This window comes from Schistocerca cancellata, chromosome 1, assembly GCF_023864275.1.
Source record: "Schistocerca cancellata isolate TAMUIC-IGC-003103 chromosome 1, iqSchCanc2.1, whole genome shotgun sequence".
Lineage (NCBI taxonomy): Eukaryota > Metazoa > Arthropoda > Insecta > Orthoptera > Acrididae > Schistocerca > Schistocerca cancellata.
Genome location: NC_064626.1, coordinates 746,968,210 through 748,121,642, shown reverse-complemented (window position 1 = coordinate 748,121,642; position 1,153,433 = coordinate 746,968,210). Strand labels below are relative to the sequence as shown.

The following is a 1,153,433-nucleotide window of genomic DNA, read 5'->3' as shown; positions in this document are numbered from 1 at the left end:
ACGTCCAAGCAGTGCAAAAATTTGTAATAGGGCAGTAAGTATTCCAGTATGCTTCTTAGTAGGCAAACATGTCAAGTGCGATCATCCGATTCCTCAGGGACGTCACTTAGTCGAAGAGGAGTCAAAATAAGCGGATACATGTCTCGGATTATCCGAAGGTACTCGACCATTTCCGAAAAAACGGCAATCAAAGATTCAGAGGTATTTTCGAGGTACACTATGTGATCAAAAGTATCCGGACACCCCTAAAAAACATACGTTTTTCATATTAGGCTCATTGTGCTGCCACCACTGCCAGGTACTCAATATCAGCGACCTCAGTGGTATTTTCCATCCCGTTTTCTAAATCCGATTATTTCATTTATCTACCCATGTCCGTAGAAGATAACTGCATGAATGTAGCTTATTAAATTAGGGAATACAAGGGCATATTAACTGTAAAATTACAATTGAATTTCACAATAAGTGTCCATATTTATTATATAATATATACGTGTATGGTGTGTTGAGAGGTTACAACCTTTTTAATTTCTCATATTCTGATATTTGATTCTCATATCAATTCTTATGTTATTTCTTGTATTTTATTAAAACATTTATTCTTGCCATAGTGACAGTTATTTGTATGAATATCACTCTGGAAAGAAACGTCCGACAGCCGCTGTGCCGAGTGGTTCTGGGCGCTTCAGTCCGGAACTGCGCTGCTGCTACGGTCGGAGGCTCGAATCCTCCCTTGGGCATGGATGTGTGTGTGATGTCCTTAGGTTAGTTAGGTTTAAGTAGTTCTAAGTCTAGCCCCCCCCCCCCCAAAGAACCATGGAACTTGCCGTTGGTGGGGAGGCTTGCGTGCCTCAGCAATACAGATAGCCGTACCGTAGGTGCAACCACAACGGAGGGGTATCTGTTGAGAGGCCAGACAAACGTGTGGTTCCTGAAGAAGGGCAGCAGCCTTTTCAGTAGTTACAGGGGCAACAGTCTGGATGATTGACTGATCTGGCCTTGTAACAATAACCAAAACGGCCTTGCTGTGTTGGTACTGCGAACGGCTGAAAGCAAGGGGAAACTACAGCCGTATAATTTTTCCCTAGGGCATGCAGCCGTACTGTGTGGTTAAATGATGATGGCGTCCTCTTGGGTAAAATATTCCGGAGGTAAAACAGTCCACCATTCGGATCTCCGGGCGGGGACTACTCAGGAGGACGTCGTTATCAGGAGAAAGAAAACTGGCGTTCTACGGATCGGAGCGTGGAATGTCAGATCCCTTAATCGGGCAGTAAGGTTAGAAAATTTAAAAAGGGAAATGGATAGGTTAAAGTTAGGTATAGTGGGAATTAGTGAAGTTCGGTGGCAGGAGGAACAAGACTTTTGGTCAGGCGAATACAGGGTTATAAATACAAAATCGAATAGGGGTAACGCAGGAGTAGGTTTAATAATGAACAAAAAAATATAGGAGTGCGGGTAAGCTACTACAAACAGCATAGTGAACGCATTATTGTGGCCAAGATAGACACGCGGCCCACGCCTACTAAAGTAGTACAAGTTTATATGCCAACTAGCTCTGCAGATGACGAAGAAATTGGAGAAATGTATGACGAAATAAAAGAAATTATTCAGATAGTGAAGGGAGACGAAAATTTAATAGTCATGGGTGACTGGAATTCGGTAGTAGGAAAAGGGAGAGAAGGAAACGTAGTAGGTGAATATGGATTGGGGCTAAGAAATGAAAGAGGAAGCCGCCTTATAGAATTTTGCACAGAGCACAACTTAATCATAGCTAACACTTGGTTCAAGACTCATAAAAGAATGTTGTATACATGGAAGAAGCCTGGAGATACTGACAGGTTTCCGATAGATTATATAATGGTAAGACAGAGATTTAGGAACCAGGTTTTAAGTTCTAAGACATTTGCAGGGGCTGATGTGGACCCTGACCACAATCTATTGGTTATGAACTGTAGATTAAAACTGAAGAAACTGCAAAAAGGTGGGAATTTAAGGATATGGGACCTGGATAAACTGAATAAACCAGAGGTTGTACAGAGTTTCAGGGAGAGCATAAGGGAACAATCGACAGGAATGGGGGAAAGAAATACAGTAGAAGTAGAATGAGTAGCGTTGAGAAATGAAGTAGTGAAGTCAGCAGAGGATCAAGTAGATAAAAAGAAGAGGGCTAGTGGAAATCCTTGGATAACAGAAGAAATATTGAATTTAATTGATGAAAGGAGAAAATACAAAAATGCAGTTAATGAAGCAGGCAAAAAGGAATACAAACGTCTCAAAAATGAAATCGACAGGCAGTGCAAAATGGCTAAGCAGGGATGGCTAGAGGACAAATGTAAGGATGTAGAGGCTTATCTCTCTAGGGGTAAGATAGATACTGCCTACAGGAAAATTAGAGAGACCTTTGGAGAAAAGAGAACCACTTGTATGAATATCAAGAGCTCAGATAGAAACCCAGTTCTAAGCAAAGAAGGGAAACCAGAAAGGTGGAAGGAGTATATAGAGGGCCTATACAAGGGCGATGTACTTGAGGATCCCATAGATAGCAGGTGTTGACAGATGTGAAAATTACCAAACAATCAGTTTAATAAGCCACAGCTGCAAAATACTAACACGAATTCTTTACAGACGAATGGAAAAACTAGTAGAAGCCGACCTCGGGGAAGATCAGTTTGGATTCCGTAGAAATATTGGAACACGTGAGGCAATACAGACCCTACGACTTATCTTAGAAGCTAGATTAAGGAAAGGCAAATCTACATTTCTAGCATTTGTAGACTTAGATAAAGGTTTTGACAATGTTGACTGGAATACTCTCTTTCAAATTCTGAAGGTGGCAGGGGTAATATACAGTGAGCGAAAGGCTATTTACAATTTGTACAGAAACCAGATGGCAGTTATAAGAGTCGAGGGGTATGAAAGGGAAGCAGTGGTTGGGAAGGGAGTGAGACAGGGTTGTAGCCTATCCCCAATGTTATTCAGTCTGTATATTGAGCAAACAGTGAAGGAAACAAAAGAAAAATTCGGAGTACGTATTAAAATCCATGGAGAAGAAATAGAAACTTTGAGGTTCGCCGATGACATTGTATTTCTGTCAGAGACAGCAAAGGACTTGGAAGAGCAGTTGAACGGAATGGACAGTGTCATGAAAGGAGGGTATAAGATGAACATCAACAAAAGCAAAACGAGGATAATGGAATGTAGTCGAATTAAGTCGGGTGATGCTGACGGAATTAGATTAGGAAATGAGACACTGAAAGTAGTAAAGGAGTTTTGCTTTTTGGGGAGCAAAATAACTGATGATGGTCGAAGTAGAGAGAATATAAAACGTAGACTGGCAATGGCAGGGAAAGCGTTTCTGAAGAAGAGAAATTTGTTAACATCGAGTATAGATTTAAGTGTCAGGAAGTCGTTTCTGAAAGTATTTGTATAGAGTGTAGCCATATATGGAAGTGAAACATGGACGATAACTAGTTTGGACAAGAAGAGAATAGAAGCTTTCGAAATGTGGTGCTACAGAAGAATGCTGAAGATTATATGGGTTGATGATATAACTAATGAGGAAGTATTGAATAGGATTGGGGAAAAGAGAAGTTTGTGGCACAACTTGAGTAGAAGAAGGGATCGGTTGGTAGGACATGTTCTGAGGCATCAGGGGATCACCTATTTAGTATTGGAGGGCAGCGTGGAGGGTAAAAATCGCAGAGGGAGACCAAGAGATGAATACACTAAACAGATTCAGAAGTATGTATGTTGCAGTAGGTACTGGGAGATGAAGAAGCTTGCACAGGATAGAGTAGCATGGAGAGCTGCATCAAACCAGTATCAGGACTGAAGACCAAACAACAACAACAACAACAAGTCTAGGGGACTGATGACCACAGATGTTAAGTCACATAGTGCGGAAAGCCATTTGAAGCATCTTTTAAAGAAACGTCGTTAACATTGGCGAAGATTTGGCACGTTGGCATTAATTTCGGCGAAGACGACGCATAACGGATCACTTTTTCCGAAAACTGGCGCTTGCAGTTGATTATGAAGCAAGATACTCTAGTTGAAAACAATTTCAAATTTTTTTCTCATTTGTTCAAAAAAATCAGTCATCTGATATACAAGTAGTGGAAGAATAGGGACAACGTGGTATCTGTATACATTGGAAAAATTCGCTGCAGTAATCTTCTACTTATATGGGTATATAAATGAAAAACAAAATGAAAATGACAATTGGGTTTCGAACACGGGGCGCAAAATTAAATAGCCACGGTATTAATCGCTGTTCCACCATTACGTCTAACGATATCGCACTATGAAATATACATATAGCAAATAAAAATACCTCGAAAACTTCGATCGTCGTTTTTTCAGAAACGATCGTGTACCTATGGATAAGCCGAGACACGTGTTTGCTTATTTTGACCCCTCTTCCAGTGAGCGAATTTTTTGGAAAATTGGGTGATGACGCTTGCCGTATTCTCCTCGTTAGCCTAGAGGCACTAACGAAAATACGTGCAGAAAAATAAACTGAAAGAACATTATAGAAACAAGGCTGGCAGGAAGGAGCGCGTGTAGGTTGAATCAACAGCTGGCGGTGTGCAGGTGTGGGCGCAGGGCGTGTCGGGGCGCACCTGGCGGCTGCTACGTTATGAGGGCGGCCGCAGTGGCCGCTGGCTGGCAACTGCTCCCCGAGGCCCACTACTAGCGCACTCCGCTTAGCAGGTAAGCCGCGCCAGCAGGGGCACGGGCCGTGCAAGGAGCAGGGGGCGCTCGCTGCTACGCTGACGCCCTCTCACAGCAGAGGTACCAAGCCGAGGGTAATAATCATAGCGTGACTGAAATTATGTGTTCTGTAGCAACCAAATAGTCCGGTTTTTACGTAGAGACTTTGTGATTAACAAAGATGTAGAAGATTTGCAGCCAGCATGATAATTCTCCTTAGAAACTGTTAACCAAATGATTATTCAGGTCGGCACGTGGAATCTGAGCGCTCTAGTCGTAACATTTAGCACAGGCAGAATTTGAGCTTATAATCTGTAACACAGCCTTTAACTTTGATAATGGCCTCATATCGGCGAGGACGGTATGCCATATTCAGCTGTAGCCACTAACTGATGATGGCGTCCATGGGGCTGGCAAACTGCAGGGACGTTGATTGCTACATTTCACCTGCCATTGCTAATAGTCCCTGACGTTTTCCATTAATCTAAGAATACGTGATTTAGTGGGATAGTCGACGAGCGATACGGTGCCTCAATTGTCGTCCAACGCAGGAAGCCTTTGAACACGACTGTGTCATCTTGGGGGATGGAACTGTTCACAGCGCAATCATGAAAATGTAGAGAAAATAACTAACATTCTTTCTGGAGACATACTACCGAACATTCATAAGATATTAGTCTTGCAATCCCGATGATACGACATTTATAATATTATCATCTTAGGAGCTCAAGCATACAACTTGCTGACAGTAATATACAGAAGAACGGAAAATAAAATAAAGGATGTTTTAGACAACGATCAGTTTAGCTTTAGCGAAGTTAAAGGCACTACACAGATTTTTGTAATGGAAGCAAGCCTTAACAGTACAATATTTTCGTAAATCGAAAGCCGAGTAACATACGTAAAGGAAACAACAGAGCAAATAATTTTGGTATAACCTAAAGAGAAATGCTGGAATTAGAAGGATAGTAAGGTAGCGACGCTGTTTTTGTCCTTAGAGGTTCAACTGGTATATCTAGGAAGCAAACAATTAAGTAAAAGTAAGGTTCAGAAGTGGGATTAAAATTCAGGATGAAAGATCTCAACGATAAGATTCGCTGAAACCATTCCTGTTCTCTGTAACACTGAAGAAGGATTACGGGACCTGATGACTCGAATTAACAATTAATGACCTCAGAATAGCATTTGACATTAATTCAAAGACATTTGGGAGTAATGACCATCAATAGAAATTATATTAGCTGCAAATTTAACGTCAGAATTGTGGACCACATAGTAGACTAGGTCTTGGAGTGGTTTATCCTTGAATGAAAAATAACATGTAACGAAAGAATGAAGGAAGAGATAAGAAACAACCTAGCACAAGAACAGAGCGTTCTTCGCCAAAGAAAATCTGGTAATATCAAAAGCCTTAAATTGAGATATACATTTATGTTCATGTAGCTGTCAAGCACATAACTGAATGGAAGTTTATGACGGATTGTGAGAAACAGGAAAAGAAAATCATTGAAGCGTTGCAAATGTGTTACTGTAGAATGCCGAAAGTAAACGTCAAATCACAGAAAAACTCTCTTTCTACTATTTCTAACACACAACTCAACAAAACCCGTTGTCTTAATTTCAAAGAATGGGTATATGACTAGTGAAACTGAACAGTTCAAATTTGTAGTTGTTGATAGATAGTAAACAGTCGTGGAAAGCCCACGTTCAGGATCTTGTTCAAAGACTTAATGCTGCCATTTTTACTATTCGAACGGTATCTCAAATAAGTGATCGTTCGACACGAAAATTAGTCTACTTTGCTTATTTTCATTCGCTTATGTCGTATGGTATTATTTTTGGAGTAACGCTTCCAATTCGCATAGGATATTTTTGGCTCAGAAACGGGCAGTTCGAACAATAAGTTGTGCAGGTTTGCCAACCTGTTGCCGACTCCTGTTCACTAGTCTCGGTATTCTGACACTGCCCTCTCAATAAATATATTCTCTACTGTAGTTTCTTTTAATAATATCAGCTAATTCCCAAGAAATAGCAGCTTTCACTCAGTTACTACTAAGCAGAAATCCAGTCTGCATTTGCATCGAACTTCCTTAACTCTTGTGCAGAAAGATGTGCAGTATCCTGCTGCATCCATTTTCAATAAGCTACCACAAGAATTCAAAAACCTTAGAGTAATCCACGTGCTTTCAAATCGAAACTGAAGAGTTTCCTCATTCTATTCTGTCGAAGAGTTCCTTGAAAATTTAAGCTAATGCCTATGTTTTATTGTTGATTGGGTTTACTTACCATAAACTTATAGCCTGACTTTCCTTTGGTTCATAAACATTTAATTTTATCTGATTACTTTTATGTTGTCATTTCATGTACTGACACGTTCCAGGACCTTGAAGTTCTGCTCCTCAGTTAGGTCCTATAGAACTAGACGTGTAAATAAAAATAAATAAAAGTAAGTGAACTGTTTAGGTAAAAAGATGATTTTCTCCGCAGAATAACCTGACTAGACGAGGGAACAGGATGACAGCACATGTATCAAGACTACAGTGAATCACTGCATGTTTCCAGACTGAGTTACTGAGTGTAAAAATTATAGGGGAAAATATAAATTAGAATAAATTCAACAAACAGCTGAGGCAATTGGGTGGAAGTGCTACTTTAAGGTAAAATTTCTGGCACACTTTAGAAAACAGTGGTGGGCTGTATCAAACAGATAAATAAAATAAAACCACTTTGCAGAATTTTTTTTAGTAGGTATTATATCCCTGAAGTACTCTGAAAGCTCTGCTAAATACACAAAACAAATACAACATTATTTACTGGTGCGATGGTAGTTAGAAATTAAAATGTGGCAAGCACTGTGGATAGGGTGAATATACTACGATTCATTAGTCTGCTTATGGTTTATGTTTTCCGTTTACTAAAACACCTTTCATTTATGTGGTAAAGCATACCCTTTTTTTCTTTCAAAGTTTTGGCCTTTTTAAAGTTTGTACTCTTACAGTTGGTCATGAGATCTCGCGCACTGTCAGCCATTTAAGGGTCTATCTTTTCCAGGTATCCAATGACCATAAGCTACTCCATTACTCATGCCACAAAACGCAGACAGCAGATATCAGTGATGACATCACGCTATAGGAGAACCAGTGTGTACTACAAATTTTAATAATAGCGACTGATGGCATATTATACACGTATAAATGGCCAGTTTAAATCACAGTTGCGGTTCGTTACCTACAATTACGAAAACTTCAGGACCGAAAATATTATTTTCAGTAAATGATTATTTTAAAGCTCTTTAGTACATTTCTGTCTCAGTTAACAAGATTATAGTTATCAGGTATTCATACATCGCCACTTCAGATGATAGCTACTAATTTACATTATCCAGGTATTATGCAAAATTTGAACGTAATCATCTTTTTTCTGGTACCACTCAGTGTTCATAAATTAATACGAGAAGATTCCAACCACTTTTGAATGGTAGGCCACATGAGTATTGTTTATTGTCATATGTCACGCTATAGTGTTCGAGATATGTTCTATTCACATGTGTTAACCTCATATTTTTCGAATTATGGAGCTGAGAAAGTCATGTTGGACTCCTTGGAACACTTTTGGTGGTGTGTAATATCTTTTTTCAACTGAGAATTCTTTCACATTTATAATTAAGCGTTATGGAAAGAACAGCATAAATAAAAGCCTTTAGCAAATTGACATAAACTGTATCATTGCTTTGTTTTTCATGAAACGATAGCATCTATCGAACTGGAACAGAGTCAAAAGCAACCCTCAAATTTGTGAATTCAAGACAAAGTGATAATTCATATTCGTTTTTCTGTTTCTTTTTTAAATTTTATTCTTTTAAATTTTCCATGTTTCAGATCTAAAGCAAGATAGTTCGTTCAAATGACTAACATACACTGCTTTAACTGTCGTTGGTTCTTTTATGTGGCTGTCGGATTTCCATTGTGCTCTCAGATACATCATCTCAAAGATATTGAGGGTAAGGTTTCTTTGTTCAGCTTATTCCATCAAGGCCATTTTACGGGGTGGAGCAGGATGATCTTTCTCTCGTCATGTAAAGTGTGAGTAAAGTTCTGACAAAACTGAAGCTGTGGGGGCGGGTCTTGTGTTTCTGCTGGATAGCTTAATCGGTAACAGCTCTTCCCACGAAACACAGCTTTCGGGTTCGAGTTCCAGACTGGCAAGCAGCTTTAATCTACCAGGAAGTTTCAAGAAAAATTTTTCTTTTGCGTTATTCATACATGGAAGATCCTTTTTAAGAATGTTTGTAAAATACGAAGGTTATTCGGAAAATAAGGAACGATCGGTCGCGAAATGGAAAGCACAGTGAAAATCCGATGTAGTTTTGCACAGGTGTGTTGGGCAGTGTCTCTAGTACGCCCGTCGATCGCATTACGTCGTTCTTTCTGGTTCTGAACTCACAGGAAGCACATAAAGTTACATGGAACCATAGTGTCTCCCGCCAAGTACGAGGGTCTGATGAGAAATTTCGCCTGAAGATATGCAGCCAACATTAAATAACTGTTATGCCTTTTCTTCTTCAAGACAAATCTCAGCCGCATTCTGAAGTGGAAATAAAGAGGCTCCTGCACGGTTTTCAATTGGAAATGTTTGATTACCCACAATACAGCCCGTAATTGTCTCCCTCTGGGTTTCATCTCTGCTCACATGAACCGCTATCTATGAAGACAGCATTTGACACAGACAACGAGCTGTAGGCCAGCTTAAAGAATTGACGGAAAGCACTGGCGGCTGCCTTATACAGGGTGTTACAAAAAGGTACGGCGAAACTTTCAGGAAACATTCCTCACACACAAAGAAAGAAAATATGTTATGTGGACATGTGTCCGGAAACGCTTACTTTCCATGTTAGAGCTCATTTTATTATTTCTCTTCAAATCACATTAATCATGGAATGGAAACACACAGCAACAGAACGTACCAGCGTGACTTCAAACACTTTGTTACAGGAACTGTTCAAAATGTCCTCCGTTACCGAGGATACATGCATCCACTCTCCGTCGCATGGAATCCCTGATGCACTGATGCAGCCCTGGAGAATGGCGTATTCTATCACAGCCGTCCACAATACGAGCACGAAGAGTCTCTACATTTGGTACCGGGGTTGCGTAGACAAGAGCTTTCAAATGCCCCCCATAAATGAAAGTCAAGAGGGTTGAGGTTAGGAGAGCGTGGAGGCCATGGAATTGGTCCGCCTCTACGAATCCATCGGTCACCGAATCTGTTGTCGAGAAGTGTACGAACACTTCGACTGAAATGTGCAGGAGCTCCATCGTGCATGAACCACATGTTGTGTCGTACTTGTAAAGGCACATGTTCTAGCAGCACAGGTAGAATATCCCGTATGAAATCATGATGACGTGCTCCATTGAGCGTAGTACAGTACATACTGACGAAACTAAAATGAGCTCCAACATGGAAATTAAGCGTTTCCGGACATATGTCCACGTAACATCTTTTCTTTATTTGTGTGTGAGGAATATTTCCTGAAAGTTTGGCCGTACCTTTTTGTAACACCCTGTAAATCGAGGGTATTGGAAAGTTCCTACAAAGCTACGACAAACGTATAAATCGGATCAGTGACTGTGAAGATAAGTAGCTGTAAGTTGTAGCTAACTGTTGCAAATAAAAAGGTTTGATTTTCACTGTGGTTTCCATTTCACGTGCTATTGTTCCTTACTTTCCGAATAGCCCTCGTAACTTCTCTATGTGCTCTGTGTGTATTCATTTTCTAAGATGCCGGATTTATTATGCCTTCCCATTCTGAAATAAATTCTCGTAACTACGTTTTTATTACTTTCATTTCAGCTCGATACCAATTTTAATTCTGCACCTTATTAGTCAGTGGCAACATGATACTATAAAGTGGTTTAGGACTGTTCTGTACTGTAAATATTCCCTGTCTTTTTGTAGAAAATATGACCAGTTCCCACTTTAACTCCATTTGTTCCTTTCTATGTCCCTTTCCTTTTATTTTCTCGTGGAAACAGGTAACAAAAACATGCTTTCATTCAGGGAAAATATTACTAAGTCACAAGACATCTGTCATATTTGGTATAATGCACAAAGATTTCTATGAAGGAAATGTTCTTTAATTTTTTACCTACGTTTGGCTTAAAACCGTCTATTATTAATTTGTGGTGGAATTTACTTTCATATATCAGTTGTAGTAATTATTAACAGCGGCCTACTTCTTTACCAGAAACTGAGTAATTTAATGGGTTAACTTCAATGTTTTCCATGGATTATGTTTTGTTTTTGTCTAAGGATACTACTATACCTCATTCGCAGTATTTAACTCTACTAATCCTGCATCAGACGCTTAAGTTTTGTAGTAGTTCGTTTATAATAAGAATTAGTAGAGACAATTGGAAGTAAGAAGTGCATATTATTCTTTGTTTATACAAATTCCGCGTAGCAAGATGCGTGCGTAGAGGTAGTTAAGATTGTCTCAATGAACTGAAGGCATTATTTAATCCATTAGTCTATCATTTCTAACATTTTTTTCATCCAAACCGATATACTAACGATTAAGAAACTCACTCGTATCAGCAGCGACTCCGATTACTTTACCCCATTGTTTACTAGACTACCAGATTTACAGGAATGTAGCCAGACACATAAGGAAGGGTAGACCTTAGCAGGTGTATGCTCACCACATTTTCAACCTAGGAGTGCTTGTGAATCTGACAGTATGAGATCATGACGTGAGATCATGACGATGAGGTAGCGTGATTATCTCATGCCACCTGAGATCTCATATTAATATTGTCTTTTAGTAGTCAGTGACATTTCATGTGGCTGTAAATGAATTAAATCTTGAGGTTCGTGGACTAGGGGTGGTGAGCGATCGATCCACATTTGTGACAAAGCAATGTGTCGAGATGACTGTAGTGTAGGTACTAATTACGGCACAGCACTTACGCCAGGACCAGACATTGGAATCTCCCCGACTGGTTCCTTTAAACCTCTATGTGATCTCGTCCTTATTCCTACCAAAGTCATCTCTTCCTTTACTTTTCTTTGTTTCAAACGGTTAGACACTATACTCCATTCTGTGTCGTGTTAATCTGTTGATGTATACGTAGCCAGCCGGGCCTGGTGCTCTGACATGGTAGCTCATGTTCGGTCAGGGAGCAGGGAGCTGGCTACCCACTGTACGTTTTTTTTTAAAAAAAAGAAAAACCACGCGGGATTGGATCCTGGTAGGTCCACGAAAACTTCAGTCTACTTTTAATCAAGCTTTACCTATCAACGATAGGAGGAGTCATAGTTTCAAATTTCAGGTTACACGGAGGGTCACCTTTCCCCAGGTGGATCACTGCAAGTCGCTTAGGTATCATCCAACTGAAGACTTGCACCTGGCCATTGAGCCACACGAAATTATTATTTACCTCTATGTAACCACGACACACAACATCCTCTGTAACGTGTTTTGCGTAGTTTAGTCTGTGTCCATTCCTATCATTTTTCTCCTTCACTGCTCAATTCAGTGTGAAGATAACTGTACCCCGATGACGTAGTAGATGTTTCAGTAAACTGTTCCTTCTCCTGATAAAGTTCCTCTTTTCCATCTATCTACTTAATATTCAATATTCTTCAGCAACACCATATTTATAATGCTTCCAGTTTCTTTTTATCTAGTTTTTTGAGGGTCTACGGTTTATTTCAACACTATAAAATTCACAACAGTTTCTTCATCCTTTGAATATCAGTATGCCGTATTACAGGTCATTTATTGAAGAAAGCTTTCTTCACTTGTACCAGTTAATTCTGATACTTCCTTGCTTTTGCCTGTATAATTCTGTTTTATATCTAGGATATTTCTTGTATTTCTTCCATTATCGTGACGCTGTTATCCTTTCTAGCACTCGTCACCTTTGATTTGACTATGCTTCAGTCTTATTTTGCACTAAGTATGCTGTCCATTCGTTTCTGCAGGTCTAGCTGTTCCTTAAATCCGTCCAAGACAGCCATGTGTATATCATGTATGAATTCTGACATAAGTATTTGTTCACTTACTCCTTTGGCCCTGTTGCGAAATTTTGATTTTGTTCAAATTTCATACAATTGTTCTTCATTGTACAAGTTACACAAAAGTGGTGACCATCTGCAAGCCTATCTTACAATCTTCTTCACATATAATTGTCTTTCTCAGCTTTCCATTTTTATCACTTTCTTTCTGGTTATGTAGATGTACCGGATGATTCTTTCGTCTCTGTAATTTAGTTCCAATTTTCTAAGGATAATGAACATATTATATCATATTGCATTGCTGCTGGCTTTCTTTAGGTAAAATGCCAGGAAGGTACTATAGTGTATTTCTTTCAATCTGTCTTCCATTACTAACCGTAATACCAGAATTATTACGATAGTACCTTCTCCATTTTTGAAGTCAAATTGATCTTTGTCCAGTACACCTTTAAGTTTTTTATGTGCATTGGATAATAAGTCATCCGTTTCATAGATTTTTGACACCAGATAAAATTAAATTCTTGTTCCTACAACTATTAATATCCCCGAATGTGTATCAACGACTCTTGTTGAACTGCATGAGTTGTGAGCATTCAACGCTCTGTCAACTTCTGACTACACAAATGGATCACCTATCACTTCCTCTCCTGACCTACTACATCACGGCTGTCTCTTCCTGTTACACAGGAATTCAATGTATTCCTGCCTATGGGTGCCCGTTCTTGCGCATTTAATAACTGTTTTTCATCTGCACCAAGCAGATTAAGGCTTTTGCATTTTACCTCTTCAAAGCTACATTTAATATTTAAGTTTGCTTTTTTCCATTTCTTCTTCAAATATGTCTTTAGTAAAATGCTTCTCTCATTCACAATCATTTAGCCCGTTTGCCTTTCCTGTTACTTTCATTCTCTGCTTCCTCTGTACCTCATTTTGAAGATTCATATATATTACTCATCCACACACACGCTCGACCACTTCCTTGATCATCCACGGTTTCTGTGACTTTACTTTCGCTGTATCTACGGTGTCGTGTCTGTCCTGGTACATTATTATGGAAGATAGAAAATAAATATTTTTAAGTTCGTCAGCACTAACGTCGATTTACCCAGTACGTGACATCGGTGGCCGAGCGGTTCTAGGCGCTTCAGTCCGGAACCGCACTGCTGCTGCGGTCGCAGGTTCGACTCCTGCCTCGAGCGTGGATGTGTGTGATGTCCTTAGGTTAGTTAGGTTTAAGTAGTTCTAAGTTCTAGGGGCAGATGACCTCAGATGTTAAGTCCCATAGTGCTCAGAGCCATTTGAACCAAAAAAATGTTCAAACGTGTGTGAAATCTTATGGGACTTAACTGCTAAGGCCATCAGTCCCTAAGCTTGCACACTACTTAAACTAAATTATCCTAAGGACAAACACACACCCATGCCCGAGGGATGACTCGAACCTCCGTCGGGACCAGCCGCACAATCCATGGCTGCAGCTCTTTAGACCGTTCGGCTAAGCCCGCGCGGCCCATTTGAACCATTTTTTTTTTACTCAGTATGTACCTGTTTTCTATTTACCCAAGATATTCAGGAAATCAGAGTAATAACGGCTCTGTGTACTTTCATCATCTTTGACGTCCTTCATTATTGTCATCATCATCTTATCTGGCTCTGCCTCACTGAAATATTTGTTTCCTCGCCAGTTTTTCACAGTATTAATTCCGTCATTCCACTATCAATACTTCGAGACACAGATAGCATTTACAAGAATTTTATGTATTCATTGTGTTGTGTTAGTATTGTTAAACAAGAACGTAATTTTTTGGTTATCATTATCTTTCGATATGCATCAAACAGTGATGGTGCACTCAACGACGAACGTGGGTGCATGAATGCAAAACGTCATTTTTTCGGATGAATCCAGGTTCTGTTTACAGCATCATGATGGTCGCATCCGTGTTTGGCGACATCGCGGTGAACGCACATTGGAAGCGTGTATTAGTCATCGCCATACTGGCGTATCACCCGCCTTGATGGTATGGGGTGCTTGCTATTGGTTACACGTCTCGGTCACCTCTTGTTCGCACTGACGGCACTTTGAACAGTGGACGTTACATTTCAGATGTGTTACGACACGTGGCTCTACCCTTCATTCGATCCCTGCGAAACCCTACATTTCAGCAGGATAAGGCACGACCGCATGTTTGCAGGTCTTAAGCGGGCCTTTCTGGATACAGAACGACTGCTGCCCTGGCCAGCACATTCTCCAGACCTCTCGCCAATTGAAAACGTCTGGTCAATGGTGGCCGAGCAACTGTCTCGTCACAATACGCCAGTCACTACTCTTGATGAAGTTGTCCCGACACAATTTTAACTAGAAATGTAGTGGGCGCAGGTTCACGCACATATCTCAGATAACATAGGCTAACAGTTATGGTTTTTTTAAGTCGGATGATTCTTTTGGATCACCTTGTATATGGTGACAAGACAAGACTGTAAAGAAAGTCACGAACATGTGGCAATGCAAGAAGTACTGTAGGAATCTTCAGAAAGCAAGGTTGTCCGAAGTGGATAGGACGAAAAACAAACTTTCACTGTACCTTTCAATGAACTTTCTCGTCGTTTTGAAAATTTCCACGAAGTTTTTAACGCTATTGATGTAGGCACATTTTATTCAGTTTCTTCAATATGTGCACTTCAAAGATCTCTTACGTGTAAAATGGATATACTTTATCACAATTTTCTGAGCAATGGCTGTGTTAGTGAGACACGGCCCCTTTCCTTATGCCCTGTTTACGAGTGAATTACACCAGAGTTGGCCACCTGGTCTTTGGAACACAGGACACAATTATCGCCGGACACCGATGCTGATGTCCCTATCACGTTTCCAGACTACGGGCAGTTCCCGTCAGGACAAATTTTTAATGAAGTCGCTCTCCTTTCCAGCTAAAGAATTGTTCTTCTGCGCTTCGAACCGAAAATTAATTTCAGGATATTCAAAAGACGGCCGAGTATAATTGAAACCGCTGCCTTTGAGAAAATGCTTCTTGTAAGGCGCCCCTAACGACTGGTGTTAATTTGTATAACATGTTTTTGTTGATTTCTCTTCCGCCTTTCCTAATAAATACTAGCTCCTAATTGCTTAAGACGGATTCCATTAATTACAAAACTTTTAATTAAACACGGCGCCTCTTTCCCCGGCGTCTCGTAATTATTTAACACGGCACACACTTTCTACCTGCCGCCGCCCACCGTCTCTGCCGGATGCTCTGGTTCCACTCAGGTCACAGTACTTCTTAAAACAGCCGCGAGGTAACTGAGAAGGCGAAGGACAAACTTTCAAGGCACATTCTCTAGAGCCGGTGTACTTGTTGACTAGGTGTTTCTAAATTTTAGTGAGTTTTATAAAGCAAGTCCAATCCATTAGGTAAATCACTACTTGGAGATGAGTAGGCCATGATCCTCAAATGTCAGATGTTTTTGACATCACTGAAAGTTCGTAATTAGATGCAATATGGCATAATCACTATCAAACACGTACCTCAGCAACTTCATCGGCAAATTTAATCCTTGTATGTGGATGGTAGGCGATGAGAGTGGCTACGCCGTCGAAGACAAGAAGCTGTTGCAAGGTGGAAACAGTACTGCGAAAAGTTGTATTCTGGGATTAACAACAGTATGGAAAGTTAAGTAGTAGAACAACTTGCACTGACACTTACAATATTACGCAGAGAAATAGAATACGCAATTCAACATCCAGAGAACTATAACCTCTTCAGTCCCGACGTACACATATGTGCACATCAGGTCTTTGTAGTGTCATCCTGGCAAGTGTCGTTTTCCCGAATTGAGACCTGATATGCACGACTGTGCACATCATGCGGTTTCTTTTTTTGCCACTAGGTCGCTCGCAAGTCAGTTTTGACGGGTTTCCTCGCATCCTGAAACTTCCGATCTTAAGGATGGCGTCATCTGCGACACGCTAGAAAGGTGAATTAAGTTTCAATATATGTTTTTAATTGTATTGCTGTTTTTATCGTGTCTTACTCCAAACAAGACATCAAGGAAGTGATATGTGTATGCAATTAAAACGATAGTTTCGTAGTTTTACACACTTGACTGTTGAATTTGAAGTTCACATTTGTGTACATCAGGTCTTAGCTCATAGAATGTAGTGGTACTAACGCTAAGACTGATCTCACTGAGAAATCGTGATTTAAAACGTAATCTAAATTAAAATCTGAATGTTTCGGTACTAATACGGTAGAGTATGAGCAAAGTCGTTGTGCGCGTTACGGGTAGCATGATGGACATGTAATCTATAGGTCCTGGGTACTAATCACAGTAAAAGCTCTAAAGTTTTTTAATTTTGTTATTAGGTTCACTTTCATTTCTTTATTCAATTACATCAACAGTTACCTTCACTTTATTTAATTTTCGCTTCTCAGCTCTGACAAACGATGAAATTATGAAACTACTTGAGACGAGTGACTTGAGTACCTTGTCAGATGAAGACGAGGTTTCTGTTGATGAACTTCCAACTCAACCTGAAGGTATTGGTGTGCCACTACTAATTCATGAATTATGTACAAAAGGTATTGTCAAAAAGAAGGGATACCAAAACAAAAGTGGATGTCTTTCATTAACTTCAGAATTTACTTGGCCCACGACTTGGTGAAGTCTTCAAAAATTGTAGACTCACTGGAAGTGTCGAAAGAAATTTCTCCGAGTGTAACACAGTTCTGATGAAGATGAGGAGCATCAAACCACACAAAACGAAGATGAAATGTGCCAAAGCCAACTAGAGAAAGCAAATGTGACAGGGCTGGCCACCTTCCTGAAGATATTGAGAGTGTTTTTGTCTCAAGGTGTCTTCTTCCAGGGTGCAAGTCACGTTCTCGCATCATGTGTGAAAAGTGCGAAGCTTATTTGTGCGTATTAAAAAAAATTGTTTTGCTAAATTCCATAAACAAGAGAAGTAATGTGTTCATAAAATGCAATGTGTACCTAAAAATGAGAATTAATGTGAACATTTTTCATTCTAAATAAAAATATGAAAATACTACGAGATCGGCATTTTTTTCTCTGTTAAGACCCAATGTTCACATATGTGTACATTCAATTATTCAAACATTATCCAAAATAAAATTTCATAATTAGGTTTTTTGTGTTACTTGGAGATCTACTGCACCAATAAAATGTGACTGAAATATTTTTCCATTCTTTGTTTATCTTCGGGACTGAAGAGGATAAATCCCTTGGTCTAGACAGTATATTTGGTGGGACGATCAAGGAAATGGGGCAGAAAGTTGTTTATGTACTGCATTCAATGTGCACAAGAATATAGGAAACAAGGCACTGGTCAGAAGGCTGGTCGAAGTCTCTCTTCATCTCCTACGCGAGAAAGGGTCGATCAGTCACTGCTCCGACTACCGAAATATTGTTCCCATATGCCAAGGAAGCAAAATTTTCCTATACACATCAAATCGCGAGAGTTCTATGTTCCTGTCTTCATCTTCTGTCCTGAATATAGGAAAGCCATTGACTGTGTTGTGTAGGAAAGTTTGTGGCACGTGATTGCAGAGCTCGTTGTCCCACCACATTTGGCAGAACTGATCAGAAGTCCATACAATAATCGCCTCGCAGCTGTGAAGACAAGTGCCGGCACTTCTGATATCTTCGGTACACCAAAAGGTGCCACACAGCTCTACAACACCTATGCAGAACATGTCATCAAGCATGCTCTTAATTGGTGGACAAAGGCATCTCGATTGTTGGTAGAAGGAGCAAAAGGTCAACTCACAAATCGATTAAAGGAACTGAAAGTCGTGCATTCTTTCATCTGTCTTAGAGCAACCACCTGCTACATGGGAAACTGTGGAGAGGAGACAAGAAGACGCATCACGTTAGCACGAGTAGCTGTGAGGAAGCTGCCAAGACCTGGCAGGACAGAGCAATAAGGAACACTATTAAGGTTCGGCTTGATGAAAAGACTCGTGTTTCCCTTCTTCTTTTATGGTTGCGAAACATGAATTCTTAAAGCCAGAGGCAAGCAGCGCATCGATGAATCTGAACTTAGGTGTTGGCACAAGATGCTGCGCATAAAATGGACCGAAAGAAAAAGAAAAAATAGTGTTCATTATTGAGCGACTCACTTTCCTTTCTCCTCGCGTCAGCAGAAAAGTTCTCCATTTCGTTGGCCATATTGTGAGAAGAGATGGAGAAACCTAGAGAAAATAATCTCAGAGAGAAGATTGAGGGCAATAGATGGACGGGAAAAGCAGCGAGCAGAAGGATAGATGAAATTCAGAAGTCTGGTCTACCTCTTCAGCAGGCTCTAAGAGAAGCTGATAACCGCCTGCGATGGAGGCTTGGTTCATGGGGTCACGCCGCTCAGCAATGAGCACAACGCCTTGTAATGATGAATAAAGGGTTAACCCATGGAAGTATAAAATACTGCATCTGCGGAAAAATGTGTGATACATTTATATTGAAATTTAAGCTCATTTGCTTATTTATTAGCCTTGATCTACTTCTCAGCTAGTTTACACCGTGAACAATAAATCAGGTACTTCTCTGCTTGAGAACCGTATGCGCTAAAGATTGAAATAGACGAACAACAAAATATGAAAAAAAAGGAAGAGGAAAGAAGTATGAAAAACAGTAAGCATATATAACTAATTGCGAGTAGTATTTTAGCATTCCTTAATTTTTAACAAAGGGTACACAACTGTAATTAAAATATGCATTTGAATGTCGTAATAGTATATCTACAGAAATGTATGGATGAATGAATGTGTGTGTGTGCGCGCGCGCGCGCTCGCCTGTGTGTGTGTGTGTGTGTGTGTGTGTGTGTGTGTGCATGCGCTCGCGTGCGTGTGTGGGGGTGTTAAGGAAGGGGACTGCCTAGTGTTCTTGCATAGGCTCATTGGTAATAGCTATAATGATTTTTCCAAGTCTATTAGAGTAGAACAAATACAAATATGAAGAACTTTCTCGAAATACGTGTATATAGTCTGAGGAATCCTCTCTTTTCCAATACATGTACGTGTATACCTGCATTTACACAGGAAATCTGTAGGAACCGCAGAGGAAATGATTGGAGTTGTAATCGGTTGACGTAGTTATTTGCTCCAGTTGTTCCACAATTATATCTAATCTCCAAAGTACCTTGCACTGGATGCATCTCTGTTTCATTTGCCGATGCAAATGTTGAAATAAAAGCTTAACAACTGATACGCTTATGTCCTGAAATTAAAAGATCTCTCGCTGCCTTAGGTACACGAATAGTGGGATCATATGCGTTTATGAACGCATAATTACATAAAACTTTCATTTACCTCCCAGGTCAGTTTGCAATCGAATTGTGACCTGTAGTTCTTATTTTCCTGCATTTGGCAGGAAGCAGCACCCTGCTTGTCCTGGCAGTCGAGGTCTCATGGCAGTAACATTGCCTTTCCATCTCTTATTGTAGAATCATTCCATAAATAATTACTTCAGTGTAGTAATTGCCACAGATTTTTCATTCTACTTTTCTTTGTCACACATTACTATCAATATCTTTCAGATACATGGGATCGCTCTCTGTTGTTCGTATTCTCGCTTGTATCACTGAACGATTTTGACTGTGTTGTTTGTGCGAATAATATATCATGGGTTACGAAGTCGGTCTGGCTGCTTCTTTAGGTATAAGAGCTACTTTTTTTTTTTTTACTCTAAGTATTGATACATAGTTTGAGACTCCGATTAAGCTTAACCCTCCTCAATGTATGTTACTCATTTTTGAGCTGAATGTCATGTCTGTTAACAACTTTAAGAAAGCAGCTTCGCTGGATGTTAAATTCTACTGGCACTTCCACAATTTATGTTGTATTCATTTCATTGTTACATGAAAGCAGTCAGTTTTTAATGTATGTACAATTACTGAATGTTACACGGCTGCTTTCTTCCTATGTAGTGTTGCAGAAATTAGTTAATGTGACATACAATAAATTCTAATTTTGTATTGTAAAGTAAAGTAATAGCACGGACAATAAATATATTACATCCCATTTGGAACATGTTTGCTTTCTTAAAACTTATTGAAGCTGTGGCCCCCCACAAGAACAAAATCTAAACATAGAACAGCATGATGCTCATGCTGAAAGTCACGTAGCACTCGACTGCTAGATTCGGCCAATATCTTTCTGCGAAACTTTGGTAAATTTGTGTTCTGGACTGGCAAGACAGCCAGTCCACTAGGAGGAAGCCGAAAGGCACGCGTTTAAGCTCACGCAGGCTGGCGTGAGGTCTGGAACAGGACACGGACTCTATAGTAGCAAAGAACGTACGTAACTACTGGAATACTTAACTTTAATTCATAATTGGTGAACATCGCTCTTGACGGCACATGTTTTACAGCATCAATAGTAACTGGTAATGGCGCCTTGCTAGGTCGCAGCAAATGACGTAGCTGAAGGCTATGCTAACTATCGTCTCGGCAAATGAGAGCGTAATATGTCAGTGAACCATCGCTAGCAAAGTTGGCTGTACAACTGGGACGAGTGCTAGGAAGACTCTCTAGACCTGCCGTGTGGCGGCGCTCGGTATGCAATCACTGATAGTGGCGACACGCGGGTCCGACGTATACTAACGGACCACGGCGGATTTAAAGGCTACCACCTAGCAAGTGTGGTGTCTGGCGGTGACACCACAATTTGTGTGCGTAATAAAAATGTGGCTCATTTCTGTAGTTGCTTCATCGTTCTCCCTGCATCTCTCTCTTTGTTATATCTAATACTTTACAAGTAAAGTCATTATTTATCACATATGTCTTCATCCCTATATATTTCATATTAAAGTTTATGCATTTTCACCAGTAGCTTTCAGTTTTAATCCAACAAATAATTTAAACAATTTCTCCTTCCCTATCATACGTCAGCGTATCCATAGAGTTTCGTAAAAGGTTTTATTTTATTATTGTAACTAAGACAATTGTCAAGATGCTAACGAAGTATTTATAACAACATAGTCCAAAATGGGTCTTCTCTCTAAGGATTCACTACAACACTTTAAATACAAGTACTTCAAAGATCACCAAAGGCAGAATGAGTGATGTATGTTACATTTCCTGAAGCGGCTGTGTGTGCCATTGAAATTCATGTCACCCTGAAAGACGCAGTCAAACACAAATTTTTCTTTTCACTTCGTTCATTAGGAGGCTTTTATTGCTTTAATAAGGCAATGAAATAAATGGAGTGCAAACTCGTTAAAAAGAAAGTTAATGAGGATTTAATCAGCCAATAAATTTGCGAATAAATTTGTTTGTTGCACACTGCAATAACTGCTGGTGTGGAGTTTCTTTATCATAACTAAAGAAACAGCCAACAATATTATTGTTTTCGATTTTTTTCTGTTATTGTGTGTTTTGCCGGCAGGGAGATCATATAAAGAACACTGTTAAAGTATCACTGCATAATTCTACTTCATTTCCTGAAAGGCAGCTACTGAAAAACTTTTCGTGGCTATCAAGAGTAGCACAGTATCTCAAAACAAACAAGCTGGCTTAAGAGAGACTTTGGATCATACTCGTATAAAGGAATTGCCACCGAAATATATACTTCGATCGTGACATACTACCACTCACTAAATTAACTGGTCCGACAACGGCCCACTACTACAGATATCATACTGCAGCTTACTTAAGAACAACAATGTCATGGTGCAGGAATTGTGTAACAATTGGGTATTCACTAAAAGCGAAGCAACAGGAAGCGTCTCTCCCACGAATCACTTACCATCGGAAGGACGTGCATGAAAAGCTGAATGTAATACGCAGTGAATAATGCACATTAGCTATTGGTTGAAGCTTATGTGGTCGAAACAGACTATATTGTAACACAAAATATAAACTTGGAATGTACAGATGTCACCGTAATCTAATGTGCTAATATTTAGCCAAGATATTGCAATTTACAACAAGCAATTAGGAAATATCGTAAAAAGCTATACAGATTTATTAGTCGGTTTACATTTATTTCAAGTGCAAACAAGTGTAATTAAGGCATGCCAGTTAATACAGACTAATGGCATCTACCACAATGTAGTGAATAAATAGCTGCATGAAGTACGTATGCTAAATTTCCACGTAGTAGAATTCCAACACATATTTTTATTAAGCCTTTCGTGGGCTGAAGTGCAAGTCTTATTTGTATTATGTTGAACTGTTATACGTACAATAATGTTTGAGGCCTGTACAGGCTTGAAAACGTGCAACCACCTATGTCGGAAGTATTGCACCAACTTTCGTGAAATGTGACTATTTGGTCGTTGTGTGTATCAGGAGCTCACAGCTGATAGTTGATAATTGACCAGAAGATTAGCGTTCTCGCTTCGCACGCCCGGGTTCCCGGGTTCGATTCCCGGCGGGGTCAGGGATTTTCTCTGCCTCGTGATGAATGGGTATTGTGTGATGTCCGTAGGTTAGTTAGGTTTAAATAGTTCTAATTTCTAGGGGACTGATGACCATAGCTGTTAAGTCCCATAGTGCGCAGAGCCATTTGACCAGAAGAGGGAAACAAAGCAAAGCTCTGCGTTCTGGCCCTGATGGGCAAGTTGGGATCGACCGACCGCCGTGCCATCCTTCACCAATGGTGTTACTGGATGCGGTGTTGAGAGGCGCCGAGTTAGCACACCGGACCTCCCGCTCGTTTTCGGGTTTCCTGACCTTGAAGCCACTGCTTCTCACTGAAGCAGCTCCTTAATTGACGTTAGGAGGCTGAGTGCACTCCTTTCCAGTCCTCCTAGTGAAGAAAAATCCCTGGCAGTGTCCGGAACTGCTGCCAGACACACTGATCACTGAGCTAAGGAGGAGGACAGGAGACGGAAGAACCCAGACACAAACACGCGCGAGGGCGCCACTGCCATACACTTGCAGAGCTGATGACGTGGCTACCTGACTTCAATTATGTTTCGATTCTCAGTTCGGGAATTTGTCTCGGCGGGAACCAGGTTCGTCGTTAGGTACCTACAAAATTTCATGGGCTGCGTATTTGTTGAATTTCAACTTCTGCAAGGGAGCTGTATTTAGAAAATTTTCAAGTAAATTAACGTTTTACTAGATTTTAACGATTAAGGTACGGCGTTTCTTAGACATGTTTCCAGCACTGTAACATCTTCCAGGAGAAATTAATGATTTTCATTGAGGCCACAGATATAAAAACACGTACACACACACACACACACACACACACACACACACACACACACACAGATAGTGACGTGAATCTCCTCAAAAATTCGACCTTCTATTGCTCATGACCTGTGGAACAATATATATCTAGGAACCAGAAGAGCAGCCACACATTGAGAATCCCGGCCATGCTGAATATTTGTCGTAAATTCAACGAAAAAGTACAATTTCAAAGGATACCATCTTCAACCTGGCCCTGCTGCAGCGTTGCTGGTGTCACGAGGAAGAAAGTCGAACAGCCTTAGTTACGTGTCAACAGTAAGTGGCTAACGGTATAATCATTTAGGATGTAAATACTCTGTATGAAATATGTAGTAGATTGTAGATGCAAAAAGAAGGAGAAAAAAGTTGTAAAACGCCGAACCTGTTTTCTAGCCAACAATGTGGAAGCTCCATCGCTCTAAAGGGACTACTGCAGCAACGAAGCAGGCCGCTATGTTTCTCTGACGGCCTTCAGCTACAAGATAATTAATGTTAGAAAGCACTAATAAACGCTTTTCGTTTGTCGGTCTTTAAGATTTCGTAAGATTTTAGCATGGGATTTAATGGCAGTTGGGTAGAGAGTTTGGTCCTGAAGGTAGCACATATTTGAGTTCCAGATGGGGCGGGGGGGAGGTCGATTTTAAACTGTGACTTAAAGTCGGAGTTGAGAAATGATCAGATCAGCTCAAAGGGTACACGAAACCATAAATTTAACACTCTCCAGATGAACTGTATATTCGGTTGATGTGCGTTGTGCTACGTATACAGAATTCGATTAATATGTCACTTTCAGGGTCCTATGCAGGGAAGGAAATTTAGGTTGCGCAAACTTAACAAATACTGGTCAACAGAACAGATTTTGATCGACAGGATCTTCGATTAATTTCAGCTGCAAAGCAGTTTGCTTGAGTAGAGCCTCATCTCCTGAGAGGCTAGTTAATGTAGGAAGTATTTCGATACGTTGCCTTTGGTGCTCGAGACAGACTCAAGTGTGTAGCTGATGTTGTAGCAGGGGTTATTTTCGAGTTACAGTATCGTTTGAGTTGCTGACGGACGATTTCATCCCTCAACCAAAACATTATTACTGAACTGAATTCTCCACCTCTATGTGTACTCTGACAGAACCTTTAAAAGACAAAATATTGCACTATTTGTCACTTTTTTCATAAGCTGGATTGAATTTCCGCATTTTATTCTAATTCGTAAATGAAGGAAGTAATTTAGCTAGAAAGCAACGCCTCATATGATTGAGAATTGTTGCATCTTTAATAACTGGTGGCTTTCAAGTGGCGGTGGCACTAATTTCTTTTTTTTTTTTTTTTTTTAATCAAAGGCAATGTTAGGAACGGAGATACAATGGAACTCGCTTCCAGCGAGTGTGCTAATTTAAAAGAAAAAATAAAATTTCGAACTGCTTTATAGCATTGAAATAGAAGGTTCTGATATTTTTATTTATCAGTTTGTCCTGATCTAGAACTTAGAACCACTTAAACCTAACTAACCTAAGGACATCATACAACACCCAGCCATCACGAGGCAGAGAAAATCCCTGACCCCGCCGGTTGAAAGTAAAAGAAAGAGTGTTACTATAAATCTTTATGTAAAGTAGTTATAGCTAGACTGTGTTGCTACTTCAAAATTTCTAAAGGGAATAAGAGTAGTTAGTTTTTAATGCAGAGCCACACGGTATTTGAAACACTTTTAAATGGGCGAGGTAAAGCTACAAATCTAATTGTACATTAGTTTCTTTTTACAGCAACGATGTCAGACGTTACTACTACCTTATCGCAATTAGGAACAATCTGATTTCAGTTTGTGTACATCACGCCGCAAAAAAATTGTGTGTGTCAAAGTAAATTTTGTTGTACGACGGCTTTTGAACAGAATAAGTAGGCAAGCTGGAAAATGGTCAGTTTAACACGGAACGATGTAAGGACACTTATATGAAGACAATCAAATAGTCACAAACTACAACCAAGCAACTACTGTGTAAGACTGTTTATATTAAAAGAATGATTGTGTACAGTCACGAAGGAATAAAGCTAGAGCTAGAGTGCATAGTTTGAAGTAATACAACACTCTCAACGATCCTGCCAGGATTAGTGCATAAATAGGCATCTTCATCTTCCAAGATTCTTGAAGAATAAAGGATTTAATGTAGCCTTTAAGAGATAACAAATTTACTTTTACACTTTGAATCAGATTTTTTGTGGAAGTGGTTGTAAATTATTAACAGAAACCCCAAATTATGTACAAGGTACAGTAAACTGAAGCGTCACGTACTTTCGAGGTATGAGTTATCACAACAGAGAGCCCGTTGCGAGACTGTCACGTCTAGTGGGAGGCCAAGACAAGAGAAATTAGAATAAAACACCACTTTTCCTTATGGTAGAAGTGATATAAATCATGTTTGATGTGACTGCAGTAATTTTGCTGGAACGTGTAAACGAATAATTGCCAGTAATTAAAGAAGTCAGTACTTAGAAATTCTGTGGTGGAACGACAGGTAAGTTGGCTAAAACACGAACAGAAGGTTATAATTTGTGATCAACAAGTGTAGGTTTTTATTAAGACGGACGAAGAATTGAAACATATGCTACCACTGCGTTTTACTTAAAGAAAACCTTAAAACAAGGCGAGCAGGAAGCAAACAGATGAAGTGAAGTGATTAAGAAGAGCTTAAGAGGCAACACGATACACTTAGTTATAAGACAATAGCTTAAGAAGAAAAGGGATGCGAGTTCGGTACACTTCCTGGATAATTTGCAGAAATTAAAGAATCCCAGGATGTATCCATGGAATTATTATTAAAAGGTACTACCGCCAGGTAGATGAGAGGGGCAATGTATTACATAAAATATTAAGATATGTAGATACGAGACTAAAGAAACGCTATCATACGCTGAATAAGGATTTAGCTGATATTCTTGACTCAAGGATAAAGAAAATACAATGTTAGAGAAGAAAGAGAAAGCAAATATTCCAGTAAAGAAAATTAATTTTTGTGATAAATATGTAAATTACGATCGTGATAACAGTTTGGGCGGAGAAGGATGTATAACTTCCATTCCATGAAGTAGGGAAGAAAGTAGCAATCGTGATTGTACTGGAAATAATTCAAAGGAGGTCTACAGGTCACGCCATTCAAGCAGCTGTAAAAATAGGTATGCATGTATCTGGTGATAATACATAAGAATAGATAAGAACAGATTAGGAATAAAGTATACTGGGAATGACTTCCCTCATTTCAACCCAAATGGGCAGTCCATTCAGTTACATTTATTAAACCTTTTCAAGGGGTGCTACCCACATCAGAGGACAGTAAAGAAGTATTAGGTTTTATGATTAGTCATTTGGAAGGACATGCTTCACAGTGAGCTCTGCCTAATATAGATCGTTTCACCAGTACAGGAGATTCAAAGCAAAATATTGCTCAGAGGATTTGCTCAAAGAAACTTGAGGCTAGAATTATTTGTTCATCAGAGATGTAATGACAGTTCAGGTGGATATACAAATTTTGTGGAATACTACCCCAACCAAGCATTATCTCAGTATTAACTAGTGAGTTACATCTCATCAAAGTAGTAGTTTTAACATTTCCTGATGTAGTGAGAGGACACTTAGCAAATTAAAAGTGAACACAAGCACAAATGTTATTGCAATTATTAGACCAACTGGATCACGTTAGCAAATCGAATGATAAAACTGAAACTATAGTAGTTAACTAGGAAGACATGAATGAAAAATGAAGTAAAATTAATAACGAAAAAGGAAGGTTACAAAAGGATAATTACAGTGGATATCGAGATCACAATTACCAGAGACAAAGAGGTAGTGTACAAGTTAGTAGATAATGATAGTAATAATAGTAATAATAATAACAGGAATAATAATACTAATGAAAGTAATAATAATTGTAATAATCATGGCAGTGTACAAGCGGCGATGCATCAGTTCTCAGAGAACACCAATACTGTCCATGTCCCTAGCACATCTCAGGACCAAAGTGGTTTTAAACGTGCATTTTTACTATGTAAAGGACAACAGTCCTAAAAATTCCACCAGGGAGTATCAGGACTTACTTTGAGGCAGTACGCAAATTGTCGACAAGTCTTCCTGGATTACTACAAGCTTCCAGAAGTGTTCATAATGTATTTGAAACAGAAGACTTTATCAGTGTATTAATTTTTGCAGGCGACAGACTACGTGTGTACTTCTTACTGGTCATGAAGAGAATGCCAGTCCTTGTGGTGGGTCAGCCAGTGCGTACTCTTAATGATAAACGGTATGCTGTTCGCATCACGTATTACCCAGTTTCACTTGCAAAGCGTTCAGCTTTGATGAGGAGGCGAAACCGTTTTTCTGTATCTTACATATTGCGGATTTTATTAATTGTCATGTAGGCAGGCCATACACGTAAGTATTTTAATGCAAAATCACATGGTGTTTGAAGTACTTTACGCAGTGGTCTTTTTCCAATTACTTCCAACACTTAGAATTCGGGATTACATGTTGTATGCAATAATATTTAATTTCGCGTTTATTCTCTAAGAGGTTCAAAAATGCATATTGCCAGAATGAGATCACCAAGAAGCTCCTAATTTGTATTCACTCGCCACTGCATGGTACGATAATATAAGAAGCCTACGAAAACACAAGTTCGGCAGTCAACTCTAGACGATGGTGTGGAAGTCCTTACAGAACAATGAAACTTGACTGCATGGCGTGTATGCCTTCTGCGCAACCCGCTACAAACGGCATCATCAGTCAAGTAAGACATGTGTATATCCGTTGAGTGCTAGAACGTAGGCGTACGACCGGTTAAGACAATGTGAACGTGGTATACTCGTACTTGTACACAATGAAAAACTGAGTGCATGCCCTTCAGTGCATACAACTATACTGTATTTTGTACCCCTGGTTCCACACACGCGCCTGTATCATAGCAGTATGCCATGTGGAACCTAAGTATCTAGGTATGCTATGGTCGCAGGTTCGAATCCTGCCTCGGGCATGGATGTGTGTGATGTCCTTAGGTTAGTTAGGTTTAAGGGGCTCCGGAAAGGCTCAAAATCATGAAAAGTTCAATTTTTACTTTTTTGCGTTTTCTGAATCTGCAGACTATTAGCTTTTAATAGATATATAATTTATTCAATTCCGAAGACTACAACTATTTTTAAATTTTTTTTGAAATGTGTTCTACATGGGCGTGACCCACTGTGGCGCTGTTAAACTGCTGTCAAATGGTGTTATTATTAACGTCCGTGTTCATCAGGTACATTTTAGTGATGTGAGATAAAGTATGTGTTGTGGCTAACCTGTGATGGTTCAATATATATCGCTGGTGTGATTGTCGATTGTTTCATGTTTATTTACTCTGTCGTTATCTCGAAAATATTCGTAATTAATTCTGTTTCTTGAGTCTCTGTTTTGTTGAAGTATAATAATGAGTAAAAGTAAAGTTGCTGTTGCGACTTTCAATGATGGCAACATTGTAAGGTGCAAGGTAGTTAGAAATATGGGAATGAAGATAGGTTCTAACATGGTACGAGCGATGCTTGCTTTAGACAAGGAACGCCTTCGGGCTGCAGACAGGGCTGTAAAGAGTCTAGAAATACAAGCCAGAGTAAACAGGAGGAGGAACAAGAGGAATCTGGAGGAGGAGTTTGCAGAGGATGAAGATAATCCATCCCATGGACCTGGAATGCACTAAAAAGTTAATCCAATCTTTGTCGCTCGATTCCCAAAACTTTTATTTTCTCATACTAATTACATGTTTTCTAAGGATCTTCCAAACATATTTGTTTCAAACTTTCAGTAAATGTTACACAGTACCTTCTGCATAATTTAACACAGCCTTTTTCCAAAAAACTGTATATTTTTGAATATATAAATAAAAAATTGCAAAAAAATATTGTGAATATTCATTACAATAGAAAAAAAATCATCTTTAATAACTGAACTAAAATTTTGTAAAATCCCTGTGTTAAGTTGTAGCCCATATTCCAATAAATAATCTGTAAAAAGTTCAACTTCCTACCTCAAATACTTTGTGAGGAAAGATGTAATTTATAACCGTTATTTTAACATTGCAAGTATAGGGCGTTCCGGAGCCCCTTAAGTAGTTCTAGATTATAGGGGACTGATGACCTGAGAAGCTAAGTCCCATAGTACTCAGAGCCATTTGAACCAGTTTTTTTATCTAGGTATGACAAACTCGTCTTCTGGAAATGAGATGCTCTGGCCCGGTCGAAATCACAAACATGTTCAATTTTGCTCTTTCCGGTCGACGAGGCATCGTGATATTTACTTCGACGTTTAAATATTTCTGGCCTCCACTGACTGATAGTATTGATACTTTCTGCCTACGTCTCTTTAAAACTTTAGTTATTTATTATGCTGCCATACATTTGCGCCTCTCTTTCTTGCGTGAACGAGCACTGTCGCCACTATAGTATTAGTGACCCTCCGTGCGGACAGGTTGATGTTTGGCAGGTGTGGCAGCTACATACAACCAAGGACAGGTACGATGTCGGGCGCCAGGAGCATTACATCACGTTAATAGCGGCCCCTGCCCCCTCGACCAGATAAGGCCTTTGTCGGACGGCGGTATCGACCCGGGCGCGGCCGATCCTGGGGTTTATTTATCGGCCTTGTTGGGCAGCGTGTCGACGCCACCCCGCCTGCTTTGTCCGCGCATGCGCGCTTTGTTTTCAGTGTAATAAAGCTCGCCGAGCGTGTGCTGGCATCCCGTAATCACGCGCCACTTTCCGGGCGTCCGCTTAGCACGACACACTTGTGTGCGACAGGACACGAAGGCGTAATAGGCATATGACGTACGGTTCCAGGAATTGAGAGCTTTGATTAACTGCTCAGCACGCATGCCATAACAAAACTGAAATAAAGCAATTAAATGAGCTCTTATGATGTTATGTCCGTAGATATTTTCTGGTTTTTCGATACAAATTTAAATATCTCAGCATCGCCGGTCTTGCACTAGTAAAATTGTGCTTCCACACGTAATCAGTACGAGAAAATGCGTTTACTGTGTTTAGCAGTAATTATATGGTCATCAGTGGTGCACGTAGCTGCTTGAGGTAGAGCACTGTAGTCAGTTTGTGAAATATTGAAACATCCCCTTAGAACAATTTATACACGACTGTGCTTAAACTGACACACAATATTTTTAGCGCAACGCAATCTGACTTTCAATAATCCCTACAAAACAATGGCCCTGACTAACTGTAACCTATACCTTTCACAAATCACTTACCTCACAAAAATCTTCGTTACTCGAACTACTGCAATACAGCGAGCGCCACTACTGCCAGCTAAATAAAAGATTCAAACTACGGAAGGCACTAACTACTGATAGGGATAGTTAGCAAATGAAAGATATTAATAGAGAACAAACAATGTATTTACCTTAATAGTCATAATATATATAGCAGTTCATGACAAATTACAAAACTCCGCCATCTCTCTCCCCACATCCACCACTGCTGGCGGCTCAATGTAAGTAGGCTGTTTATATTTTCTTATTGGCAACGTTACGTAGCGCTCTGTACGCTCTGTACGAAAATCACTGGCTGTGCTGTGTGCAGTCTGTGGCTAGTTTGCATTGTTGTCTGCCATTGTAGTGTTGGGCAGCGGCAGCTGGATGTGAACAGCGCGTAGCGTTGCGCAGTTGGAGGTGAGCCGCCAGCAGTGGTGGATGCGGGGAGAGAGATGGCGAAGTTTTGTAATTTTTTCATGAACTGCTATATATATTATGACTATTAAGGTAAATACATTGTTTGTTCTCTATTAATATCTTTCATTTGCTAACAATCCCTATCAGTAGTTAGTGCCTTCCGTAGTTTGAATCTTTTATTTAGCTGGCAGTAGTGGCGCTCGCTGTATTGCAGTAGTTCGAGTAACGAAGATTTTTGTGAGGTAAGTGATTTGTGAAAGGTATAGGTTAAATTTAGTCAGGGCCATTGTTTTGTAGGGATTATTGGAAGTCAGATTGCGTTGCGCTAAAAATATTGTATGTCAGTTTAAGCACAGTCGTGTATAAATTGTTCTAAGGGGATGTTTCATAAGTACGTTTTGTGGCTGCCAGCGGAGTGAGTCATTGCCTATTGTCTCCTTGTTGGTGCGCGTCATTATTGGGATTTGGAGACCTAACTTCTACAAATTCACCGTGACGAGAATCCCGCCAGTTCTGATGCAGTTCAGGTCTGTCGTTACGATCATATCGTCTGTCGTCATGTCGGTAGATTCCATAGTTTCTTTCTTGTCGGTCACGTGGTGGAGAATTTCTCCCTGAGTCGTAACTGCGCGCTGGACCGTTGCGTCTAAAGTTATTCTGTCTCCCGTGATAATAATAGTTTTGGTTCCCATATTGTCTGTTTCTCTGATTGTCTCTGTGATAGTCTTTAGCGCAGAGAGGTGATCTTTCCCTGTAATTATTACTACTCTGCCAATGGTTGTCATACGGGTGGTGTCTGTTTTGGTCACAATTTGTGTTGTGAGAATAGCCTTGTCGTGTCCAGTTATTATTTCTTTCATCGCGGAACTGCGACGGATGTGACCTGTAATGACTGTTTTCCTGTTTTCGCATCCCGTGACTGTCTGTGTTAATTTCTAATTCTTGTAAGAGTCCTTGAAAAGATTCAATGTCATCTTTGCAACGCGCTGCCAAAATAATATGTCGTAAATGTTCAGGCAGTTTGATTAAGCAAATGCGGATGAGTTCTGAGGGGCTATATGGGTTTGACAGGTACTGATTCTTGTGCAACATGTCTTCAAAATATTTCACAAGACTGGAAAATTCAGATTGTTCGAAATGTTTCATCATTATGATGACATGTTTTACTCGGTCTTGTGTGGCTTGAGACCAATATGCTGAGAGGAACGCATGGTAAAATTCTCCTTCACTGTGACAATCGTGAATGACCGATCGCATTCTTACAGCTGGTTCATTCTCCAAGTAGCCACACATAAATTCTAACCTGTGCTCCAATGACCAGTTGGGAGGAAAACAATGAGAGAATTGATGGAGCCATGCTTGTGGATGAATGTCGTTGGCAGAGTTCTTAAACGTTTTGAATTTACGTGTAGTAATGAACAGCTTATAATCAAAATCATCATGTCGGCGAGTCGCATGTCGGCCATTGTTACGTCGTTTCGGCGGTTCCATCTCAAAATTCGGTGCACCTTGCCAATTCCTTTCATAATTACCGAAATGCCCTGTGCTATTATTTTGTGGCTTTTCCGTATTTCTAAGTTCCTCTTCCCGTGTTGGAGCGCGAGTGTCCTCTGAAATATGTAATTCTTGTATTACCTGTGTCAACTGATCTTGTACTTCCCGGATTTCTCTTTTGTACTGTGTATTGATTTGATTTTGATTTTGTTTGAATTTTGTAATTTGTTCATACTCTTCTGTGTCAGTGAAGGCTACGGGTCTTGTGTCATTCAGATCATCATCTACCTTTGTAGATAAGTTAGTGACCTGATCCGAAAGTTCGGCTACTTTCTCCGATAGTGAACACATTTCCTCAGTGTGTCTTTCTACTGTGTCCTTTAAGTTTTCCTGAGTTTTTGCAAGTTGCGTAACCGAATCGGTAGATGCAACTGAGTCTATTTTAGCTTGCAAGGTCTCATGATTTTCATGAACAATGGTTTGAAGTTCTTTTATGGCTGCTTCGTGATTCTGTAATGCATTTTCATGCCGCGAAAAAATAGGTTGGAAATGCTCACAAATTTGTGTTTTTACGTCATTACAGACCTTTTGACATTTCGATTCGATGTTATGTAACTCAGTAGTTAAATCTTCACGTGTTTGTTCAAGTGTGGTGTCTAACTTTTGAAGATTTTGTTCCATTGTGTCTAACTTTTTAAGATTTTGTTCCACTGTGTCTAACTTTTGAAGCTTTTCCTGTGTTTGTCTCTGATGTTGTTCCATTGTGTCTAACTGTTGCTGTGTTTGTTTCTGATTTTGTTCCATTTTTTGCATTAATTGCAATAATAATGTATTAGTGTCTGGAATCTGTTTCTCTATGATTTTTGGCAGTGCATTATCACCGGCAACATTCACATTTTGACAAGCAGAAAATGTGTCTTGACTCATTTGAGAAAACGGTGAGGACCCAAAACCTAAATCTACAGTATTTTCAATATTGTGTTCTGTCATTTCGGATTCCTGAGGGGAGCTGTTGCCGACCGATCGATCGATAATTCTTCCCTGTTCACTAATTGTTTCACTGTCTACGCCATTATTTGCCGCCCGCTCCATTTCCCTATGTACAATTACCGAATTACGACTTTCAACATTAGTTAATTCATTACTCGGTGGCGCTAACACACTGCTTGCGTCTTCACTGTCATTTCTCAGTTTACTTTGGAGCCTAGTATTACGTTTTTCACACGCCATTATTGTCACAATATTTCACACGACAACACAAAAAAAAAAAAAAATTTGAAGAGCAAAAATAGGAGAACACATTAACATAGAACTGAAAATAATATCTAGTTAATTGCAAGTGCAGCTGCGAAATACTTGGTGCAAATCTACATGCATGCCACAACTGTTTTACAGTACAACAATGAAAGACTGAAACTACAAAGGAGATTCTCTCTACAATTACGCTCTAGCAATAAACAAAAGCTACACTAAATACACAAATTACAAGAAAAAATCAGAAGATTCCAGCGAGATATCCTTGGCTAAGGGTCGACATATGAAACATCCCCTTAGAACAATTTATACACGACTGTGCTTAAACTGACACACAATATTTTTAGCGCAACGCAATCTGACTTTCAATAATCCCAATTCGGAACAGTTTGCCAGTCGTTCGACATCATCCTTCTCTGCTGCTCAAGAAACATAGTGCAAACTGGTTAGTAAGAAGGATAGATTTACCGCATAGCGTTATTACTTCATTAACCATTACGATTTTCGCGATTAAATTGAGGTACTTGCGTAAATTTCAAGTTAAACACTTGAAACGGACTGTTTCTTCACTCTATCGCCCTTTATGCTTTTTTTTTTAATCACGACTTTGATTTGGTCCTAACCTTGCTCAGATAGATTTTTTAGATTTTTTTTTCAATTCTTTGGATTTCGGTTCGTGCGCATCCAGCCATTTCAGTAATGGTGAGACGATACGACAGCGCATTGGAGACGATGTTCTTGTCAGTTATGACGATACAAACGTAAGGGCATCACAACACCCAACCCGTCAAAGACAATCGCTCAAGTCACTGGCATTTACCGTTTACACGTCTAGGATGACATTTCTTGGTGCCAACGAGCCCCATCTTCGCTACAGTGTCGTTACGAACACGAAAGCGAGTGCTGGTTTTTGGCTAACCAGCGCCTCACGCATACTCTACGAAAGCCTCAGCATATATTCCTAAGATCGATAACACTTTTGCTACAAAACACACTTATCATCAACGATTACCTGCATTATTTCTAAACTCGATAATGGGAAGGTTCAAATGGCTCTGAGCACTATGGGACTCAACTTCTGAGGTCATTAGTCCCCTAGAACTTAGAACTAGTTAAACCTAACTAACCTAAGGACATCACACACGTCCATGCCCGAGGCAGGATTCGAACCTGTGATAGTGGGAAGAATATTCCGTTAGGGGAAGTTGGTAAAAATATACAGAACCATCGAAGACATAAATTTCCGTTACACATTTAATTAATTCTCAAGGTCTTAAAATGAATTTTAGCAGGATTTGTCTTTGCATTGCACATATAATGGAACTGAAGCATAGAAATTCTACTTCTCCTAATTTCTAATCGTCATAAATCGTCACAAGGAACACCGGCGAATATGAACCAAGGAATTTAAAAAAAATGCATACACAAAGTAACATTTGAAATGTTGGGGCAGCACCGAGCGAGGTGGCGCAGTGTTTAGCACACTGGACTCGCATTCGGAAGAACGACGGTTCAAACCCGCTACCGACAATCCTGATTTGGGTTTTCCATGAGTTACCTGAACCGCTTTAGGCAAATGCCGGGATGGTTCCTTTGAAAGGGCACGGCCGACTTCCTTCCCCATAGCCGGCCGAAGTGGCCGTGCGGTTCTAGGCGCTGCAGTCTGGAACCGCGAGACCACTACGGTCGCAGGTTCGAATCCTGCCTAGGGCATGGATGTGTGTGATGTCCTTAGGTTAGTTAGGTTTAATTAGTTCTAAGTTCTAGGGGACAAATGACCTCAGGAGTTTTGAGTCCCATAGTGCTCAGAGCCATTTTTTTTCCTTCCCCATCCTTCCGTAATCCGATGACTTCGCTCTTTGGTCTCTTCCTCTGCGGCAGCAAGCAGAAGAAAGAAAGCGGGCGCCACAATTATGGGCTCAGAGCACTGAAGAAAAACACAACTTAAGAAAAATGTTTTCTAATAATTGGCTCGAATGTGATGTAGCCTTGTGTGTTAGAATCAGTAGAGAAGTAATAACGGAAATCTGTAAAAGAAAAATTAAATATGAGAGGATGAATGCGAGGAAATCAATCGATTCAGGGGTGAGGGGGAGGGGGGGGAGGCGTGTGGGACAAATGTGGCGGCAGCTGGAAAATGGTAGCACGACTGAGGAAACCTGCCGATTTTAGGTCTGGTAGAGCGGGAGAAGCGTTTTAAAGGCGTGATAGCATAAGAAAGGACAGAGCACAAGGAAATAAAAAGGGAGATGTGGGAGAAGTAGAGTCTACAACTACGAAAGAAGTACAGACGGCGGCTACACAGATGAAAATGAGGAAATCACCAAGGCCTAGAAGTGTACCGACACAAGTAGTGAGGTATGGCCCAAGTATCCGGAATGAATATATAAGCAAAGTATTTAATAAATATGTGTGGTAGTGGAGGAAATTACAGCAGAGTGGAGTTTAGATCGAATCTGAGCACCGTACCTATCAAAGGAAGCGGAAAGTGTGCGGAAATTACCATGGTGTAAGTTTCACAGGTTCAGTTTGCTGGCTGTACGGGAGGATTTTAATATCAAGAGTGGAGATGAATGTAAATGAAGTGGAAGCACAAAGTGACTTTAGAAGAGGCATCTCATGTGTAGATAACATAATTACCATAAAACAGCTAATGGAGAAGATATTGTAAAGGGCTGTAAGCAGTCTATGGTCTTTATAGAACCTGAGGAAATGTATGGAACATTGTCAGTCGGCAGAATGTATCACTAAAGTGGGGAAATGAACTTCTAGTGAAGACCTCAAACTAAAAGACCGAAATACGGATGCTGTGTGTTACCCACACTTTTTAAAATGGATGTAAAGAAGCCACTGGGTCTATGGTGCAGGAAGTGCGTAGGCATCCTATGTCATCACGTGTCAAGTTACTTGCTATTAAATTGACGGAGAATGTCGCAACGCCAAGATGGAAGTGTGCGACGTAAACCGAAGTTGTTGTGCGTATTTCTACATCTGAAAGATGGCGCCTATTCAAATTTCTCGCCAGTCGCATAAGAATGGCGCTAGTAGCACTATGAGCATGCGTTTGCTTTAAATACACGTCGTAAAGGCCGTGAAGGTTAGTTACCTTTGAGACTTGACTTGGTCAGCTGATGTTACTCAAGAATGTCTTTAAGCCGATTAAGACGCCACATAAACACCTCACTCAGATGAACACGTTCGTGTAATAGGAATACGAGAAGTTGTATGTTTCTTCTGCGATAATGTAGAAAGACGTGGTATGTGTGTAGCCACTATACACGACAGCTGGCAGCGGAGGTACAGCTGCAAGAAGACCGAGCTCTGGACGGCCACGTGGCACTACCGAGAGGTAAGACGACTATGTTCGGTGTTTGGCTTTGGCCCATCGTACTGCATATCCAGCACGTATAAGAGCAGCATTTGGCACCACAGTGACACAACGAACTGTTACAAATTTGTTACTTCAAGGACAGCTCCGAGCCAGACGCCTTGTAGCGTGCATTCCACTGACTCCAAACCACCTCTGTTTGCGAATTCAGTGGTGTGAAGTGAAAGCGCATTGCAAGACAGGGTGGAGGAGTGTTGTGTTTTCTTGTGAATGCTGTTTCTGCCTCAGAACCAGTGATGGCCGTGCGTTGGTTACAGGGAGGCCAGCTGAGGGCCACGCAATAAACTTGTCTGCCTGCTAGACACAGTGGGTCTAAACCTGAAGTGCGATTTCGTAAGACAGCAGGAACACTCTCATGGATATCCCAAGCACGCTGACTGCAAGATTGTACGTTACTTTGTTGATTCGACCTGTTGTGCTGTCATTCGTCAACAGCATGCCAGGGGGTCTTTTGGTGTTTTCCAAATCGACAACGCTCGCCCACATACCGCTGCCGTAACTTAATATGCTGTACAGAATGTTGAGATGTTGCCTTGGCCCGTTCGATCAACAGATCTGTTTCTGGTTCGAGCATGTATGGCTCATCATCAGTCGAAAACTCCAGCGTCTTCTTCACTCAGCATTAACCATCCTTATATCGACCGCCCAAGGGCAACAGGCATGGAAGCCCATTCCGCGAACTGACATCCGACGCCTGTACAACGTAATGATTGTGTTTACATGTTTTCATTCAACAAAAAAAAAAAAAAACGGTTCAAATGGCTCTGAGCACTATGGGACTTAACATCTGAGGTCATCAGTCCCCTAGAACTTAGAACTACTTAAACCTAACTAACCTAAGGACATCACACACATCCATGCCCGAGACAGGATTCGAACCTGCGACCGTAGCAGCAGCGCGGTTCCTGACTGCAGCGCCTAGAACCGCTCGGCCACCGCGGCCGGCTTTCATTCACCATTCTGGAGGTTATACCGGTTATTGTAGTACCTGCATTTCACATCTGCAATGGCTTTTCTTGCACTTACATTGACCGTGATCTTGCCATGTTAATCACTTAAATATCTTACCTGGAGAAATGTATTTCCGAAATAGCATTACTCTACATTAATTATTTTTTAATGTTGCGTTTTTTTAGGATTTTTTTTTTTTTGGGAGTGTATCTGTTGTCGTGTACTGCTTCGTACACAACGAAAGGGGGAGGTGGGCTACAGAATGGTGCAGCAACCGTCGCTGTAGAAAAGCTGTGCAAGAGCAGAAAAAATTAGTTAACAAGTAACACAGAAAACAAAATATATGCTTAACTTGTATTTCTGCAAATGTACAAAGGCCCAATACAAATGTTGCAGCAAGAAATAGAGCCCAGCTATACATGTCACAAGGAAGCAGCACAAACAATGATGTAGTACTGTGTTCACTCGTACGTGTACACCATAATTAGTCTATCATGCCAACCTCTGGGGTTACACTCGTCTGGTGTGAGACGTTCTGAGAGGAGAGGGGGGCGGGGGATTCCACTGGAGGCCGAACCGCACAATAACCCTGGTTCGTCTGAGGCGCTACAAACATGGACTGTGCGGCTGGTCCCGGCGGTGGTTCGCGTCCTCCCTCGGGCATGGCTGTGTGTGTTTGTCCTTAGGATAATTTAGGTTAAGTTGTGTGTAAGCTTAGGGACTGATGACCTTAGCAGTTAAGTCCGCTAAGATTTGACACACACATTAACCCTGGGTTCGGTGTGGGGCGGCGGTGGGGTGGGTGGACTGCTGTGGCCTGTAGTGGTGTTCTGTATCACAGAGGGCTACGCCAGGACGAAGCCTCACAGTCGTCTTCTAGGTCCGCAGTTTAATACACATATAATACAGACGCACCGTATTGATTCCAAGCTCAAGTGGGCTGTGGGCTGTGGGCCGCAGCTGGTCGTCTTACATTGCAGCAGTAGAGCGCGCGCCTAGTGCAGAGCCTCTGCATGGTGTGGCTTGGTGGGCGCGCCGAATCGGTCCACCAGATCCCACACGACCGCTATCGGCCTCAGATGGAAACTGGCAATTCCAGTGCTATGACGCCGGTGGGATGGTGTCGATTCATGGTAGCACATTCCTCTCCCCAAACCATCTCACCATCGCCGTGTAGTATAGATGAGCGAATGACAATGGGGGCATAGGATTGGATGGAGGTGGTAATCAGGTAACGGGATCCGAAACTGAGGCTGATTCCGAGCTCCTGCCCATGTCCTGGCATATCAATCGAAAAACTGAGCAGAAGGTGTGCACCACATCCAGAGGCGCAGCAGCAAACGAAAACTGAGGCGCATCGATGGCTGCAAGGGACCCCTACGCGGAATGTGAGACAACCGGCGGGAGGAGGGGCCCATCCCCAGATAATGGTGGCCGTAGAGACAGTGATCGATCTTGAAAGACTCCATTGCTCCAGGCGCGGGGCCTGCGGCAGCCGGATGCAGCGAGGGCTGAAAAATAATACAGGAAAGAGAAATTTACTTAAATTGCATTTTTCCAAATTTATGGAGACGCATTACAGATGACACAACAAGAAATAGATTCAAACTGTCGATGTCACAATGAAGATGCACAAACGAACGTGTGTTAATATAGTGGCTCCAAGCGCAAGTGGGTGGTGGAATGCCGCCGCTGATCCCATACTGCGGCGGCAAAGGCCACTCATACTGCAGAGGCGCTGGAGGTGTGGCTCAGTGGGAGCGCCCGACTGGGTCCGCCAGACCCCGTGTGACCGCTATCGGTGTCAGACGACAACTTGCAGTTCCGTTGCCATGATACCTGTCGGATGATATCGATAAGAGATATCACATTTACCACTTTTGACATCAGTTTATCAAGCTGGTTAATCGTTGTGCCTCCGTTGCAGGTGTCTCTGGTTTCGTTGAGGTAGAAATTTGTAGTAACTACTACTTACTGCAAATATTTTTTTTAATAACGTCTGCTTGTTGTTGCCGAACGGCAGTTGGCAGTCTACAGTCGGCAGCAAAATTTTGTCGCGTTAGGTGCAGCCGATATAAGAGTATATACGGGCCGACACAGTTTGATTAAAGCTGCCAATCTCTTTTGTACATGGCTATTTGCGCCGCGTTATTTCATTTAACAGTTTCAATGTGAAATGACAGAAGTCGTATTGTGTAACGAAGAATATTAATGAAGTGTGGATGTTTCTAAGTATTTGCTGTGTCATGTTTTCGACAGCAAATAGAACTGGTTGTGACGTCATATCACTAACCGTTCTTCATAGAATCCCGTCATTATCCGATTCCTCAAAGCATCAATCATTGGATTTTACCTGTCTCTTAATAAATGGACTTGAGAGAGGAAGCAGCATCGACGAAATTATAGCGCACCATTCTAGTCGCATTATAATGGTGACTGAATCAGGCAACCAGTGTATATACACAGTTTACTATGCTGATGATCAGGTCATTGCAAAAGACGATGAAGAGGATATGTCTAACATGTTTAGGAAGATGTTGGTAGAATATAAAAAGAGGGGTTTGAAAATTAATTTCGCTTAGACGAAATATCTATTTTGACATCACACACATCCATGCCCGAGGCAGGATTCGAAACTGCGACCGTATCAGCCGCGTGGTTCCGGACAGTAGCGCCTAGAACCGATCGACCAACGCGGCCGGCGAGGAGAGAAGTAACTTGGATATTGACGGACAGCGTATTAAAGCGTGCAAGAAATTTAATTACCTAGGTAATATCCTATCACTTGATGGAATATGTGACAGCAAAATCCAACAAAGTGTCAGGCCGGGAAGGGTGGCTATCCAAACATTAAATCTTGTGCTTCAGTTCTCAAAAGTGAGTTTTATAATTAAAATGCGTTTATACAAATCCCCTGTGACACCAATAACAAGCAATTGGAGTGAGTGCTGTGAACTCTGAGAAAGAAATAAAAAGAGACTTATAGCGTTAGAAATGGACACCTAAGAAGAGAGTGTGGACTTTCCGAATTTCGCCAAGTAAAAGATGAGGAAATAAGAGAAAGGAAGCAGAGTTTTATAGTATTACGAAAAGAATAGAAGAAATACAGCTAGGATGGTTACGGCACGTCAAAAGAATGGAAGAAGGGCGATTGTCCAAGACAATACTTTCGTGGCGACCTTCCGGAAAGGAATAGAAGAGCATGAGAAACAAAGATGAGATCGAGGCGTTTGGCGACAGAGATACGAGATGCGGCGACAGTTGTAGGAACCCTGCAAGAAGGAGAATAAATATTTTAGAAGGACCATGGCAGGTGGCGAAAGAAGTGTTCCACAGAATAATTGTTAAATGAAAGTAAGAGTCAGAGTACAGATACAATAGCAACAAAAAGGCAGTGGTCCTCAAGGCGACAACTGCTGAAGTCGTTCCTGTTGTATAAGTTGATTAATCTTCCAGATTACAAGTATCGTCAATCTGAAACAAAAGGATCCACTCCAAAAGCCACAAGAATGGGAAGTGCTTCTCACTATTGTAAAATGTGTGCTTCTTACTTGCAACTGAAACTGTTGTAAATGCTGATGTTTTTGCTTTAAATGAAACTGTAATCACTGACTTTAATAGAATAGATAAAAATCAGATTCAGGCCAAAAAGTCGTTGGTTAACAGCGCCCGCGTGACGAATGTCTGTGTATGTAGTAAACGTTCATACAAAAGTAGTCATTGCGTGACAAAGTTAACCAGGCATCGAATTAAGATGCAAGCTAGACTTCTTTAAGAATGATAAAATATTTAACGGTAGATCACATTAGGCATTCAATTACTGTGTCACCAAACAAGTCAGTTAGTGTGTTGTTGTTGTGGTCTTGAGTCCAGAGACTTGTTCGATGCAGCTGTCCATGATACTCTATTCTGTGCTAGCCTCTTCATCTCTGAATAACTACTGCAACCTACATCGTTCTGAAACTGCACAGTGTATTCATCTCTGGTCTTCCTCTACCTTCCTCTACGATTTTTACCCTGCATACTTCCTTCCAATACTAAACTGGTGAACCCTTGATGCCTCAGAACGTGTCCTACTAACGGATCTCTTCTTCTAGTCAAGTTGTGCCACAAACTCCGCTTCTCCCTAAATCTGTTCAGTACCTCCTCATCAGTTATGTGATCTACCTCTCTATCTTCAGTATTCTTCTTAGCTACACATTTCAAAAGCTTCTATTCTCTTCTTGTCTAAACTATTTATCGTACATGTTTCACTTCCATGTATGGCTACAGTCCATACAAATACTTTCAGAAAAGACTTCCTGACAATTAAATCTATGATCGATGTTAACGAATTTCTCTTCTTCAGAAACGCTTTTCTCGCCATTCCCAGTCCACATTTTATATCTTCTCTACTTCGTTCATCATAAGCTATTTGGCTCCCCAAATAGCATAACCCAGCTGCTACTTTAAGTGTCTTATTTCCTAACTTAATTCCCTCAGGATCACCTGATTTAATTCGCTTACATTCCATTATCCTCGTTTTGCTTTCGTTGATGTTCATCTTATATCCCCCTTTTAAGACACTGGCTATTTCGTTCAGCAGCTCCTCTATATCCTTTGTTGTCTCTGACAGAATTACAATGTCGTCGACATACCTTAAAGTTTTTATTTTTGCTCCGTGGATCTTAATTCCTATTCCAAATTTTTCGTTTGTTTCCCTTACTGTTTGCCCGATATACAGATGAATAACATCGGGGAAAGGTTACAACCCTGTCTCACTCCCTTCTCAACCACTGCTTCCCTTTTGTGCCCCTCGACTCTTATAACTGCCATCTGGTTTCTGTACAGATTGTAAACAACCTTCGGCTCCCTGTATTTCACGCTGCCACCTACACAATTTGAAAGAAGTATTCCAGTCAACATTGTCAAAAGCTTTCTCTAAGTCTACAAAAGCTAGAAACGTAGGTTTGCCTTTCCTTAATCTATCTTCTAAGGTAAGTCGTAGGGTCAGTATTGCCTCACGTGTTCCAACATTTCTACGGAATCCAAACTGATCTTCCCCGAGGTCGGCTCTACTAGATTTTCCATTCGTCTGTAAAGAATTCGTGCTTGTATTTTGCAACCGATAGTTTGGGGAATTTTCATATCTGTCCACACTTGCTTTCTTTGGGATTGAAATCATTATATTCTTCTTGCAGTCTGAAGGTATGTCGCCTGTCTCATACATCTTGCTCAGTAGATGGAAGAGTTTCGTCATGACTGGCTCTCCCAAGGCTATCAGTAGTTCTATTAGAATGTTGTTTACTCCCAGGGTCTTGTTTCCACTTAAGTCTTTCAGTGCTCTGTCAAATTTTTCACCTGGTGTCATATTTACCATTTCTCTCTCATTCCCATAATGCTGCCCTCAAGTAAATCATCCTTCTCTAAATACTCTGTATACTCGTTCCACCACTGTGCTTTCTCTTCTTTGCTTAGTACTGGTTTTCCGTCTGAGCTCTTGATATACATACAGGTGGTTCTCTTTTCTCCGAAAGTCTCTTTAGTTTTTGTGTAGGCAGTATCTATCTTACCCCTAGTGACATATGCTTCTGCATCTTTATATTTGTCGTCTGGCCATCCCTGCTTAGCCATTATGCACTTCGTCATTTTTGAGACGTTTGTATTCCTTTTGGCCTGTTTCATTTCCTGCATTTTTATATTTTTTGCTTTCACAATGAAATTCAATGCATCTTCTGTTACCCAAGGATTTCTACTAGCCCTCGTCTTTTTACTTACTTGATCCTCTGCTGGCTTCACTATTTCATCTCTAAAAGCTACCCATTCTTCTTCTACTGTATTTCTTTCCCCTATTCTTGTCAACTGTTCCCTAATGCACTCCCTGAAACTTTCTCCAGGCTCTGATTCGTTCAGTTTATCCAGGCCCCATCTACTTAAATTCCTAGCTTTTTGCTGTTTCTTCAGTTTTAATCTACAGTTCATAACCAATAAATTATGTTCAGACTCCGCACTTGCCCCTGGAAATGTCTTATAATTTAAAACCTGGTTGCTAAATCTCTGTATTACCATTATAATGTCTATATGAAACCCTCCAGTGTCTGCAGGCATCTTCCACGTATACGGTCTTCTTTCATGATTCTTAAACCAAGTGCTAGCTATGATTAAGTTATGCTCTGTTCAAAACTCTACCAGGTGGCTTCCTCTTTCATTTCTTACCCCGTGTCCATATTCACCTACTACTTTTGCTTCTCGTCCTTTTCCTACTACCAAATCCGGTCCCCCGTGACTATTAAATTTTCGTCTCCTTTAACTATCTGAATAATTTCTTTTATCGCGTCATACATTTCTTCACACTGTTCATCATCTGCAGAGCTAGTTGGCATATAATCTTGTTCTACTGTGGTAGGCATGGGCTTCGTGTCTATCTTGGCTACAATAATGTGTTCACAATGCTGTTTGTAGTAGCTTACCCGCGCTCCTATTTTTTATTCAGTAATAAACATAGTCCTGCACCATCCTTATTTCATTTTGTATTTATATCCTTGTATTCACCTGACCAGAAGTCCTGTTCCTCCTGCCACCGAACTTCACTAATTGCCACTTTAACGTATCTATCCCCCTTATTAAATTTTCTAACCTACCTGCCTGATTGAGGGATCTGACATTCCACGCTCCGTACCGACGAAGACCAGTTTGGTTTCTCCTGATAACGACGTCCTCGCGAGCAGTCCCCGCTCGGAAACCCGTTTGAAGGACTATTTTACCTTATTTTACCTCTGGATGATTTTTCCCATGAGGGCGCCATCGTCATTCAACCGTACTGTAAAGATGCATGCCTTCGGGAATAATTGTGGCTGTAGTTTCTCATTCCTTTCGGCCGTTCGCAGTACCAGCACAGCAAGGCTGTTTTGGTTGATGTTGCAAGGCCAGATCAGTCAATCTTCCAGACTGTTGCCCCTGCAACTGCTGAAAAGGCTGCTGCCCTCATCAGGAACCACTCGTTTTTCTGGCCTCGCTACAGATACCCCTCCGTTGTGGTTGTACCTACGGTATGGCTATCCATATTGCTGAGGCACGCAAGCATCTCCACCAATGACATTTTCTATGGTTCATGGAGAGAAGTCAGTTACTACTTAATTTAAACGGTCAGAACTTAGTTGCATATTTCAATTAAAAGAGGAAAACTGAGAAGTTTGTCATTTTACAAAATGAAAACATGTACTGAATAGAGTGATTCAGTTATTTTCGACAAAAGATGTGTAGTGTACATTTATATCCACAGCGTACCGATGTCATAACAAGAAAAGCTAAACAGTCTACTACTGAGGTTTTATCAGAAACGAAATTTCAATTATTGGAGAACAAAGATCGGTATAATACCAATGTGTTACATATTGTATGATGTCGTGGTCTCCTGACCTTCATTGCTTACATATTCCGCCCTCACAATCATATTCCACACATCAAGACGCTTCATTCGAACCGAAACTCGATAAGATAAAGTCAACGTTGTATGAATTCATGTAAACGATATGCAAATAACAAATAAGTGCACCGTGGTTGAAATACTCGAGGCTGGCGGACACACATACATTCCAGACACGACGGTCACAGGAGCTTTTAGTTCAGGAGACGCAAACCACACGCCGGGGGGCCGGTCCCTTCAGAGGACCACTCAGTCTATGTCAGCCGGTGACCGCCCATACAGCAGACAGCGTTTGCCCGAGTGAAAGGAAGAACGACCCTGTGTTCGGATTAAAGGCAAATTGCGCTACATTGTGCGAGAGCGCCCAGCCTACACATTTTTTACAACATAGCACGCAGTTTCAGAGATTTTCACTGGGAGACAGCAAACGCCAAACGCTGATGCTACAGATTTCTGGATTGGTCGCCTTAAACGAAACGTCATTCTCCCGTTTTAGAAGAGCAATGCTGATTGGCAGACGATATTTCTGGTGACTTGAGCTGAAGGAGTAATGGAAGAGACCAAAAGATATACCCCTTCAAGTCTGGCGTGGAGAGGGGTCCTTCCGATGTCGCTCTCGGAGTGAGAACACGTAACGAGCGCATGCGCGCTAGTACATGTACTCAAAGAGCGAGGAACAAGTCTCTCCTCAGTACGTCACTGGGAGAGCACCTACGTCAAGAGCGAATCGGAGTGCGACTCTATACTGAGTCCTTGCGATTAAGTATTGTTCACTGTGTTGGCCGCCTCACTTATTGTGCGTTGTGAACGGACAGAGTTATAGTTAAACGCCTGTGAGCGAATTTTTGAGTGGCATCGCTGTGGACTGGTTATCTGACCGGTGTACCACACCAATAGTTAGATTAGGGGCGAATAGGAGTTCTTGACTTCATCAAGGCGTAGGGAGAATTTGATTAGCGAAGGTCAATCCAGATAGAACGAGAGTTATCTTATTTGACAGCAGCGAGCGGCGCAGACAGCAGTCATCGCAGCTTACGGTATTATGTGCTACAGCTCTTGCGAGCCCCATATTTCCTCCACAACAGTACACTTCACTGCAGACACAGCTCTTGCGAGCCCCATATTTCTCCAAAACAGTACAGTTCACTGTATTTCACATACGACAGCCTCGACCGTACCTAGCAACATTCTAACGGATAATTATTCAAGTTGAGTAGGTGCGGCTCTCAGCCATTCTGCCAAGTCAATAACAATCTTAAACTTTGTATAAAAATTTCATTAGCGAATCCTATCCTTAAGAGGTAACCTTACATTCCGAAAAGAACCCGGAAATAACCAGCTCATAACTAAAGGTGCCATTGTGATTTCTCAGAATTTTAGTAAAATAAATAATAGTTTTCGTTAGTTTCATGTTTTTCTTACACTATCCAGCACTACTCCAGTAACCAAGTATCCCACTAGTTACGTAAGAAATTTTGTGAATTTTTGTGTCATATTCTTACAGCGGACGACTCTGGAAGATGTTTATTTTTGAAAGTTTCTCAGGCATTTCTCTTTAGAACGTTAGGAGCGTCTGTCTGACTTCTGTAGTAGTGTGGGGGTGGAAACTGCATCTCGCAAGTGCCACAGGGTTAAGGGTACATCTCAGATTAATCCGTTGCGCATAATGACAGAATAGCACCCACACACTCACAATATATTAATTTTTCCAAGATTCCGCTTTTCACAATTACCACCAAACGAAGTATTTTTTATTGTTCACTCAATGGCTATGATTTAATCTCGTAAACATTTGAGCTGAAATAATTTTAGGAATTACCGTGTGGCAGTCCACAAGCAAGAATATCACTTGAGGCGTTGTTATCATGTCCTTCTATGTTATACTTTCATGATTGTAGACATCGTGGGGTTTTATACGTAGCTGTTGGATCGACTGTATTGTTTGATTAATTTTTTTTCAGGAGTGAAACGATGTTGACTTGTAATTTCTTAGACTTTCTCGGCATTCGGTGTCATCTCGTGGAATCGGGAAACAACTGATGAAGACGCCTAATTACGACATCGAAATATTCCACGGGACGATGTTGACTTGCTTGGTAATTCACAGCATTGCACAATGAAATTGCATCTTGTTGTTGACGGTCCATTGCACTTTCATTGTGCGTACTTTACAGGGGTAAAATTTGTGTCTTGATTTTGTCAGCGGTCATAGGTAAACTTATCTTTTTTGGCGAGGCTAGAAGATTTATTCGAGACATGCAGTTGAGTAACTCACTTTGTTTAGTTAGTGTACGACCACCTGCACAAAAGCTAATAGCCTAGGCAATATGAGTAACCTTCTAGAAGAAAGCACAGAACGGGACACATTCGAAGGTGTTGGGAAGATATTTGCTCTGGGCGACATAGTTAGGACAGGGGCCACAATAGCAGCCGAGGTCCCCACTGCGCAGAGTTCGAACGACGAGGGGACGGCAGCCAAGGGATGGGTCGTCTCATTTCTCCATATCCGGTACCACCCAGCAAACAGCCCAGACGAGGCAGAACAATTCGAAGTGAGGGAGTGTTCGCTACGCCTGCACTAGCTTTTAGTGCCTTTCAAATGCTAATTCTGTATTAGTTCGAAGTGCACACAGAGAAAAGAGGTACTGAGTATGACTCTAATAAATTGTATGGAACCTTAGAAAACTAATACAGATCCTCAGACAGAAAGCATCGACGAACAGAAGGTGTGAACTGAGACTCAGAGCGCCGAATTAGACGTGTACGTTGCAGAGAGTTAGGGAAGCACAGAGGAAATCTGAAGAGGAGTGAAAAGTTAGATCCGGGTTGGAAGCGAAAAACCATTGGTGAGAGGAGGTGAACAAAACACTTTCTCATGTGACAGAACGCCAGTTCGAAATAGTAGAGGGTATCGAAAACTAAGTGATGGCTACTCTGAGATCAAATGGTTGGCCCGGGAGAGGAACCATGCCAGATCTAGTTCTTTAGCCCCTTAGATCAGACAAGTTTTTCACACTTACTGCTTTTTGCTTTACAGTGTAATTAAAAAATTTAATACTTACATTACTATATATCATAATAAGAATAGTCAAAAGGCCTGTGGAAGCAGAAGTCTGTAACCTCATCCATGGCCAGTGTTGTTATCTCAAATGACCTAAGCATTCCACTTACGTTGTTACGTTTTTATTACTACTATTATTGTTATTATTATTGTTTATGTGATCACTCATTCTTATAGGGTATTTATTAATGACTAAACACTAGTCATAATCATGACAGTGTGAACAACAACTACGTCAATCCTAAGAACCCGACAAACCATTCTGCAGGTCTTCAGTAAACAGCTTTCTGCAGTTTCCAACAGATCTAAGGCTGCTGTTTCATGTCTTGTTGGGTCTCCATATTTCGATTTGGGACAACGTTAGAGTAGCGTGGCTACCATACATGTATAGCATAGATCAAGAAACTGTTACTAGTCGGTGCTGCAGTCAATCAACAAATCCAAGATGACGCCAGAAGGAAATTAAAAGTTGGAGGATTGTGCGGCTGGGAAATTTAAAAAAATGGAAAATGGTGGTGGTGGAAAATTTCAAAATTCAAGATGGCGAAACTATCCCAGTTGTGCTTTTTACACCCTTCCCTCCTCTTCCCTCTTCCTGTCCCCTCTCCAGCCAACAGCAGAGTAGTATAAAAATGATTAAGTTAATCACAATTTCGCTGTCAGATTACGTAAGCTTCACTTGGAATGCGTAAAAATGGCGCCATGTTCAATATTAGTTGCCTCTGAATTGCGTAAAATGACGTCATTATCGAAGATATTTGCCTCTGAACTGCGTAAAACTATGTCATGTTCGAAGATATACGATATACTCATATCAAACAATATGTAGCGTTTACTTAAATTGGTACCATGTTCAAAGATATTTGCCTCTGAATTGTATACACTTTCACAATCACACACACACACATGCACACTACTGAGTGAGACCAATGATGGATAACTGATTGGATCACTGTCGTTACCCTGGATACTACAGGGTGAGAGAAGTGATGGGCAGGTAACGATGTGACTACTAGAACTGCTGGATGGGGCAATGATGGTCATCAGACATTGTATCTATCATATACATCTACGTCTACATACGTATTCCGCAAGCCAATGTACGGTTCGAGGCGGAAGGTACCCGGTACTATTACTTGTCATTTCCTTTCCTGTTCCACTCGGAAATAGAGTGACGGAAAAACGACTATCTATACGCCTGTGTATGGGCTCTAATTTCTCGTATCTTATCTTTGTGATACCTAAGAGAAATATATGGTGGCGGCAATGGGATCGTTCTGCAGTCAGTTTCAAATGCCGGTTCTCTAAACTTCCTCAGTAGTGTTCTTCGAAATGAATGTCTTCTTCCCTTGAGGATTCCCACCTGAGTTTCCGAAGCATATCCGTAACACTTGCGTGCTGATCGGAACAAATCTAGCAGCTCGCCTCTGAACCGCTTCAATGTCTTCTTTCAGTCCGACCTGTGCGGATCCCACACACTCGAGCAGTATTCAAAAATAGGTCGCACTAGCGTCCTATATGCGATCTCCTTTACGGATGAACCACATTTTCCTACAATTCTCCTAATAAACCGATGTCGACCATTCGCCATCCCCACCATAATCCTTACACGTTCGTTCCATTTCATATCGTTTTGTAACGTTATGGCCAGATATTAAAACGACGTTACTGTGTCAAGTAGGACACTACTAATTCTTTATCTGAACATTACGCGTTTGTTTATCCTACACATCCGCATTTATACGTTTGAGCAGCTGTTATTCATCACAACAACTAGATATTTTGTCTAGGTCATCTTGTATCTTCCTATAGTCAGTGTTCTTCGACACCTTCCTGTACGCCACAGCATCATCAGAGAAAAACCGCAGATTGCTGCCGACCCTGCCCGCCAGATCGTTTCTGTACCTAGAAAACTGCAACGGTCCCATCCCACTTCCCTGGGACGTGGCTGATGTTACCCCTGTCTCCGATGAACACTCACCGTCGTACTGGGTTCTGTTACTCGAGCCAGTCACGGGAGCCTTTTCCATACGCTCGTACCGTCGTTAACAGTCTGCAGTGGGGTACCGTGTCGAACGCTTTCCGGAAATCTAGAAATATGGAATGTGCCTGTTGCCCTTCATGCTCAGTTCGCAGTATATCATGTGAGAAAAGAGGAATCTTGGTTTCGCACGAGCTATAATTTCTACAGCCGTGCTGAGTCGTGGAGCAGGAGGAGATTAGTGTTTAACGTCCCGTCGACAACGAGGTCATTAGAGACGGAGCACAAGCTCGGATTAGGGAAGGATGGGGAAGGAAGTCGGCCGTGCCCTTTCGAAGGAACCATCCTGGCATTTGCCTGAAGTGATCTAGGAAAATCACGGAAAACCTAAATCAGGATGGCCGGACGCGGGATTGAACCGTCGTCCTCCCGAATGCGAGTCCAGAGTGCTAACCACTGCGCTCGGTGAGTCGTGGACATTAACTTCTTGGTCTCTACGAAATTTATTATATTCGAACCCAGAATATGCTCTAGAAGTCTGCAGCAAACCGATGCTACGGACACTGGTCTGTAATTTTGCGGGTGTGTTCTTTTACCGTTATACACAAGGAGTCCCCTGCGCTTTTTCCCAGTCACTTGGCACTTTGCGCTGGTCGGGAGATTCGCGATAAATGCAAACTAACAAAGGGGCCATTGACGTAGAGTACTCTTTGGTGACTTATTTGTTCTCAACTCTTCCTGTTGTTTCTCTACGCGAGGGATGCTTGTTACTATGTCATCCACACGGGACTCTGCGCGATGGTCAAGCGACCATACGTTTGTACGATTCTCCTGCGTGAACGATTTCTTAAACGAAGAATTTAAAACTTTGGTCTTCCTTTTGCTATCTTTTACTGCCAAACCAGTCATTGGATGGAAGCGTCAGATCTACTTAACTTTTTTACTCAGGACCAGAATTTTTTCTGTTTCTCTGTCAGATTTTTGACGTCTGACGGAGGTAGCTGTTAGGTGCTTCGCGCCTAGATCTTTTCAGAGACGCACAAATCTCTGCTAATCTTTACTGTTGTCATTTGTGTATCCTCTTTAGAACCGAGGATGCAACAGTCTTTGCTTCCTCTGTGTTTTCCTAATTTCGTTATTAAACCATAGTGGGTCACTTCTGTCCTTAATCCACTTTCTAGCCACATACTTGTCGGGATCACGTTTTACAATCTATTTAAACTCTGCCCATAATTCCTCTATGTCCATCATTCTGGAACTAAATGATTGCAGTTCATTGTCTATGTGCGATGCTAAAAACTGCTTTTCTGCTCTTTGTAGCAAAAACCCTCTTCTAGTCGTCTTGACTGCTTTATTAACTTTTGTAACCATAGTCACTATGATGAAATGATCACTAATCCCTGTCTCTACACTGACCTGTTTGTAGCTACAAGGTCCAGGGTATTTCCACTACGTGTGGGCTGCCGCACTAGCTGCTCAAGACAGTTTGCGGAAAACGTGTTCAGAGGTACTTCACAAGACTGTCTGCCTTTACCTCATGCAATGAATTCATACATGTCTCAGTCCGTACTCGATACGTTAAAGTCACGACGAACAAGTATGGCATGATGTGGGCATTTATGTATAACTGACCACAGACTTTCTCTGAATGACTCTTGAACTGTCACAACGGAATCGAGTGGTCGGTAAAAACATTCAACAATTAATTTGGTTTTAGCTAGAACTGTTACACGCGACCAGACAATTTGACTATCACATTCAATTCCAACCTCAATAGGCACAATATTTTGGTCGACTGCAATGAACACTCCCCCTCCTACGGCGTCTAATCTGTCGTTTTGATAAACATTCCAAAACTCACTAAATACCTCAGAGCTTTTTAGATAACGTTTTAGCCACCTCTCAGTCCCAAAAATAATTTGTGGTTGAGAACTTTCCTGGAGGTCAGTAAATACGGGAAATTTGTTACGAATACTTAGATAATTTACTGAAAAAATTTTTACAGGTGAACTGTCTTTACTCTGAACGTTATCTGAATTCTTTATGTGCATATCGACTGGCGAGCGTTCATGAGATCACCTCAAACTACTGCCTAGCCTAAAAAATCCCCTACGTGCACTCCACAAGTACTTTGCTACCCGACAAACAGCTTTCTTTGTGTAATGCACCCATGACCTATCAAGGGAAGTTCTACAAATCCCCATCCTCTAAAGCAGGTCCAGAAATCGGCAGCCAAGACCGTCACAAAGACGGGAAGCCTTTGGCTGAGACCCTCGACTCGGCTCCCATCAACTCTGGGAATGATGCTGCAGATTGTGAGCTCTGCTTGCACCCCGAGTACGAGGCCAACCAGTCTTCATCACCTCCGCCAGCCGCCTGTAAGAACTGAGGATGGTCTCAGAACCCATGCCACAGGCGTCACTGGTGCCTGTGTGAGCCACAACTTGCGGACGACTGCAACCTGTACGCTCGATAGTCGCAAGTAAGGCTGCCTCCACATCTCAGATGAGGCAGACATACCGAGTGCAGATTGGCTTTCTTTCCAGCCTTGAACGCTATCTTCCTAAGGGGCACCACAACGCCCCTAACATTGAAGCTCCCAGTAACTAGAAAACTCCTGCTCAGGGCCTGCTGAAGGAACGGCCATCCGCTCACTCAAAGGGTGAATAGGCGAAGCCATACGGCCAGTCTCCATATTGACCGTCTCGACGAACGCGAACACATTACCACCCGCCACTCACCCAGCGGATCCACTGCGTCGGGTACACTAGAGGATTCCTCGGCAGTAGAGCCTTCTGGAGAAACGAGCAACATCTGACGTGCCTCATGTGACGCTCCAGGATCTCTGCCACCGCTGCATACCAAGGTAGTAGCCTGAAGGCGACTGATCCCAGTCAAAACCACTGCAGCAAGATCCTCCTGCGTCCGCAAACAGCAGGCAGACAAGACTAACTCAAGAGCCCACAGTAAAAGCTGGCAGAAACCTACACAACTTGTTGCCCTCCTGACGTGTATCAAGCGATGCTGATACCTCAATGAGCTATGCAGCTGGCTGTTCAGAAGAAACGACAACTGAACTACAGTATGTCTAATTTACACTTACTAAACTTCTTAAATATCAGAACATGCAAGCAATTGGACAAATATATATTTCAATGGAGCTACTGGTTGGATGGCCTATGGAGAGAAAGAGGAGATGGGAGAGGGGGGGAGAGAAAGAGAGAGAGAGAGGGAGAGAGGAGGGAGGGCGAGAGGGAGAGAGGGAGAGAGAGAGAGAGAGAGACCGTGAGGCTAGAGCAAAAGAGAACGCTTCAGCCGTCAGCAGTGGACGTGTCTGATAGCATGCTCAGACAGCTACTAAGGAAGAATGTATATCAATTCCGGTAATGTTATGTTAGTTTCCCTGTAACTTTCTTTCATGAAAGCAGAGGAAACGTAAGAAAAAGGTTGAACGATAGTACTCTAAATATAAAATTTGTTACAAAAATAAATACATTCCAAAGAAAGTTAGATACACAACTATACTGACTGTGCACATTTGCATACGTCGTTCTGCATAGCCTGCTACACGCACTTCATTACGACACGGTATATTCATTGTTTAATTCTATATAAATAAGAATCTAAATGATCGTTTGCTCAAAATTGTGTACCTCCGGAAGCTCTTGACCGATTGCTTTGAAATTTTGATACGACGTTGCATTGTAATACAGGCGTGCTTTTAGGTACCTGTTTCTTTAGTATATACATACTAAAGAAATGTGCGTATGTGTAACTTCCTGAGATTTTTGTAACAACATTTCCTTATTATTACATTTATAAAATATTATGCATTACTTATATAAAAAAAACAAATGCGTAAAAAAAATACCTATTGCAACGCAAAGTTGCGTCAAAATTTCAAAGCATTCGGTCAAAGGATTTCGGAGATTTACGATTAGGAACATTTAAGACTTCTATTTAAGTATAAATGTACGAGTAGATGTTCGTTTCTTCGATACCTCAAATCTCCGAAGGTACTTCACAGATTGCATTTAAACTTTCACAAAACATTGCATTCGAATACTCATGTGTTTTTATATACTTACTGGAACGCAACCTGCTATATATGTAACGAAAGGGGAAAAGTTACAGAAATGTATGTGATGGTGTGTCCAAAATCGTTAATCTCCGAAAGTTCTTGATCGATTCCTTTGAAATTTTGATTCAACGTTGAATTCTAATACGGATACCTTTTTAGGTAGATAATTCTTTAATGTACGTAAATTTTAATACACGTATGAATGTAATATATAATGGGAAAAAATTGTTACAAAAAATCTCAAAATACATCTTTCTCATTTACTTCAAATTTTTACACGTATCTATAATAAACGTTTAGACTCTCTTTTAGACTCTCACTCTCTCTCTCTCTCTCTCTCTCTTTCTCTCCCCATAGAGCTCCATGATCTGCTGCAGCAGAGATAACAAAGGAACCAGCAGAAGACGTTCCTATTGGCGCACAAACATGGAAAACGTGTTCCTGCTTATTTAAACGACACTAACTGAAAAGTGGGGTACCAGCTACCTTATTCTACCTTCCTCTTCGCCTTTAAAACTTTTCCCAAAAATTGTAAACAGGGAAGTAGACAATGGCAGTGTGAGAGAAAGGGAGAGACACAGTGGCAGTGGACCTTAGCTGACAGTGACAGAAAGATATTAGAGAAAGAGTGAAGGAGAAGGCGAAAGCGGGGTAGAAAGCGCAACTATCCTAACTAGGACCGCCAAAGAAGTTTTTTTTTTAAATTTCTCGCTACCGACATCTTTCATTTTTTAGATTTTCCTTCAGCGGCATCTTAGATTTTTTGGCGGCTGCAGCGCCGACTAGCGGCTGATGCTTGAACGGTGTTCTTCATGGTTGGTAGCCATACTATTCCGACGTTATCCCGTTATCCCAAAGTGGAATATGAAGAGCCTCGAATACCTAAAAACAGCGTCGTTGGATGTGTCGGGAACTGCAGAAAACAGTTTTACTGAACACCTGTCAACTAATTCATCGGAATATGAGGGAGAACACAGTTAGTGATAGTTATTGTTTAAAATTTTATCATTATCACTACAGTCGACACAATCGTCTTGAGAGAATTGAGCAACTGCATACGAGTAGATACTTGAGATAATTTTCGATTTATTACTCGGTCTCTGTTAAACATTTTTAGTTAGATTACATGTTTGATCACACTGGATCATTTTTAGATCTAAGTAATTGCATCAGCAACCCGTCTTGACTACCCAGAAAAACATAGAGTACAGTATTGTGATATGTTGTTCCGAGAAGATAAAACTCGTTGCTGATGCAATTAAATATCACAATACTTTTCCCTTATATGATGTCCTGGGTAGACAAGACGGGTTGCTCATGCAATTATTTAGATCTGAAGATGATTGAGAGTGATCGAACATGCAGTGTAATTAAAAATATGGAACTGAGACGGAATAATAAATGAGAATTACCTCAAATATCTACTTGTATCGTTATAACTGCTTTTTGTGCAGTTGTAATTATATCGACGATTGAGCAAATAAACAATAAGAATAATAATAACAATAATAATAATAATAATAATAATAATAATTAAGGTAGCAGCAAAAATGTAAATATGATACGTATATATCAACGCTATTTGAAATAAAATAGCTGCCAGGAAATAATAAAAATAGAAATATTAGTATTGACATTAACAATAATATTGATAATAATAATGACTGTGATAAAAAAAGTGAACGTCAAAATGCATATATGATCACGAGTAACGGTACTAAACTGAGATGTCAAGCGCGTTCCAAGAAGGAGATTCAGGTAGGCCATTCAACCTAGAGACTTTGGGAGTAATTAAATCTCTAATAGGAATGGTGGGTACCTACATGCGAGTCCAATGACAAGATATCGATTTTTGTTTCAGGATATTTGGATTAGCTATCTTTTAAGCTAGACACATGATTAATGACGCGGTTGAGCATTTAGAGAAGATGACTGAGCCCTGGAGCGGGATATAATGGTTTTTGCCTCTGACAGGAAAGCTGTTAAGGTCGATATAGGAGGAACTGTATACATCTATGAAACTTCACATATACGAAGTAGTCAAAACGGCATGAATAGTTCACTAATCTTCCGTTATTAAGTGGTTTCTACTAAGCGTGTACACGAACAAGTTGCCCTACAGAAGTGGCTAACTAATGTATACAGCTCTTTGGTGTGGAGAGAGATATTTTAGGATCGTGAAACACGTCTCGAGTGGAAGTGTTCTGGGAATAAAGCGTTCGTTAGGACTCAGCGCCCTCTTTTGTGGGCGCCTTTGTAAGCTGACAAAGAGACAATTACCGCAGACAGCTGGAGGGCTCTAGAAAGAGCGGTGTCCACCTCGCCGGAGGCAGCGGACGGACCGGTGAATGGCAGCCGCCCCTGCCCGAGCGGCGAGTGCAGATGGCCACGTGGTGCCGGACTCTCCGCCCACGCACGCAGCGTTAATTAGTGCCACTAATGGCACCTTCCTGCCGCGCGTCCGCACCTGCTGTTAATGGACCCGTAATTGGCCGCTGCAAATATAATTAAGGGACTCGCGACGTCCCGGCGCGCGAGGCGCGGCGCTTCTTTCGCGGCGCGCGCAACACTCCCCGCCACACACCGCCCCGGGCTGGCCTCCAATTAAGGCCAAGGAGCTCGCGTAAATAACGCGCGGCCAATTAGCTTTGCCGAGCCGCCGCGCCGCTGCGTATTAATTCTCTCGGGCTTAATTGCCGAATTTACGACTGCGTTTTGCCCAATAACTGGCGAATTTATTGTGCAGGCAGCCCCGTGACACAACGGCTGGGGACGGGGCGGCAACGCCGTCGCTGGAATCTTTTCAGTTAGGCGTGCGAGGCGCGGACCGCGGCTCCAGCGCGCGTCGGTAATTTCGCCTTCAAGAGCACAGCTCCCTTTGCTGTTCGTCTCAAGTGCAACTTGCTACGCCGTTTTACTGCTGGTGTCCTTAGAGTTAAGTGCTGCCGTTCAAGTACGTTTTACGTAATAACTGTATTTCGTCCTCATACACTGTCGAAGATATAAAGTGCTTCAGCACCAGTCCAGCGTTTATCGGACGTTGTGGAGATGTTCATCACATTCCATGCGGAACTGACGTCCATCGTCAATATCAGAATGAAGTGTGACCCCACGAACGCAAATACACTATTGTACAATCTGTGGCTTGACAGCAAACAGCCTCCGAATATCTTGAGGAGTTTCTTACCATGTAATTTTGTCGAAAACAGAGAAACAGTGTAAACTTATTTGTCCGTCGCTGACATACAGGACCGTAAACCTTCTTTCCTTCCCGTCTGGGCAAGCTGTGCAGGGAGTACATGTAAAGCTTATTGGGACAAGGTAAATGTTAGCTACAATGAAGTCGATAATTCAATTGTAATATTGGCATTGTAATTGGATATCCCCCAACTAACATCATCATCATCATCATCATCATCATCATTTAAGACTGATTATGCCTTTCAGCGTTCAGTCTGGAGCATAGTCCCCATTATACAGTTCCTCCATTATCCCCTATTCAGTGCTAACATTGGTGCCTCTTCTGATGTTAAACCTATTACTTCAAAATCATTCTTAACCGAATCCAGGTACCTTCTCCTTGGTCTGCCCCGACTCCTCCTACCCTCTACTGCTGAATCCATGAGTCTCTTGGGTAACCTTGCTTCTCCCATGCACGTAACATGACCCCACCATCTAAGCCTGTTCGCCCTGACTGCTACATCTATAGAGTTCATTCCCTATTTTTCTTTGATTTCCTCATAGTGGACACCCTCCTGCCATTGTTCCCATCTACTAGTACCTGCAATCATCCTAGCTACTTTCATATCCGTAACCTCAACCTTGTTGATAAGGTAACCTGAATCCACCCAGCTTTCGCTCCCATACAACAAAGTTGGTCGAAAGATTGAACGGTGCACAGATAACTTAGTCCTGGTACTGACTTCCTTCTTGCAGAAGAGAGTAGATCGTAGCTGAGCGCTCACTGCATTAGCTTTGCTACACCTCGCTTCCAGTTCTTTCACTATGTTGCCATCCTGTGAGAATATGCATCCTAAGTACTTGAAACCGTCCACCTGTTCTAACTTTGTTCCTCCTATTTGGCACTCAATCCGTTTATATTTCTTTCCCACTGACATTACTTTCGTTTCCCAAAACTAACAAAATTTACAAAAAAAAAAAAAAATGTGAGTTCCTTTGTCCACCCACACACTCCTGAGAATGGCACATTAACAATTTGCAATTACGCGCCCCTATTACCGGTAGCTACGTTGATAAATATGCGGCACTCCGCAAGGATAACTACCAGATCAAGAATATTGGGTAAGTTGTTGAGCGTTGGTGAAAATTTCGCTTCTGAGCACACAAAGAGCTCTAACCGCAGAACTCTGCACGGAACACGTGTCGGTGCAGTGCTGCGATACAGACCGTATATCTCCCTTCGAAGACGATGGCCAAGACGCCGTCTCCAAATCCGCACCGCTCGATGGCTGAAGGCGAACTCCTCTCCCTCCACAATTCTCCCGTCCCACACGCGTACGAAAACGCGGCGGAAGAATACCCCGTTTCGGCCAATGTCGAACGCCATATCATCGCCGAAATCCCTCCAACGGCATTTCTGAGATCTAGCCAATGTCCGAGTTGGTCATATCGCCCCTAGGCAAACGAAATCCCCGTATTCGCCACGTGTTGCCCAGCACAGGTGGCTCTGGATGCCGGGCTATCCCTAAAAGTGCCGTATTGTCCAGCGTTCCGGTAACCGCTACCTGCTGCCCACGGCGGCCCGGCGAGCTACGGCCATCTGCAGACTTTATATTCCACAATTCTCAACTTCCGACACTTTTCACCAACGCTTTATGTTAGTGATTTAATCACGCAGACATGCAGGGAATACTGTTCGAGAGTGCCTCAAATTTATCATGATTCAATAGAGTCGTGATCTGATGCCCTTGCCAGGCCCATTATTATTAGTACTAATATTGGTAAGTTAACGTGTAAGTGCCCTTGTCCTGGCACCTTACAGCAGTTTTATGAATTTGTTTTTGAGGATGAAGTACACATGTACATAAACGCAAATCACCGCAAAATCTCCTCAATGGACAGACCAAGATAGCCAGTGAAACCTCTCTTTGCTACGGTCGCAGGTTCGAATCCTGCCTCGGGCATGGGTGTGTGTGATGTCCTTAGGTTAGTTAGGTTTAAGTAGTTCTGAGTTCTAGGGGACTTATGACCTAAGATGTTGAGTCCCATAGTGCTCAGAGCCATTTGAACCATTTTTGAAACCTCTCTTCAAACTTCACTCACCTGCTTTCCAGTTTAGAATGAACACTACTCCCTTTGACAATAACAACATGCTGACGCTGACCTAAAATCAAACAGTATGTAAAATATATCAATTTGCTTCATCCCTCAGCAATTAATTTTTTCCAGTGTGTACCATAATACTTACAGAATGTCGCTGCAGTAACACCTTGTAACAAACTGGCTTCTTTATTTGTTTGTCTTTATTGCAAATAGTCCTCGTTTAATATAAATTGTAAGCAATAGAATGTCTGTTATTTGCAAATCTTATTGCCAGATCTATGAATATATCGAAATATTTCTGAGGGAGAATTTCTTTGGCATTGTTGTGGTTGTGATATCGCTATCTTTGTATACATCCATCCATGTGACAGAACTTTTCGGTGTGTGTGAGTGGTACTTTAAGTACACAGGGTGATTATAATTAATATTAAACATTCATACCGCTGTAGAAATAACACTACTGGTCAAAATGACGTCAAACTGCAATGGACTATTATCGGAGAAGGGGGACAACGTACGACAGAAGAAAAATAAATAGTTACAAAATGTAGCTATAGATGGCGATGTAAGCATCATAATTTAATAGAGGTCGACTTCAGATGACAAATGAATCATACAACAATGCCCAAGACATGCGTTTGACTCTAAACAAACTGTACTTCTCAGTGTGCATGGGTGTACAGGAGTGATACTGTTAGTAACGTAAGCCCATCCACCACGGCAAGGTCATATCACATAGGATGAGTAAAAACAGTTTTTAATTGTCCTGAGGCCAAAAACCGCATAAAAAGCATCAATTACATCGATTTTTAATTCTCCTAAGGCGAAAAACGCATAAAAAGCATCGTTAAAAATCAAATCGGATTATTAATTTCCGTGTGACTGGCACAAAACATGTTCACATATGCTGTCCACCGTTGTCAGCAACAAGTTGAAATCGAGAAACAGCATGTTCCACAACTGATCGAATTGTTTCTGGGGTCACGTTCAGAATGTGTTGCGCAATGCGTGCCTTCAATGCAGCTAAGTTTGCAATCGTAACACTGAAAACAACATCTTTCAGTTAGCCCCACAGCCAGAAGCCACATGGATTAAGGTCAGGTGATCGGGACGGCCAGGCTGTAGGGAAATGCCATCTGATAATTCTAGTATTTCCGAAATGATGCTTCAGAAGCCGCTTAACTGGATTTGCAATGTGCGGAGGTGCACCATCTTGCATAAAAATGATCCCATCCACACATCCACACTGTTGGAGAGCTGAAATGACGTGTTTGCGCAAAGGACACTCATAGCGCTTACCATTGTGGTACGAATGCCGGACATTTGCCACGCCGGACATTTGCCATACTTGCCCCTTCGCCAGGTAGCTTGAGTGGGGACGCCCTTCCCCATACTACCTCTGTCCGCTTTCAAACCGCCGTCTCCACATCTTACTCGATACAACCAGTACGTAAAGGACCTTCTTCTTCGACATCTTGGCCAAATACAGAGCTTCTTTTCCGAAATCGAAATATTTATAACTTTTGGGGAACGAAATCAATACCGACGATTATGTCAGTATGTAATTAGTTCTGCCAAGTATAAATATAGATTCCTCTGTGTGTACGGTAGCTTCCTTTCACGTTTACGGATTGCGATAGAAATAGTCCATTTGCATGGGAGATACAAGAAAGGAACGTTGTAACGAGAAAGCAAATATACGCTAATCATTTCTTTTTGACCACTGAACTTGTGTCTACTTTAATTACTGTAACTGCATGCCCAAGAGACAATAGGGAAAGAATAAATGGGTATGTGAATGTTTGAAAAGAAGAACGACATACTCCATATTAATTTACTCTCTAAAAACATTAGTTAATGAAGTGTAGCGGGGCAATGTTCAAAACATAACTGAAAACACCTTCACTAAATAGAGACAAGTACATCTATGATTGACATGTCATCTAAAGTCGACTTACAATTTTAAAATGTTAGAAAATAGGAAATGAAGTAATACAGAATGCTACGCTTGTAACGTGCGTTGTTGTACTACATTGTTTAGCTCTGGTATTTACAGGGTCACAGAGAAATCATCTTAGGTTCTGGAGGGAAAAGCCATAATTGTAATTATCTGCACTACAACATAAACAAGAAGGACAACTTAAGGAAAAATAATGTAAGATCACAATCGACTTTGAAGCAGATAGTTCCTGTGACTTAGTATGGGCGGAGGTTACATTCGACAACGGGAATAAATTATTAACTAGCTCCTTTTACCGACCCCCTGTCTCAGATGAAACAGTTGCTGAACAGTTCAAAGAAAACTTGAGTCTCATCGCAAATAGGTACCCTACTCATACAATTATAGTTGGCAGTTACTTCAATCTACCTTCTGCATGTTGAAAAAAATACTTTTCCATGTACCCTATTGTAAATAGAAAACAACTTCCGTAATTGATCTAAATGCTTTTTTTAAATTTATCTTTTACAATTAGTTGACGAGGCCATTCAAATTGTAAATGGTTACGAAAACACACTTGACGTCTTAGCCACAAATGTGTGTGTGAAATCTAAATGCTAAGGTCATCAGTCCCTAAGCTTACACACTACTTAACCTAAATTATCCTAAGGACAAACACACACATCCATGCCCGAGGGAGGACTCGAACCTCCGCCGGGACCAGCCGCACAGTCCATGACTGTAGCGCCTTAGACCGCTCGGCTAATCCAATGCAGCTAGCTACAAATAATCCTCAGCATCACGACGGATACGCAGTCGTAGCGAGGCTCACTTCCGTAACAAAGAAATTCACCAAAACTAAACGCGAAATATATCTATTTATAAAAGCAGCTAGAAATACGGGTGACGTCTTTCTAAGAGATAGTCTCCAATACTTCCAGCTATGTAAATTAAGACCATATGTGGCTTAAATTCAAAGAAATAGTATCAAAAGCACTCGAGGTATTCGGTACACAAAACACGACAGAAAGCTGTTGCAGGAGCACCGCAAAAGGCACGTATAATTTAGACGAACGCAAAATCTCCAAGATTGGTGAAGTTTTACTGAGGCTCGAAATTTGGTGCGGATTTCAGTGCGAGATGCATTTAATAGTTTCCACAACGAAACTCGCTCTAGAAATGTGGCGGAAAATCCAAAGAGATACTGGTCCCATGTTAAGTAAACCAGCGGAAAAGTTGAGTAAGTACCTTTACTGCGCGACAGCGACGGTAATGTTACTGATGACAGTGCCACTAAAGTGGAGTCAGTAAATGAATTTTCCGAAATTCCTTCACCAAAGAAGACGAAATAAATATTCCAGAATTCGAAGTGAGAACAGCTGCAAACATAATTTAGGAGTAGATATCCCTGGTGTTGCAAAGCAACTGAAATTACACTGTCAGTGACAGAGGAAATGATCAAATATCTTTTCAAAAAGTCTCTAATGTATAAGTAAAGTAGGTCTAATACATTTGATGCTGATGTTCTTTAGTAACAATTAATTTTCAGCAGTAATCTTCTTGCTCTTACTGACCTGTTTAAAGATAATCAACAATTTAGCAAGAAATTTTGATTTTTCAAGGACTATATCTAAATGTACTTAAGTAGATTTACATCTACTATAAATGTTTGCAGCAAAACTTAAAAAAAATTTGAGGTACCAAAACTGTCGACCTTAGGATCAGATCAGTTTTGGGATGTCAATTTTAGGTGCAATTCAAAGGTTCAGTTCCCATTTTCTTTTACAAAAGCGTATACTATCAGTTTAACAAACTATGATATTTTAGGTGATGGTTGGGATTCTGAAGCTTCAGAAAATTATTTTAGAACTCACAATTATTTAATAGTATGGCCATAATATTGGAAGGTAGAAAACAGTTATCTTAACGTGACAACAATAAGGATACTTTTGTGAGGTTTGGAACACTTTTTAATTTTTACATTAAGGGCTGATTCGCATCACACTTTGCACAGGCTTTGGACCGTCAAAATGATAAATGACCATTTACCATTCTTGCGTATGTAAAATCAGCCTAAACACGCTGAACTAATGTACACTCTATTTACAATTACAACTTAATATTGGCTCCGATAATGCTGCTTCAATGTTTCGATAATTTTATCTCAGTAATCTGCGAGGACTCGGTGGTCTTCATAATTTTTAATACATTATTTTTAACGTATTTTAGTCCAGTTTCTGAATATGGGCAATGGCTTTCAAGCAAGGCCTAATGTTGCCTGTCTCTTCATAATTCTTTACGATTCTCTCTATCCTGTCGTCCAGCTTCAAGTACTTCTTCTTCCTCTTCTTACCTTCAAGATTCATTTCCAATTTCATGTGCATGCTGTTTGTGAGCTCTGCTTCCTTTTTCAAACACTCCACCAAATAATTGATTCTAGGGCGAGGGTTTCCAATAATACTATTTATTTTGTTGTGTCACCCTTCAACAGCATTCGTCGTTCGGTGCCTTTTTCCGTAACATGCCCACATTTCTATAGCAATAGCCTCATTCTCAAGCCAGTTATCCACAAAGTAGTCAAAAAATTGAGAGAACCTTCCGTTATCAGGAGCTTCTACATGAATCTCAATCCATCCATTGCTTACGTCCACCGCTTTTACAACTGCCAGCGCTGCACACATGCTGACGTGAAGTCTTAAATCCTCGTTCTAGCGGTACTCCTCAGTTAGACCGAGAACTCGAATTCTTCTCCATAAACTCTTCGTCATATGGAAATAGAATCCATTTATTTCAGTTGTGGGAAAAATTTGACGAATGGCCAATATCGCAGCGGCCTCAAAGTCCACCTTTACTTGTTTAGGACACCACTCAGAGACTGCCTTTTTTATCAAACGAAACAGACGAACATATGTGTCTTTCATCTTATTAGGGAGCAGTGCAAATACAGTAGGAAGAATATTTCTTTCTTTAATCGGGCCTCTGAAGTCTACGTGTATGGTGTAGATCTGTGCAAACTGCTTGCTGCATCTCTTAAATGTTCCATCCATAAAAAAATGGGAACATGTTTTTAAACTTTCTTTTCCTTTGCTTCCACTAAAAATCATTATTCTCACCTCTAATCTATCGTCTTCCAGAAGAAAACTTCTGCCATCTCCCATTTTAATAGATCTTCATGAAGATCAATTTCATAAGAGTTCTTAGGCTCTTGTTGGTTCCCCCGCTCTTGACTCCATCGAGGACGCATGGTTTTCATAGATTCTGAATTAGGTATCACTGTAACTGTATATATATATATATGATGACTTTTGAACACTATTAAGGTAAATACATTGTTTGATCTCCATCAAAATCTTTCATCTGCTAACTATACCTATCAATAGTTAGTTCCTTCAGTAGTTAGAATCTTTTGTTTAGCTGGCAGTATTGGCGCTCGCTGTATTGCAGTAGCCGGCCGAAATGGCCGAGTGTTCTAGGAGCTTCCATCTGGAACCGCGCGACCGCTACGGTCGCAGGTTCGAATCCTGCCTCGGGCATGGATGTGTGTGATGTCCTTACGTTAGTTAGCTTTAAGTAGTTCTAAGTTCTAGGGGACTGATGACCTCAGCTGTTAAGTCCCATAGTGCTCAGAGCCATTTTTTTGTGTTGCAGCAGTTAGAGTAACGAAGACTTTTGTGAGGTAAGTGATTCATGAGAGGTATAGGTTATCGTTAGTTAGGGCCATTCTTTTGTAGGGATCATTGAAAGTCAGATTGCGTTGCCTTAAAATATTGTGTGTCAGTTTAGTGATGATCAGAATAAGTAAAGAGAGAACTGTCTGAGTACGTTCAGTTCTGCTCAGCTGCTTCAAAATCAAATAACGTAAGAGTTTTTCCAGCACTGTCATTCTTTACATACAAAGGGGAAGTTTCTTGGCACAATTACTGTTAAAGAGATAGTTTCACATATCATGTTTTGATCGTAGGGTACGACCAGTCTAACGAAGTTTCACCAAAATAGGGATTAAAAACTGAAAACTAATGTAAAGTACCATATAAAAATTTATCTTAACATGAACAAGCCACTTGATGGTGAAGCTGTTGGTTAGAAATCGGCAACGGAGCTATTTATGTGAATAAACAGCACTATAAAGAGTGGTTGCTTGCTGTTATCTTCTCTGAAAGAATCACCCTGTATTTCTTACCGTGCCTGAAATACGTGGTGTGTCAGTACGTGACACTGGCTGGAAAGTTGCATAAAAGTCTTCCTACCACATAGCAGAGTTGCCGTATGCGTTGATGTTCATGATACAGTGGTGTCCTTAGCGTCTGTATTAAATGAACTGTGGGTGGTAAATCAGGGGACGTGGCACACCACTAAAGAATCAGTATATTCCACATGACGACTTCGGTGTGAACTACATGATGAGGTCTTTCAGTATCCTACTAAAACGTGTCATTTGCTGCCCTTGCCATGGAACTTATGTCAACAGGGTTTATATTACTTCACACAGACTGCTGACCAATTAAGCTCCCATAAATTAGCAAACCAGTCTTGTTGTCATATCCAATAGCTGCCCACACTATTATAAGAGGAGATGAAGACACATGGGTGCCGAGAAGCGCTGCTTCATGCGACCTACCACCAGGCCGTCTCCAGACACGTTAGTGTTGATCTGCTCGGCACAAAGAGAAGAAATACTTACCGCCGAGTACCACTGAATGCCATTCAATAATTGCTATGACAATATAACATGCAAGTCTCTTTTGTCTACGATATGGTATAGGTGCAAACAACACATGGCAAGTCTAGATCTCAAACCAGATTCCAGTGAGCTGTTTGTGACGACTGCTGTAATATCTGCCAAGATTTCATACGTTGTCATTAAGTTGAACAATTTTACAATCTTCTGGTCGGGTACTGAGTCTGTAAGGACTTGTGCCTACATCTCTTGACGCTGTTGTCCTGAATCCACCTCGTCACCGATTCTGCAGTCCTTACGCAACAGCCACCAGTCTGTGCTATGATTCTCGCATGTTTCTCAAGCCCGAGATTCGACATTTCTCAAGGCCTAAAAGATGGGTGGCGGCATGCTGTTTGTGCATGCGGTCGCACCTATAAGGTTCCTGTTACCCAATAGCTGCCATCACTACAGCGTTCTTCTTACATATGTAGAAAACAGCTTTCTTCTGTGCTGAAAATATTGGAAAGAAGCTCATATAACGATTAAATTTTGATCAACATCCCCCTCCCAGGAACTAATACAATGAACTATCAGCCTGGTAGCATTCAGCCGAGGTGGTAATGGCGTAACAGTTTCCAATTCAGTCACTGGATTATGTAGTTTACCTGACTGTGTCTTCTCAAATAGCAAAGGTTGAACAAGATATTGTTTTCCTGTTGGTGTACATTGAGCAGTAACATAAATGAGTGAATGTAACAGTGACAGTGATGCTTTCGAAGATAATTCACTTGAAGATATCTTCAACTACAAATGAAAACTTTGAGGAAGGAACAATATCTTATTGAACACAATGCAGAATAATTGGTGGAGATGTGTTGCGGGCTCGCCTCACAGCGCCAGTAGAACTGTCAGTACTTCCAAGTGCTTTGTTATGGGACCCCACCGTAGCTCAGTACAGAAGCATCAGCCTGGCAGAGGCATTCTGTGGCCCCCTGCGTGATGTCACTGCAATACTGACAGAACACAGCGTCACAGAGTTTGTGCTGCCCATGACGCAACAGCTTCCGTCAGCGGCCAATCCAACTCCAGACAGCCTTGGCTAGCTGCGAGTGTGTCCGTTGCGGCATAGTTCGTGCCCCCCGCACCGTCCAGAAGGTGACAGGCCGGTGATGTAATGGCAATGACACACTGCTCCCGAGTTGATGACCGGTGAGCTGCTCCGTAGGGCCATTGTGCCCATTGTGGCGGTGGCTCCAGGTCCCGCAACTGAGGACGAACTGCCCAGATGCGAAGTTGAACAGTGGCGCACAAACAGCATTCTGGATGGTAACCAGTCGACACTGCCCCTTGGTTATAGAGCTTGACCCTATCAGTAGTGACTTAAGTGTAAATGGCGGGATATTTATACACTTCAGAGCTGCATTTGTTTGGAATTTGTGACGCACTGTGTATTAAACATTTTGCTGACCACTTGTGCGGAGAGACTTGTGCAAACTATAATGACAAGTTCCCTGGCAGGAGGACTAGTTGGCTCTGGTCCAGTCTTTGCTCAAAATTACTGTTACCACTATACTTCCTTAAGCACTTTTTACTCTAACCTTCGATAGTTCCTTTGGAGCTTAAGTTAACTTACAGTTACATGCTGAGAAACCAAAGAAACTGGTACACCTGCGTAATATTGTGTAGGACCCCGCGAGCACGCAGGAGGGCAGCCACACGACGTGGCATGGACTCGACTAATGTCTGAAGTAGTGCTGGAGGGATCTGACATGCAGGGTCCATGGATTCATGAGAATGTCTCCATAGCCGTACACGTCCATCCGCTGATGTAATTTGAAACGTGACTCGTCCGACCACCCAACATGTTTCCAGTCATCAATAGTCCAATGTCGGTGTTGATGGACCCAGGCGAGGCGCAAAGCCTTGTGTTGTGCAGTCATCAAGGGAACAAGAGTGGGCCTTCGGCTCCAAAAGCCCATTTCGATCAAATTTAGTTGAATGGTCACTTGTTGGTGACCCAGCATTGAAACCTGCAGCAATTTGCGGAAGGGTTGCACTTTAGTCACGTTGAACGATTCTCTTCAGTCGTCCTTGGTCTCGTTCTTGCAGGATCTTTTCTCGGCCGCAGCGATATCGGTGATTTGATGTTTTTCCCGATTCCTGATATTAACGGTTCGCTTGTGAAATGGTCGTACGGGAAAATCCCCACTTCATCTCTACCTAGGAGATGCTGTGTCCCATCGCTCGTGCGCCGACTATAACACCACGTTCAAAATCAAATATGGACAAATTGCTTTTGTAGCAGCAGTAACCGATCTAACAACTGCACCAGGCACTTGTCTTATACAGGCGCTGCAGACGGCAGCGCCATATTCTGCATGTTTACATGTCTCTGTGTTTGAATACGCATGCCTATAACAGGTTCTTCGGTGCTTCAAAGTAGTTGCCTCTGCTGCCTATTAGGCTCTGGGAATCCAGTCCATCGTGATTTGAACACTGGCTGAGTCATAACCTTAGCTCATGTTGCACTTCTTGTATATGTAAACGAGGCCTATCCTTAGCAGAGTAAGTGTCACTGCAGACCTTGGTATGATAATGGTCAATGCTTCTTTGTGGTACTGGTTCTCCCTGGACGTATCCACATTCTGCATTAACGTCTCCAAGGGGACTCACCCCACTGTTTGTTAACAAGTTTATTTACGAACTGAAACTTGGGTCTTGCGTCTGGTTCAACACAGTCACATTCGTGGGTGGTAACAATTCCAGAGGTTCCTCTGGCCATTAAATGCAGGCTGCTAAACGTCAGATGTTTTATTCCCGATTTTTTGGCAGGTAGAAACGAAGTAAATCCCATTATTTCGCATTATGTCCCGTTTATTATCAATCTACTCCCATCCAGATCCATCTTGTTCGCTTTTGTGAGTCACCCTTCTCGAAACAACTGGATAATACGATTACATTATCGAAGGTAGAATAATACGAATGTGCTTCCACCACCTGGAAGTACAACTGAGTCCTAATCACCTCTTTAAAACAACCCTTCCCGTTTCTGACCCGGCACTAACTTCACTGTGCAGCTTATCTCGTAAGCTTTGATGCCTACAGACTTTATCTCATCGGTTCATCCGTAACGTCTCGCTCGCTCCGCTGCACTTATTTATTCCCCTTTTTCCTTTAGTTCCAGCCAGGTAACTTCTGGAATAACCTCTGGACTATCCTGAAACGATTTCATACTTCCCGAACAATAGTCGTCCTTTTCAGCAATTGGATCTGAGCGTTTACCAGCGATGTAGTTTCCACAACTTGACATGATCCTTGCAATTTTGCAAAAAAGTTCTTCATCTTGCCCTTCGGAGTGTAGGAAGTCAACAACGTTACCGAGTGGCCACATTTGTACTACGATATTCATGCTGTATAGATCATTGCTTCTTCTTGCTTTTCCGGTGCCTGTATATTCAGGTTTCACACCATGTTCCGTATTTCTCTTATACCATTCGTAAATTCCTTAACCAATTCTCCCGTCTTCTCCGTCTTGGTTTTCAAAATGTCGAAGGTCGGTGGCTTCTTACGACCATTTAATGTCTCATATGGTGAATCCTGTGCTCATATGCTGCTCTGAGTTGTCAGCTTAGACAACGTACCTTAAACAGAAATCCCAGGTGGTATGCTGTGAGTTCACATGGTATCGTAACATCTTCCCTATAGTGTTATGATCGCTTTCCGTTCTTCCATTAGCTTGAGGATGTAGAGGAATAGTTCTTAGTTTCTTCACACACAACTACTGACAGAATTCTTTGAACCAATCCGACATGAAGTGGGTTTCATGACCTGTCACTATCGTCTCAGGTGTACTGAACTTCAGTACTGAGTTGTTCGCTAGCCCTTGCGCCACTGTTGCTGCCTGTTAGCTGAGCATTGCAACCATTTCCGTGTATTTAGAAAACTGGTCTACAATCAAGAGCACATATCTGTGTTTCTGCGTTTATTGCTGGGTTTATGGATAACCTCAAAATCAAATTCACTCAAACGTACAGCCCATCGTGTCAAACCACTAAATGGATCCTTTAATCCCAGCAACCATTTCAACACAGACTGATCTGTTAAAACAGGGCAGGTACAAGGAATTCACGTACATCTTCAAGTAACCTTGACTGTGTCTTAACCCATCTGTACTAATTATGGCATTAATTTCAGGAATATTTCCCTTAGGCGTCTTATGTACTGCTCCATGTCTAATACCATGTGAATTTTATCTACACCCCAAGGTCAAACCTGCATTAAGAGGAAGAAGGAACAAGATTTCAGTCTGTTGAACCAGTGTAAGAAAAAGCGGCACACGCTATCAAGGAGCTCACAGATGAATACCACCACCACTGTTTCCATCAAAGGAATATTTGCATGGAGCGTTGTAGGGATGGAGGACGGGAATATATTGAAGGTGATAATAACTAAATACGTACATTCTTGAAATAAAATGCTTCACACTAATAGCCCGTTATTTTATAGCTGCATCTCGTAACGGGGTGTTTCAAAAATACTTTTTCAACAGTTGGGGACAGTATAAACGTATGTCCGAAAATCGCTCGTTTTAGAGTTGACGTTCAACGTCTTTCCAGGTACAACCCAACAACTCCACTTAGCTATGCACCCGTTCGGCTTATTCTGTCTTGCAAGGCGTTCTGTTGCCACGCAGAGTTACTTACATCCCTCATTCCTCTGTCTTCAGTGCGTCCACTGTGTACACCACTAGAGGTAGAGCGTTAACGGAAAGTTGCTCCGTTCAAACATGTCAAGGTATTCATTATGTGAGCAGGCATACACGATTTTTGTGTCTATTTTGTGCGAATGCCAATGGTCAAGTGGCTGAAAGTGTACGAAGACCGCCGAATCATCCAACCTTAGGTACTGTTTATCGGCGCGTTGTCAGAACAGGATCTGTAGCGCCACAAACTATTGATCGAGGAAGACTGTGTGTTGCTCGTACAGCTGACAAGAAGGATCTTGTTCTGTGGGATGTCGAAGAAGAGCCAGATATCAGCACAAGCCAAGTGGCCCTGCCATATGATGGACCGGATGCATAGCGATATTCAGCATAGAGGACAGTTCACAAGTAATTCATGTTGAATGTGTGCAATGCCTTACACCTGCCGATCACCCGCCACGGGAAACTTTTGCCGATTGTGTTGGACAAACTGCCAATTCGCTGTTTGTCTCTTCAATGTTGTTCACAGACGAGACAACGTTTGGAAGAGATGTAATAACAAATTTCCACGGTCAACACCTTTGAACATCCCGCAGCTCTCATGCTACTGTACAGGTTAGAAACCTGCATGAGTTTGAGACTAAGGCCATACGTTCTCCCAGCACTTCTTCAGGTGCTGTGTACATGGAATTTATTCACAATAGGCGTGCCCTCCAAAACGTAGTAGAATATATGCCCCATCAAATACTAAGTAACATTTGGTTTATAAAAGATGGAACTGCACCACGTTTCAGTCTTAGTGTTCGAGATGCACTGGCTGGTACCTATCATCACACAAGATCATTCCTCTGAATTATTATCTCTGCGGAGAGGGTGGGGCATCTAATCAACTGGTCTACGCCGCAGACCACGGGGAAGCAGAATCTGTTCATACGAATGTCATGCAGGCCCGCGAGACCATTCGAAACAGGCAGGAAGCATTTGGAATGATGCGACAGCCAATGATTCGACAAGTGCATTCTTGTTTAGAAGCATAAGGAGGACATTTCGAGTATTTATTTTGAGTTCATGTATTCATGAACTCCAATCACCTAAACTTAAAAATTTTATTGCAGTTTATAAGATTCGTCGTATTATGCCTTGGTCGGATGAATTTCACATTAAAACACAACGTTCACCGAAAACACGCACACAGTGGCCATTGAAAGGAGTCTACTGGGGTACACTTATATGTGGCACCTGAAAATTGTAATGATACTAGTGTAAACTAAAATGAAACTATTGTACTGTAAACGATGTATGTCTCTGATGGGCTCTATAAAGCGGATCGCTGACTTCTGGTCTGAGACTGTAGTGTTGGAACAAGAGAGCGCTTGGCGCACAGCAGTGAGGGAAAGAGGATGCGTTAGGCAGTTTTTGTGGTGTGTTCTGTAAAGCCACAACGTGAAACTAAATGTAAATTTACTTCTGACAGGAACGGTTTACTGGATTGATATTATAAAGTAGCTTTACGAGTACACGTATTAATGGAAATATAAATGTGGAAACAGAAGTCTTCTCATAGTTAAGGTAAAGAAGTCAATTCTTTTACTACTTTCCCTTTGCCAGCGTGTTAGGTAAATGAGTTGGCCGATAATTGGTAACAGTGAGTTCTATGTTGAGTAACCCCAGAATGTACTCATAAGTAAACAGATTTGATGTGTAGCCTAGTTAGATATTTCCGTTTTGTAATGTTTCTAAGATCTGTTAACACAGGTATACGTAATCTGATGATTTATATTTATGCCTTTTAGTGATGTTAGATAATAGGTGCTGTACAAATCTCATTGTTTGTGACTCAGTCAGCAAAGAAAGGTTTTCATTTAGTAAAATGGATGAAAATTTTCTCAGTAATGCCAGTTGCGACATATTTTGAAAAGTCAAGCTTAACTTCGAATATAAATTCGATATTGAAAAAGTCAGTGTTAGTAATTCACCCAAACCACTACCGCATACCTGTTCAGGTCATATGTTTTTTAAAGACATTCAATTTTTCTTAAATGTTTTCAGAAGCCAAAAGAATTTAATGTATAGTATGACGATCAGCATTGCACGTCGCTGAGCCTGTAGCTAGTGTATTTTATTCTTCTTCATGAGAGAGCCGAATAGAACGCGATAAACCGTTGCTGATTTAGAGATAAGACAAATTTATTTATTTGTTATGTGCACAGGGAACAAAGTTATTAGTTTTCAAGAGGGTCAGAGCATTCACTGCCTAAGGGGCTGAATATATTTTGCAGTACCTGTACTTCTTTATTGGTATTGAGAGTTGTAATGCCCAGTCAGTTCGTACAAAGTTCTGCTAACCATAACACAGAGTAAGCACACCACTTACAGTTACAATACGCTGCACGATAACTGCAGTTTTGTGAGCATTCGCAGTTTAGGCATTCATTTAAGTATTTCAGTATTTCCAAAGAACGTTCCACCACTGCCATAAAAATCATTGGCCGATAGGCAAAGAACATCTGGAAACCAGAGCTGCTTAACGCATAATTAAATCACCGCATCAATTTATTGTTCAAGAATCATTATTCGTCCGCTGAGGTAAAAAATTCGTTAAGACAGCCGCACAGAAGTCGCAGACATGAGTCACAGATATGAAATCGAAGGTTTTCCAGCCTTTCAGTAAGGACGTTACTGACCACCCAGGAAAATTTTTGACAAAATGAAACATCGCGGTAATCTACAGATCCATCCGGAAGATACAGGTCACCTAAAATTGCGCAAGGATGCAACCCCTGGAAAAAGCAAGAATTTATAGGATTCCCTGTAGTTGTGGGGAGGTGTACGTGGTTGCTACAAAAAGAACTGCGAGAAAACGATTAGAAGAGCAGAAGTACAACTGCAGAAGGGGAGAGACAGAGAGCAGCTGATGCTTTGCAGCCAGGAGACCAACGCCCATGCTCATTTTCATAAGACTCAAGTCCTGGCAGCCACAAGCGGATACCATGGAAGGCTATACAGAGCGATTTTTGTTTTTTTAATATTTTGAAGAATCAGCATCAGTTGCGCAAATTTTCTGGTCTTTACCAGGTTTCGGCTAAATTAATCTAGCCATCTTCAAAAGCATAAAATTACTATAACATGCAAGAGTAAGGCACAGTCATCATTCAAATTAAAACCTATAGTACTGTGGTACCATGTCAAATTAAAACTACTTAACTGAAGTCCAGCCCCGGCATCTCTTCACCAAGCGGTAGGTTGGCAGCGGCAGCTACGTTGGCACTGACCGTTGCACGCGGAATTGCACTAAGCACATAGCAACTCGTGCGCATGTGCATACGGAGAGTCAAGGCTGTATATCATTGGCTGTCTGTATATCATATGCTAAAATATTTTATACAGAGAGACCATAAAGTTTGTAAAACCCTCTAGAACTTCAGTATAAAGGAGGTGGGATTGAAATTCAATGACATCTGGATCCCGGTGCTGACGGAGACATTCCACCATGAAGTGATAGGAGCACCGGCCGACGGCAACCGACAACGACCAGTTGCGCTAGGGTTTCCAAGGCATAGCACGTCAGTCGGACACTCAAAGAAACTAAAATCACCCTCGAGAATGTCCTACGCAAGTCGGGACGAAATGCTTGGTTTTAGTGTGAATTGTAGAGGACCACGGCAAAATTGCCCGGAATATTTTATTAATTATGACTTTTCTAGCAGTGAAAGTTTAAATTTTACAAATTTTGATTAATAAGTCGGCAACGAATGATTTTGGGACATTTGTCTGTATGAAGTTTTTTTTCCTTGTTTTGGTGTAAGGAACCTGTCACCAAAGTTTGTAAAAATATTTTTGGAACACGCAGTACACAATAAGTAATATATCGTTATTTGCTGTCCCCCTAGTGTTGAAGTTTCAACTATTTTATGTAATAAGCTTTAGCACTCGTGGTGTCACTCGCCTTCATACATGGCAGTGGACGTTTGAAAATTCAATGGTCGTCAGTTGATTTAAATGTTATTCCCGGATGACTCTTAACTCAATTACTGCCACGGGGGTGAGGAGAAAGAACACATCCTGGTGATACCAGCATAATGCGTATTTAGATGTTCGATTAATCTGAATGGTTTGCAATGTTCCAGTGATTCTATTCGAACTCTATGCTGATATACCGACAAGGACATTTTCGCAGATAAACATGCAAGTACGTAATGATTGTTCAGTTTCTCAATACACTTCGTTGCACTCACACATTATACATCCGCTGAAGAACAATTTCATGCATTTACGTTTCTGGTGTCCCATAATATTGGTTAGCTAAATATTATGACGATACGTTGTATACAACTTCCACAGATATTGTTTATCATGTAGTCAAAACTACGTAATGAAGCCAAAATCGTGGATAAAATTTAAATGTAGTTTGTTTATGAACACTTTTCTCTTCACTAAATAAATATGAAATATGAATCGGGATTGGAGGTGATGATCCTATCCTTCTTTTCAGTATTAGAATGATCGATATCGTGTTCTGAATAACGCGTGTCATATAATGTGCAAATATCGACACGACCCAGGCTCTCAATTCGGCACCTAAATGTCTATTCTTCGCTTTCGAAACGTTCGATGTGATTGTCTTTCACACGCAGGGTTCAATTTAACGGTCTATGCATTGCTTTTAGTATTTTAGGTCCCCGTTAACTATTTTATGTAATAAGCTTGAAATTTATAATCACGTCGTGATATTCGTTTGAGTAGTTGGTGAGGCTGGGATGGGTGCCTCCTGGTGAACGGGGACAAGCCGGCTGGGTGGCGAGCGGGCGCCACGGCCCAGCAGTGTTCTGCCGCCGCGCCTCATCTGCGTTTTATTAGTTTGCTCGAGCATTGTTGCCGCCGCGGGGACAAATATTAAAAAGCGCGGCGTCGGCCGGCCGCCAGATTGCCGCCCAGGCCCGGGGATTCCCGTAATAACAGTCGCCCGCTGCGCCCCGCAGCACCACACCGCACCGCGCTGTTCCTCCAGGCTCAGCGAGTGGAGGAGGGCCGGGGCCGCTTCCATTCCATCTGGCTCCCTGCGGATGCAGCATTCCTGAGGCCGACGCCGCCCGTGTAATTAGGAGACTGCTGTTAACTTTAACTACGTGAACTACTGTAGCACACAGTGAGCGGTTGTAATTTCAACCGACAATTACGTGTGTGGTTAGCAACCCAGAAGTGAAAGTTAGGAATTTGTATTCATGCAAAGCTTTACGCTGTACGAGAGCACTTCAAAAAGGATGTTGCCACGTGGTGTCACACGACAAATTCATTGCGCAACTTGAGTGGAGCATTGTGAGAACGCAATATCCACTACTGGCTATTAAAATAGCTACACCACGAAGATGACGTGCAACAGACGCGAAATTTAACCGACAGGAAGAAGATGCTGTCATATGCAAATGATTACCTTTTCAGAGCATTCACACAAGGTTGGTGCCGGTGGCAACACCTACAACGTGCTGACATGAGGAAAGTTTCTGACCGATTTCACATACACAACAGCAGATGCCTGGCGTTGCCTGGAGAAACGTTGTTGTGATGCCTCGTGTAAGGAGGAGAAATGCGTAACATCACGTTTCCGACTTCGATAAAAGTCGGACTGTAGCCTATCGCGATTGCGATTCATCGTATCGCGACACTCCTGCTCGCGTTGGTCGAGATCCAATGACTGTACTAGAATATGCAATCGGTGGGTTCAGGAGGGTAATACGGAACACCGTTCTGGATCCCAACGGCCTCGTATCACTAGCAGTCGAGATGACAGGTGTCTTATCCGCAAGGCTGTAACGGATCGTGCAGCCACGTCTCGATCCCTGAGTCTACAGTTGGGGACGTTTGCAAGACAACAACCATCTGCACGAACAGTTCTACGACTTTTGCAGCAGCATGGACTAGCAGCTCGGACACCATGGCTGCGGTTACCCTTGACGCTGTATTACAGGCAGGAGCGCCTGCGATGGTGTACTCAACAACGAACCTGGGTGCACGAATGGCAAAACGTCATTTTTTCGGATGAATCCAGCTTCTGTTTACAGCATCATAATGGTCCCATCTGTGTTTGGCGACATCACGGTGAACGCACATTGGAAGCGTGTATTCGTCATCGCCATACTGGCGTATCACCCGGCGTGATGGTATGGGGTGCCATTAGTTACACGTCTCGGTCACCTCTTGTTCGCATTGACGGCACTTTGAACAGTGGAATTTACATTTAAGATATGTTACAACCCGTGGCTCCACCCTTTATTCGATTCCTGCGAAAACCATCATTTCAGCAGGATAATGCACAACCGCATGTTGCAGGTCCTGTATTGTCCTTCCTGGATACAGAAAATGTTCGACTGCTGCCCTGGCCAGCACATTCTCCAGATATCTCACCAATTGAAAACGTCTGGTCAATGGTGGCCGAGTAACTGGCTCATCACAATATGCCAGTCACTACTCTTGATGAACTGTGGTATCGTGTTGAAGCTGCATAGGCAGCTGTACCTGTACACGCCATCCAAGCTCTGTTTGACTCAATGCTCAGGCGTATCAAGGCCATTATTACGGCCAGAGGTGATCGTTCTGGGTACTGATTTCTCAGGATCTGTGCACCCAAATTGCGTGAAAATGTAATCACATGTCAGTTCTAGTATAATATATCTGTCCAATGAACACCCGTTTATTATCTGCATTTCTTCTTGGTGTAGCAATTTGAATGGCCAGTAGTGTATGTCGTGGGCTTTCTGCACGCGCAGTTTTTCTGCGGTGCGGATAACAGGTACATTACACAGCGGGAAGGAAATGGCGCTGCAGCTGGAAACGTGCCCCAAAGTAATAATAGTGGGAGTATGGTTCTTGTTGGCCAAGTGTCACAGATTCTTCGTGATATTCTGGCGGTATTTGGACCAAATGCAGTGTCGCATACAGCCTTAGTGAAACGGTGCGTTTCGCTGATCGGAGGGTAGACTATTGACATTGACCACAGACGACAAGGAACAGGCAATCGAGGGACTGATTAGCAGCAATCGTGGATTTCCCGACCACGAGGATGTTCGCAGAGTTTTTCGAATGGCTCCATGACTAAGGAGTGGATTTATGTCGTTGAGGAATTGTAAGATTCCTAGAAAGTACCGACTGTTGCTTACAGAGTTGATGACGATGTCGAAAAATAGTGTCACGTAAAGTCATTATGTAATTTACTTTTGACAGTCCTGCCGTTTATTAAAATGATTTTACACTCCCCGACAGAGCAATGACTAGGCACAAAACATTTCCTCTTACACACTGATACATGGCTATCGAGACGGCATAAACTACACACTCGAATAACACTATTATGGCCATGTCGAAAAATAGTGTCACGTATAATCATTGTGTAATGTACTTTTGACAGTCCTATCGTTTATTAAAATGATTGTACACTCCCCGACAGAGCAATGACTAGGCAAAAAACATTTCCTCTTACACACTGAACCATGGCATAAACTACACACTTTTTTTGAGCATACCTTCTTGTGACATAATGCGGCTCTGACAGGTATCTAGCGCCATGCTTCCTACAGTGCTTTCTCCAGTTGTTGAACCATGTACAACCGAGAATTCGTACATATAAGGGTACTAATATCTATAGTCGGATGTAGTATAACTGATACGTCTTGCGGCTGGCGCCAGTACCCCTTTCTTGTAGTGTCATCTTTGCCATCGATTTCGCTTTGGCCGGCCGCGAGTTGGTAGTTCACAGCGGTTCCGGATATTTAATTCTGCAGCGTCGAGGCAGCACCTCTCTCTGTGTGGCTACAACACGGTCGAGAGACTGGCCCTTATTTGATGCGCATGCGCATTGGGCGTGGCATTACTGGAGTGCTGCGGCCTGAGACGTCGGAAAGTGTTTGGGTTCCGGCACGAGGCGTGGCGTTTTGGCTTTTCTCGCCATGCAGCGCAAGTTGAGAAGAAGAGCTTGCCGGAGCGTCGCCTGGAATTAGCCGTTCCTCTGGGCATATGGTGTGTGTTCGTTTTAAACAGGTGCAATTGTGTGTTTAAATATGTTTGTTAATGGTTAACTTATTCTGTCTTCAGTGACGAGTATGATATGTCAAAGTTATGTCACACGTGACATGATAATGGGGCTTGAGCTTTCCATCTTAGTTTCCTACCACTTGATAACGGATCTGCAGTCAGACGTAAGGAAACCCGGTGAGCTCCTCATTATTGAGTGATGGTATTTCTAAAATTGTGGTAACTTTGGTGATTAAGGACAAAAATTAGAACCTTAATTAACGAGTAACGAAACACTATTCCATGAAAGTTTAGTTCTGTTGGGCTCTTGCCCGTTTCAGGTAACACTCAGCTGTGGCCATTGCGTTTCAAGGAACAAACTTGTTTACGCGTGTATAGAAGTGTTTAAATGAACTCCTACGGGGTGAGTTTAAAAAAAAAGTTTTTTTGACGAGCGTTCCAGTCTCGATGTTATGCTTTATTCTTTTATGTAATTTGAATTTGCAATCTCAAGTGTACTTTTGTAGTTGATTTGTGTTTCAGTTGAGGGGAGCGCAGTGTATTTCCTCCTGTACGATGGGACGTGCCACTGGGGCTTGACGACTTGGCCGTTGCCAGTGGAACTTTGTTTCGTTAGACATGGCTCCATATTAGTAGCCTTCTGTCTCGTTCTTAAGTTGAGGATTGCTGTTCCTTGCTCCTGGCACTGTTATGTCGTTAAGCTTTGTAACTCGTTCCTCCGCCGCCTTAGCGGATGCACCTTTCTCTCGAAATAAGTATTTAAATCTGTAAAACTGGGTCACCCTGCAATTAGTGCCGATCAGATTGTTGGAGACTCCACCTTATTAAGTCTGTATTCCCTTATCAGCCGTTTGTATCATATTTGCACCTCGTATGCTGATTTTGAAGTTTAATTTTGTAAAGGAGGGATTCATGTGCGTATGTTCTCAGGGTATGTTTAGATGCCGAGGCGCTGTTTTTTTATTGATTGCTTGTTATTTAATTAACGTGTACCTGTACTGACATTAACTGGATTATTCCTTAGTCAGAAGTTCGTGTGCACGGTGTCTTCACTGCCGAGCGTTCAATTTTTATAAGTTGGCTTATTGTTAGTTTTGTGCATTCTGTTACGCGTAAATGTTATACCTTGGTATGAATGTATATTGCAAAGGAGGAGTCATTGTACAGGATAGTCTAGCAGTTTCAGAGTTTGGCAAGTTTTGATTGTATTAAGTATTTACAACAACAGAAATGTTCGCCCTCGGTAGCTGGGTGGTCAGCGCGACAGAATGTCAATCCTAAGCGCCCGCTCAGGGACTGGGTGTTGTATTGTCCTAATCATCATCATTGCATATCCACCGATGCGCAAGTCACCGAAATGGCGTCCAATCGAAGGACTTGCACCTGGCGAACGGTCTACCCGACGGAAGGCCCTAGTCACACGATATTTACATTTATCAACAGAAATTTTCTTAATGCTTTAAGCATTTGTTGCACAGATTTGAACAGAGATTTAAGACAATTTTTTATTGTGCTTGTTAAGTTTATCGATTTTATTGTATTTAAATTGTGCACGCTAATAAACATTGTTTAACACAAGCTGTGTATGTTTGGTAATGATGGCCCTGCTGCTTCCTGTCCTATTATTGGGCGCAAATAGCACTTCCCAGTAATCGTATCATGCCCTTAACTCTGTGCCAACGGCCTTGCCGCAGTACTAACACCGGTTCCCAACCGATAACCGAAGGTAAGCGCTGTCGAGGTTTGCTAGAACGTGGATGGGCAACCGCCCGGTCTGCCGAGCTCTGTTGGCAAGCGGGGTGCACTTAGGCCTTATGAGACAAATTGAGAAGCTACGTGACCGAAAAGTAGCAGCACTGGTCACGTAAACTGACAACGTTGGTGTGCTGACCACACGCCCCTCCGTATCTGCAGCCAGTGACGCCTATAGGCTGACGATGACACGGTGGTCAGTCAGTACCGTTAGGCTCTCCCTATACCTGTTCTGACGGGGTTTAGTTTACTTTAGTTAAGATTATCTCTGCCGTTTGCGCGAGCTTGCCTTGGTAGGACATTTAGTACATGTCGACTGCCAGGTCATCTTCTGCCAAATGCGTCATTCCGATACGGTGCGGAGTGGCACGTGGTCGTGACTCCGCTCTCCTGACGGTTGTCAGTTCCCCAAACATTGGAGACGCTCATTCGAGTAGCTCTTCAGCTGTGAACCACAGGCTGAGTGCACCCCCTTCCAGTCCTCTCATCAACTAAAAATCCCTGACGTAACCGACAAGGCAGATTACGACATTGATGTTGGATTAAGAAAAATTTTAGGTCCACGAGCACGACGTACTTACTTCTTCTCCCTGCCTTTAATTCCCTTTGCAAATTCCGATTTGCTTTCCTCCGCAGCTTTATCGGAGTACAGACTGAACGCCACTGGGGATAGGCTACAACGCTGTTTACCCACACCCTCCACAGCAGTCCGACAACTGGCTACTTGGATACTGCTAGACTGCCTCTGTACCTCAACCCTTATAGGATCAGTTTGTTCTGCAACTGTTTGTCCGACAGTTAAAAATCCTTTTATTTTTTATTTATTTATTTATTTATTTATTTTTTTATTTTTTTTGGGAATTGGTTGACGTATCAGGTCGAAATCTGTGTGACATACTACGGTCTATATTCCCTTTCTGATGCAAGCTTCTAAGTCAATGTAGTCAAAAGAAGCGGTCATCTGTATCACGTACTTCGATGCTCACAGACATCAAAACCTGTAGGATATTTCCCGTGGACTTAGAATGAAATTTGGCAAGCAGCAAGGTTTCATACTAAAAGTACGATAAAATTTCGAAAATCGTCAATTTGTAAATAAATCACACGAAAAAATTTGGTCGTATGTTATCCGACAGCCTGTCTGCCCATCTTTTAAGACCCCTTTTTCACAGGGCCAGGTAGATGTAACAAACTGAAGCTTATGTGACATAAGATGGCCTAAAGTCTCTTGGGAGTACAGTAAACATAAGATTAGAAGCCAATGCATTCAAAAGATACGGCCGTTAATGTCACATATTTTCATACAAACTCGTTCATCAAAACTTTCGTTGACCTGGAATCATGAAATTTGGCAAGATACAAGGATTGACAGTACAAGTAAAGGGAAAAATATCAGAAAATTGTTAATTTGTACATCACACCAAAATACTTTTTTTGTCATTTGTTATCCGACTCCAGACTTAGAATCAAAACATCCGCGAAACTCTTGGAATTCTCGGGATCGAAATCTTGCCAGTATAAATGTCGATAACAGACAAATATCGTAGAGATTCTCGATTCCCGGAATCGGTGAACTAGCTATATACATAATTAAATTTATAAAAACCCCTCAGGTTGTGACTCCCACTCGCACCTAGCTAATGTTTCTTTTCTGTGAAGCACACTACATAAACAATTAGTACTGACGTAAATTAGTTCTATGTGAAGAGATTCCTGTACAGGGTAGCGATATTACGGTTTATTCACTTCATAGAAAGCTCGACCGGAATAGAAGGTAATATTACCTTGCTATACAGATGTTGGAAATCACAAAATTAACGTGACCACAAGACTAATAACTAACTGCAACATATCGTAAGTTCGTGAATACTTAGTTATATTGCTTTGAATTTGATTATCGAGGCTGAACCAATTCAGACCATTTATACCTACGTGAGTTGTTGCTGGGGAGGTGCGAAGACGCTGCGCATGGGTTTCGTCTGGTATCAAACCCACAGACTTATGGTATGCAGAAGGTACATCTACACGCTGTACTTTTCAGGAAAAGAAATGAAGTGATCGTAATGCATTTTTGGCAGAAGGACTCACCTGGGGTTTTTCGACCGACTAGTGTAAATATTTTCATTTCACACCACTTCAGCGACTTACACGTCGATGATGAAATAATGAAGACAACACAATACCCAGTCCCTGAGCAGGTAAGATATCCGCCACGCACGGGAATCGAACCCGGACACCATTCATGGTACTCTTCTCCTTTGGGTCGCCTTAAGAATTTGTTTTTACATCTCTTGGCTTCCAAGCACGTTCTTTAACCCATTTTCCAAACAACTTCGGAAATCCAGAGAGGGCCATACAAACACACACGACCCTTCACCACAATATTTCTCAAATGCCATATATACGAAACAATATGTAAGTTATGTGTATATACACTGAAACGCCAAAGAAATTGGTATAGGCATGCGTATTAAAATATAGAGATACGAACAGGCGAAATACGGTGCTGCGGTCGGCAACGCCTATGGCTGGCGCAGTTGTTAGATCTGTTATTGCTGCTACAAAGGCAGGTTATCAAGATTTAAGTGAGTTTAAACGTGGTGTTATACTCGGCGCAAGAGCGATGAGACACAGTATCTCCAAGGCAGCGATGCAGTTGGGATTTTCCCGAACGGCCATTTCACGAGTGTACCGTGAATATCTGGAATCAGGCATAACATCAAATCACCGACATCGCTGCGGCCGGAAATAGATCCTGCAAGAACGGGACCGACGACAACAGAAAAGAAACCTTCAGTGTGACAGAAGTGCAACCCTTCCACAAATTGCTGCAGATGTTAATGCTGGGCCATAACAAGTATCAGCGTGCGAGCCATTTATTGATATGGGCTTTCAGAACTGAAGGCTCACTCGTGTACCGTTGATAACTGCAGGACACAAAGCTTTACGCCTCGCCTGGACCCGTCAGCACTGACATTGGACTGTTGATGACTGGAAACATGTTACTGGTCGGACGAGTCTCGTTCCAGATTGTATCGAGCGGATGGACGTGTACGGGTATGGAGACAACCTCGTGAATCCATGGACCCTGCATAGCAGCAGGGGATTGATCAGGCTGGTGGTGGCTCTGTAACGGTGTGGGGCGTGTGCAGTTGGAGTGGTATTGGGCCCCTGATATGTCTAGATACGACTCTCACAGGTGACACGTACGCAATCATCCTGTCTGATCACCTGCATCCATTCATGTCCATTGTCCTTTCTGACGGACTTGGACAATTCCACCAAGACAATACGACATCCCACATGCCCAGAATTGCTACACGGCGGCTACAGGAACACTCGTCTGAGTTTAAACACTTCTGCTGGCCACCTTGCTCCCCAGATATGAACATTATTGAACATATCTGGAATACCTTGCAACACTCTCTTCAGAAGATATCTCTATCCCCTCTTAATCTTACGGATTTATGGACAGCCCTGCAGGATTAATGGTGTCAGTTCCCTCCAGCACTACTTTAGACATTAGTCGAGTCCATGACTTGTCGTGTTGCGGCAGTTCTGCGTGCTCACGGGGCCCTACACGATATTAGGCAGGTGTACCAGATTCTTTGGCTCATACATGTACACCATGTGATCAATAGTATCCGGACACCTGGCTGAAAATGACTTACAAGTTCGTGGCACCCTCCATCGATAATGCTGGAATTCAATACGGTGTTGGCCCACCCTTAGCCCCGATGACAGTTTCCACTCTCGCAGGCATGCGTTCAGTAAGGTGCTGGAATGTTTCTTGGGGAATGGCATCCCATTATTCATGGAATACTGCACTGAGGAGAGGTATCCATGTCGGTCGGTAAGGCGTGGCACGAAGTCGGCGTTCCAGAACATCCAACAGGCGTTCTATAGGATTCAGGTGAGGACCCTGTGCAGGCCAGTCCATTACAGGGATGTTATTGTCGAGTAACCACTCCGCCACAGGCCGTGCATTATGAACAGGTGCTCGATCGTGTTGTAAGATGCAATCTCCATCCCCTTGCTCTTCAACAGTGGAAAGCAAAAAGGTGCTCATCAATGTAGGCCTGTACTGTGATAGTGCCACGCAAAACAATGAAAAACACGACCACACCATAACATCACCGCCTCTGAATTTTGTTGTTGGCACTACACACGCTGCCAGATGACGTTCACCCGGCATTCACCATACCCACACCCTGCCATCGGATCGCCACATTGTGTACCGTGATTCGTCACTCCACAAAATTTTTCAATCGTCCAGTGTCTACGCTCCTTACACCAAGCGAGGCGGCGTTTCGCATTTACCGGCGTGGTGTGTGGCTTATGAGCAGCCGCTAGACCATGAAATCCAAGTTTTCTCACCTCCCGCCCAACTTTCACAGTACTTGCAGTAGATCCTGAAGCAGTCTGGAATTCCTGTGTGATGGTCTGGATAGATGTCTGCCTATTACACATAACGATCCTCTTCAACTGACGGCGGTCTCTGTCAGTCAACAGACGCGGTCGGTCTGTACGCTTTTGTGCCGTACGTGTCCCTTCACGTTTCCACTTCTCTATCACATAGGAAACGGTGGACCTAGCGTTGTTTAGGAGCATGGAAACATCGCGTACAGACGTATGACACAAGTAACACCCAATCACCTGACCACGTTCGAAGTTCTTGAGTTTCGCGGAGAGCCCCATCTTGCTCTCTCACGAAGTCTAATGACTACTGAGGTCGCTGATGTGGAGTACCTGGCAGTAGGTGGCAGCACAAAGCACGTAATATGAGAAACGAATATTTTTCGGGGTGTCAGGATACTTTTGATCACATAGTGTATATGTAAGTGTGTACGTGTGTGTGTGTGTGTGTGTGTGTGTGTGTGTTTTACTTTAAAAGCAATATGAATGATGGTAAATCAACCACGATGCTGCTACGACCGCAGGTTCGAATCCTGCCTCGGGCATGGCTGTGTGTGATGTCATTAGGTTTGTTAGGTTTAGGTAGTTCTGTCTAGGGGACTGCTGATCTCAGATGTTAAGACCCATAGTGCTTAGAGCCATCTGAACCATCATCTGATGGTAAATCCTAGAATTTACTGGTAATTATGATACGTATTTGTACGAAGAGTCGTTGATAAATCTCAGCATTTACTCATGCGAACAGCTAAAAGCATATTCATTACAAAAATCACTTTATTATTTATCAAAATTCTGTACATTGGTTGTACAATTGCGTTACTTAAATATTATTGCATACCAATGTGTCTATAATAAACATTACTCCATATCAAAATTTGTGAAAAATATTATAATTAAGCAGAAATATTATAAAAAATGTTATCTTGTGAATGTTAATTGTCGTTAGAGCGATGTTGACTGTTGCAGCAGTTAGACTTACGTAACTTGGAAAACAATTTGCACAAATAAGTTTCTAGTTGAACACTTTTAAATAAATGCACTTTTTCATCCCTTTTCTTCCAACAAAAGATAATTTGGCTTGCCGACTCAAGATGTTGCTCACCGCAATACAAAATTCTCGGCAAAGCAAGACTCACTCAGTGTGAAGAGTCGTAACGTGATAGTATGCAACTCAAGGAAGAAAATCAGTAACATGCGTCAGACGTACAACGCAGAGCGCTTACGTGTGATGTCTAGAGAGACAAGCCGCTTATCGATTTTTTTCGCTACCATTTTGGGAAAGCGAAGGGTCTACGCCATGTAATATACCTACTAAAAATATAGGTGTCCCATATTCGTACTTGCAAAATGACAAGTGAGCATCGTTTATGTTCCAGTATGGCAACCTGAATTTTAACAATAACATTTCTCCATTTCAAATCCCCTGTCTTCAGTGGGCAACTATCAGACAAGCCCCAAATATGTATGCCGATCCACAAACCTTACCCAAGAAAGGACAGTGTCCCCGAAGCGGCATGAGCCGAGATATTTTCAGTTTTCTTTATTTAAGCCCGCTTCTGAAGTACGACAAAAACCATCAGTTGTCACTGTTAACAAGGGGACTTCCTCACCTCGACGATGGAGGATCACAACATCATCGGCCTACAGCCTAAATGTGAAGTTTCCCCAGAGAGTTTCAAAAGTGACAACCGATCAGCAACTTGCCGCAACAACGGCTCAAGAGACACGAGAAAAGGAGAGAGAGAGCGAACTGCCCTAAGGCACCGTCCAACAGAAAACAACTGGCGGTGTCAGGCGTCCATAGACCACCATAGACGTTACAATGTTCTTGTACAAAGTGGAAAGAACGACACGTTCAGGAGCGGCAAAGCCAACAATCTTGAACAGGCGATAGAGATAAGAGTGATTAACGCGATCGAATGCCTTTGCGAAATCTAACAAGGCAAAAGCGCAATGAATAGATGTGACAGCAGCCACCAAAACCACATCCCTATATTCTATCTCTGGAGTCAAAATTGTACGGTCGTGGAGGCACCATTGATGTTTACCAGTCTCACAACCAAGCAACAGGCACAGTTAACTGTTCACATCCAGTACAGAAACTTCATAGACGACAGTAGGCTAAAAGTAGGCTAAAAGGCCATGATGATACGGAATGAGAACAACTTCGCCCAGCGTGATGCTCGCAGCCACAGCTCTCCCTCACAAAACCACGTCTAAAATTTAAGTGAAAGTAGAATCCAAGAGACGCAAAAAATGACCTAAGGGGGGAATCAGCTAGGAAATCAAGCACTTCGTCCCCCTGAAAAAACGCTGAAACACTAGTCAGGCGTAACGATCTCACCAAGGGTCGCAAAACTAGCATCGGACTGAGACCCACGGTGTCACCCGCTTCATACAATTGTGCTTAATAGTGACGTAAAATCTGCGTCATCTCACCTTGAGTACTCAACTGATGGACTTCATGTGCGGTGAAGGAGGCAACAAGAAAGTAATGACGATGAGTCTGATGATGATGTAGGTGGTCCAAGAAAGTCAGTTCCTTGTTGACGGGAGAATGTGGCTTGGACTTCACACTCAACCCATCCAACCGTTGCCTCTTAATCGGCAGCAACTTAACGTAGATCCACAGAAAGTGAGCCACCCTCAGAGGGGCATCACCTGCTTGTGAATACGAATCAGGAAGAACTGTATAATAAAACTCGTAGTTGTTAAAAAACTCTCTCGCCTTTGCATGCAATTACGTATCAGCTTTTTACGGATTCACAGCTTTGCATATTCAGACCACCATCCCAGGACGGGTACGCTGTACAGAGCGGAGACGAAACTCTCACTCAACAGCAACAGTCCCACCAGCAAGATGGGATACGTTGAGCATCGTTGAGTACGACAGAATTTCATGAGTTCTTGTGGGAGGTTGATAGTCGCCGTAACAGCACAGTGATCAGTGAAAACGTATGAATTATGCCGACTGGAAGGATCTCATGGCACAAAACATGAGACAAATAAAATCTATGAAGTAGTAATAAAAAACGTGAATTTCATCAACGTCGGAAATTTGTGTTCACAAACACCCCTCGTGCGTATCGTAAGAACCAATTCATGGAGATCACGACTAAGATTAAAATGAGAGAACTGGTCAACGGGACACGACACGCAGTTTAGGTCAGCCACTAGCAGATTCCGAGGATTCAAACGCAAAAGATAAGGGAGTCCTTCTCTGTAAAATTGAGAGCACGCCACTTATCGACCAGCACCAGACGATGCATATATCATAACCAGTGTGAGGTCAAAAATACGACAACCAACCCCGGGTCCAGAATCGAGAACTTCAATGTCAGCGACGAGAATAACTTCACTATAAAATAGGACTGTACCCGTCGAATCTTCAGACTCTATACTGACAAAGGTCTGAATCCCAGGAACAGAAAATGTGGTAAACAATACTGCAAGAACACACTATTGCGCTGGAATCATAAATAAACTAAGAGCAAAGGGACGTAGCTCAGATTCAACGCAACTGACATTCAAAGTAAAAAGGGTGAATGCCTGAATCATCTACAGAGGTGGGAGAGTAGTGAAGTCCATCTATGTCACATTCCGATCATCAGTCCACTGCCGAGTCAACAGACGAATCTAAGGGAGGAAGACTAGTCCCATGCCTTTCAGAACCCTTACATCGTGATTTCTTGCGCGAGACAGCGCGATCCGTTGCCGGCACTGAGGCAAATCGCCTCAGCTTCCGGAAGAGTAGGAACTCAAGCACCAGATCTGAAACTGTTCACGCTGGACCAGAGGAAGTAACCTACTCCGCAAAGGGATCATCCGACATGACAGACAAGGACGGAACAATACGCTCAGCAGGCGATAACCCTCGAACAAAGTGGGGCGACTGCTGGATTACAAGACTCAACGGCGGAAGCTCCAAAGGTTGCGTGACCGAAGTGCCGTCGATGGTGGTCGACACGAAAACAGGGAGGCGTCGCTGTTCGTCAACAGCGATATTTGGGGGTGAAAGGGGTTGGGGGGTGGACGGATGAGATATACCTGAATCCTGACGTGTCTCCGTTCTTAAGATCCACCCAGAGGCCGAGTGAACGCAAGAATCCTGCATCCCATAGCCTCCACAGGAGGATGGGAGGCTCCTTCGCAATTTTTGTCACAAAGAGAGACGCTTAATGCAGGAGGGTAACATTGGGAATTGCACGTGGAAGCACATGCATCTTGGGTACGACGTCGCTTATGTTGCAGCACCTCAGCATCGGAGTGGGGAGCAGACGGCGCAGAAAATTGCTCACATTGCTGTTCAAGAGAATTTTTGAGGATAGAATCCCGTTTCGGACAATTGACAGGTTGGTGACCATTCTACTACATAAGAAGTATGTATCCAAGTGGCCATTGTAAGTAACATAGGCCCCCATAACCACTAATCTAAAGATGTGACTGTATCTTCTGTTTAATGTACATCTCAACGGAAAGGTTGTGTTGACTCGACTGGCATTCTCAGTGAATACTTTTAATATCAACAAATTTAAACAACTCATCATTAAGACAGCGATCCTCTACCTCCGACGACATGTTGAAAACCACTACATTAGTATATTCAGTATCATCATTAGCAAGGACAACAACGTTAAGTGACCCATCCCTGTCGTGGAGAGAAATCTGATTGCCATGTTTAAGTAAGAGCCTGTCTGCTTGGAGGGGGTCCATGAATTTTACAAAGAAGATATAAAGCTCATTGTCAAAACATGCGGTGTGGACCTCAAGTATAGCAAGCGTTGCCACTAACCACTCACGAATTTCGAGGGAACTTGGCTGCTCGCAACGAGTGGACTTGCCATAACAGCATCTTTGCATGCGATTAACTTGGACAACGAAGAAGTTAGAATAGGTATCAAAAACACACGTAAATTGGCACAAAAGACGATTCAATGACGAATAACCACTCACAAATGTCACAACTTACCACGTAAACAACTAACTACTAGGACTCTAAACGCTGCGGCGGAACGGAAGATTAAACTCATCCGGCCGGTTCGGCGCTCCTGTTTAGCGCATTCACTCTGTTTGAGTGAATAGCCACTGAGGCACTGCTTCTTAAAATGATGCGTAAACGTTGCTTTCGTCGCCGTCGGCGATTGCTGGTTTACAAATCACTTGTCAATGTGGACGGCAGTCTAGGTGCTTCGACATCTTCTGCGAAGGGTAAAAAGAACGAAACAAGAGGAGTTGGTAAAACTACTCAATTTGTTCTTATTAATGGACCTACTTTATTTTGTGGTGCGAGGTTAAATTTTTCTTTAATGAAAGTATCTTCTTCCTCTAGTTTGGGTAACGGGTGGCTAACTGTAGCTTTCGTTGCTTGTAACAATGCAGGGAGAGCAGGTTTGAAATCCTTTGAAACTAGGGAAATCTTAGCTTACCGTACTATTCCTGTTTCTGAGATTATAATTGCTAGTGAGGGTTCCTACCTTTTTCCGCACGGGAGTTTGTCTTTGTCTTGTCGTAGACGTTGTAAGATAAATTCTGACTGTAGCGTTCAATTATGGGTGAAGGCGAGTGGTCCTTCTTCTTTGGAAGATTGTCGCATTGTGGGTGATTGTACTTTATATAATCATTGAAAGTAGTAGTTCTCATCAAACGGAGGAGGAGTTGCCTACAGAGACGGACACTTGGCACAAATAGCTGTATGACCAATCCGGTGTCAGCACAGCAGAGTGAGAGTAGCGTGTCAGAACAGACGGTCTGACAAATCTCGGTTTTATAGCCAGCGATAAATAAACCTTCATCTCTGATTTGTTCCATGGTATTGTAGTGGCTGAGCTTGTATTTCAGTGCTAAAGCGAACCACTACACGCATCAACATATGTAACACGGCAACACACTCGTAACCAATCTGAGTGCACAGACTGCTCATTTTTCAGTTTCGCGACATAGTCCATCCTACCCACTTTCATCTTTCCTCTCTCAACACAACACATGAAGAGACACGCACACCCGCCAGGGCACGTACCTTACGTGACGCGGTTGGCTCCCGCGCGGACCCTTAGCTGTCTGTGTCGTTCCTTCACTTTTCCGTTTCGCGGCATAGTCCATCCTACCCACTTTCATCTGCCAAATTTCAACAGACACAAAACTATTCAGCCCAGACTTTGATCTTCCATCTCGAAGAAGAGTTCACGAGAACAGTGTTCCGTGGTCTCTGACGACAGCTGATCAGGCAACGTCAGACGCGAACCGCGTCTAGCCCGCAGCTAAACGCCAGTAAGCGGAAATCTCTGTTCAAACCCTTGAGCCTTCTTTGTTTTCCCATTGCCCATAGTCTTTTAAGATTTCCACCTCTCCTATGTCCATTATCTCACCTTATCCATTAGATTAAATGGCGTATTTCAGCTACTGGGTAAGCATGTAACTTATTGGTGATGCAGCTGCTGCCGCGCGAAGCTACAGATAAATCCATTGCGCAACACCGTTCAAATGATTGGAGGAAAGATCTCAGTCTTACGAATATTTGTTGTTAGGAATTTAGAGAGCACAGACATTTCTGTAGTTCATCAACATAGCGAGTTCTCTCACAGACTTTTATAAATGTGTACTTCCTAATTACAGCAGCCTGTTTTCTTCTAATGACTGCTTGTTTGACTTAGGAAAATTTGGTATGGACTTCACATTTATTGAATAGTTGTGTCTGTAATGTGGCTGACTCAAAATGTCTTGAACTTGGTGAACCAATAATTATATGCAGCATTTCGCCGGCCGTTTCCGTTTCTGATACCACGCCGGCAACTGGCGGGTAACCTGCTTTCAGTGGCATAGGTGCCTCTCCTTTCGGAGACTGTTCACATGCTTTTCAAGTGCGTCGCATGTTGTGGGCACTGTACTGCTGACATATAAACTGTTGACTAGCTGATAGCTGGCAGCTGCTGCTAGGGTCGCCCTAATCGCTCAAGTATAGAGTGCGCATCGACAGTGCCGATACAGCCGAGGCGTCCGCAGGTCACGTGCCCGTCAAGCACTCACGAACGATCCTTCCCGGATGATCCTCCACCCGATGTGTATTTGCTGTGGGTCACTGCACGGTCCCCAGCAGCCCGTCCTTCACTCAGTCAGTCAGCGCCCTCTGTCGGACGGTTCCAGTGGGTCATCTATCGGAACCCAGCCCGGGGAACCGGATCTACACTGCACAATTACGTTGCCCCAGCACTCTCTAGCTATGGAATTTACCTAGTGAACTTGTGTCTAATTGTAACAATCAGGACTAACGTCATTGAGGACCCCTGATTGCGAAATCCTTACATAAAATCAGGACAATTATGTAAATGTGTCATTTTCAATCTGCATTATGTTTAACTTATCTTTCGTGTGTTGTGCTAATAATGTGTACTGGCATACTACCTGGGAGTCATCATTTAAGAATGATCAATTATGTTGCGTGCAACTTTTCATTCTGAGGGCATAAAACCAATAATCCCTATTAAATGAAAGCATGCATAGTGAATTGAGGCCCGAATGCGTACGTGTACTTCGCATACGGTTGTTTAGTAGTAGCACAAGTAGCGGTACTAGAAAGAAAAACAGAGGCAGCTTTCAGCCTAGCACGCGGTAAGAAAGGGAACGCAAAGGAAGAAGTGAGCAGGGAATAGCTAAGTCGCTTACGAAATGGACTTGAACACCGAAAACATAGAAATGTAATGTCTACCCCAGAGTAAGACTGTTACATATCAGATGCAATCGTTGCTGTGTATCACGTATCCCACGAGTTGAAGTAGCGTTTCGTTCCTGCCTGTAGCGTTTCGTCAATCGCTTTTTTTTTTCTTCACTTTACCTAGGTCGTACCTAACTAGGGCTGAATCGGTAGTTTCCGTATTCCTCCAATTCGTTACCCTCAGGGAATTCGGTGTGACGTAAACATCTCCTTCCTAACCTGCCTTCCCTCCCGCACATTCGTCCTAATTTCCTGCAATTTCCTATTCTCGGCAGAACCAGCCGTTAGAGACACAGAGTACCGAATACGTTTTGTCAACAGCGTTGTATCCCCACATGCCATTCGTGTCTGGTTCGGACAGAGACGGCAACATCGTAATCCTTCAGTTACCCTCGTTCCCACCTTTCGTATTCCGCTGCACGAGAAACCACCGGGTTTTCGGCTGTGCACGCCGTTAAATGGCGTTTTTAACAGGGCTGTGGCAAGTGGTGTGGCTAGGTGGCCAGTGGGTTCAATCCGTTTCCGGGCTTTAAGACGGAGTGGCCGAGTTTATAGCGATCGCGCTCGTCGCTTCCATTTGTGTTATCGATTCGAAATTGTAAGTACAGTGAAAATGTCTTGTTCACAGAAAACAACGTTGGGGCTTAGCGTGGAGAGAAATAGTCCACATCCATCCCCGTTCTTCTTTTGGAAGTGGCTAGTACATGAAGTAAAATTGAATGATAATGAATTTTTCATTATTCAAACGGAATCAATCGCACAAAACACGAACAATACCGGTAAATTTGAGCTCTACGGTGCTTTTGTAAGCACAGTTTCCAATAATTATGCTGGTTTAGGTTTCAAATCAGTCAGAGTTTTCGATATGCCTTTTGAAGTTCCGTCTGATAAAGCAAGAGATAATGAAACGATTTATGACATTGTCTACGATGTCAGAGGGGACACATGGTCAGAGAAACGTTTATTTTGAAATGTAAATGGAATCATTGTGGCTAGAGTGGATTTTCAAAACCATGTTCCGTTTTATCTGTTTATTTGTGGCCACAGAGAGTATGTAGCGCACTAAAATCAGCTTCGTACTTATTTAATCTGCAACTCACGGAGCATTAGAAGGATTCTTGTGATCTAAGAAGAACCGTACAACTTCTCAGCAACATGGGCTTCCAGCAGGTAAGTACAGACGCAACCGTTTGGTCTAGACGAAGTGATGTGATTGCTTTGCAGTGCAGACAAGTGGAACGTGTGGAGCCGGCAGAAGAAACGACTACTGCAGTGAAAACAAATGAAGTTGGGATAGTGAGCACATCAGAGCCAGCTATACCACTTAATATGGTCTTACAGTGTCAAGACGGTACAATTAGCATGCGGAAACAAAACTGCAAGAGACAAGCGTGAACAAACTGAAGAAACTCAGCAAGGAATCCATGAAATGGACATGATAGATACTCTGCAACAAGAAATAAATGAGTCATCAACGATTATGGGAAAGGACGATAAAACTACGGAAACTACGCACGAGGAACAAATGATCAGCAGACGAGTGAGTTACGAAGAAATTGGGACAAACATAGTCTGCTGATTACGAGATGAAAGAGCTCCCAGTGGATTGTGTCGCAGAAGACAACGTCGTGATACAATCGAAAATGTCGGCCTCAACGGCCGCTACCAGGTTAAGGCCTAAAAGCATGCAACAAATACCTTCAACACAGAAACGAGGATAGACAGTGAGAAAGACTTATACACTCCGGTGTTATGAAGATGAGACGTAAGGCTAAAAGCAAAGATCAAGTAGACGTACCAGTCAAAGTAGTTTACGCACAAGAGCATGAGGACGTGGAGCTGATAAGTGGCATTCAGAAATACGAATCTTGGCAGATGAACCAACCGATTCGTTGGAAGATCTTTCATTCTTCATTTTCTGTCCTTCGCAAAACCAGTAGGACTTAATGGAGCGTTGACTCAATAAATATAAATAAGCTAACGAGTAAATTAAAAAATCGTTACTTGCTGATTTTCTTTATTGTGATGTTGTTGACGTAGCACTCTTACTAGTTCGTACAGAGGAAATCCAAGTGACAGGCTACTGATAGTATTCGATATCGCCAAGACTGGCTGTAGTGCGACAGGTGCAGTGAGAGAAGGAATTCCAGTCCCGGGAATAGAACTACTGGACTCGGTCCTTTGAATGACTGGACTTCTTTTCGACACACTAATAGTGAATATACAGGGTGTAACAGGTATAATTTTAAATGTAGTAACTTAATATCTGCACATACCAGTGTGTGGTTGTTTTGTCTCTGCGTCGAACAGTCTTCTCACAAACACGTCACAAATTTTACGACCTGGTATTTTCTGTGTGGCTGTATCTGGGTCATGAAGTGAACGACGCCAGACAATATAGACCACCCTTTTGACGCTACGCCTCCCCTCTTCAATATCTGACTGCTGTCCTGGGGAAAATGACATTAATGGCTTGTCTTACCATGTATGCGTGGAGATACTACTCAACCTAAAAACATATTACTTGTGATAGATATAATTATTAGTCTGCAAATGACGTAAATACTGATGCAGTGGTGTTGAGTACACTGTCCTCAAGCCACCAACACAAATATCGGCATTTATACACCCTGTATCTGCCACTTCTGGTTACGAAACTGAGAGAGCAAAACATTTTTAAGACGGAAATAATATACTTGTTGTGTAAGAATCCACAGGAAATTATCTGAGGTGGTAATTTCAACTACATATAACATGTTATTGATCAACATCCAAACTTCAATACTTAGACAGAACTAAGGACGCCTGTTGATATCCTTGACTTCCATGACACGTGGAAACCAAAAAATGCAGCAGTACCGACTTACACCTAAGCAACGAACACATCAGCGAGCAGGATGGATAGAATATACGCAACAAGGCCATTAAAATTAAAAGTAGTTAATTCTGAAACAGCACTTCTTGCCTTCTCTGACCATCGGTGTCACCGTGACACATAGCACGATGCAACCATAGCAAAACAAATGTGCAGGAGGGATATGGAAGCTTAGCGTCAGCAACCTCTTACACGGAAAACTAGAATACAAAGTTCATGGCTAATCTCGAAGCTGTACAAAGCTAGTGGAACAGTATCCTAATGCACTGGTCACTCGCCTTCATACATGGCAGTGGACGTTTGAAAATTAAATGGTCGTCAGTTGATTTAGATGATATTCCCGGATGACTCTTAACTCAATTACTGCCACGGGGGTGAGGAGAAAGAACACATCCTGGTGATACCAGCATAATGCGTATTTAGATGTTCGATTAATCTGAATGGTTTGCAATGTTCCAGCGATTCTATTCGAACTCTATGCTGATGTATCGACAAGGACATTTTCGCAGATAAACATGCAAGTACGTAATGACTGTTCAGTTTCTCAATAAAATTCGTTGCACTCACACATTATACATCCGCTGAAGAACAGTTTCATGCATTTACGTTTTTGGAGTCCCACAATATTGGTTGGCTAATATTATGACGATACGTTGTATACAACTTCCACAGATATTGTTTACCATGTAGTCAAGACTACCTAATGAAGCCAAAATCGTGGATAAAATTGAAATGTAGTTTGTTTATTAATACTTTTCTTTTGACTAAATAAATATGAAATATGAATCGGGATTGGAGGTGATGATCCTATCCTTTTTTCAGTATTAGAATGGTCGATATCGTGTTCTGAATAACGCGTGTCATATAATGTCCAAATATCGACACGACCCAGGCTCTCAATTCGGCACTTAAATGTCTATTCTTCGCTCTCGAAACGTTCGATGTGATTGACTTTCACACGCAGGGTTCAATTTAACGGTATATGCACTGTTTTTAGTGTTTTAGGTCCCCGTTAATTAATATCTGGTAGTTAATAAGCGAACTATTTTTATGCTGGTGCGTTGTTTGTATCAGTTACCCCCGCAACCGTCCAAGGATAAGGTTCTCTTAATGTTCCGCGCACAGGCGTTTCACAAAAAATGCAGAATTACGTAAATTATAGCTTTCCGTTGCGTACAGGTTTCGTGGGTTCCACAACCATAATAGTTTCCCAAGAGTATTTTTCCCAGCTGATACAAAGCTCGAATTATGTTGTCGGAATCATTCTCGCTTCACCCGACAATAAACGTCTCTGATCACTACGCCACACGTAATGTATTTTAAACGTGCTTGAAGAGTCTTGAAATAATCTCCTTAATGAATTTCGCAGTCGCATACCACTTTTTCATCGACTACCCCGATCGCGATAACTAAAGGTAGAGAGCTCAATAATGTGTTACATGTTTTTTTATATGTAGTAAAAAACAAACGCGCCTTTATATCTTTCTGTCCCGTTTGGTCTTTGCTACTTTGCTTTTATTGCTTTTCATTATATTGCTTCTCAGTAATACTGTGCAGTTATTGAAGTTTCGTATTACTTTCTCCTTTTTTATTCTTCCAAAATAAAGTCTATTTATCCCCGATTTTAATTAATATGATGCTAATTGACACGCCTGCCCGCAAAGTACCGTTATAAGATGCAAAAGGAGAGAGAGCAAGAATAAACCTTAAACTCCTGTTATTCCTGTCTCCGTTACTTATATAGGAGACGTACAGTCCTAGTACGTGATAGGAAAAAAAATTAACGAAATTAAGGCTAAAACTTTACACTTCAAATCACAGTAGGTGATGGTGTGAGAGTAAGAGCCAACGTCATCAGAGGAGTTGAGCGAGAACAAATATCCTTGCACCATCTTTTCAAACACGAGGAAAGGAGGAATCAACACAGAGAGAAATACAAACGAAGGAAGACAGTGCATCGGGAGATCAGAAACGCATTTGACAAAAAGTTCATAAATACTTTCAAAATCTCTATGTAGGGGATGTTACCGATGATAAAAAGCTCATGATCTCTTGAATTACGTAATAGAGAAGCTCAATGCCGAAGATAATCGGTCACTATGCAGGCTCTTCACAAAGGCAGAGATTCTTTAATCTATAAGACAAGCAGCTAAAGGGGAGTCACCAGGTTAAGATGGAATACACGTTAATTTTTGTACGAAATTTTAGGCCTATCACTGATGTCATGAACAATATTTCTGCACAAAACATTCCATGAGATTTTAATGAAGGACTAGTCGTGGTCATTACAAACAGACGCTGGCCAAACATTTACCTTCTCGGTCTGTATTAGACTATACTACATGGTATACGGTTCAAATGGGTCTGAGCACTACGGGACTTAACATCTGAGGTCGTCAGTCCCCTAGAACTCAGAACTACTTAATCCTAACTAACCTAAGGACATCACACACATCCATGCCCGAGGCAGGATTCGAACCTGCGACGGTAGCAGTCACGCAGCCTGGACTGAAGCGCCTAGAACCTCTCGGCCACGACGGACGGATTACATGGTATACACTTATGTACTGGACCAGACAAAACGCCTAACTTCCATAAAAGCAGCAGATGTGTATAAACAGATGCTCCATCCGAAGTGAACAGAATGGGAAGAAAATTTACAGAGAGTAACTGGACAGCAATGTGGCTAAAAATATCCAATACACATTTAACTCTTCAAGTGCAGTCAGCGTGGTATCAGGTTGTGAAAGAAACAATAGCAGTAAATGAAAATCCAGTTAAAGTATGTGAAACTTTTAAATTTTTTTACTGTGAAGGAAAAAAAAAACAATCTGGAGCACAGATTGCTCTGCATCAAATACAAGCAGATACGCCTATGGACAAACAATATACATGATTTAATGAGAATAACAGGCTGCATTCAGATAGCCGAAGAATTTAAACCAGATAACAGAGACTATCCGCCCAACATAACAAATTTTACAATATCTTCCTTATTGAATAATAATTTTTATTTAACCACTTGAAACGCGTACGTTTCAAGCAGCGATGGCGAGGCATGACAGAATCTCTGACCAGAGAGTTGTTTATCGTTGATAGTCTGCGCTTGACTGCGCGAGAGTTCAGTTCCGAGTTGGACGCAGTTGCGAGAAAGTAGTTGTACGTAGCGAGTCGCGACAGCACGTAGTTCAGTTGGAGAGTAGTAGCGCGCGGGAGACGTAGTTGTGTGTGAGGAGTAGGCGGGCGTCGACATGGGTCTCTGGTCACGGTTCTGGACGAGGTATATTGTTATCGAAGGTAATGAAGCAGCATTGCGCTCAGCTAATAATGTATGGTAATTGTAATTAATTTGTTCAAGAAATGCCCCAATAATAATTTCGTTTTCAAATCAATCGTTTTTAAGAAAAGAATCATTACAATTGAAACAATATTTCCTATGCTTTTCCTCCATGAATCAATTTATCAGATTAAATATTGCACAGGGCCTAAGGTCAGCGCAGCTGCCCTTATAAAATTTATCAGGTTCATCTTAACGTTAATTTTGTGGGGACTCAACATTATTTGCACATTTTTATTATCATTGAGTTTTATTACTGTGGGAAGCTAACATTTGGCACTATTTGCATTTTCATTCAATTCATATCATTTAAAAATAATTACGGGGAGGTTACACTTAGCACGATGTCCAATGCTCAATTAAATATTTTCTTTTATTTTCACGGGAAGGTTACACTTTAGCACGATATTCTATTCACATTTAAATATTTTCTTTTATTTTTGCGGGGAGGTTACACTTGGCGACCCTGCCAGGATCGTATTTCTTTGAGTACCTTCTGAAAAGTAGCCAGATATCTGCTCTTATTTACTTAATATAATTAGCATTTGGCACAACGCTTTTACTAATTGTGTGACTTTCTTTCCTCAGATCATTGGCAATTCGTTGCTCTTTGTTGTATTTGTTTGTTGCATTTTGTATTGTCTTTGTTTCATTGTGAATAATTGTGACTAGTGTATAAATGCCGCGAAAGACTATTAATAGTGCATCGTGAAGTATAATGAGTGAAATAACCGAATTAAACAACTTGACCGATAGTAATAGTGACACGCAATGTAATGATGACAATCCTCCGTTTATTGACAATCAATATGTACCGACCACCAATGTTCATTTTGATCTTAGTGATGAACGGACAAATTCAGTTGTGTCGTCCGTCAATTTGACGACAATTGATGACGCGGGGCGTTCTGTTGCAATGAGCGCTGCCCAGCTTGACACACCCGGTGTGCAGGATTTACGTGACAAACAGATAAATTTTTCTAATGAAAATGAACAGTGTAATCAGAGTACGACAAATTTATTTAATTCCGGTGTAGTGACTAACAGTCCACATCCGATTAGCAGAAATCTTCAAGAATCACAGAATGACCAAATGGTCACACAAAACGTGACAATTGCAGCTACGCCATCAAACAGCACAATGAATAGAGTAGGTAATGTTACTGAGGATCAAATTATAGCATTGTTACAACAAATGATCAAAAAACTTGATGAACAAAACAAACGACTTGAAGAACAAAACAAACAATTTAGAGAACAGAACAAACAATTTTCTGAAAGTCTTAAACAGCCGAACGAAAAACACGACAACCTTAACGAACAGAACAAACAAGTTAGTGAACAGATTACAGCTGTTACCGTGCAACATCACGACACGAAAGAACAATCATGTGAAGAAAGTAAGGATCATGCTAGGAACAGTAATGAAGAAATTACAATTGTTGTACAGGAATTAAGTAGTACACGTGTAGGTACAACAGAATCACTTAAAGATGAAATTAATGCAGTCACTGAACAATGTTCAGAAAAGGCAACACAGATACGCGACGAGTTTAATTTAAAGTCACCAGAAGTTTCATACACTCTGAATACGGAAGTCGATAATAAATGTGAACAACAGAACAACCAAATTGACGAACGTATTAAAGTGACAGAAATGAAAAATGTTTCAGTCACTAATACGTCACAGAATACGCCACGTTGCGAGCATTTGTCACACTCACACAGTCAGTGTCATTCAGGCAATTTACAGAGACTACGTGATTTAAACTACGAAGTGACAGAGACAAATAGATTCTTATGCAATCGTGAACCTGTTCACACGTTCAGAAACGATTACGTTGATCACGAGCAATTTCTATCCGTAAGAAAATCTAAAGTATTTGAAAATGACAAAGCACAGGTATACGACGAGTTTAATTTAAAGTCACCAGAACTGTCACACACGCTGATTACGGAAAACGATAAGAAATTTGAACAACACATCAACCAAATTGACGAACGTATTAAAGTAACAGAAAAGAAAAATGTTTCAGTTACTAACGCGTCACAGCGTGCGGTACATTCTGAACGTTTGTCGCACTCTTACAGCCAGTGTAACTTAAGCAATTTACAGAGACTACGCGACTTAAAATCCGAAAAGCTACGTGACTTAAAATCTGAAAAGCTACGCAAGTTGAAATCCGAAATGACACATACAAACAGATTCTCATACAAACCTGAACGTGTTCTCAAATTCAGTGACGAGAACGTAGATTACGAGCAATTTTTATCCGTAAGAAAATCTAAGGAACTTAATAATGACAGAGCACAGGTACACGCTTTGAACTGGATACGTCGATTTATTTTTGTATTTTCAATAGCATTGACTATAATGCAGAAACTGGCATTAGTATGGATACAGCAATTTATTTCTGAATTTTTACCGCCATTGCCTGTAACACAAAAGCTGAAGTTTATTTGTAGCGCGTAATAAACCTCAGGGGATTCATTACGCTTTAATGAATATGTGCCGTAGCGTGCATAGGGCCCCAAGCTGTAGTAGTGATGTTTCATCTTTAGTTTTCTGCACTGCTGCCTTCTCTTCTACTATCCTTTATATCTGTCAAAACAGCTCTTTAACTGTTGCTCTACCTAGAATTAAGAAAAATGTATAAAGAAAACCGGATAAGACAAGTATATACCGAAAGTGACAATTTTTCATTAGATACTCCAGAAATGACAACCACGAGAACTTTAATATCAGAGAAAATTGTTATCATCAGTATGTATAGCATTTTCAGCAATCGTCAAAATTATCATCAGTCGCAACTACATTTTTGTTACAATAGAGGTATTTCTCCGCAACAGCATGAAAGTCAGCCGTTTAGCATACGAAACCAACAATGTAATGCACAAGGTCAACCAAGCTTTAATGTTTCGCCGCGTGCACATATAGTCCCTGGTACAACAAATAGTAACACACGGCAGCAAAGAAATAACTACGTACAGAAAACACAATATTTCAATTCTTATCGCAATGCACCGTACAGAAATGACTATCACGACAGACGTAAAATTAATGAGCACAATTTTCAGCGTACATTTAATAACAGTCGATCTTATCAGCAGCAAGAACATCAGCAACAACATATTATCATAAATGAACCAGACAGTAGGTATCATCCAGAACGTAATACGTCTGGAAGAAATAACAGAACAGTTCAAATAGTCGAAATTCCACAGCATCCTCCCGAAAATAATAACACGTCAGATATAATTTGACTAGATACTGTACAGGTCGCATCTTCGAGTAACACAAGCACTACTTTAGACACGCATAATGTTGTTCACGAAAATGTTATTACTTTTGACGACATCAGAGACACTCTTTTGCAGGAAAGACCAATTGTTCAGAAAACCATTTCATATCCTGTCATCGAAATTAGAATTGGATCATCGAAATTTTCAGCAGTAATCGATTCTGGATCACCTATGTCAGTAATAAATGAAGAAACTTTTAACGAGTGTAACAAAAGAATACCTATCCTACATTACCATTAGGCAAAACGAAAGTGAAAGGAGCAGTGTAGAGTAAAGGAGTAGATGTTAAATAACAGACACATTTATCATTTTGTATTGCAGGTCACACATTTCACTCAAATTTTTGGATTGTTCCTTTATTGACAACAGACGTTATTTTAGGCACGAACTTTCTGGTACAACACGACGCAACTATTGATTTTCAAAATTCATATTTAATGTTAAAGGATGAAAATGTACAATTGGCTTTAGAATTTCAGCACTCTTTATCTGGGGAAGAACAAACAATTAACTGTACAGTGGTCATTTCCGTATCACGTAGCATAGACTGTAATTCCACATTGTTCACAGATACGTACGTACATAACTATAATACTATGACGTAATGCAGATGATTTCTGATAAAGTTAAACAAAGCAGAGCAAATACAGACGACGAACGCATGCAGCTACACAAAATTCTTTTACAGCAAGCTCCAGTTTTTGACAACATTCCTGGTACTATGTCCGGTTTCATGTATGAATTTCAAGTCAAACAGCACGACACATTTAAAGCAAAGCATTATCCCATTCCATATATCCACAGAGAACAAGTTAAATGAGAGTTGCAAGATATGCTCGACCAAGGAATTATAGAACCGGCAGTTAGTCCTTACATAAACCCACTCCATATTGTTAAGAAAAAGGATGGCTCACTTCGCCTCGTGCTTGATTCACGTCATATCAATGACATAATTATTAATGACACAGATTGACCACAGACACTAGAGGAACTACTACAGAAATTTCACGGTACTGATATTTATTCTACATTAGATTTAAAATCGGGATTTTGACAAATTCAGCTTCATCCGAATTGCAGAAAGTATACAGCTTTTCTCTGTTTTGGCGATTGTTATCAATTTCGTAAATTACCGTTCGGCTTAACAATTTCTTCTGCTGCTTTTATTCGCGGTTTGAACACAATACTTCCGACAGAACTTAAAGACAGAATCACGACGTACGTGGATGACATTCTTATTGCAGAAGCTACCTGGTCTGAACACAATATGATTCTTGAACGACTGTTGCAAACTTTCATGCGCAAGGACTCACAATTAATCTCAGTAAATCGCACTTCGGCAAAACTTCTATAAAATTTCTTGGACACGTAATTTCAGCAGAAGGCATTGCGCCTGACCCGGAAAAACTTCAAGCTCTACGTGACATTACTGTTCCTACAACGAAAAAGCAACTACGCAGTTTTTTGGGTTTAATTAACTTTTTTCGTAAATTTATTCATCACTCTGCTTTAGACACACCTAGATTATGCCAATTGACAGGTAAAAACACTATTTGGTCTTGGGATAAGCAAGCACATTCTGAATTTGTGAACCTGAAAGAAGCCTTGTTGAATGCTCCACTTTTATCGCACCCAGACCTTACCAGAAATTTTTCCATTGCTACCGACAGTTCCAACACGGCTTTAGGCGTACATATTTTTCAGGAAATTGAAGAAGATGGTTTTACAATAATTAAAAACATCGCATTTGCAAGCCGCATTCTGTAACCTGCTGAACGAAATTATTCCGTTACTGAACTTGAAACACTATGTGTTGTTTGGGCATTTAGGAGATTTCGGCATTTTCTTTATGGGAGACACACTACAGTTTACACAGACCACAGAGCGATACAATTTTCACTTTCAGCTAAATTCACACACGACAGATTAAGTAGATGGAAGCTTTATTTACAGGAATTTAATTTCACAATTGTTCACATTCCCGGCACACAAAATGTTATAGCAGACGCACTATCTCGTTCTCTCAGCAACAATCAGCAAGGAATCGCAACCAACTTCTGCAAAGCAAATTTCAGCGTCATGTACATTCAGCAAGTTGCATTTGAAAATTTTATTTCGTCGTCATTACAGGACATAACAAAGGAGCAAAATAAAGACAACGTGTGGAAAGAAATTAAACACCTTTGGCAAGATAACAATAATGATACGATTGGAAACCATTACACTGTACGCAATAACATTCTGTTTCGCCGCTCTCATCCAGACAGCAACAATTGGTTATTATGCATTCCTGACGAACTTGTTAACAAATTAATCTGGTACACTCATTTAAGTTACGCACATTACGGAGCCAGAAAATGTTTCCTTATACTGAGACAGAACTGTTATTTTGCCAACATGGAGAAACGTATACGACGAGTTTTAGCGTCATGTAAAATTTGCCAGAAAGCTAAGTCAGACACAACTTCACATATTCCTCCATTATATCCCATTGTACCTGTTAAATTGAGACACATGGCCGCTGTAGACATTTTTGGTCCGATTCCCAGAACTAATAGAGGTTTTTGCTACACTTTTGTCGCTGTTGAACTCACATCAAAATTTGTTACCTTCACTCCGTTACGCAAAGCGACTGCTAAAACTGTTTCGAAAGCATTCGTAAAACATTTCTTATTTCATGTAGGGCATGTATTGAAAGTAATTTCTGACAATGGACCAAAGTTTCGATCTGCTATATGGACACGTATGTTACGAGCTAGAAACATTTCTCCGATTTATATATCCAGGTACCATGCTTCCTCGAACCCTTGTGAACGATTAATGAAAGAAATTGGTAAACTGTTTAGAATATACTGCCATAAAAGACATATTGATTGGGACACGCACATACACTCATTCCAGGATGTAATTAATTCCATACCAAATGAATCCACTATGCTATCTCCGTCTGTAATACTGAAAAATGTTGAACCACCTAACAAACTTAAAGAATTAGTAAACTTTCCTACATCTCATCGACTACGACACCATGAAATAATTGACATTGCGCTGAACAACATCAAACGTGCCGCAGAGCGCCGGAGAAGCCAACAAAAACAGGTTTGTACACACCGTGACTTTCGCGTTGGACAGAAGATATTAGTACGTACACACTATTTATCCAGCAGAGTGCAGTAAATTTGAACTTCTATACGCAAGTCCATATCGGATTCGCAGCATTCCTCACCCCAATGTAGTACACGTCGAAACTCTGAGAACCAGAAAAAGTAAAGGCAACCACCATGTCTCCAATATTAAACCCTTTATTGAATGAAGACACTTTATGTTTTAACATGCTATGATGCCATTTACTAATTTTTATGATCACGTATGCAATTATACTCACATGAACACTTACTGATGATTATCGTATTTTTCTTGGCAAGTGCCCGGCGAGGTAAGGTTAGCAGGTCGCTTTTCTTGTCGTTATACACCTTAGACCGTGCATACTTTCCATTTTTTTGTATGTATGATTGTTTTCCTGTTTTGTTTGTGTGCACTATGAAATAGTTCACATATAACACACACCAGTTGACTTTGACATTTTTGTCCTATGATATCTCAAGATCGTGACTGTTTTACATTTTTTGCTGCTGTATTGTGATATTCTGTGTACATTTTTGCATTTGAACACTGTCTATTTTTTTTCTCTTTTTTCATATTACGTTTTCCGTCATGCTTTGCTGTATGCTCAATTATGTTACTATAAACCAGGGTATATGAATTAAATGCAAGACATTAATCTTTGTTCATCATTTTCAGAAAGAAATAACGTGTAATGGAAATAAATTAAACAGAAATGGCAATTTCACCTACGGAATAAACGAAAGAAGATGCAAAAACCTTATGAGGAAGAGTAAATGGATCAGAATTAACAAGCATTAATAAGAATATACTATACACATCGTAGAATAGCAGTCTTAACTAATTTTTTCTTTCAGAATACGAGGCGATTGACGCAAGCTGTCAGACAGAACTACACATCTTAGCTTTAGTGATGAAATATGCTAGAGATAAGGAATAGTTCTATAATGAGTAATGAAGTGATTTTTTTGCAGATGATAATGAATGCTGAATATGCTACTATGAATAATGAAGTTTTTTCTTTACAGGTGATGATAATAATGGAGTTATGATAATATGGATAATGAAGCGATGGATAATGAAGTTTTTTTTCTTTATAGATGAGGATGATGTTGAGGTTTATGTATTTATGCTATGTAGTTATTTAAGTATTTGTTGCAGTTCGTTTTGACAGTATGTGTTATATTGCATAGTAGGATGACTGAAGGTTTTGGAAGGGACAGCTAGGAAACACACATATTTTTTTATACACATTTCACTGCCTGTTAATTCGAAGTTCACTACTTTTCAGCATAAAATGCATTTCTTCTTTCAGCTTAATAATCCAATTTTTTGTATATGTTTGCAGGAGAAATTATTTATGAAATTAATGTGCTATAAGCAGTTGTTCATTAAATCTATGTCATTTATGAATGTGATTACATATACTCTACTTGTTTCATAATCTTGCAACAGTGGACTCATGACGAATGACGTTACACATTTTCATTTACAGCAACAACCCAGAAGCAAATTTTTTTCCCTTGCTTTCCCCAATAATTACCCAAAGCAATGCATTGCTAACAAAAAAAAAAAAAAAAGGTATTACCAGTCCCAAATAATGATACCAGTTTAAGAGAGTTCTGAGTAATGCTGATCAGCTATGAATAATATGTCACTTGAATAATGAATGCTACTGATTATGCTTTGTAACAGGGAAATGAATGCTACTAATTATGCTTTGTAACTGGGAAAAGAATGCTACTGATTACTGTATTGAGATGATTACTGTATTTAAATGACCAATGATTAATAATGCTTGGTAACTAGGAAATTAATGCTACTAATTATGCTTTGTAACAAGGAAATGAATGCTACTAATTATGCTTTGTAACTGGGAAAAGAATGCTACTGATTACTGTATTGAGATGATTACTGTATTTAAATGACCAATGATTAATAATGCTTTGTGACAAGGAAATGAATGCTACTGATTATGCTCTGTAACTGGGAAATGAACGATACTGATTACGGTATTGAAATGACCAATGACAATGTTGTCTGTAAATCAATTAATGAACATTTTTCTGTAATACTACATACATGGTACAGAAATGTTGAATAACTGGGCTATGAATGCCGCAAACTACTAATGTAATTCTCAGTGAAGACTAGTATGTAACTTAATGTCCTTCACCTTCTAGCCTAACTACCCTGAATTACTGCAATATCCGTTTGCCCTGTCTATCCTCATGCTCATGGAGCACTATGTTTGGTTCTTGCACTAATTCTACGTTGGTGTGCCTTGTAAGAGCGTGGTGTTGACACGACATGCTGTCCACCACCGTGAGCGATGGAGACGTTATTATGGTCCCACTGTTTGGTGTACCTGATGTACTGCCAAAACGATAACATGTCTTGGCTACGCTGATAATCACTTCTGGGAAAAGAACTTCAGATTGTCTCACTTGGTGTTGTACTTTTGTGGAAAGATATGGACTTTCAGTGCAGCTGCGTGCAACATAAAGTGCTACAACCATGATGCAATCCTTCCCTTTCCTATCCAAATTCTTGTAACATAGTGAAAATCTTTTTTTTTTTTTTTTTGCTAACATGATTTATATTCATGGCTTATACATTTTTTTTTTCTTTCGAACTTCAGTGCGTGTGCACTTTTGTTATTTTCTAATATGATTACTACTTATTGTATATACATTTTGTGATTTGCTGATATATTCTGAATTTCAGTGCGTGTGCACTTTTGTCATTTTATAACATGATTACTACTCATTGTATGTACATTTTGATTTGCTGATATGTTCTGAACTGCAGTGCATGTGCACTTATGTCACTTGTCAACATGATTTTTTGCCATTATGTTTATTTGTTGTGAAAATGCTAAAGAGTTTTTCAGTGCGTGTGCACTTTTGTCATTTACCAATATAATATGTATATACATTTTTCTGATTTGCTAATATGTTCTGTACTCATTGTATATATTTTTTGTCATTGTCTGAAATGTTTTGTACTCGGTGCATGTGCACCATATTTACTTCATGTTCTATATATGTATATGCTGTAATTGTAAAGTTAATTAATTCTGAAAAAATTTGTTGCTCATGGCAAGTCCAAATGACTCACCATCGCTGCCAAATTTATGCCCCCCCAGTGGAGGGTTATGAAACGCGTACGTTTCAAGCAGCGATGGCGAGGCATGACAGAATCTCTGACCAGAGAGTTGTTTATCGTTGCTAGTCTGCGCTTGACTGCGCGAGAGTTCAGTTCCGAGTTGGACGCAGTTGCGAGAAAGTAGTTGTACGTAGCGAGTCGCGACAGCACGTAGTTCAGTTGGAGAGTAGTAGCGCGCGGGAGACGTAGTTGTGTGTGAGGAGTAGGCGGGCGTCGACATGGGTCTCTGGTCACGGTTCTGGACGAGGTATATTGTTATCGAAGGTAATGAAGCAGCATTGCGCTCAGCTAATAATGTATGGTAATTGTAATTAATTTGTTCAAGAAATGCCCCAATAATAATTTCGTTTTCAAAGCAATCGTTTTTAAGAAAAGAATCATTACAATTGAAACAATATTTCCTATGCTTTTCCTCCATGAATCAATTTATCAGATTAAATATTGCACAGGGCCTAAGGTCAGCGCAGCTGCCCTTATAAAATTTATCAGGTTCATCTTAACGTTAATTTTGTGGGGACTCAACATTATTTGCACATTTTTATTATCATTGAGTTTTATTACTGTGGGAAGCTAACATTTGGCACTATTTGCATTTTCATTCAATTCATATCATTTAAAAATAATTACGGGGAGGTTACACTTAGCACGATGTCCAATGCTCAATTAAATATTTTCTTTTATTTTCACGGGAAGGTTACACTTTAGCACGATATTCTATTCACATTTAAATATTTTCTTTTATTTTTGCGGGGAGGTTACACACTTACTAATTTTTTCTTCGGGCAATAAGAAGCAATTCACTTTCTTTAGATGTTGTCATATAATTTTAAATTATAATTTTACGTCAAGAAAAGAAAATAACGACCATAATGACAAAATGGAATTTAGTTATGAGACAAGAATAATAATAAGAAATTCTTTGGTACGGCAGATAAAGCCGACACCGAAGGAGACGAAAGTGGTGAGCATAAAGGAGGAAGAGGAAAAAGAAAGAAGAGGTGATACCGTGTTAACTTACAATTCCACAGGTCTGTAGCTTCGATACGCCGTAAACCATAGGATTTTTATTCTCTTCTTTCACCCTTGGCAGCGTCTGTTGCAGCGAAAAATGTAGAGCTGCATCGTTGTTCGCAGTCTACGTTAAACTGGAGGTCTGCTCATAACTGGTTGGATAAGCTATTTCAAGGATCGGAGGAAGGCAACGGCATACCACCTGCAACTGGACCTTGCCTAGTAAAGCACTATGCCCTGCCTGCCCTTGGCGACCCGGCTTGGAATTTATTTTCATTTGACACAGTTCCTTTACTGCAACATCAGATACTATCATTAATGCCAACACAGCTATGGTGACTGTTCGTCAGTGTTCAGGAGACAGGAATTTGTCAAGAAAGAGAAACAACTGAAATGGTGCATTCACAAGCATCGTTATTATCAGATACCGTTTTTATACTGTGGTAGTTACGACCCTGTGGTAGTTACGACACTGTCAAACATACCGCACAACCTTTCGGACCTGTATACTTTGAGAACGGTGGGGGACTACAGTGACAGTTTCCTCAGAACCTTAAGTTCCACGATTCTTAAATTGTTAGGTACCATGCGTTGAGTTGATGCTATGATAATCACTCGGATCTTCTCTATCGTTTCTTTAACGAGATACGAGCTCAATGCGTTCTCGTACTAATAAAAGTTATCAAAGTATCACCAACTCTGAGTTAGCAGAGTAAGATTATAATTTAAATTTCAATAATGATAAAATGTGTAGACAAGAAGAGAATAGAAGCTTTCGAAATGTGGTGCTACAGAAGAATGCTGAAGATTAGATGGGTAGATCATGTAACTAATGAGGAGGTACTGAATAGAATCGACGATAAGAGAAATTTGTGGTAGGAATTGACTAGAAGACGTTCTGAGGCATCAAGAGATCACTAATTTAGTATTGGAGGGAAGCGTGAAGGGTAAAAACTGTAGAGAAGGACCAAGAGATGAATACACTAAGTAGATTCACAAGGATGTAGGTTGCATAAGCTTTTCGGAGATGAAGAGACTTGCAGGGGATAGAGTTGCATGGAGAGATGCATCAAACCAGAGTCTGGACTGAAGACCACAACAAAGACAATGTCTAATCTGACAATGAATAATAATAACTTTCAATGTTTGCTAGTTGGCCGGGCATTATCTTTGTATCAGGTATATCGCAGTTTAAAAGCAATAACTTTTATTATTGCAGTGCAAGCCAACATAAAACTTTTTAATTTATATTTAATTTACAGTAAATACTTAATTAACTGCGTACAAAATTAATACACAAGGATTATGAACCACTGTTCTTTTTTCATAAAAATCATTAAATTAGTTGGTGTGGTCTTGAGACATAGAAAAAATCTGATAGTCCCACTAATTCTCCACCATTTCCAACCTACGTTTCCTACACAAAAATATTGAAACAGAAATCGGATAAAATGCTATATTCAACTCTCCCGCCATTATTTTACATAATATTTTGAGACATATACTCAAACACCTGCATCAACATCTGAGAGTGGAAGTACGCTCCTTCTCTTACCTTGCTGTGGAATAACTTAAAAGTCCAGAATATGAAACATCAGAGTGCTGATCAAGATTAACTCACTTCAGACAATCTGATACAGACCAAACACACAAAGAAACAGTACCTTGACACTGGTCCATGTTCTTATAACATTAAAATCTCAATTAATATACGAGGTCGTAATGAAAGCTAATGCCTAAGGAATTTTTTATGGGAAAGCTCTTAAAGCTTTTTAAATAAAACAAACGTCATTATCATCCTACATCTTTATTCTTCATGTCCATACATTTATTTTTCAGCATAGTCACCCTGGCGACGAACACATTTCTCCCTAAGAGAGACCAGTATATTGATACAGCCACTGTAGAACGTTTGACTTCTTTGAAGGAGCCACAGCCTCACTTCTGCTTGCATCGCTTCATCACTATGGAAGTGAGGTTCTCGAAGATGCTCTTTAAGTTTTGGAAACAGATGAAAATCTTATGGAGCCAAGTCGGGACTGTATGAAGAATATCAATGAGAGAGAACCCAAGGCATCGGATTGCTCCAGATGTCGCAGCCCTGTGAGGTCTGGCATTGTCATACTGAAAGAGATGATGCTCCATGTGTCTACAGCCACTTCGAATGCTGTTTCTCACGCACCGACATATTTATGTTACACACTGCCATGTTACACGCTACAGTTCGGAGCCTACTAGCAGCAGAGGTATGAAAATACATACACATTAAGTATAAATACGTGCAATGTTAATAACCGATTGTTTTTATTCAAAAAGCCTTACGAGTTTGCATATAAAAATTTCGGAGGCTTCATTTTTCAGCATGCCCTCGAACATTAGAAGATAAAAATTAGTCCTTTACACTAACCTGCGCGAAAAGGTATTTAATATTGTATCCCACCAGGAAGGCGGCTCATGGGTCTGCTCATATGAACTCAAGGTTAGGCCGAATGTAGGAAGGGAGTAGGAGCAGGAAAAGGTAAAACACGTCGGTACTGCGTGTCAAATTATAGATGTTTACTATAGGCTAAAACAAGTTAATAAATGGTTACATAACTTTGCAATGATAAGCAAACCTTAGACCCGTCGTAAGTAGTGTAAAGTCTCCTGATTAAGCGAAGTGTCCCGGCCGTCTGCTCTTCATCAAATGGGTGAATCCGGAGCGACGTTCGTAGATCTCCACAGCGCCGGCTAGAGGGCGCTGTCGTCGGTGCCTCGTAGTGCCAACTTATGAACTTGCACCTACGCCGTGGCATCGTTGCTATCGATATCACATTTAATAACTCCTTAATCGACAGCAACAAATTCCGATGGGTGGAAATTTCGGGAAACAAACTAAAAAGACCACTGAGATCAGTAGAGCAAAGTGGTACTCGCATTATACCAACAACTTGATAGGTTAGCAAAAAAGTATTGTATGTAATGTCTACGTCAGTAAATATGTTCAGAAAAAGTATCGAATACTTTATACCGTGTATGTTGAAGTGGCGAATACTTGTATTACAAAATTGTGAGCTCTTGGAGCGAAACATCTCCAGTAGCGACCAGCACGTCTGCTTCCCGGCGGCCACTCATTAGCAGACACCGGAAGCTGGCGCTGTCTGGTGGTTGAGGTGGGTAGTGTGACGGAGAGAGGGGGGGGAAGAATGGGGGGAGGGGGGAGGAGAACCCTGTCACAAGTTGGTGCGAGGCCAAACTTGGGTGCGCCTGCCGTTGTCACAGCGCCGAAACTTTCTTGCGGGCGAGTTTTCATCGTTTGTTGGGTGAGTGAGCAGATTCAGGCGCTGATGAACCCTCCGCGAGTTATGAAAGTAGGGCCTCACTGGACGCAAACAGCTCCCGGTCCGCTCCCGGCTATGAAATGGATTTATCTTACTCGCTAGAAATACGGCGCCTGCATACAATGAAGCAGACCTTCGACCATTATTGTCTGACTGTATAGAAAGAATAACTTCCTGTTTCCCATTATAATTAGAGCTGCTTTCTAGCCAAACAACGGATCAGTAGTTAAATGTTAGGATTGCCAGTAGTATTGGTAAAACTGGTTGGGAAACAAACGTAAATGAATGTGTAAGAGAGGAACAGGGAGACTGCAATTTCTCTCCCTCTCGGTTTTGCTCCACATAATTCTAACCTACATCATTCAATGCTAGTCTATTGCTACTTTATATCCAAACAGAATAAAAATTGCATTTTATAAGTAATAAGAATTAGTTGATCGCTTAACTTGTACGCTTTTATGTAACCAAAGCAAATAACTTTTGATGCAAATACGGTTACATCCACAAACATACACTACTGGCCATTAAAATTGCTACACAACGAAGATGACGTGCTACAGACGCGAAATTTAACCGCAGGAAGAAGATGTTGGGACATGCAAATGATTAGCTTTTCAGAGCATTCACACAAGTATGGCGCCGGTGGCGACACCTACAACGTGCTGAAATGAGAAAAGTTTCCATCCGATTTCTCATACACAAACAGCAGCTGACCGGCGCTGCCTCGTGAAACGTTGTTGTGATGCCTCGTCTAAGGAAGAGAAATGTGTACCATCACGTTTCCGACTTCGATAAAGGTCAGATTGTAGCCTATCCCGATTGTGGTTTATAGTATCGCGACATTGCTGCTAGCGTTGGTCGAGATCCAATGACTGTCAGCAGAATATGGAATCGGTGGGTTCAGGAGGTTAATACGAAAAGCTGTGCTGGATCCCAACGGCCTCGTAACACTAGCAGTCGAGATGACAGGCATCTTATCCACATGGCGGTAACGGATCGTACAGCCACGTCCCGAACCCTGAGTCAACAGATGGGGACGTTTGTAAGACAACAACCATCTGCACGAACAGTTCGACTACTGCCCTGGCCAGCACATTCACCAGATCTCTCACCAATGGAAAACGTCTGGTAAATGGTGGCCGAGCAACAGGCTCGTCAGAATACGCCAGTCACTACTCTTGATGAACTGTGGTTTCGTGTTGAAGCTGCATGGGCAGCTGTACCTGTACACGCCATCCAAGCTCTGTTTGACTCAATGCCCAGGCGTATCAAGGCTGTTATTACGGCCAGAGGTGGTTTCTCTGGGTACTGATTTCTCAGGACCTATGCACCCAAATTGCGTGAAAATGTAATCACATGTCAGTTCTAGTGTAATATATATATCCAATGAATACCCGTTTATCATCTGGATTTCTTCTTGGTGTAGCAATTTTAATGGCCAGTAGTGTAAAAAGTATACATAATCATATTTATATTTTACTCAGTACAACATTCTTCATCATGATGAAAGGCTAGAGTTTGCTGTTGCTAGTCATAAATGCGAACGTTGTTTATGAATAACAGACACATGTGTTATATAAGTTCGACGAAGTATTTAACCAATGAATGTTCGATTATTTTTGTTTGGCGATTTCTTTTTGTTTTGCCTTTTCCTTGAGAAAATTGCACTTTGTAGCGCTATATGCTACATCTGTACTGTTTAATTTATTTTTACTAATCAACGATTGGCGAATACACACTTAATTAAGCACTGACAATTACAGTTTTGCTGTAACTACTGTTTGTACTTAAGTAGTAGCAGACACGAGGATAACTATGTAGAATAAGAATGTTCCGTAGGTCACCGGGCGCTTCATATATCTTCAGTCAGTTTCCGATTTTTGGGAAAATCCAGTAAGACAATGATGGCATACATACAACGATGTCACCGGATCACACGAGTTCGCAGTTCGTTTCAAGAACATTCTGGACAATTGGAGCGAATGATTTGGCCATCCAGATCGCCCGACATGAATCCCATCGAACACTTATGGGATGTAATCGAGAGGGCAGTTCGTGCACAACATCCTACACCGACATCTGTGACAGCTACTAAGGCAGCGTGACTCATTATTTCTGTACGAGACCTTTAATGACTTGTTGAGCTCACGTTGTAACAACACTAACCTTATCCTACTGTATATGTAATAAAATTTTTTCTTCTGAATTTCGATAAATTAGTATAATCGATATTCTGGTTTCATTCCTTTTTTGTTTCATGCCATTGTGTGGAAGAAGCTATAAACAATTTTCGATGTAAATTTTAATATTTATGTCAAATTTCAAGCAATGTTGTAATCAAAGTGAAGTGTAACTAATGTTGGAAATATTGTAAGATGTGAAAGTTGAAATTGTATGCCTGGTCCATACGTAGGCAATGTATTAGGATAAGTAGAATGTAAAACCTTTGGTGAATACCCTGTCTGTAGGTGAGCGGTAAAAGGTGGAGGCAGGCGGGCGCGGAAAACTGCACACGGGCGCGGTACAGCATAACGGGCTCAGCAGTAGTAGTCGGAGTTGGGCATCGATCTGAGAAACACGTGCTGGATCGAAGAGGCTCTCCTGGAAAAAGTGGTTTCGTTGAGCCTCGGATGCGTTGTTTCCGACGCCCATGCAGCATGGCAATATTCCATAGGCACTAAATGGAAAAGTATTGCGACGCTATGAAGAAGTAAAGTGCCGATATTTCATGAGCCATTGCTGTAATTGCATGTGTGCTTTGTGCCTCGCCGCCTGCCGACCGCCTCATCGATACGAACAGGTTGAAACTTTTAGTACTGTATTCGTGTGGACCAGTGTTACTTTTGCTACGTATTGTTCAATAACAACTTAAATTTTACCAGAACTATCCTATCAATTAATTATCCTCACAACTAACCTAGACAGGGTCCTTTCCACATGTTGTGCAATCCGAGTGTCCCAAGATGAAGATTTAAAGTTTATGTTAATAATAATTACCTGCAGACCTATCAATGTTAGAATGATGTTTAAAGAACTTTGTTGTTAATGAATACTGGACAAATAATATAGGTATGACCAAGTCGGAAGATGAGGTCGAAATTGGGTTAGTAATGAAGTTTATTTAAATTGAGACAAAAATAACGGTAGTTAAATGAGCAGGAAATAAGACAAAAAGAGTGGTAAATCATATTTTGGAAATCTTGAATGTTTAATGCTCTCAATAATCAAACTTTCACTACAGTGATCATAATAGTTTCATGGTCCCCCCCCCCCTCTCCTTTCTTTCTTTTCTATTCATTTGAATTCTGAAGTGTACTGAACTGCTTTGACCAGCAAAGTTAAAGTCAATATAAAACCTAAATTTATCAGTGTTTTCCCTTCTTGAAATTGACTTTGTATGTGTGTTTCAAAAGTACTATTTCTAGGGTAACCTATGCCCGATTTCAGTCGGATCAAAAGACAAAACGTAGGTTGTAGTAAACATTATAGTGTATTGTTGTGTATTTATGGTGTGTCCATATTAGTACAGAAAGTGAGATTCTTAGTTCAGTAGATTTTTCTGGTTCTAAAATTTACCATATAATGCAGTATTACTACCTGTTGTTATGCTTGAACGTACTTCCTCTTGTACAGGGAAGAAACTCAGCTTATGCCTAACTAGTCTGGCGACCGTATTATTAACAATTGGTAGCATCTGCTGTGTATGTTTCTTGTCCGTCCTAACGTGCAGTTACATTTTGGACTTGCTTGACGTATCCTTGTTGTTACTGAGTGGGTGTAAGTCTGACTTTGCCTCCATTCAGGTACACGCGGTCAACATATTTACTAAAATCCTTTCTTATAAGGTGAAGCCCGTCAACTTACCATAGTACAGGCTTTAAAGAGTTAACGTGCGCCCGAGCGAAGACGTTACAACGTCAAGTCCAGTTGCTGCGATACGCCAGGCAAATAGAGGTCCTACACGATACTAAGACTTTTGTTACATCGGTGTTAACACATAACTGACACAAATACACAGTCAGACGATTAGAAATGGCACTTTTATTCAGAGACAATAATTATAGTGAAATCACCCCGATTTATGATGGTCCCTTGGAGGTCACAATTGTTCTTAATAGGATGTGTGATCACCATGTACAGCTATCAACACATCCTCTGCAACGTACTCAATGCTGGCCAAAATGTTAGTAAAGTGTTCCTGTGGTAAGACCTCCACCATCGTTAGTTGACAACTGCTGGATGGTCACTGCTGCACGTGAACGTACTGCTGTACATGTCGCCAGTGCATTCCACATGTGCTCGATGAGATTTAAGCCGGGGGAAAGTGCAGGCCAGTCCATCCGCCGAATATCCTCTCGATCCAAGAGCTGTTAGATGTGGTTATCCACTGTCATCCATGAAAATGAAGTCAGGGTCGAAGGCACACTTGGAAAGAAGCACATCGGCAAGAAGTACAGTTAACTTTGACAGGTGAATGTACCGTGTTCCAGTTTTTGGATGTCAGTACGTATATCAGCACGCATCAGTACGACTCCCCATGCCATTATACCTGGACCACAAAAACCATTATACTCCACACTGCTGAACGCACCGTCATGGTGATAGCTGACAGGCTTAGTTTACTTAGTGGTGCAGTTACGAGAGTGCAGCAAAAATCAGGCTATAAATTTCTCCTGGAAGGCTGTTAGACGCAGAGAAAAAACAACGATCACATCGAAATGGATACATATTGAGTGACTAATGATAACAATACCTGCACTTATACCCCCAATTTCCCAGGAAGCCATCGGCCACGATAAACTTTCTGAGATGGTAATATTGACCAAAACAAGAAAAACTTTCTAGTAATCATTGGCTCCTGTTTAATTACCTTAAAAGCCCATCTTCACTACTGTGAAACACATCTCTCCTACCGAACAAGTATTCATAAATCTTGAGGTATGCATTTATAACCCATGTTTATTGGACAATTTTTTCTTTGTTTGTTCCATATTACCTCCTTCCAAAACACTGAAAGCAATTATAACAGTACCGTCTGCTACTGTTATACCATAACCTCAAAGCTGGAGGCAGTTCGTATAATGAAATTATTTTTATTAAAGCAATTGCAGTATAAAGAAGCAGAGCAGTGGTATCCTCGGAAAGGAATTTAGTTGTGTTGACCGTGATGTACCTAACGGAGGTGGCTTATCGGAAGTGAAAGTCAGAATTACGCAAATAATTAGACAGTAAAAAAACAATATTTAACTTATCCACACTGTTCAAAGAATAAAGAAAACGGTCGCCAGCCTAATTAGACATGAGAATGACTGACATTCTTCTTCAAGAATGTAGATATGAGTAACTTTAATGGACAGACACAGCAAATACTTTATCACACGAGAGTGCAATGAACTCGGTCACTAGCGGATGTTGACGTTAAAGAAAGTGCTAACAGTTATAGAAGAACAAGACTATATGCCTAAGTACAACAGATAATGATATACACTTTTGCCTTCAAGGCTTGGTCAGACTGAATTGTTTCAATAATACTACTAGTAAAGTTCACTTTAGAATCACAAATTGGACATAAATGTACTATCACGTTTCACTTTCCTATTTAACGAGGGATGTGAACAAATTTCACCGTAAAATTAGATTAGGAATCGGTTTAGTCTTTATTTTACCAGTTACTTTTCTAACTGACATGGGAATAAAAAAATTCACTAGCAAACTATTTCTCACTGTCCTCTGAATAATAGAAGTTACTGTTTTCACTGAAAGTGGTCTTTCTGTTGTTACCTATCATAAGCGTAAAGGACAAACTGTGGATCCTGTTACACTATTAATATGCACTTTTAATACACAAGACAAACAAGTACTTAGCAAGCATGAGTATATAACTTTCCACAGTTGCAATTTTCAACTTTTACTGCAGTGAGACACAAAATTGGCATATTTGTAAGATACTGACTCACCTTTTGCGATTTACAACAGGCAGCATTACCTAAGCAAAACTTTACAAGTCTCAGTTTTAAGAACTTTTAATTTTTAAAAGTAACAGCAAATTGTCTTTATTACCACAGTCTTCTACTTTCAAGTCAATGATTCAATAGGTAACTTTGAAAGACCACAAAACTGTTTCAATCACTGGGAGGCTTTCACAAACCTACATTTACTACCTCCCACAATTTTACCAAATCTACAGTAAATCTGAATACTACCTTCTTACCAAATATCAAACAACATTATTTAATTAACTGTTTGGCTTTGAGGCTTTCATTTCTTCCACAACAAGGACACTCGGTAATCATAGTTCAAATGGAGAGGAACCAGAGAGGTGTTGTACAAGGAAAAATCAAGGTAGGTACATGAATTCAGTTATAAGTTACCTTATATTTGATTCACTATAATATCCAATGAGCTGATCCTTCACTGTACATTACTACTGTTCTTCTGTTCCATTACAGTGATTGCGCAGTGTGGCGGAGAGTGCATGCTGGTAGGTGTATTTGCAGGTACAATTGCTGGACTCTGTCATTTCTAGGTGGAGATGTTAGATATCAATTCCAACTAGTTACTGCATCCACCTGAGGCTTTGGCACACTGGAAAGCGTCACAAAAAGCCCCTCTCAGCACCAGCACAATTCACAATCGTTTCGTGAGCTGTTGGTGGTTCATTAGCTCATCCCCGACTGACTCTTAATCCACCTCTTCTATCCATGCCAACCACATTTTGCGCGCGCTGCATGCTTCCGTTCCTGAGGGGAACCACAACGCCTTTTACATACAAAATAAGAACCCTAAGTGAATGTCAGCAGTTTACATAACAGCAAACAATCATTTTAAACAAAACATATCATTTGCACACATTGGTAGTTCTACACAAAATTATTTAAATAAAATTATTCAGTTTCAAAGACAACCAAAGAGATTATGTGAGAAAGACAAAACATATCATTTGCTCATATTGTGCATATTACATAGATTACACTTCATTACAGTATCGAATTAATCATACACTAATTACAGAAGTTCAACGATGGGATGTTGAACAAAACAGAAAGCTAAATGCATCAACAAAATGTATGCAGTGCCAAGCTATGGTGTTACACAATGAGCTTCCAGTAGGTGTGTTTGACAGTATCGAAGATGAAAAATTGCTCATAGGTCTTAGTATATGCATTTTTGAGCCATGATTACCAAGTATTTGTTTCTATTCCGTGGATTTCACCCTCTGTATGTATGGTGGGTGTGCACCGATGGTCTAGCAGTAACGTCTTTGATTAGTAATCAAAACTTCCTCGGTCCCGTGTTCGAACCCCGCCTCCGCTTAAATCTTGATTAATAATCAGCATTGGTGGGCGAAGACTTCCGGCGTAAAAAGTAATCCTCGTTCCGCTAATGATCCTGTTAAAAGGGCGGATGAGCGGACAGAGGTTCAAGGCACTCTCTTGTCCTTGGGGTGGGAAACTGCCTGCCCCATATGGCGGAAGAATCAGCAATGAACAAGGGCATGAGTATGCAGAGGGCAATGGAAACCACTGCCTTAGAGACACATAGCGTGTTTCCACAGGATATGCGGCCTATCATTGCAAAAGTGTCATGATGATCTCTCCACTGGCAAAAGATTTCGGAATAGTCCCCCATTCGGATCTCTGGGAGGAGACAGCCAAAGGGGATGTTACCATGAGAAGAAGATTGAATAATCAACGAAACGATAGCGTTATACGAGTCGGGGCGTCGAATGTCCGAAGCTTGAACGTGATAGGGAAACTAGAAAATCTGAAAATGGAAATGCTGTGGCTCGATCCAGATATAGTGAAGAGAAGTAGAAAGAAGACAAGGATTTCTTGTCTGGTGAATATAGGATAATATCAACAGCAGCAGATATAAACTCACATCACAGTTTAGTAGTGACGAAGAGTAGTATGAAGTTTAAGAGGTTGGTCAGGAAGAATCAATACGCAAAGAAATGGGATACGGAAGAACTAAAGAGTGACGAGACACGCGTGAAGTTCTCTAAAGCTATAGATACGGCAATAGGAAACAGATCATTAGGCAGTACAGTTGAAGAGGAATGGACATGTCTAAAATGGCAGTGACAAAATTTGGAACGAAAATCATAAGTACAAAGAAGGTGTCTGCGAAGAATTCATAGGTAACAGAAGAAATTCCTCAGCTGATCGATCAAAAAAAGAAAGTATAAAAACGTTCAGAGAAATTCAGGAATACAGAAATACAACTCGCTAAGGAATGAAACAAATAGGAAGTGTACGGTAGGTAAGACGAAATAGTTGCAGGAAAATGTAAATAAATCAAAAAAGAAATGACTGCTGGAAGGATAGACTCAGCATACAGAAAAGTCAGAACAACCTTCGGTGAAATTAAAAGCAAGAATGGTAACACTGTGCCATTCGCACAGACGAATGCGCTCAAGTTGCCCAAACTCTTACGGGAATCGTCACCTTAGTGTGCGCGAGCCATGAGTGGATGGGCAAATATCTATTAGGTGCATTACGTATGTAGATTGTGGACAATTGGGAATGTAGGTCTCATGGGAAGCGTGAAAGGGATAAGTCCCAGCATTCGCGCTATTCATCTGTGTCCACGGTGGCTCAGATGGATAGAGCGTCTGCCATGTAAACAGGAGATCCCGGTTTCGAGTCCCGCTCGGGGAACACATTTTCAGCTGTCCCTATTGAGATATACCAACAACATCTTTCGGCAGCTGAGGGCTTCAGTTATCGCCTATAGTATCCCCTGGTCGTCAGTTAGTTTAGTGACACTCCTTTTGATTCCTAGTCACCTCAGAAAACCGCCATGAGACGTGGAGATTTTATTCTCTGACTACTGGAGTAATCTTCAGGCATTCCACGACATTTACCAAACTGAGTTGTGCATTCAAAATATCTAGTACACTTGCTTTGCCAATAAATTAGGCCAAAGAATATCATTCCTCTGATACCAGATCCGATAGGAGTCTAGCTCCATGGATATCACCTGGCAAATACAGGGAGAAGAGACATTAATAAGGGAAATACTGTGGAACAATGTATTGCCTACTTACATAGAAGTTATTGTTCGTGAGGATAATCAAGGATCGACGAGATAGAGAATGGTTTGAAGTGATGTCGGTTTGAACACATAAGCAGAGTTGAAGGGTAATGTGTAAATAAATACGAAGGACCTTCAATAAGTGTTGCAACGCATTTTTTCTGAGAGCAAGTTTGTTATATTCAGGATTATGATTCACTATTTTTAACATAATCTCCGTTCAGTGTGGCACCCTTCCATTACCTGACTGAGTGGTCCCGTATGTCCGAATGGTACCATTATGCTGGTCGACCTCGGAGCCAATGTCTTGCTGCATCAACCGCGATCCCATCATCCACGTACTGGATTCCACGTTGTGTATCATTCATTGGGACAAAGAGATGGAAGTCAGCGAAAGTGGATGAGGAAGATTCGCGCGTCCTTGTTGCGATAATGGCAGACGTCTCGCCCAACGACTCACCGTGCTTTTGTTCACTGGTAGGTCTCTTAGACATTCTTCAGGGGCCTATGAATATCTACGATGTTCTGATTTTCCTCCAAAGAAAATTCAATGACAGCTCTCTGCTTGGAATGCACTTCCGTTACGGACGACACTTTGAAGGCTACCGATATTGCCGCCATCTATCGGAGCTTCATGAAACTGTAGGGACCGAAGTGAGAAAATTTCACGATGTTACACAAAAATTACCGCATTTTTTTCTACTGGCCGAGAAAAAAAGTGTTGCATTATTTACTGAATTCTCCTCGTACGTTGGCCACTGAAATTCCGTGTGTTAAATGGGAATTTACCCAAAAATTAGCTACAAAAGTAAGTGGAACAAGGCTTTGGTGCGCCACAGGTTCCCCGGGGAAAATAAACTGCTCCTGTGTCGATTCAGCAAAGAGTCATCATACGGGGAGAAGTGCCTGTCGGCACAATAAGCAGACCCGATGGATCCAGAGAGCATATTCATATTCACAACGCAAGAACACTCATCCACTACACTGAGGTGGAGTACACCAGTTAGTGCCTCTGGTAGCTGAAGTTGTGGCATCCTACAGCTCGAGAATCGCTTCTTGAGGATCTGACCAGATAGGAAATATGGGGCAAATGAAAACGGCGTAGCCCAATGGTGACAACTGGTGCAAGGTGGTTATTGGACTGGGATTTCGTACATTGTGGAGACACTAATTAGCCTTCATCACATGCCTACCATACAAATCATACCTTCATTCTCATAGCGGTCTGTGGTGTTCAAGTTTGCACACTAAGCCCAGTGACGCAGTCAATGTCTGCCGATAACCACAAGACGAAGGCAGCTCGCAGTCCGATCAGTCGAAGTAGCCGACCGCAGCTGACAGACTTTACTATCAATAGCTGCAACCCTCTTTCAAACTCTGTATGCAATCGACCTCGCGCCTTTACATCATCATTACGTGACTTCCTTCTGCTGATGACCACCTTCCTTGTGAACCACGGATTCGAGCCCTGGACAGCTATCTGCTCAGCCGCAGCGGCGCTACCCACTGGCCTGTGCGGGCCTACGTTGGCATCGTCCAACGCCCAGAGCAAGCGCACGCCATCTTCTTCAGTCGTACAAGAAGTCGCGTGTTAGCTCTGCCCACCCCAATATGTTATATCCTACCCCTTAAAGCGACCAAGCAGCCAGGGATTCAATTTGTCGTGCGTAGACGCTAAACCACTTTGGATCAATGCCCTACAACTACGCTGATACCAGCATGCGCCGCCATCAGCACTGCCGCCTTCCTGGACATCAACAGCTGACGTCACCATGCTGCAGCGACCATGACCAGCTACGTCACAGATGCCACCATTCCTGTAACTATAATGAATCAAAGACTTTCTTAACCAGGTATGTTTTACTGACTACACCGTTAAAATCCAGTCACCACGACCACGAAACCAAAGTCCCGACGGTGGAGCCTACGTCATCTTTGTCAGTTCGCAGCCGTCCCCACGCACTGTAGTCGTCACTCAATATGACCTCTAGTATTTGTCACAGAAGTGCCCTGCATTCTCCGCATCGTCAGCTGGAACTTGCAGCTGCAGCGTGCAGGTTGGTGTGCAGCGATTTTTTTCACTGTGACAGATGGCAACACTGAGCCTTTTGCAATGTTTAGGTGCACATGCAGTTTGAAGAAGCAGAACACAGACGGTTACCACTAAACGGGATCCGCATTTGAAAATTAATGTAACTATAAATGACCGTGCTCATGTAATAAAAGTGAAGGAACACTGAGGCGTCTCGCCTCATTTCTCACGTACGCAAGTTTTGAGGTAATTGAAACCAACAATATTTAACTTTTCCAGGATTAACTGAATATTACAATCTTACACGGAAGCAAGGCTCATAAAACTGTACCGTGATGAAAAGTCATATATGTATCAAAATCAAAAATGTTTCTACAAACAAAATATTTCAGCAAACGCAATTGACATGTCTTGATGGGCTACTGTGTGCTAACGTAATGACAGACGCCGCACAACTGCTCAACAAGCAATAATCCACGCGAGATTTGGCACAAAAACGAAGTAACAAATAACACAAATAAATATGCATAAGCGACTAAGAACGAAGGAAAAATAAAGAATGATTAACTTTGATCTCCTTCGTAATAATAGCTGTAATTTTCAATAATAAGGCCAGCGTCGGAAATTAATGGGTTTCCGTAATTACAATGATTATAGAAACAAAAATGTATATGAAACGAAGCAAGTTTTAATTATAATTCTGAAGGTAATAAAAAAATCCATTTCAGTGTGATAATCTTTCAGTGACAATGAGAAATTACCATTGCTTTTCCAAAAAGTCTTTACAGTGCTTTTTACAAACATTGTTCGCGAAAGTTGAACTTTTCAACAACGTCTCCACTTAGCTGGTGCTGTCGACGGATCGTCGACCTCCGCGGCGTTGGCCCTTTGTCCTTCAGCGTGCAGTTCACTAATTATCGTCGCCTTGCTGTTCCTTCTGATCGTAGCCGCCCGTTGCAAATGTAGCAGGAACGCTCGATGTTTGTAGAATTATCTTAATTAGCGCTTCTGTATGCAGCGTCGAAAGTAAGACGCTCCTCATTCAATTAACGCCAGACGTATCCCGACTTAATAATGTTTGTTAGCCGTTACTAGTCACCGTTTCAGCTTTATGGTTTTCCGTTCGAACGCTCTCAACCCATTTCACAGTACAACGACTCACAATAAGGAAGAAACATTTATATATTCGTAGTTTGAATTTACATTTCGCGATATGTGTATAACAATCTGTGCTGTGCATATAGTATTCTGAGAATTGTAAGAAATCTGTTAGTTTGCAGCGTTTGAATGACGAATGTATCCTGCTGTGAGTAAGGAGTATGGATCGATGCCATGAAGGTTGTAAAGTAGTAAGCACAAGCAGCCGTTCAAACAGAAAGATTACTTTATAATAATAAGCGTTATGTTATTAGTGCCAGGAGTGTTCAACAAGTAATGTAACACAGTTATTTCTCGGCCAGATTCAGATGAATATTGTGGAAGTTGTTGTGGGACATCGTGGAATATTCTCACTTTAGTTCCTATAGTTCCACGAAGAATAGGTAGCGACACTATTGTAGTCTTCAAACTGGCGTCTATAGAGGAGGTACGCTCCAATTAGAGAGCTGTCATAGCGTTTCTTTTGGAGGAAAACCAGAGAATCTTCTCCCTGACAAGGCTGCGCCTCACACAAATCCGCGAACCAGAGACGATCTCACAAAACTTCATTGGACTGCTTTTCCTAATCCACCATACAGCAATGATTTCGCATCTTCCGACATCCATCTGTGTGGCCCAATGAAAGATGCACTGCGTGGGAAGCAGTACATGGATGATGTGGAGCTAATTGATGCAGCAAGACGTTAGCTCCGACGTCAACCAGTAGAGTAGTACAGACCCTCCCAGCAAGATGGTATAAGGCCATAGCATTGAACGGAGGTCATGCTGAAAAATAGGGTATTGTAGTCAAAAGAGTGGGAAATTGCACTACTGGCCATTAAAATTGCTACACCAAGGAGAAATGAAGATGATAAACGGGTATTCATTGGACAAATATATTATACTAGAACTGACATGTGATTACATTTTCACGCAATTTGGGTGCACAGATACTGAGAAATCAGTACCCAGAACAACCACCTCTGGCCGTAATAAAGGCCTTCATACTCCTGGACGTTGAGTCAAACAGAGCTTGGATGGCATGTACAGGTACAGCTGCCCATGCAGCTTGAACACGATGCCACAGTTCATCAAGAGTAGTGACAGGCGTATTGTGACGAGCCAATTGCTCGACCAACATTGACCAGACGTTTTAAATTGGTGAGAAATCTGGAGAATGTGCTGGCCAGGGCAGCAGTCGAACATTTTCTGTATCCAGAAAGGCCTGTACAGGACCTGCAACATGCAGTCGTGCATTATCCTGCTGAAATGTAGGGTTTCGCAGGGATCGAATGAATGGTAGAGCCACGGGTCGTAATACATCTGAAATGTAACGTCCACTGTTCAAAGTGCCGTCAGTGCGAACAAGAGGAGACGGAGACCTGTAACCAGTGGCACCCCATACCATCACGCCAAGTGATACGCCAGTATGGCGATGACGAATACACGCTTCCTATGTGCGTTCACCGCGATGTCGCCAAACACGGATGCGACCATCATGATGCTGTAAACAGAACCTGGATTCATCCGAAAAAATGAAGTTTTACCATTCATGCACCCAGGTTCGTCGTTGAGTACACCATCGCAGGCGCTCCTGTCTGTGATGCAGCGTCAAGGGTAACCGCAGCCACGGTCTCCGAGCTGATAGTCCATGCTGCTGCGAACGTCGTCGAACTGTTCGTACAGATGGTTGTTGTCTTGCAAACGTCCCCATCTGTTGACTCAGGGATCGAGACGTGGCTGCACGATCCGTTACAGCCATGCGGATAAGATGCCTGTCATCTCGACTTCTAGTGATACGAGGCCGTTGGGATCCAGCACGGCGTTCCGTATTACCCTCCTGAACCCATCTATTCCATATTCTGCTAACAGTCATTGGATCTCGACCAACGCGAGCAGCAATGTCGCGATACGATAAACCGCAATCGCATTAGGTTACAATCCGACCTTTACCAAAGTCGGAAAGGTGATGGTACGCATCTCTCCTCCTTACACGAGGCATCACAACAACGTTTCACCAGGCAACGCCAGTCAACTGTTGTTTGTGTATGAGAAATCTGTTGGAAACTTTCCTCATGTCAGCACGTTGTAGGTGTCGCCACCGGCGCCATCCTTGTGTGAATTCTCTGAAAAGCTAATCATTTGCATATCACAGCATTTTCTTCCGGTCGGTTAAATTTCGCATCTGTAGCACGTCATCTTCGTGGTGTAGCAATTTTAATGCCCAGTAGTGTATATGGATGCTATGAATGCTAATAAAACCTACGTGCCTTCAGAAAATAATATGTTGCCTTACTTATTGAACGCTCCACGTGTATACATGCTGCTCTAAAACTGCCCTTAGGGACTACTAGGATTTGTACAGGTGACAGAGTAGATGAGTTTTAGAATTGGAACCCATGTTCTGAAACGTACCGTTTCCACGCTACAACCATTTCAGATTTATCAGGGATGGCTCAGTACAGCACATGTATTACAATTCCACTCATTAATAACCAACGGAATGAAAACGAAACTTAGTTTTCACAAACACTGTTTTCTAACGTTAAACTACTTGCTTGGAGCACCACAATGTCACGCCTGCTGACGGTGAAGGTACCACTTTCTTGAAGCCGTTGAGTTATTGTGGCGAAAAGGGTATGTGAAGGAGTCGGACGTTGCGAATAGAGGTCTCGATAAATGAGACGAGCAGCTGTTCCATTACCGTGAACTTCGCCATACAGAAGGATCATGTCGGCGTATTCTGCAAACGTGTACTCAATCGTGTTGTTCTAACAGACACGTGTGTAAGTCGCGAACCAGGTTAGAGAGATTGGGTGACGTCAAATGACGAAAGAACCCCACCCCTCCTCTTCACAGACTATCAACATTGGTTCCAGTTCAAAATATTGTCCACTCAGTCCCCTCTACAAGTTTCAGAAGTTAGAGTACCATGTATAAATGTCATCTACGTCGTTCTACTTTGTCCTCTTGTCGTTTGGTGTTTTTCTGTAACTCATAGAGAGTCTGTGTCGGAAACAAAAGGGGCCACCTTCCACGAAATGTTGCGAACCTTTGCAGCTCAGATACTTCAGACGAGAGCAGACCGGGCTGATGTGGCACAGCAGGTTGAGGAGGCAAAGCTTATTTGAGTGGTTCAGTTACTCTCGAATATGCGGAGAAAAGGTAAAAATAGTTTTATGAGTGGTGGGCTACAAATGACGCAGTGACGATGAAGTCAACAGTCCAAGAACATGCTCGTATACGAGGGGGGGAAGGGAAATGGCACGACAGTCATCTTAATCAGTGTGGATGGTCCACAAGAAAACGAAATTTGCATCATTGGGTGAAGATTTGAACCCGCCTTCCTTTGAACCCCGGTTTCTACCGAACGGCGGTCCAGTGTCTGAAGCACTGTCCAACTTTGCTCAGTTCCAGACTCTGAGAGCGCGTTTACGTAGATGAGAACGTTTTCGGCGTTGGTATCTGTGAGATTCAATTTTTTTACGTACATACGCACTGTCTGATAAAGTAAAAGTATCAACTTGATCTGCGCAATATTTTTAATTATACGACTTTCAAAAGCAACCGTGTTGCTTCTCGTTCATTGTATTGGATAGATTGGAATTTTTGGTTGCTTTGCTTTGAAAGTTTATTACCAACACGAAAAATTTATTCAACGGGTAAAAAATGGGCAATCGAATTGAAACGTTGCAGTATGCCTGTTGAAGATAATTCAACTAAATGATGTCCAAAGCTGCAGCCATAGGCCGAGAAGGTGTACAGTATTATACTGGGTTATCATCGATTAAATGTGCGTGAAATAGCTGACGCAATGTGCCAGATACCTCTTATATGAAGAATTCATTACAGTAAACTTCGTTCAAAATGGGTGATAAATTTTTGAATGTTGAACAAAACCAATTCCGAAAACGAATGCCTCAGCAAAACCGTGTCCGTTTTGAAAAGAACCCAATTGCCATTGTGTGCCGATTGGTTACTATGCGTAAGACGACAGCCCGGCACCCCACTTCAGAAGCGGAACAATTAAAGCAGTTGGTGGAAACTGACGGATGTCTCACAGATAATAGCCAGTATTTCTGGCAATCCAAAGGGATTTGTTCCAGTGGCTTCTTCTTAAAGGGCAAGTCTTCTGGACCACGTGGCTCAAAACACATATGAGAACAGGCCTTGATGACGATGGGAAGAAATTATATTTCATCGGGACAACGCAGTGAGCCATAATAAAGGGACAAGTTGGAGGTTTGAACTAATATTTGTTTGTGTAACATTTATTTGGACCATAGGATAAGGAAGATCGGACATATTAACACATCGCACGTTTATTAATATTAACACAGTTTGAACAAACTTACAACCTTTCCTCTATATATCAATTTCTCCTAAAATTTACACAAATTTCAATTATTAACTAGCAAGTTAACAAAGCGGTACCATGATAATTATTCAGTACAGGAATCCAAAAGTAAGTAAATTTTCAACACTGCTCAAACACTAAACCTGACACTTACTCTGGAACCTAACAGAACTACTAGAATTGAAATTTAATTAAATTACTTGAGAGATATAAGAATGCAAGATGTAGTACTGTCAGTGAAACCACTTCAAGGTTAACTGTAAGCTGTACAGTGCTCTTCAGACTTTACTTACCTGAAACAGGACATTCTTAGCGTAAAGCACTACAAAGTTTCACTGACGCATGCCCCATGCACAAACGTGCTACGATGTAAGAGATAAGCAATATTTTTATAATGTATCTATAATACCACACACAAAAGACCGGTACCAATCACAAGTTTAAATCACGCAAATGCCTCTGTGATAATGTACACACACGGAAGTTTTTAATCTCCACAGCCCACACAGCACATGAATTATTTACGAACGACTTTGTGAGCAAATAAGATAATCGTACAACATAAGAATGGAAAATTATGAAATGGCGACACGACCATTAGTACACAGTACCTGAACAAACTGAATGTCTAATGCAGCGACGTGATACAATTTCTACGCGTACGGCTTATTCACGTTCCATAAGTGCACAGTGTGTTCGTGCGAAGAATACGCAATGACGGTCCTCTGTACGACAGACACAGGCACCCTTCAACTTAGGCACAGCCTAGTAAACACACAGTCTATTACTGTCGGGCGTTCCTTCAATGTCAACGACAACTTTCTGCTTAGCCGCAGTACTCATTCCAACTCTCCGACGCTATTACCCTTTCTCCGCGCTGCGCTCACGCTGATAAAGCCCTTCCCTTTGTCACAGAGGTCACAAACTGCGCCGATATGCAGTGTGGCCAACCTAGGATAACGGTTCGGGTGTTACCAACCGAGGCGATAGTGCCGAACGTGGCATAGTTTGAAAACCGACTTTCTTCACTTGATCTGACACTGTCTGTTGTGTCGTACTCAATGAGAACTAAGACAAAGGTCATTAACCTGGAAGGGACTATGCCGAATAACAAGTGGTAAAAGGAAACATAGATCCACCACAGTTGATAAATGTTCTACTTGCTCTGAAACTCTGTTCTCTTTGAGTTACACTCTAACTCTTACCCTGTAACTCCGGATGATAAAGGCAGTGTTTCCGCTGTTAATAATCCAAAGAAACCTATGTTTCACAAGTTTTCACAGTCTACTGACAAGTACTTTCTTAAAATACATTTCTTCTGTGTTTGATGAGTTTGATGTCGTAACTAAGTTAATCTGTTAATGCGCCATGCGCGCGCTCATATTGATGCTTTTGCTTGTAGAACGTCTTTGGGTTTCATTATCTAGCTACAGTTTCTCTCAGTAGGTGGCACCCTAGTGGCATTTCGGGCGGGATTTAACTGCTCGCGGCTGACATTAAAGGTCTGTCTGTTAGTGATTAATTCTGTAGGTAGGAGTCCCTCTGGATCGCGGTCTGAGCTTGCTAGCCGTAGAGGCCCGCTCGCCGCATTTGGTCGGCGGATGTTTACCTCGAGGAGCGTGCCTACACCTACTGGAGAGTCGGCGCTTACCCATACCTGTGCGACAGCGAGTCATACTGTGGAGTTCAAATAGGCTGGTTCAAATGGCTCTGAGCACTATGGGACTCAACTTCTGAGGTCATCAGTTCCCTAGAACTTAGAACTACTTAAACCTAATTAACCAAAGTACATCACACACATCCATGCCCGAGGCAGGATTCGAACCTGCGACCGTAGCGGTCTCGCGGTTCCAGACTGTAGAGCCTAGAACCGCACGGCCACTCCGGCCGGCAGTTCAAATAGGCTTATTTCCTTCTGCCTTGTTTAATGGACATGGTCACATGCACTGCCCTCTATTCTCCTAGGCCTGACGCAGGAATAACGGGAACAATATTTCTTGTGTACAGGGAAGTGTCCGCCATTGTTCGTGAAGACTCCTGTGCTTTTGCCGAAAGCTGATAGCACTTACACTACCCGCCATTGTTTTGGCTGAAGCCGTTAACGTGGAACAACATCCCTTGCCCGAGTTAAACAATATTCGATTATAAAAAAACTTCCATTTTACGTCGTCCTCTTTGTATGAACATAGTCTAGACAGACTTGCTTTTAGCTGTAGTACCGGCGCCTGGACCCTCCTGGTTTAGGTTACTTTAAAACTTTTCAATGTCAGTTAAGACTGAAAGGTCCGTCTGCTATTTTCCATTTATATACTGCTGAAATTAAATCTATTTTCTGTGTGTATTTTATAGAATCTGTACTGAATCGAGGAACGCTTCGTGGCGTTAGGTGAGCTCAAGCCAGTTACCGTGTAGTGGTTAATCCAAGTGTCTCAGCCTCTTTGTTTGATTTGTGTTTGTCTTTGGTTGCTCTTGTAGCTACCTGCTTGTGCTTGTCGATTTTCTAATCCTCAATTTCTGTTTTTAAAGGATATGTAGGGTTTCATATACTACTGTATTGGACGTTTTTTAATGTTTTAAGTGCATTCACATTGTGGTCTTTGTAATATTGATTTCCGAGTAACAAAATTATTTTCTAATGTTATAGAATTCAGAGAGTTTGTTTGATTTTAAATAGCGAATGAGGGAATTTACTGTACTATTACAGAAACAGTAATTTCAATTTTTAGTAACTTAAATTGCAGTTGTTTCAAAGAAAATGCCTTTTGCATACTGCACAATTAGTTTTTGTTTTTATTTATGCACCCCCGCCTTTCGCATTTTTTACAAGGCATCTTCAGTGGGTGTCCTGAAATAATACATTATTTGTTCTTTTTACACTTCTAGGTTATAGATTTAAAAACATTTCCTTAACGTTTTTTACGAAATTTCGTGCATAAATAAAAATAAAAACTCATTGCGCAGCATGCAAAAGGCATTTTCTTTGAAACAACTGCAATTTATATACAGCTGCTGCAAAAATGGACACTACAAGAAACGTGTTTTAGTAACGTATTTGGGGCTTTTTCCTTGAGCTTAATGGTTGATAGTTCCTTATGTTAAATTTGGCCTCAATAGCGAATAAATGCCCCTGTCGCAAATAAATATTTTAAAAAGATTATTTTCTTTATGCTTAGCACTTTACCACTCCCAGATCCTATTTTCTTATTGTTTAAGAAACGAAACAATTTTCCAAAGAAATCTTCACAAAGAATGTCATTTCGCATTGTACGTGTGTCATTAATAACGTTTTCACGCAGTGTCATACTTCGAATCTGCATAGCTCTTTTGTATTGGAAATACAGTTTGGTTAACCTCTCCACTGCCATACATTTTGTTTCCTAACTTTGCTCGTTGGTAATTTAATAACTGTCACTTGGTTATGGACATATGTGAGACTGTATACTACACTGGGTTGTTTTCAGACGGACAGTGCACAGTTTTTCTAGTGCCACTCTGCTTCAGAGTTATACATATTTCACTTTCAGAGAGGGGATTGGTATACGCATGTCATAGCACTTTGGGAAGTGGTACTAGACGGAAAATTATGACGATACCTAGTATACAACGCGACGTTTGCCAGGCAGTGGCTGGTATCAGCGTCACGGTAAACAGATTGAGAATGGAACAATTTCCTGAGTTTTCGGCTGTAACTACAGTAGTTTCTAACAACTGAGTGGCAGAAAGCGTCACCTCGGGAAGTAGCATATATGAGGTTTGAATAATGTTAGTACAGGAACAACGACTTTAAAGGTTCTTAATCTCTACAGAGCATCGCAAAGTTATGTCTCAGAATCCCACACAATTTTTAGTACGTGAGAACAGTTTACTACTAATAAAAATGTAAAATAAAGAAAGATTACAAAATTAAACAAATGTTTGAGATGCTGTGTCGAAACACAACAAGTTTCGTACGAGGTGTAAAAGCCACAGAGCAGACTAACAAAAATTCTCTCACGGAAGTATTTCTTTGTGTCGCTGTTAATGTTTATAATCGTTTATAGGTTCACCTTTAAGTATGCCGTTTACGTGGAAATAACTCAGCAATTCAGTAAGGGGAGTTAGAAACATTTGTCGCCAGAATGTAATGTATCGATAATTTTTAATCTTTTGCTTCCATATAAATTAAGAATTAGTCACAACGACACCCTAAAATGCGAATAACAATCTTAAGCCAATAGTGGTTACTTATAACGCAGACACAACATTCAACGCCCATGACTTGTGACTGTGATGACTCGCTTACAGATAAATGTTGAGGCAGTGAAACTGCGAGAGATGGAAATCAATTAGCCGGCCGCGGTGGTCTAGCGGTTCTGGCGCTGCAGTCCGGAACCGCGGGACTGCTACGGTCGCAGGTTCGAATCCTGCCTCGGGCATGGGTGTGTGTGATGTCCTTAGGTTAGTTAGGTTTAAGTAGTTCTAAGTTCTAGTGGACTTATGACCTAAGATGTTGAGTCCCATAGTGCTCAGAGCCGTTTGAAGCATTTGAACCATTTGGAAATCAATTCAGTCCGCACACCATATCAGCGAATGTTGATCTGGACAACGACCAATCTGAGCATGGATACTGATCGTTTCTTATATCCCTTTAGAAAAAAAAACACCTGAGAAACAAGCCATACGCATGTGAATGTATTGACTTTGTAAGCGTGTAGTGATCCAGAGGTATATAGTGAATTATTCATATCACATAACAGTCGCCTAGGTGGCCAAGACAGTTTATAAAAAAACATGGGCTGACAAGGGCTCGGAAAATTGTGCTCCGATCTCCTAGTGCAATCTGCAATGACCTTTCATATTTGGCTGTACACATAGAAAACGAAGTTCCACCGTGTAACTCTCTGAATTTTCCAGCAGGGAAATGTGACACGTACTGCTGCTGCTGCTGCACGACGTCACAAATCCGTTCGCTGGCCTGTAGAGGCTCTGGGGAACTCATATCCGCGTCTCGGGTTGTGTGGCACGTCGCAGATAAATGTAATAAAGGGAGCCCAGGGCAGGCGTTCCACAGGCAGTGCGGAAGATCTCGCGGCAGTAATGGAGAAGCTTTACTGTACTCGCTGTCTGCTACGGGTTTACTTGCTGCCGTAAAACAGCCCGCAGCCCAGTGCGGTTCACATCTGCAGGTTCCCACGGGTAGCGGACGCCCACGCTGCACTGGCGAGCGAGGGAGGCTATACAGTACAGGGCAGTAGTAACGCAGCCGAGTTTTCACTCTACGTGTCGCAGCTGTAGCTTCGTCTGAGCCATACCCACCTACGTCTCTCTCTTACAACATTCCATTTGTTCAGCAGGTTACCTTCCATTAGGAAAGTTGGTGTACTCAGCGACTGTCATTTAATTTATAAATTAAAGATTGCAGCAATCAGTCGTCCTTTGTAGTAGGTTTTATCCAGATTTCGGCTAGTGCCCAGCCATTATCAATGCACCATTTTCTAGTCTCGACACATGTCAGTTCCCTGTTGATCGGGATTCAGTAACAGTTCTTTGAATACTGAGTAGACTAGAGAACAGTGCGATGATAATGGCTAGGCACTAGCCTAAATCTGGATTTGCCGAATAAAACCTACAAAAAAGGACGACCGATTGGACGACTGATTGCTGCGTTCTATAATTTATAAATTCCATTTATTCCTTTTGGGTGGCCAATCGCAATACAGTATTGTACATCAGGATTGAAACACACGCACACACACACACACACACACACACACACACACACACACACACACACACGCACACATCAATGCAATTACATACTTAATATTATTTTCGTTTTGGGAGTTTAAGTTATCAGACCTTCAATTACCTCTCTCGTGTGTAATGTGGAGTATTTCTGTGGCCTTCCCCACTCTGCTTATGGCAGCTAAGAGGTTAGCTAACCTTAATTATTTCCTTTTTAGCTAAACACCTTTCCTATTGAATTAGAACAAAGCAGTTACTACCTTTGAAAACATTCACTTTACCCCACTCCTCAACTTTCCAATGCCCAATTTCTTTATATCCGCGTCTATCTTTATTGAGCTTCATTTCCGACAAGTGTTCGTCACTACTGCCTTTTTCTCAGTCAATTATTTGGTGACTTTATCATCGCATTACATGAATCAATCTAATTTATGATTTTTCCGTTACTTTCAAAACAAATAATGGTGTAAATAACATTATCCTGTCCATTTTCAGTGAAGAAGAACAGGCTATTAATAACAGAACAATCGACACAAAATAATGAGATTAAAACCAGGTTACCGTATCTGAATGAGCCGTCATGGAAGCTTTAGTGACATATCCTGAGGCATATTCCAGTGACATTGTTAGGAATGAAGGAAGGATTCACTGCGTATGCATTCGAAGCAATGAGGCACCTTCCATCCCATAATTGTAAGCTTCCACATACGGTGAGGAGCAATATCTGAAAGATATTGCGGCATGATATGCTAACACGCCATAGTCGCACTCCTTTAGTAAACAACGTCCTAGCGCTGATTGTGTTACTCGAATTGCATTCTTTGGCATGAGTATATGCTTCCTTGACCTGTAACTTTGTTTACCATGCCAGTGGTTTTCAGCAGAATGACTTACTGGCTCTAAATATACCAACTTATTGTTTGAAGCTAAGTCGCAATATGTTATTCCACGTATTTATTCAGATATCATTAAGGTTTTGCTTTACATAACCATTCAGTTCGTTAGGAATCTCTCACAGTTTAACACTCCTGGACTTTCAGCACAGCGTTAAGAATTGTATTACTTGATTTTGTTTTATCAGGTACTTGTTCAGGAAATACTGTAACTATTCAGTGATTGTATTCGGAAACAAAACCGAAAAGACACTAAGTAAATTATATGTTATAAATACCTGACACTGTTACCTGGAGAGCGATCATGAATTCAATATAAAAAAAAACTTTCGTATGAAGTTTTTTATTGCCTTCATGTAGGTACGCTGGATTTCTAGTTTCGCTAGGGCTAAGAGGCCATCTTCAGATCTGCAATGTTACAAAAATATTACACTGTTGTAGCTGTAATCGAAATTAACGAGTTCACAAAATTTTTTTGACATGCCCTCAGTGTACAGGTTATGAAATCATGCTGTGCAATAAACCGCACGTCTGTTTTTGTGCCATCACAACGGACTGTGAATTGGAAACAAAAATAAAATTACGTTTACTTAATTTATTGCAGTACATATACAAATTCCAGCATACACCATGCCTAAAATAACACTAACTCACGAAGAAAAGGAAGTAAAAAAATTAAGAAATATACATACAGCTTTGCCACATCAAGAAGTGGCGCATGGGTCTGAGTTGATGCCAGCTACAAACTGGTGGATACCAGTTGTACTGAGGAGTACCACCAGATGGCAGCAGTCTCATGAATAACAATATACGTACTTAAAACAGCACACGAGAGAATAATAAGGGTACACTTATTATAAGGATATTCAAAAGCCTTCCTTTTCCTGTTGATGCTTACTTTTAACCATAAAGACCTAGACGTCAGTCTACAAAGCCTGCTTCCCCACCTTGAGATAACTATAACTACGTTGTGCATCCCATAATTAATGAAAATTGTATGACTTAAACATCGTTTTATTTGGGAATACAAATACGAGTCAGCCACTGACTTTATGGGTTGCCATAAAGCAAGCTAACTACACAGGCTTTGTTCTGTGTCTTGTACTACTTTTGATTTCGCTGTTACTTACATGTTAACATTTAATAACGTTTGCACCTATTTTAATAAGTTTATTCCAGCATATTATCAGACTTCCCACTTTGTTTATGTTGTACCCAATGTGGCTGTACAAGAGATCGCTATACCCATGTACGTATGTTCTCATATCCTGCAACGTCTTACAAGCGCTGTTCTAAACAAGATATCTGGCTTACGTGACATAATTGTGTCAACAGTTTTATTTTGTAACTACAATGACTATAGTATTACTGTTCCTCACCTAGAAATAGAGCACTGTTTCGGATCGTTTCGCAGCATAACTGGAATGTCTGGAGAATATCATAAGACATATGTAGTTTCCGTAATAGACAGCCGAATTACGGAACATAACTCTTGACGATTATACGTACTTTATCACTGTCTTGATAATACTATACTGTTTGTCTCCAAGACAATGGGCACCATATCACATTGATTTACGCTGTAGCTGCAACGACCACTGTCATATGTTTCTCTCCGGAGCCCAGAAAAAACTATATAGTGCCCTTATGTTCTAACAAAATTTTCATTATTATTTTTCTGTTTCATCAATACATTGGAATATAAACATATACAGTACACTATGAGTTCTGTACCTGCCGTTCTTCTCATTTGTAATTCTTTATGCCCCAATGTACTTAATCTGTGTATTGAACTATAAAGCCAGCAAATGTAATGGTGCCTCTTTCTGAATAATTATAGTGTCGCATATCGCTAATCACACTGTTCAATTGTTACCTTGTCATCAAGTGACATCACAGTCCTCAAAAAACTAAATTCTAGCAACTGAAAATGATCCTAAATTTTTTACTTCCTCTAGATCTCATATTATTATTACTACATAAGAAAATGTGTATGGGTGCACTCATAGTGAGATTAATTAGTAACCTAGACCTCAGGTTATGGAACGTTCTTCCGAAATGTATACATCCATAATTCTAATACACCAGGGTGCTATCACTCTTAAGCCGTATTTTGTGTATCGATTTGTGCATTACAGTTAATCAAGAGTGCAAGACAGCTTTATAACTGGAAATTTCCATATGACATCTTCTGTGACAGGAAAAGTATAATCGTGATATTACAATTTGTAAACTTAAGCATTCTGTTACAGTCATATAAAGTGAACAATTATCATACTGTTATCGACATTTCTTCATTCAGCCTTTAACAAATGTTTAATGTAAACTGCCTTATTAGAAATTATTTTCTCGATCTTAAATTCACGAAATATTTTCTATTGTATTTTCCATTTTATGTGACTGACATTGTACTATTTTCGATTTTAAATTATTTGTATTGTATTCTCTCATATACTGTTACATGCAGGGATATACTGTTAAAATGCTTAGCAAATATTTATTATTATTCATACGACAGCTGCCATCTGGTGGTGCTCCTGTGTACTACTGTATTATCCCAACTGTAACCCAGTAGCACTAGCCAGCAATCAACCCAGAGACATGAGGGACTCCTTGATGTGGCACACAAGTTTGACGCTGTGTTGTCAACTATATTTTTTAATGTTTTACTTCCTTTTCCTCATGAGCTAACGTTACCTTAGGCATGTATTGGAATTTATGTATTTACTGTAACAACTTATGAAATCGTAAATTCATTTTCATTTTAAATTCGCAATCCGTTACGATGGTACAAATACAAACGTGTAGTTGATCGCACAGCATGGTTTTTTTTACGTGTACACTGACAGTGTGTCCAACAGAACTTACTTAAACTCGCACAGCGACAACAGAGTAACATTTTTTTTTTTAAACTTGCAGTTCTGAACATGGCAGCTTAACCTCACCGAAACTAGTAATCCAGTGTACCAACATGCGTTCGAGACAATAAAAGCTTTTTATCTGAAGCTTTCTTTACATTAAATAAAATATATCTAGGCTCAGAAACATTGAAAATAATAGTGGTGGAGAATATGAATCAAACATTATCTAATTTATCTTAAAAGAAAAGGCACAACTGGGCTAGACAAACCATTTCCCGCAAGATATCGTAGCACTGTATAGCAGTATTAGTAGCAGCCATATTGTTTGTAACATTTCAAAACTTTATTTGGTTTTCTAAATTTGAATGCCTAATGCCATCCAATAAACTACAGTGGAACAAAAATTAACGAGTAGTTGAAATTAGTCGTACATAACTCATGATAAGCAGTGACTGTATTAAATCTTACTATGAGTTGTGCATGAATAGCTCCTGCTGCTGCCAGTACATCTGTCAGAGTGATTTTGAACCAGAATCCCTTTACGGAGGATCGTGGTGCAAATACCCGTCCCGAAAGCCAGAGTCAGATTTTCCATCGGATTCTCGAAATCATTTAGGGAAACCACTGGTACCGTACACTGCGTGATTAAAAATATCCGGACACCCCAGAAACATACGTTTTACGTATTAGGTGTAATGTGCTGCCACCTACTGCCAGGTATTCCATATCAGCGACCTCAGTAGTCATTAGACATCGTGAGAGAGCAGAATGGGCCGCTCCGCAGAACTCACGGACTTCGAACGTGGTCAGATGATTGGGTGTCACTTGGGTTATACGTCTGTACGCGAGATTTCCACACTCCTAAACATCCCTAGGTCCACTGTTTCCGATGTGATAGTGGAGTTGAAACGTGAAGGGACACGCACAGCACAAAACCGAGCAGGCCGACCTCGTCCGTTGACCGACAGAGACCGGCGACAGTTGAAGAGGGTCGTAATGTGTAATAGGTAGACGTCTATCCAGACCATCACACAGGAATTCCAAACTGCATCGAGTCCATTGCAAGTACTATGACAACTAGGAGGGAGCTGAGCAAAACTGGATTTCGTGGTCGAGTGGCTGCTCGTAAGCCACACATCACGCCGGTAAATGACAGACGACGCCTCGCTTGACGTGGTGGTGTGGTTACACGACAATAACATCCCTGTAATGGACTGGCCTGCACAGAGTCCTGACCTGGATCCTATAGAATACCTTCGGGATGTTTCGGAACGCCGACTTCGTACCAGGCCTCACCGACCGACATCGATTCCCCACCTCAATCAGCACTCCGTGAAGAATGGGCTGCCAGTCCCCAAGAAACCTTCCAGCACCTGATTGAACGTATGCTTGCAAGAATGGAAGCTATCATCAAGGCTAAGGGTGGGCTAATATCACAATGAATTCCAGAATTACCGGTGGAGAGCGCCACGAACCTGTAAGTCAGTTTCAGCCAGGTGTCCGGATACTTTTGATCACATAGTGTATGTCAAGACGGCCAGGGAATTGGACCGGCGTCCTCTAAATGCGAGTGAAGAGCTGTAGCCACTATGTAACCTCGGTCGGTCTCTGTAATAACGTACCAAATTTAGTTATGGGAGACTTTGTTATGCGTTTAAATTGTTTGGGTGTGAAATGTAATGGAACATTTTAGTTTTCATTGCCCATTTTATCCATATTTGACTGTAAACAATTGATAAGTGCACTTAAGGGCATAGTTTTCGAAAGGTTGACTCCATGCAGAGCTCTTACTTAATTTAACATGTAACAACATTAATTTTTATATCTGGCAGACTTAAGTTCATCAAGACGTTGGTGAAGGTTTTGAGGTATATTTTTGCCGCCTTTGTGGTGGCTGCAGTTGGTGCAAAGAGCTGGCACGAAAGGCACAACCTCCCCATTTTGTCAGCAAATAGTTTGACATAAAGATAAGATGCATGCTTCTCGCGAATGTGGCAGTTCCTTGCTTGTGTGAGTTCAAAAGCTGCACGGTATGCAGCTAAACGAATCTGCTATGGCTAGTAAGCCATCTGTTAGTAAAGTTTTTGCCTACAGGACGTTTTGTGAAAGTTCTACTTGTAAGCTGATTGGTACATGTACGATCATATCTATACCATTCGACACGTGTATGTGTGGCAACGTGTCTGTCCCCAAATAATATGAAACAAAATTTTTAAACGTGACACAGACATCACCAATATCAGACGTTTGATTCTGGTCTAAGGCCGAAACTGGCCAGTAATGTAATTTATATCTAAGGTGCATTAAAGGAATAAAAACACAGCTTACTGCGGATTAAATGGTTCCATCATTTAGACGATACACTGAGACTGTAAATGACCTTTAAATGAATTATTCTAAGGAGAGAGATTCCTCGAAAATACATAGTGAAAACAGTTAAGAGAGGACACATTATTAGCTACTCTGCTAACAACAAATTATATATTTTGAAAGAATTATTTTTCTACTCATATGTAAAGAGGGCAGACGTTTCCTGTCCCAGATTTTACATTGTTTTGAAAGGCGGAAAATACATATTCTGATGTACAACATTTTTATCATAAAGATGAATGGACCAAGCTTCGGGAACTGGAGTCCTATCACTGACACAGGCAGATATTCTTTCTATCACGAAGTGCTCTGCCGCGAATACAGTAACGACCAAATAAACAACTAAACAAGTAAACAGGAACAGAACTACCAGGCTAAAAATGGAACACACCCTGAAGCAGCTAGGAATATTAATGCGATCACTGAATAAACCTCCCTTCTGCCCCGGTATTTGCGCGGTCAGCGCAGCGGATTGCTAAGCGAAGGCGCCCCGGGTGGATTTCCGGCAGCGTCAGGGATTTTCTCCGCCCGGGTACTGGGTGTTGCTTTGTCCTTACATTCACGTCGTCGTATATGACATTCCATTGTTGATCCTGAAAGCCTATAAAGTGAAAACATGAAATAAAAAAGAAATATAATTCTAAGTCTGCGGCCGGCCGCGGTGGTCTAGCGGTTCTGGCGCTGCAGTCCGGAACCGCGGGACTGCTACGGTCGCAGGTTCGAATCCTGCCTCGGGCATGGGTGTGTGTGATGTCCTTAGGTTAGTTAGGTTTAAGTAGTTCTAAGTTCTAGGGGACTTATGACCAAAGATGTTGAGTCCCATAGTGCTCAGAGCCATTTGAACCATTTCTAAGTCTGCGATTCCTAATTTTGTTATAGAGGACGCTTTGATCGTTAGTTAGATAAAGACTAATATTTTCATAATAAACTGTCTTTTTAGTAACTGTAACGTAATACGCTGAAGCGCCAAAGAAACTGGTATAGGCATGCGCATTCCAATACAGAGATAAGTAAACAGGCAAAATGCAGCGCTGCGGTCGGCACTGCCTAATTTAAACAGCAAGTGTCTGGCGCAATTGGTAGATTGGTCACTGCTACTACAATGGCAGGTTATCAAGGTTTAAGTGGCTTTGAACGTCGACGCACGAGCGGTTGACATAGCATTTCCGAGGTAGCGATGAAATGGGGATTCACGAGTATAACGTAAGTATCACGAATCCGATAAAACATCAAATCTCCGATATCACTACGGCGGAAAAAGATCCTGCAAGAAGGGGAACAACGATGGTTGAAGAGAATCGATCAACGTGTCAGAATTGCAAACCTTCCATATATTACTGCAGATTTCAATGCTGGCCCTTCAAAAGTGTCATCGTACGAACCATTGGCTCTGAGCGCTATGGGACTTAACATCTGAGGTCATCAGTCCTCTAGAACACAGAACTACTTAAACCTACCTAACCAGAGGACATCACACACATCCATGCCCGAGGCAGGATTTGAACCTGCGACCGTAGCAGTCGCGCGGTTGTGGACTGAAGCGCCTAGAACCGCTCGGCCACCGCGGCCGGCTGCGAACCATTCAACGAAACATCATCGGTATGGGCTTTCGGAGCCGAAGACCCACTAGTGTACGCTTGATGATTCCACGGCACAAGCTTTGCTCCTCGTCTGGTCCCGATAACACCGACGTTGGACTGTTGATGACTGGAAACACGCTGCCTGGTCAGACGAATCTCGTTTGAAATTGTACCGAGCGGATGGACGTCTACGGCTATGGAGACAACCTCATGAATCCATGGATCCTGCATGTCTGCAGAGGAATGTTCAGGCTAGTGGAGGCTCTGTGATGGTGTGAGGCGTATGCAGTTGGAGTGATATGGGACCCTTAATACGTCTAAATACGACTCTGACAGATGACATGTCCATTCTACACTCCGACTGACTTGGGCAATTCCAACAGGACAATGTAACACCCCACGTTTCCAGAATTTATACAGAGTGACTCCAGAAACACTCTTCTGAGTTAGACACTTTCTCTGGCCACTAAACTCCTCATACAAGAAAATTATTGAGCATGTCTAGGATGCCTTGCAAAGTGCTGTTCGGAAGAGATCTCCACCCCCGCGTACTCTTACGGATATATGGACAGCGCTGCAGGACTGATTGTATCAATTCCCTCCAGCACTACTTCTGACATTTGTCGAATCGATGCCACGTCGTGTTGCGGCATTTCTGGGTTCTCGCGGGGGCCCTACGCGAATTAGGCAGGTGTACCAGTTTCTTTGGTTGCGCAGTGCAGAACATTACTAACATGGAACTAATGCGCTGAAAATAAAACTGGAATGGGTCTGCTATTATGACGTACTTCGCACTTTCCTTCGTCAAGGATGTTTTTAATTGAGTTGTCACTCTGCTGACAGCGAACGGCTGTGAAACAGACTATACTTGCCCGCCACCAGCGGCTGTAATCTGCTGATGCCCTGCTGTGGATTTAACAGAACTTCCACTCTGAATTGGGGGCAGCGGTAGTGACCGGTTCACAGTATTAGCAAGCTCAGGCATCGATGCATTAAGTATGTGCAAATAAGGTCCGGCGACACTCGCCATACTTTGACGCGTGTGGCGTTCCTCACGTGCGCTGCCGAGCCGGACCCGTGTGGCTCTCTTTCCGGAGCTCGCGGCCGGCTGGCTGGCTGGCTCCGCGCGGACCGGAAGCTGCATAAGTTGCGGCAGACTGCGCGGCGCCGGCGGGGTCGAATATTATTTGCAAGTCGATGGCCGCCCATCTGGGACGGTCGACGCCGGAATTTAGCTATTCATAGTTATCCAAACTTATGAATTATTTACAGGGCCGGCCGCGCGCCGAATAATCCGCGCCTCTGCGGACGCTCATCCAGAGCGCGCACGGCGTCAATGTCGGCATCAGCAGGGGCCGCCGCGCTAAGTTGTCCGCTCGGCGAAGGGCTGGCAGTATTTGTACGTGTGCCAGAGGCTCAGCCCAGAGCAAGAAACTTATGAAATACGATTGATATAAGGGAATCTAAACACTGTATGCCTACAAATGATACATTTTTATTTCATAGTTCACAGAGCAGACGCTACGAAAATACCGCTCATTAATACAACTCTCTAATTTGTAATGGGACCACTGTGTGGTCTGCTAGGAAAAACATTAAGCTTGCTGTCTGTCTTGTGGTCGTCTACACACACGCTCTTAATATTTTGTGCCTGAATTGAAGATTTAATACTTCAGATATGTAGAGGCTGATATAAAATTCTTCGGTGCAAGCGACGTATTGATTTTAATTATGAATGTCAGCCAGCTACGTTGCTCTTTAAATGGCTTTTATTTTGCGAATCACTCTCGATGAGCCTATTCAGCATATTTCTATCATCTTGTGCTCTGTAAATACATAACTAAGGGATGGTTTTAACATAATTGTCTCTAACAATGATCAGTGATTTATAAAATAAAAACCACTTAATGAGCAGTCTATATGGATGCTATTTTACTTTCAGTGACAAAAGTCAATATATTTTAGCATCTCAAATCGCTGCATCTACTTTGGCATGAATCGACCTGAAGTCCTTGAGAATGCAACAGTGAAATGTAAGTCCACCTCTCACTGAAACATTATTCTAGTGTTTACGCTCAAAACACTGGTCAATGCTCACTGTTATGTATAGAAACTTACCAGTAAGTATTTCTCTAGAATACTGTGTTCTCAAAACTAGCTGCCACGTTCATATCCACAGCAACGTATGATCGTCAATGACCATGCTCCAAATACAACTGTTTGCAAGTCTTCTGTGTATTTTGCTTCACAGGCTGTTGGAAACGTTCTCTCACTACTTCACGTGCTAATGGATTGGTCTTACTATATGGCAGTGTACAACTAATTATTCAGTTAAATTAAACTTACAACACGACCATAGCCTTGTTAAACGCTCACTGAGGTGGCGATGGCAGTCGCATATCGCTTGCAATCTTATGAGGGAAACTACCATACAAAGGCCTCATCAATACTGCCACAAATATAAGAAAGATATTCATAACATAGAAAATGGTTAAATAATGATATAAAGAATGAACGTGGCACATTTTTCTACACTGGTCCTGCTTGATGATTCCAGCTTTTGTATACCGTGTGTTATTTTTTAATTATAGTATTTGTTTAAACAATAATTTTGAGTGCCGCTAAACGCTAATTAAATCACTCAAAAAACATGACAATTTCAATACCTCATTAATATAGTCTAGCCTACTGCATGCTGTTGCCCTGTTTGGTACTGTTTAAACTGTATACCAGATTACTTATAACAGGCTAATCATTGGCCTTTGGGGGCCGTATGTTGTTTTAGCATACAGCAGGTACTGAAGTCAAAAAAGAACATTTCAATGGCTTAAATTTAAGCCCCCGTTTATTGGATGAAAAACATTCTAGTTTCAGTAAACCTAAAGGCGATGAAGATGTATGCCTGACCTTCTGCTTGGTTTAAGCTACTGAAAGTACATTCATATGATTTGTCTACCAAGAAAAAGCAATCGACAATGTAAAATGATGCCAGAGTGAAATTCTCACGAAAATAAGCTGTAAGGAACCACGGGTAATGTGAAGTATATACAAGAACCATGCGGGTAAAATTAGAGAAGAACATCAAGAACAGTGTGCTCAGATTAGACAGCATATAAGGCAGTGAGGTAGATTTTCATCCTTACTATTCAGTCTATATACGAAACAAGCAATGACGGAACAAATTATGGTACAGCAGTGGGATTAAAATTCTGACTGAGTGGAAATCAGTGGTAATATCCAGTGATGATTGACAGGAAGTACTGAACTGAATGAACAATCTAATGACTACAGAATGACTATTGAGAGCAACCTGAAGAAAGATGAAAATAATGATGAGTGACGGAAATGAGACTTGTTCAAAAATGGTTCAAATGGCTCTGAGCACTATGGGACTTAACTGCTGAGGTCATCAGTCCCTTAGAACTTAGAACTACTTAAACCTAACTAACCTAAGGACATCACACACATCCATGCCAGAGGCAGGATTCGAACCTGCGACCGTAGTGGTCACGCGGTTCCAAACTGAAGCGCTTAGAACCGCACGGCCACACCGGCCGGCGGACTTGTGATAAACTTAACGTCAAAATTGGAGACTATAAAGCACATGGAATGAAGAATTTTTAGCTTAGAAGTAAGGCAAAAACGACAGATGAATCAAGGACGCCTTAAAAAAAGAGAAAAGCAGTCTACCAAAGTCAAAAGCGGCATTCCTGGCCAAAAGAAGTCTGTCAGTACCAAATACTAGCCTTAATGTGAGGAACACCTGCCTGGCTATGTAAATTTGGAGCTTAGCATTGTGTGAATGTGGGAAAACCATAAAACAGAAAATCTAAGGGTTTGAGATGTGGTGCTGTATGCTGTAGAAGGATGTCGGAGATCAGCTAGACTGGTAAGACAGGGACGGCCAAGAACACGGCGCGTGAGCAGGGCTCTGGCTCACATGCCGTATCTCTCTCGCCTGGGTGCTCATCTCCCACACTTCCACGTCATGCTGTCTGAGTCTGAAGAGGAGGAAGAGGTGGACTCACCGCACGTAGGGAGGAGATTAGTGTTTAACGTCCCATCGACAACGAGGTCATTAGAGACGGAGCACAAGCTCGGGTTAGGGAAGGGTGGGGAAGGAAATCGGCCGTGCCCTTGCAAAGGAACCATCCCGGCATTTGCCTGAAGTGATATAGGGAAATCACGGAAAACCTAAAACTGGATAGCCGGACGCGGGTTTGAGCAGTCGTCCTTCCGAATGCGAGTCCAGTGTGCTAACCACTGCGCCACCTCGCTCGGTTCTCACCGCACGTAAATGGCAATACAGTCGCAATGCATACGACTTGCTTTCATATTTCATATTTCTCAAAAACACGGATCACAAACAATACAAATTTTCAGTAGTAGTGCCACGTAATCGTGACTCGTTTATTTTCATAATTGAAAAAAGCTCCTCACGCACCTGTGTTGACGCAAATGTTACATTAAGGAGACGTGGAAACTCTTCTGGGGCAAACCGTAGACCTCCGGGACAGTTTTAACGCAAAATAATTTGTCTTTTAAACGGGAATTAAATTGCAGATCAGTCAGCACTATCCGCACATGCACCGCGGCGCTTTCATCTGAAGAGGTAAATGGTCTCGAAAATAGCCCGAAAACAGATTTAAGAAGGCCAGTGTCGTCCAAACGTTTAGAAAACTATCCCTGTAGTTCTTTAGAGCCTCAATGACTTACTCAACGCCCGTAAGCTCCGGCAAATGGACGGCGTTCTTGTGAGACTTTGTCTCTTCCACAATGCGATTTTCTTTGTAAATGCATCTCCATCGAATCGAAAGTAAGTTGCATACGTTTACAGAAGTAATTTGTTTCTCACATCGCAATTTCTTATTGCGTGTAGTCAAGTCCACTTAAAATGCAAAGTCTGTTGTAATTTTCCATTCCTACTCTTCTTTTGCCTTCATAAATTCAACAATAGTGTTTATTAACTTTAAAACCAGTTTCAGGCAAGCAACGTACTTCTTAGTAATATATAAAGTCCACATACTCTTCGTTCCCATCGAAAACTGTCAACTGACATTGGAATAGTGCATGTGACTTCAGAAAATTTACTATTCGTACCACCAATTTCATCAAGTGCTCCATGTCTACAAAATCAGCACGAATTTCTTCTTGATGTGGAAAACAATCCGTCAATCACTACAATCCTTTGTTCTGTCATCGTCAATTAAACCTTTAATTTTTTTATGTTGTGAAATCGTTCCATAGGAAATTCTTATCCTTCTCTTCTGTGACGTCTATTTACTTATAAAGGCTTGTTACGATAGATCGCTAGACTGCCTCTATTTGTGCAAGCAACCACTGGACCTGAGAACTTCTTTTACACCGCGAGAAAAAACAGCGAAGGGTAAACAGTACTGACCCCGCAGTTCTGTCGGAGAAAGTCATGCCGACCGAAATATGTAGCACAGTAATGCTCTAGGATACGTCACGGCGTACAAGTACTTGTGAGAAGTACCGAGCAATGCCGAGTCAGGCCGGGAATCGGCCTTCACACGGCCCACACATCGGGCAGACATTGACAAAAAGGCGGGACTGGCCGATAAGGCACGAGTTAAGACGTCTCAACTACACCAGTATAACTGTAAACAACAGGTCGTCTGTGACAAATCAGATAAGATGTAAGCCCGACAGTATGTGGAAAAGAAACAATACCTGTCTACGTGTTCCGAAAAACGTACGCTAAACATTGAATTGTACAAATATCACATTGAATGCGTAATACGGCCATAACTTTTTTATGAACTAATGTATACAGGGTTAGAAATGCTGCAATGGAGTGAAAACACAAAATTCAACAAGAAGAGCTCACCAGAACATGAATATAATCCTACCAGTAGAACATAAGATCATAAATTCACTTTTAACAACGAAGGACATTTCTCTCACATACATAGATAAAGAGAATTATACTGGAAAACCACACTTTGGAATCACTAGCTACAATTTACAAATCAAATATTGCTATAATCGTTGCCAATTTCCAAATTCACAGACATTCGATTTAACCAAACTGACAAAAATACACAGAAAGCACAAGAATAAAGGACGCAGCTGATCTAATAGGGTGAAAGAAAAAAACTGAAATCAAGCAGACTGTTGATGTAATTTTCATCTACACTCAGATTTCAAGAGACAAAATTGTGAACATCATAAAAGAGATCTACAGCTATAACTAACAGTATCTGCGATGCACGTATAAGCAATTAGAATAATTCTGAAGTTCTGTTTTACTTTCAACATTAACTTTTACTTACAACTAAGACAATTAGCAGAATCATCAATTAGCAGCCTAATGAATTAATGATTGTTTGACAAAATAGTAATACCGAGATACAAAATTAGAAAATTGGTACCGACATGTAGGTGATGTGATTCGCCAATTACGTGAGTCATCTACCTGCAGGAAATAATTACATGTTGGCAGAAACAATATCCATCTACAAATGTTGCACATGATTGAGAGAGATACGGATGAAAGATGAAAGTACAACTTTTTGGACCTCACCATGCATAACGAAAACGATAATGATGAGTTCACAACATTGAGGAATTTTGCTGTATATATATATATATATATATATATATATATATATATATATATATATATATATATATATATAATTTTAATCGACAATCACAGTGGTCATAAAAAGTCCATAGTGGCTATACACACAGGAAGTATACAGCTGGAAACACAGTTGTGGACAACCAATAACATCACCCCATACGCCATAAAAAAAGCCAGCTGCAGATACTTACTATGCTGACTCAACAGAACACGGTGAACAAATATGATTACATGGCTGAAAGAAACGTATTTAAGCAAATAGCACTGGAAAATGGCTACTGCATAAAGACATTATAAAAAAAACAGAAACGCACAGCGAAAAATCAGTAAACGAGCACACAATATTAAATACTAGACTAGTAGACATTAAGCAACAAGCGGTACAGCAGATGGACAATGCACTAAAAAGACGAGGTTTCAACATGCAATACCAGATTAGTGAAGGAGTACAAAACTATGAGAAAAAGTTTACCTGCAACGAATAAACAAGTGTAATATTTTAATCATAAAATTGTATGTTGTTTGGAACACAAATTTTTAGTAACTAATTTTATATAATTTTATACTTTTTCCCCTATATTTCACCGATACGTATAAGCCTGCAGCAAATAATTTCATGTGGTAACAAAGTTAAACTGAAAATTTGTTATCTGCAATGCAATTATTTGTTATCGCACCTCGCCTTGTTATCTGTAGCTATCGTCGGCTTGCGACAGTTAAAACCAAAGATCATATTCCCTATTCTGAAGGCTTAAACGATGCTTCTCAGTTCATTTGTTATGACAGGAACGGTTTTATCGTTGTCGGTTTATCCTTAATGTGCACTGTGCAATTATTAACGCTTCGAATCCTCGTAGGAGCACGTAACAGGCAAGAAGAAGGGGAATACGACGATAAATAGGGATAAAGGGCCAAATACAGAGAGAAATGCATCTCCTGAATTCTATTTCCACTTGTGGTTTAGAAGTTAGTCTAAGACGAAATTATAGGTTTCTGGTACCTCCAGATTTCTTGTAGGACTTTCTTGTGCTAGAAACATACGATCATTAAAAGGGAGAACAATCAGCCATCCTTCTTAATGTCCTAGAAGCTGGGACGCTTAGCAGCTGATCTTCCAATGCCACAGAACGTGCAGAAAAAGCGGCGGCTGCCGGGGGTGGGGGGGGGGGGGAGTGGGAGGGGGAAAGTCTGGCAGTGCGTTTGCGGCCCACGTCGCAGATTGCTTACACAACACAGGAGCAGCTGCGCACACTGAGTGACGAACTGGATAAAAAAGAGAGAAAAAATGCTTGCCACTACAAACGGCGCGCCGCCAGCAAAACACACACATCTCTCGTCACTATTTCGCTTTCATCGCTCAGGGTTTAAATATTTAACTCCGGGCGAATGTTGCACTTCCAAAAGAAAGCACACTACAACATTCACCCCGCTGAAACTGATTTCGGATGACGGCCCTCACCTCTCGTTAAGGCTGTGAATGTCGGTTAAAGCTACTGACAGATTACACTGAACAGGCATGAGTTTCAATAAGGTAATGCCACTTTGAATTAATGCGATCATTCATAACTGCTGACAATACACAGTTGCATGTTCCGTACAGTTAATACTTTTGGACTTATGACTGTTGGGAGAAACCGAGATACCACTTTTTCTGCACGGCGCTTATAGTCACAAATCAAATCAACCACCATAGTTTACACGAAGCTCCGACGTACTTACATGAGTTATACGGTTTTGCTGGTATCCTCACAAAGAAATTCACTGTATGGCTGATGTTAATGAGTTTTACAACTTATTGCACATCACACGCTGTTGATATGGATGTTGTTACTACTAGATATGTGATCAGTTCCTTGGACATTTCGGTTCTTAATGGATGTTAACCATCGGCTATTGTCCGCAGCTCGTGGTCGTGCGGTAGCGTTCTCGCTTCTCACGCCCGGGTTCCCGGGTTCGATTCCCGGCGGGGTCAGGGATTTTCTCTTCCTCGTGATGACTGGGTGTTGTGTGATGTCCTTCGGTTAGTTAGGTTTAAGTAGTTCTAAGTTCTATGGGACTGATGACCATAGATGTTAAGTCCCATAGTGCGCAGAGCCATTTGAACCATCGGCTATTAAAATTAACTGACGTTTTGGTTCGCAAGACATACTTTGACAGCTGAGGTAGTACATCGAGGCGGAAGCAAGCCTACTAAAAATACAGTTTATTTTCTTTGTATTTAGCAGCTGCGTACCATAGGTCGCTGGAGGAGCAAAGTGTTCCTAGGGACTAGAAAAAAAGTGGAGGTCATTCCCGGTTTCAAGAAAGGTCGTCGAACAGACCTCGTGCAAACAACGCCGTGGCAGTCGACCAGACGCACAAAACTATACCCCTATATCGGTGATATCAGCATGTTGAAGGATTTTGGAATATGTTTTACGCTTATGACATTTCTGGAGCCCTAAAACATTGTCTCTTTGGATTAACATGGTTTCAGCAAACAATTATTGTGTGAAACCCCGTAACTTCAGGGTTTTGCAGGCCCATTCCCATTCACAATATACAGTATGAAATTACAGAGGATATCATCAGAAGTTCAAGAACGCTTTTGGTGGACGATAGTGTTTTACACTTACAGGGTATTAACGCTAGGAAATTGAAGGGAAATGCAAGAAGACATGTAGAGCAGTGAACCTTGGAAGTTCACTTTAAACAAATATAAGGAATAAATAGGCAGAAAGACCTTTTATCGTAATATTATTTGTGTGCAGAAAAATCACTGTAAGCAGTCACATTCATTAAATACCTAGGGCTATGTGTACAGAGCGATTTGAAGTGGAAGGGCCACATAAAAATAATCACAGTTAACGCAGAGGATCTTTCGAAGAATCCTTGGTAAGTGTAGTCTTTCCACAAGGAGCAGAGCTTACAAAACACTCGTTCAACTAATACTCGAAATATGATTCAAATGGCTCTGAGCACTATGGGACGTAACATCTGAGGTCATCAGTCCCATAGAACTTAGAACTACTAAAACCTTACTAACCTAAGGACATCACACACATCCATACTCGAGGCATGATTCGAACCTGCGACCGTAGCGGTCGCGCGGGTCTAGACTGAAGCACCTAGAACCGCTAGGTCACAGGGGCCGTCAATACTCAAATATCGTTCGTCAGTCTGGGATTCGTACGAGACAGGACTGATGATGGTAATAGAGAAGATTCAAAGAAGAGCACCTTCTTGCGCTGCAGGTTCACTTAGTAAGCGCAAAAGCGTCATGTAGTCGCTCAGCCAACTGCGCTGGCCGATGCTGCCTGAGGGGCGTTCTGCATAGCGATGTAGCTTACTGTTGGAATTCCCGAGCGTACGTTCCTAGAACAGTCAACCGCTATATTGCTCCTTCTACATTGCTCCTTCTACATATACAAAAAGGACGGCCAAACTTTCAGGAAACATTCCTCACACACAAATAAAGAAAAGATGTTATGCTTAATTTCCATGTTAGAGCTCATTTTAGTTTCGTCATTCCAACGTGATCAAATTGTAAATTTTCACAATCAACATGTGTGGGCTGACGAGAATCTGCACGAAATTGTGCAACCACGTCGTCAACACAGATTTTCTGTGAACGTTTGGGCAGGCATTGTTGGTGATGTCTTGATTGGGCCCCATTTTCTTCCACCTACGCTCAATGGAGCACGTTATCATGATTTCATACGGGATACTCTACCTGTGCTGCTAGGACATGTGCCTTTACAAGTACGACACAACATGTGGTTCGTGCACGATGGAGCTCCTGCACATTTCAGTCGAAGTGTTCGTACGCTTCTCAATAACAGATTCGGTGACCGATGGATTGGTAGAGGCGGACCAATTCCATGGCCTCCACGATCTCCTGACCTCAACCCTCTTGACTTTCATTTATGGGGGCATTTGAAAGCTCTTGTGTACGCAACCCCGGTACCAAATGTAGAGACTCTTCGTGCTCGTATTGTGGACGGCCGTGATACAATACGCCATTCTCCAGGGCTGCATCAGCGCATCAGGGATTCCATGCGACGGAGGGTGGGTGCATGTATCCTCGCTAACGGAGGACATTTTGAACATTTCCTGTAACGAAGTGTTTGAAGTCACGCTGGTACGTTCTGTTGCTGTGTGTTTCCATTCCATGATTAATGTGATTTGAAGAGAAGTAATAAAAGGAGCTCTAACATGGAAAGTAAGCGTTTCCGGACACATTCCACATAACATATTTTCTTTCTTTGTGTCTGAGGAATGTTTCCTGAAAGTTTGGCCGTACCTTTTTGTAACACCCTGTATGTCCCGGAAAGGACGGGGAGGTTAAATTAGAGGGATCCGAGCTCACACGCTTGCCACCATTCGTTCTCCTCGCGGCCCGTTTGCGACTGGAGGAGGAGAGGCGGATGTGGTATGTAAAGAGATATTGCAGCGTAAAAATAAAAGATGAAAGGTAAGTACTGGCTTAGATGCATGAGGGTACTGAAATAATTCAATGGCGACAAGTGAAAATGTGCGCTAGACCGGGACTCGAACCCAGGTCTCTTGCTTTTTGTGAGCGGTCGCCTCGGCTATCGCAGCACGCTTCCCACCCCCTCCAGATTCCCTACATGTCAGAAACAACACACACCACACATGCAATACTAGCACATATGACTCGATGGTATTCCATAATATCTTCAGCGTGGATGCACCCTAGGTACGACCTCATGCAGGTCTCATCCTAAATCCGGTGAGCAATGAGGATAGTGGACAGGGGACTCCATGGAAATATGTGCGACTAGACTGGAAGCGTGCTCAGGTAGCCGAAGTCTTTAAAGTGACTGCTCGCGTAAGGCGGGAAATCCGGGTTCGAGTCCCAATCCGGCTCAAATTTTCATTTGTCGCCACTGAATCACGAGAGTCGTTCAATACTTAATGCTGAAAAGCTATTAATATACATAGGCAAACGTCGTAGTCGGTGCTTCACATTGTATGTTTGTTCTGTGCGCCGGTGAAGTTTCGAACCGTTCTGGCAGATGGCAGAGCTGTAGTACAGCGTGAAAATGGCGTCTGCATATAACTCACGCTACAAGCAGCGTGCTGTAATTGAATTCTTGTGTGCAGAAAAAGAAACTGTGGTGACCTCCATTAACGTTTGTGTGCAGTACATGGCGATGCTACAGCTGACAGGAGTACAGTTGGTCGACGGGCAAATAACGTCACAGACTCCGGAAATGCAGGAAAACAGCTCCCTAATCAGCCAAGAGGGTCAAACGTCAATTCAGAAGCATACGTGAAGACTCTGAATAAACTCAAGAACCGTTTCCGACGTGCTCGATCGGACAAGAATCCAGCAGAAATCTTGCTCCAACACGATAACGCAGGCCCACACACAAGTCTGAGAATCCGGGAACACATCGACAAACTGGGCTGGATATTATTGCTCCAGGCACCCTATACTCCAGACCTGGAATCCACGGACTTCCGTCTCGCTGGGTCGCTTAAAGATTCATTACGGGGGCACACTTTTAAGATGGCCAGAGTGTCAGTCTCGCAGTGAAAACTACGCCTACAGGACAAGAGCTTTTACCAGCAGGGAATACATGCTCTTCCACAACGTTGCCGTACGGCCATAGAACGTGATGGCGACTACGTAGATAAATAGGACATCGTCAAGACATTTTGATGTATATTTACACCAAATTCTGACTCTTAACAATAAATAAGTTGTGAGTAAAAACTCGTGGCGCATCACTTATTTAATGACCCTCGTATTTCAGTACTCTCATGCAGCTGACGTCGGTACTCGTATTGTCTTCATGTACATATACGGTCATGGAATCATGAAAGCGTGGCATTTGTTCTTTGGGGAAAAGGACAGACACCACACATACAATAGTTATTAACACATAAACCTTAGCCATCATCGCCCACGAAGAACGATAGAGGATCACCTTTACTGTCAGTAATCCTAAAGCGACATTCATATGCCAACCACAACCTGCTCATTAAAACAGTACCTCCGCAATGGTGTTGCTTCGCAAAGACACAACTGTGTCACATGGAAGTCACTCATACGAAAGCGTGTCGCTTGAGACGCGACGGGCAACCTGCTTTAAGCAACATCCTGGAATAAAGCCTAAACGTAACAGTATATCCTTCGTAGAATAACGTGCTTTGAATTTGTCCTGCCCAAGTTAGCATGTCAATAAAACCGTTTTTACATTGTGTGGTAGTAAGCTTAATGGCGGAAACAGTATCTGACACTACTTGCGTCGGGTTTAATCGGAAAATCACAAACACACCCATTTACAGAAATGGGCAATCGCATCTGTTTGGCCGTGACATACGTAAACAGTAAGGAACCGTTTGCTGTAAGACTGTCTATCATTCAAGGAAACGAGTCGCTGTGTTGCTCGCCTCCGATGGTACAGAGGAATGAGTGGCGCAAAGTTGCGTTTAGTGATGCGTGCAGATACTGGCTCTATGTCAGTGAAATTCAGGTGATTCAAATGCGGTGTGGACCGGCAGGGGTTGTGTAAGGAGGGGAGGGGGGTGGGGCGGAGGCAAATAACGATATCTGACTATGCCACCCCGGGATCTTGTGTGGGAAACGGTAACCGACGGTAGCGCCCTGAGCAGTGGCAGCCTCACATCTCAGACTAGGCTCTGTTCAAATCTACTTCAAGACTGCTCGTAGCAACGCGTGAGGACACTGAGCACATGGGTCTCACACCACACAAAATACGTGCGTAATCCTACATCTCATACAACTCGCCCAGTCTTGCAAATAAATCAGGCTACGAAGGCTGAACTGTCAACACCGCAACAGATGTTAAATCCGTACTGCGACTTCGCACACCGGATGTGAAGACTAGAGTCGTAAATACTAACTCGCTACTTGTGGTGTCACCGCCAGACACCACACTTGCTAGGTGGTAGCCTTTAAATCGGCCGCGGTCCGTTAGTATACGTCGGACCCGCGTGTCGCCACTATCAGTGATTGCAGACCGAGCGCCGCCACACGGCAGGTTTAGAGAGACTTCCTAGCACTCGCCCCAGTTGTACAGCCGTCTTTGCTAGCGATGGTTCATTGACAAAATACGCTCTCATTTGCCGAGACTACAGTTAGCATAGCCTTCAGCTACGTCATTTGCTACGACCTAGCAAGGCGCCATGTTCAGTTACTATTGATATTGTGAATAATGTACAGTCAAGAGCGACGCTCATCATTAATGGATTAAAGTTAAGTATTCCACCAGCTACGTCCGTTTTTCTAAATTCTAATTTCCTTGTCCTGTTCCAGACTTCACGCCAGCCTGCGTGAGCTAAAACGCGTGCCTTTCGGCTTCCTCTAGTAACCCGGTGTTGGCTCTCCTGCCAACCCGTAACACTACTGTTCCCTGAATTACAACATTACCACAGTCTGGTGGAAGAGTTCGTGCACGGTTAAGTTCTTCTCCGTCCGCAGGGTTCGAGCGCACCGTCGCGATTGTCGGTTACTAAAAAGGTAGCAGCCAGTTGAAAAAGTTGTAAAGTTCAGTACACGTGTGGACGAGCTTCTATCACTTGGTATACACCTGGAATATGAATAGGAACCAGCGCGATCATTCCAATCACTGGGCATCGACTTCACACAAGCAGGCGCGTGATAAAACGCCAACGATCAGTTCCGCTGGATATCATAGTCGTTACACAAGTCCATCTAACAAAACTGCACCATTAACTCATAGAAACTCTGACAAAATTACTTATTCCCATCTCTATAATCACCTAAATTGTTCATAGATAATTTTCACTGTTCAGCATAACTTGCGATTTTTACTAAGTCTCGCGCGATAATAATTACGAAAAATTGGTAGCTGCTCTACCGCATTCGCAAAACCAACTGGGCAGAGCATTTGTACGCTCGTGACACTGACGTCACGAACCTATTTCAGAACGCGTATTACCAGTGCAATACAAATTATTTGAATAACAATCTCTCAGTACAGTCGTAACCATCGTTTCTTGCGAGTTATCAAAATAAAAGGAATAAAATTAGTTACTTAGTTCTACAGTTAAGGTGCATGAGATTAATTATTCTGATGTTGTTCACAATTGTGAGAATTAATCTTATAAAAGGAACTTAAAAGTAATTTAATGTATGTGTGTGTACGCTGTCGTTCTTATATGAAATTATCTCCTTTCTACTCGAGGACTCAGACTTCTGTTGTCTCTCGTACTTTACCTACTTTGTATCTCCGTTTAACGGTCCCCGCCGTCTGGAGTCTTACAAGGAGACCCCTGCATGGATGGGGTCGGCTTTTTGAAACCACCTACGCAGTGGTGGGTCCTCGTCTGCAAATCATCGACGAAACTACTCTCACGCACTAACTACATATATAGGGCGTTTCAACTTGAGACAACTAAATATTTCGAAAACGAAGCTTCAAGTGTACTAGGTCGATGGTTAATGTCATTAAATGGCACATCTGGCTATACTACAACTGCCCACCTCCTAACCGCTCCTCCTGCGTGGGCAGGATTGGTTTAGTATTTTGAAATGTATACCCCCATTATCGTATATTCGAAAGCTACGCAAAAAAGTATGTACGGTTTACTCACACTATTGTTTTCCATTCGTGGTAGATATTGTAATCGACAAATACTGAGGGTGCCTGTTTCTGCAATTAAGAACCAACGTATTTAGTTATATATGGGAACAGAGAACTATTACATCCACATAGTTTCTAACTGGACATCGAAACGGTTATCCATAATGTACTGCAGAACTAAATTTGTAACACTAAAGTAAATTTCCAACATAAATGTCAATCGTTAGAACACAAAGGTTTACCTTTACATCCTGAATGCAACGTAGAATCAAATGCGTCGTTTCTTAACTGCGAAAACAAGCACACTTGATATTAGCCGATTATAGCGCCATCTACCACGAATGGGAAACAATTGTTTGAGTAAACATACGTATTTTTTGGCGTAGAATCCGAATCAGCGTAAAAAAAACCGGAAGGAGGGGGGAGGAGTTACAACTAACTTGAAAATAGAAAGCTTACCCCGCCACTCAGGAAGGTTGTTTATGAGATGGCCAGTTGTAGCACTCGCTACTACGCAATGTAAAAAATACGGTTTCAAATGTGGCTCTTTATAAGAGCAGTAATCAAGGACTACCCAGGACTAGCCAAAACTCGGCGTTGTGATGGTGGAGGCATACGGAAGTTCACGCTATCAGAATGCAGTACATTTTTTTAAGGACTCGTACACAAAAATCAATATTTGAACTTCACAGGTAATTTTCCTGAATTAGTTCGAATATGCCTAACCGAATTGCCCAACCGTTTGCAAAGGGAAATAATGATTACCAGTAGAAATACGTATGACGTTAAGGTATTTCACTAACTTATGCAGGAACTTGGTTAGGATCATATCATTCATGTCCTTGAATCTGTACAAGTTATGATATAACTTTCCACCATAAAGAAGGGAGCTGGAAGAAAGTAACTAACAGTCGGGGCATTCACCGTATCAAAATGGTTATAAGGACAGTAGGAACTCGTAGAGAGGCCACTTGTCTCTCTGGAGTAACAACAATGGTAAAAGGAATTTTGACAGGTAGGCGAAAAGGTCAGATTGTGGGCCTCCTAGGATGGTAGAAATGCAGATCCACGAACGTGAGCTGAATAAAGAGGAGAACTACGCATCGAGCAACTGACTAGATCATCTTGATGCAAATATAAAGGAGCCCATATCTTTTTCCATAGATTCTGAAGAGCTCAGAGAAAACCTGATAAAAGAGGAGAGCGAGAAACTGGCAATAGAGAAAATCCAAGTGTGAGCTAAAACGCGTAGAGAAACTCAGAAGGAACTGCTGCGCAAAACTAAACTGGGATCCAGAGACAAAGTGTTGATAAAGTCTCACCGCCTATTACGAAAGCATGAATACCTAAACAGCAAATTTTCAGTGTTTACTGCAGATCGTTTCGCATAAGAAGAATAATTCATGCCGACTTTGATTAAATTGGGACAATTAGAACCAAAAAAATGGTTCAAATGGCCTTGAGCACTATGGGACATAACGTCTGAGGTCATCAGTCCCCTAGAACTTAGAACTACTTAAACCTAAATAACCTAAGGATATCACACACATCCGTGCCCGAGGCAGCATTCGAACCTGCGACCGCAGCGGTCGCGCGGTTCCAGACTGTAGCGCCTAGAGCTGCTCTGCCACACCGGCCGACCTTAGAACCAAAAGATCATGGATTCAGCATCACATTTCTAGCTTTAAGAAGTTTCGAGAATAATAGCAAAATGAATATCTAGAAGGGTAACCATTTGACTTTCTGAGATACTATAGCAAATTTTCTTATTTTAATCTTCTTTTAAATGGGTACGTATAATTTGTTTCTTATTGGATGCAGTAATCTCCACGTTAGTTGATACGTGAACAATATAATAACCGCATCTTCTCGCGAGTTAAAATTTGAGTCTAATGTGAAGGGAAGATTTCTGTTGTGTGCGTCTTCCTCTGGATGTTAATTGGTCAGTGCAAGAAAGGATTGGGTGTCACAGTGGCCACAGGACAACAATGTACTGAGAGTGAATATGGAGCATGAGTAGCGCTGCAGAGAAAGGTTTATATTTCTGAAGCTTCTTCTTCTTGTTCTTCCCAACGAGGATAAGGCCTTGGTGACCAGTTCTGGCTTCAAAGGATTTACTCCCGTCTTTTAACTGATCATCCCACACTTTTTCCTCTGACTGGTTTTTATCTACTTGTTGCTTTAAGTAGTCTTCTTTCACTCATACGTTCTAGATGGTCTTCCCCTTTTTATGTCGTTTTATTTTATCGTTTAAGTCACACAGTTGCCACTCTTCTCTAATATCTTCACTCCTAAATTGATCTCGCTTAGAACATCCTTTTACAATACCTAGAAATTTTATTTCCGCTATCTATAGGCCGCTTCTATCTCTCTTTCATCATGCATGACTCACTTTCTTAAAGCAACAAAGAGACAGCCACTACATTATAGAACCCGAGCTGGGTGTCCATCCGGGTATTATTTCTTTATCTTCTTCTTATGGTGCCTTGTATCATTCTGGACTTACCTAAGTTAATACCTACGCCTCTGTCGTCAAAATATATCTAAGGTAGCTAAAGTTAGAGACTCGTTCAATTAGTTGCTTACTGATCATATTTTTACCTCTTGGAGGATTTCTTCCACAAAAAGTCATCAGATTTGCTTTTTTTACGAAAATATTTAGATTATATTGAGCTGAATACAGCAGCAAATTATTTAATGATCTTTGCAATCCATCTTCTGTCTTAGCAGTTTGCTTTGTCCTACGTTAATACATTGTTTTGTAAGCGTACTTTGAAACACATGAATGGTATCGTATAAATATATATTAAACAGCCTAGGAGAAGGACTACATCCCTTTTGATTTGTAGTTAATACCTGATACTTTCTTCCTTTTCGAAGAAGTGTCTGTCTGTTCGAATACAGGGTCTTTATTGCTGATATAAATTACTTAGGTTATCCACGGCTTTCTAGAATTTCCGGTAGTATCGTTCTATTTACCTTGCCGAGCGCCTTTTCAAAATCGACGAATGCAATATAAGTAAGAGCCGGCCGATGTGGCCGAGCGGTTCTAGGCGTTTCATCGGGAACCGCGCTGCTACTACAATCGCAGGTTCGAATCCTGCCTCGAGCATGGATATGTGTGATGTCCTTAGGTTAGTTAGGTTTAAGTAGTTCTAAGTTTAGGGGACTAATGACCTAAGATGTTAAGTCCCATAGTGCTTAGAGCCATTTGAACCATTTGAGCAATATATGTAAGTAGATTATATTCTCTCCATACGCCAGTACTCTGCTTATTGTGTCTATATTATCTAAGCAAGATCTTCCTTTACGAAACTCGTTTTTAACTTCAGGTAACTGAGGCTCTGGATGGGGCGCAAACGAGCATTACCTATCTAAGACAAGAAAAGACGGAGCACCACGATGGAATGTTCCGAATGGAACAGAATTCGGTAAATGTGATGTACATGTACAGGCAAACAAATTAGTACAATCTGAAAAAAATGCATGATTTATTCAAGAGAAAGAGCTTCACAAATTGTGCAAGTCAATAACGCAATGGTCCACCAGTGGCCCTTATGCAAGCTGATACTCGGCTTGGCTTGATAGAGTTGTTGGCTGTCGTTCTGGGAGATATCGTCTTGTATTCAGTCTAATTGGCGGGTTAGATCGCTAAAACCCAAAGCTGTTGAGAGGGCTCTGCTGCAGGATACGGCTTGGCAAGCACGAAGATAAGCAGCAGAAACTCTCACCGTATGCAGGCGGACGTCATCTTGCTGAAATGTAATCCCAGGAAGGTGACTTGTTACGAAGGGCAACAAAACGGGGCGTAGATTGTTGTCGACGCACCGATGTGCTGTAAGGGTGCTGCGAATGACAATCTAAGGCGTCCTGCTGTGAAATGAATTGTCACTCCAGACCATTGATTCACATTGTCTGGAGGTATGGCGGCCGACAGCCAGTTTGGTATTGCACTGCTGTCTGGATCGTCTCGAAATACGTCGTCCTTATTCTTCAGGACTCTGTTCGAAGCAGGAAAATTCCACTCCACTCGATGAGATTTCATGTCGCAGGCATTTCTGGAGACGCGCCAGAATGTGGTGGGATACTAAACTGACGCTGTCATACGGCTCAACAGCCAGGGGTGATGGTCTGCAGTGCCATTACTTTTCATAGCAAGACACCTTTATTTCTCATCAGCGGCACCCTTACAACACAATGGTATGTGATGATACTGTACTTCCCGCTTTATTACTTTTCAAGGTAAGCCATCCTAATCTTACATTTCAGGAAAATAATTCCCGCCCGCACACGTCAAGAGTCTACTACTGGTCTTCATGTTTCTCAATCCTTAACTTTCACAGCGACGTCATGGATGTCTCAGCCTGCGGGCAGGCCCTCCAATCAGCTCGGGATCTTGAAGATTGTCTTTAGTCAGAGGGAGAGATCTCTTACATTATAATTCTGTAGTAGTTCTATCTTAAACTCTTCATCATCTTTCCCCTCTTTGACCTTTGTGCTGTAACTTTTCCACCTCAAACAAAGAACCATTTTACTAACAAACAAAAAAACGATCTGTATGTCACCTCCCCTGTAGAATGGTGTATCTTGTCGATTCCCTGGTTTTCTCATTGACTGTTGTGGCCTACTAGTAATCTCAGCCCTCTGGAATTCGAAGTATATCTTTTTTGCGGAAAGATATATCTATCTACTTTTAATTTGTTATAGTTACACAATTTTATGTATTATTCCATTGATGATAAGATGTGCTTCTCCATATTTCCCTACCACGTTTCCTTTTTCGTATTCCCTACTCTTTCATTTATATCTCCTGCCTGAATTAATGTTTCTGCTTTATTCGTTCGGTCTCTTTCTGCCTGCAGTGTATGAAGTCCTCCGTATGGTCCTCCCTATTTTTAAGCCTAAATAAGTATTGTCGATGCCGCAGATACTGAGCCGCGTCTTCAGGGTTATTTGTTGAAGTTGGCAACTGCTGGGAAAGCGCTGTGCACATTGCGGTGAAGCTTATTTAGCCCAGTGTAATGTACTTGACAGATTGTAAAAATACAGATTTGAGTCTTATGGAGAGTTTCCGTCTTCATTCAGATCAAGTAATAGAGACGACATGATGGATAAAACCCCCAGTCAGTTGCGGGCAATAAAGAGGGATAAACCATAATCGATAGTGTGATGTTAGAAAGGAGTATCGACCATGACAAACAAGGATGACGAGTGACTACTTTGCCACAAGAGGTTAGCAAGGCAGCCAACATGAGCCGCTGGACGAAAATACTGATGGTAAACCACAATCTCAGCACAGCGTTAGGTCAAAACAAATTTATCGTGGTGTATTTTTTTAAAAATATTTATTCTTCAAATACATGATACATAATAACCCACCACCTAATACATTAGTGGGTCCTAATTTATACTTTATGTTACAATTACAATTACTGCAGCTTTAAGTCCTAGGAATGTAGTGTTGTTCCTGTTTCCACTATGGGAATTACTTGCTATGTCTTCGGGTTACCGGTGTTTCAGTTATCTGCTACTTATTGCTGGTCTACCCTACATGCAGCGTTACAGGTGTGCGAGCGTTTATAAACTTACACTGTTGGCCGTGCCCACCGAGCTAATCCCAGTGGGCATGCCCCTGGCACCGGGCTGGCCCAGAATAGTGAATCACTGCAGTACTATGCTAATGGAATCATCCTATCTTATCCTACGTCTAACCTAATACTAAATCTTACAGTCATGTCCGGTCAGCGTCTGAATCAGTTATAATATGCACCCTCCCCCTATCTTAGACGTGGCGGATCCCAGAATTGAAGCGGCTGGCCAAGTCCACGCCTCGGCGGAACAGGACAGGTGTACGGACTCTAAATCAGGTATGATCTATTAATGGTTTTTCCTTAGGAATTCCTTTATAACTTTGCTTGATATTTCATTGGAAAGTTTATTCAAGATTTGGAAATAGTCCTCTTGCCCGAAAAGATGGTACATGTCGTAATTTGGTAGTTGTTGTCTTATTGTGCAGCTATATCGTCTAAGTAGTAGCACTCTTACACCACATGGTCCGGGGTGCCTGGTGTGGCCCCACAGTCACACAGTCACACGTTGGTGCAGTCCGTTTCCCAAACCGGCATAGGTATATCTGGTAGGGTCCATGTCCCGTAAGGAAGTGCAGCAGTCCTCTTGATGGCTTCAAGTATTGTAGATGTAATCGCTCAATGAAGTTGGGCAGCAGTTCGTATGTTCTACGACCCGTTTCATCGTTGTCCCACTGTTACTGCCATAGCTCCTCTCCCCTACGTTTAATTTCTGATTTGTTCCCCAAGTGAATCCCCATTAGTTCGATTATTTTTCCCTCTTCTCCTTTTTTACCCAGTACCATGCCGCCTGTTCACTAATCTTTATATGAAGAGGAAAAGGTCCCCTCAATACTGATAATGCTCCCCCTGGAGTTGTCCTATATGCCACTACGGAACGTTAGAGCATATTTCGCTGCACTCTTCTTACGGCCATGGCAGGCATGACCCTCGTGAGCCTGTGGGCCCAGACTCATGACCCGTATCCTACAGTTGATGCCAGAATACTATTATGGCAAAGTTATATTACTTTTGGTGGCAGGTGGAATCTTTTGTGACCAATCCCAATCACATTATTGAGTGTTTCTAGAGATCTTTGCGTCACGATGTCAATATGTGATGTATCCTCCTCTCATCGACGACTACACCTAAGTATCGGGCCTCATGGTGTAATACGTGGATACGCTTGAATATATTGATTTATGTTGTTTTCTGATTAAAATCTAAGAAAAGACGGAAAACTGAGTTATAATTATTTCGCGAGTTGTTATATGGATATTTGTTATGTTTCATAAAACCATTTGGCCTATATTAGTGGCTGAAATGATGCTATAATTTGCAAATGAGATGCCAGATGCTTTGTTAATTGGTTAATATTGGTGTCATATTTCAGGCATTTTGCTGATGAGCCTTCGAAGGATTCGAGAGGATGGTAAGTAGGTGGTATACTAAATATGGAGTTGATTGTGAGACCTACAATTGAGTTGTGGATGCTGAAGGAATTGTTAATAAGATTTTATATGTATGATCAGTGGAGTTTGATTGCCTGTATCGTCAGATATCTCACAGCAAACTATGTAGCTTACGAGGCGCGGGGTGGAGAAGAGTTTGTACCTTTTTAATTCTGACGAATTACCACCTAATTGAGTGTGTGCACAATGGTAACAAAAGGAATTGATGGTGGACCCCGCTAGTTGGTAAAGTAAGGAGTTCACAGTCACACTAATTTAATAAAAATCAATATCTACTCAGTAAAGGAAAAGGGAATTTTATCATAATAAACGACAGGAAATGGGATACTGCATCTATCTATGAAATGATATGCGGATTATAAATTACAGTATGATTTATTATACGAGTACATCAGAACACAAAGGCACTTGATTGTCTATACAAACAGTAGGCAAAAGAGTAGGTTATACCGAACTATTATGAGAATAAGAGTTGGCTCGAGAACAAGGGGCTCCTACTCTCTGTGATGGAGTAGACTGACCATTATGACTGGAGGTCCTAAAGAATCAAATATTACACCCCTCACTATAATTCAGTATTCCGATTAGTAGTGAGAGCTCAAATGGGATCACATGAAGAAACAAGCAAGATGGACTTGAAGCAAAGTGAGTCTGCGTGCTACTGAGGACTTCAGTATATAAATGATAGGTCCTACAATATGTGAGCCGCAAAATACTTTACCAGTCCTGAAAACTGCGGTTCGTCGTCAGTAGACAGCTTCTGTTGTGCAGCAACTCTGCTACTCGCCCTGTAGGTACAGACGCAAAAATGGAGAGTAAGAATCTGGGTCTTCAGTCGCAGAATGAAACTGGAGTATGACTGCAGTCACGCTCCACAACTATTCCGAAAAGTGTTAAAACGTCGCAAGACCACCCGATTCCGACGAAGACCAGATCCTGAATCCTCTGCACCCGCGCAATGCAAGAGTGAAGCCAACGTTACTCACTCCCCACTACCCTCGGAAAACCGCGAATCAGCATTCAGTGCTGATTCAGAATTCCCCAACACTGTCTCAGAACATCATTCGCGCCAACAGCGACCATTCCCTTGAATTTCGAGCAAGGCTTTATGACATCAGCTGGCCTCAGTTTCAGTTGACCAATCATGCCTCTGCTATTTAGCTGGGGGCACTGAACTTGCCGTTTGACAAGCTACGAAAACAATATACCTAGACGACTGGCCATCCGGCGCCAGACAGCCGCGCCCAGAGGGCACGGTCCACAAGTATTCTCAGAACCATGAAGACAATACAGTCAGTCGGCGCCTGCAGTCTTCGTTCCAGATGCGCCGGGACGGTAAACAGATAAACTGCGGCGGCACTCGGACGGCTCGCAGGTCGTTTTGCACTGCGTACAATAGGCGAAACTCGACCGAGGTCAGTCGTCCTGCCAGGCGCTGAAGCCCATTGATGTACGACCCTCTCACAAGGGAACCTCCTTATCGCACCCCTCTCAGATTTAGTTATAAGTTGGCACAGTGGATAGGCCTTGAAAAACTGAACACAGATCTACCGATAAAAGAGGAAGAAGTTGTGTGGAACTATGAAAAAAATTAGTAAAATATACAAACTGAGTAGTCCATTGCAAGATAGGCATCATCAAGGACACTGGCAGTCTAGGAGCGCCGTGGTCCCGTGGTTAGCGAGAGCAGCTACGGAGCGAGAGGTCCTAGGTTCAAGTCTTCCCTCGAGTGAAAAGTCTAATTTTTTATTTTCAGTTTATGTGACAATCTCTTGTGTTTTCATCACTTTTTTGGGAGTGATTATCACATCCACAAGAAAACCTAAATCGAGCAAGGTAGAAGAATCTTTTTACCCATTCGCCAAGTGTACAAGTTAGGTGGGTCGACAACATATTCCTGTCATGTGACGCACATGCCGTCACCAGTGTCGTATAGAATATATCAGACGTGTTTTCCCGTGGAGGAATCGGTTGACCTATGACCTTGCGATCAAATGTTTTCGGTTCCCATTGGAGAGGCACGTCCTTTCGTCTACTAATCGCACGGTTTTGCGGTGCGGTCGCAAAACACAGACACTAAACTTACTGCAGTGAACAGGGACGTCAATGAACGAACGGACGAAAATAAAGAAAGTAAAATTTTCAGCCGAGGGAAGACATGAACCAAGGACCTCTTGTGTTGTAGCTACTCACGCGAACCACGGGACCACGGCGTTCTTGTTCTGAGATAGTCCTTGATGTTACTAATCATGTGCATGACTACTCAGTTTGTATATTTTACTAATTTTTTCACGGTTCCACACAACTTCTTCCTGTTTTCTCGATTGATCTGTGTTCAGATTTTCAAGGCCCATCCACTGCACCAACTTATAACTAAGTCTGAGGGGGGGGGGGGGTGCGATGGGGAGGTTCCCTTGTCAGTATTCGCTGAAGTGCAGCCCCCCTCCCTGGAAACGCAGTGTGCCGCGTCCTCGGTGCCCGCGTCGCAACAGGCCACCCAGTGAAGTAACAGAGGAAACTGAAAGTAAGACCTCATACAGCTGCAACATGCATAGCAGTCCAGTGAAAAGTACTTTGAGCTCTCAGTACAAATACTGTCATTAGAATAAACTTATTTGGTCCATTCCTACGGTGAAATGATATAAAACATTAATAAAATTGATGAAAATGAGAGGCGACATGCAAAAGAAGGCATGGAACCTCCCAAGCTAATGACACAGATGAGTGTCGTCAGTTTTGAATAATGAGCTTTCCTTCTCCCCTGCCCCAATTTTTATTTATTTATTTATTTATTTTTTTACATGAGAGATATGAACTAGCGTTTGATCTTTGAATTTGCTCGCGCTGAAATGTGTTAGTGCATGACTCCCATAATCTGTAAACTGAAGTTGTAGAGAGTGTATGAACACTGGATTAACCTTTCATTTTTGTTGTATCTGTATCTGTGAGTAAGGTGGTCTTCTTCATTTGTGTCTACAGATAATACTTCGATTTACACTTTATATTTATTAGTTGCATTAGTGTCCGCCTCATAGAGAGTTAGATCAGAGTATTCTACTTATTTTCAGTGTACTGGCTTGGTAAAACTAAAACCGGTTTTACGAATGTTTCTAGCATGATTACAACGAGTCTGAAAAGGGAACCTTCCCATCGCACCCCCCTCAGATTTAATTATAAGTTGGCACAGTGGATAGGCCTTGAAAAACTGAACACAGATCAATCGAGAAAACAGGAATAAGTTGTGTGGAACTACGAAAAAATAAGCAAAATATACAAACTGAGTAGTCCATTTGTAGTATAGGCAACATCAAGGTTAATATGAGCTCAGGAGCGCCGTGGTCTCGTGTTTAGCGTGAGCAGCTGCGGAACGGAAGGTCCTTGGTTCAAGTCTTCCCTCGAGTGAAAAGTTTAGTCTTTTATTTTCGCAAAGTTATGATCTGTCCGTTCGTTCATTGACGTCCCTGTTCACTGCAATAAGTTTAGTGTCTGTGTTTTGCGACCGCACCGCAAAACCGTGCGATTAGTAGACGAAAGGACGTGCCTCTCCAATGGGAACCGAACATCGCAAAGCCATAGGTCAACCAATTCCTCCACAGGAAAACACGTCTGATATATTCTATACGACACTGGTGACGGCATGTGCGTCACATGACAGGAAAATGTTGTCGACCCACCTAACTTGTACACTTGGCGAATGGGTAAAAAGATTCTTCTACCTTGCCCGATTTAGGTTTTCTTGTGGATGTGATAACCACTCCCAAAAAAGTGATGAAAACATAAGAGTTTGTCACATAAACTGCGACAAAAGAATGCAACAGTTGCAGAGTCGCGCAGTTTTCCCTGTGCTCTGTCAAAACGTATGTTTTCAACGTTTTCAAATTTTTCCATTTAGGTGTAGCGTTCCCACACTACGGCGCAGTTACCTCGCATCTGACGGACGGACGGACAGATAATAACTGTCTGAAAATAAAAAATTAAGATCTTCACTCGAGGGAAGACTAGAACCATGGACTTTTCGTTCCGCAGTTGCTCACGCTACCACGGGACCACGGCGCTCCTGGGCTCAAACCATCCTTGATGTTGCCTAGGTTGCGCATGGACTACTCAGTTTGTATATTTTGCTTATTTTTTTCATAGTTCCACACAACTTCTTCCTGTTTTCTCGATTGATCTGTGTTCAGTTTTTCAAGGCCTATCCACTGTGCCAACTTATAACTAAATCTGAGGGGGGTGCGATGGGGTGGTTCCATTTTGAGCATTAAATCCACCCAGGAGCTGCAAGGGTCTTAAGTTTTTACCTGAGTCGAATACTCTGCTTTCTCAAGGGGCCCAGATTAATAGTGGTACAACACGACAGGGGTGTAGGGGGGGTGGGGGCGGGGTATGAGGTGAAGGAGTAGGGAGAGGGGTGGACTTCCACCTTCCCCTACCTACAGCCTAGTTTTTCCGCACGGCTCGTGGTATATACTTGCCACTGGGTGAACAACAGTGTCCACTGCTGCGCCTCTACAATCGTGACAATGCACCAGTTGACTGCCCTACATCCGGGGCGGCCTGATGTCAAGCAGCCAGTAGTGTCTCGCGGCTCCAGGAGTGCAAGAGTGTACGGGATGCCTACATTAAACGCCTGATGTGGCGCAGCTAAGTCAAAAGCTTTCGCTAGCCGTATCTCTCCGGTGAGGCGTTGACAGTCGAGGTACACAGTCCGTACCTGTTAGTCTATCGTAGAAGCCAGACGGTTTTGGACGCCCGTAATGGTAAACATTGTATTCTTGACGTAACTTCGATGACATTAGACAATCTCTGTTAAGCATAAAAGTAAGCACTCTGATGGACATGGTTTAATAATGTTGTCGGGTACCTTCAAATTCGACACGAAGTTTCGTTTAGTGATGAGCATGAACTGAGATGTCGACACTGTGAAACCCTTTAGATACCAACAATCCGTAAGATCAAGTGAGAGGACGCTAATTAGAAACTAGTTGCCTGTAGTCATTTCCCAAAACTGGGCATTCCTCGGAGACATGAAACTTAGTCAGGGTGACATTGCTTACAGATTTGGGTAGTGTTAAAATGCAGCGACCACATAAACATTGTTGATTATCTGGAGTTGTATGAAAATCTGAAGATCAGCGCGGACATTACCGGTTATTTGTGAGAGACGTAAGACTATCAGAGTGTAGAAGAAATCAGTCAATGGAACAATGGAAGGCAGCGAGAAAACAGTTGCTTTGAGGAGATGGAGATGGCGCCAGTGGAGCCTGTGTGTGCCTTTTACCCTGCAACTCTGAGCTGTCCCTGCATATATTCGTTGCCTACCAACTCATCTGCTGTTCGTTTCTTTCTGTATGTATACGTATTCCTTCTGTTATCAGTTAAACCTGTTACCTAAGTATTTTGCTTAACAGTGACAATCAACCGAGTTTCATTTTATTTTGTGTCACTTTCGTCATGGCGATTAGATCTATTCCGTTGCTAAAGTTCAAGTATAGAGTTGTGTGCATTAACTGTGCTAATGTACAGAGTTAATATTTAAGTAGTTGACTGATTATTCTTTTATTTATACCTACATAATGCTAGTTTGCTACAAACACACAAATATACACATTTGTGATGAATATTTTCCATGTCATTTAGGATTGAATATTTTGATCATTTGATTAGCTTTTTCATTATTCTGAAAGATAGGTAGTTAACAACATGTAAGTTTTAATTTATAATTGCCTAATGCTAAATGACTTGATGGGCTATGTGAACAATGTGAATATAAATTTATCGTTGCTTAATGATAATTGATTTGAAATCCAGTGTGCCTAATGTGAATTTTAATTGTACTTTTGCTTAATGTTGACTGATTTGAAGGCCAATGTGCCTAAAGTAAATTTTTAAAAACATTATTGCTCTGTGTTCTGTGTTCTAGCCAGGTCAATCAGTTGAGTATCGCCTGTTCCCTGTCGGCAGCTTTGTAACTGCAGCTACGTGTACCTACCTGGAGCATCCAGCACTCTATTCTGGTCCGGCAGCTAGATTGGAGAGAGTGCCTTGTGTGGATGTTTTTGCAACTATCCAGCACTGAAGTGAGAACACGTATTGCGCGTATTGTAAAGCATTTACAAGAATAAACATATTTTCATATCAAGTAATTAGTGTTGCTGTAACTGATTTGAGCGGAAATAGGCGGAAGGGAGGGACTCGTTTCACAATGTGCACTCAGAACTTTAATGTGAAATGTATGTGCTGAGATTCGATCAGGATGGAGCCAGTGAAAAATGTCGATAGTTCCCAACCGCAAGGTTGGACGAGTAGTACATCTTCGAGTAGTAAGATCTTTGACAGCTAACAGGGCTAGGTGCACGCTGTAAAAGTTTGAGTAGTGGTGAGGAGATGCGCAGAGACAGCAGACGTGTTTCGAGTCGGAGCTAGATGCCTGCAGGAGGCAGCCGGATCGTGACAGCATCAAAGTATGAATTGGCGCTACGCACATAATAAACTACACTCCTGGAAATTGAAATAAGAACACCGTGAATTCATTGTCCCAGGAAGGGGAAACTTTATTGACACATTCCTGGGGTCAGATACATCACATGATCACACTGACAGAACCACAGGCACATAGACACAGGCAACAGAGCATGCACAATGTCGGCACTAGTACAGTGTATATCCACCTTTCGCAGCAATGCAGACTGCTATTCTCCCATGGAGACGATCGTAGAGATGCTGGATGTTGTCCTGTGGAACGGCTTGCCATGCCATTTCCACCTGGCGCCTCAGTTGGACCAGCGTTCGTGCTGGACGTGCAGACCGCGTGAGACGACGCTTCATCCAGTCCCAAACATGCTCAAAGGGGGACAGATCCGGAGATCTTGCTGGCCAGGGTAGTTGACTTACACCTTCTAGAGCACGTTGGGTGGCACGGGATACATGCGGACGTGCATTGTCCTGTTGGAACAGCAAGTTCCCTTGCCGGTCTAGGAATGGTAGAACGATGGGTTCGATGACGGTTTGGATGTACCGTGCACTATTCAGTGTCCCCTCGACGATCACCAGTGGCGTACGGCCAGTGTAGGAGATCGCTCCCCACACCATGATGCCGGGTGTTGGCCCTGTGTGCCTCGGTCGTATGCAGTCCTGATTGTGGCGCTCACCTGCACGGCGCCAAACACGCATACGACCATCATTGGCACCAAGGCAGAAGCGACTCTCATCGCTGAAGACGACACGTCTCCATTCGTCCCTCCATTCACGCCTGTCGCGACACCACTGGAGGCGGGCTGCACGATGTTGGGGCGTGAGCGGAAGACGACCTAACGGTGTGCGGGACCGTAGCCCAGCTTCATGGAGACTGTTGCGAATGGTCCTCGCCGATACCCCAGGAGCAACAGTGTCCCTAATTTGCTGGGAAGTGGCGGTGCGGCCCCCTACGGCACTGCGTAGGATCCTACGGTCTTGGCGTGCATCCGTGCGTCGCTGCGGTCCGGTCCCAGGTCGACGGGCACGTGCACCTTCCGCCGACCACTGGCGACAACATCGATGTACTGTGGAGACCTCACGCCCCACGTGTTGAGCAATTCGGCGGTACGTCCACCCGGCCTCCCGCATGCCCACTATACGCCCTCGCTCAAAGTCCGTCAACTGCACATACGGTTCACGTCCACGCTGTCGCGGCATGCTACCAGTGTTAAAGACTGCGATGGAGCTCCGTATGCCACGGCAAACTAGCTGACACTGACGGCGGCGGTGCACAAATGCTGCGCAGCTAGCGCCATTCGACGGCCAACACCGCGGTTCCTGGTGTGTCCGCTGTGCCGTGCGTGTGATCATTGCTTGTACAGCCCTCTCGCAGTGTCCGGAGCAAGTATGGTGGGTCTGACACACCGGTGTCAATGTGTTCTTTTTTCCATTTCCAGGAGTGTATATATTGAGCGAAACTCGGCACATACCTGGGGAAACTAGAAAGAATAATTAATTAAATAGGTTTTCTTTGGTTAAATAATGTCTAAAAGCTGGATAGAAATCCCATTGTTGATGCAATAAGCGTTTTGTGAAACTTCCTCGTAAATCCATGCTATAGAAGTTTGTTTTTCTTTTTTTCAGATTTTCACATGTGCCTTAAAAGTTTGAACAATAAATATTTTTTAGATAAAATTAGAGTTTCATCTCACACCTTATTTCTTTCTCCACATCCAGTGCTTGCATTGTACCAAAAGGTACATTAAAGTAAAGTTCCCATTAGTAAAGCTAATAATTTCATTTATCAGAGTAAAATAATCTATATGCCATTGCACAGTTGGCAAATTATTCTGATCAGGACATAATTTTTATTAAGTAACAAACAGGGCCAAAATGAGTAAAGTTATCTAGAATGACAATTTTATGCCATTGCACCGCGGCTGAGTTGAATATGTGTTTTATTATCGGCTAAACGGGAAGGAGTGCACGAGCTAAGTCCACAGACGCAGTCAGATGCAGGTTGGTGACTTTCATTTATTTTTACCACTAAACTTTCATGCAGTCAGAGGTGTATTTGGAGTATTAATTTACCAACAATATTTTCATGCAGTCAGATAAAGTTCAGTTCAGTTAAATACGCAGTCAGATGCATGTTTCATTAAAGACTAAGGCAGTCACATGCAGTTCAGTCTAGTTTAAATAGAGAAGTTTTATTAACAACACTTTCAAATGTATGACTGCAGGAGCAACACGCCTGCAAGTGAACATCTTTTGTACAGTCGAAATGCTAAATTAAGCCCCAAAATACATATGTGGTTAGAAAAGTAAGCACATTTATTTATGGTAATCCAGAATTCAAACATCTCTCTCCATTATTACATACGGGCAATAAGAACAACATCAATTAAATGTGTTCCTGCAATACAAACTCCTCTAGAAGGAGATGCGACAAGCAAAAGAAGCCATGGAGATGACTTCAGCAGGGAAGAGTGTTGTTCATAGAGGAGAGTGTACCTAGTAACACATGATGTTTCCTAGTCGGTGTATCCATCTAGTGACTGATTTCTGAATCACATGAAGAATGTGCAATAGATACCATCATAAACAGTTTACTGCACTTTCTACTGTTTTTGTTGTTGTGAGACAGAGTCTTACAGTGACTAAAGTTCAATATATTTTTAAAATCGTTTAATTAAGATTTGGATAGTCAAATAATAATTCATCGGTCGTGCACTGTTTTGAACCTTGAAAAGGAAGACGGTCTGCCACCTTGAACAAGTGATAATAGGAAATAAAATCATCTTCTTTAATGTCTCAACATTTTTCCCTGTATTGAGAATGGAAATTTGTGTTAGTTTTCAGTAGCTTCTGTTTCAAAGTATTTTAACTTATAACTGGTTTTTGATAATACTACTTCTCAATTTGATTTCACTTATTAATTGTTGGTAGGTGGTAGAGTAATAATGTAATACACAGACTACTCACAAAATTTTCTCGACGGCCACGCTTTTAAATCTGAATATACTGTTTATCGGTAGGTACATGACCACGTTGTACTTCGGAACAGTTCAATTTTTCGAACAACTTTACTTTTCCGGATTAATTTTTGTAAGTTAGGGAAAAGACTGCAGTCACATAATGCAAGTGCTATTATTTCTTAATGGTGAAAGGAAATATATTAAAATTCTATTACAGGGCTCGAAAGAGGCGAAGTCTGTAAAGTTTTCTAGGGTACAGCACTCCCTTCTACTGTTAGAAACTCTTACAAGATGAGCTTTTCCCTATTGCAGGTCAATGCAACACGTAATCGCACATTTCCAAGCCAATTGGTCTAAAAGTTGTTTGTAGGACGAGTTATGGAGACACTGAGCACTAATTGTACAGGTGGTTTCTGAAAAAATTTTCAAACTCCAAGACCGATAGTAAAGCATTTATTTATATAACCGGTTTCGGCAATAGGGAATAAACGAATACTTTATAATATAACATCATATTTTTCCTCAGTTCTTCAAGTGTTTTTACACGACGTATATACCATGTGATCAAAAAGTCAGTATAAATTTGAAAACTTAATAAACCACGGAATAATGTAGATAAAGAGGAAAAAATTGACACACATGCTTGGAGTGACATGGGGTTTTGTTATTAGAAAAAAAAAACACCCCATATTGCTAGACGCGTGAAAGATCTCTTGCGCGCGTCGTTTGGTGATGATCGTATGCTCAGCCACCACTTTCGTCATGCTTGGCCTCCCAGGTCCCCAGACCTCAGTCCGTGCGATTATTGACTTTGGGGTTACCTGAAGTCTATCGTGATCGACCAACATATCTAGGGATGCTGAAAGACAACATTCGACGCCAGTGCCTCACCATAACTCTGGACATGCTTTACAGTGCTGTTCACAACATTATTCCTCGACTACAGTTATTGTTGAGGAATGATGGTGGACATATTGAGTATTTCCTGTAAAGAACATCATCTTTGCTTTGTCTTACTTTGTTATGATAATTATTGCTCTTCTGACCAGGTGAAGCGCCATCTGTCGGACATTTTTTGAACGTTTGTATTTTTTTAGTTCTAATAAAACCCCATGTCATTTCAAGCATGTGCGTCAATTTGTACCTCTCTATCTAGATTATTCCGTGATTTATTCAGTTTTCAAATTTATACTGACTTTTTGATCAGCCGGTATATCAGTGTTGCGAAATTCACTGGAAATTGGCATGTCTAACATAAAAGAATGACAGTACTTAAAAAGCTGACGGAGAATCAGCGTAAACATTCTGGATGTTACATAAAAACACCAGATGGCACTATGGTGGTGTAATTCGATAACAGCGTCCTCCATTGGACGAATGCACCGATATATTGTTCCATACAATTTTTTATGCTAAATAAAATCCAATTGTTATTTGCAGCATCTACATGCCAATTCAGAGAACATTATTTCAGAATATTATCTTCAAAAAACAGATGTTTATAAAATAACATATTTAAAAATTTTACAATTTTTTACAATATTAAAAAGTTACACTATCGAAAGTTGGAAGACATTTGGTTAGATTCTCTATGTACACGTAATAGTAACAGACATGAAGCTTAGCACTGTTATATCCAAGACTAAATGTATGTAATGTTAACTATCACATGAATAAAATAACACATAATACGTCTATTTGATTTTCTCACAACAAATGGAGTTTACATTTATAGTAGTGTCTTTTCTAGTGGAGATGGTGTTATCATATCATACAAACACAGTGCCATCTGTTGAGCTTAATAAATACTTAGAATGTTTACGATGATTCTCAGTCAGTTATAAGCTGTTGATGTGTGTAAGCACTCGAAGTCGGCGATTTAGTATTACGTTTGTACATACCATTTTCTTCATGTTTGAGATGACGATTTCGAATGAATTCACGACACTGACGTGTGTGTAAGTGGTGTAACACGACTTACAGAACTGAGAAAAAAGATGATGTAATGTTATAATTATTGGCTGTTCCAAATATTGTGGTACACGGAAATATTTGCGGTACACTGTTATATCATGTTTATACGTCGATTTCGCTTCTATTCTGTGGCAGATTTGAAGATAACAACGTAGTCTTCCCGAAACCGGTTATCTAAATTTAATAAGTGCTTAACTAGCGATGTTGACTTTTGCAAGTTCCTTCAGACTACACGCTACTGCAGATCGCCCCCCGCTCCTCCGCCCCCCCCCCCCCCCCCCCATAATACAATGTCAGGAATGCAGGGCGCTCGGAACTTCTTGTTACAAACTTTCAGGAATTACAGAAGGAAGTGATTAAAAAATATTTTGAATAAGAACCCAATGTCGTAGATGTATCGTTTCCCTTCACGGCGATTTCAGTTCAAGTGTGTAACACGCCCACGTCTGCTGAGGGAAAGACAAAAGTCTCGTAGTTGCTTGTCTTCTTGTCCTGGTATACTATATGGTAGAAAGGTTGTCGTGCACAAAGTATGCTGTATGTGTTTGTTTTGTGGGGGGAGGGGGAGTAATGTAAACATGTAATGTTTAAGTGTTAATAAAAACAAATGTGCTTCAGTGATAAATGGATAATTCGTTACGTTAGCTATCAATTGTACTGTGCCACGCCTAATTCAATTCCTCAAGCAGAAGTGGACGAGTTAAGTTGCATGAGTTAAATATCTGAAGTGAAATCTCCTTAGAACGGAAATCGTAGACTCACGGTCATGGGTTTCTAATTGAAACTGTTATTGTTGTTGTTGTGGTCTTCAGTCCTGAGACTGATTTCATGCAACTCTCCATGCTCTCCGGTGCAAGTTTCTTCATCTCCCAGTACCTATTGCAACCTACATCCTTCTGAATCTGCTTAGTGTATTCATCTCTTGGTCTCCCTCTACGATTTTTACCCTCCACGCTGCCCTTCAATACTAAATTGGTGATCCCTTGATGCCTCAGAAGGTGTTCTACCAACCGATCCTTTCTTCTACTCAAGTTGTGCAAACTCCTCCCCAATTCTATTCAGTACCTCCTCATTAGTTATGGGATTTACCCATCTAATCTTCAGCATTCTTCTGTAGCACCACATTTCGAAAGCTTCTATTCTCTTCTTGTCCAAACTATTTATCGTCCACGTTTCACTTCCATACATGGCTACACTCCATATAAACACTTTCAGAAACGACTTCCTGACACTTAAATCTATACTCGATGATAACAAACTTCTTCAGAAACGCTTTCCTTGCCATTGCCAGTCTACATTTTATATCCTCCCTACTTCGATCATCATCAGTTATTTTGCTCCCCAAATAGAAAAACTCCTTTTCTACTTTAAGTGTCTTATTTCCTAATCTAATACCCTCAGCATCACCCGACGTAATTCGACTACAGCCGGCCGGTGTGGCCGTGCGGTTCTAGGCGCTACAGTCTGGAACCGCGTGACCGCTACGGTCGCAGGTTCGGATCCTGCCTCGGGCATGGGTGTGTGTGATGTCCTTAGGTTAGTTAGGTTTAAGTAGTTCTAAGTTCTGGGGGACTGATGACCACAGCAGTTAAGTCCCATAGTGCTCAGAGCCATTTGAGCCAATTCGACTACATTCCATTATCCTCGTTTTGTTTTTGTTAATGTTCATCTTATATTCTCCTTTCAAGACATTGTCCATTCCGCTCAACTGCTCTTCCAAGTCCTTTTCTGTCTCTGACAGAATGACAATACAAACTATTAGCATGTCTAAAAGTCTTAGAAGTCTAAAGGAAATTTCCTAACAGGAAGTATATGATGATACAGGAACCAGAGGAAATATTCTTTACAGGGAACTGTGGATCTATTTTAACGCGCCTCGGGAATAAATCTGAAGGAACGAGGTAAGGGCATTACGATTATTAAACGCCTTGACGAGCTGCTCAGCTAGTCGGGTGGCCGGCCCGGACCGTGGATTAAAATCAGCGCCTGGGAAGGCTCCCCCGGGGACGGGGTGAGCCGAGATTCAAGGCCGCCGGCCGCCGCCGTAACGAGCGCCGCCAAATTAGATCAGCCGGTCCGGCATCCCAGCAGGCGCGCCGTTTTTACCGGGGGCTGCGGGGCGACAGCGGCGGCGTCTGCAGATGCAGCTTCGTCACGGGCGCGTCCGCGTAAAGCCCGCCGCGGCAGCACCTCGTCAGCGGGAACCCTGCCGACCGCTCCCCGCCTCTGGTCTCCAGATCCCGTGACGCATAGCGTACTGCACGGGGCGTTCCCAGTCGTCACTGGCATCGACCCCCCTCCCCCAACCCCCCCCCCCCCTCCACCACCCCACCGCGAGTGGGTAGGCCATCGGTGACACCATACTGCGGCTACAAGATAACCATACCACACAAAAAATTACTCAACCACAGGAGTCCGTTTTTTCTCCTTCCTTTGACCTGTTCTGGTCAACAAAGTCCAGCTATTTATGCCGTGGACTTCCCCCCTCTGTCACGTCCAACTAAGTCTGTAGTAAAGATTTGGTTTTCGAAATCTAAACTCAGACTGAGGCGTGCGCGGCTCGTGTTCATTCCGTTTATTGTAAGTCCTCTTCTCTTACCGTACTGCCGCCTCGTTTTCTTATTCCATTTACTGGCGTCACTAACTTCCTGCCTTACCTGCCCGTGAGTGGCAGCAGCAGCGCTTATCGATAAGTGCTGTGTCGTACTATATCTGGAGCGACCGATAGTATTTCCGGGCCGTCGTGTGTCTCAGAGTCAGTTGGGTGCGGAGCAGCAGTTAAGTCGAGATGCAGCAGGAGTGAAGTCGGGGACGGAGCGCCGGTGAAGTGCCCGACAGCCAGTGCTCGCCGACCACTGGTAACACACATGAACTGTCTGACGGAAGGAGATTGGAGCGGGACGACCGTTGGTTGGTCGTCACATCGGGGGACGTGTATTGCGTCTTTTGGCCGTTCCTGGGCCTCGTCACTTGGTCATCTTGCTGGACGTGGGTCGGTTCCTTCCTTGTGCAGAGATGTCGTGGCCAATGGGCAAGAGTTACCTCTGCATGGATGGGTCCGAGCCAGGGTGGCCCGGTCACCGTGTCTCCGAATTCCGAACGGACATCGAGTTGTGTCGGATTGGAGCTGCAGTCAGCTTCGGACAGTCAAGAATCGCCCCACCGTTTCTGACAAACGTAACTTGAGTTTGAGCGACCTGGGTTGGTCGTTCAGTCGGTCATCTCATCGGACGACGTGTATTTGGTTGCCGACCGCTTGTGGATACTGTCTGTGGGTCGAATTTGTTGGTCCTTGTTGTTCCACAGTGATTGCTTTTACAGTTGTTCGAGTTCTTGTGTAAGGGTGTTTACGTGGAACCGTGTGTAGCTTCTGTGATTTCCCCTGTGCAGATGAATGCTGTCTGCGGAATGGAGTAGTCAGTCGGTAGGTTGAAATAGAGCAGCGAGTGTGTTGGGTGTAAGGGAATTGATAGGCTGTTGGTTGGTTCTTCAGCCGTCCCTAGGTCGTGTTCCCACCCGATTGTTTAGTGTTACGCTTGGCTGCCTGTCTCACCAAAACTGTGCTTAGTTTCCTCCCCAGGCCGACCCTTGGAACACTTCTGAGCACCACTGTTTGTTGTTGGTGATTCTCATTTTATTTGGTTGCAGGTACTGTGCCAGGCCCTCGGCCGTGTATTGACGTTGTTTTATGTTTAGTATATGGCCTTCAGCTGAACTTCATAAGAACTTCAAGATTAGGCTTTCAGCCGTGTTTCATTTAAAATTCCTGTTGCTCTGCATTTAGGCCTTCCGCAGTGTTTGTTTCAGAATCTGTGGCTTTAATATGGAAATCCTTGCCTGCAAGGTTTCTCTTTAATTATCTTGAATTCTTGATAGGCCCTTCAGCCGTGTTCTCTAAATGTTTATGTCAAGGTTATCTTTAATTATTCTTGAGCAATTGCTTGAACCTTCAGCCGACGAGATACTTCAAGCTTTCTTAATACGTTTTCCTGTTGTAGTGTGTAAAGGCTTATCTTCAAAGTCTTTTTATTATGTAAAGAATTTTTTTTTTTTTAAATTGGGGTTTCAGCCGAAGAATTAACTTGAATCTTCTTTAATAACACCTTCAGCCGGAATTTGTAAATGCTTGGCTTTTAAAGAATTTCCTTAGCTGATCTGAAATATTGTTTCTCCCTTTAGCCGAGAATATATTGTAATTTTACTTAAGTAAGGCCTTCAGCCGTTACTCTAAATCCTGGTGTTTTAAAAGGAATCATTTTAACTTATTCTGGAGAAGCTGCTTGGGCCCTCAGCCGTGAATTGATCTTTGTTGTTTTAAAGAGAAAACTGTGTATTGGTTCGACCAATAAACTTGTGTGATCTTGTATAACCAACAGTAATTGACCTTGGCCCCTTTCCACAACCTGATCCGCTATGTCCTGCGACAACCGGATTTCACAGACGAAAAGATTAACGCATGACGAACGAGTGTTACGGAGACTGGTCACAAATTCATATTCGTGCAGGTATCGACGGAAAATGCGAAACTGTAAACTTTGGCAGCTGATGGATGAACGTGTGGCGCTGCAGTGCAATATCACAACGCAGCAAGGGTAGTAAACAGGGGACATACCGATACCATGGTATACACCGAGGTGACAGAAGTCATAGGAGCACTTGCCCGCGAAAGGCGAAAGTCCCGAGTTCGAGTCTCGGTCCGGCACACAGTTTTAATCTGCCAGGCTGATTCATATCAGCGCACACTCCTCTGCAGAGTGAAAATCTCATTCTGGAAACATCCCCCAGGCTGTGGCTAAGCCATGTCTCCGCAATATCCTTTCTTTCAGGAGTGCTAGTACTGCAAAGTTCGCAGAAGAGCTTCTGTTAAGTTTGGAAGGTAGGAGACGAGGTACTGGCAGAAGTAAAGCTGTGAGGACGTGGCGTGAGTCGTGCTTGGGTAGCTCAGTTGGTAGAGCACTTTCCCGCGAAAGGCAAAGGTCCCGAGTTCGAGTCTCGGTCCGGCACACAGTTTTAATCTGCCAGGAAGTTTCATATCAGCGCACACACTCCGCTGTAGAGTGAAAATCTCATTCTGGAGTCATAGGATACCTCCTAACATCTCGCCCGACCTCATTTTGCCTGGCGTAGTGCAGCATCTGGAAATGGCACGGACTCCCCAAGTCGCTGGAAGTCACCCACAGAAATGTTCACCCATGCTGCAGGAGTGCAGGATCTTGCACACCAATTGGTCTCCCCGTTATGTCCCTTAAATGTTCTTAAATGTTCGATGGGATTCATGTTGAGCGATCTGGGTGGCTGGATCATTCAATCGAATTATCCACAATGTTTTCCAAACCAAAGTGAACACTTTCGGCCATGTGACATGACACACAGTCATTCATAAGAATCACATTGTTCTTTGCGAACACGAAATCCATGAATGGATGAAAATGGTCCTCAGGTAGCCGAACATTTTGAGTCATTGATCGGTTCACCATGGCCAGAGGAATCAGTCCATTCTATGTATATATAAAAAAAAAACTGCACCATTAAGGAGCTACCACAAGCTTACACAATATCCTGTTGATAACTTAGATCCACGGACTCATGGGATCTGCAGCACACTAGAACCATCAGATATTACCAATTGAAATCAGTAATCATATCATCAGGACTCTTTTCAGTTGTCTAGGGTGCAACTCATATGGTGACGAGACCAGGAATGGCGCTGCAGCTGATGTCGTGCAATAAAGGAAGTCACTCGCCTCGGTCGTCTGCTGCCATAGCCCCTTAACGCCAAATTTCGCCGCACTGTCGTAACGGATACGTTCGTCGCACGTCCACGTTGACTTCTGCGGTTATTTCACGTGTTGCTTCTCTGTTATCACTGACAACGTTGCTCTCGGTTATTAAGTGAAGGTCCTCGGCCACTGTGTTGTCCGTGGTAAGAGTTCATGCCTGAAATATGGTATTCGCGGCACACTCCTAACACCAGTGGATATCGGAATATTGAATTCCCTAACGATTTCCGATGTGGAATGTCCCACGCGTCTAGCCACAACTACCATTCCGCGCTGACAGTCTGTTAATTCCCGTTGTAAGGTCATAATCAAGTCGGAACCCTTTCAACATGAATCACCTGCATTCAATGCCAGCTCCTCCAATGCACTGCGATCTGCGATGCTACTGCCATCTGTATATGCGCATATCTTCGTTCCATTAGCCTTGTCACCTCAGTGTAACGTCTTTTCGAATTTCATTTCGCGGATGTAACTATGCTTCACAGGCAGACGGGGAAGAACATATGTTCATGTCAGCATTTGACAGAGGACGTTTATCCAGCTGCCGCAATCAGTGAATTACTGGTCGTTTGAATACGAGCGATGCCACTGTTCGACGATGTTCGTAGGATTGGGTGAATCACGGCCAAACACAGCGTAAGAACTAAGTAGTCGACCTAGAGGCAAGACGGAACGTAAGGACCAAGCAATTGTTAGAGAGGCACTAATATGTAAGAGCCCTATATTCATCGTTATAATCTATCTGACGTGCAACTGGTGCTTCAGTAAACACAACAAACGTTAACAGGCGGCTCGCAGAAAGCGGCTGATCTCACAGTGCCCCTTGCACCAACTACCATTGACTTCTCCACTGCAACAATTCTGTTTTCAATGGGGTCGAACACATTCGGTCTGGAATCTCATTGGGGCAGAATTGTCTTAATTGCTGAGTCCCATTTCGAACTGAGACCGATGAAGAGCGATGACGTGACAGTAGTGGGACACCAGTCGGCTTGTTGCCCGCTATGCCAGCGGACAACGTGGAGTGATGGTTTGGGGTGTCATTTCATTTCATAACAGGACGCCTTCGGTTGTCATCCGTGACACCCTTACAGCCCCATTTTGTTGCCTGTCATGACAAACCATCCTAGACTTACATTAGAGCTAGTGCTCGCCTGCAAACGGCTTTCCTTCATGCTTGCCAAACCCTACCTTTGCAAGCAACGTCACTCGATCTCTTCCCATATGAGAACGTTTGGAGCATTATGGGCAGGGTACTACAACCAGCTCGGAATTTGACGATCTAACGCGGCAGCTGCACAGAATTAGGCATAATATCTCTTAGGACATCCAGCAACTCTATCAATCACTGCCAACCCGAATAGTTGCTTGCATAAGTGACAGAAGTGGATTAACGCGTTATTGTCCTGTTTGTGAAGCCCTTCCTCCTGAATAAATCATTCAGTTTTCCTGAATTGTTATCATTTTTGTGCCTGTGCATGTACATCATATCTACCGATTTCCGTACCATGCGGTTTTCGTGGCGCGTGTTTCTTTTCTGTCTTAGAGTATATTTCCATGCATTTTGTCTACATGTTCCCACCATTTATTTGGGTTTAGATTCATTTTCTTGCTCAATGAATCAAGTTGTAATCCAGTTTGAATGTGTCCATTTCTGGAGTGAGCTTCTCTGGTGTACCTTTTACCACTACAGAGATATTCCGCAGACTGACTCCTGCTTATATCTTTTTCATTCGAATCCATAGAGCATAGTGCAGTGTCCTTGTTTCAGCGTAGTTCTAATTGTTCCACAGATTGAGTCAAATTTCAGAATCTTACCACAAATTTCATTGTTGAAATTTCGTCCTATGTAGCAACCGAGATACTGAAAGTGAGTTATCTACTCTAGTATTATACTATTTTATAATTTCAGGTCATAGACGCGACTTTCCCAGAAGTCACCGTGCTAATAGCAAGCACCACGGTCTCTAGCCTTCGTATCAGCTTCAGTACGAAGTGACTCCTTTAAGTTCCTTCAGATGTGGCATATCTAGCTGAAGCCACTCTTTGAAGATTGGGTCTCATAAGGCTACCACTTTACGATTACGTTGAGTGATACACTTTATCCGCTGTTCCAAACAGAATCACGTTTTGTTTGATTAATGTGGAGTACTAAAGCCGGCCAATCCGCGCACGAGAGAGTACCAGACTATTTGTCAAACAAGGAACGTATGCATGCAGCCCTATAACAACGCTGCTCTCAACATGAACGTGAAGAAGAAAGGGTGACATTTGTTCATCCAGTAGTATAAGGCGACCAGAGTCATAGGGTAATAGGGTAGCGATACGCACATACACAGATTCGGCAGTGTCGAGTACAAAAGGTAAAAAAGGGCAGTGCATTTGTGGGGCTCTGTTATGTATTCAGGTGATGGTTGTGGAAAGGTTTGCGACGTTATTATTGCCACACGCCTGGAATTAACAGACTTTGAACGCGGATTGGTAGTTGGGGCTAGACACATGGGACAATCTTTTCGGAAACAGTTGGGGAATTCAGTATTCAGAGATCCACAGGTGTCTGGAGTGTACTGATAACACAAAATTTCAGGCATGACCTGTCACTACGGACAACGCAGTGGGCGGTGGTATTCACTTAACGACAACAACCGAGATTAGTGGCTTTTGCGTAGAATTGTCAGTACTAACAGACAAGCAACACTGCGTGAAACAACCACAGATGTTAATGTGGGTCGTACGACGAACGTATTCGCTGACACAGTGTGGCGAATTTTGGGGTTAATGGGATATGGCAGGTGACTACCTACATGAGTGTCTTTGCTAAAAGAATGATATCCGCTGCAGCGCCTCTCCTCAGCTCGTGATCATGTCGGTTGGAACCTAGAAAAACACGGCTTCGTCAGACGATGCCCGATTTTAGTTGGTACGAGCTGTTGGTACGGTACATGATGAAGAAGACCCCACGAAGTCATGGACTCAGGTTGTCAACAAGGCATTGTGCAAGCTGGTGGTGGCTTCACAATGGTGTTATCTGTGTATACAAGCGCTGGTCTGGGTGCTTTGGTCGAACTAAATCTATCATTGACTGTAAAAGGTTGTATTCGGCTACCTGGAGACCATATGGAGCCATTATTGTACTACATGTTCCCAAACAACGATGAAATTTTATGAATGACAATGCCTCATGTACTTGGGCCACAGTTGTTTGTGATTGGTTTGAATAAGTTAATGAGTAATTCGAGAAAATGATTTGGCCATCCAGCTTACCCGACATGAATTCACTCAAATATTTATGGGACACAATCGACAGGTCGATTCGTACTCAAAACCCTGTACTGGCAATACATTTGCAGTTATGGACGGCTATAGAGGCACCATGCCTTTCTTATGGGACTTCCAACGACTTGTTGACTTCATGCCACATCCAGTTACTCCACTACTATGGGCTGAAGGATGTCCGACACGATATTAGGAGGTATCCAATGACTTTCGTCACCTCAGTATGTTTCAACAGACATCCTTGTTCATGTTCACGGTAATCTAAAAGACTAATCTCAAGTCATGGTAAGGAAGCACCGCTAGATGTTTACAGTATCACCTCCGGAATGAGCAACATCCCCCGCACGCCTCATTGGGCAGTCAATGCACCCATCGCGTTGGATCATTTGAAATGAAGCTAAATCGCCACTCCTTGGATCGTACTACACAAACCCAGGCAACTACTGTGCTGTTTCCTTGTTTTAACTACCCCTAAAGTGCTTTATAGGCACTATGAGCAATGGACTCCTGCGAGGTTCCTGACACCAAATATTTATTTCATGTTCACTTGGAAACTCTTTGACGGGGACCTGAATTTACTGTCATTAGTAATTCCTGTCGGCTTTCTCACTCACTCGCTCTCTCTCTCTCTCTCTCTCTCTCTCTCTCTCTCTCTCTCTCTCTCTCCCTTTTTGTTTTCGAATTATTTATTCTAGTTGTCATTTCTCAGTAACATTTCTTACTACTTTCAGTCTAACTAGATGTCAAGCATGGAAATCTTAATTTGACATGCCACTATCATGGACTTGTCTTAAGGAAAGAGCAGTCAAATCAAGTCTGGTAAAAAATATTCTTTTTACTGGAAACAGACTTTTAAGTTACTGATAAGTTTCGGTATTTTATTGATTCCTTCTTTAATCCATTAAATATAAAGGAAGATGTAAGATATCACTATTGGCATCCTAATGTTTGTAATATTTTGAAATACTACTGTATGCTTTCGTTTAAGGATGGACACAGCGTCTTCAAAAGCGCCTTTGATATACGCAGTGGTAAAGGAAATATGAATACAACAAACTGCATTCCCATCTTTTGGTTGTACTTGATGTAAACCTGAACATTTTCCACCAGTTATTAGACATCAACAAATGCCATTCGGATGTTTGATAGCTCTTGGAGCACCGATAGGTACTCCTCGAGATGATGATTTGACAAAAGAGATCGCAGCTAATTCCAAACTTCAAATGTAACCCACTTTAGGCAGTTGTCCTGTCGAACTATAACTAACATAATGGAGGATTCGAGTCATGGCGATCCAATTCATATTACCCTTGACCGCCCAACGGTGAATTCTCGTAACGAATTTATTAACGTGGAATGCATACCTGTCGTTTTGAAGTTTTCTCAAGATTGGTACATTCGGACATGTGTTACTGCAGCTCATGTACGTTTATATTCCCATGATTTCTCTGCAATATACACTTAAGTGCTTGTCAAAGGTTTCTTTGAACCATCGTAAAGGTACTTCTTTCCCGTTCCAGTCTCTACCGGCGCTTGGGAGGAAACGAACACTTAAATTTTCCCGTACGGTCTCTGACCTCTCTCATCTTATTACGATGATCATTTATCGCGATGAAGATTGTCTACAGTAAAATATTTTTTCGTTCGGAGGAGAAAGTTAGTGACTGAAATTTCGTGAAAAGATCTCACCGCAACGAAAAGCACCTTTGGTTTAATGACTGGCACCTCAACTCGTGTATCATATCCGTAGCTCTCTCCCCCCTATTTCGATGTCCTCCGTCAATTCTGTATGTTAACGATCACATGCTGCAGGGCAACACTCTAGAAAAGGACGGACAAGCGTAGTATAGTTAGTCTCTTCAGTACAGTTGTTACATATTCCAAGTGTACTGACAAATAAGGCTGTTTTTGGTTTGTCTACCCCACAACTTTATCTACTTGCTGGTTCCAGTTTAAACTGTCGTAATCTTAACTCTTAGGTATTTAATAGAAGTGACAGCCTTTATGTTTGTGTAATTTATCGTGTAACCGAAATTTAACGGATTTCTCTGACTACTCAAATGGATGACACACTACCCTCATTCAGAGTCAATTGTCACTATCCTAATAAACGCTCCTGTGAATGGTTTCATGAATCTGATGACTGCAAGATCGATACAAGACATCATTTTCCAAAATGTTCTCAGTCAAAACGGAAACACCTCTAAAAATGCTGCTGTCGTGACAAAAACTATCACTTCGACCACAGCACTATAACACTCCTTCCCAGCGAGAGTTTATAGACATATTTTTCTTACTCTTTTTTCACCGTAAACAGAAGATCGAAACATGTATAAAAGTAGCACTGCTGAATGAGTAATGGATTTTTATTTTTGTTTTTTTTTTTACATGTATCTTTATGTATCAAATTTACATATATATATATATATATATATATATATATATATATATATATATATATATATATATATATATATATATATATATATATAAATTAATAAATTTTAAATTAATTTCGTATGAGCCTGTCCTCTTCATATCGTTCCGTTGATTCGCAAAGAAATGATGACTGATGTCGTTCCGTTGTTTCTCAAAGAACTGATGATTGATTCATTGTGTTACTAGCACTCCTTTCAACATCTGAAAAATGTCTGTCTTCTTCAATATTAATTACGTTCGAAGCGTTAGCACATGCTGTCTCCAGAGTTGAAATTCGTGCCTTTTTCATTAAATTATCACTTGCTACACGTTTATTGTAGCTCTGTTATGTATCGTTTTGGACATAAAACCTGGCCGCCTCACTGAGTAACTCGGACTCTTTCACTTAAGGCAGCCAATATAGCTGGCCACCCCCTCAAAATTCTAAATCGGGCCATATTCATAATCTGGAAGTACTGTAGGATGTGGGAGTGTATGGAGGAAGTGCTCCCACTCTTCCACTCGTGGACTAGAGGTAAACGTCGCGCAATGAAGATATGAAGTCTCGAGTTCGAGACCATCCCATTCAGTGTACTTTTAAACCGCATTTCAGTTGACTGCTAAAGCTATCAGTCTGATAGAAACTCAAAGATAACGCGCTTCTTTTTCTAATCTAGTTAGAAAAGGGAAAACTTCTACAAACTATTCCGCCAAACAGCTCGCGGCTACATCAAGATTAAAACACTTTACGCTCCTTGCCTTAAAGCGGTCACCAACTGCCAGACATGCCCCACCCGCCGCCTAACGCCAGGCGCCGCTGGCCAGATGAACACAGTGCAGAACTATGAATGTATTTATAAACTGTCATTTCCTTACTTGAAGTTCTAGTGTTTATTTTGCAGTTACGACTGGATTTTGCACGCTTGAAACTAATGAACGTTTATCAAGAGTTGTAAAATAGAGACGAAAGTGGAAAAATGTTCGCTTTGGGTCTACTAGAGGGATGAAGGTGTCAGAGGCAGATCGAAGTTCGATACTGTGTGTGTGTGTGTGTGGGGGGGGGGGGAGTGTCTTCGGACAAACCACATCATTAAACGATTTTATTGTTATTGTTTCAAGAAAGAGCGTTCTGGCATGGATAATTTTCACATTCAGGTAGTGTTGCTAGCGGACATATGTGATGAATTGCGACTATTTAAGTGTTATGCGATACCTGTATTCAATAGTCAAATTTCACAAGTTGCGTGTAAGAGTACTCCATGCTGTAATTCAAAGCAACGAAAATCAAAGGGGTGACTGTTACTGCAAGTTGGCTTGCACACCATCAGCTCATGCAGTGAGCATTACTAAGCAATATTGTTATATTTGCTGCCAACAACTGAAACAAGTTTCGATTGTAGTGTAAGAAAAGACAGACAAAACAGCATCGTGTGTTGCTACAACATGATAACCCACTCTGCTGATTTCGATAACAAAACTATATGGGTTTGAGAAGTCATCCCTCACGCACCTATTATTCTGATCTTGTGCCTTTAAATGTTTACCGTTCCCACACGTTACCTTACAGCTCCATTTCCAGAAGAAAATGCCCTTCTGATCTGGTTTGACGACATGTTTAACTGAGAACCAATCGGTTTCTAGAGGCACGGAATTAGTAAACTGCCTGAACACTGTCAGATTCTTTTAGTTAATAATGGAGAATATGTTGCTCATGATTAATTACTGTTTACTGTTGTGTTCAGTATGTCAATGGAAAGGGTTGTTAAAATATGCTCTGTATTAATGCAAATGAAATACAACTTACCATGATAACCTTACGACGGAAATCTGTTTTAATGAAACAGGAAGTATCAGTAAGATGAGTGTGACTATATCGACAAGGATTAGTAACATAATTTTTACTTTGGACTTATAAATGGTCTGTGCTAACTTGTTGTCCTGTCATTGTATTGTACTGTATGGGACTGGGGACCTAGAAACGACGAAGAGGCTTCGTTCCCGCCGTAGCCCTCAGTGGTACACACCTCCACAACAGGCTGCAGCAGTATACTCATCCCACAGCGAGCCCAGATTCGGCCCCCAGTAGATACCCCCCTCCCCCCGCCCCCCTCCCCGGGAACGTCTCACACAGACGAGTGTAACCCCAACGTTTCCGTGGTAGAGTAATTATGGTGTACGCGTACGTGGAGAATGTGTTTGCATATCAATCGTCGACATAGCGTAACTGAGGCGGAACAAAGGGAACCAGCCCTCATTCGCCGAGACAGATGGAAAACAGCCTTAAAAAACACCCACACACTGACCAGCACACCGTAACTCGACACTAATCCGCCGGGAGGATTCGTGCCGGAGACCGGCACCTCTTCCCACCCGGAAAGCAGTGCATTAGACCGCACGGCTAACCGGGCAGGCTGTTCTGTCATACTCAAGTACTATGACAGTGTGAAATTTCATGAACAAAATTATGTATTCAAAATCTGCATGTCTCGTCAGCAGAAGCGGAAAGAGGCATTATCAGTTGTGCAGTATCATAAGTTACTCGTACTAACACTATGAACTACTGGAAGTAGAGAGACGATATTTGGTGGAGAAGTTTTGTTATGATTTCCTTATTTTTTTCTGTGTGATGACTTGCATCTCTGTAACAGAACGGTTAACAGTATGGCATTCAGATAGACTGGAAGCGAGAGTTAATGCAGCCTTTGTCTGACAGGCAACCCCACATTACCCCATAGCTGGCTCACACCTGCAGTATTAGTCTCTCAATTATTGTTCCAGCGGTGGCTAGGACAGATAAATAGCTCCATTAATTATGAGAATAGTTGCAGTTTCTATGTGGAATGACCTTCCTGGACTGAAGAGCATAAATTGATAACCTTATGCCTCACCTTAAATGAAAGTCACAAAGACTGTGCCATGGTAAAGACATCTAAAATCAAATGAATCTAACAGGGTAATTCTGTGGCACCCAGAAGGTAACTCGTCATCCACAGAGTTACGAAACTTATTCTGTATTATAGTCCAAATTCAGTTGTACTAGCAGCAGGAAGAAAACATGCCGGTGTATGCTTTGAGCAGGCTGGGAATGATTAAATATCTGTCTCAGAGATGCATCAGCCGAGGGTCAGAATACCAACAGATATGTCACTAAATTTTATTGCCATTTATGTAACTAACTATAGGGATTAGAACGTAGTTACTTATAACATTTAGGTGCATTGACTGCAAATTAAATATAATACACTAAGGTTATGAGATATCTCTTAATACACTCCTGGAAATTGAAATAAGAACACCGTGAATTCATTGTCCCAGGAAGGGGAAACTTTATTGACACATTCCTGGGGTCAGATACATCACATGATCACACTGACAGAACCACAGGCACATAGACACAGGCAACAGAGCATGCACAATGTCGGCACTAGTACAGTGTATATCCACCTTTCGCAGCAATGCAGGCTGCTATTCTCCCATGGAGACGATCGTAGAGATGCTGGATGTAGTCCTGTGGAACGGCTTGCCATGCCATTTCCACCTGGCGCCTCAGTTGGACCAGCGTTCGTGCTGGACGTGCAGACCGCGTGAGACGACGCTTCATCCAGTCCCAAACATGCTCAATGGGGGACAGATCCGGAGATCTTGCTGCCCAGGGTAGTTGACTTACACCTTCTAGAGCACGTTGGGTGGCACGGGATACATGCGGACGTGCATTGTCCTGTTGGAACAGCAAGTTCCCTTGCCGGTCTAGGAATGGTAGAACGATGGGTTCGATGACGGTTTGGATGTACCGTGCACTATTCAGTGTCCCCTCGACGATCACCAGTGGTGTACGGCCAGTGTAGGAGATCGCTCCCCACACCATGATGCCGGGTGTTGGCCCTGTGTGCCTCGGTCGTATGCAGTCCTGATGGTGGCGCTCACCTGCACGGCGCCAAACACGCATACGACCATCATTGGCACCAAGGCAGAAGCGACTCTCATCGCTGAAGACGACACGCCTCCATTCGTCCCTCCATTCACGCCTGTCGCGACACCACTGGAGGCGGGCTGCACGATGTTGGGGCGTGAGCGGAAGACGGCCTAACGGTGTGCGGGACTGTAGCCCAGCTTCATGGAGACGGTTGCGAATGGTCCTCGCCGATACCCCAGGAGCAACAGTGTCCCTAATTTGCTGGGAAGTGGCGGTGCGGTCCCCTACGGCACTGCGTAGGATCCTACGGTCTTGGCGTGCATCCGTGCGTCGCTGCGGTCCGGTCCCAGGTCGACGGGCACGTGCACCTTCCGCCGACCACTGGCGGCAACATCGATGTACTGTGGAGACCTCACGCCCCACGTGTTGAGCAATTCGGCGGTACGTCCACCCGGCCTCCGACATGCCCACTATACGCCCTCGCTCAAAGTCCGTCAACTGCACATACGGATCACGTCCACGCTGTCGCGGCATGCTACCAGTGTTAAAGACTGCGATGGAGCTCCGTATGCCACGGCAAACTGGCTGACACTGACGGCGGCGGTGCACAAATGCTGCGCAGCTAGCGCCATTCGACGGCCAACACCGCGGTTCCTGGTGTGTCCACTGTGCCGTGCGTGTGATCATTGCTTGTACAGCCCTCTCGCAGTGTCCAGAGCAAGTATGGTGGGTCTGACACACCGGTGTCAATGTGTTCTTTTTTCCATTTCCAGGAGTGTATCATGTCGGACCCCCTTTTTCCCTGTCTAGTGCACCAACCCAACGTATCATAGATTCGGCTGGTCGTTGGAACACCCCTGCAGAAATGATGAGTCTTGCTGTCTCCATAGCACTCCAAAACTACGAAAGTGTAGCCAGTGCAGAATTCTGTGCACTAATTGATCACTCGATTACGCCCCGTGAATGTAGCGTGGTCTAGGTCACCAAATCATTCGCTCGAATTGTACAGAATTTTCTTAAAACTAAAGTGAACAGTTGTGGCCCTGTGACATGGTACATTGTCATCTATAAAAATTCCATCATTTTTTGGGAACATGAAGTCCATGAATGGCTGCAAATGGTCTCCAAGTAGTTGACCATAACTATTTTCAGCCAATGATCGGCTCAGTTGGACTAGAGGACCCAGTCTATTCTATAACACAGCCCACAGCTTGCACCGTGTTTTTTGACAACTTGGGTCCATGACTTCGTGGGGTCTGCTCCACACCCTAACCCTACTATCAGCTTTTACCAAATGAAATCGGGACTCATCTGACCAGGTCACGTCTTTTCCGGCGTCTGGGGACTAACCGATTTGGTCTACCACACCATCGCTCGCGTGAGCTCCATCCCTCCAACAGCCACGCTCACTGTGAACGTTTCATAGCTTATGACAACCAAAAGCGATACCTATGGGTCATCCAGTGGTGGTGGTACAAACTGTCAGTGATGGCGGAGGAAGATAAATATATCAATTTGAGATAAATGTCTCTGAACCAGAAACGACCGAGTCGAAAGATGTACGCATAAATTGCTCTTATACCTGTGAAATTAGACACTTTCTACTGCAAGCTCTTTGCTTTCCATATTTTGGGAACAGATAGTATGGATCACGGCCGCGGTTGTCTCGCGGTTCTAGGCGCGCAGTCCGGAATCGCGCGACTGCTACGGTCGCAGGTTCGAATCCTGCCTCGGGCATGGATGTGTGTGATGTCCTTAGGTTAGTTAGGTTTAAGTAGTTCTAAGTTCTAGGGGACTGATGACCACAGCTGTTAAGTCCCATAGTGCTCAGAGCCATTTTTTTTTAGTATGGATCAAAACAAAAACAACGTGTTCAGTAAGCATGGTCTCTCAAATCCTTAACTTAAGAGCCATGAGTATTTGTTCAGTGGAAGAGGTGTGATTCGCAGAGGTAATAGCTCTTAAAGCATACACTTAAGAGCCAATTTTCACTAATCAGTTTTGCCTTTTTTGTCCATGCTAATAACTCTCAAAATATGGAAATTAAAGTATTTGCAGTAGAAGAGGGCCACTGCCTGTGGTATTATTACGATTTTCGCTTATAACGTTCGAATCGGTCGTTTCTGGACCAGGGTACCCTACTTCAGTTCATACAGTTGCTTTTCTCAATCATCCCTGAAAATCTGTACCATAATGCTGTAGCTGTAAATCTGCGTTCATTGTCATACGTTATGAGACATCCACAGTGGGTGTGGTGGATGGGGACCGTAGTGAGCATGAACGTTGGTGTGTCAGACGTTAACATCAGCTTCACCACGGCGTGACAGTCTGCTGCGAAAGAAGTTAATCTGTCTGCAGAAAGATGCAAGCTAGAGAAATTTGTGCTATTAAGTAATATAAAATGGATCTGTGTTTTGTAAGGGTCGCAGAGATGTTGGTGCCATTCGCCTACTGTCGAGCAATTCTGTCACACGCAGAAATTAAGTCTGGGCTACAATCCAACGTAGTGGTACTTTGGCGTTCTGAATCAACAGCGTTTGAATAGTCTCGGCAGATTCTACGATCGTTTGTCGATCTACGCCATCGCATTAAAACTCGACAATTCTCACATGTATACTGCATAGAATCTCAGTACCACGCTTAGCTTGATGAACCTGTTGTGATTTCGGATTCGCTCTGTCTTAAGTCTATTTCAGGTTGAAAAGCTAATTAACATTGGCGCTTTTGTTGACAACGTATCAGAAGCGAATATATTCCGCTCATAACGAGTACATCCTACTTGTCATTCTTCACTATTTGTATATCGAATGGCAGATTTGCTTGAGTATCATCTGTTATAGACATTACTGTCAGCGTTCTGTGTTCTTTATTCCACCTTCTGGTAACAACTGTTTCTTCTCTCATGTTGGCCAGTTTAATCTCTCCACTCGTTTCGGAGACCGCTTTTTTGGACATGGCGTATGGTTTCCGTGCACAGTAGACCACTTGATTCGCAACTTTATATGATTAATAGCTTACGAAGTTTGCCTGAGGACATCAGTCCCCTAGAACTTAGAACTACTTAAACCTAACTAACCTGAGGAAATCACACACATCCATTCCCGAGGCAGGATTCGAAGCTGCAACCGTAGCGGTCGCGTGGTTCCAGACTGAAGCGCCCAGAACCGCTCGGTCACAGCGGCCGGCGCTTTGTTTTCATGGAATAGACTAGGTCCTCTGGTCGAACTAAACCAGTCATTGACTGAAAACGGCTATTTTCAGATACTCAGAGGCCATTAACACCCATTCCTGGAATTCATGTTTCCAAACAATGACGACGGGCACAGCTGGTCACGATCGGTTTGAATATTCCGGACTGTTCGAGCGAATGGGTCCACCATCCAGATCGCCCCAGATGAAACTCACTGAATAACTATGTGGCATAACCGAAAGGTCAGTTCGTGTGTAAAATCCTACTCCAGCAACACTTTCAGACCTGTGGACGACTATGGGCGCAGCATGGCTCGATATTCCTGCAGGGCACCTTCAACAACTTGTTGAGTCCATGCCACGTCAGGGTAGTGCACTACGTCGGGCAAAAGGCGGTCCGACACAATACTGGGAGTTGGCTCATGAGTTTTGTCGTCTCGGAGTGTACTTTGTCCTGTCCATTTCTTCGTCGTTTTAACGTCCCAGGGATGTCTGTCCCAAAATGTTTGCCGTTAGATAGCGTTATTTACATAATATTTGTGTTACAATTAGGAAGCTACTACCACAGAATTTCAAATTTACCAAAGGACTGAGACAAGGATGCTGCTTCGCATTGACCCTCTAAAGTGCTTTTGAATGAAGCACTGAAAAATTGGGAAAGGAAGTGCACAAAACGTTTGAATTACAAAGGGTGATCGGAAAGTTTCCGTTCGTAGGCCGTGAAATCCTGAATCGGTATACCAATTAGCCAAAATGACCATCACTACTGAAGCAATCATCCCACCGAAGCACCAGGATGAAATACCTGATTGGCAAAATATCTGCTAGGTAAAACACCGTGTCCTCCTGCATGAAGAACTCTGTAACTGCCTGCTGCACATCCTAGTCCGACAGGAATCGTCTACCCTTCAAGGCCTTTTATGAGGGACCAAAAGCGTGATAATCGCATGGGTATAGATCAGAGTGGGTGCTCTACCGTCCTCTTACTTAAGTTGGTATAATTTCTGCATTTCGACGTTTTCCATATCAGATCGTGCCCCTTTCGCACCATTCCACAACGGTGGTATTCAAAAGAGACGCTGTCCCATACACATTCTTCATTCTCCAATAGATATTATCTACCTGTGGTTGTTCCTTGGCATCCTAGAAAGGAACAACGGCTCATTGGTCCTATTTGGACGCAGTTGACAATATTGCCGCCACAGTTCACGTTTCCACATTTACCGCACGCACGTGACAAAGACAAGAATGCCACACTAATCACTAGCCTTTATGTCGGTGCTCATATAGCCGCATCGAATCTCGCTATATTGCACATATGCTGCAGCAATTCCCTGAAACGTACACTTTGACCGCCCCTTATACAATAAATGAAATGATAATCAAATCAAGAACCTAAGCTGCCGACAGGCATTGATATACATCAACGGGGATAGTTGAAAATGTGTGCCTCGACCGGGACTCGAAGCCGGGATCTCCTGCTTGCATGGCAGACGCTCTATCCATCTGAGCCACTGAGGGCGCAGAGGATAGTGCGACTGCAGGGATTTATACCTTGCACGCTTCCCGTGAGCCCCACATTCCTAACTTGCTGTCCATACACTACATTCGTAGTGCCCCTGCCCGTTACACTCATTACTCGCGGCAGACAATCTTACCGATTCCCGTAAGAGTTCGGGCAATGCGTGTGCATCCGCACAGAAGAAGGTCAATGGCCAGTTAGCGTTAACTATATGAAGATGGTATCTGTTCCTTCGGACATGTTCCAAAGAACAGATACCATCGATGACCGTGCAGCTATCTAGAATGAAACGATAATTAAATCGAGCCCGCTTCTGTGTTTTCAAGCCAAGTTTCTCTGTTTTCTAAGGCCAAAGTGGTGAATGTCTTCGTATTTTCATTATGCATCATTGATTGAATTCACTTGGGCCTGAATGCATTACGCATCTGTCTCTCTGAATAATAGCTTTGTCGGAACGCTGTCTTCAAGTGTTGTATCTCACTTGACAGGCTTTCAGGATCAGATACCACATGCACTCTATGAACTAACGTTCATAAAGTACTACCGCACTATGCAGGGTGATGGCAGCTTGTGACCTGCAAATATAGATCTGTATGCTTTGGTTTGCGGTAGACGCTGTGTCCCAAGGTTCCATCTGCTTACCTTCGTACCAAATCATGAAGAAAAGGTAAAGCACCATCTTTTTCCACTTCCATAGTGAAGCGAATTTAAATGCCAAAGAAACGTAGATAGAATATCAAGTCTATGCGGCCACACTACAAATGTTTCAACCAACAAGAAGGGTTGAGAGTGGCTGATTGTAGTGTTTTTTCTTCAAAGTCCTCCATAAAATGATTGGCCACCACAGGAGACAGAGGGCTTCCCTTAGCGACACTGCCTAGTTATTAAAAAAATACTGATTATGAAATAAGAAGTGTGTTGAAGTAAGCACGTGTTTAAATAATGCAACTATGTCCTCCCTAAACTTGTTGCTAATGAACTCTAAAGCGTCCTGCAGGGACACCTCTGTAAATAGAGACACAACATCAAAACTTACTAAGAGATCCGACGACTACAATATAAGAGTTTTCAGGCAACCTATGAAATCCTCAGAATTTGGAATTTGATGCACTTGCCTCCGAGAGGTCCCAATAGTGACGTCAGATATTTAGCAACAAAATAAGTAGGTGCTCCTATTCTTACAATGGGATAGAGAGGCACCCCATCCTTATGGACCTTGGGTATCCCACAGGGTCAGTGAGGAACTGCAGCCTGTTGCAAACCCTTGGTGACTTGCGCTGGAATCGAGCTCTTCCTGATGAGTTCCAAATTCTCTCCCTGGATCCTGCCCGTCGGATCATTTTTTTAATCTACTGTATGCAGGATCGTCGAGCAGTTTTTATATCTTGCTATTATATTCTGTGCGTGAGAGAAGCACAGTAGTATTTACTTTGTCAGCAGGTAAGTTGATGATGTCTTGGTCTCCCCTCAATTCTCGTAGAGCATTTCCTTCAGCTTATGTGATGTTAAAGTTGGGCTTCTTAGGTGGAGCTCGTGTCAAGATGCGGCAATTGTCACATCTAAGCTCCTCGGCAGCATCCTTAGGTAGCTTTGATACAGCCTGTTCTGTTTCATTAATCACATCTCGGATGGGAATGGTCCCCGTGCACCGAGCGAGGTGGCGCAGTGGTTAGCACACTGGACTCGCATTCGGGAGGATGATGGTTCAAACACGTCTCGGCCATCCTGATTTAGGTTTTCCGTGATTTCCCTATATCGTTTCAGGCAAATGCTGGGACGGTTCCTTGGAAAGGACACAACCGATTTCCTTCCCAATCCTTCCCTAATCCTAGCTTGTGCTCCGTCTCTAATGACCACGTTGTCGACGGGACGTTAAACACTAATCTCCTCCTCCTCCTGGTCCCCGTGTAAGTGCAAAATTCAGAGCATTCTCTAGCACCGAATCTGCAGCGTCGTCCAAAGTCTTCTACGTGAGATTAAAGACGGTAGGCCTTATTGGCATGTCTTTTTGCGTTCGCGGTTCTAGTCGATCGTATTTTGTCATTCCACGAACCTTACCTTGTCGTTCAGTCCCATTAGCCAGCATCCAGTTCCAGGATACCGCTGAAAGGTTCGCTAAAATCTTCAGATGGAGGGACAGTAATTGTCTTGACACCAAGCACGCGATATAGTGCACTCGCCCGTCGTTTAATTCTAATGGCCGCCGCAGAGTTTATATAATGTTTAAATTTAGCAATGATAGGAGCGGTTTGCTTGTCGCGGCATCTCAGTAAAAATTCAAGGATGCTTAACAATCTACATCTCTTGAGACGGAAATTGTCAAAGTCACGTATGTTCTTCTCCAACGCGTACCTGTAAAGGTACACGATCTGACTCTTCAAGATTTTCTGGCGGATGTGTTGTAAATAGTCTTCACGGGTTTGCCGCCGGATGACATTGTGCAAATTCGACGATATTTTCTGAGAGCAACTGTCCGACATATTCAGTTGGTTGAACTTTGCTGGTGGCTAGGTACGACTGACGGTATCCACAAGTTGACGACCCTGTATACAGAACACGCGCGCGAGAATGCGCAGGCGCGGAAATCCCACATGGGCAATGATTTGCAGACATATGACGCCATGTCTTTTTAAGGCTGATGGTTTTGCCATTCTTCGAGGTATCTCTGTCGTTATCTTTCAACAAGAGAACGCAAAGCTGCATATTGTCAGTGCTGCCCTGACGTATCTCACTGCAGTGCATTCTGGCCAACATGTTCGCCAGATCTCTCACCAACTGATAGCATCTGTGCCGAGAGACTGTCACTCTATATCTCAGCACTCTGACAAGATCTCTAGCGTAGATTTGAAGCAGAGTGAAATGACTTATCTGCATACGTCTTCCAGGATCATTTTGATTTGCCCAACCGAGCTAGAGCCATCCTTGCTATCAAAGGTGACTTAGTTTTGCATCCTGTCCTTCTAAATCACCTACTAATATCAGAGTTTGCTTCCTAATATAAACACAACTCCCCTATCTACTACCTTTCCTGGTGTGTAAGTTTAATGTCCAGCTCTATAAACGTAATAGAGGAATGTCACGACTACAGGTGCATGCTTCACGCAGTGGAGGGCGCTCTTCCGTTCCGCAGGGCGCCGTCGCGCAGGCAGATGCGGCGCTGACGACCACTGAGCAGGGCAGAGAGGTCCGGCGCCGCCTGCTGCAATATTTAGCCTAAGAGCCGGCGTCCACCGCCCGCCGCGCGCCACGAGCACACTCAGCGCCAGCAAACTGATTCCGGCGCGGGGCCGCATCAATGTTTCAGGCGGCACGCCCGCTCCAGCTGCAAACTGCCATCTACTGCCGTCCACTGCTACTGCCACTGCCGCTTCTGCCGCTGCCATCACGTCCTCCTGGCGACCCTGCAGGACTTCAGACGGGTCCAACCAGCAAGACTTAGCAGGCGCACAGAGACACGTTATAACAGCCACTTGTTTCACTGAAAGCGCCGCCATATGTAAACTCTTTGTTTTTGCCTGCACCACTACTCACAGTCCGTGTTAACTAGTATTTCATAACCCCTCTCGCCCATGAACTTTCTTCCCTTTGACAAACTGCCTATTGGCTTCTGTCTCGGGTTCTTCGGCCGACGTTCATCTAATTATTTTTCTGACGTTTCGCCAGCACGGGTGGCTGGCATTGTCAAAGCTTCACCCTCCATTGCCGGTGGTGAACTGGAGGCGAGCTCGCGGCCGCAGGCTATATGTACCTGGCGCGCCAACGTCCGAGGGCTTCTCCGCGGTCATTTCCGGAGCGTTTCTCCTCTTGCTACCTGCGACGGTCGTTCGCTGCAGTACGGGAAGCCAGGATCCGTTTACCTTAAGGCTTTCCTCTTTCTTGTTGAAACTGTTCGCGTGTTTTTGGATTTCTACAGCTTCTCTGAACAAGCGCGTGTGATAGTGCTTCTCTACACACACAACTTCCGTGTCGGCGAATTTTATTACGTGGTCGGTCTCATTCAGTGCGTGCTCTGCCACGGCCGATTTCTCCACCTGCCCCAACCTGCAATGTCGCTTATGCTCTTTGATCCTGGTGTTAATGGATCGTCCAGTCATTCCGACATAAACTTTTCCGCATGTGCAAGGTATACGGTATATTCCCGACATTGCAAGTGGGTCTCTTTTCTCCTTCGCCGATCTAAGACACTCTTTGATCTTCCTTGTCGATTTGAAAATCGTCTTTACGCCGTGTTTGCGCAATATACTGCCGATTCTGTCCGTCACTCTGGGAATGTATGGCAGAAAGGCCGTACCCGACATTTCTTTTTCTGGTTCCTTACTTCGACGAGTGTTTGGCTCTGTTACACTTCTAATGTAATTTGTGGAGTACCCATTGCTCCTCAGAACAGTTTCCAGGTGTTGCATTTCTCGTTTGAGGTGTTGAGGCACGCATATTCGTCCTGCTCTCGTTACGAGCGTACTAATCATGCCTCTTTTCTGGCTCGGGTGGTGGTTTGATAGTTTGTGCAGGTATCGGTCCGTGTGTGTCGGTTTTCGATACACGCTGTGTCCCAGGTTTTCGCCGTCCCAGAGTGACGGACAGAATCGGCCGTATATTGCGCAAACACGGCGTAAAGACGATTTTCAAACCGACAAGGAAGATCAAAGAGTGTCTTAGATCGGCGAAGGAGAAAAGAGACCCACTTGCAATGTCGGGAATATACCGTATACCTTGCACATGCGGAAAAGTTTATGTCACACGACATGGTGGGGGATGAGGTACTGAAACAGAATATGCTAGCACAGAATTCTTCATTTAGAAAACTGTATTCAAAATAAAATTTCTCCTTCACATTTTCTAATACGAAACATTTTACATTAACTTAAAAATCAGTGAACTTCTCAATTCTTCTACAATTCTCACTTACTGGTGTAGATAATAATACTTGGATTGTTGCATGAGAAATGGTCTGACATCGTTTGACAAAATAAATTCCAAAATTTAACTTGTCTGTATCAGGATTACAAAATACACAAAATATTACAAAGCGGATATGCCTAATCAACCTGTTCATTAAATCTGATGGAAGATACTTGGTTCCTACATTAAACAGGAGGTACTGTTAGAATTAGCAAAATCCACATTGAGTTGCTGCATACTAAAAACTAAATAAGCAAAATTTCATTACCTTACAAAACTGTATTATTCTGCGTCCATATCCCAACAGCTAAATTCTCACAGCTGGCCACTACATCCAACCTTTAACAGAGTGCCACAGCAGCTGCTACTGCGCTCTGTGCGCCCCTACTTACAATCGATTCTGCCACTCAGGCAACATATTTGGTCCAGTGGGGTCAAAGATACAATCTCTTCTACATGTGATAACCATTTCATGTAATTTTTGGTGAAATATGTTACCAAATTTGGCACCACGTACAAGTGGACCCCTTCACACTAGGCACACTCTTGACGATGTAGATCTCTCAATAATGAATTCCATAACGAAATGGAATGTCCAATGTGTCGATCTCCAGTTACCATTCCTTGTTTAAAGTCTGCTAATTCCCGTCGTGCAGCCGTATATCACGTCGAAAACCTTTCCACGTGAATTACCTGACTTGGATTGGGTTGTTTGGGGGAAGAGACCAAACACCGAGGTCATCAGTCTCATTGGATTAGGGAAGAATGGGGAAGGAAGTCTGCCATGTCCTTTCAAAGGAACCATCCTGACATTTGCCTGGAGCGATTTAGGGAAATCATGAAAAACCTAAATCAGGATGGCCGGACGTGGGATTGAGCCGTCGTCCTCCCGAATGTGAGTCCAGTCTGCTAACCACTGCGCCACCTCGCTTAGTGAATCACCTAAGTACAAATGAGAGCTCTGCCATTGCTCTATTGTCTTATGCCTTGTGTACACTATACAACTGCCATCTTTATATGTGTCTATTGCTATCGCAAGGGTTTCGTCGCTCCACTGTAATTGCTGGTGAATATTCTAAAATATTGTTGTGTTAAGGAGGCAACAAGATATTTAGGTATCGTTTGTGTGTTCCCACATTGCTCTTGTCCAGAACGAAATCTACCAGTGTTACGCTACACATTGTTTTGCCTACCCAGCACGAATGCATATGCTCCTTAGCTGACAATGTTGAAACTGTGAAAATGGGCATGTGGATTCACAGTAAATTTATCACTCTCTATTATATAAATAACCTGGTACTTCTTTTACTTTCAATATGGAAAAGGGGAAGAAGATACTGTCTCATCAAGGACACTGAAAGCAAAGCAAAACCCACAATCCTTCACGTGTTTATCACTCAAACTGATAATACAAGGGCTTCTTGGAAATTAACGCCACCGAATTTTTTGCGTGAAAACTCCAAAAACGTTTTTAAACAAAACAATCGTTATTAACATTCTACACCATAATTTTTCATGTTTACTTATTTATTTCTCAACGTAGCCACCCTGACAATGATCACATTTCTCCCCACAAGAGACCAGTTTGTCCACTTTGTTTTTGTGGACTGTGTGACAGTTGATGGAGCCACAACCTCATCTCCATTTACATCACTATCGAAGTGAAGTCTTGGAAGGTGTGCTTGAAGTTTTGAGAACAGCCAAAAATTCGATGACAGCAATCTGGACTGTAAGGACGATTATCAATGACACTGCAGATGTCACAGCTCTTTTGTGTGGTACGGATGCTCCATGTGTGGAAGAATTCTTCTAATATGCAACTCATCAAAAGCACAGTGTTTCTCACATACTGCCATAGATACATTACCCTCCACCATGTTACATGCTACAGCTCAGATCCCTCATAGATGGGAGGGTAGGTTAGTAGATGGAAATAAGCGACACAAACTACAATTTCCTCCTCCTGCTACTAAAGAAATCATTTCGTCCCAGTCAACTTCAATTAGATACATAAATTTAACTGCATTTAATGGAAAACTAAATAGTCACCTAATTATAAATTTTTAACTTCATAAAAATGTAATAAAGTACCACATTAAAAATTAAGGTTTTGTGTAGAACCTTTTTTTAAACAAACATAATTTTTTTCTTCTTCATTTTTTAAAATATAATCATTTTTTCCTTATAAATTATAACCAAAATCTAGTGTTCAATTTATTTTTCCATTTTTAAGTAAATTTTCAATCTTACAAGTTTAGGATATTTCCTTGTAAGTTACCTCCCTCAATTATAATATTCAAGTTTTGCTTGAATCTAATGAACTGTTTTAGTCTTTCATTTTTAAAAATGCCAGGAAATCATTGACATGTGACCTTTCTTCTCGCCATGCCAGCGTCCATCTCAGTCTTCGCTGAAGATCATGAGACTGATGCTTGCCACATCCTCAACCCCCTTACTGATCGTGATCTCCATCTCGTTTTCCTCCATTGTGATTTGTCAATCTCTATTCCATGTCTACATTTATTACTAGAAGTAACAGTAATAAAACGAAAATCGGTTATTTCAGGAGCCGATCATTTTCAGAGCTTTTAACAGCTAAGCTGAACTCGAGACGAAAAGAACCGGTGTAGCCGAAAACCGGATGTTTTAGCGATAACCGCTATCCCTAAGTCCATATGAGGCTATTCCACTTCAATGACATCCTCAAATCGAAACTTCCCTGTTTTCTTCAAACTGAAACAGTCTGCAGCACTGTGATGAAAAACTGAGTTTTACACAGGCTCCTGCGCAAAATTAATTGTGAAACCTTACGAGAGAGGCATCGTCGTTCAGTGGCCTAGTAGTATCCCTGAAATTGATTCTACTATGGTTAGATTTTCTTTATCGTCCTTTGATAACTGTTAGAATATAGGAGACGGAGTTGATGATGTAACTGTGGTCTAGGGGCAGCGTATTTGATTTCTGATCAAAAAGCTCTCGGTCCTGGGTTTGAAATCTCCCACCACTTAAATTTTGATTAATAATCAGCATTGGCGGCCAAAGACTTTCGATATAAGAAGTCACCTTCATTCTGGCAAAGGCCTTGTCAAAGAGGGTGGATAAACGGACAGAGGTTCAGAGCACTCTTGTCTTTGTGGTGAGAAACTGCTTCTAAACGCTGAAGAATCAGCGATAATCAATGGTATTGGAATGCAGAAGGTAATGGAAACCACTGCATTAAAGACACATAACTTGTACCCACAGGGCATGCGGCCTGTCACTGAAATAGTGTCATGATGATCTATCCATTGGCAAAAGATTCTAGAATAGTCCCCCATTCGGATCTCCAGGTGGGGACTGCCAAGGGGGAGGTGACCATGAGAAAAATTTTGAATAACCAACCAAAGAATAACATTATATGGGTTTGGGCGTGGAATGTCAGAAGCTTGAACGTGGTAGGGACGGTAGAAAACTTGAAAACTGGAATGTAAAGGCTCAATCTAGGTAAAGTAGGGGTCAGTGGAGTGAAACGGAAAGAAGACAAGGACTTCTGGTCGGATGACTATAGGGCGATACCAACAGCAGCGGAAACGGGTATAATGCGAGTAGGATTCGTTATGAATAGGAAGATAGGTCAGAGAGTGTGTAACTGTGAACAGTTCAGTGGTAGGGTTGTTCTTATCATAGTCGACAGCAGACCAGCAGCAACAACGATAGTTTAGGTATAAATGATGACGTCGCAAGTCGAAGATGAGCAGATAGAGAAAGTATATGAGGATACTGAAAGGGTAATACGTACATAAAGGTAGATGAAAATGTAATAGACATGGGGGGTTAGAATGTAGTTGCAGAAGGAGTAGAAGAAAAGGCTACTAGAGAATTTGGGCGTGGGACAAGGAATGATGGAGGAGAAAGACTAATTGAGTTATGTAACAAATTTCAGCTAATAATAGCGAATAATGGAATGAAATTTTCACTCTGCAGCGGTGTGTGCGCTGATATGAAAATTTTTGGCAGAATAATACTGTGTGCCGGACCGAGACTCTAACTCGGGACCTTTGCATTTCACGGGCAAGTGCTCCCAAGTGGTAGAGCACTTGTCCACGAAACGCAAAGGTTCTGAGTTCGAGTCTCGGTCCAGCACACAGTTTTAATGTGCCAGGAAGTTTCAATAGCGGATACTGTTTCCAAGAACCACAGGAAGAGGGAGTATATTTGGAAAAGGCCGGATGATACGAAAATATTTCAGTGAGATTATGTCATGGTCAGACAGAGATTTCGAAATCAGATACTGGATTATAAGACATACCCAGGAGAAGAGCTAGATGCAGATCAAACTGTATTAGTGCTGAAGAGAAGGCTGGAGTTAAATAGATTGATTGATTGATTGGTTGAGGGAGCAATGGGACCAAACGGCGAGCTCATCAGTCTTTCGATTCCAAAGTTGCGCATGGAAGTGAGAGAGTCCGCTAAAAATGAAGAGGAGTCAAACTATAAAACGAGGAAATTAAAACACACACAGTAGAATGTATAAAATGGTAGTACAAACACAAAAACTGTGAAAACAGAGGGATGAAAGAGCAGTCTTTCGAATGGGGAGTGGTCATGCATCCCAGACTGAGAAAACGTGAAGAGAAGCCCCAAGCACAACCATCCTGCCCCTGCTCCATGAGTCAAGCAAAACCCTATATCTGAAAACAAAAACCATTTTCATGGAGGAAACTGAGGACTTCTTCAAACATCCATGAATTGTCTGCCCACATCAAATTTAAGGAATGAGGAAGACTTTACTGAGTGCAAAGGGCCAAGAGAGGGGGATATTGCACCAATAAATGGGATACCGTCAGTCTGGCTCCACAACAACACTGGGGGTGGTTCTTTATGCAAGAGGAAACAATTAGTTAGCCTCCTATGACTATTGTGTAGATGGAATAAGACAGTGAACTCCTTCTGAGAGGAGTGGAAGGGAGAGTACCAAACTGCAGTAGACTCCTTGATGGTGCGGAGTTTATTGCTGTGAGCAGTAGCGCACCAGAAGTCATTCCACCTTTGGATTTGATGTAGATTTGCACATCCACATCTGGAATCATATAAGGAAACGCACGGTGAGTATCTGTTTCTCTAGCTAAATAGTCAGCCAGTTCATTACCTGGGTTACCCACATGACCTGGAACCCAGAGAAAGGCAACTGAGCAGGCGGCACAGCCAAAGGCAAAGAAAAGGTCATGGACAGCAGCGACCAAATGGTGATTAGAGTATCATTTGTTGATAGCATGCAGGCTGCTCATTCATCAGCACAAATTAAAACACAGTGGAGGGAAACTGAGAAACAAAATAGAGGGCTCTGTGAAAGACTAAGAGCTCTGCTGTGAATGCACTACATGGTCCCAGCAAGAAATGGTTTTCTAAGCCAGTGGGAGATGTCAAAGCGCATCCTGCCTTGTCTTTCGTCTTAGAACCATCAGTGTAGAAGATGGTGGCACTGTGGAACTCTGTAAGGACGGCATTTACAAGACACCAGAAAACCATAGGGGGCCTTAGGACCATGAAGTAGTCGGTCCTAATCCATGGTATAGGCACCTTCCAGGGATGGGTGTGGGAGAAAATACACACGGTACATTCCAGGGAGTGGATATGGAGATGCCGACAGAGGAAAGTGAGATACATTCCAACCAGCAATCCCACCCTTTGATAGTTATCAGGAGGGAGACATCCATCGTTTACAAAGAGGATAGGGTGAATGGCCTGTGCATAAGAGACCAGACTTGGCTCCATCGCTTTTCTAGAGGGCGACAGCCCACTTCTGCGAGGAGACTGTCAATGGAACTAGCACAAAAGACACCAATAGCCAGATGCACACCACAGTGGTGAACATGGTCAAATATTTGCAGAGTGGAAGTAGCCATTGAGCCATTACCTGACTACCGCAATCTAGTCTGAACATGACCAGAGCATGGTAAAGATGGAGAAGAGTGGCATGGTCTGTACCCCAAGATATGTGGGCTAGGAGACAGAGAGCATTAAGTGTCCACATGCATGTAGTCTTTATGTGGCGAAAATGGGGCAGCGACATCAGCTTTTTATCAAATATAAGGCGCAAGAAACGTAAGTGTGCTAGAGTATCGAGGGGATGGTCGTCTAAATTTCTGGGTCGGGGTGTACTGTGGGTCTATGACAGAAGTGCATAAACCGAGTTTTGGAGGTTGAGTGGGAGCTGCACAAGAAGCAAAACTCGTTGACATACAATGCTGGGGTAACCACAGGCCCAGCAGTAGTTACATGCCCCTTAATGCGAGTTAAGTTAAATGCCAGCTCACACCCAGAAGTGCCAGTGAGACAAAAACTCGCAGATAAAAATCGGAAGGGGCCCCTGTCATGGAGGGTGGCTAAAACGTGATGGTGCCAAGCCATTCAAACGCATTATGTACATAGGAGAAGACTGCAACAAGATGATGATGGTTAGCAAAAGCCTGTCGGATTGTTGTTTCCAGCCTGAGGAAATGGTCAGTTGGAGATCATCCTTCCTGGTAGTCACACTGATGTAGGGACAAAAGGCCAAACATAATCTGAAGCTAAACATCCTCTAGAGCATTTGGAAAGATTGTTCATCAGGCTAATTCAGCAGTAGCTGTCAGAGACATTGGGTTCTTCCTGGACTTAAGGACGGGAATAACTATACTGTCTCACCATTGCAAGGGGAAAGAACCTGTGAGCCAAATACAGTTGCAGACCCAGAGGAAATCTAGCCCCTGGGTAACGTCCAAGTGTTCGATCATCTGGTTGCGGATGAAATCTGGGCCTGTGGCCAAGTCACGTGAAGAGGTAAGAGTCGGTTAGAATTCCCTTTCAGTGAATGGTTCATTATAGGGTTCAGCATGGTGTGGGTTGAAATAGCAGCATGATTTGTTCAACTCGGCGTTTATGCCAGAGAAAGATAGCGGGATAAGAAGAGGATGCTGATGCCGTTGCAAAGTGTGTGGCGAGGTGTTCAGCATTGAATAGTGGATCAGTGCACAGAGCTTTCAGCCAACAAAGCCTTTGTCATGTTTCATGTGTGTTTAGGTTCTGGATTCTGTGTGGTGGTGAGAGGTCGTTTTGGAGGGTGGGGTAAATGTTGAGAGGTTGCAGGACACTCTCACTTCCGATTCGGTGTAGGGAATACGATCTATAGTGATTTGATTTCATACATTGTGATGAAATGGTGGGCAGCAGTTTATGGTCTTGTTTGCGTGCTCTATTGAAAGAAATATGGTAAGCTTTACCTGCATTCAAAGGAACAGGGTGTCGACTTAAACGACTGCAGTAAAAGTACGGCGTTGGTGGGGCGACAAAGCACGTTTTTTCTGGAGAACGGGTGAGGACACATTTCCAGATGGCCCATGCCGCAGTCGCATTGTGCAGTAACACATTAAGCTTGGCGCTGGGCAGGGGCAGACGTCCATGCATACGGCCTAGTGCCGAAAAGTGGCCGACAGCACATTGTAGGTCTTGTTAGCGATCAAGCCGCCAAAAGAAATGTAAACGTTCTCTAAATGTCCGTGGGACAGGAAAACTGGCGCCCAGACATGCAGACTCTGTATCAAAACATGTTTTGTCAATGCGAGTTTATGGCCGTTCTTTGCAAACTTTGAAATGGACGCAACAGGGGTGACAACAAGCTGTTTATGGAGGGCTGTGCTTCCACCCTGTATGGTGTTAGCTAAAGACGCAGCAAATGTGTGGGAAAGAGGCCGCAAACCTGAATTTTTTACCGTTTTCTGCCAATTAAGTTTAAAGTCTCTGATTGGTTAAATCGGTTTGCAAGCTTATACTGTGACAGTCTTTTTGTAGTGCCTATCTGCGACTCAGCATCTCCGGTATGTGGTGAATAATAACAAATTTCCTTTTCATAACATTGTTACATTTCATCCTGGATTTTCCATTGTCTGAAAAATCAACACATGTTCATAGGATCTCTCAAGCTGGAGAAAGAGTTCGGGAATGTAAAATGGTGTAAGATCTTCGAAAGTCTGAGGAAAATAGGGTTAAGCTATAGGGAGAACCGGGTAGTATACAACATGTAAAAGAGCCAAGAAGGAATAATAAGAATGGAGAACCACAAACGAAGCGCTCGGATTAAAAAGGGTATAAGACAGGTGTGGTGTGCGTACTGTAAGACCTTCGGCACACACACCATCAGATTATTTGACTTGTCACTCTAACGAAGTAGGCGACTTGATTAATTTTCACACACATTTATTACAATAATAAAAATCGGACTTGATTAATTTTCACACACATTTATTAAAATAATGCAAATCATAGACATTACGTAACTTGCTTATGGATGCTGTTTACAATTGACAATCTGAAGTTCCTTTGGTATTGGTACGTTAATCTTATTCTCACATATCTCTGATCCTTGACAAAGTGACTATACATTTCTCTTCATGGCTTTGTGCAGGAATATGGTAATCTTATTAGGCACAGACTGAAACTTGACTATAGACTGGTACAGACAAATGCAGACTAATGCAGACTGGTACAGACTGATGCAGACTGACTAATCGGAGGTCTGTACACTCGTTATAATACCTCGCGGCTTCAGGTATCACTGCGCGAGTGAAAAGTTTCAACGTTAGCAGCAATCTCATTGGCTGCCTTACATATTAATACGCGGATTGGCAGAAGCAGAATTTGGTCCGTCTTTATGGCAGCGCCATCTTGTAGTGCGGAGAAGGACGAGCGCTGCGCCTGCGCTGTTGTGTTTAGCGGGGCGCGCCCTATTGGGAAAGTTGTGTACGCGCTGACTACGCGGAACTATGCAAACAACAACAGGGATGTAGTCTTTCCCACCTCCTGTTCAAGCTGTAAATGAAAGAAGCAATAATGGAAACAAAAAAAGATTCAAGAGTGGAATTAAAAATCAAGGATAAAGGATATCAGCGATACAATTTGCTGATGACATTGCTATCTTGAGTGAAAGTGAAGAAGAATTACATGGTATGCTAAATGAAATGAACTATCTAATGAGCAAAGAATATGGACTGAGAGCAAATCAAAGAAAGACGAAAGTAATGAGAAGTAGCAGAAATGAGAACAGCGAAATACTTAACATCAGGTTTGATGGTCACGGATGAAGTTAAGGAATTCTGCTGCCTAAGCAGCAAAATCACTAATGACAGATGGATCAAGGAGGACACCAAAAGCAGAATAGCCCTGGAAAAAACGGCATTCCTGGCGAAGAGAAGTCTACGAGTATCAAACATAGACCATAATTTGAGGAAGAAATTTCTGAGAAACATGGACTGTGGCAAAATAGGAACAGAAAAGAATGGAAGCATTTGAGATGTGGTGCTACAGGCGAGTGTATACAGGTAAAAAAGTGAGGAATGAGGAGATTCTTCTCAGACCGTGGGAGGTAAGGAATATGTGTAAAACACTGTCAAGGAGAAGGAACAGGATGATAGGACATCTGTTAAGACATTAGGGAATGACTCCCATGGTACTAGAGGGAGCTGTAGAGGACAATAACTGTAGAGGATGACAGAGATTGGAATACATCTAGCAAATAATTGTGGACGTAGATTGCAAGTGAGATGAAGAGGTTGGCACAGGAGAGCAGTTCGTGTCGGGCCGCGTCAAACGACTCAGGAGACTGACGAAGAAAAAAAAATAGAGCGGTTGTTTACAAATGACACAACGAAGACGTATAAAGAATTAATCAAGAATTAATCCCATCATTCGTTTCGAAGGTTTTATGGAATCTCTTCGAAATACTATAACTCGAAATGTACGATTTCAAACTGCTCCATGTTCAGCGCTTTACCGCTGTTCCATCTCGCTATTTCTTTTTTTCTTTGTTTTTTCCTACTCTACGTGAAATTTATTAATGTCAACATTTGCATATGGACATTAGATCATTTTCTAGCTCACAATTTCTGCTTGATTATAGATGATTCGATCTTATAAATAAAAATTCGATTGGAACTTGAGAGTGCTAAGAATTTCGTGGAAACCATGTTCTAGAAGAGAATATGAATTACTTGTGCCTTTCCCTCGGGAAATGGCTGTGCGGCGCCCGAGTGGAAACACTGCAGTCGTCGGGGGAGAGCGGAGAAATGTCATGGTGGGAGGGAGGGAGGGAGGGAGGGAAAGGAGGAGGTTGAGGACTGGACGGGAGGGAGGAATAAAGCGCCGCCCACGGCCACGGTTGCTGAGCTGTCGACGTTTATCTTTCCCTCCCACTCCTCTGCGGCAAGCACTCCTTTCCCTAGCAGCAAAGTTACAGGCATTCTTAAATATTTCCGTTCTGTAGGCGCTCATTTTCACCTTAGTGCTTCTATTTTTCTTTGCTTTCCAACAGCAGTTACTTCAACAGCGTCCAAAATATGTCACGAACGAAAATCACGCAACTGCGCTGTATAATTTATCCTCATTGCCGTCGTTTCTATAAACCAACCCAGAAGACGAGCATTTGCAACACTGAGTGAAGCATTCTAGTGTCAGGAATTTTGCCTGAAGCCCAGATATGAGTCAGAAGCAACAACGCTAGTGCACTGTCAGATCCAGGCACCTACTAGCGTACGTTAATAAGCGTTTGTCTTTCTTACAGCTTTAACTGTTCTTGGGACACTTTCAGTGAGATATCTAAATGTATGTGGAGGAGTGGCAGCCCATTCTTCCTCAAGAGCCGAATGAAGCAAAGGTAGTGAAGCTGGACGCTGGAATCTCCAGTCGACTTTCTGACTCACCCCTAAGGTGTTCCACTGACTCTATGTTGGGATTCTGGGGGAGGCCGTTCACAAACCGTTGCCTCACAGATGTTGCTTTATGACAAGGAGCGTTGTCATGCCGCACAGTGATCGTCTCCGAACAGTTCTGCTGTACGCAGTACACAATAGTGTAGAAATTGTTCGTGTCCTTCTGGATTTAGCGTTTTGTTAAGCACGAAAAGCACGAAAAATAACCCCCACCCCTTGGTGCAACACCACCTTCTCCTTACTTCACTGTTGTCAATAAACACGACGGCAAGTAAAGTGGCCAGGCATTCGCAATACACAAAACCTACCATCGGATTGCCACAGTGCACAGCGTATTTCATCACTCCAAGTCAGTCGTTTCTAGTCATCTACCGTCCAGTGGCGCTGGTCTTTACATCACATCAAGCATCACTCTGCATTCACTACAGGAAGAAGTGTGGCTTATGAGATGTTCGACCATTGTCCATTGTGCTCGTTCTTTTTAACTCCCTAAGCATGGCCTCTATGCTGGATGGTCTACTGGTAACGCTTTACGACTCACTAGTGATTTCTTTCCCATATTTCACGCGATTTTTTACAGTCACCCTTTGCAATTCTCGACCATGCATGTCCGTCAGTATACGAGGTCGGTCTGGTCTTGGTTTGGATTTGGTTCTTTCTTCGACTTCCATCTTCACAATTACACCACCAACATTAGACTTGGGCAGCTTTAGAAGGGTAGAACTACGAGGGTCGTTCAGTGAGTAATGCCCTACATTTTTTTTCTCAGAACGTATTTATTGTTAAGAGTCAGAATTTGGTGACAATATACATCAACATGTCTTGCCCGTGTCCTATTTTTTCTACGTAGTCCTCATCACTTTCTATGGCTGTACGCCTACGTTGTGGAAGAGCATGTATTCCCTGTTGATAAAAGCTCTTATTCTGTAGGCATAGCCATGCTTTCACTGTATCCGTGACAGAAAGGCCTCTCCGTCGGTCTCAAAAAATGGTTCAAATGGCTCTGAGCACTATGGGACCTGAGGTCATCAGTCCCCTACTAACCTAAGGACATCACACACATCCAAGCCCGAGGCAGGATTCGAACCTGCGACCGAAGCGGTCCCGTGGTTTCAGACTGAAGCCCCTAGAACCGCTCGGCCACAGCGGCCGGCCCGTCGATGTAAAAATGCTCCAACAAATCAGATGAAATGGCCTTTATCTGAATCCCGTGGTTAGCTGTGAGCATTCGTGCAACCCATCGTGAGCACCTCTTTGAATATCCAAGAGGGTCGATCACTCCAGACGCACCTTCAAGCCGGCCGCTGGTGGCCTAGCGGTTCTAGGCGCTTCTGTGTGGCACCGCGCGACTGCTACGGTCGCAGGTTCGAATCCTGCCTCGGGCATGGATGTCTGTGATCTCCTTAGATTAGTTAGGTTTAAGTAGTTCTAAGTTCTAGGGGACTGATGACCTCAGAAGTTAAGTCCCATAGTGCTCAGAGCCATTTGAACGCACCTCCAGTGCCGACCGACAGATACAGAGCCAACTGCCGAATTGTGATGCGCCGGTCGGCACGGATAATGGCAGCCGCGCGATTCAGCATGTCTAGAGCAGAGGCTGTGACAGGACGTCCCGAGCGTGGCTGACCATGGAGCTCTGATTCTGCATTTCCTGAGGCTGTAACTTCCTCTACCCACCGCCCAACTGTACTCCTATCAACTGCAGCATCGCCATACACTGCACACAAACGTTTTTGGATGTTCACCACCAGTTTTTTTTTCTGCACACAAAAATTCAATAACAGCATGCCGCTTGTAACGTGAGTCGTATGTAGACGCCATTTTGATGCTGTACTACGGCTCTGCCATTTGACAGAAAGGTTCGGATCTTCACTGGCACACAAACATCAAATGTGAAGCACCATCAACGACGTTTCTCTATGTATATTAATGGCTTTTTAAAGAAATGTGGTGCATTACTTATTGAATGACCAGCGTATTCGTGATGGATAAGTTACTCAGACGACATCCGGCGCCTAGTGCACGTTCGAAGTCACTGTGCTTTCCTGACCGACCTAATCTGCTGTTACAGCGTATCTGCTGACATTACTCCCTGCTTCCTCTCGTACTGGTGGGTCCGCCTCTCGTACTGTCTCTTGGTCACTTGCACGTTACATTGGGATGACCGGAGCGTAAGTTACCACTTGCACTATGCTATGAAAGAATAAAGGAGTTAATGTTCATGGTAATAAATTAACACTTACTTAACTCGAAACCTGAACAGAGAATGATGTAATGCTATGTCTAACGCATACATTTTCGTCTGAGACAAACGACATTCGAGGCTCTACATGAGGAAGAAATGTTACTGCATGCCTTTTACAAGCCAATCTTTATTATTCTGCTTCATAGTCTTATCAACCCTAGGTGTAAGGCCACACAAAGTTCGATTTTAAATATTTTACTAAACAATACAGCTACATCGACAGCTGTACTCTGTCAGTGACTTTTTTTTTTCTGCTTGGGTCGCACGTTCTGCTGAGTGCTATGAATCAGGAACGCTCTGCTACGTATGATATATGCTCCATTTACAGTAGAATTATGCTAATGATCAGATGTAGGCCATATGTCTGCATCAGTATTTTGTTCTAGCTGCCCATTGCACTTAATAATGACTCTGAGATTTAATTCTTGAATTTTGGTGGGCAAGGTAAGCGTGAATGTTGCTTCGTCATCAATTTAATCAAAGCCACTGTATTCTACGATTTTACGTACATAAATTCAGTATTTAATCTGTCATATGATATCTGGAGTAAGTTTATAACTACCTATAGATTCCACAAACTAATTTGCTGGTAACTTCCATTTATTAATTACAGCACCATCCAATGATACTCCCAATTTGTACCCCATGTTATCAACTGCTTCACTTATGTGATCCATAAAGATCCTAAAAGTCCTAGCTAGTTACGCTATCAGATGTGATAGGCTCTGTTTCATAAGATGTTTAATTAGTTACTTTTATTTAAGAATAGAGACCAGCAGTTTATTCAGAATTGGTATAATTTCATATTTTATGTGGCATTCGTCTTTTTACGTGTATCCGTTGAACAGTGTGATACACGTCTTATAGCTTCAACAGTTAGCGAATTATGAGAATTAGCATAGCGTCAGCCATGCATTAAGGAAATGTACATATTAAAAAGCCATTCTGTTATTTTGAAGGCGTGGTCAGTAACGTAAATAAACTCCTGGAAATTGAAATAAGAACACCGTGAATTCATTGTCCCAGGAAGGGGAAACTTTATTGACACATTCCTGGGGTCAGATACATCACATGATCACACTGACAGAACCACAGGCACATAGACACAGGCAACAGAGCATGCACAATGTCGGCACTAGTACATTGTATATCCACCTTTCGCAGCAATGCAGGCTGCTATTCTCCCATGGAGACGATCGTAGAGATGCTGGATGTAGTCCTGTGGAACGGCTTGCCATGCCATTTCCACCTGGCGCCTCAGTTGGACCAGCGTCCGTGCTGGACGTGCAGACCGCGTGAGACGACGCTTCATCCAGTCCCAAACATGCTCAATGGGTGACAGATCCGGAGATCTTGCTGGCCAGGGTAGTTGACTTACACGTTCTAGAGCACGTTGGGTGGACGGGATACATGTGGACGTGCATTGTCCTGTTGGAACAGCAAGTTCCCTTGCCGGTCTAGGAATGGTAGAACGATGGGTTCGATGACGGTTTGGATGTACCGTGCACTATTCAGTGTCCCCTCGACGATCACCAGTGGTGTACGGCCAGTGTAGGAGATCGCTCCCCACACCATGATGCCGGGTGTTGGCCCTGTGTGCCTCGGTCGTATGCAGTCCTGATTGTGGCGCTCACCTGCACGGCGCCAAACACGCATACGACCATCGTTGGCACCAAGGCAGAAGCGACTCTCATCGCTGAAGACGACACGTCTCCATTCGTCCCTCCATTCACGCCTGTCGCGACACCACTGGAGGTGGGCTGCACGATGTTGGGGCGTGAGCGGAAGACGGCCTAACGGTGTGCGGGACCGTAGCCCAGCTTCATGGAGACGGTTGTGAATGGTCCTCGCCGATACCCCAGGAGCAACAGTGCCCCTAATTTGCTGGGAAGTGGCGGTGCGGTTCCCTACGGCACTGCGTAGGATCCTACGGTCTTGGCGTGCATCCGTGCGTCGCTGCGGTCCGGTCCCAGGTCGACGGGCACGTGCACCTTCCGCCGACCACTGGCGACAACATCGATGTACTGTGGAGACCTCACGCCCCACGTGTTGAGCAATTCGGCGGTACGTCCACCCGGCCTCCCGCATGCCCACTATACGCCCTAGCTCAAAGTCCGTTAACTGCACATACGGTTCACGTCCACGCTTTCGCGGCATGCTACCAGTGTTAAAGACTGCGATGGAGCTCCGTATGCCACGGCAAACTGGCTGACACTGACGGCGGCGGTGCACAAATGCTGCGCAGCTAGCGCCATTCGACGGCCAACACCGCGGTTCCTAGTGTGTCCGCTGTGCCGTGCGTGTGATCATTGCTTGTACAGCCCTCTCGCAGTGTCCGGAGCAAGTATGGTGGGTCTGACACACTGGTGTCAATGTGTTCTTTTTTCCATTTCCAGGAGTGTAGTTATCACTAAATTAGTAGAATTAGTGCAAAACTTGATTTTCCTCCTTGATTAAGTTGTCAGAGAACGGAAGCTGTTTACAGCTGCCGCGAAAACGCGCTCTCCTGTCGACTTAATTCGAGTGGTGGCTCATGTTAGTTATTTGCTATGAAAATTTTCTAATGTAAGGGGCCTAGATTAACGTAGAAAAGTACAATGGGTTAAACAATTTTATAGAATCGTTGGCAGTAGTCAAGCACGAAGTCAGTTTATATGTGACCTTTAGCGTCTGTATTTACATCGATGGGTATATTTATAAAATGACAGAACAAAAAAGTTTGAATTCTATGTATTTATGTATAGCTAACGCAAAGCCAACTATCATAATCTGCTTAGAGAGAGCAGCTTGTTTGAAATTGTCTTCCATTTCTTAGATATTAAAACGAAGAAACATCTCGGAGACCGGGCTTTATTTCAAGAACATTGTGCGACCAAAGTTGCTGAGACTGTTGAATTTCAAACGATCCACTGGATCGACATTTGCTTTTACCGTCACTGCTTGGACCTTCTACAAATAGAGTACATGAAAATGGAGAATGACTTGCAGTCAGATGATAAAAACCACATGTGAATTATGTCCATGATATACTCCTGAGGTCTTAAAACTGTTTTAAAAAACAATCGTTTTAATATTCGTATGTCTAACAATTAACGGTTCGTTATCGTAATTGTTAGTTGAAATCTGGTTTGCAGGACAGAGCGGATCGGGTTGTGGAAAGGGGCCCAAATCAGTGCTGCTAGTTGCACAAACACACACACTTTATTTTGCTAAAACACTTAATCACACATGCGCTTGGAAGAATTCAGAAACAAGGCGGCTGAAGGCTAGAAAATAAGTTATTAAAATTTCCTTAAGGGATACACACGGCTGAAGGCCTTAGTTACAAAATAGAAGAACTGAGGGCTTAAGACCTGGATAACAAGAACTCCACTAAGAAAATTTTTAAAGGTTTTAAACAAATGACATTTCAAATTTTAATTTAATGTGGCTGAAGGCCTTAGTTTAAAATATTTCACATAAAGTTCGACTGAAGGCCATTTACTAAACATAGAACAACTCAAAGCTTAAGGCCTGGATAACGAAATTAAGGTAGAGAGGAAAAATCTCAAATTTTCAAATGAATTTTCAAATTTTAATTTAAGACAGCTGAATGCCTGATCTTAAAATATTCCATGTAGAAGTTCCGCTAAATGCCACATAACGAACATTAAAGCAAACTAAATTAATACATGGCTGAAGACCTCGCACAGTACTTGAGACTAAAAGAAAATCACAATCCAAAACAACAGAACAGTGGCGCCCAGAAGTGTTACAAGGGTCGGCCTGGATAGGAAACTCTAACATAAGTTTAGGTGAGACAGGCAGCCTAGCTTGATACTAAATAATCGGATGGCAACACGACCTAGGGACGGCTGAAGAACGAACCAGCAACCTAATCAAATCCCTTCCACCCAACCAATGCCACGACAACCGAAAATATCAGCGAGGGCGAAGATACCAGCAGCACTATGTCTTGACAATTGGCGTCTAAATACAATCAAGGCACAGTAACCACTCAAAAAGAAATATGAACAACACCAAGGCTGTCGAAATACATGCCGTGCCGGACAGGATCAACACGGCGAGCAAATCATACTGCCGGAAAACTACGCTAATGACCAGGGCAGGTAACTGGAATGTTAACGGCCGCAAGGCAGAAGGTACCGCTGGTGCACTTCACTAATAAGTTACAATCAATTCAATAGTTAAACACCATACAGGACGATGGCTGTAAAATTTTGCCGACTCCAGCACACCACACATTGATGCTTACGGGAACAGCCCAGAAAGCAACAACCGACAATGAATGAAGAGATGTCACAGCAGTTGACGTTTCGTAACAGACTAACTGATTGCTCAACTCCAGTATCCAGGTTCGGTTGGCGACGAACTTTGCAGCTCTTGCAGCTGGTGTCTCAGAAAACCGACCGCACGTGTATGCCACCAGCGGCTCTGGCCTGACCTCACGCTGCACAGACTTCCCCACTGCTCTGTAGCAACGGACCAACTGCCTCACACACACCACTACACGGAAATATAGCGGTCACACCAAAGATAGTAGAGCAGTACTAGTATCGAATAAACGTTGCTGCTGCCACTCATGGGGGCAAGTCAGCAACTCATTATGGTAGTAACTCAGGGGGCAATAAGATGCTACTCGATTGTGAGGAAATGCCAAAGAAGAAACGGCATCAATGCCAGCGAGCCATGGCTCATTAGACAATGACATTGGCGCTTGATGTCATTTGCTGGTAGCTGTCATTTTTCCTTGCCAGCATGAGTAAATTCAGCAGTATTGTGGGGCGCTAAACATCAAGATCATCAGTGCCCATACATGTTCCAAATCTATCCAGTTCCAATCTCGCCACTTCCAGAATGATGATAAGGACAACACAAACACCCCGTCCCCGGATGGAGAAAGTCTCCCACCTGGCCGGGAATCGAATCCAGGACCCTGTGATCCACAGGTAGCAACACTACCCACTACCCACTAGACCACGAGCTACGGACGATAAGATTATCACGAACCTATTTAGCCATTACCAAACTGCTGTGGAGATACTCATAAGCAATATCGGGGCTACTCACTTTATCGATAGCAGCCATTCATGCCGAATGTCTGACCAGTTGCTGGGTAACTGAAGAATGTCTTCCAGCCAAAATGCACAGTAATGTGGCCGAGCGGTAATATGTGCAGCATACTCTAGAGTCCTGTCTCATCGGTGGAACTGTGTATAGTTCGTGGACCACTGTTGCCGTGGACGTGTTGACGTCCATTTGGGGTGAAGTCGACAGCCTTGCTTAGCGAGTGTTGGTGTCTGTGATTTTCCTGTGGCTGGCTTGACACGCTCTTGGGTACGTATCAGCTCGTTTGCTTGTATAGTGGGCTGTCTCTAGCATTTTGGAGAACGTATCATCGCTCGTGGCGAAAGTGAGTTAAACATTAAATTTACTGCTGAGTGTCGGGGCTTGTTCGCGTTTGTACTTGATCTGGGTTTTAATCCTGTCTAGGGAGCTGCATGCTCGAGTAATTGCTGTAAATTTTCTGACGTTTGTATTTGTATACCTGCCACCCTTTCCCCACTCTTTGATGCAATCGTTTGTGCATGTGTTATCGCGTTTCGGTGGTACTCGTATTAATGCAGGGCTACTAATGGTAATTTCGTAATTATTATTGTACTGAATTCAAGAGGAAGACCGGAAGTGTACCTTGCTGTGTTGTCCTGTGTGTCGCGGGTGGAACAAAGTTCACAGCTAATTTAAATTAAAAATAAAATAAACTAAAAAAGAAAGGGAACAAAGGCACCTTGGTGTCCTGTTTAAACCCGTATGCACCACTGAACAGAGTAATGTCTTTGTAAAACAGCTGTCCGGGGTGGCCGAGCGGTTCTAGGCGCTACAGTTTGGAACCGCGCGACCGCTACGGTCGCTGGTTCGAATCCTGCCTCGGGCGTGGATGTGTGTGATGTCCTTAGGTTAGTTAGGTTTAAGTAGTTCTATGTTCTAGGAGACTGATGACCTCTGAAGTTTAATCCCATAGTGCTCAGAGCCATTTATTTGTAAAACAGATAGCCAGCTAATTTCAGATATGCGTTTTACCGTAAGTTGTTTACTGGTCTGCTGCATTTAAGTACGCTTGTCTCTTCCGCTGCTATCGCGTTGCCTGTTTGCTTGTCTGCTGCCCCAGCAGGCTTAAGCTAATGTATGTAGTGTTTGTATTGCTGGCTTTAGGCAGACATTAATTGTCTTAGCCCTAAATTGAGTATTTAACTTAATGTAGTTGACTCAAGGTTGTTCTAGATTAATTCGCTGCCGGGCTAGCATGTGATCTTTTTCTGTAACATCTAGTGGAGCTGGCAGTTATTATTAACTCTCTTAATAATGTGAATAACTGGTACTAAGCTTAATTAGTGACGGCCGTTGATGTCAAATCCTTTTTTGCTACGATTGTTTGTGAATATCAAATGGTTCAAATGGCTCTGAGCACTATGGGACTCAACTGCTGTGGTCATAAGTCCCCTAGAACTACTTAAACCTAACTAACCTAAGGACATCACACACATCCATGCCCGAGGCAGCATTCGAACCTGCGACCGTAGCGGTCGTGCGGTTCCAGACTGTAGCGCTTTGAATATCCTTGATAGCGCCATCGAGACGTGGCTGTAGGCATACTACTGCATTTTACGGCGGCAGAGCGAAATTAAAAATCATTTTCGCTCTCTGAGTGGTCCTCACCTTCTCCTAAGTTCAGTACTCTGTGTACAATTAGCATTTTGGAGTGGTCTCACTTATTATAAGCTTTGACTGACCGTAGGCCAGGAATCTAATTGCTTTAAAAAACGTTGTCTGCCCGCCGGCAACGGCGCATTTGGATTAATGTTGGACACACATTTTTGATGGGCATTCTTGTGTTCTAGTAAACTATTCTGTAACGATCTGATTGGGTCTGCCGCGCTAGTTGAGTTGTTCAAGATTATTAGTGTTATTGTTCTCGCTTGAACTGAAGCTCTTGGTCGCAAATTGCGAATATTTTCTTGACTCTTTCTATTTTAATGATAGGCGCTGTCGTCATTGCACAACTGTTATATGGTTTTAAGATGTTAAGAATTGCAATTCATTCTTGTAAATTTTATATACAAACGTCATCTACTCTTCCACTCGCGTTTTCACCCTTTGCTGTTAAGAGATTGTTGTGCTGAAGACATTACAAATTGTTATTTATGAAAATAGGATTTAATTTGAGCAGCACCTTACCAATCCACAACCAGCTCCCTAACTCTTCATCTCAGGGAACTAAAATCGAATAATTAATGACAAGTATTTTTTACCGCAGAGCGAACATTTTAGATGTTACGTTTCCTGTTTCTACCGAATCCCATCAGTGCAAAAAGCTTCACGACTGCACCAATAAAAAGTTCAGATGGCGGTTTAATGCTTCAGGTGATCTACATTGTTTCCTTCCCCGTGAATACAAAGAATCTTCATACGACCCTGGGATATTATTCAATTCTCGCCTCACATTGGCTTGGATGTTGTTCAAGTCGTCAAAATGTTGGCCCTTCATGTGGATTTCTGCAATTTGTTGTTTTGTGGTAGGTTCGCATCACTCGTGATGATTTTTTTCCAGAAAAGAGTTGTCCGAGTTTTGCACTTCAGTCAGGTCGTTGGAGGCACCCATGTGTCATTGTTTTTTGTGGGGACTGGTGGTACGAGACAAACTTTGCACGCAATTTTCTCTTCTTCGAAACATTCTGCAGAATGTGTTGAACTCTTGGTTTACAAATATTGCTCCATTCAGATATGTGACATAAACACTGACAAATACAGCCTTAAGATGGCCTGCTCACGACTGATTAGGCGAATGAGAATCTGTTTTTAGTTCAAGCAGCCACCGTAGTTACCACGCTGATGTCGCTTACACTCTAGGAATGAGATCAGTCTCTGAACGCTTTTGGTGGTCTGTGTACGTTTCGTTAGCGTATAAACATGGGTAATAAACAAGAAATTTTGACGCGTAGACAAGATGAAAGAATTTGCAAGTGATAATGTTTCAGTGGATGATGATGAGAGGGTTGATACAGACCCCTCGAGAGGTGATGGTACTTGTGTTTAAATTTCACGTAGAAACAATAAGCTATTTAGGTTCACCAAGCATTAAAAACATATTGTAAGGATTCTCCTTGCCATTAAACCGAGACCTTAGTTAATAGTATCCTGCCTCCACGTTCAGGGATACGACTGAAAAATAAAATTGGTGGTAAGATAAGACCACAGCCCGGCAACCTAACACCACGAGCGATTCCATCAGAGCTTGTTACAAAAAAACCCATTTAGGTTCGCCACAAAAAGCAATTTCAGTGCAACCAGTCGCTTTTGTCGTGACAGGAGTCTTAGTATCTCAGCTTTTAGCTGGACTTAGTGGTCACCGCACGCGCTTCTGTGATCGGTAGTTTACTGCCAGACCAGATGGATCTATACTTGAAGCATGGTAAGGGTAGAAGTTCTAGTGAATCCTAATGCCTTTGAAATACAACTATTTCGACGAGCTGTCATTTCGTACGTTTTCTCACTCATGCCTCGTAATAACACGCTGCCTAATCAAACAATGACACCACCGAGTCCCGATGTCAATTATGCTGCCACTCAAGCGACGCCAAAGCGTACCTCCACAGCCGCTGTGTCACTGCTCGTCGGTCTCTCTCCAGCTCTTATCATAACTTAATGCTTTTCTTTACCTATGAATTCTCATATATTCATGTATATCAGCAGTTTCGGTCAGATATACAGTATTCTTGTATCCATGCTGGTGGTTGCTGCTTCTTTTAGCATCGTTTCAGTACTATTACTATTATTATATTATTCCATTAGTGAACTGTTGTGCATTGCGTAAAATAATTAAACGATCACTTTTTCGAAACCCCGTAATTGCCTCCCATTGCGACGCGTGAGGCGACGTCACCCTAGGGATCGACGACGAACAGCAAGGTGTCAACACACGCACAAAAAATGCCAGAGCTGAGAAGTTCATGTGACCTCTAAAGTTGGCTAATAATTCATCGGCAACCATATCTTATCACAATTCTGCTAAGTGCCGCTGCGAACGTATCACACGGTGGGAATGTTAGCACAGACCCTCTTACCCACATTTCACCCCTTCTTTTGACGCCTCTATGATGGAGGTCAGAATCGCAACGCCTAGCGTTGAACTCAAGCGGTTTTCCTATGAGTGGCTGTGGAATCAGAATCGAGGTCTCCGAGGGTGGCATCAAGGGCGTCAATAAAACCACTCCTTTCCTTGCGACTTGGATTCCCACACATTTATCGGCCGAAAACGACAGTTTACAGTGCGGTGAGCAACAGGAAAAAGTTCTTGATGATTTTTCATACTACTGGCATCTAGCTAACGCTTCAAGCCTTTTACACGAACATCGTGGACTAGCAACCCCATTAAACGACGTGATCTTATTCCTTGGTGTGCATGGCGACCGCAATTTTTGCTCTGGTGTACAGCGTGCAGCCACTTGGGACCATTCAAAACCATTCGAGGAAATCTGAACGTGATCTGAGGCAGCAACGCATTAATGGTAGAATGAAGCTTTTTTTAAAAAATCCTTACAGGAAATGACGCATCAACAAATAATGACAGTGACAATGTCACTTCAAACATGTTTCAAAGCGACGAGAGAAATGTCAATAGATTAACCGTTGTGACCACAAAAATTGTGTGCAAGTGGATTCGGTGGGATGTCAGATATATGCAGTTTACTTACCTGCATGGCAAAATTATATTTCTCAAGTTTTAGCTATTATCAGAAATAATGAAGTTTGTTTCAGGAGCGCAGTCTTAATCGCACAAAGGAACTTCCTCTCACTGTCTGCATTTCCACTGTTGCAATTATAAGGCGGTGTATTACATTATCACTACTTTTCTTTCTTCGAAACTAATAAGTCTCTTCACTTTCGTTAACAGGTACAGCTTATATGTTATGTTACAAATTAGTAGACAGTTTGGTAAGAAATCGTAATTACAGATCAGTTACAAACATAGTGCTCCGTTTCTCTCAGTGAACTCGATTGTGTGACTGCTGAGGTTTTGATACGCGATCGCAGTGTCATGAGTCACTTTAACTCAAATTATCTCGTGTTAGAGATCTGCAATAGAGCTCCGGTCTGGAGAAGATGGAAATGTGTTATGAATATTTCGTTCTCGTAATGTGTTCCCATGAATCGGTAACGTTATCAGGCAACGCACATCGGTGAGCTTTACACACATTGTTTTGAACTTTTGCTCTCGCAAATAAAATTAAAATGAAAACATTTTGCACATCCTCTACAAAGTAGTTACGCCAGAGCAATCTTTGTACATTTAAACAGTTTGCGAGTTTATCGAGTTAAATGAAATGTAAGATAACGAGTGTGTTCTGAGTGGGATGTGGAAATTCTGTTCTGCGTCTGCCTACGTACCTACCAAAGTGTGAATCCTGAAGTAATTCTGGACAGACCATAATGTCCTCTACATCGTTGGAAACTAAAAGCTATTTTCTTCTAAAACAATTTGGAACAGTTGGCGCAAGCAATTCAGAATGGCATAGTCCGGCCCGCTGCGCCTTCCTGTAGACAGAACGAGTGAATGACGAACCCGAGGAGGACTTTGTGAATGGGCAGGTGGTGGGAAAGGGGTCGGGACGGGAGACGTGATGAGGTGCTCTGCCCGGCGCCGCTCTTTTAATCACGTCGTCAAACTCAACGAGTGGCAGGGCTCTCGGCAGCCCAATGGACAGACTCACTGCCCGTAGGAGCGGTGTTCTAGCAACGCGGCACGCTCTACCACTACTGCCACCTAAACGTGGAGCTCCACCACTCTACACTGGGTACTGGGACTACGAGGGCAGTTCGATAAGTAATGCAACACATTTTTTTTCTGAAACAGGGGTTGTTTTATTCAGCGTTGAAATACACCAGGTTATTCCCCAATCTTTTAGCTACACAACACTATTTTTCAACGTAATCTCCATTCAATGCTACGGCCTTACGCCACCTTGAAATGAGGACCTGTATGCCTGCACGGTACCATTCCACTGGTCGATGTCGGAGCCAACGTCGTACTGCATCAATAACTTCTTCATCATCCGCATAGTGCCTCCCACGGATTGCGTCCTTCATTGGGCCAAACATATGGAAATCCGATCGGGGCTGTAGGGTGCATGAGGAAGAACAGTCCACTGAAGTTTTGTGAGCTCCTCTCGGGTGCGAAGACTTGTGTGAGGTCTTGCGTTGTCATGAAGAAGAAGAAGAAGTTCGTTCAGATTTTTGTGCCTACGAACACGCTGAAGTCGTTTCTTCAGTATCTGAAGAGTAGCACAATACACTTCAGAGTTGATCGTTTGACCATGGGGAAGGACATCGAACAGAATAACCCCTTCAGCGTCCCAGAAGACTGTAACCATGACTTTACCGGCTGAGGGTATGGCTTTAAACTTTTTCTTGGTAGGGGAGTGGGTGTGGCGCCACTTCATTGATTGCCGTTTTGTTTCAGGTTCGAAGTGATGAACCCATGTTTCATCGCCTGTAACAATCTTTGACAAGAAATTGTCACCCTCAGCCACATGACGAGCAAGCAATTCCGCACAGATGGTTCTCCTTTGCTCTTTATGGTGTTCGGTTAGACAACGAGGCACCCAGCGGGAACAAACCTTTGAATATCCCAACTGGTGAACAATTGTGACAGCACTACCAACAGAGATGTCAAGTTGAGCACTGAGTTGTTTCATGGTGATCCGTCGATCATCTCGAACGAGTGTGTTCGCACGCTCCGCCATTGCAGGAGTCACAGCTGTGCACGGCCGGCCCGCACGCGGGAGATCAGACAGTCTTGCTTAAACTTGCGGCGATGATGACACACGCTTTGCCCAACGACTCACCGTGCTTTTGTCCACTGCCAGATCACCGCAGACATTCTGCAAGCGCCTATGAATATCTGAGGTGCCCTGGTTTTCCGCCAAAAGAAACTCGATCACTGCCCGTTGTTTGCAACGCACATCCGTTACAGACGCCATTTTAACAGTTCCGTACAGCGCTGCCACCTGTCGGAAGTCAATGAAACTATACGAGACGAAGCGGGAATGTTTGAAAATATTCCACAAGAAATTTCCGGTTTTTTCAACCGAAATTGGCCAAGAAAAAAAAATGTGTTGCATTACTAATTGAACTGCCCTCGTACATATGTTTCTTTGAAATAGCTTTAATATGAACCGCCTCTAATAATGTAGATACAGAAAATGTATTCGCAGTTGCGAATATGAACCACCATCCTCTCTATATTGGAACGACAACAATGAAAATACGTGCCGGACCGAGGCTTGTACCCGGATTTCCCGCTTTATGCAAGACATCGCCTCAACCGCTTCGGCCATCCGAGCACGAATCACCACCAGACCCAAATTACATACGTAGTCTTCTGTATCTCACGACCAGCACTCGCAGGTTACGATCATTCCTGTCCACGAAAGAAAGTTTATTGAGAATCGAGAACCTGAGATTGGCAAATAATACGAAATACCGGAGCCTGAGTTATTCAGATGAACCTTGCAATGTTCCCTTGGACATGAATGCATGTCCGAAGGTACAGTCGTGCTCAAAAGTATCCGAACGACACGAACTGCATTTCGCCTGATTCGAATGCAACCCACATAGTGCAGCTGTCTAGCAGGTCCTCTAATCGCCCCTCGGTACAGTCGTTTGACACTAGAAAACACTGCTCTGTATCGCAATAACTCAAGATGAAAAGTAATACCAAGGTACTGCAAATATCAGGGAACATCTTTTCACAGATAAGATGGTTCTTCAGGCTTGTAAGTTCACATTTATTACAATAAATGACATACACGAAATGTTACCACTCTCATTATTACGTCAGATCGTATACATAATTTCCTCTTCAAAATAACATACCTTACTTATTATTTAACACAAAATGACAATAAAAATTTAAGTTATTCACGAGCAGCTAGTTGAGAATATGTATGAACTTCAAATGATACGACGAACCGTCTCGTTCTGCATATGGATTCAAACCCAGGTCATGCAGACTAAGCAAAGACTTCGTGACTGACGGAAACTAACAGTCATTCCTGACTAGGCATACAGAGAGTGATATACCTCGATTTTACACAGCATCAGTTAGCAAACAGCAACTTTAAATTACAGAACGTAAACATTGTTAACGGATGGGAATTCCTACCCAGCATCTATTGTCCTTGTTAACGAACTACGAAAGATGTTAAATATTGCTTCTTCACAAGTAACTTACTTGAAATGCCGTGAGGTAAAGCTTTGTGTTGGACAGGGATTCGAACCCAGAACCTAATCGGATTGTCATCGAAGCACAATCAACTGTGACATATCGGATTTTTTCGGCAGTAGCTAGCTAGATGTTTTAACTGAAATGACGAGACGAAACATTAATTTTTTTCTTTCCCAGGACTCCAACCTGGCACCTATCGCTGTTATATTCTAGAGAAAACGAACGTTAAATATGGGTTTGTTACACAAGCAGCGACATGTGAGCATGTTTGAACTAGAAATAATATGACGAAGAGTTCAGTGCTGACTGGGAATCGAGCCCCACACATGTCGTTGTTGACTGCACACGAAGAGACGTCAGCTACCGAATTTCTTTCCACCAGCAGCTCGGAATAACATCCTTGAATTTACAATGATTTCGCAAACAGTTCTGTGTCTCACTGGGACTCAAAAACGTCAGATACCGTTAGTGTTGACAACGAATGAAAATACATTAAACAAAATTATTACCCACCAGCTGATAGGTGTTCTCATGCTAGAGCTTGATAATACATAATGAAAGCTTTAGTACCGGGCCAGGATTTGAACCCTTTCACGTGCAATATGTGGAGATGTTGAGGAATCTGCAGTTTTGAACAAACAACAAATTGCAGTCGAGCTGTATCGTCACGAAGGGATCAAATTCCGCGTTAAGGGCGGTCTGAATTGCATTCCCAGATCAGAACCAATTTTATCGACATACAGAAGCTCAGATAAAAGATGGAATAAGTGTCCTGTGACCCTACATTGTGTTTGTTTCGTCACTAGAAATAAGTAACTAGTATAAGAAAGGTTACTGCTGATAGAGTTTCTACGTGACACGACTCCTGACTTGATTGTGGTTCAACCTAACGTCTACTTGGTAGAGAAGGAATATCATGTTTAACGTGAATTTCAGACCACAATGCCGTTATACCTTCTTCACTTGGCGTAGCCAGAAGAGAACTGAATCTGTCTCTCCTTATCAAAAATCATCAGCAGAAGTCGGAATCGAACCCAGACCATAAGAATATGAACCCAGCATCAATCCAAGAAACCACTGCTCTATCACTCATTATTCTATTATAACAACGTTGCGCCACTCTGGATGAGAATTCTGACACACACACAGACTCCCTGTAGTGGTGTGCAGCATGTTCAGTGCATTCATTTACTTGTTGACCGAATCACCATGAAGTAGCTGCCTCGGCTACCCAGTGCATACATTCGACTCTTTTGTAATCACTGAAATAAAATCACGTAACTGACACCTACACAGAACTGCCAACAGTGTAGGATGCAGAAGTTAAAACAGGAAGTGTTCCTTTCGACTTGAGCTACTCTATTGCACTATCTGTTTGTTAAAAACGTCGTGCAGTGCAAAAGAAAAGCTGTAACTGTCTGTCTCTCAGAAGTCTAGATCCGGCCATATGCATTATCTCACAGCACTGAGCAATGCGCAAGTTCTGGAGGAATTGTTGTTGAGTTCTGGAGGTGTGTAGCTATGTGTCAGCTAGTAGCGTAACGGCAAGCGTCGCGCACTGTTGATAAGACGTCGAGAGTTGGGGTACATTCACTGCTACATTTTTTAAAACGCCATACTGCTGTCTGCTGAAGTTATCGATCCAATGGAACTTTGAACATAATTCCCTTCACTTCTCAACCCAAAATAATCGCATGTGGAAAAAGAGCTAACTTCTGCGACATTTTGTTCTTTCAGGTTTAATAGATGGCCAGGCTGCAAATGCATCTCGAAACTTTTGTATTATGTATGGGGAGAGCGCATCGTGCCAAAATACGTCAGAAAAGTATTTTCTACATTAGCTGTCGTGTGTCAGTGGCATTTTATTCTTCATAAAACCTTGTTTTACAGCTTTAACTCAGAACAAGTTTTCTACATGCATGTAATCAATAAACTGCATGTGCATTGTTAGACTGTTATGGATAACATCAGAGAATTCGCACGTATCGTTGATGATTAATTTCTCTCTCATGTTAACTAATGTTTTAACAACACTAAAAGAAACCGTACGAAAATTGTGTACTGTATTATAAGAAATAAAATAAAAGTACCCACGATAACCTTACGACGAAAGTCTGTTTCAATGAAGCTGAGTATCTGTACACAAGCGTGCCTCTATCTGCACGAATTAGTAAAATACTACTCACTTAGATTTCGATTGGGTCTGTGTTTGATTGACATGCTGCGTCATACCCAAGTGGTATGCAAATGTGGCATTTCATAAATAAAGTTATGTATTCCTAGAAACCCAAAATCTGTTTGTCAGCAGCGGAAAGAGGCGTTACCTGTTGTGCAGCATTGTAAGTTTTTCACCATTGCACTATGATCCGAAAGTATTTTCTTGCGATTTCCTTATCGATGTGTGATCTAACTGTTTGTAGAGAGAGAGAGTAAAAAATTGTTGTAAACAAATCTTTCATTAAAATGACACGCTCTACATCATTACGAAATGTATTCATGATCTGTGGAACAAGTATTAATTTAATCTAATCTAATCATATCATATTACTGACTAGTCATGAAGAGGCGCGAATTATAGAAATTTTCGCCAATATCAGTAACCAAATCTAAACTTGAAAAAAAAAGACGACAGTTTTTCTAATAAACCGGGACTCCTTTAAAGACCCTTTTGTCCCTGTTAACTAACCACGAAAGATGTGTGATATACCTCCGTCAGAAGGAACAAAGTGTTCATCTATTTAAAGATGAAGCGCATGATGTGAAGTTCTGTGACGGAGATAAGAACCCAGCGCGCAATCGGATTGTTAACTAAGTAAAATCAAATGTTACGTATCGGTTTTTCTTACCAGCTGCTAGATGTTTGAATCTAAAATAAGGATACAAATTTTTGTGCCTGAGCGAAAATCGAACCGCACACCTACCGTACTTCTTTATCATCCACGAACATAGCTTAAGTAACACTTGCTTACTCACCAACAGTAAGATGTGTGCGAGTTCGACCAGAAATAACGACACCTATTGCGATTGTTGGCAACACATGAACAGACAGTAAATGCACGCTAATTTTCACTAGCAGATTGGTATGCACGTGATAGGGCTTCAAAAGAAATAACGAATATTTTTGTACTGGATCAGGATTCGGACCCACATACTTACCATTGGAGGAGACCTAGAGAAGATTGCAGTCTTGGGAAAAGGAACGAAACGATTGAACTATACTATTACGAGAGATTCAGATCCTTGAAAGATGAGATACGAATTCGAATCACAGTCCAGCACCAAATTTTTCAACGTCTCTAATTCAATCAAGTACAAGAAAAATAAGAGCCCTATTCCTTTAAATAAAATAAAATAAAAATTTCTAATGTAAGTAAGTTTATGGAGACAGTATTTCTGTTTACCATAACTTCCGCCTATGTCATTTCCCAACGTAAACTGGCTCTGCCCAATTGGTAATGGAGGAACGTGATGTTTAATGCTAATTCTGGAGGAAAAAATTAATATGTCGTCTCGTCATTTCAGTTAAAACATCTTGCTACTGCCGGAAAAATCCGGTATGTCACAGTTGATTGTGCTTCGATAACAATCCGATTAGGTTCTGGGTTCGAATCCCTGTCCAACACAAAGCTTTACCTCACGGCATTTCAAGTAAGTTACTTGTGAAGAAGCAATATTTAACATCTTTCGTAGTTCGTTAACAAGGACAGTAGATGCTGGGCAAGAATTTCCATCCGTTAACAACGTTTACGTTCTGTAATTTAAGGTTGCTATTTGTTAACTGATGCTGTCTAAAATCGAGGTATATCACTCTCTGTATGCCTAGTCAGGAATGACTGTTAGTTTCCGTCAGTCACGAAGTCTTTGCTTAGTCTGCATGACCTGGGTTTGAATCCATATGCAGAACGAGACGGTTCGTCGTGTCTTTTGAAGTTCATACATATTCTCAACTAGCTGCTCGTGAATAACTTAAATTTTTATTGTCATTTTGTGTTAAATAATAAGTACGGTATGTTATTTTGAAGAGGAAATCATGAATACGACGAACGTACTACGTGAATTACCGATCTGACGTAATAATGAGAGTGGTAACATTTCGTGTATGTCATTTATTGTAATAAATGTGAACTTACAAGCCTGAAGAACCATCTTATCTGTGATAAGATGTTCCCTGATATTTGTAGTACCTTGGTATTACTTTACATCTTGAGGTATAGCGATACAGAGCAGTGTTTTCTAGTGGTGACTTGTTGGAACCATTTTCAATAGTCAAACGACTGTACCGAGGGGCGATTAGAGGACCTGCAAGACAGTGTAGTGCCACAACGATGAAAATTAATATTACGACGATGTCAAACCTTATTTTCATGATTTAAAGAAGTATTCATGGTATTAAAAATATAATTATAATTTTATTATATTCATTTTTGTGCTCAGTGTATCAAAGTCTTTCTAGTGCACGGAATAAATTAGCATTGTTTGTACTACGAAACTATATAAGATTGTTAAGGGTTAAGAATGTAATAATTCGATGTAAGACGTTTTGTTGAGTCTGAATTTTGTTCTCGTACTGGTCGGTAGAAAGGAAAAGTTCCTTAATCGATGTGAAGGTATAAAGGCTGTAAAAAGGAGAGAGAGAGAAGGTAAATACAAGTTATTCAAAACAAATATCTCCCAAGTGTAACGTCTTGTCATTTCCTATAACTAAAAATTGCAAGGTCTAATCTGAGCTTGTGCTGAATAACAGCGAAGAACATTTGTTATCATATATTTTCTTCGTTTGATCACGGTTGTGATTTCTTTTTGTTACGCGACGTGTTATGAATATTTTCATTATACGCGCAAAAGTGCACACAGCTTTAATTGGACCTGCGTCTTTCGGAAACGATAACTTTTAATCAGTACAATTACGCGAATACCGTCTAAATCGCAACCGTGATCGCAAAAGTGTTTCCTGGACCAAATAATTCTTATAAAATGTGTATTTTCCAAAGCGAACAGCATTGCACTATCGCTGACTCGCAACAATCGAAAGAGTAAAATCAATGCTTAAATGAAATCGCCACCTTTTAATAATTATTATTATCCCATTAAATAAATAAATAGCAATTCAGTAGCTATACAATCAATAAACAGAGGGGGCAATTCAGTGGCAACCTATTGACAGGACTGACATGACCAGCTTATATGTGTGTGCTAATGTGTGTTTTTTTCTATTTGTTTCATGCTGTAATGAGCGGAAATCTACGACGACCCTAAGCACGGTATTTTTGCTGTACCATTCCATCCCAGCGGCAGCAGAACTAAGCACTGCATAAAGTAGGCACAACATCTTCTTCTACCTTGAGCTGTATCTTACGAAAGAAACAAAAACAAAATTTACATTTTCTAAGTGTGTTCTCTTAGGAAGTATATATTTAAATAACTGCGAGAAGGATCAGTAAAATACAGCATCGAGTGTTTTCAGTAAAGGTTAACTGAACGAGATTGGAACTGAATTTTAATCAAACGAAAGTGAACATTTATAGTACTGATTCCAATCTGGTGCAGTGTAGTAATTATTTTATGTTTTGTGTGACGGAATAATTGATGTGTTGCGTGTGACGTTTTCCCGATTAGACTTGCACCCAAACATTTGCAAACATGGTGAAAACAGTGCGACGTGTAAGAAAAGCTACACAGCAGGAAGTAACTGTGGAACATTCAGAGGAGGAAGGAATAACTAGTGATGTAGAAATTGATAATATTTTTTCAGATCAGACAGAGGATATAGAACAGGACACTAATATTAAAGGCAGTGATCCATCTACTGTAGAACACTCAGGCAGAATACAGACGGTAGTTCAAGTACATACTGAAGCAGAACCACAAGAAACACCAGTTACAGTCGATTTACCACCGGTAGAGCCAACACAAACAGTAATGGATCCATTTTGTCTCTTAATGATGAAAATGGAACAAATGTTTAAAATACAGGTACAATCACAGGAACAAATGTTTAAAATACAGGAACAACCTTAGATACAGCGAGAACAAGAAACTGCTAAACAGCTTGCAACTGAGATTAATAATAATTTCGATAAACGTATTAGCAGAGTAGATGAACGGATTAGGACCTTGGATGAACGCATCAGTCAATTAGACGAGCGTACGCAGTTAAGCTTTTCATAGTTCTCAAAAGAGATAGATCAAAAGCTTGAAAACCGGTTAAAAGAACACGATCGCCAGCTGCGACAGCAAATAGATGCCCAGTTGTCTGCTATACAGAACAACATTTCAATTATGCAACAAACATACCATGACTTACCACAGAATGTAAAGCAGGTAACCTAGGATGTGGACAAATTACAACAAACACACACTTCTTTGGAAGCAGAAATACGTAACATAAGTACACGTATAGAAAACCTTACGGTTGATAATCAAAACGTAATAGAACAAAAATGCAAAGAACAAGAAGAACGCGTTGTGAACACATTCAACAAATGGCTAAATGACAAAGACAAACCAATTAGTACTGTTATACAGAAGTAGCTACCTATGATGTTACAACGAGCAGGAACACAACTGATACATGAAAACAACACAAAGATTCGTGAACTCCAGACTGAATCACAAAACGTGCAGAAAGTGTTTAATGAAACACGCATGTAAACATCTCATAACAGTTCACCAGAGTGTGTTAGTATCACAGAAACACCCCCTGATCATTATGAAACGCCTTTAACTGAAAGTAGGGGGCAGACGGGCAATAATTTCAATCCAACACGTGGAGTAACATCCGTTTATCAAGACCATACACAATCATTGGTGACTCAGGATGCTTTAGTGAAGAATTTACAGTTCAGAAGTTTACCAATGATAAGATCGGACCCCACCCAATTGTGTTTATCAAAGGGATCCGCGGAATAATGCCAAAAAGTTGGAACGAAAGGGAGAAAAATGTCTTTACCATTACCCATATTCAAGGTGAGACAGCATTGTTCGCGACACAGAAAGCTGAACAATGCAGCTCCTTCGATGAATTTGAACAAGCTTTTCTAAACAAGTATTGGTCGCGTGGGGTACAAGAACGATTAAGAAAAGAAGTTTATAGTCCTGAGCCATTTAATAGAAAAGGCGGTACTTTGCGGAAATATTTCGAAAAGTATCTGGACAAAGTGAAATATTTATCCACACCAATTCCTGAGTGTGATGTTTTAAAGATATTAAAGGAGAAGTTACCGCGTGATCTAAAGGAGAAATTGTTTCACATTCCTGAAGACAACGTGGAACATTTTCTATCTGTACTGGACTCTTTAGATTTGGTTATCGAAGACGACAGACACCATTATGGGAATAATTCGTCGAATAATGGTAATGGTAATGGCAACGGGCGAAACCACAAGAACAATAGTAATAGAAACACCTACTATGGGAATCAAAATCATTGGAATAGTCCGAATTATTCAGGATGGCAGAACCACAATATGAACACAAATGGACAGTACAGTAATGTACCGAATCACAATTATCATCCAAAGAACAATAGTGGACAAAACAATAACGGAAACTTTTCAAAAAAACGGAATCGAGATTTTAGAGCTAACGCCAATTACGATAACGGTAATTTTTCAAATAATCAGCAGAACATGCAACCACCACATAACTGGTCAACACAGAATTATGCACAACAGCAATGGCAGCAGCCTAGGCCACCGCAATATCACAACAACAATCATGTGCAACCCCCGTACAATACAAGTATGTCAAATAACATGCAGTAGCATATGAATGAGCAGCCATGGCAACCACCGAATCAAAATATCAAGATCATTGAGGTAAGTGAACCGCAACCATCAACCAGTACCAGTAAGACAAACTAGATGCGACGACATTCTGCTCCCGTGTGTCAGTCGCAGGGTGTCTAGGGGGCACTTGCATGAATGATGTTAGTAATAACGAGCAACCAAACGTGCGGACAACCAGCTGTAGTAACAATGAGAATGTGTGTCGCATAGAATCAGCAGCGATCGGGTCGAACGACGCAAAAGATGCAGTGTGTAGGAGTAATTCTGTTGATGTTGCTCAGAAATGTAGTTCAACAATGCGGATGTTAAGATATGACCGAGTCGATATACGAGAGAAATTATGTCAAGATTTTCGGAAGAAGTGTAATTTTTTTGAACGGGAAGTGGTACAAGCAGCTATAGTTTGTGATATTTATGGTATTCAAACTACGGTGATTTTAGATACTAGAGTATCTGTTTCTGTGCTGAATGAATCGTTCTTCCTTCACTTAAAGAAGATTAGAAAGATTCCAGTTTTTCCAGTCACTAATTGTCGAGTTACAGGAGCCATTAGTCAGAAATCCCAACTAGTTGGGGAACAGACACGGATTTGTATTAATTTTGGAATGGGACCCAAAGAGTGCACCTTCCTTATTGTAAAGAATTTAGCCGTGAACTGTCTCCTCGGATTAGATATTTTGCGAGAGACGGAAACTATAATCGATCTCGCAAAGGGTGAATGCAGCATGTGTTTCGGTGACACGAGAGTCAGGTTAGACTTGATAAAGACCAAAGAATTGCATGGCAAATATTGTCAAATTTTAAAGATAGAACCGATTCGCGCACATTTACGGCGGTTTCAAGATAGTTTCAATTGCAGTACATTCCCGGTCATGGAAGATGTGAAGGACGAGGAGAATATCCACCTCTCTGAAATAGTAGAAAATGTACAACAATCCTCTGGTCTTGACAGTCTGCAACAAAAGCCATTATTAGACACACTTACTAATTTTCGTAAAGTATTTTTGAAAAAACCTGGACTAATTGAAGGTTACGTGTACGACATTCAAGTGTTTCCCTATGAAATTTACTGTCATCAAACGTATTCAATACCCAGCGCGAAAAGAGAAGCAGTAACAAAAGAAATTAGACGAATGCAACAAATTAGTTGTAAGAAAATTTCAGCTCCAGTTCGACGGAGAAAAGGATGCCGAGCTGCAGCAAGGAGAAGAAGAATTGCTTCAAGATGATTCCGCCCTAAGACACTTAATCAAACATAATACAAACTTCTTGAGATTTAGTAAACTTTCAGGAACTTACGCATGTGAAACTACGAACAGTGAACAGAACTGCATATTTCACACAACAGTAGGATATAGTGACTTTAGAAAATAAACGTTTCATTTTGTTGATTGTTAACTATTTTGACCTCACTAGGGTGAGCAGGTTATGTTCTTTTTTTTTCTTTCAGACTGTGTACAGGATACACTTACAACATGTAAAGTTTACGCGAGTTACGTATAGGTTTAACAAATTTTCCCCCGTAAGTTAGTGCTCGGACTTGCATGAGCTATAAACCAGGTCGAACTAGATGTTGTCCATGACTGAACAGATCATTACACAGACAAACATATACAGACTTGTGTTTATCACTGCACAATTCTTTGTAAGTCCAGGAGCACCTTTTCGAGAAAATATATGACTTAGAATTTGCTTTTATATTGTAAATGACTACAATTATGTACTTCATTTGATATGTACACTCATTCAGTTATTTATCATTATATAACTAGACTGTGTAAAGACATTCTTATGGGTAGCACAAGGACTTTACCTTGTCAGACTTGATAACTGTGATCAAGTGACTACGTGGTGGAGTGAACATGTCACAGATGACCTATGAACAAAGACTTCCTGTGAACATTATCCTCTACGCGTACCAACTTTATTTCACTGGCGAAAGAGTGGAATTTAACACAAAAGTGGACGGTCAATGAGTGCGTTGTGTTACCATGATTTCGTTTTCAAATTTTGTGCTACGAGTGTTTAGTAATGCCAAATATTCAGAGTGTTATTGGGACCACATGCGTGGACGTAACATTCCAGGCGAACTAAAACTCAAGAGCAAGTGTTTTTATCGATCTGTCAGCAACAGTGGTGAGTCGTAACAGTGTTGGGAACTGCTACTGACTACATCATTAAACCCGTTGCAGAACTGTATCAATGTTGGAACGTAATTACATGAACCTTTAATTGCAGATAGTTACGTCGGAAGGACGAATGGACTTGCATCATGATAAAGAAACTCACAAACAGTCGAACACCTCACAAAAAAACACATTCTTCTTGTTGAGTGAAACATGACGTCATTATAGCAACTATGGTTACGAAAGATAATAGTTCAGTTAAGAAGTCTAGAAGACTATTTCCACTGGAAAAAGAAGATGAGCAGTTGTTAGCATCTCACCTGGTAAGTGGTCAGCATGTCTAGTCGCTGTGGAAGACCCAGGTTCGATTTCCAGTACTGCCAGGGATAGTAATTGGGGAGCAACACTAACGTCCAAGGACAAAAAAAAAAAAAAAAACAACGGCAAACGACTGGGAGAGTTGTGTGTTGACCCCACGTCCCTCTATAGAACATCTAATGACGCTACTGGCAGAGAATGGTACGGCGGTTGGTCAGTCCCGATTGACCCATCAGGGCCAAAATGTCGAGGTTTGGTTTTTGCGGATATGTAATCCTACATTATCAGTAATACAAAATAGGATTTATTGTGTTATTAAGAAGTGCGATGCAATGTACAGTCGTGCTCAAAAGTATCCGAACGACCTGAATTGCATTTCGCCTAATTCGAATGCAACCCACATAGCGCAGCTGTTGAATTGCCCCCTCTGGTTATTGATTGTATAGCCATTGAATTGCTATTTATTTATTTAATGGGATAATAATAATAATTAAAAGGTGGCAATTTTATTTAAGCATTGATTTTACTCTTTCGATTGTTGCGAGTCAGCGATAGTGCAATGCTGCTCGCTTTGGAAAATACACATTTTATAAGAATTATTTGGTCTAGGAAACACTTTTGCGATCACGGTTGCGATTTAGACGGTATTCGCGTCGGCTGCTCAACTATTTGCTGAAGACAGTTTTTAGAAAACCAGTGGCTCTGAGCACTATGAGACTTAACATCTGAGGTCATCAGTCCCCTAGCACTTAGAACTACTTAAAGCTAACTAACCTAAGGACATCACACACATCCATACCCGAGGCATGATTCGAACCTGCGACCGTAGCGGTCTATGAATCCATAGACATCCCAGTCTAGACGCAGTAGGTTAAAGTCGCCTCCAAGAAGCGATGCATGACTTGAGCATTTACACGTTACTGACTATATACATTCTTTGACTCTAGAACTGTCAAAACAAAATAAGGTACCAGCAAAAACATCCAAAAATTAAATTGGTTTCACCTAGCCTTTTACACGCAACCAGAAAACTTCTCTGTCACACTCAGCTTCGACCTCAACAGAGAGAACATTTTTGTCTTTCCTTCATATGGCCTCTAATCTGTCTTCCGATATACGTTCCATGATTCGCTAAATATCTCATAGCTTTCCATTTAGGGGTTTCAGGCAGCTGTCAGTCCCGAGAATAAATTGAGTGGGTGAACTTTCAAATGGTTCAAATGGCTCAGAGCACTATGGGACTTAACATCTGTGGTCATCAGTCCCCTAGAACTGACAACTACTTAAACCTAACTAACCTAAGGACATCACACACATCCATGCCCGAGGCAGGATTCGAACCTGGGACCGTAGCAGTCGCGCGGTTCCGGACTGAGCGCCTAGCACCGCTAGACCACCGCGGACGGCGGTGAACTTTCCTGGAGGGCAGTAACTTCGGGAACTTTGCTACCGATACTTCGACAGTTTCCTGATAAAATTTTGACAGTCGAAGTGTATTTACTCTGAACGGATTCTGTCTTCCCTTGCTGCGTATCGACTGGCGTGTTTTCATCAGGTACCTCAAACTACTGCCTAGTCTAACAGCAACAGAAGGGAATCGGCGAAGAAAGGAGCGCATGAAACACATGGAGAAAATGAAGCGACTGTATGACAGGGCATCCGTTAAAACATCAGGGAATAACGTCCAGCCACCCGGTGTGGCCGTGCGGCTCTAGCCGCTTCAGTCTGGAACCGCGTGACCGCTACGGCCGCAGGTTCGAATCCTGCCTCGGGCAAGGATGTGTGTGGTGTTCTTAGGTTAGTTAGGTTTAAGTAGTCCTACGTTCTAGGGGGCTGATGACCACAGATGTTAAGTCCCATAGTGCTCAGAGCCATTTGACCCAATAACGTCCATGGTATTAGCAGGAGATGTAGAGAGGAGCTATGGTAGGGGAGTCAAGGCAGGGTACAGCCGGAAAATGCACCGAAGAGCCAAAGAAACTGGAACAGCTAACTGATATCGTGTAGAGACCCCACGAGCACGCAGAAGCTCCGCAACACGACGTGGCACAGACTCGACTAATGTCTGAAGTAGTACTGGAGGGAACTGACACTTTGAAGGCATCCTAGATATGTTCATGTCTGGAGAATTTGGTGGCCAGCTGAAGTGTTTAAACTCTGAAGAGTGTTCCTGGAGCTTCTGTGTAGCAATTATGAACGTGTGCGGTGTCGCATTGTCCTACTGGAATAGCCGAAGTCCGTCGTAACGCATAATGCGCATGAATGGATGTAGGAGATAAGGCAGGATACTTACAGACGTGTCACTTATCAGAGTCGTATTAGAGTCCCATACACTCCAACTGCACATGCCCCACACCATTACAGAGCTTCCACCAGCTTGAAGAGTCCCCTGCTGACATGATTTCATGAGGTTGTCTCAATACCCGTGCGCGTCCATCCGCTCGATGCAATTCGAAACCAGAGTCGTCCGACCAGGTAACATGTTTCCAGTCATCAACTGTCCAATGTCGGTGTTGATGGGCCCAGGCGAGGCGTAAATCTTGGGTATGCTCTACCTCCTGTTGCACCATCCATTGTCCTATATACATCCAAATCTACCAGTGGAATACTACATCTACATCTACATGGTTACACTGCTATTCAAAATAAAGCGCCTGGCAGAGGGATCAATGAACAACCTTTAAACTGACTCTCGAACGAGAAAAGCGAGCTTTAAAATATTTTTGTGTAAGCCCTAATTTCTTTTATTTTACCGCGACGATCATTTTGCCCTATGTAGGTGGGTGCCAACAGAATGTTTTCGCAATCAGAGGAGAAAAGAGGTGATTGAAATTTCATGAGAAGATCCTGTCGCAATGAAAAACGCCTTTGTTTTAATGATTGGGACTGCTATTCAGTATTGGGACAATGGGGGTCCTACACCAAAGTACCATTATACAAGATGGTGGCGATGACGTCATCCAAGACGGCGGCCATGACGTCAGCTGATGACGCAAGTACCGTTATCCAAGATGGCTGATTTTGGGAGGAAGTTCGAATTTTGACGGGGGAAGTACCACACCCTCCTCCCCCACAAAAATGGCGAACTGGATAATGCGTCACACCCTGGTTATCTCTACCAAGCAAAGAAAATAGTGGGAAGAGAGCACACTTGGCCTACCTCCACTAAGCTAAGTCACCTGATCGCCACTTCCTCCTATGAACTGGCGCCACGGTTGAATTTTGGCGGTAAACAAAGCACACTTGGGGTATCGTTGCTAAGGTAAGAAAATGGCGCGAAAGAATGGACACTTCTGTTAACCTCACTCGCCCGACCGCCACCTCCTCCTAAGGATTCGTTGGGAAAAAGGACTTGTAGATATGTCTTTATTATTTAAACAATTTCATGCAGATGTGTTCGACACGAGGTCTGAACTCCAACTGGCTTAGTACACATCGTCACCAGCAGAGGGCGCTCTCATGACATCAGGTGATGACGCACGTACCGTAATCCAAGATGGCGGCACCCAGTGTGTTCACTTCGAGGTCCAGACCCCAACTGACTTAGTACATTTCGTAGCCGCCAGAGGGCGCTACCGCGATGTCAGGTGATGAAGCAAGTACCGTTATTCAATATGGCTGCATACATTTTGTTCGCCATGTGCTCTAGGACACAGGCACTGCACAATCCCATTACGTTATACAAGATCGTCTGCTCTCACGTTTATAACGGGATACGCGGCGCACGTACGGCCAGCGAGCACGTGACTAATGATGTCGCAGTCTCCAGCCAGCATGTTCATACTTGCGCCACAGATAATAGTCGTCTGCAAATAACCTAATGAATGTAACTGAACGCATGTGACACCCACATCGCACATCTGATGTATGAATTACCTAAGTGCTTAATTCCGTTTCAATTTTAATGATATTCAATAACTGAATGTACCATTTCCATTTTCAATTATCAAATGAGAATTTCCACATTTTCCCACTAGAAGCGCAATGTTCCTTCAGACCTAACATCCCACACCCCCACTCCTAGAATGCTGCTCTCCTATTGGCTACGTCATTAGTCACTTGATTGGACGTCATAGTACCTTAGATGGTGGTCTGTAGAGGGAAAATGGCACGAAAATTACTCAGGCTGCGCTGGGTTGCTGGGGAGAGTAAGGAAGGAGTGCACTCTATTTATGTTTGAACATTTTATTTAGGGATGGTGTACATTTATCACACTGATACAAAACACATGCTCTCACATACCTGGGGCCATCTCACACAGCCTACAGTCCTGAAAACTACTTCTAAATAACGCTCTCCAGATACGATCACAACACCTCGTTCTGTGTTCTAAAATTGCCTGCAAATGTAGCACAGGTGCCAACACCTAGCCCAAATCCACTGATCGGGAGGCGTAATATAGCACTGTACTCGACTGTATCCAGACACCTCCACATTTGGAGGCGGTTTGCCTTGTTTCGTTGAGGAAGTACTTGTGTATCTTCCGATTCGCGCAGAACAATTTCTACAACGGAACGAGTACGCAGCAACAGGAGGAATCCGGGAATATCAGGGAGGTAGTCAATTTTTTTCCCTGGATGCAGTATTATACTGTAAGTCTGTTGAGGTATCATTGATACACGCGAGTTGACTACTGTATGTGATGCTTCTCAGGAGGAGGACAGAGAATCATTCACCTCTAAACTTACTTGAATCTGCGTTAAAGAATAACAGAGAGTGGACGGCGTGAACGATTGAGATAGAGGTGTAACGAGGTACGATTTCATGGTTCACTGATTCATTCTAGAGAAGGAGAAGTTGTTGCAGGTCATTTTTTTTTCCAGTGTTCCGTCCGGATGCATCAGTCGCGTGACATAGCCTGCGTTCAAATCGTATGCAGCCACGTGTTCTGCATGCGGTTTGAAGCACTGTCTACTTGCGATTGTTAACGGTAAACCTGTCGATCATCAGAGGACTTCCATCTCATGTGTGATGAAACCTGACACATTCCTCTAAACGAACTTTGATTTATTTGATGTACTCCATTCCCCCTGTCGCATCTTGGGTGTAAAATCGAGACTTCAGCGTCATAACTAAGTTAGTAATAGGAGCTTGTGAGGCGTGTACACATTTGCCCGTCAGATGTCCTGTTTACAGAGCTAGTGATGGAGTGAATCGTAATTTTCACATGTTGGGCGCTGCTGCTATGCGTTTATTTGTTTCACTGTAGGATGCATCCCCTGCTACTAACGATCTTTTTATATAGGGCTGATGCAGGCATGGTATAGTTTCTGAACGGTGTTCGGATGTGAACAGTGGACACTATACGTCTCCGGAAAGCTATATTGTGTTCGTATCACGCAGAGCAAGTGTTTTACGGTTCGATAACATAGATTTCTGTAGAGAAAGCGGGAAGGAGGATGTATGTCATGAGCGTTGAAATATATTTCACACAAAGGAATATTAACAACGCTACATTCCACACGTTCGATAGGTTGTAAACGCAAGTGATCTAACATTTTAGGCCAGTTTTAAGTGCAGAATGTTGTAGCCTTAGGAGTGCGTGTATTTATGTTCTCTCTTACCAACATCTTTCATGTACCGATCCTACGCTCTAGAGCAGTACTTTAGAGTTGATAGCTTGGTTGATTTACGTAAAAATGCGTTGACCTCCATCCGTCTGGAGCTCCATCGCCTATAAATATTATTCCTTTTTTGTTCTTCTTAACTGTCTGCTATTACATCACGGCACTTTAAAATCTGTTACTATACAATGACAATGTGAGGAGGGTCTTTCACTGTCTAATTTTACCCTAAGACAGTGAGTATGCTCTGTGACTCCCGTACGCAGAGAGGTAGTTCGTAAATTAAACATTATGCTCGAGGTGATAGAAATATGTGGAGCGCTGTCTGGTATACGTTGATGATTTATGTGTTCGAGAATTAACAGTGAATGGATGTACTGCATAGTCATCTATCCATGTTCGCACTGATACTCACAACGTGGAGAAGGGGTGGTTTAGCTATGATACTAAAATTGGGGAAACACGCTGTCACATCACTGGCCGTTGATCAAGTTACTGTAAAATTGTTCGCGCTATCAACTTACGGCAAGAAAAAAGGAATAAAAGTGAGATAGTCTTAATACTTTCATCCTTCTTTACCTCCTCTGCATGACGTGTCATTGAGCACATTTGTACTGTGCATGCAGTACACGTGAGGTGCCTAGTTATTTCCACTGCCCTGTGTGGAATACATAAGTTCTTGCACACTTCACTAACCTGCTGTCTTCATGATGATGATGTCCCCAGCGCAGAAAACAGCACACAGGTCGTGGGTTATTTTTCTTGAGGCTGAAATTAACTTCGCAAGGAACTGCTGCTACGAATAAACTATAACTCATTTGGGATGCCACTCGAGTTTTTTATTGATATAGACATGAGAAACTATTCTTGATCACAACGTATTGAACATATCTTTCCACAGTCATTATATCTGGCTAAAATAACGTGAAATACATCCTGCCACAGACAGCAAGTCTGTCTACTGGAACCGTCAAAACTGGAGAACAAAATTACATGATTCAAATACTACTACACTCCTGGAAATGGAAAAAAGAACACATTGACACCGGTGTGTCAGACCCACCATACTTGCTCCGGACACTGCGAGAGGGCTGTACAAGCAATGATCACACGCACGGCACAGCGGACACACCAGGAACCGCGGTGTTGGCCGTCGAATGGCGCTAGCTGCGCAGCATTTGTGCACCGCCGCTGTCAGTGTCAGCCAGTTTGCCGTGGCATACGGAGCTCCATCGCAGTCTTTAACACTGGTAGCATGCCGCGACAGCGTGGACGTGAACCGTATGTGCAGTTGACGGACTTTGAGCGAGGGCGTATAGTGGGCATGCGGGAGGCCGGGTGGACGTACCGCCGAATTGCTCAACACGTGGGGCGTGAGGTCTCCACAGTACATCGATGTTGTCGCCAGTGGTCGGCGGAAGGTGCACGTGCCCGTCGACCTGGGACCGGACCGCAGCGACGAACGGATGCACGCCAAGACCGTAGGATCCTACGCTGTGCCGTAGGGGACCGCACCGCCACTTCCCAGCAAATTAGGGACACTGTTGCTCCTGGGGTATCGGCGAGGACCATTCGCAACCGTCTCCATGAAGCTGGGCTACGGTCCCGCACACCGTTAGGCCGTATTCCGCTCACGCCCCAACATCGTGCAGCTCGCCTCCAGTGGTGTCGCGACAGGCGTGAATGGAGGGACGAATGGAGACGTGTCGTCTTCAGCGATGAGAGTCGCTTCTGCCTTGGTGCCAATGATGGTCGTATGCGTGTTTGGCGCCGTGCAGGTGAGCGCCACAATCAGGACTGCATACGACCGAGACACACAGGGCCAACACCCGGCATCATGGTGTGGGGAGCGATCTCCTACACTGGCCGTACACCACTGGTGATCGTCGAGGGGACACTGAATATTGCACAGTACATCCAAACCGTCATCGAACCCATCGTTCTACCATTCCTAGACCGGCAAGGGAACCTGCTGTTCCAACAGGACAATGCACGTCCGCATGTATCCCGTGCCACCCAACGTGCTCTAGAAGGTGTAAGTCAACTACCCTGGCCAGCAAGTTCTCCGGGTCTGTCCCCCATCGAGCATGTTTGGGTCTGGATGAAGCGTCGTCTCACGCGGTCTGCACGTCCAGCACGAACGCTTGTCCAACTGAGGCGCCAGGTGGAAATGGCATGGCAAGCCGTTCCACAGGACTACATCCAGCATCTCTAAGATCGTCTCCATGGGAGAATAGCAGCCTGCATTGCTGCGAAAGGTGGATATACACTGTACTAGTGCCGACATTGTGCATGCTCTGTTGCCTGTGTCTATGTGCCTGTAGTTCTGTCAGTGTGATCATGTGATGTATCTGACCCCAGGAATGTGTCAATACCTGGGACAATGAATTCACGGTGTTCTTATTTCAATTTCCAGGAGTGTATTACAGACAACATGTCTGTACCTAGCGACGGTCGGAACTGTAGTAAATAAAATTGCATAAAACAAATAAATACTGCTATAACCAAAAACATGTCTGTCTACTGGAACGGTCAGAACTGGAGAGCCGGACTGCCCGAGACACTTCGCGCACCAAGCCAGCAAGGCGTGACCCGAACGCCACCGAAGTGCATCGGTAGTAATATCGTCAGTCTTTTGTTTTAGTAATACTTTGATTTTAATAATTTTGAAATGACTGACTGATAGCTGGCTGTTGAGAGATGTTTATTTTAAAAAATCAAGTAATTTGGATGAGAGGTTTTATTAATACAGCAGCCAATCACAGTGCAGCAGCATCGTGCACGCGGTCTTTCTCCCGGGAATGGTACCGAATCTATTCCATCAGTGTGAGAGACAAGTATAAATGTAGAGCTCGTGAATCACCTTCGGACTGTAGTTTCGAGACCTACGCCAATGTTGCAAACTCTTCCAGTTTGCTTATGTTGTAACTGTCTTTTATTTAAAATAAATCGATGTGTGGCGTATTAGCTATCCACCGTAAGAATAAAAGGTTCAAATGGCTCTGAGCTCTATGGGACTTAACATCTGAGGTCATCAGTGCCCTAGAACTTAGAACTATTTATTATTTTAGATAGCAATGTGGCTTCTGTATTAGATTGACAACATTGCTAGAAGCACTTGCGATGGTAAGTAGCTATGTGCAGCGAAGCGTCAACCACACATCAGGCATGGTCCATTAGAACCGCTAAGGAGAAACCAGCTTGTGCTATTCTTGAATGGATTTCTGCAGCATCTTCGCTGGACCGCAGTTAGAGCGAGGGTAGCGACGAGATCACATGTGCGGCCAATCTTGGAGCGTCTGGGGTCTGTAAATAAATCTTTGCTTCCGTCCGATCTCGTCATCAACGGCCCAAGATGCAACTTTCACCTGCGTTCAGCGGCAGCTCGCGACTGACAGCGCACGCATTCCTGGCTGGTCGCGCCAAGACCTGTGTCTAAGTGAACACGTATCTGGATAGCAATTTCTCTTAAATCAAGTATGAAAGGGATGTGGCCGCCTCATGCTTGCGGGACCTGAGCGGGGGCCTGTGCGTGGATTGACAGCTGATGGCCACGTCCCTTCGCAGTTCGGTGGACAGGGTATGTGGGGGTGGGGCGGTGCTTGTGCACGTTAATTGCATTATTTTGTGAGCGGGCTTGTAGGCTGTGCCATACGCTTTTTGGACAGTTTACTAGTACTGAGCATGTCTACACATCACTGTGCTACATTACATAGGAGTAGTCTGCAAGTGTGTACTGATGTTATTTGGTTAATTTAGGAGTTGTTTGCATGTTGGGAGAGCTTTATTTAGAAGTAGTTTGCTGGACTGTGGGCTGTGTGAGATGGCCACAAGCATGTGAGAGCGTGTGTTTTGTATCGGTGTGATAAATGTACTCCATCCCTAAATAAAATGTTCAAAAATAAATAGACTGCACTCCTTCCTTACTCTCCCCAGCAGTTCAGCGCAGCCTGAGTCATTTTCGTGCCATTTTCCCTCTACAGACCACCATCTCGGGATCTATGACGTTGAATCAAGTGACTAATGAAGTAGCCATTCTAGGGGTGGGGGTGGGGGTGGGGGGTGCTAGGTCATGAAGGAACACTGCACTTCTAGTGGGAAAATGTGGAAATTGTTTTTTGAACATTGAATATGGAAATGGTATATTCAGTTATTGAATATCATTAAAATTTAATTGTAATTAAGTGCTTAGGTAATTCATACGTTAGATGCGTGATGTGGGTGTCACGTGTGTTCAGTTACATTCATTAGGGTATTTGCAGAAGACTATCTGTGGCACGAGTATGAACATGATGGCTGGAGGCTGTGACGTCATCAGGCGCGTGCTCACTGGCTGTACACGCGCCATGTATCCCGTTATAAACGTGTGAGAAAGAGCAGACTATCTAGGATTACGTAATGGGATCGTGCAGTGTCTGTGTCCTAGAGCACATGGCGAGCAAAATGTATGCACCCATATTGGATAACAGTAATTGATGCATTATCCGGTTGGAATTTGAGCTTCCCGCCATTTTTGTGGGTGAGGGGGTTTGTGGTTCTTTCCCGCCAAAATTCGAACTTTCCACTAAAATCAGTTATCTTGGATAACGGTACTTCCATCATCTGCTGACGTCATGGCCGCCATCTTGGATGACGTAATCGCTGCCATCTTGGATGACGTCATCGCCGCGATAATACAAAACAAGCTGCCCTTCTCTGCACTTTTTCGATGTCAACCGTCAGTCCCACCTGATGCGGATACCAGACTGTGCAGCAATACTCCAGAATAGGGCGGACAAGCGTGGTATAAGCAGTCTCTTTAGTAGACCTGTTGCACCTTCTAAGTGTTCTGCCAATGAATCGCTGTCTTTGGTTTGCTCTACCCACAACATTACCTAAGTTATCGTTCCAGTTTAAGTTATTTGTAATTCTAATCCCTAAGTGTATAACTGAATTTATAGTCTTCAGATCTGCATGACTTACCGCGCAATCAAAATTTAGAAAACCACGAATCCAGTCGCACAACTGAGGCGATATTTCATACGCACGCAATTTCATTAGAAGACGCTTGTGAAGAGCTGTTCCGAAAGCCTTCTGGAAATCTAAAAACATGGAATCAATTTGACATCCCCTGTCGATAGCACTTCATGAGTATAAAGAGCTAGTTGTGTTTCGCAAGAACGACATTTTTTGAATCCTGGCTAACTATGTGTTAATAAATCGTTCTCTTCGAAGTACCTCAAAAGTTCGCATACAGTATATGTTCCAAAACCCTACTGGAAATCGACGTTAGTGATATGGGCTTGTAATTCAGCGGAGTACTCCTACATCCCGTTTTGGGGATTGGTGTTACTTGAGCAATTTTCCAGTCTTTAAGTACCGATCTTTCTGCGAGCGAGCGGTTGTATATAATTGCTAAATATGGTGTTATTGTATAAGCATACTCTGAGAGGAAATTGTTTGGTATACAATCTGAACCGGAGGGTTGCCTTTATTAAGTGATTTAAGCTGCTTTGCTACACCGACGATATCTACTTCTATGTTTCCCATCTTGGCAGTTGTTCTTGACTGGAATTCAGGAATATTTACTTTCTGTTCTTTGGTGAAGGAGTTTCGGAAAATTGTCTTTAATAACTTGCTTTAGTAGCACTATATGAGTGACTTCACCGTTGTTATCGCCCAGTGAAGATTCTGATTGCGTCTTGCCACTGGTGTGCTTTATGTATGACCAAAATCTCTTTGCGTTTTATGCCAGATTTCGAAACAGAGTTTAAATGTGGAAATTATTAAAAGCATCTTTCACTGAAGTATGCGCTGTTCTTTTAAATTTGGCATCCTTTTTTCGCTGCTTCTGCAGCAGCGGTCTGACCCGTTTTGTGTACCATGGGGGATCAGTACCATCACTTAATAATTTATGTGGTATATATCTCTCAATTTCTGTCGATACTATCTCCTTGAAATCATTCCACAACTTTTCTACGCTTACGTGATCAGATCGAAAGGAGTGTAGACTGTCTCTTCAAAAGGCGTTAAGAGCATTTTATCAGCTTTTTTAAATAGATATACTTTGCGTTTCTTTGTGATGGCTCTAGGCGTTACGGCGTTCAGCCTAGCAGCTACTGCCTCGTGGTCGCTAGTCCCCGTAACCGTCACGATACGTCCTATTTGTCAAGGATTACTTGTTGCTAAGAGGTCAGGTATGCTTTCTCAACCATTTATGCTTAGAATGGGCTGATGAACTAGTTGTTCAAGATAATTTTGTGAGAAAGCTTTCAGTGCAATTTCGGATGATGTTTTATGCCTGTCGACGACTTTAAACATATAGCTTTTCCAGCAGATCGAGGGTAGATTGAAGTCACCTCTGACCATGATTGTATGAGTGGGGTATCTATTTGAAATGAGACTCAAATTTTCTTTGAACTGTTCAGCAACTATATCTTCCGAGATGGGAGGGGGGGGGGGGGGAGCAGGGGTTGTCAGTAAAACGATCAAACGGTCCAATTAATAGCTTAGGCCGATTGTCAAGTATACCTCTACCCATACTATTTCGCGGGAACTATCTACTTCAATTTCCCTACAAGGCAAACTACTTCTTAGAGCAATAAATACTCCACCACTAACTGTATTTAATCTGTCCTTTCTGAACACTGTTAGATCGTTTGAAACATTTTCGGATGCACTGATTTCCAGCTTTAGCCAGCTTTCTGTACCTATAACTGTTTGAGTTTCAGTGCTTTCTATTAGCGCTTGGAGCTCTGGTTCTTTACCAACTCAGATAAGACAATTTACAACCACAATAACGATCGTTTCTACAACTAACTTACTGTGTTTTACCTGTCCCCTTATAGACGGACGCCCTTTCTCTGCTTCCCTGAGACCCTCTAACCCAAATCACCGTCCAGTCCTTTCCACACAGCTCCCGTCTCCCGTGTAGCCGCTACCTGTGTGTAGTGAACTCCTTACCTATTAAGGGGAACCCGGAAACCCACCACCTGATGGCGCAAGTCAAGGAATCTGCAGCCTACACACAGAACCGCCTGAGCCTCTGATTGAGTCTCTCCACTCGCCTCTGTACCAACGATCGGTTCTATCGACGATGCTGCAGATGGTGAGCTCCGCCCTAAGCTCGCAAGCGAGACTGGCAGTCTTTACCATTTCCGCTAGCCACCCGAAACCAGAGAGAATTCCAAAGCGACATACGTCATTGGTACCGACATGAGCCACCACCTGCAGTTGGCTGCACTATGTACTGTTCATGGCATCCGGAAGCACCCTTTCCACATCCAGAATGACTCCCCTCCCCCCCCCCCCATCACCGGTACGCACAAGGACTGTACACTGGCTTCCTTTCCCTCCTTGGCAGCCATATTCCTAAGCGGCTCCATTACGCGCCTAACGTTGGAGCTCCCAACTACAATAAAACCCACCCTCTGTGAATGCCCAGACCTTGAGCGCCGAGAAGCTTCCTCTGTAACAGGGTGGATGACTGCATCCGGCTAAGAAAAGATGGCTCTAAGCACTATGGGACTTAACATCTGAGGTCATCATTCCCCTAGACTTAGAACTACTTAAACCTAACTAACCCAAAGACATCACACACATCCATGCCTGAGGCAGGATTCGAACCTGCGACCGTAGCAGCAGCGCGGTTCCGGACTGAAGCACCTAGAACCGCTCGGCCATATCCGGCTAAGCGTCATCGTCAGCCACAGATAACGCCAGAAAACTGTTCGCCAAACGAACCGGGGAGACCCTACGGTCGGCCCCTCGGAAAGTTTTTCGATGCCTACGAGACTTTGGAATGATCTCCCACTCGACCACGTGTGAGGGGTCAACCTCATTGTAGCCAGTACCCGGGGCGTCCACAGCAGTGGAACGATCCGGGGAAACGTGAGACCGTGAGACGTGTTCGACATCTCTCGCATCCCCGTGACCAAACCCCCCCCCCCCCCCCCCGTTTTCCCCTACAGTGATGCCCGTTGGGAGCAGCCTCGAGCTGTGTGACGGTAGCCAACGCAGCCTAGAGCTGTGATCGAAGGGTCACCAACTCAGCTCGAATCTGTACAGAACAAAAAAAATGTTCAGATGGCTCTGATCACTATGGGACTTAACATCTAAGGTCACCAATCCCCTAGAAATTACAACTACTTAAACCCAGCTAACCTAAGGACATAACACGCATCCATGCCCGAGGCAGGATTCGAACCTGCGACCGAGCGGTCGCGCGGTTCCAGACTGAAGGGCCTAGAACCGCTCGGTCAGAACTGTACACAGCAATCACAGTTCCTATCCGTTACTGAAGCTCGTAAAAATATATAACAAACGAAACGTGTACTCGTCTTCTTAGCAGCATGAACACAAGCTGCTCTGTCTCTGACGGTCTATCCGACACTGAGCTATACTAACCGAAACAAACAAAAGCCTGTACGATACGACGGTCGGTAACAACGGCGGTACTGTACCCTACACTGTTATTAAAATAAAAGCTTGTGCCTAGTATAACAATAATAATGTCGTGTGACGAGGACCTCCCGTCCGGTAGACCGTTCGCCTGGTGCAAGTCTTTCGATTTGACGCCACTGCGGTGACTTGCGCGTCGGTGGGGATAAGATGATGATGAGGGACAACACAACACCCAGTCCCTGAGTGGAGAAAATCGCCGACCCAGCCGGGAATCGAACCCGGATCCTTAGGATTGACAGTCCAGCACTCGAACACCCAAGAAATTACAAAAATGATCTAGTAACTACACCGGTATCTGTAAATAAGTCGCACCTGTTCGAAGCTCGTAAAAATATATAACAAACGAACCAATCGACAACGAGGTCATTGGAGCACAAGCTCGTATTATGGAGGTTTGGGGAAAGAAATAGGCCCTGCTCTTTCAAATGAACCATTGCGGCATTTGCCTGAAGAAAGTTAGGGAAACCATGGAAAGCGTAAACCAGGACGGTTGGACGTATGTTCGAACTGTCGTCCTCTCCTATGCGAGTGCAGTGTGCTAACCTCTGCGCCACCTCGCACGGTACTGTCAAAGTAAAGTCCACAAACGTGTTCTGTAAGTTGGGAACAGATGAAAATCGTATGAGACCAAGTCGAACCTTTCATGCTGAAGGAGTGGGTGCTCCACGTGTGGACGTACTCTTCGAATTCGATCCTCCACACTCCATTACAACGCGCTGTATCTCACGCACCGACATGGTTACGTTAGGCTCCTCCGTGGTACACGCTACACACCAAGAAGAAATGCAGTTGATAAACGGGTATTCATTGGACAAATATATTATACTAGAACTGACATGTGATTACATTTTCACGCAATTTGGGTGCATAGATGCTGAGAAATCAGTACCCATAACAACCAACTCTGTACGTAATAAAGGCCTTGATACGCTTGGGCATTGAGTCAAACAGAGCTTGGATGGCGTATACAGGTACAGCTGCCCATGCAGCTTCAACACGATACCACAGTTAATCAAGAGTAGTGACTGGCGTATTGTGACGAGCCAGTTGCTCGGTCACCGTTGACCAGACGTTTTCAGTTGGTGAGAGATTCGGAGAATGTGCTGACCAGGGAAGCAGTCGAACATTTTCTGTACCCAGAAAGGCCCGTACAGGACCTGAAACATGCGGTCGTGAATTATCCTGCTGAAATGTAGGATTTCGCAGGGATCGAATAAGGGTAGAGCCACGGGTCGTAACACATCTGAAATGCAACGTCCACTGTTCAAAGTGCCGTCAATGCGAACAAGAGGTGACCGACACGCGTAACCAATGGCACCTCAGACCACCACGCCCGTTCATACGACAGTATGTCGATGACGAATACACGCTTCCAATGTGCGTTCACCGCTATGTCGCCAAACACGGATCGACCATCATGATGCTATAAACAGAACCTAGATTCGTCCGAAAAAATGACGTTTTGCCATTCGTGGACCCAGTTTCGTAGTTGAGTAGTACACCATCGCAGGCGCTCCTGTCTGTGATGCAGCGTCAAGGGTAACCGCAGCCATGGTCTCCGAGCTGATAGTCCATGCCGCTGCAAACGTCGTCGAAGTGTTCGTGCAGGTGGTTGTTGTCTTGCAGACGTCCCCATCTGTTGATTCAGGGATCGGGTCGTGGCTGCACGATCCGTTACAGTCATGCCTGTCATCTCGACTGCTAGTGATACGAGGCCGTTGTGATCCAGCACGGCGTTCCGTATTACCCACCTGAACCCACCGATTCCATTGGAACTCGACCAACGCGAGCAGCAATGTCGCGATACGATAAACCGCAATCGCGATAGGCTACAATCCGGCCTTTATCAAAGTCGGAAACGTGATGGTACGCATTTCTCCTCCTTACACGAAGCATCACAACAACGTTTCACCAGGCAACGCCGGTCAACTGCTGTTTGTGTATGAGAAATCGGTTGGAAACTTTCCCCATGTCAGCACGTTGTAGGTGTCGCCACAGGCGCCAACCTTGTGTGAATGCTCTGAAAAGCTAGTCATTTGCATATCACAGCATATTCTTCCTGTCGGTTAAATTTCGCGTCTGTAGGACGTCGTCTTCGTGGTGTTGCAATTTCAATGGCCAGAAGTTCTGTAGCGGCAGAGGCAGCAAATATGCAGACATGTAGAATGAAGGTATTGAACGTTGTTACCGTATGTTTATTTAAAAAGCTTTAAGAGTTTTCCCATAAAAAATTCGATGGCATTACTTGGCAGTGTTACATCATGCGAAAGTTACTTTCATCTTAAGTTTCGCAGAGTAGTGTACTTAGGCTATGGAGGACATGAACCTAGTGGGGTCAGCGATTCCACGTTTGGACCACGGAAAGCAATAAAACTCCAGATGTAGAGATAAATGTGGTTAATGCAAGTACAGGACTATTTCATTCATCTACACACAAAAATTGTATCTATAGTGGAGTTAGACAACTGACTGGGCGCAGTCTCTCAGGTGTCCCACAGCAGGAATATCCGAGATCTACGAGGCGGCCATGTCACAGAAAACAGTAGTCCGTTTTTACAGCTTGCCATTGACTCAACAAGTCACTGGAAGTCCCGTGCAGAAATACTGAGCCGTGCCCTCTCTACAGCCATCCATAGCTGCTAAATTGTTGCCGGTGCAGTGTTTTTTACGCGGACTAATCTCTCATCAGTTACGTCCCATAAATATTCTATGGGATTGATGTCTGGCGAAATCGGTGACCAAATCATTCGTTCGAATGGTCCGAAACATTGTTCACAACAAACACAAAAAACTGTTGTTCGATGACCTGCCCCATTGTCATCCATAGAATTTCCATCATTGAATGGCTAGAAATGCTCTCAAAGTAGCCGAACATAGTCCTTTCCAGTCAACGATCGGTTCATTTGGATCAGAGGGCTCAGTCTATTCCATGTAAACACGTCTACACCATTATAGAGCCTCCATCAGTTTTCGAAGTTCCTTATAGACAACTTTGGTTCAGGGGTTCGTGAGGTCACTTGTTTTCTGCGTCTGGCTTAATGTTGACTAGTCTTTCGCATAGTCCTGCCTTCTGGCTTGTAGCAATTTTGGATGGCCTCGAGTACGCTATGCTGTTGCATCTGAATACCAATATGGCGTTAGCACAGTTTGCAAACTAAATACTTCTCACTTGCCGGCCGCGGTGGACGAGCGGTTCTAGGCGTTTCAGTCCGGAACTGCGCGACTGCTATGGTCGCAGGTTCGAATCCTGCCTCGGGTATGGATGTGTGTGATGTCCTTAGGTTAGTTACGTTTAAGTAGTTCTAAGTTCTAGGGGACTGATGACCTCAGATGTTAAGTCCCATAATGCTCAGAGACATTTGAACCATTTGACATTCTCACTTCCCGTCCCCTAGGGAAAAAAGGTACTACATCCAGTACACATATTTTCTTCGTGTGCGTTTAATGCTTACTGCTATTAAAGCAGCATGAAACATTGCTGGTGAGGCTATCCAGTTTTCGGAATTCGGTGACCTTCATCCGATCACTGAAAACACATCGAATCTGTTCTTGTGGTGTAGTAAAAACTGCAGGATCATTTACAAGGTTAATAGCGTATGTTCTGGTTCCTCAAACTTTCTGTTACTACGGCGGATATCGATGTACGAACATCTGGGTTGCGCGGAGTTCTTATAATTTCCTCAGTACTTGCAGTCTTACTCTTGACTCAGAACTGTTAAAAACAGTAAACAAAGCTACCATACCTGTTGGAATAGTTATGTTTGTGTAGTAATATGGATTACAAATGCGAAATATCTTATTGGATCTGGTAAGATAATACTGGGCACAAGTTTTCTCGAAACAATGACTAATCATTCCTTTTAGTTTCATTATCTCATCATAATCATTTCGAATTATTTCGTGCTGGGCACCATATGAATTTACCTCTACGATTTGTGCTGACAGTGGAGTTTTTTCTCAGTAACTGGGATGGGATGATGTTTTTCCCTTTTTCAAAAAAGGGCCTGGGTGTTCCGAAGAGGTTCAATGCAGTGAAATAATCAGTATGCCTTCTTGCATTTTGCATGGACAGTAAGACATTGGTTGGGCTTCAGCTAACGACGTAAGGCGCTATAGACTTACAACACCCTCGCATTTTCCGGGACCTGTGTCGCTGGAGACTTTCGTCGGGCGACAGATCCTACCAGCTCAATGTTTATTCACAGTATACCTATTTCGTACCTTTTGACTGAACACTCGATCTATAGATACACAACAGTGTGCCTTTTTGAAGAAACCACACATAAAACTCGGTGACGGCATATCTGAATCATTTTAAAGCGATATAGCGAAAAAAGTTCACTCTGCAACAATTACATAGAAATTGTAATGATAAATTTCAAAATTGTAATGTAATTTTTTTAATTATTTGTTCGTTTAATTGTCAAAAGAGGTGTCACTCATCACAAGATAAATAATTTTGTGCAAGTGGTATGCTACGATTTGTTTATACTTCAAAATAGTCATTCAGGAACCACCAAGAGCTTCTGATGAAATAAACCTTAACTCAGTATGAGTTTCAAATAGCCAATCATATTCTGCCAGCATAACATTGTCTACATTGTCCTGTGTGGCGTCGTTGTCGCTGTGGCATTAATATATAAAATGAAAGTCATCCTGCGTCACTGAAGCTACTATCGGTAGTAAAAGACATTCAGAGAATCAACAGTAAAATGCATCAATATAGCTAAATAATCTTGGAACATTCTCTGCGTTCACGTTCATTCTCCCGTGTTTCCATAAGGCACTCATCCACTGACGATGGAAACCAGTAGCGCACAAAAGTTTACGGCAGCCCTTGTTGATTCATAAGCATGATTTCTTTCAAATAAATAATTCGTACTAGGATTCAAAGGTGCAAAGCCATCAGTAGACATGGTGGATCTATCGTAATAAACAGCTTGTGATAGAAATCGTGATAAGAAAACGAACTGGACAAATAATCGTGGGCTTTAAGATACCAACAAAACTTTGACAGTTGATTTCTGTTTGAGTAAAGCGTACTGCCTGCTTATAAGGACACAGATTGAGTAATGAACCAATGTAATGGTTCTGTGTGATGTTGCAAGCTACACTCAGAAGTTGTAAAAATGTAATACAAAAAAAAATGTCTCTTCAGGTAATGGACCATCAATAATGACAAGTGTAAAAGAAAATGTTGCAGGTTACACTGTGACAAATTTCTTGTTAACCTACTGCGAGATGTCAGCATGCTTCTTTGATAAAGATTGCTAGGATGTACAAAGTAAAAATTTGTGGTTATCCCTTGCTATTTAAAGTACGAAAATAAACAACAAACAACTGCTAGAATTTTCTATTTTTAGAAGCTGCTTGATGGTGGCATATTCATTCTAGCAATCAGCTAGCGACCACGTGCAAGTGTTGATGCCATCGTATTTCAGAAGCTTCATTCGCTTCTCTCGTGAAGCCCTGTCGCCGCCTCACAGGCTTTAACTTCTGCTAGGCATTGGGTGTTCGGTGGAACCACTCCGCACCCATGCTGGCAGTTTGTCTTCCCGAAACGATGTTTCTATGGCTGCTGTTCTCAGCGGCAGCTTTGTCATGAGTGCGGACAACAAGCCATTTGTCCACTCTGCGTGGAGGCGCATGATATCGGCAAACGCATCAATAAGCATCCTCGTAATCCCAAATGTCCTACACCACTGGCTCCTACTTGCTGACGCAAACGAGATGTATCAACTGGCATTGTGATCTGTTACCCTCTAGTCTGCAAATTAGCTGTTCTCAACTATATCGGATGAAACTTAGTTCCCTATACAAGTGAGTCATTCTTCCGTCAGATAGCCTACAAAAATGCTTTTCAGCTGCGTTCACAGCCAACATTAACAAAATATAAACGACACAGACGTGGTTGTAGTCGTGTGGTGCATCTGGGCTTGACGAAACATCGAGATACTGACGTTATTGTTAACAAAAACTTTCGTAAGCTGTTATAGGCTAAAACATATCAAAATTAAGGTACTATAATCAGAGAGTCTTATTAACTTCTCACAGGACGCAAACTGAGCAGACTACTCATGTGTCTATGGCGGTTAAAGTATTGGGAAAACAATTATGTAGAACATAATATCCCATTTATCATCATAGGCCTGAAAACGGCACGTTTTTGAAATCGTTGACCTGACTCAGAAAATTAATTAGGAGACACACACACACACACACACCATTAAGACCCAAGCTGAATTCCTGTGCCCAAACGCATTAACTGACGTGATGAAATGTGAAGGCCCTAGTTCAGGATCATAAAGTGGAGAATTCAATAATACTGAAAACTTGGTTAACTGAAGGTGTAAATAGAAACAAGTACATGAAACGTATCTGAACTGGACACACCAGATGGCTCGCCGCTTTTCAGTATCGGGTTGCATATTTCGCAACTTGTGCTAGAGCGTTGCTACAACTACGAAATCACAGCCTCACAGAATAAACTGATGACAGATCACGATGGTTCAGTAAAATTATTATACGTATCGTCCCAGACGAATGGAAAAACTAGTAGAAGCCGACCTCGGGGAAGATCAGTTTGGATTCCGTAGAAATACTGGAACACGTGAGGCAATACTGACCTTACGACTTATCATAGAAGAAAGATTAAGGAAAGGCAAACCTACGTTTCTAGCATTTGTAGACTTAGAGAAAGCTTTTGACAATGTTGATTGGAATACTCTCTTTCAAATTCTAAAGGTGGTAGGGGTACAATACAGGGAGCGAAAGGCTATTTACAGTTTGTACAGAAACCAGATGGCAGTTATAAGAGTCGAGGGGCATGAAAGGGAATCAGTTATTGGGAAGGGAGTAAGACAGGGTCGTAGCCTCTCCCCGATGTTATTCAATCTGTATATTGAGCAAGCAGTAAAGGAAACAAAAAAAAATTCGGAGTACATATTAAAATCCATGGAGAAGAAATAAAAACTTTGAGGTTCGCCGATAACATTGTAATTCTGTCAGAGACAGCAAAGGACTTGGAAAAGCAGTTGAATGGAATGGATAGCGTCTTGAAAGGAGGATATAAGATGAACATTAACAAAAGCAAAACAAGGATAATGGAATGTAGTCGAATTAAGTCGGGTGATGCTAAGGGAATTAGATTAGGAAATGAGACACTTACAGTAGTAAAGGAGTTTCGCTATTTGGGGAGCAAAATAACTGATGATGGTCGAAGTAGAGAGGATATAAAATATAGAGTGGCAAAGGCAAGGAAAGCGTTTCTGAAGAAGAGAAATTTGTTAACATAGAGTATAGATTTAAGTGTCAGGAAGCCATTTCTGAAAGTATTTGTATGGAGTGTAGCCATGTATGGAAGTGAAACATGGACGATAAATAGTTTGGACAAGAAGAGAATAGAAGCTTTCGAAATGTCGTGCTGCAGAAGAATGCTGAAGATTAGATGGGTAGATCACATAACTAATGAGGACGTATTGAATAGGATTGGGGAGAAGAGAAGTTTGTGGCACAACTTGACCAGAAAAAGGGATCGGTTGGTAGGACATGTTCTGAGGCATCAAGGGATCACCAATTTAGTATTGGAGGGCAGCGTGGAGGGTAAAAATCGTAGAGGGAGACCAAGAGATGAATAAACTAAGCAGATTCAGAAGGATGTAGGTTGCAGTAGGTACTGGGAGATGAAGAAGTTTGCACAGGATAGAGTAGCATGGAGAGCTGCATCAAACCAGTCTCAGGACTGAAGACCGCAACAACAACATCGTCCCATTACAAGAAGAAGTGAGGGCGGTCAACAGTTGACGCGCTCGCGTCTGACACTGTCGACAGTGTAAGGGGAGACCTAAAGAGAGGGAAGTTTAAAACAGGAGTAAGCTGAACAACAAAATGTATGCGGATGACAACCTTGCGCATAGTATACTATTCAAATATACTCGCACCCTAATTCCTGAAAACCTGCCGCTCTGACTAACTTTAAATTGTATCAGTATTCACATTCCTGAAACCCATGATGTCTCTCTTATGTTCTTCCATCAGCCACTGTATTCCACTGCTGTGGAAAAGTGTTCCAGAATGGTTGAATAACTCACAGTTGCTGTACGCAGAAAACACACACAAACACACACGCACATTCAAGTTGCTCTGACAGTATGATACATGTCTCCTGCTGTATGACGTAACAGGAAGTTGTAGGGATCGGATGAATACTTAACAACAGGACAGATTTTATCTTACACCAATCGTTAAAAAGATTTTAAGAGCAGTGAGTTAGCATCCAGCAAGTGACTGAATAACAACAAATATTCAGTGATAGACTAATTTCCTGTCAACCCAGGCAAAATACAAGAACCGTTACAATTAATATGACTGAATAAGAACAAATATTCAGTGATAGATTAATTCCCTGTCAACCCAGGCAAAATACAAGAACCGTTACAATTAATATAAATCCAAAACCGGGTAGTACGCTCCAAAGGTACTAACCTCTGGGGCAAACCAAGGAATGGGAACAGTTTTTAAAAACGTGCCAGATCCAAAAATGAATTGCTTGCACACGAGCCAGAGCATTAAGTACAATCTTACTTCCATACCGAGAACTTATATGTGACAGTTTTCTCTGAATAACAGTGCCCACAGTCTCTGTCAAATAATGCAAAGACAATAAATCAGAAATATCCAAAGTGCAAGGAATTTCGTTACAATCCAAAATTACAACATGTTGAGAGAATGTTTCCAAATAACTTCTCGAAACATAACTCATTTATTCCAAAGAAATCAGAGTGGTAATTACAACGACACTAGATCGAAGGCACCAAAATATGCCAACGGTTAGGTTTACTTAATTGTGTTTACATCACGTGGCAAAAGGTGCCATACCATAGCCTGGTGGTTCACTAATTATTACTTCACAATTGGTCGAAATGATTACTAAGCAAGTACTCAGAATGAACGGCAATCTGTTACAAAAATCCTTAACAGCCACGCAATAATCAATAGTCACCCTGCACACGGTGTACACCAATAGCACTGCCTGCTCTTTCCTACAAACATGTTATCAGTGGAAGTGAGGGAAGCTCTGAATAACAACACACTCTCACAGCCGCGTGGGATTAGCCGAGCGGTCTGAGGCGCTGCAGTCATGGACTGTGCGGCTGGCTCCGGCGGATGTTCGAGTCCTCCCTCGGGCATGGATGTGTGTGTGTTTGTCCTTAGGATAATTTAAGTAGTGTGTAAGATTAGGGACTGATGACCTTAGCAGTTAAGACCCATAATATTTCACACACATTTGAACATTTTGAACGCTCTCACAGCTCGGACCGCTGCCCCAGTTCGTGCATTCCGCGAACCAGCAGAAACAAGCTGCTCTTTAGCAAGCAGCCAGAATCGGGCCTGCTGTACTTCCACTGTTCGGACAGCAAACTCTTGTTATCGGCCGGCGATGAGAGCATGCGCTACCCCGACTTCCTGTCAGATCCTTCGGCCTTCTCAGCTGCTCAGAGGAACTCCGTAGTTCTCCCCTCTCTTCTTGCCCTCAACCTCGTACTCCCTTATTCTGCGCGGTGTGTCCAGTTCAGTCAGTGCTGTTTTGGCGGCGCTTTCCCAAAAACCGCTCTCATGGAGTCGTGCTGTCGCAGTGGAAAGTCTGTTCGAGCGGATTTTCAGACTGCCGCTGCTGAGTGACGTCTTGTGACAGCACAGTTTACTCACGTCTGAAGCTGCATTGTTCACAAATTACTGTGATTTTGTAGTGAAATGATTGTTTATCCGAATATAGCCTGAGTGCATTCAAGTCAATCGACTGATTGTCAACCTATCCATCCAAATTCAGTTTGTGCGCACATTAATGTGTGCTCTTTTTGTGCCACTGATAAGATCCAGTTGAAGTCGATTTCTCTCCGCGTACGATTCAAGATATCCATGGTGACAAGCTAAAATGCAGTGCCAATGCGTGCCTTCAAGTCATGTAGGTTTTGTAACCTTGGTTCGGTAAACCATAGCCTTTACAAAACTCCAGAGGAAGAAATCCGGTGGTGTGAAGTCCGAGGATCGTGGTGGTAATCGAATTGGAACATCTCATCCATTTCACCTATTCGGAAACTTTTCATCTAGAAACTGACGGGCCGGCCTCTGTGGTTGAGGGGTTCTAGGCGCTTGTCCGGAACCGCGCAGCTGCTATGGTCGCAGGTTCGAATCCTGCTATGTCCCTAGGTTAGTTAGGTTTAAGTAGTTGTAAGTTCTAGGGGACTGATGATCTCAGATATAAAGTTCCATAGTGCTCAGAGCCATTTTGAACCATTTGAAACTGATGGACATTTAGGGACACGTAGGCTGGCGCCCCATCCTGCTGGAATATGACTTCCGGTTGAAGGCGTTCCAATTGTTTCAGAGCAAACTCCTGCAATATGTCCAGACAAACACGACCGTTCACGGCAGACTGGAAGAAAATGAACGGACCAATGATACAACTGCGTATCACTCCGTACCAAACATTGACCATTTCAGGTACAACATTTGGATGCTGTGAATCCCATATATGAACGTTATGACGTTATGATGAAGCACTCTGCCGGATATCTTGTCTCATCCGAGAAACAAACTTTTTTTCCAAATGTCATTGTTTGCGTCAATCTGGGATAGCCTATCCACTGCGAACTGTTCGCTCTGAGGGCTGTCCGTAGGCTTCAACTCCTGAAGCAGCTGCCCCTTGCAGGGATAATGCTGTAACCTCTCATGCATTCTTGTGCAGTGTTGATCGTCTCATTTCTAACTCTCTGGCTGCCGAACGTACCGATTTTGTCGGACTCCTTGTAGACGCCTGCCGTACCTTGTTCACGTTGTCGTCTGAAACACACGTGTGACCCGCCCCCTTTTTACACAGAACATTACCTGTTTCCATAATTGAGGTATGCTAAGCCCGAACAGTTGCTCAGGACGGTGGTTGCATTCCATTCCGTTAACGAAAGTTTCATTGCACTTGGGTTTTGGATGTCGTCTGTATCAACTAGGCCGCACACTGAGCTTTCTCCTGTGATGTCCAGATTTTAGCATGTTTTCAAGAACTGTTTGGCGTCAAGTTGCATCATCTGGAAGGTAAAAAAATTGTATGAGCTATATTATCACATGTTGAAATCCACTTGTTAATATCTAGCATAGTTTTAAATTTATTAAAATGTTAAAAAGACAATTTAGGGATACCCTTTATCTTCAGTTAAAATGAAAATGTTGTTTCCGTAACTTTCATTACACAGTCACCAATTTATTCTCTCTCTCCATAGTAATTTCGTCACGTAGATGATGGTTAAAAGCTCAGGTGGCTAAACGTATTAGAATATACTAAAATTAACACTTTTTATGTATTCTCTTAAATTCATGACGTAGGCTGTGGAACTGCAGTCTTCTTTATCTCAGCACCTCTGCAGAGCCCTCATAGTGTCCCTCACGTCGACTCGCGAGAACGTCTCCACTACACGCATCCACTCGATACGAAAACTCAGCTGTGACGTCTTACTGAACTTCAGCGATCATTAAGGGACAGTGAAATATAGCAACAGACAACGATAGCAAAAAAAGACTCTCATGGGCAAATCAGAATACCACTGAGGTTCCAAAGAAAAACAGAAGCAGAGCAATCTCCTTATACAGGGTGTTTCAAAAATGACCGGTATATTTGAAACGGCAATAAAAACTAAACGAGCAGCGATAGAAATACACCGTTTGTTGCAATATGCTTGGGACAACAGTACATTTTCAGGCGGACAAACTTTCGAAATTACAGTAGTTACAATTTTCAACAACAGATGGCGCTGCAAGTGATGTGAAAGATATAGAAGACAACGCAGTCTGTGGGTGCGCCATTCTGTACGTCGTCTTTCTGCTGTAAGCGTGTGCTGTTCACAACGTGCAAGTGTGCTGTAGACAACATGGTTTATTCCTTAGAACAGAGGATTTTTCTGGTGTTGGAATTCCACCGCCTAGAACACAGTGTTGTTGCAACAAGACGAAGTTTTCAACGGAGGTTTAATGTAACCAAAGGACCGAAAAGCGATACAATAATGGACCTGTTTGAAAAATTTCAACGGACTGGGAACGTGACAGATGAACATGCTGGAAAGGTAGGGCGACCGCGTACAGCAACCACAGAGGGCAACGTGCAGCTAGTGCAGCAGGTGATCCAACAGCGGCCTCGGGTTTCCGTTCGCCGTGTTGCAGCTGCGGTCCAAATGACGCCAACGTCCACGTATCGTCTCATGCGCCAGAGTTTACACCTCTATCCATACAAAATTCAAACGCAGCAACCCCTCAGCGCCGCTACCATTGCTGCACGAGAGACATTCGCTAACGATATAGTGCACAGGATTGATGACGGCGATATGCATGTGGGCAGCATTTGGTTTACTGACGAAGCTTATTTTTACCTGGACGGCTTCATCAATAAACAGAACTGGCGCATATGGGGAACCGAAAAGCCCCATGTTGCCGTCCCATCGTTCCTGCATCCTCAAAAAGTACTGGTCTGGGCCGCCATTTCTTCCAAAGGAATCATTGGCCCATTTTTCAGATCCGAAACGATTACTGCATCACGCTATCTGGACATTCTTCGTGAATTTGTGGCGGTACAAACTGCCTTAGACGACACTGCGAACACCTCGTGGTTTATGCAAGATGGTGCCCGGCCACATCGCACGGCCGACGTCTTTTATTTCCTGAATGAATATTTCGATGATCGTGTGATTGCTTTGGGCTATCCGAAACATACAGGAGGCGGCGTGGATTGGCCTCCCTATTCGCCAGACATGAACCCCTGTGACTTCTTTCTGTGGGGACACTTGAAAGACCAGGTGTACCGCCAGAATCCAGAAACAATTGAACAGCTGAAGTAGTACATCTCATCTGCATGTGAAGCCATTCCGCCAGACACGTTGTCAAAGGTTTCGGGTAATTTCATTCAGAGACTACGCCATGTTATAGCTACGCATGGTGGATATGTGGAAAATATCGTACTATAGAGTTTCCCAGACCGCAGCGCCATCTGTTGTTGAAAATTGTAACTACTGTAATTTCGAAAGTTTGTCTGCCTGAAAATGTACTGTTGTCCCATGCATATTGCAACAAACGGTGTATTTCTATCGCTGCTCGTTTAGTTTTTATTGCCGTTTCAAATATACCGGTCATTTTTGAAACACCCTGTACTTGCTGTACTACGTTAGTTTTGATAGTTTATAAACTGTGTGTATATAAAATACTTCTATAAACTTCTGATATGATTCCATCACTCAGAACCAAGTACAACATTCATTAACTTCCTGAAATGCTTCAAGTAAGTCATAAATATACCAAATGTCGAGAATGTTCTCCGCTTGCTTCTACACATGCAGGCACTCGTCAGAAAATTCACTAATGCGCACTTTATACACAATGTCCAGTGTTGAAGGGTTTTTCAGGCTTCCAGTCTCTCTATTTCTAGAGAGGGGGAACGGTTGGCTGGCAGCAATGACTCAGTTTTCATTCCTTTTTTGAGAAAAAACAATATGACCTAATGCCAGTGAAGAGAACGGTCAGTGCTCTTTCAAATTACAAACTTCATAAAAGTTTACCGACAATTTTCTACTACCTAATTTTGAATTTTGTCAAGTTATAATCTTCCGTGTCGTCAACATATTCTTTGTCCATTCTCGTTTACAAAGTGCTGGGCTTCAAATGCGTAACATAGAGTCAACTTTCCTCATAACTGTGCATATTAAAAGCAGTTGTGAGAGTATGAAGAAAGTAGCAAATGTTTGCGACTATTTCTGAGTCCAACAAGTGGTTGGATTCGGCCAGTACCCAGTTGTCGTTGCTATCGTCTTCTGTCCAAATACTTGTTTGTTTCAGCTCTCCAGATTGGGCAACAATCTTCATGTCCAGATAACTGCTGTCACCCACATCCATTTGAACCAGCTTACTGTACTCGACTCTTTGTCTCCTTCTGAAGTTTTCATCGCCCGCACTTGCCTCTATTACTAAACTGATGACCCCTTGATAACTCAGACCGTGTGTTATGAAACAATCCCTTCTTTTAGTGAAGTTGACAAATTTCTTGTGTCGCCAGTTCTATACAGTAGCTCCTCATTAGTTATGCGATATACCCAGTTAACCTGCAAAATTCTTCTGTAGCATCACATTAGTAATACTTCAGTTTTTGTCTTGTCTAAACTGGTTATCGTCCTCATTTCACTTCCATACATGAGCACACTCCAGACAAATCCTTTCAGAAAAGACTTTCTAACACTTAAATCCATGTTAACAAGTTTCTATTCTTCACAAATGTTTTTCTTTCCAGTGGCAGTCTACATTTTATATCCTCTCGACTTCGGCCATCTTCTGTTACATTGCTGCCAAAATAGGAAAACTTAGTGCCTTGTTTCTCAGAATTTTTCCGTTAGGGTCATCTGATTTAATTCTACTACATTCCATTAATTTTGTTTTGCTTTTGTTGATGTTCATATTATATCGTCCTCTCAAGGCATTGTACATTTTGTTCATCTGTCCCTCCAATTCTCTTATTGTATTTGACACAATTACCATCTCATTCGAAATCCTCGAAGTTTTTATTTCTTCTCCCTGAACTTTAATTCCTTCACCAAATTTCTCTTTGGTTTCCTTTACTGCTTGCTCAATGTACATATTGAATGACATCAGTGATAGGTTACAGTCCTGTATCACTCCCTTCTCAAGCATTGCTTCTCTCTTATACCGCTTACCTCTTATAAGTGTCGTCTAGTTTCTACACAAGTTGTAAATACCCTTTCGCTCCCTGTATTTTGCCCCTGCTACCTTCAAAATTTCAGAGTATTCCAGTCAACATTGTCAAAACTTTTTTTTTGAGTCTACCAATGATATAAACGTAGGTTTACATTTCCTTAATCTATCTTTTAAGATAAGTCGTAGGCTCAGCATTGCCTTGTGTGTTCTTACATTTAACCTGAATCCCAACATCTTCCCCGAGTTAGGCATCTAATAGCTTTCCTAGTTCTCTGTATGTAATTTGCGTCAGTATTTTTCAAACAATACTTATTAAACTCACAGTTCTGTAATATTCTCTCCTTTCATCCATCTCTTTCCTTGGAATTGGAATTATTACAAATTTGTTGAAATCTCTCTCTCTCTCTCTCTCTCTCTCTCTCTCTCTCTCTCTCTCTCTCTCTGTGTGTGTGTGTGTTTTCGGCTTGTCTCATACATCTTTTGCACCAGGTGGAATAGTTTGAGCATGGTTGATTCTCCGAAAGGTGGAAGTGGTTCTGACAAAATATCTAGTAATCGAGGTGTCTCGTTTCGACTTAGATTCTTCAGTGCTGTTTCAGATACTTGTCACAGTATCATATCTCCCATCCCATCTTCATCTACTTTCTCTTCTTTTTCTATAATACTGCCTTTAAGTTCTCTTATATAGCCGCTCTATATACTCCTTCCACCTTTCAAAATTTCTCTTCTTTGCTTTTTTGCTGATTTTCCATCTAAGCTGTTGATATTGATATAGGTACTTGTCTTTTGTCCAAAGACCTCTTTTATTTTCTTCTAGGCAGTATCGATCTTTCCCCTAGCTATACATGATCTTTCCCCTAACTATACCTGCTTCCATAGCCTTCCGTTTGTCCTAGAACCATTCCTGCTTAGGTCATTTTGCAATTTATTCATTCTCATTCTTTGGTGGTCTGTATTCAATTTTACCTTTTACATTTGCTGCATTTTTATATTTACCCCTTTCATCATTTAAATTCAGTGTCTCTTGTGATAGCGCCGGTCGCGGTAGCCGTGCGGTTCTAGGCGCTGCAGTCTGGAACCGTGGGACTGCTACGGTCGCAGGTTCGAATCCTGCCTCGGGCGTGGATGTGTGTGATGTCCTTAGGTTAGTTAGGTTTAAGTAGTTCTAAGTTCTAGGGGACTGATGACCTCAGACGTTACGTTCCATAGTGCTCAGAGCCATTTGAACCATTTTTTCTTAATCGGATGGCAACCCAACCGAAAGCCAGCCGACGAACTAACCAACAAGATGGTTGTGCTCTACCTGACCAGAAAAACCACAACAAGATGTCATTAGCACAACGTTCAGAATACTGGTTTCCAATCCAGCCAAGTCAGAATAAAGGTCCAAAACTAGCAACTACACGCCATGCTGGACAGCATCCACATGACGAGGAAAATATACTGCCAAAAACTACGTCAACGACCAGGGCAGGTCACCAGAACATCAACGGCTACAATTCAGAAGATACTGCTGGTACACTTCATTTATGAAGGAATGAATTAAATTAAGCTTAACACCATACAGGAAGACGGCGGCAATTCTAGCCAACTTTAATGCACACACGTTGTTGCTCGCAGAAATATCCCAGAAAGCGACAAGCAGAATCAACCGAAGAGATATGATAGCAGTTGAGGCTTGTTAGTAGGTTAGGTGAGCACTCAACTGTAGTGTCCAGGATCGGTGGGTAACGAACTTCGTAATCCTCTCAAGAAGCGCCTCACAACTCCAACCGTGCATGCACACCGCCACCATCTCCAGTCTGACCACGCGCCACGGAGACTTCCTAGCTGCTCTGCTCAACCGACCGACCGTCCAAGTACCGGAAACGGTCAAAAGATCAAATATAAGTCGGCTGATGAGTTGACCGACTGTACGACCAACCAATGGCTGTTCACGCTCCAGTCTTTTTCAGTCTCTAAGCGTATTGTCATATCGCTGCATTAGTTGTGGAGTATCTTTGCGGGCAGCCGCCTCAATCGAGTCGAGCCAGGGACACGGAACTGTTATGTTGTGCAGTGCGTAGCTCCGCATGTGAGAGGCATTGTTAGCATGGAAATTGAAGTGTTACTACAAGTGCTATTACAGTAAAGTGATAAAATAAGTAAATGATTCAGAGGAAAGTGCATCAAGAAGTAATTTAAAAATGAGCAGTGCTGCTGATAACTTATTTGTGTATCCTCCCGTTGCGTGTCGTACTGTACTGTATCAATCATTCGCGGCGTGTTCGGTATCCCAGAATGAACTGATGTGAATCAGTAGAAATTAGTTACTATAAAAGAGTGCAGTCAAGTACCAGTGTCTTGTAGTGAGCGTGAGGACGTGCGTTTGATCATCGCGTTTCCGCATTATCAACAATCAATCGCGCCGCGACGGTTACGCGCACGCTCGTACAAGTAAGAACTGAGAACTGAAAAATTAACTTTACGAACAGTGTTATATCATTACTAGTGTCAAGGAGGACTATTACCAGATATCAGTATGTGTTACGAGTGTAAGAACTTTCGTTTGATCATTGGGCTTCCGCATCATCAACAATCACCCGCGTCGTGTCGGTTATGCGTACGCTCGTCTTGAGTGATATTGTGGACTGTTAATCAACCATTAATTGGGATAACACTTCTGAATTAGAATGTAAACAGTGCAACCTGCGACTTTCTTTTATCGTCTCAGAATATAGTTGTTCATACCAGACGTCGGACAGTGTTGTGTTGTAACGTTGAGTGGCACCCCTAAACCCGCTCGCATATTTCGATAGCTAATTTCAGGCAAGCCAGCAGCAGTGTGGAGCAGAGCAGTACGACCGCCGCGGGATTATCAGGTACGTGGTGTGGACAGGGCGCACGGTCTAGAAAAGCAGAAGAGACAACCAGTTTAGGGGTCCCCCACCCCCAGTTGTACCCCCGGGCGTGTAACAAGTCGGACGGTACATTTGTGTCGCCAGCGGTCGGCAAGTACTGGCTGTCCGCACCTCACTGGCGTTCCATGCCCGACGCTCCTTCCTCCGCGACTGCTGCTCTGTGCCAGACTGAACTGCTGGTCCGTCTCCGACTGATTTTTCGACACATGATGACCCGGAAATACTATCGATCGCTCCAGAGATGGTACGACAGTGCACTTACGGATATGCGCTGCTCCTGCCATTCATGGGCAGGTAAGGCAGAAAGTTAGTGACGCCAGTAAATGGAATAAGAAAGTGACGAGGCAGTGCCATATGAGACGATGACAAACAATAAATCAGATGAACATGAGCCACGCACGACTCAGGCAACGTCCTGAGTAGTCCCTGCCTGGTGATCGAAACCGAGCTATTTTACCTCCGGAAGATATTTTCCAAGTGGATGCCATCGTGATTTAATTATACAGTAGAGCATCGCGCTCTTGGGAAAAATAACAGCTGCATTTTCACCCTTGCGTTGAGCTGTTCTCAGTACCAACAATCAAGGCCACGGTGGCTAATAATGTACCAAGGCCAGATCAGTCAATCGGCCAGACTGTTGCCCTCTTCAGGAATTAGATATTCGTCTGACCACTTCACAGATAGCCATCTGTTGCGGTTGCACCTGCAGTACGGCACAAGTGCATAAGCCAACGACACCGCCACGGTTCTTCGTTCATGGGGAGGAGGCACCGATTAAGGGCGACAATTTTGTGCCTACTTTCTCAAGTCTTGAAACTTCCTGGCAGATTAAAACTGTGTGCCCGACCGAGACTCGAACTCGGGACCTTTGCCTTTCGCGGGCAAGTGCTCTACCATCTGAGCTACCGAAGCACGACTCACGCCCGGTCTCACAGCTTTACTTCTGGCAGTATCTCGTCTCCTACCTTCCTTCTTTTCTCAAGTCTTTTTTAAAAGAGTTTCACTTTTCTTTTATTTTTATTTTTATTATTATTAGTCTCCCGACAAGTTCTATGTGGCCCTCCAGAACTACCTCCTCATCTCGGAATAGCGCGTGTACCCAATTACTTAAATTTTTTGTTTGAAAATTTCGGTCTCTACATTCTTCTACAGCTCAAGCCCTCTAAAGCACCCCACAATACCAAAGATGTTTCGTGATGGCTGAATACACGTCCTATCACCCCGTTCCTTCTTATAACCAGTGTTTTCGACGTGTTCCTCAGATTTCTGATTTTGTGGATAACCTCATTTCTTATTTTATCAGGGCTTTTAACTTTTATTACCATTCCAATAGCACAACATCGTGATTCACTTCCTTTATAATTTTCCCACAGTCCACGATTAGCTTTCAAATCATACTGTGCATCTGCTACCTCTTCGTAAGGGTTAAGTTTATGATCGAAACTTTGAGACACGTTTCAGCGAGGAATGCTGCATTAGTAAGCGTTAGTCTGCTTTTTACATCCACATTCCTTCATCCACCAAGTGTTATTTTGTTTCCAAGTTACACCCCTGCGCCCACTCACTATGGCAGTGAGTCGTGGCAAGGGGCCTGGGTTCGATTACGTGCTGGGTCGGAGAATTCCTCTTCTTAGGGACTGGGTGTTGTGTTGTCTTCATCATCATCATATCATCCTCATCGACACGCAAGTCGCCGAAGTGGTGTCAACTCAAAAGACTTCCACCAGGCGGCCAGTATATCCGACGGGAGGCATAGTCACACGACATTTCATTTCATCTTGCAAAATTTCCGCTTGTTGCTTTAATTTTGGACACCAGTGTAGTAGACGAACAGTCAAAGCGCCACACGTCAGAAGCAGCTTGCCGAATACAAATCAAGTCTTCATTAAAGAACCCTACTGGTATCAAACATTGGTATGTAATGGACAACTAACGCTCAGGAACTGTTCATCTAGGAAAATCACAGTCAGAAATTGATGCTAGTGATACTAATTACAGTACTATTACGATGAATGGAGATCCTATCAAGTAGGTATGACAACAGAACTCGAAAGAATTCGGAGGGCAGCTGCTAAGATCATAAAAGATAAGTGTAGCTCGTACGAAAGTGCAACTAACACGTTCAGGGGACTTTAACTGGAAACCTTGGAAGAAAGTCATGATGGGTTGATTTGGAGAACCTATTTTCGAAGAGGACTATCGACCATTCCGCCAGCGTATCTCGGAAAGCGTATGAGAAAGTAAAGAGGGGGGTGGGTTGTTCAATAAGAAATGCATTTTTTTACGGCCAATTTAAGTCGAAAAAATGCGAAAATTTTTGTGGGACGTCTTGCAACATTCCCGATTTAGCTCCTATAGTTTCATGAAGTTCCGACAGGTGACAACGCTATATGTAGCTTTCAAAGTGGCGTCTGTAATTGAGGTACTTTCCAAGCAGAGAACTGCCACTGAGTTTTTCTTGGTGGAAAGCCAGAGCATCACAGATCTTGATAGGCGTTTGCAGAATGTCTACGGAGACCTAGCAGTGAACAAAAGCACAGTAAGTCGCTGGGCAAGCCGTATGTCATCATCGCAACAAGTTCGTGAAAACCTGTCCGATCTACCGCGTTCCGGCCGCCCGCACAGCGCTGTGGTTCCTGTAATGTTGGTATGCGGGCACTCTCATTCAACGTGATCGACGGATCACAATCAAACACCTCGCTATTCACCTGGATGTCTCTGTTGGCATTGTTGACACACTCGTCCACAAGTGGGGTACTCAAAGCTGTGTGCCGGCTCTGTCCCTCGCCAGAAGACGATAAAGAGCAACAAGGACCATCCTTGAGGAATTTCTGGCACTTTACCACCCTGAACGTGACAAATTTTTAGCCGAACATCGTTACAGGCTAAGAAACATAGATTCATCACTTCAAAACGAAAAGGCTATTCTGGAGAAGCGCCTCACCTCCCCTCCTCAAAACAAAAACTTAAAAGTCACACCCTGAGCCGGTAAAGTTATGGTGACGACCTCGTGGGTCTCTGAGGGGGTTATTCTGTTTGATGTCCTCTCTCATGTTGCAACTATCAACTTTTAATTGTCCTACCCTAAGGAAATTGAAGAAACGACTTCAGCGTGTTTGTCGCCAGAAAGAAACAAAGGAACTTCTCCTCCGTTACAATGCAAGGGCTCACACAAGTTTGCGTACCCGAGAGGAGCTCATTACATTTCTTACTCATCTACCCTAGAGTCCAGATGTCGCACCTACCGACTTACATCTGTTTCGGCCAATGAAGATGCATTTCACGGGAACCAGTACTTTGAAGACGGGAAGGTTATCGATGGTGCAAGACCTTGGCCCCGACGGCGACCAGTAAACGCCCTCCCAGTAAGATGGCGTAAGCCCTTCGCATTGAACGGTCACTACGTTGATAAATAGGGCTTAGTAGCCTAAAGAGTAGGGAGAATAATATGGTGTACTGGAATCCTGAATAAAGCCAACCGGCTTTCACAAAGAAGTGTATTGGATTATTTATCAAACGTCTCTCATAGAGCCTGTTTAGAGGCATACAGACTGTATTTCCCTCGCTCTTTACAAGAATGGAATAGGAAAGAAAGTGGATGGTATCGGTACGACGTGCCTTTCCTCATACACTATATAGTGGGTTGTGGATATGTATTTAGTTGTAAAACATTGTCTATATATGTGATGTGCAGAAAAGTGTTGGAAAGGATGGGTGAAGAAATGCCTTACCAGGAGAGGGTACACTAATAGATAATGAGTTAAGTCATTAAGGCATGCACTACTGTTTCCACAGGAAGTATCACAAGAGGGGAAAGGAGAAACGCCAAACAAGTATTAAGTAACAAAAAATGTATGCATTGCCAAATATGCGGAATTCTAAATGGAGTGGGCTTACCTACCAACGTTGTATTTCCAAGAATACAGAATTTTTTCACTTACGACCACGATCCAAGCAACACGTTTCCTACCTTGATAACAAGCTACTATATCCTCGGGTTCCAGGACAAGCGTCTGTAGCCGTTTCCATATGCCGAGAATGAGGGCTGTCGTAATACACGTCAGGCGGTTTACGAGCGCGGGGGCGGCGCGCGTGACGTAATCCAGGAATGGCGGGAGGGTAGGTGGGAGGTGGGTTTACGGTCGGCGCTGCGCACCTGCCGCTTGAGCCGCGTTCAGCCCCTGTCGGTGTTATCTGCCCTCGCAGACACCCCGGCGACGCCTCCAGCCACACCACACCGCAGCACAGGAGACCTCCCCGCACTGCCGGATGGGGTGGGGGCGGTGTTGCCGCGTCACGCCTCTGCTCTGGTGCGGGCAGCAGCGTGGCACCCCCTGCACGGGAGGCGCTGCACGGCGGCGCACAAGGAGCGTCACGGCCAGCCTCTTCGAGAAATCCCGCTACACTCTCCTACAGCTGGAAGACGTAATTCTTCTCATTTTCTGACGTCACTCTCTCTATTAATTGGAGTGGCGCATATGAGCAGATAAGGGGATGGATTGAGGTTGACAACTTCCAGGTCTACATTTTCTGAGTACATACACATGCCTGATTGTGGTTTGCGTCTTACACTTTTAAGGAAGCTGACAGCAGTTACATCATTTCAGATACAGTAGAACACTTGTTCAGTTACACTCACTGTGCATCACCTTTATCACAAAAAATTATAAAATTACATTCACTATGACGAACATATTTGAATTAAGACAAAGAGTTGTGTTTATGATCGAGCGAGGTGGCGCAGTGGTTTGCACACTGGACTCGTATTTGGTAGGGCGACGATTCGAATCCACGTCTGGTCATTCAGACTGGGGTGGTTACTCTGGAAGGGCATAGCCGGTTTCCTTCCACATCCTCCAAATACTCCCAGCTTGCGTCCCATCTCTAATGACCTCGATGTCGACGGCACGTTAAACCCTCATCTTCCTTCCTTCTTTCAGTTTTCAGTTGTGTTTTTCATCGAAGAGCACCTGGCAGAAACTGAGTGTCTGATCAAATATTAATATTGTTGCAACGGGAAATTTCTGCCTCTATGCACTCTTATTCCGTACATATGCACAAAATATTATTTTATCTTTTTCAGATCTGGTCACGATAAAACTTCACTACATTGCGGAAACTTCCAAGACTCTGTCTTCCGAGGCTTAAGGCCTAGAAGGAAAGCTACGACGCTACGCATGTAATGTAATGTACCTTCGAGGGACGAGGGACGAGGGCCTGTCTTCTATGCGACACAAGCGCAGTGCTACCTATTTGGACCATTGCTCGAGTACATACGGCGTTCAAAAATTCAATACCCAAACTGAGCCGTTTCCATAATGGAGAGAACCACAAACGTATTTCGTTAATGTAAGTCTGCAGGCTTTCGCGGTCGTTGGCACTGAAGTTAAAATCTTCTGGGTTATTAGGCCGCGACATGTTTCTTCTAAAATGTTCGACGTTTCGACCCCTCTGCTGGGATCTTCTGCATGGGGGCTTAATAAAATGTAATGCAAATAATTTTAGTAGCTGTATGTCCGTTTACGCAAGTCTCGTAAAAGGATGGCCCTGACGTATTATTACGCTATCTGACTGCATAGCAATAATAAAGAATGAAATGAAAATTTCAGTTAACACAATTAACTAATTAAGTCCCCAGCAACTATAAAACCTACGAATCCAACAAAGCACAAGTGTAACTGTTCTGTATGTGGTAGTGTGACTCAACGCACATCTGGCACGGTTCTTCTTCAACAAGACAAGAAATTTTAAATATCAATTATACTGACGTGATAAAAGAAAATTAGAATTACTATAATTGCGCAAGAAAATCAGAATTACACTCTAATACAAGAACACAAGCCAGATGCTTTGTTGACTGAACCTGTAATGACACATTATTCAGGACACACAAACAATAAGAAAATAAAGAACAGTAGTTAGTTACCTTAATTTATATTGACGAAAAGCACTCAGATCATTACAATATCTGCATTGGAACAACATCTGCTATCTCTCCCATCAACAACTGCATAAAACATGGAACAACACTCTGCACTACCACATCTCATCCCACTTCAGCTACAAGCTGTGTCCACCACAACTGCTCGGCAAGAACTCTCGGCAAGAACTGCCTGCCGCTACCTCTCAACACGCACTGCCAGTGGAGGCGGCGGAACAATACTCTCTCTGGCGCGATTTTTGGAGCTGTGGCTCAGTGTAGCCACCTTTCATATGCCCTTCCTCCACGGGCTAGAATTTGATGGTATTTTTGCCAGCATTGGTGGTGAAAATACCACCAAATTCGTCAAAAAAATACAGACAAAAATAAAAGACAATATTAATACGTAAATATCATATAACTAGATAAAATTTTGGCTTTGCACTGACCTTTCAATAGCCTAATATATAAAATACACTAAGCAATACAAATTCTTTCATACATGTGACTTTACATAATAGTTTACAGAAATATCATGTGGTTAAACAATTCAATCGATAATGTCAGCAATGACGAATATGAGCAGGTAAGAGTCTTATAACTTTTCACAAACAGTAATACACAAAAAATCAGTTAATACAAATATTCACAACACGTAGTTCACAGTTCCAGCAATAGCACCCAGCACTGTTGAATAGGTGCTGACAGCAACAAGTGACATCATCTCAGTAGAAGCAGTCCATCAGTGGCACCCAGCATTGTGGAACAGGTGCAGACTCCAACAGGTGACATCATCTCAGTAGAATCAGTCCATCAGTGGCACCCAGCATTGTGGAACAGGTACAAACAGCAACAGGTGACATCATCTCAGTAGAATCAGTCCATCAGTGGCACCCAGCATTGTGGAACAGGTGCAGACTCCAACAGGTGACATCATTTCAGTAGAATCAGTCCATCAGTTGCACCCAGTAATGTTGCGTAGGTGCAGACAGCAAGATGTAACATCATTTCAGTAGAAGCAGTCCATCAATGGCACCCAGCAATGTTGAGTAGGTGCAGACTCCAACAGGTGACATCATTTCAGTAGAAGCAGTCCATCAATGGCACCCAGCAATGTTGAGTAGGTGCAGACACCAAGAAGTGACTTCATTTCAGTAGAAGCAGTTCATCAGTGGCACCCAGCAATGTTGAGTAGGTGCAGACAGCAAGAAGTAACATCATTTCAGTAGAAGCAGTTCATCAGTGGCACCCAGCAATGTTGAGTAGGTGCAGACAGCAAGAGGTGACATCATTTCAGTAGAAGCAGTTCATCAGTGGCACCCAGCATTGTGGAGTAGGTTCAGACTCCAACAGGTGACATCATTTCAGTAGAAGCAGTCCATCAATGGCACCCAGCAATGTTGAGTAGGTGCAGACACCAAGAAGTGACTTCATTTCAGTAGAAGCAGTCCATCAGTGGCACCCAGCAATGTTGAGTAGGTGCAGACAGCAAGAAGTAACATCATTTCAGTAGAAGCAGTTCATCAGTGGCACCCAGTAATGTTGAGTAGGTGCAGACAGCAAGAGGTGACATCATTTCAGTAGAAGCAGTCCATCAATGGCACCCAGCAATGTTGAGTAGGTGCAAACAGCAACAGGTGACATCATCTCAGTAGAATCAGTCCATCAGTGGCACCCAGCAATGTTGAATAGGTGCAGACAGCAAGAAGTAACATCATTTCAGTAGAAGCAGTTCGTCAGTGGCACCCAGCATTGTGGAGTAGGTGCAGACTCCAACAGGTGACATTATTTCAATAGATGCAGTCCATCAGTGGCACCCATCATTGTGGAACAGTACAAGTAACAATCCATAATTTCATCCCTACTCAGACAGTTCAAGCATGAACAATAGTTTGAATACACTTACAAATGCTTTTACAATGCTTTTACACTAAACATACAAATCATAACAACACACAAATGATATCAGATAATTGTTATATTACTATTACAAATACACAAACATCAGTTAATAATTATGGGTGTCAGTGCAAGCCACTACAAACAAATAAAATAATATTTAGGAGATAGGTGGCTAGGATTAGGAAAGGAAAACACACAAAACACACTCACTCATCTTTCATCCACATTAAGTACTACTGTGTAATTGTATAGTGTTAACTGTCTGAATCCACTTCTGTCGAATTTCATGTTCATCATGTGTATCAAGTAGTAGTGACAGCAATGTATAACAGTCAATAATAGTTAAGTCAACGTCATAGTCATCATGTCAAGACCAATGTTTGCCAAGCCAGATCAAAATGTACGGTTGTTGAACAACTGTCAGTGTGCCAAGATATGCAACTTCCTCTCTCCAAAAAAAAAAAATACATACTGCTTAGTGATTTAACAAAGTGTGTGTAGACAATCTTCCTTCATTTTAGTGTTCTAGTCTGCTATCTTCATATAATCTCAATACCTCAATAATACCTCTTCAATACGTCAATACATGTAAACCTTATTGTCAGTATCATTTCTTACACCAAAACTCCAATCAACTTCATATAATCTCAATACCTCAATAATACTTCTTCAATACGTCGATACATATAAACCTTAGCACCAATATCATTTCACTTCCATAATAACTCTTTCCTCTAGTCAGTTTCGTCGATAAAATCCTAATGCAAACCTCCTCATCCCATACAATCCGAAGACACACTGTCAACACACAACCTCTGTGTAATCCATCTGACCAAAATCTTCTACTCATTATGAATTATAAACAAAGAATGCATACATGACCTCTAACAGACTTAGTTCGAATAACTCTCAGTAATTAAGTACGATTACGGAGTGTGAATGATCCTAATATTTCACAGTGTGTACACCACTTCAAGAATTATGGCAAACAGAAGCAAACATGTGGAGTATTTCTTGTGTCAAGTGTCACTTCCTATTTCAATTGCTCACGAAAAATGCAGTGTAATAACTGTGTTGGTATGTCATGTCGTTAGCTTCCTTCCTATTGGCATACATTTATACAGCTTTCCTCAAACCTCCAGCTCATGTGACTTCTATGAAGTTTCTTGTACTAATGTCGTTCGTCGAATTATAGCAGTTCATTTTCTTATCTTAAAATATAAAGCACTGAGCGTAAGCAAAACAAGCAATAGCGAGTAAATATACCAGTAGAGAACAGAATGTCAACAAGTGGATGCAGCACAATTTCTATAACGAGGCTTCGCCAAGCGAACAATCCGTAACCCATACCACAGTGTAACCTAAACTCTATGTTCATACACAGTACAACAGCATTTCTATATACAAAATTAAAGAGTAGTTGTGACAACAAACAGAAATGTATAAATATGCAATCCATACGCATAGCAGCAAACATACCTTACGTAATAAACAGGTCATCAGCATCGTATAACCGTAAGCAAATAAATGTTCATATGTAAGCTAATAAATAAACATGAAGGCGCAAGCAAATAAGTAAACATGAAGGCGCAAGCAGATAAATCACAAAGTATAACTTACATACCTAACCACATCAGCACAATTTATCAGGTGACAATTATAATTTAAATAAATAGGCACAGCAGGCACATAATAATAAAAAAAAATATGACATCAGTGAAAAAGCAGTGCAGCCAAGCGATGCATAATACACACAAGTTACAACTTAGTTCATGGATAATCATTGTCAAAATCAGTTAACGTACGCAAGCACGTCGCTTCACAAGTAATTTCATAGAACATGTAATTAGCACAAAGTATGAATCACGTAATCGCGAGCAGCAAATTACGTCTAAAGTACGTACCTAAGCGGAAATATGTTACCTGAAAAATAAACTCAATTAATAATTACCTTTTTAGTTTATTATTTTCTTCTTCGAAATGATATTTTTCCTGAAATTTTCTCGATAGCAAGTCGTCTTAACGTCGGACACGCACAGAATTTACCTGAAGTTCTTAAATACCTTATAGAACCGTATCCTGAAAAATACTGAATGTTAATAACAGAATTTAACAAGTCACTATAGCTTTATACTGAATTTAGTCGGAGAAATTAGACTGTGTATTTATTTACGGTTGTCAGTGCATTCGCACTGAGCGCTCGATCAGCTGTAGGCGCGTGACGTAGGAAGTGATTGTTTGCGGTCAACGACTGCCCTTTGCGGCGCGCAGACTTGACTGTTGCTTTGAGTATACGCCGCCGCCAAAACACAGCGCGGTGTCCTTGTACTCTCCGCATGTTTACATGTAGCTGTTAAGTTTCTCACAAGTATGTCATTCCACAAAAATTTTAACGTTTGATATATGGTGTATTCCTTTAGAGCGTCGTGACTTAAGGGTTTCTACTTCGACAGTGTTATCATGAATAATTTTGCGAATTCTATATGGACCGTTATAAAGCAGAAAAAATTTCCGACACAAGCCTTTTCCTTTGTGAGACAATCGATGAGACTTAATTAACACCTTCTGACCAACTGACAAGATTTTTAAACGACCAGGACGCTTCGCTGATCTCTCTCTTCTAGCAGCCGCAGATGCAATATTTTGTAGAGCCAGGTTGACAACTTCAGAATGCCGCAGTTTCCGTGTAGGCGGAAAAGGAACTATTTCAGAAATCCGATTTGTCGGTGCTTTGTTTTTTAATATCAGTATAGGCGGTAAAGAAGTCGAGTCATTAGGAAGTTCATTCAGAATGTTTTGAAAAATATGAAGATACTGATCCCACGTTCTGTGATTCTGATGACAATAAAGACGACACAATTTATTGATTTCCTTCATCCATCTCTCTGAAGCGTTAGATTGGGGGTGAAAAAGTGAAATGAAGATTGGTTTAATTTTACGACGCTGTAGAGTACGAAGCCAAATTTTAGAACGAAACTGTGATCCATTATCTGATATAACCTTATCAACATGACCCACTTCTTTAAGAAAATGTTTGATGAAAGCATTAGATACTGAACGAGCTGTTGCTTTGCGTAACGGTGTAAAACACACATATTTTGATGTCAACTCCACTGCTACGAAAATGTACGCAAAACCATTAGTAGATCGAACCACTGGACCGAACAAATCAACTGCTGCCATGTCCTTTAATTTTGCTGGAATTATAGGAAACAACGGTGCTCTGTGAGAAACTGTCGGCGGTTTAGCCTTTTGACATAATTTGCATTTGGCAAGAACAAATCGAATACGTTTTTCCATATTATTGAAGTAGCAATTTTCTCGTAATTTATGAAAGCATTTTCTGGGACCAAAGTGTGCATAACTGAAATGCGTATACCAAATCAGCTTATTAACCCACTCATCAGGAATACAAACTAACCAAACAGAGTTGTCGACCGATTTTCGTTTAAAAAGAATGTCATTGCGAACTAAATAATGCTGTCTAATCGCTACGCTTTCCTTTCTCTTCCACTTCTCCTTAATGTCCTTCCAGATTGGATCTTTATTTTGCTCCTTAGCAATGTCCTGGAGCGAAGACGAAATAAAGTTCTCAAACGCAACACCTTGAATATACATCAAACAATAATTGTTTTCCTTGCAGTCCTCTTCAGCACTTTGTTTCAAACCCATAGGTGCACGTGATAAAGCATCAGCAACAATATTTGAAGATCCCTGTATGTAAACAATACTAAAATCAAATTCTTGTAGGTACAACGCCCATCGTGACAATCTGCCGTGAGTTAATTTTGTTGACATAAGAAATTCCAGAGCCCGATGATCGGTGTAAACCTTAGTATGTCTGCCAAACAAAAATGTGCGAAATTTTGTAAAAGCCCAAACAACAGCCAAAGCTTCAAGTTCCGTAATCGAATAATTCTTTTCTGATTTCGAGAGAACACGACTTCCAAATGCAATAGTCTTTTGTACTACAACGCCGTTTTCTTCTATCTCTTGAAATAAATGTGCACCTAGGCCTTTGTATGATGAGTCCGTCGCCAAACAAAAATCTTTAGATAAATCCGGGTGTGAAAGAAGTGGAGCAGCAACTAAAGCATCACGAAGTTGTTCAAATTCTGATTGAGCTTCCTCATCCCAACACCAATTAGATTTCTTTCCAGATAGTTCACATAAACGAGGTGTGGCCAAATCGTCCAATCTAACAAAGCGTCTAAGAAAATTACAGACACCAAGGAAACTACGAACATCACGTTTTGTGGTAGGAACAGCATAATTACGAATAGCGTCTAGTTTTTCTGGATCAGGAAGAATACCTTCTGTAGAAATAATGTGACCGAGAAATTTCACCTGAGAACGACCAAATTCAGATTTTTCTAAGTTCACTGTAATGCCAACTCTTGCAAAAATACGTAATAATGAATCCAAAATTTTGTTGTGCTCACTCCAAGAATGTTTAGCAATAAGAATATCGTCAACATATGAAGTAATATTGTCACGAAGATAGACAGGTAAAATTTCATTTAAGCTACGAATGAATGCTGCCGAAGATACAGTAAGTCCAAACGGTAATTTCCGAAACTGGTAACAGTTACCAAAGGCTAAAAAGGCAGTGTATTTTCTACAATCAGGGTGGAGTTCTATTTGCCAAAAACTTGCGCGCATATCAATCGTGGATAAAACTTTAATTCCATGAAAATGTTGAAGAAGTTCATCTAAATTTTGTGGACGGTCAGTTTCAGGAATGATGATATTATTTATCTGTCTGGAATCCAGAACCAAACGAATTGACCCATCCTTTTTAAGAACAACGTGTAATGGGCTAGTATAAGGACTGACTGCAGGCTCAATAATGCCCTGATCTAACATGTACTGAAGTTCATTCTTAACCTTGTCTCTGTAAGCCAAAGGAATAGCGTACGTTTTCCCGCGAAATGGTGTGTGTTCTTTTACTTTAAATAAATATTGTAAGCCTTGTATAGTTCCTGTGTGATGACTAAACACTGTAGCATGTGAAGTCAAAATTTGGTGCAGCTCCTCTCTTGCAACGTCATCTGGCACTTCAGCTTTCTTAACCTTTTCATTAATTAGTTCTTCGCTATTAATTATGTCATCCATCGCGTCTCTGTATCTATTGTCATTGTCATGAATAAACACATTGTCGTCATAATGCTCAACGAAAACATCAGAAGTAAGAAACCTTAAACATTTTGTATCTGACTCAGATCTTGTTAAACACTCGAAAAATTTCAAACATTTCGGCATTCCGGCAACAGTCAAATTCACACTTCCTTCTTTAAAGTTCAAAATTGCCTTATGTGCGTTAAGAAACTCCATACCTAATATAATTTGTGTACTAAGTAATGGAACAATAATAAAATTAGCAGAAAATTCGTATCCTTGACAATTGAAATTTAGGTTGGTCTGTTGTTTAACTTCTACACCTTTTCCAGAAATCGCTCCTCGAATTGTAGTTTTAGAAATAGGTAACACAGGACAGGCAATAGTTCTTTCACATATACGAAAAACTGATTCACTAATGACATTCAATGGGCTCCCAGAATCTAAAACTGCAGTGAACTTATTCTTACCCACACATACTTCAATAACAGGATGTAAAAATGCGTCTACATTATTTTCCTTTTCGTCTAACAAAATGTCTCTCATGTCTTCCAGGCGTACGTAGTGTAAAGCCGTAGTGTCATTACTTTCTGAACCGTCTATATTACTGCCAGAAGCCGAAGCTGCTAGTCATTGTCGATTGTTTGCGTCACGTCTTTGATTATTCGCGTCATTTCGCGGGTCCATTTCTACGATTTGCACTTGTCTCTCTGAAGTTCTGTCACGTGGAGGATGCCAATTAGGTCCCTCCTGTCTGTTAGATACAAATTCTTGGTTGTGTTTGTTATTAAAATTTCTGTTTTCCTGTCTGTCTGCATAACTACTTCTTGTGTAATTTCGACTGTCACTTCTGAAATTATTGTTGTATCTACTACCCTGGTTATTTCTGTAGTAAGAATTTCTATTACTGTATGAATAATTTCTGTCTTGGTGATATCGATTACTGTTTCCGTATGATTGATCATTCCGGTAGGAATTACCGTTATTATAACTGTCTGTGTAATTTCTGTTAGAACGTCTGTTATTGTCATAAGGCTGGTATCTATTGTCCTGTCTGTTTCGTCTGTCATTCTCAAAATTACCGCTATAACGTCCGTTCCGATCACTATCCCTTTTCTCTGAAAATCTATCATAATTACTGTTACTGAAAAAATTACAGGTAGTCCCGTCGTCATTGTCGTACTCGAGTTCTTGTAGCAAAGTCTTAAAAGTCTCAATGTCGTCTTTACATCTTCCGGCTAAAGCAATTTGTCTTATGGATTGTGGCAGCTTGGTTAAACAAATGCGAATTAATTCAGTCGGGCTATAAGGGTTGGAAAGGAACTGATTCTTTCGAATCATGTCTTCAAAATATTCCGCTGGCGTGCGGAATTCAGACTGTTTGAAATTACGCTGCATGATAAGACTGTGTTTGACTCTGTCTTGCGTGTTTTCGGACCAATATGCCGATAGAAATGCATGATAAAAATCATTTAGGTTATTACAATCTCTAATGATTGCGCGCATCCGCGTCGCCGGTTCGTTTTCTAAATACCCACACATAAATTCCAGTTTGTGACTTAGTGGCCAATTTGGTGGAAGTGCGTACATAAATTGATCTAACCATGAACATGGATGTATGTCATTCTTGGAATTGCGGAAGATCTTAAATTTCCGAACAGTCAAAAAGTGTTTATAGTCAAAGTTTTCGCCTCGTGGCGACAAAGACCTACCGCGTCTGTCCCAGTCCCAAGGTCGATTATTGTCAAGTTCGCGCGCCTGGCGCTCTCTTGTTGCATCCCGTAAATGAAACAAATTATTTTCTTCAAACCCCTCTGGTATCTGTGATTCTAAATTTCTTTTGCCGTCTTTTCCTACAATTTCGCCTTCGATTTGTTTGACTTGCTTTCGTAAAGCCTCAACTTCCCTTTTAACGCGTTCATTAAATTTTCCGTAATTTTCAACACGCTTATTTATGTTCTGATACTCTTCGGTTTCTGAAAATGGCAATGGAGCTATATCATCTGAATCTCTGTCCCCATTCAAACTAAGATTTGTCAATTTATCTGAAATCTCCTCCACTCTTTCCGATAAGTCACCTATTTGTTCTTTTTGTTTATTTACGTCTTCCGTAAGTGTCGCGACTCGAGTTTCAGTATTAACGCATTTAGTAGTTAACTGTTCACATTGTTGTGTTAGGTTATTTAATCTGTCATTTGGTACGGATTTCTCGATTCTCTCAAATATTTCCTCCTTATCGTGTGCACGTTGTAAATTTAACTCTGAAAAATTTTGCACTATCACGCGATCTCTTTCTTCCTGTTCTCTATCCTGTTCCCTTTGTCTAATCTCTACTGCAACCAATCTATTATTGTGAGCATTCAAAATCGGTTGTACTTCTTCTCTGATTTCTTTCTTTAATTCCTCTTTCATATTTTTGAAACATGTCCCTATTCGTGAATCTAACCGTGTTTCCATTGTTCCCATCTCAGTTCTAATTGTTCCTATCTCTGTTTTAATTGATCCTATCTGTGATCCCAGTGAGTCTAACCGTGTTTCCATTGTTTCCCTATCTGTTTTTAATTCAGATCTAAACTGAGTTTGCATTGTTCCCATTTGTGATTCTAACCGAGATCCCAAATTTAGTATTGCACTCATCAACTGCTCCGTGTTAAGTTGTTCGAAATTCTTTTCGCCCTTAACATTTCCCACAAAACTAACTTCCTTCTGCATAGCCATAAAGCTATCTGTATTCGATACTATTCCAGAATCTTCTGTCGTTAATCTCGGGTTCTGTGAATTTTCTGATTGAGAAAAATTTTGAAATGGTTCCGGACTATTTTCCCGACTTATTACATTGTTTTCCACTTCATTATCCATCACACTGTTGTCCTGTGTTAGCGAGTTCGCCATGTTAACAATTTCGTCATTCTCACTACCCATCATTTTTGCCTTTTTCATCGACCGCGTAATCATTTACAAAATGTACAAAACTCGTCACTATATGAAATTTATACACAATGACACTTTATCACCAACAATATCAATCACACGAAATGCTTCCTTCAAACACGATTAACGAACAATAGAAGAATGACAATCACCAAATCTACACATGCAATACAAGCTACAATTACTAAACTACAAATTACTACAACAATACTACAGTCTACTATTTTTCCAATCAGAAGAATTCCAAGGGACGATCCGAAGCAGCGGTCGCCACGTGCATGGGGGCTTAATAAAATGTAATGCAAATAATTTTAGTAGCTGTATGTCCGTTTACGCAAGTCTCGTAAAAGGATGGCCCTGACGTATTATTACGCTATCTGACTGCATAGCAATAATAAAGAATGAAATGAAAATTTCAGTTAACACAATTAACTAATTAAGTCCCCAGCAACTATAAAACCTACGAATCCAACAAAGCACAAGTGTAACTGTTCTGTATGTGGTAGTGTGACTCAACGCACATCTGGCACGGTTCTTCTTCAACAAGACAAGAAATTTTAAATATCAATTATACTGACGTGATAAAAGAAAATTAGAATTACTATAATTGCGCAAGAAAATCAGAATTACACTCTAATACAAGAACACAAGCCAGATGCTTTGTTGACTGAACCTGTAATGACACATTATTCAGGACACACAAACAATAAGAAAATAAAGAACAGTAGTTAGTTACCTTAATTTATATTGACGAAAAGCACTCAGATCATTACAATATCTGCATTGGAACAACATCTGCTATCTCTCCCATCAACAACTGCATAAAACATGGAACAACACTCTGCACTACCACATCTCATCCCACTTCAGCTACAAGCTGTGTCCACCACAACTGCTCGGCAAGAACTCTCGGCAAGAACTGCCTGCCGCTACCTCTCAACACGCACTGCCAGTGGAGGCGGCGGAACAATACTCTCTCTGGCGCGATTTTTGGAGCTGTGGCTCAGTGTAGCCACCTTTCACTTCCTCAGGATCTTTTGGTGTCCACTACTGCTAGAACACTGCAGTAATGGACACCAAAAGATCCTGAGGAAGATCCCAGCAGAGGGGTCGAAACGTCGAACATTTTAGAAGAAACATGACACGGCCTAATAACCCAGAAGATTTTAATTTCATATTTCGTTAAGTAACCAGGTGTCAGAAATAAATGTTGCATGAGTACAGAGTATCACTGGGTGTAACTGAAAAGAAAATAATACTAAATATTCTTCAATTTTTTGTTTGTGTGATCTTTGTTAGAATAAATCTTCAAAATGCGCTCCATTAACTCCAGTGCATAGCCAGTATAGGTGTAGTAGGGCGTCCCGTTTTCAATGGAGAATATGTGGCGTGTTTTATATACGTACGGCTGTTGAAGGGGTGGAATGCACTTCAGCTATCATGTGCCCTATCGATGGGAAGAAGGGAGAGCTTACGGCCCAATGTTAAAGTCCTGCCAGCCGATGCATCGACTGCTGAAATTAGGGCTCAATATTAAACGTATTACATAAGAGGCGACCAAAAAGATTTCGTTTGACGACGTTGCTCCAGCATACATGGAATGCGGTGCCACTCCGATCGGGTAGGCATCGACATGTAGGCAGAGGATTAGTGTGGCATTCGTGTCTTACCGATTTCGGCGCAGTAAATGTGGATACACGAACAGTGGTGGCGTTATTACCAAATGCGTCCAAAGAGCCATTATTCTTTTCTTGGCTCCAGAAAACTGGTAGACCTCCATCACGGAATGAAGAATGTGTATGGGGCAGGATGTCTGGCGAAAATCACCGTTGTGGAATAGAGCGACAAGGGGTGCCGCTGGTTCATTATAACACAGCTCGCTGAATCACAATGTCGTAAGGCAGAAGTTACGCCACCACAAATGGGAGACGCTCGAACAACCGCCCTATAGTCCTGATCTGTCCCCAGGCAATTACCACACCTTCTGCCCTTAAAAGAAGCCTTGAAGGTCGATGATTCCTGCGAGACAAGGATTTGCAGCAGTTACGGACTCCTTGACGCAGCAGTACATGGTGGTTTACCAAACGAGTATCTTCGATCTGGTACGTAGGTGGGATGATTACCTTTATGCTCACGGTGATTTTTCCCGACTGACATACTGATCCTGGACCACACAGTCTTCGAAGGGACACTTTTTTACCCTCCCTCATAGTTCTGTAAAACGTTCCAGAACCCATCATGTTGGAACTACATCCTCTTTCATAAACACTACTGGCCATTAAAATTGCAGCACCAAAAAGAAATGCAGATGATAAACGGGTATTTATTGGACAAATATGTTATACTAGAACTAACACGTGATTACATTTTCACGCAATTTACGTGCGTACACCCTGAGAAATCAGTACCCAGAACAACCACCTCTGGCCGTTATAACGGCCTTGATACGCCTGGGCATTGAGTCAAACAGAGCTTGGATGGCGTGTACAGGTACAGCTGCCCATGCAGTTTCAACACGATACCACAGTTCATCAAGAGTAGTGACTAGCGTACTGTGACGAGCCAGTTGCTCGGCCACCATTGACCACATGTTTTCAGTTGGTGAGAGATCTGGAGAAAGTGCTGGCCAGGGCAGCAGTCGAACATTTTCTGTATCCAGAAAGACCCGTACAGGACCTGCGACGTGGGCTCGTGCGTTATCCTGCTGAAATGTAGGGTTTCGCAGAGATCCAATGAAGGGTAGAGCCACGGGTCGTAACACATCTGAAATGTAACGTCCACTGTTCAAAGTGTCGTCAATGCGAACAAGAGGTGACCGAGACGTGTAACCAATGGCACCCCATACCATCACGCCGGGTGATACGCCAGTATAACGATGAGGAATACAGGCTTCCAATGTGCGTTCATCGCGATGTCGCCAAACACGGATGCGACCATCATGATGCCGTAAACAGAAGCTAGATTGATCAGAAAAAATGACGTTTTGCCATTCGTGCACCCAGGTTCGTCGTTGAGTACACCATCGCAGGTGCTCCTGTCTGTGATGTAGCGTCAAGGGTAACCGCAGCCTTGGTCTCCGAGCTGATAGTCCATGCTGCAGCAAACGTCGTCGAACTGTTCGTGCAGGTGATTGTTGTCTTGCAAAAGTCCCCATCTGTTGACTCAGGGATCGAGACGTGGCTGCACGATCCGTTACAGCCATGCGGATAAGTTGCCTGTCATCTTGACTGCTAGTGGTACGAGGCCGTTGGGATCCAGCACGACGTTCCGTATTACCCTCCTGAACCCACCGATTCGATATTCTGCTAACAGTCATTGGATCTCGACCAACGCGAGCAGCAATGTCGCGATACGATAAACCGCAATCGCGATGGGCTACAATCCGACCTTTATCAAAGTCGGAAACGTGATGGTATGCATTTCTCCTCCTTACATGGGGCATCACAACAACGTTTCACCAGGCAACGCTGGGCAACTGCTGTTTGTGTATGAGAAATCGGTTGGAAACTTTCCTCATGCCAGCACGTTGTAGGTCTCGCCACCGGCGCCAACCTTGTGTGAATGCTCTGAAAAGCTAATCATTTGCATATCACAGCATCTTCTTCCTCTCGGTTAAATTTCGCGTCCGTTGCACCTCATCTTCGTGGTGTAGCAATTTTAATGGCCAGTAGTGTATATAAGGTTAGCCCCTCCAACAACAACGACAGGTGTTCTTGCAAGAATAGTCAGCATATTTCCCACGCGAATCTTCCCACATGTAGAACTCAAAGAAGTAATAATCGACGATACCTGCCCGCACGTTTAGTGCAAACTGTCTCTGATGATCTAGCATAGCTGTTGTACATGGAATTTTATACGCCGATCACCTTGGTTGTAGCGATCTTTGAGAAAGGTGCCTCTCGTTTATATCCTTCATCATGGCCATACTGACACATGCAGACTGCTCACTCAATATGCGTTTCCAACACGTCGTTGTTGTTGGCTCAGGAGTCAGTCGTAATATTTGTCGTTTTGGTACAGAATTTTTTTTATTTTACTGTATAATATAAAGGGTGTAACGGGTATAACTGCAGATATTTTAAATGTTCTACCTGAATATGTACAAGCGTCAGAGTGTTGGTCGTTTTTTTCTCTGTGTCGAACAGTTTTCGCACAAACACTTCACATAATTTACTACCTGATGTTTCCTACAAGGTCGTAACTGCATCTCTGTGTGGATTATGCCTGTAGTATAGATTAACCGTTTTGCGTCCAAGCGTCCACACTTCAACACCTGACGTGCTGCACAGGGGAAAATAAGCATTAATGGCTTGCTCTTGCCTCACACACTTGGAGGTACTGACCAACCTAAAAACATACTACACCTAATAACTATAATTATTAATCTGCAAATGAGGGAAATACTGGTGCAATGTTGTTCAGTACGCCGTCCTCAGTCACAAATAAAAATATCTAAAAATATCTGTATTTACAACCGGCACATTCTTAAGCCGTGGTAAAAATTGTTGTTTTGATGAGCGCGCCGCAGCGCGTAGTGTGAAGCAGTCGCCCTCCGTCTCTGGAGTTGGCGCCGCTGTGGAAATCGCAGCTTTGGTGTCTCCCTCTGGTGGGAAAGGGGAAATGTTGCCTGTTCACGTGCATTTAAGGGGCGCTATGAGATCGCCAGTGTTATCGCCTGTTTTCCTTGTTTCTTTCTTCTTCCTTTATTTACAAAAAGTCTGTAGGCTGTAGAGCAGCGTAGTAAGCTGCTGCCGGCCCGACCCCTTCGGGGGGAATTGAAAATCAATTAAGAAAAAAAAATCGCCAGTCGATCAGTCTGGGTCAGTCTCTCTTCTCCAGCTTGTTAGTCTATCTCTCGTCCGCATTTGTTAGGCAGTTAGTATCTGTCTGTCGTTCGGAGTGCTAGTATGTCTGTGTTTCGGATCAACCCTTAAAGCCGGCAAAATGAGAGTCTTTCCACTCTGCCAGTAAGAGAACTCAACGAGTGGTCGCCCGGTCGGGGCTTACGGCATCTGAGTCTGCGCGTTAGGCCGTCAGTCTGCTCGAGTTTGCCCAGGCTATGGTTATTGGCGGTTGGATCGATCGGTTGGTCGGTCGCGCACTGAGACACAAGATGACTTGTCCGTCTTGAGCGTCGGCGCATGTGAGGTCGCCACGTGAGTCCAGTGGGCCGCGGCGTATAGCGAGGGGTGGTGACTTCGCAGTCGACACGAGAGCAACAGGAGTCAACCCACGACATCGATCTGGCCGGTGCGAGCTGCGACGCAGTAAGACGGGAGATCGGCGCGCCTTCCTGCGTCTGTTGAAGTGGCTGGCAGCGGACGGTTCGGCAGAGCGATTTGGGGGTGCTGCGCCAGAAATCGAAGTTTATTAGAAGTTAAGTGATTGCTCATATCTTTTTTGATTTACTCTTGTTAAATTCTACTTGTTTTTTGCGTGAGGTCACCAGCCGTTTTGCTTTGGGGTCGTCCCACCATTCTTCTCCGTTTGCCCACACGTAGGAAGGTGGTTGTTTATAAATTGGGTGGTCCGTTTTTCCCTTGTGGAGAAGGGGCGGGTTAGAGCAACCTGCGGTTCGGGTTGTTCGGTAATCTCCCTATCAATCTATTGTACGTTAGTAGCTGCCTCTGTCACGTTTGTCGGATTTGGTGTGTTAACGAATTTTTTGCTTGGAGTGTAACGCCCTAATACCTGAAATATGTTTTGATCTTTCGAAACTTTGATATTACTGCCTGTGATCTTGAGGGGCGGTACCTGCGTACTGTAGAGCATCTTAACTATTGTTTGGCCAACCTTGTAGAATTTTATATAAGCTTGCATTTCATGGCCTTTTATTTAAATGATCATTTTAGTATATAAAGTTGCCACTCTTTCACCGTAAGACTTTTCTTAGAAGTTAAAATCAAGTTGCACCTTCGGTGGCAAGGTTAATATTTTAATTGTTAGTGTTTTGCACCATTTCCATCACTCCTACAGGGGGTGCATAGTTTGTGTGCTTGTGTAAATTGTTAAAACTCTTAGTTTAAAGTTATCTGGTGTGTCGCAGATTTGCACCAGTGTAGTCTTTCAGAGCCTGTTGTGAGTGGTCGTAACTATGGCCGTGTCAAAAGGGAGCGGCAAAGTTCTCTGTCCGAAAGCTCATACAGTGTGTGGTGTCACCGCCAGACACCACACTTGCTAGATGGTAGCCTTTAAATCGGCCGCGGTCCGCTAGTATACGACGGACCCGCGTGTCGCCACTGTCAGTGATTGCCGACCGAGCGCCGCCACACGGCAGGTCTAGAGCGACGTCGTAGCACTCGCGAAGCTACACTGACAATTACGCTCTCATTTGCCGAGACGATAATTAGCATAGCCTTCAGCTACGTCATTTGCTACGACCTAGCAAGGAGCCATTACCAGTATATTGAGATTGCACTTATGTATCAAGACCGATGTTCTCCAATTATGGAATAAAGTTAAGTATTACATCAACTACGTACTTCATTTGCTACTATAATTTCCCTTAACTGTTCCAGACCTCACGCCAGTCTGCGTGAGCTTAAAAGCGTGCATTTCGGCCTCCTCTAGCTATACGGTGTTGGCTCTTCTGCCAACAAATCGCATGGCGACGACTATAACAACGGTCTTCTTTATATTTACTTGTGTCATGGCTTCGCCACAATCTCCGGATGTACTGTCCGAATTTTATCGCTTACAGAATCAGCAGACGCAGGCCTTATTGGATGCCCTTGGACAGCTCGTCCATTGTCAACGTGCACTGCAAAACGATGCGGCAGCCGCTGCTCCACCGCTACCACAGCCACAACATGCTGTTGCACCTCCTTTTCGTCCTTTTGATGCGGCACTGGAAAGCTGGACGGAGTGGTCACGCCAATTTGGATTCCATCTCGCCGCCTACAGAATTCAAGGTATTGAGCGGCAGCCATTTTTGCTTTCTTGTGTAGGGGTGCAAACGTACCGTGTGATAGTGAAATTATTTCCCCGACGCGACGTAGTAACTCTGTCCTACGACGAAATTTTGTCTGCATTAGATGCATATTTCAAAGAATCAGTCAATGTGGTTGCAAAAAGGTATACATTCTTTCGTACAAAACGTACGGCCGGTCAGACTAATCGGGAGTGGGTTGCAAGGCCTTACTAGGGATTGTGCTTTTGAGTGTGAATGTGGACTCCCTTATTCAGATACTATGGTGCTTGAACTAAACGCGTGCCTTTCGGCTACCCGTCCTAGTGGATTGGCTGTCGGGTCAGTCCACTACACAGTGAACACGTGTTTCTTTCTGCCTCTGAATAAATTGTAACTTTGATATTTAGAGGGTGATTTCTGATTATAATTTTAAATCTGTTTCTTTTAAAAAATGCTTTGAGGCACTATTAAAGTGAATAAAATTCCAATTTGTTAAGAGGAATTTGGTTATGATTTCATCAGTTACTCCCTGGCAGCTACTTCGATGCTTACATAGTGTGATTAAATGTATTAATGTTCTTGATGAATCGCTACTAAATAAAATAAATTCTTAAGAATATTCTTTGAAAATAAATCACGGTTCAATTTTGTATAGTTGCTGGAAAAAATATTAGTCACTTATTGAAAGAGAGTAATGGTATTTTTGGAGCGCCGCAGTGGGTGCACAACGCTCCCTCGTGTCGGTAATATGATCCCCAACCAGTGATATAAGTCTTGGCAGGGTAGTGTACTTGCGAGTGAATTGTCTCCAAAGACACGAACAGCATAGAAACTAGACAGTAGTTGACTGTAGACGTGTAGAATAGTCGAAAGAGTCATCATTTTGTTTCTTTTCAAGTGGTGGAAGGCATCGAATTCATCGACAACCCAGTGAGGCTTTGAACCCTTCGTTGAGGCGGTTGTGGTTCAGGGCAGACGTGGTTCTGTGATGTTTCGAAAATGTTTTCCGTATCATGACTTGGGGTCCAATCATTCAGGTAATGATGAATATTAACCAGGAGGTTTGTTTTAACAATCTCTGCGACAGACGCATTACCCTCTCCTTTACATCTAAGTGATGGATTCGCTTTGGACACGTGTGTCTTCAGGCGTATTCACATGGTTTTCACGTATACGTTCCTGATTTGACGTACACGCAGTCCCCTACAGCACCCCAACTGTCCCGCCAAAGCACCCGATGTTCATTACATAAAAAACCTTTGCGATCATTTGGAATTGCTGATGAAAACTAGTAATCAACATCCCACAGTTTGATAATTCCAAGAGGTAATGAACGAGGAGTTACTCCTGCTCTATATGGCAAGCCTGAAGCGGCCTGTTGACTCTTTTCCGCGCCGAATGCAGACCATTATCAACGGTGGAGGCATTGTTACATGGTATTAGCGTGTTGTGGGGGCTCATTAATTTTATTTTGTGTGAGGCACATACACATATGAAACTGCAGGAAAACTAGGAAGAACAAGCTAAAAGAATGTGAAATACGTTTCTATATAAAGGATGTTCGAAATTTAATAATCAAAAGTACCACATGACTAATACGGGACAAACGAAGTACGTGAACGACCCTTCCCTGAAGAGAGCTGGACAGTTTTCGCAGTTTCTGCTCTAAAAGACGGCCCTTGAAGCCTCCTAAGCATATTCTCACGACGTAAAGGCGTCGTTTTTAAAGTGCATGTTAGGTGAATTTGCCAAATAAGACCGTACCCAAAACATTGCTCTTCTATGTGCTCGGTCTGTGCGCTCTGGTAGCCTAACGTGATGCGCGTCCCATACCTTCGAGCAGTATTAGCAGTATTATGTATGGACTGCACAAGTGTCCTACACGGTATATCACTCTTGTAGACATGCTACAGCTTCCCAGTATCCCATCAATGACCCGCACCTAATCTTTTTCCTTACCTCTCATTGAGCCTATGAGTTCTTTGGACATCTCTACACACTGTTACTGCCAAGTGTTCGTTTGGCACGGCTGACTGTGCTTGTGACACATTAATCCTGTAGTTACTGGGAATCACGCTTCCAGCTTTTCATAAAGTGCAAAACTTTGCTTTCCTCTGCATTAAGACCTGGTTTCCAGTTTTTGCACTTGGATGTTACTTTGCTAAGATCTTCTGGACATTACTGCACTTCTTACGGGATGGAATTTCCGTATAGAATTAACACTTATACTGTTGGTCATTAATTTCTATGTTAAGGACATATCATACTCACTCGGGGTGCATCCACTTCTCCAGTGTCTCTAGATAAGTTTCTTCCCTAGATAATCGGTCGTTTGTTGGACGCTGCATGTAAAGTACGAGTAGTTTTCAGTCCGATTGGAAAACTGCGCAGATGTTGCAAGATTACTCATTTTCTTCAGAAGACATCGAGGTGATGTTGCTATTGTTGTTGTTGTTGTGGACTCAGTCCGAAGATTAGTTTAATGCAACTATATCATGAACAAATTTCTTTACCTCTACACAACTACTGAAACATAAGCCTGCTTATTATGTTTAGTTATATGGCACCCACTAAAACTTTTATTTCTTACCCTGTTATTTCTCACACTGTTGTTCCTTTGCCTCTGGATGTGTCCTACCAACCAATCCCTTCTCTTACTCAAGTTGTGCCGTAAATCTCTGTTCTCCACTATTCGATTCAGTATCTCTTCGTTAGTTATTTTATCGAAACATTCGGTGATAAAAGCTACGGTGCAGCATATTTTTAAGAAATATAAACTTTAATGTTTTCTTTGTGTATCGGTCCCAAAGTATTTTTATTAACATGTGACCGGTTCCACTTCCAAATGCACCTTCATCATATATAAAATGCTTAGCTGTGGAGAGCAAACATTTCAAAATTTTCTATTCTCTTGTTACTAGTACTACTTGGAATAGACGTTTAACATCGTACATAGGTACACTCCAAAACTTCCAGAACGAAATTCCTAATAACTTTATGTCCGGGTGTATCATACTTATCTTTTTTCAGGATTTTTTTTCTATTACCAGTCTACGTTTTATATTTTCTTTAGTTTCGTTATTTTGATGTATAAGTATCAAACTCTTGTTAAGTGTCTAATTCCCTCAGCATCACCTGACGTTACTCGAGTACACTCTATTTACTTAATTTTGCTTTTATGTAACATCTGTTCAAGATGCTACACTCTTATTTCAATTGATCTCCCAAGTCCTTTGCCTTGTCTGACAGAATTACAAATTCTTTATGTGCTCTCCATCAACTTTAATTTCAGTTCCTAATTTCACGTTTCTTTTCCTTATTACTTGCACTATGAACGGATTGAGTAACATGAGGGATTGTTTACGACCTTTCTTCAAATGCGCCGGCCACTGTGGCAGAGCAGTTCTAGGCACTTCAGCCCGGAACCGGGCTGCTGATACAGTCGCAGATTCGGATCCTGCCTCGGGCATGGATGTGTGTGATGTGCTTAGGTTAGTTAGGTTTAAGTAGTTCTAAGTCTAGGGGACTGATGACCTCAGATGTTAAGTCCCACAGTGTTTAGAGCCATTTTTTTTTCTTCACATCCTTCTCCATACTGCCTCGTTTTATGTCCTTCGACTCTTTTAATTGCTTGCTGGTCCCTATATAAGTTGTAGATAACCATTCCATCCTGTATTTAATGAATGGAAACAGCAGTTAGGGAGTCCAGGAACGTGTAAAGGTTTAAATTTGAGTATGTGAGTTTGCGACGATGGCTCGCGTGAACGTGCGGCTGGAGCACTGGAGCGGTGTTGAGGTGCGTTTCAGAGATTCATAAATCGCACGGAGGTGTGCGCGATAAAGCCCTGAAAAGGGACGCTCACTATCTGCGACGGAAATGGGCCGCATAAAGGTCAGCGCCGCGGCGGAAGCATTTGGGAGGGTGGGGGCGGCGTTCCCCACCCTGCCGTAAAGTCAAATTACCAGGGGCGCGCTCCCCCCTCCCTATAACACCACCAGCAGCAGCACTCGTTAGGAATTACTACCTCGGAAAGTGAACTCACTAACGCAACCGGGTGTAGGCCTGCAGCGGAATAATATTTTCCCTGTTGGTACAGTACTGTTATGAGCGTAATTAGAAATCTGGGGTGCTGCTTGCTGTCTTACATGCGTTCACAGAACAGTCCCACGGAGAAAACAAGGAAAAGAAACAAATGTTATTTTCCACAGTTCGCTGAGATCATTAAAAAATCCCTGGAGATTAAATTCGTTTTCTGTTGAACTGTAATACTCTGAAACGTCTCCTGAAAATCTCTGCATAAGCACGAAATATTTTTACGAGAGGGATTCAATAAGTAATGCAGCACGTTTTTTGAAAGTCGGTCGGTTTTATTCTGGGTTTTAGCACAGCATATTACGAGGGGCGTTTGAAAAGCCCTGCAAAGTCCGAGAGATGGCACCACCAGCGTGTATCGAGGTCATGTTTAGTTAGTAGCATCTTTGGAAAGAACGCACACCAAGTTTCAGCCATAATGGTCTATTTCTTTGTGTTTGGCATTCGTGTGGATCAAGGAAGTCGAGTAATTATCAAAAAATGGACGAAAAAGAATTTCGTGTGGTGATTAAACATTACTTCAGGAAAGGCAAAACGCCTCAGGAGACTAAAGAGAATCTTGATAAACATTACGGTTCCTCTGCGCCTACGATTGGAACAGTTTATAAGTGGTTTCAAAATTTTCGGGGTGGCCATATGGGCACAAGTAATGCTGAACGTTCTGGACGTCCTGTGGAGGTTACAACTCCAGAAATCATTGATAAAATCCATGATATGGTGATGGATGACAGAAGAGTTAAGGTGCGTTAGATTGCTGTGGGCATCTCGAATGAACGGGTGCATAATATTTTTCATAAGCATCTGGATGTGAGAAAGCTATCCGCAAGAAGGGTTCCGCGATTGCTCACGCTTGACCAAAAACGGAATCGTGTGAAGTGTTGCAAGGATGGTTTGCAGCTGGTCAGGAAGAATCCGCAGGACTTTAAACGTCGTTTCGTCACTGTGGATGAAACGTGGATACATTACTATACTCCTGAGACCAAACAACAATCTAAACAATGGGTTACCAAGGGAGAATCTGCACCAAAAAAGGCAAAGACCATTCCTTCGACAAGAAAGATTATGGCGACTGTCTTTTGGGATTCTCAAGGGATAATCCTCATCGCCTATCTGGAAAAGAGTAAAACTATTACAGGTGCATATTATTCATCGTTATTGGACCGATCTGCAAGAAAAACGCCGGCGATTGGGCCGCAAAAAAGTCCTTTTCCATCACGACGGTGCACCAACACACACCTCAGCAGTTGTAGTCTCAAAATTAATGGAAATAGGATTCCAATTAGTTTCACATCCCCCCTATTCTCCAGACTTGGCTCCCTCGGACTACTATTTGTTCCCCAAGTTGAAGAAATGGCTGGGGTGTTAAAGTTTTTATTCAAACGAGGAGGTGATTGCAGCAACTAATAGGTATTTTGCAGATTTCGACAATTCCTATTATTCGGAAGGGATCAACAAATTAGAACAGCGTTGGACGAAGTGTGCAAGTCTAAAAGTAGACTACGTCGAAAAATAAAAAAGGTTTACCCCAAATACGTAAGTAGTTTTTATTTATGCACGGACTTTTCAAACGGCCGTCGTATTCCCTTCTCTTTTGGCTACCAAAGCTTGTGTTTCAAGATAATTTCCGTTCGATGCGACGGCCTTACGCCACCTTACTATGAGGTCCTGTGTTCCCGCATGGAACCACTGTACTGGTCGACGTCGGAGCTAACGTCTGGCTGCATCAATAACCTTCCCATCATCCACATACTGCTTCCAGCAGTGTGCATCTTTCATTGGACCAAACAGATGGAGGTCCGAAGGTACGATACGCGGGCTGTAGGGTGGCCGAGAGGAACAGTCCAGTGAAGTTTTGTGAGCTCCTCTCGGGTGCGCAGACCAACTGTGACATCCAGTTGAGCCACGAGGTGTTTGGTTGTGATCCGTCGATCATCTCGAATGAGAGTGTCCGCACGTTCCAACATTGCAGGAGTCACACCTGCGTGCGGCCGGCCGGCACGTGGGACATCGGAATGGTTTGCGGTACCTTGTTGCAATGATGACAGAACTCCCACCCACAACTCAACGCGCATTTATTCAGTGCCAGATCCAGGTAGACTTTCTGCAAGCGCCTATGAGTATATACGGTTTTCTGATCTTCCTCCAAAAGAGATTCAGTGACAGCTCCCAGGTTCCAACGCATCTCTGTTACAGGCTTCATTTTGAAGGCTACCGTATAGTGCCGCCACCTATCGGAATTTCATGAAAATATAGCGGCTGAAGCCGGGATAAAGCCGGAGCATTTCACAATGTTCCACAACAAATTCCTGTTTTTGGCCACAAAAAAATTTTTGGCGTTACTTACTGAATGCCTCTCGTAGCTTTGTGTCACGGAGATACTCGTTGCAAATCACACATGATCTTCTTTGATTTGTTCGTTTATATTCAGCTTCTCGGCGTACTACTGGACAGCGCGTAAATAATCACTCCAGGTAAAAAACTAGTCACGCCCCCTCTAGACTAGACAAAGGCCTCAGTTCAGCGAGGACGAGTGTCCACAAGCTTCGTCAGGTATGCTCAAGCAACTCGTTGATTTTTAAATCCCGTAGAGTTACGAAATTTCGAGGATATTGATTCTCCAAACAGTCCCCCAAATTTATTCAGGTGTTTAGATGGAGAGATTTCTAGGGCCAGTCGGGATAAGATAGTGTGCCCGATTGTTCGTCGAAAGGAGAACCTACTCTTGCAGCCCTGTGAACGCGGCTTGCAAGACAGGTGTGTCCACAACACGCCCATCAATACGATGCAGGGAAAAGGCAACACAAAGGCACCGACAACGTTGAAGTTAACGTGTTGGTTGTCCCAAATCATGGTACTGTAACAGAAAAACTCTGTGGATTACTAATTTTTCTTTCTTTCTCTTTTGCTGTTGTGAACGTTTTTTTTTTTCGGCTGTAAATAACTGTACTAACATTTTTCTTATGTAATATTGAAATGTTTACTGTTTGTCTACTGTAAACTTGAGTGAATCATAAATGTAAGCCAGTTGTATGTAGACGCTCAGGGTTATACGTTGTTCACAGAGTATAGTGAAACTGCAATTGAATTATCACTGGGCGGCCGAGCGATTCGTCAGAACAGTGTAGAACGGTGCAGAGATTTGAACAGACAAGTCGCGTACACTAACGGTGGAGAGAGTAGCGACGCGGCGTGTGTGTTGAGACATGGTCGTAAGGCAACGCTGCTAAAATATTTAATGGCACGGTGGAAGTTTAGTGTGGCCAGACAGAGTATAGCGAATCAAGCGGGCACAGCATAGTCACTCCAAGAGGATACCAACTATCATAAAGAGTACTGAAGGTCCAATTTCATTTATTGTGGAGCTGTAAGAAGAAGAAACTATGCACATAACGTCTACGAACTATGCGTTACGTGCACCGACGAGGACTCAACACTATGTAAGATCTAACCTGTTGTTTGATTAGACTTGTGTATTGCTAGGCAGTGTCGTTGCTAATTATGTGACTGAATAATAGCAAGTTAATTTAAAGTGCTGACTATCAGTTGTACCTAGGACAATTTACCAAATTAAGTTCTAGCCTGAGGAAACCTTCATGAATACCGAGCAATTGCAATGTTTTTCTATAAAACAATTAAGTCAAATGAAATAACTAAGCAGCTAGCAAGTTTTTGCTATGCTGGGAAAAGTAACAGTAATTAAAGTTTTAATTGTTTGCAAGACAGTAGTTAATCGAAGTGCTTACTCCTAGTAGGCCGGCCGGTGTGGCCGAGCGGTTCAATGCTCTTCAGTCTGGAACCGCGCGACCGCTACGGTCGCAGGTTCGAATCCTGCCCCGGGCATGGATTTGCGTGATGTACTTAGGTTAGTTAGGTTTAAGTAGTTCTAAGGTCTAGGGGACCGATGACCTCAGAAGTTGAGTCCCATAGTGCTCAGAGCCATTTGAACCACTTTTACTCCTAGCAATTTCAACAGTAACTTCAAAAGCAGTGCTCAACAATGTAAAATTCAATAAAAATTTTCTTTGTGTTACTTTTCTTCAATGAGAAATAGATTTTCATTTTACGGAACTACAGCCGGTCAGAAGTGTCTGTTAAGTCTTTAATAAATAGTGGTTGTGCAGTGCGCCCGAGTTTAATTCCGCTTAATTCCCACGGATTTGGAATCCCTGCGGCAGCAAAAGCGCATGGAGCGTTACTGTCGCCGGTAGGGGGCAGTTCGGAGGAAGAGGTAGCTAAAGCCTGCGGCGACCGGGAGAAGAGGAGCGCAAGTGAGACGGCGTGTTGGTGAGGCCAAGCATCTGCCGTGGTCCGTTGGCGAGAGCTATGATTTTGCTCGCTGCAGGTTTGGCGGGACCGAGAGTTGGTCACATCCGTGAAGACTGCTCGTTAAAGGCTACTTGGGCGCACAGTGTTGGTTCAAAATGGCCCCGGGCATGGATTTGCGTGATGTACTTAGGTTAGTTAGGTTTAAGTAGTTCTAAGGTCTAGGGGACCGATGACCTCAGAAGTTGAGTACTATAGTGCTCAGAGCCATTTGAACCAAATGGGACTCAACATCTGAGGTCATCAGTCCCCTATAACTTAGAACTACTTAAACCTACCTAACCTTAGGACATCACACACATCCATACCCGAGGCAGGATTCGAACCTGCGACCGTAGCGGTCGCCCAGCTCCAGACTGAAGCTCACAGTATTCGGCGTATCCTCTGCTACTGAAGTTGCAAGCAGTTTGTGTCCATTGTGGTGCCGGAATGGCGTCCGGTCTGACCTTTGGAAGTACTGGACGCGGTGGCGTCTGCTGGTTGATACCCGTGGGTTTCCGACTACGAGTAATGTTTCCGACTACTAGTAATGTTTGTTACATCCTTCTCTCGGCCCTCTCTAAGCAAGTTTGTCAATGGGCGCTGGATTTTACGAGAAATCACTGTGAGCATCTGATTTATGTGCACGTCACTTGGTGTCCTGTGGTGGCTACTTTGACTCCATGTCCTGATTGCCCGTTGTTATATATACAAATGTGTCATTTATGAAGGTTTTGCCTGGTACTGCTTGAATTCAGTTCTGTCAGTGTGTGTGGGCTTGTGGCTGTCGCTATTCCAAACTGATTTTAGTATATAAGGGCATAGAACGCAGATGTAATTCTTCTGATTTACGAATTGTAGTTTATAGTTAGTGAAAGCCGGCCGCAGTGACCGAGCGGTTCTAGGTGCTTCAGTCTGAAACCGCACTGCTGCTACGGTCGTAGGTTCGCATCCTGCCTCGGGAATGGCTGTGTATGATGTCCTTAGGTTAGTTATTTTAGTGAAGGTTTCTAGTACTGTGGTGGCGGAAACTGATTTCCTATGTTAGTGGAGAAGGGGGAATTGTTGCTACTGGCGTCGCCTCTGCCACCGCCTCTATCCTCATAAATTTGAACCACCTTTGTCAGTCATTTTGACTACTTCGAAGACAATGGCGTTTCGATAATTATTATATTTGTGATATAATCATTTGATCATATGTTTTGCTGTGTGTAATGTAAATGTATAAATAGTGAAAGATGAAGTTATGTGAGATCAACAAGTGAGTTAAACATTTCTCGAATTTTCACATACTTTTTCAACTGAAAATTAGCTTAGCAGATCATGTAACTGTGAATAACATGAATGTCATTATTTATCGCTGCTGTAATCATTACGTTTTCCAGTTTAAATGACAGCGTTTATTCATGAACAAGTATTTCTATATTCCTGAATTTCACTCAACATTTTTGTATCTCCTTCTTTCATCGATCACCTGAAGTATTTCTTCTGTTACCCTTGTTTTCTTCGCAGTAACCTTCTTTGTACCTATATTTTTTCTTCACAAGTTCTGTGATTGCCCTTTTTAGAGATGTCCATCCCTCTACAAGCGTACTGCCTACTGAGCTATTCCTTATTGCTTTATATACAACCTTAGAGAACTTCAAGCGTATCTCATCATTCCTTAGCGCTTCCGCATATCATTTCTTTGCATATTCATCCCTTCTGACTAATCTGTTAAACTTCAGAGTATTCTTCATCACTACTACATTGTTATCTGTCTATATCTGCTTCTGGATACGCCTTACAACTTAGTATCTCATTTCAGAATTTCTGTCTGACCATGATGTAATCTAACTGAAATCTTCCGGCCTTTTCCAAGAATACCTCCTCCGCTTGTGATTTCTGAGAGGAATATTCACTATTAGTAACTGAAACTTGTTACAGAACTCAATTACTCTTTCTACTACTCAAGAGGATGTCATTATCAGGAGAAAAAGAACTGGCGTTCTACGGATCAGAGCGTGGAATGTCAGACCCCTTAATCGGGCATTTAGGTTATAAAATTTGAAAAGGGAAATGGATAGGTTAGATATAGTGCGAATTAGTGAAGTTCGGTGGCAGGAGGAACAAGACGTCTGGTCAGGTGACTACAGGGTTATAAACACAAAATCAAATAGGGGTAATGCAGGAGTACGTTTAATAATGAATAGGAAAATAGGAATGCGGATAAGCTACTACAAACAGTATAGTGAACGCATTATTGTGGCAAAGATAGATACGAAGCCCACGCCTACCACAGTAGTACAGGTTTATATGCCCACTAGCTCTGCAGATGACGAACAAATTTAAGAAATGTATGATGAAATAAAATAAATTAATCAGATAGTGAAGGGAGACGAAAATTTAATAGTCATGGGTGATTGGAATTCGTCAGTACGAAAAGGGAGAGAAGGAAACGTAGTAGGTGACTATGGATTGGGGCTAAGAAATGAAAGAGGAAGCCGTCTGGTAGAATTTTGCACAGAGCACCACTTGGTTCAAGAATCATAAAAAGGAGGTTGTATACATGGAAGAAGCCTGGAGATACTGACAGGTTTCAGATAGATTATATAATGGTAAGACAGAGATTTAGGAACCAGGTTTTAAATTTTAAGACATTTCCAGGGGCAGATGTGGACTCTGACCAGAAGCTATTGGTTATGAACTGTAGATTAAAACTGAAGATACTGCAAAAAGGTGGGAATTTAAGGAGATGGGACCTGGATAAACTGAAAGAACCAGAGGTTGTACAGAGTTTCAGGGAGAACATAAGGGAACAATTGACAGGAATGGGGGATAGAAGTACAGTAGAAGAAGAATGGGTAGCTCTGAGGAATGAAGTAGTGACGGCAGCATAGGATCAAATAGGTAAAAAGACGAGGGCTGCTGGAACTCCTTGGGTAACAGTAGAAGTATTGAACTTAATTGACGAAAGGAGAAAATATAAAAATGCTGTAAATGAAGCAGACAAAAAGGAATACAGACGTCTCAAAAATGAGATCGACAGGAAGTGTAAAATGGCAAAGCAGGGATGGCTAGAGGACAAATGTAAGGATGTAGAGGCTTATCTCTCTAGAGGTAAGATAGATACTGCCTACAGGAAAATTAAAGAGACCTTTGGAGAAAAGAGAACCACTTGTATGAATATCAAGAGCTCAGATGGAAACCCAGTTCTAAGCAAAGAAGGGAAAGCAGAAAGGTGGAAGGTGTTTATAGGGGGTCTATACAAGGGCGATGTACTTGAGGACAATATTGTGGAAATGGAAGAGGATGTAGATGAACATGAAATGGGAGATACGATACTGCGTGAAGTGTTTCACAGAGCACTGAAACACCTAAGTATAAACAAGGCCCCGGGAATAGACATCATCCATTAGAACTACTGACAGCCTTGAGAGAGCCAGGCCGAACTAAACTCTACCATCTGGTGAGCAAGATGGCTTGGCTCTGAGCACTATGGGACTTAACATCTATGGTCATCAGTCCCCTAGAACTTAGAACTACTTAAACCTAACTAACCTAAGGACAGCACACAACACCCAGCCATCACGAGGCAGAGAAAATCCCTGACCCCGCCGGGAATCGAACCCGGGAACCCGGGCGTGGGAAGCGAGAACGCTACCGCACGACCACGAGATGCGGGCGGTGAGCAAGATGTATGAGACAGGCGAAATACCCTCAGACTTCAAGAAGAATATAATAATTCCAATCCCAAAGAAAGCAGGTGTTGACACATGTGAAAATTACCGAACTATCAGTTTAATAAATCACTGCTGCAAAATACTAACGCGAATCCTTTAGAGACGAATGGAAAAACTAGTAGAAGCCGACCTCGGGGAAGATCAGTTTGGATTCCATAGAAATATTGGAACACGTGGGGCAATACTGACCCTACGACTTACCCTAGAAGCTAGAGTAAGGAAAGGCAAACCTACGTTTCTAGCATTTGTAGACTTAGAGAAAGCTTTTGACAATGTTGACTGGAATACTCTCTTTCAAATTCTAAATGTGGCAGGGGTAAAATACAGAAAGCGAAAGGCTATTTATAATTTGTACAGAAACCAGATGGCAGTTATAAGAGTCGAGGGGCATGAAAGTGAAGCAGTGGTTGGGAAGGGAGTGAGCCAGGGTTGTAGACTCTCCCCGATGTTATTCAATCTCTATATTGAGCAAGCAGTGAAGTAAACAAAAGAAAAATTCGGAGTAGGTATTAAAATCCATGGAGAAGAAATAAAAACTTTGAGGTTTGCCGATGACATTGTAATTCTGTCAGAGACAGCAAAGGACTTGGAAGAGCAGTTGAACGGAATGGATAGTGTCTTGAATGGAGGATATAAGATGAACATCAACAAAAGCAAAACAAGGATAATGGAATGTAGTCGAATTAAGTCAGATGATGCTGAGGGAATTAGATTAGGAAATGAGACATTTGAACGAGTAAAGTGGTTTTGCTATTTGCGTAGCAAAATGACTGATGATGGTCGAATTAGAGACGATATAAAATGTAGACTGGAATGGCAAGGAAAGCATTTCTGAAGAAGAGAATTTTGTTAACATCGAGTATAGATTTATGTGTCAGGAAGTCGTTTCTGAAAGTATTTGTATGGAAGTGAAACATGGACGATAAATAGTTTGGACAAGAAGAGAATAGAAGCTTTCGAAATGTGCTACAGAAGAATGCTGAAGATTAGATGGGTAGATCACATAACTAATGAGGAAATACTGAATAGGATTGGGGAGAAGAGAAGTTTGTGGCACAACTTGACTAGAAGAAGGGATCGGTTGGTAGGACATGTTCTGAGGCATCAAGGAATCACCAATTTAGTATTGCAGGGCAGCGTGGTGGGCAAAAATCGTAGAGGGAGACCAAGAGACAAATACACTAAGCAGATTCAGAAGGTTGTAGGTTGCAGTACGTACTAGGAGATGAAGAAGCTTGCACAGGATAGAGTAGCATGGAGAGCTGCATCAAACCAGTCTCAGGACTGGAGACCACAACAACAAACGACATGTATGAGTGCAGTCATCCCAAATAAATACAGCTCATCACATCTTTTATACGACACCCAGTATCGGTAGAAAGCATCGGTTTGTTTCCAGTTGCAAACAAGATTATTTTCATAGAGGAATTTTACTTGCTATCACTATAAAGCGGTCCCAAAGTAGTGAAGTGAGAGATTTGTTTCATGGATACCTATTAACAGGGACAGTAAAATGCGAACAGTAACCAGTACTTCAGTAGCCACAATACCACCCTCGTGCGCGTTGACTGCTACCGACATGCAGCATGCGTGGCATGAGACTTGATGAGCAGTAGTTGTTTGGGCTGACTCCACGTACACATAGAAAAAATAAAATCTCAAATACCTGGGAAATAACAGGAAAACTCCCCTGACGAGTCTTAGCAGAGACACCCTGCATGTGTATCCGTTCTTGGTTGAGTTATTATTTAATTACCATATCCATCAGTAAAAAAATCCATCGCTTCGACACCTTGTAGCTTAAAAGCACCCATTACAGATGAAAAATATTTTCAGCTGATGAACAAGATGTGCAGACATGTAATCCATACATCTACACTTCATATAAAAGTATATGCATGTATATATGTTCCAAATTTCCTCCTCAGCCACAGAACCGATTTCAACCAGACTTAGTACACACTTAATTTACTGTATGGAATTCATCGCTGTGGGGGTGAAGCCCACCTTCGTGTCTAAGTGGTGAGGGTAAAAAAGCAGTGTAGCCCAAGAATCACGAATATTACTATTTTACTCACCTAACATTTGAGAATACAGCACTTAATGACATACAACAAACTTTGTTTATAATTTCAAAGGTTTAAGACAGTTTTTCTTGCTGACAACCGCTACTAAATAATTAATAGAAATAATGTATTGCTTTTAATGTAGTATAACAGACGCATGACGTATGACGTTTTAATTTATAACTTTTTTGTTATTAACTGTATTCGTGACATATTTTCCAGAAAGTGTTCGCATATGCTACTCAATGTCCCAGGCAAATTATATCATTGTATGACACACAGTTCAGGAGAAATTACGTAATAAACGTTAGGTTGTGTGAAAAACTGCCGCATCACCTGTGATGTTTCAATTTTGTCATTTGTAACTCTATTAGCAACATATTTCACAGACAGTAGGTACATACACCGTTCGATGTACTTGCAAAATTACATCATTGTACATAACATACTTCAGGAGATAAGACAGCATAAACACCGTGCTGCATAAAATGAAACTACAGAGTGAAATTCGCTAGAGATACAGGTGAAATATGTGTACAAATGTGGTGTCACCGCCAGACACCACACTTGCTAGGTAGTAGCATTTAAATTGGCCGCGGTTCGCTAGTATACGACGGACCCGCGTGTCGCCACTGTCAGTAATTGCTGACCGAGCGCCACCACACGGCAGGTCTAGAGAGACAGATCCTAGCACTCAGCTCAGTTGTACAGCCGACGTTGGTAGCCATGGTTCACTGACAATTACGCTCTCATATGCCGAGACTATAGTTAGCATAGCCTTCAGCTACATTTGCTACGACCTAGCAAGGCGCCGTATTCAATTGATATTGAGATTCTATTAATGTATCATCAAGAGCGATGTTCTACAAATGTGGATTAAAGTTAAGTATTCCAGAAGCTACGTACTTTTCTTTATAGCATTCATTACATATCCTGTTTCAGACCTCACGCCAGCCTGCGTGAGTTAAAGTGCATGTCTTTCGGCTTCCTCTCATTGTGTCTAGGCTGTCTTGTCTAGACACAACATATTTGGCTACGAGGATCAAAAAGGATCTTGTTCTTTATACTTGCTTTGCCCTAATTTACTTGTGTCATGGCTTCGCCACATTCTCCAGAGGTACTGTCCGAATTTTATCGCTTGCAGAATCGGCAGACGCAGGCCTTATTGGATGCCCTTGGACAGCTCGTCCAGGGTCAACGTGCACTGCAAAACGACGCGGCTGCCGCCGCTCCACCGCTACAGCAGCCACAACACGCAGTTGCACCACCTTTTCGTTCGTTCAAGGCGGAATTGGAAAGCTGGACGGAGTGGTCACGCCAATTTGGATTCCATCTCGCCGCCTACGAAATTCAAGGTAACGAGCGGCAGCCTCATCTCCTTTCTTGTGTAGCTGTGTCCACCTACCGTGTGATAGTGAAATTGTTTCCCCGACGCGACGTAGCAACTCTGTCCTACGAAGAAATTTTGTGTGCATTAGATGCATATTTCAAGGAATCAGTTAATGTAGTTGCCAAAAGGTATATGTTCTTTAGTACAAAACGTATGGCCGGTCAAACTAATAGGGAGTGGGTTGCAACTTTGCAAGGCCTTACAAGGGATTGTGCTTTTGAGTGTGAATGTGGACTCCCTTATTCAGATACTATGGTGCGTGATGCAATTGCACAGAACGTTTCTGATGTTCGCATAAGGGAACAGATTTTGAAACTAGTAAATCCCTCCCTTCAACAAGTGATGGACATATTGGATCGGCAAGACACACTTGACTTTGCTCAGGAATCATTTGAAACTTCGCCAGCTGTGTGTCACATTAACCGGCCCACCGGGCGAGCTGCACGGAACTGTAAACAGCCCTTGCGCCCTTCCGCGCAGCCACGTGTGCCGCATAAGCAAGCAAATGCAGTGAAATCATGCCCGCGGTGTGCTACTAGACATTCGCGTGAGAATTGCCCGTCACGCCGAGCTATTTGCTTTTTCTGTAATAAAATAGGACATGTTCAAAGTGTTAGCCAGAAAAAGCTTAGATCGGACACTCACAACCATTCCAGGCCCTTTGCTTCGCGCCGGAATGGAACCAAGAATACTCAGGCTCGTGAACCTTCGCTCATGGAAATTCATGTAGTTAATTCCACTCCGCCCAGTGCCACTCTCTCTAACAGTGACTGTGTTCGTCCCACAAATAGTGTGCGTCGACGTCAATGGAAATCATGTCCAGTCGCAAGTGATTCTGTATCAGAGTCAGTTCATGTTGCACGAGACAGTCGCTCTTGTCGTCAGCGGGACAATAAACTTTTTGTAGAGTTGGAAATTAATGGCAACGTGATACCATTCCAGCTCGATACCGGAGCTGCAGTTTCATTGCTCAATAAAGACATGTACAAACAACTGGGCACACCTCCGTTGCGTGCCGCACATGTTAAGTTACATAGTTATTCCGGACAGCATATCCCTGTGTTAGGACAGTGCAGCCTTCTTGCAACATACAAGGGACAAACAAAACTTGTGACTTTTTACGTCCTTTGTTCTTCTTCTGCAGTGAACTTGTTTGGTTTAGATTTATTTCAGTTGTTTAACTTGTCTATAGTCAATCAGGTCCTATCAGTGAACCAGACTGTGCCTTCAGCCAGTGTTTCTCGTCTATGTGAAGAATTTGCAGACATTTTTGCACCGGGCCTTGGTTGCGGTACGAACTATCAAGCACATTTGGAACCGAAAGTCAACGCGCAACCGAAATTTTTCAGAGCGCGCAATGTTCCCCATGCATTGCGTGATGAGGGCAGAAGAAGATTTACACAATCTCCGAACATTATTTCAGGTCTTGCGACAAAATGGTTTTCGCTTGCGGAAGGACAAATGTGTGTTTTTTGCTCGTGATTTGCCATATCTGGGACATGTACTCAATGCCCAAGGCATACATCCCAGTCCAGAGCACCTTCGTGCCATACAAGACTTGCCTTCGCCGCAGAATTTGAAGCAGCTACAGAGTGTGCTGGGTAAAATAATTTATTAGCATCGCTATATCCCCCATGCCTCTTCCATTTCAGCTCCGCTTCATCGCTTACGCCGTAAAGGTGCTCCGTTCGTCTGGTCGACGGAATGCGAACGCGCCTTTCGCCAGTTGAAATCGGCGTTGCTTTCTAATACTTGCCTTACGTCATTCGACCCCCAGAAGCCCCTTTTTTTGATGGTGGATGCATCGGATTTCGGGATCGGTGCTGTGCTTGCGCACAAAGATGGTTCGCATGATCGCCCTATTGCCTTTGCGTCCAAATTGTTCTCGTCTGCGCAAAGACATTATTCACAGATCGAGAAAGAAGCTTTGCCTCTCGTATTTGGTGTTACAAAGTTCACGATTTCTTGTATGGTCGTCACTTTACCATCATCACAGACCCCAAACCTTTGACATCGCTTTTTCATCCGACCAAGCCTGTACCTCCACGTACAGCGCAGAAATTCATTCGCTGGTCTATTTTCCTCTCGCAGTACCGCTACGATATCTTGTATCGGTCCACTGCTAAGCACAGAAACGCCGATGCGTTGTCCCATTTACCTGTTGCTGAGGATAGAGCCTTCGATTCTTCCGAACTTGCTTGCATGTTCATTGATTCGGAAACCGATGATGTGGTCTAATCGTTTCTGATTGATTTTCGTCGTGTAGCTACGGCCACAGCTGCAGACCCTGTCCTTGCTACCGTTTTGCGTTTTGTTGCTACGCAATGGCCCTTGTCAAAGACACGGATCGAGGATCCGTTGGTTCGCCGATTTTTTGCTCACAAGGAGAGACTTTTTGTTCGACGTGGTGTTTTGCTGTTGCGTTCTGATAATGATCAGTCCAGGGTCGTGGTCCCACGTTCGTTACATTCCTCTGTCTTAAAGCTTCTCCACCAAGGACATTGGGGTATAGTGCGAACGAAACAACTTGCTCGTCAGCACTGTATTTGGTTCGGAATCGATGCTGCGATTACGAATATGTGCTCTTCTTGCATGGCGTGTGCCGAACAACAATCTGCACCACCGCGGAAATTCTTTGCATGGCCAAAAGCCACTTCTCCTTGGCAACGCTTACACATCGATTTTGCTGGTCCGTTCTGGAATGCTCGATGGTTGGTTGTGGTCGATTCCTTCAGTAATTTTCCTTTTGTTGTCCGGATGTCTTCCACGACATCTTCTGCCACCATCCAAGCGTTGTCCGCTACCTTTTGCATTGAAGGTCTACCACAGACTATTGTTTCCGACAATGGCCCACGATTGAAGTCCGCGGAATTTCAGTCATTCTGCACGACCAATGGTATTCAACATCTGACATCCGCGCCGTTTTCGCCTCAGTCCAACGGTGCCGCTGAATGTTTGGTCCGGACTTTCAAGTCCCAGATGTTGAAGTTGAAAGAGTCGCATTCTCGGGAGGACGCGTTATTGCTCTTTTTGTCCTCGTATCGTTCTCAGCCCCGAGATGGTCGCTCGCCGGCTGAGTTGCTTCACGGTCGCCCTCATCGAACCTTAATGTCTTTGCTGCATCCGCCGCATCAGGTTCCTGTGCAGCGGCAGACACCTGCTTTTGCTCCTGGCGACGTTGTATATTATCGCAACTATCGCGGTTCACGGCGTTGGCTCGCAGGGCGCATTCTTCGCTGCCTCGGCCGCGCGATGTATCTGGTTTTGGGGGCCTCTGGTGAGGTACGTCGGCATCTCAATCAGTTGCGCGTCTGTCGTCGCCCGGGTTCTGCCGCTCCCCGTCTGCTTTCAGCGACGGTGCCGTCCGGTCAGCGCCCTGGGGACCCATGTACTGGCTCGCCTCATCCCCAGGTGTTACCGACGCTGCCTTCCATTTTGCCCCATGGCGACGCGCCGCCGCAGCCGCCGCCGGCGCCGCCCGCAGTGGACGCGTCGCTGCAACCGCCGGGCGCCTCCCTGGGTCTCGTGCCGCCGATCGCTTCCCGTGACCTGCTGTTCTCCGGCATGGAACTCTTGCCCGCTCCGGACCATCTGTCGTCTTCGCCAGTCGGGTGCTCCGACTCGATGGAGGTCGACCCTTCGGCCCCTCCTGACTATCTACGGGCGCAAACACCGCATGTTGGCGTGCACCCTGGACTAGGTTTTCAGGCGTTTCCTAGCTCCCCTCGGACCGAATGGCCGGGTGCGGGTGGCACAGCCTCGCCTGTTGTTAGGCTCCCCACCTCGTCGCATACGTCAACATGGGGTCCTCCCCACGGCGGGCGGAAGCCTTATAATACAACCGTACGCCGATTTGCGGGGGAGGAATGTGATGTCATCGCCAGACACCACACTTGCTAGGTGGTAGCTTTTAAATCGGCCGCGGTCCGCTAGTATACGACGGACCCGCGTGTCGCCACTGTCAGTAATTGCAGACCGAGCGCCACCACACGGCAGGTCTAGAGAGACAGATCCTAGCACTCAGCTCAGTTGTACAGCCGACGTTGATAGCCATGGTTCACTGACAATTACGCTCTCATATGCCGAGACGATAGTTAGCATAGCCTTCAGCTACATTTGCTACGACCTAGCAAGGCGCCGTATTCAATTGATATTGAGATTCTATTAATGTATCATCAAGAGCGATGTTCTACAAATGTGGATTAAAGTTAAGTATTCCAGAAGCTACGTACTTTTCTTTATAGCATTCATTACGTATCCTGTTTCAGACCTCACGCCAGCCTGCGTGAGTTTAAGCGCGTGCCTTTCAGCTTCCTCTCATTGTGTCTAGGCTGTCTTGTCTAGACACAACAACAAATACTTGTGAAATATGTTAAATATCTGAAATATGTTTGACATGTGCGAACGCGAGCAAAGCAAAGGGAAAAAGCTCATCCTAAACTCGTGTAATGATTTCAACCAGATTTGGTAAAAGTATTAGTTACAATCTGGAATGACAAACTGCGGGCTTAAGAACTATCACTCTTCTACTGAGGCGAGCTTGATAGTGTAGGGAGAGGAAAGGTGGGAGGAGGAGATGGACAGATGGACTGGAGCGGGGAATTGACAGAATAGGGGAGAGGAGGAGATTGACTAATAGAATGTTGGATTAAAAGGGCATCATCGGGTACTAAGATAGTTAAAAATAAGTGAATTAAACATAAGTGTTTCAGAATAAGTAAAATTCCATTCCACTGAAATGGGGCTGAATCTTTGATTCAAATCAAACGACAGGATGAAAGTGTGCACTGACAAGCTTGTAATGAGTCAGGTACGTACAGCTACATCACTGGTTTCAGTTGTTCTTCAGAGGGTAGTGGAGTGTAAAAGTTCCCAGATATCCTGGTGAAATCTTCGAAAAGTCACTTTCACATAAACTGAAAAACAGCAGAATCCAAGAAGCCACGTATAATAAAATATGGTGTACAACAAAAGAAAAGGAGTCCGCGAGCTGTTAGTCGTTATGGTGGACACACCGGCAACTTTTGAGAAACTTTGGTAGCACTGAGTCTTCCACAGTCTTCCCGATAAAATGTCAACATAAGAAACAGAATTAAACACGAAAAACGCTGATCCCAGTACTGAATAGGTAGTCAAACGTTTTCGGGCATAAACAACATATCCTGAACTGTTTCAGAATGAAAGAGATGTCTGTACTACTATGATATGAATTATAAAATATGCAGACGATCTATTGCTATTGACTCTAGGAACCAGTAGAAATTAACTTAAGAAGTTTCAATTCAAAATAAAGACATTTATTGAAAGTGTAAATGGCTACGAAGTACCCAACACTGGAATGAGAAAAAAATACATCTATTTACAATTTAAGAATCAGATTTTCACTCTACAGCGGGGTGTGCGCTAATATGAAACTTCCTGTCAGATTGAAACTGTGTGCCCGACCGAGACTCGAACTCGGGACCTTTGCCTTTCGCGGGCAAGTGCTCTACCAACATTTTTTTTTTTTTTTCGTTTCATCTACTCGGGGCGGACGTCGTAAGACACCCGTTTCAGTTCGTCGTTTATACCTTAACTCAGTTTTTTTATTACAGAGGGCTGCTAACCCTCTGACCGAACACGCTGCCGTGCCGGCTTACCAACTGAGCTACCGAAGCACGACTCACGCCCGGTGCTCACAGCTTCACTTCTGCCAGTATCTCGTCTCCTACCTTCCAAAACCTTACAGAAGCTCTCCTGCGAACCTTGCAGAACTAGCACTCCTGAAAGAAAGGATACTGCGGAGACATGGCTTAGCCACAGCCTGGGGGATGTTTCCAGAATGAGATTTTCACTCTGCAGTGGAGTGTGCGCTGATATGAAACTTCCTGGCAGATTAATACTGTGTGCCCGACCGAGACTCGAACTCGAGACCTTCGGTCAGTTGAGATTTCACTGTCATCCCGTTATCCCGTTGCTCTTGACTTGGAATGCCTTAACAGCTGCATCACCCCAGTCTCACTACTCAACTGGTGGCTGACAAAGTACCTGGTACACTGCTCTTTTTGTAAAGCTGCAAATTATTGACTGAAACAAAACTTTGATAGGGCTAAATACTGGGAGAAAATCTTAGTAAGAACTTCACTGAAAAATTATCTTCTCATTAAAAGCCTATTTGTACCCTGTAGATTGCAATTGTTAGTACATACTATTAAACAAATAAATTATAAATTGATTTTTAACTTCAAGCCTTGGGTGCAAACTTGAGCTCACGAACGGATTGAAAATAATGCTTCTGGCTCGAAAATAACTACAAAAAGGCCACTCGTCAAGCAGTGCACAAACAGTTCCTTTCTTTAAATTAAAGTGCATAAAGTTTATTTAAAGAGGTTTTTGACAACAGCATCAAATGTATGTAAGTAGGTGAAATCAATATGACTGATTAAACTTATGACACTGTAGTTTTGATTCAACAAAAATGTTTATGCAGTTATGCTGAGAAATTAGGAGTGGCGATATATTTAGGATTTTTTTACCGAAAATGTTTATTATATGTAAAAGAAACACAAGCCTGTTTGCAGCTAAAAACTGCTGAGACAGTAACGCAAGCTGGCAGTCAATGTACACAATGTGTCACTAAATCAAACTAAATGAAGAACATTTTCCTACACCTGTTCCTCATTTTGTCACGACCCTTGATGAAAACATTAGAGCTCACAAAATAAAACAATTCGTGGACATTTCTGAGTTCGACACTCAGTTCTCACTTAAATCTAGTCACTTGGACTAGGCGGTTTTCTACCGCCCAGGAAGTAAGAAGATCAACTTGTCTGTACCGTGTTTCCACAAGAAAACGGAGGGTCCTTCTACGTTCACAAAAAACAACTCTCGCTCCCTTCCAGCCTGTGTGTTTTTCCACTATCACCGCCATCTAGCCTTGTGCCGGATGTGACCATTTTTTGGTACTTTCTTTCCAACTACACCGCCACTAGTGACATATATTAACAGAACATAAAATTCACAGTTTCCGACCCTACTGACCAGTTTATGTAAATATCTTATGAGAAGAATGAGGAAACACGTTAATTTTGTGTTATGCAACGTACAAGTAAATTATTTCGTGTTTAATGTTAAACTAATACACTGCACATCAGAATTAAAAGATACCTTTTTCGAAACCCCCGTAATTGTCTTTCATTCCGACTCATGAGTTTGGAATTTAGTTTAAAGGTGCCTACAACCTTCTTCTATGACGGTGGAAGAGAGTGAAGCCCTGCAACACACCCTCTGGCTCGACGACATTTCAAGCGACAAGGTATCGACATATGGAAAGACAAGGCCAGGGGTAGATAGAAGTTCAAGTCACGCGTAGAGTCGGTTAATGATGTCACATTTTATCACTTTCACACCAAATTTCAAGACAGTTCTGTCCGTTAACTCTGTAAGGTTAAAAAGATGGTCACGTCCCCGCTTATCCACTTTTCACCCCCTTCTTTTGACGTCTCTGCGATGGAGGTCAGAAACGCGACGCCCAGCGTTGAAACCAGGCGGTTTTCTTGTGAGTGGCCGAGGAAAACACTTCAGACACAACGCCGCACAGAATGAACAGGAAAGGGCCTCAGAGGACTGCAAAAAGGTCACCAAAACCATTTCTTGAGACACTGATTCCCACTCAAAAAGACAGTTTTCAGTGCGATGAGCAAAAGAAGGATGTTCTTGACAATTTTTGATACTGCGATATCTCCCTCACGCTTCATCGCTCTCTAAGGACATCGTGGACTAGCAACCTCATAGAGAGTGATCTCACCCCCTTGGAGGGAAGTGCGACCGCATTTTTTGTTCTTGTGTACAGAGTAGAACCACTGGGGACCACTCAAAAAAATTCAATGTGATTTTCACGTGAACCGAAGTAGCAAATGTTTATTATGCTTTTTCAGTGCTCTTGTTTTTCGCCCTCCTGTGAAATGATCACGGAAGGGTCTGACATTGACACATCCCAGAGTAAAACGCAAGTGGTGCTTCTAAGAGCCTTAAGTTTGGTAAACGCCGCTCACATTTATTCAAAATCTTAGAAATGTGCTTTTACAGAGAAATCCTGCGATTTAGCCCCTAGCCATCTGAAGGTAGGCAACCACTTGACACATGCCAGTTTCCTGCATGCACGCACCTAGGACAATGCCACTCCTACGAAAACCGCGTGACTTCAAAGTAGGGTGTCGTGGTTTTGACTTATATCTCGGTGGCATCAGAAAAAGAATAGACTTGCAAGAGGGGCTTTGTCGACCTTCCTACCGTGCGGCACGTCAAGAGTAGTGTTGGGAGGAATTGAGGTGAAATTTTGTGCCAATGTGACAACATTAATCCTCTTTACACATCACACGGACTTCTAAACTATGGCGTTTCCTTCGCGTCTGTCGACACCTTGCTGTTTGCAGCGTCGTCGGGCACGAGATTGACGTATCAAGACACCACTCTTTTGTAGCATTACAGAGGAAGTTCGTAAACACCTTTGAGCGAAATTTCAAACTTATAAATCGCAGTGGGAGGCAGCTATGGGGTTTCGAAAAAGTGATCTTTTACTTCTGCTACGTAGTGTAGTCCGCAACACCACTGAGCTGGTCTAACCACAAAAAATTATAGATGTAATTATTGGATTTTTTCACAAGAATGGATGTGGGATAAATTAATGTTCGTAATTTTGCAAACCGCACCGATAACTTGGAGTCTGAAATTTAGCTATAGGTCGCTACTATAAACTTGTGTGGATTTTCTTCTTCACTTGCAATGCGCCCAAGTATATATTTGAGGCCGCGTCAGCATACCTGCACCGCTAATCATTTTCTGCCAGAGTTCAGTACAATACGCAGCGCTTAGCCGCCCGCTGGATATTTTTGTTTCCATTAATACACAGGAGAGGAAATTCTCCTAAGTCTTTACTCCATGGAAACCACTTTACTACCACGTTAAGCTCCTTCTAGCTGGGCTGGGCGCTGACAGCCAAGTGACACTGAGCTAACATCTCTGTACCACTTCACCTGCTGTTTCGCAGAAGGCTCAAAGCTGGTATTTACTCTGGAAAATATTCCCATAAAAATGTTCAGCTTTTACATTTCAAACTTGTGAAAACTTCCCCTTAAATCAGTTCCAGGTACAATGTTGTCTTCTCAAAGCACCTTCCGTTTTTGCTGTCTAACTTGAAAGAACGTTAATTTCCAAACTTCTTCCGTTTCTATAATATCTATTCAAATTTATGCAGTTATTACTGAATCTGTAGATGTCACTGCTTCCGGAAAAGTGATATGTCTGGCTTTTTGGTGGTACAAACAAGCTTCTCGCACTAGCATAGAATACCCGAATCCACATATTCCAGACCTGTCGGATTTGTTTCTTCCATGGGGACTTAAGCACTTTCACCAAAACAAACGCAGGTCGTAATGGTACCCATACAGCACTATTCGGAATTGTCTCCTAATGAAGAAAGGACGGATGAACAGGACTTAGTGAATAGAATACAGGTGTTAGTGGACGATTAAAACAACCTATGATAATACCTCAGTGGAGTACGATTACTATATACAATATACATGCTGACCCAAAAGTCCGTTAACATATGAAAATACACTAATTCACGGAATAACGTAGGTAAACGAAATTTTCGTGTGGCTAGGGCCTCCAGTCGGGTAGACCGGTCGCCTGGTGCAAGTCTTATTACTTGCATCAGAATCGTGTATAATATGAGCTGTACTGCGACAGGCAGTCATGCTATCCCTATCCCGCCTGAAAGTCACAAATTTCATGCAGGATGGTGCTCCATCCTTTGTTTCTACAAGTATTAAAGATCTGCGCACATCGTTTGGTGATCCAACTTTTGTGGCCGAGCGGTTCTAGGCGCTTCAGTCTGGAACAGCGCGACCGCTGCGGGCGCAGGTTCGAATCCTGCCTCGGGCAAGGATGTGTGTGATGTCCTTAGGTTAGTTTGGTTTAAGTAGTTCTAAGTTCTAGGGGACTGATGATGACCTCAGATGTTAAGTCCCATACATAGTGCTCAGAGCCATTTGAACCATTCTGAACATCGTTTGGTGAGGATCGCGCACTTTGCCGCCCCGTCTGTCTTACTTGGCATCCCAGGTACCCAGACTTCAATCCGTGTGATTCTTTGCTGTGAGTTACCTGAAGTTGCAGCTCTACCCCAATCGTCGGATCTCATTAGGAATGCTAAAAGACAACATTCGACGGCTATTTCCCACCGTACCTACTGATATGCTGTACAGTGGGGTTCACGACATTGTCCCTCGGCTTGTAGACGCTGTTGATGAATGACTGACGACATGTTGAGCGTTTGTTGCAAAGATCATTGTCTGTACCAAAAAGTCAATTGTTATGATAATTATTTCTTTTTTACCATATAAAGTGCCATCTGATCACATTTTGTGCACTTTTTGGTTTCAATAAAACCCCACGTAATGTCAAGCACGTTTTTATTCCATAAAGTATTGAATTTTCAAATGTTAACTGACTTTCGGGTCATCCTGTAAGTAGATGACCTAGTCGGTAGTGCAGGAACGTCTACAAGACTTCTTGGATCATACTGTTGTTCGTTGGAATGTCGCAATGCTATAAAATTTTGACGAAATGCAAAAACACCTTTGGAGAATCGACACGGTATGGGGATTGTCAGTCGACCTCACACATAAAACATTGTGTACAAATAGGCATGAAGATCCGTTATTGTATGACTAGATGATAGCTAGACAATAACTTGAAACAGCCACATCCCTCAAGAATGTGAGAGTTTGTCGATGGATTGATTTAATCTGGTCGCTTCAGTGTTTCTTGATTTCCGAAAAGCATTTGACACAGTACCCCACCTACTCTTATTGTCAAAAGTACCATCAAATGGAGTTTCAAGAGAAACTTGCGACTCGACTGAGGACTTTTTGGGAGGGAGGACACAGCATGTTATCTTGGATGGAGAGTCATCGTCATGTGTAGAAGTAACTTCAGTTGTGCCCCAGGGAAGTGTGTTGGGACCCTTGCTGTTCATCTTGTATATTAATGACCGTGTAGACAATATTAATAGTAAGATCAGACTTTTTGCAGATGATGCAGTTATCTATACTGAAGTACTATCTGGGAGAAGCTGTATAAATATTCAGTCAGATCTTGATAAGATTTCAGCATGGTGCAGAGATTTATAACTTACTCTAAATGTTCAGAAACGTAAAACTGTGTACTTCACATAACGAAACAAATGTAGTATCCTATGACTACAATATCAGTGAGTCACCGCTGGAATCGGCCAATTCATACAAATACCTGGGTGTACCACTTTGTAAGGACATGAAACGGAATGATCATATAGGTTCACCTGTGGGTAAAGCAGGTCATAGACTTCGGTTTGTTGGTAGAATTCTGTGTACTAAAGAGATTCAATCTACTAATCTACTTTAAAGAGATTCAGTCCACTAAAGAGATTGCTTAAAGTCACTCGTGCGATCCATCCTAGAATACTGCTCAAGTGCGTGGGAACTGTACCAGAAGGACTAACAGGGGAAGGGCATCACGAATACTCACAGGTTTGTTTAATCCATGAAAGAGTAACAGAGAAACTGAAGGAATTGAAATGGCCGACTCTTGAAGACAGACGTAAAATATCCTGAGAAAGTCTATTAACAAAATTGAAAGAACCGGCTTTAAATGATTACTCTAGGGATATACTACAACCCCCTACATATCTCTCATACAGGGATCGTGAGGATAAGATTAGTATAATTACTGCACGCACAGAGGTACTCAATAATTCTTCCCGCGCTCTATGCATGAATGGAACAGGAATAAACCCTAATAAATTGTACAATAGGATATACCCTGTGCCATGCACCCCACGGTGGTTTGCAGAGTACAGATGTAGATGTAGATTTAAAGAGGAAGGACCACATAAGACTGATAGTAGGAAAGGCAGATTCGAGACATACACTACTGGACATTAAAATTGCTACACCACGAAGATGACGTGCTACAGACGCGAAATTTAACCGACAGGTAGAAGATGTTGTGATATGCAAATGATTAGCTTATCAGAGCATTTACACAAGGTTGGCGCCGGTGGCGACACCTGCAACGTGCTGACATGAGGGAAGTTTCCAACCGATATCTCATATACAAACAGCAGTTGACCGGCGTCGCCTGGTGAAACTTTGTTGTGATGCCTCGTGTAAGGAGGAGAAATGCTTACCATCACGTTTCCGACTTTGATAGAGGTCGGATTGTAGACTATCGCGATTGCGGTTTATCGTATCGCGGCATTGCTGCTCGCGATGGTCGAAATCCAATGACTGTTAGCAAAATATGGAATCGGTGGGTTCAGGAGGGTAATGCGGAACGCCGTGCCGGATCCCAACGGCCTCGTATCACAAGGAGTCGAGATGACAGGCATCTTATCCGCATGGCTGTAACGGATCGTGCAGCCACGTCTCGATCCCTGAGTCAACATATGGGGACGTTTGCAAGACAACAACCATCTGCACGAACAGTTCGACGACGTTTGTAGGAGCATGGACTATCAGCTCGGAGACCATGGCTGCGGTTACCCTTGACACTGCATCACAGACAGGAGCGCCTGCGATGGTGTACTCAACGACGAACCTGGGTGGACGAACGACAAAACGTAATTTTTTCGGTTGAATACAGGTTCCGTTTACAGCATCATGATCGTAGTATCCTTGTTTGGCGACATCGCGGTGAACGCACATTGGAAGCGTGTATTCGACATCGCCATACTGGCGTATCGCCGGGCGTGATGGTATGGGGTGCCATTGGTTACACGTCTGTCACCTCTCGTTCGCATTGACGGCACTTTGAACAGTGGACGTTACATTCCAGATGTGTTACGATCCGTGGTTCTACCCTTCATTCGATCCCTGCCAAATCCTACATTTCAGCAGGATAATGCACGACCGCATGTTGCAGGTCCTGTACGGGCCTCTCTGGATACAGAAAATGTTCGACTGCTGCCCTGGCCAGCACATTCTCCAGATCTCTCACCAATTGAAAACGTGTGCTCAACGGTGGCCGAGCAACTGGCTCGTCACAATACGCCAGTCACTACTCTTGATGAACTGTGGTATCGGTTTGAAGCTGCATGGGCATCTGTACCTGTACACGCCATCCAAGCTCTGTTTGACTCAATTCCCAGGCGTATCAAGGCCTTTTACGGCCAGAGTTGGCTGTTCTGGGTACTGATTTCTCAGGATCTATTCACCCAAATTGCGTGAAAATGTTATAACATGTCAGTTCTAGTCCAGTGAATACCCATTTGTCATCTGTATTTCTTCAATTTTAATGCCCAGTAGTGTATTTCCTGTAAGAAGTAAGCTTAGTTTACACACTGAGCAGGCAGGTAGCTTATTCCTCGTTAGCCAATACTTGAGTATGCTTTCTCAGTCTGAGGCCCTTACCATGTTGGAAAAGGAAGAGGTAAGATCCGAAAAGGAGAAATGCTTGTCGTCACTTTAGTAAGCCTGAAAGTGTCTCGAAGATGACTGACGCTACAAGTGTGCCGCTGTCCATCACGATCTGATTTACTGTTAAAATTACGATAGCCTAGGTTTCTAAGGGAGTCAAGCAACATTTGTCCTTCTCCTACAAGTATCTTGCGAAAATGATGCTAAAATTAGAGACATTCGATGTCATACAGAGACTTACCAGCAGTCGTTTTTATTGCCCAATATTCACGACTGGAGCAGAAATTGACGGGAAGAGGCAGCGGCGCACTGAAGTAACCCTCTCCACATACTGTAAGGTTGCTTGTGGAGTATAGTACGTGGACGCAGATGTGCAGTACAGCTACCATCAACTGAAACTCTCAACCTCTATGTAAGTCACTACAAGACCAGACTCATAAGCTGTCAGACCTTAAACAACGTTGTTTCCCGTTCCTCTAGAACCAGTCTCACCACGATGAAGTAATGACTCGTACGCCTCCACGCCACCCTCACCGAAGCACACACGATCCCAGTAAGTTCGTGCTGCATCACAACCCGCTGTCTCTTCAAACGAGTCAGGCACATGGCGCACAGTCACCGTCACCAAACCAGCAAGCAAAGGCAAACTGAGATCTTTTATTGCCTAACATTACCAGGCTCAGTACTTCAAACTTCACACTACCGGTGGTCAGATGGATTATTAGCACGTCTTAGTCTTATTTCGCGTGCAAACTACATTGGCTTAAGTGAAACGGTGTGTCCCTTCTTCTCATTTTTGTTTTATGCTCAGGATACTTGTTTACTACTAATACTACGAACCGTGTCCTGGCATGCAAAATGTAGGCTAAGTACCTTCAAACTACATTCGAGTGGTTCACACATTGCAGATATGTTAACAAACACGTTGTATGAAGAAATGCTCTAGTACGCTGTTAGTGATGTTACAGTGCAATGGAGCTCCCACAAAACGGGATGACTTAACGGTACACCTTCTCTGCGGTACCGATGTTGTGACTTATATTGTCGTGGATTACGCCATGATTTCTGGCATCTTATCGTGAAAGATGAAAAACTTTAAGCGAAAATTAAAGATCCCGCCATGGACCTACAGGTACGGTAGTTCGAATTGGGTAAGGATGGTTCAAAAATGGCTCTGAGCACTATGGGACTTAACAGCTGTGGTCATCAGTCCCCTAGAACTTAGAACTACTTAAACCGAACTAACCTAAGGACATCACACACATCCATGCCCGAGGCAGGATTCGAACCTGCGACCGTAGCAGTCGCACGGTTCCGGACTGCGCGCCTAGAACCGCGAGACCACCGCGGCCGGCAGATAAGGATGGGGCAAGAAATCGACAACGAACGAAAACACAATACCTGAACTTCGCTGGCAGGATTTCTCTACCTAATGCGAGATTTCAGTGCCCACGTTCGAATAAAAGAACCGCTTATGAAACTTACACTTCTTTCCTCAATGATGACTCATCCAGAATATGATGCCGTAAGAAATTAGTGAATGAAAACAGGAAAAGTAAGTCAACAGTTTTATATTTTCATCTCCAAAAACTGTTATTAACAGCAGAGCAAAAATTGCACAGCTTAATAATATCTGTAACATGTGATAGTTCAGGTCCTTATGAACATAAACATTTAAGGATATAGAGTATCTTCTTCCATTTATTGATTTAAACTCATGTATTATTACTGTGATTAGGCCTTGTGTAGTACTGACTTGCGTATATTGTGTTTTGTCAAAATAGTGGTAGACCATTTCCAGAGAACCAGTTATTAATTTTCAAGATAATGTTATTCACATTTTTGGGTGTCAAGGTTAACCCATTAGGCTTCCTTATAATATCTATATGGTCAGCAAGGAGGAGTATTTCTGCTTCTTGTCATGTGATGGAATATCATCATAGAAGAGGTTCTAGGCTAGCCACCACACATTGTGGTGCGGACCCAATATTAATCCCTGTGGTACACCGGTAATTACGAGCATTCTAAAGATGCTGTTTCATTGCATGCACTCCTTGAGTTTCTTGATGAAACGCGCTACATCCTTTTACGGTAGTTAGATAGTACGAAAAGTAGTTGCCAGCAAGACCTCTAATGTCATAATGTTGAGCTACTCTATGAGAATAATGAGAACTGCCCAACGAACGCTTTTGACGAGTCGCAGGAAATACTAGCTTACAAAATTAGGTGATTCAAATTTTATACAATCTCATATGTGAATTGAAAAATAGAATTTCTGTGGAGTGACCGTTTTAATTACAAACTGAGACTGAACGAGTATCTTATTTTCAGAGAGATGCGTTAGGAGTCGAAGTCGCTGGAGGTATGGGGATGCTTGAGTGGAGGCTGTAGAGCGGGGCATAGGGCAGCTCGTGGCTGCAGAGAGACATTGCGGCAATCTTTAAGCATTTTATTTTCCTACGCCTCGTGCTGTACAGGTTTCCGTCGTCCCGCTCACGTCGAATTCGACCCATTAGGCGGTTTCGTCGCTCTGCTTTGCTAAGACGCAGTCCCATTGCTCGTGGCATCGTTGTAACAGCCACGGCGCGGGACGCTACCCACCAGCAAACTCTTCGCTCCCCCGACGGCGAGAGGCGGATGGTGTGGATGGATGTCCTCTGCAGCACGAGAACGCGACACCATGCTTCCGGACAGGAGACGACCGTGCCGCTGGAGGGTCGAACCGTGGACCCGCTAGAGACTGGAACTGTCTCTGTTGGTCCATCATGGACAGGGGACGTCGGCTGGTTAAATGGTTGAAATGGGTCTGAGCACTATGGGACTTGATGAGGTCATCAGTCCCCTAGAACTTAGAACTGCTTAAACCTAACTAACCTAAGGACATCATACACATCCATGTCTGAGGCAGAATTCGAATCTGCAACCGTAGCGGTCGCGCGGTTCCAAACTGAAGCGGCTAGAACCGATCGGCCACAGCGGCCGGTTCCGGCTGGTTAAATAATTGTCAATGTCAATGAATTCCACCAACAACCGAGTAACTTAAGATTTTATTTTATTTTGAAGGCTACCAGTTTCAGTATTTCATTATGCCATCTTTAGGCCCCCTACGCATCTCCCCAAACAAACGGAAAGGTCAATGGAACAGTGGTTCTTCGTCGGAAGCTTCATGTGGCGGGCCTTGTAGCACAGCACCGTCATCCAAGAGAGTTGTGACACTGAAGACTTACTTGACTGCACCCTATTTATACTCGGAAGTGCAAAAAGGTTTTGCGAATGCACATCTTCAAGTCACGTACTGACGCACATTAGATCAGCGCCAGTGCGCTGGCTTCGAGGGCGGTTTGCGCCAAGAGCACGTCGTTTAGGCAACTCTTGCACCCATGTCGGCCGGACGAACTTTCCTATTTGACATTGCACAAAGTTATTATCAACAAGTCCGCGCCTGACTGACGGCTATGGCTGCAATCCACTGCCGTAAATGCACGTTAAGAGTTCCTTACGCGGTGACGCCGCTACAGGTTCTTGCAGACTTGTTTTTTTCCAGAACCTTCGAGAAGGAGGTGAAACGGCCGGGATGGTAACTGTTAACATACGGGTTGTAAATTGTAAACATACGTTTACCTAAATTATAAACGGTTCTGACAGTTGCAAATTTCAGTCTGTCTGGAAATTACCCCTGTGATAGCCGAAACGAACTAAATTTCTGAATAAAGGGATTGTACTACTTTATGTACACTACTGGCCATTAAAATTGCTACACCAAGAAGAAATGCAGATGATAAACGGGTATTCATTGGACAAATATATTACACTAGGACTGACATGTGATTACATTTTCACGCAATTTGGGTGAATAGATCGTGAGTAATCAGTACCCAGACCAACCACCTATGGCCTTGATACGCCTGGGCATTGAGTCAAACAGAGCTTGGATGGCGTGTACAGGTACAGCTGCCCATGCAGCTTCAACACGATACCACAGTTCATCAGGAGTAGTGACTGGCGTATTGTGACGAGCCAGTTGCTTTGCCACCACTGACCAGACGCTTTCAATTGGTGAGAGATCTGGAGAATGTGCTGGCCAGGGCAACAGTCGAACATTTTCTGTATCCAGACAGGCCCGTACAGGACCTGCAACATGCGGTCGTGCATTATCCTGCTGAAATGTAGGGTTTCGTCGGGATCGAGGGTAGAGTGTGTCGTAACACATCTGAAATGTAACGTCCACTGTTCAAAGTGCCGTCAATGCGAACAAGAGGTGACCGAGACGTGTAACCAATGGCACCCCATACCATCACGCCGGGTGATACGCCAGTAAGGCGATGACAAATACACGCTTCCAATGTGCGTTCAACGCGATGTCGCCAAACACGGATGCGACCATCATGATGCTTTAAACACAACCTGGATTAATCCGAAAAAATTACGTTTTGCCATTCATGCACCCAGGTACGTCGTTGAGTAGAGCATCGCAGGCGCTCCTGTCTGTGATGCAGCGTGAAAGGTAACCGCAGCCATGGTCTCCGAGCTGATAGTCCATGCTGCTGCAAACATCGTCGAACTGTTCGTGCAGATGGTTGTTGTCTTGCAAACGCCCTCATCTGTTGACTCAGGGATCGAGACGTGGCTGCACGATCCGTTACAGCCATGCGGATAAGATGCCTGTCATCTCGACAGTTAGTTATACGAGGCCGTTGGGATCCAGCACTGCGTTTCGTATTACCCTCCCGAATCCATAGATTCCATATTCTGCTAACAGTCATTGGATCTCGACCAACGCGAGCAGCAATGTCGCGATACGATAAACCGCAATCGCGATAGTCTATAATCCGACCTCTATCAGGTCAGGTTGGAAACTTTCCTCATGCCAGCACGTTGCAGGTGTCACCACCGGCGCCAACTTTGTGTGAATGCTCTGAAAAGCTAATCATTTGCATATCCAAGCATCTTCTTCCTGTCGGTTAAATTTCGCGTCTGTAGCATGTCATCTGCGTGGTGTAGCAATTTTAATGGCCAGTAGTGTACTTTACTCTATGTATTATCAACTCTGTGGGAGATTTAGGCTTTTGGGAGAGTTAATTACTTTATTCTTTGCGAACATGGACTACAGAAGTTGACGCCTGTGTTCATGAATCTTTGCTTGTTGCACACACACAGTTGTTTTTTCCCATGCCGTGGCCTTGGAATTGTAGGGGATTTGAAAACAATGTTTTCCAATTTTACTTTTTCGAGATCTGAAAACCGAGAATCTCAGGAGGGCGTTGGCACAGTAGCCAGGCTTGAGGGGATTCCGCCCTCTGACGCCACACGACGCCGCGCTCGCGACGGGAATCCTCGATTCAGTGGGAGGCGCGCGCGCTGTCTTTGCATTGCTTCTGAGAGCGTCGCGGCACCTTTTATAGGTTTCCGCCGCCTCCGCTTGTGCAGGATTCGCGGCTGTTGGCGTTTCGCGCGAGCTTCTCGTTCCACGTCGCCTCTGCTGGTGCCGAGAGGCGCCGCTGCGGCTGCTTCCCTGTGAAACTGACACTGTCTGCATCGCCCGAGACGCCCTTCGCTGTTCGGCCCTGCCCTGCATCGTCTTCGGTGCCCTTAAAGCCGGTAGAACTGTGCTTTCGGGAGAATAGTCCCTGGTACCGCTCCTTGCAGTGCAGAATTAATTTCTCTTGCTTGCCTTACGAGACGTGTAAATTCGATTGTCCCCTCTTGGTGGCACGAGTAATCCACCAACATCCATGCTCAAATATTTTTCTATCATGTAATTATTTCACACCTCTGAGCTCACTTACAATTTCCCTGATTATTACCCTTAAATTGAAATTAACACTTTCTATTGTACTATTCTTCACCATCTTCCTATTCTTGTTTCGTTTTGACCGGCTTTAGACTAGGTTATTTCGCACTATTCTCCCGAAAGCACAGTTCTAATCGAAGCATTTGAAATGTGTTGCTATAGACGAATGTTGAAAATTAGGTGGACTGATAAGGTAAAGAATGAGGAGGTTCTACGCAGAATCGGAGAGGAAAGGAATATGTGGAAAACACTGATAAGGAGAAGGGACAGGATGATAGGACATCTGCTAAGACATGATGGAATGACTTCCATGGTACTAGAGGGAGCTGTAGAGGGCAAAAACTGTAGAGGAAGGCAGAGATTGGAATACGTCAAGCAAATAATTGAGGACGTAGGTTGCAAGTGCTACTCTGAGATGAAGAGGTTAGCACAGGAAAGGAATTCGTGGCGGGCCGCATCAAACCAGTCGGTAGACTGATGACCAAAAAAAAAAATTTCGCACTAGCTTGAGCTTCAAATGTGCCTAGCGGTCTCAGGCGCTGCAGTCATGGACTGTGCGGCTGGTCCCGGCGGAGGTTCGAGTCCTCCCTCGGGCCTGGGTGTGTGTGTTTGTCCTTAGGATAATTGAGGTTAAGTAGTGTTTTTTAAACTTAGGATCTGATGACCTTTGCAGTTAAGCCCCATATAAATTTCACTCACATTTGAACATTTTTTTGAGCTTCAACTTGCATCCCTCATTCTCGCATTTGACTTGTGTGAACCTCTTTTCTGTTAGCAGTCAGTTTTTGCTAGGTTTGAATTTGGATTTTCTTGAAAACACTAAAGTGTTCAAAGTCTTCCTCGAGTGTTTCCTTTGTCATCAGTCATCTGACTGGTTTGATGCGTCCTTTCACGTTTTCCTCCCCTCTGCTAACCTTTTCGTTTCACAGCAGCACTTTACTTGTTGGAATCTTCTGTCTTCTCCAAAAATTTTTTGGCCGCTGCAACTCCCTCAAGCACAACAGAAGTTATTTGTTGATGTCAAACCACTCCTGTAGCTTCTTCGGGGCACTGGTTTCCATTACTACCTTTCCTCTTCCAGAATTCGACTAAAGGGAATACTGAACGTATAAAAACAGAGCAGAAAGAGTAATCACTGATTTGTGTGACGTCTGCACCGTGGAAATGCCGAAAAACTCTGAGTTGGCAGACGACTGGAGATGGATGTTACTACATTTATTTATTACTGTTTATCTTACCGATATTGCCTAAGTTCCTTATTTATTGTTCAGTAACATTGATAATTGTTTCTTCTTTTAATTAGGTTGTGTATCACCCTCCATATTCTATACTTCCTGATGTAGCCTTGTCAAGTACTAATTTTATTTTATTTTATTTGTTTTGTTTATTAACAGAAGCTGTTATGTAGGCACGCTGTTCCTATTTTGTGTTAAAGATTTTCCCGTCTACTCCATCTTTATTTGCCGGCCGCGGTGTTCTCGCGGTTCTAGGCGCTCAGTCGGGAACCGCGCGACTGCTACGGTCGCAGGTTCGAATCCTGCCTCGGGCATGGATGTGTGTGACGTCATTAGGTTAGTTAGGTTTAAGTAGTTCTAAGTTCTAGGGGACTGATGACCTCAGATGTTAAGTCCCATAGTGCTCAGAGCCATTTGAACCATCTTTATTTATTTACTGTTCAATTTTTTACTTCTTCATTATATTACCACCACACTGACAAAGATGTTACTTACTGTAGGTTTCTGTTTCAGTCTAGACGTGTTACTTCTCTTCCAATGTTGTTTGCAAACACTGTAACAAAAAAATGTTCAAATGTGTGTGAAATCTTATGGGACTTAACTGCTAAGGTCGTCAGTCCCTAAGCTTACACACTACTTAACCTAAATTATCCTAAGGACAAACACACACACCCATGCCCGAGGGAGGACTCGAATCTCCGCCGGGGTCAGCCTCACTGTCCATGACTGCAGCGCCTGAGACCGCTCGGCCAATCCCGCGCGGCAAACATTGTAACCTCTTTGGTGACAATACTCAGTAAATGTCTGAAGATGGCCTTGTAAGCCGAAAACCGGTTTAAAACAATAAAAGTAATATTGTAGAACAAAAGCAAACTGGTGCTGTTCATTTATTATAGATGTTGAGCTTTGACGTTTATTGAGATTTTTATTTTCTCGGCTTCTATAAGGCAAAGTCAAATGAAAACGAGACACAAGAAAAAAAAATTAACTGTTTATTGATTCAAAAGTAATCGCCATAACTGTTAATAAGCTTATCCCATTCCGAGATGAGACGGTCAATGCCTTCATGGAAAACTGTTTGTGGTTTCCACTGCTGTATCCAAGCGTGCACCTCTTTTACCGAGCAAAGCGACTGCCACGAATGTCTTCTTTCAGGACCTCAAAAATAGGAAATTCCTACAGGTGGAGCTAGGAGCTGTATGTGGATCTGCCCTCTTGTTGCCAAAGTTGTTTCGAATACGCTACTGTAGTTTCGCTGGGAAGCCATTACACATCCTCCATACAGTCCCTCTATCTCTCAACGCGATTTCCCCATAGTTTTAAAGCCCTGAAGAAAGACGTCCGTGGTGGTTGATTTGCTTCTCACTAACACTTGCACACCTGGCTATAATAATGGTACCGTAGTCAACTGCAAACATTTTTCCACGAAGCCACTGACCGTCTTGTCTCACAGTGGGATAAATCTATTCACAGCTATGGCGATTGCCTTTGAAATATTAAACAGTTTAATTACTGTTTTCCATCTGTCTCGTTTCCATTCGACTACATCTTTTAGATTTTCGCGCAGACCTTTGCAAGTCATCACGATGAATTCTACTGTGTAAAATACCTCCGTATGATAGAATGACGCCGGCCGGTGTGGCCAAGCGGTTAAAGGCGCTACAGTCTGGAACCGCGTGGCCGCTACGGTCGCAGGTTCGAATCCTGCCTCGGGCATGGATGTGTGTGATGTTCTTAGGTTAGTTAGGTTTAAGTAGCTCTAAGTTCTAGGGGACTGATGACCTTAGAAGTTAAGTCCCATAGTGCTCAGAGCCATTTTTGATAGAATGACTTGATAATAAGGCCTCACCTTAGCACTATGCGACACGGATTGTTTGTTGTAAACACCTGGCACGTCACTTTCCACTTGTTTATCACAGGTCTAAATTATTTTCTTTCTTTCTTCTTTATTGATAATCGGTTCCATTTGACTTTCTAGGTATATATTTGAACTGAAATGCCCTTCTTAGTTTTCCCTCATGTAGTCGCATTGTTATTACTATTATTATATCTTGTTGTTGTGGTCTTCAGTCCTGAGCCTGGTTTGATGCAGCTCTCCATGCTACTCTATCCTACGCAAGCTACTTCATCTCCCAGTACGTACTGCATCCCACATCCTTCTGAATCTGCTTAATGTATTCACCTCTTGGTCTCCCTCTACGATCTGTATCCACCACGCTGCCCTCCAATACTGAACTGGCGATCCCTTGATGCCTCAGAATATGTCCTACCAACCGATCCCTTCTTCTAGTCAAGTTGTGCCACAAAATCGTCTTCTCCCCAATTCTATTCAATAGCTCTTCATTAGTTATCTACCCATCTAATCTTCAGTATTCTTCTGTAGCACCACATTTCGAAAGTTTCTATTCTCTTCTTGTCTATCGTCCACGTTTCACTTCCATACATGGCTACACTCCATACAAATACTTTCAGAAACGACTTTCTGACATTTAAATCTGTACTCGATGTTAACAAATTTCTCTTCTGCAGAAACGATTTCCTTGCCATTGCCAGTCTACATTTTATATTTTCTCTACTTCGACCATCATGAGTTATTTTACTCCCCAAATAGCAAAACTCCTTTACTACTTTAAGTGTCTCGTTTCCTAAGCTGATTCCCTCAGTATCACCCGACTTAATTCGACTACATTTCATTATCCTCGTTTTGCTTTTGTTGATGTTCATCTTATATCCTCCTTTCAAGACACTGTCCATTCCGTTCAACTGCTCTTCCAAGTCCTTTGCTGTCTGAGAGAATTACAATGTCGTCGGCGAACCTCAAAGTTTTTATTTCTTCTCCATGGATTTTAATTCCTACTCCGAATTTTTCTTTTGTTTCCTTTACTGCTTGCTCAATATACTGATTGAATTACATCGGGGATAGGCTACAACCCTGGCTCACTCCCTTCCCAACCACTGCTTCCCTTTCATGTCCCTAGACTCTTATAACTGTCATCTGGTTTCTGTACAAATTGTAAATAGCCTTTCGGTCCCTTTATTTTACCCTTGCCACCTTCAGAATTTTAATTGTTATGCGTAAAACTTTAAAAAGAGGCTTTATTCTAAAAGTTACAATAGCTGATGCTTGAAGATGTCTTTTCATTGAATTTAAGTGCATCCTCTCTGCATAACTAATCTAAAGTGTATAAATTGTCATGTAAGGAATGAGTCAGTTTACAAGTCCGAGAAGCATTCATGAAAGCACCAGCGGTGTTCTCATCGAGCAACAATATTAGCGTGACAGAATTCCACCCGAGTGTACAGGATAAGGATGTCCTGAGACACGTATTACAGAGAAACACAGTTTCAACTAACACAAATAGCCTTACAACAAAAATGAATAGAAGGGAGATGCGAAATTTCTGTGAAACACTGATATGCTTCCAAATACAATGGTGTGTAAATTAGAAAAGTGGACACTAAAAGGAAATGTGATTTAACCAGGTCGCATGTTTATGTGACAGTATTCCTCTGGAACAGAAAATAATATAAAACAAACTCCTCTCAGTAGTGCATGCATAAATTTCTCTGGTTTTCCCCACGATCAACAGATTACTGTGCTGCACACTTGCTGTCCTAAGGTACTCCTCTTTAATTTCACGCCGGCCCCAGTGGCCGTGCGGCTCTAGGCGCTACAGTCTGGAACCGGGCGACCGCTACGGTCGCAGGTTCGAATCCTGCCTCGGGCATGGATGTGTGTGATGTCCTTAGGTTAGTTAGGTTTAATTAGTTCTAAGTTCTAGGCGACTGATGACCTCAGAAGTTACGTCGCATAGTGCTTCATTAGTCATGCTTCTTTAGCACTTCATTAGTCATGACAGGTTTTTTTTACCCTTGATTAACTGTTTTTGACGTCATTTTTGCCTGTGCCACCTTGTGCATTCTCCCTTTCTTGATACAATTCTTCCACTTGCTGATACTATTCTTTCACTTGTTGCACCTCACTGTGCTCATTTCCACTACTCTTCATGAATATGTTACACAAGTTACTTGCCAATAATAATAGTATTCAGTAGGTGTTCTAAATCTTACTTTCGCTTAGAGCCATTGCCTATCCTATAACAGTCCTTCCATAATCTACACAACTAATTCGCCGAACGTCCACAATCGTCTGTTTAACATACATTAATTTTTATCTGCTCTCCTTGGCAGAGGTAACCAATAAAGCCTCCTGACATGTTGCCCGACTTTGAGACTATGATTGGGTTGGGTTGTTTGGGGGCGAAGACCAGACAGCGAAGTCATCGGTATCATCGGATTAGGGAAGGACGGGGAAGGAAGTTGGCCGTGCCCTTTCAAAGGAACCATCCCGACATTTACCTGGAGCAATTTAGGGAAATAACGGAAAACCTAAATCAGGATGGCCAGACGCGGGATTGAACCGTCATCCTCCCGAATACGAGTCCAGGGTGCTAGCCACTGCGGCACCTCACTCGGTGAGGCAGTTGTTCAAATCTACGAGATATGGTATGCTTTCAGTACATCGCTCCTAACGACTCAAAAGTTCAAAGGATGTTCCACAGCCGGGCGATGGCTCCAGGAAGCGCTGCGCGCAGAAAGCTATTAGTAATTCTAAGTACACTGAAGAGCCTGCCTAATATAGTGTATGGCCAGCAATAGCAGGGCTGTCCATAAATCCGTACGAGGGGGTAGAGATCTCTTCTGAATGGCACGTTGCAACAACGTTCATCTCTGGGGAGTTTGGTGGCCAGCGGAAGTGTTTAAACTCAGGAGAGTGTTCCTGGAGCTACTCTGTTGCAAATGTAGACTTGTGGATTGTCACATTGTCCTACTGGAATTACCAAGTCCCTCGGAATGCACAATGGACATGAATGGATGCACGTGATCAGACACGACGCTTACGTACGTGTCACCTGTCAGAGTCGAATCTAGACGTATCAGGAGTCCCATATAACTCCAACTGCACACGTCCCACACCATTACAGAGCCTCTACCAGACTGAACAGTCCCCTGCTGATATCCAGGGCCCATGGATTCATTAGGTTGTCTCCATAGCGGTACACGTCCATCCGCTCGTTACAATTTGAAACGAGATTCGTCCGACCGGGCAACGTATTTCCAATCATCAACAGTCCAATATCGGTGTTGACGGGCCCAGAAGAGGCTAGAGCTTTGTGTCGTGCAGTCACCAAGGCCACACGACTGGGCCTTCGGCTTACGAAAGCTCATATCGTTGATGTTTCGATGAATGGTTCGCACGTTGACACTTGTTGACGCCCCAGCATTCAAATCTGCGGGAGGGTTCTACTTCTTTAATTTAAGTCTAGGGCCACAAACTTTTTGTTAACAGATTACCGGTTTCGGTCTATTATGACCATCATCAGAACTGCTTTATAAAAACAAAGTCCTAATGCCATAGTGGCTGCAGTTACAATAGGACTTTGTTTTTATAAAACAGATCTGATGATGCTCATTATATACCGAAACCGGTAATCCGTTAACAAAAAGTTTGTGACCATAGACGTAAATTAAAGGAAACTTATTGTATATACAGGTCACTGTTTTATTCACGATAATGTCGCAGCTTGTGTTTCTACTTCTGTCACGTTGACCTATTCCCTTCAGTCGTTGTTAGTCTCTTTCTTGCAGAAACTTTTTCCGGACGCAACGATGTAGGAGTTTAGATGTTTTACCGGATTCCTGGTATTCATGGTACACCCGTGAAACGGTCGTAATGGATAACGGCCACTTCATCGCTATCTTGGAGATGATGTGCCCCATCAGTCTTCAACGATTATAACACCATGTTCAAACTCACGTAAATCTTGATAACCTGGCATTGTAACAGCAGTAACAAAAGTAAGAGTATCGCCTGCAAAAGGTCATTTCTGGCCAAGACAGGTCTACTAACATCAAACACAGGCTTATATTTGAGGAAGGAATATCTAAGAATGTAAGTTTGGAGCACAGTATTGTATGATAGTGAAACTTGGTCTGTGGGAAAACCAGAACAGAAGAGAATCGAAGCATTTGAGATTTGGTGCCGTAGATAAATGTTGAAAATTAGGACTGATAAGGCATGGAATGAGGTGGTTCTGCGCAGAATCGGGGAGGAAAGGAATACGTGGTTCAAATGGTTCTGAGCACTATGGGACTTAACTTCTGAGGTCATCACCCCCCTAGAACCTACGGACATCACACACATCCAAGCCCGAGGCAGGATTCGAACTTGCGACCGTAGCGGTCGTGCAGTTCCAGACTGTAGCGCCTAGAACCTCTTGGGGAATACGTTGAAAACACTGACAAGGAGAAGGGATAGGATGATGGACATTTGTTAAATTATCAGGGTATGACTTACATGGTGGTTCATGGTGTGGGTTCCTGTAGTCATATCCTAGTTCATGAACCACGGGCAACGTATTAGTGGCCAAGTAAGTGGTCCCGACAGTCGGAATACCAATTACTTTGGAATAAGGCTGGGCATCTCGGACATATTCTGAGTCGTGGTCACCTTTGTGCTCATACGGCAAAGACTACCAAATCCACCGGTTAGTCCCTCAGCCGTTAGGGGTAAAACCCAATGGGACTCGGGGCAAGTAAGGCTAGCAACCTGCTTCCCTGGTACTTTAAATATGATGCTGGCAACAATCAGAGCAAAATGCCTCGGACCTTTGGAGGTGACGGAGTCCCACCTCTAACTGACAAACCAGGGACTCCTAAGATACGACTTGGCAAACAAATGGTAATGAGATGGGGAGCTATTAATATCAATGGGGGCTACTCTGGGAAGAAGGTAGAGCTGGCAGAGGCTGCAAGTAAGATGGGGCTGGATGTTTTAGCTGTTAGTGACATTCGGGTAAGGGGTGAGAAAGAAGAGGAAGTGGGAGAATACAAGGTCTACCTGTCAGGAGTCAAAGCAGGAATAGCACAATGGGGTGTAGGGCTTTACATCAGGAAAGAAATGGAACCCAGCGTAGTTGCAATAAGGTATGTAAACTAACGACTGATGTGATAGATTTGACAGTGTCTAGCAAGAAAATTAGGATTGTGTCAGTATATTCGCATTGTGAAGGGACAGATCAAGATAAGATGGATAGTTTTTATGAGGCACTCAGTGATGTAGTTGTTAGAGTAAAGGACAAGGACAGTGTTCTGCTCATGGGTGATTTTAACGCCAGGATTGGAAATCGAACAGAAGGGTATGAAAAGGTTATGGGTAAATTTGGAGAGGATATGGAGGCCAACAGGAACGGGAAACAACTCTTGGATTTCTGTGCCAGTATGGGCTTAGTAATCACAAACTCCTTTTTTAAACATAAGAACATTCACCGGTATACTTGGGAAGGCAGGGGAATCAGATCTGTCAATGACTATATAATAACAGATCAGGAATTCAGGAAGGCTGTGAGGGACACACGTGTATTCAGGGGATTCTTTGATGACACTGATCATTATTTAATCTGCAGTGAAATTGGGATTGTGAGGCCGAAAGTGCAGGAGGTCAGGTCCATATGTAGGAGGGTAAGAGTGGAGAAACTTCAGGATAAGGAAATCAGGCACAAGTACATAACAGCGATCTCAGAAAGGTACCAGTTAGTTGAATGTAGCCAATTACAGTCATTGGAAAAGGAATGGACAAGGTACAGGGACACAGTACTAGAAGTGGCTAAAGAATGTCTTGGAACAGTAGTGTGTAAAAGTATGAAGAAGCAAACAGCTTGGTGGAATGATACAGTCAAGGCAGCCTGTAAAAGGAAAAAGAAGGCGTATCAAAAATGGCTACATACCAGAACCCAGGTAGACAGAGAAAGTTATGTTGAAGAAAGAAACAAAGCCAAACAGATAATTGCAGCATCCAAGAAGAAATCGTGGGAAGACTTTGGAAACAGGTTGGAGACTATGGGTCAAGCTGCTGGAAAACCATTCTGGAGTGTAATTAGCAGTCTTCGAAAGGGAGGTAAGAAGGAAATGACAAGTATTTTGGACAGGTCAGGAAAACTGCTGGTGAATCCTGTGGATGCCTTGGGAAGATGGAGGGAATATTTTGAAGAGTTGCTCAATGTAGGTGAAAATGCGATCAGTAATGTTTCAGATTTCGAGGTAGAATGGGATAGGAATGATGATGGAAATAGTATCACATTTGAGGAAGTGGAAAAAATAGTCAATAGATTGCAGTGCAATAAAGCGGCTGGGGTGGATGAAATTAAGTCGGAACTCATCAAATACAGTGGAATGTCAGGTCTTAAATGGCTACACAGGATAATTGAAATGGCCTGGGAGTCGGGACAGGTTCCATCAGACTGGACAAAAGCAGTAATCACACCAATCTTTAAACATGGAAACAGAAAAGATTGTAACAACTACAGAGGTATCTCTTTAATCAGCGTTGTGGGTAAAATCTTCTCAGGTATTGTTGAAAGGAAAGTGCGAGTATTAGTTGAGGACCAATTGGATGAAAATCAGTGTGGGTTTAGGCCTCTTAGAGGTTGTCAGGACCAGATCTTTGGCTTACGGCAAATAATGGAGAAGTGTTATGAGTGGAACAGGGAATTGTATCTATGCTTTATAGATCTAGAAAAGGGATATGACCGGGTTCCTAGGAGGAAGTTATTGTCTGTTCTACAAGATTATGGAATACGAGGCAAACTTTTGCAAGCAATTAAATGTCTTTACATGGATAGTCATGCAGCAGTTAGAGTTGACGGTAAACTGAGTTCATTTTTCAGAGTAGTTTCAGGGGTAAGACAAGGCTGCAACCTGTCTCCACTGTTGTTCATATTATTCATGGATCATATGTTGAAAACAATAGACTGGCTGGGTGAGATTAAGATATGTGAACACAAAATAAGCAGTCTTGCATATGCGGATGACTTAGTTGTGATGGCAGATTCGATTGAAAGTTTGTAAAGAAATATTTCAGAGCTAGATCAGAAATGTAAGGACTATGGTATGAAGATTAGCATCTCCAAAACGAAAGTAATGTCAGTGGGAAAGAAATATAAACGGATTGAGTGCCAAATAGGAGGAACAAAGTTAGAACAGGTGGACGGTTTCAAGTACTTAGGATGCATATTCTCACAGGATGGCAACACAGTGAAAGAACTGGAAGCGAAGTGTAGCAAAGCTAATGTAGTGAGCGCTCAGCTACGATCTACTCTCTTCTGCAAGAAGGATGTCAGTACCAAGACTAAGTTACCTGTGCACCGTTCAATCTTTCGACCAACTTTGTTGTATGGGAGCGAAAGCTGGATGGATTCAGGTTACCTTATCAACAAGGTTGAGGTTACGGCTATGAAAGTAGCTAGGATGATTGCAGGTACTAGCAGATGGAAACAATGGCAGGAGGGTGTCCACAATGAGGAAATCAAAGAAAAACTGGGAATGAACTCTCTAGATGTAGCAGTCAGGGCGAACAGGCTTAGATGATGGGGTCATGTTACACGCATGGGAGAAGCAAGGTTACCCAAGAGACTCATGGATTCAGCAGTAGAGGGTAGGAGGAGTCGGGGCAGACCGAGGAGAAGGTGCCTGGATTCGGTTAAGAATGATTTTGAAGTAATAGGTTTAACATCAGAAGAGGCACCAATGTTAGCACTGAATAGGGGATCATGGAGGAATTTTATAAGGGGGGCTATGCTCCAGACTGAACGCTGAAAGGCATAATCAGTCTTAAATGATGATGATGATGATGATGATGATGATGATGATGATGATGATGATGATGATGATGATGATGATGATGATGATGACTTACATGTTACTAGAGGGAGCTGTAGAGAGCAAAGCCTGTGGAGGAAGACAGAGATTGGAATATATCCAGCAAAATGTTGAGGACGTAGGTTGCAAGTACTACTCTGAGATGAAGAGAATGGCTCGGCAGAGGAATTCATTGCGGCCGCATCACGCATTATATCGGTCAGAAGACTGACGACCCATAGAAAGAAAGCAATAAAGGTATTTGTCAATTCCGTCAATGTAGCCGTACATGCTCTCAGTGCTCTGTCAGTACGTGTATTATTCATTATGTCGAGATAACCATCACTGATTGTGGAAGTGGCCTCTCGTGTTACGAACAGCGTCAGCCATAGTTACATGGCAGGCGACTGGCACTACCGGCGATGTGTGTCGAGACACCTTTTGCTTATTCGTTGTCAGAGACCAACGAAAATATAGCTTTTTAATGATGACATCATACACATCAAAAAATTACCTATTCAAATGTTTTTTGTTGTTTATACGAGCATAGAACTGTGAGTGCCTTATTCGCGTAAGTCTAACACTAGAGAACTCTATATGCTACACGAAAAGATCGTCAGTACGCTTTGTCCTCCTTGTATGCAAAATATAATGTGTTATACTCCTACTGTCCCTCTATGCACTCCATTTTTACTTATGGGATCATACGAGGATCACTCCAAAAGAAATACACACTATTTTTGTAAGAATACAGTTTTCATTCCGCATGTGTGAAAGTCTTACAGTGTGTAGATACATCCTTCCCGCTTGTTTTCAAACTTAGTTCAACCTGTTCCCGTGAGTGGTGCCGTCACAGCATGTCTTCAAGGTGGCTGCTGCACTTGACGTTCGTCAGAAGCAACGTGCTGTCATATAATTCCTGTGCTGTGAAAACGAGACAGTAGGAAACATCCACAAGAGGTTGAAAAAGGTGTATGGAGATGCTGCTGTCGATCGCAGTACAGTTAGTCGGTGGGCAAGCAGGTTACGTGATGAAAGCGGGCACGGCAACATTGAGGATTCACCTCGCAGCGGCAGGCCTCGTACTGCACACACTCCAGACAATGTGCAGAGAGTTAACGAACTGGTGACTGCTGACAGACACATCACAGTGAACGAATTGTCACGCTACTTTGGGATAGGGGAAGGAAGTGTTTGCAGAATATTGAAAGTGTTGGCGTTAAAAAAGGATTGTGCCAGGTGGGTTCCCAGGATGTTGACAGTGGCTCACAAAGAAACAAGAAAAACGGTATGCAGCGAACTTTACGGAACAGTACGAGGATGGTGGAGATTAATTTCTTGGAAGAATTGTGACAGGTGATGAAACATGGTTCCATCATTTTTCACCAGAGACGAAGAGGCAATCAATGGAGTGGCATCATGCAAATTCATCCAAGAAAAAAAAAGTTCAAAACCACACCTTCTGCTGGAAAATTTACGGCTACGGTGTTTTTCAGTTCCGAAAGACTCTTGCTTGTGGACATCATGCCAAGTGGAACCACCATAAATTCTGATGCATATGTTACGTCACTGAAGAAACTTCATGCTCGACTGAGTCGTGTTCGACCACATCGGCAAAAGCAGGGTGTTTTGCTGTTCACGACAATGTACGGCCACATGTCAGTCAAAAAACCATGGAAGCTATTACAAAACTCGGATGGACAACACTGAAACACCCGCCTTACACTCCTGACCTGGCTCCATGTGACCATCATCTCTTTGGGAAACTGAAAGACTCTTCGTGGAACAAGGTTTGAAGATGATGACTCCTTTGTGCATGCTGCCAAACAGTGGCTCCAACAGATTGGTCCAGAATTTTACCATGCGGGGATACAGGCACTGGTTCCAAGATGGCGTAAGGCAGCTGAGAGGAATGGAAATTATGTGGAGAAATGAAAGTATTGCTCCTAAAGGATGTATCTACACACTATAAAATTTTCAAACATGTAAAATAAAAGATGGATTTAAAAAAAATAGTGTGCATTTCCTTTAAAGTGACCCTCGTATTTTGGTGGTGATATACACAAAATATGGATAGTCATCAAACTACAGAAAATAAGTGTAATGATTAAAGTATAACAATTAAAAATAATAACTGAGTTTCCCGTAAAGAACTTTTTAAATAGTTGGAAAATCTAAGTGGGAGTACATCTTCGGGAGTATATCTACTAATTAGTTACGCACGTCAGGAAAAACATTAACAGTTCTCACACATCGGCTCTAATGACATAGAAGTCGATGGGACGTTAAACCCGAACTTCCTCCCTTTCTTCCTTCTTTTCTTTCAGTTCTCATAAACAGCAGCATACATGTCTGGGGTACAAAAGCCACACTAGTCTTACGTTTTCCAAGAGTAAATAATCAAAAAACACACTAAAATAATCTACAACGGTATAAAATTGTAAAATAAATTTACCGTGGAGAAAGAGGCAACGACAATACAAACATTTCAAAAGTGAGCAAAGCTGTTAATTTGTACTACAAAGGATTATTTAAGTAACACAAAGCAGAAAATTGTAAAAAATTTAATAGTTTGTTAGTGAACAACTATCATTGTTCAGTCACTTATACTAGTTTAATGAATCTTACTGTATAGTCCTATGCTGAGGATTATTGATATATTGATTTTCTTGAGCCCAACATTTCATTAATGGCGGTGAAATAGTGGCTCAGCCTCTCAGAGGGCAAACAGGATAACATGAAATCCTGATTCCACCGCGAGGGCAGGAGCGCTGGCGCAATGGCCAATTATGTGATACAAATGAATATAAAAGTATTTTTTGCATTGATTATAAACTTGCTTGTTAATATATATAATATACACTATACACACTGAAGGGCCAAAAGAAACTGGTACACCTGCATAATAACGGATAGGACCCCTGCGAGCGCGCAGACGTGTCGCAACACGACGTGACATGGACTCGATAAATGTCTGAAGTAGTGCCGGAGGGAACTGATACCATGAATCCCGCAGGGCTATCCATAAATCTTTAAGAGTACAAGAGGGTGGAGAACTCTTCTGAACACCACGTTCAAAGTCATCCCAGATAAATAGTGTTCATGTCTGGAGAGTTTGGCGGCCAGCGGAAGTGTTTAAACTCAGAAGAGTGTTCTTGATGCCACTCCGCAGCAATTCTGAACGTATGGGGTGTTCCATTGTTCTGCTTAGCTGTCCGTCGGAATGCACAATAGACATGAATGAATGCAGGTGATCAGACAAGACGCTTACGTACGTGTCACCTGTCAGAGTCGAATCTAAATGCATCAGGCGTTCCATATCACACCATTTTCCCACGTCCCACACCATTACTGAGGCTCCACCAGGTTCAACAGTCACCTGCTGACATGCATGCTCCATGGATACATGCAGTTGTCTCCATACACGTCCATCAGCTCGATACAATTCGGAACGAAACTCGTCCGAACAGGCAACATGTTCCCAGTCATCAACAGTTCAATGACGATGTTGATGGATCCACGCGAGGCTAAAACTTTGTGTCGTGCAGTCATCAAGGGTACACGAGGGGACTTTCGGCTCCGAAAGCCCAAATCGGTGATATTTAACTGAGTAGTTTACATGCTGACACGTGTTGACGGCCCAGAATTGAAATCTGCGGCAGTTTGCCAAATGGTTGCACTTCTATCACTTTGAACGATTCTGTTCAGTCGTCGTTGGTCCCGCTCTTGCAGGATCTTTTTCCGGCCCCAGGGATGTGGGAGACTTGCTATTATACCCGATTCCTGATATTGTCGGTACATTCGTGAAATGGTCGTACGGGAAAATCGCCACTTCATCGCTACCTCGGAGATGCTGTGTCCATCAATCCTGCCCGATTATAACACAAACTCACTTACATCTTGTAGAGCAGTAACCGATGCAACAACTGCGCCAGATACTTGTCTTATATAGGCGTTGCCAACTGTAGCGCCGTATTTTGCCTGCCTGCCTGTACTTCAGTAGCTATGCCTATTCCAGTTTCCTTGGCGCTTCAGTGTATATATTTAAATTAACAACAGAGCTTGTTAATCTAGACGTAAATGAAATTATATATCTACATACATGTATTAATTTTAAAAATTAAGAATTTCTAGATAATAAAAAAGATAATAAAAAAGGGTATAGACCATATACAGTAATTTTATTTTAGAAAAGATGACCGGTTTCGATTAGCGATTGATCAGACTCACAGCGTAACTCCATAAACAGAGTAACATGAAAGTTATTACAGGACACACAAAAAATGCACAAGCAATAAAAATTATATAACTGCAATATATGTAGAATAAAGAACACGCATTGTGACTGCTGGAGATGTTGACACTCCATCGCTCGAGGATGGCGATAAGAACATCTGCCGCATGACGTGCTATTGCCGTCGCATAATTAGCGAGAATTCTACTCACCGTCTCCAGCAACACGACAATGTCAGCCATAGGCCGTGAAACACAAATGAAATCAGCAAAATACAGTTGTAAAATAAAATGTTTAGTTCATGCCCACAGTCAAGTAGACATAAAAATGTGCTTCATCAAAATATGATAAAAGAAATGGGAAAGAAGAGTAATAAAGAAATGAACCATTAAGAAAAAGTAATAAAAACAGAAACTAGGTGCCCTTTATATGGACTTGTGCGTAACTTTTTGGAGAAAAGGTGGCTCAAAAGGACGCCACCAGTAACATTGCAACGGTATGGAGTTCGACATTTTCCGATTACAAATCAATGGTGCAGGAGATTTGGTTTAAAATTTTTACACAGAACATAATTCACCATAACTTAGTTATATACAGCAGCGGTAATAGGTAAATAAGATACATTAGGAACACTAGCACTGACACTAAAAAATAAAAACTACATAAGTGTAATAAAGCAATAGACCACTGACGTTAGAATTATACACAAGATACCCTATATAAGGACCCCCTCATTGAGTAAGTCGAGCAAAGATTGGCTACAAGGACTCCTCCAGTAAACGTGAAATCTATATAAAGATTGATATTATAGATTATATCACAAACACTGGCCACCTATGACAGCTGGATTCTGAAAATACGTCATGATACTATTTTTTTTTTTTAATCAGTCTACTGACTGGTTTAATGCAGCCCGCCACGAATTCCTTTCTTGTGCTAACCTCTTCATCTCAGAGTAGCACTTGCAACCTACGTCCTCAATTATTTGCTTGGAGTATTCCAATCTCTGTCTTCCTCTACACTTTTTGCCCTCTACAGCTCACTCTAGTACCATGGAAGTCATTCCCTCATGTCTTAGCAGATGTCCTATCATCCCGTCCTTCTCCTTATCAGTGTTTTCCACATATTCCTTTCCTCTCCGGTTCTGTGTAGAACCTCCTCATTCCTTACCTTATCAGTCCACCTAATTCTCAACATTCGTCTATAGCACCACACCTCAAATGCTTCGATTCTCTTCTGTTCCGGTTTTCCCACAGTCCATGTTTCACTACCATACAATGCTGTACTCCAGACGTCCATCCTCAGAAATTTCTTCCTCAAATTAAGGCCGGTATTTGATATTAGTAGACTTCTCTTGGCCAGAAATGCCTTTTTGCCATAGCGAGTCTGCTTTTGATGTCCTCTTTGCTCCGTCCGTCATTGGTTATTTTACTGCCTAGGTAGCAGAATTCCTTAACTTCATTGACTTCGTGACCATCAATCCTGATGTTAAGTTTCTCGCTGTTCTCATTTCTACTACTTCTCATGATCTTCGTCGTTCGCCGATTTACTCTCAAACCATACTGTGTACTCATTAGACTGTGCATTCCGTTCAGCAGATCATTTAATTCTTCTTCACTTTCACTCAGGATAGCAATGTCATCAGCGAATCGTATCATTGATATCCGTTCACCTTGTATTTTAATTCCACTCTTGAAGCTTTCTTTTATTTCCATCATTGCTTCCTCGATGTACAGATTGAAGAGTAGGGGCGAAATGCTACAGCCTTGTCTTACACCCTTCTTAATACGAGCACTTCGTTCTTGATCGTCCACTCTTATTATTCCCTTTTGGTTGTTGTACATATTGTATATGACCCGTCTCTCCCTATAGCTTACCCCTACTTTTTTCAGAATCTCGAACAGCTTGCATCATTTTATATTGTCGAACGCTTCCATTATTAGCCGTAACGTCAGAATTGCCTCTCTCGTCCCTTTACTTTTCCTAAAGCGAAACTGATCGTCACCTAGCGCATTCTCAATTTTCTTTTCCATTCTTCTGTATATTATTCTTGTAAGCAGCTTCGATACATGAGCTGTTAAGCTGATTGTGCGATACTCCTCGCACTTGTCAGCTCTTGCCGTCTTCGGAATTGTGTGGATGATGCTTTTCCGAAAGTCAGATGGTATATCACCAGACTCATATATTCTACACACCAACGTGAATAGTCGTTTTGTTGCCACTTCCCCCAACGATTTTAGAAATTCTGATGGAATGTTATCTATCCCTTCTGCCTTATTTGACCGTAAGTCCTCCAAAGCTCTTTTTTAATTCCGATTCTAATACTGGATCCCCTATCTCTTCTAAATCGACTCCTGTTTCTTCTTCTATCACATCAGACAAATTTTCACCCTCATAGAGGCTTCAATGTATTCTTTCCACCTATCTGCTCTCTCCTCTGCATTTAACAGTGAAATTCCCGTTGCACTCTTAATGTTACCACCGTTGCTTTTAATGTCACCAAAGGTTGTTTTGACTTACCTGTATGCTGAGTCTGTCCTTCCGACAATCATATCTTTTTCGATGTCTTCACATTTTTCCTGCAGCCATTTCGTCTTAGCTTCCCTGCACTTCCTATTTATTTCATTCCTCAGCGACTTGTATTTCTGTATTCCTTATTTTCCCGGAACATGTTTGTACTTCCTCCTTTCATCAATCAACTGAAGTATTTCTTCTGTTACCCATGGTTTCTTCGCAGCTACCTTCTTTGTACCTATGTTTTCCTTCCCAACTTCTGTGATGGCCCTTTTCAGAGATGTCCATTCCTCTTCAACTGTACTGCCTACTGCGCTATTCCTTATTGCTGTATCTATAGCGTTAGAGAACTTCAAACGTATCTCGTCATTCCTTAGTACTTCCGTATCCCACTTCTTTGCGTATTGATTCTTCCTTACTAACGTCTTGAACTTCAGCCTACTCTTCATCACTACTATATTGTGATCTGAGTCTATATCTGCTCCTGGGTACGCCTTACAATCCAGTATCTGATTTCGGAATCTCTGTCTGACCATGATGTAATCTAACTGAAATCTTACCGTATCTCCCGGCCTTTTCCAAGTATACCTCCTCCTCTTGTGTTTCTTGAACAGGGTATTCGATATTACTAGCTGAAACTTGTTACAGAACTCAATTAGTCTTTCTCCTCTTTCATTCCTTGTCCCAAGCCCATATTCTCCTGTAACCTTTTCTTCTACTCCTTCCCCTACAACTGCATTCCAGTCACCCATGACTATTAGATTTTCGTCCCCCTTTACATACTGCATTACCCTTTCAATATCCTCATACACTTTCTCTATCTGTTCATCTTCAACTTGCGTCGTCGGCATGTATACCTGAACTATCGTTGTCGGTGTTGGTCTGCTGTCGATTCTGATTAGAACAACCCGGTCACTGAACTGTTCACAGTAACACACCCTCTGCCCTACCTTCCTATTCATAACGAATCCTACACCTGTTATACCAGTTTCTGCTGCTGTTGATATTACCCGATACTCATCTGACCAGAAATCCTTGTCTTCATTCCACTTCACTTCTGACCCCTGCTATATCTAGACTGAGCCTTTGCATTTCCCTTTCAGATTTTCTAGTTTCCCTACCACGTTCAAGCTTCTGACATTCCACGCCCCGACTCGTAGAACGTTATCCTTTCGTTGAATATTCAATCCTTTTCTCATGGTAACCTCCCCCTTGGCAGTCCCCTCCCGAAGATCCGAATGGGGGACTATTCCGGAATCTTTTGCCAATGGAGAGATCATCATGACACTTCTTCAGTTACAGGCCACATGTCCTGTGGATACAAGTTACGTGTCTTTAATGCAGTAGTTTCCATTGCCTTCTGCATCTTCATGTCGTTGATCATTGCTGATTCTTCCGCCTTTAGGGGCAATTTCCCACCCCTAGGACAAGAGAGTGCCTTGAACCTCTATCCGCTCCTCCGCCCTCTTTGACAAGGCCGTTGGCAGAATGAGGCTGACTTCTTATGCCGGAAGTCTTCGGCCGCCAATGCTGATTATTTATCAAAATTTAGGCAGTGGCGGGGATCGAACCCGGGACCGAAGACGTTTTGATTATGAATCAAAGACGCCACCCCTAGACCTAGTAAAAAAATAGATACTTAAGTTACAACAGAAACTATATTCCGAAAATTTTATTTCCTTTTTCAGTTTAGATGACGAGTCTGATATCATTTTATAAATAATTTATGGATGAATTAACAACTAACGAATTAACTAAAATAAAATAAAATATCTTAACCTATTGGAGCAGTTTCTATGTTAATGCCTGTTCCCTGTTTAATACCACATGGATAGAATCAACTGGAGCACATATCATGTGGCAGTAGCACATGGCTTTGTTTGGAGTCTTGTTTATTGTCTTGGGGCGTAATTAATCGGAACATAAACCTTCTTCCACCTCTTTATTGTATTCGTTAGGTTAGGTAGTACTGGTCACATTTAGCAAGCATTTATAGCGACTATTACACTGTTCAGTTTTCTAATAAGACTTTGGATCATCTTCCAATAAACTGAAAGCAGCATTAGTTTCCATATTTATACACGTTACTGCTGAGACTTTGACCGAAAGTAACAGTCACGTAGGCTTATACTTTAGAACATCATGGAAGTATTCTTTTTTTCTAAAGGCTTTTAGCAGGGTACTGCAACAGATCACCACGATTTGTTTTTTCGAACCATTTTGTTATGGTATCGCATTTGCAGTCAAGAGAGTTATTAAGCTAACACAGAAAATGCCTTCCTCAAATTGTTGCCATGGATTGACGGCTTTGATGTTATCTAAAATGTTGTCATAAATACCAACGTTCGTTTTGTCACCGACAGGAAATGATGGCCCCTGTAAAATTAGTAAAATCATATCCAGTTTATCCTACCACTTGAATGAAATTTTATTGTCGTTACTAGACACTAAGGCAAATATTCACCCAGCAACTTTCCAGCGCCACATACAGACACAAGTACCTTCCGCTACGTTCTGTGAAATGTTAATCTACTACCGCATATCCAATGAAAGCGTTACGGTTTCACTCCATTTTGCATAGCGATTTACAGCTAGAGGCTTCCAATTATTGGCTTACCATTAGTGGCTCTGGATATCGTAGCTATCATTTAAACACTGACATACCATCTCTTAGTGTATCACTACGTCGATGAAATTTATGGGTGTGGTCCAGAGGAAATATCAGTGCCAGAAAATTGTAGCGAAATGCTTAGCGCAAGAACTGGAAGGTGACCCTAAGTAAAAATAAAGGTGTTAATGATAATAAATAGGAAGAAGGACTCATTCTTGTTCGATTACTCGATCGACGATCAACCACTGCAAACATCAAAAAGCAGTGTTAGAGGACATTTAGGAGTGATGTGTTATACTTATATCTAGGAGAAGCAAAATGTGATGGAAGGTGAACTGTGATTCGTTGGAAGAATAGGAAGGAAATGCAACTAATGGATGTGTGTGCTACCGAGATAAGACGTATTCGTGGCAGATCGCAACCCAACCACTCAAAAGACAAATGTACAAGTATTTTGATGAATACAAACTTCTGGCAGTCTATTATGTGTTTATTCTAGGTAACCATTACATTGGACGTTTCCTTGGAACAGACTTAGTGATACCGTGGAGTGAAAGGTAATAAGCCACAGTCGATTTAGATCATTTTTAGTTTTGCTGCATCTCGTGGTTCTCTGATGCTTCTGCGAGACAAATCCGTTAAACTCTCGATATCCAAAAAGTGACAAAAATTAGTATTATTTCGGCACCTCAGGGTGGAGAACAATATCAACGAAATTTTAGTCGCATGTAGTGCGTTTGAGTCTACAGGGGAACAAAGTGGATGCCTTGCCGCTTTGGAGTTACATTACAAACGATAACAGCAATTAGATTCTTGAACTTTATCAGCGAAATGAATGTTCAATATAGATTGACGGTAAAAAGATCGCAGTCGACAAATAATTAATTTAGAGTAATGAAACATCGGGAGATAATTTGTGGAGGTAACATGTTTTTAAGTGATTAACATTGCAAGATACAAGACAACAGGTAACGGGTTTAAACGTCAGAATATTGATTGCAAGCATGGAAAAATGCATGCATTGTGTTGTACAGGCGCGTAAAGTCAGTTTGTGGGATGGAATTCCTTGCCTGCTGCACTTGGTCGGCCAATACAGGAACAGTTAATGCTGTTGTGGATGACGCTGGAGTTGTCATCCCATGATGTCCCATATGTGCTCGATTGGAGACAAATCCGGTAATTTTTCGATACCCTGTAGAGCACATTAGGTTACAACAGCGATATGTGGGTGAATGTTATCCTGTTGAAAAAGGACCCCCTGGAAAGCTGTTCTTGAATGGCAGTGCAACAGGTCGAATAACCACACTCCCGTACAATACTGCAATCACGGCACGTAGGATAGCGACGAGAGTGCTCCTGCTGTCATGCGAAATCCCACCCCAGATCGTAACTCCAGGTGTAGCTTCATTGGCTCAAAAGGACGCAGACAGGTTGGTTTGTACGTCCTCAACTGGTCTCTTTCTGACAAATACACAACCATCAATGGTCCCAAGGCAGAACTAGCTTTCACGAGAAAACCAACAGACCTTGACCCTTCCCTCCAATGAGCTCTGTCTTGGCACCAGTGAAGTCGCAAATAGCGGTCGAACGAGTAACAAGCATGACACGTATTATTTCAACCGATATTGAGAGAGAGAGAGAGAGAGAGAGAGAGAGAGAGAGAGAGAAATCGAAGGTGTTACTTTTCAGCACGCCCTCGTATCAAAACCAGTGTACGCCTAGATCGCATATTCGATAATGCAATTTCCTGCTGTACTGTACAAGTACTTTAAGCAGAATTTCATTTACTGCTATCCGTGCCGGCGTTGCAACTTTAATGGTTGGCGGTACAGTTTGAGTCTCCAAAGGGCTCTTTTGGTATGGTAGTATAAACTTTCCAGCCTCCCTTCTTACCGTCTCTGTGCAAGCTTTAATGCTCCAGATTACGACGTGTTTCTGTCTTTTTGTAAGAGAGAGAGAACATGGAACTCGCCGCCGCGAGGTGCAGCTTTTGCGGCTCCGGGCTGTGGCTGCGCCTGCAGGGTATGCTGCGCCGCGGTACGCCGCCGCTTGTTCTGCCGACGCGACCCGCGGCTGTTTGCAGTTGGCGCTGACGTGGGCTCGGCGCGCGCTTTGAAGTGCTGAAGAGCGGCCGTCAGGCGCACCGCCAGCCTCCGCCGCTTCTGTGTCAGCCAAATGTTTATCCGCTAAACGCGAAATGTGACAGACCTCGTCTCTGTCTTTAGGCAGGACGTGGAGGAGGCTCTGGTGGTGCAATAACTTCTTAGCGGAGGCAATGTCAGTGGTTGACGAGAAGATACCAAATCCTCGTACCAAGCACCAGCTATATTGTACTGGCTATCTATGACTTTCAAGCGACATAATTTTCCCTTGAACACAAAATATGAGAGATTTCGTAGTAAGGCATTCTTGTATCGATGGCTATCTGAACTTTAGACTGATGCCTGTTTTTCTGAACAGAGTGTCATCCAATTACACACTTTATTTCCTTCGTTTAGTTACCCTTTTTACGTCGTTGACTAAACGTGAGACGATTTTGCGCCCACGTAGAAGTATACCTGGTACATGGCAAAAGTCACTTTTCATTTGCACTAGCACTTAGGTGTTTCCTCTATTCTTTAGCTGAGGTTTGTACACTCTCAGGTGCATGGCATGGAAACTACTGGTGTTCCCAGTGTAAACTCATTTTATAAGAATTAGCCCACTACTTACTTCCTTATACTTTAAATAAACAAGCAGACATTCAACACGGCTGCAAATTAACATGGGGAAAACAGGGACAACCGAAAAACTTTAACAAATTAATCAGCAAACGGTGGTTGGGGTAATATACCAGCTTCATAAAGGAGCTAAACAACAGATTCAAGCATACTGAAATTAACTGCCGTTTTAAATGGTGTCCTTTATAATACTCTCTCCTTTTGGCATGGAATCTCTTTAATTATTTGCCTGAATTTACAAGTAGAAACAACATGTGGGTCATTTGAAAATTAATGCTACTTTTTTTCTTCTAATGTTTATAATTGTCGAAATACGAGGATTAAACATAAACTTTTAATGTTCACTTCGGAAAAAGCAAGTGAAGTTATTACATTTTTGTTTACTTGCAGTTATAAGTCAACAGTCTTGATACACAATTAACTGAGGCACGTCACTAGATGGGCCAAAACAAAACAATGTAATCTCTTGGTGAAGTGGAGTACTCTGTGTAATTTGTTTTCTGCACCTGAATAAGAACAACGCTGCAACAATCCATGCTGAATGGGGCAAAGTATATTTTAACAACGCACCATCATAAGCGTAGTGATTAGATGGTGTACACTCTTCTAGTGTGGTCGGACACGTCAGAATTACTAAGAGAGAAGTTGAAGGCCATCTCTTTCTCTCGGATCGGTAATTGCACTTGAAATGGAAGACCTGGTACTTGAATACCGGCGTATCACACTCCAGGCGATAGTCGAAAAAGTGGAACGTCAGTCTTGGATTAGTTTTCGACGTCCTGCGCGACAAACAGAATATGAAGAGGTCATCATCAGTTTGTGGTTCGCTACTGCTCACACCCATTAAAAATAACTGCCGAATCGAGACAACAGCGTAAATGTGGGAAGTCCCAGGCTAATCCAGAGTTTTTAGCCACCTAATCAGAATGGACGAATATTGGGTGCATCTCTATGACCCTACAACAAAGGAGGAAACGAATAGGCGGAAAGATGTGCGTTCACAACCAATTAAACATGCCAAGACCCAACCATCACTGGGCAAATAGATACTCAGCATTTTTGACTGCCACAATGTTGTGGTAATACATTGTGCTCACAAGGGACGAACTTTGACTGCAGCGTACTACCAAAATTTCCTGGCGACATTATGGGTGGTGCCAAAACGAATCGTCGAGGGAAGTTGTGCAAGAGGTTTATCTGCTACATGGCAACGTCAAAGCTTCTTCTATGCGCTATCAAATTTTCTCTCGTTTCCCGTCTCCGCCTATTATAGCACCCAATAACTCGTCCCTCTTTCGCCGGATGAAGAATCCGTTGCATGGCAGCCATGTGTAGACTGATAGCGAAATGATTTTTGATGTGGAACCTTTTATGTCGCAGAGACTCAATAATCACATTTTATAACTTACGAAAAACGCAGTCTACATCAAGCATTATGTGACAGATACGTGCCATTTAGGTTGAATTAGACACTCTTCAGATTACAAAACTAAAGTACAAGACTGTTGCTACTGTCAGGGACAACTGGAGTGCGTCGTTAGAATTCGTTGGAGTTCGTGTTCACACGGTAAAACGTTAGCAAACCGTAGACAGTCTCGTTAAGTCAGGCGTGATGCGTTCGGCGCCGTCTTTTTGCGTCATCAGTCTTCTGACTGGTTTGATGCGGCCCCACAACGAATTCCTATCCTGCGCCAATTTCTTCATCTCAGAGTAGCACTTGCAACCTAAGTCCTCAATTATTTGTTGGATGTATCACAATCTCTGTCTTCCTCTACAGTTTTTGCCCCCTACAGCCCTCTCTGGTACCACGGAAGTCATTCCCTCACGTCATAACAGATGTCCTATCATCCTGTCATCCTGTCCATTCTCCTTGTCATTGTTTTTCACTCATTCCTTTCCTCTCCTACGCTGCCAAGAACCTCCTCTTTCCTTACCCTATCAGTCCACCTAATTTTCAACAATCGGCTGTAGCACCATATCACAAAAGCTTCGATTCTCATCTGTTCCGGTTTCCCCACAGTCGGTGTTTCACTACCATCTTCCTCAAACTAAGGCCTGTATTTGATACTAGTAGACTTCACTTGGAGAGGAATGCCCTTTTTGCCAGTGCTAGTTTGCGTTTGATGTCCTCCATGCTCGGTCCGTCAGTGGTTACTCTGCTACCTAGGTAGCAGAATTCCGTAACTTCATCTACTTCGTGACCCTCAATACTGACGTTAAGTTTCTCGCTATTCTCATTTCTGGTACTACTCACTACTTCCGTCTTTCTTCGACTCACACTCAATCCATATTCTGTACTTAATAGACTGTTCATTGAATTCAGCAGATGATTTAGTTCGTCTTCATTTTCACTCAGGCTAGCAACATCATCTGCCAATCGTATCACTGACATCCTTTCATCTTGAATTTTAATTCCACTCCGAACCTTTCTTTTATTTCCATCATTAGTTCTTCGATGTAGAGATTGAACAATAGAGAAGAAAGACTACATTCCTGTCTTACGCCATTTTCAATTCGAGCACTTCGTTCTTGGTCGTCCAGTCTTGTCATTCCGTCATGGATCTTGTACGTATTGTATATTATCCGTCTCTCACTATAGCTTACCCCTATTTTTCTAGGAGTTTAGAATATCTTGCACCATTTTACATTGTCGAACGCTTTTTTGAGGTCGACATATAATGTGAATGTGTCTTGATTTTTCTTTAATCTTGCTTCCATTAGCAGACTTGCCTCTTTCCTGCCTTTACCATTCCCAAAGCCAACCAATAACACATCCTCAATTTCTTTTCCATTCTTTTGTATATTATTCTTGTCAGCAATTTGCATTCATGGGCTGTTAGGCTCGTAGTGCGATAATTCTCAAACTTATCAGCGCTTGCAGTCTTCGACATTGTGTGGATGATATTTGCCGAATGCCAGATGGTACGTCTCCAGACTCATACCTTCTACACAACAACGTGAGTAGTCGTTTTGTTGCCACGTTCCCCAATGTTTTTTTTTTTTTTTTAGAAATTCTGATGGAATGTTATCTATACCCCCTGTGCTTTACCTGACCTTAATCCCTCCAAAGTTCTCTTAAATTCTAATTCTAATACCAGATCACATCAGACAAATCTGCCACCTTAGAGAGACCTTCGGTGTAGTCTTTCCACCTATCTGCTCTCTCCACTGCATTTGACAGTGAAATTCCCGTTGCGCTCTTAATGTTTCCACCCTTGCTTTTAATTTCACCGAAGGTAATTTTAACTTTCCTATAGGCTGAGTCAGTCTTTCCGAAAATCTTTTCTTTGACGATTTATTCATATTTTTCATGCAGCCATTTCGTCTTAGCTTTAATGCATTTCCTATTTATTTCATTCCTCAGTGACTTGTATTTCTGTATTCCTGAATTTCCCTGAACACTTTTGTTCTTCCTTCTTACATTGATCAAGTGGAGTATTTCTTCCATTACCCGTGGTTTCTTCGCAGTTATCTTCTTTGCACCAACGATTTTCTTTCTACTTCTGTGATTGCCTTTTTAGAAAAGTCCATTCCAGTTCAACTGTGCTGCCTATTGGACTATTCCTTATTGCTGTATCTACAGCCTTAGAGAACTTCAAGCGTATCTCGTCAGTCCTTAGCACTTCCGTATCCCACTTCTTTGCGTATTGATTTTTCCTGAATAAACTCTTAAACTCCAGCTTGTTCTTTCACTACTAGATTGTGATCTGAGTCTATATCTGCTCTTGGGTACACCTCACAATCCAGTATCTGATTTCAAAATCTCTGTCTGACCATGATGTAACCTAACTGAAATCTTCCCTTATCACTCAGCCTTTTCCAAGTATACCACCACCATTTGTGGTTCTTGAACAGAATATTAGCTATTATTAGCTGAAATTTATTACAGAACTCAATTAGCCTTTCTCCTCTCTCATTCCTTGTCCCAAGCCCATATTCTCCAGGAAACTTTTCTGCTACTCCTTCCCCTACAACTGCATTCTAGTCCCCCATGACTTAGTTTTTCATCTCCCTTTCATATACTTTTCCTATCCCTTCGCCTTCAGTTTGCAACATCGGCATGTACATCTGAACTATCGTTGTCGGTGCTTTTTTGCTCTCGATTCTGATAAGAACAATCCTATCACTGAAGTGTTCACAGTAACACATTTTCTGTCCTACCTTTCTATTCATAACAGATTTTACTCCCGTTATACTCTTTTCTGCTGCTGTTGATATTACCCTATACTCATCTGATCAGAAATCTTTGTCTTCTTTCCTTTTCTCTTCACTGGCCCATACTCTACCTAGATAGAGCCTTTGCATTTCCCTTTTCAAGTTTTCTAGCTTCTCTACCACATTCAGGCTTCTGACATTCCACACCCAAACTTTTGGTTATTCATTCTTCTTCTGATGCTCACCTCCCCCTTTGCAGTCCTCGCCCAGAGATCCGAACGGGGAACTATTCCAGAATCTTTTGCCAATGGAAAGATCATCATGGCAGTTTTTCAATTACTGGCCACATGTCTTGTGAATACACGTTACGTGTCTTTAATTTAGTGTTTTCCATTGCTTCTGCAATACTCATGCAGTTGGTCATTGCAGTTCTTCCGCCTTCAGGGGCAGTTTGTCACCCAAAGATCACGAGGGTCCTCTGAACCTCAGTCTGCTCCTTCACCTTCTTTCACAAGGCCGTTCGTAGGATGAGGATGACTACTTATGCCGGAAGTCCGGATGTCTTCGGCTGCCAATGTTGATTATTAATCAAATATTTAAGCGGTGCCAAGTTTCGGCCCTGGAACCGATTACGTTCTGATTACTAATCAAAGACGCTACCACTTTTTTTCTTTACAAACCAACGACTAACGACCAGCCGCTGCATTATGCTCTTTCAGTAATGAATATATGTGACGATTTTTCCACTGCACTGATGTTTGTCAGTTTTGAATGAAACTGAAAGCAAGCCCGTTTCGATAAATTGTGAATTTTGTGCTTAGCTTTTTTATGCTGGCTTCGTTGTCGTTTTCTCATGAGTATGATGCTCTTGATGTTCTTTTCCTGGGCGAAGAAATATGTAATTTTCGAGGATTCATTTGTTCGTTGGGCCACTGCACCCGTGATACAATAATAGTTGGCTCCTTTGCGCGTTTGTATTTTAGAATTCTCAAACGGCTGCTTCACAAAATAATTCACAACTTCCATATTAGTATGACATTTACCTGCTCATATGAACTAAAAAACTCAAATTGTTCCTTATGTCTATACAAAAACAAGTTCCGACCTCTTAAAGTAACTTCTCAAGACACTTTTCTCTAACAACTCTCTCCAAGTGCGAGAGAGAGATCAACGATTGCTTTTTTAGGCCAAAGAGCTTAAATCGTGTACATCGCTGGTAAAGAGATGGTTTGGAATAATTAATACACGTCATTTATATAAAATTAGGAAAATTAAGTGGAAAGTAGTGATAGATATATTTTCGTGTTAAATAACTTCAAAATTATTCTGATCATGCAAAATGAAAGCAGCTCTGCATGAACTACAGTTTGGTATACATTAGTTTATATGAAGTTGCTGCGTTACAAATTCCTATCGGTACCGAAGTTCATAATGTGCATTACGCTTGATCATGTCACACTTCCACAACTTCAGCACACTGTATTATCATTCTTTGACGATTCTATCCTCAATTTAGTCCTCAACAGCGCCTCCACGTCTGTTTGTATCGTTCGGTTAAACCCCGTACGTCGATGAAAACACTGAAACAAAGAAAGACAGTTACCGCGATATTGTCATAACAATTGAACATTTTTGTGAGTATACGATTCAATACTGCTTGTACGTATCACGGACAGTCATCTTAAAAAATTATTCTATCCACACAAGAAACCTCGACCGAGTGAAACATTCGATATCATTGACCATTCCCCACTACACGCCCGTTGAGAGAACATCTGTCTGCACTTTTGGACACAATATGCGCCCTATGGGACAATAATTTGTTGATGTTTTTGATATCACGGGTCTTCAGTGATATTAGAATTTGCAGTCAGTCTGGAGGCGTTTTACATATTTTAATCTCGGCTGGGAACGAATTTTCGGTTGTCACGACAGACAAACTTGAGCAGTAAATTTTTGTCCCTTTTGAATCACAAATATGAAATAAACTTCATCACATAATAAACTGAACCATAATATGTACAGCAACATAACGTATAATTTCGAACCGTTTTAGGTTCCGTTTCCACGTTATATCGTATAAAAAAACTTCGTTGAGATAGGTTTGTAAAAGCTACTGAAGAGGAGCTAAATTGATTTTATTAATGCCAGCTGAATACTAAGCAAGAAACTTACCTCGAAGCCTCACAGCAAGCAGTTTGCTTTGTATGCCCAGCGCTCAGAAGCCGCTGTTGGGAGCGGGAATTCCCAGTACGTCAGACAGTGTCGGCGATTTGCTCGCTGGGACCAGGGTCTGAGTCAGGCTGGAAACCGCCGGCTGGCCCCGGGGAACCATACGTCTCAGAGCCCGTCACGCCACCGCCTCCCCAAAAACAGGCCGCGACAGCGCTCTCAGCTATCGACAATAGCGGTGGGTCTCAAGGGAAGGCAAAGTCGGGGTGATACCCTCCAAAGGAATCGGCTGAAGGCTGCAGAGAGTCTCTTTGTCTTTTATTTGTGAAATCTCTATCTTTGGTCAAACAAACACTATTCAAGTGATTATGCTGTACCATGATTTCACCTTAAAACCAAGATTTCGTTCCCATCTGCGAAGGACATTTTAATGGGGGATCGTAGCTTCTTTGAGTTTCCGATTAACACGCTGTCTCGCTGCTGTCTCGTCCGCATATGGGGACGAAGCATTGGGTTTTAACGTGATATCCACTGGACCACGGCATAATCGCCGGGGACATTTGATTAATTGTGACATTTGGGGGCCGGAAAGTTTACGTTTTACAATCATTGGAAAGGACAAATGTCTATGTTTGAGCGGCGACTATGTAGAGAAGTATCTGGAAAGTGTACCTATATGTTGCAAATTATTGGAGGTCGAAAAACAAAAATAGCCCTCGACTATCATTTAACATCCGGGCCGCAAAAGAGGCCGACCCAGAATCTAATATTAATATAATAATTTGAGAGCTAGGCTATTAATAGGGGCTGCAGCATTCTATGGTTTTCCCACTGTGCCAATCTTTCCATTTTGCGTTAAAATCAAGTAGAAGAGAAAGCGTTATTGGCGAATAATTTCAGATGTCAGTCCTTGTAAAAGCCATTTTACGAATGAATGATCACACGGGACAAGGATCTCCCAGCTCCAGACTGAAAGTTTGCACAGTGAAGGAACAGTCTGGGTGCTCAGCTACAGAGGTGTGCAGAAGTTAAGGACGCAAGCAACTTTTGCATGACGTGTTAGTGCCAAGTAATATAGCTTGATGAAACTTGAACCATACATAGAAAGAAATGCTATAGTACCGTACAGTACCATACAGTACCATACAGTACCGTACCATACCGTCCCGTTCCATACTGTACAGTATCATACCGTACAGTACAGTACTGTACCATACAGTACTGTACCATACAGTACTGTACCATACAGTACTGTACCATACAGTACTGTACCATACAGTACTGTACCATACAGTACCATACAGTACAGTACAGAAGGTAACTGAAAGAAATACGCTAGGAGACGAAACAAGTGACACTTCGCTGTACATTACAAAAGGCAGAGCATGGTTCTTAATAGGATGTGTGATAACTACGGACGTCCGTGCATACTCCGTAACGTGCCCCCATGCTGACCACAAAGTTGGTAAGGAGTTGTCGTGGTGGGGTGTTTCATTCTTCCACCAGCGTCGTTGACAACGGCTAGATGGTCGTTGGTTCATCTGGGAGTGCTGCAGTACGTCCTCCCTCCCCCCCCCCCCCCAGTGCATACGACATGTGCTCGATGTGTCTTAAGTCCAATGAATTGGCAAGTGACTCCATTCGCCTTATATCCTCACTTCCCAAGCACTCCTCTACCTTTGTTGTTCGATGCGTCATGCATTGTCATCCATAAAAATTAATTCAGTTCCGAATACACATCTGAAAATACGCATGGTGGAAACGAGTAGTCCCAATAACAGTAAGCGTTGTTGTATCCGAATCCCGCTCCAGCTACTGCCGGTTTTGGGTGCTGACGCGTCCTCTCCACTTGGCTCCGTCCTCCCACCACTTTCCTTCCTCCACTTGCTGCCACGTTACACCTCTCCTTTTCACATATATTCTCACTCCCGTTTTCCACCGTGTTCTTGGGCACCCTCTTGGTCTTTTTCCATTCATCTTTAGTTCTTCCATGCTTTTGGGAAGTCTCTGCCCACGCATCCTCTCAACATGCCCATACCATCTTAGCCTCTTTTTTTTCGATTTCTTCTCTCATACTTGAACCTTCCTGGCAGATTAAAACTGCGTGGCGGGCCGAGACTAACTCGGGACCTTTGCTTTTCGTGGGCAAATGCTCTACTACCTGAGCTACCCAAGCACGACTCACGCCCCGTCCTCACAGCTTTACTTCCGTCAGTACCTCTTGTTAAAGGTTCTTTCTAATATCTACATTCATGTTTTTCCCTTAACTGCTCTGAGAAATTTCATTTCCACTGCTTGCAGTTTGCTCCAGTAACTACCAGTGAGAGTACCATGCTCAAAGTTTTGTGGTTGAGCACTTCCATGCAGTTATGCCTCCTCGCTCCAAAACGATCATGTTCGGCAACGCTCGACTAACCCTCATATGGCGAGCTGTGGAAACACTTAGCGCACCCAAGAATGTCGTCGAACATGGTCGTTTTGGTCGTCGAGTTGTGATGATGTGATTTTAGATCGTGTTATGCGACTGCCAGCGGTAGGCTATTCCTCGTAGACATTGGACAGTCTCTTTTCAAACATCACAAATCGGGAAACTTCATTGGTTGGGGCATCATAACCAGGTAAAAGCATAATAGCTCATTAATGAAATTTTGTCACGTTTTCACATCGAACGCTCTTGCTGCGGTGATTCCTTACAACCGACTGACATTTACATACTACTTCACTATCATGACTGAGGTCAGCGGTAATGGATTACACTAGCACCTGGTCCCAGTTGTACATCATCTAAGATGCTTGTGTGGTAATATTTAGTCCTGTAAGCTTACAAATAATTTATAAATGCTTAGTGGCACGCTCAAGGTAGCTGGTTCACTTGAACGTCATTTCTTAATTTAGTTATAGATTTAGAAATTTCTGGTTTTACGAATTAGTGGTAGTTGTTGTTTCTTAATAGTTTCTTCTGTGTATGGAAGGCAAGTGGCCATGATAAATGTAGGTCACATTGTGTTTTATTTTCGGATAGAGGCCGTGTGTATTTTGGTCTGTGGCCATAGGGGCCGTGTTTATTGCATTAGCGACCTATTGAAGTGACATTAGTTTTCTATTGCAATTTCAAATACCTGTCTGAAGGTTGATTGTCCCGTTAGGTACTGCACGTTTGATTTATGTGGTGTCAGATTATCTTGTAAGGTGGACCTTAAGTGATTGGATGTGGACTGACACATCTTTTCACGTAGTATCTAGACTTTTTTTGGGGTCAAAGGCAACTAAGCTCCTTAATTCTGTTCATTGGTTAACCTGCAATATGTTTATATTAAGGTACTGCTTTTCTATATATATATTTGTGTAGCTTATATATACTACAATGTGTCTGCTGCTCATATTTTCCTGTTTTCAGAAACGTGTATAGTGGTTGACGCGAGCAAACCTCGTCCCGCGAGGAAATCGCAGGATTTGAACTCAGGGCCGTTCGGACCCCGTTAACGCGGGATTTCTCTATTCCACTCAACGAGAGGCTTGTTTCAGGCACAACATTTCCTACTGCCCAAAGTTGAGTATAAATTCACCCTTTAGATCGTGTGTTTGTGAAATCGTAATAGATTAACGTTTGCTCGCGTCCATCACATGCTCATGAAATTGACGTTTTGCCTTAAGCTGGCATAAAGTCTAGAAACTTCCGGACGTTGAGTGGTAAGTGCAAACTCACTCCGTCTTCAGGCCACGAGTGGCCTACCGGGACCGTCCTCGCTGGAGGATGCTGATAGGAGGGGGTGGGGTCAGCACACCGCTCTCCCGGTCGTAAGATGGTATCCTTGACCGAAGTCGCTACTATTCGGTCGAGTAGCTCCTCAGTTGGCATTACGAGGCTGAGTGCACCCCGAAAAATGGCAACAGCGCATGGCGGCCTGGATGGTCACCCATCCAAGTGCAGACCACGCCCGACAGTGCTTAACTTCAGTGATCTCACGGGAACCGGTGTATCCACTGCGGCAAAGCCGTTGCCCACTAAGTGTAAACAGAACAAGTAATAGTACCTTTCAGGAGAGATAGCATCGATTAATTTTACCTTCTCAGTAAGTGTAAAACTGAGTGAGAAAGGCGATAGCCGACATTGTAAACATTTGGTTATCTATCTCATCTACTATTTTAGTTGTTGTTAACGGCACGTAAAGGGGCCGTTGTCACAAGTGCAAATACTAATTGTGGATAGGGCCTTGATATGCAAATGTTGTTAATTGATTATTACCGTTGATTAATTCATGTGTATGTGTAATCAATAAAGAAGTGTTGCAACTACAAACTGGTTGTGTTACTGATAGACAATCGCCACACCACGTCATGGTAGAGAGAAAATGTAGCAAGAAAGCATAACGAGTAAGAACACAGTAGAGGCGAAAGAAATACTCATTCCCTGTGGAGAAGTCAGTAACTGTAAGGGAAATGTTCCGCCTGCGTCGTCCGCAGGGTCAGCGAGACAGCTGGCTTTCACAGTTGAAACCTGAACTTCAACAGCACGCAGGCCAACTAGAGGCTGAGTGCTACTGCCGAGTGAAACGATTAGGCGCGCAGCGAATCTGCCGGAGCGGGCAGTTGGCTGCAGAGTTGCGCGGTAAACGTAATTAGCGAAACGGTGAGTAGAGGACTGGCCGCGTGGGCTGGCGCGCCCTGCGGTCCGCAATGCTGGCAGTCTCGCGCGAGCCAGCCGCCTCCGCAGTGTCCTCTGGCGGTTAACTGCAGCCACGGACCGCACGGCGGCAACGCTGCATCTCCTCCCGTTCCGTCAGTTGCTCCAATTAAACTTCTACGTCTTTTAACAACCAGCGATTAGGTCTCATGACCTGTTTCCGTCTCACCATCTCTTTCTCGGCCATCCCACACTTTTCTTTATAATTGGATTACATTTCGTAACATTACAGCATACCATTTGGGTTTCTCTTCTCGCTTTACGCTTTTATGTTCATCTTATTAGATTATATTTACTTTCATTCCATTTGATCCGTAGTAAGGAGGTCCTCCAGGATGTAGAACATGTCAGAAAAACAACAATACATGACAATTCCACGGCTTTAGGAAAAGTCAAGGGACGAGAGAGGCAATTCTGACGTTACGGCTAATAATGGAAGCAAGGCTAAAGAAAAATCAAGGCACTTTCATAGGATTTGTCGACCTGGAAAAAGCGTTCGACAATATAAAATGGTGCAAGCTGTTCGAGATTCTGAAAAAAGTAGGGGTAAGCTATAGGGAGAGACGGGTCATATACAATATGTACAACAACCAAAAGGGAATAATAAGAGTGGACGATCAAGAACGAAGTGCTCATATTAAGAAGGGTGTAAGACAAGGCTGTAGCCTTTCGCCCCTACCCTTCAATCTGTACATCGAGGAAGCAATGATGGAAATAAAAGAAAGGTTCAGGAGTGGAATTAAAATACAAGGTGAAAGGATGTCAATAATACGATTCGCTGATGACATTGCTATCCTGAGTGAAAGTGAAGAAAAATTAAATGATCTGCTGAACGGAATGAACAGTCTAATGAGTACACAGTACGGTTTGAGAGTAAATCGGAGAAAGACGAAGGTCATGAGAAGTAGTAGAAATGAGAACAGCGAGAAACTTAACATCAGGATTGATGGTCACGAAGTCAATGAAGTTGAGGAATTATGCTACCTAGGCAGTAAAATAACCAATGACGGACGGAGCAAGGAGGACATCAAAAGCAGACTCGCTATGGCAAAAAAGACAATTCTGGCCAAGAGAAGTCTACTAATATCAAATGCCGGCCTTAATTTGAGGAAGAAATTTCTGAGGATGTACGTCTGGAGTACAGCAATGTATGGTAGTGAAACATGGACTGTGGGAAAACCGGAACAGAAGAGAATCGAAGCATTTGAGATGTGGTGCTATAGACGAATGTTGAAAATTAGGTGGACTGATAAGGTAAGGAATGAGGAGGTTCTACGCAGAATCGGAGAGGAAAGGAATATGTGGAAAACACTGATAAGGAGAAGGGACAGGATGATAGGACATCTGCTAAGACATGAGGGAATGACTTCCATGGTACTAGAGGGAGCTGTAGAGGGCAAAAACTGTAGAGGAAGACAGAGATTGGAATACGTCAAGCAAATAATTGAGGACGTAGGTTGCAAGTGCTACTCTGAGATGAAGAGGTTAGCACAGGAAAGGAATTCGTGGCGGGCCGCATCAAACCAGTCAGTAGACTGATGACAAAAAAAAAAAAAAAAAAAAAAAAGTGTCATACAACTACTATAATACTTATTTACAATGAACACATTACTGCACTGAAATGGTGCAGAAGTTAGATTGTGTGTATATATATATATATATATACACACAAATAATTTGGTTTTACTGAGAAATTCATCAATGGAATAGAAGGAGTTGGCCACCAATAAATTCTTTAGGCTTCTCTTAAACTGAATTTCATCGGTTGTTAAGCTTTTTATGGCTGCTGGCAAGTTACTGAAAATGTGTGTATCTGAATAATGCACACCTTTTTGTACAAAACTAAGTGACTTTAAATCCTTGTGAAGATTATTCTTATTTCTAGTATTGATTCCATGAATTTAGCTGTTGGTTTGAAAAAGTGATATATTTTTAATGACTAATTTCATTAAGGAATAAATATATCGGGAAGCAGTAGTTAGTATCCCTAATTCCCTAAACAGGCTTCTGCAGGATGTTCTTGAGTTCACACCACATATAACTCTTACTGCACGTTTTAGTGCCCGGAAAACTTTGCTTGGCTTGATGAATTACCCCAAAAAATAACCCCTATGTCCGACAATTCGTATTGCAAATACAGATTTGTTAAGACACTTCAGCAGTTCTGTGGTGTGCTCCTTCCCGTTGAATTTATTATCAAGCTGTAATCCCAATAATTTAACACTGTTCACTTCTTCTATCTGCTTGTCATCGTTTGTTAGACATACACCTCTCACAAGTTCTGAACTGCATGTAGTGTGTTTTGTCAAAGTTTAGTGACAAAGAATTGGCTAGGAACCAGTGATTAAGGTCCACAAATATTTTATTAGCTGATCTTTCTAAGACTACACTTGATTTGCTATTTATTGCAATGTTTGTATCATCGGCAAACAAAACGAACTTGGCATCTGATAATGTTACTGAAAAAAGGTCAATGATATACACAAGAAAAAGTAAGGGTCCCAAAATGGAAACTTGTGATACATGTGTGATAGTGTTAATAAGTGTTAGTCGAGATCCCCTGTTATACCTGCAGGACAGGACAGGTAGTTAAATTTGTGGAAGGGGGCCAAAATGAGTGGCTGTCAGTTGCATTCGAACACACTCCTTTATTCACTTGACAAACATTACAAGAGTAAAGAAAACACCAAAAACGGAGCAAGCCAAACATTAATTTGAGAACTTAATTCCCGAATAAATGCACCATTCAGCCTCACGCCTCAAGGGCAAAACAACTCCAAATTAAAACCGGATCAAGGCCAATGAGACTCAAAAACAAGAATTTGAATTTTAAAAGGCAGAAGGCTTCATCTTAAAACATTTCTCTAAATTAGGCTGAAGACCCAAACAATCTCACGCCTTAAGAACAAAACAACTGTAATTTAAATCGGCTAGAAGCCATGCGTAAACAAACAACACGGACAAATAAGAAAAGGCAGCACATCAAATGGCACTCAGAAGTTTTCAAGGGTCGGCCTGGAATTCAAACACTAACGCTCGCATAGACAGGCAGTCGGCCAAACAATTCTCAATCCGACGACAACCCAACTAACAGACAGTCAACGGACCAGGCGACAGGGCAACTTCCACTCCACCCGACCAGTACACAACAGTGAGTTCAATGGAACAACGTAGAAGGTATCGGGGCCCGCAACGAATTGCACATTCAGCTGTCAAACTACACGCCGTGCTGGTCAGCTGCAAAACGACGAGGAAAATACACTGCCGGAATTTGCGTCAATGGCCAGGGCAGGTAACCGGAACTTTAACGCCCACAAGGCAGAAGATTCCGCTGGTGCACTTCAATTCAAAACTAATCAAAATACACCTACCTGTGACCAACCACTAGTTAAACGTCTAGAGGTAGATCCCATCAGGATCTATCCAAATCTAGAACACGCTCTGCAACTTTCGCGTCTGGAGGAGCCGGCTGTCCTGACCACAGCTTTGAGGCATATAGTGCGGGTGGGACACCAGTACGGACGTAAAGTCACCTTCTCGGCCATGGAGGCTGTCGATAGGATACAGTTAAAGACCATGAATCTCCCCACTGACTTCGGCGCCCTGCGTGACCTTGTTCAAAAGGTTTTTCAAAGGAGGAATGAAAAATTCGATCTAGACGAAATTTACAAGCAGGCTGTCCTAGCCAATGGAAGGATAGCTTTTGACTGGAGGAAGACCTTTCCAGAACAATACGTACATACGTATTTCCCATGACAATTAAGATAGAAATAGGACAACTTAACGCACATAATAGTCGATTAGTCATGCAGGAGCTACGAAGGGTGGTGGAGGAGATGAGTCTCGACGTACTCTGTCTACAGGAGCCATACTCTCTTGCGGGGAACATAGCTTTCGCTAGTGTTAACTGGCAAATAATATCGTTTGGAAACGACCCTAAAGCCACCACTATAGTCTTAAATAAAGCTATACGAGTCACAGTGCTCGCCCATTTTTCAAATGAGCACTGCATCGTAACTGAACTCCAGATTCCAGTCGGGGTCATTCACTTAGTCAATATGTACTACCAATATGGCGAGGACATCGAGGCATATCTAGACCAACTATCAAGAATTACAACAGCACTAAGCGGTAGAAAGATAGTGGTGGTGGCAGATGCCAATGCGAAGTCCCCCCTGTGGTACAGTGGCACCCGGGACGGCAGAGGGGAGAAGATGGAGGAAACAATAATGTCTTTACAGTACTTGGTCGCAAACAGAGCCGGGAATCCCCCCACCTACACTGGCGGAGGAGGAGAAGGAACCAACATAGATATAACATTAGTATCACCTAATTTTGCTGGTCATTTGAATAACTGGAAAGTAAGAGACCAGGTAACAACAAGTGACCATAACTTAATAACATTTGAGCTTACAGATAGGGAATGCCACTGGGACGTAGGGTGGGAATTTCAATTAAACTATAATAAAACTGATTGGGAGCGCTTTGCAAGAGAGTTCGTTCTCCCGACATGGCCAGAGGGTGACGAAGACGTCGACAGGCATGCTGTAGAGTTGGTTAGTGCCATCACGAGAGCGGTAAAGGCTGCAGTACCAACCAGGAGGAGGGCTGTCGCGGCCTCTCCCGCACCATGGTCAGCTGCGGGAGAGATGGCTGGAAATTTATAGGAATGCCAAGGAGGAGTTCCAGAAGGAGCTCAAAAGGCTAGTAAGCTGGGAAAAGTATGTTCAAAGCCAATTGGCTATAGATCCTTGGGGTATTCCATATAAAATAGTCAGAGAAAATATTAGGTCACCTATGGTACTATCAACCATCCGGGATGGGAATCGGATGACAGGGACGTGGCAGGAAACTGCTGAAGTCCTCCTCCGGTCCCTACTTCCGGATGACATGGAAAATGAGGACACGGAAGAACAAGGCCTAATTAGGCAAGCTCAGCTAGAAGAGTACCAAAACAACACCTTGGTGTACCCTTTTTCGGAGAACGAGGTGGCGGAGCACATTAAAGCACTTAAGAGAGGAAAGGCCCCAGGACCAGACGGCATTATCGCGGAGGTGGTGCAATACCTTGCTCCTCAACTAGTAGCACCTCTAGCCAGAATCTACAACGAGGCCCTAAGCCTCAAAAAGTTTCCTACCATCTGGAAACAAGCAAACGTCGTAATAATTAAAAAGGGACAGGATAAGGATCCAAAAGAGGTGAAGTCCTACAGACCCATTTGTCTGTTGTATCTGTTGGGAAAATTGCTGGAGAGGCTGCTGGCTGACAGGCTGATGACACACCGAGTGCTTTGTGGAATGAGCAGCAGGCAGTTTGGCTTTAGGCCGGGGCGTTCTGCGTCTGACGCAATCGCCATGGCGGCTGAGGTCTGCGGGTCGTCCACACATAAGTACATAGTTGGCATCATGGTGGACATCAGTGGCGCCTTTGACAACCTGTGGTGGCCTTCGCTTTTCTCTCGCTTGCGAGAGAAGGAGTGCCCAGGGCCGCTATATGGCTGTCTTAGGAGCTATTGCGTGGACAGGGAGGTTTGGCTATCATCCCCTAGCGGAAGAGTGGGCAAGAAGATAACAAAGGGGTGTCCACAGGGCTCTGTCCTGGGGCCACTCTTTTGGGATATGAATATGGAGCCTCTCCTTGAGACCTTGGAGAGCTGTGCAGATGTGCTAGAGGTGATAGCTTACGCTGATGACCTCCTCCTGCTGGTTGGCGGTCGGAGCCGAGAGGAATTGGAACCGAAGATAGAGAGAACTATGACACTACTCTCACAATGGTGCCAAAGAACTAAGCAAAAAATAGCACCTAACAAATCCACTTATGTACTCTTAAAGGGCCAATTGGTCAGAAACCCAACTGTTAGGATGGATGGCACGCCAGTCATACGTCGTCGAGAAGCTAGATACTTAGGGGTAATATTAGATGAAAAATGGAGTTTTGCCAGACATATCGAGGCAACTACATATAGGGCATTAGAAGTGTTAAATAACCTCATCAACATCGGCCATAGACGATTTCATCTTCCACCAAATCTCATTAAGTTGTATCACAATACCATTCTAGTTTCCATCGTGGGCTACGGGTCCGGGGTCTGGGCCCACAGGCTCACGAGGGTCGTTCCTGCCGTGGCCGTGCGGAGGGTGCAGCGGAACATGATACTTCGATTAGTGGGGGCATATAGAACGACACCTGGGGGAGCATTACTAATACTCATGGGTCTATGCCCCCTTGATGTAAAAATCAGGGAGCAGGCTGCATGGTATTGGGTAAAAAAGGGGAAAATTGAAAAAACTATGGATATAATGGGGGTCAGAGTGGGGGACAAAATTACAATTAAAAGAAGGGGAATGGAACCTTGGCAGGAAATTTGGGACGGGGAAGAGACCGGAAGAAGAACGCACCAACTACTACCAAATGTTCAGGAAAGACTACAGATGAAACATTTCCAACCAAGTAAGGGACTGCTGCACTTCCTCACTGGGCATGGCCCGTACCCGGCATATCTTTGCCGGTTCGGGAAAAAAGCGACACCGTCGTGTGACTGTGGTGCCGAACTGGGCACACCGGATCATGTGGTCTACGAGTGTCCGCTTTTCGACGACGTTGCAATGGACTTACGAAATTCATTACCTAATACAGACACTTATTATCTCATTAGGGACGTTACCACCTTCACTATTATTAATAAACTGGCTAGCGAGGTACCCGCCAAGATCCTAAGAGAATACAGAAGGGAGATAGAGTAGATAGGATCCAAATTTTCTCGACATAACGCATCATCCCATTCCGCCAGGGTGCGTACTGGCCGACCGTCAATGACGATCGGGATCCGACGCATCCAGGATTAGGGGGAGGGTGCGACCATACCGGCTAAGACTAAAGCACACCAATTATGACTCATACTAATTGTTACATTGTTGTAGAAGTAGATTGTAGGAAATGTTTTCTTAGACCTGCAGCGATTGTTGGAAGGCCAGCCCAGTGCCAGGGGCACGCCCACTGGGATTAGCTCGGTGGGCATGGCCACAAAATAGTAGGTTTATAGTACATTCTGGCACACCTGTAACGCTGCAGGAGGTAGATATTAGTAGGAAAGTAGAGTAGAGTTGATAGTATGATTGCCTAATAGTATTCCACATAGATACCTATAGATAATGTAGATACCCGTAGATTGAACTAACCTCCTGTAGTCAATACTAATAGTAAAATATAACAGATAAAGTAAATGCTGCTGAAATGTAATTGTAGCTAAGTTCGACCCACTAATGATTTCAGGTGGTGGGTTAATTATGTATGATATTGGGTTTTAATAAATAAAGATTTTTTTTAAATAAAAAAAATGGCTCTGAGCACTATGCGACTTTACTTCTGAGGTCATCAGTCGCATAGAACATAGAATTAATTAAACCTAACTAACCTAAGGACAACACACACATCCATGCCCGAGGCAGGATTCGAACCTGCGACCAAAAATAATCAAGTTAAACATCACAGGAGGGTGGCTAGAATTTCGCCAACTTTAAAACACATGTTTTTGCTAGCAGGAATGTCCCAACAGCCCACAACGAAATTCAAACGACCCAATGTGAACAGATGGGGGCTGGTAGGTAGATTAAGTAAAGATTCAACTTTCTTGTCCGGGATCGGTGAGCCACTGACTTCGTAGCAATAGGAACAGCCCCTCACACTCCGACTGCGCGTGGACGCCGCCGGCGGCCCCGGCCAGACACACGGCACGTGGACTTCCTCGTTGCTCCACGGCAGCCGACCAACTGCCCGCACACTGCACAGCCGGAAACAATACGCGCGAAGCCAAAGATAGTACAAGGGTGCGAATATCGACACACGTTGCTGCTGCGACTCGCGGAGAGAGAGGATAACAGCATAATCTCGATAATCGCGGGAGGCTAATCACAGAATAGCAACCAAGATTCAATGCAGGGCATCACACGAGCCAACCATGGCTCATTAATTTTCCCATTAAAAATTAAAAGTTATGTCGCATCCTAGATATTGGAAATGGGCAACTTGTTCTTATAGAAAGACCATTTTGTTTTTGTTGTTTATATCTTCAAGCTATAATCTAGGATTAAACTGTTTAATCTGTGTAACGCTTTTTGAAATTTATCTTTAGCGTCCAGTATGATAACCCCGACGTCAAGAAAAAGCATCGTATTTAGAGATTTACATTGTCCATTTTTTAATGCAACCACCTCTCAGAAGCCTGACTAACCACTCTTTACAGCGTGACACGTGCAGGAAGAGAGTTAATAAGGTTCTCTTCTCTATGCTGCCTGGAGGCATGTGGGGCCATGCCAGGTGCAGCTGAGGATTCATGGCGGGACCAGTCTGATCGAGATGGTCGTACAGAATCTCCATTGAATGTAAATTCAGGATGTTTAGTGGCCAGAGGAGTACGTCAATCTCACCCTTGTGCTCTCCGAACTACTCACGTACAGTGAAAGCTGTTGATATGTTGCATTGTGCTGCTCGTAGAGGCAGTCGCGCCAAGGAAGAACAGTCTGCATATAGGGATGGACATGGCCCTCAACGACAAATGCATACCTTTTTGATCCATTGCACCTTCCATAATGATGAGACCAACCTGGGTATGCCACGAAAATATTCCGCAGACCATAACGCTCCTTGTTTTCATGCAGGGTGTTTACTTTCAGACGATTCACGCCGTAAACACTAACGCCCACCTGTCTGATGGAGATAAAACGTGATCCACGTGAAAAGGCATTTCTTCACCTCTCAGTGAACGTCCATTTGCGGCACTCGCGTACAAATCTCAGCCTGCATCTCCGATGAACAACAGTCATCGTAGGCGCATGAACAGGTCGCCTGCTGCGGAGGCTCATACGCAGTGGCTTTCGCTGAACGGTCCTTGATGAGACATTGTTGGTAGACTCTCTGTCCATCTGGACGGTCAGTTGCTCTACAATTGCACGTCTATTCACCTGTACACATCTCTACAGCTGTCGTTCACGCCTGTTATCTATGGCCGGTGGTGCACCATGCACCACAGTTGACCCGCCACCGGTTTTACGTAGCGTATGTAGTGTATATGTTCCAAATCATATACCTCGAGGTGTTCTGTCCTCCATTCCCTGGCTAACTTGTCGGTGTAGATGTTGAACGGTGTTGGTTTACTCTGGTTTATCTCTGCTTCAAGTGTCAGCTCTTTGCCAGTGCCAGCCGGAGTGGCCAAGCAGGTCTAGGCGCTACAGTCTGGAACCGCGCAACCGCTACGGTTGCAGGTTCGAATCCTGCCTCGGGCATGGATGTGTGTGATGTCCTTAGGTTTGTTAGGTTTAAGTAGTTCTAAGTTCTTTGGGACTGATGACCTCGGATGTTAAGTCCCTTAGTGCTCAGAGCCATTTGAATCTTTGCCAGTATCTACATCTACATGGATACTCTGCAAATCACATTCAAGTGCCTGGCAGAGGGTTCATCGAACCACCTTCTCAATTCTCTATTATTCCAATCTCGTATAGCGTACAGAAAGAACGAACACCTATATCTTTCCGTACGAGCTCTGATTTCCCTTACTTTATCGTGGTGGTCGTTCCTCCCTATGTAGGTCGGTGTCAACAAAATATTTTCGCGTTCGGAGGAGAAAGTTGGAGATTGGAATTTCGTGAGAAGATTCCATTCCAACGAAAAACGCCTTTCTTTTAATGATTTCCAGCCCAAATCCTGTATCATTTCTCTGACACTCTCTCCCATATTTCGCGATAATACAAAACGTGCTGCCTTTCTTTGAACTTTTTCGATGTACTCCGCCAGTCCTACCTGGTACGGATCCCACACTGCGCAGCAGTATTCTAAAAGAGGACGGACAAGACTAGTGTAGGCAGGCTATTCTTATTTTGGTGTTTTTATGTAAACTTTGACATACATTTATCAGGCACGTGCGGAAACCTTTATTGTCCGTTACCAACCAAAAACGTTTTCAGTTGTTGCGGTCTAATGCTGTTTGATTGTCGATTAATGATTGGTGTGTTTCCAAACTGAATTCCCGTTTCTTTTGTATTATTTGTTTCAGAGCGTGTCGGCACAGGATCTTCCTTTTGTGGAAGCATGTTATAATAGAATTAAATGAGAGATGTTTCGAAGACTCCTTAATTGTTATGCTGCAGATTTTAAAGTGTTTATAGTTGTGTTGCTTCTTATACTTTTTCAAATCAGAAATTACTTTAGGACATCTCTATTTCTCTAATATTTCATATGTATATCAAAGAATCTAGGAACGGAGCATTCTGAATTCTGGAGATGTTCTATTATATTTTATTACTTCTGAGTCAGTTCTATCTAATCCACGTGCTTTTTCTCTTGAATGTCTCTTAATTCAGTCAGCTCTATTATATCTAAATAAGCAACAATGGAAAATTAAAAACGAAACGCTTCCACAAAAGTTGCGTAAAACCCCATGTTGCTATGGCTTACTCGAGGGCATTACTGTCCTAACCCTGAGGTAGAAGCCCTGTACGATGTTTCCGATTTTTTTTTTCAGTTCACTCATTGGCCTGAAAAAAGGGAGGATTAAAGTTAACGCCCCTGCGATCAAAATTTCATTAAAGACGGTGCTCACAAAAGGCTGGCGGAGGAACGGGAATAAAAATCCCCAGTGCCCTTTCGAAGTAACCATACCGGGTTAGCTCTGACTGAAGGAAAGTCACGGAAAACATAGATCTCAGTATTTGAACCACCAACCCAACAGTTAATACAACTCGCGATATTTCAACTGGGCAGATGGAGTCTTCTTCAGGTGATTCATCGCAGTATTCGACGGCTATATTGTAGATAATTGGTAGGTGCGGCGTTGAAATGTCGTAGTATGTATCAAACGACGATCGACTGCGAGTTAGAAATTTGTATGAAAATTTTAAAATTCTCACCGTCCCAAGGAATACGATTCCAGCGTCTCTTGTCGATTTCCCCTACAGTTTTTGCTCTCTCTTGTACCACGTAGAGTTTTATGTAGTGTCTTAACACGTGCCCTGCCATCCTGTCGAAAATGTTCTCCACATGCTTTATCACTGAGCGATTCTACTTGAAACATTAACATTTCCCACGAAGTCATTTAATTTTCATTATCCTTTTCTAATACGACACTTCAAACTCTGCAGTTTTCTTCTTTTCCGATTTTCACACACTCCTCTAATCAATTCCACACTGTATTCCAGACGCACATTCTCAGTAATACCTGTCTGATACTTAGGCCTTCTTTGTGGTAACTAGAATACTGCTCTTTTTGCCTGCGCTAGTGTACTTGTGTCAAGCTTTGTTCGTTAAACCTTATTTTTCTTCTAAGAATTGCTTTACTACATGGTATGCAATGTTGATGTTAAGTTTATAGCTCATTTCATTTCTGACACTCCTCATTCCTTTGGTATATTCTCAATACGTAGACCACTCCATTCCATATATTTCGTAAATTCTCCTCAACTTTCACAGAGAGAATAGTTCATCATCAGTTCACACCATCCGCTACGGTCGCAGGTTCGAATCCTGCCTCGGGCATGGATGTGTATGATATCCTTAGGTTAGTTAGGTTTAAGTAGTTCTAAGTTCTAGGGGACTGATGTTCCATAGTGCTCCGAGCCATTTGAACCATTTTTTGAATTCACGAAATCGATATTCTTCCACTAGGAAACATTTTTTTCCAGTTCCTCTAGATTTAGCATGTGAACAATACAAGAAAATGACACCCGCTGCCTTATGTCCTTCTGATTATGGGGACTTCTCGTTCGGTCTTCTGTCTGTATTACATTTGGTTCGTGAACGTGCTGTGTTTCCACATGCTGAATACATATTTTACGTGGTTTTGAAAAGTCTTGTATCCCCTACCTCAGCGTATTCTGAAGCATGCGCTATTTTCTTCCTACACTGGTGCATCGTTTAAACAATTGGCATCCCCACAATTTTATTCCAAGCGACTTCGACAATCAGAAGCAAACTTCATGTAGTTACTTCGTTTTTCATAAACTAAATAACTCTGTGATGTAACTGAGAACTGCCATTGCCCCACGCGTGACATGCATTATGTCAGAACGTTGGTACCGCGTAGCTAATCAGGTCTTCCATTTCGTTGGAGGCCAAAGTACCGAGTGAAGAGTGTGCAAACATGGGATAATTGAGCCCATCTCTGGATTCCATTTACTTGTAGAGACTTCTCCTGCTCCGAGCAGTGCACCAGGCTGGCACAGCAACTCTTGCTGCGGAACGAAAGATGTGTTGGTTGCTATAACAGGTGAATTGCCTTCCATAGTCAGTCTGTACCGGAGATGACAATGCCCTGTCATGCACGTTTATGCATCGAAAGTTCTGAAGCTTAATTCGTCGACTTCCACTACAACTGGAATCTCAGAGAGGATAATTTGTCGCTGAGTGGCAGAGTACACACGGAAAATAATCTTGTTACAATATTGCAGTGCCAGTGTTATTCCGAATTACGAACGTTCCTTCGGACATCTGCGTGTCCGAAGGAACAAGCACTGCGGCGACTACAGTCGTGAAATGTATTCACAGTTGCGAATATGGACAATCATCAGCTCTATAATGCAATGACGACAATGAAAGTTAGAGGATATAATATTACTGGTTTCAAAAAGAATATAATGTAATATTATCGCCTTTGCTGAAGACAAAGCTTCTGAAACTGTAAAATAGTGCATAGAAAAATTTTTACTGTTTAGAGGCCAGTGATCGATCTCAAAATTACGCTGTTTACGTCATTACGTTGCCCGGATACTTACCGAAAAGACCGGTAAAAGAGATCTCAGGGACGCTGAAATAAAAGTTTGATGAAGTAATAGCCGATTGAACACTAATAGCGTTCGGCTGAGGCCACCAAACAATTCGTCGGCAACTCTCCTTCGCTGCAGCCTGAAAAAGTTCTAAAATGCATCATAATAATTTGAGATGTGGAATTAATGGAAAAGGTAGATTCTTAACTCAAACACTGCTATTTTAATTAAATCAGCGTAATTATTTAATCAAGAGTTATAGATACGTGAGCGACTCTTGCCTTTTCTGAAACAGCCATCGAAAAGAAATGACAGAGAGAGAGAGAGAGAGAGAGAGAGAGAGAGAGAGATGGCTTACAGCTTCTGCGTTTATATAATCCAAAAACAAATTACGGTGACTGCCTTCAACTTTCTTTGCAGTTTCGATGCCAAAACATTTCTCTGGAACATTCTTTACCGAAACAGCAAAAAATAAAATAAAAATAAAATAAAATAAAAATAAAATAAAAAAAAACATTCCTTGTATTGAATCGTGACCTTTTCCCCTTACTTTACAGATTTATTTACACATAGAAAATTTATTCATAATGTATTTTAGCATTAACTAGACGATCGGCACATATTCTATTAATTATTCAAAAAGCAACATTTCATTTCGCCCTTGAATGCTTGTTTCTTATTAGACTCTAGAAATACAGAACTAGGGTTCAACTGCGTTACGATTAGTATACATTGTGTTACAGAGGAATAAATAAACATTATGGTCCAACAGAATCATTAACAAAATACACTGTCCACTTGGCAGTTCTTTTAGAGAGAATGTTTGGTACCTACGCTTTAATGTCTTTGTTTACCTGTTTCTTGAAGTTTCTTCAAATGCATTTGTCTTTTGGAAATGTTCAAAAACTTTTAGTAAATATACAGAAATATAGTACTACAGGCGTAGGTCCTTTCTGAGTTTGTTATCTCTATTTCTTTTCTACTGTTTTTTTTAATATGATTCTTGTCGCTCTTATCTGTAACTACGAAACACGCGCGGTGCGTCTAATTGACACATCACAACACTTTCTTGACTTGGCGCGCTCTGTTGAGGAGGCGGGCCCGTCGGCTCTTGCGTTGACCTCTGGTGGCGATTCCATGAAACCCGGTGCCGAGCTAGATGCCCCTTGTAGTTGGAACGTGTGCGAACGGCTCTCGAGGCTGGCCACGCCCCCACTGGAACTTGCTCCACACACGTGACGACCGGCTGCGGCCATTAAGACATGAAAATCAAAGCGAAGCAGTATCAGCTCTACAAACGTTAGTTCTATATCGCAGAGCTGCCCTAGGTAAAAAATTTGGTTAGTACAACAGATTTCGCTTTCATTATTGTCTTCCGCGTGTATTGTTCGTGGGATGCAGTTCTATCGTTAGGGAACTTTATTTCTCACTAGATTGTAGTTGGCGCAACTGTCTACAGCTCTTGGTGTGTTTTAGAACTAAGTAGGTCGAGATCTTAACCGCTGAGTTCGTCAACAAACAGTACTCGTTCATGCTTTTTTGTGTTCGCTACAGGCATTTCAAGAACGTCTCTGCAGAAACACTGCTCAGAATTGTTTCACAAATAAAGGTTCACTCAGTCTGTAATCGTAAAGTTTGTGTGTGGCGACAATTAGGCACGCTCTCAAACGGTGTTTGTTTAGTGACGAGGAAGTTTTTTACTTGTCCATTACCTCGCTAATGTAAAAATGTCTTTTATAACTTCACTAAGTCACTTTTGTGTGTGGACACCTGCTTCAACGTATGTGTACACGTGGAAGACAAGTCATGTCCGCCGGACCTCTCACTGCACTGGATGGCGCGCAGTTCACAACGGTGAATTTGGCATGTGAACTGTTCACTTCGTGTAGCACTTATTTAATTCATACACTTTGGATTCCCAACGTCACTCGCTTGAGTTTCCTATTGTGACACCAGTTCAGGTCGCACTCTTCATTTGTAAAAACACTCACTAATAAATGAGTCCCTTTTTCTTATCCACACCAGTCTGTTTGTTCCCTGGATCGCATTTACTTCTTCTACAAATTAACTGACATAGTTTTCACATTTGTCTTTCTTACAAGTGGCGTACATTACATGAATAATGTGTTGCTCATGTGGTTTTTTGGAATAATAGCCGTGTTTGTTACAATGCATTTCTCGTGGTCTGATGTTCACAAAACTCTTTACTTCCTTCTTTCTGTATTTCACAGACTGAGTATCATTACCTGGTTTATCGTCATGTTACCATTCACTTAGTAAAAAATAATCCCATTCTACATAAGGATCAGCAAAGAGCAAAGCACAAACAAAATCCAAATCACACAGATCGCAATCACAGAATTAACACATGCTTCCGAAATCTCATGTGGCAAAAATCTAAACTCTTGCTCCGCATAAACTCATATGACTCATGGTCTCACATCATTTAAAAATAATGGATTATGCTGATGAAATTACGCCATTATACATTTGCATAGCAATTATTTAATTCAAAATAGCATTCATATCTACTCACATGATATACATAAGTAAGAGATTAGCATCCATATAAATATTCACATACAAAATAAAGTATCAATCCAATAGCACCTTTTACTAGATTCTGCTTGACTTATATACTAGAAATGCCACCTTTCATGCTGCTTACATACTAATATTTACACTTTGATTTAGTTATCACACAGGCTGTAAATCTTTCTTTCAATAAATGATCAGCTCAATTTAGCGTTACCCTATCTAGCACAAGTGTGACTAGAGAACGCACTCTGTTTACATATAGTTCACTATCAAGTTTCACTAACTGTTCTTTACTTGGTAGTATTCAATGTATCAATGTATCATATATTTATTCCATAGAAATTAAACCTGAAAAAGCAGGCCAAAGTGGCCGAGCGGTTCTAGGCGCTACAGTCTGGAAACGCGCGACCGCTACGGTCGCAGGTTAGAATCTTCCCTCGGACATGTATGTCCGTCATGTCCTTAGGTTAGTTAGGTTTAAGTAGTTCTAAGTTCGAAGGAACTGATGACCTCAGAAGTCCCATAGTGCTCAGAGCCATTTGAACCATTTGAAACCTGAAGAAAATGTTTACCACAAGATAACTCCCCCCCATGAACCATGGACCTTGCCGTTGGTGGGGAGGCTTGCGTGCCTCAGCGATACAGATAGCCGTACCGTAGGTACAACCACAACGGAGGGGTATCTGTTGAGAGGCCAGACAAACGTGTGGTTCCTGAAGAGGAACAGCAGCCTTTTCAGTAGTTTGCAAGGGCAACAGTCTGGATGATTGACTGATCTGGCCTTGTAACAATAACCAAAACGGCCTTGCTGTGCTGGTACTGCGAACGGCTGAAAGCAAGGGGAAACTACGGCCGTAATTTTTCCCGAGGGCATGCAGCTTTACTGTATGATTAAATGATGATGGCGCCCTCTTGGGTAAAATATTCCGGAGGTAAAATAGTCCCCCATTCGGATCTCCGGGCGGGGACTACTCAAGAGGATGTCGTTATCAGGAGAAAGAAAACTGGCGTTCTACGGATCGGAGCATGGAATGTCAGAACCCTTAATCGGGCAGGTAGGTTAGAAAATTTAAAAAGGGAAATGGATAGGTTAAAGTTAGATATAGTGGGAATTAGTGAAGTTCGGTGGCAGGAGGCACCAGACTTTTGGTCAGATGAATACAGGGTTATAGATACAAAATCAAATAGGGGTAATGCGGGAGTAGTCTTAATAATTTGAGTGTGGGTAAGCTACTACAAACAGCATATTGAACGCATTGTTGTGGCCAAGATAGACACGAAGCCCATGCCTACTACAGTAGTACAAGTTTATATGCCAACTAGCTCTGCAGATGACGAAGAAATTGAAGAAATGTATGATGAAATAAAAGAAATTATTCAGATAGTGAAGGGAGACGAAAATTTAATAGTCATGGGTGACTGGAATTCGAGTGTAGGAAAAGGGAGAGAAGGAAACGTAGTAGGTGAATATGGATTGGGGCTAAGAAATGAAAGAGGAAGCCGCCTGGTAGAATTTTGCACAGAGCACAACTTAATCATAGCTAACACTTGGTTTAAGAATCACGATAGAAGGTTGTATACATGGAAGAACCCTGGAGATACTAAAAGGTATCAGATAGATTATATAATGGTAAGACAGAGATTTAGGAACCAGGTTTTAAATTGTAAGACATTTCCAGGGGCAGATGTGGACTCTGACCACAATCTATTGGTTATGACCTGTAGATTAAAACTGAAGAAACTGCAAAAAGGTGGGAATTTAAGGAGATGGGACCTGGATAAACTGAAAGAACTAGAGGTTGTACAGAGTTTGAGGGAAAGCATAAGGGAACAATTGACAGGAATGGGGGAAAGAAATACAGTAGAAGAAGAATGGGTAGCTTTGAGGGATGAAGTAGTGAAGGCAGCAGAGGATCAAGTAGGTGAAAAGACGAGGGCTAGTAGAAATCCTTGGGTAACAGAAGAAATATTAAATTTAATTGATGAAAGGAGAAAATATAAAAATGCAGTAAATGAAGCAGGCAAAAAGGAATACAAACGTCTCAAAAATGAGATCGACAGGAAGTGCAAAATGGCTAAGCAGGGATGGCTAGAGGACAAATGTAAAGATGTAGAGGCTTATCTCACTAGGGGTAAGATAGATACTGCCTACAGGAAAATTAAAGAGACCTTTGGAGATAAGAGAACCACTGGTATGAACATCAAGAGCTCAGATGGAAACCCAGTTCTAAGCAAAGAAGGGAAAGCAGAAAGGTGGAAGGAGTATGTAGTGGGTCTATACAAGGGCGATGCACTTGAGGACAATATTATGGAAATGGAAGAGGATGTAGATGAAGATGAAATGGGAGATACGATACTGCGTGAAGAGTTTGACAGAGCACTGAAAGACCTGAGTCGAAACAAGGCCCCCGAAGTAGACAACATTCCAGTGGAACTACTGACGGCCCAGGGAGAGCCAGTCCTGACAAAACTCTACCATCTGGCGAGCAAGATGTATGAAACAGGCGAAATACCCTCAGACTTCAAGAAGAATATAATAATTCCAATCCCAAAGAAAGCAGGTGTTGACAGATGTGAAAATTACCGAACAATCAGTTTAATAAGCCACAGCTGCAAAGTACTGACACGCATTCTTTACAGGCGAATGGAAAAACTAGTAGAAGCCGACCTCGGGGAAGATCAGTTTGGATTCCGTAGAAATACTGGAACACGTGAGGCAATACTGACCTTACGACTTATCTTAGAAGAAAGATTAAGGAAAGGCAAACCTACGTTTCTAGCATTTGTAGACTTAGAGAAAGCTTTTGACAATGTTGACTGGAATACTCTCTTTCAAATTCTAAAGGTGGCAGGGGTAAAATACAGGGAGCGAAAGGCTATTTACAATTTGTACAGAAACCAGATGGCAGTTATAAGAGTCGAGGGGCATGAAAGGGAAGCAGCGGTTGGGAAGGGAGTAAGACAGGGTAGTAGCCTCTCCACGATGTTATTCAATCTGTATATTGAGCAAGCAGTAAAGGAAACAAAAGAAAAATTTGGAGTAGGTATTAAAATCCATGGAGAAGAAATAAAAACTTTGAGGTTCGCCGATGACATTGTAATTCTGTCAGAGACAGCAAAGGACTTGGAAGAGCAGTTGAACGGAATGGATGGTGTCTTGAAGGGAGGATATAAGATGAACATCAACAAAAGCAAAACGAGGTTAATGGAATGTAGTCGAATTAAGTCGGGTGAGGTTGAGGGTATTACATTAGGAAATGAGACACTTAAAGTAGTAAAGGAGTTTTGCTATTTAGGGAGCAAAATAACTGATGATGGTCGAAGTAGAGAGGATATAAAATGTAGACTGGCAATGGGAAGGAAAGCGTTTCTGAGGAAGAGAAATTTGTTAACATCGCGTATAGATTTAAGTGTCAGGAAGTCATTACTGAAAGTATTTGTATGGAGTGTAGCCATGTATGGAAGTGAAACATGGACGGTAAATAGTTTGGACAAGAAGAGAATAGAAGCTTTTGAAATGTGGTGCTACAGAAGAATGCTGAAGATTAGATGGGTAGATCACGTAACTAATGAGGAGGTATTGAATAGGATTGGGGAGAAGAGAAGTTTGTGGCACAACTTGACCAGAAGAAGGGATCGGTTGGTAGGCCATGTTCTGAGGCATCAAGGGATCACCAATTTAGTATTGGAGGGCAGCGTGGAGGGTAAAAATCGTAGGGGGAGACCAAGAGATGAATACACTAAGCAGATTCAGAAGGATGTAGGTTGCAGTAGGTACTGGGAGATGAAGAAGCTTGCACAGGATAGAGTAGCATGGAGAGCTGCATCAAACCAGTCTCTGGACTGAAGACCACAACAACAACAACAAGATAACTAGTTACAGTGGATATTACTGTCTCTTGCTGTATGTATACTTAGTTGCATGTAACAGTTCATCTGTTTATGTTTGTACTAGGAAACAAATTATCTAAACATAACTTCAGTTCTCATTTGGTTTTTGTTCATCACTTCCCTTATCCTGTACTTTAAATGATCTATACAGAAATATCTTCCAAAAGAAACTTGTCAAACTTCCAGACTTCATATAACTAATGCTGAAAATAATTTTTTCACTGACATAATACTCAGTCCTCATTTCCACATTTCACTGTTTTAGTGCGATAGTGATATTTCCGCATTACATAAGAGTCACTTTTGACAACTTAAACATACTTTCATGAAAACACACAGAGAAACTTCTGTAACTACTACTTATACTCAACAAATATTTAAAACTAAAGGATCATTATTGTTTCTACATCAAACAAATGTCAGCAGTTTCATCACCTTCTAATGGTAATATTTATGCCCATTAGTTTTAGTACACTAGTACATGTTCTTCATTGTGCAATAGACTTTCATAGTATGACAGGTTCAGCATAAAACTTCAAAGTGTGTACATATTCACCATACAGAGTGGTAGATAAAATATAGAAGACAAAATACTTTGACCTCTGGGCAGACATCCTTACTGATCATATTTCTTCAAATCCTTTTGGTGGTAATGAAACTTCTGGCCTTTTCTTATGGAAAAAGTTATTTTGTTGATAGATCATGCACATCTCCACCTGCCTTGCCCACAGCTAATAATGGGCTGCTGTATGGCGAAAGGGAGGGCTCTATAACACGCCACTGTATCATCTTCTGGAGCTCCTGTTTGACAGCCTCTCTTTTAGACCGCGGGACGGAATAGGTTGCTCGGCAGTAGTTTATGTGGTAGAACTTCCATCTGGTAAACATAATCCTTAATCACGACAGGCTTTAACGAAAGTACCTCGACATATTTCTCGAGTAACAACATAATTCGGTTTTCTGTTCGTCCGATGTTTTCGCTTCATCGAATTTGCATCGCATGAGCGAAGAATCTATTTCGTTTTGCCCCACTGTTCTTTAGTGCAGGTGCAAACTTCGTATAATGTGAATGGTTTTGCACCCACAGCACTCTGTTCTTAACACTATGCCGTCCGGCGACACCACAGTGTTGTCGTGAGCGTAGTATCGCGCTGTGGCCGGCGACAGCGCTTTAGTATCTTTTGCATTCTGTTGGTGTTTTGCTTAGGTAACAATAAGCTACACACGTCAACAAGTACGTGCCCTTTCATCATGGCAGACGAAAGAGACGATACAATTATTTACGATGAATGCGTGAAGTCTTGTATGAAGTTTCGGTCGACTTGGCCAAGTGGGAAGAAGACATTGAGTATCAAAAAAAATGAAAGTGAGGCAGAATAGTCGGAAGATAGTGAAATACGTCCAAGAAGAATTCGGCGAACGCTACGGTTGTCAACTGATTCGAATGAATCAGAAGAAGACGACAGTGCAAAGTGGTCAGATTTGATTTGCCGAGGACCAATAATAAATTTGAAGGATCTCCCGCTCCAACCATATTCCCCAAAGATACACAGTGCGTCGAGGATATCATAGAACTGTATATTGAGTACGATCTATTTGAATATACACTCCTGGAAATTGAAATAAGAACACCGTGAATTCATTGTCCCAGGAAGGGGAAACTTTATTGACACATTCCTGGGGTCAGATACATCACATGATCACACTGACAGAACCACAGGCACATAGACACAGGCAAAAAGAGCATGCACAATGTCGGCACTAGTACAGTGTATATCCACCTTTCGCAGCAATGCAGGCTGCTATTCTCCCATGGAGACGATCGTAGAGATGCTGGATGTAGTCCTGTGGAACGGCTTGCCATGCCATTTCCACCTGGCGCCTCAGTTGGACCAGCGTTCGTGCTGGACGTGCAGACCGCGTGAGACGACGCTTCATCCAGTCCCAAACATGCTCAATGGGGGACAGATCCGGAGATCTTGCTGGCCAGGGTAGTTGACTTACACCTTCTAGAGCACGTTGGGTGGCACGGGATACATGCGGACGTGCATTGTCCTGTTGGAACAGCAAGTTCCCTTGCCGGTCTAGGAATGGTAGAACGATGGGTTCGATGACGGTTTGGATGTACCGTCCCCTCGACGATCACCAGTGGTGTACGGCCAGTGTAGGAGATCGCTCCCCACACCATGATGCCGGGTGTTGGCCCTGTGTGCCTCGGTCGTATGCAGTCCTGATTGTGGCGCTCACCTGCACGGCGCCAAACACGCATACGACCATCATTGGCACCAAGGCAGAAGCGACTCTCATCGCTGAAGACGACACGTCTCCATTCGTCCCTCCATTCACGCCTGTCGCGACACCACTGGAGGCAGGCTGCACGATGTTGGGGCGTGAGCGGAAGACGGCCTAACGGTGTGCGGGACCGTAGCCCAGCTTCATGGAGACGGTTGCGAATGGTCCTCGCCGATACCCCAGGAGCAACAGTGTCCCTAATTTGCTGGGAATTGGCGGTGCGGTCCCCTACGGCACTGCGTAGGATCCTACGGTCTTGGCGTGCATCCGTGCGTCGCTGCGGTCCGGTCCCAGGTCGACGGGCACGTGCACCTTCCGCCGACCACTGGCGACAACATCGATGTACTGTGGAGACCTCACGCCCCACGTGTTGAGCAATTCGGCGGTACGTCCACCCGGCCTCCCGCATGCCCACTATACGCCCTCGCTCAAAGTCCGTCAACTGCACATACGGTTCACGTCCACGCTGTCGCGGCATGCTACCAGTGTTAAAGACTGCGATGGAGCTCCGTATGCCACGGCAAACTGGCTGACACTGACGGCGGCGGTGCACAAATGCTGCGCAGCTAGCGCCATTCGACGGCCAACACCGCGGTTCCTGGTGTGTCCGCTGTGCCGTGCGTGTGATCATTGCTTGTACAGCCCTCTCGCAGTGTCCGGAGCAAGTATGGTGGGTCTGACACACCGGTGTCAATGTGTTCTTTTTTCCACTTCCAGGAGTGTATTAGCAACAAAATCAACTAGTACTACAGTCAAAATTGCAATAGAAGGAAACAGGATTTAAAAAATGCCAAATTTGTCGACGTTACTGGACATGAACTTAGAAAATGGTTTGGGCTTGCTATCCTTATGCGAACTGCAAAAAAAGCAAGGATCGATGATTATTGGTCAACTAATCCGTTGATAGACACACTGATATTTCGCAAAACGACGTCCCGCAACCGATTCAGACGAATATTATCATTATTACATTTTTCGGACAACAACAATAAACCGGACAATGCCGACCGGCTTTTCAAAGTGCAATTCGTGATTTGTTATTTTTCCAAGAAGTTTAAAGAAACATCTCAATTGATGAAGAAATGATACAGTGGTGTGGAAGATTAAATTTTAAAGTTTACAATCCGTCGAAAATTGCGAATTATGGCATACTCATTCGGATGCTGTGTGATTCGAGTAAGGGATACGTTTCCTCATTCAAGATATATAGCGGCGCTGGACAGCCTTTAGTAAGAAACAGTGACACCTTATGGAAAGTGGCATGACCTCTACATGGATAATTATTGTAACAGTGTAGAACTTGCAGAGAAGTTACTTGAAAAGAAAATTCGAGTTTGTGGAAAGATGCAGCAAAATATAGGATTTCCAAAAAAATTAAAGCCCGCAACAGTCAATGTGTTTCAAGCTTGTTATCAACGGAAAGGTGAAGTACTCGCACAGGTATGGAGAGTTTCGAAGAAAACGATACGAACGATCTCTACAGTACATAATGCCACTTTGACTGACACTCAAAGAAAATGTAGAGACACCAATAACACAATAAAAAACCTGAAAGTGTATTAGAGTACAACAAATACATGAAAGGAGTGGATCAGGCTGACCAATATTTGAGTTATTACACTATATACAGAAAAACTAAAAAATGGTCAAGAAAGGTTTGCATGTACCTCTTTAACTGCGCATTATTTAATGCGTTCCGTACATGGCAATATTTCAATACAGACCACAAGAGTCTCCGATTTCACGATTATTCATTGAAAGTGTCTGATTCGTGGATAAAAGACCATGTACCTGCTGCTGAGCAAAACTTGGGCGTTGCCACTAAATCGCGTACGTCTCGTTATCATCCAGGTTGACAGAGTTTCCGGTCACATAAAGCAACACCAGCTATTACTTATTTCCGAAACGAATAAACGAAAACATAGGAGCTGCCATGTATGCTCCAAAAACAAAAGAAAGATCAACCAACTTAATGTGCAAGTCTTGTGGAGTTGCGTTACGTCTTAGAGACTGTTTTGCTGCATATCATACGAAAGAGAAGTACTATCAAGGGAACCTCCCCATCGCACCTCCCTCAGATTTAGTTATAAGTTAGCACAGTGGATAGGCCCTGAAAAACTGAACACAGATCAATCGAGAAAACAGGAAGAAGTTGCGTGGAACTATGAAAAAAAATAAGCAAAATATACAAACGGAGTAGTCCGTGCGCAAGATAGCCAACCTCAAGAAGAACATGAGCTGCGGGGTGCCATGGTCCCGTGGTTAGCGTGAGCAGCTGCGGAACGAGAGGACCTTTGTTCAAGTCTTCCCTCAAGTGAAAATTTTAATTTTTTTTCTTTTCGCAAAGTTATGATCTGTCCGTTCGTTCATTGACGTCTCTGTTCACTGTAATAAGTTTAGTGTCTGTTTTTTGCGACCGCACCGCAAAACCGTACGATTAGTAGACGAAAGGACGTGCCTCTCCAATGGGAACCGAAAACATTTGATCGCAAGGTCATAGGTCAACCGATTCCTCCACAGGAAAATGCGTCTGGTATATTCTATACGACACTGGTGACGGCATGTGCGTCACATGACAGGAATGTGTTGTCGACCCACCTAACTTGTACACTTGGCGAATGAGTAAAAGATTCTTCTACCTTGCCCGATTTAGGTTTTCTTGTGGATGTGACAATCACTCCCAAAAAAGTGATGAAAACATAAGTTTGTCACATAAACTGCAACAAATGAATGCAACAGTTTCACAGTCGCACAGTTTTCCCTGTGCTCTGTCAAAACCTATGTTTTTAACGTTTTCATATTTTTCCGTGTGTAGACCGTCAAATCCTGTATATGTCCAAGCAAATCTGAACATGTCCTGGAATTTTGGAGAGCGAAGTTAATTATGTGTGATTGCCTGATCTTTGATAATTGTCGGAAAATAAAAAATTAAACTTTTTACTCGAGGGAAGACTTGAACCAAGGATCTCTCGTTCCGCACATAGTCACGCTAACCACGGGACCACGGCGGTCTTGAGCTCATAGTCTCCTTTATGTAGCCTATTTTACGCATGGACTACTCAGTTCGTATATTTTGCTTATTTTTTTCGTAGTTCCACACAACTTCTTCCTGTTTTCTCGATTGATCTGTGTTCAGTTTTTCAGGGCCTATCCACTGTGCCAACTTACAACTAAATCTGAGGGGGGTGCGATGGGGAGGTTCCCTTGTAAGTACCAAAGACAATCTAAATAAACAAATATATGAAAAAAAATTGTATTTATTTACGTGTGTATATCTTCGAAATTTTATTAAAGTAGGGGAATAGGGCTGCGAGCTTATGAGAACTAACGACGAGGTTAGTAAAACTAAACAATTTATAATCTCTCGATAATGTCAAGAAAGGTCGGCGAGAAGCCAATTAATCCGAACTAGCGCTGCCGGCGCCAAGCGAATACTTTTGCACCAGACGTGCGGACGGCAAAGTGCTTATAATTTTAACTTGTATTCGTTGACACAATCTGCTGTGTTTCGCTTTTGTCTTTATCAGATTCAAAACAAACTCCTCACCTCCTAACCTTATATGGCATTTGCCATGCGGGAGGTCGATCTTACACGTCCCGTTCCCGCATGCATTCCATGCCTACGAGACAGGACACGGTTAAATTTTTCATTTCGAGAAACGTGCATTGATTCGCTCCGTTCTCGAATTCTATACCTATCCGTACCTGCAACGTAACAGTCTGGCCTCTTGCACCAATATCACCAGATACCATGCAGTTTTGAACGGGAAAAGACGGAATTTTTACACACTGCGCTATTTTCTTAAAGAAATTAGCTTCTATCACGTTTACGCTTGCACCGGTATCTAAAATCAATGTCGTGGGAATACCTCCCACAATTGCTTAAAGAGCGGCTTGTATGTACTCCGAGGGATGTTCAATATTATTGTCTACCTCATTAAATAACTCTTGACGGACGTCAGTCTCATCGTTATATCGGAGTATGTTTATCTGTTCGTTGAAACTATTGCCCCCATTCCGTCCCGCGACTGGCATCAGGGAGCTCGATACAGTCGCGTTTAGTTTGACGCCCCGGAGTTGTCATCCATGGCGCTTCAACCACCTCGATTATCCGGACGTCCTGATTGTAGTAATTCCTATTTTGGTTTACAGGCCTGTCTTGATCTTGATTATTTTGCGACCACTGATTATTGTGGTCTTGATTCCTATTGTTGTTTGGTCGGTTCCAGTTTAGATTATTTTGATAACCGGGATGGTACCGATTAATATTTCGCCTCTGCCTTCGAAAGAATGCCTATTCGTTTTGTGGATCACCATTATTGCCGTTCTGTTGTGCGTGTCCGGTTTGCGACGTGCCGCCATTATTCCGCGACCCACCGTTACGGCTGTTATTGTGGCAGTGTCCGTTCCTATTCGCCGACTGCGAGTCATTGTTGCTAGTGGTGATTTTCACATCTTCTTTGTTAGGTCCATGGTATCAAACACTGACAAACTCCAAGGTCAACATCAGGGACTGGAAACTTCATGGCAGGTTAAAACTGTGTGCCGAACCGAGACTCGAACTCGGGACCTTTGCCTTTCGCGGGCAAGTGCTCTACCAACTGAGCTACCCAAGCACGACTCACGCCCCGTCCTCACAGCTTTACTTCTGCCACGCTGTGAGGACGGAGAGTGAGTCGTGCTTGGGTAGCTCAGTTGGTAGAGCAGTTGCCTGCGAAAGGCAAAGGTCCCGAGTTCGAGTCTCGGTCCGGCACACAGTTTTAATCTGCCAGGAAGTTTCATATCAGCGCACACTGCGCTGCAGAGTGAAAATCTCATTCTGGAAACATCAGGGACTGTGATTAACTTTTTCGTTATGTGCACAGGCAACCTTGCCTTTAAGATGCGTAATACATCTTTGTGTGCGAACGGCTATTCCCATAGATCGTTAAATTAATGCATTTTTCGAAGTAAAAGTCCATCCTGGTTTGGGTTGTAAATTTCTGGCCTGAAGAATTTTTTTCTAAGGCGTTCTTGTATGCCCACTGACCAGTACTTGGCAGGAAAAGCCTTTTCAATTTGTTGATAATGTACACAGTTCTCTGCGGCTTCGGTAGCCCATAAAGCACCGTCTCCTTGTATATGTGAGGCAACGAATTGTATTCTCTGCCTCTAATTCCATGACCTGTGCAATACGTTGCGGAATGAACGTACAAAAACTACAGGATGGACTTGACATTTGTGTGGGATAAAGACCTGAAATTGTCTGTGTTTTAACAGGCTTTCTTCCTTAAAGATCTCTGATATGGTCACACCTGTCGCCATCTCATCATCCGATTGTCGTACAGTGGGGTTTACAGGCTGATACGGTTCAAAGTATGTCCCTGAGCTTTGTGGACCACCAATGTATGCGCCCTGCATATGCATATCGATAGTCGGTGTTTCTCGTGGCGGCTGTGGCATTGTTTCCATCGCGCGCGCACTTCTTTCACCTGTGACGAAACTTCGTCTCGCCGCTGTGGAAGGTCGTGATGTATCATGCTCTTTATGTGGTCTATTTCCGAGAGGAGCGTTTGTTTCGCCATGCGGAGTTCAGCCATCATTTCGCTCCCAGCGCGTTGTATTGCGGCTTTCCACTCTGAATTTATTTTATCGGTGAACATTTTGTCTTTCTGCTCAAACTACTTGGCGAATTCGGTATTTAATTTTTCACCTAGGTGATGTAGACTGGTTTTTAACACTTCCTCTTCTGTTTCTACAAACATACTGTCAACAAGTTGTGTTAGTTCGCGAATCGTATCTTCCGTAGTCTTCTGCGCTGATTGTATTGTTTCCACATCTTTTGATAGTTTTGGAAACGGTTCCTGGTAAATCCTTATATGCCTCCTTTAGGCTTATAATTTTGGATGCTATTGTTCCTAAAGCAGTGTTTACTATTTTTTGCTAATTTCTCATTTACCTGAGTGATTTGAGATGTCAACGCTGCATCTCTCTCAGCAAGAGCAGTATTGACCTGCTTAGAGATTTCACAAAAGGTGATGTTTATGCGTGAAGCAAACGCTTCATCGCGTTCATTTAATATAGTATTTATGCTTAAAGCAAGGGTTTCATCGCTTGCATTAATTGTCTTTACCAGCTCCTTATCGCGAGCATTAATCATCTCAGAACTGTATTGAATAACAGAGAAATGGGGATCTACGGTGGGAGGAGGTATTTGCTCTGTAATTTCAATTGCTTGTGCAACTGCCTTCCCGCCGTGGATTCATCGGTTCCCGTTAGATCACTTAAGTTAAGCGCTGTCGGCCGTGGCCGGCACTTCCATGGATGACCATCCGGGCCGCCATGAGCTGTTGCAATTTTTCGGGGTGCACTCAGCCTCGTGATGCCATTTGAGGAGCTACTCGACCGAATAGTTGCGGCTCCGGTCAAGAATACCATCATAATGACCGGGAGAGCGGTGTACTGACCACACGGCCCTCCTATCTGCATTCTCATTGAGGATGACACGGCGGTCGGATGGTCCTGATGGGCCACTTGTGGCCTGAAGACGGAGTTTTCAATTGCTTGTGCCTGTATATTAGCTTCTTCGTCCACATTCTGAGCATCAGAACCTGCCACCGTCGGATCGGTACTATTGTTACCGCTTTCGACGTTATTTTCAGAAACAATATCATTTGCGGAACCCATGTTTTCAGGTTTACCTATCTTTGTCAAAACACAAATTGAAAATATACGCTGAAATAAAATCTCTCGATAATACACTGAATAATAAGCGTAAATTGACCAGAAACTAATTGGTGTATTCCTGAAATTACAATACGGATGCTTCAAATTAAAAGAATCCACTATCATTCGTTTTCATTTCGCTCGCGCGGCAGAAAAGTAGTCATCTTAGTATGGCGCTTAGCAACAATGCCTACTGCAATTACAAATTACGCAAAATGCAGAAAATCTAAAACTGACCATGAATTAAATGAGCAAGGCTTTGCAGACTACGAAAGCAGGGGTACGTGATAACATGTTGGTAACCATACATTTTTTCGGGTTGCTACTTGGAGTCGGCTCTGATTCCCGTTACACCTGTTAATTTCAGTTATTTCTCGTGCGGCCATCATCAGTTTGTTCCTGACTGCAACAATACAGTTGATTCGTAAAAAACAGAACGAACAAGCATCAATTAACATCATACAATTTTTTGTTCGAGCAACACGTTGGCTGCGAAAATATAATATTACTGGTGTTTAAAACGAATATAATGTGATATTATACTTATCGCTTTTGCTGAAGACAAATCTTCTGAAATGGTAAAACAGTGCATTACAATTTTTGCTTGTGGATAATGAAATTATATATTCCACAACCAGCATCATCAGATTCCCATCAGACCGACGACAACGTTGACCGACGGCATTGTCTAGAGGCCAGTGACCGATCTCAAAATAACGCAGCTTGCGTAATTACATTGCCCAGATACTGACAGAAAAGACCGGTAAAATAGTTCTCAGGGATGCTGAAATAAAAGTTTGATAAAGTAATAGCCGACTGAACTCTAATAGCGTTCGTCTGTGACCACCAAAAAATTTGTAGTTAACTCTCCTTCGCTGCAGCCTGAAAAACTTCTAAAATGCAGCACAATAATTTGAGATGTGAATTAATGGAAAAGGAAAGTAGATTCTTAATTCAAACCCGGCTATTGTAATTACATTAGTGTAATTATTTAATCAAGAATTATAGATACGAGAGCGACTCTTACCTTTTGTGAAACAGCCATCGAAAGCAAACGAGAGAGAGAGAGAGAGAGAGAGAGAGAGAGAGAGAGAGAGAGAGCTTCCAGCTCCTGTTTTTATATAATCCAAAAACAAATTACGGCGACTGCTTCAACTTCCTTTACAGTTTCGATGCTTAAACATTTCTCTGGAACGTTCTTTACCGGAAGAGCAAAAAAATAAATTCCTTATATTACATCGTGACCTTTTCTCCTTACTTTACAGATTTATTTACACAGACAAAATTTATTCTTAATGTATTTTAGCCTTAATGAAACAAATGGGGTATACTCTATTAATTATTCAAAAAACAACATTTCAAGGATGTCAAATTAAACAGCTTTCAGCCGTCAAATTTCCTACATTATTTTATTTGGCAACCAGTTTCAGCGCTATACTACGCCCCTGACTGACGTGTAGGAGAAAGCTACCTCGGTTGTGATCTAATCAGGGGCGAGCAGTACTGGTATTAGTAGATACTTGCTGCAGGGATCACTTCAACTATCACCTGCCGACAGGTGACTAATTCCAGTATTGCTGACCCCTGATTAGATCACAACCGAGGTAGATTTTTCCTACACGTCAGGCAGGGGCCGGAAGATGGCGTAGTACAACGCTGGACCTGGTTGCCAAATAAAATGTTTGGAAATCTGACGGCTGAAAGTTGTTTAATTTGACATCCTCTATTAAACAGTCGAGTCCCACAATCATCCCTAAACAGATGGACGTACAGAGAATGAAAATCTGTGTCGGACCGTGACTCAAACCCGCATTTCCCGCTTATGGTGACCGCTCGCGATATGCGGGAGACCTGGGTTCGAGCCCCTGTCCGGCACAAATTTTCGCTGTCATCATTCCTTTCTACAGCTGATGGTTATCTACATTCCCAACTGCGAATATATCTCATTTAAAAATCTTGTTATTGTTTGTAGATGATCCATGTTCTAATGTTTTAACTTGCAATATTTTAAGGTTACATTTCTGCATATCAGTGAAAGCAACTACTGTGAAGTCATTAGCGAACGTATTAATGACGTATTGCTAGTGAGCGAACGAAAATTTCTACCTTTACAAGGACATATCGAATAAACAAAGTCGCATTTCGCAGTGCATCAACAGTGACGCAACTAAGATGACGCTCTGATTTATTACAGTTTGGGAACAAGTGCTCACCTCAACTGTGCCGAGCTAAGTTTCCCAGTCTAGAAAAACACTATAGTTAAAAGTCCCTCATACAGCGACACGCCCCCGTCTTACGTGATTCAACCATTTTTTTATTTACGTATAAACCGCGACGACCCGCAGTGAGAGCCATTGGTGTATAAAGTGTGGCGTTGTTGCATGTCATAACAGCAAGTAGTTTGTTTGAAGACGGAGTTTCTGAAATTTATGTGCTTGTGGGCGTAACAAGAGGAAAGTTTTACGACCAGGGAACTTTATTAGACGAACCAGGTAAAAAACGTCAGTAAGTTATAGCGTTTTGAAGAGATCGAGTCGCTAAAGCGTTGTGCACTCTTTATTCTTCACCACCACGTCGACATTTTGTTTTATCATAAAATGTCCTTATAGGACCTTGTATTTTTGACATCTGGAATGCGCAACTCACGCAGTATGAAGAAGCTTACAGTATAACTATATACAAAAATTTAGTTTAATCTTTCCATCATGATGGAAGAAACGAAAGCAGTCGTGCGATGAATTGAAATTACAAATAAATGCCGGCCACTGGTGGCTGAGCGGTTCTAGGCGCTTCAGTCTGGAACCGCGCTACCACTACTGTCGCAGGTTCGAACTCTGCCTCGGGCATGGATGTGTGTGATGTCCTTAGGTTAGTTAGGTTTAAGTAGTTCTAAGATCTAGGGGACTGATGACCTCAGATGTTAAGTCCCATAGTGCTCAGAGCCATTTGAACCATTTGAACAAATAAATTGGGCTCTGGTTGCAAGGACGGGTTTCAGTTTCTTTATTACACTGGATTGTCTCCTTCTGTCCTCTGAGTTGTCAGTTTTGTGTGGTGGTGTACGTTTGTTGCATCGGTGATGACAGCAGTTTGTGATGCCACGGAAGTTATATGTAACATCCATTACATGTATATTACTATGAGCACATCTGCCCCGAAATCGATAATTCATTAAAATAATACTGAAAACCATCCTTGGAGCCAGAAGCTAATTTATCAACAATTTCAATAAAATTTGGCTAAAGTATATACCTATGCACCAAACACAACAAACAGCACGGAGAAAGTTAACAACTTTATCTTTTGCTGCCAGTCGCTATCCAGAAAAATGATCTTCAGTTATTATTAGACATGATTTACATTCGCGTTTAAAACGTCACACTGGAAACGCTTCCAACACGTACCCGAACAAATGGAACACACACACTGAGAAAGAGGAAAGGGGTGTTGACAGGAAAATCGAAAACCGATCCTCAAATAACACTGTAATGACGTATTCTTATAGCCTTCCACCAATATTCCAAAGTGATCACATTGCGATAACATGTTCGGGTATATTGGTCGATGTACAAAAAAAAAAAGAAAAGAAAGCAACTCAGGAAAGCGCCAAGTTACCGTCACAGTAGTAATCGATATATTGTCGACCCATGTACCTATAAGCCTAAATTAAAGTTTAAATTCGCAATCCTGAAGAATAATAAAGTAAATTATGAGAACTGGTACAGAGAGAGGATCTTTTTGTATCCCGCCTGGAAGGCGGCGCGTGGATAGGAGCAGGAAAAGGTAATACACGTCGGTACTGCAGTTTGAATTTAATCACCTTTACTCTAGCAAGAAGAATTCATAACTTTGCAATGAGGTGCGAAGTGTCCCGGCCGTGTGCTCTTCATCAAATGGCAGAATCTGGAGCGGAGCTCGCAGAGCTCTCCCGCTCTGCCTAGAGTGCGCTGTCGTCGGCGTCTCATAGTGCCAACTTATGAAGCTATGCCGTGGCATCGTTGCTATCGATACCACAGATCTACTTATTGGTAATGAACCTGGGGATCACATATTTGTCGTATGTAATCATCACCACAAGGTTACAGATAACAGACAGCAAGTAAAATGATAATTGTACGAGTACATTGTGTAATAGTTACACTGGGTCCCATAGACAAACGCGTGTGGTATAAAGGCTCCTTTGAAAAAAAAATTATTTTTTACTACTACTACTGCTACTACTACTACTAGGCTAATTACTGTTTAGCTCTACAGGACCTTTATACCGAAATGTTTCCCACACCACCTTGCACTGTCTTTTTATGTGTGTGAGTAACTGTGTGTTCACTGTTGTGGGTAAATACATACAGCGTACACAGGGCGATGTGTGAAGCTGATAGCGATTACACGCTTCCGCTGTTGTAGAAATCTGCTCCAGATGCTGCAGATACCGTGTTGAGCTGAAAGTGGTAACCAAAGTACGGAGAAATATTCTTCAGGGCTCTGCTGCATAGCAATCAGATTGCTTTCAGTTCTGAGAAATGTCCAGGTACTATTGTGGATTTGAATGATCCATGAAGTGACTTCTTTTCCGAAGAAAACATCGAACTATTTTATTGGAACTGAACGCTCCCGTCGGAACTGTTCTCAAGCTGGTATTTATTATTAAATCACAATAGAATTATACGCTGGGTGTAGAATAACACGTATCTTCTTGAAATGAACAATATTTTATTATTCTATTAACTGATTTTCTTCCATATACACATATATTTTACAATGTGAATCAAAAACTCGCAGTGGCGTCGATTTTTACATCACAAGAATGGCTCTCTTTTTGTCAAATTTACTCTTAAGGAGAACAAAAGCTCTATCTCCTAAGAATAATTATGTGAGTGCTGACCGCCACAGAGTAATAAACAATATCTTTGTCTCCCCCCCTCTCTCTCTCTCGCACTGTCACAGCAAGTTACGCTGCATGATACATCATAGTGGTTGCTCGGTGGCAGCATGCAGCGAGTCCGTTTACTCAGCTATGCGGTGAATGCAGCTGCTACATACATGAACAAATACGCAGAAAAACCGTCAAAGCTGTAAATAAGGCTAATGCTCCTTCACTGCTGCCAGATATCTCTGTTTTCTTATACTGTTTCTGCCCTCTACAGCCCCCTCTAGTACCATCGAAATATTCCGTGACGTCTTAATAGAAATCCCATCGTCCTATCCCTTCTTCTTGTCAGTGTTTGCCACACATTCTTTTCCTTGCCGGTTCTGCGGTGAACTTCTTCGTTCTTTACCGTAACAGTGTGCCCAAATTACAACACTCTTCTGTACAACCACTCCTCAAGTCCTTCGATTCTTTTCTGTTCAGGTTTTCTCAAGTCCATGTTTCAGCACCAAACATGGTGTGCTCCAAATAGATTCTGAGTCATATATTCCTTAGATTAAGGCCTATGCTTAATACTAGTAGACTTTTCATGCACGGGAGCGGCTTCTTTGTCCGTACTACTCTGCTTTTTATGTCCTTGCTCCGTTCATCATTAGTTATTTTGCTGCCTGACTAGCAGAACTCCTTAACTTCATCTTCGTGGTCAACAATTCTGATGTTAAGTTCCGCGTACTTCCCACTTCTGTTTGCAACATTATTACCGATATTACCTACAATTGTCTTATCTCACTTGTTTGTCTGCTTTTACTTAATGTGACTTCTATTTAGCCATACTCTTTGTTGTAACATCAATGTAAATGTTTTATTTACGATAATTTATGTAATTTTAATCAATCTATAAATGTAACTAAAAGGTAATGTACTGTAAGAGAATGAAAAAGTTAAAACTTTACATCTAATACTGGTTCATGGATAGGGCACGTAGGTTTGTAATCGTGTAAAACATGGTGGGAAGCCGATAAGCAACGAAACTTGCTTGTCGGGAGTAGGAAAGATAGATCCGGCGGTCGAACTGCAAAGCTCCTTTCTGGCTTGAGTCAGTCGGTGGTTAGCAGACACAATGTGCGCATTTTGTGCACTGAACGAGGCGATAAGAACGGCAAGATTATGTAATATGGCCATGGATGTGGAAGTAATTTGGTTTATGTAATATGGCCTCGAATGTGGAAGTAATGTGGCTTATGTTTCACGGCATACTTTGGTTAGCTCCGTACTACGAAAATCCCACGGTAAGAAGAGAATTTTCAGAACTTCATCTCAAATTTTCACTTGAGTACTGTACAATTGTATGGACCAGTCATGTGGTTTCTTTTTCAATAATGAGTTTGTGTTCTGTAAATTTTGTGTTCAGCCATCGTATTTTATCCTTAGCCGTATACCCACGCAAGGTCCTATCCTATATGATACAATAATTCTGCGTATCCTAGTTTACTGAACTGAAAAGCAATTATCTTCCTCAACAAAAGTTAATAAACTTTATGGAGTTGTAAAGTACAGTAATTTTTTAGCATACATAAATTTTTAGCCACTCCACATAATTTTCACAAAAGGTTAGTTATAGGTTCATGAAAGTACACTTACTAATATGAGATTTAAAATATTCAGTTTAAAGATTCTTGTTATTCAGATAAGTTTTTTTTATTTATTTGTTATACAGTTAACAGCGTTTCTAATACAGTATTGTGTTATGACTAAAATCTTCAGCCTGGACTCGAGTGTAATAGTAGGCTAGTTTCTGGGTCCCCATGCTAATAGTTTGAGCCAGACGTAAATTTCATATTACAGTAACAGTACTTAAGAAGTACAACTTTTATTACAATTTGTGTGTACTGCAGTAAGCAAATATCTACAACTATTCAGACTATACTGAATTCTGGTACCACACTTCCCATATGAGTTACATAGTGTAAGAAAGTGAATATTCCTTGAGAATGCGTATAATAATCAGTACGAAGGATACAGTTGCTTGACGACTTCTTCAACAGTAGTAATTTCCAATAATTAAACTGACGAAATAACCCCTTGTCCAAATAAGTCATCATGATCATTAGCTTCCTACTGTAATGTACAGATAGGAAACTATATTGAGAGCCAGTCGTTACCTAAACGTATTAATGCTCCTGCTGTGTATTTAATGCTAGAGCACTGGTACATTACTTGCTCAATTGCACAATTGTCTATTATCTCATGAGCAAACCAGAATTTCAGTATCAATTATAGTCAATCTCAATGTTAATATTCTTTAACGAACCATGCTAGTACTTAATACAACTTTGACTAATTAGGCTGGCGACCGTTTTCTGTTACGTAATTCCAGTTTACTGGATTACTAATAGAACCTTGTTTCGGTTCCCGTTTGTTCTGCTGCTGCTTTCATTCTAAAGAAATCTCTGAAAAACAAAAGTAGTCCGATAGCTTCCCATTACGCATGGTCATGGTAAAATAAGTATCCCTTGATAGGAGTAATATTATCGGTGTATTGCAAATTTAGTAGTAGCCAATAGCGTTATATGCTAACCCTCACTACTTTCGTCTTCCTTCGATTTACTCACAATCAATTCCGTACTCATGTAACTGTTCATTCCATTCAACAAATGCTGTAATTCTTCTTCACTTTTGGTCCGCAGCTCGTGGTCTCGCGGTCGCGTTCTCGCTTCCCGAGCACTAGGTCCCGGGTTCGATTTCCGGCGGGGTCAAGGATTTTCACCTGCCACGAGATGACTGGGTGTTTGTGTTGTCCTCATCATTTCATCATCATTCATGGTGGTGGCGAGATTGAACTGAGCAAAGGTTGGGACTTTGTACGGGAGCTGAAAACCGCGCAGTTGAGCGCCCCACAATCCAAACATCATCATTACCCTCTTCTTCTACTTCTTCTTCTTCTTCTTCACTTTCACTGTTGATAGCAATTTCAGCATTGAATCTTATCACTGATATCCTTTCATCTTAAATATTTATTCCACTCTTGAATTTTACTTTATTTTCATCACTGCTTCTTCGATGTATAGGCTGAACAGTAGGATGAAAGACTACTTCCCTATCTTACTCCCTTTTGATCCCGACCACTTCGTTCTTGGTCTGCCATTATTATTCAAAAATGGTTCAAATGGCTCTGAGCACTATGGGACTTAACATCTATGGTCATCAGTCCTCTATAACTTAGAACTACTTAAACCTAACTAACCTAAGGACATCACAGAACACCCAGTCATCACGAGGCGATGTTTTTCAGGAAGTCTGATTATATATCTCACTCATTCTACACACCAATGTGAGTAGTCGTATTGTAGCCACTTTCAACAATGATTTTAGAAATTGTCGTGGAATGTTATCTATCCTTTCTGTCTTATTTGAACTGAAGTCTTCCAAAGCGCTTTCCAGTTTCAATTCTATTATTGTATCTCCTACCTTTTTCCGATCGGCTCCTGTTTCTTCATCTATCACCTCATCAGAGTCCTCCTCCTCATAGAGGTCTTTAGTATAATATTTCCACGTATCCGCTCTCTCTACTGCATTTATCAGTGGAATTCTCATTGCACTCATAATGTTCCCGCCCTGGATTTTATGTTCACGGAAGGTTGTATTGACTTTCCTGTATGCTGAGCAGTCCCTCCGACAAGCATTTCTTTTTCGATTTCTTCGTATTGTTTGTGTAGCTATTTCAGCTGAGCTTACCTGAATTTCTTGTTTATTTCATTACTAAAAGACTTGTATTTCTGTATTCCTGAATTTCCATGAACATTTTTGTATTTCCTTCTTTCATCGATCAACTGTATTTCTTCTGTTATCCACGGTTTCTTCGCAGTTACCTTCTTAGTACCTATGATTTTCTTTCTAAATTTTGTGTTTCACCGTTACAGGGATATCCATTCCTCTTCAACTGAATTGCCTACTGAACTATTCATTATCACAATAACATCAGATAACTTAGGCGTATCCCTTCATTCCTTAGTGCTTCTGTATCCCATTTCGCTGCGCGTTGATTCTTCCTGATTAGTGCCTTAAAATTTCAGACTACTTTTCCTCATTACTAATTTGTGATCTGAGTCTATATCTCCCCCGGGTACGCCTTACAATTCCATGTCCGATAGCAGAATATCTACTTGTTCATGACGTAACCTAACGGAAATCTTTTCGTATCTACCGGCCTTTTCTAGGTTCCTCTTCTTCTTGTGATTATTGAACAGGGTATTCCCTATTACTAGCTATAATTTACTGCAGAACTCTATTAGACTTTCTCCTCTTGCGTTCCTGCTACCAACCTAATGTTCTTCTAATCCTTTCCCTACAACCGCAATCTAATCCCCCTTGGCTATTAGATTTTCTGTCGTTCCTGCTACCAAGCCCACAGTCTTCGGTAACCTTTTCTTCGACTGCTTCCTCTACAATCGCATTCTAATCCCTAATTAACATTTCATTTTCATGTTCCTTTACATACTGACTTAACCTTTCAGTAATCTCATATTGATCTGTTCATCTTCTGTCGGGTGAACAGTTGTTGTAGGTGTTGGCTTTACAGTCACTTCTGATGAGAACCACCCTATCACTGAACAGTTTACTGTAACCCACTTGCTGCGCTATCTTCCTATTCATAACAAATCCTACTCCCATTATGCCATTTTCTGCTTCTGTTAATATTACCATACATTCATATGACCAGCAATCCTTGTTTACGTTCCATTTCACTCAAAGGCCACCACTGTATCTATTCTGAACCTTAAAATTTTCCTTTTCAGATTTTCTAGCTTCCCTACAACAGTCAAACTTCTGACATAGCATTCCCGACTCGTATAACGTCACATGTACTTACCATAATGCATCCCACGATGTAAACAAAACTAAATTTGCCTTTGGATGATAGAATATCAATCGATACTCGTAATGGGCTTTGAAATAAAAAGTCGCAAAAGCAATAAATCGACGTTTTTAGTGTGTCACATAATCGCAGACCCGGCAAACGGTTATTATGGAAATGCGTTTTCTGTTAAATGTGTTTGGTATATAACGAAGGCCAATCCAACTAATGTTACGTTGTAGTAGAAGCTGTACTCTTAGAGCAGTTACACTAGGGTAAGAGGGATAAACAGTTTTTGGGCAGCTGCATTATATATCGATCAAGGAACTAGAATAAAAGTTAGAACATACTTGTCGTACAATTCATCCTTCCGTAAGAAATGCGAACAAAGAGAACATATCTATAATAATAAACGGATAACTCGGCTCATGGTGCGTAGATCAGTTGCGTGTCTAGCCGCATCCAGGCGCAACGAAAATGTGGAGGAGGAGGAGATTAATGTGTAACGTCTCGTCGACAACGAAGTCACAAGCTCGTATTAGGGAAGGATGGGAAAGGAAATAAACCTTGCCCTTTCAGAGGAACCATCCCGGAATTATCCCGAAGCGATTTAGAGAAATCACGGAAAACCTATATCAGGATACTTGGTATTAATAGAACATTCTTAATCGCGTTGTTTATTTATTTCGTGCCGACCGGTTTGAGCCCATCGCAGGGGCCATCTTCGGGGCGAACATATGGTCGAGTGCTGGTGGTGTCACGTCTACCAAGGTGTGGCAGGAGACTGCTACTTCACATTATTACTGCCGAAATTAAATTAAAATGCCGTCATAATCTATTCATAAAATGGCATAATCTTATTTTAAAAGTGTAACACAGTAAGACAAGTATTACAGTATCTTAGTATATGTAATGGGCAGGGTAACTCACTACGCGAAACTTACCGGGAATTTATTCATCCAGTATTTGAGAAATAGCGCCCTTAGCGACTTCCAACGAACTTTGCACATAATTTCAAACTTTTTCTCGCTGACTACCACCACAAAATGAAGCTAGGAAGAAATTTTATCCCTTAATACACTTTCGCTGCTCATGTAACATTCAGCATGACGGTTTAGTTCATTACTTCTTCACTAATAATTCTATTTAGAACACACTTTACAGACAGTATCCACATATACTGCTTGATGCACCTGCAAAATTTTGTAATTGTACGACACATGAGATCCACGAAAAATAAACATTTGCATAAAAATGAACGATAATTATTCAGGCTGTACGCATACAGTGTTTGATAATGAGAGCACTTCCAGCAAACTTTAAATATAATTTCCAACATTTTCTAAACTTTTTCTCGCTTGCATACTTAGAGTCAAATATTAAACAAATTAACTCATTTGTAAAGAAGTCGAACAGTTAAAGCTGCTTTATACATGCCAGTTTCATTCTTCAAAAAATTGATGGTGGAGGTTTACAGATATGTAAACCTGTGTATAAAACTACAGGAACGGGAACGTCTCGTATACTGAGCACAAAAAAAGGCTGTGTGAAGTCACCCTGGCGCTTCTTGAAATTGTGTTCTCATATTCAATAGATGTCTTCGTAGCCCTGAGGAAAAACCTTCAAATGTATGGTACTTGGGTCCTAGGGCTCGCAGTAGGACATGTTTATATGTATGCATTCAATATTCTTTCATTGTGCATTTAATACGCCAGAAACAAACTTAATTTGCAGCCTACCGTCTAGTTCCTCTAACGATGAGACGACCGTGACAAAATGCTTCTAATCTTGTGTGTTATCCAGACCATTTTATCACGGAAATCCCCACAAAATTAGCGATCCTGGGCGCTGATCCTAATCAAGTATCATCACTGGTAAAACCCGTAAGTCAGTATTAATATTAATTTTTTTTTATTTCAATCTTTGCCGGCCGCGGTGGCCGAGCGGTTCTAGGCGCTTCAGTCCGGAACCGCGCGACTGATACGGTCGCAGGTTCGAATCCTGCCTCGGGTATGGATGTGTGTGATGTCCTTAGGTTAGTTAGGTTTAAGTAGTTCTAAGTTCTAGGGGACTGATGACCACAGATGTTAGGACCCATAGTGCTCAGATCCACCATTTCAATCTTTGATCACAATATAAAGTCCTTCGACGATGGCCAGTTTCAGTCAGTAATGACCATCTTCAGATCTACATTATAAAAAGTATACATCTAGTGGGTAGTATATCTTTCAAAACAATACAGCATTTCATATCACGATATACTCTCATACAAACTGGGAAATGGACAGATAAAATAAGGTAAAGCGTACCTGTTCAACACCATGTCCTAAAGTTGTAAAGCCATAATGGCATCGTGACGTAGAACTAAAGTATGGTGTAAGAAAGGCCACATCGTCCACACAGTCACTTTGCAACTGACATTACTGTACAAAATATGCTGAAGTGCAGTAGCTACCAGAAATATGTTTGCCTAAATGCTTCATAGATGTCGCTACTGTGGGCTTAGATGTATTCTTCATTTACGTAAGAACCATAAAATGGAGAAAATACTGAGCCGTGTGCTGCTCGCGTTGATGCCGTTCATAGCTTGGCATCTTGTAATAGCGATAGTGGCGTTTCGTTTTCTTAGTGTGTTCACTGGCGCCACCACGTTTGCTCGCCTTGTCTCTCCGTGAGTGGCAGCAGCAGGGCTTATCGATAGCGCGTATGGCGGTACTATCTTTGGAGCGCTATCTAGTACTTCGGGGTCGTCGTGCATCCCTTTGTCCATTGAGTACCCTTGTGGGGTCATGCTTTTTGGCTTTGTAAATCTCCAACTCCTCCAACAAATTGAGAGCGTGACACTTCTCTGCTCTGTGTAGAATACGCATAGCAGTTTCGATATTTCCTATAGTGTGGCCAGTTTTTGCTACATGCACTCCCAATGCAGTTTTGCTATGTGCCTGCAAATGCTCCCTGAATGTTATTTTAAAAGAACGGCCGGTTTCACCGATATAAAATTTGTCACCTACTACTACAAACTATCTTGTAAACCCCAGGAACCATCAAATTTATCAGAAATATTACTCTAATTATGTTTTACATGGAGTTTCAGAGTGTTATTAACTTGAAAACCACATCTAACCTTAGATTTCCTGAAACACTTTTCCCTTTGCTGGGACATTTATCGGTAAAATTTCATTGGATTTTCAGTTTTTCTCTATTACTTCTTTTTTTAGTATTAATATTGTCACAATACACCTCTTCTATTGCTCCCCTTTTTTTTAAGTTGGCAGTGACAGGGGTCGTATTCCGCTCTTCAGCCTCTAATTAAAGAAGCACATAGAAATGCAATGAAACCCGACTAAAAACGATTAATTTGCTGAAATGGTTATCCGCGTGTCATGAAACTGATAAATTTAAAACGTAATCTTCATCATGCTGATAAACGTCATTAGAGTGAGGTTGAAAACGATGGGGAACTGAGGTCGATACCAGTAATGTGAATTACCGTAAGAAGTGACCAAGACGGAGCCTAGAATGAAATTTTTACCCTGCAACGGAGAGTGCGCTGATATGGAGCTTCCTGGAAGATTACAATTATGTCAGACTGAAATTCGAACGCAGGATCTTTGCCTTTCGCGGGCAAGTGCTTTACCGGCTGAACTACCCAAGCACAAATCACGACCCTTCCTCACAGCTTTACTTCCGCTGCAGAGAGAAAATTTCGTCCTGGAAACATTTTCCACGCTGTGACCTACCCACGTCTCCGCAATATCCTTTCTTCTAGGAGTGCTAATCTTGCAAGTTTAGCAGGAGAACTTCTGTGAAGTTTAGAAGACAGGAGACGAGATACTGGCGGAAATAAATCTGTGAGGACGGAGCGTGAGTCGTGCTTGGGTAGCGCCCTTGCCCGCGAAAGTCGAAGGTCCCGAATTCGAGTCTCGGTCCGACACACAGTTTTAATCTGCCGGGAAGTTCCAGGACGGAGTCTGTTTACCTTCGTAGTTATTGTTCCCTTAAACTGTCAATTATAGTACTGTCTCCGAGGGACTAGTCATTATCAGTAGCCCTTTTATCTTTAAGACACGTCAGCTGAATATTGGCCATTGTCCGGGACCATCAAAGAAGTGACAACACTATGTAATTTTGTTAATCATTGTTAAAAATTTTCGACAGCTTTTTGAAAATGTAAAGCACACATGTATTATTTTAAGTTAACTTAATTTTAAATGATATATTAGTACAAACTAAATTACAAAAATAGCTTCCACAGCCACGTATTGCTAGTTAGGAGCAGAACTCAAGAAGGAGCCGCATGAAGTGTGAGCTCCTACCATACTCTGATGCAGCCATCGGCGAAGGAGCATTCAAGGAACCACTTTCGAATTTTGTGATCTGTGGTTAGACATTAATTTAATTTATTAATATAATGGACCTTAAAGAGTTCTCTAACACTTTAGTTACTAAGCACTCAATTCGCTGTAGCCTTAGAGAAATTTTTATATATTATGTATTATATATTAAAAAGCATTAACAACTGTATACCAATAAGATTGTAATAATGAGAAGTGTTTAAGCTTGATTTCGAAGCGTCCGATCCACCATACTTTCCAAGCCGGTGGGCTACTCTGAACCGTTAATGAAATAAATAAATAAGTTCAGACAAGAAGGTTTCAAATTATATGCTGTAGAAGAATTTTGTAGATTAGATAGGTAGATCGAATAACAGATGAGGATATTCTGAATGCAACTGGGGAAAAAGAATTTTATGGAGAAAGTCAAACTAAAGGAAGAGATAGGTGTATAGGGTATACCAAGCGTTGCGCCGGCTGAATCTCAATAAGAACACAGTCCAGGGAAATTGTGTGCAACAGTTCTGTTGGAAAGTACGTAAACCAAAATACTCCTCCATTGGAGAAACGTTAATCAGTGCATTTGGTTGTGAAAATTCTTGATTAGCACCGACCTCACAGTTAACTTACATTATCTTGGAAGTAAAACGAAATACTAAGTTCTAGGTAGTCCCCAATGCAGAGTCGTAGCCCCGGTGATTCTGAAAGAACAACAATGGCGGCGCCCTCAGTCGGCAGTGGCTGGTGCAGCAGAACGTCTTGCGTAGCGAACGTTGCGATTGAGACTCTGAGGAACTGCGGGTGCAGTTGGCAACATGCCCAAGACTCAGGAGATGCTTCGAAGCAGCTTTCCGCCGCGTTAAATATGCAGGTCCCGTAGATATTCGAGGAACTATTTGCGATCACGTGGCGAGTGGAGACGCTTGCCACGGGACGAGCGAACTCTGGCGACGCTCGATCTGCCGCCTGCAGGCCCTGGCAGCGTGCTCGATTGAAGCTCTGCCATCTGCTGGTGTTACCCCTTTAAGCTTAGGCCACAGCTGTAGCACTGCTGTGAGAAGAGTTGCCGGTATGTAGCGCGCACAGCCCGGCCTCAGCATGATACACCTTAAGCAGAGCTGATCTCTACCAAAACTACAGTTCGATAGTCGTGCCACAGTACATGATTGACGTGGTAAATGGTAGGATTACCGGTAATATTGGTAGCATTGGTAGGAAAAGGAACGTGAACAAACGTGTAAGAGAGGAACAGGGTAACTACGAATTCTCTTGGTTTTGTTGTTTGTTTGAGTCTTTGTTTTGCATATAATTAGAACAGCACATCATTCAGTGTTAATCCATTGTGTATTTCATATCTTTACAGAACATAAATTTCATTTTAAAGTAAATAAAAATTAGTTGATCGCATGGCTTCTGGGATTTTATACAAGCAAAGTAATTACTTCTGAAGCAAGCACAGCTTCCATGCACGAACATAAAGTACATGTAATTATAGGTGTTATATTGTACTCACTGTCTGTATAACCTTGCTTATCATAATCATAGGTAAGAATTTCTTGTTACTAACGATAAATAGTAAAGTTGTTTATGAGTAACAGAAACATGTTTTATATAAGCCTGACAATGTAGTGAAGTGATGTTTGACGTCTTTTTTTCTTTTTTATTTTTTTTCTTTGAGGAAATTGTGTCTTCTAGTGCTATATGATAAATCTGTACTGTTGTCCAATTTTTACGACGACGTCCCTGTGTGTTTGTGTTACAAATCAAGAACTTTCGAATAAGACCTTTATTAAATATTGAAAATTTCAATATTTCTGTATATATTATTTACTTATGGTAACAGATAGGGGGATAGTTAGGGGAACTCGGGGCAGAAAGGGATAGCGGGGCACAACGGGAAATTGCTCTTTTCTAGACTGCACAGTGCTGCAACCTGTTTTATGGGCATTAACTATTTCTCCGAATGGAAGGGAAGTTAGGGTAGCCATTTTTATTTAGTTTGAAGTGTGAGATCTTAGTGAATTGTTGTCCGTCACGTTACCGCTTGCGTTGTTCTAAGGTTTGGTGAATTTCAACGCCAGGTAAGTTGTTAATTGTTAATTGTATACCCCAAAATGACACATTCCCTTAAAGTGCATGGCATTTGTTGTACTTCAGTTATTTAATGCGATTAAATACGTCAGTTATTACACTCCATAAAAGCTGTTAACCTCAAAAGTGCTCTTGGGGCGGAACGGGACGGAGCAGAATGGGATAGTGTCCCGTTCTGCCCCTTCATATTTTGATGCAAGTAAAAAGCAAACTGTATTCTTTTTTCTTTCCCCCTTGCTGTTCCAGATGGTGCTAACGTACATGCAACACACTAATAGACAGCAATGGGACGTAAAAGCGATGGAAATGGCAGTTTCAGCCGCTTCATCTTCCCAAATGGGATTTTCAAAAGCATCTCAGCAGTTCAACGTACCGAAATCAACATTTGAAAGATATGTGCCTAAAGCTACGAATAATCCTGACTTCATAATTGACAAATCAGATAGAAAATTTAAAAAAGTGTTCACTGCACAACAAGAACATATCTCAAGTCAATGGATAGCAGACTTTTTGGTCTAACAATGAAAGATCGAGGGACATGAAAGGGAATCAGTGGTTGGGAAGGGAGTAAGACAGGGTTGTAGCCTCTCCCCGATGTTATTCAATCTGTATATTGAGCAAGCAGTAAAGGAAACAAAAGAAAAATTCGGAGTAGGTATTAAAATCCATGGAGAAGAAATAAAAACTTTGAGGTTCGCCGATGACATTGTAATTCTGTCAGAGACAGCAAAGGACTTGGAAGAGCAGTTGGACGGAATGGACATTGTCTTGAAAGGAGGGTATAAGATGAACATCAACAAAAGCAAAACGAGGATAATGGAATGTAGTCGAATTAAGTCGGGTGATGCTGAGGGAATTAGATTAGGAAACGTGACTCTTAAATTAATAAAGGAGTTTTGCTATTTGGGGAGAAAAATAACTGATGATGGTCGAAGTAGAGAGGATATAAATCGTAGACTGGCAATAGCGAGGAAAGCGTTTCTGAAGAAGAGAATCTTGTTAACATCGAGTATAGATTTAAGTGTCAGGAAGTCGTTTCTGAAAGTATTTGCATGCAGTGGAAGTGAAACATGGATGATGAATAGTTTGTACGAGAAGAACATAGAAGCTTTCGAAATGTGGTGCTACAGAAGAATGCTGAAGATTAGATGGGTAGATCACATAACTAATGAGGAAGTATTGAATAGGATTGGGGAGAAGAGAAGTTTGTGGCACAACTTGACCAGAAGAAGGGATCGGTTGGTAGGACATATTCTGAGGCATCAAGGGATCACCAATTTAGTATTGGAGGGCAGCGTGGAGGGTAAAAATCGTAGGGGGAGACCAAGAGATGAATACACTAAGCAGATTCAGAAGGATGTAGGTTGCAGTAGGTACTGGGGGATGAAGAAGCTTGCACAGGATAGAGTAGCATGGAGAGCTGCATCAAACCAGTCTCAGGACTGAAGACCACAACAACAACAATGGAAGATCTCAGATCACTAGACTATCAACTAGCCGAAAGAAATGGCATAGCACACAGATTTGACAAACAAACTTGTCTAGCTGGACAAGACTGGGTTAAAGGATTTATTACGAGGGATCCTACACTCTCTATTCGCAAGCCAGAAAATACCAGTGGTGCTCGAGCAATGGGATTCAACAAAGTAGCAGTTTCACAGTTTAACTCTCCCAATCAGCTATGTTCGCCGAACAACTTAGCTTTCCAGATATCGCTCGAAGCTGTCATTCCAATCCCACTTATCTGTCAAAATACTCGGCGAACTACAAGACGAAAAGGAAGAACCGTCGTATTAACAGATTCTCCTTATAAGAAGGAAGTGCAGAATGCTGTCACACGTAAAGTAGGCCTGCAGAAAGAAGGAGGGTGCACAAATATGAACAATGTCAGGACAGAGACGTCAGGTGCAATGCAACTTAAGGCAAAAGTATCAAACTGTACATCCAAAAAAAACCCAAACAGAGGACATCAAAGACCTTAAGAAAAATGAAAGGAAGAAAATGATGGAGAAGAGAGAATCAGAGAGAGAGAGGACGCTGTGTGTCTTTACTGTGGGGGCTTCTACTCCGTTTCTAATGAAGACTGGGTCGCATGATAGAGGTGTTTCAAGTGGGCACACAATTCATGTGCTGGCATAGACAGTGAAGATGAAGAGGAAATACTGATTTGTGACTATCGTCGAAAGGACTAGCAGTTAGTGGTTTGGTGGTCATTAAGCAATTTACATTTTTCGGAATGACATTAAAATATTCTTTTATTTTGAAGAATGACTTTTCAGTTGTTTAAATTAGACATTCCTTAGTCTGAATTGCCTTTTGTCATAGTTTAATTCGATATTCGTAATTCAAATTCAACGTTTATGCAATAATTTAAGAAGAAATAACCTTATCCCATTCTGCTCCGTGGGTGGGGCGGAACGGGAAATATGCAAGACTCTCCTTGAAAAATTGTAAAATATGCAAAATGTATTGTTTTAAGTGATTTTAAAATAAGGTACATCAGGTTACACTACAAGGTATTTTTTTATAACCCTAAGAAGTGTTTCCTTGTGTTCCCCTATTTTATACGCATTGTTAAACATTAAGTATCCCGTTCCGCCCCGAGTTCCCCTATGTGGAACAAAAGTTCTTTAAGGCTATAGATATTACGATGAGGAACAGTTCAGCAGCCAATTCGATTGAAGACGAAAGGGCATTTCTAAAAAGGTAATCACCGAAGTCTAAAGCTAAATAGGTACATAGGTACAAAGAAGGTAACTGCGAAGAAACCATGGATAACAGAAGATATACTTCAGTTGATCGATGACAGAATGAAGTACAAAAATATTCCGGGAAACTCAAGAATACAGAAGAAAAGCCACTTAGAAATGAAACAAATAGGAAGTGCAGACTGCGTGAAAATTGTGAAGAAATCGAAAAAGAAATGATTGTCGGAAGGACGGACGCAACATATAGGAAAGTCAAAGAGGCTTCCGTGAAATTGAAAGCAAGGGTAATGACAGTAAGAGTGCAATGGTAATTCCACTGTTAAATGCATAGGAGAGAGCGCATAGGAGGAACGATTGCACTGGAGGCCTCTATAAAGGGGAGGAATTGTCTGGTGTGACAGATGAAACAGGAGTCAACAGAGAAGAGAGAGAGCATCTAGAATTAGAATCACATTTTAAAAAAGCTTTGGTAGTCTTAAGATCAAATAAGGCAAAAGATACAGATAACATTTCATTAGAATTTCTAACATTATTGGGGGAAGGGGCAAAGAAGAAAAAAGAAAACGAATATTCACTTTGGTGTGTAGAATGTATTTGTCTGGGGATATACTTTCTGAAGAATATTATCCTTACACTTCCGAAGACAGCAAGTGCAAAAAAATACAAGAATAATCGCACAACCATCTTAGCAGCTCATACATTCAAGTTGCTGACAAGAATAATAAACAGAGGATGACGTTCAGTTTGGCTTTAGGGAAGGTAAAGACACAAAGGAGGCAATTCTGAGGCTGCAGTTGAAAATGGAAGCAGCCTCTACACCGAAGAAGTAATAATGGAAACAGAAGAGTTTCTAGAATCGAATTAAAATCCGAAGTGAAAGGATACCAATGATGACATTGCTATCCTCAGTAAAATTACAGGATCTGCTGAAGGAAATGAACAGTTTAGTGAGTACATAATATGGATTGAGAGTAAATCAGAGATATACGAAATTAAAGAAAAGTAGGAGGAATGTGAACAGCGAGAAGCTTAACATGAGGATTGATGGCCACGAAGTAGATGAAGTTAAGGAATTCTACTACCTAGGTAGCAAAGTAGCCCGTAACCGACGGAGCAAGGACAAAAAGGAAACTAGATCTGGCAAAAAGGGCATCACTGGCGACGAGACTAGTAAGTAATAGGAAGAAATTTCTGAAGATGTACGTGTAAGGCACAGATTTGTGTGGGGGTGAAACATGGATTGTGGGAAAACCAGAACAGAAAAGAATCGAAGCATTTTAGATGTGGTGCTTCAGAGGAAAGTTGAAAATCTGGTGGCCTTCTGAGGCAAGGAATGAAGAGAGGAAAGGAATATATCGAAAACACTAAAAAGAGGAATAGACAGGGTGACAGGACATAAGAAATCAGGGAATTGCTCCCACAGTACTAGAGGAAGTTGCAGAGGATAGAAACCGTAGAGTAATGCGGAGACTGGAATATATTCAGCAAATATTCAGGGACGTAGGTTGGATATACACTTTTCATCTCAGAGTAGTATATATATATATATATATATATATATATATATATATATATATATATATACCATGTCATCAAAAGAATCCAGACACCCCCAAAAACATACGTTTTTCATATTAGGTGCATTGTGCTGCCACTTACTACCAGGCACTCCATCAGCGACCACAGTTGTCACTAGACAAAGTGAGAGAGTAGAAGGGGGCGCTCCGAGAAACTCACGGACTTCGAAAGTGGTCAGGTGATTGAGTGTCACTTGTGTCATACGTCTGTATGCGACATTTCCAAACTCCTAAACATCCCAAGGTCAACTGTTTCCGATGTGATATTGAAGTGGAAGCGTGAAGGGACACGTACAGCACAAAAGCATACAGGCCGACCTCGTCTGTTGACTGACAAAGACCGCCGACAGTTGAAGAGGATCGTAATGTGTAATAGGCAGACGTCTAACCAGCCCTTCACACAGCAATTGCAAACTGCACCAGGATCCACTGGAATTACTATGGCAGTTAGGCGGGATGTGAGACAACTTGGATTTCATGGTCGAGACGCTGCTCATAAGCCACACATCAGGCCAGTAAAAGGCAAACGACGCCACGCTTGATGTAAATAGCGTAAACACTAGACGATTGAACAGTGGAAAAACGTTGTGTGGAGTGACGAATCACCTTCACAATGTGGCGATCCGATGGCAGGGTGTGGGTATGGCAAATACCCAGTGAACATCATCTGCCAGAATGTGTAGTGCCAAAAGTAAAATTCGGAGGTGGTGGAGTTATGATATGGTCGTGTTTTCCATGGAGGGGGCTTGCACCTCTTGTTGTTTTGCGTGGCACTATCACCGCACAGGCCTCCACTGATGTTTTAGCACCCATTGCTTCCCATTGTTGAAGAGCAATTCGGGGATGGCGATTGCATCATTCAACACGATCGAGCAGTTGTTCATAATGCACGGCCTGTGGCGGAGTAGTTACACGACAGTAACATCCCCGTGATGGATTGGCCTGCACAGTCCTTACCTGAATCCTATAGAACGCCTTTGGGATGTTTTGGAACGCCAACTTCGTGCCGGGCCTCGTCGACCGACATCGATACCTCTGCCCTTAGTGCAGCACTCCGTGAAGATTGGCACTAACTTGTAAGTCGTTTTCAGCCAGGTGTCCGGATACTTTTGATCTCATAGTATGCATATTCCACACAGTTTCTACACGGTTCACTTCTTCCGGTTTCTAGCGGACTCTTAGTAAGGCACTGATCACATATGTCAAGAAAGGGGGAGCCCGATAGGTATGCAACACACCAAACGTAGTAGTACAGGAACGCGGGTATAATCTTAACTGACCAAAGCTACTGGGTTAACTACCAACTCCATGCTTATTGATGATAGTGTGAGGTAGCCTACAGTACAACTCTACTCTTGAGATATCAACAGATTATAAATTTTGTATAGAAGGGGAATGTGGGAGACCAAGCCATGAATACCGTATGCAGCTTCAAATGCATGTAGCTGCAGAAATTACGCAGAGATGAAAAGGCTTGTACAGGGTAAACGAGTGTGGAGAGCTGCATAAAACCAGTCTTCGGTCTGAAGGCCATGTAAACAACATTTTATGTCTACTTTATACGGTTTATAGAGCAACTAGCTAACGAGCGCGGCATTTCCCGGGTCAGAATATGTAGCTTGGGAGAAGGCATGAGTACCTTCTAGATAAGAATACCGATATATGTCTCATGTAGGATAGTATGAAAGCAGTTAGTCTGATAGTAAGGTAATTTCGTCGCGGTGCGTGGTGGCTGGTGAGTGTGGTGGGCAAAAATCCGCTAAATAGCTAAATAGCCCCTTATGAACCATAGACCTTGCCGTTGGTGGGGAGGCTTGCGTGCCTCAGCGATACAGATAGCCGTACCGTCGGTACAACCACAACGGAGGGGTATCTGCTGAGAGGCCAGACAAACGTGTGGTTCCTGAAGAGGGACAGCAGCCTTTTCAATAGTTGCAAGGGCAACAGTCTGGATGATTGACTGATCTGGCCTTGTAACAATAACCAAAACGGCCTTGCTGTGCTGGTACTGCGAACGGCTGAAAGCAAGGGGAAACTACGGCCGTAATTTTTCCCGAGGGCATGCAGCTTTACCGTATGATTAAATGATGATGGCGTCCTCTTGGGTAAAATATTCCGGAGGTAAAATAGTCCCCCATTCAGATCCCCGGGCGGGGACTACTCAAGAGGATGTCGTTATCAGGAGAAAGAAAACTGGTGTTCTACGGATCGGAGCGTGGAATGTCAGATCCCTTAATCAGGCAGGTAGGTTAGAAAATTTAAAAAGGAAAATGGATAGGTTAAAGTTAGATATAGTGGGAATTAGTGAAGTTCGGTGGCAGGAGGAACAAGACTTCTGGTCAGATGACTACAGGGTTATAAACACAAAGTCAAATAGGGGTAATGCAGGTGTAGGTTTAATAATGAATAGGAAAATAGGAATGCGGGTAAGCTACTACAAACAGCATAGTGAACGCATTATTGTGGCCAAGATAGATACGAAGCCCACACCTACTACAGTAGTACAAGTTTATATGCCAACTAACTCTGCAGATGACGAAGAAATTGAAGAAATGTATGGTCAAATAAAAGAAATTATTCAGATAGTGAAGGGAGAAGAAAATGTAATAGTCATGGGTGACTGGAATTCGAGTGTAGGAAAAGGGAGAGAAGGAAACGTAGTAGGTGAATATGGATTGGGGCTAAGAAATGAAAGAGGAAGCCGCCTGGTAGAACTTTGCACAGAGCACAACTTAATCATAGCTAACACTTGATTTAAGAATCATGATAGAAGGTTGTATACATGGAAGAACCCTGGAGATACTGAAAGGTATCAGATAGATTATATAATGGTAAGACAGAGATTTAGGAACCAGGTTTTAAATTGTAAGACATTTCCAGGAGCAGATGGGGACTCTGACCACAATCTATTGGGATTAAAACTGAAGAAACTGCAAAAAGGTGGGAATTTGAGGAGATGGGACCTGGATAAACTGACTAAACCAGAGGTTGTACAGAGTTTCAGGGAGAGCATAAGTGAACAATTGACAGGAATGGGGGAAAGAAATACAGTAGAAGAAGAATGGGTAGCTTTGAGGGATGAAGTAGTGAAGGTAGCAGAGGATCAAGTAGGTAAAAAGACGAGGGCTAGTAGAAATCTTTGAGTAACAGAAGAAATATTGAATTTAATTGATGAAAGGAGAAAACATAAAAATGCAGTAAATGAAGCAGGCAAAAAGGAATACAAACGTCTCAAAAATGAGATCGACAGGAAGTGCAAAATGGCTAAGCAGGGATGGCTACAGGACAAATGTAAGGATGTAGAGGCTTATCTCACTAGGGGTAAGATCGATACTGCCTACAGGAAAATTAAAGAGACCTTTGGAGATAAGAGAACCACTTGTATGAACATCAAGAGCTCAGATGGAAACCCAGTTCTAAGCAGAGAAGGGAAAGCAGAAAGGTCGATGGATTATATAGAGGGTCTATACAAGGGCGATGTACTTGAGGACAATATCATGGAAATGGAAGAGGATGTAGATGAAGATGAAATGGGAGATACGATACTGCGTGAAGACTTTGACAGAGCACTGAAAGACCTGAGTCGAAACAAGGCCCCAGGAGTAGACAACATTCCATTGGAACTACTGACAGCCTTGGGAGAGCCAGTCCTGACAAAACTCTACCATCTGGTGAGTAAGATGTATGAAACAGGCGAAATACCCACAGACTTCAAAAAGAATATAACAATTCCAATCCCAAAGAAAGCAGGTGTTGACAGATGTGAAAATTACCGAACAATCAGTTTAATAAGTCACAGCTGCAAAATACTAACACAAATTCTTTACAGACGAATGGAAAAACTAGTAGAAGCCTATCTCGGGGAATATCAGTTTGGATTCCGTAGAAATACTGGAACACGTGAGGCAATACTGACCTTACGACTTATCTTAGAAGAAAGATTAAGGAAAGGCAAACCTACGTTTCTAGCATTTGTAGACTTAGAGAAAGCTTTTGACAATGTTGACTGGAATACTCTCTTTCAAATTCTAAAGGTGGCAGGGGTAAAATACAGGGAGCGAAAGGCTATTTACAATTTGTACAGAAAGCAGATGGCAGTTATAAGAGTCGAGGGACATGAAAGGGAAGCAGTGGTTGGGAAGGGAGTGAGACGGGGTTGTAGCCTGTCCCCGATGTTATTCAATCTGTATATTGTGCAAGCAGTAAAGCAAACAAAAGAAAATTTCGGAGTCGGTATTAAAATCCATGGAGAAGAAATAAAAACTTTGAGGTTCGCCGATGACATTGTAATTCTGTCAGAGACAGCAAAGGACTTGGAAGAGCAGTTGAACGGAATGGATGGTGTCTTGAAGGGACGATATAAGATGAACATCAACAAAAGCAAAACGAGGATAATGGAATGTAGTCGAATTAAGTCGGGTGATGTTGAGGGTGTTAGATTTGGAAATGAGACATTTAAAGTAGTAAAGGAGTTTTGCTATTTGGGGAGCAAAATAACTGATGATGGTCGAAGTAGAGAGGATATAAAATGTAGATTGCCAATGGCAAGGAAAGCGTTTCTGAAGAAGAGAAATTTGTTAACATCGAGTATAGATTTAAGTGTCAGGAAGTCATTTCTGAAAGTATTTGAATGGAGTGTAGCCATGTATGGAAGTGAAACATGGACGGTAAATAGTTTGGACAAGAAGAGAATAGAAGCTTTCTAAATGTGGTGCTACAGAAGAATTCTGAAGATTAGATGGGTAGATCACATAACTAATGAGGAAGTATTGAATAGGATTGGGGAGAAGAGAAGTTTGTGGCACAACTTGACCAGAAGAAGGGATCGGTTGGTAGGACATGTTCTGAGGCATCAAGGGATCACCAATTTAGTATTGGAGGGCAGCGTGGAGGGATTAAATCGTAGGGGGAGACCAAGAGATGAATACACTAAGCAGATTCAGAAGGATGTAGGTTGCAGTAGGTACTGGGAGATGAAGAAGCTTGCACGGGATAGAGTAGCATGGAGAGCTGCATTAGACCAGTCTCAGGACTGAAGACCACAACAACAACAACAGCATATGTAGCAATAAACACTCTTAGGTAAAGCTGAATAATACAAGACTTACGCACTTTAACATTAATGTGAAAATGTTTCATTTCCGAGGCAATGTAACGTTGATAAGGTCCTCAGCGTGTTTCATCCATACTGTGCTGGGTGGTCATACGAACGAAGAATAACGCAATAGGAGAATAACCGAAGTGATTCACGAAAATGTGCTAAATTACTACAAGAAATATGCTAATGAAGGATAAGCGAAATGTGTGTACGAAATCACTGTAGTGTACCGTTACATTATTAATTTGTTATTTACTAGTATTGTTATATTTTAATCCATATCATTTTTTTTCTTTGTATCTCTGATGATCAGCGATAAAGTGTGAGTTACTAAAACGCGCTGAGACATTGAAAACTGATCTATTTGATATTAAACGCCGCTCTTAAAGTCTGAATGACGGATCGCGCAAGCATCGTATTATGTCGGACGAATGAAACAAAGAATGGTAAAGTTCGTTGGTCGCGGAGTATATGCACTACTGGACATTAAAATTGGTGCATCACGAAGATGACGGGCTACAGACGCGAAATTTAACCGACAGGAAGAAGATGCCATGAAATGCAAATGATTAGCTTTTTAGAGCATTCACGAAAGGCTGGCGCCGGTGGCGACACCTACAACGTGCTGACATCAGGAAAGTTTCCAACCGATTTCTCATACACAAACAGCAGTGGACCTGCGTTGCCTGGTGAAACGTTGTTGTGATGCCTCGTGTAAGGGGGAGAAATGCGTACCATCACGTTTGCGACTTTGATAAAGGTCGGATTGTAGCCTATCGCGATTGCGGTTTATCCTATCACGCCATTGCTGCTCGCGTTGGTCGATATCCAATGACTGTTAGCAGAATATGGAATTGGTGGGTTCAGGAGGGTAATACGGAACGCTGTGCTGGATCCCAACGGCCTCGTGTCACTAGCAGTCGCGATGACAGGCATCTTATCCGCATGGGATCCTGCAGCCACGTCTCGATCCCTGAGTCAAAAATGGGGACGTTTGCAAGACGACAACCAACTGCACGAACAGTTCGACGACGTTTGCAGCAGCATGGACTATCAGCTAGGAGACCATGGCTGAAGTTATCCTTGACGCTGCCTGTGATGGTGTACTCAACGACGAACCTGATTGCACGAATGGAAAAACGCCATTCTTTCGGATGGATCCATGTTCTATTTACAGCATCATGATGGCCGCATCCGTGTTTGGCGACATTGCGGTGAACGCACATTGGAAGCGTGTATTCGTCACCGCCACACTGGCGTATCACCCAGCGTGATGGTATGGCGTGCCATTGGTTACACGTCTCGGTCACCTCTTGTTCGCACTGACGGCACTTTGAACAGTGGACGTTACATTTCAGATGTGTTACGACCCGTGGCTCTACCCTTCATTCGATCCCTGTCAAACCCTGTATTTCAGCAGGATAATGCACGACCCCCCCCCATGAACCATGGACCTTGCCGTTGGTGGGGAGGCTTGCGTGCCTCAGCGATACAGATGGCCGTACCGTAGGTGCAACCACAACGGAGGGGTATCTGTTGAGAGGCCAGACAAACATGTGGTTCCTGAAGAGGGGCAGCAGCCTTTTCAGTAGTTGCAGGGGCAACAGTCTGGATGATTGACTGATCTGGCCTTGTAACATTAACCAAAACGGCCATGCTGTGCTGGTACTGCGAACGGCTTAAAGCAAGGGGAAACTACAGCCGTAATTTTTCCCGAGGACATGCAGCTCTACTGTATGATTAAATGATGATGGCGTCCTCTTGGGTAAAATATTCCGGAGGTAAAATAGTCCCCCATTCGGATCTCCGGGCGGGGACTACTCAAGAGGACGTCGTTATCAGGAGAAAGAAAACTGGCGTTCTACGGATCGGAGCGTGGAATGTCAGATCACTTAATCGGGCAGGTAGGTTAGAAAATTTAAAAAGGGAGATGGATAGGTTAAAGTTAGATATAGTGGGAATTAGTGAAGTTCGGTGGCAGGAGGAACAAGACTTTTGGTCAGGTGATTACAGGGTTATAAATACAAAATCAAATAGGGGTAATGCAGGAGTAGGTTTAATAATGAATAAAAAAATAGGAGTGCGGGTTAGCTACTACAAACAGCATAGTGAACGCATTATTGTGGCCAAGATAGACACAAAGCCCATGCCTACTACAGTAGTACAAGTTTATATGCCAACTAGCTCTGCAGATGATGAAGAAATAGATGAAATGTATGACGAGATAAAAGAAATTATTCAGGTAGTGAAAGGAGACGAAAATTTAATAGTCATGGGTGACTGGAATTCGTCAGTAGGAAAAGGGAGAGAAGGAAACGTAGTAGGTGAATATGGATTGGGGGGAAGGAATGAAAGAGGAAGCCGCCTTGTAGAATTTTGCACAGAGCATAACTTAATCATAGCTAACACTTGGTTCAAGAATCATGAAAGGAGGCTGTATACATGGAAGAAGCCTGGAGATACTGACAGGTTTCAGATAGATTATATAATGGTAAGACAGAGATTTAGGAACCAGGTATTAAATTGTAAGACATTTCCTGGGGCAGATGTAGATTCTGACCACAATCTATTGGTTATGAACTGCAGATTGAAACTGAAGAAACTGCAAAAAGGTGGGAATTTAAGGAGATGGGACCTGGATAAACTGAAAGAACCAGAGGTTGTAGAGAGTTTCAGGGAGAGCATTAGGGAACAATTGACAGGAATGGGGGAAAGAAATACAGTAGAAGAAGAATGGGTAGCTCTGAGGGATGTAGTGGTGAAGGCAGCAGACGATCAAGTAGGTAAAAAGACGCGGGCTAATAGAAATCCTTGGGTAACAGAAGAAATATTGAATTTAATTGATGAAAGGAGAAAATAAAAAAATGCAGTAAATGAAGCAGGCAAAAAGGAATACAAACGTCTCAAAAATGAAATAGACAGGAAGTGCAAAATGGCTAAGCAGGGATGGCTACAGGACAAATGTAAGGATGTAGAGGCTTGTCTCACTAGGGGTAAGATAGATACTGCCTACAGGAAAATTAAAGATACCTTTGGAGAGAAGAGAACCACTTGTATGAATATCAAGAGCTCAGATGGCAACCCAGTTCTAAGCAAAGAAGGGAAAGCAGAAAGGTGGAAGGAGTATATAGAGGGTTTATACAAGGGCGATGTACTTGAGGACAATATTATGGAAATGGAAGAGGATGTAGATGAAGATGAAATGGGAGATAAGATACTGCGTGAAGAGTTTGACAGAGCACTGAAAGACCTGAGTCAAAACAAGGCCCCGGGAGTAGACAACATTCCATTAGAACTACTGATGGCCTCAGGAGAGCCAGTCATGACAAAACTCTACCATCTGGTGAGCAAGATGTATGAGACAGGCGAAATACCCTCAGACTTTAAGAAGAATATAATAATTCCAATCCCAAAGAAAGCAGGTGTTGACAGATGTGAAAGTTACCGAACTATCAGTTTAATAAGTCACAGCTGCAAAATACTAACGCGAATTCTTTATAGACGAATGGAAAAACTGGTAGAAGCCGACCTCGGGAAGGATCAGTTTGGATTCCGTAGAAATGTTGGAACACGTGAGGCAATACTGACCTTACGACTTACCTTGGAAGAAAGATTAAGAAAAGGCAAACCTACGTTTCTAGCATTTGTAGACTTAGAGAAAGCTTTTGACAATGTTGACTGGAATACTCTCTTTCAAATTCTGAAGGTGTCAGGGGTAAAATACAGGGAGCGAAAGGCTATTTACAATTTGTACAGAAACCAGATGGCAGTTATAAGAGTCGAGGGGCATGAAAGGGAAGCAGTGGTTGGGAAAGGAGTGAGACAGGGTTGTAGCCTCCCCCCGATGTTATTCAATCTGTATATTGAGCAAGCAGTAAAGGAAACAAAAGAAAAATTCGGAGTAGGTATTAAAATTCATGGAGAAGAAGTAAAAACTTTGAGGTTCGCCGATGACATTGTAATTCTGTCAGAGACAGCAAAGGACTTGGAAGAGCAGTTGAACGGAATGGACAGTGTCTTGAAAGGAGGATATAAGATGAACATCAACAAAAGCAAAACGAGGATAATGGAATGTAGTCAAATTAAGTCGGGTGATGCTGAGGGAATTAGATTAGGAAATGAGACACTTAAAGTAGTAAAGGAGTTTTGCTATTTAGGGAGTAAAATAACCGATGATGGTCGAAGTAGAGAGGATATAAAATGTAGACTGGCAATGGCAAGGAAAGCGTTTCTCAAGAAGAGAAATTTGTTAACATCGAATATAGATTTAGGTGTCAGGAAGTCGTTTCTGAAAGTATTTGTATGGAGTGTAGCCATGTATGGAAGTGAGACATGGACGATAACTAGTTTGGACAAGAAGAGAGTAGAAGCTTTCGAAATGTGATGCTACAGAAGAATGCTGAAGATAAGGTGGGTAGATCACGTAACTAATGAGGAGGTATTGAATAGGATTGGGGAGAAGAGAAGTTTGTGGCACAACTTGACTAGAAGAAGGGATCGGTTGGTAGGACATGTTCTGAGGCATCGAGGGATCACAAATTTAGCATTGGAGGGCAGCGTGGAGGGTAAAAATCGTAGAGGGAGACCAAGAGATCAATACACTAAGCAGGTTCAGAAGGATGTAGGTTGTAGTAGGTACTGGGAGTTGAAGAAGCTTGCACAGGATAGAGTAGCATGGAGAGCTGCATCAAACCAGTCTCAGGACTGAAGACCACAACAACAAACAATGCACGACCGCATGTTGCAGGTCCTGTACGCGCCTTTCTGGATACAGAGAATGTTCGACTGCTGCCCTGGCCGGCACATTCTCCAGATCTCTCACCAATTGAAAACATCTGGTCAATGGTGGCCGAGCAACTGGCTCGTCACAATACGCTAGTCACTACTCCTGACGAACTGTGGTATCGTGTTGAAGCTGCATGGGCACCTATACCTGTACACGCCATCCAAGGTCTGTTTGACTCAATGCCCAGGCGTATTAAGGCCGTTATTACGGCCAGAGGTGGTTGTTCTGGGTACTGATTTCTCAGGATCTATGCACCCAAACTGCGTGAAAATGAAATCACATGTCAGTTCTAGTATAATATATTTGTCCAATGAATACCCATTTATCATCTGCATTTCTTCTTGGTGTAGCAATTTTAATGGCCAGTAGTGTAGCTCTTCCTAAGTGTATGTATTGTTCCACATTTCGTGGATATTTGCTCACGACACTCACTCACTGCCATGCACCGCAACCAAACTCCCTTACTGACAACATGAGACAAAGGACCATGTACCGCCACAAACACGAGTTGGTGGCAGTGGGTAGTTGTGGAGAAACGTCTGTCAGTACATACACATACAAGCCTTTTATAAACACATATAAGGACTGATAATAACTAGCAAGTAGAAACCAGTGTAGCCATCACATAATTCATGTCAGGATTGACTGAAACAAAGTACATCGTAGGTAAAATTAAAGTCCTCATGGATGCTCTCTGGCAGTCACATGAGAAATATGGAAAAGCAGGAAGCTGGTTCTTCCGCCCATTAATGGCAAGGGGACTGCCCCACTTCGCCTCCGGGTAGGATGCTAAACAATGAAGGAGGGGAATGTAGGTGGAGTGTTTGGAGAATGGTCCGCAGTTGCAAAACGGGCAGTCGCCTAATCCCTGACGCGCAGAACGGAAAGAAGACGATTTTATCCTGCTGCACACGTCTGCAAATCCTTACCGTCACACCTGCCAAATTTCAAAGCGCATCGTGTGTGCTGAAGAGAGAAACGTTACGACTAGAACTCGTATGTGCTATAGTACAGATAATATCCCATCCGTGGTGGTCCACTACGACTGCGCCAAATCTCATATTAATACAGTCGTCAAAGTGCCGGCAATAAAGGGAGCTGTAACTCCTGCGGAGGCGCTCGGTCTTGGATTTATGAGGTGACGGCCCGCGGGCCGGGTGCGTTTCTTGGGGCTGGGTCCGGCGTGCGATGTCTGGCACGGCCGGCGGACGGCCGTAAACTGGCAGAATACGGTGGCGCTCTGTTTCATTAGACCGGCGCTGTCGCTTACAGATGCCGCACCATCCGCCTCTCCACTTCCGCTGCCAATAAACGTTTCACTCCGACACTTGCTAGAACTCTGGCCGCTGCTCCTCTGTAACAATAAAACCGCGCCGTCACTTCAGTTGATACGTAATTGCAACTCGTTTCAGAGCCAGGCCTGTAATAATGGAAACTCTGTTTTGAACGCTACCATGCTTCACTATTGTTTTAATAGGCACATTAATGTCAAAAATTTACGACGAACAAACAGAGAACTGAAAATTATGTTAACAATAAAATCGTATATTTACCACGTAGGGAGGTTGAATTCGATAATACTCTCTTTCTATAAGCACAATCACGTCATCGAGGGCCACATAACCTTCATCTACATCAACGAGATCAATCTGCGATTCACACTTAAGTGTTTGCCAGATGGTTTATAGAACATTTATGTCTATTTCTTTACCTTTCCACCCGCTAATCACATGCGCCTAAAATATACGAGGGCAGTTCAATAAGTAATGCAACACATTTTTTTCTGAAACAGGGGTTGTTTTATTCAGCATTGAAATACACCAGGTTATTCCTCAATCTTTTAGCTACACAACACTATTTTTCAACGTAATCTCCATTCAATGCTACGGCCTTACGCCACCTTGAAATAAGGGCCTGTATGCCTGCACGGTACCATTCCACTGGTCGATGTCGGAGCCAACTCCATTGATTGCCGTTTTGTTTCAGGTTCGAAGTGATGAACCCATGTTTCATCGCCTGTAACAATCTTTGACAAGAAATTGTCACCCTCAGCCACATGATGAGCAAGCAATTCCGCACAGATGGTTCTCCTTTGCTCTTTATGGTGTTCGGTTGGACAACGAGGGACCCAGCGGGAACAAACCTTTGAATATCCCAACTGGTGAACAATTGTGACAGCACTACCAAAAGAGATGTCAAGTTGAGCACTGAGTTGTTTGATGGTGATCCGTCGATCATCTCGAACGAGTGTGTTCGCACGCTCCGCCATTGCAGGAGTCACAGCTGGGCACGGCCGGCCCGCACGCGGGAGATCAGACAGTCTTGCTTGACCTTGCGGCGATGATGACACACGCTTTGTCCAACGACTCACCGTGCTTTTGTCCACTGCCAGATCACCGTAGACATTCTGCAAGCGCCTGTGAATATCTGAGATGCCCTGGTTTTCCGCCAAAAGAAACTCGATCACTGCCCGTTGTTTGCAACGCACATCCGTTACAGACGCCATTTTAACAGCTCCGTACAGCGCTGCCACCTGTCGGAAGTCAATGAAACTATACGAGACGAAGCGGGAATTTTTGAAAATATTCCACAAGAAATTTCCGGTTTTTTCAACCAAAATTGGCCGAGAAAAAAAATGTGTTGCATTACTTATTGAACTGCCCTCGTACATCTTTCTCTTTCCACGAGAGCTCTGATTTCTGGCCGGCCGCGGTAGCCGAGCGGTTCTAGGCACCTCAGTCCGAAACCGCGCGACTGCTATGGTCGCAGGTTCGAATCCTGTTTCGGGCCTGAATGTGTGTGATGACCTTAGGTTACTTAGATTTAAGTAGTTCTAAGTTCTAGGGAAACTGATGACCTCAGATGTTAAGTCCCATAGTGCTCAGAGCCATTTGAACCAACCAACCATTCTGATTTCTCTTTCTCATGACAATAATTTCTCCCCATGTTCACACTTAGACATTCTGGGGAGGAAGCTAGTGACTGTAGCTTCATGGAAGCTGCCTTTGCATTAATGCTTGCCACCTCGACTTGCTTATCGTATCCGTGACAGTCTACTCTTGCTCGAACTTTCTAATCGTCCTTCGACAATCCTATCTGGTAGAGATCCCATACCGTGTAGTAATACGCCAGAAACGGACGAACAGCCATAGTGTGGGCAGTCTCATTAGTAGATTTATTGCACCTTCCAAGTGTTCTGCTAATAAACCGGCGTCTCTGATTTGGTTCCAGGATATTTTATATGTGACAGTCCCCAAATCAGTAGGAGAACTGCGCATTTGCTGTACTAGTCACAAAATAAGAAGACATCAGTTGATAAATCAATGACTTTATTTGACGCGTTTCGGGCAGAACCCAACCTCAGATTGTCTGCAAGTCAGAAATACATAACAAATAACAGAAAATATAACTATACAAAGAATACAGAAGAGTATGGAAATACAAGTATCGTCAAAAACTCCCTCGCCTAATCTTGCTACGGATTGAGGCCTTGCCTTGTCTTACAATTGTTTCTACTATTTATATTTTACTGTACTTTATTAAATTGTTTTCCTTCATTTGTTTTATTTATGTAGTTTTGTAGGAAGGTCTGAATTTATATGACAGGTTCGGAATTTTTTTCAGTTTATCTCTCATATTACATGTATATCTTTTTGTCAATGGTATTTTGTAAATTTCTATTCTTTGTTAATTTTATTATTCACACTTTGTAAATATCTGTAAAAACTTAATTTCGTACACTACATTTCTAACGAAAAAGAAAAAAGGGAATTTTTCCCTGTCTTTGGCACTACTTTTGTGTTCATTACCGCCCTCTGGCGGCGTAAACTGCAGTATGTGGTTGCATTCTTCCTGCGTGACTTTGTCACAATTACATGTCAGAGGTTGAAAATACCGCTACAGTTCTAAAGTTCTTTTATTATCACACGACCGGTTTCGGGCCCTTATAAGACCATCTACAGTTGACGTAGCTTAGTGCTGTGAACACCGAGCGCCGCAGTAGACGTGTACAAGGCGCGGTGTGCTGCCTCCGAGCGCAGAACGTGAGTCAGTTTCAGTTAAATTTCTTTATAATTGTAATCCCTTGCCACTTTGTTAAATCGACAACGTTTAAGTTTCTGTAATTTACCGTGTAATCGAAATGTAACAAAATTTTTCTTACTCTTGCGAAGGACCCCATACATATGTACTCAATTGCCATTTTTCGCACCATGTAGATGTGTTACCTAAATCATTTTGCAATTCTTTTGGAACTTCTGATGACTAGACTCGACTATAAACGGTAACATCATATGAAAAACATATATGAGGGCTGCTCTAAATGTTATTTTTAACATCTTTAATGTGGATTAATAATAGCAAATGGGTGACTTCCGTGTCTTGGGCATAAGCTCTCCTGTAACACAGCCATGTCTTCCGGTTGCCTACGCGGCAGGTTCAAATGGTTCAAATGGTTCAAATGGCTGTAAGCACTCTGGGACTTAACATTTGAGGTCATCAGTCCCCTAGAACTTAGAACTACTTAAAACTAACTAACCTACGGACATCAACACATACATGCCCGAGGCAGGATTCGAACCTGCGACCGTAGCAGTCGCGCGGTTCCGGAGTGAAGCGCCTAGAATGTCTCGGCCACCGCAGCCGGCAACGCGGCAGGTATCAACACCAAAACGCAATATGTTTAAAGTCTGGCTTGTGGGAGGCTCCACTCGGATCGGCGGCGCCACCGTCACCACAGCTGGCGCCAAAGTTGCCGCACTATTTCCCTATGCCAAACGCATCTCCAGAAAGAGAGAAGGACACATACCCTTCCACTGAGCCAGTATTTACGAGGCCGCAAGGCTCCCAACCAGCAGTTGCGGTTCTGATGTCAGTTCCAGTTATAGTTCCACTTCAGTGAGTTACCTCCAAGCTCAGCGTACGGCTAAGTCGTGGTCGCTGGAAAGCCATCAATTGATTATCAATACTCTCAACACCAACTAGCGTTTTTTTTTAGAAATTTGCATCTAAGTGATCATTTAACTGTCTTAGTTGGAACTGCGTCCAAGCAATCACTTAACTCTCTTACTTTGTATCAAAAGTGACCATTGACGATATTGTTTGGACTTTCTAGGTGATACTTAATGGATTTCCGCAATTCAAATTCCGAATATTTACTTGATCTAACTTTATGTACTGTGATTTTAATAAATATGTTGATTCTAGTGGAATTGGTTTTGGTAGTTAAGTAGCTACGTCTGTGGGAACTGGCAATTTTAGGCCTGCAATAAAGCATTTGGCGACTGCTGTCACAACAGCTTCAACATTTTTCTTGGGGAACGCTAGATATCAACTCAGTTTACCTAGATCACTCCCCATCATTTACTATGAACACTGACCTCTGTGATGGGGAAAATACGAATCCAGTTGCAAATATGAAATGATATTCATTGGAAGGCAGCTGTGAGGAGTGGTGTTAAAAGCTGTCTGGAAATCGAAAAACATGAAGTTAACTTCGGTCCACTGTCCACAGCTCTCATTGCTCAGTAGATTTCTTAAGCTAGTGATCCTTTACAAATAGCACGAAGGAATCCAGGGAAGAGCTGCTATACTAGTACGTAGTAGATTCATTTTGCACCTTTGTGTAGTTGCGATGCTCATTCGGTTTTACCTTAATTACTCATTTGTGTCACAAGTATTATTTATAATAACCACCATGATGCGGAACGTGTCAGTTGATCTGAAGTAAAATACACGTCACATTATATTTACAAGGCTAAAATACATCACTTACGGATTTACATTGACTACTTTTTACTGTTAACATTTGTTCAGAGAAAACAATTATAATCCGCACTTGGGTTGTCCAGAAACTAAAATCCGATCGGTCGCTAAATGGAAACCACAATGAAAATCAGAAACATTTTATTTGCAAGAGTTAGCTACACTTCCCTGATACTACTCTATTTAGTCGCTGCTCCGACTTAGACATTTGTCGGAGCGTTATACCATATTTCCAACACCATCGTCATAGAAGGCAGCCGCCTGTGCTTTCAGGTAATTCTCTACGCTGGTCTGTAGCGTGTAGCCTGCGCCCAAGCGTTGTCTTCGTATACAGCGTTTCATGTGAACAGAGATGATACTCAGGACGAGCCAATTAGGGCTGTGTTGTGGGAGATCGAACACTTCCCATCGAAAAGGCTGCAGGAGCGTCTTCACTGCCCCTGCAGAGTGCGGCTGAGAATTGCCGTGAAGAAGGAAGTGCGTGGCAGTTGTGTTAGGTGGGCTGCATTCAGTAAGGCGAAGCCTCTCAGCGGACCCTCATACTTGGAGGGAGACATCTTTGTTCTAGGCACCTTTACTCGCTCACAGTGCGCTCACGACTGAAAAGAGCGTCTTGATGCGATCGACGGTCATATTAGAGACACTATCCAACACATCTGTGCAAAACTTGATCGAGTTTTTCACTGTGGTTTCCATTTAGTGACCGATCGGAACTTAATTTCTGGACAACCTTCGTACATTTCTGATGTAGGCAGGTCAAGTGGTCGAATTCTAACGTAAACCGAACGTAAAATGTAGACAGTTTTTTTCAGCTATGTACTTTATTTGTACCTACGCTAAGTTACATACGCTATGCAGTGTCGTGAATCGCATTTTAGTCTATTATTCTATTTGTGAATGTTATGACTACTATCAGGCCCAAACGAATCAATGGCAATAAATCGGTGGATGGAAGTGAATCAGTGGTTAAAGTTCTCAACGGTTTGTTTAGAAACCCGAATGGAATTAGTTTTGAACAGCACATATGATAACCAGTAAGGATAGGTAGATCTCCCTGGTGAAAGGTTGACATAAGGAGTAATCACTTTGTAGTAGCTCGAGAGCCCAAACACTTCTCACGGTAGAAGACAAAGCATGCAAAATTTACTATTTAAGAGAAAACATTTGGTACAAGGAAAATAATGTCACCGGGTAAAAGCTTGCATCAGAAACTAGTTTTCAAGAGCACTGGTGTATGGTACGGCTCAGTAACATAATCCTTAAAGACTGCCGAAAAGAAGAGGCTGAAGACTTTCGATGCATGGAACAGCCAGAAAATACCGAAGATACCGTGGAGGGAAGGGAAAATTTTGAGTAAGATATGAAGTAAAAAACTGCTGAAAAATACTGCCACCCGGGAAACAGTTGGACGAAACAGAAGAGGGAGGCCACGACAAAAGTACATGGACGGCAACCAAGATAGGAGAACATATACATCTAAGATTTAAACAAAAATTGTAAGCTCATAAGACATTGGGTACAGAAGAAGATCAAACCGGAGAAAGAGAGACACTTCCAAGCGAGACATGGACCACCGCAAAAGTTAAATGTCTGCCACGTTTGCCACTTACGCGTTTCAGCACAAATATATCTGGAACAAAAATAGATACCCCACGTTGCTCATAATCGCAATGTGATTGAGGTACGTAATCTTACTTCCATTGTTATCAAGAGGGCTGAAAATAATAATGGATTTCCTGGCGCAAACGCTTGTCTCTCTGGCTGTGCAATAGCGGGGGGTTTAGTTTATTTCAAGCGTCAACTTCGCTTTTCAACTCCTCGGGGTGCAATCGACATTGTGCGTTGCAACCAATGTCATTAACTTTGTGATTTATCGTGTTATTGACTGCATGAGAAATAACACGGGCTGCCCATTAAAAAAAAAAGGTAAGTTAGTGTGAAAAATAACATCTATTTGCGTTCACGATCTCCCATAGTATTTACTTTTATGAGCCTCTGCCTTACACTCATACCCGTAAAAGCTACTTTTCAATATCTGTCGTTGATACAGTCATATGTGCGCCGTGCGCTGCTCGTGGTCGTTCTCGCTTCCCACTCCCGGGTTCCCGGGCTCGATTCCCGGCGGGGTCAGGGATTTTTCTGCCTCGTGATGACTGGGTGTTATGTGATGTCCTTAGGTTAGTTAGGTTTAAGTAGTTCTAAGCTCTAGGGGACTGATGACCATAGATGTTAAGTCCCATAGTGCTCAGAGCCATTTGAACCATATGTGCGCCGAAAGTTTAAGTTGGCCACCCTGTATACACTGATTAGTCAGAATATTATGACCGCCAACCTGATATCGATATCAACTCTTCCAGGCGAGAACAGCGTCACCTGGCGAGGAATAACTGCTAATTACACACACTCACAGACATGCGCGCGAGCGCGCGGTGCAGGTAATATCAGTGGGCGCGCTGTCCGTGTGTATAATAGGGAAGGAGCCCGATCCATCTGAGATTGATCGAGGGCAGACTACTGGCCCGGAGGCTCGGCACGAGTATTTCGAAAACTGCACGACTTGTCGGGTGTTCGAGTGTCATCAACAGGTCTCGAAAGCACAATCAAACCAAGTCCATATGCCATAGGATTCACCAGCGACCCATCATCCTCTGTTATACCAGTCCTGCCTAGATATCTGCCCCCCCCCCAAATTCTGTAAGTCTCTCCAGATCCTTGAGCGTCATGCACTGCGCCTCGCCTTCCGTATATGCCTTCTGTCCCCCATGCGGATCCTCTATGATCTCATTCCTTTCCCCCATCTGCTCCTATTCCTCTAACATATCCGCATCCTCTACACTTCCCGCCACCTTGAACCCCCTCACCCCCTGGTTGCTCCTCTCCTCTCCCATCCCCGCCCCCTGCCACGTCTTCACTGTTCTGTCCCCCCTACCCTCCATCTCTACACCCTACATCTCCTTTCTCAAGGTGGCTTCCATCAACTCCCCCTCCCGGATGATGCCCTCTCTCCCATTTATCCCTCCTATCCACTCTGATCCTCACTCCCCCTCCTTTCCTCTGTCCTTTTCCCGGGCTCCCACTCCCCCCCCCCTTCCATCCTCTTTCTTCCCCACATCCCCTCTATTTGCCCCCTTCTCTCCCCCGAGTCCTTTTACATTTCCCTCCTCTGCCTCCTCTCATTCCCTCTCGTGTCTGCCCTTCTCCCCCTTTATTAGTCCTTTCCCTCCTTGGTTCCCCCCCTTTTTTGTTTTTTTCCTTCCTCCCTCCTTGTTCTTCCCCCTCCTCCAGGTCCCCCCCCACCCCATCTGCCTTTGGCTCGGGAGTGTCATCTTTGTGCCGCCACTTTCGTGCAGTGTTCTACATTGAGTGTTCTACATTGAGTGTTCTACATTGAGTGTTCTACATTGAGTGTTCTACAGTGAGTGTTCTACAGTGAGTGTTCCGTGTTGTGTTTTTTGGGAAGTGTTGCGAACGGCCATCATACTGTCGCTGGGTCTGCCTTTTATCTCTTGTGAACAGAAACCAGACCGTCGCCGTGTTTTTTTTAATTGTGTGTACTATGTTACTTGTCTGATTCCTGTGTCTTTTATTAACGTTGCCAACCCCTTTTGCTTTCTGTTTTAACTTTCCGCATTTTTCCGCCATTTTACACTTTATCGCCTGTTTTTCTTGTTTCTTTTCTTCTTCCGTTTTTTAAAATAAAAGTCTGTAGGCTGTAGAGCAGCGCACTAAGCTGCTGCCAGCCCGCCCCCTTCGGGGGGAACTGAAAATCAATAAAGGAAAAAAACTTCTCATCATTACAGATGTAGGGTGGGCAGACTGGTAAAACAGGACAGGCGACGAACTGTGGCGGAACTCACATCAGTGTTTAATGCTGGATAGAGTACAACCCAACGACGGCATCCGCAGCCGACGACCCATATATGTGCCAGTGTTGACAAGACGACCTTGGCAACTACGACTAAAGTGAGCACGTGGTATTGAACGTTGGCGCAGCAACAGAGCATTGCGTCAACTGATGAATACCGATACTTTCCTCATCATGGAAGGGCGCGAATCCGTCCTTTTCCAGGAGAACAGCTCCTTGGTACCTGAAGTGCAGAATGGAGACAAGGTGGCGGCGGCTCCAGCATGCTCTGGGGACCATTCACGTGGGCATCCATGTAACCAGTGGGACTCGTGCAAGGCACAACGACAGCCAGCGAGTATCTTACATTTGCAGACCACTTACACCCCTTCATGACTATCATGTTTCTCGAAGGCAGTGACATTTTTCATCAAGGCCAGGGGTGTGATGGAGTAGTTCGAGGAATGCACTGGCGAGTTAGGCTTGATGTGTTGCCCCTCTGACTCGCCAGATCTGAACTCTTTTGAACACGTCTGGGATGTAGATGATGGCACCCTCCCCATAATTTGCGTGAATTAGACGATTTGTGTGTGTATGTAGCACTTAGCAACTATTATGTGTATGAAACTTGCTTGAGGTGTCATGTAGTCACAATTTCATTGATTTTTTTATTTATTTCATCTTAATTTTAATCATTATGTTCGGATCCCATACCTGTGAATATGGTACATATTAATATAAAGGCTGGTAGTAAAGTAAAAGCAGTCATTTAAGGCATTCATTATTAAGCGTGTTTGCTTTTCTTTTTTCTTCAGTATTAATAATTAGTAACATTTGACTAAATAATAAATAATTACACGTAACGAACGCTTGTCTCGCGATAGTGTTTATTCATTAACTTTCCATCATCGGGTCAACTAACTCTGTGCTGGTCCGCCACGACTTTCATTTTTCGTGTTATGCTAAGGAATGTACACAATACGAGTAGTAGAGGAACATTTCATAAGTTCTCCCCTAGACCTCCAGTTGGTGGGAAAGTGTTGAAACAATGTAGTTCCGTTTTGTTATCGGTCGAACTGTATACGATGGTTACCCCTAATGTTGACGTCTGAAATTAAATCACACAGCCCCGTAAGTTCCCAGGTAGTCCCCACCCGCTACAAGAATGAAGGTGAAGTCTTTCTGCACTTAGTTATTACAGAAAACGAAACATGGGCACATCATGATGAACCGATTACGAAATGTCAAATGGTTCAAATGGCTCTAAGCACTATGGGATTTAACATACGAGGTTATCAGTCCCCTAGACTTAGAACTACTTAAACCTAACGAACCTAAGGACATCACACACATCCATTCCCGTGGCAGGATTCGAACCTACGACCGTAGCAGCAGCGCGGTTCCGGACTGAAGCGCCTAGAACCGCTCAGCCACAGCGGCAGGCCACGAAGTGTCAATTAACAGAATATCGACACATACAGTTGCTCCAGAAAAACAATTCAAAACACTGTCCCTAGCTATAAAAATCACAGCATCAGTGCTATGGGACGCATTTGTTGTTATCTATTTTCATTCCGTAAACATGCAACGTTAGTTCTGCGTGTTACATAACAATACTGCCAATTTTGGTACAACGAGTAACAAAGGTACGAAGGGAAAAAAGGAAATGCTCCCCTGGAGCATACAAGTGCCAGATCACACACTTCACATGATAACAAAGCAGGACTTCAGAGACTGAAGCTCACCAACGTACGGAATATTCCATACAGCCCACAGTTCCCACCGTTTGACTTCCATCTGTCTTCGATGATGAAAGATCTGCAGGAACACTCTGTACGTCTGATGAGAAATAGAGCGAAATGTGGGAGACCGTTTACGGCTTCAGGAAACTTGTTTGCTGTTGACAGAACATAGTAGCCTATTAATACAGAAATCCAAGGTGTAGAGAATTTAATTTTTTCTTGTTAATTTTGCCGTCTCAATTGCAGATTTTTTACTGTATAACTAGTTTCCATGACAGTTTATCATCTCAAGACATATATAGCCGCGTAAGCAACCTGTCGTATACGTACAGGAAATGGTTATCAGAAAGCTGTTTACAATCTGCTTCTTTAAATCTAGCATATAATCATAAAAATTTGTCATCAGACTATCAGTTTCGGCCCACAATGGTAACATTCCGATTTCAAACAGACGAAGTCTCAAAATGCATCCACTGATGGAATAAAATTCCCAACAGTAAAAATTAGTTATTGTGGGGTAACGAAATTTCGGAAATACGTCTGTCTAGATAAGCTGCAGACAGGCGCAATTAACGCAGTTAGGCCCGTTTCACAGTGGGACACTGGTGACGGTCGCCAGTGATGGTCACCAGTGACTGTGGTGGTCACTCCTGGATCACTGATGTCCGACGCCGCAGGTATTGCTATTCCATTCTTTGCCGATTCTGCGGATGATCCAATTCCTTATATTGCGAGCCCGTTGTTAATAAACATCCTCCTATAGCATCACACCTCAGACGATTCGATTCTTTCGTGTTCCGGTTTCCCCTCACTCCATGATCCACTAACATAAAATGTAGCGCTCCTGACATTTCTACCTCACATTTAGACTTACTAATAGACCTCTGATGGCCAGAAATGGGGTCATCGGCTGTGCTACTATATCTGAATCCTCCTTGCCTCGTACGTCATGTGTCGTTTTACTTGCAAGGTAAGTCTCATTAAGTCCGTGTACTTTGTCACTACTTCTGGTGCTAAGGTTATCACCAATCATATTTCTACTACCATCCATATTTTTTTCGGATTACTTTCAATCCACATTCAGTACTTCAGACTATTTATTTAATTTCACTTCACTTTACTGTCATCAGCGAATTTTTCATTGTTAGCGTAGAAGTGAAGAATGAAATTATGCATACAATTATCTACTGAATTAGCAACCCGCCTGTAAATTACTTCGACGTCTTCCTCGATCCCAAGCACTCAAGCAGTTCTGAAGAACAGATCGGACTAACGCCCTATATGTGGTGTCCCTTACAAATGAGGCACAATTTCCTAAGATTCTCCCAATAATACAAAGTCGACCATATATCTTTCCTTCTACAGTCCTCACATGCCCGTTCCATTTCACGTCGCTTTGCAGTGCCATGCCTAAAATATTAAACGCCATGACTGTATCAAGAAGGACAATACTAAAACTGTATCCAGAAATTTTGTGTTTGCTTTTCGTACTCGTCCCCGTTAACTTACAATTCTTCCTCATTTAGAGCTAGCTGCCACTCATCAAACCAACTATAAATTTTGTCTAAGTCATCTTGTATCCTCCTATAGTCACAAAACTTGGGCTCCTTATCGACGCCAATGCGTTATCAGCAAACAACCGCAGATTTTCAGCCCACTCTTTTCGCTAGACCATTAACGCATAGAAAAAGTAATAGCGGTTCTATCACGCTTCCCTGGGACTCTCTTATCGATTTACTTGTCGCTGATAAACACTCACCGTCGAGGACAACATACTGGATGTATTACGAAATAGATAAGCATTCTGTGACTACATAAATTTATAAATTGTAGGATGCAGCAATCAGTCGTCCCCTATTTTTTTTTTTTTTTTTTTGAAGGTTTTATTACGCAAATCCAGATTTCGGCTAGTGCCTAGCCATTATCAATGCAACATTTTCCGAATGTCGATGCATGTTAGATCCCTGTTGTTCGGGCGTCAGTCACAGTTCTTTGAATACTACATAACAGTCGCTGAGTGCATCCACTTTCCTAATGGAAGGTAACCTGATGATTATGTGACTATGTATTGACGTCGGCTGTTTGCGAAGTACGAACATTTATGCCGGACACGAGCCCGGATTTCCCCCTTGTGACGAGCGGTCACCTTAACAACTTCGATTATCTGAGCACGCTTCCAGGACCGATTCAAACTATCATGTATCACGTACTTTGATGTGTATGTGTCTGAAGGAAATAAACAGACACTGTATAAACACAGATATCACAACTATCAGCAAAGTATGCGTTACTTATCACTAATTGCCTTCAGACCCCAAGTTACAAAAGTGGATTCATTACTTTTCATTTAGCCACGGTACATCCATTATCTTGTTGATATAAAGAGACCTGAAATTTACCATAGCTAAGTACGCGAAGTCAGAAAACTCGTCCAGGCGTAACGTGAGACTCTCAGCAGCCATCTCGACCGGCTCCAGACATCGGCGCTCGTGTCTCGCGGATGTAAGGCGCGGATCGTCTCGGCGCTGCGCGGCTCGCGGCACAATGGGCCTCGGCTAACAAGGATGCCGGCGTGGGCGCCGTCCTAATGAAGAATGGCGGCTTCTAATTGTAATTTATCAGTATTAAGTGCCCCGCAGCCGGCTGCTGGCGAGGCGCGGCGCAACGCGTGCCGCTACGTGCGGCTACGTGCGGCCGTACCTAATTAAGACTTTTTAATGGCCCGGACAGCCTCCCACGCGGCATGCGTCATGATTAGCCGGCCATTGTTCTGCCGTGGCGTGACAACGGCGCCCCTTTGTCGCTTGCGGCGGCGGAATGTCCCAGGCTCGCTTCTTCCCTTTCGTGCTGCCGACATCCTGCAATTTCCCATTTCACACCTTGCGAGCCAGACGCACGGCGTCGTATGTGCATCGAGCATTGCTTTACCTGCAGACCTCCTGCCATATCGCTTACTTAACCTGCGTAAGAGATAGTGTGGGCTTACTTGGCCGACAAATTTTCAGAGCTTCTTGAGCGAAACTCCATGTTTTCGCTTCGTTTTGCTGCATATATATTTCTTGGATCTGCTGAGCCTCGCGCTCATCATGCCCGAGGCTTTGTATCCCCACCGCTTTTCTTGCACGGCGCTGTTTATATACTACTGCCCATTAACATTGCTACACCAAGAAGAAATGCACATGATAAACGGGTATTCACTGGACAAATATATTATACTAGAACTGACATGTGATTACATTTTTACGCAATTTGGGAGCATAGATCCTGAGAAATCAGTACCCAGAACAACCACCTCTGGCCGAAATAATGGCCTTGATACGCCTGGGCATTGAGTCTAACAGAGCTTGGATGGCGTGTACAGGTAGATGTGCCCATGCAGCTTCAACACGATACCACAGTTCACCAAGAGTACTGACTGGCGTATTGTGACGAGCCAGTTGCTCGGCCACCATTGACCAGGCGTTTTCAATTGGTGAGAGATCTGGAGAATATTCTGGCCAGGGCACCAGTCGAACATTTTCTGTATACATAAAGGTCCGTACACAGGACCTGCAACATGCGGTCGAGCATTATCCTGCTGAAATACAGGGTTTGACAGGGATCGAATGAAGGGTAGAGCCACGGGTCGTAGCACATCTGAAATGTAACGTCCACTGTTCAAAGTGCCGTCAGTGCGAGCAAGAGGTGATTGAGACGTGTAACCAATGGCGCCCCATACCATCACGCCGGGTGATACGCCAGTGTGGCGGTGACGAATACACGCTTCCAATGTGCGTTCACCGCAATGTCTCCAAACACGGATGCGGCCATCATGATGCTGTAAACAGAACTTGGATTCATCCGAAAAAATGACGTTTTGCCATTCGTGCACCCAGGTTCGTTGTTGAGTACACCATCGCAGGCTCTCCTGTCTGTGATGCAGCGTCAAGAGTCACCGCAGCCATGGTCTACGAGCTGATAGTCCATGCTGCTGCAAACGTCGTCGAACTGTTCGTGAAGACGGTTGTTCTTGCAGCACGGCGTTCCATATTACCCTCCTGAACCCACCGATACTATATTATGCTAACAGTCATTGGATCTCGACCAACGCGAGCAGCAATGTCGTGATACTATAAACCGCAATCGCGATAGGATACAATCCTACCTTTAAAAAAAAATGTTCAAATGTGTGTGAAATCTTATGGGACTTAACTGCTAAGGTCATCAGTACCTAAGCTTTCACACTACTTAACCTAAATTATCCTAAGTACAAACACACACACACCCATGCCCGTGGGATGACTCGAACCTCCACCGGGACCAGCCACACAGTCCATGATTGCAGCGCCCTAGACCGCTCGGTCCGACCTTTATCAAAGTCGGAAACGTGATGGTACGCATTTCTCCTCCTTACACGAGGCATCATAACAACGTTTCACCAGGCAACGCAGGTCAACTGCTGTTTGTGTATGAGAAATCGGTTGGAAACTTTCCTCCTGTCAGCACGTTGTAGATGTCTCCACGGGTGCCAGCCTTGAGTGAATGCTCTGAAAAGCTAATCATTTGCATATCACAGCGTCTTCTTCCTGTCGGTCAAATTTCGCGTCTGCAGCACGTCATCTTCGTGCTGTAGCAATTTTAATGTCCAGTAGTGTATTTGTGGCAACCACTAGCCGCGATTTTCATGCAGCTCAAGACGGCCTCTGCGTGAGTCGGCCATTTGCTCTCGTTCCATCGACTGGTGCAGAGGTAGTCGATGTCACTTGCCGCACTGCGGAGTTCGGAGCTGTCTAAGTTGTGATTAACATTTGATGTCGTACGTGACTTATGCGTAAGAGCGGCGTTCAAAAAGTAATGTAATAATTTTTTTCTTGACCGCTTTCCGTTACAAAAATTGCAGTATTTCTCGTGGTGCATCGTGGAATATTCCTGTTTCAGCCATTATAGTTTCGTGAAGTTCAGATTGGTGGCGACGCTATACTGTAGCCTTCAAAATGGTGTCTGTAACGGAGATGTGTTCCACGCAGAGTGCTATCGTTGACTTTCTTTTGGCGGAATACCAGGGCATCGCAGATAGTCATAGGGGCTTGCAGAATGTCTTCGAAGTCCTTAAAGTGAACAAAAGGACGCCGAGTCGTTCGGCGAGGCGTTTGACAACATCGAAACAAGGTCGTGCAAACCTTTCCGATTTCCCGCTTACCAGCCAGCGGCACACAACTGTGACTGTTGCAATTTTGAAACGTACGGACACTGTTATTCGATGTGATAGATGGATCACAATCAAACACGTGGCTGCACATCTGCACGACTCTGTTGGTAGTGCTCACACCATTAGCTGGGGAGCTCAAAGCAGTGGCGCACAGCGCCACTGGTATCGACGAGCGAGTGGTCGCGGTACGGTGAAAGGGTCTTGTGTGTGGCATCGAACTAGACCAGGGGCGGGCAAACGTTGCACGCGGCTCATGAGCGCACAGCGCTGCACGTGTGCTGCTCGCGTGCAGTCGTCGACCGGGGCAGTGGCGACAGCCGGCAGGTTGCGGCAGTGTAGTACAAGGCTAAGCCGCGGACGTTGATGCGAAGCGACCACTACGTAGTGAACGTTGTATTTCAAGAACCGGAAAATGCAGAGTGAATCAAGGGAACGGAGACGTGGAGATTTGCTATCTTTTAAAATGTAATGGGAGAATCATTTTTTCTTTGTGCAAAGACGTGAAAATTCGAAATGTTTAATATGTGGCAGTATTCTCGCTGGTCAGCGGAAGTTTAGAATTGAAGGCCATTATAATAAATTTCACAAGGACGAGTACAATTTATTGTCGGATTCTGAGCGGATGGGGAAATTGACTGAGCTTAAGAAGAGTGACCTGACGATATTAGATGCATCTGTCCTAGTTGCCGTTGTCACGAGAGATCTGCGACTTTCTCTCGTCATGTCTCTCATCTAACTGATTTAACATTTTATGGAGCACTGTTTTCAATTTTTCAGGACGACAACAATAATAGCCCAGCGGTACTTACAAGCTATAAAATTGCGCTTAATATAGTGAGAGCTGGAAAACCATTTGCTGAATTAATAAGCCTCGGTTAAGAGCAAACATAAGTGATGAAAGTTTACGTAACTGTTTGCGTTTGTCTGTATCCAGAAATTTTGTTCCAGATATTAAACGTATTGTAAACTCCACCTGTGATAATTAAATAAAACGTATCGTAGTTGATAGGTATTCTTTCAAACCATGATTTATTTCAAGCACTCCTGCTAACCTTATTCCATCATTCAATAAAGCAAGCTAGAAAAACAAAACGCATTACAGAGGAAGGAGTGAACAGAAGGTATGGTGGGGAGGGGAGGAAAGCGGGTGGCCAGCTTGCCCCTGTGTGCACGCAGAACACCTGTTAACTGCACGCGTGCAAGTGCACCGCATACGTGCAGGATTCCTGCCCGCCCCTGAACTAGACGGAACTAGGAAGACACTAGGCTGCTGGCTGACGAAACGGTGCCAATACATGCGAGGTGCGTATTCCGTTGTTGTCTTGGTTCCGAGGATGACAGACTTCAGAGAGCCATGGTACGGCCTGTGGAGCAGACTGGTGATCATCGGCTGACGACGGGGGTCAGCACTCTGAAGACAAGGAGGACAGGCGAGCCGGTGGTGTCTTTGTGTCCGAGAAGTCTGCTCCTAGGTAGCACGGACACGGATGGCGTCTTGTTCAATGTGCGTCTTGTATACAGAGTTTCCTCCGGGCCACTATGAGTTCGGCTTGGATCTTCACGTTGTACAGCCGACTGTGTAATGACAAAAAATAGAACAGACACTAGTGCAATGGAAGTTATATGGACAGGGATTCGGTAAAAGATTACTGTGTATTAATAGCGACTACGACTGATTTATGTGCAGCTGATTGTTCCCAGCTATCCATTAATGATGACTATGCTGCTGATCGAAGCTATAGTTTAATTCTTGAACATGCCTGTGAGGGATGCACGTCAAACTGGGTATAGATTTCTGTGGATTCTGTGGGCTAGGATGCAGTGTAATTTAATAAATCTGTTTTCCTTTTTCATTACTATTGATCACTCATTCATAACACATCGTTCCCTTCATTGTTGATTTTAATTACTGCGAATGTCGGGGATTAACAGTCTTTTACTTATAAAGTCTGTTCTAGTTATTCTGCATTTATTTACCAAGCCTTAATATGCTATTCCTGTAGCTTTCCTCTTATAAAGGTTTGCTGTATTCATTGTTTATTATTTACAGGTTGTATGACAACGTTCTATCAATACCTTGCACATTTTAATAGAAGATTTCCTCACGTGTTGGAATTTTCTTGGTGATCCTGTTCTTAGTAAAGTGTGTATTCTGGTAAGACAGATATACATCCCCTCAATGGCTAGTCACTTCAACTCTTCAGCCGATTCTGCTGCTAAAATCAACAGAAATGGAGAATAAGTACACCACGAAGAGGTGTTCCTCCAACAACAAATGGTTCAAATGGCTCTAAGCACTATGGGACTTAACATCGGATGTCAGCAGTCCCCTACACTTAGAACTACTTAAACCTAACTAACCTATGGACCTCACACACATCCATGCGCGAGGCAGGATTCGAACCTGCGACCTAGCAGCAGCGCGGTTCCGGGCTAAAACGCCTAGAACCGCTCGTCCACAGCGGCCGGTGCCTCCAACAACAGAAACATCCCAGTCAGTCAAAAGTCAATTTAAAAAGCATATTGTGAATATTATTACAGATGATGGTGGCTGCATCAAACAAACCAGAATACCATAAGCGTTTAAATGCACGAGAACTCTATCTACATTAGCTGCTGTATTGTGCGAGATACGAGAAGTCTGTTCCTACAGAGTACGGACACGGACGGCGTCTTGTTCTGTGTGTGTCTTGTACACAGGGTTTCCCAATGGCCATTTTAAAAAGAAACCATTTTAAAAAGCTTAAAATGAGCAGGAATTGCACTTTTATCACCCGCAGAAAATTTTTGTCGAGTGGCCTTTCTCAAGTGGCTCTTACAAATGATGCATCAGATCTAACCTCGCTTTCATACTGTGCACAGACTAAACTAAATTCGTAGCAGATGACATCTTCAACTATCAAATGTATAAACAGAGTGACGTAAACCCACAAGCAATGGTGTATTGGGCAGATACATGGAACGTAGCCAAAGTGCCGTTATTGTACTAAGTTTCGTGATTCGCTCTTACCTGCTCATTGAAACTTAACGATGACGTCTAGTGCACGGTACCTGAAGACGTCTTTCCACAATCGTTGGCAGATATAGCGTTGGCTCTACGTACACGAGGGCTTTAAACATCGCGCTCGCAGAATCTGTACTCCGTGTTAGGGATAGCTTTGGTGTACCGTTGAGCACCGTTAGATTGATCGTAGCACTGGCCAACTTGGTCACTGGATACTAAGTTGATGGATTTTATTTATCCTTCACAAGAAACTGATGGGTAATTCATACTGAAGATACGGTTCTCACACATGCGCATAGCGATACGATCTGTATTATCGCTAAATTGTCAATGGAAGCAATCACGAATACCAATGCAATATCTGCTCTGACACGGTGATGTCTAATAACAAACAACACAAGAGAGTAAACCGAAAAATACCGCTGTGTTGTTTTACAGAAAACCCGCTACAAGTTTCACTTTAAAGTCAGTTATCGAAAGGAAGTGACTGTGTTGACATATAATGAATCATTTTAAAATACTGTTTGATTCTGAGTAAACAAAGCACCTTTAAAATATTTGCATAGCGTCATATAATCTTAACTGACGTTCGTCTCAGTGACTGGTGATTTAATAGAAATATCTTACTCAGTGTCTGACCTTAGCGAAAATCCTTGTACCTGTCTTTTGGCGTGAAAGACTTTATTAAAGTCAGAAGTTAGCAGTATTTAATCAGGAATTTCTCTTCATAACATTCTGAAAGTTTTAAGTTTGAGGTAGGTACGTCGTTCAAGATGAATATTTTTGCTCAACAACACAGAGGTAACTACCGTTCAACATCATTTTGCTTTGTTCATGTTGGCTGATTGAACGCCACTGTGTTTTCGTTTGGACACAACTGTGGTGCCTGCAACCGTCACAACCGCTAATTTGTAATATTATTTTTACTAGCCGTCTCGCGTCTTACATTTTTCGAAAGTTTTTTTAATTAAACCCAAATGATCCGATACAGTAAAGGGCTTTACATACTTACTTGTAGATATTTTCGCTTGTCTATGATTGGGATACTCTTTCACACCACGGACAAAACATAGATTGTAACTCCTGCATCAGAAATACTCATGAAATATTCCGAAATGAACACGTACAAATGAGATCAACAGTACACAGACTTGTGGTGTAGAAGAAGGTTCTCGAAACAATTTACTTTTAAAATCGGGTGGTATTTACAAGGCCTCTGCAGTTAATGTGCAAGTATTGCCGTGCATTTATTGAACGAATGTTGACAACTTATTCTTAAGGCACCTAAATACTAACCTAGAATTTGTTCCTAATGAAAATGAATGATTGAAGTATTAGTAGTAACATCTTAAGATGTTCAAACAACAACCTAATGCAAATGAAATACTGAATTCCAAAGAAAATTAAGGTCATACGATACTTCAAGCAAGAGTAACCTTTCGTCCTTTTGGTGTAAACGCACACGGTGTTTCTATATCTAGTTTCCGTCCTACATCGTCAGGGGCATTTTCTGGTGTTTCGGTACATATTTGCCATTGTTTTTTGCAGCGTTTAGCTGCAGTCAGCCCAAAAAGATACTGTGACACCTAACATCGACAACGTCTGTTGTTTCCGATACAAACAAAATGATTTTGAAGCAAAAATTTACATGCCCATTCAGCAGAACGGTCCCTAATCAGCCTATTGCGGCATTCCTTTTATTGACGTGTTTTAATACGGACAGTGGAACACTAACCATTCAGCAGAACGGTCCCTAATCAGCCTATTGCGGCATTCCTTTTATTGACGTGTTTTAATACGGACAGTGGAACACTAAGAATAGCCAATAGTCCATCAGCGAGCGTACCACCCCGACCCGCGCTGACTGCTGCCGCTGTGCAGAAGTGTTGCTCAGTCGCTGTTGGAGTACGAGGTGCGACAATAAAGTAATGACACTGATGTGGAAAAAAATGTTGCTTACCGTTTTAATCAAGTTTAGTGTTGTCTCCTTCAACGTAGTTCCCTTCTGATTGCACGCACTTCTTCGAGTGCTTTTGCCATTGATGGTAACATTTCTGGAACTCATCTTCTGTAATATCCTCCAAGACTCTCGTCATAGCTTTTTGGACGTCTTGTGTTGTTTGAAAATGGTGTCCCTCGACCTCCGTTTTGACTCTTGGAAATAGAAAAAATTCGCACAGAGTGGCATCTGGTGAATAGGGTGGCTGTGGTAGTACTGAAATCTGTTTTGAGGTTAAAAATTGCTGTACTGACAGAGCAGTATGGGATGGCGCATTATCGTGACGCAGAATCCAATTATCAGCAATGTTGGCACGGACACGAAGAACTCTTTCACGAAGTCTTTCTAAAATTTCTTTGTAGTAATATTGGTTAATTGTTTTTAGAGGAGGCACCCACTCTTTATGAACAATAACCTTGGAATGAAAGAAGCACACAAGCATGCATTTCACTTTCGACTTTGACATGCGAACTTTTTTTTGGTCTGGATGATCCCTTTGAGTACCATTGCGAACTTTGTCGTTTTGTCTCTGGATCGTACTGAAAAAGCAACTTTCATCACCAGTGATAAATTGGCTCAACAATTCTGGATTGATTTCTGTTTAACAGATCGGCTGCCACATTTTTCCGTGTTTCTCGCTGTTGTGGTGTGAGATTTTTGGGAATCATTTTTGCACAAATCATTCTCATACCAAGATCTTCAGTTATTATTAGACGAACCGTTTCTCGATTGATGTTCAGTTCTTCTGCAATCGTTTTCACGGATAATCTTCAATCAGATCGTACGAGTTCACGCACCTTGGCCACGTTGACATCCGTCAGTGAGGTTGATGGTCGTCCACTGCGGTCTTCATCTTCAACATTCGTTCTGCATTCACTAAACATTTTATGCCAACGAGAAACTTGAGCTCTTGTCATAACCTCGTCTTCAAAAGCCTTCTGAAGCTTACCTTAAGTTTACCTTAAGCTTACCTTAAGTTTTCACCCAATTTTACGCAAAAAGAAATGGCATACCGTTGCGCAATGTTATGCGGTTCCATTTCCGTGACGAGAGACACAAACACGTGTTAACTTATTACAGCACAACTCACGACTGAGAAGTTGCATCGATGTGCCACTTGGACTAGAAGCAGCTTATAGACCAAGGTCAAAGAAATTTTGCCTACCCAAGCCTGCAGGGTTGCCACATCTTGCAAAGAAAATCAGTCTCATTATTGTCGCACCTCGTATTTTTCGTATTTTACTGTTCCCGTTAATACATATAAGTAAAGCGAATAACGCCTACGCTAATTTGGGATCAATCTATCGAATTGGCACGTAAAATCCTAGTTTAAAAATGATTTTGTTTCAAATGGGAAACAAACCGACGCTTTTGCTCTTCGCCACGTGTCATGTGAAAGATGTGGTGAGCGTTGTCTGTTAGCGACGACTCCAGCCACACGTTTTAAAAACGAAACACCTGAGAAAATGCGCCTGACGGCCCGTAGGAGAGACGCCCGGTATGTGCATGTGCGTGGGCAAGTGCGTGGCGTGTGCGTTTGTATACATAATTTGAGCATCCCTTCATAACTCAAGTGCCATTTCAGAAATATGACATTTCGGAACTTACCCTAATGATGGTGTTCCAACTAGTGAAAATTGAACGAGGTCAGATTACTGCAATGAGATATTTGTAAAAGAAATCTGTAACATAGGAAGCCAGTTGTTGTCAGGACAGAGAGATAGAGCTGCGTACAAAGGGACATACTAGGGAAGTTGTAAGATATTATCGTCGAAAAGTAATCAGTCTGTGACGACGGATCTCGCTGTTGGTTTCTTTCTACTGTTGGTCCCTTTACACACATGCACCCTTCAGTGCGACAAATTTCCCCCAGCGGTGGATCTTGGCTGTTGAAGTCTACATTTTGACTTTTCACTAATGGTTCCATGTCGTAAATCACCTCGTCATTCTGGAAATTACTGCCACCCAATTATTTCTTCATACAATGGAAGAAGCCGCGCGGAGTGGCCGCGCTGTTAGAGGCGCCATGTCACGGACTGCGCGGTCTCTCCCGCCGGAGGTTCGACTGCTCCCTCGGGCATAGGCGTGTATTGTGTGTTGTTCTTAGCATAAGTTCGTTTAAGTTAATGTAATGTGTAAGTCTACGGACCTGTGACCTCAGCAGTTTGGTCCCTTAGAAATTCACACACGAGGGTAGAGAGAGAAGTCAGTGGGTACTAAGTGAATAGAATATTGACTACGAAGCAAAACTCAGTAGCTCAAAAAAGTAGTGTGTGTGTGTGTGTGTGTGTGTGTGTGTGTGTGTGTGTGTGTGTGTGTGACTGTCATGTGCAGTATGAACTGGGGCGTTGTCGAGGAGCCAAACAGCCCCTTGGACAGTTTCCCGCGACACTTCGTCTTGACATACTCCGCAACTTAGTCAGGAGAGTTCGGTAGTGTGCTCATGTAACCACTAAGGCCATAGCCTATAATCGCCACAAAAAAGGCAGTCCAAAACGAGCTAGCCGGCCGCTGTGGCCGAGCGGTTCTAGGCGCTTCAGTCCGAAACCGCGCTGCTGCTACGGTCGCAGGTTCGAATCCTGCCTCGGGCATGGATGTGTATGATGTCCTTAGGTTAGTTGGGTTTAAGTAGCTCTAGGGGACTGATGACATCAGATGTTAAGTCCCATAGTGCTCAGAGCCATCTGAACCAACCAAAACGCAATAACAGGGAGCCTCTTAAGTGTGAGATCGCAAAACGTCAATGTTATTTGCGGCATTCGATGCTCCACATATTGATTACCATGCAACCATAATATTGGCTGCTAATGACAACAGAGGGTGGGACTGGAGGTATCCCACGGTGAGCGCAGCATGAGGCTACGGAGCGTCGTTGAACTGCTTAGTCGACGAGTATCTCACAACAGTGCTACAGTGGTAATGATGCTGATGCCAAACCGAGCTGTATCAGCGATACTCAAAGCAAGCATTGCATTATACCTACAACAACAGTTGCCAAAGTTGACATTTCGTCAGAAAGGAGCCGAATGAATTTCGCAGAGTGAGAATGAAGTGGCACATGTAATATTAGCGTTTTTACAAGATGAATCAGTGGAATGTGTAATGTCGTAAATGGTCACATGTGTTGTGCGGCCAATGTACGTGAGGGGTACAGTGATGATGATGGATGCTTAACAAGATACCGAAAGAGGTCTCGAGTCGAGCCATCATCCTTGTCGGACAGGGAGTCACAGATCCCGTCTCCAGTGAAACGTAGGAAAAGGCAATCTTTGTGCAAGGAGCAGGTACTACACGTAGTTACGTACGAGGAAGATGATCCCCAGCACAGTAAAAAAATGAGTTGTGTATAAATGTCGAATAAGTCCGCAGCAATTTGACCGTGCAGTGCATAAGAAAAACTACGGACATTCAAGGGACGACGAAGCACACTTGTTACAACAATTGGCTTTTGCGCGTTTCAAAGATGCTCAATGTAATCTACAGGATGTTTATGATAATGACCTACTATGCTATGCACACTGCGCACGACCTAGATTACAGTAATTTCAAGGGAAGCAGCTGATGGTTGCATACAGAATTGGATGACGTAAGATAACGAAATTTCAAAACAAAGCATCAACTTGACAATACACAGCAAACTGCGGAATCGGCCCTAAAATTTGTAGACGAGATAAATAAAGTTATTCCATCGTTCATTAAGGAATTTGTATTCATCTCCTACCAATCGAGATTTGAAGAGGAAATGCATATGAAACGACCCCTGGAAATTAGAAGCACCAAGAGAGTTAGGTCAAGATCAACTAACATCAATGCCTCAACACATTCGTATAGAATTATGACAACTTTAATCTGGATGTTAAATTCGCTGGAAAAATATTGTGCTGCGAGAAGTTGGAGGTCCTCTGCCACCTATGATTCTCTTCCGTTTGAGTGACTGTGGAAGGTCAGAGGGAATATTTACATCCCAGTAAACAAAAGTGAGAAAATGGGCGAAAGATAACTAAAACTTTGGTATGAGCACTGCTTTTGGCCGATTGCTGGTCAAAATAAGTTGCTCTTGCTTCATTCCTGGTCTGCGTATAAAAACTGTACTCCTTTAGAGCAAACTATCCCCAAAAAAAAAGGTGTGTCACATTGCAACTCACACCACCTGAAATCACCGGACAAATTCAGCGTCTGGATGGTTTTTTTTTTCCCTTATCTACAAAACATATTATAGCACTATCTGTATCTACGTCTTGAAGAAAGCCGGTTTCACGAAAAGCTCCACGAAAAGCTCCACGAAATACTGTCTCACTTTCGGATGCATGCCATCACATTCCATCAGTTCTCGTCATTTCGTTACACCAACATAATTCTATACGCATTCCTTAAGAGTGGATACCTAGCTGAATGTCCTGACGGTTTGTAACTCCTAACGAGTTCGCCTTCGATATCGATTGTGCAAACCTTTGTGATCACCGTGGCGCTCCACCTTTCATTCGATGTTCATGGTGCAAGTTTATGGTTTGTTTTGAACATTTCTTAAATATCGACATCCCACACAAGTTCGATCTCTGCGCCTCCCGGACACTTGTTTTCTGTTTCCCTCCTGTCTTAACTGTTAACACAACAGTTTCATATGAGCCTTACTGAAGATTGAACTTGTGACCTCGAACTCAAGGTATTCCCTGTAAGTGTCACTTGGCCCGATATTGGTGTCTTTTTACCTTTTGCGACGGTGGTGAATCCACACACATAGTGGATTACTCCATTTTGATAGTCGGCTGCGCCATTTTGTTATGGCACCTCTAGAGACGTGGTACAGTACTGTAGATACGGGATTGTAGTGAGTACCGAGACTACATGCATGTATCTCCTAACAATCAAAAGAGATTCCAGAATGTATTTTCCTCCTGCAGCGGAATGTGTGTTGATATCAAACTTCCTGGCAGATTAAAACTGTGTGCCGCATCAGGACTCGAAACAGGACTTTTCTACTAGAAGTGCTACCCCTGCAAGCTTCGCGAGAGAACTTCTGTGAAGTTTGGAATATAGGAGATGAGGTACTGGTGGAACTAAAGCTGTGAGGACCAGTCGTAAGTGGTGGTCATGTAGCTCAGATGGATACCGGCACGGTAGCTCAGCGTGTTCGGTCAGAGGGTTAGCTCTTTTCTGTAGTAAAAAGCTGAGTGAACGGAGCATGGAAGAATTTCAACGGGTGTCATGGGACGTCCATCCAGAACAAAAGCAACGAACAATAACAAGCAAAATTAAATAAAAAAAAATGTTGGTCGAACACTTGCCACCGAAAGGCAAAGGTTGTAACATCCACGAGATAAATTTTAGCTACAGTGCGACGAGAGGAAATTATGCCTGTAACAGTTATAAACATTATCTATTCGACATATGAAAAAATAGTGAAAACGATGATAAATACTAATTATTTATATAATATTCTATGATGTAATTGGACATACCGATGTGTATCATACAAAGACAATGATAATTGTAAATTCCTTTTATGATCTGCGTTTGTCTTCGTTTGTTTTTACCTTTTTGTTGGTTGGCTTTTATAGGTTGCGGACGTATATCAAACTGAGGTCTGTTAAAAAATTGTAATTATTTGTTAATTATTACTTGAGAATATAGATCATTATTATTATAAATATGAGTGAATAATTATTTGTAACTTTAATTCCTCTCTCAGTAAGCATTATCTGTGTTAATTATTTCTTTCCGCTGCAATGAGCGCAGCCATTGATGATAGCGATTTGTATCGCGTTTTTGTCTGTGTTTTCCTTAGAAACAAATCAAATGTTTTCTTGATGAAGTATAAATGGTGCACAATACGAAAGTAGAGTTTATAAGAGTTTAATAAGCATTTAAAATACTTACTTATTTGGTCTAACAATAGAAAGTCTCTATCAATTGTCTGCCGCCATCTTAACAATTATCTCAGCGGCAAATTCAAATTACGCAACTCTGCAGACATAAATGCCGAACGTAATACAAATGTGTAAAAATAAATGTGCACCGCTGGTCCCGAACTCATTTTAATGAAAATGATTCGAATCAGATTGGTTCTTTAGAAACAGTGCTCATAGCACGATCTTTATAAGAAACTTTTCTAGCTGATGTATGGAGCCGAAATTAATTTCGCACGAGTTGCGAAGAATATTGTTTCAGGTAACATACGTCAGTGTTGTGCGCAGCTGATATTCGGTGGTTTTAATGATCATTTTGCTGAAGATAACTGTTTCCATCGTAATCAATAGTTGTATAGAATCTGTTGTATGAACTGTGATTTAGTGACACACAACTTACAGACAACACTTTAACACTACGTTAACTTGGAGTTCTTTAGCAACTTGACCAAATCTTTAACCGGGAGAAAAATTATTTAGTAATTATTCAATGTAATAAAATAAGATTATCATTTTCATTTACAAATTAGTTAAATACCAAACCACTGAATAACACAGCGAACGCCACAGGATCAACGAAGAATTTCAACGGGTGTCATGGGACGTCCACCCAGAACAAAAGCAACGAACAATAACAAGCAAAATTAAATTTAAAAAAATGTTGGTCGAACACTTGCCACCGAAAGGCAAAGGTGTCGAGTTCGAGCGCTGGTCGGGAACAGAGTTTAAAGCTGCCAGTAAGTTTTAACAAAACAGTTACTTATATGATTATATTTTCGAGGTTATAAATGTTTCATCTACCAGGAAGTTTTATAAAAAAAGTTAGTTATCTTACTTTATTTTTTTCGAGATAATTAATGCGCTATGAATACCCCTTTTAGAAGAATGAGTTAGTTTGTAACAGTTGAGTACGTAACCCCAACAGAGATTAAGCAATCCGGACTCAAAGTCATCGACTCACACTTTCTCACTCAGATCAGCAAAAATTGTTTCAAAAATAAACGTTATTCTCCGGTGTGGCAGGCAAAGAGAATTGCTACTGGATTATGTTAATAACATGAATTATATGTCAGGCGGTGACAGTGATATTCGTATAACTGTTGTCTGGCCTAGGAGGGAACATCTGTTTCTGCTTTGTTAATTATGCAAGAAGCCAGATGAGTTATTTGTAGGGGATTATTATTCGGTGGACATAATGGCAATGGTTGTTACATATCGCGTAAACCGCGCGCTTGTGAGAGGTTTATTATATAATTACAGTTCGTTAATCGTATTAAACTTGATATTTCAGTGTACTGACCGCTCATTATGAGCCTAAAATTAATTTGCCCAGAAGGGAAACTAATTGCAGCTGTCATTTTCTCGTAATGAATGTGTGCCGTTCATCATGTTTACATGTCGCCTGAAAGCGCTGCAGGGCTGTTAGGAGAGGCGTCACATTGACTGAATCGCAATGTCGTTCGCAGCCGAATTCATTGCTTTGGGAAATAGGAGTCATGGGCTATTACAAGGCAGGTCTTGTCAAAAGTCTTAGCCACAGGAATTATGGGTATAAAATATGTGTGAATGTAGAAAAATGGTACGACAGAGTAAGATGTTCGAATTCCTAGGTAGTATGGGGAGTAGCTACAAAGTAACTGAAGTAAATCAAGAGAGACACACGTACATATTAAGTAGCGTGTAGTATGGTCTTCCACACTATTGGTATTGTCGCTATTGCCGTCATACTATAACGAAGAAGAGAATAGTTATTTTTTGAATAAAAATAAATAACCAAGGTAATCATTTACTAACACAGGGTGACAGTTATTGAACTATATGAAATAAAATCGTCATAACTTTTTAACGGTTTGCGTTAGGACGTTCAATCTGCACGGTTGGCATCGGTCTATTATGGGAATTGGTATGTTCAGTATGGTTTGGTTTAGCGACGAAGCCCACTTTCTTTTGGATGGATTCGTCAATAAGCAAAACTGGCTCATATTGGGGACTGAGAATCCACACTTCGCGGTCGAGAAGTCCTTCACCCTCAACGGGTGTCTGTGTGGTGTGCAATGTACAGTCACTGAACAATCGCTGTGATATTCCTTGATGGCACAGTAACTACCGAACAGTACGTGCAGCGTTTTGAAAGATGATCTCATCTCCACAATCCAAAGTGACCCTTATTTCGACAAGATGAGGTTAATGCAAGACGGAGCTCGACCCCATCAAAGCAAAAGAGTGTTTGATGTCCTGGAGGAGCACTTTGGGGATCGCATTCTGGCTCTGTGGTATCCAGGGGCCTCGATTGGCCGCCATATTCTCCGGATCTGAGCACATGCAGCTCCTTTAAAGACGAGTGTACAGCAATAATCCCAAAAGCACTGCTGAGCTGAAAAATGTTGTTCAGGTTGTCAGTGACAGCATCGATGTTCCGGTACTTCAGCGGGTCATGCAGAATTTCGCTATTCGTCTGCGCCACATTATCGCCAATGATGACAGGCATATCGAACATGTCATAACCTAAATCCAAATATCTGTAGTGACGTTTACATGGTGAATAAGGTGTGTGCACCCGTAGTTTGTATCTAATTTTGGTTTTTGCATGTAGTTCAGTAACTGTCACCCTGTATATGTAGTCGAGAGTATTGTGGAATGAAACGAGTGGTTAAATTTTCGTTGAGTATAGACAAAACATAGGCGAAAGTGAAGATGTGTAACAAGGAGATTAGCGGGTTAGTGAACATCCAAATAAGGGGGCAAAGTAGAAGAAATGCAACGATTTTCCTATCTAAGAAGTAAGATCACACAGCGCATTGGGCACAAGGAAGATCTCAGAAACTAAGAATTGCAGATTTCCTTGAACACTTGAGGCCTATTTGTATCAAATATGACATAAAGGAATAAGTTTCAGAGAGCGTTTCTGGAACACAGAGTAGTTTGAAACAATAGGAGGAAGAGATTTAAAACTTTAGGCTATAAAAGAATCTCAAAAATTAATAGATGAAACAGTACGAAAAGGAAGCTTACAGAATATGCGATGTGATAAATGTGCCACACTTATACAGGAGGGAACAAATTAAAACAACGTTATATTAATACGTGTAGGAATAGCTAGCTTGCCTCTCAAAGTAGTAGAGATGAAAAATTGCAGGGACAGAAGTTAGTTAGAATACGTAAAACCTATTAGCATAATGTTCGCAGAGTAAAGACGATTGTCAAAAAGTTTGTGATGCTGGATTGCGTTAAGTTAATTAAAAAGACGATAACATTAAGAAATAAAAGCGTTTGGTTCATCTGTGCCTGCCATCAAGTCTGACTTCGCCGAGCTGCGCAGATGTAGCTGTAACCATACAACACAGCTGATCTGTTAAGTATGTTGCTCGTTCTTCACGAACTGACTAATTTATCAAACCAACAGTGGTCGTTGTAACATGCTATCGGCCTGTACGGAAACGCCGTGAGATACTGTGAGCTCTACGTTAGCATGAATACTATAAATACAATAACTGAACGAGATTACAGCATGGTACGTTATAGCAAACTTCCATTCGTGCACGAGAGATTGTATAGATCAGTTTGTGCTTGCTTCCATTCAGCAGCCCATTACAGATGCTCAGCAACAGTTAAGTACGGGAGGACTGCCTTCAGGGTCTATTAACGTAATAATTTAATCACCTGTAAAGTAAATTCTAATTTCTTAATGATATTTTCACTATGCATCGGAGTTTGCACTGACATGAAACTTCCTGACAGATTAAAACTGTGTGCCGCACTTGCCTGCGAAAAGCAAAGGTCCAGAGTTCGAGTGTCGGTCCGACACACAGTTTTAATCTGCTAGGAAGTTTCAAATTCTAATTTAATTAACTTCTGCATGGCAACAATACTTTCCAAATATTTTCAGTTCTGGGTAAAATACTTATTTCCTTCTTCAGTCATGTTGTCAAACCTTACACCAGTAACGTAAGTATCCTTTCAGAACCTGCGACTGAGTCAGACTCGTTTTGGTCACATCCGTCAATAAATATCTAAGGAATCGTACGTTTATTCTGCGTTTCACCCAAGCTCCCCAGAGAGGTTAAACAAAATTTAGTGTCGCAGTTGACCACACAGACCTCCATTTTGGAATGCAATCTCGGATCAGTATAGGAAAATGTAAAATTTCCAAGAGACATTTTATTAATTTCGATGAAAAACAAACATAATCTGCAATTTTTGTAATCATTCTAGTACTGTTTTTGACATAAATCCGTGATGAGAGAGACTTTTAAAATATTTTTATGGAGGCTCCATGGTAGTACTATATGTTATAAAAACAGCTACCTACCATTGATTTAAAGACGCTTGTGTTTAACACGTTTTACTATCTCATGTGAATCCCAGATCGTTATTTGCGGAATACATGTTGATCCCTGCAGAGAAAATTTACGGTTTCCTGAAAGGTCGAAATACACAAGTGTAAAACCTGTTCAAGAATTTTACAACAAACTGATATCGATGTTAAAGGCTTATAGCCGGATGCTTCTTTCTGGTGACACCGACAGAAATAAAAAATGATATGCATATTTTTCTGATTACTAGGAACGCTTCGATCCTTCCATGACCTACGGTAAACTGCTTCTAACTGTCCTAACTCTTCCTCTCTGTTAAGTTTTCCGAATAAATGTGAACCTGTTATTGACACTAAATACCAAGTGCCATGACCTCTCTTTCTATTTCGTAGTTGCTTGATGACAATCTGTACTTGCAGTGAGAACAATCAAGGTTGCCAACACAGTTTGAGCTGTTCTGCTAATAAAACGGATTAATTTAAGCAGATAAACGATCACCCTATAGATTGGTTTTAATTATATCACTTCTACTAACAACAGGAAATAGTAGTCATATCAAGTTTGGCACAGTATACCCGTATACCCCGCTCACCACAGGAACAGTTACAAGTTGCCTAGACTGTGATGAATTGAACGTTAAATGCAATCAGTATTCGAAGACACATTCCACTGTGGTAGTTACTAAACCACGTTAATTAATTCCTGCCTGTTTACTCTTCTTCCGCATCAGGGCAAAGTTTGTGGCAGTGCAAAACACTCGGCTTATACAGAATCTGGTGTTTACTGTTAATCAATCCACCTGAAAGTTTAGCTTGTTTTAAATATTATGAAAGCTTGGCATTGAAAATTGTTAATCCTGACAGAAGCTGAGTACAGTTTGTGTATTTTACCTGTAAAATGGTGAAGCTAAGCCATTCTCTGATATAGTTTATTATTTCGTGACACAAACAAAAGTTCTTGCTCATATATCTTTATTCAAAACCTGCACACTGAATGTATGTGTAAAATATGTGTACAGCAAACATGTTATCACGACACTGTTTCTGTTATGTATACCAAGCTGCTACGTTTACTAATACACTATACTTGTATTCACTTCAATGAATCTATGCGCAATTAAATCCGATATTTATATTACATGATTCCATGTGCGTCATCTGAAGTGTATATGCACTTCAGTGTTGTCATCTTTAACTTAGCTTGGAGGTAGCACATAGAGATCATCTACCATTTAGTCTAAGAATGTAAGAACCCTAAGATTTGCATGAGCTTTGTAGAAAATCTGAAGTCTCTTTTTCACTATAAACATTAAACCTAAGTGCATTTGGATACAGTACATTTTAAGTAGTTTTACACGGAGAGTGATTTGATGCACTGGCTACCTGAACAAAATGCAACTGCATTGGAGCTTACACTTCCTGATTTCAGGGATTTATAGTTCAGTTTACATTAGACTATCCAGCATGAAGCTTTGCGGAGGTTAACTCAGACCCAAACAAATATTAACGAATATCTTCATTAATAGTGTGTAATGGCTTTCCTGCTGCGAAGCAGCATTAATCGTGAACTGTATAATTACACTAGTGGTCCATAGTAAACTATAAGGGGTGGTGAGAAACAGTCTGAAAAGCTTATAATGGTGTTGCAGCGTAGGGTGTGCTGAGAAACAATTGTTAAGAAAAAATTAGATACGTTGGGCCGTTTCCGAATTAATCAGCATTGAAGTTAGCCAATCGGACTGTTGAGTGCCTAGGTTCAAGCGGCCCGCCACATACAATGGCTTAGATTATTGCGCACGGGACTTCTCCGCATTTGGCTCGGGTTCGATCCTTACTACCGTCCCATGTACAGTGTTCGTATCGCTCTCTTGTCCGGTTTTAGGAAACCAAACAAAGAACACGTTTGGAGACACCGTCTCTGGCGGTCGCTTGAATATGAGCGCACAACGGCCTTATCGACTAACTTCAATGCTAATTAATTCGGAAACGGCGCACCGTATCAAATTTTTTTTCCTTCGTAATTATTTCTCAGCACAACCTACCTTGCAACAACCTTAGAAGCTTTTCAAACTGTTTCTGACCACCCTGTATACAGACTATGAAGGAACTGACAGGATAATCTTTGACCATAAAGTATATATAGTTTATACATTTCTGTATGTGAAACAATGATACAAGAGAATAGTCCGCACTCTACAACAGAGATAACTAAATACGCTGCTCAGATATTGACTTGAATGAACGAAGTCCACAAACTTTGTGCTCGTTTAATAGCTGCTCATTATTCTGCTTCCTTTTCGCACAAATCACGTACTAAATGCACGTTCTTCTTCTCTATGTATGATGTTATTTGCAGTTCCTTTTTCGCAAATTGTGCAGGATATATCGTCGACATGAGGTTGGCTATCACATTTTAGAGGGATGCTTATTAACTTTTCGTATACTCTAATGTTCTTCTAGTCTTACCTCCAAAAATCTCGTCCTTGTTTCTGAACATGCGTCACTGTACATTCGATCACTATGGACTACTTTTTAGCAAAAGTTTTAGACACAGATCACTGTTCGTCATTCCTCCGTATGAGTACGACTTTCTACTACACACTGACTCCCTTATCGGCAGAAATAATTACAGCAGAGCGTTGTTCACTCTAATACTTCGAATGTATCATTCTGCTAATTAGTTACGATTCGCTGTCTGACTAATACACTCCTGGAAATTGAAATAAGAACACCGTGAATTCATTGTCCCAGGAAGGGGAAACTTTATTGACACATTCCTGGGGTCAGATACATCACATGATCACACTGACAGAACCACAGGCACATAGACACAGGCAACAGAGCATGCACAATGTCGGCACTAGTACAGTGTATATCCACCTTTCGCAGCAATGCAGGCTGCTATTCTCCCATGGAGACGATCGTAGAGATGCTGGATGTAGTCCTGTGGAACGGCTTGCCATGCCATTTCCACCTGGCGCCTCAGTTGGACCAGCGTTCGTGCTGGACGTGCAGACCGCGTGAGACGACGCTTCATCCAGTCCCAAACATGCTCAATGGGGGACAGATCCGGAGATCTTGCTGGCCAGGGTAGTTGACTTACACCTTCTAGAGCACGTTGGGTGGCACGGGATACATGCGGACGTGCATTGTCCTGTTGGAACAGCAAGTTCCCTTGCCGGTCTAGGAATGGTAGAACGATGGGTTCGATGACGGTTTGGATGTACCGTGCACTATTCAGTGTCCCCTCGACGATCACCAGTGGTGTACGGCCAGTGTAGGAGATCGCTCCCCACACCATGATGCCGGGTGCTGGCCCTGTGTGCCTCGGTCGTATGCAGTCCTGATTGTGGCGCTCACCTGCACGGCGCCAAACACGCATACGACCATCATTGGCACCAAGGCAGAAGCGACTCTCATCGCTGAAGACGACACGTCTCCATTCGTCCCTCCATTCACGCCTGTCGCGACACCACTGGAGGCGGGCTGCACGATGTTGGGGCGTGAGCGGAAGACGGCCTAACGGTGTGCGGGACCGTAGCCCAGCTTCATGGAGACGGTTGCGAATGGTCCTCGCCGATACCCCAGGAGCAACAGTGTCCCTAATTTGCTGGGAAGTGGCGGTGCGGTCCCCTACGGTACTGCGTAGGATCCTACGGTCTTGGCGTGCATCCGTGCGTCGCTGCGGTCCGGTCCCAGGTCGACGGGCACGTGCACCTTCCGCCGACCACTGGCGACAACATCGATGTACTGTGGAGACCTCACGCCCCACGTGTTGAGCAATTCGGCGGTACGTCCACCCGGCCTCCCGCATGCCCACTATACGCCCTCGCTCAAAGTCCGTCAACTGCACATACGGTTCACGTCCACGCTGTCGCGGCATGCTACCAGTGTTAAAGACTGCGATGGAGCTCCGTATGCCACGGAAACTGGCTGACACTGACGGCGGCGGTGCACAAATGCTGCGCAGCTAGCGCCATTCGACGGCCAACACCGCGGTTCCTGGTGTGTCCGCTGTGCCGTGCGTGTGATCATTGCTTGTACAGCCCTCTCGCAGTGTCGGGAGCAAGTATGGTGGGTCTGACACACCGGTGTCAATGTGTTCTTTTTTCCATTTCCAGGAGTGTATACTGTTTTTGGCGGGCGCTTTAACTTTCCGCACGCTTTGACGTCACCGGTACAGCCTATCCAGTAATATATAACATTCACACAGGATGAGATTTTATACAATAATTTACAATACCGATATCTCTCACACATTTTTATATAATCAAATTATGAAAAAATAAAACAAATGAAAAATTAATATGATTATTACAGGAGTTAAGTATTATTTTAAATGCGCGTAGTCATTTAATTTTTTTTTTCTTTTTATTTTACACAAATATGACAAGATATGAAAAAACGAATACTTGCGTCTATTGTTTGTGCGAGTATTTAATGTAGATACGATACACGCTGATGAGGTGTAAAATATGGAAAAGAAATTTGCTATATCCTTGTTAAAGGAATAATCTCTGCATTTATGGCCATCGCTGAGTCTCTCCAGTACGAGTCTAGTTTTGTAACCAGTCCACCAATGTCAAGATATCCATTTATGTAGAGTCTGTACAACGCTGGATTGGTCGTGGTGGTCAATTTCCATTGTCAGCTTGTTTAAATTAATTACTTATTTCGAAGATTGGGGACACAGGTAGCATATATGGTATGCAGGATGATGACAACCTAACGACAATGTAAGGTCAAAAGATTGTTTTCGTTTACGTCAGAACCCGCATCGAAATTTTCTCCGACGGGTAGAAAATCATAAATTATCTGGAGCCATATGAATCCTGTCTTGGGACCCAAGTATAAAGGTACTTTAAAAGTATGTTACACACTATTTTGGCAGTGCAACTAACTTTTATTGAATCCAAACTTCACTTCAAAGTGACACTGATGCATGAAACATAGGCAGACACATTATTAATATAGGAAAATATCTCATTAGGCTCTGAAACGTATCTCCGTAGACCACGGTCCCGCTGGACAACTTTTATCCCCATATTCTGCTAATCAGTATTCATGTAAAACAATGAGGGAAGGTCAGATTTTAATGTACCACACCGAAGACAATGTAACTGCAAGTGGTGTACGAACACAAGATGGACAAGGGGAACGTAAGTCACATCCTTTTCAAAGGGACCATCTCTTCAAACATTTTAAGCGAACCACAGCAAGCCAATATTTGGATGATGAGGTGGGGATTTGAACCCCACTCCTTCTTAGAGTGGTACCAGAGCCTTAATCATCACCTCGTACCCGCGTTTCTCTTTAACAGCTCAGTGTCGTAGTAACCATCACAAAATTGCATCAAATTAGTAACCGAAATACATTTTGAAACAGAAGAAACCAACCACTTGTTCGTAGTGCAATAATGTACATGTCTCCTCTGCGTATTTAGTTTTATTTTGCTAATTGATTTCCAGCACCGCAAAGGATGGACGTTTCTCTGACTTCGCTCTCTATGCACGTTCTGTTTTTAAAAAAATGGCTGTCAGCATGGCACAGTAAGTACCGACGAAACTTGTTGTTTCTTTGTTGCGAGAAAATGCTGCAGAAACAGTGGCATCGCAATCACAAAGTAGTTTTGTTAAGAAGTACTAGGCTCCATTCGAACTGTTCTCTTTGAAGTTCCCCTATTACCTGCATCGAACAATGCTCCATAATAGGTTCTATAAAGTAACCCGTGGTCTAGGGTGCCGGCACGGTAGCTCAGCGTGTTCGGTCAGAGGGTTACGTGCCCTCTGTACTAAAAAAACTGAGTCAGTCGATCAACAACGAACATAAATGGATGTCTTACGACGTCCGCACCGACCAGATGCAACGAACAAAAGCGAACAAAATGAGATTAAAAAAAAAAAAAAGGGTAGCGTCTTTGATTCATAATAAAAACGTCTTCAGTCCCGGGTTCGATCCCCACCATTGCCCAAATTTTGATAAATAATCAGCATTGGCGGCCGAAGACTTCCGGAATAAGAAGTCAGCCTCATTCTGCCAACGGCCTTGTCAAAGAGGGCGGAGGAGCGGATAGAGGTTCAAGGCACTCTCTTGTCCTAGGGGTGGGAAATTGCCCCTAAAGGCGGAAGAATCAGCAATGATCAACGACATGAGGATGCAGAAGGCAATGGAAACCACTGCATCAAAGACTCGTAACGTGTATCCACAGGGCATGTGACCTGTAATTGAAGAAGTGTCATGATGATCTCTCCATTGGCAATAGATTCCGGAATAGTCCCCCATTCGGATCTCCGGGAGGGGACTGCCAAGGGGGAGGTTACCATTAGAAAAAGATTGAATAGTCAACGAAAGGATAACGTTCTACGAGTCGGGGCGTGGAATGTCAGAAGCTTGAACGTGGTAGGGAAACCAGAAAATCTGAAAAGGGAAATGCAAAGGCTCAATCTAGATATAGTAGGGGTCAGTGAAGTGAAGTGGAAGGAAGACAAGGATTTCTTGTCAGATGAGTATCGGGTAATATCAACAGCAGCAGAAAATGGTATAACAGGTGTAGGATTCGTTATGAATAGGAAGGTAGGGCAGAGGGTGTGTTACTGTGAACAGTTCAGTGACCGGGTTGTTCTAATCAGAATCGACAGCAGACCAACACCGACAGAGATAGTTCAGGTATACATGCCGACGTCGCAAGCTGAAGATGAACAGATAGAGAAAGTGTATGAGGATATTGAAAGGGTAATGCAGTATGTAAAGGGGGACGAAAATCTAATAGTCATGGGCGACTGGAATGCAGTTGTAGGGGAAGGAGTAGAAGAAAAGGTTACAGGAGAATATGGGCTTGCGACTAGGAATGAAAGAGGAGAAAGACTAATTGAGTTGTGTAACAAGTTTCAGCTGGTAATAGCGAATACCCTGTTCAAGAATCACAAGAGGAGGAGGTATACTTGGAAAAGGCCGGGAGATACGGGAAGATTTCAATTAGATTACATCATGGTCAGACAGATTCCGAAATCAGATACTGGATTGTAAGGCGTACCCAGGAGCAGATATAGACTCAGATCACAATATAGTAGTGATGAAGAGTAGGCTGAAGTTCAAGACATTAGTCAGGAAGAATCAATAGCAAAGAAGTGGGATACGGAAGTACTAAGGAATGACGAGATACGTTTGAAGTTCTCTAACGCTATAGATACAGCAATAAGGAATAGCGCAGTAGGCAGTACAGTTGAAGAGGAATGGACATCTCTAAAATGGGCCATCACAAAAGTTGGGAAGGAAAACATAGGTACAAAGAAGGTACCTGCGAAGAAACCATGTGTAACAGAAGAAATACTTCTGCTGATTGGTGAAAGGAGGAAGTACAAACATGTTCCGGGAAAATCAGGAATACAGAAATATAAGTCGCTGAGGAATGAAATAAATAGGAAGTGCAGGGAAGCTAAGACAAAATGGCTGCCGGAAAAATGTGAAGACGTCGAAAAAGATATGATTGTCGGAAGGACAGACTCAGCATACAGGAAAGTCAAAACAACCTTTGGTGACATTAAAAGCAACGGTGGTAACATGAAGAGTGCAACGGGAATTCCACTGTTAAATTCAGAGGAGAGAGCAGATAGGTGGAAAGAATACATTGAAAGCTTCTATGAGGGTAAGATTTGTCTGATGTGATAGAAGAAGAAACAGGAGTCGATTTAGAAGAGATAGGGGATCCAGTATTAGAATCGGAATTTAAAAGAGCTTTGGAGGACTTACGGTCAAATAAGGCAGAAGGGATAGATAACATTCCATCAGAATTTCTAAAATCATTGGGGGAAGTGACAACAAAACGATTATTCACGTTGGTGTGTAGAATATATGAGTCTGGCGATATACCATCTGACTCTCGGAAAAGCATCATCCACAAAATTCCGAAGACGGCAAGAGCTGACAAGTGCGAGAATTTTCGCATAATCAGCTTAACAGCTCATGCATCGAAGCTGCTTACAAGAATAATATACAGAAGAATGTAAAAGAAAATTGAGAATGCGCTAGGTGACGATCAGTTTGGCTTTAGGAAAAGTAAAGCGACGAGAGAGGCAATTCTGACGTTACAGCTAATAATGGAAGCAAGGCTAAAGAAAAATCAAGACACTTTCATAGGATTTGTCGACCCGGAAAAAGCGTTCGAAAATATGAAACGATGCAACCTGTTCGAGATTCTGAAAAAAGTAGGGGTAAGCTATAGGGAGAAACGGGTCATATACAATATGTACAACAACCAAGAGGGAATAATAAGAGTGGACGATCAAGAACGAAGTGCTCGTATTAAGAAGGGTGTAAGACAAGGCTGTAGCCTTTCGCCCCTAATCTTCAATCTGTACATCGAGGAAGCAATGATGGAAATAAAAGAAAGGTTCAGGAGTGGAATTAAAATACAAGGTGAAAGGATATCAATGATACGATTCGCTGATGACATTGCTATCCTGAGTGAAAGTGAAGAAGAATTAAATGATCTGCTGAACGGAATGAACAGTCTAATGTGTACACAGTATGGTTTGAGAGTAAATCGGAGAAAGACGAAGGTCATGAGAAGTAGTAGAAATGAGAACAGCGAGAAACTTAACATCAGGATTGATGGTCACGAAGTCAATGAAGTTAAGGAATTCTGCTACCTAGGCAGTAAAATAACCAATGACGGACGGAGCAAGGAGGACATCAAAAGCAGACTCGCTATGGCAAAAAAGGCATTTCTGGCCAAGAGAAGTCTACTAATATCAAATACCGGCCTTAATTTGAGGAAGAAATATCTGAGGATGTACGTCTGGAGTACAGCATTGTATGGTAGTGAAACATGGGCTGTGGGAGAACCGGAACAGAAGAGAATCGAAGCATTTGAGATGTGGTGCTATAGACGAATGTTGAAAATTAGGTGGACTGATAAGATAAGGAATGATGAGGTTCTACGCAGAATCGGAAAGGAAAGAAATATGTGGAAAACACTGATAAGGAGAAGGGACAGCATGATAGGACATCTGCTAAGACATGAGGGAATAACTTCCATGGTACTAGAGGGAGCTGTAGAGGGTAAAAACTGTAGAGGAAGACAGAGATTGGAATACGTCAAGCAAATAATTGAGGACGTAGGTTGCAAGTGCTACTCTGAGATGAAGAGGTTAGCACAGGAAAGGAATCTTTCAACCCGTAATTATCAGATCCACCCTGTATGTTTAACTATAATCTCCTTTCTTTCACAATTGTTTTCGTAGCAAAATATTACTAATCTTTCCATTTACAACTCTGAATTCGTTCAATGCCTTTTTCTTACCAGATCATTGTCGACTCCAAAAATACCGAGGAGGGCTCAAAAATAAAGGCTCGTGTTCGATTCCTCTTTTGCAGATAAACTTCATTAGCATCATCATCATAAATTTTACATCTGAGAACCAGCTTCCGACCATTCTGGTCTAAGTTTCCCAAGCTATCGATTGTGTTGCCCGATGCATTGTTTGAACATATGTAAAGATTATTTAGTTCACGTTAGTTGTGGCCTCTGAACGCACACTGCCTCTCAAATGACATATCGTCGACGGAGCTCTAAACATTCCGTGAGTCTTCAAAGTTCCACCTGCACATTAGAAACAAATCTGAATAACAGAGAGTATTGGTATTCTAGAGGTTCCTTACTTTCAATAATGCAACCTAGATTTTTAAAAAAAGTATGACAACAGAGAGAACTGGACATAAAGCACAAAACTTGGATTACTGACGAACCAAAACATATGCAGTTGTCCGACGAGTATACTTTCATACAGTTCGTTGCCGCCCTTTCGTTTTCATGCGTAGAACGCCAGGCAAACGTACAATACAGTGTGACTTCCAGCAACTATAAGGCACGGAGTAGCTCTGCAAAGTATGGATCGGTTCCATTATACAATGGTGTACAAAACTTAAAAAGGAAAGTACTTTTCGCATTTTGCAGCAGTGACAAGTAACATAGCTTAATGAAACTTGGGTCATACATATACTGTATAATACAAAATGCAATTGAAAGAAATACGCAATCAGACGAACACAAATGATACTTTTACTCAAAGACAATAATTGCATTGAAGTGACCCCCATTTATGATGGTCCCTTGGACATGGTTCCTAATGGAATTTGAATCAGGGGAACGGACAAGCCAGTCCATTCGCCAAATATCCTCTCGTCCCAAGAGTTCCTCGATCTGGGCTGTTCGATGTGGTCGCTCATTGTCACCCACAAAAATAAAGTCAAGGCCTGATGTACTCCCTGGAAAGAGGCACAAGGGAAAGAAGTACAAGGTCACAATAACGCGAAGCTGTGAGTTTACCGTGTTCAAAAATTTGGACGTCAACACGTCCGAGCTGCATTATGCCTCCCCACAAAATAAGACGAAGAGAAGCAAAATGGTAATCTTCGACAAGGTACTCGGATGCATTAGGTGGTTCCATCTCTCGTGATGTGAGGGTACGCCCAGCATTGCCGAAAACTGTCGTTTTGATGGTCCAGATGTTACGTTGTAGAGAGGCATAATGTTGCATGAGCGTACTGACCTCCAAATCTTTGAACACAGTTAACTCACCGAGCAATATTAATGTGACACTATACTCGTATCGTATGTGCGTTTTTACAGGGGTGCATTCAGCCCCGTCATCATTTTTATGTATGGAAATGCGCGGCAGCATCGAACAGCGCAGTTGGAGGAGCTGTTGGAACGAAAGAATATTCGGCGAACGGTCTGAGTTTCCAGTTCCCCCGACTTACATCGCCCTTGAGGATATGTGCGCTGCACCATCGATCATTATCCAGCTGTTGTCAACCGCACTGATGGAGAAATGGAGCGTCCTAATCACAAGAACTCCCTACCAACACCATGGACAGCATGGGGATACGTTGCAGAGCATGCATCATGGAAAACCATGTCCCGGCGTTTGTAATGACCGTGGGACCATCACGAATAGCGGTGACAGTCTATGTATATTTTATTAAGCTATTTTACTTGTCAGTCTCACATGATACAAAAGTTATTTTCGTCCTCCAGTTTCGCACAGCAAAGTATTCTTATTAAGCTTTATTCAAACACGGAGAAGGAAGGCAATTCCTAGTGTCAATAAAATCAGTTTGTGACCATGGCGTTCAAGGGCGCACGCATTATAACTATAAGCGCCCCCCCCCCTGCCCCCTCCACCAAAAGAAAAAAAGTCCCTGTCGCTAACGAGACAACGATTGTGCTTTCATGAGCATGAGATCCGTTAACATGTTATTTACAAACATCGACTGTTGCCAGATCTGAATACTGTCGAGCCAGTTTGAAATGAATCGGAATTACAATTAAAGGCCATTTGTAGGGAAGCAGCCTACTCACGCTGTAGTAAATTCACATCAGTTTCCATTGTGTGCCAGCCAGTCTGCTGTAACTAGCTCTTACGTCATAAATGTTGCGCAATACCTTAAAATTCAAGCAAATGATCTGAAACTTTTCCAGCATGTAAGGAATAATACTAAATTAATGTGTATTAAATATCAGTGCGATAACTTCAGCCATTTTTGTAATTTGGGCGTTTTTCTAAAAAAATAATTGGCGCAACAGAAAGGAGCTAGAGACTTCAAAATTTATATTTAGACTCATCTTTCATAATGATTTAATAAAAACAGTACTTTGGATTTCACAGGTTAAGACTTTAGTGGAAATTCATGATTTTCTGGTTTTCATCTCAAAACTGAAGGAAGCAAGATAGATTAAGTAGGCTAATGAATAAGACTAGGATGTTTAGATTTAAATAGGTTGGAGGTCCGCTATGACTATGAAGATGTGAAAAGTTTCTTTTGAATACCTATAAAATTATGGCGATAGCGGATCTCAAAAGGGCCAGTTCAGAGCTCTTCTGCTGCGTGCAGCGTAACTTAATTATTTCTCTCGCCCAAGATATTTAACTTAGCCACGTCATAATTTTATTATAAATACTTACCTGCGTGCTAAATGCACGATTAAATTAACAGCTTCATAAGCCATCAGCAAAAGAAGCTATAAATTATTATGTAACTTGAAGTGGTGCGTTACTAGCCCAGCGGCCAGTCGTGAGAGCCGAGATAGAGCCGGCGTTCTCTTAGCCGTCCGCACCGAGGCTATATATAATAAGAGCACTGCGCGAGTAAGAAAGGCCCCAGTTCTCTCCAGACGCTGAATAGCACGTCAGCTGTGTCGGGAGTCGCTTCGCTACGGTAGCGCTGCTACAAACTGCCTCGGGTGCCGTATTGAGTTACGATGTATACGCGTAACTGTGAAAACATTTCAAATGAAGGATTATTTTGGAATGATTTTCATTATCTAGCTTCAGTTTGCGTGTTGTTGTATTTTCACGTGCCGTCGCGGGACAGACATTCTACCAATCAATTTTAGCGTGGCGTTTGATGAGATTTTCTCATCAAATTTTGGCGAGCATTCTTTTGACATTCAATTCGGACATTTATAGTTGCATCAGCGAATTAGACTCTGAACTGCTCTGGTTGTTAGGTTGTTGGGATAATTGTGATGTTATCAGTGAATTTCAGAATATACTCAACTATTTTGGAAAATTGTTTTTGATTAGAAATCCCGAACAATCTCCTACTTCTTCAGAGCTATAAGCTGCAGCTATAATAATATTCTCAGGTTAAGTGGGCACTAGGAACTCTCATTACAGGCTCCACGTTTCGTTAAATCACTTTCTGGGTGCCAAAAAGCAAAGAGAGAGCCAGTGTTGAGAACGGCGAAAGACAGCATTATACAACATTCCAAAAGCCGGGAAGTGCAGTGTTTTTCCCACGTTTAAATAACAAACTTTATTTCACAAGCAATTTGCTTATTATCCACTCGCCGCCCCACATATGGTGCATCGGCCGGGAAATCAACTAAGTGAAAGTGAATTTTAACTATTCGGATTCGCGAGTGAAATGCGACACGCAGCTGAGTAATAGAACAGTGAAAGTGTTACGTGGGCATGTGGGCAACGCAGTTGGGTTAACAACGCATCTGGATTGACGAAGCTGGCACTGAGTCTAGCGGTGCTGCCGGCATCGCGAGAAGCCAGTTTCGCCGTACCGCAGTCGTCCGCCGCTGCAGCCGTAGTCGCGCCTGCAGTTACGGGCCACGCAAACACACCACAGCCGTCGGAGTGCCGTCCGCAGTTCAACGTGCCACGTCGCATCAGTAATCCTGGTACGCCGCACCGACAACGTCTTGCAGAAGGAACTAAGTTAAGTGAAAAACTGTTAAAAATTTTTCTAACCTGCACTAAAAGACTGTCTGCGATGGAACCGCCAAAAGAAACTGAGGTTAAACTTAAATCAGAACCTATGTCTGTTGAAGGAACTGTAAATCCAGACAGCGGTTCAAGTGTAAATATGCATGAAAGTGGTAATGTTAAAGTAAAATATGAAGTATTATCTCCTGACAGTAGAGTGGGAAGAGGTATTGATTCAATAATAGAGACCCCTGTAGTAAAGCAGAAAGTAGAAATTGTAAATTTATTGGATGACAATTTTTCTGATGAATTAAAAACGAAACAACCATCAGAGATGGTAGAGTTTAAGAAGGAGAAGTTAGATCGGACTAATCAATCAGAAGTTTCATTTAGTTTTGATGATTCTGGTGTTGGAGCTAGTTTTTTATCACCTGAGTGTGATAAAAAGCCAGCTAGTGAGCAACCCAAAGATGCTGGGGCTGTTGATTTAAATATTATATTACAAGCAATAGCTGCCAGTAATGCTGAATTAAAATCTGAAATAAGTGAACAGGTCAAAAACAGTAATGCTGAATTAAAATCTGATATAATTGAGGTAAATAACAGGATTGTGGCCAGTCAAACTAATTTTAATAAACGGTTTGAGGCAATGGATAATAAATTAGAATCCAATAAAGCTGAATTAGAAAATTCTTTCAAGGCTAGTTGCAATAAGTTGAAAGACGATCTAGACAGTTTGAATTATAAAATTGACTACAACCATGAGGATATTAAGAAAAAGGTTGCTCAACAATTTTCTGAAATGTATAAAACAGTTAAATCCGAAGTTGCTGAGGTTCGCAAAGACTTCCAAATGGAAGATGCGAAGCTGGAGCACAAGTTAACAGAAAAGATAGAGGCGGAATCTGAACTTTGCTCAGACAGATTTAAAGATGTTAACATAAAAGTAAACATATGTCAAGCAGACGTAGATGCAATCAAAAGTGATACTACTCATATTGTACAAAGAGTAGATAATGTTGAAATGAAAGTAGAAAACATCAGTACTAACATTGCTAACATTGAGAGTAAAGTAGCTTCAGTAACTTCTGGTAATGGTAGTATACAACAAGTTGTAGCTGCAAACGCCGCTTTTATCGGGTGTCGGCAGTTCTTGCGGTTTGATCCAGATAAAAATATCCACCCGTTAGAGTTCTGGAACGATTTTGAAGATGTGATTCCACCAACTTGGTCTGAACGAGAGAAAATCTCATTTATTAAAAGCCATTTAGCAGGTGACGCCTTGCGTTGGTCCGCTGATGTTATGTTGAAGTGTAAAACTTTAGCGGAGTTTAAAACAGCTTTCATTAATGAATATTGGTCCAGCAATAAGCAAAACGAAGTGTTGAGAGAATTTTGGAGTGGAAAACGCTTCAATGCAGGCAAGGAATCAATTAAAGAATTTGCTAGGTCTTGGATTTCACGTTTGTCACATTTGTCGGAAAAACTAAAGCCAGAAATGATTATACTAGGTCTTGAAGCCAAATTGCCATGGTACTGGCAAACTAGAATTATATCGGCCCCTAGAGACAATCTTGATCGTTTCATTGAATATTTGGAACGTGTAGAACGTGTTGCTGCCAATGAGGAGCAGGCACGTAATAACAGAAATGCCACTAACAATAATAGTAATTTTAGGAATGAGCAAAATGGTAATGTAAACATCAGAACAGTAGGTATTCGCCATCCTAAGAGAGGTAGGAATTGGGGAAATAATTATCAGAACCAACAATGGCGTCCAAGAGATAATAATTTTGTTCCGAACAGAAATATGCATGTAAACAACAGTACGGGAAGCAATGCTGTGCCAGTCAATTATAATGAAACTAAAGAAAACAGCAATAGGCCGAGGCAGGAAAACTAGTTCCCGTCTATGAGGACACTGGCGCTCACCAGGCGGTTACTTTTCCTAAGCCAGTAGTTAAGGGAATTGGTAAGACAGATCAGAATACTCAAACTGAACATGTGGATGAAGAGTCGGTAGCATCTAAAGATACAACAGAAATATTAGATCACTCACAGTATTTGATAGATACCGTGTTAGAAACGCTTTCTAAGTGGGAAGAGAAAGAGAAGGCGCAGCAGTGTAACAATAGGGAAGAGCTACAAAATATTGAATTGACAGGTGAAGAAGCAGAAGAAATTCATGCTTACATTTACGATGAGGATGATGTGCTCTTATCTAAAGTGCCTGTGCAGGATGTTGATAATGTACTAATAGACTTAGGACAGGAGATAAGTGAGAATGTAGAGGGTAGGCTGTTGAGGGTCGATGAACCCAGTAGCTGTGACCAGTTGTCACTTGAGAAGGAAACTGACGATAATGGTAAAAGTGGTTTAGCTGTAACTAGTGTTATGCCCGGTCTGGAGACGCAGAATCGCTCAGACTACAGTAATTTGGGTTATGTTCAGCAAACTAAATGTAATGAAGTTGTACAGTGTTTCGATTTAAAATTAATAGACCGACTGGAAAAGGCAGCTGAAAATGTAATCCAGGAAACCCCTACACACTGTGACCTAAATGTAATGAAGACAGATGTCAATCACTTTAGTTGGAGACAAATCCAAAAGGAACTACTAGATGAATTTGAGGAACCACCTGTACAACCTAGAATAAGCCACCCTATAATAATAGTGAATATGTTGGGTATCAATGTACGTTGTCTCTTAGACAGTGGAAGTGAGGTGAGTGCAATATCTCAGTCCTTCTTTGATGCATTACCTGGTAAAGATAAGCTTACAGTAATGAGGGTATCAGGACTAAGAATAATTGGTGCTACTGGCAAGGTTTCAAAAACTGTAAAGCAAGAAGCTTTACTACCCTTTAACATTAATGGTAATTTAATAGATCATCCGTGTTTAATTGTAAACAATCTCAGTATTGGCATAGATTTCTTGTCAAAATATCAGAGTGTTGTGGACTTTGAGAACAGCCAATTAAAAATGGTCTTACCAATAACCGGAGTAATTATAGTACCTTTTAGTGATAAGCATGTAGTAACTGATCATGAAACTTGGGAGTTGCCTATAAGAATTTTGAAAAATAGGAGGTATTGGGACGAAGGTGTTAATCCTAGTACAAGTAAGCTAAACACAGAAGAAGAAGAAGCAATTATTTTGGACAAAATAGAAGCTAAATTGCAGGAAATAGATAAGATTTCAGACAATCAGAAGGAAGAACTGAGACAGGTTCTAAAGAGGCATCAGAAGGTATTTTCAGATCGACCTGACATAGTCAAAGGTTATGAATGTCAATTAAAGGTGAAACCCGGCCAAGTATTTTTCAGGAAGCCATACCAAATACATGTAGCTAGGAAGGAGGCGGTTCGAAAGGAAATACAGAGAATGCTGGAGTGGGGTGTGATTGAGAAAGCGGTCAGTGAATACAATAATCCTCTTGTTGTTGTACCAAAAAGAGACGGGAGTGTCAGATTGGTCTTGGACGCTCGTTGGTTAAATGAAATAGTGGTTAGGGAAAGTGATAGACCGCAGAACATGGACGAGTTATTGCAAAAATTCCGGGGAGTAAAATTCTTAACTTCTATGGACATCACGTGTGGATATTGGAACTTGCCACTGGCGGAGAGTTCAAGGAAGTACACAGCTTTCTTGTACGAAGGAGTTTGTTACCAATACCGTGTGGTACCTTTCGGACTTAATATCTCTGTTTGTGCTTTCGTACGTGTGATGTGCCATGTTTTAGGACCAGCTTTAAGTAATAAAATAACAGTCTACGTAGATGATCTGTTAATAGCAACTCCTACCTGGGAAGAACACATAGCTTTATTAGAGGAAGTGTTAGAGGCTATTGAGAGAGGTGGCATGAAACTAAAGATTGAAAAGACAGAGTGCGTTAAAGAGGAAATAGGTTTCTTGGGATATAGGATAAGTGGAAAAGGTATTCTGCCTGACCCAGGCAAGCTAGCAGTCATTGAAAAATTTGAGGCTCCCAGAAACAAGAAGCAGTTGAGATCAATGTTCGGTCTGTTCGGCTTCTATAGGCGTTTTGTTAGTGATCAGGCTTTTAATGCTCCCTGTCTTCACCTCCTGCTGAAAAAGAATACCCCTTGGGTTTGGACAGCAGAATGTCAACAGGCGTTTGAGGTGCTTAAACAATCTTTAATTAATAGTCCAATTTTACATCATCCTGATTTTGAAAAGCCATTCTGTATGTCTGTTGATGCTAGTGGCTATGGTATAGCTGTGGAAATATTCCAGGTAGAAATAGAGAACGAGCAAGAGGTGCACAAGACTATAGCTTTCGCAAGTCGATCTTTACAGGCAGCAGAGAGAAATTATGGCATCTCCGAACTGGAAGCATTAGCCATTGTATTTGGAGTACAAAAGTTTGAGCAGTATTTATTAGGTCACAAGATAATTGTTTACAGTGACCATAAGGCGTTGACCTTTTTAAAAACCTGTAAGTTGAGGAATTCTCGGTTGGTAAGATGGTCATTGTATCTCCAGCAGTTTGACCTTGAGGTTAGATATATTCAAGGGAAAGACAATCTGGTAGCTGATGGGTTATCTAGAAGTGCGGAGCTCTGTGATGACGCGGGGATTACAGCAACAGACCTAAATGAAGTCCGAATGTTTGCATTGCACGAAGTAAAGGAAGAAGGTGCATTAAAGAGAGTGATTAAGAACTTGAGACGTGAGCAGAATGCAGATGACCAACTGAAATTAGTGAAGAGCTATTTAGGAAATGCGAACTATCCTAAGGTTTCACAATACTATTGTTTGCATAAAGGTATTCTGTTTAGGAGGAAAAAGATAGGTGTTTCTGAGTGGAAGCTGTGCTTTCCCTCACAACATGTAGACTTGCTAATCGACTATGTACACCTGAGATATGGGCACTACGGTGCAAAGAAGTGCATTGCAAAATTAAAGGAAAAGGTTGTGTTTGACAACATGTACCGCCGTGTGGCCAAGCGTCTTGCATCTTGCGTAGTGTGCCAGAAGGTCCGTGCTGCTAACAGCAGAATACAAGGGGATATGCATTCAGTAGAGCCCACTGAAACCCTAGAATTACTGGCTTGTGATTTGTTTGGCCCTCTTCCTGTTTCGAGAGGTGGTTGTACCCATGTTTTTGTTGTTGTGGATGGATTCAGTAAATATGTTAAGCTATACCCAATTAAAAGAGCGAATGCAAAAACATTGGTTGAAAAGTTGGAAAAAGACTTCTTCGTGAACGTTGGCGTTCCGAAGAATTTGCTGTCAGACAATGGGCCTCAATTTACTTCTGATAGATTTAAGGAATGTCTAGATAAGGCCGGCGTGAAACATCTGAAAATATCTGCGTATTTCCCCCAAGGAAATATGAGTGAACGTATTATGAGGGAATTGAATAGGCTTTGTAGAACTTATTGTGCTCGAAAACACTCAAGTTGGGCAGAGCACATTAAGTATTTTGAGAATGTAATTAACAACTTAAGACATGATGCAACTGGTTTTGCACCTTGCGAATTGATGTTTGGCCAAGAACCTCACAATGTGATAGCAGATATGGTAGAATTCCCTATTCTAACGCAAATATCCACAGACGAAAAGAAACTAAAGGCTAGGGCTAATATGAGAAAAAGAGCGTTGGAAAGGAAGAAGCGGCATGACGCAAAAGCTGTATCTACTAGCTTTGAAATAGGTCAATTAGTCCTTGTTAAAACCAAAGAAAAATCCAAGAAGGTAAATGCAGAAACAAAGAAATTCATGTTCGTATACCAAGGACCTTTCAGGATCATAGGAAAACCACATGCCAATGCATATAGGCTAGAATACCCTAAAAGTAAGAAGCTATTAGGTCTAAGGAACGTGATTGACCTAAAGAGATTCATAGGCAGCCAATGAAGGCTGTAGGGAGGAGGTTGTTCTGTAACCTCTACACAGTGTGGCAGCTGTGCAGTCCCAGCTGTGTGAGATCTTCTTTCCCTTTCAGGTCTCACTCATTCTTCATCTTTCCTGTCCACCAAAATTTAGATCTCTTCTTTCAGACATGAAATTTTTCTGTCATGACTATCAGGCCAGGAGTTATGTTACCATTCTATCTACCGATCAGTGAAGAAAGATACCTAATGTGATAAACTGAATAGTGACAAACAATAGAGAAGTATGACGTAATTAAGATACAAATGTATTTGAGTAACAATTATGTGTAGTACCCTGGTAATATAGTAAGTACAAAGTGTTGTTTGGTTGGAAATGGTCCATCAACAGTAATTTAAAAAGATGTATGAATTCGTGTACAAGCAGAATCTGAAGTGGTAATGAAACCTAGTGGATACATTAGAGCTAACTAATAAATAATAAGAAAGAGATTGCTAAGTGTTATGAAAAATATGCAGATAAGTTGTAAGTTTAAACTCACCTGATGTAGCAAGGAAAGGCAGTGTAATAGAAGTGAGCAGTGTTTGTGGTTGAGTCGTGAAGGACACGTCCCTGAAGTATTTATAAGGTTGGAGCTGGCCATTATTTTAGTGTAGTGTGTGACAGGATACACCTACGCGTATTGAGGTTATGAGTTGGAAGCGTGAATGCGACCATAGGTACCCTTATGTTAGATGAGACAGAGCAGCTCATGGTGTCCTATAGGTTTAAGGAATTTAGCATTACGCTCGTCCATAATTATTTGATGCACTTTAGTGATAGGTCCGAGAGAGACTACCTGAGGTTTCAGCATCCGATCGAGTGGAAATGGATTGCCACGTGAGCAAACTAATCAGCCGCAATACACTATGAATATGAAATAAATGTGCTATCCTATGCTTTAAATATTAATAGAGTGAGTGGTAAATAAGTACATACACTAGCAATATAAATAAGAAACATAATAGCAGACGTGAAACAGTAATTTTAGCTCAGCATAAATACACTTCAAAGTAAGTAAGACCCTAATTGCAGATGTGGAACTGACAACAGCAGAGGACCAATAAGTGGATTTTGTAGGCAACTAAACGTAGTGTGTTTTGAACACTCAGGACTGTACTATTACCAAAAGTTACTCACATATACAAAGAAGCTGAGAAAACAACCACTAATCATACTCATACTATCTCTAAGAATAAGATAATCAAAGATGATTCAGTTAAGTGCTTAATATACAAATGTCAGGAATGTACCGAGCATTGGTTCAGTGTTCCGGCCCAGAAATAATAAATTGACGTTAAATAGGATTCATGATTGTATGCCTTGAGCATAAATTTTCTCTAGTACGTGACTAACGGCGTTTTGAGCCATTTATTTACCGATTTTATGACATTTAAGTAACCGCAAGAGTAATGTTGAAAAAAAAAGTTCTGTTAACTTTGTTCCAGTAATATATTGGAAGTTAAAATGTATATATCCCCATTTCATTGTGACCCACCCTTAGATATTAAGTGAACAGAGTCTGAGGCACTCTTTTGTTTGTTCTACAGGACAAACCAGATAATGGCAGCCTGGTAGCTGCGTGAAAGCGTGGAGTGACTTGGACACAACTCACAGTGACCCCTCCCCTTTCCCCCATGTAATTTAGAGAGAACGTGAAGGACGCACACCATAGCAACTTCCCCTCCTCTACCCTTGTGAATGGAAGTGTAGGACGCCAGCCAAAGCGGCTACAACCACGTGTGTAAAAATTATTTGTGAACTTTCTTTCAGGTTTAGAAAGGACTGCTAAGAGATAATCATCTGTTTATGTATCATGTTATTTTCTTTGAATTTGTGTATGTAAAAGTGTATTTAATGTATTTAATGGTTCTAAGATTTTCATAATTTTTCAATTATTATGTGTTTGTTGGTCTAAGGCAATATGTATGCCGAAATATTTCAGTGACTTCGCTTAAAATTTTGAGTACTGACATTGTTTAAAAGGCAGTGAACATGCCCACAATTTAAATAATTAATGTAGATAATCAGTTTTCTTTAATGTTTCTACATGTTTATATTTCAATTTTGATTTTTATAGGGAGTTAAATTGTACTCTTGCTTCCCTTTTTTGTAATTAAATTTTTTTTTCTCATTCATTAACATTCATAAACAAAAAATTTAAGTAGAGGGTGATGTAGGGAAGCAGCCTACTCACGCTGTAGTAAATTCACATCAGTTTCCATTGTGTGCCAGCCAGTCTGCTGTAACTAGCTCTTACGTCATAAATGTTGCGCAATACCTTAAAATTCAAGCAAATGATCTGAAACTTTTCCAGCATGTAAGGAATAATACTAAATTAATGTGTATTAAATATCAGTGCGATAACTTCAGCCATTTTTGTAATTTGGGCGTTTTTCTAAAAAAATAATTGGCGCAACAGAAAGGAGCTAGAGACTTCAAAATTTATATTTAGACTCATCTTTCATAATGATTTAATAAAAACAGTACTTTGGATTTCACAGGTTAAGACTTTAGTGGAAATTCATGATTTTCTGGTTTTCATCTCAAAACTGAAGGAAGCAAGATAGATTAAGTAGGCTAATGAATAAGACTAGGATGTTTAGATTTAAATAGGTTGGAGGTCCGCTATGACTATGAAGATGTGAAAAGTTTCTTTTGAATACCTATAAAATTATGGCGATAGCGGATCTCAAAAGGGCCAGTTCAGAGCTCTTCTGCTGCGTGCAGCGTAACTTAATTATTTCTCTCGCCCAAGATATTTAACTTAGCCACGTCATAATTTTATTATAAATACTTACCTGCGTGCTAAATGCACGATTAAATTAACAGCTTCATAAGCCATCAGCAAAAGAAGCTATAAATTATTATGTAACTTGAAGTGGTGCGTTACTAGCCCAGCGGCCAGTCGTGAGAGCCGAGATAGAGCCGGCGTTCTCTTAGCCGTCCGCACCGAGGCTATATATAATAAGAGCACTGCGCGAGTAAGAAAGGCCCCAGTTCTCTCCAGACGCTGAATAGCACGTCAGCTGTGTCGGGAGTCGCTTCGCTACGGTAGCGCTGCTACAAACTGCCTCGGGTGCCGTATTGAGTTACGATGTATACGCGTAACTGTGAAAACATTTCAAATGAAGGATTATTTTGGAATGATTTTCATTATCTAGCTTCAGTTTGCGTGTTGTTGTATTTTCACGTGCCGTCGCGGGACAGACATTCTACCAATCAATTTTAGCGTGGCGTTTGATGAGATTTTCTCATCAAATTTTGGCGAGCATTCTTTTGACATTCAATTCGGACATTTATAGTTGCATCAGCGAATTAGACTCTGAACTGCTCTGGTTGTTAGGTTGTTGGGATAATTGTGATGTTATCAGTGAATTTCAGAATATACTCAACTATTTTGGAAAATTGTTTTTGATTAGAAATCCCGAACAATCTCCTACTTCTTCAGAGCTATAAGCTGCAGCTATAATAATATTCTCAGGTTAAGTGGGCACTAGGAACTCTCATTACAGGCTCCACGTTTCGTTAAATCACTTTCTGGGTGCCAAAAAGCAAAGAGAGAGCCAGTGTTGAGAACGGCGAAAGACAGCATTATACAACATTCCAAAAGCCGGGAAGTGCAGTGTTTTTCCCACGTTTAAATAACAAACTTTATTTCACAAGCAATTTGCTTATTATCCACTCGCCGCCCCACACATTGTCGTCATTTATCATCTACGTGCAGCAATCCGTCCTGGACATCTGATGATAGATAAATTCCGAAAGGTGTCATACGATCAATAAAATCACTCCTTCCTTGCCTGATGGTTGACGTACCATTGCGACAGTCAGCCTGAATGCAGAACTACTGATTATCTCTCAAGGAACTGAAGCAGTGACTATGAGAGAACGATAAAAAAAGTCGATATTTAAACTGCTGGTCATTACTTGTGCAACTCCATCAGCATGGCATGTAACAAATATCATTGCGGCATGAAGTGTACACATGCTTGGACAAGCAAATAATTAGCGTTTCAGCACAACCTCCCGAAAAAATAGTTCAAATGGCTCTAAGCACTATGGGACTTAACATCTGAGATCATCAGGTCTCTAGACTCAGATCTACTTAAACCTAACAAACCTAAGGACATCATGCACGTCCATGCCCGACGCAGGATTCGAACCTGAGACCGTAGCGGTCGCGGGGTTCCAGACCAAAGCGCCTAGAACCGCTCGGCCCAACCTCCCGAAGTAGGGGGGAGTAATGCCATCTACACTCTGTAGATACAGATAGATTACCCCAGTGGGTGTCTCATTCACAAATGTCATTTCTCGTGTAGAAAGGGGAGTTTTAGTATGAGAGCTGCGAGACCAAGACCTATCGAAAACGCCGTTAATCGTTCGCTTACGTTGGTATGCCGCATTGACTGGGATGGAACGTCTGTCCCGTGGATATGCAGTCCATGTGTTCAGGATGAGAACGCTCAACGCCATGCAAAATCTCACGCGACTAGCGCCCAAAACGACACACACATTCTTCACTCCACCGTGTAGGATCGCACACCGTGTCACGGACCAAGACTCAGGAAATAGGCTTGTTGGCAGTAGAGATGAATCACATATGCACAGTGCGACGATGTCTGAAAGAGCTCTCAACAGAGGAACGATTGTTGCGTGTTCCTCGGCATGACAGCAGGGAGGGAGGATTCGGCGCCTGTGGAACGGTCAATGGAAAACTTGACACTAATGTTGCACCACGTTGTCTTGTCATATAAGCCCCGGTTCTGACCACAGCACGACGATTAACGCAGCCACGTGTGGAGGGTCCGAGAAGTACGAACGTAACCGAGTTCGTAACCATCAGACTTGCCTGGCGCAATGGTATGGTAGACACCACGACACCACGACAGCCTCTGGCTCGCATAGCCGATAATTTGGGCATCAGTTGTTGCATTTCTGACATAATCAGGCCGGTGGCCATGCACAATCTTCTCCACGACGTTATCTTCCGGTATTTTTCAACAAGATAAAGTAAGACCACAAGTTGCCCGTGCTGTCCCGACCGCTGAGTATATCCTCCATTCTCATCCACTGAAAACATCTGGTCATGGGCTGCTGAGACAGCGGCAAACGACCCCTCTCCAAGCACTACTACAGTGTTGGCGTATCCGTATCTGGCATCCGAGCTCAATTCGAATACATGCCCAGCAGAATCAGAGCAATTGTTGCTGTCACAGGCGGGAAATCTGTGTACAATATTTCTGACTCTCCATACCACATTCACCTACAAACTGGATCATATGTTCGTTCTACTGTACTGTAAGCGTGCAATAAATATAATTAATTACGTTCTAAGATAAAAAAGTGACGCACCAAGAAGGAATTACCTGAATGGGATGGAAATCGGTAGATGTGATGGACATGTACAGAAAAACAAATGATTACAGTTTGTTCAAGAGAAAGAGCTTTACAAGCCGAGGAAGTCAACATCGCTTTGGTCCACGTCTGTGCAAGCAAGCAAGCGGTTATTTGGTTTGGTATTGATTGATAGAGTTATTTGGTGTCCATCTGGCGTGTGATATCGTGACAGTCCCGAACTGGGTCCGGAGACTGCCCCGTAATGCTCCAAACTTTCTCTGTTGGGGAGGAATCCGGTGACCTTCACGTAAAACGTAGGGATTGGCAAGCACGGAGACAAGCAGTAAAAACTCTCGCCATTTGAGGACGGGCGATATCTTGCTGAAATTTAAGCCCAGTGTGACTTGCATAAAAGGCGACAAAACAGGGTGTAGAAAACTTACCAATGTGGTGTAAGGGTGGTGATGATGACTACCAAAGGAGTCTGCTATGAGAAGAAATGGCACCCCAGACCATTCCTTGCTGTCTGTCAGACTGTATGGCGGGCGCTGGCCAGGGTGTCCGAGCGGTTCTAGGCGTTACACTCTGGAACCGAGCGAGCGCTACGGTCGCAGGTTCGAATCCTACCTCGGGCATGGATGTGTGCGATGTCCTTAGGTTAGTTAGGTTTACATAGTTCTAAGTTCTAGGGGACTGATGCCCTCAGATGTTAAGTCCCATAGTGCTCAGAGACATTTTAACCATTTTTGTATGGCGGGCGACAGTCAGATTGGTATCCCACCGCTGTCCAGAACGTCTCAGACACGTCTTCGGGGAGCAATCTCATTGACTGGAGTAGAATTATCTTCAGTGATGATTCCCGCTTCAAAATGAGTCCCAACGTCCACCGAAGACATTCATCAAAACTCCCCAGACAGAAACGGTATGTCAGCCTGAAAGTCTTCCAACATAGGGGCTGACAACCAGGAGTGTTGGTCTGGGGCGCCATTTCTTTTCATAGCAGCTGAAGTTTGACTGTCATCGGCGGCAACCTTACAGCACAGCGGTACGTCGATGATATTCTAATCCCCATTTTGTTGCCCTTCATGGGAAGCCATCCTGGGCTTAGATTCGAGCAAGACAATGCCCGCTCCCACATGGAGATATTTTCTACTGCTTTTCTTCGTGCTTTCCAAACCCTATTTTCGCTAGTAAGGTTGCCGGATCTTTCTCAAGTTGTTTGGAACACTATGGGCAGGGCCCACCAACCAACTCGGAAATTTGACGCTCTATGGCATGACATCCTACTCTGTCAATGTCGAGCCGAGTAACTGTCTGCGTGAGGGTCAGAGGTGGACCAATGCGACATTGATTTGCTCAGTTCGTGAAGTTATCTCTTTCGAATAAACTATCAAAGTTTTCTGAACTTGTACTCACTTGTTTGTCTGTACGTCATGTCTACAGATTTCAGTCCCATTCGGAAAATTCCTTCCGAGTGGATTGCTTTTTGTCCTTTGATGCCTCAGAACATGCCCTACCAACCGGTCCCTTCTTCTTGTCAAGTTGTGCCACAAACTCCTCTTCTCCCCAATTCTGATCAATACCTCCTCCTTATTTATGTGATATACCCATCTAATCTTCAGCATTCTTCTGTAGCACCACATTTCGAAAGCTTCTATGTTCTTCTCGTACAAACTATTCATCATCCATGTTTCACTTCCACTGCATGCAAATACTTTCAGAAACGACTTCCTGACACTTAAATCTATACTCGATGTTAACAAGATTCTCTTCTTCAGAAACGCTTTCCTCGCTATTGCCAGTCTACGATTTATATCCTCTCTACTTCGACCATCATCAGTTATTTTTCTCCCCAAATAGCAAAACTCCTTTATTAATTTAAGAGTCACGTTTCCTAATCTAATTCCCTCAGCATCACCCGACTTAATTCGACTACATTCCATTATCCTCGTTTTGCTTTTGTTGATGTTCATCTTATACCCTCCTTTCAAGACAATGTCCATTCCGTCCAACTGCTCTTCCAAGTCCTTTGCTGTCTCTGACAGAATTACAATGTCATCGGCGAACCTCAAAGTTTTTATTTCTTCTCCATGGATTTTAATACCTACTCCGAACTTTTCTTTTGTTTCCTTTATTACTTGCTCAATATACAGATTGAATAACATCGGGGAGAGGCTACAACCCTGTCTCACTCCCTTCCCAACCACTGCTTCCCTTTCATACCCCTCGATTCTTATAACTGCCATCTGCTTTGTGTACAAATTGTAAATAGCCATTCGCTCCCTGTATTTTACCCCTGCCACCTTCAGAATTTGAAAGAGAGTACTCCAATCAACATTGTCAAAAGCTTTCTCTAAGTCTATAAATGCTAGAAACGTAGGTTTGTCTTTCCTTAATCTAGCTTGTAAGATAAGTCGTAGGGTCATTATTGCCTCACGTGTTCCAACATTTATACGGAATCCAAACTGATCCTCCCCGAGGTCGGCTTCTTCAAGTTTTTCCATTCGTCTGTAAAGAATTCGTGTTAGTATTTTGCAGCCGTGACTTATTAAACTGATAGTTCGGTAATTTTCACTTCTGTCTACAGCTGCTTTCTTTGGGATTGGAATTATTATATTCTTCTTGAAGTCTGAGGGTATTTCGCCTGTCTCATACACCTTGCTCACCAGATGGCAGTGTTTTGTCAGGACTGGCTCTCCCAAGGCCGTCAGTAGTTCTAATGCAATGTTATCTACTCCCGGGGCCTTGTTTCGACTCAGTTCTTTCAGTGCTCTGTCAAACTCTTCACGCAGTATCATATCTCCCAATGTATCTTCATCTACGTCCTCTTCCATTTCCATAATATTGTCTTCAAGTACTTCGCCCTTGTATAGACCCTCTATATACTCCTACACCTTTCTGCTTTCCCTTCTTTGCTTAGAAATGGGTTTCCATCAAAGCTCTTGATATTCGTGCAAGTGGTTCTCTTTTCTCCAAAGCTCTCTTAAATTTTCCTGTAGGCAGTATCTATCTTACCCCTAGTGAGATAAGCCTCTACATCCTTATATTTGTCCTCTAGCCATCCCGGATTAGCCATTTTGCGCTTCCTGTTGATCTCATTTTTGAGACGTTTGTATTCCTTTTTGCCTGCTTCATGTACTGCATTTTTATATTTTCTCTTTTCATCAATAAAATGCAATATTTCTTCTGTTACCCAAGGATTTGTACTAGCCCTCGTCTTTTTACCTACTTGATCCTCTGCTGGCTTCACTACTTCATCCCTCAAAGCTACCCATTCTTCTTCTACTGTATTTCTTTCCACCATTCCCGTAAATTGTTCGCTTATGCTCTCCCTGAAACTCTATACAACCTCTGGTTTAGTCAGTTTATCCAGGTCCTATCTCCTTAAATTCCCACCTTTTTGTAGTTTCTTCAGTTTTAATCTACAGTTCATAACCAATAGATTGTGGTCAGAGTCCACATCTGCCCCTGGAAATGTCTTACAATTTAAAACCTGGTTCCTAAATCTCTGTCTTACCATTATATAATCTATCTGAAACCTGTCAGTATCTCCAGGCTTCTTCCATATATTCCGTATTCCTAGATTTCTTAATTACTATAGTCCCCACCTAGCTAACGTGAGAGAACATAAGGCGAGATGATTAGCACGTCCGAGAGTGGAGTGAGACGTCTGCCGATGGCACTCCGGAGGCAGGAGCGCGGCGGCAGAGTGGCTGCGGGAGTCCGGCCCCGGCTGGCGATTAATCTGGCGGCTGGCAGGCGGCCACGGCGCGGCCGCGGCCCACGAGGTGGCGCCAGATTGCCCGCCTCGTTTTCCGACCATTATTTCTTCATTACGGGTGCTCCGCGGTCGGCTGGGTGCGGCACGGCGCCAGCGCTGAGTCCGGCACTTGTTCCGAATGTCGGCTGGCCGCGAGAAGCAGCGGCCGGCCGAAATAACGGGAACACTAACCTAAGGCGTATGGGGCGCTACTTTATACTCATATTACGTGTCACAAACGCTTTCAGTCACCCTCAGGATCAGTGAATATTCACAGATCGCCATTAACATTCCACCAGAAATGACTTGAATGATTAAATTTTATACTCTAGGGCAAAAGGTGGCGGGGTAAAATACAGGGAGCGAAAGGCAATTTACAATTTGTACAGAACCCAGATGGCAGTTATAAGAGTCGAGGGGTGCGAAAGGGAAGCAGTGGTTGGGAAGGGAGTGAGACAGGGTTGTAGCCTCTCCTCTATGTTATTCAGTCTGTATATTGAGCAAGCAGTGAAGGAAACAAAAGAAAAATTTGGAGTAGGTATTAAAATCCATGGAGAAGAAATTAAAAAAATGAGGTTTGCCGATTACATTGTAATTCTGTCAGAGACAGCAAAGGACTTGGAAGAGCAGTTGAACGGAATGGATAGTGTCTTGATAGGAGGATACAAGATGAACATCAACAAAAGCGAAACGAGGATAATGGAATGTAGTCGAATTAAGTCGCGTGATGCTGAGGGAATTAGATTGGGAAATGAGACGCTTAAAGTAGTAAAGGAGTTTTGCTATTTGGGGAGCAAAATAACTAATGATGGTGGAAGTAGAGAGAATATAAAATGTAGACTCGTATTGGCAAAAAAAGCGTTTCTGAAGAAGAGAAGTTTGTTAATATCTAGTATAGATTTAAGTGTAAGGAAGTCGTTTCTGAAAGTATTTGTCTGGAATGTAGCCATGTAGGGAAGTGAAACATGGACGATAAATACTTTGGACAAAAAGTGAATAGAAGCTTTCGAAATGTGGTGCTACAGAAGAATGCTGAAGATTAGATGGGTAAGTCACATAACTAATGAGGAGGTATTGAACAGAATTGGGGAGAAGAGGAGTTTGTGATGGCTCTGAGCACTATGGGACTTAAGATCTATGGTCATCAGTCCCCTAGAACTTAGAACTACTTAAACCTAACTAACCTAAGGACATCACACACATCCATGCCCGAGGCAGGATTCGAACCTGCGACCGTAGCGGTCGCGCGGCTCCGGACTGAGCGCCTAGAACCGCTAGACCACCGCGGCCGGCAGGAGTTTGTGGCACAACTTGACTAGAAGAAGGGATCGGTTGGTAGGACATGTTCTGAGGCATCAAGGGATCACCAATTTAGTATTGGAGGGCAGCGTGGAGGGTAAAAATCGTAGGGGGAGACCAAGAGATGAATACACTAAGCAGATTCAGAAAGATATAGGTTGCAGTAGGTACTGGGAGATGAAGAAGCTTGCACAGGATAGAGTAGCATGGAGAGCTGCATCAAACCAGTCTGTGGACTGAAGATCACAGCAACAACAATGAATAGGGGACACTGCTCATTGGCGCGAAGAAGAACCATTAGAGCCTGATGAATTTCATATCCAAGGCAGTGACCTGAGTTTGCGTGTTACCAATTTTGTTGTGTGTATGATTTATGTGAACCTCTGGATGTAGAAGATGATTCACTCTGCTGTGAAAAACCTGTGGAACTGATTCCATACTATCAGGTTTCTAGGACAAATGTTAAAAGAAGGAAATTGAAACTGCAGTGGTCCATATGATATACTGCTCCATGGCAGAAAGTAGAAAACGACAGAAAAGGAGTACGAGCAGAATGCTTTAACTGATACATTATTGCAAATAACTGTAACGTTTATTACAATCAATGCTAACGTGAATTGTTTAACACCCATATCAGTTTCTACTGCCTAGGCGGTATCAATAGCCCATAACCACTTCTTAGTTAATGGCTTTGACACAGCCAATAACATTCCAAATACAAACACAAATGGCAGTCACGACTCTGAATGGCTGATGGGAATGATACCCAGAAAAATTATATGAAGTACTGAAGTTCAATAAACCGGCATTACTATAATTGGCGTAATGGGTATAACGGGTCATACTTCCGCCAATGACTGACGAAGGTATACCGAACAACATGACATGTTGTCTTCGTAACCAGCGGTTCATGTGAGCAGAGATGAACCCTGGAGGGAGTCAACTGAGGGCTGTATTGTTGGTGATCAAACCCCATCGAAAACGCTGCAGGAGCGTTTTCATTGTCGCTGCAGAATGCAGCTGAAAATTGTCTTGAGGGAAGAAACGCATGACATTTATGTTATGTGGGCTGCATAGCTTAAGACGAAATCTCTCACCAGATCCACATGATTGCTGGGAGACACTGTTGTTTTAGGAATTTCTATGTGATCACTTTGCACTCTGAACTGAAAAGAGCGACGTGAAGCGTATTTTTGGCATTTGTAGATTAACAACTACAGCTATTACAAATCCTATGTTTTTAAATTGGTCAGAAGCTCGAAGTACGAGGCGTATTCGGAAAGTAAGGTCCGATTTGGAGCGAAATGTAAACCACTGAGAAAATCCGATGGCACTTTGCTCAGATGTGTTGGGCAGTGTCTAGTGTGTCAGTCGATCGCTTCAATTCGCTCTTTTCAGTTAACAGTGCAAAGTGATCACATAGAAATTCCTAAAACAACAGTGTCTCCCACCAGTTATGTTTATCTGGTGAGAGATTTCGCCTGAAGCTATGCAGCCCACATAACATAAATGTCATGCGTTTCTTCCTTCAAGACAATTTTCGCCGCATTCTTCAGGGACAATGAAGACGCTCCTGCAGCGTTTTCGTTGGGAAGTGTTTGATCACCCACAATACAGCCCTCAGTTGACCCCTCCAGGGTTCATCTCTGTTCACATGAACCGCTGGCTATGAAGACAACATGACAACATTTTAACACAAATAATGAGAGGCAGACTAGCGTAGAGAATAGGCGTAAGGCACAGGTGGCTGCTTTCTGTGACGAGGGTATTGGAAAGTTGGCACAACGCCACGACAAATGTCTCATTTATAGCGGCGACTGTCTAGACAGGTAGCTGGAAGGTGTGGCTAACTGTTGCAAATAAAAAAAATTTTGATTTTCACTGTGTTTTCCATTTCGCAGCCGATCGGACCTTACTTTCCGAAAAGCGCTCGTACATGTGGCTGGAGCAAGCTATTAATGCTGATTTTCCCCTGGAAATAGGTCAGGTCTTGAAGTGTGGACGCATAGATGCAAAACGATTGGTCTATACTGACAGGAGTAGTCCGCTTCGTGGCCCAATTATGGCCATGCAGAAAGCAAATTCGCAAAGTTAGTGGCGTGTTTGTGGGAAGACGCCGAGGAAAAAACGACTAGTACACTGATATGTGCTCAAATATAAGTTCACATATAAAAACGTTTGCAACGTGTATGAAAATGTGAATACACACGATGCGAGATCACATATTACTGACACATTAGCTGAAAATGGAAAAAAATATTAAACGGAAATAAAACGCCATTCTGAGCAGAATTTTGAATACCAGTGAAAAATATCAAACTAAAGCAATAAACAACCACAGGTATGAAATAAACGATAGGTTACTAGCAGAAACAGTCGCTACCTTCTTCCTCATCATTTCCTGCAATTCAACGTTAGACAGCTGTCTATTCTGTCTTCACATTGCGATTCATCTTCCGCATGGCTTCTCAATATCCTTTTGCCCACTTAATCGACGCATCATCTGTTCTCCCTAAATGGCTTTCCATGTATACTGCATCAGGTATATATATTTCAACTTTTATCTTATGTTCTCATTTTTGTAGCTACTAATGTATTACCTTTCACAAGAAACGTACATATTGCTTCACTTGTCTGCTCATTTGATTTTCATTTTGGGTTTATAGGTCGATGTGCTGGATGATACGTGTAACGAAATATGTAGTTCGCAGTGTCTCCATGATACAGATTGTATCTATGATTATCGTTTCATAAAATTGGAAACAACAACAGCATTAATAAGTGTGCAGGAGGAATTCCTGTGTTAAACGCAGTGGCAAGATCGGGAAGATGGAAAGAATGTACTAGAGAGCGAAACTGTCTGCTGATTTTGTGTAAGAACAAGTGAGAATCGCTGGAAGAAAACGTGACCCCGTTATTAAAGTCATACTTCGATTATTAAAGTTATACTTCGACAGAACTTTGGTATATTTGCAGACAAACAAGATAGAAGGGATAGATTTCGTTTGGAATATCTCAAACCATAGAGCGAAATTCCAAAGGATGATACAGGTTGAACTGGACAAATTCTATCGAGATTTTGCAATAATATCGTCCATACAACCTTGAACAGCAAATGCAAATAAATGCAAGAGCTATCACATAAACAGTGAAACAGTTCTTATATCAATATTGTTGACAAGAATAGCACAGGTACATGAAAAAGAAAACTGAGGGGTTGTTAGGTGATGATCAGTTCAGCTTTATACAAGGTAAATACATGAGAGAGGCAGTTCTGACGCTGGCGCAGTGGCTACAACAGTTCCCGTCAGATCACCAAAGTTAAGCGCTGTTGGGTGTGACTGGCACTTATATGGGTGACTATCGTGCCGTCATGCCCTGTTGCCATTTTTCGAGGTGCACTCAGTCTCGTGATGCCAACTGAGGAGCTACTGCACCGAATAGTAGCGGCTCCGGTCACAGAAAACCATCATAACGACTGGGAGAGCGGTGTGCTGACCACATGCCCCTCCTATCCACATCCTCAGCTGAGAGTGACACGGCGGCCAGATGGTCCCGATGGGGCACTTGTGGCCTGAAGACGGAGTGCTTTTCTTTGTAATGGAGGCAGGACTTACGAAAAACAAAGACACCATCAAAGGATCTGTCGACGTAGAAAAAGCGTTCGTGTAACGTTTTTTGTACTCTCGTAAATTTAGTATGAGACAGAGAGAGAGAAGTACTATCCAATATCCATCTATGTATAAAAATAAGAACAGTAGAATAGGAAAATGAAGACAGAAGTTGGATGGTATTGTCCACTATTAACTACACAAACCCCTGGTGCCCTGGTGGGAAGAGAAAGTGAAAGTGTAAGTGGACTTATAGGATCAAGATCGTTACCTCTAATTTTATATACATCGCAAGTCACGCTCTTGCCATCGGCTCCTCGTTGTGCAGAGTGCGGTGTTGCGATCGTAGCCTTTGCGTACCAATTACGACTTCCTGTTCCAGAAATTATTTTTGTCACAGAAAAACATTCCTCACTCATCTACCGAGATCTATATGCAAGAATAACGCTAGAGATGGACCCTCCCAGTAAATAACTGTACACTCGCACCAGTAGTGATAATCAGTGCAAAAAAGTAATAAACCTATCCAAGGTAATGAATAAAAGGTTTCACACTACTGGTATCAAACATTAGATACCGAGGAACGGTAATCGAAAATACAGTGGGTGTGAATAACCTCTGCACTTAACAAATATCACAAAAATCGTTGTCAAAAAGGATGATGGGAATGGAAATGAATCCTATTACTTCCCATGGATGGAAATTTTGGATGACGTAGTCTGACTATAAACAGCATCCAGAAGTTGACTATAATTGTGAACCGAGAAAATCGCGTAGTAGTAATTGCCTGATAAACTTCAAACTGTTGGATATAAGCTCACGACAGACAGCAAAGCTGCATACATTCTTAACAAAAGATACTGCCGTCCGTCAGAAATGGTGCTGCGGCAAACACCTGCAATTTATTTCTCTTCACAGAGTCGACAGCTACTCCCACTCGCCGTGCCGCTGTTTCTGTCTGTCTTGCTCGGGGCGCAGCGCCCATGTCTCTATCTGCAGTTGTTGGCGGTTTGCGCCGTCTTCCATCTGCCTCCGCTAAAAGCCCCTCAGCTGCGCGTTCCATCGTAATCGCGCCGGAAAAGGCCTCCAGCAAACCAGAAAGACTCTTTGCCTTTTCAGCACCAACTGAATCATCGTACACCAACACATGCACTCCCTACTTGTCTATGCAACAAAGAGTCAACCAGTCGGAGATTTTCTCGCAAAAACTAAGCAGCTCTACGATTACTTTTGACGTCATCTACTACATAGCCAATCAAACTGACTTTCATCATTTTCAGTGCAAAACGCACCTTTCTGCCGTGATTGATGTAAAAAAAAATCGGACACCGCACTGTCGCTGGAGCCAGTGTTGCGCCCAAATCGTCATGGCATCCACTAGCCTAACCCTCACCTTTTTCTGCCCCGTCAATGCCCTGCACTGGCTTGCAGAAAAATAGGCTTCGCCTCCTCTGGCAGGACGAATGCGTTCTTTCACAGTCTCGCAACCCCTGAAGCGTGTGGGGCCAGTCTTCTGTGCGAGAAGCGATCCTATTGTGTCGCCTGCCCTCCGACATGGCCGATTCTCCAGAAAGCAGAAAAGCCACCTTTACCTCTGCCCTTTTTGGTAGTCTCCTGCCTGTTGGCAAACTTAAAGCGAACCTCGACTCAGAGCAGACAGAAATTATTCCCAGCCAGGAAATTAACTCAGGCAAATGTTCTGCATAACGTACGCAAACCAGAGTCAACCTCTTATTAAAATGCATTGTTATTACGCTTCGCTGAGGACATATTGGCTAATAACTGCATAAAAAGCAGCGCAAATAAAGTCTGAAAAGTGAAATGGAGGCTGTCGGAAGAACACTCGCCCTTCAAAGTTCTCGGATTAAAAAGGGTGTAAGGCACTAAAGCAGTTTCTCACCTACTGTTCCACATGAACATCGAAGAACCACTGACGAAAATAAAAGAAAGGTTCAGAAGTGGGATTAAAATTCTGAGGGAAAGGATGCTAGTGATAAGATTAGCTGATCACGTTGCTACCCTCGCTGAAAGCAAAGAAGAAATACAGGATCTGCTTAATACACGCTAAGGATTGAGAGTAAGTCAAAAAGAAGCAGAAGTAATGAAGAGTGGTAGAAATGAGATCAGCGATGAATGTAACATGAACATTTGGGACCACTTATGATATGAAATAATGGAATTCTACTACCTTATCATCATGTAAATTCACGGGTCAGACATCTCTGACTACACCGAAATCCAGCAATTTAAAACTAATGGAACCATCTTATGCATGGTCATCCTCCCCTATTTCTATCATTTGGTCTATACTTTATTTCTTGATATCCGACTTCCATCACTACATACACTACCCGATCAAAAGTATTCGGACACCTCCCCCCCCCCCAAAAAAAAAACATACCTTTTTCATATTAGGTGTATTGTCCTGCAACCTACTGCCAGGTACTACAAATCAGCGACCTCAGCAGCCATTACACATCGTGAGAGAGCAGAATTGGGTGTTCCACGGAAATCACGGACTTATAATATGGTCAAGTGATTGGGTGTCACTTGTGTCACACGTCTGTGCGCGAGATTTCCACACTCCTAAGCATCCCTAGGTCCACTGTTTGCGACGTCATAGTCATGTGGAACCGTGAAGGGACACGTACAACGCTAAAGCATACAGGTCGACCTCGTCTGTTGACTGACAGAGACCTCCGACAGTTGAAGAGGGTCATAATGTGTAATAGGCAGACATCTATCCAGACCATCGCTAAAGAATTCAAACTCCATCGCAGTCCACTGCAAGTACTATGACAGTTAGGCGAGAGGTGAGAAAAATTGGAGTTCATGGGCGAGTGGCTGATTATAAGCCGGTAAATGCCAAACGACGCCTCGCTTGGTGTAAGGGGCGTAAACACTGGACGACTGAACATTGGAAAAACGTTTAGAGTGACGAATCATGGTACACAATGTGGTGATCCGATGGCATGGTGTGGGTATGGCGAATGCCCGGTGAACGTCATCTGCCAGCGTGTGTGGAACCAAAAGTAAAATTCGAAGGCGGTGGTGTTATGGTGTGGTCGTGTTTTTTATGGAGGAGGCTTGCACCCCTTTTTGTTCTGCATGGCTATCACAGCACAGGCCTGCATTGATGTTTTAAGCACCTTCTTGCTTCCCACTGTTGAAGAGCAATTCGGGGATGGCGATTGCATCTTTCAACACGATCAAGCACCTGTTCATAATCCACTGCCTGTGGCGGAGTGGTTACTCGACAATAACATCCCTGTAATGAACAGGCCTGCGCATAGTCCTGACGGCCGGCCGAAGTGGCCGTGCGGTTCTACGTGCTGCAGTCTGGAACCGCGAGACCGCTACGGTCGCAGGTTCGAATCCTGCCTCGGGCATGGATGTGTGTGATGTCCTTAGGTTAGTTAGGTTTAACTAGTTCTAAGTTCTAGGGGACTAATAACCTCAGAAGTTGAGTCCCGTAGTGCTCAGAGCCATTTGAACCATAGTCCTGACCTGAATCCTATAGAACACCTTTGGGATGTTTTGGAACGCCGACTTCGTACCAGCTTTCACCGACCGACATCAATACCTCTCCTCAGTGCAGCACTCCGAGAAGAATGGGCTGCCATTCCCCAAGAAACCTTCCAGCACCTGACTGAACGTACGGCTGCGAGAGTGGAAGGTGTCATCAAGGCTAAGGGTGGGCCCACACCGTATTAAATTCCAGAATGACCAGTGGAGGGCGTCACGAACTTGTAAGTCATTTTCAGCCAGGTGTCCGGATACTTTTGATCACATGGTGTAGTAGATGGACATTCTCTCCTAAAATTTGCCCTAACTTAGATCTCGTGACCCGGTCCAAGAGTGTTTCATAATCCACAAACTTATATGTATTGAAAGATTTAATGACTTGTGCTTCTCTGTTATCTCGTTTATAGAGCAAACACAATCTATAAATGATGTCCACGGTGTAAAATCATTTTGTTCATCTATCAGAAAGTTTTTTTAGCATAAATCGTACACCCACAGTTACTGTTTAGTAGGCTTACACCTCCATAGTTTGTCCGCCGCTCGTGGTCTCGCGGTAGCGTTCTCGCTTCCCGAGCACGGGGTCCCGGGTTCGATTCCCGGCGGGGTCAGGGATTTTCACCTGCCTCGAGATGACTGGGTGTTTGTGTTGTCCTCATCATTTCATCATCATCCAGGAAAGTGGCGAAATTGGACTGAGCAAAGTTTGGGAAATTGTACGGGCGCTGATAACCACGCAGTTGAGCGCCCCACAAACCAAACATCATCACCCACCTCCACAGTTACGCCAGAAATTTCGACCTTTTTTTAGTATATTTGACTTTTGGGAAAGGTATATGGTAAGGGACTCACATACAATATGTACAAGAATGCACAAGATCCAAGACGGAAGAGTAAGACTGGAAGGCCATGAAGGAAGTGCTCGGATTTAAAATGGTCTAAGACTGATGGAGTCTTTGGCACCTACTGTTCAATCTATACATCGAAGAAGCGATGAAGGATGTAAAGAAAGGTTCAAGAGTGGTGAAATCTAGATTCGCAGAATAGAGCGGATCAGGTTATGATAGCGGAGGGCGCCGTAATCAGTTACTGTTAGTTGTACAAAACAGACAAACTGTATTTTCCTAAGAACCACTCAATTACACATTGCCTTAAAAGGATCAAATTAAAACAATATGGCTGAATGCCTAGTTAAGAAAACTTGAAATACCTGCTGGGCTGAAGGCCCAGAACCACACCAAAAACAAGAACGGCTGAAGGCCTGAACACAGGTTATAAAAAATTATTTTAAAGAATACACGCGGCTGAAGGCCTTACTTAAAAAAATATTTCACTTAAATACTCTGCTGAATGCCACACACAAGGCATTGAACAACTCAGAGCTTAGGCCCTGGCTAACAATAATTTCAGATAGAACAAAGTTTAAATATTTTGTTTTTACACAAATCAATCTTCAGATTTAGTTTATGTCGGCTGAAGGCCTTATTTTACAATTAAAACAAACTAAATTAATAGACGGCTGAAGGCCTCGCACAGTACAACAGACTAAAATGAAAATCACAATCTAAAACCAAAAGAAAAGTGGTGCTCAGAAGTGTTCCAAGGGTCGGCCCTAGGAGGTAGTTCTAACGTAAGGTGAGGTGAGTCAGGCAGCCAAGAGTAAGGTTAAATAATTGGATGGCAACCAGACCCAGGGACGGCTGAAGGACCGAACAATAACCTAATAAATTCTCTTCCGCCCGACCAATGGTACGACAACGGAAAATAACAGCCGAGGATGAACATACCAGCCACACTAGGTCTTCAAAATTGGCATCTAAAGACAGCCAAGGCACAATAACCACTCTTAAGAAAAAAATATGAACAAACAACTGACAGGGCTGTCGATCTACACGCCGTGCCGGACAGGATCAACATCGCGAGGAAAACACACTGCCGGGAAACTACGCTAACGACAAGGGCAGGTAACTGGGGCGTTAACGACCACAAGGCATAAAATACCGCTGGTGCACTTCACTGATAAGTAACAACCAATTTAATAGTTAAAGACCATACAGGAAGACACCTGCCAAATTTTTCCGACTCCAACACACGGTATATTGCTGCTAACCGGAACGTCCCAGGAAGCAAAACCCGGCAATGAATGAAGGGATGTCACAGCAGTTGAGGTTTCATAACAAGGTAACTGATCACCCGACTTAAGTGTCCAGGTTTGGTGGGCAACGAACTTTGTCGCTCTCGCAGCCAGCGCCTCACAATCCTACCGTGAGTGCACGCCGCCAACGGTCCCCGCCTGACCTCTCGCTTTATAGACTTCCTCGCTGCTCTGTCCCAACCGACTGACTACAATCCAGCATGCAGACAGCATTTAAATAGCTGCTCATTCAAAACCACACAAGCCACACATTGTTCCACGAAACACTTCCACAAGCAACTCGACCAATACTAAAACTAGTCGCTGTGGAACAACTAGGAGGAATTACAAGTCGACACACACAGAGAACCCGGAAGCGGTCGGCGACCAAAAACACGTCATCCGATGAAACGACCAAACGACCGACCTAACGACCAACCAAGGTCGTCCCCGCTGAAGTCATGTGTGCCGGCAATGGTTGGGCGAGTCATGGCTCCGGACCTCACTGCTGCCCCGCCCCCACTGAGCTCCCAATACACGACGACCTGGAAATACTAGCGGTAGCTCCAAAGATAATATGCAAGTGCTCTTATCGATCAGCGCTGCTGCTGTCACTCACCGGCAAACAAGCGGGTGACGCCACTAAATCGAATAAGAAACAGACGCAGTACCGTAAAGACAAGATTTCAAGTCATAAACGGCACAAACACGAGCCGCGCACTGCTCAAGTGGGATTAAAATTCAGAGTGAAAGTATAGCAGTGATAAGATTCACTGATGACCGTGCTCTCCTCACTCAAAGTGAAGAAGTAGTACCGCAGCTGCTGAACAGAATAAACGATCTAATGAGTGAAAGGTGTGGATTGAGGGTAAACTGGAAAATACAAAAGTAATTAGGAGTATCACAAATGATAATAGCAAAAAACTTAGTCAATATTACTGTTCACGAAGAAGATGACGTTAGGGAAGTTTGCTATCCTGGAAGCTAAATAGCCCATGATGGACGAAGCAAGCAGAACATTAAAATCATAGTAGCACAAGCAAAGACGGCATTCCTGGCCAAGATAAGTCTATTGAACATCGGCTTTAATTTGAGGAAAATATTTTTGAGAATTTACCTATAGAGCACAACACTGTACGGTAGTGAATCATAAACAGTGGGAAAAGCGAAACAGAAGAAAATCGAGGCGTTTGAGACGTGGTGCTATAGAATGATGTTGAAAATCAGGTATATTGATCAGATAGGAGGTTCTCCGCCGAATCGGCGGAGAACGGAACGTACTGTAAACATTGACAAGATGAAGGGACAGGATAACAGAATGTGTGTTAAGACATGAGGGAATTACTTCAATGGAGAGGGTATGTGTTAAGGCATTAGGGAATAAATTCCATTGTACTAGAAGCAACATTAGAGGGTAGAAACTATTGGGGAAGACATAGTTTAGAATACATCCAGAAAATAACTGAGAACATGGACTGCAAGTGCTCCTTCCTGCAGTAGCGGATGGATTATGATGAGAAAATACGCCAACTTCTGAGTGATGCTGCACATAGAACCTTGGAGTTTGAATCCACTGAAAAAGTGGACAAGAAGACCAGGGGTCTACTGAAGGAAGTGGAGACACCTGATAAGATCATACAACTCTGGGCAAAAGCACCAGTACCGCCTAAACGGTTTGCCTAAAATACACAAGGAAGGCGTGTCCCTACGCCTAATTGTCAGTAATATGGGGCACCTACATATGCAACAGCCAAGTACTTGAAAGATCTGCTGCTCTGTATGTAGAGAAATGTTTTCACCACATCCGAAACTCAGAAGACTTCCTGTAATTATGCATCCCAGATTTGGCCATCATGGTTAGTTTTGATGTGGTATCACAGTTCACTAGGGTCCCACTGAAAGACTCACTAGAATTGATTGCGGAAAATTTGACTGTGCTCTGTTGGACCTGCATACACTGACCTGCATACACTAACATCCACAAAATTCCTGTATGGGAACAGTATTACGAGCAAACTGAAGGTGTAGCTATGGGCAGCCCACTGTCTCCTGTGGTTGCCAACATGTTTATGCAGAGATTTGAGGAGAGGGCATTATAGTCAGATGTAAAACAAACTGCTTCTTTAGGTATGTCGATGACACCTTCGTGATCTGGCCTCATGGGAAGGACAGGCTCAATGAGTTCCTTGAACATCTTAACTACAGCCGCCCAAATATCAAGTTCACCATGGAACTGGAGAAGAATGCCCAGCTGTTGTTCCTGGAATTACTAGTTAAAAGGAAAGCAGATGGATCAATTGGCCTCAGTGTGGATCGAAAACCCACACACACTGATTTACATCTGCAGGCCAGCAGTTGTCACCACCATGTGCAGAATAATGGGGTTCTTAAGACATTGGTCCATATCCTGTAAGACCAAGAGAGTCTACCAACGGAAACAGAGCATCTTAAAACAGTGTTCTGCAAAAAGGAATGTACTACCAAATAAATTGAGATGGCACTCCAACCAGTCACTACACCACAGGTTCCAGAAGCAGAGCAAAATGAAGCAAGGAATGTGGCATATATGCCCTATACTGGTTCTATATCTGCCAGAATCAGTAGGATCCTCCGTAAACACAACGGTAAGTGTGTCTTCGGTCCATAGAGCAACATCAGGGGACTAGTGGGAAATGTTAAAGGTTATCTGGGGTTACGATAACCACGCATTTGCAAAATACCTTGTCAATGTGTCATGTCCTACATTGGCCAGATGACAAGAACAGTGGATATCCGGTGCAAGGCACACCCCATTAAGACATGTGACGAAATCAGTCATTGATGAACACTGTGTAGAACTAGAGCATGCCATGAATTATGAAGAAACCGAGATTCTAGCACACACACCCAGATTTTGGCACAGTGGTTGAAACCACATTGGTAGGTACTCAGAGATCGCACAGGATAAGGTTATGATTGTGGATCGGGCCGTAAACAATTACTGTGAGTTGCACAATCAAACCCACAACTTTATTTTCTAAGAACCACTCATTTACACATTGCTTTAAAAGATCACAACTAAACAATACGGCTGAAGGTCTAGTGAAAGAACTTGAGATGCTTTCTGGGTTGAGTGCCCAAAACCACACAAAAATAAAAAGAACGGCTAAAGGCCTGGCTTAGAAATCAAAATCAATTACAAATAGAAGGAACAATTTTTTTTCCTTTAAAAAAACATGCAATTGAAAACAATTAGCGGCTGAAGGCCTACACTACACGTCTGAAGGACAACCACAATTAAAACACATTAATAAACAATTTTTCCAACCAAGAAATTTCTTTTTAAACTTAGAACAGCATGGCCGAAAGCCTAATTAAAGAAATATTAACTTATTGCACGGCTGAAGGCCACAAACAAATTTGAAACAACGGCTGAAGGCCTGAACAAAAAATCAGACAAACAATTTAAAATAAACCCCTTACTTCTTATAAAAAATTTTCCTATAAAGAATACACATGGCTGAAGACAGTCTTAAAAGGGGTTCACGTAAATACTCAGCTGAAGGCCACACATAACACATCGAACAACTAACAGCTTAGGGCTTGAATTACAAACAATTTCAGACAGAACCAATTATAAAGAATTTTTTTTCTTTTTTAAAATAAAATCAGTCTTCAAAATTTTAATTTAACATGGCTGAAGGCCTTTATGCAAAATTTAAAAAGAACTGAATTAATACATGGCTAAAGGCCTTGCACAATACTTCAAACTAAAATGAAAATCACAATCTATAACAAACAGAACAAGTGGTGCTTAGAAGTGTTCAAAGGGTCAGCCTGAGAAGGTAGCACAAATGTAAGGCTAGGTGAGACGGGCAACCAAGAGTTGAAGTTAAACAATCGGATGGCAACTCAAGGACCGACCAACCATTTAAACAATTCCCTTCCGTCCTACCAACGGCACAACGATGGAAAATATCGGCTGAGGAGGAGGATATGAACAGCGCTACATCATTACAAACTGGCGTTTAAAAATAGCCAAGGGAGCAATAACCACTCTAAGCAAATGTGAACCAAACAACTTAAAAGGCTATCGAACTACACGCCGTGCCGTACAGCATCAACAAGACGGGGAAAGGCACACTGCCGGAACAGTACACTAACGACCAGTGCGGGTAACTGGGGCATTAACGGCCACAAGGCAGAAAATACCGCTGGTGCACTTCGCTAGTAAGTAACAGTCAGTTTAATAATTAATCACAATATAGGAAGACGGCTGCAAGATTTCGCCAACCCCAACACATCATACATTGCTGATAGCCCGAACGTCCTAGGGAGCACCAACCTGTAACTGAACGAAGAGATGTCACAATAGTTGAGGCTCGTGTTCCTCGCTGCTCTGTCCCGACAAACTGACTACCGCACACATCACCACCACCCGGAAATACTAGTGGTCACACCAAAGATAGTACGACAGTACCAGTGTCGATAAGGAGGCAAGCCAGCAACTTCCTGACACCATTAAGTAAGGAAGAAACAATACGCCACTCGATGTGACAAAATGCCAAAGAACAAACGTCATGAACGTGAACATCACACAGCTAAGTGGTATAGGAGAATCAATAGATATAAAAGTAACTGACAATCTCATAGACTGCGACATGGGGTACCAGCTAAGCAGAGCCTGGGATCCTGCTCTGGAATTGTTAAACGAGCAACGGAGACAGCTGCAGCACTCCATGAATAGAAGAACTTTTAACCTTTTTTAAATGTTCGGATAATAAGTTGCCGTCTCTTTATCTAAGAATAGATGATGAATGCATCTAGCCGCTATCTGTGTAATGTCTTGTCTGTATAGACGTGTATCTGTTGCTTTCAGGATCCCTTCACCTTCACACATAAATCTATACAGTAAAGTAAGGCCCTTCCCGTTCTTGGCTGATCCGTGATAAGACAGGCGAAAAATTAGCCTAATGGAGGATTATTAGTATTATCTCTATTTTCATTCGCTCTCTCTCTTTCTCTCCTTTATCTATGTACAGTTTTTAGTAGAATATTTTATTACGTCAAATCAGCCAAATACGATCTTTGGTGGAGTCCTTCGTCTTGGTAGTCAGCGGCTGGCTTGCTGTAACAGATCTTTAGATTTATTATTACTGTTAAACACTGCCGTCAGTCGGGAGAATCAATCGTTTGGACAATTTTTTTCCTTTTACGAAAGATTGCGAATTCCAGATGTGTACGAAGCCTTTTTGGACGATTTAACACAGACTCAGTGATTGCAGGCTCTCTTCGACACAGCTGAAACTTCTCCACTAATTACAGGGCCAACGTGATCATCAAATGATTCAGAAAAAACTCATTCGTTCATTCACTCCAAAACAAAAAAATCACAAACCTTACTTATGGAGGAAATTGTGTAATAAATCCATCTCCATTACATATCCAGATCTCCGATGATTCCACGCCTTAATTATTTTCCTTTTACAGTTTCTTTCTCCTCAAACAAACCGCTAGCGGCACAAATGTTAATTGGCTCGCTTTAGCGAGAATAAAAGCCGAATATGTATCTCTCAGAAACACGTCAATCCCTCAGCAGATACTCCAGAAGCTGTCCTCGTTACCCCTTTAACAACCATGGAGAATGCATATATGCATCTCTGTTATTTCAAAGAATAAACGCACTAGAAAATACTTTGGCGTCGTCGAGCTGCCGCCGCATATATTACGACAAAATCAGATCAGATAACTTTTCCAAAGTGAATGAATGTGGATGGTTTGATTGAAAATGATTAATTGGTGCGTGGTAGAGGGTATATTCTGTGGGGACATTACAAACTAAAGGCGTGGATATAGAAAACGAGCCCCACACAGAGTGTCAAGCTCTCTGGACCGACGATGGAACTTCCGGGAGCGAGTCCGACGGGTGCGGACCGCAGAGGGAACACCCAGAACCGCAGCGGACCGAAAACGGAACGGCGGCGCTCCAGAACATCGCAGTGAGCGGGAGAGGACTGCAGGGAGAATGCCTGGCAACATAGACAGAACTCCAAACGCACCAACCCGAAGATGAAACACCCAGGAGCGGGTCTGGCGCGCGCCGACCGCAGAGGGAACGGCCAGAACCGCAGCGGACAGAGAACAGAACGGTAGCGCTCCAGCAGGTCTCAGCGATCAGGCGCGGACAGCAGAGGGAACGCCTGCAACCACCGTTGGAGATGGAAGGCCACAGACATGAATACTGGACCAGGTCCACTCGAGGAGCAATCTCAGGTTACGAGCTACGTTACCGAAATGTCGTGCAAGAACGAAGCTAATGGCAACCCAAGATGTCATTAGATCGCCAGGAAAGCTTGAAGAGTTACATCGTTAACGTTGCTAAAGATTTCGTATGGTGGCAATAATTTCGCGGCACACCATGCATAGTGGATACCTTTTCCGAAAACTGGCGCTTGCAAGTTATTGTCAACCAAGATACACTACAGGAATTTCATCAAATATAATTTTAAATAATTTTGTCATTTTTTTAAATTCATTAATCTGGCCCACAGCTGGCAGACAGATAAGGACAACATTAGACCAATAAACAATGAAAAACATATGCGTAGTGAACTTCTACAGACGTGGATACATAAATGAAAAACAAAAATAATAATTTTCAGAAACGGTCGAGTGTCTACAGAGAAGCCGAGACACGTGCTTACTTACTCTGACCCCTCTTCCAGTGAGCGAAGTTTCTGGAAAATCAGGTTATGGCACTTGTCGTGTTCCCCTCGTGAGTGGTCAGCGCACCTGATTGCCATACAGCGGGCCTAGGTTCAATTCCCGGCCGCATAGGAGAGTTTTCTCTGCTTGGAGACTGGGTGTTATGTCGTGCTCACCACCATTTCATCATCATCGATACGCACGTCACCCAAAATGGCGTAAACTGAAAAGACTTGCAACTCGGTGGCCAAACTTCCCCAGATGGGGACTCCCAATCGTAAATGCCACCAGATCATAATACTTCTTTTTTCTAACTCACCCCTAATCTTTTCGACCCCCACCTCTCAACCCTACATAAAATATTTTATCCTCCCTAAATACTTCTCACCCTGTGTAGCTCCCTGAGATGTTACGTGATGGTGCAGAACATCAACTTCTTTTTTTTCCCTCAGAAGAATTTCGTCATTCTGTGATGTGTTCTTACAGTGTATGTACACTCCTGGAAATGGAAAAAAGAACACATTGACACCGGTGTGTCAGACCCACCATACTTGCTCCGGACACTGCGAGAGGGCTGTACAAGCAATGATCACACGCACGGCACAGCGGACACACCAGGAACCGCGGTGTTGGCCGTCGAATGGCGCTAGCTGCGCAGCATTTGTGCACCGCCGCCGTCAGTGTCAGCCAGTTTGCCGTGGCATACGGAGCTCCATCGCAGTCTTTAACACTGGTAGCATGCCGCGACAGCGTGGACGTGAACCGTATGTGCAGTTGACGGACTTTGAGCGAGGGCGTATAGTGGGCATGCGGGAGGCCGGGTGGATGTACCGCCGAATTGCTCAACACGTAGGGCGTGAGGTCTCCACAGTACATCGATGTTGTCGCCAGTGGTCGGCGGAAGGTGCACGTGCCCGTCGACCTGGGACCTGACCGCAGCGACGCACGGATGCACGCCAAGACCGTAGGATCCTACGCAGTGCCGTAGGGGACCCCACCGCCACTTCCCAGCAAATTAGGGACACTGTTGCTCCTGGGGTATCGGCGAGGACCATTCGCAACCGTCTCCATGAAACTGGGCTACGGTCCCGCACACCGTTAGGCCGTCTTCCGCTCAAGCCCCAACATCGTGCAGCCCGCCTCCAGTGGTGTCGCGACAGGCGTGAATGGAGGGACGAATGGAGACGTGTCGTCTTCAGTGATGAGAGTCGCTTCTGCCTTGGTGCCAATGATGGTCGTATGCGTGTTTGGCGCCGTGCAGGTGAGCGCCACAATCAGGACTGCATACGACCGAGGCACACAGGGCCAACACCCGGCATCATGGTGTGGGGAGCAATCTCCTACACTGGCCGTACACCACTGGTGATCGTCGAGGGGACACTGAATAGTGCACGGTACATCCAAACCGTCATCGAACCCATCGTTCTACCATTCCTAGACCGGCAAGGGAACTTGCTGTTCCAACAGGACAATGCACGTCCGCATGTATCCCGTGCCACCCAACGTGCTCTAGAAGGTGTAAGTCAACTACCCTGGCCAGCAAGATCTCCGGATCTGTCCCCCATTGAGCATGTTTGGGACTGGATGAAGCGTCGTCTCACGCGGTCTGCACGTCCAGCATGAACGCTGGTCCAACTGAGGCGCCAGGTGGAAATGGCATGGCAAGCCGTTCCACAGGAGTACATCCAGCATCTCTACGATCGTCTCCATGGGAGAATAGCAGCCTGCATTGCTGCGAAAGGTGGATATACACTGTACTAGTGCCGACATTGTGCATGCTCTGTTGCCTGTGTCTATGTGCCTGTGGTTCTGTCAGTGTGATCATGTGATGTATCTGACCCCAGGAATGTGTCAATAAAGTTTCCCCTTCCTGGGACAATGAATTCACGGTGTTCTTATTTCAATTTCCAGGAGTGTATTTTCGTTTCCTAGCTATCGTTCTTTGATTTGTAATTTTACAATAGAAAAACAGTCCTAAAGTCTTTTCTCATTTTTTTACATTTTTTAAAAATTTCCTTGACTGAAAAGCAAAATTTTGTACCGCTGATAGCCCACCTCTCACCCATGTCGGGTGAGGAATGAAATAACAATAAAGGGAAAAAATGTAGTATGGAAGATGAGAGAATTACTGTTGTTAGGATGGGCGACTGGATGGGCAGGATACAATGAGGCGAACGTAGTTTCTTGGAAGTGTATGCGTCTAGGTTTAGCAAGTACTTTGATAAAGTTAAAATCTTCTGGACTGTTAGGCTGTGTCACATTTTTTTCAAACAATCGACCTGCCGGCATCTTCTTTAGAATCTTGTTGTGTCCTTTGTAGAGCAAGCACTGTCAGTGACCAACATCACCTTCTCTGACGAAGGGTATTTGTCCTGCACTTGTGCTGGAGAAGTGGGACTATTGGATAAAAAACGTTGGGATACCACTGGTGGGCCTGGTGGGCCATCGCCATAAGTAAGAGCAGTTTTCCCGCCCTAATACCGAAGAACTGTCTGACTGTCACTCACGTCGCCAGGAGCAGCTAACATTTTTATGGAACAATTTCAGCAATAGCCATTAACTAGTGCTCCTTTGAAGCCTTTCTGTTGGCTCCGCTGTGTGTTTCAGTAACACCTTTGTTATATAGGGCGACGGAGAGCTTCGTGGGTTCCACAATTTCTTAAATGGTATTCACCCCAATAGGTTGAGACTGATGACTGTCTCCCATTCCGAGATATGCAGGTATATAGATGATCTGACAACACTCTAGGATTCAGACTTTATAGAAAGCCTACTAATACAAATAGGTATTTAGGTGCCACTTCGCACAATCATACAACCCAGAAGCGAGCAGTGCTCAACTTTGTCCTAATGTGCCTTCCGTATCAGCGATGGCATAGCTTGGAATCGGAGCTGGATTTTTTTAAAGAAGACAATGAAGGCCAATGACTTTGACAGTCTGTTTAAAGACAGAGCTTTTAAGTGTAACACTAATTATGGTAATAGAAAGGACACAGAACCGCCTTCTCATTCTGTTAAAGTTACCGTTGGTTTCCGGGGTCATTGTAGAGTAAGCAGAATTTTAAGGAAAAACGGTATTCAGACCACTAGCTTCATACAAAGTAAAGGAGTTTCCCATACAGAGAAACGTTCAAATGTGTGTGAATTCCTAAGGGACGAAACTGATGAGGTCATCGGTTCCTACACTTACGCACTACTGAAACTAACTTAAAGCTAAGGGCAACACTCACACCCATGCCTGATGGAGGCTGGTTCAAATGGCTCTGAGCACTATGGGACTTAACTTCTGAGGTCATTAGTCCCTTATAACTTAGAACTGCTTAAACCTAACTAACCTAAGGACATCACACAGATCCATGCCCGAGGCAGGATTCGAACCTGCGACCGTAGCGGTCGCGCGGTTCCAGACTGTAGCGCTTAGAACCGCTCGGCCACTCCCCTGAGGGAGGACTCGAACCTCCGGCGGGAGGGGTTTCCCATACATGATTACCTCCAAACTGCGGGCGTCTATGGAATGACTTGTGGCTGTGGCAAAGTGTATGTAGGCGAAACGAGAAAGAATGTTCAAGAACGTATTAAGGAACACGAACGCCACACGCTCCTGAAACCAAGTATGAAATCGGCGATAGCGTAACATAACGAGAACTGTGGCCCTGACATCGATTTTAATAATGTACGTTTGCTGTTTAAGGAAACCACAACTATAATAGGAAAGTCGGAGAAGGGATTGAAATTTTTAAGAACGCATGTAACTCCAATACAGAGGACGGCTATATGCTTCCGGGCTCCCCGCCATCAAGGAAGTGAATATAGGGCCGCGGCGTTGAGCAATTGTCGCGCGGGGTAGCCGCGCGGTCTAAGGGCGTATTGTCACAGTCCACGCGGCTCCCCTCGTGGAGGTTCGAGTCCTCCCTCGGATATGGGTGTGTGTGTGTGTGTGTGTGTGTGTGTGTGTGTGTCGTCCTTAGGGTAAGTTAGTTTAAGTTAGGTTAAGTAGCGCGTAAGCTTAGGGACCGATGACCTCAGCAGTTTGCTCCCGTAAGACCTTACCACAAATTTCCAGTTTCCGTTGAGCAATACAAACAACGCCCTGGAAGCCACCTCTGCGGACAATGGTACTCTGAATAAACATTACCCCTCTCATGTTCTGCCCGTTTCGCTTCTAGTCAATTACTTGGGCCCAGCAATAGCAGCAGGAGGAATTTCAACCAATAGCTCTTCTCCAGCTTATGAGAGAGAAAACCACTTTCTAACGAATGACTTTGGCCGAATCTTAGCGAATTTCGGCATTAGCGCAGTAAAACTTCTCTTACTATCCAGTAACGATAGCCCACCAATGGCAGCCCAAGGTTTTGCACCCAATAATCCTACTTCTCCAGCACAGGCGCGGAAAAACTCCCGTGTATAAGGGAAGGCGACCCTGGTCTCTGACCACCACCATAGATGGAAACATAATAGACCAAAGACGCTATTGGCAAGGAACTAAACATCTATGGTCCATAGCACGCTAACACGACGGTACTGGCGAGTCCCTGCAACACAGCTACTACTGGTAACCCCAGATGCTCGAACCGCCGAAAAACAGGCAACCTCAGCGAAACCGTACTGTACACAGCACGAAAACCAGCCACACACACCCAATACACTGTCTGTGAGCCGATGTACGACCGATCGCCCACTAATGTACGACGAACTTGAAATGTTACAGGGACGCAGCAACTGCAGCAAGCCCCACAACGAGGATCCCCAACGACAAAGGTAACGATGCACGACACCTCGCACTAACATAACCACACCTTGCATGCACTATCGCCGATAGCAACCCGCTACTGACCTTACTACCCGTCCTACTGTCGCAGAGATTTCTTTCCTTGGCGCTTGCCTTGGCACTTTTTTTCCTCTGCCCTTACAATCGCTACCCTTCGGTCGCTTTCGTCCACTTTCTATCTCCTGATGGACCATGTTAATGAGTAATCCATCGAACTACAGACCTATATCATTGACGTCGGTTTGCAGTAGGGTTTTGGAGCATATACTGTATTCAAACATTATGAATCACCTCGAAGGGAACGATCTATTGATACGTAATCAGCATGGTTTCAGAAAACATCGTTCTTGTGCAACGCAGCTAGCTCTTTATTCGCACGAAGTAATGGCCGCTATCGACAGGGAATCTCATGTTGATTCCGTATTTCTCGGTTTCCGGAAAGCTTTTGACACAGTTCTTCACAAGCGACTTCTAATCAAGCTGCGGGCATCGTCTCAGTTGTGCGACTAGATTCGTGATTTCCTGTCAGGAAGGTCGCAGTTCGTAGTAATAGACGGCAAATCATCGAGTAAAACTGAAGTGATATCAGGTGTTCCCCAGGGAAGCGTCCTGGGACCTCTGCTGTTCCTGATCTATATAAATGACCTGGGTGACAATCTGAGCAGTTCTCTTAGGTAGTTCGCAGATTATGCTGTAATTTACCGTCTACTAAGGTCATCCGAAGACCCGTATCAGTGGCAAAGCGATTTAGAAAAGATTTCTGTATGGTGTGGCAGGTGGCAGTTGACGCTAAATAACGAAAAGTGTGAGGTGATCCACATGAGTTCCAAAAGAAATCCGTTGGAATTCGATTACTCGATAAATAGTACAGTTCTCAAGGCTGTCAATTCAACTAAGTACCTGGGTGTTAAAATTACGAACGACTTCAGTTGGAAAGACCACATAGATAATATTGTGGGGAAGGCGAGCCAAAGGTTGCGTTTCATTGGCAGGACACTTAGAAGATGCAACAAGTCCACTAAAGAGACAGCTTACACTACACTCGTTCGTCCTCTGTTAGAATATTGCTGCGCGGTGTGGGATCCTTTCCAGGTGGGATTGACGGAGGACATCGAAAGGGTGCAAAAAAGGGCAGCTCGTTTTTATTATCACGTAATCGGGGAGAGAGTGTGGCAGATATGATACGCGAGTTGGGATGGAAGTCATTAAAGCAAAGACGTTTTTCGTCGCGGCGAGATCTATTTACGAAATTTCAGTCACCAACCTTCTGCCGGCCGGAGTGGCCGTGCGGTTCTAGGCGCTACAATCTGGAGCCGAGCGACCGCTACGGTCGCAAGTTCGAATCCTGCCTCGGGCATGGACGTGTGTGATGTCCTTAGGTTAGTTAGGTTTAATTAGTTCTAAGTTCTAGGCGACTGATGACCTCAGAAGTTAAGTCGCATAGTGCTCAGAGCCATTTGAACCATTTTTTAACCAACTTTCTCTTCCGAATGCGAAACTATTTTGTTGAGCCCAACCTACATAGGTTGGAATGATCATCAAAATAAAATAAGAGAAATCAGAGCTCGAACAGAAAGGTTTAGGTGTTCGTTTTTCCCGCTCGCTGTTCGGAAGTGGAATGGTAGAGAGATAGTATGATTGTGGTTCGATGAACCCTCTGCCAAGCACTTAAATGTGAATTGCAGAGTAGCCATGTAGATGTAGGTGTACCCAGACGCATGGATAACATCACAGCCCGCATCCTGTGACTCCTGATTGAAAAACTAACATGTTATACGGAGCTGACAGTAGGACTTTTGGTTTGGTCACGACGTTGGTGTAGACGTGGAGGGGCCCCATCCTTTTGGGAAGAAAAAAAAATGGTCTCTGACAGTGCTTACCCTAAAGAGGACACCACAAGATCCTGAAGTAGAGGAGTTGTCGTTTGTCTGAAGAAATATGACGCGGCCTAAGAACCCAGAAGACTAAAGTCAGTGACAAACCGCCACTAGAGTCTGCAGACTTGCATAAGCACTGTGTCCTCTGCGAGTGTATTTTTCAAGTATTGTTGCCGCGCACTCCGGCCGCTGCTGGCGGCGTGCGCGCTGACCCCGAGGCGCTGTGCCACGCGGCCGTGCCGTGCCGTGCCGTGCTGCTGTCCTCTGTTGGCGGCGTGACGTGGGCGCCGGCGCCGCGACGCTACCCCCGCGCAGGCGCGAGCCGATCGATAGGCGCCCGCCTGCCATCTGGCGGCGGCGACGCTGCCAGCCGCGTCTCCAGTGCTGTGTGGTCGGGCGCCGCGGCACCAGCATAGCACGAGCAGCGGCCAGGGCACGACCACCGCCGCGACGCCGCACCAGACGCTCTTCGCAACGTGAGTACTCGTCGCTTAATGCGAGTCCACAAGTCTGGACGCTGTAGCACGGGCGGCGCTCAGCACGCTGACGTCACTATCACGCAACTGGCGTGCAAGGCTTGAACGCTGTAGCAGATTCCTGTAGCTTTGTTTTTTCAAATTGACACCGACACAAGTTGGTCACAAAATATTTAAGAATCTAATGAAACTTTCAAGATTAACACGTCATTATGCAGTGACAACTAGATAATACAGGGCGTGTCACTCAGTCTGTTGCCCACACATAATTCCGAAATGATTCGAGAGATAACCAGGTTGCCGACAAGCGATCGTCCTCAGACTGGTATGGGACAACCCATGTAACTCTTTTTTTATGTGTGTATACTGAGCTACGGAAGCACTACTAGCTCAAAATGGACCTTTGTACCTCTCTGAAGGTAGTCGGTAGCTTTTAACAAATGGCAACAACAGAGTGACGCTCCTTATGGTTTGTTGTGAAACATTTGCAAACTAGGTAGTGAATTTGCCAAACGTGAAGACGAAGAATGCGAGATCGCTGTGTCACCTGTCTTCACACGTTAACAAAGGGTAGCGATCGGCAATAGCCCCGCGCCGGCAATACTTGTAGTCCTGATTCTGCACCTCCTCGTCTCTTTTTCCAAAATATTCGCCAAGGTCTGCAAGAATAGTCATATAATTTTATTCTTGGAGGGCTCTAGAATTTATTAAGAGAAGAAGACTTGTTTAACATGCGCCACAACGTTGCGCGGGAGTCCTGCGACCATTATATCATTAACTAAGCCCTCCCTAAGCTCTGCTTCAGGTCGCTGGAGAACAAGAATCCATTGATTATAAAAACCTAATTGCCGCGTTTCGTGCATAGCCCATTACCAGAATACCGGAAAGTTACTTGATGCCAAACATCTTTTCAAACGATAATACTATTAATATAATAAGCATACTTCTCGTTCCGCAACCTGAAGCAGTCTTAACGGATTGATCGGTTAACAAAATCAAAATGTGTTAAACATCATAGTTTTGTCAATATCTCGATTAGATATAAACACCGTTTTGATAATAGTGCGTGCGTTTCCACTTCAGGAGTCAATTTCAAAAATGAAAAAATTCTTGATGTGTCACTGCGACATGTGTAATAAAACTGGCACTATTTCCGGCTGCTACTGCAGTCAGCTTAACCCTGATGATGGTTGCTTGCAATAGTATCCGAAACGATTGTATTTTGATCACATCTAAAAGATTTTCTTAAAAATAGTCCATATCTACAGATATTTCTAAGATATTTATAGTTAACAGATTAAACGATTCGCGCAACATAATTCTCAAAGTCTCACGAATTAGGAGAACGGTTTTTGGCGTAGTTTCACATTCTGTTCATGTAATGGGTGATGGCATCTCCGTCAGATCAAAGACTAATGATAAATATGACATAGTCAAACGACAAGGCGGATGAAATGAGTGAAAGCCGTTACAAGCAGCTGCTTCTCAGTAACGAAGCGAACTTTTCGTTAATCTTGTTTGCCATCCGGGCGCTGCGGAGCTTTGGCGCGCAGATCCTCTTACGGACGTCCTTGGCTTTGATACTCCGAGGTCATGGGACCATTCGCAACTCCAGTTTAGCATCGCGGCCAGCGAGGTACACTGGTCCCGTGGCGTACGTGACACTGCAAGTCTTGAGGGTTGCAGCCGTCATCTCCAGCGGGGAGCGTGTTACTGTTTCAGAACAGTTTTAAAACTTCGTAACTGCGCGTTTCTGTACGCTCACGCTCTCGAGTGTACATGACCATGTAAAGACTTTAATGGATATTTTTCCACTGAGATACTGATTTCAGTATGGCTACTAGCGTGACGTCACAAGTTCGTTTCGAGGTTCGTATTTCCCGAGGGCCCCACTTAGTATGGTGTGGCCTTAGCTCCAGAACATTTCACCATACTTTGTATTTCCACTGTCACCTGATGGGGAGCACACGACTATAGATGCATACGAAAAGACGCTGTCTCTTCGAATTCTCTAGTAATGATTATGTAACTTACTTTCATTGTAGCACTATATCTCGCAGCCGGCAAGAGTGGCCGAGCAGTTCTAGGCGCTACAGTCTTGAACCACGCGATCGCTACGGTCGTAGGTTCGAATCCTGCCTCGGGCATGGATGTGTGTGATGTCGTTGGGTTTAAGTAGTTCTAAGTTCTAGGGGACTGATGACCTCAGAAGTTAAGTCCCTTACTGCTCAGAGCCATTTGAACCATATATCTCGCAGTTGTGCTCTTCGCATTAGTAAAATACGCTAACATATTGGAAAAATTGGTTCTGCCGCTCGGAGAATAACTAAAGAAGGAATAAAGCGGCGATGTAGCGCTCTCATGATGGAGTTTCCAAGGTGATTCAAACCCTTATCGGCCGGCCGATACGTCTGGAACCACGCGACCGCTACAGTCGCAGGTTCCAATCCTGCCTCGGGCATGGATGTGTGTGATGTCGTTAGGTTAGATGGGTTTAAGTAGTTCTAAGTTCTAGTGGACTGATGACCTTAGGCGTTAAGTCCCATAGCGCTCAGAGCCATTTGAACCATTTGAACCAAACCCTTATTCTGCCCGGATGAGGCGTTCTCTCCAATGAGAAGCGGGCAGCACTCCTTACGCCCGCTGCTCGGCCTGCTAGCTCGCTGTAAGCCAAGTTGTCGCTTCCTCACTCTCCCCTGCAAAGGTGTGTGATGTTTCACGCTCATTTCTTCACGTAACTGGACGAAGATAGGTATCCGATCGGCGACAACTCAAGTAATGGTCTTTTAATTCCAGCTAACGATCATTGCGTACACTAAAGACCGAGATTGCAGCCGGATTACGTCGACTTCTTGCCACGATATTTCAGCAAACAGCCATTCAGCCATCTTCAGGTATTTTGCACTGCAGATTGTTAGTTCACACAGTTTATACCAAAAATTGTCGCTGAGATTCACGTGCAAAGGCAGCCGCTACATTAACGACCTCTGTCGAGTTTCGTGCCCTCTACATCTAAGACTTAAATGAATGGTTGTCAGCCGAAATATCGTAGCAAGAAGTCTACATAACCCGGATGCAATCAAAATACTTCATAGAATACTCTTTACGCCGGAAAAATTTCAAGAATCACATAAGCTAATATTGTTTGTATGTTATATCGATGTCACCTCGGTTAGTCATATTAGGATTACTTCTGTTTTAATGAGGTATGTTTCATCACATTTTAAGATAAAGGTTGACATACAGGGTGTCTCTTTTATCTTGGCCACACCACAGGACTATTTGCCCAGAATCAAAATAATCCTATCAAGAAAATGTTGTCTAACTACCAGAGGAGATTAATCAGTACGATTACTTTTTTGTTGCATTGTTCGTAGAGGGGATATGAACAGCAACGTCTTTTTTTTCAAATATCTTCTTTAAACATTCCCTAATAATATTGGCAATCATCTCTCTCAAAGAATTGTTACGGTGCAAAATTCACATAAACATGACGTTATAAAAAACGTAACACAAAACTGAGTTTGACTGTCCTCTACAAGCACACAATCCAGGCACCTGAGGTAGCATAAATCATCCACTGGTGATGACAGTAAACAAATGAACATAGGAGTAAAATAAATACACCGGTCATTCAGTCAACCATCGAACGTGTTCAGAACGTAGACTAGTATTTCTGCGCTCTCACACAAACAATTAACTGAAGCCGTTGACTGAGATTGGTTTGTATTTTCCTTCTGCTCGACGAGTTATGTTACCTCTGGTACCAGCACTGTGTGCTCCTACAGGAGAATCAGTCAGTTTTCTGTTACGTTGTTAATAACGGCATTTTTATGTGAATGGTACATTGTGATACGTTTTTTTAACAGTTCCTAAGAAGAGGAAACGGATTATCAAATACAAAATGTGTTGATAATTCAAAATATACGCACTGCTGTTCATATTTTCGTAACAAACATAGTTACAAGGAAGGCAGTTGTGGTCTTTTTCTATTTTGATTCAGGATAAAAAGATATTTGGGGTAGTCGAAATAAATGGGACACCCCGTATACAGGGTTGTCCAATGATCGTAACCGGGCCAAATATCTCACGAAATAAGCATCAAACGAAAAAAACTACAAAAAATGAAACTTGTCTAGCTTGAAGGAGGAAACCAGATGTCACTATGGTTGTCCCGCTAGATGGCGCTGCCATAGGCCAAACGGATATCAACGGCGTTTTTTTATAAAATAGGAACACCCATTTTTTGTCACATATTCGTGCAGTACGTAAAGAAATATGAATGTTTTAGTTGGACCACATTTTTCGCTTTGTGATAGATGGCGCTGTAATAGTCACAAACATATGGCTCACAATTTTATACGAACAGTTGGTAACACGTTGGTTTTTAAAATTAAAATACAGAACGTAGGTACTTTTGAACATTATCATTTCTGAGAACGCATGCTGTTACAGCGTGATTGCCTGTAAATACCACATTAATGCAATAAATGCTCAAAATGATGTCCGTCAACCTCAATGCATTTGACAATACGTGTAACGACATTCCTCTCAACAGCGAGTAGTTCACCTTCCGTAATGTTCGGACATGCATTGAGAATGCGCTGACGCATATTTTCAGGCGTTGTCGGTGGATCACGATAGCAAATATCCTTCAACTTTCCCCACAGAAAGAAATCCGGGGACGTCAGATCCGGTGGACGTGCTTCGACGTCCAATGCACCTGAGATGAAATATGCTATTCAATACCGCATGCGAGTTATGTGCCGGACATCCAACATGTTGGAAGTACATTGTCATTCTGTCATGCAGTGAAACATCTTGTAGTAACATCGGTAGAACATTACGTAGGAAATCAGCATACATTTCACCATTTAGATTGCCATCGATAAAATGGGGGTCAATTATCCTTCCTGCCATAATGCCGCCCCATACATTAACCCGCCAAGGTCGCTGATGTTCCACTTGTCGCAACCGTCGTGGGTTTTACGTTGCCCAATAGTGCATATTATGCCGGTTTACGCTACTGCTGTTAGTGGATGACCCTTCGTCGCTACATAGAACCCGTCCAAAAAATCTGTCTTCTCTTGTGCCCAGTAGCAGAAATGTACACGATGTTCGAAGTCGTTGCCATGCAATTCCTGGTGCATGGAAATATGGTACGGGTTCAATCGATGTCGATGTAGCATTCTCAACACCGATGTTTTTGAGATTCCCGAATCTCGCGCAATTTGTCTGCTATTGATGTGCGGATTAGCCGTGACAGCAGCTAAAACACCTACTTGGGCATCATTATTTGTTGCAGGGCGTGGTTGACGTTTCACATGTGGCAGAACACTTGCTGTTTGCCTAAATAACGTAACTATCCGGCGAATGGTCCGGACACTTGGATGATGTCGTCCAGGATACCGAGCAGCACACATAGCACCCGCCTGTTGGGCATTTCGATCACAAATAGCCATACATCAACACGTTATCGACCTTTTCCGCAATTGGTAAACGGTCCATTTTAACACGTGTAATGTAATCACTAAGCAAATACCGTCCTCACTGGCGGAATGTTACGTGATACCACGTACTTATACGTTGGTGATTATTACAGCGCCATCTCTCACAAAGCGAAAATAGTGGTCCAACTACGATTGAGCCCAGGCGTGCACCTCTTCTTCTGAAATAAATCGAATGTCTTTCTTCATGGCTCCAAAAATATGGAAATCACATGGGGAGAGATCGAGACTGTATGGAGGATGTGTAGGAGCTTCCTACGAAACTTCTGTAATGTAGTCGAAACAACAGGCACACTATCTCTGGGAAAGTAATAATGACATTTTTCACTGACCGCAACGCTCCGCCGCTCACTGACTTTCTGGAACTCGGTGACAACGCACAGCGGTACGTGGACACTTTGCAACAGCTAAAGCGGCTATCAACTACAAACGCCCAGGAATGTTGACGGACCGGACGGCATGACTGTTTCCCACATATTGCCGATGTCGTTTCGACTGCGATGCAGAGGTTTCGATGGATAGCTCTTACACATCCTCCATACAGTTCCGATCTCATCCCATGCGACTTCTGTATTTTTGGAACCCTGAAGAAAGGTTCGCGGCCGTCGATTTGCTTCGGACGAAGAGGTGCATGCCTTGGTACCATCATGGTTCCGTACGCCACCGCCAACATTTTTCCATCAAGGCATTGGCCGTCTTGTCTCACAGTGGGATAATGTATTAAGTTATGGGAATTGCTTTCGAAATAATAAACATTTCACTTACTTTTTTTCCATCTGTTTCGGTTTCATTTGATTGCCCCTTATATCTTAATAACTTACACAGAAATTATGTACGGTTTCCCTATTCCTAACAGATTCCTGGTCAGACACAGATCGATACAATGACATCACACAATTGAGTGGAATTACAAAAAGCATATTCTGTACTTCCCAGATGACACTTTATTCGCGACTATGCCACACCCTTGTAGAGCACCGTTTTTTAACAGATAAGACTGGTTGACTGCAGATGTAGAAAAATTAGGCCTCAAGCATTTTCGTCTGAATGTCTAGTTGTTGTTGTTGTTGTGGTCTTCAGTCCTGAGGCTGGTTTGATGCAGCTCTCCATGCTACTCTATCCTGTGCAAGCTTCTTCATCTCCCAGTACTTACTGCAACCTACATCCTTCTGAATCTGCTTAGTGTATTCATCTCTTGGTCTCCCTCTACAATTTTTACCCTCCACGCTGCCATCCAATGCTACATTTGTGATCCCTTGATGCCTCAGAACATACTCTACCAACCGGTCCCTCCTTCTTGTCAAGTTGTGCCACAAACTCCTCTTCTCCCCAATTCTGCTCAATACCTCCTCCTTATTTATGTGATCTACCCATCTAATCTTCAGCATTCTTCTGTAGCACCACATTTCGAAAGCTTCTATGCTCTTCTCCTCCAAACTATTCATCATCCATGTTTCACTTCCATACATGGCTACACTCCATACAAATACTTTCAGAAATGACTTCCTGATACTTAAATCCATACTCGATGTTAACAAATTTTTCTTCTTCAGAAACGCTTTCCTTGCCATTGCCAGTCTACATTTTATATCCTCTCTACTTCGACCATCAACAGTTATTTTGCTCCCCAAATAGCAAAACTCCTTTACTACTTTAAGTGTCTCATTTCCTAATCTAATTCCCTCAGCATCACCCGACTTAATTCGACTACATTCCATTATCCTCGTTTTGCTTTTGTTGATGTTCATCTTATATCCTCCCTTCAAGATACCATCCATTCCGTTCAACTGCTCTTCCAAGTCCTTTGCTGTCTCTGACAGAATTACAATGTCATCGGCGAACCTCAAAGTTTTTATTTCTTCTCCATGGATTTTAATACCTACTCCGAATTTTTCTTTTGTTTCCTTTACTGCTTGCTCAATATACAGATTGAATAACATCGGGGAGAGGCTACAACCCTGTCTTACTCCCTTCCCCACCGCTGCTTCCCTTTCATGTCCCTCGACTCTTATAACTGCCATCTGGTTTCTGTACAAATTGTAAATAGCCTTTCGCTCCCTGTATTTTACCCCTGCCACCTTTAGAATTTGAAAGAGTATTCCAGTCAACATTGTCAAAAGCTTTCTCTAAGTCTACAAATGCTTAGAAACGTAGGTTTGCCTTTCCTTAATCTTTCTTCTAAGATAAGTCGTAAGGTCAGTATTGCCTCACGTGTTCCAGTATTTCTAAGGAATCCAAACTGATCTTCCCCGAGGTCGGCTTCTACTAGTTTTTCGATTCGTCTGTAAAGAATTCGTGTTAGTATTTTGCAGCTGTGGCTTATTAAACTGATTGTTCGGTAATTTTCACATCTGTCAACACCTGCTTTCTTTGGGATTGGAATTATTATATTCTTCTTGAAGTCTGAGGGTATTTCACCTGTCTCATACATCTTGCTCACCAGATGGTAGAGTTTTGTCAGGACTGGCTCTCCCAAGGCCGTCAGTAGTTCCAATGGAATGTTGTCTACTCCGGGGGCCCTGTTTCGACTCAGGTCTTTCAGTGCTCTGTCAAACTCTTCACGCAGTATCGTATCTCCCATTTCATCTTCATCTACATCCTCTTCCATTTCCATAATATTGTCTTCAAGTACATCGCCCTTGTATAGACCCTCTGTATACTCCTTCCACCTTTCTGCTTTCCCTTCTTTGCTTAGAACTGGGTTTCCATCTGAGCTCTTGATGTTCATACAAGTGGTTCTCTTATCTCCAAAGGTCTCTTTAATTTTCCTGTAGGCAATATCTATCTTACCCCTAGTGAGATAAGTCTCTACATCCTTGCATTTGTCCTCTAGCCATGCCTGCTTAGCCATTTTGCACTTCCTGTCGATCTCATTTTTGAGACGTTTGTATTCCTTTTTGCCTGCTTCATTTACTGCATTTTTATATTTTCTCCTTTCATCAATTAAATTCAATATTTCTTCTGTTACCCAAGGATTTCTACTAGCCCTCGTCTTTTTACCTACTTGATCCTCTGCTGCCTTCACTACTTCATCCCTCAAAGCTACCCATTCCTCTTCTACTGTATTTCTTTCCCCCATTCCTGTCAATTGTTCCCTTATGCTCTCCCTGAAACTCTGTACAACCTCTGGTTCTTTCAGTTTATCCAGGTCCCATCTCCTTAAATTCCCACCTTTTTGCAGTTTCTTCGGTTTTAATCTACAGGTCATAACCAATAGATTGTGGTCAGAGTCCACATCTGCTCCTGGAAATGTCTTACAATTTAAAACCTGGTTCCTAAATCTCTGTCTTACCATTATATAATCTATCTGATACCTTTTAGTATCTCCAGGGTTCTTCCATGTATACAACCTTCTATCATGATTCTTAAACCAAGTGTTAGCTATGATTAAGTTGTGCTCTGTGCAAAATTCTACCAGGCGGCTTCCTCTTTCATTTCGTAGCCCCAATCCATATTCACCTACTACATTTCCTTCTCTCCCTTTTCCTACACTAGAATTCCAGTCACCCATGACTATTAAATTTTCGTCTCCCTTCTCTATCTGAATAATTTCTTTTATCTCATCATACATTTCATCAATTTCTTCGTCATCTGCAGAGCTAGTTGGCATATAAACTTGTACTACTGTAGTAGGTGTGGGCTTCGTATCTATCTTGGCCACAATAATGCGTTCACTATGCTGTTTGTAGTAGCTTACCCGCATTCCTATTTTCCTATTCATTATTAAACCTACTCCTGCATTACCTCTATTTGACTTTGTGTTTATGACCCTGTAGTCACCTGACCAGAAGTCTTGTTCCTCCTGCCACCGAACTTCACTAATTCCCACTATATCTAACAATGTCTAGTAAGCATTGGAAATGGAATGGAAATGATCGAATGGCATTGTTGGCCGGGAGGCCCCATTCGGGGGAGTTCGGCAGCCGTATTGCAAGTCCTTTTTAGGTGACGCCACATCGGCGACTTGCGCGTCAATGATGATGAAGAACACACAACACCCAGTCCTCTGCCGGGGAATGAACCCGTGCCCCCTGGGCCTCCTGCGTGGGATGCGGTAACGCTACCGCTACGCTACGGAGATTCAAATAGTAATATTGAAAAGTTACGTTGACTATCTGGCCAATGTAAAACTAAAATCATGAGTTTGTCTGTACTGGACTGGACAGAAGTTTTTGAAAACGCTATGCACGGCTTGTGTTAACGATTCGTTTAGGTTCGAAGAGGAGAAGGAGGCGGAGCTCAAGTTTGTAAGACTCAGTCTCTGAGAGGCTTTCACTACTCAAGCTAAGCTATCCGACCAGATACTAGGCGAGCAAATATCTTTCTTCCTACTAAAAGCCGTAGTATTCTTAACAATTTAGCTCCTTCATGAAACAGTCTTCACACTCTAATATGGTTTCGCTCAAGCTCCCGGCACGTCCTCGTTTGCAAATCTCTGCACTGCATTGAATTTTGCAGTGGGAACTCTTCATGGTCCATTATTTCGTCATTCAAATATTCTGCGGAGAATGCGGAGACAGGTAGAAACCTACCGTACAGAAATTGCAAGATCTCTATGTTACAGGCCACAAACACGCCAGTTATTCTTGATATGAAACCGTCGTCTGCTCATCTATGTAAATAAATTTCTCCTCAGTTGAATCAGCTGTTCCGTTCGGTTGCTGGAGTTCGCTAAAACTGCCAAATATCTTGGGTGTATCTTTTTTCCAGTCACATGTCTCGCATTCTTCGTCGTAGCCGACTCCCTTAACACCAGAAATGTGAAGGTGCTTGGCCCAAAGGTAAGCTGATACTGCAGTGAACTACAATCACCAGAATTAGGTCTGAAGTGGAGAGAGACCTCATCTCATACAGCTACTGATGAACCGACAGGCCTATTTCGAACTCCGAAGCTCTACGTGGAGAATAGACTAACAAACGAGCTCTCGCTTATAATCATCCATAGCTAGACAAACACACTACAGCACTCCACATAGTTACACAATAAAGACACGCACTCTTGTAAACTTACACTTACGAAAAGCTTGGGACTTAACGTCAGCAGTACCTCAGAACTCTAATTTCTCCCTGTATAATGAGCCATAATCTCACTGTTAGCAATAGAGAGTGCATACACCAAATGTCTGGAACAATTACAACTAAAAAATGAATCTATGTGGTTGCAGAGAACTTTACAAGTCTCAAAATGTATAATGTCTATACACAGACTGAAGCGACGAAAGGAATTTTGTACCAAGGTTGGAAATCGAATCCATGCCTCCTACTCACTATGCAGATGCACTAACCAGACCCCCCAGCCACACTGCCACCATGGATCTCCACAACTGCACTCCTGCTTCGATAGGGTCGAGCTTCGTCTTGCATCAACCACGTCTTGTCGAAATCAGGGTCACTCTAATGGGGATGAAATCATCATACAAAACCTTCACGCACTGTTCGGTAGTCACCGTGCTATCAAAGAATATCGCGCCGATTATTCCGTGATTGGACATTACACACCACACAGTACTCGTTGAGGGTGAAGGGACGTCTCAATGGCGAAATGAAGATTCTTAATCCCCCAAATGCGCCAATTTTGCTTATTGACGAACCCATCAAAATGAAAGTGGCTTTCATCGCTAAATCAAACCATACTGAGCATACTACACTCCTGGAAATTGAAATAAGAACACCGTGAATTCATTGTCCCAGGAAGGGAAAACTTTATTGACACATTCCTGGGGTCAGATACATCACATGATCACACTGACAGAACCACAGGCACATAGCACAGGCAACAGAGCATGCACAATGTCGGCACTAGTACAGTGTATATCCACCTTTCGCAGCAATGCAGGCTGCTATTCTCCCATGGAGACGATCGTAGAGATGCTGGATGTAGTCCTGTGGAACGGCTTGCCATGCCATTTCCACCTGGCGCCTCAGTTGGACCAGCGTTCGTGCTGGACGTGCAGACCGCGTGAGACGACGCTTCATCCAGTCCCAACCATGCTCAATGGGGGCCAGATCCGGAGACCTTGCTGGCCAGGGTAGTTAACTTACACCTTCTAGAGCACGTTGGGTGGCACGGGATACATGCGGACGTGCATTGTCCTTTTGGAACAGCAAGTTCCCTTGCCGGTCTAGGAATGGTAGAACGATGGGTTCGATGACGGTTTGGATGTACCGTGCACTATTCAGTGTCCCCTCGACGATCACCAGTGGTGTACGGCCAGTGTAGGAGATCGCTCCCCACACCATGATGCCGGGTGTTGGCCCTGTGTGCCTCGGTCGTATGCAGTCCTGATTGTGGCGCTCACCTGCACGGCGCCAAACACGCATACGACCATCATTGGCACCAAGGCAGAAGCGACTCTCATCGCTGAAGACGACACGTCTCCATTCGTCCCTCCATTCACGCCTGTCGCGACACCACTGGAGGCGGGCTGCACGATGTTGGGGCGTGAGCGGAAGACGGCCTAACGGTGTGCGGGACCGTAGCCCAGCTTCATGGAGACGGTTGCGAATGGTCCTCGCCGATACCCCAGGAGCAACAGTGTCCCTAATTTGCTGGGAAGTGGCGGTGCGGTCCCCTACGGCACTGCGTAGGATCCTACGGTCTTGGCGTGCATCCGTGCGTCGCTGCGGTCCGGTCCCAGGTCGACGGGCACGTGCACCTTCCGCCGACCACTGGCGACAACATCGATGTACTGTGGAGACCTCACGCCCCACGTGTTGAGCAATTCGGCGGTACGTCCACCCGGCCTCCCGCATGCCCACTATACGCCCTCGCTCAAAGTCCGTCAACTGCACATACGGTTCACGTCCACGCTGTCGCGGCATGCTACCAGTGTTAAAGACTGCGATGGAGCTCCGTATGCCACGGCAAACTGGCTGACACTGACGGCGGCGGTGCACAAATGCTGCGCAGCTAGCGCCATTCGACGGCCAACACCGCGGTTCCTGGTGTGTCCGCTGTGCCGTGCGTGTGATCATTGCTTGTACAGCCCTCTCGCAGTGTCCGGAGCAAGTATGGTGGGTCTGGCACACCGGTGTCAATGTGTTCTTTTTTCCATTTCCAGGAGTGTATTTCCCATTATGCCCTGCGGCCAACCGTGCAGTTTAAACGTCCTAATGTAAACCGTTCATAAGTTATAACGACTTTATTTTATATATTTCAATAATTGTCACCATTTATATGTGGACACTGTCTGAAAATGTACTGGGAATAGTTCAGTAATAAGTAAGTTATAAAATGAAACGTCATGCCTGTTGCCGAAGTTTACTGCATGATCAGCGAAAATTTAGTAATCGAGAAACATTATTTCTTTCAGCATTTTGTTAAAAAGAAAAGTTATCTTAACATTTGATATTATATGTAATGCTTGTTGGAAGCCTTTTGTTGCCAGATACAGGTATAGAAAAGCTATACACAAATGTTAAATGTTACTGAATTCTTATAAATAATCTTTTATTAGTCAATATCACAAAAAATTATTTACGCTTATGCCCTATCATTTTCGGCAAAAATAGCTAGCCATCTTCAGATCAAATAAGACAAACGTTTCTGTGTCTGGTCACCAAGCCGGTAGAAGGTATATTCACATCAAGTTTGTGTTTCATTGATGATGATGTGTCTCCTATCAGCTTGGTGATTAGAGACAGAAATGGTTGTCTTACTTGATCTGAAGATGGGCAGCTGTTTTAGATGAAACTAGTTATCAGTGATTATAAATGGTTTTTGTGGACTTTACTACTAAAGGATTATTTTAATAATTCAGAAGCTTTTGAAACTTCCTGGCAGATTAAAACTGTGTGCCGGACCGAGACTCGAACTCGGGACCTTTGCCTTTCGCGGGCAAGTGCTCTACCATCTGAGCTACCCAAGCACGACTCCTCGTCTCCTACCTTCGAAACTTCACAGAAGCTCCTGCGGTTCGCAGGAGAGCTTCTGTAAAGTTTAGAAGGTAGGAGACGAGGTACTGGCAGATGTAAAGCTGTGAGGACGAGGCGTGAGTCGTGCTTGGGTAGCTCAGTTGGTACAGCACTTGCCCGCGAATGGCAAAGGTCCCGAGTTCGAGTCTAGGTCCGTCACACAGTTTTAATCTGCCCGGAAGTTTCATATCAGCGCACACTCCGCTGTAGAGTGAAAATTTCATTCTAGAATTCAGAAGCTTTTGTTGGAAGTCACTAAATGCTCTCTTTCTGAAATAATGGATGGATGGTTATAGTTTAGGCAATTTGTGCGCCGCTAACTACACTACTTCAAGACATATACACAGTTTGTAACGGTAATATCTGACTACCTATGTTAAACCTTCCAGTAAGATTATACCTCTTAATGAGTGGGCTATGATGGTATTTAAATTTTTCATATTCGGTCAATAACTATATGAAATACTGAAAATTAGGTTTGTCGCCCCTGGAAGGTGTTACATAGGCAATTTTGCAACTGGAAAAATGCACCGTGAACCTGGTTATCCGTTTATTATCCAGATGCGAGTCTTTGAAGCGTAAGGATCATTAATAATCATGATAAATAAATTGCAAACATAAGAAATGTTTGATGAGTGTCACGTCGTAGGAACATATTCTTGGGAAAGCTATGGTAACGGTAATCGTCCCAGGAAAGCTTCCATATTCCTCGTTTCACGTTATCAAAGAGGGTAGTCTTGTGAGGTTGTCTGGAGCGGGGGGAATCCCTAATGTGGTAGCTACTTTTCAGGCTATACTTAGTAAGCCAAAGTGGAGCCGAAATGTTGCAGTCAATGGCATCTCGAACTATCTGCAGAGTCCAAGACAAATGAGTGACAAAACTCCCACAGTTTTTCTGCTACTTCGCTGCTGCAGTGCACCCAAGCTGCTGGCCTGTATAAATATACTGCGAAACGATTGTATGTTGTATAACTGGATAAGCAATTTTAAAACGCATATGAGGTGTGTCGGTGCTTATTGTGACACTATAAATACAGAAAAACGTTTATAATGTGGGATGAAATAAAAAGTTTTGATAAAAGAAATACATGAAACCTTACTCTCTTTCTTCAAAGCCAATTAAAATATTCATCTGACAGGTTGTATAGACTTTCAGCCGGAAGGGTGTAAGGGAAAGGTGTCCGTGTACTGAAAAGGGAATTAGGGAAATAGGGAAATAAAGGACGCTTGTTATGTGTCAGGGACAGAAAATTAACATAAAACGATTCCTTGCTGATGCGACAGTGGCAGCCGAAAGTGAACCTGGTATGCCTTTTTTTTTTTTAACGTAATGGAGCATGTGCCAGCTGTAGCTTAAGATGTACACCTAAATAAGAAGCAAGTGTCACAGGTGGACGTGCTGGAGGACTAGATGTACAGCCGTGAGAGGGAATCTTCAAGAGACACCCACAAGACAGACACGTTTTGATACTTAGTAAGCAGAACACATAAAGAGCATAGATAAAGACCAAAAGGGCCTTTAAAGGAATAAGTAGCGTTATTCGTCCAAGGATGTATAAGTGGTGTCTAGTTTTCAATGTATTAAAAAGAATCTGAACTCTGTAAAGAAACTAGCGAATCAAATTTCAACAGGTGTAAAGGTTCACAAAGTGCGGACATACAAAAAATCGGTTCCTTTTGAACTTAAATACAGAAAATTACAGTTAATTTCTTGTCTTAGAGGATTTTGGATGCAACTACTCGGCTACTTTGAACCGTATATGTTAGACTGCACTCAGATTTTTTCATTATAACCTGAGATTTGTAGGAGACAGTCTATTTTAGTTACATTTTGCCTTTCGTACTGGTAAAATCACAGGCCCTTTTACTGACTGGGAAATACGTAAGTGACAGCATTAAAAATAACAATTTCTCTGCTTATATAATGCTGTTCTGTAGCCACAGGTTAGCCGCTTGGAGTGCCAGCATCGCTGTAACTGTCAAAAGGTTAAATTTTAAGTCATATAGAGTTTCACGACTGTTTGCCATAGACTGTGCTATCACGATGTTCTTCCACTGCTGCAGGTTGCCTAAATTGAGTAATTACGGTGGGAACCAAGACAGGCCAACGCCCACTACAGACTGAAGTGGGATTCGTCCGAATGTATTTGGCCCATATCATGCAGCGACGTCGTTCGCCGTCTTGTGGCAGTCTGAGGCAATTTTGGAGTATGGACAGTGGAAGCCGGTACGAGGACACTGCCGAATTGTCGCTCTAAAGACAGTTCCCCACAACTGCCGTCGAGCTAGGACTGTGGGTACTGCTAGAAGATCCGTTTCTGTGTTGCGAACTTGATGTAATGATACGGACACATGGCGTGCCTTATTCTCGCTCGTCGCTGTAGTCTTTTGTCAGCCTGTTCCACGCACTCGAGCACGTCGTAGTAGCGCGGTTGTCTCGAGCCGATATGTGACGGTAGGACAGCACAGATCCCAGAGAGCGATCATTGTGCCGCTTTATTTCTCTCTTTGACGTCGACGAGGATAACTGCCACTGTTTGCACGTCGCCTGTTTCTTCAGTGAGCGACGTTAGCGGAACTCTAACGTATGGAACGGCGCTGCGGCTACATGGGTGCGTAGCTTAGCCCCAAATTGCCTGTGCATTGATCTACACATAACTAGATTCTGGGCTCCTTAACTTTCTGAATTTTGAAAAAATAAAGAAAACTATCTTCAAGCCCCAAATTGCCTGTGCATTGATCTACACATAACTAGATTCTGGGCTCGTTAACTTTCTGAATTTTGAAAAAATAAAGAAAACTATCTTCAATTAAAACTTCCGGGCTGATAGGCCGTGGTCGAAGTATAAAACTCTCTCCTAACGTTTCGTCTCCGACTGCGGGAGACATCCTCGGAGGTAAAACGGCGAACTGCGAAGAGAACTCAAGGAAGCGCTGATTATATAAGCAGTACAGAGGGCGCCACAGTCGATCACGTGGCTTCGGCTATGAGATTGTCTCTGGTGATGCCAACATTCTCGATTGAAAGTAATCGATCGTCACGCCTGCGGTGCAACGCTGATATCCACATTTTAACACCTTCGTCTTTCCTGTTAAAATTATTACGATGTTTATCAATCTCGATAGCCTCTCTATACAAGCGTGCATAATAATGCGAGCTTTTTGATATGACGCTTGTCTCGCTGAATTTTATTTCATGATCACCTTCCTGGTAAACATGTTCCGCTACGGCCGATTTATCCGCGTGACCCAGGCGGCAATTCCTCTTATGATCAACAAGACGGGTGTTCACACTTCTCTTTGTGGTACCGATGTAAACCTGTCTACAACTACTAGGAATTTTATATACCCCCGGTGTAACCAAAGGGTGTCGTGCATCTTTTGCCGACCTTAAAAATTCTTTTAGTTTCCTACTGCGTCTGAAAGTAGTTTCCACCCCATACTTGCGTAAAACTTTCCCAATGCGATCTGTGACTTTACTAATGAACGGAAGAAAAACTTTACCCTTGGGCGACTGTTGTTCGTCGTTGCTCCTGATTCTCTGCCTAGAGCGAAGTGTTCGACCTATATTCTTGCTGGAATAGCCATTCTTCACGAAAGTTGACCGTAGATGTTCAATCTCATCTTTTACATAAACAGGTTCACAAAGTTTGTACGCCCTGTCTATCAAAGTTTTCATTACACCTCTTTTTTGTCTAGGGTGGTGGTTTGAATGGATGAAATAAAATTCAGCGGGACAAGCGTCATATCAAAAACCTCGCATTATTATACACGCTTGTATAGAGAGGCTATCGAGATTGATAAACATCGTAATAATTTTAACAGGAAAGACGAATGTGTTAAACTGGATAAAATTTGGATGTCAGCGTTGCACCGCAAGCGTGACGGTCGATTACTTTCAATCGAGAATGTTGGCATCACCAGAGACAATCTCATAGCCGACGCCACGTGATCGACTGTGGCGCCCTCTGTACTGCTTATATAATCAGCGCTTCCTCGAGTTCTCTTCGCAGTTCGCCGTTTTACCTCCGAGGATGTCTCCCGCAGTCGGAGACGAAACGTCAGGAGACAGTTTTATACTTCGACCACGGCCTATCAGCCCGGAAGTTTTAAGTGAAGACAATACCGGCCGTGAAAGCTTAAATTGTATGATAAAGAAAACTATATTTACTGTCATCCTGGCACGCTAATTTCCTAAAGCAACATCCTAGAGTCTATACGACAAACGCATCTTAGAAAAGCCTTTAAATTAGGTAAAACTACCGTATGTTCTGTAAGAGTGATCGCTCAGAATACATACCAAAATGATTACGAAAACGGGAGGTCACAAGGAAAAGACGAACTGGATCCAGTGGGACAAGAAAGAAAGTACTAGACAGTGACAGTGTTGAGTGTAGGAACATTGCTCTATCCTCCTCTACAACATTATACAACGATTCAAAGCGACATTAAACGTACGTACCACTGTGTTACGGTGTTGTTAAGACCGAAGATGATTTACTCTTAGCGTAAAGTCAGCAAAGCAATGCAGAACATAGGGTTGAAGAGGAACTTATGAGTTTATAGAGACTTCGTTTTCACTTCTCTATTTTTCGACCGTAGAACTTTCCTCACGTAGCACGTGGCTAGATGCGGTTCTCCATATGACCATGACATGAAAATGAATAAAACATCGAAACAAAATTCCAACTTAATGTCTGCTGTACTGCTTCTGTCAAGCACGAACACCGGATACGTTATACAAATCTTATTTGCATTCTTCTTGGAAGTCGACAGTCTTCTACTTCCAACATTAACTATTCAGAGACATAACTAAAATAATAACCAAGCTTTTTGCACTAATAAAATAACTAAATTTCATTGTAGCATTGTTTTCATATAATGGTTTTGATAGTAAAGAACCGTTAATAGAGTTGATTTGGCAGTAATTTAATTTAGTCCCGTCTCTTGTACATTTCAAAATAATCTAATTCATTTGTTAACTATACTTTCCTGAAACTTAAACAAACGAAGTGGTCAGACAAACGCACCTGAAATGGGGGGAAAAGGGAAACAAAATGTAATTTCGCGGTAATCGGTGCCTCCTGTTCAGCAAAGCTGTAGACGGGCAGAGGAGCCTGCCTCAGACAGAATCCACATCGCGGTTTAACGACGATTGCTGACACTGCGACCAGCCGGCGTGTAGTTTGTGTGCAGTTTTCCACATTCGGGTACAAACAGTGTATGTATTCACTTTCCATCTGAGATATACGCTACTGAAATAATCGGAAGAAATTCTAACACTTGAACAACAGGGTTACTCTATACGCTGACACAAGCAGTACGCAGATTCCATCCCTTTGGGGATGCTCATCTGGCCATATACTATCGCTAGTGTTACCAAAAACCCCTATGAAACGATGAATTTATGCAAACTGAAGGACGAATGAAAATCTGTACAAAGGCTGGGATTCGAATCCAGGTCTCCTGCTCGTAGGCAGATGCGCTAACCACTACGCCACCCTGGCACAGTCGGTTTGCACAACTTCACGAACTACCCTACACGCCTCCCTCGCCAATCCAAATTCGCATTCACACCTCAGCCCACTTGGTATTCCCCCAAAACTCGAAATGGAAAAAGGCAAAGAAGAAGAAAAAAAGAAGAAAAAAGAAGAAGAAAATGTCTACATATTACTCAAAAATTATAAGTTTCACTGAATCATATTTTCCAATTAATTTCTTGTTGTAAATTTATTAATACATCACCTACTTCTAAACAAAACTTGTAAGTCCTAACACTGGCCAGCTCGAAAAGAGGATCTAATAAGATTTTAACCATCGTGTTCGGCGTATAGCTGTGTCGCATCGTTGTGCATCTCCAACAGAAATCTGAGCAGCAGTTGGCAATACAGTGACACATCGAATATCTACAAATCGGTTACTTCAAGGACAGTTCCGAGGCGGACGCCTGGTAGCGTGCATTCCACTGGGCCCAAACCACCGCCATTTGCGATTTCACTCGTGTCGAACGAGAGCTCATTCCGCGAGGGGGCTGCCTCGGTGTCAAATGGCCGAATGTTGGTTAGGAGGAAGCCAGGTGATGGCTTGCAACCAACCTGTCTGCGTGTTAGAGACAGTGGATGTCCACCTGGCGTTATGATCTGGAATGCAACTTGAAATGACAAGAAGATCACTTTCATGATTATCGCAAGCACCGGGACTATAAATTGGTACGTCGAACTGATGATTCGATGTGTTCATAAATAACATGCCAGTGGGTCTTTACCAAGAGATAACGCTCTGCCATTTACCGCTGTTGTAAAACAACTAGCTGTGCAGAGCGTCGACTTGCTGTCTTTATCACCAGACCTGTCCCCAGTCGAGCGCAAATGAGACATCAGCGGATGACAACCCCAGCGCCATCGATAAACGGCATTAACAATCCCTGTATTGAGCGACCATGTGCAACAGGCATGGAACTCGTTCTTTATAAACTGACATACAGCAGTTGCACAACACATGCATGCACGTCTGCGTGCTTTAATCCAAAAGATTCTGGCGATTACACCGATTATGAATGTACCAGAATTTCACATTTGTAATGTTTTATCTCGAATTTGCATTAACCTGTGATCTTAGAATGTTAAGCACTTAAATACGCATCCTAGGCAAATGTATTCCAGAAATGTCAGTACTCTGCTCCGATTTTGTTCCATCAGTGACGTGTGGAGTTTTATACTGAAAGTGGTCAGTCCCCTGACCGAATACGCCGAACTACCACGCCAGTACCTTTCGCCCGGAGAATAAGGTCCTTTTTAAAATGTTACGAGATTATGGAATACGTAAACAGAAAATGTTGTGGTGTAGGGGAAGGTGTCGTCGTTGAGTGAGTGTAGGAGGATACAAGATGACTTGGACAGGAGTTGTGATTGGTGTAAAGAATGGCAGCTAACTCTAAATATAGAGAAATGTAAATTAATGCAGATGAATAGGAAAAAGAATCTTGTAATATTTTAATACTCCATTAGTAGTGTAGCGCTTGACACAGTCACGTCGATTAAATATTTGGGCGTAACATTGCAGAGCGATATGAAGTGGGACAAGCATGTAAAGGCAGTTGTGGGGAAGGCGGATAGTCCTCTTCGGTTCATTGGTAGAATTTTGGGAAGATGTGGTTCATCTGTAAAGGAGACCGCTTATAAAACACTAATACGACCTATTCTAAATGGTTCAAATGGCTCTGAGCACTATGGGACTTAACATCTATGGTCATCAGTCCCCTAGAACTTAGAACTACTTAAACCTAACTAACCTAAGGACATCACACAACACCCAGCCATCACGAGGCAGAGAAAATCCCTGACCCCGCCGGGAATCGAACCCGGGAACGCGGGCGTGGGAAGCGAGAACGCTACCGCACGACCACGAGATGCGGGCTACCTATTCTTGAGTACTGCTCGAGCGTTTGGGATCCCTATCAGGTCGGATTGAGGGAGGACATAGAAGGAATTCAGAGGCGGGCTGCTATATTTGTTACTGGAAGGTTTGATCATCACGCGAGTGTCACGGAAATGCTTCAGGAACTCGGGTGGGAGTCTCAAGAGGAAAGGAGGCGTTCTTTTCGTGAATCGATACTGAGGAAATTTAGAGAACCAGCATATGAGGCTGACTGCAGTACAATTTTACTGCCGCCAACTTATATTTCGCGGAAAGACCACAGAGATAAGATAAGAGAGATTAGGGCTCGTACAGAGGCATATAGGCAGTCATTTTTCCCTCGTTCTGTTTGGGAGTGGAACAGGGAGAGAAGATGCCAGTTGTGGTACGAGGTACCCTCCGCCACGCACCGTATGGTGGATTGCGGAGTATGTATGTAAATGTAGATGTAGATGTAGAACATAACGTACCATGAACAAGTCTACCTCCAATGTCCTTCAGTTATTTGCACTGCACGTAACATATCCTTCATTTCGTTTCCATTCTATTAAGCTGCTTTTTTTCGTTTTAGGGGGTAGGGTACCAGAAAACGTTCTCGTTGTTCGCTGTGATAGTGATGTAGATGGGCGTGGCTTCTTTATGAGCCGCCCTCACAAAGAGGGCACCGCGGAGGCGGACAGGACGCGTCCGTCCCGGCGGCTGACGGCGCGCAATATCCTGGCGGAGGGGGCGGGGGAGGGGGAGAAGGAGGGGGCTGCCAGTGTTCGGCATCGATTGGCAATTAGGGCGCGCGTTGTCGGGGAGCGTGTCGCGATCACACACCGCGCCAGCCGCGGCGAAGCCAGGCGGCGAGTCCGACCGCCGGGCGTTCGATACTCGGCCGCCGCGGACGGCCGTCTGTCGCTTCCGCTGGCGGCTGCCGCGCTCCCGTCACACCGCTGTCGCACTTTCTCTCCCGCTCCCAGTTGGCCGCGAAAAAGGTCTCGTCAATGTCAATGTGCTGTGCTGGCATCAGGCTTCTACGTACGTCGCTGAACAACGAGAACTTTTTCTGATATCCTACCCCCCCACCCAAAAAAAAACAAAAAGCAAAGCTTAATAGAATGCAAACGAAGTAAAGAATACGTTACGTGTAATGCAAATAACTAAAGGACATTGGAGGTCGACTTGTTCTGTTTACTTGTTCCATAATCGCGCAACATTTTAAGAAGGACCTTATTTTCCGGGCGAAAGGTACTGGTATGGTAGTTCAACGTATTCGGTCACGGGACTGGCCACATTCAGTATAAAAATCCAGACTCCTCTGACGGAACAAAATCGCAACAGAGTACTGAAATTTCTGGAATACATTTCCCGCAAGGTCGGTTTGATTTTAATATATCGCTGATATCAGTACAGACAAAACACTGAAACATTTGGTTGGGGCATGGCAGCTGGGCCTGATGGTCTAGTGGTGCCGGCACTGTAGCTCAGTGTGTTCCGTCAGAGTAATAAAAAGTAATAAAAAAATTTAAAAAGCTAAATGTAGTATTCGACAATCAACTTGAAGGGGTGTCATGTGACGTCCATCCAGACCAAATGCCGAGGACAAAACGAAGAAAAAAAGCGGTGGCATGTAGATCGAAAAATCGCTGGATCGAGTCCCAGTTGTACCACCGAAATTTTCAGTCTACTTTTCTAATCTAAAAGTTCTTCTCTCAGTAATGGGAACACTCGATTCCACGTGGGACTGTGGATAAGATACCTTGGTCGAGTAATAAGGTAGGTTAGGTTCAAATGGCTCTAAGCACTGTGGGACTTAACAGCTGAGGTCATCAGTCCCCTAAACTTAGAACTACTTAAACCTAACTAACCTAAGGACAGCACACACACCCATGCCCGAGGTAGGATTCGAAGCTGCGACCGTAGCAGCAGCGCGGCTCCGGACTGGACCGCCTAGAACCGCTCGGCCACCGCGGCCGGCAAAGTAGGTTAGGGATTGTGGTTAAAATTCAAGGTGAGTGGCTAACAGTGTTAAGATTCCCTGTTGAGATTGCCATCCTTAGTAAAAGTGAAGAACAATTACAGGATCTGTTGAATGGAATCGTCTAATGAGTAAAGTAAATCGAAGAAAGACGAAAGTAATTAGGAGAAGCAGAAATAAGAACAGCGAGAAAACTTAGAATAAGAATTCACGGAAGTAGACGAAATTAGGGAATTGCGCTACTTAGGTAGCAAAATAATTCGTGACGGACGGAGGAAGGAGGACGTAAAACGCAGACTCGCACTGTCAAAGGGCGTTCCTGCTCAAGAGATGGCTGCTGGTATGAAACATAGGCCTTAATTTGAAAACTAAATTTATCGAGCGTAGCATTGTATTGTAGTGCGACATCGACTGTGGGAAAATAGGAACAGAAAAAAAAATCAAATGTGCGTGAAATATGTGCGGGGCCTAAGCCCTAAGCTTACACACTACTTAACCTAAATTATCCTAAGGACAAACAGACACACACCCATGCCCGAGGAAGGACTCGAACCTCGGCCGGGACCAGCCGCACAAGGAATAGAAAAGAATCGAAGTCTTTGGTATGTGGTGCTACAGATGAATGTTGAAAATTGCGTGGACTGTTATGGTAAGGAATGACGAAGTTCTCCGCAGGATAGTCAGAAAAAGGAAAGGAACATGGAAAAACAATGATAAGAAGGAATTACAGGATGATAGGGCATTTGTTAAGACATCAGCAACTATTTGACGTAGTACTAAAGACAGCAGTGGAACACATCCAGCGAAGAACTGACGTAGGTTGCAATTGTTATGAGGTGAGAAGATCGGCACAGGAGAGGAATTCGTGGCGATCAATGCCGATGAAACACTGAAACACGAGGTTGGCGAACGAATTTGATAATATCTGTGCTGAAGTAACCACGTCAGCATACTAGCTCGGCTTGGTGGTCAAGAGCGTGCGTACAGATCGAACGGTCGCGGATCGAAGCCTAATTGTACCACGGAAACTTTCAGTCTGCCTTTTAATATAGCATTCATCTGTCAATGACGTGCACATTCGCCAGAAACCATTCATGGTTCGTATTCCACGTTAGATACACGCAAGTCTGCGAAGAGGAGTCAAAATGAAAGACTTACACCAGGCCACTGAACGACATGAAATTATTATTCATGTTATTGTTGTTGTTGTTTCATTCTTCAATCTGAAGACTGGCTGCAGCTCTCCATGCTACTCTATCCCGCACAAGCCTCTTTATAATTACTACAATATACATCTTTCAGAATCTGCTTACGGTATTCATCTCTCACTTTTTCAGTGCTCCTATAGTGTGTCGTCGTGTGGCGTGGTCATGGAGGGATGTGACATTGACATAGGCTCCAATAAAACTCGCCAGTTCAGGAAAATCCTCGGTGTCACTCGTCCGCCTTTACTGAGTATTTTAAAAATGTTCGTGTAAATGCAGAACCCGTGACGAAGTCCAGCTACCCCTTCGATACTCTTTGATTCCGGCTACCCTACTATCGGGCGCAGGAACGGTGTTGTAGTGCCAAAAGAGCACCAGCATGGCCTGCCTGCAGGCGCCTGATACTCTGGTCACCGGTTCTCTCTGTACAGGTACATTTACAATGTGCTCAACAAAGGCGGGTGGATGGGAACGAGGGTTTTGTTCAAATGGGGGTCACGCATGCGTCAGTGTCGCACCCCGTCCGTGATCACGCCAGAGGAGGGTGCGAAATAGGAGGGATGAAAAAAGCGTTAGCACTCTCTACCGGTTCGGACCACATTCACATGCCGTCGAATGTTGTTAAACGGTCGCTAGTCGTTTCAAGCTGCACAAGAGAGCTGAAACTGCGGTCGTAGTGCGTTCCAAAGAGGTCAGATCATGTTTAATGGACGAGAGGAGTGGTCTCGCGGTTTGAGGCGCCATGTCACGAATTGCGCGGCCCCTCCCGCCGGAGGTTCGAGTCCTCCCTCGGGCTTGTGTGTGTGTGTGTGTGTGTGTGTGTGTGTGTGTGTGTGTGTGTGTGTGTGTGTGTGTGTTGCTCTTAGCATAAGGTTGTTTAAGTTAATTTAAGTAGTGAGTAAGTCTAGGGACCGATGACCTTAGCAGTTTGGTCCCTTAGGAATTCACATACATGTTTAATGGCGATGGAGCCCCACATATGTTTAGAGAAGAAATGGAACGTCTGGGTTTCAGCAGCATTAAAGATTGTGGAGAACGTCTTCCTGTTGCTCATCGTGCTGTGAACGTTGTATTCGACCTCGAAATGTGTGGGAATCAACGCTTCAGGGAAAAGGGTGAATTCATTGAGGTCCTTCATGCTACACCCCTACCCACATAATATTATGCGACTCACTATTACCTACAGAGGATTCTTTTGACCGTATACAGTGACAACGACAGTGATTGGCCGCCGTTAGCATGAATAGCCCGGGAGATAGGTCGCACTGGCCAACAGGCAATACAAACGATTACGAGAGCTGTTGGATGAAATGATCCGATGCATGTAATTTTAGAAAGTGTTTTCTCAATGAACTTCATTGGAGTTTACATTTTGCCTGCTCCACGATCGCTTGTAGGGATTTCGCAACCGCTTATTGTATTCAGCACCTGGTGGGCAGATATTTCTACTGCTTACTGTCTATGTATTTTCAAGATGGAATAACGTAACTTCCCTCTCAAGTCTTGTACCTAGTACAGTCGTCGGACAGTAGTAATTTTCTATTTTAGAGAAGTCAGCTAATGACTTCGACTCATCTGTGCAGTGGCTGGCTAGTGAAAACATGAAACATCAGTCATGGACGTTGTATTCGGGTGAACATTTTAAAACTGATAGGATTCATTACATACGTCATTTGTGAACGTTTCATTTCTAACATTCTGCGTGGTGTCTGTTTGTTCTATATCGTGTCTCCCTACCACTTTCGCGCAACGACGCTCTGAGCGTGTTTTTTAGGGAATTGACTAGTTTGAACCTGGGACCTGTTGCTGGTAAGGAAACGTCAGACCACACATGAGATGTAGAATTCAGAAGAGTTCAGTGAGACTAGCGATGATGTAACCAAATACTTAACGATTTCAGCGTCAGCTCCACTGCACTCCCTGTAAAAGAATCTTAATACTAACCAAATTTAGTGGAAGGGGTTCAAGGCTTTCCTATTTTTACTTAGCTGGTAAAATAACGTCGAAAAAGCAGTTAAGTTTACCATTGGAAATTTTATTCTCGAAAAAGCAGTTAAGTTTACCATTGGAAATTTTATTCTACACACAAAACATTGTTTATAAATTGCACTATTGATAAAAGGAAATGTTTTAATACAGGATGATAAAAACCAACCGCGTTAAACAAAAATATGAACGAATATTCCCTGAGTGGGTTTCCAAGTTCTACAATGGATCGAAGGATGACCTATGCCATATCACATCTATAATCTAGGTTTAAATTAAGTTTCACAAGAGAGAAAACTATCAAAATGGTCTACAGTGATCCTCAATTATCTTTAATTACTTATCTAGCTTGTAAATTACAGTGGCTGATATGGCTTTTCAATAACTATATAACAGAAAAATCATCGCGTTTCAGATTTTTACTTCAAGTAGCAAATGTGAACACCATGAGCTTTAATTGACGATCGACACTAGTATTACGCAAAAAGGGAGTGTAACAGATGAGACTTCTGCAGTTCTGAGTGAAGCTTTATGCGCTGTTATGCGGCATTGCGTGCGTTCATTACCTTGTCGGTGTTCGTCAGGGGGCGGCGGTCAGCACAGTTCCACTCACCTCGCCATCTCGGAAGTAACTCCCTCCTAACTTCTCCTTACTACAATTTACCGAAGTTGGTTTAAAAAAACTATCTGGCTGTGTTTTCATCTGACCAATCAGGGTCTCAATGTTAACCTTAAGCTCCGCCTACAAAAATTGTCTATCCAATGAGAAACGTTATACTTTTCGTGGTAGGGCAATGTTTTTAAAGTTTGCAACGTAACAGAGACGCGAAAAAGTCTCACGCTAAAACTTGCAGCTGGTGTGGTCCTTTTAGTGTTATCGTAAGATGTATACTTTTCTTCTGGAGGGTTCTATCTTTTAACATAGGCTGGGGGGTGGTCCTGACGTAACAGAGACGTGAAAAAGTCTCACGCTAAAACTTGCGGTTGGGGTGGCCCTTTTTGTGTTATCGTAAGATCTATACTGTTCTTCTGGAGGTCTCTAGCTTTTAACATGGGCTGGGGGGTGGTCATAGCGGTTAGCTGGAGACGTGGGTGTCCGTCCCTTATCGTAGGGCCTTCCAGCTTAACACGGCTTCTGTTCTTGTTTCTCCCCTTGGAACTGCGTCTGTCTCACGGTGGGAAGGTATGACATGCATTTAGGCATTCTTGTGTTAGTCTGTGGTATTCCATTTGCTCACTCGTTACTTGTATTACTTTGGTTACTTTAATGTCACGATTTATTCGGAGCTATGTGACACACTACTGGATTTGCTTATCATGTCAGGGTTTTCATGGAAGGTGTTGGATTTGCCTGACACCTTACACATTCTACCTAAGAAATACACCGTACATACAGCTAGTACTGTTTGAACTGAATTTATTTATTAGAATTGGCAGTTGTTTCACTGAAGTAATCTACATGTTAAAGGCAAAAAATATAGAACACGAGTAAGTGGGTGTCTTCTGTACTGGTTCGATATGGTTGATGAATAAGCGCAAACTTCAGGAAAAACAAGTTCTTCGAATTCTTTTAATATTCTCCTCTTTGAATGTATAAAGTATCATCATACTACACAAGATTCCTTGAAATCGTCTCATTAATATACCTTTCGTAGTTGCGTAGGTTTGCGCAAGAAATGATTTAGCTGCTAACTGTTTTCGCTATGATTGTTGATAGCGCTGTTCTACTGCCAGTCATGGATTTCGTACATATTCCTTAATTTGAGAGGCACTCCTTAATTTTGGTATTACATTTATACGATTTCAACCTTTATTTGTCTTTCTGATTTTTCTTCACTTCATTACATGTGGACACAGGAGACCCAGATATCCACAACATAGACTCAAAAAGTTATGTCGTGCTGGATCGAAAGTGAACTGCATATCATTTCCACAACACAAATTCAAAATAATTATTTTTTTACATTTTATTTTACGATTGTAGTATAAATTGCAATGCATCAAGACATTGTAAATCTCTCCTCTTCCTACGCATGGCGATCGCTGTGTAGATCACATGCGGCATACAGTATTATCGCATTGTTTCGTTGTTTATTACAGTCTGTGTAAAATCATCACAAATCTTAAAAAACCTTCTCGCGTATCTTTCTAGATCCACATGTTACACGCACGTATATCTTGCATGCAGAGTGCGAGCTATCAGTTCTTTGGGATGTAAGTACAATTGGTCAGATATTATTTTTGAAAGCTGCTGCATTCACAGGTGAGTCATACCTCAACACATAACTCTGAGTCATGGGAGCATTTCACATTGGTTCGCTTCAAAGAGGCGCCACATACTAGTTCTTACACGCACTTGTGCCAGTATTGAACTTCCAGATCTACGTTAAAGTATTTGCAATACCTACTCATTGGAAACCATCTGACTGGCATTGCGGCCGCGCGGAGTGGCCGCACGGTAGAGGCGCCATGTCACTGATCGTGCGGCCCCTCCCGCCGGAGGTTCCGAGTCCTCCCTCGGGCACGGGTGTGAGTGTTGTTCTTAGCATAAGTTAGTCTAAGTAGTGTGTAAGTCTAGGGACCAATAACCTCAGCAGTTTGGTCCCTTAGGAATTCTCATACACACTGGCATTGCAGAAAGCACACTGCTATGTCCGGTTAAGTAGGATTTTATTTCAACTACATTTAGGAAATCATGAAACTCAGAATGGGATCGTTATCGTAATCAAATATTTATCCAAAGACCTGATTAATGTGGAACTTACACGTACAGTATTGTGTCTGTCATAGAAATATCTACATTCCAATTTGTGAATCGAGCGTCATCGTTGTACGACTTGTGGTGGATATTGTATGATAACTTAACAGACGACCACCAACATGCTCGAAGCAACTTATTGCGCAGCAAAGTGTGTTGCTTAGAAGCACACGTTAGTCTGCGATGGTTGTCACTGTAGCGAAGCAATCTTAGCAGCGTAGATTATATGTTTTGCATAACTACAGGGATTATGGAACTGGGCGAAAGCGGAGACGTCTTTGGATTTCAAAGAGGCACACGATGCGTGGTTAACTGAAGCACATGCATCGAAGACTCCCAGTTGCTTCGGTACACGGTTCTTAACCGCGTCCTATGCGGCATATCGCAAGAAGTAATATTTGTTAGCAACTGTGGTGAACTTTACAGCGGAAGTTAGGCATAGATTTTCTCCCAAATTACGGCTCAGGAGGGAAAAAGAGAAGGCGCACATATAGTACATGACGTATGATACGAATGTCTGCAAACAGACAGCGTTAACTCTGCATTTCAATACTTCATTACATACTAAATGAAAGACCGCGGGGGGGGGGGGGGGGGGGCTAGATGGGAACTGTCTTGGTTATATCACGTTCAACGTCTCGTACTGAAACTGAATGCTGCCACCTTCGTTATGAGAATTGCCTTCGCTGTCATTGACACTGAAACACGAACCCCTGCTTGCTTTACTAACTTTCATTCTACTATCTTATCAGGTGTCGTATTTTGGGGCGACTCTGTGCACCCTTAAAGGTTTGTTGGTGGATTCTAGGGAGGGGACCAAACAGTGAGGTCATAGGTCCCATCCGATTATGTTAGGGAGTCGGCCGTGCCTTTCAAAGTTATCATCTCGGCACTTGCCTGAAGCAATTTAGGGAAATCACAGAAAACCTAAAGCAGGATATCCGGACGCGTGTCTGAACGTCGTCTTCCCGGATGCGAGTTCAGAGTGTTACCTACTGCGCCATCTCGCTCGGTGAACTCATAAAGAGCATTGTTAATCCACAAACGGGCGGCCAAACTGGTCTGCGTTGTCATTTTGCCAACTTCATGCAGGCCTTCGTTCAGGTGTCTCGGGATTCTAATTCTGCCGCCCCTGTACACAAATTCCATCACGGGATTTGTTGTTGATAATGTTGAACCAGTCAGAGGAAACTTCAATACCAATACAGTGAAGACGGAAAAAAGGTATACACTTGGAAAATCTTCCTTAAGCTCTGTAAAGTGTGATTTCAATTTCAATAAATTTTCAGCACAGCTGAAAAAAGTCAGTGATAAACATAAATTACACAAAGCGGAAAGCTATCCTTGTGGCAGACTCTTTCTATTCTGTGCAGGAGTTCATCGCAGTAGTTGATAACTTACCTCTGCAACGTTATTTACGTTTACATTCTACTTTTCGTGTTTTATTAAGTGTTTAATTCATCGTTTATAAATTTTCTCATGAGTATTCTGTAGACCATATACTGGCTCATTCGTTGACCAAGTATCTTTGATTCGGACTGTGAAAGGGAACTTAAAAAGAAACAAAATAAAATAAACATTTGATACGCCATTAGGGAAAACTTGGCACCGGATGCGCTGGCTCGAAAAAACGCCAGGCTCTGAAGGCGCTAATAATGCAGGGTCGTTTTTTTTTCTTTTTTTTTTGTTACATTACTCGCAGGGTAATTTATCATTTTCCCTGTAATAAAAAGAGAAATTTTGACCGTTTTGTTAAACGATCTTCCTTTCTCACATTTTCAGAATTTTATTCCGCATTATTACGCGATAAGATTTTTTTTCTTATAATGGTTACAATGTTTGAAGTGAAAATATTAGTAACATTAAGGGACGCTTATCGTTTGTAGCCAGGAACAGTTGACACCCATCAAATTTACGGAGTACTTAGCCTGGTTAGCGAATTATTGGCCTCATTAGTTGCGACTTTAAACGGTTTAAAAACGTTTATTTTTTCGTTCTATGAGGTAATTAAAGGTGGTAATGAGGTGTTAACTGTGTTAAAGTAGATGGTGAAGCTAATGGTACAAGCTCGTTTGTGATGATGGAGTCAATCATATACATAGGGTATTTGGAGTAGAACAGAAACGCCGTCTATGTGAACTAGCAGCAAATGACAATGAAATTAGAATGTTGAATACTTTCATACTTACTTTTTACTTTGCTGCTATGATTACTTACAGTGCACTACAGGTCAAAGCTTACTTGTAATGGTACATCGAACATTGCCAGAATACCAAGAAAGAAATGCATGTGTTTCCCTTTTTCTCGTGACACATGTTTTGGCTTTGATTTGATGTAATTCACACTATGGAATGTTTTTCCTTACAGAACAGGTACCTGGAGAAAATTAACCGAATTATAACATGTGTGATCTGTGACATCAGCACTTTTCCTCTTAAGTACAACGCCAAACGTCTGTCTCTTTCTACCTGGAAAAGTAATTTTTTCTACTCCACGAGATAACAGACTGGAAGTGATAAGTAGTGCGCACCTTCTTTTCCGAACCATATCTTGTCGGTGTGAGCTCAGTTCGTATTTTCGTAAAACTTACCGGCTGCTTCCAGACTGTCGAACTTTTCCAGTGCTGTATTTGACGTATAATTTAAGTGATTTATCGACCGTCTCTAAACGAAATGTTTGAATTAAATCCCGACATCAACAGTTTCCATCTTCTTTCACTCCCTTCTCGCAGGAAGTCACATTCCTTTACTTTTTTTCCACTTTTGATGTAATTTGACAGAAAACTTACTCCAGCTTCTTGAAGAAACTTGGAAAGACTGGCTCGCCAGAGGTAATTGGGAGCGATTTACCGTTGGCGGCAGCCGCTGTCGCTCGCTACTCAAAGTCTCAACCATAATTTCAGTACGAGAAGTACGGAAGGCCACCGTCAAACTCATCGTTTGCGGGCTTGTTTCTAATTGCGTTCAAAGTTAGATGTAATAAAACGTGTGTCAGAGAAATGCAAAGAATTTAATGATGTTATTGATGGATAAATGACATCTAAAAAGTCATTCAGTTCGATGGACGTTTCCAAAGGACAAAATTTGCACTTTACCATCTCCATGTTACCTTCACGGTGGCGGAGTTTTTGAGTTCTGAGTTACTTTGTAAAACTTTTGTCTTTACAGAATTCCATTTGGTGGTTATAAATCAGAAATGTCACAACCTGGTGTTACTTTTTTTCACTCACAGAACATTCACCAATTTAATATTTATGGCGAGCGTTCTATCCGGTATGATAGCACATTTTAATTACCGAAATGTGAGTAAACACAACGTAATTTATTATTAGGATGACGTCCTCCTCTGTATTCTTCATCGTATAATTAGGCATTATAATCCCGCCACTTCTCCTTTATTTTTCACTGAACGTTCCCTGACGTGATTATAATTAAATCACAGGGAGACACTGCACAATTCTGTCTAACGTCTTGACAGGCAAAACATTGAAGATCTGTGGCCGATGCCACCAGCGTATGATCGCTAACGTCCAGCCTTTTCATGACTTTTTCATGTTCACTACCAAACCTGATTTTTATTTTAGTACAAAATCACCATTTATTATCTGCTCCTTAACATTCTTAGATTAGTCTTAAAAATTTCATCTTTGCACTTTAAATGTAGTAACGTATCTTAATCAAAACTGATTTCTCACTCCCGTGCAGCAGTGTCGGAACAGCAACCATCCTGTACAATTTTTAATTATTTTACTTGCGTGTTTAGTACTTATGACCCTGTCAATTTTTCCACGTATAACGTGGTACTTGTCCATATTCTTTTGCTCGTCGCTGTGTAATCCTGATATACCTCACAAATTCGTTCAAACATTTCGAGTGTTGTAATATTTTGTTCTTCTTTCTGTCACAAATTCTGATTGTAAGACAGGTTTGATACAGTTCAGCATTCCTGTCGCCTGTCGCCGTAACTACAACTTCCGACGCCATTAACTATCTGTCACACCTGCAACAACGACTACTATAATACGTACCTAATCTCTTAGTTCAATATATCCTTTAGTAGGAATTTTGTTTTTCTTGTCTTCATTTTTCCTCGATCATTTCACCTGATCTTTAACAGTGTCCTGTCACACCATTTTTCAGGAACTTCAAATTATTTCATTTCTGTCTTTTTGTGCTTCCAAGGTAGCAAAATTCATCCATCTATCGACAAGATTTGACATTTAGACATCCAGTGAGTTTTGCTGCGCACACCATGACCTAGTTCTCTTTTTGTTTATGTGCATATTGTAGTCATTACGTAGTACACATTCCATTTCCATCTGCGCCCGACTCGTTTCATGTTCATTATAGATGACCACTGGTATGTCAACGGGCAACATTAGCATGTTCACTTTCCATTTGTGACAAACAGCTTCGACCTAGTGTTATTCCCGTGCTTTCCTCTTATCCTCTTCAATACACAAAGTAATTAACAGAGATGCCATAGAGCCACTTTGCTTTGTACATTTCCTGAATTTTGTTCTCGTACCATGCTGTCAAAAAAAAGAAAAAAAAATGGTTCAAATGGCTCTGAGCACTATGGGACTTAACTGCTGTGGTCATCAGTCCCCTAAAACTTAGAATTACTAAAACCTAACTAACCTAAGGACATCACACACATCCATGCCCGAGGTAGGATTCAAACCTGCGACCGTAGCGGTCGCGCGGTTCCAGACTGTAGCGCCTAGAACCGCTCGGCCACCATGGCCGGCGCCATGCTGTTAATCCTGACCTCTGCAATCTACTTCACAGTAAATAACATTGATGGTCCCTCTTTCTTTGTGATTCATACCACACTGCTTAACAACATATGTCATCAGAAACTCTCCAGATCTGCGAGTACAATATAATATTGAAAACTATTTTTGTCCTGAAAAAGAAACGTAAATGAGATTTCGATGGCCTCGTTTTCTGCTTCAAGAACATTTACTATCAGATATGAAGGATCTTTAAAACACTTCTGAAATTGTGAAAAGAAAAAAAATAAATAACCATGAAACACTGAAATATTTTTATTTTACGTATCGGTTTCAGAGCATTACGGCTCCATTTTAAAATTACACAATTCATTTGTGATTGTAATGTATTAATTGTATGATTTGAAAATTGAATTATACTGCCGGCCGGGGTGGCCGAGCGGTTCTAGGCGCCACTGCCTGGAACCGCGCGACCGCTACGGTCGCAGGTTCGAATCCTGCTTCGGGCATGGATGTGTGTGATGTCCTTAGGTTAGTTAGGTTAAAGTAGTTCTAAGTTATAGGGGACTGATGACCTTAGAAGTTAAGTCCCATAGTGATCAGAGCTATTTTGAGTTACACTACAACGAAACCAGTATGCAGATTATCACATTTGATACAGTAAAGACTGCAGCATATTCCAGCACAGTCGGAAAACGTTTCAAGATATCCGAGACAGGCTGTGCTTCTACGGCCAAAAGTCTTCCGTGTGGGATATCCGCTCTGACCTTACAGCTAGACTAAAAGTTTCTATCTTATGCTGTATTTCTCCTCTCCTTCCAGGCCCCCTGATTCGTGGCCAGCTGCCAAACCTGTCGGACTTGTATAACGTAATGCCACCTAGCCAGGCGGTTTTAGTGGGAGATCTGACGAACTCATCGCGGCGCAGTAGAAGTTCCGTTCCACGTTTCATATGCAGCACTTCTATTACATATATACAATCACACACAAGAATTTTGTGGTGTTTCTACACAGTTTGCTTGGATCAACTATAAGATGATACCGGCGTACTCTTCAGTACTTTTCGTTTAAGCTACACATGTTAATTTTTCACGTACATAAACAGCTAAACATAAAAAGGTGTGCACCACCGTCATGACTTCCATAATCTGTCTTTTTTATTGGAAACTTCTTAATAGTTCTCTTTCGACTTACTGAAATCGTGTCTAACAGCCAACTGTGTTTGTGTAATGGATGTAAAAGTAAACCTCCGTTCTCTGGGTTTTTCAGTAGATAGCGCCTAGTAGCCAATTGTGAACGGAACGATGTGGTTTTGCTTGCAGTGTTTAGCGAACATGCCTCGAACGCACATACTAAGCTTAGAAAACTCATACGTTGTTACTTTTCTGCAAGAAGGACTGTCATCGGGATAAGCTGCACGTCGAATTAGCGTACACGCAATGATGACATCAGAAAATTTCTTTCGCTGCCTTGAGAGATAAGACGTTCAAACCCCACCTCGTCTTTCGTAGACCACATCAGCAGCAGATTGCCCTCGAATGTAGAACATAACCGGTAACACCCCCACCGCCTACACCTTAAGGAATCGAACAGATTCAAATGTCCAATTACCACTGGTTAATGTGGAAAATATTTTAGGTTAAACAAGTAATGGAGAAAAAGTGTGTTAAAGGTTTGAAACTATGTTTAAAGATTGCTGGATGTCGAAAATTGCTCTGATATTCAAAAATGGATAAGTATAGTCTGGGTAATTTGCGCTCCACTTCAAGCAGAAGCTAGTTTTTCACGAATCTCAATGTCTATGACGTCGTATCTCCTGAGCTATGTGTCGTTCAGTGACATAATTTTGCAGATATAATCAGTGGTGCACTGTCCAGTCACACTAACGTGATCGCCTCTGAAAAGCGTGGATGACCACCTTTCACAGCGCGGACCACTGCTTGACGACGAGGAAGAGAGTCAATGAGGCTTTAGAAGGTACCGACGGGGATGTGCATCCATGTCAACTCCAGTGCCGTGAACAGCTGCGCTACGGAAAAATTTGAAAATTTGTGGTAAGGACTATGGGACCAAATTGCTGAGGTCATCGGTCCGTAGGCCTACGCACTACTTATTCTAACTTAAACTAACTTACGCTAAGGACAACACACACACCCATACCCGAGGGAGGACTCGAACCTCCGACGGGGGGAGCCGCGCGAACCGTGGCAAGGCGCTTGAGACCGCACGGCTACCCCGCGCAGCACCTGCTCTACGTTTCTCGGATGGAGATCCATGGCGCGTAGAGCCCGATCGAGGTGGTCCCACAGATTCTCGATTGGGCTTAAGTCCGGGCAGTTTTGTGGCTAGAATAGTACGGTAAACTCATCCTGATGATCTTCGCACCATGCGAACTGTGTGACGCGGTGCACTGTCCTGCAGGTGGATGCCATCGTACCGAGGAAGAATAAACTGCATGTAAGGGTGGACATAGACCACCCAAGGATTGATGCATACTTGTAATGATCCACTGTGCCTTCCAGAACGACGAGATCACCCAGGGAATGCACTTCAGTCTGGACCCTTCCGACGACTGTAGCAGGGTGTCTGCGTTCAGACGTGTCACGCCGTACGCGCCAACGGCTATCTGTCCGATGGAGCGTAAAACGTGAAAAGGCCGCGTGTCACTCAGTGGACTCGCATTTCTTGTACTGGCATGCACAGTCCAGACTTCGTCGGTGATGAACAGCAGACAGCATGGCTACACGAGCCAGGCATCTGCTGCAGATTCCCACAGCAAAAATCTAGTTATAACGGGCTATACGATTAGCTTTTTTATTTTTATTATTTATTTTTTATATTTTTATTAAGCTACAAACATTCCACTCACTTTTCAGTGATTTAACTAATCTCCCCAAATCGTAATCCTTCACCTCTACTATCTTGTTAGCTGTAACCTGATTCACATGTCCTCTCCCAAACAAAGGCTGCAGCATACATGCTTGCTGCTTAGTTAAAATCAGATCTACTTTTGATCCCCTGCATCACAACTATTAATTTCTTCCCTCCATAGCATGTACAGCATTTCTCTCTACGCATAATACCTGTCCTAGTACATTATTCGCCCAAATCCCTTACCATTCAGTTACTCGAATCCAGTACCATCGCAGTCACCGAGCGGAAATCCCCTTATCAGCAATCACATGCAACCAACACACCGTGTTATAAAAAAAAATGTTTGTGTTCCTCTCATGAGTAAGCAACGAGAATGTACGTAATCGCAAAAACTATCGCACAATCAACTTAATAGATCATGCGTTCAAGTAATGAGGGACAGCATAAATGAGGCCCATACGTATTATGAAAGTGGATGTACGGATGTGTGTGTATGTATGTTCTATACCTCGTGTTAAACGATTTCACCGATTTCAACCAAACTTGGTACACATATACCTTACTGTCAGGCGACAATCGCTTTGGGAGAAGAACCACCTACCTATCAAAGGAGTGGGGGTAGGGATGAAAAAGGAGAGTATCCCGCGAAACGTGAATTCCCAGATTTTACAATGAGAGCATTTAGCAACTTGTAACAAACTTTACACATAATTTAAAACCTTTGCTACATTTTTATCTTCCTGACAACCCCTACAAAATGAAACGAAAAATGTTTATTGCTTACTAATTTTCCACTATTCATGCAATCATGAAGCATGACATAATTTATCACCGCTTTACTACTGAATGTATTCAGGACACATCTTACAGACAGTATGCACTAATCCCACTGAATGCAACTACAGAATTATATGATTCCATGACGCACAGATCAGGAGATATGACGTCATACACATTAAGCACGAGGCCAGACGCTGCGTGGGCGTGCACGCACAGCTGTAAACAAATACCTGGGCAGCGCCGAATTTCTCCTCTAGTTAGATAGCTGCGACCACTAAATATAAGTAGTGAAGGAATTCTGCTATTCTGATCACATAATAACGCGTGACTGCTAAAGGAAGGAGGATATGAGAAGCAGACAAGCACAGCCAAAGACAGAAATCTCGGCTAGAAGAAGTCTGCTAATAGTAAACATAGGCCTTAACTTGAGGAAGACATTTCTTAAAATGTTCGTTTGGAGCACATTGTATGAAACTTTGACAACGGACCGTTGGGAAACTGGAAAATAAATGGATCTATGCATCTGAGATGCAGTTTTATAGGAAGACTAACTTAGCTCTCGCCGTTTCGCTTGCGTAGACTGTAGGTTTCCAATACGTTCTTTTTTGTCCATAGGTTTCTGATTGAATTTTTATGTTATTCACTAGTTGCAACACCTTCTAAACTTTTCACGCTAATGAAGGCCATAGAAGCATGAAACGCGATTCTGGGAGCTGGTGTCCAAGGGCTTTGTTAATCATGCTTTTCGCCTTTAAGATGTGATATTTGCATAGAAAGTTCCATCCCTTAACACATATTTCTCCACGTCTAACCGAGAAGTGAAATGTATTAAACTTTAAAAGTTATGTAACGAAATCTTTTCTTGAAAATTTTCTTCCTCTATTTCAGCCTCATAGGGTTGAACTTCCAGAAAACGTGAATGACGTCTTTTCTTTATTTTTGTCTTAGAAGCCAAATACAAATTTTCATAGTTTCAGCTTTGAAAAGCTTTCGCAATTAAACGATTTCATAAAAATTTTCATCCACTATTTGACTCCGTTAGCTGGCTGAATTTCCAAAAATACTGAAACACGATTTTTTATTTCCAACCGAGAAGCCAAATACTAATTTTCATAGAGGTATCTTCAAAAATGCGTCATTAGTTCCTAAATAATGATTCATTTACAAAAGCAAGTTTCACCCACTATTTCGTCCTCACGTGGGCACATTTGCAAAAATGGTGAAACGTCTATTTCTTTTTTCTGACCGAAAAACCAGTTTTCCTAGGTCTAACTTCAAAACTGCCTCAATAATGACACATTCACGAAAAACGTTTCATCCTTTATTTCACCTTGTCAGGGGTGGAATATCGAAAAATCCCTTCTTAAACGACGTTTACGGTGTAAGATCAACATCATCTTCAATTTTTAATTTTCTTTCCTTGCCAATTTGCACTGAGCCATGATGAATCAGTCAGTCAGGACATAGTCTCTTATATATACAGATGTTAATTAGGTTGACTGATAGTAAATGAAGTAGTTCCTCGCAGAATCAGCGAGAAACTGCAATTAAAAGAAGCGGTGGCTGAGCGTTTCTAGGCGCTACAGTCCGGAACCGCCTGACCGCTACGGTCGCACGTTCGAATCCTGCCTCGGGCATGGATGTGTGTGATGTCCTTAGGTTAGTTATGTTTAAGAAGTTCTAAGTTCTAGGGGACTGATGATCTCAGAAGTTAAGTCCCATAGTGCTCAGAGCCATTTGAACCATTTTTTAAAAGAAGCGGGCCGCACGGGATTAGCAGTGCGGCCTAAGGCGCTACAGTCATGGACTGTGCGGTTGGTCCCGGCGGAGGTTCGAGTCCTCCCACGGGCATGGGTGTGTGTGTTTGTCCTTAGGACAATTTCGGTTAAGTAGTGTGTAAGCTTAGGGACTAATGACCTTAGCAGTTAAGTCCCATAATATTTCACACACATTTGAACATTTTTTTTTTTTTAAAGAAGCGGCAGGAATGATAGGTCACGAGTTAAGACGTGGTAGGTGTAGTGTAGGAAATTGAAGATGAATATTGTAGGGGAAAACACAGATTGAAATATATTCCACAAATAATTGAGGAATGTGGCAGTAAGAAATACTCTGAGATGTGGCCATTGGGAAAGAAAATTGGGCGGGCTACATCAAACCAGTCAGAAAACTGAAGACGAAAAAATAAATTAAAAATATAATTGTTTGAAAGTACAATGTGTTATGCGCCTTATAGACTGGAGGTATAAACCGATTCAAGATGTTAGAGACGCAACTGCCCATTGCACACACACTAGCGTGTGACGTTTCGCGCCAGAGCCTTTGTAGGGACAGAGCCAGCCTGCAAACTGCCGCTGAATGCTTTCCGGAGCGTTGCCCTCGGCGCTAGCCATGACACCAGTATACAGGGGGACAGGGTTGCAGAGCATCACGCCAGTACACAGGGGGAGTGGGTTGCAGCCACAGCCGGCCGCAGGCGAGCACGCGTGCCCTTTGTGGGCAGCGGCAGGGGATTAGCTGTCCTCCTCCTCCTCTTCCCACCCCTCCCCCCTCCCCCTTTCCCCTTCTCACAGCAGCCGGCGTGGCCCGCGTGGGCGGCTCGCCCGCGACCTCTCGCCCTGCAGCCGCTTCCTGCCATTTGACGTCCCCGCTAATAAGCTCGCCGCCTCAGGCACCCATTCCACATCAAACGTCCGTTGCAGTGTGCAGCGGCTCAAACAGATGCTACCACGAAAGAAAATGTGTTAATTAAATGCTTGTCCCAGACAAAACGGACTTCAGTCGAAAGCACTCTGCTTGTGGAATTCCTGCTAGATGTTGAACAGAAAACTTGAGTCAAAAGCACTCTGCTTGTAGAATTCCTGCTAGATTTTGAACAGAAATCGTCTACGAAAGTAAGTCCAGATGTGCCCTAAATTAAGAATCACATCCCTCTAAATACAATTTTTTTAGACCCGTGAATCAAATTAGTAACACAATCTGACTGCAGAGAATTTATCTAGAAAATGAACACTTTCTTCCTTGAACGACTTACCTTGGGCATTACAGTAGAAAATTCGATTTAACTGAACTGGAGCATTCACACCAAACACCTCACCAAACGTGTGTAAAGCAACGTGGCTTCTTGTCGTGTGCAGTGAAGTACATTGGACCCTATCACAGATACAAGACCTCGAATAAGCACAATTTCCATAGAACAAAGTAAAGTGTATCTGCCAGCTGCATCAATACGAGCACCTACTCTAGTGCTGTGAAGCAGGCAAGGGAATTCGGAATAAAAATCGTAGTGACTACTACTCTTGTTGATATTAATTGCAGTAAGATATCCCTGAGGATTCTACCAAGTGCTGAATGCAAATACTAAATTTCATATCACCTTATCGTACTCCGACTGCTGAGTACAAGTGAGCATAATTCTTCTAAACAGCAAAACAAGTGGCAAGGAGAACTGATTTGAAAGAATACTTCATGGTAACTGACTCCCAGAACGTAATTCAATCACACTAGTATGTGTAATACTGTATAACTGCTAAGGCAACACACGACACACAGATTTCCAATACATAAGAAAATCTAACGAAAAGTAATTTTATAATTTGCAAATTATTAACAAAGCTACATTAATAGTGGATATGCCACAACTGACTATTCTATCATAACGATAATTAATAGCCAACAGATTCTTTACTGAGGCTCGAAATATAGCTAGAAGAAATACATAAAAACGAATCTCTATACAGTGAGTAATGAGTATAAGTGCCAATATTTCTATTGATGACTGAGAATAGTACACCGAACAACATTACATGAGTATCTACAACATTCGCAGACTTAATAGTCTGTTGAAGAATTACAAGAGAAGAAGGTATACTTGGAGAACGCCGGAAGTTACCGAAAGGTCCCAGGCAGAGATTCCGAAATCGGATATTGGATTGTAAGCGTACCGAGAAGCAGATATAGACACGCATCACAATTTAGTAGTGATAAAGACTAGATTGCAGCTCAAGAGACTAGTCAGAAAGAATCAATGTGCAAAGAAGTGAGATACGGAAGTACTAAGCAATGAAGGGATAAGCTTGAAGATATTTGAGGATTTAGATATTGCGAAAAGGAATGGTTCAGTAGTCAGTTCAGTTGAAGAGAAATGGACATCTGTAAAAAGGGCGAACACGAAAGTTGGAAAGAAAAAACATAGGTACAGAGAAGGTAACTGCTAGGAGGTCATTAGTAAAAGGAAGAAACACATTAGTTGATCGATGAAAAATGGAAGTACAAAAATGTTCAGATAAAGTCACTTAGGAATGAAATAAATAGGAAGTGCAAGGAAGCTAAGTTGAAATGGCTGCATGAAAAATGTGACGAAACCGAAAAATAAATTATTGTAGGAAGGACTGACTGATCATATAGAAAAGTCAAAACAACCTTCGGTGAACTTAAAATCCAGAGTGGTAATATTAAAGAGTGCAATAGGAATTCCAGTGTTAAATGCAGAGAAGAGAGCGGATAGGTGGAAGTAGTACATTGTAGGCCCTTATGAGGGAAAAACGTATCTGATGGCGTGATGGAAGAAGAAACAGCTGTCGACGGGGAAGAGATAGGGAATCCAATATTAGAATCAGAATTTAAAACAGCTATGATAGACTTAAGATCAAATAAGGCTGAACGAATAGGTAATATTCCATCAGACTTTTTAAAATCATTGGAAGAAGTGGTAAAAGAAACGAATGAATGAATGAAGTGCCGGCCGAAGTGGCCGTGCGGTTAAAGGCGCTGCAGTCTGGAACCGCAAGACCGCTACGGTCGCAGGTTCGAATCCTGCCTCGGGCATGGATGTTTGTGTTGTCCTTAGGTTAGTTAGGTTTAACTAGTTCTAAGTTCTAGGGGACTAATGACCTCAGCAGTTGAGTCCCATAGTGCTCAGAGCCATTTTTTTGAATGAATGAATGAGCGAGTGAGTCTGGCGATATACCATCTGACTTTCGGCAAAACGTCGTCCACACAATTTCAATGATTGCAAGAGACGACAAGAGCGAGAATTATCGTACAATCAGCTTACCTCATACATCCAAGTTGCTGACAAGAATAATATAAGGAAGAATGGAAAAGAAAATTAGAAAATTGAGACTGCGTTAGATGACGATCAGTCTGGCATTAGGAAATGGAAAGACCCAGAGTGACAATTCTGACGTTACGTTCGATAACGGAAGCAATTACAAAGACAAATCAAAACACGTTTATAGGAATTTTCGACCTGGATAAAGCGTCCAAAAAGACCAAATGGCGCAAGTGTTCGAAATTGTAAACTAGAGAGAATGACAGGCTAATATACAGTATCTACAAGAGCCATGAGTGTAAGACGGAGAAGTAGTTTTTCAACCTTCTGCTGTTCTATCTATATATCGAAAAGCAATGACGGAAATATAAGGGAGGTTCAAGAGTGGAATTAAAATTCAGAGTGAAAGGATATCAGTGGTAAGGTTCGCTGATGTCATTTCTATTCTCAATCAAAGTGAAGAAGAATTACAGGATTTGTTGAATGGAATGAACAGACTAATGAGTACAGAATATGGACTGAGACTAAACCAAATAAAGGCGAAAGTAATGAAAAGTGGCAGAAACGATAACAGCCACAAACGTAACATCAGAAATGGTGGTCACGAAGTAAATGAAGTTGAGGGATTCTGCTACCTAGGCATCAAAATAAACCATGACAGTCGGAGCGAGGAGGAGGACGTAACAAGCAAACTAGAACTGCCACAAAGAGCATTCCTGCCTAAGAGAAGTCTACTAGTATCAAACATAGACCTTAATTTTAGGAAGAAATTAATGAGAAGGTACGTTTGATGCACAGCATTCTTACAGTAATGTAACATGGACTGTAGAAAAACCGGAAAACCGGAAAACTCGAAGCATCTGACATGTGGTGTTATGGAAGAATTTTGAAAAATACGTGGACTGGTAAGGAATGAGGAGGTTCTCCGCAGAATCTCCGAGGAATGGAATATACGGAAAACACTCATAAGAAGAAGGGACAGGATGGTAGGACATTTGGTAAGACATCAGGGAAAACTTCCATGATGCTAGAGGGCGTTGTAGAGGGTAAAAACTATTGGAGAAAGCAGAGATTGGAATACATCCAGCAAATAATTGAGCACACAGACTGCAAGTGCTGTTCTGAGACGAAGAGGTTGGCAAAGTAAAGGAAATCTGGCGGGTCACATCAAACCTGTCTGAAGACTGTTAACTCAAAGAATCAAGATCAACAAAGTAACGGTAGACTGCGGAAAAATGGATTGCCCCCAAGGAAGCTTGCTGGCTCCATTACTGTTCGATATTTACACTTACAACCAACCATTGCCCTACAACACAAGTTGTTTTATCCATGCAGAGGACCTTGCACTAGCTTGTCAGGGTGCAACCTTCTAAGGGGTAGAACTCACATTCGACAGCACTCTAAAGAATCTTGGCACATACTCAAGGGTAACGATCTAAAGCCAAATCCATCAAAATTCCAACTTCGTGCTTCCTATGTGTGGAATAAACAGGCTTTAACGAAATCAATGTCTCCTGGAATGGGAACGCTTTTGGAACACTGTTTCATGTGGAAATATCTGCGGGACACGGATCCCTTCCGCACAGTATACACTGCTCCAGCATCAAGTATAATGTAAGTGCCAGAAACAACATTTTGAGGAAGTTATGTGGTACAAAATGGGGTACGAAACCTCAAGTTCTCAGAACCACAGATTGGTCTCTTTCCTCCCTTGGCGGAGAATATGCACCCTCTGATGGGGCTTCACGTCAGAGGAGACAAAGTTCGAGAGTGGCAAAGAACAAACAGTGAGCCATATGTGCCAGTGCTCGCTCTGCTCATTTTCACGCTCACAACTAGATCTACTACTTTCCAGTAACCGGAGCTAAGTCTTGAAGAAAGATTATCTGAAAGTAGATTTGGTCATTTCATTTGTCTTGTTAATCTTGTTTCGTAATCTATGTACACATAACTATGATTGTTATGTAATCACGTATACATTTAGTTGTATATATTTATCATGCTTTTGCCATGAAAAAATAAAAAATTAGAAGAATTCTGCTATTTGGGGTCTAGGTTACCCAAGGAGGAAAAGATCATCACCAGGCGAGAAAGATTTTCTCTTCGTGCAATATCCTCTTGTATCAAATATTGACCTACGTCGAGGAAATAATTTTGAAACTGTATGTTTGGAACTCACAACTGTACTAAAGTTAACTGTGGGCCATGAGAAAGTTAAATAATAATAACTGTGCCAAAAGTGAATTTGATCCGGCTAAACAAGTACGAAATGAGAATCCACTAAAAAGAATATGGAGAGAAATAAGTGTATAGAAAACATTTGACAAATGAAGGGATAGTATAACTCGTGTCACAATCTACAGAAATTAGTACTGGGGATAGCAGTTCCAGGGGGAGAAGACTAGAAGCAGAGATCAGAATTGACTGGAATACAACAGATTAATTATCGATCATGTTTGCTGTATAATTTGCAGATGTGTGGCGTTACCTTGCCACATTTGATGCCTAGCTAGTACACAGTCTGAAATATGAAACTGTATATTTTTGTATGTATCATTATAAAATATTCCAAGTCGCATTCTCTTCCACTTTTGTTTGTAACAATTTTGCTGGTTATGTCAGTTCTTGAATAAAGTATATTTATTACAGACACCAGAGAATATCCACTGGTTTTCGGTACCGGTGAAATATGTACTTGTCAAACATCAACGTCTCTCTTTTCATTGAGGAATGTACTTTTCGCATTAACTGTGTTGCGTTCCTGTTTCAAATGTGAATTTTGTGATTTGCTCTACGTCCAACTTCATACATTGTAATCAACTGCGAGATCGTGTTGGCTCTAGAATATGTCGGTTTTTTTTTCTTCTGCAGTTATCTCAAACCAGAGCAATTACAAAAATTGACTGCAATCAGATACGTTGTTTGGCGCCGACACAACGGATTTCGAGCACCAGTTCCAATCAGCTACATTAAACCACTGTCACGGCCGCATCACGCCACGTCACAAATCTGATGGAACGCTGCGGGCCTGAAGCGGAAAAAAAGGGAAATCTCTGTCGTGCCGAGATAAACAGACAAATTTTTCAGTAGCTATGGTGTTACAGTATTTAGAGGCACATACACCCAGTGCTCCATGTGGACACTGTCTGTGAAATGCGTTGCGAATGGAGTTAGTAGTAAAGAAGTAATTAAAACATCATGCATGATTCTGCAGTTTTGCAGGCATCTCAGTGTTTATGACGTCGTATCTCCTTAGCCATGTATTGTAGAATGATACATTTTTACAAATACATTCAGTGGTAAATGTGCATGTTACGTACAGCAAGTGTTGGAAATATACGTAATAAATTAAAAGGTCGTTGCTGATGTGGCAGTTTTACTGCAGGAACTGCGAAAATGTAGTAAGCGATAAACTTTTTTCCTTTCACCATTTTGTGAGTGTTGTCAGCGAGAAAAAGTCTCGTAAAGCTTTGAAATCATGTGCAAAGTTGGTTGTAAATCAGTAAGTGCTCTCTTTTTCATATCATGGGCGAATATAGTCTGGTTTTCTGTGCGTCGCGAGCTAAGTTCTTTTTCTCCTCCACTTTGATAGCATGTTCTCTGCAGACAGCATGCGATACGTGTACCAACTCTGCTTGAAATCGATCAAGTGTGTTTAGGACGAAATGTGGAACATGCATGCATGTATACATACATAAATACGAATACTTTACATATGTTTGACATTACGTCAGTCGTTAGGGGGCGATCTGAAAATCATAAAAGTCTTGAAGAATCAAGTTTGCGTAAATATTCAGCAATTCTTTTTATTGGTATGACCGGTTTCGACAGTTCTACGCTGTCATCATCGGAGCCGGTCATTGTAATAAAAAGAATTGCTAATGGTCTTGGCAAACTTGATTCTTCAAGATAAATACATAATTTTTTTTATTATACGTATGGATAGCAATACATTTGCTACCTCCTGACAGTCTTTTGTTCCATTATGTAGTAAGAAACTGAAAGAAGCATTTTAAAGCTTTCTCAGGTAGCCTTCTCGTTGCCATGTAACGTTACAGTCAACTGCTTATCTTTTAAGGCTCTCGTATTTGTGGGCCAGTGAAGATACTATCTTTGATTTTAGATTCACTCAGTCATGAGAATTTTTCCATTAAATCCATACAGACCCAAACGCTGTGGTTCATTTTTAACACCACATTTTATGAGACCTAATGTTCGAGTAAAGACTGAGTTACTCCTTTGTGGGTCAACTAATGGTCCATGTAAAGCAATTTTCTCACCTAGCTGTAGTGAATTTCTTCCAGACCAGACATATTTGGTACAGAGACGTCCACGAATCCTACTATAGCCCTTCACATATGAAACAATAATATGTAATCGTAACGTCATTGTATACCTAGTAGAAGTGCAGTAACCTCAAGGTCACCACAAATCGGCCAAAAAATTTCACTGTACTTGATAATTTCAAGTACAATGTCACAGTGTCATAATTTATATTTTAAGACTCTTTCATATGAACAATGCACCCAACTTCGACTGAAGTAAGTTCATTACCCATATGGAAACGTACGTACGCTTACATTAAATTTGTTCTTATTTCGTTTATAGTTGGAAACATTTCTAAACAATACGCAGAATGAAATTTCAATTTTCTTTGTGGAACTCGTCTTTAACTTAATGCAGTTAATAAGAGTCGCATCACTTTCAATGAAAAACTCGAGCTTCTAATAGCTTATTGAAGCACGTCACAGCGAAAGACTCCGAGAACAGGGAATTGATAACAATTAGCTAATTTCATGAAATTTAGGTTACAGAGCCACGTGGTATTATTTATACCTGTGGTCAGTCACAGATTCTAATAGAGAATTTGCTACAAGTCCCAGTAATTTTATCAGCGGGTGTTTATTCACCCACGTGCGATAAGTAGTTTGAGGTTCGTGATATCAGTTTAGAAACAGCAGACTACTCAACGATAAACAACGTTGAAATGGATTCAAAAACACGATTGCCGTTTATTATCTTAGCGTTCAATTCTTGTGTTTTTCACTTCTTTCAGTGCCGGAGCTAGTTCTGATTCACATGTTTTCTTACTGTACTCCAGCTCTATAACTGGAAAGGTAATTTTATGTTGTCACACTGTAATCCCTGTTAGGATCTCATTTAAAGTAAGAAAGAGTTGAAGTTTTAGGTCCTGTCGACAACAAGGTCATTGAGAGACGATGAAAATCTGGGACTGGAGAAGGACAGGCATGTGAAATGGCCACGACCTTTTCACGGCAACTAGCCCGGCATTTTGCTCAAACGAATTAAGTATACTATAGAAACACCTGTCAGAGCGGCTTTGCGGGGTTGTGAACAGTCTTCCCCCTGACACCTCATTTATGATTCTGTCAGACGTATACAATTGTAACAGAAGCGAAAATACATTACGGTTACCGCAGTGGTTGAACACGACCAAATTTTTTTTCAAAGAATTGTTATGTGGTACTTTGAAAATGGAATTATCGTAAAAATACATTATAATCAGTCTATATAGCAAATGGTATAAAAGTAAAATTAATGTAGCGCATGATCTAGAGTCGGTGAATGGAGCGTAAAAAATCTTTTATGAGCACATATTGATGAAAACTTGAACAGGAAGGTAGATATTAGCTTTTGGTGTTCCTGTGATTGCTAGTTTTGGAATCAAACAAATCAAAATCTTAAAATGTTTTACGTACTTCCAGTAATTAATTTCTTCTGGCATAATTTTTTGGGTAAATTTATTACTTACCGAGAGAGTAATGATTTCACAAAATCCAGCAGTGACAATAAAACACGGCGCAGTCATTGTGTGGACACCTCGTCTGTTAGTTATACATTTTTAATGTTCCCTCACTATGTGTGTATTGGCTAAAGAAGTTCATCATAAATAATCCATCACCATTTGAGAATAATAGTGAAGACCACAGCTATATCACTAGAGAAAAAAATTGGTCTGTATTATTCATTGCTAAGTTCGTGAATGGCTCAGAAGGGATATCAATATGCATCCGTAAAAAACGTTACTCATTTATCCAGTAAGATAAAATTCCGGACGCACAAAATCAAGTTTAAATACAGCCAAAAACTATTTCTTCTTACAAATTATTTTTACTTTGTAGACGAATGATTATTAAAAACAGGTAGCGAATGTAGCCAAAACAGAGTACAAAATTACGTATGATACATGAACAGCATTACAGAATAATGTTTCCAAAATAAACTTTTCCGACTGGAGTGGTATGTTCTCTGATCTGAAACTTCCTGGCAGATTAAAATTGTGTGTCATACTGGTACTCGAATCCAAAACCTTTGCCTTCTCTGGTTTCGAATGTAGAGCCGAGGTACTGGTGGAAGTAGAGCGGTGAGGGCGGGTTTGAGCTGTGTGTGGATAGCTCAGACTGTAGCCATTATTCCAAAGAAACGCCAAGGTTTCAGGTTCGAGTCCTGGTGCGGGAAAAAGTTGTTGCGCCATGGTTCCGCCCGTACAAATTGGACGACACTTGTGATCGACACACGTCAATAACAGAGTGCACTGGCGCAAGAACGTGTATTCAGCAAGCTGACTTTGCTGATGGCGATGCCAGGCACTTCTGAAAGAAGGTGGGTGCGCCACCATTACTGTTTCAGAAATGTTAGCAGATCTGGCTAGCATATATTCAGTCCCAGTCATTCACCATACGCTGGTCGTTAGAGAGGGTTCACGGCAGTCTTCGAACTGAGACGAGTCAGCGAGCAGCTACCACTGGACGTTGCCTTCACCAGCCAAAGGCTGCTGCTTGTGTCTGTATGCTGCCGACCGGCGAACCGCTCTCAGGGTGATTATCACCTGCTGCTAACCGCCATCCTGACGGACCGGGGTCTGATCTGTGACTGAATTCCTAAGGGCCTAAACTGCTGAAGTCATCGGTCACTAGACTTTTTTTTTTTTTTTTTTTTTGTCATCAGTCTACTGACTGGTTTGATGCGGCCCGCCACGATTTCCTTTCCTGTGCTAACCTCTTCATCTCAGAGTAGCACTTTCAACCTACGTCCTCAATTATTTGCTTGACGTATTCCAATCTCTGTCTTACTCTACAGTTTTTGCCCTCTACAGCTCCCTCTAGTAGCATGGAAGTCATTCCCTCATGTCTTAGCAGATGTCCTATCATTCTGTCCCTTCTCCTTATCAGTGTTTTCCACATATTCATTTCCTCTCCGATTCTGCGTAGAACCTCCTCATTCCTTACCTTATCAGTCCACTAATTTTCAACATTCGTCTATAGCACCACATCTCAAATGCTTCGATTCTCTTCTGTTCCGGATTTCCCACAGTCCATGTTTCACTACCATACAATGCTGTACTCCAGACGTACATCCTAAGAAATTTCTTCCTCAAATTAAGGCCGGTATTTGATATCAGTAGACTTCTCTTGGCCAGAAATGCCTCTTTTGCCATAGCGAGTCTGCTTTTGATGTCCTTGCTCCGTCCGTCATTGTTTATTTTACTGCCTAGGTAGCAGAATTCTTTAACTTCATTGACTTCGTGACCATCAATCCTGATGTTAAGTTTCTCGCTGTTCTCATTTCTACTACTTCTCATTACCTTCGTCTTTCTGCGATTTACTCTCAAACCATACTGTGTACTCATTAGACTGTTCATTCCGTTCAGCAGATCATTTAATTCTTCTTCACTCTCTCTCAGGATAGCAATGTCATCAGCGAATCGTATCATTGATATCCTTTCACCTTGTATTTTAATTCCACTCCTGAACCTTTCTTTTATTTCAATCATTGCTTCCTCGATGTACAGATTGAAGAGTAGGGGCGAAAGGCTACAGCCTTGTCTTACACCTTTCTTAATACGAGCACTTCGTTCTTGATCGTCCACTCTTATTATTCCCTCTTGGTTGTTGTACATATTGTATATGACCCGTCTCTCCCTATAGCTTACCCGTACTTTTTTCAGAATCTCGAACAGCTTGCACCATTTTATACTGTCGAACGCTTTTTCCAGGTCGACAAATCCTATGAAAGTGTCTTGATTTTTCTTTAGCCTTGCTTCCATTATTAGCCGTAACGTCAGAATTGCCTCTCTCGTCCCTTTACTTTTCCTAAAGCCAAACTGATGGTCACCTAGCGCATTCTCAATTTTCTTTCCCATTCTTCCGTATATTATTCTTGTAAGCAGCTTCGATGCATGAGCTGCTAAGCTGATTGTGCGATAATTCTCGCACTTGTCAGCTCTTGCCGTCTTCGGAATTGTGTGGATGATGCTTTTCCGAAAGTCAGACGGTATATTGCCAGACTCATATATTCTACACACCAACGTGAATAGTCGATTTGTTGCCACTTCCCCCAATGATTTTAGAAATTCTGATGGAATGTTATCTATCCCTTGTGCCTTATTTGACCGTAAGTTCTCCAAAGCTCTTTAGACTTACACACTACTTAAACTAACTTATGCTAAGAACAACACACACACACCCATACCCGAGGGAGGACTCTAACCTCCGGCGGGAGTAGCCGCGCAGTCCGTGACGTGACGCCTCAAACCACGCGGCCTATCCGCGCTGCCGGGGTCTGATACTGGGCTTTCTAGCTGCCCAGTTGCCATCACCTGAGCGTGTGAACACCGTCGCCGATCATTTCCCCACGAGGGCAGATGCTGTCGCTATCCACCACCTCCCTGTTTATGCACACGAATCGTCATTCATGCTGGGGGCTATGGTTTGACCCCAGTTTGCCCAGTACACTTTGTGCTGAGCTGAGCAAGGGAGGATAGGAGAGGTGCAACGAGCACTGTTCACTATCTGAGTCACGGCACTCCACTCCGTTCCCGATTCAGCGCTACAGCTACCGTACTGATGGCATCACCTTGCCGTCTGCCTGCATCACCTGAGGGCAGACGCCATGTGACGCCCGTCTGCCAGACCTTGTGGACACCAGCACGCTTTGCTGGCTGAGGACAGCCTATGACACGGGCAGCGTTGGCTGCTTTCGCAGTATCATATTTGCTGCTATAGGTTGTCACGAAATAAAGGCATTGTCTTCGGCTAGTGTTGTCTTCATGACGAGCCTTGCCTGCCACCTACCGCCACACAACAGTATCCGCGCCCATGGCGATGAATTTCATACATCCCGGCCTATCACAGCCAGCCTTAGCGACTACTGTAGTGGTCAGCCACCCCAGGCGCTACGCAGTTTTAATCCGCCAGGACCTTTAAAACAGCGCAAAATCCACTGAAGAGTGCAAATTCATTCTGGAAATAACTCTCTAGGTTGTGAACATTGGTGGCCGGTTATGATGTGCTAATGTAAGTATCACACTAAAATTACGCCATTTCTGTTCGAAAGGGAGCCGAAATCGCACTAAAATTACGGCATTTCTGTTGAAAACCTGTTGGTATGCAAATAAAACGGATGAAAACATGTAGCGCTCTCTCCACCATAACTGGTATCTAGCGCTGAAGTGATGATCCGTCGCGCTGCAATCAACTAAGATAAGGGGTGCAGCTGTCTGTTATTGACTGCGCATTCTCTGATGTGATGTAATGCCTTACAACCCTATGAGACATACGTAGCACACGGCACCAGGCCAATAATTTTCTTTGAAGTTGTTTGTAATGTACTGTGCAAGTATAGAGTAGAAGGAGTTTATGAGGAGTCGACAGTAGGGCTGGTAATTTCTTGCCAGAATTTAATCCCCATTGCTATCAAAAAAAAATTTCTTTCATTTTATTTTGTTAAATGATTAATTATGACATTTAAATACCCTTGCACAGTACAACATATATACAGGGTGGTCCACTGATCGTGACGGGGCCAAATATCTCACGAAATAAGTGTCAAACGAAAAAACTACAAAGAACGAAACTTGTCTAGCTCGAAGGGGAAACCAGATGGCGCTATGGTTGGCCCGCTATATGACGCTGCCACAGGTCAAACGGATATCAACGGCGTTTTTTAAAATAGGAACCCCCATTTTTTACTCGCTGTTGAAAGGAAAGTCGTTACACATATTGCCTAATGCGTTGAGGTTGACGGACATCATTTTGAGCGTTTATTGCATTAATGTAGTATTTACAGATAATCGCGCTGTTACACCATGCGTTCACTGAAATAAGTTCACAAAGGTACATGCATCACATTGGAACAACCGAAATAAAATGTTCAAACGTACCTACGTTCTGTATTTTAATTTAAAAAACCTACCTGTTACCAACTGTTCGTCTAAAATCATGAGCGATATGTTTGTGACTATTACGGCGGCATCTATCACAAAGCGAAAAAAGTGGTCCAATTAGAACATTCATATTTCTTTACGTACTGCACGAATATGTAATAAAAATTTGGATTCCTATTTTTTTAAAAACGCGGTCGATATCCATTTGACATACGTCAGCTCCATCTAGCTGGCCAACCATAGCGCCATCTGGTTTCCTCCTTCAAGCAAGACGAGTTTCGTTCTTTGTAGCTTTTTCGTTTGATGCTTATTTCGTGAGATATTTGGCCCGGTCACTAACAATGGACCACTCTGTATAGTTACGTAAGTAACGTGTATGTCGAAAGGCTACAGACACATTGTAGCACATTGGTGGAATTTTGCAGAAGCTACCACTTGCTGTGGTAAACCAAAGTGGAATACCTCCGAAAAGTGCTACCCTGAGGTGAAAAGCAGTCAGAAGACTAATAAAAAAAAAGTAAGAAAAGAAGAAGAAGAAGCCTTCTTCCAGCAGCAATATCTCCGCCAGATATGCAATAAAACCAAGAGTTTTGCATAGTGGGAGACAGGTAAAGGCAGAGGCAAACCTGTGGATAGTGTTTGGCAGCTCAGTCGATAGAGCCCTTGGCTGAGAAAGGCAAACGTTCCAGATTGACATGTCGACCTTGCACACAGTTTTAATCTAAGCAGTAGTTTCGAAGAATCGTGTGTTTATTCTGCACCACATCACACGATTTTCAAGAAGAGTGTGCTTGACGTATGGTTTCATTGACAGGCTGAGCTCTCAAATTGCTGAAATTCCAGCTGAAACATCCCCTTAGAAATATATATATATATATATATATATATATATATATATATATATATATATATATATATATATATATATATATCGGTTCATGACATCCAGTGTCACAAATTTCGTTTTTCTGAGGACACACGTCCAGATCGTCCGCTCTCAAAATTCTGTCATCCCTCTTCCCACATCCACCACTGCTGGCGGCTCACATCCAACTGCGCGACGCTACGCGTTGTTCACATCCAACTGACCACCACTACAATAGCAAATATTCCAAGAATGCAAATCAGCCACAGACTGTACACAGCACAGTCAGTGATTTTCACACAGAGCGCTACGTGGCGTTACCAACATAAAAACCTAAACGACTTACGGAACTGATTCACCATGCTACTTTTTGAGTCATCTCAGACGAATCACCCTCGATATGGGAAAACTAGCGTTCTGTATACGGGTCGGATTCTGTCCATCGTCACGTTTCTCTCCCTGTCACCAAACGTTTTCTGCAGAAACATCAAACTGTTTCTCTGCGGAAGTATACTGATAAGTTCGTCACTGGCTGAGTGGACTCGGAAACCCGTTCGTCGTGACCGTAACGTCAGAACGTAAGCTCATATCATTACCGCAGCACAGCAGCAGGACGGACGCGGCCGCTTTTGATCAGTGTCCCGCGCGTACAGAAGCTTCCCGTGAAGACACGGCGCGGCGCGGCTCCGCCATTAAGGGCGGCCCCCGGTGTCCGCCAGCTGCGGCGGCAAGCGGCCGCCACACTGCGGGGGCGGAGGCGAGCGGCGCGGCAGCCGTGTCGTCATTACGGCGGCCGGCCGCCCGCGCCGTTCACCGCCGCCTCCTCAAAGGCTGGCGGCAGGCAGCGCCAGGTATTGCCGATAATGGGCTTCCGCAGCTACAGCCTCATCACGGCCGCCGCCGCCGCCGCCGCCGCCTGCTCCTCAAAAGCGCGGCGCGAGCAGTGCAGTACCGCTCACTGTGGGAGTCCTCGTGGGACGCGCTGCGAGTGCCACAGCACACCGCAGGTGGAAGCACAACGAATCTTCTAATTCAGTTAGTCTCCACTTTCGTGTCTAATTAGTTTAACAGTCTTTTCTGCTCCAGACAGAGAACCTCGGTGCTTACATGGGAGTGAACTACTTGGAAAGTAAGTTAATGCTACATGTTGGCGAGCCGAAGTGGGTCACTGTGTGTCTTGCTCATCTTTCACGACTTCAAAACTTACGTACGTGACCAAACTGAGTACCTGCGATACGAAATTCGTAATGCCTGTGTTATTCTGAATAGGATACATCGTATTCAGAGTAAGGGAGACTCTGGCTCTGAGCACTATGGGACTTAACATCTTTGGTCATCAGTCCCCTGGAACTTAGAACTACTTAAACTCAACTAAGCTAAGGACATCACACAACACCCAGTCGTCACGAGGTAGAGAAAATCCCTGACCCCGCCGGGAATCGAACCCGGGAACCCGTGCGTGGGAAGCGAGAACGCTACCGCACGACCACGAGCTGTGGGCAGGGAAGACTCTGCAATATGGTATTTATCCGCTAACACCGAACAAGAGACTTTGAAGAAATCTCACCAGAGGGGGAATATGCATAACTGATATACGAATACAGGTTGTAGACGCACGATTGTCGACGTATGGAATTTGGGTCTGGCCTTGGGTTGTGCATGTGAACCGTGAATTTACTTTCAGAACTTTTCTTAAGAATTTACTTTATTTACTAGCGATTCATCATTAACATTAACACATTTAATCACACTATGTGAGCGTGGAAGTAGTTGCCAATGGTAACTGAAGAGCAACAATATTTTTTTTTCAATAAATGGAAATTTTATTCCTAAAAGCCTTTTTTTTCTTGAAACAGATTTAAAATTATGATCAGAAAGCACCCTGTAAATATCAAGTTACAATTTATTCAGAGGCAGAAATAACAATTTTTTTACTCTCTTTTACTTGCCTTTTTATTAAAGTAGGCTGGTTTTCATAACTTAATATACTTACAGGTCATTGCCAGCTTGTTGTATAATCCTGCCACTTCTCCCTCTACCTTCCTCGATTCAGTACCCGGATAAATAAAGTAAGGATACAGCCAGAAATAACTAAATTACTTAACAAATAAAATTCATATTAGCACAACAAGTGTAAGTAGGCTATTTAGGTTTTTATGCTGATAACGCCACGTACCGCTCCGAACGAGAATCACTGGTTGTGCTGCGGGCAGTCTGTGCCTGGTTGACATTGTTGGAATATTCGCTGTTGTAGTGTTTGGCAGTTGGATGTGAACAGCGCGTAGCGTTGCGCAGTTGGAGGTGAGCCACCAGCAGTGGTGGACGTGCGGAGAGAGATGACAGCGTTTTAAGCGGAGGATCTGGACGTGTGTCCGCCAGGAAAAGGAAATTTGTAAAGATGGATGTCATGAATTGATAGATATATATATATATATGATGACTTTTGAACATTATTAAGGTGAATATATTGTTTATTCTCTATCAAAATCTTTCATTTGTTAACTATGTCTATCAGTAGTTAGTGCCTTCAGTAGTTAGGACCTTTTATTTACCTGCCAGTATTGGCGCTCGCTGTATTGCAGTAGTTTGAGTAACGAAGATTTTTGTGAGGTAAGTGATTCATAAAAAGGTATATGTTGTTGTTAGTCAGGGGCATTCTTTTGTAGGGATTATTGAAAGTCAGATTGCGTCGGGCTAAAAATATTGTGTTTCAGTTTAGTGATGATCAGAATAAGTAAAGAGAAAACTGTCGTGAGTACGTTGAGTTTCGCTCAGCTCTTTGAAAATCTAATAACGTAAGAGTTTTTCCAGCACTGTCATTCTTTACATTCAAAGGGGATGACAATTGGCAACAAATGGAATCGAAATTCACTAAACAACTCACTAATATCACGTTCAACGCTCACATTAGCAACGGCATTCACAGCAGAGCGCCCACTACTGAAATCTCATTGTCTGTTGGAGAATAAGTGACGCAGGTGCGCTGAACAAGTCTAAACTCGACCGCCATCGTTCGTGAATCCAGCCATAGGAGACAAATCTCTATCAAAAACGAATGTCAATGGGCAATTCAAACACGAATATCTAGTCCCCGTGAACCTACAAGACTGACCATGCAACGCTAATGAGAATGAAATTTGCTGGGGCGGGAAATCAAAATTCTGTTCGCATAAAAACAAAGTAAATTGCACGGATAAAGGGGCAAGCAGACATGAACAGTAACAAAGTCATTATACACAAACACATTCTACTGACTGCTTCACACGGTGGTACCTAGTCTGCTTTTCAACAAGAGCGTGTAACATCTCGCAGTTTTATGCGGTTATCGGCAGTTTGGTAAATGGCAGTCATTCTTATCATTATTACTCATCGTTTTAATGACATGCTCTTGGACCATAGCAAAATCATCACTCGCAAATGCCTCAACTGAAGTTAATCAAGAACGATCCACATGATCAATGCTTTATTCACCGTCAGTGCTCGCTCTTGTGCTGTACTGATTTCAAATTTCCACACGATTAACCTATGCTTACTAAAATTATGATGCTGGCACTAAATTCTTCCGCTGGGGCTGGCAATGAGCACAATTTGGAGACAATGACCGACTGTAGAAAAGACAATTCAATAGCGAATTATTTCACACATTGATATTTCTTAATTATTTCACACAGATTACATGTTTTTTCCTAAATAGCTGCACACGAGCTCTGTGAATCATCTAAGTTATTCAATTTATAGCCACATGGCTACGCCAGACAATGTTGAGAGCCAATTTACTGGCAAAAATCGGAGATATCTATCAAAACTGCAAACACCTATTGTAGTAAGAAAGTAAATTGAATTTAAAGCTCATCCAAAATCAGTTGTGCTTAAGGCAACAAAAGACTGTCTTCATTCTAACGGATGGCATGGAGCTTCAAACTTGCACCTTAGACTGAAATTCCTAATTACTTTGTGATTCATGTAATGAAATGACTCCTCAACGTGAAACAACAGTAGGAGACGTCACAAAACTTGGAGAGCGCCACGTCAACGATATCTAACTCGTCCCGTAAACTGTTAGCTTAAGTTACTGAAAGTAGCTTTCCAAACTTTGAAGAATAATAAATCTGCTGGCTCAGATGATCTAACAAGGGAGTAGTCCAATCCGACATGTAGAAACGTACGCTGAAGTTTTACACACAGGAAGAATACATCAAAAGAAGTACACTCTCAGAAGTTTATCTCCTAAGACGCACAGCAAGTTTTTGTTTCTTTGAAATGTCGAAGTTAGCGGTTTTTGGAGCGCGAAGAATTGCCTTTAACAACGGTTTGTACGACCCTTCCTGCCTAACGTACAAATCGGCGAATACGCAGACGCAGCCGTGATAAGGAAACGTAGCGTCGCCAATTTTAAGCGCTTAAACGACACCGAAACCGTCTCAAATCATTAATTTTTTGATCAACTTGCTGGTTATATTGACAGCTAATCTATAGCAATTGCGACTGTTGCACAAGAGACTAGCAGAGGAACAAGAATCAAGGCAGTGTGACATTACATTACACACGACTTCCTTTGATGGAGACTTAATTTGATGACATTAAATATTTTATAAGAATATCTATAGCATAGTTTTTATGACAACAAAGTTGTTCCTTGTTTATTATTTGTAAGCATCACAAAAAATGCGAAGTATCAATTGGATGATACGCCTAATAAAAGAAAAGTTAATGCATTCACGCACTTCATAGTAACTGCTAACTTCATTTAGACAGGACTGGAACGGAGTATGAAGTGATGGTAGTCGATATTCTTCATATTGTGCTGCATACCAGCCACACTTGATCACATCGTAAGACCTGCGAAAAACGTGGTGGTGCATATTGACAATGCATAGATGGCTATAGTTTATCAATAGTATAACACTGATAAACCTGAAATGACAAGGAGCTATCGAAAATGATATAGTGCGACAGTTTTCTGAAAAATGTTTTAAACTGTTTTGAAATTTTTTAAATCGAGAGTTTGAATCAAGCTGTTAGTGCCGGGTAGATTCCGAATTATACTAACAATCTCTTTGTCGCCCTTTTAAAGACAGAGGGTTCGTTACGTCCAGCTCAAGAGTCCAACAAATGCAATGCAATATATTCTGTAAATGGTAAGAAGACTTTCGAATGTAACATTTTTTTCAGATTTTGCTAGATTGATTACAAGATTTTTACAAGTTATTAGACATTTTTTTTAAAAATTTTTGTACAAAAGTGCGTAAACGGTAATCCACTAACACCTATCACTAGTTTTGTTGTACACGAATGTGGCGTAACATTCGTCGACTGCAAAAGCGACTCTGTGTTTTCATCGCTCGAAATGATAAAGTTGCACGCAGTTAATGCACGAAACCTGACTGGCTTCATACACAACATTTTGGGGGATCACAATAAGCTTCCTCTTGAATTCAGCTACTAATGTCTCTACAGTATTGCCTATTAATGACACTCCTCTGCATTTTTATTGAGGTAAACTTGGTAATTTTGCAACTTCATGTTCTGTACAATTTCCTGAGTCTGTTGAATCAGGTCGAAGAAGCCTGCCAATCAGTAATGTTCATCTCACTTGCAATTCAGAGCACCCACTATCATGCGTGTCCCAGTTGACGGTCCACTGATTGTTGCTAGAAGTTCCAAATCTTTCGAATAGTTTTCTTTTTTTCTGCGTTATTGCGAGTTTCATTTTGACACATATTTCCTATTAAGCGAAACTCTTTCTTCCGTTTAAACAACTTATGTTCATTGCTTAGGTTTAAGTGTTTTCTCCCTCCTTCGTTTAACCAAAATATTTATAGCGTTTCCTTTGTCGCTGAAAGCTATTGTTGTATAGGTTTCCTTGGGCTTTGAAGATACTCCACTTTTGTTCTGGTCCTTAATTAGCGCAACAATCATCGATTGAACCAAAATTCACGGAATCGTCTCAGTTAACTCCTTTTCCTTGTAATGTTATCACAATTTGTAACGAAATGTCGAAATCATTCGAATAGATGTCCTAGACATTAACTAATGAATAACACAGATGTAGGTCTTAAGGTGAAGTGATTTCGATTGCATACAAAGTTTTTTATATTTATCTTTGCAAGGTTGAAAACATTAATTGGATTCCACATTACTAGCAAGCTTATACGAAGAAATTAATTCAAGTTTTATCTCCATCCTTAACAGGAAAGGCAACTGCTAGTTATTATGGATATTAAATAAGTTTCAAATTCGAGCGAGTAGTAACTGTGAACAATTGTGTCATAGGAACTATCAAATTTGGTTTACAAATGACGATAGCACTGTGGTGTGTAGCCTGTTTTCCGTTGTGCTATCAATTAAGAACATGTCCCTGACGTGTTGCGCATACGCTGATTGCTGCAGCTACTGCAGGAGTATACATTTCTTCAGCCAGTTACGAATTTGGAAATTTTCAATATTTTTTTCAAACACAAGTCTGTGCACCTTAGCAGCTAAAATTTGGACAGTGATTTCTCTGGGTGTATTTTTCCTGCGTGAAAAATTTCAGGATAGGTTTCGACATGTCGCTCTGGATCATTCCCATGTAAAACCAGTGTAAATTAAAATGTCTCAGCCTATAACAGAGCTATAGATCTTAATGAAAACCTGCCTCTCAAAATGACAGATTCCTAAAATTTGGCTCAAAGCTAATGTTGTATCACTTGTGAAGCTTGGAAAAGAACCAACGGATGATAAATACTTGCGTCCAGTTCTCTCTTTTGCTAGCTATATATAGTCTTGCCAAGGCTGATCGTCAATCGCATCCCACAACACGTTTATAATTTCCTTACAAACCAGCAGTTACGTTTCCGTCCAGGAAGAGGATGCTGTGGTCGGATCCTTAATCTGACTGAGTACATAGAAGGTGGATACGAAAGAGGACAAGCTGCACGAGTGGCATTCATATACCTGTCAGCAGCGTATGACACCGTCAACGAAAGTTTGTTAGATGGGTATGTTCAATAACAAAGTATTACCGTTTAATACAGTTTATCCATTGTTTGCTGCAAAACAGGAGGTTTTTTCCTCACTCTGTATAACATGAAGAGCCGATTGAGGACCTGAACTAATGCCTAGGCACTAGGACCGTGCAACATCTACACAACCAACAAACCAATTAGTGCTGTAAGAAGGATATTTCTATATTCAGATGACAAGCAACATCAGCTCAAAGCAAAATCTTTGAGGAAGTGGAGATGAAGATGACTGCGGTCCTTGAAGATCTCGGCAAGTATTGTTATATAACCACCTAAACTAAAACCTGGAAAGACGAAGGTAGTTAATCTGAGAAATTGGGAAGCCAAAAGGGAGTAGAATATCAACTGGAGGGGCAACAACTATGCCACTACGATACCTATAAATACCTGTGGATAAATATGGATCGTTGCCAAGAAAGGAAGCTGAATGTATCTAACGAACAACATCATCCATAAATTTAGTGGCATCATCTACAGCTCATAGCCGAACACGATCCATACTTCTGCACTGCCCCTGTACTTCTCCGCAGCAGAATATGCAACACCAATATGTCGAAGTTCTACGCATGCCAAGCAGATGGATACTGCGTTGAATGAGACCGGACGCTTTGTGACTCGCTGCCTACGACCAGCGATTGTCAGCAAAATTTATCATACTATGTGTATAGCGCCATGTGACATCCGCAGAGGAAGAGTCGCAGTAAGTGTGAAAAAATAAGCAGAAAATCGATCCCAGACACCCCCTGTTTGGACATGAACCATAAAACCTAGGTTGAGGTCAGGGAGTGGCTACATACGCACACCATCAGCAATTCCATCAGCATCTAAAACTCGCAGAACAGCGCTACGTCGAAATTCATTAACCGAAAGTGCTGGGGAGAACATCAAAGAGCATCATGTTGCGCGCTTTCATCTGCCTTATGTGACAGGGAAGGCACTAAACCGGTAGAGGACACGATGAGTGTCGCGATGCAAGGAGGACCTCGAGAAGTGGGCCGTCATGACTGTGAATGTCGTAACTCCCTGACTGCAGAAACCTACTCGATCCTTCCACCACAGGAGATCTATAGGAGGCAACTAATGAAGCCATCTAATAAAAAATCGGCAGTACATCGAAGAAGTATATTATTATTTTCATTATTTTCTATTGTCTATAACCTGGGCCAGTAAAATAAAATAAATAAACAAATACAATTGAACTCTGGGAAGGAAAATGAATGGAATTAAGGTAAACTGTTCGGCTTTTGCGGATGATTTTGCAATACTTTCTGAAAACCTGACAGAAGTAGTTATTCAGATAAATCTTCTGAAAAAAATAGCAATCAGAACTGGCCTCAAAATTTCAACTAAAAAACCAATATTCACGACAAATGCAAAAAATGCGCCAAAATTCATAGAATCACAAGTAGGTAATATAGAGCGAGTAAATAAATTTAAATATCTTGAAGAAACTATACAACAGAATGTACGAGAAAAATCTGCAGTAGATGTGAGAATTAACGAAATGGAAAGAGCATATGGTTTGACCAAAAATATTTACAACAATAAATGTATATCTAGAAAAACAAAACTAAAACACTATACCACAGTGGTACGACCAGAATGTTTATATGGATCTAAATGCCTAACGATTAGCTATAAGATGGACAAACCAGAGGTACTGGAAAGAAGGATTATCAGTAAAATAATGGGTGCAATAAAAACTGCTGATTGTTGGAAAATAAGAAGTAATGAGGAGATCTACAAATATATAGAGAAAATATCTGAAGTAATGGCCAAACGAATATTAACCGAATGGATGGAAATAGACTAATGAAACAAATACTCCTCTATTTCTGGAAGATGAAATCGACAATAGCCTCAGTTACAGAGGTAAGGAAAGATCTAAAAAGAAACAACATCAAAGAATCAGAAATAGCAGGAAGAAACCATTTTAAAAATAAAATACTGAATTTGGAAGGCTTGTAAAGCATAAGAAGTAAAATATTGGGAACAACAAGGACAGAAGAAAGGAAGAAACTTCACGGGGAGAAAATGAGGAAATACTGGAAAAATAGGAAAAAACAACGAAGGACGAAGAGGAACTGAAGTTGTTAACGTGATCCTAGTTGTTCAATACAATTGTATTGAAAAAAGTACAATTTGCGTAGATTGTTTTATTGACAGGATGTGGAACGAGTCCATTTACAGTTTAAGTATACACGATATGTGAGTATAGGTAAGGCCATTTGTTATTCTTATTTTGGCCTTCAGTCCGAAGGCTACTTTGGTACACGCTTGTCTACCTTGGGCAAGCATCTTCATCTCTCCATAACTACTGCGAGCTACGTCCAATTGCTCACAGCAAATGAGTGAAAATATTATAGTATGATAAGCTGTTGATTTGTTTCCAAGGCAACAATTACACGAACAGTAAAATTTGGTGAACTTAGTTGATGGACGTAAGGACATTCCCTAAAAGATTAACATACTTCTAAAAAAAAAAAAAAAAAAAAGCAATAGCCAATAACATGAGATGCACGTATGACGTAGATGAGCTCGGTGTATTTTACAAGAGATCTTTCTGGAAGGAGGATGCAGTATTTGTTGACTGATGATCACTAGTGTATGAGAAAATTCTCGACTGTTTTTGTTTCGAAATTACCTTCCAAACGGTAGAGCAATAGCTAGTTAACAGTAGGCGAGTCTTTTGGACCAACTGAATCACAAAATACTCTGAGTGCGGAATAATAATAGTACTACTACTACTACTAATACTAATAAAAATAATAATAATAATAACAATAACGAGAGAACAATGCGTACCTCTCCAAAGATCCTTTGATAGTTTGAAACCTGAGATATTTGAAGTAAGATTGTTGAAACACACACTCTCTGATATCCACCAGTTTCCATATCTAATTCACAGATGAGCTAGCACATCATGACCACCGCCCACTGTGAGATTGATTACCACTTGATTACGGTGTGTATGTAGTGGTCGTTGGGAGGGGGAGGGGGGGGGAATTAGCGGAGCTCAACAACGTGGTTATCAGCACCAGTAACGCGGTATGGAAGGTATATAAGAGGAACCGAGAAGAATGTGGAATCATTCTCATGGCGTTTCAGGGGGAAAACAGGGAAATCCGTCATGACTTGGCCAAACAGACAATTGTTACGGTCAGCACCTGCAAAAGATCTTCGCGGAAAATGCAAAGGTAAACCGCTGTTCGTGTGCTACTGTTGTGAGGGTCTACGGAAAGTGGTTGCAAGACGGTGAAACCACCATCATGTGACAAGGTATTAGAACATGGAAGTCGGAAGTTTACTCGATCTGTAAAGCAGTACAGGCGGTGGTCTGTGGCACATCCGACGACAGAATGCAGTGCTGGTGCGGGCACAAGTGTTTCGGAGCATATCATTCAGAGTACATTGTTCAATATGGACCTCTACAGCAGATACCCCTAAGTTTCCCCATGTTGAACCTACATCGTTGAGATTGGGCCGTGGAAGCGTGTCACTTGGTTGGATGAATCACGTTTGTTGTTACGCCAGGTCAATGGTCGTGCCCCGATATGCCGTCACTCAGGGAAACGGCCGGACGAAACACGCAAACCGCCACGGACGAAGGCCGGTGGCGAGGGCAATATTTTACCGAGAATATTAACTTGGGCTTCCGCGGCATCTGTGTTAATTATCGAAGGTGACATGAAAGCTGTGAAAACTTCACTACCGACCATCTGCATCCTTTCGTGCTTGTTGTCTTCTCCAACAGCGATACGATCTCCCAGCAGTATAACTACACATGCCAGTAGGCCAGATTCGTGCTGCACTGATTTCAGGAGCGTGATATTGAAACACGTTGATGTCCTGATGATGAAATTCGCATGGTGTGAATCAGATGGACCACATCTGGGACGTTATCTGGCACCAGTTCCGCTTCCACAAACTACCAGCCCGTAATTTACGGGATTTCCGTGGTCTGTGAGTAGACCTCTGATGTCCTATACCTCCGGAGACTTGCTACGTACTTATCGAACCCATACCACGTAGAATCGCTGCTGTATTGCATTCCAAAACTGCACCGATACTCTATTTATCAGGCGGTCATCATTCCATAATGAGTTTTTCATTTTGCAGAGGACTGTCCCCTGATATGAAACTTCCTAGCAGATTAAAATTGTGTGCTGGACCGAGACTCGAACTCGGAGCCTTTGCCTTTCGTGGGCAAGTGCTGTTCCGACTTTTCTTTTTTTCTTTTTTTCTTTTGGGAACAGGAAGGCAGGGTAAACAAACAATCTTTATTCGTACAATTGTGCTTTCCTAGGAATAAGAAAAGTATCGAGACAGCAAAAACAATTTGGCAACCATAAAATCAACGCAAAGGCCGCTCTTTTTTTTTTTTTTTTTTTGTAACAGGAATAAAGTAAATGACACTCCTAGTCACGGGCGGGAGTGAAAATGCAGTTATCATCTGCATCACAATCCCTGCAGCACGCGGTGTCGCATCATAAACCTGGCAGAAAGCCATATAATCTTGACAATTTCTGCCAGTGTGGGCGGTATGTATTTCTCCTGCGTCGACCATTCGAAGGACCATTATCTGAGGCGGTTTCGGTGTTTACCATCGTTGTGTGTGTGTGTTTTTTTTTTCACGTTAACATAATCCAGTCATAACTGGCGCCAACAGGTAGGGGCCAGTTTTCTTCTCAGTGTGCTATATGCCAACATAACTGAACCGCGCAGTACTGTCTGTAGTCGTTCTGCTGCAGGAGTCTTCTGAGTTCTGGGACACCCCAGCTGTCGGGAAGATTGTAAAAACCACTTCCTAAGAAATTGGAAAAGTAAGTCCTGTATTTCGTATAACTCCGTATGAGCTCGTGTTGTTCTTGTAAATACATCCAATAATCCATCACGGACTTAATATCGTACGAACACAAATATTTCGTCGCATGTCCAGCGATCCAATTGACCGCATACGTGTTTTGTTTGGGAAAAAAGGTCTTGTCCGGTAGAAAAAGTACATTCGATGTGATCTCTGTGTAGTTAGTGCGCCGAAGGAAGGCCAGTATTCGACGCGTCAGCATCCAGACGTCCCTCGCTGCGCCACACACTAAACCGTGTTCTTCCGTTGCTAACAGTCCACAGTTTGTGCAAAGAGGAGAATCGACCATATGAATTGTATGTAATCGACTCCTGGTTACAAGTTTACGGTTTATAAGAATATATCGCATCGATCTCGCTGCTGTTGACAGTAATGGAGTATGCACTGCACACCAAATGTGGTTCCACGTTCTCGACGGGTATTTGAATTCCATTATGTTGCGGCCATGGTGATCCATCAAGCATCTATAGATCTCCCGAGTCGTGGGTATTCTCGTTGAAGGTACTTTCAGACGAACATGACTGTAATCAGCAAGAAATGAGGCAATGTGTGCAAGAGAAGGCGAAATATTGCCCACCGCAATAGGGGGTTCGTACGAAGGCGGAACAAGTACTTCTATCAGAGCTGACGTTATGGTATGCTTTCTTCGTTGCCAATTTCGTATCGTCGCTCGCATGTAAAGCGCCAGAGCTTTGTATCGCACGTTTGTGAGGTTGAGGCCACCGTTCCGGAACTGTAGCGTTAACGTATCATATTTGATCTTAAATAACATGCCAGTACTAACATACTAACCAAAGGCAGCCATGAGGCGGTCTGCAATACCGTTCGGTATTGGTAGGATCTGCGCTAAATGGGGCAGTCGTGACGCTATGTGAACGTTGGTGTATGCCACACGTTGGATCATGTTAAAGGCTCTCAGTGAGTTGTTGCGTATCGTCAGACGAACATTCTGCAGAAGCCGCCGAGAACTCGCCGCCGTTGACCGCCGTAGTGAACGGGTAAATGTAATCCCCAGACATCTCAGCGATTCCACCGTCTGAAATGGTCCCGGTACGTCTTCCAGACCCCGTCCAATGTGCATAATTTTGGATTTCGTCATGTTAACGACACTGCCTGTCGCCGTCCCGTAAGAGTCTAGATGTTCAACAGCCTGACGCACTTCATGTCCTGATCTGCCAAGAAGGATCAGGTCGTCCGCATATGCGACAAACGAAAGAGTTCTCATTAAGCGCTATCCTAGTAATTGAATGCCTCATAACACACATCAGCGGCTCAAGCGCTATCGCAAACAGCATCATGGAGAGTGGGCACCCTTGTCGGACTGAGCTGTTAATAGGAATCGAGCCCGCTTCCCGACACTTTACAATCACCTTCGATGTAGCCCCTCGTATTAGCCTCACAACGATGGAGATGAAAACAGGTGGAATCGCCATTCGGCTCATGACTGACGCCAAGAAGTCATGGTTTATCCTGTCGAACGCACGATCGAAGTCCACAGATATCATCGCTGCTCGCATTTTACACGTTTCCGCAAGGGCGATAACGCCACGGTATTCACTTAACGCCGAGGAGATGTTGCTTCGCACCCCTAGGCAAGCCTGATCAGGGGATATTGTCCTGGATATCGCCAGCTTGAGAGGAGACGCTAGTAGTCGTGCAAAGATTTTATAATCGGTGTTTAGCATAGTGAGAGGCCGATATTGATTAACACTGCGACTCCCCGCCATCTTCGGGATGGGAAGAAGAAAGCCCGTCACAAAATCCGATGGTAGGTACATGTCCGGACGCATCGCCTCATTGTACATCGACACCAACTGTGGCATCATCATGTCCACGAATTCTCGATAAAACTCTAGCGTAATCCCATCTGGCCCTGGTGATTTATGGGCCGCTCCTTTTGTGAGTGCCACCTTTATATCGTCTTCTGTGAGTGGCTCCATAAGCGCTGCCTTATCCGTCTCTGTCAGTGTCGCTTGCAGATGTTGCACTATCTCTTCCCCCCCCCCCCCCCCCCCCCAGACGGTCCATCGGTGTACCGGCATAGAAGTGGCGGAAATGCTCTAAAAATTCATTTGCAATGTCCTGTTGTGTTGTCAGTGACGGCCATCTAAACCGTGCAGTACTGTTACCAATGCCCGGCGGTAACGTTTATGTTCCCGCGACACATGGTGCATCGAGGTACGTTCCCCAGTGATGGTGTCGAGACATCTTGCCCGTATTGGGATGCCACCCAGTCGTCGTCGCGTGAGCGATAGGATTTGTGCCTTGACACGATGAACTTCCGCATGATGTTCTGCAGACGGCACCTGGAAGGACAGCTCACGAATCATGGTGTAATAATAATCAGGAGTGTCTCTTTGCCATCTCGTCTTATCTCGACCATACTGTATGAGAGCTCTTCGTATTGCCGGCTTAGTACACTCGAGCCACCATTGAAGCACGGAGGTATATGTTGGTAGACGGCGTTGACATGTGGCCCATACCTCCTCGACTCTCTGACGACATTCGGAATCCGCCAAAAGTGACGAATTGAGCTTCCATGTCCCGCGGCTTCTCCACACACTTTGCCTAGGGAGTGATATGGTACAAATGTAAACCAGATGATCAGTAAATGCCGCAGGTCATCGTTCCGCGTCGACCACCTTATCCTGTAGGCCAACCGAAACATACACTCCTGGAAATTGAAATAAGAACACCGTGAATTCATTGTCCCAGGAAGGGGAAACTTTATTGACACATTCCTGGGGTCAGATACATCACATGATCACACTGACAGAACCACAGGCACATAGACACAGGCAACAGAGCATGCACAATGTCGGCACTAGTAACAGTGTATATCCACCTTTCGCAGCAATGCAGGCTGCTATTCTCCCATGGAGACGATCGTAGAGATGCTGGATGTAGTCCTGTGGAACGGCTTGCCATGCCATTTCCACCTGGCGCCTCAGCTGGACCAGCGTTCGTGCTGGACGTGCAGACCGCGTGAGACGACGCTTCATCCAGTCCCAAACATGCTCAATGGGGGACAGATCCGGAGATCTTGCTGGCCAGGGTAGTTGACTTACACCTTCTAGAGCATGTTGGGTGGCACGGGATACATGCGGACGTGCATTGTCCTGCTGGAACAGCAAGTTCCCTTGCCGGTCTAGGAATGGTAGAACGATGGGTTCGATAACGATTTGGATGTACCGTGCACTATTCAGTGTCCCCTCGATGATCACCAGTGGTGTACGGCCAGTGTAGGAGATCGCTCCCCACACCATGATGCCGGGTGTTGGCCCTGTGTGCCTCGGTCGTATGCAGTCCTGATTATGGCGCTCACCTGCACGGCGCCAAACACGCATACGACCATCATTGGCACCAACGCAGAAGCGACTCTCATCGCTGAAGACGACACGTCTCCATTCGTCCGTCCATTCACGCCTGTCGCGACACCACTGGAGGCGGGCTGCACGATGTTGGGGCGTGAGCGGAAGACGGCCTAACGGTGTGCGGGACCGTAGCCCAGCTTCATGGAGACGGTTGCGAATGGTCCTCGCCGATACCCCAGGAGCAACAGTGTCCCTAATTTGCTGGGAAGTGGCGGTGCGGTCCCCTACGGCACTGCGTAGGATCCTACGGTCTTGGCGTGCATCCGTGCGTCGCTGTGTCCGGTCCCAGGTCGACGGGCACGTGCACCTTCCGCCGACCACTGGCGACAACATCGATGTACTGTGGAGACCTCACGCCCCACGTGTTGAGCAATTCGGCGGTACGTCCACCCGGCCTCCTGCATGCCCACTATACGCCCTCGCTCAAAGTCCGTCAACTGCACATACGGTTCACGTCCACGCTGTCGCGGCATGCTACCAGTGTTAAAGACTGCGATGGAGCTACGTATGCCACGGCAAACTGGCTGACACTGACGGCGACGGTGCACAAATGCTGCGCAGCTAGCGCCATTCGACGGCCAACACCGCGGTTCCTGGTGTGTCCGCTGTGCCGTGCGTGTGATCATTGCTTGTACAGCCCTCTTGCAGTGTCCGGAGTAAGTATGGTGGGTCTGACACACCGGTGTCAATGTGTTCTTTTTTCCATTTCCAGGAGTGTATATTCGATCGAGTCTGCTCGCCGAGTGACTGGCATGAAAAGTATATCCCTCACGGTTCCTATGAATCATGTCCCAGGTGTCGCTTAACTCCAGATGCCGGCATAGCACATGCAATTCACGACAGGTATTGTAATGTGGAGTCTGGTCTTTTTGGGCTAAAACACAATTGAAGTCACCACCTATAATGAAATGATCGAATCTGCCGGTAAATAAGGTCACAATCTCTTCCGAATAATATTTCGCACGCGCCCGTCTGTTCTCTGTGCCGGAAGGGGCAAAAACATTGAGAATGCGAATTCCATTAACAGTTATCGCCAGTCCTCGTGCCGAAGGTAGATAAGCCACGTCGCGAACCGGAATCCCGTCCCGGACCAATATCGCCGTTCCACTGTCGTTCTTCGAGTGCGGCAAGGTGTAGGAGATGTGTCCATGGACTTCCTGGAACTCAGGAATGTAAATTTCCTGCACCATCAGTATATCCACATCCGACGCGTATATCATGTCCCTAAACAACTGCTGTTTCACGGGCGATCTAATGGTATTTACATTCACTGTCCCTATTCTGTATGCCTGGGGTCGAGTAGCTGTCATCTCCACATGATGTTAAAATGACAAAGTTTCACCGTATCGATAGTCCCTTTGCACATCCGTAGAGGGTCGCCCGACGGACGTGTCCCTGTGGCATTAGGTTTCTTGAGATGCAGACGAATGCGAGTCCCCACCAGTAGAATGGTCCGCATCGGTGATTTCGTCGTCCTGCTCATACCAGCTGATATTATTGGGGCGCTCCAAATTTTCTTGTGCGGCATTGATGTGTGACATCTGTTGTTCTTTCGCAGCTTTAGACTCCACCGCAGATGGGGTAGCAGGCCCCTGAGCGGATGCGTCGTCTGAACGACATGACATCTTTTCACTGTCCGAATTCATATGGTCTGCGACGTCCGAAGCTTGTGGTTCCAAGTCAGACAGGTCCATAGTGTTAGACTCATCTGGGCTCCCAAGAAGAGAAGGGAGCGTCTCCGATGAGTTTAGTCGGCGCTTCTTGCGGCGCTTTGGCGAGCACTGTTTGCGGGCCCTAACCTCGGCCTCAGGTGTTGGCGAATCTTGCATCACCTGCGTTCTCACCGCCGCCACAACGCCGTGGGGCCGTTCCACTTCAGCTTCCATGCCTGTTGTGATGCTGTCATCCTCTTGCTGCACCACCTGTAATGTCTGGGATTGGAGGTTGGTCGGAGCCATTCCTTCGTCAGTGGGGTCCGAAGGCGCCTCAATCAACTGCGGCGTCGGTTCGATAGTGCGCTCCGACCTCGGCGTCACCTCCCCGCGAAGCGCCGCCACGTAAGTCATCTGCAGTGACGTTGGTGTAGTCGGATTTTGGAGGTCTCCGCTGGGGAGTTGCACGAGTCTCCTCTGCATACACGCAAATCGAAGATGTCCTTCACCACCACACCCGGAGCATGTCCGGGGCTGTCCATCATAGATGACAATAACAAGACAGCCGCCGATGTTGCTGTACGATGGCATATGTTTCGTAAGGGCAATTCGCACCTGTCGGGCACCATTGAGCACTGGACACGTGCTAAAACTTGCCCAACGTTCGGCCGTATGACTGATAACTCTTCCATATGGCTGGAGCGATTCAGTGACCAATGATTCTGGTACATCGAAAGGCAGCTCGAAGACTCGAATCGTACGCACGCCCAGGCCCGAATGAGCGACTAAAACTTCGCCAATATGACCATCGGAGTGTCGCAAGTGGAATCCTCGTTTGGCGGCTTCAATGATCCTATCGCATGCTGCGTCGTCAATCATCTTTACGTAAAGAGTGCTGCTCACGATTGATAAATGAATTCCAATAATCTCCGCGTAATTAAGATGCACTTCGTCCCTCAAGAAACGTTCGATTTCGAAAGCCTTCGGTCTTGCATACTCGTTACAGAACGTGAACTGTATCGTGGTTTTTCGGAAATTGTGTGCCATTGCGTTCGATTCAAACAGTAACAAACGCGAGTGACGACGGTGTAAACACCGCTTCTTCCGCGAACGTTCGCAGCCGGGACGTAAACAAGTCCGAGCTGCTCCGCGGCTAAAGGCGCACTGTGACTGAGCTACCCAAGCACGGCTCACGACGCATCCTCAGTAGTATCACCAGTACCCCAAGTCTTGCCTTCGAAACTTCATAGAAGTTTTCCAGCGAAACTTGCAGTTGGTAGAGTACTTGGCTGTCAAAGACAGAAGTTCGAGTCTCGGTACAGCACACAGTTTTACTTTGTCAGGAAGTTTCAGAAACTGTAAATATTTCCTCTCAGCAGTCTAAATCCACGGCTGTAAAACGTTTCAAAGCTAATTAAGGGCATATGGCGGCTACAGATGGTACTTTCGCAGATCCAGCAAAACCCAGACAAATTGTATAAATTAGTGTGTAATTGACTAGAGAAATTGCTTTTCACCGACAGGTAGTAAAATTTTCATTATGGTTTCATATTTTAAACAATCTGAGTGAACCATCATTGCTACGCTATTACTTTATTTCTGGAACGTGCGTAATGAGAATGTTGAATGAGTGTAGTTCATGGCAACGCGTTTCATTAAAAGTACCGAACTCCATTATTTCAATATTTTTCTCCTGTGGAACGTTTAGAACTGACAAGCAGGCGCACATCGTTATGAACTGCCACATTACTATCTGTGGATCTTAGGCATTTGAAGAAGCGACCTCACCACTCGTTTGTTTTCACGTTACAGGTGGAAAAGGAATGATCAGTCGTCTTGCCTTCCGAAGGAACCCACCAATCGCCTCACATTCGATTCGGGCTCACGTCGGTGCTCCTTGCAATCACTGCGTCCCCTCGGTCGTTTTGTCCTTGCGTTACTCCCAATGAATACGGGACGAATGCAAATTACTGACGATGACCAGGCCAACTCTCCTCGTGCGTGGAATGCAGTGTCGGGTTAGCAAACAAATTTCTTTTATCCGATCTATTCAACCTCGGGTCTCTCAGATGATATTACTGGTTTTGATTTCTTATAAAGTCATCATAAGGTGATTTGAACACGCTACACTATAACTCGGTGACAGAATGTGTACAGCACATCAGTAAAAGTTTGATGAGTTTGCACGTATCATTTGGTACAGTACTGCTAACAAGTCTAAATCGGTAATGACACTATTTGTAGAAACCGTGGCTGAACAAGCTACTGAATCATACTATAAATCCATATTTTCACCAGAAACGGATTTCAGCATTCGAACGTTCAGCACTGAACTCCTACGTCTTTCCAGTGTCTGGCTCAGTGTCACCACGCTGAAAGTGGTCTTCTGTATAATTCCTCAATATATTTCATTCAGCGTAATCTGGTTCTACGACTGCTCCTTACAATATCAGATCTGACATTCTGTTGTATTTTCTAAACTACTTTGTCTTATCTCAATGTCATTTATCTTCATTGTAACTTAAACAAAGCCTCTTGATCGCTTATTTCGCTTATGATAACAAGACAACAGTGTGGTCATAGCTATTTCTTTAGCTTCCGAAATACGCTGGCGCTGAAAGCATTTAAGTCCTTCCAGATGAATTTAAATGTTCATTTTGGAGACAAAGGCACGCAAATAATGTGACAAAACACAAAATTTCGGTGTAATTCAGATCAGATTTCAATATTTCTAGAAGAAACCTTAAACAGTTTCAAAAACTTATTTGGGACAACTGTTCAATGGAAACATGTTATTAGTTCTAGAATGGTGTCACCATTAGGTTCATGTCCATTTCTCTGAATAATCCTAGGCGGAAAACGCATCCCACTTGTGCTCTGATAAAACATTATATATAGCCCTCTATTACACTACATTTAGACAGTTATCCAGTTTTGCAAAAATGGTACTCCTCTAACTTCCCGTTCTAGGGTCGCTTTTGGTAGGTAACTGTGACATGCCGTTTGCATGAAGCCCCTTGCCCAACCTACCTTCTCTTTAGATATACATGACTTTTTCATGATACTTGTATGTAACCTGCCTAGGTAATTATGACACGCCGTTTCCACGATAATCGTGGACAACCTACCTTCCGCTCAGCGCACCGGACAAAATATTGTGTGTCCCCTCGAAGGAACACTCTTGTCAGTTTACATCGATGTGGATGGTGTAGACATAGCGGTCATTGACCTTTCGACACTGACTTAAGTCATGCAAGTGAAGTTGTGTGTATGTGTCAGTCGAAAATATGGAACCACCACAGTGCGATGTGAGGACTGGAAACGTGACAGGACGGCAGGAAGTTCCTTTGGTGTTTGGGAATGCCCATACAACAGTGTTAATGAAATTTTCATCGTCCATCACTCGCAACCATGTAACACGGCGTAATAATATTTCTTCTTTTTCTTATATTCTTCTTCTTCTTCTTCTTCTCTCTCTCTCTCTCTCTCTCTCTCTCTCTCTCTCTCTCTCTCTCTCTCTCGCAGATAGTCGCTTGCTCGCGTCCTTCTGTATATGCAATGTAATCTCAGGAAAAGTTGTAGGAAGTTGATCCAGTTTTTACTAATAGATACACTGATTTACAGCGAAGAATATAATTTATAAATATATCGTAATAATTGTCTGAATTACGATGCCTTAAGTTGTGAAAACTATGTCATTTTCACCGAGCGAACAGCCACCGTAATTCCAAATGACAGCAGTGTCAGAAAACGCAGCGGGTGGAATCTGTTTTAGATGTGGTGTGCTTGTCTAGAGGTAGAACCTAAAGTTCGTGGAAGAGAATCCCAGCTAGGTCACATTTTTTTTTTTTTTCACTGCGCCTTTCAACCTAGCGTTCATCTCTCATTAATGTAGAGATGCGCTTTTCGAAATATGACGAAGTTTCAGATGCCAATTTCTGGTTTCTTCAGATTATCATTCGCAGTCCATGCTCTTAATTCACTGCAAATTCTTTGAACAATGGGCAGTGAGTTACTCAACATTGAAGTATAATAATAGACATGGTCAATTACGAAAGGATGACCATCTCGTAATGAAGCTGTGATGTGAGACTATCTGAAATAGTTATCTAGTTTTAATCAAAAGTTGCCCTACAACCGTCTGAGAACAGTCTTACAGCCAAAGAACATAGGAATCCAAATTATGTGCTGATTTATTTTTTATGCTACAAATAAAACAATTTCAAAAACCGATACAGCAACTGTGCGTCGATTCCGTACAGTACGTTTTTTCAGCAGAGCTGCAGATGATTGAACTTTCAGCTTTCTGCCTTCTTTGAATCAGATGTGGACACGATTCTTAGCGTGACGAGGAGAAGAAATCTCTCTAAAGAGTCCATGACAAAGAATTGGAGCAACAAGTCTCAATAATGCGTCACAGTGTGTACTAAGCTTCACAAGAGGCGTGCTGTAACACGAGCTAATCTGGTACATCATGCCATGTTTTTTGTTATTTCTTCTTTTATTTGTGCCACAATCAGCCTCAACATACATTGAACCACTCACATACTCGTACATCCATGACTCTCCTACAGTATGAAGAAAGTCGATGAAATTCAACGTCAATTAAAACATATGAAACTAATTTTCCCCGGCAGGCATCTGTCACAGTAGGCTTGCCTCACCAGGGTATTATTGTCTCGAGAGGGCGGAGAAAATTTCCGAGTATGGATTTAAATATTCCTAGTCATTTGTAATATGGTAAACAGCCACAAACTTTGTTCGAGCCATTATTTTTAATTCCAAACCACGGTTTTTTCTTGGCGGAGGGTCACCGTCCCTCTACTTTCGACGACTTACCGCCACTCCGGAGAACCCAACTTAGGAACCATGAGACTAGGCCTTGCAGGACAGAAGAAAACTTAACCATCACTCTATTTAGATTGACTACGGACTCCTGTTTCTGCCGGCGGACGCTTGCTGCGTTGCGAGACTCTCGGTAACATGAAGGAGAGGCCCTCTCGTACTCACAAGTCAGTAACTTGTAGTTGTTAGCCGGAGAGCGGTTCTAGGCGCTACAGTCTGGAACCATGCCTCGGGCATTGATGTGTGTGATGTCCTTAGGTTACATAGGTTTAAGTAGTTCTAAGTTCTAGGGGACTGATGACCTCAGAAGTTAAGTCCCATAGTGCTCAGAGCCATTTGAACCATTTTTGTTAGCTGGAGTTGGTCCCTGGGGATCGGTAGCGTCGAAGTTGTCACTGTTTTTATGTCTTTGTGCTTGCTTACTATTCTCAGCAGCAGCCATGGACTTCTCCGGTTAGTACTGTTTTGCATTAAAGGTAATGCAGCCACGATCATTTCGGTCGTGAACCATAAAAATTGCAACGGTTTGTACATCGATCGGTAGGCGCGAAAAATTTAACCATATCTTGCGTGATAGTACTTTGTACTGCCGCTACTGGGCTTCAGTTTATTATTTCTCTTGAATAACAATAATAATAATCACTACAATTTACCTCCCAGTGTACACTCTCTCTCCCTGATCAAGGGTTGGACGATTTAACAGAACTTTCGTTTCTACTACAAATCGTTCCCTGTGTCTTGTCCAGCAGGAAGACGTTCTCTGTGACATTTTGTGCTATTCCAATGTGTGTAGTATGCGGTATTTTTGTTGTAACAGGCTGCATCGCATTTCCATGTGTGTTTACGGAAATATATACAAGATTTTATCAGATCCGTCCAACTTCTGGTCTGTACAAATTAACCGTTGCCTACCACAACCCATTAATCAATAATCCGAAACCATTGCTAGAAGAGAACGGGCGGTGTTCTGTGCACGTACCGCTATGATAGCCTAGGTTTTTTGCTGAGTGGTTGGCTAGTTTCACGTCCTATGGGGAAAGAGAGATGGGTAGATTGGTTGGCATATACGGATTTGTTCACCACCGTGACCTTTGGGTGGTCCTTGGTGACACAATGGTTTATTTTATTGATTTTAGACGTTATAGTTTTAACACTTTCAATTTTTTTTTTAATCTAGAGCTCTCCAGTATCTGGATGGAATAGGTAGGACTCAGGCAATTGTCGTGCCACTATTTTATACAAGAAATGTATGAGGTATAACCAAAGTGTGTGTTTTAGGATTTTATGAAAATATTCTTCCTCTCACCATTAAACATTTTCCATGTGCTAGAGGGATGTAAGTTGTTGTTTGAAGGCTTCTATTTGGGCAATCATGGCCCATGAATATCACTTGGCTGTAATTCGATAGGCGGAAGGCTGCCACCGACGTGGTTGTCGTTAGCTTTAACAGATGGCGCCTAAGACGTTTGTGTATGCGTGTGAGAGCTGATCACAGGGTTTTAGTTTATGATGGATAATGAAGGTTATATTAAATTTGGTTGTATTCTTTTAGAGATTTGGGAACTCCCCACCCCACCTTTTATTTATTTATATTGTCATATGACTTGATTTGTGCTTAGTGCCACTACCGGCTAGAGGTATAGTATGGCAATGTAAAAATTTGGAGCTTTTAAATTAAAAAAATAATCCTTTAGTGTTAACGTGTACGGAAGTACCATTTTGGTTGCTAGTCGTAATCACACCCTGTTAGATGTTATTTGCGGAGTATATTATTATTAAATTACATGTGAACGCATGGAGCCTCATGACCATGCGCTGCTACTTGACTTGTTTAGCGTCAGTATCCGCTCTGCTTCAAGACTGCTTGTGTCGCAGTTATAGTCATTTGTTATTGGACACTTTCTTTGAGTTGTCAAGGCTATATGCTTGGTTGGTTAGGAAGAAGTTGAAGTTTTTGGTATGTAGCTCATATGACCCGACTTCATTTTCTGTAACGTTGAGACGTGTTGAGTGTGCTGTTCACTTATGTTTTGTACTTTTTTGTAACAGATGTCTGAAGATGGGTGTAATCCTGAAACGCGGAAAATGTTCTAATAAGTTAGTCAATTGAACATCTCATGACTTAATTGGGATTGTACAGCATTGGTTCCCAATTATTTAGAAGATACAAGGTCAAGTCAGCAGAAGTTTGTCAGATAAGGTCAAATGTAACTGTTAATTGGGAATCGCCACGTTTGTTCATTTAAAAGAAAACCGACGGAAGCCGCAACATCTACAAGATCGAATTACCAGTAAGTGGACTCATCCGATACGGCACAGCTCAAGAAACTTGTGGATTCTCCCTCGCCGAATTGAGGCCGTCACGAAAGCAAGAGTGTTTGTTACAAGGTGTTAGTCTGGTGTCCTCCAGGAAGGAAAGAGTATTTTATTGTTCGATGTCCATAAAGACAACGACAGTATTGTCGTCGCCTCAGACAAATTTCTGTTTTTCGCCGGCATCGTTTCTTACCGCACTCTCTGATTTCCTGCTGAAGTAGGCTTTCTCTTTCCAGGACAAGGATGCATGTTACAAGACAGCAGAAGAGTGTCCTTGCCATGGATTGAGATTCCCTTAAATCGCAACGCTTCGTACGGTCCTGAATACTATGAAGCCCTCCTCAGATAAAATCACAAAACAGCACATACCGCTGGATGTGCAGTGAGTTTTTGGAACACTTAGAATACGTCTAACACCACAGCGATAACATTCAGAGCGTATAAAAGGCTGATGGTTCCAAAGTTGCAGTCAAAGTTTATTCCGTAAGACATGGCCACGCGGTAAAATCGATTGTAGCTGATTCTGTTAGGGCCCTCTTCCCCCTGGAGCGGTGGTGGGTATGCCTCCCAGCAACGCCCGCTCACTCTAGCCGCTAGCGAATGCGCGACGCGGAGTCGTAGCGTTGCAGTTCACCGGAGCGTCTCGACACACTCCTCAATTGACTTTGCGTTCGTGCAACTTTGGCGCTGCCGTCCTCCTTTCATTCCTTTTCTTTATTTTAAGTTTCCCTTCGCCGTACTTATGCCCCTGGCTACGCCTCCTCTCTTGTAGCAACAGACGAGAAGCATTCCGTACGGCGCTTTAAGTTTCCATCCGCTCCGAAGTTGGCGGAAGGAAGTACAGCTGCCGACGTTTAATTTCGTTAATTCTGCCTTGAGAAAGCCGTAAGCTTTTCAAAGTATGCCTGGAGATGCGATGACTCTTCTTTAAAATATACGCCGCAACAAACGCAGGTGATGTCAGTTCCTTCGAGAGACGGAGTTCGTGTTTCGTTCAGCTCAGTGTGCGACAGTTCCGATACATGTATTTGAAACAATTTGAGTGACCACGCTACTTGTTCCAGAAGCTACAAATATGAATTAGAGCAAGATAATATTCTTGGAGATGTTTTACTTATAGTTGTGCACCTACATTAGCGCTCTTGCACACTAGTGACAACTTGTATGACTCAATCTTCTACAGCTTCTGCTAATGTAGATCTTGTGCGGTGATACTCCGTATATTCTGCGACAAAGATAAAAGATGATAATTATCTCGACTGTGGCCGCACTAACAGGGAAGGGTCTGACACGTGGGGCCTCAGTTTGATCAAGTTTTGCAAGGACGTTCTGTATTGAAAGTAGAGAGACATGTGTTTCGGCTTTTTCTAGAAACAACCTAGTTTCTTCAAAAAAAAATATCGATTCAAAGCTGATGTCGGAAAATCGTATTTCCAATACTACACATATAAAGATCGCCTAAAAACAAAAATTTTTATCACTGTAATATCGGGACCAAAGTTCATAGGAGTCGAGTATTATTTGTGTTTTCACGCTCTACAGTGAGTGTAGCAGAACGAAGTCGGCGGTCGCGCGATCGACTCATCAGACTACAGAACCACTGATCTATTTTCGATTCTTAGTCGTGGCATTTTTTTATTCGATGCTTTTTCGGTGTATCTGATAATGGCAATCCTCGTGTTCGATTTTCCAAGTAAAACATCGAGATGTGCAATTAATAATCAAGTATGTATATACAATAATGTCTAGACAGTTATTTCACCATGATGCATAGTGCAAAAATACACCCAAAGTACGTTAATGCGTAATCTTAGCTGATCGTCTATTTATGAGCGCTCTCAGTGGGGTGAAACTTACCACAACAGGCAAAATGTAGATATTTCTCCCACCATGTGCAATACAAGGGCGAAATTTCTCTGCATTGACTTGTTTCCAGGACATTGTTCGTGGAAACCATATTTGATTCACGTTACTAAAAAGAGACATATCGGGTATCACTCTGGATGTGTGCCAAGCTTATAAAATCAGATCTTGAAGATAGTCGTGTACAACTCATTATGGACCAACGTATGAATTTTGATAGCATCTGCCCTATTTGTAATTCATTGCTCTGCTGTGATGCCGCATGCTTATGAAATCGTGCGATGAAGTTCTTTGCCTGTCGGAAAAAACAGACGTCACAAAACTGATACCTGTAAAGTGAGGTACATTTCGGTGGTACCGCATTCACGGTGAAGGTCGCTTGAGCTTCATCATCTACGAAATTCCTATGTAGCGCATAAAGTACCATAATGAAAATACATACCATCATCCGATGTTTTACTTGAAAAAAAAAACGAAATAAGTATTCCCACTGTCAGAATATTATCAGATTCCACGAAAAGAAATATGGAATGAAAAAGAGCCACGACCAAAAATCGAATACGGACCAGCAGTTCCGTAATCTTTTGCCAGACCGATATCTTTTTTTAACCCTTACAACTTTATACTCAGAAGGAACGAAACAAAATCGGAGTGAATTCTACATGGCTTCCGACACTTAAAGAAGAAAAAAGAAGTTTCATTTCCAGTCTTTGCATGCAACAATTTTTGTTTATTTTTTTCATGAAAAAAGAAAGAACAAGACAAATAGGGGCCCAGAACTGAAATAAACAGTGTAACAATACACCTGAAAAGGGGCCACGACGAGAATACGTACGAGGGCCGGTTACACAAGCCGTTACTTTGACCACGGAATACAAGGTTCAACATATCGGTGAGTAAGTCGCGATGCCATGGCACGCGCCATATATTGATGGAAGGCGAGTGGCTCCCTATCGCCCCCTCCATCTACAATGTAATGAACATAGTGGTCTAACAATTGTATCTGATTTTGCTATCGGAAAGTAGTAGTAGCCTGGTCACAAGAGGATACCAACCGAAAAGGCAGTCTCGACGGATGGAACTAAAAACGCAGTTTGTTTTTTAAGCCAGTGCCAGTCCGCCTCTTGAGCATGATAGACAAATTTATGTTGTAACGTATCTATGGCGGGACAATGAATGCACTGATCCGGAAAACCAAGTCATTGCTGGATAACAGATCGTGTACCACTTGATACCACGAAGACACAACCCCCAATGGTAGAACAGGAAGGCTAAGATGAAACCAAACAAAGTTTGCGCTGATGCGCGTATAACCTGGGCCGTACAGTCAGTCCCTTCCCCGTGATAAAAAAAATGTGATAGTGAGATGCTGGATCTGTAGGGTATCAGCCCCCAAATATCTGACAGCAATATAAAATGCAGGCACATGTTTTATCTGGAAATTCACATGACAAACATCGATAGGCGGATCAACACTGCCGGGCCGCAGAGAGTAAAACAACAACGACGTGAATGTGTGGATTTCGTGAGAGATAGTTAGTGCAGTGCACCGAGCAAATAACATATTTTCTCTTGAATATGGGAAAGTCCCAAACCACCGAGAGAACACGCACACGCAACCACCGTGTATCGTAATAAAAAAAGTGATACTTCCATAAAAAATAATCATCTTCCTAGCCAGCATTATGAGAAGGGGAAAGATCTGGGCGATGTATATGCTTTGCATAAAACGTGTGTATGCAGCAACCTAATTTTCTGAAACTGGTTAAAGGAAAGAGGTTCTTGTTCCAGGATTGCTCCTTTTATCTTGTCCATAACCAATTTGCAATTAAGTGTAGCCGTTTGAGGTGGAGAGAGGTCAATTATGACCCCCAAATATTTATGCCTATCAATTACCGTCACCCACTACATGACAGCATTATGAAAACCCCGTAATTTCATCAATCGACATTTGCCTTCGTTGATACGGCCACCAGGTAGAAGGCAATGGAATCTCAGCGGTAGAATGGAGCAGCGCCATCACACAAAGCGCGTACACGCGGACCGAGATCATCTCGCCCACAACTGTCCATGTTTGTGACTGAGCAGCGATTCTTCAGAGATGAGGCTCAAGTGATAGAACAAACAACGACATTGAAAGCAGACTTCGCTTAGGAAACCCATTAAACGTGGCACGCCATTCTCTCACCATAACTGCACTGTCAATCAGATTAATATTAATATTTTAAGTCATTATATCCATGTTCCTCAATGCTACATTTGGTACGTGGTTTTTATGACTTTCTTACATGAGGAAATTGTGAGCAGAATGTTCAAACGACCGCATGTGTAGCCTGTATAGAAATTGTACCCGACAGGCCATAGCGGAGGCGACGGAGAACAGGGAGAAAGATGAGCTGCAGGCCTTAAATGTTGTGTCCAGAGAGCTGGCTGGCTGCGCGAGCGATTCAGGCAACCAGCGTTCTGTGAGCTGTACCTGCAGAAGGACTTAGGGCGTGGCACTTCACTCTCCCCACTTAGAGTCAGAGCAGGAGGGTGCCAGCTTGCGAAACATCTTACCTTACCTTACGCATTTATCCTCCTTACGCGAGTGAAGAAGAATTAAATGATCTGCTGAACGTAATGAACAGTCTAATGAGTACACAGTATGGTTTGAGAGTAAATCGCAGAAAGACGAAGGTAATGAGAAGTAGTAGAAATGAGAACAGCCAGAAACTTAACATCAGGATTGATGGTCACGAAGTCAATGAAGTTAAGGAATTCTGCTACCTAGGCAGTAAAATAACCAATGACGGACGGAGCAAAGAGGACATCAAAAGCAGACTCGCTATGGCAAAAAAGGCATTTCTGGCCAAGAGAAGTCTACTAATAGCAAATACCGGCCTTAATTTGAGGAAGACATTTCTGAGGATGTACGTCTGGAGTACAGCATTGTATGGTAGTGAAACATGGACTGTGGGAAAACCGGAACAGAAGAGAGTCGAAGCATTTGAGATGTGGTGCTATAGACGAATGTTGAAAATTAGGTGGACTGATAAGGTAAGGTATGAGGAGGTTCTACGCAGAATCGGAGAGGACAGGAATATGTGGAAAACCTGATGAGGAGAAGGGACAGGATGATAGGACATCTGCTAAGACATGAGGGAATGACTTCCATGGTACTAGAGGGAGCTGTAGAGGGCAAAAACTGTAGAGGAAGACAGAGATTGGAATACGTCAAGCAAATAATTGAGGACGTAGGTTGCAAGTGCTACTCTGAGATGAAGAGGTTAGCACAGGAAAGGAATTCGTGGCGGGCCGCATCAAACCAGTCAGTAGACTGATGACCAAAAAAAAAAAAAAAAACACGAGTTATCACAACAACGTTTCACCACGCAAAGCCGGTCAACTGCTGTTTATGTATGAGAAATCGGTTGGAAACTTTCCTCGTGTCAGCACGTTGTATGTGTCGCCACCGACGCCAACCTTGTGTGAATGCTCTGAAAAGCTGATCATTTGCATATCAGAGCATCTTCTTACTGTCGGTAAAATGTCGCGTCTGTAGCACGTCATCTTCGTGGTGTAGCAATTTTAATGACCAGTAGTGTAGAAGTATTTCGTTTTCACCGTATGAGGTAAGAAAATGAAAAGTAAAGGTTGGGTATGGGTTACTCATGATTGCACCCGTCATATCTGTATTTACAGACAGGAACGGCAATCATGTGGCGGTTCGGTACATGCCGTGCCTCTGGACACGTGGCCCTGGCTCTCGCCTGGTCTGGCCCGGTTTATGTACGCCTGGACTCCCGTGAACCGCAACGCTTGGCCGGCCGCACAGAGGGCGCGGGCAGGGTTTCCGGGCAGAAGCCCACCACTCGCTCTGTCCGCCGCTTCCCTCCGGAAACCCGATCCGCGGCGGCTGGCGGGTGGCGGGTGCTGGCTGGCTTCCTCATCGCAAACAACAGCTGGTCGGGACCTCGCCGCACCGCACCGCACCGCACCGCACCACACCTCGTGCCGCGTGGTGCTGTAGCGATTGTTTGCCCTTCACTCCGACACCCGGGATTACACGGCGAGAGACAAGGGCGCGCTACACGTGTGCCCGTCTGCACGCGCGCGTGCGTGTTTGCGTGCTTTGATCCCGGCACGCACGCCCCTCTCACACTTTGTCTCCGGCGCTTAAGCCCCCTGTAATGAGTATGTCCTGTCGGGCGTAAATCGTATTTACTGCACGACTACAAATGTGCTGCCAATTTTAGCTGTACGTGGCCAGGTATTTTAAAATAAAAGTTAATACTTATAGAAATGACTAAGTTTAGAAAGCAGTGCCTAGCAGCCCATTTGAACGATACACCATCACATTCACCTGAGTGCCATTTCCCTTATAATTAAAATACTCATTCACAACAGGACACATTTACATCACGCTTTTATTATTTCCTGTTTGGGGAAAAAACGTCATTTTGAAGTGGAGTTAGTGACAGCATTTTTAACTCTGTAATATCTCTTTATATTCTACTAATTATCCCTGCACAATTCTATGAGTGAATTACGTTTCCTACTTGACCATCTGTATACTCGCAGAATCGATGCGCAAAGTAGTACAGTGTAAGTAGGCTGTTTATGTTTTCTTATTGGCAACGTTACGTAGCGCTCTGTATGAAAATCACTGGCTATGCTGTGTGCAGTCTGTGGTTAGTTTGCATTGTTGTCTGCCATTGTAGTGTTGGGCAGCTGGACGTGAACAGCGCGTAGCGTTGCGCAGTTGGAGGTGAGCCGCCAGCAGTGGTGGATGTGAGGAGAGAAATGGCGGAGTTTTGAAATTTGTAAAAATGGATGTCATGAACTGCTGTATATATTATGACTTTTGATGAATATTAAGGTAAATACATTGTTTGTTCTCTATTAAAATCTTTCATTTGCTAACTATGCCTATCAGTAGTTAGTGCCTTCAGTAGTTTGAATCTTTTATTTAGCTGGCAGTAGTGGCGCTCGCTGTATTGCAGTAGTTCGAGTAACGAAGATTTTTGGTGAGGTAAGTGATTTGTGAAAGGTATAGGTTAATGTTAGTCAGGGCCATTCTTTTGTAGGGATTTTTGAAAGTCAGATTGCGTTGCGCTAAAAAATATTGTGTGTCAGTTTAAGCACAGTCTTATATAATTGTTCTAAGGGGATGTTTCAACAGTACTATTACTCTTTGTAATAGCCTCTCTGGTGTGTTGAGGGGACTTCTAGGATCTTCTCCGTGCCGAATAGCCGCATTGAATAATTGTAATTTTGCTATCGAGATTACTGGAAGAAAGAGATTGAAAATATATTGTATGCTACTCAAGAAAATACATACTGCGCATTTACATCAAAGGTGTGTGAGGAATTTCATTATACATGTGTTCTCTAATTGGAAATTTGCACGGAGGTGACGTTTCGTTGGTAATCAGAATGGAACTTCCGATGAATTGGAAACGAACCTGCAATTATTAGATCCAAGAGCTCCATTATTTCATCGGATAATTAAACTATATCAAAGCAAACTTTCCGCTTGATCTGAGGTTTCCCGACTGACTACGCAACGCAAGCAAACCAAGACACTTTATTTACGCAGGATTGCAGATCGCTTCGAATCGTCGAGACTGCGGACAAGGAGAGTCATCGTCCAATTCTGGTTAAACAAGTAAAGCTTAATTATAGTTTTCTTGAGCGACTGTGATGACTGTGATATGGCTACTTATGAATGAGATCATTAATAAAATACTGATAACTAACTTTCCTCCTCACCAGCAACCAGTATAAACACAATATTAATTAAAATTATAACTGTACAGCTAATATTTCCTCTTACGCAGTCACAGAAGCGTTTATGTCCTTAACTGGTATCGGCCGCCAGTGTCCACGTAAGAAATTTTTTTTGACATCAGTCTTTGACTCATTGGATGCGGCGCGCCACGAATTTCCCTCCTGTAACAATCATTTCATCGCAGAGCTATTACAACCTACGTCCTCAAATATTTGCTGCGTGTACCCCACTTTCTGTCTTCCTGTAGAGATTTTACCCTTCACAGCTCCCTCTAGTACCATGGGAGTGATTCCCTTATGTCTTAACACATGTATTATCATCCTGTCTCTTCTTCTTTTCAATGTTTTTCATATATTCCTTTCCCCGCCGATTCTGCGGAGAATCTCCTCATTCCTTACCTTATCCACCCACCAAATACTTCTATTCAGTTCTTTTCTGGTTTTCCCACAGTCCAATCCATTTATCGCTATCATACACGCCGTGCTCCAAACGTAAAATCCGAGAAATTTTTTCCTCGAGGCATATGTTCCACACTGGTATACCTCTCTTAGCAGAATGCCCTTCTTGCTAGTCTAGTATGTTTTTTATGTCCTCCTTGCCCCATCTGTCATGGGTTATTTTGCTGCCTAGGCAACAGAATTCCTTAACGTCATCTACATCGTGACTACCAGTTATGATGTTAAGTTTCTCGCTGTTCTCATTTTTGCTACGTCTCATTACTTTCGTCTTTCTCCAATTTTCTCTCAATACTTCCTTAGGCATTAGTGAAAGTGAAGAAAAATTGCAGGATCGTTGAATTTAATGAACAAGCTAAGGATAGCAATGTCACCAGAGAACCTTATCATTGAAATCCTGTCATCTTGGATTTTAATCCTACTTTTGAACCTTACCTTTTTTTTGTCATTGGTTCTGTGACGTGTAGACTGAACTCTACAAGCGAAAGACTAAATCCCAGACTACACACATTTTAATCTGTGCACTTCGTTCTTCATCTTCCAATCTTACTGTTCCCTCCTAGGTCTTGTACATATTGTATATTACCCTTTTCCCCTATGGTTTACCTCCATCTTTCTCAGGATTTCGAACTTCTTGCGCCATTTTACATAATCTAAGGCTTTTTCCAAGTCGACAGTCCTATGAATGTGTTTTGATCTTTTTTCAGTCTTGTTTCTGTTATAAACCGCTACATCAGAACTTCTGGTGCCTTTATCTTTCCTAAAGCCAAACTGATCGTCTTCTAATAAATCCTCAATTTTCTTTTCCATTCATCAGAACTACAAAACAAAAGAAGAAAGAGAGAGTAATTGGCGGTGCTACACATAACCCAACATTTGTAACGTATGGCTCTTGGCTAACTAATTTCTGAAGATGCCTCACGTTGATCGGGTGAAACACGTAAAAATAAAGAAAAGTTACATGCGACTTGTGGCTGCTCTACAGTTTTAATTTCTAACAGTCGTTGTTCCCCTGTAGGTAAATGCCTGCACTCGCTCAAAAATGAGAATTACTTTCATTTCCTTTTTAACATTAATTTATACGCAAATATCGCTAAAGACATCGAATAACATCTCCTTGACTTACTACGCTGCTTGCTGTTATTCCAGTTTCCCGTATTTATAAGCGTCACACAAACACTTTCTTTTAATTATGCCGGCCACATGGCAGGTACTACACTGCTTTTATGCAGCAAACATAGTACAAGTGCTTGTGCCATTCTTATAAATGCGGGAATTCGGAACACAACAAGCAGAATATTATGGCAGCTGCAACACCTACACTGCAGTTGATGTATTTAACGATGTGCCAATTGAAAATTTAGGTGTGGATTACTCCAACTGAAGATAAGAGAAAGCCCAAAACGATTTTTAGGGGAAGTTAGTAGACACTGATCGCGTATGTAAAGAAAGCGATCGTTATGAGGTAACGCCCAGTAGGTATGCTACACACCTAACGTGCAGATAACGTGGGTATGGCCTTAATTGACCAAAGCTACTAGGAGAGATACCGTAGTCTACATTCCGCCACAGTGATCAGTTGATGTAGGAATATAATAACCATAAAAATATCTGTAATTACGGAGAACACCCAGTTTGACTTTAGGAAAGATGAAGATTCCAGAGAGACAGTTGACATGTAGGACTTGGAAGTAAGTTAAGCTAAATGAAGATACTTTCGTAGAATTTGCTGGCCGAGAAACAGTATTTGCGAGAGTAAAGTGAACGCTGGTTTAAATCGTCAGAGGGAATGACTGACAGTATAAAATATGAACGAAGAGGAAATATTAAGAATGAAAGAATAGGACAGAAATGTTCAGATTAAATGGGCATAATTCAAGGATGCAGTTTCTCTCATTTCATGTGTAACATGTTTAACATGAAGCAGTGAATGATATAAAAGAAAGTTTCAAAATCTAATTTCAGTTTAGGGTGAGAAGATACAGTGACTGAATTAGATGATGACATGACCATTCTCAGAAAAGGAAGAAGAAAAAGTAATTAGTTTTAAAATGCCTACTGAGAAAAGTACGATGGGTTGGAAATTAAATAGTGACAACTACTTATTCACAACCGATACAAAAGAGTTAAATGCTTGCACCTGTTACTGTCCTTCAGAGTAGTCACCAGCGTTGTGTAGAACCAGTCGCCAGCGATGGTCGCGTTAGCAGAGCCTGTTCTGTTGATGGTGCGAATGGAGAAGTCTACTGCCTGTCGAATCTCTGGAACAGTTCTGAAGCGAATGCCACGAAATGGTTCCTTTATCTTCGGAATCAAATCAAAGTCACGAGGACTGAAGTCACCTGTGACCAGCTTTGATAAAGAAGCGATGACACTTTGTGCGCAAACCACCCATCATTTTGCACGACAATGAGCGGGCGCATACAGCGCAAGTTGTGGCTGCTCTGTTCGTTTTATGGGACTGGGAAGTACTGTACCATCCACTATACTCCTCGGACTTAAGTCACTTCAGAAGTGCTGCTCCTTCTCCGGATTTTCCAGTTCCACCCACCATCTGTCCACCCGGCACTTCTGATTGGCAGCCACGAGGGCTAGCGTTCTTTGTGTGAAGTTTTACTTCCATCGCGTGCGTATCCTAGCAGTCTGTAATCCGTAAATTAGGTGGCCGGAGTTATTTTCCATCTTCATCCTATCCAGATCTGACGCAGTGTTCTGATGCACTTGGGGGAGAGTAATGCCAATAAGGGAACAAACTCTCTGTTATGTTGGTAGCTTGAGATATCTCGCTACAATACGCACTGAGTCTCTCAATGTGATGTCCACCTTTTTGTGTCACAAAATACTTTATAGCTGGAGCAATCACAGCTAAAATAATATATGATTGATGGAACTGGAACTTTCATTCGATAATATTACACAAGGTGTTATTAACAAATTAGAATTAAAATGAATGAAGGTCGTTATGGTCGCATTAGCTGTTTGTTATAGTCCATTCAATGTGCCACAGCCGGTTTCACACCTTAAAGGTGCATCCCCAGGTGCATTTCTGTATACGAGAATTAAAACCTCACCATTACAAACATCATAGATGAATTATTAAAAGCCGGCCGCGGTGGTGTAGCGGTTCTGGCGCTGCAGTCCGGAACCGCGGGACTGCTACGGTCGGAGGTTCGAATCCTGCCTCGGGCATAGGTGTGTGTGATGTCCTTAGGTTAGTTAGATTTAAGTAGTTCTAAGTTCTAGGGGACTTATGACCTAAGATGTTGAGTCCCATAGTGCTCAGAGCCAATTATTAAAACCCTTCTAATGCTATGCTGTATAGGTATTGTTAAACGCCGTTGTATTAAATAAACTATAAAAGCTTTTGTTACGAATGCAATATTATGTGGTACTATTGATCGTCAGTTTTCATACTCATTACTACAAGTGATCACTTCATGCTTGATGATAGTTACGGTGTTCCAAGGCGCAGCTATAAACGAAAGTGAGTGATCCCTCAGCGGCTGTCATCAAACTAAAACGCTGTTAAACACTGATGGTGGGGGTCCTAAATAAAATCCGTAAGGTGAGAAAATGTGATGTGGAAGTTCTTATAACGAAAGAACTCGATCGGTCAAATAACAGGAGTCATTTGTTAAAATGATTAAAGCAATCAGTCAAATTAACAGTAGTTGTAGAGGTGAGTAGCTGTAAGGTAAGAACTGGATGCAACCCACCAATAATCGGGAGAAGTGCTCACTGGAATTCGCACAGCAAAGAAACGAGTGTACTACACTCGATAATGACTGTCATCTGATGGATCAAATCGAGAGTTTAATTCATCCCTATAGTAGAAATAGACTGTGGTTAGCGTGGATTTACATCCAGAAGCGCACCTAACATTGTGACAAAGTGCCATCGAGGAACAGGATGCTCTCGATTGGGCGAAAGCTCACAGAGATATCAGGGGCATGCGCTGGACACAGGAGGACCGTACTCGGCAGCAGGCACTCAAACTGCCATCTCCTAATCGGCAGAACTGATAATACTGTTGCTGGCACTGCTCTTGGTTCTGGTGTTGTTCAGTGTTACTTAAATATCAGCCTATGACCCACGGCCACGCCTAGATATTTCGGTTGTGGGGAGTAGTGGAGTAAAGGGTTACAATTTTAGGGGAATATAAAAATTACGATATACATAGTGTTCCATTTACCTTTCATTTCACTTTTGTCCATAAGTAAAATAAAAAACATATAATACAAATATTGTTTAGCTAGCAGGGAGTCATCAACTCGCATGACTGCCTTTCGTGCCACTTTGTTCGTTATTAAAATACAAACAGCAGCACGTATTTCTGGAATGGAATCCCTTTTTTTCGGTAACCCACTTCCTCGCGTCAAGACCTTTTCAAAAACATATTACACAAGCTTCACATGACTGAAATTGACTGATTCTCACACAGTGCAGGAACCGGGGTAACATAATTCTTCCACTTAATGGAGTTGACAGCAAAAAACGGCAAGACAACAAGGAATATGTATACCTGTTACTCACTCAACTGCCTTCAGCCGAAGATTTGCATGAATATAAGGACCCTCTACGCAGAGAAACCAGAAATGCTACTACGCGTTGCACTTACGTGTGTATTAATCGCAACAAAACTAAGAACAGTAACTTCGGCGGCGGCGTCTGTGCGAGTTCTATGGCGATTGCGTTGCCTTCGGCCGAAACTTTCCGTTTCTGAAGCGTAACAACTAGAGCTGCGCTGTACGAAATCAATGGTTTTATAGTTTCGGTACATATATAAATGACATAGTAAATGCTAGTCTCACCGGTAGCACTGGTAGCATTGATAAGGAAAGAAAAATACATGATTGTGTAAGAGAGAAACTTGGAGCCGACGATTTCTCTTTGTTTTGTGCTTGTTTGGTTCTTTGTTTTGCATGTAATTATAACCGCGCATCATTCAGTATTAGTATATTGTATATTTTATATCCATACGAATTGCATCTTATAAATTATAAAAGTTATTGATCGCGTGATTCCTGCGCTTTTATGTAACCAAATCAGTTCCTTTTGTGCACGTTAAGTTTACGTAAGTAGTAGTAGCACTCCGTCTTCAGGCCACAAGTGGCCTATCGGGACCATCCGACCGCCGTATCATCCTCAGCTGAGGATGCGGATAGGAGGGGCGTGTGGTCAGCACACCGCACTCCTGGTCGTTATCATGGTTTTCTTTGGCCGGAGCCGCTACTATTCGGTCGAGTAGCTCCTCAGTTGGTATCACGAGGCTGAGTGCACCCCGAAAAATGGCAACAGCGCATGGCGGCGCGGAGGGTCACCCATCCAAGTGCCGGCCACGCCCGACCGCTCTTAACTTCGGTGATCTGGCGAGAACCGGTGTATCCACTGCGGCAAGGCCGTTGTCAAAGTTCACATGCACAAACGTAAAAAAAATATACAGTTATTGCTGTTATTTTGTACTCAGCAGGACGTTCTTCATCATGATAAGAGCCATGAGTTTTCTGTTGTTACGGATAAATGCGGAAGTTGCTTATGAATGACCGTAAACGTTTTTTATAAGTTCGACGAAGTATTTAAGCGAAATTTGATGTATTTTTGTTTTGCTTTCATTTATTCTCTATTTTTGTTTAATAAATTGCGTTTTCTAGTGCTATGTGATAAATATGTATTATTTTCCAGAATGAGATTTTTCACTCTGCAGCGGAGTGTGCGCTGATATGAAACTTCCTGGCAGATTAAAACTGTGTGCCCGACCGAGACTCGAACTCGGGACCTTTGCCTTTCGCGGGCAAGTGCTCTACCAACTGAGCTACCGAAGCACGACTCACGCCCGGTACTCACAGCTTTACTTCTGCCAGTACCTCGTCTCCTACCTTCCAAACTTTACAGAAGCTCTCCTTACAGAAGCTCTCCTCCTCGCAGGAGAGCTTCTGTAAAGTTTGGAAGGTAGGAGACGAGGTACTGGCAGAAGTAAAGCTGTGAGTACCGGGCGTGAGTCGTGCTTCGGTAGCTCAGTTGGTAGAGCACTTGCCCGCGAAAGGCAAAGGTCCCGAGTTCGAGTCTCGGTCGGGCACACAGTTTTAATCTGCTAGGAAGTTTCATGTATTATTTTCTTTCTTTTTAGTACAACGTTCCTCTGTTTTACGTTACAAATCAATAATTTTCGAATAAACCTGAACTGAAGTTCACTTGTGCTATAACTATGGTTCATTTTTAACAGACAGGAGAATAACTGTGTAAAACAAAAACGTTCCATGAGATATCCAGCGCTTTATACATCATCGCTCAGTTTCTACACAGTTTAATGCTTCCGGTTTTTATGGTACTGTAGTGAGACATTGATCGCACATGTAAAGAAAGTGAACATTATGAGGTAACGCCTGATACGTATGCAACACACCTAATATATAGGGAACTGAGGTACGATCTCAACAGACCAAAGCTACATTTACTTATGAAGGGCTTATTTCAATAGTGGTACAAGTCCATTTTTGTTCATATTGAGATACAGAGTCCTGAAGTTAAATGAGCGCTGAAAAATCTGGAGTTGAGATACCAGAAGTATTCAAGCATATGGCTTCTTGCAAGAGATGAACCTTTCTTTCTGTTTGCTTTGCTCATTAATTTCAGAAGCATTATAGACAGAAAAGTGGAGGTAATGGACTTGTACCACTATTGAAATAAGCCCTTCTTAAGATAGTTTTCAGTTGGTAGTTTTACAATTCCAGTCACAACAGGCTATTGCTCCGTGTATAACTCCTCTGCCTGAGTAGCATTACGCTTACCTTCAACCATAATAAAAGAAAAGTAATGACGATGAACTTTTAAATCAAGTATTGCCTTTATTGCGCAACACATACCGTTTCAATTCAATACATTATTGTACTGGATGCCCCTGTACAGCAAATATGAAAACATCATTATAGTTTCTGTTCAGCTAGCTTACGATGCACACTAGGATGCGTTTTTGAACAGGTCTTCAGGAGAGGAAGCGAAATACGCAATAAATACTTAGAGTGTTCTTTACAAAAGGTGTAATGCTCTTCTACCTTCGTAACGAAGTTATAAGAAAGCCAGTGATGCTGGCTAATGTCCCCTGGTAGCCAAACAAGATTTGCTTGATTTATTTTTCATTTTGATTATGAAGAAAAAGTTATTTGGGGTGGTGAAGCTAAAAGGTGAATGACTGTGCTGGTAAACCCCTTACGTTATTTGATTTTCAAACAGCTGAGCAGAACTGGACGTACTCAGACATTTCTCTCTTTACTTATTCGGATCATCACTAAACTGACACACAAAATATTTAGCGCAACGCAATCTGACTTTGAATAATCCCTACAAAAGAATGGCCCTGATTAACAATAACCTATACCTTCCATGAATCACTTACCTCACAAAAATCTTCATTACTCGAACTACTGCAATACAGCGAGCGCCAATACTGCCAGCTAAATAAAAGATTCTTACTACTGAAGTCACTAACTACTGATAGGCATAGTTAGCAAATGAAAGATTTTGATAGAGAACAATCGATGTATTTACGTTAATAGTGTTCAAAAGTCATAACATATATATATATATCAGTTCATGACATCCAGTCTCACAAATTTACTGTCTCTGATGGACACACGTCCAGATCATCCGCTCTCAAAATTCCGCCATCTCTCTCCCCACATCCACCACTGCTGGCGGCTCACCTCCAACTGCGCAACGCTACGCGCTGTTAACAGCCAACTGCCCAACACTACAATACCAAATTCCAACAACGCAAACCAGCCACAGACTGCACACAGCACAGCCAGTGATTTTCATACAGAGCGCTACGTGGCGTTACCAATATAGAAACCTAAACAGCCTACTTACAAAGGGACTATTGGTATACATCAAACAAGAGAGTACGTTGGATGTAGGGACCACAACGAGGTGCAAAGATTGGCACTGGAGAGGAAGTAGTGGAGGGCTACATTAAACTGGGGAAAATAAAAAAGAAAGTGGTCGTGTGGACCTTGTCGGAAGTTGTAAGGTAGGGATTTAAGAACTGCGTGTGTGGGGCTCTAATCTTCGGAGGGGGGAGCACGTGAGCGTAGGTAACGACTTAATACGTGCTCAGTTAACGTGGGATTGCAAACCACCTCGGAATCCCTTTGGAGCTGACGTTTGTGTCGCAGTGTGAGCTAGAAAAAGAGGACGAGAGGAAATCCCCGACAGAAAAAAACGAACCGTGGAACTAAAACTAGGGTGCAGCCAGAGGCCCGCGTTGTCATTGCTGGTCGGAATTTGAGCGCGGCGGCCGGCGTCGGTGGGACTAAGCGGATTCCGGCACCGCTTTTTATCCGGCTGCGCGGAATTTCCAAAAGCGGGCGGGCAGGCGTGTCGGCGCCAGGCGTCCATTTTTTTGCTGTTTTCGGAGCGGGCCCGCTTGATCTCGTGACAGGCGCGACCGCGCGCGCTGTTCCAGCGTCCATCGGAAAAGCGCGGCTGACCGCTTCAGTGGCAAACGAAATTCCGTGATGCGATATCGTACCAATGTAGCTCGCGGTTTTACTGTCACTGCGCACGCATGAATGCCACGGTCTGCGTAACACTTTTGCAGTTTGCAAAAGGTATGGAAAGGTAATAGTTTTTAGGGGTGGTTAAATGCAGTAGTAAAATTCCTATTACTTTCTACATATACACTGTCCAGTCACATTAATGAGTCCACGTGTCAAAATCCTGAATATCCATCTTTCACGGCGCGGACCGCTGCGAGATGTGCATGGAGAGAGGAGTGCGAAACCACGCCGACTCCAATGTTGTCTCTCGGTCGAGGATCCATGGCATAGGCGTATATCTCTAACGTCAATCAGTTGTAGAATTTTGGAACACGTATTATGTTCGAGTATAATGACTTTTTTGGAGACTAGCAATCTACTCTGTAGGAATCAGCGTGGGTTTCGAAAAAGACGATCGTGCGAAACCCAGCTTGTGCTATTCGTCCACGAGACTCAAAGGGCCATAGACACGGGTTCCCAGGTAGATGCTGTGTTTCTTGACTTCCGCAAGGCGTTCGATACAGTTCCCCACAGTCGTTTGATGAACAAAGTAACAGCATATGTACTGTCAGACCAATTGTGTGATTGGATCGAAGAGTTCGTAGATAACAGAACGCAGTATGTCATTCTCAATGGAAAGAAGTCTTCCAAAGTAAGGGTGATTTCAGGCGTGCCGCAGGGGAGTATCGTAGGACCGTTGCTATTCACAATATATATAAATGACCTTGTGGATAACATCATAAGTTCACTGAGGCTCTTTGCGGATGATGCTGTAGTATATCGAGAGGTTGTAACAATGGAAAATTGTACTGAAATGCAGGAGGATATGCAACGAATTGACGCATGGTACAGGGAATGGCAATTGAATCTCAATGTAGACAAGTGCATGGTGCTACGAATACATAGAAAGAAAGATCCTTTATCATTTAGCTACAATATAGCAGGTCAGCAAATGGAAGCAGTTAATTCCATAAATTATCTGGGAGTAGGCATTAGGAGTGATCTAAAATGGAATGACCATATAAAATTAATCGCCGGAAAAGCAGATGCCAGACAGAGATTCATTGGAAGAATCCTAAGGAAATGCTGTCCGAAAACAAACAAAGTAGGTTACAGCACACTTGTTCGCCAACTGCTTGAATAATGCTCATCGGTGCGGGATCCGTACCAGACAGGGTTGATAGAAGAGATAGATAAGATCCAAAGGAGGGCAGCGCGCTTCCTTACAGGATCATTTAGTAATCGCGAAAGCATTACGGAGATGATAGATAGACTCCAGTGGAAGACTCTGCAAGAGAGACGCTCAGTAGCTCGGTACGGGCTTTTGTTGAAGTTTCGAGAACATACCTTCACCGAGGAGTCAAGTAGTATATTGCTCCCTCCTACGTATGTCTCGCGAAGAGACCATGAGAATAAAATCAGAGAGATTAGAGCCCACACAGAGGCATCCGACAATCTTTCTTCCCACGTGCAATAGGTGACTGGAATAGAAGGGAGAACCGATAGCGGTACTCAAGGTACCCTCCGCCACACACCGTCATGTGGCTCGCGGAGTATAGATGTAGATGTAGATGTAGAAATTCCGATCGAGGAGGTCCCACGGTTTCTCTACTGGGCTTAAATCCGGCGAGTTTGCTGGCGGTAAACTCATCCTAGTGTTCTTGCAAACACGCACGTACACTGCGAGCTGTGTGACAAGTTGCGTTGTCCTGCTGGTAGATACCATCGTGGCGAGGAAAAACAAACCACATGTAAGGATAGACATGGTCCCGAAGATGCATAATTGTGTTGCTCCATAGTGCCTTGCAGAATGACGAGATCAGTCAGGGAATGTCACTAAAACATTTCCCAGATCATAACACTCCCTCCTCCGGCCTGGCCGTTTACGACGATTGCGGGGTATGTGCTTTCAGATGTTTCACGGCCGATGGAATATAAAACACGATTCATCCTGTCGCCACTCATGGGACGTCCAATTGCCGCACTGGGAACAAATTCCAGCCTTCGGGCTGATTAACAACTTCTCGGGCGCGTGAACCATGCGCCTGCTGTGGAGACCCATTTATAGCGTCGTTCGCTGAACGGTCGTTGAAGACTTTCTGTCGGTAGCCCCTTGGTTCATCTGTGCGATCAGTTGCCCAGAAGTTGCACTTCTATTCGCTCGTACGCATCCCCGCAGCTGTCGTTCGCCCCTGTACATATGGCCCGTACTGCACCGCAGTTACCTCAACTCTTATCATGGTTAGCGCCATTTTGCCATGAAAGGCGCATTTTAACCGTGGTACGCGAGCAGTTTACAAACTTAGCTGTTTCGGAAATGCCTCCATCTTTTGTCCGAAGGCTAACGATCAAACCATTTCGGACGCGCTTTATGTACCTTCCATTGCTAATGCTGCCACCTGCCGTGTGTGAGTGGTTATTGCACGTTCTCGCCGAACATACACGGTGGTCTCATTAACGTGACACACATACTCTACATTCCACTGTATTGTGCGTAGCAGAGTGCACTTTGTATCACAGCTAATCATTCCCTTTCTTGGCTCTGAGTACTATGGGACTTAACATCGAGGTCATCAGTCCCCTAGAACTTAGAACTTCTTAAACCTAACTATCCTAAGGACATCACACACATCCATGCACGAGGCAGGATTCGAACCTGCGACCGCAGCGGTCGCGCTGTTCCAGACTGAAGCGCCTAGAACAGCTCGGCCACAGCGGCCGGGTCCCTTTCTTGTTTCACTCGAGATGGAGCACGTGGAAAATTATCGACTGTTCGCCTCTGCACGACCCCTTTTTCCCTTATTTTGTCCTTACCGTCCGTACATAAGCTTCCTACACAGCAAGACTAAATTAGTTCAATAGCGTTTCGCGAAATGGGTTTTTTTTTCACTCTAATGATTTTCATCGATACTCGTGTTGCATTTCAGTAATATTCTCGGACAAATCCAACCGACCACTATCAAATCTATAAGCCCGCTTCGGAATTTTCCGTTGTCTTATTGCCGTCCTGAAAACCAAATAAACACTGAGGAATGACTCGCTCAAAGTATTGTGTACGCTGTCTGCTTCTTAGGTGCGCTATACGTTCCCAGAACTCTCCAAGTGAACCGCAGTCGGTCATTCACCGTGCCTACAGCTGACTTTAAGTCCTTTTTACACTTCATGTCCTTTTGGGACAGAGCATCTACACGTTTATTCGGTATCATTGAGTGAAGAAATTTTTCGTACTTCTGACTAATCTAAAAGCTGATACGTATGTGTTCCGTGACCCGAAAAATAATGTTGCAGTCTATAAACTTATGGACTAAACTGTATGGCAGAGCAAACTACGAGCTTGTGACGGGCATTCGCTACCAATTGTGTTACCCGTAAGCACCTCGAAGACTCAAAGCTTGAGCAGTTCCTCTCCTTACCTATAAAATCTTACAGAGCTTTTAACACGTTTCTCCGTTGCATCCTTTGTCCTAGAGGTGCTAGTACTGAAGTGGTGAAATTATTTAGACAATTTGTTGTGGCTGTAGATCCCGTTGCAACCAAAATAATAATTACTTGTATTTTGTAGCACGTAAGCGAGGGAACTAGGGAGAAAACGAAGATAATGGCCATTCCCTGATATGTGCGTAATTGATAACGCGGAAGAGTGGTACCCACATTCTAGTAATGAACCGGCACAGTTTTCGTCAGAAATGCTCGACGCATCGTATGCTTAGTTGAAGAGTACATAATCGTATCTCACAACGCCCTCTGTTCTCCTTCAGTCAGTTCAGTAGCAAGTTATTGATTGACTATGACGATCCCAATGAAGTGAGAAATTTGCTGAGAACCACGGTTCTAATTAGTCTTCTCTTGATCCACGTTATTTTACTGTACAGACGAATAGATATTGTTCCAGTAAATCAGACTGATAGAAAATAACCAAATATGCTTCACGAAGCTACAAAGTTTTTTGTATATTTTTCTTCAACATTTGTGTCAGTATTCGAGATTAACATGACAATGATTCCTCAATTTATGATATTTTATTAATCAAATACAGGTTCTTGTGCATCTCTACTCTCCTGTCCTCTTTTCTGCTCTCCCGGTTTTCTCATTTTCTGACATCATGAACTAAGGTCGGTTTCCAGTTGCCGCGATGCTATTGATTTGCACACGATTCGATGCAGCAATTTTTTCTTGGATGGACTGAAGGAAAGGGAAAAAAAACTTACTGCAAAATTCATGGAATGTAACTATACCTAATCAGTGAACACCACTGATGAAGTGAAACATGAGACAATAGTAACCTTGCCTCCCACCTTTGAACATTCGTTCAACAGCAAGGAGAAACCGATTCAGAATGGCTTGAGAATAACATCGCATCGTATAATCGAGAAACCAGCTGGGTTCATAATATATGTAAGTGGCGGTATGGCGCATTGCACGGTGCTGTAGAGACGCTATTTCTAAATTCGTGTTCTGGCACGTTTTCTGTAGACTCATTTGCTTTCCTCATTCTTGCGCCCTTAGAATACGAGAGTGCGTTAGATGAGTATGTGCCAAGCAAGATCGTAAGAGATGGAAAAGAGTCACCGTGGTACAACAACCGAGTTAGAAAACTGCTGCGGAAGCAAAGGGAACTTCACAGCAAACATAAACATAGCCAAAGCCTTGCAGACAAACAAAAATTACGCGAAGCGAAATGTAGTGTGAGGAGGGCTATGCGAGAGGCGTTCAATGAATTCGAAAGTAAAGTTCTATGTACTGACTTGGCAGAAAATCCTAAGAAATTTTGGTCTTATGTCAAAGCGGTAGGTGGAGCAAAACAAAATGTCCAGACACTCTGTGACCAAAATGGTACTGAAACAGAGGATGACAGACTAAAGGCCGAAATACTAAATGTCCTTTTCCAAAGTTGTTTCACAGAGGAAGATTGCACTGTAGTTCCTTCTCTAGATTGTCGCACAAATGACAAAATGGTAGATATCGAAATAGACGACAGAGGGATAGAGAAACAATTAAAATCGCTCAAAAGAGGAAAGGCCTCTGGACCTGATGGGATACCAGTTCAATTTTACACAGAGTACGCGAAGGAACTTGCCCCCCTTCTTGCAGCGGTGTACCGTAGGTCTCTAGAAGAGCGTAGCGTTCCAAAAGATTGGAAAAGGGCACAGGTCAGCCCCGTTTTCAAGAAGGGACGTCGAACAGATGTGCAGAACTATAGACCTATATCTCTAACGTCGATCAGTTGTAGAATTTTGGAACACGTATTGTGTTCGAGTATAATGACTTTTCTGGAGACGAGAAATCTACTCTGTAGGAATCAGCATGGGTTTCGAAAAAGACGGTCATGTGAAACCCAGCTCGCGCTATTCGTCCACGAGACTCAGAGGGCCATAGACACGGGTTCACAGGTAGATGCCGTGTTTCTTGACTTCCGCAAGGCGTTCGATACAGTTCCCCACAGTCGTTTAATGAACAAAGTAAGAGCATATGGACTATCAGACCAATTGTGTGATTGGATTGAAGAGTTCCTAGATAACAGGACGCAGCATGTTATTCTCAATGGAGAGAAGTCTTCCGAAGTAAGAGTGATTTCAGGTGTGCCGCAGGGGAGTGTCATAGGACCGTTGCTATTCACAATATACATAAATGATCTGGTGGATGACATCGGAAGTTCACTGAGGCTTTTTGCAGATGATGCTGTGGTGTATCGAGAGGTTGTAACAATGGAAAATTGTACTGAAATGCAGGAGGATCTGCAGCGAATTGACGCATGGTGCAGGGAATGGCAATTGAATCTCAATGTAGACAAGTGTAATGTGCTGCGAATACACAGAAAGGTAGATCCTTTATCATTTAGCTACAAAATAGCAGGTCAGCAACTGGAAGCAGTTAATACCATAAATTATCTGGGAGTACGCATTAGGAGTGATTTAAAATGGAATGATCATATAATGTTGATTGTCGGTAAAGCAGATGCCAGACTGAGATTCATTGGAAGAATCCTAAGGAAATGCAATTCGAAAACAAAGGAAGTAGGTTACAGTACGCTTGTTCGCCCACTGTTTGAATACTGCTCAGCAGTGTGGGATCCGTACCAGATAGGGTTGATACAAGACATAGAGAAGATCCAACGGAGAGCAGCGCGCTTCGTTACAGGATCATTTAGTAATCGCGAAAGCGTTACGGAGATGATAGATAAACTCCAGTGGAAGACTCTGCAGGAGAGACGCTCAGTAGCTCGGTACGGGCTTTTGTCAAAGTTTCGAGAACATACCCTCACCGAAGAGTCAAGCAGTATATTGCTCCCTCCTACGTATATCTCGCGAAGAGACCATGAGTATAAAATCAGAGAGATTAGAGCCCACACAGAGGCATACCGACAATCCTTCTTTCCACGAACAATACGAGACTGGAATAGAAGGGAGAACCGATAGAGGTACTGAAGGTATCCTCCGCCACACACCGTCAGGTGGCTTGCGGAGTATGGATGTAGATGTAGATGTAGATACGCTAATTAGCAGCTATTTATTTCATTCAAGAAACGTTGTAAGAAAGTTGGTTTGCACGGGCGTTCCTCACACGGAGTTGTCCGCTGGAATTTTACGTCTTCAAACTAAGTACAGTAATGACGTACGTACCCTGCTGACCGCGTCTGACAGAAATTCGAGTGCTTTTGACAGAGCTCCGGAATATTCTTTCAGCGGGTTCCCTCTCCCCACGTGGCTCGTGTTTTACATAATGGCGCCTGCGTTTTTCATTTGATTTTCAATTTATCGCCTCACTTTGTTTCGCATTCAGCGCGCGGGCCGGCTGCAGAGCGCACAGTCTGGCTCTGTGCCAGCGCGGCGCGGGACAGAACGCGACAGTCCGGGACAGCGGCGGCCGCGGTCCGTCCCGGGAAGGGCCTGTCCTCTCCAACCCGGCTCTTCATAACTGCCGCCACTCCCGCTCTGTGACACGGCCAGCAGCGCTGCTGAATTTACTGCCGGTATGAATTTCAGATCACGGTCCAAGCGAGCACCAGGAAAAACGCAAATAAAATCAGAGACGAAAGGTCGATCACTTTGTCACTTGAGGCATTTGTGAATTGAAACTCTCTGCATCTCTGCGAGAGGCACTGGAAGTCCACTGCGCGTAATCAGGAATCAGTTACGTTGCCCTTAAAAACTCTAGTACCGGCACTCTCTTTCCGAGCTTGCAGAAGTTCCTAAAGGCCAAAGTAAACAAGCTGTGTCCGTTATGCGGTTGTGCTTATTATGACCGTGTTTTAACAATTCTAAATGAGTCCGTAAGCAGTCAATTACACAATGGTTCCGCGGACCTCTACAGTACGAGTTGGATCCAATCAAAACGAATGTTTAGTTTCGTAGAAAAGGAAAATTATTTATTTTTAAAAATAGTGGCGAAGTGAAAAATAATTTAGTTCAAGATTGAGACTAGCCACTAGATTCGCACTCTTAAACGCAACAATTCTTAAACTGTACTAGATTCGCACTCTCAAACGCAACAATTCTCAATCTGTACTTGCCCTAATCCCGAGTCAACCTAAATACGCATCTCCTTTTGAAGCACAAAAACATCTTCTGCTGGACGTTTTATCTTCCCTTGCACGACCCTCACTCTCGAAGTTAGTTAAATACATTACACAGAATGATTGTCACTATTCTATTTCCTTTAGTGCTGAAAGAAACCGATGTATTTGGAAAGAAGGAACGAGCTATAACTTCCCGTCGGAAACGGGATCGTTAAAGATGAACGCAGACTCAGACTGATACAATATCGAACTGGTAATCATTAGGGGACACGAGATATTCTTGCAGTGATACGGCCAGCGATCAAGAGTCGCATTTCGTCATGAACCATACGAATGGCAACCTCAGGCACATGCAGCCATAAGCCAAAACATTGCAGTGTCAGTGTCTGCGACTCGAATTGTCAGTGGAACAACTGATGGCTTACTGTAAATCTGCCTTGTTACACACTGGGCCCTGCACGGCTAGTGTTCATTATTTAATTTGTCATCTTCAATTACAGTAGTGCCGCCTCGTTTTCTTATTCCATTTACTGGCGTCACTAACTTCCTGCCTTACTTGCCCGTGAGTGGCAGCAGCAGCGCGTATCGATAAGCGCACTGTCGTACCATCTCTGGAGCGAGCGATAGTATTTCCGGGTCGTCATGTGTCGGGTAGTCAGTGAGTGGGAGACGCACCAGCAGTGCAGTCGCGACGGAGCAGCAGTCGCGGACGGACCAGCAGTCCCGTCGGTCGGTTGGCGTGGAGCAGCAAGCAAGCCACCGTCCCACGGAGTCGGGCTGGAGCCGCTGGGGGCATGCACGCGCCGTTGGAGTGTGAGGTGCTGCTTGCGTGTGCTACGAAGTTCGTCGCCCAACGATCTTGGACATGAAAGTTGAGTCCTGACTTACTATCGAACCTCATTTGTTTACATTTCTTCGTTTGACCCTGGTCGTTGCTTTTAGGACATTCCCCTCGAGCAACAATGTGTGTGTATTTAAGTCGGCTAAGATTCCAGCCGTCTTCCTGTGAAATATAATTTAAATTACTGCCTGTTATGGAAGTTGACCAGCGGTATCTTCTGCCTTGTGGCCATTGACGTTCTGGCTACCTGCCCTAGTCGTTGACGTAGTTTTAGGCAGTGTATTTTCCGCGTCGTGTTGTTGCTGTCCAGCGTAGCATGTAGTTCGACACTTGAGGTGTTGTTGGTCGTTGTGGGCGCCAATATTCTTTGTATCGTGTATTGAAATCTTGTGGTCGTTTTGCTGGTTGCGTGGAGCGGAACTGATTTGGTTGACTGGTCGATCGGCTGTCTGTCGATTAGGCTGCCTCCAGATTAAGAAGGCGTTGGGCAGGCTGCCTGTCTCACCTAAACAGGCGTTAGTGTTACAATCCCAGGCCGACCCTTGGAAACTTCTGAGTGCCGTTCCTTGTGTAGTATGCAGTAATTTCCCTGTATGGATTTTAGTTATTTGGTTGATGTGTGACTTTCAGCCGAGTGTCAATATCTCTTAAATTAATGTTACTGTCTTGCCCTTAAGGCATGAGATTGTTATATTTTTATATGAGTCCTTCAGCGGAATTTTACTGGATAGGTTTTCAGTAAGGCCTTCTGCCTTTTAGATTGAAACTCTCTCTAGGCCTCAAGCGGTTAAACATATTTTGTTGATATGTGGCCTTCAGTCGAGAATTAATATCTCTGAAATTAATGTCCTTTGCTTGCCCTTAAGGCATGAGATTGTTATTCTTTATTTTATATGAAATGTTTTAAGATAAGGCCTTCTGCCTTTTGGTTGAAACTCCTCTTATTCCTTAAGTTACGACCTCCAGCCTAGTTCCATTACAATTAAATTGCTAAGGCCTTCAGCCGATTGGACTGAAGATTTAGAAAATATTCTTGGGTGAAACCTCCAGAAGAACCTTATATTTCAATTTTGCTTAAGCTTTGTGTCTTGGTTTTTGAATGTGGCCTTCAGCCGATCTAAAGTTAATCAAAGGAGGTCGATGAAAGTTTTGAGTGTTTTTCGTCCTTGCGTAATATTGTATGTTGATAAATAAAGTTTGTATGTTGGGTGCAACTGACAGGAACTCATTTTGGCCCTTTTCCACAACCTAATGCGCTCTGGCCTGCTATCCCACGCATTTCAACTATGAGTACAGGAATCATTCGTTTCCCGCAATCATTAATTTCGTTAATTTCGCACTTGTCACAAGTATCAACATAACTATCCCGTCACGTTCAAGAGATCACCTGCGAAAATCCTGAATAAGCGCCTTTTGCTGCGCTGACCACTGCCACACGTGCAAGAAGAGAGTCTGTCAGGTTGTGGAAGGTACCGACATGGATGTTATGCATGTTGACTCCAGTGCGTGGGCAGCCGCGCCAGATTTTTCGACTGTGCAACCTCGGCGCGAACAGCCGGATCGGGTTCGTCCTTCAGATTCTCGACAGGGATTAAATCGGGGAGTTCGGTGGCCAAGGGTGTACGGCAAATTGGTCTTTATACTCTTGCAAACACGCACGTACCCTGCGAGCTATGTGTCACGTTGCATTGTCGTGCTGGCAGATGTCATTCTGCTGTGGAGAAACAAAGTACCTGTGGGGGTGGACGTGATACTCAAGGACAGATGCATAATAGTGTTGCCTTCCAGAATAACGACATGGTCCAGGGAATGCCACCAAACCACAGTTCGATGATTGTTTCAGGGTGTTTACTTTCCGACGTTCCAAGCCATACCCGCCAATGACCATCTGTCCGATGGAGAATAAAACGTGATTCATCTGAAAAGCTGCGGTATTGGCGTGCAAACTCCAACCCTCGTCACCGATGAACAGCATCAGCACGGCTGCATAAATCGTGGACGTGCTGTGGAGACCCATATGTAGCACCATTCACGGAGTGGTCGTTCAGGAGATACTTGGTAGCACCTTCACTCATCTGAATTGTCAGTTGCAACAGCTACACGTCTATTCGCCCGTACCTATCTCCGCAGCCATCATTCAATTCTGTCATCTGTAGCCCGTGATACACCACAGTGGCTTTGGCGCCAGTTGTGAATAGCGTCACTTTGCCTTGCACGGTGTACATTAACGACAGTGGCGTACGAACGGTTTACAGACTTGGCCGTTTCTGAAATCCTTCTACCCTTCAGCATGCCATTACTGGCGCCAGGTAGATAGCACCGTTTGGGCACTATGACAACAACTGCGTTCTCTCGGCACGTTTTGTATACCCTTCACAGCAAATGAATGACTGGTTATTGCACGCCGACACTGAACATAGGCGGTGATCACATTAATGTGACTGGACCGAGCATAAACTACACTACTGGTCATTAAAATTGCTACACCACGAAGAAATTCAGATGATAAACGGTTATTCATTAGACAAATTTGTTATACTAGAACTGACGTGTAATTACATTTTTACGCAATTTGGGTGCATAGATCCTGAGAAATCAGTACCCAGAACAACCACCTCTGGCCGTAATAACGGCTTTGATACGCCTGGGAATTTAGTCAGAGCTTGCATGGTGTGTACAGGCACAGCTGCCCGTGCAGCTTCAACACGATACCACAGTTCATCAAGAGTAGTGACTGCCGTATTGTGACGAGCCATTTGCGCGGCCACCATTGACCAGACGTTTTCAATTGATGAGAGACCTGGAGAATGTGCTGGCCAGGGCAGCAGTCGAACATTTTTCGTATCCAGAAAGGCCCGTACAGGACCTGCAACATGCGGTCGTGCATTATCCTGCTGAAATGTAGGGTTTAGCAGGAATCGAATAAAGGGTAGAGCCACGGGTCGTAACACATCTCAAATGTAACGACCACAGTTCAAAGTGCCGTCAATGCGAACAAGAGGTGACCGAGACGTGTTACCAATGGCACCCCACACCATCACGCCAGGTGATACGCCAGTATGGCGATGACGAATACACGCTTCCAGTGTTCGTTCACCGCGATGTCGCCAAACACGGATGCGACCATCATGATGCTGTATACGGAACTAGGATTCATCCGAAAATATGACGTTTTCCCATTCGTGCACCCAGGTTCGTCATTGAGTACACCATCGCAGGCGCTCCTGTCTGTGATGCAGCGTCAAGGGTAACCACAGCCATGGTCTCCGAGCTGATAGTCCATGCTGCTGCAAACGTCGTCGAACTGTTCGTGCAGATGGTTGACTCAGGGATCGAGACGTGGCTGCACGATCCGTTACAGTCATGCGGATAAGATGCCTGTCATCTCGACTGCTAGTGATACGAGGCCGTTGGGATCCAGCACGGCGTTCCGTATCACCCTCCTGAACTCACCGATTCCATATTTTGCTAACAGTCCTTGGATCTCGACCAACGCGAGCAGCAATGTCGCGATACGATAAACCGCAATCGCGATAGGCTACAATCCGACCTTTATCAAAGTCGGAAACGTGATGGTAGGCATTTCTCCTCCTTACACGAGGCATCACAACAACGTTTCATCAGGCAACGCCGGTCAACTGCTGTTTGTGTATGAGAAATCGGTTGGAAACTTTCCTATGTCAGCACGTTGTAGGTGTCGCCATCCTCGCCAACCTTGTGTGAATGCTCTGAAAAGCTAATCATATGCATATCATAGCATCTTTTTCCTGTCGGTTAAATTTCGCGTCTGTAGCACGTCATCTTCGTGGTGTAGCAATTCTAATGGCCAGTAATGTAAATTCATGCAGCGCGAACGAATGCCAAGTGAAACAGGAAAGTGAACGAGTAACAGTGGGAAAGAGTACGTTTAGCCGTGCAGTTTGCGGAGTGTGTTTGAAGATACAGATGTAGCAGCGGATATGCACTCTCAAGAGACTTGCATCCAGACGAGTAAATGTTCACAAGTAACAGCTCGAGTGAGAAGCGATGCTAATGATGGTGTTCACCTTCCAATAGAGAACAATCTGTCCGGCCACAACGCCACAAAGACCAGCCCACGTGTTATAACCGACATGACTTGAAGCCTCCTACCGTGTCGTGCTGCAGGATTAATGAATGGACTGTGTTGCGACTATTTACGACGTACAGGTTTTTGCTTTTATTCTGCTGTTTTGACACCGGAGTGATACGCTTAACCTCTTAATGTCCGACTTCTCGCGTGCGGCCGTCAGCGTGGAGGCCAGATCCCAGTCGGGAGTGGCCGAGCGGCGGACTGACGGACGCAGGTTAATAATTCCGGCGCGAGGTGCCGCGGCGCGCGGCAGGCTGCGGCTGCGGCCGCCGGCAGCCAGAGCTGCTAGCCCACTGCGGTCTGGCCCAGCCGCAGCGCCTACGGCAGTAATGGCTTCCGCCATTTGCTGCGCTCGCAACACGGCTTTTCACTTGTTACTAGTGGCTATTCCTGGACTGGCGCTTAGCTGGCACACTAAACACACCAAATTATGCATCGGAGCGTGCGTATAGCGAACAACAAAGTGGTTTTCTTTCCTAAAGTATACCGTAAAATCATATACAGTTTCGACAGTTAGGTGCGCTGTGTGTGTATGTGTGTGTGTGTGAGAGAGAGAGAGAGAGAGAGAGAGAGAAAGAATTTTCTCTGCGTTTGTGTCCATTACGGTAGAAGGTAGGTTTGAAAAGACTCTTTTGACAAGATATTAACCAAACACTTAAAAGAGCAGCACATTGATCGTGTGACCTTCTACCCTTGCCTCGAAGTGCTGCGTATGTGGCAGTTGATTTTTTGCAATTAGTACAGTAAGAATGGACGGCACAAAGACGTGACAACACGGCTAATGTCTGTTTCTTACAGTACGATTCCGTTTGCTAGCTCCCAAAGCTCTTGGAGGGAACTTATATCTATTACCTGGCTGTCACCTGTCTGGATACCATTGCTCAGGCAGGCGTAGTGTAGGTTGCAGGTTGAATAAAACGAACTGGTAAGCGCAGCTAAATAAGCTGACATACTCACATTTTTTTAATCGTCTTACTAGTTTGGTGCAGTCCACCACGGATTCCTCTCTTGTGTCAAGCTCTTTATCTCAGAGTAATACTTGCAACCTACGTACTCAATTATTTTCTGGATGTATTCCAATTTCTGTCTTCCTCTGCAGTTTCTACCTTCTACAGCTCCCTCTAATACCATGGAAGTTATTCCTCGATGTCTTAACAGATGTTCTATCATCCTATCCTCCTTGTCAGCGATTTCCGTATATTCTTTTCCTCAATGATGTTGATAGACTGAGGACGACTTCTTGTACCTGAACTCTTCGGCCGCCATTGCTGACGATTTTTATTGAAAATTTGAGCACCGGTTAGATTTGAAGCCGGAACAGAGGCCGTTGTGATTAGTAATCAAAGACGTTACCCCCCATGGCCACGAGTGCAGCCTCAGTCGCGCTTATATCATCGAAGTAAGTATAATTACTGTCACACTTTTGGCCCTATAGATAGTCAGCATGCAACATATATTTTAATATATATTGTACTAAAGACTCCGTAAAACGGCACATTCCACTGAATTACATTATATGCTGCATTTCGGCCAAATAACATATAACTTATGAAACTAACATATACCACATTCCTGTCCTTGATCTGCATGTCTCTGCACCGTCGCCCTTTTGAAATGAAATATTTCGTTGCTGCGTAGACTCTTTGCCTAATAGACTGTTTCATCAACCTATGCTCTGAAAACCGTTATGTCAACATCGTACCCACTCAACTAGTGTTCGTATTCACCAAAATCAATCTGCAGAAAGTGTTCTGACACTTGTTCTGGGAGTTGAATGGACTTTGTTGCGACCTCTTCTGACTGTTATTCACCTTCCTACACCAAGTTCTACAAGCACTTCCTTATCAGTACAACCAAAACTTTTTTCAGTCTTAAGCTTATATATTCCTTATATTCCATCTTATTCTAAATAGTAGTTACATTGAGGTAACAAAAGTCGTAGTATACCACCTAATACCGTTTCTGACCCCCCTCTGGCGGTGCAGTGCAGGAAATCTTCGTGGCGTGGCCTGAACAAGTCGTTAGAAGTCCCGTGAAGAAATACTGGGCCATGCTGCCTCTATAGCTGAAGACAATTGAGAAAGTGTTGCCGATGCAGGATTTTGTGGACTAACTAACTTATCGATTATGTCCCATAATGTTTGGCAGGATTGATGTGGAGCGATCTTGGCGGCCAAATCATCCACTCGAATTTTCCAGATCGTTCTTCAAAGCAATAGCAAACAAGTGTGGTCAGGAGACAGCCATCACTTTCTGGGAACATGAAATCCATGAATGGCTACAAATGGTCTCCAAGTACCTGAACTTAGCCAATGATCGGTTCATCTGGAGCAGAGAACTTAGGCATTCCGTCTAAAAGCAGGGCACAGTAGTAAGGAGCCACCACCAGCTTCCACAGTGCCTTGTTGACAACTTGGGTCCACGGCTTCGTGGGATCTGCGCCACACTCGAATCCAACCAGCAGCTTTTACCAACTGAAGTCGGGACTCAGCTGACCAAGCCACGGTTTTCCAATCGTTAAGGGCTCAACGGATATGGTCACGATCCCAGGAGAGGCGTTGCAGGCGATGTCGTGCTGTTACCAAAGGTACTTCTGCTGCCACAGCCCACTGACACCAAATTTCGTTCTTCGTGTTTCTGTGGGTATACCAAGCAGTGTTGTTTGTCTGTTAGCACTAACAACTCTACGCAAACGCCGCTGCTCTCGGTCGTTAAGTATTTCCGGCACACTTTTGACACTATGCGCCCCGGAATACCGAATTCATGACGATTTCCGAAACCGAAAAAACGCTAGCTCCAACAACCATTAAGAGCCTGTTAATTCCCATCGTGCGGGCCCGCAGCTCGTGGTCGTGCGGTAGCGTTCTCGCTTCCCACGCCCGGGTTCCCGGGTTCGATTCCCGGCGCGGTCAGGGATTTTCTCTGCCTCGTGATGACTGGGTGTTGTGTGATGTGCTTAGGTTAGTTAGGTTTAAGTACTTCTAAGTTCTATGGGACTGATGACCATAGATGTTAAGTCCCATAGTGCTCAGAGCCATTTGAACCATTTGAACCCATCGTGCGGTCGTAATCACACCGAAAACATTTTCACATAAATCACCTGAGTACAAATGACAGCTCCGAAACTGCACTACCCCTTTATACCGTATGTTCGCGATGCTAACGCCATCGTCATATGTGCATATCGTTATCCCATTACTTTTGTCACGTCAGTGTAAATATTCCATTCCAGCCGACCAACTGTCCCAACGGGGTCGTAATCGCTCTCCGATTGCTCCCACACGCTTTCTGCAATACCAGGTACCATCATTTACGTAGTGGTAGCTGGACTCACACCCTACGTCAGAAGGTTCATGCAGATATGGTGTTGCGACAGAGCATCTGGCGTGCAAATCTCGTTCTTCGGGCAGCAACTGTAGACTTATGCAGTTGCAGTTACGGGCCTACTCAGACTTCAGAATGAAATATTAACCTAGTACTGCAAACGTTTCGACTAAATGCTCATCTAGTTGGACTCAAACTTCCCCGTGGCTTACCTTCACAAGAAATAGCATACTGTTTTAGCTGGTTACAGGTTAGAGCTTGCTGTACTCTCTGGCCTATTAAAGGAAATGTTTCACTTGCCGTAATGTATACCATTCGTCTTTGCCGTGAATTACAAATTCTTTCAAACGCTCCTGGATCATTCGTATATTGTGGCAAGACTGCACAATTCGCTGCTTCAGTTTCTCTACCATATTAGTGGTAGTGCTGTACACTTCTATTCTGAGATGATTGGGTTTAACGTCTCGTCCTTCTTATGACCTCAGACAGCAAAATCCGAAGGACATCGAGTGGTCTTGGAGAACAACGATCGGGCCCAGGTCTACCTATCAATTTGCTACCATATTGGCGCGTTAGATTTCGTCTTGCGTCGTCAGTAAAACGTACGGTGCCCCATCATGCATCTGACACATTTCTTATCCGTGGACCATGGGTGAAATTTGAGCCTAATTAATTGAGGAACTAAGGGAAAGTGTACATTTCAAACACCTTTGTACTGACCACCAAAATATTTCTTATTGAATTCAGCGGCAGCTTAACCTTACATTCATAGTTATGTTGCAAATGGCTCGTTTCTGAATCCATGTTATCTGGGACACTTTTGGTTCTAATTCGTATTTTTTCACCCGTGTCAGATTTCGCTGTTAATTACGATTAATTACGATACCTCCTGTATGTTGGAATAAAATGTCGTCGACAACAAAGGCAGTACAGGCTCAATCACAGAGGACTTTGGTCGTAAAAAACGAATGAATAAATAAATAAATAAACCAAGGCACCACGAAGAAATTATCTGAATGGGGCGGAAAAAGGTAGATGTGATAGATTTGTGCAGAAGAAAAAATCATTACAGTTTCAGAAAAAATTGATGATTTATTGAAGAGAAAGAGATTCACAAACTGAGCTAGTCAACAACACTTTGGTCATCCTCTGGCCATTATGCAAGCAGTTATTGGCTTGGGATTGATTGATAGAGTTGTTGGATGCCTCCTGAGGAATGTCCTGCCAAATTCCTTCCAGTTGGTGCGTTAGATTCTCAAAGTCCTGAACTGGTTGGAGGGCCCTGCCCATGATACTCCGAACGTTATCAATTGGGGAGAAATTTTTGCTGGCCGAGGTGGGATATGGCAAGCACGGATACGAACAGTAGAAACTCTCGCCATGTACAGGCGGACATTATCTTGCTGAAAGGTAAGTCCAGGATGATTTTCCATGAAGGCCAACAGGTATCCCAGACCTTTACTGCTGACGGGCGAGCCTAATGGCGGGCGACACTCATACTGGTATCCCACCGCCTCGAGGGCGTCTCCAGACTTGTCTTCGGCCGGCAATCTCATTGACGGGAGTAGAATTGTCTTCAGTGACGAGACCCGCTTCGAACTGAGCCTCGATAACCAAAGAAGACGGCCGGCAGCCAGAAGTGGTGGTCTGAGGCGCCATTTCTTTTCATACCAGGATCTCTTAGGTAGTCATTCCCTGCAGCCCTAAAGCACACCGGTAGTCGACGACGGCAAGCCGTCCTGAGCTTACATTTCACCACGATGATGCCCGCTCGCACACGGCAAGAGTTGCTACTGCTGGTCTCAGTGCTTGCCGTACCCTGCCTTGCCGAGCAAGGCCGCAGAATCTCTTCCCGAGAACACTTGGATCATTATGGGCAGGGCCCTCCAAACAGCTCGGTATTTTTACGATCTAACGCTGCAATCGGACAGAATTTGGCACAACATTCCTCAGAAGGACATCCAACAACTATTTTAGTCAATGCAAAGCCGAATAACTGTTTGCGTAAGGACCAGACGTGGACCAAAGCGTTACTGACTTGCTCAATTTGTGAAGCTCTTTCTCTTGAATAAATGATCCATTTTTTTCTGAAACGGTAATCAATTGTTTTCTATACATCACACATACCGTTTTCCGTCAAATTTGGGTAATTCTTTCGTGTTGCGCCGTTTTCACGTCTTAGAGTGTATTTTGGGCGGTGGCATTCATGTTATCTGCTCCAGTATCAAGTCAGTTGTCTCACACCGAAAAAATATCTCTGTCTGTTGTTCAGACTTGTTATTAAAATTCATATCTCACGTCAATAATTTCAAGTTAGGAACGAATATCCTGTAAACCGCCTGGCGGTATTTCAGTCGTTTACTGTGTCATATAGGCGGAAAGTAAACAAAAACTGTTAGTCCACGCTGTCCATCTAGCGCTAGTACAACCCCTACCCTGCTAAGCCGGGCTAAAGGGTAAGACGCCTCACGCCATTTGCGGCGGCCAAAAAATGGCCGAAGTAGAAGGGGTTCACTTAAAAAAATTGTAGACACTTTCGTTTGTTTTGTGCTGATACAGAGCGTTTGACGTCATTGGTCAGTAGGCCTCTTACGGGGCATGTCCGGCAGCCTTGGTGCAGATCTTATTACATTCGACGCCACATTGGGTGACCTGCGTGCCGGGTGGGGATGAAATGATGATTAAGGCAACACAACACTGAGTCCGTCAACGGAGAAAATCACCGAATCGAACCCGGGACCGTAGAACGGCAGTCCGTCACGCTGACCACTCAGCTATCGGAGCGGACGATACAGAAATCAGAGGACACCAGAGAGATTCTCGCGAGCTGCAGGATGATACGAATACAAACGTCACTTTTTAGCAAGCATAGTTCGATGCTTAACTAGACAGTAAGGACGCATTCAGTGCCGTAGGCGTACTTGGTGCCAGACGAAGGGCTTTAGGTGACGGCAGCACTAACGAAGGGCCGTGCTCCCTGCTGACGCCGAGGGGCTGGGGGAAGGGCGAGTGGTGAGGACACGCGCGCCCGTTGCAGCTAAGTGGAAGCGGCAGCTGTTAGAGAGAGAGAGAAAAGAGAGAGCTCTTCTCTCTCGTTAGCTCTCGCTACCTCTCTCTAAAAGTGCTTGGAGTGGTCTTTATTTGCGCATTTGACCTCATCTCTCACTAACATAACGCACTGTCACCCCTAACATTGCCCTATTTCTATAACTCTTTCTTTTTTGCTACCGCCCCCCCCCCCTTGCAAACCTTTTGCAACTCCAATTGCAGTCTGGCCTCTTACCCCAATATTCTTCATACCTCCCGTCCTTCCCCATACCGCCCCTACCTTCAGCACATTAACTGCATGCAAACTTTAAATGACCTACTGCTTAATAAACATATCCACATTTACACAATTCGCTAAAAGGGATGGCTTACCGATTCCTGCAAAACGTAAACATAATATAGTTCTCGACACTCATATCCACTTCAACTGACAGTTTTCTTCTCAGTTACCCTTTGGCTATGCACGATTGGCAGTTTCCAGCTTCATTATATGCCAAAATACGGATCGGTGAGCGAAAATTGTGAGATACTGAAAGCCACATTTCTTTTTTCTTGTTAGTTTGATCACTCTAATAAAACACATACTTGAATTATGACATTGATTTACATTAAAAGAAAAAAATACATTTCATTGCTTATAGAAGAGCGCTTATAGTTTTTGAGAGAAATAAAATAAATTTATGTAAATAATTCAGTGTATTAAACAGGAATCATTGAAAAAAGATAACTTTTTTAAAAATTTTAAAGCAGGATTAACTAAGTCATGGCCGAATTCAGTATTCATCCTAGAACAATTGCAGCTAGTGCTCAGTCTTTAAGGGACTCCACTTTTCAGTTTTCTTTCCTCCTCTTCCTGGTGGTATTTTTCTGTTATAGACACAAAATGAGTGCGAAGTAAACTTAGTTTTTCCAAGGAAAAGTGTCTGTATTTACCTGTAGGTATTAAGACTCATGACCTTAAAGTGACAGATCTTCAATATTCATGAAAAAAAAGACACTGTTTTATGAAGCTGTGTGTGTCGTAACGACAGTTAGGTAACTCAAACCAGAAACACTATAGCACGAAAGTAGAGACTGCCTAGTATGCCTATAGCAGTCTGCGTGGGTATGTGCTTGTGGTTCTGACTCAGTAATGTGAGATTTTACCACGCAGTACAGGTGTCGTACGAAAGCATGTTAGTTCAAGGCACAAAAAATGGCTCTGAGCACCATGCGACTTAACTTCTGAGGTCATCAGTCGCCTAGAACTTAGAACTAATTAAACCTAACTAACCTAAGGACATCACACACATCCATTCCCGAGGCAGGATTCGAACCTGCGACCGTAGCAGTCGCTCGGTTCCAGACTGTAGCACCCAGAACCGCACGGCCACTCCGGCCGGCTTCAAGGTACAGATCTGGATGATGTACTGAATAAGGGGCGATCAAAAAGTTCCCGTTTTGCTCCAAAAGGCACACAACACCATAAAAATGAGTTCCGTGGTTTACATTTTTGGATGGGCATCGAGGTCTGGAGTGACCACAATGAGGCACTTTCGAACTACCCCGCAGAACGGTACCCGCGAGTTTGCTCGTTGATGATATTTCACGCATTTTATAATTTTGTGTCTCACACCCGGACTTGAACTCGGGACCTCTATTCTCCACAAGGAGAACAGGAGAACAGGAGAGACGTACTGACGAAGCTGTAAATCATGCCCGGATAGCTGAGTTGGTTCCTGGTTTGGCACACAGTTTCACCTTGCCAACATGTTTTGTATAGTGCACAATCGTATGCAGCCTGAAAAATTGATTCTGATCTCTTAAAAATGTCTTTTTTTATAAATTAATAGTCTATTAGGTCTCTTAGTTGCTGAGTGTTCTACCCTTGGCCAGAATACAACACTTGACAGTTTTAAAATATGAGATTCCAGTAGTTACTTAACCTTTACTGCAGCATGGGCACGTAACTACTAGTGGAAATAAGATTTAAGCAGCTGAGGTGGCATTTATGGAAACTGATGTTATAGCTGTTCATGCATAAATTAATCTACACTCATGCTCATAAATTAAGGATAATTGCAGAAAGTGGTGCCACACAAAGTGGCACTACACAAAACTGGCGCTAATAGCATAGGCACATAGGGAACACACATGACACAGATCTTAAGTCCACGATATTGGTGGTAAGTTGAGAAAACCATCCCGAAACACATGTGCTACAAAACGCCACTGTTTCCGGCGCATGTATCCCAACATCAATATGGGATATGATCACCATGCACACGTACACAGGCCGCACAACGGGTTGGCATACTCTGGATCAGGTGGTCGAGCACCTTCTGGGGTACAGCCTCCCATTCTTGCATCAGTGCCTGTCGGAGCTCCTGAAGTGTCTAGGGGTTTGAAGACCTTCAGCGATACGTCGACCGAGAGCATCCCGGACGTGCTCGATGGGGTTTAGGTCTGGAGAACGGCAGGCCACTCCATTCGCCTGATATCTTCTGTTTCAAGGACCTCCTCCACGATGGCAGCTCGATGGGGTCGTGTGTTATCATCCTTCAGGAGGAAGGTGGGACCCACTGCACCCCTGAAAAGGCGGACGTACTGGTGCAAAATGACGTCCCGGTACACCTGACCAGTTACAGTTCCTGCAGGGGTGTACGTGCACCAATCATATTCCCACCCCACGCCATCAAACCACGACCTCCATACAGGTCCCTTTCAAGGACATTAAGGGTCGGTATCTGGTTCCTGGTTCATGCCAGATGAAAACCCGGCGAGAATCACTGTTCAGACTATAAATGGACTCGTCCGTGAACATAACCTGGGACCACTGTTCTAGTGACCATGTACTGTTTTGTTGACACCAGGCATTACGGGCTCCCCTTTACCAGGAGTCAGTGGAACGCACCTTGCAGGTATCCGAGCGAATAAACTATGTTTGTTAAGTCGTCTGTAGACAGTGTCTCTGGGGACAACTGTTCCAGTGGCTGCGGCAAGGTCCCGAGCAACGCTACCTGTAGTACTCCGTGGCCGTGATCAATATGCGTTCTTTGAGCCATTTTCAACACACAGTCACCATTAGCACGTCTGAAAACGTCTGCACACTTACTCGCTGCACCGTACTCTGACATGCACCAACACACGTCTGCATATGTGCACTGCTGCCAGCGCCACCGTGCGACGACCGCAGGTCAAATGCACCGCATGGTCATACCCCGGGGTGATTTAAACGCGCAACCCGCCCACCAGAGCGTTGTTTCACCATGTATCAGCTTTATCCTTAATTTATGAGTGTAGATAGGTCTCTAGCTTATTTAAACAATGATGAAAGGAACTGACAGTGGATCAGTTGGAAATCTCCCGGAATTCACCTGAAGAGAAATTGTGCAAGATCATCATTCTCGTTCCTGTTGAACTATCTCCATAAGATACAGGTACGATACGGTATCTCCTGATAAGGGATGTTATTATTGGGACAACTATTACTGTGCAGAGTATTCCACATAACGGCCGAGGAGGAGGAAGTTTACTGTCATAAAATCCGCACTACTTCGTAAAAACTCCATGCCTTAAAGGAAAATGCCGTGGTCCTCCACTTTTGTTCTTTTCATTTAGCAAATTCTGTGCCTGCAAAAGAAGAAAATAGAAATATCTCTCCATTTTCAAAAACAGTAAATACTTCAGTGCCCATTGTAGAAGAAATTTAAGAATATTAGGTAAGTTTCACATCATCAGTTCGCGGAGTTCGTGAAGCCCTTCTGAAGTATTACCGGTTTCATTCTTCATCCACATCTACATCAACATGACTTCTCTGCAATTCACAGTTCAGTGTATGACAGGGGGTTCATCGAAGTAGCTTCCAGCTGCCGTTTCATTCTCTAAGAGCGTACGGGAAAAACGAGCACTTAAATATTTCGTGCGATCTCTGATTTCTCTTATTTTGGCGCCAACAAAACATTTTCCCAGTTAGAGGAGAAAGTTTGTGATTGAAATTTTGTGAGAATATCCTGCCACAACGAAAAACGCCTTTGTTTAAGTGATTGCCACCCCAACTCACTTATCATATCCGAGTACTTTCTCCAATATTTCGCTATGATACGAACCCAGCTGTCCTTCTTTGGACTTTTTCGATGTCTTACGTCAGTCCCATCCGATACGGATACCATACCACACAGAAACACTCCAGAAGGGGGCGGACAAGCGTGATGCAAGCGGTCTCTTTGATAGACCTGTAGCACTTTCTAAGGGTTCTGTCCAATAAACCGCAGGCTTTGGTTTGCTTTCGCCACAGCATTACCTGTGTCATAGTTCCAATTTGAGTTATTTGTAATTGTAATCCCTAAGAACTTGCCCCCCTTCTAACAGCCGTGTACCGCAAGTCTCTAGAGGAACGGAAGGTGCCATATGATTGGAAAAGAGCACAGGTAGTCCCAGTCTTCAAGAAGGGTCGTCGAGCAGATGCGCAAAACTATAGACCTATATCTCTGACGTCGATCTGTTGTAGAATTTTAGAACATGTTTTTTGCTCGAGTATCATGTCGTTTTTGGAAACCCAGAATCTACTATGTGGGAATCAACATGGATTCCGGAAACAGCGATCGTGTGAGACCCAACTCGCTTTATTTCTTCATGAGACCCAGAAAATATTAGATACAGGCTCCCAGGTAGATGCTATTTTTCTTGATTTCCGGAAGGCGTTCGATACAGTTCCGCACTGTCGCCTGATAAACAAAGTAAGAGCCTACGGGATATCAGACCAGCTGTGTGGCTGGATTGAAGAGTTTTTAGCAAACAGAACACAGCATGTTGTTATCAATGGAAAGACGTCTACAGACGTTAAAGTAACCTCTGGCGTACCACAGGGAAGTGTTATGGGACCATTGATTTTCACAATATATATAAATGACCTAGTAGATAGTGTCGGAAGTTCCGTGCGGCTTTTCGCGGATGATGCTGTAGTATACACAGAAGTTGCAGCATTAGAAAATTGTAGCGAAATGCAGGAAGATCTGCAACGGATAGGCACTTGGTGCAGGGAGTGGCAACCGACCCTTAACATAGACAAATGTAATGTATTGCGAATACATAGAAAGAATTATCCATTATTGTATGATTATATGATAGCGGAACAAACACTGGTAGCAGTTACTTCTGTAAAATAACTGGGAGTATGCGTGCGGAACGATTTGAAGTGGAATGATCATATAAAATTAATTGTTGGTAAGGCGGGTACCAGGTTGAGATTCATTGGGAGAGTCCTTAGAAAATGTAGTCCATCAACAAAGGAGGTGGCTTACAAAACACTCGTTCGACCTACACTTGAGTATTGCTCATCAGTGTGGGATCCGTACCAGATCGGGTTGACGGAGGAGATAGAGAAGATCCAAAGAAGAGCGGCGCGTTTCGTCACAGGGTTATTTGGTAACCGTGATAGCGTTACGGAGATGTTTACCAAACTCAAGTGGCAGACTCTGCAAGAGAGGCGCTCTGCATCGCGGTGTAGCTTGCTGTCCAGGTTTCGAGAGGGTGCGTTTCTGGATGAGGTATCGAATATATTGCTTTCCCCTACTTATACCTCCCGAGGAGACCACGAATGTAAAATTAGAGAGATTAGAGCGCGCGGAGGCTTTCAGACGGTCGTTCTTCCCGCGAACCATACGCGACTGGAACAGGAAAGGGAGGTAATGACAGTGGCACGTAAAGTGCCCTCCGCCACACACCGTTGGGTGGCTTGCGAAGTATAAATGTAGATGTAGATGTAGAAGTATTTAGTTGGTTACACATTTATGTGATTTATCATGCAACCGAAATTTAACGGATTTGCTTTAGTACTCTTGTGGATGACTTCATACTTTTAATGATTTTACATCAATTGCCACTTTTTTCACGAGACAGATATATTGTCTAAGTCATTTGGCAATTGGCTTTGATCACCTGGTGGCTTTACGAAACGGTAAACGACAGCGTCATCTGCAAACAATATAAGAGGGCTGTTGAGTTTGTATCCTTTACGTAAATCAGGAACAGCAGATGGCCTATAATATTTCCCTGGGGAACGCCAGATATTACTTCTGTTTTACTCGATGACTTTCCGTCAGTTACTACGGAGTGTGACCTTTCTGACTGTACATCAGGAATCCAGTCGCACAACTGAGGCGATACTCTATAGGCATGCAATTTGATTAAAAGTCGCTTGTGAGGAACGATGTCAAAAGCCTTCTGGAAATATAAAAGTATGAAATTAATTTGGCATTCACTGTCGATAGCACTCATTACTTCGTGAGAATAAAGGGTTAGTTATGATTCACAAGAACGATATTTTCTGCGTCTTACATGAGCCTCCCTGTATTTTTTTGAAAAATCTAAAACGGGTACTCTGTTCAGCGAGACTGACAGCAAGATAATGTGCTGGTATGCAGAGGGACGCACAGAGATTAATGGTGTCTCCCTTTTATCACAGTCCGTTACGTGTAGCGTCCCGTAATATCCCAGTGACTTGCCCCCTTCACGATTCAACACGGAAAGCTCACACTTTTATTACATTTCGCAGGTGATTCGTACCGTTCACAATAATGGCAGGCTCAGATCAAAGCTGTCACTGCCCGATCCACGTCGCGTACTTGGTTCTTTCAGCGCTTTCAACAGCTGACACGTGTCACGCCAGTACGCCTGCGAGCCCTGTTTGGTAATATTTCGCTTTGTCCACCCAGGAACCAATCACGAGTATCGTTCGTGCTACTTCTGTACCGCAGTTACAGAGCAACGCCTTTTTTATGACGGTGCGAGAACTGACGACTAATCGGTAAACGCCGTGATCTAAAAGTAGCAACAGTAACAAAAATTCGATATCCCAAATAACGATGAAAGTAGTGCGAAGCAGTTTTCACAGAATGGTACAGAGAGAAAGTGAAGTTTTAAAAAAATCTTTGGAATATATTGTCAAAATCATTACTTGTTCACGGACAGATAGCTATTCATTTGAACTGTCGTCGTCGTTGTCGTCATCTATTAATTGAAAGCAAAAAATTTGTCCGTGACGAATAGTTACCATGGTCTCGACTAATGGCTGTTTCCCAATATATATATATATATATATATTTTTTTTTTTTTTTTTTTTTGTCATCAGTCTTCTGACTGGTTTGATGCGGCCCGACACGAATTCCTCTGCTGTACTAACCTCTTCATCTCATAGTAGTACCTGCAAACCACGTCCTTAATTATTTTCTGAATGTTTTCCAATCACTGTCCTCCTCTACAGTTTTTGCCCTCTATAGCTCCCTCTAGTACCATGGAAGTTATTCCCTCATATCTTAACAGATGTCCTATCATCCAGTCCATGAACCTTTCTTTTGTTTCCATCATTGCTTCCTCGTACAGATTGAACACTGGAGGCGAAATTCTATATCCTTGTCTTACACCCTTTTTAATACGAGCACATCGTTCTTGGTCTTCCACTCTTATTATTCCCTCTTGCCTGATGTAGATATTGAATATGACCCGTCTCTCCATATATCTTACCCCTACTTTTTTCAGAATTTCGAACATCTTGCACCCTTTTACAGTGTCGAACGCTTTTTCCAGGTCGAGAAATCCCATAAACGTGTCTTAATTTTTCTTTAGTCTTGCTTTCATTATTAACCGCAACGTCAGAATTGCCTCTCTCGTGCCTTTACCATCCCTAAAGCCAAACTGATCGTCATCTAGCGCATCCTCAATTTTCTTTTTCATTCTTCTGTATATTATTTTTGTAAGCAACTTGGATGCATGAGCTGTTAAGCTGATTGTGCGGTAATTCTCGTACTTGTCAGCTCTTGCCATCTTCGAAATTGTGTGGATGATGCTTTTCCGAAAGTCAGATTGTATGACGCCAGACTCAAATTCGACACACCAATGTGAATAGTCGTTTTGTTGCCACTTTCCCCAATGATTTTAGAAATTCTGATGGAATGTTATCTATCCCTTCTGCCTTATTTTACCTTAAGTACTCAAGAGCTCTATTAAATTCTGATTCTAATACTTGATCCCCTATCTCCTCTAAATCGACTCCTGTTTTTCCTTCTGGCACATCAGACAAATCTTCCCTCTCTTAGAGTCTTTCAATGTATTCTTTCCACCTATCCGCTCTCTGCTCTGCATTTTACAGTGGACTTCCCGTTGACCTCTTAATGTTATCACCCCTGCTTTTAATCTCACCGAAGGTTGTTTTGATTTCCCTTTATGCTGAGTCTGTCGTTCCGACAATCATTTCTTGTTCGATGTCTTCGCATTTTTCCTGCAGCCATTTCATCTTAGCTTCCCTGCACTTCCTATTTATTTCATTCCTCAGCGACTTGTATTTCTGTATTACTGAGTCTCGCGAAACATTTTTGTACTTCCAGCCTGAAGCGCCTAGAACTGCTCGGCCACACCGTACCATTTTCTGCTGCTGTTGATATTACCCGATACTCATCTGAACAGAAATCCTTGTCCTCTTTCCATTTCACGGATCCCCTACTACATCTAGATTGAGCCTTTGCATTTCCCTTTTCAAATTTTCTAGTTTCCCTACCACGTTCAAGCTTCTGACATTCCAACCCCGACTCATAGAATGTTATCCTTCCGTTGATTATTCAGTCTTTTTCTCACGGTAACCTTCCGCTTGACAGTCCTCTCCCGGAGATCAGAATGGGGGACTATTCCGGAATCTTTTGTCACTGGAGAGATCATATTTGTATCGAATGAATATTCTATTGGTGACGAAGCATTGATTTCACGCTTGAATGTTATACATGCTGATTGTCATATTTTACATTGTCGTTCTTTGAAGGCGGAATTGGATGCGTCGGACACGTCGGATGTGGAAACCCCGGAGGAAATCGTTTGTATATGGTCGGATGAGGATGTACCGCAGGTTGCGCGCTGCACGCCCGAGGCGTTGGATACGCCGGCGGACGAATCTGAGTAGGCCGTACTTTGGTCGTATGTGTAGATGGCGTACAGAGTATACGCAAACGGATGGTGTGAGGTTTGAGTATGGTAAAATGGGCGTTGCTGAGAAACATGATGAATCAGCTAAGAACTTTGCAAAACTGTAGCATTATGAAATTACGGATGAATTTAAGTTCTTTTCTAATAAATATGCTTCAGTAATAATAAATAAAGTAGTAACATACGTGTATAGGATTAATGTTAGGATTGAGCGTCTAACTTTGGATGAAAGGGCTAACAAGAAATTATTTATCAAGGTGCTTTGGAAAAAGTTCGTATAGCACGTACTAATAAGATTGGTGCTTTTGATCTTAATCCGGAGCGTTCTGCAGGTGTTCCATGGCGTAAATATAGTCGCAGGAATAGATTTAAGTTTGTAACATATTCGAAACCTGAAACAAGTGCTGATATATCTAAAGTTAAGTCATGGCCTGATTTGGAAACGCAGTTTAATGCTAAGAATCGATTGTTTCAAGGTACGAATCCATTTTATATTGGCCTTCAAATTGCTGGTGATGAACCTGGAAAGAATGATAATGTTCAGAGTGAGGTGAAATATGTAACATATGTTGTAAGAAATAGAGTTTATATGACATTTTGTAAGAGGAAAGGTACTGTTACATTCTGAATAAAGGTTATTGTTTACAGCTAATGTCTGCGTTGGAGTTTTTTTATGGCAACTGGGACCATATCAGAAATTACCCGGACGACCTACGCCTGGCATTCCTTGTTCCCAACAATCAACAGAGGATTGATGAATTAGCTATTACATTTTATGGCAACAAAATAAATTATTCTGCAGCTGTTATTGTATTAGAAGACCTTTGATATTATAAGCCAAATCTTAATGATTTAATACGTCAATTCATGGACGCATACAGAGAATTTGTTTTTATGCCTAATGGTATAAGGTGTGCTCATAGGTACTTCGATTTTAGACAAGGCCGTTATAGACCATTGTGGTACAATTATTAGAGCCTCAATAAGTTGAAACCTCACAAGTCATATCTCAGACACACAGCCGAAGGCCATCCTAGAAAATGGCCTGACGGGTAGTGAGGTCTCCTAATCAGGGTAAAAATAAATATAGGCTGGTACACAAGTTGTCTGAAGAAAAGAAGCTTTGGCATTGTAAATGTCGGTACGAATTATGTTTACATTTTAGGTGGCAAATGTTGGCAAGAGTGTATTGCTTATTGGATATTTCAGGATGGCTCATTCGGGCTAAATATCTTTAATATGCAAGGCTGGTACGTATTACTCGGTTTGTCTAGATAACAATTTCTCGAATTAAACCCCTGCGAGAGAATTGATTTGACATGTTTGTTAACAAATTATATCTCGTAACTGCAGCCGGGTTAATTAAATTTTCAAACAGTCATGAGTTTTATGAATGTGCCTTTCATTTATTTTGGTCGAAAATATCTATATTTATATCTACTGCTATCTCTCTACGGGTTCACTATTTTTCTAGCAGTCCACTCTTGAGGAGTGGGATGGACTAACGAACACTTAAATTTTTCTGTTTGAGCCCTGATTTCTCTTATTTTATTACGATTACCGCCCTTAGACGTCTTTCATGATCCTACCATCTTATGTGACGGATTTGTTTATGTTTATGCTATGTCCTTCCAGTATAAATCGTGTGAGAGACCGCCTCGTAAATCTTTAATTTTTATGTTTACATATTTATTGTTACTTCGTCCTAATCACTCTTCCCACTTTTTTCCCTTTGCAACTAATAATAATTCGTCCTACAGCTTCAGCTGCCTGTTGCATACACTTTTATCGTCTTCAAAATGTCTCGTAAACCGTTAAGGTTCTTTTTACATTTACGTGTAAAATCGGTCTCTTGCGATTTTACATTTGTGCTACGCTGGAAATCTACACTACTGGCCATTAAAATTGATACACCAAGAAGAAATGCAGATAATAAACGGGTATTCATTGGACACATATATTATACTTGAACTGACACGTGATTACATTTTCACGGAATTTGGGTGCATAGATCCTGAAAAATCAGTACCAAGAAAAACCACCTCTGGCCGTAATAACGGCCTTGATACGCCTGGGCATTGAGACAAACAGAGGTTGGATGGCGTGTACAGGTACAGCTGCCCAAGCAGATTCAACACGATACCACAGTTCATCAAGAGTAGTGACTGGCGTATTGTGATGAGCCAGTTGCTCGGCCACCATTGACCATTCAGTTGGTGAGAGATCGGGAGAATGTGATGGCCAGGGCAGCAGTCGAACATTTTCTGTATCAAGAAAGGCCCGTACAGTACTTGCAACATGCGGTCGTGCATTATCCTGCTGAAATGTAGGGTTTCGCAGGGATCGAATGAAGGGTAGAGCTACGAGTCGTAACACATCTGAAATGTGACGTCCACTGTTCAAAGTGCCATCAATACGAACAAGAGGTGACCGAGACGTGTATCCACTGGCACCCCATACCATCACGCCTGGTGATACGCCACTATGGCGATGACAAATACACGTTTCCAATGTGCGTTCACCACGATTTCGCCAAACACGAATGCGATCGTCATGATGCTGTAAACAGAACCTGGATTCATCCGAAAAAATGACGTTTTGCCATTCGTGCACCCAGGTTCGTCGTTGAGTACACCATCGCAGGTGCTCCTGTCTGTGACGCAGCGTCAAGGGTAACCGCAGCGATGGTCTCCGAGCTGATAGTCCATGCTGCTGCAAACGTCGTCGAACTGTTCGTTGAGATGGTTTTTGTCTTGCAAACGTCCCCATCTGTTGACTCAGGGATCGAGACGTGGCTGCACGATCCGTTACAGCCAAGCGCATAAGATGCCTGTCATCTCGACTGCTAGTGATACGAGGCCGCTGGGATCCAGCACGGCGTTCCATATTACCCTCCTGAACCCACCGATACTATATTATGGATCCAGCACGGCGTTCTGTATCACCCTGAAGCCATCGAGTCCATATTCTGCTAACAGTCATTGGATCTCGACCAACGCGAGCAGCAATATCCCTATACGATAAAGCGCAATCGCGATAGGCTACAATCCGACCTTTATCAAAGTCGGAAACGTGATGGTACGCATTTCTCCTCTTTACACGAGGCATCACAACAACGTTTCATCAGGCAACGCCGGACAACTGCTGTTTGTGTATGAGAAATCGGTTGAAAACTTTCCTCATGTCAGCACGTTGTAGGTGTCGCCACCGGCGCCATCCTTGTGTGAATGCTCTGAAAAACTAATCATTTGCATATCACAGCATCTTCTTCCTGTCGGTTAAATTTTGAGTCTGTAGCACGTCATTTCGTGATGTAGAAATTTTAATGGCTAGTAGTACATATGGGAACCAGTTCTGCTACCGTTAGAGCATCGCTTGCCCACGAGAACTAAGCATCTGCCACTCCAATTGCATATCAAATAAGATATTATGTACTCGCAGCCTACTTTTGTAAGCAGCAGTGACGAACTGTATCATTGACAATCCGAAAATAATGAAACGTAACATCATTTTGAGTGTCATGTAGGACTTTGATTAAGGTAAAAAGCTGTCCCACATTACATTTGACAAAATTTATAGTGAGAGAAATGAGTAAGTAAACATGAAAGTGTCTAAGTGTCAGCTCGGCAACACCACGTTCGGAAGCGGTAAAGCAGACAGTAGTCAGCTTATGTAAAAGTAGCTGCTAACTGTTGTTCCCCCTGGTCGTAGTAAGGAATTATTCATGCACTCCAGTAAGCTTATCCCAGTGATATTCAAAGTTTGGAGGGCACCGCTAGCGCACGCACTTGCCCGGGATTTTCGCTGAAAAGCGCTTTACTCTCTGCTGCAATATCGGCCTGCTCGCCACCCTTTTCACCGATTCCGCCCCCCCCCCCCCGCCCTCCCCCCTCTTTCCCGTACCTTCCATTGTCTTCTGCCCGAAGTGCAGCTCATTCCCGGAATCGCAAAGACCCGACGATGGACTGCATGCGCCCGCGGTCGATGTCGGAAGCAGGAGGGGATTTCGCAGAAAGCGAGTTCCCGTATTATTTCACATTAAGTGGTGAACGGAGTAGGGTGTAGGAGGGAGGGGGGGGGGGGGGGATACTCATCTGCTACGGAAACAGGAACCTCTTAAAGTACAGTTAGGAAGTTCCAGAAATACGGTTGTAAGTAACGCTCGGAATTAGCCAGATGGGGGTGGGGGGGCTTTGGAACGTTCCTGCGATTAAAATTGCAGGCAAATTTATTACGCCAAAGAGCTTGGCGTGGTGAAGGTCTGTGAAGGTCGAGCGCAAGGGTGGAAGGGAGCGCGGACCGTCGTCACGCCAGGTACCGTGCGGACAAAGTTCCCAACTTGGCTGCGTCAGTGCAACTTGGCCCGTTACACGAAAGCGCCTTTTAATTGCTTGGAACGCCCGATAACAAATGTGCAAAGTTGTGGAAGAGTGTCGAGCCGCGAGGGATCTAACGAGATGCTATAGGAATTAAAAGTAAACACCGTCCGGGTTAAGACGGCTGTCAGGCTCTTAAAACTTTAGAAACCACTTTCTTTCCGTCCATCACACTGCGTCATCATTGGTGATATCTACCAACACATCTTTCTTAACGTGAATACGTAGTTTTTCCCTGTGAAATGATAATACGCTTCTCCAAGGGGGCAGTCAGCTTTTCTGGAGTGTGTATTGGTGTCTCGTATAGCAGACACTTCATCTTCCCCCACGTGCCTATGAACTTCGGTGGCACCAGTTTGATCTTAGGTGCAAACGGTTATATTTTTCTGGACTTTCCTCATACATATACGAAAATTTTAAGACGAAAAAGCATTCAAAAAGGAATGAACAGTTATTACTGAAGTCCCTCTCTCTACCTTTCTGCGTCTCCAATGTTTAATTACCTCCTTGTTATCATGGAAAGCAGTCACAATACTACAACGGTAATTCGTCACAGAAACAAGGGAAGCAGTTTGAATGAAAGTCATTTTTCGTCACGCAGGTATTGCCTTTCCAAAGGAAAGCAGCCATGGTGTACAAGTACCAAACATTGGAAACCATTATGTGAAATATTACTTATTAGGTATTACAAAACAAAAACAAAGTTCAAGAATTTAAGATACGTTCTTAAAAGTTGGCTGTGATCTGAGCAGAGCCACTAACATCACTTGACCTCCGTCACAGTTTGCAATACATTTGTAATAGATCTCAACCATTTATCCTTTGGCTTTCGGGAAACTATTACGTTGACGTCTTGATACACAGTACGCGAAAAAAAAATCATTTCAGACTTTAGAGAACACGACGAAACACATTTTTTGTGTGACGAAAGTGTCCCGGCTAGAACTCCACGGAGGTTTTGGCGCTAGTGGTGTTGAGAGGTGTTCAAACTGCCGTATGGTGAATAGTGTTTGAAAGATGTTGCTGGAAATGCCGTTGATTTACGTTAATACACAACTGGCATCAGCATGGTAATTATTGTCTACCAGGATCAAACCAACCAGGGATTATCGAATAATGGCTAAACCATCAGCCAAGGGGGCAGTCAGCTTTTCTGGAGTGTGTATTGGTGTCTCGTATAGCAGACACTTCATCTTCCCCCACAAGAAAAGGACAAAAATTCATTCTGAGATTGGAAGAACGTTGTAGCCCCGCGGCTATGGCCCATTCCTCCCAATCCAACAATTAGGGAAAATGCAGTCTAAACGTTCTCTGATACCAACTGAAAGTGTGGTGAGGCCCCGTCGTGGTAAAATCATTATCGCTGTCTCACTGCTAATAGAACATCCGTCAACATTTCCGGTAGAAAATCACAGAGAAAGATACGGTAATTTCTTCCACCGAGTTTGTTACACGGATACGGCCCATTCAGATGGTCATGAACAATATCGGCCCATACATGAACTCACAGATGCCAGTTGTGCATTAATTTAGTAACCGGACGACGTTTTCACCATCTGGATCTGTCCCTTGTGACGGTACGGTAATAGCGTTGCCGCTCGTTTCTGCATTGTAGGGCTCTCAATAAAAATTAAAATTAATTGGTCTCTCGTATACATATCGGAATAGATTGTTTCTTTTGTTAGATATAGGGTTCTGCATGTAAAAAATGTGCCCCAACAACCAGTTTAAAATTAAGAAATATTTATTGTTTATCCATTACTTGCACATAATAAATAACAGGTTGATGAAAACCTAATACCCGTAGCTAATTAAATTTAAAGTTACTCGAGCAGCTGTACAGTAGTTAGAAACACACTATAAATTTTAAATAAATTTGGTGACATTGCAAAATTCACAGTGCCGTAATACTCTAACGCGATACGCCCAAGTCCGTCCAAAATTCGACAAAATAATTCTGTGTCACAGATGCAACATTTACAGAGTCGATACTAATCGATCAGAATCAGAGTCCAACCAACTGCGGAATTATACTCAGTTCTCGCGTCAACCGTCGCGAAATCTTCATTCTGTAAAATCGTCGCGACCAAATCACTGCCCAGAGAAGTATAGCTCCTGCCTCTCCAACAGCGTCCGGGTGACTGCCAGAAAATTCGATCGAACACCTGAATTTCCTCGAATTTACGTCATTCACTTAGTAAGAGATTGTGCCGGGACGAAATACAACTTTTAGTCTACATTTGCTGTCTTAAAACTGAAGGGTCCGAAGAATCGTGCTGAAATCCCAATTAAAATTTTTGGTTTACTTTGCACACGGGATTAATTAATATGACTGACATATCGTGTGACGAGAACAACATTTATTTTATGTTAACTGTGTCTCGAACGATTACGACGGCATGCTGAAAAGCAATGTCTCCAAATTTTTATGTGAAAATTCTTGAAGTTCTTCAAATAAAACAAAGTTTATCAAGACTCTATACCTTTACTCTTCATGTCTGCTTATTTATTTCTCCACGCAGTCACCCTGGCGACGGTCACATTTCTGCCGACGAGACATCAGTTTCTTAACAGAACCACGACCTCACCTCTGCTTGTGCCGAAAGTTTTCAACTTCTGGAAACAGACGAAAACCAGGTAGTGCTAAAGCGGGACTATGTGGAGAATGATTGATGACAGTGAACCCAAGGCGTCGGCTTGTTGCAGATGATGCAACGCTTGTGTGTGGTCTGGCATGCTCATGCGGACGGAAAGGGTGTTGCACTTCTAGACGAACTCTTCGAATTCGTGCCTTCATTTTTCTGAGGATCTCACAGAGCCTTGCAGACTATAGTGGTGTCTTCAGCCATTAATTCCGAATGCACCACACCTTGAACATCTTAGAACACCGTGAGTATGACTTCGCGTGCTGATGGCACGGTCTTGAGCTTTTTGCCGTTGGTGATCCTTTCTGGCGGAACCCCATTGATGCTGTTCTGTTTTCGGGATCAACCCGTCGAGAATCCATCTTTCATCACCTATTGCAATATTGTTGAGGAACCTATCACCCTCACGCTCAAAAAGGAAAAGGAACTATTGGCAGACGTCCAGTTTCCTCTGTTTATTGTCAGAAGTTAGCATTAGAGTCACTCACCGTGCACACAATTTTATGTACCGCTGTACTACAATGATGGCCTGTACATGGTCTCGTGATATGCCACACTTACCTCAGTACTGTGCCTATGTTTTCCGACGATTTTTCTCTTATGAATTCATCAACCAGATTCCGGCGATGGTATGGTACACAAAAACAACCTGAAGAAGGTCACTTGCAACAGTGACCGAAACGTCGGTAGTTTTACATAATTACAATACGATCGATCACAAACCCAGAAAAATTTCATTGATTGTGACAATGGCCGCAGAGTCCTACGTTTATATGATGTGTTAATCCTCCTGTCGACTGTTTCTGACATCCTAACATGTCAATCCGTTGCCACGTGTTTTGTTGTAGTGTACAACTCTCTTATACAGGGTTCTCTAAAACTCCCCTTACAAACTTCTAGAACTTGTAGAGGGAACTGAGTAGACAACCCGCGTCCGGAAACGTACCGTTTGTATGCTACAACCGATCAAAAAAAAAAAAAAAACGTGTTTGTTAGGTAGCTATGCAACAGGGTAGTCATGGTGTGGTGCGCTTATGTCGAATCGATTGATGTCATTTTGCGTCTACGCTACCTCTCTGTCCTGGTTCTAGCTTATTTCATGTGTCTGTTAGAGCATCATAAATAAGTACACGTTTGTTCAGTACACCGACATGATCCTTCTGCATGGCCACGCTCACGGTAGTGGAAGAGCTGCAAGTCACCTCCATCGTACACCCTTTTCGCAACAATTACGCAACGGCTTCCAGAAAGGATTCCTTCACTATCAGCAGGCATGAGTGGGGTGCTCCAAGGAGTCGCCGCACACCCGAATTGGAAGAAGCTGTACTTCATCACACTCAAGAGAACCTGTCAACGAGTACAGGAGCAATGTGTGCACTGAACTTATTGGTCGCTACATCGAACCTTACTTGTAGTGGTTCAGTATGCTAACTATCCTTTGAAAAGGACAAAAACGGTTTAACTGTAAACAATGTGTTCGTGAAAACTGATTAAGTTTATTTTTTGTTATTAGTGAGTGGAATTTTTAAAAAAGTGAAGCATTGGCTCATGCCTAATAAATTAGCTGAAAGAGTGCTCAGGCTACCATCGTATTTTCAAATAGTTGTAGCACGGAAACGGTAAGTCACTGGACATGGATTCCAATTCAAAATATTATCTACTCGGTCCCCTCTACGAGTCTTAGAAGTCTGTAAGGGGAATTTCAGAGCACCATGTATCTATTAACGAGATTTAATTTCTCCGCGTATTTTCCTAAATCGCCTAACACAAGTGCAGGATTCCTTTCTACACTACTGGCCATTAAAATTGCTACACCACGAAGATGACGTGCTACAGACGTGAAATTTAACCGACAGGAAGAAGATGCTGTGATATGCAAATGATTAACTTTTCAGAGCATTCACACATGGTTGGCACCGGTGGCTACACCTACAACGTGCTGACATCAAGAAAGTTTCCAACCGATTTCTCATACACAAACAGAAGTTGACCGGCGTTGCCTGGTGAAACGTTGTTGTGATGCCTCGTGTAAGGAGGAGAAATGCGTACCATCACATTTCCGACTTTGATAAAGGTCGGATTGTAGACTATCGCGATTGCGGTTCATCGTATCGCGGCATTGGTGCTCGCCTTGGTCGAGATCCAATGACTGTTAGCAGAATATGGAATCGGTGGGCTCAGGAGGGTAATACGGAACGCCGTGCTGGATCTCAACAGCCTCGTATCACTAGCAGTCGAGATGGCAGGCACCTTATCCGCATGGCTGTAACGGATCGTGCAGCCATGTCTCGATCCCTGAGTCAACAGATGGGGACGTTTGCAAGACAACAACCATCCGCACGAACAGTTCGACGACGATTGCAGCAGCATGGACTATCAGCTCTGAGACCATGGCTGAGGTTACCCTTGACGCTGCATTACAGACAGAAGCGCCTGCGATGGTGTACTTAACGACTAACCTGGGTGCACGAATGGCAAAACGTAATTTTTTCGGATGAATCCAGGTTCTGTTTACATCATCATGATGGTCGTATCCGTGTTTGGTGACATCGCGGTGAACGCACATTGGAAGCGTGTATTCGTCATCGCCATACTGGCGTATCACCCGACGTGATGGTATGGGGTGCCATTGGTTACACGTCTCGGTCACGTCTTGTTCGCATTGACGGCACTTTGAACAGTGGATGTTACATTTCAGATGTGTTACGACCCGTGGCTCTACCCTTCCCTACCCTGCGAAACATTTCAGCAGGATAACGCACGACCGCATGTTGCAGGTCCTGTACGGGCCTTCCTGGATATAGAAAATGTTCGACTGCTGCCCTGGCCAGCACATTCTCCAGATCTCTCACCAATTGAAAACGTCTGGTCAATGGTGGCCGAGCAACTGGCTCGTCATAATACGCCAGTCACTGCTCTTGATGAACTGTGGTATCGTGTTGAAGCCGCATGTGCAGCTGTACCTGTACATGCCATCCAAGCTCTGTTTGACTCAATGCCCAGGCGTATCAAGGCCGTTATTACGGCCAGAGGTGGTTGTTCTGGGTACTGATTTCTCAGGATGTATGCCCCCAAATTGCGTGAAAATGTAATCACATTTCAGTTCTAGTATAATATATTTGTCCAATGAATAACCCTTTTATAATCTGCACTTCTTCTTGGTGTAGCAATTTTAATGGCCAGTAGTGTATAAAGATAAGCTATATTTCCTACTCCATTCTCCGTTTCACAGCAGTAGTGTTGTAGACAGTAAAATAAGGCTCCTGATGGGCTTAGATCACGTTGCGTGCAGTACAGGGTTGTTAACTAAAAGAGAGAACTCAAAAAATCTTTTCTAATTCGCTGCTTAAGAATCCAACGACTTTCGTATGGTGTAGGTGTTAAATGATTATCAGTGCTGTGTTGGTTAAATGCTGACGTGGGCATGACACATTTTGAAACGTTATCGCCTTCTGGGTCTCATATGAGTCAGTAAGTTGGTATTACAATGTTACAACGATATATGTGTTTGTTACTGGAGACGTCACTTCCCAGTCGCGTTGGTTATTCTCTTGTCCCGCCACAGCACCAATTAAATAAATTCTCGCAATCACTTCTTTAATCGTACGCTATTCTCGGCACAGACTTAATTGCAGGGCTTAGAATCTGTTAATGAGAAATTCGGGGAGCCAATTTCGATGTTAAATCGTGTGGAACGACTATATAGACGAACTTGTCACGAGAATCTGACGTGAAAGCTCTCGCAGGAAACAAGGGCCGATTCCAACCTAATTTGGGCCCATTACGAACTGTCTCAGCTCTCTCTACAAGTTACACTTAATAACGAGAGTTCCATCCCTCATTTAGAAAAAAGGAAAGACGCTTTCATTGTAGAAAGAATCTGCTAAGCAGTCACGATTTCTTTTCACTAAAAATTAGTGGAGCACTCGGAAAAGATTGTATAACAATGTATTTGTATAATATGGCACCGTTTTCTGGAGTTACCAAACGTTATGCACTATGAAAAGATAAATGACAATTTACACTTCTGTAGTTACACAGAAAACGTTTCAGAACGTGCTACATACATCATTTTCAATAATGATCCGCGATTAGTAGAGTACAATCAATGAAAAAGGGAGATTGCTTTGTGGCTCCTTGCATTTTTATATGACTTTCTTATGCTTTTTACACATAGACTACTCTCGATAAAAGTTCATGAATTTAACCGAAATGCGAAATCATATGACAGCTTAGTGAGACTGTGTAGCCGACCTGCAAGTTGTAGGCTATAAGTCACTTCGTTGCTACATCTTTTGAAACGGGAAGTTTAGTAACGTGCACTTATCTGTTCTGATTAGGAGACATACTATGATTAACAAACTGTGTTTTATTTTGAATGAAAATTCCTGTGTATTTTCGGTTAGTGCAGATATCAATTATTTATGAATGTATTTCGTTTTGTATAATTGTTGTTTGTGAAAACGTTCTTATTATGAAAATTTCTACGACATAATAATTATGTGTAACTCGATTCACGCGCTGCGCCCAGTTAAGATCAATAGTAATCTACGTTTTACGTAAAATAGGCAGAGGTAGGCAATTGGTTGTGTGGTCTATTGGAATGGAAGTACAGTAGAATTTTTCGCTAAATTCATTATAGAGAGAACGTTAAGGAGCAGTAATCTGGACTGTGCCGGCATGCCGGTAAAGAGATCATTACACGAAGTGTGTATCAATATAGCAAGAGGTGAAGTTGGATTCGAGAAAGACTGTCGCTTGCTGAAATTGATTGGGAAGTCGGTCCTACATAGTGACGTTTTAAAACTGTTTGGTGAAATTTATATTAAGCTACCTTTTATTTAAAATACATGAGGACGGTGGATAGTTAATGGAAGCGAGACCAGAGGAGTGAGAAATCGAAAAGTGGGCACAAGTACGAAGTCGTAACTTTGTCCACAAAATTTTTCTGTTCTTACCTTTTATTTATTTTTGTGCGTGGTCTCCTTCGAAATACTCTCCCAACAACTGATACCCGCTCCCGTTTCCACTTCCGGAAGAAATCCTGGTAAGTCTCTTTCTGGATCGCGCGAAGCGCCGTCTGCGAATTTTTCTTTATCTCGTCTATCGTTGCTAATCCTCCGAAGGAACGATGTCTGTAGAGTACGGAGGATGAGGCAGAACATTTATTTCGATTTTTGTGCAATAGTCACGCACAAACAGGGATGAATGTGCGGGTGCGTTATCATGATGCAAGCGCCATAAATTGTATCGCCACATTTCAGGGCGTTTCCTTCTTACGTTTTCTCGCAGGCGTCGTAAAACGTCCCGGTAATACCATCGATTACCAGTTTGTCCCTGTGGCACGAATTCGTGACGAATAAACCTTCGAAGTCAAAGAAAACTATCAGCGTAGTCTTGACATTTCACCTGACCTGACGACCTTTTCTTGTCTCGGAGAACTTCTACCGACCCATTGCGAAGACTGAACCTCGGCCTGAACATCAAAACCGTAATCCCACATCTCATCATTAATTCTCTTAAGGAACATCTCATTCTCATTTGCGCGATCCAAAATCTTTTCACAGATTGCGAGGCGAATGTCTTTCTGGCCTTTACTCATGAGCCGTGGGCCGAACTTGGAGGTAACACGATGCATTACAAGCTGCTGTTATCAGGTATTCATGACATACTCCAACTGATATTACGTTCTTCTGCACTCTTTCGGACAGTCAGTCTTCGATTGGCACGCACAATTTCGTTGACATTGCTGTCGTCGCCGGCAGACGTCCAAGGGCGTCCTGAACGAGGTCCATGTTTAACTTCCGTCCGGCCATTTTTAAATCATATAAACCATTCGTAACGCCGAGTAGGATGTAAGCACTCATCACCGGAGACTTCCTGCGTCATTTTGTGTGTGTCTGTAAAGGTTTTCTGGAGTTAAATGCAAAATTTAATACAGTCGTGTTGCTCCTCTAACTCTGCCATCGTGAAATTCGCAAACTGTAAGACACGACGTTATACTCAATACAGCACTGAACAGTAACTAACAGACATACATACAATGAAATTTCCGAACGTTACACACTAAACACAAGTGTTTTCAGACATGCAAACCGCATTTCGCTCCAGCACACCACTGACGCGAAATTACGAATGTTCCGGAACTTTTTGAACAAACCTCGTAATTTCGTAGTGAGTAAGAACGATCAAAAAAGAAAAAAACAAAATCAAATGCACTATAAGTGTAGATTCGAGAAGTTCTGTAGCTGATGGACACATAATCAAGACGTAGAGTTGAAAGAAGTTCAGAGGGATAATTGCTGTAAAGAATTAATAATATTGTCAGGGAAACTAAATCGTGTGTATTTACTGTGGACGCTTAATGAACTTTACAGTTAAAAGGATAAAGACATGAAGTACACGTTAGAGTTTCTGGCCCAAAGTAAAGCTAGTACGAAGTTTCAGTGAAGTGAATTTCCAGATAAACATACACGGTTTCAAGCAAATGAATTCAAATGGGCGTTTGCTCTTCGTTACGACAATCTTGAGTTTTTCGTGGATTAACACGTCAAATCCCATCTGGTAGTATCCTTTGGATTATTTAAAACTTTTGTTTTGTACATTACACCACCCATGAGCAAGATTTCAGATCTAATTAATAATTTACAACGAAATTTATCCTTAAATTGTTGCCAAGGGCTGCCACTTGTAGCAGGTTTTTACATTCAGTTACTACTGGAGGAGAACAGCAACGCAGAAGGGGAAACGTCAGCAACGGAGAAAGAAAATGCTGGTCAACGGAGCAAAATACTAACAACAGAACCCATCATGTATGAAGAGCCAAATGTCGCAGTACTGGCACAAACATTGGTGTCAGTTATCCTAGTCACTATAAAAATTTATTATAATTTGGCTTTATGGCACAGGAAATCTTTTAATGTAACTGGCTAACTAGTTAAAGAGTGATGCAATAGTCGAAGGTATTGTATCTCTAACTAGCCAAAACGTACAGTCTGTTTTAACGGCAACAGAAATCTTTCACGCAGGTGAGACTTCTTTGAACCAGTAGACAAGATTAAGATAATTCACAAGAGTCAGAGACGAGAATTTTGAAATTAGATATTGTAACACACAGGACTATCAATATCAGAATTTTTTGAAGGGGCGTGTTCGAGTAGCGATTTCTAGCAGTAAATATGAAAACGTTTCATTGTTTAACTTTGCCATATTCATAGTTTCCTTGTAAATTAAAATAGTACACAAATTTGGTTATTATGAGAATCTTTCTAGTGACATTAACTCAAGACATATAATTCTGATGCTCTGTTTGTATAAGTACTTGCCGCCTGTTACTACATCATTAAATTTTATCATACGTTTATCCAGTGCTCTTGTGGTGTGTTTGAATGAATAAATGAGCGTATGAATGTATATAGTCTACGCAGTTTAGAAAGAGCCTGCTGAAGACACAGCTTATTCGAGTATAACTCTTTACTAAAGCGAAGGTAGCACAACAGCTTTAGAATAGGGTAAAGATTCAGCTGTAGTGGTAGTAGCTAAGAGCTAGCAGTGATAGCAGAGGGGTTTAAATTTTTTCTAAGTTTTACGTTGCTTCGTATAGGAACTGCGAGGAATGACATGAAAATTAAAACAGTACTGCTCCTCTTTTTTTTCTATTTTCTGTAAGAACGAATGAAAATGTCGTCCGCTTAAATGAATGTACAACTGATATATCCGCGATGATAATTATCTTACATGCTCATACCAACCAGGTGTTTTACGAATAATGGCTACAGCTTCAGCCAAACGGAGAATCAGTTCTCCTTGTCTGTAGGTTTCTTGTACACCAAACGCTTCATCTCTACTCTCCCGACAAAAAGACATCCACTGCTCCTTAACATCTACAGGGTGAAAAGTATTTAAACCGACAAACTCTGGGAGGTTGTAGGGGACATCAAAACAAATATATTTCCCTAATGTCATTTTTTCCTATGAGGAGTATTTAAACCGGTAGAGGAAGATTTCTCTGGCGGCAAAAAACTAAACCAACAAACACTTTTCCATTTTTTTATGACCAAGAGACAACAAATTAACACAACCCAATTTCATTTACAGTAGATTTTCAAAAATGCCTCCATTGACACGTAAACAAAGGTTACACCGTCGGATCCTCTTCCGTCCGACGCTGGCAAAAACCCCAGGAGTATCCTGAATTGTTCCTGCTGCTGCTACTATCCGGACAACCAGATCCTCTTCTGCTGCAACAGGAGTTGCGTAAACAAGGTTGCGTATCTCTCCCCACACAAAAAAAGTCCAGATGGGACATATTTGAAGATCGAGCAGGCCATGGTACAGGACCACCTCTGCCAATCCACGTTTCTGGGAGCCGTCGGTCCAGGAATCGACGCACACGACTACTGAAATGTGCTGGCGCCCCGTCATGTTGGAACCACATTCGTTGTCTTGTAGGGAGCGGGACGTCTTCCAGCAACTCTGGCAATGCTCTGGCGAGAAAATTGTAATAGTGCCTGCCATTTAATGGCCTAGGTAGCAGATACGGCCCAATTAAACTGTCCCCAACCACACAGACCCACACTTTAACGAAGAACCTCACTTGAAGAGCGCTAGTAACTGTGGCATGTGGGTTATCTTCACTCCAAACATGCGAATTGTGCATGTTGAAGACTCCATCACGCCCGAACGTTGCTTCATCGGTAAACAATACAGAGGATGGAAATGTAGGATGCATTTCACACTGTTCCAGGTACCACTGCGAAAACTGTGCTGTGGGTGGATAATCAACTGGTTCCAGGTTGTGGATACGCTGTAAGTGAAATTGACGTAACAATTCCTCTCGAAGGACTAATCTTACATTCGTCTGATCCGTCCCTATGTTACGTGCAATTGCACGAGTGCTGATTGAAGGATCCTGCTCCACATGCTGCAAGACAGCTTCCTGAAATCGCAGCGTTCTTACCGTGCGACGGCGTCCCTGTCCAGGTAATCTGCTAAATGACCCGGTCTCACGCAGACGTTGGTACACAGCAACAAAGGTCGTCTGATGCCGGATACGGCTATTGGGATGTTGTTGTTGATAAACCCGCTGTGCAGCTCGTCCGTTGTGGTGCGCTACGTAGTACGCGCCAACCATGTCAGTGTGCTCACTCCAGGTGTAACGTTCGATTAGTAAACAGAGACAATGCACTACTACACTGGTGGACAGCAGTTGCCTACAACCGAAGAGCGTATTACGCCCTCCAACAACTGAAGATCGTAATACGGCCTCTAATAACTGAAGAGTTTTATACGGCCTCCACCGGTTTAAATAATCCTCATAGGAAAACATGACATTAGGGAAAAATATTTGTTTTGATGTCCCCCTACAACCTCCCAGAGTTTGTCGGTTTACATACTTTTCACCCTGTATAAAAACAATATTCATCACCCGGCAGGTAGAACACGGTCTCTTGACATTACTAGCAAACCTTCATGGAACACTAGCGGGAAAATGGTGCCTCTGTGGCATCCCTGTCACATAAAAAGTTTTCTTGTATCTCCTATAAACACTAAAATTTTGCGAAGATAATTTTTTACTCCTTGTATCTTCAGTTCCTTTATCCAAACATGACAACGAAATAAAGTGTGTGGTGAAGAGCATACAAACATTTGGAAGACTTTACTTTTCCCAGTGTTATTTTGTAGATACAAGAAGTAGTTTACGCTGAACAGAAAATCTTTTCTCTTACATCATTGAAGACAATGGTTCATTTTCTTTATCACTTAACGTTCTTCTGTTTAGAGATATTGTGTATTGATTTTCATTTACCATTTTTAAATTTGTAAAAGGACGTATGGCGAGTGTTTGTCTCTCCCAATATCGGTTATCATTGCAAATTAAAACACTCATTCGGTTTACGTTTCTTCCATTTGTCCAGCAGTGATATGAATACCACCATGCGTACCAAAGTTATTAATTCCCTTGTATCAATCACCGTCATAATGTTCAGTAACAAAGTTTAAAGGAAAAGGTTTTGTGAATAGAAAGTCACTGGTGATTCTATTTATAATATATCACACTTATATAGATTTAAACATCCTGCAAGGAATGTGTTTAGAGAAAGTCTTTAACCCAAACCGAGCCGGCCGTGGTGGCCGAGCGGTTCTAGGCGCTGAGTCCGGAAATGTGCGACTGCTACGGTCGTAGGTTAGAATCCTACCTCGGGCATGGATGTCCTGAGGTTAGTTAGGTTTCAGTAGTTCTAAGTTCTAGGGGACTGATGACCACAGAAGTTAAGTCCCATAGTGCTCAGAGCCATTTGAACCATTTTTTAACCCAACTGATATCAATGAAAAATTGAGGCTACATTGGATTCCGAATAATGCTGTCACTAGGAAACACTCGTTATGTTCTGAAAAATTGTATTTCTTTGGTGGCGAACAGACTTTCGGCTGCTTAGGCCACCTTAAGGTGATAAATTGCACGTATTTTCGTTCGATAAATTTTGTCCATTACATAACGGTTAATTTGCACCGTTTGACGGAGAATGGTATTCACTCACTATCGGTAATGTATAGAATTGGTAAGCAGTGTACATGGGCTAGAGGAGTGGAATGCTGAACCCATTTTAGGGTACAAAAATTTATTTTCAGCACGTTAATTAAAACAGAGCAATGGTAACAAAATGATTAATTAGTATTTTAAAACTGCGATGATGTACACCGATTATTCAATTGTATAAAAGCAATGAGAATTATTCAAAAAATTTTAAAAGAAAGACAGCCTTATGGCCCCAACTTTAAACTCATAAAAAATTACTTTACACAAATGTGACTTTAACTTAACTACAGATCTGAGCTCACTAATAGATTACCAGGCTTTGTGAATATGAAAAATAGCAATTTGTAAAAGCTATTAGGTTAAAAAAAATTCATATAGCATGATCTCCGAAAAAGGGAAATTAATTGCTGTGGAAAACATTTGGCAGCGTGTTATGATAGCCTGAAACATGTACATAGCAGTTAGCACGCTCCCGACGTTCGATGTTCACATAGGCCGCGAGCCAGAATTCCGTGCCAGAGCTCAGGTATCAACAACAGGCAACGGGAGGGTCTGCGCACGCCAATAACGGCTTCTAGAAAACGCAAACCCAGTATTAATACACAGTTGACTAAAATACTAAAACCAACAGCCAAGTAGTGGGTAGAGCGAAATGCAGGAAGAAATGTTAAACGTTATAGTGTGGCAACCGCAGTTACTATTAAAGCAATAGTTCATTAAACAGCCCCCAATGACGTGAAATTTCAATTAATATATTTATAAATCACAACTAGTTCAAGGTGATTAATAACCAGACAATTCACACAAAAAACTGTTGCTGTTGTAGTTGCCAACCAAAAAGGAAGCTCGCTATTCCAATTTAAATTGACGGCTGAAGTTTTACACAGAGAACAAACTTTGATTCATAAAATGACCACTTAACACTTTAACAATAACAATAAAAAAAAGCGGCTCGCCGAATATCAGCCACACGTGTAATGCAACAGAACCAGGGCACAGCGCAGTTACATGGACTTGCAATACAAAATATCCCGGACCCACGTCCAAGTGGTTTAAGGAATGACTATCGAAAATCAAAGTTGCCACACGGAACAATGACATCCCGACGTTCCACCATAAAATGGCTCACCATTTAAAGGCATTTCAGGAGCTCGCAGTTAACAAACATGCCAGGCTAAACTCCCGCGCTCTCCTCGAGATTCTAGATACACACGACTCTCAAACAAAGTCCGCCGCTCGTGGTCTCGCGGTAGCGTTCTCGCTTCCCGACCACGGGGTCCCGGGTTCGATTCCCGGCGGGGTCAGGGGTTTTCACCTGCCTCGAGATGACTGGGTGTTTGTGTTGTCCTCATCATTTCATCATCATCCAGGAAAGTGGCGAAATTGGACTGAGCAAAGATTGGATAATTGTACGGGCGCTGATAACCACGCAGTTGAGCGCCCCACAAACCAAACATCATCATCATCACTCTCAAACAGAGCCTATGTTGACCGGTGACTGCTTCCGCACTCCAGTTCCGCTCGCTACCAGACCCATGCGCCGAAATGTCAACACTGTGCGTACTCGCAGTACACCAAGCGCCGCCTCACTACTCGCGATGCTTGGTGGGCTGTCTCCCTTCCGTCACTACCCCGACCGAGTCTCCTCTCGAGAGCCGCGGCCGTCCTAAACAGAGAGCGCTAGCCAACCAGGGCGCCGCAAAGCGCGTAACTTCGACAGAGAAACTTATCCTGCCAAGAGCATCGCAGGAAGTCACGGAGTTGCATTTCTCCGATGACGTGTTATCATATACGTGAACAAACGAACGGGGTCACACGTGCACTGAAGAGAATGTAATCTGCACAACGAAAACCCTTAATGGTGTTACTCAAGATCCAACCGATCTAAATGACACGCAGCAGTTCACGCTAAAAGAGGGATTGATTGGTTTCAACATTATTTAGAAATTCTTCCTTACAGTGCTATATACAGAAAGCTTTCATCATAAACTGCATAATGTGAAGGTTTCGCAAAATTCAGTTTCAGAAATTGGTGCATTAGGACGTTTTCGTTGATTCTGAAATCCCATCGCTGTAATGTTATTAGTTTTCGGTATGACAGACATCAGGAGTAGCCTTGAGCCGTGACTTCCTGCGATGCTCTTGGCAGGATAGTTTCTCTGTCTTTGCAGCGTCCTGGTTGGCTAGCGCCCTCTGTTTAGGACGGCGGCAGCTTGCGAGAGAAGGACAGACTCTGCCGCGGCAGTGACCCAAACTCGGTCGGCGGCAGTGACAGGTGTCTTCCATCTGCCACGGAGCATCACGACTACACAGTCGGCGCTTGGTGTACTGCGGGTATGCACGGCGTTGACATTCCGGCGCCTGGTCTGGCGGCGACCGGAAGTGTGGGAGCAGTCACCGGTCAACATAGGCTCTGTGTCTATCTCGAATGCTGAGGAGAGCGAGGGAGGAAACCCTGGCGTGCATGTTAACAGCAAGCTCCTGGACTAACTTTACATGGTGAGCCACTTTGTGGTAGAACTTTTGGATGTAATTCCTCCGTGTGAACCCTTTGATTTTCGCTAGGCGTTCCTTAAACCACTTATACGTTAGTCCGGGATACCTGGTATCTTAAGTCCACGTAACTGCGCTGTGTCCTGTTGCATGATACTTGCTTTCCGCACCCTCGGCAGGCATCCTCAATTTTATAAATGGCACCTGTACTATAGAAGACGCCGGCGGCCATTTGCAGCAACAAGCATCAATACTCAAACTAAAGTTTTATTCGGTGGTTTTGATCAAGTTAGAATTAGAATATTATTATAATGAAGTTTTAATACCACCTTACAGAGTTTATTAAATGAAATATGCCCATGAGTGGGACATAGACAGGTGATTAACTAAAATACGCATACCAAATATTCTGTGAAATGATAAGGGAATATGGTGTGGCTGGGAGAAGTCACTGTAACATATTTATATAATAACACAATCACATTTATTCAATAAACATTACCATCTCAAATATTCCCTCTCACTTATCACGGAATGCTGGCGTGAAACAAATAGTATAATATCTAAGTAAACTTAGTTAAACATCCGGCCAACATGTGCCGTGAATCGACAATGACTACCGCCTGCACATTTCTATCATCATTTAGCCACACACACACACACACACACACACACACACTAACATTCACTCTATTCATTTTATCTAACAGATAAAAGAGGATGGTTCCCATACACCGAGTGGGATAACATTGCGAGAGAACACATGTTTCCAACTGTAACTTTAATTCGGGCAAGTCCCGTCTTCACGTTTAACTAACTCCGCGAGCTTTACTGGATATTATGAAGGAACAATTAAATCACACGCGTGAATTTACGTAGAAGATCCAGCTCGATCACTAAATGTGATTACGTCGAGCTGAAGCTTCTCACCAAGAAATGCACGGGGTCTGCGGACCACGTGTTACCAATCTCTCCACAATCAGTAGTCAATAAACACATTTAAATAAAATACACTTTGCATATATACTTCACACTCACACTGAAATGCAAATTCAGCAATTCTGAGTATTACTCGGCAATGAGCGCCTGTTCACTCCCAAGTGCAGTGAACACAAATTCCCATGAAATTACTTGGCAAAAGAAATCATCTCCCTATCTCTCCTAACCGAGATGATTCTAGGAAATACCATAGTGGCTTTCCTCAGCAGGGAAGCTGCTTCCAAATTCAAAGTGAACATAGAGTTCTAAATCTTCGCTAACTATCGGAGCGATAGAGCAGAGCGTGCTTACTCACCCAGGTCTTCCCAGCAACAACCCCGATACGGTCTCCCTCGTCCGGGTCCACACATCGTGGCCGCAAGGACTCAGAGATACCGCACACGGTTATTTGCCAACCTAACGAGCGCTAATGACGCGCGTGCAGCTTATGTCTCTCTGGTCCAGTGCAGTCGCGCTCTACTAGATTCGAAGTTGGCTACACTTCCACTATGCCTATAGCACACCCACAGCCGACATCTCACGCATACCTCATCATACGTTCGCATTCACACTTTGCAGACAATTACCATATCTAATATTAAAATGATCGTCTATATTTAAATAACCCTATCTTACCAATTATCATCAGGCTCTTCCCTGAGTGTCGGAAGGGCACTCAGGTGTCTTTAGTTGTGGGGTCGAGCCATGTAGCGGCTTACATGGAGCCGTTACACTGTTTCCGTTGCATTTATCTTGAATTACCAGTGTGCCCGATATTCGGCGATTCCCTTTTATTATTATTATTGTAAATATGTTAAGTGGTCAATTTTATAATTCAAAATTTATTCTCTGCGTAATCAGCCGCCAATTTAAACTGCAACTGTATACTTCTTCCTTGTAGCCACCATAATGGTAACGATTTTGCGCCATCAGATTGTGCTTTGGTAGTTAAGGTTGTGTGCAGATTGTCTGGTCATTATCACCTTGAGCTAATTGTCACTTATAGATTCATCAAGTGGAGTTTCACGTCATTGTATATTGTTTAATGAACTATTGCTTTAATAGTAACTGCAGTTGTCACTATAACGTTTAACATCTCTTCCCGCATTTTGCGCTACCCAGTGCTTGGCTGTTGGTTTTAGTATGTTAGTAAACTGTGTATTGATACTGGATTTGAGTGTTCTAGAAGCCGTTATTGGTGTGCGGAGGCTCTCCTGCCTGTAGTTGTCACTTGAGCTCTCGAGCACGGATTTGAGACGCGCAGCCGATGTGAACGCCAGAGGTCGTGAATGTGCTGATTGCTGTGTAGATCTTTCAGGCTATCGTAACATCAAATTGCCGAATGTTTTCCATAAAAGTTACATCACGTATTTATGAGATCTTGCTGTCTGAGTATTTTTTGAAACCTAACAGCTTTTACAAATTGTTATTTTTCATATTCACAAGGCCTGATAACTGACTTAATTTCACAACTAGTGAGTTCAGATGTACAGTTATGTTGCGACTTTTGCACTACTTGTTAGCAGCAGACACAGTGGCTGCGCCAAAGACTGAGACGGCGTGGAGTTTTACAATTTTTTATTGAACTTTCATTACAATTTCTCCCTCGTCGTCGCTGCCCAGCCCTGCGGGTCCCTCCACCTGCTTGCTGCTGTGTAGATTCTCCGACAATGCGCGCAACGCGCGCCGCTGATCGCACTTGGGAGCCTCTGGCCACCAGTGCTCCTCTGAAGTCAGGATTCCCTGTGGTTGAGATGAACTCGTCGCCGCTCGGCGCCCCAGTACGGCACGCCCACGGAGCCGCGTCGCTGTGACGTCAGCTGCTGATGCCTGGTGCACCGGCGGCTGGGAAGCCGTCAGTCGCGATGTCCGCGAGGTCCCATCATGGACGGACCACGCGCCGTGGGGCCAGGTTGCCGTGAAGTCCGGGCGTCAGTCCCCGGCGGCGCCTGTGACCAAGACCGCGCTGCAGCCGGTCCTGCTGGAAGTTCTCGCTGTAGTTAGTCAGCCATGGTGCCGACCGAACTCGGGCCGACCTCCAGAGCTGAAGTTGACATATGGTGGCGAATGGACGACTCCTGTGAGCTGGAACAGACTTCCGGAATCGTCACCTACGAAGATTGAACATTCGGACATGGACCACATCTCTCCTCAGATACGAACTGCATCCTAATGGCTTCTGTCTGTTGCTGCCTGCGCTCCACTATTTATATCCGGCACGAGGAAGTTTTTCATCTGCGGAGGTAGCTTCTTGTTATTACTCCCGCAGTATATTGCAGTGTAACTTCGCATGCTGGCCTCACTTCCCCTTACTCAGCACTCTCCACGCTGCGCTCCGCGCTCAGTCAGTGTGCGTCCTTGCATCAGTCTGTTGGTAGACTGCTGCTGTCAGCAAAGCTATCTGTGCCTGCCTACTTCGCAACGCCTCGGTCGCCGGCGTGCCTCTGTTTTGCCATTCTCCACTGGATGAAGCAACACTTACTACATGTGGCCGCAACAGTTATTTTCAAGTTATAATTGTGTAAAGTATTTGTTTATTAATTTAAAGTTGAGGCCATCAGGCTGTTTTTCTTTTAAATATTTTTGAGTTATTCTCACTGGTTTTATACAGTTGAATAATCGGTGTAGATCACAGCAATTTGCAAATGCTAATTAATCATTGTGTTGTTACCAGTTCTCTGTTTTACTTAACGTGGTGAAAATGAATTTTTGTATCCTCAAATGAAGTCAACATTCTACTCCGGCATCCCATGTTCCCTGCTTACCAATCCTACACCTTACCATTCTTATTAAAAGGGATATCCGGCATGCCCCTGAAGCGTAATGAAAGCGCTGATACTAAAATGTAGACTTTCACGGCCGGAAATATCATGTCTACTACGATTATCCGGGCTGTTATGCCGTGGTCGGTTGATGAATTCTGTGTCGATTCCCAACGTTTCGTCTCCGACTGCGGGAGACATCTTCAAGGGGGTCCGTAGCTCGATGAAAGGTCCAACACACCCACTGGCTGCCGCTAAATTCCGTTCAAATGGCTCTGAGCACTATGGGACTCAACTGCTGTGGTCATAAGTCCCCTAGAACTTAGAAATACTTAAACCTAACTGACCTAAGGACATGACACACATCCATGCCCAAGGCAGGATTCGAACCTGCGACCGTAGCGGCCGTGCGGTTCCAGACTGTAGCGCCATTAACCGCTCGGCCACTCCGGCCGGCCGCTAAATTCCGTGTCCGCGCGCTCCCACGCCGCGGCGTGACGTCACGTGTTTTGAAAACGTCAGTGCAATTGGCCGCTGTCCGTCGCCGTCGATCGCCGTTGCCATCACCCAGTAGTGGACGGGTGGTACACATCTTCTTTAACACCGGCATCCATATACCGTTTAATTTCACGCGCTCCCCCTTTCGGTTGAAATTATTTGGGTGTTTAGCGATTTCGATTGCCTCCCTGTAGAGCCTTTCGTAATGTATAGGATGTATAGGATCCCATGCAGCTGTGGTGATGTTTTGTGGGTACCACTGAAAGAACGGTTTCTAAACGTTTGGAAGAGCACAAGGGAAATTGTAGAAGAGGAGAAACAGAACGATCAGCTGTTGCGGAGCATGCTTTCCAGCCAGGGAACCACAATATTCGTTTCGAGGAGACGCAAGTACTAGCGGCCACAAGCGGATTTTACGAAAGGCTCTACAGGGAGGCAATCGAAATCGCTAAACACCCAAATAATTTCAACCGAAAGGAGGAGGGCGTGAAATTAAACGGTATATGGATGCCGGTGTTAAAGAAGATGTGTACCACCCGTCCACTACTGGGTGATGGCAACGGCGATCGACGGCGACGGACAGCGGCCAATTGCACTGACGTTTTCAAAACACGTGACGTCACGCCGCGGCGTGGGAGCGCGCGGACACGGAATTTAGCGGCAGTCAGTAGCGAGCCAGTGGGTGTGTTGGACCTTCCATCGAGCTACGGACCCCCTTGAAGATGTCTTCCGCAGTCGGAGACGAAACGTTGGGAATCGACACAGAATTAATCAACCGACCACGGCATAACAGCCCGGATAATTGTAATGGACATGAAAGCGCTGTAACTCAAATTAGGATAACCTGGGAACATGACCAGCGTTGCTGTCGACTGTCAGTCAGGCCTCTGAGCGGCTGTGTCAGTCAGCAGACTTGAACTATCGAGCAGGTTATTAATTCACTTGACGCGCCGTACCAGTCGCACAGGTGGCGGACAGCAGGTGGCGGCGTGTCACGTCTCAGGGCGGGGCGAGCGCCTCGCGTGCGCCCCCGTGCTCGCGGCAGAGTCGCCGGGAAGGCTGACGGCCCCTTTGTCTCATTGATCACCGCCATTGTGGCCGCGCCCTGATTGCCTCCTGTTCCGGCAGCCCACCTCCGCCCCTGAAAGCTCTGAAAGCCGGCTTCAGCTTCCTCCGGACTGACCTTCCCGGGGGCGATGTCCTGCGGAAATGCGCCTACAGCGAGCACGTCGCTCCGTACTGGAAGATAACGGCCCACGCACGGTAGGTAGCAGAGGTACGAACTGAAAGTTGGTCTCTCGACAAATCTCGATCTGAGTGCAAATCGAACATTACATTCACTCAATACGTATCTGCTTTCCTCCATAGTACACACAGACGTCGGACGTGGCCAACGTAGGCATTATTGATATCTTATCTTGTCCCGGCATGTATCACCTTTTGAAACTCATCCCATATTCATAACTGCAATTTTAAGTGCTCCTTCACAGATCTTGTGAGCTGCTGTATGTTGTTGTTGTGGTCTTCAGTCCTGAGACTCGTTTGATGCAGCTCGCCATGCTACTCTATCCTGTGCAAGCTTCTTCATCTCCCAGTACTTACTGCAACCTACATCCTTCTGAATCTGCTTAGTGTATTCATCTCTTGCTCTCCCTCTACGATTTTTACCCTCCACACAGCCCTCCAATGCTAAATTTGTGATCCCCTGATGCCTCAGAACATGTCCTACCAACCGGTCCCTTCTTCTTGTCAAGTTGTGCCACAAACTTCTCTTCTCCCCAATTCTACTCAATACCTCCTCATTAGTTATGTGCTCTACCCATCTAATCTTCAGCATTCTTCTGTAGCACCACATTTCGAAAGCTTCTATTCTCTTCTTCTCCAAACTATTTATCGTCCACGTTTCACTTCCATACATGGCTACACTCCATACAAATACTTTCAGAAACGACTTCCTTACACTTAAATCTATACTCGATGTTAACAAATTTCTCTTCTTCAGAAACGCTTTCCTTGCCATTGCCAGTCTATATTTCATATCCTCTCTACTTCGACCATCATCTGTTATTTTGCTCCCCAAATAGCAAAACTCCTTTACTACTTTAAGTGTCTCATTTCCTAATCTAACTCCCTTAGTATCACCCGACTTAATTCGACTACATTCCATTATCCTCGTTTTGCTTTTGTTGATGTTCATCTTATACCCTCCTTTCAAGTGTCCATTCCGTTCAACTGCTCTTCCAAGTCCTTTGCTGTCTCTGACAGAATTTCAATGTCATCGGCGTACCTCAAAGTTTTTATTTCTTCTCCACAGATTTTAATGCCTACTCCGAACTTTTCTTTTGTTTCCTTTACTGCTTGATCAATATACAGATTGAATAACATCGGGGATAGGCTACAACCCTGTCTCAGTGCCTTCCCAACCACTGCTTCCCATTCATACCCCTCGACTCTTATAACTGCCATCTGCTTTCTGTATAAATTGTAAATAGCCTTTCGCTCCCTGTACTTTACCCCTGCCACCTTCAGAATTTGAAAGAGAGTATTCCAGTCAACATTGTCAAAAGCTTTCTCTAAGTCTACAAATGCTAGAAACGTAGGTTTGCTTTCCTCAATCTTTCTTCTAAGATAAGTCGTAAGGTCAGTATTACCTCACGTGTTCCAACATTTCTACGGAATCCAAACTGATCTTCCCCGAGGTCAGCTTCTACCAGTTTTTCCATTCGTCTGTAAAGAATTCGCGTTAGTATTTTGCAGCAATGCCTTATTAAACTGATAGTTCGGTAATTTTCACATTTGTCAACACCTGCTTTCTTTGGGATTGGAATTATTATATTCTTCTTGAAGTCTGAGGGTATTTCGCCTGTCTCCATACATCTTGCACACCAGATGGTAGAGTTTTGTCAGGACTGGCTCTCCCAAGGCCGTCAGTATAGAGCATAAAATTCAGGAGAAAGCATCGCCATTTGTCATCTTAAAGCAGTAGTTTCCAGTTGCGGGTAATTACCAGGGGTAATTTCAAAGGGGGTTTATTCGAATCCGAAGCAAAAACAACAGGCCTAACGTAGAAAGAGATATTCTCGGTTCAGCGAAGCAGCTTAAATCACTTAAAAATGCAAGGTCTCCGGTCCAGATTGTATACCAGTCATGTAACTTTCATTGCGTGCTGATACAATAGCTCCATACTTGGCAATCACATACAACCGCTCGCTCGTCGATGGAATCGTACTTAAAGACTGGAAAATGTCACAAATAACACCAAATATCCAAGAAAGGAAATAGGAGCAATCTGCTAAAATACACCCCCATATCGCTAACGTAGATTTGCAAATGGATTTGCTAAAGGATTTTGGAACATGTAATGTGTTCGAACATCATGAGATGAAGAAAACGATTTATTGGCAAACAGCCAACATGTATTCAGAAAATATAGTTCTTGTGAAACACAACTAGTTCTCTCTTCTCACAATGACTGCTATCGACAGGGGATTTCAAACTGAATCCATATTTTTAGGTTACCAGAAGCTTTTGGGTACCGTTCTTCATAAGCCACATCTAATCATATTGCGTGCCTATGGAGTATCGTCTTAGTTGTGCGACTGGATTCGTGATTTCCTGTCAGAAACAAGACTGCAACCCTTGTTCACTCAAGTACAAGCAGCCCTTAGCGGCTCGCCATCTTATTTACAACTATTCATGACGTCTCCTTCCCGGCTTAGATCTTTTTTAAAATGTGACTTGTAAGTACTGCATCTCTTTCCAGTCAGTAGAAACTTTAATTTTATTAATGTATTATATACCTAATATGTTTTAGAACAGTTAGTCTAATTCTGAAGACGACGCTCATTCTGAAGACGACGGTCAATTTTGACTTAATATTTGTGACCAAGGGCTTATTTGTTCTAATATAGCGTCGAAAAATTTCAAAGAAGGGCGGCTCGATTTTTATTTTCGCGAAATAGAGGAGCCAATGCCACGGATATTATACGCGAACTGGAGTAGCAATCGTTAAAACAAAGGCGTTTTTCGTTGCGGTAGGAGCTTCTCATGAAATTTACATCACCAAATTTCTCCTCAGAGTGTGAAAATATTTTGTTGGCGCCCACCTACACAGGGAAGTGTGATCAACATAACAGAAAAAGAGAGGTCACACGAAAATATATGAGTGTTCGTTTTTCCCGCGCGCTGTTAAGAGTGGAACGTTAGAGGCATAGCTTGAAGGTGGTTCAATGAATCTTCTGACAGGCACTTAACTGTGAACTTCAGAGTAATGATGTACATATAGACGTACTGTGGTTTAGTAACTGCTCTGTATTATACAATATGACTGAGAATGCACTGTTAACACTAACTTGTGCCAAAGAAAAACAGAACATTTCGCTGGGGCTTCATTACTACCAGATGCACTGATTGGCAGGTAAGTCAACTCAGATAGGTTAGTAATATGTATTTCATGGTGTACGTGAGATACTTTTACTGCATGACTTTCTTGGCATCGGTGAAACCTGTGCGTCTTCCGAGTTGGCCGTGAGTGGAATCTTGGAATCAGAGTGAAGTGTCAGGTATAAGATATCGTGTTTTACATTAGGTCTCCACAAAAATTTAAGGAATTATTCAGGACATAACTTCTGTAATTACTACGCTACCCATACCGGAATGATATTATAAAAAAAGAGTTGTCACTTTCGACATTTTTTACTCAATGCTACTCTAACTCCACCCATAGAACTCATGTCAGCTTTTTACTACAACGTCTGTTGCAACGTGTGGGCAAAAATATGGAAGCACATTACCGTGCCTGATATGATGCAGGAAAACTGTTGTCATTCCAAACCGCACTCTTCAGTCTCTCGAAACGTATGAATACAGGTCCTGTACGGTTTGGAAAGCTATACTATTTTTTTGCTGAGAAATATGGGAAAATTCAGGTAACCGTGATGGGGGTGGTTAGCGATCACGCACCCTCCTCTCCAAAGTAGAGCACAAGGCTCAATAATATTGAGATCTGGAGACTGTAGTGGCCAGGGGAGCTGGGACTGTTCGTTCGCGTGCTCACAAACCCAGTTCTGGACGATACGAGCCGTGTCAGCAGGGGCCCTGTTGTCTTGGAAGACAGTATCACCATTGGGAAACAAACATTATACCTTGGGATGGACGTGAACAAACAAAATGGATAAATAACCCTTGGCGAAAATATGACCTTGCAGAATAATCACGGGGCCCATAACATATTACGATATGGCTTCGTAGATTATAATCTGTGTTAATTATCACCGAGGCCATGTCATGCCTCTTCGAAGGTAAACTCTGCCAGAAGTTGGAAACAGCGTGAAACCAAATTTCCTCCCATCAAATGACTTTTCCATAGTTCCAATACAACACAGTGTATGGCTTCGGCATCACATTGTTCGTTCTGTAACGGGCATTTGCATATCTGATGAGTGATTTTGGAATTGCAGCTCGCCCTGGCATTTTTTTTTTTTCTGAAAGTACTCGCGATTGTGACATTCTGTTCTGCAGAGACTTGTCAGGGCCGTCCTCTTACTTTTCGCCACATCCTCTTCTCCAATGAGTAACCGTCATTATGATTCAAAACCCACTTTCGTCCCCGTTGTGACTTTGTGAATGTTGTTTTTGGGCTTTCTCTGTATGCGATATCGTCATGGTGCTTCTTGAAGCTGTAAAGTCTTCAGCTCCCTTTGTTACGGAAGCATCTGCCATACGACCACCAGCAATTTGTCCACGTTCGATTTCTCTTAGCTCCGACATAACACACTCACAACTACACAGAAGTCTGTTCTGACCACAACTGACGCACTGTATTGAGTTCGTTGCGCAGGTGCCGCTCTTGGTCACATACAACAGCGCTATCTCCAGGCTTAGCTAACATCTGCATTTATGCTACAGCACGAAACTCTCGCAGCATTTCGATATTTTTGTCCATCCTATGTATACGAAGTTGTTTGTTACATTTCTCAATAAAATGTTCGACTGTGTATGTTTGGTGAAGAAGTTGTTCTTCTTTTCATCCTTGGTAGGCATGAAATAATTTATATAACAGGTACTGCAGATGTTCGTCTCAGAAGCCTACAGAGCAACTGACGCCTCTTCTTGTTCTTTTTTGACTTTTCTGTTTGCAAGACACACCATAGTGAGAGGTGGTGGAATTACATTACTGGCCTTTAAAATTGCTACACCAAGAAGAAATGCATATGATAAACAGGTATTCATTGGACAAATATATTATACTAGAACTGAAGTGTGATTACAGTTTCACGCAATTTGGTTGCATAGATCCTGAGAAATCATTAACCAGAACAACCACCTCTGGCCGTAATAACGGCCTTGATACGCCTGGCGATTTAGTCAGAGCTTGGATGGTGTGTACAGGTACAGCTGCACATGCAGCTTCAACACGATACCACAGTTCATCAAGAGTAGTGACTGGCGTATTGTGACGAGGCAGTTGCTCGGCCACCATTGACCAGACGTTTTCAATTGGTAAGAGGTCTGGAGAATGTGCTGGCCAGGGCAGCAGCCGAACATTTTCTGTATCCAGTAAGGCCCGTACAGGACCTGCAATATGCGGTCATGCATTATCCTATTGAAATGTAGGTTTTCGCTGGGATGGAATGAAGGGTAGAGCCACGGGTCGTAACACATATGAAATGCAACGTCCACTGTTCAAAGTGCCGTCAATGCGAACAAGAGGTGACCCCATACAATCACGCCAGGTGATACGCCATTATGGCGATGACGAATACATGCTTCCAATGTGCGTTCACCGCGATGTCGCCAAACACGGATGCGACCATCATGATGCTGTAAACAGAACCTGGATTCATCCGAAAAAATGACGTTTTGCCATTCGTGCACCCACGTTCGTCGTTGAGTACACCATCGCAGGCGCTCCTGTCTGTGATGCAGCGTCAAGGGTAACCGCGGCGATGGTCTCCGAGCTGATAGTCCATGCTGCTGCAAACGTCGTCGAACTGTTCGTGCAGATGGTTGTTGTCTTGCAAACGGCCCCATCAGTTGACTCAGGAATCGAGACGTGGCTGCTCGATCCCTTACAGCCATGCGGATAAGATGCCTGTCATCTCGACTGCTAGTGATACGAGGCCGTTGGGATCCAGCACGGCGTTCCGTATTAGCCTCCTGAACCCACCGATTCACTATTCTGTTAACAGTCATTGGATATCGACCAACGTGAGTACCAATGTCGCGATACGATAAACCGCAATCGCGATAGGCTACAGTCCGACCTATATCAAAGTCGGAAACGTGATGGTACGCATTTCTCCTCCTTACACGAGGCATCACAACAACGTTTCACCAGGCAACGCTGGTCAACTGCTGTTTGTGTATGAGAAATCGGTTGGAAACGTTACTCATGTCAGCACGTTCTAGTTTTCGCCACCGGCGCCAACCTTGTGTGAATGCTCTGAAAAGCTAATCATTTGCATATCACATCATCTTCTTCCTGTCGGTTAAATTTCGCGTCTATAGCACGTCATCTTCGTGGTGTAGCAATTTTAATGGCCAGTAGTGTACTATGAGCAGAGCAACCAGTACTTTTCCGTTTTTGACTTTTCTCTTTCAGTCTGATCACAATGTGCGTTTACTGTGCCGTTGATGATATTCCAGGAAGTGTTTATCCCGCGCTCGCAGCCAGAAGGTGTTGTGTTTGCCACGGCTCCCCTCATTCACTCGTGCAGTCTGCAGACTTCCCACGCTGGCGGCTTCCCAGCGCAACGCGGCCCGCCAGCCGGCGAGAATAAATTACCGCAGGGGAGCAGCCCTCTCTCTGGGCCGCTCGTTTCTAAGAGCGCGCTTCCTCACTTCGTCCCCCCTTCTTGGAATTCGCATTTCCACCACCGCCTGCCTTAACGACAAGAGGAAGATACGTGGGCGGTTTTCCTAGGATAACTCCCACGTTTCGGGGAGAGTTGATGGCGCGAATTTATCTGTGGTATCTTTAACTTGTCACACAGAGTAGCTGAAAGGAAATGAAGACCTTTTGATCACAGCAAGGGTACCTCACGTCCATAACGATTTTGTAATTATACCGAACTAACTCTTAATCCTGTCTTGGAGGTATAACAGTTTCCGTACGATGATAATTTGAACAACAGCCTTTCTCGGCGTGGCAGGAAACGGAGCACAAGACTCCGCTCTTTCCTGATCACGAAGCATATATTCCATCCACCAGGCGCAACCTACAAATCTGTACTTTGAGAAGTGCATGATACACACTTTGCTGTCTTACAATACATCTGTTCACTATCGGATCCGATCGTGGAGCATCTCCACGGCGGAAAAATATCTCCTGTAACAACTTCACAAGGCACACATGCTATTTAACCAGGAGTTGCCGACTTGAAAACCGGCCGGAGTGGCCGTGCGGTTCTAGGCGCTACAGTCTGGAGCCGAGCAACCGCTACGGTCGCAGGTTCGAATCCTGCCTCGGGCATGGATGTGTGTGATGTCCTTAGGTTGGTTAGGTTTAATTAGTTCTAAGTTCTAGGCGACTGATGACCTCAGAAGTTAAGCAGCATAGTGCTCACAGCCAAGCCGACTTGAAAAACTAACAAAATTTACACTTAACGCCTTAATACGGGCAGTATCATTTTTCTTTCGTTTTCTAGCCAGAAAAATACTATGTAGGTGGGTGCCAACAAAAGATTTTCACACTCTAAGAAGAAAGCTAGTGATTGAAATTTCAATAGAGAAGAATCTGCCGCAATGATAAACGCCTTTGTCTGAAAGACTGCTACCTCAATTCGCGTGTTGTATCAGTGGTACTCTCTCCTCTATTTGGCGATAATCTATATGAAATCGTAAGAAAATTGGCACTTAACGCCTTAGTACTGGCTTAAGCCGTATTATGGCGTTCAGTACCAATTTTCATAAGTTTTCAAGTCAGCAATGGCGTATACTGTCATCTACATCTGTATCTACGTGATTACTCTGCAATTCACAATTAAGTGCCTGCCAACTCCAGGCTATTTGTGTACCGTTCCACTCTCGAACAGCGCGCTTGTAAACGAACAGTTAAATGTTTCTGTGCGAGCTCTGATTTCTCTTATTTTGTTATCATGATCATTGCTCCCTATGTAGGTGGGTGCCAACAAAATATTTTCAACTCTAAGGAGAAAGTTAGTAATTGAAATTTCATGAGAAAATTCTTGCAGCAATGATAAACGCCTGTTTTAATTATTGCTACCTAAATTCACGTATTATATCAGTGGCATTCTCTCCTCTATTTCGTGATGTTAAAAAACGAGCTGCCCTATTTATTATCTATCTGATCGTTCCAACTTAAGTTATTCTTAATTGTAACCTCCAAGTATTTAGTTGAATTTACAGCCTTTAGATTTGTGTGATTTATCGTGTAACCTAGACTTAGCGAATTTCTATTAATACTCATCTGGATGACTTCACACTTTTCATTATTTAGAGTCAGTTGCCAGTTTCCTCACCAAAAACATGCCTTGTCTAAATTATTTTGGTTTTGATCATCTGATGACTTAACAAGACCATAAATGATTGCTGATTGCTTCATCTGCAGACAATTTAAGAGGGATGCTCAGATTGTCTTCCAAATCGTTTATGTAGACCAGAAACAGCAAAGGCCTACAACACTTCCTTGGAGTACGTCAGAAATTACTTCTGATTTACTCAATGACTTTCCACCAATTATTACGAACTGTGACCTTTCTGATAGGAAATCACGAATCCAGTCTCACAACTGAGATGGTAATCCACAGGCATGCGATCTGATTAGATGGTTAATTGCATGTACACCTTGTGAAGTTGTTCCAGTAGGTAGTTTTCCACTGAGAACGTGGTCCATGAACGAAACCGGTGGTGAATAAATAATAAAAAGACAGCACAGTGAGTATCATGCATTTTTCCAAGTATGATATTGCTGTTGACAATCGCCTGAAAAAAATTTTTGATCCACAAATTTACGTTGCGTTATTTCTGAGGCTTTTATCTCCTTTCAGCATCGTGGTCAGTGGGTGTGAACGGTGCTGTATTGTCTATGCTTTCCTTTATTGCATAAATGGACACTAAACAGCGACAATAAATCTGTTTGTAAAATGAAATTTAGACGTGTATAAGTTTTTTTTTCCACCACAGTAAACTGAATAAAGTCACTAATAGCCAAAAACATGAAACTGAATAGGTTGGAACTGGAAATGATAATTTCACCAAGAAACTGTTCTGTCGGTAGCACTCATCGAGTTAAGATAACTAAACTAACAGGAGTAAAACGATCGTATCTGAGAGACAAGGCGTACGTGGAATCACGCAGGTGTTCCACTTATGTAGGAGTAAATTAGGCGATACTATGTGGCGGTTGCAAAGGTATGTCTCCTGTATCGGAGACTTTACTTCCGCTGCTTGCTTTTCATACCGGGACAAACCCGATACTCTAATGGAGACCCAGCGCAACGAGTGATGGAATTTCGTTTAATAGATACGCAAGTGCTTTCCGTTATTGGAGTTTCCGTGTAGTTTGTTCAGTGTCCCGATCGTTATCCCACACTTTACATTCTCATCGAGACACGCCGATATCCCTGATCGGTTACACATACCGTGCTGCTTTCAGCATTCAGTTCTCCAGTTGTTTGTTCCTATGTGTAAAACTGCAGTACGAATAGTGGGATTGTGAAAGATCTAACCACTTATTTAATGCTAAGAAATGGAATCGCGTTTCTTTCCAAAAACTAACCAGGATATGTTTGATTGTTGTGCTGATTTTGTCCAAAGCCCAGTGAAGCCTATTTCGTCTTTTTTTCTATCAACGTTCCAGACAAATCCAGTGTCTAGAGGAAGAATTTACATTCATATCCCGAACTAGGTTTTCTGTGCTTACAGTTAACTGCTTTAATCAGGATTTTCCAGCTCCTTCTTGAGGGTTAACAAGTCCACGGTTGATTCGTCTCACTGATTTCATCTATTCAAGCTTGTAATAGACCTGTACGGATAAGACTTTTGCTGTCACAGTAAATCCCTATACAAAGAAGAACTTACATAGGTTAAATTAATAATCGTCATTTTAACATTGCAGCGCGTCAGCAATCGTGAATAAGTTAATGATTGTAAAGAATCCGCATAGATTGCAAATAGAAGCCGTGTGTTGACCTAGGTTTCGGCGCGGATAACCACGCCTCCTTCGGAACACACTAAAACTACAAACTGCCTAAAGAGGCATGGTCCAACATTAACACAGAACGCCCAAAAGGGCAAAAGACTGGCATTAAATGTAATATAAACGGTACGTGTGTACCATGTCAATAGCCGTACTTAGCTCAAACGTCAGAAGAAGCGTGCTTCCTCACCACCAGCCAATGTTCGGTGGGCCGCGGGCTCTCAGTGTACCTGTGTTCCGAAGAAGGCGTGGTTATCCACGCCGAAGCCTAGGTCAACATCCGGTTTCTATTTGCAATCGATGCGGATTCTTTATAATCATTAATAATAGTCGTTCAGGTACCAAACAGGACCAAATGAGCATTTATTTACTATTGCTCTCTGAATGACGAGTGAATATGCAGTGGGAGAGTCGTCAGATAGTGGGTTACTATTCTGTTTTGTGTTTCTGCTGTTACACGAGCTTTAACGTGATCCTACGGATGGTCAGCGGAATCACTGAACTTCATCGCATCTTTTCATAGACATGTTTCCTGCCACCATAATACACGTTTCTACTTTGCTTGCAAAGTTCTGAAAAAGGAAAATTTCTTCTGTACCCAGATGTCGCATATATGAAAGTTACCGAGAAGTCGACTACCCTTATTTCTTCCACTCCAGAAGTGTCATTCTGTGCTTACCAGTGGTACTCTTCCCAACAGTTTGTTTCCTGGGAAATGTCTAGACATTTTTCTAATATTACCTTATAAGTTAAATTATTTTAAGTACTAATGTCAGTAAGGAAAGAAGTTATACTTTGCATCCCATGTTTGTAGCAAAATGTGAAAAAAATTTTGTTTGTTTTCTTTAATAAATGCTGTTCGTTTATTTTAAATAGTATTATTTCCATCCAGAATGAGATTTTCACTCTGCAGCGGAGTGTGCGCTAATATGAAACTTCCTGGCAGATTAAAACTGTGTGCCCGACCGAGACTCGAACTCGGGACCTTTGCCTTTCGCGGGCAAGTGTTCTTTCTTTCAGGAGTGCTAGTTCTCCAGGTTCGCAGGAGAGCTTCTATAAAGTTTGGAAGGTAGGAGACGAGGTACTGGCAGAAGTAAAGCTGTGAGTACCGGGCGTGAGTCGTGCTTCGGTAGCTCAGATGGTAGAGCACTTGCCCGCAAAAGGCAAAGGTCCCGAGTTCGAGTCTCGGTCGGGCAGACAGTTTTAATCTGCCAGGAAGTTTCATTATTTCCATCATTTATTAAACTATGATAATGTAGATTACTTCATTCCGGCAGTAAATACATGTTTTGTTCGTAGAAAGCTAGAATGACATATAAAGTACAAAAATGTGGAACACACCAATAATGTTTCAAATTTTTCTTGGAGGTAAAATGGCGTAACCCACAATTTTTGCACTGAAAATGCAATTTATAAGTTCATGTAGAGAGCAAATATTTACATTTAATATCACTCCAAGTACAGTGAACAATTTTTGTAGCAGCAATAGTTAATTTATACGCTTTCTTTAACTGTCACTGCTTTAAAAATATAAAAAAATAAAAACAGGAAATTTGTAAAGTGCACCATTTCTGAGCAAACCTCTCAAAAGACGTTGAGTGTAGAAAGTTTGACTTCACACGAGATGCAGCCGACATTCACATAATAGGGATCGGTTATCGCTGAAACAACCGGTTTTTGGTTATATCGGCGTTTTCCCACATTAGTTTCATCTAGTTAAATCAATCGAAATAATCGATTTCTGAAATAACCGATTTTCTGTTCTGTATTCCTGTAATTTCCTAGAACAAACGTAGAGATCGAACGAAGACTGAAAAATTTTGAGTCACTCAGCTTCAAGATATATAGAATCAAAATGTTAAATTACACAGGAAAATAAAAGAAAACTGCGGTTGTCCACCGCACGCTGCTTTCCTTAAAAAGTGATAAATGGTTGAATACTGCAACACAGCACGAATATTCTCCTCTGCTCAAAAATCACGTTGTGTTCGGGGATCATGCCACTATTTGCGTATTACGAACAGTAAGCGCCAAAATGTGAAAACTGAGGTTGAGAAACTCTATATTTCGTGCTAATTTGTCCATTTTCAAGAGCTACAAGCAGATAAGGACATATTATGTAGACACAGGCAGCAGATCAGTTACTTTCTATTTTTATTACATACAATGAACGAGTTATGTTAAGTTACTAATGTACTGCTGTTACTTACTGTCACTTTCCTCTTTTACTTTTTCGTAGAAATCTTTTAAACCAAATGAAGCATTGTAATTCATTGCTGCGTCATTCCGTGAAAATATTTGCAGATGAGGGTTGCTACCAATCTGCAATACGACCGATGTCCAGCGACAAAGCGAGAAAATACCGTATAGACCGCATCTACACGCTTACCTAAAACCACGAAATACGGCAGCAGGGACATTACTGTTAGCAGTGCTGTACCAATTCCTATACCATATATTTGTTGCTCGTTTCTGTCAGCACTGTCATTAAAACACACCTGAGCGTTTTTCTATTTTCTATAATAATGCAATATTTCAAGCAAATGCAAATTTTTCGAATAGAAATTAGTCCTTTTTCAGAAAAGGTTTATTTAGAAACAAAAAATTTTAGCACTGCTTCTATGGCTAATTGATATTTCGCTTTTTTATTAGTAAAAAGTAAAAAAATGCTTGTTATAACCCAGACCAGATAAATACCGAAAAATATCAATTATTCAGAACTAAAATACCGGCATCGGTTTTAACCGGTCAGTTTTTCCCATTCCTACCTCGTAAACGAAGTTTGATTTGGCGCATTAGATACACACAGTTTCCAAAGAGGACGACATCGCTTGCATAGGGTAAGCATTCATCAAACGGAGCAATCGCTGTTGGCGAAGGTATGTAGGTCTCCGCTTGACATATAGTGGCCGAGGTAGATGGCGCCGTGGTAAGACACCGGACGAGATGACCTCCACTCAAACCCCCTTTCACTTATGAAGGTTTAGGTTTTCGATAGTTCCTTACTAAAGGGCACGGCCAGTTTCGTATCCCAAGCTCTGCCAGTCCGAGATTATGCTCCAGTGACCTCTTCGCTGGCGACCTTGCTATTCTTTTCAAAACACGGCTGCAGTCTGCTGCGGCAGCACCTGGAGGCCAGGCGGCGGCACGCCGTCCACCGTGTTTGGTGGAAACGCAGCCGTTGCCAAGGAGCGGTCGGCAGCGGCGTTAATCGATAGGCAGACGAGTCGCGCTGTCCGCGGGCCGCGGCCGGACGTGGCTGGGCCGCGACTCCATCAGCCGTCTGTGGTCCCACCCAGACTTCATAGAGAACGCGCTACGACAAGACGTACGGCTCCGCTGTCTCACTGGCCACATGACCACATACATACTTACTTTCCATGACGACCAGAATAAAAATTGGACAACTCAATACTCATAACAGTCGACTAGTAATGCAGGAGCTCCGAAAGGAAGTGGTGGAAAAGAGACTGGCCATACTCTGTTTACAGGAGCCGTACTCTCTGGCTGGAAAAGTTGCGTTCACTGCCGCAACATGGCAAATGGTTAGCAGTGGGGACATCCCCAGAGCGGCCATTCTGATAACGAACACTGCACTGCGTGCAACACCTCTGTCACAGTTCTCCAATAGTCACTGCAACGTCGTGGAGATACAATCTCCTGCTGGAATTGTTATCATCATTAACATGTACTTTCAGTACGGAGATAGAATTGAACAACACTTAGATCATCTAGTGAGAGTGGCCACGGCGTTGCGGGGACGAAAAATCATTATAACCGCTGACATAAACGCCAAATCCCCCCTATGGTACAGTGGCACAAGGGATGAAAATGGTGCTAAAGCAGAGGAAATGATAATGGCTCTTCAACTAGTGGTGACAAACAGACCAGGCAATTCCCCCACCTACGTGGCTCGAGGAGGACAGGGCACCAACACTGACGTGACGTTGGTCACGCCAAACGCAGTGAATATGCTACAAGAGTGGAGAGTGGAAGACAATGCCACCACCAATGATCATAATCTAATCACTTTTATTGTAGGAGATAGAGAGTGCCGCTGGGCCATGGGGTGGGAAGTGCAAAGAAATTTCAGGAAAACAGACTGGGAACGCCTAGCCAGAGAGTGCGACATTCCTCCGTTACCAGAAGGAGACGTACGACAGGACTTTAACGTGGACGACAGAGCCGAGGGACTGGTACGTGCAATAACAAGGGCGATTAAGGCGGCCGTACCAACCAGGAGGAGGGCCGTGGCGGCCACCCGGCACCATGGTCAGCCAAGCTAGAAGAACTACGTCAGTCTGTCAGGAGACTGAGGAAGCACTACCAGCGCAGTGTCGTCTGGTGGGAAAAGCAAAGATGGCTGCAGTTATACCGGGAGGCAAAGGACAACTTTCAAAAAGAGCTACAGAAGACCAGAATAAATAGCTGGGAAAATTTTGTAACCAATCAGCTGGCCCTCGATCCTTGGGGTGTGCCATATAGATTGGTGAGGAAGAAGATCCGCTCCCCAACGATGATATCAACGCTCAGGCACGGCGACGGAATGACGGAATCTTGGCAGGAAACTGCTGAGGTCCTCCTCCGATCGCTGCTGCCTGACGATGACAGGAATAACGACACCGAAGAGCAGCGTCAATTACAAAATGAAGACCTTCATAGGTATGTAAATGACGAAGCGGTTCTCCCCTTCTCTGAGGAGGAAGTTGCTGCTCTTATCAAGTTCTTAAAGAAAGGAAAAGCCCCCGGGCCAGACGGCATTGTGGCGGAGGTGGTGCAGTTCTTAGCCCCACAGCTTGTTGCGCCACTTACACATCTCTATAACGCATGCCTCAGACAAGGCAAATTTCCAAAAATATGGAAAACCGCAAATGTGGTAATTATTAAGAAAGGCCCCGAGAAGGACCCTGCTGAAGCCAAATCCTACAGGCCCATCTGCCTGCTGGACGGCTTTGGCAAACTACTCGAAAAGTTATTAGCGGACAGACTGACTGCTCACCGCATGCTGCAGGGGATGAGCAGCAGGCAATTCGGTTTTAGGCCGGGGCGATCGGCATCTGATGCAATCGCCCTGGCGGCCGAGGTCTGCGGCTCGGCCCCGTGTAAGTATGTTGTTGGCATCATGGTGGATATCAGTGGCGCCTTCGACAACCTGTGGTGGCCTTCACTCTTCTCCTGCCTTCGGGAGAAGGAGTGTCCAGGGCTGCTATATGGGTGTTTGAGGAGCTATTGTGAAGATCGGGAGGTATGGCTATCATCCCCTAGCGGGAAAGTCCGGAAAACTATCATCAAGGGTTGCCCCCAGGGCTCCGTGTTGGGTCCCCTTTTCTGGGACATCAACATGGAGCCTCTTCTGGATAGCCTGCAACAGAGCGAAGAGGTGCCTACGCTGACGACCTCCTCCTGCTGGTCGGCGGCCGAAGTCGCGAGGACATAGAACCAAAAATAGAGAGAGAGCACTAAATAAACTACAACTATGGTGCCGTAACACCAAAATTACTATCTCACCAACCAAGTCGACTTACCTATTACTTAAAGGGCAGTTAATGAGAAACCCGACTGTGAGAATTGACGGTACGCCCGTTCTTCGGAGACGAGAAACGCGCTACTTGGGAATCATCATCGATGAAAGGTGGAACTTTGCAAAACACATAGATACCGTAACCCAGAAAGCACTACAATTATTAAATAACCTGATTTCCATTGGACACAAGAGATTCCAGCTCCCGCCTCATTTAATCAAGCTCTATCACAACAGTATACTGACGTCAATAGTGGGTTACGGCTCGGGAGTCTGGGCTCACAGGCTCACGAGGGTGGTGCCTGCCATGACGGTGAGGAGAGTACAAAGGAACATGATATTAAGGTCCGTGGGAGCTTATAGAACATCTCCAGGAGGAGCCCTGCTAATCATAATGGGGCTCTGTCCGTTAGATATAAAGATTAGGGAACAGGCTGCATGGTACTGGGCCAAAAAGGATATTATCACCAAGGTAGAAGAAATTATGGGGGCACCAGTCAAGGAAAAAGGGGAGATAAGGGACAGGGGGGTAGATCTATGGCAGGAGATATGGGAGTCGGACGAAACTGGTAGAAGAACCTTTCAGTTCCTACCAGATGTCAAGGAAAGGTTAAAAATGAAGTATTTCGAGCCAACTCGGGGATTGTTCCACTTTCTCACCGGTCATGGCCCATATCCGACTTATCTAAGTCGGTTTGGGAAAAGGGCGACGCCTGCGTGCTACTGTGGCGCACCGGAGGGTACTCCTGACCATGTGGTTTACGAGTGCCCCCTTTTCGATGATGTAGCCGGGACATTGAGACAACTACCAAATACAAACACCTATGACATTTTAAGACAAGAGGAGACCTTTCAGAGACTGAATACGCTAGCAAACGAGGTATCACAAAAAGTATTAAAAACTGTTTTGAGAGACCTTCATGCCTAGATAAATAGAAATCACCGATTGCGACCACTGCCCCAATCCCGTACCGCATGTTCGTGGATAGGTCGACTTTACAGTCGGAATCCGCCACGGCCAGGATCAGGGGGACTGGGGTGATCCCGAACAGAGACAACGCACTGATTACGACGTAGAATAGGAAGTAGATTTAGTTAATTAGAATAGGATAGTAAGTTAGGAACCTGCAGCGATAAACTATCCTTTGCCTGCCCTGTGCCAGGGGCACGCTCATAGGGATTAGCTCAATGAGCAAGTCATCTAAGTAGGTTTATATTATTAACACTGGCACAACTGTAACGCAGCAGGCAGTTAGTACTAACCTTTTGTAGTAACTAGAAATTATGCTAACTAGTAAAATAAGAAGTAGTCTGCCTAGTAATAATCGTAGAACTGTCTGTAGTTAAGTAAAATGTAGAAGCTGCTATTGTATAAAAACTAGAAATATAGGACCCACTAATCACTAAGGTGGTGGGTCCTTTTTGTATAATTATTATGTTATGAAATAAAGAATTTAAAAATAAAAAAATAAAAAAATAAAAAAAGCAGTCACCCAGGAACAGTGGGATAGTGAAGAAACGGGGCGGAGAACACACGAGTTGCTGCCCAACATCAAGGAGCGTCTACAGCTTAAATACACCACTCGCCATTAACATTGCTACACCACGAAGATGACGTGCTACAGACGCGAAATTTAACCGACAGGAAGAAGATGCTGTGATATGCAAATGATTAGCTTTTCAGAGCATTCACACAAGGTTGGCGCCGGTAGCGACACCCACAACGTGCTGACATGAGGAAAGTTTCCAACCTATTTCTCATACACAAACAGCAGTTGACCGGCGTTGCCTGGTGAAATGTTGTTGTGATGCCTCGTGTAAGGAGAAGAAATGCGTACCATCACGACTCCGATTTTGATAAAGGTCGTGATTGCGGTTTATCGTATCGCGACATTACTGCTCGCGTTGGTCCAGATCCAATGACTGTTATCAGAATATGGAATCGGTGGGTTCAGGAGGGTAATACGGAACGCCGTGCTGGATCCCAACGGCCTCGTATCACTAGCAGTCGAGATGACAGGCATCTTATCCGCATGGCTGTAACGGATCGTCCAGCCACGTCTCGATCCCTGAGTCAACAGATGGGAACGTTTGCAAGACAACAACCATCTGCACGAACAGTACGACGACGTTTGCAGCAGCATGGACTGTCAGCTCGGAGACCATGGCTGCGGCTACCCTTGACGCTGCATCACAGACAAGAGCGCCTGCGATGGTGTTCTCAACGACGAACCTGGGTGCACGAATGGCGAAATGTCATTTTTTCGGATAAATCCAGGTTCTGTTTACAGCATCATGGTGGCCGCATCCGTATTTGGTGACACCGTGGTGAACGCACATTGGAAGCGTGTATTCGTCATCGCCATACTGGCGCATCACCCGGCGTGACGGTATGGGGTGCCATTGGTTACACGTCTCGGTCACCTCTTGTTCGCATTGACGGCACTTTGAACAGTGGACGTTACGTTTCAGATGTGTTACGACCCGTGGCTCTATCCTTCAAATAGTTCAAATGGCTCTGAGCACTATGGGACTTAACATCTGAGACCATCAGTCCCCTAGAACTTAGAACTATTTAAACATAACTAACCTAAGGACGACACACACATCCATGCCCGAGGCAGGATTGGAACCCGCGACCGTAGCTGTTGCGCGGTTCCAGACCTCTACCCTTCATTCGATCCCTGCGAAACCCTACATTTCAGCAGGATAATGCACGGCCGCATGTTGTAGGTCCTGTACGGGCCTTTCTGGATACAGAAAATATTCGACAGCTGCCCTGGCCATCACATTCTCCCGATCTCTCACCAACTGAAAACGTCTGGTCAATGGTGGCCGAGCTACTGGCTCGTCACAATACGCCAGTCACTACTCTTGGTGAACTGTGGTATCGTGTTGAAGCTGCATGGGCAGCTGTACCTGTACACACCATCCAAGCTCTGTTTGACTCGATGCCCAGGCGTATCAAGGCCGTTAGTACGCCAGAGGTGTTTGTTCTGGGTACCGATTTCTGAGGATCTATGCACCCAAATTGCTTGAAAATGTAATCGCATGTTAGTTTTAGTATAATATATTAGTCCAATGAATACCCGTTTATCATCCGCATTTCTTCTTGGTGTAGAAATTTTAATGGCCAGTAGTGTACTTCAAACCAACAAGAGGATTGCTGCACTTTCTGCCTGGACATGGACCCCACGCGGCATACGTATGCCGGTTTGGGGAGCGGGCTACACCAGCGTGTGAGTGTGGTGCCGTACAGGGCACCCCGGGCCATGTGGTGTACGAGTGCCCCCTCTTCGACAACGTAGCAGCACAACTTAGACAACAACTTCCTAATCACTACACGTACCACCTGCTCAGGCAAGAGGACACCTTTCACATCCTAAACTAACTTGCAAACGAAATACCCAGTAGAGTTTTTAAAGAGTTTCAAGGGAAAAATCAGTAGTAAATAAAATCCAATTCAGACTCGTGAACCTATTCTGTCCCGCCAAGGCGTGAACATCGCCAGCCGCTTCACGGCTGGGATCCGCCACGTCTCGGATTATGGGGAGTGTGTACATTCCAACCGATCATGGCACGCACCAGAAATGACAGTAGGAATAAGAATTAGGCTAGATGTTGGATAGTATAGCATAATTCCGCTAGGATAGAACTGCAGCGATTCCAATATATTGGACCAGCCCGATGCCAGGGGCATGCCCACTCGATTCGCTCGGCCGACAAAATAGGTTTATAACATGCTGGCACACCTGTAACGCTGCAGGTAGTGTAGATTCGTTTAAGTATAGATAAGGTAGCATATAAAGAAAAAACAGCAGTAATGGACTAATGCCAAGTAACACAGTAATAAAAGAAACATGTAGTATAAGTATATATATTATATACTTTTCTGAATAAAGAATTTTTCTTTGGCTCTTCAGTGTATTGTTATTATTATTATTATTATTATTATTATTACTGCTATGTCTTCCTACGGCCATCCTGGTTTAGATTTGGATTTACGAGAGGCAGATTGCCTCAGCTCATCGGTGGGCTACTTTGTAACACAGATAATGGTGTTCGTGATAGATGTCACAGTTCTCAATGTCTGTGCAGTTCTTCCTGCCAGCACTTAACTAGTATTCGTAAACTGTCTTGTTTATGGTATGGGCGCCTTGCGATATGTAAAAGTCTATAGTTGTGATTTTTCTTCTTCAGTGCATTATTTCGTTTTTTGTGTTTACTGGCGATTCAGACATAACTTTCAGATTGAAACTATGGTAGTAATTATAATAGGCGATGTTTGTTTTTAAAGGCCTGCTGTTGCTACGGAATAAAATGTGGAAGAACGAGCGGTACTTCGGACAATTCGAATAGACATTCATGCCTTCTTAATCAAGTATAGGCCCGAAGAAGCGAAGGCTCAGTAAGCAGACGAAATTGTAATTTGTTACAATTGTGGCAAGCATGAAAATATAAGAACAAAATGAGTGTATTCAGTGCACGTCACCGACCTAAAATGTATTCGTTGTGAGAGGGAGCAACAGAAGTAACTCGACTAGTCGTTGTCAACTTCCTTTCAAGAATGCATTCTGTTCAAGGATCTGCAGCGACTGGTAAACTTCAGTCGAATGGATATGTAGGCTACATAGAGTGTGTAACGTATCAACACTTAGTGGGTGCATAGCATAGGGTGGGCAACCAACGGATCCGGCTCGCGACTGCTTTCAGTCCTGAGAAAATTCGTAGCAGAGAGAGATGTATTAGAATACTGCAGTTGCTCAAATTTAAAGTATTTTATACTGAGGGGCCTAGCTGCAGTAACTGCCTTTCTCCAGTCATCAGTCTTATGGCTGGTTTGATGCAGCCCAGCACGAATTCCTCTCCTGAGACAATCTTCCCAACGTAGTGTAGGACTTGCAACGGACGTCCTGAGCTGTTTGCTGGATGTATTTCAATCGCTGCCTTCCCCTACAGTTTTTATACCCTGCTGTAGTTCCATGGGCGTTATTCCGTGATGTCATCACGGACGACCTGTCATCCTGTCTGTTCTTCTTGGCTTCTTGTCGGTGTTTTCTGTGTATTCTCCCCCCCCCCCCCCCCCCCGACGATTCTGTGGAGAACCTCCTCCAATCATTACTTTATCAGCCCAAGTCCATATAATTTCCAACATTCTTCTGTAGCATCGCATTTCAAACGCTAATATTCTCTTCTGTGCCGATTTTCCCACAGCCCATGTTTCACTACCATACAATGCTGTGTTGCAAACGTACATTCTCATTTCTTCCTCCAATTAAGACCTATGTTTGATGCTGACAGAATTCTCTCGACCATGAAAGCACTTTTCGCCAATGCTAGTCTGCTTTTGATTTCCGCCTTGCTCCGTCCGTCAAGTGTTATTTTGCTGTATACATAACAGAACTCCTTAAGTTCATCTACTTCGTGTTCCCAATTCTGATGTTAAGTTTCTCGCTGTTCTTCTTTCTACTACTTCTCATTACTTTTGTCTTTCTTGCATTTACTCTCAGTTTATATTCTGCTCTCATTAGACTGTTCATTCCATTCAACACATCCTGTGATTCTCGTTCACTTTCACTGCGGGTAAGAATGTCGTCAGCGAATATCATCATTGATATCCTCTCGCTCTGAAACTTAAACTGTCCGTTAAACCTTTTACTTCCGTCACTGCTTCTTCGATGTAGATTAGGGGCGAAAGACTGCATCCCTGTCTTACACCCTTTTTAATCCGAGCCCTGCGTTCTCTGGTCTTCCACTCTTGTTGCTCCCTCTTGGTTCTCGAACGCATTTTCGCCAGTCTCATGCATTCTATCGTTTTGTTATCACTTCTCCCAATTATTTCAGAAATTGCGATGGAATGTTACCTAACCCTTCTGCCTTATTTGATCTTCCAAAGGCTCTTTTAAATTTTGATTCTAATACTGGATGTCCTATCTCTTCCCTGTCGGATCCTGACATCTTCTACAACGTCATCAGACAAGTGCTCTTTCTCATAGAGGCCTTCAGTGTACTCTTCCGAGGTATCCACCCTCTCCTCTGCGTTTAACAGTGGAATTTACATTTCACGCTTAACGTTACCGCCGTGCTTTTAATTTTAGCGAATGTGTTTTTGACTTTTCTGTATGCTGAGTCAGTCCGACGACAAACATTTTTTCCGACTTCTCCACATTTGCCGGCCGCGGTGGCCGAGCGGTTCTAGGCGCTTCAGTCCGGAACAGCGCTGCTGCTACGGTCGCAGATTCGAATCCTGCCGCGGGCATGGATGTATGGGATGTCCTTAGGTTAGTTAGGTTTAAGTAGTTCTACATTCTATGGGACTGATGACCTCAGCTGTTAAGTCCCATAGTGCTCAGAGCCATTTGAACCATCTCCACATTTTTGATGCAGCCATTTCGTCTTAGCTTCCCAGCACTTCCAGTTTTTTTCATTCTTAAGTAACTTGTAGTTCTGTATTCCTGAATTTTTTTGAATATTTCAACAGATTAAACTAATATAGTGCAGAATACTTAAAATACTAAGCGTGTTGTAACAACCGCAAGGCACCAACTCATGGAAATTTGCAGGGTGTACGTAAAGAAGGTATTAGCGTTCCATGGCTCTATCTGCCACGACCGCGACTTTTACCGTGACGCTGTTTTCCAAAGTTAACTTCCAGTGCCTCAGCTAATGCGCGACCTCGCTCGGTATTGCGCTTCTGGAACTTAGCCTAAGTGAAACGGGTCTTGGCACAATCAAAAGAGGCTCCTCGTCTGGAGCAGATTCGATCAGTGAATAGTTCCCGCACTTGGCCGGGGAGTCGGCTACAAAACGCGTCGCCGGCGTTTGATTCCCCCGCGGAGCGCGCGCTGCGCCTGCGACTAGAGGCGGGAGCGAAGCCAGCGCCGGCTGCGTCGAATGCCTGTCGCACGCGCCAGCGCCACAGTCACAGGGCGAGTTGGCGCCAGCTGCCTTTGAGATCCGGCGCGCCGATATCGGAATACTTTTCCGAGTTGGGAGCCGGGCGGGGCGGGAGGAAGCCGGTACTCCGGGCCGAAGACTCAGACTCGCTTCCCAGAAGGTCGCACGCCATCAAGCGAGAGGGCGGGTGGCAGCCGTTACTGCAGCGCAGCTGAATGGAGTCGGTGTGGGCGCCGGCTGCCTGCCTGCCCAGTGGATGGCGGCGCTACTGTGCACGTCCTCGAATAAGAGGGGGCCCGGCTGGCACCAGCCGCTGGGAAGTTCACAGCGAAGACGCTGCAGGCGTGCAGACTCGAATGTAACGCGAAAAGTCTTGAGCCGGCGTCGCACTGGACGTGAAAACGCACGTGGACGAGGAGCTGGTAATGTCACAGGGTGGAACCTGCTCGTTCCACCATACTGCAGAGGGAATTTGATATACCAGATTTTTGCCTCTTCGAGAGAAACGTGGCCAGTGAAATGCGACAACGTTTCACGTTACAAGCAGAAGAAAGGAGCCGTGTAATATGTAGTGTGTAACGTTGAACATCGCATTTGGTGGGTTATCTTTCTCATAGTGTACGTGGTATGTGTGGTGTGCGTACTGTAAGACCTTCAGTGCACACACCATCAGAATATTTGACTTGTCGCTCTAATGAAGAAGGCGAGTGTGAGCAATATGCCTCGTGGTCTTATCGTGGCGTGTTTATCTTCTGCCGTTAGGTCAGACGATAGAAATGCCTTGCACGCTTAGAGTAGCCGATTGACGGTGACCAACTTTAAACCAAACTTGATTAATTTTCACACACATTTATTAAAATAATAACAAGCATAAAAATTACTTAACTTGGTTCTGAATGCTATTTACAATTGACAATCTGAAGTTCCTTTGGTATGGGTACGTTAATCTTATACTCACATATATCTCTGATACTTGACAAAAGTGTCTATACATTTATCTTCATGGCTATGTACAGGAATATGGCAGACTGAAACTTGCCTATTGACTGGTGCAGACAAATGCAGACTGGTACAGACTAATGCAGACAAATGCAGACTGATACAGACTGGTGCGGACACATGTAGACTGACTAATCGGAGGTCTGTACACTCGTTGTAATACCTCGCGCATTCATGTATCACTGCGCGAATGTGATCTGCGAGGAGAAAAGGCTCTACATTAGCAGCGATCTCATTGGCTGCTTTACATATTAATACGCGGATCGGCGGAAGCAGAATTTGGTCCGTCTCTATGGCAGCACCATCTCGTAGTGCGGAGACGGACGAGCGCTGCGCCTGCGCTGTTGTGCTTAGCGGGGTGCGCTCTAGTGGGAAAGTTGTGTACGCGCTCACTTCGCGGAACGATGTACACAACAGTATGAATACAAGCTATTTCGAACTGAGGATCTCTCGAAAAAGCGTCGTATTAGCTACGATTTATTGTAATAAAACTGCAGGAGATGTATCGGTAGATAAACACTGCCAGCGGTTAATGTTTTCGGTGTTATAATTTGTGTGCTGCGAAAGTATGTCGTTTCAACGATACAGCACAACGATGATCTATTAAAAGTGCGTCTTTCTGGTACAATTTTCATATTAAATATCAAATAATGGTACTCCCCGACCTCAGTTTGGCAAAAAAAGAAGAAGTCTGTATCTATGCCGAAACCTTAACGCAGTTGATAGCGTCGCGAGGTGTAAGCTCTGAAGAAATAGGTACCAGGTTCATGTCCAACAACTTAATTTTTCTTTTTTTCCGCTAATTGTTTTCTAAGAGACTCTACATCTTTCTTCTCTGTTTAATAGAAGTATTGCCTCACAAGTCGACGTTCTATCTATATCCGGATCCCACTCCTGGAACTGCCGGGTCTGGGTGCTGATGAGTCCTCTTCATTTGGCCCGGTCCTCTCACCACTTTCCTTCCTCCACTTGCTGCCAAGTCACAGCTCTCCTTTTCACAGATATTCTCACTCCCATTTTCCACCGTGTTCTTGGGCGCCCTCTATGTCTTTTCCCATACATCTTCAGTTCTTCCACAATTTTGGGGAGTCTCTGCCCATGCATCCTCTTAACATACCCATACCAGCTTAATCTCTTTTTTTCCAATTTCTTCTCTCATACTTTCTTGGTTAAGGTCCTTTCTAATCTCTACACTCCTTACTCTGTCCATTCTTGTTTTTCCCTTAACTGCTCTGAGAAATTTCATTTCCCCTGCTTGCGGTCTGCTCCAGTCCCTTTCTTTCATTGTCCATGTTTCTCCACCATAGGTGACAATAGGAAAGTAATAATTCTTATACATAAGGAGTTTTGCTTTTTCTGAAACTTCCTTTTTCCAAATCAGGTGTTTTATTGTTTGGTAGAAATTGCCTCCCTTCTGTAACCTCCTATTAATTTCGTTAGTTATTCTTCCATCCCTGGATATTTCACTCCCTAAATAAGGGAAAATTTCTACTACTTTGAGGGGTTGTCCCTTCAAGGTGATATTTCCTTTGATCCCCTGCTCTCTTCCAAATACCATTACTTCACTCTTATCTTTATTTATTTTTAATCCATACCTTTTCATTATTTCCTTCCACGCATCAAGTTGTAACTGTATATCTACCTCTTTATCGCCCCATATTACCATATCGTCTGCAAAAATCATCTTTTTGTCTTTTTCTATTTACTATATCTTTAACTGTCCTATTCCTTCCCTCCATCACAACATTAAAAAGTGCAGGAGATAGAATACTTCCTTTATTTGTTATAAATTTGTTTGTTATAAATTATGTATCTGCTGCAGTTCTTGTTCCAAAGGCCAACGACTGGAATGTTTCCCCAGTGGCTCGAAATCTTAACGTGACTACCAGTCTACGTCAGAAAGTAAACACAAGCTTCACATTGGGAGTTTTTGCTATTACGAAACTTCCTGTAAAATATATGCAGTGTGAACTTTAATAAAACCGACAAACTGCAGGGACTGGTTCCTGATTAGAAATGGAGGGAAAAAATGGCCTATGAAGATGTATCTGGAAATCGACGGTGTGCATGCAACGACAACAAATCGTCTCGGAACACAGAACAGAGCTGCGTCGCATCCACGTCACAACGGATACTCAAAGTGGGCTCCATGGGATGCAATGCAGGATGCGTATAATCGTACTTCGACTTACACCACTTTCCTGGAGCTTTTACTAGGGTTCGTTACGATATCCTGTAGAACCCGGGCCTCCAGATCTAGTCCGCCGCATCTGTGCACGTTCGTCAAGACCTGACAAACGCCCAAAGAGGACTTCAAATGTTCAAAACTGGCTCTGAGCACTATGGGACTTAACATCTATGGTCATCAGTCCCCTAGAACTTAGATCTACTTAAACCTAACTAACCTAAGGACAGCACACAACACCCAGCCATCACGAGGCAGAGAAAATCCTTGACCCCGCCGGGAATCGAACCCGGGAACCCGGGAGTGGGAAGCGTGAACGCTACCGCACGACCACGAGTTTTTTTTTTCTTTATTGTAATTTTAGCACCTCATACAGGCGGGCTGGCAGCAGCATAGTACGCCGCTCTTCGGCCTTAAGTGGTACAATCATATGACAAAGAGGTGACATAGACAATACAATGAAAATGGCGGGCAAAAAAAAAGGTAGAGACAAAAAACAGTAAACATGAAGCCGTTCACGCTGGACGATAAAACACGAACACTTGTTGACACGGCGCACAGAACACGGAGGACGGCGACGGAACATGTGAACAGTGGAGTTGTAACTGCGAAAGAACGCGAAACACAAAACGAAGCACACACACGGGACACTGATGGCGATGATCTCCGGCGCGCGAATGTTCACTATGCGTGTGCGAGTCCGGAGACCTGCCAAGAGAGGAGGAGGAGGAAGGGGAGTGGGAGAGCGAGAGGGGAGAGCAGAGATGCCACGGGCAGGGGAGATAGCGGGGAGGGAGGAAGGGGGAGGGGAAGCCCGGGTGAAGAGAGGTGGAGGAAGGGGATGGGGGAAAAGGAAAGAAAAGGGAAGAGAAGGGAGGGAGGGTGCCGAAAGGAAAGGACCCGGAAGTGGGGGGTGGGGCAGGGTCAACGTTGATAGGAGGGGTAGATGGAGGGGAGGAGGACATCATCAGGGAGGGGGAGCTGGCGGAAGCTACCTTGGGAGAGGGTAAGGAGGGTGGAGAGATGGAGACCGTGTGGGACGTGGGAATACAGGCGCGGCAGCGGGCGGGGGTGGGAGACGATCGGTGATACGAGCGGGTGAGGAGGATCACGTTTACAGGAGGTGTACAGGATTCGTATCCTTTCAAGGAAAAGGAGGAGGTGGGGGAAGGGGATGAGATCATACAGGATCCGCGTGGGGGAGGGGAGACGGATGCGATAGGCAAGGCGGAGAGCATGGCGTTCGAGGATTTGGAGGGATTTATAAAAGGTAGGGGGGGGGGCGGAGATCCAGGCTGGATGGGCGTAACAAAGGATAGGGCGGATGAGGGATTTATAGGTGTGCAGGATTGTGGAGGGGTCCAGACCCCACGTACGGCCAGAAAGGAGCTTGAGGAGACGGAGTCGGGAACGTGCCTGGGCTTGGATTGTCTGGAGATGGGGAGTCCAGGAGAGGCGACGGTCGAGGGTGACGCCAAGGTACTTAAGGGTGGGAGTCAGGGCGATAGGACGTCCATAGACGGTGAGATAGGAATCAAGGAGGCGGAAGGAAGGGGTGGTTTTGCCTACAATGATCGCCTGGGTTTTGGAGGGATCACGACCACGAGATGCGGGCGACTTCAAATGTTGTTTGGTGTGGTTGGTACCCGTGAGAGTACTTGTTTTGGTACAGCCGTGATGCCTATCCACCAAATGGCTCTGAGCACTATGGGACTCAACTGCTGTGGTCATAAGTCCCCTACAACTTAGAACTACTTAAACCTAACTAACCTAAGAACATCACACACATCCATGCCCGAGGCAGGATTCGAACCTGCGACCGTAGCGGTCGTGCGGTTCCAGACTGTAGTGCCTTTAACCGCTCGGCCACTCCGGCCGGCCCGCCTATCCACCTCTTCCATCTTCCTGGCTGTACACAAACACTATCTCGGATTGTTCCCGACATGAACAACGGACCATTCTGCTGCTTTCAGTTTGCCACCTCAGTCACACAACCTGCAACACACAAGGAAAACACGGCACGTGGTCAGGGGAACATTCATTTGTCAGCGCCATCTACTGTGGCAACGATGCATTTCCAGTCAGAACACTGTCCATTCAGTTTGTCTGTTTCAGTGATATTCATTCCGTATATCTGTCTCTGGATTTATGGACTGTCGCATGGTTTTAGCTTGCTGGTAAATACCTCTTTCAGTGATGGCGAGCACGTTCGAAACAGTCTCCCCTTCCATTCGAATAACCTCACGAAACGAATTTCGATCTTGAAATCTATGGGATGAGGTACATTATTTCAGAGTGATTTGGTAGTCAAGGGTGCGCCAAAGATCGCCATCATTGTGTTAGTGTTTCTCTTCGTCTTTGTGCAACAACGTTTCTTCGTCAGTGCTCCTACGTACACGTGTTCAACCGTCTGTCTACGTTTGTGCACTGAGCTGAACTTCCCTGTGCGACCAGTGCCTTCCGTGAACGGCTTCATTTCTTTTTCATTTGTCTGTTTCCTGCTTTTATCAAATGTTCAAATGTGTGTGAAATCTTACGGGACTTAACTGCTAAGGTCATCAGTCCCTAAGCTTACACACTACTTAAGCTAAATTATCCTAAGGACAAACACACACACACACACACACACACACACACACACACACACACATGCCCGAGGGAGGACTCGAACCTCCGCCGGGACCAGCCGCAGCTTTTATCCCACATGTACATCTGTTTTTATGTCTTCAAATTTCTTGTATGATTTTTTTTCTGTGGCCGAAGAGCGGCTTGGATTAGGCCATTGCTGGTCTAACTTTTGTAAAGGTTTAAAATAACAATAAAGAAAAACTGGTAGTCAATGCAACATAGAGAATATGGATATTATGAACGCGCAGACCGACATTAGACATTGTATCTTAATTACATACAATTTTGAAGAATTAACGAATAAATTCGGCGAGTGTGTATCTCTGATCATTGTACAGCATTATGTAGTGTTCCTCTACTAGCAGTTCGCTGTTTAAGGCATTGTCGAGTCCAGAATCTTCTTCGCGATTTTCTCCGCTCTTCTTCGACAATCGCTAACACAGTTAACGCAGCTGTTTTAGACTCATGCATTTTGTATCGAAATTGCGTGGTTTGATATAAAGCCGACAACATCCGCTGGAGAGTGCTGAGATCGCAAATCACGTTAACCAACTCGTCCCGTGTCCAGACGGTGCTCTGTCTCGTGAGGTCGGATGGCCCGTCAGCGTCCAGTTCGACGTCAGCTGCCTCGTCCCGTAGGAGAGCGGCTTTAGGCTTTCTCCTCCACGTTTACAGCCGACCGAGGTGCGGCAGCTGCGGAAAACGCTAGGGCTACGTACGTGAGAAGGATCTGAATGCCTGTCCAGCTGTTATTCGTGCATTCCCATCTCGTGGTCCGCTCAGTCCCCCTTAGAAGAAAATAGTCACACATTAGCACTAAAGAAAATTGTGTTTAATATAAAAGCGTAGGCTACCGCGGCCCACATCAGTCTCAGTAAAATCCTTCTGGGTGTAGTGCCGCATCACATGTGTTGCTACACACTAGTGAAATCAAGGACACAGTAAAACTTCTGCTCACACACACCTTTATTCTCACGCGTCCATTTTACAGTTACAGTTGAAATATATCCGCTGCAGAGGGCAGCACAATGTACAGACTTAACAGAACACCAACAGATGGCGTAGGAGTCTTCATTCCCCGACAACATGAATAAGTCCACTGCAAAAGGATGGGAACCTCATTTACTCGTACTTTAGTACTTGCCGTACTAATGCGCAACACATAATTCGGAAAGCACAAGTAAAAACATGGAAACGAGCAATATAAAGCCGGATTCAAATGGCAGACAAGCGTTATAAAGTGAAGAGATCACTCAGCAGATAAGGAAAGATCGTTTACTTGTCTGTTATACGGAGAGAAAGAACTGATAGCTCATTATAAAAAATTATGGTATCACGATACTGTAATTCAGTCACTAAACTGTATAAGACCTGAGCCACACTGATTTCAGAGCAGTGATGGAAACTCTAAAGACTACAAAGAATAGAAAAGCCACTGGTTTACGTGGCATTAATACTGAACAAAAACACATAGATTTATTTCTACATCTAAGGCATCTTCACATCTTTATTCAATGCTGGATGAACAAGAAGGTACCAAAACACTGGCTAAAAGATAAAGTAATATCCTCTGAAGAGGACGAAAAAAATAAATGTAGTAACTATAAGATGTGTAAGCCTCCTGGATTCACCATATAGAACATATGCCAGATCCTGAAACTAGGACTAAACAATATCACGAGAAAACTAATACCTGAAGAATAATCTGGTTTTAGAAAGGGAGGATCAACTATTGGCAACGTTCTCACACAAAACTAGTATAGAAAAGACAGAATTCAGTAGGGAGACCGATCTTATATTTATAGATTTCCAAAAGGCATTTGATAATGTGAACAAAAACTTACTGTGGAATATAATGACTAAACGAGGTTATCCACCTCACCTCATAAATGTTATAGACAGCCTAAACACAATCACCGAAATCATTATAGTTGTGATACATTAAATCACAAAGCCAACACAAACAAGAAGGTACGACAGGGATGCTGTGTTTCAATATGTACATGAAGTGATCAGTAAATGGACAAAGTTGAATAAAAAAGGAGTACGGTTAGAACATGGCACTAGACTAAATGCAATATTATAGGTAGATGAACTAACTATGATTGTAAAATGTAAACTTTCAAGGCCGGAATTGACACAATTAATAAAATATTCCTGGCTATTATGCCGTGGTCGAAGGTATTTCACTTCTTTCTATTGCACTATGATTGCAGAGAATGAAGATGACTTTCAGATGGGAGTCTATAAGTTGCAGCAGGTACACTCAGCTTACAATCTAAAATAGTCTGTAGATTGAAGGAAAGTGATCGCATTTCAGCGCATGCAGCCCGTAAGTCTTGAATAAGAAAATATTTGAGCAAGTCAAATACTCTGAATATCCGAGGTGCAACATCACTTACGAATATAACCGGAACATGAACAAAAAATTAAGTAAATTTGCTTCCACATGCGGAACGCTTGTTAATAAGTTTCAGAATAAAGAAAGGAAAGAAACCCAGTCAAATTTTGAAAAAAAGCTTAGCAGTGCCAACCCTTGCTTATGGAAGTGAAGCATGGACGACAACAAGACGCCAAGAATGTAGAATACAGGCTCAAGAAATGAAGTTTCTAAGAAGAGTGGAAGAACGTGCAAGGGAAGATCGCAAAAGAAATTAGGATATAAGGAAATGAAACTTCCTGGCAGATAAAAACTGTGTGCCCGACCGAGACTCGAACTCGGGACCTTTGCCTTTCGCGGGCAAGTGCTCTACCAACTGAGCTACCCAAGCACGACTCACGTCCTCAAGCTGTGAGGACGAGGCGTGAGTCGTGCTTGGGTAGCTCAGTTGGTAGATTACTTGCCCGCAAAAGGCAAAGGTCCCGAGTTCGAGTCTCGGTCCGGCACACAGTTTTAATCTGCCAGTAAGTTTCATATCAGCGCACACTCCACTGCAGAGTGAAAATCTCATTCTGATATAAGGAAATGTTTAGAAACATCTAATCTAGACGAAAAATTGAGGAGAATAGGAGAAAATGGAAGAAACATGTAGACCGTATGGATGGAGAACGAATCAGGGTAAAGACCCTCAATTACAAATGTCAGGAAATGTAGGAAGACCATACAAGAGATGGAGTATCGTAACAGGCACTTTGACTGTTACGTAAAGTGAAGAAGAACGCTAGTCCTAATACAGTGTCCAGTCAAAGTAATGTGACTACGTGTCGCAGCATGAATAACCACTTTTTGCAGTGCGACCGATGCGAGACGTGCAGGAAGGTAGTCAATGAGGTTCTGGAAGGTACCGAAAGAGATGTGGTCGGTTGCATATCCAAGGCGCGAACAGCCGATCGAAATGGTCCTACAAATTCTCATCTATGTTTAAACAGAGTGGGTATGGTGGCCAGGGGAGTACGGTAAAGCCATGCTGATGCTCTTCGAACCACGTATGTACATTGCGAGCTGTGAGCCATGTTGCGTTGTCTTACTGGTAGATGAGACGCCATCGTGCCGAGGAGCAACAAGATGCATTTAGGGGTGTACATGAACTCCAAGGATGGATGCATACTTGTGCTGATCCACTGTACTTTTTAGAATGATGAGATAGCGCAGGGAATGCTACGAAAAATTCCCCTTCTGAGAATTGTTGCAAGGTGTTTGCCTTTAGATGTTTCACGCCGACGGAGCTTAAAACGTGAATTATTTGAAAAGGCCATCTGTCGCTACTCAATGGACGCCCAATTGCAGTACTCGCACGCGAACTTCAGCCATGGTCACCGATGAACAGCAATCAATGTAAGTGCACGAACCACGTGACTGCTGTGGAGGCCGTTCGCTGAACGGTCGTTTAGGAGAGACACTGTTGGAAGCCTCTTGGGTCATCTGGGCGTCAGCTGCTCAACAGATGCCTACCTATTGGTTCGTACACATCTCTGTAGTTGACGTTCTCTCCCATCAAATATGGGCAGTAGTGTACCACTGTTGCCTCGGCGCCGGTTTTGAATGCCGCCAGTTCGACATGCACCGTATACTTTAGCCACAATGGCACGCGAATGGTTCAAAAACTTAGCGGCTTCGGTAATGCTGCCACCCTTGGCCCGAAATCTTATCATCATGCCCTTTCGGACGTCAGATAAATCGCTTCGTTATGACAACTACTGCACTGCTTTCGCCGTCCCCCGGACACATTTCATATATCATCCACTGCTAGTGTTCACACCTTGCCGTCTGCTAGTGTACAGCTTAACATTACGAATCATTGATTTCAACCAGTACTCAAGTATCCCGCAGTGTGGTCAATCGCCGTAACAGTCTGTCTACAGGATAATGAAGGAACTGACGGTGCGGAAACGAAAAAGATTTTTCAGGGTATTCGTACAAGGAGAAGTAGGATGATCGTATTTTTTCATTTTGAAAAGTCAACAGGAACGATTTGTTTAACTTGCTAAAACATTCTAAAACCAAGGTCGCATAAATATTTCTTTATTTAAAACAACAAAAATGGTTCAAATGGCTCTGAGCACTATAGGACTTAACATCTATGATCGCCAGTCCCCTAGAACTTAGAACCACTTAAACCTAACTAACCTAAGGACATCACACACATCCATGCTCGAGGCAGGATTCGAACCTGCGACCGTAGCAGTCGCGCGGTTCCGGACTGCGCGCCTAGAACCGCTAGACCACCGGGGCCGGCTTTTAAAACAACAGCTTTCGACAGACTTCGCTGTCACCTTCACGCTACACATGACAGCGTGGCGTTAGGTCCAACTTAAAATGAACACGTTTCATAACGGAAGGATTTTTTAAGACCTGAAGATGACAGCAAAGTCTGTAGAAACGCGTTGTTTTAGGTAAATAAGTATTTATGCTGCCTTAGAGATCTTGAATGGTTTTAGGAATAGTATGCTAATACATGTCTCTTTTTGAAACGGCTGCAACCATAGCCGATAAAGGCTCTAAACAATTTCGAAATATTTAATTCCTGAAGCTGAGTGGTCTTATTTACATACACTTCTTCCGATGTTTATGGTTCAAATGGCTCTGAGCACTATGGGACTTAACTGCTGTGGTCATCAGTCCCCTAGAACTTAGAACTACTTAAACTTAACTAACCTAAGGACATCACACACATCCATGCCCGAAGCAGGATTCGAACCTGCGACCGTAGCGGCCGCGCGGTTCTAAACTGTAGCGCCTAGAACCGCTCGGCCACTCCAGCCGACTCCGATGTTTATGGAAAACATTTAATAAGAGAACAACATACCACTAAAAACAATATCGTGGTTACTTTAGGAATTCGGTAGTAGTATCTCTTTACACAAAAAGAAATGAGAACAGATAGAATGAAAAGATGCTAAATACAACTAAATTCAAAAAATGATTTAGATTAAGTAAACACTTGAAGATGAGGCTCCAGTGCCCGAAAGCGCCCCGTACTGAAATAAAAATCTCAAATTGTCACTGTAGGCTGTTTTCTTTTTTACGAAAATAATAGCCATGAGGGCAATACTGACAGCAACGGACAAAACTAAGTTGGATATCTGCGTGCACCGATTCTGCTGAACTTTGGATGATCCGTATTTGGGGAGACGGTTTACGTTCCGATGGATGAGAGTAAAACAGAATCCCCAATTAGAAGAAAAAGTTGGAGAATTTTCGTTTTCGTGGGACTTTAAGCACTTGAAACCTACGGCCATGAACAAATTAGCAGCCAGCACCTTCGTTACATCACACGGCCGCGGTACGAAGTTTCGGCCGTTTTTGGCTCCCATCAGCAGCCGGCGAGCGGCGAGGCGTGGGCGGCAGCCTGCCGGAGATGAGCTCATCTGGCGCCAGATTGGCCGACGGCCGCTAACTGTGCGCTACGGGGCGCCGGGAGGGGGAGGAGGAGGAATACGGGACCTCTGCTGCTTCCCTACCGTAAGGCGGCCACACATCTTACTACTGCACGTTCACCCCGTAGCACTCTGAAAAGGCGAGTACCAAATCCCTCCCATAACAAGCTCCATGTGTACATATCATAACCTGCGTCTGTCGGAGGATGTAGTCTTTCGTGGCGATATCCTGTAAGGTAGAATCTCCTAGCACCGAATCTCGTCTCGTCTTTTTCGCTTTAGTGAATGCCAGATCAGTCTACAGTTCGTGAATACGTCTCAAGAGTCAATCATTAAAAAATACGAGAGGAGTTCAGTATATAATGAAACATCTTTTTTCTGAAAGCAGATTGTTTTTATTCAGGATTCCAATACACCATGTTATACTCCACTCCTTTGGCTACAGAACCCTAGTTTGCTACATTATTTCGGTTCAATGTGAAAGCCTTACGCCACCTTACTAAGAAGGCCTGTATGCCCGCACTGTAACACTCTACTGATGAACGTCGGAGCCAACGTCTCGCTGCACAAACAACATACCCATCATTCACGTTTTGCTTCCCGCGGAGTGCATCCTTCATTGGGCCAAACAGATGAACGTCGGAAGGTGCGAGATCCCGGCTGTACGGAGGATGAGAACGAAAAGTAGAATGAGGTTTTGTGAGTTCCTCACAGTTGGACCCACTAGTGTGAGGTCTTGCGTTGTCGTGGAGAAGGAGAAGTTCGTTTCCATTTTTGTGGCGACAAACATGCTAAATTCATGAGTTGATCGTTGCATCATGATGGTGAACGCTAAACAGAATAACACCATGTGAGTCCCGAAAGACCGTCGCCATGACTGCTAAGGGTGCAGCTTTGAACAGTTTTGTTCGGAGGAGAGGTAGTGTAGCGCCACTCCGTAGATTCCCGTTTTGTTTCCGGTTTGAAGTGATGAACCCATATTTCTTCGCTAATGACGAGGTTCGACAAAAAATTGTCACCATTAACCTCGTAACGCGCAAGCGGCTCCGCACAGATGGTCCTTTGTCTGTCTTTACGGTCTTTTTCTAGGCGACGGAAACCCATCGGGAACATACCTTTCGGTACCCAATTGGTGGGCGAGTGTGTCAGCACTACAGCGCCTACGAATATCTGCGATGCTCTGGTTTTCCGCCAAAAGAAACTCAATGACAGCGTTCTGCTTGGAACGCATCTCCGTTACGTAGGCCATTTTGAAGGCTACTGTAACGCTGCGGCCTATTCGAATTTAATGAAACTGTAGGGCCTGATGTTGGTGTATTCTACAATGTCTCGCAACAAATCCCGCATTGTTTCAACTGAAATTGACCAGAAAACACTGTGTTGCATTACTTACTGAATGCCCCTTTTAATTTCATGTTACGAAGCCTTTCGTGATGGAGCATTTGGATAAAAGTTTCTCGTTTAACTTTCCGTGTCAATTTCGGATATATATTTCAAGCCTTTCATGACTCTCCAAAGTCGTCAGGTGCTAAGTCAGTTGTGAAACTAACTAGGCTCCCAGGTTTTTGCCCAGAGGACGGAATCTGATTGACTGTCACGGAAGTGACTGAGGTGGTGGCTTTTGCGTCCATGTTTTTGCGCTTGCCGTCTAGTCTCCAGCCCCAGCACTTACATCAAGCGGCTAACTATGAAAAGTCATCCGCTTTGCTGACTTCCATGCATTGCTAAGTCCATAGCCGGGGCCTCTATTGATATTATCGCATAGTCTAATTTCTAAAGCTTCTCTGACCACTGATTCCCAATAGATCGGTACGACACCAACAATTCTCCGGTACTTGAAAAAGCGAGATGTAGAATCCTCATAGTTTTACCACGTGATGCAAGTGGTGGCGCTGTAAGCAGCGCTTGACAGCAAGTGCAAACATGATGTATGGACTTAAAGCACGCCACCTCAGCACGCGCCATCTCAGTGACATAGTCCAGCCAATCAGATGCCGTCCTCTGAGCATCAAAGTGGCCAGTCACTGAAGACGATAATGAAGGAATAATCGAGGGCTTGGGATTTTATCTGATTTTGGTACGGTATTTTAGACGAGAACTTTTTATCGATGTTCCTGATGGATGTATCATGATAATATTCTTTATTCTCCATCATAAAAGAATAGCATCTGTGAAAAATTTTCTAGACGATGCAGGCCAAATGTTAGAACGTCAGTAGAATTTTTAACCGCTGAATCAAATGGCCGGGCAAAGCTACATTGAAAGTAACGAACTCTGACAGAATTGGATTTAGCTACCTGCTTAATACTGCAATTGTGCAAAACATATTTACAAAGTGAAAGAACTGTAATCCTTCGGAAATAAAATTCCATGACTTGAGAAAAGTAGAGGAAAGGCTAGAATCTGTAGGCTGCAGATTGAGAAGCCTACAGGTATCTAATATGAACATAATTTAAAGATAGGACTTCAACCTGTACATTTGTGTCACATAATTTCATGGAAGTGAAACGTGGATAACGCGAGAAATCGGAGATGATGAAACGGAAATATTTCTTAAGTGTTGCTACAGGAGAACAAAAAGGTGTAAGACGAGAAACGGTGTACTAAGCTGGATTAATCGTGGAAAACCCCATGAAAAACCATTACTTGAAACGGAACCTGTGTGATATTGTGAAGCATCGGGCAAATAGTATAGACAAGAAAGCTTTCGTAGCGTCGGGTGAGAATTCAGTCGCTGTCGCGGCTAGAGCACCCGCACTCTTCTGCTGTGCACTCCTGCACATATATTTCGAGTCTTATGACTGGTTTGATACCACGGGTCGCTCTCCTGTGCGAACCTTTTCATTTCAAAGCCATCACAACCTACGTACTAAATTATCTGCTACATGTATTCGAATATTTCTCTTACTCTACAGTTCTTACCCTCTACAGTTCTCTCTTGTTCACATCCAGCTGCCGCTGCCCAACACTACAATGGCAGACAACAATGCAAACTAGCCACATACTGCACACAGCACAGCCAGTGATTTTCATACAGAGCGCTACGTAACGTTACCAATAAGAAAACATAAACAGCCTACTTACATAGCCCCCATGCTCCCCACAAAAAATTTTACAAAATATTTTTGGGCAGTGGCCAATAATGATTTGATAAAATTTTTCATAATTACAATAACAAAGATATCAAATGCACACACTTATTTGTACAATGTTGGTCAAAAGCTAAAATTTTCTCACAGTCCATAAAGACAGTCCAGATCATTCATCATAATAGTAATTACAGTTTTTGTTTTTCACAAAGTCTCATTAGTAAAAGAAATTCCACACAGAAGTAGTGGATTTCCATGCAGTCTTGAAGAAGTAGTGGTGTCCTTCCAACGGAAAGACAGTGCTGACTCTTGACATGCTGACAGGTAATGGGCCACAACAGAGCAAACCCACAGCGGAGTCATTCGACGGTTTGAAGAAGTTTGGTAGGTAGGTCATCACATAGTAGACCCACTGTAGTCCTGGTAGAGATTGTGGTATTGGTGGGCCACCAGAGGTGCAGACCCACTGCAGTCCTTGTAGAAATAATGGTATTGGTGGGTCATCAGAGATGCAGACCCACTGTAGTCCTTGTAGAGATGGCCAGCAGCCATCTGTTGTGACTGTGCAGGTGCACAATCACCATTGAAGAGTCTTGCGGATAATATAGCAAGTCCATAATCACCACTTGTGCACTCACAAAGTTTGTGGAATTGTCCTTAGAACCAGCAATGCTGTTATCCAGTCCCTTGCTGAATTATTAACACACGTGCAAACACTAACAGTCCCTACTTCTCACATATTGTCCACATACTATGACCAACAGAAACGTGTCCTGTGAAATGGATGCTTACAAGTTACTTAATTTGATGAACTGGTGTCAATTACAATTTTATAACATAAGAATACAATTACAAGGTACAAAATACATCATTAAAGAACATAACAATACAGATAACATTTGTATAACACAAGCTTTAGAAAAGAATAGAAATAAACATATACATCAGTGTTACAAAAATAATGACATAAGTACATGCATAAAGATCAGAATAACTTTTGAAACATCACCTTCACATATGAGCAACAAAACAGAATAAATAATGTCTAACATCTTTACAAAGTAAATAACATATTATTAATGCCAATTATATTTGGGGATAACAGTATTCCTCATCATAGTGAATGTAGCTTAATATTAAAAGAAGAAAAAATTATATGAAACTACACAGAGACAGGAAGAAAACAAATACACAAGGGTACACAAACACATAGTGTGATAACACCAAAAGGAAAGGACAGGGTTCGTTTTACTGCAGTATTTTGCAAACGAAACTTTCTTTGCTTCTTGGAGATCTCCCTTCATTCATCATTATTCCCAAAAAGTCCTATCTATACCCCCTTCCTGCATTCTATTCATATTTCTTTCAAAATAATTGTTTCTCATTGTACAATACTCATTTTGGCCCAAATCTTTTTCATATAACTTCGCAATGCATTCTTTATCTATTCTCCATAGTCAGTTTCTTATATAGTCTACCCCTCTTAAGCTAACTTAAATCTACTGAGCTCAGATATATATACCAAGGGACGAGGCAATGCAGCATCACATAAAACAATTAATATTAACAGCAATGAAAAAAAACGCAGATTTGCGAAGCAAGCAGCATTAAGAAATTAGCAAAGCAATTGTAATATTACAACTAATCTAAGGCAATGTGCAGCAAATAATAAAAATAAATCATTAGTAAAACTGGCTTAACAGAATAATACAAAGTCAAATTCAATAACACTATGCCTGGCAAACAGCAGCAACTTATACCTAAACATGACATAGCTCAAGCAGAAAAAAATATTACAGTAAAAACAACAATGCAGAAAAGGGAAATGTCTATTCACATCTTAATGTCTATGTAATTAAAGTGGTGCACCACAACAATTTATTGTAAAAAAAAAAATATTACCATGTACTTGAAAAGAAAATTATGTGTCCAGTTACTGTCACTAGTCCCTTCTTATTGTTCTTTCCTTTCCAAGTGCTCCTTTTTTAAAGAATGTGGATTACAAAATTATTATTTAATAGATCTGTTGACAGAAAGTGTTCACATTAGCAAATGCATTTTATTTTATAAAACTAATGCTGCAACACAGCTGGAAACCAGATATCAAATACAATAAGCAACTACGAAAAGCAAAGCATAAAAATATCATTCAATAGTCATGTGACATTTCATAAGTTAGTAGAAATTCTCTCAACTCTCGTAGAAAGACGCTTGTCGTAATCAGGTGTGCAGATGTAAAAATATTTCTCGTCATTTCATTAGGCATTTCAGTAAATATCATTTCATTAGGCATTTTAGTAAATATCATATCACGAGCTCCACAGTATGCTTTCAACAAGGAAATGTCAATAGCGAGGATAATGGCCTCCCCTTTTTTTTTTCTACCTGTGCTTCCGGAAAGGCACACCCTAATGGCTTGTTCTCCAGGTGTCTGACACAGCTGTGTGCCGACGACGCACGTGCAGGTGGTCACTTAACTTCCTTACGGAAATATTTACGACAGCAGTTTCCGCTACAGTGACAGTCTCATATAAAAATATTTCACAGGTCAAGAATTTGTGTTGCAAATGTGTAGAAACAAAATCTTATGAATATAACAGTGTCCAAAAAATTTTCGCCGGCATTGTGATACATTCACGCATTTACACACATTTCATAACTCTTAAAGTACGATTCTTGGTTTCCAACATCCTTTTTCATAAACCTCACACACTACTCATTATTCCTTACCTTATTCGTCGACACTTCTTCAATATTTCATCGTAACAGATACGTAGCTTAATCAAATAACTCATATAGCATCAGCTTATTGATCATAAACATACCGCAACAGCATAATACACATAGTCATCGTAATAATAACATCATAACACCTCAGTCAAATCTCAAAAAAGTCGTAGCTTTCTGCAATAATTTCAAACCATAAAAAATATTCTCTGCTCATTTCAATAGTGTCATCTGCCTCAAACGTACTTTAAAAATCATGATCTCATACCAAATACATCATTCAAAGCTCTCATAGTATCACAATGGTTCCGAAAAAATATGAAGAGTTCACACAGTACAGACAAAATACAATTTCGTAAGTGTGAAGTTATCCAACGGTGTAATCACGTAAACATGTGTCACTGACGTAGTAAAAAAACATGTTTATCTCTCAGTTAAATGATCAGATAGCTGTGTAATTTATGTTTTAGAGAAATATGGTACCAATGTGTAAAGTTGTATAAGCAAATACCATATTAGCTAGGGTTCCTTGTGCTTGCCAAACACATGGTACACAGAGTAAGCGTGTACCCCCTGAGGATTAATGTAATTACACCCTCAGGTGTTACAGATTACAGCAATGGAATGAAATGTATCACGGAAAACTTTCTTTGTAATTCAAAAATCTTTAAAAATAAATGTTTCAAGTACAAAATTAATCACTCAAATACGTGTCCTGTAGCGCTAAATGTGCGTCTTGCTGTAAGATCATCTCTGTGGAAGTGTCGTAGTTATCGTCCTCCAAAAGCTAAGTTCTGCAGAAGTCAATGTACTGACCTCATGATAAATAAAAGTGAAATGCTTGGCGTAGAGATATCTTAGTTATTACGCTTATTGTTGTGATGATGAAAGTACTGTGCTGTAACGTATTGTTGTGCTATGGAAAAGGCTGTCTCATTGTAGCTGTACCACAAAAGTTACTACTAAAACATGTTTTGCTTTCCAGAAGGATTCAGAAAAACCGTGCAGATATAAAACAGATACTCCGCAAAAGCAACAATGTAAATTGTGTCACACATTAGTAACGTCGTGATATAATCATGTAGCTGTCACATAAACTAACCAATGTGTCATCTGGTATCTCTCAGAAAGTACTTTAAATCCGGAATGTATTTTCAAGTAAACCAAAATGTTGCATTAGAATCTCATTAGCAGTACTGGTAAATGTTCTAAGTATGTGAGCCTTATAGTCGTTACGTAATCGTGCAACTAACAAGCAAGAATGTACACACACAGTAACACTGTGTCCTCTGTTCACTATCACAATGCAGTCAGTTAAAAAGCAGATTATCTTTCAATAAACGGTTTTACATGTGAAATATGGTGTAAACCTTTGCTCTTCTCAGTACGCAGAGTTTCAACTTCAACGCAATTATCATGTGGTATACGTCGGTAAAGAATACTGGAATTTTGCTCAAGGTTAGCGTCAATGTTATTTTTCCCTGAGCCAGCGGGCGCAAGTGGCTGCCTGCGGTGCGAGTCATTGTCTGTCTCTTTGTTGGCGCGCGTCGTTACTGGGATTAGGAGGCCTAACTTCCACAAATTCGCCTTGCCGAGAGGGCCCAGCTCTGTTTAAAGCTCGCCAGTTCTGATGGAATTCAGGTCTGTCGTTTTGTCGGTAGTTTACACAGTTTCTTTCGTGTCGGTCACACGGTGGAGAATTTCTCCCTGAATCGTAACTGCGCGCTGAACTGTTGCGTCTGAAATTATTCTGTCTCCCTTGATAATTATAGTTCTGATTACCATATTGTCTGTTTCTATGATTGTCTCTGTGATAGTCATTACCGTGGAGAGGTGATCTTTCCCTGTAATTATTACTGCTCTGCCAACGGTTGTCATACGGGTGGTGTCTGTTTTGGTCACGATTTGTGTTGTGAGAATAGCCTTGTCGTGTCCAGTTATTATTTCTTTCATCGCGGAATTGCGACGGATGTGACCAGTAGTTGTTGTGTTCCTGTTTTCGCGTTACGCAATTGTCAGTGTCAATTTCTAGTTCTTGTAACAGTCCCTGAAAAGCTTCAATGTCGTCTTTGCAACGTCCTGCCAAAATTATATGTCGTAAATGTTCAGGCAGTTTGATTAAGCAAATGCGGATGAGTTCTGAGGGGCTGTATGGGTTTGAAAGATACTGATTCTTATGCAACATGTCTTCAAAATATTTGACAAGACTGGAAAATTCAGATTGTTCGAAACGTTTCATCATTATGATGCTATGTTTTATTCGGTCTTGTGTAGCTTGAGACCAATACGCTGAGAGGAAGGCATGATAAAAATCTCCTTCACTGTGACAATCGTGAATGACCGATCGCATTCTTACAGCTGGTTCATTCTCCAAGTAGCCACACATAAATTCTAACCTGTGCTCCAATGACCAGTTGGGAGGAAAACAATGAGAGAATTGATGGAGCCACGCTTGTGGATGAATGTCGTTGCCAGAGTTCTTAAATGTTTTGAATTTACGTGTAGTAATGAACAGCTTATAGTCAAAATCATCATGTTGGCGAGTCACATATCGGTCATTGTTACGTCGTGTCGGCGGTTCCATCTCAAAATTCGTTGTACCTTGCCAATTTCTTTCATAATTTCCGAAGTGCCCTGAATTATTATTTTGTGGCTGTTCCGTATTTCTATGTCCCTCTTCCTGTGTTGGAGCGCGAGTGTCCTCTGAAATATGTAATTCTTGTATTACCAGCGTCAACTGATCTTGTACTTCCCGGATTGATTTTGATTTTGTTTGAATTTTCTAATTTGTTCGTACTCTTCTGTGTCAATGAAGGCTACGGGTCTTGTGTCATTCAGATCATCATCTACCTTCGTAGATAAGTTAGTGACCTGATCCGAAAGTTCAGCTACTTTCTCCGATAGTGAACACATTTTCTCAGTGTGTTTTTCTGAACCAAGTTTCAGAGTGTCCATTTGTGTTGAAATCGAATCTACTGTGTTCTTTAAGTTTTCCTGAGTTTTTGCCAGTTGCGTAACCGAATTGGTAGATGCAACTGAGTCAATTATAGCCCACAAGGTCTCATGATTTTCATGAACAATGGTTTGCAGCTCTTTTATGGCTGCTTCGTGATTCTGTAATGCATTTTCATGCTGCGAAAAAATAGGCTGAAAATGCTCACAAATTTGTGTTTTTACGTCATAACAGACTTTTTGACATTTCGATTCAATGTTATGTAACTCAGTAGTTAAATCTTCACGTGTTAGTTCAACCTTATGTTCCACTGAGTCTAACTTTTGAAGCTTTTGTTCCATTGCGTCTAACTGTTGCTGTGTTTGTCTCTGGTGTTGTTCCATTGTGTCTAACTTTTGAAGATTCTGTTCCATTGTGTCTAACTTTTGAAGATTTTGTCCCATTTGTTGCATTAATTGTAATAACAATGCATTAGTGTCTGGAATCTGTTCCTCTACGCTTTTCGGCAGTGCATTTGCACCAGCAACATTCACATTTTGACAAGCAGAAAATGTGTCTTGACTTATTTGAGAAAACGGTGAGGACCCAAAACCTAAGTCTACAGTATTTGCAAAATTGTGTCCTATCATTTCGGATTCCTGAGGCGAGCTGTTGCCGAGCGATCGATCGATAATGCTTCCCTGTTCACTAATTGTTTCACTGCCTACGCCATTGTTTGCCGCCCGCTCCATTTCCCTATGCACAATTACCAAATTACTACTTGGAATGTCTGTTAATTCACTACACAGTGGTGCTGATAAGCTACGCTCGTCGTCACTATTATTTCTCAGTTTACTTTGGAGCCTAGTGTTACGTTTTTCACACGCCATTATTGTGACAATATTTCACACGATAACACAGAAAAGCACAATTTCAAGAGCAAAAATAAGAGAACACATTAACAAAGCACTGAAAATAATATCTAGTTAATTGCAGCTGCGAAATACTTGGTGCAAATCTACATGCATGCCACAACTGTTTTACTGTACAACAATGAAAGACTGCAACTACAAAGGAGATTTTCTCTACAATTACGCGCTAGCAATAAACAAAAGCTACACTAAATACACAAACTACAAGAAAAAATCAGAAGATTCCAGTGAGGTATCCTAGGCTAAGGGTCGACATATGAAACGTCCCCTCAGAACAATTTATACAAGACTGCTTAAACTGACACACAATAATTTTAGCGCAACGCAATCTGACTATCAAAAATGCCTGCAAAAGAATGGCCCTGAGTAACATTAAACTATACCTTTCACAAATAACTTACCTCACAAAAATCTTCATTACTCGAACTACTGCAATACACCGAGCGCCACTATTGCCAGCTAAATAAAAGATTCAAACTACGGAAGGCACTAACTACTAATAGGGATAGTTAGCAAATGAAAGATATCAATAGAGAACAAACAATGTATTTACCTTAATAGTCATAATATATATAGCAGTTCATGACAAATTACAAAACTTCGCCATCTCTCTCCCCACATCCACCACTGCTGGCGGCTCACCTCCCACTGCGCAACGCTACGCGCTGTTCACATCCAGCTGCCGCTGCCCAACACTACAATGGCAGACAACAATGCAAACTAGCCACATACTGCACACAGCACAGCCAGTGATTTTCATACAGAGCGCTACGTAACGTTGCCAATAAGAAAACATAAACAGCCTACTTACACGCCTCATCCTAAATGCTTCGATTCTCCTCTGCTCCGATTTTCTCGTAGCCCGTGTTTCACTACCGGCGCATTATCAGAAATTTCTTCCTAAAAGTAAGGCCTATGTTTGACAGCAGTAGACTTTTATTGGCCAGGAATGCACTCTTGCCAGTGCTAGACTGCTTTTTTTTATGTCCTCCTTACTCCTTTTATCACTGGTTGCTCTGCTGCTTAGGTAGCAGAATTCCTTAACTTCATCCATTTCGCGCTCACCAGTTCCACGTTAAATTTCTCGCTGTTCTGATTTCTGCTGTTTCGCATTGCTTTCGCCTGTCTTCGATTTATTACATTGTACTCACTGGAGTCCTCATCCATTCAACACATCCTGTAAATATTCTTGACTTTCTTTGAGAATCACAATGTCATTATCGAATCTTATCCTTTCACCTTGAATTTTCATCCTTCTATTGAGCCTTTTTTTATTTCTGTCATTGCTTCTTCGATGTATAGAGTGAACTATAAGGGTGGAAGACTACATTCCCGTTCTACGCTCTTTTTAATCTGAGCACTTCGTTCTTGGTCCTCAACTCTTACTGTTCCTTCTTGGTTCTTGTACGTATTGTGTACAACCCGCCTTCCCCTATAGCATAGTCCTACTTTCCCCAGAATTTCGAACATCTTGCACTATTTTACACTGTGTAATACTTTTTCGAGGTTGACAAATCCTATGGTATCTTGCTTTCATTATCGACTGCATCATTTGAACTGCCCCTTTTGCCTTCACCTTTCGTAAACCCAAACTCATTGTCATCTCAAAATTTTGAACATGGCTGATTGGTTCAGTGACCGTTTATAAATTAAAACTGAAACAAATTATCCCTGGGTTACAATGTGGGCTCATTTGCTTCAATTTCAATTTTTTTCATTGTCATCTAACAGATTCTCAATCTTCTTATCCATTACTGTCAGCAGCTCACATACGCAAGTTGTTGAGCTGACTGTGTGATAATTATTGCACTTTTCGCCTCTTGCAATCTTCGGAACTGAGTGGATGATATTTTCCGAGACTCTGATGATATATCCCCAGTCTCGCACATTCTACACACCAATGTGAATAGTTGTGTCGTTGCCACTTCCCTGAAATATTTTAGAAGTTCCGATAAAATAATATCCATCACTTCTGCATTATTTGACCTTAAGTCTCCCAAAACTCTTTTAAACTCTAATACTGGATCCCCTATTTCTTCTCCATCGACTCACGTTTCTTAATCTCCCACCTCATCGGACATATGTACTATCAGTCTAAGTGGGGGACGCTCGCCGCGCTTTGACCCATGAGACAGGGTTAGTAACTTCTTCTGCACCTCTAATCAGTGCAATCCATCTACTTTTAAAAGTCTCTCAGGTCCTAGCACTAGATTTGAAAACGAGCGACAGGCACAGTTACCGTATAATCTCTATCCAATTTATAGTGCCTCTCTTCCATAAACAAAATTGGACAATAGTCTACACTTACAAGTGAGAAGGATGTGGATAAGAACAGAAGTTTCCACTGCAACGAATTCAGTTTATTTTTTTCTATGATGCCCCACCAAGTCTGCCTCGTTGTCCAACACTACCTCCTGCCGGCCGACGCTCTGTTATGACGCCTCGCTCACCTAACAAGCGCTCTTTCATTAAGTCGCTGTCTTTATCTCAAAAATCGGAAAATAACTATATTCAATACAGAGGATCATTCACGTCCGATTTCAACACTCAGCTCCACTTCTGTCCTACCCTCGCGAGGGCTGCCAGCTGGCTCTCAATTCCGCGAGCTACAAAACCGCTCCACGAAATTACTTTAACGTGCCGACCTTTCAGTTAGTCAGTCTCCAGAGCAGAATGTAGAAGAACTTCATTTGGTCATTTCCTGCTAACGCTCATAGCAATTTCTTTGAACTGCTGCTTCCTGCCAACCCTCTGAGAAGTTTCCCTTCAAAACGGTCTTAGGGAACACCGGCCGTTCTGCGAAAATCTCTCGCCTTTGAAAACAGCGGGGTCAGGACGAACCATCACCATTTAGCTGGATTAAGAGAAGAGGGAGCTGAAGAGATCAAAAACGGTAGAGGATGACAGAGACTGGACTACATCCAGCAAATAATGGAGGACGTATGTCGCAAATGGTACTCTGAGATGAAGAGGAGAGGAATTCGTGGCGGGCCGCGTCAAACCAGCCAGAAGAATGATGACCCAAAAAACAAAAAAGGGAAGACCAAATCTTTATCTCCAGGCTACAGAACAGTCCCTGTCACCCTGGAATCGAGAACGTTGGATGCACTATATTCGTTTCGGTGAAAAGATACGGAGGGGTGGACGTGGTGTCATGGTATCATTGTAATGACAGACAATTTTGAGTAATAATGATGATAAGAAAAGGAAGAACGGCTCCACTTTTATGCTGTTTCCCACACAAGTCCTTGACAGTTTTTAAAACATAAGGGAGCGATATATTCGGTTTATTATACCATGCAGCTTGTACTGAAGAAAAATATCCACCGTGAAATGGAAGGCGCCTTCCATGAGGAAGTTAACCGCTCTGGACGCATTCCATTTGCGAGCGGCCCTGGCTGTTCCCATGTCACGCCCATTTCCGCCTGAGAGGGCGAAGGGTGCATATTTTCCGACGCTGCCGCTGCCCCTCTGCGCGTTGTCAATCAGGCGGCAAGCACTGGTCTGGCCTCTCTCTCTCTCTCTCACACACACACACACACACACACACACATACACACAGAGCTCTTCTATAAATATTCAGCCCCCGCAGTCGCACCGCGATCCGTCTCCTCTGCTCAACATTTTTCTTTCTCGTCTTCCACGGAGAGACATTCCCTTGGGGGAGGAAATTTCGGGGTTTCTCGATAGAGGGAAAAAAAGCGGGAGAAGGGAGCTACGACTTAAGTTGACTGCGGTGATTACTTTCCCTTCTTTCCGAAGCCTTTGTACGCCGGCAGCCGCTAAGAGCTGTAACGAAGCGTGCGGCTGAAGGGAAAGCGACCGTTAAATTGCTCTTGGGAGCCGCGCTACCAGAATGCGTTTGCCGAATATTTATCAGTCAACTGTCCAATCGACAGCCCGGTTCCATCTCGAACGGTACATCAGAAAACCCTTTGCTGGTGGTTGGCACTCGCTCCCCTTCTCGCGGAGGCAAAATTCAGAAGCAGTGCGCGACACCTATATTTGCCAATAAAAGCGCACAGAGGGCTATCAATTCATGAAATATATCCGTTATTGTGAGGGTGCCAGTACCAGGACAACATGTTGAACTCCATTTCAATCTGTTTTTTATGAGTTGATGATTATGTCGATGTACTTCTGAAGAAGACATTGAAACGTCTCTGAAGTCGTCTCATAAGATGCTTGTCGAATTCGATACAACTTATTTATTTTACTACCTGATTTTAGCTCAATTCATGAACTCCTCCAGAGAGACTGAGCACTCAGTTAAGGCCTGTTGATATTATATGTGTGTTTTAATGTGGGGTTTCGGTTTTGTTTTGTGGGAAACGCTGAGTTGGTCATCGTCTGCTGGGAGCAGACGATGCTGCTTCTCGTTCGAGGGAGAACACAGGATGACCAACTTACGTTTCCAATACCTGAACAGAGAGGTTTACCCATCTTAGTCGAAGGCTGTGTCGAAGGCTGTTTTTGTGTGTAAGGTTGGTGACGGAGGGCTACCCCTCTGGTAGCTTCCACTGCACGGGAGCTAGGTAATCTCGAAAGAAGAAGGGGCACTCTTCGGTGAACACTTGGTGAGTAGGGATCGTAGCTCTTAGGGGGGGGGGGGGGGGGGAGGTTTCAGGTGATAGGAAGCAGGTTGAGTTAGGACTTCGCTATGTTTAACTGTTGAAATACTTAAGAGCTTCAGCTTAACTGAAGCGTGTGAAGCGAGTTATTTTTCAGAATGTGCATTAATTATATTGCTTTAAATAGGCGGTTTTAGGGTGTGGAAGCTGCTTTTGTCTTTGCGTGTCGATTTTGTGTTTGGTAATCAATGACCCTTCTGGTCCACCACGGCACCGAAATAGGCTTTATTTTAACAGTTTGCTTGTTTAATGAGCTATAATTTTGGCAAGAATATCTGCTCTTTCGTGCGCTTTCTACAAAGCAGCACAACAGTTTGATTCGGAATGCACCAGGTGCTCTAGTTCGGCCGTTTGCAAGCAGCACACGCAGTTAGTATGTTAAGTAATTATCGCACAGCCTTGTGTATTGGTTAAACCTCTGTCAAGAATAGTGCATGCGTAGAATCGTAAAGCGAATCTCACAGAGATATTTTTATGGTATTAATGCAAAGGAGATGATAGTATAATTGTCTCCCACCCCCGTCTTCTGTGTTTCTTCTTGCTGTAGTTAAATTGTGCTCTGTTTCATTTTCACGTAATTCTTAATAAAAGATTTCGAGTCAGGCACCCGTTATGTGTAGTTAGGACGTGCAACCAAATATTTAGTTACAATAAATAATCTACGTGAAAGATAAATTCTTTTGTGTCGATCTTACCCCCATACTCTGATTTCCAGTCCTGAATTAATCAATTTGCTTCATGCACGACATGGAGTGCTATTTATCTGGGTGCTTAAAGAAATTAGATTACTTGTAATTAAATTATTGAAGTAATTAAACTATTAATTTTCCAGCTCCGTTTTTTTCTAGATGGTTAGGAAGGGATTGGACTGGTGGCGACCCTGAATTTCTGAATTTTTGTCATTAATTGTGTGAGAGAAGCAGCTAGAAATGCGAGATAACATATATGGCTCGATGAGCAACGTCGTAAACATAGCAATACAACATGACTGCAAGGGAAGTAGTGACGTTGTATTATTACGAGTGTAATCCCAAAAGTAAGGTCTATTTTTTTAATTAGTACATAGACCTGTTTATTTCTACAGTGGTTCACATCAGTTTACAGCTTGAACATTCAACTATGTTTCTACATAATCACCATTTCTGTCGATGCATTTTTGTAGACGCTGTGGCATTTTTTGTATGCCCATGTCGTACCAGCTCGCCGCCATGCAGTTCAGAAAGTTATGAACCTCTTCTTTCACCTCGTCGTCGGAGCCCAATCGCTTTCCGGCCAAATGTTCTTTTAACCTACGGAACAGGTGACAGTCACTGGGCGCCATGTCAGGACTATAGGGTGGGTGGTTCCACTGAAACTGTTGCAGGAGAGCAACCGTTTGCCGAGCGATGTGTAGGCGAGCGTTGACATGGAGAATGTGTGCGCCCTTGCTCAACATTCCTCTTCTCCGGTTCTGAATTGCCCGTTTGAGTTTTTTCAGAGTCTCACAGTACCTGTCAGCGTTAATTGTGGTCCCAGCGATTCAGCTCCGACGACGAGGTGAAAGGAGAGGATCATAACTTTCTGAACAGCATGGCGGCGAGCTGGTACGACATGGGCATACAAAAACAGGGAGAACATTTTATGTCAGAAACAAGAAACACATGAGAGCATGGAAATATGGGACAAACCACTCCACATTTGCAGAACACCAGAGAGAAAATGACCACATAACAACCACCAGAGAAGATGACATGAGAATAATAAGAATCAACAATAAAAAGCACCTATTGACCACGCAAGAAAACTACCACATACATAAAACCAAAGCAGAGCGGAAAATCCTGTTGAATGACCAAGTACACATGCCAAGCAATTCATTATTTACACTAATAGATAAAATAACAGAATAATGTTCGCAAAAAGGATAAATATAATAATACTGTCCAATGTAATAAAAATAGAACCCAACATCTTTACACTCACTCATCCATGACCCTCCCCAGAATATTGAAACGAATAGTCAAAACAGCTGTGACCAAAGTTTTCAGCCACTCGCTAACAGCTTGTACAACCGCTATCTCCCGCCCCCCCCCCCCCAAAAAAAAAATAATATTCGCCGCTATCCCCCACCCTCTCTCTCACTCATACGCACGCACACGGTATAAACATCATAAACAGAAGTTAGTAACGAACATATACTTCATTAGGTTGGCAACAAATAGGTAAACATACCGAAGACGATGAAACATGTAATGGAGTCACAATATTTACGCTGTGAAAAGAAGTCTACGACGAAATAGTTATATCGAGTGACAGACGAACGATAGTCCACCACAAAAAAGAGTGAGAAACATGGTGAACAGTGTGTGGATGGCGAAAACACAAAGATGTGAATATAGAACAGTGATAAAAGTTGTACTGCGACCTCCAGATCAGATGTGAGGAAACGCAGATCAGCAAATCGTAAGTAATTACATTTTTACAAAAAATCGCGAAATGAACTGTTTGATAATCTATAACTAACAAAACTGTATCATTATAGATCCCACTGACGATGCCTTAGAACAGGAGAAGGTGAAACGCGTATGGGATAAATAAAGTAACTAGCAGCAGCAAAAGGCAGTTTGATTTGTAAAACAAGGATCATTATTTTTAACGTGTTCCTGCGTCTTTGCTTGACCCGCTACAACACTGCAGATCAACGTGTAGTCCAAAATTCTGGCCTGGAAAATTCTGCTTCGTGTAAGATACTGTATTTACGTTGTAATATATGAGATTTAATCTCCATTTTCCGGTTGTTACTAGTCTGTAGTCTCCCCCTGTTCGCTTCATTAAGCAGCTTACTTGTTTGTCTCGGCAACCGAATTCGCTGAGGAAGACACTGTCCAGGAAACAGACAGTTATCAGACGAGGTCAGTTGAGTCTGAAGGTGGAAGTAGTGACGGGCAGAACTCCTGTATTTCTTGCAATTCACTTGCTCCAGATTCTCTTCTTAAATCCGTCTACAGCAACCACCTTCTTTTTCACAGTTACAATAGTTCCACTTGATGGATACCAACGGAAACAATGGGTTCAGTATTGTACAGCAGACATCCATATCCGTCCTCCTAAACCAGAGTACCGATTTCAATCGAACTTGGCACATATTTACATATTATCTGGAAAGAATCGCCGGAGGTGAAGGAGCATTGTACCCAACGAGGTGCAAATACCTGTACTTTAGTCATTCATTATTTGAGAATAAGAGCACTTTCTGACTTGGAATGAACTTCACATGTAATTTCAAACCTTTACGAAACTTTTTCTCGGTGACAACCCGCACAAAATCAGCAGCCATTTGTGTCTGTGTCGTAGTGTAATGTCCGTTTGCAACAACGAGATGAAGGACGGAACCTCCAGAAGCACACACATATTATTTCTTCTACATAAGTACCACATGTTATGACTCACGGGTTCCGTTTTGGAAGTTTTGACTCTTTAATTCCTTTGTTGTAACATAGTTCATGTCCGTTTATTTGTTGTGTTCATTTCTGGCGAGGGGCCTATGTGGCATCTCACCCGCCCTCACTATCATCATACTTAGGCCTGCTTGTAACGGTAATATATTTTTACTGCATGATTCATATTCTATAACCAGTGAATAGTATAACAATTGCCAAGACTACAGAAGGAGAACAGATACTTCAATGACCAGACCGGAAGTTCATAATTTTGTGGAAAACAAATGTTCGAGGGAGGTTTGAACACCGATCTGCTGCTTTCCAGACCAACGCTATGACCACACAACCACGACGCAGTTGTTCGCGTATTTTACTCGGTGTTGCACGTCTTGAGCTCGGACCGTTCATTGTTTCTATTTTGTTTCTTTTTTCACAATTCAGTACACATTACTCCTGTTTTAATGCTTAATCTGTGATCAGTTTTTGACAGGCTATCCAATGGGCCATCTTACCACAAAACCTGGGGGGGGGGAGTGTGGGTGGGGGGTGGGGGTGGGGGGAATGCGATGGGGAATTTCTCTTGTTAGTATATCACCAGCTGTCTTCAGCTCGTTGCAGGAGTGTGCCACGGTCCTTTCGCATCAACCAAATAGAAGTTTATGGCTGTGACTGCCACCGCAGCCTCCTCTCTGTCGCTTTGCACAGCAGACCTCAGTGGACAGCGTATTGTACTTCAAATCGGCAGGTACATCAGCTCGTCACTCGCACATGCGACTACTTCCACTGCCCGTCGCCAACCAACCAACGCTCGGTTTCTTCACGGATCCTAAGAAATTTTGGTCTTATGACAAAGCCGTAGCTGGATCAAAACAAAATGTCCAGAGAGTGTGTGACCAAAATGGTACTGAAACAGAGGATGACAGACTAAAGGCCGAAATACTAAATGTCTTTTTCCAAAGCTGTTTCACAGAGGAAGACTGCACTGTAGATTGCACTGTAGATTGTCGCACAGATGACAAAATGGTAGATATCGAAAGGGACGACAGAGGGATAGAAAAACAATTAAAACCGCTCAAAAGATGAAAGGCCGCTGGACTTGATGGGATACCAGTTCGATTTTACACAGAGTACGCGAAGAAACTTGCCTCCCTTCTTGCAGCGGTGTACCGTTGGTCTCTAGAAGAGCGTAGCGTTCCAAGTAGTTGGAAAAGGGCACGGATCATCCCCGTTTTCAAGAAGGGACGTCGAACAGATGTGCAGAACTATAGACCTAAATCTCTATCTTCGATCAGTTGTAGAATTTTGGAACACGTATTATGTTCAAGTATAATGTCTTTTCTGGAGACAAGAAATCTGCTCTGTAGGAATCAGCATGGGTTTCGAAAGAGACGATCGTGTGAAACCCAGCTCGCACTACTCGTCCACGAGATTCAGAGGGCCATAGACACTAGATCCCTGGTAGATGCCGTGTTTCTTGACTTCCTCAAGGCGTTTGATACAATTCCCCACAGTAAGAGCATATGGACTATTAGTCCAATTGTGTGATTGGATTGAAGAGTTCCTAGATAACAGAACGCAGCATATCATTCTCAATGTAGAAAAGTCTTCCGAATTAAGAGTGATTTCAGGTGTGCGCAGAGGAGTGTTGAAGGAGCGTTGCTATTCACACTATATACAAATGACCATGGGGATAACGTCGGAAGTCCAATGAGGCTTTTTGGCGGATGATGCTGTGGTATGTGGAGAGCTTGTAACAATGGAAAATTGTAATGAAATGCAGGAGGATCTGCAACGAATTGACGCATGGTGCAGGGAATGGCAATTGAATCTCAATGAAGACAAGTGTAATGTGCTGCGAATACACAGAAAGAAAGATCGTTTATCATTTAGCTGCAATATAGCAGGTCGGCAACTGGAAGCAGTTAATTCCATAAATTATCTGGGAGTAGACATTAGGAGTAATTTAAAATGGAATGACCATCGTCGGTAAAGTAGGTGCCATTCATTGGAAGAATCCTAAGGAAATGCAGCTCGAAAACGAAGTAGATTACAGTACACTTGTTCGCCCATTGCTTGAAAACTACTTACCGGTGTGGGATCCGTACCATATAGGGTTGATAGAAGAGATAGAGAAGATCCAACGGAGGGCAGCGCGCTTCGTTACAGGATCATTTAGTAATCGCGAAAGCGTTACGGAGATGATAGATAACCTCCAGTGGAAGGCTCTGCAGGAGAGACGCTCAGTAGCTCGGTAGGGGCTTTTGTTGAAGTTTCGAGAACATACCATCACCGAGGAGTCAAGCAGTATATTGCTCCCTCCTACGTATATCTCGCTAAGAGACCATGAGAATAAAATCAGAGAGATTACACCCCATACAGAGGTATACCGACAATCTTTCTTCCCACCATCAATACGAGACTGAAATAGGAGGAAGAACCGATAGAGGTACTCAAGGTACCCTCCGCCACACACTGTCAGGTGGCTTGCGGAGTATGGATGTAGATGTAGATGTAGATGTTATTACCATGGCTCGTTTCCTAACCGGTCTGGGCAAAGCTCTCTGATGCGCGTCGGTACCAGCGACGTATGGACAGACATGCGTCAACATGGTAGACTACTGTGCAGATTTCTCGCTTGGAAAACTGTGCCCTGTAAAGCGGAACACGGAGCAATCTTCGGAAGAGCGACAGTTTGCCTTATATTTTCAAAAGATGCAAGACGTGCAACGCTCTGCCCTCCCACTGTGGCACCTAACCCGCAGAGTACGGGGTTTGTGGCACAGGCCGGAGGGCTTTCCGTGCTGTTTCTAAGGGCAATTTTCGTATCATGACTTTTAGCCATTCATTCAAGTTTCGGTAACACGAACTAGGACGTTTATTTCAAAATCCTCGGTCACCAAATGTAACTCTTCGTTCTACAGTTTCATAATGACTGTCTTGTAGACACATCTCCCAAGACGTCATAGTTTTCTGGTGTGCCGAACACTCAGTCTCTCTATCTTACTTCAACTCGATGTTAGTCCTACAGAGGTTATCTGGGACGTTTGGAACAGCGGGTAAAACATAATAGCCTACATCCCCACAGTCTGATAGCTCTCTAGTATAAGGAGCGGATTCAGGTGGACACGGCGTACACGAAGGAACTTCTGGGATGATTTCCTTGCCGAGCTAAGGCCATTCTCAACGTTAGGGGCTGTATTACATAGTATTCACGTTATGTTTCCTACTGTGATTAATGTTTCGTACGCTGTGATTACTTACATCACAATCGTATTTACCATGCTATCAACAGTATCCAGGCACCCACGAAAGCATACGTTTTTCGTATTAGGTGCATTGTGTTATCACCTACTGCCAAGTACTCCATATAAGCAACCTCAGTAGTCATTAAACATCGTGAGAGAGCAGAATGGGGCGCTCCATGGAACTCACGGATTTTGAGCGTGCTCAGATGGTTAGGTGTCACTTGTTTCATACGTCTGTACGCGAGATTTCCACACTCCTAAACATCCCTAGGTCCCCTGTTTCCGATGTTATAGTAAAGTGGAAACGTGAAGGGACACGTACAGCACAAAAGTGTACAGGCTTACCTCGTCTGTTGACTGATAGTTGAAGACGGTCGTAATGTGTATTAGGCAGACATCTATCCAGACCATCACACAGGAATTCCAAACTGCATCAGTATCCACTGCAAGTACTATGACATTTAGGCGGGAGATGAGAAAACTTGAATTTCATGGTGTAACACATCACGCCGGTTAATGCCAAACGCCGCCTCGCTTGGGGTAAAGAGCGTGAACATTGGACGATTGAACAGTGGAAAAACGTTGTGTGGAGAGACGAATCACAGTTCACAACGTGGCGATCAGATGATAGGGTGTGGGTATGGCGAATGCACTGTGAACGACATCGGCCAGCGAGTGTAATGCCAACAGTAAAATTCGGAGGCGGTGGTTTTTCATGGAGGGTGCTTGCACCCCCTGTCGTTCTGCGTGACACTATGACATCACAGACCTACACTGATGTTTTAAGCACCTTCTTGCTTCCCACTGCTGAAGAGCAATTCGGGGTTGGTGATTGCATCTTTCAACACTATCGAGCATCTGTTCATAATGCACGGCCTGTGGCGGAATGGTTACACGTCAATAACATCCCTCTAATGGACTGACCTGCACAGAGCACTGACCTGAATGCTATAGAACACCTTTGGGATGTTTTGGAACGCCGACTTCGTGCCAGGCTTCACCGACTGACATCGGTACATCTCCTCAGTGCAGCATTCAGTGAAGAACGGGCTGTCATTCCCCAAGAAACCTTGCAGCATCTGATTAAACGTATACCTGCGAGAGTGGGAGCTGTCATCAAGGCTAAGGGTAAGCCAACGCCATATTGAATTCCAACATTACCGATGGAGGGTGCCACCAACTTGTAAGTCATTTTCAGCCAGTTGTCCGGATACTTTTGATCACGTAGTGTATATGACAAGTACCGGTACTTTTTCCATACCATTCAGTTATAGAAACGTCATTTCAATGCATTTATTGAGGCAAAAAGAAAAAATTTTATTTCTTTCCTTTGTGGTTCCTGTTGAAGCAGTACTTGGCAAACCTAGTAGCTGGTGTACATGGAGTGCTGTCCGTATCAGGACCTTCGTCTGTGTCGACTGCTGGACGCTTTTCTTTGAAATCTTCGCGTGTAAAAATTATAAACCCTCAGCGTACTTCTTATAATTTTTTTTCAAATTTCCTGGCACATTTCTTTCTATAAGTTAAATTACCTTGTCGAAGTACAAGCAGAATTACTACCTTCCAGCTACTCCTTGAAGAGTTTTTGAATCGGCTACCGCACTTTTGCTCTAAACTATATTCGCACGAGTGTCATTTGATACAACAGTCCAAAAGGAACTGAAACTCCTGTAAAAATTTATAGTGCTGATTACTCCATTAGCACCCTTTAAACTGTTTGAACAGAAAAAAAAATCGATCGCGCGAACCGGGTTATTCCCCAGTTGCGAAATTCAAATTCAAATGACTCTGAGCACTATGGGACTTACCATCTGAGGTCATCAGTCCCCTAGAACGTAGAACTACTTAAACCTAACTAACCTAAGGACTTCACACACATCCATGCCCGAGGCAGGATTCGAACCTGCGACCGTAGCAGTCGTGAGTTTCTTGCCTGAAGCGGCTAGAACCGCTCGGCCACCGCTTCCGGCTCCCCAGTTGCAATGGAGGGACAGTCATGACGTCCTAGTTTACAGAACTTCCGTCACTGTCTTCTCAATCACAAATGCGAGGGCTGTCTCTGTTTTCAAGTCCGGATTGCTCACGAAATTAAAAGCACAGAGAAAATCCGACAATGCTTTGCAGAGATGTGAGTCTCTACTATGCCCGTCAATCGCGTCACGTCGCACTTTTCAGTTCTGGGAGCACAATGAACACGTAAAAATACCTAGAATAACAGTGTCAAGTGTGAAATGCGAGCTGTCATTCGACTTTGCAGGGATTCCACCTGATTTCATGGCGCCCACATAACATAACTGTCAAGCGGGACAGCAAAGTGCGGCAATGAAGCAGGATTTTGAAGCAGGATGTACAGACGATCATGATGCAGGCGCTCACAGAAGGACGCGAGTGAAGAAAGCAAGTGTTAACCGATGACTTTAGTCAGTCACTGTATCACGTAATTCGAGAAAATCGTCAACAAAGGGTAATTCGGAACAAGCGAAGAGGGATGTTGTCTGTAGGCATTGTACTTTTTTTTGCATACAGCAGCTGCAACAAATAATCTTCTGCAAATTTTTTGATGGAGAATGTTTGATCGCCCACTACGTAGCCAGCCCTTGGCACCCTGCCATTTTTATCTAATTGCTCACATCAACCTCTGTCTAAGAGGAGAGTTACGGAATAACTTGTTGCAAGACCAGCGTAGAGAATTGGTGGAATGCACAGGCAGGTTATTGATACGTTGGTACAACGCTACAAAAATGTGAAAGTCCGACTGCTGACTGTGTAAAGAACTAGCAGAAAGATGCAGTACATGTTACAAATAAAAAGCTTTCTATGGAAATCAAGGGGGGTGGCGGGGGGTCACTGCTGTCAGCTGCCACGGGACGAGTGAAAATGTGTACGGGACTGGGATCCGAACCTGGGAGCTCCTGTTTGCTAATCAGGGGCGGTAACCACTGCACCATACGCGGCACTGCAGTATCGCAACTGCACGGACTGTCTCTGCACGCCTCACGGCCGATCCACACTCCCTTCGAGCGCCACCTATCCGCAGTCCCTGTCCATTATACTCCCGAAAGAGATTTTCACTCTGCAGCGGAGTGTGTGCTGATATGAAACTTCCTGGCCGATTAAAACTGTGTGCCGATTAAAACTGTGTGAGACTCGAATTCGGGACCTTTGCCTTTCGCGGGCAAGTGCTCTGCCAAGGTAGACCACTTGCCCGCGAAAGGCAAAGGTGCCGAGTTCGAGTCTCTGTCCGGCATACAGTTTTAATCTGCCAGGAAGCTTCATTATACTCCTGTCTGCTACTCAGAGATTCCCACAGAAGGTCAGACGTTTTTGTGCACTCGCACTTGCCGTAAGTGGGAATCTCTGAGTAGCGGACAGGAGTATAATGGGCAGTGACTGCGTATAGGTGTCGCTCGATGGGAGTGTGATTCGGCCGTGAGGCATGCAGAGAGAGCCCGTGCAGTTGCGATAATGCAGTGTTTCGGATGGTGCAGTGGTTACCGCCCTTGCTTATTAAACAGGAGCTCGAGGGTTCGAATCCCGGTCCGGTACACATTTTCGCTCGTCGCCGCTGATTCCACTTAATGTCCCGTTGCAGCTGACAGTAGTGATATCCCTTTGATTTACATATTATGTTTCGCAGCTGCGGGTTCTGCTTGGTGTCTGTTCTTTCGCACAGGCACCGCCCATTCGTGTAAAAAAAATGCTTAGTGCCTGGGCCATGTGATACGCAAAGATGGAAGTGATCGAAGGAAATCAAATACGGAGTACATAATGACTTCAGAACAGGTGTGGGCGACGGTAGGTACATGGGCGATACATGAGACAATCACCTACGTTTAAATGTATTACGTATTCTTTCTTTCGCGGCATCATTTAAATAAATTATCCGCTCCATATTGTCAGATCAAATTAGTGCGCCCCTAAGAATAGGCAGCCAAATAAACACTTTTCAAAATTGGACTGCTACCGTTGTGCAGCCTCGACTTCTATTAACTGTATGCACGTGCTATTCCTCCCATATCGAAATTTGTCACGTCACCAACGGTATTCTTCCTGGACACAATGCACTGTGAGCTAAAAACTTGGAGAGAACTTTTGCCCATTGATGTCTACTTTCTAAATGCCCTGCCTATCCGCGCAGTCGTCTTTTGCAGCCCAGGAAGTACTTTTGACTAACCCTGTATACTACGTATATATCCTTGTCTTCATGCGCAGGATAAAAAGTGACATGTATTTCAATTCCATTTAAGAGCACTCCAGTAACCGTGATAAGTGAGTGAAAACGGAAAATACCAATGTTTGATGTAAGCTCTGTCTGCGTTAAGCTTCCGAAAGTAACAAACAGTGCTTTGCGCAATGCTGCATGTTGGCTGATAGTTCTTTTTAGCTTCTTTCCTGGAACAACTTCTGTCCGTTAGCAGCTGTTGCCTGAATGAGAGTAACACAGGCAGGGAAGCATCTCTGCCTTATACAGGGTGAGTCACCTAACATTGCCGCTGGATATATTTCATAAACCACATGAAATACTGACAAATCAATTCCACAGACCGAACGTGAGGAGAGGGGCTAGTGTAATTGGTTAATACAAACCATAAAAAAATGCACGGAAGTATTTTTTAACACAAACCTACGTTTTTTAAATGGAACCCCGTTAGTTTTGTTAGCACATCTGAACATATAAACAAATACGTAATCAGTGCCGTTTGTTGCATTGTAAAATGTTAATTACATCCGGAGATATTGTAACCTAAAGTTGACGCTTGAGTACCACTCCTCCGCTGTTCGATCGTGTGTATCGGAGAGCACCGAATTACGTAGGGATCCCAAGGGAACGGTGATGGACCTTAGGTACAGAAGAGACTGGAACAGCACATTACGTCCACATGCTAACACCTTTTTATTGGTCTTTTTCACTGACGCACATGCACATTACCATGAGGGGTGAGGTACACGTACACACGTGGTTTCCGTTTTCAATTACGGAGTGGAATAGAGTGTGTCCCGACATGTCAGGCCAATATATGTTCAATGTGGTGGCCATCATTTGCTGCACACAATTGCAATCTCTGACGTAATGAATGTCGTACACGCCGCAGTACATCTGGTGTAATGTCGCCGCATGCTGCCAAAATACGTCTTTTCATATCCTCTGGGGTTGTAGGCACATCACGGTACACATTCTCCTTTAGCGTACCCCACAGAAAGAAGTCCAGAGGTGTAACATCAGGAGAACGGGCTGGCCAATTTATGCGTCCTCCACGTCCTATGAAACGCCCGTCGAACAGCCTGTCAAGGGTCAGCCTAGTGTTAATTGCGGAATGTGCAGGTGCACCATCATGCTGATACTACATACGTCGACGCGTTTCCAGTGGGACATTTTCGAGCAACGTTGGCAGATCATTCTATAGAAACGCGATGTATGTTGCAGCTGTTTGGACCCCTGCAATGAAGTGAGGACCAATGAGGTGGTCGCCAATGATTCCGCACCATACATTTACAGTCCACGGTCGCTGTCGCTCTACCTGTCTGAGCCAGCGAGGATTGTCCATGGACCAGTAATGCATGTTCCGTAGATTCACTGCCCCGTGGTTTGTGAAACCCACTTCGTCGGTAAACAGGTAGAACTGCAACGCATCCTCTGTTAATGCCCATTGACAGAATTGCACCCGATGATTAAAGTCATCACCATGTAATTGCTGATGTAGCGATACATGAAACGGGTGAAAGCAGTGACGATGCAGTATGCGCATGACACTACTTTGACTCAGTCCACCGGCTCTCGCAATGTCCCGTGTACGCATGTGTGGGTTCATGGCAACAGCAGCTAATACACCAACTGCACCCGCTTCTCCTGTGACGGGCCTGTTACGGACCCATTTGCGTGCTACGACCATACCTGTTGCATACAGTTGGCGGTAGATGTTTTGCAACGTGCGGCACGTTGGATGTTCTCTGTCCGGGTACGGTTCTGCATACATCCTGCAGGCTTCAGCTGCATTTCGTCGACACTCGCCATAGATGAGTATCATCTCCGCCTTTTCAGAGTTTGAATACACCATGGTCACAGTTCCTACAACACTACTCTATCACAGACATCTTGTAACACGGTATACTACAATTGGTCTGCGTGCGGAGACGAATGCAGAATAACAATAGCAGCAAGCGCTACATGTGGACACTGCGACAGCTAGACCAAACCACAACAGTGCACTACAGCCACACTCGTAAACACGGTCGTTATCGTAAACATGTCGCTGCAGATGCTGCTCGCCGACCGTGGCCCGTGTTTGTTACAACACGCAACTGAACGTCGGAGGTTTCAAGCGTCAACTTTAGGTTACAATATCTCCGGATGTAATAAACATTTTACAATGCAACAAACGGCACTGATTATGTATTTGTTTATATGTTCAGATGTGCTAACAAAACTAACGTGGTTCTATTTTTTAAAAATGTAGGTTTGTGTTAAAAAACATACTTCCGTGCATTTTTGTATGGTTTGTATCAAACAATTACACTAGCCCCTCTCCTCACGTTCGGTCTGTGGAATCGGTTCGTCAGTATTTGATGTGGTTTACGAAATATATCCAGCGGTAACATTAGATGACTCACCCTGTATATACAGCCCGTCTCGGCAAACTGCGTTTCGCAAAGTATATCGCGAGCCTATATCACTTGTGCTCGCTGTAATCAATTCGGCCTACTGGCGGCTTTATTGAAATACGCCGCGAGGGCGAGCGCTACGGAGGACAGCCCAATAAATAACGGGTAAACGCAGCGTTGCCCGGCAGTTGTTATTTAGCACCGCGTGTAGCGTTAGCTTGCGCGCGTCGTAGTGAGGTGGGTGCTGTGTTCCCACAGTGAGAACCGCCGTCACTGCGTGAGCACAAGCTATTTGTCCAAGCTCAGCAATGTATACTGCCTTCTGTGACAGTAATTTCCCCTTCTCAATTACGGGGAGCTCGTATTCGACGCCAGTACAGCACTCTTCGGCGTAGAACGATCTGTTGCGCAACTGCAGGTTTTTACAGTTGCGTCTGTTAACATCTACACAATGCCTGTACGCGTCGTCTGCAGAGGCGTGCTGTGAAGAATGGAAAAACTTATTAAATTTCCGAATAATTCTATATGAATTTTGAAATGATTTCTGGTGATGAATGTTCTGCCTACACTGACACTTTACTATTGCGTTAGGGAAGAACACCAGTAAATTTAATTATACCACTCATACATAGCGACCCATTGTGATTACCACAATCCTACTATCGTTCCTACTATTTTTCATGATTTTCCTTACCCCATTTTAGTGTTTACAAGCTGGATTCCACTTGTATACTGTGGTATTTACTAAAATGTAGTATTCGTTATTCAGTTTTAATATCCTAGGCAGAGAATGCCACTCAGAGGTTAAACACAGCTTATGAAATTTCGGTATGATATGTGTTAAATATAACAGAAATATTTGTTACATTTATGGGAAGTAAATGTATGAGATGTGTGCAGTCTGAAGAATGCATGAGAATTTGTGCAACAACAGACTGAATTCATAAGTATCTGACGGCTATCTTCGCCTGGAGCAGTTAGTTTGTAGTCTTGAAACAGTGTAGACATGCGTATCGATGATCGTCGTGTTAGTCGCGACCTAACAAATGTATGAAATTTTTTTAAGAAAGTTGTTGGGGACATGTTAAATCATGTGCGTTGGTGCAGAAAACCTTGAAATTTCTCGGGTAAATGTTCGGAATCTTTTAATATTTATATGAGTTACCGTCGGCTGGACTTAAAATAATTTTACGGGACTTAATCAGTGTTGAACTTGTAATAATTTTACGCAGTTAGCCACGGCTGAGCTTGCAGTATTTACATTAGCTACCGTGAGCATAACGTTTTATAATTTTACGTAAGTTAGGCAGTGTGGGAAACATCAAATTTATGCGTGTTCCCGGGCAGTTAGACTTGTATTATTTACGCTAATTAGCCAGTTTGGGACTTTATTGGTTCAGAGCAATGGCTGTGTTTGCATTATTTTTCGCAGATTATTGGGTCTGCGCTTTTCTTTGAACCCACGCCGTTGGACTTTTAACACTTTTGTAGGTATTAGTTAATAATGTGGTGCGTTGCTATCAACAATTAATTTACAGAATATTAAGATCTGTCGTTGTGTTAGTTCATCAACAATGGGGTTAATCAACTTTAATTTTGAACCAAATCCGTATGAGAGTAAACGTTATTTAATTTTTATCTCGATTAAATCAATCCTGCCTGCATTTATGAAATTACGGTACAGTCCGTATCATGGTTATTTGGGTGTTGTAACGGTAGTGTTGGTTGGCCCCTGAACATTTACGTAGACAAATAACTTCTAAAATCAATCACAGTTCTGAAACCCATATTTTTCCATTCACAATCGTAGATCGCTTTACCGATGGAGGGCACCACGGACTTGTAAGTCATCCTCAGCCAGGTGTCAGAAGACTTTTGATCACATGGTGTATCCTAGCTATCAGAACTTTTCTAACATTTCGTCTCGGGCACTGTTGTACGCCAAATTTCTTGCGATTAAGTTGTGGCTGGTCCAGTAATCCTGTGCTAACTTTTGAACAATTGTGTTGTTGTCCTTTTAAGTTTATTCGTAACTACCTCCATGGTTTCAAAATAATACTACCCGAAAACTACAAGGCATACAGAAAATTGACAGATACCACTAGACACAGCATCTCTCCAAGTTTCTGTGCTCGACACCCGCCGTGGCGTAGTTGCACTAAGGGGCAGGCGTGTCAGAACATCCGGTCTGTACCGTCTCTTCAAATTTGTTGCTCCTTCCCGGACAATTTATATCAGCGACTTCAGTTAAATGCATGCTATTACCGACGTATGTTGCGTCACAAATGGTGCCCATGTTGAGAACGTGTAGTGTGATGTGTATATTTTCTGTACGTATTGTAGTTCTCGCGTGCTTCTGAATAACGCTATGTATTACAGCTTCTTTCACCGTTGTGAAGATACTTTCATAGGAACGAAGATGATTAGGGTAATAAAGTAAGTAATTTACAATTACATTATTACTGAACAATGAGCCACCGGAGCACGTACATGAACTATGGCTCAAGTTTAAAAGAATAGTTGACCACGCACTGGATATATATGTAACAATAATGGAAGGGGCCCTCCACTGTATATAGTCACGGTAAAGAAACTTCTAAAGAAACAAAGACTACTGATTAATAGGTGTAAAACAAAGCACAGGTCTATAAATAGAGAAGTGCTGAATGAAACGCATTTGGCTGCCAAGAGAGCAATGCGTGAAGCCTTCAATGACTACCGTGGCAGCAAACCGTCGAATCACCTTTCACAAAACCCAAAGATATTCGGGTCGTTTATAAAGGCTATTATTGGCACTGATATTAGTGTTCAGTCACTCGCAAATGAAACAGAAACTGCAGTTGAGGGTAACTAAGCAAAATCTCAAGTGATTAATTCTGTTTTCTAAGGGTTTTTTTACAACGAAAAACCCAGAAGAATTGCGCCAGATTAATCCTCTCCCCAGTGAAAAGATGAGTGGAATAAGTGTTAGTGCGAGTGGTGTTGGGAAACAGCTAAAATCGTTAAAATCGAACAACGCCCCAAGGCCTGATGGAACCCAGTCAGGATTTATACTGAATTTGCGGCTGAGTTAGCCCCACTTCTAAATATAATAATTGTAGATTTCTCGAACAAGAAACCATGGCCAGAAGTTGGTAGAGATCAAAGGTGACACTCAAGAAGGGTAGCAGAAGTGATCCACAAATCTACCGTCCAATATCCTTGACATCGATTTGTTGTAGAATCTTAGTACGTTATTCTGAGCTGAAACATAATGAGGAATCTCGAACTGAATGACCTCCATGACAACCAGCACCGAAAACATCGATCATGCAAAACCCAACTTGCACTTTTCTCACCTGATATATTGAGAGTTTTGGACCAGGGCAGTCGGATACGTGCGCTGTTTCTTGATTTTCGAAAAGTATTTGACTGACTAACACAATTACACTGAGTCAAAAATACGATTATTTGCGGTGTCAAGCGAAATTTATGACTGGATTGTGGAACTTATTGGTAGGGAGGACGCTGCACATCTTGTATGGAGAGCCATCGTGTGGACGTAGAAATAAGTTCGGTTCTGCCCCTGGAAAGCGTCTTGAGCTCCTTGCTGTTCATGTTGAATATTATTGGTTCAAATGGTTCAAATGGCTCTGAGCACTATGGGACTTAACATCTGTGGTCACCAGTCCCCTAGAACTTAGAACTAATTAAACCTAACTAACCTAAGGACATCACACACATCCATGACCGAGGCAGGATTCGAACCTGCGGCCGTAGTGGTCACGCGGTTCCAGACTGAAGCGCCTAAATCGCAAGGCCACACCGGCCGGCGAATATTATTGTCCTTGTGGACAACATTAGTAGCAACGTCAGACTTTTTTGCAACACTTTGTAGGGGTATGAAATGGAATGATCACATGGGTTTAGTCGTGGGTGAAGCAAGTGATATACTTCGGTTTATTGGTAGAAAACTGGGGAAATGCAGTCAGTCTACGGAGGAGATTGCTTACAGATCACTCGTGCGACCCATCCTAGAGTATTGCTCATGTGTGTGGGACCCGCACCAAATAGGACGAGCATAGAAGGGCAAAGAAAATGGTCAGAGGTTTCTTTCACTCCTGAAAGAGTATCACAGACGCTGAAGAAACAACAGCAGACAATTGAGGTAAACTATCCCGAGAAAGCCAGCTTACAAAGTTTCGAGAACAACTCTAGTAATACACTAGAACCTTTTACTTATCGCTCACAGATCGATCGTTAAGACAAGATTAACTACAGCACACACAAAGACATTTAAACAACCACTCTTTTCGCCATACGTGAATGGAACAGGGAGAAACCCCAATAACAGGTACAATGGGACGTACCATCTGAGATGCATTTCACAGTGGTATATAGAATATGGATGTAGATGTATATGTAGACTCCACGAGTCCATTGTACCGAAACATTCAGAAAAGATCCCTGAACAACCTTGAAAATTATGTCGGTGGAATTTTGACTGATTCTCTATATGGAAAGGTGGCTAGTTTTATGGGTGGTTTGCCTGCAGGTTCTCAATTAGCTGTCAGTAGTTTGAAGCCACAGGCCAGGGTCTATATTTTGTGCGTGGAAGCGAACAGGAAATTTATTTAGACTCAACGTATCGCCCTGGGAACAAGTTTAACGTGTTTTTATGCGGCTCAGGCTGCGCCCGATATAGAAATATTTTCCAGACGCACCTTTTTTTTTGCGGCCGTGATTATTCGGAGCGTGAAATTGCGACTAGCGGGCGGGTGAATATCCCAGACGTCTGCGGGGTGGAAACAAGAGCGGCGTGTTGAGGATTTATTGTGCCTCCGGGGCCACAGACGTGGTAGCACGGACGGCTGCCCGAATCTCCGTCCTGTTCTGTCCGGACCCTCTGTTCGGCCGCAGACAATGAAATACCGCCACCGAGATAATCCAGCCGACACGCTTCTCATAGCGGAGCTTCCAGTCCACCCCGTGAAACATCATTTCCCGCGTTCAACACCTCGCCAGCTTCCCAATAGACACTGACTGAAAGCTCGCAAAATCTCTTCTGTCCACGCCGGAAATTACGATGCTGATTTCCAACAAAAATTGTATTATTCTAAGAAATTAGTACACTGCTCAAAAGAATTAGGGGAACAAGTACCAACGATCGTTACGTTAAACTTATAAGTATTTTGATACTGGCGGTATCTGTGATCTCATTACATGACTTGAAATCTTCCATTTCTATGTAGGCAAGAATTAAAATCGTTCTTCATCTGTAGGCTTTGTTTTGCATGAAAGTGTGAGGTAACTCCTCAGAAGAAAGTGAGTACCGATGTCCTAGTGTTTTCAAGCGAGCTACTCAGATGGTTCAGATGGTTCAAATGGCTCTGAGCACTTTGGGACTTAACTGCTGAGGTCATCAGTCCCCTAGAACTTAGAACTACTTAAACCTAACTAACCTAAGGACATCACAGACACCCATGCCCGAAGCAGGATTCAAACCTGCGACCGTAGCGGTCTCGCGGTTCCAGACTGTAGCGCCTAGAACCGCTCGGCCACCCCGGCCGGCGTACTCAGATGGCAGTTATCATTAGTGTACATTGTATTCAACCAAAAAAATGCAATGCGACATCTTAATGCAGTGCATCCAAAAGGATGGGCTTTCGATAGTGATGCGTCAGATGTCAATGCCTCTCCATGTGCCATCCACAGGTAGAGGACACGCTGGAGGGAGAGATGGACAAGGGTGGCACTGCATTAAAACCGCACATGAAGATCGATATCTGGCCATCTCTGCTTTGCGAAGTCGTGCGGATGCCGCCAGAGCACTGCATGATGATTCCAGAAGAGCCACTGGATCCGATTGTAATGAAGAGAAAGGACCTTACGACACACACGTCCTGCTCGAGTACCCCGCCTCACACGGCTAACATCTTGTAGCTCGCCTTCAGTTCAGTCGTTCCCATGTCAACTGCCACCTTCGGCACAGGCGAAATATGTTATTCACAGATGAATCCAGATATCCTCTGACGCAGTGTGATGGCCGTGCGCGTGTACGGAGACACGAGGTGAGCGGTACCTGCCAATTGTTGTCCAGGATTTGCAAGTTTCTGTGCGGTGCCTTCGGTGCTGACAGCTATACGGATCTTGTCAATGATCCTGGTCGCCTTACCGCCAGGCAGTACAACGAACAGATCCTTTTAGACCGTGTGGTGACTGCTGCATACGGTGGTGGCCCTGAGTTTCTTTTCATGCCAGGGCCTACATGGCGGGCGTCAGCAGGGACATCTTGCAGAGCCTGGATATTGAAGTAATGTAATTGCCGGCGGCGAGTTCCAATCTACGCGCCGTCGTGCATATGTGGGGCATGCTTGACAGACGCGGTCGTCATCCTCTTTGACCAGAGACTCTCCAAAAACTCTCATGGTCTCTCATTGAAGAGTGGGAACGGCTACCAAAGGGTGACCTCCGTAGACTTATACGGAGCTTGCCACGTAGGTGTCAGGCAATGATAAACGTTCGCGGGGGACATGCACGTCATCGAGGCTCTCAAAATCCTATGAACAACACCCAGGATGACAGGATGAATGATTGCTTCCACTTTGTTTTCGACACCTGTCGGACATTTCAGTTCATTTTATGTAAAGGATCAAGGATGTAATAATAATTTGTTGTGTACGTAATTTTTCGAAGATAAAGGTACAATTTGGTAACATACTAAGTCCTCAATTATTGCTCAATGGAGTATGACGGACACCCAAAGTCATCTCGTTGAATCGGGTGTACTGTCGGTGGTCTGCGTTTATCTAACACAATATTTCGACGTCGTACCTCGGCGCCTTCATCAGGTGCTTCCTGTGACAGTCACCTGATGAAGGCGCCGAGGTAGGACGTCGAAATATTGTGTTAGATAAACACAGACCACCGACAGTACACCCGATTCAACGAAATGTCACAAAATCGCCGGGAAAGTCTAAGAAATTACACCCGCAGACATGTTCCTATAATTATTGTCAACAGTGTGTTTTTATACTACTGGGAAGATGTAAGGTGTATTCTGGACCGGTCTTCGAAACCAGTGCCTTGTTTTCTGCGTGAAAGGATTCGAATATCTTTCTGGAGTGTAGTATTACTGACTTCCTGCAACGTAACACTGGTATGAGGATAGCAATGTTTGAAGACTGTTTGCGAATGGTACCATTCGGCCACAATGGCTGCCACCCGAATGATTTTAAATATTCCTTAATGTAGCTTTCATTATTGCGCAGTTTCAGCTCAGAAACCATTTTCAAATGGCTGAAATACATATCAAGTGTAATATAGCTGAAATATGAAATATAAAACAACCAATCATTGTTTAATTGAATAATTAAACAACTATTTTCTAAAAACTTCTTTCTACAGCGAATGTTTTTGACTAAATTAACCAACTTAACCTTGTGCCTCTGATACGTAACAACCTTAGTCAAAGTGAGATTTGATTTATAGGCACGGGTAAGATCAGCCGAATAGGGTCGGGAGATGAATCAGGTCAATTTTATAAATTTCCACCCAATCGTCACTTACGAAGTGATGCAGGAACTGCTGCCACATAGCGGTGACTGCTGGAATTCAGTGGATGAATTGGAAAGAGGAAAGCATTGTCAGGTATGCTCGTTGTTGTGTAAAAATTTGCGCTGTTTGTGGCAAGTTCTCAAAACATTCTTCTTTGTAAAATTCAGATTAATATATCTCCGAGAATTCGTTTAGTAATTTAATAAGAATTCGTTACACAATAAGTTTATCTACAGGAGAAGATGTTTTGGTATCACTTGCTTGTAAATATGCTTGCGCAGGTCTGCCAAAAGGGAAATGTATTCTGCATTGTCGGGGAAACTGGTCAATACAATCAGGGTGAAAAGGGTCCATATTTTTATTTCCATTCATTTCAATGATTATATTTCTTTTTCGTTTTGTATTTTTTGTTTTACTTTTTTATTGCAGACGAGAAAATATAAAAGAAAAACTGTTACCTTGTGGACCGAGGATGACATGCAAAATGCAATTAAAGCTTACCGGGAGGCAAGAAGTCAAACCCCAGCTGATTCATAATGCAGATGAATGAGATTTCCGAATTAACAAGCCCACAAGAAACGTTTTTGTAGAAAAAGGGAGAAAAGATGTTTATGCACAGACTTCCAGACCATCTTAGCTTGTGCTAATGCCGCAGGAAACTTTATCCCCCATATGACCATATTTAAAGGTAAAAAGTTTTAACCTGAATTTCATGACTGTTTTTCAGATGGGTCCCTGATAACAGTGACAGATACTGAATGGATTAGTGAAGAAGCACTCCTCAAATGAATGAAACATTTTTAATCACACCGAGTAACTGGACACTGCATTTTACGTGTGGATAGTCATGAGTCTCATAAAACCTTAGAAGCGCTCCAGTTTTACGAAGAAAATAACCTAAATAACCTAAGTATGATATCATACCAAGCCACACAACTCACCGCCTGCAGCCACTAAACACGTCATTTACCAAGCCACTGAAATCATATGACAATGAATGTATGAACTTCATTCGTAACACATCAGGAACAAGAAAGATCAAGAAGCTCACACGGGGAAACACTTTCAATGCTGCATGGATGAGAGCGAGAACACCAGCGATTGCAAAATATGGATTTCCGTTGAATGAAAATGCAGTGGCTGAACACGAGTTCTTACCGGGAAGTATACCGTCGAGCCAAGGGAACACACCAAAGGAAAGTGAACTTCAGTCTGTGTCTCCACCCGCTAGTCTAGTACACGAAAGGCCAAAGTCTTCTGCTTCATTCCACGACTTGTTGCAGTCTACAAAGAAGACTACAGCAAAATCTTCTGCCAGGAAACAGAAAGTACTGCTTCGTATATTCCCAGAAAACATAAACAAAAAAAGATTGGAAAAGAAAAGAAAAATATCATCTCAGCCCGACAGTTCGAAGAAACAATAGGTCAAGAAGAGACAGCGTGCATAATCAGGGTCAGGTTCATCAGAATCCTGTGAAAAAACAAATGAAGATAATGACACACCTCGCGAACTCTGGAAGATTAGATACAGCGATCCAGTATCGGCGAAACTTGATAACTGGACTCAGTGTCAAGGCAACGGCAGGGAATACTACCATGAGAACTATGTTGGAGCAGTGGGGAAGAAGAGGTTTATTTGTGGAAAATATGTTACTATTCTGATACGATGTATATATTTTTGTACTGGCCCTATTCGCCGGATTTATTACCCGATGTGCCTTACTTGCGGAAGGCGAATAGGGTCAAACAGCTAATTCATTGAATTAGTTTTGTGAAACTATGAAAAACATTTACTTAGTGTTATGTACTACAATTTCTAGGCAAAAGAACATATTAAGTATTTACAATCAAAATTTGTTCATGTGAAAATATGTCTTTTATTTAGATTTTAACAAATGTTGGCCTGATTCAGCCGACCTTACAGTACGTTAGGCCCTGGTCCAACCCATACTCGGCGCCTAACGGTTCTCCTCCTAATCACGGAAACATCATCAGAACCTGTAAAGACTCGGAGGGCAGTTTGAAATCGTTCGGCTTGTTGAGCTTGTTTAAGTTTGAAACTACTATCCGAGCCTTTATAGCCTTTGATGATGCCTCCGTGAAAAGGAGACGAAACCGTTACGCGCAAGATCTTGAAAGCCTGTAGTGCATAATCTTATCCAAAGACTGCCGACGCTCGGGTGTGTTACACCCGATATGTATTTCAGATGATCGTCCGAAAATACTTTCACAGCCAAAACTACACAGAAATGAAAGCAAAATAAGAGATATTTTTATCGAATGCCATGGAGTGCACCACAATGTTCTCATTCAGGTAAATTTGTCATGGCTACGTATCTTACACAACTAAAATAAGCAAATTTCGTGTCATACTCTAAACTGTTTTAAAGCAATGTCAGTACGTTAGCTGAATGACGTACGTAAGAGTATCTGACCACACCGATTTAAGGTGTGCAAACTGCCTGTCACGTTTGGAGACTAGGTTTAGATCGAAATGTATATCCTAAATGTCCTGAACTGAAGTGCACTCAGATATACAAAGCTCAGAGTCATGAACCTATACAATAACGTGTTCTTACTGTGCCATTAAGGAAATATGATTACGAACAAAGAAAAAGACTTACTTCGCGCAACATACACTCTAGTATAAAAAAAGACGCACCACAAACCTGTTTATCCGAATGGAACGGAAATCGGTAGATGTTATGTACACGTACAGACAAGCTAATGATACAATTTCAGCAAAAAAACTGATGATTCATTCAACAAGAAGACCTTCACAAATTTCGCAAGTCACCTCCAGCCCTTATACAACCAGTTATTCGGCTTGGCATTTACTGATAGAGCTGTTGGATCTCATCAGGCATATCGAACAGAATTCTGTCCAATTGGCGCTTTAGATCGCCAAAAATCCCCAGATAGTTGGAGGGCCCTGCCTGTAAGGCTCCTAACGTTCTCAGTTAGGGAGAGATCCGGCGATCTTGCTGGCCAAAGCATGGTTTGGCAAACACGAAGACAAGCAGTAGAAACTCTCGCCGTGTGCGAGTGGCCATTGTCTTGCTGAAATGTAAGCCCAACCAAAGGGGTCCTGCTATGAAAAGAAGTGGAATCCCAGCCCATCACTTCTGGTTGTCGGGCGGTACAGCGGGCGACAGTCAGGTTGGTATTCCACCACCGTCCGCGAAGCTTCTAGAAACGTCTTCAGCCTGGAATCTCATTGATTGGAGTATAAATCTCTTGTGTGATGACTCCAGCTTCGAGCTGAGCCCCGATGTCTGGCGTACACGTGTCTGGAGACGACCCGGAGAGCCCTGGAATTCCAACCTGACTGTCGTCCCCAATGCGGCATGACCCAGTGGCCTGGGGTGTCATTTCTTTTCATAGCAGGATCCCTTTGGTTGTTATACGCCGCCTCTTTACAGCTCAGCGGTATGTTGACGATATTCTACTCCCCGTTTTCTTCCACTTCATGGCAAACCATCCTTGGCTTACATTTCAGTAAGATAATGCCAACCTGCATTGGTCGGGGTTTCTACTGCTTGTCTTTGTGCTTGCCGAACCCTACCGTTTTCAGTAATGTCGCCAGATCTCTTTCCAGTTGTGAACATTTGGAGCATTATGGGAAAGGCCCCCCCAACCATTTCGGGATTTTAACGATCTAAAGCCTTAATTGGACAGGATTTGGCAGGATATCCCTCAGGATACCCAATAACTCTATCAATAAATGCCAAGCCGAAAAACAGCTTGCAAAAGGGCCAGAGGGGAATCATCAAGTTACTGACCTGTTCAGTTTGTTAAGCTTTCTCTCATGAATAAATCATCCATTTTCTGTGCAATTGTCTACATTTGTTTCTCTATACATGTACGTTTCCTCTACCGTTCCATTCAGGCAACCCATTCGAGGCGTGTTGCTTTTTTCGTATACATAGTGCGGAAGTGAAACTACTTAGGCTGCCTCACTGAGATCTACATCTCACAGAATTTCAAGCTTATCGATGAGGCCCTAAAACGTAAAATCTCTCTTCCTTCTCTCTCTCTCTCTCTCTCTCTCCCAGTCCCTCCCTCCCTCTCTCCGTCCCTCCCTGCTTCTCTCACTCGCCCCCTAGCTCGCTCGCTCTATATTTTCCTTTAAAAAAGTACCGCTATCTTAAGAATTTAAAGATCTATAGAGGCAGCCACTATTTCCGTAGCACCACTTTCTGTTCACCATTGTTCCAAGTTTCCTTTATCCCTTATCTTCCACGGGAGTAAGCGGAAAATACATTTGGGCTACTGACTGTTACGCTGCGGCTATTGGTCGGAGAGGTGACTTTGGCATCAGTGGCTGCACACACACATACACACACACACACACACACACACACACACATACACAGGACACACACAAACACACAGACACACAAAGGCGGGCACACACACTCACAAACAAGAGCGATGGCGAACACTAGCACAGGATCGGGGACTGCCGTTTGTGGCCTACCACGCGTGACAATTCGCAGGCTGCGACGGATCGGTGGGAAGCGAGCGATGGCTCAGTAGTGAAAGTAGTGAGATCCGAGAGACGTGTGGTGGCTGGGGAGGGGAGGGGATAGGGGACCATGTGCGGCGAGAGAAACATCTCCAGGAAGAAACGAGCAATTTCCTCCGACAGAACTGAAAATCGAGGGAAATAAATTTTTCCTTTTTTTTTTTCCTTTTCCCTGCTGCGCCCCATTCACAGGAGCAAGCGTCGGAGCGGCGTGGATATTGGTTCTTTTTAAGCGACAGTCGGGAATTCGCTCGCGCCCCTTCCCGTTCTTAAAATAACCAGCGGCCATTATCGAGCGACAGCGGCTGTCGTGTGGAATTGGCCGACGAGACAGAGCGGACGGGCAGGCATTTCGTGTGCGCTGCGCGCTGCCGGGTGAGTGACGCACTGCGTGGCAGCTGCGCGCAATCGCCCCCTCTGCTCTGGTCTCTGTAGGCCGCCACGCTAAAACCCTCGTCTCGCGGAACTTCACACTCACTCATGTACTATGACTTTTGGTGATCAAGTCTCCCACCATCGCGCTCGATTACTGCGCCCTCCTTGCCTGCCACCATCCCAACCAGCCCCGTGTGAACAAACTATCATCCTATATCTCGATCAGAATAACAAAGCGATTGACGTCTAGCTGTTTACAGGGTTGCTACCATAGCAACAGCCAATCAGAAAACGCGCTTGGCCCACCTCTTGTTCCCTTCACCGTTGTCAAACCTCTGTGCTACTGCAAGTAGCAGCCACTGTAGCCAGTTGGATCCGACGCTCGCGGCCGGTAGCATAAACTGTTGTGGTCCGAATCGTTGTGTGCTTTATTTCTCTGACTGGCGAGTTTATTTTGCGTCACAGAATGTCCGAAGTTTGTAGCGAAAGTGTGCAACAACAGTGTAGGATCCAAACGAAAAGTTCGGCGATTTTCGCATGTTTTGTTTGGTCAGAGCCGTGAGTTTGTGTGCTCGGTGCGGGAGTATTTCGAGAAGGAGAGGGACAATGGTGCAACTCTGTTGCCGCTAACGAAGGTAGTCGAAGGAACTGCAGACGCTCTGAAGGCACATAAAAATACTGTCGTCAAAGCTTGTAAGGAGAAATACTGTGTAAAAGGGGAAGAGCCTGGTTCATCCAAAAAGAGGAACCACGCGTAACAAACTTGCATTCTTTTCAGCAAGATGCTGTTCGTCATCACATAGATGGATATTACGAGAGAGAAGAACATCTAACTACAGAAAGAGCTGTGCGTTACTCTTCGCGAGGCGGAGTTATTCAGTGGCAGCGGGACGTCTCTGTTACGGAGAAGGAAAATTATAATGGAGAGAGGTGACATCGTAGCGTGGCGATGTCGACTTTTAAGAAATATCGTTTAAGTGCCGTTTCAAGACACTCTGTGGCTCAACGAAACCCGGATAAGCACCGGTCACGAAACCCGGATAAGCACCGGTCACGAAACCTGGATAAACACCGGTCATTCTGTCAGGAAAGACTGGACAGTAATAGTATGAGACGTATTTTTTAAGTAACGTCCGTTTCAACGTAAGTACACAACGAACGGTTATTTCCAAAAAAGTAAATTTATTTTCAGAAAGTACGTACTTCACTCTATTTTTCGACGTAGTTGCCAAGTTTCTTCAAACACGTATCATACCTATCAACCAATTTTAAAATATTCTCTTCATAGAAACTTGCCGCCTGCTCCGATAACCAAGAGTTCACTTCCGTTTTCACGTCATCGTCATCATTGTAACGGTTGCCACTGAAGTGTTGTTTGAGATGGAGGAACAGATGGTAATCGCTTGGAGCAAGATCAGGACTGTAGGGTGGGTGGTCTAAAACTTCCCAGCCAAAAATGTCCAATAAATCGCGGGTCTGACCTGCAGTGTGAGGTCTTGCATTGTCATGGAGAAGGACAATTCCCTTTGTCAGCATGCCGCGTCTTTTGTTTTGAATCGCTCTGCGTAGCTTCCTCAGGGTTGGGCAATATGCTTCTGCATTGATAGTGGTTCCTCGTTGCATGAAGTCGACCAACAAAACACCATGCCTATCCCAAAACAAAAACGCCAATGTTTTTTCGCTGGGACAGAGTCTGTTTGGCCTTCATCTTTACAGGCGAGTGTGTGTGTTTCCAGTCCATGCTCTGTTGCTTCGATTCGGGCGTGATATGCGAAACCCATGTCTCTTCTCCAGCTACGATCTGACTCAATAAGCCATCACCGTTTTCGTGATAACGAGTCAAGAACTTCATCGCACACTCAAGGCTTTGGTTTTTGTGGTCCTCTGTTAGGAGTCTGCCGCGCAGGATTAGCTGTGCGGTCTAAGGGGCTGCAGTCATGGACTGTGCGGCTGGTCCCGGCGGAGGTTCGAGTCCTCCCTCGGGCATGGGTGTGTGTGTTTGTCCTTAGGATAATTTAGCTGAAGTAGTGTGTATGCTTAGGGACTGATGACCTTAGCAGTTAAGTCCCATAAGATTTCACACACATTTGTTAGGAGTTTCGGGAACCAATGGGAGCACAGTTTCCTAAACTTCAGGTGTTCAGAAACTATGTTGTAAAGCACTGATCTAGACACGCCAGGAAATTCGTTTGAGAGACCTGTTATTCTGAAGCGCCTGTTCTCACAAATCCTCGCTTCAACTGTAGCCACCAAATCGTCTGTAATCAAAGAAGGGCGACCAGAGCGGTCCCCATCATGGACGTTGTCACGGCCATATTTCAATTCTCGTACCCTCTTACGCACTTCGATTTCACTCATAACAGTGAATTTCTGCAGCAGACAGGTTACTTGCTGACAAAAGCCATATCACTGAGCGAACCTCACACGAGGTGGGCGAGTTGACAGTCTTAAACATTTTGAAAGCACAGAACCGTACAGGTTAGCTACAGAGCTGAAACTAAGCACAATTGATCCCGAGGCATGCCGGTAAACGACGCACGCACTCGTTGCGGTACGCGCGCGAACTACTAGTGACTACAACAAAACGGATCTTACTTCAAAAACACGCCTCGTATATGTGGAAATTCTTCTGTTCTGATGGGAAAGGGCGTAAGAATTATTGTCTTGCGTGCCAGAACTACATCTCGTTTCGTGGTTAACCGTCTCCTCATTTACAGATCGAGAAAAACAAGGTAATACCACGAGCAGATGAACCATAACAGTTTTCTGAAGTGGTTCAAGGAGCAACTAATTGGGAAACTTGAATCCGCCGTACGTTATTGTAAAGGATAATGCCCCCTATCATTCAGTTACAAAGCTCCAACGATGGCAACGAAAAAAGTCGAAATTGTTGAATGGTTGGAACACCACAGTGTGAAAAGTCTGGACGATTTACACAAGGCGCAGCTCATAGAAATAGTGTAAAAAATAAACAGTATGTTGTGAATGAGGTAGCTAAAGGCGTTGCCATGGGGTTCTTAGGCTTCCGCCATACCACTGCCACTTCAACGCCATCGAAATGAATTGGGCACAATTTAGACATTACGTGGCAACAAATAACTAAAGCTTCACTGTCCCAGAAATTCAAAGACTGTTACAGTAAGCAGTGGCACAAATAACGCCAGAGAAGTGGAATAATGACGTACGCCATACAGATACATTTGTTAAAGAAGGGTAGAAAAGTGGAGTGAGTGCAAGGAGTAATATTGAATATTCTTGGGCAATTCCAGTGGCTCCCTCACAAACCAGAGCTCAGGTAACAACAGTGATGACAAAGAAAGTGATTCTGAACTGTGGCATTTACCCGTGCGTTTAAAAAATTCGGCTCTATTTTTGTGTTTATGTTTCGCGTTTTTGACTGTATGCTGTGTACTGTGTTTGCACAGTAAGTCTCATCTCATTATTAAAGAATACTCCTCTGCACGTGTATAACACTCTGCTTGCACACTTGTCTTCGTGGGGTCTGCGCCATACTCGAACGCTACCATCAGCTCTTACCAATTGAAATCTGGACTCATCTGACCAGGCTACGGTTTTCCAGTCGTCTGAAGTTCCCCGACATAGTCTGAGTGAGAGGTGCAGGAGGCGATATCGTGCACTCGCATCTGTCGTCTGCTGCCATAGCCAAATTCGGTATATCATCAATATGCCGTAGATGTTGTGCTGAAATTTTTAGGCTTGAAATAATTAAAAACAACGAGTATTGTTTTATTATAGAAAAGGGTAAGAATCATCAGTGCTGTTATACACTACTGACCATTAAAATTGCTACACCACGACGATGGCGTGCTGCAGACGCGAAATTTAACCGACAGGAAGGAGATGCAAATGATTAGCTTTTCGGAGCATTCGCACAAGGTTGGCGCCGGTGGCGACACTTACAACAAGCTGACATGAGGAAAGTTTCCAACCGATTTCTCATACACAGACAGCAGTTGACCGGCGTTGTCTGGTGAAACGTTGTTGTGATTCCTCGTGTAAGGAGGAGAAATGCGTACCCTCACGTTTCCGACTTTCATTAAGGTCGGATTGTGGCCTATAGCGATTGCGATTTATCGTATCGCGACATTGCATCTCGCGTTGATCGAGATCCAATGACTGTTAGCAGAATATGGAATCTTTGTGTTCAGGAGGGTAACACGGAAGGCCGTGCTGGATCTCAACGGCCTCGTATCACTAGCAGTCGAGATGACTGACATCTTATCCGAATGGCTGTAACGGATCGTGCAGCCACGTCTCGATCCCTGAGTCAACAGATAGGGACGTTTGCCAGAGAACAACCATCTGCACGAACAGTTCGACGACGTTTGCAGCACCATGGACTATCAGCTCGGCGATCATGGCTGCGGCTACCCTTGACGCTGCATCACAGACAGGAGCGCCTGCGATGGTGTACTCAACGACTAACCTGGGTGCACGAATGGCAAAACGTCATTTTTCGGACGAATCCAGGTTCTGTTTACAGCATCATGATGGTCGCATCCGTGTTTGGCGACATCGCGGTGAACGCACATTGGAAGCGTGTATTCGTCATCGCCATAGTGGCGTTTCACCCGGCGTGATGGTATGGGGTGCCATTGGTTACACGTATCGGTCACCTCTTGTTCGCGTTGACGGCACTTTGAACAGTGGACGTTACATTTCAGGTGTGTTACGACCAGTGGCTCTACCCTTCATTCGATCCCTGCGAAACCCTACATTTCAGCAGGATAATGCACGATCGCAATTTGCAGGTCCTGGCCAGCACATTCTCCAGATCTCTCACCAATTGAAAACGTCTGGTCAATGGTGGCCGAGCAACTGGCTCGTCACAATACGCCGGTCACTACTCTTTATGAACTGTGGCATCGTGTTGAAACTGCATGGGCAGCTGTACCTGTACACACCATCCAAGTTCTGAAACTTCCTGGCAGATTAAAACTGTGTGCCCGACCGAGACTCGAACTCGGGACATTTGCCTTTCGCGGGCAAGTGCTCTACCATCTGAGCTACCGAAGCACGACTCACGCCCGGTACTCACAGCTTTACTTCTGCCAGTACCTCGTCTCCTACCTTCCAAACTTAACAGAAGCTCTCCTGCGAACCATCATATCAGCGCACACTCCGCTGAAGAGTGAAAATCTCATTCTGGAAACAACCCCCAGGCTGTGGCTAAGCCATGTCTCCGCAATATCCTTTCTTTCAGGAGTGCTAGTTCTGCAAGGTTCGCAGGAGAGCTTCTGTTAAGTTTGGAAGGTAGGAGACGAGGTACTGGCAGAAGTAAAGCTGTGAGTACCGGGCGTGAGTCGTGCTTCGGTAGCTCAGATGGCAGAGCACTTGCCCACGAAAAGCAAATGTCCCGAGTTCGAGTCTCGGTCGGGCACACAGTTTTAATCTGCCAGGAAGTTTCATATCAGCGCACACTCCGCTGCAGAGTGAAAATCTCATTCTGGATGCATCCAAGTTCTGTTTGACTCAATGCCCAGGCGTATCTAGGCCGTTATTATGGCCAGAGGTGGTTGTTCTGGGTACTATTTCTCAGAATCTATGCACCCAAATTGCGTGAAAATGTAATCACATGTCAGTTCTAGTATAATATATTTGTCCAATGAATATCAGTTTACCAACTGCATTTCTTCTTGATGTAGTAATTTTAATGGCCAGTAGTGTAGAATTCTCCAGCCTCAGCTTCCACTCTGAAGCGGTGACTATTCGTAATGCCCAAATAGTGATATGACCCATGATTACAACATGATGTCTCAGCACATTTTCAAAATCAGAAGCCATAGGAGAAAACTGGCGACTTTTTGTGGTATTCAGCCGCTCATTACTTTTCGAGAAAAGCTGTGAACGGTGGGCAGAGTACGTTTTCTTCTATTTACCTATTTTATTTGAAATTTTGATTCAACGTATCTCTAAACGTATAATGCAAAAGACTGAGGTATTTAGAATTTCTCAGTCTTTGTTCAATGGCTACTTTTACTACTGCAAAATAACTGCAATAAAAACCTGAAAGTCGGTTATTTCATAAACTGGTTATTTCGAGTAGATTTAACAGTCAGGTTAAGCTGGAGATGGAAAAACTCGGCATGACTGAAAAGCGATAGTTTTGGCGATAGTTATAAATTCATCTGGACAGTCCCGTATTCGTCGTATTTTTCAAACAGTGGCTCTTCGTGAACCCGTGCTGTTTCTAATAAGGTCGTGTAAGTTTAAAGTCTAGCGAAACAAAATACATACCTTGTACAAGGGACTTCAAATATGAATCCAACTCAAATGTAGCTGTCGTCAGACTGAAAATTCAGTTAGCTATGAAGCCTAGGTTAATGTACTATTCGAAGTACGTTTTCATCACGATTGTTGTCAAATGTTGGAATTTGTTAACTGAAGAACCACATCTGTTCCAGTGAATTTACACAGAAGTGAGCCCGGAAACGTAAAGGTTCCAATCTGAGTGTGGTTTACTGCACACGAATCATGTGACACAAAATCGTCCTTTTAATTACCAAACAGGGTATTAAAAGGCGGCGCGAGCGATTCGCCCGCTTCGGACTCAGTGACGGGTGTGATGCGGTCAATGGTTGGCCACTGAAGCGTTGCCGCCATTTGCTTTACCTCTCGCTCATCAAGCCGGCGTCATAACGTGGTGAGCTGTGTCATCCGATGCCCACGCGGTTCGATTAATTACTGCCCGATTATCCAGCGCGCTGTTTTCAGCTAGCGTTAAAAGAACTAGTAGCATAAAGGAAAATTCATGAAACGGCTCGAAACTGAATGTATCCAGGACACTGAACATTTTTACACTTTAAATTTTTGGTAATCCACGTCAGGAGTGAGGCGTGCTGGTAACTGCTGTAATCGACGATTACAGTTAAAGATAACACGCATTTTTTTCACATTTAAGCATTCTTGGTAAATATTTTTTCTACACGCTACACTCCTGTAACTTTCTAGCAGTATCAATTAATGATGTACAAGCAGGGTTCATCCCCTCTCTCGTTTCCGCTACAGAAAGAGGACGAAGGCTGTGCAGTTGATAAAGGCAGTTGATAACCGTGCAGTGTGTACAGCTCTCTAGCTCTTCTAAAGACACTTGTGTTATTCTTTCTCGCGCTACAATGCTGAAAGTTAGTTGGTTGGTTGATTTGAGGGAGGGAAACGAACAGCGAGATCATCGATCCCAGCAGATTAGGGAAGTATGGGGACGGAAGTCGACGGTACCTTTTCAAAGGAACCATCCCAGCAGTTGGCTGAAGCGATTTAGGAGAATCACGGAAAACCTAAATCAGGATGGCCGGACGAGGGTTTGAACCGTCGTTCTCTCGAATGCAAGTCCAGTGTGCTAACCTCGATCGGTGAGCTTAAAGGGTTCACATATAAATCAGGATACATATTTTGGTGTTTCATACCATTTTAGCACATATTATTATTTATTCATTATAGTTTTGTGAACAGTTATATTTTTTAATTATTTTAGATTAGTTTCTGCATAACTGTGAAGTTGGGTTCATGAAGCAATATGAATGAAGTAGTGCGCTTCTCAAAAGATATGAACATATCAGAATGGTCTGTGGGAATATCCCTTTGGTGGACTTAGTTTTCTGGAAAAAGTAACGTAAGCAAACAACGACGACCTCGACCAAATCTTCCACATATGAATACAGTGACTAAGAATTATGTTAAACATTTTCAAGAATCTTGGTATGCCTCTTACGAATGGTTATGTGACTGTAAAGAGATATAAAAATTATACTTTTGGCATATGTTTTGTATTCTGCCGATGTTTTGGGACAACAACAAAAAAGGTGTGAATGACGTGAACTATTTCAGTAGTTTAAGGAAACGGCACGAACATTCCCAGAACCATATTACATCTGTATGGATACCCATTAAATTTGGCAGTATAAGGACAGATTTTTGTTTCAACAATGCCTTGATATTAAATGTTCAATAGCATAACGAATCTTTTCTTCGAAATGCACAGTCGCAAACCAGACTTTCTCATCCTGCTTTGTTGTCCATCTAAAAACGATTTCTCAAGTCCGTGAAACAATACGTGTTACTCTACGACTCTGCGATTGATGTTTTCGACAAGAAGGATGTAAAATTGACCTCAAATATAAATAAAACTGCGAATGTCGGAACTTTTAATATCCCTTCTTCGCGTGGATACAACAAGTATTTTCCAAGTACTCGGTATCGCTTAGTAGGCCTAATCTTTACGACGGCATACGAAATTACTCTGTGTAATATTACTGCGTGATCCGACGCAAGAGCAGATAATGGTTTAAATTGCTCTGAGCACTATGGGACTTAAAATCTGAGGTCATCAGTCCCCTAGAACTGAGAACTACTTAAACCTAACCAACCTAAGGACATCACACACATCCATGCCCGAGGCAGGATTCGAGCCTGCGACCGTAGCGGTCGCACGGTTCCAGACTGAAGCGCCTAGAACTGCTTGGCCACAGCGGCCGGCAAGAGTGGATACTCGTTAACAATAACATAATAACAATAAATACAACAACGATACTGTAACTCTTTAACAATTTTTCTAAAAGTGATACAGTTACAAATGACTCACGCCACTGATCCATATTATTTATTAGCAGATATGACATAACTATCAATTAAATTTACTTTAAGTAGGGCATTCTGTACTAATTCCTTAGCTTACACACTGTAACAAACCTCTAAAATCTCGGTGAGTAAGTAGTTGTGTACAAATTCAAAGATTCATGTGAAAAAAATTTAAAACTGGAATTTAAGACTGGAATATAAGATACCAATTTTGTTTAATTTTTTTTCTTCTCGGATTGGCCAATTACGGACCACGTCTCGGTTCCAGTTCCTTATTTGTTGTCCTTTTATTTCCTTCTAGTACTCTTTCAGATTTTCACTGTTTTTTCTTCCTGTCTTCCTACCACTTCAGACTAGTTTTTTGTTTTTTTTTTTCATTTCTCTTACCTTGTAATCCTTCAAATATGCGATTCTTTGCTTTAAACACTTCAATCAGTTGTTTCTTAAGCTTTTATACTACGTTTTCTACGTCCTTTTTTACTTCATGGATTCGACTTGCTGCTTACTTCTTTCCAAGGAAAATTAGAAGGTATTTTTGGTTAATCTTTCGTTCTTCTTTTCTTGTTACATTTGATATATTTTATACGTATCGATAAATTTCGTCATTAATGTGTACTTTCCAACCTCCGATAGTTTTTCGTCGACCTAAAATGGCTCGCTCTTCTAGTATTTCTAATTTATTAAAATTACAGTTTAATTCTTGACATTCACTTGCATATACACATTCTGTTTTCATTACTAAACTGTGATGCCTCATTTTAGCATTTTCTGGCGTATTGGAGAGGCTGCCGGCTCACACGGCAAGTGTGCATACGAGCACTATGCAGTTGGTAATGTCCTGCTGACTGACGAAGGACGAGTGGCCAAACAGCAGTGGTGTATTGTCACTTCAGGCCCGCCCATGCAACAGTAGTTGTCCTTTCACCCTTGACAGGGCGTACTGTAGTTTGTTTTCACGTTCCGCACCTTTGCAGTCACAAAAGAGAGGGCGCTGTTTTGGACACAGGTGTACGCCATCTCTCTGCTGTATTGATCACTTGTTGCTGCTACACCGCTTTACACATCAAGCCTGAATTCATTCGGGACATTATTTCTGAGTATTGCAATGCTCTCAAACTTCCATTACTTGGATTAGACCGTGCACATCAGCTGATGTTTCAATGAACTGCTCAGGGACAGGAATGAGCCGTGGTTTCCTCGCAACTTTTTCTGTTACTGTGCCAACATCCGTCCCGACTGCAGATAAGATTGCAGGCCGAATATATGCGAGAAGAATGATGTGAAGCTGAAGTGCTACTCCTATTCCACCCGCTATATCCACGACTAATATCCTGATCCACGCGGAAGGTTTGTATATGTAATTTATTTCCGCTACGCCAGACAGCTCGTCCGAACCTAGATGGTACTGCCCGTGCGAAGCTGGGGCAAGTTCCTAGCGTGCAGTTAAAAGGCCTTCATCCTTAGCTACACAAATATTGTATCCATCGCTGATCCTCCCATGTTCTAACTCATCTTTCAAATCCTAGAATGTCATGCATTCCATCTGGGTTTCCATATCCGTGTACATCATCTCCCCCCTTTTCCTGTATTCTGCACTAACTCATAAAGTTCTAACACTTCCTAAAATAGTTGGAATTCCCTCGTCAGCCCTGTGTCTGCCGTAAAACCAACTCTCACCCATCTTTGTGTATCCTGGCTTGCTGGTGCCACTCTTGACGTGCCCCCTGCCCCCACTTCCACATCTCAACGTAGTCCATGTCATCTCCGAGGAAGATTTCCACCGCTTTCGGATCATGAAATCTATTCTGAAAACTTTTCAGCCTATCAACTACTAACCTCATCCATTCCAAACTATGGCTCCAACCCAGCTTTTCGGCTGGCCGCTGTGGTCGAGCGGTTCTAGGCGCTTCAGTCTGGAGCCGCGCGACCTCTACGGTCGCAGGTTCGAATCCTGCCTCGGGCATGGATGTGTGTCATATCCTCAGGTTAGTTAGGTTTAAGTACACTTATTCTCATAAATTAAGGATAATGCTGATACATGGTGAAACAACGATCTGGTGGGCGGTTTGCGGGTTTAAAGCACCTCGAGGTATGACTATGCGCTGCATTTGACCTGCGGTCGTCGCACGGTGGCGCTGGCAGCAGTCCACACACGCAGAGGTGTGTTGGTGCTTGTCAGAGTACGGTGCAGCGAGTAAGTGTGCCGAAGTTTTTAGACGTGTTAATGGTGACTGTGTGTTGAAAATGGCTCAAAGAACACATATTGATGACGTTATGAGGGACAGAATACTAGGGCGACTGGAGGCTGGTCAAACACAGCAACACCGGCCCTCCGTGTGCCACAAAGTGTGATCTCATGATTCTGGCAACGATTCCAGCAGACAGGAAATTTGTCCAGGCACACAGTCTACAGACGACGAACAGACATGGTTTATTCGCACGGAGACCTGCAAGGTGCATTCCACTGTCCCCTGGTCACAGGAGAGCCTGTAAAGCCTGGTGTCAAGAACACAGTGCATGGTCATTGGAACAGTGCTCCCAGGTTATGTTCACGGACGAGTTCAGGTATAGTCTGAACAGTGATTCTCGCCGACTTTTCATCTGGCGTGAACCAGGAACCAGATATCAACCCCTTCATGTCCTTGAAAGGGACCTGTATGGAGGTCGTGGTTTGATGGTGTGGGGTGGGATTATGATTGGTGCACGTACACCCCTTCATGTCTTTGACAGAGGAACTGTTACAGGTCAGGTGTATCGGGACGTCATTTTGCACCGGTATGTCCGCCTTTTCAGAGGTGCAGTGGGTCCCACCTTCCTCCTGATGGAGGATAACGCACGACCTTACCGAGCTGCCATCGTGGGAGACTACCTTGAAACAGAAGGTATCAGGCGAATGGATTGGCCTGCCTGTTCTCAAGACCTAAACGCCATCGAGCACGTCTGAGATGCTCTCGGTCGACGTATCGCTGCACGTCTTCAAATCCTTACGACACTTCAGGAGCTCCGACTGGCACTGGTGCAAGAATGGGAGGCTGTATCCCAGCAGCTGCTCGACCACCTGACCCAGAGTATGCCAACCCGTTGTGCATGGTGATCACATCCCGTATTGGTGTCGGGGTACATGCGCAGAAAACAGTGGCGTTTTGTAGCACATGTGTTTCGGAACGGTTTTCTCAACTTATCACCAACACCGTGGACTTACAGATCTGTCTCGTGTGTGTTGCCTATGTGCCTATGCTATTAGCGCCAGTTTAGTGTAATGCCACGTTGTATGGCACCACATTCCGCAGTTATCCTCAATTTATGAGCATCAGTGAAGTTCTAAGTTCTAGGGGACCAATGACCTCGGATGTTAAGTCCCATAGTGCTCAGAGCCATTTGAACCATTTTGCTCAGAGCCATTTGAACCATTTGAACCCAGCGTTTCCCCGAATAACTGGAATCTTACGTGCTTGCTACCACCTCTATCTTCTCTCTTGACTCTTTCCAATACCCATACAATAACCTTTCTATGACTTCCTCTTTAGTCTCATCTGCATCCAAATATGACATCAAGGAAATGTTAACAGGAGCCCATAGCAGCATCCTTATTTGTTAAAGTTCAAACACGTCACCAACGCATTAAGCTTGAGAGGGTCTCTTTTATTCTTGTCGATATATTTTTATGCATTTTTAATGTCATTCAAAGTGGTATTGTCCCCCGCTACCAGTCCCGCTTGATTCCCGGATCCTCCCTCCACCACCTTCTCCTCCTTCGTAAATAACACAATACCAAATAAACGACTCAGCGACAGAGGTGAGGGAAAGTAACGAGACAGTCCAGGAAATCATTGCCTTTATCCACCACAAGTCGGAAATATCGGCCGTAGCCTTCCTGATGAACTGACAGGGTTCATTAATGGTTAATTCAAGACTACAGTGTTGGATAATATAGTCTAGAGGAACTCTGGCGAATATCTGCACCGTTCGTTCTGCACCCTCAGAGGTCAGCCCTTGTGCTCTTGTATCACGGTGAATGTATCGATAGCCGATCTGCTTGTGCGATACGGCCTGCGCATTCATTATACGAGCCGCTGCGCAAATCAGCGGCGAGCGCTGGTGCGCGCATGGCACGCTCTGATTACCGTCGATTATCGCCGCAGCCGCCCCCGCCGTGGCAGCCGCCAATTGCATTAGGCCGGCTGCGGCACGTCCTTTGTTTGCTCTTAATGGCACCCCGGATGGCCACAGGCCCCAGCAGCGACCGCTGTTTACACTGCGCTGCCCCGCTTAAGTAGCCGCCATTGGCTAGCGCCGAGGACCGTTTGTCTCCGCTGCTGTGCAACTGACAACCAACTGTTTCCTCCCTCGCAGCTGCATAACGTAGAACACGAACATTTTCAGAGAGTGGAATGACAGCTTAGAGATATCCCTAGCTACTCTCCCGAGGATAAAAAAGGTAGATGGTGGACTAGAAGCACAACAACATACTGCTCTTCAGCCACCAGCATTTTATTAATAAAATAGTGTTAAGATATTAAAGAGAAGTGTGATACCATTCATCAATACCACTTAACGGGCGTCGTAACAGCGGAATTGCAGGCGTGTCCATTAGACGACGATAGTGGCCACGCGAGATCTGACAGGTCTAATGGTGCGCACCAATTGAGCCGTGCCTCTAGTGGCTGGGTAACGTGAGCGCCCTCCAGCCGCCACGACATAGCACGACTGGCAACAGTCACTGTCTCCACCTTGCACTTGGAGCCTCAATGCTATGACATCATCATTCGTGCTTAGTGCAGCGAGCCTCATCCTAGTTGCTTTTGTGGCCGGCCGGAGTGGCCGAGCGGTTCTAGGCGCTACAGTCTGGAACCGCGCGACCGCTGCGGTCGTAGGTTCGAATCCTGCCTCGGGCATGGATGTGTGTGGTATCCTTAGGTTAGTTGGGTTTACGTAGTTCTAAGTTCTAGGGGACTGATGACCTCAGAAGTTGAGTCCCATAGTGCTCAGAGCCATTTGAACCATTAGTTGCTTTTGTATGAGCTGGACTCTTAATTCTTGCTACATTATTTGTAATGTGTCTTCGTATGCTTGGTGACACACAAGTTAAGCAAATCATCTGTTTGTTGCGTTAACTTGTTCTCTAATCATTTCCGCTGCTGTCCAGATTTCCCACTACGACAGTTGCTTCACTGTTGTGTAGCCCACCTGTTCTTATCGAATTCGTACACAACAAAAAGAAATAAAATATCTACATAATTCTTAAAATTTTTAAATGGATGAGAACACAGGGTTTTTATTTAAGATAAAACTGATGAAACAGTAAAATATGAGGTACTTACAGAGGAGGGGGGGGGGGGGCAGGGGGAGAGTGTGATTCGGGAGGGAGAGGAGAGAGTGAGCGATGCTGTTGATGTAAACATAGTATCGTACGAATTTAATGTCAGTGAGTCACAGCTGGAATTTGTAAACAAGGTTGCAACACTTGATAAGAACATGAAGTACAACGATCACATGGGCTAAGTCTTGGATAAAGCAGGCAGAAAACTAGGGACATGCAGTCAATCTACAAAGGAGTTTGCTTGCAGATCACTCGTGCCAGTCATCCTAGAATATTGCTAGTGTGTGTGTGTGTGCGTGCGTGTGTGTGTGTGTGTGTGTGTGTGTGTGATCCGTATCAAACAGGACGAGCAGAGGATACTGATTGTATACAGAGAAGGACAGCTCACATGGTCACAGGTTTATTTGAAATGCGGGAAAGTGTCGCTAAAATGTTGAGATAACCAACTGGCAGACTCTTGAAGATGTATGGAAGCTATCCCGACAATGACTACTTACAAAGTTTCAAGAACCGGCTTTAAATGATGACTCTAGGAGTATACTAAAACCCCCTGCACATACACTCCTGGAAATTGAAATAAGAACACCGTGAATTCATTGTCCCAGGAAGGGGAAACTTTATTGACACATTCCTGGGGTCAGATACATCACATGATCACACTGACAGAACCACAGGCACATAGACACAGGCAACAGAGCATGCACAATGTCGGCACTAGTACAGTGTATATCCACCTTTCGCAGCAATGCAGGCTGCTATTCTCCCAAGGAGACGATCGTAGAGATGCTGGATGTAGTCCTGTGGAACGGCTTGCCATGCCATTTCCACCCGGCGCCTCAGTAGGACCAGCGTTCGTGCTGGACGTGCAGACCGCGTGAGACGACGCTTCATCCAGTCCCAAACATGCTCAATGGGGGACAGATCCGGAGATCTTGCTGGCCAGGGTATTTGACTTACACCTTCTAGAGCACGTTGGGTGGCACGGGATACATGCGGACGTGCATTGTCCTGTTGGAACAGCAAGTTCCCTTGCCGGTCTAGGATTGGTAGAATGATGGGTTCGATGACGGTTTGGATGTACCGTGCACTATTCAGTGTCCCCTCGACGATCACCAGTGGTGTACGGCCAGTGTAGGAGATCGCTCCCCACACCATGATGCCGGGTGTTGGCCCTGTGTGCCTCGGTCGTATGCAGTCCTGATTGTGGCGCTCACCTGCACGGCGCCAAACACGCATACGACCATCATTGGCACCAAGGCAGAAGCGACTCTCATCGCTGAAGACGAGACGTCTCCATTCGTCCCTCCATTCACGCCTGTCGCGACACCACTGGAGGCGGGCTGCACGATGTTGGGGCGTGAGCGGAAGACGGCCTAACGGTGTGCGGGACCGTAGCCCAGCTTCATGGAGACGGTTGCGAATGGTCCTCGCCGATACCCCAGGAGCAACAGTGTCCCTAATTTGCTGGGAAGTGGCGGTGCGGTCCCCTACGGCATTGCGTAGGATCCTACGGTCTTGGCGTGCATCCGTGCGTCGCTGCGGTCCGGTCCCAGGTCGACGGGCACGTGCACCTTCCGCCGACCACTGGCGACAACATCGATATACTGTGGAGACCTCACGCCCCACGTGTTGAGCAATTCGGCGGTACGTCCACCCGGCCTCCCGCATGCCCACTATACGCCCTCGCTCAAAGTCCGTCAACTGCACATACGGTTCACGTCCACGCTGTCGCGGCATGCTACCAGTGTTAAAGACTGCGATGGAGCTCCGTATGCCACGGCAAACTGGCTGACACTGACGGCGGCGGTGCACAAATGCTGCGCAGCTAGCGCCATTCGACGGCCAACACCGCGGTTCCTGGTGTGTCCGCTGTGCCGTGCTTGTGATCATTGCTTGTACAGCCCTCTCGCAGTGTCCGGAGCAAGTATGGTGGGTCTGACACACCGGTGTCAATGTGATCTTTTTTTCATTTCCAGGAGTGTAGTTCCAACTGGGATCGTAAGAACATGATTACATTAATTGTAGCACACACAGAGGCATTTAAACCATTTTTTCCCGTGCTTCATACGAGGATAGAACGGGAACAAGCCCTAATAACTAGTACACTTCACAGTGGGCCACATAGTATATATCTAGTAGATTCATGCATTTGGAAAGAGAGAAAGTGTGGGAGACTGGACTGTAGCTAAACATTCGATTTGGCATAGCTGTATTCGAGTTGGAGGTCAGGATATAGTTGTATGTATGGGAAAGAACTTGGGTGCTCTTACTTGAGGAAGTTTATGGAGGGGGCTAGATCTGGTTTGAAGGGTAAAAGGCAGTTGCCTCGGACAGGGAGTGTTGAAATTGCATAAAAATAGATTATGGAAGGTGTACAAGTGAAGGGATGGAGGTTTGTGTTTGTATGCGCGTGACGGTACATCAGTATTTGAATTATTGCGATGTACAGGATAAATGGAAGTGTTCAGTGTGTTCCAAGGGAAAAAGGGAATTAGCTGGTAAGGATCAGTGTCGGGGAGATGTGAAAAACAATGTGGAATGCCTTGCGTTCAAGGATTTGCACTGAGTGATAAACTTCAGGGGAGGGGATATCCACGGCACTTAGAAGATGGGACGTATGAACGCTACGTATGTGTAGAGCACTGGTGGGCAACTAGCGGATCCTGCTCGCGATTGGTTTTAATTTGGCCACTCGAAGAAACTCGTGGAAGGGTGAGCGACGTATTAGGACACTGCAACTCTTCAAATTTAAGGTATTTTATAATAAATCAGCTGCAGCCAGTTGCTTTTATAGGTGTTTATTTTTCCGCGTTGACATTTTAAGAGCCGGCCCTGGTGGCCGAGCGGTTCTAGGCGCTTCAGTCCGGAACTGCGCGACTGCTACGGTCGCAGGTTAGAATCCTGCCTCGGGCATGGATGTGTGTGATGTCCTTAGGTTAGTTAGGTTTAAGTAGTTCTAAGTTCTAGGGGACTGATGACCTCAGATGTTAAGTCCCATAGTGCTCAGAGCCATTTGAACCATTTGACATTTCAAGATGCCTGGCATCCCACCTTCAGATATTTGCATTTATTTATGGATCGTGAAAATTGTGTCTTTGTTAAGGCGTTGTACAATTTTGCATTGGAAGTTTTTAATATAGCAATTGTAAAACGTCGTTTGTAAAGAAACTATATTCATGTTGCGTAAATATTTCTAAATATCTGAGAATGGGATCAACATAAAATGATTGTACTCTCAAAACCGTGTGTTTCGAGGCGTAATTTGTCTACGTGGCACGTCGGGAAAGGGATCCCATTCATACCGGTGCGTTACCACTTCAATGTTAACGTCACAGACGCTTTAGTTTTGACTTAATGGCCGAGGAGAGCTGCTGTGCGTTACTTGACGAGGCAGACAGCGAGCTTAAATAAGTATGTGAATCATGGCCCCGAGTCACCAAAGGTTGCCCGTGCCTGGTGCTGAGGATGGTGGTGGGATGCAATTCTCGTTGACGGTTTCACTCAAGAAGATGAAAACAGAACAAATTCTAATGCAATTCCTTTGCAGTAACAATCGAAATAAAGTAGGCTTCTGTGTAATTTCAGATGTGAAATTATAGGTTTATAACTGAATTAAAGAAATGCTATCAGTTTATTTCCAATATAGAATGCATAACAACAATAAGAGCGCAGGAATTAATCCTCCGTTTTCCACATCGCGCATGCAGGCGAATATTTTTTTTTCCTGTCATCGGTGTTCTGAGCAGTTTGATGCGGAGCGCCACGAAACCCTTTCTCGAGCTAAGCTCTTCGTCTCAAAATTACACTTCCACCCAACATCATTTATTATCTGTTACTCTCTGTAGCTTGTTCTAGTACCATGGAGGTTATTTTCTGCTGTCTTTATATGCCTACAATCCTGCCCTTTCTTCTTGTTAGGGTTTTCCTAAAGCTTCTTTCATGGCCGAATCTGCGGAGAATCTGTTCATTCCTTATCAGTCCACGTAATTTTCAATAGTCTTCTTTAGGACCGCATTTCAAAGGCCTCGACTGTATTCTTTTCAGTTTCCTAGCATCCATGACTCACTACCGTACAGTACTGTACTCCAGACGCAAATTCTCAGAAATTTCTTCTTCAGATTAAAGCCTGCGTTTCATACCAGTAAACTTTTCTTTCCCAGGAATGCGCTTAATAAGAATTTGAATTTCACAAACCTGGTGGCACACTGACAAATACATTGCTCTCGTTTTTTGGAGGAGCGGCATTCGAATACCGGTCCGCCCACCTTAGGTTTTCTGTGGTAGGCCTAAATCACGTTAGACGGAGGCCGCGTCGGTTCAGTCAAGGCCAAGGCCGATATCTTCCTAATTAGCTACCCAGCTTAGATGGGAGCCTGACTCTACTGACATGGATCTGGGCGATAGCTTACCTAACATCCCTATTCATAATTCCAGTTGAGACTACGGTACAACGCATGCAGTTCAACAACTATTTTAAAGGAGTTTGAGGACATTAGAGTTGAACCTCCCATCTCGACGAGGCCATTAGAGACGAAGCACAAATTAGGATTGCGAAAGGATGGGCAAGTAGTAGGCGCGTCTTCTTTTTCAAAGCACCCAGACATTTGGCTCAAGCCATTTACGGAAACCACGGGACTCCTAAGTCTGGTTACCTGAATTAAGATTTTCAGTTCTCGTTGCCATCTCGTTCGGTGGTCTTACTGCCTTGTAGAGAGTTTCTTAGGGCTGCATCCCTACGAATCAGGTTACCTGCTACTGGCTGCATAGTAATTGGGAAGATACGGTTCCGAAACGAGTAGCGTTACATAAAGAAACGTGACAAATATTAATATGCTAGGGCAGTTCTAAAGAAATTAACATCTGATGTTCGGGACACAAAAATCCTGTGGTGGAGTATTTGTACACAGAGTTACACTTATTACTACGCAAGAGATATTGTAGTATTTTTCCTAACACAATAGTGTGTCGCTCCACACACTAGAAAATTCAGATTTCAATATGTAGAAGTTTATGAAACATGTATTTGTTTTGGGGTGAAACCCAAATAATATCTTCATTATTTCATCTGATTTCTGTTCTTGCTAAAGTGTGCCGTCTGTTCTTCCAGAAAAACCATGATGATGTGGAAAGGCGTTTTGCTGCTCGGAGCACTTATCGCAGCAGCTGAAGCAAAGGTAAGAACATGATTCAACCCAAATTTCAAGTAGCGTTCATAACACAGCAGCATTCACATTCAAATCTTAGTTCCGTCTGGAGAGTGAGAAAAAAGCTCAAGACTGAGCAACTATTTTTATTTCATTAGAATCATATATGCACTCTTATTCATGGACCATTTTGCAGTATTTTGTAAATGATATAGAAAAGGTGCTTACCTATTGTCAGTAATGTGTGTAGTCATGATGTGTTCACTTTTGTATAAGGCACGACTTTTTTGGAGTATTTGTCATGTACAGATAGTCTCCATAAGATACCAACAAATTTCATGTGATTGTAGAGGCCAGTACAAGGAACAAATTGAGGATAGGACTCAGTTACTGCTGATATTATCCAAGGACGCTGCAGAACGTCCGAGTTGTAGAATTAATCGTGTTCGGGTAGGACAACCTTTGGCAATTAAACGTAAATTTGTACGCTTTACTACGTTGTAACAGGTGTAGACGCGCCTGACACCATCTAACAACTTGACTGCTGTCAGCCCAGTTGAAAAGGATTCTGCGTACGACCCATCAACGTAAAGCTCACGACTGCTGACAGAAGTGTATTCTATAACTTCGTCGTTTTGCACCGGTAAGGCAAGCGTCGTTTTGCACCGGTAAGGCAAGTATTAAGTGCAAGAGAGACGAATGAGGAGTCATTCCAGGAACGACAAGGGCCGCAAATGGGGAAATCCACTGACATAAACGACTTTTACGAAGGACAGATTCATGCGGCGTGGTGCCTGGAAGCAACTCGGAAACGGTCAAGCTGGTCGGCTACTGTAGTGAGCATCTATAGCAAGTGGTTGATGGACGAGGGGTGACAAGCTTGTAGACATCTACGCCTTTTGCCATCTACGCCCCATCACAGTAGCGGAGGTCAGCTTCCCCCGCTGTAAAGCAGGACAGCCGACGAACTGTGGGAGTTCTGACGACAGAGCACAAAGCTGGTGTGGGTACAAATGGTTCGGAGCACACCGTTCAGAGCGTGCTCTGTAGCAGATTAACGGGAGTACACCATTCAATACGTTTTTCTGAACATGGGGCACTGCAGCAAACGAATCTTACATGTTCCCATGTTGTCCCAACGACATCTTCCTTTACAATCGCAATGGTCTGGGGATCATCGATACTGGACCGTTGGTCAATGGAAACGTTTTGCCTGTATGAGGTACCGCTTGAGTTGTATCTTCCTAAGATACTATAGATCCCCTGTGAGCTGCTCCCCATTACATCCTGCGAGAAAGTTCGCACAACGGATAACGGCTTATTAAGTGAAAATTCCATAAAACTACGAAAGGAATCGAATGGTCTTTATAACAGTTTGGTTTGTTACCAACAGGCAACAAAAATGATTTACTGCAAACAAGTGAAACTCCAGCACTCGTTGTACAAATTTGAAACTGTGTTTGCACATCGATTTCAGTCACAGAGTGATCATCTTCAGTGCAAGATTAAGTCCAGTGGACTCATATAATCATGCACAACATACAACTTCAAACATAGGCGTTCACAGTGAAGAACATGCCAACTAGCAGGTATGATTCAAAGAGATTGAACCTGACTTGCTAGTTGGCATGATCTTCACTGTGAACGCCTATGTTTGAAGCTATATTTTGCGCATGACTGTATGAGTCCACTGGACTTAATCTTGCACTGAAGATTATCACTTTGTGACTGAAATCAATATGCAATAATAAAAAGATAGTTTGAAATTTATATGACCAGTGCTGGAGTTTGCCTGGTTTGCAATGCTCGTCATCTGGTCGCGATGAACAAATTTCTTAATGGAATACAATCTCAAAAAAAAGAAAGATTTAGCCGCTGGATCAAGAATACAAACACTGAACAAGTGTACAAGGGAATGAAAACACAAACTATCGTCTTGGCACAGGTGAATCAATACATAAAACGGCGTCGCCGATATTGCCAGTGATAGTAGAAAAGGTTAAATATTTATAGAAAAGTCTCTGAAATTCTTGAACGAATACTAATACACTCTCCTAAGCGCCTGATAGGTGCAACTAGCTGGAACTGAATGTTAGTTCTCCACACTGAAACTCTGACGCAAGTTAACTGACTTCCTGCTAGCCTCGTCTCATGATCTACAACAACGGCCCCTGCTTACCACTATGAAGATGTGTGAGGGACCGATGATCTCATCAGTTTGGTCCGTTAGGAATTCACACACACAGAAAATAGCTGCAGCGGTGCCTGAAATTTCTAAGCTCCGCTCGGCCTCTGTATTCTGCTCTAAACTGGAAACATTTTCCTCTGCAGGTCAAATACCCAGGATTTGGCCTCACGCTCTCGAGCAAATTGTCTTCTGCAGGTGCCTAAGGACAAGTGTGCTGCCTTCAGTCTTCATAAAGCAAGTGTTCTCTAACTTTTCTGTATGAAATTTGGCTTGTTCTGCCAGCATCAGGATCTTCCCGGCCAATTGTAACAGACCTTGCGTATTCGGCCCAATGATAATTTAATAAACAAGCTTAATAATTTTCTACTCCTGCGGATTTTATCGTGGTCAACCATTAAGTTATATTTGTCCCATTGTGCAGGGAAGACTGCAGAAAATTTCTCCACTACGTGATGAATTTTCAGTCTTGGCCAACCAAAAGACATCCACGTGAGCTTCGCTGGCCATTATGGCTGCTCCCATGTTGTGTGGCTTTCAGATTCTTGTCTTAATTAAAAACGATTGTTTTTGCTTCCAGCACAGTACAGTTCTATGGCACTATGCCCACCCTCAGTCCTAGATCGTACTGGGCTGGGTTGGCAGACTATCCTCCTTCGCTCTGTACCTGCACAGAGAATGGCTTTCATCAGAAACAACTTTACTCTTCATTACCGTAAGTGAAACTTCTTTTTCGCGAGACAGTTAAAATCCACAAGGCTGCTGTAATTTCAAGACTGCTTCACCACACGCGAGGAAAGGGAATGTAGACATACTTAGAAACGCAATCATTCCCAGAAGCGAATATTCTTTTCCAGTTTTCATGGAGCATTGGTGATTTGACTTGCCTGACTATTCGGATCTTCATATTACATTATAAAACAGGTGACAGTACGGTCTGGGGATCTGCAGCTCGCCACAGATGCAGGTCGGCGGTGCCAGTATTAGTCTACGGGGACGCGGCTTTCCGTGGGACTTAAAGGTGGTAATCGAAGGCACCAGACAGTTGTAAATTGCGTGAACATTATTGTGGACCACCTGCATCCCTTCACGCACCCTTTCAAGCAGCGACGTTATGTCCCACCAGGATGACATTCCATATCGCAAATCCAGAAACGAGCCACATTGATTTGAGGAGCATGATAGTGAACTCACGTTAGTGGCAACCAAATTCGCTTGATATGATATGGATCTCATCTGGGATGCTATCGGGCGCATGCTCCGCGCTCGCAAACCATTGTACTGTAATTTACGGAAACTGCATTACCTGTAAACGTGTGGTGCTACGTACTTTTAGAAACCTGCCAAGGTCTCGTCGAATCAATACCAGGCAGGATCGCTGTAGTATTGCATTTCAAAGCTGGATCATCACGCTAATGAGCAATATATATACTGTGACGTCATTCCAGACTTCCGGTTTTGCTGTTTGATTATCTTTTCAGTTCTCGTTTGACATGGAGCTACGTGACTTACCATAACATTGAATAAAGTTATGTGCCAATGGAATACTGGTCTTATAGATGAGTGAAGCTTGCGCACAGGAGTGAAGTAGGATTTTCACTTGCTTCCTTGACATCTACTAGATGAAACTAATGTCTTTACTTAAATATGTCCCTGCACTGTGTCTTTCTTATATTACATTTGACTGAAGGGTAAATGATTTTTCTACTGTTTGACCAGTTGATGAGTTTTGTACAGGCACAAAGATGAACTGTAGATGTCAAAAAAACAAATGTCTGGTAACATTAAATTTAAGGCAAATTGTTCTCGTATGTTTCTAGAAATGTATCGTGAACTTTCCGGCCGAAACAGAAGCAGTCACTCTTGTGTCTTTGCACATACAGATGCAATAAAAGTACGTGTGCATATATCACGTGAAAATAAAGCACAGAAACAGGTGGCAATAATAGAAAATGAAACGAAAATGCTAGCATACTGTATTATAATTTATCCATTCGTGGTCATATAATCTTCGAGCACAACACTAAACAAATTGCCGCATAGTCTGCGTTATTCAGTATACATTAAACAAGATTAAAAATCAAGTAATTAGAAGGAAATATCCTTAAAAATGAGTTCAGAAAAGTGTTTCAAGCAATTGAAAAATTTACTGGAATAACATAGCACATGTAAGATTTGGTTACTGGATTCAACAAGCATACTTACGTTCACATTGAATGTAATTAGTCTGTATGATACGGCATCCCATGTTGCTGTAAATGGTATTCAAGGAACATTGATTTTACGCTGCCAACCTCATTTCTGTCTCTGAAGTTGTTGTCAACCAGTTCTGTTACACACCAGTATGAACGAACACAGTTTTCAAATACGAAACCTGTAATCATATTGCAGCCCAATAGGTTCTCCATTCGCAGCGCCATGTCACGAATCTTAAATTCTAATCCTTTCTTCTTGTGAAATTTTTGCTTACTGCGGGAAGAGAAATGTAAGTTGTGACATTTATTCGGTTGCAAGTAGTTTCAATTAACTTTGACCTGGTTATCAAGCACTGCAAGAACCTGCCCGCATAGCCGCCCACGTTAGCACACAGGTTCCGTATTTGGAAAAAGGCGCCGGCCTAGGGTAGAATAAGTCCAACAGATGAACGTCGAGAGCAAGTGGAGTTTTTCGGCGGTTTTCCATATCCTACTAGTCGAATACTGGGCTGGTACACACATCCCACCTCACTTGCACTATTCGCAGACATTTCAGAAACTCTCACACCTTAGCATAGATAACACTACACACAAACAATAGGATGCACAATTTCCATCCAGGGTGGAGGGTGGGGGGGGGGAGGGGGAGGGGTAGCGACAGGAAGGGCATCTAGCTACCCACTATCACTAGCACTGCAAAATCCAGATTAACGTGCGACCCGTTGAAGATACAGGATAACGCCAGGAAGAAGAAAAAAGGACATCTGTTAATGACCCTAGCTTTCAGTTGAGTTTCCGAATAGCAGCCGTTTTGCACCTACCTATATAGCAGAGGTTCAAAAATCCGCTTCAGTTGTAAACTTCTTTTATTATCACACGACCGGTATCAGCCTCTCATAAGCCCATCTTCAGGTGTCGTAACTTGGCGCTGTGATCCCGGAGCGCCGCGCTGGACGTTTACTACTCCCTGTTCTGCGCTCATAGGTAGCACACCGCGCCTAGTACACATCCACCGCGGCGATCGGAGACCACAGCACCAAGTTACAGCACTTGAAGATGGCTTATAAGAGCCCGAAACCAGTCGTGTGATAATAAAAGAACTTTACAACCAAGGTGGCATTTATATCCTCTGATGTAATGCTCAGTTGCTGGTGTTCCTCCAACAGGATTATTTGGCTGCCTATATAGGCTATGCCTTAGAGCGTGCTGTATCATGTTGCCTCCATATTTAAATCCTTTGCTGTCAATCTGCCCCATACTCACGGCCCTTCCCTGTAATTCTGTTGGTATTTGCTTACTGCGTGTGTATCTCGGCCTTTATGACCCCGTTACCAACGGAAAATGCCCCAAATCGGTGTCCAAACTATGAGAAAAGTTTTGGAAAAAGAATTACATCCTGTCTTACATTATAGTTCATTACATCCTGTCTTGCAGTGTAGTTCAAGGTAATATGAAGGCATCTTGTGCCACAAAGTCATGGCTTATTGACATTTATCGTATTTGAGTAACAATTCGTAGTGCAATTTCTGTTGTCTTCAAAACTGCTTTGAAGTGTTGGGATATTACAAATGTACAATAAATACGTTGCGTAATGAATATTGCCCAAATATACATTATTTATAATTTAAATGTTATAGCTGTGAAACGTCCTATATAATGAAGTTCGACATTTATCATTTATAGTTAATCTCTTTTTTTCAAAATTCAAAGCACTTAATCTGGCAAAGAACTCAGAGCCATACTCCATTTCTTTTGCCGTCGACGCAATTTTCCTAAAAGTTATACCACAACAAGAGGGATCAGTGCTAGTGTTGGTGTAATTTAATTAGATATGGCGTGCTGCCACAGTATTTATATTCACAACAGTAATAGACTCTAATTTGGTCCTCAGACATTAGACTATTTACACAGTTTATTTCTTAAGACATTTAATATGACTTTATTGTGTCAATGGTGAGGCGTAAGCAAATACAAATTCATATAAAGACATTAGTACAGAGATGGTCTTCTAGATGAAATACTCTGTCTCATACATCACCTACACGACGATACAAACATGGCCCACCGATGTACAAAATTCACCACAGAAATGGGAAAGCCTTAATGGACCTCTGCATGAAAGTGGGCTACAAATAATAACACAGATATCTTTTAAAAATTTGTGTGATACAAACGTTGTAGGCGCGCTAAGCCGCAAAATTAGAACAAAGGTGAATCCTTCCAACACATAGAACCAAATCAGAGGCCGCCAACAGCAAACAAAAAATGCACAATACACCACCTCTTCTGAAATTCAAATGAAAGGTATGAATGTTCTTTCAATAACAGATCTTCTTTCTTCTTTTCCCGATCTTATCCCCTACGTTCTTTACAAGCCGTGCGGCACCACCTTATGAAGGTATCTTGTTATTTTCCCCCGTCACAGACCTTACAAATTGCCAATCGAGGGTTACGTATTCAGATGCACACCCAGACATTCTTTCGCAGAAACTGCATAGTCGTGATCGAAAGCAAATTTGTTAAGTGATGTCAATATAATTATAATAGTAGTTTGACAGAAGTCCAGTACTAATCAAACAACAATAGCAGACACTGTGAAAAAACAGCTCAGTTATCAATAATTCCGTCTTTAGGCGTAAGTTCTCGATTGAAGCAAGCCGATGTAAAGTATCATTATCTGTAAGCAACAAACTGTAATAAGAAATAAAAGAGACAGACAGCAATACTGGCAAGTGACTGTCCCGCTAGAATTTTTTTTAAAGCTGTTAGTGAAACTACCCCCCCATGAACCACGGACCTTGCCGTTGGTGGGGAGGCTTGCGTGCCTCAGCGATACAGATGGCCGAACCGTAGGTACTACCACAACGGAGGGGTATCTGTTGAGAGGCCAGACAAACGTGTGGTCCCTGAAGAGGGGCAGCAGCCTTTTCAGTAGTTGCAAGGGCAACAGTCTGGATGATTGACTGATCTGGCCTTGTAATAATAACCAAAACGGCATTGCTGTGCTGGTACTGCGAACGGCTGAAAGCAAGGGGAAACTACGGCCGTAATTTTTCCCGAGGGCATGCAGCTTTACTGTATGATTAAATGATGATGGCGTCCTCTTGGGTAAAATATTCCGGAGGTAAAATAGTCCGCCATTCGGATCTCCGGGCGGGGACTACTCAAGAGGATGTCGTTATCAGGAGAAAGAAAACTGGCGTCCTACGGATCGGAGCGTGGAATGTCAGATCCCTTAATTGGGCAGGTAGGTTAGAAAATTTAAAAAGGGAAATGGATAGGTTAAAGTTAGATATAGTGGGAATTAGTGAAGTTCGGTGGCAGGAGGAACAAGACTTCTGGTCAGGTGACTACAGGGTTATAAACACAAAGTCAAATAGGGGTAATGCAGGAGTAGGTTTAATAATGAATAGGAAAATAGGAATACGGATAAGCTACTACAAACAGCATAGTGAACGCATTATTGTGGCCAAGATAGACACGAAGCCCACGCCTACTACAGTAGTACAAGTTTATATGCCAACTAGCTCTGCAGATGACGAAGAAATTGAAGAAATGTATGATGATATAAAAGAAATTATTCAGATACTGAAGGGAGACGAAAATTTAATAGTCATGGGTGACTGGAATTCGAGTGTAGGAAAAGGGAGAGAAGGAAACGTAGTAGGTGAATATGGATTGGGGCTAAGAAATGAAAGAGGAAGCCGCCTGGTAGAATTTTGCACAGATCACAACTTAATCATGGCTAACACTTGGTTTAAGAATCATGATAGAAGGTTGTATACATGGAAGAATCCTGGAGATACCAAAAGGTATCAGATAGATTATATAATGGTAAGACAGAGATTTAGGAACCAGGTTTTAAATTGTAAGAGATTTCCAGGGGCAGATGTGGACTCTGACCACAATCTATTGGTTATGACCTGTAGATTAAAACTGAAGAAACTGCAAAAAGATGGGAATTTAAGGAGATGGGACCTGGATAAACTGAAAGAACCAGAGGTTGTACAGAGTTTCAGGGAGAGCATAAGAGAACAATTGACAGGAATGGGGGAAAGAAATACAGTAGAAGAAGAATGGGTAGCTTTGAAGGATGAAGTAGTGAAGGCAGCTGAGGATCAAGTAGGTAAAAAGACCAGGGCTCTTAGAAATCCTTGGGTAACAGAAGAAATATTGAATTTACTTGATGAAAGGAGGAAATATAAAAATGCCGTTAATGAAGCAGGCAAAAAGGAATACAAACGTCTCAAAAATGAGATCGACAGGAAATGCAAAATGGCTAAGCAGGGATGGCTAGAGGACAAATGTAGGGATGTAGAGGCTTATCTCACTAGGGGTAAGATAGATACTGCCCACAGGAAAATTAAAGAGACCTTTGGAGATAAGAGAACCACTTGTATGGACATCAAGAGCTCAGATGGAAACCCAGTTCTGAGCAAAGAAGGGAAAGCAGAAAGGTGGAAGGAATATATAGAGGGTCTGTACAAGGGCGATGTACTTGAGGACAATATTATGGAAATGGAAGAGGATGTAGAAGAAGATGAAATGGGAGATACGATACTGCGTGAAGAGTTTGACAGAGCACTGAAAGACCTGAGTCGAAACAAGGCCCCCGGAGTAGACAACATTCCATTGGAACTACTGACGTCCTTGGGAGAGCCAGTCCTGACAAAACTCTACCATCTGGTGAGCAAGATGTATGAAACAGGCGAAATACCCTCGGACTTCAAGAAGAATATAATAATTCCAATCCCAAAGAAAGCAGGTGTTGACAGATGTGAAAATTACCGAACAATCAGTTTAATAAGCCACAGCTGCAAAATACTAACACGAATTCTTTACAGACGAATGGAAAAACTAGTAGAAGCCGACCTCGGGGAAGATCAGTTTGGATTCCGTAGAAATACTGGAACACGTGGGGCAATACTGACCTTACGACTTATCTTAGAAGAAAGATTAAGGAAAGGCAAACGTACGTTTCTAGCATTTGTAGACTTAGAGAAAGCTTTTGACAATGTTGACTGGAATACTCTCTTTCAAATTCTAAAGGTGGCAGGGGTAAAATACAGGGAGCGAAAGGCTATTTACAATTTGTACAGAAACCAGATGGCAGTTATAAGAGTCGAGGGACATGAAAGGGAAGCAGTGGTTGGGAAGGGAGTAAGACAGGCTTGTAGCCTCTCCCCGATGTTATTCAATCTGTATATTGAGCAAGCAGTAAAGGAAACAAAAGAAAAATTCGGAGTAGGTATTAAAATCCATGGAGAAGAAATAAAAAACTTGAGGTTTGCCGATGACATTGTAATTCTGTCAGAGACAGCAAAGGACTTGGAAGAGCAGTTGAATGGAATGGATAGCGTCTTGAAAGGAGGATATAAGATGAAAATCAACAAAAGCAAAACGAGGATAATGGAATGTAGTCGAATTAAGTCGGGTGATGCTGAGGGAATTAGATTAGGAAATGAGACACTTAAAGTAGTAAAGGAGTTTTGCTATTTGGGGAGCGAAATAACTAATGATGGTCGAAGTAGAGAGGATATAAAATGTAGACTGGCACTGGCAAGGAAAGCATTTCTGAAGAAGAGAAATTTGTTAACATCGAGTATAGATTTAAGTGTCAGGAAGTCATTTCTGAAAGTATTTGTATGGAGTGTAGCCATGTATGGAAGTGAAACATGGACAGTAAATAGTTTGGACAAGAAGAGAATAGAAGCTTTCGAAATGTGGTGCTACAGAAGAATGCTGAAGATTAGATGGGTAGATCACATAACTAATGAGGAAGTATTGAATAGGATTGGGGAGAAGAGAAGTTTGTGGCACAACTTGACCAGAAGAAGGGATCGGTTGGTAGGACATATTCTGAGGCATCAAGGGATCACCAATTTAGTATTGGAGGGCAGCGTGGAGGGTAAAAGTTGTAGGGGGAGACCTAGAGATGAATACACTAAGCAGATTCAGAAGGATGTAGGTTGTAGTAGGTACTGGGAGATGAAGAAGCGTGCACAGGATAGAGTAGCATGGAGAGCTGCATCAAACCAGTCTCAGGACTGAAGACCACAACAACAAAAACATAGTGAAACTAATGACCCTGGTTATAATTGCTGTCCATATTCGTTATATTTTGCAGTCAAATAAAAAGAACCCACTGAGGATGGAGTAACGGCACATTAACGTATAAACAAAAAGAAACTGTGTTTTGCTCGAGATGGAATTCTTATGTATATCTTTATTGTTTAAGCAAGCGTGGACGTAAACAGTGAGCTTCTTTCAAAAAATTCTGTATGAATATTTCGTGTCCTTTCTTAAATTCCTGTTTCATTTTCTAGCAAACCTGATTTTCACAGAGAAAACATATTTGGCAGTGTAAAATAAAGAACACATTCGCATTATTACATCATAATAACAGACTTACAGCAATTAGCGAAAGGAAGATGTTGGTATAAAAGGACTGGGAGAACAGACCTCAGTAATTTTTAGAAAATGAGACATTGTAACAAAGAGCTGTTGCCACAATAGCCTTCTCTGGCCTGCGGCGGCGTTTCGCTCACGTGTATTATCCTCTCGTTTATCACATCCCTCGGAAAATCGCCATTGTACTGATCCCAAAGCGATTAAAAATACCTCGTTCGCTTAAATAAAAGGACTGTGCATCTACCTGTCTTACTTCAGTAAATATTGTCTAAATTCCATACAGATATAGAAATCCTGTTTGCCAAAAAATATCTCGAACGTGAATCGTCAGCGTTCCCTTGTGTAGTACGTCATCGATGATAAAATGTACTTCAGTTCTGGCTCTTTCTCACTACCTATGCACGTAAACAATAACATTTCAGTAATACGATAATAATCTTCAACTCAGTCGATGCGTCTAATGATCGTAGTAAAACATAGACTATTGTTACCAGAAGAAAATTACATACAGCTAAATGCCAGAATTTCTCAGCCACTGTCCACATTCGGGTGAATCTGTTTCTACTTTCCTGATAGTAACCCGACCCCGACACCAAGACCGACTGGAAGTGACAAATCATGTTGATGAGGCAGTAAAAGACTTATCAGAAAAAGTAGAGTCTATCTTTGATTAATCATTTGAAGAATATGAGTTACTGAATTCAAAAATGGTTCAAATGGCTCTGAGCACTATGGGACTTAACATCTGAGGTCATCAGTCCCCTATAACGTACGAAGAAAGTACTTGGGCTCGACCAAACAGATCTGTATGAACGTTTGGTTACGGGACCATTATGTACCTCTGAATCTGCTGGTGGGTGTCGTTTTTCTGCAAAACTCTGCAGTCATGCTCTAGATATCACTGTAGATGTAATTGTAGACGTCATACGCAATGTAGCGATCTTAACTATAAATGTAAATGCGGAATGTCAATAAAATGCTCCGAGCAATACGAATGACTGCGAAACGCACAGTGAAGAAATGCAAGTTGGTCGCATGGCGTATGTGCACATTCTATAATATCAGTGTTGAACGCCACGTCAATGACACTTTTGAAATTGTTCACTGGTTCACCAATATCGTAGTCAGAGTTCTGCCACGCGTAACGAAGCATTGGTCTGTATACTCCCGCAGTTAACTGATTGTAAATGACAGAATGCATATTCATGGTAAAGAATCTGTCGTGCAATTTCGGCTGCATATTACTGGAACGTAGTTTAATGGAGTCTGTTATTCTCTTGGCATATATTTTATATTGCCTGAAGAAATACACATCCAGAGGTTATGCATATTTTGTAGTTTTAGGCGGAATGATTTTTAATTCTACATGTTTTCCGCCAGATGCTTCCAGTAGTACTCGTTCATCCTTATGTCCAGACCAGGAGTCACAAAGTACTAATGACTTTCTCGACAAATGTGGATTCAAAACTGACAGAAAAACCGTCTTCAGATGTTGTTTCGTTATCTTCCCACTCACGCTTGAATCGACGACGACATTTGGAGGGCACCACGTTTCTATTTCCCTTGACACGCGGAGTCCAAACTTTCCACTGGATTCTTGGAAGCAAATATAGAGTTTGTCTGCCAATCGTCCGTCCATTGATATAGCAACATCGATCGTGTGACTATGTGTTGCACAGTTAACTGATTGCAACATAGCGACAGTGTTTCTCTCCCCTTTCATGGATAGTGTTCTGTCACAAGAATGTTCATAGTTGAACTGACTCTGATCACAGTTCCATACAGAACTAGTATCAAAGTTTTCTCTCGTGATATGCTCATTGACGTCAGCAACAAACGATTGAGCTCTTTCAATCAGCTCTTCTTCGTCATCCTTATCTTTTCGTGCTTGGAGCATAGTGATACGGCGAGATGTTATCCTAAACTACTTTTTTAAATTAGTAATAAATCCTAGTGAAGCTGTAAAGTTTGTACACCCGAGATTCCTGGCTACGTCCAATGCCCAATATTGTAAATGCCAATAATGAACGGCGGAACGGCATTCTCGTACTTCATCGAATTTCGCCATTACACCCTTCTTGATGGTCTTGAACAGCAGTGTACGATTACTGTATTTCCTTCTCTTTTCTTTGCCACGTAATCCAGTATGTTTTTAATATTGCGTTTAGACTTCAGTTTAGGGTATCTTTTCAGAAGCTTGTCGTATGTGTCGAAACCTCTTACGTGATAATCATCGTACATGTTCTCCAGTGTGTTGTCATCAAACACCGTGATGATACTTGCAACTTTAACCTTCTTCTTGGGAGACCGTTGGTATTCACTGCCACTGCTTCCATCGCCTCTTCCCGACTTGCCGTAGCACTACCGTTTGCAATGAGTTGTTCGTCATTATCATCCCTATCATCATCATTATGTGTTAGTGTTACAACAGTATCTGTTTCTAACTTATGATCATATTTCTGCACTATAATAGATACCGGAAAACATGCTAATGAATAGTCTTCTACACCAGTACCATCTTCACGAAGAAGGGTTCTCCGTAACTTCATCTCAACCAATCGCAATACATTAGCAGGATTGATTACCAATCGCCGAGCCATCTGACGCTTCAATACACAAATAATGTCACAAAACGCAACTTCAGAGGCACACTGCACCGTCCCTACCGATCCCGACTGGCGTGCCGGCAAGTCAGTGTGCAATGCGGCATGGCATACGCAGAGGCCTCTAACAGACGACTGCAGAGTTTTGCAGATGCGAGAGTATCACTAGTGCAATAAGAGACCTTTACATTATTTCCCACACGAAGTTGGTGTATTTGTGTTTGTTCGAGCCCAAGTACTTTCCTTGTTAGAGCTACTTAAACCTAACTAACCTAAGGACATCACACACATCCATGCCCGACGCAGGATTCGAACCTATGACCGTAGCGGTCGCACGGTTCCAGACTGAAGCGCCTAGAACCACTCGGCCACATCGGCCGACCAGTTATTGAATTAAAAACCGGTACTATAATTTGTTTCGGGGCATTGTGGTATATTCGGGCTTTAACCTCGATAGTTTCATTTAGTTCCGATAGGTGACGGTGCTATACGTAGTCTTCAAAATGGCGTCTGTAGCGGAGGTGCTTTCCAAGCAGAGAGCTGTCATTGAGTTTATTTTGGCGGAAAACCAGAGCATCTCAGGGATTAACAGACGCTTGCAGAATGTCTACGGAGACTTATACAAAAGCACGGTGAGTCGTTGATTGAGCCATCTGTATTCATGGCAACAAGGTCACACAAATCTGTCCAATCTTCCGCGATGCCGGTCGACCGCTCATAGCTGTTTACTTCTTCAGTGTTATAACGTGCGGACATTCTCATCTGAGGTGATCAACGGTTCACAATCAAACACCTCGCTGTACGTCTTTATGGTAGTACTCACACACTCGTACACCAGTTGGAGTTCTCAAAGTGATGTGCCAGCTGGGTTCCTCATCTCCTAACAGTAGACTTCAAACAGGAACGAAGGGCGATCTATGCGGAACTGCTTGCGTGTTACGAGGGCGACTGTGATAATTTTTTGTCAATCATCGTCACATGAGGTGATAAAACGCAGGTTCATCACTTCGAACGGATAAAAACGGCAATCCATGGAGTGGCACCACACCAGCTCTCCTCTGAAAAAAAAAAGTTCAAAGCCGCACCCTCAACCAAGAATGTCACAGTGACGGTGTCCTGGGACTCTGAAGGGGTCGTTCTGTTTGATGTCCTCCCTCATGGTGAAACGATCAGCTCTGAAGTGTACTGTACTATCCTCAGGACATTGAAGAAACGACTTCAACGTGTTCGTCGCCACAAAAATGCAAACGAACTTCTCCATGCCTTCCCAAATCAGCCCACCCAAGAGAAGCTCACAAAACTTCACTGGACTTTTCTTCCTCATCCACCGTACAGCCCAGACCTCGCACTTTCCTACTTCCCTCTTGTTGACCCAATGATGGACGCACTCCGCGGGAAGTAGTACCTGGATGATGGGGAGGTTATTGATGCAGCAAGACGTTGGCTGCGACGTACACCACCAGAATGACACCATGCGGACAGACGGCCCCCTCAGTAAGGTGGCGAAAGGCCGTCGCATTGAAGAAGAATGCGAGTAAAATAATGTTTTGTAGCCAAAAATGTGAGGAATAATGTGGTGTGTTGGAATCCTGAATAAAACCAACTTGCTTTGAGGAAGAAAATGATTGCATTACGTACTGAACGCCCCTCGTAATTTACATCGCTATGGACGTATTCAATAATCCCCAAGTTATTTCGTGATATTTATTTGACTCAGTAGCTGCGACCGTCGGCGAGTACAAGTCGCTATTTTGAGCGACAGCGCAGGGTTCCCGGTTTTCAGGGCACAGGGACTGTTCTCCTATCTGGAAACGACAGTCTCTGCTTAATCTAGCTAAAGCACAGTGGCGTGTCCCGACCTGGTGGTTTTCAGAAACGAGTGTTTCCCACAAAGTGACTGGCGTTTCTTAATAGGAAATAGCAGTGCCTGTGTTACTAACAAGGGAACGTCCCCATCGCAACCCCCTCAGATTTAGTTATAAGTTGGCACAGTGGATAGGCATTGAAAAACTGAACACAGATCAATCGAGAAAACAGGAAGAAGTTGTGTGGAACTATGAAAAAAATAAGCAGAATATACAAACTGAGTAGTCCATGTGCAAGATAGGCAATATCAAGGATAGCGCGAGCTCAGGAGCGCCGTGGTCCCGTGATTAGCGTGAACGGCTGCGGAACAAGAGGTCCTTGGTTCAAGTCTTTATTTTCGCAAAGTTATGATCTGTGCGTTCGTTCATTGACGTCTCTGTTCACTGTAATAAAACCGTGCGATTAGTAGACGAAAGGACGTGCCTCTCCAATGGGAACCGAAAACATTTGATCGCACGGTCATACGTCAACCGATTCCTCCACAGGAAAACACGTCTGATATATTCTATACGACACCGGTGACGGCATGTGCGTCACATGACAGGAATATGTCGTCGACCCACCTAACTTGTACACTTGCCGAATGGGTAAAAAGATTCTTCTACCTTGCCCGATTTAGGTTTTCTTGTGGATGTGATAATCACTCCCAAAAAAGTAATGAAAACATAAGAGTTTGTCACATAAACTGCAACAAATGAATGAAACAGTTTCACATTCCCATAGTTTTCCCTGTGCTCTGTCAAAACATTTGTTTTAACGTTTTCAAATTTTCCCGTGTGTAGACCGTCAAATCCTGCATATGTCCAAGCAAATCTGAACATGTCCTGGAATTTTGGAGAGCGAAGTTGATTATTTGTGAGTGCCTGAACTTTGATAAATATCTGAAAATAAAAAATTGAACTTTTCACTCGAGGGAAGACTTGAACCAAGGACCTCTCGTTCCACAGCTGCTCACGCTAACCACGGGACCACGGCGCTCCTGAGCTCATCCTCTCCTTCATGTTGCCAATCTTGCGCATGGACTACTCAATTTGTATATTTTGCTTATTTTTTTCATAGTTCCACACAACTTCTTCCTCTTTTCTCGATTGATCTGTGTTCCGTTTTTCAAGGCCTATCCACTGTGCCAACTTATAACTAAATCTGAGGGGGGTGCGATGGGGAGGTTCCCTTGTAATGAGAACGACGCAACGTTCCTGGCAGCGTGGAGGAGGCAAGTTTTGAGCACTCTGGGGCGGAGGTAATGAGTCTGTATGTATTTCAGCAATCTGTAATTATTCTCCCTGAGTTTGAAGTGCAGAAAATATTGAGAAGTGCGGTTCCCTTCCCCATGCAGGTATGGGAACCGTCTTAGTAAACTGCCTGTTAGCAAGGTGGGCGTTGTTGTTTGGCTAATATACATTGACTATTTAGAAACAATCCGCCAAACAGAGCATGGAGTAAGTAGCTAGCTGGAGATGTTTGTTATCAGATGCGAGAGTTATTACAAGAAAATAAATAGCGTTTTGCTCCAATGGAAATTTTGAAGTGTGTTGTTCTTGCTTATGTCAATATCCTCTTTGACTTCAAACTGTGATCCTATGATGTTTATAGAGTTGACGGTATAAACTGGTTACCGACAGTGTAGTAACCGATTGCAGTACTCGTTGTCCAATCCAGTGGTCAGATTTCGGAGTTTTTTGAAAGTAGGCAGATGACTATATGGTATTGAGAAAGTGACTATTGTAACCCTTTCTTGGAGGGGGGGGGGGGGTCAAGGCGAGGCTGGCGATCATATAGACAGCATATGTATGAGAGTGTAAAGGCATTAGCCAGGCCCCGCAACAAAGCAGTATCTCACGTGACTTGTCCTGTGCATAGCATGGCGCGAAAACTCTAGCACGGCCGCCCTTGCGGCGTTGTCGCTACGGAAGACACAAAATGGTGAACGATAATGAACGTTTCAGCGCATCCCCAGATAATGTAATCGCTCCCTACCAGAGCAGGAATAGAGAAAGGAGGACAGATGAAATTATCAGCTTTCTACTTTTTTTTATTGCGGTGTATGTTCCAGGCCGCGTGGGATTAGCCGAGCGGTCTAACAAGGGAATGGTCAGACTTGCCATGCCGAAACATGTATTGCTTTTTTTAGCACTGTTATTTAACTGTGCAAAAGATCCGTATGCAGAATTGTAGCTGCTGACATGAACTGGAAGTCACCTACAAAAAAATCAGGAACGTGGCTGTGTTTCCTGCTTGGCGCTTGCAGTGACGGCTGGCCACCCCTGGAAATGGCGAGTCGCGAGCGTTGTGCGCATGGTCGGGAAGTGCGGCCGTCTTACCGCGGCGTTCACTAAAGAGGAATATCGCTGCACGGTTTTGGTGGAAACGGGAAACGAATATTCGTTTCTGTGGCATCCACGTCCTTTTAATTTCTGGTACGTATTTCGAGACATTCCGTCCTGAAACTGGTTAGAGATGCGAAAGACGTTCTGTACATGTTCATCTATACTCCGCAAGCCACTTTACGGTGAACATTCAATCTCCCCTCACAGGTGATGGTGAACCCTGTAAATGTTTTGCTGCTTGCCATGGAGATATGCCACAGACGCCAAATGAAGCAATCAACAGAAAACACGCGTGAAGACTATGTGTTGTGCGACATGATTATTAAACTTCCAGACGAGCATGTAAATGGCGCAGACATGTGGCTAGAAACAACTGAAACACTCGATATTGCAGACTGTGAATCTACAGACGGCGAAGACACCGACGAAAGTTGCACTCATGAAGACTCTTCGAGTGATAGTGCCACGTACCATCATCAATTATCTCCGAAAGTAACACCAGCAACTATAATTACCTTATCAGACAAAGAAAAAGCGGTGACGTATTGGTTGAACGAAAGTGGTAAGAAACGCCTATGTGTAAGTACTGTTCAAAATAAGTATCGGTTTGTCCGTTCTGAAAGTGAATTGTCTAGATGGAAAAAGGAAGTCGGTGGACGACGTAAGAGTCGACTGCAAATTGCGACGGAGATAAATGCGCGACTTTTTGAGCTATTTACCGATGCCAGACAACAGTCATTTAATGTCAGCGATACAACTTTGCGTGATTGGGCGTTAGAGATTGCCAACACGATAGGCGCTATAGAATTTACAGCTTCTCAAAGTTGGAGTACTCGCTTCAAAAGATCACATAAAATTGTGGCAATAAAAATAATAAAATTTGTATCGCGAAACAGGTCGGAAAATGAAGTGACACAAATCGAAATGATAGAAGCTTTTCTTACGAACGCAAAAAATAAGATTGCTAATTTTAGTGAATCGTACGTGTACAATGCAGATCAGTCAGGTTTTCAAAATGCGTGCGAAAAGAACACTGTCATTCAAAGGGGAAAAACATATTGAGGCGATTGCGCAGTCCACGACTGCACTCACCCATTCATACACTATAATGCCCATAATTAGTCTGGATGGTTCATTTCTGCCTAAACTAGCCTACATGTGTGTCTTCAAGAAACAACTGGACGTTTTGGACCACGTGTCAAAAGAACAATGTTCTACGCAAACAATCTTGTGGTAGACGCATCGAAGTCTGGAAAAATGGGAAATGAAAACGTTACACTTTTCATGCGTCATGCTTTTCTTCCGTTCTGCGGGAACAAATCTCTTCTCCTTCTAGATTCGTGGTCAGGTCATAAAAGGTCTGATTCATTAAAAGCTGTATTTCGAGCCCACCCTGACAAAGAAGTAGAGATACTTCAGATTCCACCCGGCACGACGAACATAATTCAACCTTTGGGCAGAGAATTTTTCCGTCAGTGGTAGGCATTTTACAGAAAACTAACAGAAAATTATTGTGTGCAGATCACTGCAATTTCCTGTGTATCACCGTGACAATATTCTCAAGCTGCAATCAGTAGTACATTATCAATTTTCCTCCCCACGGTTTCAGAATTTGATTAAATATGCGTGGCACTCCTCGAAATATACTGATACTAGGCCTGATTCATTCCTAACGCCAGCCAAGTTTTGTCTACGGACATCTAACAACGTCTGTGATTCGCAGGGCTGTCATATGTCGTCTTTGCTTGTATGCTCTTGGTGCACAAAAAACCTGTTTTGAACATTGTATCAATATTTCGCAGTTTCGAGGTAATTACAAGAAATAAAATTTGGACGTGTTCTAAACCGTATTTTTATTTGTGTCTATTTCATAGCTATTTGGAAAGAATGTTGTAGATAACATATCAGCCATATTTGTCAACGAATGTTTAATTATCATAGATCCCTTCCACTGGGGGAATCAGCTCTCTCACTGCTGTGGCAAGAGAGCGGCGCGTAGCGAACGCCACCTTGTCCCTAGATGGCGTTGGTATAACGTAGCGAGAGAGGTCAGGGTTGTACAAGAGGCAGTTATAAGCGCGGAAACCATGCGACAATAATGTCTTACTTCATCAAATTGTTTACAGACTTCCAGTTCATGTCAGCAGCTAAAATTCTGCGTACAGACTTCTTGCAATGTTAACTCACAGTGGTAAAAAAAGCAACACAGGTTTCGACATGACAAGTCTGACCATTCCCTTGTAAGTCTCACCAGTCTGCCTTCGGCAGTGACACAGTGCGGACCGTGTTGTTTGCCGGCCGCGCTGTGGTGCGCGCGCCTGTTTGTTTACGCCGGAGCAACTTCGCGTGTGCGGTGTTGTGAGTCTAGAACGAGATGGCACACTCGTACAGAAAAACGACTTTGAAGTTCAGATTTGCGAACGACTATACGCGACCAAAGGCACACGAGACTGAACGTTTTTTAAGAGAAGAGGTCAAAATCGGTCCACAGGAAATCGTGGGAACCCATTTATCGATCGTTTCAAGCGTCGTCTATGTCAAGCTTGTTGACGAGGCTGCTTGCGAAAGACTTCTACAACGATCACCGAACGGGTATCGTTTCTGTCATGCCTACGGGAATGTTGGTGCGGTTACGGTCGATCACGCGGGAATGGAGATCCGCACTATACGAGCCTTCGAACTTCCGTTTGAGGTCCCGTCTGAACTTGTTATCGACGCCTTTCGATCATACGGTACAGTTCTATCCCATGTGGCCGAAAAATGGACTTGTTTTACCACATACCCCGTCCTAAATGGGGTGAGACAAATACGGATCGAACTGCGAAAGCACGTCCCCTCTTATTGATACATAGGAGGTTGTCGAGCGATTATAATCTATGATGGACAACCACGCACTTGCTCGGGGTGCGGGAAAGAAGGTCACGTACGCTCGGAATGTCTCCAGCGACGTTTAGTGCAAACCCCACGGGATGACGTTCAGGTGGCACAACAGATGACTGTCTTACCGTTTACCTTTGTGGAAGCCCTGAGAGGAGACGTGAGGGGGATTTCAGATGGGCACCAGCAGCTGCGCCCTATAGAGAACATGGACACCAACGGACTGGAACTCCGACCACCGGTTCCACCACAGCAGACACAGGACACCACACAAGAGATGCAGCTGACGGCCGCTCCAGGCTCATCCGTGGTGGCTGCCAGTCCTTCCACCGAGAGCGTGATAGGCCAGGCCCAGGACGGAGGATACGCAACCCAGACAACTAATGCGGAAGCAAGGCAACGGAAACAGCGTTCGCCGAAGAGAAGAAAGAAGCGTCGACTGACTTCTGCTGACGATAGCCATAGTCCCGAGGGGACAGTGGACGACAAAGACAGTATCGACCTGAGACCAGCGGATTCAACAGATACCGTGATGATGGTGCAGGAATTACACAGCGACGATAACTTGAACTCCCCTTCTGGTGACCGGAAGGCAGAAGTGGAGATGACAACTGTCCAACATCAGAGCGGTGACAACGTTGCCTACCGTCCTTCGGCCAGTTCCGGAACTATGCTGGGGGACTGGGCGCAAGAAACGGACCAACTGGAACAGAATCACCATCGCTTGATGACACCCCACTACAACTGATGAACACACTCCAGGCGTACCGCATTGCAACGAGAAACATTAATGGCATTCGAACAATGCTTAAAATTCAAATGCTGAAAGATATATTACGCGCTGCAGACGTGGACATTGTACTCCTACAAGAAGTGCGTTTCACATCGCCGCCAGAGATCTACGGCTACGAAGCACATTATTCAGTGCACGATGAAAGTGGATGCGGTGTGGCGATCCTCACCAGGGAAGGAATAGGACTGGAGGAAGTCATGTCTCTCCCTTCGGCACGTGGCAAAGCGATCACTGTCGACGGCGTTCGTTTCATCAATTTATACGCGCCATCTGGCTCCACAAAGAACGACCTTTTACACCGAAGAGATAGCACTGTTGTTCGCTGGACGCTATCATAACTATATAGTGGGCGGCGACTTTAATTGTGTCGTCGACCAAAAGGACCAAGTACCTCATTATGTGCCATGCATGGAACTGCGTGCTTTGATTACCGAAATGGCGCTTCTGGATACCTGGGAACTGCAGCATGGCGACAGACCGGGTTATACGTTTGTAACGGGACACTCGGCGAGTAGACTTGATAGAGTGTATGTGACACGAGCTCTACGGACAGCGATACTGGATGCCGAAATCTGGCCAGCGGCTTTTAAGGATCATATGGCGAACCTCTGTACGATTTCACTAACGCGTCAGAAGATATGGCGGAGTAAGGGTCACTGGAAAATGAATAGTGCACTTTTACGTGACGCTGCATGTCGCCGGTCGATAGAGGCGGTCTGGGAGACCTGCGTTCGCCGCCAACGAGCATACACCTCGGTTCTCAAGTGGTGGATTAAATGCGCAAAACCAACGTTACGGAGAACGTTGATACGATACGGGCAGGACAAATCGCAGTGGAACCGCACGACGGCTGATTTTTATTTTACAGCCCTGAGGGAGCTGATGACGCAACAACCATCGCCGGAAAGACACACGGCCATGCGTAAGATAAAAGCCAAGTTATTACAGCTGACGAGACTAAGAATGGAAGGTATAATGGTCCGGGCGAGATTGGCGGACACAGTTGCTGCCGAAACCCCCTCCATGCACCACGTAGTACGTGAACCCAACGCCGACGAAGGACATTGATCAGGGAACTAATCTCTGAAACTGGCCAGCAAGTTGTGAACCAGCGTGATATTGCGCATGTGTTTACTGACCATTTCCGCCAGTTATATGGACCTGTACAAGTGAACGACACTACATGATGTCTTCTCGGAAATTCCAGAAAGAGGACCACCACTGGATGCAGAGACTCATCACAGCGATAACAGAGGATGAGCTGACAGACGCAATTACCTGGGGGGCTCCGAACAAGTCCCCAGGACAGGACGGCTTCCCAATTGAATTTTACCGCGCCTTTGCATACCTCATGGGACGTACCTGGATTCAGATGTACAACGAACTGTTACCGCAGACTGAGATACCTGCCGAATTCACGGAGGGTATCATCATCCCAATACCCAAACCACGCGGTGGCAGAAGGCCAGGAGATTATAGACCACTCACTCTCTTGAACTGCGACTATAAGATTTTCGCGCGCATCCTTGCGGCTCGCCTGCGGTCTTCAATTTCTGATAGACTCCTCATAGATCAAACTTGCCTCGGCGGTAAGAGTAACGTACATACGGCGCTCGGTGACTACCGAGATATCATCGCATTAGCAGCGGCATGCCGAGTGCGTGGGGCACTAATCGCTATTGACTTCGATCATGCGTTCGACAGAGTGGATCATATCTTTTTGCACGCAGTGAGGGGCAGATTGGGAATGCCACTGGCCTTCATTCTAGTGATCATGCGACTGTTACACAGCGTGCGATCAAAGGTCTCGGTGAATGGGTGGGGCACTGACTACATTGTTATTTCCAGGTCAGTTCGTCAAGGTGGCCCCCTTAATGGTGGCTATGGAACCCTGTGTATACGGTCTCCGATGACGGTTGGAGGGTGTGCCGTTGCCACAACTGACCTTTCATTGCCGCGCTTATGCTGACGATGTGGTGCTGGTGGCAAGGACAGGCGACGAAGTACGTACGGCGTTGGCATGGATACAGCGATACGGGATGGCGGCAGGAAGCGTGCTTAATCTACAGAAGTCACGCTGTATGAATGTCGGTCGAGGATTACAACCGGGGGAGGAAGGCCTGCTCATGTTAGTTAAGACCATAAAATGTCTCGGTGTTACGTTCCACATTACGTTCCACACTGATGTGCAGCGGACAGCAGCGGATAACTACCGACGCATATTGAAGCTGATGCGGACAATGGTGCTGTTACAGAAATTAAGAGCGTTGGATATGATTCAGAGGGTGACCTATGTTAACGTATACCTAGCACCGAGACTCACTCACGTAGCGCATGTCCTGCCTTTAAAGCGCACAATGGCATCGCGGATACAAGCAACTTTTGGAACCTACGTGAGTGTGGGACACCTGTTTAAGATCCAATACACAACGCTTACGCTACCACCTGGAGAGGGTGCACTTGGTCTAGTGAACGCATATGAAAAGGCACGAGCGTTATTCGTCAGTACGATTTTACGGCAGTGGCGCGGTCAATTTCGCAATATCTCGGGTGCGCTGGCCGATGTACTAGAGCCCACTTCATTGCTGCCCCCAGTCAATGTGGGCCATATTTCACCGAAGATGTCACATTGGAGCTGCGCTGGTGCCACAGGAATACCCTGGAAAAGAAGTACACAGACAAGAACTGGCGACAGATATTGCGCGTTATACGGAACGTTTACCTCCAAACGTCGGTACGCTCAACATGGTATATGGTGGTAAATAGGAAGTTCGCAACGAATCAACGGCGGCACGCGATTCATTTGGCAGACACTCCACTATGTTTAGGCTGCGCAACAGTGGACACTGATGAACATCGTTTAGCATGTAGTGGGACGGCTCCAGTGTGGCACTTGTCACAACAAATATTGGCGTTCCTGTTACGCTCCGCCCATCACACAATTTCATCAGACGCACTTTTTTTCCCCCAAGAATCTTATTTCCCGGTCCAAAAAACCAATGCAGTGACATGGGTACGGGGAATGGTGGTGGGCTACGTCTATAACGAATCAGAAAAGGACAAAATGGATTTTTGGCATTTTCTCCTGGCTGGACACACGAAGCTGCAACAGCATAAGAAATATGGGCAAGACTTCGCTAATTACTTGCGACTTACATTTAACGACCCTCCGGCCAGATGGGGTGTGACGTTTGAGAGATGAGATAGACGAAGAAACCGAGAGAGACATCGATCACACTTACGGACCCTTAGTTAATTTCGAGAAGACGACCCAGTCTTACCCCAACGTCTGGAGAACGAGTCGATAGATGGCTCTCTTGCTCTATCGAACGTCGGGTCGTGAGCAGGTGTCGCCCCCGACACGAATTTCATTTCATTGCTACAGGAGCATGTTTCTTTTATATTTGCACTATCCGCAATGTCTTCATGTCTTTCATTTGGACATTTTCAGTTTTATCCATTTCCTTAATTACTTAATTTTCTAATTAGCCACTATTTGTCAACATTTGGACATTGTAGACACTATTTATGTGGTAGGTAGTACAACAAGATGTATGTCAGCAAAGGTTGTAAGTCTGACATTGAAAAAATAATAATAATAAAAACAACAATTAAAAAAAAGGCTCTGCAGTCAAGGATTGTGCGGCTGGTCCCGGCGGAGGTTAGAGTCCTCCCTCGTGCATGGGTGTGTGTGTTTGTCCTTAGGATAATTTAGGTTAAGAAGTGTGTAAGCTTAGGGACTGTTGACCTTAGCAGTTAACTCCCATAACATTTCACACACATTTGAACATTTTTGGATGTTCCAGTTCAACAAACGACTTTTGTAAATCTATTTCTCATCCGCAAATACACTCCTGGAAATTGAAATAAGAACACCGTGAATTCATTGTCCCAGGAAGGGGAAACTTTATTGACACATTCCTGGGGTCAGATACATCACATGATCACACTGACAGAACCACAGGCACATAGACACAGGCAACAGAGCATGCACAATGTCGGCACTAGTACAGTGTATATCCACCTTTCGCAGCAATGCAGGCAGCTATTCTCCCATGGAGACGATCGTAGAGATGCTGGATGTAGTCCTGTGGAACGGCTTGCCATGCCATTTCCACCTGGCGCCTCAGTTGGACCAGCGTTCGTGCTGGACGTGCAGACCGCGTGAGACGACGCTTCATCCAGTCCCAAACATGCTCAATGGGGGACAGATCCGGAGATCTTGCTGGCCAGGGTAGTTGACTTACACCTTCTAGAGCACGTTGGGTGGCACGGGATACATGCGGACGTGCATTGTCCTGTTGGAACAGCAAGTTCCCTTGCCGGTCTAGGAATGGTAGAACGATGGGTTCGATGACGGTTTGGATGTACCGTGCACTATTCAGTGTCCCCTCGACTATCACCACTGGTGTACGGCCAGTGTAGGAGATCGCTCCCCACACCATGATGCCGGGTGTTGGCCCTGTGTGCCTCGGTCGTATGCAGTCCTGATTGTGGCGCTCACCTGCACGGCGCCAAACACGCATACGACCATCATTGGCACCAAGGCAGAAGCGACTCTCATCGCTGAAGACGACACGTCTCCATTCGTCCCTCCATTCACGCCTGTCGCGACACCACTGGAGGCGGGCTGCACGATGTTGGGGCGTGAGCGGAAGACGGCCTAACGGTGTGCGGGACCGTAGCCCAGCTTCATGGAGACGGTTGCGAATGGTCCTCGCCGATACCCCAGGAGCAACAGTGTCCCTAATTTGCTGGGAAGTGGCGGTGCGGTCCCCTACGGCACTGCGTAGGATCCTACGGTCTTGGCGTGTATCCGTGCGTCGCTGCGGTCTGGTCCCAGGTCGACGGGCACGTGCACCTTCCGCCGACCACTGGCGACAACATCGATGTACTGTGGAGACCTCACGCCCCACGTGTTGAGCAATTCGGCGGTACGTCCACCCGGCCTCTCGCATGCCCACTATACGCCCTCGCTCAAAGTCCGTCAACTGCACATACGGTTCACGTCCACGCTGTCGCGGCATGCTACCAGTGTTAAAGACTGCGATGGAGCTCCGTATGCCACGGCAAACTGGCTGACACTGACGGCGGCGGTGCACAAATGCTGCGCAGCTAGCGCCATTCGACGGCCAACACCGCGGTTCCTGGTGTGTCCGCTGTGCCGTGCGTGTGATCATTGCTTGTACAGCCCTCTCGCAGTGTCCGGAGCAAGTATGGTGGGTCTGACACACCGGTGTCAATGTGTTCTTTTTTCCATTTCCAGGAGTGTAGAAAATACGAAAAGAAAATTTAGCTTCCTCAAAGTAAGCGAAAGAACCTGAAGCCCAATTTACAAATTGTTACTTAGAAAACAAAAAAAATAAAACGACTAAATATTGTGTGTGTGTTTGTGTGTGTGTGTGTGTGTGTGTGTGTGTGTGTGTGTGTGTGTGTGTGTGTGAAATCTTATGGGACTTAACTGCTAAGGTCATCAGTCCCTAAGCTTACACACTACTTAACCAAAATTATCCTAAGGACAAACATACACACCCATGCCCGAGGGAGGACTCAAACCTCCGCCGGGACCAGCCGCACAGCCCATGACTGCAGCGCCTAAGACCGCTCAGATAATCCCGCGCGGCAACTAAATATTCCGACGTTAAAACTGGATGTCGAACCATGTTTCAGACTTGAATTCTTACCTTGCCAAATCGTTATTCTTAACAGCTGAGTCCTCCAAACATGCCTCATGGCTCCAACAACAGCTTATCTCCTACAAATGTTGACTTGCGTATCTCACTGAACCAACCTCCGGCAGTGAAAAAGTTTGCTTTACTGGGACTCGAACCCTGATCGTTGCCATCTAGGGACGGCAATGTCAGCTTTCCGGATAGTCTGCACACCTCGCGGATCACCAAGGAGTCACGGCTGCTTCACTTCAGGAACGCCAAACGTATTTTAACGTTTTCCTGGTCGCCAGGAGGAATAAAGCTGAAAATGATTTACTTGTAACCTACGGGTGGTTTCCAGGACAGACAAGCACAGAACTCAATTGACTTAGAATTCAAGCACATTGAATCGATGATCTTTAACTTTTGTCTTAGTTATCGTTTTGGTTTGATGCTGCCCGCCACGAACTCCTCTCTTCCGTCAAATTCTTCATTTCAGAGCAGCGCTTCCACACAACGTCATGTATTATTTCAGGAATATATTCCAATCTCTGTCGTTCTGTACAGTTTTTTCCTTCTACAGCTGTCACTAACACTATGGAAGTTATTCCCCCATTTAAGACACGCCCTGTCATCATATCCCTTTTTCTTGTCTTTCCTGTGTGTTCCCTCCTCTGTTGGTTCTGCGAAGAAGCTCTTCATTCCTTAAAAGAGCACATAATTTTCGACATCCTTCTATAGCATCACATTTCAAACGCTCAGTTTCTGTGCTTTTTAAGTTTGTGCAGTCCGTGGTTCTTTATCACACAGTGCTGTGCTCCAGACGGACAAGGTCTGAGATTTCTTCCACAAATTGAGACTGATGTTTGGTACTAGCAGTATTAGTTTGCTTTTTATGCCGTCCTTGCTCCGTCCATCGTGCATTATTCGGTTAACCATCTACTTCGTGGTCCCCTATTTTGATGTTAGGTTTCTTACTAATCTCGTTTCCGTTATACCTCATTACTTTCGTCTTTCTTCGCTTTATACTGAACCCATTTTCTGGTCTGATTACAATATTCATTCCACTGAACAGGTCTTCACTTTCAGTGAGAATGGTAATGTCATCAGTGAATCTCTGAATTTTAATCACACTCCTGAACCTTTCATTTCCGTCATTACTTGGACAGTAGGCGCGAAATGCTAAATCCCTGTGCTACAACCTTTTCAATCCTGTTAATGATGAAATAAAGACGTTGCATATGCAGTGTCTCACAAAAAAGTGACGCACCGAGGGGAAACGTGGAAACGAAATGAAATTCATTGGTTGAGAGAGTAAATGTTACTGTAGTGATTCCAAAGCGAGTCGCGTTTACAAAGTACTTGCTAATTTATCAGTATGAGCTTCCGCCCCCTGTGGCCTTATTGCGCGCACTGATTCGGTTGGGTAGGTTATCATTAAGCCCTTTTATCCTTTCGTTAGGCATGTTGACCTATAACTGTTGCAACTGGTCACTGATATCATGGATGCTGGCTGTGATTCTTCCTAGACACAGGAGTACGTCAATAGACAGTTAATAGAGACGTAGGTTCTGTTGAAAAGTGGCACCACAGTACTGTCGTATGGGAAGTAAGACATGAGGACACAGGATAATCAAACGTAATCAAATTCAATCAGGTGATACTGATGTACATGAATTAGATAGCAAGAGGCTATATCTATTTGTACACGTAAATAAGTGACAGTGGCAGCAGTACAGAGTATACAAAATGCAGAATAGCAGTTATCAGAAAAGATTTTATGAAAAAGAAAAATATATTTACATGTCAAATAAATATTAGGTGTTTGGAAGTCTTTTCTGAAAGTATTCGGCTAGGGTTTAGAATTCTATGAGATTGAATCTGGTCTCTAACAGTACAGACAAAAAGTGAGTTGGAGTTTCTGAAACGTGGTGCTGCAGAGTAATGCTGAAGTTTAAATGGATAAACTGGATGATTATAGAAGAGAAGATATTGAATGACTCAAAGGAAAAACAGCTTTGCATTGCAACTTGACTAAAGAGATAGGTAGGGTGAACGGCAACGTCCTGTGACATTAATGGATAGTTAATCTGGTAAGTGACAGCAGTGTAAGGGCTAAACATTGTATAGAAAGACCAAGACAGGTCCGAGTGATGTAGGTTAAAATATACTGCACAGAATAGACTAGCATGGAGAGTTGTATCACAGAATACCAATAAAACCTACAGCATTCAAGTACCGTTTCTTTTATGTCCACTTCGTGTTGCATAGCTTTCATTTTCCTCCTTAAAGAAGAGTGGAAATAGTTTAATTGGTTAGATATAGATTATTAACGAAGGTAGATAACATGATCACGTCTCCCTACTGTACTGGAGAAACACGCCAGTTCTCGCAAAAGTCGGTATGTATAGCACCGCAGCAGTATAGTGTGCGTCCGTGCAATCGACTAGCAGCCGCCCTGAACTCTGGTGCCGTTGCGTGCGACAGTGACTCATAACCCAGGGTGCACCCAGAACAGAAGCGGGACAAGTGAGTGGCAGTGACTCAGCGCGCCCTCTGGCGCAGAACGGGTCTTTGCTGCGCGGTGCAGCTCGATAACCGAAACGAGCATAACCTGTTTGGTAGAGGGGGACAGTACACTTATTATTCCAGTCGTACCACGAAACGTCAGTGCAGGAAATAAAAGAGAACGTCCATCAAAGTGCTGCTGCTACAGTGAGCGTAAAGGGCGATGCAGCACAGTCGTAGAAGCGCCAATTTGGCGACAATAACATTCTATGGCAATATCTCCTTGTGTTGGAATGTCTCTCATTTCCAAACTCAGTCTTCCTACACTGGAACAGAACCATTTCATTCCAGTATACTACAATGAACACGTTTCTAATTACCAGTACGGGTGCATCAACATCGGGCGTCCAGAAAAAAAAATTTCTCTACAGTGTTTCATAGCGTGACGGCTCTTTTCACTTCTTATGGTGATGAATGCTAATTTCCTCGACATCTTTCCTGCTATTCTACAGGAATACAGTACGTCTCAGCATTATTCCATATTACCTAAAACACCGTACACACGCCTTCGACATATTTCTCAGCTAAGTCGTACAGTTTCTATTGTATCATGTGCCCCTACAGTGTACTGCAACTCAAACTAATCTTCACTCAGATCGACTTCTGCTATTTCTTCGTGGTTGGATCCACAGCCTAGACAAATGCTAAAACCGTTTTGGTACACATCGCTGTCCATTCTACATAGAACTTCAGTGCTTCATAAAGAGCAAAAGCTTTAGTATTTTGGAACCTTGACGGGTGCTACGGTAATTCCACTAGTCAGCACCTGTACTTTTGGTGTTCTAATTATCCCATTCTTCTTTGAGTCTGGGAGTATTTCAGTCTCGCACATCCTGCATACCAGGTGGAACGGTATTGTCCTAGCTTGTTCCTCTTAGAATCAATTATTATGGAATGTTGTCTATTAATGATGCCGTGTTTTACCTTTTGCCGTATGAGCTCTTGATGTTCATGCAGTTGTTCCTCTTTCCTTGAAATATTACTGTAACTTTCCTATACTTGACTATTATCTTTGTCATAATCATGCATGACTCCACAGCTTTACAGTTCTTCGTTAATCATTTCTGCTTTGCCACTTTGCATTTCCTGTCAATCTCATTTCGATGAGTCTGCATTACCCTTTGCCTCTTTCATTTGCTACATATCAACTTCTCCTTCTATCAGTGCTTTTATGAGTCCGAAACACACCGAGAACCATCGAAAAATGCCTTCTGTTGGTACACGCAGAAATATTCATAAATAGAAGAATATTCTCATTTTCTCAATAACGATATCATTCATTATGTGCAGTTTATAGTTCAAAGACTTGATCTCAAATTTTGCTACTTTTAAACAATCTTATCTGTGAACTTAATACTATTTGATTTCATATTATGCCAAACACTGAATAAGGCTTCAGTATTACAACACTACAATCAAAATATCTTGGCTGAAAACATTAATATAAAGAAAAATGGTGTTTCAAATGTTCAAATGTGTGTGAAGTCCTATGGGACCAAACTGCTGAGGTCATCGGTTCCTAGTCTTACACACTACTTAAACTAACTTACGCTAACGACAACACACACACACACCCATGCCCGAGGAAAGACTCGAACGTCCGGCGGAAGTCGCCGCCTGCTCCGTGATGTGGCGCCTCGAACTGGTGTTTAGCTCATAAGACTCCTGCAAACGGTAACCACCTGTTCACTGATCGAGATATTGGTTTCCTAATAACGACGCCATGTGCTGTCTATCCAGTTTATCATCTAACCGTTGTCAGCTTGTAACAAATACGAATAATCACGTTAGTGAATTTATTCACCTGACGTGTATTGCACATAACTTGAGGTGGCAGCTTGCGGCAGTGACCGCAAATAATCCGCAACCTTCCGTAAAAAATGTTCAGATGTGTGTGAAATCTTATGGGACTTAACTGCTATGGTCGTCAGTCCCTAAGCTTACACACTACTTAACCTAAATCATCCTAACAACAAACACACACACCCGTGCCCGAGGGAGGACTCGAACCTCCGCGGGGACCACCCGCACAGTCCATGACTGCAGCGCCTCAAACCGCTCGGCTAATCCCGCGCGGCCAATCTTCCCCCCCGCAGGATAATTTGGGCAAGACAAAAGAATGCAGCACCCACCCTCTACTTTCCGCCTATGAAAAACTGAAAGTATCTTAACTGTAAGAACAACTCTTCAGCAACATTGTATTGTATTAAACAGGGGACCTAGAAACGACGGAGAGACTTCGTCCCGCCGTGGCCCTCAGTGGTTCACAACCTGACAACAGTATACCCTCCCCACCACAGCCCCACGCCGAACCCAGGGTTATTGCCCCACCCCCCACCCCCTCTCCGGGAACGTCTCATACCATACGAGTGTAGCTACAAATGTTTACGTGGTAGTACGCGTACGTGGAAACAGTGTTTGTGCAGCAATCGCCGACACAGTGTAACTGAAGCGGAATTAGGGGGACCAGACCACATTCGCCGTGGTAGATGGAAAACCGCCTTAGAAACCATCCACAGGCTGGCCGGCACACCGGACCTCGACACTAATCCACCGGGCGGTTTCATACTGGGGACCGGCACGGCTTCCCCCACGGGAAGCAGAGCGTTAATGGCTAAAAATGGTTCAAATGGCTCTGAGCACTATGCGACTTAACTTCTAAGGTCATCAGTCGCCTAGAACTTAGAACTAATTAAACCTAACTAACCTAAGGACATCACACACATCCATGCCCGAGGCAGGATTCGAACCTGCGACCGTAGCGGTCGCGCGGTTCCAGACTGTAGCGCCTTTAACCGCTTGGCCACCACGGCCGGCAGCAGAGCGTTAGACCGTGTGGCTAGCCAGGCGGACTCTTCAGAAACATACTAGCATTTAATGTAACGCGATGTAAGAGCATAACAACTAATGAAGTTTATGTTCTCTGCAGCGTACAGTAGCTAACGGAATGCAGAAGAAAAAGATAAAAATTGGATAAAATGATATAAGCCACACTGGAAGTTACATATAGCCTTTGCTGTAAATTTTTAAATCAACATTTTTTTCTGCTGCTTCGTAATTAATATTTAGTATACATTACTTGACGTGAATGTGTACAAAATTATTTTTTAAGCTATCTGTCATGCTCTTAAAAGGGGTGATCTAAAAGAAACAAAATTAATTGTTAATATCTGCAAAGTAAGTCCCAATAACGTGGTGTTTCACAGTAAGACAAGAGTATAGCACATTTGTTGAAAATTGGTGTTCGTGGATAATAAAGTTCAGCTGTGTGTATGGAGTAGTTCACCGTACGTAATGTACGTCCTGCCCGTCCAAGTAAAACAGTCAGTCCCCTGTATTTTCTGTATGTGATACCTAACAATGTTACTGAAATCCTCTTCTAGTACCGGAAAGCTACAACATCATATGTCGGGTGGATTATTTCGACGATTGTTTCAACTCTTACATGAATGCCATGGAATTTTCTTTCTGCCTTTCTTTAAGAATCAAAATTGGCTACAGTTTTGAAATTGCTCATGTTTAAAATTTTCTCTTATTTTAGATCACCCGGCATTTACGATCTACCACTATTTGCCACTATTAATCAGTTTGTGTGTGTACACAAAATGCTTAAGTAGATTATAATTGGTTCAGTCTCTTGAATTTCTGAATTCACGTAATGAAATTTCTAACCAGGTCGTTGAACATAACTACGTTCTGCAAACAACTCTGAAAAGGCACCCATACAACTTTCAAGTTGATTGTTTTCCATGTTGTGCTTGTTTTAGTTGTTTCCTTTTTTTCGACTTCTCTTTCAGTAATTACACTTCCCGAAACAAACAGGACAGCTCGTTGTGCAACAGTTATTTTTATTTATTTTTTAAACCAGAAGATTATAATTCTTCTATGACTTACTCGAAAGCGAGAGCAGATAATGACCACATACCCGGCAATACTATAAACCCGGTAATCCATTCCACGTATGCATAAGCCATCGACCTAGCTAAGCGTAAGGCAACAGAGTGAGATAAGCAGGCGCAAAGCTCGCACGTGCTCTTGCAGCAGCTACTTTTAGGTGCTGACCCCATTTTCAGCCTGTTTTACGTCCCCCACGTGCAGACCCGTGCCGCTAGCTAAGCCCGATATCCCCGTCCCTAATAAGCAGACAGCGACAGGCAATTTTCCGGCGCGTGGAGGCTGGCTGGATCACAGCGCTCACCCTTTCATCTCGGCCTTAGCTGCGCACTGAATGCAATAGGCCGACCACAAAGCCATGAGCGCCCCAACGCTGCTCTCTGTGTTGGCACTCCATTCGCCGAAAAAGTATTAAATTTTTGTGTCTCAAAGTCTGGTGGCGTTCCAAACTAGGACTCTTCATTCTGTGAAACAATGTTCATAAACTGGCAATAACAGATACGTGTACCGTCCATTCACAGGTAATAGAAACTTGTATCATATTTTCTAATTACTCTAATTGGAGAGGTATTAATATAAGTTCATCCCTAACTCACAGCTACGAACGTGACTCTGTTTAATACCTAGAAATGCAACAGATAGTACCTTGAACCACTAAAATTGTTCTTTATTGTGTTACACAATGAAACTTAGGTGTTCGCGATTCCATCTTCAGGTGTAACATACTTCTTACAGTATTTCTCTTGCTTTTGGGCGGTATGACATCGTAGAGAAACTGGCCAGCTGCGAGTAGGACTAGCGTACTGAGGGTTCCGCACAAAATTAATGACGTATATAGACGGTTTATCCAGTCCAGGAGTCGAGGCCGGCCGGAGTGGCAGAGCGGTTCTAGGCGCTACAGTCTGGAATCGCGCGACCGCTACGGTCGCACGTTCGAATCCTGCCTCGGGCATGGATGTGTATGATGTCCTTAGGTTAGTTAGATTTAAGTAGTTCTAAGTTCTAGGAGACTGATGACCTCAGCAGTTAAGTCCCATAGTGCTCAGAGCCATTTGAACCATTTAAATCGAGGCTCCCGATGATTTTTGCCTTTTATCGACACCGATATTCGCAAGATATCGGGTCCAACTGATTCCAAGACTTACGAGATTGTTTTAATTTCGAGTTTGAAGTGGCAATACTAATGGGAAAACAACTTTTTACGTGTGACGTAATAACAGATTAACAATTTTCGGATTTTTTTCCTTTGATTGTAGTGTGAAACATTGTTTCTTGGCAAATTTCATGATTTTAGGTCAACGGGAAGTACCCATCGGTTTTGATGACTGAGTATGCGAGTATCAAAATGTGTGGCATAAATGGCTGTATCTTTTGACTCCGTTGACTTAGAAATTTTGCTTGTTACTTCGCCTGGGCATCGTAGATCTTAATATATATATATATATATATGTGTGTGTGTGTGAAATCTTATGGGACTTAACTGCTAAGGTCATCAGTCCCTAAGCTTACACACCACTTAACCTAAATTATCCTAAGGACAAACGCACACACCCATGCCCGAGGGATGACTCGAACCTCCGCCGGGACCAGCGGCACAGTCCATGACTGCAGCGCCCTACACCGCTCGGCTAAACCCGCGTGGCTCTTAATATTTGACATAAATTTCAGATTGATACGTCTAGCCTTTCCTGAGAAAAAGGATTCTTAAGAGTCGGACAGACAGACAGAGGGACAGACGGATAAGAAACTGACCTTAAAAGAGTTCCGTTGTTATCTAAAAATCAAGGAATGTTGTAAACAAACGCGTCGTGCCTTATACATCCAATATATTCCCGAATTATTCTAGTGCATTAATGTAAATGCATTCTACAGTTGCCAGTTAATTTTTTATTTTCATGTCCCATGCATAATGTTCACGACATCTACGACGCGTAGCATCGCAGCTGATTTATAAAAACTACACTGCAAACTACCTCAACTTGAACAGTGAACCAAAAGCACGTGTGCTCACACACACACACACACACACACACACATACACACACACACATACACGCGCGCGAGCTCGCGCAGAGGGAGAATGAGTTTTATCTGTTGATAAATTCTTCTGCTAAGTTCGAAGGGGTTACAAACCGAAAGAGGTCTTTAAGAGTGTTAGAACTGTTTGTCAGATGTTTCCATTCACAAAAATTTGTGCAATGCTTATCTGGCCGCTTCCTGTGATCCGCTCCATTCTGTTCAGGTTAAGACTTGAACAGTGACCATAATTTTCATATATATAAGGGGCGTTCAAAAAGAAACGAGCCGGAGGCTTAATTACAGAGTAACTATATCTTAGAAGTAAGTATTGACCCTGTCTGTTGCGACACTTGTCCCACTGTGACACAAGGCGGTGAATGGCTGTCTCATAAAATTCCCGGGGCTGCGATATTAACCAGTTTCGCACATACAGCCGTCGTCCGAGGTGAATCGTTTGCCCCTCAGAGCCTTTTTAAGGGGACCAAAAATGGCGTAATAACAGGTAGAGAGGTCCGGACTGTATGGAGGGTGGCCGAAAACCTCCCATTTGAATTTCTGCAGGAGTGCCGCGGCTGTGTTGGAAGTATGGGGCTTTGCATTGTTGTGGAGCTGAATGACCCCACGGGTAAGATTGCCTGGTCGTTTTGATTTGATCGCTTGGCGAAGGGTGGTCAGGGTTTGCCAGTAGCGCTGGGCATTCAATGTTGTCCCGTGCTGCACGAAGTGGATCAGAAGGACGCCATCTTAGTCAGAGAAGAACGTCAGCATAGGGCCTGTTGTCAGCACTCATACTTGCTTAAACAATACTTTCAATTAAGCACTAGTTCCCTTCCAGAATGTATGGAAGGAATATGTCGATAATTGTTGTCAGACCTTTGTCCGAAAAAACCAAAGTTACATCTACAAATTCCGGTCTGGCGGACATTTTTAATCTTTATCGAAAATATAATGTCACTCTTGTTCAAGGCTGAGAACTTTAAATCGAGTTAATATATAAGGCGAAATTATAGGCTGTAGTCGACAAAAATGTTCAATAAAACGTTTTACTTGCCTAACGTGGAGATTACCTGCAACGAATCTACAAGCCAGTGAAACCAACATTTTTCTCAATACAGAGAATATTATGCACCAGCTGTCGAAAATGTGCGATTTATTTATCACAACATGTTTCTGGGCTACATTATGTCATAATCAATTACTTAATTTTAAAATGATGTTAGGCAATGTAAGCTTTGGAACTTTTTGCTCACTTAACTTTCATTTTTTACTTTCGTAGATTACTACACCCAGTATGGAACATTAAATTTAAGTACTTGGTAAATGGTATAATGTAGCACCAAAACAACATTACAGATATTTTAGCATACAAGCACTAATCTTAAGAAACCAGCAACGCGTTGCGGGAGTGAAGCTCCCTTCATTTAGCTGACTTAAGTTACTTCAAATGGTTCAAATGCCACTGACCACTATGGGACTTAACATCTGAGGTCATCAGTCCCCTAGAACTTAGAACTACTTAAACCTAACTAACCTAAGGACATCACACACATCCATGCCCGAGGTAGGATTCTAACCTGCGACCGTAGCAGTCGCGCGGTTCCGGACTGAAGCGCCTAGAACTGCTCGGCCACAGCGGCCGGCACTTAAGTTACTGCTACAAAAAAAAAAAAATGCACTTCAAAAGCACAGAACTTTGTGAGCTTTCAAAGTGCATGTTTTGTAGGATTAACTTGACACAGCTAGAGGATAGGAGTGTGACTCCCGATACGCGCTTCTGAGGATTATGTTACTAACAATAATTGTTGTATCCCAAAGTATGTACAACGTTTATCTTAACAACTGCTACCTCTGGTCCTTAAAATGGCAATATTTGAAGGTCCTGCAACATATTGTGTTAAATAAATCACCCATTTCAACAACTGGTGCGTAATATTCGTGATAAGTTACACCATGGCTTCAAAACAGACAGCATTTCTCTGGTGAGCAGAGCGGTGGCACACGAGTAGTTCCGGTGGCTTCCCTGGTTGTGTTATACAAATATCGCAGTGGTTTCTCATCTACGTAAAAACAAAACACGGAACAACACAAACTGAAACTAACATCATTCAGTTACAGAGACACCATTATCCCTAAGTGTTTCTTTATGTTGCCAGTTCTCATTTCATTAGATCGTCCTCTGGTATTAATCTTATCACTGCATAAGTTCCTCAGTCCATCTGATACCATTTCATATCGCTGTACCCTCGAGCCATCTCCATTTCAACTTTCGAAAGATCGCTATTACGTCCTCAGCTTCCTCTTATCCAATTGCTTTCATGTCCCTTTTAATTGCGCTACTGCTCGTTGGGCGAACCTCAGTCTTTTAACGGTCTGCTCATTTAAGGTTCATGTTTCACTCCCTGCGTTCAGTCGTAATAGAAGAATCATTGAAGAGGTATTGGAAATTACTTCCGAATAAAGGAATCAGTTTCTCAAATGAACTAAAAGCTATTTTTGTACTTCTGTCAATATCTTGCCGTTTTCAGCCGCTTGTTGTTTTCGTAATGCAATTTCGTCAACTGCTTATACACTTTCATTACAGAAAATTATTTTCTTTTTAATACACCGACTGTACATCATTTCGTTCGTCCTGCAATTAATCTTCTGAGGAACTGTAACACTTTATGCGTTCAGTTCCTGCATCCTTTGTAGAACTTCAGAAGCTAACGGAACATTGTCGTCTGCAAATCGCAATCGGTACAGTGCTACTACCTGCGGGTAACAGACAGCTACGATGCACGCCACAGAATCTAGCATTTGCCTAGTGGCTGGATCATAACTCATCACACGAGGCCCCGAAAGTGGAATAATGCCATGAAAGAGAGAGGAATGCTAACGTCTGGTGATGACAAAAGTAGAACAGATGTGTGTCCTGACTTGTTTATAAACACGATTAAGTGACACTAGCAGGTTCATATTATCACGTACGATTATTAACTCGCTTATGTAGCTTCGCTGCGTCCTGTTTAATGCATCTCGCGTTATGCAGTGCGCGACGCTACACTGACCCACAAGAGCGGCACTCGGCGCTAACCGCAGTCATTTAGGTGCATTACCATCGGCGGACTGTTACGGCCCCTGTGTACACGCATTGCCAGTAATTCGATTCCGGAGATCATTCCGCGTTGCCAGCAGTAACGGCGCCGCTGATTCATGTGCGTGCTCAGTGCGAGCGCCACAGCGCGCCCTTCTCAAACAAGCCCGTAATTGTTATTAGCACGTCGCGTCGCGCACGCTGTTGTGTTTATGGCGGACTCAGACCCACGCTTATGAGCGGACCTTTCTCTTTGTGTTTCCGGCATGAGCTTCATCGACAATAGGTTCTCCATCGACATCTCAATTTCGCCGCACCGAGCGAGGTTGCACACTTATTAGCAAACTGCACTCACATTACGGACGACGACGGTTCAGATGCCAATAAGGACATCCAAATTTAGTTTTTCCGTGATTTCCCATTCCAGTTTAGAGTGCGTCACGATAATGTTTCTGTTGACGACATTAAATCTGAACCATACATACAGGGGGAAGAAAATGGTTCAAATGGCTCTGAGCACTATAGGACTCAACTGCTGAGGGCATTAGTCCCCTAGAACTTAGAACTACACTCCTGGAAATTGAAATAAGAACACCGTGAATTCATTGTCCCAGGAAGGGGAAACTTTATTGACTCATTCCTGGGGTCAGATACATCACATGATCACACTGACAGAACCACAGGCACATAGACACAGGCAACAGAGCATGCACAATGTCGGCACTAGTACAGTGTATATCCACCTTTCGCAGCAATGCAGGCTGCCATCCTCCCATGGAGACGATCGTAGAGATGCTGGATGTAGTCCTGTGGAACGGCTTGCCATGCCATTTCCACCTGGCGCCTCAGTTGGACCAGCGTTCGTGCTGGACGTGCAGACCGCGTGAGATGACGCTTCATCCAGTCCCAAACATGCTCAATGGGGGACAGATCCGGAGATCTTGCTGGCCAGGGTAGTTGACTTACACCTTCTAGAGCACGTTGGGTGACACGGGATACATGCGGACGTGCATTGTCCTGTTGGAACAGCAAGTTCCCTTGCCGGTCTAGGAATGGTAGAACGATGGGTTCGATGACGGTTTGGATGTACCGTGCACTATTCAGTGTCCCCTCGACGATCACCACTGGTGTACGGCCAGTGTAGGAGATCGCTCCCCACACCATGATGCCGGGTGTTGGCCCTGTGTGCCTCGGTCGTATGCAGTCCTGATTGTGGCGCTCACCTGCACGGCGCCAAACACGCATACGACCATCATTGGCACCAAGGCAGAAGCGACTCTCATCGCTGAAGACGACACGTCTCCATTCGTCCCTCCATTCACGCCTGTCGCGACACCACTGGAGGCGGGCTGCACGATGTTGGGGCGTGAGCGGAAGACGCCCTAACGGTGTGCGGGACCGTAGCCCAGCTTCATGGAGACGGTTGCGAATGGTCCTCGCCGGTACCCCAGGAGCAACAGTGTCCCTAATTTGCTGGGATGTGGTGGTGCGGTCCCCTACGGCACTGCGTAGGATCCTACGGTCTTGGCGTGCATCCGTGCGTCGCTGCGGTCCGGTCCCAGGTCGACGGGCACGTGCGCCTTCCGCCGACCACTGGCGACAACATCGATGTACTGTGGAGACCTCACGCCCCACGTGTTGAGCAATTCGGCGGTACGTCCACCCGGCCTCCCGCATGCCCACTATACGCCCTCGCTCAAAGTCCGTCAACTGCACATACGGTTCACGTCCACGCTGTCGCGGCATGCTACCAGTGTTAAAGACTGCGATGGAGCTCCGTATGCCACGGCAAACTGGCTGACACTGACGGCGGCGGTGCACAAATGCTACGCAGCTAGCGCCATTCGACGGCCAACACCGCGGTTCCTGGTGTGTCCGCTGTGCCGTGCGTGTGATCATTGCTTGTACAGCCCTCTCGCAGTGTCCGGAGCAAGTATGGTGGGTCTGACACACCGGTGTCAATGTGTTCTTTTTTCCATTTCCAGGAGTGTAGTTAAACCTAACTAACCTAAGGACACCACGAACATCCATGCCTGAGGCAGGATTCGAACCTGCGACCGTAACGGTCTTGCGGTTCCAGACTGCAGCGTCTTTAACCGCACGGCCACTTCGGCCGGCTACAGGGGGAAGACAAAACTATAAATCATAAAATATTACAGCTAAAATGCGGTGTAGGAGAAGCGTTGCCACTCAAAACGGCTTCAAGTCGTCTCAGAATGGAAAATACAGATCACGTGTGGCTTTCAAGGGAATCTTGACGGTGGTTATGTACGCTATTGCCATGGAACTGCTGTTAAATGGACAATGACGCCAGCTGCAGGGACCTGAGAGGCCCATCTTCGTCTGCTGGACACATGTGGAGAATCTGTTGTTCATAGTGCGTACACTAGACGAAGTCCAAAGACCACTGCTTTGGAATGCCCAGTACAGTGCTATAGCCAGAAGTTTTGTGATCTTTGAGAAGTTTGCCGCAATGATCATGGACAGCGGCCTTCCGGAAGCGAGCCTGGCCCCATACTCGTCCCGAGATGGAATCAAATATTACGTGCGACAGTAGACGGATGGCACATCTTACCTGTACTCGTTTCCTACAAGCCATACGAATGGATGTCTGCAGCAGCTTGCTGCGATTTTTCAACATGATTCAGCGGGTGGTTTATGTCGCCGTCTAACTGGCGTCCATGATACCACATCTGACTACAGTCGTCCCAGGGCCGAAGACAATAGCATACAGTTTACAGTTCAAAATGGTTCAAATGGCTCTGAGCACTATGGGATTCAACTGCTGTGGTCATAAGTCCCCTAGAACTTAGAACTACTTAAACCCAACTAACCTAAGGACATCACACACATCCATGCCCGAGGCAGGATTCGAACCTGCGACCATAACGGTCGTGCGGTTCCAGACTGTAGCGCCTTTAACCGCTCGGCCACTCCGGCCGGCACAGTTTACAGTCTTTGCTTACTTCATCTGTGACGGAATGACCATCATCCTACTATATGATATGCTCATCTTCTGCACCAAAGAGGGTACATTTGGAATGGTCAACTTGAGGGTTAGAGCAGCTGCTTTATACGTCGTCACGATGACGAAGATATGAACTTGCCGCCATCACAGATTCATGGGAAGTGTGTTCGAAGAACTGGCCCCCATCTCTCATGAACCACCTATTGCGTTATATCCCCAGTACTATCTCACCTTAGGGAGTTTATTGTAGACTTCAGTTACGTTTACGACGATATGCCGAATGAGCGGCTGCGGTGGGCACGTGATGATTATTGCCGGATGATGCAAGGCTATGCCCGAAATCCTACTGAAAGTCGTCTACCATCGATTACTTGGCCATTGGTCTGACGTTCAGTGCACAGCACTGTTTTTGGTATGGACTCCAGATTCTCCAGTACGTCTCCAGTGCCATCTACCTGATATGGATGAAAGCAATCAGGAATGTGGGTCTGCCATGGAGGGTGGAGGTTGACGAGACTGACGTTGGCCCTCCTTCATCGCGTGACTCCAACTGCAGTGATTCCGAAAGCCCTTCTTAGCCCAGATATGACTTTTTATCCGTGTAACTAAGATGCATGCATTGATATGGATGAAGGGTTTGACCATATGGTATCTTTACCGGAATAGTGACAAGCACTTTCTCGGTTCTTGGGCCTTCCTACTGGAACGATTCGCTCGTCTCTGACACCACATACGCCACCGCCAATACTTCACATATTATCTGTGTACTGTCTTCTTGGTCCCTCCCATCAGTTGGGGTGTGCCGGGTATTAGAAGTTTACCTAATGTGCATGTCAGTTTTACGGACGAGAAGGAGTGACAGTACCAAATGGACCCTTTTGTAAAGAAGTACCCGGTCCCAATGGTGGGTAACAAGGATCCCTTTACATTTTGATCTCTGGTAGCAGCGGGTATACTGTCTATGTTGAAAAAAGAGACAGCATTGGTCGTATATTTTTTACTATCGCAAAATCGATTTTCTGTCACTGAGTGACCATCTTCAGTGCTATATTGTATAACTTAAATTAGGATGCACTGTTGTCACTAAGCTTACGGCAGTCTATGTGATCCTACAGGTTTGTCTCTCTCAGTTAAATGATCAGATAGCTGTGTAATTTATGTATTAGAGAAATATGGTACCGATGTGTAAAGTTGTATAAGCAAATACCATATTAGCTAGGGCTCCTTGTGCTTGCCAAACACATGGTACACAAAGCAGGCGTGTACCCCCTGAGGATTAATGTAATTATACCCTCAGGTGTTACAGATTACAGCAATGGAACGAAATGTATCACAGAAAACTTCCTTTGTAATTCAAAAATCTTTAAAAATAAATGTTTTAAGTACAAAATTAATCACTCAAATACATGTCCTGTAGCGCTAAATGTGCGTCTTGCTGTAAGATAATCTCTGTGGAAGTGTCGTAGTTATTGTCCTCCGAAAGCTAAGTTCTGCAGAAGTCAATATACTTACCTCATGTTAAACAAAAGTGAAATGCTTTGCGTATAGATTTCTTAGTTATTACGCTTATTGTTGTGATGAAGAAATTACTGTGCTGTAACGTATTGTTGTGCTACGGAAAAGGCTGTCTCATTGTAGCTATACCACAAAAGTTACTATTAAACATGTTTTACTTTCCAGAAGAATTCCGAAAAACTGTGCAGATATAAAACAGATACACCGCAAAAGCAACATTGTAAATTGTCACTCATTAGTAACGTCATGATATAATCGTGTAGCTGTCACATAAACTAACCACTGTGTCATCTGGTATCTCTCAGAAAGTACTTTAATTCAGAATGTATTTTCAAGTAAACCAAAATGTTGCATTAAAATCTCATTAGCAGTACTGGTAAATGTTCTAAGTATGTGAGCCTTATAGTCGTTACGTAATCGTGCAACTAACAAGCAAGAATGTACACACGAAATATCACTGTGTCGTCTGTTCGCAATAACAATGCATTCGTAATTTCTGTTTAAATAAGTTCTCTTGGTTCTTGAGTGGATATTGAACTTCAAAACATTGTTGCAAGTTAACTGTTTCTCAGTGTGACAAATTGTACAAGTAGCGTGAAGTGAAAATTGCAAAGACTAAGTTAAAAAGCAGATTATTTGTCAATAAATGGTTTTACATGTGAAATGTGGTGTAAACCTTTACTCTTCCTAGTATGCAGAGTTTCAACTTCAACGCAATTATCATGTGGTATACGTCGGATTCTGTAAGGTCCATTGTAAACTAGAAAGAATTTGTGACTCAAGTGTTTCTTCTTATGTGACAATGAATGAGCTTTAATGAGAACTTTCTGACCAATATATAATTTCTTTGCATTTGCTTTACCGTGTAGTTTTCTCCTTTAGTCTGCTGCAGATTTTATATTTTTAAGAGCCAAATCAATTATGTCTTTGTGTCGAAGTTTACGTGTATTTGGGAAAGGTACAAGCTCTCTGATTCTGTTCGGTGGTTCTTCATTCTTTAGTACAAGAGTAGGTGGTAAAGCAGTGGAATCATGAGGCATTTCATTCAGCACATTTTGAAATAAGTGTAAATATCTGTCCCAATGCTGATGATTTCTGTGACAATAAAGTCTGAAAAGCTTATTGATTTCTTTCATAATCCGTTCAGACGGGTTACTATGTGGTGAGTACAATGAAATAAAAACAGGTTTGATTTTATGATTCCGAAGCATGCGGGACCAAACAGCAGATCTGAATTGCGGTCCGTTATCTGAAATGACTTTACTAACGTGTCCAACTTCACGTAAGAAATTTTTAACAAAGGCGTTGGATACAGACCGTCCAGTGTCTTTACGTAACGGAGTGAAAGAAACAAATTTTGAAGTAAGTTCAAAAGCGACTAGAACGTACGAAAATCCATTCGATGTTCTGACAAGGGGTCCCAAGAGATCAACAGCAGCAAATTCTTTTAATTTAGAAGGAATGATAGGAAACAGCGGAGCACGATGTGAGACAGTAGATGGTTTCGCCTTTTGACAAAGTTTACAAATAGACAAGACTCTTCGAATTCTCTTTTTCATATTGTTAAAATAACAAGTCGTTCGAAGAATATGATAACATTTTCGTGGACCAAAATGTGCGTATCTGAAATGAATGTACCAAATGAGCTTATTAACAAAATCGTCTGGAATGCAAAGTACCCATAGCTTGTCATCAACAGTGCAGCGTTTGAAGAGTATGTTGTTTCTAACCAGGCAATAATGCCGAATCTGTGTGTGTGTCTTTTCATGCCATTTGCTCTTGATGTCTTTCCAAATCGGATCTTTATCTTGTTCATGAGCAATGTCCTTTACAGATGTGGTGATGAAGTTTTCAAAGGCGACTTTCTGAATGTAAAGAATACTGAAATTTTTCTCAAGGTTGCCTTCTGTGTTACTTTTCTCAAGCCCAGCCGGTGCGCGTGACAGCGCGTCCGCAACATTGTTCTCCTTGCCGGGAATGTAGACTATTGTGCAGCGGAATTCTTGCAGAAACAATGCCCAACGTTTTAACCTGTCAAGATTTAATTTTGAAGACATAAGAAATTGTAATGCACGATGATCACTGTATACTTTTACGTGCTTACCAGAAAGAAAGAAACGGAATTTGTTAAATGCCCAAACGATAGCTAAAGCTTCTAATTCAGAAACGGAATAATTTTTTTCAGATTTTGTTAGCACTCGGCTAGCAAAAGCAATGGTTTTCTGAATGGTAGTGTCATTTTAAATGGCTTCTTGAAATAAATGGGCACCAAGACCGACTTTAGAAGAATCCGTGCTAAGGCAGAAATCTTGTGACAGATCTGGATGAGCTAGTATTGGTGCGTTAAGTAGCGATTCTTTCAAAGAATTGAATTCCAACTGTGTTTGTTCGTCCCAGTTCCAAATAGTATTTTTTCCAGTGAGAGAACAAAGTTTTGGTGTAACAAGAATTTGCATATTCAGAAAACGATGGTAAAAATTTACGAGACCTAGAAAACTGCGGACTTGTTTTTTTGTGGATGGAACTGGAATGGCTCTGATTGCTTCTAACTTTTCAGGATCCGGCTGAATGCCTTCAGAAGAAATAATATGTCCCAAAAACTGCACCTTTGTCCTACCGAATTCAGACTTTTCCAAGTTAACTGTAATTCCAGATTCTGCAAAAATACGTAACAAACTGTTGAGGATGCGATTATGTTGTTCCCATGAAGCTTCTGCTATTAGAATATCGTCCACATATAAGGTGATGTGACGTTTTAAGAACTCAGGTAATATGGAATTTAGCCCGCGAATGAATGCTGCTGAAGAAATTTTCAAACCAAAAGGAAGTTTCCGAAACTGATGACAAACGCCGAAACAAAGGAAAGCTGTGTATTTTCTACATTCTGGATGAAGTTCGATCTGATAAAAGCTGGATCTGAGATCAATGGAAGACAACACTTTTACACCATTAAAATTTTGAAGAAGTTCTTCCATCGTCTGCGGCCTGTCTGTTTCAGGAATGATGATAGTATTGATTTGTCTCGAATCTAAAACAAGCCTGATCGATCCATTTTTCTTCTCAACAACATGTAATGGGTTGTTGTATGAACTTACTGCAGGCTCAATAATGCCCTCATTAAGCATAGATAGTATTTCTGTTCTAACACGGTCCCTATAATGCGCCGGAATTACGTATGGTCTAACACAAAATTTAGTATGCTCACGAACACGAAATTGGTATTGAAATCCCTTGATTGTTCCTGTTTTGTGAGTAAAAACTGTGGAATGTGCTTGTAAAATCTCAAAAAGGTCCTGCCTATCAGTGTCATTACAATTCTCAATTGTTTGAATTTTATTCTGAATTAACTCATTAATTTCAAATATGCCGTCGATGTCATCCCTGTCAGTACTTGCAGAGTGATTGTTAGTGTCTAGTTCCGTAGAAAATTCCGAACTGTTGTCTAACAGAAGGTAAAGCCGATTAATTTCCTCGTCATGGTTTGAGAGCCAATCTTCAAATTTCAAAGCTATTGACTTACCTTTTTTCTCTAAACTTATTTCAGCATCGTGAAAGTTTAAGATTGCTTTGTATTCATTCAAAAAGTCTACTCCCAATATAATTTCCGTCGACAATAATGGAACAATAAGAAAGTAAATAGAGAAGCAGTGGCTTTGACAAAAGAATTCTAAGTTGGTTTGTTGGCGTACATCTACACTTTTTCCAATGATTGCACCTTGTAATTTAATCTTACGTAACGGAAGTGTGGGGCAATCGTTCAATTTGTTGCACTTGCTAAAAGCTGTTTCACTGATTACTGAAATGGGACTGCCAAAGTCAAGTACTGCCATAAATTTTACGTCATTTACAGTAATGTGAATCACAGGATATGCAATGCTGTTATGTTTTACGTCGTGTTACTGGAGTAAGATGTCCCTAATGTCTTCCATTTTTACGTAATTACTAGCTACGGCAGCTGCGTCGTCAGTTTCATAAGTACGTTTTGTGGCTGCCAGCAGTGTGAGTCATTGCCTATTGTCTCTTCGTTGGCGCGTGTCGTTATTGGGATTTGGAGACCTAACTTCTACAAATTCACCGTGACAAGAGGGCCCTGCTCTGTTTAAATCCCGCCAGTTCTGATGCAGTTCAGGTCTGTCGTTACGATCATATCGTCTGTCGTCATGTCGGTAGATTTCTTGTCGGTCACGTGGTGGAGAATTTCTCCTTGAGTCGTAACTGCGTGCTGGAGCATTGCATCTAAAGTTATTCTGTCTCCCTTGATAATAATTATTTTGGTTCCCATATTGTCTGTTTCTCTGATTGTCTCTGTGATAGTCATTACCACGGAGAGGTGATCTTTCCCTGTAATTTTTACTACTCTGCCAACGTTTGTCATACGGGTGGTGTCTGTTTTGGTCACGATTTACATTGAAAGAATAGCCTTGTCGTATATTATTTCTGTCATCGCGGAATTATGACGGATGTGATCTGTAATTGTTGTGCTCCTGTTTTCGCGTTCCGCGATTGTCAGTGTCAATTTCCAGTTCTTGTAACAGTCCCTGAAAAGCTTCAATGTCGTCTTTACAACGTCCTGCCAAAATAATATGTCGTAAATGTTCAGGTAATTTGATTAAGCAAATGCGTATGAGTTCTGATGGGCTGTATGGGTTTGACAGGTACTGATTCTTGTGCAACATGTCTTCAAAATATTTCACAAGACCGGAAAATTCAGATTGTTCGAAATGTTTCATCATTATGATGCTATGTTTTACTCGGTCTTGTGTAGCTTGAGACCAATATGCTGAGAGGAACGCATGGTAAAATTCTCCTTCACTGTGACAGTCATGAATGACCGATCGCATTCTTACAGCTGGTTCATTCTCCAAGTAGCCACACATAAATTCTAACCTGTGCTCCAATGACCAGTTGGGAGGAAAACAATGAGAGAACTGATGGAGCCACGCTTGTGGATGAATGTCGTTGGCAGAATTCTTAAACGTTTTGAATTTACGTGTAGTAATGAACAGCTTATAGCCAAAATCATCGTGTCGGCGAGTAGCATATCGGTCATTGTTACGTCGTGTCGGCGGTTCCATCTCAAAATTCGGTGTACCTTGCCAATTTCTTTCATAATTTCCGAAGTGCCCTGAGTTATTATTTTGTGGCTGTTCCGTATTTCTATGTCCCTCTTCCCGTATTGGAGCGCGAGTGGCCTCTGAAATACGTAATTCTTGTATTACCTGTGTCAGCTGATCTTGTACTTCCCGCATTTCTCTTTGGTGTTGCGTATTAATTTGATTCTGATTTTGTTTGAATTTCCTAATTTGTTCGCACTCTTCTGTGTCAGTGATGGCTACAGGTAACATTCAGATCATCATCTGCCTTTGCAGATAAGTTAGTGAACTGATCCGAAAGTTCGGCTACTTTCTCCGATAGTGTACTTATTTCCTCAGTGTGTTTTTCTGAACCAAGTTTCAGAGTGTCCATTTGTGTTGAAATCGTATCTACTGTGTCCTTTAAGTTTTCTTGAGTTTTTGCAAGTTGCGTAACCGAATCGGCAGATGCAACTGAGTCAATTTTAGCTTGCAAGGTGTCGTGATTTTCATGAACAATAGTTTGGAGTTCTTTTATGGCTGCTTCGTGATTCTGTAATGCATTTTCATGCCGCGAAAAAATAGGTTGAAAATGCTCACAAATTTGTGTTTTTACATCATTACAGAGTTTTTGACATTTCGATTCAATGTTATGTAACTCAGTAGTTAAATCTTCACGTGTTTGTTCAAGCTTATGTTCCACTGAGTCTAACTTTTGAAGCTTTTGTTCCATTGTGTCTAACTTTTGAAGATTTTGTTCCGTTGTGTCTAACTGTTGCTGTGTTTGTCTCTGGTGTTGTTCCATTGTCTCTAACTTTTGAAGATTTTGTTCCATTGTGTCTAACTTTTGAAGCTTTTGCTGTGTTTGTCTCTGGTGTTGTTCCATTGTCTCTAACTTTTGAAGATTTTGTTCCATTGTGTCTAACGTTTGAAGCTTTTGTCCCATTTGTTGCATTAATTGTAATAACAATGCACTGGTGTCTGAAACATGTTCCTCAGTGCTATTCGGCAATACATTTGAACCGGCAATATTCGCAGTTTGAAAAGCAGAAAATGTGTATTGACTTATTTGAGAAAAGGGTGAGGACGCAAAACCTGAATCTACAGTATTTGCAAGATTGTGTCCTGTCATTTCGGATTCCTGAGGCAAGCGGTTGCCGACCGATCGATCGATAATGCTTCCCTGTTCACTAATTGTTTCACTGCCTACACCATTATTTGCAGCCCGCTCCATTTCCCTATGTACTATTACCAAATTACTACTTTGAACATTAGTTAATTCATTACTCGGTGGCGCTAACACACTGCTTTCGTCTTCACTGTCATTTCTCAGTTTACTTTGGAGCCTAGTATTACGTTTTTCACACGCCATTATTGTCACAATATTTCACACGACAACACAAAAAAACACAATTGTAAGAGCAAAAATAAGAGAACACATTAACATAGAACTGAAAATAATATCTAGTTAATTGCAAGCGCAGCTGCGAAATACTTGGTGCAAATCTACATGCATGCCACAACTGTTTTACTGTGCAACAATGAAAAACCACAACTACCAAGGAAATTCTCTCTATATTACGCGCTAGCAATAAACAAAAGCTACACTAAATACACAAACTACAAGAAAAAATCAGAAGATTCCAGTGAGGTATCCTAGGCTAAGGGTCGACATATGAAACGTCCCCTTAGAACAATTTATACACGACTGTGCTTAAACTGACACACAATGTTTTTAGCGCAACGCAATCTGACTTTCAATAATCCCTACAAAATAATGGCCCTGACTAACATTAACCTAATGCTTTCACAAATCACTTACCTCACAAAAATCTTCGTTACTCGAACTACTGCAATACAGCGAGCGCCACTACTGCCAGCTAAATAAAAGATTCAAACTACGGAAGGCACTAACTACTGATAGGGATAGTTAGCAAATGAAAGATTTTAATAGAGAACAATCAATGGATTTAACTTAATATCACCAAAAGTCATAATATATGTAATTTCAAAACTCCGCCATTTCCTTCCACACATCCACCACTGCTGGCGGCTCACCTCCAACTGCTCAACGCTACGCTCTGTTCACACTGCCCAACACTACAATGGCAGACAACAATGCAAACTAGCCACAGACTGCACACAGCACAGCCAGTGATTTTCATACAGAGCGCTACGTAACGTTGCCAATAAGAAAACATAAACAGCCTACTTACAAAGATCCAATACTGCTCCATAAAAACGCTCCAACAGGGCGATTGAAACTGAACAAAAGCCGAAATTCCGCAATGGTATGGAAAAGAAAACAGCTGCAGTTATCATGGAGTTATTCAAATGATTTCTAACAACTGTGGCCCCAGATTCACAGAAACTCGTACCAACAACTTCCATTGGACATCATCAGGTCAATTAGAGATTTACCTCTGGAATGGTAACCCATATCATAAATATTGTCGACAATTCTGAAGGAACTTTCCAGATCTTAAATTGGGAAAATGGAGAGTAAGTTTGAGTTAATAGAACATATTTGAATCAGCTTTCTTTCGCTGACGACACTGTACTTTTTGCCTCTAGAGCGGATTAACCTCAACAATGAAGGTAAGAAACTAATACATCAAGTTTGAAAGTAGGCTTGAAATACAATTACAACATAGGCTAAAACAGTGTATAAGCGACATATCGGAAAAAGAGATCAGTGCGTATTAAGAATGAATCAAGAAATTAATTTTTTTGTAGTGGACTGACAAGACAGCCAGTCCACAGTGACGGGTAACCGAAAGGCACGCGTACACACACGCCGACTGGCGTGAAGTCTGGAACAGGATACGTTATTATTGCGCTAAAGAAAAGTACGTAGCGTCTGTTTACTTAACTTTAATTCATCCTTGTGGAACATCGCTCTTGACTATACAAATGAGACTCTCTCCAGATATGGTTAATGGCGCCTTGCTAGGTCGTAGCCATGGACTTAGCTGAAGGCTATTCTAACTGTCTCTCGGCAAATGAGAGAAAGGCTTCGTCAGTGTAGTTGCTAGCAAAGTCGTCGTACAACTGGGGCGAGTGCTAGTCCGTCTTTCTAGACCTGCCATGTGGTGGCGCTAGGTCTGCAAATACTGACTGTGGCGACACGCGGGTCCGACATGTACTAATGGACCGTGGCCGATTTAAAGCTACCACCTAGCAAGTGTGGTGTCTGGCGGTGACACCACATTTTTTACTTACAGTGATGGATGGACAGCATAAGAAATAAATGAAAGTGTCGTTTTTCGAACACAAAGTAGGGTTTGCAAAAAAAAAAAAAAATTGAATTAAATTTAACAAAAACAAAAAAAAAAATACAGAAGTTGCCAATACGTCCGCAGAGGAAATGTTAGGAAATATTGCGATTACCAGTTCTGGCGTTTAGCAATGAGATATGCCAGTAGACTTTAAATGCCACGACTATTCTCTGCGAGAATTGAGAGGTACATGTTGAGAATTTCTGGGAGAGACAGCAAAGAGAAACAAATGCCAGGTGACTGAATGACAGATCTCATTGCCTCAGTTCAAGTTCTATGAACAGACATAGAAAGCAACGCACACAAAGTACCAATATTAGCACAGCTGGAGCACAATAACTCATTTAATCCCGTGAATTGTATTCCATCGACCGCTCTCGTACTTAGAACTAGACGTGGCAAAAAATAACTTATCTAGAATAAACGTTTATTGAGTATTCACTGTCAGCGAAATAATCGGTTATTGGTAACAGGCCCTTATTTCAGTAACTGCCAGTACCGCGAGCCATGTGTTTGCCAATGTGCATACAATTTCCCCTTCTGTCTCTCTCCGTTTCACCACGAATAATGAATACACTGAACAAGTGATGTTCGTGCTACCAAGTAAATAACTAGTGAGTAGCTGCTAATACTGGTCGCCATTTGTTTACTGATGAGTACACTGATGAGTCAGAACATTATGACCACTTGCTGAATAACTTGCTTGTCCGCCTTTGGAACGAAATACATCACTGATTCTACGTTTCTTGGTAGGTTTGTGGAATTAGATGTCTACGTATAGTTCGTGTAATTCGTGTAAACAAGGAGCCGCTGATTAGCGTACTTGGTGATGGCACCAGATAACGACCCAGATGGGTTCCACAGGATTTGCATCAGGCGAATTTAGTCGCCGAGACATCAATTTGAGTTCACTTATGCTCCCCAAGCCACTGTAGAGTCGTTATGTCTCCGTGACACTGCTGAAGGATGACGTCGCCGTCGGGGAAGACATCAACCATGAAGCGATACAGGTACCACCACAAGTCCCGTGCAACCGCAGGAGAATGTCTCCCACAGTATAGTACTGCTCTCACCACCCAGCGTCTGTGGCGCGCTGCAGGTTTCGAGCCACCTTTCATCTCGATGACAGCGTTTGTGGAGACGACCATCGACCTAGTGTGATTCACCCGAAGAGCCGACACGTTTCCACCGAGTTTCAATGGTCCCGTGCCCACTGTAGTCGTAACTGACGGTGTTGTTGGGTCAATACGTGAACACACAGGGGTGGTCTGCTGCGGAGCTCCATGTACAACAATGTGCGAATAATCTTGTGCTCCGAAACACTTGTGTGTACTCCAGCATCATACTCTTTCGTCAGAGATGCCACAGATCGCCATCTATCCTACTTCACAGAACAGACAAGCCTCCGAACTTTGCAAAAACAGACATAATGTCTTATGGGATAACAGCAATCAGTGATTTTATAATGTTACTTAAAATCCGTCTTGATTGCAAAAAAATTTTTTTTTATTATTCATATGACCGGTTTCGGTTCATTCAGAACCATCTTCAGATCTGATATTTCAGTTACAGGAATAAGCCGTCCAAATCCAGCAACTTTCACATGCTATGTCACATGTCACATGTCACATGTCACATGTGACATAGCATGTGAAAGTTGCTGGATTTGGACGGGTTACTCCTGTAACTGAAATATCAGATCTGAAGATGGTTCTGAATGAACCGAAACCGGTCATATGAAAATTTTTTTGCAATCAAGACGGATTTTAAGTAACATTATAAGCCTCCGAACTCCACGTTCTTTAAAGAGTCGTGGACGTCCATCCATTTAGCGTCTAGTGGTAGTTTCACTGTCCTACTTTTTTTCCACAGATGCTCGCGAGAGCAGAAGATGAAAATTCGACCAGCTTCGCCGTTTTCGAGATATTTGTTCACAGGTCCTGCGTAATAATAATATGCCGTTTACCAGACTCGCTTATCTCAATGGATTTCCCATCTGCAGCCCATGTCTCCGCTAGGGCGATCCCGCGTCCGTCTCTGCTCCGCTTACACACCTTTGTTACGTGACCGCCACCCCACCATGTGGTACCCAACGTCGTGGTGGGTGTAGGTCGTAATGTTTCGACTTATCATTGTATTCTTCTAGTTCGATTTCGTTCTGTCTAGCCATGGATAAATCACAATGATCTCACGATATTCGTGCGTCCATGTTCGAGTCTGTCAGCTATCGGTATCCAAAATCCCTAGGCTGCGTCTCCAGGCAACGCTTACGTTGGCGTCTCGCTAGGCGTCAGCGATGTCGAGCAGTGAGGTTACAAAGAGCCGTCCGCTGGCCGGTTTATTGTCTACGATATTTAATATGGACGCATACGGACGCCACCTTAACCACTCAAATTCCTCAAAAACTATAACTCTATGAACGCGAGGATCATAACCACCAAATCCAAATTCTGAACAAAATGGAAGGTAAACATGTTGCTTCCTTGACAATATTTCTTCCACAAGGGTTGATTTTCCTATATTTGTATCTCCATATAAGTACAACTGTTTTTTACGAACCATTTGGGACCGAAAGGCCTCATTGTACCAGCGGATCACGCGCCCCGCCCAGCCATTGTAGTTCAAATGACACTCCGTAAGTGCACGAAAGACACGCTTCTTAGCCTGAAACGATTCAAAATATTTTTCTATAAATCTAACACGTGACCAATTATCGACTAAAAATGAATCAGTGTAATCAATATACTCAGTCCGTTCTGCCCATCTACGAAGCCGAACATTAAATGATAAGGCCGAGTCATTACAATTTGATATTGGTTGTGAATCTGCCTTGGTAATACATATTAAAGCGGTTTTCCTACTCCTACTCCTACACAGTGTCTGTGTTATTCTGATAAGAATGCACTGCAGCGACCGCATCTGATACGAAACCCATCAGATGAATTCGCAACTGCCAATAATGACTACCATCAACTGTAGAATGGCATGGCGAAAATGAAAATTTGTGCCGGAGCGAGACTCTAACCCGGATTTCTCGCTTATCATAATGGGTGTGCGAGTACAGATCGTAGACGTATGGTTGACGACTTATGGAAGTTTGGGTCTGGCTGTGAGTCGTGCTCGGATAGCCAAATGGCAAGGCGACCGCTCGCGATCAGCAGGAAATCCGCGTTAGAGTCCCGGCACCTTTTGGGAATATAAGTGTTAGTGAGTCTTTTGGGCCAGAGGGGAAGCTGTTCGCTTGTGGAGTTGATGCTGTCTGGTCGGCACAGTGTTACTCGGACAGAAGTTCAGTGACATCATTTATAGTACATGTTCGCAGGCTAACCTGAAAGCAAAGAGGTGTTCCAAGTTGTGTCGTGAGTCTAATGCGAGGCAAAACTGACGGCAATACAGATTAACGAGAACTGACAATAATTGGCAGAAAATACACTATATAGTGGGTATCTTGAGTATCTACTAAGGAGACTGCCTACACTACGCTTGTCCGTCCTCTTTTAGAATACTGCTGACGGAGTACATCGAAAAAGTTCAAAGAAGGGCAGCACGTTTTGTATTATTGCGAAATATTGGAGAGAGTGTCACAGAAATGATGCAGGATTTGGGCTGGGCGTTGTTAAAAGAAAGGCGTTTGTCGTTGCGACGGAATTTTCTCACGAAATTCCAATCAGCAACTTTCTCCTCCGAATGCGAAAATAATTTGTTGCCATCGACCTACATAGGGAGAAACGATCACCACGGTAAAGTAAGGGAAATCAGATCACGTACCGAAAGATATAGGTGTTCATTCTTTCCGCACGCTATTTGAGATTGGAATAATAGAGAATTGTGAAGGTGGCTCGATGAACCCTCTGCCAGGCACTTAAATGTGATTTGCGGAGTATCCATGTAGATGTAGATGTACGTCGCGTCGCGGCAGGCGTCGTGCCGGCAGCTTTGGATGAAGACCTGTCCTGCGTGACGCAATCAGGACGTTGACCATACTGTGGGGTGAGGTCCGCTAATTCGCATGCAATTGAGTAGGTGGAGAGGGGGGTGGGGCAGAATGTCCTAAGATAAATGGCAGAAGTGATGTTGGAATGGGAGGAGAAGTTTGTTGGCTTCTTGGGAAGTGAATAACGGTGCAAACACGAATAAAATTTAAGACTTTCTTAATAATACCGCTTTACTCGAAGAGATGTGTTGATGTCGTTCTCTATCTTTACACATCAACGACTATATTCTACATTGTTACACACACGCTTGTTCTAGGTGCGTGGCGTTGTGGCATCCATCCAGCCTCGGGGCTGACAGTTATGCCCGCTCTAATTTCCACTGACCATATATATCGGGTCTTCCCGATACCATGCTTGTGCACTGCCTTCATACAACTCTTAATAAAGTTTCATACGTGGCTCCTTAGCACTGCCACATCTTACATTAACAAAATTTTATAGCCAAGAGAAGTGTGAAGATGATGCGTGGCATTGTCCTTCAAATTTTCACTTGCACTGATCAGTTTATCAATCTTTGAACACTGGTATAGTCCTGTATCCAGTGAATCATGACTAATATAAATAACGCCCCTTTGGCCTCTTTTGGATGACGACAGTATATTCTCGAACAAACTGTCGAAGCTCTCTGTTGACTGACGCTGTCTAAGTGAAGCTGTGTGTCCACTTACATTCACGTTTGGCATATGAATGTTTACTTGGAAACACTTTGTGTGACGTTAGGCAGAAGCGTAACACAGTCTGAGATTTCTGTGCGTCTGAACATAACTAGGTTGCGCGTCTGTGGAGGCTGACCTTGCCCTGTGTTTGTGTATGGCTGTACAACGTACCTTCTGCGGAAACAGCAGACGCCTTGCAGACATTATGCAGTTGCCAACACAACTGGAGGAAAATGATGACATGCCCCACCCATCCTTGCCGCAGGAAACTCTCTGACTGGCTTATTTCCAAAAAAGGAGTGCGACTTAAGGTGAGGAATATGATTGGACAAGCTAATAAACCCCCCCCAGGTGGTCCACAACTCTTTTGTAGATACGTGCGTAGCGAGCACGGGACCCAGAGCTAGTGTGGCCCTCTTTCCGTTCCAGGCTGCATACCTTCCTTTTCCACATCCTTCCCCATCCCCTATATCCCCCCCTCTCACCCCTGCCTCTCCCCTCCCCTTTCTCACCCTCTGGGAGTATGTTTAGTGCCTACATCCGGAGATGGACGCTTGAAACTGTAAAACAGTCTCTCTTCTTCACTTTCTCTGCTGGCAAGTCTCTGTCCTTCCTTTGTCCTTCTCTTTTCCTTACCTCTTCTCTTTACCCTCTTCTCTGCTGCGGCGTTTGAGACCTCTTTTCTTTCCTTTCCTTTTCTTTGTTACTCCCTTTCTCTTTTTTCCTCCCTGTGTGTCTCACAAGGCCGACCCACGCATTCCCATGCGTAGCTGGTGACAGGGTAACGCGTAATTCCCTACCCTGGGTAGACAGTTAGGACACGTACGTACGCCCTGCTAACGGCCAGGCCCGGGTTAGGGGTGATTACCCGAGCTGGTACCTTCCGAAAGTGCCGATTGGTTCTTCTGCTCGTTTCTCGGGAGGTGTGACCTGACGTGTGAACAATCACCTCAGGCGGATGTGCCTTCAGAGAGGGCCCCCACAAGGAAGGAGCTCGCCATCGGAGACGCCGGTAATCATGGGGGATACTTCCGCAATGGTTTCCTCGTCATCTACTATGTCTGGTCACAAGCGAAAGTTAGTCTCAGCCACGGACAATTCTTCCATCAGTGCCACAGTTTCTTGTTGTTTCTCGGTCGGACGAAGGTCAAGACTTCTCCACAGTCAACCCTTTCATTATTCAGAAAGGTGTCGATGCAATTGCAGGTCCTGTAAAGTCTTGTTCCCGATTACGAAATGGCACCTTGTTGTCAGAAACAGTCAGTGCCCTCCAGTCACAAAAATTGCTGCGTACTTCACTGCTACACACCTTCCCTGTCCGGTTGGAAGCGCACTGCACTTTAAATTCATCACGTGGGGTGGTTTATACACTCTCCCTCGACGGGTTGTCTGACGAGGAAATTCAAAACTACCTGTCTGACCAGGGCGTAACTTCTGTTCATCGAGTCATGAAAAGGGTTGACAAGGACTTGGTTCCAACCCATACTGTCTTCTTGACATTTGACAGAGTTCAACTTCCATCGAACATAAAAGCAAGCTAAGAGATAATTTCCGTTAGCCCTTACATTCCAAACCCTACGCGTTGCTTTTGGTGTCAGCGGTTCAATCATACCAGCCAGTCATGTTCCAATCCGGCCAAATGCGTTACTTATGGCAAGGATGCCCATGAGGGTGCTTGTCCACCTCCATCCCCTCGTTGCATCAACTATATGGGTGACCATGCTGTTTCCTCTAGAGATAGCCTCATTTTCAGAGACGAACGGCTCATTCAGTAAATCAGAGTGAAGGAAAAGCTGTCGACATTTGCTGCTCGAAAGTTATTCGCCAGTCGAAAGCCAACTGAGCCTCACCCAGGTAAATACAGCACTGTCCTTGCCTCTCCTCGGCCTACAAAGGAGACAGCCACTCAGACTTGTGATCTCACCTTTAGTGCCACGGTCGTCAGATCGACCAGCGCAAAGATCGCCCTTTCAACCTCCCCACTTTCACCTGCTCCCTCTATGGCTCACCCTTCATCGAGTTCTGCTAAATCACGAGCCCCAAAATCAGACACCCAGACTTCCAAAAAAGAGCCTACTTGTGAAGATATTTTACGTACCCCAACTTCACAAACATCGATTCCTCCCTCATCTCAACTTCCTGTTTCCAAGAAGGCTAATAAGAAACCCAGTTCCTCTCCTTCTTCGCCACGGCCTGTCTCATCTACAGCACCACCTGGCGGTAACCGCCCTCGGCCGTCTTCTGTTTCGCCAAGGCGCACTGCTGGCGGCCGATCAACCGGCCGATCGCTGGTGGCAGGAGCTGCTCCCGAACAACCTATGGATCAGGATCTTCTGCCTTCGGCTGAATTCCGTTCCACGCTGTCGGCCGCCGGCTCTGAGCAGTCGTTGAGTTGAGGGCAACCTTGGTCCACACTATGTCCATTATCCATTGGAATATCCGCGGCATTGGAACCAATCGGGATGAATTGTCGATCCTCTTACGATCCTACCCGACAGTCATCTTCTGTCTTCAGAAAACAAGGCTGCGTCTCCACTATCGCTTTATTTTCCCTTATTTTCAGTCAGTCCGATTTGATCTCCCCTCTGTTGCTGGCACTCCAGCACATGGAGGACTCATGATTCTTCACTATAATACTGTCCATTATCACCCAATCCCCTTAAACAGTTACTTCCAAGCTGTTGCTGTCCGTCTTTCCCTTTCTGGATACGCCTTCTCTCTTTGTACTGTATACATTCCATCGTCCACACCAATGGCAAGAGCTGATCTCCTTCATCTTCTTAATCAGCTTCCGCCCCCCTATTTGCTGGTTGGGGACTTCAATGCACACCACCCGCTTTGGGGATCTCCGCGTCCGCGCAGCTCACTGTTGATAGATGTCTTCCACCAAGCGGATCTTGTTTGCCTCAACACAGGGGACCCTACATTTTTGTCTTCCTCCACAACAAATTTCTCTCATTTGGACCTTTCGGTAGGTAATATTCCGCTAGCTCGGCGCTTTGAATAGTTCGCTTTTGCTGATACACACTCGAGTGACCACTTTCCATGTGTCCTTAGATTGCAGCCTCAACTGCCATCTGTGCGCCCGAGACGCTGGAAGTTTGCCCAAGCCGATTGGACATTTTTTTCATCTCTAGCGACGTTCGATGACCGTCGCTTTCCTAGCGTCGATGATGGGGTCACTCATATTACAGAAGTTATTCTTACAGCTGCGGAACGTTCAATACCTCGCACCTTCGATTTGCCCCGGCGCCCCCCAGTTCCTTGGTGGAACGAGGCATGCCGTGACGCAATACGTGAGCGGCGACGTGCTCTTCGCGTTTTCCGCCACCATCCTACTTTGGCCAACTGTATCCGCTATAAGCAGTTCCGTGCGCGATGCCTTCGCGTCATCCGCGATAGCAAGAAGGCAAGCTGGGACTTCTTTACTAGCTCATTTAACGCCTTCACTCCCTCCTCGGAAGTTTGAAGTCGAATTCGACGGTTAACTGCCGCGCGTAGTTTCTCCCCGGTCTCTGGGCTCACTGTCGCGCATGACACCTTAGTGGACCCCGTCGCAGTTTCTAACTCAATGGGTCAACACTTTGCTGAGATTTAGAGCTCTTCAAATTACCCGCCAGCTTTTCTCCCGAACAAAAGCGCAGCGGAAGTGCGACCTCTTGCTTTCTCCTCTCAAAATCGCGAAAGCTATAATACTGTTTTCTCCATGGGGAAACTCCAAAACGCACTCTCTTCTTCTCGCTCTTCCGCCCCAGGACCGAATGGTATCCACATCCAAATGTTGCTGCATTTATCATACCACAGTCTACACTACCTCCTTCGCCTTTATACTCGAATTTGGACCGACAGTACTTTTCCCAGACGATGGCGGGAAGCTATCGTCGTTCCTGTTCAGAAACCTGGAAAGGACAAACATCTCCCCTCTAGCTATCGCCCCATTTCTCTCACGAGTAGTGTATCTAAGGTTTTGGTGCGTATGGTGAATTGCCATTTAGCCTGGTGGCTGGAATCCCGAAGTCTTTCAACAACTTCCCAATGTTGTTTCCGAAAGCATCGTTCTGCCGTTGACCACCATGTTGCTCTTTCCACTTATATCATGAACATTTTTCTCAGGAAACGCCAAACACTAGCAGTATTTTTTGATCTGGAGAGAGCATACGATAACTGTTGGAGGACAGGCATCCTCCGCACACTGTTCTCTTGGGGCTTTCGAGGTCGGCTGCCCCTTTTTCTTCGTGAATTTGTGGCAGAGCGCACATTTCAAAAATGTGTGTGAAATCTTATGGGACTTAACTGCTAAGGTCATCAGTCTCTAAGCTTCTTGTTGTTGTTGTTGTCTTCAGTCCTGCGACTGGTTTGATGCAGCTCTCCATGCTACTCTATCCTGTGCAAGCTTCTTCATCTCCCAGTACTTACTGCAACCTACATCCTTCTGAATCTGCTTAGTGTATTCATCTCTTGGCCTCCCTCTGCGATTTTTTCCCTCTACATTGCCCTCCAACGCTAAATTTGTGATCCCTTGATGCCTCAGGACATGTCTACCAACCGATCCCTTCTTCTAGTCAAGTTGTGCCACAAACTTCTCTTCTCCGCAATTCTATTCAATACCTCCTCATTAGTTATGTGATCTACCCACCTAATCTTCAGCATTCTTCTGTAGCACCACATTTCGAAGTCTTCTATTCTCTTCTTGTCCAAACTATTTATTATCCATGTTTCACTTCCATACATGTCTACAGTCCATGCAAATACTTTCAGAAACGACTTTCTGACACTTAAATCTATACTCGATGTTAACAAATTTCTCTTCTTCAGAAATGCTTTCCTTGCCATTGCCAGTCTACATTTTATATCCTTTCTACTTCGACCATCATCAGTTATTTTGCTCCCCAGATAGCAAAACACCTTTACTACTTTAAGTGTCTCATTTCCTAATCTTATTCCCTCAGCATCACTCGACTTAATTCGACCACATTCCATTACCCTCGTTTTGCTTTTGTCAATGTTCATCTTAGATCCTCCTTTCAAGACACTGTCCATTCCGTTCAACTGCTCTTCCAATTCCTTTGCTGTCTCTGACAGAATTACAGTGTCATCGGCGAACCTCAACGTCTTTATTTCTTCTCCATGAATTTTAATACCTACTCCGAATTTTTCTTTTGTTTCCTTTATTGCTTGCTCAATATACAGATTGAATAACATCGGGGACAGGCTACAACCCTCTCTCACTACCTTCCCAACCACTGCTTCCCTTTCATGCCCCTCGACTCTTACAACTGCTATCTGGTATCGGTACAAATTGTAAATGGCATTTCGCTCCCTGTATTTTACCACTGCCACCTTTAGAATTTGAAAGAGAGTATTCCAGTCAACATTGTGAAAAGCTTCCTCTAAGTCTACAAATGCTAGAAATGTAGGTTTGTCTTTCCTTAATCTAGCTTCTAAGATAAGTCGTAGGGTCAGTATTGCCTCACGTGTTCCAACATTTCTGCGAAATCCAAACTGATCCTCGCCAAGGTCGGCTTCTACCAGTTTTTCCATTCGTCTGTAAAGAATTCGCGTTAGTATTTTGCAGCTGTGACTTATTAAACTGATAGTTCGGTAATTTTCACATCTGTCAACACCTGATTTCTTTGGGATTGGAATTATTATATTCTTCTTGGAGTCTGAGGGTATTTCACTTGTCTCATACATCTTGCTCACCAGATGGTAGAGTTTTGTCAGGGCTGGCTCTCCCAAGGCCGTCAGTAGTTCCAATGGAATGTTGTCTACTCCCGGGGCCTTGTTTAGACTCATGTCTTTCAGTGCTCTGTCAAACTCTTCGTAATCTAAATTATCCTAAGGACAAATACACACACCCATGCCCGAGGGAGACTCGAACCTCCTCCGGGGCCAGCCGCACAGCCTATGACTGCAGCGCCTTAGACCGCTCGGCTAATACCTCGAGAGCGCACATTTAAAGCGCAGGTACACTAATTTCTCCCGTACTTTCTCCCAAGAAAACGGGGTACCCCACGGCTCCGTGCTAAGTGTTGTAATGTTTGCCATTGCCATAAATCCGATTATGGATTGTCTCCTTCCCGATGTCGCGGTCTCCCTCTTTGTGGACGATTTTGCGATCTACTAAAGCTCTCAACGGACCATCCTTCTCGAACGACGTGTTCAAGGATGTCTCGATCGCCTCCATTCTTGCAGCATCGAAACCGGCTTCCGCTTTTCTCCCAGTAAGACCGTTTGTGTCAATTTTTGGTGTCGTACGGAGTTTTTTCCGCCTTCCTTACATCTGGGCCCTGTCAACCTTCCGTTCGCGGACGTCGCTAAATTCTTGGGTCGTATGTTTGACAGAAAGCTGTGCTGGTTCTCGCACGTTTCCTATCTTTCGGCTCACTTTCTGCGATCCCTCAACACGCTCCGTGTCCTGAATGGTACCACCTGGGGAGCGGACCGAGTGGCCCTTCTCCGCCTCTATCGCACCTTAGTGCGCTCGAAATTGGACTATGGAAGCATAGTTTACTCCTCTGCTCGGCCGTCTATTCTTCGGCGTCTCGACTCTGTCCACCACTGTGGATTACGTTTAGGGTCTGGAGATTTTTACATCAGCCCTGTGGAAAGCCTTTATGCTGAGACTGCTGAACCTCCGCTGTCCAAACGGCGAGCTGTCCTTCTGAGTCGTTATGCTAGCCATCTGTCTTCCACGCCTGCTAATCTGGTCCATGACATTTTTTTCGACGCCTCCTTGGATTTAGGGTATGCAGGCCGCCCTTCCTCTCTCCTAACACCGGAAGTCCGCTTCCGTCAACTGCTCCATTCTCTTTCCTTCCAATTTCCTAAAACTTTCTTGACAACTTGGGGACAGCAACGCCTTGGCTCCGGCCCCGGACCTGCCTGCTCCGTGGCCTTTGTCAGTTTCCCAAGGATGGTACCCCTTCCCTTGTTTATTCGGGCATTTCCTGCTCTATGCGCTCAAATGAAGGATGCCACATTTATTTACACTGATGGCTCAAAAACATCATTTGGTGTTGGGAGTGCCTATTTTGTTGGCGACACCCCTAATCGATTTCGGCTTCCCGACCAGTATTCGGTTTTTACTGCGGAGCTTTACGCTGTTCTCCAGGCTGTCCAATACATCCGTCGCCATCAGCGGATACAGTACATATGCTCAGATTCGCTAGGCTCTCTCCTCAGTCTCCAAGTTCTCTACCCTGTCCAGCCTCTGGTCCACCGGATTCAGGACTGCCTCCACTTGCTACACTTGGAGGGCGTCTCAGTGGCATTCCGCTGGATACCAGGACACGTTGGTATCCGTGGGGACGAGGCGGCAGATATAGCGGCCAAGGCTGCAGTCTCTCTTCTTCAGCCTGCTGTTCGCATGGTTCCCTTCGCTGATCGACGGAATGTTTCATGTCGTCGTGTTGCTGTTTTATGGCACGCACATTGGTCGACACTTCCCAATAATAAATTTCGGGACGTGAATGCTCTTCCCTGTGCTTGGACGTCTTCCTCCCGAACTCGTCGTCGGGAGGAGGTAATTTTAACTAGACTCCGGATAGGGCACTTTCTTTTTAGCCATCGACATCGTTTAAGTGGCGATCCTCCCCCGCTTTGTCCCCACTGCTCTCAGCTGTGAAAAGTGAGACACCTTTTACTCGAGTGCCCCTATTTTACTACGTTACGCACCCGTCTACAGCTGTCGCCTGATTATCTTCCATTTTAGCAGATGACACGAGCTGAGCCGATCGCGTTAGCAGTGTCAGTGAGATGACGTCAGTCATTTGAAGCTCTTTTTGTGGAAAACCAACCCCTCATCTTTTTTAACCTTTCATTCTTTTTTTGGTTTCCCCACTTTCTTAAGTTTCGCTCCCATTGCTGCTGGTTTCCAGTTTGGTTTTTTTTACCTTTTATTAAGACACAGACCGAGCGCTAATGACCGTAGCAGTTTTGCGCCCTAAAACCATAACACAAAAAAAGCTAATACAACGGTAAAATACTGAGCTGGGCTGGGCTAAATATGAGTGCTGACTAGAATAGGTCTCTGACTGGCTAATCTTCAAGGAAGGATATGGCTTAGTTAAGGGTAGGGGAGTGGAAGAGGTGTGGCTTGGAATGGGGGCAGGGAGGGGAGGGGAAAAGGAGGGCAGGGGTAGAGAAAAGGGGGCGGGAGAGGATGGAGGGAGACAAAGGTCGAGGTGAAAGGTCAAGGACCTGAATGAGCGTTGCTAGCACCCTTTGCTTCAGTACTTTACTTTGAGCACTAATTTCTTAGAAAATGATTTAGTAAAATATTTTCATACATTTCCTTGCTTTTAGACCGCATCATATAAAATGAAGTAACGTTTCAGCCATCTTCGCACGTGGCCTTCATAGTAATCGAAACTTAGGTAAATTTTACAAAGTGGCACGGTCTACAGCCACAGATCACCAACAAAGTAGGAGACGAGGAGGCGTGCATTGCCCGTAAACGTAGGCCGAATCGGAGATAAAAGCAAGCAAGCCGCTGTTAAACTAATTCTACGTTCATTAGAGAGGAGGATGTGACGCAATCTAAGCCGAAGTAACACAACGCCATTAGCGATCGGGGAAGAGGCCAGCCGACAATCTGGCGGTCCTCCAAGTTCCTGCCGGCTCTTCTTTTTCCTCGGGATAATCCGCGGCGCTGGCGCCCCTGGGACTCGATTATCTATGGCGAACTGCCGGACTTGCAGCGCCGCCGATAATCTGCTGAGAGCGGGTGGCCCTGGCCGCCGGGCCCCGCCCCCACTCCGCCGCGGACCAGCTGGCCGACCCGCGTAATTACAACCACCGCAGCAGGGCCGCCGCTAACTTGTTGCCCACGACCCACTACTGCGCCGTCTCTCCGCGGAAGGCTTTTCTCAAGTTGTCGGACCGAGGCAGAACATTAGTCCAATTATTTATTACTAGTAGTCATGGTGGTCGCACCTAATGTTGTGCTATTTTGCGTAGTCTTGATAATAGTGTTCACGAGTACATAGAGAAGATAAAAACAAAACATACACGATGTATTTTAATACCAAAAAAGGTTTGGAGTAGGTATTAAAATCCATGGAGAAGAAATAAAGACGTTGAGGTTCGCCGATGACATTGTAATTCTGTCAGAGACAGCAAAGGACTTGGAAGAGCAGTTGAACGGAATGGGCAGTGTCTTGAAAGGAGGATCTAAGATGAACATTAACAAAAGCAAAACGAGGATAATGGAATGTAGTCGAATTAAGTCGGGTGATGCTGAGGGAATTAGATTAGGAAATGAGACACTTAAAGTAGTAAAGGAGTTTTGCTACTTGGGGAGCAAAATAACTGATGATGGTCGAAGTAGAGAGGATATAAAATGTAGACTGGTAATAGCAAGGAAAGCGTTTCTGAAGAAGAGAAATTTGTTAAATCGAGTATACATTTAAGTGTCAGGAAGTCGTTTCTGAAAGTATTTGTATGGAGTTTAGCCATGTATGGAAGTGAAACATGGACGATAAATAGTTTAGACAAGAAGAGAATAGAAGCTTTCGAAATGTGGTGCTACAGAAGAATGCTGAAGATTAGGGGGGTAGATCACATAACTAATGAGGAGGTATTGAATAGAATTGGGGAGAAGAGGAGTTTATGACACAACTTGACCAGAAGAAGGGATCGGTTGGTAGGACATGTTCTGAGGCATCAAGGGATCACCAATTTAGTACTGGAAGGCAGCGTGGAGAGTAAAAATCGTAGAGGGAGACCAAGAGATGAATACACTAAGCAGATTCAGAAGGATGTAGGCTGCAGTAGGTACTGGGAGATGAAGAGGCTTGCACAGGATAGAGTAGCATGGAGAGCTGCAACAAACCAGTCTCAGGACAGAAGACAACAACAACAACAACAACAACACGATATCAAAAAAACAAGGGCAGATAATGGCGAGAACTGTCACCAAGCAGGGTAACAGCTGATGATAATAATACAGTGAGGAGATAAAAGTCATGGAAAACCGCCCAATATACTGTCGGACCTCCTTTTTCCCGTATAGTGCAGCAATTCTAAGTGGCATGGACTTGTAAGCTTATTTGTCCGTCGCTGACATAGAAGACCGCAAACCTTCTTTCCTTCCAGTCTGGACAAGCTGTGCAGTGACTAGAGTACGTGTAACGGTGGTTACTGGGACAATGAAGTCGATAATTCGATTGTAATACTGGCATTTTAATTTGATATTCCCCACAACTGACAAGATTTACAAAAAAAAAGTGAATTTCTTTGTCCACCCACACACTCCTGAGAATGGCTCATTAACAATTTGCAATTACGCGCTCCTATTACCGGCAGCTACGCTGATAAATATTCGGCACCTCGCAAGGGTAACTACCAGATCAAGAATATTAGGTATAATAATAATGGCGTGTGACGAGAGCCTCCCGTCGGGTAGACCGCTCGTTTGGTGCAAGTCGCCACTTCGGCGACTTGCGAGTCGATGGGGATGAAATGATGATGACTAGGACAACACAACACCCACTCCCTGAGCGGAGAAAAATCTCCGACCCACCCGGGAATCGAACCCGGGCCCTTAGGATTGACAGTCCGTCGCGCTGACCACTTTTTTTTTTTTTAATCTCATTTTGTTCGTTTTTGTTCGTTGCATCTGCTCGGGGCGTACGTCGTAAGACATTCATTTAAGTTCGTTGTTGATCCATTGACTCAGTTTTTTTATTGCAGAGGGCAGCGAACCCTCTGACCGGACACGCTGAGCTACCGTGCCGGCATTACTCAGCTACCGGGTTGTTGGAAGTGGCTAAGCGTTGGTGAAAATCTCGCTTCTGAGCACACAAAGAGCTCTAACCGCAGAACTCTGCACGGAACACGCGTTAGTGCAGTGCAGCGATACAGATATCCCCCTTCGAAGGCGATGGCGAAGACGCCGCCTCCAACTCCGTACTGCTCGGTGGCTGAAGGCGAAGTCCTCTCTCTCCACATTTCTCCCGTCTCACACGCGTACGAAAACGCGGCAGAAGAATACTCACTTTCGGCCAATGTCGAATGCTCTATCATCGCCGAAATCCCTCCAACGGCATTTCTGAGGTATACCTAATGATCGAGTAGGTGATATCGCCCCTAGGCAAACGGAATTCCCGTCTTCGCCACGTGTTGCCCAGCACAGGTGGCTCCGGATGCCGGGCTATCCCCAAAAGCGCCGTATTTTCCCGCGTTTCCGGTGACCACTACCTGCCGCCCATGACGGCCCGGCGAGCTACGGCCAGCTGCAGACTTTATATTCCACAGTTCTCAACTTCCGACACTTTTCACCAACGCTTTAAGTTAGTATGTTACTTAAAATCCGTCTTGATTGCAAATTTTTTTTTTATTATTCATATGACCGGTTTCGGTTCATTCAGAACCATCTTCAGATCTGTAAAAATAATTACGCTAATTTACTATTTCACGAAAGCAAATCTTTTTCATCCTATCTAATCAATATCAAATGTACCAGAACGTACCTGATATTTCAGTTACAGGAGTAACCCGTCCAAATCAGCAACTTTCACAAGCTACGTCACATAAAATTGGTTGGCAAAGTGCACGTCATTTATATTAAATATAGCACTATTACCGACAGGTGGCGTCTGGTACATTTGTTACATTCTATTTGCACATACTGTATTCAGTAGATGTTTTTTATATTTAAAAATTTTAATTAAAATATGTAGATGTCAAAGCTAAAATCTGTACTTGTCAGGATTAAAAAACAGTAAAATTATCGTTTTTATACGATCTAAAAGGCATAGGGCGATTTATATATCTATGGTGCTGGTGTGAACTTGTTTTCTTCTACGGTCTGCTTCCGTGGTTCCCGCCACTTTGGTGTTGTGCCGCGGTCCGCTCAGTCGTCTGCTGTCCATCGCCGCGGGCAAGAGGGCCGCACAGGAGGGCCCCGTCAACGACGCCAGGCACTGCACGCGTCTTCCGGCTTCTACACCGCGCACCGTATCTCATCCCTCGGCCTGGATCTCCATACGCAACAGTTGTCATCTTAGTAGGTCGTCGTAAATGCTAAAATAGGCGTTATGATTAAATTCGCTTTGTTCGTTGAGGATTAAATCAGGATGTTTATTTTTGTGGGTGTATATTTCGATCTCTTCTAAAATGTTAAGAAACCGTCCCTTGTGAGCTCTATGCAGGATGTCTAAGTTGTTTTCAATATTCGTGACTGAGTGCTTTGTCGCAGCCATATGCGCCCCAAAAGCTGTTTTGTTTTGAGAGTAGGTGTGCTCCCTGAATCTGGTTTCAAAGTTCCTACCAGTCTGCCCTATATATTGTTTACAGCAGTCATTACATTTTATTTTATATACACCTGAATCCTGAAATTTATTCCTACTATTACATATTCTATGCCGGAGCTTCAATTTTAAGGTGTTATTTGTTCGGAACCCTATTTTGACGTCGGATTTACGAAAGCATCTTTCAATTTTGTCTGCAATTCTTCCATTGTAAGTGAGAGCTGCATATTTTTTCTTGTTGTTCCTCTTAGCTGCTACTTGACTTCCCTCTGTTTGTTCCATTAGCCTTTTCTTTATCTTCCTATAAGTATTCATCACCTGCTTACACGTATATCCGTTCGCTACGGCCACTTGTTTTAAAATACTTAACTCCTTTTCTACTTCGTGTTGGCTTAGTGGCAATCTTAGTAGCCTGTATACCATCGAAGTAAAATATGCCCATTTGTATCGCGGTGGGTGACAAGAGCGCTCATTGATAACTAGATCTGTGCACGTAGGTTTTCTGAATATGCTAAATTCATGCTTCCCATTTTTCTTTATTAGTGTTAAATCTAAGTAATCTATACGGTTGTTTTCTTCAAATTCCATGGTGAAAATGGGAAGCATGAATTTAGCATATTCAGAAAACCTACGTGCACAGATCTAGTTATCAATGAGCGCTCTTGTCACCCACCGCGATACAAATGGGCATATTTTACTTCGATGGTATACAGGCTACTAAGATTGCCACTAAGCCAACACGAAGTAGAAAAGGAGTTAAGTATTTTAAAACAAGTGGCCGTAGCGAACGGATATACGTGTAAGCAGGTGATGAATACTTATAGGAAGATAAAGAAAAGGCTAATGGAACAAACAGAGGGAAGTCAAGTAGCAGCTAAGAGGAACAACAAGAAAAAATATGCAGCTCTCACTTACAATGGAAGAATTGCAGACAAAATTGAAAGATGCTTTCGTAAATCCGACGTCAAAATAGGGTTCCGAACAAATAACACCTTAAAATTGAAGCTCCGGCATAGAATATGTAATAGTAGGAATAAATTTCAGGATTCAGGTGTATATAAAATAAAATGTAATGACTGCTGTAAACAATATATAGGGCAGACTGGTAGGAACTTTGAAACCAGATTCAGGGAGCACACCTACTCTCAAAACAAAACAGCTTTTGGGGCGCATATGGCTGCGACAAAGCACTCAGTCACGAATATTGAAAACAACTTAGACATCCTGCATAGAGCTCACAAGGGACGGTTTCTTAACATTTTAGAAGAGATCGAAATATACACCCACAAAAATAAACATCCTGATTTAATCCTCAACGAACAAAGCGAATTTAATCATAACGCCTATTTTAGCATTTACGACGACCTACTAAGATGACAACTGTTGCGTATGGAGATCCAGGCCGAGGGATGAGATACGGTGCGCGGTGTAGAAGCCGGAAGACGCGTGCAGCGCCTGGCGTCGTTGACGGGGCCCTCCTGTGCGGCCCTCTTGCCCGCGGCGATGGACAGCAGACGACTGAGCGGACCGCGGCACAACACCAAAGTGGCGGGAACCACGGAAGCAGACCATAGAAGAAAACAAGTTCACACCAGCACCATAGATATATAAATCGCCCTATGCCTTTTAGATCGTATAAAAACGATAATTTTACTGTTTTTTAATCCTGACAAGTACAGATTTTAGCTTTGACATCTACATATTTTAATTAAAATTTTTAAATATAAAAAACATCTACTGAATACAGTATGTGCAAATAGAATGTAACAAATGTACCAGACGCCACCTGTCGGTAATAGTGCTATATTTAATATAAATGACGTGCACTTTGCCAACCAATTTTATGTGACGTAGCTTGTGAAAGTTGCTGATTTGGACGGGTTACTCCTGTAACTGAAATATCAGGTACGTTCTGGTACATTTGATATTGATTAGATAGGATGAAAAAGATTTGCTTTCGTGAAATAGTAAATTAGCGTAATTATTTTTACAGATCTGAAGATGGTTCTGAATGAACCGAAACCGGTCATATGAATAATAAAAAAAAAATTTGCAATCAAGACGGATTTTAAGTAACATTATAAAATCACTGATTGCGGTTATCCCGTAAGACATTATGTCTGTTTTTGCTTTAAGTTAGTGACTTAATCATGCAGACATGCAGGGAACAGTGCTCGAGAGTGCCTCAAATTTATCATAATTCAATAGAGTCATGATCTGATGCCCTTGCCAGTTCCTTTATTATTAATACTGATGTTGGTAAGCTAACGTGTAAGTGCCCATGTCCTGCCACCTTACAGACTTAGTAACTCTTTGAAAGTACCCTGCAGAAATACTGAGGCGTACTGCCCCTACAGCCGTCCATAATTGCGAAAGTGTTGGTGCAGGATTTTGTGCAAGAACTGATCTGACGATTATGTTCCATAAATGTTCAGTGGGATTCATGTTGTGTGATCTGCATGGCCAAACCGTTCACTCGAACTGTCCATAACGTTCTTCAAACCAAACGTAAACAATTTTGCCCAGTGACATGGCACACTCTCATCCATACAAATTCTATCTTTGTTTGGTAAGATGAGGTCCATGAATGGCTGAAAATTGTCTCCAAGCAGCCGAAAAAAGCATTTCCAGTCAATGATCGGTTCATTTTGACCAAACGACGCAGTCTGTTCCAGGTAAACACAGCCCATACCATTATGGAGCAACCACCGGCTTGCACAGTGCCTCGCAGACAACTCGGGTCGTGGAATCTGTGACACACTCCAACTCTAACATCAGCTCTTACCAACTGAAATCGGGGCTCTTCTGACCAGGCCACTGGAAAGTTGTTTAGGGTTTAACCGAAATGGTCTCGAACCCAGGAGGGCGCTGCAGGAGATGTCATGCTGTTAGCAAAGACACTCAAGTCCGTCGTCTGCTGCCATAGCTCATTAACGCCAAATTTCCACGGCTATTTCACATAGTGTTGCTTGTTTCTTAAAATTGACAACTCTACGCAAACGCCGCTGCTCTATGTCGCTAAGTGAAGGCGGTCGGCCACTGCGTTGTCCGTGACGAGAGATAATCCCTGGTATTCTCGGCACGCTGTTCACAGTTTATATCTCGGAATATGGAATTCCCTAACGATTTCCGAAATGGAATGTCCCATGAGTTTAGCTCCAACTACCCTTCCGCATTCAGAGTCTGTTAATTCCCGTCCTGCGGCCATGATCACGTCAGAAATCTTTTCACATGAATCACCTGAGTACAAATGACAGCTCTGCCAATGCGCTGCCCTTTGATACCATGCGCAATCGATATAGTGCCATCTGTATACGTTCAAATCGATATCCCGTCACTTGCAACCTTACTGAAAACAGAAAAATAGAAAAGATAGTTTAAGATCTGAGTATTACTTCGGTAAAGCACCACAGAGGCGGTTTTGACGTTGTAATCCATAATAGAACCTAGATTTACGAAAAATCGCCATTTTCATAAGATTTGTCGACCTAAAAATGCGTACGACAATGTGAAATGGTACGAAATATTCGAAATTCTCTGGAAAATAGGTGTAAACTATAATGAAATAGGGTAATATGCAATATCTACAAGAAGCAAGAAGGAAACGTACAAATGGAAGGGCTAGAACGAAGCCAAGCTTGAAACTGTCAAGACAGGGAGCGACGTAAATTATTGCAGAAACAGAAGTACACGTTAAAGCAGCCAAGACCGCTATTGTACAGTTTTTTTTTTTTTTTGTGATGGCCTGTTTCAGCGAATTACGTTGCCATCATCAGATCTTCTGCATGTGAATTTTGACCAAATGCTTTTTATATCGTATCACAGAAGATCTGATCATGGCAACGTAGTTTGCTGAAGCCGGTCGTCAGAATAAAGGCTGAAAAAGGTTGAAGTGATCGGATTAAGAAGGGTTAAAACGAGGATGTTGTCTTTCGTCTTAACTGTTCAATCTATACATCGAAGAAGCAATGACGGAAATGAAAGTAAGGTTCACTAGTGAGATTAAAAGAAATGAACAGTCTGTCAGTACATAGTATAGACTGAGAGTACACTGAAGAAAGACGAAAGTAATGAAGTCGAACAAAAATGAGTTTAGCGATAAAGTTAACATCGTAACTGGAGGCCACGAAGTAAACGGAGTGAAGAAGTACTTCTACCCGGGAAGTAAAACAACATTCGACGGACAAAGCAAGGTGGACATAAAAAGCAGAGTAACACAGGCGAAAAGGGAGTTGCTACCTTAACTAAATCTGGTAGTATCAAACATTGACCATAATTTGAGAAAGAATTTTCTTAGAATGTGCGTTTAGAGACTAGCATTAATGGCAATGAATGGTGACCTGTGGGGAAACCGAAAAGGAAGAGCATCGAAGCATTTTAGATAGAGTTCTACAAAAGAATGTTAAAAATTGGTGGACCGATAAAATATGAAGAGTTTTCCCACAGAACGGGGGAATACGTGAAGAAGTTTCAGAAGAACGTGGGGCAGGATTCCAGGATATGAGCTAAGACTTCAAAGAATATCTTTCGTGATACTTGAGTGATCTGTAGATGGTAAAAGGTGTAGGGGAACACAGATATTGGATATCTCGAACAAATACACTCCTGGAAATGGAAAAAAGAACACATTGACACCGGTGTGTCAGACCCACCATACTTGCTCCGGACACTGCGAGAGGGCTGTACAAGCAATGATCACACGCACGGCACAGCGGACACACCAGGAACCGCGGTGTTGGCCGTCGAATGGCGCTAGCTGCACAGCATTTGTGCACCGCCGCCGTCAGTGTCAGCCAGTTTGCCGTGGCATACGGAGCTCCATCGCAGTCTTTAACACTGGTAGCATGCCGCGACAGCGTGGACGTGAACCGTATGTGCAGTTGACGGACTTTGAGCGAGGGCGTATAGTGGGCATGCGGGAGGCCGGGTGGACGTACCGCCGAATTGCTCAACACGTGGGGCGTGAGGTCTCCACAGTACATCGATGTTGTCGCCAGTGGTCGGCGGAAGGTGCACGTGCCCGTCGACCTGGGACCGGACCGCAGCGACGCACGGATGCACGCCAAGACCGTAGGATCCTACGCAGTGCCGTAGGGGACCGCACGCCACTTCCCAGCAAATTAGGGACACTGTTGCTCCTGGGGTATCGGCGAGGACCATTCGCAACCGTCTCCATGAAGCTGGGCTACGGTCCCGCACACCGTTAGGCGGTCTTCCGCTCACGCCCCAACATCGTGCAGCCCGCCTCCAGTGGTGTCGCGACAGGCGTGAATGGAGGGACGAATGGAGACGTGTCGTCTTCAGCGATGAGAGTCGCTTCTGCCTTGGTGCCAATGATGGTCGTATGCGTGTTTGGCGCCGTGCAGGTGAGCGCCACAATCAGGACTGCATACGACCGAGGCACACAGGGCCAACACCCGGCATCATGGTGTGGGGAGCGATCTCCTACACTGGCCGTACACCACTGGTGATCGTCGAGGGGACACTGAATAGTGCACGGTACATCCAAACCGTCATCGAACCCATCGTTCCATCATTCCTAGACCGGCAAGGGAACTTGCTGTTCCAACAGGACAATGCACGTCCGCATGTATCCCGTGCCACCCAACGTGCTCTAGAAGGTGTAAGTCAACTACCCTGGCCAGCAAGATCTCCGGATCTGTCACCCATTGAGCATGTTTGGGACTGGATGAAGCGTCGTCTCACGCGGTCTGCACGTCCAGCACGAACGCTGGTCCAACTGAGGCGCCAGGTGGAAATGGCATGGCAAGCCGTTCCACAGGACTACATCCAGCATCTCTTCGATCGTCTCCATGGGAGAATAGCAGCCTGCATTGCTGCGAAAGGTGGATATACACTGTACTAGTGCCGACATTGTGCATGCTCTGTTGCCTGTGTCTATGTGCCTGTGGTTCTGTCAGTGTGATCATGTGATGTATCTGACCCCAGGAATGTGTCAATAAAGTTTCCCCTTCCTGGGACAATGAATTCACGGTGTTCTTATTTCAATTTCCAGGAGTGTAATTAAGGACGTTGGTGACATGTCCTTCAGCTTCAGAACGTAACATAGTCAGTGGTCGAAATTACAGCGCTGTGCAGCTGCAGGTACAAAACTACAGCCAATAATCGACGACGAAGGATTATTTAACGATAAGCAAACGTACCGTGAGGCAGCGACAGTCATTCACAAGATGTCCAAGAATTTTCGAGGGAGTGCACGAAACATGTTTTTTTTTTCAGAAATACCGTCTTTATAGAGATTTTTGAGGCAGGAGTTTCGAGCACTTGACGTAAAAAGTGTCATCTGAGGACAGTAGTGTTCAAATTTCATTTATATTGTCTTTATCACGATAGTCTTACTTCGCACATCCATTCGATAAATAGACTACGAACACAAGGAGAAATTTTCTCGGTCAGGCCCAGGAATGGCAATGATATCATTTAAACGTGTTTATGTTGCTACGTTACGTAGTGCAGATGATCGAGTATCAAATTAATTTCCACCGCTTCATATGAGTTTTTAATTAAATTGTCTGTTTCATTCAGCTGTATAAATCTGGAAATCCGAACGATAATACGGCTTTCTTTTTTACTGTTTCCCAATGAAGAATATCCATCGAAATTTGGCCTAGTTTCATAACGATTTTTGTTATCGTTTTCAATCCACATCCGTGGCCGAGATCCATAACGCAGGACTATGTAGTGGCGCGCGACTCTATGCCTGGTGGTGGAAGGAAATTTCACTGCCAGTATTAGGCCACCAAGTGGAGGAGGGATCGTGGAGTAAGATTCCTGACCAACAGACTTTGTGGCAATGTTCTGGATTTAATTCCAAACCTTTCCACAGTGTCTCATATAGTGAAGGCGTGTAATACTATAGATTGTGATCAATCTGTTGGTTTAGGTCCCGTAGGTACTATTCGTCAAGCAGCAGAAACATGACACCGTACTGTACACATACCCATTTCAGTCTACTACACACAACAACTACACTTGCGGCAAACGACACATGGAAAGGTGGAAAACCCTATTCTTTTTGGCCACTGAACCTACCACCCGGTGTCTCCCAGCGAACAGCGCCACATGTCTCCTTATTTTTCTTCCTTTGCAACAAGTAAGAACATTCTCTTTTCAAACATGTCTTGATTCTCCAAACCGCGTTTTACTTGGAGAAGGCCACAAAACTGCAACAGCGGATGTAAATATAAAGCACACAGTGTGATATCGGAATTTTAACGATTAAAAATGAATTAAGCGGCTTAAGTAGCAGGCATTTGAGAAGAAAGGAAATAACTTACTCTGGTGTGCAAAATTTAAGGATGAAAGTAACTGACATAAGATGTGACACAAGTAACATACCTCGATAAAATTTGGACTATACATAGTAGGAACTGCTGAAGTACAGAACAGGACAGAAGGTACCTGAAAGAAGTACGCAGTGAAACAATAGTAATGGCATTTTTAGCCAAAGAGGGTTACACTTAGGTCACCACGATTTATGATGGTTCCCGTGGACATCACAAAGGGCAGGATATGATTCTTAATTGGTTGTGTGATCACGACGTACGGTAGTGCACGCTCTGCAACGTGCTCCTATGCCGTTCACGAGGTTGGTAAAGACCTCTCGTGGTACGACGTTCCATTCATCCTCCATCGCGGTTGACAGTTGCTTGACGCTCGTTGTTGCATCTGGACGCATATCACAAGTGCTCCATGGGTTTTAAGTTGGGGTCGACGGGCAGGCTAGTTCATTCGCCGAATATTCTCTCGTTCCAAGAGCTCATTCAACTGCGCTGTTCGACACGGTCGCGCATTTTCATCCAGGGCCGAATGCATCCCTGAAAAGACGCACATGGGAAAGGAATACAGTGTCATAGTAACGATGACCGGTGAGCGTAGCGTGTTCATATATTGGGGAGTCAGTACGCCTATGCACATGATGCATCCCCACACCATACAGCAACTATCAAAATTTTTGTCACGTTGACTTTTAATGTAAGATATATTGAATTAGATTTTCACTCTGCAGCGGAGTGTGCGCTGATATGAAACTTCCTGGCAGATTAAAACTGTGTGCCGGACTGAGACTCAAACTCGGGAGCTTTGCCTTTCGCGGGCAAGTGCTCTGCCTTCTGAGCTACCCAAGCACGACTCACGCCCCATCCTCACAGCTTTACTTCTGCCAGAACCTCGTCTCCTACCGTCCAAACTTTACAGAAGCTGTCCAGCGAACCTTGCACAACTAGCACTCCTGAAAGAAAGGATATTGCGGAACGTGGCTTAGCCACAGCCTGGGGAATGTTTTCAGAATGAGATTTTCACTCTGCAGTGGAGTGTGCAAAGTTTCCGAGGTCGAGTCTCGGTCCGGCACACAGTTTTAGTTTGCCAGGAACTTTCATATCAGCGCTCTCCGCTGCAGAGTGAAAATCTCATTCTGGAAACATCCCCCAGGCTGTGGCTGAGCCACGTCTCCGCAATATCCTTTCTTTCAGGAGTACTAGTTCTACAATGTTCGCAGGAGAGCTTTTGCAAAGTTTAGAAGGTAGTAGACGAGGTTCTGGCAGAAGTGAAGCTGTGAGGACGGGGCGTGAGTCGTGCTTGGGTAGTTCAGATGGTAGAGCACTTTCACGCGAAAAGCAAAGGTCCCGAGTTCGAGTCTCGGTCCGGCACACAGTTTAAATCTGCCAGGAAGTAAGATATACAGGGTTATTACAAATGATTGAAGCGATTTCACAGCTCTACAATAACTTTATTATTTGAGATATTTTCACAATGCTTTGCACACACATACAAAAACTCAAAAAGTTTTTTTAGGCATTCACAAATGTTCGATATCTGTCCCTTTAGTGATTCGGCAGACATCAAGCCGATAATCAAGTTCCTCCCACACTCGGTGCAGCATGTCCCCATCAATGAGTTCGAAAGCATCGTTGATGCGAGCTCGCAGTTCTGGCACGTTTCTTGGTAGAGGAGGTTTAAACACTGAATCTTTCACATAACCCCACTGAAAGAAATCGCATGGGGTTAAGTCGGGAGAGCGTGGAGGCCATGACATGAATTGCTGATCATGATCTCCACCACGACCGATCCATCGGTTTTCCAATCTCCTGTTTAAGAAATGCTGAACATCATGATGGAAGTGCGGTGGAGCACCATCCTGTTGAAAGATGAAGTCGGCGCTGTCGGTCTCCAGTTGTGGCATGAGCCAATTTTCTTTATTCGTCGACTTCCGCGGGCTACGCGTGAAACTTGCCCGCACGCGTTCAACCGTTTCTTCGCTCACTGCAGGCCGACCCGTTGATTTCCCCTTACAGAGGCATCCAGAAGCTTTAAACTGCGCATACCATGGCCGAATGGAGTTAGCAGTTGGTGGATCTTTGTTGAACTTCGTCCTGAAGTGTCGTTGCACTGTTATGACTGACTGATGTGAGTGCATTTCAAGCACGACATATGCTTTCTCTGCTCCTGTCGCCATTTTGTCTCACTGCGCTCTCGAGCGCTCTGGCGGCAGAAACCTGAAGTGCGGCTTCAGCCGAACAAAACTTTATGAGTTTTTCTACGTATCTGTAGTGTGTCGTGATCATATGTCAATGAATGGAGCTACAGTGAATTTATGAAATCGCTTCAATCATTTGTAATAGCCCTGTACTGTTCGTGTTTGGTTTTCTGGAGTTGAGCGCACGTATTAATTCCATATTTTGTTACTCAGGCTGATGCTCTCTACCTGGCTGCATTGTATTATTAATAAATAATATTGAAGCTGAGAAGTATTTTACGTTGCCACAACCTCCAGGCGTTTACCACTCGTTTCCTACGCCACAGACTACAGCGTTTACGTTTACGTTCCGTCGTACTTTTCATCAGCTCCTTTTTGTTTCCGACTGTCAATAACTTTAACAACATGTCTCCGCTGCTGCCTGCGAAAACATTTTTCGCTATCATTTCCGACACTTGTAGTGGAAGGTAATAACGGTCACTGATTCCAGCTGGAACGCGGTTGTGCGTATGTCACGTGACCTTCTTTGTTCCCGCTACGTTCGCATCTTCGGTTGGCTGAATCGAGTAGCACTGGTAAAGTCTGTAAACAACACACAGCGAAGGTGTACAGAGCTGCAGATATTTCGAAATTATTGATTTTCCCGGAAAAGATGCCTAAACAACCACCTCTTGATGCAGTAAAGCTCCTGAAAAGCCTCGTAATTAAAATCTTAGTTGAATGACTGGTTCCGTGCGTTTGTTATTTATATTTTACGTAAATATCACGATATACGCTATTATACTTCTTAGGGGTCCTGTTTATTTGGAACACGTGCCACGCAGATGAACGTTCTACCTTGTTAACCGACTGCAAATGTTGATTTCTCGACAATTTCAGGAACGAAAATCTCGAAAGTGATCCTTTGACAAACAACAGAAATATAATAAAAATACTTTCGTAACTTTGATACTTTCTTTTCGCTGTGTTATTTCGTGCAGTGTGCCACTTGAAGACTGTCAGCATAGTGTTCTGTTCTTTATTTCGTGTTAGATATCGCGGTTTCCAAAACGTTTCCTCTGCGTGTTCTTTTGCTTCCATTGCTATACGGATTTATGCGTCGGAGAAAGCTCTCCAACACGGCTAACCGCTATCGCTTACACTTTCCACTGAACAACGTCCATACTTCTTCACTGAAATTGACAACACATAACCGTATTTCACTTCCCCCATATCGGAAGGCCGTTCGGTGTGTAAGCGAATCTGCATGGGAATAAGACGCTCAAGATTCATGCTCGTTTATTGTCCTGGAAGATTCACTTCTCATACATTACTTTCAGATCCTTTGTAACTATTTCGCCACCAGCAGTAACGTATACGCCGGGAAATGCGTTCTATCCGCTGCATTAACGTTTAGTTTCTAACAATTTTAAACGTGGACCGTGTTTGGACTTTCACTGATGTAGCATTAAATACGTTTTTCCTACTCATTAAAGAGTTGCACGGTAGTATTACGTTCATTTCATTAGTTTCATCTAGCATTCCACCCCGGCTTCACATTAAGTATCTACGACCGGACGACTTGTCTGGCGTGACGGCAGTAAATTATATGGTTAATAAAGGAGATGAATTTCCTATATGAGTCCGCAATCCTTGTGAATGTTTTGTGAATGATACCGTCGAGAACGCTTATTAAAATTTATTTATTTATTACGACATTTCAGCTACAGCCGGCATCATAAACCTGCAAGTAAGCTGAAAGGAATATAATGAGAGTCATGCGTTCATTATAAAACAACTAACTAACAAAGTTAATAGACGAAAAGATATTTTTACAAATACACTCACCAAAAAGGTTAGAAAATATAAAATATGGTTTTCTGCCAGTAAGTAAACCTGTGCCTAATTGGGGTATAAACTAACAGCTTGGATTTTTTTTTTCTACCAAAATGTTATTTTTAGTCGGCAACTGGCGCTAGTGTTCGTGACACTGCCTTCAAATTTCATTTTATTATTTACATATTTTCTTTTACTTTTCATACTTATAAAAATGTAGATCGTCTTTTAAATATAAACACGCAAATTATAAAACATGATTTAAATGAATATAACTGCATTCCTTTCAAATTAGCTATTGAGATGGTGCCAATTAACCTATGTGGAGTTGTCCAAATTAACAACAAGTGTTCATTAAATCTAGCTAGCCTTGTCGTTCTTTCTGGCAGAGACTCTTTTTTAGTAAATTCCTTGTTTGTCCTGTTCTTACATTTCTTCGTTCGAGACTGTCAATCAATGGTATCTTTTTGATGTCGAAGACCACAACTCTAAAGCTCGCAGTTTACCCTTGTCGCCTTCATCAGCGTCCAAGTTGCTGACCCAAACGGACATACCCTCGAAAACTTAATATTAAGAATCGTTTCGTGATAGTCAATGACAATCTGTTTCATGGCACTAGTGTTATTATGTGAAGAAGTGATTCTTTTGCCTCGATTATCCGTTATCTGTTGTATTTCTCCTATCTTCTGTCATACAGCTTGCGACGAACTTGAAGGTAACTTATGCCAACTTGTCACCATCTAGGTACAGAAATGCATTCTTTTTTCCATCTCTTATGTACTTCACAGTTCTTTTATTTCCGTTGATCTTCATTTCTCACTTCTCTGTTAATATTTGATTCATCTGGTCAAGCACTTTCTGTAGTTCGTCTTCTTTTCTGCCAATAAGTTAATGGGATCTTCAAAATAGGTGGTTTCGAATCATTTTCTATTAATTCTTATTCCACTGCTGCTGGTTTCCTACAATTCCTTCACTGCAATTTGCATATACAAATTAAATAATAATGGAGACCAAAAACATCCCTGCCACACTCTATTTAATATCCTACGATTCATTCTACCAAATGAGAACGCTGTGATTCTTCTAGAGCTATAGCAGAGACGAACCAATGGTTTAACCGGTGCACTATCATTGGTTTAAAACAAAAATTTTGTTTATGACCGTTCAACAACGGGGATGAAGTGATATAATAAGGTGAAATGGAAAGAGTATAATAACAGAAGAAAAAACTGTTATCTGAACTATACGATACATTTATTTACTTCGTTTCACAAAACTTATTTTTATAGGCTATGTTGTTTCGGGCTGTAAGCTTTCTTGTGTATAACTAATATCCAACACAAAACTTAGGGCGCACAAGAATAATGAACTTTTAACATTGGCGTCACGAGGGTGAGTGTACCAAAGTCCAATCCTCCCACCAAGGAAAAATCCCTGCAAGTACCGGGATCTGAACCTGGGTCCGTCGCAGTAGATTACATCACGTTCACCACTCGGCTAAGGAGGTGGACAAGAGTGTTTAGATGAGGCAACGTAGGATTTCGTTTAGATAATACGATGTACAATGTTTCACCAAAAAGCCACAGTTCTATCAGTAAAACAGATCATTTGTAGGGCTCGTATTCTATATATTAGGGACAGAATTTACAATTATCGCGTGAGGCACTTATTTTAAATACAAAAGTGTTATTTAAACAGTTTTTTTCTTCATTCCAGGCGACAGTTTTACACCTGAAGACACAACTGCAGCAAACAAAAGATAGTATCACTTCTCCAGACACTGAACCGAGACATCACTTCTCACGAAGTTGTTGGCACAGTTTGCAATATACTGTACGAATGAAAGATATCTTCTTGTGTATCTGCTGGATCAGAGTAGTATCTGACATTCCACTGTACTGACATCAGTGTTTCTGCGCGTACTGGAGTCAAGCTATTTCCGATCTTTATGCGAAGCCGACCATGAGCAAGCCAGTTGCGTTTCGCCGCAGTAGATGTTATTGCTACATTTAAAAATCCTGGATGCCAAAGGGCTCAAAGGTTGCTTAGTGCAAAATACCCACCACCAGCTAGATGGAGACAATTGATCAGCGGCAAGCCAGAGACAATCTGTCGAAAAGTAGGCAACACCAGCTTGAAATTCTGCTAGTTTTGCCCTGATAATTCCGAAACCAAGTTAAAGGAAATTCCTCGGTGTTGTTACGTAGTCAACTGCTCGACTTTCCTCATTTGCAATAACATCTCCTCCCTTATACCGTCGGCGAAGAAGTTTGCTACCGCATGGATAGTTTTGCACTTAAGCTCCTTCCTACGTTTCACAGCAGTTTTTACAACTGGTTGGTTTCCCTCAGCACTGCGTATACGTTATCTGAAGTAACAGTAAAAAGCTCATATATTTCCGACAAAACGTTATTGTCTGCTTCCGTTCACGTTATAGCTCCATCCATAGGCTTCATTAACCGCAAAGTCTCTTCCAGTTCCTGCTATGTCTCATCCTCTAACACGCCGATGTCCACAGCCGTATCCAGCTGCATATCGAGACAAACAGTTGTTTCCAGCATAGCTCCCTGTTCGTTAATAAGTTATCAAACCGAACTCCTACAGCAGTTCATGTTATTGGACATGAAATTTTAACTGTGTTAGGTGCTGCGCCGTATTTCCCTTTCCTCTTAGCCTCCAGTATTCCATTTAAAAGTTAATTATCTTTTTGACTGCACGGTTAAGTTCATGGAGAACTTCTACGGCCATAGCATTTTTGTCAGTGGGTTGGTTCTGAGTGCCGTGCCATGTGCGCTGACTATATGCGGATATCATTGATACGAAGTGTTGCCTGCAGCCAACATATTTCGAACTTCGTCTGTTGTAACAGCAACGAACCTTTCATGGCATACCTCACAGTATCCACTCAGTATTGGGGAGATTCCTCGTTGCTGTCCATAACGAATGCTCATGTAAAATACTGGATCCAGAGTGGTTTTAGATCAAAGGGAAGACAATGGTATGGGCAACGGCCACTGTTTATTTCTTTTTACAGAATGTTACGTAACCAGATGTTTACGTGTCTGTGGACATGCCTAACATCCACTGAGATGCTGGCCCAGTCGTGACGTCAGTGCATAAAGACACAGCCTGTGACAATATTTGCATCTGGCTTCTGTTTTTCCATCCACAACTCGTGTTTTTTACCGATTCCATAAACTATAATGAGACTGCATCGCCGCAGAAGGCATGGTAACAGCGATGGCCTCAGATACTGCCATCAGTGGATCGAACATTCTACCTTCAGCACTTTATACACTATATGATCAAAAGTATCCGGACACCTGGATGAAAATGACTTATAAATTCGTGGCGCCCTAATGCTGGAAGTCAATATGGTGTTGGCCCACCCTTAGCCTTGAAGACAGCTTCCACTCTCGCAGGCATACGTTCAGCCAAGTGCTGAGCTTTCTTGGGGAATGGCAGCCCTTCCTTCACCGAGTGCTGCACTGAGGAGAGGTATCGATGTCGGTCGGTGAGACCTGGCACGAAGTCGGCGTTCCAAAACATCCCAAAGGTTTTCCATAGGATTCAGGTCAGGAGTCTGTGCAGGCAAGCCCATTACAGGGATGTTATTGTCGTGTAACCATTCCGCCACAGGCCGTGCATTATGAACGGTTGCACGATCGTGTTGAAAAATGCAGTCACCATCCCCGAATTGTTCTTCAACAGTGGAAAGCAAGAAGGTACTTAAAACATCAATGTAGGTCTGTGCTGTGATAGTGCCACGCAAAACAATAAGGGCTGCAAGCCCCCTCCACGAAAAACACGACCACCCCATAACACCACCGCCTCCGAATTTTATTGTTGGCATTACACACCCTGGCAGATGTTCACTGGGCATTCGCCATACTCACATCCTGCCATCAGATCGCCACATTGTGTATCGTGATTCGTATCTCCCCACAACGTTTTTCCGCTGTTCAGTCGTTCCATGTTTATGCTCCTTACACAAAGCGAGGCGTCGTGTGGCATTTACCGGCGCGATGTGTGGCTTATGAGCAGCCGCTCGACCATGAAATCACAATCAAGTTCACATGTTGGTTAATTCTTAGAATAAAGATATACCTCACAGTTTCTTTCCTTAAAAGAAAAAAGAAAAAATCAAAAGAAAAGAAAAAGTCAAATTCACTTACCGCGTGGAACCAGCCCCTGAGGCACAACTAGACAAATAAAAAAAGTTGCATCCTTTGAGAAACTTAACTGCATCAGATTTACAAGAATAATTAACATTTGACCAACAATATTGCCCTAGAGAAGTATGAGCCAGAACAACATCTTATCAGTGGATGAATATGTGCATAAAAATATTAATCAACACAGTAACTGACCAGATACAAGGAAGTGTAGTGTAGTAAGCAACTTCACGGAACGTGGAAACTAAAGTTTTGGTTACTATGTTAAATATTAAAGGCCCAAGGCCAGTATCAAACACCAATGAAGAAAATTAAAATTGCCTATCAGTTGTGTGGACTAGTTGCGACAGGCACAATATACAGACGGACCCCTGGGATGATCAAACACAAGGAGTGTGGTCGCCCAGTGTCTAAGTGTCCCTTGCGGATGGCAGGTGTTCGGACTGCGTAGCGCAACCCTCTCAGCGACCCAGGAGTGGACGATTAAAGCAAGCATGGTGTCCCCGCACAAGCAAGGACATACAACTAGAATGCAAAAACTTATTAGTCGAGATACAGGGAAAAACTTACGTTAACTGCTCAGAGGGCTAAGCTAAATTTGAACTACAGTGTAAATATTAAATTTTCATTAGCAAAACTTTGTACCAGGCCACTATGCTTGAGACTGATACAAATTTAACCATTCGCCTGGAATACTTGGGGCTTTTTATCTTGAGACCTCAGTAACATGAATGAGCTCAGCCGGCCGGAGTGGCCGAGCGGTTAAAGGCGCTACAGTCTGGAACCGCAAGACCGCTACGGTCGCAGGTTCGAATCATGCCTCGGGCATGGATGTTTGTGATGTCCTTAGGTTAGTTAGGTTTAAGTAGTTCTAAGTTCTAGGGGACTTATGACCACAGCAGTTGAGTCTCATAGTGCTCAGAGTCATTTGAACCATTTTTGAATGAGCTCACAAACACAACAAAATGCGATCAATACGCTAACTAGACAGCACAATAAATGTACAAAAATTGAAATCACAAATTTAAATTAACACGACCTGCAATGCTGTGCGGTATGCTGTTCGTAAAATTCCAAAACTTGAAACAAAGCATATTACGCGTTATGTACAACTACATCTACATGGATTCTCTGCAAATCACATTTAAGTGCATGGCAGAGGGTTCGTCGAACCACTTTCACAATTCTCTAGTATTCCAATCTCGTGTAGCGCGCGGAAAGAATAAACACCTATATCTTTCCTACGAGCTCAGAATTCCCTTATTTTATCGTGGTGATCGTTCCCCCTTACGTACGTCGGTGTCAACAAAATAGTTTCGCATTTGAAGCAGAAAGTTGGTGATTGGAATTTCGTGAGAAGATTCCGTCGCAACGAAAAACGCCATTCTTTTAATAATGTCCATCCCAAATCCTGTATCATTTCTGTGACACTCTCTCCCATATTTCGTGCTACCTTTCATTGAACTTTTTCGATGTTCTCCGTCAGTCCTATCTCGTAAGGATCCCACATCGCGCAGCAGTATTCTAAAAGAGCACGGACAAGAGTAGTGTAGGCAATCTCCTTAGTAGATCTGTTACATCTTCTAAGTGTCCTGCCAATAAAACGCAGTCTTTGGTTAGCCTTCCCCACAACCTTTTCTATGTGTTCCTTCCAATTTAAGTTGTTAGTAATTGTAATACCTTGTTATTTAGTTGAAATTACGGCTTTTAGATTAGATTGATTTATCGTGTAACCGAAGTTTAACGACTCCTTTCAGCACTCATGTGGATGACCTCAAACTGCCACTTTTCATGCCATTCAGATATCTTTTCTAAATAGTTTTGCAGTTTGTTTTGATCTTCTGATGACTTTATTAGTTGATAAACGACAGCGTCGTCTGCAAACAACCGGAGATGGCTGCTCAGATTGTCTCCCAAATCGTTTATATAGATAAGGAACAGCAAAGGGCCAAACAGAATAATCCGCACCTCTCAAATATCTGCGCCTGGCATGTCTGCCCATGACATCATTTTCATGACGTATTCACTAGAATGTCCTAGAAAGAAGCAAAAACTGTCTACATACCGAGACTTCAAACGCATAAATTTGCCTGAACTCGAAACTGAGGCACAAGAAATAGTTTGGGGGATGACCTATACTCCCCTCATGGACATAAACGACAAACTACAGGATTTCACTAACAAAATTACCCAACTATATGACAAATATGCTCCAATAAAGACCAGAAACGTAAAAAGGAAACCTGCATCATGGCTGATTGATGAACTAAAACAGCTCATGAATCTCAGAGACGCAGCTCATCGAGCATACAAGATACACCCTACACCTGAAAATCATACTGTATACAATCAGAAACGAAACATAGTCAGTCAAGCGGTAAGAAAAGCTAAGCTCAGGCATGCCCGTACATTAGCTGACAATAGATGTAGACCAGCTATTCTGTGGAATAATCTCCGTAGTCTCGGTTTAGGCAAAATAAAAGTTGCAGAAAATCCCATGGTCCCAGCTGAAGAACTAAACCGACTCTTCACATTACCTACAACCACAATTGAACCGCAAAAAAGAACAGAGAATCATTGATTATTTCATGGGGATGAACGACTGCAGCAAAGAAAAATTCTATCTACAGCACATCACTTGCAATACTGTCAAAAAGCCATAATGCGGATTAGATCAGCATCTACTGGACATGATGGCATCACTATCCAGATGGTAAAACTTATTGTTGATCAACTACTGCCGTCTATAACAGACATTTTCAACGATTCATTAATCACAAGTGTTTTCCCTGAGGCCTGGAAACTGGGACAAATTAAGCCACTGCCTAAAAAGGACATCGCCACAGCACCCTCTGACTACCGCCCCATCTGCCTTCTTCCTGCACTACCAAAGGCCTTAGAATATATAGTCCATGACCAGCTCACCAACTACCTAACTACTAACAACCTACTAGACGAATACCAATCAGGTTTCCGTAAACATCGAAGCACGACATCCGCACTGATAAGGGTGACAGATGATTTCCTTGCCATGGACAGACAAGAAGCGACTATCATTTGCTTCTTAGATTTCAGCAAAGCATTTGATACTGTCGACTTCGATATCTTACTAGCCAAACTTAGCGGTCTAAATTTCTCACCAAGTGCAGTGCAATGGTTTCCCTCATACATGACGTCTCGTCAGCAACGCGTCCTGTCCGGGAATATAAAATAACAATGGCGTCAGGTAGTGTTAGACGTTCCCCAAGGCTCAGTATTAGGTCCTATATTCTTCGCTCTGTACGTCAATGATGTGTCATCGGTTCTGACCTATTGCAAATATCAAATGTATGCTGACGACCTTCAGTTGTATCTACGTGCAAAACCAAGCAATTTTAAAAAAGTTATTGAAAATTTCAGTACTGACCTCGATGCACTATCAAAATGGGCTCAGGACATAGGACTAAAACTAAACCCATCTAAAACCCAAGCGTCACTTGTTGGTCACTGTAAGCTCATTAGCCAAAAACATCGGGAATCCGTACCATCTCTTATCCTAAATGGAACAAATATTAACTTCTCTCATTCAGCAAATACACTCCTGGAAATGGAAAAAAGAACACATTGACACCGGTGTGTCAGACCCACCATACTTGCTCCGGACACTGCGAGAGGGCTGTACAAGCAATGATCACACGCACGGCACAGCGGACACACCAGCAACCGTGGTGTTGGCCGTCGAATGGCGCTAGCTGCGCAGCATTTGTGCACCGCCGCCGTCAGTGTCAGCCAGTTTGCCGTGGCATACGGAGCTCCATCGCAGTCTTTAACACTGGTAGCATGCCACGACAGCGTGCACGTGAACCGTATGTGCAGTTGACGGACTTTGAGCGAGGGCGTGTAGTGGGCATGCGGGAGGCCGGGTGGACGTACCGCCGAATTGCTCAACACGTGGGGCATGAGGTCTCCACAGTACATCGATGTTGTCGCCAGTGGTCGGCGGAAGGTGCACGTGCCCGTCGACCTGGGACCGGACCGCAGCGACGCACGGATGCACGCCAAGACCGTAGGACCCTACGCAGTGCCGTAGGGGACCGCACGCCACTTCCCAGCAAATGAGGGACACTGTTGCTCCTGGGGTATCGGCGAGGACCATTCGCAACCGTCTCCATGAAGCTGGGCTACGGTCCCGCACACCGTTAGGCCGTCTTCCGCTCACGCCCCAACATCGTGCAGCCCGCCTCCAGTGGTGTCGCGACAGGCGTGAATGGAGGGACGAATGGAGACGTGTCGTCTTCAGCGATGAGAGTCGCTTCTGCCTTGGTGCCAATGATGGTCGTATGCGTGTTTGGCGCCGTGCAGGTGTGCGCCACAATCAGGACTGCATACGACCGAGGCACACAGGGCCAACACCCGGCATCATGGTGTGGGGAGCGATCTCCTACACTGGCCGTACACCACTGGTGGTCGTCGAGGGGACACTGAATAGTGCACGGTACATCCAAACCGTCATCGAACCCATCGTTCTACCATTCCTAGACCGGCAAGGGAACTTGCTGTTCCAACAGGACAATGCACGTCCGCATGTATCCCGTGCCACCCAACGTGCTCTAGAAGGTGTAAGTCAACTACCCTGGCCAGCAAGATCTCCGGATCTGTCCCCCATTGAGCATGTTTGGGACTGGATGAAGCGTCGTCTCACGCGGTCTGCACGTCCAGCACGAACGCTGGTCCAACTGAGGCGCCAGGTGGAAATGGCATGGCAAGCCGTTCCACAGGACTACATCCAGCATCTCTACGATCGTCTCCATGGGAGAATAGCAGCCTGCATTGCTGCGAAAGGTGGATATACACTGTACTAGTGCCGACATTGTGCATGCTCTGTTGCCTGTGTCAATGTGCCTGTGGTTCTGTCAGTGTGATCATGTGATGTATCTGACCCCAGGAATGTGTCAATAAAGTTTCCCCTTCCTAGGACAATGAATTCACGGTGTTCTTATTTCAATTTCCAGGAGTGTAGTTTGGGAGTAATAATAGATGAAAATCTAAATTCGACAGAGCACCTAACTGCAGTGTGCAAACAAGCATCAGCATCCCTTCATGTCCCACAAAAATATAAAAAAACCCTTCCCTTTCGATCTGAATAAGAAATTAGTATAAATGCTTATACTCCCAATCATTGACTACAGCGATATTATCCCACAAGGCCTCTCTCAGGAAAATTCGCGACGTCTGGAACTGGTCATGAATGCCTGCGTCCGATATATCTGTGACTTTTTGATCACATTTCACCAGTACACGCAAAATTGTCCTGGCTGCGTGCAGACAAACGCAGAGATTTCCATACACTCTGTCTCATCTGCTGCCTTATAAATGTACACTGTCCCTCATATCTGTCCCCGTCCTTAACGCTTATGTCGGAACAACATGGCAGAAACACACGTTCCCATCATAATAAAATCCTCTCTGTTCCACTGCATCGCTCAGTCACCTTCTCCAAGTCCTTTACAGTAGCGGGGACCAGACTCTGGAATAACCTCCCTCGTTAAGTTAGAGAACTTAAAAACATGTCCGGCTTCAAAAAACAGTTAATGACGTGTCTACGTAACCAACAGTAATGCCTTCCTCTGTACATGAATGCACTCCACCTCATTACTTCCCTCTTTCGCCCTCCTTAAATCTCCCTTCCCCAAAACTCGCTATACTGGTAAACATCTACCTTACACACCAAGATATTAATGTACATCTGCACAAATCTTCATTACTACTGCCAGTTTTTCTCATGTTTATCATTATTATTTGAGTTTTTTACTGTTAATATCATTGCTTTTATCATAATTTGTTTGTATAGCGCCTGTTGTAAAAATACTGCCAGCATTTACTTTATTAGGTCTTAGTCATTACTGTTAATTCACATTGTCACTAGAGTAATCTAATTTTCTTATTTCAACTATTGTCATGATGAAACTCTGATGTGTGAAATGCTGCTTGTGTGGAAAACTGGTCCGATGTAAGAGAGGGCCTGATAGCCCTAATCTGATCAGGTTAAATAAATAAATATAACACTACCTTGGGGAACGCCAGAAATCACTTCTGTTTTACTCGATGACTCTCCGTCAATTACTACGAGCTGTGACTTCTCTGACAGGACATCACAAATCCACTCACGTAACTGAGACGATATTCCATAAGCACGCAATTTCACTACGAACCGCTTGTGTGGTACCGTGTGAAAAGCCTTCCGGAAATCCAGAAATACGGAATCGATCTGAAATCTCTTGTCAATAGCACTCAACATTTCATGTGAATAAAGGGCTAGTTGTGTTTCACAGGAACGATGTCTTCTAAACCCATGATGACTCTGTGTCAATAGACCGTTTTCTCCGAGGTAATTCATAATGTTTGAACACAATATATATTCCAAAATACTGCTACATATCGACGTTAACGATATGTGCCTGTAATTTAGTGGATCACTCCTACTACCTTTCTTGACTATTTGTGTGACCTGTGCAACTTTGCAGTCTTTGGGTACGGATCTTTCGTCGAGCGAACGGTTGTATATGATTGTTAAGTATGGAGCTAGTGCATCAGCATATTCCGAAACGAATACCGTCTGGACCAGAAGACTATCTTACAGTTTACCACCGTTCCAGCAGTGAGACCATTAGCAAATAAGAGATCAGTTACACGCTGCAGAACAGCCTTACAGTGATGTAACCAGAGTTTGACAGTCCACGTGGGCAATAGCAGGACACACTAAGATTTCCATCAATTTCAGTGAAAGTAAGGGCATGAATTTAAAACAAATCGCGCACATGCTGGCTTAATCACGTCACATTACGCATAACCGGAGCCAAAGTAGGTGAAGGCAGTCTTTTAAAATACAGTCTCAGTGCAGGCTATTCGCATGCAGCAGGAAGCAATTACAATGCTTGGATGCAGGATTCGGGACAGTCATACTTTCGCTACCAGAAGATCAGCTTCATTTATCCGAAAATTTGCTATAGTGGACAAACAGAAGACCCACAAAATCAGTCCTACTCGTCGGCCAATGTGCAACCAAAATACGCACGGCCACCACGATAGCGACCATTGCACAGTGCTGCTAGCCCCCACCGGTCACGGAGCTACCACCGGCGCCAACATGGCCAGTAGCGCACGCTTCCTTTTATGTGGTTTCTCCAGGCTCGGTGCGCTATCCACTCCCTCAACTCCTCTTCACTACACTCGTCTTCAACCCCCAGCGCCACACAACCACAATGCGAGATGTCTAGCCCGCATCTCGTGGTCGTGCGGTAGCGTTCTCGCTTCCCACGCCCGGGTTCCCGGGTTCGATTCCCGGCGGGGTCAGGGATTTTCTCTGCCTCGTGATGGCTGGGTGTTGTGTGCTGTCCTTAGGTTAGTTAGGTTTAAGTAGTTCTAAGTTCTAGGGGACTTATGACCACAGCAGTTGAGTCCCATAGTGCTCAGAGCCATTTTGAACCGAGATGTCTAACCAAGGACACGATAGCAACGATGGATCGAGACGAGCCGTCATGGCTCAAATCTGTTGCAGCTAATGTTATCGAACAGTCGATCTCTGCCTACGAAAGCGATCAAGATTGATCTGTTGAACCTCAAGGATTTATCTCATGGCTAATCGAAAAGTGAGTAGAGAAACCTCGTGTTCCACAATTGCAACGAATTCCTTCCTGTCTATTTAATAGACGTTCTTCTAATTTCTACTCCAAGTGATGATGTGGAATACTGCTTAGTACTTGTGAGACATGTGAGACGGCGCTGACTTTAGTGTACCGTCCGCACCTCCTTGTATCAATGGTCTTTGAGATACATACCATACGTATCTGCAACGTCAGTAACGCTCGGTTTCCCAAACACGCGGCTATATAGCAACTACACAGATGGGAAGGGAGCGAAATATTTACTCGAGCGAGATCCCCATATACAACAGGCCGTCAGATAGAATCCAACTTGAAAAGACATGTGGTCAGCGTTGATGGGAAAGACGGATACCGGTGAGGTATACTGTTGACGTCCACAGATGAGTGGCTATCTGTCCTTGCAGTGTCCCTCGGACTTCCTAAGCTACCTCGTCAACAGTACCCGGACTGGAGGATACTCAGTATTGTAGAACACTCAGCATAATGTCGTTTATTGAAACTGAACTACATTCTCGAACAATCACTATATACACACAAAAACAAGTAACTTGTAGACGACTATTCATCAAGAGCGTCGGTGAAGTCTGTTGGAGCTGGTCCTAGCTCGGCGAGGAACTGGCTTTACTGCCGCTGCGCTGGCCTTGGCTTATAAAGTCGGCGGAGGCCGGCGGAGTACTCCAACTTTCCCTATATGTGTGAGGCGACCTCTGCAGAAAAAGGTTCGCATTAGTCTCTAGCAAGCTGTGTTTGTTTTGAAGAATTGTTTTCCTCTTGGTTGTGCCTGCAAGTGCTTTTGTATGTTATATGGTACACAGAGGTGTCTTGAGTGTAGTCTGCCTGGCATGGGACGTCTGTGGCAGACGTAACACGGACACCCCTATGTAATGCAGTATTCAGCAGCACTAGATATCGTGGGAGGTGGACCCGACAGTATATTTTGTTATCAATTGAGAAGTAGTAACAGCAGAATGGGTCACCCTGCCCAGCGACTTCGGACATGGATTAGTCGTCGGATGTCACCTGAGTAACAAATTCGTCTTTCTAAAGCTGCCGAAGTCGACTGTTTGTGGAGTGACAGAAAAATACGACTGAGAAGTACGGAGGTGGTGTTATAGCATGGATGTGTTTTTCGTGGTTAAGGTGTAGTCCTTCAGTCTGCTTAAGAAAAACACAGACTGCGAAAGGATATGAACGCTTTTTACACCATTGTGTATTGGATACAGTGCAGAAACAGTTCGGAGACGGCGACTGTTTGAATCAGTACTACAATGCGCCCTTTCATAAGGTTAGGTGATGATTTATGAACAATAACATTCCTGACATGGACAAGCCTGTCCAGAGTTCCGACGTGAAACCAATGGAACGCCTTGGGGATGAGTTCGAACACCAACTTCGCTCCATAACAACGACATCACTAAAGCTCTGACAGTGTTCTAGAAATAGTGAACACCGAAACATCCTGAAGAAGATCCCAGTAGAGGGGTTCAAATGGTTCAAATGGCTCTAAGCACTATGGGACTTAACATCTGAGGTCATCAGTCCCCTAAACTTAGAACTACTTAAACCTAACGGCATCACACATATCCATGCCCAAGGCAGGATTCCGACGTGTGACCGTAGCAGCAGCGCGGTTCCGGACTGAAGCGCCTAGAACCGCTCGGTCACAGAGGACGGCAGTAGAGGGGTCGAAACGTTGATTATTTTAGAGGAAATATGACGGGGCCTAACAACCCAGAAGGTTTTAACTTAAGTGACAACGGCCGCGATAGCCTGCAGATTTACATAAGAACATCACTACCTTCTGTAGTTCAATTACTACTTCTGACCTGAACGGCAATATACATAATGAATGTACGAGTCCAGGTCGTAGACGCATGGTTGACGACATATGGAAGTTTGGATCTGGCAGTGAGTCGTGCACGGATATCCAAGTAGTACTGCGATCGCTCGCGATAAACGGGAAACCCGGGTTCGAGTCCTGGTCCGGTACAAATTTTCATTGTTGTGATTCCATTCTATAGCTGATGATGTTCATTATTTGCAATCGCGAATTCGTTTAATTTACCTTCTGTACGTTGGCTTTTGAAGAAGAATGGGCTGCTACTCCTCAGACATTCAGAAACCTCTAAAAAGTGTCGCCAGCGGAATTAATGCCGTCATAGAGGCGAAGGGTGGATACACCCCATATTAATGTCCGCTAGCATCCGGACACTTAATAGGACAGTGCATTTTTGGCATATCCAGACACTATATGTACGGAGGACTAGCCAAAGCACGTGTGAATTTTATTGCTCATTGTTATTACGATATTCCAAGTAGTGAAATGAAAAAATATCATTCAGTTGCAGGAACCGTATCGTGAAGTTTAAGCTGCATTATCTGACACGTCTGTTTTGCGTATATGATATTTTGAATAACAATTTTAATAACGTACTTCCCTGGCTAAACAGCTAACGCCAAAGGCCAAATAACTTTTTCAAGTGATTCGAGGCGCTATTTCGGTTTTGTTATATAAAGGTCCGCATGCACTTTGACTGCAGGACAGCGTGCAAGCTGCAGCCGTGCCAAGTGAACGGCGTAAAAACCCGTGAACAGCGTGACGCCTAAATGCAGCCTATTCACAGCTGTTAAAGACACAGTATCGCCAGTTACTATCGGCAGTCCTAAATCCATGGTTAAATATAAACGTAGAAAATCACTGCTAGAAAAACGTGAGACTTTTGTAATGATGACGCCTGTAGCCTCAGATTCCAGGAGGGGCAAGTGCTCCCCCCCCCCCCCCCCCGCTCACTCGAGTGCCTCCCTCCACCCCTTCCTTCTCCCTTCCCTTTCGTACGCTGATGGTGTCTTGTTAAAATTGGGGATATTTGTCCCTTCACACACTATTCTCGCACTCCAAGCCGACACTCGGTGCGGTAGCTGATGGGAGCGACCTTAAGCGCATTTTCCTTTTATGGTCACTCCTATCAGCCACCATGTCATGCTGAGGTGTATGGGACGGTGTCGTCGTTGAGTGACTGTAGGAAAATGCAAGATGACGTAGGCAAAACTTCGTGGCAGATTAAAAATGTGTGCCGGACCGAGACTCGAAATCGGGACCTTTGCCTTTCGCGGGCAAGTGCTCTTCAACTGAGTTACCCAAGCACGACTCACGACCCGTCCTCACAGCTTTACTTCTGCCAGTACCTCATCTCCTACTTTCCAAACTTTACAGAAGCTCTCCTGCGAACCTGCAGAACTAGCACTCCTGAAAGAAAGGATATGGCGGAGACATGGCTTAGCCACAGCCTGGCCATTTTTCCAGAATGAGATTTTCACTCTGCAGCGGAGTGTGTGCTGATATGAAACTTCCTGGCAGATTAAAACTGTGTGCCGGACCAAGACACGAACTCTGGACCTTTGCCTTTTGCGGGCAAGTGCTCTACCAACTGAGCTACCCAAGCACGACTCACACTTCTGTAAAGTTTGGAAGGTAGGAGACGAGGTACTGGCAGAAGTAAAGCTGTGAGGACGGGGCGTGAGTCGTGCTTGGGTAATTCAGTTGGTAGAGCACTTGTCCGCGAAAGGCAAAGGTCCCGAGTTCGAGTCTTGGTCCGGAACACAGTTCTGATCTGCCAGGAAGTTTCATATCAGCGCACACTCCGCTGCAGAGTGAAAATCTCATTCTGACGTAGACAAAATTTGTAGATGGTGAGATGAATGGTAACTAACTCTAAATGTAGGAAAATATAAGTTAATGCAGATGAGTAGGAAAAACAAACCCATAACGTTGGAGCACAGCGTTAATAGTGTGCTGTCACAGTCATGTCGAAGGACTATCTAGGCGTAACGTTGCAAAGCAATATGAAATGCAATGATCATGTAAGGATTGCAATAGGGAAGACGAATGGTCAACTTCGGCTTATTGGGAGAAGTTTAGGAAAGAGTGGTTCACCTGTAAAGGAGACCAGATATAGGACACTAGTGCAAGCTATTCTTGATGACTGTCCGACTGTTTGGGATTCGCAGCAGGCCGAATTAAAAAAGGACATCGAACCATTTCAGAGGCGAGGTGTCAGATGTGTTACCGGCAGAGACGTATAATGAGCAAGTGTTATGGAAATGCTTCGGGAACTAACATGGAATCACTGGGCTGAAGGCGACGTTCTTTTCGGGGAGCAATATTGTCAGCATTTAGAGAACCGGCATTTGAGGCTGGCGACAGTATGATTCTGTTGCCACAAAATGGCTCTGAGCACTATGGGACTTAACAACTGAGGTCATCAGTCCCCTAGAACTTAGAACTACGTAAACCTAACTAAGGACATCACACATATCCATGCCCGAGGCAGGATTCGAACCTGCGACTGTAGCGGTCGCGCCGTTCCAGACTGAAGCGCCTAGAACCGCTCGGCCACTCCGGCTCGCTCTGTTGCCACAATTGTACATTTTGCGTAAGGAGTATGAAGACAAGATTTGAGAAATTAGTGCTCGTACGGAGTCCTGTACACAGTCGTTTTTCCCACTCTCCGTTTGCTATTGGAACAGGAAAGGAAAGGGTTGGTAGTGGTACAGGGTACCCTCCGCCATGCGCCATACGATGGCTTGTAGAGTATGTATGTAGATGTAGATGTAGATGGTGTGTCAGCACGGGCTGCACGAATAGTATATGTCGTTTATCATGTCATATTTTTAGCTGTTTCTCCAAGTCATTCCGATAATCCAGCAGCTATGTTCTGAGTTTAAAACAAGTATCCATGTGTAGGGGAAATTGGCGTCTTCTTGCACAGCATAATGTCAATATCCGTAAAAGCTCGCTGCCGTGGAGGATAGGAATTTTGTTCATCTACGTGTCGAGTCGTTTCGCCAGCGCTGTTTTACTAAACGGTGAAGTTTCGTCAGGAGAGCCAACTCGGGTGCTCGCCGGTTGATTAAACGCGACGCGCAACGAGCAGCGGCCGTAGTCGGTAAACACAGCGACACGCCGTGGGCCGCGCCGTAAACGGGACGCTACGGCGCTGTGCGGTGCGGTACGTAGCAAGTTTCCCCGGGGGCGAGTTTGCGCACGTAGCCCTGCCCGCCTTCGCCTTGCGAGAGCCGTCGGCGCCGCCTTATTGGCCGCGGGCGCACCTGGTCTCGGGTGCATTAGCCATTCCGGGCGCCGCTAGCAGTCGCGGGGAAGAACCGCCTCGCCGGGGAGTATTAAGGCTGGCGACACCGCGCCGCACGACGCCTCCGTCGCGCGCAACTTGGCGTTTAATTTGGCCCAGCGCGCTGTTGGCGCCCACCTCAACTGGCTGACAACCCGGCCGCATTATAAGGCGCCACCTGCGACGCGCCGGCACTTTGCTCCCAGTGCGCTGCCGCAGCCGCCTCTGGCGTATTTCATCCGCCTTTGCGTTGTCGCGCTGTCAGGCAGAATGGTGTTTGTATGCTAGTCGCGAGCCCGTGTCCGTCATATGAGACGCGCCAGAAGCGACAGCCGTCTCTGCAGCTTCACCTTTGCGCATTTATAGGCCTACCACATATTTTTTCTCTGTTGATCCATGGTGGACCACGGGACAACGGCTGGTCAAATACCAAAGAAAATCGCCAAACAGCCATACCTTTACACAAGTTATTTTATTTTGACAACCAGTTTCGGTTCAAATGGTTCCAGTAGCTCTAAGCACTATGGGATTTAACATTTGAGGTCATCAGTCCCTTAGACTTAGAACTACTTAAACCTAACTAACCTAAGGACAGCACATGCATCCATGCCCGAGGCAGGATTCGAACCTACGACCGTAGCAGCAGCGCGGTTCCGGACTGAAGCGCCTAGAACCGCTCGGCCACAGCGGATGGCCACCATTTTCGGCATTTCAATATGTTATCTTCAGGCCCCATATGCACTTCATGCAAAGAGTCAGATGTATCGATATTAGCACACTGGAGTCATCAGTATCTTGATACCGTGAATTCGTTATTAGAGTGCTTCCTTCGAAGACCTGACAACAACTCAAGTCTTCGAAAGAAGCGTTCGGATAATGAATTCACGGTATCCAGATACTGATGGCTCCAATATGCTAATATCGATACATCTGACTCTGTGCATATGGCACCTGAAGATGGAATACCGAAATGGCGAAACTGGTTATTAACGTAAAACAAAATAACTTCTCAAAACGTACTTCTGTTTGGCAAATTTTCTTGGTAAACATATTTTTAGGTCCATGACAAACTACGACATCTTTTTTGGGGCCAATTCAGGACAAGTTTCTGAAAACACTTTAAAGTAGAGCTGCGCACTACCCAAACTACGCTTCGGTATACATATGACATATTAAATGGTACGATTAGCGGCAGTACTGCTGGCAGAGTTACGGGAAGAAACACAAATGAATGTGTGTGAGATAAACTGGGGGCCGCAGACTTCTATTTGTTTTCTATTTGTTTTGCACCTAATTACAATAGCTCATCGTCCACTGTGTGTTTCATGTTCTTACGAGTTATAAATTTAATTTTATAACTAATAAAAGTTAGGTGGTTGTGTAACTTCCGTGGTTTTTTCCAACAAAAACAATTACTTTTCTTGCAACTACAGTTTACATACACAAAAATAAAAAAGTCTATAAATTATTTTTGTTCCTTTTTTACTACATAGAACGTGATGAAAGGCATGAGTTCCTTGTTGTTATTATTGATAAGTGCGAAAGTGTTTATGAATAACACAAACATGATTTATATAAGCTGGAAGAATTATTAAAGCAGTGTTTGATACTTATTATTAAGGAAACTGCGTTTTACAGCGCTGTGTAAAGAACGTGTATTGCTTTTTTTTTGTATTTTACTACAACATCCCTTTGCTGCATGTTACAGATTAACAATTCACGATGAAGAGGTAGAAGAAGGAGCATGTTGTAATAAACACCTTCGTTCAGGTTCATGTAATCGAAAACCGCCCCCCCAATCATCATAGGGACTCCCCACACACAGCTCGTTAAACGCCTCATTGTGACATCGGGCCGACCAGAGTGGCCGAGCGATTCTAGGCGCTACAGTCTGGAACCGCGAGACCGCTACGGTCGCAGGTTCTAATCCTGCCTCGGGCTTGGATGTGTGTGATGTCCTTAGGTTAGTTATGTTTAAGTAGTTCTAAGTCCTAGGGGACTGATGACCTGAGATGTTAAGTCCCATAGTGATCAGAGCCATTTGAACCATTTTTTTGTGACATCGGTACTCTCGCCACCTTGTGTCGTTTGAAAAGGAGCGAAATCACGACTCATCATACGCCTGCAGTCAGTTACTGTCTACTTTGTGTGTTACTTCTCTCACTGAAGACATGCAGTTTTGTATGCTGCTGCGAACAGCGATCTTCCACGAGGTACCTGGCTACAACTCTCACTTCATGCAGTTCCCTTCGCAACATTCGCTCTATAACTGTTTCAGATAGTCCTGTGTTCACAGACAGCAGCGGCTCCTGTCGGATTTGAAGTCTAATGTCCTTGACAAGGCGTAAGACACATCTCCGGACACCCTCTTGTTAGGATTTTGTACATCAACTGTTGTTATCCCATGATACATGACCACCATTGGTGCACAATTTTTTATAAATGTGTGGTACAACTTACGTTACTACTTCAACAAACTGAGACTACCTAATTCACAGGTGGTCATCTGCATGTCCACACACAACAGCTCCTCTCTGACATTCTTCCAGGTCTCCTCATCCACTGCACTGATCCCACACAACTGACTGGCACACAGACACTATTCCCTGCCTTGACTTACATCATCTGTGAGGTCACATGACCCCCTGTTACCTGTTCTACCGCATCTAACGTGCTGCAGACTCTACAGTGTCCTCTTTCAGGCGGGTGACTAACGTTTCTTACGGTTAACTTGTAAGCTCCCTTCCCTAGTATTGTTACCCAAAGTACATGATAATTTGTATCCTAAACATGCTCTTAACTAACATGCATTCTCCTATTCAAAGTTTAAAATAGTTCAAATGGCTAGAACTTAGAACTACTTAAACCTAACTAACCTAAGGACATCACACACATCCATGCCCGAGGCAGGATTCGAACCTGCGACCGCAGCGGACATGCGGTTCCAAACTGAAGCGCTTAGAACCGCACGGCCACACGGGCCGGCTCCAAAGTTTAGACCCATGAGTTTATACAATAACGCGATATACACTCTAAGACATAAAAAACGACACACGACGAAGAAATTATACGAATGGGTTGGAAATCGTTAGATGTGATGAACACGTACAAACAAACAAATGATTAAAATTTCAGAAAAAATTGAGAAATTATTCAAGAGAAAGAGCTTTGGAAATGGAGCAAGTCGATAACTTGTTGATCCATTTCTGCCGCTTATGCAAGCAGTTATTTGGCTTGGCATTCATTGACGGAGATGGATGTCATCCGGAGGGGTGTCGTGCCAAATTCTATCTAATTGGCGCATTAGATCGTCAGAATCCCGAGCTAGGTGGTGAGCCCTGCCCACAAGGCTCCAAACGTTATAAATTAGGAAGAGATCTTACCACCTTGTTCAACAAAGTATTGTTTCGCAAGCACGAACACAAGTGGTAGAAACTCTCATCATGTGCAGGTGGCATTATGTTTCTGAAACGTAAACCCAGGATGGCTTGCCGTGAAGACCAACAAAATGGAGCATGGTATATCGTCGGCGTACCAATGTGCTGTAAGTGTACCGCGGATGACAACCAGCAGGGTCCTGCTATGGGAAGAAATCATCATCGGGGCTCGGTTCGAAACGGGATTCATCACTGAAGACAATTCTACTCCAGTCTATGAGGTTCCAAATCGAAGACGTGTCTTGAGACGCCCCGGACAGCTGTGCGATAGCAACCTGACTGTCGCTCACATAACGACCCGACAACTAGGAGTGATGGCCTAGGGTGCCATTCCTTTTGACAGCAGGATCCCTTTCGTTGTCATCCGCAGGGCCCTTACAGCACAGTGGTACTTCGACGATATTGTACGCCCCATTTTGTTGGTCTTCATGGCAAGCCATCCTGGGTTTATATTTCAGCAAGATAATGCCTGCCCTCACACAGCGACAGTTTCTACTACTTGCCTTTGTGCTTGACATACCCCACCTTGGCCAGCAAGGTCGCTATATCTCTCCTCAGTTCAGAAAGTTTCGAGCATTAGGGGTAGGGCCCTCCAACCATCTCAGGATTTTGGCGATGTAAGAGGCCAGTTGTACAGAATTTGGTACGAAATCCCTCAGGAGGACCTCCAACAACTTTATCAATCAGCGCAAAGCCGAATAACTGCTTGCATAAGGACCAAAGTTGGACTAAAGCGTTATTGACTTGCTCAATTTGTGAAGATGTTTCTTTTGAATAAACCATTTTTTCTTAATTGTGATCATTTGTTTGTCAGAACATGTACATCACATTAATCAATTTCTGTCCCATTCGGATTATGTCTTCGTGCTACGTTGTTTCTTGTCCTCCTGCTCCTCCTCCTCCTCCTCCTCCTTCTTCTTCTTCTTCTTCTTCTTCTTCTTCTTCTTCTTGTTCTTCTTCTGAAAGTGTAACTGTACCATTAGAGAAATAGGATCTAGACCAGGAGACACACCGTGAACGTTTTTGCAACGTTAATAGCAATTAGTTGATTTGCGTGAACCTGACAAGTTGAACTGTACATCTGAATTTACGTCAGTTGCGTGTAGGCGACTGTGTTTATAACTCAGTTGTATGCAAGTGGCATGCTTGGCTCAGTTTGTCGGCATAGCTCACGAACACAAGATTTCATCTAAAATGATCAGTGACTAACTAACATTCTGTTCTGAAAAAAAGAGAAAATAAAAACATATATAGGGAGACGGAGACTATTGCTCTCTTTATTTACCGAAAAAGTTATGTCGTTTACTGAAACAACTCAAGCTGAGATCAAAATGCACTTCAAATTGATAAGTTTAGCTTCGTTTGAGAAACGCAGATCAACGTGAAAATGCCAAAACTGTAAAAATAATACAAAGGACATTGGAATGACTTCGAAAATATATGATTAGAGAAACACATCGCTGCTGACAAAATGTAATTAACACACGACAGCACAAACATTATTTATGTACAAAGCACGCGGTAGAAAATGCTACAGCACGTGAAGTATTGCAACAAAAGAAAATCTATAAATCTCGATAAACATCCCAAAAGCTCACTGAACATTTATCTGATGAGTCCGAAACCCTTACTGTTTGGGTGGTCTAATGAAAGATCGATTCTGTACCATGCATCCAAGATCACCCATGTCGTTAATCCACAAGCGCAATACCTCCAGCATCAAAGTCACATGTACTTAGGTTCTAAGGATACCGTGAAAGTCACCACTCCAACCCTGGCATTGCGATCAACAAATCAGACATACATTATCCTTCACATTATCTACAAGTGACCAGCTGATTCTGATTTCAACTGCATTCAAGTTTTACATAGCAATATAGCATCTCACCACACCGCTGTGCCCCACTCCAGACCACCAGCCAATTCCACCATATTGTCTATTTTATCTCACCGTTCGATCACAGTCTGTGCTTTAATCTCATTGGCTCATGGAACCGAAAAGTCAGAGAGTGTCTGCCATCCAAATTTCCAAACGTGGGAAAGGCTGTTATCCGTGCAGATATTGATACCTCGGCACAGCCCATTTCTTTGCAGTGTACTTGCATGGTTTATAATATGCGAAATAATTTTATTGACGAAAATAATGAATGTGGCATACAACTTTCAGACTTAGTTGTGGGACGGAAGTGAGTCAGCCATGCAAAAATCGTGCAAGGTAGATAAGACAGGTGTTCAGTAATTAATGCAATACATTTTTTTTTCCTGAAAGCACTATGGTTTTATTCAGAATGCCAATACGCCACATTATTCCCCACTCTTTTGGCTACAAAACCTTATTTTTCAACATAATCTCCGTTCTATACAACGGTTTTGCACCACCTTACTGGGAGGGCCTGTTTACCAGCATAGCGCCGTGCTACTGGTCCACGTCGGTGCGAACGTCATGCTGCATCAATAACCTCCCCTTCACTCACCTACTGTTTCCCGCGGAGTGCATCCTTCATTGGGCCTAGCAGAAAGAAGTCGGAAGGAAAGAGACCCTGGCTTTAAGGGGGATGAGGAAGAACAATTCAGTGAAGTTTTGTGAGTTCCTCCCGGGTGCGCAGACTTGTATGAGGCCTTGCGTTGTCATGTAGAAGTTCGTTTGCATTCTTGTGACGACGAACATAGTGAAGTTGTTTCTTCAATCAATTTCCTGATTTAGCACTTAGCACTTAGTTGCGAGGACATCAAGCAGAATAATTCCTTGATAGTTCCAGAAGACAGACTCCATGACTTTATCGGCAGAGGGCTGAACTTCTTCGGAGGAGAGTTGGCGTGACGGCACTCCATGGATTGCCGTCGTGTTTCCGGTTCGAAGTGATGAACTCATTTCACCACCTGCACCGATGTTCGACAAAAAATTGTCACGATCAGCGTCGTAACGCACAAGCGGCGAGGAAGCCAACGGGCATACATCTTTTAGTACCTCAGCAGATGAACCAGTGTGTCAGCACTACCAACAGAGACGTCCAGTTATGCAGCGAGGTGTTTGACTGCGATCCGTCGATCACCTCTAGTGAGAATGACTGCAAGTTCCAACACTGTAGGAGTCACAGCCGCGTACGGGTAGCTGGTAGGCGGGAGATCTGACAGGTTAATGCGTTCTTGTTGCGATGACGGACGCCTCGCCCAGCGACTCATTTTGCTTTTGTTCACTATCAACAAAAGCCTATGAATATCTGCGATGTTCTGGTTTTCCGCCAAAATAAATTCAATAACAGCTCTCTTTGCTTGGAACGTACCTTCGTTGCGGAAGCCAGTTTGAAATATAAGTATAGTGCCGCCTCCTATCGGAGCTTCAGAAAAGTTTAGGAGCTGAAGCGGGAATATTCCATGATGTCCCACAATAAATTCCGCATATTTCAACCGAAATTGACTGAGCAAAATATGTTGTTGAACAGCCCTCGTAGTTATTAAGTGAACTAAGGTTAGAAATACGGAGGGGGAAGGTGGTGTGTGTGTGTTGTACAGCTGCTACATTGCGCCCGATGTTTGTGTGTGCGCAGAGGTCGCGCCACCACCGCGACTTCGCGCCGGCCCCGCAGCAGCTGCAGCTGCAGCCGCAGCCCCCAGCCACCACGCCGCCGCCGCCGCCGCGAGGCCCCGGCAGCCCAGAAGCCGCCGCCGGGGAGCCCGCAGACGCTGAGGACTACGACGAGGACCTGCTCGCCAGGGAGAGTGAGTCCCCGCTGGTGTTGCCCCAGCTCTCGACACACCCGACTCACGGCAATCTTTTTTATTGTTATTTTAGTTATTTGGCTCTTAGCTGCACAGCTATTTAGTCAAATAAATATTTTAGTCATTAATGTTCTGATAGGTTAAACCAGACCGCCACGAATTCTTCTCCTGTGCCAACCCCTTTATCCCAGAATAACAACTGCACCTTGCGACTCAATTACTTTTTTCAGTATACTCAAATCTCTGTCTTCCTTTACAGTTTTTACCCTCTACAGGTAACTCTGGTACCGCTCTTATTTAATATGTCACAAACACCGTTTTGTCCCGAAAATAAGCCGTACTTTTTATCCTTATTTGACCCTCGAAAAGTTAGGGTGCGATTTATATCTGCTTCCTCGAATTTTTACGTACCCGTGCTGTAAAAAAATTGTGCACATTTGCAACAATAGTACTAGAGTCTGTAACCGAAACTGGCGGCAAGGCATTTTATTGCGAAATAATGAAAACTTTTACCTGTATTTTATTGGTGTTAACATTATGTACGTCTACCAATAGTGTTTCCGTAGCTTGTAGTTCAGTTTCAGTTGGCTACTGTTGAAAAAGCCTGATTTACCTCAAGACGAACGACCATTTAGAGCGAAATGGATCTTCAAGCAAAGGAATTCGGCGCAGTTACGAAGCATGCCTAAAACCTGCAATTGTTCATTATGCTGAAACTGCAACCAACAGAGAGGCCCGAAATAAATACGGACTAGAAAAAATACAATGTGCAGCGTTGGACTGCTATAGATGTAAAATGGAAGGAGGCAGTTTCAACGAGAAAATCATTCTGGGGACCGAAATGTGGCAAATATCCGCAACTTGAAGCTACGGTTCTTTCCTGTGTGCAAGATAAGAGGAAAGATGAGATGGTTATCTTACGAGAAATAATCAAACTGAAGGCATTGGATGTCACAATAGCTGTAAACCTCCCAGAAAGAGAATTCCGTGCCGGTGTTGATTGTTGTCAGTTTACGTGGACAAATGCCTTCGCTCACCGACGAATTACTACAACAGCACAGAGAATGCCATCAGATTTCGATTGAAACTGGGTAACTTTCATTGGCAAGTTATTCAGTTGCGAAAGTGTCACTCATAACCTTCACATCAGATCGGCAATGTTGCCGAAACGCCACTATTTTTTTTTAAATACCGAGCAATACGACAGTAGATATGAAAGTGGTGAATCGTATCTCATTAAGAAAAAGCACGAATAAAAAAATAGAATAGTTTGATTTTAGCCTTTACAGACGAAGGGGGAAGTTTATCCCCTTATGTCATTCTGAATAGTAAAGCTATGCCCATAGAAAACATTCCTAATGGCTTAGTGAGTCACTGTCAGGAAAAGGGCTGAATGGCTACGTAAGTGATTGTTCACTGGCTGTCTAGTGTTTGGAATCACAGACCAGGGTCTCTGCTTGCTAAAAGAGCCGTGCTAGTTATGGATGCTTTCATATGACATCTAACTACTAAAGAGAAAGACAAACTTGCTGCACAAAAGACACATCTCGTCGTAATACCGCCCCAAGCTATGTTCACATAAAATGCATTAAGTAGGAGAACGATCCTCTAACAGAACTTGCCCTCGAACATATTACTATCACAGTTCAGTGAGGCAGCGTCACCAGAAGTCTCATAACACCATCCAGCGACACAGCAACTTACCTACTCTATTATGTTCTTATAACCTAACGAGCATGCATAGGATTTCTGTTTATTACCATTATGCCTTTCCATGGTTCACTAACAGCAAATTTTACTATCAGATTTACTATGACGCCAGCAGTTACTTGACATGACACAAAGTAAGGCGGTTGCTAACCAGCGTGCCACATTCAAGTTGACTGTACGCAAAGAGCAGTGGGCTTCTCGATAAAAATAAAATCGTGAGTACCGATTTTAAGCAACACTGTACCGTCACAAGCATTCAAAAGCAAACTTTACAAAGTCCGTAAGGATATCTCAACCTACAATTGCAAATATTAGATTCATGAAATACGCAATTAGAAATCTTCGATAAAATTATTCTTTACGCTTCAGGAGTAGTACGAAGTGAATAAAGAAATCTGTGATGCTGTATCTATCGTTCAAGCAGTCTGAACCAGCTACCTGTCCGCACCAATAACATTCCGCAGAGGCACGCGGTCGAATAGCTACACGGGTGTCAATAAACATTGCCAGTTCTCACGTCTATAACTTAATTTTGTAGTTGAATATAAATTGTATTACTCTTAATCAGATACTTCTCACGCTCTATGGATATACGCAACACAAAGGCGACTTCCTTCTCAAAACCATATAATCTCGAATGTAAGACACCAACTGAGAACCAGAATCAGACTATGACTATTAATGAATGACTCTCTTCAAACATGAAAGTCACACTGCTTGCAACCCAGGAACGATTATTACTGGACGAGAGCAAACTGATTCGCCAAAGACTTAATACTAGCACAGCGACTGAGCAAAGAGTTTGCGAAAGACCATGTACCGATATATTGAAACTGGTTAGAGCATTAGATAATAGATTACAGCAAAATAAGTATCACAAAAAAGTAAAATTTGCTGTCAGGAAACGAAGGTACTTGGAAACAGCCACCTTCCAATGTATGTATAGTGCCAACAATGAAGTACAACAGAGATGGTGCTATGGTGTGGGGGATGTTTTTCGTAGTTAGGGTTTGTTCCCCTTACTGCGATTAATAAAACGACAAACGCAGTTCGATATGGACAATTTCATAGCTGTAGACGCCACGGAGATGTACCTCTATGGTGGGAGGTGGAAATGGCAGTTGGAGGTCAGAATGCCGGTAGTTCACCACCCTGGAGTAGGTAGGAGTGGAGGAGTGAGGGGATGTCTGACAGTCGTCCGACATGTGGTCATAGAAACATCATTGTTAAATCATTCATTTGTTATTCATCCACTACAACAATCGAGATAATATTCGAAGAGATCAATGCCCTCTGGTAAGCCTGCGAGGAAGAGGCTGTGGTCAGCATGCGGCTCGCGGTCACTCGCAGCCGGCGGTGTAGTGCAGCCCGCAAGTGATGACGAAAACAGCAAGGCAGGGCCTCTGACTCCAGCAAGACGGCGTCCCACAGAGGCAGCCGCACTGTGTAGAGGTAAAAGAGCAGTCACAGTTAAGATGCGCGGTGGCGGGCAGATTCATTACGTGGGTCCAGTGTGGAAGGGGCACCCCAGAACAGAAGTGTCTGCCCAAACGAGCAGAGGCAGGGCGAAAGTAGTTTGCCTACACACGTGATGGACAGCTGTATGGCCCTGTGCTTGAGCTGTAGACCACCGGGATAGGAGGCCGGCAGAAGCTGAAGTAGGCCGGCCGGTGTGGCCGAGCGGATCTAGGCGCTTCAGTCTGGAACCGCGTGACCACTGCGGTCGCAGGTTCGAATCCTGCCTCGGGCATGGATGTGTGTGATGTCCTTAGGTTAGTTAGGTGTAAGTAGTTCTAAGTTCTAGGGGACTGATGACCACAGATGTTAAGTCCCAAGTGCTCAGAGCCATTTGAACCACTTTTAGAAGCTGAAGTAGGCCACAGCTGGGTCCCTCCCCTCCCCTCCCCCCCCCCCCCGCCCTCTTGTGAATGGTGACTGGCAGACTGTAACAACTTTGACTAAAAATGACGAGTATTTTTGTGTCGTGGACCCTTGTTTTGCTACAGCTTCGGTTTCTATCATGTAAGACACAAAAAGTTCGTGGCTCAGATGTGAAGTAACCAGGCCAGCAACTCTGCAACGGTTCTGCCATTTTTGTTTAGTTGGTAATAGCGGGAGGTTATAATTAAAGTGAAAATACTCACGGAGGACCAGTGTGCGCTGCAATTATAGTGCGACAGTGGAACTTCATAGGTTCTCTAATGCGTTAATGAGGAACCAATTTATGGTAGAAAAAATTAGTTCTAAGTTTGGCCATCTAGTCACACAGCTTATATGACTGGATGATAACCACGCTGCCATTTGACAAGCCATAACGTGAGTGAACATGGCTTTCGAGAAGAGAGACCGTATACTGTTAGTAAAACTGTTTCATGTGAACAGCAGCATTTGCAGTGCTGCTTTGAGAAGAGCGAAAGATCTGAGGAGAGGCTCGATGTGATTAAATGATTGAAAGAAGATGAAAATTAAATGTCAATACGTGTAGCACCTGGAAGGGGAAGGTGTCCTATGTTAGTGAAAATTATTGACGAGCCTGCTTTTGCTGCGACTGACTATGCAGCACGTGCACCGGCTGGTGCTAGCGCTCGTGCAGAGTCACGAGAATCTTCCACCTCAAGGTCACAAGTAGGAAAATTTTTGCAGCCGTAATACACTGGTATCCGTACAAGATCCAGACGCTGGAGCAACTGAAACCTCATGATCAGCTCCAATGTTCTGAATTTGCTCTTCGCTTTTTGGCACGGACCGACGTTGATGACATGTGGCCGGGCAATATTCTGTGGAGTGACGAGGTACCTTTAACACTGCAGGGTGCAGTGAACACAGAGAACTGCCGAATTGGGGTACCTTTTCACCGCATGTTGCGCACGAAGAGCTATTGCACTCGCCGTAAGTATCTGTGCTGATTGAACTTATTACATCAGGGGCTGCTTGCTGACACAAGAGGAACTGCTGTTACGACGCCGGGCAGTTACCACATCGCTGAGGAACCAGAGCTGAAATACCGAGTGGTTATAAGTATGAGGTGCATTCAAGTTCTAAGGCCTCCGATTTTTTTTTCTAATTAACTACTCACCCGAAATCAATGAAACTGGCGTTACTTCTCGACGTAATCGCTCTGTAGACGTACACATTTTTCACAACGCTGACACCATCATTCCACGACAGCGGCGAAGGCTTCTTTAGGAGTCTGTTTTGACCACTGGAAAATCGCTGAGGCAATAGCAGCACGGCTGGTGAATGTGCGGCCACGGAGAGTGTCTTTCATTGTTGGAAAAAGACAAAAGTCACTAGGAGCCAGGTCAGGTGAGTAGGGAGCATGAGGAATCACTTCAAAGTTGTTATCACGAAGGAACTGTTGCTTAACGTTAGCTCGATGTGCGGGTGCGTTGTCTTGGTGAAACAGCACACGCAAAACATTTTCGTAGGATGTACCTGTTACCGTAGTGCCCTTTGGAACGCAATGGGTAAGGATTACGCCCTCGCTGTCCCAGAACATGGACACCATCATTTTTTCAGCACTGGCGGTTACCCGAAATTTTTTTGGTGGCGGTGAATCTGTGTGCTTCCATTGAGCTAACTGGCGCTTTGTTTCTGGATTGAAAAGTGGCATCCACGTCTCATCCATTGTCACAACCGAAGAAAAGAAAGTCCCATTCATGCTGTCGTTGCGTGTCGACATTGCTTGGCAACATGCCACACGGGCAGCCATGTGGTCGTCCGTCAGTATTCGTGGTACCCACCTGGATGACACTTTTCGCATTTTCAGGTCGTCATGCAGTATTGTGTGCACAGAACCCACAGAAATGCTAACTCTGGACGCGATCTGTTCAACAGTCATTCAGCGATCCCCCGAAACAATTCTCTCCACTTTCTCGATCATGTCGTCAGACCGGCTTGTGCGAGCCCGAGGATGTTTCGGTTTGTTGTCACACGATGTTCTGCCTTCATTAAACTGTCGCACCCACGAACGCACTTTCGACACATCCATAACTCCATCACCAAATGTCTTCTTCAACTGTCGATGAATTTCAATTGGTTTCACACCACGCAAATTCAGAAAACGAATGATTGCACGCTGTTCAAGTAAGGAAAACGTCGCCATTTTAAGTATTTAAAACAGTTCTCATTCTCGCCGCTGGCGGTAAAATTCCATCTTCCGTACGGTGCTGCCATCTCTGGGACGTATTGACAATGAACGCGGCCTCATTTTAAAACAATGCACATGTTTCTATCTCTTTCCAGTCCGGAGAAAAAAAATCGGAGGCCTTAGAACTTGAATGCACCTCGTAAAATGCAGCTTCTCACAGAGGTCCATTGTGGGTTGTAATTATCACATAGGAACGAACTTGGTAGCTATTGTAATGCGTTAATGCGGGTCCATTTACGATTTAATGAATTAGTTCCAATTTTGGCCACCAGGTGCAAATTTGTCGCTGTGAATGCAAGAAAGTATAGAAACGTTTCCATATGTAATGAATTAGGAACGGGACGCGTGCAGAAAAGGTCAAACATGTGAGAAAGGCGTAATGTTTATTTTCTTATTAACCGACGCTAACATAATTTGTTCAGTATGAGCACTGGAGACGTCGACGAGATTTTGTATCTGTAAAACGACGTGACCAATAGCTGCTCGCAACAGTTCTAATGGAATCTGAGCAACGTGTTCTTACGTACTGGCTTCAGATCAGGTGGAGACTGAACGTGTCTCTGGAAAACGTGTTATTTTAGATATCCCCAGTCACTTCGGCTCAGAGCAGGTGATCTCTAGAATATGAATCAGGAAAAATTCTGGAGATAAATCGTTCGTGATAGGTTGCATTAAGCAGATCTTTCACAGTGCGAGCGACAAGAGGTGTTGCCCCATCTCGCATGTAGACAGTGGTTTACTCACAGTTGAGCTCCTCCAAAGCAGGAGTAATATGCTGTACAAGAGGGTCTCGATAACGCGCAGACATCACGGTATACCTGACAGGCCTCCTGAATGTATTGTCTTCAAAGAACGACGGACCGAAAATAAAAGTGGTTGTGAATCCACCTGATCTGACCCACTTATGTGGTCTCTTGCGTTAGCCATGCATGTTGCTTTAATTTCACTGACCTACACCCAATCAGTTAATAGCGACACAACACAGCATTGTGTACCGTGTACAGCAGAGTAACGGTTCGGAGATGGTGCTTGTATAAGAATGAAAAAACACCCTGTAATAAAGCACCATCTGTCAGGCAACTTTGTGGACGATGACATTCCGGAAATGGTTTGGCTTGCCGGAGTCCCGTCCTGAACACTGTGGAACGCCTTTAGGATGAGTTAGATCGTCGACTGTGCACCAGAGCCCCACATCACTACCTTCCCTGGTTTTGGCTTCTCAAGAAGAATTGTCATTACTACACAGACACTCAGACACCTGACATTCCAGAAATGGTCTGGCTTGCCGAAGTCCCGTCTGAACACTGTGGAACGCCTTTGGGATGAGTTAGATCGTCGACTGTGCACCAGAGCCCCACATCACTACCTTCTCTGGTTTTGGTTTCTCAGGAAGAATTGTCATTACTCCACAGACACTCAGAAACCTGACTTTAAAGTTTTCCCAGAAGATTTCGCCGGCCGCGGTGGCCGAGCGGTTCTAGGCGCTTCAGTCCAGCGCCGCGCGACTGCTACGGTCGCAGGTTCGAATCCTGCCTCGGGCATGGATGTGTATGATGTCCTTAGGTTAGTTAGGTTTAAGTAGTTCTCAATTCTAGGGGACTGATGACCTCCAATGTTAAGTCCCATAGTGCTCAGAGTCATTTCAACCATTTGAACCCAGATTTCAGTGGTGGACGGCTGGTGCCTGATGAGTCGGCACACCCGCAACACAGCAATGCAATGCCTGTTGCCAACAAGTTTGATACCTGCAGCTGAAACTTCCCGACTTCACTGTGTCGGAAAGGGGATGGCGGAGGGGGGGCACGACCAACAACAGACACATCCGCGAAGCTGCTTGACGTCGGCCACTTCCTGGAATCCATAAGCCCGGTGGCCTTTTAGCTCTGTCAGTCTAAAGCCGAGTCCGAAGAAACGACGAGTCCAAAACACAGCGCCGCCGGATCAAGACAACCTCTGCACACCGCCGATTGTGAGCACAACGGATTTCGATCTTTCAAAGTATCCTATAGTGACAGTTATTCCCTTTGCCTTCTTTCATAGAGAATCAGTACTGTTGTTCACGTTTTCTTGTTGCTTTCTAGAGAAATAAATATCTACAGTTCAGTGCTACCTGAACACCTATTTCTTGTCTGCGTGCACAATCCCACAACCGGATACTTCATGCTGTAGTAAAGCGGAATGGTGGACCACCTCATATTGATGTTACCGATAGGTGTGTAGAGTGTTTTTATCAGATAGTGTACACCTAAAACAGCAAACAGATTTCATGATGGGTTATTCACATCTCAGAACAGCGGTGCTTGTCAAGGGTATCACCAGGCTACATTCCTGTAAGTCATTTATTAATGTGCGCCCTTATTACGTTTTATATTTAACTTGAGGATCTCAAAGGGAAAAAAAAGTATGAATCCAGACCCCGTCATCACAGTTGTGCATAGCTGTGCTCTCAGCACGTGCACAAAAGAGATACATTGTGTGCACAGGCGAGCTCGCGCGTTGTTTACGCGCCTAGCGGTGGGACACGTGTCCGAGCGGGACCGCCACGTGACCGCGCCCACGTGGACTGGCGGCACGCCAGCGGCAGATTGCCGCCAAACGCGGTTAAGCCCGCAGCCGCAGAGCGTCAGAGCGCGTCCAATACAGCCACACTGCCAATGGAACGGCGCAGAGCCAGCCGCCAATACAGCCGGCGGAAGCGGCGGAAACTGGCGCAGAAGTAAAGCAGTCGCCGGGGAGCGGCTCGGCCTCTTTCCTTTTTATCACTGCAGGGCCGGCAGGCGGAGGCTAAGAACTTTTTTCCGGGGAGCACTCGAGAAAAAGACGATGCCGCTTATTCAGCAGTCGGATTTGGCGTCGAATTCCATCTGCCACAGATCCCTGCTCGGGCTGAATAAACAGGGGACCAGGCCGAGGATGTAGACACTCTCTGTTAGAAATTTCAGAAACCTTCCGAACGCCAACAAACTGATTGCTAACGGAATTATTTTTATTATATTATAGGAACGACTTGGTTTCCTTTTTTATTGTTAGTAACCAGCACTAGGGAAATCAGATACGTGTCCTAGCATTGTATGCACGATTTTACGGATACGAAAATTTAAAAAATCAAACAGATAACTACAGGTTGAGTCAGGAGGAAAAGTACGTGATTTGACGGCTTACAGTATTAGATACTGGTTTCCCAGATAGAACACATGTTCTATCTGTAATTTATTTTCTGTATTATTCAAACATTGTCATTGTTTACAACGTACCATTGTGGTATTAAGGAAGTTATGACAATAATCAAGTCGTGTAACTACCTCGAATTGGTCTACAGAAACACATAAGCTACAGCGCATGCCCCTCACACGATATTTCCTATATTCTCGCGCTCGCTTCATGCAAACTAGTAGTCTTAGAGAAGAAACGAATAGGTCATTTCTGAAGTAATTTAATGTAGTTCACTCTTGTATTGCAACACGTTTTTGCTGGAGGATATTGTTTTCGAGTTATTCGAGAAAAACATACAAAAGTTATATTAAATCTGTTTTATCTTGATAACCATTCGGAATAGGGCATATGTCCAGATTAAATTGGTTGTTGAGAACCACTAACGATATGACCCCTCGATGCACACACCTTTCCTCCTTAATCACCCAGTACAATAATAGAAAACACTGAAAGTAACACGTAAGATGTGTGGCATGATGTCACGGGCATAGAAGTAAAAGTTAAAGTTTATTTTGACGAATTTAATCTTAAATTTATTCCAGAGATCTAGGTATTCCAATAAACAGGAAATTTAAGAGAATTATAGAGAGTCCAGGCTCGTGGAGGTGAGGTTAAGAAATAGGATAAATGTTAGAAAATCAAAAAGTTTGACGATACAAAGGCTGGCCCTTTGCGACTGGTGTAGCACAACATACATCAATAGACGCTGAATATCACAAAATATATCTTTAGGGCAACGTTCATATCTTGTAGTTCCAAAATTAAGCACCAAGAATATTAAATTGAAATCATTGAACAGGAAGCCTTTTATGTTACAGCGGATCGGATGTTAATGGGGTAGCGCTCGTACTTCGCGCCTAACAGTAATGTAAAAAGTGAAGGCCCCCAAAAGGAGAAGATATTTCATCTATGAAGTGAAACGGACTCGTATGGCGCTGAAGGGAGCCAGCACGATCGGAAACGAATTTGTTTCTGGGCAAGTTTCTCGAAAAATTGGTGCCAAACGGCCGGACATGTAACGGATAAAATAGTCTCTTGATATTTCTGGTACTTGTTCGCAACTATACTGAACTGGTGAACTCGTCACTCGCGTATTAATATAGTGCTGATACCGGGGTGACGAACCGAGCGAGCGGCATCAGACTTTACTGCAGAACCGTAAAGTCTTCTGAGAAAGCGCAGCTGAAAAACGAAGAGTAGATTTATTTATTTATTTATCGTATGGCATTTAAGTACATTTCAGTATTGGATCACATTATTCTAGATTACATAAAATTACATATACTCACAAACATCTAGACCTTGTATGTATTCGATGGATTTTTGGGATGCCACGAGGAATTCTTCAAAGCCCAAACTGAACTGAACTCTAGCACTGCATTCTTCTCTGATGTGTTGGATGGTCTGCTTAGGCGCGCCGCAGTCACATGCTGGCGAAGACAGCAGTCCCCATTTGAAGAGTGAGTAAGCACATCTTCCATGCCCAGTTCTTAATCGGTTCAGAGTTGACCAGATCTCGCGGGGCTGATCAAACCCAGGTACTGCCTCGGTAAGACAAGGCATTAGGTGGCAAGTTGTTGGGGCATTCTGGAGCATTCTCTTCTCCAAGAGTTTATGTCAGACCCAGTGAGGCTGTCGAGAGGAAGAGGAGGATGTCTTGAACGAAGCCTCTTGGTACTCAGATCAGGTATATCGATGTGTACCGGTAGTTCAGGGCCTGCTTCGATCTTGTTATATTCCCTGACCAAGGCTGCTTCTCGTCGTATTTTTGGGAGTGGTATGTGACTCAGGACAGGTAGCCATATGTTAGGGGTATACCTGACGGTTCCTGAAATAATGCGCATGGTGTTAAGTTCGACATCGATTTTGTTCACATGACTACTGTTTAGCCATACTGATGCACAGTACTCCGCCGCAGAATATACCAGGCTCAGTGCAAACGTCCTCAGAGTTGTTGCCGCCGTTGATCCATAGGTGGTTCCGCAAAGTTTATGGATGAGGTTGTTCCTTGTTCTCACCTTGGCAGCTGCTTTTGTAAGGTGTGATTAAAATGACAAGGTTCTGTCTAACGTGACCCCTAGGTACCTTTGCTCCTTGTTGTGGTTGAGGCGCGTGTTCTGAATGTATACTTCCAGAGCTCTGTCGGCTTCTCTGTTATTGAGGTGGAAACAAATTACTTCTGTCTTCGTGGCGTTAGGCCTAAGCCTTCATTTACGGAAGTATGCTGCCAGGGCAGGCAGATCGGATGACAGGGTTTCTTCCATTGGGTCAAAACCGGTGTGCCTTGTTGCGATAGCCCAGTCATCAGCGTAGCCAAGTTTCATACAAGCTGTTTCTGGCGTGTCGGCAATGTATAGGCTGAAAAGCAGTGGGGCTAATACCGAGCCTTGAGGTAAGCCATTTTGAAGGAATTTCTGGCTACTAACTTTCTTTCCCATGATGACCTGGAATCCTCTGTTACCAAGCATGTTACCAATAAGCTTTGTCACTGAAACTTCCTGGCAGATTAAAACTGTGTGCCCGACCGAGACTCGAACTCGGGACCTTTCCCTTTCGCAGGCAAGTGGTAGAGCACTTGCCCGCGAAAGGCAAAGGTCCCGAGTTCGAGTCTCGGTCGGGCACACAGTTTTAATCTGCCAGGAAGTTTCATATCAGCGCACACTCCGCTGCAGAGTGAAAATCTCATTCTGGAAGCTTTGTCACTTTTTGACAGGGAATTGTTTTCTTCAGTTTATAGAGTAGGCCTTGTCTCCAGACGGTATCATAGGCTGCTGACAAGTCAATGAAGGCCACAGATGTTTTTAATTTCTTTTGGAATCCCGCTTCAGTATGTGTTGTAAGGGCCAGGCCTTGGTATGCACAGTTTCGGTTGGGACGAAAGCCCGCTTGTTCTACTGGGATGGCCGTGAGTATTGTCTGACCGATCCTGTTAAGTAGTAGTCGCTCCAGAAGTTTGTACACCATGCTAAGCAGTGCTATGGGCCGGTAGTTTTGCGGAAGATTTCCCAGTTTACCTGGCTTTAGGAGGGCAATTATCTTGGCACGTTTAAGTTCTTGGGGAAGACGCCGTCGAATAACTTTCGCATAGCGGACTGCGTTTTATTAGTCAAGTTTCATATTGCGAAACAGTTGACCATAGGTTCTCAAACACGAGTGGGGCTCGGTAGCCACAGCCACAAGCCACGTAGCATTGCGCGAGTTGAGCGGCCGGAAGATGTTTATTCGCTGAAGCAGAAGATTGATTCTCGTGGTGGCTAAGTTCGCGTGCCTTCAGAGATGCGTGGGAGGCCAAGTATACATGCTGAGGAAGTTACCAGCGTGGGCGGTGGAGTACTGTGATAGTACGCTAGCCGACAGGAGCTTAGATGACCGCCGCTGTTGGCGATTGCGGCGCGTCGTCTGCTGGTGTCAGTGGAGGCTAACGATGGTAGTCGCCGCAGTATTTTCGATCTTGGTCATCGCGGCTGGAAAATACAATACGTCTACTCTGTATATGTCGGCAAAAATACATTTAATTCTGGAGGTACGCATGAAATATCATGCGAAATTATGTTAAACGCATTCTCTGAAAATTATTTCGAACAATTCATGAGCCGACGCGAATAGTAAACGGTTGTGAAAACACCTCTCAGTAACAAATAATCCTGAGTTAATTATGACCATGAATATGGATACAGGGATTAATGACCACAGGGTTGACGTAGTGAGATTGAATATTGTAATCACCAAAGCCTCGAAAAATAAGCGAAAAATATAACTATTCAAAAATGCAGAGAAATATTCACTTGATCCTTTCCTGAGAGACAATCTCCATTCATTCCAAATTAACAAGTGTAGACCAGATGTGGCTTAAATACAAACAATTGAGAGATTTATACCAAATAAATTAACAAACGACGGAGCTGATCCTCCTTTGTACACAAAACGGGCTAGAACACTGTTGCAGAAACAACGAAACAAACATGCCAAATTTAAACAGAAGCAAAATCCCCAAGATTGGCGATCGTTTACAGAAGCTCGAAATTTAGCTCGGAGTTCTATGCGAGATTTTTATAACAGTTTAGACAGGGAAACTTTGTCTCGAAACCTGGCAGAAAATCCAAAGAGATTCTGGTCGTATATGAAGTATGTTAGCGGCAAGAAACAATCTTCTCTGCGCGATAGAAATGGAGATACTATCGAAGACAGTGCTGCCAAAGCAGAGTTGCTAAACACAGCCTTCCGAAATGCCTTCACAAAAAAAGACGAAGTAAATATTCCAGAATTCGAGTCGCGAACAGCTGCCAACATGAGTAACGTAGAAGCAAATATCCTCGGAGTAGTAAGGCACCTTAAATCACTTAATAATAGCAAGTCTTCTGGTCCTGGCAGAAAATCCAAAGAGATTCTGGTCGTATGTGAAGTATGTTAGCGGCAAGAAACAATATTCTCTGCGTGGTAGAAATGAAGATACTATCGAAGACAGTGCTGCCAAAGCAGAGTTGCTAAACACAGCCTTCTGAAATGCCTTCCAGAATTCGAGTCGCGAACAGCTGCCAACATGAGTAACGTAGAATCAAATATCCTCGGAGTAGTAAGGCAACTTAAATCACTTAATAAAAGCAAGTCTTCTGGTCCAGACTGTAAACCAATTAGGTTCCTTTCGGAGCTTGCTGATGCGTTAGCTCCATACTTAACAATCATATACAACCGTTCGCTCGACGAAAGATCCGTACCCAAAGACTGCAAAGTTACACAGCTCACACCAATATTCAAGAAAGGTAGTAGGAGTAATCCACTAAATTACAGGCCCATATCGTTAACGTTGATATGCAGCAGGATTTTGGAACATATATTGTGCTCAAACATAATGAATTATCTCTAAGAAGACTGTCTATTGACACACAGTCAACATGGGTTTAGAAAACATCGTTCCTGTGAAACACAACTAGCTCTTTATTCACATGAAGTGTTCAGTGCTACTGACAAGGGATTTCAGATCGATTCCGTATTTCTGGATTTCCGGAAGGCTTTTGACACGGTACCACACAAGCGACTTGTAGTGAACTTGCGTGCTTATGGAATATCGTCTGAGTTATGTCACTGGATTTGTGATTTCCTGTCAGAGAGGTCACAGTTCGTAGTAACTGAGGGAAAGTCATCGAGTAAAACAGAGGTGATTTCTGGCGTTCCCCAAGGTAGTGTTATAGACCCTTTGCTGTAAACGATTTGAAAGACAATCTGAGCAGCCGTCTTCGGTTATTTGCAGATGACGCTGTCGTTTATCGACTAATAAGGGCATCACAAGATGAAAACAAATTGCAAAACGATTTAGAAAAGATATCTGAATGGTGCGAAAACTGGCAGTCGACCCTAAATAACGAAAAGTGTGAGGTCATCCACATGAGTGCTAAAAGGAACTCGTTAAACTTCGGTTACACGATAAATCAGTCTAATCTAAAAGCCGTAAATTCAACCAAATACCTAGGTATTACAGTTACAAACAACCTAAATTGGAAGGAACACATAGAAAATGTTGTGGGTAAGGCTAGCCAAACATTGCGTTTTATTGGCAGGAGACTTAGAAAATGTAACAGACCTACTAAGGAGACTGCCTACACTACGCTTGTCCGTGCTCTTTTAGAATACTGCTTGCGCGGTGTGGGATCCTTTCCAGATGGGATTGACGAAGAACATCGAAGAAGTTCAAAGAAGGAACACATTTGTTCCTTCTTTGTTTTGTATTATCGCGAAATATGGGAGAGAGTGTCACAAAAATGATACAGGATTGGGCTGGACATCATTAAAAGTAAGGCGTTTTTCGTTGCGACAGAATCTTCTCACGAAATTCCAATCACCAACTTTCTCCTCCGAATGCGAAAATATTTTGTTGGCGCTAACTTTTATAGGGAGGAACGATCACCGCGATAAAATAAAGGAAATCAGAACTCGTACGGAAAGATGTAGGTGTTCGTTCTTTCTGCGCGCTATACGAGATTGGAATAACAGAGAATTGTGAAGGTGGTTCGATGAACCCTCTGCCAGGCACTTAAATGTGATTTACAGAGTATCCATGTAGATGAAGATGTAGATATTACACTTTCTTCAAGGAGTGCTTCTCTAACACGGGGGCCTTCAATGTGTAGTCTGATGTGTACTAAATTGATATGCATAAAAATTCCTATATTGACGACGCTTTCAGACTGTGAATACACAAAGGGGAACGGAGGCATTGAAACAGGGCTACAAAAATGGTTAAACACCATGACGTTCGCTGACAGACAGACAACATGAGACCGAGAACGTACTGCAAAGTGCAAAATATTGCCTAGCACAGATGAGCAAGAACTACGTTTCTAACATCTCTCTCGTATGTTTATGGCCCCAAATTGAAAAGATCATTTACATTTCAAAATAACGCTAAATGCTCATGACTAATTATTGACAATTGTTTAGTTATTTTTAATATCGGTATGTTAGCTGCTAGATTGGCACCTGGGTGCTCCAACGAATAAATAGTTCACACAGAAATGGATATGAACGAGGGGCAATAACATATCAAACACATTTAGAGTTCTCAGTTTGATGACTGAGTAGAATGGATTGTGAATTTCAAACAGTTGTGACTTAAAGAGGTGGCACCGGTGCAATGTTATAGTGTGTCATTAAAAACAAAGGTGATACGAAGATTAAAATTAATTGTATACTAAATCCTCTAATATGTTTGTGGACACTTTCAAAGTTTTTAGAGGATTCATTTTCAGATTTCACAACTACCACTGGAGCTTCACAGCACCCTAAAATGACATTCTCCAATCGGACGTGAACTGTGATGGCATAAAGTACGTCGTTCAAACACCTCAACATTCACTTATTTAAAGCTGTTGTTACTATGTACCCTTTTCTATTTTGACTAAAATGCTACTATGTTATCAACTTCGATACGTAGTTAACAGTTCAGTAAATATGTATAGTGCTTCCGCTCATTATTCATTCCTGAAAAGACAGGTTTCCATGCTTGACAACTCAGGGTAAAGCTAGAATAGTCGAGGCTTTCGCCGTCACAACGCAATGTGTTGCATGTTGGCACTCCTCGGCTGCAGACACGAGTGCCATCAGGCTAAGTGCTTTGAGGAACGGATATCGTAAACACAACGCGTCGTGGCAAGGAGCACAGTGGGGCGCTACACCATACCAAACATATCTAGGTGTCACACTTTGTGGCATCTTTATCTACAAACCATTGTTGTAACAAAACGGTGAAAGATGAAAACAGAAACAACATCCACAGGAAGTGAATAGAGAGTACGTGAGAATCCCAGCCACCAACTTCAAGAATGATGGTAATGCTAATGGTATGCCCACGCTTATACATCACAAGCAGAGGTATGAGGTTACTCATAATGTGGAATGAACCTGCTCAGGAAGCCAGCCATTCATTAGATGATTAAGTACCAACGGTCCAGAGATTAAATTCCACGTAATCCAGAAACATCTTGTAAATTACTCTACCCAAACCAAAGCATCGAAATATGAAAATATAAGCTGTACACGACGCTAATCTCCTTCATCCATCTGAAAACTTTCTTTCTGGTGACACAAGAGAAGTGAATGATTTGACATGCTGTCATTCGCCTACGCTTTGGAATCAGAAAATCCTCATAACATTTCAAAATGGTTCAAATGGTTCTGAGCACTATGCGACTTAACTTCTGAGGTCATCAGTCGCCTAGAACTAATTAAACCTAACTAACCTAAGGACATCACACACATCCATGCCCGAGGCAGGATTGGAACCTGCGACCGTAGCGGTCGCTCGGCTCCAGACTACAGCGCCCAGAACCGCACGGCCACTCAGGCCGGCTACATTTCCAACAGTTGAGATTTCCAGTCGTCACTACCACCTGTGACAGCGGAGAAGCACAAACCATGGAACAATTGCTCTGCAGCCGGCTCTTACAGCCGGCCGGAGTGGCCGTGCGGTTCTAGGCGCTACAGTCTGGAACGGCGCGACCGCTACAGTCGCAGGTTCGAATCCTGCCTCGGGCATGGATGTGTGTGATGTCCTTAGCTTAGTTAGGTTTAATTAGTTCTAAGTTCTAGGCAACTGATGACCTCAGAAGTTAAGTCGCATAGTGCTCGGAGCCATTTCAACCATTTGGACCGGCTCTGACAGGCGTCCTGTACTGAGGGAGAAAAATTTGGAAATTAGTGGTAAGATCCTATGGGACCAAACTGCTGATGTCATAGTTCCCTAAACTTACACACTACTTAATCTAACTTACGCTAGGGACAACACCCACACCCATGCCCGAGGGAGGACTCGAACCTCCGTCGGGAGGAGCGGCGCGAACCGTGACAGGACCCTGCACGGCACTGAGGGAGATTTACTTCTCGTTTCTACTAATAGTCTTGAGGTTGCCCGCATCTGCTCATTCATTCGATGTGTAATTTTCGCACTTGCGTCTAGACTTGTTCACTTGAAGCTGGCGCGCGGGGTAGCCGCGCGGTCTACGCACCTTGCCATAGTTCGGGCGGTTCACCCCGTGGGAGGTTCGAGTCCGCCCTCGGGCATGGGTGTGTGTGTTGTCCTTAGCGTAAGCTAGTTTAAGTTAGATTAAATAGTGTGTAAGCCTAGGGACCGATGACCTCAGCAGTTTGGTCCTATAGTAACTTACAACAAATTTCCAAAATTTGCTTGAAGTAACTTGGTTTATATAGTCTGACGTTTTTCCCTGCGTTTCAGTTCTCGGGGGTATGAGTCCTCGTCAGGCGCCCTGTCACACCGGCAGCCACTCCATACCTTGCGTTCTCAGACTGTCAAACGACGGCTCGCTCATACAATAGGCATTCTCTGCTGAACTTTTTTTTTGCATTAACATTAGTGTTTTCCATTTGTTCCCCTCTGAGATCAATGTTTGTACAGGGCTGGTCGTATTAAAGCACCCGTTCCACTATAACGACAGACTGCATTTCCGCAAAACAGCCAAGTTTTACCGCAAAACTGGCTACTTTCTTTACCGCAAAACTGCACATGTCTTTACCGAAAAATTTTAGAAATAACCACCGAAAATATAACAGTTCACCTGTGACACATCGACTGCCCCATGCTGTCACCGACAGACCGGGCCGGGCACAAGGCGTCAGTCGTGCGGTTCAGATGTAGCCGCCGGCGACCGCACCGCAGTCAACGTGTTGAAACTGGCAGCGTAGCACACACCTTTCCCCGGGAGACACTTTTCCTAGAGTAGGGTAAACTGCAACCGATGTGCACTTCTTTTACGTACCAACTACCGACAGTTCACCACGTTGATATTTGTCCCACAATTCAGTAGCAACACGATGATTTTCAGTGTCACCATTTGCAGTACTGATTTCAGTTGTCAAGCACATAGCCTACAAAAGAATTTAACAGATTGTGAGCAATAGTATGTAACTCTATGAACGCATCCCTGACTGTGCTTGGAGCTGGAAATCTTATACTGAGGTGACAAATGTACTTTGATACCTCCTGATATCGTGCCGCACTTCCCTTTTTCCCGGCGAAGCGCAGTATCTCGACATGGCATGGACTCAGAAAGTCGTTGGAAACCCCTGCGAAAACAGTCAGCCACGCTACCCCTATAGCCGTGCATAGCTGCGAAAATGTCTCTGGTGAAGGATTTTGTGCACGCGTTGACCTCTCGATTATGTCCCATAAATGTTAGCTGGGATTCATGTCGGACGATCTGGATGGCCAAGCAAATCGCTCGAATTGTTGAGAACGTTCTTGAAACCATTCGCAAACAATCACGACCCTATGACACGGCACATGATCGTCCATAAATATTTCATCGTTGTTTGGGAATACGAAGCCCACGAATGGCTGCAAATCGTCTCCAAGTAGCCGAACATAACCTTTTACAGTCAATTATCGGCGCAAATGGATCAAACGACCCAATCCATTCCATGTAAACACAGCCTACATCAATATAGGACCACCACCAGCTTACATAGTGCCTTGTTGACAACTTGGATCCATGGCTTCGTGGGGTATGCGCAAAATCTAACCCTAGCATCATCCAATTGAAATCGGAACTCTGACCAGGCCATGCATTTCCATTCGTCTAGGGGTCTAGGGTACAACCGATACGTTCAAGAGCCCACGAGTTCACTGTAGGCGTTATCAACTGCACACGCGTCGGTCGTCTGCCGGCCACAGCCCATTAAACCCAAATTTCGCCGCCGCAAGTCCCACATTGATTTCTGCGATTATTTCCCGCAATGTTGCTTGTCTGTTAGCAGTGACAACTCTACGCAAACACCGCTGCCATCTGTCGTTAAGTGAAGGCCGTCGGCCACTGTGTTATGTGTGGTGAAGTGTAATGCCTGAAATTTGCTATTCTCAGCATACTATTGACGCTGCGGATCTCGGAATATTGAATCCCTAACGATTTTCCGAATAGAACGTTCCATGGGTCTAGCTCCGACTACCATTCCACCACCAAAGACTTTTAATTCCTATTGTGCGGCCGTAATCACGCGGGAAACTTATTCATATGAATCAGATGAGTTCAAACGACAGCTCCACCAACGCACTGCCCTTTCATACCTTGTGTATGTGATAATACTGCCATCCGTATATGTGCATATCGCTATCGCATGATTTTTGCAAGTTTAGTGTAATCCGCACAAATATTTCAGAAACTTTTCGACTTCGGATTGAGGATTTGTATACTCAGAACGAAGTTCAAGTTCGACTATCTTTCGATATCATGCCTGATGTGAGCGAAAACTGTAGCCTTTAATGTTAACGTTTGTGAACGCTTTCTGGGTCGCCACATGAAGTGCAACTTCAAAAATCTAAGATTAATGTTCCAGGGTTAAAATTTTGAGAGCACGAACTAGGAATACCACTCCACAGGCATTCGTACGCTGATACAGTTTTTGATAGCACTAAACAAAAAGCAACTTGGACATACCTACCACAAGGTAACACTTTTATATAACGTGTAAAGCTGATGAAAGTGTTTTGGCGAAAAGTTCGGTAATAAAGTACGTGTATTGGTACACAGAAATTGCAGATTTTGTTCACGCGTGAGAAATGCCATAAAATTTTCTAGCCCTACGAAGCGGAGCTTTAGTTTCGATTTGTTAAAATTTCTAAACAGTTTAACTGCTCTTAATCCTTCTTTGCAGGTTGGACCTAGATACTTCTGCTCGTATTATTTTACTAGTGTGTGAAGTTAGTTCTCCATATTCTTTTCTTTTGCAATTATTCCGCAAAACATGTGATTAAATAACCCTAGCACTTTTGTTGTCGTGAACATGCGTATCTCTTAAATACAGTGATTTACTCATTTCCGCATTAGTCAGTAAAGTTGCGACGGAGTTCTCCATACACCTAAACGGAACGACCCGTCTTCATTTTACGCTGTTTTCTGTATTCGCCTTTAATACGATTTGTAATAGTTTTAATGAAGGCCATTCTTTAAACGCTTAAAGTGATAAGAAAAAGATAAATGCACTTCGGTATCGTGGTCGAGATTTCGCTCCAAGCACCTACGTAAAGCAGTAACTCCCGATTGTGTACACAGAGAACCAAACACCCCACGAAACACAACACACAGCCCTCTACCTTGTGTACTGCTATCTATAGTTAACTTTCGCCTGCGGCCATAGTCAACACACAGTCGCCGATCTACTGCCACCTACAAGCAGTAATAATTATGTACGCAGGGTGGGACAGAATAAAGGCGGAGTTGCTAACCGTACGTGGAATGTAGTCAGGAATTTAATTTAGCGATTCTGAACATTTATCTTTCGCGGTAATGAAAACGTATTTTTATGTGGTTACAAAAGTTAAATTTTGCAGAATTTTTATTTTTTATTTAATTTTTTGGCGCATTTTCTGTCCGTCCCACTATAACACATTCAACCACATGTCTTGATATATACGCCTGACACTAGTCTTTTGCACAATAATTCTCTGTCGAAAGTAAGCACCTGCGTCCACTTACGGCACGAAAATAAACCACGATGTAGTGGGTGCTCCAACATAAATCCACGTTAATAACGCCCCAGTCTGACGAAGATACGCACCGTAGAATAAACGAGTACTAAATATTACATCTCTTTCTGTCTTTTAACTCGTACAGAGTACACACAATTAATGACGCTGTCTTACGTCTCACATCTCATCATTATTAAGCGCCTGTTGACCTACCATTTCCCGCAGCTTTCAAATTTCGTCTTCTTTATCCTACAGCCAGTTGGTTAATCGTTATGTCGAAAAGCTGCAGTGCCGTTGTGATGGCCATTGTATTGGTAGATCCTACAAAAGATACAATAACATTCTTTCATGCTCTTACAGCGCTACAGTAACACCTTTAACCTCTAGTAGACTGCATCAATAGAGACACTGAAGGTAACTCAGAGATATAACCTCGTCTCCACAGGAAGTTCCGAGGTCTTAGACGATGGTATCCGTTCATCACACGCTGTAGAGAATTTGCTTGTAATTAGAATAGAATAATTGAGACACTATCATAAAGGCCTGTAGCACACCGCCGTAGATTTTGAGAATGTAGCGTGTATACATGCTCCTGACATCTGTTGATCTTAAGGTGAACCATCTTTATCTATGCTGTAGACCCACATAGTATGTATGAACATTGACGAAAACCTGCCTCACAGATTTTTCTAACATTCACTTTCATTTGTGCTTTGGGCCTATATGACTGTCAGCGTCTTAAATGGTCTCTGAGCACTATGGGACTTAACATCTGTGGTCATCAGTCCCCTAGAGCTTAGAACTACTTAAACCTAACTAAGCTAAGGACATCACACACATCCATCCCGAGGCAGGATTCGAACCTGCGACCGTAGCGGTCACGCGGTTCCGGACTGAAGCGCCTAGAACCGCACGGCCACACGGGCCGGCCGCCAGCGTCTTAATTACACTTCATTAAGAACAATTAAATTTAGCATTTGATAATGCCAGAATGTTTGAAATATACACTCCTGGAAATTGAAATAAGAACACCGTGAATTCATTGTCCCAGGAAGGGGAAACTTTATTGACACATTCCTGGGGTCAGATACATCACATGATCACATTGACAGAACCACAGGCACATAGACACAGGCAACAGAGCATGCACAATGTCGGCACTAGTACAGTGTATATCCACCTTTCGCAGCAATGCAGGCTGCTATTCTCCCATGGAGACGATCGTAGAGATGCTGGATGTAGTCCTGTGGAACGGCTTGCCATGCCATTTCCACCTGGCGCCTCAGTTGGACCAGCGTTCGTGCTGGACGTGCAGACCGCGTGAGACGACGCTTCATCCAGTCCCAAACATGCTCAATGGGGGACAGATCCGGAGATCTTGCTGGCCAGGGTAGTTGACTTACACCTTCTAGAGCACGTTGGGTGGCACGGGATACATGCGGACGTGCATTGTCCTGTTGGAACAGCAAGTTCCCTTGCCGGTCTAGGAATGGTAGAACGATGGGTTCGATGACGGTTTGGATGTACCGTGCACTATTCAGTGTCCCCTCGACGATCACCAGTGGTGTACGGCCAGTGTAGGAGATCGCTCCCCACACCATGATGCCGGGTGTTGGCCCTGTGTGCCTCGGTCGTAAGCAGTCCTGATTGTGGCGCTCACCTGCACGGCGGCAAACACGCATACGACCATCACTGGCACCAAGGCAGAAGCGACTCTCATCGCTGAAGACGACACGTCTCCATTCGTCCCTTCATTCACGCCTGTCGCGACACCACTGGAGGCGGGCTGCACGATGTTGGGGCGTGAGCGGAAGACGGCCTAACGGTGTGCGGGACCGTAGCCCAGCTTCATGGAGACGGTTGCGAATGGTCCTCGCCGATACCCCAGGAGCAACAGTGTCCCTAATTTGCTGGGAAGTGGCGGTGCGGTCCCCTACGGCACTGCGTAGGATCCTACGGTCTTGGCGTGCATCCGTGCGTCGCTGCGGTCCGGTCCCAGGTCGACGGGCACGTGCACCTTCCGCCGACCACTGGCGACCACATCGATGTACTGTGGAGACCTCACGCCCCACGTTTTGAGCAATTCGGCGGTACGTCCACCCGGCCTCCCGCATGACCACTATACGCCCTCGCTCAAAGTCCGTCAACTGCACATACGGTTCACGTCCACGCTGTCGCGGCATGCTACCAGTGTTAAAGACTGCGATGGAGCTCCGTATGCCACGGCAAACTGGCTGACACTGACGGCGGCGGTGCACAAATGCTGCGCAGCTAGCGCCATTCGACGGCCAACACCGCGGTTCCTGGTGTGTCCGCTGTGCCGTGCGTGTGATCATTGCTTGTACAGCCCTCTCGCAGTGTCCGGAGCAAGTATGGTGGGTCTGACACACCGGTGTCAATGTGTTCTTTTTTCCATTTCCAGGAGTGTACATATTCGTTGTAATTTTGAAGGAAACTAATTTCTGTAATCTGCCCTTGGCTGAAGTGGTTTGGAGGGGAACAAGTTGAAGCTGTTTGCAGCCTTTTCGTTAGGAGCACTGCTGGAGTCGAGGTCTTGATTGTAATCAAGACAAGTGTTTGTTGAAATGTGGCTTTAGTTTGGCGCAGCTACCTTTATAGGCATTAACAAACATGAGGCGATGCGACGACTGGCACTTCGGAGTGGCAAAGTGCCGAGCATTAGATTAATTTGACCCAGTGATGCTGACAATAATTTATACGAATATCGCACAGCTAGCAACGGCGAGGTAGCGTTATACTCTCCTAATGGCCACGACGAGTTCCGCAGGGGTTATTCAGTGGGCCCACACAGTCTAGGGATTCCTCACAACCGAAACATACAAACTCCACAGAAGGAAATCTCCCGCTACTCCTAATGGCTGCAAAAACTAGTGCCACTCTTCATGCACCATCAATCACCGTTAATGTCACCCGGTTGACCAATGAACGCATAAGAAGTAATATTCCTTCGCCTGACAGTAATAAAACTGAACAAATATTATTAGTAGTTGGTTTTGATAGGGCCTGGCGAAGAAATAATCATCGAAGAACATTTCTTTGACTTAACTGCGGTTCCGGACGCTAATCTCTAACCGATGTTTTCTTCAGCGAGGTGGAAAAACGAATGATTTCTTTGAAAAATATGAGAAGCCAACGACATGATAATGATACGAATATGAAAGGGAAAACTGTAATATCTTCTGGCGGAAAATATATTTTCTTTACTTTCAGAATACTCTTCACTCTCCGTCCACCTTTCAATAAAATACGAGGGCAGAATCATTGAAAGCGATATTAAATTACGTAATCCACACCACAACATTTTGGAAGTCACTGTTTTTTAACAAAATGTGTTACAACGTGAAGCACCCACTCAGCTCAACTTCCGGCAGGACAGGACTAATTATATTTGCATCTGCATTTATCACTTCTTTTGAGACATCTGAAAATGAAAATCCAACAAATATAAAATTTCTTATGTGGGCTCCTCGTCGGAAGTAAGGAATAAGTGAAAATAAAAATAAAGGTGGAAACCTGTAAGCGAATGGGGGAGAGTGGGGTTATTGTTCCGTCTGAGTTTGCTAACTGTACCCACTCACCTCGTAAATCCAATCGTCATTCGCTTCTTCCTTTGCAGTCTAGGAACAGCAGCTTGAGCATTGCTGTAATAAACGATAACTAACAAGGGGAACAAAGGAGTGTCAATTACCAAAATTCAAGTTTTAGCCTAGTATAATTCATTGATGTATTTTTTAACACTTGCACTACAGGGCTGCACTGTTACAGTCTTCACAAAATAACAAATATGTTGATACACTGATACATACAGTAACACTACACCACAATACATTATCCCACATTGCAATCCAGATGCGGCGTTCGTGGCAATATTGGTAATCCAAGTTTCATTTGCCGGCGCGGAAGAGGTGCTCGCGGGCATCTGATCATGTTCTCGCGATTGTTCTCGTGGTTTCTGACTTCGCGAACCGCGGATTACGTCTCGTGAGGTACACGAATGATTACACAGCATCAAACACCTTTATAGGAACAAAATTTACTCGTTCTCTTAGCCTGATTCCTTAACATCTTCACATCAAACACACGGTCAGGAAACCACCACGTGACTCTCTCGCTCGTTCTGGCGCGAAAACACAAAAGAAGCGACCATAGCGATGTTATCATAACCGATATCAGTGCTACTCGATACATGCTTACAAACCCTACACAAAACCACAAAACAAAATGGAAAGACGACGAATACTAAATAGCAGTGTCCGTGTTACTAAGAAGTACGATGCAGTGCTCCTTCAGACATCCAAATAAAGCACATCCAAATAAAGCTGGCATCATACTTCTTAGCAATACAGGCACTGTTATTTAGTAGTTATTCGCCAGTAGCAGGTCTTCGACTCTCAACAAATATGTCCTTCCTGGACGGGAATAAGAGTGCAGGTTGTGACACGAGGACGACGACATACGGAGGTTTGGATCTCGCCGTGATTCGTCCATAGGTAGCCGAAGCACTTAGGGCGACCGCTCTCGTAAAACGGGAAATCTGGGTTCGAATCCTGGTCCAGCACAAATTTTCACTGTCGTCATTCTAACATGCAGTCGAATGTGGTTCATAATCGCAATTGCGAAAACCTTTCCTGAAAAGGAACGCGTTTAGACACAACTGTGGGAGAAATGACGTATTACACTGCCCTGTCGAATGGAAGGCAAGACTGAAAACTGTGGAATATACAGTATCTCTCTACGAGATGTCTCATGAACTTTATTTCTAGCAAAGACCTGTTTCCCCACAGTACAGAACTATGAAACACGTACAGCCCGCTCGGACAGTTATACGCGCAGGTTTCTTCCCCAATGGGGGACGGTTGTGGCTAGATCCCTAAATCGCCACCAATATGTGGATGCTGCAGAGACTCTGGCAACCACCAGCAGATAACGAGAATCTATCACTCGAGAAATACACGTTATCAGATAGAACTTTCGCTGCATTAAAGCTTCTCACATGTATTCAGACGAAAACGTTATACTTCCAGACAGTATCCGTATTAGTACTGCCAGACATCCTGCTCTTACATGACTTCCACTTAGTGAGTTATTAGGAGCAGTACTTTCTTCACTTCTCAACTAGCCAACAACCAAAACATTGATGTAAGGAAGAAGAACTTTCTGAAGCAAAAAATGTTGCTAGTTGTTTCGAAATAAGATCGTGATACCCAGAGAAAAAAAGTCGTCGGCTGTAGGTAAAAAACACCGCAGAAGGAGTTAGGCCAGATATTAATGCAAAATTTATCAGCCAATGAAATATCCATTTATCACTATGTCCAATAATAAATGAAAGGCAGAAACATCTACTGAAAGAGTAATACACATTCGAAAACGGTGAAAAGAAGATTTAGACTCTGCATTAAACAACTACCCAAGAGTTTTACCTTCCCACTTTCTCTCTGTTTTTTGTCTCTCTCTTGTCTATCTTGTCCTTCTCTCTGTCTCGTCTCTCTTTCTTGCCCCTCTGCCTAGTTCAAATGGTTCAAAATGCTCTGAGCACTATGGGACTTAACTTCTGAGGTCATCAGTCCCCTAGAACTTAGAACTACTTAAACTTAACCGACCTAAGGATCTCACACACATTCACGCCCGAGGCAGACTGAAGCACCTAGAGCCGCTCGGCCACACCGGCCGGCTGTTCCTCTGTCTCTTTTGTCTATACCTCTTTGTCTCTCTCTTCTCCTCCTCCCCTTCTCTCTCTCTCTCTCTCTCTCTCTCTCTCTCTCTATATATATATATATATATATATATATATATATATATATATATATTTCAAGACTGAATTTGTTCCAGTTCTTCTGCAACAAGCTCTGATTTCTGATGGCTTCATCGTCGACGGGTTGTTAATCCCAATAATCCCAACCTTCACTAAAATTTTACGTATTTCACTTTTTCTCAGTGTGTACCACCTGACTCCAGAAACAGCAGCAGCAGAGATAAATTCTAGGAGCAGAAAAGGTCTATAATTTGGAAAACACATAGTGTTTAGACAAGTAGAGGTCTATCTGCACAAGATTTTCACCTCTGACACATTGTTGACACAGATGTTCAGTGAGCAGTAGAATTGGATAACAGAGGTTAACAGTTAATATGCAGTTACATCGTTAGTTTGCTAGACTAGTTTCAACATTTACGTCACTCCCAATAATTCTTAAGCGATGGTTTCGTCAACATTTGGTACAAACCTCCTCAGATCTTCTACTGGAGGACTCTAACATGAGACCTGAGAAGATAAACGATTCTCCTACACATTGACGAAACCATCGGTTCGTTGACCAGTCTGGTGTGACAATAGAAAATGACAAAGGAAAGCTGAAGTTTTAAATTTCATATTTAATAAATCGTTCACGCTGGAGGGTCGAGCAAACATACCGTCGTTTGACAATAGCACAGGACATAGTAATAGGAATCCCTGCTGTAGGGAAGCAATTGACGGAGTTGAAAACAAATGAAGCCAAGTCTTGGTTGTATCCCAATTCGATTTTATAAAGAATAATCTACGGCATTGGTCTTTTACTTACTTCGCATTTATCACGAGTCTCTAGCCCAGCGCAAAGTCCCAAGCAACTGGAAAACACGTAGGTGACTCCCGTACACAAGAAGGGTAATAGAATCTAACCGCAAATTTACGTACCAGTACCCCTAACATAGCTTTGTTTCAGAATTCTTGATCATATTCTCAGTTAAAACATTGTAAATACCCTTGAGACGGAAAACTTCTGTCCACAAATCAGCACGGTTTGTGCTGATGCTTGTGATGCTGTGGTGTATGGTAAGGTGTCGTCATTCAGGGACTATAGTAAGGTACAGCATGACTTAGACGAAATTTCTAGTTTGTGTGATGAATGACAGTTGGCTAGGGGTTATCGGAGTGGGTTTGTATGTTGTTCTTAGCATAAGTTAGTTTAAGTAGTGCGTAAGTCTTTCCCTTTTCTCACATGCGAAACATGGATGAAGGGAAACAGCCAGATTCCACATTCCTAGATTTGCAAAAAGCGTTTGAAACGGTGCCCCACAGCAAACCGTCAATGAAGATTCGGAATGTGCTCCCAGATATGCGAGTGGTTCGAAGACTTATTAAGTAACAGAACCCAGTACGCTGTCCTCGACGGCGAGTGATCGTCAGAGACAAGGGTATCGCCAGGAGTGACCCAGGGAAGTGTGATAGGACTGCCATTATTCTCTTTACAAATAAATGATCTGACGAACGGGACGAGCAGCATTCTGCAGCGGTTTGTTGATGATGCTGTGGTGTACGGTAAGGTATCGTCATTCAGGGACTATAGTAAGATACAGGATGACTTAGACGAAATTTCTAGTTTATGTGATGAATGACAGCTAGTGAGAGGCCGCGCGGAGTGGCCGATTGGTCTAGGGCGCCATGTCACGGACTGGGAGGCCCCTCCCGACGGAGGTTCGAGTCCTCCCTCGGGCGGGGGTGTGTATGTTGTTCGTAGTATAAGTTAGCTTAAGTAGTCTGTAAGTCTACGGACCGATGACCTCAGTAGTTTTTCCTATTCGAATTCACACACATTTGAGCATTTGAACAGCTAGTTCTAAACACAGAAAAATGTTAGTCAATGCAGATGAGTGGAAAAAATTATCCCGCAATGATCGAATACAGCAATAATAGCGCGCTGCTTGAGACACACGCGTAGATTACATACCTCGTTGTAACGTTGCGAAGCGATATGAAATGGAACGAGCGTGTAAAGATTGCAGCAGGGAAGACGAATGGTCGACTTCGGTTTACTGGGAGAATTTTGGGAGTGTGGTTCATCTGTAATGGAGACCGCAGGCAGGACGCTAGCACAAACTATTCTTCAGGGCGGCTCGAATGTTTGACAGAATTAGGTCTCGTACAGAGGCATATAGACGGTCGTTTTTCTCTATTTGCGGGTTACAGGAAAGGAAACGACATGCAATGGAAAAGGGGCCCTCCGCCTAGTGGAGTGTAGTTGTAGGTGTAGATACAGATATAAGCGCTATTGAGACATAAATATCGAAACCGGTCCAGCCTACAGCTATGTGAGGATTGACTGTTAACCTCTGAAGTCTAATTTTAAAACACATGAAGAAGTGAATGGATTTAGTCGAAAAATGGTGTCATTATTTTATTACAGAAAGATATATTCCAATAATTTAAAAGATGGAGCAGTGGTAGAGAAACAAAAAATAATGCTTAGAAATGGACTTTTGGATGCGATTTTAGGAATTCTCAGCTATTTCGGTATATGCTGCAATGCAAGCTTCGACTTATAACGTAACGCCTTCACTAGCTAAAAACGTGCCGAGTGGAACGCGTTGTTTGAAGTGTAATATAAAATCTCATTTCGCAGCAACCTATCAACGTGAACGATTGTTTTGCTATTACGGCAAAAATGCAATTGTGAAAAATAAAACTTCTCACTGGGCTCTGAGCAATGTTTATTCATCCTGCATTTGACAGAATAAAAAGAAATAAAATAAAAGGATAAAAAGAATAAAAGAGTAAAAAGAAAACAAATAAATCGACACAGGTGGAACAGATATGTAGGGATTACAAAGATACTACATTCCATGTAGGAACGAATTGACGAACTGAGTAATGACAATCAGTTTAGTAAACGATAAATTGCTTCCAGGTTAAGAATTTCATAATAATCGGTATGTCACGTTATCTTCTTGCCTAATTATCTTATTATTTGCTCTCGCTATATTCACCACAAAGGGCTCGATACGTCGAGAGCTTCCACTTCCTAACGCGGCAGTAGCTGTAGCTTTCTTCGAATATATTGTCGCTGCAGATTAATGACCCTTATAAACAAAAACAAAAAACAGTTTGTGAAACACTCACGCAAAGACTGACGACACGTTTCAGTCGACTGGAAAATTTATAAATTCTTGTGTATGCAGATTGTTTATCCTGATCGATTTACAACACCACTGGCCATTAAAATTGCTACACCACGAAATGACGTGCTACGGACTCGAAATTTAACCGCCAGGAAGAAGTTGCTGTGATATACAAATGATACGGTTTTCAAAGCATTCACACAAGCTTGGCGCCGTTGGCGACACCTACAACGTGCTGACATGAGGACGTTTCCAACCGATTTCTCATACACAAACAGCAGTTGACCGGCTTTGCTTGGTGAAACGTTTTTGGGATGCCTCGTGTAAGGAGGAGCAATGCGTACCATCACGTTTACGACTTTGATAAAGGTCGGGTTGTAGCCTATCGCGATTGCGGTTTATCGTATCGCGACATTGCTGCTCGCGTTGGTCGAGATCCAATGACTGTTAGCAGAATATGGAATCGGTGGGTTCAGGAGGGTAATACGGAAGCCCTGTGCTGGATCCCAACGGCCTAGTATCACTAGCAGTCGAGATGACAGCCATCTTATCCGCATGACTGTAACGGATCGTGCAGCCACGTCTCGATCCCTGAGTCAACAGATGGGGACGTTTGCAAGACAACAACTATCTACACGAATAGTTCGACGAACTTTGCAGCACCATGTACTATCAGCTCGGAGACCATGGCAGCGGTTACCCTTGACGCTTCATCACAGACAGGGGCGCCTGCGATGGTGTACTCAACGACGAACCTGGGTGCATGAATGGCAAAACGTCTTTTTTTCGGACGAATCCAGGTTCTGTTTACAGCATCATGATGGTCACATCCGTGTTTGGCGACATCGCGGTGAACGCACATTGGAACCGTGTATTCGTCATCGCCATCACCCGGCGTGATGGTATGGAGTGCCATTGGTTACACATCTCGGTCATCTCTTGTTCACACTAACGGCAATTTAAATAGTGGACGTTACATTTCAGATGTGTTACGACCCGTAGCTCTACCCTTCATTCTATGTCTGCGAAACCCTACATTTCAGCAGGATAATGCACGGCCGCATGTGGCAGGTCCTGTACGGGCCCTTCTGGATACAGAAAGTGTTCGACTGCTGCCCTGGTCAGCACATTCTCCAGATCTCTCACGCACTGAAAACGTCTGGTCAATGGTGGCCGAGCAACTGGCTCGTCACAATACGCCAGTCACTACTCATGATGAACTGTGGTATCGTTTGAAGCTGCATGGTCAGCTGTACCTGTACACGCCATCCAAGCTCTGTTTGACCCAATGGCCAGGAGTATCAAGGCCGTTATTGCGGCCAGAGGTGGTTGTTCTGGGTACTGATTTCTCAGCATCTACGCACCCAAATTGCGTGAAAATGTAATCACATGTCAGTTCTAGTATAATATATTTGTCCAATGAATACCCGTTTACCATCTGCATTTCTTCTTGGTGTAGCAATTTTAATGGCCAGTAGTGTAGAAAAAAGTCTACAGTAAAATAGGTCCGCTATGTGGATACATTCTGCGACTCGAAAAGGCACTTAAGGGCTACTCCAAGTTCCAAATAAAACAGCGTTGTTTTGCGATTGCGCGCGACCCTTTGCACACATGTCAGACAGCCGTCCACCCTGCAGCGTGTAAACGACCGCGGTGCGGAAAACCGCGCGCCGGCTTCACATTTCCGGTGCACGACTGGCGCAATCTAAATTGCACTCGGAAGCCGTGGAGGTGCAGAGCGCTTCCATCGCTGTGGGTGGCTGGCATTGCTGTTCACACGGTTCCGTGTGGCTCACTAAAACTGGCGCTTCCAACGTATTTCATCCTCAGCGCGGCAGACGCAGAGGAAACAATTCGTTTACCCTCTGTTTGTTTTTATATTCTGATTTGTTCGTAAGAACACAAATAGCTAAAATGGATTTTAAATGTGTTAGTAGAAGAACACTGTTGTGGAGCAAACTTGTAGAAAATTAGGACGACAGGACCAATTTGATAATGTATGGATCAATACATCAAGAAATTGAAAGGACTATTGCAAAACATGAACGACAAAGAAAGAAGTGAATACGCTAAGTAAATACAATGATACAGTAATAACAATCTTTTTTGAAAACTGTATTTTGGAAGAAAGCCAATTTACGAGCCGAGGTAATGTCGAAAATTAATCAGTGTCCAGCTACCTGCCATAGTCAAAACGGAATCGTCATTCATGTGCTCTCAGTTTCGCGGAAGTCTCTGTCTCGCAGAAAGTTTGAAAAATGGCAGTAACTTTTACAGTAGCACAAAAAGTCAGGATCTAAGTTCCTAGATAAGTGAAAAAGTCCTTAATATCGACGCCACTGACTACGTACCTTCGAACTCTGGAAAACTCACTTTGCACTTGTTAACATACGGCAATAGGGTCAAAGTGTCTATGCAGTCTAAAAGCCTCATCGTCTCGGAAAAAGCAGCTACCATGGAGCCTGCCATAATATGAAGATGTTTTTCTTATAGAAAATCCAGCTCTTTACTTACTACTGAATTACAAATGGCTCTGAGCACTATGGGACTTAACATCTGAGGGCGTTACTGCCCTAGAACTTAGAACTACTTAAACCTAACTAACCTAAGGACATCACACACATCAATGCCCGAGGCAGGATTCGAACCTGCGACCGTAGCGGTCGCGCGGTTCCAGACTGCAGCGCCTAGAACCGCTCTTCCACTCCGGCCGGCCTACTGAATTACGCGGTGTCCTTGGTTTTAATACACGATGAACATCACTAAAACCGCCCAATTGAAGGAACGGATTTCTGACTAGAAATTGAGGAAAACCGGTCCCAAGTACATGTGTCCGGAAATGCATCGTTGTCACGTTAGAAGGCGCTGACGAATGAAAGTTCCTCTGACCACATGTCGTGTTTCCCTTGACTGTTGCAGGCTGTGTAATTGACGCAACGAACTGTAAGCAGCAGAATGGTACTCCGACCGGATTCTACAATACCCTCTAGAACCCGGTCCTCCGTTTCTATTGTGCGTACAGTCCGCTGCCTCCCTGCAAGTTTGCGTCTCTGAAAGGAGCCATGGTCACACAAACGCCCAAAAAAGGCTTGAAATATTGTGTGATGTGGTTGGTGTCCGTGAGGGTACTTGTTGTGCACGATTGTGCTCCCTTCAGACCTTTTATATCTGTTTGGCCGTACACAAAAACCATCTCGGCTTGTTTTCGTAATGAATATCGGACCATTCTGCTGCTTATAGTACGCTGGGTCAATTACACAGACTGCAACATACAAAGAACACACGACACGTGGTCAGATAAACTTCCATTCATCAGCGCCATCTACAGTGGCAACGATGCATTTACGGACATGTGTTGTAGGATCTATTTTCTTCCACTTTCAGTCAGGAATCCGTCCCTGCAGTTTGTAGGTTTTATTAATGCTCACCCTGTATATTTGGAGCCCAATCTATCCCATAACTTTATACATCGACATATGTGAACTGGCAGTCTGAATCTGTCACAGGACTATGGATGAAGATCTTATGTACTAAAATATATGGAATCTGTCAAACTGGCAGTTGGCACGTGTTTACGATTAACATCTGTAATGAAGTGTGGAAAATTAGCTCTCTGTGAGGAATTGCGAGGAATTGTTTCCCATTGCACTCTTGTGCGTCTATGGATACATTCGTGATACAGGAATAAAATATTTTTATGCGCATCATTGTCTATTTTCTTTTCATAGTAAATATTTGAGTTCGATTTTTTTTCTGTTTTCGCAAATTGTTATGTCATTTAGCAGCAGGTGTAGTCTCCCTCTCTCTCTCTCTCTCTCTCTCTCTCTCTCTCTGTCAGGCGCAAATGTTATGAAGCGGAAAAGTTCTGGAGATAATTTTACTAGAACCGCACCAAAGTATATTCGTTTAAATCAAGTCATCCAACCGTAATTCATATTTAAGGACAAATTAAAATTGTTAAGAGAAAGTAACCAGTGGTTGTCCTGAAAGCGTGACGGTCAGTAATTGGTGCTAACTACGACACTAGTTCAAGTACACAGGAAGGTGATAAATACAAGAAATTGAGCGCAAGGAAATAAAACACGATGAAGATACTTTGGAACTGAAAATGAAAACGTTTTTAGGCTAACGCCAAATAGACATGGAGCTTTCTTCAGAGGCATTATTCGCTCATTAGAGACATACAACGAAGATGAGAAAGTGGTATTTCATGTACAGTGATTCAGACTGTGGCAAACATTAACAAACTAGTATCAGAAAATGTTAGTGAAGCTCAGCATTGACATGCATAAGTTTCATTCTCCTTACCAGAACCTTCAAACTTCCTACAACGCTGCAGACGAGCAGACATCCTCATTTTTACAATGCACTCTGTACTGCGATAATGTAAGCCAGCAGGGTTCACAGCCACCTTTCCATCCACTCAGTTCAACAGATAGACATTTCACAAAATTCATATGATTCAAATACACAAACAACAAAATCTGCACATTGTTTCATATTATGGAATTTCTTTCTCTTCTCTTCTCTAAATATACAGGGTGTCCCAGCTATCTTGTCCACCCAAAAATTCTCTGGAACAATAACAGCTATTGGAAAACGACTTTCACCGGTATCAATGTAGGGCTGGGGCCCATGAATGTACATATTTGGACACATTCTAAAACGAAAGCATATGTGTTTTTTTAACACAAACTTATGTTTTTTTAAATGTACCTCCTATATTTGTTCTTCAGCAATCCATAGTATGACAAAGCACATACACAATGGCGTTGATTGCATCGCAATATTCCCATTACATCCCGAGATATTGAGACGCGTGCTAGCGCACGTCCTGAGGCTCAGGCGTGAACCCCATGCTGCCCGTAATCGCGATGTGATTGACATGTGTAATCACACCTCCATACTTATCAAGAGGTCCGAAACAACGGTAAAACTTTTAGTCCACTTGCTCGTTTCACTAAAACCATCAACATGAATTTTACTATTACGAGTGAATGATTAACTGTCACTTACGCTAGATCTACAGTAAAGTAAAGTTTTAACGTTGAACGGCATTATCTTTTTAGTAACGGATTAACGATAAGCGAAGTTAACTTTGTGACTAAGGTTGCGGTACACAGATATGTTACAGAACCGCGTCACCCCTAGCCTATGGGACAAATACCTGCTGAAATGTACGACGTTAATGCAGGATGGCAGCAGACCGTATTATTCGTTTCGGACCTCTAGATAAGTATGGAAGTGTGATTACGCATGTCAATCACATCGCGATTACGGGCAGCATGGGGTTCACGCCTGAGCCTCAGGACGGGCGCTAGCAGCGCATGTCGGGTGTTTCAAGCGTCAACTTCGCGTCTCAATATCTCGGGATGTAATGGGAATATTGCGATGCAATCAACGCCATTGTGTATGTGCTTTGTCATACTATGGATTTCTGAAGAACAAATATAGGAGGTCCATTTAAAAAAACATAAGTTTGTGTTAAAGAAACGCATATGCTTTCGTTTTAGAATGTTTCCAAATATGTACATTCATGGGCCCCAGCCCTACATTGATACTGGTGAAAGTCGTTTTCCAATAGCTGTTAATGTTCCAGAGATATTTTGGGTGGACAAGATAGCTGGGACACCCTGTATTTTATTTATTTAATCGTATGACTAGGGTCCTCCACCGGGCAGGCCGCTCACCGGGTACAGGTCTTTCAATCTGACGCCACCTCGGCGACCTGCAGTCGATGAGGATGATTGGATGATGTTGAGGACAGCACAACTCACAGTCCCTGGGCGGAGAAAATTCCCCGACCCAGCCGAGAATCGAACCCGAGCCCAGAGGATTGACAATCCGTCACGCTGACCATCCAGCTACCGGGGGCGGACACTAAATATATTGAAGCATATTTAACCAAAAGATTCCTTTGAATTATTTAGGTTTTTGATGCCTCTGTCTTTCAGCAGTTACCCTATAATTTCAATGTGCTAAGTACAAAATATGAACAGCTTGAGACACTATGAAATACTATTTTTTTCTACACATTCATATGAGCTGAATATATTCTGTGAAGAATGTCTTTTGACGTTCCAACGAATCCTTCAGTCGTCTGCATACAACTTATCAGTATTGGAAGAATGTATAAGTATCACTATGAAGGTTTTTAAATAGGACATGAAACGTCCACGTACGTTCATTGTTAAATTACTTGGTTTAATACATAGTATTCTTTCTGCTTTTTCCTTTTATACAATGATGAAGAAAACCAATGTTCGCATTTATTCGCGTTCCATTTTGGTGGGACTGTGCTGAAATTGTGGAAAGAAATGAAATAAAAAGGAGCGTCGGCCAGTTATTATGTAGCACACAACTACCTTCAGTTGTTGAGAAACCGATACGTTGGCATACATTGAACACGGTACAATGTAAAATGGGCCTAAGAAAGTTGGTATACAGCACGGTACTGCACCAATCGTACAGCATAGATAAGGCGCTCTGAGATTTTCGCTGAACTGACGGGACCATTGTACCACTAACTATGAAACCGACACACCCGTCAAGACGAGGTTGTAGAAACTGAATTCTGCGCAGGCGCGTACAGCAACCCGCATTGATGAGAAGGTACGTGATAATCTTTGCCCACGGCGTGGCTGAATACCACCTAGTAGAGCTGTGGCAGTGACGCAGTAAGTAATATAAAGCATACGAACGAAGCAGAGACGCATGGGGAATCACTCTAGCGAAGATGCGACCCGCAAGTGTGGAAATGTCCTGACACAAGCGACATTGACAAAGAGCAGGGTTTAGGGACAGAGTATTTCAGATACCGCGAAGATGTTCGTCTGTTCGTGTGCCTCTATCATGAACACCTACGGGAATTGGTTGAAGCACAGTACAATCACCAGTAGGTGACATGGTGTTGCACGTCCATGTGTCATCATAGAGTCTTTGCAGGCACAAGTGTTTTGGTGCACACAGTCCAGCGCACGTTGTTGAACATGAGGCTGTGCATCAGACGATCCCATGTTGAGCCAACGACATCGACAGTTACGGTTGCAGTGGGCACAGAATCATAAGAGACTGGACCCTTCTTGTTACGCCATATCGATGGTTGTGTCCGTATACCTTGCCATCCAGGCGAACGGCTACTCGAAATATGCGCCGCACCACAGACGCATGTCGGTGGGGAGCAAGTGTTACGCCATCTGGGCTGCCATTGGATCTGTGGTAATAATCTAAGACACAATAAGGTTAACAGTAAGGGCAGCAGTTTTACTTACATCACACATGGTATCGAAAGACAGTCGAATTTGTACATACCAGTCCTCCGTCAGAAGCCGTAAAGTTTCTGAAATATATGTTTGGTTTAAAATTCCTACCTCCATCACAGTCGGGGATGCGTTCGTAGAGTTGCACGACAAAGCTCCCAATCATAACCAGTATTTTTTTTTAGACTATGTACTTAAAATCCATGTAACTAAAGAGGCTAAATTTCCCCTTATGTATGGGCCAGTATACCGGCAGATGAAACCACAGCTGTAAGTAGGGATGTGTCGTATCATCGACATTTAAAACAACAAATTTACAAACTCCATCCTTCTAGCGACGAGTTTACGGAAGTTTTAAAGCAACTGCAAAGTGAAACTGTCCACTGTAAAAGAAAAGTAGACGTGACCGTGAAAATGATTTTGCTGCTACTGAATCGTGGATAAAATTTCAACGTGTTGAATTATCATTACTGGAGTGCCTAAAAGGAATTGCACACCGTTTCCAGCTTACCCCACTCTAGAACAAGGGTCTATCCGGGGCAAGGTGTTGTGCTGCGTTGCTTGTTTCAGAGGGAATCTGTTACTACACTTTATATTTGCGGTCGTAGTTTCTGATATTTTGCCATAAAGATACGTGCAGTTTTGTGGTAGTGAAAATAAGAAGTTTTGCGGTACATCTAAGCTGTTTTATGGAAATGCAATCCACGATGGTGCCGCGCCACATACCTCCGGAAACTTACCAAGTAGTTATCGAATCCAAGCCAGGCAGAATCGCTGCTGTATGACTTTCCAGCAGGTGGTCGTAAATGTTTCGTCTCATCAGGGTAGTTCAGCGGTGTGACTAGTGCGGTGAAGTACTGCAGTATAAATGACATTCAAATGTGATAGTTATTAAATATATTCTGTCCAGCCATGTCCAAGATGCAACTTTAGGATCTGGAGCGCACTCCGATACAAACACTGGTTATCTGTGACACCGTCGCAGACATTACACTGACAGGAAAGAAGTGAGAAAATCTTTCTTGTTTTTCATTACTCCTTGTAATAATCCCAAATTACTGCTGTTCTGCCATAACTCCCATTTCTTTCTGCGGACTGGTCGAAACACGGAAAGCGACAGCAAGAAGAATACCGCGGTCTCGGCAAGATTGATTGGTGGGGGACCCCTGGCGACCGGACAGGGAATTCCGACCGACAGATTGATGGATGGCTGCAGATAGCACATCGAGCGCGTTCCCCTTCGGTCGCAGGTTATCTCCGCGGACAGGGATGAAACGAGTAATCCACGCATTCACAGGATACGCCTGTCTCTGCGTCATCGAATTTTTCCACCCAGTTTGCCACCGGCATCAGCATCAGCTTGGTATAAAGGTACTCTGATGTAACTTCGTTGCTACATGAAGACACGAAAACGATATTCCTAATTATTTCATCCTCTTGCAATAAGGCGAAATCTGAATAAATTCCCTCAAATCAAACAGGACACTTTGAGCGACGCAGTGCAATGATGAAGATTGGCACAACGGTTTTGAAACTCTCGAACGGTGAACTTTATCAGAAACCAGATGAGCCTATACTTTTAATTCGGAGGATAGAAAATTGCTTGCACCAAACCATCGACCATAAAAACAACTTTAATTGCTGGATATTAATATGGAATACTAAGCTCAACCATTAAGTATTTTTCCATTTAAAGTATAACAGAAGTTGAATACTGCGTTTTACGTTTACACGTATAATCATTGTAACTCTTACGTCTAATAAAATAATATTATTACATCTTGGGTTGTCGGGTGTTCTGCCGGATATCAGCGTCGTACTTGCACGATATTTCGGTCACGTAGCTCGAGACCTTCATCAGGTGCGACCTGAGACTGCTCCTCGAGTGGACCTGGTCCAGTATTTATGCCTATGGCCTTCCCCCTCCACCAACGGCTGCAGGCGCTTCCTCTGTGGTCCGCGCCCATTCCCTGCGACCTGTTGGAGCGTTGCTGCTCCGTTTTCCGTCCGCTGCGGTTCTAGGTTCTAGGTTCTAGGTGAACACCTAGAACCGCAGCGGACGGAAAACGGAGCAGCAACGCTCCAACAGGTCGCAGGGAATGGGCGCGGACCACAGAGGAAGCGCCTGCAGCCGTTGGTGGAGGGGGAAGGCTCAGGCATAAATACTGGACCAAGTACACTCGAGGAACAGTCTCAGGTCGCACCTGATGAAGGTCTCGAGCTACGTGACCGAAATATCGTGCAAGTACGACGCTGATATCCGGCAGAACACCCGACAACCCAAGATGTCATTAGATCGCCGTGAAAGCCAGAAGAGTTACAATAATATTATTTCTTCAGGTATTTTTGTATTCGATAAAGGGTGATAACTTGATACACAAACATCTCCTAATTACATTATTTGTAATTTAAATGTGGCCATTGCGAACATTGTTTTCCCAAAACCAATAAATCCAACAAAATATGATACTTAGTTCAAATTAAATATATGTCAACTTGTCACACTCAGTGCCGTATATAATCCATTTAGATGCTTAGTAACAACTTCAGTGACTTTTATAAGGCCAAGGGCCTTGCCGCAGTGATAACAGTGGTTCCCGTCATATCACCAAAGTTAAGCACTGTCGGGCTTGGTTAGCATTTCAATGGGTGTCCGTCCGAGCTGCCAAGAGCTGTTGGCAAGCGGAGTGCACTCAACCCTTGTGAGGCCGACTGAGAAGCTACTTGACTGAGAAGTAGCGGCTCCGGTCACGAAACCACAACGGTAGGGAGAACGGTGTGCTTACCACACGCCCTCCTTATTCGCATCCAGTGACGCCTATCATCTGAGGGTGACACGACGGTCGGTCAGCACCGTTTGTCCTTTCGAGGCCTTTGCGTCAATACTGCAGAAATGATCTGTGAATATATATGTCCATCACATAGTTTTCAGATTCAATCCCATGGACCTCTGCTCGATCTAACTAGTACACGATATGTTACTTTTTTTGAAATATTGAAATCTCCCTGTGTAAAATCAGTTGGCATCAATTTGTAGAATAATAATGAAATCGCTGCCTGTCTTCACTAATGAAATGAAGATCATTGCTTTGGCAGTTTTTTCGTGCTACATTGGCAAAGAGTGCAGTTACAATCAATCTGAAGTAAAGAACTTACACTGATCAGCCAGATCATTATGGCCACCTACCGAATAGCAAGTATGCGATAACGGATAACTGCGGCGACGCGTCGTGGCATGGAAGCAATGAGGCCTTGGTAGGTCGGCGGAGAGAGTTGGCACCACATCTGCACACACAAGTCACCTAATTCCCGTAAATTCCGGGGAGAGGGCGATGAGCTCTGACGCCACCTCCAATCTCATTCCACACGTGTTTGATCGGGTTAATATCTGGATGGATTGGGGGGGGGGGGGGGAAGGGGCTAGCACATCAATTGGAACTCACCACTGTGTTCCTCGAACTACTCTATCACACTACTGGCCTTGTGACATGCCGCATTATCTCGTTGAAAGATGCCACTGTCGTGCGGAAAAACGATCGTCATGAAGGGTTGTACATGGTCTACAACTAGTAAAGGATTCTCCTTGCACGAGCTCCACTGGACCGGTGGATGCCCACGTGAATGTTCCTCAAAGCATAATGGAGCCGCCCCCAGCTTGTCTACGTCGCGCGGTACACACGTCAAGGAGCTGTTCACCTGGAAGACGACAGATTCACGCCCTCCAATCGGCATCATGAAGGCATCGGGATTCATCAGACCATGCAACGCTGTGCCACTGCGCCAACGGCCAGTAGTCAAGTGCCCATTTCAGCTGTAGTTTGGCGATGTTGTGGTGTTGACATTGTCACTTGCAGTGGTCGGCGGCGGAGGTTCATCGTTAGGAGTTCTCGTGCACTGTGTGTTAAACCACACTTACACTCTGCCCAGCATTAAAGTCCGCCACAGTTCGCCGCCTGTCCTGTTTTACCAGTCTGTCCAGCCTCTGATGTCAAACATCTGTAGCGAGGGGCGGCCGCCCAACCCCACGACGTGTCGTCCTGGTTTCACCTTCGTTCCGCCACGTGTGGAGAACACTCACCACAGCACTCCTGGAACACCCGACAAGTCGTGTCGGCCATCGGCCAAACTCAGATAGACCGCTCCCTTCTCACTCTACACACGGACAGCACGCTCACCGATACTACATGCACCGTGCGTTTGTCTAATACTCATTCGTTGCCAGGTTACGGTACTATCGCATGAGCGGGTTCAGTCGATGATAGATCTGTGGTCATAATATTCTGCCCGATTAGGGTATAATTTTTAACATTTCTTAGAATTCATTGAACTGTATGGATTTTATTTCTGTCCAAAACAGACGAGAAGCAAGTAGCCGCACTCTGATGTTTCCATAGACATTTAATGCGCTACATTACAACGAGTACCAAAACGAGCCATGTTATTCACCAACTTGTAATAGTGTTTTTTAGTTTCTTGAAATCAATTAGAAACGAGATTAGCAGTCTAGTGAAAATACAGCAACCCTATAATAAATTATCGCTTCTGCACCCTGAGACCATAAGTGAATAATTGGGATTTTCACAATACGCTGTAAGTATTCACCAAACTGATGTCTTTGGAAACTTGATAACGGTTAAGTACTAGAAATAACTGTAAAGTTCTGCTTTCTGCTCCTAACGGGCCAATTGGGCCCTACCAATTGCCGTGTTATCCTCTGCCAATTGCGTCATTGGATGTAATATGGAGGACACTGTGGAAAGAAATGAAATAAAAAGGAGCGTCGGCCAGTTACTATGTAGCACACAACTACCTTCAGTTGTTGAGAAACCGATACGTTGGCATACATTGAACACGGTACAATGTAAAATGGGCCTAAGAAAGTTGGTATACAGCACGGTACTGCACCAATCGTACAGCATAGATAAGGCGCTCTGAGATTTTCGCTGAACTGACGGGACCATTGTGCCACTAACTATGAAACCGACACACACGTCAAGACGAGGTTGTAGAAACTGAATTCTCCGCCAATTGCGTCATTGGATGTAATATGGAGGAGAATGGTGCCAGCGCACACCTCCGTCAGTCGTTGTCGGGTTTCTTGACCTTGGAACTGCTACTACTCGGTCCCGTAGCTCCCCATATGGCGTAACGACGCTGAGGGGTCGCCCTACCAGTCCTCCCTTCAAGGAAAAAAATAGCTATTAGTAACGGGCTCCAAATCTAACTGGGTTCCGTGCACAGTACTCATCTGCGCTGGCCACTCAGCTACGGAAGCGGACACCGTAAGGTGGTGGTGAAGATACAAATGTGCATAATACAGTCAGTATTAAGGTATCAATGAACAGGAAGGTCATTAGTGTAAGTACATGGGAAACTGAGAGTCCTTGGTGAACTATGAGGAAATATTTTTGTACAGAGTGCTGAGCACGGAACACGTTCTATAAAAACAAGAGCATAGAAACGGAAACCGGAGACTGATCAAAGATATGCCATGGCCAGATGAAAGCTTAGTCCAATGATCAAATGAAGAGAACACAACCGACGATCATGATCTTTGGGAATATTGCGCTCTGGAAGGTTGAGACAACAGGATACATATTTTGGGTGGTACCGTTGACTCCAAGGTATCTGTTACTTCAAAGAGGACGTACGGAGACTCATTCGTTTCATTTACGACAAAATTGAAAAAGGTTCTACGTTTCATGAGACTCAAATGTTAATAACACAGGCACTAGCCTCTAGGAGTGCAAATGCCCGTGGAATGGTTAGTTATCATAGCACTCGACTATGTCCACGAAGAAACTAGAGATCTTCCAACAGTTTTGCTAGCGTGGGATAATCTCGCTTTGGGGGTGGAGTGTGACTCAAACTGCTCTTCAGTAATGCAGATTTCTCTTTTGCGTGGTTTCCCTAAATTTATTATGGAGAGAAACAAGATGGTTCATTTCAAAATGACACAGCTGTTCCCCGTCCTTGCCTTACCCAAGAATCGCGATCTGTTTCTAATGAAATCATCATCGATGGGAGTTAAAACTTTATTGATTTCTTGAAATCGTGACAGTATTTATGTTGATCGCAATAAGCTCACAACAGTAGATGGTATATAATAACTCTTTCTTTAGTGTACTGCAAAGTAGGAAAATTTTTCACGGGCGCATTTCGCTATTGTTTGGGAAGTATTATCTGCATCTACACCTACATGTAGGTGGATACTCTGAAAATCACACTTAAGTGCCGGCACAGGATTCATCGAACCACCTCCACAATAATTTTCTATTATTCCAATCTCAAACAGCGCGCGGAAAGTACGAACACCTATATTTTTCCGTGCGACCTCTGATTTCCCTTATTTGGCTGTGATGATCGTTTCTCCCTATGTAAGTCGGCGTCAACAAAATATTTTCGCATTCGGAGGAGAAAGTTGGTGATTGAAATTTCGTGAGAAGATTCCGCCAAGAAGATTCCGCCGCAACGGAAAACGACTTTGTGTTAATGATGTCCACACAAAATCCTGTGTCATTTCAGTGGCACTGTCTCCCCTATTTCACGATAATACAAAACGTGCTGCCCTTCTCTGAACTTTCTCGATGTATTCCGTTAATCCTATCTGCTAAGGATCCCACAGCGCGCACTAGTTCTCTAGAAGAGGACGGACAGGCGTAATGTAGGCAGTCTCTTTAGCAGGTCTGTTACATTTTCTGGGTATCTTGCCAATAAAACGCACCTTCTGGTTTGTCTTCCCCACCACATCTTCTATGTGTTCTGTCCGATTTAAGTTGTTCGTATTGTAATTCCTAGGTATTTAGCTGAATTTATGGCCTTTAGAATAAACACACTATACTTCTTTGACATTTGGATTAATACTGAATTAAAACAGTTTACTGTAAGAATGAGATATTTTTATCATATTCTTAAACACAGTATTGTTTCTCTTCTCATGATATAACGATACTGGTTATTCGTTTCTTTCTCACAACATGATGAAGCCCATTTGAAGTGAACTGCATGAGACCCTTTTTTTTGTACTTCACGTTTTTCAACATATTTATCCTACGAAATACCTCAGTGATTGTGTGTTACTGTGATGTCATTGTTTGTTTTTTTCTCAATAAAACTAGGGCAAAACCAAAACAGCTATTTTCAAAACAGCTGCTGAAGATGATGGACACCGAAAGAAATGTTTTGCAACTCATCTTTCTCTATAAATATTTTATTTATTTTTTTTACTTGCTTATATTACGGCGTTCAAGCTCCCTCTTACATTGGGTCAGGGTTTTACACAGACAGTACTTTTTACATTTTAGTTACTTGAGGAATTACAATATTTTTAGCGTAAAAATAGAATGCAATGGTATTAATAGAACTAAACAATTTTTAATCAAGATTTTGCTATATCTAATGAATGGCACTGTGAATAACAATACAAGTTAAGAACCAATAGCGTTAACACTAGTGGTACTATTACTAATGCTAATAGTAATAATTGCAATGGTAACAGCTACAAAATGTATTTATATATCAACAAAAGACGTATTTTCTGTACTGTGAGGAAGACAATTGTAGGCAGACTTCATCAACTAAGAGATTTGGTAAGTGAAATTATGGCTCAAAAGAGGGGTACTTAAGTGTAATCGGATAAGGGATGCCTACAGCAACAAAAACAGACATTATGGCTGTTTTAGTAGATATTTCATTAATTGTCTTTTGAAGCTGTGAATGTTATTCAGTTCTCTGATAAAGAGAGATTCTTGCTTCTGAAAAGGACTTAAAAAAGGCGACTAATGGAATAGGATAGAAAAGCGATCACGGAAGTGACGCATTATTGACGAACATCAGGTACGAGCGAAACATTTGAACTGCACTTGGAGAGAAATTTATGGTGCTAATACCGACAAGTAAAATCTAATTACATAAATACGCAAGCGTTCATGTAACCGATTCGCCTCCATGGGCAATGAACCCACCACCTCCAGGTGCCGATGCACGATTAAGTTCGACCTCCTGTAGGAATCTCGAAGTAGTGAGCATGGAGGACATAGACTGGGACTGAAGATAGTCATAAAAGCTTGTAATTCAGCTCTTAGTTCCAATAATTTCGTTGATGTCTTACCCCGTGGTAACCCTCTAACCATGGTGTGGAGCAGCGGCGTTTTATGCTAGGCGCCATAATCTTCAAACAAAATTGAAAACAACCGGCACTGAAGAGAGCGTGATTTAATGTAATTGATTATTTTTACTGCTTCGCCAAGAATCAGTTTCAGATTTGGTGGCATCTTCTTTACTGCGAGTGCTTGTCTATGCAGGATACGATGGCTGGAGGTACAGTCCAGCGTTTTGCTTTTCATTAGTGATACCGCTCATGCTGTTTTACCAACCATTGCCTGCGCCCACCTATACAAATATTGATACAGTCGTTTCATTCGAATGGTTTATTTTTTTTAGAAATGTTAATCGTTATAAAAATTCATTTCCTTAGTGTTAGTTGGCAGTGATTAATACGTTTGCAAATTTTCTTCGAGTGAGTGTTTATATGGATGTTGTACAGTTATCAGCAATATGGACAGTCAAAGAGCACCAGTTAGATCATTCATTTGCAAGAAGAATTTGTTGCGATGAAACAGATCAACTAGTTCCTGCTTGTTACGTTAATTCGACGCGAAACATTGTCTTTCGAAAGCGGCGCTGTAGACTGACGCTTTGCAGATTTTTCATCTAGCGTACATCGTGTTGCGTCAGCCACATGTAGTTTTACAAATTTCTCAGCGATAGTATGCACTTCACCTGCTAGTCCAAACTGATATATGATCACATACGAATCATCCACGGCTTTTTCATTCACAGATCGGCTTGGAAACGTCATAGTTTTTTGACTTCTGAAATTTAATTTAATGCTTCTTTCTTACATATAAAAAATTTCTCATATTTGTCTTTCCAATCGGAGCGTATAGTTACCAAATGTCGGAGCACCTAAACAAGAAGGATGGAACTCTTCAGAAGTGGCTTGCTACATGACATGCACGGAGGTGAGCTCTTACAATCAACAAGTCCGATTTTGATGTAAGATTCGTCATACTTCATTTTTTCACCTTAAGTCCGTCGTTATATACACACATCAATAAAAAGTTTTGCATCACTTCGGCTCCGAGAGTTCCGGACCCTGTACAGAAAATTGAAATAGAGATCAACCTAAACATCATCTCCGCCCGTTTCATTGTTCATGAAAACCACACATTTGCGTGTTGTAACACCATACAGCGAGACCTTCAGAGTTGGCGGTCCCGACTGCTGTACACACCGGTACCTCTAACACCCAGTAACACGTCCTCTTGCATTGATGCATACCTGTATTCGTCGTGGCATACTATCCATAAGTTCATCAAGATCCTGTTGCTTCAAATTATCCCACTCCTCAACGGCGTCCATAAACACCCCTTTTAAATCCATCCCAGGCATGTTCTATAGAGTTCATGTCTGGAGAACATGCTGGCCACTCTAGTCAAGCGATGTTCTTATCCTGAAGGAAATCATTCTCAAGATGTGCACTATGGGAGCGCGAATTGTCGTCTATGAAGACGAATGCCTCGCCAATATACTGCAGATATGGTTGCACTATCGGTCAGAGGATGGCATTCACGTATCGTACAGCCGTTACGGCGACTTCCACGACCACCAACGGCATACGTCAGCCCCAAATAATACCACCCCAAAACAGCAGGGAACCTCCACTTTGCTGCACTCGCTGAACATTGTGTCTAAGGCGTTCAGCCTGACCGGGTTGCCTCCAAACGCGTCTCCAGCGATTGTCTGGTTCAAGGCATATGGGTCACTCATTGGTGAAGAGAACGTGATGCCATCCTGAACGGTACATTCGGCATGTTGTTGGGCCCATCTGTACCGTGCTGCATGGTGTCGTGATTGCAAAGATGGACCTCGCCATGGACGTCGGGAGTGAAGTTGCGCACAGTTTGAGTCGTAATACGACGTCCTGTGACTGCACGAACAGCATTATTCAACGTGGTGGCGTTGCTGTCAGGCTTCCTCCGAGCCATAATCCGTAGGTAGCGGTCATGCACTGCAGTAGTAGCCCTTGGGCGGCCTGAGCGAGGCATGACATCGACAGTTTCTGTCTGTCTGTATCTCCTCCAGGTCCGAACAAGATCACTTTGGCTCACTCCGAGACGCCTGGACATCTCCCTTGTTGAGGACCCTTTCTGGCACAAAGTAACAATGGGGACGCGGTCAAATCGCGGTATCGATCGTCTAGGCATGGTTGAACTCACAGACAAGACGAGCCGTGTTCCTCCTTCCTAGTGGAATGACTGGAACTGATCGGCTGTCGGACCCCCTCAGTGTAATAGGCGCTGCTTATGCATGGTTTTTTACGTGTTTGGGCTGGTTTAGTGACATCTCTGAACAGTCAAAGGGACTATGTCTGTGATACAATATCCCCAGTCAACGTCTGTCTTCAAGAGTTCTGGGAACCGGGTGATGCAAAACTCTATTTTTGATCTGTGTATGTTACTGCTTGAACCTAGGGCTGGGAGCCGTTAAATAAAATTCTTGAACCTCATAAACTTGGCGTAAGATCTTTCATGTTGATGCTGCATTTTCTGCGCTAATCACAGTTGAATTTTCGATGCAAGATTTTGCTGCACGTTTAATTAGAACTCTATTGTACCTTTTAAAATAGAAAGTTTAACTTTGCATTACGACAAACAAAGGATAATATCGCCACAAGATACTGAATTTTTCAGCTGTTATCAGTAACAAACACGAAAGGAATATATTGCAGTTCGAGAGCGTTGCGTGAATTCGCCGTGCCGAATTGGACTGCCCATTGTAACTGCAAACTTGAGTAGGAACCGTACACTCTGTGCTCCATGGCGCGGGTGTAAATAGCTCCGAGCAGTGAAGCGACAAAATCCTTTGAGGTGTTTGTGGATAAGAGAAGGATGATACAACAGGCAGCAACAGAGAGAGAGAAGGGGGGGGGGGAGGAGAGGCTTCAATAAATCTGCTGCATACGTGTGTTGAAACAAGTATCGTACTCGTACATGTTAAATCCTTTTTGTAGTTTTTCAAAAACGTGTGTGAAATCTTATGGGACTCACCTGCTAAGGTCATCAGTCCCTAAGCTTACACACTACTTAACCTAAATTATCATAAGGACAAACACACACACCCACGCCCGAGGGATTGTAGTTTTTGGTCGGAATATTATTGTAGATTATTCTGCTTCTCGTCACCTCATTTTCAGCTATTACGCACTGAGAGGAAAAATGATTGATCTGATATTTGTAAAGTTGTTTATCTCGGTGTGTGCCAAGACTTTATGTCCTTTCTTTAGGTTGATACTATTTCCGCAAAGCCTTCGCAAAAGCCTTGAGGACCCCCAGGCCTCTGCATAGTACACTTTAAGTATCGCTGATATAATGGGTTGTTTGTAGTTAAGTACTTGATCCTCCGGTCACGTACTATTAGTTCTGAAGCCTTTGACAATGTAGGAAGAATACAAAGAGACCAGTAATCGAAGCGTGTTTCCATTTTTGGTAGTGGCTTGACGAGCCCCTGTTTCTAGGCCTCATGCAAAACGCTTATGGTCAAGGAGTGATTGAAATCTGTTATTGTCGGTTTGATTATTTGAATTGTCTTGCCATCCTCTACAGTACTGACTTGTCCCATGACCGCGGAGACTTGCTCCTCAGTTTGGTCCTACGGAACATGATATACTAAACACAAAGGTAAATAAATGCTAATCTGATATGCATGATGCGAATAATGTGGTTCCAATTTTTCCCGGCATGAGAACATTTCCATGACTTGATTTTTTTCTAAGAGCATTAAATAATTTTTTTAAGAAAGTTTCTCACATGTAACCTTTTCCTGTAGGAACGTAGCTTTTTTAGTGTTTTAATGTTCACGTGCAGATTGCTGACCTACTGCATATAGAAAAATAAATGGACAAGGAAGCACGAACTAGATAAGTATCACAAAGAAGAAATCGGGAAAGAGTCAATGAAAATTAACTAGGAGGCATAATCAGGCGTATCTTTTGTTGTGGTTTTCTTACTAATTAATCTCAGAGTGTAGCGTACAGTAGAGAGGCAGAACTGTCGAGGGAGATTGTTGGAGAAATTATTGAGACTGCAGACGTAGTAAGCAGATGGAGAAATTACACTAGTGACCATTAAAATTGCTACACCAAAAAGAAATGCAGATGATAAACGGGTATTCATTGGACAAGTATATTACACTAGAACTGACATGTGATTACATTTTCACGCAATTTGGGTGCATAGATCCTGAGAAATCAGTACCCAGAAAACCACCTCTGGCCGTAATAACGGCCTTGATACACCTGGGCATTGAGTCAAACAGAGCTTGGATGGCATGTACAGGTACAGCTGCCCATGCAGCTTCAACGCGATACCACAGTTCATCAAGAGTAGTGATTGGCGTATTGTGACGAGCCAGTTGCTCGGCCACATTGACCAGGCGTTTTCAGTTGGTGAGAGATCTGGACAATGTGCTGGCCAGGGCAGCAGTCGAACACTTTCTGTATTCAGAAAGGCCCGTACAGGACCTGCAACATACGGTCGTGCATTCTCCTGTTGAAATGTAGGGTTTCGCAGGCAGAGAATGAAGGGTAGAGCCACGGGTCGTAACACATCTGAAACGTAACGTCCACTGTTCAAAGAGCCGTCAATGCGAGCAAGAGCTGACCAAGAAGTGTAACCAATGGCACCCCATACCATCACGCCGGTTGATACGCCAGTATGGCGATGACGAATACACGGTTCCAATGTGCGTTCACTGCGATGTCGCCAAACACGGATGCGACCATCATGATGCTGTAAACAGAACCTGGATTCATCCGAGAAAATGACGTTTTGCCATTCGTGCACCAAGGTTCGTCGTTGAGTACACCATCGCAGGCGCTCCTGTCTGTGATGCAGCGTCAAGGGTAACCGCAGCCATGGTCTCCGAGCTAATAGTCCACGCTGCTGCAAACGTCGTCGAACTCTTCGTGCAGATGGTAGTTGTCTTGCAAACGTCCCCATCTGTTGATTCAGGGATCGAGACGTGGCTGCACGATCCGTTACAGCCATGCGGATAAGATGCCTGTCATCTCGACTGCTAGTGGTACGAGGCAGTTAGGATCCAGCACGGTGTTCCGTATTACCCTCCTAAACCCACCGATTCCATATTCTGCTAACAGTCATTGGATGTCGACCAACGCGAGCAGCAATGTCGCGATACGATAAACCGCAATAGCGATAGGCTACAATCCGACCTTTATCAAAGTCGGAAACGTGATTGTACGCTTTTCTCCTCCTTACACGAGGCATCACAACAACGTTTCACCAGGCAACGCCGTTCAACTGCTGTTTGTGCATGAGAAATCGGTTGGAAACTTTCCTCATATCAGCACGTTGTAGGTGTCGCCACCGGCACCAAATTTGTGTGAACGCTAATCATTTGCATGTCACAGCATCTTCTGCCTGTCGGTTAAATTTCGCGTCGGTGGCACGTCATCTTCGTGGTGTAGCAATTTTAATGGCCAGTAGTGTAGATTAGAACTGGAAAAAAGAAAGAGCATAAGCTCAAGCTACTCGAAAAAACTGGTGAACACAGGCGAAATGTAAGGAGGGATGCCTTCTCAGTCGGTGGATGTCGTCCACGGATAGGCCACGCTCTCGTGTAGCACTGCTCAGGTTTTTAGGGTGGACCGCTGCTCGGTTGGCACCTCGTTGCGCGTATCACCTGGCCGCCAGACACGCGAGCTCGAGAGGGGGGCTGGGGCGGTGAGTCAGCGCGCGTGACGGCGCGTGTTAATTACGAGAGAGCGGGGGGAAGCAGAGTCCCGTGGGAGAGGGCAGGCCGGACCAGGCAGCGGGCGCCAGGCTAGGGGCTGCAGGCTCCCCTCCCGACCACCTAGCCACTCCAGCCGCTCGTCACGAGCTTCGAGCACCTCGTCCCAACTGAGCAGAGAGCGATATTTCGTTTCTGTATTTAGGCCATTACTTTGTGCGTTTCGCTGAGGTGGATAATCTGCAACACGCAGCGTAATATCTATTGCCCCTTTCTGTCAGCTTCCTATCTTACTCTGCAGTGATATTACGTTAGTACACAATAAACTAAGAGGGGCCGGCCGTAGTGGCCGAGCGGTTCTGGGTGCTACAGTCTGGAACCGCGCGACCACTACGGTCGCAGGTTCGAATGCTGCCTCGGGCATGGATGTGTGTGATGTCCTTAGGTTAGTTAGGTTTAAGTAGTTGTAAGTCTAGGGGACTGATGACCACAGATGTTAAGTCCCATAGTGCTCAGAGCTATTTGAACCAATAAACTAAGATTATCCATTTCTCACCTCGTATCTCCCTTATCTAGTGTTTATCGTGTCGCATGGGCCCGCTGTTTTGATGCATTATGAGATTAATTTTATTTTAGCTATGTGGCCAGATGGCTTCCATGTTGCCACACAACTGACACAGACAAGTCGCGTGCGCTGTCTGTATGTGATCGTGTTAAATGGTTCAGTGTGGTTTGTGTATCTTATTTTCTTAGGCGTAGATTGGGGAAAAGCCCTCCATTTCGATAAATGACCTAATAATGGCGTGTGACGAGGGCCTCCCGTCAGGTAGACCGTTCGCCTGGTGCAAGTTTTTCGATTTGACGCCACTTCGGCGACTTGCGCGTCGATGGGGATAAAATGATGATGATTAGGACACCACAACACCCAGTCCCTGAGCGGAGAAAATCACCGACCCAGCTGGGATTCGAAGGATTGACAGTCCGTCGCGCTGATTACTCAGCTACCGGGGGCGGACCGATAAAAGACCTAGAAAACCTGCCTAAGAACAACACCATGGCTGGCCAGCGTATCGGTTCTACGGTCAGTTATCTGTCGTGCATATGGATTTAAATGTGGTTGCTTCGGTGGCAGAAAGTGAGCGGACAGTGAATAACATGCAGAAAGATCTTAATGAAGCTTGTGTGCAATATGGGATGCAAATAAACACAGCAAAAACAAAGAGTACGGACATCAGTACAAGACGCAGACTGTCCAATATTAAAATAGGACAATCTACCATTAGCCAAGTAAGTGCATTTAAATATGTTGGAAGCACAATAACTGAAGACGTGAGATGTCACCAGGAGATGGAAACTCGAATTGCCATAGCGAAGGAGACATTCAACAGAAAGAGGAGACTCTTATGTGGCAAATTAGATAAAGAACTAAGGAAAAGGCTTGGCAAATGTTTTGTCTGGAGTGTGGCACTATATGGGACAGAAACATGGACGCTGAGACGAGAGGATGAAAAAAGGTTAGAAGCATTTGAGATGTGGGTGTGGAGGAGAATGGAGAGAATAAGCTGGATGGAAAGAGTGAGTGATGAAAGAGTATTGGAAAGAGTTGCTGAGAGAAGATGTCTGCTGAAGGTTGTAAGAGAAAGGAAAAAGAACTGGTTCGGACATTCATTGAGAAGGGTGTGCTTGCTAGCATATGCTTTGGAAGGATTGGTTTGTGGGAGAAGACTGAGAGGAAGAAGGAGATACAAGATGATAGACGACATAAAGGGAAGAGGAAATTATGCAGGCCTGAAGAGGATGGCAGAAGACCGGACAGCCTGGAGGACTACCAAGTGATAACCTGCCTTTTGGCAGAACACTGATGGTGATTATGCTTCCTGTCTCTGTGTCCTAAGCGGCTCTTATTTCCTGGTTGACGACAGTGCAGTATAAACAGCTTGCATGCACTTATGCATCTCGTGTAGTATTAAACGACAGAAGTAAAGACAAATCACGAACTCAAATGGGCAGATTATTTGCTTTAGGAAAGGCGTGGCAATCTTCAAAGAGAAATAAATGATCAGCAAAGCCGGTGCGCATTATAACCTTCCTCCTTGTCCATGTGTAGGGTAAAGTGCTCATATTTCGGTTGGTTACGAAACTTCGGGTGGCTCAATATCTACCTTGCTTGGTGCGTCACCCCGTAGCTCGATCCCACAACCAGTAACGAATGTCATTTGATACACCATTATGTGTTTGGTGTCGGCGCCGTTAAGATTTCATTCCACATAGCTGTTTTCAATTGTGGTCAAAATAAACATTTTCTTAGAGTTCAATTGGCAGTCCTTCCTCAAGCTACGTAAGTCGTACTTTCCAAGTATTTCAAACGAGACAGTAACTTGAAGCACGTGCTTTCATATCTACACTCCTGGAAATGGAAAAAAGAACACATTGACACCGGTGTGTCAGACCCACCATACTTGCTCCGGACACTGCGAGAGGGCTGTACAAGCAATGATCACACGCACGGCACAGCGGACACACCAGGAACCGCGGTGTTCGCCGTCGAATGGCGCTAGCTGCGCAGCATTTGTGCACCGCCGCCGTCAGTGTCAGCCAGTTTGCCGTGGCATACGGAGCTCCATCGCAGTCTTTAACACTGGTAGCATGCCGCGACAGCGTGGACGTGAACCGTATGTGCAGTTGACGGACTTTGAGCGAAGGCGTATAGTGGGCATGCGGGAGGCCGGGTGGACGTACCGCCGAATTGCTCAACACGTGGGGCGTGAGGTCTCCACAGTACATCGATGTTGTCGCCAGTGGTCGGCGGAAGGTGCACGTGCCCGTCGACCTGGGACCGGACCGCAGCGACGCACGGATGCACGCCAAGACCGTAGGATCCTACGCAGTGCCGTAGGGGACCGCACCGCCACTTCCCAGCAAATTAGGACACTGTTGCTCCTGGGGTATCGGCGAGGACCATTCGCAACCGTCTCCATGAAGCTGGGCTACGGTCCCGCACACCGTTAGGCCGTCTTCCGCTCACGCCCCAACATCGTGCAGCCCGCCTCCAGTGGTGTCGCGACAGGCGTGAATGGAGGGACGAATGGAGACGTGTCGTCTTCAGCGATGAGAGTCGCTTCTGCCTTGGTGCCAGTGATGGTCGTATGCGTGTTTGGCGCCGTGCAGGTGAGCGCCACAATCAGGACTGCATACGACCGAGGCACACAGGGCCAACACCCGGCTTCATGGTGTGGGGAGCGATCTCCTACACTTGCCGTACACCACTGGTGATCGTCGAGGGGACACTGAATAGTGCACGGTACATCCAAACCGTCATCGAACCCATCGTTCTACCATTCCTAGACCGGCAAGGGAACTTGCTGTTCCAACAGGACAATGCACGTCCGCATGTATCCCGTGCCACCCAACGTGCTCTAGAAGGTGTAAGTCAACTACCCTGGCCAGCAAGATCTCCGGATCTGTCCCCCATTGAGCATGTTTGGGACTGGATGAAGCGTCGTCTCACGCGGTCTGCACGTCCAGCACGAACGCTGGTCCAACTGAGGCGCCAGGTGGAAATGGCATGGCAAGCCGTTCCACAGGACTACATCCAGCATCTCTACGATCGTCTCCATGGGAGAATAGCAGCCTGCATTGCTGCGAAAGGTGGATATACACTGTACTAGTGCCGACATTGTGCATGCTCTGTTGCCTGTGTCTATGTGCCTGTGGTTCTGTCAGTGTGATCATGTGATGTATCTGACCCCAGGAATGTGTCAATAAAGTTTCCCCTTCCTGGGACAATGAATTCACGGTGTTCTTATTTCAATTTCCAGGAGTGTAGTTGATAAAACGTCTCGTGCACAGTTCACTTAAGGATTAGGTTGTGGCTAAATAGAAGTAAGGCATGCGGACAGTAATAGGCCGCACTATTTCGGCTATCCGAAATTTGGTGCCACTTTATACAAAGAGATATTCTGATTTCTTCTTTTTTTTTCCTGAATGCCACCTTCCCAGTGTTTTAGAAACAGAGACGTTGGGCCACTGATGGGTTGAGCACACTGCAGAGCCGCAATAATGAAAGTGGCTGAAAACTGTTTCAGAAGTGTGGTATCTACCCTTGTGACCCCTGGTTTCTTCATTTATACATGATCTCATCAGCAACCTGCAGCAAATGCGGATAAGGTCTCAAAAGGCAGAGCAGGGACATTTTCGACTGCAGTTAATCGAATTCAGAAAACAGCGGTTTCTACTTTTGTAGTCAGCAAACCTCCCGCACTTCCACCAACAGCAGGTAAAGCAGTAGTGCTGATGTTATGTCCTTTTAGAAAGGATTTGGAGCAGTCCCTGACTAAAGGGAAAATGTAAGCGAGTACCAACACTGCATGGAAGACGCCATCTTCAAGAAGACCTGCTCCAGGAGATTCATTTGATGCATCTGATAAACCTGCAACACCTGACGTTACGTAAAGTAAACTCTTCGTAATAAAGAACCAGAGAGGCACGAAGCAGGAGGATCATGGTGAGGAACACCCCGATTCAAGAGTTCATGAAACCAAGTTGAAAGACTCATCGTACGAATATGAAGAGGAAGAGTAGTGCATTTACTGCTACCAACTATGGTCAACTTATACCTCTAAAGAGATCTGGATTAAATGCATTGATTGCTTTCGCTGGTGTTACGAGCTTTGTGCAGATGTCGACAATGATACTTGGAAAGTTTTTAAATGTGACTTCTGTATCAAAAATTACAAGGTCTGAGCATATTTCTTGTTATAGCTGAGACGTATGCAGAGTAACAGACAGTCTTTACTTTTGAAATAAACATTTGGGGTGAATAAACGCTCTGTTACGAATCCATTAAGTTTTATTGTTTATTTACAACTCGTAAGTAGGAAATCCGTAAATCTGTGATTAGGAATCACATTTGCGGAGGTAAAATATTTTAAACATTTCTTCTGCTATTAAAGAATGAGAAAAAAATTATGGTCGTTAAATTATGGGATATGTGCTGTGTGTAGTACATATTCCATAATGTAAATACTGATAATTTACTTGTGATTTTAAATTTAAAAACAGTACCATAATGCTGTCGCGCTGACGCAGCAATTGAAACCTAATGTCGGCGGAGGGACCACCTTATCCCACTCCAGCAAATTCGATTTAAAAACTTCATCACATGTTAATTCTTTGGGCCAGATTGTTACTCAGACCGAGGGGCCACCTCTTCCATGTAATATAAAAAGTATCTGTCTCGTTATGGATGAGTCAAAGTATTATGGCCACATGCTTAATAGAGTGTTGGTCCACCTTAGAATAGCAGTGTAGCAGTGATTCTGCGTGGCATGGATTCTACAAGACTTTGGTAGATGCCTACGCACTGGTCACGTAATTCCCGAGAGTTACGGGCTCATGGTTTGTTGGCGCTGTACTATCGCTCAATGGCGACCCAGATGTGTACCACTGTGTTCACATAAGACGAATTTAACGGTCGCGATATGAACTCGAGTTAACCAACACTCTCCTCAAACCGCTTTAGCACGATTCTCGCCTTGTAACGCAGGCAGTTATCCTGTTGGAAGATGCCATGTCGTCTTGAAAGAGTTCAGAAATGAAGGTGGTGGTCCGTCGTAATATTTAGGTAGTCCACAGCTGTGAGGATTCGAGGGATGTCGGGTGAACATCCCCCATATTATGAGATACAACCAATGAAAAAATGCTCCTAACGGAGCACAAAAAATGCGAAATTGTTCCTCTTCATGTAAAAGACTCTGATCGAAAAGTGGGGTGCAAACTGCCTCATCCTACCTTCCTCAGATCCTTTAAAAATTTTCCGAAGAATTACTGCCGCAAGCTCATCTAACTGTAACTCACTGATACCCACTAGTCCATAGCTGTAAGTTGCTCATATCCATCCACTCCCAGATACTTTTTCTCACTCATTCAGGCCAACTCATTGTCATTATGTCTCTTTGTCTCTCTGTCATTGTCCCCTGTGTCACAGCCACAGCCTCCTTCATTCTACCTTATTACTACAGTCTTCTCTCAGTGTTACTGTTTATGTCTTGCTCTCTCTTACTGGCAGTATCTCATTCCTTCCTTCCTACTGCTACTGTCTCTTCTCACTGTCGCTATGTCTCTCTTCCTCGTTGTCACTGCCATATTCTCTACCTATCATTATTATTATCTCTTACCGACTTCCCCTTTATCCCCCTCCCCTGGCACTATTTCCTTCACTCTTTTCCTCTTGTATCACTGTCAACTGCTATTGTCCCATTGTCCCTTTCTTTCTCTCACACTACCATAATTATTTCCTTCCCTCTTTCTATAGCACAGTCACTGTCTACTATCTCACAGTATTTATTATTTTCCGTCTCTTTGCCACAGCCACTGTCTTTTCATGTCATAATTTTTGGAAATTTTTTTATTAAAAGCTCTGAAAGACCCCACTCTTCAGTCAGAGTCTTTTAAATATACAGGAATATATCCGCAAATTCTGTGCTATGATAGGATAATTTTTTCGCTAGTTACCTTCTTTCCCCTGCTGCAGCAGGGTATGCCAACGCATGTGAAAGCAGATGCATTGGTACGTAATTTTCAGATAGTTTATTTAAAAACACAAATATTATTTTACTCCTGAGACCGGAATTTACATGCAAAACTTTTTTTATAAGTGCTTCAGCACTACAACACGCATTCCCGGATGATGACGGAAACACTTTGCAGCATATTTCTCCGCGATTCGTCACCTTATAATCTACATTCTCCCTTCACACAGGATGCTATGTGCCTATTTTAAGGATAAATCTCAACGTCTGTATCTCAGAAACGGATAAAGATTTGAAGAAAATTTTGAATGTTGTTCGAAATCGGTATCTTAGGAATACATTGAAAAATTACAGTGATTTTCTATGCATAGCCGCCTCGGAATCCGCGGCTGGGTTTTGGTACCTAAAAATAAAAAGACCATAAAATTTGATCAATTTCCTGTTGTTGTTTATTATTTAGTTTTTGTCTCATATCTGATTTTAGATGTAGAGGTAGTGTAACTAGGAACCTCTATATCTTGAAAACGGATAAAGATGTCAAGAAATTTAAGTTCTTTCGAGATCGGGGTCTTAGAAATATATCGTACATTTTCAGCTACGTGTTGTGCACATCCGTCGCTGCTGGTTTTTGGTCCGCTGATGACGGGGAAAATATACTAAAACAGTTTGTGAAGTTTTCCGAGAAACCAACCATGAACTATTGGTGCCTCCATAAATCCCATCAAGCCCAACGTAGACTGCACCAAATGCAAAATGAATCAACCGATTTGGTCCAGCTTCCGAAGCAAGAGAAATTGTGTCATATTCTTACTTCGATGCTGTGTCGTAGGACAGTGACGATCCTTCTGCTGTGTGTAAAAATGGTCCCTAGCCCAAGGGCTGCCCAAAGTGATTAACCATATCTTTTTACCATCAATAGAACTCGAGTTATTAGCAAGGAATATCCCGTTTTTATGTGCGGCGTTTTGGTACATATTAGGTACGCATGTTGTCGCATGCATACCGATACGTATGTGTAGCGTTGGTTGCGAAGTACAACAGCATATGTGCACATCTTTCGGAGTTATCACAGGCTTGCGTCATTGGCACGGTACTTGTTTCGAGCAGTCGTTCGGCTGCCTGGATGACTGCATACACAGCCACGACCATATACGTCGTGTAACAGAAAACGCCATGCATCCGTCAAGGCGACATGTTTCCAGTGTTCCTCTTCCACTCTTCATGATCTCGTGCCTACTGCAACCATAACTGACCCTAAGGTCAACACGGGAAAACGTAGCGGTCGTCTACTGCGGAGCTCCGTGTTCAGCAATGTACGTTGGACGTTGTACTCCGAAACATTTGTTTCTGCACCAACATTGTACTCGTCAGGTCTGTCCCTAATCGCCGCCTATCCAGTTTAACCGAGTGGACAAGCCTCCGACCTCAACTTTGTGTGACGGGGCATGAACATCCAACACCTTGTCGCCTATTCTTGGTTTCACCATAATTCAGACATTCCATAGTTGCTCATGGTCGTAGCACGCTTTTCGCCGCACTGCTTCGCCGTTTCTGAGATCGCCGAACTGCGTCGCCTTTTCTGAGATGCTCGTTTCCAGGTCCCCGGCCACAAATGTCTGCCCTTTATCAAAGTCACTTATATCAATGGGCTTCCCCATTTGCGGCTCATATTGTTGCTAGAATCATTCCCCATTCGTCTCTACTCAAAAGGAAGCGGTGCAGATGAAAATAATATTATGTAACTCTCAGTTATTTCAAGTGTAATCGCCATAACTACATTGCATTTTAAACTCTCAGAAAAACAGGTATAAGGTATGCGGAAAGACGGATAATATGTTCCATGTGTAAGAGAAACATTAAGAATTAAAGAACAAGGGAGAGGTTGGTGCAGTTACCTTTTGGTAGTAGACTGTGGCCAGAAACGTCGCGTCCTCTTGTGGTCTGGATAAATTTATTTCGATGAGACGACGCTTACGATACCTGGGACCAGTAACCACATGCAGAAAGATAGGAAATGTTACGACTTCTGCACCACTTGTTAGCAGCAGACACAGTGGCTGCGCCAAAGACTGAGACGGCGTGGAGTTTTACAATTATTTATTGAACTTTCTTTACAATTTCTCCCTCGTCGTCGCTGCCCAGCCCTGCGGATCCCTCCGCTTGGCTGCTGCTGTGTAGATACTCCGACAATGCGCGCAACGCGCGCCGCTGACCGCACTCGGGAACCTCAGGCCGCCAGTGCTCCGCTGAAGCCAGGATGCCCTGTGGTTGAGATGATCCCGTCGCCGTGAGATCGGCTGCCGACACCTGCCGACACCTGCTGCACCGGCGGCAGGGAAGCCATCAGTTGCATTGTCCCTGAGGTCCCGTCATGGACGGACGATGCGCCGTGGGGTCGGCTTGCCCTGAAGTCCGGTTCAAATGGCTCTGAGCACTATGGGACGTAACATCTATGGTCATCAGTCCCCTAGAACTAAGAACTACTTAAACGTAACTAACATAAGGACAGCACACAACACCCAACAATCACGAGGCAGAGAAAATCCCTGACCCCGCCGGGAATCGAACCCGGGAACCCGGGCGTGGGAAGCGAGAACGCTACCGCACGACCACGAGATGCGGGCTGTGCTGAAGTCCGGGCGTCAGTCCCCGGCAGCGCCTGTGACCAAGACCGCGCTGCGGCCGGTCCTGCTGGAAGTTCTCGCTGTAGTTAGTCAGCCATGGTGCCGACCGAACTCGGGCCGACCTCCAGAGCTGAAGTTGACATCTGGCAGCGAACGGATGACTTTCGGAACCGTCACAGACCATGTCCATCCTCAGATCCGAACTGCTTCCTAATGTCTTCTGTCTGTTGCTGCCTTCACTCCACTATTTATATCCGGCAGCAGGACATTTTTTACCCTCAGCGGTAGCTTTTTGTTATTACTCCCGCAGTATATTGCAGCATAAATTAGCGTGCTGTCCTCACTTCCCATTACTCAGCACTCCCCAGGCTTCGCTCAGCGCTCGGTCTGTGCGCGTCTTGCGTCAACCTGTTGGTAGACTGCTGCTGTCAGCAAGGCTATCTGTGCGTGCTTCCTTTGCAACTCCTCAGTCGTTGGCGTGCCTCTGTTTTGCCGTTCTCCACGCATGAAGCAACGCTTACTACACGTGGCCGCAACAGAAATCAAATATAAGATACACCAAAGCTCGTATTTTTATTTTTATTTTTTAGTTGTGACTCTTCTGACTAGTCTGATGCGGCCTGCCACGAATTCCTCTCCTGCACCAACCTCTTCATCTGAGAGCAGCACTTGCAACCTATGTCCTCAGTTGTTTCCTGGATGTATTCCAATCCCTGTCTTACCCTACAGTTTTTACCCTCTACAGCTCCCTCTGGTACCATGGAAGTTATTCCCAAATGCCTTAACACATGTCTTATCATCCTGTCCATATATTCCTTTTCTCTCCGGTTCTCAGCAGAACCTACTAATTCCTTACCTTATATTCCACCCAATTTTCAACATTCGTCTGTAGCACCACATCTCACATGCTTCGATTCTCTTCTTTTCCGGCTTACTCACAGTCCTTTCCTCACTGCCATGCAATGCTGTGCTCCAGTTGTTCAGTCTCAGAAATATCTTCTTCAAATTAAGGCGTATGTTTGCTACTGGTAGACTTCAAATAGCCAGGAATTCCCTTTTTGCCACTGCTAGTCTGCTTTTGATATCCTCCTTGCTCCGTCCGTCATTGGTTATTTTGCTGTCTACTAGCAGAATTCTTGACTTCCTCTACATCGTGACCATCCATCCAGGTGTTGTGTGTGTCATTGTTCTCATTTCTGCTACTTCTCATTACTTTCGCCTTGTTTCTGTTTACTCTCAGTCCATATTCTCTACTCATTAGATTCTTCACACCATTCAGCAGATCCTGTAATTTACTTCACTATCATTAAGGATAGCAATGTCATCAGCGAATCTTATCACTGACATCCCGCAAGCCTGAATTTTAAAACCACTCTTGAACGTTTCATTTATTTCCATCCATGTTCCTTCGATGTATACATTGAACAGTATGTGCGAAACACGACATCCCTATCTTACACCCTTCTTAATCCGAGCACTTCGTTCTTGGTCTTCCACTCTTATTATTCTCTCTTGGCTCTTGTCGTGTTTTAATTTACCCATCTATCACTACACCTTACCCACATTTTCCTCATAATTTCGAATACTTAGATCCCTTTACATTGTCGAAAACGTTTTCTAGGTCGACGTCCAATTAACGTATCTTTTGGTCAGATAAGTACAGGGCAATATCGACAGCAGGAGAAGAAGATATAATGGGAGTAGGATTCGTCATGTAAATGAAGGTAGCGCAGAGAGTGTGTTACTGTGAACAGTTCAATGATAGAGTTGTTCTTATCAGAATTGACAACAAACCAACATCCAGCAGCGCTAGTTCAGACATACATGTCGACTTAGCAAGCTGGAGATGAAGAGACACAGAAAGTATAAGATGATATTGCGTTTGTAGAAGGAAGGAATGGAAGAAAAGGTTAGAAAATTTGGGCTTGGAGAAAGAAGGAGAGACGAGAAAGACTAATTGAGTTCTGTAATAAATTTCAGCTATTAATATCAAATACTCTGTTCAAGCATCACAAGAAGATTAGATTACATCACGGTCAGACAGAGATTCCGAAATCAGATACTGTTTTGTAAGGGGTACCCAGGAGCATATATAGACTCAGATCAAAATATAGTAGTAAAGAAGAGTAGGATGAAGTTTAAGAGATAAGCCAAGAAGAATCAATACGAAAAGAAGTGGGATTCGGAAGTACGAAGAGATGACAAGATACACTTGAAGTTCTCTAAGGCTCTAGATATAGCAATAATGAATAGCTCAGTAGGCAGTACAGTTGAAGAGGAATGGGCATCTCTTAGAAGGACAATAACAGAAGTTGGAAAGAAAAACATTGGAACAAAGAAGGTAACTGCGAAGAAACCATGGGTAACAGCAGAAATACTTCAGTTGATCGATGAAAGAAGGAAGTACTAAATTACATGTCGCTGAGACATGAAATTAATAGGAAGTGCAGAGAAGCTAAGGCGAAACCGCCGCGTAAAACATGTGAAGAAATTGAAAAAGAAATGATTTTCGAAAAATTTGACTCAGCATATAGAAAATTCAAAACAACCCTCCGTGAAATTAAAAGCAAGGTTGGTAACATTAAGAGTGCAACGTCAATTCCACTGTAAAATGCAGAGGAGAGAGTGGATAGGTGGAAACAATACATTGAGGGCTCGATGAAGGAAAGTTTTGTCTGATGTGATAGAAAAAGAAACAGGAGTCGATTTACGTAAAAGAGAGAGGGAATTCGGAATGAAGCACACGAACACTATTAATGTGCTCTCGCCTGCCACGATTATAATTCTTTCCGTAAACTACATCCCGTCTTTTTGGTCGCATGCTATTTTCAATAGGTGCTAGTGTAATACGACATGTGTGAAAGCGTCTGTGTTTGGAAAGAAGGTCAGAGAATGACGTTACGAGTCGAGTCTGGCGGGTTACATGCAGTGCTGAACCGGAAATGCTAGCTGAATTGTTGACATGGTCACCGCGGTGTAACGATTAGTAATAAACATTTTTTCTGTCTCGATCCCAAAGTAGCTTCATCAAAATCTGAAAGATTTAAATGCCTCTATCTCTCTTATAGTCAAACTGATCATCACTCAACGTATCTTCACTTTTCTTTTCCATTAGTCTGTATTATATTCTTATCAGTAACTTGAACTGGTGCGTTTTAAGCTGATTGTGTTCTAGTTCTCGGACTTATCTGACCTTGACACCTTGGGGACTGTCAAATCGATATTTTTCCAAAAGTCCATTAGCATGTCTTTATTCTGTGCCCATCCTGAATAGTCCTTTCGTTGTCACACTTTCCCGAATGATTTTAGGAACGCCTCACTTACATGCGTATCTTCCAAAACTCTTTGTAACACTGATTAGTGTTAATTATCCCCTCTGTTTTGCAAATAGACACCTATTTCTTCTTCTATCATGCCAACGGACAGTTTCCTCCCTCAACCCCCCCCCCCCCCTCCCGCTCCCAATCCCTCGTAGATGCTCTCAGTGTTCTCTTACCACCTATCCACTCTCTCCTCTCTGTTCTGCGTTTAATACTGAAGCTTCTCTTGCACTCTCAATGTGACGGCATTGCAGATACGCGAGTAATTTACAACAGACGAACCATATAACGGTTAATAGCCCATTGTGTCGTCACAACAAGAGCGTTCCGTCGGTTGTAATTGACCGTGAGGTGTCCACCGTAGAACTTATCATGGTGCTCTAGGCTGTTAGCATTATATGGTTTGTCTGCTCTAATGGCGCTATAAATAACTCGCTTAACCGCATAAGATGATCTGATTTGGATACAATAAGGTGCATGCTATGAAACGTACTACACCCGGTAATGATCATGAGGCTGTGCGGAAATAAAAGAATATATTATTTCAAGGCTAAAAAGCCTTCGAAATATAGTTTTATCCTTCATAAAAATTAATTACAGTTGCAGATCCTTACAGAAGATATTATTAGAAAATTACTTGATTTATCACTGATAAATATGACATTCTACTGTAAACACAATAATAAAACACCTGTTCATCAAACGGCAAGCGAAACTGTGAACATTGAAACGGAAAGGTTTCTGAACTTGTCAATGCCACACAATATAAGTTTGTTTCCCTAAGGCGATATCGCAGACAAATTGTCGTTTTAAAAATTTCGTTTTAGGTGTGTTAATATCAAATGTACTTTATAATCAGAATAATCGAGAAAAATCAATGAAACCTGAGCAACAGTGACAAGAAATAAGGAGATCAAAACATAAGCTGCTTTGATGTCCTCCGATGTACTTCTCACGATTTGCTACGCTGACGTGGCAAAACATTACCACCATCTGCCTAACAGCATATTGTTTCACGATTCTGCATGGCATTGGTTCGACAAGTCCTCCGTAGGTTTCCGGGGATATGTGGCACCAGATATCTGCGCAAAGGTCAAAGAATTTCTGTAAACTAAAGGCCGATGGCTCGTGGGCGCAGAGTTTGGTCCTGAGAGTACAGACTCTCCTTCAAGCATACCTGCCCTCGTCTCCTCCTCAACCATTAAGGTAGCTCAACATGGCGCAACGGAGACACAAGTGTACACGATTGCTGGAGCATAGTGGTTGAAGCAGGCCAACTTAGGTTTCCGCAAGCCAGTCAACCTTCACGGGAAGCGTTCAGCCTGCTGCACCACCAACAGGTTGCGCTATTAGTACAACGTTATCACAGAATAGCCAGTAGTTGTATAGTTTCAATGCAGCTGATTTATCATAACCGTGGCACCAGCAGAATGAACAATTTAAAGGAATTTAGGAGAATTATAGACTTTGGGAATATATACCAGTAAAAAGTTACTAAAAATCATTCAGGAACCTCGAGTATGTCAAAACATGTTCGTGAATTTGACCAACAGTTTCTTCACTCCACAAATATTTTGAAAGAGGACAAAGACTTAACAGTTGATATGTGTGAGCAAAGGTGTGGTAAGAACTAGAGGTCATTTACTCGTGTATCGCCTTTCTAAATTTAGGGCAAACATTGACAGAAATAGAAAATTATTAAAAAGCCACATTTTGGTTGTGTGCAATGTAGTGCGAAGAAATCTTAATGTGGAAGGGAAGCTTCTTCTTTCAGAGATGTACTTCTTACACTGACTTAAAATGGAAAACAAACTTCTTTTTTGATAAAATGCATTTGGGGAATTTAGAATGAACTATGTTGGCCACTTAGAAAATTCAGCGACCCAGCAGTACACATCCCGGCAAAAGTAATTGAAACTCATGTAACTGGTGTCATATTTTGGTGGACTATGCGAAGATTACAGAAAAGATACTTCCAAAACTATACTTTAGCTGGTTACTACAGAAAACATTTATTAGAGATGACCTGATGATGATTCGTACTGCGAATAGCCACCAATAGTCGAATGAGAGTGAAGTTGCCGTGAAAACTGTTCGTATCTAAATAAATAAATGAATCCAAAATAGGCCGAAAAGGAAAAAAAGGACAAATAATTTCGACATTTTCCTGGCTCAAAATTACGCAAAACGAATATCTATTTCATCGAGTCTCATGTAGTGATACTCAGGTAAAAAAAAAAAAAAAAGTGGGGTTACATTCATCTGGTGCCGAACCGCACAACAGACCTGGGCTCGATGTGGGACGGCGGTGGGGTGAGTGAACTGCTGCAGCCTGTTATGGGGTTGTATACCACTGAGGCTACAGCGAGGACGAAGCCTCTCCGTCATTTCTAGGTCCCCCAGTTCAATACAATACAAGATTCCCTTATCCTGCTAGGGTTGGTCATAGCTTGACTTGCATGAGAATAAAGCAGCCGGCTCTTTCTGCTAATAACATGCGGCAGCTTATCTATGTGGCTAATAGGCAAGCATGGGCAGGTTAAAAGTGAAATGTGTACACCTCTGACTTGCGCTGGATTGCATGTGCTATGTCTACATGGGTCAGCATCGGGCTGCTGCTAAAGTGTCGATATATCGATGCTTTGATACTTTTCCTATAGATTATCGATATGTGCAGGCGACATTCCATGAAGCGATATATCGGTATCGTAGTTGCAATATAGAGTGGCGATATTTTTATTGTATGTTATATTTTTTTCTGTGAATATTTGAATGTGTTGTTTTGAATTTGTAATATAACCTAATTTTCTCTTTGTGAAGGAGTCTTACTGCTTTTGGGCTTTCATCACGTTCAGTCTTTCGCTTCGGCTGTGTGAAGCAAGTATAGGTGAGACGGAGAAAAGGCCCGATTGTACTTCGGGGTGGCGGTGTGAATGGAATAAGAAGATATTAGATGCGAAGAAACGACGCACCAGTTGCGTTAAAAAACAGTTTTTAAAGTAACTACTGTACTATTTCTACACATCGGCATTCTTCAAAAACAGTTGCTGAAAATGATGGAGAATTATCTAAATTACAAGACTGGCCTCTGCGGTGGCCGGAGACGTGTGAGAAGAAATGTTTACGTTATCGGCGCTCGGCGCTATCAACAAAAACTGCAACGCTTACTTTCGCCACGAAATTTTGACACTACAACCGCTAGTTCGCTGGAGTTTGCAGAAATAAAAAATATGGAAGTCGACATGAAGTTTCCAGAATGAGATTTTCACTCTGCAGCGGAGTGTGCGCTGCTATGAAACTTCCTGGCAGATTAAAACTGTGTGCCCGACCGAGACTCGAACTCGGGACCTTCGCCTTTCGCGGGCAAGTGCTCTACCATCTGAGCTACCGAAGCACGACTCACGCCCGGTACTCACAGCTCTACTTCTGCCAGTATCTCGTCTCCTACCTTCCAAACTTTTGCAGAAGCTCTCCTGCGAACCTTGCAGAACTAGCACTCCTGAAAGAAAGGATACTGCGGAGACATGGCTTAGCTACTGCCTGGGGGATGTTTCCAGAATGAGATTTTCACTCTGCAGCGGAGTGTGCGCTGATATGAAACTTCCTGGCAGCTTAAAACTGTGTGCCCGACCGAGACTCGAACTCGGGATCTTCGCCTTTCGCGGGCAAGTGCTCTACCATCTGAACTACCGAAGCACGACTCACGCCCGGTACTCACAGCTTTACTTCTGCCAGTATATCGTCTTCTACCTTCCAAACTTTTGCAGAAGCTCTCCTGCGAACCTTGCAGAACTAGCACTCCTGAAAGAAAGGATACTGCGGAGACATGGCTTAGCCATGGATAGATGCAGAACTAGCACTCCTGAAAGAAAGAAGTATCTATCCATGGCTAAGTCATGTCTCCGCAGTATCCTTTCTTTCTGGAGTGCTAGTTCTGCAAGATTCGCAGGAGAGCTTCTGCAAAAGTTTGGAAGGTAGGAGACGAGATACTGGCAGAAGTAAAGCTGTGACTACCGGGCGTGAGTCGTGCTTCGGTAGCTCAGATGGTAGAGCACTTGCCCGCGAAAGGCAGAGGTCCCGAGTTCGAGTCTCGGTCGGGCACACAGTTTTAATCTGCCAGGAAGTTTCGACATGAAGTGTTCCGGACATATCCGATATGTGACGAACCCAAACGACGGACCCATCGGACACCTTTCATTGTGCCACTTACATGCAGTTACCACTGTTAGCAACGTGGTTATCGCCAATCGCGAACGTGCATCGTTTTCCTTTCAATTCTTGGTCTAAGGGGGATGAGCAGGCTGCTAGCTTTTTGATGTGCAGCATATCTAATAATAATCAATACTTAAATATACAGCTCTAAAACTGGCACTTTATTTATAATGTACAGGCGATATTCTTATAGGCCGGTACTTCAACACTTTTTCCGTTGATATATCGGCACCATTATTCGATATACCAGTGCCGATAACGATTTGTTTTAAGTATCGATGGATAGGACGCCCGTTCAGAACACCTCAGTACCCTTCTTTCGAGCATTTGCTTCATCATGGAGGTGGCCAAATCGCACAATAACCCTGGGTTCGGTGTGGGGCGGCGGTGGGGTGAGTGGACTGCTGTAGCCTGTGGTGGGGTTGTGACCCACTGAGGGCTACAGCGACAACGAAGCCCCTCCGTCGTTTCTGCGTCCCCAGTTCGATACAATATAATCACTACATCAGTTTTTAATGTGCTAAGTCCATACTGAAAGTTCAGTGATACGCCTCATCCCTTGGCGAACTACACTCAGACTGCACTGAGGAATAGACGCATATAAAACCGTACAGCGTTTCTCTACGACACTGTTGAGATGGTTTCAATGCTGCCTGAGGCGGGCACACATTTTACTAATCAAGTAGACAGGACACAATTCACGTTACTAGACGGGAGTACTCAGAGTACGACATTTTAATTTTTCATTGTTTTGTGCCAAACTAAAGTGAAGAATTATTGCATGAGACTGCACATTTTCTGTCAGTTCATGTACTCATCTGAGAGCCCACTGCCATTGCTAGTAAGATGCTAGTACGATTGCTCGTTAGCAGCTGCCAGACATTGTACGAGGGACGTTCAATAAGTAATGCAGTACATTTTTTTCTCAGTCAATTTCGGTTGAAAAAATGCGGAATTTATCTTGGGACATCGTGGATGGTTACCGCTACAGCTCTTATAGTTAATTGAGTTCCTATAGATGGCGTTACTAAACGTAGCCTTCAAAAAGTCTTTAAAATGGAGCCTGTAATGAAGGTCCGCTCCAATCAATAATAGTTGTCATAGTTTCTTTTGGCGGGAAATCAGAACGTCACTGATATTCATAGGCGCTTGCAGAATGTCTGTAGAGACCTGGCAGTGATCAAAACCACAGTGAGTCGTTGGTTTCTCAACTGGAGGTAGCTGTTTATAGTGCTGACCCCAAGCCGGATTACTCGAATGTACGTGCCAGCTGGGTTCATCGCCGCCCAATAGAAGACAATAAATAGCAACGAAGGACCATCTGTGTGAAACTGCTTACACATTACGAGGATGATCATGCCAGTTTTTTTTTTGTCGAACGTACTCAGAGGCAACGAAACTTCCTGGCAGATTAAAACTGTGTGCCGGAACGAGACTCGAACTCGGGACCTTTGCCTTTCGCGGGCAAGTGCTCTACCAACTGCGCTACCCAAGCACGACTCACGACCAGTCCTCACAGCTTTAATTCCGCCAGCACCTCGTCTCCTACCTTCCAAACTTCGCAGAAGCTCTCCTGCATACCTTGCAGAACTGGCACTCCTGGAAGAAAGGATTCTGCAAAGTTTGGAAGGTAGGAGACGAGGTACTGGCGGAATTAAAGCTGTGAGGACGGGGCGTGAGTCGTGCTTGTGTAGCTCAGTTGGTAGAGCATTTGCTCGCGAAAGGCAAAGCTCCCGAGTTCGAGTCTCGGTCCGGCACACAGTTTTAATCTGCCAGGAAGTTTCATATCAGCGCACACTCCGCTGCAGAGTGAAAATTTCATTCTGGATACTGAGAGTCGACGAAACGTGGGTTCATCACTTAGAACCCTAAACAAAACGGCCGTCCATGGATTTGCGCCATACCAATTCTCCTCTGAACTTCAAAGTTGCACGGTCTGGCGGTAAAGTCATGGAGACTGTCTTCTGGGTCTCTGAAGAGGTTATTCTGTTTGATGTCCTCCCTCGTGGTGCAACGGTCAATTCTGAAGTGCCGTGTGCTACCCTCAGGAAATTGAAGGATCGATTTCAACGTGTTCATTGCCACAAAATTGCAAACGAACTTCTCCTTCTCAACTACAATGCAAGGTCTCACGTAACTCTGTGCACCCGAGAGAAGCTCACTGAATTTCACGCTTCTTCTGTTTGGCCCAATGAAGGAGGCACTTATAACGATATGTTTACGTAATGTGTATACATAAACATACAGTTATAAATGTCCCCGTACGTAGTCGCTAATTATAACAATATGTTCACTTTTGCGGTGGAAATATATTTGCGAACGCCGACCGTGTGCGGCTGTTTCTTGTTGGATCGTCTGATCAGTCGGAAGTTGCATTGCAGAGGAGAGTAAATGCCTATTCAATATATAATTCTTTTTGGATAGCTCAACATGAATTTCCTAAGGGACCGTAGTTTATCATGCATTTACCAGTAGAATATGGTGCGGAGAAAATATTTCGCCGCATGCAACTTCCGTCCGATTTCGACGAAAGAATTCGTGACTGTGAACTGTCTATTTGGCAGAAACATAAAGATAATTAAATAACTTCGTGAAGGAGTGAGACATAGATTCTATATTAAATAAATAGTCCATACACCAGTTCCATTTAACTTTGAATTTATGGCAATTAATTGATGAAGTTACACTGCAATGAAGGATTTAACATGGATGCCTTTTTGACTGGCACTTCTCTTCTTGTAATGAAAGTAATTCCTTTGACGTTTTCACATACAAGTCGCACAATAAATCTACTGCTATTCAGTATTGCACTGTCACTATTGTACTTTTACTTTACACTAAAATAATATTATTTTTAACGATAATAACACTGCGGCAAGACATGCGCGTCCGACACAAGTTACAAGAGACAAGAGCAAAATGAGTAACTGTTCGTCGAGAATATCTCTGTACATCAAAAAAATGTGTAAAAGTGTTCTTCTTCTGTCCGTTTTTCACGCCGCGGTTTTCAAAGTCAGCAACTCACTGCATCTCTGACGGCGCTTCGACAATAAACATGTCACAGGTCCTTCACCTTTTACATTCTCGCTACATTATTTGCTAACTGTAGCTGTTGTCGAGCAACTGCTCGATTAGTGAATGATATAAAATGATAAGGCAATCACATTATGTTGCACACTCCATGCAAAGCAATACGTGGACGATCGGGAGGTTATTGATGCAGCAAGACGACCCCGACGTCGACCAGTAGAGTGGGCATGCAATCCTCCCAGTAAGGTGGTGTAAGGCCGTCGCATTGAACGGAGTTTATGTTGAAATACAGTGCCGTGTTGCCAAAAGAGTGGAAAATAGTGTGTTTGTATAGGAACCAACCTGCTCTCAGGGGGAAAAAAATGTGTTGCATTACTTACTGAAATCTCCTCGTACCTGTGGAGCGCTGTTGTGCAGTACGCTGGCCGCTTAGAAGTGCTTATGACCGCCGCTGCTTGAGCTGCTCGGGTGTCCGCACAGAGGGCTGTACGGCCGCCCCGCGCTTGTTGCAGACCCGTGCCTGGTGCAGTTCTGCGGCGCGGGCCGCGAGTGCGTGCTGGAGCGCGGCGCCGCCGTGTGCGTGTGCGTGCGGCGCTGCCCGCGGCACGCGCGCCTCCACCTGCAGCGGCCCGTGTGCGGCTCGGACGGCCACCTGTACGCCACGCACTGCGACCTCCACCGCGCCGCCTGCCTCGAGGGCCGCGCCATCGCCGTCGACCACTCGCTCGCCTGCATCCCGCACCACATCGGTAAACGACCAGCGCTGCCGCCGCTTCTGCTCTTGCTGCCGCTACCTACTTGCTGCTTACTGCTCCACACACACACACACACACACAGTCACATACACACACACATTGCTGCTCCACTGAGCACGATAATACAATGATCTCTATGCTGCCTGGATGGAGTATCCTCGGTCTTAGGGCATATACAGCAATGGTCATTAAACTGGTAAGAACTCTCCCTCCGACTGTTCACCATACTTTTTTTATCATATATTGAACTATCTGTATTGCCATTCTGAACTGTCAGCTGAGGCTGTTTCCAAGCACGCGTATTTGGCTGTGTGGTGTGCGTACTGTAAGACCTTCAGTACACACACTATCAGATTATTTGACTTGTCGCTCTAACGAAGTAGGCGAGTGTCAGCAATATGTCTCGTGGTCTTATCGTGGCGTGTTTATCTTCTGCCGTTAGGTCAGACGATAGAAATGCCACTTGCACGCTTACAGTAGCAGATTGACGGTGACTAACTTTAAACAGAACTTGATAATTTTCACACACATTTATTAAAATAATAACAACATAAAATTACTTAATTTGATTCTGGATCTACACTCCTGGAAATTGAAATAAGAACACCGTAAATTCATTGTCCCAGGAAGGGGAAACTTTATTGACACATTCCTGGGGTCAGATACATCACATGATCACACTGACAGAACCACAGGCACATAGACACAGGCAACAGAGCATGCACAATGTCGGCACTAGTACAGTGTATATCCACCTTTCGCAGCAATGCAGGCTGCTATTCTCCCATGGAGACGATCGTAGAGATGCTGGATGTAGTCCTGTGGAACGGCTTGCCATGCCATTTCCACCTGGCGCCTCAGTTGGACCAGCGTTCGTGCTGGACGTGCAGACCGCGTGAGACGACGCTTCATCCAGTCCCAAACATGCTCAATGAGGGACAGATCCGGAGATCTTGCTGGCCAGGGTAGTTGACTTACACCTTCTAGAGCACGTTGGGTGGCACGGGATCCATGCGGACGTGCGTTGTCCTGTTGGAACAGCAAGTTACCTTGCCGGTCTAGGAATGGTAGAACGATTTGTTCGATGACGGTTTGGATGTACCGTGCACTATTCAGTGTCCCCTCGACGATCACCAGTGGTGTACGGCCAGTGTAGGAGATCGCTCCGCACACCATGATGCCGGGTGTTGGCCCTGTGTGCCTCGGTCGTATGCAGTCCTGATTGTGGCGCTCACCTGCACGGCGCCAAACACGCATACGACCATCATTGGCACCAAGGCAGAAGCGACTCTCATCGCTGAAGACGACACGTCTCCATTCGTCCCTCCATTCACGCCTGTCGCGACACCACTGGAGGCGGGCTGCACGATGTTGGGGCGTGAGCGGAAGACGGCCTAACGGTGTGCGGGACCGTAGCCCAGCTTCATGGAGACGGTTGCGAATGGTCCTCGCCGATACCCCAGGAGCAACAGTGTCCCTAATTTGCTGGGAAGTGGCGGTGCGGTCCCCTACGGCACTGCGTAGGATCCTACGGTCTTGGCGTGCATCCGTGCGTCGCTGCGGTCCGGTCCCAGGTCGACGGGCACGTGCACCTTCCGCCGACCACTGGCGACAACATCGATGTACTGTGGAGACCTCACGCCCCACGTGTTGAGCAATTCGGCGGTACGTCCACCCGGCCTCCCGTATGCCCACTATACGCCCTCGCTCAAAGTCCGTCAACTGCACATACGGTTCACGTCCACGCTGTCGCGGCATGCTACCAGTGTTAAAGACTGCGATGGAGCTCCGTATGCCATGGTAAATTGGCTGACACTGACGGCTGCGGTGCACAAATGCTGCGCAGCTAGCGCCATTCGACGGCCAACACCGCGGTTCCTGGTGTGTCCGCTGTGCCGTGCGTGTGATCATTGCTTGTACAGCCCTCTCGCAGTGTCCGGAGCAAGTATGGTGGGTCTGACACACCGGTGTCAATGTGTTCTTTTTTTCCATTTCCAGGAGTGTATTTACAATTGACAATCTGAAGATCCTTTCGTCTTGGTATGTTAATCTTATTCTCACATATCTCTGATACTTGAAAAAGTGTCTATACATTTCTCTTCATGCCTATGTACAGGAATATGGTAATCTTATTAGGTGCAGACTGAAATTTGACTATAGTCGGGTACAGAATAATGCAGACTGGTACACACTGGTGCAGACTGACTAATCGGAGGTCTATACACTCGTTATAATACCTCGCGCATTCAGGTATCACTGCGCGAGTATGATCCGTGAGGAGAAAAGGTTCTACCTTAGCTGCAATCTCATTGGCTGCGTTACATATTAATACGCGGATCGGCGGAAGCAGAATTTGGTCCGTCTCTAAGGCAGCGCCATCTAGTAGTGTGGAGACGGACGAGCGCTGCACTTGCGCTGTTGTGCTTAGCAGGGCGCGCTCTAGTGGGAAAGTTGTGTACGCGCTGACTCCGCGGAACTATTTACACAACAGGCTGTATCTTAAGTACATACGAAGACGAATGATTTGGAAATGGACATAACTGGTACATTAGTTCAATTTTCAACTGCAATTTCCTTAACCTTTAATATGAAGGGAGTGGAAGGACTGGACCCATACTGTGACCATTTAATTTCAACATATTTATTTGCGTAATAGATAAATCATTAAGAGAATTACAATCATAAATCAGATAATTTCTTTAAGAAATGCCATTCAGGCAAGCTTTACAAACTGCTTGTTATACGAAACCACAAGAGAATTAATCTCTTTACAAAAATTTAAAAAACCGCCACTCAGGCCAAGTAAATCATTTCAAATAAACCTTACATCTAATAACCAGGAAATCAGTTATTATTTCCACATAGACTAAAAACCGCCCCTCAATAATAACCCAGTTATTTCACCATCAAAACTGACATACGCCACTAAGGCTGAATTGCACCGCAATTTTAGAAAATGGTTTCAATTAAGACACATTCTTCTAGAAATCCCTCAAAATTCTTAAGACAAATATTTAAAACATTTAACCTGGGCAACCTTGCAGAGCCACCACAAGTTTTAGAAAACTGCAGCTTGTACAATAACTGAGGCCCGAGATTGTGAGGCCGCGACTTGGCCACGAACGGTGGAGGCGACTGAGTACTTATCTTCGAATTAAGATGTGGACTCCGTTTGTACTTCCACCCAGTTCAGAACACCGAAATCGGAACCAAACAGCACATGCGAGCTCAGTTGAAGTCCACCACCCGTACGCCCGCTAGTAATTTAAAAGAGGAGGCTCTGCACTTCGGCGGCCCACTGCTTCCGATTTCTGAAACATAAATCAGAAGCGACAACAGGGAACCAAACAACCCTTCCTTCACCTTAATACTCAAACTTATACAGAAAACTACTTCGATAAAACTGATTTCATTCCTTTAAGCAGAACCACGTACACGAATGATGCAAACGAAACTGGCTCATTAAAACCCAAGCATCACATGGACACTTTATGTGGGCCTGTAAGGTACCAGACGGCAATCTTTAGACACTGAATAGAGATCGTTCGGTAAGGCTGCGCACACGTATCAATGTTTTAGACACTTGCCAGCTGAAGTAAGAACAATACTATTAAGGAACGAAGCACACACGCAATAAGAGGCATGAAATATCACATCACAGTCCTTGCAACGCTTTGCTGCCTCAAGAGCAATCATCATTATATTTCACTAATTGTTGGTAGGACTTGAATTATTTAACTTGGTGCCAGCTACTGGATCGATGTGGCGAAGACACCAGACGTTGCATAGTCCGATAGTAACAGCGTGTTCCTTCACGGAAGCGAGCACATGCATAGCTTCACGAGGTTGCCAAGAAGCCACAGCGCCGGCCCGCTGTTACCGACCCCAGTACGATCAAGGGCCAACTGCCGCCCGTACTCAGGCACACCGTGCTCGCTGTCGTCTTTCCAACGTCTCACTAATACGCGCACTTTCGCGTACCGTGCCCAACGTTGTTCCCCCCTTTTCACTCTGTACTGTCCGCTATCCTAAGCCGGGTCAGGCTCCAAAGACAAACTTCTGCCAGAGGGAATCGATAGTGCCTAACCAAAGATAATACCGGCACCAGTCCCGCCACGGCTCAGTAATGTCAGAGACTAGTAACCACCAATAAGAAACGGTACTTCTTAATGCAACTATCGAAGGAATTCCAGTCATTTATTTCAAAATTCGGTATCGTGATGCCTTTGTTATTGAGAAGAGCGATGCAATACGATATTGCAGTGCCTGTGTTGTTCAGAAGTACAATGCAAAGTTCCTTCAGATATGCATGTATCGTACCTGTGAATAACAAAGGCACAACATTATCGTATTTGTCCGCCGACACCGGGCAAGCGACTTTCAATTGAAATGCCTCCTTTGTACGGGAATACACATAACGAATGTACGAGTACATGTTATAGACACATACTTCACGACATATGAAAGTTTGGATCTGGCAGTGACTAGTACTCGGATAGCCTAATGATGAGGCGACCGCTAGCGACGAGCGAGAAATCTGGGTTCGCGTCCCAGTCCGCCATAAATTTTCAGTGTCATCATTCCATTACACAGTTGAGGGTTGTCGTTATTCGCTACTGTAAATACATTTCATGTACGATGCAACGTTCCCCCGGGCATGCATGCATGTCCGAAGGAACAAACACTGCGGCGAATACAGCCGTTATGAAATACATGAAATGTATTCGCGGTTGCGAATACGAACAACCATCAACTGTATAAGGGAATGAAGACAATGATAATTTTTGTCGGACTGGGGATCGAACCCGGATCTCCCTCTTAACCGCGTGCAGGTTCTGACGCAGGAAAGAAGACATACGGAAAGTACTGCTCTGATGGTAGTCGTGGCCGGCCTGGGTGGCCGAGCGGTTCTAGGCGCTACAGTCTGGAACGGGCATGGATGTGTGTGATGTCTTTAAATTAGTTAGGTTTAAGTAGTTCTAAGTTCTAGGGGACTGATGACCTCAGAAGTTAAGTCCCATAGTGCTCAGAGCCATTTGAACCATTTGAACCGTAGTCGTGCACGGATGGCCAAAGCGGTTAAAGTCACCGCTCGCGCAAAGTGGGAAATCCGGCATGAATTTTCATTGCCGTCATCCCCTTATACAGTTGTTGGTTGTTCGTATTCGCAACTACGAATACATTTCGTGTATTTTAAAACTGTTTTTACTGTATATAAACTATAGTAGGAAGAATGTATGATTACATTAAAAATTAATTCAGGAAATAATCCTCTAGTCTGTCTCAGTAATATCCGTTCTTCTGGGACCGCTGGGGTCACAAGGTACACTGAACTTCTACCAAGTTTGAAAGCGACGGGAAAAAGCTACTGGCGAAAGTAAGGCTGTGAGAGCGGATCATGAATCCTACTTGGACAGCTCAGTCGGTAGAACATTCGGTTATGCGGCTGTTGCGATTTGTTATTATACAGGGTGATTCAAAAAGAATACCACAATTTTAGGAATTTAAAACTCTGCAACGACAAAAGGCAGAGCTAAGCACTATCTGTCGGCGAATTAAGGGAGCTATAAAGTTTCATTTAGTTGTACATTTGTTCGCTTGAGGCGCTGTTGACTAGGCGTCAGCGTCAGTTGATGCTAAGATGGCGACCGCTCAACAGAAAGCTTTTTGTGTTATTGAGTACGGCAGAAGTGAATCGACGACAATTGTTCAGCGTGCATTTTGAACGAAGTATGGTGTTAAACCTCCTGATAGGTGGTGTATTAAACGTTGGTATAAACAGATTACAGAGAATGGGTGTTTGTGCAAAGGGAAAAGTTCTGGACGGCCGAGAACGAGTGATGAAAATGTAGCACGCGTCCAGCAAGCATTTGTTCGCAGAGAATTGGCTGTTCCCTCAGCTCGAACAAGAAGCACAACAATTCATATTTCAGCAGGATGGAGCGCCACCACATTGGCACTTATCTGTCCGTAACTACCTGAACGTCAACTACCCGAGGCGATGGATCGGCCGCCAGGCAGCCCATGACAGAGCACTTCATCACTGGCCTCCAAGAAGCCCTGATCTTACCCCCTGCGATTTTTTCTTATGGGGTATGTTAAGGATATGGTGTTTCGGCCACCTCTCCCAGCCACCATTGATGATTTGAAACGAGAAATAACAGCAGCTATCCAAACTGTTACGCCTGATTTGCTACAGAGAGTGTGGAACGAGTTGGAGTATCGGGTTGATATTGCTCGAGTGTCTGGAGGGGGCCATATTGAACATCTCTGAACTTGTTTTTGAGTGAAAAAAAACTTTTTAAATACTCTTTGTAATGATGTATAACAGAAGGTTATATTATGTTTCTTTCATTAAATACACATATTTAAATTTGTGGTATTCTTTTTGAATCACCCTGTATTATCCTGCTTAAGCAAATGTATTGACTACAGGTATACCGGAACATCCAGCGTCGTGTAACAGACGAATGCAGAGTTATAGAATCGTAGTTCTGAATGTTTGCAGAATTTTGAAATCGGAAATTTAAATAAGAGAAACACTGATTTTTTATTGACGTGATAAACGGAAGATCAATGAAGGCAATACTCGTGACACTCTTCTCCACCACGAACCACAATGACATAACACTAACAATAACAATAATGAGAAATTTTCATTCTGCAACGGAGTGTGTGCTGATATGAAACTTCTTGGCAGTTTAAAACTGTGTACCGGACCGAGATTCGAACTCGGGAACGTTGCCCTTCGCAGACAAGTGCTCTATCATATGAGATACCCAAACATGACTCACGATCCGTCCTCACAACTGTACTTCCAACAGTACCTTTTCTCCTACCTTCCAGAAGCTCTCCTGCGAACCCAATAATGATAATCTGCGTCAACATACACTATGTGATGAAAAGTATCCGGACACCTGGTTGAAAATGATTTACAAGTTCGTGGAGCCCTCCTTCGGTAATGCTGGAATTCAGTATGGTGTTGTCCCACCCTTAGCCTTGATGACAGCTTCCACTCTCGCAAGCATACGTTCAGTCAGGTGCTGGAAGGTTTCTTGCGGAATGGCAGCCCATTCTTCATGGAGTGCTGCACTAAGGAGACGATCGTTGAGACCTGGCACGAAGTCGGCGTTCCAAAACATTCCAAAGGTGTTCAATAGGATTCAGGTCAGGACTCTGTGCAGGACAGTCCATTACAGGGATGTTATTGTTGTATAACCACTCCGCCACAGGCTGTGGATTATGAATAGGTGCTCGATCGTGTTGAAAGATGCAATCGCCATCCCCGAATTGCTCTTCAACAGTGGAAAGCAAGAAGGTGTTTAAAACTACAGTGTAGGCCTGTGCTGTGATAGTGCCACGCAAAACAACAAGGGGTGCAAGCCCCCTCCATGAATAACACGACCACACCATAACACCACCGCCTCCGAATTTTACTGTTGACAATAGACATGCCGGCAGACGACGTTCATCGGGCATTCGCCATACCCATACCCTATCATCGGATTGCCACATTGTGTACTGTGATTCGTCACTCCACACAAAGTTTTTCCACTGTTCAATAGTCCAATGTTTACACTCCTTACACCAAGCGAGGCGTCGTTAGGCGTTTACCGGCGTGATGTGTGGCTTATGAGCAACCACTCGACCATGAGATCCAAGTTTTCTCACCTTCCGCCTAACTGTCATAGTACTTGCAGTGTATTCTGATGCAGTTTGGAATTCTTGTGCGATGGTCTGAACAGACGTCTGCCTATTACGACCCTCTTCAATTGTCGGCGGTCTCTGTCAGTCAACAGACGTGGTCGGCCTGTACGCTTTTGTGCTGTACGTGTCCCTTCACGTTTCCATTTCACGGTCCACGGAAACAGTGGACCTAGGGCTATTTAGGAGTGTGGAAATCTCGCGTATAGACGTATGACACAAGTGACACCCAACCACCTGAGCACGTTCGAAGTCCGTGAGTTCCGCGGAGCGCCCCATTCTGCTCTCTCAGGATATCTAATGAGTAATGAGGTCGCTGATATGGAGTATCTGGCAGTAGGTGGCAGCACAATGCACGTAATATTAAAAACGTATGTGTTTCGGGGTGTCCGGATACTTTTGATCACGTAGTGCACATATTCCAAAAGCCACCGTAAGGTACGTGGCGGAGGGTACCCTGTACCACTAACAGTCGTTTCCTTTGTTTTTCCACTCGAAAATAGATCGAGGGAAAAACGAGTATCAAGCCTCCGTGTGTCCCTGATTCTCGTATCTTATCTTCGTGGTCCTTAAGTGCCCAAAGGTATGTTGGCGACAGCAGAAGTTTTGTGCAGTCAGCTTCGAATGCCGGATCTCTAAATTTTTTTGAATAGCGGTCCTTGTCAAGAGCTTCAACTTCCTTCCAGGGATTCCCATTTGAGTTTCCGAAGTGTGTTGTTCGAATCTATAAGTAACAAGTCCAGGATAATAACGGTTTGCGAGCAAAAGTGTGACTAACGGAAAAGACCCACCGTGGTTTGACAACTGTGTTAGAAATCTGCTAAGAAATCAGAGAGAACTTCACTGCATATTTAAACGTAGACATAGCCTCAAATTGAAAGAAAAACTAAAAGAAGCCAAAATTAGCGTATGGATTGCTATTCCTGAATTCTATCAACAATATTCTGAGAAGTTTTGTTCTATGTTTAGTTGGTAAACGGATTAAAACCATCTGTCCAGACGCTCTGTGACCGTAAGGGCATTGAAACAGACAATGACACGGAAAAGGACGAAATAGTAATTGCCTTTCTGTAAAACTCTTTCACGTAGGAAGATCGGACTGCAGTTCCTCCCTTAAATCGTCGCACGAACGACAAAATAAAAGATACCGAAATAAGTGGCCGTGGATAGAAAAGCAACGACAGTCGCACGACGAAGGAAAGACCACTTCACCTAACGGGATATCACTTCGATTCTACACAGAGTCTATTAAAGAACTTGCCCCTCTTTTAGTACAAATGTACCGTAGATCTCTAGAGGAGCGAAGTGTTGCTAATGTTTGAAAAAAAATTGCGGTCAATCCCGTTTTCAAGAAAGATCGAACAGACGCACAAAACTATAGGCCTATATTTCCGGACATCTGTCTGTTGTATAATTTTGGAACGTTTTATGCTAGCGTATTAAGGCGGTTCTGGACACCGAAAATTTACTCTGAAGTAATCAACATGGGTTTCAAAAACAACGATCGCATGAAACCCAGTTGGCTCTGTTCGTCCACGAGAACCAGGAAGCAGCAGATACCGGCACCCGAGTTAAATACTGTGTTCCTTGACTTCCGGAAGGCATTCGAACAATTCTACACTGCCGCCTGGTGAACAAAATACGAGCTACGGAATATCAGACCCACTGTATGACCGTACTGAAGACTTTCTAACAAACACGACCCAGCATCTCATTCTGAACGGAATCAAATCTTCAAACGTAAAAGTAACTTCGGGTATGCCTCAAGGGAGTGCTATAGTACCATTACTTTCCACAGTATATACACACATCAAAAAAAGTTTTCCATCACCCTGGTTCCCACAACTACTGAAGATAGATGTTGACTGTGGATACTGTATCACAGACACAGTCCTTTGACTGTTTAGAGAAGTCACTAAACCAGCCCAAAGATGTAAACAACCATGCGTGAGCAGCTACTAATAGACGGACGGGGTTTGACAGCCGAGCAGTTTCAGTCATTCCACCAGGAAGAAGGTACACAGCTCGTGTTGTCTGTAGTTCAACGATGCCTAGACGGTCAATAAAGCGGTTCTATCGCGTCCACATTGTTACTTTGTGCCAGGAAGGGATCTCAAGAAGGGAAATGTCCAGGTGTCTCGGAGTGAACCAAAGCGATGTTTTTCGGACATGGAGGAGATACAGAGAAACTGGCGATGACATGCCTTGGTCAGGCCGCCCAAGGGCTACTACTGCAGTGGCTGACTGCTACCTAAGGATTATGGCTCGGACGAACCCTGACAGCAACGCCACCTTGTTGAATAATACTTTTCGAGCAGCCACAGGACGTCGTGTTACGACTCAAACTGTGCGCAATAGGCTGCATGATGCGCAACTTCACTCCCAACGTCCATGGCGAGGTCCATCTTGGAACCACGACACCATGCAGCGCTGTACGGGTGGGTCCAACAACATGCTGAATGGACCACTCAGGATTTGCATCACGTTCTCTTCACCGATGAGTGTCATGTATGCCTTGATCCAGACATTCGTCGGAGACGTGTTTGGACCAACCCGGTCAGGCTGAACGCCTTAGACACACACTGTCCAGCGAGTGCAACAAGGTGGAGGTTCCCTGCTGTCTTGGAATGGCATTATTTGGGGCCGACGTACGCCGCTGGTAGTCATGGAAAGCACCGTAACGGCTGTACGATACGTGAATGTCATCCTCCGACTGATAGTGCAAGCATGTAGCATATTGGTGAGGCATTCGTCTTCATGGACGACAATTCGCGCCCCTATCGTGCACATCTTGTGAATGACTTCCTTCAGGATAACGACATCGCTCGACTAAAGCCGCCAGTATATTCTCCATACATGAACCCTATCGAACATGCCGGGGACAGATTGAAAACGGCTGTTTATGGACGACATGACTCACCAACCACTCTGAGGAATCTACGCCTAACCGCCGTTGAGGAGTCGGACAATCTGGACCAACAGTACGTTGATGAACTTGTGGGTAGTATGCAACGACGAATGCAGACATGCATCAATGCAAGAGGACGTGCTACTGGGCATTAGAGGTACTTGTGTGTACAGCAGTTTGGACCACCACCTCTGAACGTCTCGCTGTATGGTGGTACAACATGCAATGTTTGGGTTTCATGAGCAATAAAAAGGGCGGAAATGACGTTGATGTTGATCTCTGTTCCAATTTTTCCGGATTCCGGAACTCTCGGAACCGAGGTGCGTCAAAACTTTTTTTGATGTGTGTATATGACGTAGCAGATGACGTCGGAAGTTCCATGAGGCAATCGCAGATGATGCTGTTATATACAGAGAAGTCAAAAAGTAGGAAATTGTAGGAAAATGCACAAAGAGCTGGAGAGGATTGACACTTGTGCATGGTTTGGTAGCTGATCCTCCAGATAAAAATGTGATAAGTATTGGCCATAAATAGGCAGAAAGATTCATTTGAACGTTTACACGATTTCAGATCAGTCACTGAAAGCAGTCACATCCATCAATTATCTAGGATTGTGCGTCGGAAGCCATTTAAAGCGGGACAACCACATAAAATTAATCGGAGATCCAACGAACAGTAGCGTGTTTCTTTACAAATTCATTTTGTAATCACGAAAGTCTCACTCCAGTGTCAGACTAGGCAGGCGAGGTGTTTACCGTTCTAGTTCGGAGAGAGTGCGTTGCTAGCAGAATCAACCAACATATTCCTTCCTCTTAGTTACATCCTGCGAAAATACCTTGGAGATAAAATTAGAGAGATTCGAGCCCACACGGAGGCTTACCAGAGATTGTTCTTCCCGCGAACGACTGAAACAGGAAAAATGCGAAATGACAGTGGTACACACTCTCCGCCAGACGCCATTAGATGGCTGGCGGAGTGTAGATGTAGATGCAGATGTAGATAATAGCAACACTTTCATGATCACATGCATTTACTGTATACTGCTAATCATGCATTGGCAACACCGCTACGGTCGCAGATTCGAATCCTGCCTCGGGCATGGATCTGTGTGATGTCCTTAGGTTAATTAGGTTTAAGTAATTCTAAGTTCTAGGTGACTGATGACCTCAGATGTTAAGTCTCATAGTGCTCAGAGCCATTTGAAGCATTTGAAATAAAGGTCGTGTGGCTAGGGCCTCCCGTCGGGTAGACCGTTTGCCGGCTGCAAGTCTTTGGATTTGACGCCTATGTCGGCGGCTTGTGCGCCGATGGGGATGAAATGATAATGGTTAGGACAACACAACACTCAGTCCCTGAGCGGAGAAAATCTCCGACCCAGCTAGGAATCGAACCCGGGCCCTTAGGATTGACAGTCCGTTGCGCTGATCACTCAGCTACCGGGGGCGGACATAGTAAACGATAATATGCGGCTAATGAAATATGCCATATGACTACAATGGCTAAAAGATTTTCATCAAGCTACTTTTTACGACTTTAAGTGTCAAACTTATAATTTTCTTGTAGTGATAGGTAGTAGGATAAAAGAAAGCTAATCTCATAACAATTTATTTTAATCAATTTATGTAGAAAGAAGTATGTAAATATTTGTTAAGAACCTACACTTTTGCAATAATTCTTCGAACTTAGTTGGACTGCTGAATTGTTGCCGTGGACGTTGCGTATTTTAGTGGTATCTACGTGGCACATTTACATCTCGACATACAGGGCAATAAACTTCACCTCCACACCTGAATGTGTCGTCACTGCAATTATGAGAAACTAGGTTGTTCTTCCAGACAGCACAAATATCCCGCCATATTATTAGCTGACGACACACTACTACTACTGCTACTATTAGTACTACTACTACTCGATGCTGTTACAATAAATAAAGTCTTCGTCTTACCCGGGAATTTCCTTTGCGGTCGTAATAAAAACGTTTACATACTCTTGTTTTCTCAGTGCACATTCCCTACTGTGTTTAGACAGAGAGTTTTTCTACGCCACTAACAGATGGTACTGTTTCTTTAGGTTTGCAACACCAACGCGTAGGCGAATATACTGAAATATTTATTTAACTTACTTAAAATTTGTTAGTCGAAAGAGGGAAAAAATATGTTACGTACTTACATACAGACTGCGTGTGTATTTTCTTCTAGTCCCGGTCCATCAGAGAGCCCTTATCTGCCGGGAAATTTCAATTCATGATTAAATTTCTAAGTAATACAAGGAGCTACCACCTCTGATAACACCAATGGCTCTAATGCGGTTGGGCAACGAAGTGAGCCTGAGTTACAGATGAGATGTCAGTCCACGCTACTTTAACTATTCATTTGCAGTGGCGAATGATGGTTCGCAGTCTCTTGGCAGTCAGCTACCCGACGTTTCAGTGGATGAGAGATTTGCGGAACTTGCTGGCCAGGGCAACAGACGAGCATCCTCTGCAGCGATGTAGGTCAGAAACGCATGGGTGTGGTGCGTCGCTACATTATCATGTTCAAAGATAACATCACAGAGACCTCGAACCCACCGACTTTGAGAAGTCGTAGATGTATCACATGTTGTGCTCTTCAATCTAAAGACTGATTAGATGCAGCTCATTGTTCATCGTCGAGTGACTTCTGCAACATACATCCCTTTGAATCTCCTTACTGTATTCATCTCTTGGTCTCCCTCTATGATTTTTACCCCACACACTTCCCTCCAGTACTAAATTGGTGATCTCGTGATGCCTCAGAATGTGTCCCTTCTTTTGGTCATATTGTACCACAAATTTCTCTTCTCCTCAATTCAATTCAGTATCTCCTCATTAGTTACGTGAGCTACCCATCTAATCTTCAACATTTTTCTGTAGCACCACATTTCAAAAGCTTCTAAACTCTTCTGGTCCAAACTGTTCGTTATCCATGTTTCACTTTCATACACGACTACACTCCATACAAATACTTTCAGAAACGAATCCCTGACACTTAAATCTATACTCGATGTTAATCAGTTTCTCTTCTTCAGAAACGCTTTCCTTGCCATTGCCAGTCAACATTTTATATCCTCTCTACTTCGACAATCATCAGTTATTTTGCTGCCCAAATAGCAAAAATCATCTACTGATTTAATTGTCCTAATCTAAGTTTTCTCAGCATTACCTGATTTAATTCGACCAATTTCCATTATCCACTTTAGCTTTTGTTGATGTTTATCTTATATCCTCCTTTCAAGATACTGTCCATTTCGTTCAACTGCTATTTCAAGTCCTTTGCTGTCTCTGACAAAATTGCAATGTAATCGGCAAAGACTAAATTTTTTATTTCTTCTCGCTGGAGAATTCCTACTCCAAACTTTTCTGTTGTGTCCTTTACTGCTTGTTCAGTATACAAATTGAATAACATCGGGGACAGGCTACAACCCTGCAATAACTGCAATCTGGTTTCTGTACAAATTGTGAATAGCATTTTGCTCCCTGTATTTTACCCCTGCCACCTTTAGAATTTAAATGAGAGTATCCCAGTCAAAATTGTCAAAAGCTTTCTCTAAGTCTACAAATGTTATAAACGTAGGTTTGCCTTTTCTTAACCTATCTTCTATGAAAAGTCGTAGTGTCAGTATTGCCTAGCGTGTTCCTACATTTCTACGGAATGCAAACTCATCTTCCCGAGGCCGGCTTCTACTAGTTTTTCCATTTTTTTTTCTTTTGTAAATTATTCGCGTTGTTTTTTTGTACCCATGACTTATTAAACTGATAATTTTCACTCCTGTCAACGCCTTTCTTTCGAATTGGGATTATTGTATTCTTCTTGAAGTCTGAAGGTATATCGCCAGTCCCATACATCTTGTTCACCAGAAAGAAGAGTTTTGTCATGGCAGGCTCTCCCAAGGCTATCAGTAGCTCTGACGGAATGTTATCTACTCCCAGGGCCTCGTTTTGACTTAAGTCTTCCTGTGATTTGTCAAATTCTTCACGCAGTATCGTATCTCCCTTCTCATCTTCCACTACGTCCTCTTCCATATCCATAATATTGCCCTCAAGTGTCTCCCTTTTATAGACCCTTTATATACTCCTTCCACCTTTCTGATTTCCCTTCTTTACTTAGCCCTTTGTTGCCTGACGGTACTTACAAGTACCAGTAAGTTTCGACTCTCATTATTTTCTCGTGGTGCAGTTTCGTGATCTGAAAGCCTGTCGGTACGTAACAGTAACTCTGCTCTACTGTTTCATAGATGTAATTGTGCAATACATAGACCTCTCTGGCGTTTTACACTTCCTCTTATTCTCATTTTTTAGGCGTTCGTATTCCATTTCACCTGCTTCATTTGTTTTTTTTTTTTTTCATTTTTTCTCCTTTCATTGATTTCAATCAATAGCTCTTCTTTCATACAAGTATTTCTACTAGGGCTTGTGTTTTTACCTACGTGATCTTCTGCTGCCTTCATTATTTCATCTCTCATAACTACCCATTTTTCTTGTGTTGTATTCCTTTCCCCTGCTCTTGTCAAGTGTTCCCTAATGCTCTCCCTGAAACCCTGTACAACCTCTGGTTTAGTCAGTTTATCCACGTCCCATCTCCCTAAATTCCCACCTTTTTGCAGTTTCTTCAGTTTTAATCTACAGTTCATAATCAATAGATTGTGGTCAGAGTACACATCTGCCCTGGAAATGTCTTACACTTTAAAATCTGGTTCCTAAACCTCTGTCTAACCATTATATAATCAGTCTGAAACCTTCTGGTATCTCCAGGTCTCTTCCTCATGATTACGTCTCTCATGATTCGTAAACCAAGTGTTAGCTATGATTAAACTATGCTCTGTGCAAAATTCTGCCAGACTGCTTCCTCTTTCATTCGTTTCCCAGAGCCCATGTTCACCTACTACTTTTCCTTCTCTTCTTTTCCTACTGTCAAATTCCAGTCTCCCATAACTATTAAATTTTCGGCTCCCTTAACTATCTGTATAATTTCTTTTATCTCATCATACATATCCTCCACCTCCTCCTCATATTCGGAGCTAGTTGACATAAAAACTTGTACGACGAAGCCCACATCCACCACAGTAGTAGTGGATGTGTGTTTCGTGTTATCTTGGCTACAATCATGCGTTCACTATGCTCTTCAGGGTAGTTTAGCCCCGTTCCTATTTTTTTTTACTCATTATTAAAACTACTCCGGAATTACCCCTATTTGATTTTGTATTTATGGCTGTATTCACCTGAGCAGAATTTCTGTTCCTCCTGCCACCGAGCTTCACCGATTCCAACTATATCTGACTTTAAACTACCCATTTCCCTTTTTCATATTTTCTGACCTACCTGCCAAATCAAGGGATGTGACATTCCACGCTCCGATTTGTAGATCACCAGTTTTGTTTCTCCTGGTGACGACGTCCTCCTCAGTAGTTCTGTTTACAGCGAGGCACGGGACAGAACGCACGCGCGGAGGGTTATGTTGTCCCGGTTGCTTCTTCGTCATATCATAGTTGTGAACCTGGAAGAGTGAAGGTGTCCAGCACGAGCCTTATAGATGTCTACCGGAAGGAGTTGTTTTCCGTCTTTAGGCTGCCGCGAACCTCGAGGATACATGTAGTGATATTCCCATCGTTAATGCGCCAAATGAAGCACGTTTTGTGAGTGAATGCAGTGTTCTTCCGTAAGTAACATATGACGAGCACTGTATGTAGTTTGTAGTAATTAACTCGTCTGTTTATGCCATTGTAACTAGTTATTGTTTGTTGTGTTATATCTTTCAGGTGCATAATCTGAATAATGGAGGATGTACACCCTTCGACTAGCGCTGTAGGAAATAGTTGGGAGCCTGTCACAGAAGATGGCATGCGGGAAGTTACCGACGCTGTGTTTTGGTTTTTTAAAGTGTTGCAAGGTAGATGCATTATCAATGCACTACCGGAAGCAGCCAGTTCTGTTTCTCGGCGTTCCAGATTGATAGGAGCGGCTATCGTAGAGCGAATTTTGGAGCTGACGGATGAAATGAATTTAGTTGCTACTGAAGTACTATACCATGAAGACTAAGCAGAAGGTGATTCAGTGGAAGATATCCCGACTACTGAATCGCAAGATGGTCATAACAATTTGGAAAACTCCACGCCACAGGGAATATGTGCTTCATCTGTTCCCGATGAGTATTACGAACTGGTTACTAAATGATTGAACTATGGCGCTATACCCCTTGAAGTAAAATTAAAGGCGATAGCGCTAGACAGGAATCATCCAAATTGGAACTCACAAACAATGCAAAAGACAAGAGCAACAACAGTCTGAAAAGGAAGAAGGACTTGAAATTATGGAAAAGTGATATAGTTAAAGGAGGGACAAGATACGACAAATACTAGGCGATAAATAAGTGGACATACGACCGATTTGTCGAATCTCGTTGTCGTAACGAGAATGTAACAACGAGAATACTTCAGGAGTGGGCTGCAGGCACAGCGCTTCAGTATACAGCCAACAAGGATTTTACGTTTGCTGCATCATTATCTTGGGCAAGAAATTTCAATCGGAGTATCAAATTCTTCAACGGCACGACATTAAATACGTCTCTCATAAGGAGGTACAAAATATAGAAGATATACAGAAAGTGGCGATTCTTTTCATCACGCAAACGGCCTCACTTGTGACCGGTTTTAATCGTGATTACCTGATCAACTCCGATCAAACAAGATGCGAGTATCGGGTGAAGATTCGACGCACTTTATCGCATAAGGGAGAAAAACGAACCGTTGTCGCAGTTGATAGTAAAAACAAACTACCACATTCGTACACTGCGGAATATGCCATCACAGCTTCTGGAAAAGTGTTGCCTAAGGTTTTCCTGTGTTTATAAGAAACGAATGTTACATTTGGTTCTCGGGTTATAGAAGAGGTCAATCGTTTAATCGACTCGTTGGAAAATGTTTACATTACCTGTTCCAAATCCGGGATACTGACGAATGCGATTTACAAAACATTTCTTGAGAATGTTTTAAAACCATACGTTTCTCATAACAAGTTTTGTCTAATATTGGACTCCTGGAGTGGACAAATTAATATTACAATATATGACACAATGTTTGTAAAGGGCGAAGTTCAGGCGACGTACACAGTAAAAGTAATACCGCCAAACAGCACACCTGTGTGCCAGCCGTGTGATGTTTAATACTATCGCCAGGTTAAAAACTTTATTTCCAGGCTTCAGAATTGCAGTGTGCTTCTGGAAACCCAGCGGGAATTGCACAATCGCACGGGTGCCATAACTATCCACAGCATAATTCATAACCAACTTTCAACACCAATTTTTCAGGCAATGATATTGTATGCGTGGTACGCATCAAAATTAATTCCCGAAAAAGACATATCTTTAAATGTAAACCATGTTTGTTTTCCGCCGGCTCTTCGAAAGGAACGGTGTAGCTGTCAAAAGATTGCATCATTAGATGTTCTTGGTGCCGTGAGTATATTTCTTTAGAATGTTTATATGACAAGTACCATCCATCTAGTTGTACTAAGAAAAGTGAGGACACGTGACAGTGACTGGAAGAGCCATTGTAAAGTGACCTGCAGTTACATTTTAGTTGTTTACTATCCCAAGAGGTTTGAGAAATTTATTTCCCTACCTTATTATTATCATTCCTTTTTGATTTACTTACCTTATTAACCCTCCTACCCCTTTCAATTGAGATACTGAAAAATACAAATGAAAAGAAGAACATCGGCTAGGTTTCTTCGAGATTCGGGCCCGGGTTTTCCGATTCCCAGTCAGTTACCTTGGCTGTTGCGCTAACGGTGCTGTCGGCGAAAAGCGTTTACCATGTGGATACAGAAGTGACAGTTGTAAAAGTTTCTTTACTCGATTTCTGGAAAAGTATGCGTTTTCGGACCCCATACCTGATGATGAAAAATGCTCTATTTACAATTATCTATAAAAAATGTTCAAATGTGTGTGAAATCTTATGGGACGTAACTGCTAAGGTCATCAGTTCCTAAGCTGACACACTACTTAACCTAAATTATCCTAAGGACAAACACACACACCCATGAACGAGGGAGGACTCGAACCTCCGCCGGGACCAGCCGCACAGTCCATGACTGCAGCCCCTCAGACCGCTCGGCTAATCCCGCGCGGCAGTTACCTATCGATCCCGCCAATTTTGAATCGATTGCTTGTCATAACCTTTAGGGGTGATTTTATAAAAAACGCGGGAGTGTTGACCCAAAATATCTTAGATTGTTTCGTTTTAGGTTATACACAAGCGACCTGCCAAATTTGAGCCGAATCGGTTGGCCGTGTCTGAGGCCTTCCCCTTGTCAGTCGAGTAAGAAAAATTGTTGACACTGCTGACTATTTCACTTGTTTGCAACAATTTCTCGGCAAACCAAGCATAACGGGTCACTTTATCGAAAACTGGCGCTTGGAACTGATAATGAATCAAGATACACTACAAGAATTTCACCCGATACAATTTCAAATAATTTTCTCATTCGTTTTTTGCTATTTTTGCTCTTTTCCTTTTTTTTATTATTCACCAGACATACAATTAGCAGCCTAATAAAGACAACGTTATTTCAATATACATTGGAAAACATTCGTGTAGTGATCTTCTAGGGACATGGGTAGATCAATGAAAAACTAAAATTAAATATAATAATCAGGCTTTGAATACGGAGTGGAAAACCGTAAAGCCGCAATGCTAACCATTGTGACACCTTCTTTTCTTTATTTTTTTTATTTAGGGCTTCCCTTCTCCCTCACAGCTCTTCCTTGATCTCTCCAAATATGCCTTTATCGGCGAGCTTCTCACCTTTATAGCATTAAAAGCGAAATCAAGAAATAAGTGGTATGAAATGAAATTGTAAATGTTCCTCATAGTCCATTTGCCGTTACGAAAGTTTCCTGCGGTGAACTGAACCTTCTTGATATACAGTAAAACAGGAAGTGTATTTCGTCATGAGACATATTTTAGAAACGAATATCTTGATGTACTGTTCCTCTTCTCAAAAGCAACTAAAGAACGAAGGAAAAACACAATGAGCTGGAAATGGCCGAATTTACAGTCTGGCAGTAAAGTTTAAAGACTGCAGCCTTACTGGTTGGCAGACAGAAAAATAAAATATTCACTGGATGCTGTACAAAAATAACAATTGTTCTCTATGTACTTCGTTGCTAACAAAATAAACGTCTTCTCAATCGAAAACATCCGACGGAAATATTGAAAACAAATTAGTATAACCTGGCAGCAGACGTCCCCGATGACACTCGAAGTAAATGTTCAACTCCAGTTGCAAAATAAAAGAAATAAAAGAAGTAAAAGTTTCTTCCAGCTATTCTACAGATCCAGTCTTAGGCAGTGTCATTCAGTTCACAAGCTGCCTATCTACAATACACAAGGAGACATGTATTGGAATGTACACCAAGCAAGTCCAGAACACTCTTGAGACAATGTTGCCTATGTCTGTTTCTCTATTAATGCTCTTCTAACAAACTGTTACACAACGAAAAATCTCAGCACATGTAGCATAGAAAAGTAAATAAGGACTTTGGATAGAACAGTACATAACGAAATCAAATTAAATGAAGAGAAAGGAGAACACAAAAGAAAATGTGAAACCATTGAATTTTAGTCCCATATCACAATACGCTTTTTGCAATGTTATGTTCAGGAAATTTGCTAATGTGTCGCTATACTACTTTCATGTTTGTGCCTTGCCGCGTTCATTCCACAAATATTCCAGGAAATTCAATTTATCAGACATTTTTAGGGAAAATATTGCATAAACTGTGTGTCCCATAATACAGGTCGTAGCATTTTCCTTTGTTTTGGGATAGGGGTTCCATTGTAGTATGATGGCGTCTGACACCGTCACGTGATTCATAACGACTCTGCTTATCAATCGCAGCATGTCTCTTGCAGTGTCCTAGACGATACGAAATTTGCGGCACACAAGGCAATGTTCGACTGTGTCCTCTTCCGCAAAACTGTCACAGTCTCTGGATCGGAGTAGGTGAATTGAATAAAGTTTCGAGTGTTTTGGAATGGTGCGCTTGACGACCTTGTACCATGCTGTGCGCACATTCCCAGACAGAACCTTGGAGGCTAGGTTTTGCCACAAAATGTTCCACTTGTGTTATGGCAGTTGCAACTGCCATTTATTCCAAACTGGAGATCCACGAAGTGCGCTAGCAATGTCGTTGACTCTATTGCCTCTCAGGTCACTATGTAGAAAGCAGTTAGTGTCGAGGTACAACAGATGAACGAAGTTCAGCGCATAAGGAGTGCTACTGATTTGGATGAGGACATCCAGTGACCGTAGCCGGAATTTATGAAATAATGTTGTCGTACTGCAACAACCTTTGTCAATCAGGGCAATAGTGCGCTTGATGAAATGCGCCAAATATTTGGCGTGGAAGTCTGTTAGCCGGCCGCGGTGGTCTCGCGGTTCTAGGCGCTCAGTCCGGAACCGCGCGACCGCTACGGTCGCAGGTTCGAATCCTGCCCCGGGCATGGATGTGTGTGATGTCCTTAGGTTAGTTAGGTTTAAGTAGTTCTAAGTTCTAGGGGACTGATGACCTAAGATGTTAAGTCCCATAGTGCTCAGAACCTTTTGAACCATTTTTTTTAAGTCTGTTAACCCCAGTCCGCTAACTTCAAGACTCAGGGTGCAATTTTGCATAGACACTTTGACAATGTGTCCCATCCACAACATTTAATACAAGGCCTGTTTAATCGTGCGTGCTATTTGTTTGGGCACTGGCAGAACCTGAGCCATATACCAGATCTTCGCAAGGCTGTAGGTGTTAATGATCTCCACCCTTTAGGAAACGTCCAAGGCCCTGTCCGAGTATAAACTGGCTACCACTCCGATCTTATGCAGAGTGGTACGCCAGTTGAGCGCATCTATTTTCTGCAATTCATCAGTCATGACGACTCCGAGAGCTTAGTGCTGTGTCCGGACACAGAACCAGTTCCGCTGAATATTCCACCCGGTACGCGTGACGGGGAGTAACACTGTCTTTGTACGACTGACAATCGCCTCTGTTGCCCTCTCAAATTGGTGGAGTACGGTGTAGAGCCCGTCCACGTCTGCTGGCTGTTCCATGAAAACTCCGAGGTCATCGGCATAAGCCTTGCAAATCAGCTTGTCGTTGTTATCGTGAAATCCCGGCATTCGTTGTAAACATGTCGAAGGAGCGGAACTAATGCTACGGCGTATAAAGCCATCGACATTGGGCATTCTTGCCGTACTGACCTTGTGGTCGGGATATTATCACTCAGGCATCCTTTGATGATGATCCTCTAAGTGGCGTTCTCAAGCATGTTCTGAATGACAGTCGTGAACTTGGTCCCGAATCCTATTCTGGTCATTATCTTCTTCGGATAAGCGTAACTAATTCCGTAAAACGCGTTCTGAATTTCATTGGCAATACGGGTAAATGTGTCACTTAGGATGTGAAGATATTTAGCATAAAATTCAACAAGGATCTCGCCAAGTCCTGGTGAGTCTCCCCTGGGACTGCCTTTGATAACATTCTCCGAATCGTCGCGTGTAAAAATCTCTTTGGAATGAAATCGGTCAGCCCTCGTTAAAACATGGGGAACGTTTTGCAGAACATTTGCCAGTGCTTCGGACACCACGTCGGTGTCGCGAAAAAGAAGGTCAAAATACGTGCAAATTTCTCGCCGGATTTCCTTCATGTGAAGGGTTTCCCGATAGTCCTGTTTCCTCTAGTCTTCTATTTATATTTTTTCGCGACGCCTACGTTCCCTGCGTAGATGATATAATAACGGAGAGCTACTCCCCACGTACAGCATCGACGGGTTCGCTCCTTGTGACTGTATCCTTGTGACTTCGGGACCTTAAGTCGTTTAAAATTTGAGCTTTAAATCACTTAAAAACCGGAATTAGATGTCATTGCCCCTTAACCTGCTGAGCTAGATCTTAAGAACAGCTCCGATAAAACTGTCCTCTAGTCCTGTGCTAGTGAGCTTTCTGACGACCACTTCAGTTGAAACATGTGCTCGCTAAAAGGTACATTTAGTAGGCCTACCTCGTAAACTTTGACAATCGTTTACTCTGAAATGGTCGAGAATCCAGGAATAATACGAGACATGTGTTCGCTTATTGTGACCCCTCTTTCCACTGAACGACGTATCTGAGAAATTTGGTTATGGCACTTGCCGGGTTCTCCTCTTTTCTTGCTTAGAAGTTCAAATGGTTTAGATGACTCTAAGCACTATGGGACTTAACGTCTGAGGTCATCAGTCCCTAGAGTTAGAACTGCTTAAACCTAGCTAACCTAAGGACATCACACATATCCACGCCGCCGGCCGAGGTGGCCGAGCGGTTCTAGGCGCTACAGTCTGGAACCGCGCGACCGCTACGGTCGCAGGTTCGAATCTTGCCTCGAGCATGGATGTGTGTGATGTCCTTAGTTAGGTTTAAGTAGTTCTAAGTTCTAGGGGACTAATGACCTCAGCAGTCCCATAGTGCTTAGAGCCATTTGAACCATTTGAACACATCCATGCCCAAAGCAGGATTCGAACCTGCAACCATAGCAGCAGCGCAGTTTCGGACTGAAGCGCCAAGAACCGCTCAGTCACAGACGCAGGCTGCTTAGGAGTACAAACATTCAAAGGCGCTCATCTAAAATTCTCAAACTGCAATATAACATCTGTCAGGCGTTCCATCATTATATGACCTGCCCACTTACCTGAAAACATAAATTAAAATCGAATTTACATGGATAAGGCAGCAAGAGATGAGACACTCCATAAATGTATCATTATTTAAACTTAAGTAGTCGTTAAGAATAGCGACTTATTGATAAATTGGAGAAATGACCACAAACAGACGTAATTATAAATATTTTCAGTCATTGTTTTTTTTCCAGACATTACAAGTATTTAGTTTGCAAGGCCAGGAGTAACAAATGATAACATCCCTCCATCGTTTCCTGGAAGCGTTTTTCTGCGGAGGAAACCAGCTGCGGCCAAGGTCGGGGGTGCAGTCTGCGGCCACCTGTTGGCTGCTGTGTATCCAGTGAGGGCAGAGGGGAGGGGAAAGAAAAAGGACAGCGACGGCAAAACCCTTCGGGGCCTTCCTGCCCCTCACCACTAACGCAGACGCTCGGGAGTGAAGTCTGTGCACAACAACCAAACCTAATGTCCCAATGCGGGGCTCGTTAACATACCACGTTTTTGTATGTTGTTACAAAATCTGCAGTTAATGACCGATTAACATCGAACCGGTCGAAACAATTTACGGTTATTTACCGGCAGTTATGATGCACTTACGCTGCGTGATTAAAAGTGTAGGTACACCTGGCTGAGTATACCTTACAAGTTCGTGGTGCCCTCCATCGGTAACGCTGGAATACAATATGGTGTTGGCCCACCTTTATCCTCGAAGACAGCTTCCACTCTCGCAGGCATACGTTCAATCAGGTGCTGGAAGGTTTCTTGCGGAATGGCAGCCCATTCTTCACGGAGTGCTGCACTCAGGAGAGGTATCGATGTCGGTCGATGAGACCTGGCACGACGTCGGCTTTCCAAAACATACCGAAGCTGCTCTATAGAATTCAGGTCAGGACTCCGTGCAGGCCAGTCCATTACAGGGATGTTATTGTCGTGTAACCACTCCCCACAGGCCGTGCATTATGAACAGGTGCTCGATCGTATTGAAAGATGCAATCGCCATCCCCGAATCGCTTTTCAACAGTGGGAAGCAGGAAGGTGCTTTAAAAATCATTGTAGTCCTGTTCTGTGATAGTGACACGCAAAACAACAAGGGGTGCAAGCCCCCTAAACGAAAAACATGACCACACCATTACACCACCGCCTCCGAATTTTACTGTAGGCATTATACACGCTGGCAGATATTCACCAGGCCTTCGCCATAATCACATCCTGCCATCAGATCGCCACATTGTGTGCCGTGATACGACACTCAAAAAAACCTTTTCCCACTGGTCATTGTCGAACGTTTACGCTCCTTACGGTAAGCAAGTCGTCGTTTGGCATTTAGCGGCAAGATGTGTGGATTATGAGCAGCCGCTCCACCATGAAATCAAAGTTGTCTCACCTCCCGCCTAACTGTTGTAGTACGTGTAGTGGATCCTGATGCAGTTTGGAATTCCTGTTTGATGGTCTGGATAGATGTCTGCCTATTACACATTACAACTCTCCTCAACTGTCGGCGGTCTCTGTCAGTCAACAGACGAGGTCGGCCTCTACGCTTTTGTGCTGTACATGTCCTTTCACGTTTTCACTTCACTATCGCATAGGAAACAGTGGACGTAGGGATGTTTACGAGTGTGGAAATCTCGCATACAGACGTATGACACAAGTGACACCCAATCACCTGACCACGTGCGAAGTCTGTGAGTCCCTCGGAGTGCCCCATTCTACTCTCTCACGATGTCTAATGACTACTGAGGCCGCTGATATGGAGTACCTGGCAGCAGGGGGAAGCACCAAATATAAAAAATGATGTTTTTGGGGCTGTCCGGATACTTTTGATCACGTAGTGTATGTGACAACCACTGATGTGACAAACAGAATCTGCCGCTATCACCACCGCCACCACCACCATTACCATTCCTCGCATCCTGTAACTCAGAGATGTTGTCCGTAGCAAATTTAATTAAAGCGGTATAAATTTATTTATTTTTAGAGTGCAAGTGAACATGAAACGTTAAAAATCTGTGACTTCTGATTCGCACACCTCACATGTCTCTATTTCGATTTAAATTCAGTTTGTTCACCAATAATATTAATTGGAATTGAGGCACTACCACCTGATGAAGAAAATACGAGCATAAGGAATATCAGACAAATTGAAGAGTTACTTGCAAACAGGGCACAGCGTGCCATTCTAAACAGAGAGAGGTCCTCAGCTGTAAAAGTAACATCGGGTGTGCCCGAATGGAGCATTATAAGCCCACGACTTTTCACTGTATACAGGGTAGGCACGAAGTCGCGTTCTAGTTATAATTGCCCGTAATTTTTTCACTAATGAGTATTTGCACTCAGAACATGTTTTAGTCGGTTCTAAGGACTTTAAGAAAATGTGTACTGCATTCCAGTTCCACATATGCTCCTGCATTGTCGACCAGACGACGTGAAGGTATAGAATGTCATCAGCTGATGTCTGCAGGAAAGCCACAGGTACATTTCCGAGGGCAACTGTGATCCTCTCCCCTAAATCGTCCAGAATGGGTGGGTTTGTTCGTACACCTCTTCTTTGGCCCATAATCACGAGAAGAAGTCACAAGGGGTGAGGTAAGGACTTCTCGGAGGCCATTCATGGGGTCCTCGCCGTTCCAGCCAAAGTCCTTGAAAGCGTTCGCCCAGAAAAATGCAGTCAAAATGAGCTGGTGCTCTGCCTTGCTGAAAATGGATATCCGTAACATTGTCTCGTTGTGATATAAGTGGCCATAGATGTTCATTCAGCATCTGGCAACAGTGGTCGCTGTTCACGATGTCTCGCAATACGAATGGACCAATGAGACGATCTGCGGTCATACCGCATAGGACTGTCAATTTTGGTCGACTTTGATTTTTCCATTGTCATTCCTGGATTTGTTTCTGTCAAATACTCGCAGGTGTGTCGATTAACAAGTTCCCCAACGTGAAACTCCGCCTCGTTCTTGAACAAGTCTGGCCAATCTTTATGACATGACAGAATAATTTCCCCATATTCCACCCGTCTGTGACAAGTCTCCAACGGTAACTGCTGTACGTAATGGGGTTTCCAGGGTTTCCAGATCAGATCGCTCTTTAACACAACACGAACATTGGGCCTGCTGATTCGACTCTCAAGAGCTGCCTGCCGTGTTGATTTACCAGGACTGCGCGTCAAGCTGTCCCTCACTGCCGCTACATTTCCTGGAAAGGTCGTCCACCTCATGGTTTATCCACAACTAACTTAGTAGTCATTAGCTTTGAATGACAATTCTTAATGGTTTTAGCATGAAGTGTGGCATGAGGGTAATGAATACCCCGCCACCATCGCTGAACAAGAGCTATAGATCGCCATCCTTCAAGCAGCGAAGCGACCTGGGCGCGCTCTTATAAAGTCAACTTTTCTACCATCTAGCCTCCACCTTAGAAGATGCTACGGACGGTCAAAGTAGTCTCGGGGATCCTATAAAAAAACACAACAATGTTCATTAATAAATATCAACAATTACGAAACTTACGGACATGTAACACTAGGAAGCCACTTCTCACTCACCCTGTATAGAAATGATTTAGAAGACAACTTCAGAAGTTCCATGAGGCTTTTCGCGGATGATGCTGTTGTGTGCAGAGGAGTCGCAGTGCTAGAAAAATGTGGCGAAATGCAAGAAGACCTGCATACGGTAGGCGCGTGGGGAAGGGACTGGAAATTGACGCTCAACATAAAGAAATACAACGTATTACGAATACATAGATAGAAAGCCCCTTTACTGTGTGATTACACGCCTGCAGAACAATCAGTGGAAGCAGTTACTTCCTTGAAATGTCTAGGTGTGCTCGCTTTGAAGTGTAACGACCACACAAAATTAATCGCGGCTAAGGTTCAAATGGTTCAAATGGCTCTGAGCACTATGGGACTCAACTTCTGAGGTCATTAGTCCCCTAGAACTTAGAACTAGTTAAACCTAACTAACCTAAGGACATCACACACATCCATGCCCGAGGCAGGATTCGAACCTGCGACCGTAGTGCTCTCGCGGTTCCAGAGTGCAGCGCGGCTAAGGCAGATGCCATACGAAGATTCTTTGGAAGGCCCCTTAGGAAATGTAATCCATCAATAAAGTAAGTAGCTTACAAAACACTCCCTCGACCAATACTTTAATATTGCTTGGCAATCTGAGATCCGCACGGTGCAGGATTGATATAGAGAAGATACAAAGAAGAACAGCACGTTTCATTGCGGATCCATTTTTTAAGCGCGGAAGCTTCGCAGAGATGCAGAGTCAGCTTTAGTGACAGACGCTGCAAGAGAGGCGTTCTGTATCACGATAGGATCTACTATTAAAATTCAGAAATCGTAGTTTCTTAGAAGAAAATCGTACCTTCTTAGAAGAAAATCAAGCAATATATATATATATATATATATATAGCGAAAGACCATGAAAATAAAATCAGAAAGATTCGAGCACTCACGGAGGCTTACCAACAATAGTTCTTCCTGTGAACCAAACGTGATTGGAACAGGAAAAGGGGGAAGTGACAGTGGTACACATAGTACCCTCCGCCGCACACCTAAGGCAGCCTGCGGGGAAAAGATTTAGATGAAGATCAATTGTTGCAGAATGGTCTTCATTGTATAATCTAGAATAAGTTGAGCACGTAATATAACCTCCATCACAGGCTGTGTTATTCTGGATTATTCCCAAGCGAATATGGTAGACACAATTTTTTAGTGTTTACCTCGATTAAAATTTGTGGCTATAAACCGGTGGTGTTTGTAAACAACGTATACGGCAAGTCTTCGTTACTTATAACTCAAGTGTTGTTGTCACTCTTAATCTCGATGCTGCTTCTTAATATCTTCTTACCACAATCTCTTCACACAGAATTCGTTAATTTCCTTCCCTTTGTTAATCTTTTGCTGCCTTACCAATTATTCACGCTACTCTCGCATCTCATAGCAATCACTACTCCATGCAGTGACTCAACTGCATTGTTGTACTCTAAGCTATGCCTCACAACGTAAGTGGACACGTTCAAGTAAACCTACATGGTCAAAATCACATATGCCACAGAAAATGTTTGTCTCGCTGTCAGCGAACTTGACCCGATACGTTTACTGTTTTAGGCCGTTGCTGTGACTTGTATGCAACATAGCGCGACTGCGATGCGGGTATATAAGCCCCGACGCATAGGCAAGGGATTAGTCGGGCATTCGTGTGTTGAAATTGTGAACGATTGAGGCTTAACGAGATTCTTAAAGATGGAGTACGAGCTCGGAAGCGAAGGAACAATCTCAGCATTTGCCTTATGCGGCTTCAGAGATCCCCGTAAATATTAATCTGCGTCGTCTGGGCGGGTATTTGAGTTCCTCCTCTTCAGAATGCGAGCGCAATGCAGACGGAGTTTGTACTGGAATCTCCTGCTAGTTCAGGTATATCATACGTTGTCACTAGTATTATTTTGATCCAAGCCATTACATAGAACAGTATCATTTATTATCTGTGTTCCATGGAGATTGTAGGAGGATTGATAGTATACTGAATCATATGATTAACTACAAGACTTCTTATATAGTGGATTGACCGGTACTACAAAAATCAACAAGTAAGTGCCCTATCAAGAGAGCAGTGCTAAGATATGTTCAACATGATGTCGACCTCGGTAGATGTCTGAATGCTACCACCTGAGTGACAAAAACAATGATTCAGGCCGACATGGTCAATTATGCAATGGATGCAATCATATCGGTGAACAAGGCAGCAAGCGATGTGCGTAACAACGCTGGTTAGAGGTTTTGGGACCCTAGATTGCAGAAAACAAATAAAGCCAAGTTTAGTTGAAATCGGTTAAAACTCCAATAAGCGCAGAAAGAAACATGAGACACACAACGAACAGAATGTAAAGTACAGGATGTCTACACCGAAATATTTTATTTTAATTTTGCTACCCACATCAAATTAAAATTTTATGTAATTCTCAAAAATAACTTGTACGAGGTGTGTGTGAAAAATAATGGGACTGATTTTCTATCTTCTAAAGATTTTAATTTTTTTTAACAACGATACTATTATTGGCCCTTCAAATCAGTTCCCTTCGGCAGTTATACACCGGCGGAGCCGTTGCTTCCTGTCTTGGTAGCAGCGCTGAAAGATTTAACTGTTAGGCACTCAAACATGTCGGTAACCGTCTTTAGAATGTTCCCCAGAATCGCAAAATGGCGTTCTTTTAGGACGTTTTGCAATTTCAGGAATATAAAATAGTCACAAGGACTCAGATCAGATGAACAAGGGGGACCGCAGGACAACAGGAACACCTTTTGAGGTCAAAAATTCAGTAATGGAAGTCGCCGTTTGACATGGCGCATTGTTATGATGCAGCGTCCACTTGTCTGCAATGTCCGGTTCTGCTAGATTCACCCTTTTCCTGACCCTTTCACGGACATCTTTGTAAAGCTCGTGGTCTACAGTTTGCCCTGGAGGAACAATCTGACAAGAGCACGCACGACTTCGACGTTTTCGTCGGTTTTTGCGGTTGAAGGTCTCCCTGAGCGAGGTTCACCTTCACGTGTTTTCGGCCTTCCAGAAATGATTTGTGCCAGCGGAAACCTTGTGCTCTTTATAGCGAATGCTCCACACAGGTGCTTTTCACCTTCCCAAAGCTCACACTTCCGGGCTCTCCACGTTTTAATACAAAACTTGAAAGCATAGAGTTGCGCTAAAATTTTGCCATTCCATTTCGTAACGCACAACAAAAGTGCAACTTCACTGATGGCGTTCTCAAAAGTCACATTGTGGTTGCACGGATCTGAAACTCGGATGAGCGTCTCGAAGGCATGGACTCGCCAGTCTACACAAGTAGAAAGACACAGCGTTGCCGGATCGCCCATAGTGTTGTTCATCTCGTCCAATTAAACAAGCTTGTATATAATATCTTGTTTTTATTGTAAAAAACATTTGTACTGTACAAAATTGTAAATAAATGAATTATTACATTGGAACAGTGTTTCATTTCAATAATCAATATTATACATTTGAAGTAATTGAAAGAAAGCCAAAGGATACGGCTTTTTACAAGCATTTTTTAATTCATCAAACTTTCTCCACCTAATTGTACGTACACGAATATCTTTAAAATCTGGGTGAGAACAAATAACTGGTTGTGAATTTGAAATCAGCAATAATGGAGTACGTCTTAATATAGCGTCTCCTTTGTACTTAACTCTGATGTTACATGCAATTCCTACACACACTTTTTTAAAATCCTCAATTGCACCCTCCTCTAAAGAAATTTCATTTCCAACAATCTTACGTCAGTTAACAGCATCTTGCAATGCAAACTGATTTGTTCTATTATTACAACGCCCAATGTGCCCAACATTTAAACCAAGTGAAATTATACAATCAAGAAACCAATTTTTGCCACTATTTGGTGGACCAATAATACACTCCTGGAAATTGAAATAAGAACACCGTGAATTCATTGTCCCAGGAAGGGGAAACTTTATTGACACATTCCTGGGGTCAGATACATCACATGATCACACTGACAGAACCACAGGCACATAGACACAGGCAACAGAGCATGCACAATGTCGGCACTAGTACAGTGTATATCCACCTTTCGCAGCAATGCAGGCTGCTATTCTCCCATGGAGACGATCGTAGAGATGCTGGATGTAGTCCTGTGGAACGGCTTGCCATGCCATTTCCACCTGGCGCCTCAGTTGGACCAGCGTTCGTGCTGGACGTGCAGACCGCGTGAGACGACGCTTCATCCAGTCCCAAACATGCTCAATGGGGGACAGATCCGGAGATCTTGCTGGCCAGGGTAGTTGACTTACACCTTCTAGAGCACGTTGGGTGGCACGGGATACATTGTAACCTCCCCCTCACTTACCGACCTTAATGACAGTGAAAAATGAAACCGCGTGTACCTAATGGGAGTTTTGGAAAAGCAATCGTCACCGAAGTTAACCTGTCGGTAAAGAGGGAGGAAAGGGTTACATCTAAATGAAAGGAAAAGTGCTAATGAAACTGGTGGAAATTAATTTTGAAAAGGGGTAAAGTTAATAAAGGAAGTAAATGTGCAGCCGTTACGTTAACAATTAACTAGCGGTAATTAGGTATTTGAGATTTGGGGGAAATCACGGTCGACAGTCCTAAGGACAATTACTATAGTAACTGAAAAAGAAAGGTTATTACACATATAATTAGCACTAGAAGCGTGGCAACTGAAGGTTGACACGTGTAGTGTGAAAACTGAAAGTTTGTCAGAAGTAATAAATTTCGCTACACCCTGACTTAATTTAGCAAAAGAATTAATAAAACCAGAAAATCGAAAGTTAATTTAGTGACTGAAGTTAATAGTGAGCTTTCTTTCTGAAGCACATCGAAATTCAGTAAAATACGGTTAGTCTTGGACTACCTCAACAATCATTTCAAAAGCTACTTGAATCTACGCAATTTAGAAAGAAGAGATTTAACTTTGAACTTGAATTAAATGATTCTGAACAATTAACAATAGTAAAATTTAGTATGTACCAAGCTGAGCTGCAGTCACAGGTAAGCTAAAATACGGTAACAAAGCTCGCACTCTTAATTCGTGCTTGTGTAATCTGAATATTGTAGCCAGCTATTAATGCCATAATTGAACTTTGAAATTAAAGCAGTGAAAACGAGTTAGCTATATTACTTTAATGCTGGCGTTTGAATTTCAACGACACTCGGGTTCATTTCGGAAAAGGAAGGGACTCTGCTTGGTAATGCAATTGGGACAATGAGCAACAAAAGTTCATGCTAAGTTGCTGTAATTATAGTGACGAAAATGGAACAGTTTGAAAAGCTGAGGTCTGCCATACAGTTCTAAAACTTTACGTGCGTCCAGTCTTCCTTGTCGGTTGATTGAAGGTTTGAAGCCGTCGGTCGAGGAGGTGGCGACAGTCACTCATTGTCGGCCGTCGCTGTTGCAGAAGCTGGATGTTGGCGCGCCTTCTTCTCGACACGGTCACCAGACGAAACGGGCTCTTGATGTGCGCTAGTTAATGTTTCCCGTCCGCGACACCATGTCAGAAACTATCATCGCAAGTCGAGCGCAATTACATGCTGCCAAACCCCGAAAGCGCGGCAACTCGCGGGAGCGTCACACAACACACCTGCTCCACTCGCTACTCCCGCCACACCCCTTCTGCTCAGCCCGCGCTCCACGCGGCAGAGTTAACGCTACCAAAGATCCTACACACTTTGATTCTTCACACGACCTATCGACGTAATCGTTCGATAGCAGTCTTCCCTAGGCAAGACCCAGCGTAAAAATACAAATAATATTTACGAAACAAACCAATTATACATCGACATAAATGTATAAATCTATATATACAAACAGTAAAACAATTACAATATACAAAGAGACAGAAATGTCATATGTTGAGGTAACAAAGCAAGGAAAAAAAATAATAGTACAATAGATGGAAATAGGAGGATATGCATTTCCGGCGTTACAACATGCGGACGTGCATTGTCCTGTTGGAACAGCAAGTTCCCTTGCCGGTCTAGGAATGGTAGAACGATGGGTTCGATGACGGTTTGGATGTACAGTGCACTATTCAGTGTCCCCTCGACGATCACCAGTGGTGTACGGCCAGTGTAGGAGATCGCTCCTCACACCATGATGCCGGGTGTTGGCCCTGTGTGCCTCGGTCGTATGCAGTCCTGATTGTGGCGCTCACCTGCACGGCGCCAAACACGCATACGACCATCATTGGCACCAAGGCAGAAGCGACTCTCATCGCTGAAGACGACACGTCTCCATTCGTCCCTCCATTCACGCCTGTCGCGACACCACTGGAGGCGGGCTGCACGATGTTGGGGCGTGAGCGGAAGACGGCCTAACGGTGTGCGGGACCGTAGCCCAGCTTCATGGAGACGGTTGCGAATGGTCCTCGCCGATACCCCAGGAGCAACAGTGTCCCTAATTTGCTGGGAAGTGGCGGTGCGGTCCCCTACGGCACTGCGTAGGATCCTACGGTCTTGGCGTGCATCCGTGCGTCGCTGCGGTCCGGTCCCAGGTCGACGGGCACGTGCACCTTCCGCCGACCACTGGCGACAACATCGATGTACTGTGGAGACCTCACGCCCCACGTGTTGAGCAATTCGGCGGTACGTCCACCCGGCCTCCCGCATGCCCACTATACGCCATCGCTCAAAGTCCGTCAACTGCACATACGGTTCACGTCCACGCTGTCGCGGCATGCTACCAGTGTTAAAGACTGCGATGGAGCTCCGTATGCCACGGCAAACTGGCTGACACTGACGGCGGCGGTGCACAAATGCTGCGCAGCTAGCGCCATTCGACGGCCAACACCGCGGTTCCTGGTGTGTGCGCTGTGCCGTGCGTGTGATCATTGCTTGTACAGCCCTCTCGCAGTGTCCGGAGCAAGTATGGTGGGTCTGACACACCGGTGTCAATGTGTTCTTTTTTCCATTTCCAGGAGTGTACATAATGTGTTTAACTTTTTATTTGGTACATATATATTTTTACCTTCAAATTCTTGCCATTGATACAATCCTTTCTTATTAATCCAAGATACAAGATTTGTTAAAAATTTCGTAGCCTCGTCAGTATCATCTTCACATTGAAATAATAAAATTTTATTTAGCCAAGAAAGAGAATCTTGAAGAGTATAATAATATTCCCAAACATTTGTCGAATGAGAATAAAAAATATTATCTTCAGAACCAGAGCACAATAAATTTTCTATACCACGTAAATCCAATTCATTTATTGTTTTTTATACAATTCTAAGCCCATATCAAAAAATCGTTTGAATTTAGGGTCAATCAAATTAATAAAATGTGGATGATCAGATGGTATTACATTGACTATATTTTCCGGAGGGATACAATTATAACTTAATAAAAGGGATAGTACCTTTTTCGCTGTTTTTTCAGCATTGCACCCTTTCCCTGTAACGATTGGCTGGCGCTTGCTATGAGGCCATTTACATGCTGCATCACTGGCGAGTTCGCTTCCACATTGATTAACATTTCCAGTGTCTTGCCCCTCCAATACTGTGAGGGATTGCTCGACGAAACTGTTCCATTGTATAATTTCAAGCTCACCAGGCAATCGCTTATCGGTTCCTCTAAGCCGAACTTGTACCCTACTTGGCCGTTTTTGCAAGTAGAGATATAAAAGAACATTGAGCCAGTCGATGTCTGACATGGCTGCGATTGCTCTAGTGCGTCTTGTTGTTTTCTTAATTCGAATGGCAATAAATCCGTCAGTTCGAAACCTACAGCGGCACCGTCTTGATGAGTAGATACAGTCGTGTATGAGGTGGATGTGGTCCCCATCATGTTTCCACATGATAACCTGGCGAGGGTAGATTTGTGCAATGATATTAATTCGTCTACAGAATTCATCAACTTCGTTCTCTCCTCTGAGGACAATAACGACAGTGTAATGCCATCTTTCAGAGATCTCAGATATTCGGAAAAGCTCTGAAAACCAAAGGACGAGACTAATGAAGAACTTTCGAATTGCGTCAAATAGTTCAAAATGGTAAAGATGTATTCGCCTAAGAGTCCATCTCCCTGTGCCAGCTTGCAATTCAATCTCGTCATTAAGTATATCATTGCCTTCAAGGACGGTGTTGGTATTTCTGTTTCCAAAAGAGTGAAGATCGTCTGGACGGCTTCCAACAGATTCCCCATTACAAATCTGCAAACAACAAATCAGCTATATGAGCGTCGTCTTCCTCTGAATCCGATACACTGCTTAACGAGCCACCACAACGTACACTTCTGAACAATGGAGTATTTGCACAAAACATGCACCAATGGCTATATTGTTTAATATGTGGTGGACAAGTTACCCCGTATGAAAATGATGGTGTCTTAGTTACCATATTAATTTTCATTTCAATAAGAAGTGGTTGCAGTAGCACGTTTTGCCATGAATCGGATAATTTATATAAACAGTTCTCACAAACAGTATATACAAAATGCTTGTAAGTTATTTCGTAAAAAAATACTTTAATTTTGAATCTACTTTGCCAGAATGTACAAATGTCAAAAGAAGACATTGTGATTAAACCAAGTGTTTCCCATGGAACTGGAATTCCTACTCTTATTTTTGCACAAGATTCTAATGCATCATTTACGATCTCACAAATCATTGGAACATTCTCACTTTTATTAAATATATAACATTCTGGCAACCTATACGAATTTAACATGAAATTAAATTTCGAAACACGAAATTCCAACAGAATATCTTCCCGTATAGTTTGTACTAAATCTAATTGAAAAACATCCAACGCATTTTGCAGTCTTCCACAAACAGCAATTCGTGCAAGTTTGTACAAAGTTTCCATTGTAATAGAAGTGTACTTACTATTTCTGGCAACTCGTTAGCGACAACAGAAGTTCTCGAAGTCGATTCAGAGGACATAATGTACAGACGACAATACCATGCCCCTTATATACTGCAGTGGTTGCTAACCAACTTCAGTTATCAATACTCATATGTCTGTCACTCCAAAACGAACACTTCTACACGTGCCAACCTTTTGCTGGCGTGGGTGCTTGCTCAGATAATTGTCCTAAAAGGACAAATTATCTCAGCGGGACAGGGACCGCCGCCATGCTGACCCCGGGGGCCCCGGTGGGGAAATGACCTTGGGCGCTCGAAACATGAAGACGAGTCGTCATGTCTTCGTTTCATGAGCGCCCAAGGTCATTTCCCCACCGGGGCCCCCGGGGTCAGCATGGCATGTTCGATTCAGAGTTGTCCGAACATCAACGACCAGCGAGGCAGAGCATCATCTTGTTGAAATCAAGTCTTCAACCTACGGAAAAGCAAACATCTGCAACATGTCTATGTACGTCGTTCCTGTGACAGTCTCCTCAGCAAAGAATAATGGTCCAGTTATCTTGTCGCACGTGAGACAGCACTCTCGGGCTATCTCGCACCTTTTCCCTCATACTGTGTGTATTACCCCCCCCCCCCCCCCCAAATGCCAACTTTATGCTTATTCACAGTTCCAGAGACATAGGATGTGGCCTCATCAGAAAACGTTACACTTGACAAGAAAGCAGGATTCCGGTCGATTCAGTTCCGCATTTCACATCCAAATCCATATCTTCGTTGCGTGTCGTAGGGTTTTATAGCCTGCAGAATCTGCTCCTTGTATGAATAACTGCACGTGGCAACTGACTTTCCCGTGAAATCTCACGAATTTATTTGGGTGGACTTTGATGTAACGATTGGCGGGCATTTTCAGTTTCAGCTTCTTCTTCAGAGACTTGCCGACATGACGCTTCAGAACGCTACCACTGTCCAAAAACTGCCTGTGCCATAGTTTTGTCCTCTTGGCGTCTGGATATATTTTCGTGTAATCGGAACGAAACTGGCTTTGCACCATTACAATGGATATAATCGCGTACCGTACCAAAGTACAGTTCGTGCCTTCTCACTGACACATTTTGAGCTTGGACGGAGAAAAATAAAACAATAGAAACACTCCAAACGTTGACAAAAATTAGGCAGTAACTGTAGGTTCTTCCGCACTCAAAGGTCAAGTCAGACCTGAAAGAAAGAAAGATCTATTATTTTTAAACCGACTCAAAATTTCTCTGTGGACGCCGTGTACAGTACTGTATTGAGGGTGGTAATAAAAGAAATGACAAGGAGCATAGACTAAAGCTGATAAAATCCGTAATATAATAGCATGAGATAAAAGTTCGGACTGGAATCTGTTAATGTGACTCGATGATCTCATAGGTACGCATGTGAGAACATGCGTACCTAGCTGTTCTAAAACGCCGCTCATTAACACAGGATATTCCGGTGTTCTAAACACGGTTCGATTGGTGATTAAAAGGTAAGGCCAAGTTTTTCGACATCTCTTAGGCAATGGATCATTTATACACCCAATGGAATAATCGTCTTAGTATCACTATCCTACAGCACAATGTGAAAATATGAATATTACACTCTATCTCCTGCTTATGGAGAACATCGGTAGGTTGTTTCCCCATTTGATGTGGACTACGGTAGGCTTGATGAGACGTACGGAGATACCACTAGTTCATGCGCCGTTCCTCAGAAAACCCCAAAAAACTGTTATATACTATATTCGGGCCGACACCAGTGGACTAAAACCCAGCCGAGGATTCCGAGACGCCGATGCACAGAAAATGACTGAAACTTCTGCGGTATATTCCTAAGATCCCGATCTCCTACACTCTCGAAAAACTTCTTCATATCTTTATCCATTTTCGAGATACAGAAGTTCAACATTACACTTTTTGTAAAAGTAAAATATGCACACAAAATCCGGTCTGAGGGGAAAATGTAGTTTATAAAATGACTTAGCACGGAGAAATATGCTGTCAAATGCGTGCGCTACCTTCTGAGAATACCATGTTGTAGTACTGAACCAAATGCAAATTTTTTTGCATGTAAAATCCGAACTGAGCTGTAAAATTAATTTTGCGTTATTTCAGTTTCACGTAAGTAGGCTATCTAAATTTTAGTGACCAACGTTTCTTTTGGTGTGAGTTACATGCCCTGCTGCAATAGCAAAAAGAAGCAAACCAACGGAAAATGCTACTATCGGTCGACAAAAACTGCCATTACGTTCCGGTTTATTTAATAGATTGTGACTGAAAAGTAGTGCACCAGCTGCCTCGTTTAACCTTCCTCAGTACCTTTAAAAATTTTGCCATGCGAACATATTCACGCTTTTCATATGCTGAGAGAGAGGGAGACATTGGCAGCGGCAAAGAGACGAAAAAATAATGCGTACTGGAAGATAGTAGACAGTGGTTTGTTATAGAAAAAAAGAAGAAGAGAATAACAGTGAGAGAGCAAGAGAGGGACACATTGGAAGTGGAACATAGCTGACAGTGAGAGAACAATGAAAAGAGTGAAAGACATGGTGCAAGGGGAAGAGGGAGGCGAAGAAAGTGGAAATGGGTGAGAGTCAGTAATAAAGAGAGACAGAGTATATGACAGTGATAACGAGAGAGAGCGAGATAGCGACAGTGATAAGAGACTGCAACAGTAGGAACAAAGGAGAGAGGTATTTGCAGTAAGAAAGAGTAAGAAAGTGATAGTGAAAGGAGACTGTAGTAGTAGGACAGAACGAAGGTGACTGTGGCTGTGAGGTAGGAGACGATCCAGACAGTCACATCGAGATAATGATAGTTAGGTGGGATGAGTGAGTGAGAAAGGGCAACTGGGAGTGGATGCTTATAAGCGACTTACAGCGATGGGCTAGTGGATGTGAGCGAGTTACAGGCAGGGTAACTTGTGCGAGTATGAGTGAGCTGTATATTAAAAAAGCACGAGTATGTTCGCATGCCAAAATTTTTGGGGAATTTTTTAAAGGTGCTGAGAAAGATAGAAAGAGGCAGCTGATACGTCGCTTTTCAGTCCGAGTCTTTTGCATAAACAGGAAATTATTTACATTTTTTATGCTACTACAGGCGCATTTTTTCACTGATAAAGGAAGACTCTCCATCTTCTAAGTGTAGTAACGTGGTGACTTGACGTAATACGACTAAAGTTCGGCATGAAGTGGCTTCTCCGACTCTGGAAGCGTGCAACGTGGGGAACATTCGGAAGAGTAGAGGCCAACCTGATAACTTTTTGCTCAGTTTTATTGACCCTCACAACAAGCGTGTGGCGCGCAAATTATTCTCGGGACTGAGACCTGGCTGAACCCTGAGATAAGAAGTTCTGAAATATTTAGTGAGGGTTGGAACGTGTATCGGAAAGACAGATTAGACACCGTAGGAAGTGGTGTCTTCATTGCAGTTGACAAAAATATTGTGTCTACTAAGGTCGAAGTAGAGTGTGATTGTGAAGTTATCTGGAGACGTTTAACAGGGCTAAGGGAAATGAAGTTAATTGTAGGGTGTTATTACCGGCCACCAGGTTCCACCGTGACAGTTTTAGAATCATTCAAAGGGAGTCTACACTCTGTATCGCAGAAGTATCCGGATCATGCTATATTAGTCTGAGGCGACTTCAACCTACCTAGTATAGACTGGGATGTCTATGGATTCATTACAGGTGGTACAGACAAGCCGTCTTGTGAATTACTTTTGAACACCTAAAACTGTCTTGAGCAGCTAAATCGACAGCCAAGGCGTAATGGAAATATTTTAGATCTGGTAGCCACGAACAGACCAGACCTCATCGACGGTGTCAGTGTTGAGACAGGGATTAGGGATCATGATGTTGTCATTACGACTATGGTTACGAAAGTTAAAAAGTCGGTCAAGAAGGCTTGGAGAGTATTCTTACTAGAAAGAACAGATAAGCAGTTGTTAGCATCCTACTTAGTAAATGAATCGACTTCATTTGCTTCCGGTACGATGGGCATGGAAGAATTATGGGCAAATTTTAAACACATTGTAAATCTCGCATTGGACAAGTATGTGCCGACAAAGTGGGTTATGGAAGGAAAAGATCCCCCGTGGTTTAACAGCGCAATTCGGAGAATGCTCAGAAAGCAAAGACAGTTGCACTCGCGGTACAAGAAAGATCGGGAGAATGAGGACAGGCAAAAGTTAGTAGAGATTCGTGCTGCTGTAAAAAGAGCGATGCGCGAAGCATACAATCACTACCACCGTCACACCTTAGCAAAAGATCTTGCTAAAAACCCAAGGAAATTCTGGTCTTACGTAAAATCGGTAAGCGGGTCATAGGCTTCCATCCAGTCACTCACTGATAAGTCTGGCCTGGCTACGGAAGACAGCAAAAAGAAAGCTGAAATTTTAAATTTTGCATTTGAGAAATCTTTCACGCAGGAGGATCGTACAAACATACCGCCTTTTGAGTCTCGTACAGATTCCCGTATGGAGGACATAGTGATAGACAACCCTGGGGTTGTGAAGCAGCTGAATGGGTTGAAAATAAATTAATCGCCAGGTTTTGATGGGATTCCAATTTGGTTTTACAGAGAGTACTCTACTGCATTGGCTCCTTACTTAGCTTGCATTTACCGCGAATCTCTTGCCCAACGTAAAGTCCCGAGCGACTGGAAAAAAGCGCAGGTGACGCCTGTATATGAGAAGGGTAGAAGGACGGATCCTCAAAATTGCAGACTAATATCCTTAACATCGGTTTGTTGCAGGATTCTCGAACATATTCTCAGTTCGAATATAATGAATTTCCTTGAGACAGAGAAGTTGCTGTCCATGCATCAGCATGGCTTTAGGAAGCATCGCTCCTGCGAAACGCAACTCGCCCTTTTTTCACATGATATCTTGCGAACCATGGAAGAAGGGTATCAAACGGATGCCATATTCCTTGACTTCCGGAAAGCGTTTGACTCGGTGCCCCACTTCAGACTCCTAACTAAGGTACGAGCATATGGGATTGGTTCCCAAGTATGTGAGTGGCTCGAAGACTTCTTAAGTAATAGAACCCAGTACGTTGTCCTCCATGGTGAGTGTTCATCGGAGGTGAGGGTATCATCTGGAGTGCCCCAGGGAAGTGTGGTAGGTCCGCTGTTGTTTTCTATCTACATAAATGATCTTTCGGATAGGGTGGATAGCAATGTGCGGCTGTTTGCTGATGATGCTGTGGTTTACGGGAAGGTGTCGTCGTTGAGTGACAGTAGGAGGATACAAGATTACTTGGACAGGATTTGTGATTGGTGTAAAGACTGGCAGCTAACTTAAAATATAGATAAATGTAAATTAATGTAGATGAATAGGAAAAAGAATCCCGTAATGTTTGGATACTCCATTAGTAGTGTAGCGCTTGACATAGTCACGTCGATTAAATGTTTAGGCGTAACATTGCAGAGCGATATGAAGTGGGACAAGCAGGTAATGGCAGTTGTGGAGAAGGCGGATAGTCGTCTTCGGTTCATTGGTAGAATTTTGGAAAGATGTGGTTCATCTATAAAGGAGACCGCTTATAAAACACTAATACGACCTATTCTTGAGTACTTCTCGAGCGTTTGGGATCCCTATCAGGTCGGATTGAGGGAGGCCATAGAATCAATTCAGAAGCGGGCTGCTAGATTTGTTACTAGTAGGTTTGATTATCACGCGAGTGTTACGGAAATGCTTCAGGAAATCGGGTGGGAATCTCTCGAGGAAAGGAGGCGTTCTTTTCGTGAATCGCTACTGAGGAAATTTAGAGAACCAACATTTGAGGCTGACTGCAATACAATTTTACTGCCGCCAACTTACATTTCGCGGAAAGACCACAAAGATGAGATAAGAGAGGTTAGAGCTCGTAGAGAGGCATATAGGCAGTCATTTTTCCCTCGTTCTGTTTGGGAGTGGAACAGGGAGAGAAGATGCTAGTTGTGGTACGAGGTACCCTCCGCCACGCACCGTATGGTGGATTGCGGAGTATGTATGTAGATGTATATGTAGAACAATAGTTATCAGACCGGCTATCTGCTATAACTTTACGTGCTGCCACGTTTTGATACAAAGAGGATGCATTTATTTTGTTTGCTGGTTAGAATGTTTGTGTGTATTTGTGTGACGGCTGCGGCGTCGGTTGCAGACAACTCGTCTGGCGAGGACAGCAACGACAGCTGGCCGTGGCCGTGGCTGGAGGGCGCCACCAGCCCGCCGCCGCCGCCGGCGGCCTCCACGGCGGCGCCAGCCGCCCCCGCCACGAGCTCCTCCGCCCCCTCCGCCCCCTCATCTTCCAGCAGCAGCCCGGCCGTGGCAGTGGTCACGCCCCTGCCGGAAGGCGACCCCGCAGAAAACGAGGCTGAGTCGGACGCGGAACTCGACTTCGACCAGAGGCCGTGCTCCCTGCAGGAATACGAGATAATGAAGGTTAGTCACCCCAGCATCACACCGTATCATGGAGAACTGTCTGAGGAGGATTCACTACAGAAGGGATTTTTGTTCTGCAGAGGACTGTACGATACCTTGAAACTTCCTGGAAGATTAAAACTGTGTGCCGGGCTGAGACTCGAACCTGAGACCTCCTCGTTTCGTAGGCAACTTGGTGAGGAAAGTAAGAGAGAAGTACTGGCGGAGTCGAGCTGAGGTCGTGGATAGCTGAGTATTTACCGGCGAAAGGCAAAGATCCTAGTTTCAAGTCTCAGTCCGGCAAACGTTTTCAATCCTCAAGGAACTTTCAAGGATTCAGCACATCCACAACTGGCAACGTAGCAAGGACGCCACACACGGTGATCGCAAACAGACTGAAAAGCTTGTAAGGGTGTTGCAGGGTAGGTAGTGCTGACAAATAATTATTAAGAGAATAATTGGATACGTTGCGCCATTAAGTTAATTAACATTTTAGTTAGCCAATCAGGCTGTTGTGCGTGCAAATTCAAGCGCCGCAGCAGATACAATTGGTGTCAGTTACTCTAATATCGTAGATGATAGAGCACGGTTGCAGTTGGGGGATAGAGATCAATCCTTACTACCGTTCCATGTCCAATTTCTGAATCGCTCTGTTCTTCGGTTTTAAGAAGCCAAACTAAGAACACGCTTGGTGACATCGACTCTGGCTGGACGCTTGAATTTGCCCAGGAACGAAATCATTGGCTAACTTCAGTACTAATTAACTCGGAATCGGCGCAGCGTATCGAATATTTAACAATTATTTCTCGACACAACCTACCCTGGTACATCGTTACAAACTTTTCAGGTTATTTCTGACAACCCTGCATACGGAAAATCCGAATTTCGCCAACAAGATTTCGGAGACTGTCCACGGACAATCCCTGAGGATTTAGTGGGACGATCATATGCTCTACTCTGGCTAGTTGCGGTTTTATTAAGTTTCTTATCCTAGAAACCTTTATTTCTTTGAAAAGACCTTAAAATCATGACAAAGCCTGTAACTAGACGGCTACGAGGGGGCACTTGCGCTCTCCTGGAACCTGGAATATGGACTTTTATATTTGTAATAACATTCTGTATGATTTCAAGCAGTAGTTTTCTGTCAATCTACTAAACTGCAGACTTAACACTGCCGAGCATGACGAGTAATATTGTGACTGTAGCGATCACTATACGTCTTGACTTTTTATGTCAAGCTGCTCAGGGAAAGTTATGTCATTTTCTTGATGTGGCGATGTTTTCGGTGCTGTCGTGCAGTCAAGGTGGACGCGAACGTCTACAGAACAACGCCGATACAGAGTCCTCAATCTGCGGTCTGTCGCTTCCTCGCACAGTCCATACCAAACTGCAAGAAAGAACCGGTCCAACATCCTGGAGCACCGATTCCAGTGACAGTTCTCAGCACAACACGGAAATGGCAGCAGTATACGTGCACCTCATCCGTCCACAATTCCATTTAATGTACAACTGCATCACAACAGTAGCTTACCGTTTGTCTGTAGACGAAGAAGACACGTGACGAGTTGCTCATTCTACATGCAGTATTTACACGAGAGCTACGATTGTAGCAGAAAGTGAAGAACGGAGCCTTGCTATCATATAGAAATGTACAAGTATGCTTAACCTTCACTGGCAAGTACATTTGTTGAAAAAAGAAAATACCCCTCACTATCTGGGACAAAAGGAAAAAATGTGAAAATTCGAGTTGGAAAGAATGTCCGCTCCATTAATTGGGATCGTCTTAAACTCCTCGGGGTGCAACATAGAACCATATGCAGTAATACAGCTGCGAATACTGTACTTCATGTAGCATGGCTTCACATCAGTGCGACAAACTGGAGAGACGAAGGCTATTTTGGGAGATTTCCCACATTCATATAGTCGTGTACTGACCCTGAAGTACACTTTACCCAACCAACCAAAAAAATATAGGTTACAAAGCAAATTCCTCATCTACATTGCACGTCTACATCGAAAAACATAAATAAATAAAATAATCCAATTAATCACTGAACATGAAATAAATCCATTAACTTGATCAGCTGTGAAATTCTGTATATAAACAAAGTGTCATCACAGATAATCAACTTTTTTTTTTAATTTACTCTCTGTTTCTCTAGTTCGACGAGCATTAATGTCGTTTATTTCGGTTATTTTTGCTGATATTCAACAGGATTTTGTCTGTTGTTGTGATTTTTTAGATTTTAGATTCTTAGCTGTCAGTATTAATATAATATTATTGGAATATTTACTAACTTTTCATCAGTATGTCCTAGCTATGTCATAACTCGTTGTAGAATCTGGTTTTAACATGATGAGCATATAATTTCAGATCGTTGAGTAAAAAAGATGGCATCAGTATTTAGACTAACAATATGAAAAAGATTTACTTTGCATAGTTTATTGAAATATGCTTACTGTTTAGGTGTCACAGTAACATGCGGATCGTTCTAGTGGTCCAGCTGTTATGGTGTGGGCGGCATTATGTTGCATGGGCGTACTGACCTCCAAGTCTTTGAGCGCGGTACACTTGCCGCTTAGCGTTCCCCACGTGCGTTCCCTGACTTCATTTTTGTGGTTGACAATGCGCGACCGCTTCGAACAGCGCAAGTAGAGGTGGTCTTGGAACGAGAGGATATTCGGTTAATGGACAGGCGCGCCCGTTCCACCAGTTTAAATACCGTGGAGCATATGCAGTAAGCGTTGGATAAAAGTACCGCAGCACGTTCCCATGCACCAGCGACCATTCAGCAGTTAACAACTGCGCTGAGGAGCAAAGGAACGCCCCACCACAAGAAGTCCTCACCAACCTTGTGGCCGGGAGCACGTTGCAGACCATGCACTGCCGTCGGTGCCGATCTGTCATCCTGTTAAGTACCTTGTCCGGCTTTTTGTAATGTCCAGGATCCTAACATCAACCACGGTGACTTCAGTGTAATTTTTTTTTCAGTAGAACTGCCTTTGCTGTTACTCTCATTCTGCACTCGTTTCAATCTCCATCTCTACTATAGTGTAGCAGTTCTTTCTATGAATGGCCGAGCTATGTTACTTGGCAGTGACTATAGTTGCGTTACCTTTCGGTAGTTTTGGTACACTACATAAATGACGTATCAAATGGTAGAATAACCGGTTGTATTGGTAGCATTGGTAAGGATAGAAACATAAATGAATGTCTATGAGAGAAATAGGAGCCGACAATTTCTCTATGCTTCTTTGTTTGTTTGGTTGTTTCTTTCGCAAATAATTAGAGCCGTACATCATTTAGTACCAGTCCATTGTGTATTTTGCACCCTTACAGAATATAAAATGCATTTAGTAAGTAATAAAAATTAGTTTATCGCGTAACTTCCGCTATTTTATGTAACCAAAGCAATTACGTTTAATGCAAATACAGTTTACATTCACAAACATGAAAAATACATATAATTTTTGTTATTATTTTGTACTCAATAGAAAGTTCTCCATCATGATTAGAGACAAGATAGTCCTGTTATTGTCGATAAATGCGAAAGTTCTTTATGAATATATTGTATAAGTTCGACGAAGTATGGAAGCGATGTTTGATGTATTTTTGTTTTGCATATTTTTAATACATCTATTTTTTAGAAAACTGAGTTTCCTAGCGCTTTATCATAAACCTGTATTTTTTGAAAATTTTCACTAGAATATCCCTTTGTTTCAGGTTACAAATCAACAAAAATTTTCAAAAAGAACATCGACAATTTAAATTTTGTTACAAATACTGTTTATTTTTAAGTAACCGACAAGAGAATAATAATGTAGACCAAAAATGCTTCGCAGGTTACACGATCCTTTGTATACATCCTCAGTCCATTTCTAGATGGATCACCACTTCCGGCTTTTAGGGGAATCCAATAAGACACTGATCGCATACGTCAGGAAAGCGATCGGTATGAGGTAACGCCCAGTACGTATGCAACACATCTAACATACAGATACCCTGGGTACGACCCAAACCGACCAAAGCTACTCGGAAAACTACCATAGTCCACCCTCACTTACGACAGTCTGCAATACCCTATGGTAGTTTCACAGCTCTAGCAATGACACAGCTGCGAAAGTTACTTTCGTCCTTACATTTTGAGAATTAGTACATATAAACTCCGTAGCCCCATACCGTTGCAAAGCAATTATCCCGATATTTGGTTATCACTGTTAACATTCAACCGCGATTCTTATACATATATTTTAACAACGCGTTTCAAGAGAGAATGCTCCCATCATCAGGTTGTAAAATCTATGTCATGAAATTAAACGGACTAAAAAGACAAAATATCATCACAAATAGTTAGAAAGTCCATAGAGTAAAACAGAATTAAAAGTATATTGGACTGTGGGTCCTCGTCTTACATTGAAGTTGTTGACACAAGTCGATGACCGTCCCATAGCTACGAGATATGCTGTCGCACTGTGCCGGCTCGGGAGCTGTTGTGGACTGACGTGCCTAGGTGTTGTGGCGTGGTTACAGCCGTGTACTTGACGGTAACGCTATGCTATTGGGCGCCTGATTTCCTTATTGCATTGGTCTGCCATCGTTAGCCTCTCGTAACTCCGTCAGTGACATGCTACAAGTTTAAGGCCGCATACCTACCCTAAAATAATTCTAAAAAGCCCGCTAAAAAATCTCATTTCTTTAAAATTATCTTGTGCATTTAGAATATTGCTTTGTTTCTTTTCATGGATAGCTATCTCGAATTCCTCTAGTAAATCAAGTTTCTTCCCTTTCTTTTCTACATGCAATATTTCTACGTTGTCTTCTATGCTATTAAGGGGATGGCGTGTTTCATATATATGGTTCGCAACAGCTGATTTGTCGTAATTTCCTAACCACCCCAAATCATGTATCATTTCAGTGACACTCTCTCCCATACTTCGAGATGATACAAAACGTGCTGCCCTTCTTTGATCTTTTTCGATGTACTCCTCAGTCCTACCTGGTAAGGATCCTACACAGTGCAGCAGTGTTCTAAAAGAGGACAGAAAGCATTGTGTAGGCAGTCTCCTTAGTAGACCTGTTGCATTTTCTAAGTGTCCTGCCAATTAAACGAAGTCTTTGCTTAGCCTTCCCCACAACATTTTCGATGTGTTCCTTCCAATTCAAGTTGTTCGTAATTGTAATACCTAGGGATTACAATATTGTTCCTCCAGGTAAAATCTGTAAAACTGGTATGTTTAGAATTTACTTTTAAAAAGTTAGAAACACATATACGATGTTAGCATTAAATTTTTTCCTCTCGTATCAGTGATTGGGTTATGAAAGAGATATTATAATCCATATAAAGAAAACCTGTACCTACCATAAATGTCTCTCAAGATTCCTTTCATTTACGTCCTGCAGAACAGACTTCAAGTAGTCTGTGTCGAGCTTCCAAACAGCTGCCAGCGTGCGGTTCCAGTATGGTACGCAACCGACGAGAAGAACAGTTGCTTGTCTTTTTGCAGGATAACCTGCTACTGTACAACCATGCCAAGCAGCTGGCAGAGGAGATGCGCAACACGGGCAAGGAGTACCTGGTGAGCCGCATGTTCAGCCACTACGACCACAACAACGACGGCGCCCTGGAGAAAGAAGAGTTGGAGCAGGTGAGTCCAGCACTCGTGCTGCTGCAGACAAGCGACTCGTCTAACAGATAGGACTCGTCTGACTTGCCGCTTACCGCACAGCAAAGGAACAGAGCGGCTCTTTCGGTAGGCGCGGACTAACTGTTAACCAGTGCTGCAGTAACGGTGTACATACCTGCGCCAATGTGTAAATCTCTAGTAATTCTACTGTACGCACATCCCTAGTGACTTCACTTCTCTGGGAAACTGGCCGTAGTTTACCGCATGTATTTTGTTTCTGATATTATGTCTGCTACTGCGGGATCCATCGACAGAGGAAATGAAAACTAATAGCGTAACTATTCATTGTAAAATCAAGTAAAAAGCGAATCAACGTACTTGCTCACCTAGCGGGAAGGTGCCGTCTATTCGTAACCGTGCAGCGATAGTTGCGTGGCGTCATCCGATCGTCACCCAAGATTCCAGATTCGTGTAGACACATGTTATGCCTGGGAAAGAGAAATACTACGGTTTTGATGTGCAGTCGGCCTTTAGGGATGTTGAAGAATCCGCCGTAGGCGACACAAAAAAAATGTCATATATACTTCAAAACTTTCTTTATAAAAACAAGAGACACTGTTCGCCTTCTCTGAAGAATAATAATACAAGATTTTCACGGTTGTTCTTCTTATTATAGAAGTTTATTCGCCCAGATCGCACAAAAATACATAATGATTACCAGTTTCAGCGAAATTAAATCGCAATATTCTTATCATTTGTACGGGAAAAATTTGTACGAAGCCAATCCAATTCGTCAACTGTTGACACAGATTGGACATGAATGCAGTGTCGATAATGGTACAATTATGGAAAATTCTAACTCAACCGGACATAAAATGCATGCAAATATGAAGTAAACAAACCTTACAGAGACAACATTTCCTAGTACCGTCACTCGGTCATGCTGTAAGAAAATTGCTGTGCGAACAGCATAATAGGTACAAATGGTTGCAAAACACACGTCAGCTGATCATTGAAGATATTTTGTTATACGAGACTCTACACTTACTGCAAAGTCACACAACACCGTTTTCATGGAATGTCGTCTCTGTAAGGTGTACTTACTTTGAATTTGTGTGCCTTTATGTTGATTTAAAGTAGAATTTTCCGTAACTTTTGTGCAACGTCTGCGACGAAGCTTCTCTAATGAGAAGAACATCCGTTTTCCGATTCTGAGATCTCCAACACAGCTGACAAAGTCAAGTAATCCTCACCAGATTTACAAGTTGAAAGTCACCGGCTGAAGATTGCAGTTTAGAAAACAAATTTGTCACATAAAATTAAAATGCTAAGTCTCGCTGAGAACGTCTTAAAGCAAAGTTCACCTAAGGCTTTAAGTTCTTCCATCTTGGCGTAGAGTTAAAAACCGACAAACAACTTCAGTTATTCCGTTTATGCATGGAGTTAAAGTTCAACCAGATGTTTAAGTTCAAAATGGCTCTGAGGACTATGGGACTTAACTTCTGAGGTCATCAGTCCCCTAGAACTTAGAACTACTTTAACCTCACTAACCTAAGGACATCACACACATCCATGCATGAGGCAGGACTCGAACCTGCGACCGTAGCGCTCGCGCGGTTCCAGACAGTAGCGCCTAGAACCGCTCGGCCACTCCGGCTGGCGAGGTTTAAGTTCTTCCATTTATGCAATGAGTTAAAGTTCCCTTCGTGCAGTCTATACAGTCAATCTAGAAGAACAATAAAAGCAAAGGATTACAGCATCAACAACCACGAATGCAAGTCCGTCGGCGGCGTCGCAGCGACCCAGGGTTTCGTCCGTAGCGACTGCGGCTTGTCGGAGACGGTAGCGGAGGCGGAAGCGTCGGCGTCGGCATAGTTTGATGTCCGCGAACTGGAATCCTTGCTCGGAGTGAACTGCTGATGGAGGGCCATGTGCCATACTAAATACTGTCCAGTGGCAGGAACATACGACCCACCATAATAAATTAGACGGTGGGTCATAAAAAATAAGCAGCTAGTGAAAAAAAAGTGTCCAGTGGCGGCATTTCTTGGTATTTATTTTCAGTCACGTGGAAGCAAGTAGGTTCCCACGACGAGCGACCTCTGGCAGCGCTGCTAAGGCCGCGTGGTCTGACACCAGGAAATCTGCTTTACGGTGAGAAGTTTAGCAATCGGGCAACCTTCAGTGCTGCAACGCATGATGTGTTGTCGACCTCGTAGGAGTAACACCGCGACATACACTCCTGGAAATGGAAAAAAGAACACATTGACACCGGTGTGTCAGACCCACCATACTTGCTCCGAACACTGCGAGAGGGCTGTACAAGCAATGATCACACGCACGGCACACCGGACACACCAGGAACCGCGGTGTTGGCCGTCGAATGGCGCTAGCTGCGTAGCATTTGTGCACCGCCGCCGTCAGTGTCAGGCAGTTTGCCGTGGCATACGCAGCTCCATTGCAGTCTTTAACACTGGTAGCATGCCGCGACAGCGTGGACGTGAACCGTATGTGCAGTTGACGGACATTGAGCGAGGGCGTATAGTGGGCATGCGGGAGGCCGGGTGGACGTACCGCCGAATTGCTCAACACGTGGAGCGTGAGGTCTCCACAGAACATCGATGTTGTCGCCAGTGGTCGGCGGAAGGTGCACGTGCCCGTCGACCTGGGACCGGACCGCAGCGACGCACGGATGCACGCCAAGACCGTAGGATCCTACGCAGTGCCGTAGGGGACCGCACCGCCACTTCCCAGCAAATTATGGACACTGTTGCTCCTGGGGTATCGGCGAGGACCATTCGCAACCGTCTCCATGAAGCTGGGCTACGGTCCCGCACACCGTTAGGCCGTCTTCCGCTCACGCCCCAACATCGTGCAGCCCGCCTCCAGTGGTGTCGCGACAGGCGTGAATGGAGGGACGAATGGAGACGTGTCGTCTTCAGCGATGAGAGTCGCTTCTGCTTGGTGCCAATGATGGTCGTATGCGTGTTTGGCGCCGAGCAGGTGAGCGCCACAATCAGGACTGCATACGACCGAGACACACAGGGCCAACACCCGGCATCATGTTGTGGGGAGCGATCTCCTACACTGGCCGTACACCACTGGTGATCGTCGAGGGGACACTGAATAGTGCACTGTACATCCAAACCGTCCCTCGAACCCATCGTTCTACCATTCCTAGACCGGCAAGGGAACTTGCTGTTCCAACAGGACAATGCACGTCCGCATGTATCCCGTGCCACCCAACGTGCTCTAGAAGGTGTAAGTCAACTACCCTGGCCAGCAAGATCTCCGGATCTGTCCCCCATTGAGCATGTTTGGGACTGGATGAAGCGTCGCCTCACGCAGTCTGCACGTCCAGCACGAACGCTGGTCCAACTGAGGCGCCAGGTGGAAATGGCATGGCAAGCCGTTCCACAGGACTACATCCAGCATGTCTACGATCGTCTCCATGGGAGAATAGCAGCCTGCATTGCTGCGAAAGGTGGATATATACTGTACTAGTGCCGACATTGTGCATGCTCTGTTGCCTGTGTCTATGTGCCTGTGGTTCTGTCAGTGTGATCATGTGATGTATCTGACCCCAGGAATGTGTCAATAAAGTTTCCCCTTCCTGGGACAATGAATTCACGGTGTTCTTATTTCAATTTCCAGGAGTGTAGATGTTCAATGGTTCAAATGGCTCTGAGTACTATGGGACTTAACTTCAAAGGTAATCAGTCCCCTAGAACTTAGAACTACTTAAACCTAACTAACCTAAGGACATCATACACATCCATGCCCGAGACAGGATTCGAACCTGCGACCGTAGCGGTCGCATGGTTCCAGACTGTAGCGCCTAGAACCGCTCGTCCACCCAGGCCGGCGACAGAGATGTATTACTGCTTGGAGTGGGAACAGAGCCCCTTTAACGGAACGTTCGCCCTAAGCGACTGTGGAAAGCAATCAAACCTAAATTTGGCACACGGGACGAGGATCTGAACCCCCGTGTCCGATGCCTTACTACTCCTCCAGCTCATTCAAGTTATTAATGTAACATTCCTCCTTGTTAAACAATTTTATTAAATATTTGTTTTTTTTTTTTGCTTGACTGTAATTGCCAATTTTTTGTCTTTTGCTTTTGCTATAGTACCACACAAAATTACGTAATCATTAACCACGTCGCCTACTGTGTGGGACGAGCAATATTATAAATTTACTATCATTGCTTCGGACCGTTGTGGATGAGACTCTGGTAACATAAGAGAACTTTCTCGAATAAAAAAGAATAAAAGAAGCAGAAGTTGTCTTTAAATTACGTTATTGTTGATTTACGATTTATCTGAGCGTCAAAATAGTGTTCCGAGTATGCACTTCTTTAAATTTTACAGATAAGTACGGCACATTATTTTCTTAATTATTACGACGCGAATAATGACGGAATTGCGTTTTTCTGTCAATAATGATTAAATAGATCTGAACTTCATTGGTGCTGCCCCATCTTCGAAATGAGCGGGACAGGATATGAGTAGAGAGCTGTGTCAATGCGAAGCCTACTATGTTACTTTGTCGACGATGATGAAATGTATTTCATATCATGTATCGATAGGAATTCTGTTACACCAGACGCCGAAGCGAAAAAGAGAGATAGTGCATTGAGCATGTACAGCAAAGGTGTTCGCGCTGTTTAATTTATTTGGCGCCATGATCCAAAAGTCCTCTGTTCCATAAAATACGACGGCGCAACTCGGCGATCCTATGACGTCACAACTCGACCTCTGCGCAATAACGAATAAGTAGTTCGGCTGTTCCCGCTAACTAAGGAAGTACATTGATTCGGATTTTAAAGCAGTTTATGTCGGACAATGAACTACTTACTTCTACACTGTCTCTGATGGTGTCTCCCGCAGTAGGAGGCGAAACGTCACGCACCAAAAAATGCGTGAGATCAATTTTTAGGTAACAAGTATCACAAAGGAAATAAACATCGGCAGTGAATTGCTGCACTTGTGAATCCTGAAGTAAATGGTGATTCTGCAGTACATATTGAGACACATTAAGCCTTGCGGTATACAGACAGCAACTGCGGCTCTCTCGGCGTGACTTGTGCTCCCCTCCAATCACCCGCAGCTCGTTCCGCTAGTTTCTGTTGCTGCGCCCGTAACGTCTCGTCAGACGAGTCGCAGATGAGAGCATAGCAGGTTGTCACTGTTGGGTACGGCACATTGCTGCAGATGGCGGCCAAGGAGCAGCTGAGCCAGCTGTCCAAGGGCTGCAGCCTGGGCGACATGCTGCACTTCGACGACGCCAGCAAGGACGGCCGGCTCGACATCAACGAGTTCTACACCGCGTTCAGTAAGTTATACAGTAAGTTGCTCCAGCCAGCGGCGGCCCCTACTGGACGGGCCAGCCGCCGCGGCCGCTCCGTCCTCCCCACCCACCGCTTCTCTCCTGGAGTCTGATCTCCCCTACAAAGCACTGCACCACTTCGTCCAATAATAAGCGCGGTTCCATCATACGGATTATGGTCGCAGGTATGCGGCTGGCTCGATGACTTTCTGGCTAACCGAATCCAAACACACTCTTTGCGGGACGTGAATAAATCCGCTTCATTTGTATATGACTAACGCTTTATTTGGATAAAATTGTATACACGACTTGCGTTTCAGGATTAAATACCATCGTCAGCCGCTTGACTGCGTACGGGAAAGTCGTACCAGTCATGTAAAAAAATCCATCAAATTTATCAAGTAGCACTGGATCGCTCCCATACAACAAAGTTGGTCGAAAGATTGAACGGTGCACAAATAACTTAGTCTTGGTACTGACTTCCTTCTTGCAGAAGAGAGTAGATCGTAGCTGATGGCTCACTGCATTAGTTCTAGGAGGAACAAAGTTAGAACAGGTGGACGGTTTCAAGTACTTAGGATGCTTATTCTCACAGGATGGCAACATAGTGAAAGAACTGGAAGCGAGGTGCAGCAAAGCCTATGCAGTGAGCGCTCAGCTACGATCTACTCTCTTCTGCAAGAAGGAAGTCAGTACCAAGACTTAAGTTATCTGTGCACCGTTCAATCTTTCGACCAGCTTTGTTGTATGGGAGCAAAAGCTGGGTGGATTCAGGTTACCTTATCAATAAGGTTGAGGTTACGGATATGAAAGTAGCTAGGATGATTGCAGGTACTAATAGATGGGAACAATGGCAGGAGGGTGTCCACAATGAGGAAATCAAAGAAAAACTGGGAATCAACTCTATAGATGTAGCAGTCCGGGCGAACAGGCTTAGAAGGTGGGGTCATGTTACACGTATGGGAGAAGCAAGGTTACCCAAGAGACTCATGGGTTCAGCAGTAGAGGGTAGGAGGAGTCGGGGTAGACCAAGGAGAAGGTACCTGGATTCGGTTAAGAATGATTTTGAAGTAATAGGCTTAACATCAGAAGAGGCACCAATGTTAGCATTAAATAGGGGATCATGGAGGAATTTTATAAGGGGGACTATGCTCCAGACTGAACGCTGAAAGGCATAATCAGTCTTAAATGATGATGATGATGATGATGATGATCACTGGATCTAATACGCTACTTCATAAATTTGCTGCACTTTTTACGCGACTGGTACGACCTTTTCATACGCAAATCAGCGCTTAAGATTGGATTTAATCCTGAAATTCTGGTACGATTTTATTCAAATAACGGATTATTGAAGTACAAATAGAGCGGATTTATTCATATGAAGAAACCAGTACTTCATAATGGACTATGGATGTTGAACAGAAGAGAATGTAACATCACGACGTCCCCCAATGAAGTATAATAGAATCTCTAAAGTTCTCAACATACATAAATGATTTATCAGTTAGAGTCAATGGCATGATTAGAGTGTTCACTAGCGCTTCTATAGTCTACGGGAAAGTATCGCCATTGACAATCGTATGGAAATTTCCATTTGATGTAATGAATGACAGCGCCCTTTCTAAAAATTACTATCTTGTTTTCTGTTAGTTCCTATTGTCTGAATACATAAGCAGTGCGTACATGAAATTCTTATTGGTGAACGCGAACGAACCAAATAAATCGCTTCGCCCACGGAGATACAAGTTACTAAAATTCTAGTGACAGTAGTCACGATCTGTTGAATGAAAGATACAATATTAGAATAAGATTCATTTTAGTGCGTCATTGAAAGGTTTGCTCTGGGATGTGCTCAAAAATCAGTAGTAATTACACGGAAATGCTCAACAATCGCAAACGATTTGTTGTCCCTAGCCGCAACATACAAAGGAGTGGCGAATTTTTGCTTGTAACAATCTTCTCGTCTTTCAATGACATTATCTCAAGGACAAGTGAAGATTAAGTAAACTTTGTTTCCTCAGATCACGGTCAGAGAGTAAAATTAAGAAATATTAAAATTACAGCATCTCTAGCAGACACGATTACAGATATAACTTTTATCCTCTTTCCTCTGATGTATTTGAAATAATTTTAGATTGAGACGCTACATCCTCATATATACATAAGTGCAGGATAATGTCTGCAGTGAAGAGAAAGAAACGGTTAGAATATTAGTACATGACTAATTGTCAATATCGGGCGAATGTGACACCGTAGAAAAATTTAGGGACAATACTAAGAAGTAATACGAAATGAGATTAACACTTAAAATGAAAACTTACATTAATTTTAAGGATTATGAGACTGTACATTTCACTTTTTCAAGGAAATCACATATAAGACGATAATTTCAGTAATATTAGAGAGCATCGTTCCAGTGTTTGAAGTCCTTATCAGGAACATGAATGGAGTCAGTGAACGAAATCAGAAACGGACTGCTAGGATCGTGACGGGTTGGATAGCTCTTACGGAGCTTTAACCGAATTCTCGGCGAACTCAAATGAGTCGTAATTTTACTCACTGAAATTGATCTGAGGAATCAAGTTTTACTCAATCTCCACTTGTCCTTGAGGTAGTAAAATGGAAAGACTCAAAGAGTTGTCACGAGCGGAAAGTCGCCACAGTTTCTTGGACTGAGGCTAGGGACTTGAATCGTTTACGACTGGTGAACATTAAAAGAAGAAATCGACTTTCTTATTCAATGTCCGTGTCATTACTACTGAAGCTTTGGAAGAAACACGACGTTGTTCTTGCGGAACCCTGTTGGATAAATGTAGAGAACTCGTATTCGAGGATTACAGACTATTCTGCTGTCAGCACTGTGTAGCTCGCGTAGCTATTATGAGAATAAGACATGGAATGCACTGTGAAAAATCAAAAATGTTTCACCTGCCAGCTGTTTCTCTACATAGTCGCCGTTCTGACTTAGACATTTGTCGTAGCGTTGTACCAACTTTCCAAAGCCTTCGTCATAGAATGCAGCCTCATGTCGTTTCCGCCAATTCTATGCGCTGGTCTACATCTCGTTGTCTGTGCCAAAGCGTTGCCGTCATAGCCAGCTGTTATAGCAGGCGGAGCTGGAACCAATAGGAAGCCAATTACGTGCTGTATTGTGGGCAATCACACACTTCCCATCGAAAACGCTGCACGTGCATTTCCATTGCCACTGTGGAGTGCGGCCAAGAATTGTCATAGTTCAGGAAACGCATGACAGTTGTTTATGTGGACTGTATGACATCAGGAAAAATCTCTCACCAGGTCCTCATACTTGGCGGGTGACACAGTTGTTCTACGCATCTTTACGGCTTACTGTGCTCTCAGTGCTGAAAATACCGATGTGATGCGGTCGACAGCTATACTAGAGAATGCCCAACACATATGTGCAAAGTTTCATCGGATTTTCACTGTGATTTCCATTTCGCTCCCGATTAACCCTTACTTCCCGAACAGCCCTCGTAAGAAGAACATCAACGAAACAAGGGTAATGGAATGTAGTGTAATTAAATCAGGAGATGCTGCGGCAACTGAGTTAGAAAATGATGCACTATAAAGTAGTACATGAGTTCTGTTATTTGGGCAGCAAAGCAATTGATGATGGTCGAAGCAGGCAGAATATAAAATGCAGACTTGCAGTAACAAGAAAAACATTTCTGAAGAAGAGAATGTGTTAATATAGAATATAAATTTAATGTTAGAAAGAATTTTCTGAGGATATTTCTACGGAGCGTAGCATGGTACAGAAGTGAAACTTCTGTGATACGTATTTCACACAAGACTAGAATAAGAGTAATAAAATGTGTTGCAACAGAGGAATGCTGAAGATTGAATGCGTGGAATGAATGGGTCGATAACTGGTACGGTAAGGTAAAGGGAAAGATAAATCTGTCATGAACCGGAAGATTGGTGTGAACACCACAACTCTTTACTAGCCATACAACTGTTGGAGGAGGTATGTCATTCCCCTTCTCCCACCTTCGAAGTTACCCATAGAGTTACAGGGCCACCTGTAGTTTAACTTGGACTCCGAGCCACGGTTCCCCTCAGCATTTTTCTTATCAACACACACTGCTAGATGTGAAAGCAGTGGTAAATGATAGCTCAAAATCCTAAGAATGATCAGGAATCGAACCTAACACTTTTGGATCCGTAATGCGGCACTTTGCCAGTGGGCTACCAAGCAGGTACAAAACTCAGCTGGGGAAAAATAAATTTATGGTGGAGATGACCACCATCTGGCACGAAAAACTGGCCCCTGCAAGTCACCTGTCAGTTATGTTGACCCATAAAATCGCATTACCGGCAGTTTCATGAGTAATAATACAAAAGAATAATACTTTTCCCACATCACCAATCTTCCTCACGCACACACAACAGGAAAATACTTCAGTATTATTCTTCTGTATTATTAGTCGTGAAACTGACAGTTAATGCTCGACTGACATGTGACTTGCAGTAGACAATTTTGCGTTCCAGATGTCAGTGACCGAAACTGGTAGCAAATTAATAAATTACTCTAAGGTAACCAACTTTCATGAATTCTCTGAAACATAAAAGATAAAAGTTATAGGACACAGTCTTAGGCATCAGGAAGGTTTAGGCACCAGGACATCATCAATTTTGTGATACAGGATATGTGGGGAATGAGGGCTGGGAACTGCAGACGGAGTATACAGGGTGTTACAAACAGGTAAGGCCAAACTTTCAGGAAACATTCCTCACACACAAACAAAGAAAAGATGTTACGTGGACATGTGTCCGGAAACGCTTAATTTCCATGTTAGAGCTCTTTTTTGTTTTTCCAAATACGCTCAATGGAGCACGTTATCATGGAGCACGTTATCTACCTGTGCTGCTAGAACATGTGCCTTTACAAGTACGACACAACATGTGGTTCATGCACGATGAAGCTCCTGCACATTTCAGTCGAAGTGTTCGTACGCTTCTCAACAACAGATTCGGTGACCGATGGATTGGTAGAGGCGGATCATTCCATGGCCTCCACTCTCTCCTGATCTCAACCCTCTTGACTTACATTTATGGGGGCATTTGAAAGCTCTTGTCTACCCAACCCCGGTCCAAAAGGAGAGACTCTTCGTGCTCGTATTGTGGACGGCTGTGATACAATACGCCATTCTCCAGGGCTGCATCAGCGCATCAGGGATTCCATGCGACGGAGGGTAGATGCCTGTATCCTCGCTAACGGAGGACATTTTGAACATTTCCTGTAACAAAGTGCTTGAAGTCACGCTGGTACGGCTGGTACGTTCTGTTGCTGTGTGTTTCCATTCCATGATTAATGTGATTTGAAGAGAAGTAATAAAATGAGCTCTAACATGGAAAGTAAGCGTTTCCGGACACATGTCCACATAACATATTTTCTTTCTTTGTGTGTGAGGAATGTTTCCTGAAAGTTTGGCCGTACCTTTTTGTAACACCCTGTACAGTAAACAGGTTGAAATGGATCGTTGTAGGAAATGTGCGGTAATGAAGAAACTTTGACGATGGACTAGCGTGCAGTCTTCGGACTGAAGCCCGCAACAACAAGAACAACGTCGTCAAGAATGATGGGGTGATAAGATGATTCAAGGTTCGACGATTACGTCGTATCACGCCAGTACACGTCACATTGCCAACACCACGCAACATACAGAAATGAAGATTTCAGTAAAACCAAACACGGGGACACCTGCTTAAAAGCTTTTATACCAAAAGTAAAGAAAAATATTGATGAAATATTGTCTGTCACTAAATATGTTTCCATTATAACCTGCATATGGAAAGAACTGAAGCCAACCTCTTTCCATCTTGTGGTATTACGCCACTGAATTCTAGCCCTTTTTGTTTAGCATAAATTCAGCCCTAGTTTATATCTTAAAGCTCCCTTTCCGTAGCAAAGTCGGTTTAGAAGGTTCCCCGTCCGTCTACCGAGGATGGCAGTGAATGTAAGTTGGTCGCCAAGCACAACGGGCCTAACGACCCGGCACGGTATGACGGACAGCCTGCTCCGCTTGGTCTTTTACGTGGCGAGTTTAAACGCGCGCCCTCTTTGCGTGGATTATCGCGTCCTGCTCGCCACCGCGCTCCGTCCACACAGGCCAGCAGGGGTCGGGCGACAGGCGTCAGTGCCTGGCGCGACATTAACCTCGTCTTTGACAAATGGTTCCCTTAGACGCCTGGGAGCGCTAACCGCAGACCCGGCGCTCGCTCGGGGCATCAATCACGCCCGCCCGCGTTAGCTGCACTCCCCACCTCACTCCTCAGCCTGTTGATTAAAGCGCTTTGTCTGCCCAACTGAGACACGGAGGTCGCATTGTCCGGAATTAGAGTAACTTTGGCCCTCACGGCCGCTCAGTGTGGCTTGCCTGTTACGAACATCTCCTGTTCCGTAGTCTTGGCTGAGGCGTCTGAGACATTTTGTGTCAGTATTGCACGGTTGCCTCTGGAACGACGAGCGAATATTTTTAATATTTTCCCACGTAACGCTGCAATTTACTTTCAAAAACACCACTTCCGTCCGTTATGGTATTTTCTTTACTATCGAGCAGTGTTTTCTTCGTTCCCAAAGAAAGCAGATGTTGACAGATGTGAAAATTACCGAACTATCAGTTTAGTAAGTCACAGCTGCAAAATACTAACACGAATTCTTTACAGACGAATGGAAAAACTTGTAGAAGCCGACCTCGGGGAAGATCAGTTTGGATTCCGTAGCAATATTGGAACACGTGAGGCAATACTGACCTTACGACTTATCGTAGAAGAAAGATTTAGGAAAGGCAAACCTACGTTTCTAGCATTTGTAGACTTAGAGAAAGCTTTTGACAATGTTGACTGGAATATTCTCTTTCAAATTCTAAAGGTGGCAGGGGTAAAACAAAGGGAGCGAAAGGCTATTTAAAATTTGTACAGAAACCAGATGGCAGTTATAAGAGTCGAAGGACATGAGATGGAAGCAGTGGTTGCGACAGGAATGAGACAGTGTTGTAGCCTCTTCCCGATGTTATTCAATCTGGATATTGAGCAAGCAGTAAAGGAAACAAAAGAAAAATTCGGGGTAGGAATTAAAATCCATGGAGAAGAAATAAAAACTTTGAGGTTCGACGATGACATTGTAATCCTGTCAGAGACAGCAAAGGATTTGGAAGAGCAGTTGAACGGAATGGACAGTGTCTTGAAAGGAGGATATAAGATGAACATCAACAAAAGCAAAACGAGGATAATGGAATGTAGTCGAACTAAGTCGGGTGATGCTGAGGGAATTAGATAAGGAAATGAGACACTTAAAGTAGTAAAGGAGTTTTGCTATTTGGGGAGCAAAATAACTGACGATGGTCGAAGTAGAGAAGATATAAAATGTAGATTGGCAATGGCTAGGGAAGCGTTTCTGAAGAAGAGAAATTTGTTAACATCGAGTATAGATTTAGGTGTCAGGAAGCCGTTTCTGAAAGTATTTGTATGGAGTGTAGCCATGTACGGAAGTGAAACATGGACGATAAATAGTTTGGACAAGAAGAGAATAGAAGCTTTCGAAATGTGGTGCTACAGAAGAATGCTGAAGATTAGATGGGTAGATCACATAACTAATGAGGAGGTATTGAATAGAATTGGGGAGAAGAGGAGTCTGTGGCACAACTTGACAAGAAGAAGGGACCGGTTGGTAGGACATGTTCTGAGGCATCAAGGAATCACAAATTTAGCATTGGAGGGCAGCGTGGAGGGTAAAAATCGTAAAGGGAGACCAAGAGATGAATACACTAAGCAGATTCAGAAAGATGTAGGTTGCAGTAAGTACTGGGAGATGAAGAAGCTTGCACAGGATAGGGTAGCATGGAGAGCTGCATCAAACCAGTCTCAGGAGTGAAGACCACAACAACAACAATGTAAACATTTAAAGTCACTCAGCATTAGTCTCTTAACACAGTAATTAATACAAGAGTCGGATATAAATGTGGAAACACCAAAAACTCATCACATTACCATGCCTAATAGGCCTAGGAAACACGTTTGCTTTCAACACAGTTTCCAGTCGTCTCGGAATGGTACAGTTTTCAAGGAACTCTTATATCATCCTCCTTACAAAATTGCGACAAATTCAAATAACGATGAGGACACTGGATAGTGATCACACACGCTTCTCTCCAAAGCACACCACAGAGGCTCGATAATATCGATGGTCCCGGCGGAGGTACGAGTCCTTCCTCGGGCATGGGTGTGTGTGTTTGTCCTTAGGATAATTTAGGTAAAGTAGTGTGTAAGCTTAGGGACTGATGACCTTAGCAGTTAAGTCCCATAAGATTTCACACGCAGATGAACAGCTGATAATATCGAGATCTGGCGCCTGTGGTGGAAAGGGGAGATGCGGCATCTCATAGCCGTGACAATGTGAGCTGTGTGAACAGCCTGCCGTCTTGGAACACAGCATAATCGTTAGAGAACAAACATTGTAGCATGGGATTGGCCTGATCATTCAAAACGGTCAGATAATCCTTGGAAATAATGTAACTTTGCAGAGTAACCATGGAGGCCATGGAATAGCGCGATATGACAGCCAAACTTATCACCGAACCCTCCACCATCTTTCAGTCTTGGAATGTAAACTAGGCAGGAAGTTAGAAACAGCGTGAAACGAGACCTGTCCGATTAAAAAACTTTCTTCCATTCTTTATGGTAGAGATTTTATAGCTTTAGCGCCATACTTTCCTGTTATTGGGGTTTACATCGCTGGGGAGTTGTTTTGGAATTCTAGCTTGCTCTGGCGTTCCATGCTTATGGAGCACGCTTCGTGTTGTTTTGCTGCTGACAGGGTTCACGCGTGTGACACTCAGTTCTGCGGCAACTTTTACAGCTGCCGTCCTCAGATTCGTTGTCACCGTCCTCTTCGATCCCGCCACACACTTCCCTCCTCATTATAACTTAGCGGATTACGTTTTCCTCTTTCCATGTACTCGGTATAAATATTCAGTACAGTGCTGTGTATGCGAATTTCTAAGGGACCAAACTGCTGAGGTCATCGGTCCCTAGACTTACACACCACTTAAACTAACTTATACTAACAACAACACACACAGGACTCGAACCTCCGGGGGGAGATGTCGCGCAGTCAGTGACATGGCGCCTCTAACCGCCCGGCCACTCCGCGCGGCCAGTACAGTGATCCGTGAAACACTTCGGCTACCTTGGTTGCGGAAGCACCCACCATACGCCACCAAAAATTTGCCCACGTTCGAATCCACTCAGCCGTGACATAACACATTCGCAACTACACAGAACACTGTTCTGACCACGGCTCACACTTGCGACTTGAGGATACTACACAGATGAATACTGTGGCGAAATACAACAGCGCCACCGGCAGGCTTTTCTAGCACTTGCATTCATGTTCGAGCATCCATTTCTCGTAATGTTTTCACGTTTTTGTTCAATCCCTGGAACTGAATCACTTTCATTGCTTAAAACAGTCTTGCTAAACGATTCATTCTAATATGTAGAGCGAGAAGCACGCACTCTGGAAAGTTGTATTACACTGCCTGCTTCTCATCTACCTACTGCAATAAAATAAGTCATCATACCAAAAGTACGTAGACATTAGCCCAATATGGTGACAATGGTGTTATCGAGTCTCGTTAGAAGACAAATATGGGTTTTCTCACGTGAATGTGTAGTGAAAAATCATTATTTTAAACGTCGGTACGCTATAAAAGCTTAGTATGCTTACAATATAACATTCTTTAACGAGTATCTAACATGATACTTCATACAATTTGGAAGAAACAAACTGCAAATGAGTTGTTGTCGATTCTGTATACAGCTTACTCGCGGAGGCACCATTCCTTATTATAAGCAGAAGTTGACTTCGAATTTAATTACATAATTGCATCACCAAAACTATTTATTTACTTTCCGTATCTGAGTCCTTTATAAGAGTGATTTCTTAAACTACAGGACTAAATACTAATTGAAACTTAATTTCCACAAACATGGTGATGGCTGTTATGTATGCAAAACATTCCAGACACTCTTCATTTTCTTTAAAATTCTGGAACAAAGGCATCAGTCCGTAGCGACAATGGTCAACTCGTACGACGGACTGACCCAAAACATGAAACTTGAAGGGGAATCTCTCGTGTGATTAAGGATGGGAACTCCAGCTTCCAAGTGTCCATGTGACTCGTCCGTCAGCGAACGAGCACTTTGAGAGCGGTACTCAAACCAATATCATCCACGTCCTTTAGCGTTTACGTGTTTACACTTGATAGTACAAGAAAATTGTAAAATCTACAGCTGACTGTCAGCTACTTCTGATTCTGGTTGTGTATACTGTTCGCTTTACAAGCGCACTGCATAATAGTGAAAAAAGTTTGTCATACATGTACTTACGCTCTATATGTCTCCCTATTATGTCGAGCGCATACTGAGCACACTCAAAAGGGAAGCGTACACGCAACGAGACACCAATTTCGCTTACCTCTCCCACGTTTGCAGTACATTCTTACATGCAACGAATGCTGCCTTAGTACGATGCTCTTCTCATGCATTTTCAAGAAACCGATATTCAAAATTTTACGAGCGTGTTGCGCAACATACATGAGCACCAGCTGTCCAGAGCGGCGTCAGCGGAACCAGCTAAGGTGGCTGACTGGAAGTCTTGGACCATAAACATCGAATGATGTTTCTTCCGAAAGAAACTGTTGTCGTTGCATTTCGCTGCCAAGGTATATGTTGACAACAAACACACGGGCGCTACTCCAACTTCACTTCCGGCAAGTATTCCTATAATCACAACCACTGAAATGACTACAGCTCCATTTCTAAAAGCACGTACTAATCCAATGACACACAAACACCTATCACGGAGAGATCACTGGTACAGTATTACGAGTCTGTGACAGTCCTGCTCTAAGATTGAGTCCAATAGCGTACAATACAGTCTCACAACCGGCATAGGCGCAGCAGTGGAAGTGTCATCCGGTGACACAGAGTGGCAGATCCTTCTCCAGACACGCGAGCTGCGATGAACTGGAGCGGTAGCGGCGACAGTGACGCCCGAGTGAAACTTGCATTCCGAGTGGCTCTCTCTACAGTTCTAGCTAGAACTCTCACAGGAACGCTCCCTCGAACACACATTGCTGGTTAAGCTGTGAAGCGTGACTTCTGTCCTGATGTGTCGTGATGCATGCCGCGAAACATTTCCGCTCTGCTAGCAGCCTCTGCCAGCAGCCCGCTAGAATTTGCTGGCGAACTCGCTTCGCCTGGCGAGTCGGACGCTCTGCGAAGCTCGTGTTGTTTGAGGTAAGTCTACTTTGCAGGCATTGCGACTCACGGTAATAATAGAAACAACAATACAATACATTTTCTGGGGATGGTGATCCATAGCTCAGATATATTTGAAAAATTACATATAATTGCCTTGAGCTGCTGGTAAAATATTTATGCATCAATTTCAGTCGTCTTACTATTATCAGGTTCATAAAAGTATTCACACTATCATGTGAAGCGAAATACAAAATCGTCATCGTCAGCCAATAAAACCGTGAATAATGTGACAGATCAACAACGTAATTTATATTACAATATGAAAGTGTATTGTTCATTGTTTAATCACCTGAGGACAAAGATTTTATATTTCGCCTAACATGATGCTGGTAAATACTTTCATGAACCTGATGATGCTCAGACGACTGGAACTGACTGTATAAAGTATTTTACCAGCAGCTCAAGTCGGTAATATGACTTTTTCAAATAATACACAGCTGTTAAAAGTTTGATACCCTCCAGGACTGTGTTCAGTGGTACTTGGTTATATAATGTGTGTGTGCTGAGCGGTTGTAGTGTTGCGATATAGTTATCACGGTCATCGGCGAAACAGCGCCCTCTGTTTTCACTGCAGGAAGTAAATGTGCTGAGTTCAGAGGTGAATTGTGTGTGTAACGTTCATCCTAGGGTACAACAACGTACCTAAAGGCGAGTACGTACTGCTGCGAACAACCTCAGCCGTTTGAACAGGGTCGCATTGTTGGTCTGCAGGAAGTTGGATGGACGTATCGACAGTTGCTGCAAATGTTGGACACGATGTATCGGTGGTGTGTTGTTGCTTTCAACAGTGGTCTTTGGGACGTTGTCACACAGGTAGACCAAGTTCAGAACCACTGCGTAGTGCAGACGCACGTCAAGATACGAGGGTTATTCGGAAAGCAAGGAACGATCGGTCACGAAATGGAAACCACAGTGAAAATCCGATGAAGTTTTGCACAGGTGTGTTGGGTTGGGCAGCGTCTCTAGTATGCCCGTAGATCGCGTTACATCGTTCTTTCTAGTTCTGAGCACACAGGAAGCACATAAAGATACCTAGAACTGTAGTATCTCCCGCCAAGTACCAGCGCCTGTTAAGAAATTTCGCCTGAAGCTATGCAGCCAATATTACATAACTGTCGTGAGGTTCCTTCTTCAAGACAATTCTCAACCGCATTCTGCAGGGGCAATGAAGATGCTCCCGCATCGTTTTCAATTGGAAATGTTTGATTACCCACAATACAGCCCTAATTCTCTCCCTCTGAGTTTCATCTCTGCTTACATGAACCGCTGGCTGTGAAGACAATATTTTGGCACAGAAAATTACCTGTAGGCCGGCGTAGAGAATTGGCGGAAAGCACTGGCGGCTGCCTTCTATAACGAGGGTATTGGAAAGTTGGTACAACGCTAAGACAAACGTCTAAGTCGGATCGGCGACTATGGAGATAAGTAGCTGGAAGTTGTAGCTAACTGTTCCAAATAAAACATTTTTGAATTTCACTGTGGTTTCCATTTCGCGATCTGTCGTTCTTTACTTTCCGAATAGCCCTCCTAGATACATTGTGAGAGCAGTAGTGGGCCGCCAAACATCATCCAGGGAAGTATTCTGGGCACATGTTGAACCTGATGTGTCACCAAGCCCATTGGGGACTGTCTGCTTACAGCAACAGTACGTTCATGTGTGCCTCTGGCCAGATTAACACGGACACCAACACATCCCCAAGCACTGTTTCTCCAGTGTCATGAAAGAGTTGACCGGAGGCTGGAATGACACAATGTTGTACCCAGTAATGAAAGCAGATTTTACCTGTATGGGAGTAATGGAATTACAAGTGAACAGCAGAGACCTGGCGAGCAGCGTGTTCCGGAGTGCAATGTATGGAGGGCCGTCAGAGGAACTTGTGGTCATATTTGGTGGTTCTGCAGGGTACAGTACACAGCCCCTGCAACACTGCAGAAGTTGTTGTCCCAGTACTACTACACTACTGGTCATTAAAATTGCTACACCAGGAAGATGACGTTCTACAGACGCGAAATTTGACCGACACGAAAAAGATGCTGTATTATGCAAACGATTAGCTTTTCAGAGCATTCACACAGGGTTGGCAACGGTGGCGACACCTACAACGTGCTGACATGAGGAAAGTTTCCAGCTGATTTCTCATACGCAAACAGCAGTTCACCGGCGTTGCCTGGTGAAACGTTGTTGTGATGCCTCGTGTAAGGAGGAGAAATGCATACCATCAAATTTCCGACTTTGATCAAGGTCGGACTGTAGCCTATCGCGATTGCGGTTTATCGTATCGCGACATTGCTGCTCGCATTGGTCGAGATCCAATGACTGTTAGCAGAATATGGAATCGGTGGGTTCAGGAGGGTAATAAGGAACGCCGTGCTGGATCCCAATGGTCTCGTATCACTAGCACTCGAGATGACAGGCATCTCATCCGCATTGCTGTAACGGATCGTGCATCCACGTCTCGATCCCTGAGGCAACAGATGGGGACGTTTGCAAGACAACAACCATCTGCACGAACAGTTCGACGACGTTTGCAGCAACATGGACTATCAGCTCGGGGACCATGGATGCGGTTACCCCTGACGCTGCATCACAGACAGGAGCGCCTGCGATGGTGTACTCAACGACGAACCTGAGTGCACGAATGGCAAAACGTCATTCTGCTTACAGCATCATGATGGTCGCATCCGTGTTTCGCGTCATCGCGGCGAACGCACATTGGAAGCGTGAATTCGTCATCGCTGTACTGGTGTATCACACGGCGTGATGGTATGGGGTACCATTGGTTATACCTCTCGGTCACCTCTTGTTCGCATTGACGGCATTCTGAACAGTGGACGTTACATTTCAGATGTGTTACGACCCGTGGCTCTACCCTTCATTCGATCCCTGCGAAACCCTACATTTCAGCAGGATAATGCACGACCGCATGTTGCAGGTCCTGTGCGCCTTTCTGGATACAGAAAATGTTCAACTGCTGCCCTGGCCAGCACATTCTCCAGATCTCTCACCAATTGAAAACGTCTGGTCAATGGTGGCCGAGCAACTGGCTCGTCACAATACGCCAGTCACTATTCTTGAGGAATTGTGGTATCGTGTTGAAGCTGCATGGCCAGCTGTACCTTTCCACGCCATCCATGCAGTTTTACTCAATGCCCAGGCGTATTAAGGCCGTTATTACGGCCAGAGGTGGTTGTTCTGGGTACTGATTTCTCAGGATCTATGCATCCAAATTGCGTGAAATAGTAATCACATGTCAATTCTAGTATAATATATTTGTCCAACAAATACCCGTTTATCATCTGCATTTCTTCTTGGTGTAGCAATTTTAATGGCCAGTAGTGTACCATTTCTTTGACAGTCAGGTGATATGATTTTTCATCAGGACAAGGTACGTCGAAAATTTGGTGCTACGACGCAACGTCCTCTTCTTGGTGTACAACGACAGCCCTGACCAGCAAGGTCACCTGATCTCTCACGAATTGAATATGTATGTGACTTGGTGAAGCGCGAACTGACTCGTTCCCATTGCCGAATTGCAACAAAATGTGCAAGGTGCTTGGCACAATCCATCGCAGATTGCCATTCCGTACCTTGAGGATCGTGTGCAAGTAAGGATACGCGCATTTGTTATCACGTGCTCTTACGACAATGAACTATCTTTCACGTCTTTTGTCAGTCAAATGGGTTTGCCCTGGAGGGTGTTACATTTTTTCCCGCAAGTGTAACAAGAATACTCATTGTCGTACATGCGTGGCGAGGTATAATAAGGAATCGTGATGAAATGAAGATTTATTTATCGATACATTCGTGTGCGTATTGCAGATACATTATTCGAAACAGGTGAAACCGGGTGTTGCTTCACTGTGATACGCACGTGAATGCATCTGTAGAAAATTAACATTTTATCTTGATTCTACACAGCCGCGAATGAATTCACGACGACTATTATTGTTGTTGTCGTTACTGTTATTATTCCTTTCCAGAGACATATGATTATCTGTGGCGATATATTTCTTTGGCGAAAGATTAAACACGTTATGGGCAGACTTCTACTCCGATTATGCAAACGGCGCAGATCGACTCCGGGGACTCTCGTCAGGGTTGTAAAACTTTGAAGCACAGTTTCTTGAAAACGCTTGAGAAGCGCACCCAACTGGAGCAACATTTGTTACAGCTACGTACCAAAGCAAAATCGCCAACTCGCTGTGTGTACGCTTCCCTTGTTCCTCGAGACGACTGTCGCGCACTGGGATGCGTGTTGAAGAGCGCCTCGGTGTGTCGGCAGGTGTGTCGGTGGTGTCGCTGGACACGGCGCTGCAGGTGAACCACCTGTCGGCGCGCGTGGGCGACAACGTGGACATCAAGTGCGACGTGACGGGGACGCCGCCGCCGCCCATCGTGTGGCGGCGCTACGGCGCCGACCTGTCCGAGCTGGGCGAGCCCGACGTGCGCGTCTTCAGCGACGGCTCGCTCTACCTGACGCGCATACAGCTGGTGCACGCCGGAAACTACACCTGCCACGCGCAGCGCAACAAGGACGTCGTGCAGACGCACGTCCTCACCGTGCACAGTGAGTCTGCCGCGCTGCGGTTTTGCGCATTGCTTCGTGTCTAACGCAAAGCTCATTTCTTTGCAGTCATTTTTCATATGTTACTAATAACTCCACACCATCCCACATCTTGCACCGATCCGAACGAGTGCCAGGAAAACACTATACACGAGGTGACACAAGTCATCGAATACCACCAAATATCGTGTCGGACCTCCTTCTGCCCGGCATAGTGCAGCAAATGGAAGTGGCGTGGATTCAACAAGTCGTTGGAAGTCCCTTGCGAAAATGTTGAGCCATGCTGCTTCTACATCCGCCCATAATTTCGAAAGTGTTGCCGGTGCAAGAACTGATCTCTCGATTAAGTCTCAGAAATGTTCGATGGGTTTCAGGTCGGGCGAAGTGGGTGGCCAGATCATTCGCTCGAATTGTACAGAATGTGTTATTTACAAGGGATTTCGGATCGATTCCGTATTCCTGGATTTCAGAAAGGCTTTTGACACTGTACCACACAAGCGGCTCGTAGTAAAATTGCGTGCTTATGGAATATCGTCTCAATTATGTGACTGGATTTGTGATTTCCTGTCAGAGAGGTCACAGTTCGTAGTAATTCACGGAAAGTCATCGAGTTAAACAGAAGTGATTTCAGGCGTTCCCCAAGGTACTGTTATAGGCCCTTTGCTGTTCCTTATCTATGTAAACGATTTGGGAGACAATCTGAGCAACCGTCTTCGGTTATTTGCAGATGACGCTGTCGTTTATCGACTAATAAAGTCATCAGAAAATCAAAACAAACTGCAAAACGATTTAGAAAAAAATATCTGAATAGTGGGGAAAGTGGCAGTTGACCCTAAATAACGGAAAGTGTGAGGTCATCCACATGAATGCTAAGAGGAACTCGTCAAACTTCGGTTACGCGATAAATCAGTCTAATCTAAAAGCCGTAAATTCAACTAAATACCTAGGTATTACAATTACCAAAAACTTAAATTGGAAAGAACACATAGAATATATCGTGGGGAAGGCTGCGTTTTATTGGTGGGACACTTAGAAAATGTAACACACCTACTAAGGAGACTGCGTACACTACGCTTGTCCGTCCTGTTTTAGAATACTGCTGCGCGGTGTGGGATCCTTATCAGGTAGGACTGCCGGAGTACGTCGAAAAATTTCAAAGAAAGGCAACACGTTTTGTATTATCGTGAAATATGGGAGAGAGTGTCACAGAAATGATACAGAATTTTGGCTGGAAATCATTAAAACAAAAGCGTTTTTCGTTGCGACGGAATCTTCTCATGCAATTCCAATCACCAACTTTCTCCTCCGAATACGAAAATATTTTCTTGACACCGACCTACATAGCGCGGAACGATCACCACAATAAAATAAGGGAAAATAGACATTTGTGAAGGTGGTTCGATGAACCCTCTGCCAGGCACTTAAATGTGATTTGCAGAGTACCCATGTAGATGTAGATGTAGAAATGTTCTTCAACAATCGCGAACAATTGTGGCCCGGTAACATCGCACATTGTTATCCATAAAAACTGCTTCGCTTTTTGGAAGCCTGAAGTCGACAAATGGCTGCAAATGGTGTCCAAGCAGCGTAACGTAACCATTTCCGGTCAGTGATCGTTCAGTTGTACCAGAGGATCCAGTCCATTCCATGTAAACCATCAGCTTGCACAATGTCTTGGGTCCATGGCTTCATGGGGTCTGCGCCACACACGAACCCTACCACCAGCTCTTACCAACTGAAATCGGGATTCACCTGACCAGGCCAGTCATCTGTGGACCAACCGATGTGGCCACAAGCCCAGGAGAGGCGCTGCAGGCGATGTCGTGCTTTTAGCAAAGGAACTCGCGTCGGTTGTCTGCTGCCACAGCCCATTTATGCCAAATTTCACCGTACATTCCTAACCGATACGTCCCTCGTACGTCCCACATTGAATTCTGCGTTATTTCACGCAATGTCTCTTGTCTGTTTGCAATGGCAACTCTACGCAAATGCCGCTGGTCTCAGTCGTTAATGGAAGGCCACCGGCCACCTCGTTCTCCGTATTGAGAGATAATACATGAAATTTGGTATTTTCGGCACACTATTGTCACTGTGGATCTCTGAACACTGAATTCTCTAACGATCTCCAAAACTGAACGTCCCGTGCGCCTAGCTCCAACTACCATATCCGGCGCGTCACCATAATCACGTCGGAAACATTTTCACATGAACCACCTAAGTACAAATGACAGCTGCACCAGTGTACTGCACTTTTGTACCCTGCGTACGCGATACTACCGCCATCTACATATGTGCATATCGCTATCCCATGCCTTTTGTCAATTCAGATATTTCTATTCGCATTTTCGCTTTACGCACTGACATACACAAATCTAGTGTCCAAGCCAAAGAACGACGACATTAACACCATTCCGCTATCGTAAAGGTCAATTCTCTCATTCCATTGTTGTCTTTGGTATCTGACAATCCGCCAAAATTGAGATAATAATCATGGGACAAACAACTCGCCATTTGAGACTCCTCGACTTCCACCTTACCTTCCTCATCCATCGCAACTCACCAACAGGCTGAAATACACACTTTTGAGAAATCAAATTAAACACACCTGAGTAGCATCACATTTCGTCCTGATGTAGGCAGCGACATGTTGTAGCCATGAGGCGTAGAAAGCGTTGGAGAGCTGTCCTGATCTTGACGGCTCAATCGTCATCATAATACTAGGAAATTCATAGGAGAGATTTTTTTTAGGCGAGCACGTCTAGCTCTGTGGCAGCCTCAGTATAGGTTCTGACTCCTTGGGGGCACACAAATACCCTCACATCTACAGTGACTCTCAAGCTATTCTCGTTTCCACTTGGAGGCTAGCTGGGGACACAGAGAGCGAGTGAGGTTATGAAGGCGAACAGCCTGATGCATGCGATCGGGCACTTTGTCATTGAATCAAGTAAATGGCATTAGGTTTCAGACTAGACAGGAAATGCTCATGTCAGTGAGCACATGTCCATCTCAACCACTTTCCGAGCGAACGCTCCGAGGGATACTGCAAGCAACCGACAATTGGCTGCTAATGCCTCACAAAAGTGCGTTTCTGACATCGGCAAATAGAGTAGCTCGCGTTCTGTGAGCCAAAAAAACATAGAAACTGGACATGTGATTTTGCATCTTTTTAAGGGATGGAAGACAGTATGAGACTTTTAACCGGCAGAGTTTGGAAGATGTAGTTCAGCACGTAGGTGTTCTATGATGTATCGGGGGTGTTTTTCGTACCATGACTTGCACTTAATAATTCAGGTTACTGTGATCACCTACCAGGTTGCGTATTTAAGCATTACCGGTGACCAAGTGAACCTTCCTACATCTTCATGATGAATATGCTTCATGCACCTTCCAGGATGGCAGCAGACGTGCTCGCAGGGCTGCGGGCCTATCTTCTTGGGTTACTGAATACTGAGGCATCCTATAGTACCTCGACCGGCCCGCTATATGGGCCGATCTCAGTCCCATAGAAAATACACGAGACGTTTTGAAACAGCGAGTGATACGTAGCAATCAACATCGATTCAGTTTGGTAGCTCCACGGAATCTAATGATTAATGAATGCTTTCAGTGTGATATGTAGTACCTAATAAACTCGTACTCTCCCTTCGTCACCGAATTGAGGCCATTACCTAGGATAGACGTGGTGTTACACGGTATCAAAGCGGCATCTCTTGGGAGTGACTAGTATTTTGTCTGATGTGGTTATACGAGTATTAGCATGTTTCATAACTGAAGAAATGACGTCTTTGGAAAACAGTTTGCGCTGTTAATATAGAGAAAAAAACATTGCCTAGATCAACCGATACTTTTTTTATTCAAATAACTAGTATCGGGCCGCTACAAACATCATTTTCTGATTAAGAACCTGAATAAAAAATGAAAAAATGAGGTAGTGGTACAAAGGTGATAGTAATGTAACATTAAAACAAAGACAGTGACAGCAAGGAATTAAAACATCATTAAGCAATTTATTCCTAGTACTGTGAATTACAGTTTCTCAACAAGGCGAGAAACGTATAGTGAACTACGGAAATCGTATAGCTGAAACAATGAGGAATTTTATCGTGTCAGCCATGTGACAATATACCAGCTCCCTCACATAAGTGCACACTACCTTCTTCACCAGTCATAATTTTTAAAGTAATATCACAGATCAAATAATGAAGAAAATTACATATATATAAAATATTGAATTAATACATATGAATGTTTACGTAACAAATGTAAAGTTATTAACGTGTACGGGAAGACAAAAGCAAGTGGGCACAAGAGCGCGTCACATGCTGTATGTTGAACATCGAGTATAGGCTTGTAGTGTCCACTGAATGTATGCCGCAGATAGTTGGTCTTGCTGGCATCCATTCATCTATTGTCATTTACAAGACAGCATGTTACTTTCACGGTTACGGCATTAGGGAGACGTTGAGTATGCCAGATTTACCACAGAACTTCATCCATGGTGTTCGAGTAAGCGATGCAGCGAAAACCTATTTCATTCATTCAGAATCATTCAGAATCTTGTGTGGTTCCTTTCTTTTGGCGATATAGATTTCTAGTTCCTCCACCACATCTAGATATCATACCTTGTGGGCTCTTTGAAAAGTTATTATAGTAGATCCGTGATTCTATGGTTGTGTATTGACAGTGGTGTTTTCTTTTGCGTCAAAAAGTGCTCATTAAAGCCTTTCATGATAAACACAGCTAAGAATGGTACGCCGACATCGGCACCTTTCAACCCATCCGTTTTCCTGAATATCCCTTCATTTCTCCTTCTGCAATTTCTAGTGCATGATAGTAACTCCCACCACGATTCGGGTAGTGATCATAGCACAAACCACCTGACTACAGCTCCTCCGCGACTCTCTCCTTACCATTTTCAACCACACTATCCGACCCATGCTATCTGTTTCTGTCTTCTTCCCTCCATCTCACCTGTTAACATTATTATTTCTCGCTTTTCTGATGATTAGACAACTTCTGAGCCCTTCTGCAATGCTGCCAACTTTTCAGTTAAGTGTGCTACACACTCCGTCGATCCAAAAAGTACCGGGACTGATTTTATTCCTGGCGTACAAGCGAGATCGCCAACGACTTGCCACAGTGGTAACACCGCTTCCCCTCAGATCACCGAGGCGAAGTGGGACGGGTAGCACTTGGATTGGTGACCGTCCGGTTCTGCCGAGCCCTAATAGCGCTCAGGGTGTAGTCAGCAGTTGTGAGGTTAATTGAGAAGCTACTTGACTGAGAAGTAGCGGCTCCGGTCACGAAGAAAACTGACAGCGGCCGGGAGATCCGTCTGCAAACCACCCCACGCCCCTCTACATCCGCTTCGAGTGACGCCTGTGTGCTGAGGATGTCACAGCAGTCGGTCGGTACCATTGGGCCTTCAACGCCGATTGGGACGGAGCACAAGCGACGTCAGCGCAATAACTACGATGGCAGCTTTAAATAAAAGTTGTTAAGGACAGGTGTGCATTCGGCAAGTCAGTTGTGAGTGGTTAGGTTTAAGTCGAGATACTCTTCAGAACGTTGTGAAGGAGAGAAAAGTGTGTCCAAAGTTTGTCACCCACACCTTGACTTCCTAACAAAAATAACAACGCGTAGACACATGCCGCGACTTGAAATGCAAAACGCGGATAGTTATCTTCTCGAAACAATAATCACGATTGACGAGACTTGGTGTTACCGATACGAACATAGCGCAAAACGACAAAGTGCATAAATCTACATCTACATCTACATCCATACTCCGCAAGCCACATGACGGTGTGTCGCGGAGGTACCCTGAGTACCTCTGTCGGTTCTCCCTTCTATTCCAGTCTCGTATTGTTCGTGGAAAGGAAGACTGTCGGTATGCCTCTGTGTGGGCTCTAATCTCTCTGATTTTATCCTCATGGTCTCTTCGCGAGACATACGTAGGAGGGAGCAATATACTGTCTGACTCCTCACTGAAGGTATGTTCTCGAAACTTCAACAAAAGCCCGTACCGAGCTGCTGAGCGTCACTCCTGTAGATTCTTCCACTGGAGTTCATTTATCATCTCCGTAACGCTTTCGCGATTACTAAATGATCCTGTAACGAAGCGCGCTGCTCTCCGTTGGATCTTCTCTATCTCTTCTATCAATCCTATTTGGTACGGATCCCACACCGGTGAGCAGTATTCAAGCAGTGGGCGAACAAGCGTACTGTAACCTACTTCCTTTCTTTTCGTATTTCATTTCCTTATGATTCTTCCAATGAATCTCAGTCTGGCATCTGCTTTACCGACGATTAATTTTATATGGTCAATCCATTTTAAATCACTCCTAATGCCTACTCCCAGATAATTTATGGAATTAACTGCTTCCAGTTGCTGACCTGCTATATTGTAGCTAAATGATAAAGGATCTTTCTTTCTATGTATTCGCAGCACATTACACTTGTTTACATTGAGATTCAATTGCCATTCCCTGCACCATGCTTCAATTCGTTGCATATCCTCCGGCATTTCAGTACAATTTTCCATTGTTATAACCTCTCGATATACTACAGCATCATTCGCAAAAAGCCTCAGTGAACTTTCGATCTTATCCACAAGGTCATTTATATATATATTGTGAATAGCAACGGTCCTACGACACTCCCCTGCGGCACATCTGAAATCACTCTTATTTCGGAAGATTTCTGTCCATTGAGAATGACATGTTGCGTTCTGTTATCTAGGAACTCTTTAATCCAATCACACAATTGGTCTGATAGTCCATGTGCTCTTACTTTGTTCATTAAATGACTGTGGGGAACTGTATCGAACGCCTTGCGGATGTCAAGAAACACGGCATCTACCTGGGAATCCGTGTCTATGGCCCTCTGAGTCTCGTGGACGAATAGCGCAAGCTGGGTTTCACACGATCGTCTTTTTCGAAACCCACACTGATTCCTACAGAGTTGATTTATAGTCTCCAGAGAAGTCATTATACTCTAACATAATACGCGTTCCAAAATTCTCATGAAGGTTCAAACTTTTATGACATAACCGACATTGAAGCCAATGTGAAGCGCGCTGTGAACAACAATCCAAAGAAGGTCTTTTCTGATAGTTTCAAATCATAGTATGAATATTTTTTGCATTGTATTGAAGTGGTGGAAGCTATGTAGAGCGCTTGAAGTATTGAAGGTACCATGTTAACTTCTCTCTTCTTTTTGTTAATCCAGTCTCAAAACTTTTTCGGCTTACGGAATATGCTTGTGTACTGACAGACCTGCGTCTAGCGCAGTTATAGTTTGCGTGAGTGTCCGTTAAAGCCTTAGACAGCGGACACAACTAAGGACACCACGCTGGCACCACCTCCTTTCAACCCTTGTGTCTTCCTAATTACCGCTTCATCTATCCTGGAGCAATCTGTGGCACATGACAATCACTCCCACTACCCTTCTAGCAGTGATCATAGCACAAACAATCTGATTATTGCACCTCTCCCACTTTCGTCTAACCATCTACAACGATACCGACGAAGCCATACTATCTGTTTCTGTCTTATAGCCTCCATCTGACGCCCTAACCTTAACCCACAGTTCTTCTACGGATCAGTCAACTTCTTGATGTCTTCTATACTGATGCAGACATTTTGACTCGCATTCTACAATAATGTGAAGAGGACATTGATTAACACAATGATAATCAGAATTACATTTCTAAAAATAGTTTATAGTCGTTACTATATCTACCTATCTATCTATTATCATCATTATCACAATTATTTTTATTAACATTATTGCTATTTTTATTAGTATTACGTTTTTATTATTGGTATTATTATTATTTACTGATCATGTATTCCATTTATTGTAATGTCAACTTACTAAAGAAGTCTGATTAGAGATAAGAGAGAGGCAGGAGGCACTAACATTGACAAGTGAAACAAATGTATAAATGAATACATAACCGAGTTTAATTTCAACAACTTCGGTTAATTAGTTATTTTCCAATACGATTGCGTTAACTCTTGAACAGAGGCAACTATGGTCTAGACAGTGTCAGCAAATAAACAATTTTTTCAGCCTTCAGTTGCAAGGTAATTTTACTCGTTTACCTAGGTTTCGATTCCAGTAATGGAATCTTCTTCAGAACCTATAAATTAAACCACATACGGACATATATTACTCACTTTAATGCATTATCAGTCTAATGATTGAATAATAAAGAAATTGTGATACTTACAAACAATTAAATTATTTTGTGAGCCAAACACTGGCCATGTCACAGATTAAAAATTAAAACAATAAAGACGCATAATCATAAGATTATGTCAGTCAAAATTAAAACCATTTATTATTGAAAGAGAAATAATTGTACTTGAGGGTGGTGCGTTAGTTCATCGATCTCAGGGGCCAATAATTTTTTATGGTATCGCAAATTGGTTTCTATAATGTCCATCGTCTGTTCAACAGGTACATTAGTGTATAAATTTTTAATATCAAATGATACGAGTTTTGTGATGTCAGAACAGGCTAATTTTTAAGTTTGTTGGCCACGTCTACCGAATTTTTGACGGCGAAATTTTTTTCAAACACAAAATTCTCTTTCAATTTACGGTGTAGGAACCTAGCTAGTTTGTGGTATGCACTTTTGGTACTGTCAACGATCGGACGGATAGGATGGGAAATTTTATGAACCTTAAACTGGCTTCTCAAAATAGGTGGTTTCGGATTCATGTTTATAAGGCATTTTTTATAAAACTCGCCGATTAACTTTTTTGTACTGCTAAGAGCCGACCTTATCTCTTTTTGGATCACGGGCGTGGGGTCCACCTCGATTGGCACGATGCCATTTTCCTCAAAAAACATTTCCGTTTTACGGATGTATTCGCTTTTGTGGGCGATAATAATTAGGGAATTGCCTTTGTCGGCCTTAGTTATCAGTGCTTCATTATTTTTAAGCTTAAGATTAATGCTCTTCAACGTTTGATGTACAGTAGGAACAGGATTTTGAATATAGTAATCTTTTTGGACAATTTTTGCTCATTTTTTGCTATTTTAGTAAAGTTACCTTGCAACTGAAGGCTGAAAAAATTGTTTATTTGCTGTACATTTCACAGTTGCTGACGCGCTGCAATATGTTATAGATTTGTAGACAGTGTCAGCTATATTGTAATCACTGTCCGATATAACTGGGGGAGTGTACTTCCAATAGAGAATGTCCCAGTTTGCCCTGCTGAGGGTACTCTGGTACCCTCATTCGTGCGATAAACTGAGCACTCAGCACTACACATCGTCAGCGTAAACCCGTCTTCATGAGGTAGAAGAAAAGAGGCAGGTGCTAAATGGGCGACGTTTTAATGGTGGTCACGAGCGTAATGTCTCGTCGTGGAGGTGAGCAGTTCATCCCAGCGGCTGCTGTTCTCCGAGTGTCTCAAAAAAGAAACGACGGCTCTTCCAGAGCTGTCACGTAGAGGCTCCGGGCATAAGAGCTAGGCACTGTGCATCCAGTGTCATCCCGTGTATTTCCTACACGATGGAGAACAGGCCAATCAAAGCGACTATACTTGCTGTTCTCGTATGGACGCACATGTACGAGACCGCTTGTTATATATCGTACACTCCTGCCACGGAGACTGCATGAGCGACACTGAGAGATTCTCGCAACCTGATGCCCTTTTGTGATCTTTTGACTAGCATGCGTCCTGTTGTTGTAGGTGGAACAGTCGCCAAACTGCTTATTTAAGTCTAAAGCGATACTAAAAGGACTGTACAGAATCGTCCACTACTAAACGAGATACCATTATACAGAATGTGTTATTAAATATGTAAGTGGTTTGATGAACATTTGACTAACAGAACCAAGAACATAATAAGAACTGATATCGTCAAGTGTGCTGAGCGCGCGATCTTAATTTTCAATATAAAATTTGTCTCGAATTGGCAATCAACACAGATAAATTGTATATCCAGCAGTTTATACTGGACGGCGACTGTTCAACAAAAACGAGAGTAAGATCGAATGTGCCCCAAGGATGTTTTTCGATATACTTAAACGATCTATCAGACAGGATTAGCAGCACTATAAGATTGTTTGCTGACGATGAAGGTGTATACAGAGAAGTGCTGACGTTGGATGTTCGTAAGGGATTGCAGCAAGACTCGCACAAAATTTACACTTGGTGTAATAAATGGCAACTCCCTTTAAATGTGGATAAATATACGATAATAACTACAACATATTGACTGAACCCAGCGGTATCAGATTACAAAATTTGTGAGGAAGATTTTGAGCCCGTCAGATTGTATACGCACAAAATTGATGCTAATAACAGATGTGAAGTGGGTCGGTCACGTAAAATCAGTATTAGGAGGGAGTATGGAAGACTTAGATGTGTTTCAGTATTGCCGGGAAAGTGCGTTACATCTGTACAGCAAATCGCATATCAAACAGTAGTAGATCGACTCTGTTGTTCTATTGTTTGGAGTCTGTATGAAGAAATCATGACAATGGGAATCGAACAAGTTCAGAGACACGCTGTTAGGCCCATAACAGGTCGGCATAGTCCGTACGAAAGGGTAACAGTAGTGTTCAGGAGCTGCAGTGGCAATCCTTGGAAGAAAGGCGATGTAGTTCTCACGAAACCCTACTAAGTATCTTTAGACAACTTGTATTCCAAAAACACTGTCTGACTATTATGCTGCCACCAGCGTATATCTCGTGTACAGCTTTTGAAAATAAGATAGATTTTTGCTCATACAGAGGCATGCAGGCAGTCAGTTTTGCCTCTCTCAATATGTGAATAGAAAATAAAATAAAATAGATACGATCGATATCATGTGGCGTCTGCCAGGCACTGCAGACTGCCTTGAGGACTTCGTATGTAGATGTAGATGTAGGCCGGCCGCGGTGGTCTCGCGGTTAAGGCGCTCGGTCCGGAACCGCGCGACTGCTACGGTCGCAGGTTCGAATCCTGCCTCGGGCATGGATGTGTGTGATGTCCTTAGGTTAGTTAGGTTTAAGTAGTTCTAAGTTCTAGGGGACTGATGACCACAGATGTTAAGTCCCATAGTGCTCAGAGCCATTTGAACCATTTTGTAGATGTAGTTTCGTTGGAGACTCTAAGAATGCAGATAGTGGATGTCTTTTTCATTCTCAAGAACAGAGCGTTCTGCTCGAGATCCAGCCCATTAAAGAGTCGCGGTTCTATTCGGCCAGTTATTTGACAGGCTGATGATGGAGCAAATGGGGGATCCAAACTGGAAGTAAATGGGAGGAACTTAACAGTACCAGGAACTTAACAGTACCGGCATACGCCTTACAACAAAGGGGAACTTGCCGAAAATCGTGGTCGTAGCCGGAAGAATGGAACTGTATAAGTTTATTTCTGGGACAGCATCCCTCGTTGAGAAAGTCGTCCCTGTCAAATATAAATAAAGAAGCATATGTTTATTCTACTTCTACCGTTGAGAAACAAGTGCGAATTTAGCAGTACATGAACTTTTTGTCCGCAAGATATTCTGATGTTTGCAGCGACTTAAGCCAAACTTTGTGTCTATCGATATAAAATTCCTTACCCTTCTATATGGCAAAGGTGGGTCTATGAACACACTGAACTCTTCTGGCCCAGGCTTATTGACATCTAAACCTTGATCACTACGTCGTAACGTAATTTACAACTCTATTATCAGGCTAGATACCACTGTAGTAGATTTACGGTAGCATGCTACTTCATAAGATTGTACGCGGAAAACAAATGTAAGCAAAGATCCTGCAGCCCCTGATTGTTTGTGATAACACTCCAACCATATAAACTACACCAAATATTGTTTTCATTTGTTTCAGCTATACCTGAAGTAAAGGTCACACCACGGATACAATCCAGAAGGCCGGGCGAAGACGCTTCAATGTTTTGTCACGTCGTCGGTGAACCGTTTCCGAAGGTACGCTAAAGAGACATATTTTCTTCTTGCTCTTCTGTTTGTATTATTTTGATGTTATTTTATCTTCCCCCTCATGCTGTACAGTCTAACTTAGGATTCTTGTGTGAACGTCAGACTGATTACTATAGTAACTATTTAAACTTCGGTATTTTGACATTTCGTTATAAAATAATCATATTTGCACAAGTTCTTTCAAGAACTTTTACGATTTTTACAATTACATTCACGTTTACTTTTTTAAAAGAAGGAAAAAAATGTAAGTTATTAATTTAGTTTACGCAGTACCATAGTGAATGGGAATGCAAAACGTCTCGTCGAAGATCTAGAAAATAGTTGCTACTAAAATGGTGACATCCTCTCTGGGACGTAGCGATTGCATACTGTTAATAATACAAAAATAGTCCGTCTCTATCGCAAACGTAGCCTAAGACCAGTTTCAATGCCTTGTGCATCATTATCATATCAAAATAACGGAGAAAAAAAATAAGAAACAGGGAAAGCCCAGTGAGAAAACGAGTAATATTTATCAAAGAATGAAAGAAATATTCTCATCGGAGCTCTCCTGTTTCCATTTGGTTCTCTCTTCTTTGATCTGATGTTGGTACATGATGAATTGCAATCGGACACAAGTTTAGAAAAATACTTTGCGATCGATACAGAAGAGAGTTACATTACTAACAGTTCCTGTTGATCGATCAGGCTTAAATAATATCGTGGCTAATAAAATACTAAGAAGTTTTTATGTACCACAATTACCTTTCTCTTCTTCTAAAATTCTGTCACAGGTGAAATTTAGCAGACACAGCCAGCCCATTAATTATTTCAGAATCTAAAGTGTGCCACTGCTATGTACATGAATTAATATAAAACAATCCCTGGTGGCAAAATGAATTTCATTTGATAGTTGTTAAGCGAGACACTTGGTAAACACATATTTGTTTCACATAACTGACGTGATTCATACAGTAGGTAACCAGTATGACTAACAACACTACGACGTTTGAGTGTAGGACCTGTCATAAAGTTCATTCCACCACACCGTCTCTGAATTATGAATGATGTTGCAACCTATTATCCAGAGATGGCGGCCGTTCGTTCGACTACAGCAAAACACAGACGTTCTCTCCCTTTAGCCACACAGTGTAGTCGCTATCGCAACCCAATAGTACCAGAACAATCTGATGAACATCCTACGGACGTGAAGGAGTTTGTATGCCCCCTCACCCACTGCAATCCAAACATGTGACCATTCAAGCTGCTCTTCGTTGTATAGATTCCTTGTTCCCAATTAGTCCTATCTGGTACGGGTTTCACACAACTGAGCAATATTCTTAGATAGGTTCCTTGAGGTTCTTGGTAAACAACCTCCTTTGTAGACTGATTGCGTGTTCCCAGTATTCTAATAATTCACCAAAGTCTGCCACCTTCTTTACCAACAAATGAGCCTATGTAATGATTCCATATCATATTCTCATAAAATGTGACTCCCAGGTGTTTGTAAGAGTTGGCTGACTACAGTTATGACTCATTATACACATTGTGGTTATAGGCTACTCATGAAACGTGAGCTTTCAGAGTACGGCTTAACCAAAATCGAACACGTAAAATAACTGTGCCAAGGTGTTAAATACACATCATTCACCATTTTTCAAAATTTATTATCATTTAAAAAACACTATATTCACTAAGAGAAATAATCTCTAAGATCAGCAACAAATGCGTTAAACAGAGGGTACAATAATTTGGATACTAGAATGAGTTATAAAATGAAACAGGGTCTTTTATCAAATTATAACTGTTTATAGACAAGCTCATAAAACTGGACACCTCTAATGTAAATTACGACCAAATGGTATTATCATTTATGCCACAGACTGTATAGATTTTAACAAAGGAGACAGGTTTGGGAGAAGAGTAACGGGCGCAAATAAGTCAAATGCAATTTTCCATAACGTTTCAGCATTTAAACAACCATGAAACTAAATAGAAACGGCCTGAATTTTAGAATTTAAATATAACAGAAATGAAATGCTAGGACTGGGCGCTTCCTCCGTACCTCCAGCGAGAAACAAATTCATCGCCGAAGCTAACCTTAGAATTTAATGAGTGCGAAAACAAATTCAGTGTTTGGGACTGCAGGCTTTTCTTCCCCCTTTAAAAAAATATCAGTATCAGGGAACACTACCCCGCTACGTAAGACCCGCCACAGTTAACAATGCACGACCAAGGCTTAAGCTGTACAACGCAGGTATATGCTTTCCTCTTACAGGAGTTGATTGTTAACACCAAACACTATAAATACATTGATGTTCACTAAAAATACAAGAGCTCGAACGACTAGAGATCGTACGTTATTACTCACACTACATGTATGTTAGTATGTTCTGCAGAAATGATTAGTATTTCAGTCACTTCGGCTCAGCATGTGACTTGTTGCCTAGTAGGCATCGTTGTGTATAAGGTACGAATGGCGTCCTGTGGTATAACCATCCATGCTGCCTTCAGCTGGGTCAAAAGTTCATCTGTCGTGTTTGACATTGGGTCACAGCGCTACACCCATCGTTTCACTATATCCCACGCGTTTTCGATTGGCGACAAGCCGCTGATCTGGCGGGCCAGGGAAAAAGGCTGACATCCTGTGACACCAAGAAGGCACGCTATCGTGCAGAAACAAGTGGTCGTGCATCGTCTTGCTGAAAAATGGCGTCCGGCATCTTGTACAAAAAGGGTACGGCTACGGGTCGCAGGATGTAATTCACCTAGGTACCACTGGCCACAGTGCCCTGGACATGCACCAACTGTGATCTGTGATTGTACCCAAAAGCAGCCCACACCATAAGGCCTTGACTTGGGGTTGCACGCCTTGTGTGAATGCAGCCAAGGTGATGCCGCTACCTCCGTCTGCAGCGAACCAAAATGCAACCATCATTTTCAAACAAACAGAACCTGGATTCGTCCAAAAATACTGTCCACAGTAACATCGCTCCATACACGATTACCGTCAAGCATATTTCTGCACATTCCCCAAAGGTAGGTAGAGAAGTGGAAGATGTGCACGTAACCATGCCATAATAAACGGCGACGGATTGTCACCCATGATAGAGCACGATGTGTTACACTGTTCTGCCAGAGCCTAGGAGGACACAGATCTGTCCCGCACTGCTATTGAGATGAGGTGTCGATCTCCTCGGGAGATGCATATACAGGGTGTTACAAAAAGGTACGGCCCAACTTTCCGGAAACATTCCTCACACACAAAGAAAGAAAATATGTTATGTGCACATGTGTCCAGAAACGCTTACTTTCCATGTTAGAGATCATTTTATTACTTCTCTTCAAATCACATTAATCATGGCATGGAAACACACGGGCAACAGAACGTAACAGCGTGACTTCAAACACTTTGTTACAAGAAATGTTCAAAATGTCCTCCGTTAGCGAGGATACATGTATCCACCGCCCGTCGCATGGAATCCCTGATACGCTGATGCAGCCCTGGAGAATGGCGTATTGTATCACAGCCGTCCACAATACGAGCACGAAGAGTCTCTACATTTGGTACCGGGGTTGCGTAGACAAGAGCTTTCAAATGTCCCCATAAATGAAAGTCAAGAGGGTTGAGGTCAGGAGAGCGTGGAGGCCATGGAATTGGTCCGCCTCTACCAATCCATCGGTCATCGAATCTGTTGTTGAGAAGCGTACGAACAATTCGACTGAAATGTGCAGGAGCTCCATAGTGCATGAACCACATGTTGTGTCGTACTTGTAAAGGCACGTGTTTTAGCAGCACAGGTAGAGTATCCCGTATGAAATCATAATAATGTGCTCCATTGAGCGTAGGTGGAAGAACATGGGACCCAATCAAGACATCACCAACAATGCCTGCCCAAACGTTCACAGAAAATCTGTGTTGATGACGTGATTGCACAATTGCGTGCAGAATCTCGTCACCCCACACATGTTGATTGTGAAAATTTACAACTGAATCACGTTGGAATGAAGTCTCATCCGTAAAGAGAACATTTGCACTGAAATGAGGATTGACACATTGTTGGATGATCGATTCGCAGAAGTGTACCCGTGGAGGCCAATCAGCTGCTGATAGTGCCTGCACACGCTGTACATGGTACGGAAACAACTGGTTCTCCCGTAGCACTCTCCATACAGTGACGTGGTCAACGTTACCTTGTACAGCAGCAACTTCTCTGACGTTGACATTAGGGTTATCGTCAACTGCACGAAGATTGCCTCGTCCATTGCAGGTGTCCTCGTCGTTCTAGGTCTTCCCCAGTCACGAGTCATAGGCTGGAATGTTCCGTGCTCCCTAAGACGCCTATCAATTGCTTCGAACGTCTTCCTGTCGGGACACCTTCGTTCTGGAAATCTGTCTCGATACAAACGTACCGCGCCACGGCTATTGCCCCGTGCTAATCCATACATCAAATGGACATCTGCCAACTCCGCATTTGTAAACATTGCACTGACTGTAAAACCTCAGCCGGCCGCGGTGGCCGTGCGGTTCTAGGCACTTCAGTTCGGAACCGCGTGACTGCTACGGTCGCAGGTTCGAATCCTGCCTCTGGCATGAATGTGTGTGATGCCCTTAGGTTAGTTAGGTTTAAGTAGTTCTAAGTTCTAGGGGACTGATGACCTCAGATGTTGAGTCCCATAGTGCTCAGAGCCATTTTTTGTAAAACCTCGTTCGGGATGAACACTAACCTGTTGATGCTACGTAATGATGTGCTTGATGCTAGTACTGTAGAGCAATGAGTCGCATGTCAACACAAGCACCAAAGTCAACATTACCTTCCTTCAATTGGGCCAACTGGCGGTGAATCGAGGAAGTACAGTACATACTGACGAAACTAAAATAAGCTCTAACATGGAAATTAAGCGTTTCCGGACACATGTCCACATAAAATCTTTTCTTTATTTGTGTGTGAGGAATGTTTCCTGAAAGTTTGGCCGTACCCTTTTGTAACACCCTGTATGCAGAGATGCATATATTGTGTTTTACGCAACTGCTTGACAATATATTTGCAGAGAACTACTTATTAATTTTCAAGAAAATTTTGTTCATATTTTCAAGCGTATATGTTTATTCGATACGCTTGTTTATAATACTTGCATTGGCAACACAGAGAACTATTTCTGCTCCTTGGATACACACACATAAAAAAAGTTTTGCATCACCCCGGTTTCCAATACTCCTGAAGATAGATGATGTTTGTGGATACTGTATCATAGACACAGTCTCTCTGACTGTTAAGAGATGTCACTAACCCCGCCCAAAGAAGTAAACAACCATGCATGGGCAGCGCCTATGAGATGGAGAGGGTCCAACTGCCGATCAGTACCAGTCATTCAACCAGGAAGGAGGTACACAGGCTCGTGTTGTCTGTAGTTCAGCCATGCCTAGTCGGTCAATACCGCGGTTAGATCGCGTCCACGTTGTTACTTTGTGCCAGGAAGGACTCTAAATAAGGGAAGTGTCCAGGCGTCTCGGAGTGAACCAAAGCGATGTTGTTCTGACATGGAGGAGATACAGAGAGACAGGAACTGTCGATGATATGCCTCGCTCAGGCCGCCTAAGGGCTACTACTGCAGTGGATGAACGCTGCCTACGGATTATGGCTCGGAGGAACCCTCACAGCAACGCCACCGTGTTGAATAATGCTTTTCGTGCAGCCACAGAACGTCGTGTTATGACTCAAACTGTGCGCAATAGGTTTCATGATGCACAACCTCATTCCCGACGTCCATGACGAAGTACATCTTTGCAACCACGGCATCATGCAGCGCGGAACAGACGGGCCCAACAACATGCCGAGTGGACCGCTCAGGATTCGCATCACGTTCTCTTCAACGATGAGTGTCGCATATGACTTCAATCAGATAATCGTCGAAGACGTGTCTGGAGGAAACTTGGTCGCGCTGAGCGCTTTAGACACACTGTCCAGCGTATGCAGAAAGGTGGAGGTTCTCTGTTGTTTTGGGGTGGCATTATGTGGGGCCGACGTACGCCGCTGGTGGTCATGGAAGACGCCGTAACGGCTGTACGTGAATGCCATCCTCCAACCGCTAGTGCAGCCATATTGGCGAGGCATTCGTCTTCGTAGGCGACAATTCGCGCCCCATCGTGCACATCTTGTGAATTACTTCCTTCGGAGTAACGACATCGCTCGACTAGTGCGGCCAGCATGGTCCCCAGACATGAACCCTATCGAACATGCCTGGGATAGACTGAAAAGGGCTGGACTATGTGATCCACCAACCACTCTGAGGGATCTGCACCGAATCTGGACCAACAGTACTTTGATTGACTTGTGGATAGCAAGCCACGACGAATACAGGCATGTATCACTGTACGAGGACGTGCTACTGGTATTAGAGGTACCGGTGTGTACAGGAATCTGGACCACTACCTCTGAAGATCTCGCTGTATGATGACACAACATGCAATGTGTGGTTTTCATGAACAATAAAAAGGGCGTAAATGATGTTAATGTTGATCTCTGTTCCAATTTTCTGTACAGGTTCCGGAACTCTCGCACCGAGGTGAGTCAAAACATTTTTGATGTGTGTATGATGGCAAACCATTTGAAAAGTGGAAATGAAAAACGTGATAAGTGCATTTTTTACACCAAACGCGTTTTCAGTGCTGTTGTGTTGTCGGTACTTGTCGCATGTCCCTAGACATGATCCAGGTGCAAACCATGGAAACATGCGCTAGCAGATGGCGCATGGTCTTTGTGCCTATCTGTGTTTCACACTGGAATTCCAAAATTTAAAAAGATCTGAAAAGTTATTTTCGTTGTCTGAAGTTCTGCTAGCTAAAAATGTAATGTTGCATTTCTGTATTATCACGAAAAAGACGTAGTGTTCATTGTTAAGGGCACTTGGAACAAAACCTGTCTTCCTGTTATTTATTCCAAAAAATGATATTTTTGAGGCCGCGGCAAAGAAAAAAACAGCAATTAGCGATGTTAATAATGCTGCTCATTTGCACAAATAGCGCCGTTACCGATTTTTAACCGATAAGTTCATCTTCAAACGTCTGTTAACGTTTATATATTTCTTCTACCAAAGCAACACTCAACTAATGTAAACACGAACAAGCGTAATTCGAACGTGGACAGTCTTCTGAAGAAGAACTGTGTGTAAGATGCCAGTAGCGACGCTACTTGTGTAAATACGCTGCATTATTAAAAGTGCTGGTTGTTGTTTTCTTTTTTGCAAGAATCAGCTTGTAAAAAGTTTCTTATTGGCATCTGTTTCCTGGTATGGTACATATAACATTCGAAATGAAATATTTGTTTTCATTATTTTTTGCGGTGAGGCGGTGAGCAGCATAATTCTGTGGTATCAGAATAGCTTCTCAACTTTTTGGATATAAATCATTTATGTACAAACAGAGATACAATGTTTTCTCATTGTCCTGACAAATGTCATATTTGGTACCAATGCCAAAACTTAAATGAGAGAATACAGCCAACTCATATTTTCGGTGATCTGCCAAAAGTATTTGATTTTTCAGTTCACAGTATTCTCATAGAGATCCTGCTGGTAAGTAGTTTCCATGCTGTCAAACTAAAAGAATGCTGTGTACACAACGAAATCTCTACAGAATGTGGAATAATCACAGAATGTGGAATAACCTACTCCGGAGTCTGCGCTTCAATACCGCCCACAAGGGTTCGATATGTCCAAGTCCGAGGACTGTGCTGGCCTGAAAAGACGCTGCAGTTCAGTTGCAGTGCACCTGTAGTGATTATTCCACATTCTGTAGGGATTTCGTTGTCTACACAGCATTCTTTTAGTTTGACAGCATGGAAACTACACTTTTGGCAGATCACCGAAAATACGAGTTGGCTATATTCTCTCATTTAAGTTTCGTACGATCTGATACATGAATTCAAAGGTTGCGTGTCCCGTGTACAAACGCTCTTGAAATACAAACTGAAGCTAAGTATCTTATTGCGGCAGATTTCTTTTGAGGTTTCTGTGCACATAATATTTTCCAGAACTTCTAGAAGGAGGTAGGGAGGGAGACTGGTTGGTGTTGATTGACGTCTTGCTAACTGCTGATTGATCTTTTTTGTAAAGCGGTTTGACAACGGTATGTTTCAGACTGTCTGAAAATATCCCCCTTGATATTAATGTACTGAGTTTGTGACTGAATCGTTGTAAATATGTGAAGAACAGGATTTTAAAAAATTTGTGTAAACTGTGAACTGCGTGAGAGTTTCGTTTTGAGGATAGTTAATTTAGTTCCAGGTTTCCTTGGCAGAGGACGGATTAACTGTTACTTGCCTGCATTTACAGGGGATAGGCAAAACAATGTGAACATCTGCACTTATTTGGGAATGGTATATTAATAAGAGTTTGAACGCCCATTTGCACATAATACAGCTGCGATTCTTCTTGGAATACTGGCATGTCATGATTGTATAGTCTCCAGTGGAATTTTATCCCATTCTTCGATCAGAACCTCTTCTAACTCCTGTAGTGACGAGGGAGGCGGAAATCTACTCCGGAGTCTGCGCTTCAGTACCGCCCACAAAGGTTCGATAATGTCCGAGGACTGTGCTGGCCTAGGAAGACGCTGCAGTTCAGTTGCATGCTTCTCGTATCACGATTGTACATTCATGGCTGTGTGAATGGGTGCATTATTGTTCTGAAATATGGCATCATTTGAATCATGGGGTGCACCTGACACAAAGTAATCACATAATCGTTGGCTTGAACACAGATTTGAGAGTAATGGTGCGACCAGCAGAATACCATGATACGGCTGCCCACACGACACTCTTCGACCTCCATGCTTAACCGTTGGAATCAAGCAGTCAGGATTGTAGGTTTCTTTTGGTGTTCTCCAGATCTTAATCCCGCCCCATGCTGGAAATAACGAAAACGTTGACTCGTCGGACCATATGACGTGTTTCCACCGATCATCCGTCCAGCATTTATCCTCCTGACACCATGTTTTACGCTTCTTTGCGTTGGCTGTCGTCACTAATGGTTTCGGTATTGCAGATCGTCTATGAATATTCGCTTTATGGATTTCTCGGGAGACAGTGTCGATAGATACGGGGTCTCGGCCGTTGAGATCTGCAGTCGTTTAGCCGCCGTAGCTTTGTGTTGTTTTGACACAATTCGTGTTATCGTACGACGATCTCTGTCAGTTTTGATTTGCGCGCACTATTACATTTACACGATGATGTCTTTCCATGTTTTGTTTAGGCTGTCATGACTGTTGAAACAATTGCTCTTAAAACATTCAATAAGTTAATCAAAATATCCACGGGTATGCTGCCGGTCTATAGTGTCCAACGGGCACTATAGACCGGCAGCACACCCGTGGATATTTTGATTATCAAATACGCCGGGAGAAACTCAAGAATCATTCAATAACTTGACTATTTTGGTTACTGATGTTCCAGCTAATCGGACCCCCACAATCTGCCCTCTTTGGAGCTCTGTTAGGTCTTTCATTGCACGTCGACCTCGGCCTCTGAATTCAAATACGAAGTGTGCACTACTCGTAAACAACCTACACCGATGCCTAGCTCGTACAGAACACTCACAGTCCAGCGCGACACGTGCCTTATGTGCATTGTTGACAGTCAAACACAACCATCCAAATACTACCACTGTTCCCATTATTTTGCCTATCCCCCCGTATGTGGCACTGCCTGTTGCATGTATTGCGCTGCCTGATCCCTCGAACTGCAGCAGGCGGTGTGTGTGTGTGTGTGTGTGTGAGTGAACTGGTCGGTGCCGGCAGGTGGAGTGGCTGAAGAACGACGAGCCGCTGCCGGGTGAGGGCGCGCCGGGCCGCGACCGCTACGAGGTGGTGGGCAACGGCACCGAGCTCACGCTCAAGCGGCTCGCCTACGCCGACACCGGCGCCTACATGTGCCAGGCCAGCAACGTGGGCGGCCTCACCAGGGACATCTCGTCGCTCGTCGTCCAGGACGAGCCCACGCCCAGTGAGTGGCCCTCCCCGGCACCCTCATAATACACTCTGTCCCAAAAACATTCATCCACTTTTAGGGGACTGACTGGAGTTAGCAACTTCGAATTCGCCACAACAGCTGGAGACAAGAAGAACCGCATACCAGTTAAGAGTGTTGCTGCTCAACCACTTGTCGACTTGTCGCCGCCACGATTGCGTCAACCGGGAGTGACGTCACAAGGTCAGGCGGTTGGAGTGCTTACATAACAAAACTGTTGCATCCTTGAGCCCCCGGTTCTAGATGTACCCTTGTCCGGTTCTCAGCTACGCTACAGATCAGTTTGCATGAAAATCAATTTATTTATGAAAATACAAAGTACAGTCTCCAACAAACTTTACACATTCACATACTCCTTTACCTTTAACCCAAATGAACACAGACTCATTAACAGATATTTTTCTCTTATTACGAGTATACAAAGACAATGCTGAAGTAGACATATAAGCTGATTTACCGAAGTCTTTATCTGCGAGTTCAGCCATATGGTAGGTACGATAGGCAATAATGTCTCTATCAACAAAACTTTCAAGTCCACCAACACTAGGTACACCACTACCACCACGTACAACAGCTACAGTAAGCCAACCATTACCATGTGAAAATGTGTCATTAAGATCAATACTAAAATTAAGTCGACAACCACAGAAAACACAAGGTCCGTCGACAAGTGCTTGAGCAGCAACACTCTTAACTGGTATGCGGTTCTTCTTGTCTCCAGCTGTTGTGGCGAATTCCATGTTCTCGATGGTTTTGTAGACTGTCTGTTTAGAACGACGACAGCGGACGGGAGCACCTAGCCGGTGCTTCAGTCCCTGAAGGTAAATGTTAAAATTTACACCAGTCGCACGTTGCCGTTTCGTGTGGTTGCCGGTAGGTATCCTGCCTATTGCAGCTCACTTTCTCGCTTGCACGTTACCCACTGTACGTCGATTCGATAGAAACAAAACATGCTTTGTAGTCTCCGTTTCAACAGATAAAATTCAGTTACAACTGTTCTTCGTGATTTTCGTCGAGAGCGCTGCATGGCGCCACTTGCAGCTCACTGCAGTCGTCAACGGCATGAGCAGTTCCAAGACATTTATTTATTGCTTCCTCTAGCCCCACTAGCCCCACTCTCTGTATTTATATAACGGGTCATGTTTCTTTTGATTGATTGCAAAATTATATCTCAGCATAGTAATAGAAATAATGCACTGAAGAGCCAAAGAAACTGGTACACCTGCCTAATATCGCGCAGGGCCCTCTCGAGAACGAAGAATTGCAGCAACACGACATGGCATGGACTCGACTAATGTGTGAAGTAGTGCTGGAGGGAACTGATATCATGAACTGCAGGGCTGTCCGTAAATCCGTAAGAGTACGAGGGTGTGAAGATTCCTTCTGAAGAGCACGTTGCAAAATATCCCAGATACGCACAATAATGTTCTTGTCTTGGGAGTCTGGCGGCCAGCGGAAGTGTTTAAACTCATAAGAGTGTTTCTGGAGCCACTCCGTAGCAATTCTGGACGTGTGGGGTGTCGCATTGTTCTGCTGGAATTGCCCAAGTCCGTCGGAATGCACAATGCACATGAATGGATGCAGGTAATCAGACAGGATGCTTATGTACGTGTCACCTATCAGAGACGTATATAGACGTATCGGGGGTCCCATGTAACTCCAACTGCACACTGCCAACACCACTAAAAGCCTCCACCAGCTTGAACAGTCCCCTGCTGACATTCGAGGTCCATGAATTCATGAGATTGTCTCCACACCCGTACACTTCCATCCGCTCGCTACAATTTGAAATGAGACCCTTCCGACCAGGCAACATATTTCCAGTCACCAACAGTACAATGTCGGTGTTGACGGGCCCAGGCGATGCGTAAGGCTTTGTGTCGTGCACTCATTAAGGATACAAGCGTGGGCCTTCGTTTCCGAAAGCCCAAACCAATGATGTTTCGTTGAATGGTTCGCTTGCTGACACTTGTTGATGCCCCAGCACTGAAACCTGCAGCAATTTGCGAAAGGGTTACACCTCTGTGACGTTGAAATTTCTGGAAAGGTCTTATGGCACCAAACTGCTGAGGTCATCGGCCCCTAAGCTTGCGCACTACATAATCGAACTTAAACTAACTTACGCTAAGGACAACACACACACCCATGCCCAAGGGAGGACTCGATCTTCCGACGGGGGGAGCCGCGCTGGCCGTGACGAGGTGGCCGAGACCGCGTGGCTACCCCGCGCGGCTATCACATTGAACGATTCTCTTCAGTCGTCGTTGGTCCCGGTCTTGCATGATCTTTTTCCGGCCGCAGCGATATCGGAGACTTGATGTTTTACCGGATTCTTGATATTCGCAGTACGCTCGTGAAATGGTCGTACGGGAAAATCCCCACTTCATCACTCGGAGATGATGAGTTCCATCTCCCGTGTGCCGAATATAACACCACGTTCAAACTATAACCTGCCATTGTAGCAGATCTAACAACTGCCCCAGACACTTTTTGTCTTATATAGGCATTGCCGACCGCAGTGCTGCATTCTGCCTATTCACATATCTCCGTATTTGAGTACGCATGCCTATACCAGTTTCTTTGCCTCTTTAGTGTAATAACAATAATAATAATAAGTAATTGTAAAAAAGCATATATACATATACGTGCTGCAGTGCTTGGTGTTACCTATGGTTAACCAATTACTTATAAAAAAATGTTCCCATATGTGTTTATTCCCTCTCCTCCATCCCCCTCTCACTCTGTCCATATCCCCCTTCCCTCGAACCCTGTCCATCTATTCCTTCCATCTTTCACTGTTGATCTCTTCTACCCTCCTCTCTCTATCTCCCCCTCTTTCCTTTCTCTGTCCATCCCCTTCTCTCATATCTATCTGTCCATCGCCTATCCTTCCTTTGCTCATTTCTTCTTCTCCATCTCACTGTCTATCTCCCACTCCTCCTCCTCCCTCTCCCTACCTCATCCCCCCTACCTACATCCATCTTCTCCTCCCCCGTCTCTGTCCGTTTCCACCTACCCTTTTCTCTCTCTACGTTATCACCCCAACCTGAATAGGTAACTGGTGGTTCTTACCAAATAATGTTTTTTACATCGTAACTTATATGTGTACCAAATTTGACTGAAATAGTTCCAGCGGCTTATGATGAGCTTTCTAACCGCAGATTTCCGCGCGTACGCATATGTCAAATATATTTCAAATGATTTAACATATTTCACACGTACTTATCCATACAATCCATCTGCATCTCCAGCGAATTTCGCCCTGCAGTTTCATTTTCATGTAGCTCTATGTATATCACGTCGTATCTTCCGAACTAAGTGTCATACCATAATATAATTTTGCAAATACATACAGTCGTATTATGTGTTACTGTCTGTGAAATGTGTTGTGTACTGAGCTGGTAGCAAGGAAGAAATTAATTAAAACGTCGTGTATGATGCGGCAGTTTTTCACGCAATTCACTATTTGACATCATATTTCCTAAACTACGTGTCATACAATGATATAATTTTGCTGATACATTCAGTAGTATATGTGAGTACTGTCTGTAAAATGAGTCGCGAATACAATTAGTAGTAAAGGAGGAATCAATTAAAACGCTATGCTTCATGCGGTAATTTTACTGCATGAACAGCGAAAATGTAGTGGACGATAAACTTCTTCTCTTTCATCATTTTGTGCGGGTTGTCAGCGCGAAAAAGTTTTTTAAAAGTTCCATACAAAATGTAAACTCTGTCGCAATTGAGTAAGTGACATCATCTTAAATACTGGATGAATAAAGTATGGGTATTCGGGCGGCGTGCGCTACAGCTCTTTTTCATCACCAGTCAGGTAACTCTTTTTGAAATACGCTCTATAAAGTCGTATCTTCCCACAAATACTGTCTTCGGCGGCCCGCCACGAATTCCTTTCCTGTGCTAACCTCTTCATCTAGCACTTGCAACCTACGTCCTCAATTATTTGCTTGACGTATTCCAATCTCTGTCTTCCTCTACAGTTTTTGCCCTCTACAGCTCCCTCTAGTACCATGGAAGTCATTCCCTCATGTCTTAGCAGATGTCCTATCATCCTGTCCCTTCTCCTTATCAGTGTTTTCCACATATTCCTTTCCTCTCCGATTCTGCGTAGAACCTCCTCATTCCTTACCTTATCAGTCCACCTAATTTTCGACATTCGTCTATAGCACTGAAACGTCCCCTTAGAAACAATTATACATGACTGTGCTTAACCGGACACACAATATTTTTTTAGCGCAACGCAATCTGACTTTCAGAAATCCCTACAAAGGAATGGCCCTGACTAACATTAACCTGTACCTTTCACAAATCACTTACCTCACCAAAAATCTTCGTTACTCGAACTACTGCAATACAGCGAGCGCCACTATTGCCAGCTAAATAAAAGATTCAAACTACAGCAGGCACTAACTACTGATAGGGATAGTTATCAAATGAAAGATTTTAATAGAGAACAAACAATGTATTTACCTTAACAGTCATAATACACTCCTGGAAATTGAAATAAGAACACCGTGAATTCATTGTCCCAGGAAGGGGAAACTTTATTGACACATTCCTGGGGTCAGATACATCACATGATCACACTGACAGAACCACAGTCACATAGACACAGGCAACAGAGCATGCACAATATCGGCACTAGTACAGTGTATATCCACCTTTCGCAGCAATGCAGGCTGCTATTCTCCCATGGAGACGATCGTAGAGATGCTGGATGTAGTCCTGTGGAACGGCTTGCCATGCCATTTCCACCTGGCGCCTCAGTTGGACCAGCGTTCGTGCTGGACGTGCAGACCGCGTGAGACGACGCTTCATCCAGTCCCAAACATGCTCAATGGGGGACAGATCCGGAGATCTTGCTGGCCAGGGTAGTTGACTTACACCTTCTAGAGCACGTTGGGTGGCACGGGATACATGCGGACGTGCATTGTCCTGTTGGAACAGCAAGTTCCCTTGCCGGTCTAGGAATGGTAGAACGATGGGTTCGATGACGGTTTGGATGTACCGTGCACTATTCAGTGTCCCCTCGACGATCACCAGTGGTGTACGGCCAGTGTAGGAGATCGTTCCCCACACCATGATGCCGGGTGTTGGCCCTGTGTGCCTCGGTCGTATGCAGTCCTGATTGTGGCGCTCACCTGCACGGCGCCAAACACGCATACGACCATCATTGGCACCAAGGCAGAAGCGACTCTCATCGCTAAGACGACACGTCTCCATTCATCCCTCCATTCACGCCTGTCGCGACACCACTGGAGGCGGGCTGCACGATGTTGGGGCGTGAGCGGAAGACGGCCTAACGGTGTGCGGGACCGTAGCCCAGCTTCATGGAGACGGTTGCGAATGGTCCTCGCCGATACCCCAGGAGCAACAGTGTCCCTAATTTGCTGGGAAGTGGCGGTGCGGTCCCCTACGGCACTGCGTAGGATCCTACGGTCTTGGCGTGCATCCGTGCGTCGCTGCGGTCCGGTCCCAGGTCAACGGGCACGTGCACCTTCCGCCGACCACTGGCGACAACATCGATGTACTGTGGAGACCTCACACCCCACGTGTTGAGCAATTCGGCGGTACGTCCACCCGGCCTCCCGCATGCCCACTATACGCCCTCGCTCAAAGTCCGTCAACTGCACATACGGTTCACGTCCACGCTGTCGCGGCATGCTACCAGTGTTAAAGACTGCGATGGAGCTCCGTATGCCACGACAAACTGGCTGACACTGACGGCGGCGGTGCACAAATGCTGCGCAGCTAGCGCCATTCGACGGCCAACACCGCGGTTCCTGGTGTGTCCGCTGTGCCGTGCGTGTGATCATTGCTTGTACAGCCCTCTCGCAGTGTCCGGAGCAAGTATGGTGGGTCTGACACACCGGTGTCAATGTGTTCTTTTTTCCATTTCCAGGAGTGTATATATAGTAGTTCATAATATCCAGTATTACAAATTATCAAAACTCCGCCATCTCTCTCCCCACATCCACCACTGCTGGCGGCTCACCTCCAACTGCGCAACGCTACGCGCTGTTCACATCCAGCTGCCGCTGCCCAACACTACAATGGCAGACAACAATGCAAACTAGCTAGAGACTGCACACAGCACAGCCAGTGATTTTCATACCGAGCGCTACGTAACGCTGCCGATAAGAAAACATTAGCAGCCTACTTACAGCACCACATCTCAAATGCTTCGATTCTCTTCTGTTCCGGTTTTCCCACAGTCCATGCTTCACTACTATACAATGCTGTACTCCAGACGTACATCCTCAGAAATTTCTTCCTCAAATTAAGGCCGGTATTTGATATTAGTTGACTTCTCTTGGCCAGAAATGCCTTTTTTGCCATAGCGAGTCTGCTTTTGATGTCCTCCTTGCTCCGTCCGTCATTGGTTATTTTACTGCCTAGGTAGCAGAATTCCTTAACTTCATTGACTTCGTGACCATCAATCCTGATGTTAAGTTTCCCGCTGTTCTCATTTCTACTACTTCTCATTACCTTCGTCTTTCTCCGATTTACTCTCAAACCATACTGTGTACTCATTAGACTGTTCATTCCGTTCAGCAGATCATTTAATTCTTCTCCACTTTCACTCAGGATAGCAATGTCATCAGCGAATCGTATCATTGATATCCTTTCACCTTTTCCCGTTACATTATATAATAACACGCATAAAATTCGCAGGAATAACCGATTTCTAAGGAGAGGAGAGTGACACGTTGCGATTATAGGAAGCAAATTTGCTGACAATTGTGAAAAAGGTCGATATACGAGTATTGACTGTAACACTGTACACAGTCGTTTCCACAAACACAATTTGGTACAAACATCATCATCAAAGACTGATGGTAGGTGGAAACGAATCCTCATTGACTGCGATGGCTAAACTCTGAGCTCGCTTATCGCGACCAACCGCTGAGAGAATGCGCCACACGTAATGAGGCCACTCACTGCAACGAATAGCTCGTTTCCTCAAGTACATTCTGACGTTAGTTGCACGAATTAGATACCCACGCCGTCCCTCTCCAATGCCCAAATGACAAAAGAAAAGGGTGTCATGCAGTAATATTCTACAGTGACTGAAGGACAGCAACATGGTTGTTAATTTGCAACAACAAATTGTTGGAGGTGGCTCTACGGTGCTATTGGCCGTAATTTAATAGCACCACTTTCCAGAAACGAAATACGGGAATTGGTGGCGTGCCCATTTTAACTGAGCAATCTGTGTCAAGGGATACAGGTTCTATTCAGTAGTAATTTTAGATACATTTATACAAACTTCAATAATTCTCATCGTTCTACGCCTACAGCCTTGCCACGTTGAATACACCGGTTCTCACCCAATTAACGAAGTAATGCAATGTCGGACCCAGTTACCGCTTGCGTAGGTGACCGTGTAGGACCGCCGTGTGCCACTGGCTTTGGGACACGTAAGACGTCGAAAGATTTGCACAAGGCCGTTAGCCATAGCAGAGATCTGTGAAAGATGTGACTGGGGCTGTTGGAGAAAGCCAATATTAAGATCCCACAGAAAGGCTAAATACGTAAATCTCAGGTTGTGTAGCCGACATAACTGACTGACAGAATTTAGATTAGATTAGATTAGATTAGATTAATACTAGTTCCATGGATCATGAATACGATATTTCGTAATGATGTGGAACGAGTCAAATTTTCCAATACATCACATAATTAGGTTAATTTAACAACATACTTAAGTTAATATAACAACTTTATTTATTTATTTATTTTTTAATTTATATCTAAAAATTCCTCTATGGAGTAGAAGGAGTTGTCATTAAGAAATTCTTTTAATTTCTTCTTAAATACTTGTTGGTTATCTGTCAGACTTTTGATACTATTTGGTAAGTGACCAAAGACTTTAGTGCCAGTATAATTCACCCCTTTCTGTGCCAAAGTTAGATTTAATCTTGAATAGTGAAGATCGTCCTTTCTCCTAGTATTGTAGTTATGCACACTGCTATTACTTTTGAATTGGGTTTGGTTGTTAATAACAAATTTCATAAGAGAGTATATATACTGAGAAGCTACTGTGAATATCCCTAGATCCTTAAATACATGTCTGCAGGATGATCTTGAGTGGACTCCAGCTATTATTCTGATTACACGCTTTTGTGCAATAAATACTTTATTCCTCAGTGATGAATTACCCCAAAATATGATGCCATATGAAAGCAATGAGTGAAAATAGGCGTAGTAAGCTAATTTACTAAGATGTTTATCACCAAAATTTGCAATGACCCTTATTGCATAAGTAGCTGAACTCAAACGTTTCAGCAGATCATCAATGTGTTTCTTCCAATTTAATCTCTCATCAATGGACATACCTAAAAATTTGGAATATTCTACCTTAGCTATATGCTTCTGATTAAGGTCTATATTTATTAATGGCGTCATACTCTTGGGTAAAATATTCCGGAGGTAAAATAGTCCCCCATTCGGATCTCCGGGCGGGGACTACTCAGGAGGACGTCGTTATCAGGAGAAAGAAAACTGGCGTTCTACGGATCGGAGCGTGGAATGTCAGATCCCTTAATCGGGCAGGTAGGTTAGAAAATTTAAAAAGGGAAATGGATAGGTTAAAGTTAGATATAGTGGGAATTAGTGAAGTACGGTGGCAGGAGGAACAAGACTTTTGGTCAGGTGATTACAGGGTTATAAATACAAAATCAAATAGGGGTAATGCAGGAGTAGGTTTAATAATGAATAAAAAAATAGGAGTGCGGGTTAGCTACTACAAACAGCATAGTGAACGCATTATTGTGGCCAAGATAGACACAAAGTCCATGCCTACTACAGTAGTACAAGTTTATATGCCAACTACCTCTGCAGATGATGAAGAAATAGATGAAATGTATGACGAGATAAAAGAAATTATTCAGGTAGTGAAGGGAGACGAAAATTTAATAGTCATGGGTGACTGGAATTCGTCAGTAGGAAAAGGGAGGGAAGGAAACATAGTAGGTGAATATGGATTGGGGGGAAGGAATGAAAGAGGAAGCCGCCTTGTAGAATTTTGCACAGAGCATAACTTAATCTTAGCCAACACTTGGTTCAAGAATCATAAAAGAAGGTTGTACACCTGTAAGAATCCTGGAGATACTAAAAGGTATCAGATAGATTATATAATGGTAAGACAGAGATTTAGGAACCAGGTTTTAAATTGTAAGACATTTCCTGGGGCAGATGTGGATTCTGACCACAATCTATTGGTTATGAACTGCAGATTGAAACTGAAGAAACTGCAAAAAGGTGGGAATTTAAGGAGATGGGACCTGGATAAACTGAAAGAACCAGAGGTTGTAGAGAGTTTCAGGGAGAGCATAAGGGAACAATTGACAGGAATGGGGGAAAGAAATACAGTAGAAGAAGAATGGGTAGCTCTGAGGGATGAAGTAGTGAAGGCAGCAGAGGATCAAGTAGGTAAAAAGAAGAGGGCTAATAGAAATCCTTGGGTAACAGAAGAAATATTGAATTTAATTGATGAAAGGAGAAAATATAAAAATGCAGTAAATGAAGCAGGCAAAAAGGAATACAAACGTCTCAAAAATGAGATCGACAGGAAGTGCAAAATGGCTAAGCAGGGATGGCTAGAGGACAAATGTAAGGATGTAGAGGCTTGTCTCACTAGGGGTAAGATAGATACTGCCTACAGGAAAATTAAAGAGACCTTTGGAGAGAAGAGAACCACTTGTATGAATATCAAGAGCTCAGATGGCAACCCAGTTCTAAGCAAAGAAGGGAAGGCAGAAAGGTGGAAGGAGTATATAGAGGGTTTATACAAGGGCGATGTACTTGAGGACAATATTATGGAAATGGAAGAAGATGTAGATGAAGACGAAATGGGAGATAAGATACTGCGTGAAGAGTTTGATAGAGCACTGCAAGACCTGAGTCGAAACAAGGCCCCGGGAGTAGACAACATTCCATTTGAACTACTGATGGCCTCGGGAGAGCCAGTCATGAAAAAACTCTACCATCTGGTGAGCACGATGTATGAGACAGGCGAAATACCCTCAGACTTCAAGAAGAATATAATAATTCCAATCCCAAAGAAAGCAGGTGTTGACAGATGTGAAAATTACCGAACTATCAGTTTAATAAGTCACAGCTGCAAAATACTAACGCGAATTCTTTACAGACGAATGGAAAAACTGGTAGAAGCCGACCTCGGGGAAGATCAGTTTGGATTCCGTAGAAATGTTGGAACACGTGAGGCAATACTGACCTTACGACTTACCTTAGAAGAGAGATTAAGAAAAGGCAAACCTACGATTCTAGCATCTGTAGACTTAGAGAAAGCTTTTGACAATGTTAACTGGAATACTCTCTTTCAAATTCTGAAGGTGGCAGGGGTAAAATACAGGGAGCGAAAGGCTATTTACAGTTTGTACAGAAACCAGATGGCAGTTATAAGAGTCGAGGGGCATGAAAGGGAAGCAGTGGTTGGGAAAGGAGTGAGACAGGGTTGTAGCCTCTCCCCGATGTTATTCGATCTGTATATTGAGCAAGCAGTAAAGGAAACAAAAGAAAAATTCGGAGTAGGTATTAAAGTCCATGGAGAAGAAATAAAAACTTTGAGGTTCGCCGATGACATTGTAATTCTGTCAGAGACAGCAAAGGACTTGGAAGAGCAGTTGAACGGAATGGACAGTGTCTTGAAAGGATATAAGATGAACATCAACAAAAGCAAAACAAGGATAATGGAATGTAGTCAAATTAAGTCGGGTGATGCTGAGGGAATTAGATTAGGAAATGAGACACTTAAAGTAGTAAAGGAGTTTTGCTATTTAGGGAGTAAAATAACCGATGATGGTCGAAGTAGAGAGGATATAAAATGTAGACTGGCAATGGCTAGGGAAGCGTTTCTCAAGAAGAGGAATTTGTTAACATCGAGTATAGATTTAAGTGTCAGAAAGTCGTTTCTGAAAGTATTTGTATGGAGTGTAGCCATGTATGGAAGTGAAACATGGACGATAACTAGTTTGGACAAGAAGAGAATAGAAGCTTTCGAAATGTGGTGCTACAGAAGGATGCTGAAGATAAGGTGGGTAGATCACGTAACTAATGAGGAGGTTTTGAATAGGATTGGGGAGAAGAGAAGTTTGTGGCACAACTTGACTAGAAGAAGGGATCGGTTGGTAGGACATGTTTTGAGGCATCAAGGGATCACAAATTTAGCATTGGAGGGCAGTGTGGAGGGTAAAAATCGTAGAGGGAGACCAAGAGATGAATACACTAAGCAGATTCAGAAGGATGTAGGTTGCAGTAGATACTGGGAGATGAAGAAGCTTGCACAGGATAGAGTAGCATGGAGAGCTGCATCAAACCAGTCTCAGGACTGAAGATCACAACAACAACAACCATTCACTGTACGGAACTGTATGTACTGTGTCTTATCAAAATTCAGTGAGAGTCCGTTTACAAGGAACCACTTAGTAATTTTCTGAAAGACAGTATTGACAATTTCATCAGATAATTCTTGTTTCTCAGGTGTGATTACTATACTTGTATCATCAGCAAAGAGAACTAACTTTGCCTCTTCATGAATATAGAATGGCAAGTCATTAATATATAATAAGAACAACAAAGGACCCAAGACTGACCCTTGTGGAACCCCATTCTTGATAGTTCCCCAGTTTGAGGAATGTGCTGATCTTTGCATGTTACGAGAACTACTTATTTCAACTTTCTGCACTCTTCCAGTTAGGTACGAATTAAACCATTTGTGCACTGTCCCACTCATGCCACAATACTTGAGCTTGTCTAGCAGAATTTCATGATTTACACAATCAAAAGCCTTTGAGAGATCACAAAAAATCAGAATGGGTGGTTTTCGGTTATTCAGATCATTCAAAATTTGACTGGTGAAAGCATATATGGCATTTTCTGTTGAAAAACCTTTCTGGAAACCAAACTGACATTTTGTTAGTACTTCATTTTTACAGATATGTGAAGCTACTCTTGAATACATTACTTTCTTAAAAATTTTGGATAAAGCTGTTAGAAGGGGGATTGGACGGTAATTGTTGACATCAGATCTATCCCCCTTTTTATGCAAAGGTATAACAATAGCATATTTCAGTCTATCAGGGAAAATGCCCTGTTCCAGAGAGCTATTACACAGGTGGCTGAGAATCTTACTTATCTGTTGAGAACAAGCTTTTAGTATTTTGCTGGAAATGCCATCAATTCCATGTGAGTTTTTGCTTTTAAGCAAGTTTATTATTTTCTTAATTTCAGAGGGAGAAGTGGGTGAGATTTCAATTGTATCAAATTGCATAGGTATGGCCTCTTCCATTAACAGCCTAGCATCTTCTAATGAACACCTGGATCCTACTATATCCACAACATTTAGAAAATGATTATTAAAAATATTTTCAACTTCTGACTTTTTGTTCGTAAAGCTTTCATTCAATTTGATGGTAATACTGTCTTCCTCTGCTCTTGGTTGACCTGTTTCTCTTTTAATAATATTCCAAATTGTTTTAATTTTATTATCAGAGTTGCTGATTTCAGACATGATACACATACTCCTGGATTTTTTAATAACTTTTCTTAATATAACACAGTAGTTTTTATAATTTTTGATAGTTTCTGGGTCACTACTCTTTCTTGCTGTCAGATACATTTCCCTTTTCCGGTTACAAGATATTTTTATACCCTTAGTAAGCCATGGTTTGTTACAAGGTTTCTTACGAGTATATTTAACTATTTTCTTGGGGAAGCAGTTTTCAAATGCATTTACAAAAATGTCATGAAATAAATTATATTTTAAATTGGCATCAGGTTCACGGTATACCTCATCCAAGTCTAACTGCTGTAGGCTTTCCCTGAAATTTGCAATTGTTAAATCGTTGACTGAACGTACTACTTTGGAGGACTGTTTAGTATTGCTGACTGGAGCTATGTCATATATTGTAACTAGCTGTGCATCATGATCAGAAAGACCATTCTCAACAGGCTGAGCATTTATCTGGTTAAACTTATCTTGGTCTACAAAGAAGTTATCTATCAGTGAGCTGCTATCCTTTACCATCCGAGTAGGAAAATCAATAACGGGTGTCAAATTGAAAGAACCGATTAATACTTCAAGGTCATTTTTCCTATTACCCTCTTTCAGAGAATCTACATTGAAGTCCCCACAAATAATAATTTGCTTCCCCCTGTCTGACAGATAGCACAACAAGGAGTCCAAATTTTTTCAGAAATAGATGAAAATTTCCTGATGGGGACCTATATACAGTTACAATTATAAATGTGCCTTTATTTAATTTAAGCTCACAGGCACATGCTTCTATATGTTTCTCTACACAAAACTTTTTTGTTTCTATACTTTTTGCACAGTGATAACTTTTGACATATATGGCAACTCCTCCTTTCTCCATATTTTCTCTCATTACATGTGCAGAGAGCTTATAACCACTTACATTTACCTTATCCATATCAGTAACAATGTGATGCTCAGACAGGCATAGTATATCTATTTCATTCTCAGCTTCTAAATCTTCTAAACAAACCAGAAGCTCATCTACTTTATTCTTTAAACTCCCAATATTTTGATGAAATATACTTACATTATTTTTAATTATACTTTTATGAGAACCTTTCCTTATTCTAACATTTGCAGTACTCTCCTGTCTGAGTTTCTCATTGTGCTTAGGCCTAGTTCCTATACCAGTGGTCACATGGTGTTCAGAGAGGCAGATTATGTCAACTGGGTTGGGTGACTTTAATTCATCAATGCAATTACCTAGGACTGAGATACAACTTGGTGGAGATAAAATTTCTGGTGATTGGTGAAAATTTATAATTGGTAGCTGTGATTGGTGATCTAATGTGCTAGAATTGTGCTGTTTAATTTCTTTCCTAAACTGAAGATTTGTTTCAATCCTGACCTCTCGTAGAACTTGACATCTTTCTGCCTTACCTATCCTAAAAAAGGTGCTGCTCCAACACCTGTAACCACTGGTATTTTACCATTCATGGCAGTGCCTCCCCCCCTTAAATTTCCTGCTATTACCCCAGCCAGTTTCCCCTTCCCTTTCCTGTTGAGATGTAGGCCGTGCCTGGTATAGTCCCACCTACTGAGATAATCAACAGGAACCACACCAATATGAGCCCCCGCACCTGACCCAAGCAGCCGTTCCAACTCCAAATTAACTCTCCCAACAGAAGAGTCCAAATGAGGCCGGTCATGGCGTCTCAGGACAGATACAAATTCAACATTGGTGTGTCTCGATGCCGACGCAATCTTTACCAAGTCACACTCTATACTGTACCCAGGATCTCTGTCGATGCTGTTCCCTGGCCCTCCCACAATAACCACGGTGTCTTCCCTGGTAAATCCTTTACAGAGTGAACCTAAATCCTCTGTCACCTGATCCAGACTAGCACTTGGTTTGAAAAAATTTGTGACCTGGTATTCTGGTCCTAATTCCTCCTGCAGAAGTTGGCGTACACCTCTGGCATGAGAACTGCCTAACAACAAAAATTTCTTCCTTTTCGATGACTTTCCTACATTCTTTTTCAATTTCCTATTGAAAGTTTGTTGTGTCCTGTCTACACCTAAAATGTCCGATAAAGAACACGAGAAAAAAAAGGTGCTAGTTTATAAAAACAAAAATAAAACCCCTTAGTTATGGAATTAGGAGCTTGATAAGGAAATGGAAGAGAAAAAGAAGCGTACGTTTGACGGATGAGTAGTAGATTTTCTCTGATTTAGCGATCTACTCGGGGTTAATAGGTTCAAACCTATGTGATACATTTGATAATGATGCTTCCGTCTGGTTCTACATTACATTATATGTCAGTACAGGATTGGATTTCAAGCGCGCCTTTCTCTTTCGTCATGTCATCATTATCATTAACAACAACGACAGGCAGATACTGCAATAGACTACCCCATACACTCATCACAGTCACCTGTACTAAAATATTTAAGGCATAAAACTACACTTCGTAAAGAACTTACGTCGTATTGTTGCAACTAAAAACAGATTGTCTGATTTAGGGGCCTGAACTCACTTTGTGGGTTCCTTGTTGCGAAACAAATCGCCTGTAATATTCAACTTCTTGTAAAGGCTGTATGAACAGTTAAAGGCCATCATATTCCGCTTCTTTTGCTGTTATAACTTCGGACTTGTGCTACTATCAACCAGCTACAAACACAGAATCGTACCACGAAAGCGTAATGGGGAGAGAACAATAGTTTTAAGGGTAAACTCGTAGTCTACTGTACAGCTATAATCATACCACCTCATATCGCTTCGTTGCACAGGCATTTAATTCGCCGACATGAGTTGCTAGATATAAGTGAGAACAGGCGACGTGACGTGATACGGCACCTGTGTCCACAGCGGCCTTGAATGAGGAGCACCGGTTCTTCGCGTTCCACGACTGGGGCGTGTCCGTGTACGAGCCGACGGCGTGCCGCCTCTACCACCAGATACAGGCCACCGACATCATACCCGGCACTCAGGTAAGCCACGTTTCCACGTTACCCCTCACTGAGAATCTCTGTCCATGAACATAGTATTAACTGGCATATGATAAAGAGATGGCATGGCATCGTGTAGAAAGTGTTCCACTGCTGACCTTGTAGCGAAAGTACGTTATATATGAAACTTCCTGGCAGATTAAAACTGTGTGCCCGACCGAGACTCGAACTCGGGACCTTTGCCTTTCGCGGGCAAGTGCTCTACCACTTGCCCGCGAAAGGCAAAGGTCCCGAGTTCGAGTCTCGGTCGGGCACACAGTTTTAATCTGCCAGGAAGTTTCACATCAGCGCACACTCCGCTGCAGAGTGAAAATCTCATTCTGGATACGTTATATATTTTCAGAGCACCCGCTAAAAAAAAAAAATATTGTTTGTCGGCCAAGGACTCTCATCAGTTGAATTTATCCGGCTATTCGTTGATTCACAGGAAGGTAGAAAATAAGTCGTATACGCCATATACGCTCCATCAAATATCATACGATTTCATATGGAACACATGTTGCCCTGACAGTCTGAAACTCTGTCAGACAAAAACAGAGAGAGAGAGAGATATGAGAGCTGTTTATGTGTTGTAATGTCTTCGCTGTGGTTCAAGTATTTTATTCTGTGACAACTATGCAAGATTTAAAACCACACTGTATAAATAACAGCTTTCACTCAGAATTAACCGTTTACTTTCTTTTGTTTCGTAACAGACTGGAGAAAAGTTATCTCCAAATCAAAAAGTAATATTTGAGAGATGTAGTTACATCAGGTAATCTGAATCAGTTACTCTTTTACACAGCTATACATGAGCTTCGTATGCATAAATCCCTTTAATTTGATTCATAATCAGTACGTGGTATAGCGACGAAAGATTAACATGACAATTCTTGAAACTTCCTGGCAAATTAAAACTGTATGGCGGACCTAGACTCGAACTCGGGACCTTTGCCTTTCGCGGGCAAGTGCTCTACCATCTGAGCTACCCAAGCACGACTCACGCCCCGTCCTCACAGCTTTACTTCTGCCAGTACCTCGTCTCCTACCTTCCAAACTTTACAGAAGCTCTCCTGCAGAACCAGCACTCCTGAAAGAAAGGATATTGCAGAGACATGGCTTATCCACAGCCTGGAGGATGTTTCCAGAATGAGATTTTCACTCTGCAGCGGAGTGTGCGCTGATATGAAACTTCCTGGCAGATTAAAACTGTGTGCGGGACCGAGACTCGAACTCGGGACCTTTGCACACTCCGAGTCTCGGTCCGGCACACAGTTTTAACCTGCCAGAAAGTTTCATATCAGCGCACACTCGGCTGCAGAGTGAAAATCTCATTCTATGACAATTCTTCCTGCTTAACGTATCTCTAACTAGATGAACAGTTGTGGGCTAATGATATGAGTCGGTTAAGTCAGAAGTAAGTGGCCATGCAATGTCTTTATTTACTGAATTTCTTCTCATTATGAATCTTAAATTGTTGCAGCCGAATGCAGTTACTGACTGAACAGATACGTTATTTTTGTGTATAATGTTTCGAATATTTTCATACTTAACAGTTTATGGATTGTATTCACGAGGCACAGATGGAGATCAACAACAAGGGTAGAAACCACTTGGAAGCAATGCACAGGACGATGAAATATCATACCAGTTTATACAACCAGCCACAGAATAGATATCTATCATGACAAAGATTTCCCAGAAACGAAAGAATACTGGAGCAGACTTGGATTGCAGAAAGAACCTTCATAACTGGCGCAGAACCGCGAAGTTTAATCAAGCTGGAAACGTACCCCACATAAGCGAAAGTTAGTTGATTCAGTGTTTCTTGGATCATTTGTAAGATCAGCCGTAATCAGTGGAATGAGACACTTTACATTCATATTATACGTGTATCTGTAAATGAAGCTACTTGCAGGCCATTTACAACTTTTTTAATACAGGCTGGACAAAATAAAAGCGCTCGAAAAGTATTTACAATAAGATGGACATCTTCTGCTGCATAATGCCGCATGTTCGTTTAGTTGACGTACCCGACACGCTGACGCAAGCCTCACATGAAGTAATGAAAAAAATGGAGATCCAAAAGTGTTTATTTCATTTCTATCAGAAACCACCGGTAGAGCTCAAAAGGTGAAAGTCTGTCTGGGCGGCTTATTTCATGCACAACCGCAAATTTCCATGGAAACAGATGCAGGTCATTTTCGATAATGTTTCGATACATCTGTTAGTTCTCGCTTTCATAGATAAATGGAGTTGAGTTTTGACTGATTCTGTTGTAGACTTTCCTTCACTCAAACAATGTTTTATCTAGTTTTAGATCTTTTCAGACATTTACTGTTTTTATTCGTTACAGAACCCGTTACGCGCCACTTTACCAATAAGTTTTACATTGCAGATTTTTCTGGAGGTTTTGCCAAAATTCTTCGTGTCTTAAAAAAACTTCCAACCTTAAACTCTTGCACAAACAGTCCCGCACACATTTCCCACGAATTGTGCTTCGCATAATACTCGATACTGAACACACTGTTTTTTCGGGAGCATCATTTTGTGTTGCATTCAATTGGAAGTTGCACACGTCTGCTCTTCACACTCACTCAAACGCAAAGACACAATGAAATACTCGAGACAGGGAATGTCACATCTGTGCATGCGCGGACATGTGGCAGCAACCGATTGGTGCACCGAAATTGCGGTTTGCAATATTTTCTGTGCTGGGCAGTCCTCTTGTTCATTAACAAGGGTCACTCTTGCGTCAGTCTAGTAAATATCTTCCGGACATTTTTATTTTGCCCACCCTGGATATACATTGTTCAAAAGAATTAGGGGAACACTGTATCAATGTCCGGTATGTTAAACCTAGTTTGATTCAGGCGGTATCTGTGATCCTACTGCATAGCCTGAGTTCTTCGCTTTCAATATATGCAACAACTAAAACCATTCGTCATCTATAATCTGTGTTATGCATTACACCAACAGGTGTCCCATCAGAAAGGAGTTAGTACCGGTGTTCCAGTGTTCTCTTGTGAGGCCCACGGACGATGGTTGTCGTTTGTGAACGTTGTATTAAACAAAACATATGCTATGCGACAACTTAATGCAGTGCAACTTGCAAAGGCAGTCTGTTCAGTCCATGGAGTATGGACTTCCCGTCGTGTTGCTGCATACGCCAGTGTCTCTCCATCTGTCATCCACAAGCTGTGGACACACTACAGTGAGACAGGTCAGTACACAAGACGACTTGGACAAGGTCGCCAACGCAGTACAACCACAGGTGCTGACCAACATCTGGTCCTCTCTGCGTTGCTGCGTCGCACGGCTACCGCCAGACCACTGCAAGGCTGTCACAGGAGGGCCACAGGAGTCTCTGTGTCCGATCAGACATCCCGTCAGAGTACGATGCATTGCAGCTCCCCTTTAGTTCTCCCGTTCCCTTGTAAACTGGCACCTTCGTCACGGGCGGAACATCTTATTCACAGACGAATTCAGGTTTTCTCTGACACCAGGAGACGACCATTTCCGTGTGCAGAGACATCGTGGTGAGCGGTACCTGCCCAATTTTGTCCAGTAAATCGACAGATTCTGCCAAGGTTCTGTGATGGTGTGGGGAGGCATCACTGTTGACCAATGTTGACAGTCGTGTGAATCTTGTCGCTGTGCATGGTCGCCTTACCGCCAAACAGTATATCGAGCACATCCTGTTGGACCATATGGTTGCTGTAGTTTACGTTGGTAGCCCTGAATTCCTTATCATGCTTGATAATGTCAGGGCCCATGTGATGGTCGTCGCTAGGGATGTCTTGCGGAATCTGGGCACTGACATAATGGACTGGGCAGTTGCGAGTCCCGATCTGAAGCCCATCGAAGGTGTGTGTAACGCGCTTGACAGATGCGTTGGTGGCCGCTATGTTTCATCATAGACGCTCCAAGAACTCTAAAGGGCTCTCATTGAAGAATGGGAGCGGATACGAGAGATGGACCTCCATAGAATTACACGGAGCATGCGACATGGATGTCACGCCGTGATAAACGCTCACGGAAGGCATAAAAGTTATTGAATATGTCAAAATCCCATAAACAGTACTCAGTATGACGGGATGAATGATTGTTTCCACTTTGTTTTCAACACTCGTCGGCTATTTCAGCTCTTATTATGTAAATGAACGAGAATCTAATGGTGTTTTGTTGTGTACTTAATTTTATGAAAGATAATAGTATATGTGGTATCACAGTAAGTTCACAATTGTTGCTCAATAGAGTATGGCAGATGTCCAAAGTCATATTTCCCTAATTTTTTTGCAAAGTTTATAAATTTCCTTCTTTTCCCTGGCCTTATATCTTCAAGAGGCTGGCATGTTAATCTGTATTTGGCAACGTTAGTGGCTGAAGACAGTCAGTTTCCTTTAAAATTGCCACCCCCAGCACCTTCTGAGGCGGTACGTGGGTATTAGCCCGGTTTTCACCTAGTCGGATGTGGAGAACCCCATAAAATCTATATCCAGACTGGCCACACACCGGCCCTCGTCGTTAATCCGTTGGGCGTATTCGATCAGCTATCCAGGTGTGTAATACACAGGGGGATTCAAAAAGAATATCACAACTCTGAAAATCGCAAACTCTGCAAAGAAGCTACGCCGTCTTGTCAATTGAAGGGAGCTCTGAAGTTTCATTTGGTAGCTCATTTGATCACTAAGAGCACTGTTAGCTACGTAACCTGCATTTCGGTTGTCTGTGCAAAAGTGGCGACTGCTCAACAAAAGGCTTCTCGTGTTATCGAGTACCGTAGAAGTGAATCGGCGACAGTTGTTCAGCGTGCATTTCGGACCAAGTATGGTGTTCAGCCTCCTGATAGTTAGTGTATGGTACGTTGATATAAACAATTCACAAAGAAAGAGTGTTTGAGCAAATGAAAAAGTTTCGGAAGGATACGCACCAGTGAAGAAAATGTTGGCCACATTCAAGAAGCATGTGCTCGCAGTCGAGCAAAATCCACCTGCCGAGCTAGCAGAGAGCTGCAAATTCCGCTACCAAGCATTTGGAGAGTGCTAAGGAAAAGGTTGTTTATGAAAGCTTATCGTCTACAATTGGTTCAGGTCCCTTACGAAGCTGATAAGGTGAAAAGAATGGAGTTATGCAAGTTCGTCCTTGAGAAGATGGAAACAGATGACCAGTTCATTTCGAAGTTAATGTTTAGCTATGAAGCAACATTTCACACAGCAGAGAGGCCAATCGGCAAAATGTCAATAAATGATGCACTGAGAATTCGAGTTCAGCCCCTATGATTCTTTTCTGTGGGGGTGAGTTAAAGATTGTGTTTCTACCACCTCTACCAGCTAACATTGAAGAACTAAAAGAAAGAATAACTGTAGCTATCGAAACTGTTATGCCGGATATGCTACAGAAAGTGTGAAACGAGTTCGAGTAGGGGATTCGTGTCGATCGAGTGTCTGGAATGAGCCATACTGAACATTTATGAACTAGTTTTCTACTAAAAAAATCTTCGGTGAGTCCTCTTCACGTTGATTAATTACCCAAGGTTCCATCATGTTTCTTTGATTAAATACAGATTTTCAAAGTTGTGGTGTGGTTTTTGAATCACACTGTATATACAGATGTAAATTAGTGATTCTTACCCACAGCTTTTATAAATATCGAAATTCTTTTACGGAATAAGAGGAGTTGTGCGGAAAAACATTTTCAGATTGTTTTTAAATTTAATTTTGTCTTCCGGCAGACATTTTACATCATTGATTGGATAAACGAAGATGATGATGGGAGCAGTTTGGAGCAGCTTTTTTTTTTAGGTAAATTCGACCTTAACGTGGAATAATGGGCGATGTTCAGTCCCAGAGAAGATCAAAGGCAGAAGAGAGATATCAACTAGTCATTGACCTTGTTATCTGTTTCGCAGCAGGAGTACGTGTGCGGCGACAAGGGCGTCAACTGCAGCTGGGGACAGGCCATCAACGTGGCCAACCGCTACGTGTACGTGGCGCAGCCGCACAAGGACCGCGTCCTCGTCATCAGCAAGATCCAGATGGTCGTCGTTGACGTAAGTCACAAACCAGCACCCATATTTTGTAAAAACTAGTGTACTTCTACATCTACGTGTGTACTCTGCAAATCACATTTAAGTGTCTGGCAGAAGGCTGGTAGAATGGCTTCCACAAATACTCGTTGTTACACTTTCTCGCTAGTATCTGCATGACCTAAACTTAACCCCATCAGCCTTACTTTTTTTCACATGGTTGTTTCTAATGTAATAAACCTCTCCTGATAGCCTTTTTGTCTTATGCGCCTAATCTCAATAAAAATTCCACTTTTTGCATAAGAGAAGAACAGTAGTAAATTAAAACATGCATAAATGGTTGAAAGTCTTTCTAAAATCAACAAAATCTTACATTATTTGAAACGATTTTACGTACCCAAGGTGGAGCACATATTCCGGTCAAGGTTCAAAATCTGGTGAAGCACTTCTGATCCATTTTCCCTGTTGTTTCCGAAAATGAACATTAAAAAATTGCATATAAACATACCAAGAGTACATATACCCAAATTTTCCCATGTGAAAAGCATTATTGATTGCTACTTTTGGCCGACCACTGTGGCCGAGCGGTTCTAGGCGCTTCAGTCCGGAACCGCGCTGCTGCTATTGTCGCAGGTTCGAATCCTGCCTCGGACATGGATGTGTGGGCTGTCCTTAGGTTAGTTAGGTTTAAGTAGTTCTAAGTCTAGGGGACTGATCACCTCAGATGTTAAGTCCCATAGCGCTCAGAGCCATTTGAACAATTTTTTGCTACTTTTGTCTCAAGAATGTTAACGTGAAGGTAGTAAATTTTTCCTGTCTTTCACGACAGAGGATAAATACTAACTTGTACAGGAGGGGAATTAGAGAAGATAGCAACTTACTGCATTACAGCAAATAACGAATTATATTTGTTCCGACCACGATATCCCTGCAAAGAAAAGTAATGCATCATTGACATACACAGTGTGTTCCAGAAATGCTGTGACAAACATCGAGGGTGGTTGTAGAGGGTGTTTTGAGAAATTAATGGAGGATGGGAACCTGTGTCCAGAAACATCATCCAACGACGCTACAGAGCTTCGAAGTTATAGGTGTCGGCGCCTGCCACTAGGCTACCCCTCTGTTAGCAAACGTGACTTTTTATCCAGACGTACCAGAGGCAGAATGTCTCGCAAAGTTGTTTGTTATTCAGTGATCGCGACCGATCGCCACGACCGCCAATGGAGAAGATGTAGCTAGCTGCTGCGTAGACAGGTCTTGTCTCCTATGAATGTTATGATCTGCTGGTTCGCTTGATGGCAGTTTAAGACACGGTTTTCCATCAACTGTTTATTTTTCTCCTGGAATACTGTAAAGTCTTTATTGTTTTCCCGATGGAGCTAATCTTCTCCACTTACGATCGTGAAAATCAGTCGCAGTCACTGAATAACAAACAACATTGCGTGACGTTTCACCTACGGTCCGTCAGCGCACAAAGTCACGTTTACCTAGTGGAAGGCGCCGGCACCTACAACTTCAACGCTTTGTAGCGTCGTTGGAGAAGTATCCAGTCACGCGTTTGTATCCTCAATTCGTTCCTCAAGGCACCCTCTACAATCCTTCAGACTGTGTCACAACATTTCTAGGACACTTTGTATATCGCTTCCTGCCACCAATAAACTATACTCCTACGTCTACTGCTATAGACACTACACGAGTAAGACTTGGAGCCAATATGGCAAGGTGTGGGGACAATCAGTCTTTGTTCACGCGATTTGTCATGTCGTGCAGCTGCCGTCCGCTTAGCACCTAATGCTAATACAGTGTTCTCTATCTGAAAGACACTGAAAGAGAACAGGCCGAAGTATAAATTCGGCGATAAATCACAAAGAATCATGTCAGGATGAAGTGACAGACTCCTTATCCATATAATAGTGACGTACTACTGCGCTACATCGAGCGTTGGCATCAAACTGAAGCAGCACTAAATGTGAGCCATTGTGTACCCGTACTGTTCTACAGCGTCTGCTGTGTCACTGGTGGCGTATATACTTACATCTTTGCTCGGAAACAGCATGTTTGAATGTCGAAGATGTCTATGGTTCGCTGGGCTGTTGATTTAGCAGCGCCATCAGCAGCACGATTGGCAACAAATTACTTCTGTCAATGATTCTCACTTCGGGGTTTGCATTACAGTTGTCTCCGAGTATTCGTGACACCCTCTAGTGACGAACACTCTCTCCGACAATGATATTGTTCGCCGGCACACTGAGCAAACGTCTGAGTCCTTTGCGCCGCATTTTAGACACCCTCAGCAGCGGTTTCTGTGTCACAGACACTGTAGTAACTGAAGTGCAATAATTTTTTTGAACGCATTCCAGTAGCTGTATCCAGGCAGGTTTGCGTTCAGAGTCTGTTCGAGCCGATGCTATGATTCATATCGGTACTATCATTGTGGCATGTGGACCTTATTAGTTCTGGTTATGAGCACGTAATGTTATTTTATATCTTTGTATATTTAACATCTGAGCAGTAGTAAACCATTTGTCCACTGAATATCATTCTTTATTTTATTTATTTATTTAGCTTATAGCGTAGTGCATCATATGAATTAATTACATATAAATAATCGTCAATACGAACATTAAATATCATATAAAATATATAACTAATATAAAAAGAAAATAAAGGATGGATACAAAATATATATTAACTATATAAAACCACGAAATATTACTGGTGTATTCTACGGCCTTTTCGGTAGCATGCAAGAATTCGGAGCAGTCATCAGTGAATCATCGACTATATGTATCACGGTTTGTTTACTAGCTCCGCAATGACACTTGGGAGAAGCTATTTTTCCCCATACATACAACGAGTTTGTTCATATTCTGTTTATGGTAGAACAGATTTGTTGAAGCTTGCCGAATGCATGTGTTGTGGTGGTGAGGCAAGACATTTTATGAAAGTCAGGGGCTGCCTGTTTGGTCCACTCCTCTTTTCAGCGATCAACAGGCTGAATCAATTTTCATCCAAAACTATTGCACTCTTTAAGTTTTGTTGTCAAGAGCGCAGTCTGTTTCTCTCGCTAACGGGGACGCCTCGATGTATTTGTAGAATAGGGCTGTTCTCGATCTTTTTGAGTCCTGAAAGGAATAATTTCTCTCGTCTCAGTTGGGAGAAGCTTTATTGCTTATTGCGAGTAGCCAGGAGGTTGACGTGGAATTTATAGTCCCTGTTATAAGGTGCATGGAGTTAGACATCGATGCACCTAGTGTGCGCACTGATGCGCCAAAGCGATTTAGCGGGTAGACTGGGCCTAAGGTTAAAGTCTCTAGCGTGGCGCCTGAAGACGTTGTTGCAAGTTCTAGGTTTGACGGCTGTCTTTGACAGATGACCCTTGAAGCTCAGTGGTCTAGATATTTTGCATATCGATTGTGGGAAAGCGGTTTGTTCTCAAAGTAAATACTGAGTTGCCTGTTGGTTAACGCGTCGTTGAGGCGGAAAGTAGAGACTTCTTCTTTGTCGCACTGAGTTGCAATCTCCAACTGCAAAAGTATTTCCCAATATCTTCCAAGTTTTTCGTCAAGGTGTCCTCAGTAGCCTCTATAGTAGAGGATGTCTTGAAGAAGGACCAAAAGTTATTGGGAAATGCTTTCCCCATTAGAGGCCTGCCGGTGTGGCCGACCGGTTCTACGCGCTTCAGTTTGGAATCGCGCGAGCGCTACGGTCGCACGTTCGAATCCTGCCTCGGGCGTGGATGTGTATGATGTCCTTAGGTGAGTTAGGTTTAAGTAGTTCTAAGTTCCAGGGGATTGATGACCTCAGATGTTAAGTCCCATAGTGCTCAGACCCATTTTAACCATTTGAACCCCATTGGCCATTCCGACGCTGTCCAACAAAGTCAGAACTCTCTACGTCATGGATATCATTAATCTCTAATGATTGCTACGTGCTGTTTCTGTGATTGATGACTCGTATTAACCGAGCAGCCTGCCTCGCCGGCAGGTGGTGACGACGGACAAGATGCCGGTGGAGCTGCACTACGTGCCGCACCTGGACCAGGTGTGGGTCCTCAACTGGAGGTCGGAGCGCGACCGCGGCGTCAAGACGGTGCAGGTGATCCGCGACGCCGCGCAGAAGCGCAAGCACCACACCGTCCACCCGGAGCCCATAGACGGACAGTTCGACCTCGTCAGCGGACTCTTCATGCCACCGGTGCAGGTACGTCTTCCCTCACGTCTCTCACTTTCGACTCCAGTCAACACTTGGGGCTGACCCATGCGTATTCTACAGGGTGATTCAAAAAGAATACCACAACTTTAGGAATTTAAAACTCTGCAACGACAAAAGGCAGAGCTAAGCACTATCTGTCGGCGAATTAAGGGAGCTATAAAGTTTCATTTAGTTGTACATTTGTTCGCTTGAGGTGCTGTTGACTAGGCGTCAGCGTCAGTTGATGCTAAGATGGCGACCGCTCAACAGAAAGCTTTTTGTGTTATTGAGTACGGCATATGGGTCACTGAGAATCCGCGGGAAACAACTCAGTATGAACGTGACTCGCCTAAGGTGAACGTTTTCTGTGCCATTTCAGCCAATAAAGTTTTTGGTCCCTTTTTCTTCGAAGGTGCTGGACTACAGTATCTGGAGATGTTAGAGAATTGGCTGTTCCCTCAGCTCGAACAAGAAGCACAACAATTCATATTTCAGTAGGATGGAGCGCCACCACATTGGCACTTACCTGTCCGTAACTACCTGAACGTCAACTACACGAGGCGATGGATCGGCCGCCAGGCAGCCCGTGACAGAGCACTTCATCACTGGCCTCCAAGAAGCCGTGATCTTACCCCCTGCGATTTTTTCTTATGGGGGTATGTTAAGGATATGGTGTTTCGGCCACCTCTCCCAGCCACCATTGATGATTTGAAACGAGAAATAACAGCAGCTATCCAAACTGTTACGCCTGATATGCTACCGAGAGTGTGGAACGAGTTGGAGTATCGGGTTGATATTGCTCGAGTGTCTGGAGGGGGCCATATTGAACATCTTTAATCTTGTTTTTGAGTGAAAAGAAACCTTTTTAAATACTCTTTGTAATGATGTATAACAGAAGGTTATATTATGTTTCTTTCTTTAAATACACATTTTTAAAGTTGTTGTATTCTTTTTGAATCACCCTGTATACCGCCTAGTGGGGTCGTGCTGAAATGAAATACCTTTACTATGTAATGGTTCCCAAAAATATTTGAATAATTGTATGACGGCTGTGCCCTTTTTTGTCCTCCATTCTTCTCTTCCCTCTTCTCGTTTAACGTCGTAAGCCCTTGCCTGCCTTCTTGAGGATGCACCAAATTCTCAACACTTGCCTCCTCTTACGACAATGTCATTGTAAGACTACTGCGTATGAACCTTTGCCTTATCTTATCTTACCTTCCCTCTAGTAGGAGAGTGTTGGCAAAGTGCCGAGCGGTGCGTTAGGGCGGCATGGCTAGTAAAGTGATGTACAGGGGTTGGATAAAAAGTAGTGGCAACACCGCCGTAACTTGAAGGTTGTGCGTCACTGTCTGTATCTGATGGCAGAAGGGCAATCCAAATAGTGGAGTAAGCGGTGACGGCTGGGTCAGTTGCTGTGTGTAGTGTCTGAAAGTGTGGAAGGCAGTTCGAGCGCCCTAACATGTATTTGGTATAAGACCAGCGATAAACCACCATAGTCAGTGATGTCTTCAAAATGCTTCGGTTCAACCATTAGAATAATGAAAAATGTAACAAGCTGGTCAGTCTGTTCGTGGCAAGGGCAAACGCTGGGCCGTGAATCACTGCGGGGACACAGTGGAGGGGTGAACTATTCACAGATGACGTGATGCACGTCTTGACATTCATCTCCCGGCACGACTCGGAATGTGGAGTTAGCGACGGGTTCTTTTGAACCCTATGAAAGGGCAACTTTATGCACTATATATTTCACTGGAACGTCCGTAAAAAGGCACTGCGTAGCCCAAAAAAGAACACTACAGAAATTTTGGAATTTTGGTGACCTGCTCCAAAAGACGTTGTGACACTCAACCGTTTGTACGTATTGTGCACGGATCGTAGTATTAAAATCAGATGACAACAGAGAAAGCCGGACATAAGGAATCATTCTTCTTGTGCACACAGTGAAAGAATGGGAAGATATATGGGTAATATTGACACGCAGTACACTTAGCATGTCAGGCAGCAGTTTACTGAGAACGACTTTCAATGTAAAAGATATCCTACTAGCATTATAATGCGTTATGCGCTTTTAGTAAGCATTTTCACCCATACTGTTGTTGCTGTGGCCTTCAATCTGAAGACTGGTTTGATGCAGTTCTCCGCACCACGCTACCCTGTGCAAGCCTCTTCAGCTTCAGACAACTATTGCAATAGACATCTACATGAACCTGCTTAATATATTCCTCTTGTCTCCCCCTGCAATTTTTACCCCACACACTCCGTCTAATACTAAATTGTTGACTTCTTGACGTATCGGAATGCATGCCACCAACTAAGTTTAGTCAAGTTATGCCACAAATTTCTTTTCTATTCTGTTTTTTTTCAGTACCTCCTCATCGCTTACGTGATCCAGCCATCTAATCCTCAGCATTCTTCTATAGAAGCACATTTCAATAGCTTCTATTTTCTTCTCGTCCAGACTCCTTATCGCCCACGTTTCACTTCCATAAAGACTAAGCTCCAAACAAACACTTGTAGAAAAGACTTCGTAACACCTAAACTCATATACGATGTCAAAAATTTCTCCACAAACGCTTTTCTTCTCATTGCAAGTCCACATTTTATATCCTGTCTGCTTCGGCCATCATCAGTTGTTTTATCGCACAACTACTGAAACACCTCTACTAATTTTAGTGCTTCATTTCCCAATCTAATTCCATGAACATCGCCTGATTTAATTCGACTACGTTTTACTACTCTTCTTTTGCTTTTGTAGGTGTGCATCTCACATCCTCCTTTCAAGATCAATGCCCATTCCGTTCGAAAGCTCTTCCTAGTCATTTGCTGTCAGCGAAAAAATTATAATGTCATTGTTTTTCTTCTACCTGAATTTTAATTCCGTCGCCAAAATTGTGTTTCGGTTGCTGCTTGGTCAGTGTACATCCCATCTCAACTACAGTTCCCTTTCATGTCCTTCGAGTCCTGTAAATGCAGTCTGATTTCTGTATAAGTTGTACATGACCTTTTGCACTCTGTATTTGATCCCCGCTACCTTCAGAATTTCAAAGACTGTATTCCTGTCAGCATGGTCAAAGGCTTTCTCTGAGTCTAGAAATGGTTTAAACTTATGTTTCCTTTCCTTAGCGTGTATTCTGGATGAGTCGTAGGGTCAGTATTCCCCAGAGTATTCCTACATTTCTTCGACACCCAAAGTCATCTTCCCCGACGCCGGCTTCTTCCAGTTTTTCCATTCTTCTGTAAAGAATTAGTGTTAGTATTTTGCAACTACGACTTATTAAACTGGTAGTTCGGTAATATTCATAACATTTCTTCGGAACTGGAATTATTACATTCTTGTGAAGACTGTGGGTTTTATGCGTGTCTCGTACATCTTGCACACCAGATGGAACAGTTTTGTTGTGCCTTGTTCCAAGCATATCAGAAGTTCCAAGGGAATGTCGTCACCCTTACAGACAATCATGTGTAATTTTTCTTGTTGCTTCACCTCCAGAAGTTGTAATCGGCGCCTTCCACGTGTTCCACAGGACATGAACCAGCTGTTCAAGTACGCGTACGTGACGCACACGAACCAGCGCGGCCTGTACAAGCTGGACCTGGCCACCATGCGCTACATCCGCAGCATCGACCTCACGCCCTACAACTGCGTGCCCAGGCACATCGAGTTCTCCGCACTGTGTAAGTTGTCGTTACATTATGCCAAAACCGAAATCACTCGTTTTGTTTTCAGCTCCAGGTAGTCACCACAGTAAAAAATACTTAGCAGAATATAAGGGGTATTAGGGGTATAAGCCTAGAAATTTCCATGAATGACTGACTTACAGTGTACTGAATAACATTACACCAGTATAACGATTGTAAAGAATCAGCCTCGATTGCAAATACAAACCAGATGTTGACCTAGGTTTCGGCGCGGATAACCACGCCTTCTTCGGAGCAACTGCCTAAAGAGGCAGTAGTTTTAGTTTGTTCCGAAGAAGGCATGGTTATCCTCGCCGAAACTTAAAACTACAACCTAAACCTACAAACTGCCTAAAGAGGCAGTAGTTTTAGTTTGTTCCGAAGAAGGCGTGGTTATCCGCGCCGAAGCCTAGGTCAGCATCTGGTTTCTATTTGCAATCGAGGCGGGTTCTTTATAATCATTAAATTATTCACGATTGCTGACGCGCTGCAATGCTAAAAGTTCTTACATCAGTATTTAGCCGGCCGATGTGGCCGAGTGGTTCTAGGCGCATCAGTCTGAAACCGCACGACCTCTACGGTCGCAGGTTCGAATCCTGCCTTGGGCATGAATGTGTGTGATGTTCTTAGTTAGGTTTAAGTAGTTTTAAAGTAGCTGAAGTAGTTCTAAGTTCTGGGGGACTGATGACATCGGTTGTTAAGTCCCATAGTGCTCAGAACCATTTGAACCAGTATTTACTTCACTTTCAGACTGACAATTATGGCTATTACGAGTAGCATGTTTTTAGATTGGTTGGTTCCTCCAAGTGTCAAGGCCTCGCCACACTGGCAACTACGGAGTTAGCCGGCCTCTTTGGCCGAGCGGTTCTAGGAGCTTCAGTCCGGAACCGTGCTGCCTCTGCGGTCGCAGGTTCGAATCTTGCCTTGGGCATGGGTGTGTGTGATGTCCTTAGCTAGGTTTAAGTAGTTCTAAATGTAGGGGACTGATGAGATGTTAAGTCCCATAGTGCTTAGAGCCATTTGAACCATTTGAACTAAGAAGTTAAGCGCTGTCGGGCTTGGCCAGCATTTACATGCGTGACCGTCATCGTCTGCTGAGTCCTGTTGGCAAGAGGGACGCACTCAGCCGTTGTCACGCAAATTGAGGAGCTACTTGTTTGAAAAATTATTGGCTCCGCTCACGAAAACTGACAACGACCGGGAGACCGGTTCAAATGGCTCTGAGCACTATGGGACTTTATATCTGAGGTCATCAATCCCCTAGAACTTAGAACTACTTAAACCTAACTAACCTAAGGACATCACACACATCCATGCCCGAGGCAGGATTCGAACCTGCGACCGCAGCAACAGCGCGGTTCCGGACTGAAGCGCCTAGAGCCTCTCGGTCACGGTGGCCGGCCGGAGAGACCGGTATGCTGATCACATGCTCCTCCATATCCGCAACCGGTGACGCCTATCAACAGTACGGTGGACTGTCGGTACAGTTGTGACTTTCGAGACGTAGGAAGAGAGAGAGATTGAGTAAAATAAATGAACAATTAGTAGTCAACTGGTGGAATTTTCTTTAAAAAAATTCTATTTCGTTCTGGTCCTCCACGAGGGAGAGAGAAAAAGAGAGACAGAACTTCCAAATACGTGTGGCAGAAACTGACCATCAATGCTTATTTTCCCCTCGGAAACAGGTCAGGTTCTGAAGTGTGGACAGGTGGACGCGAAACACACTTGGACGCAAGACGGATTATCTATACTGACGGGTATAGTCCACTTCACAGGATAGTTACGACCGTGCGGAAAACATCAGATAGTAAATTATGTGATGTGTTTGGGGGAAGACTGTTAGACGAATAGAAAAAACAACTAACACACTGAAGTGGGCACATGTTAGGATACCGATGATCACAATATCGGTAACTAGACTCCTAAAACACTGTATAGTAGACTGCATACAATTCAGAACACTGTGAAGGAGCTGAAACATGACTGTTACACCTATACTGTATGATTAGACTTTCAGCTATCCAACAGTTCTTGATACGTTGTTGGGAATTATATCGACTTTTTATGTTGTACCACAATACTCGTAATGTGGCTTCAAACATTCGAACATCTAGCTATAACTGTGCTTTCAGAATGTGGCAAATCTGAACAATCTGAAACAACAGTTTATGAACGCGCACGTGAATATGTTACATACTTTACAGAATTCCCAATCCTCAAACTCTAATTATACACCTCAAAATTATTTGTTTAAATCGCATGCGTTTATCTCATTTGATTGCTGATAATGCAGAGTGGAGCAGGGTCTGCACTGTCTTACTGAAAGGTAGGAGGGCAAACTGGGAAGTTATCACCCTGGAATATAGCCGACGTCCTTGTCAACGAAATTTTGTGCCAACGTGTTATGGCCGATAGTTCTGTAATCACTTTCCAAGTTTATCGATACTGTAAATCATCCAAAGTTAGTAAAAGACTTATTATCAGTTTGTTCCGTTATTTCCAACCCTCAGATTCAAATGGCTCAGTTCAAAGTGGTCGTGCTCTTCAAGATAATCCATTTGAATAGTGCCTGTAACTATATATATTTTCACATACGAAAAGCAGAGAGCTTGTGCAGTATGGTATTGAATGTACAGAGAGTGAAGATGTGTGATACAGATGATACCATAAGTGTGCTAAATGAAAGAGAGAAACACATTTTCAGGGTAATTAGCTATGATAAAGCTTTTTTCAAGACAGGTTACCGCATTTGTTGAATACTGAGCAAAGGCACTTGCGAAATCAACTCTTTAGCGATGTTTGAACGGTTTTAGAAGACTTCAAGAGATCTTGTGTGCCGTTTTGTTTCCCTACATGAGACTTAGGTCCATCCTGAAAAGACTAAAATAATAACTAGTGAATAATATGCAGGTGTTCTAACCTGATTCGATGGAAGAAATCGTGAAAAGGGGATCCAATTGCGATTTAAGAAAATCATCTTTCATCAGTGCCACAAAGATCCACTGACAATGGAAAATAGGGATCTGAATAACTAATTGGTGAAGCATAGACGGTAATCAACAGATTTACTATCTTCTGAATGTCATCCATTCGCATATGTAAGGAGATCTTAACCTGCAAAACATTTCGTCCTATAAAAGAACGCTTATGATAACTTGGGTACATCGAAGAGACAGTGAGTAGAACTGGGGAGAAGAAAAAGAAATGGGAAGAAGAAAAAGTTCATGGCATAACTTAACTAAAAGAAGGGACCTATTAATGAGGCACAATCTGAGACATCAAGAATTTAGTCAATTGATAAAGGGAGCTACATAATTACAGACAGATTTCGGCTTGACAATTGGTACAATAAGCAAGTTCAAATGGACGAGGGTTGCAGTAGTTATGCAGGAAAGAAAAGGCTTGCACAAGATGGACTACTGTGGAGAACTGAATCAAACCAGTCTTGAAGTGAAGATGAGACCAACGAAATGTGTGGAGTCCAACTAAGAGCGATATTTTTCTGGCATTCCACATTAACACTAGGTTGATGGAATCTATTCAGTGGTAAAACGTTGCTCAAAGTTCATTGATCAAAAAGATGACTACATGAAAAATGAGCGGAAGGTTTTCCTAAGACCTGATTCACTTACAGTCAGGATAAGAACAGTTCACAATGTATCGCCAAGGGTGTGAAGAAAAGATGTAACATTAGTCAATTCATGCAATCTTCATACTACATTCTAACATAAGGACTTGCAACTATGTGGTATTTACAATAACGATGTCTTACTACAGATCCACAACTTATTTCTTCCTTTCTCCGCCATTCATCAGAGATGTCACCGATTAGTGAAGTATAGAATAAACAGTCACGCAACAGTTAGTACCAACAGTGTAGTCTGTCACGCAGTATGCTACAAATTCTGATACAGCCTTCAGGATCACATACACATTTCGGCTACACAGGTTTGAATGGATATCATAATAAGGAGACGATCTCGTGTGCAGGATGTTTCCCCCTTGACTTATACACCTGACTAATACACTCCTGGAAATTGAAATAAGAACACCGTGAATTCATTGTCCCAGGAAGGGGAAACTTTATTGACACATTCCTGGGGTCAGATACATCACATGATCACACTGACAGAACCACAGGCACATAGACACAGGCAACAGAGCATGCACAATGTCGGCACTAGTACAGTGTATATCCACCTTTCGCAGCAATGCAGGCTGCTATTCTCCCATGGAGACGATCGTAGGGATGCTGGATGTAGTCCTGTGGAACGGCTTGCCATGCCATTTCCACCTGGCGCCTCAGTTGGACCAGCGTTCGTGCTGGACGTGCAGACCGCGTGAGACGACGCTTCATCCAGTCCCAAACATGCTCAATGGGGGACAAATCCGGAGATCTTGCTGGCCAGGGTAGTTGACTTACACCTTCTAGAGCACGTTGTGTGGCACGGGATACATGCGGACGTGCATTGTCCTGTTGGAACAGAAAGTTCCCTTGCCGGTCTAGGAATGGTAGAACGATGGGTTCGATGACGGTTTGGATGTACCGTGCACTATTCAGTGTCCCCTCGACGATCACCAGTGGTGTACGGCCAGTGCAGGAGATCGCTCCCCACACCATGATGCCGGGTGTTGGCCCTGTGTGCCTCGGTCGTATGCAGTCCTGATTGTGGCGCTCACCTGCACGGCGCCAAACACGCATACGACCATCATTGGCACCAAGGCAGAAGCGACTCTCATCGCTGAAGACGACACGTCTCCATTCGTCCCTCCATTCACGCCTGTCGCGACACCACTGGAGGCGGGCTGCACGATGTTGGGGCGTGAGCGGAAAACGGCCTAACGGTGTGCGGGACCGTAGCCCAGCTTCATGGAGACGGTTGCGAATGGTCCTCGCCGATACCCCAGGAGCAACAGTGTCCCTAATTTGCTGGGAAGTGGCGGTGTGGTCCCCTACGGCACTGCGTAGGATCCTACGGTCTTGGCGTGCATCCGTGCGTCGCTGCGGTCCGGTCCCAGGTCGACGGGCACGTGCACCTTCCGCCGACCACTGGCGACAACATCGATGTACTGTGGAGGCCTCACGCCCCACGTGTTGAGCAATTCGGCAGTACGTCCACCCGGGGTCCCACATGCCCACTATACGCCCTCGCTCAAAGTCCGTCAACTGCACATACGGTTCACGTCCACGCTGTCGCGGCATGCTACCAGTGTTAAAGACTGCGATGGAGCTCCGTATTCCACGGCAAACTGGCTGACACTGACGGCGGCGGTGCACAAATGTTGCGCAGCTAGCGCCATTCGACGGCCAACACCGCGGTTCCTGGTGTGTCCGCTGTGCCGTGCGTGTGATCATTGCTTGTACAGCCCTCTCGCAGTGTCCGGAGCAAGTATGGTGGGTCTGACACACCGGTGTCAATGTGTTCTTTTTTCCATTTCCAGGAGTGTACTTAGAGTTACTGCAATGAAGCACGTGATATTGTTCCTTTTTGTTGAACTACAAGTTTCGAGGGAACAGGCTCACATCTTGCTCTCTGTCATTTTTTCCTCACTATCAAGGAGACCAGACAGCAATCGGAATTCTGTAATGTTTTACATTACTCGTAGAGTACCTGAAAGCCAAAACTCAAATATCAAACCTGAAAAGCCGTTTGATGCATCTCTCAAAAATTCTCGACAAAATTGACTTTCATGTTTTCCGAAGAAGTTTAATTCCCTAAAGTTAAGTTTATTTTTCACGATGGGCTGCGTGGCTCACGCAGCCGCTCGGAAACTGAACATCTCAGTGAATCGCTGGTTCGAAGTTTGCTATTGTGCTCTATCCCGTTTTATTTCTTTCGTTCAATTCGAATAACTACGTCACTTACCTGTAAAACTTATCAAATACTTACTAATTAACACATATCTAATCATTATCTCTTATGAAAAATGCACCTCTTCTCCTTCCTAATTACATATCACATGCATTGTAAATATGAATTATTAATTATCTATATTTTATAAAAGACTTGTTAATAAAGTTATTATGTTTTCTTAAATTTAAAACATATTTATTAAATACGTTTTATAAAATATTGATAATTAAGAATTTATATTCGAAAGGCATGTCAAATACAATTAGAAAGAAGAGGACGTACATTTTTCATAAAAAATTATGGCCAGATACGCATTAATTAGCATATACATGATGAATTTTATATTTAAATAATTTACGAAGAGAAGCCAAAGAAACTGGTACATCTGCCTAATATCGTGTAGGGACCCAGGACCACGCAGAAGTTCCGCAACTAACGTCTGAAGTAGTGCTGGATGCAATTGACACCATGAATCCTCCAGGACTGTGCATAGATCCGTAAGAGTACGAGGGAGTGGAGACCTCTTCTGAACAGCATGCTGCAAGGTGTCCCAGATATGCTCAATAACGTTCATGTCTGAGGAGTTTGGTGGTCAGCGGAATTGTTTAAGCTCAGAAGAGAGTTCCCGAAGCCACTATGTAGCTAGTCTGGGGGTGTGGGGTGTCGCATTATCCTGCTGGAATTGCCCAAGTCCGCCGGAATGCACAATGGACGTGAATGGATGCAGGTGATCAGACAGGATGCTTACGTACATGTCACCTGGCAGAATCGTATGTAGACGTATCAGGGGTCCCATATCACTCCAACTGCACACGCCACACACCATTAAAGAGCTTCCACCAGTTTGAGCAGTCCGCTGTTGTATGCAATGTCCATGGATTCATGAGGTTGTCTCCATACCAGTACACGTCCATCCACTCGATACAATTTGAAACAGGACTCTTCCGGCCTGGCAACATGTTTCCAGTCATCAAGAGTCAAATGTTGGTGTTGACAGGCGAGGCATAAGGCTTTGTGTCGTGCAGTCATCAAGGGTACACGTGTTGGCCTTCACCTCCGAAAGCTATACTAATAATGGCCCAGCACTGAAACCTGCAGCAATTTGCGGAAGGGTTGCACTTGTGACACGCTGAACGATTCTCTTCCGTCACCGTTGGTCCCGTTCGTGTAGGATCTTTTCCGACCGCATCAGTGTCGGAGATTTAATGTTTTGCCGATTCCTGATATTGACGGTACACTCGTGAAATTGTCGTACGGGAAAATCCCCACTTCATCGCTACCTCGGAGATACTGTGTCCCACAGCCCGTGTGCAGACTATAACATCACATTCAAACTCACTTAAATATTGAAAATCTGCCATAGTAGCAGCAGTAACCGATCTAACAACTTTGCGAGACACTTGTTGTACACTACTGTCCATTAAAATTGCTACACCAAGAAGAAATGCATATGATAAACGAGTATTCATTGGATAAATATATTATACTAGAACTGACGTGTGAATACATTTTCACGCAATGTGGGTGCATAGATCCCGAGAAATCAGTACCCAGAACAACCAATCTGGCGGTAATAATGGCCTTGATACGCCTAGGCATTGAGTCAAACAGAGCTTGGATGGCGTGTACAGGTACAGCTGCCCATGCAGCTTCAACGCGATACCGCAGTTCATCAAGAGTAGTGACTGGCGTATTGTGACGAGTCAGTTGCTCGGCCACCATTGACCAGACGTTTTCAGTTGGTGAGAGATCTGGAGAATGTGCTGGCCAGGACCTGCAACATGCGATCGTGCATTATCCTGCTGAAATGTAGGGTTTCGCAGGGATCGAATGAAGAGTAGAGCCACGGGTCGTAACACACCTGAAATGTAACGTCCACTGTTCAAAGTGCATCAATGCGAACAAGAGGTGAGCGAGACGTGTAACCAATGGCTCCCCATACCATCACGCCGGGTGATACGCTAGTATGGCGATGACGAACGCACCCTTCCAATGTGCGTTCACCGCGATGTCGCGAAACACGGATGCGACCATCATGATGCTGTAAACAGAACCGGGATTCATCCGAAAAAATGACGTTTTGCCATTCGTGCACCCAGGTTCGTCGTGGATACACCATCGCAGGCGCTCCTATCTGTGATGCAGCGTCAAGGGTAACCGCAGCCACGGTCTCCGAGCTGATAGTCCATGCTGCTGCAAACGTCGTCGAACTGTTCGTGCAGAAGGTTGTTGTCTTGCAAACGTCCCCATCTGTTGACTCGGGGGTCGAGACGTGGCTGCACGATCCGTTACAGCCATGCGGATAAGATGCCTGTCATCTCGACTGCGAGTGATACGAGGCCGTTGGGATCCAGCACGGCGTTCCGTATTACCCTCCTGAACCCACCGATTCCATATTCTGCTAACAGTCATTGGATCTCGACCAACGCGAGCAGCAATGTCGCGATACGAGAAACCGCAATCGCGATAGGCTACAATCCGACCTTTATCAAAGTCGAAAACGTGATGGCACGCATTTCTCCTCCTTACACAAGGCATCACAACAACGTTTCACCAGGCAACGGCGGTCAACTGGTGTTTGTGTATGAGAAATCAATTGGAAACTTTCCTCATGTCAGCACGTTGTAGGTGTCGCCACCGGCGCCAACCTTGTGTGAACGCTCTGAAAAGCTAATCATATGCATATCACAGCATCTTCTTCCTATCGGTTAAATTTCGGGTCTGTAGCATGTCGTAGTCGTGGTGTAGCAGTTTTAATAGCCAGTAGTGTATGTAGACGTTGCCGACCGCAGCATCGTATTCTGCCTGTTTACATATCTGTGTATTTGAATACACGTGCCTGTACCAGTTTCTTTGGCGCTTCAGTGTACATCCCAAGTCATGTCTTTGCCAATCGTCGTGTGTCCTGCCGGCAGACGGGTACGCGATCCTGGAGTGCGAGGAGCCGGTGACGGGTCGCGCCGCGGGCCAGGTGCTGCTGGACCACCTGTCGGACGCGGTGCTGGCGCGCAAGCCCGCGCTGCTCGGCCGACCCACAGTTGCCCCGGACAGCCGCGCCGTCGTCACCGTAGACCACGGCCGCGACGGCGTCACGCTCGTCGTGCAGCGCGTCACCGGTGAGCCCACTACTCCTCTACTCCTCTGCTACGCATCACCCGTGCTGCCGAGGGAGGCGCTGCAGCAGTTACACATTGCTCAGTATTTGTGTGGAACATTCGAATGGCAATTTACAGGCAACGCCACACTCTCTTCAGACAAAAAGTTTTTGTTTCCAATGCCATAGTGCGCGCCCTCTCAGAGTATGGAAAGACCTAGACGTAATTGATTAGTTGGTCTTATTCGTTTCATTTTTTTCAGTCGGCAGCTGACAGAAGTAATCATTTACGGGCAGTTCAATAAGTAATGCAACACATTTTTTTCTGGGCCAATTTTGGTTGAAAAAACCGGAAATTTCTTGTGGAATATTTTCAAACATTCCCGCTTCGTCTCGTATAGTTTCATTGACTTCCGACAGGTGGCAGCGCTGTACGGAGCTGTTAAAATGGCGTCTGTAACGGATGTGCGTTGCAAACAACGGGCAGTGATCGAGTTTCTTTTGGTGGAAAACCAGGGCATCTCAGATACTCATAGGCGCTTGCAGAACGTCTACGGTGATCTGGCAGCGGACAAAAGCACGGTGAGTCGTTGGGCAAAGCGTGTGTCATCATCGCCGCAAGGTCAAGCAAGACTGTCTGATCTCCCGCGTGCGGGCCGGCCGTGCACAGCTGTGACTCCTGCAATGGCGGAGCGTGCGAACACAGGCCGTAGCATTGAATGGAGATTACGTTGAAAAATAGTGTTGTGTAGCTAAAAGATTGGGGAATAACCTGGTGTATTTCAATGCTGAATAAAACAACCCCTGTTTCAGAAAAAAAATGTGTTGCATTACTTATTGAACTGCCCTCGTATCTTCCAAACTGCACACTTCACCACGTCGAATTGTTCAGTTGTCAAAATAGCCAAAAGATTGCTTAGTGGAATTTTGGCTGCCTGAACTGAGTCCGTTTCGCAAAAGGCTAGTTTCTTCCATACCTTATGAAACGTCTCCTTCGAAAGTTATCCATGACTGTGCTGGTAAACTTCTACGTTATTTGATACTGAAACATCTGAGGAAAACTCAACGTACTCACACAGTTTTCTCTTTACTTATTCTGATTATCACAAAACTGGCACACAATATTTTAACGTAACGCAATCTGACATTCAATAATCCCTACTAACGAATGGCTCTGACTAACAATAACCTACACCTTTCATGAATCACTTACCTCACAAAAATCTTCGTTACTCGAACTAGTGCAGTACAGTGAGCGCCAATACTGCCAGCTAAATAAAAGATGCTAACTACTGAAGGCACTAACTACTGATAGGCATAGTTAGCAAATGAAAGATTTTGATAGTGAACAAACAATGTATTTACCTTAATAGTATCCAAAAGTCACAATATATATATATACCAGTTCATGACATCCAGTCTTACAAATTTCCTTTTTCTGGCGGACACACGTCCAGATCGTCCGTTCATAGTAACCTCTCAAAACTCTGGCATCTGTCTCCCCACATCCACCACGGCTCGCGGCTCACCTCCAACTGACCAACGCTACGCGCTGTTGACATCCAACTGACCAACACTACACAAGCGAATATTCCAACAATGAGTCCAACCAGCCACAGACTGCACACAGCGCACACAGCGATTTTCATACAGAGCACTACGCGCCGTTACCAACATAAAAACCTAAACAGCCTATTTACATTTATTTTACCCTAACCTGAACCTTTTATTTTTTTTTCTGTCGCTGGACGCAGACTGTTGACCTTTTTTTAGCACGGCAAAATGAAGTAAGTTTCAGACAACTTTATTCACGTCTCACAAGGTAGCTTACTCACTAATGACGTCCATGCGACCTTTTTAGCGGGAAATTAAAAGTCAAATAAACAAACATATTTTTTAAAATACGAATGTATGTCTACGAGAGATAATTTTTGGCCGTACAAATTATACTAGTATCGACTGGAGACAACTATAAAACAAGTTTCTTGTGGTGACCATTAATATAATTCGCAGTGGTTACCACCCCCTTTTGTATGCTGTACAATACTTTTTTTTACTTTATTAATGGACACAGACAAGTTTCGCGTATTTAATAAAGTATCTTCAGTGTGTCTCTTTGAATATTACATGATATTTTCGTTGTCACATGTTGGTTATAGATTTAAAACAGTTCATCAAAGTTTCTTTAACAATAAAGTAGAAACTGACTTACAGTAATTCCATTATTTGCAAACCACGCAGCGTTTCCATATGTGGAAAACTGTTTAAAAGACTCTACCTTTTCATGTAATCACTGTGGTTCGTGACATGGTAAATAACAATTCAGCTGCCGTTTTCTGCGTATAACAATGTAATTTGTTTTTAAAAGTGTTGTCACATTTTTTCTGTTTTCGTTTTCACTTGTTGTTTGTCTGACTGTATGTGTGTTGATTGAACACCTTCTACACCCACGCGATTCGTGTTTAAAATACATAATAAGTTAAAAATGCTGTGGTCGTTAGAGACAGAACCCGCGAACTGAAGAAGCACAGTGGAAAAAACTGGCCTTCTTGAAGTAACTATTCCGCAAGTGCCCTCAGGTAATTTGAAGATGCCAAAGGAAACCTAAATCATGGTGACTGGCCTGAGATTTTAATGGTCTTTCCTCTACAGGATTGGCATGATCTTTAACCATTGTCTCTTCTCGATCTTTATTAAACAAATTAGGACCATAAGCTATCAGATATTGGAACTACCCTTCATCAGCTCCTACATCCTCCTAACATTTTGATACCTGCCCATCTCTTCCATCCAAAATCTCCTGACCTAAACTTTTTTCGGTCTACTGCTACTTTCAGTGCGAAATTAATTAATTTTCATCGCACTGCCAGATTTCCTCTAATCTCTTCTCCGTTATTGTCAGTTTTCAATATATTTATTTCAATATCTATGCTACTTATTATAATGGTAGAACAATGATCACGCTATGGAGTGGAAGTGGAGTGAAGACAAGCAAACGATCTACAATTTTCACTTCAAGAAATCAAATTTGCTTTGGAACTGAAAGGCTTACTGAAAACCAATCTTTCTTTGTGATTTAACGAGAACCTCTTGATTTTACTTTTACCACAATTAAATTGTACCCCATTTGCTTATTGGCTATATTAATACACCGTACAAAAGCTACACATTTAAATAAGACACAGTACATGGCAACACTACAAAATCCTATCAGCCTAGAATCTTAATATAAAAGTATGAAGTCCGATCGGTGGTCCCACCTTTCAACACTCCACACAGCAACAGAATTCAAACGACATGTGTATAGCTTGATCTCCCGCATACCTCCACGTGTCCTTCCACATAGATGGAACACTTCGGTACAATCTCACCGCAAGCAACTGCCGCCTATCGCCAGCTTAAAGATTGCACACAGCAAACGAAACAGGCCACTGTGTTATCCGTCGCCCCTGATGTGCCACAACCATGCTAAAAGCGACAGTTCTCGGCTAGGCGCCTCGACGCGCAGCGGTCCACACATGATTCCTGTCTCGTCTAGATCGTACGTACGTCCACCATCACACAGATGATGATAGTTTTCAGCCCCTTCGGTTCCGTGTCGCCACGTCGTGGGTTCTCGGGAGACGAAGGCTGTGTCGCACGGCACGCTATTACCTTCTGGTATCGTCTTTTGTCTCGTCACTTCCTTCGTTTGATAACTTCCATTTTTTTCGGCTCTCATGGTTTGCCGTCATTTTTCACATACATTCAACGCTATGCTTTAAACGTACACTTTCATGAACGACTTCCTTAATCCCATATCAGTATTGGCACCAGCAGAGCTTTTGCTTAAGTGCAACTTATTTCATCTGGACCAGTCTTCTCCTGACGTCTCCCTTGCTGAGTCGTTAAAATGATCACAAGAACTGATAATTCGTTGCAATTATTTTCAGAGAATGGACTGAAGTTTATGTTCGACGTGAAGACGACGCTGAACATCAGCGACATCACCTTCTACCCATCGCAGACGACTCACGGCTACGATCTGTACGCCAGCGCCACCGATAAGGAAGACATACTCTTCCTCAACCTACTGACAGGTGAGTACGACTGCACTAAGTCAATTCCGAGTTTTATTGTAACATCTCAGCTACTGCATAGTGCGTATTTCTAAGCTCCTAGTAAAACTCTACTACACGTACGATTTAATGTGAATAAAGTTCAAGACATGTGATACAATATCAGTTGAGTGAGTAAATTGCTTTTCACTGTGTGCTGGTGCTTGAAATTATCTCTGATTTTCCAAATTACTTAGTGAAAGACACATTGAAGCCAATTAACACAACTTAGTTTTCAATGAAAACAAATTCCTTTTACGTGCACCGTGAATAATCATGATAAAACGTTTAATTTTTGGAAATGAAAAGGTCGTACCGCATTTTTCGCGGGGAGGCCCCATCTACGGTAGTAGACAATTAATGTCTCATCAGCAACTGTGCATCAGTTTGTCTGTCGTGTCTACGGAAGTACAGCGAACGTCTCACATCTCTGCGGGCGAGACTTCAAACTCCAAGTATCTTTTACGTCATCCCAGGCACCATACGAGAGTTCGTCATTAGAGTTTAGTTCCTTGTGACAATAACTGAATCTTCGAACTTATTACAAAGCATAGAGTACCAACCTCAATCTCTTCCTCTCATTGCAGCTCTTGCACATCAAATCCTCAATTATTTGCAGGGTATACTCAAATCTCTATCCTGCCGTTCAGTTTTTACCCTCTACGGCCCCCCTAGCACTGTGAAAGTTATTCGTCGCTGTCCTAAAACGTACCCTGTCATTCTGTCCCACCTTCGCGTCAGTCCTCTCCGATTCTGTGGAGAAACTCCTAATTTCCTGTCAGTCTACATAGTTTTCAACATCTTTCTATGCCACCACATCACAAACGTTTCAATTATCCCCTTCTCCGGATTTCCTATAGATCATGAATCACTTCCTTACAATACTATGCACCACAAGTACAATCTTAGAAATTTCTTCCTCATCTTAAGATCGACGGTAAAGACCAGCACACTTCTCTTGGTCAGAAATACATAAGATAATCTGCTATTCACATCCTCCTTGCTTCGTTCAAAATGTATTACTTTGCTTCCAAGGTAGCAGGATGCCTTCACTTCGTCTAATTCCTCGTCAACAGTTTTGATTTTAAGTTCATCACTAATCTTATTTCTGCTTCTCTTCGTTGTCTTCTTCTTTCTTCGGTGAACTCTCAGCCCACGTTCTGAACTTCTTAGACTGTTCATTCCATTCAACCTTCACTGAGGATGACAGTGTTATCAGTGAACCTTATCATTGATATCCTTCCACCCATAATTCTAACCCAATTCGTGAACATTTCTCCTTTTTGTCTATCATTGCTGCTCCGATGTGTATACTAAACACTGGGGCCTAAAGACTACATCCCAGTCTTCCGCCCTTTTTAATCCGAGCACTTCGCTCTTCATCTTCCAGTCTTACTGTTCTCTCTTCGTTCTTGAGCGTAGTGTGTATTATCCATTTGTTATTATAGCTACTCCTAATTTCTCAGAATTTCAATCACCTTACAACACTTCACGTTGTCGAACATTTTTCCAGGTCATCAAATCCTATGAACGTGTCTTGATTTTTCTTTAGTCTTGCTTCCATTTTCAGCCGCGTCAGGACTACCCACACTGATCATCTTTTAACAATCCTCAGTTTCGTTTCCAATGTTCTGTATTTTATTCTTGTCAGAACGTTGATGCGTGAGTTGTTAAACTGATTGTGAGTTAATTCTGGTACTTATTTGCCACTGTTTTTCATATGTCAAAAGTGAAACTGCATAAATACACTCCTGGAAATGGAAAAAAGAACACATTGACACCGGTGTGTCAGACCCACCATACTTGCTCCGGACACTGCGAGAGGGCTGTACAAGCAATGATCACACGCACGGCACAGCGGACACACCAGGAACCGCGGTGTTGGCCGTCGAATGGCGCTAGCTGCGCAGCATTTGTGCACCGCCGTCAGTGTCAGCCAGTTTGCCGTGGCATACGGAGCTCCATCGCAGTCTTTAACACTGGTAGCATGCCGCGACAGCGTGGACGTGAACCGTATGTGCAGTTGACGGACTTTGAGCGAGGGCGTATAGTGGGCATGCGGGAGGCCGGGTGGACGTACCGCCGAATTGCTCAACACGTGGGGCGTGAGGTCTCCACAGTACATCGATGTTGTCGCCAGTGGTCGGCGGAAGGTGCACGTGCCCGTCGACCTGGGACCGGACCGCAGCGACGCACGGATGCACGTCAAGACCGTAGGATCCTACGCAGTGCCGTAGGGGACCGCACCGCCACTTCCCAGCAAATTAGGGACACTGTTGCTCCTGGGGTATCGGCGAGGACCATTCGCAACCGTCTCCATGAAGCTGGGCTACGGTCCCGCACACCGTTAGGCCGTCTTCCGCTCACGCCCCAACATCGTGCAGCCCGCCTCCAGTGGTGTCGCGACAGGCGTGAATGGAGGGACGAATGGAGACGTGTCGTCTTCAGCGATGAGAGTCGCTTCTGCCTTGGTGCCAATGATGGTCGTATGCGTGTTTGGCGCCGTGCAGGTGAGCACCACAATCAGGACTGCATACGACCGAGGCACACAGGGCCAACACCCGACATCATGGTGTGGGGAGCGATCTCCTACACTGGCCGTACACCACTGGTGATCGTCGAGGGGACACTGAATAGTGCACGGTACATCCAAACCGTCATCGAACCCATCGTTCTACCATTCCTAGACCGGCAAGGGAACTTTCTGTTCCAACAGGACAATGCACGTCCGCATGTATCCCGTGCCACCCAACGTGCTCTAGAAGGTGTAAGTCAACTACCCTGGCCAGCAAGATCTCCGGATCTGTCCCCCATTGAGCATGTTTGGGACTGGATGAAGCGTCGTCTCACGCGGTCTGCACGTCCAGCACGAACGCTGGTCCAACTGAGGCGCCAGGTGGAAATGGCATGGCAAGCCGTTCTACAGGACTACATTCAGCATCTCTACGATCGTCTCCATGGGAGAATAGCAGCCTGCATTGCTGCGAAAGGTGGATATACACTGTACTAGTGCCGACATTGTGCATGCTCTGTTGCCTGTGTCTATGTGCCTGTGGTTGTGTCAGTGTGATCATGTGATGTATCTGACCCCAGGAATGTGTCAATAAAGTTTCCCCTTCCTGGGACAATGAATTCGCGGTGTTCTTATTTCAATTTCCAGGAGTGTAGAATGACTGTAGTGACTGCTAGTGCAGCACAGTGTTATGTTGTTACGGATGATTATGGAAATAAAAGGAAGGTGACACTCCGTGCCAGGAGGTAGCTCACTATTCTCGAGCTCTAGGCGAGCTTAATGTCCTCGTCCGTTAACATATCGTACTGAACGGTGTCACAGCTCTCACTGCATGAGACAATACGCACACGTTTTGAATTTATCGCATACCTTCTGCTCTCAGTCTCATACCCTGTTCCACGCACGACGCGAACACTTGCCGACAGTTTGCACGGGATGTGCACAGGTCGTTCCTCTTTGAAACTGTCGCATGATGGTTGTTTACAGCAGATGCTCAAAACGATGGTCCTCTGCGGCAAGAGCAGCCTGACAGCTTCAGAACATGTTGTCGAATTTCTGCTGCCAGAAATCTGGAAATCACTAGCTGAATACTGTCTTCTAACTCTTGGATATATGGGGATTGTTTGAATACCCGTATGTTTCATAAGAACCTGAATATAAAAATCACTTGAATTTAGATGTGGGGGACGAGCCAGTCAAGTTCAATATCAGCAAAAATATCCAGTAAAACTATCAATGACACACTGGCGATGTGTGCCCTTGCATTGACCTGCATGAAATATTCGTTGTTGGTTCTCTGAAAAAAGATGACAGTATTTTGTCCATATACCTGGAGGCTATAGTTCGGTGTAGAAAGATCACACTAATAATTCTTACTGCACTAACTGCACACTACAATCATGTTTTCAGATTTGCAGAGTCTTTGGATGTTGTTATGCCACAAATAAATCATTTGGTGCAACTGGCTAAAAACTAAGCCACCTTCCTCGGCTAACTCAAGGAGCCAGAGAAGCAAGTCATGACAGACGGCTGGGCAGTTACAGCAGGGCTACCAACTGATGTGGCAAGCACAGCTGCCAAAGCGTCACAATGGTTCAAATGGCTCTGAGCACTATGGGACTCAACATCTTAGGTCATAAGTCCCCTAGAACTTAGAACTACTTAAACCTAACTAACCTAAGGACATCAGACGCACCCATGCCCGAGGCAGGATTCGAACCTGCGACCGTAGCAACCTCGCGGTTCCGGACTGCAGCGCCAGAACCGCACGGCCACCGCGGCCGGCGCGTCACAATGGTTACCGCATGTGGTTGCCAGCGGATGACACACGAGCGTAATTAATATCGGCACAAAAGAAAGGCAAAGATGCCAGGATCTAGATGGTCCAGTTATTTCACACCAGGCCAGCGGACTTGTTGTGGCCTACGTGACCAGACCCCATGCCGCAACAAAACAAGTATTCCCCGATCTAGTATAAACAACCTTCATTTTTTAAGTCAAAGGAGTGGCACGTAGTCTGGCAACCACAATCCACGAGGAGAACTCTACGCTGGTCCACAAGGCGATATGGTTTTACAATCAGTCACCATGAGACCTGCCTTCCACTAATTGTGGATCTGCTGCTGGTCCTATGTCCGATACTGACGATTTGGCACCTACCAGCCGGTAGGCCACCTGCGAGGAGCGTACTTCCAGCCTTCTGCCCTTCTGCCCTGTGGATGGGAACAGCTGTTGGAGAACAGGGTGGTGCAATCACCTGAGCACCCCCCCCCCTCCCCCTGTGCAGGCGTACTGTTGCTGAATACCTCCAATGGCATGAGCAGGCGCTCAGGGTTGTCTTCCTGTAGATGTTGGTATCAGAAAAGGGATCTACCAAAATGCAGAGGAAGACAGCCCTTAGCAGGAGCCCTTGCAAGAAGCAGGGGCATATGGATGCACTGCCCCGTTCTCTGACAGCTGCCCTCCAGGACAGAACACTGGCATCACTGGCAGTGACTCGCAAGTGTTCCACCGACTGGAAGGCGCTAAGTCCACAGCACTGGACTCAGTGCTGGCAGTAAGACCGCAATTAGCAGAGGCCAATTCTCCTGGTGGCTGCTCGTAGGACCATGTCACCTGATGGACCAGTGTAGACCTCTCCTCGTAGACGATGGCCGCCAGACTGTGTGTGATCCTTTTGACTAAAAATGGGGATTATTTACACTCCTGGAAACTGAAATAAGAACACCGTGAATTCATTGTCCCAGGAAGGGGAAACTTTATTGACACATTCCTGGGGTCACATACATCACATGATCACACTGACAGAACCACAGGCACATAGACACAGGCAACAGAGCATGCACAACGTCGGCACTAGTACAGTGTATATCCACCTTTCGCAGCAATGCAGGCTCCTATTCTCCCATGGAGACGATCGTAGAGATGCTGGATGTAGTCCTGTGGAACGGCTTGCCATGCCATTTCCACCTGGCGCCTCAGTTGGACCAGCGTTCGTGCTGGACGTGCAGACCGCGTGAGACGACGCTTCATCCAGTCCCAAACATGCTCAATGGGGGACAGATCCGGAGATCTTGCTGGCCAGGGTAGTTGACTTACACCTTCTAGAGCACGTTGGGTGGCACGGGATACATGCGGACGTGCATTGTCCTGTTGGAACAGAAAGTTCCCTTGCCGGTCTAGGAATGGTAGAACGATGGGTTCGATGACGGTTTGGATGTACCGTGCACTACTATTCAGTGTCCCCTCGACAATCACCAGTGGTGTATGGCCAGTGTAGGAAATCGCTCCCCATACCATGATGCTGGGTGTTGGCCCTGTGTGCCTTGGTCGTATGCAGTCCTGATTGTGGCGCTCACCTGCACGGCGCCAAACACGCATACGACCATCATTGGCACCAAGGAAGAAGCGACTCTCATCGCTGAAGACGACACGTCTCCATTCGTCCCTCCATTCACGCCTGTCGTGACACCACTGGAGGCGGGCTGCACGATGTTGGGGCGTGAGCGGAAGACGGCCTAACGGTGTGAGGGACCGTAGCCCAGCTTCATGGAGACGGTTGCGAATGGTCCTCGCCGATACCCCAGGAGCAACAGTGTCCCTAATTTGCTGGGAAGTGGTGGTGCGGTCCCCTACGGCACTGCGTAGGATCCTACGGTCTTGGCGTGCATCCGTGCGTCGCTGCGGTCCGGTCCCAGGTCGACGGGCACGTGCACCTTCCGCTGACCACTGGTGACAACATCGATGTACTGTGGAGACCTCACGCCCCACGTGTTGAGCAATTCGGCGGTACGTCCACCCGGCCTCCCGCATGCCCACTATACGCCCTCGCTCAAAGTCCGTCAACTGCACATACGGTTCTTGTCCACGCTGTCGCGGCATGCTACCAGTGTTAAAGACTGCGATGGAGCTCCGTATGTCACGGCAAACTGGCTGACACTGACGGCGGCGGTGCACAAATGCTGCGCAGCTAGCGCCAATCGACGGCCAACACCGCGGTTCCTGGTGTGTCCGCTGTGCTGTGCGTGTGATCATTGCTTGTACAGCCCTCTCGCAGTGTCCGGAGCAAATATGGTGGGTCTGACACACCGGTGTCAATGTGTTATTTTTTCCATTTCCAGGAGTGTATACAGGTTCGGTCCGTACCTGTTTTCCCACCACTTTGGGTCTGGTCACGTAGGCCACAACAATTCCGCGGGCCATCTAGGCCATGGTGTCTTTATCTTTCTGTTGTAGCGATACGCTCCTGGCACCTCCACTTGACAGTGAAATGGGATAACCACCCTGACGTTTCGGCAGCTGTTATCGCTATATCAGCAGATAGCACTGGAGTTAATTCTGTCCACCTGTCTGTTTTGACCTGCTTCTCTGGCTTCTTGCGTTAGCCAAGAAATGGGTCTTAGTTTTATCCAGTCACACCAAGTAATTTATTTGTGGTGCAATGGTATAAGCGATGAGGGCTTTCAGAACTGCGGCGTCGATTGTTTTCCGAGTCCATCCCCAAAAATGCAGCCATGCTTCATCGTAATTATGAACATTTCAAAGTCAGCATCTTCATCATTCACAGACTAGACCAAACTTGTGTACTGATTTCGACAAATAGCATTTGAATTGGCCAGTCAGTGCATTTGCCATGCACTGTTCCATCTTCCAACCTGTGGTAAGTGTCTGGTACCTGTTAGTACAGGCGTCATGTCAGTCAGTTGCAGGAAGAAATGCACTTTTATTTCTGTGTATATCGATACTGTTGTCAGTTCACTCTTCTAAAAGCAAAGGAGTAAAGAAGGCACATTAGAGTTTAACATCCAGTCGACAACGTGGTCATTAGAGAGGGAGCGCAAGGCCGGATTTGGGAAGCATGGGAAAGGCCATCAACTGTGCCCTTTCAAAGGAACCATCCCGACATTTATCTTAAGCGAGTTATGGAAATCACAGGAAACGTAAATCTGGATAGCTGGGGAGGGGGGGGGGGGCGATTCATCCGTTATTCTCTGGAAGTCGAGCTTACTCCTCTTGACTAACCAGGCATCAGCGGAAGATCATAGCGGCGGTCGTGTTTCCTACTACTTAGAATTATCCAAAGGCAATGGTTCAAAGAGGGGATAAATCTTGTAGAAGTTCATTCAATACGTGAACTTTTATTTATTTCATATTATTAAAGAGGCTTTCCCTCAGTCTAAAGTCGCAGCGCCCTTTGGCTCTTTAAGTTTGGTACGCTTGCGATTAAAACCACAGTGAATTCTTGGCTGTCAAATACTGATACAAAAGTTTTCGAAATGGGAGCCCATGTCCCCGTGGTTAGACAACAGAGAATGTCTCATACTGAAATGCCGACACGCGGTTTCAGCAATTTCATCATAAGACAGAAAACTTGGCTGGAGTGTCCCCACTCAAACACACAGTTCTTGAAGCTTGGGCCTAGCCATTCGCCTTTCAGTATATTAAGAGAAACATTACGGGTAATAAAAGCGAGCGAAAAAGCAGTTTCTCGGCCTTAAGTAGTGACGTCCGCAGCTGCGACAGAGACCCAGTTCTTGGCTGTGCTCGCACCACCTGTTGGTGGCTGGCGTGGGACAGCGGTAGCGGATATGAGATACGGGCGGCTCCTTTCGCTGACGCTCAGCTTCGTTCCACCCTCTGACTGTACGTGCTGGGGCTTACACAGCCTCCGTGGCCCTCTGTCACATTCACAATATTTTCTGTTTAATATTTTTTGAAGTATCTAATAGAGCGTTCAAAGCCTTCTACTGGTGGAGGCTATCTTTTGCAGCCCAAGCAGTGTTTCGTTTCTCATGACTATCTTTCCTTAACGAGGAAAAACAGATAGGACGTAACTCTGGATACAGGGTGGCCTCGTCAGTCAGTTGCAGGAAGAAATGCAGTTTTATTTCTGTGTATATCGACACTGTTCTCAGTTCACTCTTCTAAAAGGAAGGGAGTAAAGAAGGTTTTATTGCTTGGGTATCTCCACATGAAAGCTTCAGAAGAAGACATTCGAGGGCACTAAACTTGCCATACTGGGCCCTCGCTCTACTAGAATGCCCTGCCATACAGGATGTTAACAACTAGTCGCTAAGCAAATACTCGAAAGACTCCACTAGGCCACCAAATTGGTTATATTCATGATGACACTTTTAATAGACTTTATATTCTAATTAATATATTTGTAAATTGAACATATTAAAGTTTTCTTCCAACTTGTAATAACTGTTTCCATAGTTATTAGTTACGCCGGCTTCACACACACACACACACACACACACACACACACACACACACACACACACACACACACACTGCCCCAAATTTTGGAACATTTCGTTTTGAATTTGTGTGCAAAACGGCGTAACGATATACTCGGATTTCCTTTTCAGGACACTCCTAAGCCTTCTAGTTTATCCTGAGACAAAACAATTAGTTTCCTAGGCTTTCTTTTTGTTTAACAAGATCCAAATTGTTCAAATGGCTCTGAGCACTATGCGACTTAACTTCTGAGGTCATCAGTCGCCTAGAACTGAGAACTAATTAAACCTAACTAACCGAAGGACATCACACACATCCATGCCCGAGGCAGGATTCGAACCTGCGACCGTAGCGGTCACGCGGTTCCAGACTGAAGCGCCTTTAACCGCACGGCCACACCGGCCGGCTTAACAAGATCCAGTCTCTTCAAATTTGTTGCTACTCTCTGTATCGTCGAATCAATCGGAACGCCTGCAGCAGGAAATTTTCGTAGGAAGGCAACTCGACATGCCTTATTAGACTCTGGTATTCCATAATTCTACGTAAGAAACAATCGTTGATTCTCAGCGTGTACCATATGAGGCGCAGACACACACACACACACACACACACACACTCACACAAACACACACACACACACACACTACACCACCTGACACACTGTCCGAACAACGAGCCGAGGCGTCACGTGGCAATAGAAAGACTGCCTCTGCCTACTACGGAGGTACCGACCGAGCGAAGTGCCTCAGAGGTTAGCACAGTAGACTCGCAGTGGGAAGGACGGAAGTTCTGGCTAGATATTTTTACTTTTTCTGTAGTTTTCGTAAATCGCTTACGGTAAATGGGGGTATGATTAATTTGAAACACACACTGGTGATTTCCTTCCCCAAAGTTCCCCAAGCTTCGCCTCCAATGACCTAGTCGTCGACGAAACATTAAACCCTAATCTTCCTGCGGTGGTGTTATTGGTTTCCACACAATGCAGGAGAGAGTCCTTCCGTGGTACCTAAAATATCTACATCGGCATATACACTTCCCAAGCCACTGCGTAATGCATTGTACCACATTACCTTACCAATACTGTCGGTCGGTGTGACCGAGCGGCTCTAGGCGCTACAGTCTCGAACCGCGAGACCGCTACGGTCGCAGGTTCGAATCCTGCCTCGGCCATGGATGTGTGTGATGTCCTTAGGTTAGTTAGGTTTAAGTAGTTCTAAGTTCTAGGCGACCGATGACCTCAGAAGTTAAGTCCCTTAGTGCTCAGAGCCATTTGAACCATTTGAACCTTACCAATACTGTTCGTTTTCTTTCCAATTCATCCACGTAGTGAGTGAGTAAAACATGACTGTATGCCTCACTAGGGAACATAATCTCCTTTATTTTATTGTTATAATCCCTACGCAAGACTCCTCCTTTGGTGGCAGCAAGATCGCACGTCTTCTTAGGATACATGTTCTCTGTATTTATCCAACAAGAGAGTGCGCGAGAACAACACCGTCTTTCTCCCAAAGATTCCCTGAGCATTTCTGTTACACTTTCCTAAGATCTATATCGACCTTTTATGATTCTAGTAGCTCGTCTCAGATTTTGTTCGACGCCTGTTGTCAAACCTTCTCCAAATACTGGAACAACAATCTATAACTGGTCGCACCAGCATCGTGTATAAGATTTCCCTTACAGATGCAGTGCATTTGCCAAGAACCCACACGACAAATCTCAGTCTTTCAATAGCTTTGCCTGCTACTTATCTTACGTGATCGTCCCATTTCATATCGCTTCTTAGTATTCCCACTAAATACTTACACGATTGGTGTGCTAAAGTTGCTCAGCCACTACCGGATACTTTCTCTTTGTTGTATTTATTTATTGCATACTTAGTCTGAACGATTAAGGCGATAAGGCCCTCTCATTCATGTGGCCAGTAACAACACAGACAGAAAAATATTACATAACAATTACAATAATAATAATTGGCAACATTATTAATAATAGCAAGACTAACAATGATAATAAAATAATGGAGGAATTAAGAATGATATTAATTAGTTATTACATAACAAACTCAGTAACAAAAATTAGGATTATAACGAAAAGTTGTAATTGGCAATAACAATAATAATAGTAACACCAATAATAATAAGAAAACAATGGAGACATTAACAATGATACTGATTAGTTTAGCACTTTGGAGGCCTTGTTTGGTATTAGAAGAAGTGGAAGGGATAGTCAAAGAGGAGAAGATTGAAATGAAAGTGACAATCGCTCCAAGGAAAGAAGAAAATTTAAATAGATAACACGGTAGATAAGTTGAGGGAAAAGTGGTGGGGGAGGGAGGGTTGAGGAGATTGACCTGGACAAAAGATAGCTATAGTGAAAGAAGGTGGGCCATTAGCCATCTTTTGAACATAATATATTGACAAGTCATATAGGGTAATATATGTTTAAATACAGGTCTTAAAACTATTAAAACATAAAACTGAATGAAAGGTCCAACAGTCCGCTGTAGCTGTATTTGTTTACGTCGGCTAGAGCCACACACAACTGGTTTCGCGACTGTTAAGTTGCATCTTCTGGTGTATACAGGGTGTTACAAAAATGTACGGCCAAACTTTCAGGAAACATTCCTCACACACAAATTAAGAAAAGATGTTATGTGGACATGTGTCCGGAAACGCTTAATTTCCATGTTAGAGCTCATTTTAGTTTCGTCAGTATGTGATCAAACTGTAAATTTCCACAATCAACATGTTTGGGCTGACTAGAATCCGCACGCAATTGTGCAATCACGTCATCAACACAGATTTTCTGTGAACGTTTGGGCAGGCATTGTTCGTGATGTCTTGATTGGCCCCCATGTTCTTCCACATACGCTCAATGGAGCACATTATCATGATTTCACACGGGGTACTCTACCTGTGCTGCTAGAACATGTGCCTTTACAAGTACGACACAACATGTGGTTCATGCACGATGGAGCTCCTGCACATTTCAGTCGAAGTGTTCGTAAGCTTCGCAACAACAGATTCGGTGACCGATGGATTGGTAGAGGCGGACCAATTCCATGGCCTCCACGCTCTCCTGACCTCAACCCTCTTGACTTTCATTTATGGGGGCATTTGAAAGCTCTTGTCTACGCAACGCCGGTACCAAATGTAGAGACTCTTCGTGCTCGTATTGTGGACGGCTGTGATACAATACGCCATTCTCCAGGGCTGCATCAGCGCATCAGGGATTCCATGCGACGGAGGGTGGATGCATGTATCCTCGATAACGGAGGACATTTTTAACATTTCCTGTAACAAAGTGTTTGAAGTCACGCTGGTACGTTCTGATGCTGTGTTTTTCCATTCCATGATTAATGTGATTTGAAGAGAAGTAATAAAATGAGCTCTAACATGGAAAGTAAGCGTTTCCGGACACATGTCCACATAACATATTTTCTTTCTTTGTGTGTGAGGAATGTTTCCTAAAAGTTTGGCCGTACCATTTTGTAAAACCCTGTATAAATGCTACGTCAGATGGCATAGGGAGTTGTTACAGAATACCACAGAGTAACAATTGGCGTGACTCGGTGAAGTTCTCTGCCCTCCTCAATTGATATAAACCATCTTCAATGATAAACGTCCAATGTGTGATAAAGTCACGAGCCGTCATCACTTTACTGATTAAAATATGTTCCTTTCGGCCAACGTCAAGCAACAGACCACGTCCCTCGTAAAAAAAAATTATCCGTCTTTTGAAGTTTGAGAAGATTTCAATTTCTTTAATGTTTTGAGGAAGTTTGTTCCAAAGTCGGGTTCCAGTGTAATGGGGGAAGATAAATAGAAAGGAGGACTGCAATGACTGAGAAGATGATACAGCAAACACAGTGTATGATAACCTCTATGCTTATCATCACATAGCCATAATAACTTCATAGGCAGGCATGGTATCGTCAAAACACCGTACATCACGAATGTATAGCACACAAACTTCCATCGCCAGTTCCAGACAACTTGACCTCTCACACTAAAGTCCTTGGAGACTAGGATCGCCATAATCAATAATAGATAGTATTAGTGACTCTACGACTTCCTTTATAAGGATTATCTTACAAGTACTCACACTTAAAGAGACCTGCCATTCATTATATCAACTACAAGTTTCTGAAATTTTTCTATAAGTCCTTACGATCGTCCAACGACGAAAATTCCCTGTAACCAACAGCATCGGTTGCGAACAGTGAAACTGCTGATAAATCGTTTATGTTCGAGGTTTGGAACTTTAATAGTGGCAACTATTTATTTACAGCTCGTTCCGAAGTTTTACTGACCTTCAAAGTAGTCCCCAGCATTGTGTATAACCCGTTGCCAGCGATGTGGAAGTCGTAGGATACTCTTAGCAGTGCCAGTTGTGTTGACAGTTCGAGCGGCGACGTCTATTGCCCGACGAATTTGTAGCAGTTCTGAAGTGAATGCCGGGAAGTGTTTCCTTCAGTTTAGAAATAGAGTTGAACTCACGAGGGCTTAAGTAAGGGGACTGCAGTAGGTGGTATAGCACTTAGCAGCCCCATCAGTCAAACAAATCAATAACAGCTTTCACTGTACGTGCTTGAGCATTGTCCTGCAAAATGATGGTCAGATCCTGCAGAAAGTGTCATCACTTCTAAGCTGGTCGTAGGTTGTGTTCCAAAAATGAACAGCATAGAGACAGAAGTGATGACACTTTCTGCAGGACCAGAGCATCATTTTGCAGGACAATGCTCAAGCACGTACAGTGCAAACTGTTACTGATTTGTTTGACTGATGGGGCTGCTAAGTGCTATACCACCTACTGCACTCCCCTTACTTAAGCCCTCGTGAGTTCAACTTGATTTCTAAACTGAAGGAAACACTTCCCGGCATTCACTTCAGAACTGCTACAAATTCGTGGGGCAATAGACTGCACCGCTCGAACTGTCAACACAACTGTCACTGCTAAGAGTATCCTACGACTTCCACATCGCTGGCAACGGGTTATACACAATGCTGGTGACTACTTTGGAGGTCAGTAAAACTGTGAAACTCGTATTTTGTACGAGCTGTAAATAAATAGTTGCCATTATTAAAGTTCCATCCCTCGTATATTGAAACAGCCTGGCCGCGCGGGATTAACCGAGCGGTCTAGGACGCTGCAGTCATGGACTGTGCGGCTGTTCCCGGCGGAGGTTCAAGTCCTCCCTCGGGCATAGGTGTGTGTGTTTGTTCAAGAAAATGGTTCAAATGGCTCTGAGTACTATGGGACTTAACATCTGTGGTTATCAGTCCCCTAGAACTTAGAACTACTTAAACCTAACTAACCTAATGACATCGCACACATCCATGCCCGAGGCAGGATTCGAACCTGCGACCGTAGCGGTCACGCGGTTCCAGACTGAAGCGCCTAGAACCGCACGGCCACATCGGCCTGCGTGTGTATTTGTCCTTAGGATAATTTAGGTTAAGTAGTGTGTAAGCTTAGGGACGGATGACCTTAGCAGTTAAGTCCCATAAGATTTCACACCTATTTTTCTTTTTTAAACAGCCTGTGTTTGCCACCGCCACTGTTAGACAGGCCTACCTCACTGAGTATACGCAGAGATTACGTGCTCCTGTCCATATTTGTTCACTGACTTTGATTCGCGTGTACGAACTGGAACGCTGTTGCGCAGGTAAAGTGGAGATGATCACCGGCGTGGGTCGCGCCATGTCTCCCGCGCTTGCGCAATGGGGCGCCCCCAACCGGCCCATCGCCTCGTCGGCGGTGTTCGGCCACTACATGGTCACCACGGCCAACGAGGCGCTGTTCGTCGTGAACGGCGAGACGCGCACCGTCAACTGCGAGATCGGCGGACTCGTGCACCCGCGCGCCGTCGTCTGGGTGACGATGCGCCTGCAGTAGCCGCCGGGCGACGTCACCGCCTCCCGGCGTGCAACGCGCCGCTACCGAGGCAGCTCCTTCCAACTGCCGGGAGGCGACACCCTCACCAGGACGCTTACGACCAAACCTCAACAGTCGTTCCACAAGAACATTGAGACGTGGGCCATTTAGAGAAAAAGAGAAACACTCTCCAATGCAGAGATTCCTCTGGAGTATATTTAGTACGCGAAATGCTTGTTAATTGTTTTGTGTTATTCTGTTTATTTGTCACTACCTTCCAACTGGCTGTCGGAGATCGCTTATTTCTGTATTGGTATACCTTCCTCACTCCACTCAATCCACTGAAGGTCTCCGCGTGGAAGGAACTGAACACATTCCACACATTTATCATCCGTAGCTTCCAGGATACAAGAGCAGAAAGAAAATTGTGTTACATATGCATAGTATACATACTAAGAATGCAACATAGCTAGACACCTATTTTAATGTCGTTTCCAGTTTCGTCAGAATGCATCTCCTGAACAGGTAAATGCTTCGACGAGAGATACATCAAGGACATCACAATTATATGCTCTTTCTATTAGCAGCAAGTAAAATAGCAAACTAATCAATAAATTCCCATTAGGAAGAATACTTCCGTACCTTAACAGGATCTGTAATAAGAAGTTACACAGAAGACTGCCAAAATGAGTGACGCACATCGTACTCAAATAATCTGTATTGTCTCCTTCAAATAAAAGATGTCGGAATACGGTAGTTGTTACTAACTCCCTGGTGTATTTCACGCAAAATCCGAAATCTATAAATATCTGAATGTCTCTTCCCGTCAACTAAGAACTGACGTATAGCAGTAAATCATTTTCTGTTCAGCAGTGTCGACTTAGGCGTTCACCAGCAACACAGTTGATAAAAGTTTGTCTGTCACAGAAGGCGCCACCGTCTCTACTACAGAGCAGAAGCACTTCTGGCCAAAGTTTTTTGATCTGCCGAGAATCGCAGAACTGCCTAACACTCACAATTCTTTTAATTCTGATAGTCATCACGTACACGTACACCTCTAGCATAGAATACAGGAGCACAACAATGTTGTGTCGTTTCACAGTGGAACAGCGGCGGAACATCCGCAGGGGCTGCGGATGTATGGCACCATGACCGGTACATCGCATTCAGAACTTCAAAGGCCTCAGACGTCAGCTGAAAACTGCTGTTAAGAGAATGTAATAAGAATAAAATATTACTGGTACATGATTTTCTATATATGGTACGATAACAGTTTATGGTAATTTGTGATGACAGATTTTACAAAATACTACTGGTTCTGGGAGCGCCAAAATTGAATATTCCGACGTAGTTTGGATGTGCGAAGATGACAAATATGTAAAATTCTTTTCATTTGCCGTAAGGATATTTTGTAATTCTAGGCACTACATTTTCCCTCCGTAGTGTCGCGTGTAAGGCGAACACCACTTACGGCGTAGACTCCATGGTAAACCTGCTTAGTCTTAATACGCAAATAACGTTTTTATTTAGCAAATTGGAGTGATTCTTCCCTCTAATTACTCAGTTAAAGTTTTCTGTAGTCCTGCAAAATCGTATAAAATAAGCTGAACCGTTTTGTCTTTCAGTAAACGTAAGTTTATGAGGAAAAGGTGGCTCTATCTTCTAAAAAGAAGGGTATGTGGAATTTTGAATGTAAATGGTTGTCGTGCAAGGCCTGATTCAGCATTTTGTAAAATTAAATGTGTAATGTTAATCAGTTATTTGATTATTCATGTGTAATTGGAAAGGTATTACATGTTACTTCATTCAACAACAAAATATCGGGTAATAAATGTAACATCGGTTTAAGGCATTTAATAATTCAATTGCTTGTGAATATGGACTGCCAATACGCACAATACAGTTTCTTGTTGAACAAATCGGATTTTTCAAATTCCATGACAGCTTCACTGTGTTCATGCGCAGGGCCTAGATACTTTTATACAGAAAGCAGTTCATATGCAGAAAGCTTCTTGATTAATGTATGTTTAAACATATTCCTCCGTATTATTTTTTACGTCCGTGAATCAATAAGGAACCGGTGCATGTCGTGCAGTCCATGAACTCAGATGTGTTTAAGGCAACATACGTGTAATTTCTGCTGTTTGATGTGTGTGACGCTTGCGTGTGTATGTGTACAAATAAAAGAGCAGTGTTGGTATGTATTTTTTAATAAAACAAAGAAAATTTCTAGTCTTTCTAATTTACTAAACGATATTTAACGAAAGTCGTCATAATGTATAAAAAAATCTTTTTGTACACTTTTTGTAACTTCCCTCTCTAATGTAGACTTATAGTACATCATGTAGAAGTAGTAACTATGTAACCACTTTCTTGCTAAAATACATTTCCATTACAGGTCTAACCCTGTCAGTCCATCGTGTTAATATATTAATCTAAAACGAGCAGCCAGTCCTTTACTAAACGGTTTCGTTCTTCTTCTTTTTTTGTCGTACCTCTCCTCTTGTCTTTATTCCAGGTGACTTAATGCTTTCATGAGAGACTGTACTTTTCTACACTAAATAAAGCGCTATTCATCACCTTAAATAAAAATAAAAGAAAGAAGTAAGTTCCACTGTCCTACCTCTAACAGCATCCTTTTAGTTCCTGGAACTATTCCCTGTACCCAGTGACGTGACGCAGCTCTCATGACATTACCTCTTACGTATTTGGGAGGTGTGAGGCTCAAATCCCCTCCCAGAAATTCGGATCTAAGCTTTAAGAGTCCTTAGACTAGCACGCGCGCAATTACCTTCCGCATTCTTGTCTGTCATTTTCAACGTTTTGCTTTACTGACTTCGATGTCGGTGAACCGTTAAACTCTAGCATTTCTCCATTCCTTTATTCCTCACTAAAAGAGAAACCCCGTGTTACTGATCATTTATTTATAACTGTGTCTGATAGTTCGTCGACGTGGAATTTGTTTTTAACTTACAAAGCTTCTTTGTGTATAACTTTTGAAGTCGTGTGATCGGGTATATGAACAAAGAACTTGTTTGCTTCATTAACATGGGAGAGAGAGCAACTAACACGAAGATCCACGTCCGCAACTGCTGTGTCTGACCTTATGCTTTGTTTACGGTCATGGCGTAACATAAACTCAGTCGGAATTATACACGTTTAAAGCAAACTGGTAAATTGTTAAGAATAAACGGGATTCGGGGTATAAAAACTCACATGGCTGCCCCACTTCCCATCAAAATTTCCGCTTCTATGCTGTTACGTTGAAGAGAAGTAAATCAACGCCTCCATGAGTGAAGGGTACTGACGAACGAAATCAGAGTTTCTTCGCACCTCGCTTCCGGAAGGAGTTTCCAAAGAGCGAGTTAAAGCCTGAAGTTCTGAAGCCCTAGCTAGTCTTACCTTGAGATTTTCTTTGGATTCTTGAGAGCGTTCTTCAGCCGTTCTGATGTATTGAGATATATTCAGTAAATCCAATGTTAAATTCAATGTTAGTTTGCACTCATAAAGATAAGATTGTGGCTCTTAATTCTGTCACTGATGTAAACTTTCGCAAATACTTCTGCCACTGAGGCAAAATAAACTTTCCTAGGAAAGAAGTCAAATACAAATAGAACATATCGAAAAAAAGCAATCCAACGTCGCTAAATTTTTCTAGACATCTTTATTCGAAAACAAAACTAAATGAAAATGTAATGAGTAGGCTCCTAAATCACAAAGCAAACTTAATAATTTCATGTTTCCTAGCAAATAATATAAATAAAACTTGACGAAAGAGGTAAAGCAATGTCATTAAGATTTAATACACAAAGAGAAATCAGTAAATCCTTATACCCCAGCCAAATAATCTCTCTGTTAATTTGTATTCCTAAAGTTATGTTTGCGACGCTTAATTCTGTCATTGACGTGAACTTCCTAAAATACATTATTATTTTATAGTTGATGACTTAATCGTGCTGGTGTAATATTATCGTAAAAACAGGGGGAGCATTAATTTACTCGGCATCTTGCACACTTTATAAAAACTGCATTTTAACAGTTTCATGATTGTTTAAAACTTCTAAACTTGGTTTACATTCATAAAAGGCTACCTCTCATTGTACAGTTTGGCAGTAAACCAAGCGTAACGCATCATTTCACCACATATTTGCGAAGAAACCTGGTGATGTACAATGCAATTTATTTTGATACAGTCTTTTCGGAATGTTATATCTTTTTCTGTCTCGACGGGATAAGAGCAGTTTTGACGCTTTATCATCAAATTGTTTAGCGAACGTTAAAAATAAACATCGCAGGGTGGCACTAGAGGTACTCATTTAGGGGGAATTACTTTAATACTGCACAATGGCAATCTTTCTTTATCTCGAAAAATTTCTTCGTGTGATTTTTAATTGGTTTGTCCACCACACGAGCCAGTTAACAGAAAAGAATTTGTTCTCCTGTACATAGGGGCATCTCTGTTTATTTGCAGGGTAAGTAAGGTAAAAACTGAAGATAAAAACAGGGTTACTTCATACGGACTCGATCCCACGGACCTGCGATAAGCGTTCTGTACTCTTCGCTCTTTACCAACCACTGCCTGTAAACTACGCTACCATGACTCAAACATTGCCCGGTCAACGCCATAAATGATATTTTTTCTAAACGCTTGGCCATATGGAGATCACAGTTCTGTCATATTTCTGACCAAGACCTGCATATCCCATGAATTTTGAGGAAATCGGTGATGACGACTAGGCGCGTTCTACTTGTGAGTGAAAAAGACTAACAGAGACATTTGTTGGTTACTTCGAATACTACGAAATTAACAGCACTATCTTTTGTTTCTTTCGTGCACTGCGCCTTGTTGATAAACCCTCCGCCAGTCGCAAACTTTTCGTAACTTCGTTCGGTCACAATGTACAAAACAGGACTTTTCAATTCCCTTTTTGATCTGGGGAACGTTCCTCCTTACTTACCTTCTTTAGGACCGATATTAAAGGGTTAATAAAAGAACTGAAGGAAAAACAGTTTTTATTACCCAATATATACGATTTTGAAAAATGACCTTTTTTTGCATCCACTGAATCTGATTCAAAATTAGGACTGATTGGGGACCTCAACGTAAAAAAAAGAAACACGAAAAAACACTTAGGCACTTCACTCTGATCCTAGCTTGCTCAGTCCTCCTCAAATTCGCTAGATTTAGGCTCCTCAGAAAGAGTTGGAAGGATGGCAACTTTGCACTCATCGCAGACGTCTTTTGCGTCTTCACTGTCGATCAGGTTTGTACAACGCAGACTTCTCGACACGGTAAGCCTTCTCAAACCAGTTTTAGTCCTGCAGCGTATGCATCTACGCCTCTTAAAAAGCGGTTCGTACTTCGATCACCATTACGAAAATTCCTCGGGGGGTTGAACTTCCTGAGGCGTATTTGGAGGCTGGAGGGCATACCACGCCTCTTCTGGCTCCTTCTCTGAAGCTCTGGAGAATAAGCACATAGGCCAAATGTTTGAGGGACATCCTCCTACTCAATGGCTCAAGATCCAGGGGGGAGTTGATACCAGTCACATTCTCCCACGAATAAAAGATTACCACTGGGTAACGCTTGTTGTTTCTGCATAGATCAAAGTTGAACATATTTGGTCTACAGTATCCACTCCATCTTTATTGGAGTTGTAGTGTGTTATGACGGCCTCTTCTCCTGTCCTGACGAAAGATCAATAGCATTGTTATTGTGAAGGTAAGTAAGGACGATTACATATTTTTTTACTGTCTTTGAATGTACTAGACCAGGGCTTTCCCATCGTTGAACCCGAACATACTGTCGTACTGCTTCCTCCCTTTCACATGCACAACGGCTTATCGAATCAACTTAAGTGTTGTTTCGATGTTTGTTTAGGTGTAGCGTCCCCATACTACGGCGCAGTTACCTCGCATTGGACGGACGGACGGATAGATAATAATCGTCTGAAAATAAAAAATTAAGCTTGTTACTCGAGGGAAGACTTAAACCAAGGACCTCTCCTTTCGCAGCTGCTCACGCTAACCACGAGACCCGGCGTTCGTGACCTCACCTTGTCCTTGATGTTGCCTATCTTGCGCATGGACTACTCAGTTTGTATATTTTGCTTATGTTTTTCATAGTTCCACACATCTTCTTCCTGCTTTCTCCATTGATCTGTGTTCAGTTTTTCAAGGCCTATCCACTGTGCCAACTTATAACTAAATCTGATGGGGGTGCGATGGGGAGGTTCCCTTGTAAGTACGAGTATAACCTGTAGTCGAGCGCTGCTGACAGTCAAAGCCCCATGGCATTTTAATAGGGCGAGACGAAGATTTCGGCAGAGTCCGGCTTAATTGAACCATGACGTTAACGGGGACCAATAGAAGACGGCGGCGTAGCGCAGCTGGCGATAGTCTGTTTGACGTGGCTGCCGGAAGAGAAATGCCTTCCACCTGCTCTGTGGTGGGTCATATTGCCACTTTCACAGTCCCCCTGCCGGTCGACTTGCGTGGCTGGTTGTCACGTGGCATAGTCAATGGTGCTTGTGGCGAAGCTGCCAAACCTATGATGTCCAAGTCCATAAATGGCAGACATACCACAGAGCGATGAAAAAATAAATGGGAATTGCACAAGGGTATCACGTTGCCGGAATCCAAAGCTAAAATTACCTAAAAAATGAGTAAATGAACTACGAAACTTTCCATCCTCTGCAGTCAAACCCTACCACTTCATCAGTGTTTTCTTAAATTATCACAAATCGAAATAAGAGCCTGAATACTTCCAGGAATGTAATCGAAACGTTTTATGTGCTTCCAGATTGAGAAATGCCATTGAAGTCCTTAGACACAATGCCCTGGTTATTGCCACCGGAGAAGTTTGAGTGGCTAACTGCTGTAGATTAATAAGCCATAAAATTTTCGGCAGCTACATAAACTATGTGATCAAAACAATCTGCATACCTATTACTGGACGTTAATACGGGGTGTGTCCACCCTTCGCCTTTATGACGGCTTCGTTGAGCTGGGAAAACTTACAGGGAGGAGTCCGAACATCTGTAAAGGAGTGGCAGCACATTGTACCTGAAGAGTTGAAACCGGGGAAAGTAGCGATGTTGGATGTTGGGGTCTGGAGCGATGACGATGTTCTGGCTCACCCCAAAGGTCGTCAATTGGGTTCAGGTCGGGTGTTTGGGCAGGCCAGTTCATTTCAGGAATTTCATAGCCCACAAACCATTATGCATTATGAAACTTTCTAGCAGATAAAACTGTGTGCCGGACTGAGACTCGAACTCGGGACCTTTGCCTTTCGCGGTCAAGTGCTCTACCATCTGAGCTACCCAAGCACAACTCACGCCCCGTCTTCACAGCTTACTTCTGCCAGTATCTCGTCTCCTACCTTCAAAACTTTACAGAAACTCTCCTGCGAACCTTGCAGAACTAGTACTTCTGAAAGAAAGGATAATGCGGAGACATGGCTTAGCCACAGCCTGGGGGATGCTTCCAGAACGAGATTTTCACTCTGCAGCGGAGTGTGCGCTGATATGAAACTTCATGGCAGATTAAAACTCGGTCCGGCACACAGTTTTAATCTGCCAGGAAGTTTCATATCAGCGCACAATCCGCTGCAGAGTGAAAATCTCATTCCGGCATTATGCTTCATGATAGGGTACATTGCCATGCTGATATACAGAGTGATTATAATTAAACTTCCAAAAAGCTGTAGAAATAACACCACTGGTCAGAATGGCGTCAAATTGCAACGGAATATTATCGGAGAAGGGGGGACTGTGAAAATTGATCAGAAAATTGTGTCAGAATACGTAAATGAAAACACCTGTCATGTGCACGATCCACTAAAGTTGGTATAAACACGCCGGGTACACGCTTTTCCTCCTTTCGTGTCCCCGAATTTCGCCATGACTGTCCCAACGCAGGATCGCGCTCTGCTTGTAAAACTGTATTACAAGAATGATGACTGTGCACATGTCGCTCTGCAGGAGTTCCGGACACTGAAGGGTTTGAAAAAAGGCGTTGGTCCAATGACTGTCGTGGGTCTGGAGAAAATGATTCGGAAATTCGAAAGGACGGGCACTTTTGGTGTGCAACCTGGTAGAGGGAGGAAACGAATTGATTCGATGTCAGTAGAAGCAGTGCAGGAGGAGACGAGTGATGATGTGCAAACGTGTAGTACACGAGAATTGCCCGAACATTGGACAAACCCGTGAGGACGGTGCGTAAAATTCTTCGAAACATACTTCTTTCGTATCCATTCAAAATTACTCATGTACACGAGTTGCTTCCTGTTGACCTACCAGCAAGAGAGACCTTTCCTTTAGAATTTCCTGTTCGCATGGAAGTGAATAATGAATGGCCCTGTAAGATTTTGTGGACAGACGAAGCCCACTTCCATCTGACAGGATATGTCAAAACACAGAAGTGTCTGCTAACGGTCGCAGGTTCGAATCCTGCCTCGGGTATGGATGTGTATGATGTCCTTAGGTTATTTAGGTTTAAGTAGTTCTAAGTCTAGGGGACTGATGACCTCAGAGTCCCATAGTGCATAGAGCCATTTGAACCATTTGAACAGAAGTGTCCAGTATGAGCAACGGTAAATCCACACGCAAATCAACTAGTACCACTTCATCTTAAAAAGCTCACTGTGTGGTGGGGGTTTACCGCATCATCTATCACAGGACCATATTTTCTCGAAGAGACAGGTGCTTCCGGTCCTGTTACTTTTACCGTCACTGGTAAGCACTATGAGTGTCTTTTGTGCAAACACGTCATCCAGTGGATGTGTGGTTCAAAAATGGCTCTGAGCACTATGGGACTTAACATCTGAGGTCATCAGTCCCCTAGAACTTAGAACTACTTAAACCTAACTAACCTAAGGACATCACACACATCCATGCCCGAGGCGGGATTCAAACCTGCGACCATAGCGGTCGCGCGGTTCCAGACTGAAGGGCCTAGAACCGCTCGGCCACAGCGGCCGGCTGGATGTGTCGATGGGATCATTTTTATGCAAAATGGCGCACCTCCACACATTTACAATTCACTTAAGCAGCTGCTGAAGCGCCATTTCGGAAATGCTAGAATTATCAGCCGCCATTTCCCTACAGCTTGGCCGTCCCGGTCACCTGATCTTAATCCGTGTGACTTCTGGCTGTGGGGCTAACTGTAAGACGTTGTGTTCAGTGTTCCGATTGCAAACTTAGCTGTATGGGAGGCACGCGTTGCGCAACACATTCTGAGAATGACCCCGGAAACACTTCGATCAGTTGTGGAACATGCTGTTTCTCGATTTCAACTTGTTGCAGAAAACGGTGGACAGCATACTGAACATGTTTTGTTCCAGTGAAACGAAAATTAATAATCCCATGTTATATGAGCTTGCCGTGGTGGGTGGGCTTATGTAACTAACAGGATCACACCTGTACACCCACGCACACTGAGGAGTACAGTTTGTTTAACGTCAGACGTACACCTTAGGCATTGTTGTATGATTCATTTGTCATTTGTAGTCGACCACTTTTAAATTATGATGCTTAAAGCGCCATCTTTTGCTACATTTTGTAACTATTTATTTTTCTTCTGCCATACGTTTTCCCGCTTCTCCGATAATATTCCGTTGCAATTTGACATCATTCTGACCAGTGGTGTTATTTCTACAGCGGTTTGAAAGTTTAACTTTAATTATAATCGCCCTGTAAGTACTCATCGTCTTCAAAGTTTTCCTTTACTATACTCAGTACATAATGATGTAAAACGTATTCATATTCTTCCGAATTTAGGTTTTCTTAAGTGCAATATGGCGATCACAACCTACCAAGGAAAACACATTTCCGCCATAACACCATCTCCTGCGTATTTCACTGTTGGCAATGCACGTGGCGGCAGGTTAAGTTCTCCAGGCATTCGCCAAACCCAAAACCCTTCCATCGGATTATCACAGGGTATAGCACGATTCATCACTTCAAATAACTCGTTTCCAGTCATCTATATGTGGGGTCGCTCTTTACACCGCCTCATGTGACGCTTAGCATTGACTGCAGTAACGTATGCTCATGAGGACTTGCTCGACCAATGTGTCCCTTTCTTTTTAACTCCTTATGCACAATCATTGTGCAGGCTGAAATGCTGGCAGAAGTTTCGAACTCACGGGTGATTCCTTCTGCTGATTTCATGCGTATTATTACAAGCACTCTCTGCAATGCTGGACAGTCCCTGTCCGCTAGTCGCTAATCGGTAGACCTATCGAGCATCCCTTGCTCGGCGTATATGCAGGTGAAAGATTAACATGTTGTTATTGCTGAACCTCTTGGTGTGGTGTTCTGTTTTTCCTGACGTGCTAGATTGGCCACAGGTAATGTGCAGGCTGCAGCAGAGAAAAGTATTCTCGCTGCATATCAGGCCAACGCGTATTCTGCCTGTGGTGTAGTTGCCCCGGTTCCATTATGAGTCAATTGCGGGTTCGACCTGGTTTTTCGTAAAAGGTGCGTGTGCTCTGCCGTATTCTGTCACACAAAAGTGGACTTTCAGTGTCTCTGTGCAGTCTCGAGAGGCACAGAGCGATTTTCAGAGCTCGGTTCTGCACCCTCTGCAGCGCCGCGACGTGTGAAACAGCGCCCTTCCCCCATACCTCGGCCGCGTACTCCAACACTGGTCTGACTAGTGTTAGGTAGGGTATATCGTTGTGATGTGGCGATAGCGACGACGTTAGATTAAGCAACGGATACAGGTGGCGGAGGTGCCCCACTCTTATACGCTTCTGACGTCACAAATATGTAGGGACCAGGTGGTCCTTTTGACGAGGATCATCCAGACGTACTTCGCTGCCTTCGTCCAAGAGATGGGTCTCCCATGACGTTTACAGACTGTCCGCAGCTCGTGGTCGTGAGGTAGCGTTCTCGCTTCCCACGCCCGGGTTCCCGGGTTCGATTCCCGGTGGGATCAGGGATTTTCTCTGCCTCGTGATGACTTGGCGTTGTGTGATGTCGTTAATTAGGTTTAAGTAGTTCTAAGTTCTAGCGGACTGATGACCATAGATGTTAAGTCCCATAGTGCTCAGAGCCATTTTTTTTTTTGTTTACAGACTCCACATCTGGCAGCAGCTTCCTTCGGGGAAAGACCACTGCCCGGCTCTTGGCAGCATTGAATTTAAGTCTGTAATTTTTATTAACATGTCTCTCTGGAGTACAGCGGTACACTTATTATTTAAAAACGAATATAAACAGTCAGCAGTTAGCTTTTGTATTGGTGTAGCGCGTGCTCCGTTCACAGCCACCATCTACCATCATGATGTGGATCTGAAGGTGGTGTAAAACATACAGATATAGGTAGCCTTATACGAAAAAAAAAAAACAGTTTACTGCGGTTTTGACTGTTTATATTCATTTTTGAATTTGTCTCATGATCTGGTCGTCATACTATGAGTGAACATCGCTGTATCATCGTCGTAAAGAGCCGGTTTAACGCACGCTACCTTTGGTGCGTCGAAAATGTACATGGAGAACAGCAAGGGGCCGAGCATCGACCCTTGTGTCACATCCGCACGTATTTGCCGGTCAGTGGATGACCTGTCATTTCCCCTCACACGGACGGTCCTCGCAGCAGGGCAGTATCGGAGAAGGACCACGTGTGACGTCGGTATCCCGTGCACAAGATCTTATACACGAGACAGTCGTGTCACACGTAGTCGACAGCCCTGGAGACGTCGAGAAACACTGCTCCGAGGTATTTCCTTGTTTCCAGCGTCCTCACTGCGGGTTGCACTCGCCTCTACATCTGGTGGGAGGTGGCCGCTCTGAAATCTTGTCCGTCAGTACGAGAGATCTGCTTCGTCTTGATGTCACTGTGATTCTTCCTGCGTTTTCGTTCAACAGTCACAACACTCGGCTACGACGGCTTTAGAAGGACTGAAATGGCCCTGATGGATTTCTTACTCAGGTGACACCGAATGGCAAGTCCACGTTTGAAGTCACTGAGCCTTCCTAACCAATTCATTCTACTGTTAGTGCTTCTCTACTGACAACACAATATTTTCCGCCTTCTTTTATACTGGTGAGTCTGACTCTTGTGACATCTGGTGCTCAATTCCCCATTACACAGGGATGTCCAGATACTTGTGATCAGATAGTCTACATCTCAGAAGGGAAGTTAAGGGCGAAGCTTTTCTTGCTGAAACTGCGAAAATCTTGAGGGTATACTGACCATCTCGAAGTTTCTATTATCTTGTATACCAAGAGTATTTGTCAGATTTTATTTCTACTTGCCGTTGTCTCTGCATGTCTTGCAGCTGTTATTGTTGCCCTAATATGGGGCTGTTGGAAGCAGACATGGTGGTAAACGGGGTGTGGCATGAACTTAAGAGTCAACGGTGGCAAAAGGAACAGGAAAATCCAAGCATTGCACAGTGGTATGGGCATTGGGGATGTAATGGAGTAAAAGGATTTAAAACGTGGGCATGGGTGTCATGAGTTGTTTGTGGCTGAATTAACTGGGAAACACCTCAGCACACTGAAGGCTGTGATGGGAAGGAGAAGAAAGCAAGTAATGGAAAAGGAAATCGGGGACTGGGAGTGGTGGGCTGTCGTCTGGAAGATAACAGGAACGGGTTAAGTCAGGAGATAAAAAGAGGGATTTCGTACTCTTGGTGTGGGAGGTGTTTCAAACATTTCATCGGGAGAGAATGTATGGATGCAGGTGTAGTGGTGTAAAGTTGGTGAATAGGGATAAGGTGATAGGACAGTTTCAGTCGTAGAGAGTTAAGAAGGGTGTTGAGGCGATTCAAGAACAGTTAAACCTGGTTTTGTGAATGAAGAACTGGGTTAATTGTCTATCTTGACATACTGGTTGTTGTTGAGAGTGACAGCAATTTTAACAATTACTATCACCAATGGCGCAATTTGGGTACATACCGTTCTCCACCGAATATATTGCTCCAGATGCATGCTAGATGATGAGTTGCAAATGGTGAAGAATCACGTCACAATTTCAATGACGTATGTGTCAATAACAGGCCTTGTCTCAGGATCTTTGTTAGCTTTGGCGACAATGGTGGCAACATAAGTCCTACATGAAAAGCCTGTTTTAGCATATGCCTTAATGCGTCCTTAAGGGGAGCACACGTGTTGTTGCAGTGTGCCTTGTATATCATCCCCAACATCCCACCACAACACCTCACTGAAGTTTTAGAGTGGCAGCTATACGTTTTTTCACGACTCAATGGATTATACTACAATGCATCACGCAAACAGTATAAGCACTAAATATCGCCTTGGTCACTGTAAAGCAAATATGTTTCCTTCCCTGGATTCTCTAATATATTCTAGTGTCTCGAACATAAAACGATAAAGTATGTCTCCGTAGCCGCGCGGGGTATCCGTGTGGCCTGAGATGCCTTGCCTCAGTTCGCGCGGCTCCTCCCATCGGAGGTTCGAGTCCTCCCTTGGGCATAGGTGTGTGTGTGTGTGTGTGTGTGTGTGTGTGTGTGTGTGTGTGTGTGTGTGTTGTCCTTAGCGTAAGTTAGTTTAAGTTAGATTAAGTAGTGTGTAAGCCTAGGGATCGATGACCTCCACAGTTTGGTTCCTTAGAACTTACCACAAATTTCCTTTTTTTTCCGTATCTACATGTGTAACTGCCATGAGGAGGACCCGCGCTTGATATGCGGTACTGACAAGGATTTTTGCTTTAAGAGAGAACTGGAACGAGGTGTGCTCAGACTCATGTGGTCGCTGAGGACATACTCGAATGATAAGATACAGCTCTAATGAACAGAAATGGCTGGGTAAGCGATTTACTGAACAAAAGTCCCTCCACACCGCATCCAAAGACGCCTTGGCATAGAATGACGAGGTGATCGGTCAGTATCACGTGGTCTTCAAGTCGTGATAATGAAGATAATTACCCGTAAATGTGAAGAAAGAAGTAATATTTTTATTTATCTAAAAGTGTACTGCTAAAGACAGCCTGCATTAATTGTGAAATCGCATCGATCATCTTTGGCCATACACATTTCAAAAATATTCCAGCTCACGTCTAACGTCATGCTGCAAAAGGAGGATTTACTGCAGCTGTGGATAACCCCCCCGCCCTTTTTTTTTCCCCGCGAGGGATTAGCCGAGCGGTCTAGGGCACTGCAGCCATGGACTGTGCGGCTGATCTCGGCGGAGGTTCGAGTCCTCCCTCGGGCATGGGTGTGTGTGTTTGTCCTTAGGATAATTTAGGTTAAGTAGTGTGTAAGCTTAGGGACTGATGACCTTAGCAGTTAAGTCCCGTAAGATGTCACACACATTTGAACATTTTTTTGATAACCCTTTTTTCAGCAACAAATATGTGTAAGTCCTAAGTATCAGTTGTTACTTCTCTCTGCTTCGGGTATTTTATGCTCTTCAATCATTGCCTCGAGGTGCTGCATTTTATTTCTCTTGTTGCCATTATTATTGTGCGTAGCAGATTCTGCCACCATGCCGTGGAACGGGAACGAAAGTTATTGTACGTTAGTTGTCTGTGGGTCCTCGGACGTATCTGTTCGGCAGTTTTTTCCATCGTCTTAGGGACACCGGTACCCTTGCACGTCGGAAGACTGACAGTGGAAGACCCCGCACAGTCCGCACGCCTGGCATAGAGGAGTGTGAGCTGCGTTCGGTGGTAGAAACCTCTGAAACCTGCGTGCGACGATTAGCAGCAGCAGAACGCGTGTCTCACTGTCTTATCTGGGGGATACTTCATGAACAATAGCTGTACACATACCATCTACACCGCGTTCAGGCCCTACGGCCGCAGGATCATCATGGCAGACGGCGGTTCTGTCAATGGCTACTGCGGAAGAGTGCCGCAGCTCCACTGTTCGCAACCAAGATTTTATTTACCGATGAGGCAGGGTTCACAAGAGATGGTATTGTGAATTTCCATAATCATCATGTAAATCCCCAAGCAATTCAGAGAAGAGGGCATCAACACCGATTCTTAATCAACGTATGGGCAGGATAGATTAATAGGGCCATACGTGCTACTATATAGGTTAACTGGGGCGCAGTATCCAGAATTTCTCAATAATGTATTGCATACTTTGATGGAGGATGTGCCGCTGCAGCAACGAATACAAATGTGGTTCATACATATGGCGCACCAGCAGCCCAACAAGCAAGTTCTGCAGGTTACCAACTCAGGCGGCGCATTTGTCGGAGTCACCAACATTCACACAGTGCACGAACATCTGACACAGACATTTCAAGACCTCTGGACTGGTAGGGGGCAGCAAACCTTGACCTGTCCATTCCCCAGACTTCAAACCCCTATACTTTTGGTTATGGGGACACTAGAAGGAATTGGTCTACGCCAGACCAATTAACGACATGCGGACACTGCAGGGTCACGTCTTCAAAGCGTGCCAGCACGTAACACAACAAATGGGTATCGTTCAAAGTGTGCGTCATTCCATACACGGGAGGGCGGAGGGGTGCATTGTCATGAACTGACGTCACGTTGAACACATCCTGTAAACACGCTTTTATCGCAGAAAGTATGCATTTCCGAAGCCATGTTTATTGCATTTAGGAAGTATGCATTTCAGGACCCATGACTTATACTTCCTGTTTCGATGAGTACTACCACATCTCAATGCGTTCGACTCCTTTTTAGCACCCGGTATAACAGATTTTAAGTTTCTACTACCATGCATTTTCTTTGCTGTATCAGGACATGTAGTCCAGCACCTCAACAAGCAAGTTCTGCAGGTTGCCAACTCTCGGCGCATTTGTCGGAGTCACCAACATTCCCAACAACTACACTCATGCTCTCATAAATTAAGGATAATTGCAGAATGTGGCTCCACACAGCGTGGCTCTAAACAAAACTGGCGCTAACAGAATAGGCACATAGGGAACACACACGACACAGATCTGTAAGTCCACGGTGTTGGTGATACATTGAGAAAACCGTCCCGAAACACATGTGTACAAAACACCACTGTTTCCTGCGCATGTACCCCGACATCAGTATGGGATATCATCACCATGCACACATACACAGGCCGCATAACGGATCCGCATACTCTGGATCAGGTGGTCGAGCAGCTGCTGGGGTATAGCGTCTCATTCTTGCACCTGTGCCTGTCGGAGCTCCTGAAGTGTCCTAGGGGTTTGAAGACATGCAGCTATACGTCGACTGAGAGCACCCCAGACGTACTCGATGGGGCTTGGATCTGGATAACAGGCAGGCCACTCCATTCGCTTGATATCTTCTGTTTCGAAGCACTCCTCCACGATGGCAGCTCGGTGGGGCCGTGCGTTATCATCCATCAGGATGAAGGTGGGACCAACTGCATACAGGCGCAAAATGACGTCCCGATACACCTGACCTGTTACAGTTCCTCTGTCAAAGACATGCAGGGGTGTACGAGCACTAATCCCACCCAACACCATCAAACCACGACCTCCATACAGGTCCCTTTCAAGTACATTAAGGGGTTGGTATCTGGTTCCTGGTTCACACCAGATGAAAAACCGGCGAGAATCACTGTTCAGAGTATACCTGGGACCACTGTTCCAATGACCAAGTACTGTGTTCTTGACACCAGGCTTTACGGGCTCTCCTTAACCAGGGGTCAGTCGAATGCACCTTGCAGGTCTCCGGGCGAATAAACAATGTCTGTTCAGTCGTCTGTAGACTGTGTGTCTGGAGACAACTGTTCCAGTGGCTGCGGTAAGGTCCCGAGCAAGGTTACCTGCCGCACTCCGTGGCCGTCTGCGGGCACTGATGGTGAGATATCGGTCTTCTTTTGGTGTTGTACACTGTGGACGTCCCGTACTGTAGCGCCTGGACACGTTTCATGTCTGCTGGAATCGTTGCCATAATCTTGATATCACACTTTGTGGCACACGAAGGCCCTTGCTACGACCTGCTGTGTTTGGCCAGCCTCCAACCGCCCTAGTATGGTACCCCTCATAACGTCATCAATATGTGTTCTTTGAGCCATTTTCAACACACAGTTACCATTCTCACGTCTGAAAACGTCTGCACACTTACTCGCTGCACCGTACTCTTGCATGCACCAACAAACCTCGGCGTATGTGGACTGCTGTCAGCGCCACCGTGCGACGACCGCAGGACAAATGCACCACATGGTCATATCCCGAGGTGATTTAAACCCGCAAACCGCCCACCAGAGCGTTGTTTCACCATGTATCTGCATTATCCCTAATTTATGAGCGTGTGTGTACAACACGAGGCTGTTTTCATGGCCAACTCCGACAGCGCAGCAGCGTCATGTGGCGTCCTCTTCGCCTACAGGTGGTTCCCGTGTCACCACTGGCGGACACGGCGAACACGGTACTGCTCCTTTCCTCTATGTCACGTGTTGTGCCATATCCATCCGCCGGTGCAGTATTTCGGTCGCCGCACGGTTACAGCAAGCCAGACCCTGACACGTACTCAATCAGCACTACACTCCTTCACCACGACAAAGAGCAGCCATCAGTTAGCTACGAGCCTCCACCTGTACACTTTGGCCTCTGCGGACTCAGGCGCAAGGATTTGGTATCCTCCGGTTACTGACTGTAGTTTTTTGTGATTAACAGACAGTTGTTCCCACATAATTCATCTATATTTTGAAAGTGTTCTAATTTCGTCCACACTAGACACACAACTGCTAAATTTGTCAGTTTGCCATAAACTCGAGAGAAAATTCATATAATTTTACAAGATGTTAGTATTCTTTATTCAGATGGTTCAAATGGCTCTGAGCACTATGGGACTTAACATCTGAGGTCATCAGTCCCCTAGAAGTCAGAACTACTTAAACCTAACTAACCTCAGGACATCACACACATCCATGCCCGAGGCAGGATTCGAACCTGCGACCGTAGCGGTCTCGCGGTTCGAGACTGAAGTGCCTAGAACCGCTCGGCCACTGCGGCCGGCATTCTTTATGGAAATGATTAGTAAATGCAGTGAATTTTATGTCAATCAAGAGTTTTATGTTTGTTACAATATAGTGGATATTGTTTTATTTCTACCTGAAAACTTTATTTTGCTTGTGGAGCCCGCGCGAGGTCACAACAGACATTGGCGATGAGGTATTAAGTATTTTAGTACAGCAGTTGCACAAATTTCGATGTGTCTCAGGACAGACAGCGATTCTAAGGACATATTTTACAAATTATCGTATCACGCCGCTGGCTTCAGAATTATTAATTCAGTTTTCTCATTTTGCGAGAGCAGAATGGCGATCTCTTTAACTGTTAAAGCCCATTCAACAGCCGAGATCGCATAAAATAGTTTTTTTTATTTAAAACAATCGGTTTCAACAGACTATGCTGTTAACTTCAGGTGCGTGATGTCAGCGTAAAATGAACATGTATTGCAACAACAGATTGTAAGATCTGAAGATGACAAATTAGTCTGTTGGAACCGGTTGTCTTAAATTAAAAAACATGTTATGCAATCTTGGCTGCTGAATGGTTTTTAAGATTGGCTTGAATAACACTCCGTCAACATGAGGGTACCCTCTCCCTCTCCGCCTGGTTACCTGTTCTCAGTTCTATTCGGTTCACATTCACGTCCAGCCAGCTACATGTCGCTAAAACTCTAAAGGCGAATTCTCAGATGCTTCCTCTGAAATGGCCGATTATTTTCCACACCCTTCCCCAGTACGACGTCTCTAACGAGCTTGTCGTCGACGGAGCGTGAAACGCCACTCTTCCGTCGACCGAAACATTCACACCTTTGACGCAGTCCTGAACAGTCTCCTTGAGTTGTCAGCGTAGTCGAATGTTCGGCCGGCCGCTGTAGTCGAGCGGTTCTAGGCGCTTCAGTCTGGAACCGCGCGGCTGTTACGTACACAGATTCGAATCCTGCCTCGGGCATACATGTGTGTGATGTCCTTAGGTTAGTTAGGTTTAAGTAGTTCTAAGTCTAGGGGACTAATGACCTCAGATGTTAAGTCCCATAGTGTTTAGAGCCATTTGAACCCTTTTCGAATGGTGGGGAAACAGGAGGTGTCCGTTGCGCTTTCAGTTTCCGTGGAGTCCACACTACGATCCATCGTTCTCCTCATCGTCATCATCTGCTGGTTGCTGTGTGCTGCGACATGTCTTAAACAATAGCCTCCAACGGTCCAGAAAAAAGGAATTGTCATGAGTCTCCCACCGCTGTCACATAATACATTACTAGCCATTAAAATTGCTACACCACGAAGATGACGTACTACAGATGCGAAATTTAACCGATAGGAAGAAGATGCTGTGATATGCAAATGATCAGCTTTTCAGAGCATTCACACAAGGTTGGCGCCGGTGGCGACACCTACAACGTGCTGACATGAGAAAAGTTTCCAACCGATTTCTCATACGCAAGCAGTAGTTGACCGGCGTTGCCTGGTGTAACGTTGTTGTGATGCCTCGTGTACGGAGGAGAAACGTGTAACATCACGTTTCCGACTTTGATAAAGGTCGGATTGTAGCCTATCGCGATTGCGGTTTATCGTACCGCGACATTGCTGCTCGCGTTGGTCGAGATCCAATGACTGTTAGCACAATCTGGAATCGGTGGGTTCAGGAGGGTAATACGGAACGCCGTGCTGGATCCCAACGGCCTCGAATCACTAGCAGTCGAGATGACAGGCAACTGATCCGCATGGCTGTAACGTGTCGTGCAGCTACGTCTCGATCCCTGAGCCAACAGATGGGAACGTTTGCAAGACAACAACCATCTGCACGAACAGTTCGACGACGTTTGCAGCAGCATGGACTATCAGCTCGGTGACCATAGCTGCGATTACCCTTGACGCTGTATGACAGACAGGAGTGCCTGCGATGGTGTATTCAACGACGAACCTGGGTGCACGAAAGGCAAAACGTCATTTTTTCGGATGAATCCAGGTTCTGTTTACAGCATCATGATGGTCGCATCCGTGTTTGGCGACATCACGGTGAATGCACATTGGAAGCGCGTATTCGTCATCGCCATACTGGCATATCACCCGGCGTGATGGTATGGGGTGCCATTGGTTACACGTCTCGGTCACCTCTTGTTCACTTTGACGGCACTTTGAACGGCGGACGTTACATTTCAGATGTGTTACAACCCGTGGCTCTACCCTTCATTCGATCGCTGCGAAACCCTATATTTCAGCAGGATAATGCACGACCACATGTTGCAGGTCCTGTACGGCCCTTTCTGGACACAGAAAATGTTCGACTGCTGCCCTGGCCAGCACATTCTCCAGATCTTTTACCAATTGAAAACGTCTGGTCAATGGTGGCCGAGCAACTGGCTCGTCACAATACGCCAGTCACTACTCTTTGTGAACTGTGGTATCGTGTTGAAGCTGCATGGGCAGCTGTACCTGTACACGCCATCCAAGCTCTGTTTGACTCAATGCCCAGGGGTATCAAGGCCGTTATTACGGCCAGAGGTGGTTGTTCTGGGAACAGATTTCTCAGGATCTATGCACCCAAATTGAGTGAAAATGTAATCACATATCAGTTAAAGTATAATACACTTGTCCAATGAATACCCGTTTATCATCTGCATTTCTTCTTGGTGTAACAATTTTAATGGCCAGTGGTATATTTTTGGTAAATACTGTGTTATCGTTTCTAAGCCATCCCAGTCTTTTTTTTTCCGAGTCGCATAATCCACAACGCCATCAAGTAAAGTATGGGCTATAAATTTAGTATATTTTTGCCTCCTATAACGATTCAGATCTGTCGCTGTTCTCAAACGTTCCTAAATTCGTTATCTGTCCAATTATCTTGCATGTATGAAGGCTGTGCTAAAGCATGAATTTCAAACTGAAACATCACATCACTTCCAATACGGCTCCAGATTTAAAATTATCTCTATAGATTCTGTCACGATTAGGAGGAAAAATTCGATTTAATTATTTGGTAGTTGGCTCATTTGTTTCGAATTTTTATGCCGTATAGTTCAAAACACGATTGTACTATAAGCAGCTTAAATAATTCGAAATTGTTTACATTGTTAGAAACGGCTACACATGCGAGATGAATTGCTTACTTGTCTACAGACACCACCCGGCGCGATTTCTTTTCGTAAGCTTCGTTCAAAGGCGAATTTTAATAATTACCATATTGGACTGTAATCTTCCAAAGCCTGTCTCACAAGCGAAGATCGATCAGCACGGAGAGGCCACTTCAAAAGTCTGAGAATTTTTATTCTTCGTACTGAGCCACGGAGCATTTCAGATATGGAGAATGACGGAGAACTGGCTGGAAATAAACTGTAACGGCATGAGCTATGTGATGCCTACGATAATTCGATCCAGATCTTAGCACCTGTCAGAGAGTTGCTATTATCGCAAATACACTAATAAATTAAGGATCCGGGTCATTACTACTCCTATGTGAAAAATAATACAGCTTCCATCGTTTGTCTAATCGACAAATAGTAGGTTTTCTGTTTTTCTCTTAGAGCAGTGGTCTTAAAATAAGAATAGGGACATAGTGAACTAGAAGGCATTAAAACAATCCAGAATGGTTAATTCTGAGAGTACATTTGACAGTATTTTATATAATATGTAGTAACAAGCAAATTACCTCGGTCAACTGTATTTAGAGGTAAAGAGATGACAGACCTAATTTTTACACATTTACTCACAATAACTGACATCACAGTGGCAGTATCGCCTGTCAAGTGTTGGGTAGCTTTTTAAAATAAATACCGGACTTTAGACTGACAAACTAGAAAAGTCTGCTTGCACCAAACCATAGGATACTTTTGGCGAATATTTGTGGACTCAGTAACACGATCGTTGCCGTGGAGTGAAGTATGTGGTATTGTCTTTATGCGAATCGCCTTTCAGTAGTTACTGGCAGAAAGAAAACTTAGGAAATGTAACTTATTGAAATCAGGCATTTACAAGTCAAGAAAACTGTATGTATTTTTATTCATAAACTACGAAACATCGCATAGTGCAGGTAGAATGTAAAAACATAACCCACCATTTCGATTCCATGAATACGCCTTAAAACCCACTAGAGCCACTTCACAAATTCTTATTAACAATCAAATCATCGAAAACACTACAAAACCTTATAGGTATATATTCTACCGTTTCCACAAACAACATACATAAATGGTTTTAGACATTTTCTGTACTAAATTTTCTCGATTTATTGCCGGGCGTGATTGCGCTGCGATTATGTCTCGTATCCGAAAGGTATGAGGGTCATGGGTCATGCTATTTTTCCGCAGCAAAAAGATATTATCAATTACTATAGTTCGGCACTGTTATGATAGAGTAAGAGCTTTCTCTATTGTTTCGGAAAAAGACAGCCAGTTTTGGGAAAGTTTCTGGACGCGTCTTCAGCCTACTGAGGCACAAGGATGAATAACCTGCGAATACTTCATTAATATGTTCACCTTCAGAGACAAATAAAGACACTCATGAGAAACAGCAATTATTTCGTTATTTATCAAATCAGGTTTGATGGAGTATTCTCGTCCAGGAAATGCCACGAAAACATTCTTCAGACGGTAAAGCTCCCTACTCCGACCTGGACACTCCCGACGATTGTTGCAGGGTGTTTACTTTCAGAAGTTTCACGTCGTGCACGCTAACAGCCATGTGTCCGATGTAGCATAAAACGCGATTCAGCTGAAGAAGCCACCCGTCACCACTCATAGGACGTCCAGTTTAGGTGCGGGCGTGCAAATTACAGCCTTCATCGCCAATGAACAGCAGTCAGCACGGTATATGAACCAAGTGCCTACAGCGATGGCTCATACGCAGCAACGGTCGCTGAACGATTGTTGAGGAAACAGTGTTGGTAGCCCCTTGGTTCTTGGTTCATCTGAGTATCAAGAGTTGCAGGTCTACTCGCCCGTAAACATCTCCGCAGCCGTCGCTCACGGCTGTAATCTACGGCCCGTGGTGCACCACAGTTGCCTCCACACAGGTTTCGCATACGCCATTTCGCTATACACGAACTACTTTAATCAAGGCGGCACGCGAAATGTTTACCAACTTCACCGTTTTTCAAATGCTTCTACCTTTCGCCCGAAAGCTAATGATCAGACCCTTTTGGACGACAAAGAAGTCGCTCAGTTTCTGCGTCACATCAATGACTGTACTGTTTTCCGCGTCCCTCGACATGTTTTATATACCCTCCACTGCTAGTGCTGTCATCTGGGGTCTGCGAGCGGTTATTGCATATTGATGTCGAACATAGGCATTGGTCACATTAATGTGACTGGATGATGTTGTTGTTGTTGTTGTTGTCGTTGTGGTCTTCAGTCCTGAGACTGGTTCGATGCAGCTCTCCATGCTACTCGTTCCTGTGCAAGCTTCTTCATCTCCCAGTACCTACTGCAACCTACATCCTTCTGAATCTCCTTGGTGTATTCATCTCTTGGTCTCCCTCTACGATTTTTACCCTCCAATCTGCCCTCCAATGCTAAATTGGTGATCCCTTGATGCCTCAGAACATGTCCTACCAACCGATCCCTTCTTCTAGTCAAGTTGTGCCACAAGCTCCTCTTCTTCCCAATTCTATTCAATACCTCCTCATTAGTTATGTGATCTACCCATCTAATCTTCAGCATTCTTCTGTAGCACCACATTTCGAAAGCTTCTATTCTCTTCTTGTCTAAGCTATTTATCGTCCATGTTTCACTTCCATACATGGCAACACTCCAGTATACAAATACTTTCAGAAACGACTTCCTGTCACTCAAATCTATACTCGATGTTAACAAATTTCTCTTCTTCAGAAACGCTTTCCTTGCCATTGCCAGTCTACATTTTATATCCTCTCTACTTCGACCATCATCAGTTATTTTGCTCCCCAAATAGCAAAACTCATTTACTACTTTAAGCGTCTCATTTCCTAATCTAATTCCCGACTTAATTCGACTACATTGCATTATCCTCGTTTTGATTTTGTTGATGTTCATCCAGTTAAGATGAACTGGAAGATGTAAGAAGATATAAAATTTTAGTTTCCATAAAAAATCTATAACTGAAGAATTAACACCTTCTTCCAAATAACTTTAATGTATTATGCAGCACTTAAATATGTAGACTTCAAAATATTTACGAATTCTACACAAGACACAACTTCACGTATAACAGCTACAAAAACTGTAGAAACGAAATCATTGTATGGCATTATTGGTCGGGAGACATCATCTGAGGTTATTCGGCCGCCTAGTGCCACTTCGCCGACTTCCTCGTCGATAATGATCAAATGATGAGCAGGACAACATCTAGCCCCTGAGCGAATAAAATTTCCGATCTGGGTGGGCATAAAATGCTGGAAAATGTTTATGGCGGTTTCTTATGCGCATTCCATCACGTGATTTTAAGTCCGTCACTAGATTAAAGTACCGACCAAGAAACAGCATGTGCTCCTCGGTACACTACCATCAAGGTACTAAACTCTCCCTACTCTACTCCCGAGCGTGTCGTAAGTGTACTGGAGCTTTTCAGGTCAAGAGCGCAACACGGTGCAACCGGAGGAACTGTCTCTGAAGGTTATCGCCATTTTTCAGACTTTGAGAAATGTCGAGCCATTGCCGTGACGGACATGAGCGAATCATAGCGACTGGTGAGAAGGGTAGGGACGGATACTGCCAGTAGGACTACACGACGAGGAGACTGTAGCGTTGTTCGAGTAACTCTGACGGATAGACGGGGGACGACAGCTGAAATCCGGACAGAAGCTACACACAGTCACTACAAACCAATGGTGACAGGTTACTGAAAGCCGGGGTGATATCTCCATTCGTCATGCATCGTTTTCCGCTGACTCCATATCTCAGAAAACAGAGACTTGCTTGTTGTCGAACCAAACTCAACTAGGACACTGAGTGGCATTCTATGGTGTTCAGCGACGAGTCTCGCTTCTGTCTGTAGCGGTCAGATCGATGCCAGAATGTTCGTAGACGTCCTGGCAGAAACTAAATCTCATATCTGTGCTGTGCCTGTTGATGCAATTGGGAGGTGGGGTTACACTTGTCATGGCCTGCACCTGAATAGGAGGGAGAAGTTGCTCGAAGTAATGGAGTATCAAAAACTGAATAAAACAGGTTTTTAATTGATGAAGAAGCCAGGAATTGTGAATACAGAAAGACTGTAGTTCAAGAGCTCGGGAAAACGTTATGACTTCAAATGGTTCAAATGGCTCTAAGCACTATGGGACTTAACATCTGAGGTCATCAGTCCCCTACACTTAGAACTACTTAAACCTAAGGACATCCCACACATCCATGCCCGAGGCAATATTCGAGCCGGCCGCGGTGGCCGTGCGGTTCTGGCGCTGCAGTCCGGAACCGCGGGACTGCTACGGTCGCAGGTTCGAATCCTGCCTCGGGCATGGGTGTGTGTGATGTCCTTAGGTTAGTTAGGTTTAAGTAGTTCTAAGTTCTAGGGGACTTATGACCTAAGATGTTGAGTCCCATAGTGCTCAGAGCCATTTGAACCAAGCCATTTGCAATAATCGAAACTGCAACCGTAGCAGCAGCGCGGTTCGAGACTGCAGCGCCTAGAAACACTCGGTCACAGCGGCCGGCTCATTGTGACTTCCATTTGATGTGGTTGTTGCTGTTGTCGTTGTTGTTTAGCGGTTTCTAAGGAACGATCATTGGTTATTCATAACAATGTGGAGATGTTCATAGTAGTTCTCAGTACTTTCTGTTCTGTCCTTATCTCTTCGTCTCTGTGAATCTTTTACATTCAAAGCTGACGATACCCTGAATCGCATACTCCAGTCCCTCTCGGCTCCTGTATTTTACCTTCGCACACCTCTCTCTCTTGCCATTTGAAACAGTATATAACTTTTATCCTTGGATCCTCCCAAACTGTTCATTTCCCTCGTCTACCATTACTATAGACGTGTTACGTTCATTATCTCGCCTGTACCTCTTCACTGCGTATTATATTTGCTCATCTCATGATTAGGAGCCTTGTGTACGAGTTTTTAAATGTTTACTTTTCCTTAACTTCTTGTTTCCCCAAGGCCTACTTCAATAGAGTCCAATGCGACCAACGTACAGTTTTAGAGACTTACATGCAATATTACAACAATATTTGACATTATCAGATACTTTTAGGAATGTCTTTTAAGAATGTTCTCTTCCTCTGTACAGTGTCATCTTGGGTAGTCTTCACTCCTGTTTTCCACTCGCCGTAGTTCTAATGTCATTATTATCGTTCTGCTCTCTTAATTACTTTATTTCTTATGTTTAATCTGCATCATGGTTTCCTAAGTAACTAACATATTCCATTTACCATTTCATTTACATATTCAATTTTAAGTTTTCCTTCCACTCACATTGATACCTGTGTCAACATTAGCTTTCATTCCCTCACGTCTTCATTGCACTTATTAACTTTTCTACTCTTATGTCAATGCCTCTTCGACATACAAGTAAAAATAACTTTGCCACCAAAGTATAACCGCATCCTAGAGACTATTTAAGAAGAGTTTGCCTCCTCTAGGCTCCTTTTTACATAACTACCGACATCTCTTCCAGATAATGCAAGAGAACTGTCCATCTGAGAACCATTTCCACGCTGAATTCAGAATTGTGCACTTTAAAACATGTTTATTGCATTGTTTAAAGTTTGATGGACGGCATTAAATACAATGTCTAATTTACGTTAATCTGTAGATTCTGCACAGATGGAGTCACACTGGAAAGGCTGTTCCAAAAAAGGGGACGCTTGTAATAAATCGCATTTCGTAATGGAAATTTTTGGTTATCGTGATAACCCATGTCAAATATTGTTCGTGATTAGAGCCGACTACCTTAGTACCAAGTTTCTTTGTCTCTTATGCAATATCGTTCGTATCAACTTTCTTCAGTACTTCTTGCGATCAGTAGAAGTTTTCGAGCTATGATTTTGTGACATTTACTGTTCATTTGCTGCCACTAAATCTGGAGGGAGCTGTTCGCCTTCTGACCGATTATACAGTCATAGTCTTTTCAGTCAAATACATAGCGAACTGGTAATTGGGCAGAGGGAGTCCCAGCTGCAAACAGATGGAAGAGCAGTTCCGCAATTTGCTTTACAATCAAGGGAAAACTCCCGAAAACCGTGGTCAGACCCGAGTTATTGAACCTATTTTTAATTTGTATCTGAGACAAGGGTGTCCATTGTCCTGGACATACATTTTAAAAGATTATCTGTGTGTGTGTGTGTGTGAGAGAGAGAGAGAGAGAGAGAGAAAGTGATGCATATCGGGCAAGATTTCCAACATTTTCTCGCTCTCTTCGCGCAAGCCATTGCTCCTAGGAAAGAAAGAAATAGGACCCTTTTAGTAAGAAATAGGACCCTTTTAGTAAGAAATTTGATGTGGGTGAATTTTTTACTGAGTACTTTTCCTCTACAGGCTGCTCTTTTCGAGATCTTCCAGAATGACGTAAAAACGTATCTTCACACACAGCCTCACCCCCACTGTTCAATATTTCTAGTATGATGTTCATGGCTCACCCTCCTATCACTGTACACAAATTTGCGACTGCGAATTATTTCCCGTATACGAATGTTTGTAGACTTCACTGACTGGGCTCTTACGCCACCAGCTTAGCCGTGCACGTACAAATTGTACAACTGACATCTGTGTTAATTTTACCTCACAATATTGTGAATTTTAACAGCCTAAAAGTAGCAGCGATATTGTTTTGTTTTCCTTTCCACCTCAATAGGATACTATTATGTTTGTGAGGATTAAGGTTACATCGAATAGTAAGTGTAATTAGTTTTTGCGAGACGTTTACATAAGTCCTTTTTTTTGTTTCATTACCCTCATAGCGAAGTTACAATTAACAATGGCAACGAAGTAGCCTAAGCCGGTGGCCTAATAGCCCAGTCAATGAAGACCATGAAAGGTGAATATCTAAAGTAAATCGTGTAGTCGCTATTTTTTACAACGGTAGAAGGGAGTGCCATTAATGACATACAAAAAATCCTGATTAATTAGGGGTGATGGTGGCTGTGCTGATGTGCTTGAAGACCACTTTTGTACGTTTTTCTTGAATAACTACAGCCAACTGCCTCGCAGCAGTGGTAACAACGGTTCCGTCGGATCACCGAACTTCAACACTGCCGGGCTAGATTATCAATTGGAAGGGTTACTGTCCCGATCTGTCGAGCGCTGTTAGCTAGCGGGTTGTAGTCGGTCTTTGTGAGGGCAATTGAGGAGCTACTTGATTGAGGAGTAGCAGCTCCGATCACGAAGGCTGACAACAGCAAAGAGAGCGATGTGCTGACCACATATTTCTCCGTCTCTCCACCCATTGGTGCCTATGAATTGAGGATGACGCGGCGGTCGGTAGGTGCCGTTCGGCGTTTTAGACTTGTTGGGACTGAGTTTTGTTTTGATGAACTAGAAAATGGCGGCCTAAATCTAAAACGTATCCCAACACAAAATTAAACTACATTAAATATCCTACGAAAAAGGTACTACTATTTTTTTTCTTTAGGACTAATAGTTTGCGCTAAAAGAGCGAGTAAATATTAAAATTTCGCGCGGCGTGGATCTGCTACAGCTTAGATGATTTTTGTAGGCAAATTTAAGGCAGTTACCAACTTGATGGACTAAAAGCGTCATTTATCAATTTGTTCGTCTCGACTTCCTCGCCGGCCGCGGTGACCGAGCAGTTCTAGGCGCTCAGTCCCGAACCGCGCGACTGTTACGGTCGCAGGTTCGAATCCTGCCTCGGGCATGGATGTGTGTGATGTCCTTAGGTTAGTTAGGTTTAAGTAGTTCTAAGTTCTATGGGACTGATGACCGTAGATGTTACGTCACATAGTGCTCAGAGCCATTTGAACCACTTCGATTTCCTCTACACCACTGTGATGCTTTGGAAACAATTATAGTTTACGCCTTTTGTATGTATACGCGTGGCTAGAACTGCTAACCGCGTCGAAAGACTTCGACCATCTTGCATGGACTGTTCTTGCAACAGCGCAAAATTCTGGTATTTACTGTACCGCATCATATGTTGAAAACAATAGACTGGCTGGGCGAGATTAAGATATGTGAACACAAAATAAGCAATCTTGCATATGCGAATGACTTAGTTGTAATGGCAGGTTCGATTGAAAGTTTGCAAAGTAATATTTCAGAGCTAGATCAGAAATGTAAGGACTATGGTATGAAGATTAGCATCTCCAAAACGAAAGTAATGTCAGTGGGAAAGAGATATAAACGGATTGAGTGCCAAATAGGAGGAACAAAGTTAGAACAGGTGGACGGTTTCAAGTAATTAGGATGCATATTCTCACAGGATGGCAACATAGTGAAAGAACTGGAAGCGAGGTGTAGCAAAGCTATTGCAGTCAGCGCTCAGCTACGATCTACTCTCTTCTGCTAGAAGGAAGTCAGTACCAAGACTAAGTTATCTGTGCACCGTTCAATCTTTCGACCAACTTTGTTGTATGGGAGCGAAAGCTGGGTGGATTCATGTTACCTTATCAACAAGGTTGAGGTTACGGATATGAAAGTAGCTAGGATGCTTGCAGGTACTAGTAGATGGGAACAATGGCAGGAGGGGGTCCACAATGAGAAAATCAAAGATAAACTGGGAATGAACTCTATAGATGTAGCAGTCAGGGCGAACAGGATTAGATGGTGGGGTCATGTTACACGCATGGGAGAAGCAAGGTTACCCAAGAGACTCATGGGTTCAGCAGTAGAGGGTAGGAGGAGTCGGAGCAGACCAAGGAGAAGGTACCTGGATTCGGTTAAGAATGATTTTGAAGTAATAGGCTTAACATCACAAGAGGCACCAATGTTAGCACTGAATAGGGTATCATGGAGGAATTTTATAAGGGGGACTATGCTCCAGACTGAACGCTGAAAGGCATAATCAGTCTTAAATGATGATGATGATGATGATGATGATGATGATACTGTACCGCATTTAACACAGACATCTGCATTAAACAGACTCATACGAGAATAGACAAAAATTTAGTTTCTGAGTCTACGTGTTACTAGAGACCGAGAATGTTTCCAGAGAGATTTGAGTGTGTTCCCAACTCTGAAAAACACTAAATTCGGATTACGCACCCCTATAACGTTATGAAATGAGCAGAAAATATAGGCAAGTAGTCCTCGTTCAGTTAGTAAACGACTGGTCGATGGGTAGCTTCTGAAAGTAACATTTGCATTCCTATTCATATCGTTTGTTACTAATTATCAGCGTTAAGAGATCCTACTATAATGGTTAATGTAAGAAAATTTAGGTACTGATTTAGGTACTGACACGTTAACTGAAACTGAACCTGAATCCTCCTCCTGGAATACACAAAACATATTTAGAGGAGAGGTGCTACTAGCGGCATGACTTATTGACGTGCATGGCCACAACTTGTACAACGTTTTAAGATTTTTCTGGGTAAACGACTGGTACACTGTGTTCTGGGTGAGAAAGTTTTCAGAAGGTCGTCGGCGATAAAGGCGGCAAAGAGGAACGTGTCTTGGACGATAGCCAAGGGATGCCTCTCACACGACAAAGCGCTCCTGATTTATATCCGATAATGGGGGACAAAGCTGCTCAAGTGTTTGGAGGGCGAGGCTACAGGGGTTGAAGTGACGCGGCACGAGCAAGTATCGATTCCGAAATCTGACCAAAGTCAGCTGAAATGCTCCTTCACACAGTTAATATTCTTTCTTGTAGCGGAATCATGTTATCAACTACATGAAACTGATGTTCTTGATGGTGTTCAAGCTTGGATTAGATAACAAATAAAGCGTAGCAGATACTGGTACAGGATGTCCATAAAGTGCTATTATTATTTCTAAAATCACAACTTGTAAACTATTAAAGATAGAAAATGGATATTTGTTGTAAAACGTTTAGTAACTCTCAAGCCTTGTTTTTCTTTTGTCCTTTATTGCAGTCTGATTTGGAGCTAGAGTTGCACTCTACCAAAACTACGGTTCAGTACTTTCGGTACACTACATAAATGACGTAGTCAGTAGTAGGGAAAGAAACACAAATGAATAAGTGAGAGAGAAACTAGGAGTCGACGTTTCCTCTTCGTTTTTTGTGTGGTTGGTTGGTTGTTATGCACGCAATCAGAACCGCACATCATTCAGTGTTAGTGCATTGGGTATTTTATATCCTTACAGAACATAAATTGCATTTTACAAGTAATAAAAATTTGTTTATCGCGTAACTTCGGCGCTTTTGTGTAACCAAACCAATTTCTTTTGATGAAATTACTACTGTTGATGATATTTTGTACTCGATAGAGCGTTTATCATCATCATCATCAAAGGCAAGTTCACTATTATTACTGCTAAATGTGAAAGTTGCTAATGAATAACGGTAACGTCTTTTATTTAATTTCGTAAAAATATTGAAATGAAGTCCGATATTTTTTTTTTGTTTTGCACATTTTTTATTTTACCTTTTTGTTAATGGAATTGTGTTAGCTAGCATTATAAGATAAATCTACGCGGTCGCTCTGTTTCACTTTATAAGTTACCTATTTCTGAATGAAACCTGAATCAAACATTGGAAAGTTCAATTTTGGTATAAATACTGTCTATTTTTAAGTATCAGACGGATGGAACAGAAACGTTCAGTAGGTTACTCACTCAGTTTCCAGACGGTTTATCGCTTCCGGTTTTTAGGGAAATCTAGTGAAACACTGATTGCATACATAAGGAAAGAGATCGTTATCTGGTAACACTCGATAGCTATGCAACACACGTAAAGCACATGTACCGCGAGTACGACCTTAACCGACCAAAGCTAGTAAGAAAACTGTTATAGACGACGCTTACTTATGATGGTCTACGGTAGTCTTACAACAAAATGGTGACAGACCAGGACAAAGTGCAATTTATCATGTGGTTTGTAGAATCCAAATCTGTGACATGGGCACTCCGTAATTAGCTGTGTCGGTATGGGAGAGCACCACCGGCAAAAAAAGCGTAATAGGTCAACAACTCTAAAGAAAATGGAAATGAGCGTATGGCATCGTTGACCAGGAGGCCCCATTCAGGAAAGTTCGGCCGCCAGGTGCAAGTCTTATTTCATTCGACGCCACATTGGGCGACTTGTGCGCCTGTGATGAGGATCAAACAATGATGACAACACAACACCCAGTCCACGAGCGGAGAAAATCTCCAACCCTGCCAGGAATCGAACCCGGGCCCGAAGCATGGGAGGCAAGTACGAGGGCAGTTCAATAAGTAATGCAACACATTTTTCTTCTCGGCCAATTTTGGTTGAAAAAACCGGAAATTTCTTGTGGAATATTTTCAAACATTCCCGCTTCGTCTCGTATAGTTTCATTGGCTTCCGACAGGTGGCAGCGCTGTACGGAGCTGTTAAAATGGCGTCTGTAACGGATGTGCGTTGCAAACAACGGGCAGTGATCGAGTTTCTTTTGGCGGTAAACCAGGGCATCTCAGATATTCATAGGCGCTTGCAGAATGTCTACGGTGATCTGGCAGTCGACAAAAGCACGGTGAGTCGTTGGGCAAAGCGTGTGTCATCATCGCCGCAAGGTCAAGCAAGATTGTCTGATCTCCCGCGTGCGGGCCGGCCGTGCACAGCTGTGACTCCTGCAATGGCGGAGCGTGCGAACACATTCGTTCGAGATGATCGACGGATCACCATCAAACAACTCAGTGCTCAACTTGACATCTCTGTTGGTAGTGCTGTCACAATTGTTCACCAGTTGGGATATTCAAAGGTTTGTTCCCGCTGGGTCCCTCGTTGTCTAACCGAACACCATAAAGAGCAAAGGAGAACCATCTGTGCGGAATTGCTTGCTCGTCATGTGGCTGAGGGTGACAATTTCTTGTCAAAGATTGTTACAGGCGATGAAACATGGGTTCATCACTTCGAACCTGAAACAAAACGGCAATCAATGGAGTGGCGCCACACCCACTCCCCTACCAAGAAAAAGTTTAAAGCCATACCCTCAGCCGGTAAAGTCATGGTTACAGTCTTCTGGGACGCTGAAGGGGTTATTCTGTTCGATGTCCTTCCCCATGGTCAAACGATCAACTCTGAAGTGTATTGTGCTACTTTTCAGAAATTGAAGAAACGACTTCAGCGTGTTCGTAGGTACAAAAATCTGAACGAACTTCGCCTTCTTCATGACAACGCAAGACCTCACACAAGTCTTCGCACCCGAGAGGAGCTCACAAAACTTCAGTGGACTGTTCTTCCTCATGCACCCTACAGCCCCGATCTCGCACCGTCGGATTTCCATATGTTTGGCCCAATGAAGGACGCAATCCGTGGGAGGCACTAAGCGGATGATGAAGAAGTTATTGATGCAGTACGACGTTGGCTCCGACATCGACCAGTGGAATGGTACCGTGCAGGCACACAGGCCCTCATTTCAAGGTGGCGTAAGGCCGTAGCATTGAATGGATATTACGTTGAAAAATAGTGTTGAGTAGCTAAAAGATTGGGGAATAACCTGGTGTATTTCAATGCTGAATAAAACAACCCCTGTTTCAGAAAAAAATGTGTTGCATTACTTATTGAACTGCCCTCGTACGTTACCATCCAGCTAAGCAGGGGTCAGGCAGTGTCAGAGACCTTCCTCGAAGTGGACGTCCCCTTGTGTTTCAAGCGTATGTTAACAAAGCGCAAGCTGCATTTCAACGTAGTCTCTCAAAGGTCAACTGCAGGAAGTAAGATCATTTGTCCATTAGCGGTTTCGATTTTTTGCGTACAAAGCGCAAATGGTCCAAGCAATGCAGCCAAACGAGCGCCGCCGGCCAATGTGGCCGAGCGGTTCTAGGCGCTACAGTCTGGAACCGCGCGACCGCTACGGTCGCAGGTTCGAATCCTGCCTCGGGCATGGGTGTGTGTGATGTCCTTAGGTTAGTTAGGTTTAAGTAGTTCAAAGTTCTAGGAGACTGATGAACTCAGCAGTTACGTCTCATAGTGCGCAGAGCCAAAGGAGCGCCCTCTGCGGTATGCATTCGCGTGTTCCATGCTGGACTCCACGGATAAAGACAATGACCACATGAGGAAGTGTCCGTTTTCAGATGAAGCAACGTTCCATGTTACTAAACATTAGGATTTGGTGCTCCAATAACCGCACAACACACGTGAACACATCTATGATAGGCTAAAGCTTAATGTTTGGCGTGGCCAAATGGGTGATAGGTGTCCGGCCCATTTTTCTTCGCAGAGAAAATCATAACCGTAAACGTTTACCTGAGCATGTTCGAAGCGTAGATCGAAGAGCTGCAACCGTTCATCATCTTCCAGTATGACGTTGCACCCTCACACTGGAGTCTGAAAGTGCGGAATGTGCTGAATGACGTATTCTGAGAGGTAGATGGGTCTTGATGGTGCCACCGCAAGGCCCCGTGCGCTATCCCGATGTCACGCCACTAGCTTTCGTGAGGTTACGTCAGGTATCGCATGCACGCAACGCCAGTCAGTGACACTGCTATCCTTCGTGCACGAATCAATGAAGCAGTCAGAACTCTAGACGCTGCAATGCTGATTCGTACCCGGCCAGAACTTGTTGTTCTATGAACGACGAGTGGAACAATTTAAGAGCTGCTAATCGTTTTTTAAACAAACCACTACGTTCTCTCTCCAATAGTTTCGAAGTTATCATTTTTTGAAAAGATCCTGTACTCGAGTTATAAACGAGCTGTATGAGGTCGGTCGTGCTTTTTACGGCTTGGTAAAAATTTCTCCATGTTTGTTGTCAGTACTGAAGATTCGCCCTACATATCTGCAAAATACGACATGCACTTACCGACTGAGGTGGCGCACTGGTAAAGCTCTGGATTCGCTTTCGGGAGAACGACAGTTCAAATCCCCATCTGGCCATCCCGATTTAGATTCTCTGTGGCATCTCTAAATCACGTAAGACAAGTTCCAGGATGGTTTCTTTAAAAAAGACGCGGCCGATTTCCTCGTCCACACTTCGTCAGTTTTGTTCCACCTTTATACGGCATTCTCGTTGGCGGTATGTTAAAACTTCATCCTTCCTTCGTCCCTTCGAAAAGTACCTATCAGCTAGGATCATTTGAGGATCAGTGGAAAAAGTTTAAAACCATCGTACAATATGCATTAGATGAGTATGTGCCAAGCAAGATCGTAAGAGATGGAAAAGAGCCACCGTGGTACAACAAACGAGTTAGAAAACTGCTACGGAAGCAAAGGGAACTTCACAGCAAACATAAACATAGCCAAAGCCTTGCAGACAAACAAAAATTATACGAAGCGAAATGTAGTGTGAGGAGAGCTATGCGAGAGACGTTCAATGATTTTGAAAGTTAAGTTCTATGTACTGACTTGGCAGAAAATCCTAAGAAATTTTGGTCTTATGTCAAAGCGGTAGGTGGATCAATACAAAATGTCCAGACACTTCGTGACCAAAATGGTACTGAAACTGAGGATGACAGACTAAAGGCCGAAATACTAAATGTCTTTTCCTAAAGCTGTTTCACAGAGGAAGACTGCACTGTAGTTCCTTCTCTAGATTGTCGCACAGATGACAAAATGGTAGATATCGAAATAGATGAGAGAGGGATAGAAAAACAATTAAAATCGCTCAAAAGAGGAAAGGCCGCTGGACCTGATGGGATACCAGTTCGATTTTACACAGAATACGCGAAGGAACTTGCCCCCCTTCTTGCAGTGGTGTACCGTAGGTCTCTAGAAGAGCGTAGCGTTCGAAAAGATTGGAAAAGGGCACAGTCATCCCCGTTTTCAAGAAGGGACGTCGAACAGATGTGCAGAACTATAGACCTATATCTCTAACGTCGATCAGTTGTAGGGTTTTTCAACACGCATTATGTTCGAGTGTAATAACTTTTCTAGAGACTAGAAAGCTACTCTGTAGGAATCAGCACAGGTTTCGAAAAAGATGATCGTGTGAAACCCAGCTTACGCTATTCGTCCACGAGACTCAGAGGGCCATAGACACGGGTTCCCAGGTAGATGCCGTGTTTCTTGACTTCCGAAAGGCGTTCAATACAGTTCCCCACAGTCGTTTAATGAACAAAGTAAGAGCACATGGACTATCAGACCAACTGTGTGATTGGATTTAAGAGTTCCTAGATAACAGAACGCAGCATGTCATTCTCAATGGACAGAAGTCTTCCGAAGTAAGAATGATTTCAGGTGTGCCGCTGGGAAGTGTCGTAAGACCGTTGCTATTCACAATATACACTCCTGGAAATGGAAAAAAGAACACATTGACACCGGTGTGTCAGACCCACCATACTTGCTCCGGACACTGCGAGAGGGCTGTACAAGCAATGATCACACGCACGGCACAGCGGACACACCAGGAACCGCGGTGTTGGCCGTCGAATGGCGCTAGCTGCGCAGCATTTGTGCACCGCCGCCGTCAGTGTCAGCCAGTTTGCCGTGGCATACGGAGCTCCATCGCAGTCTTTAACACTGGTAGCATGCCGCGACAGCGTGGACGTGAACCGTATGTGCAGTTGACGGACTTTGAGCGAGGGCGTATAGTGGGCATGCGGGAGGCCGGGTGGACGTACCGCCGAATTGCTCAACACGTGGGGCGTGAGGTCTCCACAGTACATCGATGTTGTTGCCAGTGGTCGGCGGAAGGTGCACGTGCCCGTCGACCTGGGACCGGACCGCAGCGACGCACGGATGCACGCCAAGACCGTAGGATCCTACGCAGTGCCGTAGGGGACCGCACCGCCACTTCCCAGCAAATTAGGGACACTGTTGCTCCTGGGGTATCGGCGAGGACCATCCGCAACCGTCTCCATGAAGCTGGGCTACGGTCCTGCACACCGTTAGGCCGTCTTCCGCTCACGCCCCAACATCGTGCAGCCCGCCTCCAGTGGTGTCGCGACAGGCGTGAATGGAGGGACGAATGGAGACGTGTCGTCTTCAGCGATGAGAGTCGCTTCTGCCTTGGTGCCAATGATGGTCGTATGCGTGTTTGGCGCCGTGCAGGTGAGCGCCACAATCAGGACTGCATACGACCGAGGCACACAGGGCCAACACCCGGCATCATGGTGTGGGGAGCGATCTCCTACACTGGCCGTACACCACTGGTGATCGTCGAGGGGACACTGAATAGTGCACGGTACATCCAAACCGTCATCGAACCCATCGTTCTACCATTCCTAGACCGGCAAGGGAACTTGCTGTTCCAACAGGACAATGCACGTCCGCATGTATCCCGTGCCACCCAACGTGCTCTAGAAGGTGTAAGTCAACTACCCTGGCCAGCAAGATCTCCGGATCTGTCCCCCATTGAGCATGTTTGGGACTGGATGAAGCGTCGTCTCACGCGGTCTGCACGTCCAGCACGAACGCTGGTCCAACTGAGGCGCCAGGTGGAAATGGCATGGCAAGCCGTCCCACAGGACTACATCCAGCATCTCTACGATCGTCTCCATGGGAGAATAGCAGCCTGCATTGCTGCGAAAGGTGGATATACACTGTACTAGTACCGACATTTTGCATGCTCTGTTGCCTGTGTCTATGTGCCTGTGGTTCTGTCAGTGTGATCATGTGATGTATCTGACCCCAGGAATGTGTCAATAAAGTTTCCCCTTCCTGGGACAATGAATTCACGGTGTTCTTATTTCAATTTCCAGGAGTGTATATAAATGACCTTGTGCATAACATCAGAAGATCGCTGAGGCTTTTTGCGGATGATGCTGTAGTATATCGAGAGGTTGTAACAATGGAAAATTGTACTGATATGCCGGAGGATCTGCAACGAATTGAAGCATGGTGCAGGGAATGGCAATTGAATCTCAATGTAGACAAGTGTAATTTGCTGCGTATACATAGAAAGATAGATCCTTTATCATTTAGCTACAATATAGCAGGTCAGCAACTGGAAGCAGTTAATTCCATAAATTATCTGGGAGTAGGCCTTGAATGATCTAAAATGGAATGACCATATAAAATTAATCGTTGGTAAAGCAGATGCCAGACTGAGATTCATTGGAACTGTCCTAAAGAAATGCAGTCCGAAAACAAAGGACGTAGGTTACAATACACTTGTTCGCCCACTGCTTGAGTACTGCTCACCGGTGTGGGATCCGTGCCTGATAGGGTTGATAGAAGAGATAGAGAAGATCGAACGGAGAGCAGAGCGCTTCGTTACAGGATCATTTAGTAATCGCGAAAGCGTTACGGACATGATAGATAGACTCCAGTGGAAGACTCTGCAAGAGAGATGCTCAGTAGCGCGGTACGGGCTTTTGCTGAAATTTAGAGAACATACCTTCACTGAGGAGTCAAGCAGTATATTGCTCCCTTCTACGTATATCTCGCGAAGAGACCATGAGGATAAAATCAGAGAGATTAGAGCCCACACATAGGCATACCGACAATCTTTCTTTGCACGAACAATACGAGACTGGAATAGAAGGGAGAACCGATAGAGGTACTCAAGGTACCCTCCGCCACACACCGTCAGGTGGCTTGCTTAGTATAGACGTAGATGTAGATGTAGATATGAATCGCCTTAACAACTGATAATCTGACAGGAGGCCACCTAGACACAAAGAAAGAAGGTTAGCATTTATACTTCTGTTGGTATGAAAGTCAATGGAGATGGGGCACCAGCTCATAATCGGACGTCCTAATTTAGGTTTTCTGTGGTTTCTCTAAATAGCTTCTGGCAAATTCCGGGATGATTTCTATTAGAATGCCAAGTCTGACTACCAGAACCATCCGTGCCCATCTGCAGGCATGCAACTCAGGGCCGGCCACGGCGCGCCGAACTTCACGTGTGCAGGGCGTGCAGGCCACGTGCGGTCCAAGACCCGGACTGCCCCGTCTTTGCTCGGACCTTCTCAGAAGTGCCCGGACGGCGCGACATTTATTTGCGTATTGCTGTGTGGCAGTTTTCGGTCGTCACAACTCTCTTCAGTTCGGTAGTGTAAAAAAAATGGTTCACATGGCTCTGAGCACTATGCGACTCAACTTCTGAGGTCATTAGTCCCCTAGAACTTAGAACTAGTTAAACCTAACTAACCTAAGGACATCACACACATCCATGCCCGAGGCAGGATTCGCACCTGCGACCGTAGCGGTCTCGCGGTTCCAGACTGCAGCGCTTAGAACCGCTCGGCCACTTCGGCCGGCTCGTAGTGTCAGCGCTGTTTATCTTTAACTACTTGTTCGTGGTATGGAGGACGTTTCTCAAGTCCAGTAGCTGTTTGAACAAAAAGAGGCAGTCTAGCGATCTATCATCACAAGCCTTTAAAAATGAATGGGAATGATGGACGAGAAGGAAAATTCTCGAAATACATTATGCAGTCGCACAAGTGACGACTAGACCAGATTTTCCATGAAACTAAATGACAATATTATGGAGAAAGAATTTAAAGATTTAGTTGGCAATCATGGAGTAAAAATTTACAACGATCGGCAGACGGGATTTATTGTCCTGTACATCAAGACACGCTTTGTGTTTCATTTGGCGGCATGAAGCACGTGAAGAGATTTGAAGCACGAATAGTAAACTTTCTGTTATCCTATGCATTAGTCCACTGTTAGTTGCAGCAGTTTCCGATGGACCTGAACGAAGAGTGTGGTATGGTTGGTTAGGTCAAGGAGCATTTCTTTGCTATTTAAAACTCACTATTATTAAATTTAAGAAGGAAACAGAAGTGCAGGAATAAAAATTACAGCGTCCAGAGCGTACTCCAGACCTCACGTTTTATGTGGACTTGTCTGCACGCTCCTCGCAGTCAGACACTGCAAGCAGAGAAACAACTTATTTCTGATCTGATGGAGATGCATTTAAAAAGAAAATTGCGTTGTAGGAGCAACACATTCTGACACACAGTCTATTTCCCTAAGCTCACGGGCTTTAAAGAAAATACGAGGTTTGAAGAATTCATTGTGACCTTGAAAGAATTACAAGGATAGTTTCCTAAAAGTTTTGATGACATTACCAATCTTACATATGTTCACGAGCTTTTTCCGAGACGGTTTCCATTTCAGCTGAAACCGCCCCTGTGCATGTGGATATATAACTAAATGATCTGCAAGCTTATTCACTTTCCAGAGACAAATTGCTTTAATGTTGAAACTGTGAAACTAAGTAAACAACCATTACGTGGCAACCTGACTGCGAAAATCGGTGAATTTCGCCTTGTTTTTCCATATGCTGAAAGTTTGCACCATATCAAAAATATATGTCATCAGCGTGCCAAAAATAATTGAGTAATAGTGAAAATTTCTTTTGTTTTTTTGTCTGTGTTACTGAGAAATGTGAAATAAACCAAGTCGTACACAATACGACTGCTCTGCCATTTAAATGCGGCGCGTTCGCTGTTTCCTCCTCCTCACGCTCAGACATCACGTGGCAGTGAGGAAGCGTGCCAGCCAGGCTGAGCACTTTGGCACTTGGGCCAGGCCGTGGCCCGAGCGCCGAATTCTTAGCCACTCCTGGCACAAATGTTCGTATATACGATTATGTTCTTCTTTGTTGTTTTTGTTAAACTGTAATACCATGACGCCCAATATCATTATGAAAGTGACTTGCAGAAGATTAAAACTACTACTACTACTACTACTACTACTACTACTACTATTGCATGGTTATATAAAGCAACTATCTTACCGGAAAGATACCGCGTTTTCCTGGAATCTATCAGCAACACCCAGCAAACACAAACCGGGATGATACGAATCTCGTTTAGACATTTAGTTCTCAGGGGATAACTACAGCCATACGGACCCAGAGGTACGTAACTAAACTGGGGCAACCCTCCCACTCTTTTGTTCACTCACTCCCCATTTCCTAACTCACCAAACGTCGACAACAGCTCGTCTCTCATAGCCGCCACCCCCCTTCTATTCCAATACGCCACCACCCCCACCACCCTGGCCGCTCTCCACCTACTTCGGTCGAAAAGCACAATTAAGAAGTAAAACCTTTTTGAAAACGTGGTCTATCAATACGACTATTCTCGCTAACACTGATTTATGTTTAATCGCTTGGTAAAGATGGATAATATACGATACCTGCAAGAACCAAAAGAGAAAAATGAGAATGGAAGATCAATAATGACGTGCTCGGATTACTAAAACACACCGATGTAGTCTTTCGCCTCTACTGTTCTGTCTGTACATGAAGAAGCAATGACAGAAACAAAAGATACGTTCAAGAGCGTATTTAGCACTCAGGGCGAAACAATATCAATGATAAGATTTGCTGATGACATTGCTATCCTCAGAGGAGGTGAAGAACTACAACAGGACCTGTTGAATACAGTGGACAGTCGAACGAGTACAGAATATGGATTGACAGAAAACCAAAGAAAGAAGTGTAACAAAAACGAGATTAGTACTGAACTTAACATCAAAATAGGGGACCACGAAATGGACAAAGTAGAAGAATTCTGCTGTCTTCCGGGCATAATAACGCGTGACGGAAGAAGTAAGTAGGATAACAAAAGCAGACTAGTACAGGCAAAGGAGGAACTCCTGATCAGAACAAGTCTGCTAATATCAAAAAAAGAGCTCAATTTGTGGATGAAATTTCTGAGAACGTACGTTTGGAACACAACAACGTTTCTGAAATGTGGTGCTACAAAAGGACGTTGAAAATTGGATGGATGGATGCGATAAGGAACGAGAAAGCGCTCTACAGAATCTACAAGGAAAGGAACGTGGGGCAGTCACTGACAAGAAGGCACAGGTGGATAGGGCACGTGTTAAGACATCAGCGAATAATTTCCATGGTGTTTGAGGTGACTGTAGAGAGTTAAATACTGATGACCCGAGAAAATATTTATTTAACTACTAAGCCGACCATCCCACATAGAAAATAATACATTATAAAGTGATTAATTACAACACAGAATAACATGACAGAAAGTTAACTGATATCTAATACGTTATTGTAAGACAAAACATAAAAGAATTGTTAAATGAAGAAATATGAGGGAAGTATGAGCAGCTATAATGAATAAAATTGCTGCTGAATTTTATGTAATTAGCGACCTTTGTTTTCATTTTTGATCATTTTTTCTTCGTTTTCTTTTATTATATTTCCAAAATGGTATTTTTTAATTAACATTTCTCAATCTGCCATTGTACGTTCACATTTTACCCCAAGCAAAGAAATATCCCTGAATCAGAGTAAAAATAAGTAGTTCTTCATTATTTTTGGCTTGTATACATGAGGACGATTGTACATGGGAGTGTATTAGAGTAACTCGAGGTCAATGGCCTACATTTGAATAATAACAGCACTGTTAAATCTTATGCATCAATTTCGATACTTATACTTTAATGAAGATCTTATCAAGTATGCTGGCAACAGAGAGGAAACATCATCAGGCAGTTGAAATGTAATTTAAATACCTCATTTTAAGAAGATAATCACAGCCGGTAGGTATATACTGTGAACATGAATTTAACTTTATTCGTTCCCTGAAAAAAACGTATGTCACTCAGAGTAAATGGTGTCTTTGGGATGAAACGTGTCGCTCTTCATCTAGTCACTTGTTCTTGTCAGCCCCTCAGCCTCGCAAAGTTTGTCAAAAGCCTTGCCAGCAAACAAATAATTTCGTTCTCAGTTACGAAGCTTAGAAACTTTATGAGAGTTGAGTGGATTCTGCAGTAATTCGTTTGCTAGTGAACCATAATTGTAAAGTAGGGCGGAAAGAAAATTACCCTTCTTTGAGTACGTGATATTGTTGCATTTGCTCCAAAAGGAATGAATGTATGCCGGTAATGTTAACAGAACAGTAATTACGTTTTTTAAAACATTATTCCAGAAACTGTACTTGGCTCCATTCCTTTACTGTTGCTCGTATGTAGCGCAGTAATTCGCGTGAGATTGTGAATATTCATGCGCTTGAATCCTCCCTGTTAAACGTCCCTAGTCTCTTACTCCCTTACCGCACGCTGAGCTCCTGCGCAGCTCTTTTCAGAAAGCATCTACGTTGTACCCTTTCACGAGAATCGTTACATCTATGTATCTTTTTCATCTCACCGTTATTGATCTGATGATGGCGTTCTCGAATGGAATCATAAAACAAACTGGAAAACAGAAATGACCAGAAATAGTAAAATCATTAATGAATTAATCACTGAACATCATTTGATTTTTAGTGGTTTAGTGGTCGTATTTGAATAATATAATGGGTAACCCAAAAATATATATACGCTCTTTGCAGCTCATACAACTTTTTTCAGGTGTTACGGCTGGAAAAATGGCTAAAGGCAGCCTGAACTTTGAGCATAAAGAGTTGATTATGAAGCGCTACTGGAAGACTGAGGACGTAGGTGAAGTGCAAAGGCACTTCAGAATAAAATTTCAACGAGATGCACCAACGCGACTCACAATTACTCGTCTGGGGGGCGGGAGGGAGGGAGGGAGCGAGGCAGTTGCTCCATTGCGCAATCTGGGGTACCGACACTTTATTCATTACAGATATCTCACACAATTCTAGCTATGGCCGTCTGTCATTGTATTAACCGTGCACCCTGCACTGCCGAGTGCGATGGCTTTATCGAGCGCCATACTTGTTTCTTTGATAGGCTATTCGCGAGAAGATGTGCCTTTTCTTTGGCGCGGCGGTGGTTTCTTGGCTGCCCTGCAGCCAACGTGGATGTCAAGTTTTACAACATATTACCAAAACATAGACCGCAAGCAAATCTCTGCCCCCTTTTGAACAGCGTGTATCGAGAATCAGAAAGGGATAACGACGCTAGTTCCGGCGACCATCCCCACCCAAAAATAATAAATAATCGTGTGTGCAGTAAACATACTCAACATCCATCCCGTTTCCACAGGGAACGCCTCCTCCCACCTCCCCCCTCCCCCCGGCCTTGTGCTAAAAACGCCCTTTTCTGTGCTAGAAGAGGAGTGAGGGGAGAGACTGTGAAACTGCAACTCCGACAAAATCTCCATTCCAGTAAGTGCGACCTTTTCCAACCCCATGTAATGCAACTCAGCGCAACATGTAATAGAATTACGAAGTCAGCAGTTCACTTGGCATGGCTGCAAATTGGTGTTTCAAAATTGGAATATAAGAACCATTTTGGTTCAGTACTTTATTGTTGTATTAGCCAGTTCGGAGTTGTTGTTGGTGGCTCACACATTTATTTCTTCAAATTCTGGGAAAGTTAACATACCTAAACAACCCAAATATATAGCTTTCAAAATATACTTTATTTCTCTTTAATTATGCCAGTCAAATTTAAGAAATATGACCCGAATCGAAGTGGCGTAAGCAAACAAGACTTACAGGTGGCATAAAAGTTGAATAAACATTTTTAAATTTATGTCCTACTTTTCCACTTTGCGGGGTATTAATCAGTTTATTCTGGCTTTTTTTTTAAATAAGCAACAGGATTTTCCCAGGTGTCCTGGTTGTTTGCTTACTTCGGAGTTTCAATCTTCAGATTCATCCTGACATTATTAGCATAAGAAGAAAAATATACTTTGTGAACATTTTACAGCTTTATTTCCAAACTCGTTAGAAACATTTGATTTCATCATAAGGGGATTTTGCTTCATACATTTAAATCAAAGTGATAGCATTCATACTCACATTGATGAAAGAAGATGATGTACTCTGCATACACTAATGAAGTATGCCCAGCTTTTAGGTATCAAAGTTATCTCTACTTTCAAAAAAATTGAGTTTAAAATATTATTCGTTTGATGTACGATACGTTTTGTGTATTCCCTGTCATGATTAGTTACGGTAACTTATACAACGCGTTCTCAGTCTTACTGAATTATTTATGACAAAAATGGTCATTTTAGAATCTTTCCCTCTCATGGATAAACTTCGTCGAACGTCACTTCAAACGCTTAAGACTTCCCGTCAACATACATGTCCGCTCGATGTTTTGTAGGAAGGACTTAAAAAAGATGGAACGAATGCAACCACTGTTGTAAGTGTATGTGTGTGTGAACTGAACATGTTTTACTGTTATTTGAAAATAAAAGTAGTACATTAGTTTTCTATTTTCCAATACTACATGAAGATACAGTTCACTGTTGTTGCCTTTCATTCCGATGAGATTCTCCCCCTCACGTAAATATTAAGCGCTCCCGTAAGGTGGTTGCGGTATCGTAAAAGCTCAGGAGCGATCTAGCCGTGTGACACACATTAAGCACCGCACGCTGTCGTGGACACCGCAGCCGCACTGCCTAGGTGCGTGCGCAGTTAACGTGTTCTGTCTTAATCCTTAGATTTTGTGTTGACGATCTCATGCACTTCGTAAATATTACGGGAAATAAATGACACTGAAGATAGTGTGTAAAATCGTATATTTAGCAGAAATGCTTAGATTGTGGTTGCGACGTTCTTCTGAAGTCGAGAACCGGTGCATACTAGTGAGTGGCCTTTCAGTTACGCCATCGCACAAGTGCAACCAGCGGTGGCGTGCGATCGGTCAAGATATGTAGAAATTTAACAGGTAGGCCACTCCCGGTTAGTACGTTGCCTCTTGTCACTGCCCGTGACGTCACCAGGGAGACAGTTGCAGTATGCCGCGGCTGGAGGAGGAATCGATCTGGTGGGCGGTAAGTAGTGAAGGATGAAACTAGATCACATACAACTAGCATGATTAAATAAGTTATTCCTTACACAGGCAATGCGGACTTGATAGCCTGCTTGGAGGAGAGGTCGAGCCCTGTACTTATTTTACTGATAGTGACCAAGTCTCCCAAGGAGTAAGGTAACCCTCCCTACTGCCGTTAACGAACACAGTAGTGAGATATGATTGCCACTGAAAGCATGTACCGGAATTTAGCAAAGAATACGTCGTTAGACTACTAGAATCATGTTCAATATTTTTACGTTAGCATCTAGCTGTGGGCAAAGTGTTCCCCTGAAGTTGAATGAAACAGTACAAAGGATCATCCCCCCCCCCCACCCTACACACTGACACACACACACACACACACACACACACACACACACACTGACACACACACTTTCTGAAGTCCTAACCAGAGGGAAATGCTGGAATATTCCGCAAGGGAGAGTAATGACGGGACAGCTTACGCCGTGGAAGCTTCTCAGATATCGACAGCCGGCCGGTGTGGCCGAGCGGTTCTAGGCGCTTCAGTCTGGAACCGCGCGACCGCTACGGTCGCACGTTCGAATCCTGCCTCGGGCATGGATGTGTGTGATGTCCTTAGGGTTAGTTAGGTTTAAGTAGTTCTAAGTTATAGGGGACTGATGACCTCCGATGTTAAGTGCCATGGTGCCCAGAGCCGGTTTTTTTTTCAGTTATCGACATTCCTGCAGCTGGTGAGACAAACAGCGGACGGCCGCGTATCTCTATCAAGGACTGAGGAAAACTGAGAAAGAATTGCGGGATGTTGGCTGCTTTATAGACTCGACTTCCGAATTTTTCCGTTGAACAACGCCGACCACAACCTGGCCCCGAGTAGCAACACAGCGAGGCTGGTCTTGTGGAACCCCCCCGCCCCCCTCCTACGGCTTTCCCGTAGCCCGAGGCAATGGCGAGCATCCCCTGCATTTGCAAAACGTCATCAACTAGTGCCAAAGGCAGTGGAGGAGTACTTTCCTCGGGGGCACTGGCACCATTCTGTCCTGTGCCTAACGGCCAAAATTGGCGCCCTTTTTACCACCTTACTCTTGAGAGGCGACTTCACCGCCCTTATTTGCAACATTACAGTTTGTTCAAATAAAGTGCGCTACCGATGTCGCACTTCATGCAACGATAGTCCAAGTGGGGGACACGTTACTGAAGTGGCTATCTCCTCTGACAATTTACAATTAGTATATTTAATTGGCAGATTAATTTTGATAGTTAAACTATAACGTTTCAAAGAGAGAACGGCAGTTGCTCTTTCAAACCAGTTTTAAGTGCTACAAGCAGTGCCGCACACTTCAGTTCTTTGTTGCGCTAAGCAGTAACCGTCATGGTGTTTCTCTAACTAGTCAAGCTGGAAGTGTTATATAGTAACATGGTTAAGAATATAATGAGACAATTCAGATTAGCAGAATGTAGCACCGATTGCTCTACCATCCCACGTAGTTGCATATGATTACCGATTAAGCAATTATCAGTGCAACACAAATACTACTTTCAGTATAGTAATGTTTCACCACCAGATATGCTACGCCACCCTTTTAGCCTTCCTGTTTAGACGTCTGACTCGAATGAAAGTCCTTATCCTCAAGTGCAAGAAAATGAGTTTTGTTCCTTTTTTTCAGTTCAGAATGTCTGAGTATTTCTATCGTCTTTTTGAACTTCGAAATTCTTTCCCCGTGGAAAGCTGCGATAATAGTTTCGAACTCTAGCAAAACAGTCTGCCAGTCAAATCTTTAGAAATCGTGATCACCCAGTTTGATCAGCGATTTCTTTTACGGCAGGATGACAGTTTACTGTTTGGTATCCCAGAAAACTGTCAATGTTCTTGCGATTGAAGGCAAAGCCGGGTACTGTGTACCGTAATTGAGTAAGACAGTTGAGCTGTTGTAGTCCATGTTTAGAACCCACTTCTCATCGTTTCGGTTTTTCCAGTTGCTGACGCCTAGTTTGACGCATAACTGACTAAAAAGAAAATTTTCGTAAGTATCTCGTCTCCTACCTTCCAAACAGTTTTAATCTGCCAGGAAGTTTCATATCAGCGCACACTCCGCTGCAGAGTGAAAATCTCATTCTGAAAAATTTTCATAATTTGCGTTGAACTTTCTACTAAAGTACTGAGACACTAACATTAAGAACTGTTTTCTCCAAAGCATACAGTTATTTGAGAAAACGGAAGTATCCTTCACCCGGCCGTTCAACTTTCCGGCGAATGACGAAGCAGCTTGTTTGTAATAAGAAGAAGTAACAGTTTTAATGAGTACTTAATTAGGTTGTTTAAAACCTTCGATGAATTATCTGTTCTTACTTTCGATCAGATGAATACTGACAGTCGACTAAGACGTAATACGTCGTATTAATAGGGGCAGGAAATTCATCAGTTTATTATGACGTCGACGTCACAATGACTAGAGATGTCTTAGAAAGAATAAAGAGAACTGAAAGGGACTGCACTACAAGTTGTTGCTTTTTCTTGCGATCTGATAGCAAAAAGTTTGAAAGTATGAAAGCAGCTTAGGCTGACCATAAATAAAATGAATTCCTCGTGCCCCGCATATAGTGATTTCTCTAAATATAAAAGGCAGTGTCACGACTGACTAACTGATTCATCATCGTTCAGTCCAAACCGTTAAGGTTGTAAGATCTTATACTGTATGCAACGTTTAAGAGCGGATTTTTCGAAATTCCATTCGTTGGGGGCTGAAATAGGGGATGAAGGGTTTTCTGAAAAAGTCGCTATTAAGGCAATTTTGAAGCTACACCTACGATAATTGGTATTCGGTTTCTCGGTCAGAAATAAAGAAATACGAACTTCAGCATTTCTGGAAATTTAAACATATTGGGGTCAAATAGCGGGTGAAAGCTTTTTTTGAAAATATGTCGTTATTAAAGAACTACTGAAGTATTTTTAAAGCTACATCTATGAACATTGGTATTTGACTTCTCGGTTACAAATAAAAATATATGTTTCATTTTTTTTTTAATTGAACCCCTAGTGTGGTAAAATAGGGGATGATATTTTATGAAAATACTTTATTTTGTGAGCATTTTTAAAGCGGTATGAAAGAAAATTTAAATTTCTATTTTCTGTTAGAAACAAAACAAAAAAAACTCGTGTTCTCTGCTCTTCGAAATTCAACCCCTAAAGGAGTGATAGAGGGTGACAATTTTTATGAAAATATTTCATTGTGAAAACATTTTTAAGCTTTGAAAATTGATATTTGTGCGTGTTTCACTGTTTTTGTAAAATCAGTCCCTAAGGAGGTGAAATAGGGTACGACTGTTTCTCTGACTCATCAACATCCGTCCCCAACCACTAAGAATATAAATCTGAAATTTGGAGAGGGCGTGGATCCTGTATTGTAGGCATCGTTTATGAAGGGATTGTCCGAAATTCCTCTCCTAAGGGGGCGAAATAGGGTATGAATAGAGTTTTGAAAGTATGTCGCTGTTAAGAAAATTTTGAAGCAAGAACTACGAAGACTGGTATTTGGTTTCTCAGTCAGAAACAAAAACTAGGACTTTCAGCATTTCTGGAATCTCGACCACTATGGGGGTAAAATAGTGGCTGAAAGGTTTTTTGAAAGTAAATTATTAGCAAATAACTACTACAGCATTTTTAAAGCTACATCTATGAAAACTAGCCTTTGGCTTCTCGGTTCGAAATTAAAAAATACATGTTCCTGTGTTTTCGGAAATTCAACCCCTAAGGGAGTGAAATAGCGGATGAAAATTTTCAAGAAAATATTTTGTTGCATTAAAAAATTTTGAAGCTTAATCTATGAAAATCTGTACTTCACTTCTCGGTTAGATATAAAGAAACATTTGTTGTGGAATGAAAGCTGCTATGGAAATATCTTCAAAAGAGCACAAAACGCATGATTAACAAAAACTTTAGACTCCAGCTACCAGAATCGCTTCTTGGTCAGAAGTACATTCGGCAAACATCGTGCTTCTGTGGCCTTAACTAGCGCGAAAAGCTTGGAAGGTGTTGCAATATTCAAGGCAATGTCCCGACTGACTGACTCACTCATTGACTCATCGTCACCCAGCCCAAACTACTAACTTTTAAGGATGGAAACTTGAAAATTGCAGAGAGTGTTGATCTTATATTTTAGGCGTCGTTTACGAAGGGACTGCTCGAAATCCCCCCCAAGGCGGTGAAATAGGCGATGAAAGGCTTTTTGAAAATATATCACTATTAATGAGTTTTGAAGCTAGAGCTACGGAAATTAGCATTTGGTTTCTCTGTCAGAATTAAAGAAATAAGTGTTCCACGATTTTTTTAAATTTAACCCTAAGGGGTTTAAATAGTTGGTGACTTTTTTCTTTTTTTTCTAAACCAACCATTATTAGCATTATTAAAGAACCACTAAAGCATTTTTAAAGCTACATCTATGAACAATGGTATTTGGCTTCTCAGTTATAAATACAAAATACATGTTCAGTGTCTTTGGAAATTCAACAGGGTAGGGGGTAAACAGGGAATGACAGCTTTTATTGAAATATTTCATTTTGAAAGTATTTTCGAAGCTAAATCAATGAAACTTTGTAACTGACTTCTCGGTTAGAAATAAAATATAATTTGTTTAAATTTTTTGGAAATTCAACCCCTGAGGGTGCGAAATAGGGCCTGATTTATTCATTGACTCAACATCGCCAAGCCCCAAGCACTAAAGACAGAAACTTGAAATTTGGAGAGTGCATTCATCTTATACTGTACGTATTGTTTAGTAAGGGATTGTTCGAAACTCCACCCCTAAGGAGGTGTAGTTCGGGATGAAAGATTTTTTGAAAAAACATCGCTATTAATACAGTTTTGAAGCTAGAACCACAAAAATTGGTATCCAAATTCTCTGTCAGAATTAAAATACATGCTTCAGAATTTTTGAAAATTCAACGACTATGGGGAACAATAATGAGTGACAGATTTTTTGGAAAATAAATCATTACTAAAATCCTAATAAAGCATTTTTAACCCACATCTATGAAAATTGATACTTGACTTTTGGGTTAAAAAATTTAAAAATGTGTTTCAGTCTTTTTGGAAATTCAACCCCTAAGGGGATAAAATGGGGTAGAGAAATACTGATGAAAATATTAATGAAAGAATTTTTTAAGCTAAATCTAAGAAAATTTGTATTTGGCTTCTTTCTTATGAAAAAAATACATATTTCAGTGTTTTTGGAAATTCGACCCCTAACGAGGTGAAATAGGGGATGAAATATTTTTTTGAAAATATCACGTTATATTAAAACATTTTTGAAGTTATATCTACGAAAATTTGTATTTGGCTTCTAAATAAACATGTGTTACGGGATGAAAGTTTCTATAGAAATATCAACACAAGAACTCAGAAGGCAAGAGTCACAAACATCTTCGACTCTAGCTGCCAGAATCGGTTTTTGGTCAGTAGTACATTTGGAAAAAAAGAAAAACTAAAAGAAAAAAACTGGGCTCAGGTAGGAGCGCCGGCCCGGTATCGAATCCGCCCTGCGGATTAACGACAAAGGCCGGTGTGCCAGCCAGCCTGGATGTGGTTTTTAGGTGCTTTTCCACATCCCACTAGGTGAATACTGGGCTGGTCCCCGTCTCCCACCTCAGTTACACGACTCAGACATTTGAAAACGATCGCACTATTTCATGGCTTACACTAGACACAGACAGCTGGGGTACACTAATTCCATCCTGGGAGATACAGGTTAGTGACAGCAAGGGCATCTGGTTACCCTCTGACACTAACATCGCCAATTCCATAGTAACAAGGCCGACCCCGTGCTGAAGTGACACAAAGACCCAAAGGAAATGAGTGAGTTTATTTGGAAATGACCATGCTTATTTGACCTTAATTGGTGTGCGAAGTTTAGAAGATGTTGCAATTTGTGAACAACACAAAAATTGGATTAAAGGGAAACAAAAAAAAAAATTGTGCAGATCATACAGTTAATGCGAGTGAAGCAGCTAGCGCTAAGCAAGTAGGACATTGTAGGTATTCTGTATTGTTCAAATTGTTGAAATTGTTTAGATACTATTTACTACACGAATGACTCAATATCCCAGATGTCATGACCGTGGCAATGATGTCAATAAAAGCTCTGAGGGAGAATCACAATGTTGATCGTTGAATTGTGTTTCATATTTCAGAGACGTATTTGAATATTACGGGAAGTGCACATCAAAGTGTGAGAACAGCTCTACAATTACATTTTCGTCTCACTGTGCTCGCTGTGACCCATGTGCTTAAGAAAACGAAGTTATTTTTATTTAGTTATCAAACATCAATTGTTAAACTAAAGATCAGAGTACTTTGTTAGAAATACACAACGTCTCAGACTAAAAACCCGGAAAATATTTTAAGAAGATTTTTGGAAGTTTGTTTAGTTATGATTCTAACATTAAGAGCAACGTTTCTAGCATTTTAGAAAAGTAATTTTATAGGCGATTGCAATTTGCGTTTGTGACATGTTCTTCAAAATGAGGAATGTTTGAAATTTCAATTGCAGTAAATAAAAATTTCAAACAACCATGAGTGATAATGGCCATATACAACGAATATTAAGTTGCCAAGACGTTTTTTTTTTTTTCCTCCTCACAGATCTCATATCTTCGTAATGTTCTGTTTCTGAGTTGAGCTACAAGTAAATGTAAATCACAAGAACGTACTTACTCATTTCCCGTCATATACTATCAATAACATATGCATGAACGACATATTGACGAAGCACACACACATGACGACACAAAAGACATAGGGAAGTGTCTGTTAAAGCTAGTTTAACACTTTAACGTGAGTAAGAAATTTATTCGTCAACTTATTTCTTGCACCGCTTCATACTCTTATACTATTCTGGATACTATCTCCCAGTTATACTTTCTCTTCGAAAAGACAACAGTTTCTGCGTCTTACTTGGACTTAGAGGCAGACCTAACACCTCATTTTTTTTTAATTCCCTACATAGTACTCAGAGAAGAAATCTTCCGAGCACATCCCTGCATTGTGAAAATTTACGTTACCCACTCGTTTGCTCCGACATACTTTCGTGCGTTGAACAATAACGTTCTTTGGGAAACAGTAATACGTCAAATCCCGAGTTCTATAGACAGTGCCGTTGCAATGGGCAACGACAAAATTACTCCTGCTCTTATTTATTTCATCGACAATTCAATACTGATTAGAAATGTAGAAACGACAACAGAAATCACAGAATAATCCGCGCACGAAATGGGTCATTTGTGCACAATACATCGAAGTCTGCTACCAGATAGCTGACCGTTTGGAGTACACACAAGGGTCTTTTAGATTAGGCGACTCCCCATCCAGTCCAAATGACGATAGCTGTACGATACCAGGGAGTATACTCGTTTGTGTAAGATACAAAGATATGCGTCCCACAGGCAAGAGTTTAAAATCCCAGTGGTTAACTGGCGAAGCATCCGCAACAGCTTGCATAGTTAAGAAGCCCTCCTAAAAAGCAATAAAGCATCATAATACTAGGTACAGAAAGCTGATTAAAAAACGAAATTGGTAGCAGTGAGAATCTTGAAAAATTTAAGGCTATTTCGAAATCATGGGCTGCTGGGAAACGGGGTTGCTGCATTTGTCGCAGGGGACAAGAAATTGAAATCGACCATTACAGAAACAGAAGCTGCGTACGAGATTGTTTGGCTGAGACTCAGTATCAGGGGTGGGCATAAACTTATAATTGGATCCCTCTATCGACCACCGAAAACTTTAGAGAAAACTTCAGCTCGTTAGTACGTAAGTTTCCCAATTATACTGTAATCATCGGAGGAGACTTCAGTCCTCCAACAATCAATTTGGATAGTTACAGTTTTGTTAGTGGTGGGTGTGACAAGACATGTAGCGAAACATTATTAAATACCTTCTCAGAAAACTACCTAGAACAATTAGCTGGATCTAATGGCACCAAATAAATATGACCTCTTTGATGATGTCAACAATGAAACTGGTATCAGTGACCATGAGTCAGTTGTAGCACTAATGATCAAAGTACAAAGGGCAACTAAAACGAGCAGAGCAATTGATATGTTCAGGACACTATATAAAGAGGCTGTAGTGTTGTACTCCAATCAGGAACTTGAAACTTCTATCTCTGGACATGAGCATGTAGAGCAACTATGGCTCAGGTTTAAAGGAATAGTGTCATGCACTTGTTAGACATGTACCCAGTAGAGCAGTATGTGGTGGAAGAGACAATCCATGGTGCACAGCCATAGTAGAGAAACTTTTAAGGAAAAAGAGACTACTGCGTAATAGGTGTAAAACAAAGCGTAGGCCTATAGATAGAGAAATGTTGAAAGAAACCTTTTTGGTTGTCAGGTGGGCAATACGCGAATCCTTCATTGACTACCGTAGCGGAATATTATTATCGAAAGATCTCTCACAAAACCCGACGAAATTATGATCGTATGTTATGGCTGTGACGAATGTATCCAGACGTCCAGAAACTGGATTTTTAAGTTTATTTTTATGTTCTTAATACATCGTCACGGAGTGTGCAGGGCCAATTATTACGGCTAGACGAAGAAGCAGCGTTTCCGGATTGGGTTTTCGAAATTCCACCATGGCAGACAAAAAGTTCCCCAAATGATACAATTTCGGCTACTGTTCCTTAAATATACTTTAATGTATTATTTATTATGACTGTTGGCAGGCTGAATAGGTGGAATTATGTTTTAGAGCCGTAAAGCTACCGTACGTACCAAAAAGGTATAGTACATAAATTAATATTTTGAATTTGTAAATAAAAAGGCATAGCCTGACCAAAGAAAAAATATACTCCAGGGGCGTCATGTTTGCTTTCGTCGCGCTTTTTTCGTTGTTCTATTGATTTGCCATTGGATAGTATAGTAACTTAAGAAACAGATAAGAGAGCGATTATGGGGCTTACAAAAGGTCAGAAGTACAATTAGGGCGGCATAATGTATTTTTTTTAATTTGTTTAATATGGGCCAATACAAAATATAAATTTTTTCTGCCGTAAAGTATGTGGTAGATTGATCTATTATCATAAAATATTATGTTCCGTGGTACAATGAATGAAATTATGTGACTTATACTATAATTATTGCATTAACGCCAAAACCGTTTTTATCACTTACATTGGAATAAAATTACAATAATATCAGTATTAAGATATTGTTTTACCACAAGCGGCATGACGTCGACATCATTATGATTATTTTATATATCCCCTGACCTAAACTTGGTAAGCATTTTAGAGCTTGGTTGGAATTTATTATAACCGCGCTTTAAGTAGGTGATCTGCTGTGGTTGTGTGCATTCTATTTCTCTCTTTGTTTTTTACCGCCAGATTCGTTAGGGGGAATGCTCCCTCCACACTGACATTCGAGAACGGCAAACTCAGAACTTTCGCCAACAATTTGCCGACAGTCGAGAATTTCCGCTCTTCAGCAGCATCTTCAAAGGCTGCCACTTCGCCACAAAATGTTTCTGCTGTTGAAATAACTTCGTCCCAGTGCTGAAATGTGAAAACTCACCAATCATCCAAGGTGCTGGCAACTTTGTCGGCTCCAAGAAACTGTTTAAAATTGGCCATTATATCCCCCACATCAGGCCGGTCTTGACCAGTAGCCAAGACAGGGGAGAAATAGGTAATTTTTTCCAAGAGTTTTAGAATTTTTTGGGTTCCCTTCTGAATTTCTTGGTATAACCGACAAAAAAATACAAGGTTCCTTACAACCCTTAAATAATTTTTCTCAATGCCAACTGTCGCTTCATTGAAATGAAATTCTGAGTTGATACGTTCAATATTCATCACGTTGTCTCTGAAATTGACCCCTGTCATATCTTGTCTCTTGCAATTATTTAACTGCTCTGGTGGAACTAAATTCAATATACAGTTCATCAGCAAACTTTGTAGTTCTGATAATAGCTAAAGAGGTTCGATATCATCAACGTGAAACATATGATTATAATCAGTGATAATTTTAGTGAGTTTTTCAAAAATAGAAGGTGTAATTGTTCTAAATTTTATAAACGTAATTCCCTGTTTCACAAGTTACCATTACTGCGGAACCGGTGGTCGGTTAGACAACTTTACTACTAACAGAGATACAAATGTTGTCGGTACATAAAAGAGACTGACTGACTCCCCTGCTCTAAAGTATCCCATTGGTCTAAAATTTTAATACTGGCTCCTGTGCGAGCCAGTCAGTGCGTTCTTTCCAGTCAGTGTTTCATGTAGCGGGGAATATTCTGTTTGCCGCCTGGTACTGCACGAACTCCAGTTGTGAACTTCTCTAACGATGTATTCTAAATGCGAAGATAATACTTCGCAAGCGTTTTCTGCGGCAAGATGCAATGAGTGTGACACACATTTGACAACAGTAAGATGAGACAGAGATTCTTTAAAAGTCAAAGAGAGTGAATGATGCTCTGCAACCATGACATTAGCGCCGTCCCCACCTACACGCATCACCTTATTTAAATCAAGGCCGAGTTATCTGCCTTTTAAAGGTATTAGTTAAACAGCCAGCGTCAGCACCTTCTGTTTCCAGCAGTCTATAAAAACGTTGTTACGATGTTTCGCGTGTTTTGGCTGAAATAACCCTCTATAATCCATAAAATTTTCTTGGTGCCAATGTACGTATCGAATGGGGAGTATCACCATTGTCTTAAAGTAGATCCTCAGACAAACACATTAATAACCAACCGTGCACAATTAGTGCGATGCAACTCCATTCCATGGACAAGGGGAAGGCCTGAGACACGGCCAACCGATTCGGCTCAGATTTGGCAGGTCGCTTGTGTAAAACCTAAAACGAACTAATCTAAGATATTTTGGGCCAACACCCCCGCAATTTTGAGCAAATCATGCCTAAAGGTTATGACGAGCAATCGACTCAAAATTGAAGGGATCGACAGATAATTGTAAATAGAGCAATTTTAATCGTCAGGTATGGGGTCCACAAACTCATACTTTTCCAGAAATCGAGGAAAGAAGCTTTTACAACTGCCGCATCTGTACCCACATGATAAACGCTTTTCGCCGACAGCGCAACGGTTAAGGTATCTCGCTGGGAATCGGAGAACCCTAGCGGACGTCATTCTTTTCGTTTGTATTTTTCCATGTAACCCGCTGGGAATCGGAGAACCCTAGCGGATGTTATTCTTTTCGTTTGTATTTTTCCATATCTCAAATGATAGGGATAGGAGGGTTAATAAGATAAGTAAATCAATAAGGAATGATAATAATAAGGTAGGCAAATAAATTTCCCAAACCTCTTGGGATAGTAAACAACTAAAATGTTACTCCAGATCACTTTACAATGGTTCTTCCAGTCACTGTTACGTGTCCTCACTTTTCTTCGAACACCTAGATGGATGGTACTTGTCATATAAACATTCGAAACAAATATACTCACGGCACTAAGAACATCTAATGAATGCCATCTTTCGACAACTACACTGTTCATTCCGAAGAGTCAGCGGAAAACAAACTTGGTTTACGTTCTAAAATATGTCTTTTTCGGGAATTAATTTTGATGCGCACCACGCATACGATATCATCGCCTGAAAAATCGGTGCTGAAAGTTGGTTATGAATTATGCTGTGAATAGTTATTGCATCCGTGCGGTTGTGCAATTCCACCTGGGTTTCCAGAAGCACACTGCAATTCTGAAGCCCGGAAATAAAGTTTCTTCGAGATTCGAACCCGGGTTCTCCGATTCCCAGCCAGTTACCTTGGCCGTTGCTCTATCGGTACTGTCGACGAAAAGCGTTTACCATGTGGGTACAGAAGTGGCAATTGTAAAAGTTTCTTACCTCAATTTCTGGAAAAGTATGCGTTTTCGGACCCCATACCTGATGAAGAAAAATGCTCTATTTACAATTATGTATCGATCCCCCCAATTTTGAGTCGATTGCTCGTCATAACCTTTACGGATGATTTTCTCAAAAACGCGGGGGTGTTGACCCAAAATGTCCCAGATTCCTTCGTTTTGGGTTGAACACAAGCGACCTGCCAAATTTGAGCCGAATCGGTTGGCCGTGTCTGAGGCCTTCCCCTTGTGAGTACAGTAGATAACTTACCTAAATCTGGCAACAGATCTCTTAGATGGCCTTCTGCTGATACTGAACAATGCTCTGCAATGTCGCCACTTTCAGCTCTGCTATTATTCTTTCTCTAGATATACACTGAAGTGGCAAAAGTTATGGGATACCTCCTACTATCGTGTCGGACCTCCTTTTTCATGGCGTAGTGCAGCAACTAGACGTGGTATGGACCCACAAGCCGTTGAAAATACCCTGAAGAAGTATTGAGAAATGCTCCCGCTATAGCCGTCCATAATTGTGAAAAAGTTACCATTGCAGAATTTTGTGCACGCACTGACCTCTCAGTTATGTCTCACAAATATTTAATGGGATTCAAGTTGGGCAATCTGGGTGGCCAAATCACTCGCTCGAATTGTCCAGAATGTTTCTCAGACCAATCGCGCACAGCTGTGGACCGGTGACAGGCAGCATTCTCAACCATAAAAATTCCATCGTTGTATGGGAACATGAAGTCAGTAAATGGCTACAAATGGTGTCCAAGTAAATTAACATACAGAGAACCCAGTAAATTCTATGTAAACACAGCTCACACCACTATGGAGCCCCACCAGTTCGCACAATGCCTTGTTGACAACTGGGGTCCATGGTTTCGTGGGACCTACGCCACACTCGAACTCTACCATCAGCTCTTATCAACTAAAATCGGGACTCATCTGGCCAAGCCACGGTTTCCCAGTCGTCTTGCATCCTACCGGTACGACCACGTACTAGGAGAGGCACTGCAGACGATGTTGTGCTGTTACCAAAAGCACTCGCGTCGGTCGTTTGCTGCCATAACCCAAGAAGGCCAAATTTCGCCGCACTGTCCTAAAAGAAACGTTTGTCGTACGTTCCACATTGATTTCGGTGGCTATTTCATGCAGTGCTGCTTGTCTGTTAGTACTGATAACTCTATGCAAACGACGCTGCTCTCGATCGGTAAGTGAAGACCGTCGGCCACTGCGATGACCGCGGTAACAGGTAACGCTTGAAATGTGGAATTCTCGGCACACTCTTGAGACTGTGGATCTCGGAATATTGAATTCCCCAACGATTTACGAAATGGAATGTCCCATGCGTCTAGCTCCAACTACCATTTCACGTTCAAAGTCTGTTAATTTCCGTCGGACAGTCACAATCACGTCGGAAACCTTTTCACATGAATCATCTAGTACAAACGACAGCTCCGACAATGCATTTTCCGTTTATGCCTTGCGTATGCGGTATTACCACCATCTGTATATGTGCATATCGATAGCCCATGACTTTTATCACCTTAATGTATTTTGACTCAGTATCACATCCACGGTTGTTGTAAAATATTCGATCGTATGAGGTATCAAGTAAAATTTGTGACTGGACTGAGCACTTTTTTGATAGGGAGGACGCAGCACGCTATATTTGGGTGAAGAGTCATTGTCAGATGTAGAAGTAACTTCGGATATAGGGAATGTGCAGGGACCTTTGCTGTTCATGTTGTACATTAATGACCTTGTGGACAACATAAATAGTAACCTCAGACATTCTGTAGATGATGCAGTTACCTATAACGCTGCCTGGAAGAAGCTGCCTAAATATTCAGTCAGACTTCGATAAGATTTCAAAGTAATGCAAAGATTAGTAAATTGTTGTAAGTCGACTCCACAAAACGAGAAAAACATAGTGTCCTATGACTACAATATCAGTGACTCACAGCCGGCCGCGGTGGTCTAGCGGTTCTGGCGCTGCAGTCCGGAACCGCGGGACTGCTACGGTCGCAGGTTCGAATCCTGCCTCGGGCATGGGTGTGTGTGATGTCCTTAGGTTAGTTAGGTTTAAGTAGTTCTAAGTTCTAGGGGACTTATGACCTAAGATGTTGAGTCCCATAGTGCTCAGAGCCATTTGAACCATCAGTGACTCACAACTGGAATCGGCCAACTCATACAAATACCTGGGTGTTAAAGTTCGTAGGGATGTGAAATGGAATGATCACATCGGCTGAGTCGTGGGTAAAGCAGATTGTAGACTCTGGGTCATTCGTTGAATACTGGAGAACTGCTTCCAAATCACTCGTGCGACTCATTCTAGAATACTGCTCAAGTGTTTGGGATTCTTATCAAGTAGGACTAACAGGGGATATTCAACATACACAGAGAAGAGCACCACGAATGGACACAGGTTTGTTTCACCTGTGGGAGAGTGTCATAGAGTTGCTAAAGAAACTAAACTGGAAGACTCTTGAAGATAGACGTAAACTATCCTGAGGAAGTCTACTAACAAAATTTTAATGACAAGCTTTAAATTATGACTCTGGAAATATACCACGACCCCCTATGTATCTCTCACGTAGGGATCGTGAGGACAAAAGTAGAATAATTACAGCAAGCACAGAGGCATTCTAACAACCATTCTTTCCGTACTCCATAAATAAATGGAACGGAAAAAGCCCTAATAAGTAGTACAATGGGACGTCCCCTCATGCATTTCACGGTGACTTGCAGAGTATAGACATAGATGTGGATGAAATGGTTGGTTCAGATGGCTCTGAGCACTATGCGACTTAACTTCTGAGGTCATCAGTCGTCTAGGACTTAGAACTAATTAAACCTAACTAACCTAAGGAGATCACACACATCCATGCCCGAGGCAGGATTCGAACCTGCGACCGTAGCGGTCGCTCGGCTACAGACTGTAGCGCCTAGAACCGCACGGCCACTCCGGCCGGCTGTGGATGAAGATATACTGTATATACTTGCACCATTACAGGTTCTCAACTCTGAGTCGCTGGAACCAATCTGTGAAAGTTTGAGGGCCTGTAAATGCTTCTTACAAGTTGCATGGTTAGATAAATCTTTTTTATGCGCTTAGAACGTGCACTTGCACAATTTTCAAAACTCTTTGGTTCCATCACCTTTTGATCAAGCGAGACACCCTCAAACAAACATCGAAAATGACTTCATAATAATTCCCCACAAATGGGCGATTTTTGTTTAATGGTCACACCGAGCAAGCACAAATACGGAAATCCAGACCACAGACTAAACCAAGGATCGCACAGCGACCGTCGTTTCTGACAAACAAGAGTCGAAGAGATTTATGTGTATTTCTCCAGTCGCTCCGTAGTACGTGGTTTGGTCCGTCGGTCAACGTCGTCTGGTCTTATCGTCTTTAGGCGCATTAGCGATTCAATCAAATTAGTCCACTAAAGCGAATACATGCCCATAATGCCAATATTCGCACACAAACCAACCTGAAAACCCACATAGCCAACTCAACATAGATAAAAACACATACTGGAAACCAAATCCAACCTTACATAATACTTCATCACTCTACTAAGTAGTCACTTACCTCACTCAATAAATAGGTACCGCATAATTGTATTTATTCTAAAAATAAAATGAAAATCATTTATTTACTGATCTTCAGCTTTACTTTAGATAAAATTGAAACTTAAGTTTACATCAAATACAGTTCCTACCAACTGTAAAAATTTACAAACTTATCTGAATTTTGTCTTTCGTGTTCCCACTTAGGCCGTATCTCTGTATAATAATCAGTTTAGGTAATAGATATCTAATTTCTCACTTTTAGTTGATACACCGCAATACCAACAAAAACATGGAGACGCAACAACAAACCAAATACTCGCAAAACAACCACCACAAAACGTACAGGCAAACTCGCAGTTTTTTGGCAACTGTTTTTCTAATAACTTACATCTTTGGCGAATACAAGAGATGAGCCATAAATGGACGCAATGTGCAGCAAAGAAGCGTTTACGTTGTTGTACTTAAGTTTGGAGAAATGACAACCACTTGTCAACTGTCCATAGAAATCACTGTTTACTATCTTTCACGCCTACAAAACTATAACTCACAAAATACACATTCCTCTTTGTCTCGTAAGGAAGAAGTAAAACTATATACCAGCGTATCAAGCATGCTTGGACTGCCAGCTTCGGCTAACAGTGGTAGAGCACGTTGTGACATTGATATAAGCAACACCTCTATCGATAACTTGCAGCCATCGATATGAAGCTAACACGAGGGAAGAAAAACGGAAAGGGGTATTGACTGATATGATGAAAGAGACAGAGAGAGAATATCTATAAAACCAAGTATGTGTTAAATAAAAGCACCGCTGCAGCTATACCGTTAATTTATTTGAAAAGCACGACCTGTTTCCTAATGTTAAATACACCATCTGGTGAATTTTATTATAACATGATGCTGAACTACATTTGTCATTAAATTCCTATAAATGTACTGCATCTAAAAACCATGTCGCACCCCACGATAAACTAATGTAGGATGGGGGCCATGTTGCAGTGGATCCGACGCGCAAAGTACAGAACAGCCCGCGACTGACCGCAGACACGCGTGTGTGCGGTTGTCCTGATTTCCGGGCGTCGGATGCCTAGAACAGTGGTCGGCAAACTCATTAATCAACAGAGACAAATATCAACAGCACAACGATTGAACACTCTGTGTATTGATCGCAGGATATAGTATGACACTTCCAGCATGTTTACCACTTGACTGAGTGTCAGACCTGATCCAGCCTTGTACTCACTAGACCACATTACGCGTCCCGGTAATATTATCGATGTAATACTTTTAATACATGAGCATGTATTTGCCTCGAATATTTTTCTTGCACAAAACGAGGACAATTTATTTTTGTGGATGTTTAATCACTGAAATCTCTAAGTTCCATATCAACGTTTACCAGCCACTGAAGATGCCTTGAATTAGGCGAAACGCACGTCGCTCCACTGTAGAGTCAAATTTTCATTTTGGAATAAATAAACAGTAATCCAACATCTCCTCATTCTACCTACTGGTTGCTGTATCACCACGCCCTGGAGTGGAAAACCTTTTACGACTGAAATTTCTTTTGAGAGCCATATTTCCTGATCTAAAACTATGTAGGTCGGTACCCAATTGATTTTCTGGAAAGCCTGCATCTGCGTCATTCGTGTTTCAAATAATGAAAAACCGCAACAGTTACTTATTTGTTTCATACTTAGCACAACGCGTTTCGAGAATTTCTCATTTTCAAGTGCATTGGTGTACGCAAATATTTTTGTGATGTTTCATACCGGATTTTTTGCCTCTCTTATATTGTAGTTGGGCTTTTTGAGGTTATACTGCAATCGGAAAAATGGTCAAATGAATCTTGGAATGTTTTTTATATGCCAATGTTAAAGATTTTCTACTTAAAAGTATTGCCCCTTCTCCATTACACAGAATGTCACAAACGCACAAATCATCATTTACGCTGTTTGTTTTTGTAATAAAAACATGATAAAGAGTATGGTTTCACAAAGAGTTTGCATACAGTCAGAGGAGTTACGTTTTACGAGTATCACATACATAAAGTTTTCAATTATAAAATTTATTTTACCATTATTGAATTGCCGATTATGTTTCTGTTTTGTTGTACATGTTGAGTACAGTCTATGGGGGTAAAGTACATATTTATGGACACTACTACAGTCATCATATGCAGGAGAAACATTTGAGGAAAATTAACTGATTCGCTATCTAGTTTGTCACTGAGGCTTTTTCCCCTTGCTTTTCTTGGTATATATAAAAATATCCAGCTCCTCCATTAAATCTGACGTACGTGATTTTTGGAAGTGGTGGAGTATCTTAAAATCTTCTTCTATGTATTTGAATATATATCCAGGAAAACTTGCTCAAGCTACTACGTAGGACAAACTAGCAGGAACTTTCAAACTAGAAACTCTGAACACGTTAAATGCTAGACACGTAACCAATTTACAAAATCAGCAATAGCAACATACGTAGGACACAAATCCAAAAACATAGAAAATGATCTTAAGATACTCCATCACATTAAAAAATCATGTAAAGTGGATTTAATGAAGGAGCTGGAAATTTTTAAGTACACTACAAAAACAAGGAGAAAAAGTTCTCAGTGGCAAATATATACTGAAACAGCTAATTTTCTCAAATGTATCTCCTGTATATGATAACTGTAGTAATTTCCCCAAATATATACATTTCCCCGTCGACTATTGAACTATCGACTATGTTTCTGTTTTGTTGCAGATGCTGAGTAGTCAACAACTACAACAAAACAGAAACATGGTTAATAATTCAATAGTCAATAATGGCAAAATAAATGTTGACAACTTATATATACAATATAATGCTCAGGAAAAGTAACACTTCTGAATGCATACAAACTATTCGTGAAAGTATACTGTTGCAATATATCTGCAGCATGTTTTGATCACAAATACAAATAGTGTAAGTGATGATTTGCACATGTGTGATATTTTGCGTAATGGAAAAGGCACAATACTTGTAAATACAAACAAATATTGTCTCTAAAATAAACATATAAAAATATTCCAAGATTAATTTGGCCAATTTTCAGATGTACCACAAAAACCAACTACTGTGCAAGAGGGGCAGAAAACACGCAGGCAGAGATCACAAAAAATATTTATGTAAGCAAATGCACTTGGAAGTGTGAATAAATTCTCAAAATGCATAGTTCTATGTGTGATACGTAAGTAACTGTTGCAGTTTTTCATTATTTAAATCACAGATAGGTACATTGTTATTAATTCAGTCTGGGTTCTCCTAAGCTGGCCTTTGCTAATAACATCCTCAATCTGAGGTCGATCGCTTCCAACTCTCGCATCCAGACTCGTCCTGTCTTTTTATGTCCAACCTGTCTCAGCATATCTTTCTCAATACTCACCACTACGCCTTTCACTCCAAATTGCTCCCTAAATTTTACGTAATAAACTTTACAAAGTTTCAAGTCGTGGTTTAAGTGTTGGCACCTTTAATAAAACCCGCGTCACATTTAATTTGTTGATAAAATTGGGCTGTATTGTCTACTTAAAATCAAAATACGACAGTAACTGAGAAACACTAATGTGAACCATGACCTTGATGTCTTTGGAAAGTTTGGGGAAGTCAGTTGTTGTTTCTACTTTTAGGTATGATTCCAGCTTCTCATTGATAACACGGTTTCCCAGATTAGCCTATAAAAGGTTCATGTTTCAGAAGAATTGTTCACATGTATATAGACGTTAATAAGCCAAAAACAGGAAACGTTACTTTGTTTCAGTTTAAGTCTGGAATACTATTCTATGTGTGAAAAATCAATACCTTCCACATTCAAGTCTTTCAGAGCAACTATTTTAGCTGTGAACAATGTTCACATTTGTTTTTCTCCAACATTTATATACCAGCACAAAGACATGCAAATCTCGAGCTTCACATTTTTTTTTAATTCCAGCAATTGCATTTCCCTCCCCACCTTCAGGTTGGTGGTGAGGTTTGTGTCTCAATGACCCATTGAGCTATGCTGGCGGGAGCTATTCTCCCAGCAGGGTCACCCACGTTAAACTGGTCATCAGGGAGAGACCAGACAAAGAGTACTCCCACTAGGGGGCTCCCTTCTTGGGAGTATGTGGGTGGCAACCACATGGGCCTTTAGCTAAGTCTGACATTATATTGTATTGAACTGGGGACCTAGAAACGACAGAGAGGCTTCATCCCCGCTGGAGCCCTCAGTGGTTCACAACCCCACAACGGGCTACAGACTACAGCAGTCCACTCACCGCACCACTGCCCCACATCGAACCCAGGATTGTTGTGCAGCTTGGCCCCCAGTGCCCCCCCCCCCCCCCCCAGGAACGTCTCACACCACACGAGTGTAACACAAAATGTTTGCGTGGTAGAGTGATTATGGTGAACACATACTTGGAGACAGTATGTGCGCAGCAATAGCCGACATAGTGTAACTAAGACGAATAAGGGCAACCAGCCGGCATTCACCAAGGCAGATGGAAAACTGCCTTAAAAACCATCCAGAGACTGACCGGCACACCGGACCTCAACACTAATCCGCCGGGCAGATTCATGCTGGGGACCAGCACGCCTTCCCAGCCAAAAAGCAGTGCGTTAGACCGCACCGCCAACTGCGCACGTAAGTCTGACATTACTTCCACTTACTTGTGTCACGCTTCTTCTGTTTTCCTTTCCATGGGCCTTTCTTGGCCAACTCTTTTTTCTTCGAGCCCAAACGTATTGTGTTTCGAGACCAGAGGGTGTCTTTCATTTTCTGCTAATAAGATCGGAGGCGGCGGAGAAGACGGACTTCAGCATGGCGTCGAGGACAGAAGAAGGAAACTGTAGTGTCAGTTCTCAGAGAGGTGGCTACGGACAGCATTCGACTCATACTGTTGGCTGAATTCAGCTGAGCAACCATCCACCTATGTGGAGAGGAATGGGATACTACCACATTATCTTTCCCTCCAGGAAACACGCGATATGGCTCTCTTTATAAAAGAATGCAGAGCGGTTCTAAGTGCTACAGCCTGGAACCGCGCGACCATTGCGGTCGCAGGTTCGATTCCTGTCTCGGTCATGGATGTGTGCGATGTCCTTAGGTTAGTTATGTTTAAGTAGTTCTCAGTTCTAGGGGACTGATGACCTCAGAAGTTAAGTCCCATAGTGCTCAGAGCCATTTGAACCATTTGTTAAAGAATCAGGACGCAAAACTTCCCCTCCATTGGGTCTCTGTGGAGGGGATTACATCGAGATCAAATATAGAAGGGCTGCAGGAGGATGAAGAAGGAAAGAGGACATGTAGTAGGAAGAGGGAAGGGAAGTTAAGAGTTGGAACCTGGAATGTGCTCACATTATTGTACGCTGGCAAGCTGGAAGTGCTAAACAGGAAATGAAGAAGAATAAACTGGGTGTATTAGGTATGTGTGGGTGAGATGGGGAAGTAAGGGAGAGTTGGATAGTGTTGTTTTACTCAGGAAGGGAGAAGAGTGCCAGCTGTCGTGTGGCAATTATGATAGAGAAGTGGCTGATGAAAAAGTACTGAAAGTGGAGTACATACATAAAAGACTGATGATGATGTGGGGAGGTGAGAAGGAGGATATCGTTTTTAATACAAATGTATACATGCTACAAGTCAACACGCTGATGAGGAAGTAGAGGAATATCATGCAAAGATTGAAGGAATTATGGTTAAGGGGAAAAAAAGGTGCATGCGCCATCGTAATGGGGAATTTGAATGCAGTGGTAGGCGAGGGAAAAGAAGAGGGGGGGGGGGGTGGCTGAAAGATTTGGTTTGGGAAATAGGAGCGACAGGGGTGAAAGGCTGGTTAATTTCTACAGAGAAAATTCTCTTGTGACTGGAAACACCTTGTTTGAACACTACAGAAGACGGAGATATACATGAATATATAGTTTGAATGATGACAGATACGAAACTGATTAAATCATAATTTCGAATATGTACAAAAACTGCCCAAAGAGTGCCAGAGTATATCCTGGAGCAGGCACAGATTCTGACTGCAACTTGGCGGTGGCGCACTTACAAAAATGGTTGAAGAGATTGAGAGAAAGAAAACCAAGAGAGGAATTTAACCTAGAGAGACTTAAGGAAGAAGCTGATGATGCTGAGCTGTAAAACATGTCTATGTCAAACTGGGATAGAGGACCCCATGAAGAGAGTGCAAACGAGAAATGGAAGAGAATGAGACAAACCCTTAAGGAATCTGCAGAAGAAGTTGTAGGGATGGGAAAGTTCGAAAGAATAAATAAAGAATCGGTAACAAACACAATGCTGGGTAAGAGGGAAGAAAGAAAGAAATTCAAGACAGTAGAAACTGAGGAAGGGAAAAGTCTGTACAGAAAGCTGGATAATGAATTAAGGAGAGAAACAGAACAGCAAGAAAGACATGGATGAAAGAGAGAAGTAAAGAAACAGAGAAACTAAGAAAGAAAGGAAGACATAAAATATGTAGATCAGTTGCTGACCTACCTTTGAAGCAAAGAAATGCAAGAAGAGTATGGGAATATAAAGAAGTAATGTTACTGTGGTTCATAAACCGGAGGAAGTGTTGGGAACGTGGCAAGAATATGTAGAGTGCCAATATGAGGCTGATCAAACGATAGTGAATTAGCAGAGGAGACGATAGTTACAGAAGAGGGTACAGGATGCAGTATCTTGGAAGGAGAAGTAGAAAGGGCTTTAAGAGAATCATAAAGGAAATGGAATTGACGGATTACCAGCAGAGTTGTTTATAAGCCTTGGGAGGAATAGTATGAAAGGGTTAACACACTTATGTAATAAGTAATATGAAAAAGGTGAATGTCCAAATGAATTTATCTCAACAGTAATGAGACCTACTGAGAAAAAAAGGAATCCCAAGCAATGTGAGGATTTTAGAACTATAAGTTTGATTTTTCATGCAGCAAAAGTTTTATCAAAGGTGGTAAATAGAATACTTAACGGAAACCTGGAAGAAAGTACTGCAAAGGAACAGTCTGTGTTTGGAAGAGGGAAAGGTCCAAGAGATGTTCTTGTACTGATGAGAATTATAAGTGGTAGTTACATTGAAAGAGGAAGAGAAGTTCATACTGTTTTCATTGACTTGGAGAAAGCCTTTGACAGACTAGAGTGGAATAAATTAATGGACATTCAAAGGAAGAGTGATGTCGACTGTAGGGATAAAATGCTGATTAAAAGTCAATACCTACATCAGAAAATATGAGTATAGATTGGGAATGAGATGACAGGTGAAAGCACAATTGGAAGGGAAATGAGGCAAGGCTATTGTCTCTCCCCAATATTGTTTAACATACATTTCGAGCATATTGTTTAGAAATGTTTCAAACGTAATAGAGGAGTTTGCTGGTAGGAGGATATAATGTATTCGAATTGCGGATGATATGGTATTTTTGGTAGAGAGTGAAAGAACTATGACTGGATTGTTAAAGGAATTAAATAAAATCAATGAATAAGTCGGAATGAGAATTAACAACAAAAAGACAAAATGTATGGTGATAAGTGCGATAAAATTAAGAACAACTATAAATTTGGGACAGAAATACATAGAACACACCAGTGCTTTCAGATATCTAGGAAGCACAGTTACGGACTACATGAGATGTAACAAGGAGGTGAAAACATCTATAGCAATTGCCAAGGGGGCGTTTTATAAGAAGAGAAGACTGCTATGTGGGTGCATGGACAGGGACCCAAAGAAGAGACAGGCGACGTGCTTCATATGTAGGATGGCATTATACGGAACTGAGACATGGACACTGAGGAAAGAGGACGAAAAAAGAATAGAAGTGTCTGCGGAGTGGATTTGGAGGAGAATGGAAGGGATAAAATTGGTACACAAAGCGAGAAAGGAGATGTTGAGAAGAATGGGGAAGAGTGAAATTTTAAAGGTAATCGGGCAGAGGATATAAAATAGGGTTGGATATTGGATGAGAGGAGATTGCTCACTGAAGGATGCTATAGAAGAAACAGTGAATGGAAGATCAATAAGAAAAGGACGCAGAACATACCAGATGTGAATAATACACTCCTGGAAATGGAAAAAAGAACACATTGACACCGGTGTGTCAGACCCACCATACTTGCTCCGGACACTGCGAGAGGGCTGTACAAGCAATGATCACACGCACGGCACAGCGAACACACCAGGAACCGCGGTGTTGGCCGTCGAATGGCGCTAGCTGCGCAGCATTTGTGCACCGCCGCCGTCAGTGTCAGCCAGTTTGCCGTGGCATACGGAGCTCCATCGCAGTCTTTAACACTGGTAGCATGCCGCGACAGCGTGGACGTGAACCGTATGTTCAGTTGACGGACTTTGAGCGAGGGCATATAGTGGGCATGCGGGAGGCCGGGTGGACGTACCGCCGAATTGCTCAACACGTGGGGCGTGAGGTCTCCACAGTACATCGATGTTGTCGCCAGTGGTCGGCGGAAGGTGCACGTGCCCGTCGACCTGGGACCGGACCGCAGCGACGCACGGATGCACGCCAAGACCGTAGGATCCTACGCAGTGCCGTAGGGGACCGCACCGCCACATCCCAGCAAATTAGGGACACTGTTGCTCCTGGGGTATCGGCGAGGACCATTCGCAACCGTCTCCATGAAGCTGGGCTACGGTCCCGCACACCGTTAGGCCGTGTTCCGCTCACGCCCCAACATCGTGCAGCCCACCTCCAGTGGTGTCGCGACAGGCGTGAATGGAGGGACGAATGGAGACGTGTCGTCTTCAGCGATGAGAGTCGCTTCTGCCTTGGTGCCAATGATGGTCGTATGCGTGTTTGGCGCCGTGCAGGTGAGCGCCACAATCAGGACTGCATACGACCGAGGCACACAGGGCCAACACCCGGCATCATGGTGTGGGGAGCGATCTCCTACACTGGCCGTACACCACTGGTGATCGTCCAGGGGACACTGAATAGTGAACGGTACATCCAAACCGTCATCGAACCCATCGTTCTACCATTCCTAGACTGGCAAGGGAACTTGCTGTTCCAACAGGACAATGCACGTCCGCATGTATCCCGTGCCACCCAACGTGCTCTAGAAGGTGTAAGTCAACTACCCTGGCCAGCAAGATCTCCGGATCTGTCCCCCATTGAGCATGTTTGGGACTGGATGAAGGGTCGTCTCACGCGGTCTGCACGTCCAGCACGAACGCTGGTCCATCTGAGGCGCCAGGTGGAAATGGCATGGCAAGCCGTTCCACAGGACTACATCCAGCATCTCTACGATCGTCTCCATGGGAGAATAGCAGCCTGCATTGCTGCGAAAGGTGGATATACACTGTACTAGTGCCGACATTGTGCATGCTCTGTTGCCTGTGTCTATGTGCCTGTGGTTCTGTCAGTGTGATCATGTGATGTATCTGACCCCAGGAATGTGTCAATAAAGTTTCCCCTTCCTGGGACAATGAATTCACGGTGTTCTTATTTCAATTTCCAGGAGTGTATAAGGCTAGGAAACAATTATGAGAAAACAAAGAGCAGAGCAAATGACAGGAGTGCCTGGAGAGCTGCCATATGCCAGAACACTGATGAAGATGGTGATGATGCTGCTGATGAATTGGATTTCAGAATTGCCCAAGTCAAGATTTAAGAAAGAAAAATTTAGTTCTCTTACAGTAGCATTAACAGGGTTTTTTTTTTTAAACGAAGGGCAGTGTTGCTATACTGTTTACGAATTCCTAAAACTATTGATAAAACTTTCCATTATTTTTGAAAGTGTTATTTGGAAATAGCTAACGTTAGTATCAGAATTATTTTCTCGAGGATCCTTCCGGAGGCCTGGAATGTGAATTAAAGTTTCTTTTTCAAAATCTTGTACAGAATGATAATTTGTTTTCGATTGAAGTAACTTCACCTAACATACAAAAAATCTTCACATTGCTTGGCATTCCTTTTTTTTCTCAATAGGTCTCATTACTGTTGAGATAAATTCATCTGGCCATTCACCTTTTTTATATTTGTTATTACATAAGTATGTTAACCCTTTCATACTATTCCTCCAAAAGGCTCATAAACAACTCCGCTGGTAATCCATCAATTCCATTTACTTTATGACTCTTCGTCTCTCTTAAACCCTTTCCACTTCTCCTTCCTAGATACTGCATCCTGTACCGTCTTCTGTAACCATCGTCTCCTCTTCTAATTCACTATCGTTTGGTTTTTGATCAGCCTCATATTGGTACTCTACATATTCTTGCCACGTTCCAACACTTCCTCCGGTTTATGAACCACAGTACCATTACTTCTTTCTATTTCCATACTCTTCTTGCTTTTATTTGCTTCAAATAGGTCAGCAACTGATCTACATATTTTATGTTTTCCTTTCTTTCTTAGTTTCTCTGTTTCTTTACTTCTCTCTTTCATCCATGTCTTTCTTGCTTCCTTTCCACTGTAAGATATAATTAAACTTATTTCGATGAGATGTAATGCCCATGACGAAATAAAACTTATGGATCCACCGATCATTCGTTAGTTCTGCATAGTGAACACACTTCTAGAGGACAAAATTATTTAATTTCTATTAATAAAGAAGCAAAACGATACAAAATGTTTTCTCTTAATAGCCAACATAAAATATTATGCAACAAAAAATCTGTATACTTATTCTACATTTCAGATAAACGTTCTTTAAGTTGGAAATGATTAGGAGCTTCAGATGTAATTCATCTGTTGAAGATACGAATTCACGATAGGCGTTGACGTTTTACGTCTCTGGAAATATACGTGCGCGCCTGCAGATGTATTTTCTGGAACAGCCACACTTGACTGACCAAAGTCCCGCCTGTGGCTCGCGACTATTGCACTAGAGCATGGTTCCGGCTGTTGATCCCCTATGATTAGTTTATCGTGAGCTGCGGCATCATTTCTAGAATGGAGTAAAATTCTAGGAATCGGGGGAAAAGTTAATATCAAATGTACTCCAGTATCATATAGTAATTGACTTCATCTGATGATGTAACTAACGTTACGAAAACGGACGCGCTTTTGAAATGCAGTAATCATAAAGCTGCAGCGATGTTTTTTATTGACATGAAGCTTTTTAGCTTCGGATTTGCATTAATTGAACTTATGCGTTCAATTAAGCATGAGTTGTTTGAATTAAAATATTATTAAGGTTAGGCACGTAAGATACTTCCCCAGTTTCTACGGTGCCGAAATTTTCTTCTCGAAAAATTTCCACGAGGTTTTAGGTTCCCTAAAAGTTCCCAAAAAATATTTTTCCTCAAAATTGAGGAAAAAACAATCTAGAGTTGCTATAATGAAGGTGCGCTCTGTGAATGCCACAGACAAACGAAGTGTAAAGAGCAGTTGCTATATTACTCGACAAATTGTAACGTAGTGGTCGAAGACAGTAGATACAGACTTCTTTAAAAGGAATTCCACGGGCCAAATAAAAGCGAAATCTTTTAACTGACAGTGCAGAGGAAGTGAATTTCTCTAGGAAAACATAAGAAAAGATGGGCAACGGCTCTTTAGGTAAGAGAGAGCGATGCACTTTGTGATTAAGGTAAGCACATTATTCTGAAGAACTGGAGAAGAACTTATATACGAAGCGGCAAAGGGATCAACGTCAGATGACGTAATTAATTGAAATTAAATCACGAAAGATTCTTGTCTTAGGTTTAGCTACAAGAATAACATTCCAGTTTGTGTTTTACCGAAAATAGTTTTTTTTTTCAGTTGCAAAAACGGAATAAGCAAACTGAAATCTCTTATTTCTTGGTTGATTATCTATGCTTGATCAAGGCAGTGACTAGAAAAACAGAAATATTACTCCAGAACCAAATATGACAGGGAAAGGTTGTGTGCCAAAGGACAAACTAAGTATTACTATGGCCTTTACATAGGATTAATAATCAATTGCAATGTTGGGTGTTGGTAGAATACGTTCTGTAGCTGCGAGAGGCAGACTGCGTAGCAGTAACATCAGGTGGTATGAGCATTGATAACATTGTCAAAGGGGAATGACCCATAAATGACTGAATGAATTAATCAAGTTTTAATTATTTATCATGTGTAGAACGTGATAAAATTGGCCACTGTGACAGACATTTGTGGGATTTTTTTTTTCACAAATATTCCGAGGAACCTGTATCTTTAGAGCTAGTGCCTGAGTAGTATAAAATACAGAATTCAGTTTGCTTATGCTAACAGTATTACAATAATACCTTAGCAATTCATTTAGATATAAGTATTTAGATTTAGTACTGTCCAGACTGTTCAACTCTCATTTGAGGTGAGTAACTGTTCTATGCTTCGAGCTACACATTTTCTGGAATTGAAAAAACCGACAATATGAGTGGAAGGATTGTTGGTCATTAACAATAACTGAAGCAGAACAATAATAAAAACGATATAAAGTTGAGAAAGGATACAAACATCGATAACTCTTGTAGTTATAGCGTATTTATAGACGCAAAATAGTTGCAAGTAACGTGAGAAACTGAGGAATGACTTTAAAAATGGCTTAGGTCTGGCTGTAAAGTTCTCTCATTAGTATATTATTCTACTACATTTAGTAGTTTCAGTAAGTATCGTAATTTGTTTATTGTGAGAATCGCTCAGTATTCATTTAAGATTTGTTTATAAAAAACCCAAAAATGAGTGACTAATGGCCGAGTGCACCAATCTCGATTAACAGTTAACCGCGGTTAAGTCGATATATAATCCTGTTCAGCGCAGTATTCTGGTGCACCAACATCGATCTAAGTTAAACGAGGGAATCGACCGCGGTTATATTTAACCGGGGCTCTTTCCCGGTTTTCTATACATTAACCACGATTTTAGAAGCATTAGCATACGCTATTAAGATGGCGGCGCGTTTTGATGTTATGGATGGCATTGAGGAAGATTTGTTATACCTTGACCATTTAAATCGTGTTGGAGTGATTGTGGAAAGGGGAAACCCTTTTGAAGATTATGGTGACAGGAAGGTCGAAGAGAAATTTCGTCTGTCAAAAGAAACAGTGTGGTGGTTATTAAATCAAATTAATGATAAGTTAGAATTTCCTACTGATCGGAATAACCCTGTTTCTCCGATAAACAGACTTTTGATTACTTTAAGGGCATATGCAACAGGTGCATTCAACATTCTTATTGGGGACAACAGCAATATACATCGTACAACAGCACAACGAATCATCAGTGATGTATCAGACATCATAGCATCACTGTCTCCTCGTTTCATAAAATTTCCTACAAGAGAAGAAGTGCGCTCTGTGATGTATGGTTTTAGCCAATTGGACCGATTTCCTGGCGTTCTTGGTACCTTGGATTGTACCCATATAAGAATTCAGTCTCCTGGAGGACATAATGCTGAACTTTTCCGCAATAGGAAATCATATTTTTCCTTTAACTGTCAAACGATTAGTGATCACAGTTTGTTAATAAGAGATATTGTCGCTCGATGGCCGGGCTCTGTGCACGACAGTACCATATTTCTCAACTGCGCTCGCAGAGCTCAATTTGAAAACGGAGAAATACCACAAGGTCACTTATTGGGAGATAGTGGTTATGCATGTAAATCCCACTTGTTAACTCCACTTTTAAATCCGCAAAATTAAGCAGAGCATCGATATAACAGGTCTCATATTAAAACTAGAAACACTGCTGAGAGAAAATACGGTATGTGGAAGAGAAGATTTCCCATATTATCTGTAGGAATAAGATGTAATCCACAGGAAGCAATGTCAATCATTGTGGGTACGGCTGTCTTGCATAATATTGCGAGGAGTACAAGCAGTGAAGAACCACCAGAAGATCCTGAAATTTCTCGACTTTTAAATCAGTTACGTGATGAGAGAGGCCCCCACATTGAAGACAACGAACCAGTGCTACCTGGACAGCAGATGTATCGTGATGATACATTACCTGGAAGAGCAGTTCGCCCTGTTATAATTAATGAACATTTCCGATAATCTAACATAAATTCAGACATTGTTCGTAATGAAAAATTATGATTATAGTTATGGGATTTCGCCGTATTTTCAATTTTTCAGATTATTTCAGCATGTAATCTATTTTGTTTCTGCTGTCTAGCGAACATAAAAGTACTCACTGAACTGGGTGTGTGACGCGAAATTTGAGGTTTTGTTGTGACAGGGACAGGATGTGCTGCCTACAGACAATTACCCAGCTGCTGCTTTTCTGAGATATTTTTTTTAGTGTGGAACTGTTGCTAATTCATTATTAAAGATATATTTCTTGCATCACATTGGTTGTGAAAGCAATGCAGTACTCTGTTATTTATATACATGTTCAGTTTCTGGGTATGTACTTAAATTTGAGAACAAATGACTCCATTACATTTAGAGAGATTGAGAGTAAAAGCGAGTGGAATAAAATATAATGGATATTTCTGTATTATGTTCACTATAGATCCTAAACATCTCTTAAATTTTCTACTGTAACAACAAATATGTGAATGTCCAACAGTTTTGCAATATTAAAAGAGCACATTCTTTATTATTAGAATCTTTCAGTTTAGAGATTATTTTGCTGCACTTCTGCTCAGTATTAATGCAGTCTTATCACCTAGATTAGCTTAAAATTGTGAATATGCAGTACACACATGAGCACAAAATAAATAATCATTTGTGTAATAACATAAAATGTCAGATTGGGATTGTTTATTTGTTAAATTGTTTCCATATTAATCACTACTCTTTATTTACAATATGATTTTCTTAAACATAAGTGTGTGTGGCCATAAGGTTGTGCAAAGAATTGAATTACGTTGTTAATTCTAGTCAGTCATGCGTGTAGCAGCATTTTACACAATATTATGCACAACTGTATGGCATTAAAAAAATACATGAAATTGAAGACAAATTTATGTTTAGAAATTGCCACCAAAAACAAGTTATCATTGCTACAAAAGGCAATGGAATTTTGTCAGCGATGTCTAATACTTTGGGGATCAGTGCAAGAGCAATAATTAGTTAAGGAGTGTGTTACTTCGGAAGATATGAAAGCAGAACTGTAATGCTGTGGGTTGACGGTACGAAGTGTCATACTTTAAGTTATTACTGAGGGAAACTCCCTCCCTCACTCTGTCACTGATATTGATGCAGTTTTTTGACATATTTAATGCTCACCTGTAGAGAAGGGAATTCCTTGTGATTGCATAGTGCCACAGAAAAATGCCTCACTACAAATACAGTTGTGGCAGAAGTTATGGGTTGCCATCATAAACATTAGCAGGTGCAGAATATTGCTAAGAAAGCCACACATGCTATGACTACTATAGCAGAAAACAGTGACCCATCATAGGAATGCATTTCTGAAAATATCTTGCTACAAATTTTGCTGTGATAAAAGTTATGGGCTGACATTGTAAACATTAACAGGTGCAGAGTATTGCTAGAGAAGCCACACAATGCTAATCTCACTACCGTCCATATTAGCAATGTATTATTCAATAATGACTCTCTACAAATACTGTTATGATAAATGTTACAGGTTTCCACCACACACCTTACCAAGTGATGTGGCTAGGAAAGCCATATATGCCATGCTTACTTTGCAGAAAAGAGAACCCACCACAGCAATGTATTTCTCAACAAGCCTCACTTCAAATTGTATTGTCATAAAAGATATAGATTCCCATTATAAACATTACCAGGTGCAGAGTATTGCACAAAAAATGGCACACACGAAATTATGATTTGGAGCACTTTCCCTCATAATTTAATATGTTAGGATATTCTGGTACAAACAATGCAAAACATGATAACATTGGGCCTCATGTATATAACTGTTACAGCACATATGTTCATTCCAAAGTTAGAGTAACAAGAATGCTTTATTACTATTATTTTGTTTAATTAACAGTCTACCTCATTGTTAAGTCATTTAAGTAGAAATTGGCACCTGACATGGCTGCAGGCCTGCAACTGACATGTAGCTTACTTGTGTAAACTGCAGTGTTGCTAATCTGTTTTTATATATGAAGTAATTATAATTTTAAGTGATTGGATGAAACTTAGTCCAGACCAAATAAGCTGTAAGCAGATATTAGACAGACACCAACTAGGATAGAAGCAGTATCACTAACAGGACAAACACAGAGAAACAATTTGAACTGTGAGACAACTTTAATACATTAGACAAAATACAACATAGCACAAAAAATTCACTGTCACAGGAAAAAAAGTCACATGTCACTGGCATTTTTCTTCTTCCAGTACTTTAGTTTTTCTTTCAGGGCCAGAATCTTTAAATTTTTTATCCTCAGCTCCTTTTGGTGCTCTGCCTTTATCATGAGTAATTGGACCTCCAGTAGTTCCACTCTCTTCTTGCACACATTGTCAATCACTGTTCCCGAAACTGATGGCCTTGGTTTTGCAGGCATCCTGCGACGATGCCAGGTATTTTTCGGCGTGCAAATGTTTTCATTGGGTTGATCCGGAGACTGTGAAACAGATTGCAGCTGATTAACATTCACCAGAACATTATTTGGTGTCTCTTTACGTAATATTACAACAGGTGTGTGGGAAGTGTTAGGTTGTGTGCACTCTGCTAACTCGACATCTGAAGCAGGTGGCGTGTTCTCACTAGAGATGGGGGATCCGCTCTTGAACTAATTCATAGAGTTGAATCTTTCAAAGGAGTGAACAATCAGTGATTCAGAAAAAACGAACGGTAGCTCCAAACGTTTCCCACGGCAGAGAGAGAGAGAGAGAGAGAGAGAGAGAGAGAGACGGAGCATATCAGCAGCGCCTCTGCTGGTCAGAGCACAGTGCACGCCACACAACACAGCCAGCGCCGGCCTCTGCCCTGCTTCTACCTTGGCTGCCTGCATTGTGCAGTGCCCCATTGGATTTTGTGTTTCACATATGCCGAGCCGTCTCTGTGCGTCGTCTGCCGCGCGCAGTGTCTGGCGCAGCTTAACTTCGCATCGCACTCTGTCGGCGATTGTTTCAGTCGCACGTCCTGCCCTCTGGGCAGTTGATGCGAGCAACAGGACAGAGAGCCACCTAGCGGATAACATAGGAACTACTTGCAACAACCTGCTCGCAAGGGAACGGACGATTTGTCTCGGAGCGGGTGAGTTCACCGCTCCCCTGACCCTCGGGACTCGCCCGCTCAACGCTCACCCCACCGTTCTCGACTCTAGCCAGAGCGTTGAGCAAAGCGACTCAGGTGTCACTGTGGTCTCTGTGGTCTCAGCTCACGCAGTAATACAGCTCGCGGCTCGACCTGCTCGACTCAGCGTCTCTGCATCGGAGTTCGTCCCTACTGGATATTGTTCTTCGTAGTAATACCGCTATGTATATTACATTATTATGTTATGTATACATCAATTGTTTTTATTTTATTTTTATTTGTTTAAACTGATTAGATTAGGTTCCTGATGACCTCTTACTATAGGATTTTTATTATGGACACTCGAATTTACGCTTTAATTACGAGCGAACCGATAAACGTATCGCAAAATGTGATACACCAATATTTTCCTTGTTTTATTCTGAGTAAGGCTATATGCAGCACTTTCGTTTTACAGTCAAATTTATATATTTTTTTTTCTTATTCTGGTACGGATTTTGCGATTTTAGGCGCCTTCGGAAGGAAACGTTCACTTTAAAAATATAAGGCTTGCGATGTATTTGTATGAGGTTAATGAAATTTTAATACATTATAGCCACATACATTGTTAATGTAAATCTCAAGTTACAACATTTTCCGATCACCCAAAAAACCATGATAGTGCAAAATAAATCAATAATCAAAAACTTTGTCATATCGTGGAAATTTCAATAAACAATACAAAATTCTTACTCATTATCTGTGTTACTTCAAAATAGGATCAAATAAGATCAAAATACAGGTATAGTACTGGAATAAACCAAGTTTAAAGGGCAATGTGCCTTCCATTTATTTTCTATTGTAAATGAGTGGTGAGTCATGAAAAAGAGCTAATTCATTTCAGGGAGTGAACAGTTCTGATCCAATCTCTGAAAAGAACAGTTTTGCCCATCTCTAGTTCTCACTGCACTGCACTGATCTCCATGTTGACAACATCAACAATCATGCTAAACTGTGCATCGGAATCATATGCATTTGTTAACGGTTTCATTGAGGAACCAACAACTTCTAATAGTTTAGCCCGATCATGGATTGTGGTTTTTTGGGTAGGCTTCCCCCCACCTGTTTTATACACTTCCACCTTTTCTTCTGCAAGGTCTTTTCGAAGTCTTCTTTTCATATTTTCATAACAGGTTTTCAGCCTGTCACAGGATCTTTTTGTCACACCTGAAATTAAATAAATGTAGTTTGTAGTACCATAAATTAATTCTCATATTATTTACATTCATATGTCCATTTTGCATTCTGAGTATCTTAACTTATAACTGCAATAAAAATCTAAGATCTGTATATGGCTTTTGATTACATATCAGTTCATTAAAAAGAAAGTGGTATAGGCTTATATGATGAATACGGCAGAGGGCTTAAGTGAGAAACATATGTTCACAATTTTCAACATAAAAGCTTCCGTTAGTCACATAATATTTAGTTAACAGTAGCACGGCATTGGATTTTAAATTTAAAACTAACAAAACAATTCCAACCGTAAATGTACATAGTCCTATCACGTATTTCAGTGGTACGCCAGTAACAGTTTCAAATTTGAAACTAAAAGCCAGTGTGTGCCATATCCTACGCTTACGATGAACCTAGAAAAGTTATTCATTTATGAGTAAACTTACCAGGAGTCGAATTTAATTGCACCTCCACATGGGACCACATTGCCTGTTTTTCTTTTAAGCTGCAGCCGTCGGTTTTCTTATTTTCAAGAACGGATGCATTTGCACCCACCAGTTCAAGAAGTACATCTATCTCGTACTTCGAGAAATTCGGTGTTCTTCTTCTATTCTCCATTATTCTCCAAAAAAGAACCCAACAGATCAGAAATAGGTACCAAGGTACGTACACACACTTCTGCTTGTCGACAGAAAAAACAGCAAAGATAGAACATGGCACCAGCGATTATCTGTGCAATTTCATGTTTACTAACTTCTTTGCATTGCCAGGGCACTTTCCATTGCAATGTAGAGAGTCTACCGCGGTCAAATGCACAGTTGGCTGACGATGGTTTGCTGACCAGTGATTAACATTGGTGCAGTGCAGAAACATTTTAAACGCGATTTACTTTTAACCATGATCGCGGGACCTTGGTTATCATGCTTTTTGACCGGGGTTGGTGCACTTGGCCATTACTGTTGCTGTCATGAACTTGTCAAGCCACATTGACTACTAAGGCTCCCATGCGCATGGTGTACACCCTGCCCTTTTTCTCCTTACATCAATGCAGCCAATGACTGGGAGGCTTATGAGAAGTGGCTTTGGCAACACTTCCTCACTTTTGGTGTCACTGATGCAAACATATGTAAGTCTTAGGACCTGTCTTGGATTTCTCCTCAGATTTACCAGTTGTTGTGCCAGTTAGCCCCACACCAGGAACCTGTGTTGCTTTCACTCATTGAAATGTGTAAGTAGTTATCAGATTATCTCCATAAATGCACACATGTCACTGCAGCATGTGAAGAGTTCTATCTTTGTCACAAACAGCTCCAACAGTCTTACCAGGCTTGGGTGTCCAGACTTCTTGGTCTTAGTTACAAACGACAGTTTGTTACTGATGCTCATCATGATTTCTGTGCTGATTCCATGGTCCATGATACCATCATTCAGTTGGCTTCTTACAAAGAGGTGTGTCAGCAGGCACTACAGTGTGAGAAGTGTTAAGTGTTGCTCAATCTTTTGGGGTATCTCATGCTGCTGGTGAACAGGCTGGTTCTTGGTGTGACATTGCTGTGGTAGCCCCTGTTCCTGCTCATTGAATGTCAGTCAGTTCTCTGGGGGAGTACAAAGTGACAGAAGTACAAACGCAGCCTCCACGCTGTATTGGACAACAACAAGCTAAAAAAACAGCAATCACCATAGCAAATAGCAATGGCAGTGATCCATGCTCCCATCTTGCTCCTACTGATTCTTAAAACATGACAGGGGCACGTGCCCCTAAGTGCTGGCTGACTTGCAACAACTGCAGGAGAAAAGGGTAGTCTCTCCCAGCCCCCCCTTCCCCCCCCTCCCTGCAGATGCACACATTCATGTTAACTGTGTCTCCCATGCTTACAAATCATAACAAACTGTTTATCAAAGTGCAAGTAATGGATAAAGTGCTCAGACTACAAGTGGACATGAGTGCAGTCATTATTTTACTGAACTCCTAAATTTATGCAGATTTGGGATCTCCAGCATTGTTTCCAGTTATTTAATGTTTGGTGAGTTACAACAAGCAGCACATATATCAATCTTTGGTTTGTTCCTTGACTTTTTTGGTAGTAGATGATGCTGGTACCACTAGTTTGTTTAGATTGAGTGCTTCCACTGTTTTAGGTTTTCCCATTTCAGATATGGTGCACCTCATTTCCGACCAAGTCACTTAACAACAGATAGATGCTCTGTGTTCTGAGTTCTCATCTCTTTTCTTGGATGTGTTAGTTTTGCCACTGATTTTGTCACTCACTTTACCCTGAAACCTATGGCACAGCTGCACTTTTTAAGGGCATCATATTCCAGTGCCTATGCTTGATCAAGTGAAATCGAAATTGGACAGCCTGCCATAGTACGGGGTCATAAAGCCTACTACAATGAGTAAGTGGTCTACCCTTTCATGATTGTTAAAAGACCATCTGGTCAGCTTTGCCTCTGCAGTAACTTTAAAGCTTTCATTAATGCTCAATCTAAGATTGACACCTAACCTTTGCCTCGATGAGCACAGTTTTTCTCCAAAACTTATTCATATGAAGCCTATTTACTGCTTCCATTGGATGGGGATAAAAAACAGCTCCCTGTGATTAAGACACCTTTTGGGTTGTACCAATATCAGTATCTCCAAATCAGTGAGGCTAGTGCCCCAGCAACGTTCCATCATTTTTGGAACAACTGATGGTGTCTGTTCCATTGTGCATCAACTATCTCGATGACATCATCATGACAGGTGTATCCATGGAAGAGCATTTATGTAACTTATGCACCCTGTTAATGGTCTTACATATTGCAGGGTTGGAATGCAACTTGACCAAGTCACACATTTCTCAGCCGTCCATTGTTTATTGGGAGCTTGAGTTTTCTTGAGATGCTGTTAAGTCTTTACGTCATCACATCTCTGCATTTCCCTACAAATGTCAAAGAACTCCAAGTGTTGGCCCATACCTCCACAAGTTGCTTGAAAAGAATGTTCCTAATCAGTGGATGCCAGTCTCCATGTGCACGTTCACACTTTTGATATTTAAATTACGTTCTGCTCCTTGTCTGGCTAATTTCTGTCCTGGCCACCATCTATTTTTAGTTAAGGATGCTTCTCAGTAAGACTTGGGGCCATTCTCACAAACTGATGTCAGGATGGTTCCAAACATTCAATAGTTTATACATCAGAAACACTCAACTCCATACAGAAGTGCTACTCCCAAGTTGGAAAGGAAGCACTTGCTATCATCTACACTGTCAAAGAATATGAGTCTAAGTTCCACTTCATTACTAAACACAAGCCCTTGGTTTCGTTGTTTAATACATCTGCTTCATTGCCCAAAAAGCAGCACATCGCCTCCAGCACTGTTTCCTATTATGGGCCCCCAGATCACAGCTGCACTCACTGCAGATCAGGCTTTGCAAGTTGTTCACCTTGTTCAACATGGTTGGCTGGTCAGTCCTCCAGGCAGGGCTTCTGATCCTTTGCCTAACTATTTTGCCCTTCATCACCACCTTTTGGTATTTGATGGTTTTGTTCTCTTAGCTACGGATGGGCTGTTGCAAAGAGTTTTGATTCTGACCAAGATAGAGTGGAATGTGCTCTTCATCAGAGACATTGGGGGTCTCACATACCAAGTTATTTGCTGTTGGGATGTGTTTTGGTCTGGCATTAAAGGTAATCTAGTTCATCTTTTCATGGCCTGCTCACTGTTTGCTTCCATGGCCATATTCCAGCACTTGTGTAAATGTGTCTATGTCAATTGCACAAGAACCTTCATAAATTCTCCCTGGTTGTTATTTGTTGACACTCTCTTTAAATTTCCATATGTTATCTGTTGTCCTCTGACATCTGCCATGACTATGATTCAGGTCCTCTCCAATATTTTTTCTATTGAAAGACTGTCTTGTACATATGTAACGGATAATGGTCCACAGTTTGAGTCTCAGACCTTCCACAATTTCTGTGCCTGCCAAGGTATTTGCCACATGACTGCTCCTCCTTTTCACCCCCAATCTAACAGTGAGGTGGAATATCCGCCCCCGGTAGCTGAGTGGTCAGTGCGACAGAATGTCAATCCTAAGGGCCCGGGTTCAATTCCCGGCTGGGTAGGAGATTTTTTCCACTCGGGGACTGGGTCTTGTGTTGTCCTCATCATCATCATTTCATCCCCATTGACACGCAAGTCGCCGAAGTGGTGTCAAATCGAAAGACTTGCACCAGGCGAACAGTCTACCCAACAGGAGGCCCTCGTCACATGACATTATTATAGTGAGGTGGAATGTCTCACCCGCATGTTCAGCATTTAAATGAAGAAGTATGTTGTGGACTCCTCCACGGACAATGCTTTGACATGCCTCTTGAGCCACTACAGATTTATGCTAGTGGGCGATCATAATACGGCCAAGATGATCCGTGGTCACCAGCCATACACACTCCTGCACATGGTTATGCCACATCACCAATGCTCATCGGTGCAGGTCTCATTGTGTTTTGCTTGTGATTCTGTGGTCTGGGCACAGGGGTTTCGCTGCCACTGAAGTGGATTCTGGCTGTGGTCCACACCTGCTGAGGCTGCCCCCTCTGTATGATATGCACCAGTGATAGGATGGTGGTGCCACCATGACCAGCTGTGTCCTCATACCATGGCAAGAGCTGTGGGTTCACCACTGCCTTCTCCTTCAGCACCCTTCCCTATTTCACAGGGCATAAGTGCTGCACCAACAGGTGTCCGCCCTGGATTCACCTTACTTGTGGAAATCACTGCCTCCTGCCTCTCCTCTGGGGTCCAGCCACGGTACCTGACGCTGGGCCCCTGCAATGCTTTGCTGCCACTGATGACTTCACCAGCTGGGCCAGTGCCTTTGATTCCTTTAACACCTGCATCCCCAGTACTCCTGACCAGACAGCTGGCACCTTCACTACTGGCGCAGTTCCACCACTCTGATGAAGCAGACATCAATATGCAGCCAGTGACCTTGTCACCGGACCTCTCTTGCAATACTTAGCAGGGGAGCAGCTGCCATGTGTGTCCATGCTTAAACACACATCTGCCCTACTCACCAGTCCAAAATTGGAATATCCTTCTGAGACCACTGTCAATACCTGTAATGTCTGCTGCAGAGGCCATGGGTGTTTCCACAGTCACACTGATGTCCACATCGGTGGAGCACTCTTTCCTCAAGAGGGGTGCTATAAACCTGTACATAATATTTGGATGCTCACTATGGCACCAGCCTGCTGGCCATCTGCGATGGGTCACATGTCTTGCACACACAGCACAACATCTGCTGTGGCATCTGCTGGAGCCCTCCTCTTTATAAGTGCAGCAGGCACTCTCTCTCATATTGCGTTCATACTTATTGTCAGCAGCTGCTTGTATCAGTACCTTTATTGTTTCCATGTTTATCTGTATGTTCCCAACTGTTGTTTGCTTGTATGTCAAAGGAGAATAAACTTTGATTCAATGTGACCATGCTGGTTTGTGATATTAAGAAGTGATGCATAATGGGATGAACATGTAAAATTAGTGTAACATTAGTATTAAAGGAGGTGAATGGAAGACTTACGTTCGATGTGTGGGGTCTGGGAAAGTGCAGTGCACTGATAAAGAAACTTGCATGCAAGATGTTAGTACAACCAACTTTAGAGTGTCATTCTAGACCTTACCTAATAAGCATGACAATAGACTTCGAACGAATCCAGGGATATACTGCTAGGATTGTATCAGGTTGACTCAGCCCATAAGGAAGTCCAAGAGAGATGCTTTGGGAACTTAAATGAAAAT

General features: G+C 43.2%; 1 protein-coding gene and 1 pseudogene across 1 annotated transcript; one reads left to right on the top strand and one right to left on the bottom strand.

The window, feature by feature from the left end:
* Positions 1-361,412: 361,412 nt before the first annotated feature.
* LOC126105575 (5S ribosomal RNA) lies at positions 361,413-361,530 on the bottom strand (annotated as a pseudogene).
* Positions 361,531-504,935: 143,405 nt separating this feature from the next.
* LOC126185878 (follistatin-related protein 5-like) lies at positions 504,936-1,071,023 on the top strand. Its single transcript, XM_049928165.1, has 17 exons — positions 504,936-505,053; positions 745,307-745,373; positions 848,787-848,958; positions 920,194-920,430; positions 962,288-962,568; positions 968,053-968,193; positions 973,386-973,518; positions 989,136-989,420; positions 1,001,257-1,001,354; positions 1,011,142-1,011,346; positions 1,026,760-1,026,881; positions 1,032,793-1,032,930; positions 1,036,894-1,037,109; positions 1,040,625-1,040,775; positions 1,049,549-1,049,749; positions 1,053,660-1,053,806; positions 1,068,248-1,071,023. Exons 2-17 carry the CDS (start codon positions 745,314-745,316, stop codon positions 1,068,475-1,068,477), a joined length of 2,817 nt encoding a protein of 938 aa, XP_049784122.1. The 5' UTR covers positions 504,936-505,053; positions 745,307-745,313; the 3' UTR covers positions 1,068,478-1,071,023.
* Positions 1,071,024-1,153,433: the final 82,410 nt, after the last annotated feature.

What these genes read in the sequence shown, in the direction of transcription:
- LOC126185878 (XM_049928165.1), top strand. Translation starts at nt 745,314, where the DNA reads ATGATGATGTGGAAAGGCGTTTTGCTGCTCGGAGCACTTATCGCAGCA. An exon ending in TCGCAGCAGCTGAAGCAAAG is followed by an intron (nt 745,374 to 848,786) that starts GTAAGAACATGA and finishes GTGTGTGCGCAG; the next exon opens with AGGTCGCGCCACCACCGCGA. An exon ending in GCACGTCCTCACCGTGCACA is followed by an intron (nt 989,421 to 1,001,256) that starts GTGAGTCTGCCG and finishes CATTTGTTTCAG; the next exon opens with CTATACCTGAAGTAAAGGTC.